The 1153433-nt window shown below is 38.7% G+C and overlaps 1 protein-coding gene and 2 long non-coding RNA genes across 11 annotated transcripts; 2 read left to right on the top strand and 1 right to left on the bottom strand.

Moving 5' to 3' along the window:
- The first annotated feature begins 337221 nt into the window (after window positions 1–337221).
- RBMS3 (RNA binding motif single stranded interacting protein 3) lies at window positions 337222–960492 on the top strand. Of its 9 annotated transcripts, XM_036031512.1 has the most exons (16): window positions 337334–337528; window positions 337695–337908; window positions 485428–485600; window positions 534762–534820; window positions 604727–604818; window positions 727486–727643; window positions 742592–742671; window positions 823820–823926; window positions 845995–846041; window positions 855985–856081; window positions 858333–858383; window positions 895426–895536; window positions 903096–903143; window positions 942256–942336; window positions 944852–944979; window positions 954386–960492. In XM_036031512.1, the coding sequence occupies exons 2-16, from the start codon at window positions 337834–337836 to the stop codon at window positions 954390–954392; spliced, it is 1314 nt and encodes a 437-aa protein (XP_035887405.1). In that variant the 5' UTR covers window positions 337334–337528; window positions 337695–337833; the 3' UTR covers window positions 954393–960492. The 9 variants fall into 9 exon arrangements, with proteins under 9 accessions (XP_035887408.1, XP_035887407.1, XP_035887409.1 ...); XM_036031513.1 differs by having other exon boundaries at window positions 337334–337908; window positions 485431–485600; XM_036031515.1 differs by lacking the exon at window positions 903096–903143 and having other exon boundaries at window positions 337222–337908; window positions 485431–485600.
- On the bottom strand, window positions 384472–387933 carry LOC118501816. The gene is made up of 2 exons (XR_004904472.1): window positions 385802–387933; window positions 384472–385746 (listed from the first exon to the last, which is right to left on the bottom strand). It is a non-coding gene; the product is annotated as an uncharacterized LOC118501816 (long non-coding RNA).
- On the top strand, window positions 557082–560014 carry LOC118501815. The gene is made up of 2 exons (XR_004904471.1): window positions 557082–559598; window positions 559818–560014. It is a non-coding gene; the product is annotated as an uncharacterized LOC118501815 (long non-coding RNA).
- Window positions 960493–1153433: the final 192941 nt, after the last annotated feature.

The following is a 1153433-nucleotide window of genomic DNA, read 5'->3' as shown; positions in this document are numbered from 1 at the left end:
TGGGTAAGAAAAGACTCGAGGGGACTGTTTAGGTAAACCTTATTTTACAATTAGGGAAATAGCATCAGGGAAGGTACTTGGTCGTGCGCTGGTGACGTCTGATGCACTTCAAGGTCATTCCTACCACTTCTCACTGAGGAAATATGATGAAGCTTTTCGTTCAGCTTCTGGCCACTCCCTTGACAGTTCTTTTTTCCAAGCTGAAAACCGAAGCGCTTCTCCCACACTTTGCGATAGGGCTCACTCTCATCAATCTCCACGGGCAGGTGAGACAGGCAGGGCCTGAGAGCTGGTCCCAGCACCGCCTCCTTGGGGAGGCTGATGCTACAGACAAGTTGAGCTCAGCAGGGAGAATATAGAACTTAGCCAATATACGAACCTCCCTGTGGCAGAGATTTCAGAAAACTGTGAGAACCAGCACAGGCCAGCACAGAATTGCACAGGGATACTGAGATGAAATGCAGTGATGGTGAATACAGGAGCTGGCAGTATGATACTGGTCTACTGATCATTTTCCGAACATACCGATCACTCTCACACCTTCATGTCTCCGTGATTATGTTCTCTCAGCCTGAAGCACCTGGAAGTTCTGGGGGGAACTGAAATCTTATAATTTATTTGACTCTTAATTTGAATGAGCCAGCAGATTATATCATTACATTCTGCAAGTAACAGAAAATATAATTATAGTCAATTACAGGAGAGTTTAGGCAAATGTAGCAACCAGAAGCTTATGTTTCAGCTGCTTAACAAGATCAGGGTTAACATCTCTGTTCTTCCCTTGGCATTTTCCTCATGGTTACAAAATGGTTGCTCTAGCTCCCTATAGTTAGAGAGAAAATATTTATATTTAGAGAGAAAAAAAGAGTGATGGAGAAGGTACAAGCCTTATCTTTTCCCTTTTATCAGAAAAACAAAGGGTTTCTCAGGACATCTCCACAGCCCCCCGAAATTACACTCATGTCTCATTGGCCAGAACTAGAGGGAAGGAATGCTGAGAAAGTGGGTATTTAGTTTTCCTAGCCTCTATGGTAGAAGCAGGCGAAGAAAATGGTTTTAAGTATGGTTTAGGATGAGCATGCTCTACCTAGTGAGCATGCGGCATTTTCCATGTCCAGGGAGCTGGTAGCAATGGTGTGGTCAGGTCTTTCCTAAGATAAAGGGTCTTTTTTACAACGAGAAGAACCAACTCTCAGATGAACGCATGTATTAACTTGGGTATTTGTGTGCCAGTTTTGGCTTCAAGCAGGAACTTGTAGCAGTGTGTCTCATTTTCTTCCTGTTGAGTTAACACCTTACACATTTAGAGCACTTTACTGAGCAGAGTGCTTCCCACCCCTTATCACATTTGATCCTCTCGGAAATGTCCTGGCGTCGACATGCGTAGCCCAGGCTCGCAGAGGACAGAGTTGAGACAGGCAGTGGCTGGGGGCCGTGCACCCATTCCAACACCCGCCCTGGACCCAGATGTTCCGACCTCGGGGTCCACACTCTTATGCTCGTTTTCCAAGAAATGAAACAGAGAGATTAAATTTAGACAGAGCCTCGGCTACGTTAATGTGAAGCTATAAACACTGAATAAACTTTGTTTAGAGAAATCAAAAACATATTCAGTTTGTATGGTAGCCTGAAATCCTTGTTTTCTCTCCTTTTTTTCAGAGAACCTCGGCCAGCAAGTCTTCAGGTGCTCCCTCCTACAGCAGATGGTCCGGTTCACAGCCACACCAGGTAACATGCTCCTTTTAAACCCTTGTCGTGCTTGTCTCCCTTGAATTGTGCTTAAACTTAGAATTAGTTTGTCACCAGGCAAATGTGCAGGGCACTGGGCTCTCGTCTCTTCTCACCTGGAAGGTGGCTTCCCCGACAAAGTTCGGTGCAGCTTGAGGTCAGGGCAATGACCCCCAAATGCTGCAGCTCCCCATTCAAAGCCTTCCTCGACAAATAGCTGATGAGTTCAATCTAGAAATTATTGGAAGTGATCAAAGGTGATCCCACCTGTCCCCTTTGTCCTAGGAAATCATGTATGCTCCCATGTGGGTGTGCACGCATGCATGTTTATTATGGCACACAGTGTCTCTAAAGGCACATATACAGCATTATATCAGAAAATGTATTAGAAATCCTTTTTTTTTTTTTTGGCCTAGTTACTCAAGGTAATCAACGCATTCTTTTCAGGTCCGATAATATGGAATATTACTTAACCTCTTTAGGGGAAGTTGAACCAGCAGGGTGCTGCTCTGTCTCTGCATAAACAAAATAGGATCATTTCTGTTGGTGAGCAGTTTTTACAGGTGACACACTGTGACCACATGGCTTCTTTCTGAAGCAGCACATGGTGACAACACTAAAATTGGACTCTAAATGCTGAGGAGGACTTGTATTCAAAGTTTTTTTTTCTTTCTGGCCTCCTAGTTTGAGGCCAGAAAGAAAAAAAGCCTCTCATTTGTCTTTTGCTTCATGGGTCAGAATTCTCTCTCTCAGACTTTTCAGGTCGCCTAGTCTGGCTGCAGTGGTTATAAGGGAAGCACATTATGAATTGGTTTATATCCACATTTCCTCCCTCATTTTACTGGCTTTCTGTAGAAATTTTGCATCGGTGATCATTTATCCCAACATCACCATAATGAGAAAACTTTTTGTGTACTCCTTTTAATCTCCTCTTTGCAATTAGGAATAGGCATTTATCAATGAAATGACATTAAAGAAAATTAATGAGAAAAATCAATTCTTGCACTATGCAATATTTTATCATAGTACCTATTTTTATACTGAATTGGTTGGTGGGTGGGGGAGTCGAGGTGATGTCTCTCTCTGTGCCACCACTGGCATCAGCTTTGTTGGGGGGGTGGCTCCATAGTCTCTGGGCACGTTGGGAGCAGGTTGCTTCGTGAATGTAAGCTAAGGGAAGGGGTGCAGAAAGAGGGGCAGTGGCACCAGTCCAGGGGGATTGCTTTGGATACCCAGGTTTTTTTTACTTTCTGCGTAAGTAGGCATGACCTGAAAAGACACCCTGGGTTATGAACCAGTACTTCTGATTTCTGTTCTCACATGGTCCAGAGGCCGAGCTGAGCAAGTCACTGCTCACATCTCTGCACTCACCCGGATGATGGAGGGATGTTCTCATCTAACACGTTAAGGAAAGTGAGGCTCAGAAATGGTATTGTCCAAGGCTATCCAAAGGTAGCTGGTCTGGGATTCTTTGTTTTGTTTTGTTTTCTCCCTCCAGAACTCATTCCGTTTTAAAGTGAGATAATCTAATGCAGTTATTCTGTGACTCTGCTGGTCCTGCAAACTTTTACCCACTGCAATGAAGGAGAAAGCTGAAGACCGGGTAGCATTCTGGGGCAGTCCTTAATTCCGAGAATCTATCCTTCTAGTTTTCTGGTAATACAATGGCCTCATTTTATGAAACCTGGGAATTATTAGATGGTATTTGTATAGTTTTTAATATTCCGGGCACATTAAAATGGTGACCCTCCCACCCCATACACATTTCCTGTTGTTTTCTCTGAATCTGTACAGGTATATGAAACCCAAGAGCAGAAGAATTACCAAAAAATGGGTTTCACTTTTATGCTCTCACATGTTAAAATAAATGTGGGTATTTTGGGAGAGTCCATCTTAGCAGTGCAGTTTTGATTGACGAGGGTATAACTTGATGGCATTTCCAAATAGTGCCCTGATTAAAACTAATATTGGTGACATCTCTTCTGATTGAGGATTCCCTTTAAATCTAAGTGAAAGGAGTGGTACATTTTTTTGTCATTAGGTGATTTTGTCATTGCGCAAACATCATAGAGTATACTTACATAGACCTAGGTGGTGCAGCCTACTACTATCATTGCACATGCTGTAGTTTATATGACTGGTAGCATATGGGTTGGTTTATACCAGCATCACCACAGAACACAAGGGTAATGCATTGCACCATGATGTTCAAGTTGCTATGGCATTACAGATGGCTAGCGTGTTGTGATGGTCACAACGTTACCACAACCATGACTTACAATGGCTACAATAGTCAGGATGGCTATGATGTTAGGATGGCTACAATGTTACGAGGGCTATGATGTCACTGGGGCTACGACCACCCTGGGTGATAGGAAGTTTTCAACTCTATTATAATCTGGGACCATCATCATAGGTGCTGTCTGTCATTGAACAAAACATCGTTTCGTGGGGCATGGCCGTATTCTGTAAGCTTTTGCCTATTGTGCAGGTCATTTGCTCTTTTGCTTTCAGAACCACTCTATGCCCCTTGACATCTGCTTTTCCAGGCTTCCTGGCTAACTGACTCCTAAAAATCTTCTCCCAATGGGACGCATTGCCGGCAAATTGGAAAGAGACAGAAGGGGAAACCCTGGCTTCTCCCTCTGTTGATTTGGGTGGTGCTTGTCCGTGGTACGAGCCTCTGTGTGGGTCCAGTTCTCATGATACTTCCAGCCCCTAGGTAGAATCCCCTCTGTCCCCTGTGCCCCCTGATGCCCCAGCTTTAGGGGAAGTAGCCGTGTCCCTCAGCTTTCCCTGTATTTTTAGTCCTCCCCAAATCCTAATACTTAGTTTCCTGTGTTAAATCCCTTCTGTTGTGCTGCGTCGTCGAATGGGTTCTGTTTTTCCCACACGTTTTCTGACTGATACACCTACCAGGGCATAAAGCACTTCACTCTTTTGTTTCGAAAACAGTGGCTTTTAATTTTAGAAATATTATGTGAATATTTACAGGATCAACAGCCTTGCAGCTGTTGAAAACTCTGAGATTTATTCTCTTGAGCTGGCCTGGTGGGTGGTAATCCTTTTATACCCCTATCCCACTCAGAATAATTATTCCTCTTCTTTGTTACTCATGCTCTAATCCTTCCCTTTTAAATTTGTGTTTATTACAGAAACCTTTGTCTTTTGTGTTTGCAATGTAATAGGCTTATTGGCTTCAGTCTTTGAAAAGTACCTACACAAATTCTCAGCCTGAGGTTGAAAATGCAATTGCAACTCAATTCTTGTTTGCAGCTTTGTGTCTTTTTCTAATTTTTGGCATCAGCAGAACACTTAGGAAAAATAATTGAGTCATGGATTTATAGGCACTAAGAAAAGTGGATCTTTTTCTATTTGTTTTTTGGAACAATATGTGTAAATCTCTCTCACACACAGAGCTCCAGTCATGGCTAAATCAGTACTGAAGCGGATACCTGCTCATTTGAGACAATGTCTTCTTCACCATTCCTTTATAATTGTTATTATCATACCTACCGTTTATTAAATGCTTACTATGCGGTTTCTGCTAATTTCTTTCCATGCACTGCCTCATTTAATTCTCTCAGTATCTCTATGATAACAAGGAGGCACTTTACAGATGAGGGAATTAACAACCTGAACAATAACTTGTCAGGTGACAGGGTTGGTTCTGTCGGGTTCCAGCACCCTACTCTTTGGACCAGTGGGCGACACCACCTCTGTGAAGTTTTTAGGCTAATTTAAGGCCACCAATGAAAACCATTTTCACAAACAGTTCTGTTTTGAGCTGAGCAGAAAGAACACAGCCTTTTGGCCTTTAGGTACTTTTCTAGTCTGAAATTCTTTTTTTTTTTTTTTTTAAAGATTTTATTTATTTATTTATTTTTAGAGAGGGAAGGGGGAGAGAGAGAGAGAGAGAGAAACATCAATGTGCGGTTGCTGGGGGTTATGGCCTGCAACCCAGGAATGTACTCTGGCTGGGAATCGAACCTGGGACACTTTAGTTCCCAGCCCGTGCTCAATCCACTGAGCTACGCCAGCCAGGGCTTAGTCTGAAATTCTTTTTGCTGAGTTGACTTTCTTTGTTGCAACAAATGCTGATATTCATGCAAGGTGATCAGTGCATTTACTAATGCACATATTTCAAAACATAGACCTTGATGTAATTTATTAATAAGTTTTGTTGAAGAATGCACCATTTACTTATAATACACGTGATGTTTTATTTGGGATAACTTGAATATATTTGTGAGAAATATGTCCTCCCATTGCTTTGCAGTTGGCAAGAAATACATGTGTTGTTTTGTATGCTTACAGGTATTTACTAAATGAAAGTCACTGTGAATTGAACTTGGAGGAAATAAAACAGATACCTGAGAATGGCGGCTCGCTGACTGTTGTCTTCAAATTCAAAACACATAGTGAAAAACTGAAGTTGTAATGTGTTTATGCATGTTCTGTACTTCTCTTTAGATAAGTTTTCACACTGCCATTATATTTTCTCTCTCATATTCAAAACATCTGTAGTAAATATTAAGTAGCTCCCTTCCTATACTTTAGAAATGGAAAGCTTTTCCCTTTGGGTAATTGGCACTAATCCATGCGCTGTGGTTTAATAACCCGCAATGTAAAGTTTTGGTAAACTTTGTGATTAGAGTAGTCCTTGGCAGGTAAGAACCTTAAAATTCATCTCATTGAAGGGGAACACCAGTGAATTGAAAATAATATATTAAGGAGTGACAGTTCATTTGAGAGCGTGCAGCCAGGTGTCCCAGTGGCACTGCTGTCTGACAGCAGGTAGAGCTGAGGCATTCGGGACCCACAGCAGCAGTGTAGTGACCCAGAGGGACTGGTGTCAAACGAGGGAGCGAGACTGCATTTCATGGTTTCACTGAGTCTGTGAAGTAAGAGAAAGAGAGGGAGTGCAGCCCACTGGCAAAGTGCTGATGCGTGGGTCACCGGCCAGCAGTGATCACAGAACGCTGCGGATGGCTCGTCGAAACGCGAGAAAACCGTACACAGAGACAACCAGGTCCTGTGGGGGAATAGGAACAGCAGGGCCACTCCTCACATGGGGAGCGCCTTGGCCACCCTCTTTCCTAGAGGGCGCCACTGGGCCACCCTCCCTGGTGGGGAGAGCACACGTTCCCCCTTCGGTGAAGTTTTTTATTGGTTTCGTTTGCATAAGAATTCAGGTAAAAGCTCATTACTCATGGCTAGGAAGTAAGGATCAAACAATAGATAACAAGGAAGTCTGAGGGCCTATTTGAGTCAGAGTCAAAGAGCTGTAAGACTTTAAGGAACAAACTAACTTCCTCCTTGGACCCTTCTCATTCAACTGAGAGCATTCTAAACAAAGAAGGTTTCACAGGAATTTACATGTTCTTTCTTAGGCCTGATCACCTGGGGAACCCACCCTTTTCAGCACAGAGCTGCACCACCCTGTCATTGTTTCAGGCTTAGATGGAGCAAGGGAACTAAGGCAACCAAGAGATAAGATTTTCTCTCAGACATTGAGGACTCAGGCTATGTCAAAGCCGAGGAGCAAGGGTCCATCACCCCTCTTTGCTGTAGCCCCCAAAGTCCTTTTTTTGGGGGCCTCCCACGTGATCGTGCTTGTCTTAGATTGTTCCTCACCTGGGGAATCTTACCCATCTTTGGCTAACCGACCAAGCTTTGGGGTTTAGTTATGAATGAAGCAGCAGAAGCAGCACTCCTGCAGGGAGATAAGTTTTTGTCTCCTTGCTGGCTGACAGTTCCAAGGGCATTCTCTTAGCCTTAGCCTAGGCTGGGGTTACAGCTTCTGATACCAGGCAGGGTGGTTCTCAACAAAGTGCAGTGAGTAAAAGTACAGTGAATGTTTTCCCTGCATTGTCACATCACTTTTTTGTACCTGTATTTGAAAACCCATGTGCTCGGCATGTAGTAGGAACCCATGAAGTATTCAGTAAGTGAGTGAATAATTTGTATGAAATAGCAGCAGGAATAGAATGGGGAAGGGGGACCTCAAATCCATATTTTTTTTTCCTTCTGATCATTAGTTTCCATCAGCTCCTGAACTGAGGGTCGCATTAAAGCTGAGAATTATGAAGTGACTAAGGTAGAGTATATTTTGTAACGTCTCTGGTGCTATTTCTGATAGTAATCCTTGTGGTAGGAGAAGTAGGGGCTGCCAGAGACCAAGAGAGCCCACATTCTGGATCTTTGGTCAATCTGATGCTATACCTTTATGTTCTTCATGTTATACATTTGGGATTAACGTAGTCACCATGAGATTTCAGTGACAAGACAGCAATGTATATAGCTGCTTGGTGCTCTGGGGTCCCTGGAGACCAATGTGAACTCCCATTTCATTCTGGGTCAGGATTCTGAACAAAATTAACTCCCATTATTCATGTGTGCATTTGTTGGACTTTGCAATTTAATTAAGTGCATAGAAAAGGCTTATCAGCTGACATCACCAGTAACACACGTGTATTCCAGCAAACTGGGAGATGGGACTTGCTTTTGCTCGCTGCTGTAAAGAAGATGGCATACCCTGGAGACCGAGGGGCATCTGAGTGAAAACGTTGTTGTGGGGAGGGTTCATAATGAGATTTAGGTTTGGATTTGGGGAATTCGGCGAGAGTCAAGGAAGTGGGGTTTGTTCCAGACTGAGTGCTATTAGGAAGTGGGAGTGATTTCACTTCTGGGACTGAAGGTGGGAGGAATGGAGCAAGGCTAACGATGTAAGTGATAAAGAAGCCTCAGTCCCTCGTGTTCCCTGGGCATGGGGGGGAATGTCGGGTCACTTGTGATTTGCACAGCGCTCTCGCTTTTCTCTCTTCTTGGATATAATTATGGGGGACCCTTGTTTTTGTCTTATTTAAAGAGTTAATGAAGTAACCTTGTCTAATCTTATGTTGATGTTTGGTGAATTTTTTGTTCAGTGGGAACTGCTTAGCCTAGAAGTAATGCTAGACCATCTACTTTATGTATTAAACCCCCACACGCACTGTCCTCCCTGATCCTTGCATCCATCCTGATCCTTGCACTCATGTATTTGGGAATCTGACCAGAATAACAAAGTGGCAATGCTCTTAACTAGAGCTGGCATCCAGCTGACATCCTAGCATTATAAATCTAGAGTTCGGGGAAGATATACAAAACCATTTCTTATGCATTTGCAAACTGTCATGTTCTGTTTACTGTTTTTAAAAGAAAAAGGGGAAAAAACTGGGAAAGCAAACTTGAAATAAATAATATAAATCCTTACAAATATGGGCTTGCACTTTGCCATGAATTACTTTGAGTAGGAAATTAGGGTCTGATAAATGAAATGTCTGATTATTGATAGCTTGTCCCCAGGGATGGTGCCCCAAGGAACCACGCTTCCGATGCTCACACCTTTCCTCCCTTTGGGACTCAGTTGGCTCTCTGACTCACATTGGATCAGTGGCATACAGTAAAGTGACACTGAGGGACATCTAACCCTAGGGGCTAAGGAGCCTTGCAGTTTCAGCCTTGTGCTCCTGGGATGATTATTTTAGAGAAACTCTCTGTGATGTAGAAGCCCAGCCATCATAAGGACGCCATGCTGTGTGGAAGCCCAAGCTAGTCTTGTGCAGGGGCCATGTAAAAGGGGAAATGCCTGGCTGGTTCTTAGCTGTGTCACCGACCCCAGCAGAAATGTTGGGCGTGTGACAGAAGATGCCTTCACATGGTTGTAAGTCTAGCCACCATCTGACTGCAACTGCCTGAAAGACCTCTTGGGAAACCACCCAACTGAGCACAGCTGGTAGCTTATTATATTATACAGGAATAGGTAACTGAAACAATCACTCATCTTAAAATAAGCATTACTATTTTCCTTAGCAATGACTAGGAAAGGGTTGGTGATGAAAAGGTCAGCTATGCCTATTTGAATGACTATTAATATTCATTGCATTAACCTTGCTTATTTTATAAAACAACTACTATTTCGTGACTAAAAAAGTTAGTCAGAGCTCTGACTGGTATGGTTCAGTGGGTTGTGTGTCATTCCATAAACTGAAAGGTTGCGGGTTTGATTCCCAGTCAGGGCGCATGCCTGGCTTGTGGACCAGGTCCTCGGTTAGAGGCCTGAAAGAGGCAACCAATGGCTGTTTCTCCCTCACATCGATATTTTTCTCCATCTCTTTCTCCAGCCCTTCCCCTCTTTCTAAAAAATAAGTAAAATCTTTAATAGAAAAAGAAAAAGAAAAAGGTAGGTAAAAATTTCCTTGCAGTCTTTTCATATTAATTTGTTGAAAAAGTATTTGCAGACACATCAATGCCATTTTAATTCTCCTTCATGTTTAGCTCAGATTATATAGCATTTAAGACACCTGAAACCAAGAACTGCACTTTTTTTTTTTTTTTTTGCATTGTTGTCTGAAGAAGTGGTTGGGATGTAGTGGACATAGCAATGGTCACGAAATAGCCCATTTGCCCAGTTAGACTGCAGTTTCCTGCTGCAGTCAGATGGGACTGTTGGACAAATTTCAGCCAATGAAATGTTAGTGAAATTAGCATGTTCTGAGGCACTAGAAAGGCCATGTGTAATGCTCCAGTCTCTATTGCCTGACACAAGGATAGATAGAGGAAGACACGTGTTCCAGAATGTGCGATTACAAGATGATAATCTCCATCTACCTCTATCTCTGGGTGAGTGAGGGGAGCGGAGCCCCTTCCATGTTAATTCGTGATGGGCAGTAGAGCACGCCAGAAACAAGCCTTTGCTGTTTTGAAGGCATGGATATTTGAGGTTAATTTGTTTCTGTAGTAGAGTCCAACCTCTATGTGACTCATATAGGAGGCTTTAACATTCCATAGGCCCCACCACATCTACCCCAGGCCATTCCACATCAACCTGAAGTCTAAATAAGTATAATATGACCACTATGTAAACAGAGCTTCAAGACAGAATTTCTGATTTAGTTCCAAATTAGATGTCTATCCCTAAGTCCCTCAGTAGAGAAATTCTTGCAACAGCAGTGTTTATTTACTTGGGTACTTTGAGAAGAGTTGACATTTAGATCCTTCTTAAATCACATTGGTTTTCATAGTAATTTTATAATAGGTATTTCATAAGATAATTTCTAGAGGATTGAAAAATATTTATTCAATTAATGAAATAACAATGAAAACATGAGTTAATATTTTTTGCTTTTAAAACTGATTATTATTAAATTTCCAAATATGTGTAAAAGAGGAGATAATAGTGTAATACCATGTAACCATTTATTCCACTGTTTATCAACATGCAGGCAGTTTTTCAAACAGAAGTTTTGGCAACATAACATTTTATTCTGTTTGGATCATCTTTTTAAAGATTACCTAATAATTATACTTTTTCCCCACCTCCAAAGAAGATCCGAATTTTCTACAAACATGTGCTTTGTGGTCATGATGGCATCTTCTGTATTTATTTCCAATTTGCTCTATAGGAATAACTTCAGAATACTTCAGAATACTTTGTTAGAATGGCTAGTTTATAGAGTGCCATTTCTCCCTGTTTGACCAGGAGATCACAGTTTATACACTTATTCTCTTGGGGCAATTATTAATAGCACCCCCTTTCATTCTCAAAAGTACCTTGATTTAGATAACAAATTACATGGCTACCATGATTATTAAACAGACATGCTTTTCCCCTTGTGTAGTTTGTCCTGCGTTTGCTGCCTTGCATTGTTCAGATCTGGATTCTGTGTCTTGCATTGGAATGCCCAGGCAAGTCTACATGGATCCTAATCAGTGATGTCTTATGCCAACGTCTGTGGGTGCTTGCAATATCTTCAGTGTCAGAAATGTCTTTGGCATCTATAATGGCCTACGCAGGACCAACTCCATAATTTCTGGGGTCAAGTGCAAAATGGAAAAAAAAATGAGAATTTCAAGATGGTGATGGCAAAGCATTAAACCAAATATGGGCTTACCCTTCCCTGGCTCCTATCCTGCCTAGCTCCTGCTCTCCACCCCGTTCCCTTTGTTGACCAGTTTCAACATCCATGGTTAACTTACTCTTCAGTCCCACTCTATGGGGCTGAACACTGGCCTATCTGGCTTTTGTTATTGTTTAATGCAGTGGTCCCCAAACATTTTGACACCAAGGACTGGTTTCACAGAAGACAGTTTTTCCAAGGAGGGGGCTGGCAGGGGGTCAGGGGGGAGCAGGGGACAGGAGGCAGAGCTCAGGCAAGAAGCTTCCTAACAGGCCACAGATCAGTTAATGAATACTTACTATTGATGATGAGTGGTAGAGCCAGAATTCTAACACAAATTTGCTTGATTTCACAATGAATGATCATAACTCTTCTGTTGCTTTGACTCTTAGTCTTTGTGGCCTAGTTAAGTCTTGGCAGAGTTCTCACCCTGGCCCAGGAGTGTAAAGATTGAAATTAGTTATTTATGGACAGATGATCAGGAACGAAGATGCACTTCGTTTTCTCTCCATGTTCTCATCTGTCACCTGGAACTTCTCTCTGACATGTGCACTGCCTCAAGTGTATCTTCTCCCTGCCCATATCCCTTCTCCTTAATTACTGCATGTACTGAAATGTGCCTGAACTTGAACTTTGTGGATCTCCTGGGCTAACCTCTCAATCCAGCTTAGTTTTATCATCCACTCTTTAACTAGCTTCTCTGTCTCACCGATTGCATTGTAGCTTAAACCTGAGCTGATTTTGCCCACGAACATTTGAAGTTAATTGGAAAATATGCAGACTTTTTAGGGGAAAAAATCATGCACAATCATACCTGTTGTGTTTTCTCCTGTGCCAATTATTTTTATTTTAATTAGTTAATTTCCATCTTTTTGAGGACCTCTAGTATTACTGAATATTTTATGCAACCAACTTTTTTCTGCTTTCAGACAAAGGGGAAGCCTTTGTGAGCCATTGGTAGGAGATGTAAATTGGTAAGGCATTATGGAAAACAGTATGGACTTTCCTTAAAAAAATTAAAAATAGAACTATCATAGGCAGCAATTCTACTTCTGGGTATTTATCCAAAGGAAGCAAAATCACTATCTTAAAAAATATATCTACACCCCACGTTCATTGCAGTAGCCAAGACACAAAAACAACTTGTGTCTGTCAACAGATAAAGAAAGAAAATATGGTGCATATATACATACATGTGTGTAAACACATGATGGAATAATATGCAGCCATAAAAAAGAAGGAAGTCCTGCCATTTGCAACATAGATGGACCTTCATGGTATCATGCTGTATTATTTTTTAAAAAATATGGAGCTGAGATTATTGCATGATAAGCACCATTTTCTTAAAGTAATTTTGATATTTGCTTCAACTCAAAAATAAAAAAATCTTAAATAAATGCTATCAAAAAAAAGCTGGGAGAACTAGAGAGGCAGGAAGAAGAAAATAATTTACGTAGAGCTAGTGATTCCACTTGACTGTCTCTTTAATAAACATAAACTACAGTGAGATGAGTTGATATATCTCCTATTACTCAAAATATTTCTGTTACTACTCTAAGCCCCTCATGAAGTGACTTCATGCTGTTCTGTGTGTGATTTTACTCTTCAAAGGTGTATATTTTTTAAATAATATGACTCATAGATGTCAACCTTCCATTATTGGATGCCAACAGGAACAAAGAGCTGTTTTGTCTTTGGAGGAAAAGAGCTGTTGAATACGTGGAAAAACATGTATTGGTATATAATGTGATGCCTTCCTGAGGGATTTTCAAGGTCAGTTGTGTTGGCATTCACTTTTGTTTTACCCACTGTATGTAGAACTTAACCTCTGTTAAAATAGACCTCCTCTTACTTCAATATAAACATATTTATCCCGTTCAAAGCATCCACTTAGACTAAAACTTCTTTGAGTTCTTTGGAGATAGCCACTGATGGAAGAACAACATCACTGATGGAGCTGTATTATCTAAGCAGCCAAACATTCGGTTACTTTGTTTAAGGAATAAGCTCCCATTTCTTCTTGATTATTTTATGTTAGGATAAATAGTGGGATTTCTATAAATTTATTAAGGTGCACCATTAATATTGAACTAAAAAATAAGGGTTGGGAATATTGATGCTTTCATATTCTTTCTATAGCATTTTTGTTTATTTCACCACAAATGGACATTCTAAAGTGTCTGTTCCTGGATGAGCAATGAATGGGACTATTTATCGGAGCATCAGTGGGTATTAGAGGCCGCTTGATAGTAAATAATGTATGAATAACATTATTATTGCTGTGTGCGAATGACTGTTTTGCTGTGGGCGGAAGTCATGGGTTGAACAAGAAGAGGTTGTTGTATTTTTCTAATACTGACACTTCGACATTAGCCAGAGTGTGAAGAGACCCTCTCACCTTCATCTTAAGGGAAGCATGGCTACATCAGTGTCAGCGATGCTCCTGAAGAGGATCTTCAGTGAAATAAGTGGAGAGATGTCTTGATGTTTTGGGGACTGTGGGAAATGGAATCAGTTGGGGGAAACCAGGAGTCTTACTTCACTGTGAATCCACTCAAGAACACACATGCCCATTAGCAAATTAGGTATGAACACCTGAGGTACAGAAGCCTCCCCTGCTAATATCAGGCGGGAGGAATGCTAGAGGATAAAGGCAATAAAAGCCAGGCAGTTGTTCCTAGCAATTTGTGGTTCAGTGGCAAGGGATTTGGCATCTTTCTTCTCCAGTTGCTGATTGCTGCCTGGAGAAGCAACAGTGGGTTCATTGGCTTTGTTGCTGTACTGTGTTGCACTCTCTCCTCCATCACTATTGCTGCGTTCTCAGTGGTGCCCAATAGAACCGTTTATTTTCTTACGGCTGCAGAAGCTCCAAGTGTGTCTCTTTGGAATTTGGGAAATAAGATAAAGGAGTTGGGCTCAGAATGATATGATTAGTCAAAAAAGTCTTTAGTTCTGCAGTGAGATAAGGTTTTATAAGATAAATATATTCTTGTGTTTATAAGATGTGTGTGTGTGTGTGTGTGTGTGTGTGCATGTAAAATCTTTTACACTTGGTTGTGGGGGTTGATGAGAGTAATGGGCTTGTTATTTTGAATGAGAAAGGTTGGGAATTCTCCCCACTCTAATGGGTAAGAACTTTGACAATGGATTCACATCCCAGGTACGTCACTATCTTGGGTCTTGAGAATCCACTGAATCTCCCAATACTTTTTTTTTAATCTATAAAATGTGGGAAATGATTGTAGCTAACTCATAAGTTATTGTGAATATTAAATGATACAACAGTACTAAATTTTAAAACAGTCCACAAAAACCCTAGACTTCTAGTGTTCTGTATAAAGCCTGCCCTGGTGATGGCTAAGTCATTTCCACAGCTTAGCAGTGAACTCATGCTTCTGTGCTTCAGAGTGTGGTCTGAGCCATTGCTCAGGCCCACAGAACTAATGATTCGATGCAGACAGTCTGAGGCGCAGGCTAGCGTTTATTTGCCACCATTCCAGGTTGCATTGGGATCAATTTATTGATCCAAATGAAGATGAATTCTTTTGATCCACAGGTCAGCATGACTGGGCACTTAGTATGAAGGTTCTGTTAGGTCTGACCATTTTCCAGAGCATATCTCTAGACCAGTGAATGCTTGTTAGCGATGTTTGTCTCTGTAACTGAGAAGGAGTTGGGAAACTCTAAGCTGTTAAATAAAACTCAGTTGATGCACAGGATACCTAGAGAAAAACTCGCCACCCCCAAAATTTATTCTTCTCAGGGCTTATATTAACAGGAGTGGCACTTCTCTTCATGGTCAAGGTGAACATGATGACCCTTATACAATCTAACTTAAATAAAACATATTAAATCACGTTTACATCTCACACTAGACATTATTTTTCTCAAAACACTTGGAAGAATTTTTATTACTTTGTGTCTGAAATCCTTTGACTTCAAGAACAAATACCATTTCTGAGGGGCTATCATTTCTCCACAATTATTGTGCATACAGGAATGTTCTTTCAAAGTGAGAAAAATTGGATCTGTAAATTGTTTTCAAATGCAATGACATTTTATGAACACTAAATTTGGCTACTGACAAAGTAGCTGATTTTAAGTTTTATAGATTTCTTTGTGGTCTACACTTTGTAGATCTTGTTTTATAGGTTTGTTTTCATATTTTGACGCTAATAGCTTTGCTTTTTTTTCAGTTTTTATATTTTTATAGAATCTTGGAAAGGTCACAAGCCCTGGATACTGTCTACTGTTCTTCATGGAAAAAGTGCCCCTGCTGGTGACCTTTTTAAGAAGAAGACATGGGTTTATGCTTATGCAGAGAAAATTTAAGTTGAAGGTTAAGCAGTTTGGACCATGACAAAAAAAATCTAGGCATTTGATTACATTTTATCTTTTATGAAGTTTGTTTTAATGCAGGCTGGTAGTTCCACTGACCTTTAAAATTCAGGATTTTTTTTTATTTTTAGAAAGTAAAAGTGGCATATATTCCATATACTTTATAACAGTCCTGTAAGGAACTCAAGTAGCACCCTTAATACATCCATTAGCCTTTCTACAGCCGAAATTCTGAATACACAACAAATAGGACTAAATAAGTAAAAAAACTGCCAATGATTGTAGTTCAGGACAGGTTTGCCACCAAATCTGTTCATGTCACATCAAGTTTTGCTGCCAAAAGACTTGTGAAAACCATTGTTTTCTCTGCTTTCTATATTTTGTAATGTTGTGGAGGGATGATAGACCTGTGTCCTAAGGTAATTATTAGCATTAGCTAATTTTACTTGACTTGTGAGGTTAAAAAGGGAAGATGTTGCCATCTTCATTTAGTGGCTGGCAGAGCTGGGATGCAGAGCACATTAGTGACTTTTTCTAGGTGATAGAGCAAGTAAGTGGTTGAAACGGAGAGGAAACCAGGGTGTCCTGTGTCCCAGCCCTGGGATGCTTGCAACTTCTTCATGGTCTCCGTAGTTATCCAAACGGCTGTTCACTTGCAGCTTGCTTGGCCTGGGACAGCAGCCTTTACTCCAGACAGGCCAGGCCTCCACCACTTCCCCACCCAACGGTGCTGTGTGGAGTTTCCTGAGCTGTGATGCACGTGGGTACTGGTTGTGTGATTGTTCTGAAGAAAAGCTCCAGTCCTTACACATCAAAATACGCATGTGTGACATTTGTGGAGATGAACTAAATTAGGTGTAACTCTTCTTTGCCAGGTTGATTTTGCTAATGTTTTCCTTTCCTCTCTCTGCTGAAGTCAAGAGAACTGAAGTTAGCTTCCTGCTGTATCTCCACCCAGCTCTTAAAAATTTCCTGCTCTGTTTCGCTGGCACCACACCTGCCAGGACCCATGGTGCATTTTATTGCTGCAGCTGTTTGATTCGTCTATTTTTGTCAGCACAAAGGTTAGTCTCAGAAGTGACAGCTTAAAGTAATTCACCTGATGTAGTCTTCCTGGACATCCGAAGCCTGAATTATTTTCACAACACCTGGGGACACTCAGAAGCCTATCTCATCATTTGTGGTGTCTGGAGCAGGAAGCCAACATTAAAATTCAGGTTTTCCCTTTGCATGCAGGTATTCATTTATTCCTTTGTGTGTGTGTTCATCCAGGAAGCATTTATCAAAAACCCAGTAGTGGGCTAGTTGCTGAGAAGGCCCTGTGAAGATCACTGGGCAGCTGTCTCTCTGGAAATAGAGTTGGGGAAATAATGCTTTTCTGCACAGACCCATCCAAGTCCTTGATTAGCCTAAGCATTCACAACTTTCCAACAGAGTGAGCCAAGGCACCATTTTTTCCTCTTTTTTTACAGTCATACATAAGAAAGCCAGGCAGGGTAGTTAAATGTCATGGTGAGCAGCACTGGGCTTTGATGACATGTGGCTTGGGTTCAAAATCTAGCAAACAGTTTACTAGGCTAGTTGATTTGGAGAAGTTACTTATACATGGTGTATATTTGTGGGTATATTTAAGAGTCCTTCAAATGTTCGTTCTGTTATCTGTGAAATGAGGGTGCCTAGTTTTGCGAAGGGGCATAATGAACACATGTGCACATATTAAGTGAACCTGGTGGTGATACAAGCATGTCCCCTCTCCCTCTCCCCTCCTGTCCCCACTGCTGTCTTCTGAGCCATTTTGTTATAGCTCCCTCTTCTGTCTCTTAATGAGAATTTCTTTTCTTTCTTTAACAAGAAAGACAGTATTATTTTCAGGTATTAAAAAGTTCCAGTCTAGTTTAAATTAAAAATTTACATTAAGAGTGGGAGAAGATAAATTTCAAATATATAATATAATGTACATACATGACAAATGGCTTATATCCAGAGTATGTAAAGAACTACAAATCAGTGAGAAAAGGACAGATATTGAAAAATAAAAATGAGCAACAGACTTGAACAGACTCTCACAAAAGAGGATATGTCAGTGGCTAATAAACTTAGGAAAAGGTACTACTTATTTCATTAGTTGCTGGAAAAAAGCAAATTAAACCATGGTGAGATACTACTAGATTGCTACCAGAATAGCAAAAATAAAAAGATAGAAACTAACATGTATTGAAGATTATATGGAGCAACAGGAAATTTCCATAAATTGCAGCTAAGAATACAAATTGATTTTTTTAGCATGGGAAAACTTTGGCAATATCTGTTAAAAGTAGATATAAGCACATGCCCAACCCAGCAAATCCACCCATAGGTATGTGCCCAAGAAAAATGTGTGAATATTCTCACAAAAGGCATCATCTGGAATGTTCGTAGCAATACTATCCATAGTAGCCCCCAACTGGAATCCATATGAATTTCTGTACATTCAAATGTTTTATCACAATGCAAATCTATGATCTACAATGCTAGGCAGAAACATGGGTAAATCTCACAGTACAATATTGAATGAAAGAAACCAGTCCCCAAGACTATGTATTCTACTATTTAATTTATTCGAGGTACTGAAACAGGGAAAACTAATCTCTAGTATTAGAAGTCATGTTTTGGGTGGGTATTAATTGCAAGGGGCAAGGAGGAGACCCTTGGGTCTTGATTAGGATGCTGGCTGCACAATGCTGGCTATTCCTGTTTATGGGAAAATTATCAAACTAGTACATTCATGGTATCTATACTTTTCTCTATGTTATTTGTTAATAAAATTCTCTTCTTTTTCTGACAGCTCTGTTTATTTTAACCTATCCTTCACTTTGCATTTCTCTTCTTCCCCATATCTTCTAGCCATTCTTTTTACATTACTACTGTTATTAACACTCCTTTGACATTTGGGATTTTCCAGTCCATGAAGCCCAAGGAGCCTTGTGCTGGAGTAAGCACTTCTTAGTCCACCTCTCAGCCCAGCCAATGCGTCGCATATCCAGGCAGAGATCTCTCTACAGCTCTAGCCCCAGGTCCCTAAAAAGCCGCCTTGGGCTACAGGTTTCTTGAGTTGACTGACACTAGCAAACATTAAAGATTGAGAGGTAGATGCAACAGGCAAGTTCACCCTATCAGCAAAGGCCAGAAGTTACTCCCAAATAGCTCTATACTTTTGGTCCCCTGTAATTTTGTGCATAGCCTTATCTTCAATTTTCCAAATCTCTTTCCTTTCTCTACCATTCTCCCTCCCCCCCCCTCCTCCTCCTCCCTCCCTCCCTCCCTTCCTTCCTTCCTTCCTTCCTTCCTTCCTTCTCATCAAGGATTTGAATGTCAATTATGAATGAACTAGACAATGGACTAAGTGTTGAATATACGAAGATGAATAAACCACAAACTTGAGTTTCACAGCTGCTAATTTCCTTTATTATTACTAAATAGTCTTCTTTTGGGACCACGTACTAAACATAAAATTACTGCTGTTAGCATCTTTTGAGCAAATGGTCACCTATGGGACATACTCAAAGGACAATGTCTTTGTGTGCAGAAGACATAAAATTGCTGTCAGCAGGGAGGACACACAGGATATCAAAAGTCAAGGTACATGAAGATTGTAGCTTTAACTCAGTGCTAGCTAAAGTCTCTTGGTTCCTTAAAATTTAGATAAGGAATCAGTGTTTCCTGACTTTGTCAGAATTAATTTCAACACCTAGGTTATGGTCCTTAGAAGTCCAAAGCTCTTCGTAGCTGTTCTACTATCTCTGCCCCTAAGAGGTGGGAATGGGAATCTTTGTTCTCCCTCCTGGGGTTTACATGAAGGTGGGGCTTCTCCTTCATCCTCCTTCTAAAAGAACTATAAGCCAAGAAGTTTATTCTGTGTAAGGATCATGGGGAAGGGTTGCATTAGGTACCATAGAACAAATAGCTAGAGTATGCTAATAAAATTCTATTAGATGATTATTTTTATACCACCACCATCATCATGTAGCATTTTCACCAGGTTTCACAGCAGCTTCCTGGCTTCTCTGTGGCCAAGCTAAAATCTTCTTCTTATCTCATAGTGAGAATTTTACTATTTTTATTTTTATTGTTGTTCAATTACAGTTGTCCCCATGTTTCCCCCATTACTCTCCCCTGCCCTAACTAACCCCCTACCTCCCACATTCAGTCCTCTCCTTGTTGTCTTTGTCCACGGGTCCTTTATACATGTTCCTTGACTTGACCCTTCCTCTTCTTTCCACCCTTATTCCCCTCCCCCCTTCCTTCTGGTCACTGTCAGTTTGTTCTTTATTTCCATGTCTCTGGTTTTGTTCTGCTCACTTGTTTGTTATGTTGAATATGTTCCACTTATAGGTGAGATCATATAGTATTTGTCTTTTACTGCCTGGCTCACTTCACTTAGCATAATGCTCTCCAGTTCCATCCATGCTGTCACGAAGGCTAGGCATTCTTTCTGCTGCATAAATTCCATTGTATAAATGTACCATAGTTTTTTGATCCACTCATTTACTGATGGGCACTTAGGCTGCTTCCAGCACTTGGCTATTGTAAATTGTGCTGCTATGAACATAGGGGTGCTTAGGTTCTTTTGAATTGGTGTTTCAGGATTCTTAGGGTATAATCCCAGCCATGGAATTGAATTTAATTGCTCACCTTTTGTGGTATTGGTTTCTGCCAACTCACATGCCCACGGGTTTGCACACTTTTACACCAAAGCTGTTATTTTCTCAAACAAAAATATTTTTCTCCTTAAGTGGGATTCTGGTACCCACTCCTGGCTATAAATGGTTCACATTCATACCTAGGATAGGAGCCAAATCCAGCTTTGGAGACAGTTTTCTTGATCCAGGCTTATCTTCATTCTCTACAAGCAGCCACTTCATAAAACATCCTCAAAAGGAATTGGAGAAGCTGACTTTGATTAAATAAGGCCTGGCCCAAATTTTCCCAAGGGTTATTAGAGCCATAAGAGTCAGGGATAAAATATCAAAAAACTGCTGAGAAATGAGAGGCAGAATGGCTTTCTTCTTCATGGACTCTGGAGAGTGGTTTTGGATCTTTGTGTTTCTAGTTGCCTCTTCTTAAGATGCACTCCAAACACCTCTCTGCCTAGAAACTTTTTTTTTAATCCTTTGGGTGTTTCTTCAGGTATAAACAACCCTTATGAACCTTTTAAACTTAGCCACAGAAATTTAATCACTGTCTACCATGATTTCTTCTGGCACTTCTTTATCTCTAATGAAACAGTTATTTCAGGGTAGTACAATTTGACTTTGTGTGACTACGTTTCCTACTAAATTGTGAATTATTTGAGACTTCAGACAGTGCCTGGTCATAGGATTTGTTCAGAAGTAACATGTATTTCTTAATGTGACTGGTAAAAAAGGGATGATGAAGAACAGGCATTCGTGTTGATTGAAATGTGAGTCTGCCCAGCATGTTTTGACATGAGATATAAGTTTTCTAACAATTAAAGAAGTAAACTTAGCAATATATAAGTAACATGATAAAATCTAAACATTTTGCCAATGTACCTGTCTTTATGCAAGACATGGGCGAGTTAGTGGCTTCAAGCACTGCTAACCTTCTGCTGTGATATTAGGAAAGACGGCAAGTACAGATGAAGATGTTACAAAGATATTTCTCCTGTGTTTAAGACCAAACAGCATGGGTATAGATGGGTGCTCCTGGGTCTGTAGAGGAGGAAAGACTTTTCCTCTATTACCTTAGGTTCTCTGGCTGGGCCTGAGAATTGAATTGACAAAATACAGATCAATGGGAGAGAAAGCACACCAGTTTTATGTGATGTTAATGTTTTCATGTGGATAAAAGCCTTTCTAAAAATGATGACCTTAAGGAGTGGGTAGATCTGAGAGCTTATATGCCATTTTAACAAAAAAAAAGGATAAATTGTCATGATATGACAGGACAGAGAGAAAGGGGGTTGGGGGTAGAGGCAGCAAATGTGGGAAAGTTATTAGGAAATACACGGGGAGACTGATGGAAGATAAAGGGTTATTTAGTAGGTTTGCTTGCACAAATTCTTCTTGACATCATTGTCTCTGGAAATAAAATGTTTTCTTCCTGGTGTGGAGAGGGCACCTTCATTACAGGAGATTCTATGGCCTGCTTTTAGGTAGAAAGGGGGAAGTCAGAGAGCCCTTCATGCATCTGCTATTTCTCAAGCGCCTTCAGCTCAAAATAATCAATATTCCAAAGTGGCATATTTTGGGGCAGAATAATCTGATCTCCTTCAGATTGTGGTTGCAGTTTTGCTAAAGTTGGCCTCTATTAAATGTCTTTAAGGACCTACAGTCTCCTAGAAGGAGATACAAAAGGAAATGAAAACTCCGAAGCATAGGGTTTGCCAAAGATGTAGGCTCAAATGATTGTAGAGATTTGTGTTAATTTTTTAATTAAGATTATTAATGTGTGTTAAAGTTCTAGTTGAAAGTTTCATAAGTTTTGATTGATCTGCCTGAATTCTGTTTCCCATAAGTCTGTTACTTTTCACAGACAGGATGCAAAGTGTTTCAGTAAAGCAAATTTAACATTAGAGGGGAAAAATGCATGTATTTGCTATTCCTAGCCATCAAAACTTCTCCAAATGGGAAGGAATTATAACTTTCTAAGTGGGAAGGAATTATAACTCTGGGACTATGATGTTCCCAGAACTTTTTACCTGAGTGTCTATTAGTCATAGCTGAGCTAACCTTCTTTCAGATTCCTAAGGAATTATCTATCTTGACTGTCCCAACTCTTTTGTGAAATAAACCACTTTTCTTTCTCATTATGCCTTACTTATACTCCTCCCAGCACAAACTCGTAATTACCTGTGTGTCTGCTTTTCCCATCAGACTGTGACTTCTGCCAGACCTACTGCCTGCTGGATACTCCACCAAAGCAAATTGTTGAATGAATGAATGTTGAATGAACGTTTGTTTCATTTTCTAACCTAGGATCTTAATTTCTCTTGGGAGACATAGAAAATGACAAGGTTTATCATCAATAACCTTCTCCAGTCCCATGAGGAAGCTGTTTCTAAAAATATCTTGCACTATCTTGCACTTAACACTAAATATGTGTTAATTACGGTGATCACCATGACTATCGTAATCAAGGAGTACTTTTACTATCCCTATTTCATAGATGAGGAAACTACAATGAGAGAGATTGCGCAATCTGCCAACACCAAACAGCCAATGAGAGGCAGATGTGGGGTTCATACCCAGGTAGTTTGATTTCAGATGGTAGTTCCTAACCGGCATGCATACTGCCTCCACATTTCAACAAAATTTTTCCCCTCAAGGTGTGTGTGTGTGAATGGTGCGTTTCATCACAACTGAAAAGCTTAAAAGACCTATAACATTGAGTGACTCTGCTATGCTACCGTTATTCGATATAATTATATATACTTTCTTTAGGAGGAATAAAGGATTTATTTTAGCCCAACTATATTTAGACTTATGGATTCATTCCCTCTTATCCAGCATTGTGACTTGCCATCCTTAATTAGCCTAGCCACTTGAACCACATCACTTTTCTAGTGCTTAACAACCACGGATTCCTCTGCCTCCCTCCTTCTCAACCATTCCATGAATGTCTTCTTTGCTGGGTTTTCTCTTGCCTGGCAAGGTAATAAACTCAATAACTCCCTCCTCATCTCCTTCTTCCTCTCCCCTCCCCCTTTCTGCTCCTCCTTAAGCTCTCGTCTTAAATTTATTCTTTGATAATTACATTGCTGTGGCAGAATATTCCAGAAGGCTATTCACCACCATTAGATTCCAAACTCCAGATTTAGAAAGTTTACTCTTTTTCAATCTCACTTAAATAATTAGACAAAGGTACTTTTCTTTTGAACTACCATAAACCCTTATAGATGAAGACATAAAGGTAATTATGTAAATTAGTGAAAAGATGACATAAGATAATGCTTTAAAAAACACAGCATCCAAGTTCTGCATAGGAGTTTACAATAATAAGAAGCAGGTCAGCAAGATTTTGCCTAATGGAGGCCCCTTGGGAGCCTGTTCTCAAGGATACAGAGGAAGGACTCGGAATTAGTTCAGCAATGGTTTATAAATCATTTCTGCTTCAGGGCGTAGTGGTGCGGAGGCTCTCTGAAAATGGGTTATTATCTTCAGTAAGTTAAAGCATCCCCCTGACCCCAGGTTATTCCTCAAATCATAACCCCCAAATTATGTGCTTATTCCAGTTATTCTCAGAGCTAGCTTCTTATGCATCCATTTAATTCCTTCCCCAATAATTGCAAATTCCAAGTTTGGTAGGTCTGTGTTCTTAAGGGTCACTCTACCTGTTATGTAGACAGGAGAGCTCATGTGTCTGTGGCAAGCAGGCAGGCATGTAGGATTACACGTGGATGTATGCTTGTAGGTACGTAGTGCAGATCTCTGCATTTTGTACAAAAGTATCCACATTAAAGAGAAGAAAAATAGGGAAGTACAGTTATGTAATTCCCCTCTGCATATTTTAAAGAGGTTTTGTTTGTGTATTTGTTTTTCTCTGTACATCTGAATTAATTGTCTTGTGATCGGTATTCAGAGTTATTGTGAATTGTTTGGCTGAATAAATGAGGAGAGAAGAGTGGGAATAGAGATGGGTGGGTAAAATCTGTGATTTTGTGCGAAACCAAAAGGAAACTTTAAAGATTTTTCTCTAATTGGGGGAGTAGAAAGGAATGGTGCCTTTTACAATTTACTATTCTTTGAAGCTAGTATTTCAGAGATTTTTTTCTCCTTTAAATTGGGTAATTTATAAATGAATGCTCTCAGAGGAACTTTTAAAATCAAACAAAAAACACGCTACTTGGAAATTGATTTGTCCCCAGGACTTTTTAGCCTAAATATTTTTTCATGTAATTCATTTTCAAATAATTTTCTGATAATTACTTGATTTTAAGATTCCATATGCTAAAAGTCAGAAATATGCAAATAAGGCATACAAGAGAAATGAACACAGTAAAGCTTCTCTTGGGGAAATTATCAGCTGCATCTTTTGTATCTCATGGAAATGGATCCTGACTTCCAGTTACACTTACATACCTTAAGTCTAGTTAGCTTGAGGTTGAATTGGGAATGGCAAAAAACCATGTTCACACTGGGGCCTCTGATGGTTAGGTGTTATGTATGCCTGGTGCTTTCTGGATGTCTGTGTAGATCAGGTTCAGTTCCCAGGGAAGCCCAGAGAGGAAGGAAGGTGGCATCCTGATTTTACAGGTGGAGGCAAGGAGGGAAAGAGATATTGGGGAATTTGCCACATTCACAGTGAATTTCAACATAGCTTTTATGGCTCTTTCAATCTCCTTCCACTACAGAGGTAGTTCTCAAACTTGAATGGACATGGGAGTCACATGGAGGCCTTATTAACTACAGGTTGTTGGGCCCACTCTCAGACTTTTCCATTCAGAGAGATCACTGGTCAGGCTGAAAGTTTGCATTTCTAACAAGAGCCCAGGTGGTGATAATGCAGCTGGTCTTGGGGCCACACTTTGAGAACCAGTGCCGTATAACATAGAGTGGGTTCTCTAAACCCATGCCAGTCATGTTCTGTTCATAAGTCAGGTGCTTGTGTGAAATCTTGCAAACCTGTGCCCCGTTTTGTTTTATGCTCCTCCAGTGCAGTCCCTGTGCCCTGGAGTGTGAGGGGCTTTGTCTGTGGGGCCTCAAAGCTACAAGGTACTATATTTTGCTGTGTAGAATGTGCACCCATGTTTTGTGTGCATTATACACAGAATTATTATACCCATTATTATACCACAGTATATAATCATTAGACCCAGGTGTAATGTGCATCCTTATTTTTCCCTCGAAAATTTGGGTAAAAAAAGTGCTCATTATACATCAGTGAAATATGGTAAACATGATGTCTCTTCAAGGAGTGCCAGTTCTCCTTGATGGTAAATAGTTGAACGTGCTATTTTTATGTTAAAACACACAGCTGTGTGGTGGAGGAGAAACAAATGCACATGGCTCTCTAAGATAAAACTCCAGATTTCAAAAGAAGTTTGCCCATATGGTAGATTGCTTAGGCTATGCTTCAAGTCTCGGAGGGCACACGCTGACTGACTCTCCTCTCGTGATAAGTAGACTGAGCTAAGAAAACAAAAAAAGATTACTTTGCATTGATCTTAATTACTTTCTTGAGATGGGAGTTTCCATCTCTGGATTGAAGTTCTAGTCTCTTCCCTGACCTTATAATAAGTATTCCTCAGGGTTTAGCCTTCAGGACCAGCTCCATCAACCTTTTTCTTAGGACATCCAGAAATTCCAGCATTAGGGATGACATTTCTGTTAACACTGAATGCCATAAACTTCAAATTAAAAAAAATGTTAAAGAAAATTGAATGTATTTTAAACCTGCTGTCCTCATGGAATCTAAAGTCAGTTTTGGGGGATTTCTTCCTTCACTATGGCTGCTAGAAAAAAATCGCGATTCATCACATGGGTATACACACACACATATCAGCAAAGACACACTATTCCTAACTCAGATGCCCATTTTCCTAGGCTTTAGTGGCCATTGAAGTGAGTGGTTCTATTCCTTTTATGCCAAACATGAACATGGGACCCTAGTCTCTCAGTCCCCAACTTTGTGGTTCTATTGGGTCGGCCTCTATTATGAGCTCCTTCCAGAAAACCAAACAATTAATTCCAACAGGTACTGCTCCCAATTAAGCCAACTGAAAGCAGCACTTGATAAAAAGCATCCAGAATTAGTCAACAGAAAGTGCATACTCTTCCATCAGGGTAATGCAAGACTGCATGTTTCTTTGATGACCAGGCAAAAGCTGTTACATCTTGACTGGGAAGTTCTTATTCATCTGCTGTGTTCACCAGCCATTGCACCTTCTGATTTCTATTTATTTCGGTCTTTACAAAATTCTCTTAATGGAAAAAAATTTCAATTCCCTGGAAGACTGCAAAGACTGAACGTACCTGGAACAGTTCTTTGCTCAAAAAGATAAAACGTTTTGGGAAGATGGATTTATAAAGTTGGCTGAAAGATGGCAGAAGGTAGTGGAACAAAATGGTGAATACATTGCTCAGTAAGGTTATTGGTAAAATGAACGATCTCTTTTATTTTTATTAGAAAAAAAACTGAATGAACTCTTTGGCCAACCCAATACTAAGGGCAGTAGTGCTCATCTCCTAAGTTTCATCTCACTACGGTTTTTGTATGGCCCACAAGCAAGAATGACTTTGCAGTTTTAAAAGATGGGAAAAAATCAAAGCAGGAAAATGTTTCATGATGCATGGAAATTATAAGAAATTAAGATTTCTATTATAAGAAGTGCAGTTTTCATAAATAAAGTTTTACTGGAATGCAGCCACACTTGGCTTCTTATTTTCTGTAGAAGCTTTCGGCTGCTTTCATCACCGCAAGGGCAGAGATGAGTCATTGTGACAGAGACCTTGGGGCTCACAAAGCCAACAAGTTGTACTATTTGGCAGATAAAACTTACAGATTCCTGCTCTTGGTTGCACAGGAGGCAGGTTCTCTTCTGCTTTTAGAAAAACTGGGCGACTTAGATCCAGACTCAGACCAGTTCTACCCACAACATAGGTCCACTCATCTGTCTATTCCTCCCTCCTAAAAGCTTTGGTAGCTTGCAGTTATCTGAATGTCTGACAACTCTTTGTAACAAAACAATAATGTGTGCTTAAAATAAGGGTCCAGGTTCAGGCTTCAAGGCTGCCAGAAATAGAGGAGGGAAAAGTACATCTTATTCATTCCTGAACCTGTGTCTGTGTGGGTATAAGTGCATGCGTGTGCCCTAAATTGTCAATACGTCAGTACATAATCTTGCCCTAATTCTTAAAGTCTTTGCAAGGAAAACCTCTGAGAAAATAGGAGGTATGTGGGGTTTGCCATTTATCTCAGTCAATGCAAGAAACTAAAGCTGGTAAAGAACTTTGTGCATCTCCCTGGGTGACAATGCTCACACTGGCATCACCTTTTGACATGTTCTCCTATGAGAAATATACTCACTCAATCACTCACTCACTCACAAATACACACCTTCATCCTCTATTCTCCCCAGAAAAGCAGAGCATGATTAAGTGCTTGCATATAGCTAACTATGGAAAAAGGTCTAGGCGATGAGGATTTGGAAGAAGAAGCAGAAATAGAGGAAAAGACAAGGAAAGGGTACATTCTTTTTGAGTTGTCTTTTTTTTTTTAAAGCTGGGTTGAGGTATAATTTATATAATAAAAAATTCTCCCATTTAAAATGTACAGTTTAAAAGGATTTAGTATATACAGAATTGTGCAACCAGCACCACAGTCAATTTTTGGAACATTTCATTATCTCCAGAAAAATATTGTTCCCATTAGCACTCCCTATTTTTTCCTAACCTGTTCCTGAATCCTGGTACCACCTGTGTACCGGGGTGTGCTTTCTTTCCCCGTGGGTTTGCCTATTCTGGACATTTCTTGGGAACGGAATCACATGCAACTGTCTTCTTTCACTTAGCATATTTTCAAAGTTCATCATGTTGTAGTGTGTATCAGTGCTTTGTATATTTTTAGTGACAAAAACATCTCCTTGTATCAACAAACCACATTTCATTTATTCATTCACTAGTTGGTAGACATTCGAGTTGTCTCTACTCTTTGGCTTTAAGTAATTTCGGTGCTAGGAACATTAGTATACTGTACAAGTTTTTGTGCAGAAATATGTTTTCAATTTCCTTGGGTATCTTCCCAGGCCAAATCATATGATAACTTTATGTTTAATCTTTTGAGGAACCGCCTCTCTGTTTTACATAGTGATTGCACCATTCTGCATTCGAACTAGCAGTTTCTCTACATCCTTGATATAATACTTGCTATTATCTGTTTTTGTTTTGTTTTGGCTTAGCCATTGTAGGGGGTATGAAGTGGTATTACACTGTGGTTTTGATTTGCCTTTCCCTGATAGCTAAGATGTTAAACATCTTTCATGTGATTATTGGCCATTTTTATATCTTTGGTGAAGTGCCTATTCAGATTCTTTGTCCATTGTTTGAGTTTTAAAAATTTGCCTTTTAAAAATTGAATTGTAGAAGTGCTCTATGTGTTCTGGATATGAGTACTTTATCAGATATTTGTTTTGTAAATATGTTCTCCCATTCTGTGCAGTGCATTTTTATTTTCTTGACGGTATACTTTGAAACACATTTTAAATTTTGATGTAGGACAACTTATCTATTTTTAATTCTGTCACTTGTGCTTTTAGATGTTAAATATAAAAGGGCTTTGTGTATCCCAAAGTCATGGAGATGTACTCCTATATTTTCTTCTAAGAGTTTCACAGTCTTCGATATTACATTTAGGTAGGTCCATGATCCATTTGGGATTTTTGTGTATTGTGTGAGAACTGGGTGTTACTTGATTCTTTTGCATGCACGTAATCTGTAGTCTCAGAATCATTTGTTGACAGACTACTCTTTCTCCCATTAAATTGTCCTGGCACCCTCGTCAAGAATGAACTATATGTATGAAGGTATATTTCTGGACTCTCAATTCTATTCCCTTGGTCTATATCTCTATCCTTATGCCAGCACCACACTGTCTTGATTACTATATCTTGGTAATAAATTTAGAAATTGAGAAGTATGTGCTATAGACTGAATATTTGTGTCTCCCAAAACTTGCATACTAACTTCTAATGTCCACATAATGGTATTTGGAGGACTGGCCTTTGGGAGTTGCTTAGGCCATGAAGGTGGAGCCCTCATAAATCCAGTTAATGTCCTTATAAAAGAGATTTCAGGGAGCTCCCTCACCCTCAATTCATCATGTGAAGACACAGTGAAAAGGCAGCCAACTATGGACCAGAAAGTGAGTTTTTGTTAGACATCAAATCTGCAAGCACCTTGATTCTGGACATCCTAGCCTCTAGAATTGTGAGAAATTCCTGTTTTCTATAAGCATTCAGTTTTTAGTATTATGTTATAGCACCCTGAATGGATTAAGGAAGACACTGTGACTCTTCCAGTATTGTTTTCTTCAAGATTGTTTTAATTATTCTGAGACCTTTAAATTTCCATATGAACTTTAGAATCAGCCTGTCAATTCTGCAAGGAAACCAACTGGGATTTGATAAGGACCATGTAGATCCTGTAAATTGACTATTGCCATCTTGATACTATTAAGCCTTCTGATCCACGAACATGGATGCCTTTCAACTCATTTACTTTTTTAATTTCTTTGAACAATTTTATAACCTTTCCAAAGTATAAAATTTATACTTATTTGTTAAATTACATTATTCCTAAGTATTTTATTCTTTTTGACACTATTTTAAATGGAATATTTTACAATTTTATTTTCATACTGTTCATTGCCAATATTTAAAAATTGTATTTTATATGTCTCTTTTGTACCATGAACACTTGTTCAACTTGTTTACTAATTCTAATAGTTTTTTAGTGAATGTATCATAATATTTTATATACAAGGTCTTGTCATCTGAAAAAATAAATAATTTTACTTTTCTCTTACCAATCTAGATGTCATTTATTTTATTTTATTACTGGACTGCCAGGTCTAGCACCTCAATTTGGAATAGAAGTAGGGTCTTAGATATTATCACATTTTTTCTTCATCTTTTGGGATGACTATGTGGCTTATACCTACTTTTTTCTTTTTTTTTTAAATCCTCACCTAAGGATATATTTATTGATGAGAGAGAGAGAGAGAGAGAGAGAGAGAGAGAGAGAGGGATTGATATTAGAGAGAATCATTGTTTGGTTGCCTCCTGTATGTACCCCAACTGGGGATCAAACTCACACCCAAGGTGTGTGCCCTGACTGGGAATTGAATTCACAACCTAGGTGTGTGCCCTTACTGGGAATCAAACCACAGCCTTTTGGTGTACAGGATGATGCTCCAAGCAACTAAGCCAGCCAGGGCTTTTCTTCTGTTTTTATGGTGTATAACATTGATCGATTTTTAGATGTTAAACCAACCTTACATTCCAGACATAAATCCCACTTGATCATGGTTTGCAATTCTGTTCATGTGTTGCTAGATTTATTTTTATAGTATTTTGTTGAGGGTTTTTGTGTCTATATCCACAACAGATATTGATCTGAAGTTATTTTGTGTGTGTGTACTGTCTTTATCCAACTTTGGTGTCAGGATAATAACATACCTCATAGAATGAATTAGAAAATGTTTTTCATTCTCTCTTTTCTTTTCTTTTCTTTCTTTTCTTTCTTTTCTTTTCTTTCTTTTCTTTTCTTTCTTTTCCCTTTCCTTTCCTTTCCTTTCCTTTCCTTTCCTTTCCTTTCCTTTCCTTTCCTTTCCTTTCCTTTCCTTTCCTTTCCTTTCCTTTCCCTTCCTTTCCTTTCCTTTCCTTTCCTTTCCTTTTCTTCTTTTTCCTCCCTCCCTCCCTCCCTTCTTCCCTCCCTCCCTCTCTCCCTCCCTCTCTCCCTCCCTTCCCTCCTTCTTCCCTCCCTCCCTCCCTCCCTCCCTTCCCACCTTCCTTCCTTCCTTCCTTCCTTCCTTTCGAGTTTGTGATGAACTGGTATTACTGCTTCTTTAAAGATTTGGTAAAAATTACCAGGCAAACAGTCTCAAAGGGCACATTCTTGAGTTAATCAGCAATGTAGGCCCCTATGGCTGGATTCTGTTACATCTCTCCGAAAGATCAAATAGGCTATATTTCAGATTTTGTACTAACAACCAGAAGAGAGGAACGTTTATCTAGCACCAGCTCCTGACTACCATTATTCAGTGGTTTCTTTGTAAAGTGTTAGCTCCCTTTCACTTTCAGGATGTCCTTGTATGAGGTCCAAGTGAGTATGAGGTGCCCCACGCTGTTGAGTCAGAGAAGCAGCAGTGCCACTGAGGAGAGGGGCTCTTTGCTGAACTGCAGGTAGACACTTCCGGGGGGAAGTTTGTTTTTGCATCAGTGGCTGGAGTAAATGTTTTGAGTGAAGATGTGGATTAGGGTACAAAAGTGAGCCAGTATAGTGCATCCATTGAAGCATCTCAGTCTGCTTGTGCTCTTCATTATCTTCATTCATTCACAGAGACTTCAAAGTTGTGGTCACCCCAAGATTTACAAAAGATTTAAACATGAGGGTTAGTGGAACAGGCTTCAGCTCCTACTTCTACAACTCATCCTGGGACCTTAATTAATATTCATCTCCTTTATCCGTTCTTCATTATAGGTTTTCCTCACTCTTCCTTCAACACTTCAGTGCAGATAAGTTGTTGACCTGATGGGGTAACTTCAAACTTTATTTTGAGTGACATAGCTTCTTAGTTGTCTTACCTTTGTTGAACTGTGGTTTCTGTAATTCCTCATTTACAGTTATTACTCAGCATGGAAGGACACAATGATGCCCCAGAGAATCCTCTAGGTTCCACATGTATTCTTTTCTGTCCCTCACTTGTACAGAAGCAACGATCCCTCCTCACAGTAACAAGATCAATTACAACTGCCAATGTAGTAACTTTTTTCATTGGTTGATGTTCTACAGTCATGAGGAGCCCCATATTGCAAGGTGGTAGTTGTAGGCTCAGACATAGTGAAACCCAATCCAGCTGAGCCTGAAGTTTTAGGGACAAAAAGAACAAATTAAAGAAACTGGAACCTAGACAAAATGAACATTGTCCATCTTACTTTTACCTCTTGGTTCTTTTGCCAATTGATTCTGGATTTTAGGGACATAACAACACATGCATCAGTCATGGCTTCAATATCAAATCCCAGGGCGCAATGTCCCAAACTCATAGGATGTGGTCTTTAAACCTCATTTGAGATTTCAGTGAGCCATTCCATCATGCCATTAGGCTGATTGCTCCTGAGTGATGTGATATATGGTTGGACCAGTGGAATCAGAGATCAAGTGGCCATTATTGCACCTCAATCACCATAAAGAAGGTCCTTCAGTTGTTGATGATTGGTAGGATATGATGCTGGAAATTAGGTGTTCTGTAAGTCTTTGCTTGGTGGCACTGACAGAGAGACTGTAGGTCAGAAAGGCAATCCCATATCTGGAGTAGATATCAATTCCAGTAAGTAAAATTCCAGATAGAAGGTGTCTGATATATCAATCTGTCAGTAAGTGGCTGGCTGGTCTCCTCAGGAGACAGTGTAGCACTGAGACTTCAGCATCAGACTCTGTTCTTGGCAGGCTCAGCTAAAAGGCATCTTATTCTATGACTGGGGCTGTTTGACCATGCTTAGCTTTTATTCCTGCAACCACATCAAGTCTGTTCAAGGGCCCTTGTGAAAGCTCTGGGAGCAGTGGTTACTACATAGCATATTACTAATATGAAACAAATATGAGCATATTTTAATCTTCTGAAATATGTTCACTCATATGCTTCTTCTCCAGTCTTCTGATCTTACTTCTTCCAGGCAGCTGAGCAATAAGATAGGCCATTCAGCAATGCCCGGAATTGGACACTATTCTGTACTTCAGGTCAGGTCATTGCTTCCTCCATATAAAGCAAATGACCACATGTCCTGTTCCCATTTTTTTCTACTGGGAAGAATTTCCTTCACCACTTTCCCTCTAGGCCAACCTATGACTGGGGTTTCAGTGTGGCAGCATTTTCAGCTAACCCCAATATATAGAGCCAACCCATCAGGGAGCCAGGCCTGAGTATTTTCCTCCTTGCAGTTGAGCATAGGATGTATGTCCCCCTGAGGCTACACGATATGAGTTGAGAGATGTGTCAGTACAACTCAGGTAGGAGCTCCAGGTGTCTGGGATGCTCTTTATGTAAGTTATGTATGCCTTCAGATCTGCTTGTGCCTGACTGTGAACATACCATTTCCATCTCATGATGGATTGCTGCTGCAGCTGTCCAATGCTATGATTTGATGGATCTGATAATATCAGTCATAAAGGGCAATTCCCGACATGTAATTTATTTGGTGTCATGTGGTCAGGATCTTAAAATGCCACTAGGGTGCTTTAGCACTCAAATGGTGAGTAGTTTTTTCCTGCAAAAGGCATGACCTTATTCTAGAACCCAAGGGGTATGCACTTGACTCTTCTTTGAGGCTTGTCAGGGACAATAAGCTGCCTTCTTATTCAACATGAGTATCTCCAACACTATTAAATATGTTGGGTGATACAGGCTGAAAGACAGGACAGCCTGACTGCATCCTGAAACTTCTGAAGAATCTTCTCCCACTCTTAGCACCACTGAAAACTGACACCTTTCTGAGTCACCAGAAAAATGGCTCAGAGCAATATTCCCAAGTGTACTACAAGTTGCCTCTAAAATCCAGAGAGACCCACCAAATGCTGTACATCATGTTTTTAGAGCTATGGGGTACAAGGTGTGACAACTTGTTCTTTACTTAAGAGAGGATATCCTGACATGCCATAAACTATTAGAGATCTATTCTGCTCCTAGGAATGTAGTATGGTCTATTAGCTGTAGTCACAGATCTTTGCAGGTCAAGACACCCTGATTGCCTCTTTGGCTTTGCTTTCCCTCACAGTAGTTTCATCCATCTCGCCTCTGTCTGTTAAGTAATACCATATGGCCCCAGATATTGTGCAATCCCATTGTCTTTATTGAAGCCATAAATCCCGGTTCCGTGTCAGCATCTCCTACCGTTAACTCTATCTTGCGTATAGCATTAGGGAGCTTCTTCAAGATGCTGCTGTTTCCTTTCCCTATGTAACTTTCAGGCCACCCAATGACTCTGTCCCTGGAGCTTATCTTTATGTTCAGTCCTGGGATATTATAGTTTTTTTGAATCTTCTACTTAAATCTTTACCAAAAACCCGATGAGCCACTGGGAACCAAGTACTAGAGATGGTAGCTGCATCCCACCTCCCCAGTAGGCCAAACTGTGGTTTCCCTGTCTAGTAAAAATAAATGGTAATTTGGGGAACCTCCCACTCTCAGAAATTTCCAGAACAGGAGTTAGTCAAGCCATTTATTGTCAGAATTACCTACAATTTCAAAGAGGACTCATTTTATATACCTCCTGTCCCTTGGATCTAAGTACAAGAGGGATAGAAACTAATAATTCCACACTGGTTCTTGCTTATTTTTTAGAAATCCTGTCTTTTTCCCTAGCTCAGCTTATGTAGTTCTCATGTGGTATGTTTGTATGTGTAATATGTATGGATGTATGGAGGTATGATAGCCATTACTAGTGCTCACTAATAATACCTAGTTCTCTTTTCCTTCTGGGGAACATGAGAAACAGAACTTTCTAGCCTCCATGCAGTTAGTCAGAGCTGTTTGACTAGTTTTCACCAATGGTCTGTGGTCAGACATGATGTATGTTCCTCGCAAAGACAGTGGTATTACTTGTCTGCTCAGGCTGCCATAACAGAACACCACTGACTGGGTGGCTTAAACAATAGGCTTATTTTCTCACGGTTGTGGTAAAAAGTGCTGGCATTTTTGGTTCCCGGTGAGAACTCTCTTCCTGGCTTGCAGACTGCTACGTGCTCGCTGTGTCCTCACATGGCCTTTCCTGTGTGTATGCACGAAAAGGGGAGGCAGAGTACAACCTCTCCTGTCTCTTCTTCTTATATTGGCACCATCTGTGTCAGAGTAGGGCCTTCTCCTTGTGACCTTCTTTAATACTAATTGCCTTCATAAAGGCCCTGTTTCCAAATATATTTCCACTGAACATTAGGATGTCAACACACAAATCTGTGGGAGACATAGTTCAGTCCACTGTAGCAGTGAAAATCCCTTCTCCGATGCCATTCTCCATCTTTCTTTCCCCTGCCTTGGCAACCTGGAAGCCATGTGTTCCAGATGACAGCCAAGATGGGGGCTGAACCCCCATCTCAGGTAAACTGAACCTGAATCAGCACTTAGAAAGGTGCTCCCTTGGAGAGCCAGTGAGACGGAGAACTATGATTAAGAGGCAATATGCATTAAGTCATGGAGACATGAAATCTAGGTCATTCCCGTAGTATAGCCTCTGCAGACTAATTCAGGGGTAATATTAGCTCTTGGCATGTATACGCTTGTCTATTTCTTTTTGTCTCATAACTAGCACGGGTCCTTTAGATTTAGGACATTTTACTCACATATTTCTGTATAGAAGTGTTCATAGGGGAACAAAACACACTTTTGGAATGAGTTTGAAAATTAATAGGTAATGTTTTGCATATTGCTTTCCCCATGTCATCATACGGTTTCCATGATGATTGTTTTATTGACTCTATAATATTTCAGTTGAAACCCTGAGCTCTAATTTTGAAGACTTTCATTTCCTACAAGTTATTATTTGACCTATAATTTTGTTTGCTAATAAAATCTTTCTACCATTTACATTGAAGAAAACTATGCCTCTCCTGGAGTGAATTATCAGAGTTTAAAAACACACCTTTATTTTCAATTTAAAATTAGTGTGATGTTCAGATTCAGTTAACAATTGTCTTTAACATCTCAAAACATGACATCTTTATACTCTTGCTTTGGATCTCAGGTAGCTTTATTTATGTGCTACTCTCAAAGTACACAGAGCTTTCTCACAGAATGAATTGTGTTGAATAAATAACAAAAAGTTTGCTGTAAGGAGCCTGGAATCTGTAGGCAAGACACCTAATCCAGGATGCAGAAGAAAGACCAAGCACTGGGTGTGGGTTAGGGTTGTTTCTGGAACGATCCACCGCAAAGGTGTGTTTTAGTCTAGTGACACAATAGATGTGATGGTACAATGATTTATCAGGGAAAATGAGACATTTACCAATAAAACAGACCATTAGGAAGCCACCAGTGAGTCATTAGAGTAGATATTTCTGTTTTAAGGATGGCCTCAGCCTTGTAGTAGGGAGTGACAGAGAAGTGGCTTACCCTTCAGGAGATGTTGGTGTGGCTTAGCTATTCTTTTTACTGCTTTTACATGGTACCTGCCTGGCTCACAGGAGGACAGAGAAGGAAATGCAGCCCACTCTCCATCACCACCAGTGACCATGCTATCTCCAATTATAGCCCTCCTAGAGATCTCTGAAATAGTATTTCTGAAATAGTCCTTTATTAAAAGCTTAAGGCTGTTCTGATAAATAAACTGGGAGGTTCTGTCATCGTCTTCACAGTGCCAAAGGAGACTGCATTCTTGCTCAGTGTGAGATCAAGGTGGTGTGGGCTGTTAGGGGAGACGAGGTGCAGTTCAGGGCTGTGATTCAGCTTCATGAGTAATGAAGTGACAGGCTGGAAGGCAACTTCATTATCTGTAGAGCAGTGGGTCCATCCATCTGCACAAAGTGAAAATACAGGGAGAAGGCAGGAGGTGTAGAGTGGGAAAGAAAGGGGAATGTGCTGGTTGAGTGGGTGGCCTGGGGGTCAGAGAAATTTAAATTTGAATCCTGACCTAAGTGAGAGATTTGGAATGGGTTACTTAACTTCTTTGAGCCCAGTTTCCCCATCAGTAAAACGGGGATAAGAATACTGCTTTATTATTGTTGCACATATTCAATACAATGATTGGGAAAAAGTTATTATACTGAGCATGATATCTGACAACAACCACAATAATAATAATAGCCATTCACTTTTGGCACCACCTGCTAAATGCTTGATATATTATCCTATAAAATCTTCCACTTGCAGCTTAACAAATTCCTGAAAGGTTGTGCACCCACCTTTGTGGGAGAGAGGCTGAAGTTCAGTGACATGAGTAGGGACACATAGGTGGTAACTGGGGTATCCTGTTTTTTTAACTACAAAACTGGCTCTCCATGCACTATGCCATACTTTAGGCAGGTTGAATAAACATTCAAGACATCAAGGCAGAGAGCATTATCTCATGAGGGATATAGAAGTAAAAATGATCTTCTTATTACCTCTGTGGCACGACTTCAGTGTCCTGGCTGCTTAAAAGGATGACAGCCCAGGAGGATGGTTTAGGAGGAGTATTTCATAGTGGGTGTTTCAGTATGTAAGTTGGAGTGGTAAAAATATACACATCTTTCTCGAGTATGCTGAGAGGGTCAGTTGAGACAATACATGTACACGTTGTAAAATACTAGAAAGTATTATATGGCTAATGATCATTATTTTGACATAGATTCTATGGTTTTAACCAGTTTTTATACAATCAGATATTCTAAACTTCCTTCGTCACCTGAGGCCTCTTTGGTTACCTCAGGGAACTGCAATTAAGTCTTTTATATAAGAGTGCTTCTTAGTACCAATAGACCGAGGTGGTGAATGGCCATAACTTGGAAAACAGTAGACTCTTGTGATAGTTGTGATGCTGTTTCAGAGTGTGGAAGGGGGCAAGGGAAGAGTTAGTGGTCGTAACTTGTAGTCATGGCTCAACTGTTTATTAGCTGTGTTCACATTTGTCAATAATTGAACAGATACAAAATCCAAATTTAATTAAGTCTTGTTTTTTTCACCAAAGCTAGTAGCCTGGTGAAGAAGACAGGCTCATAAGTAAATAACAAAATCTCTCTCAGAATAGACATGAAAGAGTTTGTGATCATTTCAGTTGGAAAGGATGTGGTGGACTACCTACCTGGGAAATAAGCAAAGGGTGTTAATGATACTGTTCCCTTCTCCACACATTTTGAAGTGCACCATGTATATCAGGAACTGAAGTAATGGACTAGGAACTGAAGTAATGGGTGAGGAATAAAGGAAAGCAAAGTTATGTCTGCCCTCAAGGACTTCAGAGAAGAGAATCAGGATGTACAAAGAATTGCCATAGAGTGGGTTGGATGCAATAATAGAACTCGGGACATTTGTATTGGGGAGAAGACTCATGGGTAAGACCATGGTGTTACTGGGAGTTCTTGGTGGCATGCAGCAAAAATGATATGTGGATAATTTCAGCAGAAATATATTAGGACTAATCAGATAGCTCACTGAATTCCCTGGAAGGATGGCAAACCAGGTTGGCCAAATGGGCAGAAGTAAACGGAAGCTGGACACCCCCAGCTAGATCTTGCCACCGAGCCAGTCTGCTAAGGGTACCTCGGTGGTCTCTGTTGAGTGTCAGCGCACCATCCTGAACCATTATCACCACCATTGGCCCTGGGTGCTGCCTGAGATCCACTCTGGACTCAATGCCTTTGACCTGTGCATTCGTTTGATAAAAGCAGGCCTCCTGCTTTCTCCCTAGTTGCAAAGAAAGCTGGGAAAGTGAATCTTTGCCAGTTTTTATATGTTGGAGCAGGTTCTTCTCCCCACTAAGATTTATAAATGAGGAATTCTCCAAAGGTAGGAAGGAAATTCAGAAACTGGCCAGCCAAAAATGCATGTCACAGATAATGCCAGGTCATGTTTTCCTCTTTGCTGGCTTTCTTGAGCCTATTGGTAAAAAAGCAAGTTAATTTCTTATCATTTCCCCTTCATGGAAGAATATTTGCAAAGCTGCCATTGCATTCTATAGTAATTAATCAAAAGAAAGTCCCATGTTCCTGTACTTCCATAAGCTGTTTGTTCTTTATTTCTTTCCAAGTCAGGCTTGAGATGTGCGCTCACACAGCCTCCTCAATGCAGACATGGCTCTGTACCAAAAAAGCTAATAAGCAATCCCAGGGTTCTTTTGTCCCTTTCTTTTTTGAATAATTGCTTTCCCTATTTCTTTCTTACCAATTCAGCCAACATACTTTATCTCAAGGAAATTACATTTGCTCACATAGGTGTGTGAGTAAGCAGAATGACAAGTTTGTTTCAGCTAGAATTAGATGGATATTGCAATTACTTGGGGAAAGAACATTTCCCTGAATCCTGAATTCACCTATGAATCCTCTACAGATCACAAGGATCACTGGGAAGGTGGTTCTCTTGATTTAATACGGAGTGTATTTTGTGAGCACATAACCATGTCTTATTATGTGCTAAAATGCTCTATTTTGGCACCGAGGGTAAACAGATATATTTTGATCTTCACTGTAATAGGGAGAACACATAAACTGAGTTTTTTGTGGTCAAATCAAAGGGGATTTGGGGCTTTTTAAGTGTATGTGATAAGGACTGAAAATGAAGGGTCATGGATGTTTTTGCAGCTCAAAAGATTATTAAACCTGGATCCTCCATTTAGAATTGTAACTAGAGTTTCCTTTCCTGGCCATGTTCTGCCACATTCTCTTAGGTGTCCTTTCTTTGGCTTTCTGCTAACATCCCTTGATATGGTCTGCCCCAGCATTTATCTGATTTTAGTTTACTTGCCTAAGTGCTGATAATCTGCTTGACATCAAAGGCTATTTGTTTCAAAGGCTGTTTGTTTCCCCTCAAGAACTCTTAGCTATGCCCTGGCTGGTGTAGCTCAATGGACTGAGTACTGGCCTATGAAGCAAAGAGTCCCTGGTTCGATTCCCAGCCAGGGCACATGCCTGGGTTGTAGGCCAGGTTCCCTCGTGCCCACACTAGAGGCAACCACACATTGATGTTTCTCGCCCTCTCTATTTCCCTCCCTTCTTCTCTGTCTAAAAATAAATAAATAAAATCTTTAAAAACCTTTATTAAAAATAAAAAAAAAGAACTTTTAGGTCTACTACCTTCTACTTAAATTGGAAACCAGAACATTTGAAGGGACAAATAACTTGAACATAGAGAGTCAATGGTATCAAGGAGTTAAAGTAGTTATTTTTTGTTCAGAGTAAATAAGTAAATATGTCAGGCCAACTGTAGGTTTTAGGTGAACATGACAAGCCTGGTGGTGTGTTGGGTGCTGGTGCTAAATAGGGCATGTTAACAGACATGACACTTCTCTCTTGGGTCTTGGAATCCAGAAGAATGTGTTTTCAGGGACAGATAAAGTAAATTTATATATGATTCAAAGGGCAGAGAAGGAGTTTCAAAATGCATTTCTGGCCAGAGGATTGTAAATATTCAAATTCAGCCCAGATATTAGTGTATTTTAATAGAAATACTGCTGATAAAGATGGGTGCTAAAATATTCCTAGAGCTTTTATTTAAAATCTTGTCTGGTGAGAGGACAGTGATGGTGACTTCTCACCACTTTTCTCAATAACATATATCCATACATGAACAATGACGTGTATGGCATTCATGAGATGGAGCAAAACATGTCATGCAATATGTTAGAATGAAGAGGGATGAAACAAAAAGGTAAGAATGTCACAGATAGAGGACATACATATTATGGCTTTTCCTGAGGAGTAATAAAGGACCACTGGAATAGGAGTAACAACCAAAGATATGATTAAAGGAAATATCCAGGATTTGGAAAACCATTCTGAATAGACTGGTGAAGGGGCTATGGAGGTGGAAGTGGAATGTAAAGGTGCCATTTCTTGGCAATGTTTTTAAAAAGAAGAAAAAATCTCTAATACATATGAAAAAAATCCCAGTGATTCAAGGAAAACAAGTTGAGTATCAGCAGACTTTGATAGAATGCGCTCCAAATCAGTGCAACAGGGCTCGCCAATGTTGAACTGAAAGAGTTATGCTCTAAGAATTTTATGTCCAGCCAGCTTATTTTTTATGCTAAAGTTAGTAGAAACTCTGTATTATCAAATTAGTTGAAATTCAGAAATTTATTACCCACATTCATAGCCTTTATGGGAAAAACGTTTAAAACAATGTTCTCCTTAACTGAAGGACAAATGAAAATTATACCCTTACAATAAAATATTTAAAAGTGGTATTCTTGCTAGAAAACATCTGTTTTAACATGGACATAATTTGAAATAAGGAAAGTAATTAATATAAAAGTATTGCTACTTCAGCATTATTTATAATTATTATAAATTATTTACTTATCATTACAAATTGGCAAAAATTTAAATGTCCAACATTAGGAAATTATTTATATGGTAGAATATAATGTCATTTAAATTAGCAAATAATGTCTCGATATAGGAAAATCATGTGATTCATTTTTAATTAAAAAATGACAGAAATTATGTATGTGTGCTATGCATATATGTGTGTGTGTGTGTACATATGTGTGTAGGCAGTTACGTAAAGGAAAAATTAGATCAAAATGTCGGTGATATTGGCTTTCTTATGTAATTTTCTTAAGGAAGTTCTACAGCGAATAACATTTTTTAGTCATTATAAATAAGTGCAAAAATATAAAATATAACTTTTTAAAGCAAAAATACTTAAGGATTTTTTAAAATGACGCAGGAATTATCTCACAAATTTAAAATCCTATAGGGATTTCAGTCTTTAAAAAGATTCTCCCTGGCCTCCTCTCTTTCTCCTTCAAAATCATAATATAACAATATTCACATCAAATGAAGAAAGAATTAGCATTCTGGAAAATACTGCATAATGCTAACAAATAACATAAATAAGACAGAACTCTTTATTTTGCATTGGATTTTTTTGCCAAACTGGGAAGTAAAATAATTGTTAATAAGAATGTATTACCATTAGATTTTGTATAACATATAATAAAATTTAAATCATATTCATAAATATATAAAGCTAGTACATACTCATATTCAATATTATTTTTTCAGGAAAGGAAAGACTCTATTAAGAAGATACCCAAATGGTTCCAATACTTTTAAATAACACACCCTGATAAATTACACTCCAGAAGGGAGCAACTTGAAGAGCAGATAAGAGAAAGTAAACAGAAGCCTTGAGAAAAACATTATTTGCAATTGGCAAAAAAAAAAGAGAGAGAGAGAAATGCATTATAGATGTGATAAATTGGTAAATCTGACACCAATCTTTGGGTAAAACTCAAGCAAATTAATAAACAGTTGGTGAGTTTATAGAAAAGGAACAACCACTAGATTTCAGAATGTGTTCAAAAGAACAGGAATATGTTACTTCTTGATTTATTTTTATAGATTACTAGACTTCAAATTTTTAAAAAGAATTCAAAGTCTTTGTTAGTTTGAGCAACACATTTGACAGTTTTTACTGATATTCTTGTGATGAATTGGAAAGCTGTTAGGAAAGAATACAGGTGATGAAATTTTTACTCTGGGGGTGGGGGAGAAATGCCCGGCCTCACAGCTCCGTGTTGGCCCGTGTTTCACAAAGCTCAGGGATTATTTGGATATGGACTTAAATGGTGTGCCAATGACTGAAATCTGAAGATCACATAATAAATATGGAATTCAGGATGATTAGGCCAGTTGAGACAAACAGGTGAAACCTAGACAACTTCATCATGATTAAATTCAATTTCAATTGCTTTGATTAGAAAACAAAGAAGAACAGAGGTGGGTAGAACTCTCTGGAATGCTGTTAACATAAACATGAGCAGATTTTTAGACAGTCTAAATCTCCTAGAAAGGAGCAGAACAATGCGGCTATTAAACAGTTTTATTGCTGATTGGATAGCACGAAGAACAGGGTATTGTCAAGTCCAAGGGAGCTGATGGTTCCTATCCTAAACCATGCTTCTCAGTTCACATAATCGTGGTATCTAGTAGGTGCTTCACCGATTAGCCAAGGGAAGAGTGATCAGAGAATTTCCATGAAATTAAAACAGAACCAAAACCTCCCTGATGGTTCTGTGTATATTTTGTTTATGGGAAAAAGCTTTAAGGGCCACCCTGAGAAGAATCTTCTTGTTTTCAAAAATTTAAAGAGCTATTCTGCGGAAGAGAGAATAGGTTAATTTTGGCTTATCCTAGTAGGTGGTAGAAATTGTCATAAGAACTTTCAACTATTAGAACTGTGTGAGGTCAGAGTGGCAAATCTTAGGAGGCAATGAGCTCCTGTGATTTTTAGTGTTCAGATGTGTGACTGGCAGCTCTCCTGGCAGGGATTTTTACAGGGTGGGAAAGGTGGGTTGAATGGTAGTCTAAAGACTTCTAACTCTAAGGCGGTCTGAGCTTGTAGATTCTGTTTGTGTTTACTTTTTAACTTCAGTGGGTAATGTTTAATATCTTAAAATCATCCTTTTATTATAAGATGCATCAGTGAAGAGGGTAAATGAAATTTATTGAGAGGAGATGAAATGCATTTAGTTTGTTGTTCTTTGATAGATCTTAGCTGAGACTGACATTGACCGTGGCATCTTAGGAGTCTACATGTCAGGTTCTATCTCTACATGTGACTGTTACTTTGTGCTCTATACGGTGCTGTCATTCTTCAAATATTTTATTCTTTTTTAAAGTTCCCCTCAGAGTTAACTTTAACAATGAATAAAAACATTAAATCATTTTTTTAGTGTGCTTCTAAGTAACCATAATAAGGGTTTTGTATTTGAACTGAATGCTAATTCTAGGTGGCATACAGATTGTTTTTTCCTTTCTATTGAGTTTATTGGGGTGATAGTGGTTAAAGTTTAAAATTCACATGTAAACTTCCAGAGTCTAGGCACATAGGCAAGTTTATGCTGTACATTGATAATATAATTATGGCCCTGTTTATCAAAAATGTATCCTCGGTGGGATATACTTATGGTCACTTTATGGGTTTTATCTCACTTAATCCTCATGAAAATCCTGATAGATAACATCCCCATTTTATGGGTTGGAAGACAAAGTTCTAGAAAGTTTAAGTCACTCATCGTGTGATGCGGAGGCAAGATTTTTACCACTGTGCTTCCTCTCACATTAGAGTAGTGAGATTTATTTTGAATACCCAAGAATTCAGTTTCATTTCACTCTCAGACTCCAACCACCCAGGAGCAGATACTTCAGGAATTTCCTTCTCATGCTTTCCAGCTGCCCCCCCCTTTTAAAAAATCAACTATACATGACAAAAAATCAGACTTTGGTTTTTGCTTAATCATTCTTTCTGCCCAGCCTATTCACCAATCTGAGTTCTAAACATTTAGGACTGCTTTCCAATGTTAACTTTTTAGGAGTTTGTACTCAGGTGAGTCTAAACTATGTCCTGTTCCTCCCAGGACCCCTAAATGTCCCCAAGCCTCACATAAGACAGTCAATCGATTAGGACCATTCACGAGAGTCCACAATGGGTAGAGCCTTGACCTAGTTCCCATGGAGAATGACCGGAGAAAGCAAAGACTGTCAGCCCAGTGAAACACAAAGTGATGTAAGAACACATTCAGAGAGAAATACATGGAGCATGGATGAATTTGTCAAACGGTAGGGGGTCAACCAGCTAATCTGTTGTATTTCTATGGGACATTGACTACCATGGTTGGGCATTATTAAAAGTTCCTCATAGCAAATATAATAAAAGGCATTGTGCAGTCAGAGCAGATACCCTACGTTTTTATTCCTTCCAGACCTGCAGGATTAGTCATTGATTTCCGCAACAAGGAGCCCATGCAATAATATTCGTCACCTGCCAGTGATTGCCCCTCTCTTGTTCACTGCACAGCCTAGAGGAGGCAGCAAGGTCTCTTAGTGGGATATGTTAATTCAACCAAGGATCTAAACACACAGCCACACTTATTGAAATAAGGCTGTGACATAGCTGGAACAATTTTCTTCCCTCTTCTAGTTTATATTGAGTGGATTTTCTTTGTGGATAAATCCTTTGAGACCCACTCTCATTGGATTCCCTATTGCAAAGGGGCCCGGGATGGTATCTAAATCATTGGTTCTTTATTAGTTTGGGACCACAGGAAAAATACTTGAGACAATGGAAACCTTTTTTATTTTTTTCTTACCCCCCTCTTTCTTCCTACTCCTCCTCGTTCACTGCCTCCCTTAAGTATATGTTCACTTTTATGCCATTTCACAGTTAAAATAGAATATGGTATAAATAATTAGCTCCTAAAAATCACAGAATGGGAAAAGTCCTCTCTATATTATAATTTTTTTTAGGGAGACCAATAGTAAAGAACTTATTTTGGTATGTGGGTGCTCCAAATTTCAACTGAAACATCTCTAGCTAAAAGTCTCATGCTTGTTCTGGGACATGATTACCTGATTGGATGCAGGGCTTGGCAGAAATCACTTTTCAGCTCAGACATGGATGGCGACAGAGTCTCATTACGTTAATTTTATTTACAGGGCAGCCCGGTTTCCTGTGCTGTGAGCTGGGTGCTTATTCAGCTGCCTTGGCTTCGTGGGTTTGCCGCACAGCATATTTTTATTTCCTAACCATTTTGGCCCTGGAAGGATGTCTGGCCTCATTTCACTTTCATAACTCTGATGAAAGCCACAGAAGTTTCCAGGGATCCAGAACAGGCTACTTGTGGGGCCCTTCCTCATAGCATGTGAATGGCTACTGGAGAGTGGGTTCTAATCTGGACAGAGCCCACTGTCTCCAGGGGCTTTGCAGAGGAAGGCAGTGTTATCACTGGATGTGGCATTGACCTCCCTGTGCTACATCTTTGAGGCATGCTTGTAGCCACTAAAGTCCTAGATCCTCTACCTTATTCTTGGTGTAAGTCTCATTATACCCCCTCACTATTGTCCAGGAGGCTCAGTGTTAGTGCTTATTATGAAGGATTTGAGGAAAACTGAAACAGAGGTTAGATCTGGCTTTGAGGTTGCTACTGTTTTTTATTCCATCTTTCACTCAAAGCCTAATGTTCTTACATGTTATGAGGTACCTGCACACATATTCTCTCACATAAGTGTCACGTGATTACCTGGCCATGGAGACAGTGGCAACATGCACATTTCGTAAAAGAGGTTCAGAGGGACCAAGTGACATACACAGGTCACACAGCTCCCAAGTGTGGAGCTGGAATTTGAACTTAAGTCTCTTAACAAGTAATCAATGATATTTTTTCTCCCTCAGGAATGGTCCTAATCAAAATTAATATCTTAATTATTATATAAATCTTCAGAAATTATTCAATTTGTCATGAGCATCGCATCACATTTGGAAAACTGTTATGGAGGGGACTTCACTCTGATCACAAGAAGATACTGATGATTGTTGAGAAATCAAGTCAAGACTACATTTAATTTTACATTCAGTCATGAAAATTAAGTATCCTTTCAACATATTTTCAGCAGACAAGATTGTATTTTATGTTGGGTGTGTCTGCACTGAACATGCTGCAAAAAATAAGGACCGAGGTTTCCTGACATGCCCCAATGCTGGGTCTGATCAAGGTCTTCAGACAGCCTGGCTTTTATGTTATGTGGTTAACTGGTCTCGAAAGCTGATGTACTTGCACTTTGGGACTATAAAAATGACTTATTTATGCACATATAGGGCATGAAAGATTGCTAAAATTCATCCCATGCTAACTCAGACCAACAGCTCCTGTTTACCAAGCTCAGGCTATCTCTGGATACCGTGCTAAGTGCTTTATGTATGCTATTTTGTAATGTACTCACCATGACCAGGCAGCAAATTAGGGACCGCTAGCCTGGTGAAGATAGGGAGGCTCAGAGAGTAAGGTATTTGCGTAATAACTAAGTGATGGGGGTTGGAATACAGGACTAACTCAAAAGCTCAAACTTGCACCTAAATCTCCTACAGCCACTATGCCAGGCATTTAGCAAGATCTGCTGCTAAAAGCTGCCTCCCTTTGTCTTCTTAGCCCAGGGCTTTCTTTTTCAATTGATTTTTTTGTTGTTGTTTTTAGAGAGAGGGAAAAAGAGAGAGAAAGGGAGAGAAAGGGAGAAAGAGATCAGTTTGTTGTTCCATTTATTTATGCATTCACTGGTTGATTTTTTCCCCCATGATTTAAGGTTTAATTCACAACTTTACTTTTATATACAAATAAAAACTAGTGAGAAGTTGAATGCTGATATTCTATTTTTAAAAAAATGCATTGTTGACACTGTTACAGATTGGTTGGTTCTTGTATGTGCCCTGACTGGGATCGCACCTGCAGCTTTGGCATATTGGGACAACACTTGAACCAACTGAGCTACCCAGGCTTTGGCTTTCTTAATACTATCATAACCTGGAAGTACTTTAGACCAGAAGCTGCTACTGTCATTCTTCCCCTCTCTCCCTACAAGTGTGGCAAAATTGAGGTTCCAATTTGATTTGAAATGTTAGACTTTTCTATTTGTTTTAGCTCAGATTTTGTGAAATAGGAGCGTTAAACAATTATCCCTATCTTTCATACTAGAAAAAAAAAGAAAGAAAATTGGAGGAAAAAAAAAAGAAAAGCAAGCATTTGCTTCAGTGGGTATACATTTAAAGGGTAAGATATACCTCTTATCCTGAAAGATCTGAGTAATTGCCTCAATTTTCCACTTCTCCTTTCATGTGCAGAACCGGCCTCATTTTCTGAGAGCTTTTTCTTACCAATAAGGCTGCAATATATTTGAAGTTTTCAATTGTCTCAAGGAGAATGTAATGAGATCGTTTCCTTTGCAGCCTTTTATGAATGTATTTTAAAAGGATCATTAAAACATGAATATTTGACTTGGTTTTCACAAATAGTCACATCCCTTCGATGGCAGCAGCATCGTGGGATGATGTCAACTGTGCAGCCAGTGAGGGCCACAGTAAATTGTTAACACTAAACATGTATAAATGTCATCCCGCCACCTGCCTCCCACCTCTTAAGAAATGAAGCTGCATTTTGAATTGAACACTTCTCAATTGTTGTTTTAAAAATATAATTACCTTGTTTTTTCTTATTCAAAATTGTTTCCATTTTTCTAGATTTTTAAGGCTGACAAATTAAAACAGGGTATTTTAGAATTGATTCCTTCAGCTGCTGAGATTTCTTTCTGTAACATTTGGTTCAAAAACAATTTCCATAGTGGAATCATCAACCAGAAAATCAGGACTGATAGGGAGAAAGCTATAGCCAGATGGGGACCACAGTTGGGTGGCAAAGTGTTTGGAATATAAAGAAGAAATAGTCTGTAAATTTCATAATGGTGAAATTGGATGAGTGGTTCAAATTTATGATCTCAACCTGGTGATTGAGCCAAAGGCAACTCTTGGCGCTTGAATCCTCGTACGAATTTCTTGTTCTACTAGATTTCCTGACTTCAGGGAACCCAGCTGGTGGATGGGAAAAGTGATTGTAATGTTACGGTTCAAATCTGCAACTGAGTTCACCTAAAATTCTCATTCCATCTTAATGTACCTCAGCAGGTTGAATTTTAGAACTTTGCTTTTACATGGAGATTATCTTAACATCTCAAAAATAATGTAAGACTGTATGACTATATATTTTTATGTTCATAGTATATTGAAAGATTTCATCTCTATTCAATGCCCAGAGATTTTAGCTGATGGAACTCCAGCTTACAGTCAAGAGAATAAGTCTATTTTCAGGGCCCAGGAGTAGTTGATAAACCTTTGGAGAATTAGCAGAAAGTACTCCTGTGTCTTTTTCTCCTAATTGTTCAAAATGTCATAAGCAGCTTGGGGCATGAAAGGCAAAGACAGCAGAAGAATTTGGGTCCTGCCTTGAGAGGCAGTAACTGGTTTTCGGTGAGGCCTGAAACTCAGTGAGAGCGTGGTAATAAAATGACCATTTCTCATATTTCAAATGCAAGTATGCGGCCTGATCCAGGAGAACAGGTGAAGAAATGGTGGGTTTGCCTTGCTCTTTCATTTCTGTGGCATGTGTTGCTCATTTTTTCATTCATGCATGCATTCGTTCGTTCATTCATTCAATAATTTGACAATTGAGTGCCTGTTTTTAGGCATAACGCTAATTGCTGGGAATAAAACAGTGAACAAGACAGCAATATTTCCATTCTTCATGGAATTAAATGAAGGATATAGATAAATACATAGATAGTTACCATAGAGTGTGCCACACCAGTGATAAAATTCATATAGTGATGAGAAACATGCAGCAAAAGCACCTAATCTAGGCTGTGGGATGGGGGATGGGGGTCATGATGACTTCCTGAGTAAGTGATAGTTGTTCTGAAACCTGAAAAGTTAGTTAGGCAAAGGAAGACCTTTGTTAAGGTGGACTATCATCTCGCCTTAGGTATTTATCTGAAATGTGAGGTGCCAGCCCCGACTGGTGTGGTTCGATAGGTTGGGTGTCGTCCCACAAAGCAAAAGGCCACTGATTTGATTCCTGGTCAGGGCACATGCCTGGGTTGCAGATTACATCCTGAATGGAGCATGTATGAGAGACAATGGATTGATGTCTCTCTCTCTCACATGGATTTTTTCATCTTTATTTGCTTCCCTTCCCCTCTCTCTAAAAATAAAGAAATAAGTCTTTAAAAAGTAAAATAAAATGTGAGGTGCCAGGATTAGAAGGGTTCTCCAGAAAAATTGTATTGTGTAAAGGTCACCTTATCTCTCCTAGAAGATAAACTGCCACCAGTGGTCATTTGCTTTTTATGTAGATATGAACATTGAAATGTATCGGTTTGATCCACACAGCCCCACCGCTAAGTTTAGAGTTGTCTTTGATTGTAGAGATTTCTACTTGGCGATAGATATTCAACTAATCCATCTTTGTCTGCATTGACTCATTGAGAATTGAACTTACAGCTGTGTTGCCAATGGCTGGGGTCACCTCGGCCTGGCCTTGTGTTCAGGACAGTAAGAATTTATTTATTCCAATCTGCATGATCATAAGATCAATAAAAAATCAGGGAATCTAAAAGTTTAATGGAACCTCTAGAGGAGAAGTTAAAAGTTTCTTATACTTGTCATTGGTCAACACATTTAAAGTATATTTTAAAGTGTTTAGGCTCACTTCAGTTTGCAGGTTTAGATGAAAACAAGTTCTGAAAATGTCTACTGTTTTCTGTCTTTTCCCCTGCATTAAAAAAAATAGATGACAGTGTTCAGAGGCGAGGGGGAAGGAATTTCAGGGGAAAAGGGAAGGGTTTACAGGAATAAGTATAAAGGACATGTGGACAAAAACTAGGGGTGGGTGGAAATGAGAGGGAGGTGGGGAAGGCTGGGTGAGTGGGCTGGGATGGGAATAAAAGATAGAAAATTGTACTTGAAAAATAATTAAAATAAAATTATAAAAAATAAATAAAAAATTAAAAAAATAGACAAATTTACACAGGAGTAAAGAAATCATCATGAAAAGCAGATCACCTAAGTTTTTGAATTTATATTTTCAATCACCTCAAAAACTGTGTGAATTCTTAGTTTACATTATATTCACTTGTTCAGGTTTCCATGACTCGAGGTCAGGGGCCACCTTCTGCAGGTATCAATGTCCTGCCCAAACAAGCGGAATCACTCACAGTGCTTATTTTGTATTAAATATCACATTAGATTTCAAGCCACCCAAAGTGATAAATAAGTACTTATTGGAATTATTTAATGTGAAAAAAAATTGGTTAGTAGCCCCATAGCAAAATCCTAATAATAATGATGAATATGTTGTAAATAGTGACATGTCTTAAAAGTAGGGCTATCCTTTAACCTGCTATTTTATTTTATCTTTTAAAGATATTTTATTTATTTAATTTTAGAGAGAGGGGGAGAGAGGGAGAGAAAAATCAGTTGGTTGCCTCTGACACACCCGCAACTGGGGACCTGCCCTGCAACCCAGGCATGTGCCCTGGCTGGGAATCGAACCTGTGACCTTCCAGTTTGCAGGATGGCACTCAATCCACTGAGCCACACTAGCCAGGGCTACCCTGCTCTTTTAAAGAGTTCATTAATAGGCTGCTGAATGATTTTATAGAAAATCTATTTGTTTTTAATGAACTTGTGTTAAGCTCCCACTATGCACACAGCTCATAGTGTAAATGTTTTGCTCTTCCGGGTCAGTTTAGAGATTTTAATATCAAGGGATAAGCACCTCTTTATTCAGTTGTGGTATTGGCATTCCCTTATCAGATTTTTTTTCTTGTAGCATTTTCCCCAGTTTTTAAATACATTTTATCAAAAGGTACAAAATCATCACAGAAAATTAGAAAAATAAATTATGTATATTCCCATTGTCTAGTTAAAACCATTGTTACAATTGGCTCTTTTTAATCCATATATTTTCTGTCTCTCAATTGGGATTGTAACATTTATTATACCTATTGTTCACTAATCTTCTTATGTCAGATTAGTAAATAATGTCTACATCATGAGCTTTCCCCCCTTTCTTACATTTTTTTTTTCAGGGATATGGTTTTCTGTAGCGGAGTGGTGTTCCCCATATGAATGAAGTTCTTTAGGCAATCCTATATTGTTGGGCATTGTATTGATTAGGGTAGAGACTAAGCAACTGTGACACGGAGATCTGAGCATTAGTCATTCAGATATGAAAGAAGTTTATTTTCCCCTCTTGGGCCAGCACAGAGACAGGCAGGTGGCCCAGCTGGGGTGGGTGGCTTTGCTCCGTGAGGACCCATAGAAATCCACATTTCTTCCGTATTGTTCTTCTTCCATCTCCAAGGGTGTTGCCTTTTTCTCCATGGTTAGAATTATTTAATGAGCACCATGTCTTTGCTCTTTATATGAAAAGCAAGTTACTATTTTTTAAATAAAAATGTCATCTGATTAAACCTGGGAAGGAGAGTGGTGGTGTTATTACAAAATGAAAAAGAGGAAGATAAAGAGTAGAGCAATTAATTACATCTGCAAGAGGCATCTATAATTTTTCTAATTTTTATACTATAGTTATTACATATAGCTTTCTTACATATGTGTTAATGTGTACATTTGACAACTGGTTAGAGATAAATATGGAGTATTAGGTAAAATATAATATGTTTTTACTGTTTTTGACCTATACTTTCAATCACCTTTTAGAAAGACTCCATCTTGGTTATTATCTTCTATTTTAGTTTTTGGCAATTCTATATTTTAAAATGGAATTTCACAGTGTTTTTTATTTGTATTTATTTCACTGCTAGTAAGCTTGAGTATTTTTCAGGACTATTGATGATTTATATGTATTTTGTGATCTACCTGTTGATATCCTTGACCAATTTTTCTCAGAACTTTTTTTCTTGATTTGTCATACATCTGGTCACAAATATAGCATGTATTTTCCCATTTTTAATATTTATAATTATATTTTAGGTGCAGAATTTTACATTTTTATGTTTTTGGAGCTAATATATTTTTGTGATATCTTGTTGTTTTTCTTTGTTTAATGTTTTGCTTAGTAAGGCTTACACAAAACTAAACTGAGAAAAATAATTGCCACTTTTTCTTTCCATTGTTATTTTGCTTTTTTCTTACAGTTGCATCTTAAATTTCTATGTGGTTATAAACCAACAAATACCTTTCCTGATCATTTTTTTCCTGCAAAATTACTCAATAGTTTTTATATTGGTTGTCAAGTATATGCCACATGATCAGCTAAGTAGATACCATGGACCTATAGATAGAGCATAATACTAATGACTTGTCTTTCTCAAAGAACATAAAAATCATTTTTCTGTATATAAGTTCTTATATATTTTTGGTGTGATTTTGGCATTATCTTCCACTAGATTCTGGGACATTTTAATACAGTATCAGTCTCAGGGTTGGAGGCAATATATTCTATTTAATACAAAAAATCAAACAAAACTCAAGACTCAGTGAGACAAATCTCACCTAAATTCTTGGTATGATGTTATTTGCTACATAGTTCTGAGGCAGCTATTAAAATGAAAATGAAGTAATGAAATATGCATTACGCTTGTGTAGTAAATGCATTTTAATACTCAATTATTAATACAACCATTTGTATATCGACAGAATTAGGTTTGGCACTGCCGTCCTGGACCATTGTGAGAATGTGGCAGGGCCCCAGACAACAGTGTCAGTATAAAGTATGGTAATAGTTCGTGAGCAGAAAGTCCACTAATTGGGACAACTGCCATTGCCCACATATGTTCTTGGCTGCTTTTATTTTTAATCACTTTTGTACTGTGTAAATTTGCTACCTTAAGTTCTGATGAATTATGCATATGAGTCAATAAATATTTGCCTATATTAACTGGTGACTATGTTTTATTACAGTGCCTTATGTGGTTACTTTTTTCATTGATCTTGGATATATATGTATATATGTATTATACATATATGTTATATAGACTTCCTATTTACAAATACATACTTGCCCTTTAAAATTAGTTTGATACATAATATCATCATAATTATACCTGTTATCAAGGCAGTTGAGTATTTCTCTGTTATTTGTCCAGGTAGTTCAATTTTTGTCAGATTTCATACTATTTTCAATCAAAAACTATTTTTTAAAATTCTAAATTCTCATAAAAATGAACTATTATTATAGTTTGAGCTACATAATCTTGACTAAATAGGTACTGTGTGACTCTTTTTCAGCCACATTTGAATTTATATTATAATTAACAATAGATTTTATGATGGTTATTGTCTAAATTTCAAAATATTGGCACTTTAAAGCCAAGCATTTTTTTCATGACCTAACATACTGTTTATTATCTAAACTACAAACTTATCCATAGAACTCATTTCTTATTTGGTGGTATGTAAATAATGCAACTGAATCATGTTTATCTCTCACTCTGAGCCACCAATGTGTCATTTATTGGCATTTTAGAGGATATACTGGGCAATGTTTTCTATTCCTTCATTCATTTTAAAACTTTAAAAAATTTTTAATTCAATTGTTTTACTATGATCTGCCGTTAGTAATTACAGGTAACTCTGCCAAAACCCGATTCCAGATGACTAAATTAATGCGGTTCTCATTGCACAATATAATTTGGAAGAAAGTTCCAAAATTGTCTGTTTATCACGGTGATCCTGTGAAAAAGTGAGATGCATAACAGTGTTTCCTCCTTTGTGGACAGAGATGTTAAATGACAGCCAAAGTAACACAGCTGGAACAATGTCAGACATATCCTTGAATTCCTACCTCTGCCTGTAAGTCCAGGACTTTTTTCAGTACATACTTGAAAAAAGTTAAAAATAACAGTTACAGTAGACATGGACTGATTTCACCTTGAGGAATATTGTTGTTTACCAAGACTACCGACAAATTGAGAATGTTTCATAATCATGTATGAAAAGCTTTACTTAGTAAATTGAATTGGTTTCAATAAGCAGTGAAAATGTGTTTGTTTTATATTGGACACTGGCTTGCCTTTTTAAGTTCTGTTTTACTCTGCTTTTAAATTTATAATTCTAATCTAAACAAACAATTGTGTTCATTTTGGTTGATTATTTTAAGCTTTTTATATAAAATTATTACTTTATTTTATGATGTGTTGATTATAGGAAGTTTTGAACACATTAAAATAAATGATAGTAATTTCAGCATCTAGAGATGGCAAATAGCGCAAATATCTTTCATTAACCTGTGTGTATATATGAATACGCATGTGCACACATACTTAAATGGAGATGTATGTGAATATTTTCTCTTTTTTAAATAAAATTTAGAGTCTACTCTTTATTTAGGGTATATTAGGAGTATTAAAAGAGTTTCCCATAAACTCTGATGACATGATTTTAAAATTTGCATTCTATGAATTTTTTATTGTATAAATTATTTCACAAAAACTCTTTTGCATAATAATTCTTGACTATTTCCCCATACCAATAGACATACAACTCAAATACTTCAATTTAAACAAACCAAGTTTACTTCTTCCTTTACTTCTGTTTTTATTGAATAGCTCAAACCATATTTTTTATTATTGATAAACTGTATTATAATATAATAAAATCAAATCAGTAATTTTATTACTAAATTACTACTATGTTAAGAAAGAGAAAGTAACAACTTTTAATGAAAAAAAACTGCAACGAATATCATGCACTATGTCTCATGAAGCAAGAGAAAGCAGTGATGCCAATAATAACAGGCCCTTTAAGCCCACATAAATCAGGAAGAAATAAGATGTGTAAGAACTTTAGAAGACTTAGAGGCCGAACAAGGGGCCCCTGAAGGTGAATAAAGACTTGAGGGTCCTATGCAAGGCTTGAGCACTGGGCATTCAGTGGGTTGACTGTGATGCTCCAAGGGTGTTTTGAGAACTGACTTAACCTGTGGTTCTTCCAGGAACAGGCATCTCTGCATAGCCAAACACTGTTGTCCAAAGGTTCACTAATTCTACATCCATCAACTCTTCCTCGTGATGAATGCAGGTCTGTGAGCATAGGCCCCGGAACTAGAGGGAGCAGAGTAGGCGGTGCCACGTCCCCCGTCTGCCTTGGTCATACGTAGTTTGTAAGGCTTAGTCTATTTTCAAGGACTTCATCTTGAATGTTCCATTTACTTGCCGTTCAGAAGGAAGATGTAAGAACATTTTTCTTTGACTCTTAATTCCTCTAACTACTTTAAGTCTGGCCATCTAAAAAACCCTAATGACCATCTTTAAATTTTCAAAAATGGAGTTTAAATCAAGAAAGAAAAAAAAGATATTAATGTCTCTCTTGTAAGTTGGTAAATTGAAAAGCTTTTCTGTCTAGTCTTCCTGGAGGGAAATGGAGGGGAGGAAAAGCTCCAGGTCATGTTTGAAATTATTAGTAACTTTCAATGTAGGTTTTACCATTTATTTATATAATTTCATAAATTATTTTGATATTTGCATAAAGTTTCCTTTTTAGAGTTTAAATAATTATTTTCACTTGGGATTCACTTTCATTAATTTCTCAGGTGTAATTTATTTTTCTATTTTTTCCTCCATCTGGTCTTGTTTGCACTAGATTTTTAATTAGTTAAATGATCTCTTATATATAACATCCTTCCCTGGTTTCCAGGGCTAGCATAACATTTTCCTCATTTTTAATTTTGGCTCTTCATTTCAGTAGGAACTGGAGGTGGAGGAGACTTAAAAATATGGATTTAATTTAGTATATTGAAGTAGGCTTTGGAAACATGACTTTGCAGTACGTTTTGATGTGGGGATAAATCTTATTTAAATATTTATTCATATTTCAGCATTCAGTTCTTTTAAATTTTGTTCTAATTAGTAATGCTATAACAAACTTTTTGTATCTATAATTTTATCCATCTATCTCAGAAGCTTTCTCTGTCTTGCATTTGTTTTTCTTATATTTATTGTATTCTTGTATTTATTGTAGCCCTAAGAAATTCAATAATACAGTATTTCAAAATAACTTTTAAAGTGACACAGGACACAGAACATAAAGAGAGGTAATGGTAATCAGTTGTAGGCTAGAAAACTAGTTTGTTAAAAGTTCATTTCTCTCCTTCTCTTTCCCGCCTCTTCATTATTCAAACTGAGAACTCTGGGACAGACTCGCTAGATGTCAAATTTTAAGAGATTTATATTCCTGTATGTCTGTAGTCTTTGCCCTTTCAAACACTGACAACAATCAAATCATTAGCTTATCAAGAAAACTTAGAATGAATTAAATTCAACTAGTATTTATCAAATATTTATTTTGTGCTAAACAATGTACCTGATGGCGGGAAGGCAGAAAATATGTAATACGAAGGAAGATTCTTGCCTTCGGGTACTTACTAGTTTCACTGGGAAGCAGAGTCCTGCAGTTTTCAAACTTAAGCTGTGTCTAACATGTTAACTAGGTAATAAAATCTGTAAGTACAAGAGTGAGAAGTATTGGTGGTTGATTTAAATGGACACTGATCAATTGTTCAGATGATAGCTTATAGTCATTGCAATAGCAAGAAAATTGATTCCGGAATAGGTTTATGAAGTCTCCCTCTCTTTTAATATATTTTCTCTTAATTGCTTTAAAAATAAGTGTGTATAGCTCTGGCTGGTATGGCTCCATGGACTGAGCACCAGCCTGCGAACCAAAGGGTCACTGATTTGATTCCCAGTCAGGGCACATGCCTGGGCTGCAGGCCAGTCCCCAGTGCGGGGCATGGGAGAGGCAACCACACATTGATGTCTCTCTCTCATTCTCCCTCCCATCCCCTCTCTCTAAAACTGGATAAATAAAATCTTTAAAAAAATAAGTGCATATATTTTCACAAATCAAATAACACACAAGTATTCAGAGTAAAATTGATAGATCTATCTTCACTCACTTCCTCCTTTTCAAAACCATTTTTATATATGGTTCTATTTTGTGTTTATTTTGTTTTTGAGGTTTATAATCCTGGAAATTGGACTGTCTGGTCTGTATTATTTTGCAACTAGATTTATTTTTATCTGTTTATATTTACTTCATGAATCTAGGGAGTCTTCCTTGTCGGTAAGTCTAAGTCAATGTAAGTCAAATTTTAGCTGAACATTTAAATTTTGTTAGGAAAATAACAAATTTTGTTAGGAGAAGTTTGTTACTCAGATTATATATATATGTATTATATATAATACATACATGTATGTATACACACACATATATAATCTGAGTAACAAACTATATATGTATTCAGAGCAGTCAATGAGAATTGGAAATCTGCATGGCTCTTAGCCTCAATTTGTCATCTTCAGATTTGATGTCTTATACACATGCACACACAGACACATGTATACACACATACATGTAATCTAAATGTTTTTCATTGCTTAATAGCATCGTTTTGAGAGCTAGGCATTAAAGTGAGTCAGCGGGGGATGGGTCTAGAAGGATGCATAAACTGCCTTGTTCTATGTGACCCATTTTCCCAGACGCCCTGAGCAAGAGTCTGATAAAATGAGGGGGGGAATCCCAAAACTGTGATCTGGATCTTATTCCGTGGTATAATATTATCCCGGCCACAAATAGTGTATTTCTAAGAGTCGGTTCATCCCTGAGAGAGGCAGGAGAGTGGTTGTGCAGTACACACAGCCGTGTGGTTGCAGAGTATAGAAGATTTGGTACTTGCTGGTAGCAATCCTGGTCTCCTACCCTCTATGTACTGTCTCAAAATTAGTGTTATTTTTTAAAACTTTAGTGTTCTTCTCACAAGCCTTTTCATTTAAGGCCTGAAAACACTTGATTCACCAAATCCCTGTCCACCTCCACCCACCCCTGATGGAACAGATGAATCTGGCTCTCAAAGGAGTTTTACTCATGTCTGCAGCGTTAGCTGGTAACCCTTAGAGTATGTTTGCAACTGAATTTCAGTCATGTTTATGAACTGGAACCTAACTTCCCTGAAAAGAGACCTATAAAGGAGCCAGACATGCTTGGTTACCCCGCAGGTACTCAAGGGAGGGCTAATGATGGACGGTGGAGCACCGATTCAGAAAAGGCGGGGGTTTCTTGCTAAACTTGCAGTGCCTGAGGTTTCTATTAAAGTTGGAGGTATGCTCCGTGGAGAAGCATTAAAGGCATCCTTCAAGGACAGGTATTTTCCCACTGCCACACTCCATTCCTTAGGGTGTAGGGTGTAACAATCTAAAGGAAAGACCCTGCCTCCCTGGGAGGAGCACCAGCCAGAGTCCTCTGTTCACAGCAACCACTTACTAATGAGTTCATGAGCACACAGTCCTTGAGCCCTGACTTGAAGAATTTAACTGGATGAATTTTTTAAATTAATGAATACTCAACTGATTTACTCAAGGTTTCCAAGAAGAATGAAATAAAAAGTCTGAGAATGTTCATATTACTATAGGGACTTCCAGGCACTGGATGGAAGGCTAGGGAAAAGAATCAGTGACAGCCAGAGATCTGGGGAAGGAATTTGGAGGCTTTATAATTTTTATAACAGCACTTAGGCTGGTGGCACCATCTGCTGCAGTGGCAGACCTCCTCCCGCCACTCACTTCCTCCTCCTCTTCACCTCCATCATACATGTTTCTCAGGGTTTTTTTTTTGTTGTTGTTGTTTTTGCTTTTTAGTAGGATGTGGCATGCCTAAGCACTGGGAGTTAAACTTATGCCACTCTTGGCAGATGAAAATGACCCTGGAATGGGCAACACGGAGATGGGAGGGCTGACCTCCTTTCCTAATAACCTCTCACTGGGACCTATCAACTACTGATGCTGCTTTGTGCAATTGTTCAGCACTGTCCGACACCTCCAGGCTTGATCCTGTGGTCGCTGAACTTTGCTACATGGACCCTTTATGAATCAAGAATAGGAATGGCTGCCAGGTGTGGTGGAGGAGTGTGCTAGACAAGAACAATCTGTATCCTCCTGTGCTAAAGAGGTGAAAGTAGGTGGTACTTACTCTCCACTAATAACCACCAGAAGCAGGGAGTGGACCATGCATTGGAAATTGACTAATGGGAAGTGAAAGTATTCAGAAACTCACTAGCAGGAAGTTGATCCTTCCCTATATCTAAATAGAGGGGGACTAAGAAATAGGAAATGGGTGAAAGGAGAAAGGCAGGGGAAAAAAGATTTCAGAGAAAAGTAATTTTTTTTTATCCACCGCTTTGGGAAAATTCATAAAAACAGCAATTTTCCCTTTGGGGTAGAAACTCTCTGCTAATTGTTCCAAAAGCTCTGCAGTCATGATTTGAAATATGTCTAAGATTCTGTGATAATATTTTATTTTAAAGGAAGCAGGAGACAGACTCTTTAATGCCTTAATTCTGAGGAAAACCAGACGAAGAGTAATTGAAACAAATTTGGATTCTTGTAATTGGAGAATTAAGTGAAGTGAAATCTCTTTATGAGCCCCAGTCTCTTTCCCCACATTTTCATGGAATTTATTAGCATTTTTACTCGTAGGCTTAGTTCCTATCTCCAGTTTCTGAGCCAGTCCTCCTTAAGGAATGGGAATCTGCTCTCTGCCTCTCCACCCTGGTAGAGGACTCCGTCTGGTAGGAGAGGAGCCTTTAGCCCTGTTTCTAAGTATGTTACCCTGTGAACAAGGGTCCTGAAACTCACCGAGGCAGACTGCATCCTGTGTCACTGTCTTGTCATGGCCCAGTTCTGATCATAGGGTTCTGCAGCTCAAAGGTGCTTTGTTAGCCTCCACAGAACTGACCTTCTTTCCTCTCTTGATCTCGAGTTCCTCTGTAAAAACTTTAGTCTGCAGAGTCTACTTATAACATCAATCTGCCTGGTATACCACTTAAAAGAGCCCCTCTCTGGTCAACGGAGTCTACATCTAGAGACCGCCAGAACTTAGCCACCTGCCTGGCCTTCTGAAGTTGAGCCATTCCCTGTTTCCAGGTGTTGAGCCTGCTCTGTCCCCTAGGACCTCTTTGCAACATTATCTTAGATGAGAAGTTGCACACTCACGTGACCTCTGGATGGAGAGTGCTGGGCAGGGGCTGAGATGGACTGGAAAGTGCATGCCTCGTTTAAAGGGAGAGGCCGCCAGTCGCATCCTGCTGATGACTACAATTTCAAGAGAAGTAAGAACCTGAATTTTGGTGTGAAATTTCCTGATGGGAAATTGTTGGCGCTGATTCATGTATTTAAAAAAAAATGACACGTGAGCCAAAGAAACTCCATCTGCATCCTGACCTGGGATGGTGTATGGTAAGCCACTACTGCCTGTGGTTATATGAAGTTATATGCATTTAAATGAATTAAACTTAATATTAAAACATAAAATTTCAGTTGCACCAGCCACATTTTAAGTGCTATTTAGCTGCAGTCACTAGTGACCAGCATATTGCATGGTGCAGATACAGGTCATTTCCGTTTCCTATTGGACAACACTACACTAGAAGGTACTCTGGTCTGTGCACTCTGGTAACCCCCACTCCTCTCTTTGCCTTTCTAGTCTATGGGTGTGAGTGGCTTTTCGACACTTCTAATCTCAGGATTGTCTCACTGTCCTTTGAGTTCTTTGCATTTCTCTCACCTCTATGACCAATTCCCTGCTCTGTGTCCCTCTGTTCTAAACAACCAAGTGATTTCTGTCCTGCTAAGACTTTGATTGAGGCATCAAAAGAGGGCAGGATAGGATAGTCAACATTCCTATATTAGCTACCCATTATTATATAACAAACTGCCCTCAAACAGCAACTTAAAACAACAAACATATATTATTTCACGGTTTCTGTGAGTCAACAATCTGGGTAGCTGGGGGGTTATGGCTTAGGCTTTCTTAAAATAGCAGTCCAGATGCTGGCAGGAGCTGAAGTTGCACTGAAGTCTCACTGCGGAAGGATATCCTTTTGGGCTCACTTCTGTGGTTGTTGATGGCCCTCAGTTCCTCACTGGCTGTGGGCTGGGACTCCTGGCCACCAGGTTTCTCCTTAGGCTGCCTGAGCATCCATGGCAAGGCTTTACCTTCTCCCAGAACAAGAGATCAGTTTGGGGGGAGAGAGAGAGAGAGAGAGAGAGCGAGATGCTGAGAGGCAGATAGTATCTAACATCGAAGATGTCATCTTTTGTAACTTAAATTCAGAAGTGACATCCCGTCATTTCTACTGTACTCACCACACAGACCCACCCCAGCTCAATGTCATGTCGAAGGTGGTGCACGGGATGGAATGCCAGTAGACTGGGATTGTTGGAAGTCATCTCGGAAGCTGCTTACCACCAGTGCCCTGGAGATGTCAAGTGGATTTGGTCTGTGGGAGATCGTCCCACCTTTCTGTGACTTAAATTAGAAGGGATGCAATTCACACAGCAAATGGGGAAAAGAGTGCCCTGGAACAGAGGACTTTGATGGGAAAGCCAACACCTCAGTGATGCTACATCAGCTTTGAACTGTGTGTGGCGTTCAGATGTCATAGGACAACCATCGCTGTTTTAATTCAAATCCAAGAGATTATGGAAAATGATAAAGATGTTATAATACTTGCTGTGGAAAAGGATTTGAAATCATTGACCTACTTAAAAATCAAGATGTGGGGCAAATGTCCTAGCATTCGGATGTAATAGTTTGTCCAGGTGGACGAAAAAAATGTCTGGTTGGAACAAAATTTATTATAAGCTTTCATGGAGAGAGCTCCTCCACTGCAACTCTGGACTGTGGTAAGGACACGTGGCGGCCTGCTGAATGCCAGCTTCTTCTTTCCCGATGGAAGGGAACACGAGACACAAGTGTCACTGAGGTTGTACCGTGTGCAGCCATTGTCACTTCCAATGAAAGGCATCTCATCTTAATCCCGGTCAGTGGTCAGTTATGTTTACATTTAGCTGAACACAATCTGCCTGGGAAAGGGCCCAGTTGGAGAAAATGCCATTTCACAGAGGAACTTACTATCTACTGTTCAGAACAGAGGAGGGAATTTCTAAGCAGCATTTCTTGTTTTTCCTGAAGAGAGTAAGAGACAAAGAGTGAGAATGAGAAAGAAAGAGAATTGAGCCTGAACGAAGCCCAGGTTGTAAAGTAAAATTTCCCAATAAACTTCAGTGAATAGGTTTTTTTTTTTCTTTAAATTTAAATTGAAAGGCATTTTCATGTTTGAAAGTTCTAAGCTGTAAAAATAAACCCTGGAAGTAGATTGCCTGGGGTAAGATTTAATTAAACATTGTACAGTAAATTAGCATAATTTGATGAGGATCAGCGTTAGTTCCTAGAAACTGCAACACACAGAAATTTTAATTTTGTAATATCTTTTAAAATTCCACTGTCTCACTCCCAAAGTGTAGTTTTATAAAAATAAAAACTAAACAAGGTATTACCAAGCAGGAGGCAATGCATTAGAGAGATGCTGCGGGAGATGAGGAGGATCTTAATGCACATACCACAAGTCTGTAAGTTGTGTCGTCCTTCGTGAAACAAATTGTATGGAAAAGGACTTGAAGTCCTCAGCCTGAAGCAGACAGGTCATCCAGTATTATCATACTAACGACTTTCCCGGGCTGTGACTCAACTATAGACTTCACCCTCCCTCCCCCACAGCGGTCCCCCTCCCTCCCTCCTCTCTGTCTCTCTCTCTCCCCCTCGTTTCTTTTTTCCTTGATCTGTTTCTCAACAGAAAGGTCACTGCAGATAGGATTATGGATGCATTCTCAGCACCTGGGGGACACAGGGAACTTAGAGGCCTCATTAGGTCTGTGTTGAATGAAATTCTGGACGGTGTCTCGCCTCATGTGTGAGTGGCTTACCTGAGTGAAGGTTAATGAGTTCTCAGGTGTCTTTACTTACCTATAGCAAATTTGAGAAGTGGAGACTGTCTTCCAACTCCATGGTGGCAGTCCTGAAAATCCCGTAGGGGGAAGAATAATGGTTGAGGAACTTTAAATTAAAAGGAAATCAGAATTTCCTTTAAGATCATTTTTAAATTTATTCTGTGTGAGTTCTAATAGCCACTACACTCATTTCCATTTTGCAGCTCTTATTTGCTTAGAAAATTTCATAATCTCGCTACTTTACAGTTTCAATGTCATGTTTATAGATGGTGTTGACCTTAAAAATAAAACAGTCTGTTCTTTTACCATCAAAAATGGGTTTATCTGGAAACAGCAAAGAATTGCCCTTTGGGACAAGCAAGCTATAGCAAAAGCTATAGGCAAGTCCCACAAAAAGGAGGAATCCTGCTTTGCAAAGGAAAAAAAAATGTTCAGGATGCTGATGGTTTCTCATGGCTGAGTTTCTGGGGTAGTTGATTTCTTATAGAAGATACAATGTATGTCTTTACCTGTCATCCGTGAGTCTTTCCTGTATAGATGATCCTTCTGTTGGGGTCTGTACATTACCACTTCTTCCTGTAATTGACCTGGAGTGGTACTGTGTGAGAGCTCCCCCTTCTGGCCCACTGACTTCACTTTAGTGAGAATTTCCTTTATTAATTTTCACAATAGCGCCACAGCGTGAGGCACTGACCATTTAGAATGGACTCTGGCCTGAGCTGGTCCAGGTGTTAATCTTAGTTTCTGGGTCCTGGGAATGCCTGTGGTTCCTGAGGCCCCTGGGGAGGGGTTGGGAGGTGGAGGTTGCTGACTTCATCGACTATTTTGCAGTAAGTACAGGCATATTGTAATGTTTTAATAATGAGTATGATGCAACTACAGTGTTCCAGATGAATACTGGTAAGCTTACAGAGTTACTTTACTTTATCTTTTAACCACTACTGAGCATACTGTAAGATGTTTTCTTTCCTCTGTATCTAGGATGTCTCCTAAATACTCAATGTCTTTGGGAGTTTAGTGGAAGTTTATAGCACAAAAGCTGTTGACTTCATCTTCCTATATCCCACCTCTGCCACCGTTGGTGGCCAAGATGCAGAAAAATGTAGGCGCTCAGCTTTGTCTAACATAACTTTATCCCCCATGTAGACATCACCAGCTATGGCACACAGCTCTGTTTTTCTCCTCCCCTTGGGTGTGAGGATATCGTTTTAAGGCCCAGGTTTTACCTTACCCCATGCTTCTAGGTGCAGCAGTCAGCAATCATTTTGGGGTACCAAGCAAAGGGTCCAAAGATAGGAGGTGCCCAGCTGCTATGGACTTCTCCAGAATTTTGTAATTAAAAAAAACTAAGAAGAAAGTAGTTTGATTTTGACATATATTATCCACAGTAGTGTATAAAGTTTTGTTTTGAATCACACGTACAGTGGGAAGCTTACAACGGTCTTTTTCACTAAGTATCCATCCCTAAAAGTTTTAACCTGGCCCTGCTTGAACCTCATCTTTCTCCTCTTCACTCTTTCCAGGTTTCATTGCCAAAAAAAATCGACACTGAGTCTGCTTTCTGAGTTACCTCCTTCTTTCTCTGTAAACCCTGGTTTCTGTTTTTTCTAATTATCGCCAAGTAGAGTAGTTGGCAAATCACTTAAACTGGAACCCAAATTCTTGTGGGTTTGCTGCAAAAGGTTATACAGAAGTAAAACCACATATACTTGAGTTTTGCATAAGGGGAACTCAAGGCCAGGGAAAGGTTGTGGTTTTGTAGGAAGATCACTCTCACTCTCAAAAAGCCAAGGGCATCTTTTTAAAAAAAATTTTTTTTAGAAGTCCCCACTTTGTTTATGTAGGATGTTGTCCAGGGCACAGAGAGTCTCTGGCAAGCCTTTGCTGGCCTTTTGCTTCCTAACTGCCTGTTGTAGGCAAAAACAGCCCTCCAGTCTCTGCGTTGAGGTGACATGCATGCAGCTACAGGGAAGAGGGAAAGGGAGGATGTCTAACTTCTTTCCAGGTCAATGGTTGCAAGTTTTGAGTGTGGGTCCTTATAGGCACGGGGCATCAACCCAAATGAAGCAGAGGGTAGCTGGCTGATGCGTGGGTCACCGGCCAGCAGTGATCATGGAACACTGTGAATGGCTTGTTGAAAAACGGGAGAAAAACATACACAGAGACAACCAGGTCCTGTAGGGGAATAGGAACAGCAGGGCCACTCCTCACATGGGGAGCGCCTTGGCCACCCTCTCTCCTGGAGGGCACCCCTAGGCCACCCTCCCTGGTGGGGAGAGTGCACCATTCCCCGACTGGAGAGGCTTTTTATTGGTTTCATTTGCATAAGAATTCAAGTAAAGTACCTTACTCATTACGAGGAAGTAAGGAACAATAGAAAACAAGGAACTCTGTGGGTCTATTTTGAGTCAGGGTCAAAGAGCTGTAAGACTTTTAAGGAACAAACTAACTTCCTCCTTGGACCCTTCTCATTCAACTGAGAGCATTCTAAACAAAGAAGGTTTCACAGTAATTTACATGTTCTTTCTTAGGCCTGATCACCCAGGGAGCCCGCCCTTTTCAGCACAGAGCTGCACCACCCTGTCATTGTTTCAGGCTTAGGTGGAGCAAGGGAACTAAGGCAACCAAGAGATAAGGAGATTTTCTCCCAGAGGATGAGGACTCAGGCGACGTCAAAGCTGAGGAGCAAGGGTCCATCACCCCCTTTTGCTGTAGCCCCCAAAGTTCTTCTTTTGGGGGCCTCCCACGTGATCGTGCCTGTCTTAGGTCGTTCCCTCCTTGGGGAATCTTACCTGTCTTTGGCTAACCGACCAAGCTTTGGGGTTCAGTTATGAATGAAGCAGCAGAAGCAGCACTCCTGCCTGGGAGATAAGCTTTTGTCTCCTTGCTGGCTTATGGTCCAAGGTCACTCCCTCAGCCTTAGCCTTGGCAGGGGTTACAGCTTCTTTTTTTTTTTTTTAATATTTTATTTATTTATTTTTAGGGAGAGGAGGGAGGGAGGGAGAGAGAGAGAGAGAGGGAGAGAAACATCAATGTGCGGTTGCTGGGGGTTATGGCCTGCAACCCAGGCATGTACCCTGGCTGGGAATCGAACCTACGACACTTTGGTTCGCAGCCCACGCTCAATCCACTGAGCTACGCCAGCCAGGGCTGGGTTACAGCTTCTGATACCAGGCAGGGTGGTTCCCAACAGCTGGCAGCTTTGAAACAGCCATCTAATTTTCCTGAAGTCAGTCTGTAAACCAGACATCTTCTGAAGTCCGTCCGTGGATTTTGACTTCCTGAAGGAGAGGTGTGGAGAGGGGATTCCTCCGGATGGTGCCCCCAACATCCTATAAATCAGCAGCTGGCCCACTGCATATTTTCAGGCCGTCATTCTTCACACTTTCCTCAGATTCCAACATCAAATCTAGACTAGCTACTTAAGGATACATGTTTGGGTCCTTTACCTAAGAAACTTTATAAGCAGATTAATTTTGAGAAACTTGTGGCTGTAAAATATGTAAGGACTTGAGTTAGAGTAAAATATCAATGGAAAAGCTGTGATTCTGTAACCTGACCCCCTGGGATTCTTGGTTCCCCTCATACTAGACGTGCGACCTTGGACAAGTGTTTTTTTTTTTAACCTTTCTGAACGTCTGTTTCCTCTTCTACCAAATGGAGAGAATAATAGCACCCACCTCTTGCATTTTTGTGAGGTATAAAAGAGAGGATGATTTAAAATCCTTAGAACAGTGTCGGGCAATAAGCAGCACTCAGTATATGTCAGCCGCTGTGCTATCTATCGTGCTTGTGGTTGTGCATGTGGGGGCTTAAAAAGTTCCTTTCCTCCCACCTTCTGAGTTCTCCTAGCTAGACTAATAATCAAATTAACAAAGACAGATTCACAGGGAAAATATACTAAGGTTTCTACAGACGTACATGCCAGGGGGTGGCATAAGGTAGGAGACCCAAAACACATCGGACAGTTGAGGTTTGTATGTCATTATGAAAAGGGGGGTAGGGTTTTGAGATTTCAAAGGAAATGGGCAATTTATACCTAGTTGGGAAGGGGTGGAACACAAGCGGCAGGCAGATTCCTGCCAGGCAGCCCAACACCAAGGGGACAGGAATCGGGGCTGGGCAGTCAATCAGCAGGTGCCTGCTTGGAGCCTTTCTGTCTACATCATTACGAAGGTGAGTACATTAAGCTGCCCTTCCTGGAGCCGGTCTTTCCATCTAGATCTCTTAGGCAGGAAAGGGGAAGGGTCCAAAGTTCTTTTTGCATCTTCTGTTTTTAGTAACCAGTATAAAATAAATATCCCAAATGACACATTTTCGGGGGTGGTAAAATTTTGGTCCCTTTCAGTGACGATGTCACTATCATTACTATAAGAATTATTTATTTACTTATTTACTTATTTATTTATTAGAGAGAGGGGAAGGGAAGGAGAAAGAGAGGGAGAGATACATCAATTTGTGGTTGCCTCTCACGTGCCCCCAACTGGGGACCTGGCCACAACTCAGGCATGTGCCCTGACTGGGAATCGAACCAGTGACCCTTTGGTTTACAGGCCCATGCTCAATCCACTGAGCTACACCAGCCAGGGAAAATTTTTTATTGGGGGTATCAAATCAGGTTTCTAGAAGCAAAGCCTGAGAAAAGGATTCTGATTCACGTAGTTATTGAAGAGTTACTCTAAGATGAATCTAGTAAGGAAGTGAGAAAGTCAGGATGGGATGAAGAATCACCCTGGCAAAAATACAGTTTAAGTTGAGGTCTAACCTCAGCCTAATCCCACGGGGAGCTCTGGAATATGTATCACAACGAAAGCTGTCCTGCTCTGAGATGAGAGGACCAATTTGTACCCCCGAAACAGGTCGTCATTGGCTTCAGGCTGCCCCCAGGGAGAGAGCGTAACTCCCAGGAACTGCCAGGGGAGGGAACCCTGAGAAGTGGTTTTAGGTGAATTAGCCAGGAATTGTAATTGATTTGGAACCAGCAGTGAAATTCTATGAGTGCATTTCATTTAGACAAAGATTCCCATTGAAATGGTTGAGTGTCCCTGGGACCCGAGCAGCACTCGGGAAAAGCTGAAGGGAAAACCTTTCACAGACTTGCTCAGGGCTTCTTGGTTGGAGATCAAGAGCACTCAGTTTGGATTTTTATTACCATTTAGAGTTTGCAGCTTGTTAGGCCCCCTGAACAGCCTCCCTGAGCCGGGATTGGTGAATAGCTAACTGGCGACCGGAGGGATTCATTTGCCAGTGTTCCCTTGCTCCCTGTTGCAGATGCTCCGAAATCATGCGCAGTGGGTTGCCATAAGGTGTTGTATGCATTATGGTACCCGGTGTTTGAAACCTGCTATTCTGAGGCCCGAGGCTCTTTTTCTTTTGCTTTGTTTGCTCTCTTTAGGAACGAGAAAAATTGGATAGCGAGGAGGTCAGAACCTGCCACGATTGTTAAAGCGATTGGACTGTAAAGTGTAATTTTCCAGTCCCCTCCCTGCCTACTGCTGTGGCACTTCATTCCTCCTCCTCCTCCAACTTAGCATGCCATTCATTGAAAGGGAATCTTTCATTTTGCACCATGCTGGGTTAAGTTTTTCTATTATATTCATTCACTTTCCTTAGAATTGAAGTAGGAAAAAATGTCCCCGTGCCCAATGAATTTTTAACCAAGTTGAAGAAAGCATTTTAATTAGTGCTTGAACTTGCAATTAATGTACTCTACTTAAAAGACCAGTTTAACCTCCGATTCTGGAGTCTAGAATTAATGAAAGCGTTTGAACATATGGCTACCTCCTCCTTATCCATATGTGGCTTATCCAGTTTTCGGGCCTAGTCTCTGTAAATATTTAAATCCCAGAGTCCCCTGCCCACTGTGTCTTAACCGATGCTTCCCACTGCCGACTGGTGACTACGGAGCATGCTGTGCTGAGAAATTTTAATATAAGCCCCAGCAAAATGTAATAAAGAAGGGAAATCAGATAAGGTAGGAGAGAGTATCTTTCTACACTATATAAAGGTAATTTTGAATATCTTATGATTTAGAATGTCCATGCCATTGCTTCTTCTGTCAGTGGTACATGTTTTTTAGAGTTAGCTGTAAATGCTCTCCTGGCCTTTGGTGAATTAATGGCTCACAAAATACCATCAGAGAAACCAAGATTAAAAATATTATCCTATGTAGGAGCTCTGTGTGTGTTTTTGGTTTTTAAAATAAATTTTTATTTTATAATGGTTTTATACTTACGTGAACATTACAAAGATAGTACAGAGGGTTCTCATATGCCCCACACTTAGCCTATTATAATCACCTGACATTATTAAAGGATGTATCATTGTTAATGAACCAACATTTTTATTTTTTATTAACTAAAGCCCATACTCTATTTAGTGTTCTTCTGTTTTTACATAATGTCATTTTCGTTTTGTCCCAGGATACCATTCAGGATGCCACATCACATTTTGTTATCATGTCTCCTTCACCGTGCTACTTTTTCAGACTTTCCTTGCTTCCGATGGTCTTGACAGTTATGAGTTGTGGTAGATATTATGTACAATGTCCTGCAGTGGGGATTCGTCTGATTTTTTTTCCTGATTACATTGTGGTAATGGGTTCTTAGGAGAAAGGCCACAGAGGATACTTATCACATCCTATCAAGAGTCTTTGCTGCTTCAGCGTGTTTGCTTTTACTAATGAGGTTAAGCTTGATCACCTGGCTGATGAAGGTTTCTTGAGCATAAAGGTACCCCTCCCTTCCCTCACCATACTGTGATCTTTGGAAGGAAATCGCTCTGTGTAGCCCACACTCAGGGGGGCAGGGAGTAGGGTGTTGTGCTCCATGACCTTGAGAGGAAGTATCTACATAAACTATTTGACATTCTTTTGCACAGGAGGTTTACCTATTTTTCCTTACTTATTTAATCATTTATTTATATTAGTATGGGCTTATGGATATTTACTTTATATGTTGAGCTATAACCCAATACTCTGTTATTTATTTTGTTGCTCAGATTGTCCCAGCCATTGAGAGGATTTTCAGTTGGCTCTTGTGTCTCTTTGATATAACTCCCATCATTTTTTTAGCACTTCCTTACTTTTTGATACCACAGGGTATACCAGGTTAGTCTTATACATTTCCTGCCCGAATCCTAGAATGAGTTGTTTTTCCAAAGACTCCTGATTCCTTGTATTGTTAGAAACTAAGATCTGGACACTGGGTGGGCTCATTGATACTGTGATGTCATTTCTTTAGGTCCACTCAACAATTAGAACTTGGAAAATATATACTCTTACTAACTGGTGGACATACACAAATCAATAACTATTTTATATTTATCCATCTGTATCAATGTTAAGCTAAACCTGAGTTCATACTGATGTATCCAATACTAATCCTGTATCACATGATTTATTCTTACTTGATTCTCCTCTCCTTGCTTACCTGCAACCTCTCACTCTTTTTTTTTTAATTTTTATTTATTTATTTTTTTAGAGAGGGAAGGGATGGAGATAGAGAGAGAGAGAGAAACATCAATGTGTGGTTGCTGGGGGCCGTGGCCTGCAACCCAGGCATGTACCCTGGCTGGGAATCGAACCTGTGACACTTTGGTTCGCAGCCTGTGCTCAATCCACTGAGCTACGCCAGCTAGGGCTCAACCTCTCACTCTTAACAGCGAGAAACCTGTTTTCTACTGTATAACATCATATACTTACATGTAAAGTCCAGGTATACATGTACAGCGAGTTCAGAATTGGTAACCCCTACTCCTGTAAGAAACAACTTTATCAGCTCTTGTGATACGCCTACGTGCAGTTCTTCAACCTGATAGTCTCCACTCATTTCCAGAGTTACTCTGGGCCTGTTTTCCTCCACACACTTCAGTGCAGTTGTCACACATTTGTTACACAGTTAAATTCCCTCTCCTTGGTGTGAATTCCATCTTGGAGACTCAGACTCCTTTCACCTTCCTGTGAGGATCTCAAATAGCTCTGGGAGTTACCTCATACTAGCACCATAAATTGAATACAGGAATGGTACATGGAAATGAGACACACATAAATTGAGATACATTGTAAAAGAAAAGTGGACTGGTATGAAAAAAAAAATAGGTTCAAGTCCCAGCCTTGCATGCCTCTATGTAGCTGGGTCATTTGGCAAGTCACTGAAGTTCTCTTGGTCTTGATTTTCCTATCTGTGCAACAGAGTCAAGTTTCTCTGAATCGTCATGAGAATTGAATTTAAAAAGAACACAGATGTGTCAATGCTATCAAATATTCTCCAGTACAATTATTAAATGGAAAAAGTTACATTTAAAACTCTGACAAGGAGGGGTCAGGTCAAGAACGTGCAGTTATGACTTTTATAGAACTGGCTTGTTTATTATAGTTCTCCAAAGTTAAAATGAAGGGATGGTTTAAATGGTTTATTTTTCCAGGGAACCGAAGGGATCTCTTGAGAGTCTTGGTTTTGTTAGATTCCTTGTTGATCTTTCTAACAAACATTTAGGAAGATACTGTGAATTTCTGTTTTAAGAATTTAAGTATAGAGTAGGGCAAAAGTTGCTTTACAGTTGTGAGTATGCAAAACGGAGTTTATTCTTGTGTTATTATTTATTGTATTATTTTTCCATATGGACAACTGTAAGTCTACTTTTGCCCCATGGTAAATGGTATTGGTCTTGCACAATACCATTTGGACTTTTTTGGTGACTTGGTTTCTGCTCCTGCATACCTGTAACTAACTCCTCCCCACCCCACTCAGTGACAACTTAGATCTGTTTACCATGTCCTTAAGGTATTAATCATCTTGGCTGCATGTAACTAAAAACCATAGTGGGACTCAAAATTAGAGAGAATTTGTACACACACACACTCTGGGTGTGGCACTATTAGATTAAACGAACATGTGAACTTGAAGAATTCCTTTACTATATAGGCATAGCCAAGTATCGCAACCCTGGCAGTAGGATCAGTGAAGAGGAGGGAGGTGGGCAGGGACTCTTCTTAAGGCCACACATGTGCACTTGGCTTTCTAGGAATGCCATTCCTATGTATATTTCAGTGTGAATGGACCCCCCCCCCCCCCAGAACAGAGTAATGTGGTTTGTCTAGGGACGGGACCTGTTTTGTTGCTGGTAGAGTAGAGAAAACATTTAAAAAATAGAGACACGCTCACCCCAAATCCATTGACTACTGTGCTTCCTATAATTTGATTATCGATGGTTCTTTAGTGTATTTCCTTCTACTTCATCTAACATTTTTGTCTGTTTTAAACAGTATCTTAACAAGGGGCATGTGAACATTTTTGAGAAGGTGCTACTCCCAGAGAACATGCTACTGCAACCCACAAGGGTGCTTTTGACTTTTTATCCAAGGCCTGAGTCTCCTCTTCTGCAAAATGAACTACCGGATGAAACATGATACACATTTCGTGGAGAGTGACTCGTTCTGCATTGAAGGCTAGCACTGACCCTACTTTCCATTCGGTGATATCCTTAAGCTTCACAAATAAACTAGTGAGACCACGAATGTGTCTTATCTACATCTCACCTGGCTTCTTTCCCATGTTGGCCTTCTCCGTGCAGTATTTCAGTGTAAATACCTGTTTTACTTTGATAACTGCATTAAAATGAAGGCAATGTTTGCAGCTATTTATTTATACAACTTTTTACTTTCTTTCATCCCCGTGGAATCCATAAATAAAAATGTCTTTCCCTTCAAGCAGTTGACTCTAAAAACACTCATATTTAAGAAACCTGCAAAAGAATATGCTGTCTTTATGATTTATTAAAAGAAGATAAATGAGGAGTTAAAAAATACCTTTCAGCTTACTAAAAGAGAAAATATGTCAGCTGGTATATATGTCAAGGAATGCTAGAGAATTATAGTTTTATTACTCAATATCTATTTCAGACAAATGGGTAGAGACAAATATTCCTTGTACTTTAACTGTGATTTATTTTACAAGTGAAGTTCTATCTTTGCGGCACAGCTTAAAGTTAGGATTTGAATTGGATTGTTAGCTGTAGCCAAGCCAAGCAAGGCAAACTGGGAAGAAAGTTGGAGTTGAATTCTACAGCTTATGTTAAGATAGAAGGCGTCTCTACTGAGTCCTCTCTGTGAAAAATAAAGGGGATGCTTTGCTTCAGCTCTTTTGCTTCCCAGGTTTCCTGAAACAGGCCAGGACAATTTCAAATGTTCCTGCCTATTCCTCCTCTGTATATTGTTATGGTCTCCTTCATTAACTCTATATCCCTATTCATTGTTCAGCAATACAGTAAGTACCATATGCAGTGTGTGATCTAAATATGTTTACATTTTAGTTCTCCTTTGCAGCCCATTCTTTTAGGAGAATTTGTCATTTCATTCGTTTTGAAACAACAGCTTCTTTAAATAACTATCTTTCATGGGAAGTACCATGAAGTAGTGTAGGGCTTCCTACACTGATCTCCCCAGGACACTGCTTCCCAAAATGTGAATGAGAGTTTTATAGAGAATGGGTAATGTGACCATACACGTTTCAGAAATACTGGGTTGAACAAAATTTTAAGTTTTTTAGAATAAATTCCTAGAATGGTTGATACGCATTTATACATTATGAATTGTGATGATGGAAACACAATCTTAGTGTTTCCTAAACTTTTATGTGGCACTCCTTTTTTTAACCCCACAAAATTCTGTTCTCCCAGTTATCTATTGCTGTCTAGCACACAAACCCCTGATCTGAAACAATTCATGACCACATCTTGCAGATTGAGCTCATTTGCATTCAGTTGGGTGGTTCTCGCTTGGGGTTCCTTGGGCAGTTGCATGTATCCAGAGGCTGGGGCTGGAGTCATCTGAAGACTCAGCTGGTCCGGACAGATGATAGTGGCTGCTGGCTGAGAACTCAGCTGTGACTGTCAACAAGGGCACGTCCCGTGTCTACCCTGCATGCCTTCAGTTTCTCACAGGGATTCTGTGAGGTTTTACTTTCAGAGGGAGCATCTGGAGAGCGAACACTTTGAGACACTCAGGGGAAAGCTCCTAGGCCTCTTGTATTTCAGACTGAAAAGTCTCAGAATACCATGGCCCAAGACCAACCCAGATTCAGGGGAAGAGGGAAAGGAAAATTAACACTTACCTCTTGATGGAGACATGAATATAGAGGGAAGGGAAGGAGTGAGTGGTGGCCATTTTTGCAGATTATCCATTACTTTTTAAAAAAGATTTTATTTATTTACTTTTAGAGCGAGGGGGAGGGAGGGAGAAAAAGAGGGAGAGAAACATTGGTGTTTGGGAGAAACATTGATTGGTTGCCTCTTGCCCACTTCCAGCTGGAAACCTGGCCTGCAACCCAGGCATGTGCTCCGACCAGGAATCAAACCAGCGACCTTTTGGTCTGTGGGACAATGCCCAACCCACCGAGCTACACCAGTCAGGGCTCCATTAGACTTTTTAACATCTTGTGGGGCAGTGACATTTTGTAGAACAGTTTGGGTAGCGGTGAATCAATGTATTTGGAGAGAGCGAGTGGGGAAGTCCACCCATCAGACAGAAGTATTTTGTCACTGACATTGTTTAGAATTGCTGGTATATGGTGATAATAGAAAACACAACAAGTTTTAGATAATTTTATTATTATAGGGTTGCCAGGTAAAATACAGGATGCTCAGTGAAATTTTAATTTCAGATAAATAAAAAATAATTTTTAGTAAATATATGTCTCAAACATTGCATGGGATACTTTTTTATATGAAAAATGTTTATTTACCTCAAACTCAAATTTAACTGGGTATCCTGTAATTTTATTTGCTAAATATGGCAACACGACGCTATATACTCCTTTACTGCCAATGTTATCGTTGGACTCCTCTTTCTCTCTCTCACCCCAGTGTTTCTCCACCATTGAGTTTGGGAAAAATTGATGTAATGGAAAGTCTTAGGTTTTTGAAGCAGAGAAATCTGATTTCAGATTCTGGTTGTGCCACACACCAGCCTTGAAAGTTATTTCACCTCAGCGAGCCTCAGTTTCATCCTCTGTTGGGGGCAGTCAAAGTTACCTGGCGGGATTGCCAGGTGCTGCGGTGAGGTGACTTGTATAAAGCACATACCTCCGTGCCTGGGGCTGATCAGCCCCAGAGCTGAAGGTAATCCAGACTCCTGTTCCCCCAGATAAAGCAAAAGCAAGAGGGACACCCCATGTAGCTTTGAAGATGGTATTTATTTGCTGAAGAATTTCAACAGGCAGGAATGAATCTAAGTGAGGTGTTTGTTTTAATTCTTGCAAAAGAATGGCGGAGTCAGTGAGGTGTCACCTTGGGAGTTGTGAGTTTGGTTGGAACAACCCTTGAAGGAAGGAAAAGAAAGTTAAATGATGGTGACTGTGCTGTCAACGCCATGACTGGCTCATGAGCTCTGTTATGTAATTCCTCTGACTTACTTACTGAATGATATTTTGATTTCATTTGCTTGCGTAACCACACTGTGATGTAGATTATTACGTAGATGCTATTTCAGTATAATTGACTATAGGAGTACATTTCATGATGGTTATTCTGATTAATCCCACGAAGAAAAATTTGAGGGCAGGTTACATCTGAGTTAATGCCATAAAGGAACATTTTTTCCTGGATGAACCTTGAATGTGCAGGGAGATATTTACTGAACAGATGCTCTGCCGAACACGGTGGAAATCTCTCTGAAGTAAATGTGTTTAGCTCCATTTTTCTAGCTACAGACACAGGCTCAAATTGGCCTCGAGACTTGTTCACAGTCACAAAACTAATAAAGACAAATACGTCCCTGTCCATGTGCCTGTTGTTGCTGCTCTCGTCCTCGTCATGGAGTTCAAAGGGTGCCTCTCAGGGCTGCTGTCTAGTGACCTTTCGGCGGCCGTCGACAGTGCTTGCCCCGACTCACGTGTTTGGAAGACCCTGTTCTAGTCTCCGTAACATTAATATTCTGGATCCAGAGCCTTCCTTCTCTTCAGGCCTTTCCTTGAATTTCCCTGGAAGCTTATTCTCCTTGATTAGATAATTATGGTTTGCAGTTTCTCAAGACTGGCCCCGGCACCTTCCCTTCATTTTCTCCCGTCTTCACTTCAGTCACAAGCACAACATAAATTAGCACCTAGCACAGCTCTCCTGGTGGTACACATCGGTCCACCGCCCACTTCAGAATTCCATCTGTATGCTACCAGTGCACTGATTTTGTTATAGCTTAATATCTGCTTTTACTGACCTTGAGATCCTTAGTGCCTTGTATCTAGTAAGCACAGCATAGAGATTGGAGGACTGAAAGAATGAATGAATGAACCTGGATAGTATGGCCTAAAATCTCTTTTTTCCATTCCCTATTCTTCTCCCAAATTGACTTCAGAAATAAAAAAAAAAAAAAACAAGAAGAAATTCCCCAAACTTTACTTTGCCTGTGAAGGGACTGAGATTCAGAGAGGTTAAGGAATTTCTCCAAAGTCACACAGCACTCGAAAGGTCTGGGATTCTGCCCTCTCAAAGGCTGTGTCTCCCTGTCCCTCCATAGATTTGATCCTAGCTGCTGGCTGGCTACACTCACAGGGTTGCTGGTTTTCCTTTGCTGGTATTGGAGAAGTCTTGGGAATTGTATCAGCGTACATGGGGTCTACAATTCACCTTTGCCCTTTAGATCCAGCCAGACTGTGAAGCACACCTCAGTATAAGTTCCTCTGCTCTTTCCTTCTATTCTGTAATGACTCAGCAATTTCATCACCTTTTTTCCTTTTTAGTATATAAAAAATAGCCCTAAATCAGTAACATATTTTAGTTTACTAAATTTAATAGAATTTTTAGAGATTCCATATGCCTACGATTTGAAATTCCATGTTGAAATTTCACAAATATTAATGAAGTACTATGTAGCAAATAGCTCTTTGTACAGTTCCACAAAAGGAGTCCTCTGTTTCCATGGGAGGGTACTCACACATATACTGTGGTTGGTGGTGTGGTGAGCGGTACCTTTTTTATTGACTGACAGAATACATAGAGTATAAAGCCAAAATAACCCACAGCAGATGACTAAATGCACATTAAACTTAGCTAAGAGTAAAAGGCACTTGTCATTTTCAAACATTCCTCTTGCTTCCTCTTTTTTTTAGTGGTAGTGAGGGGGTATGGTAGGACAGTGTAGCTGGCCAAAGCAAGCAAGAGTGAAAGGAAAAACACAGCATACATGGAAGATGGTAGAGGAAAAAAATCAAATAAAATTTCCATTCTCTTACAGATTTATAGAATCTTGACTGATGGCATGGAGAGAACTCTGAGAACTCATCTCCACCCCTCATTTTATAAATTAGGTCACAAAGTTCAGAGGGGTTATATGAGGTATCTGGCATCATGGTTATTTCATGGAAGAGTTGAGAATGAAGTCTTTGTTGTCAGTTCATTCTTTAAGGTCCAGCTCACTCATTACCTTCTCTGTGATGCCTTTTCCGGGCCCCCCAGACATGGCTGTGTGCCCCTCCCCAGTATTGCCATAGCACTCTGTATACCCTACGTATCCCATAATGTCGTATGCACCTCTCTACTTGGTGGCCCTCCCAAGGGACGGTGGCCCTCCGTCTTTCAGCTCTATGAGCTCCAGCATAATGCTTCTCATGTGTCAGAGAATATGAAGGGAAGAGGGTGATTGACACGCTCTCTACTATGGTGGGAATTCACTTTCCTGTTCCGTAATACAGTTCTCTTTGCCGATCACCATGTGTGAATTTCCCAGGTGACTCTTTGTTATTTCTCGGTAGTTTTCTCTTTATTGCATTTCTAAACCCAGTCTGCTGCAGTGACAAGTGCTTTGCTATGGGACCTGGCATCGTTTTCTACACCTGTCACTTACGAGCTGGTTGATCCAAGGCAGGCTATTTGTTCTTTTTGAGAATCAGTTTTCTCTCTTCTGTGAAATGGGCGTATAAGCAGCTGCATTTCAAGATCTTCATTCAGACTCTGTGAGATCAGGGAGAAGAAAGAAGTCCCCTCATGGTTGCCGGGCCTACTTTTTGTGTTTTTATTCTATTAACCTTCAACGGGACTAGGCTGAACTGGTGAGGCGGTAGAGTGGACCCACTGCTTCTTTACGGACTAGGTCAGTGCTTTCCATTGTCGCATTGTTATCATTGTTGCTGTTGTGCTTCTGATCTTAACACTTAAAAAATACTTTGCTAATTTTAAATTGACTACAATTTCCTTTGGATAAGATAAATTGTATTGATTGATGTTTGAATATTGAACCAATAAATAAACCCCACTTGGTTGTGGTAGAAAATTCTATTCATGTATTTTTAATTTATTTTCTAATTTCTGTACATCTGACATCTGTGTACATGATATTAACCATTTAGATATTGGTCATTAATTTTCTTTTTTTATATCTTTATTTTATTTTGGTAATAGCGTAATGCTAGCCTCATAGAATGAATTAGGACATATTCCTTTGTTTCTATTTTTTGGAAGAGATTGCAGAGAATTAGTATAATTTCTTTCTGAAGTCTTTGTTAAAATTTACCAGTAAACCCATTTAGACTTGATTTATTCTTTTTTCTTGGGAGGTCATTAATTATTGCTTCAATTAAAAATTATATATAGTGCCATTCAGCATATTTATTTCTCCTTATGTGTGTTTCGTAATTTGTATCTCAAGAATTAATCTGTTTCATCTAAATTATCAAATTTGTAGACATAGCATTGTTCACAGTATTCTTTTATTGTTTTAGTGTCCGTGGGATCAGTAGTAATGATATCTCTTTCATCTCTGAGATTGGTCATTTGTGTTCTCTCTCTTCTATTCTTGGTTAGCCTTGTCAGGGGTGGCGTTTTCATGTTGGCTGTTGGTGCCGTCTTAACCAGAAGATTAGTTAGGCAGTTTGTACATGTTGTTTATTCCGTCCTTATGAAAGCATTAGGGCTCAGATATTCATATTAATATTTTACAGATGGGGAAACAGAGGATTGTGTCCTATTTTGTAAGAAGGAAAAACAATATGAAAAGTTTTCTGAGAACTCCTCTGTTTCTTACATATTTCGTGATTACTTTTCTACCGCAATCTCCCATTCTTTAGGCTGCATTAACTGTATAGTTTTCCAGGAGGAGATCATTGGATGGGAACCAAACAAAACGGTTTAATTTTGGCAGAGTGTTGCCTTTCAATTCCACTGAAATTAAAACGGCAGTGGTAACCTTAGTTGTATTACTCTTAAGTAACTTTTAATTAAGGGTTGATTCCGTGCGCAGCTGCTCGGATCACACGGACGTGCTCTGGGTCGGTCCCGGTACTCCTTCTCAGGGAGGGCAAGTGGCGAGCTCCGTGCTCAGAAAGACATCTGTGTCCTCGGATTTCCTTCCTCGGCGAAATCACGTGTACAGCACCCACTGAGAGGGCATTTTGCTGTCACTTACTAAAGGGAGGAGTACAGGTGAATATGTGAACCTTGTTTGACATTAATAAACAACCCAGGCAATTCCAAGAAGTTCACTATAGTAAAGACACTTCCATAAAAGGTGGCTGACTGATAGCTTAGTCGAAACGCAATACCTGGTAGTTTATGGCAATTTTCTCTAATGGGAGTAGATACTGAATTTATTTCAGAAGTGCCTCCAGAGTTCTCCTTATGCTACCAAGACGTTACCACTTTTTTTTTGCAAAGCACACGGTGGAAGAGCAAATACTTCAGGCCATAAAACAGCGATGCGTGTGTACCCGCGCATGTGTATGTACGCGCTGAGGGAGGAGGGTTTTGTTTGGCGTGCTATTGACTTCATACAGACAGATTGATAGACTACATTTCATTACTTTGTGGAGATTGCAAGATCATTCCCAATGTAGAATTTGTTAATGAAAAGCAAAAGAGAGTGAGTTAAAGAAATTTATTTGATTTCCATAAGCAACTCATGGGTAATTCCCTCTACAATATTTTAAACAAATATGCTATTAAAGGCTTGCATCCCATTCTCTGCACAACTTCTTTCATTCCTCTTTTTAAATTAAGTTATAGAATAGCAAAACCCAATCACCTACTTTAAAATTCTCCCCGGCATTTTAACTACAAAGTCAGAACAATTTCGCTTGCTACTTCAGTAGGCTCCTGGCATGATGCGAAGGGTGAGAGGCTGCTCTTTTCAATACACGTGTGAGAGATTCAGGATGTGTTTTCATACTGTTACTGCCACGAATGAACTGTGCAACCCCTGCAGATAATGTGCCCTTTGGAGGTTTGCGTCCTTATTTTTAAGTGGAATTAAAATACCTGTCAAATTTATTTCACAGAGTTGACATGGTGTTAAGGTGAGATAGTATAGGTGAAAATAGAGTTCTTCCTGATCCCACTAGGCTTTCTGGCCCTCTGTGCCTTCATGTGGCCTATTTTGCAGATAGGAATTTTGTTTCTAAAACTTTTGGAAATCCTATCTGGACAGATGTGAGCAAATTGTTGACATGACATTTAATTTTATGAATAACATGCTTTGTCTTCATTTGTTGAGTTCCCTGCATTTCAGCACATAGAGCTGAGAATAAAATATGCTAATATGTATATGTATATCCATATAGTCTTGGCAGAGGTGAGGTATGATTCGGTGACCCTTTCAAAAGACTCAAAGCTGCAAACAATAGCTCTCTAACAAAGAGAGTTTGCCTAGGAGGGAGAATGAAGAACAAATAATGAATATAGCAAATATCATTTATGCTGGACGGTACTGCTCTTGGCCCACTCACAGCTAGTTGAAGATGTTTCAAGTTCTTTTTAAATTTCCAAAATGAGTGGGTTACAGTTAAGGGGCAAAGTGATCGCTGATGCTAAAACACAGTGATTCCACTTGTCACGTTAAGGACACTCTTCATTGTATGGACAAATGATTCAGCACAATGAGTGTTTTAGACCTTTGAACAATACCCTGTTTTCTAAATGCATTTTCTTCCTTCCAAACTGTCAAGGACAAGGTGACCTAAAATTTTATTTTTTTAAAAGTTGATATGTTATTCACAACTATATAATTTACCCTTTTAAAGTGTACAATTCAATGGCTTTCAGTATATTTACAGAGTCGCACAACCATCAACACTATCCAATTTATTTTCATCATTTCCAAAGAAACTCCATACCCATTAACTGTTACTCTCATCTCCCCACACTCTAGTTATTGGCAACCCTCTATGGATTTGCTATTCAGAAAATGTCATGTAAATGGAATCATACAATATGCACACTTTTATGTCTGGCTTTTTTCATTTAGCATAATATTTTCCATTCATGGTATAGCATATATCACTACATCATTACCTCTTGTGGCTCAATAATATTCCACTGTATGCATATACCACTTATATTTATACAGTCATGAGTTGATGGACATTTGGATTGTTTCTACTTTTTGGCTGTTGTAAATAATGCCCTATGAAAACTTATGTACACATTTTTGAATGAAGATTTTCAAAAACTAATAGACTTAATTTTTTTAGAGCAGTTTGTGGTTTACAGAAAAATTGAGCTGGAAGTCCAGAGCGTATTTGTGTATTCCCTCTTCCCCACCACTCACCCGATCAGTTCTCCTATTGTTAAAATCTTGCTTTGGTGTTGTACATTGGTTACAATTGATGAACCTATATTGATACATCATTATTAACTATGGCCCATCTTTTACATTAGGGTTCATTCTTTTTGTTGTACACTCTATGAGTTTTGCTAAATGCATAATACCATGTATCTACCTTTACAATATTATATAGAATAATAGTTTCATTGCCTTAAAAGTGCCCTGCGCTCTATCTCCCTTCCTTCTTATCTTCCCCTTCCTTCTTTCCTTTCCTTCCCTTGAACCCCTGACAACCACTAATCTTTTTGCTGTCTCCATGGTTTTGCGTACAACAAAGTATCATATGGTTTGGAATCATACAACCTGTAGCATTTTCAGACTGGCTTCTTTCACTTAACAATATGGGTTTAAGGTCCTTCTATGTCTTTCCATGGTTTGATAGCTCATTTCCTTTAATCTCTGAATATATTATTGTATAGATATACCACAGTTTGTTTATCCACTTACCTATTGAAGAACATCTTGTTTACCTTTATTTTTTGGCAGTTATCAATAAAGCTTCTTTAAAGATTGTATTTATGAGTCCTGGCTGGCATAGCTCAGTGGATTGAGCGTGGACTGTGAACCAAAGCATCGCAGACTCCATTCCCAGTCAGGGCACATGCCTGGGTTGCAGGCCACGTCCCCAGTGGGGCCAAGTGAGAGGCAACCCACATTGATGTTTCTCTCTCTCCTTCTCCCTCCCTTCCCCTCTCTAAAAAAAATAAATACAATCTTAAAAAAAGATTGTATTTATTTATTTTTAGAGAGAGGGGGAGGGAGAGAAATATCAGTGTGTGATTTCTACTCACATGGCCCCCACTGGGGACCTGGCCCACAACGCAAGCATGTGCCCTGGCTGGGAATCAAATCCCCAACACTTTGGTTCTCAGTCCATGCTCAATCCACTGAGCTACATCAGCCAGGGCTCCATAAAGCTTCTCTAAACATCCATTTGCAGGTTTTTGCCTGAACATAGGTTTCCAGCTCATCTGAGTAAATGACTAGAAATGTGATTGCTGGCTGATACAGTAAGATTAGGTTCAGCCCTGTAAGGAACTGCCTAATGTCATGTAGTTGGAATCATACTGAAGCCTTTTCAGTTCCAGCCTCAGCCTCATCCTGCAGAGGGTCTGTGGAGTGTAAGTCCTGTGCCAGTACTTGTACCTCTGTGAGCCAAGGGAAGTTCTTGTTATGGGCTGAATGATGTCACCCTAAATATTCATATATTGAAGTCTTAGCCTCTCAGTACCTCAGAATGTGACTACATTTGGAGATAGTGCCTTTGAAGAGATATTTAACTTAAATGAGGTCGTATGGGTAGGCCCTAATCCAACATGACTGGTGTACTTATAGAAAGAGATTAGGACCCAGGCACACACAGAGGAAAGAACAAGTCAAAACACAGGGAAGAGACAAGTGAAGGAGGTGCGCTCATAAATCACCCATCATGAAACAGGCAAATGTGTTGAGTCTTTAAAAAAAAATTCACTGAAGCCAAACACAGCCTCTCACAACAATGCCAGCTGGTCCACTGATACAGATGGGTTTCTAGAATACTCACGTAGTGGAAGAAGCCTATACTACAAGGGGCCCACCCTCCAGAAGATAATTCCAGGTTTTTGTTTTTGTTTTTGTGGTGTTTTTGGTCTCTTCCTTGTAAATGTTTGTCTGTTTCCAAGTATTAGGAGGTTTTACTGTGAGGGCTGCCAGTGTCAGGGTAGCATTCTATTCTTAAGTAATCATTCTAAAATCTCCTAGACAAGCCCTTCTTTTTTCCCACGACAGTTAACAACTACGTCTCATACCTTGCAGCAGAGTGCTTGTCAGAAGAAAAGGAGAAATGAGTTCCTGATCCAATACTCAAGTCTAATTTAAGGGAATTTTCTTCTTAAAAGGCTCACGAGATCTTGATACTTCCTATACACAGGGAAAGGATCTAGGTGGATCTGTTGCTCTTGACATTTGGCATAGATAAGCTGACTGTCACATTGATTTAAAATCTGCCTACCAAGGGAAAATGTAAAGGTGAAAAATATCTAATGTGTTTTCTGGTGGTTCTGTAGCATCCAGCACACGCGAGAACCAATATTGGAGACTTTCAGGGGTTCAAAGATGTTATTTTATTGGCCAAGTTTAACCTGCGCAGGGGCGAACTCTCAAAGTGTCCAGCGACACAGTGCCCACAAGGAGCTGCAAACGAGAGCCGCCGCGAGCGCGTACAACTACTTTCTTATATAGGGGCGGGCAAGCAAGCGTTATACAGAAGCAGACGTGGCAGTTAGCAATTCGCTTACAGAGACCGCGTGCGGGAATTTCAAACCAAGCATTTTTGCATAAGGCGGGAAGGCAGGCTGTTTGTTCATTAACCTAGTAATCTCCTGGCTCTAGCTAGCTAGTTTTCTATTTTCTCATTAAAAACTACAAAGCACTGCTTATCTAGCCTACTCAGGGGAGAGCGTCTGCTAGACACGGGATGTTTGCTTAACTGCCCTGTGTCTCCCTTATCATTTCCTTTTAGCTACAATGTGGTTCTTGTCTATTAGAGGAAATTTAGTTCTTAATTTCCTTATTCCCAACAGTTCTATTTAACCAAAAATGTGAAGGACATTTGTTGGTCATAATTGTAACATGGTACAGCCAAGAAGGGGGGCCACAAATAGGGATTTGGAATGGGGTCCAGAACTTAAGGTGTCCAGGAAATATTAGACAAATATATAGGATGTACTCACTTCCCTCCCACCTGCCACAGGTGTGAGTTGGGGGAAGGGATACATGGACCAGGGCCATTGAGAGCTGTTTTGCATAGCAACAGCTTTGCAGCTAATCTCTGGCATGGTCATTTAACATATCTATAACCTTTAACTGGTTGCATAGATATGTTAAAGAGCTGTGGCCAGTGCTATGAGCCAGGGGGATGGAAGTGACTTCCACCCAAGATGTAACTGGGAGGTAACTCCCCCTGGTTATAGGGCCTGTGTGGGAGCTTGGAGATAATTGACTCCATGCCATGGGGCCACACCTGCCCAGACTCATTATGGCAGCCTGGTAAACCTGGAAGCATTTGGGAACACTGGGACGTGTAACCAATTAATTGTAGGAGGAATTGGAAATGGGGCTGCAGAGGAAGATTGTCGTGGGAATTTAAACCCAGATGTGGCAGCCATTGAGGAGAGAACCATGCGGTTTTGGCACATTGGAGACCCCTGCAGCTTTGCCAGGGGAGAACCACACGGCTTTGGCATGCTCCCTTTTGCAACATGGCTTAGGAAGCAGGAGAGACTTTGCCTGGAAGAAAAGGGGTGAAAGGACTCTTGCTGGTGGGCCATGAGAAGGTGCCACATGGCTTTGGATTAGCTGGAGATCCTAGCAGCGACACAGCTGATGGTGCCAGGAGCCCAAATCATGGACTTCTGCTTCTATTCCTGAGATATGGTACCCCAGATTGGGGCAGAGGGAGAAGGAAGGACTGTGGGTATCCTAAAATACTTTAATATTTTAATGAAGACATTGGGTCACTACTTTAAGTCTATATCTGTAAATAAATATTTCATTTCCTTTTCACAAATCTCTGGCATTGAGAGACATCTTTCCTCTGGTAGCAGGCATAGCGAACCTTGGGGGTCCTTTCAGTAATAGTTTATTACACCCCCCACCCCTGCCCTTGGACTTGTTCTCTAACATAATGGTGCCTGCACCTGGAGAAGAGATGGGAAATTTACCAGCTAGAGGGCATTGGATTCCATTCCGTCATCGTGTATGCAGAGATTCTAGTTAAAACCTGTGTTTATAATATACCCTGATAGGTTAGGGTTAGTAACCCAAGTAGATGTCAAAATGGATTGAGTCAGTGATGCAAAAATGTGCTCAGTTAATGCAAGGAGTCAGACATCAAAGACATGGAAGCTATAATTGTTGAAATGGAGGAGAAGGTTGACCAAGGACAGTAGTAGCTGGCAACCATGGTGCTGACATCTCCCAGAGATACTAATTGATTCTCAGGTAGGTGGGCAATAAGAAACATAGAAATGAGAGACACAGGGAAGGAGCAAATAAAGCCAGTGATTAAACTTTCTCTGTAGATTTTGATTTGATGTAAAAACTCTCATGGAATGTCACATGTGGGTGGCAGGATTCTCAGAGTTCTAAACAAGCACAGCCTGCAGAATGGTTATATGCAGGAAATTGTCCTCTGTTAGTCAGGATAGGTTAGGCTATGCTGCAGTAACAAACGAACCCTTAAGTATCTTCAGTTTACCATAGTAAAATTTGTCACCCACATTATAATAGAGTGTGGGCCAGGGGCTACTCAGTAGCCCTCATTTAAGTGATGACTTGGGGTGCTAGAATGTTTCTGTACGGGGGCTAGGTCATATGCAACAAGTGGCTCCTGTGTAACCAATAAAAGAGAAGAGAGGCTCGGGAGGGTTGAGGCATGTTTTATAACAATTTCCCTCTCTTCTAGCTACATATCTTTGACCAGGACTCAGTAAGGTGGCCTTAGCCTAACTGTAACAGTGGCTGGTAGTCTGCCCGTGGGCTCTTGAAGAAGACATGGAGTCATTATCTCTGCCTCAGTTTTTAAGAGTATAAGGAGAAAAGACTACATGGGCGTGTGGCACATGCATGGAAGTCTCTGGAAAGGGTTCACTGCTAACATGAAGAAATACGTTATTGATAATGGGAGGCAGAATACACTGATGGTTCAGCTTTCAAAAATGTATTAGCACTAGATGTGTTGACACTGTGTTAATCTTAACACAGTTATGAACCACTTGATAAACATCTCAGCCATCAAATAGAGAAGAAGACTTAGATAAAGAAGAATAATTTGGGCCTACATTATTATGATTTCCATATTAACAACTATTGCATTTTGTCCATAGGATTTCCATCAACGATTGTTACCAACTTTAAACTGTCTGGGCTGAGATTTAGCCTCTGTATGGGGATTAAACACAGTCTCTAAGGTCATGTCCACTTCTGTCATTCTACAATAACATAATTTTCTCTCTCTCTCTTTTTTTTTGCACTTTATGGTAGATTTGATATAAACTCTATAGCCCACAAAATAATTTTTATTTGCAAAGAAAATTGTTGAGGGTAGAAACAAAAGACTATTTTCCAATCTCATGTGTCTTATTCACCAGTATTGGAATTTTAAAGATTCTATTTGCCATCTGTTATTTTCTTTATTCCAATAATCATACATACATATTTTTTTCTCTTAATGCAATAGTAATTTGTTTTCTGCAGTGACTTATTCAAAATGTGTACTTCACATTCTTAAGGGTCTACAAACCCTGCACTCTGTGGGTCCCCCCCCCCCTTGGAATACAGTTACTTTCTCGGACTTAGAGGTTGTAAAAAAACAAAAAGAGGGGAGTGCAGGATTTTTCATAAGTATGAATCAAAGGATATTTTTCCATGAAATGTAACAGTGAATTTATACCCAAAGTTTAGCCTATTTAGTGGATATGCTGTTTAGAATGTGAGCATTCTCTGTTTTTGCTTTTAGTTCAGTGACCAGACATATGTGGTGGTTTTGGAATCTGAACCCATATTGTATTCTTTGACCTCTTAAATGAGTATTTGCCTCTCCATAAAGTAGTTTCCTCATCTATAAGATAGGGTCATTGTAGTACCAGTCCAGTAGGATAGCTGTAAAAAGACGGCAAAGGAGGAAGTGCTCAACAAGTTTTTATTCTAGTGATAGTGGTAGGCAAAGGTTGGATATTATGATGATGATTAATACTCTCACTTTATTCAACTATCAATTAATTGCAGAATGATAGCTCACTTAACCTTATTATTTTGTTAAGCCCAACACAAACATCTCCATTCTGATGGAGAATATGCCAAAGTCTTCCACTACTGCATCAAACAAGTAGCCTAAACTTTCAAGGGTAGGGGTGGGGACTCTTCATTGTTCTGGCTCTCCCCAGAGTGAGTATTAAGGAGTCAATTATCATTCTTTTGGCAGCTCTAGTTAGAATCATATCTCAATTTGATTGTGTGTTTTGTGGATAATCCTCTATTTCATACCATACCGGGCACATAAGTACTTAATAACTATATGCTAAATAAATGTATATATTTTTGCAATGAAATTACCAGCCTTCACTTAGAATGAAGAAACTTCCTTCTGCAATTATTTTCCCAGGGCACACACTCATGTTACTTGAACATTCATTATGTAAATCTAGAAATTTAGCATTTTTGTAACCATAGCTTGTCCATCCAGGAAACCGAACAATCAACTTTCATTGTAAACACTACAAGAGAAGCCTCATTAAAAAAAAAAAAGTTAAAGTGATCGACTTCAGGTAAGCAGAAGACACCTAGCTCCTGGGAGCCTCAGGTATCCTTGGCTTATAGATCAGCGTTTTTGGTTCTCTCTTCGTAACACCTTCCCTCTGTGCCTGTCTGTGTCTAGATTTCCCCTTTTCGGTAAGGATACTGTCATATTGGATTAGGGCCTACTTTAATAACTTCATTTTAACTTGATCACCTCTGTAAAGATCTTATTTCTGAAGCATGCGGCGGTAGCCATGTAAGGAGGACCACACACTTCTGGCACAGGGGGACCCGCACCCCCCACAGCCATGAGAAGAATCACCATGCAGCTTTAGCAAAGAATCACCACGTGGCTTTAGCTGGAGATCCCGGCAACACAGCTGATGGTGCTGAGAACCGAGGAAGGCCTACCAGCTGAGCACACATTACTGGGAAGAACCTCGAGCTGCCTGAGCCATGGACTTCTGTTTCTTTCCCTGAGATACGGAAATTGAGACTCCTCAGAGTTGTAAGGAGGAGTCAGCGATGAATGCCTGGGTGCTCTTGAGAGTCCTCCAGATGATGGAGAACCACATCCCATCGCCCTCACTTGGGAGGGTATTGCAGCTTTGCAGCATAACAACAGGATGCACCTGTGTGGGGCATGGTGTTGCTGGAATCCCCTGCTGTCTTGACATCTTCCTGCTCCATAGGGCTTTGGAGATGCAGACCAGGCTCTGCAAGGTTCACCTGCAAAATAGTGCTCTAAGGAGCACTTGACAAGGCAATGCTATCACAAATGCTCCATTTCATGATTTGAAGATCCAAGCAGATACTCGTGTCCTCAAAACTCAAATTTTATATCTGGCTTCATGTGATGCTCTTTTTATGATGTATGTATGATATGAAACAACTGCTAAGATGGGGTTGCCCACAATAAAAGTGACTCTTCCCTCTTAAAAAAAAGATCCTATTTCCAAATAAGGCCACATTCTGATGTAAGTATTTCAACATATCTTTTGGAGGGGGGGAACATTCACCATTAAATCAACATGTAAATTTTATGGATGTTTAATAGGTTAGGAGTGGTTCAATTCATATGAAGAGAATTTGTAAAGGATACAAGATTTTGAACACCTGCGGGGTGTTATCATCCTCATTATTAGAAGGGGTACTCATTTATTTACAAGTGACCTTAAACACTGAATAGGTGGTATACTACTTTAATTTAAATACAATGCACTCAGTAAATGAATCCTTAGTCTTTAGGCTACCATTAAATCTTTGTCTTAGTTTTTCTGTGGAAGAAAACTTTTAAAATTCTGTTTTCAATGAGGAAAAATCAATCCTAAAAACAGGATTCACTTAGCGTTAATGAAAGCTAAATGGAATGAGCTCATGTTGCTGCTGTTCAGTTAGGGGCACACCTGCCTGTGGCCCTCCAGCCCCCACTGTAAATTATTGTACTAGTGTGCCTGTCTTCATAAAGAGATGACCCTTCCCACACAGACCTCAGAAATCAGAAAAACCGCAGAAATGAATACCCGAATCTTATTTTGCTATGAGAGTTTCAAACAGAACCTTGAAAAGCTTCCAAGAGCAGAGTTCTTGATTCTCAGGGTGAACACAAGTATTGGAGCTGCAAACATGTTTTTCTCTAATCAAATCACAGTGATGGAGGGGGAGAAGTCTCTGAATGGGCATAAAATTCCCGGTAGTGGTTACAACTGTTATTCCAGCAGAGGGTGACTTGAAACTTTTAGAACATTAAAGCTTTTAGAAAAAAAAGGAAAAAAATAGGAGGCACTAGAGCTTTCTTTTGACAATCCCAGTGCTGGCTATACCACAACAACTTGGTGGACACCTGGGATGAGACACTGATAGTTGGTGATAAGACCTAAGATCTCAGGAAACCCCATGAGAAAGCCCTCATTTGGGCTAACCCACAGGACTGGGCCTTTAGTTCAGACAACTGCTGAATTGCTGCCTTGCAGTTAATGTTTCACAACCCTCCTACATTTCATTAGTTGAGCAGTACTTGAAGTGTATGGGGCAGGGCCAATGGTCTTTAAGCAGGTCTGTGTTGACCCTCATTTCCAGTGTCCTTGATGCTAGGACTATTAACAAAATGGTGGCTGTGTAGGATCAGGTAACGGTAATGCTGGTGTAGCATTAATGTTAATACTATTCAAGAGTATATTGAAGCAATCTTTTAACTTAGTAACTCTGCAGTTTAGTAGCACTCTTGTTTTTCCTGTCCTCAGAAATGAGTGTAACTTGGCTTACAGATAGGTAAAAAAGCAACAATCCATTTTCTTCTCCCAACACTCCAGTCGGAGTCAGAAGGGTGATGTTACAATATTAATTTGGTGGTGTTACTCTTTAAAGTAAACTCTTTAGAATTGTATTTTGGACAGGATGGGAAAAGTTATATGTGGGTGGTGCTCAAGTCTCTGCATGACTTTCTTTTCCTGGTATCCCTTCTGCAGCAGCTGAGAGATTTTAATAGATAATAGGGAATTAAATAGAAATATCATCTAATAAGCATGATGTGCGCTGTCGTGGTTAATTCAAACATAATGAACAATGACTGAATCATAATGGTTGCATCCAGAGGTCTGCCATATGCTCATTCTGGATGATTGTTGTGGATGCTTCCTTAAATATGGGTGCCAGGAGCTAGCCAACAGCACTCCACGTAATCAGATTTTCTGCTGCTCTCAGTCTCTCAATGGGATTTTAGCTTTTTCAGTTAGTTGAATCATAAAAATGAAATCAGATTCTAAAGGGTTTTATAGATGTGTGTGCCGTGGCAGAAGGAGGGGGCGGGATAAGGAGAGAAGGCAAGGAAGACAAAGAGGGAAGAGACTGAAACCTTAATGCTATTTTTCCCTAGACCACAAGAAGCATCTTCCGAATTAGAAACAGTCTGTTTACCAATCTTCCTTCCCGCATCTGAAGATTAATTAACTTCTGCTCTGGATAAAGTTGGCATGCTAATGGAACACAGTATTCTTAAGTGGACATTTTTCTCCATATAACATTCTAATGTCTAATTAAAGTCCAAATTACAATGTATTCTGATATGTAAGTAAAGCCAAAGTGATCCTTCTATTGGGTAAAATTAGTCGCTGTATTTAGCTCATTCATTGGCCAGCTAATGTTTAGTCTGAATGAACTGAGGGATTGCAGACTTTGTTCTGATTTGCTCCAAAGAACCGCGTGTCTCACTTGGGTGAGGTACAGGGGAAAGCCCTCTTTGAAGGAGCAGAAAGGAAATCCGATTTCTGTTAGATTGTATAGATTGGAGTGTTAACTTTTTTACTTATGGTCTTGAGCAAGGCCCTGAAGCTCTGAGACTTTCATACTCATTGCAATGGTGAGGATAGGGTGAGAACCATATTGAGAATGTGAAGTTAAATCACTTTGTGAACTATTAACTAGGCCAATACTCAAAGAGTGATGTGTGGTCCAGCGGTGGCGGCTTCACATGGGAGCTTGTGAAAAATGCAGAATCTCAGGCCCACCCCCAGATCAATTGAATTGGAACCTGCATTTCAACAAGATCCCCAGGGGATTTATGTCCACATTAGAATTTGAGAATCACTTTGTTATGTCTATATTCATTCTGAGTGTATTATAAAAACATTATTCAAAAATAAAACTTTGAAAAACCTAAACTATATGTTGGACACAATCTTCTCATCTTTTGAGAGATTACTGATAAATGAACAAGCCCCCTGCAAAAGAAAAATTCTGAACAAGCCAATATATTTTTTAAAAATCTAGAAACAACATCCACATACCTCTCCAAGGCATGTCCTAGGGTACACAAACAGGAAGTTCAAACAATCCACCTTTTGTTTTAACCTTTCTACAGCATGAACATCATTGATTAGTGTGATGCCTGTGGAAGTGCACAATGATCTAAAGGTTTATTATGTTAGCATTTTAATGCTGACGAAAGAAAGGCATTTATGGCTTCAAAAAAGATTTTCATCCACAAGTGTTGAAATATACTCTTTCATTATACTCAATAACCTGAAGATTTAAACCTTAAGCCTTGCAAAGTCTGGTAATTCGTGCCTCTGATTGCACTTTCTTCTTGTTGCAGCAGCAGCAGCGCGGTTTGATAAGAGTAGGGTATGCTTGCAGTGTCATGGAAAATTTCAAATCCAAACAGAAATAGATGCTGAAATTTCCATTCTTTTTCCCAATGAGACTTTTGATTCAGAGGAAAGAGAAGAAAATGGGAGGAAATACACTTTGATTAATTTGTTCAATCATGAGGAATTTGGGAAAAATATAACCTATTTACTTCACTTCTTATACCACTTTGATAACTCCTCCTTATGGACTTATACTGTATATTTTAGCACATTGCAGGATATACAGTGAATGTGTAGTATGATATACAATCCGGAATAAACAAGGTTTGAGAGTAGCCTGGTTCACCAAAAAATGTAGTGGAGGTGGTCATTTTCCATTACTGACTCAGCTAAAAAGTTTTTAAATACAAGACTAAAACTCATGTGAATAAAAATATAAAAAAAATACTCGTGTGATTTGCATTCTGTATCTATACAAGGAAAAGTAACTTGAGACTTAGCAACCATCAAGTTTATTTCTCAATGGGAGAAAAGACACATACCCAAAGCCTTTTGAGACCAAAAATAACTGGTTTAATCACATGTGCAATGACTAACAATTCCTAAATGCTTCCAGAGTTTTGAATACGGTATGTATGAACTTTCTATACACGGAGTAGACAGTTCCCTCCCTCTGTCTTTCCCAAACACTCTCTGCTGTCCCCCAAGGCCATTAGGGATGTGTTCAGATGCCAGTGTGGAACACAGAATGAGACAGAAGGGTGTTCAGTTATCCCACGAAGCACTAGAAGTTCAAAGGTGGGCTGTTTGGTTAGTGCAGTGGCTCAGTGATGCCATCAAGGACCCAGGCTCTTTTTAACTCCCTTTTCGTATTCTTAGTATGTTGGCGATGTCTTCTTTTAATAGGCGTGAAATGGCTATCCAAGTTTTAGGCATCATATCTTTACAATAGGATCCTTAGCACAAAAGAAGAGTTAGCAGGTGGCAAAAAGATCTTACCTCACCATCTCTACTTTTATCAGAAAAGAAAAATCTTTTTTTTAAAGAATCTTTCTTATTTATTTATTTGTTTGTTTGTTTATTTATTGGGGTGATATTGGTTAATATAATTATGTAGGTTTCAAATGTACAGTTCTGTAATATAAATGGCGATGGAAAATCTTTACCAGTCGCTCCCAATAAACAACTCGTGGAGTCTCATTGTCCCCCTGGTGGTCATTGGTACCCTGTGCTTTAAGGAGGGCAGTAAAGTAACTGGCTGTTTGGGTTTCATTAGTGAAAGGCAGGCTGGAGAGAAGAAGGGGTTTGGAAGGGTGGAGGGGTGGTTAGCTGACATTGATGCTGGACTGTTGACCACACTTTGAGTAACAAAGTTCTGTATCGGGTCTGGTCTATTATATATTGGGAGGAGGGTGGGGTAATTATATCTTTATGTAATTATATCTATGCCTAATCTTATCCTATTGCTTTCTTCTGTCATTCTCTGTGTGCAGTTCAGTTAGGTCTTTGTCTCTTTTATTTTCTCACTTGTTGTCCTCCTCCCACCAAGCACTATTAATGGGATAATATATGTAAAGTGTTTGGCATAAACATACTGGCTGCAAACCCCTTTAACCTTCCCTTTTCTTTTTCTAACCTTGCTTATTTAACTGGTAAAAGACTGTCCTCTTCCCTCCACTCTTTTCTCTTTTAAAATTCCATTTATGAATGTAAAATATAAATACTACCTAAACTGATCAATGTAAGCTTAGTGGCAGTAATATTCACATATCAAAGAAATACAAAACCCTATGTTGTGATTTAAAAACAAATTGTAAGACAGAATGATTTTTAGCCACCTCTAATGTTGATGGAAAGGCTTAGAATATATTCAACAAGTTGTCACAGAATTCCGTATTCAAATGAACACCTCCTTCTCTAATTGAACTTGTTATTTCTTAACAACAGCACTCCCAGGACATAAAGCACAATTTCCCAGGCAATGTTATTGTTTTCTTGTTTTGTTTAATTACAATACAAATGTACAGTAGAATTATTTACAACTATGTCACATTGTCAATTTGAAGGATTTCAGTTACACTGAAGGCTAAGCTGACTTTTATAAACTCAACCAGAAATCATTTGTACTCATGATTTTATTGGAAAATACAGTTTGGCCTCTAGTGAATGAACTTACATACACACCTTTAGGTATGCTAACACTGTATTGGTCAAAGACAACTTATATTCTACAAATAGTACTGACAGATGGGGCTTTTTGGGTGACAGGAATGTCATATATCTCCACTGTCTAATGTGGTAGCACCAGCCATATATGGCTATTGAGCACTTGAAACATGGCTAGTTGAACTAAGCAACTGATTTTTAAATTGTATTTAATTTTAATTAATCTAACTTGAATGAGCTATTTGCGACTAGCAGCTACCATAGTAGACAGATACCTCTAGAGACACCGCAAAGTTTTTGGCCCTGTGGGTTTCCTTCACCATTGTTAGTGATTGAAGGATTGGCCAGAGGTTACTGCCTCCTTATGTGCAAGTAGTGTCTGAGAGTCTACTTAACGTTTTAGAAATGGAATTGTATAATATAATAGCTACTAGCTACTTTTAGTTGTACATATGTATTTATAGTAAAAAATGCATAATGGATATTTTGGGTACAAGAGGACACAATATTGATTAACATTTTCTGACAGGGAAAAGCAAAGGCATAGAAGATCGCAACAATTATTTGATGAGTAATTCGCCTTTTTGTGTTGAAGACATAATTGGACTTTAGAGTTTTGTGTCCATCTGAGTGAAAATTATTCTCATTGCGTTAATACAGTCATCATTTAATTATTCATGTCCATGACATGGGTTAGTGACATTGCTTTTCATTACTGTCATTAATTTGCTCATTTATTATGCCTACTACACCAACTTTCAAAAGCAATTGGAGATGATTCATTCATATCATCACTTTGCTTATCAAGTATTTGAATATTTATAAAGCTTGAATACAGCTGCTTACACAGTAAAGACGCTCAGCTGTAAAGGACCTTGTGGTATTTACATTTTATATCACACCTGTCCTCATCTTATTTTCCTTATCCTTAGATTCCATTTGATCATATTTTTTAATTACTTACATTTTTAAAACTTTTGTATATAGCTTTAAAAGCTACCTGAAACTCTTGTTTAATCAGGCAAGATAAAAATCCAAAATTAAAAGGAAATAAATGTATTAAAAATACTTATGAAGTTTCCCTCAAATGGCTAGAAATCTATATATTTATAATCTTCTGAAAGGAGTTTTAGAAATATGTCTTCAAAATAATTTAAAATATACATTCTTTTTACCTACCTATTCTATTTCTAGATATTTTTCTTAAGAAAACAATGAAATAATTTAGAAAGATGAAAGCATGTGGATTATATTTTTATTTCTAATAATTATGTATAAAAATTTGAAAATAACCTAAATGTTCACTGGGCACATGTTGGATAGGTCAATTTATACAAGCAAATTTGAACATTACCTATCATTAAAACAATGACATAAATCTATACTTATTGATACTGAAAGATACTGATATTATAGTAATAAAAAAGTAGGTTACAAAAGAGTATTTGAAGAAAAATTTTGTTTGGTTCAAAACAGTGTGTATATTTATATTGTATATTGAATAGATGACATCATTTTAATGGTGCCTATGCCTTGTGGTGGGATTAAGCATGATATCAAATTTATTTTTTCCCTTAAGTGTTTACCATGTGTATACGAGGCTGATCTTCAGCTGCTATGTTTTCTTAAAGCCATAACAGTGGTTAAAATATGAAAAAACCTCCCCATTATTTGCAAGAGAGTTAATATTCAGAGCCCTTTTAATGAGTGTGACCTTGTTTCTGGTCATCTGGACTCCTCCTCCCAAACCTCCTGTATCTCCCATGGTATAGGGACTGAAGTAACTACATCGCTTGGGACCTCCCAGGTTTTAGCCAATGTCTGCTGACAACTTGGTGCCCATGGAACATTGGTTGATAAATGTTTAAAAATTATTCTTGTCTATGTATAACCTTCATATTACTAAAAAAACCCTACTTTTATTTTGAAACAAAAACAAATATAGTTCATCAGTTGTAGCAGAAGGATGTGTTACAACCTAAAGAAATTACTTTCCTACCTCTATAAACCTACCTAGTATACATTTGCCCCTAAGCAACTGAGAAAAGAGAAGTTTAAAATGAAATGTTAGGTTCCTATTGGTGCCTTTAGAGCAAAAGTTGAGGCAATGGACATTTATCAAAGACTGGAGAGCAATCAGCATAAGACTGGCCCGAGTGTTCCTACCATCTCCATAGTTGGCCTTTACAGAGCTGAGATTGAATGTTGTTTTTAGAGCTGGGTAAAAATACCAAAATATTATCAACATCTCTATTTAAATATAGGTACAACAACAACTCCCTTCTCTAGGTCACACACCTGTTAATGTACTTTCTCGGGAAGAAGCAAAAACTGAGAAGCAGCAAAAATTGTGAAGAAGCACAAGAGGCTTGTGGACAATCTAAAGTGGGTTTCAAAGTCAGGAGGTAACTCTAAGGAGACCACTCACCTGCTCCTCGTGGGCCTCTCTTTGTAGAAGCTCAGTTACTTGTTTTTGTGACTAGCAGCAGGTCTGAGGCAGGCAGGGTTTCTGGGCAGCTGGGAAGAACATGCTTGGCCATGCCGATTAGCTCGAGCTGATGCCCGTTTACATAGGCAGGGGCTGTGTCCCACCAGCTATTTATTTGGAATATGACAGTCTCACACTTGGGAGTTTTCAGATAGAACTTTGGAAATGTAAACACACAATCCATTGACTTGAATATGATCTGTTTTTGTTGGTTTTTTTTTTTTTTTTGCTTTAGATTATGGGTATGTGTATGTATGTGTGTACATTGTATTAGAGCACCAAGAAATGACCTCTAATGATAAAACAGTAATTAATTAGATTTAAAAAACAATTTCTGATGCAGTTTGTCTAGGGACCACACATTGGAAGCCACTGGATTGCCGATCTCTCTCTGTAGAGTCTACTAGCTTTAACATTTCATGCCGTGGTTTCCTGAGAATGAATCAGAAGCTACATGGTGGGCCCAGCAACCTGTGTTTTAACAAGTTCTCCCTTAAGTCATGACTGTACTATTATTATTTTTCTTCAAAATTGAGATATAATTGACATGTAACATTATATTAGTTCCGAGTGTAAAACATAATGATGTGTTATTTGTATATATTTCAAAATGGTCACCACAATAAGTCTAGCTGACATCTGTCACTATACACACAGTTTTTCTTGTGATGAGAATGTTTAAAATTTACTCTCTTAGAAACTCTCAAATATGCAATATAGTAATTTTAGTGTAGTTAGCATGTACATCATATCACCAGGACTCATTTATTTTATAAATGGAAGTTCGTACCTTTCGGTTACCTTTACCCAACCCCCACTACTGATCATCACCAGTCTGTTCTCTGTATCTATGAACTTTTTTTTTAAGATTCCATATGTAAGTGAGATCATACAGTATTTGTATTTGTCTGCTTTATTTCACTTAGCACAGTACCCTGAAGGTCCATCCATGTTGTTGCAAATGGCCAGACTTCCTTCTTTTTTATGGTTGAATAATATTCATTATATACATGTGACATCTTTTCACACTAGTGTTTTAGTTTTCTTCAGATAAACACCCAGAAGTGGAATCTCTGGATCACATGGTATTTCTATTTTTAATTTTTGGAGGAACCGCCATGGTGTTTTCCATAGTGGCTTCACTAATTTATACTCTTACCAATGGTGCTCAGTCTTCTCATTTCTCCACATCCTTGACAACACTTGTTGTTGCTCGTCTTTTGATGACAGCCATTCTCACAGGTGTGAGGTGATAGCTCATTGTGGTTTTGATTTGCATTTCCCTGATGCTTAGTGATGTTGAGCAGCTTTCCATGAACTTGTTGGTCATCTCTAGGTCCTCTGTGGAAGCATGTGGGTTCAGATCCTCTGCCCATTTTTATGTCTGTACTATTATATATTACTTTGAGTTCTAGATAAAGATCCTATGTAATTAAAATGGGTTAACTCTGGAGAAAATTCCTTCCAAATTAACAAAGTAGTTTTAAAAGGTGCTGTGTTATTTACATCGAAAGTAACAGGATTTGTCTCAAATAGGACATTTTTTAGCTCATATAACTGGAATTCCACTGGGATGATAGACTCAAGTATAGTCTGTAGTTCAATGATACCACCAAAGACAGAACTTCCCATTTTAATGTCTGTTTCCATCATTGTTCCAAGAGGGCCACCAGTGGCTCTCTAGTGTTCTAGCATGGAAAGGAGAAAGAAAAGCACTCTTTCCTGAACATGGTACATAATACTTTTCCCTGGTGTGACTTAGCCTCTTGGGCCACGTCCCTATGCCGAGAATGCTACCAGCAGAATGCCTGGGCTGACTGGCCAGGGCTGGTCAAGATCAACTCTGTGTCTGAGGATCAGTGTCCACTGTCTGAATGACATGGGGGGAGTGGAGGACACCTGGAAGAACTGCACTTCACATTGTGAACCAAGCCTGGGGGTGATGTTGGGTAGGCAAACAGAGTGTGCACTTCCGGTGCTTACAGATTTGCTTGTTTAGAGATTTCCCTCTGGTGGAAGCAATTATTCCTCTATAATGTATATACATAGTTTAAAACAAAAATACCATTATATAAAAGTGAATGGATGGTATACTGTAAGATTAACATTTCTACTTTCTTTACAATGGGTATTGTGAGCTGAAATGTATTTATTAGACTTACATTGCACCTTCATTACAGCGATCCCAGGACCCTGATGGCAGTAGGAATACACACACACACACACACACACACACACAGTCAATCTCAAGACAAGCACCTCTATGCAAGTAGCATGCTTATGAAATGCAGGGAACACTGATTACAGAAAGAAAAGGTAGACAATGTGTGTTGTTAAGCAAGTCACTATTCTAGGCCTTTGGAGCAGGTAAATTCTGGGAAATCATATGAAGCAGCACCTCAGAATTATCCCACCTGAATGAGGGATCTAGGAAATTTACATACCAGCTCCCATCATTTATTTGATGAGGGCTTGTCCCAGCGGGTGTTAATTCTCTTGGCGCTTTGGGTTTACTGTGTACACAGGCAGAAAGCCATCTGAGGTTCTGGGAAAACTAACTTGGGGCAGAAAACAGATGCTGGTGGTTGGAAGTTGTAAGAGCACATGACATGATAGGATCTGAGGGATACGGGTGGGGCATTGACAGGGTCTGTTACACACTCTATATATTCATACTATATATACACACACACTATACATATATTATATGTGTATATGTATACTATATATGTATATATGTATATATGTGTATATATGTATAGTATATATGTAACATGAAATGCATGTGTGTGTATGATGGTTACTATTATAATCGCCAATTTACAGATGAAGAAACTGAGGTACAAAGAAGTGAAGGAACTTGCCCAAGGTCGCGCAGCGAATAATTGGCACAAAAGCAATATAACCTTAAGTCCATGAGGCTTGGGCCTCACCCGTTAACTGTATTATTGGGATCAGACCCCCCCCCGGCCCCAGGGACACTGATTTGTGGCATTAGATTGTTGTAAAGGCCTTGTTACCACTGTTTTCACTTTTCTGTATGTCATCCTAGGCTTTGGGCCAAATGTCACATTGCCCTTCGGAACAGGCCACCTTGTACAGAATGCAGGCCTTTTGCGGCCCCATGTTGATATTGAATCAGAATTTTCATTAATTGATAACCTTTAAAGGACAGCATCTTTTTGAGCTAATGCAACCAGGAAATTAATTTCAAATGGTTGCAGCTCTGTGTCGTGAGGCCAGAGGGTTAGGGAATGGAAACAGTGACTCTCAGCAGGACTTTTCTTACACAGCAAACATGTAAAGATTTAGGGGCCCAGTCAAGCACATACCATTTATTTCTGCTTTAATATATATCCTTCTATGAACAAGCTGGCCGCCTGGGAGCATCTGCCTTATTGTGCTGTTGTACATTTTTTATTTGTCACTTCCATATTGCTTTTGGTATTGTTGTCTAATACACTTCATTATCTTAAAGTGTATTATTTCTTGAGTTTGACAGTGCATTTGGCATTGTACAATATGTGAGAAGAGAAATCTGGATCCTGAGTGCTGGCGGTTGTCATCTGTCAGCTCTGTGCTGGTGTGCTGAGAGTAAACACGGCTTAGCGGGAGGGTGCACAGGTGGGGTCCAGGGATGGGAGGTGAGGGAGCCTACCTGTGCCTCGGTAGCATCTTTACTAATGTTCTGTGGACACCACAGAGGTCTTGTGTGTGAAGGCATCCTTCTCTTCCTCCACCTCCTCATCACGACTATTTTTACAGTGTAGAGGAAGTCATCAAAAGAGCTCTGTGTTCAGACTGCTTGTGTTCAAATTCCAACTTCTCCACGTATTTATTTATTTTGCTTTTATATTAAGGTACATGTGCTGGAGCTGACTTGTACCAGCTTGTAAGAGCTGAGTTTTTATATCTCTTCCAAGTTCACAGTCAGTGATCTTGTGTTGGTAGCTCAAAAGTGGGCAAGTCTGGAATATGCACACATTGCAAACTCGGCAGATTCTACAAACCAGGAATTCTTTCTTCTCTCTTCTCCTCTCCTTCTCCCTGTCATCTCTTCCTCTCCTTCTCTTCTCTCTTCCCCTTTCCTTCCCATCCCTTTCTTTATATTTTTGAAAGCCAGCTTACCAGCACACTATAGGATATAATATATATTACACTAAAATGCAGATGGCATATTCCTCTTAAAATAAATATTACAACTTGATGATTTTTACTTATGTATACACCACTGTGCAGGTCAAGATATAGAGCATTACTCCAAAAAAATTGTTCCCCATGCCCCTTTCTGTCAAAACATTTCCCCATGAGATAGTCACTATTTTGACTTCTGTGATTATCAGTTAGTTTTGCCATTTCTGAAAATTTATATAAGGATGCATCAGCATGTCCTCTTTTGAATCTGCCTTATTTTGTTCAAGAATATGTCTATGAGAGTCATGCATGTTTCTATATGTACCTGTGTATTACTTTTAAAAAATATAGGTTTGTATTGTTCGGTGTGGTTTGGTAGTCTATAGCCACATATGGTTATTACGGCTAGTACAACTACAGAACTGAATTTAAAGTTGACTTGAGAAGGCTTGTAAGAAAGAAGGTCTCCTAGCTTCGGGAGGTTGTTGGCCATCCTTGGCATTCCTTGATTTGTAGATGCATCACTATTTTATTTTCTGTGTTTAGAGTTTCTGTGTGTGTTTCTTTTTCACAGATTGCAGTTCTTTAGTAAAATTTTTGACCTTAATGTTGACTTTCTTGACACATTGATAGATATGGCATCATATCTATCTCTATCTTCTAGTGTTTATATTTGAGTCTGTTGCCTTTTTTCCCCTGGTCTTATTATTTTAATACTTGGTAATGGTTTATTAAATGTTTAGCACATGTGAAAAATGCTGTGAAGCTTCATGAAGGCTCATGGAGATAGTATCCTTTTCCTGAGATGATACTTTGATATGGGTAGAGAGACATCACCTCCACTGGAGGCTCACTCAGAGCTGTAGGTTTGTTTTTAAAGATTGCATTTATTTATTTTTAGAGAGGGGGAAAAGGAAGGAGAAAGAGAGGGAGAGAAACATCAATGTGTGGTTGCCTCTCACACACCCCCTACTGGGGACCTGGCCTGCAATGCAGGCATGTGCCCTGACTGGGAATCAAACCAGCGACCCTTGGGTTTGCAAGGCTGCCCTCAATCCACTGAGTCACACCATCCAGGTCTCAAAGCTGGAATTTTTATATGACGCAGTCTACTGTTCAAATGCTCTTATCTTCTGTTCCTTCAGGTAATCCACTTGAGACCCTGAGACTATTTGTAGGGTCTATTTTGGGACAAATTTTAAAGCCTATTTTATCTTCCTAGCACCATATCACTATTAATAAAACTCTGTCTGTGCCTTCAGCTCTTTTCTTTCTTTCTACTTGGCTCCTTAGTATTGTGTCCAGCACAATTTAAGAATTGGTAAATATCTCAAGGGCAAAACTTGTGCTGAGTGTTGAGATCAGCTTTCTTTAGATACTTGGCCTCTCAACTTTTTCTAATTTGGTAGCTCCAAATGCCATTTAGTCTCATCAGCACCATAAGATTGTCAAAAGCTCTTCTGGCTCATCTGCCACTTAGTGGCTGACATCTGCCAGCCTTATTAGCTTCTCATTTTGTACCAAGAACTGGCAAATGACCCAAAGGGAAAAGCAGTGTACAGAAGTTGGGCTCAGCTCAAGGATCTTTTTTTCCCCATTATCTTGGCCTCTGGGGTCCCAGCTTTGCTTGGCAGGTCCTACTACCTTCACACAGATGTTTTCTTTTGTTATCTGCCTTTTTCTGGTTCTCACTGGGAGCTTTGTTCTTTACTGTTCTTAATCATCTAGCATTTTAAGCAGAACTCAGAGAGACATGGAGTTTTATTAAAATTGAATTTCAATCACGAACGTCATATCCTATTTTTTCCCTCACTGAAATCTGTACATTATATGCTTTGAAATAAAAATAAGAACTCCTCTCTCTCTCTGGTCCATCAGCCCAATAGTAAATACTAAAAGAGTGCAGTGTGATGTATAATGAAAACACATTTTTAATGCAAACCTTCACTGGAAATGAAAGGGGTGTTCTAGGGTAAATCATGTCACTTTGCTTGGCCCTCTGATGACTTCTTTTATATACAGGCTTCACTTTCTACCTGGGCTGCTGAACTAGGTTGGGTTTTATAGGCCTTAGCCTGCCTCACCATAACTATTACCTCTAGTCCCTGAATTGGCCTCATTCCTTGTCACTCATCTCAGCTTTATCCTCTGATCTTATCCTATTCCCCTCAGTTCCTCACTGTTGCCGCTTTTGCTGTGCTAACTGGCCAGGTTATGATATGCATCTTAAACTTATCATGGTATCCCCCCCCCATGTTGTCGTAACTGGCCATTCTAACTTTGACCGCAACTATCTTATTCTGCCACAGCCCGGCATGTGCCAGGAGAGTAAGCTTTTGAGAGCTGCATTTTGTAGTCTGGTGTAGGTGGCACACGAGTTTCAACCTGTGTGCCAATTCAGATCCACTGGAGATGGCTGCTTTGGTTGCTGAAAGAGTGCTGTAACTAATGGGTCACGTGTGTCTCAGATGTGAAGGACACTATAAATATTACACTTGTGAAATCTGAATGAGGAATAGATCCCTTTAGATCCCATCTAAGGAAAGGAGGAAGGAAAGAGTTATATTCAATGTTTGTTATATGCTGTGTGTTTCTGTGTATTTTACCCCCATGCTTCAAGTAATGTAATATCCAAGGATTTTCCATATCTTAGCCACTGAAGAATCTAATTAACAAATATTCTCCTTGGCTTGAACTTGAAAATATGAATATTTATATTACTATAGTCAATTTACATAAATGCCTACCAACATTCAGAGTCCTGTATAAATGATTTTTAAGGCCAAATAACAAGTTTATTAAGGTATAATTTACATGTAGTATGTGCACAGATATTAAGTATGAGGTTGATCAGCTTTGACAAATGAGTACACCGCGTTACCCATCTCTGTCGAGAGAGAGAATTTACATCACCCCAGAATGTTTCCTTGTGGCCCTTCAGTCAAGTCCTCCCGCCCACCCCAAAATAAACACTGATCTTATTTCTGTTATAAGATAATTAGTTTTGCTTATTTAGAACTTTATAAATGTAACTTTACAGTATATACGATTTGGTTTCTGAAGTCTTTCAGGATAATGTTGTTGAGGTTCATTCATATTGTTTATATATCAGTAGTTTATTCCTTATAATTGCTAAGTACTATTCCACATATAAATGCACTGTTTATTGCCTCTTTCTTTGTCAATGGGCACTTGAGCTTTTCCAGATCTGGGTTATGATGAATAAGTCTTTAACAAAGATTTATTTGCGAGACTTTTTATGGACATATTCTCATTTATCTCAAATAGATACCTCAAAATGGGATCCCAGGTTGTGTTGTATACATCTATAGAAAATACGTGTATTTAACTTTTTAAGAAATGCCTGTATTGGTAATGCTCTACATCTTGAAGCCTATTTTATCTGCTATGGGAATCCCACCTTATTCACAGCTTCTCTCTCTGTGATTTCAGTTACCCATGATCTGAAACTATTAAATGGAAAAATCCCAGAAGTAAACAATTCCTAAGTTTAAAATTGTGTGCCATTCTGATCACAGTAATGAAATCTCACGCCATCCCCCCTCTGTCCCACCCAAGGCATGCAACATCGCTTTGCCTAGTGTATCCGCACTGCATGTGCTCCCCACCTGTTAGTCGCTCAGTGACCATCTTGGTTATCACATTGACTGTCATGGTATCACAGTGCTTGTGTTTGAATAATGCCTTGTGTAGCAGTAGTCTCAAAACACAAGAATAATGATACTGACAATTTGATATGCCAAAGAGAAGCTGTAAAGAGTTTTCTTTAATTGAAAAGGCATACATATATAGGAAAAATCATAGTATATATTGGGTTTAGTACTATCTGAGTTTTCAGGCATCCACTACGGATCTTGGAATCCCCACAGTAAGGACAACTACATATAGATTAATGTTCATATGGTTATTGTGTAGTATATGTTTGTCTTCCTTTTAATTTGTAATTTGTATCTTTATATATTTTAAAAACATTTAATTAATTAATTAACTTTTTAATTTACTTATTTATTTTTAGAGAGAGAGGAAAGGAGGGAGAAAGAGAGAGAAACATCTATTGGTTGCCTCTTGTGTGTCCTCAGCTGGGGACCTGGCCCGAAACCCAGGCATGTTCCCTGACTGGGAATTGAAGTGGCAAATTTTCAGTCCACAGGCTGGTGCTCAATCCACTGAACCCCACCAGCCAGGGCTGTATCTTTATATTTAAAGAGTACTTCTTATCAGCAAGATACAGTTGAATCTTGCTTTGTAATCTGGTCTGATAGTCTTTGCTTTAATGGGGATGTTTATACCTCAACTCAATATACTCATTAATGTATTTGGGTTTAAGTTTTCCATCTTGGTATCTGAACTATACTTGTCTCACAGGCTTTTCACTACTTTTCTGCTTTTCTGCAATGAATCACCTATTTTTTGTACTGTTTTCTCTTTTTTGTTGGTCTTCCCGTTGTGTATCTATTACTCCCGAAGATTTCCGCGTGCCCCTTGGCAATCCCTCCCCCTCTTTCTCCTTATCTCCAGACAAGCACCGATTTGTTTTCTGCCGCACAGATTATTTTTATATTCCAGAATTTTATGTAAATGGAATCATGTAGTGTGTGCTTTTCAAAAATTGATAGGCTTTTTGAGCAGTTCTAGGTTTATAGAAAAGATAAGCAAGAGGTACCGAGAGTTTCCATACCTACTCACCCCTACTCTGCCCCACTCAATTTTCCCTAATTTGCCATCTTGCTTCAGTGCAGTGCATTTGTTACAGTTGATGAGCCAATATTGAGACATTGTTACCTAAAGTCCATAGTTTATACTTAGGGTTCATTCTTTGTCTTGTAGAGTGTCATGAGGTTTTGACAGATATTGATTTTGACAAATGTATAATGACATGCATTCACCATTACATTATTATACAAAATGATAGTTTTATTGGTCTAAAAATCCCCTGTGCTCCACCTCTCTCCCTTCCACCTGGCTACCACTGATGTTTTTATGGGTTTTGACAAATGCACAGTGACATGTATCCACCATTACAATATTACACAGAATAACAGTTTTACTGCCCTAAAATCCCCGGTGCTCCCCCTCCTTTCCTTCCCCCTGGCAACCACTGATCTCTTTATTGTCTCCCCGTATTTGCCTTTTCCAGAATGCTATGTAATTGGAACTGTGCGGTCTGCAGCCTTTTCAGATTAACTTCTTTCACCTAGAAGTATGTATTTGCCTGTCCTTCATGTCTTTCAGAGGCTTAGTAGCTCTTGTCTTTTTATCACTATGTATGGATGTACCACAGCTGGATTATTCACTCACCTACTGAAGAACGTCTCGATTGTTTCCAAGTTTTATCCACTATGAATGAAGCTGCTGTAAACATTCACAGGCAGGTGTTTGTGTGAACATAGTGTTTAACTCGTGTGGGCAACTACTGGGGCGAATGATTGCTGAATGATATGGTAAGAGTACGTTCGGTCCCCACCAGCAGTGACTGAGAGTTCCTGTTGCTTCACGTTCTCACTAGTGTTTGGTATTTTCAGTGTTTTGGAGCTTGGCCATCCAATTAAGTATATAGTGATATTTTGTTATTGTTTTAATTTATGATTCCCTGGCAAAATATGATGTGGAAGCCCTGGCTGGCGTAGCTCAGTGGATTGAGTGTGGGCTGCAAACCAAAGTGTCGCAGGTTCGAACCCCAGTCTGGGTACATGCCTGGGTTGCAGGCCACGGCCCCCAGCAACCACACATTGATGTTTCTCTCTCTCTTTTTCTCTCTCTTTCTCCCTCCCTTCCCTCTCTAAAAATAAATAAATAAAATATTTAAAAAATATGATGTGGAGTATCGTTTTATATGCTTATTTTCCATCTGTTTTATCTTCACTGATGTCTGTATATATATTTTAGCCATCTTAAAAAGTTAAGCTGTACTTTTTATTGTTGTTGAATATTAAGAATTCTTTATCTTTTGGGGAGAATCTTTTATCTGAAAAGTTTTGCAAAAACTTTTCTCTCAGTTCATGATTTTACTTTTCGTTCTGTTAATGTGCTATTTTGACTGTTTTTTTTTTTTACTAAGTAAAGTTATTTACAGACTCATTCATGTTGCATATATTATTCGCTCATTAAATTTTATCATAAAGTTGTATTCCATTGTGTGGCTATGCCACAAATTACTCATTAATTGCCTGTTAATAGAAAGTTGGTGGTTTCCAGTTTCTGACCATTGCAAATCAAGGTTCCGTAATGTTCATAGAGTGGTTTCTATAAGGACATATCATAGACTCATTTTTCCTGTGTAAAGGCCCAGTTGCAGAATAGACATAGCATATGGTAAGTATATGTTTAATTTTAAAAAGAAACTTCCATTTGTGTTCCTGTGGTGGTTGCACCATTTGACATGCTTGCCAGCAGTGTATGAGTATTCCAGTGTTTCCATACCTTCGCTCACAGTTGGTATGATTGGTTGTCTTCATTTTCACCCCCTGACACTATGTGGTCTTGAGTACTGTAACATCATAATCCGTCAAGTCAAGTCAAGAACTTTGTTCTTCATTTTCAACATTCAGGGGCAGAGTTGGAATTGATATTGAAAAGGGTAAAAACAACTCTAGTTTTTGCCTTTATCTGTCTCAAGCAGCAGCTTTGAATTTGCTATCCAGGGACCCCAGGACGTTTCCTGTCGGGGGTTCACCAGGTCAACACTTTTCTCATGATAAGGCCCAGGTGATTTTTGTTCCCTCACTTTCATCCTCCCGCAGGTGCGAGGTGGAGCCTTCCCGGGCTGTGCGGTGTGCGAGGCCGTTGCTCTGGTGGCTATGAGAATGCTCGCTTGTGCATACTCATACTTTTAAAAATTCTCAGTTTTAATTTGGAGTGTGGTAAATGCTGACCCATATAACTCGCATGGGCAGTAAGCTCTTGGATATCCTCAGTGACTTTGTAAAATGTTAAGTCAGTCTGAGACCTAAGACGTAGACGAGAGTTAAATATAGAAAAGTGGTGTAATAAAATGTGGGAAAAGTAGTAGGAATTGCAACAAAGGAAGCCAATATTTAAAGTGTGAGAAATGGAAAACTTTCAAAGCTCAGGGTTTACTATATATTCTTCTTCAAACTGGGAAGGGGGAGCATAATCTCTACATGCTGTTTTCCGCCCTCGAGACCTGGCCTTCATTCGGATGTTGACAAAACTCTGGTTTCTTCAGCACTGGACTTGCTGGCTCGCTGCTTTGCCCCAGGGTCACTGCAGCCTCTTTCTACTGTGCATGGTCAAATGGAGCATCTTTCAGTTTATAAGGAGCTGCCACTGGTTAACTTGCTCGCACTATGAAGATACGCAGCAGGGACTGAGAGATGCTAGCGTCGTCCGGCACTGAAGCCTGCTTCTGTTTCTCGGAGTTTCAGTGGCTCCTGGGATCCTGCCCCTCTAGGAAAGCTTAGGGGCTGATGGAAGACAAAGATGTGATGGTTTTCATAGAGAATGCCATGGTTTCTGTTTCTCCAGGTTTATTGGTAATATTATTTGTTAATATGTAGACGTTTGCACACGAGTGAAGAGAGGGTCTCTAGAATAATCCAACCTTCTCACCTCTAGTTTAGTATCTTGTCTAGTCATGCGGTCAGTGGCTGATGCCTGTATTTACTACATCAGAGCCCTTGGTGTCTCACACAGCTCCTTGCTAAATTGTCATACGAGACTGAGATTAACAGTGCTCTAGGGGGCGAAGGGCAAACGGTTTTAAAATGCTACCAATACAAATCATAGTAATGAATTCTTTGTTAATAATGCAGCTTTAATGCTTATTATGAGTAACCACCTCAGTTTCTTCTGCTATTGATAAAATTACCCTTTTAATGTTAAAGTCTCCCCAGAGCACAAGTCTGAAATATAAAACATGGAGTTAAATGAAATTGTCACGTTCTTTGAAACTGTAATTGATGGTTTCTTCTATTTTCTGCAGACCTCTAACTTGCTTTTACTCCAACAGTTACAAATTCATTCTTTTTCATACACATAAATACAATGTATTCTTTTCTGCTAGGATGAAGTTTGGGCATTCAAAATGAAACAACTGAATGAGCTTTTTAGAAAGTTTCTTTAAAATAAATTAGCCATACATAAAAATGTAATTTGCTCTTGTATATATTTTTGTAGATTTTTGTTTGGGTTTTTGTCCAATAATTATGATATTAAACCTCAATATTTTAGAATGAAATTATATCCCTTAGTTCTAAGGGTAATTTTAGGCATTGAAATTTAAGTGCCTATTTGTATCTTGCCCAAATTTCTGTCAAGATACATTAACCAAATTCTTAGAAATCTATAAATTATTTTTATTGTATCATAATGTAGTTACAGATTCAGTGGTAAATAAGTTGGAAGAGATACTGACAGCATGAGGGAATATTTAAGACTCTGAGAGGTAAGAGGAAATGCTGGTACTTTTCATCCCCTATTTCTATGGAGATATATTAAAATTACTAATAGAAAATTGCCCTGGCTGGTATGGCTCAGTGGATTGAGTGCTAGCCTGTGAACCAAAGCATTGGTGGTTTGATTCCCAGTCAGGGCATGTGCCTGGGTTGCAGGTCAGGTCCCTGATGGGGGGCACATGAAAAGCAACTATACACTGATGTTTCTTTCTCTCTATCTTTCTCCCTCCCTTCCATTTCTGCCTATAAATAAATAAGTAGATTAATTAATTAATTAATTTCAAAATGGAAAAAAACAGCACACTGGGCTATGCACTAACCTGTGCTGATTGTACCTGTGCTGATTGTTTATTACTCACCACCAGGAAAACCACGGTATTTTCACGATCGATGCAATGGTCACTTGGTTTATTCAGCAATATATATATATTTTAATACTGACAACACTTTTTCATTGCCTTTTTTAGAGAGAGGAAGGGAGAGAGAGAAAAATTGATTGGAGAGAGAAGCACGGGTTGATTGCCTCCTATACATGCCTGAACTGGTCCTATGCAGTCCTGGGACCCAACCTGCAACCTAGGTATGTGCCCTGACTGGGAATTGAACCTGCAACCTTTTGGTTAAGGGACAGTGCTCCAACCAATTGAGCCATACTGGCCAGGGCTACTCAGCATCCATTTTTGAGCTACCTCTACATGCAGGATTATGTTATCAAGATAGTTATTTTTTCATGTTCTGTATACATATCACACAATTGGACAATTATAGTTTTATAGGAATTTTCAATCTGTGGGAATCTTTTAAAATTTATACCCACAAATTACTTTTTGAATATTAATATGTATTTAGGAAACTTTTTCATATCTGAGATTAAATGCCATATAAGAGTTGAAAGTAGATTTTATTCAGATAAAATAGAAATCCTGCTAGTTGCATATTCTTTTTTTAAAGTATATTTTATTGATTATGCTATTACAGTTTTCCCAATTTTCCCCCTTTATCCCCCCTCCACCCTGCCTCTCAACCCTCCAGGATCCCCCCCCTTAGTTCATGTCCATGGGTTGTACATATAAGTTCTTTGAGTTCTCTGTTTCCTATACCTTTCTTTATCTCTCCCCATCTATTTTATGCTTACCAATTATGTTTCTTCTTCCCTGTACCTTCCCCCCCTATTCCTCCCTTCCCCCTCCCCACTGAAATCCCTCCATGTAATGTCCATTTCTCTGATTCTATCCCTATTCTAGTTATTTGCTTAGTTTTTGTTTTCATTGTTTTTCTTTTCTTTTAGGTTCATTGGTTGATAGTTGTGAGTTTGTTGTCATTTTACTGTTCATATTATCTTCTTTTTCTTAGATAAGTCCCTTTAACATTTCATATTCTTATTTTTACAGAATAAACAAAATTGCTGAATTTTAAGGAATCTCACATCAACTTTAAAGCATTTTTATACGTGGACAAAACTATAAGCAGAAGGCAGTATCCACATGCAATAGAGCATGAAAATGTGCTGTGATTGCTGTTATTATTATTGTTGCTATTGCTCTGTAGGATAGATTTACTCTTGGAAAAGAAATTGAGGTGTTACAAAAGCGAAGTAAAAACTGAACTAAGAGACTAACATGAAAGAGCAATGGAACTTTAAAGGTGAGGGTGGCGTAATCAGCCAGGCTCAGCTTTCCTGTGTGTCTCCAATTCTGACTTTTTTCCCATAGCTAATAGCTGTTCACTTCTTATATCTTCAGTGCATAGTAATGAATCACAATGGGCTACTTGAGGTGAGAATGTATCACTTCCAGAGCCCGCGTGTGGGAGACGGAGTGTTGATAAAGGTCAGGCTCCTGCTGGGAGCACCACTGTAAGAAGTCGCTCCTTAGGACTCATCCTCCTGCCACCAGCCCCCCCTTAAGACACCATTGCAAAGTCCAGGACTAGTTTTTCTTTGATGAACTCCATCATTGTTAAGGAGGGATTCCTAAAGCAACTCAGAGTTACAGTCTGCTTCAGGCACTTCGGATGAGAGATGGGAACACAGTACCAGGACTGTGGGGGGAAGCTGAAGGGGGGAGGGTGCTTCTTGTCTCCATGGAAGAGAATGAAAAGCAGGACACCTGGGCTGCGGAGCAGGCAGCCCTCCCTTCCTCCCTGCACCTCACTTGAAGAGGCAAACTCACCAGGAAAACACACCTGAGCCTTCAGCGTCCCAGCTGTTATTCAATCTCCTTTTTCCTTTTCTGGAAATGATGTCAGTGCTAGCAACAGAAAAGTTTCACTAACTACTTGGAGGACAGGTTTTGAATAAAACTTTGAATTATTTTCACATATTAGGGGAAGGCAGATCATTGGTGAACTTGCACACTTTTTCATTTGTTTTAAGTTATGAGCCATAACACAGCGGCACAGTTCAGAGACACTAGCAGAGAATGGGGGCACCAGAAGGAAAACCAGTGTTAGGGTGGGGAGGAAGACAGGATCCAGGGACAAGCCAGGAGGGGAGGGCAGAATGGACGTGGGAACCCAGGAAAGAAATAGCAAGAATGGAACAAAAACTGTTTTATGTATGGTTGCCTTGATTTTCCTCCCGCTGTACTGAAGGAATTTTCCAACTGGGGTATGAGGCCTTGGGGTTCTAGGGAGAGCTAAGGGCCGAGTCCGTGTATGTAGCAGAAAGTCAGGGCTGCCTCATAGGGGCTAGCGAGAGCGGCTGTGCACATTTCTTCCCAAGCCTGGGTCCTGTGATCTCATGTTAGTGGCTTTAAGTTGGCCATAGCTCGACTGTCCACACCAGAGATGACCAAATGCTTCAAAGCAGAGCTATCAGCCGGTTGTTAACTGCATACCAGCAGAGTGCTGGCTGAAGTTTCAGCCATCCTATCAATAAAAGATTACATTTAACCACAAAAAAGGGGGCAAAGGGACCTTAGTATATGAATTACCTATTTTCTTCTTTATTATTCCAGTTTTGCAAATCTGTAGTCAGTGTGTTCACATTTAATTAGTAACCCTAAGGGATAAGAAAGCAAGAGAGCTTCTAGGGGCTTGTAAACTCGGGATGAAATGTTGAAGAATTAAAAGGACTCATGCTACCTACTCAAAAGGAAAGGAGTTTTGTTATGTATCTATCAATGGCCAATTTCAAGTGCTTTCTTGTTTAGCTCAATCCTTCTCAGACTTGAATGTCCATGCAGATCCCCAAGGGACCTTGTTAAATGCAGATTCTGACTCCGTAGGTGGAGGATGGGCCTGAGATTCTGCTTTTCCAGCAAGCTCACCGGTGATGCTGATGGTCCTGGCCTATGGACAGTATTTTGACTTAGCAAAGATTTCACAGTTGTGGCAATTAGAGAAAAGTAAATAAACAAAAAGGCAAACACAGGCGTGTTTAAAATATCTAGTTTCTCAGAAAGTAACTCTGTGTAGGAGGAAAATTTGTTTTATGTTTACACTGAGAATCTTTGAATCCAGACTGTTGCACCTTTTTTTTTTTTTTTTTTTGCAGATGTTTGTTGAGTTCACACAATACAGTAAAAGACTAAATGAGCTGGAAACATTAGAGATCCCAATTATACAACTCACTGACTGCCCGTAAGCCTGAACAATGAAGAGCATTCTGTGTGCTCTATTCATTTAACTTCATTTAAATCCTTCTTGGCATTCAAGTTACATTAAGGTGATAAGTCTTGTGTAGCAATTAACAAACTGTGGCGATAGTGAACATTTCTGGAGTTTTTTCCTTTTGAATGGGAGCAGGCTTTGGGCATCTAAGTCTTAACTCATTTTCTTGGGTTGATCTGGTTTTATAGATGATCCATAAATTTTTTTTTGCCATTTTCCTTTGCCAAGGAATCCAACGTGAGTTATGGCTGTATCTTTCCACTAGACAAGTAGTTTTGGAAGTCATTTGTAATGGATGACTTCTGAGCAGTGTCTTCTTTTGCTCTCTTCCTTAGAAAACCCATTGAATCTTCAAGAAGATAATCACATTGTACCCACACAAATGCACACCCAACACTTCCACAAAGGTCACAAAAGCCATGTCCTCCATTGCCCTGAGCCTTGTAAGTGCAAGCGTACTGAAAGGCAAATGGCGAGCTGCATAATACCATATCCAGTGCTAACAATATTGGGTATTGTGTCTGTTCCAGTGGCTCGAATTCACTGTGTGGCTGGAAGAGAAAAAAGCTTCTTTTCCAAACTTGGAGGGTAAAAGAGTATGTTACCCAGAGGAGGAGCAGATGGTTTTTCAGCCCTGAAATGCAGCATTGTTTTCCTAACAACCCCATGGGTATGTGGAAGTGTGATTTAAAGGAACTAACTTATTACCTTCAGGCCATTGGAAAGTGCTCATAGATTTATTTTTTCCTATTTTTAGAAAAGCAAGGAATGGACTTCTTTCCTTCGTACAAGTATATATTATATTGTTCTGCACAGATTAAGGCTGTCCTGTCGCAGAGAACCAAGTGTAGGAACGTTCTATTTTTCTGGCTTAATGTGTGAGTCGATGCAAGAAAAATTTACTTGTAAAGTAACTTGACTTTACATTGTAAATGGGTTGGCGCCGGTGGATTCTCAAATCTTATTATAGCAAAATAAGTGTCTCTATCCCGAGCTCTGTGATCTATTTAATCACTCATGGCTGGATTTTTTTCTGTTTACCATCTTACCATTTTTCATCATAATACGTTAAAGCCATTTATCATGTTATTTTTTAACACTACTCTTGGTAGGTTAAGTGATTGGCCTGTGTGTATAATCAGAGGAGTTCTGAGCAAAATGCATTTTTTTAAAACATGCATAAGGAAGCTACAGAAATACTCTTTATGAAAGCATAGAAAGAAAAAAAGAAGGGAAGTATGTAAGGAAGGGAAAGAAAGAAGAAAAATGGAAGTGAGAGAAAAACCTAAAGAAAGAAAACATATATTGTGTTACATTTGATGTGAAATGAATTTTTAAAGCTTTCAAGTGAAGTCTGGATTCTCAGATCCTATTATATCAAACATCGTTACTTCATTTGTATTTCCCAAAGATAAGTTTCAGCTTTAGGATTTAGTAAGTGACCAGCCCCATCTGTCAGGTACCTCTGTGGGTTGTGTATTAAGTATGCCCAAATATCACATGCTTGAACTTCAAGTTTAGACTTTAAAAAAATGGTGTGTAAAATGTGGGGAAACACAGGAGAAATCAACTGATTCCAGAGAAATCTCTAAAGATTATTGAGCTCCAAACCAAACTGTTGCTCACTCAGCTAGGATATCATTCACCCATGAATTACTCTAATCATTCTCATTGGTGAATTTTAGCTCAGCAACTTATTTTGTAATACCATTATATACCAAGACTCACAAGTGTTGCATAATGGGGAAAAATAAAAATCATTGCTCTTGTGTAAACACAGATGAAAAGAAACATACTTTGTTTTGGCATTTAAGAATGTCCCATAGGGTACTAAGTGGGTGGTAGATAAATCAGAAGGGTTGATAGGATTGGATGGCTGAGTGGTGTTGAACACTGGCTGTTAGGAAGCTATCTAGGTTGCGGCTTGTGTCTTAAGTGCTAGGGGCCTCGTCCTCTGTCCTGGGCTACCGAGTCATCTAGTAAGAAGAATTTGTTCATTGGTGTAGACGACTGGTTTGGCACAGCTTATGAACTCAACACGAAGGGGCCTGATTTGGTACCTTGGATGAGGGCAGACATTGATCCTGGCAGTCCGTTTTCAATGCTTGTTTTGACCTTACACGTGTCACCTGGTTACTAAGAGAAGTTCTTCTTGACTTTCTTGGTGATTTTTGCTTTAATTTTTTTTCTATGAATAAGGCAATGATGAAGGAATGCCTTTATCTTTAAACTTTCTTACTAGGTCTCCCTGGTAAAACAGAAAGCTTAGTTTCCTGTTTCCTGGTGACATATTTTGGGCTGGTGTTACCTTTATTATAAGAATCTGTTCAAGTCCAAATTAACTCTTTAAACTTCAGGATTCCTCACATGAATTCTTTCTGCCTTTGTGGTAAAAAAAATCTCTCTCTCATTACCCTCATTTTAAAAATAACACAAACTAGGGTAAACAGCCTCCATTTCCTTAACAAAATGTGTCAACCTTTAGTTCCCAATTCTAATTCAAAAAGAGTTCTACATTAGCTTGAGTCCTTCTGTTGGCTCTGACCAAAGGAACAGGCAGCTGCTAGTCCCCAAAATCATTTAGGCCCGTCCTTACAGCCAAAGGCATTTTAAAAATAAACTTAAATGTTAGAGTAATTGTTAGATTTACAGAAAAGTTGTAAAGCTGTTCTAAAGCCTGACATTGAATATTCAGGCTTTCGCAAACTAGGCACCATGATGGCAATATATTATGTAAAGTGAGTGGAGGTTTTCCTTCCCATGATTTGTTGTGATAAATGACTGTGCACACAGTGGAAATCATTAGTGCATCCGGATGTCATGGGCCTGGGTGGCTCCTGTCCTCATAAAAAGCGTTGTGAATGGACAAATGTTAGTGAACCATCAGCATACATAGAGGTGGCATTTCTGTGGATATTTCAGCAGTGATTCTACCCTCTAGAGCAGGGGTGTCCCACCTTTGGGTGTCTCTGGGCCACAGTGGAAGGAGAAGAGCCATCTTGGGCCACGCATTAAATACACAGATGCTAATGAAAACAGATGAGCAAAAATGGTCCATGCTTAGTTTTCATGATATCTGCCACCACAGATAAGCAAAACCGCCCCCCCCCACACAATAACCCTAATTATACTGTGGCCCTTTTGACAATCTTTTAAAATCATTGAGCAGGTCTCAAGTTTGTAATTACTAATATAGAAAATATACATATCAAAGTAATAGAACTTAGTATGAAACCTAGTAATAAAACTTAGTAGTGTTTTGAGTAAATTAATGATTTTGTGTTGGGTCGCATTCATAGCCATCTTGGGCCACTTGTGGCCCACGGGCCATAGGTTGGGCACTCCATTCTAGTTATTGAAAAGTTTTTCATAGGGCAGGTGGGCTGGGATGGGAGTGAAGGACAGAAAACTGTACTTGAACAACGATTAAAATAAAATTTTAAAAAATGAAAAGTTTTTCATAGATTTCATCTAGAAAATTATGGGAATACCCATTTTGAAATAATGTTTAAGTAGTAAGAAATGTTTATGAATTTCAGCCCCATCATACCTTTATGAAAGAGTTGCCATTTTAAAAATAAAATTCTTAAGACTCTTCCCTTGATATAATATGATTTATGCATTAACTCTTTTTAGTATGAAAAGCAAACCTGACTTCTCTTCTGGGCACTATAGCTCCTGGTCCCCTTGCTTAATATAACTATATTCTGAAAATAATATAAGAGAAAACCAAGGGAGAGGTCTGGAAAGTGACAATAAGACAAACTAAGTAAAGATCCTAGTGTCAAAAAACAAGGTAGTGGGAGGGCATCTTATCACCATCCACCCAACAGCAGAAGGCAACCCAGACCTTGTGTCTCCCCATCCCCAACCTGGCAACAGAAGCTGGTTGAGTTGTCTCCTTCTTCCTTGGATTGCAAGGGAGGTTCACTGACAACACCAGGCAAGTTCAAGTTCTGTCAGGAGTTCCACTGAAAATTAGCAGCCAGGGAGAAGTAAGTACTCTTTCCCCAGTGAGCGTGAAACTTCCTTCCCCACCTAGAGACAGCGGTAGGTAGGTGGGTCCCACAGGGCAGATGCTTTCAGGACAAGGGCGAGCCCAGGGTTCACCATGTTCCTCACACACTGGAAAAAACCTTCCTTCCTCAGTCTAGAGACACTTGGCACCCAGGTGGCATTGGTGTGGGAAGCTGCCACAGCAAACTCTTGGTCTGAAGATCATTCTCAGTTCTCTCTGGGCTGGGAAATCCCTCACTATATGTAGAGTTGTTGGACAGCTAGCTGACACAGAGAGGGGTCTTGCCACCAATGCTGAACCTGAGATATATTCTGTCCTCCCACTCACCACCTGTAGGCACCAGGTTTCCTGGGCTGGGAAAGCTCTTTCTAGCTCCTTGGGATGCATCATCAGGGATCACTGGGAGCTCCAGAGGGACTGAATCAGACCAGGACAGCATCGCACAGGCTCAGAGAGTGAAGTTGTCATTGGATTCAAAATGCACAAAAATGGGCCAGGACCCGAGCACTCAGCCTAAACAGAATCACTGTCTGCTAAAACAGACAATTTAAGTAGGATTCAGAACCTCACTATATAATATCCAAATATTCAGGGCGTAACAGAAAACAACCCAATGTACACTACTATCAATATGAATGAGAGAAAAAATAAGTTGATACCAATCCCAAGATGAATTAAATGCTGGAATTTTCTAACAAGGGTCGTAAAGTAGCCATCACAAAAAATGCTTCAATGAGGAATTACAAATGATCAAAAATAGAATAAATAAAACATAGTAAAATTATGGCAAGGAATAGGATTTATAAGAAATAGCCAAATGGAAATTTAAAAATGGAAGGACATAATAAAATATTAAAACCTCAAAGAGTATGCTCACCAGTAGAGATGACAGAAGAGTTACTGAACTTCAGTACAAATCAATAAAAATTACTCAATCTAAGAAACAGAGATACATGGGCTGGAAATTTTAAAAAAATGAGCAGAGCCGTAGGGACCAGTAGGATGACAAAAACAACACATCCACCATTCATATTAATCTCAGGGGTGAGGAGAAGGTGAGCAGGGCTGAAGGAGACTATACAGAAATAATGGCGGAAAACTTGCCGGCCTTGACAAAAGGGCATATAGCTCTAGACTCAAAAAGTTTAGCAAACCCCAAATAGATAAACCCTGAGAAATCCTTGCTGAGATACATGATTATTAAATGTCTGAAAATAAAAACATAGTCTTTAAGGGAATGTGAGAGAAACAGCCTATTACCTGTAGGGAAACACCAATTCAAAGTACAGTAGGTTTCTCACTTGGAGCGTTGGAGACCAGAAGGATAGGGCACATTCTTCAGGCGCTAGAAGTAAATAACTGTCAACTGCAAATTCTGTAGCCAGGGAAACTATCCTACAGGAAGGAGGGGGAGATGGAAACATTCTTAAAGGAAGGAACATTAAGAGATTGTTTTATTTGCAGATCTACCCTTCAAGTATGATTAAAGGAAGTCTTCTTCTTCTTCTTTTTTTTTTAAATAATGGGAATGATAAAAGAAGGAAGCTTGAAGCATTAGTAAGGAAGACAGAAAAATGAAAAGAGGGTAAATACAATAAATCATTCTATTCCTCATGATTTTCCTAAATCATATTTGATTATTGAAACAGAAACTATGCCTGCTACTCAAAACTGTGATATTTAAAACTGGGGAGGGTCCCGGTCCTCCTGGAAGTAGTTTCCAGTAGTAAAATGTGGACATCGGTGGGTTGTGATTATATAGATATCCCAGAGAAACCACCAAGAAACCAGACAAAGTGATACATCCAACGACCCTATAAATAAATATGGAATGAAATAAGTGTTTCAAACCTCCTAAGGAGGCAAGGTGAGTGAAAAAATAATCCAATCCCACAGTTTACATGCCGTGTGATTCTATGTAACATTCTTGAAATGATAAAACTATAGTGATGGAGAACAGAGGTGTCATTCCAGGTTAGAGACCAGGGCGTCAGTGGTGCAGAGAGAGGCAGGTGTGGTCACAGGAGCAACACGAGGGCTCCTTATGGTGATAGAGCAGGGATCTCTCTGTTATTTGTCACACATGTAAATGAATTTATAATTATCTCTAAATCAGAAGTGGAATTTTTAGACAGCATAAAAAACTGTTGGAAACTGTTTGACACAGAATTCAATTCTTAAAATTATGCATTCAGGGTTTTTGAGATTTTTTTTAATTATTAGGAAAAGCAACTTTTAATGCACTACATACATTAAGGTACCATTTATGTCTGAATCAAACAACTTCAGCCCTGGCCTGGCTCCTGTGGCACAGTGGATGCAGTGCCAGCCTGTGAACCAAAGGGTTGCCAGTTCAATTCCCAGTCAGGGCACATGCCTGAATTGCAGGCCAGATCCACAGTGGGGGGTACATGAGAGGCAACCACACATTGATGTTTCTCTCCCTCTCTGAAAATAAATAAAATAAAATAAACAATTTTATACATTGTTGTGGATAGAGGTGTAAATAATGAAAGTCTAGAGATGTGTATATTACTGTTATATATACCCGTTTTGATATAATGTCTGCCTTTAAGGAAAAATGGAATGAAGAGAAACAGATAGGTCTGATGAAGCCTTAGTTATATTATAATTTTTTGTCAACAATTAAACGGAAACAAAAAATAGTAAAATATCATTTAATTCTTATCATGGTCTATGTTATATATTTTTTCTCCGAAATATTTTAAAATTAAAAGTGCTTTCAAGGCACAAAAAATGAATAAATTTGATAAATTTTATGTGATTATAACCTTGGTTAGACAGGCTACATAATTGTACCATTTTGTTTGTTAAAAAGCGACTTTCATCAAAAACAAATCTTACTTCATTCCTGCTGCATGACATAATTGCAATGAAAAAGTACTTCAGCTGGAGCTACGTGAAGCACCTCGGGGTATAACGTTTTTTCTATATTATAATGGGATTAGATTAGTTACAAGAAAATTAATTCTAAAGAAATGTGAAACGAAGGAACTTCAATCAATCCCTCATTTAGCGTGCACATTCAGCTTTCTAGCAGGATTCGAGTCAAATTATAAATTGAACAAAACAACTCACAAAATAGTGCAATTTAGGATAAAAAGCCACCAATGTGTAAGGGAAACAAAGAGATGAAGTATACAAATCACCACAAAGCTGGAAAAAAGTAATTACTTTTATTGAGTACTGTATTTGGATCTAAGTTTCTAGATGGCTAAGCTAAAAATCTGTTAGATTGCAAAGTTATTTGCTGCCAAATTAGATTAGATTACTGCATTGTTGATACAATTTATCCTCGAAATTTAACTGATTATGAGTTCAAAGTGTACAAAGTAGTAGCCCAGAATTCATCCCCATTTTTTCTTTCTTTCTTTCTGCTAAATCATACTTACTCTGCTCCAATATACCCCTTGCCAGGAAATTCAGTGTCAGCCATTTGGGGAGGTAAATTACATATTAGGATATGTAAGATTTTAAAAGTCTTCTGGCCTCTTAGGTGCTAGAAAACTTGCGAAAGGCCTAGGTCTTTTGTTGGTGTGTTCAGCAGATTGATCACAGGGGTCTCATCCTTTGGAGCTTGGTAGTTCCTGTCACTGGTCTCACGAGTCCCGCCGCTGCAGAGATCTCTCTCACCATTGTCTGCTCCACAGCTGCAGCTCAGGGTCCCCATCCATTCCCTCCATCTCTGTCCTGAATGTAAGGGGACACTTCTCAAACCTCCGTCCTGACTCATGTGCCAGCTGCTACCACGGGAGCAGCTTCTCCCTCCACCTTTGGCTCTGTCCCTCCCTGTCCCCCTCCTTTGCTAGCGTAGCCTCGCACCATGGGCCTCAGAGATCCTCTCTTTTCTGAAGTGAGAGAGGAAAAAGGCAATTCTAGCAACTTTTGTTTTTCTCTTTTTATTGTTTAATTTTTTAAAGTAACAGTTGTCATTCAATATTACTTTGTATTCATTTCAGATATGCAACATAATACTCAAACAATCATGCACTTTACAAAGTGTTCCTCCGGATATTTCCAGTACCTGGCACCATGCATAGTTGTTGCAATATTACTCACTCTATTTCCTATGTTCTCATGGACATCCCCATGGCTCTTCCGTAACTACCAGTCTGCACTGCTCAATCCCTTCACTGTTTTTTTAACCCAGCCTCCCCCACCCCCACTCCCTCCTGGAAATCATCCAGTCTCTTCTCTGTATCTATGAGTCTGTTTCTGTTTTGTTTGTTCATTTATATTGTTCTTTAGATTCCACATATAAGTGAAATCATACGGTGCTTGACCCTCTCTGACTGCCTTATTTCACTTAGCCTAGTACCCTCTAGCTCCACCCATGCTCCTTTTTCTTGATATAATTACAAAGGTGATTTTTCAAACCAAAGTTTAAGAGAGTGGAAAAACTACCCTGCTATGGAAGCTGCCTGAGGTCCTCCACAATATGGTGCAACTGGTTACAGTTCAATCCAAAGGCAGGCACCCGTTTTGAAGTGATCTGTGGACTCACGCATCACAGGCTTCTGCGTGCAGCTTGAAAGGCAGGGTTACTTCAGGGCAGTTGATTGGATTGCTTTTAACTATAGTTTTAAAAAATACGAAAACAAAACGTATTTCCTCTCAATGTGTAGGAGGCAAGCCTGGCAAGGAAAAAGCATATTCATTAATAAAGGGACCAGAGACTCAATGAATTTTAATTCTGAAGTGGACATAGGAAGTAGTACTTTGTAAGAAAAACAAGGATGTTCAGTATTGACAGTTGGCAAGTGATAAAGAGCAAGCTGACAAAATAGAGGGAAGAGGCATATACACGTGATGTAGGGATGAGATTATAATGACCATTTCCAACTCGAGGTGGGGTGAAAGAAATTCTTACAAGAAGGCTTTCTTGAATATTGATACTTCTGTTTGCAATGAGATAGACAGGACTATTTAAAGTGGGTATGTTTCTAAAAAGAATTCTTTGCGATGGAATGGAAGGGCTCTAATAAAGTTGTATTTTTGCCTTGGGGAAAACTTAACTCCATTTCCCAGGAGCCAGTCAAGAAAATGGCATTCAGTGGGCAGGTAACTTTGCACACACCAAATAATTTCATCATAACTGTTTCCTTTTTTAATGTCCACCTATGGATTAGCAAAAACAAACATTAAACAAAATCATTTGGTGTTTGGACTTATCCATCAAGGGACAAAAAAATCAGCAGTTCATTGCATGTGCGGTTGTCTGTAGCGGAGGTTGGTGAACCTTTTTGGTAGGTGTCCGGATAGTATATGTTTCAGGCTGTAAAGGCCACAGGGTCCCTGTCACAACCCCCAACTCTGCTGCTGGAGCACAGCGGCGGCCGCAGACAATCCATAAACAGATAGGTGTGGCTGCTTTCCAGTCAGGCTTTATCGACAAAAATGAGCAGCTGCAGGATTTGGCTCATGGACCACAGTTTTCCGACATCTGGCCTAAAATATCTTGGAACCTGGGATGTGGCCCACTGTTGTTGTTCTAGAAACTGTTTCCTGGGGATGCTGTGGAAACGACATAGGTCCAGGAGCTTGGGAAGGATAAGTTGTTGGTTGAATTAATGTTTATAAAGAAGGATATTAGCTGATCTGTTTACCAGTATGTTTCTACATAAGCAGAGTTCTTTAAGACTGCGAATACTTCATCCGACCCTGTGCTTTTAAAAGTGAAAGTACTTCATGGAATGCACTTTTCCCGCTGTGTAACAGAGCATGTGCTTTTGAGTAATTGCACACAAAAACAACTCCCCTTTCACTTATTTCTTGTCCTTTCCTGGTCTCAAATTCTAAAATGTGTTGTATTAATTTTTCACTTTCATGAAAAATCTTTGAAATTCATTAAAAGACACAATAAAGATCAAATTGGGAAAAGAGATGATGACATTAATTAAATCGTCTCAAAAGTAGAACTAATTAAGAAATTTAATGCAGGAGAGTTAGAATGTGGAACTAAGGGTCAAATTTTTAAATGATGAAAAACTTATTCATGTGCATATACACTTATTTAAATGATTTAGGAACACCCTGCTCTGTGCTGGGTTTAGTGGTAAACACTGTACAGGGCATAGAAAGTATAAAAATAAGTCAGCACTTGCTCCCTTGACAGAGAACACAGACGAGATTGCGTTGCTTATAGATGAAACTCATAGATGTAGAGCAATATTCACGAGAGTTAACTTTTCTTTATCTAAAGTCTGGGTAGTTTAGCTGTTGGTCTAGGGAAATGTAACCTAAAATAATTTAATCAGGTTTGATTTTTAAGGTAGTAGTTGAGAGGTGAACATCTTTTCTGATTCCAGTGAAACCAGTTGGTGAATATCCTATAAAGCCCCCCAAATCTCTCTCTCCCCAACTTTCCCCCAGTGTCTTTAATAGCCAACACCATTTTGCTACCGTCAGCCACTCAATTGGTCTTTTAATTCCATGTTTTTCCTTTTTTTCCCTCACTGAAAAACACATCAATGGGAATCAAGACCAAAGGAAATTTGTCTCTTACAGCTTTTTAAATGTTTTGATGTGGAGTAGTCAATTGATTCTATTTTTGAAATGGAGTAGTTAATTGAATCTGTTCAACGCAAATAGGATATTTGGCAATTCTCACAGTCCACAGACTCCAAACCCACCTATTTTCCACTTTTAAGTAGTTATCAGGAGGCAGGAAAATGGTATAATGGAAGGATTATGGTCATTTATCTTTGGTCCATTGTGCATGACTTAAAAAATAAAAACTTCAAACATAAAATTCAGTTTTTTTACTTCACAAAGAACATGTCAAATTGATGTGCTCATCCCACTTCTGAGGTGGGGACCAGAGATGAGGTGGTAGTTAGGGTTGGGATAAAAGTGAGGGATAGTATATATTATGGGTTGAATTGTGTCCCTGCTGAAAACCTATGTTGAAGTCAAAACCTCCCCAGGACTTCAGAATGTGACCTTATTTGGAAACTGTCCTTGCAGAGGTAATCAACTTAAAATGAGGTCATCAGGGTAGACGCTAATCTACTGTGACTGGTGCCCTTACGAACACAGAGACAGACATGCACAGAGGGAAAGCCTATGTAAAGAGACAGAGAGTGAACATCATGTGTAGAAGGCTGAGTTCAGACTGGGACGATGAATATACGAGCCAAAGAATGCCAAATATAGCCAGCAAACCAGCAGAAGATGGGTGAGAGGCATGGAACAGTTGGTCCTCTCCCAACCCTCAGGAGGAACACCAACACCTGCCAACGCCTTGATCTCAAACTTTTAGCCTGCCAACCTGGGAGACAATAGATTTCTTTTCTTTAAACCATTGAGTGTGTGGTCCTTTGTTACAGGAGCTCTTGGAAGCATAGAGCATGGGAGTGTAGGATGAGAGAGAGGTCAAAAATAGTGTATGAACCAAGGATATATGTTGATAGGTATAATTATTTGTAATTTTAAAAGATCATGTTTTACATTTTGACAAGACCACCGAGTTTGTTTCCAAATTTCAAGGGATCATTTAATGTATTGGAGACATGGAGGAAGGAGTGAATTTCAATTTAGGTGAACATTGATCTCTTTTGGACCTGGCTGAGATGAGATGACCATTATCCCTGCTGGTCCTTGGGCATTAATCCCTGCAGATCTCTGCCACTGTTTCTTATTCTCTGCAAGTCCAGACCTTTGCCAGCAACATCCTTTACTCTCTGGGCTGCAGGAGATTATTTATATTTCCTCAGTCCACTTTGGGGATATGGGAAACTGATTAGGGCTCTTCACCTCTTTTTTGAAACATGAAGATTCATGGACCTCCTCTCACTGCTAAGGGCCTAAAGCTTGGTCACATGGGAAAGCTAGGAGACTGTTTCAGGCTATTGCCTGGTCCCATCACCTGGACATTTCTACTTTACCACTTTGTCACTGCATTTTATCTTTGTGTTAAGGGTTGGGACTCTTTAGCCTTACTGCTTTCCAGTCTTACTGCTTTCCTGTATCTACTTAGTTGTGAACCTATATGAGATTCCTGGGTTCTTTGTAACACCTTCTTACTGGGGACTAAGCCAGTAGGGATGTTTTGCAGGTTTCTGGGACCAGGTTTTTTTGATAGTACATTGACAGTATTTCACATTTTTAGCTTTTTTTTTTTAAAGACTCATGTTTATTTTTATTTTTATTTATTTTTAGAGAGGAAATGGGAAGAGAGAGAGAGAGAGAGAGAGAGAGGGAGAGAGAGAGACAGACAGACAGACAGACAGACATCAATGTGCAGTTGCTGGGGGCCATGGCCTGCAACCCAGGCATGTGCCCTGACTGGGAATCGAACCTGCAATGCCTGTTTCACAGCCCGAGCTCAATCCACTGAGCTACGCCAGCCAGGGCCATTTTTAGCTTTTCCATTGACTCACCTTTTCCATCCATTTGAGGAACCTTTGCCCCAACTTTGAGTACGTGATTTTTGTCTCAAATGGGTAATCTGGAAAGCTAATGCATATTTGTCCTAAACAAGGCTATTAAAATACAAATAAACAATTCAACTTTTTAATTCTTTGTACTATGTTGCCCATTCGTTCCCTGAGACATGGTCACAGAACACTACAGCAACTATCTGAACAGAGGGAAGGTTATTGGATAACAGGAAGTGCCCCACCCAGCAATGAAACACGGCACTTTAAAAACATCAGAGAAAGGTGGTTGGGGTAACTTGGATTTATCATCCTGCTGAGAACAACCAAAATGTTATAGGAGATATATTTTAAAATTCTTAAAAGCATCAAGAAACTAAGACTAAAATGAGGAAATACTGAAACGAAATCTTTAAGAAGATAAGAACCCATGTGGACTGGCCCAATATATAAAGCTGCTTTGACCTGTAGGTGTTTTTTTTTTTTTTTAATTAAAAAAGACAAAACAGCCTTGTCACACTGAGCAGTGCTTTGGCAAACTCAAGAAGGTTTGTTCGTTTTTCTTCTGTAGGATGGCTCTAGTAGAGCTTAGTTGTCTTTGACTTCATTCGAAACAATTTTGTTAGATTGTATTGTGACAGCTGTCATATCAGTGTGCATTTAAAAAACTTATCAAAATTGGTGAATTTTTGTGTAGCTATTTTAATATTGAAGATAGAAGAAAATATACCTCATTTTTGGCATATTATGCTTTATGATTTCAAGGAAGGTAAAAATGTAACTGAAACACAAAAATAGTTTTGTGCAGTGTGTGGAGAAGGAGCTATGACTGATCAAATGTGTCAAAAGTACTTTGTGAAGTGTCATGCTGGAGATTTCCTGCTGGATGATGCTCCACAGTCGGGTAGACCTGTTGAAGTTGGTAGCGATGAAATCAAGACATTAATTGAGAGCCATGTTATACCATGTGGGAGATAGCTGACATACACAAAATATCCAAATCAATGAAGTTATTGCTGAAAATGAAAAATATGTCTTCTTTTTTACAGAAAAAGCTAACCAAACTTTTTGGCCAACCCAATAGCTGGAAGGAATCAAAAGTCAGTTCATCTGCCTCATGAAAGGCAAAGGCACCTGTAAGCCACTTCTACTTCAAGAAGGGGCTCCAAAGGCTATATGCTTAGGGTATAGGTAAACTTTGGGAATGGACTTTCAGCCTGGCTTTACATTGTCTAGAGGATCCAGGAAATTGGTATTGATTAAATTGGTCCCAGACTAGTGGGACACTTACCACCTTGCTGAAGCAAAACAAAATCCAACCGGAGGAATTTACCATCATCTCATGACTCAAATTATTCCTGTGGACAATTATGAAAATAAAATGTCCAGGTCACAGTCAAATGTAATGAAAACACTCAGTGGAATCGGATACCATGAATAACAATGCAGAAAGCAGAGAATGGAAAGATTCACCAAGACTTCAGATGTTGAGACTCTCAGGCTCAGGCTGCTTACTATGTTCAAAGAACAAAAGCCAAAGTTATAAATAAAATAAGGAACTGAAACTGCAGAACACATAATAGAAGATTTGAATAGGTAACGAGTGAAAATGTAAGATCTGAGCCCTGGCTGGCGTAGCTCAGTGGATAGAGCGTGGGCTGCGAACCAAAGTGTCGCAGGTTCGATTCCCAGCCAGGGTACATGCCTGGGTTGCAGGCCATAACCCCCAGCAACCGCACACTGATGTTTCTCTCTCTATCTATCTATCTCCCTCCCTTCTCTCTCTAAAAATAAATAAATAAAATCTTTAAAAAAATTAAAAAAAGGAAAATCTGAGATCTGAACAACATAACTGCAGTAACTCAGTGGGTTTGTATGACATTAGATGGGACAGAGTAGAAGAGAGAAGCAGTGAAGGGAAGATGGATTGGGGCAAACTAAAGAGATTGTAGCAGAGAAAGACAGACTGGTAGAAAGTACAGACAAGTGTATTAAAGGATTGAGAAGGTCTTTCATAATTCTATTTGCAGTTCCAGGGACATGAGTGAAGCTCATGCTATACACTTCATAGCTATATAATATGCTCTCAAGATATGTGAAGCATATTTGAAAAAAGTAGAAATAGACAAATTAATCATCATAGTGGGAGATTTTAACTAGTTTCAGTAATTGACAGAGAGGATTTTAATAGTATAATTATCAACTTTGACCTAATAGACTTAAAAATAATATCATACTGTACACTTAGAGAGTATACATTCCTTTAAGCACACATGGAACTTTTATAAAAACTGACCATAAATGGTTCATAAGGCAAGTCTCATCAAATATCAAAAGGCAATGACATTTTGATAGAAATTGTCAGCATAAAAATTATAAGAAAATCCATATGTTTGAACAAATTTTAAAAGCTTCATATTTGTGTCATGGATTTGCATCCTTTTCTTTTTATTTCTTTCAGAATTGTCTTTGGTTTTTGTTGATGCTGCTAAAACAGATACTGACAAGTTAATCTGAAATCTCAACTGTGTTTTATGTTAATGAGTTCCCCGTCTTTCCCCAGAGATATCACTTCAAAAGCACTTGCCCCTCCTGCTGCAGTCAGGCCTGGGTGTTCTCTAAGCTTGGGTGTAACTGTCATCCTGAGAATTTCCTTGACTGTCTTCACGGGTTACACCCGTCTTTCCTGAAACTTCATTCTTTCCCTTTTGTGTATTTTTACTTGTTTTGTTAGAGATATCTTCATGTAATTTCCACAAATACATGCAGTGCATTTCCTGAGATTTTTAGGTTTAAAAGCCATTTTGTTCTGGGTCACATTTGATTGATAATTTGGCCAGTTACAGAATTCTAGGATTGAGACAAGATTTTTTGGTAACTTTAAAAGCATTTCTCCATTTTATTCTGGCATCAAGAAAGGCAGGTGTTATGTGTCTGATTCTTTATAGGCAACTTGCGTTTTTACTTGGAATGCTTTTTTCTTTATAGACATTTTTAGGATTTTTTTGTTATCCTTGAAGTTTCAAGTTCATGAGAATTTTTTACAGGTCTAAAACATTTTAAAAATCATTTTCTGAGCACTTCTTATGCTCTTTAAAACTGAAAAGACATTTCCTTCTCTACTTCAAGGAAAATATTTTTTTTATATCTGTGATAATTTCCTCTCTTTCATATTCTGTTATTCTATTCTTACTTGAGTAGCCTCAAGTTTAATATTAAAAGCTTAATATTAGGTCTCCTGATTACTTCTCCATGTCACATACCTTTTCCTGCATGTGTTTCACCTGTTGTGCATTGGAGTTAAGAGCATGGGCTCTGGAGCCAGACTCACTCAATTTGAATCTGAGAGGTGCCTTTCACTACACATTAAACCCAGAGGTGACTGTTTTCTTACCCATGAATTAGAAATAATCATAGGATCCACCTTATGGAAGTACAGAGGATGAAGTGAGTAAACACACACGTGTTTACAATAGTGGCTAGCACAGATAAGCATTTGCTGAGGTCAGCTCTTCCTATTTCTCCTTTTCAAATTATTTTCTGATTTAGCTATTTCACTTTTTTATCCTGCCACTCTACTGAATTTTTTAAATTGTTTTTATAACCTTGGAGAACGCTTTTGTGTTCCCGGATTCTTATTTTTTAATTTTGTTTCCTTAGATGTATATCTTCTCACATTTCAAGGAGTATGCTGAATTCCTCTCCCTTTTATTCAGTTCTCTTAAATTCTTATATTACCTGTTTACTTAGGAGTCAATTTGGGTTTTCTCCTTCATTCTCTTAGATTTCTCAGGTGGCTATTGCTCTCGCTTGCTTTTTCATGATGAATAACGAAGGACAGGGTAGGTGTTGTGGTTTCATTCATTATGGAATAATTTCATCCTTTTCACGATGAACCTCTCCCCTGTGTGGGGAACCTGACCGTATTGGTGGACAGGGTACTGAAGAGATTAAGAGATCAGATTTGAATTATGGACAAGCATAGTACAAAGAGAATAAGAAGGCTTTATTTAAGGTATCAACAATTGTAAAAATCACAGTTTCTTTAGAGAAAAACCTCTGCAGTTTTCTCCTTAGGGATTAGAGTTGCCTTTTTTAAGTGGACAGATAATGAAAGAAGGGGTACCTGAATTGTTATTCCACAATGAGGTCTTTGTTTAAGTCTCCTATCTTTATTTCAGAATTTTACTTTGTTTCTTTCTATTAACTTTAAGCTCAGAAGCCGTGGGGGTTTGATGAGCCGAGTGGCTAGTACTGTGTGTAGAACTGTTCCTGATGGTAGGAATCCACACATTTTGGTGAAGCTTTATTGGAACACAACCGCATCTATTCTTTTAAGGATCGTTGGTGGATGTTCTGTGCTACAACAGCAGTGTTTGTAGTTATGACAGAGGCTCTGGTCTGCAAGCCAAGAGTATTAGTGCCTGGCCCTTGGCAGAAAGGGCTACAGGCTGGTCCCTGCTTCACTAGTTCACCTATTTTATACTCTTTTGAAATTTGTTAACATCCCTTATTTGAAAATGATTTTCCTTTCTATTCCCTTTATAAGTGTGTTTTTTTAAATACATTTATACTTCTATCTCAATGTCTTTCATGGGGGACATGTGTTACGTGTAGGTTTTCAGTCTGCCATCATAAGCTACAAGACTGTGTTCTTTCATCTTAAATTCACTGAGTTCTCCCTGGCTGGTGTAGCTGAGTGGATTGAGGGTGGGCTGCAAACCAAAGGGTTGCTGGTTCTATTCCCAGTCAGGGCACATGCCTGGGTTGCAGGCCAGGTCCCCAGCGCAGGCCATGGGATAGGCAACCACAGACTGATGTTTCTCTCCCTCTCTTTCTCCCTCCGCCTCGCTCTAAAAATAAATAAAGAAAAGAAAATATTAAAAAATTCACTTCGAGTATATATTTTTTTACTATTTCTATCTTCTAACTCTATAGCCTTGATTTGAACCATACCTTTTCCTCTTGTTATTTCTGTTTTTCCAGATTTAATGGCTTTACTTCTCTCTCCTTTTCTGCTTTCACTAATACTCCACATTTTGTTCTTTTTCTCCTTTAGAGCCATGCCCTTCCTTAATTAAAGATTAATTAGTTTCTAGATTGCTTACATCTATTCTTTTCACATACTGGCCATTCAGAGCATTCTAGCACAGGCACTATAAAATTAGGACAGAAGAAATTCCGCCTGCTTACATTTTCATGTCTGCTTATTATACTTTCTGGAGGACAAAAAGGTTTTGTCAAGTAACTTACTATTTTTAAGATAACACATTTAATCCCACTAAGCAGTCCTGTTTGGGAAATAACAAGTTACTGGGACAAAGCTAAATTTGTAGTTTTCTCTTTTTTTTCATCAAGTAGATTTTCACGAATGAGATTCATAGATCAGCTAAGGTTGTCGTTTATCTGCTCTGAGAACATTTCTGGTGGGGCAGTCATTGGATGCTTTGGCTACATCAGGTTTGTGCATCAATGGGGGATTTTAGCGCTACCTCAAGGTCTCTCATTATGATCCCTGGATAATTAGGTGACTTGTACTCACCACCTTCACATCATAGGAGTGAGTAAAGAGGAGTGAAACAGGTGTTTGTAAAGGATGCCCTTCAGACATGTCAAAGAGACATTTTATCTTTGTTCCCTACTTATTCCATGTGATTATATAAATGGGAATAAGGATCTTGTTTTCATTACCATTCTTTAAGTCCACTTTTGACCTACAAGCCCACATTTGGCAGAAATTGGCAGAAAACTCCTCAATTCACCAATACACAGCTTTGAGAGTAGAGTGGTTACCATTCGGGTAACTGGCTGTGAAGAACCCATGGTTGACTTGGAATGCATAAAACTAGAAATAAGCTTAACACTATGACAGCCACAGCTAAAATTTAACCTAAAATCATATAAATTAGTTATTTCTTATAATTAAAAACACATCAGGGGTGATCAATTTGTAAGTGAATGAAATCGAAATGAATGAGAAATGGGAAACCTGGCTGATGAGATTTGTCCCTGTTTTAATGTGGGCATGAAGTTTTCTCAATGGCTAAAGTCCTGGGGCATCCCTGTACATCTTGTAAGATGTCCTCAACAGTGTCTCTTTCCATCTTAGTTTGAATAACTGCAACTTTCTTTTCGTTTGGAAAGATTTTTGTGTGTGTTTGTTCACACACTGTACATGTGGGCAGATACAATTAACTCAAGTGCTGAGAAAAACTAGAGGCCTGAAAAAGTTTTAATCATTTGGTCACCAGGTAGATATTTACATAATTTAATCACACAAACCAATGGAATGTCAGGCCATTTGTAATAGAGAAATCAAGCGGTGACCGTGGGTCATCAGATGTATTCATTAGATGTGCATATATAATCATGTTAGAATCATATTTTTAAAAAGCAGCATCAAGACAGGTCATTTCTTTATTTCTAATTACTTTTTTATAGTTTTGAGTTGATTTACTGGCACCATTAAGAGCTGCACAAATGTGTGTGTATGTATCTGTGTGTTTTAATTGGGTTTATTATATGTTGAGTCACAGTTTTCAAATGGAACTTTTTGATGTTTGTGGGAAAGTCAGTTAAGAAATTAATGAGAAAGATAAACAGCATATTTTAACCCCGTGTTGAGCATACTGCTTTTTGATTCTGATATAGCCCAAGAGAGTCAGGGAATTTAATTTCCAATGCATTGCCCAGGTTTTAATGAAAAATAAGAAGGAGCTCAGAGAGTCCCAAAGAAGTTGGACCCAAGAAGGAACACACCAAGGCACATCATAATTACATTAAACAAGGTAAAAATGAAGGAGAGAATCCTAGAAGCAGCAAGAGATAAGGAGACAGTAACCTACAAAGGAGTTCCCATCAGACTGTCAGCTGATTTCTCAAAAGAGACCTTACAGGCAAGAAGGGGCTGGAAAGAAGTATTCCAAGTCATGAAAGGCAAGGACCTATATCCCAGATTGCTCTATCCAGCAAAGCTTTCATTGAGAATGGAAGGACAAATAAAGTGCTTCTCATATAAGGTCCAGTTAAAGGAGTTCATCATCACTGAACCCTTATTTTATGAAATGTTAAAGGGACTTATCTAAGAAAAAGAAGATGAAAAACATGTATAGCAAAATAACAGCAAACTCACAATTATTAACAACCACACCTAAAACAAAAACAAAAACAAACTAAGCAAACAGCTAGAACAGGAGCAGAACCACATAAATGGAGATCACATGGAGGGTTAGCAACAGGGTAGTGGGAGGAGGAGAGGGGGAAAAAGGTACGGAGAATAAGTAGCATAGATGGTAGGTAGAAAATAGAGGGAGGGCAAGAATAGTATGGGAAATGCAGAAGCTAAAGAACTTATGACACATGGACATGAACTAAAGGGGGGGAAGGTGGGTGGGAGAGGGTGTGCAGGGTGGAGGGGAATGAAGGGGGGTAATGGGACAACTGTAATAGCATAATCAATAAAATATATTAAAAAAGAGAAAGCTTCTTAATAAATAACAATGTAAAACTTTTCCTTTGTTTTATGAATTTTGCTTTTTTAAAGTAAACTTAGTTGAAAATAATTTGCAGCAAATCCTTTTTGTGTCAAAAATAGATGTGACCACATGAATATGAATAGTATGCTAAGATATTTGTTTTGTAATATCAGATAAAAATCATCACAGTTCTTTAATAATAATAATAATAATAATAATTTGTTCTTAGCAAATATAAGAGATAACTAGTGGCAAGTCAGTCCGTATAAAATGCAGAGAGAAGCAATCCTTTTTATTTTTAAAACTTTTTTTATTTTTGAGATTTACTTCAGGATTGGCTCACAGAGATTCTTGTATTTGCTTGTTGTTTAATAATGTGTGTGAAGGAGAACAGGCAAAGGTAATGGAATCTCAAAGAGACAGCTGACTTCAGTAAGCTGGCTGAGTTCTGCAACAGGAGGAGACCACTACGAAACTGGTTTTCAAGGGCATGGATGATGCCTTCGTTTTCAGCTTTCCCCGTTAGTGAGAGAGAACCTCTCTTTATCTTGGAGATGGATTGGACTGGCAGGTATGTTATAACCAAACCTATAGCATAACAACGCATATTATAAATATTTTCTAAGCAATTTAGATAGATGATTTTTTGTTAAAGCCTGGAAGAAAAGTCAGAGGTAGGTAATTGGTTTTGAAAGCAAGTATCTGCTTTCAAATGATTGATTATAGTATCTGCTTTGAATTATTGATTAAAAAACAGAACTATGTAACTGTGGTAAATTTAGTTCTATAGAAACAAAGCAAGCATAAAACATCAGGACTTTAAATAAAATAGAAGCATACAAGAACAGCCAAGAAAATGCAAGAGAATTAGAAAAAGTAAAGAGTAGTAAGCTTAACAAATGTTAAGACATTTTAAAACTATAATATTTAAAATAATTTATAACTATGCATGCTTAGATGGTGTTATATAATAGAAGGAGTAAAGTATTGCTTCTAGGAACTGCTCCAAATATTTATGGAAATTTAGTATATATTAAGGTTGCCTCTTAGATCATTGGGAAACCAATTTAAAAAAATGTTTTGGTAAATTTCAGTAGACATATACAGAAAGGCTAAGCTGGACACTTACTTCAAAACTTGTGCTAAAATAATTTTGAAGTCAGTTTCTTATGTATGAATTAAACTCTAAAATTCTAGAATAAAAATTAACTTAGTGTAGTGTAAGTGAAGTCTTTCTGAGAAAAATAGAAAGTCAAGAAGTCATAAAACAAAAGAATAAATTTACTAGGATTATTTTAAATGTATACACATATATTTATTTGCATTCATATATGAAATTTGCATTAACAACTATTATGATTGTCTAGGTTCCTTGTCCACATATCTTTTTTTACTTTAATTAATTTTTTAATCATTGATTTTAGGGAGAGAGAGGAAAGGAAACAGGGATAGAAACATTGATTTGTTGTTCCACTCATTGATGCATTTATTGGTTGATTCTTGTATGTAGTCTGGCCGGCGATCAAACCCACAACCTTGGGGTATCAGCATGATTCTCTAACCAACTGAGCATGTTGGCCAGGGCCCCTTGTACCTATTTTTTAAATCACCAAATGCCACATCTCTAGTTCAGTCCTGCTATCTACTTTGAGACTACTCCTGACTCATTTGAGCCGTATAAAATAATTGTAGGGCCCTGGCCAGTGCGGCTCACTTGGATGGAGCATCGTTCCCTAACCAAAAGGTTCAGGATTTAATTCTGGTCAGGGCACACACCCGGGTTGTGGTCTGATCCTTGGTTCAGGTGCATAAAGTCCCCATCCAGGTGGGTACAGGAGACAACCGATAGGTATTTGTCTCTTGCATCCATGTTTCTCTCTCTTCCTTCCTCTCTCTAAAAAGTAGTGAAAAAAAGTGTCTTTGGGTGAGGATTTAAAAAGAAAAGTATCGGAGAGGTACAACTCTCCATCTTATCTCCAGGCAAGACTTGCTGTTGGTTTTGTGTTAAATCGGTTGGCTGGTTCCAGGAAGAATTAGACTCTGGATTTTGTGACAAACCTCTGTTCTTTTCTAAGTACTTTATATTTATTTATTTTTGAAAAAGTTGTTCCTTCATGTTCAGAAATGAAAGATAGCCTCATGGTTTCAACTGCAAAATAATGACAGCAATGTGTGTGTGTGTGTGTGTGTGTGTGTGTGTGTGTGTGTAAGTCAAAGTAGTTCTTTAAAGATTGTAGCCTAACAAATGGGTAGAGAGAGAGCAAAGATGAGCGCTAGCCAGGGCCAACACAGAACACAGATTTGCAAAGAAGGCATCATTGCTGGGGAAGATCTTGGGAAAACTGTTGCTTTGCCCTTCTGACTCCCTGTGCAGAGGCAAACCCAGATTTTGTGGGGACAGAAGCACATGCTATTTGTGGGGTCCTTTCTCAGAAAAATATTTTTAAATTACATATACAAAATTGCTTAAAGGAGTAAATATTTATACAGAGGGTTCTGTCCAAGTGAGGGGCCCTGAAGTTTAAACTTCATTATCTTTATGCTAAATTAACCTCTGCTCCTACGGTAATTATTATCTAATTTGCTATACTAGAGGTGTCCAACCCTTTGGCATCTCTGGGCCACACTGGAAGAAGAAGAGTTGTGCACACATTAAATACACAAACACTGACGATCACAAAAAATCTCATAATGTTTTACATACATTTGTGATTTTGTGCTGGGCTGCATTTGTAGCCATCCTGGGCTGCATGCAGCTTGCAGGCCACAGCTCGGACACCCCTGAGGGTGTACAGCATTCATCTGACACTTAATAATACACTGCCTAACCTTGCAACTTAACTCCCTGTGCTTAGAATTGAAATTCCAGAAAATTATTTTTTTTCAAAATTTGCTCTCTTCGATTATACCTTTTTTTGGTCCCCTGCTCTGCCTTGCTCACCTGAATTTCTGTGCTCAGAGTGGGTGCTCCACAGATATTTATGGAATAACTTTGTAAATAAACAGTGAATGAATAATTACTTCCTCTGAAATGCACCATTTCCTTTAAAATGGGTATATAAGAAATAGCCACGCTGAATGTTTCTAAGGATGTTTTAAGCCTAGTTAACCAATTGGGTATGATTGAATCATTGCGACTGAATGACCTTAATCCAATAATTTATTAATGTAAGGAGTATTACTACTTTTCAAAATAGGTTACTTGTCAATATAGTTAACTAATACTGAAGCTCTCCTAGAGGGTAATTGAATTAATTCCACAGAGTAACCCTATACAGAAACTCTGTCTTCTTCCCCAGCCCAAGTAAATGCCAAATTCATATCATCTTTGCCATCAGTGTGATAATCACAGCAGTCGTGTTATTACTGACAAAATTTCACACCATTGGTCTTTGTCTCAGATGTAATGTAGATGTGGGTTCACTTCTCTAGCCTTTTTAATCTGTCCTTGCCTTTTCCTTATTAAAGAATTGCCCATGTAGAAAATTAAAAAGAAAGTAAAACTGATATAGAATCACAATTCACAAGCATCACCATGATTTGTAATTTTCATAACTATTAACAGCATACTCCCTATGCACTGTAGCACAGAAGGGATAGAATGTTGGTAATGCAGGAGCTCCAACTAAATCCTGCCCTCCCACCCAGAAAGACGTGATAAAAGCAAGTAAGGAAAAATGACATTGGGACAGCCTTGGGTCAATCTTACTTTATTATTTTTTCAAGAAAATGATGAACAAATGTTGGCCTTTTTTTTTTCTAATAGTAGAAAAAAATCACTTCCAATCATGATACATTCTTTGACAAAAACAGAAAAATACAAACTTGGAATTGTTACTTCTTTGCCATAAGCTTGTTGGCAATTATTGTCTTTTTATTATCATTGCCCAACTAAGTTTCATTAGCATTTAAAACAATACAAAGGAAGGGAACAATAATGAGCATGAAAATACTACAGATGGGGACAGTGACCTTATGTTGACAGGCATTCAATTGTATAATTGGAACACAAAAAAACATTACCAGCAAGTTTCCAGGGATACTATCATGGGCCCTGACTTCTGCTATCAAGGTAGGGACAGTGGCTAGATTGATGGTCTGCAGCTGTTACATCTAAACCAATCCAGTTCCGACACCTTCCTTGCCATATTTCTGAATACAGACAGAGTGACTAAATGCTGTTTATTGACCAAATGAGGAACAAAGTTGGCTGATATATTTTATATCTCTTTCTGTTTTGTGACTATAATGGTTACACATGGCCTAAGATCAAACAGAAATCAAAGTAAAATGTGAGTGAAGAAAAATTAGTCATTAGAGGCAGCTCTACAAAGGTGCCAAAATGAAGTTAATACGCTTATGAGACAACAGAGAATTTGGGTCGGCATTCAGGGCATGGACTGTGGAGCCAGGCTGCCAGGGTGTGGATTCTGGCTCCACAATCACTGTCCCTGTGACATTGGGCAAGTTTCTCCATCTTCATCTTCCTAAGCCTCCCTTTCTCAGAGACTTACTATGAAGAGTAAAGGAGTTAATGGCTATAAAGTGATTAGAATAATGCCTGGCATATAGTTAATTGCTGTATAAGATCCAATAACACGATTTTCATATAAAATAGAGGAAAGGGGAATTGTGGAATGTTTCTAGGCACCATTGTGTTTCCATTTTGAACTCCACCTTGGACTTGTGAAAAAAGTGTCAACACAGGCTATAGAAAAGAGGAAGAAATTTAACATATCATCAGAATAAGGGGTATGAGTAAGCTTCAGGTCCAGTGGGGTCTAGATGCCACCACCCCTGTGACGTTTTCATTGTGGTAGCCATCACAATGCATAAACACATGCGGTTTGCTAATACGTCAGTGTTAAAAGGCTTCTAGTTTACATCTGTGACAGCAACACATCTCTACTGTGGGAGAATTTAATATTCAGAAATGCTGTGCCCTTGATAATGACTCTATTAATTTACTTTTGCTAATATATAGAATGGACCATAGATGTCCTACTGCTCTCTTTTCAACTCCATTGAGATCAAATGCCTTTAAAACTTGGCTAGATGATGATAGACAAATGCTTCAATAATTTTGTTTGTGTCCAAAGGAGGCAAATCTTTAAAAGCCATGTCATAATACCACCACCACCCCCAACAACAACAACAATAATAAACAAACAAAAGTTCTATGGCATCAGGGATTTATTTTATCTATCTTGCCCATGACCATATCTCTATGCGGATATATATATATATATATATATATATATATATATATACACATTAATAACCATAATAGGCATTCCATATGCTTTGTTTTGTTTTGAATTTGATTGAATGTATAGATAGGATAGATAAATATTTCAATCTAAAGAAGGATATGTTGCATATTTCTAGACATGTACGGACATAAAGACAAAAAACCTGGTTTAAGGTTCTCCTTGCAATTTTACAGCCAGAAAAATCTAACTACAAAAATTCTATGTTTTTGTATATCCATTTGAGGAGAATTGCTATATTTACTACATTGAATCTTCCCATCCATTAACATGGTATGATTCTCCATTGATTATATTTGAATCTTTTCTTAATTTCTTTTATTACCATTGTTCAGTTTTTAGCATACAAGCCTTGTATATGTTTTGTTAGATTCATAAGTATTTTTAGGTGTCTGTACTAATGTAATTTTAAGTCCAGTGTGTGTGTATATATGCAAATGCAATTGATTTGTGTATTTTCAACTTATATCCTGAGACTTTGCTGGATGCACTCATTAGTTCTGGGAGCTTTTGTAGATTTCTTGAGGTTTTCTATGTAAACAATAATGTTATATGGAAATAAGGATAGCCTTATTTCTTCTTTTCTGATCTGTATGCTCTCATTTCCTTCTATTGTTATATTGCACTGCCTGAAACTTGCAGGACAGTGTTGAATAAGAGTGATGAGGGTGGGGATCCTTGCCTTGTTCCTGATCTTGGGGGGAACTATGTCTGCCACCATGAAGCATAGTGTTAGCTGTAGGTTTCTATGGGGCTCTTTATCATGTTAAGGGAGTTATCTTCTTTTCCTCTTTTTTTTGAGAATTTTAATCATAATGTGTATTGAAATTTTTCAAAAGCTTTTTCTGCATTAATTGATTTGATTGTGTGAGTTTTATTTTTTTAGCCTGTTAATATGGTAGACCACATCGATTTATTTTCAAATATTGAACCCCAGCTCTCTATCCCTGGAATAAACCCTGCTTAGTGATGTTGGGTATATATTTTTTACATATTGCTGAATTCCCTTGCTAACATTCTATTACGGATTTTTGCCTCTGTATTAATGTGGGGTATTGTTACACTATTCTTTTTTTGTTTTGGTTTTGTGCTGTTTTTGTCTAGTCTGGGTATCAGGGCAATTCTACCTCAAAAAATGAAGCAGGAAGTGTCCCATCCTCTTCTACTTTATGGAAGAGAGTGTGAGAAGTTAAGTCTTTGAAAATTTGGAAGAATTTTCTTAGTGAAACCACCTGGGCCTGGAGGTTTTGAGGGGAGAAGTTTTTAAGTTATTAATTCACTTTTATGAATAGATATAGTATCATTCAAATTGTCTATTTCCTGTTGCATACATTATGATAGTTTGTATTTTTTGAGAAATTACTCCATCTCATCTGAGGTCTTCTTAAATGTGTATGTGTAGAGTTGTTTTTGGCATTTCCTTTTTTTCCCCAATTTCATTTTAATCATTGTTCAAGTACAGTTTTCTGTCCTTTACTCCCATCCTAGCCCACCCACCCTTCCCTCCTCACCTCTCTCCCATTTTCACCCCCCCTAGTTTTTGTCCATGTGTCCTTTATATTTGTTCCTGTAAACCCTTCCCATTCTCCCCTGAAACTCCCCTGAAATTCCCTCCCCCTCCCCTCTGGTCTCTGTTAACCTGTTCTTTATTTCAGTGTCTTTGGTTATATTTTGTTTGCTTGTTTGTTTTGTTGTTTAGGTTCCTGTTAAAGGTGAGATCATATGGTATTTGTCTTTCACTGCCTGGCTTATTTCACTTAGCATAATGCTTTCCAGCTCCATCCATGCTGTTGCAAAGGGCAGGAGCTCCTCCTTTCTTTCTGCTGCATAGAATTCCATTGTGTAAATGTACCATAGTTTTTTGATCCACTCATTTACTGATGGGCACCTAGGCATTTTCTTACCATCCTTTCAATGTCTGTAGGTTCTGTAGGGGCATTCCCTGTCTCACTTCTGCTATTATTAATTTGTGTCTTTTCTCTTTTTAAAAATTTTTGTCAGTCCTGCTAGAGGTTTATTAATTTTGTTATAATTTCAAAGAATCCAGTATTTCAGCTATTTCTACAACTCTCGTTGTTGTATTTTCATTCAGTTTAATGTTTTGTTCTTTTTTAAAAAAATTTCCTTTGAGGCTAAATAATCTATATATTATTTAGAAGTGTGCTGTTTAGCTCCCAAATGTTTGGAGCTTCTTCTCTTATCTTTCTGTTATTTATATTTAGTGTGATTCTATTAGGGTCAGAGAATATACTCTGTATTGCTTCAATTATTTTAAATTGGTTGAAGTTTATTTTATGTCCCTGGATGTAGTCTGTCTTTGTATATTTTCCGTAGAAACTTGAAAAGCTTCTGTATAAATGCGATTGGATCCTGTTTGTTGGTGCTGCTGTTTTTTGTTTTCTTTTTCTATATCCTTGCTGGTTTTCCATCTAGTATCAATTACTGAGAGAGTGGTGTTGAAGTCTCCATAAGTCTTTGGATTTGCCTTTTTAGATATATCACAATTTGCTTCACATTTTTGTACTTTCTGCAGCTGTGTTGTTTGGAGAATACACATTTAGGGTTGCTATATCTTATTGATAGAGTGACCTTTATATAATTTTAAAATGTCACTCGATGTCTCCAGTAATTGTCTTTGCGGTCTAAGTCATCTGATATTAAAATAGCCACTTCTGCTTCCTTTTGATTAATATTTGTACAGTATATCTTTCGTCATCCTCTTTTTAATCTTTCCATGTTGTTATATTTGAAGTTAATTTCTTACAGACAACCTAGAATGGGTCGTGTTTTTAATTCACTTTGCCAATCTCTGTATTTTAATTGGTGTACGTAGACTGTTCACAGTAAATGTAATTAGAGACACGTTAGGACTCAAGTCGGAGGAGTTTTTTTGTTATTACTGTCTTTTGCTTGTTCTCTCTGTTTTCTTCTTTCCCAGTTTTCTTGTCTTCTTACAGATTATTTGAATATCTTTTAGAATGAATTCTTTTTTAATCTACAGTGATTTGAGTGCGAGTGTTTGTATAGCATTTTTAGTTACTCTATGTGTTACATTATATATACATACTCAGTCTGCTGGTGCCAACATTTCCCTAGCCTGAGTGAAGTATAGGGAACCTTACATCCCTTTATCATATAATTTATCACACAATTTTTAAAAGATTTTATTTATTTATTTTACAGAGGGGAAGGGAAGGAGAAAGAGAGGGAGAGAAACATCAATGTGTGGTTGCCTCTCGCACACCCCCTATTGGGGACCTGGCCTGCAACCCAGGCATGTGCCCTAGACTGGGAATCGAACCAGTGACCCTTTGATTTGCAGGTCGGCACTCAGTCCACTGAGCCACACCAGCCAGGGCTATCATATAATTTTCTTAACAGCACAATGGGGATGGGGAGCACATTCTTGTTGTCCCTGGGTGGTAGAAGTTCTGGCCCCACTTGGTCCCTCTCACAGTGCCCCAACAAACAGCTGGGGCAAGTTACTACTGCTATAGGGGTAAAAGTCCACAATTCCCACAGGTACTGCAGAGGTAGCCTCAGTACCACCTGGCTCAAAGGAGAGTCTCAGCTTCTTACTCAGCCTTCTCTGATACCACCCTGTGGAAGCAACTCATTAAAGCCTGGAGAGGGTGGCAGTGTAAGGTCCCTGCTTAGTTTTTGCTGGTGAGGGTAGTGGTGAACCCACAGTTCTCACCATGATGTTTGTCGCTGTCACATGACTATTGTTCAAAAGTTTTTGTCTTTCCAGACTGCCTCTTCCCTGGTTCTTTTGATAGAGAGAGCAGACCTTGGAGTGGTGATGGGGGGAGTTGTGTGTACCCGTTGATGTTTCTGGGTTTCTGGCTCTTTAAATCCTAGGTCTGAGGTATGTGAAGCACAAGGTAAACCTGGAGAGCTTACTGTTGTGTTATTTCTTAGGTCCTGAGGTTTCTGGCTGCTTTAGCTTGTTCCCTCTGTTTTTACAAATCTTATATTTGTTTTATCTATAATATTAAGGGTTTTGGTTATACCTAATGGGGAGGATAGGGAAACATAATGTCTACTGCATCTTCCTGAAAAGAGAAGTTGATATAATTCATTTTTTCATCAACATTTAGAATTTCTCTCATGAGGGAACTGAACAGATTTTTTTTCTCCAATCAGGTTCACTGTCATTACTCTCTCTCTCTGTCTCTCTACTGGCACTCAATATGGTTCTGGTTTGTGTAAAATTTTTTTTATCATGTTAGATTCTGAATGTTGTAATAAAGTATAAGACTGTTCAATATGTTTCCAAGAGAATTGTCTCCTGTAATTTAAATTAAAAAATGCTTTACAATGTTGATAAGTTTCAATTGGTATGCTAAGCTTATAAGCTGTTATTCAATACAGCAAAGATATGTAGAAGGAATACCGGGATAATTTAGAGGAAAAAAAATACAAACACAGCTTGAGGCCTAAATACTGGTATAGATTCAATTGGTTTTATCATCATGCTCAATGAACAAGTTTATACTTTTGGAGTAAATCTATAATATTCATATCAATGCTTTGGAATATTGCTTTAAAGTGAAGTTTAATTTAAATCACTTGAAAATGAGAGATCACATTTTTCATGATAATATCTCACTCTCTTTTATGTAACAATTGAGATAGTATGGGATTGGGTGATGCAATGGAGAGGCTGGTCCATAAACCACAGCATCAGCACCCCAGGGGCAGTTATTAGAAATGCAAATTCCTGGGCTCTACTTCATCTTAGTGAATCAAAATTTCTGTAGGCAGGGTTCAGGAGTTTGTATTTTTTAAAATATTCCCCGGATCTGCACAGGATTATTCTGTACTCCCTTGACAAGGTTGGTAGGAGTTCTTTGGGCTCCAAAGCCTCATTGCCCATTGCAGCTCAACCACATCTTAGCTGTGTGCTCATTATTCACTCGTTGCCTAGATGTTCTTCCCTATGAAATAGAATAGTATTAAAATATACATTAGAAGATTGTTTTGAAAATTAATAAATGAATAGATAAAAATACTTGCAGTAGTGTCCAACACCTACTTAACACTTTATAAAGGTTAGCTGTTCTTATTGAAATGTATAATGTGATCATAACAGTGAAAAATAGAACTTTCACTGATTTTTTTCTCTTTGATATTTTCACTTTTGATAGAATTCATATGGCATGGAAATATCTGAAATTTTACTTTAAGTCAGTTGCCAAGAGAGTACCTCTTTCTAGCCATGCAAATATGAGGCCATTACATGTTAATTTTATATTCTATTGTGGGAGAGATTTTGATGCACACAATAGCACACATGGGGACATGAATGTGCATGCACACACACATACACACATGCACACATTATTTGGCCTAACTCATATTGGCAGGGGAAAATCCATGGATCACCATCAAATTGGAGCACTGGGATTGTGTCATAACTGCTCCTTTGCTCCTGTGGCCGCTGGGACCTATTTTCCACATTTCCCTGCCCAGGTAATAGTTCTAGCAAACCACACTGAATCCATCCTTCTGCCTTACCTCCTTGTTGCCTTCTAGAGCTTCTGACCTTAAAATCTGCTTCCTCCTAACTTCCTGAAACACACGCTCTACTATTCCACTGTAGCAATGTCCCTGTTGACCCCATCCAGTCTACAAGCCTCAGGACTTGCCGTGTGTATCCCCACCTTATCCTCATCTTACTACCTGCAACATGGCTTTGGTGGAAGGACGGATTTGGTGCACAGTCCGTACCTTGGTTTTCATACTTACTTCTATATGAAAATATCCTGTCTCATCATCAATTTAACCATTATTTTTAAGGCAGGGGAAAGTGTATGTCCTTTATCTGTTTATATGTTCAGGTCTCCCATAAAATAATTTTAAATTTCTAAAATTTTGATAATGTTATTTTAAATTTATTTTTATTTTTTTTATTGTTCAAATACTGTTGTCTCCATTTCCCCACCACTACTCCACCCCACCCCAGCCATCCCCACCTCCCACCCCTCCTTGGTTTTATCCATGTGTCCTCTATAGATGTTCCTGAAAACCCTTCCCCTTCTTTCCTCTGTTATCCCTCCCCCCTCTTCCTTCTGGTCATTGTCAATTTGTTCCTTATTTCCACATCTCTGGTTCTCTTTTTCTTGCTTGTTTGTTGATTAGGTTCCACTTATAGGTGAGATCATATGGTATTTGTCTTTCACTGCCTGACTTATTTCACTTAACATAATCCTCTCTAGTTCCATCCATGCTGTCACAAAGGGTAGGAGCTTCTTCTTTCTTTCTGCTGAGTAGTATTCTATCATGTAAATGTATCACAGTTTTTTGATCCACTCATTTACTGATGGGCACTTGGGTTGCTTCCAGAACTTGGCTATTGTAAATTGTGCTGCTATGAACATTGAGCTGCATAAGTTCTTTTGGATTGGTGTTTCAGGGTTCTTAGGATATAATTCCAGCAGTGGAATGTTTTTTATTTTGTGAATTATTTTTATGGGCACTGTTCTACTAATAATATCATTGCTTGAGCCCTTTTTTTTTTTAACATGGGCACAGTGCTTTATATAATCTGACTCATGTAATTTCCATAATCCCATAAGATAGGTACCATTATCATCTCTTTTTTCCAGAGGATAAAACTGATGCTAGTAACTTTTCAAGGTCACATTGATAGTACATGTTGGTGAGTGGTTTATAACTCATGCTGACTTCAAGAGCCCTCTTTCTTAGAAGTCTACCTTGTTTTGTGACCTTTTACTTAATATTACCAAAGAGAGTACAACAATTCACAGAGGCTAGGTAAACTTGACCTATAGAAATTACGTAGGTTCTCTAGTTTCAATTTTATTATATATATTTTAATTATACCACTGTGCAAGTAAATATTTGTTATGGAAATAAAGACTTGGGAGGACTTCTTCAACTGATTAAATATTTTTTCACCTCTGACTTCTGAGATCTTACCACAGCAATGTAAATATCTTGTTGGGTGAATTAAAGAAAGAGACAGAGAGAAAAACAGAGAAGGAAAGGAGACAGCGATGGGTAAATGGAGGTGGAGTGGAAGAAGGCACATTTTGTTATAAGATTGGTATTTGTGGTGTGTACCAATGTTCTGTGTTATTTTAATTAAATTAAGTTAAATTTCTAAATTAAATCTATTGGGGTGATATTGGCCAATAAGATTATATAGGTTTCAAGTGTACATATCTATGGTACATGATCTGTATATTGCATTGTGTGCTCACCACTCAAAGTCAAATCTTCTTCTGTCACCATATGTATTTCTGTATTGCTAACTGAAATATAAATGGCCTCATGCTTGTTGTCAGCATTCAATTGTAAATGAAGATCTACCTGAAAGAACTTTACAACAGGTTTTATTTATCCCTCGTTTTTTAATGTAGAGGAATAAGAAGAAAACAAACTAAAACCAAAAGCCATACCTGTGGTCATGGCAATTACCAACCACTGAATCTAGCTTCAAATTCTATTAAAGTAATGGGGCCAAAATAGATAGGAAAAAAATCTTTATATATCTAGGGAATAACAGGACATTAGCAATAAACAACTTGCTTTATAAAGTACAAATTGTGCTAGATGGGTTTGGTCACACTTTTCCAATCGAATTAATGAGTTAGTGAATGAAGAGAAAAAAAGTAAGTATAATGTATTTGACACATGAGCTAGAAACACAGAACTCCATCTCTCTGTACTTAAAGTTCAACCCAAGGAGGAAGAAGTTAAGGCAAACCTGGCCAAATGAGGTATGAATATTATTGATTTGTTACTTAAATAATGAGGTGAGAAGCCAGAAAGCTAGAAATCAGAACCCTGACTAACTGGTTACTCCAGAGCTGAATCTTGACAAACCATTTGCTAGAACTCTAGCTCTATGCTAGTTTGTGCTGAAACTCAAAGGCTGGAGTCATAATTTACTACCATCTCCTACATATCAAGCCGTCTTATGGTCTATTTGTTCTTATTGAGTCTAGGTACCTGGTTTGTTGTTACCTGGCAGCTACCCACATCATGGCGGTCACTTTAATTTGTGCTCTTCTGCACTCTGGGACCACTCTCTTACATGCAGAGAGCTTGTTTGCCAGGTACTAGAATTTTGAGTCAAGAGGTTATCTCATCTTTCTTCTAAATTTGCAAGGGTTAAGAGTCTTTATCATTGTCCTTTCTTCTTCCAGAGAAGTATCGTCTCTCAAGAGTGTTGAACTCGGGGGCTCTTTGCAAGCAGGTTGGTAGTTCTGTCATTTTGTATTTTTCTCTTACAGTCCTTCTGGGCAGAGGAGGGACTTCTTGGCAGCCCCTCAACTCATCCGATATGCAAGGAGTCATCTCACTCTGTTTCAAAGGAACTGACCTCCCCCTTCGTTTCCAGTCATAGCCGCTTCGCGGCAAAGCAGAGCACTGTACTTCAGCATTTACTTTCTCTTGAAAACTCTTTCTGTATGTTGAAAAAATCTGCGAAAAGAGCCAAGGATACCATGCCGCGTTCTAGAGCCAGCTATTTCAAAATAAGATTCATTTGGAAGCCATAAATTCAATTGTTTGACTAGTTATGCTTTTCCCAAATGACTTTAGCATTATAAACTTTCCTTTATAATTTTTTTCTTTTTGAAATGAAGTCTTGATCTTTTACCCTTATGTGCAAACAGATCTCCCTGATGATTGTTAAGAAGATTGTGATAAGGGGAATTTTTTTTTTTGCCGTATTTTGCTATGTATAATGCTCAGCCACGTTTTTGGCCCAAACTTTCAATAAAAAAAAAAAAAACTTTCATTTAAATTTTAAAATTCAATTATTTATTTATTTGTATTTAGAAACAAAACCGACTGTCATATTCCAGGGTATTATTTTGCGCATATATATATATATATATATATATATCATTGTTGCTTTCTAGAGTTACACTTTTAACGCATTAGCCTAAATAAAAGAATTAAAAACGTATAGATACAGAATTAGTACTACCCATGCATAATGTGCATCCTTATTTTTCCCTCAAAAATTTGGGCAAAAAGTGTGCCTTATAAATTGCAAAATATGGTGACTTCTTACCTGTTTCTCATATAACCCATCTTTCTCTGAATCTTTCCCACCCCAAGATACAATTCTTTGTTTTCACATTTGTCTTTGGGCATTGTGCTTGGAATTCTGGCCATTCTTCTCCACATGCAGGTTGAAGAAACTGAGGACAAGCACGTGCCATGGTTCCTTCCCTGTCGTAGTAACTGACAACCCTTGTTCACGGACACGGGTGTGAAAAAGACTTTCCTGTGATGTTGATAAATGAAGGAAATGAGATTTTTATTTTTTTAATTCTCAAATGGCTTTTTATGTGAGCTAACTGAATAATGAAAGACAGTTACAAAGAAATTTATATTTGTTGGTTATTAGCTATGCACTGAGAATTGTTCTAGGTGCTTTACCAGGCATTTCCCCTCCTTTCTCTAATCTCTTTAGTAAAGCTACAGGATATTTCCATGTTACAGATGAGAAAATCAGGTTACTTGTCCTTTTTAATTAGAGAGTTTAAGTTACTGGTCCAAGATCACAGAGATCTTGGGAAATAGAACAAAGTTGAAAACATGGAGCTGTCCATTTTCCAGTGTGAAATGTGCTCTTGGCCGACATTTCCGGAACTGGTGCTGGCAGCACCTGTTCTTGTCTGCTCAGGCCCCTTCTTTTCCAGACCTACCCCTGCCACCGGCTTCCACTTTTGCTGTCCACTCTCCTCCATGTACTTACAATATTTATTGTAATATTTAGTGAAGGATCCCTTAATTTCAGGAAAAGATGCAAAGCATGTGTATAGCCAATACATTTTTATAAAGTGAAGATACCCACATCAGATTACACCCCAGATCAAAAATTAGAACATTATTTCCACCAGACGGTCTCCTAACCTTCCTCATGTTCCTTTCCAGTAAGTGACCCCAAAGACAATCACTGTCTTGACTTCCAATGACATAGATTAGTTTTGCCTGGTTTTGATCTCAAGATAAATAGAACTATAAAGAATGTACTTCTTTGTATCTGGCTTTTGTTCTGTGTTATTTTCATGAAATTCATACAGGTTCTTCCATTAAACATCAGTCCATTCATTTTCATTCTGTATAATATTCCATTATATACTATATGCATTTTGTACTTTTGATGGACATTTCCTTCTTTTCTAGTGTTTGGCTATTGCAAGTAATGCCACTTTTAACATTTTTTAACACATGTCTCTTTATACACATGCATATACATTTCTGTTGGTTGTACACCTAGGAGTGGAGTTGCTGGGTTATATGGATATGCATGTTCAGCAATGGTAAATATTGTCAAACAATATTTCAAATTGGTTTTACAGCAGCAGTGTATGAGAGTCCCACTCCTTCAACATTCTTGACAGCACTTGGTATTGTCAGTTTTTTAAAATGCGGCAACTTAGCTGATGTGTTTAGATACATCATGGTTTTAATTTGCCTTTTCCTGATGACTCATGAGATTAATTGCCATTTTGAGTGTTTATTAAACTGATAATCTTTTGGTCTCATATGTTTCACATCTCTAGGAGCTCTGGACTGTCCTATAGAATATAAGCTTGGCTGGTAGCCTTGTAGCCCAAAGCACTTCAGATGTGTGAATGAGTGCCTCCCATTCACCCTTCCTCTGGGCTTTTGGTCACGTGCAAGTTCACACCCAAGCTGAGTCAGTGGCTTGAGGCCCTTTGGTGATTACTTTCTGACCACCAGCTCATTCCAAGTTCCACTCTCCCAGAATGGTTGCTCCTCTGCTCTGTTTACTCTCTACTTGGTCAATAAAGGTGTTGAATGTATAGTTTTTCTTGGGCTGCAATAAGCAAGCTTACCTGCTCTGTGCTGAGATCCAGCCCCATGCAAAGGCCTCTGGTGCCCATTCTTCTCTCCTAGTCTTTGCTTTGATTTGTGGCTCTTATGACTGTGAGTTTCTTATTTGCCCAAGATTGTTCTGCCTGCAGGCTGCCTCTGAGCATTTTGCATCCATCCACTGCTGAAGTGAAGGAGAATTGGCGCCAAGTGTCTACTCCTGTAGTGAATGTGTTCTGAGAGGGGGATAGTAATTTTAAAAATGATACGCATTCGGTAGAAACCGAGATACCATCTCCACTTATTTGAAGCCATTAACTTTTAACTTATCTCATCTTGGCCAAAGAAAAAAAGCCAAAGGACAGTTCTCTTGCCCAAAGGTACCAATTCAGAAAAAATAATTAGGCTTTGTTTATGCTCAGTAATTTAATGTCAAGCAAAATCATTACTTGTATAATTTATAGCCATGCTATCATGGGAAACTGATTTAAAATAAAGAAATGTCTGCCCTCCTGCATAAAAGTATTTCTACAGCATGATAATGGATCAGATGTGGAAGCCATTGTGTTTTACTTGGATGAGTAAAAAAAAAACATAGAGTATGCTGTTAAAGATGTCAAACATAAAATCACAATTTGCCTTCAGGATTTTCTATAGTTGTCTTTATCAGTCTAATTCTTTGAGTCTTTGCTATTAGCCAGTAAGACATGCTACCCCCCCCCCCCCATATTACTCACTGAACTGTCTTGCATTAAAATATTTTTTGTTTTCACTATAAAAACGGAAACAACCAACCAATCAACTAAATGAGCATACAAAAGAGGACCCTCAGAAATGGATATTTAGTAACTGAGAGGCTATAGTTTTGTCCAGTCTGGCCTAGTAATAGGATTTCTCTGTGCTCTCTCCATGTCTGATGTGGTACAATATGTGTTCCATTGACTTCAGATGTCTTGGAAACAAACTGACAAGAAGCTTACTTTAGGTTATGTTAACAGAATATAAGACTTGGCTTTTTAAAAACTATTATTTTAAATTTAAAATTATAGTTCACATGCAATATTGTATTAACTTCAGGTGTGCAACACAGTGTGTAGATATTTATATACCTCCAAAGTGATCACCTTGATAAACTTGGTGTTCACTTGTCACTATACATAGTAATTATATTATTGACTATATCCCCTGTGCTGTACTTTATATTCTCATGACAGCTTTTGCAATCCAAAGTTTGTACTTCTTAATCCCCTTCACCTTTTGTTTTTTAAAGATTTTATTTATTTATCTTTAGACAATGGGGAATGGAGGGAGAAAGAGAGGGAGAGAAACATCAATGTGTGGTTGCCTCTCATGCACCCTCTAGCAGGGACCTGGCTCACAGCCCAGGTGTGTGCCCTGACTGGGAATTGAACCAGCGGCCCTTTGGTTTGCAGGCTGGTGCTCAATCCACTGAGCCACACCAGCCAGGGTCCCTTCACCATTTTTTCCCACCCCCCTACTCCCTCTTATATGAACAACCATAAATTTGTTCTCTGTATCTATGAGCTTATTTTTGTTTTGCTAATATTCCTTGTATAAGTAAAATCATATAGTATTTGTCTTATTCTACCTGACTTATTTTAACATAATACCCTCTACATCAAGCCATGCTGTTTTAAATGGCAAGATTCCATTTTTATGGCTGAGTAATATTCCACTGTATATAAGTACCTCATCCTCTTTATTCATTTGTCTATTGATGGACACATAGGTTGCTTCTGTATCTTGGCTATTGTAAATTATGCTGCAATGAAAATAGTAGTGTATGTATCTTTTCATGTTAGTGTTCTTGATTTCTTTGGATAAATACCCAGAAGTAGAATTGCTGAGTCGTATGATAGTTCTACTTATAATTTTTGAGGAATCTCCATACTATTTTCCATAGTGGCTGCATCAGTTTATAATCCCGCCAACAGTGTACAGGGATTCCTTTTTCTCTACACTCTTGACAACACTTAACTTTTGTTGCTTTTTTGGTGAAAGCCATCTTAACAGGTATGAGGTGACATCTCATTGTGGTTTTTATATGCATTTCTCTGATGATTAGTGATACTGAGCATCTTTTCATGAATCTGTTAACCATCTGCATGTCCTTTTTAGAAAAATGTCTATTCGGGTCCTTTGCCTATTTTTTCTTAGATTTTATTTATTTTTTTTTTTAGAGAGAGAGGAAGGGAGGGAGAAAGAGAGGGAGAGAAACATCAACGTGTGGTTGCCTCTCATGTGGCCTCCACTGGGGACCTGGCCCGCAACCCAGGATTGTGCCCCAGCCTACACTCAATCCACTGAGTTACAACAGCCAGGGCTCCTCTGCCCATTTTGGATTAGATTGTTTTTGTTTGTTTGTTTGTTTGTTTGTTTTTTATGTTGAGTTGCATGAATGCTTTACATATTTTGGACATCAACCCCTAATTGGATAGATCATTTGCAAATATTTTCTCCCATTCAGTAACTTGCCTTTTTGTTTTGTTGACAATTTTCTACACAGTGCAAAAGCTTTTTAGTTTGATGTAGTATTATTTGCTTATTTTTGCTTGTTGTCTTTGACCTAGGAGACATATTAAAAATAATATTACTAAGACCAATATCAAAGTGTTTATTGCTTATTTGTTCTCCTAGGAGTTTTATAGTTTCAAGTTTTTAAGTCTTTAATCCATTTTGAGTTTAGTTTTGCATGTGTTGTAAGAAAGTAGACTAGTGTTTTATTATTTTGCTTGTGTCTGTCCAGTTTTCATATTGAAGAGACTGCCTTTACCTGACTGTATATTCTTTTCTCTTTTTTTCATAGATTAATTTACCATGTCAGTTGGAGTATATGCCTGTGTTTTGTATTCTGTTCCATCAATCTATGTGTCTCTTTTTGTGCCAGGACCACATTGCTTTGTCGTATAGTTTGAAATCAGGTTGCATGATACCTCCAACTTTGTTCTTTGTCTTCAAGATTTCTTTGGCTATTTGAGGTCTTTTGTGGTTCCATGTAAATTTCAGGATTATTTGTTCTTGTTTTGTGAAAAATGCCATTGGTATTTTAATGGAAATTAAATTGAAACCCATTCATAGGACTGACGTATTTTTATTGCTACTCTCTAAATACAAAGCAAAATTAAGTTATTAGTGGATGTGCTTTTGGTCCTAGATGATGACATTTGTTTGGGCGCTGGTTAACCAACTCATTACTAAAGGTTTGTATTCTTATCAAATATAGACCTATATTCAGGATCTCAGGGAAGAAACATTTCTAGAAAAGATGTATACCAAAATAATGACTTTGGGAATGTGACATGCTCTATTTTTTCACTTTAACTTTGTATTCATGTAAACCTAGGTTTTCCAATAGCTTTCAAATCTGAAGTATAACTCGTTTCTAAGATCCCATACCCTGATGACAGGTCAATCACTGTTGGCTGAAATAAGCACTGACAACACCTACATGGCCCTAGGAAGCTACATTGCAAAGAGAAAACCTATACCCTTGTCTGAAACTTCATGACACTCAATGCTCTGTTGGCTGTTTTCAATTACATATTTCAGTGTGAGCCCAGAAAATTAATGAGATATGCATTTTTCAGAATGTCCAACTTTTTAATGTGATTCCCTGAATGCATGCACCATTTCCACTGTAACACATATTCTGTGTAGCGAACTGATGGAAAGATCCACTTTAAAATCCCAGTTCCACTGTTTACTTCCTTTGTGAATTTGACCTTCTCTTCCAAGGAGAGAAGCAGAGAAAATAACAAAGAAAAATGCAGGAGGCATCAGGTCCTTGATTCCAGGGGTGCTCTGAGCCATTTGCATGTCTTCCCTCCTGGAGTTATTAAGTTTTTCCTTGGAATCCATGAGTCAGTAATTCTCCTTCTCTTTTATATAATACAAGTCGTGTTTCTGGTGTTGGGTGCTTACAATGAATGACTCATATGAGTGATGTTTATTGATCAAAGTATATCTTTCTATTTGCCTGTGTCCCTGATTTCCTTTCTGTCTTTCTATTATTTTGCTTTGGATTTTTAACACTGTATATCATTTGTCACATAAGAGAAAAGATTGATGAGCTGAATTTCCAAGTTTCTTTCTCATTCTTATATAATAACATGGTTTCCAAAAATCTTCAGACATGAGATCTTATTTATGCAACCTCATTACTATCTAAAAATAATCACAGAAAATATAATCCTAGTATTTATAAGGGTAAGTATACAAAATTGGCCATAATGGTGAAGGGGGCTGTGCTACTACTATTTGGGGAGATATTTAGAAAGGATATTTTTTCTTTTTAAAAAAATTATTCTCTGCCCTGGCTAGTGTAGCTCAGTGGATTGAGCGTGGGCTGGGAACCAAAGTGTCCCAGGTTCGATTCCCAGCCAGAGTACATTCCTGGGTTGCAGGCCATAGCCCCAGCAACCGCACATTGATGTTTCTCTCTTTCTCTCTCTCTCTCTCCCTCCCTTCCCTCTCTAAAAAAGTAAAATAAATAAAATCTTTAAAAAAAAGATAATCACTAATATCACTTAAAAAAATTATTCTCTCTCATGACCCCTACTGGGGACCTAGCCCCTAACCCAGGCATGTGCCCTAGACTGGGAATTGAACCAGCAACCCTTTGGTTTGTAGGCTGGCACTCCATCTACTGAGCCATACCAGCTGGGGCATGGATATATTTTCTCATTGTAGATGACATAAAGATTATAGAAATACCTAGTATTGCAAATGTGTCTTATCAACATCATCACTGTCATCATAAATAAGAGGTATATCTTAGACTGACAATTTCCCTCAGATTCTGTAAGGATTAGACTTTTTAGTTTGATAATTCTCAGAGCACTACTACAAAGCATCTTTTAAGATCTTTCCTTCATGTCCTCTTTCTAAAAGTAGTTCCCATCACATAGATTTCTTCAAAAAGAATTAGAGGATGCAGAAAATAGAGGAACTGATCAACGAGGACTGCTGATCAATCCAGAGCATCAATCACTGGACAGCAACAATTCTACCTTGTGACTTCCATGGGCCCTTCCCTCCATAAAAATTACATTAAAATTTTATTTTAGAACACTGTTGGTGAAAACACAAATAGATGAATATATTATAACTTTTCTGTGACCTAAAAGTATATATATATATATATATATGTGTGTGTGTGTATATTCTAATAACAAATATAAAAGCATTTTATCAGTCTCTAAAAGTATCATAGGCCCTTAACATTGTGCCTACTCTACTCTGCCTGGTAGATAAATGGTCCCTGAACAACACATCACCCCATTCACCCTCAGCCATTAGTATATGTTTAGGTTAGATTATTGCACAATTAGAGACTCTCTTAGGTAATGTGGGGCAAAGCTCTGGAGGAATGAAATGTAGGATAGGTAAGTTGAATAGAAAGATAAAGACAAGTAGAACAAATGTACACAAAATCTAAATCCTGATCCCAGTGATCTCCAAGGTTATCAACAGAATCATATATGTAGGGAATTATTCCAGCCTTAAAAGCCCTTATGGAAGAAATTGCTTTTGTTTATATAAGCGAGATACTTTGTGATAAAACATCTCTATTTGCTTCTTGCCTTATCTCAGTGAAAGAAAATTACTCTCTATGCAATTGTACTTCTGAAAGAAAATTACTATTTTTGCTTTTTTCTGTTTGGCCCAGCATACCTTCTAAGTTAACTAACTTTCTAAACTTTTGTCTTGCAAATCTTTTAACTGAAGGAAGGTCAAAGCCTAATGGGTCAGTGGAAACTCAGAAGCATGGTGCTTATTTCATTTGTAAAAAATTTAAAAGTCATAGCCCTTATTAAAAATTCTTACCTTTGTGTCTGCTGAAAACAATGCCACATGTTAAAGGACTTCTTTGTTAATATTGGACTAAGATTGATATACATGTGAATATAGTATAGCTGAATATAATCAGAATTGTCACAGAATGAAGACTTTTTATTCTGTACTCTGATAAAAAAAAAAAACAAAACACCCAAGCTCCTATAATGTAAAGCATGTCCTTTGCCTTAAAATGAAAATGATATCAACTCTGCATGTTTTGGGTTGTCATTAACAGGAAGGTAAAACTTCATGGCATTACGATCATTTTCCATGTTCATATAAATGGGGTTTCGAAAACATGTGGCATCTCTTTCTGTGGGTTATAGAAAGAGATGGTTTGGGTGAATTACTTCTGTCTAGACAGGTTCCTACCATTTGTTGTCTCATTTTTCAGGCAAGGAGAATAGGAAATCAAATGGAGATGAGGACTCAGATGTTGCTAACATATATTAACCACAAACTGATTTGAACAGTATTAACGTGGTACTTATTAACTCTAATAACCAGGTAGTTTTTTTGCAACCTCAGCAGGTTGTATTTCTATAGTGACAAAATGACCATGTGCATTTTAGGGATGACTGGTCCTCATGAGGACTCTGAAACACTAGGGTTTGATAATGCTTGTAGTGATTATCGAGTGAGGCTGCAGTGTTCCCCAAACCCAGAAAACTAAGCTTAAACTTAAACTTTAAGCAAAGTACTTTGAACCAGTTTATCAAGGGCACACAGAAGCCCATGTGGCAATATCTCTAAGGGAATGCATCCTTAGGAAAGAGAGGGTCAGAGAGCACACAGTCCACAGTGGTCAGTGTTGTCGGAGCGAGTTAGTCGGTTGTGCACAGCAGCTGCCAGTCTTTTTGTACAATCAACCTGACTTTCGTAAGAAGCAGTGAGTTTCATCTCATAAACTTTTTCTCTCATTTTTCTTCCTGACTGATGGATTGTTTGCATGATCCCCATCCCGACAATCTGAATGATAGAGATGGTTTCCTGCATATTGTCTATGCTGGGATGAAAGCATACAGAACCTTTGATTTTCTTAAATGAAATCTGCATGCAGAGATTTACTCTCCAAACAAACACTAAGTGATTTATGCACTAATAGCACACAAGCTTCTGATGCTGTTTTAGGGAATTTGGAAGGATTTATGACTTTCCTGTATCTTCTTCTTGCCAAATTAGACGTACTTCAGGATTTTATCATCACTTTTGACAAAATACCTTGAGATGAAGGTTGTAGTAGAAAGTACTCTAAACACCAAATATTGGGTAATATCTGAGGCTGTTCAGTATGCTACAGGAAATCACAATTCAGCTGTCCTTCCCAAATTAAAAACCAGATCCTCAAAGCTTTTTGTTATTTTTAAATCTTGTATGTGCAAATAAGAGAAAATGTTGGACCGTTTTCCATAATTTCACTAAATCACGTTTTTTTCACCAGATGAAGAATAGATTCCTCATTTACTGTATCATTTTACTTTTCATTCCTTGACTCTTTTTTTCCAAGCAACCAGATTTTGCGATGAGATGCCTACTAGCTGGGTGTTCACGAGCTGTGATGGATTACTTTTAATAGGTGCTATTTTCCTACTTCATTAACTGCTCCTTATCTGGTGATGTTTCTTTGGACAAGTTAGGAAAGAAACAATGGCTGAACCATTTACCCTAGTAGGCAGTGACACAAAGTGTGTTTTTAAAGATTTGATTATGTACACACAAGGATGTGTTTATTTGGGGAGTATATGTGAGTAAGAACTTGAGTGTGTGTGAGTGCGTGTGCTTCTTTCAACTTAAAACCCCTTTTCCCTCCGGCCTGGCTGACTGCCATCTCCATGCCAGTCTCCATGGCAACTTTCTTAAGGATAAAATAGCAGAAATGTGAGGAGGTCGCCTGCCCACAAACAAAGCTGCCACAGCCCTGCCAGAGGCCTGACTAGACAGAATCCCAGAACATTCCACATTCCATGAGAGTTATGCAGGTTACTGCAGTTGGCTCCATTTAAAGGTACAGTGCCTCCGGTCCTAGGAGGCAAGTTCAAGGATGTCTTCTGACTGGTATTCTCACATATTGGAATGTAAGTGCACAACCCTCAGGTCTCAGCATCATTTTTCCCTTGCCGTCCGCTTTGAATAATTGAAGTATTTTATATTTAGCACCTATTTTTTGAGTGATATTTGGAACTTTGCTTCACAGAGATCATTACCTGATACAGTGCATTGAAAACTCAATCACTTACATTAAATATTGATTAAGTGATGCTTTTAATAGTTAGTCCCAACCTGCTTTCATGAAAAGAATATACTTGTTTGCTTTTTCATGAATCATAGTGGATTTAGGAAAATGTTTCCAAAAAAGTATAAAATTGTTTGTTAAAAGATATTGCTATGGATTAAATGTTTGTGTTCCCAAATTCATATACTGAAATCCTAACCCCCAGAGAAGATGATATTAATAGGTGGGGTGTTGGGGAGGTGCTTAGACATGAGTGTGGAATCCTCAGGAATGGGATTACTGCCTTATAAAAGAGTCTCCAGAAAGATCCCCGGGGTCTTCAACTATGTGAAGACACAGCAAGAAAGTGCTGGCTAGGAACCGGGAAAAGAGCAGCACCAAAGAAGTTACCGTATTTTGCCATGTATAATGTGCACCCATGGTTTGTGCTCATTATACATGGGATTGCCATACCCATTATCACACTCATGCTATGTAATCATTATACCCGGGTATAATATACATCCTTATTTTTCCCTCAAAAAACTGTGGCGGGGGGGAGTGCGTGTTATACACAGCAATGTACGGTACTGTGCTGACACCTGATCTTGGACTTCTGGCCTCCAGAACTGAGAGAAATATATTTTGGTTGTTTATAAGCTGTCTGTGGTATTTAGTCCATGGACTAGGACAGATATATCCATAGTGTATATCATTAGTTCTCAACCAGTGACAAGTTTTTCTCCCATGAGAGACTTGCAGTATCTGGAAACATTTTTGGTTGTCACAACTGAGATCGTGCCACTGACATCTAGTGAGAAGGGTCCAGAAATGATCCTAAACATCCTGCAATGCACGGACCAGCTACCATAACAAAGATTACCGGTCCCTTATGGCAGTAGGGCTAAGTCTGAGAATGTCTGGTATATATGCACAGTTCAATGTGTGTGTGCTGTGTGTATGTATATGTGCATACATGCACACCATCTTTAAAATAAAAATCCTAATGTGCAGCATGCTCAGATAGCAAGAAAATATGCTAAGACATCTTCTATCTAAGTTATTTCTGCTCTGTCTGCTCAGAATAGAAACTAGAATTCTCACATAACAATTGTCAATCTTGGGTCCACTGTTTAGATTTATCTTTACAATTTGTTTAGCACTCCTCTAACTGCAGTTGTTCTTTCAAGACCACAAAAGATTACCTGAGAATGCCAGCCCTACCCTAGGGATTGGAAACTGGCCGGCTTTCTCTGTCTCTAAGAATGATTTCTATGCAATGAACTAAATAACATACATGATGTTTTGACATTAACTACTGAGTCTTTTCCACTAGGAATTAGTAAAATGCTTATTAAGTGTGGCTAAGAGAAACATTTCTGACTTGCAGTGAGATTGCTCATTTCATCACCAAAGTTCTGCCAATGCTCCCTAGAGTGTTCATCTTGTTTCCATCCAATACTATTCAACACGGTTTCCTAATGACATTTAAAAAAATACAATTATGGGAAATTCTGAATTCCTGGGGATGCCAAATGCAAAGCTCACTTTTAAAGATAATCCAAAGAATCTTTGTTGGGTTAAGTGGTGCTATTCAAGGTGTAGCTTACCTGAACTGGTAAAGCACCACAGACCTTTGGTTACTGGTCTGCAAGGATTCAGTGACAAAAGTGGAAAATAACCTTTTAGAAACATCTATAGCAATTTGAGACTGCACATCACAGCGCACAGTTTGGATGTTGTCAAATTTACATGTGGAGTTGCAGGGAGTCCCTCATTATGAACCAGTCAGTGGGATCACATGAACTCATGTGGCGAGATCACATACTGGTCTGTAATAAATTGGAAGTTAAAAAATAACTGACTTTATCATTGATAATATGAGAAACAGCATCACGTCTACTATCTTTTATTGCTTGGAAATGCCTTCTTATTTTGTTCATGCATGGGTCACTTCTGCCTATATCTGCACATGTCTGCTTAAGTTACCCCTCTGTGTTATTGCAATGTTTAGATTAGTTGGTTACTCTTCATGGGTTGCATATGGGTTCGGTGCAACCTACAAAAATCTATTTGCCCAACAGTAAATGAGTGGATCAAAAAGCTATGGTACATTTACATAATGCAATACTGTGCAGCAGAGAAAGAAGGAGCTCCTACCCTTTGCAACAGCGTGGATGGAACTAGAGAGGACTATGCTAAGTGAAATACGCCAGGTGGTGAAAGACAAATACCATATGATCTCACCTATAAGTGGAACTTAATCAACAAAACAAACAAGCAAGCAAAATATAACCAGAGACATTGAAATAAAGAACAAACTGACAGTAACCAGAGGGGAGTGGGGAGGGGATACTGGGGGTTAAGGGGGAAGGGTTTTCAGGAACATGTATAAAGGACACATGGACAACACCAAAGGCAGGTAGGGCCCAGGGTGGGAAGTGGGGATGGCTGGGGTGGGGGGAGTGGTGGTAGGGAAATGGAGACAACTGTATTTGAACAACAATAAAAAAAGTTTTAAAAAAACCCCTATTTTCCTGCTATTGCATTCTGTGATGCCACTCAGGTCTTATGGAGAGAAGTAAATATCATAGGTGTCAGTAAGGATATACTAGATTATGCTGCTGTAACCAACACCATGCCAATCTAAGAGGCTCACATTGGCAAAGGTTGATTTCTGGCTCACAGTGCCTGCCCCTCATAGGTAGCAAGGTCTTTATCACTACTTTCATTGTAGACCTCAGCAGCCCAGGGTGACGGTGTATCTACCATGTTTAACATTGCTGACAATGGTCTGGGGACAGAGGAAGACTTCAGTTGCTCTTTCATCATGTAGTTAAATGCTGTCTTGGTGTTATTACTAAGCACACACCTTTGCCTTTCGTGTCACTGGGTTTTTACTCTTTAGAATGTCACTTCCATTTTTATGCAGACGTTGGAGGAAGGATAGGGAAGCAAAGACAACGACCTTTGATTTCAGCTAGAATCTCAACTCCACAACTTGGTTGTGGCATAACCACACTAAATTATTTAATCATTTTAGATTGGACGATAATACCCATTTCATGGGTTGTAATGAAGATTAAACAGAATAACTTTTATTAAAAAGCCTTGCATATTGCTTTTTAAATGCAGGCAAATGAAAGTGTTTATTATTAGGCTATAGTAGTTTCAGTTCAATTTCCAAAAAAGTCTTGTTTTTATCTAGAAAAGTCTAAATAATATTGAAATCAATTTAGGTAGCTATTAAACCATGATAGATCCTTAAGCATCTTTGCAATGTTGTCTATTTTCTTTTTTTAAAAAGTTCTCTTTTAAAAAAGGGAGAAACATTGAGTTGTTATTCCACTTATTTATGCATTCACTGATTAGTTCTTATGTGTACCCTGACTAACAATCTAACTTGCAGCCTTGGCCTTTTGGGATGACACTCTAACCAACTGAACGTCCTGGCCTGGGCTTGAATTATTCTTTACGAAATCACGCTGGGTAATAATGTTTCTAGTCTTTCACACATTTCCCTGCTATAGCATTCTGTGGTGCCACTCTGTCATTATTATTCTATATTACTGTGAAATATTGTTTCTAGAAAATGAAAAATGTGATATGATGGGTATTATTTCAGATCCCTGTTCAAGTTCAGCTGACTTTCAAGCTAATTACTTGTATATTTTTTTTCTATTTAAAAGTTGACTATGTAGGTTAATTCTTTTGAAAAGAAAGACAACTTAATAGATTCAAACTAAAACTAATACTTAAAATCAATATATCAGAAGAGTATTTCTGCAAATAGATACTTTGATTATTAGAGAAATTTTACATCTTGATGTGGGAAAAGTTATCCCAAATGTAGTAAAACATTTGTCAGTAACTCTTTCCCACGATAGGGATAACAGTCAGATTTTGTAGTCTTTTTTTTTTTCTGGCTTTGCCATCAACGAATAGTTTGAATACCACTGATCAGTCTCTTGCTCTTTCTCTTTCTTCCTCCTTCTTTCCTCCCCTCTCTAGACTCTGGACCATACTATTAGTTGAATGATTTCAAAAACTGATGCCTTACAGGTATATCGGGGTTCCTGGGCCTAACTTCCAATTGAAGATTTATTATCATTGATTTTATCATGAACACTGTGGTATGTTGATGCAAAAATACTGCCACATTTTTTCACCCATCTTTGTAACTTACCTTTATGGGGCTTTGCAGCTCCTCCCTTTAAGAGGCGGAGTCTATTTCCCCACCCCTTTGATCTGGGTGGGCTGTGAGACTTGCTTTTCTCAGCAGGTGATGGTATGTGAATTCAGAGCCTTGGCCTCATGAGGCCTTGCATGCTCTGTTTCCTCTTCTGGAACCCAGCCACGGCCATGGGAACAAGCCAGGCTAGCCTGCTGGAGGATGAGATACTGTGTGGAACAAAGCCAAGTCATCCCAGCTGAGGTCATTCCAGACCAGCCAGAATCCCACAGATTTTAGCTGACTGCAGACCCAGGAGAGAGCCCATCAGAACTTCCCAGGTGACCCCTGGAGTCAGGAGAAATGATCCATTGCAGTGTTTAAGTTGCCCAGTTTTGGGGTTGTGTGCTGATGCTGTGGTTGTTATGTGCTCCTTAGATATTTACACTTTCCAGGCCCGAGTGGCGGGATGGAGCACTAATGGGTGGTGGTCATGTATGGGCCCCATGTCTCAGAGGCTCCCTCTCAAATAAACATATTCTTTACTCACCAGGGGCTTCTCGTTTTACCATGGCATTACTTTCTTTTTTCTGATGTAACAAATTACTGCATGCCTAGTGGCTGAAAACAGCACTGATTTATCATCCTTAAGTTCTAGAACTCAGAAGTCCTAAAATCACACCTTTTTTGACATCTGGATTGACTGAAAACTTTCCAAGTCATTAGTCCTAATTTTTGTTTTGTATTTTTTCACTTAAGAGGTTTTTTTTCCCACTCATTTTTTTCTTTACTCTTACATTTTACTATAAACAACAACAAAAACTACACCATACCTTCAACACTTTGCTTGGAAACCTCCACAGCTAACTACTCTGTTAGCTCTTAGAAGTTCTGTTTTCGTCTGTTTGTAGGACACATTTCACCTAAGCTTTCTGCCACTACATAATAAAAATCCCCCTTTCTTCAGTTTCTAATAATGATTTTGTTCTCATTGCCTTCTGAGCCCTGCTAACAATGCCTTTAAAGCCCACATTTCTACCAACAATCAGTTTATGACAATTTGAATTTTCTGTAAGAAAATGCAGGTTTTCTCCACTATGCTCCTCACTTCCATCTAAGTCCTCACTAGCAGAGCTGTTAATATCCATATTTTTACATACTGTCTGTTTAAGGCCATCTAGGTGCTCCCCACAACAGTCCACATTTTTCCAGCCTCTGCCCCTTGCCCAATTCCAAAGCCACTTCCACATTTTTAGTTGCTGTTGGTGGCAGCAGCCCACTTCCAGTGTCAAAGTCTGTGTTTGCTTTCTATTCCTGTTGTAACAAATTCAGTGGTTTTAAACAACATAAATGGCTAATCTTACATTACTGGAGGATAGATCTAGCATCGACACGTTGGCAGGGCTGTATGCCTTCTGGTGCCTCTAGAGGAGAATCGATTATTTTGTCTTTTCCAGTTTCTAGAGTCCGTGTGCTTTCTTGGACACGGGACCCTTTCCTCTGTCTTCAGAGCCAGCAGCATAGTCTTGTCCAATCCCATTCTCTCTCCTTCCCTCTCTCTCACCTCTGCTTCTGTCGTCTTATGTTCTTCTCTGACTCTGCTACCACTACCTCCCTCTTATAAGGATCCTATGGTTACGTAACTCTAACCCAGATAATCTAGACTGTTCTTCCCATCTCAAGACCCTTAATCAGATCTGCAATGTCCTCTTTGCCATTGGCATTAGAACATGGACAAATCAGGGTGGGGATATATTCTACCCATCACCACCACCACCTCTTTAGATTTTCTTTTAATATAAAAATCCAAATGCATGACAAATAATACTCTTTCATGGGTATTAAAAATGGGATGCATATATCGAAATTATGTTTTAAAAGAGGAAAGATAAACTTCATCTTATCAGAAATTTATATATAGTGAAGAGGAAAACAAGCCCCACATATTTCCTTAAAGAATTCCCTTTGAATTCTAAGCCATTCCTAAACAATTCATGGTTTAAATAGCTTGAACTAGTATTAAGATTTTACAGGTAAGAAAGACCATCTTTCATCAAAGCCTGTCAACAATAAACAAAGAATATCTTCAGATCTGTAGGAAGATGGAACTGTTCCATGCTCTGTCATTTCTCTGATGCTGATGATATAATCTGCCCACGAAATGAGATGAGGCTGTGCTTGGCTTCGAAGGCCCATGGCCCAGTCAAGTTTCCGGTTTAGGAATGATGTGTAGATGCTAACCCAAACTTCTCAAGACCTCTGGGGTTATTTGTCCATCATTTTGGCTTAGCATTTGATTACCCCTTGCTCAGCTACCCCATTGTCACTGTTACTGCTCCTCTTAAAATATTCAGCTTCATTTCAACTTCAGCCATAGTACTTGACACTCTGACCTTTGGCGACATTGACTGCCAGAAGCTGATTACATCCTGTGGAGAAGAAAATCTTTCTTTTGTATATTTTATTTACTCGTCATTGCTTCCCTGTGACCCTAGCTGTTGCGGTGTAAACCTGCATAAGAAGACTACAGAAAATAGATTTTCTCTCCTTCTCCCTGCTATTCATAACAGTATTAAGATAGTACTTCTCAGTGTCCTCTATTAGCAAAAGTAAAATCTTAATTATTTTTGTCACCTCATAAAACCTTAATGTATGACCACATGTCCCACTTTACTTCTTTGAAGGCCCTTGGGTTTGGGTCCAAATATTGCTCCTTATATAGAAAAAGAGTATTTACTCTCGGCCTAGGGTGTTTCACTTCTGGTTCTAAGGCACAGGCAGTGAAATCAAATGTAATTCTTCAGCACGGTGTTAGGTTCTTTCCCTTTTCACATTGTGACAAGCATCCTGTTTGCTCTCTGAAAATTGGTTTTTCACGGTGAGGAACATCATCAAAGTAACTCCAAAATAACTCCAAACTATTTTCTCCATAGAACATTTGGTCCGTTTAGAGCCCAGCTGTTGACAGCTGCAAGTTACAAGTGAAAAGTTATCATTCTGGGATATTTACTCTCTTGCATTCACATGTTAGTCTTCCGTGACAGGGAAATACCATGAGCTGACTTTTTATACTAAGGTTAAGAAAAAATCCGGAGTGCTGCACCTGAGACAAGGTTTGATGCTTTGTCGACACATTATTTCTCCCTTTCCAGAGTTAATTTTCACGTGCCATCCGTCTGCCTCCTCACCCAAAGCATTGGAGTCCATCTGGAGTTCCTTTAGGTTGCCTGCCTGTGGGTTTTCCCCTCCCCTCAAATCAGGGCAAGGTAGCATCACCAGAAACCTTCCTAGTTCCCATCTGCCACCTTCCTTCAGATTTCAAGATGCATGCATTGTTCACTAATCCTGAAACTAGTCATGGTTGCCCCACAGGCTTTTTATGCTAAAATCTGTAGTATTATTATGTATTGATTTATTTTCTAGCATTTTATTTGAATGTGAATGTGTGTGTGTGTGCATATGGTATATATTTTAATGTGCATTGCTGTTGACCTTAAATAGGATTGGAGTTGCACACTGGGAAATTTTATTGAGCACAATATGACTTATTGATTCAATGTTGGACTTTGGGGTCTTGACATATAGATGTAAATTATGACTCTTCCGTTCACTAATTTTGCATCCTTAGGTAAGTTATGTTTCCTCTTCAAGGCTATTTCTCCTTTAAAATAGTGATCATGATAGAACCCTATCGAGTTTTAGAGAGGATTTAATGAAATCTAACAAATAAATGTCCCACTATTTTTTAATTTTCTATTCTTTATCTTGATAAAGAGGGTAAGTGACTGTTCAAGAAACTTCCAATTTAAATAAAAATATTTATTTAAATAATTTAAAACAGAATTGACATTTATTTAGTCAATATACATTTATTAAACACTCATTACTTGTCTGCTACTGTGAATATAAATTCAAGGTCACTGTTTTTAAGGGATCCAGAAGAAGAAAAGAGTAAAACAGAATGATAACACAACACAACTGTGATGGGTGTTATGATAAAGGTGTGGCCAAGATGATATGGGAAAGAAGTGGTACCTACTGTGGGTGGTTAGAACAAAGGTAGCAAGAAAAAGTTTCTTCAAAGAAGTGAAGTCTAGGTTGAATCCCGAATTGTGGACAAATAGAAGTTTCTCAAATGAAAAAGACGTTATTCTAGACACAGAGGTAAGTAGAAGATACGGTGTTTAAAAAAATAATCTAAAAAATTGGATTGTGGTGAAGGAACTGAACTTAATTTCTGGCATGAACTGGTATGATCTCAAAACCCAGTTAAGTAAGTAAATAATTTATTGGACAGGTCTCTTTTAGGCAGCTCAATAGATGAGCAGCTTAACTTCTGTTTTCATGCAAAAATGAATAATAGTGGCTACCAATTATATAACATCTATTATATACCAAATGCTGAAGGCAAAGTTGATTTGCTTTATAAGCATTATCCTCTCAAAACAGATCATATTTTATTGATTTAAAAGCTAAGTGCAGCCTTGGCCTGTGTGGCTCAGTTGGTTGGAGCATTGTCCTCTAACTGACAGGTTGTGGGTTTGATTCCCAGTCAGGGCCCGGACAAGAAGGCAACGAACTGATGTTTCTCTCATATTTCTCTCTCTCTCTCTCTCCCCTCACTCCCTCTCCATCTCTCTCTCTTTTTCTCATTCTCTTCTCCCTCCCCCCCACCCCCCTCTAAAGCAATGAAAAAATGTCCTTGGCTAAGGATTAAAAAAAAAAAGGCTAAGTACAGTGAGGCATGCCATCATTGCTGGAGACTTTCAGTAGAAAATGCAAGGAATGATAAACAGAGTTTGAATGCCAAGATCTCTTTACTCTGTCTCAGTTTTGTTTATTATGAGAATTAGAGTGGCATACCTAAAAGAATTCCCTTCCACCTGCTACCAGTTTTTTTTTAAATGTAATAGTCAATCGCTTTATCATTCAAAATAAACTTATTAAGAGTTTATAACTTTCCTGGATGTCAGCAACCAAACCTGTAACTTATGAACGGCTAATGACTTTCAATTATGGTATTAGCACGTTAGTAAATTTGATATTTTACATAAATTCCCTCTGCCACATCCAAATGACTGTGTCCTGTAAAAAGGAGGGAAAGGCACTCCGCTGCCTGGTCCCAAGCTGTCATTCATTTCTCCCAGAGAATAACCTTCCTTAGAAGTTTCTGGACACGGGTGAGGAAGCTCCAGAGGAAGCCATGAGGTGTTGTTGCCTATCTGCATGAAGGACTCTCTGAAGCATTAGAAAAAAGGGACCAGGGAGTGGAGGGCCTTTCCCTCCTTCTTAGGGCACACAGTCATTTGGACTGTGAAAAGGCTGCAGCCTTGAAGCGGTGCTCTTTAATGAAAGCGTAGGCTCTGCAGGGAATGTGAAGAGTCCTGCTGACTATGCCTGACTCCTTGTTAGAGTTGCTTCGTTGGGATGTTGAAATGCCTATCAGGCTTGGACATGGTGGCTGGATTCATTATCTAGAAAAGGGAAGTGTAGCTTCTTCATGAGTATTGACCCCGTAAGGTGTACTTGCTTCCATTGATCACAGCGAGCTGACCAGAGCTAGGTACCTGTGCCCTGTCGAAAGGATTTTATTGTGATAAATTGAGCTAATAAATATTTAACTGAATGAGTAGTCACAGATTGGATTGTCTTAATGGGGTGTGCCTGGTTTTCCACATCTCTCTACTTCTTCCCATTATGTATCCAGTGTATCCACAGACCCGACACCTGTCACTTTTTGTTTGTTGCTGGTTTCTCTTTTGAGGTCTGTGTGGCCATGTCCCTTAAAACAGCCATGTCTAGAGAGAGATTAATTAAGATGGAGAACAAATATCTAGCTGCACACCCCTTATCTGAGAGGGCATAAGCAGTTGATTATGAGAGTTGGCCTCACAGTCCTCCTTAATTCTTTACTACAGCCAGACACTAACAACGGAAGACTGTTGGCAGGTGAGATGAGCCCTGTTGCATCAGTGCCATATTTTGCATGCTTAAAATAGGGGAGCAAGTGAAATTGGGAAAGAAGGCTTACGTACTCCAAGGTTATGAGAAGAAGCATGTCTATTTTATATGCATATATGTGTATATCTTTGTTCCTATGTGTATCTATCTGTTACTATGCATTTGAAGGAGATATTAGTTAATTATACATATACAGGGAGACAAAAAACTTTATACAATTTTCATAATCTATAATATATTCGTTCCACTAATAAATTGTGGAAAGTAATAGGTCTTTAGTATTTTCTCCATTCATCACATTTATCATTTGTAGCTGAGAAATGCTCTTTAAGATTGTCTTTCTTGTAAGGCAAAGGAGAAGTTTCTGTCTCCACAAAACAAATTAGCCTGCCAATACCTGCAGAGGTTTATGTTCAGGAGCTATAACATTTTTTATGGGATTTAAACACAGGGAATGGTTCACATAGATTTGGCTGTCACACAACACCTAGGCAACGCGTTGCACCTTTCATCACTCTGTAAGAAAAAAAGATGGGTTAAGAAGCTAGTCATTTTATCCTTGTACTTTGTAACCGATAGAAGTGGATGGTTCTCCCTTCTTTGCCTCTGTGCTCTATCTGCAGGTAGAGTAAAAAGCTTTCCCAGCTCTTTAGGTCATTTCAACTTGCTCAGCATCTAAAGAATGTGTCTCCACATAGTTCTAGGTGAGTGAAACGTCTTGTTTCTGGCAAAAATTTTCTGTAGTTTCCATTAGAATTATTTACCAAGCAAACTCAGTTTTCAAGCAGGAGCACCTAAACTCTCAATTTGAAAATTGAGTTAATTCAATCAACCTCTACCAGATGAGAAATGAAAACGACTATTTTGTTTCTTATTCCTCATGGGGAGATAATTTTCTTGCTTTGAGAATAGGCTTAATATATTACTTTTATGTTTCTTCTTTAAAAGTTTGAATCATTTCCAGCAACTTCTACTTCCCTCTTGAAACCCTTTGAAAATAGAATTATTGAGAGGAGGTAGAGGGGTCATCCCCAGGAGAGAGATTTTTTATCTTTTGCCTTTTCTTTCATTGTTCAAACTGAGTCATATTTACATATGACATTAGACAAAATATGACTTTTCCATACTGTTCACTAGGGAGATGACCGACTTTCAGTAGCTTTGTGGGAAACTACTTTGGAAGAACAGATCATCCTGGAAAAATGACATTTGCAAGTATCTTGTATTGGGAAGTGATTTTCCATCTGACCAGTTGTCGTATTCTATTGGCCAAAATTACAGCCATTTTGAAAAACATTTTGGTTTGGTTAGCTTCCTAGCCTTTTTGATGGAGTTGATTGTGATTCTATATAAATTTCTAAACATCAAAAATATTAGCTTGAAGTTTTTAATATGATGAAGGATGTACATGCAATCTTCTCTGTCTTTTCATTGTTTTTAATCTATGAGAAGAGGGTTAGGGGCAAGATATTCCACATTCATCATTACTTTACCTTTTTGACTCCTGCCCGAAAGTGAAATTAGTGGTAGCCATGGCACTAACAATATCCATCCACACTGCTAAAATATCCCCGTAGAGGGCATCATATGGAATACTTGTGGGTAAAAGTTTTTATTCTAAGTACAGTACAGTCAACCGGTATTTTAGAATACTTTGTGGGTAATACATTTCAGAGCTTGCTTTCACATTGGAGTCAGGTCTTACATAAGCACCTTAAAGTCAGTGAATAAGCAAAAAAACTTTTTTTCTTTTTTTTATGATTTTTTTTTTATTTCAATCATTGTTCAAGTACAGTTTTCTCCCCCCTACTCCCATTCCAGCCCACCCACCCAACCCTCCCCCCTTCCCCCCATTACCCCCCCACCCCTAGTTTTTGTCCATGTGTCCTCCAAATTTGTTCCTGTAATCCCTACCCATTCCCCCCTGAAATTCCCTCTTCTCTCCCCTCTGGCCACTGTCAGACTATCCCCTATTTCAGTGTCTTTGGTTATATTTTGCTAGTTTTTTGTTTTGTTTTGTTTTGTTGTTTAGATTCCTGTTAAAGGTGATATCATGTGGTATTTGTCTTTCACTGCCTGGCTTGTTTCACTTAGCATAATGCTTTCCAGCTCCATCCATGCTGTTGCAAAGGGTATGAGCTCCTTCTTTCTTTCTGCTGCATAGAATTCCATTGTGTAAATGTACCATAGTTTTTTGATCCATTCAGCAAAAAAACTTTTTCACACCAGCAAATTTCTTCTTTGAAAAAATCCTGAAAGTTGCAAGACTCTCATGCTCTGGATGGTACTTATACCCGATCATGAACTGAACCATGGAAAATTCATGTCTTTCATTTCCCATGATTTTTAGTCCTACATTCATTGACTGAATAATTGAGAAAATCAGCTGCTTCTAGTTTTTATGTTTTTTATCCCAGTATATAGAATTTCTATCAGTTAAATGTGCATATGATGTCCCATCCATCTCTTTTTAATTGCAGGATTAATGGCACTAAAATAGTGTGCTCATATTTAGGGAGCAGGAATAATTTCTGCTGATTACTAATGTGATAGAGACCATGCTGTTCATCAATTATTCACATTTCTTGACCCATTTACTCAAGTTTACATATGACCTTCCAGTCCTTGGGAAGTTTTATCTGCCATTGTCACATTGGTCTCCAATCTCAGCTATCTTTAATGAGCTGTTAGCTGTCTGTAAGCATGAAACCCTAGGAAAGGAACCAGATAAACCTGGGTTTGTATCTATTCACCAGTTAGGTAATACCATTTTGTGCCTCAGTTTCCTCACCTGTGAAATGTAAAATAAGGCTGCATACTTGAAAAATGTATTTTGAATTGAGTTTGAGTATGAATAGTCACATAGAAATGTGATATTCATTATAAGAAGGTATGAGATTTAGGTACATTTTGTTTGCAAGTACAGGTACATACTGGCTTCATTTCAGCTTGTCTTCCTAGTTAATTAGTGTCAAAATGTGTCTGATAAATAAATTTGACTGTAGATCCTGAACTTGTTCTAAGTTTCTGTAAAAATAGTTTGGAGATGGAAAAAGTAAAAAAAAAATGGTTATTTTATCCCATTTGTGGGCATATTTAGAAATCTGACATACAGCATGATGAGACTAGAGTTATGGTTTTGTTCAATTTGGAATAATCAGTTATGGGATAAGGTTGTAGGACATGATAGAATCCCATAGCTCTATCTCCTGATAAACTTTCTTTCAACATTGCCTAGATTTTGGCCAGTTGACATTACTAGACTTCTTTGACATTAGGGAAACCAGATCACCAGTGGAACCCATGAGTATTCATGAGCCAAACAGCCTCTATCCTAATTTATATTGCCAGAACCTTACTAATTTTGTTTATGAAGGGCGAAGTTGTATTAGTCAGGCTTTGCTCCAGGAGCAAATAAACACACATATGTCAGCGACTTAAAACAATATATGTTTTTTCTTTCTCATGCAAGTCACTAGGCAAATCCACTGGTTTTCCCAAGAAAACTCTTATTTTCAGTTAGTGACTTAGGCTCCAGGCAACTTCCACCTTATGGCAGAACCACCTGAACATGTGACCGCCATAGATACAAGTAAACAGGTGATGAGAGTCAGAGGAAGCACGTCCATTTTTAATGATCTTGGTCTGGAAGTGACAAATGTTATTTCTTATCAACACTTGTTAATCTTAAATTGTCACAAAGCCCCTCATATTTATAAGAAGGGCTAGGAAGTATAGGAAAACTTGGATAGTTGGTGAGCACCAAATTCTGCCAGAGAGGAAACTGGTTTCTAAATAGTCACACCTTTGAGGTAAAAATTAAGTGAGGTGATATTTGTAAAATACCTAGTAAAATAGCTGTCTCCATGAGGGTTGAGACCTTTTCTGTTTTATTCCCTTCTAAATGCCAGGCAGTGGGCAGAGTTTGGCAAGTAAGAGGGACTATAGAATGAATAAATGAAAGACAGGATGACTGCACAATCCACTGAATGAGTAATAAACAGAGAAGTGCTAACTCTGTTTATTTCAACCACCTTCAACCATCTTTGAGGATAGATAGGTAAACTGATCTTCACAGATTAGCACAATGTTCAGCTCATGGTATATACTAAATAAATATTTATTTATGTTGAGGTTGATGATAAACAAGACCAACAATTAATAGTTTAACAGCAATTGCACTGCAGGTTTTTCTTTTCCTTCCACAACAAGGGTTAAAATTCTAAATAGGATGAATTGTATCTCCTTGTGGCAGCTTGATTTATGTATATTTTAGAAGTGGAATCTGAAAAAAAAACTTTGTTCAACTTTGAAATACCAGGACAAATGTTCACCATGTGCCGTACAAAGTTTAAGGCATTTAGTATAACTGTACTATCTATAGAGCATTGCTTTTCTTTCTTAAAAAACATAAATTTGCTGAGCTGGGCCTTAGAGAACTATGATTTGTTGACATGAATTCAGCACGATCCCAACTTGCATAGTAAGAATGTTTTGATTCCTTTGCCAACTTGTATTTCTTTGCCAAGTTTTGTGGAACATGCTTTTGGTCTTGGCAGTCTTCTGCATATTAGCTATTCTGTTCCTTCTAATTTCCAGGCAGAGACATTAATTATATTTCTCTATGCTCCTGGGAGTCATACACATGATGTTACTAGACAACAGTAGTAGGTTGTCTCCCTGGGACATTTTAAGTTGGGTGGTATATTTCTGCAAGCTGGAGACAGCCTAAGGGGTTTAGTCTTAGCTAGTATTTGTCAAAAATTCATTGTTTCGCCCAATTTCAGCAAACAAGTAGACTGGAGTGCTTTCTTTGTCCATGAAGACATGAACTCTGCCAGTTTGATTCAGAAAAAGTGCTTTCTTGATGGAAACTCTAGGTGGATGTGAAAACTTGCATTGTTGGCTGTAGGTAGAAAAAGTCTTGAAACTCAGAAACATGAACTAGAAAAAAATCTTAGAATATAAGCATTTGGTACTGATGCCACTGGCTGTCCATCTGGCAAGTGAAGAAGTTATGTCAGTTGTATATAAACAGAGAACTCTCAGTTTTGCCACAAAATTTGGTTGTGAAGTTTGAGACTTGATAGTTGATTTTTAAAAGTATATTCATTTACTTATGCAGTGGGTATTTGCTAAGTTCCTACTATAGGCCAGGCATTTCTCTAGGTGCTGTGGATACAGCAGTGACCAAAACATTAAAACATAACAAAATAAAACAAACAAAAACAATGCTACCCTTAAGAAGAGTTTAAGGAACTTGCCCAAAGTCACACAGCTTCTACATAATAGAGCTACAATTCAAACTCTGCAGTCTGACTTATTTATAACTCATGGTCTTCACTACTAAGTTATAATGCCTTTATATTTTTTTAAAAAAAAATCAATGGACAACATTTTTGGAGCAGTTTTAGGTTTACAGAAAGCCTGAGCAGAAGATGCAGAGGGTTTTAATATACTCCCCCGACCAACACATTTGTTGATCTTTGATGCAGAAAGCAACAGAAAATGAAACAAACATTAATATGCCTAATGCATGACCCCTCCTTTTTCTGTAGTTGCATTACAATAGAGGGAACTGAAAAATTTCCTAGTTGTAAATTATTCATTCATTCATTCATTTTTTCTACAAATAATTCTAGAGGCTCGTCCATATATTAGGGTGCTCAAGTAGCAGTGACAAACATGGTCCTTGCTCTTACAAAATGAGTATAAAATTGCAAAATAGAAAGATTTCTAAGGATGCGGTGGCCCTCAAGTTAAGATTGGGGATTAATACAAGTCCTGTCTGAGAGAGTAAAACTTAAATTACACTTGAAGAATGTATGAAGGGTTTCTTTGCAAAGAGAAGAGTAGAGGGCATTTAGGGGGAGAGGTTGGCATATACAAAGTTACTGAGAAGGCAAAGAATTTGGAGCTTTTGAAAATAAAAATCTGAATCAGTAAAGGAAATGGAAAATGACTGGCCTGAGAGATAGGAGAAAAGCCAGGAGAATTTTTTGTTACAATAGTCAAGAAAAAAAATAGTCACATAAGGTCAAGTAAGTTTAAGATGAAAAAATAAAAGTCCATTGATTGGAGGTTGTTTGTGACCTTTCATTTTTTGATGCCAGCATTAACACAAGGATTGTATTAAATGGTTTTTATACAGATTTCAAGAGCACATTTTCTTATCGAGAGTAATGTCCTCAGGTTGATGGTAAAGAAGTGTCTTTGAAGTGGGTTGAATAATTAATGGAAGGTGAGAAAATAGGCATAGTGAGCAAAGATAATGTTTATGAGCAGCTGTGTGTGCAGAGGAAGGGAGGTGGCATGGAGGAGTTTTCCTTAAGTTGACAACAATTGGAGCAAGTTAAAACGCTTTTAGAAAACTAAAAGCACCTGCTGGGGTTGGAGGGACTGAAAATGCAGGTGGGAGCAGATAACAAAGGTGGCAGAAGGAGGAGAATCAGACCTATAGAGTGATTGAGTTTTGCTGGGAGGAGCCTCACTTCCTTCCTAAAAGGAAAAGTAAGTAAATATTTAGTTTAGTTAATAGATTTGATAGCAATAATTGATTATATGCTTAAAAAATATGAAGCACGAAATTAGTGTGGAGCTAAGAGAGAAAGGGTGGGAGGTGGGGAAGAAGAACTTGCAGGTGTTTCAAGGCAGTAAATGGTAGTTGTGGAAAGTAAACTTACTAGAGAAATGATGGAAGAATGGCAAGCAGTGTTGAGTGGCCATTTGAACAGTTGACCAAGAATTTATAGTGATATCAGAGAACTAGAACTGAATTCCACTGGACTTAGACACAAAATGGTGGTAGTTTACATAAAGTTTCTCTCTCAAAGTAATTGATGTTAAGTCCAGACTGGTACAATGCTTCTACTTTTATGAGGGTTCCAGAGCCTTTGTGTTTGATACCCTGTTTTCTCCATTGTTTGACTTCCATGTCATGGCCCACAATGGTGTTCCAATTCCACCCAGTAGGAAGGGAGAAGGGAACAAAAGAGTGTATCTAGTCCCTGTTTAAGGTATCAAAGAGTGGGATGATTGAACTAATGATTGTAGAGAGTGAACAGTTTCAAGTGTTGAAAGGCCAGGATCTTACTGTGGGAACGAGGTGGTTGAGGTGACATGAGGAAAGTATTATTGGAGAGAAGGAAGTCAAGGATCAGAGCAACCATATTAGATAAGACATTCATATGGACTGGGATATCTAGATGAGTGGCAGAATTTGAGGAGTAAGGAAAGAGAGCTCCAGATCCAAGTCTTTGATGAGTGACAAGGAGTAACCATGAAGACAGTCGAAAAGCACAAGGGAATTGGGAGTGCTTATAGTAACTCAACAATCATCTAAGCGAAGTAAGAAGGCAAATAAAGGTAGGGGTGACCTGATGGTTGAGAAGAAGGCACAGTATCAGTGAATTGAGGATATTGATGAGGTGAGGGTACTGAAGCAAATAATGTAGAGATTTGGAAGCTTTCATCTTTTATAAAATAAGCTTAGTTTTTATTGTGAAGAAATAGCATATGATTGTTATGCAGTAAAATAGTCTAGTATTACTTTCTTCTTATGTTAGTACAGCTTAAGCTTGTCAACTTTCACAATGTTTTTCTAAGAAATAAATGGATAACAAAACATTATTTTGAGTCTGTTATCACATATGTTAATAAGTATTTGTTGGCTGCCCAAACAAAAAAGTAAAAACTTTTTGATTTGTGATATATATTCTAATCACATTATTTTTGATGCTTTTGAAAATTTGTATCTCAATGTTTTTCTGGTTATCCTAAAAAATATAGTCTTTATCTTGTTTCAATGCTTTATTTAAATTATAAAGTGTGCACACAACATAAAAATATTCCAATGACACAAAGTTATAAAATTAACAGCCAAAAACTATTTCCGTCTGACTTTCCATTTCTAGTGCCACTCCTTGGAAACAATTAAAATCTTTCCAGAACGTCCTTGGAGGTTAATTCTATAATTTAAAATAATGCACTAATTAGTATGTTTTTATTAATTTATTATCTTCCTATAATGTTATATACTGAATGTATATTTTCTTCCAAAATTCATGTTGAAGCTCTAACCTCCAATGTGATGCTATTCAGAGGTGGATATATAGGAAGTTATCAGGTTAAGATGAGGTCATGAGGGTGGAGTTTCCATGACAGGATTCGTGTCCTTAGAAGAAGAATAACAGACACCAGAGCTTCCCCTCTCTCTGTCTTCTGAGGATTACAGTGAGAAGGGGACTATCTATAAGCAAGGGAAAGGGCCTTCATCAGGGTCTTGAACTTCTCAGCCTCTAGAACTGTGAAGAAGAAATACAGGGATACCCAGGAGATATTGTGAGTGCAGCTCCAGACCACCATGAGAACGTGGCTGTCACAATAGAACTAGTCACACAATTTGTTTTGCTTTCCCAGTGCATATAAAATTAGTGTTTGTGCCATACTGTAGTCTGTTAAGTGTGCAATAACATTATGTCTACAAAACCAATGTGCATACCTTAATTGAAAAATGTTAACAATCATCTGAGCATTTAGTGAGGCATAATCTTTTTGTTAGTGGAGGGTCTTGCCTCATTGGTGATGAAAATGCAATATCTGTGAAACACAATAAAGTGAAGAGCGATAAACTGAGGTAGGACTATATCTGTTGTTTAAGTCACCTAGTGTGCATATTTGTTATAGTAACTTGAATTAAGACATACAGTTTCTGTTGACTTTCTGATTTAAAAATTAGGAATTTAGCAGTTATAATTATGATGTACACTTTCTACCTTCTGATTTGTTCATATTATTATTTTAACATTTTAATTAACATAATTAACCCTCTATTTTGTGATTCTAAACTTTGGACCATCCTAGTAGACCTTACTTGTCTCCTCGTCTTCCTACTCTTACCACTAGTCTTAACATGTCAAGCTGTGTCTTTTATATCTTATTCTATACTTAATTCTTCAAATCTTTACCCATAAACTGGATGCTGTGCTTTGAAAAAAATTAAATATAATCTATAATATTTTGATTATGTTTATTTCAGAATCAAAATGAAAAATAGAATGATTTCAAGAGAATGTGTTCAACATGTATTCTTTATTCTTATGTTCCATCAGCTACTCAAAATAACACCCATTTTTGTTTTATATTTAAAACTTGACTTGTATTTAAAGTTTTGGCATGGTTTCTAATGGTCTTGAAATTGCAGTTGATGGGTAACACATGCCTTCATTCTATTATCACGTGCTTGGGATGAAGTCTATGTTCTTCTTCAAGACAATCTTTACATAGCCCTCCAACATCCTGATTACCACTTTTTTATTATTTATTTCATTCCTAAAATCATTCCATTGCTTTGAAGAAACCCTACATTTTTTCTCTTGGATTATTCTCTTTTTGCTACAATAGATTTCCAAGTTAGCTTTTCTGATTGTTTTGTTTTCTTTGAAAGAATAGGTGGAAAGTAAATTTTCAGAATTTTTCCATGTCACCATTAACTGATACCTGTTGTTGCTCCTTTTGAAATTTTGATGATGAGAAAAAAATATGATGCTATTCTTATTCTTATTCTTTTGAAGATGACATGGACTATATTCTAGAAGTTTTCCTTGAATTTATGTTTCCTGTTATTAATATCTCTTGTATCTGTGTCCATTCTGTTACTTAGTTTCTAGTGTTGACATTTATTTTGCGATTATTTTATTAATTTCCAAGATCTCATTTGTGCTGTGTAATCAATCCTTTCTCACAGTTGCTTGTTTGTTATGGATGACTATTTCCTCAAATTTCTCAGAGAAAAATAAATAGCATTTGAAGAAAACTATGCATATTTAGCAGTGAGGAAGTACATTAATTAGTGTAGCAAGGTGGCCAGCATTTCTTTCATAGTTGTGGAGCCATTGTCTCAGAAAGCTTATGCTCTGCAAGGGAAGGTTACTTCTGTATAAGAACAAGGGTTCTGTGTCTGTACAGATTTCCCCTCAGGGAATGTGGACAGACAGCATATAGGTATATCCAGGGTCAGCACTGTTACCAAGCACAGAACATTTTATTTTTGTGTTTTATTGGTTAGAATTCTTAGGTGCAGAGCAAAGAATTTACAACTTATTGCAGTTAGTCTAATCAAGAAGGGATTACTTAAAAAATATTTAATTATTCACCCAATTGTTGAGAGAGTTGAAGGATCAGTTTCTAGAAGAAACTGCCAGGAACGAGGAGTTGCCAGAAACTCACTGAAGAACTGCCTAATTAGGGAGCTGCTTCCACTTGGACCCAGGAGTCACCACATCTGCTGCCGCCCACCGCGGCAGAGCAGATGCCCTGGGCCCCACCTGCTTCTTCAGGTGGGTCAGGTAGAAACAGAAGTCTGGTGTAGATACAACCAATTGGGGAAAATAGTCCTTTATCTGCACTGTAGTTGCAGTGGAAGTTAGAAAATAAGGGCTTTAACAATTGTACCTCAGGAAGCAGCATTCACAACGTGGGGGACCATCAAACATAGAATGCTCAGAAGATTCACAGTGGTATTAAATGTCTGATATCTTCTCCATGGGAAACATACTTGAGTTTATTTCCATCTCTTTGTCCAGCTGCTTTTTTTTTTTTTTTACCCCACTGATCCAGTGACATTATACTTGTTTTATACCTCTCTTTGGTCCTAAAATACACACTAATGGACTCTTTGCAAATAAATTTTTCTCATTAGAAAGCCCTACCAGAGGCTTAAGATGGGATTCATTGCTGCAGCCAGCTGAACAGAGTATGACATTGAAGGGGCTGACCAGCCCCAGCTGTGCACAGTAAGTCCTTTAACTAATAACCCTCCTTCCCACCCCCGCCCCCGTTTACTTGTGCTCTTCGTACCTGCTGGGCCTTTTGGGGGGCTTCACCAAAAAGTACTGCGCCCACCTCCACAGAAGCCTCTTCTATTTTCTCTGATCTGATTTACCCGTTGATAAAACCCATCTGACTCCTATCTTGCAGAAATTTGTCAACATGTTTTTGTTTGCTGTGTACATACTTCCTTTTTCTGTGCCATTATGGATGGATTATTTTTACGTGGCTTTATTATCATTTTATTGATACTTTGGAGAGAACTACAGATAAGTGTGCCTGTTCAGATACCTATTTTGTTACAATGTATAGTTCGTATTTTGGAAAATGGAAAAACAAAGAAAATCTCATAGCTAGTTATCCCTCTCTGCCCTATTCTGTGTTCCCTTTCTATTGCCTATACAGGGAATGGCAAACAGTTTCTTAAGGAGTCAAAAGTAAATCATTCAAGCTTTATTAGGTTTTATAGTCCCTTTTGCAACTCCTCAAATTGGTCATTGGCATGCGAAAACAATCATACATACTATATTAAAAAATTTCCCTGGCTGATGTAGCTCAGTGGATTGAGCACAGGCCTGCAAATCAAAAGGTCGCCAGTTTGATTCCCAGTCAGGGTGCATGCCTGGGTTGTGGGCCAGGTCCCTGGTGGGGGGAGTGTAAGAGATGACCACACATTGATATTTCTTTCCCTCTCTTCATCCTTCCCCTCCCTTCTCTCTAAAAATAAATAAATGAAATCTTTAAAAATAGAAAAGAAACAGGTATGCCTGTGTCCCAATGAAATTGTTTATAAGAACAGGTGGTAGGTCAGGTGTGGCTAACAGACAACGGGTTGTCCACCCCGCTTTGTCTCATTGGTCCTGAAGGAGAAAATCCTGACAGTATCAGCAGTGGATAGGAATGAGGATCTGAGGATGCGCCTGTCTTTCACATTGAGTCAATATGATTAACCCAATTTATTGCTTGACTTCTCAATTTCTCATTGTCTATAGATAATAAAGATATGCTAATTGGGAAAATGTAGGTTTAACAACACACCATCCTACCCACAAAATATGTGTTTCACTATTTCCTGGTGTCAGTGAATGAAATCATTTCTAGTGGGGTTCTTTGTGACTTTGTGTTTCATAATATGAAAGCAGCATTTGGAAAGCATTTTCCAGTATAACACCTTGATAACAGAAATAATTTTCTTAGAAATTATCATATTTACATCTAGAAGTGAAAAGAGTAAAAGCTCCAAAAATTAGAGAACCAGAGTTGTAATATTGTATACATATCTGATAAATTAGCACACGAGGAGAGTCCAACAAAAGAGATTGCCCAAATCATTTTCGCCTGAGTTTTCCTTTAAATGGGAAAACACTAAAATTTGTAGGCAGGGTAGGGCAGAAATGTGGAGATTAGCTATAATGTAAAGTATTTGGACATTTAAATGGATCCAGAAGTTACTCTGGAAATAACTTCTAGAAATAAAACATATTCCCCCACATATGTATGAGGATGGATTTGTGACAGAGCAGGTCACGGTCCCCTCTTTCATTTAATTCATGCAATACTTCAACACCAAGAAAAATCCCTTTGACTAATATGTTGAACTTGACATTTGTGTATGCAAACTGGAGAAAAAGAACTCAGCTCTGATGTCAACATGCAAGGAGCAGAGAACCTTACTGGGGAGAGTGTTAACATTCCAACCGAGAGCACCTGTTTACATTCACAGGGGCTGGTCGAACAGTCACACTTTGTCAGTTGTGTCTTCTGCTATCAAGACGGATGGCTCTATTCTAGAAACTGAAGATTCAGCTCTCTTTCCCCATTCTATCACACAGGGATTCACTTCTAATTTTCCCAGTATAGATACCCTCATGATTTGGATGAGATCTATGTTTATATTGTTTTGACAGCCAAGCCAATAATATGATTTCCTTGTTATGTACAGCCATATATTTTTCCTGGAGTTAATAATTTTGTTTTTTTCTATTTGCTTAATAATTTAGGGGCTACCCATTGGGATCTCTGTTAATTTCTTAAGACATCTGTTTCAGAGTTTTTGTACTTCATCATTCTGCATTGCTTGCTGTTTACTGAGAGGTGTTATCCATTTAGGATGACCCATCACCATCATTTTGAGGATTTCCCTTATGTCCCTCTAAAGATGGATTCCTATTTCTTGGGCCTTTCCAGTTTTTGGTATACTCCCTTATTTTTGTATAATACACCAAACTTCCAGTATCTTTGTGGTAAAGAGTTGATGTGAGGTAAACTTTTTGCAATGATGCATATCTGAAAATATCTTCTTCTTCAGCATACTTGATTGATAGTTGGATTGAATATAAAATTCTAGGTTGCAAATAATTCATGTTTAGATTTTTGAAGGCATTGCTCCATTGTCTGCTGACTTTTGTACTTCTACTATGAAATTTGATTCTATTTTGATTCTCTACCATTTACAAGCTTTGTTTTTCTTGTGGAAGATTTTAGGATTTTGATTTTTTTTTTACTTCTGCATTATTATTGTATGTATCATTTGGAAAATTGGTGGCCCTTTAAATCTGGAAATTCTAACTGCTTCATTTCTGAAAATATTTTTTATATTTTTTGTATTGATATTTTTCTCCCATTCCTCTTTAACTCAGTTTTTCTTTCTGAAACTGCTTTTATTCATATGTTCAATTTTCTAGATTAGTTTCTAAACATCTTGTACTTACTTTTATATATTCATTTTTCCCATCCTTGTTCTATTTTTTTGAGAGATACCCTTATCTTTGAGGTTTGAATTTCTATTAATATATCTTTTAATATTTTGTATATGAATTTTTATTTTAATCTTTACATATATTTAATTTACTTTTAAAATGAAAATATACTTAAGTTGTATAAACTCTGAATATATTATAGATTATTTTTTAATTTAGACCATTGAGAATGAATACAAGTCAAGATCATCAATATATAGAAAATACAAAAGTGGAGCTCAAAAACAAAAAATGCTCAAAGGGAAAGAAATAAAAAGTCTTCCAAAGAGGTACTGTGCTTACATTTTTAAAAATTGGAAACAATGAAAGCAAGCAGATTTTGTTGCAAATGACTGATGTAAGATTTCTCTTGAATGAGAAATTATAAATTGTTTATTTAATGAAGATTTTATAACTGATTGATAGCATGAGACCAGAAACAGAATTATTCTCATCAAATCTCTGGCTTGAACAGGTCAAATGAAATCTCTGCAATTTCACATTTTTGCTAATGAAGATTTAATAACTGACCAAAACAGTTAAAATTAACAGGAAATCAGCAGGATGAATGAGCAAGAAAACCAGGATGAATGAGCAAGAAAACCCTAAGGCTAATCAGTGTTTATTGAGTAATGATCCTGGACAGTGACCATCAATTTTTCTGCTTCAAATGAATGATTACAATTTTTCATTTCTTTTTTTACTTAGCTGAAAATTTGGTACTATATTTTGCCATGTAAAATTCACATCCACATTTCTGTGTGCATTATATCTGGGATTATTATTATGACCATTATTATACCCAGGTGTAATGGGCATCCTTAGTTTTCCCTCAAAAATTTGGGCAAAATGGGGTGCATTATACATAGCAAAATATGGTAATTCATTTAATACCAAAATGCTTTTGAATGGAATAAAAAACTATAGAAATTGTATTTTATATTTTAAGTTGAAAGACTATGTCCTTGTTAAACTGTTATACAGCTTACAACCAGTTTTCTAGGTCAGCGCTGGCCAATGAAGATATTTGTGATATATTTTTTAATTTTTAAAGCTTGTGTTTGCTCTTTGAACATTCTTTCACATCTTGATTTCTTGATTCCTGAATAAAATACTTCCTATTCTCTCTCTGAGGATATTAACACTATTTTTGAATTTTTCCATGCACCATTTCTATTTCACCCAGATTTCTTTTTTTTTTTTCCTGTGTGTTTTGGTTTCTGTTTTGCACATTACTGAGTTTTTTTTCCCCTCAAATATCTGTCTATCCTTTATCTGTTCAAACTTAAGAGTGTGGTACCAGAGATGGTTATAAGGTTTTATATGTAGATAAATTTTTAAGTGTGCTTTGCCATGCCTATTTTATTAGGAAATCTTCAAGATCATCTCTATTCTTAGTACTGCCTCACTGCTCATAGACTTTATTCTGTCCTCTTTTGGGACACAAAACTTCCAGTCTTTTGCGGGGGGGAGGGGTAGAGGGGTAGACGGCATTAGCAGTTGCCTGGTATTAGAGAAAGAATCTGGCATCAAAATTCCTGAGCAAAATTACAATATATTTTTCAGTTTTTCTTCACTGTCACTCCGCCTTCTAGAATTTCTCATACTCCCAACATCTAACCTGTGGGAGTCCTGTAGTGAAAAGTGGGTTATTTCTTAGCTTCCTAAGAACTGTGTCCAGGTCTGCCTTCCCCAGGATTGAGTAAGCAAGCTTCCCCTAGACCTTCTGATCTCAAACTATCCAAGTTACGTAGCTGTTGTCCCCTCTGCACTTCTGTTGTCCTCGTAGGTTTGCTTCTTTTAAAACATCTATTTACCATCATTTTATTGGAGTTTTGGGAAGGAGTACCTCGAAATGAACTTGTCCAATTCTCCTCCTGAGTTGTCTTTTTAAAACCTGAAATAGATACTTTTACTTTTCATAAGCACTGTTTACAAAATAATGGTTTTCCTGTATTGTTATGTTTTTCTTATGCAGAGAAAATATACACACCTGTTTTTAAATTGTCCACATAATACCCAAGGTTATATTATGAACTTTGAATGTTAAGCATAACATAGTTTGAGATGTGCTGTGCAGTATTGCCCAACATGAAACTGATAATCCATAGACATTTACTGACTTGGAGATTGAATGGTCCTCGGGCATTCTTTAGAATAGTTGTTTTTAACCATGAATTTCATGCATATGTGCTTGTGTAAGTTGTGTGCGCGTGTTGTGTATGTAGCAGCTGATTGTTCGGCCACTTAATGGGAACAACACTGCAGATTGTCTGTGTACCCCCAGGAATAACTCCCCACTGCTGAGTTACCATATCATTCAGCTAGGTTGAGACCCTGGCTGTGGCATAAGTGTTATCATTATTTTCCGGAATATTACCATCTGCTCATTTGATCCATTAACCTCCTATTGTACCTCATAAACAAAATGTCCAGCTATAGAAGTAGAACTAATCAGAGAAAAATACATTTGACACACACTTTGCTTTGGGAACAGAGGTCAGTGCTTTTCTTATTTTCTTTCTCTCTCCTGCACAGTTCTTTCATTCTCCTGGTGGAAGAATGTAGGTTATCCACATAAATTAAATGATTCTGGCTGAGTTTGTTTATTTATTCTGGGTAACAGGTTAAAAAAATTCTATTAACATTCAAATTAGTCATTTCTTTGAGACCACCAGGGGCAGATAAAATAGATGAGCTCATAGCTGGTGAAATTTATATAGTTTCACCCCCTCCCACAGACACGCATATTGGTTTTTTTAGCCAGTCATTGTAACATCTTGAAATGATGTAATTTTTATACTGGTTGTATTGACACCTACATGGGGTTTTAGAGTCTGAAAAATATATGATTTGGTGGTATACCTGGATCACTTATGTGAGTACTTTTGTATTTCACATCACTTAATAATAATAATAATAGTAGTACTCACAATATATGCTATGTTGCAGACATTGTTTTGAGAACCATATGTATTAACTCATTTATAATCACCATGACCTTTTAAAATAGGTATTAGTCCTCTTAACTAATAACGAGATGAGGCACTCAGAGAATTAAATAGCTTTCCTGGAGTCACATAGCTATTAAGTTGTGAATCAATGATCTGCAACTTTGCCCACTGGCTCCAGAATCAGCTGTTTAGCATCACACTCCAACACTACCTTAACTTCTAAGATAATGCAGGTCTAGTTTGACTGTAGTAAACATATTTGATTGCAGAGTGAACAAAAATCTTTTTTCCCTGACCAGAGGTTATGTTAATGATACAGTTTTTACAGGAGTCCAAGGTCTACAAAAGATATACATTATAAGCTTGTTGATTTTTCTATGTTAAATAATGGTTTCTCTTAGTTTAATTTAAATATTATTTAAGGATTCTCTAAAATTAAAAAATAATGAATTCAATGTACCTCTAAACAAAAGAAACTATATTAAATTAACAAATGGAAATGAAACCACAAAACACTTGCTTGAATAGCCAAAGGAATCCTGAGAAAAAAATAATGAAGCCGGAGGTATCACATTACCTGATTTTGAATTATACCCTAGAGAAACAATAATCAAAACAGCATGGTATTGGCAGAAAACCAGACACATAGTCCAATGCAACAGAATTGAGAACCCAGGGAAAAAATGTATGTGGGCAAAAACATTTTGACAAAAGAGTCAAAACACACAATGGAGATAGAAACCCTCTTCTATAAATGGTGCTAGGAAAGTTGAAAAGTCATATACAAATAGATGAAACTAGACTATAGTTTGTCGCCATGTACAAAAGTTAATTCAAAATGAACCAAAGACATAAATATAAGACCTGAAACAATAAACTTCATAGAAGAAAACATAGGTACTAAACTCATAGACCTTGGTCTTAGACAAGATTTTATGGATTTGACCCCAAAGGCAAGAAAAGTAAAGGCAAAAATAAATGAATGGTACTATATCAAACTAAAAAAATCTGCACAGCAAACAAAATCACCAACAAAATAAAACAAAAAGGCAAACAACCAAATGGGAGATGATATTTGCAAACAGCCACTCCAACCAGGGGTTAATACCCAAAATATATAAAGAACTCATACAATTCAACACCAAACAAACAAACAATCCAACTAAAAAGTGGGCAGAGGACTGGATAGATACTTGTCCCCAAAAGATATACAAATGGCCAAGAGATATATGAAAATATGCTGACTTCACTAGCTGTTAGGGAAATACAAATCAAAACTACATGAAATACCACCTCACATCTGTTAGAATGGCTGTTATCCATAAGACAAGTAATAATGATTGTTGGGGAGGTTGTGGAGAAAAAGGAACTCTCAGTCACTGCTGGTGGGAATGTAAACTGGTTCAGTCACGATGGAAAACAACATGGCAGTTCCTCAAAAAATTAAGAATAGCATTACCATATGCCCCAGCAATCCATCTTCTGGATATCTGCCCAAAAATGTGAAAATATTTATTTGCAAAGATATATATACCCCTATGTTCACTGCAGCATTATTCACAGTGGCCAAGACACAGAAACAACCAAAGTGTCCTTTGATAGATGATTGGATAAAAAAGATGTGATACAGATATACTACTTAACCTTAAGAAAAGATGAAATACTGTCCTGGCTGGCGTAGCTCAGTGGATTGAGCTCGGGCTGCGAACCAAAGCATCGCAGGTTCGATTCCCAGTCAGGGCACATACCTGGGTTGCAGACCACGGCCCCCAGCAACCGTACATTCATGTTTCTCTCTCTCTCTATCTCCCTCCCTTCCCTCTCTAAAAAAAAATAAATAAGTAAAATAAAAAAGAAAAGATGAAATACTGCCATTTGCAACAACATGGATAGACCCTGAGAATATTATGCTAAATGAAATGTCAGACAGAAAAAGCTAAGAACCATATGATTTCATTCATATGTGGGATGTAAAACTGAAACTCATAGACACAGACGACAGTATGGTGATTACCAGAGGAAAGGGAGGTGAGGGGATAGTAAAGGGTAAAGGGAGCCAAGTATATGGTGACAGAAGATGATTTGACTTTGGGTGGTGGGCACACAATGTAATATACAGATGATGTGTCATGGAAATCTGCACATAAAATCTATATATTCTTTTTAACCAATGTCACCCCAATAAATTTTAATAAATTAAAAAAAATCTTCATTTGATTAAAAAATAAAAAATGCAGACAATTACAAAAATAAATGAGCAAATAAAGATTCAAATAATATTAATTTCAGGCTCTTGAATTTTTAAAAAATCTTTTCAAAGCCAAATGAAAAATTTTAAAAACCTGTAGACCCTTATTTTAGTTTTAAGGAGATTAAAAATGAAGCTTTGGTAGAATATTTATCTTAAAAATCTCAGCTAATATACATTGTGGTGAGAAAGTTAAAGCTTTCCCACTGAGAACAGATACAAAGCAAGGATGTCCCCTTCTCACCACTGCTTTTCAACCTTGTGCCAGACATTCTAGCCAATGCACTAAGACAAAGGAAATAAAATGTGTAGAGATGGGGAAGGAAGAAATAAAACTGTCTTTGTTTTATGATCTATGTAGAAAATCTGAAATAATCAACTAAAAAGCCCAGGAAATAATAAGTGACCATCAGCAAGGTTGCAGGTACAAGGTTCATATACAAAAGTCAATTGCTTTCCTATACACTAAAACCGAACAAGTAGAATATGAAATTTAAAACATAATACCATTTATGTTAGCACTGAAAAAAATTAAATACTTAGGTAGAGTTCCAATAAAATATGTATAAGATATGTAAGAAAAATTACAAAACTCTGATGAACAGAATCAAAGCTTTACATAAATGAAGAGTTATTCCATATTCATCAAGAGCAAGAATCAATATTGTAAAGAAACCATTTCTTCCCAACTTGATCAAAATCCTGGAAGATCATTTTGTGCGCATTGACAAACTTATTATAAAGTTTACATGGAGAAGAAAAAGACCCAGAAGAGGCAACACAATAATGAAGGAGAAGAACGAAGTTGGAGGACTGACACTACCTGATTTCAAGACGTACTGTAAAGCTACATTAATCATGACAGTGTGTATCAGTGAAAGAGCAAAGAGATCAATGGAATAGAAGAGAGAGCTCAGAAATAGACCCACATAAATAGAGTCAACTGATCTTCAACAAAGGAGCAAAGTCAATACAATTGTAACAAAGATAGTCTTTTCAACTGATGGTCCTGGAATAACTGGATATCACACGCAAAAGGAAATTAAATTAGACATAGACATTATATTCTTCACAAATATTAACTCAAAGTAGATCACAGACCTACACATAAAATGCAAAACTACTAAACTCCTAGAAGATAACATAGGAGAAAACTTGGATGACCTTGGTTATGGCAATGACTCTGACGATGGAACTACCTATAAAAGAAAGACTTGATAGACTGAACTTCATTAAAATTAAAAACTTCTGTGGTGTGAGGGTCAATGTCAGAAGAAACCAGAAGAAAACCTCAGGTTGGGGGAAGAATTGCAAAAGAAGCATCTGATAAAGGACTATCATATAAAATATACAAAAAAACCCTCTTAAAGTCAAGAATAAGAGAACAAACCCAATTAGACCAAAGATCTTAACAGACACCTCACCAAAGAAGACAAACGGATGACCAGCATATGTAAAAATGTTTGACATCATACATCATCAGGAAGTGAAAATTAAAATAACTGAGACAATACTACAAACCCAGTTGAATAGGCAAAATCTAGAGCACTGACAACACCAGATGTTAGCGAGGATGTAGCACTCATCCTGTGTTAGTAGAGGGAAGGGAGGGAGAAAGAGAGAGAGAGAGAAACATCAATGTGCAGTTGCTGGGGGCCATGGCCTGCAACCCAGGCATGTGCCCTGACTGGGAATCGAACCTGCGGCACTTTGGTTCGCAGCCCATGCTCAATCCACTGAGCTACTCCAGCCAGGGCTCAGCAGTGTCTTACAAAACAAGTAATGCTCTTACCGTACAATCAAACGACCCCACTCCTTGGTATTTGCCTAAAGGAGCTGAAAACTTGTGTCTACATGAATACTTGCGTATGGATATTTATAGCATTTACTAATAATTGTCAAAACTTGGAAGCCATCAGTTGAAATGGATGAATCAACTGTGATACATAGAAACAATAGAGTATGATTCAGCACTAAAAAGAAGTAAGCTATGAATTCATGAAAAGACATTCAGTAATCTTAAATGCATACTACTAAGTGAAAGAAGACAGTCTGCAAAGGCTACCTAGTGTATGATTCCCACTATACGACATCCTGGAAAAGGCCAAACTATGGAGACAGTAAAGAGATGGGTGGTTGTCATGGGTTGGTGGGGGCACTGTGGAGGGGTGTTGGCTACAGGAATGAATAGAAATTTTAGGGCAGTGAAAATACTCCTTATGACACCAAAATGATGGATAAAATGTCATTATACATTTGTTCAAACCCATAGAATGTACAACACCGAGACTTAATCCTAATTAAACTACGGGCTTTGGGTTGGTCATTATGGTGTGTTGCTGTGACTTCATCAATTGTAACAAATACACCGCTATGGGGGGAGGGGTTGATAAAGCCAAAGACTATGCACGTGTTGCAGAAGCAGGGGGTATATGGAAAATCTCTGTACCTTCCCCTCAGTTTTACTGTGAACTTAATGTGGATCTAAAACAACTGTCATAAAAATGGAGCTTTATAGTCAATGTTCATAGTTTAATTTCATAGTATTAAATTTATTGTGTAAGTGCTTTAAACCCATGTTGGTTTTCAAAAGTTATCAACCTAGTTAAAAATGTTACTGCTTAAGTAAAAATTGAAAGGGTCACTGACCTTCTCATATTCCCCTTAAAAGGCAAAGACTTAGGCAGAAAATAAAAAGCAATTAAAAAATAAAATCGATGCCTTTTTTTCTATCTACCTCCACTTCTTTGACAATTATGTAAAATATTTTATTTTCTATGGTTTTGTAAGTTTATTACTAACTTGCTCCAAAAACTTCTCCCATTGTCTGAGTTAAATTAGTTCGGTTATTTTTATAGTTAGTTGATGAAGTAATCTTCCTTCTATTCTGACAAAGGCAATTTTCACATCTTCATTTGGCCTCAGAGATGAAACTGTTCTCATAGAGAATTAAAAATTGGGGGTTGAATAGGAAGCTAAAATGGCTTGACATATATATTTGATGACTCAACATAGAAGTGTTGAAATAATCTTGTCTTCTAATTTTCTTTTAAATGCATGGATTTAGATTCACTGTAAAAAGGAGAAAAGGAAGTTAATATAGGCTTTTCCCTCATAGTTAAATAATATATTTTTAAGAACAGCTCATAAGAAAATTTACATGAATATAACTTAAATATTAAAAGGACAAGTGCACACATACTTAAAATATATACATGCACGTGAACATATGTATACATACATTTAAATGTCTACAGATATTATTTTGATCCACATTTTAATAGACTTGACTAAATCTAGAATATATTTGGTGAGTCTGTGTTTCTCCAAGAGAGTAAATCACTATTCTTTAAGTTGTTTCTCTTCCTCTAAAGCTAGCTGTTTGATACAGGAAGATCAGATTGATGTTGAACATGAAACAAATATGCTTAACACGACAACAACGTAGTCTCACATATTTCAGACCAAAGGTGACGATGAAAGAGGCTCACTGAAGCACACTGGAAGGACAAGGAGCTTACTGAGTTAGTAAACATCTCGGTTTCCAGAGGCAGAAGGCAGCTCTATCAGTCGGTGTCCACAGAAACCACTGTACTCAGACATTTTCCAGAACAGAAGATTAATACAGGGAATGATTATAAAAGCGGGAGAAAGAGGGCAAAGGGTAAAGATGGGAAGGCAAGTATCTTAGACTTTAATTACCATAACAACTGCTAAACATGCTTCTATGTAGAAGAGGAAAAGGAAAATTGTGTCCCTAAGAAGCCATGATGGCCTGTGGCCAGTGATAGGCAAGCCATTGCTCCTTCTGTTTCGCAAGAAGTCTGTACTACCACTGCCTGGCCAGTTTGTATATCAATGTATGTTTGCTGGAGTTTTGTTCCTAGTTTTTTATTGCTAATATAGAGAAATGTAAGAAGAGTTGTTGATTTTTCAGTCTGTCCAGCTTTTCATTTCTTAGGGCAAACTGGTAACTCCCAAGTTTCTTGCACGTGTAAGTTGCTCTTTAAAAAAAAATTATTCTGGATTAAAAAAAAATACAGAATGAATTTTTTTTCTAGAAAGGATTTTTGCTTATTCCTTCATTTACTTGGGAGCACTGACAGTTTCCAGCTAGTTACCTTTATGAGTAAGGGTGTGTATGTTCTTTAGGTCTCTAACTTTATATATTATCTACAATTAGACCACTCACTTAGTTAAGGACCTAGATTTTGCCTTCTATAGGTGCTCAAATTTATAGTTTGGAAAATCTCACAAGGTACAACAACCTAGATGTCTTATCTTGGACTGCTATTATGAAAAAATACCATAAACTGGGTGGCTTAAACAATAGAAATGTATTTCTCACAGTTCTGGGGACTGGAAAGTTCCAAGATCAAGGTCCTGACCAAATCCATTTGTGGTGTATTCTCGCATGGTACAGGGAGGAAGGGAGGGAGGGAGGGAAAGCTTTCTGGTTTTCCTTCCTAGAAGGGCACTACTCCCATTGTGAGAGCTGCACCACAGTCACCTAATTACCTTCCAAAGGCCTCATGTCCAAATACTATCACATTGGGGATTAGGGCTTCAGGATGTGAGTTCTGGGAAGACACAAACACAAAGTCCATGGCACCAGGCTGATCTTCATTTCTGGCCTCAGTGGTCCTATCACCTACTTTATTGGCAGATCATTAATGCATTCAAAGACACGTTACTAATGTTATCAAGTACTTTTAATTGTTTTTATGGGGATATACTTTGTACACCATGGTAAGAGATGGAATGCGTAATAAAAATAAGATGAAATGAAAAATAATAAATAGAATATTTCTTAACAGTTAGAGAAATAAACTATATTTCAATTAGTAGATGACTGTTAATAAATAGATAAATACCAGGACAATACTGTGGGGCCCAGTATACTAAACAGCTTTTCAAAAAGAATATGTTAGTATATATGTATAAATCTAAAAAGATAATTTTTGAGACAAAAGTAGGTCACAGAATAATGTGAAAGAGATATAAAGACATAGATATATATGTGAAGTGATTCTGCAAGGATGCATTCTAGTTGTTGCTAGCAATTATTTGAAGAGAAGATGGTGCGGTCAGTAGTGGAAATATGAGTTGAAAAGAAATTTTACATTTAAATTTACAGCCTTCCAAAATGTTTACACGTTAGGGAGTATATGTCCATGTACTAGATTTTTAATAAAGTTTTCAGGAGTTTTAATAGAAGCTTGTCTAACTACTAACGAGCATATTGTTTATATGAACCAACATGGCCCTCTATAAGAGTTTATTTGTGATACTTATTGATACCTTTGTTTATGAAGTTAATAAACAATTTTATGGGAGCAAAGGCTTCTATAAAAATAAATTTTATAACTTATAATCTGAAAGCAAAAGGAAACTATTAAACCAAAATAATACTATTTCGATATAATTCTTTAAAAAATCGAGTTCTTCACCTTGATTTGGCATTGTTTGAATCAGTACATTTTCCATTTTCCATCTTTTCAGCTGCTGGAATGTGTTTTCTATTAGAGTTAACTCTATTAAATCTTACATCCTAGATTTTTAAAAATAAGTTTAAATTGGTTTTCATTCAGAGCAGAAACTTTCTTCTGTGGACACATGTATAAGATTGGTAAAAATAAATTACCAAATAACACATTCCAGAAAAAAAATTATCCCTGCCATAGTAGTTTGTGATAACTACTTTAGCAGTCTTAAAGATAATTTATTTTTTAATTAAATATTTGAGCGATTTTATTTAAGGCAGTAATTGCATCCACCATGTTGAGGAGACTACAATTTTGCTTTAACACCCTCTTTATTTTTCACAATGTATTTTTCACCATGTGAATTACTGGCCTGGAAGATAATTACGAGAAGCTGTTTATGAATTTTTGCTTAATCTGTTGCCATAAGGATTCCATGCTAAAATAATATATAGAGAGATCTATATCGGAATGATACATCTATAGTCTTTCTATAGAAAATACATTCAAGAGCTGTTTTTATTCATGATTTGTTTTGTTTTCAAAAGCCTTCCTCTCTTTAATGTCTGCAATGAATACAATCAATAACTTGTGTTTACATCGCAGAACACATGGCCCTCACATCACAGTGGCCCAATGCAAAGCTCTGACTGCATTGGCTTCCTTTTACCTCTCAGTGAGGAGTTTGGCAGAGACAGAGGAGCAAACATGAAGGCTTCAAGTTCTGCAAGAGCAAGTGCATTTGTGAAAAGCAAATTATTTTGAAAGCTACAAGTTAGGTTGCTTTATGTCTGCAGCCTGGCATACAAGAAGCGGTAGAGAGTCACACACTTGAAAAGGTAGGCAGGAGGAGCCAGGCTGCATCAGGCAGATGCTCCATGATTTATGAGAATGGTTGATAGAGACAGAGAAGTGAATAGATACATACAGAAATAGAGATTCAAAGACATGATTATGTGTTTTATAAAACACAAAATTATATGCCATGCTTCATATGTTAGGCAAATTTGACATATTTTAATATATCTGTATTCTGACATTTTATCACATTTATCTGTTTCCTTTGCTTGTGAGGTGTCTTACCTCAACCCATGTGAAAATCTTTTAGAATAGCATAATGTTGTTTACTAGAACAAAATTAAAGTTCCACAAAATCCCTATCAATTTAGAAAACACTTGGGTGAATTTCTAATGAGGATTTAGGTTATTAATGAGGCACGTTCACTAACATTTACCGAGGAGAACTGATGACAGGACTCCCGGTTGAAATTTATCTTCCAGACCTCATCCTTCATTTATTCTTGCACATACCCAATGTGGTCTGGCAAAATTAGTGTGACAGACTGTATCATTAAGTGTTAATTATGTGGCATGTATTATTATCAGTGATGTAGGAATTTAAGGGTGGTAGAAGTGCTCTTGTGATAGTTTAGATGTTTTAAATGTGTGAAAAAGGATGCCCTCTGTATTCTATCAACTACTTAATATGTATGTCAGAAAATTATTGGTAATGGGCAAATAAACTTATCAGAACACTCTTTGTTGAGACTCGAGTATATGCCTTGGAATCTAAACAGAAAAAATCTCGAATGTAATTTCGTTATTGACAACTTCCCTAACTGTGTACCATTTACATTGCCCTGTTGTTCCAAATGGATGTTCTTCCGTCTATAAATCCTGCATGATATTGTTCAGGAACTGGTGCTTCTTTGTAGAAAATTAAAAATGAGGTAAACATCTTTCATAGGAATTTTGTAAAAAAATGCAGCAAATCTCTCCACCCTAAAGCCTGTGATTAATTTCATTTTCATTGACTCTTTCCAGGTCCAGGTTTTACATTTTTATAGGTCAAAGATGGGTGGAGAAAGTCTTTCCTCTCTTTCCAGCTTCTATTTTATGTGCCTTCAATGATATATAATTATACTATGTTCAAGTCAAATATTTTTACATTATTAGTAATTACCCTTTGATTCCTTAGAGAGGACACCATTGTTGCTTTATTGGTCCATAATAACAATGCCTGGAAATCAAGGTTTTGCTAACAGTATATAAGGTATTCATTGGTAGCTTATATATAATGGATATATAATTTAATATGTAAAAATATATTAACATAGAGCATGTTATATATTAATATATAAACAATACTGTCAGAGAAATACACTATTCTGAATAGTTTAATAGTTAAACCTTAGTTTGCTTTGGGAATTGCTATATTTCGCTGATTCTAAAGTACATATTTTCCCATCCCAACATCTCTAAAATTGCAATGTGCCCTTCGAAGCATGACATCTTACATGTTTTTTCTTTTGCTCAGAAAGCAGTCTTAGCATAATGGCCATCGCCTGCTCATGAGCAGACTTGGTTGCAATTGATCCATGGTGGCGCATCTAGACTTCAACTATCAGCGTTTCACTTTACACACTTGTCAAGGGCTATTGGAGGGGGACTCTTTGAGGACCTGAATTCCACTTGTTGCCTTAAAACCCTCCAATACACCTTCTGTGGAGATTTAGAAAGAGTCAGCCTCAAGGCTGGCAGAAATAGTGTCAGGAGTTTAGAAGAAAAGCTCTCAGACCCGCCACTGAAACATCCTCTTAAGAAAGGCTGCATCACTAACCCTCTTGTTGGTTTGGAGAATGCTATTTGTACAGTAAACTTGGGTACTGACATCTCTAAGTACAACATGATACCGAAAATTTAGACTCAAAGTCTGATAGAATACTACGAGCACTTTTACTTCACATATATTTTCCTTTTTATGATTGCACAGAAGTGATAGAGCTAAAATTAGATGGCTAAGTAAATCAAACAGAGCTCTTTCACTAAGTATCAAGTAAAGATTCTAACTGATAGTAAAACCTTATGTTATTTTTATTTGGCAGCTTTTAAATTTTTTCAAATTATATGTATGTATATATAAAATAATGGTGTATTATGAAATTAATGGCACCTTAAAACTAATGGAAAACTGTAATGGGCTTTTTTTTCATGGTAAATACAGTACATATTATTACAACAATTTTTTTTTATTGGGGGTTTTATGTGATCATCCCTATAAAGGTTAATTCTGGTTGTGCATACTGCCTCTTAGGATATAAAAATTAGAGAACATAGGGCTGAATATACAGTAACATAAGCCAAAAATTATTTCTTTTTACATTCCTGATATAAGCATTGATTTTTTTGGCCTGACATTTAATTATAGGAGAAAATTCAACCTAACCAGTACACAAAACTTCATTTGTATTACTTCTATTTTTAATAAGAGATTTATTTTGTTTTTCTAAATACTAATGTTTCATAAACTAAGTTAGAGACTTACCATAGAACATATTTGACCTAATGTTATTGTGATCTGCGGTAATGATTTACAGACACGGGTCCTTGGAAAAACAAGTTATTATAGATCAATAGGTGATGTCCAATACCTAAGTCTCATCATCTTAACATTCCATTCCCATAAACCATATTCATTATTTCAACAAGCATAAACACTCATAATGGGACACAGCGCTTTTTGATGATGGCCTTGGTATGATCATTTACTAAATACATCTGCAAAGTGTAGTTCATCAAAATAGAGGAGAGAAAATGTAGCTATTATGCCCTAATACAATGCTGTCTAATTCTTTCTCTGTATAAAATTATTGATTTTAGTTTACCAGAGTATCACTTTGCCTAGCTCATAAATTCAACAGCTGACTGAGACCTAACAAATACAATTTTTCGTTAGGCTATTAGAAATGTGGGAGGGAAAATGGCACTGTTTCCATCACCTAAATAATTAGGACACACTTTGTGCAAACAACTGTTACATTTATCTCACTACAGAGTTGTTATGCATATACAAGTCTGTTGGCTGAAGCGAGGCATGCCCTGTTTGGCAGCAGGGATCTTTTGTTCCATCTTTACATCCATAAGACTGCTGGTGCCTTACAAGCTCATGGCTGATTGTTAGTGCTCCAGACAGAAGGAGGACTGTAAGCTACCTGAGGTTCAGGACCTATCTCCCCTGTGCTTTTTGCTCAATAGGTACCTAGTAAATACCTTTTTAAAAGGACTTTCTTTATTTATTTTTAGAGAGAGGAGAAGAGAAAGAGAAAGAGATGGAGAGAAACATCAATGTGTGGTTGCCTCTCACATGCCCCCAACTGGGGACCCAGCCCACAATGCAGGCACGTGCCCTGAGTGGGAATCAAACCAGCAACCCTTTGGTTTGCAGGCATGCACAGAATCCCCTGACCTACGCCAGCCAGGGTACCTAGCAAATATCGTAAATTAGGAAGCTCTTGAGGAAAAATAAGACTATTGAATTTTCTCCAAATTGTGAGCATTTATGAAGCAAGGTACAGTGTAAAAGGAGAAAAGTTTTAGCTGCGTTTGTGCACCCGACCTTTGAGGAGCTGCCAAGTCACCCTTCCCTTCCAAGCCCCCCTGCCCTGCTCAGCTGCTTTAGACAAAGCTGGCAAACAGGAAGGAAAGACTGCCTCCCTGACCCCGCTCACACAGACTCCAGGCCAGCTGCAGGCCTCGGACGGTCAGGATTTCAACAGATCTGCCAGGCAGGTTCATTCCACTTAAATGAATATTTATATACATATCATTAAAAGGCTCTAATTCAATCTTTAATAATATTTTCTCTCTGACTCTACTCTGAAGTTAGGATTCCAGAATATGATTATCTATAAATGAAAAGCCCTTTTTTTTTTGGTTGAGTATTCATATCCTTAGGGCTGACTGCACATTTTCGTGTCCTACAATTACGATTTAGAACCATGTCTCTGGTTACAGATTAATATGGCTGGAATTCTACCTAGAATTATGAGTTCAATGTGCTGAATATAAATTGTGTCTCCATGATATCAGAGACTCGGAGTTGAATAAAGGGACATGACTCTCTTCACACGGATTGGGATATTATAGAGGGTAAAATTTATTTTTAAAACTTCAGCCTCTGATCTACACTCTTGTACTTCTATAATTTCGCCTCTTTCGGATCAGGTTCCATGACCTACCCCCCACCTTTTGCACATGTTTTCCTCCCTCTTCAAGCTCTAAGATCTTTCTTTCATCCTCTATGGCCCAACAGTGTGAATTTTTAAATGATTTATACTCCAAAGGTTTCAGGAGCTGATTATTTTAAGAAAGGAGAAACTTGGAAAATACAGCCATTTCGATGGGGTACAGCTATGTAAAATAACAAAGTTTAGGCTTCTGAAGAGAGTCTTTTTTTTTTCTTTTTGTAATCTCTGGGTAGGAATCTACCTGTCCATAACATGCCTTGAGTCAGTCATGCTAATCGATGTTTCTATAAACAGTGGCCAGTGAAAAAGTATTCCATATTCTCAATGGATACCTTAGATAGCAACATAAGAGCAGAATAAACGGCATGTATCTTAAGTAACAATGGAAGAGACAAAGTTAAAACAAAAGGAAAAAAATGAGAAAACCCATTGCCAGCTAATTTGCATATTTTTTCTCTCTCCCTTCCTTTTCCTCTTTAAAGATCCAAAGAACTATAGAAAAAGAAACACTAGACATTATTATATCTATTTTCTTAAGATGAGGAAACAGGCTCAGATTGTTAAGTAGCTCATCCAAGCTCTTACAGCTTGTACGTCGCATTAATGAGCTAGGGACTCAAGATTGTTACTCCAAACAGAAGATACTAAAGAGGGAGAGTACAGGAAGCATTTGACAGCTTGGACTATCAAACAAGAAACATTAAGATAATAATGATGGCAAAGATACTCACTTACATCAAAGAGTTTGGCATAGAGAAGAAGGGGTGAGTGGACTGTGAGCTAGGATTCTGATTCCAACAATGACAAGTGAGATATATGTGGCCCTTGATATGTTTCTCATTTCAAATGTTTCCCACTATTGTACTATAATGGGAAAACTAGGCGTTAAATTGGAAATGCATCTATTTTTCCAACATTCTGTGTATGTCTCATCAAAGTGACATATTGATTGGGAAGGAAGAAATCTAGCACCTGAGAGATGGAGTGCTGAGGTGGAAAGCTTCATTCATGGATATTGGTATATCTGGATTCACAGCTTAAATCTGTCACCCCTTGAGCTTTCAGGACCTCTGATTCCTTATTTACAATACAGGCAGTGGGACAAAACGGCTTTATTAATACAAAGCCAACATATTGATATCCTTAACTGCTTCATTTTTGCTAACAACCATAGATTTGTACTTTTTTAAAGATTTTATTTATTTATATTTATAGAGGGGAGGGAGAGAAAGAGAGAAACATCAATGTGCAGTTGCTGGGGGTCATGGCCTGCAACCCAGGCATGTGCCCTGACTGGGAATCGAACCTGCGACACTTTTGTTCGCAGCCCGCGCTCAATCCACTGAGCTACGCCAGCCAGGGCTAGATTTGTACTTTTGATGTTTTGGAAACTATTAAGTGCTTGTATGTTTCACATATAAATTATGTCTCTAAATACACAATAAGTACTATTTACAAAAATAATGCTCATAAGAGCCACCGAGGAGCTTGGTAACAATTTTGATTTCTTGGCCCTGTGTACACCACCCCACACTCCCATAAGGCCCATAAGTTCTGATTCATCAGTGTACGTATAATATGGTTCAACAGTCTCATTGTTAACCAGCACCCCAGGTACACCAAGTCATACATTGGTTACTATAATGAGCAATTTGGAACCTTACTTTTTTTCACACATAGCAGCTACTCAATAAATTCTCATAATCATAAATGAAGAAATGAATCAACTAAATAGTCATTGAACAAGTGAATGTCTACATAATCTTATCTGGGTGTTAAAGTCTATCATAGGATGATAGCTTATAAATATTCTTTTTTACTACTTGCAGTTCCCGAAGTAGAGATTTGTTTGTTTTCAAGGGACCATGATTGGATTAATGGGGCCTATGGATCACATTATGCTATTCCTGCTTGTTGTAGACCAGGGTTCCTGATATTTAGCATCTTCCCTTTTAGGTGTAAATTAAATCCATAGCCCTTGACTATCACTTCTCTATATAGGAAAGCAGATATAAAATAATTCCAATTATCATATAATAACAATTCCCCTTTTCCCCATTAGTCCCTCTTTCTAGCATTGTACTAGCAATGTTTGAAAATTCTAGCCATGTCCTCATCACCATTCCATGCAATTTAATCATCACATTAAGTTTTACTAGAGGAAATTTGTAAAAACAAAGAATAAGCATAACCTACATTTATTTGTGTTATTTATTTCAAGCTCATAGGATTGGCTTGAAATGGTTTAATTGTATTGTATTAGTTTTTCTATCAATAGTTAATAATGGAGTTATTAGCTAATAATGAGTGGATAAGTCTAATGTGAGTCAATGGAGGCCAGAAATGAATTATTAGACTATACATTAAAATGTAAGGTAAACTGTTCGAAGGACTCAACATCAAATTGTAAAAGGTAGACATTGGTTGAAAATAAAAGAAGACCTGATTTGTCTTCTTAGATATAAACAAAAATCTGAGTTCTATTTTTAAAACTAATTAATTTTCTTCTGATTCTAAGTGATAGTCCTTTGTTAGAAAATTGGGGAAAATTAATAAGCATAACATAGGGATAGCACATTATCCAAAATCTCATTGCTTAGTTATAACAATGAATTTTTTGGTGTAATATCTCTAATTCTCAGCAACTTAAGTGTATTAAAAGCACATGTTTTTTAATATGCTTTTCTCACTTACTAGTCTATTTTTTAGCAATTTTTTATTTCATTAAGCATTATTAGAAAACAGTCAAATTACTGTATATTACTCTGTTATACAAAGGTATTATTTAGTTGCCCCATACTATTATATACTTAGGTTATTTTTTCCCTAATACAAAGACAGATATACTCATACATGAATCATTGGGTGCACTTCTGATTATTTAATTAAAGCAAGTTCTAGGAAGGGGAATTCCTGGGTCATTTTGGCTAATTGCTCTTTAGAAAACTCTTTTATCAATTTATATGCTTTCCAGTATTGTTTGAAAGTATTCATCTTCCCAAAACATCATCCACTTAGGACAAGTATAAAATAGTATCTCATTGATTCATTTTCTTTCTTTCTCTTTGATTAGTAAGAAGGCTTGAATACATGAAGCCTTTAATTTCCCATTCGATATATCTTTTTCTGGAGTTGGAAGGGCTGGAGGGGCAGTGTGGGGATGCTTTAATGGAAAAATTTACCCCAAGTAAGCTTTTCATAGAATATAAGTGACCAGATTAACAGTGGGGTTTCTGAAAAACCTGAGATATTTAAGTGCAATTAATCACTTGACCATTATAGTACTGACCAGAGAATACTGAGGAAAACAAACAAGAAATTCTAAAGAAAAGGAGTTCATCTTAAAAGTTCAATCTATTTGAGATCACCAGAAAGGAGGCCATAATGGTTAAGACCAAAGATTTTATAATCCTGAAGTTTGGAGTTAAAACCCCAGCTCTGCCATTTACTGAGCTTTGTGGTTTTGACCAAATTATGTTTCTTCACCATAAAGTGAGAATAAAAAGGCAATTTCACAGAGTTGTTGTGAACATGAAATAAGAATTTTAAAATTCATATCACAACTCTGAAGAGAAAAGACGCTTAGTAAGTGGTAGCATGAGTAATAGCAATACAAGTTGTTACTGATGTGCATGGCTGCTGTTACTCTCACGGAAGGCAGACTGACACAGAGATGAGGCTGGCAGGGATGTGTGTGAAGCCGTGTATGTGGGCTGGGAAAATTCCATGAGCGTATGCACTCCTTTAAAAACATAACCAGCTGCCTACCTGCCACCCCCCAAATGAACCACTTAACGTTATTGCCTAAAATTCTTCCTGAAGACATGTGTCCACTTGCCTTAAATATTTTCTATTTTAGGAGAGAAAAGTCTAGAAAGATGGGACCCATTCTTGAAAATTAAGCATACATACTTTGATGTGAATTACTTGATCAGATTCTGAGTGCAAATTTTAATAAAGAGAAACTAGAGAGCTCTGGGTGGCTTGAGGGGTCAGTGAAGAGTTATACATTTTACAGTATCCTTGATTTGGGAAAGTGACAAACCGTTGGTAGCCAAGTAGTATAAAAATGGTTAGGAAGGAAACTTTATGGGAATAGAGAATCTGTTGGTTAAGAGTGGAGTAGAGTGAATGGATTCAGTAAAATGATTTATAGAGGAAAATATATGCATGGTGGGCTCTTGACTGAATTCAGTAGAATGGATATTGTGTGGAAACAGACAGTGTAACTGGTGAGGCAGGAATACATCTAGAGTTCAAGATAATGAAGCAGAGGTACTAGCTGCATCTAGACATCCTCAATTCTTGTCATTGAGCCTAGGGCTTCATCTTCTTGATAGTTATTTTGATAATAAAACCATATGGAAGCATATATGATGTGACCAAGGGATATGTGGCCTGGGAAACACTGAAAGACAATTGATTTATAGACAAAGGGTAAGATCAGTAGTGTGTGAATTCAGATGGCAATAAAATACATTTTTATAAGATAGCAAGATGCAGACTCTCTTGGGGATGTTGCAGATAAGTCATCACTTCCTCTTTCAACATGGAGTCAATGAAAATAAATTAGGCAGACCTATGGTGTCTCTCCTTTCCTTGATCTGCTGTACTGGAGGTACCACTCAGAATCCCTGAAATAGGAGACGTGGAGCTCCTCCTCTTGGTGGCTTGTGTGGATTGGCTTATGACCCCAGGTTTGTGATTTTGGTCATGTGGCATCTCATGTCAATACCTGTTTCCCATTTACTTGCAACCCCCGTGGAAGTAGTGACATGTCCAATAGGTGTGTGAATATTCAGAAGTGGGGCCCAGCAAGATTATCTCCAGAAGGATGGTGGAAACTTTCTTTCACTTTAGTGAGCCACTCCTGGGCTCCAAGCTTATCATTTTATTGTCCCAGGGTACATTTTCCAATCATTGTTGAAGTTGAACTTAGAAGATCGCATTTGGTGACTATTCAAATATCTCATTAGATTCACTGCCTCTATTTATTGTAGGAGAGTGGGGACAGTAGAAATAGCAAGTGATAAATGGTGCTTTGAGGAATCGGGTCACAATTAGGTTTTCTATAGGGCTGATCTTAGTCTAGCCACTTTCTGTTATACAATGAATAATGATAACCCAATTCAGCTAGATACTATTATTCAGATCACTTCCTCCAATAATACATTTTAAAAGTCTGATACTGAAGTCTCAAGATTTGTTATTAGTGAGAAAGCTCAGTCTCAAAAGGCAGCCACCTCTTGATTATCCAAGAATTCATTGCTTTCATAGTGGCTTTTCCAACCCTCTGTTTTTCCTCCTTGTCCTTCATACCTCTTGCCTCAAGCTATTTCATTCCTGATTTGCACTTTCACTAGCAGATGGATTGGTAGAGAAATTGAATTCAAATAATTCATTTTTATTGCTTATAGAGGAGAGTTGATAGGAAGAAAGTGGAAATGACAGAAATGAGATTTTAAATCTGTTCTCAAAATTTCATTTATTTCAACCATGTTTATTGATTGTTTACTGTGTAATAGGTATGGCAGGGGATAAAGAGAACATAAAACATGGCCCCTGCCCTCCAAGATATTTTAATCTCAAAAAAGAAAAAAGTGCTATGTGCAAACTGTGCTGTATTAATGGCCCACTGAGTTAGGCTGGTATAATATAGACACAGACTTCACTAACAGGAAGTCATAAGTGTCATATAGGTGGCATAGAAAATAAACAGTGGAAAGATTCACTTTAGAGAGTGGCAAGTTTAGAGGATATGTAATCACGAAAAATTACTGAAGAGCTAACATTTGTCATAAGTTAGATTTGTAAGAATATAATACCTATGGTTACTTCAAACTCTGAGATGATTATATGTTGATTATATAAGATTGGAAAGTAAGACAAGAATAAAGAGGAAAAAATCAAAATTGCTCATATTTTCAACACCTGCGAAGATACCCACTACTGATTTTTTGCAAAATAGAGCTGTAAGCAATTTGTCCCTGTTATGAGTGAGTCCACTGGTATTTGTATTGTTAGTCAAGGTCCTGAGAGGAAACAAGATGTCATAGTCAAGTGATATGAGTGGTAAAAGATGGGGGGAGCACAGGGGTGGCACAGTACCCAGGGCTAGTAGTAGTAAAGGAGCTGAGGGGTAACAGGAGAGTGTGATCACAAAAGCCTGGGAAGAGAGTGAGTGGAGAAAAAGTGAAGTTCAGAGAAGTTGTGCCCTTCATTCAAGAGACTCAGGTAGCTCATGCAACTTGGCAGGGTGCGGGGGGGGAATCAAGAGAACAAATTCATGATCTTTTTCTCTCCCCTACAACTCAGATCTTATATTGGGGCTTCCCATTGGCTGCACCCAACTGGAAAACAGAGACTAGGTGGACTCATTGACTAAAGCATGCACATCGGTTTTGGGGGGCATAAGGCAAGGTGGAGAAGTATCATGGGTAAACCTGGAAGGGCCGATAAGCATATCTTCCAAAACTGGATGAATCTGTACATACACAGCTTTGTAACCTGTACATTGTGACTGGTATACATGTTATTAACTATTCACCTATGATGATGCGTGTTACTCCATAAATTAGATGACTATAAATTATTCAATGAATGCCCTACAATATAATAAGAAAGCATCAAATTGTTTCACTATAAAAATGAATGATACAATATGTATATGTATGTTTATTTAGCTCCATGCATGTATTTTATATTCTTAAGATTAATTCCAGGAAGTGGGATTGTTGAGTGAAAGGGTATGCTATTGTTTATGACTTTTAATGTGTGTTGCAAAATTATCTTCCAGAAGACTATACCAATGTATTAGACTTTATTTTTAATAGATTTTAGCTATTTACTTTTAGAAAGAAGGGAAGGGAGGGAGAAAGAAAGGGTAAGATATCTATGTGTGTGAGAAACATGGATCAGTTGCCTCTCCCATGCCTCTAACTGGGAACCCGGCCCACAACCCAAGCATGTGTCCTGTCTGGGAATCAAAGAAGCAACATTTCGGTTCAAGGCTGGTGCTCAACCCACTGAGCCACACCAGCCAGGGCTTAAGTAAAGTTTTAATGAGTAAGATTTTGATCTTTAGAAATGGGTGGACTATTAACAGGTAGAAATTTGGAGGGACTTCCCAGTGAGCACCATGAAACTGAAAAAGGCACATGTTATATTCAACAATGATTAACTCATCTAGTTTGACCTTAATAGTAGCAGGGTGTAATAGTTCATTCATACGCACAGTGTTGGAATGCCCTATTAGCAAGACTGACCAGACCTGTTGCAAAAGGCAGCCTGGCACAGCAGAGCTTCAGGAAAAAATGCAATGGATTCTTGCAAGTAGGTTCGAGATTGAAACTGGTGAAATGGACAAGTATAAGCTCCAAGTAAAAAAGAATATACACCTGGTAGAATTATGCTCGGTAAGTACAAGGCAGCTTACCACAAGACAAAAGAGCCTAGGAGGCCATTTGACAAATTTTGGTTTAAGTTGCGGGTCCACCCTTAATAACTATGTGACTTTGGGCACGTGACATAAAGTCTCATGGTTTGGGGTTTAGAGACTTTGTGTTGTAAGTGCACTTGACCCCTGAACAACATGGTTGTGAGCAGCACCAAACACCTGCACATTCAGAAATCAGCAAAAACTTTTGACTCCCCTCAAAACTTAATTATTAATAGCCTCCTGTTGACTCAAAACCTTACTGATAATATAAACAGTCAATTAACACATACTTTGTATGTCATATGTATTACATACTGTCTTCTTACAATAAAGTAAGCTAGAGAACACAACGTGTTAAGAAAATCCTAAGGAAAAGAAAATGTACCTATAGTATCTATTGAAAAAATACATGTACAATATAAGTAGACAAGCACATTACAAACTTGTGTTGTTCAAGAGTCAGATGCATTCAGCACAGGGTCTGGTACCTAGTAGGGACTCGACAGCTGGTCACTACTAAGGATGAGTCAGGGAGAGTAATTAGTCACTGTCTCTTGTCCTCTGTTGTACTGGACACGGACCCATTTGGTGGGTGAAAGGCAGCATGTTGACAAACTAGTACTGCAGGTGTTAAGTACATTTTTCTTAATGGCTAACAAACCAAAATAAAAGGTGTTCAGATAGGAAAATAAAATAAAAGCAGATTACCTTCATAAAAGTCTATGGGAAAAAATGTCAGCTTTTAAAAACACTTTGGAGCCTGTCAGCTTTTGCCTGTAGGCACTGGTAGAAGAATGACAGTCATAAGTTAGCAGGAAACCTCTGAAATATTGTACTACGCATTAGTATATGTCTTCTGGGTTGCCTGCCCACATTTCATTTACCCTTCTTTGGGCAAAATGACTACAGTTTCCCTCTAAAAAAACCTCTAGTTTTTGGTTCATGAGATTTGTGTGGCCCTCAAAGGTGGAAGCTTGTAATTCAGGCCTGCCTGTTCCGAGCTCGGGACCTCCCTAACCTCAGTAATGGGTTCAAGGATGATGTGACGGAAGCCAATCCAATCAGAGTGAAACCTGGGATTTTATGGAGCTTTTGCTAAGAACTCACTTTTTTCCCCATTGGATTTAGGCTTATAAGGGTAAATACCCAAAGCTGCTGGTAGCTGTCTTGCCGTCATGAGGTAGCTAAATAGAGAAGCCAGTATGGAGACGGGCTGCAGTGGACAGACAGAAAGCGTGCAACCAAGCTCTTGGCACTCCCTTGGTTTGCAGGATCCAGCTGGAGCTGAAATGAATCTCTTGGACTTGACAGTTCCAGGAGACAATAATTTCTCTTTTTTAGTTTTAGTTGGTTTGATTTAGGGTTTTCTGTCATTTGTAACTAAAATAGAGCAGGCTAATACATACACTTAGTTCAGTAGCTTATTTTTCTGTACAATGGGAGGTCTTGAGTAGGATTTAGTCCTTCCTAGTTCTCGTGATTGGACTAACATTTTAATTTCATGCTATTCAACAGGGTTTGAGAACTAACAGGCTCAAACATGCTGGAGGTCAGCGCATTGCATCTTTAGACTTGAAAAATTTTATATATTTTATGCAATAGAAGCTTCAGCTGAAAATCCTTTCATCACTTAACATTGAACTTTTAAAATAAATAAATATTGCCCTGGCTGGTGTGGCTCAGTGGTTGAATGCCGGGTTGAGAATCAAAAGGTTACCAGTTCGATTACCAGTCAGGGCACATGTCTGGGTTGTGGGCCAGGTCCCTGGTTGGGGGCATGTAAGAGGCAACCACACACTGATGTTTCTTTCCCTTTCTTTCTCCCTCCCTTCCTCTCTCTATAAAAATAAATAAATAAAATCTTTAAAAAAATAGAATAATAAAATAAGTGAATATCAAAATAAAGTCAACATGTGAGAAATGTGGTGGAATCTCTCCATTTTATTAGAATAGAATCTTCTAAAAGTAGGAAACGCGTACTTATTGGCCTTTCTTTTATTTCCCCAAAGTTAGGGCTGTCTGTCTTGGCGTACAATAAGTCATTTGTATCTTTCTCTGTAGTCTTCTCATTCAGGATAAAAGCGGCACATGTAACTGCCAGCCCCAGTCCACTCACTGATTTCCTCCCTGCTTTCATCTCAGCAGTTGCTAATGTCACAAATAGGCAGTCTTTGAAGTCAGAGGGAGGGGACAAGAGCAGCACAACTCCTTAACTGCACAGACACCAGAAAATGTCTTCAGAAACCACAATTTCAGCATCAAATTCGGTTCAGGAGCCCTTGCTTGAGGCAGTAGAGGTAATCCCTGACAAGTGATAGGTAAGACTCTTTCTTTCCTGTTTCTCTTAGTCCCAGGTGTGAATAGAAACCTTGTCCCTGTGTGTTCTTGGAGTGAAGTTGAAGAAAAAGAGGGACAGAGAATCTGGCCCCCTTGGGGACATCCTGTCCCCTGTGGCTGGTCTTATCCCTGCAGTCCTTTGGTGTAGCTTGAGGGAACAGGAAGGATGGAAACCAAATGGGACTTGAAATTGAGAAGAAAGGAGGAAGGGTTGAGTTTTGCTTTTTTCTCTTATGGACCCACCTTTCCATTTATGTCCTGCTTTAGAGATTGGGACACGAGCAGACGTTTGAGTGGTTTATGGATTGCTGGGAACTCTGGGTAAAGTGCATACACAAGTCTTCTGCCTTTTTGTTTATTTCCTCTGCATTATGTAGCTGGGAATAAACCCTAAACCACATGCAGTGTGGATGGGGAGAAGGAAGCAGAGGTCTTAACAAATAAATGATCTCAGGCCTTTCTCCCTCCTCCTATTCCTCCCCTTCTCCTTCCATGCATTAAAAGACTTGGGGCAGGAGGCGGTGTGGAGAATTTCTTCTGAAAAGTGCCATTGTCCACACACTCTAAGGACTCCAGTGCATGAAATCTAATTCCATACTTCATCATTTTCCTCCTTTGCTTTTCTCCTTCTTGGCCGTGTGTTTAAATTTTCCCTTTTCTTCTTTTCATTCTGTTTCTTCCATTCTCTGTCCTTATTTTTCAGTAGCTTGTTCAAGCTTACCTCTAAACAGCTTTATACAATTACTTTCTTTCTCTTCCCTCTCTCTCACCATACCTTTACTTCTAGCTGCCCTCTTTAGAAACCTCCCTTTTTTGAAATTCTCCTGAGTCCTCAGGATCTGGGCAAGGCTGCCCAGGGTGCCTGGAAAGCTGCTCGAGGGAAATGCCTTGGAAACTTTAATGGGACAGTAACATTCCAAGCTCTGCATGAATGGCCGACAATCTGCAGTGCTCCTTGGCAAGGGATTTTTCCAGAGGCCCGTCCATAATACTTGCATACCAGAACTTGGGGTTTCCAGATGTGATGCTAGGGCTTCGGGCAGTCAGTTTGCCTCCAAGAGCAAATCGAAACTTCAGTTTCTCATAATTATTGAAAAAAAAAGCCATTTCCATGACTTTTTCCTTCTTTTGTTTCCTTTCTTTTTTTTTTTTTAACTTCCAATGTGTGGCTCACATTTAGACAAAAATCAAGGCACTAACTGTACAATTATTTCCCAATTAAAGGTGTTGGGTTCCATGAACTTAATCTAGCATCCATTCATCCTCTGGCAGAGGCTCACACGTCCTCTTCATTTCTGTTTTAAATATGTAGATGCCACTTAACATGTATCTGCATATTCACGAGGAAAGCTGTTTTCTCTGCCTTTCTTCTAATTCCCAAAGTGGGTAGGGGTGATTTAACACTTACTCACAGTCCTGGCGAAGGGTCTGGTCAGTTTCTAAGGTAAAAAGTGTTCAGGAAAAGAAGCTATTAGGAGCATACACTCCGATGTGGAGGCTGTAGCCAGGCGGGCTTCTGGAGTGGGCCACAGACAGCAGAGCCTGGAGCTGGTGCAAGTGTGACATAACACAGGAACGTGAGATTTCTGTTCCAGCCCTGCAAACGCTCAGCTCTGCAAGCCTTAGAAAGTTACTGATAGAATCTGAACCTCAACTTCTCATGTGTAAAATGTCATCTGGGAATAATGCTATCCTGCAGATCTGTTGATAGGATTAGATAAACATAATGTTTATAAAGTACCCAGCACATTTGTATTTTAAACTTCCATGAAACTCACTATTAATCCGTGCCAGACTGTGTTCTGAGTACTTTGCAAATACTTACTGCTCCATTCCTCATAACAGTCCTGTGAGGTGGCCCTATTTTTATGATCCTTCCCATTTTCCAGAGGAGAAAAATGAGCTTCAGAGAGGTGACCTAATTTGGTTAAGGTCACAAAGCTGGTGACAGAATCGGACTCCCAACTCCAGCATTTAGTCACCCAATCCCTGCATGTAGCCACAGTATGGTGCATTCTGGGTAGCATGGTACTCCATGAATGCTGACACTCGTTCCTGTTTGCTGCCCATCATGTGTTTCATGATTCCCTGTTACCTCTTCTAGTTTCATCACACAGACATTGCTATTTGACCATAATGTGACTGCCTTGACATTGGGCTACTGTTAACGTTCCTGTGTTCTTAACTATTTCCCTCCCCAGTCACCCCTTAGTCCATCAACACTTACATCTCTCAGTCCTCCAACAACCTTCCTCTCTCCTGGACCAACACATATTTTACAATACTGTGTAGTACATCTTTACATTTCTTCTTCCTGAATTATATCTCAATAATTTGTTAGCACATAAATTGCAGCCCACAGTAAATACGGGCAAATTTGTATTTGGGTTTAAGGGACTTGTTTTCTATAGCTACACTCTTGGCTGGCACATACATAACCTGATTTACTGTAAAATCTTCCTTGTCTTGAACTTCAAGCTGATAACCCCACCCCACCAAATACCTGGCTAAATCCTAGTCTTCCTACCTTATTCCCTTAACCCAGTGCCCATTTTGGAACACAAAATGGTAGGTTCATTCGGCTGCCAGGATGTAATGTTGGACCTGTTTTTGAAAATAGAGTGAAAATCTCTTTCTTTAGAGTTGGTCACAGGCCCCACCAGTTCCTGTTTTCCCCCTCTCCACCACCACATCCCCAACTGCAGGTTACCAGCCTGGCTGTGTGTAATGAGTGCTTCAACATTTGATTTCCAGATATCCAGAGGTTACTGAGTTTCAATCAGGTTAATGTCCCTTCCCTTGGTTGCAACTTTGCTTTTTCCTAGTCTTTCACTTGTTTTGACTCTACCATTAGTCCCAGTCCCAGGTCTAAATGGACTCTGTTTTCCCCCTGCACTGCTTGTGTGATTCCTGTCTGTCTTTGTTGTTCTGTTTCCACTGGGTCCTAGTTCCTCAATGGCTGTCGGACCCTCACTTGGACCTTGTGCCTACTGCATCCCTCTGCCATTTCTGGGCTAGACCAACATGCACTGAATGTCTGCTTCTTCTTCGGGCCCCTTGCCAATTCATGGCCTTTGTACGCACTCAACGTCTATACTCCTCGTGCCCAAAGGACTGTTCCTTCTTTTCAATGTCGTCAACTTTTTGTGACACTTGAACTAATCTTTAGGAATTACACAAGCAAAACCAATGAGAGTCCCTGCTAAATACCTCTCTCTCTTTGTGCTTTGGAATAAGTAATGTGTACACTTCCCCTTACCAAGCATTCATTGAATTCCTGTTTTTCTAGAGTGCTGTTTAGAGTGTTGTGGTAGAAACACCATTATTTCCTTCTTATGTCAGTTTACTACATATATGCAGAAGGTGGCCAAAAACACCCTACCTGGGCTTTTGGCTGAGCCCTAACACATGCAACTTGTACAAGAAAAACTATTAGTCCAGTGCCAGATGTACATCCCAAAATCTCCCAGGGAATATATGTAAATTCCAAAAAGAAACTGGAGCATGTACACTAATGCTGAAATCTTGACTATTAATCCTGACAATAGTGGCCTGCAAGTCTCGCTAATTCTAGTATCTAACTTGACATATGCTACCCAATTTCAAAAAACTAATCCCCAATAAATAACAGGATGTTCTCTGTTGACTGTATATTGCGGTTAGCAAAGATGTTTTACACCAGTGCCCAAAAGACAGGTCCTTAATGGGTGTCACTTCTGTTTTAAGCTGCAGACAGTGGGAGTAGGTAGACATCTGAAAGGCAGCTGAAGGTTTTCCTCCAGTGCCAGAGGCTTCGCTGCTGCAATGGAGTCAGATTGGAGGTGTCTAGACTCTTGGTGAGCCTGCTCCAGACTCACGTATTTATTAACAAGGAGGAAGACCTGTATGATGTTAGGTCAGTGATGTTTACCTTGCAGGGTTTTCCTGCCAAAAATTACATGGGAATGAATTAAGTTCGCTAAGAAAACTACAGAGAAATCCACCTTTCTTCAAGGGCAAAGTCTTGATAATATCTTCGCAGATTGGGAAAACTGGCTCTTTGCTTATGACTCTGGTTTCAGGAAATGAATGATGCATCCGAAAAGATAAATACTGATGGGAGCGTTCTTTCTGTTTTGATTTTTTTAATTTTATGAGGATCAGGCTTTATTTGTAAAGGATTATTTGGCCCGATTCTGTTGGTACAACACACAAGTCTTTTGAGGTGGTTTTGAGAAAAACCCCAGACTTTTCAAGTCTGAGAACAGATGGAGCTCTAAACTCACTGCATTTCACAACAGGGACACGTGTTACTATCTGCCAGTCTGTTTTCACTTCGTGTGAGATTCTCTATTCTCCAGGCAGCACAGTTTTTAAACTTCTATGGGCATACAAGCTTTGAAGTGAATGCGCTCTGCAGTTCCAGAATTTAGGGAAATGCAGACCTAGCTCTGTTCTTTAATAGTTCTTGGCAATTCTTAATTACCTTTGGGAAGCATAACCGTTTAAATATGTCATATGAGACAGGCTCTGTAGCATTTTGGTCACAAGGTATTAACATGCATAAGTCTACAAGAATTTGAAGTCAGATGCTTTGAAAAAACCAAATGAAATAATTGATTTAAACACTAAAATTTTCCATTCCCATAGCTGGCTAAAATCCACCAAATGGGAACTAGCTGGTTGTATATGAGGGCACTGTAGATACTGTGTTTTTTTCACAGCCTTAGTTGGTGTTCATGAACTTTTCAGCATTTTGGTTGTGCAGTTATTTATGCTGAATATTCACAGAGCAATCTCAGAGTATGGAGTTTAAAATCACCTCCCTCCCTCTCTGTCTCTCCTCCCCCCTCTCCCTCTTCTTCTCCTTCTTTTTTCCCTCTCTTCTTGTTTTTTCTTGTTCTTTTCCCCCCTCAAGTGATATAAACAATAAGGGGCCAAATTTAATAAAAGTTAAGTGTTGCCTTTACCAAAGAGCATGAAATTGTTTGTCTGTTTTTCACAGGCCAGGTTAACTGCATGGAACCTAAAACTTCCCGATGTTAAATTGTTAAATCACTTAACTTAAACTTATTTAACTTAATTAAATGACTCGTTGTATGTTTACTCTGACTAGCCAAAATCCTTACTGTATGTAAAACAGTTCAACTTATGTAGATACAATTGACTCAAAATGTTTTTAGAACATATCTTTTCTAGAAGAGAATGCTTCTTAGCTAGTCCTCCGATATTGACTGCTACAGTCTTAGAGATGGTACTTTGTACGGGTTCAACTACAATACTGTAAATTATTATTAACAGAGGATACACTAAAGGCTATCTGTCATTGGGTGTATCTGAACCCCAGGCAAAATAGCATTTGAAATAGTTACATATTGACATAAAGATTTTGGAATGTTCAAGGTGTTAATGAGCTTCTTTCATTTCACAATCCCAAGACTATAGTTTCCAGATCAAGTCTCCTGATTGTATCATTCTATCTCTGCTCCCCTTTGTGTTGCCCATGGAAGGCTCTAGATGCCACCTGTGACCTGAAAAGCTTTATTTGCATATTTTTCATGGAATTTGTGGCACTACTGGTGCGAGGAGGAGACTTGGGTAGAATTTTAGCTTTTAGTTCTCAGCCAAATAAATAAATCTTCCTATACTTTTGTTTCTCAGGACTTGGACAAACTGGCATTGCGTGTGTGTGTATATGTGTGTGTTTAAATGGAATGAACCATGACTGAAGTTGATTGCACTCATTAGCTATGTCTCAGAGAAAGCGCCAATTAAGCATTATGTAAAAATGTTCATGTTCTGGGGTGGAAGACTAGAAGTTATGGTCTTTGGTGCCAACTAGAGGTGGGTCTTTGGTGCCTCCCTCTATGTGGTGTGAAAGGGAAAACTTCAGACCAGTGGTTCTCACAGTGTGGTGCTTGTATCAGAAGCAGGAGCATCATCTGGGAACTTGGTAGAAATGCAAATATCAGGGCCTTTCCCCCATTGATTCTAAAGGGAGAGGAGCAAGAGCTTGAAGGAGGTATCTTCCTGCAGGTGGGCCTCTGAGTATCCCTTAAGTGATAAGCACAGGTGGCCATCTGTTCTGCCTACTCAACAGGTTGTCTGGGATTGGAAGAAATATTGTCAAGTTGTATCTCTGCCTCTTACCTGGTTTGGAAGGACTCTATTCCCATACAGCCATCCTAATTGAAAATAATTACTCAAAAGTGAACAGCCCTCTCTGTCTGTAAATTTATCCCATGGCTCAGTTAATGCAAAAACAATCTCATCCTATTTTTAGAACTTAAAAAATGGAACATAGCTTAATATCCAGTCCCTGTCCTTTGGGCATTTGAAGTGCATTTTTTTAAGAGACCATTTGCCTTTTACATTTCATGCATCTTCATGCAATTTTTTCCCCCACTAGAGTTCATTTTTAAAGGACATTTCCCAACACATGTAGCTCTATAGGAATTAATCAAGTTCTCCAATTGGAAGCATGTTGAAGCAAAGTCCCCCTTTTGCAGGAGGATAGAAAATGATAGTCCTTCGGGTACAAAATTAGTTCCTCTTAATCTGCCCCCAAGGTATACCATTTTGCACTCCAACTTGTATGGCCTGTAAACCTTAAGGAATTGTATTGTCTTTGAACATTATCTGACAAATCTCCTCTAATTAATTTAATCCCTATAGACATATACTTGTTGATCAGTATAAATCAAGGCCAAAAATACGAGCACCGCTTGGAAAGCTCTGCTTTGGGCGAGAAGACTGTTGATCTGAGTTGTTTAAAAGTCATGCAACAAAGACACTTAAAGAGGCTTTGTCCCCGTCCCACCCCCATTTTATAGGGACAGCCAGCAGACACAATACTCTTTATGAATGTGCTCATCCCTTCTAACTTCCTTCTCCCAACTGCTTATAAAAATGATTCACCTATTTAGATTTGCAGAAATAGTATTAGAATATTCAGAAGGCCAAGCGTCCTGACAGGTCACTTAATAGAGCCTAAATATTTACTGACATTAATTTTCTCTAAAGGATAGCATGGGCAAATGTCTTCTTTGTTTTATCCAGGACTTCCAGACTTGAAGAAACAATTGTCATTCTAGATCCCAGAGTTCCACGATTAACAGCACATTTTGTCAGGAAAGCCTCCCTGACACAGAAGCTCAGTGCCTTCGGCTATAGCTCAAGATCGCTGTCTCTGCTTTGCCTTTCTCATGTCTGAAAGTCTGGCAGTAAATCATCCCTTGGCTTCCCTCTCTCTTCACTAAATTATCCTGATTTCTTTCAAGTCTGTCCATCTATCTCACTTTCTAGCTTTCTCTAGTTCCCTTAGTTCTTTTTAAATTCTTTCTAAACTCTTCATATACACCAGTCAGTATTTCAGTAGGACCAAGGCATTGCTGACCTTGGTGGGTAGGTGGATTGCCTAATGATTCTTGGGTGTATATTTGTTTTTACACTCAAAGTCACAAAATCATAAACCACTCTGATTCCTTTATTCTTTCTCCACATACTTACAGGACAACTTAAACACAACACCTCTTTCCAGCCTATTCCATAGGTTAGTAAACAGCTAGAAAACCTTACTGATTGTTTTGAACAGGACAGAATTTGAAGTTACGGTGTCAACACATAATGCTTTTCTTAGGCCAATTATATCTAAAGTTGGTAAACCCTTTCCTTGCAGGGCCAGTAAATATTTTAGGTTTTGTGGGCCGTTAGTTCTCTGTTGCCAGCTACTCTGCTCTGCGCTTATAGCACAAAAACAGCCATAGACAGTATGTAAATAGATGGGTACGGCTGTGTTCTAATCCAGCTTTATTTAGGAACACTGTGAAATTTGAATTCATATCACTTTTACATCACAAAATATTATTACTCTTTCAACCCCCCCCCCCAATCATTTAAAAACTGTTTAAAAAATCTTAGCTCATGGGCAGTATAAAAACAGAAAGCTGGCCAGATCTGGCTTTCAAGCTATGGTTTGCTGACCCCTGATTATATGAAAAGGACAGTTTTATTTAAGTACTGAAAACACTTATCAAGATGCAGCATCTCTCTTTCTCCAGAAGTTGTTTTTTTGGTCTTTCTCCCCTGAATTTACTACTGCAGTCTTCTGTGAATCAGACCCATTTTCCCACTGTTTTCTGATGCCTTTTCTGGCACAAATTTAATGCTGCTAACTATATTCCTCACAGTAAAATGCCTGGCAGGTGTTCAAACAATGCCAAGTGAGTGAATGAATGAATGAATGAATGAGTCAGAAGGGAGATGGGGAGAAAGGAAAAGAGAGACTACTTAAAATGGAGACAGCTGTGAAATTGGTAAAGAGGAAAAATAAAAACAGGTAAGCCTTTTGAAAGAAGAGAGCATCTACAATATTTTCTCTCATCTCAGGACTTTTATATTTTGAACAAAGAAAAAACGTTGAATATAATTCTGTTGTTTCTCTACTTTTCTTTTAGTATTGTCTCAGATTTGTGGGCAAGTTTTAATATGAAAATTTGTATCCATATTAGGGTGTAAACACCTATGCTATTTTTAATAGATGCTATCCAGTTAGTGAAGTTATGTTCCTCTATGTGGCTGATTTCTTCATATATGAATCTCATGTTAAATCAAATGAGGTTATTGGTGGAAATTTACCTGGCACCAACTGCTTTGGCAGCAATAGACCTAACACCAACACATGAATGGCAGCCCAGCAAATGCTTACTCTTTCTAAAAATTAAAAATAATTTTTTTGATTACAGTGGGCATATAATATTATATTAGTTTTAGGGGTACAAAATAGTAATTATACTTTTATATAACTTATGAAGTGATCACCCCAACAATTCTAGTACCTATCTGGCACCATACACAATATTACAATATCATCACCTATATTCCCTATGTTGTACTTTAGTGAATGGGATGTGGTACACATATATATAATGGAATATTACTCAGCCATAGAAAAGAATAAAATCTTGCCATTTACGGCAACATGGATAGACCCAGAGCTTTTATGCTAAATAAAATAAGACAGAAAAATACAAATACCATATGTTTTCACTTATATGTGAAACTCAAAAATCAAAACAAACAAACAGATATAACAGAAACAAACTCATAGATACAGAGAACACTTTGATGGTTTCCAGATTGGGAGGGGGAGTAGGGGCAGTTGCTGGGGGAATGAGTGAAAACTGGGAGGAGATTTAGATGTACAAATTGCAAATGCTTGCTCTTGATAAGAAGACCTAGGGAAGAGAATGTGGGCAAATCTAAATAAATGCTTCTCTGTAACTGAAAATGTGCCTTCCAGCATATATTCTTTGTATCATAAACACTATCATCATATAAATAAACATATTTAGAAAAATATGCGTGATTTAATCCATCTAATATGGGATATGAAAATCCATCCTAGTCCATGAAAATCCCTTTTTTTTAATGAATTAAACCATTTAGGGCATTGCAAATGTATATTAATATTATTGTACCTAGTATTTCTGTAGGTATTTATATAAATTTCCCTGGTCATTTTGACATTGGAGAAACAATGCTGTTTTGAAAGACATAATAACATGTACTGTGGCTTCACTGCTTTAAGCCTATATTAAGCAATATGTTGGAAAAGTTTCTTTAAGTAAAATAGAAAATCTGCCAGGGTGTTTTGTATTCTATAGAATGCGACCAGCTGTCTCTGGAAGGGTTTAGACTCTTTTAAAGAGTGAGAGAACAACCCAATTCATATCCATTAGAACAACTATTGTACCGCATTTGCACAGGCTTGACTTGGTCCGGTTAAATGAGGAGCAAGCGAGCTAACAGATCCATTAGATAAGCTGGCTAAGGCCACTACTTCTATTCCACATTGAGGGAGATTTCACTGGGAAGAGGCCAGGTTCACCATTCCGGTGCTTTCCAGGTTAGCTCTGCGGAAGTCAGATTCCATAAAATTCAACTGAATACAGGGTTCTGTAGTGAAAGGCAATTAGGAGACCTTATGAGATATATACTTCGCCATGGAGATTCCTAGGACACACTGACACGGGAAGCGCTCTGAGCTGTCCTGCAGGAGATAGCTAACATGGGAAATACTTTTGCTAGGGTTCTGTTATCCACTGTGCACATGAGACTAAAACGAAGCGGCACTTTGTTACCTAATTTCTTACTTCAACCCCAGACGTTCGGTTGTGGAAATGCCTCAAGAAGATCAAATCAAAAGTTAAAGAATATTTTACCTTTAAAGAAATGTATCTTCTTTGTTTAGAGGTGAAAGCTATAATTTTTTCCTGATTTTAAGTGCTTATGAGCTTGTGTATTCTAAACTTCGAAGTTTTTTCTTTTTTTAAAGGCTTTTGAGGAATTGGCAGTAGAATGAGAAATAAAAAACTACCTCTCCAAATTCTTTGAGAAATGCCAAAATGTCTCCATTTAACTGGGTCAGCTCTAAGTGAGGATTGTTAACCCACAGTTATAGTTATGCAACACCCCACAGCCCCTCTGGGTATATTAAGGGATGTTGCAGAAATAATGGAAAGAATTCACTTTTGTTCACTTCCATTTATAGGATGAATACACAACACATGGCAAGAAGTGTGTTTTGAAAAGATAGGGTGTGGTAACGTCCAAAACATTCTGGATTGTGAGCTAGCGCAGCGTTTTTCAGCCCTAACACTATTGACTGACATTTTAGGATAGACAGTTCTTCGTTGTGGGGGCCTTCCTGTGCATAGTAGGAAGTTTAGCAGCATCCCTGGCTCCTGTGTACCAGATGCTAGTAGGTTCCCCTACTCCAGCAGTGACAATGGCAAATGTTTCCAGACAACATCAAATGTGCCCTAGGAGGCAGAATCATCCCGGTTGGGAACCACTAGGCTGGCAGCTCTGCTGTGGGGCCCCTTGGTTAGCTTGTCACCTGGTCACCTGGCAGCTTTTCCATTCCCACAGGCTTTATGACCTGAGCTTTAACCACTCCCCGAGCACCCGATCATTCATCTGGAAATGAACTCCAAAATATGACTTTGTAGTTATGAGCTTCCTGCTCATATTATTACTACATTCTTTTAAAATAAATTCCTATTCGGGAGAGACCTATTTCAGTATTATGACATCCAAATTGTATATAAGGCCTCAGTTTCTAGTGTTCCTGGGGCAGAGCCTGAAACAAAAATAATTTAGGTGTCATAACCTCTAATATAGTAATTCAATTATAGGATAATGTCTTTTAGAATTTTAAATACATAAGACCAAGGGATGAAATACGGAAAACACTCTGAGTGGTGTCTGAATAATTTCTTTAAATATGTGATTTTTATAAGTGAATATTTATTTGCATGAGAAAGGGCATGAATATAGTTCACTTTTTTCCATAAAGCTAATTCTTTGTCAGATTAAAGAAAATCAGTTCCTGAGCACACTAACAACAGTGACAAATAAAGTCTTTTCAACAATGAACTTTTCACCCCGGATTCTTGGATCCACATCTTTATTTCTACTGAAAGGGATTTGGATGATTAAAAAAATTAAAAATGTGGACTAGCAGGAACAAGTTATAAAATTAATGCTGTGGATCTGTGAACTTGGAGAGGTCACGTATGTGTACCTGAGTTGCTTACAAGGCACTCCTTTGGAGTAATTTTTTAAAAGTGAATCAAATTCCTGTTATGTTAACAACAACCTATGTAATGTTTAAATTATCTTTGTTGATATTTTTTCGTTCGACTCTTTTCCTCTCCTGGTTATTTCCACCTTTCAATTTTACTTCTTATTATTCAAATCAGAACATGAGGAGAAAGAAACCATTCCAAAAGAAATCCACTGAGCAAACACTGATTTTGTTTTGCACACCAATGTGAGTGTGCACACAAGATAAAGAAAACAAAGAGAAAGGGAAAGGAAGTGAGAGAAAACACTAAAGTGCACTAAAAATATTTATAACTGAAAATGTGTGCCTCACAGTATAGCCCTTGGTACTCTATTAAAACAAATTTTTTAAATGAAAAGAGAACATTAGCCTTTATTTTAAAAAATATTATCTTCACCACATGCTTATTGATTTTAGAGGGAGGCAAAGGGAGGGACAGAAAGAGGGGGAGACATGTGGATTGGTCCCTTCCTGCATGTGCCCCAAAAAGGGACTGAAGCCACAACCTCAGTGTGTGCCCTGACTGGGAACTGAACTCTTGCCCTTTTGGGTCACAGGACAATGCCCCAACCAACTGAGCCACACTGGCCAAGGCAAGAACACTAAGCTTTAAATGAGAGTAGGTGTGAGAACATAAGGCCCACTGCACTGGCTGGGCTAGACCCTGGCATGACCTGCGGCAGGAGTTCTTGGTTCTCTGCAGGCTGAGTTGGCAGTAGCATGAGGCCCCTTTCTGCTCAGTTGCTGGGACAACTGAGCAAAACCAAGCTGAGCTGCTCTATGGGTGTGAGCTGTCAGGTCTGTGGGCACATGGCACCCATCATTTGGGATTTGATTCCTCTTCTGAATCAGCAGGACTGGCCCTGAAGATGATACAGTGAAAAATTTACTATTCTTGACAAACAGACCCATTCTTTGCCATTTGTTTCCTTTGGGACCTTGGGCATCATCTCATTTTGTTCACTAGACTTTGTGCAAGATGCTATGGGAAATACAGAGGTAATACACAGTCTCTGTGTCTTAGGAGCTTATAATACATAAAGCCCTCTTTGGGTAAAAAGATGATTAAAAAAAGGATTAAAAAATCAGGGCACCATCTTTTCTTGAAAAAAGAAAAAGTTGGAGAGCTGTGTTCAGGAGGCGACGCTATTTATTCTGCTTTGCATTTAGAGTCTTTGATCTTGCTAATGGTGTTCAGGCTGAGAACAAGGAATGACTGAAGCATTATTTTAATGCCTATCTTTAATTTTCATTTACTTTGCATGCCTGCTTCCTAGTTTGGGAGCAAAATTAGTAAAAAACCAGATTAGAATTTATAAACCTTTTCTGAAGTCTTAATAAATTATTGTGAAATGATCTGAAAAATATATTGAAATGGTCTATTGAACATATATTCAACGTATTAGAATATCTCTTCTGCTAAACGATTTGCTTAGCAAGAGCAGGTATATGTCTTATTCATCATTGGAATCGGAGTGGCCTAGCTCAGTAGACATTCAGTCAATGCTGGCCTGAACCAGGCTTAGAAAAGTAACATGTGAGTCTAAGATCAGTGGAATGCACATCTATTTGAGTAAACAAAAATGGGGTCAGGTTAAATAAAAAAGTCACATTCCCACTGCCCAAGAGATGACTGAGGTGACTCATCATGTCAGGTTATCTCAGAGGTTAGCACTCCAAAGGTACAAAGAAACACATTTATTTTCCCTTTGAACGCTTCTTTTTTTTGCCTGGAGAGAATGTGATTGGCTTGCCCTTTCATTCTTTTCATTCCGTCAGGCGAGAGAAGATCCATATATACAGCACACCTCTGTTGCTATTTATTTATTTCCACCTGATCTTGTTTCCAGAAGGACTGGACTTGAAAAACTCCAGTAAGGATTATGTACCTAGTCACTGTGCTGGCCTGAGCCTTCTGGTCCGCTTGCCTGGTCTTACCTTAAGAAACTGTGTGCTGAGCTGGTTTCCAACTCTAGTTGCTAACAACATGTCAGGTAAATAATAAATGAGGTAACATATGTATTTCTTACATTCATGGAAGAGTTATTTTGAATAAATAATAAAGCGTTCAGACGACAGTGAGAGGTTAGAAAGGATTGTTTCCGTCAAGCTTTCCAGTACCTCTGGTACATAACAAACAGATTTAACTCAAGCAATTTCTTCTGTCACCAGGAACCGTTCTTTCCTACCCACTTTGGGTGGAAGGAATGAAGAGTAAAAATATGGTTTCTACCCGTAAGTTCAGAAAATGTTGACAAATCACCAGAAATTCAAGGAAATGATACTGAAAACACTGTTACTCAAAAATGGTTGCATTGTAATACTCAAAAACTTCCTTTTGTTGATGCCTTTCCAGATGAAGCAGACTAAAAAATTTCACTTCCCTGCATTCTAAATTCCTTTAAATCTTGAATCATCAGCTCCACCTTCCTAATACTACATTATGTGTGTGGATGCATGCGTGTTTAATTAATACATTTAAGTACAGGGAAGGCACATGTGGCTTAGTTCAAGTAAAAATTTAAAGTTTCTCTATAACATTGGTATTGTCCTAAAGCAGGGACCAGCAAATTTTCTCTGCCAAGAGTCAAATAGTAAATATTTTGGGCTGTATGGGCCAGACCATTTTTGTTGCAACTACTCTGTCATGTAGTCAATAGTAGAAAACCAACAGACGTATTCCTATAACCTTTCATTCACAAAAGCAGGCAGCAGGCCGAGCGTGCCTTACAGGCCTGCAGTTCACCCTCAGCTAATGAAACACAAAGTGGATGACATGGGAAGGAACTCACCTGTCTATACAGCAGCCAGTCATCTGGGCATAAACACATTTATAAGCAAGTGCAACTTGAAGATATGTTTACATTCCTCGAGTGCTAGATATAATCCCCACAGGGGTGTCCAACATTTTGGTGTCTCTGGGCCACACTAGAAGAAGAGTTGTCTTGGGCCACATATTAAATACATTGTGACACATAGTCACACACACAAAAATCTCATAATGTTTTAAGTAAATTTATGATTTTGTGTGGGGCTGCATTCACAGCCAGCCTGGGCTGCATGTGGCCCGCGGGCCATAGGGTGGACACCCCTGCGCCTCGACCATGTATGAGTCAGTTGTTGTGACCAAATAAGAAAATAGTGCCTTCATCACCATGAAATATTGTCCTTCCCCCTTCACATCATTCCCTTAGGTGTTCCTTCTCTTTTACTTAACTGCTTGGGGATAAACCTTGCTGTTAAGAAGGACTAGAGGTTTGTTGCCACAATGACTTAGCATCCTCAAGCCCCTTCCTGCAGCTCTTGAAAAAGCTCCCAAGCTCAGCTGGCGACCTGGGCTGGCTCTCTCTGTTCCTGTGGGTTAGAGCGGATATCACATTTCTAATGGATTAGCTGACTACTGGGAATGCAAAAGGGTTTTAAACTCTCTTCACTTCTAAATGCAGCACATAAATGGAGTTCTATGAATATTTCATTTGAGTACAAGACCCTAAGTTCTTTGCAATTAGTTCAACTGTTGCTTTCAGGAGAGAGAGAGTATTTCCTTTGAGTGTTCTAGGACTCATGGTGCCCTCTGTTTTTCTCACTGTGGAACTTTCCATGAGCTGGGTCATGACCACTTTTATAAAATGTTCAGAACACATTCCTCTTTGAGTACACCAACCACATGTCTTCTCTCAGTCTTTCAGAAGGAGATGGAGCCTTCAGGTACATTATCTCTTATGTCTTCCATTAGCAGCCTTGCTGGTGGATCCCCACCGAACCCAGGACTCAGGTTTGCTGAATGCACTAGCAGTCTCTGCTGCAAAATTCACCTGCTTTCTTTTCTAGTCAAATAAGCAGGTTATTAGAGCTGCAGTCTGGCTTGAAATTCTAGATGCTCTCCTTTGGTCTTCTAATTCAAAATACTAAAATAATGACCTGGTACTAGTACGTTCTCAGAAATGCTCGACTAAATAAATTCAAGGTTCTAATCCTTGTTCTTTCTCTAAAGGTGTAATCTTGAGTTAAACTATCCATCTTTCTGTATGAGTCTCCTCATTTATGACACAAGAGATTTTTATAAGGTAATGTTAGGTCCCTCGTGGCTCTCAAATTTGATGTTTCTCTGGGCTCAATGCTTTGCTAGGTCCTGAAATGCCTATAAATTATTAGAACTCCATGACTTCTAGGAAGTAAAACATTAATTAGGAAGGTAATGGGAACATGTAAAATAGGCACGGAAAATAAAATGCATCATATAATCAAGAATGCCTAGTCTTGTTTCAGAAGAGACAGGTCATTGTGAATGTGAAAAGAATTGATAGAAAAGAAGAATTTTAAGTAAGTCACTAATATAGAAATCAGGCTGCTAAAAAGAAGAAAGAAGAAATTTCCAGGAGCCATTAAGGGAGGAAAAAAACTATTGGAAATACATAAGAATACTAGGAAACAGTGTGGTTTGTCCTAAAAAAAATGGGAATTTGGTAATCATGAATTTAAATTCTTTATGGGCATTGCAACTGTTATGCTGCAGACTGGTTCTCTTCCCTGTTTTTGGCCAATTCCCTCTTTCCTTCCCTCTCTTCTTCTCTCCTTTTATTTTTATTTTTAATTTTAAAATAAAATAGCTTTCAGATTATTTTATTCACCACATGTTTTTGAGCACCTAATACACACATGAACTCAGGCCCTATTTGTCACTTGCTCTGGCTGTTGCAGCCACTGTCTTAACTTTCTGTCTCCAGTTTGCCCCCAGGCACCTCTAAAATTTCCACAAGGCAAGTCTGGTCATGTCATTGTAGCTTCTTCCCAACACTGAGGACATAAGAAAAGCCCTTTGCATTAGCATATCTGGCCCTTCGAGCTGGTCTCCAGCCACTTACAGCTTCAGGCCCCATCACATCTCCTCCTCTCTTGTGCATCAATAAAACCTGATTTCTCTCAGTTCCCTAAACATGTCGATTGCTCCCCATATTCCCCAACCAAGTCCTGTATCCTCTTTTCCCTCATTTCCTCCTTTCCCTAACCCAGTTAACTTTTCCCAATCTGGGTCACTTTCTCTTCCTGGCTTATTTAGTAATCTTCTACTCTTCGTACACTGACATTATTTGATTCCAACAACTGGATGGTTGTCACGAGCGTATGTTCATGATGTAGTCTTTCTTTTTTTTTTTAAACTTGCTGTGTTTTTTTTTTAAAGATTTTATTTATTTATTTTTAGGGAGGGAAGGGGGGTGGAGAGAGAGAGAGAGAGAGAGAAAGAGAGAGAAAGAGAGAGAGAGAGAGAGAGAGAAACATCAATGTGCGGTTGCTGGGGGTTATGGCCTGCAACCCAGGAATGTACCCTGGCTGGGAATTGAACCTGGGACACTTTGGTTCCCAGCCTGCGCTCAATCCACTGAGCTACGCCAGCCAGGGCTCATGATGTAGTCTTTCCTGTAAGGCAGCTGGACAACTGCTCAGCTAGCTGCCTGCTGAGCAGCCTGGCACCAAGGAAGAGACAAGAGTCACACGCAGTAACTATGCTGTTCACTCAGCTTTTATCCAATACAAGTTCACTCAAAGTAGAATATCACATACATTAATGTCCTACTCACACTCTAGCACTCTAAGAAAAATAACACACACACACACACACACACACACACACACACACACACAACAACAACAATCAATGGGGAATGAGGAATCCGAGTCCCAGAATCTCAGTCTGCAGGTCCCAGAGGCAGCATGGTGAGCAAGGGAGCTGTCAGAGTCTTGCAAGGAAGGATCTCTCGAGCCAGGTGGCCAACAGGGTAGACGAAGTCCTTAGTCCAGCAGGGCAGAGCCTCCAGTGGCTGATGCCAAGGGAGATCATGTGGTATGGAGCAGCACTCTGGTGTGTAGAACTCACCTGTCTCAGTAGCAGTCTGGAGCATGCCTCAGTTATACCTTGAAAGTGGTGGACTCCAGCCTTCTGGGTTTCTTGATAGATGACTTGGCACCCTTGATAGCAAGTGGGGAATTTCCCCAGAAGCTTTTCAGTGGGTTGTCCCAGTCTGCTGACATGGCTATTCTGACCATGTATGCAGGTATCTTGGTGTGTCTTCTTGCATGACATGTCTAGCATGACATACATAGTTTCTCTCTTGAACCAAAGTGTCATGGCTGACTGGCAGGCATCTTGGTTGACATGAGTGCCTCCACTTTATTTTATATACTTTATGCTATCGTGACTGGACCAATGCCATTTTATTGGTCCTGCTCTCCACACTGGTGATTCCACAAGAGGAAAAATTGGGCCTTTTCAGTTTTGAATTCCAGCACCATCTGTGGTACATAGCCATGCACAATAAATATTGAATAAATATCCAGTCCTCTGCACCGAGGTACAAAGTTTGAAAAAGAGTGCACATTCTTTCCTTTACAAATTTAAGTTTCTTATGTTTTCACAGAGTTATAGCCCTGGCTTTGCTGATGTAGCACACTAGTTGGTTTTCTTTCTCATTTGAATCTCATTTTGAGCATATATTTTCCTCTGGTCTATCTGCTAATGTCTGCTTAGCTCCATTATTAATCTTGTAATGATTGTTCTAATGTATTCAACATAGGATGTCTTAACAATTTTCTGTAATTTGTACCATCACCATCTGCTGTCTCGTGGTGGTGGATTCTGGAAATTATTGTGGGTTTCCATTAGTGGGAGAGTCTTTTTGGATTAAAGCAATGCGGTACTTCTCTTTCATAACGTGCTCGCCACAACAACAGGACAACATAAGACCTTCCATGGCAACATCTGCAGAGAAATAAACCCTTTTGTGTGTGGAAGCATCTGTTTCCCATATATCTCTAAATTGTTAGGACACGCATTTCCTAGTATCTTTGTTTAGCACAAATAAATATATTTTCCACAGGATAGTTAAAGAGATAGGAATAAACCATCTATATACACATACCCTCTGTATGCTTTAAATATGAATAGATACTAAAAACACCTTGAATAAGTGATTTATTCCAAGTTTATAATCATTTACTGCATTTTGGTAAGACCTGGATAGCAATCAAATACATATTTGGCCTCTTTATTATTTTTATTTTAAGTTATTTTCTCTCTATTAACTTTTTTTATTTATTTACTTTTAGTTGTAAAAGACATCATTACAGTGACTAGATCTCCACTTGGACTTTGATCTTCAACTTAGTCCCCTTCTCCAGGTACATAGTTAGAGCTTTGATATGTGTGTTTGCAGACCCTTTCCTGTGCATTTATAAAGATACAGATATATAGGTATATACACGTTCATAAGTATTTTCATAATACACACACGTATAATTTTACAGCTTGCTTTGAATAATAATCAGTATATCAGTAAATACAGAATTATGTGGCTCCCTTTAAAACCATCACATCATATTTTCAGGATGTATGGTGGAGACATCTGGCTGAGAGTACCAAAACTCTTCCAACTGTAGCTTCAACAATATAGACATCTGTTATTTCACTTACAAGAAAACTGAAATTAGGTATTTCCAGGGCTAACTCGGCAGCTCAACAATATTGTCCAGGGACCCAAGTCCTTTTTATCTTTCTTAAACATCCTCACACATCAGCTTTTGTCCCTCATGGTTTGGTGCTGTTTTGTTTTTTGACTACTTCAGGCTAGGCCTCAGTTCATACTGCATTTAAAAGCAAGAGCAAGAATGCCAGGATAAAATACCTTTCCTTTTACTAGGAAGCCCAACATCCTTCAGTACCTTTCCCAATACATCTCACTCATGAGAACTGGGTCACTTCTACACCTGCTACACAGGAAGGTGGGAATGTGAATATTCAATGAGGGGGAACCGAGTAGTCATCACTGGCTTTGACTTACAATGATCTATCATTGAGACCTCATATATTGCTGCAAACAAGACTTCCCTGGTTATAGAGAGGAAGAAAAGGATGCCTAGTGGCTGGGCAGCAAACACAGTCTGCCATAGAATGTAGTTATTGAATTTTCCATGTTCACTAACATTTGGATGATATCTAATCTTTGTTATTAACAACAGTTTTACACTGAAAATTATTGCACATGCTCCCTTGTTCGTTTGTGGTTTTATGTCTCTTATGGGAATATAATAACAGGAATGGATGCTATAGGATATGCAATATTTTCATTTTACTTTAAACTGCCAATTTTTTAAATGGTTGTACCATTCTATGCTCCTTCCAGTAGTCTATGGAAATATCTGTCTCACATATGAAGCTGGACTTATAAGCAACTGTCTGCGCCTCCTTCTTTGTTCTTAGCGCTCCAGCTGCCGCGGGTGTGCTGAGCCCCACTTCAGTTTGCTGAATTCCCAGGCATTTCTCAGACACTTACCTGGATGTCTCACGGCTGCTCTAGGATCTGAGAATTCCTCTCGCTCATGGAGTTTCTTTTCTGCCAAATCCCCCCCCATGCCGACAGATTCACCATCTGTTACACGTGCAGTGACTGAGGCCTCCCTAAAACTACTCTGTTAGTTTTATTTCAACATCCAAACAATTGCCAGTTTATTTTCAGAGCAGTTTTCCACTCGGAAGATCCTCGTTTAAGCTCCAGTCGTTCCCTCACGTTAATATCTGCACCCTGAATGCAGATGTCCTGGAAGCAGCCTATCCTTATTTGCCTTCCATCGGCCATCAGTGTGTGAATGTCCTCCGGGCCAGGTACTTCCTCATTATGTCAGTGGAAACTACAGATATTAGGATGGATAGCGGATCAGTGAGGGGGTGAGAGAATTAGAAAACAATGGCTCCTCCACCGACTAGCACAGAACATCACCAAGGAAGCCGTAGCAACAGGCTTCTCACTGTCCAATCACAGAGAGCAGCTTGTTCCTTCATTCAGTAAATCCCCAAGTAGAGACATGACTCTACAGGGCCCTTTCCCACAATGTTTTCTTTGATCTCTCTCTCACTCTCTCCCATTTGTGACAAGTTTTAGTTTGTTTGTTTGTTTATTTATTTATTTATTTTTGGACTTTTTTGGTTACTTCTCCTATTTCTGCTAACATTTTTCCCCCCACTGAGTAGAAGGCAATGTAGCCAACAGGATGGATAGCATGTGTTCTGGGGTTGGGGATATTTATTTTTGAAACTTGGTTTCACCATGTGCCAGCTCCAGCCCAGAGTCCCCAGTTATGACCTCACAGATGGTTGTGAAGATAAATTAAATAATGTACACAAAGTGCTGGGCAATGATGAGCTACTGTTCTCGGTCTCTCTTATTCACTCTGTACATATATGTGTTTATATGTTTTATATGTGTTTTATATGTTTTATATGTGTTTTATATATATTGAGAGAGAGAGAGAGAGAAACTGTGAGAAAGAGAAAACTGTACTTTTTTTGCCAGTTATTTGGTTCTTGTTCTTACACTTTTCTAAGAGCCTGCTCACTTCTCTCTCATTCCCTGGAAGCTATAAAGACTCCTGAGCAAACTCCCACTAGATTACAGCTACAGGAAGAGCAGAGGTGAAGAAAACCATCATGGATGGCTCTAGGTGGATCATGCCTGTTTTCTAATCACAGAAGTACACATATCTATGTCCAGTCATGTGTCACTTCACAATGGAGGTACATTCTGAGAAACACATCACTGGGCAATTTTGTCTTTATGTGAACATCATGTCACAGGGCACACTCACACAAACCTAGATGTATAGCCTATCACATACTTCTCCTAGGCTTCAAGCCTGTACAGAATGTCCCTATACTGAATACTGTAGTCAATTATAATCCACTGATAAGTATTTGTATATCTAAGCATATGTAAACAGTAAAAATACTGTGTAAAGGATTAAAAAGGGTATCCCTGCATAGGGCATTTGTCATGAATGGAGCTTGTGGGACTGAAAGTCGCTTTCAGTGAGTCAGAGAGTGAGTGGTGAGTGCGTGTGTGGCCCTAGGACATTGCTATGCAGTGCTATGGACTTCATAAGCGCTATACACTTAGTTACACTAAATTTATTGAAACCATTCTTATTTTTTCAATAGTGAATTAACTGAGCTTACTGTACCATTTTTACATTATAAACATTTTATTTTTTAACTTTTTAACTCATGCAATACTACTTAGCTTAAGACACAAACACATGATACAGCTGCACAAAAATCTTTCTTCATATCCTTATAGTATGTTTTTCTCTATTGAAAACTTTTGTATTTGTATTTGTTTACTTTTACACTTTTTGTTAAACACTAATACATAAACACATACGCGTGCACATGTGCACGCACACACACACATTAGCCTAGGCCTACACAGAGAGGGTCAGAATCATCAATTGCTGAATCTTCCAGCTCCACCTCTCGTCCCACTGGGAGCTCCTCAGGTGTGAAAACACGGGTGCCGCCATCCCCCATGATAACAGTGCCTTCTGCTGGGACACCTCCTGAAGGGCCTGCCTGAGGCTGTCCTTGAGGAGGTGTCACTCTTTCCAGAAACACGTCTATGGTGGTTTGCTTAGTTTCTTTCTTTTTTCCATTATACATTTGCTTATAAGCACATAATGCACGAAGAACATTCCTCTCTATTAATGAAAACCTTTTGGTGTTGCGGTCCATTTTCAGACGTTTGAAAGAGCTTTTTGAGGTCTGCCAAAGCTTTTACTAAACGTTTACTGTGAATTTTTTTGAGGGTTCTTTTTCTTTTCCTAAAGTTTCCTTTTCTCCCTTCCTCAGCTACGCATTCCCATTCCAGTTCCATCATTACTGATTAGTCAATTAATTCCTCAGGATCCACCTCTAAGAGCTCCTCAATATCATCCTCATACACACCCAGGTTAAAGTTGTTTGCTGTGTCAACCACAGCCTTATTGATTTGTGCAAACTTCACGCTAAAACATTACAAAGGTTATATCACTAGACGATAAGCATTTTTCAGCTCCATTATAATCTTATGGGACCACTGTCAAAAATGTGATCCATCGTTGACTGAAATATCATTATGAGGTGCATAACTATACACATAGACGGTATATTATGTATTCACACATGTATTTGAATTTACACATACTCAGTTAAACCCTTTAAACCACTTTTCCATATTTGAAATGTTATCTTGTATGGATTAACGTACAAGATAACAAGTGAACTGGATTAGTGACAAACACTGGAGAAAAAAGAAACCAAGAAATGTGGGAAGCTAGTTTTTTGTTTAAGACTGTAGGATGAGATATAGTTGCATAGCACTTGTAAAAATGATAATTACACTTAATTAGCAAGGTTACCTTAAAGGTGAATGTACTAGTTAGTATTGATTAACCAACTTTCGCCTTTGTATTAGTATACTACCATAACAAAATACCATCGATTGAATGGCTTAAACAACAGGACTTAATTTCTCGCAGTCTTGGAGTCTGGGAAGTCCAAGATCAACATATAGGCCAATTTAGCTCCTGATGAGGGCTCTCTTCCTGGCTTGCAGATGGCTGCCTTCTTGCTGCCTCCTTATGTAGGAGGTGGCGCAGAGGGACTGGAGAAAGAGGAAGCTCTCTGGTACCTTGTCTTTTGTGGACACTAACCCCATCATGGAAGTTCACCCTCATGATCTTATCTAAACCCAATTACTGGGCAGAGGCCCCATCTCCAAATAGTATCACATTTGGGGGTTAGGGATTCAAAGTATAAATTGGGAGAGAACGATTCAACCTGTAGTCCCATACTTGAAAATTAACTTTTCCCTTTAGATAACCCCAGGTCTTTATTCTTAGCCTTCTGGTTGTTTGTTTGTTTGTTTGTTTGTTTGTTTTGACTTGGTTCCTTAGGAATATCATCTTGAAAATTAATTTCAGCTATTTGTTTTTTGTGTGTATGCATGATAAAAAATATGCTTCTCTAACCTACAATTTTCTAACTTTATTTTTAGATGTATCCATCTGTTGTCTGTAGGGCATTTTCAATGGGATGTTCTGTAGGTAGATGGAGCAAAATACTGATAGATATGTTACTTTTTGTACCAAAACACTATTTACTTCTTCTCTATCGATCTCATCAATATCACTGTTTTATAGACCTGCCATTTTAGTGATCTTTTCCTCCCTTTGACTTTCAAAATCAATTTGTTTTTGCTTTTGTTTTGTAATCACATGAAGAAATATAGTAATTGATCCAAAGCCTTTTCTTTCAGTGCATTTCTATTTTCACAGTCTTATGTAAGTTGTTGGAAAAAGTACAGAGATAAATAAAAAATTGACAGTCTAAAACAAGTTTTGTAACTATTACAAACCAAATCCTGGCCACTGCCTATTTTTGAAAATAAAATTTCATTGGCACTCAGCCATGCCCATTCGCTTACTGGTTGTTAATGCTACTTTTACCCTATAATGGCAGAACGTAATAATTGCTACCAAGACTATATGGGCCACAAAGACTAAAATATTTACTACCTGGCCCTTTATAGAAAAAACTTTGCCCAGCCACTAATCTAAAATATGGTAGAATGTTTGTATGATTGTGTGTGTGTAAGATAGTGTAAGATATAAATGCTTTGCACAAACACACATTCTAACACTTTCTAACTTTGATGTACCTGCCACACATACAAAAAGATACGTGACCAAAGATATGTTACAAAATTATGTGATAGTAAAGATGAAGGAGCAATTAATATCTGCTGAGGACTACAAACTGGATAGGACTTCACAGAATAGCTCACATTTTGGTAAAACATTGGACAAATTAGAATGATTTTGGTACCAAAGGGTTAGTAGAAACATTCTTTAAATAAACATTGACTGAGTATCCACTGAAATAGTCATGCAGATGGAACTTTTACTTAGGATGAGAATCTGTCAGTCCCCTGCCCCTCCAGCAGGACCTCATGCATAGTAACGCAACAATAATACCTGTTATTTAGTTAGCTGTTCTACAGCATGCACTGTAACAATCTGGAGAAGACGTAATTTCTGGCAGAATTTCCTGGAGAGAATGATATTGAAACTACATAGTGGGTAGAACAAATCTTGGGTGTTGATTACCATTTTTTTTTTCACTGAGATTCAATTGTTCCACTAGCCTTAATTCTCTGAGACCCAGTTCACTTTTTCAATCTGTAATGATTTTTCATGGCTGGTAGAGACTACATTGTTTGCTTTAGAATGAAAACTCCCTATGGTCTGTGTCCTTTGAAGTAGGAACTCAGTAAGTGGCACTAATATTAGAATAAGCTTGATGCCAAGGGCAAACCACTCCTGGTACTTGGCCACACTTTTGCAGCATGGAACAGTAACTTTATAGAATTTTCCACTAATAAGCTACTCTTATGTCTTTGGCCGATGGGAATTTAATTTTTTGAATACTGGACCTAATTGAATTAGCTCATCACCTTAAGCTTATACTAATATCCTTGGTGATAGCCTTAAGCTTTCCACCTTCTTAACTCAGTCCATTTGCATGGCTTTAGTTGATGAATTCTTAAGTTTCTCGCTCACAGTTTTCTGCTGAATGCCAAATCCGCAGTCCTGCACAGAGTAGACACAAGACATCTCAGCTTCAATATGTTCACAACTGACTTTATCATCTTTTACACCGTCGTACATCATAATGATAATCGTGTGTGTGTGTGTGTGTGTGCGCGTGCGCACTCCCTAGATTAATGAATGGTGATGTCATCTATCTCCTGGGAATCATCTGTGATCCTTCACACCTTTCCTGCCACCTCTGATCCCCAAGGGTTCTAAAAGCAGCCCCTCCTAAATATATCTCAAGCCTATCTTCTTGCACTTACATTAATTCAGACCACCATCACCTCTTGTCTGTGCCCCTGAATGCCTTTCCTAAAGTTAAATCCCCACCCTTTAGTCTGACCTTGCTCCATCCATTTTCCAGGGATTCCCAGAGTATCTACTATTAAATGCAAATCCAATCGCCCACGTGAGTGAAATATTTCACTGGTTACCGTTTCTTTGTTCCCTGGGTAAAAATTTAACTCCTAAAGTCCTCTGGACATGTGCCATCTCTACCTCCCCAGGTTTATTGCCACACTGCCCTCCCGCTGCCACACACACACATTTCCTTGAGCCTTTTCCCCCAAAGAACAGCCCTTGGGGCTCTGCTCGTTCCCTTAACTCTTGGCACACACAGTGAATTTCCCATAAGGACCTGCTCCCTAAACCTTCACATAATTGAGGCCATTCTTTCAGTATGCCCATTGTCTCTTCACCTGGAGCACTTCTATCCTTCGACTTTTATTTTAACTATTATTTTTTCCAGTTTACATCCAGCTGTATCCGCACCTTCCTTTGCCTCTTTCTTCCCTGAAGCCACATTATGGTCTGGACCCCTGCTGTATATTCTCATTTACTATGCATTTCCATATTAAAACAATTATGCCACTATTTATGTGCATATTCAAATGCCTGTCTCCCTTGCTAATTATTAATCTGTATTAATTTTTTCCCATGGTTGTAGTCCCAGCCCCTACACAATACCTGGCCCATTGTAGGCTCTCATTAAGTAAGTGTTTAATGAATGAATGGATGGATGATTCATTTGGAACATCTACTGTGTGTTAGGGATGTTTTCAGCTTCAGAGATAAGAAGATTATTAACTCCTGCCCTGGCATCACTCATGGTCTAGCATTGAAATCCCTCTTAAAAGAGATAAACTAGCTTACCTCTTGATGTTAAGCTATTAAACAACATGTAGGTATCATTTTCCATTTATCTTATTGTCACTTTTATAGGCTAATTTCATTTTAGGGAATCAGCTCATTCCAGCCTCAGTCACTCTGGGACTGTGGGAGTGTCCTCCAGGGATGTTCTATGGGACTTTAACTTCCAGCACACTCATGCAGGCGCGATAGTGTGCTTGGGCTCATTGAATGTGCACCGAGCCAGCAATTGGCTGTAAAGTGACTTTTAGTGTGGAAAAGAAAAATAAGTGTTAGAGCCAATTACTCAAATATAAAGAAATTAGCCTCTGCTAGGCTGATAATTTTCTTTTTTCATTTCAAAGGAGAGGAAGGATGAAAGGAAAGGAGGAAGAGAAAGGGAAGGAAAAGGGGAAAGGAAAGAGGGAAGACTTTCATAAATTCTGGTCCCAACATTATATGTTCATATTGTTTTTTAAATAATAGCAATTTATTTCAATAATTACTAGTACCACCTAATGAGTATGACACACTCCATTAAATGTTTTATTAATTTACTTATTCCTTATGACAGTCTTATGAGGTAAATTCTGTCATTAGTCCAACTTTGTAGAAAAGGAAACTAAGACACAGGAAGCTTGAGTCAGAAAACACACTTGTCCTGTGTGTCTCTCCTTCGTACTCACACAAGACATTTCACTTCTTGTCATCAAATGTACAGAGGTTTTTCCCACACCAGGTAATTTGGAGACACCAGCTGGGTGCCCTACAATTTGACTCAATCCTGACACTGTCTCCCTGGAGATAGCACAGGTTGCCCCTTATCCTCTACCCCTGCTTGCTACACCGCTCCCCGACACACACACTTCAGATGCCAATCTCAAGTCCAGGGTATCACCTGGGCTTCTGACAGGATAACTATAAGCTAGAGATTCCCTCAGCCTCCTGCTTGCATTCAGTTAATTTGCTAGAGCAGCTCACAGAACTCAGGGAAACAGGTTACTTACTAGACTGCTGGTTTATTCTAAATGTAATGATATAATAAAGAACAGAGATGAACGTCCAGCTGGAAGAGACGTGCAGGACGAGGTATATGGGAAAGAGTGCGGAGGTTCTGTGCTCTCTCTCTGGGCACTTCTACATGCTCACAACCAGGAGGATCCCCTACTCAGTCCTCCTACTTCTGGGATGTTCATGGAGACTTCATCAGATAGACATGATCAATTTAATTCTATTTCTAGCCCCTCTTCCCTCTGCAGAGAATGGAGAGTGGTGCTGAAATTTCCAAACTTCTAACCGTGGCTTGGTCTTTCTGGTGACCAGCTCTATCTAGGAGACCACCAAGGGTCACCTCATTAGAACAAAAGGCACTCCCAACACCCAGGAGATTCCAGGGGATTTAGGAGCTCTGTGCCAGGAACTAGGGACAGAAATACACACATATATAGAGAGGCAGTATGGGAAATATACATATTCTATTATTTCACAGCCCACCTTCTGGTCTCTGGCCATAGTTCCTTTACAGCAAAATGATCTACAACTCCAAAGATACTGGCACATGATTTGAATCCCATCCAGTCATTAATTATTAGTCCAGTCCATCATCATATCATGTAAGAATGTCCCCTGGGCAAGTCTACTCAGGTTTGCAGGCATTCATTTGATCTCGTCAGGTTCCAAAAAGCAAGAGTCTTGGCAAACACATGTCTTCACCTTCTCAGGCATGAGCTGCTTTTGGGTTATGTAATACTGGATTTCCCTCTTTACATCACCATTCATTTATTCTTTACCCTCAGCTATGATTTCATTGGCTCTCTATTTATTTCCAAACTCTTCCACCTTTGGAAAGGATACTAGGTTCAGCCACTGTGCTGTTCCAGATTGTAGGCAACATTTCTAATCTGGCAACTAGTCTAGCAACAGCACGCTGTCCTTAGTGTGGGGTAAGGTTCCACAGGTGCAGAACTAGTGGGCAATTTTTACCACTAGACAATATAGCTACATTCCTGTTAGCCCCAGTTATACCAGATGGCACTAAGGCACATCCTGCTTTATTGGACCCTTAGGAATTCTGACATAAGGGTTCAAAAACATAGTTATGGTTTCCTGCTTGAGAATCATCCCTGTTTCCAGCAGGTGTGGTTGTAGCCCTGGACCTGTGAATACTGTTAAACAAGTAAAAGTTGAGGTCATGTAGGAAGGAAATAGAAAAAGTATTTATAGTCATTATATTAGCACTCTCTCCTCTTGGAAAGACTTGCGTAGTAACACCAGCATCCTAAGGGTATGAGACTTTACTAAAGTTATAGAGTGGGAGAGAGCAGTACCCTGGACTTAGAATTACCTGATCCTTTACCAGATACATATACAAAAGCGACTAAGGAAAGGTGGTTTTCTCTCCAATCACATTCATGCCCGAAACCCTCTTTCCAATCTCCAGAATACTGTGAGTCATTATAATAATTAGTACGTAACTGGGGACAGAGCTTCTTTTTGTGCTTCCCTAATAGAAGTTTACTACTCACTAAGTGGCAGTTACCAGTGTCTAGGAGGGAGCATCTGATCAGCCAGGGTGGGTCTGGGGACTACCCAGTCCAATCAAATACTAGTGCATGGGGGAGTGAGCTGGGAGAAGCTGGCTGGTCTAGGGTCGGTCTTGGGTTGCAACTGAGAAGGCACCAGAGTGGGTGGCTAGCTCCCTAAGCCCTATCTGCAGAGCATACAGAATGTTTCACTTCATTCCATTTTTGAAGGTATGAAGCTAGACAGTAACAATAGACTTAAATGCCGGAAAGCACCATGTTTTATGATGATTTTATTAGAAGGACCACTGATACACATGTAAAGCACACTTGGATGCATTACATTTACAAGTCAAGAGGAAAGCAATGCTGAATAAATGAGACAGTCCCCACGTTGGGAGAGCAACAGTAACCATACCAAAAAAACACCTCCTTTACCTCAGAGAAGCAAATCTGCAGGGACCAAAGGAGACACCCATCTCTGAGGACTGTCACAAAGGTAAAAGGTCAGTGAGGAGAGAGAAAACTTGTTCCTGTTCTCTGGGGGTGACGGGTATATTAAGAACTTAGAGGTTCTTCCCCATTTTCTTACTCAGCCTCCTTCATTGTGAGTGTCATGATTTAGATCCGTGTGAAAGGATTTACTTGACAGAAGCTCCTTATTCCATAGGGTCAGTTTCTCTCCCTCCCTCTCCTCTCTCAGGCCTTTGTAAGTGAACAAAGTGGCCACTTGTCCCACACAGGGTGCGAAGGGAGGTTTGGTGTGGGTTTGACGGTCCATTCAGGCTCTGTTTTCAGCTGGTTCTGAGAGAAATCTTTAGAAACCACACAGTGGGAATCCTTTGCTTGGGGCACAGGGTGGGCAGCGAACTTTGAAAAAGCTATTGAAACCCTGCGAGCTATCGGGTAGAAGCTGTTCTTTTCAGACTTCCTCATGGGCAGTACGGGAAATAAACACACAGAGGAAGTCATTTAGCCTCTCTGCGAACTTCATGTTGACATTCACTTACCAAAAAGTTCATTGTGGGCACCTAAGAAATACATATGTGTACATATGTATGTGTGTGTGTATGTATGTCTGGCTATACACATGTATATGTGCATATAAACATTTTCGAATTCTCCCATATCACAATGCTTATAATGTGATGCTAAAAGTAAATTTAACAACGGGGAAAAAAAGACAACAAAAATATAGACACAGGTACCTTTTACAACACTTTTTAAGACTGGAAACTGGATTTGTTATATTTCTAACAGAATCTTTAACAATCCGCAGCTCTTTCTCATGTGTATGCTGCAGTGTTTTACACAAACTGCTTGACCCAGGCTGTCGTAATGTATGAGTAATGTTAGGTTTACACTTTTCGTCTTTACTTACATGATTCTTGCCTTAGAACTGAAACAACTTTAAAACCTTCAATGACGGGTCAGTGAATCTCTGATGTCAAGTGGAAATGCTGATTTAAAAAGCCTAAGGAGAAGAATAGTAAATACATTTTACAGGTGAAAAATGAAGGCACATGGACCAAGAGAAGCCATTTGGTTGTTAGGAAGAAAAATCCACTCAGACGAGTGAAGGCAAAGAAGAAATCACTGGGATGGTTCACGGGATTCCTGTGACATGTGACAAGTCTTTTGGGAGCCGAAAAGCACTTGGTTTGCCTTTTCATCTGTACCACAGGGTCTCTCAGCTCTGCTGCTTCCTGCGTGTCTGCTCCTTTCACTTTGCATAGTCAGTGATCATTTCATTCCGATTTATACTCAGGATCACCTAAGCAGGAAAAAAGGATTTAGTATCTGGATGCAGGCTGTCTTACAGAACTCAGGATCAGGAGTACAGCCAGCTGTTGCAAGAGACTGGAGCCAGACACTATGAAAGTCACCCAGAACTGAATTGCTCCTTCTATTTCCTCCAAGCGACAGTGTCTCCTGTCTCTGTTATTGTCTGTACTTTCTTTTTCTCTCCTTCTCTCTCACTCCCGTTTTTACCACCCTCACCTCTTCCTAGACATGCTTTGTTTCTACATTCATGCCACCAAACAGCAGTTCTTCCTTTATATCCCTTCTTAGTTTAAATGCCCCATGGACATTTATGAGTCATTGTATTGCAATTCCGTATTTCCAGGGGAAGTCATCTGATTGGCCCAGACTGGGTCAGGTGACTATCTGATTAAATCTGATTTAGCTTGTAGGTGTCTATAGGCACATGCTGTGTTCAGCAGGAGCTGTGGGAAGGCTAGCTGGGCTGCTTAAACATGTTTACCACAGTAGTTACTGTAGGAGCCTCTGTTAGTACATCAGTATATTCCATATATTTTAATAGTATTTCTTATAAAGAATATACATTCTCTTTAAGACTAACTTTAGAAGTATTTTTAGGTTACCATTGGAATATAGTTAAACTAATTTTGGTATAAATTTATTGACTGTATTTCTAAAATCATCTTGCAATGTCTTGCTGTGGAGGAGGAGTCATTGATGGAGACTGGGCAGCTTTTAAAGGAGACAAGTGTGTGCAGTTTGGGTCGGCTATGGTGTCGTCACTTATAACTGAACTTGAGTTAACCTGAGTGCATTATCATGTGATAATGATATTACCCACAGGGAAAGAGGGCATCACTCCTTAACACTGGGTGGTGCTCATGCCTGCATCTCACAACAGTTTTGTGCTGTTTTGGATTGTGGTAATGTACCCCTATAATGCTTTCTCTCTGAATCTCTCTTTCAGAGTGGAGTATGTGGTTCATTCCTAAGACCTGTTTTTGGGAGATGATACATTGTTAATCATATAATCAACCCGAGTTCCGGTGTGTTGAATGTTTAATTCTTAGCTCTGTATCTTTACGAGCTGTGTATCCTTAGGAAAGTTGCCTAAACTCTATGCACCCCTATTTCTTCATTAAAATGTGGATAACAACATTGGCTTGTTCTGGGGATTCAGAGAGACAGTGCGTGAAAGACACATACCAGCTGGAGGTAGAGAGGTAGTTGTAGAAGCTGCTTCTAGTTAACGCATCACATTCACCCAACTCTGTCTCTGGCTCAGCTAATCTCAGCTGCGGCTCTCATGGACAGTTCATATTCACCAAGCACTTACAGCACCCTACCTGAGTTTCCCTGCATCTCTTTCTGCTTTCCTCCCCAGCGCCTCCTCTGATGCCACAAGGGCTCATTGTCCCATGTCCACACACAGCTTGTATAAGTGCTGCCTGTGATCATTTCCTAGAGGGCGACCCTTACCCACTGTGAGACAGAAGCTGGCCCACAAACCCTCCAGCCTCCCATCTTCCAGTGGACAGTTCTGGGTGACATTTTGAACACTTCCCAGAAGCCTCAGCAGAATCCGCTTCTCTTTACCTTATACCATAGATCTCAATGATACACATTAATATTGATTTTTCCAGTCTTCCTGTTCCTATCCTTAATTTTGTAATTATTCCTACCCATTTCTCCCCTTAGTATTCAAACCAGCCTTTTTCTTAGAATCCGTTTTACAGAGATTCCCAAGTAAGACAATGTAGTTGAAAGCATGGTTTACAAAGCTCCTTGCTTGGATTTAAACCAACTCACCTCCTTAGTAGTTCTATGTCCTTACATGTTCTTACCTCATTTTATTCTTCCTCAGTTTCCTCACCTATGAAATTCAGATAACAATGGTAACTTTCTTATAAAGTTGTTAGGAGCAATACATGAGTCACCGCAGTGTAAATATAACATATTTAGGACACCCAGTGTCTGATAGCTAGTAAGCTGTATGTAAGTGTTATGTCTCAATATCCCCTTGCAGACTTATTCAGTTGTGTCTAGAAATCATAATGTGAGTTATTCCTTGCTTTGTCATTGCATTTTTTCTTACTGTAGCTTTCTTCTCCCCCTCTCTTTATCTTCCTTTTGTCTTCTAGTGCTGACTAAGTGGAGAGGACCACAAGTGCTCCCGGGAGCTTTGTAATTTCTGGATGCATGTAGCAGGGCCCTTGTTATGTGCTGTGCTCCATTTTTTTCTTGCTCCAGCAGCCCTGGCCCCCTGATCTGTTGGCAGACATCAGACAATGCTGCCAGCTCTTGCTTATTCAGAGGCTCTTTATCCAGACTCTGCTCTTCTCTCTGGCTGCCTGCCTTTGGCCGTTAGACGCTTCCTTACATTGCTCTCTGAAGGTGTGCCAAGGAGGGAAAACATAGTGGACCTCAGATTAGTCAATTCTGGGGTCTAAAAAATTAGGACTTTTGGGTCACTGGGATTCAGTTTTCTGAGCTTCTCTTACCGTGAAAAATTTGGAGTCAGCCTTGAGTAATGGCAATATATTTTTCTTTGACGGAGATACAATTAAGACATAAAGACATAATAAAACACACATATCAAGCATTCAGTTTGGCAAATGTATGCATTCATGTAATGACCACTGAAAATAAGATGATTTGCATCACCCTAGAAAATTACCTTATTTTCCTTTCTCATCAATTCCCCTCAACTCCCTCGGCAAACACATTTTGATTTCTATTACTATATATATTTTCCTCATCTTGAACTTCATATAAATGAAATCACCCATATCTATTTTTGTGTTCCTGATATTCTTCTATGTAGGGCAATCTTGAGATACATCCATGCAATTGTATATATTAGAAGTATGTTCTATTTTTATTGCTGAGTAGTATTCCATTAACTAAGTGTGCTCTAATATTTTTTAATCTATTATTTTGTTGATAGACATTTGAGTAAGTTCTGGTTTGGGATTATTATGAATAAGGCTGCTGAGCACGTTCTAAAAATGTATTTTTGTAGAAATATACTTTCTGTTAGGTAAGTGGCTGCAGGTAGAATTGCTGTGTCATAGGAAGAAGTATGTGCAGTTTTAAAGAAACTGCCAAGCAGGGCCCAAACCATTTTACCCTGCCGCTGATAATATACGCGTATTCCATGTCTTCAGTAACCTCATCTGCATTTAGTATTATTGGTTCTTTTAGTGTTAGCCATTCTAATGGGTACGAACTGGTGCCTTATTGTAGCTTTGTTTTATGTTTTCCTGGTGACTAGTGATTTTTAGCACTTTTTCACTGTACTTACCAACTATCTCAGTATCTTCTGTCTTTTCAAGTCCTCAATGGTAGTGAAGTGAAGTCCATTCGACCAATATTTTTGAGTTCCTTCTCTCAATTATGCAAGAGGAAAATGCAAATATCTAGGGTTCCGTGGTAGGTACAAAGAAGTTCTGGGAGTCATCCACTTAGTAGCATATGCTATTAATGCTCTACCCATACCTCTTGGCATTTACTTGCCCAGAGCATGCCATAGATCTCCCGGGACTCTCTAAGTGAGAACTTTCTTTTTGCTTGTGGTGAGTGAGGCAGAAATGCCCAGGAATGAATGCTCCCAGAAGCAGCTCTCTGCCAATGGTGAATGGGAATCAGAGGTTAAACACCCCCACTTCCTTGCATTTTGCACAGAATAACTCTGAAGCATGGTTTACCCTGACTCTGAGTCCTTCAAAGGAATTGAACCTTAGTTCCCCACAGTAATCATTTATTCCATCAAGCAAGCTTATCAGCTCCCCTTTTCTGTCAAGTTTTCCATTCTTCTACTGATTTCCTCTAAGATCACTTCCAAAATGAGCTACCTGTACTCAAGTTCTTGTGTTGTGATCTCCTTCTGGAAAATACAACTGAGGTGCCTGTTCCCAAAGATGTATGTTGGGATATAATAATTGTTGTGCAAGAAACGAATTAAGACACTGATGAGGTATGCTGATGAAGTTATGGCATCGATTTCCTGGGTAACCACACAAATGATGAAAGGCCAGATGAATGTGGAGTAAAATCAGTGGCTAGTAAAGGCAGAAGTACTTATGGGCTGGTGGCTGGGGGTTGGGCAGGGATTTCTAGAAAAGTTAGAGATATTAAAGTATGAAGTGAGAGGAGGGGAAGACATTCTAGGAAATAGATGGGTTGTGACAATAGCACGGACATGCACGTCATGTTTGAAGTAGCAATCTTCCTGAAGCTTGAGATTATGTGGAAAGGACCAAAAATAAGCCTTTCAAGGTTAGTTAGCATCATATTAAAAAGATTCAAATGAAAGACTAGGAAGTTTGGACGTTTTCTCTCAGGTAGAGGAGAATGCTTAAACATTCTTCAGCAGGGAGCAACCCAACAGAAGCAGGTTTCTAGAAAAACCAATGTAGTGTCATTTTGGAGGATTAATCATGGCTTAAGGTTGAAAGTAGTTTTAGTGACTGATTAGAAACTGATAAAGTCCTAAAAATGGGTAGTGGTAATGGGAATGGGAAGGACAGCATCCATTTAAAAACCACAGGAATAGAATTCAGTAGATTCAATAGAATTTGGTGACACGGGTAATGGAAAACTGGACAGATACATGAGGCCAAGTAGTTCGAAAGCTTCAAGGCAGTTGGTTTCAAACTATTGCCTTCACATTATCAGACATAAAGAAATTAAGGGGAAATAAAATTTCAGAGTAAAGCAATTAATTTATTTAATATTATGCATAGTAATTTAGCTAATATCCATATCAAGCAGATATTTTAAGATTTGGGAATGGAATTTAGGAGAGAAGTAATACATGCTCTTCATTAGGCTCTCAGCCTGGTTGGAGGGCTGAAATTTACGTACATAGGGAAGAACACAACCACATAATCACGTGCTCAAGTGTTTGAGCTGCACTGCGAGAGCAGGAAGGCAAGGGTCAGCATAAGCTAGAGACATCAGGAATGAGACCAAGTAAGAGGTGCAACTTGTGTAGAAGCTTTGCAAGAAAGGGAGAAAGAAGAATTTGTATGAAGAGCACCATGAATAAAATTATTGGAGAGAGACTGAAGCTATTCAAGAAAATAATTAAACTAAGAGAGGAGGGTATTTACAAACTTACTTATGCTCACACTGCCTCCTTCTCCAAGAATTTTAAGGTCCCCGGGCTAATCGAAATATACAGGGCCTCGCTGTGCTAGTCTTAAAGGAGCTGCCTATAGAATCAACTGAGCTTGTGAGACTGATAAGTGACCACAGATGCAGAGCAGAAACCAAGACACTTCCAGAGCCAAAAGTAGTTCTGTGGATAGATTTAGTAATATGTAGTCTTTAAAGTGACTGTGTATATGGTACAAATAATAGGTTTAAAAAAATACAAATGCTGAACTTCCATACTTAGAACCAAGCACAGATATCCTAGTGTTATAAAAGTCCGCTACTGCTTCTCCAGCACCGGTTTGAACTGGGCAGGTATGCAGTGGCATACAATTTTGTATCTCCCTGCCTGACCGCTTCATTGAACTATTGAGCACTTGGAAAGCACGCCCAGTTGGGTGATGATGGAGATGAGAGAAGAGACAGATATCAAGAAAATTTATTGATCTTAACAAAGCTGTGTTCCCCAGTCGTGGGTATAAATATTTTAAATTGTTTGTCAGTCAATTACTGATTTATGTTTTCTTTTCCTTTTCCAAATATTTTGAGGATATCATGAGAAAAATGGCCTTGCTTAGTACCGCTGAATTGCTGAGGCCCTTACTTCTTTTAGTTACCCCAAGATACCCAAATCTGTCTTCATAAAAGTTGTTCTTCTAAGTATCTAATGGTATCAGAATCTAGCCCAATAAGAAACACAATCTCGGATAAAAGTTTCTTCCCCACTAGGTTTCCTGAATATAATGGCAATGAGATTAGCACATTTTCCCAGTGATTGAGTTGGCCAGTGTCCATAGATTTATAAATAGAATTTATTGTGAAAGTTACTGTGCTACTTGGGTAAGTAGCTATTGCAATTTGAGGATAGAAAATGTTCTCTGAAAAGAAACTATTATATGCCTTATATGCCATGGCCATCTGAGGACAAAAAAAGACAGAAGGCACAAGTGAGTTTTGTTTTCAGTTCATTCTACTCTATATACAATTATGAACATGCAGATAGAGTTAACATTTGGCAAATGGAGTGATATTCCTACTCCTCTATTTTTAATTACATTAGTAGGGTCAGTGGAGGGTAAATGACAATTTCAAACCCTTCATCATTTTGCTGTCTTTAGGTAGTGGAAGGGTGACATGTGGGAGTATGTCCAGATTTCTGCTGGCCTCTCCCCAGGGGAGTGATAGGCTCACGGAACCTGAAGACCATTTAGTGTAAGGAACCAATCTGTGCCTCCATCCAACCATCATAAGCTGATCTTTGTTTACTGCATTCAGATGAGGCCGATGGTGAATTTCTAAGGTGAACGCTGTGATGAAAGGAAATTTATGTAACTGAAAACACCACTGTTGCTGTCACCACTACAACGTATCTCCTTTCTGAAGGATGGAGTTGCATGTCACAACTAGAAAAAAGAAAAACTGTTTTCAATGAGATCCATTTCAATGAGCCTTTGTGCTTTGCCATCCAGTCAAAATTCTAATAGTGAGAAAACACTTTCATCCTAGCCAGAACAGCATTTAACATCTCCTCTTAAGAAATCAGCCATTTCTTTTAACCAGCTGAGTTCTGTGCTGTGGTCATACATGAGTGACCAAGAATGCATGCTGATGCAGCTGCCGTGTGTATGTCTGTGTGTATCTGGCTTGGGTTTTATGCAGAGCTGCTTTTACATTGCATTTCTTTCTTCTTGATAGTCTAGCTCCACAGTGAGAGCCTATCAAACTAGTAAGTCAAGGGTGACCATGAGCCCTGGCTTCAGCGCCCAGTGGAACAGCAGCCAACCAGCCTGGAATACGTACTCGTTTCCAAGAGCGAGCTTGCACTACCAGTCCCACGCCAGCTACACCTACTGTACTGGACACCCTGCTGTAAGTACCCTGTTTTTCTGTGTTTAGAAAATTGGATGCTTCCTCTGGGTATATTTTGAATCCAGAATCAGAGTCTCTCTATTAATCAGGCAACTTTTCCAATGTTATAATTCTTCTCAGGCAAGAATATACTGCTCTTGAGTAACACAGGTGAGCAATGGAGAGCGTCTTACGTGTTTAAGCAACATACGTTTGGATGGTCTGCGATGTAAATGTAACTTGATGTTACATTTAAAGTTATCTCTAGGTGAAAGAGGTTGGCAGAATTTTCAGAATGATGGCATGAAGGCTGAAAAAGTATGTATGGTCTGGTTTTACTTTCTGGTGTCCTTTTGGCTGTTGCTCATGAATCTAGTTGTGGCTTTTGCACTGAGAGTGGGTGTCTTTCAAAATGGAACAGAGGAATCTATGGAGCTTGTATGTCCCCAAATTCATCAATGGCTTTGTTGCTATAGTTATACAGATGTTAACGTACACAGATAAATTCATCAGTAAGGTATTTTCCAGTTCCTGCTACACAGAACCCTGGGTTTGTTGGTGTAGATGACTCAAAGGGCAAGGCAAATCAACTTTTAGTGAGGAGAAATAAACTCATGGAATTTGAGAACCTTTCAGAATAGAATACTTGTGCCTGCCATTAGGTTTTTTGTTTTGTTTTTTTGGCATCCCAGTAAGATTACTAAGATTTTTGTTATTGTAAATCACACTGGCATACTCAAAAAGGGTCATAATGAATGTTGGTTAGGAAGACCTCTGTTTAGTGTAAAAAATCCAAACGCAAGACTTCTGGGTAATGAGAGCCCTTTGAAAGGCAGTCGCACATGCTTGTCGTAGTACCTCCTCCTTCTGTCAGCAATTGTAGACATGGGCTCATCAGCCATTTACCAGGCCGCGTGGACTTCTGCACTTTGGTTATCCTGTTTGCATTTCAAGGTTATGAGTTTACAAAGAGTCCGAGACTTCTAAATTGAGAAAATGTGTTTCCAGTATCATGTCATAAAAACACTTAAAAGAAGACTCAAGGAATCTACTCAAAATGTAAATTGGTATCACTCTGTTAAAAGGTGATTTGGAAATAACTGTCAAAATTTAAATTGCACATACCTTTGACTCGATAATTAAACTTTTGGCATTTAATTGGACATGCACAAGGATGTATGCACAAGGACGATGTGAACAATATTTTGAAATTACTTGGAAAAAGGACCTAAATAACCCTTATTTATTTTTATTCATCCATCCTTTCAACAATAATTTATTAAGCATTATTAGGCATTTTTATATTCCCCATTTTTCTTGGCAGAAGAGGCATAGGGGTGAGCAAGACCAGGTCTTGATCTCATGGAGCTCCTATTCTAGAAAACAGAAAGCTGACAACTACATAAATAAACATATGAATAAATTAAGACGTGCAAACAAATCAGAAAAGTATGCAGTCGTACTAAATGCTACGGAAAGACTCAAAATAGGTTGAAATGGTAGAGAATGACTGGGTAAGCATTTAAGGTACATGGTCAGTCAAGTCCTCCCTCAGGAGGCCAGGTTTTATCTGGGACCTAAATAAAAAGGAGAAACACAGCAGAGTTCAGGAGGAAGGACATTCCAAGCAGAGGAAACTACATGAAGGACCTGGGGCGGGAGTGAGCCTGAAAGGTCATCCCACAGAGAGAAAGCCAGTTTGCCTGGAGCTTCTCTGGGAGAGAACAGAGGGAGGTAAGGTCAGAAAGAAAGGCCGAGCCAGACTGTGTAGCACTTTGTAATCTGGAATAGGAAGTTTGTATTTTATTTCAGTGTGGTGGGAAACCATTGGAATGTTTTAAGCAAGGACACTATAGAACATAATTTAATTCTTTTAGGACTCACTTGAGCTGCTTGAAGGATTTCTGGTAGAGGAACAAGAGGACATCAAGGAGTCAATTAGGAGAGCATCACACATACACTCATACACATGCATGCCTATGCACACGTGTGTGTGGGGGGGTTCTTTCTCTGTATATCCCTTAGTCCATTTGATGTTCAAAATATATGCAACTTTTTTCAAAATAATCAAATACCAAGTTGCATATATTTTGAATAAAATGTCCTGTAGTAACTAGTTCCATATCTAAAAGGTCTCATCGGCCTTTTCCTTCAGTCATTGCTTGTCAAGCTAGTTATGACACAAACAATTAAGTGAAATATTTCAATTCCTATCCTTACTGGCTACAAGGTCATCTAGAAATAGCTGACATTTATTCAGCACATTTTCCAATCTCTGTATGAAACACGTTTATGGGTATTATATATGTTATTTTCTCTCTCAGGCTGGGAATCCATGTATGCGGAGGGCAACTGAAATTGTATGCAGACTTTCTGCTGTGTGGGTGGTGGGTGCCCCTAACCAATGAATGTTTCAGGGGTCAGCTATTGATATATTCAGCATAGCTCTGGGATGTAGATACTATTATTATCATCATTTTAAAGATCAGTGAGATGAACCTCAGACAAATTACATATCTTGCCCAAAGTTATAGCTAGTGGTGGGGCCTGAGATTCAAATATTGGTGCTCTGGCCTCCAACCGGTATTCTTATCCATTGTATTATATGGCTCCTTGGCACTGAGTCCCTCTGTTGTTATATACACGCTGAGGACAATGATTGTACCCAAGATGGAACTATTTGTAATCATTTAACTCAAATGTACATGTTACTCTAGAGAAGTACTTGTATTTATGATACTCAATTTAGATCTGGGGCTGGGAATGAAGAACAGATTCTGTCCTATCCTGGAAGCCACTGGAATAATTACAGGATATGTAGCCACTTTTTGTGCTTTAAAATCTAGAAATTGTCACTTCCTTTTGTCACACCACTGGGAATGAATTGAGTCAAGTATGAAAGAAGCAAAAGAATACAAAATCTATAAGAAATAGTCATGGGTGTTGCACTTTTGATTTCAAGGATACTCTAGCTCTGGATAGCTCAAGGGTACTCAAAGGGTGGCCAACCTTTTGGTGTCTCTGGGCCACACTGGAAGAAGAGTTGTCTTGGGCCACACATTAAATACATTGCAGCACATAATCAAAAATCTCATAGTGTTTTAAGTAAATTCACAATTTTATGTTGGAGCCCATTCACAGCCATCTTGGGCAGCATGTGGCCCATGGGCCACAGGTTGGACACCCTTGCTCTAATGATTAACTTTAAGCCTACTCATCACTCTTCCGTTATTTCAACATTGAAACAGTTCTTTCAAATTTTCTTCCTGTGTCTGCTCAGATGGCTCCAAGATCTTGACTCCAAGATCTGTGCTCATTTAAGTTTCCTACCACCTTGTAAGAGAAATGATACTGTCTGGCAAGGTTCAATGTAAGGGGACTTGGAAAGCTGGATTATGGTGACTACATCTCAATAGGGTGACTACCTTATAATTTTGACTTGGACCCACACTGCAAGCCAATTATTAGAGAAATATTTGGGGCTCCAAAATGTGAAAGTAGATTCCACAGTTGTCATGCAGTGTGAGATCCACAGAGGTTTTGTGGCTGAAACCACAGAAACGGAATTCCTGTCTGAACAGATTGCCAGTGATTTTCTTGAGTCATATAATTTAGTAGCCTTTAATGAAACTATAAATGCTCTGCCAGCCTTTTGAGATTCTGGGCCTTTTCTCAAAGTTACTCGTTTGATTGAAGATTTCCAGCTCTTTAACTATAATTTCCTGGGGTTACAAGGGTGTCAGCCAATGCGATGTTTCTGTAGTCAGCATGTGTGATGCAAAGGGCTTCCTTTTGCTTCTGTTCCCCTTCTACTGAGGAATCCAGATACCCCGCGAGAGTCTGGTGAGTTAACTTGAAATTGGTAGCTTATAGAAATCTCAGAATACAGGTATGCCTCTCGCTGACCAAGTAAGGATTTCTGAGAACCCTCTTGAACAACACTGTGTTAGTTTCCTATGGCTGCTGTAACAAATTACCACAAGCCCGGGAGCTTAAAACAACACACATTCATTCTCTCACTGTTTTTGACGTTAGAGTCTGAAATCGAGGTGTTGGCAGGGCTGCACTCCATCACGAGCCTCAAGGGAAGCATCTCTTTCTTGACTTTTCCAGCCTCTAGAGCTACATTCCTTGCAACCCGTGGCCCCTGGGCCATTCTTTTGTCTTGAAGGCCAGCTGCATAGCATCTTCAAATCCATTTCTCCCCCACCTGTATGCTGTCTTCTAAGTCTGTAGTCAAATCACTATCTGACTCTTTCTTATGGAGACACTTACATGTCTTTTCATGTAATCAAAGTTTACATATATTATTTAGGCCCACCATCTAAACAAGCCAGGTTAACCTTCCCATCTAACAATCCTTAACTTGATGATATCAGCGAAGTTCCTTTTGACATATGAAGGAACTTGTGCAGGTTCCAGAGATTAGGCCATGGACATCTGGGAGGACTGCTGATCAGACTACTGCAATCATAATGTCAGGTGACTCAGTGGCTAACTTCTGAGCCATTAGATAATTGTTTAGGGCTTCTTGAAATTGATAAGACTTCTCCCTGAGGGAGGTAATGTGAGAGGGGTTTTTTGGGTGATAGAAGACTGAAATGGATACCCAATGGCAGCGGTTTTCAACATTTTATGGGTTGTTTCAATCTCAATGGCACACATACACCAATTACTAAAATTCTGTGGCACACCGAAAAATATTTTTTGCCAATCTGACAAAAAATTAGGTATAATTTTGATTCATTCACACTGGCCGGCTATTGTTGTGTTGGATGTTGTCATTGTTTTTTTTAAACTTGGCAGTCTAAAGGAAAAGAGGTCAGTGCCCCTGAATAATTAGTTAGGTATTGTATGTTTTAAACATTCTGCGGCACACCAGTTGAAATGGCTGCCCAATGGCAATGCAAAATTATTGACATTTATTAACATAAGTTTGATTTTTTTGAAACACATCATTTTTACTTCTCAAATGAAATGATAACTATCACTTTAATAAGTACTCCAATACATATCTTAAAAGAAAATACAAGGACAAAGTTTTAAAAACTCTCCTAATGTTTGACTCAATAAACTAGTAAATGAAAGAACCATACAAATTAAGAATCCATGTCTGAGCATCTAAGAGAGCCTCTTTAACTTGGTATACAAAATGGCAAAAAGTAATATTCAAAATATTCAAGTAGTGCAGTAATATAACTGATAATGTAAGTCAAATATTAAATATACCATACTCTTTTATTGTCTATGAAAGTTAATATAATGTAAATTTCTTACCTAGTCATTTTTATAACATATTTCACTCACAAAACCATTGTAATAATTTTCAAATATTGTATTGACTAGTGTGCTTGTTTTGATCTTTCATTTGTTACTTTTGTCAGCAGCTGAATGATAAACCTTCTGGCTTCATGACTTGACATGGGGAGCTACGTCACATTTCCAGCTACTTCCTGTGAATTGATAGTTATTTAGTGACTGGGGATCATGTTAATTGTCAAAGAAGAGGAATCGTTGAGTGGCCCTGCCTACTAGCTCTGCTCTCCCTGAACCAGTTCCTCACTGGTGCTTTTTTTCTTCTCACACCTGAAAGGACATTATTATTCGGGTGCTCCTAGAGAGATGGATGGAGGGAGAGGGGAACTGGGGAAGCATGAAAAGTACTTGGGGATTACCCAATGCTTGTTGTTGAGGCCAGGGCCCTGTGTGTTATTTTCTCGTTCTCCAGTGAGGAATCATGATATTCCTCCGTGCCCAGTTGGTGCCTACTAGGAGACAGCCAGTGCCAACCACAGGCAGTGACCAAAGAGACCCCGGGTTATAATAGACAAAATAGAAATGGCTAAAGAATGGAAGAGATAAAGAAAATTAAAAAAGTACTGGGAGTGTGCTCAGAGGCTGGTGCTGCCTGGAGGTAGTGGATATTATTGCTAAGGCCCTGTCTCTCCTTCAAGAGAAGAGCTGGCAGGTAGGGGAGGAAGAGTGAGCAGCCTGGTGCTAGCTTCTCTTTCTAAAAAATAAACCTTCAATGGGAAGAGCAGAGGCAATGCAAGCACTCTCTGCCTAGAGGAATGTCTCTTTTAGTCATTGAACAGGTATCCAGGAGTTTCCCTCTCTAGAAACTTGTTTACAAGGCACAGGGACAACTCCCTTCCATCAGGAGTTAAGTTGTCGAATGAAACAAATGTTCCACAGGCCTATTGGAGGGGATGTTGTTTCACAATGAAGGCATTTGCTGTCTTTTTCTATGGCAACTGGCTATATCCATGGCACCCAGTACCTTACTAGCTGCTTCCTAAACCCAAACCCTACTTCTCCCCATGCATGGGACAAGCATTTCTTCTGGAGGTATATAGAAGAATATTGGGGCCCCAGCTGGGTAGCCCAGTTGTTGAGAGCATCCCAATACATGACAGTTGTGGGTCCCATCCTCAGTCAGATCACAGACAAGAATCAGCCAATGAGTGCATAAATATATAGAACAACAAATCTCTGTCTCTCTCTCCCCCACCAATGCAATTTTTTTAAAAAAGAGAGAGAGATTGGGAGAGATTGCAACTCTCCTTTCTCATAAATAAGGACTTCCATGCTTCAGGACTACTACCCACTAACTTTAGAAATAAATAGCAAGTCCTCTGTAACAGATTCCCTAGCACTGTGCTCCAATACTCATATCACAAAGATGTCTTTGAATAACAGCTTTCTTGTTGGTGATTTCTGAAATGAAACACAAATGCTGACATTTAGATTATTGATTATTTTTAATATTTAGCCCAGTCACTGTTATTCTGTTTACTAACACAGTGATAGTGGTTTTTTATGCATTTTTAGAGGGAAGGGAAGGGAGGGAGAAAGAGAGAGAAACATCAATGTGTGGTTGCCTCTCATGCGTCCTCCACTGGAGACCTGGCCCAAACCCAGGCATGTGCACTTGAGGGGAATTGAACCAATGACCATTTGATTCACAGTCCCGCGCTCAATCCACTAAGCTACAACAGCCAGGGTGCAGAATGATAGTGTTTTAATACTTTAACAACTGCCATGACTGAACACTTGCTTAGTAACAGATCTGCACAAACTCTTGGGGCTATTGAAAACTTTTCAAGGAATACTGAGAATGCATAGCTTTCAGTGAAATAATGATCAGATCTTCAGCATCCATGAACTCTCTTTTATAAACTGATTTGTCTTCTAACTTACTAGTATTCCAGTAGCTAAAGTCATCGTATATCTCAGTTTCCCTGGCTTATGCTTATTTCCTAGAGCAGTTATTAATAGTGTCTCCTTTTACTCTAAAAAATGTTCACATTTGGAAGATATATTATATGGTCTCTCTACCATAGCCCTTTACAAAAAAAGCATATCCCTTGCATATAAATCTTATTTTGGCCTATTGCCTTGGAGTATAAAAACCTCCCAGGGGGACACCAACAAAGGAGCTGCTTCATGTAATGATTAATCAGGTACCGTAAACCAATGGGGCTCCAGTCTTACCCAGCTGTGTGTGTATGTTAAGGAACAAGAGTAGTGTATCGTAGTCTGAAACTTATATCCTTTGCAATTATTTAAATGCATAATGAAAATTTTAAGCAGTTTAATATGGGAAAGAAAGTATATAATTTTTCAAAATTATTTTTTTTATTGTTGTTCAGTTGTCTCCATTTTCCACTGACCCCTTCCCCCTCCCCAGCAAGCTGCACCTCCCACCCTCAATCCTACCCCTCTTTGGCTTTGTCCAAGGGTCTTTTATACATGTTCCTTGACAACTCTTCCCCATTTTTCTCCCCATTATCCCCTCCCCCCTTCCCTCTGGTTACTGTCATTTGTTCTTAATCTCATTGTCTCTGGTTATATTTTGCTTGTTTTGTTTTGTTGATAATGTTCCACTTATAGGTGAGATCATGTGGGATTTGTCTTTTACTATCTGGCTTATTTAACTTAGCATAATGTTCCCCAGATCCATGTAAGCTGTTGCAAAGGGTAGAAGCTCCTCCTTTCTTTCTGCTGCATAGTATTCCATCATGTAAATGCACCATAGTTTTTTGGTCCATTCATTTACTAATGGGCACTTAGGTTGCTTCCAGTACTTGACTATTGTAAATTGTGCTGCTATGAACATTGGGATACATAGGTTCTTTTGATTTGTTGTTTCAGGATTCTTAGGGTATAGTCCCAACAATGGAATTACTGGGTCAAAAGACAGTTCCATTTTTAATTTTCTGAGGAAATTCCTTACTGGTTTTCACAGTGGCTTCACCAGTCTGCACTCCCACCAACAGTGTACTAGGGTTCCTTTTTCTCTACAACCTTGCCAGCACTTGTTGTTTGCTGATTTGGTTATGATGACCAGAAGCAAAATACACATTCTTTTCAAATTCACATGGAACATTTTCAAAGGTAGACCACATGATAGGACACAAAACAAGACTCAAAAAATTCACGAAAATTGAAATCATATCAAGCATCTTCTCAGACTACAAGGGCCTGAAACTAGAAACCAACCTCAAAGAAAAAATTCAAAACCACTCAGAATCATGGAGATTCAATAGCATGCTATTAAACAATGAATGGGTTAAGAATGACATCAAGGGAAAAAAAAAGTTTCTGGAAATGAATGAAAATGAACTCATAATAGTCCAAAACTTGTGGGACACAGAGAAGGCAGTCCTGAGAGGGAAGTTCATAGTGATACAGGCCTACCTAAAAAAGACAGAAACATTTCCAATAACCTAACCCTACATCTACAAGAACTGGATGAACACCAAGAAACAAAGCCCAGAACAAGTAGAAGGAAGGAAGGAAGGAAGGAAGGAAGGAAGGAAGGAAGGAAGGAAGGAAGGAAGGAAGGAAATGACCAAGATCAGAGCAGAATTAAACGACAGACACTAAAAGAACAATTCTGTGGTTCAATAAATCTAGGAGCTGGTTCTTTGAAAAGATAAACAAAATTGACAAGCCTTTAAGCAGACTCATGAAGGAAAAAAGAGAGGACCCAAATAAACAAAATCAGTCATGAAAGGGGAAGGATTACAATTGATACCACAGAAATACAAATGATTGTTAGAAATTATGAAGAACTATATACCAAGAAATCTGAAAGCCTAGGTGAAATGGATAAATTTCTAGAAAAATATAATTTTCCAAAACTGAATGAAGAAGAAGCAGTAGGCCTGAACAGACTGAAAACAGCTGATGAAATCAAAGCAGGAATAAAAAACTCCTGACACACAAAAGCCCTGGACTGGATGGTTTCACAGGAGAACTTTACAAAACATTTTAGGAAGAGCTAACACCAATCCTTCACAGATTATTACAAAAAGCCCAAGAAGAAGGAAGACTCCCAAACTTTTTTTAAGAAGCCAGATCACCCAATCCCAAAGGGATTTACCTAATCCTTAGATAAAGACACAACAGAGAAAGAAAACTATAGGCCAATATCACTGATGAACATAGATGCTAAAATCCTCAACAGAATATTGGCAAACCACATCTAGCAATACAGTAAAAAGATTATATAACATGATCAAGTGGGATCCATCCCAGGGATGCAAGGATGGTACAATATTTGCAAAACAATAAACATAATACATCACATAAACAAAATGAAACACAAAAATCACATGATCATATCAATAGATGTGGAAAAAGCATTTGATAAGGTACAGCACCCATTTATAATAAAAACTCTCAGCAGAGCGGGAGTAGAGGGAGCATACCTCAACATAATAAAGGCCATATAAAAGAAACCTACAGCCAACATCATACTCAGTGGGCAAAAACTAAAAGCTTTCCCACTAAGATCAGGAACAAGACAAAGATATCCGTTTCTATCTCTTCTGTTCAACATAGTATTAGAAGTTCTAGCCACAGCAATCAGACAAGAAAAAGAAATAAAAGGCATTCAAATTAGAAAGGAGGAAGCAAAACTGTCATTGTTTTCAGATGACATAGTGTACATAGAAAATCCAAATTTTTCAAAATTCTTCAAGGAACATGTGAATGAAATTTAAAGACCACTAGTAAATGGTAATTTTTCCGAAATTTTTTTTTTCCTCTCATGGAGGTGGGTCACTGCTCAGGACTCTGGCTGCCCCAGACCTTTCTCAGCTGCTCTAAAGGCCAAGACATTACACATCTCTATCTCTTTCATGTTACATCATGCCTAAGACTATCACTCCCCCCTCATACCCACAAAGTCTCCTACAAAAAAAGACTAAATATACAAAGCAGGTAGTAACATAATTACTTTCATTTAAGTTGGAGGATAAGGAACTTCATCCATTAGTATTCTTTTGCTGCTCCTAGAATATCCAGCTAACAGTGGCTTCAAAAACATAAATGTGTATTAACTGTCTTTAAAAAATCTAGATGTAGAAGTAGACATTTATCTTTGCCAATACGGTACAGTAATACCACCCAATCCCACAGGCTTTTCGGCAATGTGACATTGCCATTCTCCCATGAAGCGATATCTAAATACCCTCTTCTTAAATCTGGCTAGACTCTGTGACTATGGAATATGGCTGACGTGGTGCTGTGTAATTTCCAGGTCAGTGTTGGAAAAGGCCATGCTGCTCCTATTTAACGCCCTTGAAAAGCTTATTTTCTGAATGTTGTCTCTCAGGACACTTTCTTTCTGAACCAGTCACCATTCTGTGAGGAAACCTAAACCACATGGAGAGGCCATGTGTAGGTACTTTCAGGTCAAAAGTTTCAGCTAAGCCCAGCTTTTGTTTCTCAAGGCTACATGTCTGACATGTGGCTGAAGGTACCGTCAAGATGAGTCCATTCTCTAGCTGTTTGAGCCACTTCTGGGTATTTGAGTTTCCCTATCTGAAGCCCCAGAGAGAAGAGAGCAGAGGCATATAATTCCCACTGTGTCCTGTCTTAATTCCTGACCCTCAGAACTATGAGTGTAATAAAATGGTTGTGGTTTTAAGTCACTAAACTTGGGGTAGCTTCTTTCTCAGCAATAGTAGAAGGAACAGTAGCTATTTCCAAGGTCGGTGCAGCAGTTAATCAGCATCATCCAAGAAAGGCTCCTTTTGTCTTTCCTCTTGCCATCCTCAGTGTGCTGTGATGCCACCTTTCTTTGGCACAAGTTGAAGCCCACAACTCCAAGCATTTCCTTTACATAGGACAGTCCCCCAAAGGAAGGAAGAGAGCAGGGACTTTTATTTGCGTCATTGTTTGGTCAAGGAGGAGAATGTTCCTCAGAATTCCTTTGGTAGACTTCCCCTTTATATTTCATTGACCAGAACTGGTTTTTCTATTCGGTGGTAGACTAGTAAAAGGCAAAAGAATATACACATTCTAATATGTCTCTAAGACATGCACATTTAAATAACCTGGGATTTTTATTTATTTTTATTTATTTATTATTATTATTATTTACTAATCCCTAGCTTAACTCCAACCAATGAAAGTAGAACCTACCCATGTGATTCTACCATGCAATTATATCTGAATCATTGATTTAAAACCTTAGACTTAAAGTGTTACCTATGGACTAATAATATCAATATCACCTGGGACCTTGTTCAAAATACTTCAGTCTAGCCATGCTAAATATGAACCTGTACTTTATCAAGATCCCATTTATTTGTATGTACCTGAATGTTTGCAAAGCACTGGTTTAAACAATAATAATTTATTACCCGCAGCCACTCATATTATTACCTAAACAAATTCAGGGTCCTATTAGGACAGAAAAAGGAAGTGAGGATTGGGAAACAACAAACAGTGTCTGCTATTTTGCCTCCCCCAGCATGCCCTGAGGCATCTCCCTAGAGGATTAAGTCTCCTTGGAACAGAGTTTTACAAATCACACACACTAAATGCCAATTCCTATTTTTATTACAGTATTATAACACTAAGGTTGAATCAGCTGTGATAGATGCTTCTACTTCACTGTGTGGCTGATTTGTCACTTATTTGTACATGGCCCAAGGAGAAAAAGTATTCTTGGTCCTACTGTCCTAAAGTCCCTTCCTTTATTTGCATAATTTTTCAATGGTTAAGGCTTGTGTCATGAAAGTATGCTTGCCTCTTGACTATACTTTTTTGGTTGTCTAGTACTCATATAGGCTAGAGTAGCTGAGTCCTGGCCATGATCCCTCAACTCATTTAAAGTTTGAGTGAGGTCATGTCTTTATTCAACAAACATTCAATATATGCCGTAAACTGGATGTTGTAGGAATAAGCTAATTGATAGGAAAGTAGGGTAGAAAAGGAAGGGAAATGATGAATAATATAAAGTGTCCATTTTTTCAAGTTGCTTAAAAGCTGGTGGAGAAGAGCTGAGGAAACACTAATAGCAGGTGTTGGTAGCAAGGTTTTAAATCAATGGTTCTTAAATACTAAATGCAGACCCTTGAAACCTGGTGGTTGAGAAAGCTGCCGACATGTAAGAGCTGAGCATTCGGACTCTGGACTCAGACTGACTTGGGTTCATATCCTAGCTGTATCACTTAGTAGCTGGGTGACCCAGGGCCAGGATATTGAACCTGTCAGAGATGACTTTCTTCTCTATGAAAATAGGAATTATAAGTTACTTCTCCAGGTCACTATGAGAATTTAATGAGATAATATATGCAAAGCTGTTTAACACAGGCTTACCCTTATGAATCACTTAATGGATAGAAGTTAAACTAAAATAATGAAGAAATCAATTTCAATTTGGATGATCAGAGAAGGCTTACAGATTCCCAGGTTGTATTATTTTGATAGCATCCTCTTTAAGACCCTGGGACTCAGCATTTGAATGATAGAGAGCCCCTCAGGCACATGACACCTACTCTGTGTCTACATGAAAACTTCAACCTTTCCCCTTAATTTGCTGTTGAACATCATGCTTTAGGAGACTCAGACCAGGAAAGCATTATAACTTTGCCCAGAGTTGGTCATTTCTAGTGAGACCTGAAGTCTAAATGCTGTTAGTTTTATGTGTTTTTTTTTCCCCCAAAGGCAATGTTTTCCAGACAACATTGAGAATCCTATTCTGCTTCTCCCTCCTGACCTATATTTTTCCCACAGGGTTTGAAAACCTGAGGTTTTTATCTGGTGCATTTTATGCCCTGTGCTCAGTTCCCCAACATGAGAGTTATGTTCCTTGCTTTTAATAGTCCTGTACCCCATCTCCATAATGCATGGCTTGGTGCTACTTAATTCTGAGTATCCAAAACAGATGTTCTGGGGAATGGATTCAGCCATCCATCTGGGCTTAGTCCATACCTCCTATGACAGAAGCTTGGATTTCATTAGACACTGTTGGAATTCTAGGCAGGATCTCATGCTGCTCAAACCTAACTCCAGCAGCTTTCATTTTTGTATGTTTGTTTTTAAAAATCCCCTGCCTTGATATTTATTAAAAATTAACCTTAAAATTGGTTACATGCAACCTAGGATCACAGAAAATAGTAAATTTAAAAATCATCAATAATGACTTTGAGTACTGAGCACACAACACAGTATAAGATCATGTGTCATAGAAATGTACACTTGAAATCTATATGATCTTATTGGCCAATGTCACCCCAATAAATTTAATTAAAACATTATTAATGCACAATTTGGTTATGACCACTGGGGTGAGATTAAACTCTTCTCATAACAAGGACTCTGATACATGGGAAGAATTGAAAAACTATAAGGAAAAAAAGAGTGCATCATTGTTACAAAAAGGCACAAGAGATGGAAAGGTTTTGGTGTGTGATTAGCATGTTCTAAGTGCTAGGGCTGACATAAGTTACTGGATATGTCTGCTATCTGTTATCTTTGTCAATGAAACCTCCTAAACATGAACTTGTTAAGCTGAGACTTTACACTTCCATGGTAGTGAATCCATTTGAAAAATTAAAAAAAATAATAGTAAGCTTAGAAACAAAAAATGCCTCTGATTAGCTCCTGAAAATGCTTCTGCTTATTAGCTCAGAAGCATTAAAGTGTTTCTGAAGGTAAATTTTAGCCATCACTTTTTATGAAGGGACTTGCAATACAGTCTCTTGTGGTGCAGCTTTGCAGTCAGCAAAGGCAGTGAACTTGAATGACCAGCGTATCCGCTCAGCTCATTGGAGCAGCTCCCTAATTGTTTGTGTATGAAGGCCCATTAAGGCTGGGTCTTTTCAATTACAAAATTAGCACAGATTCTTTGGGGACAAACATTCAAGCTTTTTGATTATACCTTTAAGTGAGAATGAAAATTCCAACGTCCTCCTTTCCTCGCCACGAAGGATAGCTGTTTATCATGCAGATGCTTTTTGATTGTGGATGCTTTTTCTTCTTGAATAGCTCCTCGAACGTAGGTGTGTATTTAAATACTAATAGAGAAATAGTAACAGAAATATGACAGAATGTGCACCCCTAAACCCATCAGAACTTCTAAATACAACAGAACCTCAAAACCCTTCAGAAGCAGAACCATACAATACTTTTGCTGCTTCCACATTCCCCTTTAATGCGACTCCTCCCTAGAGCCCAGAAGGTACGCTTTACCACACTCTAGCCTATGTTGAATATTATCAGTCAATTAAACTTTTGTTAATCAGGGTGAAAATGGTAAGCTATTATTTTAATTTGCATTTCTGCTATCATTGGAGAGGCCAACCATCTTTTCATTGTGTCAACCCTTTATGATTTTGTAAGAATTTAGCTCCTTCATGGAATAAAAATAGAGTGATAATGTAAAGCGGTGTAACTGAAGAGATGTTTGCCCTTTTATTGCATTGTAATTTATTATAAAAGCAATAGAATTATATTCATATCACCTGCAAATTGGTATTTTTGTGATATTTGAACTGAAACCTAAAAAAAAATCACAAACCTGACCATGCCAAAAACGAGTTGATTTGCCTGCATATTTGCTGCCTGGGATCTTTTAGTTTGGATGTTTTAAAATAAGAGGAGATTTTCGAAATACATTGAGCACTGTTATCTTGTCTGATCCATTACATGTTGAATATTTTTAAATCAACAGATATAAATTAAGCCCAACAAGAAGCTTATTAATTTATTACTGCAAAAGTTCTTTTAGCAGGTGTTATATATTTGGCATTCTAATCCCTGTTATAAGCTTTTAGTGAAAATATTTTAATGATGAAATATAATGAAAGTACACATAAAACCCAGGGAAATTATAACATTCAGACTAAGAAGGAATATTTGCAAGATACATGGGTACCTCAACTCGCTGGTCAATGTTCTATTTTTAAAGCTGGGTGGTACAGATACAGGTATTTACATATATGATTTATACTTTCATATATTTGTAAGTTAGTTCTTCAAAATTAAAGCCTCGGTATTCTCCTTTCTCCAAATCTACAGTGGCACATGAAAAAGGATTACCACTCTAAAGCTTAATGATCACATCTGAGGGGTTTCAATGCCAGTACACTTGGCAGCCACTCAGTATGGGGATTGTGGAGCCAATTCACCAGTTCTGAATGGCCTGGATGCCTGTACTTAATCTGGCAGAGACAAACACTCCGATGATAGCAATTACTAGGATTCTTTTAGTTCATCTGTACCACAAGTAATAAAAGTTCTTAAAAGCATCTGCAGAAAAGGAAAAAAATAAGGATGGCACGTGACTCAACAACTCTACTTGAAACCACTCTTATAAAACATTTTTAAAAGTATTTATCGAACTGTTCTCCTTGATCTATATAGTGTGCATATCTTATAACAAAATCCTGATGTTCGTGACTTTCTACTTCTTAAATTGTGACAATAAGTTTGTTAAATCTCCTAAATGAATTTGTTATCAAGGCCTAAGGGTAAGAGCAATGGACTTTGCATGGCCCCATATTTCGATGTCTGGTTCATTTTGAAAGATCAAAGATTGAAGGCTAGTAATTGTCCGCTTTGGATTTAATGATTAAAATGCATAGTAATATTTGTGAGGCAGTCTTTTCAGGATGGGAGCTCTATCCTATTTAAACACACAGAACTTTTGTTGGCAAAGATTTTTACTGGCAGACATGAATAAAAATGTAACCTCAGGTAGGGGGGCATGCATTTGTAACGGTATACACTTGTACTTGACATTGGCTTTGCTTTCACTCTCAGATCTCATAGCAGAGATTTACCATGCAGCAGCAGCATTGCCTTGGAGTGGTGTTCAACACTGCTATCAGTGGCAGTTAACATTTATGGCACAATTCATTTAGGTTTTTATGAGTCCTTCGTATTCTCTTTATGATCCCAAACAGGAAATGTCAGTGCAGGGAATGAGTAACACTGTACACCAAAATCTCTTTAATTTTCTTTTTTATGTTAATATCCACTACAGTCTAAACCCAAAAAGAGTACTTTCCTCACCTCCTAACATTGTGTACACCTGGCACATCTTCGAGCATCATCTGGATGAAATTTCTTACCACAGAGTTATTTCTTCTCTGACCTACTTTGGAACAACATAGTTTAGGGATAGGGATGCAATGTCATATGGCACATATGACCATCAGTTTAATTATTTTCCTTATTCAACCAATACTTGTTATATGTATATTAAATACCTGCTGTCTTAGCTAGCTTGGGCTAATGCAGACACTGGCCTGCAGTGTCCGTGGCATCATGGATGAAATGAGACATTCACATGGACTACTGAGTCCTGTGCACAAAAAGGGATGGCACGGCTACCCTCTCAAGGGGAGGGTGCCTCAGAGCAGCCTGGCCACTCTCTCTAGGGGAGAGCTCCCCGAGCCTTCCCTTCACAGGTTTTTCTTGGCTTTTAAATTGCACAGGAATACAGGTAAAGTTCATTAATCATTGTCAGGCAGTAAGGATCAAACAATAGATAGCATACAAAGAACTAAAAGGGCTTATTCTGAGTCAGGGTCTGTTAGCTAAAGGGCTACAAAACTTTGGGAAACAAACTCATTTCCTGCTCAGACCTTTATCATTTAATTGAGAGCATTCTTAGCGAAGCAGGTTTCACAGGAGTTTATGTATTCTTTCTCAGGCCTGATCACCGGGGGAACCCGCCCTTTCCAGCACAGGGCTGCACCACTCTCTGTCATTGTTTCAGGATTAAGTCAGGCAGAGGAGGCAAGATAGCCAAGAAATCAGGAGACTTCTCGCAGGCAGAATGAGGACTCAGGCTTTGTCAAAGCCAAGGGGCAAGGTCCATCACCCCCTTTCTCCATAGCCCCCCAAGTCCTTCTCTGGGGCCTCCACATGATCATGCCTGTCTTAGGTTGTTCCCCCTTGGGGAATCTTACCCATCATTGGCTGACTGATCAAGCATTGGGGGCCAGTTATGGAAAAAGGAGCAGAAGTGGTACTCCTGCCAGGGAGGTAAGCTTTGTCTCATTAGTGGCTTATGGTCCGAAGGTGCTCATTCAGCCTTAGCCATGTTGGGTGCGGGGGGGGAGGTGGCGGGGGGCGGTTACCGCTCCTGAAACCAGGCAGGGCAGCTCCCAACATCAGGCTGCTATAACAAAATACCATAGACAGGGCAGTTTAACAACAGACATGTATTTCTCACAGTTCTGGATACTGGAAGGCTGAGATCAGGCTGCCAGCATGGTTGGGTTGATTTGAGAGCTCTCTTTCTCTTGCAGATGGCCAGCTTTTGCTGTGTGCTCACATAGGCTTTCCTTCTTGCCTACTTGGAAAGGCAGAGAGAGAGAGAGAGAGAGAGAGAGAGGGAGGAAGAGAGAGATTATCTTCCTCTTATAAGGCCATGAATCCCACCATGAAGGTCCCAGCCTCAGGACCTAATGTCCTAATTATTTCCATAATTCTCATCTTCAATTACATCACAGTGGGTGGGGAATAGGGATTCAACATATGAATTTTGAGGGGACACAGTCATTTAGCCCATACACTTCCTATGTGCCTGAGAGTTTTCTGGGCCCTTCAGTATGTTTGTTCAGGTATTCATATGGCTGGTTGCTTTACCAAAAAAATTCCCAGGGAAGAATTGTTATACCTCCCAATTTTGCAATCCCCTAGAGCAGGGGTGTCAAACTCATTCTCACCAGGGTCAGCCTCGAGGTTGCCTTCAAACAGCCGAATGTAATTTCAACTCCTTAACAGTTAAGGAGTAGTTACATTTATACAGTTCTAAAATTATTTTGGCCCTTTGAAGGCAACTGCAAAGCTCAAGTGGCCCCCGGTGAAAATGAGTTTGACATCCCCACCCTGGAGCCTTGGAGTCATCCCCAGGACCCTCTTCATCCAACCTGGAAAGAAGGGAGGAGAGAATAGAAAAGTGTAACTGGGAAGACTTTGTGGATCTGGCCCTCAAGGCACATATATATCATGGTTACCACATGGCATTTGCTGGGACTCATCCACATGGTCATGCTGGTTGTGAGGAAACCTGGAAAGTGTTGTGCCATTGTTCCTGGAAAGGAGAAAATGTGTTTGGTGGGCATGAAGCCAGTCTCTACCAAATGTATGGCAGCATTAGTCAAGACAGATGGGGTTCTTACCTGCATGAAGCATCCATTCTGGTATAGCATGCTGGACAAAAGACATGTAAACAGATACATAAATAATGGTCCAGCCAGTGATGAGTGCAACAGAGAAAACAACAAAGACAAAAGGGATTTGGATGAACAACAGAGGAAGGAAGCTCCTCTAAGTAGCAGGACGAGAAAGAACATCTCCCGAGATGAAATTCCATCTGAGACCTGAATGAAAGGAAAGTGTCAGCTCTGCAAAGACCTAGAGGAAAACTTTCTAGACACATGGCAAAGGGTCAGAGTCGGGGCTCAGTGTGTTCATAATTCAGAGAGAGGCTGAGTCTGGCCCAAGCTTATTGACAGATTGGGAGTGGCATGGGTAAGCAGCAGGGAGGCACTGGAGCACCGTGTGCAGGTCCTGGAGGTCTTTGCTCGTTCTACCTGGAGAGATTTTCCTAAGTATTGGGGGTACATGATCTCATTTAATCTTTTCAGCCAATCTGGGGAGTTGATATTATCCCTCCTTTTAGAAACAATGAAATGGAGTCTCATGGAGTTCACATAACTTCTGCAGGAGAGCACAGCCAATGAAGACGCAGTCAGATTTACACCTGAGTCTGACTCTAAAGTCATGACCCTAACTACAACGCAGCCATGGTCACAACCAATGCTAAGAACTTGTTCTGTTTGTCGTGCATGAGATGCTGTGAAAGAATGTGCTCTGCCGTCTTAAAATTTCTGACAACTCCAAACCCCTGAGGCTCTTCCCAAACTAATGTATATTTAATGAGACATTTAAAACATTTTCATTAATATTTTCTACTGTAAATATGCTTTGTCCTTATATTATTTTAGTCATGTTTATTTGTTCCAATTATGACATTATTGTGATGCAAGGAAAATTGTGAAATTTGATGCAGAGCGTTTCATTTGGAAATACTGCTCTCAAATACTCCCCTCTCCTAAAATGTACAATAACCTATTCCGTATTTAACTAATACGATTATCCAATGTACCCTATGATAACCTAAGTCTTCTTTTTATTACCAGCTACCCTACTGTTCTTAGAGTTTATATTATAGTTCTCCAAAATGCTCCTACCTTCATTCCCATCTCTATTTTCTTGACATCTAAATTTCCTTAAGTTTAGGTATTTAATTTGGAACTTGTTCTGAGGCATAGATTAATAGGTTAAATCACTGTCAGTCTATTTTCCCTCAAACCTAGGATTTCTAGGCAGGCCACTAGAAATCCTCAACCAATTAAGGATAAAAGATAGCAGGGAGTCCTATTCCAACCCTATCATTCAATTTTTCCTTCACAGTCTTCCCTGTCCTTTCATTTTATTTTTTGCTCATGGCATCTTTTGTGTGCGTAAGGAGGACAGATACAAGCTCACTCTTGAACCCTGGGAGACAAAGGTACTCCCACATGAAACATGGATGTGGCAGAGCCTTCCACTGATTTATTTTCCATAAATGATGTGGGATTACCAGAGAAGAAGGAGCCCTGCCGTGTGTGCCTACATGTGAAACATTTCTACTTTGCAAACCTAGTTAGTACAACTTTGAAATTGCCAAAAATACAGACAGCTCAGGATAAAAAGCCTCCTTTTTTTTCTTCCTCATTCTACCGGTGCATGAAAAATTCAAAACTATTTTTAAAACAATGACTTATTTTAAGGATAGGGAGAAGTCTCTAGTTGTTTTCAGAGGAAATTCAACTGATATAAATACTTCTTACGACTGAAAGGAGTTGAGAAGAAATCTAAAGACATTCAGACCAAGTAATCTCTACTGATTCATAACGGCCTCTTCTTTACCTGCTCCTCCCCCATTATCTTTTGTAAGGCTGACACTGCACAATAAGTGGGTATTACACTGTCAGAAGACCCACATTTTTGTCCAGACTCTGCCCTTTCTTCATTTCCTGGCTTTGGGCAAAATCATTTGTAAATTTTGACGTGGTGTTCTTCTTTGCAAAGTATGATAACAGAAGTGAAAACACTTAGTAATATTTAATATTGTATTAAAGGGAAAATATTAACATTATTAGAATCATGCTTTTCTGATTCAATTCAGCATCCTGGCTACTAAGTTCATCTCTTCCTTTTTGTAAAATTCCTGTTTATTCTGAGCTCTCCATCATTCCTGGAACATCTTAAATTCTAAGCTTTCTCTTATTTTGCTTCATCCATAGCTTTCCCTGTTATTCTCCTAGGATCAAGGAGGCATCTTTTAAAGTGTGGACAGAATCATAGATTCATTCATTGGTGCAATCCTGCATCGTGTTTCCTGTCCTCCCCTCCTCCTTCCCTGTCCTTGCTCCTTCATGCTGCCTGCCTCCATTTGTTGCCACTGTTCTTTTCTTCCAAGCAAATATGTTCTTATTATTTCCTTGGACTCAATGCACTTTAAGAGTCTGTGAATCAAATGATGCATTTCTTCTATGAACAAAGGGGTCATTTAAAAGTTCTCTTAATATTGAACTCAGTGGAAGTAGTATCACTTTCTCCAGTCAGAATTTCCTGACTTTATCCTCTTCTGTAACAAAAATTGCTACAGCCCTGGCTGGTGTGTTTCAGTTGGTTGGGTGTCGTTCCCTGAAGGGAAAGGTTGCTGGTTTGATTCCTGGTCAGGGCACATGCCTGGGTTGCAGGCTCGGTCCCCAATCAGGGAATGGGCACGTATGAGAGGCAACCAACTGATGTTACTCTATCACATAGATGTTTCCCTCTTTTTCTCCCTCTCTTCCCCTCTCTGTAAAAATAAATAACATAGTTCAAGAAAAACATTGTGACAGGCTTGCGCTTATATAGTATACTACTATAATGTTATTTAAATTTGTTTTTGAGGGGAAATAAGTTTTGAATTACAAAGTACAATACCATTTTTTTAAAACACAAGTTTCTAATTGAAAATGGCTTATGTATTTATTCATTCTCTTTACAAATATTTATTTAGGGTCTACTAGGTGTGCTACGTGCCACATATTGGTCCAGATGTTTGGGGTGCAGAGATGAATAAGAAGTAATCACTAAAGGAGTTTATAGTTGAACGGAACAGGCAATAGGTACAGATCATTAAAATTATAAGGTATGAGTAAAACAACGTCTGTGGAAATTGCCGTGAAATCACCGAATACGATTTGTTGTTTTTGCTTGGTAATTAGGGAAGACTTTACAGAAGAAAGTCTATGTTAGTAGAATCTTGGGAAGGTAAGGGTTAGCCGTGTGCACGAGAGGCCACGTGAACAGACGGAGCAGCAGGGCGGCAGACCCCTGTTTCTTCACGTGCCCTCAGTCTCTCTGAGTCCTCTGCAACATGGAAGAGTTGGAGTGAACGGACTATCATGTCTCTCTGTAAGTTCCATGCTCCTAGGATTTCCACTGTGTTTTGAATATCTGCTACATGCAAAACAATGTGCTGGCCTCTACGGAGAAAATGCTAGCTGTGTTCTCAAGGAGCTCACTCTCCAGTAAGCCTGGGTAAAGGGTTGCATTTCCTCAGCCAGCCAACTGATAGCAGTGCTTGGAGGGTTGTGAGAGCGGACTGTGAGATCACATCCAGATTCATTATCACAAGCGCTGCGGTCAGTTATGGGTGTCTGTTCTGATGAGGAGAAAGGAGGAGAAGTATGTGCATCATTTTGTTTTAGTCTTACAGGTTCAGTTTAACAAGTTACTCAAAACCTTATTTTAAAAAAAAGTTAAAGAAATGACACAACAGAGAAAACACCATGAAATCTAGAGTATCATTTTACAGGTATTCACGTCATGAAAGATGAAATCTTCAATGGTCATGGTTTGTGCTTTTAACCAGTAGTCTGATATCTCATGGAATAATGAAAGTGGTTTTACCTTTGGGGATGCAAAGGGGACATTCAGTTTAAGCTGCCTTGGACAAGTTAGATTGCATTTGCTCTCCTAATGGCCTATCTTCCGTCACAGCACCCCTCAGAGGTCTGTCCCCCATCACTGTGTATATTCTCAAAGGCCGGGAGCCACTGGGTTGGCATATTGAGCACCGTATCCTCAGCAGCTAGCAGTATAGGAGGTATTTAATAGGTAACTGCTCCACAGAAAGTATTCAATACGTAACTGTTGCTTGAGTGTTGAGTGAAAAATGAAAATTCCCCTGGGATAGTTTGTGTCACTTTTTCAGCTGTCAAGGTGGGTACAGAAGGTTCACATCTGCAGATCGTGGACAAAGTGTGAGAGGATGTCAGACATTCAGCTGAAGCCAACAGTGTGTGAGGAAGAGAAGTTTAGAAGTGCTGTTATTTTAGAAATAAAACTTTATGAATCTTGCAAATAACCAAATGACAAGCTGCCTTTTCATTTACACAGTGGAAATGAATATTAAAGTATTCATAAAACTAGTAGAGAAATATAAAGTTATTCTGATGGAATGAATTTTTAAATGCAGAGAATGAATGTATTTTGGAGACTTATCTCAGCATGTAACAGATTTTGATGAATGCATTGTAGACCACGGATATAGAATTCATTCATGCAGATTCTTATAGCGCAGGCCATTAGAGTTCTTGAAATACATTTGGCCCGTGTTTAATAAAAACTGCAAAAATTTGTAATTTTCTTTTGTGCCTCTTTCTTTCCATTTTTTTCTTAACCTATTTATACAAGACAGACTATTTCTATTGTTGGGTGTAACTTCAAGAGAAATTTTGTTATTCATTACATTATTTGAGAAATGTTTCAATTCTAGGAAGTGCTTCCTGCCAGCTCAACCTCATAATCTTTTAAAGTTAGAGACCTATGTTCACCCTCACTAAGACAGCATAACTTTTATTTAAGCTAACACTGTCGATTAAAATATTACTTATAAAAATTTCTGTGACTGTGGAAACTTCGATTTGTGTGCTTATTAATTATAAAGTCATTCTCTTCTTTAAGCTATAGCAAAGTGTTTGAATCCTATTGCAATTGCTTTTCAGGAAGTCTCCTGTTATTTTCCCTTTCAATCACAAGTTTCGTATTTCATAATCTGTGACTTTGTAAGGAAGCTGTCCTTGGGCCTCCTGCTAAAGGAGAGAGTTACAATAAGGGCCCTTTGTCATTTTCCTGCAAAGATACCTTTGGATGGGTTCAAGACCAACATCATCTTAACTCAAATATAGAATTTTTCTGTTGTTTGAGTATTGCTCAGATACCCAGACCTATCTATTAGAACAAAATTATATTAGTAAACTGATTTAAAAAACAACAATTACACCTTCTAAATACCTTCTTACTTCTGTGTTTTGTGTATTTTCCCGTGGCTAGTCTAGTGTCAGACCTTTGAGAATACGCAGGCAGAATCAATTAACATACAAAAAGACTAATGTGAAAGATATCTAGAAAAAAAAGACTTAACATAAAAAGATGCAAATACCCGAATAATTCATTTTCTCATACTTCCTTTCAGAATATAAATCCTGAACATTATTGGCTAAAGATAAGAAGGTTCTTGAGCTTGGCTCTATTTGAGAAGGTTAGTTGAAAATTTCAAGCACTTTTTTTTAAATATAAAAATGGTCTCGGAGTCTACTTACCCATGAAATTCGCATGATTAAATGTAACGAGGATTTTTCCTACACAAAGTAAATAACCTCCTTCCCATGTGCATATTGATGTAAACTCTCAGTGCATTTGTTTTATGACTTAGCACAGATGGTTTCTCCCTTGTTTGAGGCTAAAAAATAGATTTCCTTTTGTCTCCTCTAGAGTTCTTTTTCTCTGATGGCTGGAGAGTACTGTTTCTAAGCCCTTAAAATGTTTTTTATTTGTATATATTTCAAAAAAATGCACAATAGTAGTATTTGTTGTTAGCACACATTAGAATTTATGTTCTCATGATAAGAACAATTTCCAAAGAGCCATAGAGAGCCAGATGATATTTTTGAAATCCCATGAAAATCCATTGTATTTAATCAGGTGCTTGGCATTTATTGTACTGTTTATGTCATATATTACGTTAGTATCAGTATAAGATTCAAGAGTATATTATTTTATCTGTTTATCACATTTAGGTAGAGACAATAAAATTAATCAAAATAAGTAGGCTACAAACTGAAGATCTTTAGCAATATGGTGAAGATTTAAATAATTCTCTACTTTATCTAAGCTATGTATAATTGCTAACCATGTTTCTAGGTCAGTATCCTTTGAGTCTGGCATAAGTACTTTGTATTTCCTAGACCATTTAGAATCATTAGTTCATAATTATCCAAAAAATTAAAAAATACTGTGAAGTACACAGTGTTAGGTTCTCCAATGTGATCGATACAAAGAAACAAGAAGGTTAAGTAGTTTACTTTCCACGAGTCAGGATTTGGAGGAAAGGAATCAAATAAATATCAGGTTCATTTTTTTTTTTTTTTGAGAGGGAAACAATTCTGTCTGCAGAATTGAGCATTTGAACAGGTATCCTCATTCTTATGCTGTGTATTTTCAAATGGAAACATTTTTCTGCTTGGACATACCATGTCCTATATAAACCTTATGACCATAGCAGGAGTAGCAACTAACATTTTTCAAGGGCCAATTATGTTTGAACCTGAAAAACATTCTTTCAATACTTCATTTAATTCTACTAATTACCCATGAGATAGAGGCTGTCATTATCAGCATTTTATAGATAAGGAAACCTGGATTAAAAAGCTAGAAGCTGCTGCACTATCAGGAAATGGACAGATATTAAAGGGTAACACCAAGTGTTACGCTTTTCACCCATATATGGTGCCATGTGAAAAATTCACCTGGACAGGCAACACAGAACAAACCCCTCATTAATCAGGATACTATAAAAGCCTCATTCTAATTCTTTAAATTACTGTTGGACAAATATAATTAAGCTTTACAGTTAACTCTCATCAGATTAAGATCCTACATTATAATTAATCCTCTTGGGTTTTGGTACTTCTATATGCACAGAGCTGTGAAAAAAAAGACTTCACAAAATGAATCAGTAGTGGTATATCTACCAACATAAGCTAAGCAAACAAAGAATGCAACTTTTGTAAATGAATCTCAGCCAAACTCATTTCTTTCTGATGCTTTGCGTTTGCAGAGGTCCCTTTACCATGCCAGGGGCTGTTCTTTTCCACACCTCCACACCTGTCCTTCCAGCCTGGCTCTGTCATCCCTCATGCTCTAGTTGCTATCATTTCTACTCCTGTTGGCAAACCTTTAATGATTCCAGACTGATGTGTGACTGGGGCCAGGTCTGTGGAGTCAATAATAATTCTAAAACCCAATTTAGAGGTGCTGTTCCAAAGAATATATGCGCCCTATGTTCATTTCACTATTTACAATAGCCAAGAAATGGAAATAACCCCATCAATAGATGAATGGATAAAAAAGCTGTGGTACATACACACAATGGACTATTACTTGGCCATAAAAAAAGAATGCAATCTTACCATTTGTGACAGCATGGATGGACCTAAAGGGTGTTACAGTATGAAATAAGTCAGCCAGGGAAAGACAAATACCATATGATTTTAATTATATGTGGAATCTAAAGAGCAAAATAAAAAAACCAACAAAATGTAAACAGACTTAGAGACACAGAGATCAGAATGGTGGTTTCCAAAAGGGAGGGAGAGTGGGAGGCAGGGTAAAAAGGGAGAAGGAATTAAGAAATATAGATTGATAGCCATGAAATAGTCGTGGGGATGTAAAGTACAGCCTAAAGAACATAGTCAGTAGTGTTGTAATAACTACACACAGTATCAGGTGGGTACTAAAATAACAGGGGGAACCCTTTGTAAAGCATGTGATTGTTTGACCACTGTACTGTATGCCTGCAATTAATATAAACGAATATCGAATGTAAACTGTAATTGAAAAGCTTTAAGAAGTGCTGTATTCCAGTGCTCAGTGAGGTGTTACACAACAAATGGAGAGCTGTGCTACAGGCTAGAATTAAATCAACATGGACTAAACGATTGGATGTCTGTATTCTTCATGCAGCCTTGCCAACCTTCGTTGTCCTTTGTGCCTGCCTAAATCATCCGTACATGGGTTGTGCGTACGTCTAAGTCTCCTCCTCCATCACCTTAACATTGGGATTTGCAGTACCTCTGTTCATTTTATTAAACAGCAAATCAGCTTGGCAAAGGAATGCCATCCATCAATAGAAAGTAATGAGATTTTTCTGCTTCTAATACACTGGGACTTTCTTTTCCACCATAAGTTGCTCATAAGGAAGGGGCACGTGCTGTCCCTTCCACGGTGCATTGAATTTTGTTTGCAGTTACTTTGCCATAAATGAAGTAAAATCAAAAGCCCCAAATGGACTCCCTGTGTAAAGTATATTAAAACTCAAAAAAATAAAATACAATACTTCAAAAGGAGAATAAAGGGGAAAAATCATATGTCATGCATTTGATAATTATTGAATTAGCAGTCTCCATTGGCTCCGTTTGCAGCTGGCAAGGACAGGGGCCCAGCAAGTCAAAAGAAATCCGGCTGCATTCACAGAAGCTCTTGCAGGCCTGAAATTTTGCTTAATGCTTTCTGTTGTTTTTTTTTTCTTGCAAACCTTCCCACCAACCACATGTAGACTAACATATTAATATGCAGCATATTGTTATATATCACAGTTGTAAAGTCAGAAACACAAAATGTTCACTAAACGCCAGTCTCTTAAAATATTCCAATTCCTTGAAATGAGGGTGCAGTGTAATTATTGCTGAGGGACTGTTGTTCTCATTATCTACGCATCCTTTAATTGTTGCCCACAAATGTCTCCCACCACCTTCCCCACTCCCAGGTGACTGACTTGTTCCTGTAGTTATTTTTTTTTAAAGCAAGATTTATACTGATCTTAAAAACTGAATAAACAAAAAGAACCCAGAAAGCTTATGGAAGTAGAAAGATCATGAACTTAACAGGGGGTGCTATAGTATAAAAACTAAAGATTTCCCCCATTTGGGGTTCTAAGATATTAACCTGTCTCTGTTGGTAAGTACAATAAAAGATGCTACCATAACCATATAAATATTACATGTTTTGCATAAATTCTGTGCCCTTCTCACTGTGGTATGCTTGCCTCTTAAAAAGAGATTTGTCATTGGCTATTTTGATGGACAGAATATAATATGGAGCTGGTCATCAGAAGAGGCACATAATGGAATAGTTTCAGATGCTGTTTTCATTATCATACTTATCCTAGATGCCTGTAGGCACCATCCTTTTTACGTTATTCATGAATACGAGTAGAAAAGTGGACATCAAGGCCCTGGCTGGCATGGCTCAGTGGATTGAGCATGGGCTGCGAACCGGGGTGTCGCAGGTTTGATTCCCAGTCAGGGTACATGCCTGGGTTGCAGGCCATGACCCCCAGAAACCACACATTGATGTTTCTCTCTCTCTCTCTCTCTCTCTCTCCCTCCCTTCCCTCTCTAAGAATGAATAAATAGAATCTTAAAAAAAAAGAAAAGAAAAGTGGGCATCAAAATCAAAGCATTATTTTGTCTTGTTCATTCAATAAGCACTGACAATAATAACAAGCAAGATATTAGGGTACAGACGTAAATAAAGCATAATCTGTACCACTAGGAATTCACATTTTAGTTGGGAAAAAGTGTATTAAGAAACAAATGACAACACTCAGTACAGCAGAATAGCTGGTAGAAAAGAGGTCTGTTCCTGGTACAGCGGAAACTGCAGGGAGAATGTGGTCAACCTCCCTGGGGTGGGAATGAGGGGCCGGGAGAGACATCTGTCAAGCACAGATTCACCTCAACTTGTGATTTCCCTGGTCCAAGCAATGAGAGGACCTAAAGACTTATCCTAGAATGTTTTAAAAAACAAGTTTTTAAGATTGTACATTCTACGCTCCTGCTTAAACAGGTTCTATTCAGTTCCATATCAACTAGAAAAGGAAACTCAGCTTCATCATCAATTTCCTAAAAAATGTTCAATATCATTGTTTGTCTGACCTTGAGTAAGTCTGCTGAGTATATTGTGACCCAACAGAAGGGATGACAGATATTGCATAGTCTTCTACTGTCTTCCTAGACTGTGTCTCCCCTCCCCCCCCCTCCCTCCCTCCCTCCCTCCCTCTCTTCCCTCCCCTCTGGCATCAAAGAAATGTCTCTCCTAGCTGTCTTTAGAGACACCAAATCTCCTTTTAAAAACGTTGGCATCAGCCTCCACTCATTCCAGCCAAATAGACTCACCTCACCCAACTGGGCTTATCAGAAATTTTTCTAAGCAAAGGTAATTTTCCCTCAAGCAGGAATTGTTATACCAGCTGCTAAGAGCATGAAACTTGTATGACACAAAGAAAGCTTCACTGAGATGATGAAAACTTGACTGAATGAATAGCTAGCCTTGGGCCATTTCTAAATAGATCGGTAATGCTTACTGAGTGCCATGTTCTGTTCTAAGCATACTAAATTCTCGCTGCATTTAGTAGCACATATGAGCAGTGTCACTAGAACTGTTCTGATCTTGCTGAAAGCATGAAGAGATAAAGCACAGAGAAGTAAGGTCACTGGATCAAAGTTCCACAGCTAATATATGGTTCAAATCTAGAGATTGACTCATGCCTGAGGACTTAAAGATTCTACTGTATTATGCAAGAAGTACTAATCACTGTGTCATACTTACTGTCAAAACATGCTAGGTGTGTTGGATGAGTTCGAAAATTGTAAGAGACACCCCAAATTCCAGCAATTTAGGAATATATTTTATCATATATGAGAGTGTAAAAATAACTCAGAAGTTGACACATCACATCTCACACCCATTGGCTATAACTTCATCACATGGCAACACTTCCTTACAAAGAGAGATTGAGAAGTCAAGTTTTCATCTTGATGACCATATACCAACAAAATTCCATTACTGTGGAAACAGAATAGATATCAGGGACAACAAGCAACCAGGGCTGAACTGCATTAATTCTGCGTTTTTATCCCCCAATTCTCTCAAGGTCCATTCCTTCTCTGAATAGTTTCACATTACTTGAGTTACAAAAGAACTTTGACAGTCTTCAGATATAACAGATGCATCCCTGTTTTGTCTCTGCAGAACGTGGACACGTGGAACTATTAGAGTGGAATCTTTAATGATGTATGAGCATCTTTTGTGTTGCAAACAACATCACAAGAAAACAGATGTACCCACAATGCCTACAGGTGCAACCTCATTCTGTGACAAAGACGAGCCTGTGATGTTGTTCATGCCAGCAATAGAAGTGCAGGATGGAATATGTTTTCTGAGGGTTAGGTAAAAATATAGACCAGACACTTGACAACCTGATAAAGCTGAGGGGGAGTCTATGGCCTTTCAATATTCAGGGGACACTAATCATTCATTCATTTCCATTGGGTTCTGATCCAAGAGTTAGTAAGTAAATAATGACTCTGAAAAGGGCAAACAAATCATCAAGGGTTAAATTTGGCCCTGTAGGAGAAGCAATGCCTTTATAAAGTTGTAAGTTTATCACTAATTAAATGATAAATTCAGAGCTATACTTGATATTATATTCATTCAACAAGGTCAAATATAGCAAGGGGCTGAACATATGACATCAGTGAATCCTTTGTGAGCCTTAAAAGGGAGCTCAGGTTCGGTGGGTGGTGATAGATAAAAAGATGCCTTGATTGTGGTGGTGTACACCAGACATCATATTAGGCAGTGGGGATACAGCCATAATCAAAAATAACATCTCTGCCTCTGTCAATCTTTCATTCCGGATTAGGGAGAAGGACAATTAATAAATAACTATAACCATTATTATTGTCCAAATAATTATAACCAAATAAATATTATTATTATTATGGCAATATATTTAATACCTATATTTTAAAATAAAATATTTTAAAATAATCATAATACCTACATAGATAATATAGATTGGTCTGTCATGTGGTAGTAGTCTATGCTAAGAAGAAAAATATAGTAGAGTAAGGGCTACAGGGAAATGACCTGGGCTGTTTAGAGTGAGTAGTTAGGAAAAGCCCTCCTGTGAGAGGACATGTAAATAGACACCACGCTGAAATGGAAGAGTGAGCCAACAAGAGGTCACAGCACTGTGCTGGCCCTGAGCTGGGATAGCCCTCGGACAGGGGATAGCCTGGGATAGCCAGGACCGTTGAGACCAGTCTCATGGCAGCTGAGCATGGGGAGAGTGGCAAGGAGTGAGCTCTGCGCTGTTTCCCGGGAGCAGATCTTGTGGAGACTGGGAAGTCACGGTAAGGGAGGTGTAGGGGTGTGTACTTTGAGTAAGGCTGTTGTCGATATATAACTTTCTCCTTCTGTTACCCATTCATATTTTTTATTCCATCAGCTGGCCGTTTATCTCAACAGAGTTTGTAACCTGGAGGATTCAATTAGGCCTTCATCCTTGAAAGGCAGGAAGGGCTTGAATTCTCAATTCCTGTGCCTTTATATATTTTGTAGCTTTCCAATTAGTAATACTATTGGACATAAAATTATTAAGAGGTGTATCAGAAAATCTCCGGGGTTCCTGGTGTATTTCTCTCCGCCCCCCACTGTATAACATCGACTCAATTTCCTCTTGGTAAGTGACATTGATTACCCAGCCAATATTTTAATCACATTTACCTATTAACTTCAGTGACACCAAGGGCCCTGATGACCAGATGATCATGTCAATTTCTAATTCAGTGAAGCTCTTGTTGCGTGACCTTGTCAAACCATTCTTCCCTTGAGAATTAAGGCAGCTAAATTAGCCGAGTCCAAATTTGGAGCAATATAAAGCAAATATTTAATGAAGGGGTATTAGTTGCAATAGAGAAAAGAACCGTTCTTACTTTCGCCGTGAGTATTCTGGCTGTGAAGGAAACAACACTGTACGTTGGTCCCTGGTTCTAAAGCTATACGTGGAGGGTAAATACTCCACACTTTTGGAGGGTTGCATCCCAAAACATGCCATGTCTGAGTCTTCAATAGGCCATTCTACTCACCTGTCAAGTTAGCTGCTTCTGGATACTGGTATATGTGTTAATACCAGTGAATTCCATGGGCAGGGGCCCATTGCTAGGCTTGTTAAAGTGAAATGAGTTTCTTACTCACAAGCAATGGTTTGGGAGTTGGTTAGGGTGTCAGAAGCCTTGTGGAGGGGAAAGGCAAATCAGCATCTGCAAGTGTTTACACCTGTGAAGATACACCACCGCTCCCATTGTGATAGAAGGATCCAGTATAATCAACTTGCAGCTGGTGGCTGTTTGGTCTCCCTGAAATTGGTGTTATGTAGAAAGCCCCGTGTTGGTCTCTGATGCTTGCAGGCTAGTTGCTCACAAATGGTAAGAGCGTAATCAGCCTTGGTGAGGGACACCCGTGCTTTTAAACACATGGGTACCTTGCTAACTTGGTTAATTTTTAAATGAATACATTAGCAAGAGCTGGAACAGCTAGGGAAAGAGACGGATTGACATCCATTGAATATATCTTCATTACCTTATTGCCATCTAATTACTGAGTGCCTCCTTTGTAGTACATGACATTTGATTATAATTTACATAGCACAAAATATCTGTATATGTGCCTTTCTCAGAGCGCTTTTTCTCCAAATTTCCTTGTCATTAATTTTCCAATTCTGTTCAAGTCCCTGACCATTTAGTCAAACTATTAGCAACTGTCTACTAATCGGCATAGACACTTTTTGTAGTGATCTCAAAATCTAGAGAAAGGGACAACAGAACATACTGCTTAAATTCTCTCTAACAAGATGTTTCCCTTTCACTTCTGTCTTTAAGAGCTACCCTACATTGTGCAATGGTATGGAAGCAATGTATGTCCAGTTATTTTTAGTATAGCATGCTGATAACCAAGCCCACATTTTTATCCTCCAACTGTTCATAAGAACTTCCCGTGTCGCTTTAAGTATAGATTGAGGGAGAGGAGGCAATATAGCAAGAGTAGATGTTATAGGAATCACTTGATCACATAACTTGTTTCTTCCTTCAGGACCTGCTCCAGATCCATCTCTTACATCCCGTTTCCACTTGGTGGATCGCTGGTGCATACACCCAACTTTCTGGTTTAATAGTCAGATAGCATGGTGGGCAGCTCAGGATGCTTGGCCACTTGATGTTTCTCAGTCAACTGCACCCTATCCATGAGAGCCCAGTGGCTATCTAGGAGCTGTTTCTCACGAAGAGAATAATTATCTGTAGAATAAGATAAGCCTTTGCTCTGAAACCTTAAAAGTCTGCTTTGTGAATGTTCCCTCAAATATTCCTAGCAGGTCCATGAAACACACATATTTGCCACAAGCACTTTAAATGACAGTGGACCTGCTGGCTCATAAAGCTTCAATGGCAGAGCGTTCAAATCTGCAGCAGAATCTTCTCTGGTTCTCCCTCAAAAGCAGAGGCCTTGGAGGTACCCTTTCAATGGTTTAGGGAAGCACACTGTAATGCGATGTATTTAGCCCGGAAAATCCAGACGTACCAGACTAGCTTTATGCCTCTTTCTTAATTCCAGGTAGGACAAGTTGCCACAATTTGTCTTTCATGTTGGAGGAAGTATCCGATACCTGAACTTGCTCCAGACCACTGGAGTCCCAGAAGCTTCACAAAGGTAGTGGGCCTCTGCATTCATGTGTTTTTTGCCTCCCCTCTGGCGCTCATTTGTCTTATGAAGGCATCAAGCTTCGTGCTGCATTCTGTTACCTAGGCTCAGTCAGCCTGATACCACACGTGGTGGACCAGTGTGGTGGTCTATAGACTTTCCAGACAAATTAGGTCCCTGTGCACTGCATTATGGGAGAGGGAGGGGGAGCTAGCATAGCCCTGAGTCAACACAGTGAAGGCAGGCTGCTGTCCAGGCCAGGTGCAAACTGATAACCGGTGTCAGAGGTGGTCAGTTAATACGGATAACAATAGCATCTCAAATCACGAGCCTGGACTGGTTCACCTAGAAAGTGAGTGCAGAAAGAGAGAAGGGGGTTAAAAAGAGATGAGGTCTGCTGAATAAGCAGAGTCATTCTGATGTTAAGAGGTCAGAGAAATGAGGCTGGGCCAGTCCAAGGAACAAAGAAGAAATATCTGAGGAGCTAGGGAGAAAACTATAACAGAGCGGTAACCCACAAGCCAAGTGAAGAAAGTGGGGTAAAGAGAAGGTACCTGTAAATGTTGATACATTTTGCTGAAAGGCTGAATAAAATCAGCAGTGGAAACAATATAGAATTTAGGAGTGTGAGGCACTTTAGTGACTTAAAAAGAGCAGTTTCAGTGGTGTGGGGAGCAGGGGGACCAAAAGCCTGATTGGAAGGGATTCAAGAGAGAATGGAAGGGAGTAATTGAAGAGGGCAAATACAGAAAGGCCTTTCAATGAGTGTTATTGTAAGTATAATGAAAGAAATTAGTGTACACTGGAAGGAGTTAATACAGTATACTTGTGTACGGATGGAAATGAGCTAAGAGAAATGGAAAAAATATATTTCAGGAAAGAGGGGAGGCAATTATGTGAATGAAGACTGTGTGTGCAAGAATCAGAAGAGTGTGCTCTAGTTAGGGTCCAAGGAGCATTGTAGTCAGTGTTCATAAAAGGGAGAAAGGAGGATAACAGTTTGAACTTAACGTATTTGCTTCTTCTGCAAGAGGTGGGCTCAGAATGATTCTCCCTTTCTTCAACCTTTCCAATGCACGCACATACACGCACACATACCCCTCCGTGCAGATGCAAATACATTAGCATTGAAACGTGGAAATCTTGAAGGCCAGGTGGAAGTGCTCATAAACATTCATCAGATCATCATGGTGGTGTTTCCTGGCATCTGTCCTCAGATATCACTGTTATGTTTCGGAGCCAAGTATTTTTACTAGTAGATTACAAATTATCTCAGCACCTGGAGAGGCCTCTGTGCGGTTTCAAAATAACAGTGTACATTTCATGATAACACACGCACACACAAAAATCATTTACAAACACCGACATTTTGGATGGCTTATAAGAACAGCTGCTGGACCATTTTCGAGTCAGGAAAAAGACCGTCTTGCTTCTCTGTATTAAAAGGCCAAATACTTTGACTTGGAGTCATAGATATAGTTTGCTTATGTTGTCAACATAAGCGATGGGCACTTTTTTTTGTAGGTCATACAGTAAATATTTTAGATGCGCAAGCAATATGGTATCTGCTACAACCACTCTATTCTGTTACTGAAGTGCAAAAACAGCCATGGACAATGAATAAATGAATGGCTTTGTGTTCCTAATAAAACTTTATTTACAGAGACAGGTGGCAGGCCAGATTTGGCCTACAGGCTCTAGTTTGCCAAACACAGTTTTATATAAATTTAAATCAAAATATATTTTTATCAGTGGTTCTTAAATTTTAGCTTTTCCAATATTCAAGAAGAAAGGGCTGCACAATCTAGTTTTCTGAAATGTGTTGGCATGTAATGTTTAGCCACCCAAAGAAACCTATGCAGGCTTGTGAATTTTGACCTTTTGCACATTCTAAAGCTGCTTGGCTCATTAAAATATGGTTAGGAGGAAGGCAGTTCTTTAAAAAAAATCTCATTATAAAGCAAGAGAGGTGCTACTCCCAAATGACTGAAGGGTATGGTGTTTAGCTGGGGTAAAGTATCCAGTATTATACATAGGCATTTTTTCCATGCATTTTTATTTTTCGAGAAGCATGACAATAAACGTTTAGTCCTAAAATGCTTAGTTTGCTTAAATCTGTTCAAAATGAAGTGCAGCATTTTCATATTATAAAATTCCACTTCTGTGAATCACACCATTGCTAATATGGAACCACCTCGTCTTCTGAGAAGTACCCCTCAGCATTGTCTTGGCCGAATTCTAAGGTCTAGCAAATTGACATCCTTCCAACTTCACAGGAAGAACTTGACTAATTCCAGAATGCCTCCCTTGTTTATATGTGTTATGCATTATAATGAATGATACATGTCTATTTACGCCTTTAAGTCTTCAAAGCTCTTAACTTCTCTCCTCTCCTCTCTCCCAAAAGGGCAGGTGGCAGGGCAGGTGTGACAAAGACCCTTCTTTTCCTCTGTCGTGTTCAGCCTCTGCCACTTACTGTTTTTGCCTCTAAAAAGTCCATCTGTTCCCTGACAAGAGAACCTGCCAGAAACATAAGAAAATCAAAGCTGGATGCAAATATAAATAATGGAATTGAGTAACCTACAATTATTGTATATTAATATCTATATCCATTTTAGAGTTGGCCACATGAATGTGCCATTTTCTCAAATGAAGAGGTAAATTCCTCCAGTTACTGATAAGGCAGCATACCCTGGTGGATATAAGTCCATTTCCTGGAGGCAGGTTTCTTATGCTTAAATCCCAGCTCTGTTGTTTACTAGCTTTGTGACCTTGGTGAAGTTATAGGACACCCTGTGTATCGGTTTTCTCATCTCTGAAATAGGGACAATATTATTACCTGCCTCATAAATCTTAATGCAAATTCAAATCTTAACATGTGCAAAATGCTTAGAACTGGATCTGGCAGAAAATACTCTCTCAGATAGTACTGGCCATTATTATTATAATTATTGATAACTTTAGCAGAGTTGGCCACATTCTCTCAGAGCTTTCTGATTTGGGTTTATTTTTGTGTTCCGACAACCAGCGTAGTCTTTACCTAACCTTTCACATGACTTGTCATCTGTGGTCCTGTTAGGTTAGCATCAAGATCTTATCCAGATTGGTCACTTACCTTCCTTCCTCCCTCCTTCTCACTCTCTCTCTTTCCTCCCCGCTTCTTTATCCCTCTCCTTCCCTCTTTCCTTGCTCTCTTGGAGGGCATTGGTTGATGGGACTAGTATTTGGGGGAGTATTTATTGGGCTAGACTGGATTGTGCTATAGTAACAAAATACCTCTGAAATCTCAGTGCCTCGGTCCAAAAATAAAAGATTTACTAATCACTCATCCTACTCTCCTCTGCATTGTCAGTGAGGGTGCTACAATCTCAACAAGTGGCATCAGTGTGAGGGCAGTAGGAGAGGACACTGGCCATGCTTTTCTTTTGTCTTTAATATGTATATATATATCCGTAGTTGCCAAAATTAAACATTTTAGGAAATGACCCTGGCTGGCGTAGCTCAGTGGATTGAGCTTGGGCTGCGAACCAAAGTGTCGCAGGTTCGATTCCCAGCCAGGGTACATGCCTGGGTTGCAAGCCATAACCCCCAGCAACCTCACATTGATGTTTCTCTCTCTCTCTCTATTTCCCTCCCTTCCCTCTCGAAGAATAAATAAATAAAATCTTTAAAAAAAATTTAGAAAATGTTTATCAGTGAAATAAAATAATCTTCTCTTAATAAAAAAAATAAGTTTCAATTATAGTAAACTATGATGTCAACCTAAATAAAGAAATAACCCCCCAAACCCAAACCCCTCATACCATTTAAAGGAGAAAGGGAACTTTTAATGACATGTGTTAATTTAGAAGAAACAAACTATTTTTTTCTTTATAACTGTAGTTGTTTTGATTCATCATTGAGTACAAAGCCAAGAAATTTAGTCGTAATTTTAAAAAATCAGATAGTACTATAATAGTGCAGTTAAAATCATGGTTCATTGATGCTTTAAATAAGTCTGTTCATGATAAAATGTTCTGATCACTAATGAGATACAAAGAGATGAAATCATGGTGGTATAGATTTGCAGTAAAATTAAAGTCTGGTAACAGATAAAGTGCTTGTGAACTGATGAAATTTTTGAAAATATCATTTTACTCTGGAAAAACCTGATGTAAAATAATGAGATTTTTATTTTATTTTTGGTGATGTTATTTGGTCATGAAGAATTATTTTTAATTCAGCAATAATCCCTTTCCACATTTCCACTAAGTACTTCCTGGCTTGTGGAAGAATAAATTATCCTTTACTTACACTCAGATAACTACCATTAATTTTAGTAAGAATTTCTGTCTAGGAATGGAAAATGAATTGGAAAACAGCTATGGAGAATGAATAAACTCTTGATCTTTTCCCCTTAAGAATATTAATTGCACATCTTAGCAGATAGTTTATTACTTTTGTATCATTCTCAGAATGCCAAAGAAGTAAGTCTTTGAAGTGCTCCCTTTTCTCTAACTGTGATAGATAACTAATATTTTTAACATCAAGTTTAGATGTAAAGGGGTTTTTTCTTTTTTCTCTTCTTTAACTTTCCATTTTTATCACAGTTATTCATATTCTTCAGTCATCCAGTATTTCTTAAAGGAAAAAAGAAGAAATTAGCAGTTTCTTGCTCTGTGCTTACTGTCTGCTTCCAGAGGCAACTACTTGGAAATCTGCCTATGGTTTCCTTTATTATTTGCCTCTATAGTTTTCCGTAATATACCTATACTTCTGTTTGTTGGTATTTCAATTTGGATATTATCTACTATTTTCTCATTATAGGCATTAAAGCTTTCACTATTTCTTACATGTCTTCATGCACATTTTCATTGTATAGCCAGTACAGCTATATCTTCATGTTTAGTTACATGATTATTCAGTGTTCATATTACTGAACACCTGAGCTATGTTTTATATTAAAATCATATCTTTTTGCATCATTTTTATGTACCCTAGGGTTTACAATCTCCCTTTTGTCGCTGTTCTGGTGATTTTCCTGTCCTAATTGGACTGTGGTTCTCTAGAGCAGCTACAGAGCTGGCCTGATGGGATCTCCTTCCACAGCTCATCAGGAGGGTTCCCTTCTTCCTTATATCTACTGCCTTAGGGCTCCAATGTCTTCCTTTCTCTCTGCTTACTCCCTCATGGCCGGTGGTATAAAGCTTCCAACAGTTTCCCATAATGAGGTATGTGGGAGGTTAATTTTGCTTTGTGCTTGATTCACATTTGACGGGCAGTTTAGTTGGATTTAGAATTCTAAGTTGGAAATCAGTTTTCTTAGACTGTTGAATGCATTTCTCCATTGCCTCCTCGATTTGAATTCTGATGTTCAGAAATCAGATGACATCTAATTCCTAATGCTGTATACATGACCTGAAATTCCACAGATATGTGGTTTGTTATGGGTATTTTTCATCCATTTATCTCAGGAAATCAGTAAGCTCTTATAATTGAGAAATACCTGCCCCATTCTAAGAAAACTTTTATATATATTTTGATAAATTTCTCTCCATATAGAGCCTTGTAGGCCTTGATAGAGAGTTTGATTTTATTTTTGTTACAGGAGGAAGCTGTTGGAAAAATCACAAGGAGTGACATGATAGAGCAAATACATAAATCCAACCATGATACAAGTAATTTTTTACATCATGTCTAAATATTTACACTGATATATTCATTATAGTAAATCCATATAGAACAATTAAAATTTAATTTTTGAATAGCTATCACAATATCATGGTTCAAAAATCAAAAAGTATGTGAAAGTGTACTGTGATGAGTCACACTCCTGCTTCTTCTATTGCCCACCAACATGAGGCAATCGTTGCTGTTGTTTGTGCATGCTTATTTATGAAAAAAAGCCAGTAAGAATAGTTTTAATTTCCCTAATTTTATGTAAGTATGCATAATAATTTACCTACTTTTTAAAATGTATTATATCTCTAAACTCTTTATTATCTGTAGTTAGAGAGCTTCTTTATTCTTTCATACATGCATGTAGTATTCCACTTTACCCACATAGCATAATCTATTTGTCTAGTCCAGTCTGTTTATGTATATCATATTTATTTCCAAGTATTTGCTATGAATAAGGAATAGCCTCATACATATGCCATTTTGAAGTATTTAAGTATACCTATAAGGCAAATAACCAAGATTGACATTGTCTGGTCAGAAGTGTAATGCTTTTGCAATTTGGATAGATGTAGATTAATGTTTTCTATGTTGTATAATTTATTAGTTAAGATCTTGGGTTTTAGAATCAAACTGCCATAGATTCAAATCCCAGTGTCACTACCGCTACCTCTCTGTAGAATGAGTCATTCTGTCTACACCATAATGCTTCCAGCTAAAGCTGTGTTCCTTCGGATGGGCTTAAAATTCAGTATCAAGTGAATTGAGACTGTGGATATCGAATGTGGAGTCAACTGCTTTGAGAAGTTTGTCTATGAAAGGAAAGAGAAAATGTCAAAAGCATGGGATGATGGGTGAAGGAGCTTTTTCTAAGTGGGAGAAATATGAGCATGTTTAACTGTTAGTTGGCATGATGTGGTTGAGAAGAACTGCTTCGACATACAGGAGACAAGAAACGTAAAAGTCACTGAGAAGGAAGAAGTTGATAGGAATGAAAGAGAAATAAAGAAGCTTATTGGGCTTAAATGATAGGAAAGGCACCCTTCTGTTCTCCTAATACCATGAGGGATCATAAAGGTTAAAGAGAAAGGGAACTGTAGCATTTATAGTTTCAGTAGGTGGTAGCTGAGAGCTTTTCCACCTAGTCACTTCAACTTTTTTTTTCACTAAAGTAAAAGAGAGAATAATCTTCTGAGATTAAGAGGGAAAAGCAGAGTGGAAGGCTTAGAATTCAGATCTTTTAGAAGAGTAGAAAAGATTGAAGTCATTGCAGACAATGAGAAGTTGAGTTAATCAAAGAAATGGACTGTGATTGCCAGCCAGTGCAATGCTCCTGTTTGAGACTGATGATCATACATTCACAGTGATGCCCAACTGTCTTTCTGTGGGACTTCAAGCTCAGTCTCTCAGGTATAGGTTATGTATTATTCGCTTGATTTTCAGAGTAAGCAGCAAGGGGTGCTGTGGCTCACCAAGTGGCCTTTTAAAATAATGAACCACAAGATCTAAGACAAATAAAGAATGAAGCGCAGAAAGCAATGGATAGGGTAAAAGGAGAGGGTTCAGAAAGGTGCAAGAAATTCAATAAGCAAATAGGAAGGGGCAGTAGTAATAATGGTTGTTTTCAGTATTAAACAAGATAATGAACACAAATCATTTAGCACCACCCCTAGTACAGAGTGCTCAGTAAATGTTAGCTGCTCTCATTATCATGAACAGAACTGTGTTCTATATTTATCCAACCTAATACTTCTCTTTAAGTTCACAGAGTAAAGGCATCCTTAAACAGAGAACGTAGAAGAAAGAGCCTTCCAGCCAGCTACTTATTTCAAAGGTATAAAATCAATCCACTTTTTTAATCTGACAAGCCGGTGGACCAGTTCATTTTTGTTTTTTTTTTTCTTGTTGCTATTGCAAACACGTTGCACTAGCTTTGAGGGTGATAAAAGTAAGAAAAATGAAATTTGACCAGGTCAAATAGAGCATTTCTAAGATAGCTTTCCGAAGCTGCCACAAATTGGGTATCTGATTTAAAGAAGACATAATTCCCTTCCTTTTACCCTCCCATCTTTGACAAGGTTTGGTTATGGAAGTGGACATAGAAAAGGTGGAAGGGGGTGAACACATACAGACCATTTGATGTTGCCAGAATCAGAATATAGATTGATTGGCTTTGGTAACTTAATTCTCTTGTAATTCTGTTATACCAATAAAATGAAACTTGAGTCTCTAAGAGAAAATTGTTTTGCTAGAGGTTCTCTTGTTTATGAAAGAGCAGGTAACAGAGAGTGAGAGAACAAATATACACAGCTGAATTCAAACAATGAAAATAACACAATGGAAATCCTCTAATTTGTTATCTCTATGAATGTGAAAGCATACAATAGAGTGGAATTTTTAGTAGTCCTGGATGAAAGATGAAAATAATTCAGAGTGATTTGTTGCAAACTAGCGACAGGTCAGCACATTTGAATCTCATTTGAATTCAACAACGGTCATAAGAAGAGGTGTAAACAGAGTATCTTTGGTTAGCTGTGCAGGTCTTTTCCTAGCAGTGGGAGAAAAACACAAGGACACTCGTTGGCTGTGCATAAGTAGGGAACTGAAACTGGACGCCCGTGAAGTACTCCAACCTTTCTGGTGAATAAATGTATTTTCCCTCCTTATCCCTTTTTAACTTTGTTTGTTTCATGTTCTTTATTGCCTCCCCTTTTAGAAGGCACGGCCTGTGTTTGTTTCGCTCCAGCTCCTAGAACAGTGTGTGGAATATATTGTTAGGTGCTCAATAAATATTAGTTGAATGAATTCATTAATGAATGGTGAACAAATGTCTACATGGTGCTTTCATACTACAAATAAATTTTATTTTTGTGAGAAAACATTTGATTGAAACTCTGTATGAAAATTGAATATGTTTGAATCACCTTATCAGAGTATCAGTGTAAGAGTGGGTGGGTCAACCCAACGTGTGTCAGGCAGTGGACTTTGCACTGCTGTTGGTGGCGTAAAACGTCTGCCACCCGTGCTGACTGCCAGTACAGTGACATGTCATGGAGGGGGTTATGTATCGCTTGATCCTGGTGTAGGTGACCCTTTGTTGGAGATGTCTTCAAGGAACATAATTTGGAAGAAAAATATTCCAACAGCTATACGGAGGATTTTTCTATTAATTGAACATGAGCTAGGGAGCCACCAGGATTTCTTCTTTTAAACATGAACTGATGGCAAGTTGTGCTTCCAGCCATCATAGTCACACCTTACACAGGCCTTTGTAAGCACACTATAAACAAAGTGGCTCAGAAAGAAGAGCCCCTTGATGTTTTTCCTCATGGTTCCTTTCTTCTTTCCAGCGAGTTCTTGACTATGTAAAATATTATACCTTGATTTCCTAATATAAAAAGCAAGTATATTCTTGTATCTAGGGGTTTTTTTTTGCTTATTTATGAGTAGTATTTATATTATACATAGAGTATAGTCCTTCCTGTAAGTATTCTTTTGAAAACTCTGAATAATTCATACTTAAAAATGACTTGAAAAATCCAATAAAAATTGGAGAGGATTACCCAAGAATGGTTATCTTTAAAGCAAAGATAAAGATTTTTGATTATGCAGAGTTGCCTTTCTCTGTTTAAGAATACTTTGTTCATAAGGTTAAAGATAAAGAGAAACTCTTAAAAGCAAGAGAAAAGAAGTTAGTTACCAGAAGGTTGCTCAGTGGGAGTGGGTAGGGGAAGAATGGGTGAAGAGGTGAGGAGATTAAGAAGAAGTACAAGTAGGTAGTTTCAGAATAGCCATGGGGATGTAAAGTGCACTATAAGAAGTGGAGTAGCCAAAGAACTTATATGCATGACCCAAGGACATGAACAATGGTGGGGGGATTGCCTGAGGGAGTAGGGGGTGGTGGGTGGAGGGGGCAAAGGGGGAAAAATCAGGACAACTGTAATAGCATAATCAGTAATATATATATATATATATATATATATATATATATATATATATATATATATTTTTTTTTTAAAGAATAGTTTGTTCTTTATCCTTGCACTTCACCTGGATATAATGAGGTGTGGCATGCATGGTGTTAGAGAAGGGGCTAGATAAGGGAAGGAATATTATCGGATAGTTATTGTCTAACACACAGTATTTCTCTTTGTTAGCCTTATCTTCTATACTGTACTTCTATTATTATACTTTCTCCAGTTTTCAAAACCAGTATGTAACTGGGTAGCTGTTATATAAAAATAATATATTTTAGTGGCAAGGTTCAGAGACATTGATTCATTATCTATTCACATACAGTTCATGAATTAAAGAGCAGGACCATTTTTATTAAATTATCTCAATAAATATTAAATATTTAGAATAAATTTATTTGTAGGGAAATTTGTCATCTTTATCTTATTTTAGGTGACTTTCAAAGTCTATGCCTTATTACATTTTACAGTTATATCCTTTTACTATCTTCCCAAACTTTCTAGCATTTGTGTTTTAAATTTTAGTCCTAGAATTACTTAAAGAGTTGTTTTTAATAACAGCACTTCTGTTTTTAGAAAATTATATTCCTAGTACATTTGTTGTATTCCTATGTTTGAATAAACTCATGGCAAGCCTATGACTTGAAAAATGAATTACTTTTTATTTTTTAATCAAGGTATAATTTATAGACAGTAAAAATCACCCTTTTTAATAAACAGTTCTGTCAGTTTTGACAAATATACACAATCATATAACCAACACCACCTTCAAGATTTTCATGCCCCTCTATACACAGCCCTCCTTCACACCTCCACTTCTTGGCAACAATTGGTTGTTTTCTGTCTCTATCATTTTGTCTTATAGACAGTATTATGTAAATGAAATCATACAATATGAAGCACTTTAAATCTTTCACTTGCCGTAATGTATTTGAAATGTATCCATGTTATTGCATGTATCAGTAGTTCACTCCCTTTCATTGCTGAGTAATATTCCAGTGTGCATGGATATACCACTGGGTTTCATTTTTTGTTTTGTTTTGTTTTGTTTTGTTTTGTTTCAATTCATTTACCAGTAGAAGGATATTTCAGTTGTTCTAGTTTTTTGTTTATGTATTTGTTTTGCAATTTTGGATAAAGCTGCCATAAACATGTTTGTACATGTTGTTATATAAACATAAACATACGTTTTTATTTCCCTTGTGTAAATGCTCAAGAAGATGATTTTTAAGTTACATGATTAAGAGTATATTTAACTTTATAGAAATTACAAAACAGATTTTCAGAGTAGCTGTACTGTTCTTCATTTTTTTTTTTTAAAGATTTTATTTATTTATTTTTAGAGAGAGATGAAGGGAGGGAGAAAGAGAGGGAGGGAAACATCAATGTGTGGTTGCCTCTCACGTGGTCCACACTGGGGACCAGACCCACAACCCAGGCATGTGCCCTGACTGGGAATCGAACCAGCGACCCTTTGGTTCACAGCCCACACTCAGTCCACTGAGCTACACCAGCCAGGGGCTATTCTTTATTATCACCAACAGCATCTATAAAAGTTTCAGATGCACAGCTTCCTCACCAATAGTTGATATTGTTACTTGTCTTTTTTAACATTTTTTTTGTTCCTCTAGCAGATGTGTAATTGTTTTTATATTGTGGACATTTTTAAAGTAATGTTACTCTAATGACTAATGATGTTGAGCATCTCTTTATGTGCTTATTTGCCATCCATATATCCTCTTTGGTTAATTTTATTTTCAAATAATTTATTTCTTATTTACTTAATTATCAAGTTCTAGTATTTTTAATACATTCTGAATACAAGTCCTTTAGGAAATGCATGACTTGTCAATATTTTTTCTCAACCTGTGACTTGCTTTTTACATCCTTTTAACAATGTCTTTCAGAAAGTAGTTTTTATTTTTTATAAAAAATAAATATTTTTTTCTTTTATGTGTCATGCTTTTGGTATTGCAGCTAAGAAATTGTCACAAGAAGTTTCTTTGTTTTTTCTTTTGCTTTTTGTGTTTTGTTGAGATATATTTGATGATTAAGAATTGTGAATAGTTACAGTATACAGTTTATTTGATATACATATACTAACTTTGTACATTTGGGTTTTATATATGAAGTTAATTTTTGTGCAGAGTCCAAGATAAAGGTGCAGGTTTATTTTCTGCAGTGTATACCCAACTGTTTCAGCATCATTTGTTAAAAAGATACCTTAGTCAAAAATCAGTAGACCATGTATGTGTGGGATTATTTTTGGACTTTGTTATATTCCATTCATCAACATGTCTTTTCTTTACCCAGTATCATGTCATCTCAACTATTGCAAATTTATACTAACTTTGGAGTACCAGTCATTCAACTTTGCTCTCCCTAGCTTCTTTGCATTTCTATTTACATTTTATAATCAACTTTTCAATTTCTATATTGAAATCCTCCTTGGATTTTAATTAACCTTATATTAAACTATAGATAAGTTTGGGACAAAATGTCGCCTTAATAATATTCAGTTTGGTAATTACAGACAGTATACCTTTCCACTTATCTCAGTCTTTTTTTTTCCAATGTTTTATGACTAATTACTTTTAACTGTGTTATTGTGGCTTTATTTTTCTTGTCTCTACATTAAACATTTGGAATATCAATGTCACAGAAGTAAATATGGTTTTCTAGAATTAAATAACAGTAGATATGGATCACTTTGTTTTAGAATTTAGCAGACAGTGAGTTTTGGGAGACTATTAATTGTGATTTTTACCCTCTCACCATATGCTAGTATTTAATACATAAAACAACACAGTTAAGCCTCTGGAAATTTACTAATCAATAGTATGCCCTGATACAGGAAGTGCTGTGGAAGAATCTCATATCACTTTCCAAGTATATAGGAGCCAAGGCCTATCAAAAGTTGTGGTATAAAATCCTATGGATTCTTCTCACAAATTTTATTTCAGAGAATGACAATGATTCTTTTTTTATAAAGAAATGGAAGATTCTATTTTATTTCATGCAGCCTAAGAAGTAAATATGCATATTTTCTTTAATAGCTATCCACATTTCAGAATAATGATTTACTCATTGACATGTGTCTTTTTCAAAAGAATGATTTTGAGATCAAAGAGGTAGACTTTCTTACCTTCAAAAAATTGCTTTTGATATCTATTATTGTGTATATTTTTAGCTCATTTAATTTAGCAGCGTCTTCAAAACCACAGAATTTAGATTTCTAGTATACACTCCTACTTGTCATTAAATTCATTTCAAATACCTATTCAAATCTGTGTTTTGCTCATAGAAGAATTACCTGAAAATGATATAATTTATTAAAAACTTATTATATAATATATATAATATAATAAAATATTATATATTTTAAAAGTTCTAAAGCATGCACAGTGAGTCATTATACAGGTTACTTCTTTCCTCCACCTGAATGGCGAGAACTAGTCAGCTGGTATCTCAGCCTACCTAGAGCATCCTATAGCACCAAACCCCAAATTTCTATGGCTTAATTAACACAGGAGATTTAACATGCCTTATAGTAGCTCCTATGCAGAGATTCAAACTCATGCTTTCTTATATTATTACATTATAATGATTTATATCATGACGAGTACTTACCAAAGGAACATGTGAAAAGACATTTAAAACTAATCTGGGACTTATTACTGCCCCCTTATTTCACAAATGAAGAAATTAAAGCCTGGATTAAATAATTTACTCAAATCCCCACAGCTTGTTAGCAAAAACATAACTAATACTCATGTGTCTTGGTCTGAAGTTATTTACCTTAAATATTCCTTGCTTGTTAACATGGTGTGTTTGAAAACTAAGTTTAATTTTCTGTTTAGAATGAACTATAGACACAGTATGGTAATTACCAGAGGTGAAGAGGGGTAGGGACAGTTTGAAGAAGGTAAAGAGGGTTGGGTACATGGTAACGGAAGGAAACTAGATTTGGGGTAGTGAGGACATAGTGCAGTATGCAGACGATGTATTTTAGCATTGCATGCTTGAAACTTTGAATCAATATCACCCCAATATATTTAATTAAAAAATGGACTAAATGCATCATGTAACAGATAGACATCAGCAGTCTTTTGGCTTTTTCTTGCCTGCTACTTGTTGTCAATGATCTTCTAGTTTCACTGAGTCCTTTGGGGATCATAAAATTTTGATATAAAATGTAGATCACATAGGATATGCTATTGGAATCACTCAGAAAGGCCTACCAAGGTAAATTTGTGTGCAAAATCTTATTTGTTATATTCCCATTATGTGGCCTCCTGCAAACAATATAACATCAGAGATAGTTATTTGGTAGTTATATATGCAACAATTTATATTCTATCAAATTATATTCTAAGTGTTTTTGGCTGTTTCTTGAAAGCCGCCTACAAATCTTATGAATGCTTTTCCCATATTCTCTACAACAGCCATCAGCAAATTTCTTTCCTTGAAGCACTAATGTCATGAGATTTTAATAGGTGTTTTATGGGGAAAAAATGGGCCCATGAACAATAATTGAAAAATTTTAGATTAAGCAAAAAATACATAGCAACTTTATAGAGGACTTCTCGGAGCCTTTAATTATCTAAGCATTTAACAGGTTAAATGCATTCTAGGGACTTTGGATATGGCAGTAACAAAACTTAGGATATAGCACTAACAAAACTATGATAGACTTCATGGTGGCCATACTCTAGTTGGGGATGACAGGCATTTTAAAAAACCAGGAAGTAAGTATACGTTGAATTAGAATGTGATAAGTACTTAGGGAAAGAATGTAGAGTAGGGAAGGGAGATCGGGCAGGGATGGAGGAGGGTAGGATGTAAAGTTGCACACCTCTAGTGAGGACAGGGCTCATTGAGAATGTAAGAGTTAATCAGGACATGGGGGAGGTCAGGACATTAGCCATGAGAATAGACGGAATGAATGTTTTTGGCAAAAATAAAATAATAACAAACAGTGCCAAGGCTCTGATGCAGGAGTGTGCCTGGAGTAGCTGAAGAGCAACAGGAAGGCCTCCTGGCTGAAAGACGTGAGGGCGGTGTAAAGAGGTGAGTGAGGCCGTAGTAACTGAGTTGAGCTTTATAGGCCATTGGGAGGACTTTGGCTTTACTCTGAATGAAATAGAAAAACAGTAAAGGTTTTAAACAAAAGAAGCTCTATACAATCTGATTATTTTAGAAAGAACACTGTGGCTGCTCTATGGAGAATAAATTTTAGGGGGGCAGTGTCTTAACATTTTAGATTTTGTCCATGGGCCCTTTATACTAGTACCTTGACTTGACCCTTCTCCTTCTTTCACCCATTATCCTCCCACCCCCCACCCTCCTCTCTGGTCACTGTCAGTTTGTTCTTTATTTCCATGCCTCTGGTTCTATTTTGCTTGCTTGTTTGTTTTGTTGGTTAGGTTCCACTTATAGGTGAGATCATATGGTATTTGTCTTTCACTGCCTGGCTTATTTCATTAGTGTAATGCTTTCCAGTTCCATCCATGCTGTAATGAAGGATAAGAACTCCTTTCTTTCTGCTGCATAGTATTCAATTGTGTAAATGTATCACAGTTTTTTGATCCACTCATTCATCGATGGGCACTTAGGTTGCTTCCAGCACTTGGCTATTATAAATAATGCTGCTATGAACATTGGGGTGCATAGGTTCTTTTGAACTGGTGTTTCAGAATTCTTAGGGTATAATCTCAGCAGTGGAATTGCTGGGTCAAAAGGCAGTTCCATTTTTTAGTTTTTTGAGGAAATTCTGTTCTGTTTTTCACACTGGCTACACCAGTCGCATTCCCACTAACAGTGTACTAGCATTCTCTTTTTCTCTATAAACTCACCAGTACTTGTTGTTTGTTGATTTTTTATGAATAATCTTTTAAACTTTTCTTTTTATAATCTCTTATTGGAAGCATATCAGTAGTCTGAGAAAACTGTGTCCTTTTAGCAGGTAAAAGAATATTAACCTTCAGTTTCATATCATTAACTATTAATATTAAAGCTTGATTTAAAAAACTTTTATAGCAGATTATTTTAACATTATAGAGCTCGGTCACACATCAAATTATTTTCTCAAGATTCCTTTTTTTGTAAATTTCTACAACTGTTTTTTAAACCAAACACATTCTACTTTTCTTGTATAAAGTTGTTTACTTTATTAGACATATCAGAATTCTTAACCCTTAGAAATTTGATTTCTTTTGAAAACTAAGAAGTAACCAATTATAAACTATGTCATACAAGAATCCTTTAGATTGATAAACTTGTAAAAACATATAATTTTTAGAAATGTGCTTCTTCACAGTATAATTTTGCAATGTTGTTTATTAATAGATACATATTTATCTTTTGGTTTATCTGTAATAAGAAGCCAAAAAGTACATAAACCTATGTTCACATTACTTTATCTTATTTGGATGTGATCTGAATATTCAATAATTTAACTTGATTCGTCATTTAATATAACTTAGCAAAATTCTAAGTGAAACCAAAAAGGTTTTGGAAAACCATTTTTAAGTATGTATACTATAACATAATAGTTGCTAAGAATTTCACCTAATATCTTTTATTCTACTTACATCTACTGAGTATATTTGTTCTTTCCAATTATGTTTAGATTACCCTGAAAACTTCATTATGCATTATACCGTGTCAGTCATCTTAAGCTACTATTTCTAGCTGACAGATTTTGCAAGGGGTAACAAGAACTTATTGACTAATATATCCAGGTAGAATGAAAGGATTATATTTAATTTGAATAACTCAAGACACATGTATTTCAATTAGAACAACAACCTTAATTTAGCTTTAATTCTGAATGTTTTCCCCAGTTCGTGTGAACCTGAAAGTCATTTAAATTGGTTTCTATTATATTTTGGGGAATTTTTATATTAGTTTGTGTTTGTTTAAACTAATGAAACAGGGCTATTCTACAAATTAGCAATGCCAGTCAGAAGTGGAGAATGCCACACATATATGTAAGATATTCATAAATATACACAGACAAATGCAAACAGAGATCTTCAATAGTTTTGTTTTAAAATTTTAACCATGAAGTGGGTATGATAATGTGAAATTCAGAAAAAGAACAGTTGGAATAAGTTAAGTTTATCTGTTTAGATGGCTAAAACTTTTTCTTATTAATATTTTCAGAGAAAAGGAGATTTGTGTTTGTTCTTGACAAGTAATGAACTTGTCATTGTAGAGCACCTTGAGTATTTAAAAAAAAAACACTTTTATTCCTCTTCAGTCTTAATGATTGAGGATGGCAAAGATAGGTGGGCTTCGTGCTGCTTCTAGAGCTCCATTTCTTGTTTGCTAATCTTTGTAAGATAAAGACAGTCATTCTCAATTTCTCAAAGAATTGAATTGAAGCCTAAATGACATCATAGTTTGGTTTACTGGTCCTACAACATTATTACATTATTCCTAATTTGCTTCTTTCCCTCTAGGCTCTCTAAAAAATGTTTATAAGAATCATTTGTGTTTCAAGGAATGGCTCCTAGGTCCTTGAAAAGGTGGGGGTAGAAACTCTACATCATAAGGACATAGAGAAAGTATCCAAAGTACAAGCCTTTAAAAAAAATCTGTCCCTATCAGCCTCTGAACATTAGCCTCCAGCTTCTAATTCATACTGTGTGGGCTCAGGCAACTTCATAATTTCTTTCTTTCTTTTCTTTTTCTTTTTTTCAGCATGCCTAATTAATATTGCTTGAAGGGTAGGTTTATATGTCTTCGGCTTTACATTTTTAGGCAGGGGATATGTTCTCTGGTGAAACACAATATCCATCACCATAATACAATCAGGTAAAAGAGATATAATCCCTTCACATAAAGCCTGTTTAAATATACTAATTTCCCTATAAAATTTTACCTTACCTCTATCAACTTTTACATTTTTAAAAAAACTATAGCCTTCATTAGGGCTTTTTCAATAGGTTTTGGTTTTATAATACTGGGTGGAGGAAGTGTTCTTGGCCAGACATAATATCCATTCCCATAAAGGTGTCCAACCCTTGGCCTGAAGGCTGCATGCGGCCCAACACAAAATCGTAAATTTCCTTAAAACACTATGAGATTTTTTGTGATTACGTGCTGCAATATATTTAATGTGTGGCCCAAGACAATGCTTCTTCTTCCAGTGTGGCTCAAAGATGCCAAAAGTTTGGACACCCCTAAAGCATTCAGGTAAAGTTGATATAACTTCTTTACATAAAGCCTGTTTAAACATTCTATTTTTTTATAATCTTATCAATCCTGACATTTTTATATCCTTTTAACCTACTTGTAACCACAGTCAGAGCTTCCCCAGTGGGTTTTGGTACAACAGTTCACAGGCTTCTCATTATAATTCCTCCCTCCAGGATTTTGAAGTTTCCCCAAACTAGGGTACAGAGACCAGACTTATTTGGGGCCCTTTAATGTTAAAGCATCACAAGAAGGTTGCCTTGGAACACCCAGTCTTAGGGAGAGCTGTATTAAAAATCTTTGTTTTAACCTCATCAATGTCTGTCTCATTGATCCCAAACATTTTTAAAGGACATTCTTAAGGCCATTATACCTCTTTGTATCCACTTTTTAAAATTTAATCTTTTCCTAGTTACTGATAAAACAGCTGCTTTGATGAGAGCTCTCTAAAATTTTTCTAATTTAGAAATGTTTCCAATTCAAAGGATTCATTTTCTGGCCGTTGATGATAGGATCTATTGATCTCAGGAGCAACTCAAACCGATATACCTTTTCTATGGCTTAACTATGGATAAAGGAAAGGTCCCCAAAGGAGACAGCAAGAAGATGCAGCCCCCAAAAGATCCAGAAAGTTTACTCCCAGGGCTGGATGCAACCATTCCAAAGCACAGCGAATCATGTTTCTCCTTTTTTGAACAGAATAGGGTGACCCTCCAAGTTTATCTTTTATTTATTTATTTATTTATTTATTTATTTCCTAAGTTTGTTTGCGTCCTCCAGCTGATAGAAAGCAAGAGCTATGTGGGGCCCTGCTTTTTTTTTTTTAACCATGTCTACAAGGAAAAGAATGAATAAGAACCATGAGCACTCTTAACAAACATTTATGAGTGATTAAGCTCAAGGAACTAGTTACCCAAATATTTTCTCCTGCTAACCTAAATTTACTAAAAGAACCCACACCGTTCTCCTTCCTCCAAACTCTGTAGGTGGCGATCTGGCAGCCTAACTTGGCAAGAATCCCTATCCTTTTGCCAGCTGTAATTAAAGGTCCCAGGACCTTTCTGCTACATTAGCTTCGGTTGAGCAGCACCGGGCCAGTGAAGTATGCTGCTGACTGCACCAACTTAGGTGGAGTAAGCAGATTTTCTCTACCCTTGTAGGTTCCTTCAGCAGTTCTAATCAATCAATGTGGGGCCGATTAACAAGAGAAAATAACCAAATTTAATTACATACATGCATATGGGAAACCAACATACCTGAAAGCATCAAAGACCCCACAAACAGAAGTGTTTCAGAGACAGAAAGGAAAAATTTGGTATATATGACTTTCCCAGATAAGGAATGAGGTAAGAACCCTAAGGCTTCAGAAAGGAAGAGGGTGATTTGCAGAACGATAAGGAGAGCACTTGTTCAGTAGTTTTATTATCTTCCACATAAATAGGTTATAAAAAGTTGTTTTTGCTAGTAATTTTTTTATGAGCAAAGCCCCCAATGTAAAGTCTTCTAGGTCATTAAAGGAGGGGGTAGAAGTTTTTCCTGAACCCACAAGGTCTCAATTGCCTTCTGCTCAAAATAATCCACATGCCAAAGGGGCGCATCTTGGGGAGGACTGTTCGGAATCACTAAATACTTTTAGCTGTTATTGTCATTGCCATTTGAGTCTGGAATTGGAGGGACAGGTCTTGGCTGTAGATTAAAAATTTAGAAATTATCAGTTTATACATGTTCTTTAAAACCATAGGGCTGAATCATATCACTAAGGTCACATGTGTATATAGATATTATAAATAATATGTGCTTCATTTTCCAAAGTTTCTTGGTCCAAGATTTTTCTCTTGAAGCCTCTTTTCCATCTAGTATTCTATAAGAGAATATCATGAAAATCTGAGTGGATCTATGGCGAAAACCTTTAGAGTAAAAAATAATACTTCACTCATTTACTGAAGGGCACTTAGGCTGTTTCTAGCACTTGGCTGTTATAAATTGCGCTCCTATGAACATAGGTTCTTTTGATTTGGTGTTTCAGGGTTCTTAAGGTATAATCCCAGCAGTGGAATCACTGGATCAAAACTAAACCCTTTTTAGTTTTTTTGAGGAAATCCCATACTGTTTTCCACAGTGGTTGCATCAGTCTTCATGCCCACCAACAGTGCACTAGGGTTCCCTTTTCTCCACATCCTCACCAGCACTTTTTGTTTGTTTATTTGTTAATATTCTGATTGGTGCGAAGTGCTATCTTATTGTGGTTTTAATTTGCATCTCTCTGATGGCTAGTGATGCTGAGCATCCTTTCATGTGTCTATGGGCCCTCCGTATGTCCTCCTTGGAGAAGTATCTGTTCAGGTCCTTTGCCCATTTTTTAATTGGATTGTTTGCCTTCCTGGAGTGGAGTCATGTGAGTTCTTTATATAATTTGGAGATGAAACCCTTGTCTGAGGTATCGTTGGGAAATATGTTTTCTTATACAGTTGGATCCCTTTTCATGTTGCAAATATCTCTTTAGCCATGTAGAAGCTTTTTAATTTGATATAGTTCCATTTATTTGTTTTTTCCTTTATTTCCCTTACCCTAGGAGATATATCAGCCAATATATTTCTGCATGGGATATATGAAATTTTACTGCTTATGTTTTCCTCTAGGACTTTTATGGTGCCATAGCTTATATTTAAGTCTTTTATCCATCTTGAGTTTATTCTTGTGTATGATATGAGGAACTCCTACCTTTCAAGATAGCATGGATGGAACTGGATAAACCAGGTAGCAAAAGACAAATACCATAGGATCTCACCTATAAGAGGAACCTAATGAACAAACAAACAAATGAGCAAAATGAAACCAGAGGCATGGAAACAAGGAACAGAGTGACAGTGACCAGAGGGGAGGGAAGAAGAGCATAGGGTGGAAAGAAGAGGAAGGGACATGTATGAATGAGCCGTGGACTTGGACAACAGGGTGGGGGTTGACTGTGGAAGCTGGGGGCTGGCAGGGCAGTGGAGAGCAAAGAGGGAAATGGGGACAGCTATAATAGAAAAACAGTAAAGTATTCAAAAATAAAACTTCAAATGTGTTGAGAAAAATATTATGATTTTCCTTAGAAAAGTCCATTAAATTTACCTTAGAATAAAAACCAGAGTTCTATATTTCAGGGAGCAAAGACAATGGATAGAAATAATGGGCTCACACTAGGGTATATATGCAGGAGCTCAGTAGATACACCAATTTTCTCATTATTCCTGTCTGTCATAGGTGCATGTAGGATAAAAAGCCATAGTAATAGTGTCTCCAACAGATGGGAAACTCTCCAAACAAGTTTTATATTACCAGCAATTACAAACAGCTCTCTTATTGGTCACTGGCCAAGATGCTTCAATTTTTTTTTTTTTTCTAAGAGGTGGGAGAGAATGAAAAGCAGGAGCTCAGTTGTACAATCCAGATACTGTCCTGAACTTTTTTATATTTTTGGTTAAACCTTTTTAACCAGCCATTTCTAGAATCTCTTGAGTTTTCTCTGGACATAAGGAATTCTACTTTTTAGGCATGATGATATAAATTAGCCATAGAGAGCAGGTTATAGCCTGAATCATTTCTCTGGTCTTGGTGGACAGATTTGCAGTGGTCCTTGCATAAGCTCACATCTGTTCTTACTTGAGGCCGGATAATAGAGTTGACAGAGAGTTGGCTTACTCAAAGGGTTTGGCCACTGACCATGACCCAAACTGAAATCCACTGACTCCTGTGAGGCTCCATCAAGCCCCCATATTCTTGTCAGAATGATGTTCTAACCACGATGATGCAATGCCTGGGTTAACACTGATTCTTTGCGGAATCCTGGATTTTTCACAAGAGTGCTTATTAAATTGGTAAGAGATAATTAACCCTACAGTCCTTTCATAGAATCTGTACAGATGAAAGTTTCAGGGCATTACTACCTTTTCTTTTCTCTCCTGACATTTTAGTAAGCCCTTCCAAATATTATGTCATAGAATTCTTAGAGAATGTGGTGATATTTTCCTGATTATTCCATTTTTCTAATGAGGGAAGCAAACACCGCAGAGGTTAACATCTCATAGGATAGCATGGGTAGGCAGAGATATGGGACTGACACACGACCTCTCACTCTTCTTTTCCAAGCTCATAAAAACTCCTCTAGCGTGACATGTTAAGTCAGGGACCCAGAGATATCACACTCAGTCAAGTTGGCACATTTGATTACTGGGTTTGACGACCTTTAAGTCACTTGCAAACATGAGATGAACCATCTGTGGACAGCATCCTCTCATCACATGGACTTTCCCACCAGGTAGTGTCTCACTGGTGTTTTCAGGTATCTGCTATAAAACAGTCCTTGTTTCACAAGAGTCCTGGAGGCTTTTTCTTCCTATATCCACACTGTTTGGTAGCCAGTCTATTCTGTCACACCAAGAGCAACTAGGGAGTTAAGAGGCTGAGGATTTAAGTTTGTGGATCTTTCATCATTGAGTGCTTTCTTTGTGAAGCAATGTTTGGCTTTGACTCTTATACACGCACATTCATTCACACATATATCTGTACATATATAAATAGATGTTTCTATTTCATTATTATGAGTGTGTATACACACATATACACATGCGCACAACTGATGACTGTTTACAAGTGAACCCATGTTACCACCACCCACATCAAGATATTGAACATTTTTACAGCCCCCAGGAAGTTCCTTGATCCTTTTCTAGACCAAAGCAAACACCCCTTCAACCCTCAGTCCCCACACATAAACACATACATTCTTAGAAGTAACCAAAACGTAGACTAGTTTTCTCTGTTCTTAAACTTCACATAAGTGGAATCATAAGGAATGCATTCTTTGTAGTCTAACTTCTTTCACTTGACAAGTTTTGAGGTTCATCCATGTTCTTTCTCATTTAGTATTTGTTTGTTTTTCATGTTTATATCTTTGTAGTAAGTAGTTCATTGTCTGAATGTCTTTCAAATGGTTTATCCACTTTTCTGTTGATGGATACTTGGATTAAAGCAGCTAAGAGCATTTTGGCCCAATCTTTGAATGTACATAGGCACTTATTTTTCTTGAGTATGTACCCGTGAATGGAATTGTTGAGTCACAGGGTCTGGCTTAGATTTTCAAAAAGTGATTTGGAATGTTGTTTTGAGTGAAGGATGGCGAATCAAATGATTTCAATGAAGTTAAATAGTACTTATTGGATCAAGAGGTATCGGGGTTACTCAGTCTGCAAGATAGGACTAAGAGGTGATTTCCTAATTCTCTTGAAGTATATAAAGAGTAATTTTAAGTAAGAAAGGAAGGCGCTATCAATTTATACAAAGTGCAAAATGAAAGAAAATGGGATTACATTTTGACAAAAGAGTGCTTAGGCAGAGTATTATCATAATTAACATAGAAATAGGTTACTGTCCCCAGGGTGTCTTCAAACATAATAATGCTCTTTCCTTGGGTAAAGGTAGATAGTTATGGAAGCAAACTTTTCTTGCTATCTCATGAGTCCTTGACTTGCCTTCTCCTGGCAGGTCCAATTTTCTTTCTAATCTATCTTATGTGTAGAGTGACTATGTATTTTTTTTTTACCGTTGTAGCTAGACTACTTTCATCCAGCACAAATAGTGCTACACTGGATGGCGCACCATGACAAAGGCTTAAATCTGGACCCTCCAAGCAAACCTGCAGGATATGACTGTGGATTTGTGATTAACATTTCTGGGGCAAACCAGTGACACCCGGACACGTTAGACAGAAGTAGAGCTGGTGGGGAGTTCTGCTCCCAGTATGAGAGAGTAGTTCATGTTAGACCAAACTTTCTACACATAATAAATATAAATTCTGGGCAAAATATAAAGAACAGCTAACTGAACACAGTAAAAAGTCCCCAGACAGGGAAATTGTGGAGGGGAATCCATTCTTTGAGGAAGAAAATGGCTCTGGGGTGAATGGTTCATTTTTATGCCTTCTTACCTGAGAAAAGGCTGTAGTAGGCACCATGCTGGGTGCCTAAAACTCCCCAAATTATCTTCTGCGTCTCTTCGGGACAGACTTAATAGCCTTTGTCAGGTTAGTGAGAGACGCTTGCAAACCCAGGTCCGCATTTTTTTTTTAATTTTTTATTGTATCAGGCTAAAAAACCAATAAAAAGCCAACTCATATTCCCATATCAGACTGAATCAGAGCCACTTAGTTAGCATATGTGGCACCTTTGAGGGGAAGCCCCAAAGGTCTAAATTCAGGATGGATTCTGAAGAACTGATACATAGCCTTATTCAAATTCGTAAGAGCTTTCATAAGAGAAACTTACATACACAGACAAAGCAGCTGCTCCCAGTGGTGGTTGGCTGGGAAGAAACCGTACTACGCCCTGGATAGGGTCTCTTTTCCATAGGGGGTTAATAGTAAAACTATATCTTAGGTGGGCACCAAGAACACAATCAAGAACAATGCATTCCTAAATTAACGGATCACATCAAGCAGTAATCACACTCTCTATATTCATTAACCTCCTTCCTTGGGGCATGATGTTTATCTATGGGTCGCATTCTGGTTTTCTGGGTAGTTAGCCAAGCCTGAGGCTACTCAGAGTGAAATAGAGAGTCCAACATTTCCCGGATGGCTTTGCCACTGGAGCCATGTTGCATCTGAAGTGAATTCCCCTACAGACACCTTTGCAAGAATTGGAAAACACCACAGTTTGGGGGGAAAACAGCCTGCCTGGAGAATTCTTGGCAAACTAACTAAAAAAGATGTCTAGGGCCGTGCACAGCACAACCTGAGAGAATGCTGTTCCCACAGGATGCTTTGTGAGGGAAACCTGCTGGAGTTGTACTTGGCGTACCCTGTTCAGCCTAAGGTGTTATCATCAAGGACCTCCTCCTCTGAGAGGTCACTGCCCCATGCACAAAGCACACAGCTTTGTGAGCAGAGTATGGCCTGTGTTTCAGCCCTGACTTGCCCACTGCACAGTGAGTGATCTGCCTGGAGGTAAATGGCAGCGTTGTATCTACTTGTTCTTTCATAACTAGGAAAACATTTTATTTAGTTTATGCCCTGTGCCTCCTTACCTTCACAATGCCATTTTTGGGCCATCGTTTGTGGTCCTTTTCTCATGTTCCCTGGACTAAGAGGAAGGCTGTGACTTAAAAATGTCCCACGTGTCAAAGTTAGTCTTCAAGGGCATACTGATTTGAAAACACATTCCAAAGGCTACATATGTGTAACTGTTTTTTAAATAGTACAAGCTTTAATAGCTTGAAGTCCTAAGATACTTATTTTGATGTTCCAATCAGCAATCACCATTATAGAAAATGGTTTTACCTAAATTTCACTTCTGGATAACACTTTTGTTTTATCTGGAAATATAGCTAATTTTTAATCTATGTGTTTTATTGCAAGAAAATGTTGAGCCTGTACTCAGACACGTACAGGTGAACGTTTTCCTTTTGGTCATGGGAACCTATCCCAGAGGTTCACTTTGGCAAATTTTTCAAGGATATGGTAGGTATTGTGTTATTTTTCTACTGTTGCCATTGCAAACTGCCACGAACCTAATGGCTTAAAACAACACAAATTTATTATCTTCAGGTCTGTGGTTCAGACGTCCAATAAGCGTCTCACCAGGCAATCAAGAGACTGGCAGGGCTTCCTTCCTTCCTTAAGGCTCCGTTTCTTGCTCATGTGAGTTGCTGGCAGAATTCATTTCCTTGCAGTTGTAGGACCAAAGTCTACATTTTCTTGTTGACTGTCAGCTGAGAGCTATGCACAGCTTCTAGAGACCTCCACATTCCTAGGCTCGTGTCCACCTTCCTCCACTTCAAAGACAGCATTGGCAAATTGAGCCTTAAGTTCTGTCTCTCTGACTTTTAAAGGCTCGTGTTGTTAGATTAGACCCACCTGGATAATCTACTATACGCGCCTCAACTCCAGATGGGATTCCTTAACCTAAGTCACATCTAAAAATTGGCCACTTTTGTCATGTAATGCCAGATATTCACAAGTTCCTGGAATTAGGATCTGAACATCTTTGGAGCAACCATTATTTGCCTGCCATGGCCTTGAGGCATTCTTCTGTAATGGAATTCGTAGCTGAATTTATTTAGTAAACAGGTAATGAACCCTTAGTTTGCAACAGAGAATATAGAGATGAATGAACCACGACACTGCTTCTTAGATGCCAATCACGGCAGCAACCAGACTCATATTTACAGATGCAAGCTGAGTTCATTATAAATATCAATTTGCCTGGGTGGCTCCTTAAAACTAGAGATAATGGCTTTCATCACCAGATTCCCAATGTTAGACTCTCCATGTGGCACATAATAAGCACTCAGATAGTATTGCTGAATTCATTAATTTTAAGAATATCTTTTTTTCCTGGCTGGCATAGCTCAGTGGATTGAGCTCGGGCTGCGAACCAAAGCATCACAGGTTCGAATCCCAGTCAGGGCACATGCCTAGGTTGCAGGCCAGGTCCCCAGTAGGGGTCACATGAAAAGCAACCATACACTGATGTTACTCTTTCTCTTTCTCCCTCCCTTCCCCTGTCTAAAAATAAATGAATAACAAAAAAGAATATATTTTTTTATTCTCACATGACAACATGCTTACTCATTTTAGAGAGAGGGAAGGGAGGGAAAAAAAGAGAGGAAACATCGATGTGAGAGCAGAACACCAATTGGTTGTCTCTCGCATGTGCCCTGACTGGGGCCTGAACCCGCAACCTAGGCATGTGTGGGACTTTAACCTGCAATTTGGCTTACAGAATGATGCTCCAACCAAATGGGCCACACCTAGTGGGGCAATTTTAAGAATATTTGTTGAGCATCTGCCTAATGTCAAATACTGTTCTAGATGTTTATTAAACATTCGTGAATAATATAAACAGACTTTATACAGTTGTGGAACTTACTAGTGGAGCACTTAATTTTTTAGTGTGGGCACTTTAATTCAGAGATTTTGAGTGCCATTTGAGGGTGTCTGAATCTTTTTTCATGGCTAGGGAGGAAAGAGGTGAATTGACAAGATCTAGTTTCTTCATAGCTAAACAGAGGTGAGGATCTAGTTTTTAGAAATCCCTGATGGTGGAGTAGAGGATGGATTGGGGGACTGGAATTTAAGAGTGACTTGCCAAAGCTTGAGCCAAAACGATAGCACTTGGAATGGGCTCAAGGGATATTTATGAGACAAAACTCTGGAGAAGGGGAAATTTAGGGAAACTGGCCTGTAGATGGGAAGCTGGTACAACAAGGGACATACATTTATAATCTATTTGAATATACGTGATAGTTACCCTCTTTAAATTAGATATTTATTTAGTGAGAAACACCCTGTTAATATGTTGAAATGTACATTCACAGAAAGAGCTTGAAATAAAATATTCTAGCATTTTGTATCATGCAACTAACATAACCTATAATGCATTGGGCATTTGTCAAACCTATAGTATCTGTCAACATTCAAACAGGGAATTTAAACAGTTATTCTTTTTGAAAGCAATAGAATTTATGTGCAGAGCCATCAGAACTGAAAGCTTGACATGGGAAATTTAGCAGTTGAAATGCAACTGAGAGCACATCAGAGGTGACCTACATAAAGAAACTTAGTACGAATGATTCCTCCTTTGGGGGAGTCTACTTTTGTTCTTTCTTGTTCAACTGGGGAGAGGAAGAGAATCTTGTCTGTAAAAATGCTGAGAAAGAAACTAGGATGGAGAATTGTTTCAGAGGGCCCATTTGCATTGTGTCTGTGAGAATTTCCAGTGGTTAGGTATTAGAATTTATTCATTACATCTGAATATGCTTCTTTCTTTAATGGCTTTTCAATGATGACTCCTTTGGGACTGGCTAGCCAGGGTCCTGCAGGTGTGAAGCCATTGATCAGGGAATATTTCTGCAGCAGAAAGAACCTGGAGTCATCCAGAAAGGCCAATGGAGTCTTTGAAATAGCAGTCTGCCTCCTGACCCCTCCACAGACAGTTCAAAATCTTTTTACACATAACACAGAATGCACTGAAAGCCACAAGACAGGGAGCAACCGACTTTGACTTTGTATGTGCTGAGATAAATACACACACACACACACACACACAGACTCAGACATGCTGGTAAAATTTCAACACAGCCCAGGAATTAGAGACCACAAATTGAAATGCATACAATATTTGTTCATATTACCAAGAGCCTAATGAGATGCTTGGGGTGAAATAATTCAGTCAGCTGACTGGGCGCTTTAGGTTCCAAGAGTTAATTGTCAATAGTCTTATATCCAAATTAACTTTATTGGAGGATATAAGAAGAGTTTACTATGATCTATATAAAGGTATACACACAGAGACACACAGACACATTAAGAAGCTAGTATAAAGAAGAAAACTAACTTTGTTTTAAAAATTATTTGTGTCAGATAATCTTAAATTCTCCCTAGGTCATAGAGATAACTTATACTAGTAGCTTGTACAATGGATTACTAGAGAGATTATTCAATTAATTTCCAGTCATAGAGTTGTGAAATCTTAGAGCTAGAAAGGAGTTATTAGCCCAGTACTCTCATTTACAAAATCATGTAGAATACCTGAGAATTTTCCCAATTCATAGGCCTGGATAATTTAAGAGCAAAATTAGATACCAAATATTGTCTTTTCTTAAAGAATGTCCATTCAGTATTCTTGCATTTAATGATTTTTCAATGGGTATTAAGGTTTATAAGGGGATAGGAGGAGTGAAATTTCAATAACTTAAGGTCCAGAATGAAGGGAAATTCAGAAATTCATTTGTTTTTCTACCTTTGTCTCTTTCTTTCTCACTGTCATTCTACTATGTCACCATGGGAAGTTTTATTCAAATATTCTGCATATCTAAGATTTATCCCCCCTGGACATCCAAACCCCTGGCCTTTTGCTTATCAAATAAAGATATTATGATTCCTGGAAAGTCAATATTTTAAAGAATTAGAGATCCTTGAGGGAAAATGTCTGTACTTTACAATTAAATACTTAATATTTTATAAACATTTTATCTTTTCACTGATCTTAATGCCTTAAGGAAGATAAAGTGTCAAAATAAGCAAAACCAAAGAACTGGCAAGCAAACCGTTTCCTCAAATTGAAAGGTGAGGAAATTTAAGTATGACAGCCAATTTTTTTCTTTGCCTAAAGCTGGTTATTGTTGTTGCATTAATCATGAGTTTGTGATATTTCTGACTTGTTAGAAAGTAATATAAAAAATGGACGAACTAACTAGTGGCCCTGAGAAAATATTCATCTTCTTTTTTGTGATTTAAGGCTTCCACTTGCAACACTTGCTTTAAAAACATTTTTTAAGAGGCATAATGTCTGAGAAAGTTGAAGATGATTGAAGAGATTGCATGACATAACAAGTAGAGGGAATTTTAAGTCCTAGCATAATGTGACTATATGAAACTTTGTTGAAATATTTTTTTTGCTATTATTCTGAGATCAAAAAGCTAAGGTCTAAATAGGTTATAAGCCACATAAGGATAGGAACCATGTCTTATTCAGTTTTGCTTCCTCCCGGGAATTTTATCATAGAGCACTTAGCACTTGTTGTTACCCCCAACTGTAACTGACCTGTAGGAAATAATGTGTTTCTGCTATTTCTTTCATTATTTCATTGTCCTCATGGTGTGGACAAATAGTCTATCACCATAAATCAGTCCATGGGTTTGGGTTTAAGTATCCAGCACTAAACCTTTAAGTGGGCTTAATAATACCAACTAGCCATCAAGGAAAACTTCCATAAATTAAAAATTAGAGGGCAGGGCATTACAGAGAAGACTATGAAAAGTTTTTCTAAAAGTATAGTTGCATTCATACATTACTCATTTTAAATTATATTGAAATTTAATCATAGTATTATATTTTTAATTCTCAGTAATTATTTATTACTTTCCAGAAAGTATTCTAGCTGAAAGGGAAAAGAAAGAAATATCTACTTCTTTTCCTACCTTTCCATAGGATGAGCTGAAGACAAAGTGTGTATTCTAATGCCCATTCCCCCTCAGAATTGTAATCAAGACAAAGTGTGGTCACTCTAAAACTTGTCACTGAAGAGTATGTTCTTTGATGCTTCCAAGCATGGCTGGAAAGTATATGTATTTTTGAGTAACTTAGATGCACATTCGAATGATAATTGACACATATTGACTTTGACAATTAATTTTGAGAATTAAATTTGAGATTCAAGCTATCGAAACCAAGAGAAACTTTCTGAGTCTCCTTCACTTCATATGCGAAGTGAGGGTTTTTTTTTCCCCTGAGAATTAATCGACAAAACAAGGGCAAGAATATCTGACATATAGTCTGGCGTTAATATTTACATACGAGTTTCCTCTCCCAGAATTATCTGGTGGCACTCTTTCCAAAAAAAAATGATTGACATCATGCATGAAAGAATCTACATTTTATGGTCATTTAAATGTAAATCTGAACATCCTTTTCTTTCTTAAATTTTTAATTGAATTTATTGAGGTGACATTAATTAATCAAACTGCACAAGTTTGAAGTACACGACTCAATAACACATCGTCCGCATACTGCATCATGCGTGCTCACCATCCGAAGGCAAGTCCCTTTCACCGCCACTTATCGCCCCTTGGTCCTCTTCCGCCACCCTCCGCCCCCTCCACCGCTCTTACCTTTTGGCAATCACCATACTGTTGTACCTGTCTGTGTGCTTTTTTCCTTCTTCATCCTGTCACCTTTTTCACCCAGCCCCCCAGCCTCCTTTCCGACAGTTCCCCATCTATTCTTTGTGTCTATGGTTCCGTTTCTGTTTTGTTTGTTAGTTTATTTTGTACATTAGATTCCACATATGAATGAAATCATGTGGTGTTTGCCTTTCTCTGACTGGCTTATTTTGCTTAGCATAATAATCTCCAGGTCTATCCATGCAGTCACAAAAGGTAAGATTCCCCTCTTTTTTTATGACCGAGTATTATTCCATTGTGCAAATGTACCAGAGCTTTTTTTTTTAAGCCACTCATCTACTGATAGGCACTTGGGCTGCTTCCAAATCTTGGCTATTATAAATAATGCTGCAGTGAACATAGGGGTGCCTATATTTTTTCAAATTAGCATTTCAGGTTTCTTTGATATATTCCCAGAAGAGGAGTTGCTGGATCATAGGCAGTTCCATTTTTAATTTTTTAAAGTAGCTCCATACTGCTTTCTACAATGGCTGCACCAATCTGCTCAGCTATTTCTCATAGCAATATTTTTTCTAGTATATTACCTTAGGCAAGGGAAACAAAAGGAGGCTACATCAAACTAAAAAGTTTTTGCGCAGCAAAGAAAGCCGCCAACAGAATTAGGACAACTCACTGAATGGGAGGAACATGTTCACCAATGGTACCTCTGATAAGGAGTTCATGTTCAAAGTTTATAAAGAGCCTGTAAAACAACACCCAAACCAGAAACAATCCAATTTAAAAAATGGGCACAAGACTTCTCCAAAGAGGACATACAGGTGGCCGATAGACATATGAAAAGATGCTCAACATTACTAATCATCAAAAGCAAATTAAAACCACAGTGAGATATCACCTCATACTCGTCAGAATGGCCATCATCAAAAAACCCACAAGTGACACGTGTCAGCAGGGCTGTGGAGAACAGGGAGCCCTGGTTTGCTTTTGGTGGGCGTGCAGATTGGTGTAACTCTGCTGTTTTAAAATTTGAACTAATTCACCTGAAAAGATGTTTGGAGGTTAGTGAAAATCATAGTTATCATATCATTAAAACATGTAACTGATAGCCCTGCCTGGTGTGGCTCGGTGGATTGAGCACTGGGCTGTGAACTAAAGGGTTGCTGGTTCTATTCCCAGTCAGGGCACATGTCTGGGTTGCTGGCCATGTCCCCAGTAGGGGACACTGGAGAGAATACCACACATCAGTGTTTCTCTCCCTCTCTTTCTCTCTCCCTTCCCCTCTCTAAAAATAAATAAATAAAATCTTTTAGAAAATGTGGCTAATATATTTTAAATCATCTCTTCCCTGACTTGGAGGATACCCTGTATTGTTCTGGCCTGCACCTTCCCTAATTCTAAGTATGGTCACCATTAAAATGAAAATTATCTAATGGGGAACATGTTTAATTATGTATTATTCAAATTCAATTGAAATCTGGAATTTGTTTTCTTACAACTTTCAAAGACCAAAGTGAGCGATTCAAGGAGGCCATGTTGAGGCTGTTCATTTCCTGTCCTTGAAGCCACGGGCCAACTGTGGGACTGTGAAGGGTTTAGTGACACAGACTGGGGACCCCCAGGTCCTTCCACTAGTTTCACACCTGCTCCCCTCTTCCCACCTTCCCTCTGCCGGCCCAGCCACCCAATTCCTCCCACCGCTCCCTGCAGATGTGAGAAAGAGAAGTGCAGGGTCCCATTACGTCCCCATGCCATTTTTTCCAGAAGCCATACTGTCCCTCACAGATATCATACTTGAAAGGAAACACAAAACAGAAAACGTGCCGGAGAGCAGCTGTCCTGAGGGGAAAGTATACTTCCGCAAAATGAAAATAAATGAGTTTATATTTTGATATGCTTTGATGTTTTACAGAACAGACATAGATTCTACTTAGGGGTTCCAGTGCCCCTAGGCTCATTAAATAAGGGGGGCAGGCAGTTAGAGGAGACGCCATTAAAAGGGGACATTAATGCACTTTTTAAAGTAATGGGTCAGACATATAAATTGTTGGAGGAATGTAGTACAAAATAGCGGATAAAATATTTATGCATTCCATTGAAGCTCAGCGTCCGTTCCAGAGGGAGATGTCCTAGAGAGATGGATCTTCCCCTTTGTTCTGATCCTATTTTTCCAATTGCTCTGACACAGCTGTTGGCTTCACATTCATTCTGAAGTTGATTAGATCAGAAGGCAGAGGCTTGCCTGCCCGGCATGACCAACGACAGCCATCAAAGTTGTGGGTATTCCGGGCTTGTGGTTTGTCTATTGAAATTGTTTGGGGTGTGCTGAGTGCTTCCAAGAGGGTCTCTAAATTTTAGTGCTGCCGTGTTTATACGTCATTTGTGTCCCAAACAGGGCAGCACATCGCGCAATGCGTACCGCTTGCATAAAATGTGCCGATCGAGTTTGGAAATGGCTGTCAGATTTATGGAGCATAGCTGTAATTACATTCACATGAATGCTCTGCTAAAAGCAGAAACAGAGGCTTATTACCTTTGTTTTGCTTGTTTTAATAAAAAAACAAAACCCCACTGACTTTAAGGACATAAATTGTTACCTATTGAGGGATTCTTTTGACTCGTTGTCAGAAAGATTTAAAGTTTCTAAAACATATGCTGTGAGTGAGCCTCAGTGCAGATCTGTTTCTGTCTGAAGGTCAGACAGGTTTATAAAAACAGCTAAAAATAAAAAGATATTATGCTATGTGCTTTTAACCACTGTTTCGTTTAGTTATCACAAACACTCAAGGAAGGATGATTTTCAGTGTCCATTTTATGGACGTGGAGACTGAGGCTTAAGAAAGTCTTCCCCTGACCTGGGGCGGCCCTCAGCACGTGTTCTGATCCCAGGTGAGTCTGAGCACATGCTACATATAAGGGTAGCTTTTGGTGGGCATTGTCTTCCTTCAAAGGGAACTCCCCTGCGCAGGTATTGGTCTCCAGGTGACTGTGACTATGGGGATGGTCTGTAGTGGTTCTGTTTCTCTTTCCTGGAGACACAGAAGTGGCTTTTTACCAGCAACAGCGATGCTTTCGCGTGCCTTTGTCAAGTCACACGGCCAGTCTGGCTCCTTGAAAGCTTTCTCTGGCCAGAAGTACTTGCTCTCCAAATATAGGGTCCAAAGCCAATGCCATTTAAACTATGTCATCAGAAGTAGTCAGCTGAATTATTGAGTCATATCTTTTAGAGTTGGAAATGACCTTTTTTAGAGTTGGAGGGAAAAAAAGTTCATCTGATCCAAAGCCATCACTCTGTAGGTAAGGAGGCTGGCATCCAGGGACTTGGAGGATTTGACTAAGCCAAACAGGTGGGGAGGGGTAGTTTGGATGAGAAGCCGCATATATGCATGTCCAGTTCTGGACTCTTTGAACTGTACCGAATTGTCAGGACACGCCATGCCATTTCCCTCAGCAATGGATAGAGTGTCCTCTTTATACTTTATTGTACTATACTGATATTATATTATAGAAATACAGATTGAACATCTGGGATATAATATATATGTTTGGGTAAAAGTAGGTTTACAGTTGTGAGTACATGAAATACAGGGTTTATTCTTGTATTATTATTATTTATTAATTAGTATATTACTTTTCATACAAACAACTATAAACCTATTTTTGCCTTGTCCTGTATAAGATTTTATTTCCTAATCTTTACAGAAAAAAGCTATTCTTTATTTATGGCTTTAGAATTTCTGCTGGACAGTTGTTCATCATCTTTTATCACGCAGAGAAACAGAATGGAGCTGCCTTAGAAAACGGAATGATAAAATTATGCTCAGAGACCAAGACCTTACTTGCTTTTTTTACTCTTTCTCATGCTACCTCTCCATAGGAACTGTGGTGAAGAATCCAGAAGCCAAATCTAGATGCGCAGTTTCTTTAAACTGATATAATTGCAACCCCCACCCCCAAAAATGGGGAGGAGGCACTGAGGAAAATATCACATCTGAGATATTGACATTTCAAATAATGTTATTTTATTTATAAGCGTAGACCCTACCCTTAATACATTCTGCGACTCTGACATTGGATTTCTTTTATAGCTCTGAAAACAACTTGATTTATAACAAAAAAAAAAACACTTTAGAAAACATACCGTCTTTTATTCCTGAGGAGGCTCAGAGAGACCGCACCTTACACATGTTTTGTAGTTTCCGGAGGCATTCTGACCGAACATGATGATACATAGGAGTCCTTTTCATGTGCCGGGGAAATAATCAGATTATGTAAATGCCTGGATGTATGTGGCTCTTGTATTATGTTTGCTTTTGAAAAACTGGGTATTCAAATAGCTTTCTGCATAGAAAAAGGTTGTTTTAGCTAAGTGATATATGTAAAGTACATTTCAAAAATGATGCCGTTTCTGTGTTTGGAAACTGTTAAAGTGGGGTTTGGAAAAAGCACTTGAGTATTTCAAGGGACTGCATTATAAAGAAGAAGCCAGAATACAAGCTACCATGCAAACTAAATTCAACCTTCCAATACCAGTCTCAGGAGATTTAGGCTTGGAGCAGCGAATGGAGAGAGAGTATGTGGAACATTTCCACCGCTTTGTAATATTGGATCGGGCCCAGTTTAAACTGTGTTAATTTATTCTTCATTAAACCACAGAGATTAATTAATCCTTTGTTTTGGGGGATTAATGAGGAATCAATACCCCAAAGGGGGAAAGAAAGGAATGATTTCTTTTCAAGGAACAAAGCATTCAGGTATCCAAGTTATTTTATCCTTTATGTTTACAAAGCACACCACAACCAAGATAAAAATGTGTGGCATGGAAGGAGATTTGAGCTTTTTTTTTCTTTTTGGTTAACTAAGATATCCTGAGTTTGTGTGTTTCAGAAGGATATACATCAGCGGGGACATGCACTAAAATAATCAATGCACTGTGTGTGTATTTTGGTGGCCTTTGCTCTTTCCTCAAAATTTAAGTCAATGTTTACAGTTCTTTTGATTCCCCTCCCCTGAGAGGCCCTCCCTAGCCACCCATCTAAATGTAACCATCCTCTTGCCACCAAACCAGTCCCTCTCAACCAACTTGTCTTACTTATTTTCCTCCCAGTGCTCACGGGAATCTGAAATTGTGTAGTCTATTTACGCACTTTTTGCCTGTTCCACTTACCCACCACCAAATATGAGTCGAGATTTTGCCAGTTTTGTCCACTATTGTGTTCACGGAATCTATCTGGCAGCCTTGCACAGAGCCACCAAACATTAAATATCTGTTCAGTGAATGAATGAGTTTGCAATGGAGCGGACTTGATCTGAAACACCTAGGAGAGAGACAGAGTTATGTGAGGGGATGGGTGGACGGACTCAGAGCTATTGGTCATTCAAGCACAAAGTGAGATACATGAGAACGTCACAGCACCTTGGGAACATGCATTTGGTCTCCAGAATACCTTGGGTTCTCTACATTTCCATGGATCCGCAGCTGTCCTGCTAAGAGTTACACAGAGGCGTCGGTCTCTTCTTTGCCTATCTAGTCCAAGCACAGTTGCTTGTAGGGTGGGTTAGCACGTCGGTGTTGTGGGGTGGATGGATGGAGGGCATGTCTGGAAGTGGTGCTCCCTTTAACAATGAGAATCACCCTGGTACTCCTCGGGGTTTGCCGTGACCATATTAATTCCCATTTGGCAGATCAACAATAGATATCAGGACATACGCTGTGGAATAGCGTCTTTATTAGCTTTGTAGGAATTAATCTGTAATCAGCAGCTCGGGGATATTCTTCTATTCTATCATAATACAGTTATAATTCAGCAATCCAATTAACATTTATATTTCCAACCTGAAAGGCAGGATGCTAAAACGGCATAAAGGGGGATCTGAAGTCTTTTGGAATGTATAATATATTTCTAGTGTAAAAAGTGTTTAATTAAGATAGGTAATCCATTTGCATCAAAACTGATAAGTGATCCTATACAACAAACGTGTATTTATGAATAATCATGATATTGGTCCCTTCAAATAAAATTGGAAATGCTCTCTTTATTTGCCTTTTCCTTAAACCATTCTACTTTAGACTGTGAAGTCCTAATTCCATCTTTTAAGTTTTTTTGGCAACTATTAGATTTTCAAATTTAAGAGTCACAGTAGGTAGGGTCCTATGGTGGCAGACAGCAAGGACTGTCTCTGGCTAACTGCAAAAAAAGCAATTTATTGAAATGGTGTGTAAACTGAAAAATCAAAGCCCTCTCCAAGATGTCAATTTGAGATATCAAGGAGTAAGAACTAAGGAGGACTCTCTTCAGGGCATTACTATAGTGAGGAAGAAACACCAAACGTTTTCCACTCTGCGGTCGCTCAAGACAAACGTTTTTGAGGAACAAATCTGATTGGTGCGATTGAGTCAGATCCCCAATCCTCATAGGGGCAGATACCATCTTTAAAAAAAAATTCAGAAGTAACGCGAGAGTGCTCCTCAGGGGTAAAGTAACATTCTATTGCCAAATAAATAAAAAAAAAAAAAGGATGCTGGGCAGGCAAAAACACCAATATCCATGGCAGTGAGTGAATCCCATCAGTTGTTGTCATTTTGGTTTTGCAAGCACGAGAACTAGTCACTCACAGTAATCACATCACCTTGAGCAATGCTAAAAGAATAGACTAAGATTAAATCTTAGTGTTCATTAAGGCCCAATACAGTCAGTGCATTAAAAAGCAATATTAATTGATGGTGACAAGGTAGGAGAGGGTAAGGAAATGGATATTTGGAGGGAGCCAAGCACGATGCTAATGGCTTCGTGGGAGTCTCTCATTTAATATTCATGACGATTACAGGAGGACAGCATTCGTGACTTTCCTGATGGGAAAACTGAGGACCAGAGAGCTGCAGCAACTTTTTCTCAAGGTCAAATACTTAATGGCCTACAAATATGGCGGTATAAATGTTGTATTACTGCCAATACAATTCCAAAGGAAAACAGCGTGCAGTGGTTAGTCTGTTTAGCTGATGTGGTGTTGCCGTTGTCATGGATAATTACTGTGTAACTCCTCTCTGTTGGATCATCATGTTATCGTGAGACCTAATAAAATATAAGCATCTCTTTTTTCTGCCAGTGTTGTTAGGATTATAAATATCATCACTGAGTAGTGTTCTCTTTTCTTGGTAAAAAAAAAAAATCTCAGCTCTCAGTTTGTATTTGGAACCAGCCATATTGTTTTTAACTCATTTGTCTTAGGTCAGGTTCCCTGGAAGCAGATCTCAAGGCGGGGATTTGGGTTTAAGTGATTCATTGCCAGAGTGTTTTCCAGGAAACAAACAAAAATACTTTAAAGGAAGCAAGGGAAGCAGAACAGAGAAGGGGAAAGAGTCAAGGCAGGACGTGTTTGCAGGTGAAAACTGACCTCTGTCCTTGTCGTCCAGGGACCATGAAACCCTAGTAAAACTATAAAATACAGGGCAAAAGTAGGTTTACAGTTATTCATATGGAAAATAACACAATAGTTAATAAATAAGAATATAAGAATAAACCTTGTGTTTGGCATACTCAGCCCTGGAAGCCTACTTTTGCCCCACCCTGTATTTTTCCCTGGAAAGTGGGGCTGTGGATAATTATCCAGAGGCCAGCAATTGTGAGCCTTTAGCGGATTATATATGCACAGGAGCTGGGGGATGGGCTTGCCGGCTCCATACAGGGGAACGGGGCCAATCATGAACAGACTACTCTCATTTGACATCCAGGAGTTGGATTATTGCCAGGCACATCCCTGTGGTCAAAGGGAGAATAGGTCTCTGCTTTTTTGGTTTTTTTTCTCCTTGCAAGAAGTTTCTACTCTTTGGCAAACCTCCTTTCTAACAGCAAGACACGACTCACAGCCGAACTATCTCATTTTTGGCCAGAGGGCATATGTCATTGGACAACTAAGACAATGCTGAGCTACTGGCTGGGTTTGGGCATGCTTTCGTTACCACAATGGTGCAGTGCCCTTGCCTACAGGAGCGGTAGAGTGGCATCCATGCCAGGCAGCTGTGAGCCATGGCTGTCCTTAGCACACCAGTAGTTTAATGATAAAATCTGGTAAAGGAAAAACAGTGCCTTTTTTGTTTGTTTTCTTAGTTTGCAGATCTAGGCTAAATGTTCATATCTTGCTTTTACAGGTCAGGTAGATAGCTTTTGTTTATGTCACTATATCCCTTTTCCTTATCTGCCCTTCTTGAATTGAGTTTTGTGAATTGATACACCTGTGTGGTTTAACAAAGGTCAGGCTCTTTAATAGTATTTTAGTGTGCGATAACGCGGAGGCATTTCGAAGCAGGAGGATTTTTAAGGTGGCATCAATAGGTATTTTCCACTTTCTTCTGTCTTACTTCCAAAGGATAGCCAATTTGCAGTTATTTTTTTTACCAAATTGTTCAATGTTCTCCCCATCCTCCTGCCCCTTTTCTTCCCCTAGATTATTGTCTTCATTTAGACCCTTTTTCTTCTCCCCTGGTGTATTCCTTGTAATAGATTGCTCTGTGTTTGTCAAAAGCATAATGGTGATTTACAGACAAATCAAAGAGTACATGTCCCTTTAATATAATGAGAAGCTATAAGGGATCGACTCCACGGGAATGGCTTTAAGAGCTGGAGACTCTTCACAGAGAGCCCTACCACAGAAAACACAGCCTGATGGATGAATGAGCTCATTGCCGCCTCGGGAATTTGCCCTTGCCTTGCTCTCAGAGATGTTGAAATGTAGATTTTGAAAGGGTGTGTGAAGTTTGGACATTTATCCATATCGATGGCCAAATGACAAGTAGGAAGAAGCTTGTGTTTAGGATTTTATAATATTAGATTATGAATGAGCTTCATCTCTTTGAAATTAGTTCTACAGTGGGTTATTTGAAATAATTATTACTAACTGTAAAATTCATATAGTACCTACAAGGGTGCATAAGAATTACATGTACTGCTAGTCAATCACAATGATGGGCTTTTCACAGAATCTTCATATGCTTTAAAACTTACATTTGGTCAAAGACAACTCTATGATGATCTCCTACATGATCATTATGTATTGCATCTGAGAATTATATTTATCAGTAGTTACTCAATAACTACTTTGATTTTTGGAATGATATATATAGTATTGGAAATGGTGTTCTCTTGTGCATATATTTTTAAATCTTCAGCATAAAATATAAAACTAGTGAGTCTATTGATCATTCCAAAAGATTTTTAAATAGACGGGGCTGGTCATGCATGGTTTTGTATTTCACACTGTCCTCAACCTCCACCCCTTGTTTCCCTGGTACCTTTCAAGAGGAAAAAAAAAAAACAAAACACCAAAACAAAAACACCACCATTAATTTGATAAAAACAAGATTTTTGGTGGTGTAATGAGCCATTTAATTATAGATTGATGTTTTTCTAATTCACCAATATCAGTGTGAACATTATAAATATTAACAATACAACTTTTTAAAATGAATTCTTTGAACAACAGCCAAATGAGATACAACAGTCAGACTCGTTATGATTTGGTTCAGCCAGTTAATTGAAATATGAGAGGTTTCTCTAAGTAATCCGTGTTAAAAGGGCTTATTGCCTTAGCCAGCTTTTTGCTATTACCAAAATTAAGAACTATATAAATTATACAAAACTATACACAGAGGCTAGCATCAAAATTACTGTCCCTGCAGAGGCTGGTTGAATTTTCAGATACAAGATAACATCAAGAGATAACTTTTTTTCTGGGCTATTATTAAGAGATTAAAGAAGGGTCCCAAATCTCTACTGATCGGATTCATTTTCTCTTCTCTGGTGGGTATGTTTTTGCTTGGTTTTTAGTTGTTTCTTCCAGAGAATATTGTTGTAATATTAAATAAAGCTAAGAGTGATTAAGAAAACAAATCTAATTTATTGTTTTTGTATGTTTGTCTTGGTTTTATCTACTATTGTTAGAGATTCAGTTGTGAAATATTTTAGAAATTATCAAAATTTTCCACTTGCTAATGCCTCAACTGATTTTTAAAAGTACTCAAAAGCAGATTTAATGATAGGTTCAAATACTTGAAATCATTAACATTTTTAGAACTGAAAATCTAAATCTTCAGAATTGTTTCCCCTACCATGTGAGGGTAGGAAGGATTGGTAAGAGAAAGAAGGCTTTTATCACATAGTTCTGTCCTTAGATATAAACTTCAATTTTTCCACCATCTAAGAAACAATATCTCAAAAGAAAGCCAAACAGATAACCTTTTAAGAGAATATGAAAGCATTTCTCTGTTGGACTGTCTGCCTTGGTTCATGATGGAATTGTATCATAGAGAAATTGAATAGCTTCAGATATTGTAAAATTGGGTCATCTTCCACCATCAGGATTGATCAGTAACTACACCAGAATCGGTGAGAGTGGGAAAGCCCATGGAAATAACGGAAGAGATTGGATATGTTTTATTGGGAGTTTGATTCCACAAGAATGTAAACAGATATTCTTCTTGACCTTTAGCTTGAGGTCAACAGAGATGTATTTTTCAGGCTAAGAATAAGAGGAATACAGTGAGTAATGTTATGCATTTTCACTTTTTATAAATGTATCTGGTTTTAATAAATAGTAGGGAAACAATAGATCATTGGTAGAATAAAACAAAAACCACTTTTATTTCTAGCACCCTGTGGTTCATTCATTCATTAGCATGTACTATGTGCCAGGCATTGCTCTAGGAACTGAAGTCAGAGCAGTGACTGAAACAGACATTTCTCGTGTGTATGTCTGTGTATGTGTCTCGAATGGAAGCTCCAAGTCATACAGTAACTTCTTAAGTAACTGTTGAATGATCAGAGTTGATAGTCTCATGGGTGAGACAGACAATAAAAAATGTAAATAATACAGCATGTTATATGGTCTTAAGAGCTATGAAAAAAAGTGAGGTCTTCACATTGCACACAGTTTTAGAGGGTATCATTTACATTCTATTCTATAAGACTCTCATTGCCTGCAACTGTGCCACATGTCCCTCAGAAGGAGGGTTTGAAAATCTTGGTGAGGGGGAGGAAAGAGGGGTGTATTTTGGTGCAATACTTGGGTTGCTCAAGGAGGTGATGTTGCAAGACTTGAGGGTGCTGCTATTTAAAGGAAGAGTGTTCTAAGCAGTGGGAACAGCCTGTGCAAAGCAAAGAGAAGGCTTGGTAAGTGAGGGCTAAAAAGAAGACCGGTGTGACTGGACCAGAGACAGTACAAGGACAGTATTAGGAGATGAAGTCTGAAAAGTCATAGAGAGGCTTGTGAAATGGGTGTGATATGCAGCCAGTGGAGAGTTTTGAGCAGAAAAATGTGACTTACAATTTTGAAAAGTTTACTCCAGCTGCTATGTAGAAAATACACTATGGGCCACAGAGTGGGCAAAAGTGGAAGGCAGGAGGCCCATTAGGAGGGTAACGCAGTAAGCTAGGTAAAAACTGACTGTGGTTCAGACCACGGTGGTAGCAGTGGCAGGTAATGTTTAGATTCTGTATATATTTGGAATAAAAGGCCAATTAACTTTATTTTCCTATAAAATATAAAATACAAAAAAGAAGAATAGAAATAACAAGGTTGTTTGGTTCTGTTGTGTTATGTGCATCAAATAATTTGAGATCGTGGTCCTATAGTACCTACTAATGTGTGCATCGGCACTTAATATACGTATGGCATGACATAAGAATCGTCCACATCCTTAAATGTTAGGTGGGGATATGCTACTTAAAGCAAATGTTACATAGCATTTTACATATAGTCTATGTTACCCAATACATGGAACAGGGAATCAGGTGGGTTCTATCCATAATGGGGTGATGGCTGCCTTCAGGAGAGAAGGGACCTGCTTGGGTTTGCTGCACTTTCATCTTGCCATTTCAGAGCTCCTTTGCCTGAAAGATTTGCTGAAGAGTTTATGCACTGAATTTGGTGAGGAAGACAAGAGTGAGCTGGTCAGAGCTGTGTTCTTGGCTAGGCAAAGGTACCCTTGTTCTAACCTAGAAGTGACCCTGACCCCTGTCCCATACTCACTGGGCTCTGCTCATCTAAAATACGCTAAGACGGGCTGCTTATTATGGTGTCCAGTATCTTAACAGTCTTCCCAGAGATCACCAGGGGATCCAGATATTCACCCACCTCTGCAGTCCCCACACAGTGGGTATTACTAGGTTCGAATGGAATCTCTCTCATATTGATCTCAGGTAGTCTCTTCCCTTACCTGCCTGTCACGGTGCTCTGGTTGCCTTCCTTTCCATCTGTTGTATTTCTACCACAACTAATAGAATCGTTCCTGTTTTCTGGTATACATGTGTCATTCCTAGGGTCCTTTTCTGAGCGCTAATGTAGTCTTTTTCATAGTTTCATGTTGGCAATTGTGTTCAAGTGCTCATTTCTCCATTTTTGCCTGAGAATCTCTAAAACAATTTGTGTGTGTGTGTGTGTGTGTGTGTGTGTGTATCTGGGTGTTTCAACTACAGCATCCAATGGAAACTCCAAGTCATATAATAAGTTACTGTTGAATTATTATATTACTTTATTTCCTCCAGGCTTTAAGACAGGTTTTCCTGACCATTTTTTGGCATGCAAAATAAATTTTAATCAGATTTGAAACATACTTTACTAGTTAGATAGTATTACAAGTTATATGATATGTCTCACTACCCCAAGTTGGGACCTGTCTTTTATTTGGTATTAGATAAATACCGTTTAGGTTTCAACATATACATCTCATCCTAGACAAGGCTTGCTTAGAGGAAAGTAGGTACGAGAAGGAAAATAGTAACTTCATTGGACCCGCTGAGGGTAACACTTGGTATCATAAGGGCATTTGCACAACATTAGGTCCCACTTAAATTCTGCTGTGATCCAGGTTAAGCAAGAGGAAAAGGACCACTTATGTTTCCCATTGCCAAGATATCCATCTGACCATCAATCCCTTGTAAACACATTTCTGGGCTGCCCATGATGTATTAGGCACTTGTTCTAGGCCCAAGGGAAACAACAGTGAACAAAACATAAATGCTAGTTTCATAGAATTTACTATCTGCTTAGGAGAAAAACAATAAAAACATTTGTATCACATCAGGTGGCTGTAAGTGCCGGAAACATGCATGATGTGAGGTAATAGAATGAAGAATGAAATGAAGATGCTATGTTTTATAAAATTATCGGGGAAAAACTCTTTAATAAGATAGCTTATGTGGCCCTGGCTGGTGTAGCTCAGTGGATTGAGTGGGGGCTGCGAACCAGGGATCACAGGTTCGATTCCCAGTCAGGGCACATGCCTAGGTTGTAGGCCACGGCCCCCAGCAACCACACATTGATGTCTCTCTCTCTCTCTCTCTCTCTCTCTCTCTCTCTCTCTCTCTCTCCTTCCCTTCCCTCTCTAAAAATAAATAAATAAAATCTTAAAAAAAAGATAGCTTATGTGTAGAGTCCTATAGAACGTGAGAAATTAATTCACGTGGTTGTCTGAAGTTAGCTTGTCTCAGGCGGTGGGAAGGAAAGTACAGAGGCTCCCAGGCGAACAGGCGCTGGCCTGCTGGAGGCAGGACCGGAGGCCCGTGTGGCTGGAGCGGAGCGAACGGGGCAGCGTGCTAGGGGACGAGGTCAGGACACCGTAGAACCCTGGTCCGTCTTGAATCCACAATCGCTTTTCTTCTGCAGATCTTAAAGGTGACTCTATCTTCTAGAACTCCATTTTAGAACAAACATATCCCCCGTGAGAGACAGGACCTTATACTCACTATCATGGTAATGTTAAGTTTAGTTGTCTTCTTAGAGATTCGTGGAAAACCAGCGAAAATACGGTGAAAAAATGTCTAGGTGGTGAATTAAGGAGGAAAGGATATTTTTATTAGGGAAAAGAACATGATAACGTAGGACAGAGGGTAACGAAACAGGTGTATTTGACACTGGAGGTAGCTGTGTTTTGTCTACCCCAATTCTTTTCCCTTTAATGCCCCCTTTCTTTTCTGAAGGGCTCCAGTGTGGTCACTAAAGCGTGCTTCACTCTTCAGCCTGTCTGCCATTTGCTCTGAGAAAATGATCTTTCCGCAGACTCAGAAGGGTGGTGTGTCTTCAGGAGTCTACGTCAGTCATGAAAGTTACATTTCTTTCATGAGTGAGTGACTTAGAAAATTTCATGTGACCAATTCTGTCTGGTAAAACTTGAGAGGGAGACTGATGGGGGCAGTACCTTCCAGTGGGGGTTTCTCACACTTTTCGAAGATGCAGTAGGAAAGGTATCTATTTCCAGATGTTCATGGGCGAGGGTAACATGGCTAAAATTGCTGCAGCCACCCGTGACTGTGAGGGTGCACACTGATAATCTGAGAGTGGCCAGCCACGATGATGTGAGTGGCCTCACCTGCTGATGGGCATTCGCCTCATGCCACAGAAAGGAGTTTCAGAATCCACACCAAAAGGGGAGATATCTCAAGAGTCATAAAAATTATATATATATGTAAGTTATAGTTGTATTTATAATAATGACCATAAGAAACAAGGTAAACATATCACATCAATAGAGAGTCATAAAATATTATTATATATTATGTTCTCATGCAATGGCATTTTCAAAGAAAAGGATCACAATATGTTGTCAGAAGAAAATACACAAAAATATAAGTTAAAAATTTATTCAGATCTCAAATATATAGACAGAGAGACAGAGGCCAAAAAATATTCATATACTATAGGAAAAAACAATCAGATACACTAAATATTAAGAGCAATTAACTCTGGGTGGTAGGATCAGATGGGATCAGATGTATGAATTTTTGTTTTTTATACAATTTTGCATGTCAACATTTCACAGTGAAAAAAAGGGGCTTTTGATATAGTTAAATAAAGATTATTCATTTTACCAATATCAGAGAAGGATGATTCAGGTACCTCATGGGTCTTGGCTAGTACAACATCTAAGGTGTTGGTGTCATTTCCACGAACTGGAAACCTGTGCTCCTCAGTCCACCTTTGCCCCCACCCCGCTGCTGCATGAGGCTCAGGCTTCTCTTTGAATGCCTTATGAAAGTCAGAGGTTGAAACGCCAGTGCCTTGAAGGACCAGGGAGAATCCCCTCACCATCCCCTTGTTCCCTGCATTTCTCTACCTCACGTGGCCAATAGGGGAGCCCCACTGTGAGGAGAAGACTGTCAGCTCCTGGGTGGCCTGACTTTCCTCTGGGGCATCCTGCCCTCGATTTCATGAACTTGATTTTATGAACGGATATTCCTCAAGCGCTCCTCTTCGGCCGGGCACTGCCCATCGATGATCGACACAAAGCAAGGGTGGCGGTGACAGGCCCTCCTCCATAAACATGTGTTTACACCGCAAGGGCCAGGGCAGCTGGAGACTTAAGCATGCAGATGGCATCGCCAAGATTGCCGCAGAGGACAAATTAGGATTCAAGTCAGCATGAGTTGTACAGAGGCTTGGGAACTTTAAGTTAATTTATGGTGACCTGCAGAGGCTAAAATAAGGCAGAATCTGGACTTTTCCATTAGTTATGAGACTTTGGGAATGACTTCGGACTCACTGGCAAGATAGAATAGGGCTAAAATGATATGTCAGAATACACATCAAGGCACGGCCTTAGCTTCCCCATGCCCTCCCCTACCTGCTGACATGACATATAATCACTCGCTTATATGAAGATCTGTCCAGAAAGTATCCATCCATGCTACCTGAAAAATAGAGACATTTTATTGAAGAAGATACAAGATACAGGAAATTATTGTACACAGGACAATGATACCTCAGTTCTCTTCAAAGTAGGCAGTTTGGGACCTCACACAGTTCTCCCAGTTGCTGTCAGCTGCCCCATCATATTTTCCTGAATCTCACTGATGGTCTGAGATCTCATCCCTTTCAAAGGTGATTTTAGTTTTGGGGAAAGCCAGAAGTCACAGGGCACCAAATCTGGGCTGCAGGGGGGCGGAGTCACTTGGGTGATTTGATGTTCTGCTAAAAAACTCTGCACAAGATTTGATGCATGAGGTGGGTAGCGGGGAAGTTGTCATGGTAAAGCTGCCAATCACCAGCTGCCCACATCTGTGGCTTTCTGAAACATCTGAATAGTTTCCACAGAGGAACATTCAAGCATAATGCAAACTTTGATGCAGATTCATTGTTCTATTCGCTCGGTCATTTTGAATGTGACAGCCACACGGTACACATGCTCACTCAGTGGGGTCTACCGCCCCCCACTGACTAGTACAGTGAAGTCATTATTCACGAATGTACATTCCAGTCCACCCCCCTTGGCTTCCAGGTTACATCGATGTCTCACAAACCGTTCTCATTATATTAGTTGTGGCTGGATTCTTTGTGGACAGACCTTGGTCAGTGCATGTGTGTGTAAATATACATATACACACCAGACGCATTGCTTATCTGTCCTGTGATAGGAAAGGGAAATGAATGATGGATGAACCGCTGCATGCTTATATGTGGATAGGCTGCTGGCGTGGCTGTCGGTGTGGTGGTTCCCCACGCTGTCAGATTTCGGGCTCCCCCAAATTCAGATCGAGGCAAAGGCTTGGTTGCAGAGAGTGTGTTTGTGCTGTGATTCCCTGAAGCAAGAGAGAGGGGATGGGGAGAGCTGAAGTTAGGAAGTTACATGTAACGGTGTGTTACCAAGGGCACTGCTAAAGAGGTGGCAGAAAAATGAAAGCACTTCATAGCTGGTCCATGGTCAGCGGGCTTCAGTGGCACAGAGACATCCTGAGAAGGTGCCGAAGGCCTTTCAGAGTTGTCTGCCGGGATTCTGGGGGACGGGAACACTTACCTACAGGCTCCTGTCCTCCATTGCTTTAGCGTTGCTTTGGTGCAGTCACCATGCACCTCCAGGCTCCCCTTACACAGAGGGCCAGCAGCTCTTGGAGGCCCCTCTGGTGGATGGTATTGGGGCCTTTGCTTGAGGAGAGGCACCCTATGCAAGGTAAGTGGTGCTGCATGAAACCGTCCCCTGGAGTTGTGGTGGCCAAGTCACATGCATCCAAGAAAAGTGTATCTTCAATGGCAGCCCTCTGAAGTCACGTCTTTGGAGTCAGAGCTTAAAACTAACTGGGTTTGTTTGTCCTGTGTGTTTTAATTCATTTGTTGAGGACCCACTCTGTTCTAGGTGTGCTGAAGAAACAGAAATGGATAGGGTACTTTTAAGATTGCAGTTTGGTGCAGGAAATAATCCCATCACAATTAAAAGTGTTACTCAAATGAGGTATCGGTAAGATGCCTACTATGGTTTCGGGGGGAAAGTTGCTTTTATTCTCCACTGAGGAAGACTCACTACAGGGAGGTAACAATTGGGACACACACATGTACACACACGTGCAATGCACACATATATGTGTGTGTGTAAAAAGCTCTTTCTTTCAGAAGGGGAATGGTTGTCTGATTTATGTGAATTATTTGTCCTTATTGTCAGAATTCAAATCTAGAAGCTCGGTAAGATTCACAGAGTGCAACGTGATCACACAAGAGACTGGTTTTAGTGACAGTGTATTTATTTCCCTCCCAGTTCACATTTATGCTTTGGGTACATTTATGTTTTTGGTTTCCTGGTAGTTACTTACATTCTTTGAAAAAATAAAAAGCCTCCACGAAGCTTATTCCCAGCTTAGAATTTGTATTCGGCCAAAGAAAACCTTTGCACCTGCCACTGAAATGCATCCACTTCTGGGCTGGAATGCACCAGCTGTTCCCCAGCCTCCAATGGCACACCAGGCCATTCAGGACCGAGAATGAGGCATCAGATCCCGGGCAGATGAAACTGGTGGGGAAATTTCAAGTCGACAGAATGCAATTACCCGAATTGAAATTAGGCCAGGGGCATATCGGGAGGCCCTTCCCATCTGTTGGGGAAAAGGATCACCAGATACTTAACAAGGGCAAGTGGTCAGGATCTTCATGCTAGGAGTCGTTTCAAAGGCAGGCACTTAAAAAAAATACTAAGGAAAAATTATACCTGGAATAAAAATCATATCCCTTCAGTGGAAAATAAATAACATTAAAGGCTTGAGAAGCTCAGTCCTTTCCTGTTCTTGGAGGAAAGAAATGTTTATGGATGGGAGCTTAAATATTTCGACATCAGTCTCTCTTACAAGGACATAGTATAATGGACAATCGGTTATCTGGGAACTGGCAAGAAGAGATTTCCCAAACCAAACATACTGAATCTGATACATTTATCCTCGGTTATAGCAGATAGACCCTTTCGTCACAAACTTGTGGAACAATGTTGTCCGGCTTTTCTAGGGGTCTTGACACACGTGTTGTTTCTTTACAAAGAAACTAAACTAATCTTTAGAGTTTGCAGCAAGAATAAATAAGATGGGGCTGGGCAGTGGCCTTTAAGAGCTACTGCCTGTGGGACCCACAGGTCCCTGCAGGCACAGCGATCCCCTGCCTGTGGTCCCTGTCCCTGGTAACGTGCACCTCTCTCCAAGGAGGGAATAGAAGAATCTCAGTCTCCAAGTCAATATGCCAGGCCAGCCAGGCTGGTGTGAACCCAAACATGGGCACAAGCTCTCTGTAGCCCTAGTCGGAGAGGGACGAAGAGTGAGGTGCCCCCGTACCAGATCACAATTTGATGGGAGCCCATCGCACTGACCAACAGACTCACTTCCCTCTGTTGCCCTCAATAATTTCCCCCTTTCATGGACTGAAAACTCAGCATTTCCAGCTTAAGGGAGGAGGAATAATGAGAGGCATCTCCAGGCCAGATGTCTCCTTTTCCCGCTGCTGGTGTCCCTGGGTTCCTTGGTGCCACTCCCCAAGGCAGGGTACCAGGGACAGGGAGTCTCCTCTGTGCCCTCCCTGCAGGGGGCTGTTTCCTGTCACGGTGCCAATCCTGAACACCACCCACTTCCCTTCCCCACGGGATGCAGAAAGAAAGGAAAAGGGATGAGTTTGGTTAGGAGTCTTCTGCAGCATTAAAAAAAATGTTCCTTTGCTGGGACAGTTCGTTTGAAATGTCTTTGCCTGCCAAGGCAGCATTCTGGGCACCCCGAGAGAAAGGCCTTGGCTGGAGGGGGTGAGACAAGGTCACATTTAATGCAGCTGCCCGCTGTGGGAGGAAAGAAGCCACAGGCAGGCCACCTACAGGCTGAATTATAGCATCTCTGTCCCTCTCCCTGCCCCACACAGATAATGTCACCATTTACCTGTCACTGTGGCAATATAAGAGATCAGAAGTCCCAAAGTCCCAAAGGCTTCCCACTAGTTTCTCCACCTTGCAAGGCCAGACTGTCCCAGGGAGTCCCCATAAGATGAGTTTAGCCTGACCGGTGGCCCACCCTAGCAAAAACGGGCACTGCTCTTAACTCGCGAGAAGTGTATTTGGTTGCCCTTGCTGAATTCTGACCTGAGCTTTACCATTTTTTGTTTTTACTAAGTGGCTAGTCCAGATTTCTCCTTCTTTTTTTCCCTTTCTTGATCATTCATAAGTAGCAAAGTTTCTCTCTCACAGAGGAAAACAGAAAACATATTAGTTATGCTGATCCCATGCTCGGCTAATGTTAAAAACTTGACATTATTATTTAGAGGTTTGGCTTGTCCTAATTACCTTTTACTTTTACTAGCCCTATATAACAAGCTGCCTTCTGCCCGTTTATGTGAAAGCTGGTTTTCCGAAAGGATGAAAATTGGCAGAGCAGGGAATGAAATAAGCACCAAGGTTTATTTCCTCCTAAATAATTCTGCTCCAGGTGGGTAAACTTTTAGTAGTTAAATTGCTAAAAACGAGGATTCTCCACTGCAAGAACAAATCTCCAAGTGACAATTATTTGTCTGTGTTCTTAGCATTTATGAGTCTCAGTAAACAGTCAGGGCATTTATGTTTCCCCCATTACCTTCGGCCATAAACTTCCTTAAAGGAAAAGGAATAATTATGTTTTCTGGCTGCATAATGAACATAAACAAATGAACATAAGCATACTGGGAGCCTGTGGGTGGGATGGATGGTGCATCTAGACTTCCAGGAATGTTTTGTTTTGAGAGGGAGAGAGAGAGAGAGAGAGAGATTAATTTGTTGTTCCATTTATTTAAACATTCCTTTGGAGATCAAACCCACAATCTTGGTGCATAGGGACCACACTCTAACCAACTGAGCTACCCAGCCAGGGCTGAATGGTTTTTGAGGTACCAGCAAAAGTGTCAGGCTACCTGTATGGCTGTGATTTAGCGCTGTTCATGGAGATGCCATCTCTGGAAGACAAATTATAATTTGTGTGGCTGTTTTTGGAGTAGGGCCCCCCAGTACACAAATGCTGGGAAGGGCTGGAAGTCACATGAAGACACTGGCTGAAGAATGTCAGCCTTGTGCTGCTGGAGTGAACCTTGCCATGCACACAGGGGCCCACCGCCGTATCTCTGTAGCTTAAAAGATGCAGTCTCAGATTACATCAGCAAGTGCATCCTGGCGTTGTAAAGTATCAGAGTCAGAAATGGACCTTAAGTGACCTAATGGCAACCTGCATTTTGCACATGAGACAACTGAGGCCCCCATTGGGGAATGGATCTTGCCAGGGCCGGCCACTCACAGCCAAGAAGCCCCCACCTCCTCCAGGCTTTGAGTCTGGTGCTCTTACATATCTTCCCTGGGATCAGGGAGGTGGCACAGACAGATGAGAGGATAAGGAATGCACAGAGAAAACAGGGTGAGTTAGGAAAACAAGAAAGGTACATTTGAGGGAATTAAGTTTTTCCTTTGTAGTGCATGTGGGTTTCATTTTCTTTGCCTTGCAATCAGAAAACACATCATTGCAACGTATTTACCACTAGTAATGTGCAAATGGAAATGAAAGGAAATGGGACTATTGTATATTTTCCGGATCAAGACTTTTCAAACTGTCTGTCACGAAAGGCTGGTTTTTGTTCTCTTCTAACCGACCCTACCTTTTTTTTTTTTTTTTTTGGCAGAATACATTAGAAATTCCTAGAAAAGTGAAATGCAAAAACAAACAAAAAATCCAAAAAGCAAAAACAAAAAAAAAAACCCTCACAGACTTTCAAAATAGAAGTCCAAACTTTTATTATTTCGAGACGAGAGACATACAATTCTTCTGAAAAGTTCCTATAAAGTGGCTAGACATTTCATTTAGATCCCTGCACTTACTGGTCACAGCCAGGCGAGACTCTGCTAGTCTGACCTTGTCTGTGGACCACACTTTGGGGAGCACACCCTTGATCTCCTTTCCTCCTGTCTTTTGCATAACTGCCTAGTTCTCTGAATTGGACCTTTGTGATATGAAGGGTGGGGATCAGGGCATCTGTCCTGCTTGACAGGCACTTTACTGTGGTGAATAACAGCTTCAGAAAAATGTTTCAGTTTTCCTTTGTGCTAAAAAAAATACAAAAACAAGCTTATGATGACAACAGAAACAGAGCTCCTGGAAAACTATGGATTCATATTGAGACCAGGACTATGGTTGAACCCTCTGAAGGGAGGGAGACTTACTTTGGGGACTTCTTGGTTTACCTGGTTTGTGTGTAAAGAGGATTAAAAATATGAAGCATGGCTAGTTGCCATTTGATTGGAATTCTCCCAATTCTTGTGTCCCCGGAAAAGGCCTCTAAACTCTTTCAGTGCAGCCCTGAGGAGTAGGCTTGCCAGACTTAGGAAATAAACACACAGAACACCCAGCTAAATTTGAATCTCATACGAGCAAAAAAAATGCTTTGAGTAAGTATGGCCCCAATGTTTCATGAACCATGCCACATGCAACATTTGGGACATACCTACATTAAAATTTGTCTGAACTTCACATTGAACTAAACTGGGTATCTTGCGTTATCGCTGCTAATTCTAATTAGTAGCTTTCAGCTTGGACTTATCCAAGTCTGGCTTTTTGTAGTGAAAAAAAAATCAGTTCCGCCGATCAAATCTGGTCATATCGACCCAACTTGTGTGGCTATTGGCAGCTGGAAGCTGGACGGTCAATACGAAGGGATAATATTCCTTATAGAAAAACGTGTTTTCCATGTGAGAAAGCACCTATTCGTCTTCTCCTACTTGGAGACCTTTATTTAGTTTTTCCAAAGCTCTGGTTCCCTGATGGTACAAGGCATGGCAAGGGGTGAGCTTGTGAGAAGGGCCATTAGAATTGTCCAGTTACATCGGGACAGAGTTGGCTCAGTGGGCTGCAGGTAGTGGAATTCTTTGCATGGAGATGTACAGAGAGACATAGATAAAAAAATAATCCCCACTCCTACAGCGTACTGTAAGAAATGTTGACAGGGTTGCATCAATATCTTTTACAGATAAATGTATGAGAAACATAGAAATACAAAGGCAGAATTAGTTTACGTTAAGAAAGAAAGCCTTGAATTACTCATGCAGGTTTACTTTAATTCTTTCAAAGATATGTCATGGAAATTGTTATTCTTTCATTCAATGAGAATGTTTGCTTTTCGGTCTTAAATGAGAGTTTTCACAGTTTTGATGTAGAATTAATGCTCCTAGAGTTTAAAGAAAGAGTTAAACTTTTCTTAAATTGATGTATGATCCAGGTAAGAAGGAAATGGATACTTAAAATACACATGTAATTTATTTTGATACTGTCACCTCTGGGTGTTTCAGAATTTCCTATCAGCTAATAATAGAAACCATACCTAGAAAAATACCTATTTAAAAGTTTATTTTAAAATTGTTTATTTTCTTTTTTTAATATCAATTTTTAAAAAATATTTATTTATTTTTTAGAGAGGGAAGGGAGGGAGAGAGAGAGAGAGAGAGAGAGAGAGAGAGAGAAACATCAATGTGCGGTTGCTGGGGGTCATGGCCTACAACCCAGGAATGTACCCTGGCTGGGAATCGAACCTGGGACACTTTGGTTCCCAGCCCACGCTCAATCCACTGAGCTATGCCAGCCAGGGCTAAAATTGTTTATTTTCAATAATAAAATATATGCTCTTTATAAGGCAAACTGGAAGATATCAGTATTTATCAAAAAGAAATAAAATCACTGATAACTTCATTGTACAGAAAAAGTTCTACTGTTGTTATTTTGATGTGGTTCTTATATTCCCTTGTCTATGTGTTTATATTTCATTATTGGAAGCACATACAATGTTGTGTTCTTACTTTTCCATTAGCTATTCAACTTAAGCATTTCCTAAATTGTTAAAATGTTTCTAAGTATCATTTTAATGGTTGAATCATATTCTCTAGTGAGTTTATTTAATGAACTAGAGTTGGACATTCAAGTTCTTCCGATTTCTTATTCTTAAACTTCTAATGAGGATCTGTTTTAGACTCCTAGAATTAAAATTACTGGATTATAAGAATGATTTTTAAGGCTACACATTTTGTTAAGCTGTAATAAAAAGGATTATAGCTATTTATTAAGAATGTATAAGAGTGCCCATTTCACCGACCTCCATTGCTACCATATTCCTTTTATTTTATTGTTCTGTTGTATTAGGGTTCTCCAGAGAAACACAGCTAGTAAGATGAGTGTGTATACATACACACAGAGAGAGATTTATTTTAAGTAATTGGCTCATGTGCTTGTGGGACCAGAAAATCTCCCCCCACCCCACCAAAAAAAAAATGCAGGTTTGGTTGGCAGGCTGGAGGCTCGGGGGGAGTTGATACTGAGTCTCAAGTCCAAACACAGTCTGGAGACAGTTCTTCTTTCTTCTTGAAGGACCTCACTCTTCTTTCTTTTAATTTTATTTATTTATTTTTAGAGAGGGAAGGGAGGGAGAAAGAGAGAGAGAGAGAGAAACATCAATGTGTGGTTGCTGGAGGCCGTGGCCTGTAACCCAGGCATGTGCCCTGACTGGGAATCGAACCTGCGATGCTCTGGCTTGCAGCCGGCGCTCAATCCACTGAGCTATGCCAGCCAGGGCAGGACCTCACTCTTTGTTCTTAAATACTGATTGAATGGGGCCCACCCACATTATGGAGATTAATCTGCTTTACGCAAAGGCTGCTGAGTTAAATGTTAATCATGTCTACAAAAATACCTTACAGCAGCATCTGGACTAGTGTTCCATCAAACGACTGGGCACCGCAGCCCAGCCAGGCTGCTACACAGAACTCACCGTGACGCCGGCCGTACAAACAGAGTTGGTGTGATTTGACAGAAGGCCATGCTTCCTCTTCCTCTCCAAGTTGTCTGTCGTTCAACACCATTGGTTTCTATGAAGACACACTGACTTATTCAAGACTCTCATGTAGACTGGAAGTTTTCTGTTTTAAATGCAAAGATTATCTCATCCAATTTTGGTGTAAGAATTTATAATCTCTATCCAATGATGGTTAGAAAAAAGCCTGGGTTTGGGTTTTGTGCAGATAGGAGTGACAAGTCGCCCTCTACTGTGTTAGAACTGGGTGTGAACTTGGATGGGGTAGTTAAAGCCCCTCCCTGTCAATTTTATCAGCAGTGAAGTCTGAAAAATCCTCCTACATTCTAGGTGGTTGTGAATTTTAACTGAGGAAGCCTTTACAAACTTCTTGTATTGTGTCAAATATGTAGTAGGCCTTCTGTGATTTTAGGTGAACATTTTATTCACTTGCTTAGCACACATTTTTAAATTGTGTGTCATATCCCATGGACTGTTCTATGTGCTGAGGGTACAACAGGGACATGATAGATAAATTCCCTGTCCTTGTGGATCTTAGGTATTAGTGGGAGAGACACTCAAACATAGAAACCAACAAGTATAGACTCAAAGTGCAAGCGTTGTCTTATTACACAGGGTAGGTTAAGTGGTGCTGTGGCTAAGTGACCAAATCTCAACAGCATAATACAATAAAGGTTTATTTCTTGCTTGTGATGCATCAGTGGCTGGTCCAGGTGACTATTCGAGGCAGTTGTGCTCAGCCTTCCAAGATGCTTCCCCTACATCAGTAGGTCCTTCCATCAGAGAGGAGTGGGTTAGAGAATGAAATAACAACAGTTTAAAGCTTTTAAACATGTTGCTTCCACTTCATATTTCATTGGCTATGGTAAGTCATGTGGTCATGCCTTCTTTCAGTGAAGCGGAGAAGTGTGTCTTGGTAATACTGGTGGTAAAGGAGAACCAGATGTGCCTACTTAGTATTAAGTACTATGAAAAGAAAATGTACATAGAAAGGGAGAGGATAATATATGTTTTTTGCAAAGACAATAGAAACAAACATGAGTAGGTATATTATTGCTTAGAATTATAATAATCAAGTATGAAGTTCAGAATAAAACTGAGTTAACTTGAACACAATTATTTACTAACTCTTGCTACAAATTGGTACTCAGGTATGAGAAAACACATTAGGTCATTTGTGAATGGTTGATATTTGATGGATACTGAGTTGCTAAGTCTACTTGAGGACTAAGGTGAGAATATGTATATCAGTATTCTCATTTAGGCATATAATAGATGCTCAATAAAACTTTTTTGAAGTTAATAATGTCATGGCTTTGAACTATTTTGCTTTTATACTTGATTAATCCTCTTGAATTATATGATTGTATTCTGAAACTTGATATTTTTTTCCAAGGCCAATTTTTATTGTTTTTATCTACAGTGATATTTTTGCATTCCATTATAATTTAAATTTGGACCATACATGTTGAATCACTAGTCTCTTTTTCCTAATTTGTCTCAGGTATTTTCTTAAACCACTAGTAAGTACTAAGTAGGAGAAAAGAAAAGTTATACCATTAATGTTGGAATTGGCAATCTACCATCTTGTCTTCTTTTTAAGAGTGAACTTTTATGTTTAATACTTCTTTGAAAATTGCTCTATTGAAAAGAAATTCACAAATTTGAATAAAGAAGGAAGAAAATGCCAAATTAAAAAAGTTATTCAGGGACATGTATGTCTTCTTGAAGAAAGAACAGTATAAGTGCTTTCAAAGATAGTGCAATTATTTTTTTCTTGTATCTCTTCTCTTCTTTTGCTTTTGACTAAGTCTTAGTAATTTAAAAAACAAATCTGCCCCCAAAAGGACTCATGTTTTCTTGGAGTGGATAGGTCAAGGGCATATGAGAAGACAAAGAGAATCTCCATTTCCACCCAGCGGACCCTCATTTCAGAGCCATCCCTTCAAGCACTTCATTCCTGCCAGCCAAGAACTGGTCGAGATGACTACCTCTCCAGCTGGCACTGAGAGACACAGGAATCTGCAAGAGTCTGTGCCCTTTGCTACAGATTGCTACTCTTTAATTTCTACACAATTTGGTGGACTGTTGGCAAATGGGACCCAGCTGGCTTCAGATTTAGAACGCGCCTTAAAGTAGTTACCTCCTACCTTAACTCGATCATATACATTTTTTGATCGCTGCTTTGATCACTGTTGAAGCGCTGCTTCAACAGAGCAGACGTGATAAAGAAACTGTTTCTAACATGTGTATCTTCCCTCCCAAATTACCATGGCTGCTGGTATCTGGGGAAAAATGTAAAAAAATATGAATAAAACATGGGTTTTATAACTCCTACAAGTGGTAACCCGTCTTTGCATTATTTAAGAAAAGCTTTAAATGTTCAATGAATGGTTTTCGGCTAATGACATTTGATGCACAGAACATAACAATAACCCAACGAAATGGCCTTTCGAAAAGTGGCCATTTGTGTAGACATGGCTGACAGCATCCACATGCTGGGAACTCGGCAAGTAAGTGGGCTACAGCTTGGGTTGAGGAGTCATTTGGCCTTTTATTTGTAAATAAGACAGTATTCTTTTCCCCTTCCAGGAGTATCTAGATCAGTTATTAATAGAAGAATCCTGATGACTTTTGTCTCCGGTGGCAAACTTGGCATTGGCAATCTAGGATCCTGGTGGTACAGATCTCAGAATGTGGAGGAACCACAATAGGCCATTTAGGAGGACTGCGTTCTATAGCTAGAGCTGTCTAGATGTAGAGTCAGAATAGTTGGATACAGTCCTGGCTGCAGGCTGTCAGCTGTCCCTAATTTAAGCTTTCCATACCAAGTGTTCACCCAGGCTTTTCCAGCCTGGCTGCAAGGTACCTCTCTAGCATCATGTTTATAGTCTTTGCTCCCCTCTTGCTTCATTCCAGCCCCTGCACCATTTCTCACACATTCCCCAGATACACTCTTGTTGTCAGGCTTTCTGTACTTGCTGTTCCCTCTGCCTGGGATACTCTTCCCCCCCAATGCAGGCTGACATCTTCTGAGCATATCCAATATATACTATGGCATTATAACTACTTTACATGTTTATTAGGTGACTTCTCATGGTGGCCGTATGAAGTGGGTTGTGGCTTTGATGGATGGGAATAAAACAGGGCACAGTGATCCATCAGAGGCAGGACTGGAACCGAGGGAGTTTGGGTGGGGGCCAGGGCTTTCACAATCTGTGTTCTCCCAGGACACAACACCCAGGGCAGGGTGACACCCTTCCTTTAACCCCAGAGCTCTTCCTCAGAGAGCAGTTCCCATTATCCTACTGAAGGTAGAACCCCTGTGATTCTGACTTTCTTTATTCAGCTTTATATTTTGTAGCAGCACTAATGCCACGTGATCTTATATTGCCCATTTATACCTTGCTCATTCCTTTGTTTATCTCCCCGACTAGAATATACAGTGTCCAAGGGAAGGGCCTTGCTCCGATCCACGTATCACCACATCTCCTGTGCCCAGAAATGTACTGTAATAGACTGAAAGAAGGTCATGAATGATGTTAGAATTACTATGTTTAAGATGTCTCACTCACCAAACATTTACAGAGCATCCCTGTATGCTGGTCACCGCACCAGTTTTGGAAATAGGAAGATAAACCAGCACAATGGGAACTCCTACATCCCTGTTTTTCCTGGTGCTTTTCAAGTATCATGGAAGCAACTTGTAATTAACAGGAAGTTACATAGGATAAGCACAATATTAGGGCAAATGCAAGGTGCAGCGGGGTGGCAGGGGTTCAGGGAGAGCTACTGGAAGGGGCTGATATCCATGCTGAGGCCTAAAGGCTGGGGTGAAGGGTAAGGCACAAGGAGGTGGCTTTGGGAGAGCACTCTGGTTAGAGGGAATGACAGAAGGCTCTGAGCGAGCACTTTGCAGTTCTAAAAGCAGCTCAGCGTGACTCAGGTGGAGAAAGTGAGGTGCAGAGTTTACCACTGGAGTCAGAACGAGGAAGTGGGCTTTTCAAGTGTCTTGAAAACTATTCCAGGAGTCAGGCTCTACAGCCCAAGCAAGGAGATGCCAGTGAAGGATTTTTAAACCAATGGGATGTTTATTTAGTATCTGATTTAGTCCATCACCTTCATTCAGGTGAGTTGGCAGGATTTTCATTTTCCAGATGGGACGACTGAGGCCCAGAATAACACATTTAAACAGCAGAGGAGTGGATTTCATTTCCTCCATTACAGGGCTCTCGGGGCTCTGAACTCCCACCCTCCCATCCCCTCTTCTTCCTTCCTTCTGATTGTTGTTCTTGTCAGCAGTCAAACATAAAGCTGTTTACTCACCACCCTTATCTTTCTCCAAGGAACAAGCACACAGTCACCCGGCTTTCAGAAACCAGACCCCCAAGCGGAAGCCCATGGCCTCCAGGCTTGCACGTGGATGAACACCAGATTGTGCATTGCGCCCGAATGCTGCTCTTGACTAGCAAACTGGATTTGTACCAAGAACTTTCTCTCTGAAAGGGCGACTCTGGGCTGGGGAGAACAGAGCCGGCTTGACAAAGTAGAGAGCAGCTCAGGATTGGCCTGCCCACGCTTTGGGCATGCGTGAGCACTCACAGCAAAACACAGCTGGCGCGGCTAATTTTAGCCTTGCCAGCCTTGAAAAGAGACCCTTTAAGGAAATATATTTTCTTGGAAACAATTCATATTATAATGCAGCTGCTGATTGACATGTCAGAGTATCACTTGCTATTGGTGGGGGAAAACTTTGCCAAGTAATTATGATTTTTGTTCTGTGTGTGTGTGTGGGGGCGGTGATATCAGTAAAGTGATTAGAGCATCCATGATCAAAATAGTCATAAAGAGATAGACAATGAGAGAACCAGTGCTTTTATTTAAAAAGAAGCTCACAAGCCTGAGGGAACGTCTCTTCTGATATTTACAAACAGGACGGAATGGCTATTGAAGAATGACTATTTCTGTTATGATAAGTTGGTCACTGTGATCGGTGAAGCATGGTTTGTTAACAGTAGTCCTGGTGTAGACTCAGACTTTCCTCAATACTTAGCATCCTCCACGTCCTCCAAGAAGTAAAACATTAGTTTCTAAACCAGGTCTTGGATTCATCTGGCTTTAGTGTGTTAACAGGTTTTGAAAGCATCCAGGACATACATACTTTTTGCATTTTAACCAGCAAGGTTAGTCCCTCTTCCTTGATTTTTTTCCCCCTTTCCCTTCCTCCCTCCCTTCCTCCTCTCCTCCCTCCCACAGTCTTCAGTGTTTTGTTTAGCAGTTTGGCTTACCTTGAAACTTGGCATGAAAAGGAAAGACGGCAGCTCTTCTGTGGAGTAGATGGAGGGAAGGATAAGAAATAATCCACCGCCCGCATCTGAGTTTCCCGGTTCAGTTCCAGCGGCAGCAGCTTCCCTGCAAAAATCGCTTTGCTATTCGAGATAGCCAGCAGAGGGAATCGGAACTTTGCTTGCAGCAGGGGTTGAAGCAGCCTTTTTTTTTTTTTTTTCTTGGAGGAAATACTGCAGCCTTCTGGACTGCGTACGCTGCTCCCTGGAGAGGCTCTCTCGGTTCCACCCACCGGCTGGAAGGAGGGGAAGTGAATGAAAGGACAGGACGAGCCCCGATCACCATGTCACTCTGGGAGGGAGACAGCAGCAACTAAGCTGTGCAAGGTTTTTTTTTTTCCCCTTTTTCTTTTCCCCTTTCTTTTTCTTTCTTTTTTTCCCCTGTTTTCTTTTCCTTCTTTCTTTCTCTTTCTCTCTTTCTTTTTTTCCCCTTTTATTTGCTTTTTCTTTAAGGTGAGGAAAGAGACAAACAGGAGACAGGAAGCTGATCTGCAAGGATTCGGAGTTATGCTGAAAGGACTTTGATTTTTTTTTTTTTTTTTCCCTTTACAAACGCTGGCAATTGACATCACTACAGACAGCCTGGTAGGGAACAAACTGCCTCATCCGAAGTGGACCCTGGCAGCTGGGGGAAGGCAGACAAGATCTGGGGAAGCTGTGTGGATTTTTTTCCCCCTACCGATCCCCATCTCCTTTTTTTTTTTTTTTTTTGGTGTGTTTCTTTTTTATATTCTGGCTGTGTTGGAACTAGCGAGTGGTGGAAGACAGGAATCTCAGAAGCCTCATCAGTCATCGGGACTGTCAGGAATAGTGGTTTAAGAGGAAGCTCGGCCTGGGGCACTATACCCTGTCATCCAGTTCCCTGCCTCGGAGATAAAGATTCCAGCTACATGGGCAAACGCCTGGATCAGCCACAAATGTACCCCCAGTACACTTACTACTATCCTCATTATCTCCAAACCAAGGTATGGCTCGACCCACAGTCTGGCTTCAGTGTGGTATCCTCCTGCACTTGGGATGGGAAACAGGCATGTGAATTATTATTGAAGCCCCCGCCCCGTCACTTCTTCCTGCTTCTTTGAAATTAGTAACATACCAATGGAGGTAATGAGGCAGTGGAGACTAGAAGAAAGGAATTGTGGCTTTCTCTTTAAGGAGAGATAATAGTTTCACTGGAGTTCCTTTGTTGTTATTTGGCAGCGTGAATGTTCCTGGTATCTGTAAAGTCCTTTGCAGATGGGCAGGGCTGTTAGAAAGGAGATCCTAACAGTGATAAGCAGGCAAAAGAGTACAATTTTCGGGGCTTTTCCAGAGAGCTGTTCTTTGTTTGTGACTCTAAGAGGGTTTTTCCCACTGGATAGGATACACCAGGGTAGGGGTAACTCAAACTTTTAATCGCTGAGTATAGAATAAAAGAAGGTTATGGAAGGTCTAAGACAGTTAAGTAAAGTCTCTTGGAGTTTGTTCGGGTGTATTTTTTTACATTTGCCTTATGTTTTTTATTTCATATAGTGGATGACCAAGATGCTAGAAACTGAATTGTGGAGGTTTACAGTAGATGCTCTTGACTTTCAGGAGCTCTGTCTGTGTTGGCTGCCAGCAGAAGGCCGGGGTCGCGAAACGGGATGAAATGTAACTGATGGTAATTGGACGTGAATTGGTTAAATACTTCAGGCTTTAGTGTGTGCTCAGGTGATCGTTAGGGGGCCAGTGGCAAGCCCGTGGAACTGAGCAGTGGGCAGTGCCAGCTGTGAACTTTATCCTGCAGTTCACACATGAAGGGCTCTCAGGTGTGATATCACTGCTCCAATTTGTCAGTTAAATTGGACTTGATTTTTTTTTTGGGGGGGGGGGATGTCTGTAGAGTTCCCACCTTGAATGCATGGATTATATTTCTTTACAGATCATATTATTTTGTATTGCATTAACCAGACCCCACGGTCTTCTTAGTAGATAAATATGCGGAGAGTGCACAAGGCGTGCCTGAGTGATCTGGGCTGTCACCGGGACTGGATGATGTGATTAGGCTTTAGTAATTCATGCTGTAGTTATCTCTCATTTATTCTGTCTCATCAAACAATGCCTATTTGTGAACCAGACCAGGCTGCAGACTTTCAATATTATATTAAAGATGGTTGCTTTTTTTTTTTCCTTTCTTTTTCCATCGCTCTGTGATTTGCCCTGCCCCTCCAAGGTCGACTCACATTGCTTTTTTGCCTTTGTGAGCATTTAGTTTGTGCTGCTGCTGCTTAAATAGACCAGCCCTTCTGCTCCAGTGCCTTGAGTTTTAACTCTTTGGGGATTGGGAGGGGAACACCGCCTGCCTTCCTCGAGGAAATGGCAAAGCAAGGACAAGTTGAAAGGGGGAAATTTACGGTCATTTCTCATCCCCCAAAGAAACAAAAACAACAAAATCAAGGGTTGCATGAAAAATATCGGACATTCCATCCCTTTTACTCATTTGGCTAAATTTTTCCAAATGGTTCAAAATTCACACTCTCGCTTTGGTCCTTGTTTTCTACTAGGCAGTATATTTAGAAAAGACACTTTAGATCGAAATGAATGGAATAATTGCTTTCCTGCTTGGGATTTCTTTTAACCTATTCCTACCAGGATGTAATGTCATGCCCATTGTATTAAAGACACAGGACGCTGGATGAGCCCCACTGGTGGAAAGTGTGTGCGCGTGTGTGTGTGTGATTGTCATAAAGGGGAAAGTGGAGTGGTGAGGAGGAGAGGAGAGACTGAAAAATACAGAGGGAGTTTTTTTTTTAAAGCTGTTTTGGGATCCTATGTAGTTTAGTGTTGTGTAGACAGGCGGCATCTGGATCTTGTTACTTTCAAGCTAGTCAAAGCCATCAACTTCTGGAACATTTTTAAAGAAGTTAGACCCATTAGGAGACCTAAGCTGATATTGGGGTAATCAGATCAGGGTGGTAGGGAATAAAAGATCAGCTACTTCGGCTATCAGGGTAATTCCTATTGATTATTATGTTGTAAAATTTCGACAGTGCTGTGAAGTTGTCGAATATTGTTACAGCGGCTCTGAAATGACAGACATTAATAACATTCCTGGAAGCTGAGGCTGTGAACACGTGCCCTATTTTGAAACTCGGTCATACAAGAAATGGGAGGAAGGGTCAATGCGCAATTGTATTTTAAAAGGCGGAGAGTTTCTGACAGCATGAATACTATGTAAAAAAAGTACTGTCATGCCCCAGTATGTCGTGAAAACCAGTGGGTTATTTCAATACCACTTTTTGGCCTTTTTACACTTATATCTCAAAATATACCCTGTAATAATTTTGAAAGATCTACATTCTGCTTATATTTATTTGTAAGTCGAGGTGAATTCATAAAATCCACTGTGTTCTAGATTTAATCTTGTAGTTATAATTTTATTTTAAAATCTTATTTTAAATGATGCTGACATATAAAGAATACTTATGGTTGATATAATTAGAAATCTATGGTTGATAGTTATAGTCTGGTGATATTATATTCAACTCTAAATTCAGGTGATTTCTTTTCTACTAAGCCACAAAAGCTATTTGTTGACATTAGTTTTGGGTGGAAAATCTTCATGGGATTTTAAAGAACTGTAATGTCTGTTGTATTCATTCAGAAAATGCAAAACTCCTGAACCTTCTCATTCTGCTTAAATATGTGTGTCAGGTACAGTTGCTATTTTCTTACGATAAAACGAAGTGAAAATAAGATTTTGAAATAAATGCAAATGTTCTTCAGGTGTAATTAAAGTTTTAAAAAAGCTTGGGGCACTTCCCCGCCTTCTCTGCTCCTCTCATTTTCCGTTACGTTAAAGGCAATCTCTTAACTTTGTTGCTTAAACATTTTAAACATAGAAATAAGATATTTATGTTTTTGTCCCTTTGAATATTTTTTCCAGAGGCTTAAAATGTTTTATTAGAAAAATTCACTTGTAAGTTCTATAAAATGGAAACTCAGTGACTGACTTGTAGCTATACCTTGTAGCAATATTGTCAAATATGCTTACTCTGCCAGACCTCACATTAAAAGTTGCCATTTGTTAATTTTCCTTTTGATCAATTTTTTTCCTACCGAGAGAAGCAATTTCAAAAAGTGAGTGTTGCTTTTGATTAAGAAGTAATGAAGATATCTTGGTGACATTTCATGATATTTAAATAAGAGACATAACTGGATTAAACAGCATGAGTTTCATTTAAAGAAATTTGCTGTTGGGAATCCACCCAGAATAATCAGCAGGTTTTAGAGACAGGGGATCAAAAAAATTGTTCATTAGCTTAGTGATAATTTACATAATGATGTTTGATTGAGTTGTAACCTAATATTTCTCAAGAATTTTGTCACTGCCCATTCAAAGCAACCAACCTGTTGCTTTTTTAATTTTGAGATCCAGGATGAATTTCAGGCTGATTTGAGGTTTTTTGGGGGTAGGGTGAGGGTCGGGGGTATTCTTGGAAAAGCAAACTAGTTAAACTACAAAAGCTAAAAGAGTCAAACATGGTCACAGCCTGGTGAATTGCTATTTTGCAGATGAGAAGTGATATTTCTCTCCTATGTATGTGATAGTTGGAAAACTTTAATTGTCTTCATAAAAACTTCAAAATCTGTCAGAGCACACTCAGCAAACTTGTCTGTCTTCCTACTAGTTGACTATGTTTCTACCAATCCCAGGGCACAGATTCTAATCATATTGCCCTTACCGGAAGATCTTGAAGCAAAGGCTTCAGACTCTGGGACCCTGACAGAGTTTCTCTGGCTGGTGATACTAAGATTGTGTTCAGAGCCTGGTGTGAAGTTGGGGTCAGGTGTAAGGAGTGATTCATCAACAGCACACTGATTTCAGGCTGAATTTCCAACCATCTGCAGCCTGGACTGCCGCCCGTCTCCAAAAGTCTAGCTGGAGCCCAGTGGATTGTGCCATAGAAAGAGCAAACACTTGAGAACAACAGTAGGGCTGAGGAGAAGCAAACGAAGACAGAGACTCCTGGGGGGCAAAGGCTGTTCTTAAAGATGTGCATGTACAGATCCTTCAAAAACAAAACAACCCTTTAACACACTTCTTGCACATGAAAATGTAGAAAATCTTGCCGAGGGAGGGAAGGAGTTTAGAATTTCCTTAGTACTTCCTGCCCAGATTTGCATTGATAGCCAGAGTTGGTAACTTGCCAGTTTTAGAACAGCCTTGAAAACTCCCAAGTTCTGTTTGCCTTTGAAAGGCTGAAACATACAAAACTGGTTTTCTAAAAATCTTTCAGCAGTTGAAGTTTTAGGTGCAATTCCAAATATTTCTTTCGCTTCAGGATGTAATACGATAGCATGAAACTATGATAAATCTTGCTTTTCTCATTTTAGAATGTACACAATTTTAATTGTGTCTGATTAGAAAAACAGAAACAAGAGGCCACCCTTCCTTTTTAGTTGTTTTTCTTCCTCCTTCCATCCCCCCCAAATCTTTATCATCATTGAGATTGCCTTATCATTTCTGTAATGTACTCATTGTTTTCACAGCACTGAGTTTAGTGCCTACGGAAACGTAGAAATGTAAAAGGTTCAGAATTTTTCCTCCAGGATAATTCCAAACTTCAGCAAAACACCACGTATATTTCTTTTAACAGCATCTTTCTAACACATTTTTCTTTCACTTTCTCTCAATTTGGAAAAAGAGTAACAATGATAACTTGAGATTATTTGCATGAAGTAATAAAATCTATCTGAGCGTTGGAGGTCGGGGCGATGGGAGGAAAGGAGGCAAAAGAAGAGAAGGAAGGATGTTAAGTTCATCCCAGGTCTTTCTGGCTCCAAGAATTCTGGAATGCTTCATTTTTGCACTAATATGATTTTTACACAATTCTTTTTGACATTATCAGTCTTTTTGGCAGAGAGAGGGCTCTGTCACCATTATGCGTACGCCAAATTCTAAGAAAACCACTCTTTCCCTTTAAAAAAAAATCTTTTTTAGTGTTGGACTTCTTATTCAGAGTAAATGGTTGATGTTTATCCAAAACTGGCCTCGAGTACTACATTAAAATTGTGTTTTGTAACAGTCTCATAAGCCACAGCTGTATGTGATTAAATAGTGTAATATCAAAAGCATGTGAGAATAGACATTTTTATGCTATAGCTGTTGCACAGCGAGGCTGCAGATGGACCTGAAGGGAGACCAAGGGCAAAAATATATTCATGCGTGGCTGAGGAGATACTTGGCTACTTTTTTCAATAGTTGGAAACATGCTGAACTATTTCGGATAGAATTAAACAAATATACATTCTTACAGTGAAAACTGAAGTGTAATACCAATTTTTCTTTCATTTTGTTGTTTTTTTAAAAACTATTTATTTATTTATTTTATTGTCATTCAAGTACAGCTGTCTCTATTCCCCCCTCACCCATCCCTGCCTCCCACCCATGATCCTACCCCTTTTGCCTTTGTCTGTGTGTCCTTTCTACGTGCTCCTTGATGACTGAAGTGCCATGTAATTAGAAAACACGTAGTTACTGAATGGGTCTGAAACCAGTGCAAGGAGAAAGATTAGAATTATTCCCATGGAGCACACATTCAAAGAGCAAACGCAAATTTGTCATTGCTCTTTTGAAATTATAGAAGTTTTTCTTCCCTGGTTTTTACTTTCTGCGGAACTATTGTAAGAAAACATTCAGACCAGGCGTCCCTAATGAAAAAAGTGATAATCTAAATCAGGAACTTAGAGCAAAGTGGGCAGCAGTACGATTCTTTATGAAGATATTTGAAAATATGATTATCATTTTTTTATGAATAGTGTTCTTTTTTGGTTTTTGGCCAGTGTTAAAAATTGCGTAGTTATACAAGGAGACACAACCTTTGCTTCTATTTATTTGGCAAGGACGTCACAGTAAAGAGGTTTCTATTTCTTATGGGAAGTTTTAACTACAATTTCTTAAAAAATAATATTTGTTCATGTAATCTGTAATCTTTAGCTTTTTAGATATTGTAAACCTATAGGACTAATAAATATGAATGATAAATACTAATACATTTTCATGAATAAGTCATTGTTTTAGTGTCTTGAAAAAGCCTATGGAATTGACTATTGATTTTCAGATTTTAGGCACTCAAAAAGCAGTTTTTTGAAAAAAAAAAAGAGGGGTGGGCACAAGCAAGTTGAAGCTTGTTTGTGTTTTTAATTTTTCTTTTGCATGTTGATATTGACAGAAAATTCACTCATATTTCAAATGCTTGTTTTTCCACGCAGATTTATTAGTCAGGAAATGTTTACCACGTGGAATATCTGGATAAAGTTTTGTAATTCAGAACATCCATCTCTAGCAGACATCAAATTTCCAGAGTATGGATAATAAATGATAAGACGTGGACTCTGTTCTCCTTTGGGGAAACTCTCTGATTTGTGTGTCGATGAAGTGGTTTCTAGCCGGGTTCTCTAAGCTCTCTTCTAGGCTTCCCATTTGTGAGTCTCCCTTGGAGACCCAGGAGCCGGCTTTGATAGATTAGTGGTGTAGGGAGATGACCTTCATTTTGTGCCACTGATGAGTTTTTGCTCGGGTCCCCAATGCTTTTTGCAGAGCAGATCAAATACTGCTCTGTGGACTCTGGTGATCTGACAAATTTTACAGTCTGTATCCTTCCCCCCATCTGAATCTGGTGCACCCAGAGAAACACATCTGTCACCTGAGAGCGGGTGCAGAGCAGTTCCCAGGGGCGGGACACAGAGACAGGCATCATTTAGTCATTATCCTCGCTGACTGTGTTGTGGTGCTAAGTTTGCTCTTTGAGCTGGTAATGTTAGGGCCTCCCCCCAAATTTATCATGGCAGTGCGGTGCTTACTTTTCCTCATTTAACTTTCTTTGTACAGATGGTATAATTGCTGAATATGCATATGTTTGGCTAAGTCAGTTGAGATAATAAAGGAAACAGGTTTGTCTCATTAAGATCTTGACAACCCTAGTTTTATGAATGAATCTAGGACTTGTGTAAATATGGAAATACAGTTGATAGATGAGATACTGTTTTAACTGGAGTTTGCAAAAGCTTCAGATTCCTGAATTTCTTTATAGTAGCCTCTGGAGCATGGGAAAGAAATGCTATAGTAATCGTGGTATATGCTTTTGTAGGAAGAAAAATAGTAACTTCTACAGGACATACCGCACAAGATTCCTCTTTTTCTTGCTAGGTCCCATTCTGGTTCTCCCCAATACCCGTGTTAGCTGAATTAATGAAAGTAAACAGAACCTGGAATTTGGCTGTTAGAAATCACAAACAAATAGAAAAAATAGGCTATATACACAGTCAAAGCAACTATGATAATGCCCTTTCCTGTTGTGTGAAAAGTAAAGCATAATGGAAGAAAAAGAAATCTTAGGGTATTCTAATTATTAGTAGTAATCACTTTAGTAACTGATTTTTAATTTGTTTTAGAATTAATTTTTGTATTATTATTTTGTAGGGTTAAGAAGTTTGTAGATACGGCACTCAGTATGGTAAAAGCAAATGATCTTTTGGTTATCTCTTTCTTAGGATAGTTTTCAAGATGAATATGGATCATGCCTAGCACTTAATGATGATTTTTGAGTAGTCTTCCTATTTTTATCTAGTGTACTGCTGTCTATTTATCTTAGTTAATTTGCTGATTGATGACAATTTAATGAAAAGGAAAATGGAAAACAGGATGCTAACTATCTGATTTTCTGGAACTGGTTAAGATAGCTTAAAAGCTTTTCGTATTTATGCGAGTTATATTTGAAGCTTTTACCGATGTCTGTTAACTCTCATGTTGCCCCTTTTAGAACGTATCATTCACTCAAATTGAATGGTGGCACCCTGAAGATAATGCTAAGGTAGCCTAAAATTCAAGCAAATATACTTGTGAACTCCCCAATACTTTTGAGTGAAGGAACTATTTGAAGAAGTATGTACAAAGCTTGGAATAAAATTTTAGAGATTGTTTTCCAGGATACCACACACACACACACACACACACACACATTCCAATGGTATGTTTAATTTTTTTGTAAGAGATGAGAATAACGCTTAGTTTCTGACTTGGCACTAATCCCCTGGAGGATTGTGGCAGATCCTGGATCCAACTTTCGCTCTTGGCTTTCACCCCTTAGGTCTCTTGTCCTTTGTTGGGCACATCACATCATACTGTACTTTTAGACACAAGGATGTTGTGTTTTAATCTAAGGTAGGCAGGGAATTTTGAAAACAATAAAATTTGGATAATTTTTCTCAGTTTATTCCAAAAAGTTAACCAATGCCCTTGAACTTTATTATTTGACTGTTAAGCCAACTTGACTTCATGTTAGCGATGGGAAGTTTTCCCTTTCTGGCTTGTTCTTGTATTTAACTTTGTTGATAAGCTACAAAATGATAAGAAAGGAGTCAGAACTAGTAGATCAATGAACATGGAAGGGTTTTCCCGCAATTTTAGTGGCTTCCTTTAATAATGGGAGAAGTGAATGGTCATTGTTGAAGCCTCTTTATTTTCTGGATATACTTGGAGGCCCCCATCCTGTTCAAGTGCACTCAGATTTCACGTATCAAATTAGGGTTCTTTTTTTGCACTGAAATATTGAAAGAGTTTTTATAATTTTGCTGCAAAACTGTCTGAGTGCAAGTAAATTTATTTGTGTGTGCCTGTGAATTTGGGGCCGTCATCTTGCATATAGGTTCTTGCAAAGTGAAAAAATATGCAATCTACAGGTCTTCTTGAGGTACGAAGAAAGGTTATCAGGGAACTAAGTGTAACAATGAATAGAGTCGCCAGTGCATTATGTTTTGTAGGTATGCAAACAAATGTTTATTAATTTATGTTCCACGGTTTTCATTTTAGTTTGGAGGCAATGTATTTTTCTCATCGCGTCCCCGTTTCTGTGAAACCCCGAAGCAGTCAGAGGCCCTAAAAAGCTGGCCATCTCTCTACCTATTGAGGCCTTTTGGCCTTTGACATATCTCTGTATTTTAGTAATCCCAAATTTCCGGGGCGGAGCATGTGGTAGAACAGCAGAGCATATCGGAAAATGTCATTAACATTCTTTGGCTAAACTCTGTCAAAAGCAGACACATTGGATTGACCTTTGGCAGCCAAAGCAACTGAGAGTTCCCGATCTGAGTGCCAGGTTCACAGAATTTTTTCATTGTGCAACTGTTGGAATTGTTTACCAATTGGAAAGAAAAAGAGGTTGAATGTAACAGGTGTTTCCCTGGGCTCCCAGCTTGGGGGTGCAAGCAGCAGGCAAGTCAATGGCACAATGTTTATTTCATGGCCTGATCTTTCTAAATCCTCCTGTCTCTAAATCTAAGTTGGGTCATGGGCTTATTACATGTGTTAAAACTGCTACCTCCACCTGATCCTCAGTGTCCGTGGTTATTCACCAGGGATAACTTCTCTTGGTATCCAGAGGTCCTCCTCAGCCCCACAGAATCTGTGTGTCTCTTCACGAGCACATGTCTGCATATGTATGTACACTTGAACCAGACTCACCATTACTCTCAGAGTATTTGGGCATCTGGAGCATACCACGTTCCAGCCCTAAGCCAAGCATGATGGCTTTCTTCACTTTCATTGTTATCCCAGTTATTCAAGAAATTCAGGACCCTGGGTCCAAAGCATGGTCATCTCCTTGGATCTTAACCAAGGAGTTTTCTCTGACTCTCTAGCTCCATGCCCAGCTCATATCTAAAAATTCACTCCTTCCCCCTCATCTTAGAGGGATAATTCTCATAGTAGCCCTATATTTTGATTCCCCATCTAATTGCCCATTTTTTTCCTCCCAGCCCTCTAGCCAGATTTCACTGATTTTCATCCGCAGGTTCAATGCATCATCTTTGACTTCTCTCTCTCATACATAAAACATACACACACTCACACACACACACACACTTCTGGAAATTTCAGTGGTTCTGATTTTCTCAAAGGCTAACAGACCACAGAGATGTATGGAGGAGCAAAGTGGCCTTAAGGAGACATATATCTGTTCTTTTCAGTTTTAATACAATTATTTTTCCTGGTAATTGATATCAAAAGAGAAGAGTCTTGCCAAAATAAGGATGACTAATAATTTTTACTTATTTTCAAAAGTGTAGTAGCTTTCTGTGATTGAAAATATATTGATACTATATTATGCAAGTTAGATATTTAGTCTTTTTCCTGTTACTCTTCATAACATCCTTTAGAAATATTGATAGATTGATTCTAATTCCCCCCCCTCAAAATTTCACAATAATTATTTATACTGTTGATATTCTCATGATCCTCAAACTTTTAGTAATGAGCTTGTCAATAGCATGGTGGGTAAAATAATACAGTTTTCCAGTTTTAATTAGCAAGTGATTTGTGAGAAACACCCCAAAAGATAAAGCAAAGAGAAAAAGTAAAAAGGTTATCAAGTCTTACTCTACTTTTGAAGGATGCTAAGGGTATCAGGCAGGTCTTAATCTACTTTTGAAAATTTCTGGAATTTGACTTTTTGTTTTTCTTTCCAATGCAAAGGTTAAGAGCTGTTTGGCAAGGAGTAGATAGTTTACAGATTGAAGACCTGTCATTGGGAAAAAGTATAACGTGAATATAAAACTTGATATGGACGGAGGCATCATATAGTTGAAGCTTTTGGTGTCTTGTAAAAAGAAATCAATGCTTCTGAGGACAGGGTAGTGCTTTGTTTGGTTTAGTCCCGTGCCAGAGCACTCAGTCACTCCAGCACTTGCTTTCGTCGTTCTGGTTTACCCATCACTAGTTCCTGGGGACCACCTGGACAAGAGCATCATGATGCTTTTCACTGGAAGTGGCAGTTTTTCAGAATGTCTTTGGAATCTAATTTTGATACGTACTTTGGAATTTCCGCCTATGAAAGGTTCACATAAAATTCACATAAGCTCAAAAATATAATCCTAAGTGAAGCTATATTGTTCTGTGTAAAAAGGATCTAGCTTTGAAAAGGAGAACCAATGGCATAAGTTATAAAACCAGCAAAGCTGTATTGGCAGGAGAAGCACATGGTGCAAGGCACTGCCTAGACTGCAGTGATGCCTGAGGGCCACTAATGTGCCTAGGGACCCGTGGAGCCATGGAATTGAGAATGTGTGTGCAGTTGTCATTAACACTCTGGACTCTCAGCACATGCATATATTAGAGTGTGGGACATCGTGAAAGAGAGTCTAGATTTCAACGTGGTTATTGAGAAGTTTAAGTCAATAGAGGTCCAAGAAAGTGAGCTATTAATGTTGTTATTTATGGCCCATCTGTTTTACCAGGTTCATGTTACACTCCATCCTTATTTCATTTAGAATGGCTGTTCGAAGTGACCTTGATTTTCCATTGCATCTTCTCTATCTCCCTGCCTTTCCTGGACTGTCCTTCCTGGGGAACTAATTCTTTTCTTTCTGTGTCACATCTTCTATTCCCCTTCTTCTTTCTTGTTCATCCCTCTTTCTCCTGTCCTCAAGTTTTCTTCTATGGATTTTACTTCTTTTTCTCCTCCCCTTTAGCTCCTAAACATCTGCTTCCTCTTTTTTGTTCTCGTAGCTTGCACCCCCCTCTTAACGTTTTAGTTATTGCTTTTTACTTTTTCATTTCTTTTCAAGGTGGAGAGAGATTGGGTTTCAACTTTCTTCTTTTTTTTTCCTTTGTTGTCATGTTTATTTTTTTGGCTCTTTGAACATACTTTACTCATCAGGATCAGATTTGTGTCAGGGTTATTCTGCAAATCCCCTGAAGGTCTGTACCTCAGGGTCTTCATTTTTAATGCCCTGCACTGTCCAGTAGAATGCCTGATGCAGACTGAGTGTGTAATGCAAGGTTTTCTGAATGCATAATCTCTTTTGTTCTGCGTACCTCATGCATTACTACATCGCGAAAGTCAATGGTTTTGAAACTAGAGTTGTTTAAGGTCACCTTCACCTCTGTGATGCTTTATGTCAAAAGTCATTTGGTGTATCTTTCTTTACAGGTACAATTGATGCACTATCTCTCTGTCTTACCTCCCCCCCTCCGCCCCTGCCCCCCAAATTAGTGGACTACTGGGCTAGGTACCTTAGGACTATTGGCTGGAGTTGGGTTACATCTCTAGCTAATGGGATACACTATGATAGCAGAAGGTGAGACAAATCAGAAACTGCAATAGAATGAGGAGAGGAAAGGAAAGAACAGAAAAGAAAAACTGCCACAGTGTTGCATTCCAAGATACTGGCAAGAGCTCAGGAAAGCATGCCAACTCAGGGAGGGACAGAAGTGGATTTCAAAGACAGTCTAAGTAGCTAGTATTTGGAACTTGGGGATGAGAGTAAGCAAGTAGGTCAGGGCTGAATGGCAGTGGTGGTGGTTTGGAGGCCATTCCTGAGCAATTGCCAAGAATATCAGCTTGTATATGTGGCTTCCTTTCTTGGGTTGGCAGAGAGCTGGGCATATAAGGAAGTGAATTTAGTTTAAGGAGCTAGGAGATGGGTTGAGTGTTAGACCCACCTTTTTGTCTATTTTGCTTATTCAAGATCTAAGATCTTGAGTGGCATAGTAATATGTGATCTACCTATGCCATGTAACGGTACACAGCAATACTGACATGGATTTTATTCACTCAAAATCTTGAAAGGCAACTTCAAGTTCATGTGAGCATGGCAAAACTTCTATTTCAGAAAGATGATTCTATACAGTTTCCCTGTACAATTAACTAAGCAGGTATAAAGATATGTCTAAAGTAATTATAGATGATAAAAGATGGGATTCTGATGTTAACTTCAAAGTCTTTCTCACTAAGGAATGTATGAAAACAATAACCCAGTTGTGGCTAAGGAAACACATTGTGGTTTTGGTTTGGTGCCTCTTGATTTTTCCAAGTTGTACTGATTCTTTTATGTTTGTTCCCTTATGTTTGCATTGTTTTCTCTATTATGTTCTTTTTCTTTTGCATCAAAGTTCTTCTTATTACCATTTGTAGAAAATATAATTTATATATGTAATTCCACAACATTTAGTAAGTTTTTCTAATGCAAAGCCATCCATACTTATTGCATGTAGTAAAACAATTCAAGATATGCAATGGATATATTGAAGATATATATTGAATACATATTGCATATGAAAATATTAATAATCTTCTTGAGCACACCACATCATTCTGTCAAGATCTTTCATAAATACCAATATTAATAACAAAATTGTGTGTCCTGTTACATTTTGTTATGGTCATGCAAACATACAATCAGATCTATGGCATATGAGATCATACTAAATAAGTTATTTTGCTCCCTTTTTTAATGAAAAGGATACTTTGTGAATTCTCACCAGGGCTGTAGGCATACATGCTTTTTTATTTTTATTGTCAGAGGAATTGTTTCTAGTGTGTTTGCACCATGTTTTATGCAAGCATTGCCTGTGGATGGGCATGGATTGTTTTTGACATTGTTTTCCATTGTAAATAATGCTATAATGTATGCACACAGTACTCATTTCAATGTTGAAAATTGAATCAAGATATTCTAAGCAGATTTGCTTCTTTTTAAATGCTGGGAAAAATGCCTCGCTGAGCTTCCTATTACACAAGCATTGACATCTCCCCTTGGATTCCTAACTGGGAGATACAGTGTCTGGCTGGATTCACTTGCCCCTTCATGTTTTGGTTCGAAGGGCAATAGTCTTCTACTTTTGAGGTCTGAGCTGAAAGGGAGCACCTCACATTTGGCAGAAGCAGCAAAGACTCACAAAGTCACTTTGTGACTCCATCTTTGGGATCCCAGCAGATGCTTGGGGTCTGTGGTGCTCCCATGTCATTGCTTCTCACCCATTTCATGGGGGTGCACTGACGTTCCAGTGGGTTTCCTTTGTCACTTCATGTTCCAAGTTGAAAGAGCAGCAACTGGCAAGGACAGCTTTAGGACACCCAAATCTTTCTGATTGTTTGGAATCCCACTGAGGTATTTTTGTCCTGGATTAAAAGTTTTGTCCCAAGGGTTTGGACATTCAAATTTTTCTTTTTCCACTATTATCTTGAGAATACTGAAAACCTGCATTTTGTGAAAACTCTCATCTGTTGAACTTGTTTGGTACCACCTGACCATAGGGGCAGACATTAATTGAGCTGAAAAAAGTGACTCTCTGAAAACCAATGGACCTAGATAAAATCTGATTGTATTTCTTTTCATCCTCCCTGCTTATCCTGTTTCTCACTATCCATATCAGTTTTAATTCAAGTCAAAACATGGAAATGAAAAGAATAAAACAAAAGTTTACCTACAGAAGGTGTTAGGCTGCACAGATACAGAAACATTTACTAGCTAAGGTCTGTCTAGAAGACAGTAGATCATCAAGGCTCAACAGTTTGCTCTTTCTATAAGAAAAATGAGACCAAGGACACGTAATTCTAACAACACTTAATTATCTTTCACATAATCACATTTTGTAGAACTTACATTTTTCAAAGTTTGATGGCTGTGTTCCATGTCCTTCTTTGGTGATGCAGGGAGTTTCCCTAAACATGAACTTGCGAGGGTATTTTTTTTTTTACTTTGATGTGTGTGAAATGGGATAGGGGCCTTAGCTCAACTCACCAGCGCCAACTTAGCATTTTCTCTTTTCACAACCACACTACTCACCATTTCCCCCATGCTTAAACATCAATAGTGTATTACACATCACATATATTTACTCTAAGTAGAATCACTGAATTGAGTAATTAGTTTAAAAAATATTTTACTGTGTATGCTATCACAGTGGTCCCACTTTTCCTCCTTGTGCCCCCCTCCATCCAGCACCCCCCCACAGGCAATCCCCACACTGTTGTCCATGTCTGTGGGTCATGCCTATGTGCTCTTTGAGTGAAAGAAGGTAAGTAGAATTATTTTAACAAAGTCAGGAAAAGGAGTTTACTAATCAGACATGAAAACAGCACTTTGGCTAGGTAAAGGGACTCTGACTGTGCTAGGATTGGTGGTCGGAAGCACGTTTTTTTTTTTTTTATTGTAGAAATTGCTTTGATACCATTTCCCCAGGGTTTCCTTACCTTTTCATATTTCAGTTTCCTGCCATTTCTTCCCAGCCCAAGAATATTTAGTTATTTGATCAGCATACCTTGACAATCAATATTAGTTGAGTACTAACGTTCTACAAAGAATGCCAATATATTAACATATTATGATGATAAAATATAAATAAGAACCATCAACTCCAGGAGATTATTATTAGTGATAATGGTCAGAGATGGTGACTGAGGGGCCTGTAATTGACTTAGTACGTGAATATGATAGAGCACCAATCGGTGTGATAATGTAGATCAATGCTCTTCATTGAAACGTTTTTCTGAGCTTCCATTATGTTTCCCTGGCATCCATCTCTGCAATCAGCTGGACTGAAGTCACGTACAGCACTTTGCTCTCAATATTTCTTATACTCCTACATGAGTTTTTTTATTGTTTTGTTTTGGAAAGCAATGCAAGTCTGTCTCAGCATTCCGTAGAACTCTCACCTTGCAGGCCAACAGGAGTCTGTTGGGAAATTGTCTGGGTTACATTGTTATATTTCACTGTACTTGCACTTTCCCCACTTAAGTTCCCGGGATGCCTTTTGCCCCCTAAAGTAACTAAATTAGAGGAGGTCAGAAGTGTCACCCTTGCAGCCAGTTTATCCAGTATCAGCTCTAGCTTTCCTAGAGCTAATTCTCACAGTTAACACTGTTTTGCGTGAGGCCAGCACTGGCTCCGGGTATGGTGTTGGGTTTTAACTAAATAATTTCCCAGGCTGTTCAATTGGGGAAATGAAGGAATTAAGTTTTGTGTTGTTTTCTCCAGCTTACATTGAGTTTTCAGATATCTTTCAAACTTGCTCACATGTGGCATTGTTGAACTTTAATGTTACCCTTTAGTTAAACTTCTTCCAACTGCAGCAGCTACCCTCACCAAACTCTTCATCCTCAAAACACAAGCGTCATCTCAAAGGTCTTCGAGCTGTGTGAACCTCAGTACTTACCCAGCATAGAGGAGGTACTTCGTAAATATCAACTGGCTATAGGAAGCTGCTGTTTTGTATCCGCAGCTTTAATAACACTTTCTGATAAATACCCTTTAGATAATGAACCAGCATTTCTTCCCTTTGTTGCCTGCCATTAGGTCTAAGGAAAAGAATCCTCACCTCCTTCTTTGTTGGGTTCTCAGTCCTTACAGCAATGGCTTGAACATAGTGAGTGCTAGTCAGTGTCTACTGACTGAAGGATTGATAGTTGCTCTCTAAACATCCTTTAGTTGACTTTATACACTTCAGAAACATTTAATAAAACCTATTTCGTACTTCCCCTTTGTTCATTTTACCATTTCATTTATACCCTTTTGATTTCAGGATAGTATTTCACTTTCAATTTCAAAGATACAAATAACTAGGAGAAATACAAAGGCACTCAAAGTGTTTGACATTTTTCCCCTGTAATGCAATTGCTTGCTTCTTGCTTATGCACATGTTTACTGTGAAGCCAACATTGACTTAGCAAGAAAACAAGTAACAGAGAGCATTGCCTTTTCCCATAGAGTTGTATGTGTTTGGAGACATTTGGGGAAATAAAAAATAAGGTTTTTCAGTGTTTGTGCACTATTGAATTATTATATCTTTTAGGCCAGTACATGCTCATTTATATCAGATTCTGTAGTGATTAAGAAGGGATTTGGAACTTGGAATTTTAAAATGTATCAATCAGTGCATGTTTGGGAGGTCTCCTTGAGGTCAGCGCTGAGTGGTGTGGACAAGACTGAAGGAGGTTATCATGTGATTCTTGGACTCCAGAAGTTGGTAATTTATTTGAGGAAGCAGAAATGACACATGGAACAAAGTGGGACAATTAAACGCTACGTTGTGTGACGGTGACTGGAAGGGAGGAGAAGGGATAAGGCTGTTTGGGTGAGAAGAAAAGAGCCTTTGGTCATCGTTGAGGCAGGCAAAAGGATTGGACGCGCTGGTTAAGTTGGGGAAAATGCGAGGGTATTCCTGCTGCAATAGGAGCAGAAACATACCACAGGCCTGAAGAGGGAATTATGCCGAGACAGGATCGTGAGAAGACAGACTTAGCTGAACCAGAGAACCAGTGTGTAGCCACTACTGAAAGGCCTTAAGAGGTCAGGAAAGAAAAAAAGTGACTAATTATTTAATCTTTGTGCAGGGAGTGGTTTTCTATGCTTCATTCCAAAGGCATAAACTATAAACGAGGAAAATGATTGAAAATGTTTTATTGTTCTTATGAAATTCCCACGTTTTGACTAAAGGATTATTTATAAATCTTCATCTAGCAAAACTCAACCACGATGTAAGCTAAACACCAAATACATTCTTATTAAAAGAAGGATTTTCAGCATAACATTACAAAGGTTTGAAACTCTAGATATAAAAATATGCTCCTAGTACAAGTAGGGAAAGAAAAAAAAGGAAGCCACTCTAATAATAATAGGGACAAAAATTTAAAATGTAGAAGTAGCACTAGCTAACAAGCACTCAAATGCAGATCACTAATAATCAAAGAAAGAACAGTGAGATAGTATTTTCATCTGCTTGATGTTTAAAATAAACATTTCTTAATGACTAGGTGAGATTGAAGTAGATATGGAAACAGCCGCTCCCACACGATGTTCATGTGCAGAAAGCTAGCAGATAGGGAGAGTTTGCATTCAGTTTGAAAGAAGGTTAGGAAACTTTAAAAATATTTGTGCCTTTTATACATCAAGTTTGGTGCTAGAGATATCTGCTAAGGGGTTAAAGATTGTATGCACAAGGGTGCTGGTTATAGCACTGCTTTTTAATAGAGAAGATTGTAAGTAACCTGAAGTTTCATCAGTAGGGAGTAGATCCAGTAAAGGATTTCATATTTTTTAAAAGATTTTATTTATTTATTTTTAGAGAGGAAAGGGAGAGAGAAAGAGAGAAAGAGAGAGAGAGAGAGAGAGAGAGAGACATCAATGTGTGGTTGCTGGGAGCCATGGCCTGCAACCTAGGCATGTACCCTGACTGGGAATCGAACCTGCAATGCCTGGTTCACAGCCCGCGTTCAATCCACTGAGCTATGCCAGCCAGGGCAGGATTTCATATTTTTTTTTTTAAGATTTCATTTATTTATTTTTAGAGAGGGAGATAGAGAGAGAGAAACATCAATGTGTGGTTGCTGGAGGTCATGGCTTGCAACCCAGGCATGTACCCTGACTGGGAATCGAAACTGCAACACTTTGGTTTGCAGCCCACGCTCAATCCACTGAGCTATGCCAGCCAGGGTGGATTTCATATCTTTACAAAGAACTATTATGCAGCCATGAAATCAATGAAGGCAAATATACTGACTACGGAAACTGACATATTGTAAGGTTAGGAAAAGCTATAAAACAATGCTATAATATGTGTCTGAATTTGTCTTTAAAAATCTGCGCGTGTGTGTGTTTATGCTTATGTTCATGTTTGTTTCTAGAAAAACATAGAAAAGTTTTTGTCTGGGTTTTTGGAATCATAGATATTTTTAGATGCCTTTGAGTATGAACTGATGATCGTTGCAAATAATTAACACTGGAAGTGAAGTTCTTTCCAAAAAATAATAATAATAGGTTAAGAGGAAGCAGGCAAACACATAAGGATCTTGATGCAGTTAGTAGAAGAATCCCATTACGAGTTGTTTAAATGAGAGAGAGGAATATACACAAGAAAGGAGCACCTTGCATTGATTACTGGTATTCTACAAGATGCAGCAGAGCAGAAAGGTGATATTTAGGAGGTCAAGCTAAACCTGGGTGAGCAATAGGGAAACACGAAACATCTGGGCCGGGGAAGGGCCAGTGTGCCGTAGCACGCCAAGACTGGCGATAGGCGCCTGGGAATGATCTGAACATGAAGATGACGATGCATTTTCAAGCATGACGACTTTGAGGTGACAATGGGACACCAGATGATGTGGTTTAAGGCAAAATGGAAGAAAGAGCTGAAACAAGCTGTGAATCCAACGGCAGAAACAGGAACTTAGATATCATCTCCATCGGGGTGACAGTTGAGTGCTCAGTGTGAACGAGACTGTCTACATTGAGGACAAAGGAACGACTGTAGAGGAGGATGGTTAAGACAGCTTTATTATTCTCCCATCCCGTCTGTGCCATGTATTTCTTTACCTATGGTTTGAGATCATGCTTAACACGACGAGGCTCTTTTACATGTTAAGAATTTGTTACTAGCAGGAGTATTTGAGTGACACATCTCACTCAACACTTGGCTAGCAGAAACTTAACCCATCTTAACGCCTGACATTTTGTTTTCCAGGTTGAAATTGTACCCTCATGTGCAGTTGTCCTCTGTCGTCCCCTTCCTATTTGATTGCAATGAATCTTGTATTGCAGTGGTTCTTTTGTGTGGAACGAGTTTTGAAGTTTTATTTAGAAAGAATGAGACAGATGGCTATGTTTCGTTTGTTGGTGAGCTTGTTTAAATGATTGGTTTTCTTTATGTATTATTCGTTTGACTGACCAGTTATTGTATGTGGGGTTTTTTTTTCCCTCAAGTTGTATTTTAGGGCACTGGTTTTCCAACTTGAGCACAGTGAAGAATTCTCTAGAGAATTCTCTGTGCTAAGACATTGATATACTTGTTTGTTTTTTGAGATTCTGACTCAATAGGTTTGGGGTGGGGCCCGAGGCATATTTCTCATGTTCTCTGAAGTGATGCTGATGCTGCTGGTCTGCACACTGGGGCATGAATAATCCTGTGCCAGGAAACATTACATGGAAGCCATTTGCATTTTCATGGAGCCTCTATAAACAAAGACATGTCCGGCTGCCTCACCAAAGACTCTTGGAAAGTTATTGATGATGGCTCTTTCTGATTATCGTCATGTACTATTTAGCCATTTATCCAGATTTTAATTTGGCTATAATTTAAATCATTGAAATTGTTTTTGTGGCTTTATGCTTCTTGATGTCAGTGTCTTCAGACTTTCACGATACGGTTAGAAAGAGACTTCAAGGGGTGCACAGTGAGTTGTCCCCAGGATCTTGGCAAAAAAGAAAAATTAGTTTGCCTTCTGAAACTTAGAATTCACTGACTTAATCAGTACATGCCAGCAAACAGTATTTTCCAGACGCATATAAATACCGAGTTGAATCAGTGATTTGTCAAGCTATCTAAGGAAAGAGTATATCAGATGGGGTACCAAGGGAAAGGAACTTTGAATGCTGAATGAAAGTCAAACATTCTTGCCAATAGAAAAGCAGTAACTGCTATGCGATGAGGGTGCTTCGTCATGACTCAGAGTGTTCTGGGGATAACAATTCCTCTTGTCTGTCTATTACCCTGTTTTATTTTTTTAATTGCATGTTATTAGCAAACTCCCTATGTTTTCGTTTCTGCAAAACGTGAACAATTGACCATAAAGCTATCTGTTGTCTTTTGATAAATTGGCCATCTTATTTGCATATCAGTGTCATGAGAATTGACTTAGGTTGAGTCTGCCTCCAGGATTCTGACCATCTCAGTGTGCGCTGAGTAAGTCCAGCTCATGAATCTGCAGAGTTAGGGAAACAGCATGGACTGCCGAGACAGCCAACAGCCATGCCTAAATGGAGACTCATCTGTTTTTCTGGGAACTTTACCTGCTGTTCGCTTGTTCACTCACTAGGAAAGAGAACTAGAAAATTTTATAAAACTGAAAGGAATTTTGAAATCACTGGGGCCAGACCTTTCCCTGTGAAGGTGAGCCATACCCTTCCTTTGGAATCGGACTATCTCTTGAACCTGGCAATGGACATGACTCAAAAGGCTAAGCTCACTGTTCAGAAACATTCCACAGCCTGGTGGGGGTGTTTCTACTTTGTGATATCTTCCTCTGAAGTGTGGTGCTTGACCCTGGCTTCAGAGGCTAATGCCAGAGTGAGAATCCATCAACCGTAACCCCTGCGCCCCTTCTTTGGTTTAATTTAAGAAGCCCATATCTGCATTATAAAACTTGTCTGTTTTGCTTAACTTTAAAAATGAACTTCTCTTTCATTGAATTTCTCTTTTAACCTTTTAGCACAGGGTGACACTTCTTGATAAAAACCTCAAAGAATAAATCCTGTTGACCTGAACATATTCTTAACAACGTAACAGAGGGAAAATAGGCATCAGAGCACCAAATAAGGTTGAAAGGATTTTGGACTTATTGTACTAGGACCATCCATTTGAAAAAATGCATTCAAATACTCATTAATTTATAAAGGGGAATAAAAATGTAAATAAGGAACTCTTAATATTTATTTGTTTTTATGTATTATCTGTTATAATGGGAAAAAGTGATCATAACATTTTGATTCTAATCATTTCCTGTTATTTTGGGTTTCACTTTTTCTATTCTAAAAGAGGTGGCTGCCAGGATGAGGGAAAATACGTGCAGCTTACCTGATATAGGGTCCTTGGAACCTACCTGAGTATTGGTAGTTATTCTTCAGAAGAATATTTAGAGTGAGTGGCAAGACTAAACAAAGATGGATTTAAACACATTCTGAGAATATATCTGGATTCCCTACTTTTTAGCCCTTCCTCTGCCTTCTCCAGCTTGTTCACTTTTGGATCCACTGAGATCACTGTCCTACAGACAAAGACCTGCCCCAATCTTGACTCATGTAAACAGGCCATTACAGCTCGAACCTTACTGCCTGGAAGATCCCAGAAATAAATCACCCACCCAACTATGATGTGTGGTAATGTCATCACAGGTGCTGGCGGTGCCCTTCACTGCCCACAAGGCTGCCTCTAGGTATCCATGTTGCTCTTTGGTTTTGTAGAATATACTTCTCCCTGAACCCCTGCCCATTCTCTAGTCAGTTCCTCCACTTGACATACCATCTTCCTGGTGTTCTATGTTATTTTATGGTGAGGTCCTGGATCCTAGTAATGGTCACATCATCTTCTTCCTCCTAACTCAAATCTAATCTACTGCTTCAACCCAGTGACCTGAGCCCTACCTTGCCCCACTCCCCAAATCCCCACATATAGCTCTTCACCAACTGGTCTTTTAGGCCTTGCCACCAAATTAATAATGTATAGGCTTAGTGACTGCTTCCTGAACCATTATCTAAGTCTGCCCTTTAGGAACCGCCCTTACTGCCAATCACATGTATGGCCCCTGCCCAACTCTATGAGCTCATCTCCTACCATGCTCTTCCTCACCCTCTCACATTCCAGCTGCAATGGGCTTCTTTTTGTTGTTCTGACATGTCAGGACCTTGGCAAGAGCTGTTTCCTTTGCCTGGATTCCCCTCTGCACCCTGCTCAATCTTAGCATCAATAGTTTCTTCTTGTCTTGCAGATCCCAGTGTAAATGCTTTTGCTGAGCACCCAGTTTAAAAGCAGTCCCCAATCAAGCTCCATTGCTGACCATATTTTAACACCCTGTAATGCACGCAGCTCTTATTATTACTGGATTTTTTTCTTGCTTATTTTCTTACTAAATGCCTTCCTCTTTAATATAACCCTACAAGAACAGAGATCTGGTCTGTCTTATTCACTGCTGTAACCCAAGAGCCTAGAACAATGGTTGGCACATAGTAGGCACTCAATAAAGATGTGTTAAGTACCCAGATACCCCTCAGGTTTGTTTTTGTATCTGGAAATTCTCCCAATTTCTATTCCAGATTATATGCCAAGATCATGCTTCCTTTGTCTTTGGCTACAGTAGTGAACCTACTTACCTCAGATACACTGGCTGGATTCACCCACCTCTGCAGCTAAGAAGACATCGATAATGGCTAGCCATGCCTGCCAGAGCCTTGGAATCCTCCTAGTGTTTTAGAGACACCGCCAGTTTACCTGGACATAAAATCAAAATGGAATGTTCATTTTTATCTGTGAAGGCATTTCTGAATTTTCATCGTACTGGGATTGGATGGATGGGAGCTGCCACAAATTATCCACATCTTCTTTTCAAATAAAGTAGTTTTTCAGAAGATTGTTTAGGGAAATTTTGTTCCTCATTTTAAAAACACTCAAAGGAAGTTACCGAAATAGTAGTAGTATAGATCCAGAGCTTGGAGCCCGCTAAAGCTCAGCAGTCAGAGCAGTCAGAATGGATATGAACCTCTGTGGACCAGGGAGCGTTGCTCAGTTGTTCTAAAAGCACGTGAGAGAGCAATGGTGCACACCCGTGTGGACACACTTTCATGCCCATGTGTTATTTGTCACTTCTTTTCTTTCTTTTCTCTTAGACTTTTACAAAACTTCTATTTTAAAATTTGCATGGTATGGACATCTAATTTCACCAGGCCATCATCCATTCTCCCTGGTTGTCACAAATGCAGTTCAGTTTCCTCATTGGGAGACTAAGCTTTGATTGGATATGATTTCAGTTCAACTTGTTATCCAAGGGCAAGGAGCACGGACAAAAGAAAGACACTTAACCCAAGCTAAGAAAAGCAAGTGTTCTTTCTTAAGAAGATGTGTCTTGATTTATTTATGTTAACTTTAGCATTGAAAAGATACTATCTATTAACTCCCTCAGCTTAGATTCCCGCAGCTTCTCTGATTCCCATCAAACACCTGCTTCTTCAGATTTGCCTTTGTTGTAGTTGGTTAGGCTTTTTTGCTTTGGTTAATAAGAGTCAATTACTGTCATTTGTAGCCCTGAAACCCTAACACATATGAGGTATTTAATAAATGTTGAGCAATAATAAGATGAAATTTATTTTAGTATTATGAAGAAATACAGTACAACCTTAAATTTTCCCCTTCATTCTCTATTTCAGCAGTAACCAGACCTGTGTGATATGTGTGTTTACATAAGGAAGAAGCAGTGGTTACTTCCAAACAATGTAGACTTCCTTACCAGAGGGTCCCCCTTCAGTTGATCAAGTTGAAGGTCTATATCCTTGACTTTGCTTATGATGTATTCTTTGGGACCTTCCTCAGGTCTTCCTGCCCCATCTCCATCTTCCGTGTCCTGCTACTATCTTATTTGCTATAATCTTATCTTTGGAGATTAAAAATGAATCTTTTCTTCTTGTTCTGTCATTATGTCCACTGTCCCATTAAGTTTTACTCATTTTGTAGCTTCTACAGTGCATAGCGATGTCGTTGTGTCTTTTTGCTGGACAGAAAGCCACATTTTAATTTAATCTATTAGTGTAAGAAAACACCCACATTTAAGAAGAAACTCAGTATTCTAAAAAATATATTTCCTGCTGCATTTGTCAATCTTGTTCAAAATAGCTATGACTTCTGCCACTATTTCCATTTCATTCACCGAACTCAGGTAGCCCTAAAACATCCTCTCCTCTCCATCTTTCCCCCACTCCTCTTACCAAATGTCCCCACCTGCATTAGTGTTCATTCCACAGCCTATCAGAGAGCTAACCAATGCATTGTGGTTTATCTAAAGAAATCATATTGGAAAATTAGGAGATGGTTGAACTCGCTGCTTCGCAAATGTTTTGCATTGCTTATAGCAGTTATGTGTGTATGTTAGTCCTATTTTGAGGAATTCATTTATAGTTGGTGCTGCAGTGAATAGGCATATGATTCTCTATTTATAAAGTGGCTCCTACTCTCTTCCCTGCTTATCTGGCTAGAAGTGGTGGTCTATATTGGGAGAGGGGATTTTCTGTAGGGCACGATTTTGCTGGGAACCAGCAGGGAGACCCAGGAGGATTTAGGTGACTCATCTCAGTGCACTGCTCGTGTTTCCTTGGGATGTTTGTTGTTCAGTGCAAAGTTGAAGCCTGAGCAGAACAGATGGGAAAGTCCTTGTACAGTGCTAAACAGGTAGACAGTGGCTGCTCTTGGTGGTGGGACTTCAAGAGAAAAGAAGGGGAACATGCCCTCTGTGGGGCAGAAGTTCATTGTAGTAATCCCGAAGCAGTTTCATTCTGCCAGTGGAGAGAATAAAAGCTTTTGTAAATTAATTGCTTGTCTATGATTTGAGGGGGTGCAGAATAAGAGTATAAATCAATTATTGGTTGATGGACAATTTTGTTATTCATAGAAGATGTCCAATATTACATATGATACATGTTAAATGAACAAATATTAGGAAGTGAATAAATCATTAGGTGAATAAATATATAAATATTATGAATAAAAAATTACAACTTGCTCTCTGCCTTAGAGTTAAATTTACTGAAAATATGCCAGATTCCTTGCTGCTTAAAAAATATAGGGCTATATATAGTAATTTGTGTAATAGCATTTTTGTAAACCTGTAAAGCAGTATAAACCTTTCTAAAATAGCCGTGGGATGGTATGTTCTGGCAACTGAGATGAATATTTAAAACTGATAAAGGTTGAGTTTAACTCATCCTCGAGTTCTAGCTTGTCATAGTTATTTGGAAAAGTGTTTAAATTCATGGTGCTTTCATTTCATCTGTGAGTTAAGGGAAAATTTTATTCTGCAAATATTTATTTAGCACTTGCCTTGTATGAGGCACTCTGCTAAGTTGGAAGCATTGGGTTATTGGAAGAGACAGAGTTATTTTCATATAGCATTTTCAGAGTCTATCATAGTGTCTAGGATGTAGAAAGTACTCAGTCAACACTGGGTGAATAAGGTGGATAAATTACTAAATAAGAATCAGTATATAATTTAAGAAGGGATTTAAGACAGTAGCATGCATGCCTAGCATGTTATATAAAATATGTTTAGTCCTGTAGCAGGTAGAGAAACCTGCCAGGGCCAGAGTTTAGTGATAATATCAGTGTAGAATCACTGGTGAAAACTTCGTGGAAGATATGTTGTTTGAGATATGATTTGAAGGTTGTGTAGAATTTTGTAGCAGTGTCTGAAGGGATGGTCTGACCAAAAATCAGGAGTTGGAAAGTACACACTTAAGAGATATAGAGCATAGGGATTGACACAGGGAGACAAACCTGGGAAAGAAAGTTTGCTTAGAAATCAGGACAATCTTGAATGTCATGGTGGGGATGCTACATCTTTTCATTAAGATCATGAACTCTAATTTTGTTCAGTGTGGGATGTTATTATCAGACAACAGTTTTGAACACTTATGCTAGTATTGATTAAGATGGGGATGCTAAAGACAGAACTTGGAAGCAAGAGAGAGGTCAGGTTAGAAATTATGGGAATAACCCAGGGAAGAGATCATGAACTTCTGGCTGTGGAAAGTCCCTTTGAAAGTGAAGAAGAATGGTAGAGGGAGCATTTGTAGATGTGGGGCAGCAGTCTGATTACTCTTGGTGAGGGATAGGGAGGTTTCAAACGTGAGTCAAATGCTTCATCCTGGAATGACACTAAAGATGGAACATTGTCACCTGTGAGATGAAGTATGGGATGAAAGAACCAGATGTGAGGACAAACAATGAGTTAAGTTTTGGATATGCAAATTTGGAAGTGTTTGTTTTCTTGTCAGCCTAGAAAATGGTAGAAATTTGTACTGAGGGTTATAATAAAGATCTGGAATAAAAAATCAGATTTAATCATATTAAGAATAACAGTAATAGCAACAACTAACACTTTTGGAAGGTTTGTATTGTACTGACTCATTAAATTGCTGCAATAACCTACGAGGTAGGTGCTATAGTTGTCATCATTTTACTGATATTTAGAAGTAATTAGCATAGCTGTTAGAACAAATGAGATTAAAATGGAAATTGTAGAAATAGAGAAAAAACGCAGGACACGGTCCTGTAGCATGTTAAGGAGCCAGTCAATGAAGGCACAAGAATTAGAGAAATAGAAGAAACAGAAATGAGAATTATGATAGCAAAGAGAATATGAAATATCATAGCAAGAGAGGTATTTGGTGATTTCATGTAGTGGAAAGAGTTTAAGATATTTGAGCACATTTGTGGTCTCAGTCGAAGGACAAGGTGTCAGTGAAGGGCTGGAGGTACGAGGCGATGGGTCAGATGCCACTGAACATGTATCCTGCGCTGGGGGCCAGAGTAGCAGGCAGTGATAGATTAAGGGCACAGATGGGAAAATTGGCCTTAGAAAACTTAAACCATAATCACTTTTTTTTTCTCCAAAAAGGGAGGGAAGAAGGGTTGGCTGAGGACAAAGATAAATTTTATGTCGGGATGAAGTAGAAATAGATCATGTCTGAAAACTTTTAAGCTCAATAAAGTAGGTCATCTTCTGAGAGAGAGCTGGGGGCCTGGGAGAGGTCATATTTAGGGAGGCAAAGGCAGAATTTTCTTCCTAGTAGAGCTTCATGCTTTATAGTTCCAATAATCAAGGAATTTGAAATAGAGGAAACTATTACTAAATGCACAGGAAACGCGTGCAGTAGAATTGGGTCCTTTCCATGGAAATTCTGAAATACTTTGAATCCAAGATTTTAGGCCTTTTTAAAAATAAAGTCTTGATTTTTAGTGAACTTGCACAACCGTGGTTAAGAATGAGAGGCTTGTATACTGTATTTGTGTGTGAGCATTGTCAATACGAGGCTGTATTTGTGGGAAGGTTTTTTTTCTTCTTCTGGAGGAACCTGAAACAAAGGAAAGTCGCAGAAGTTTTCTCCTCCGTCCTCTCCTTTCCTCCTTGTTATTTGGCTGAAGCTGGAGGGGAAAATCATTCAAAATGAACCTTTGGGGTAAACTGTTGTGATAAAAATTTACTGTCAGGTGGCACTTTGGGGAGCAGCAGTTGGCATATTTGTTTATTTTTATGGCTGTGATGGTCATTTGTTAGTCTATTTTTATTACACAGATTAGCAAGTGTTTTATCTCCACTGAGCTTTTCTGTTATTAAACAAGAGTGAAGGAAAGCAAGACAAAGCAAAACAAAACCCAAAACCTTTTAGTTTGCGCAATGCAACTCCCAGTGAGTCCCAATCTATGTCTGATGTTATATATCCACATTGCCCCTGGGTTATCACTCCTGAGTGCTGCCTTTTCTGTGGTCTAAGCCATAGGCATTTCTTTTCCATTCATATCCCTGATTCCGTAGGTTAATGGGTGTTGCTAAGCATGGTACTGGTTGATAAACAGAGCTAATAAGCAAAGCTCAAACATTATCTTTTATGTGCAAACAGACTTGAGGTCCATTTGGTAGGGTCTCTTTGTATCTCCAGAGAGCCCTGGCAGGACAATATCACTCTCCAGTTCTCTAATAGGGCTCTTCTGTTAATTGAAATTGAGATGTCTGATCAGTCTAGGTTTGAAAGACTCTAATAAGTTTCTGTAGACTTCTTTATACTTCATAGCCAGGTCTCAAGGAAGGAAGGCCACAGGTAGGACAGGTGAGGTGCCTGTGATGGGCACTGCCTACCAGACTGATGGAGGAATAAATACTTAAGATTCTAAATGTGTGTCTCCTGTTATGATGTATAACCCCCCAAAGGAAGATGGTATTGTCACAGGAGATATATGAAGCCACAGAATAAATATGGCATGTGTTCCTAGGGTACCCATTTTATTGAAGTATTTGGGGAAAGTTGGAGGTTTTCTGTTGTAGGCAACTGGAAGCCACTATAGAGTCATAAGCGTGGGAAAAATACAATGAAATTTACATGTAGGAAGATTTGCTTGATTGTGGCATGTATACTTGGCTAGCAGAAGGTTAGCATAGGGAAACGAGAGAGCTTGAATTGGATCAGAAATTCCTAAAGTATACTTCCCAATAATACACTTGTGCCGTGAGGAGCACATTAACACATTGTTTGTGGGTAGTTTTTATCACACGCTCTACTACCAGTCAACGTAAAACATATAAATACGTCTCCGCATACAATGTGTTAAAAGAAAGGCCTCTCTAAACAAGTCAGTTTGGGAAAGGCTGCACAGTTCATCTACTTCATGGAGAGCCCAGTGCCCATTGGGTGTATATGAGAGGCTTTGAGAAGATCTGAACGTAAAAAACCTGTTGAAATTGGGTGAACCCAACATTTCCCAAGTTTTGCGACCACATAGCCTGTGCAGAATAGCACCTCCAATGTTATACTCAAAATTATAGGCCAATTATCAGGTAGTTACCATCTAAAACAACCAGTTATTTTTTCTCCAGCATTTTATTTCTTAGGTTGAAAATTAAATAAAGTAATTAACTTGTATTGAGAGGCCATGTGTTTTGAGGACTGTATGCTCTATTTTTAAAACTTGAACTGCTCTCAACTTGGCAGGACATTCACTTATGCAGAAACAGAAGAGCATCAAGAAGGACCAAGGAGAAGGCAAAGTACTATTTCAGGACGAGAGTTCTCCCTCTGTTATAAAATTCATTAGTGAAATGGTGGTGGCCATAGTAAGTGACCACAAATTTAAATCACCAATTTGTTTTTATCGTTCTGGTTTTTTTCTGTCTCTTCATCTGCATTTATGTTTGTGTGTCTTTTCTCTTCCCCTATATATCTGCAAGTCTCTGTCTATTCCTCTTCCTCAATCTCTGTCACTCTACCCCTTTCTCTCCTTTCTTTTCCCGTCCCTCTCCTTTAATTTTCTCCCAGCCAGTAACTCTATGAACACAGAGTTCAATTCCCGTAAATTAAATGTACATGTGCTGTGACTCCCTTTATTGACCTTTTGCCGAACTGCTTTTCCCGGGAAACTGTAGACACTTTATATAATCCCAAGATCCCTTCCTTGCCTTTGATCTGCACACTCCCCTCTCCTGGATCCTGTGGGTTCAGTTCTGCTTTTCCCTCTGACATCACTACCCCCACACTGTTTTTCTCATCTACCCCATCGGTTCAGGACAGAGGCATGAGAAGGATGAGGGCCTGCTCTTACACAAACTCCTTAGCAAGTCATTTCTTAGTGCCGACCTGGAAGGCATTTTCTTATCATCTGTGGATCACATAATTAATTACTTTTTTAAAGGAATGTTCACATTTCTTATCTTTCTTGTTATGCACGTCATTTTTCAAACTTTGGAATGATGAACTGGCATTTCAAGTAAGGGTGGTCCCACAAATCAAACTCAGCGTGACTTTGGTTTCATTTCTTTGTTGAAACATCTGGTCTTGTTTAGTGCACGGCAAGGAAGAGGTGGGAAACATGCAAAAACCCTCATTGCCCTGTCTTTATCTGCCATTATGTTGTGACACTTACTGCCTCCAGTAGAGAAATGAAGTTAGTTCTGCAATAGCTACATTTTCCAAGGCTCATTTTCATGTCCATGGGCATGAAAGCTATGTATATGACCAGCTTTTCTAAATTCCAGACTGGGATTCCTGTCTTGAACGAGGAAGGTTGAGATGCAGGTCACTGGTGTCTGTGGTGACAGCATTTCCTTGCACACTGTCACGTTAAATGTCATGGCATTAGTAAGGGTGCTGTCGTCCACCACTACCTCTCAGACTTGCCAGCCACAAAGGAGGACTTCTTCCTCACAGGAATCCTAAAACTTTCTCCTAGGGATAACATTCTACAGCTTAGGGGTGGCAAAATTTTGTTAAAACAGCACGATGACCACAGAAAAGACAGCTTTCACCTCCAGGGCGCCAGTGTGTACCAAGGTGACAGTGCATAGATGAACAGAACGTTTATAAGTCCGATATCTTTTATAGAGATTCTCTTTTGAATGACGGCCTCAAGTCTTCGCTCTCTTCCCACCCAGGGTCTATTTGTTGACAGCTCTTGGCAAAAAGAATCCTAGGTGAGTAGAGAGTAGTCAGTATAACCTAAAGGGATCAGCCTTGAACAAATATGTGACAGTCTCCTTGCTTCCACTTTTTATCATAGCCTTCCTGCCTGGTCATGGGTAGATGAGCTTCCTTTGGTTGTGTATGTGGCGATGATGCAGGGGTGGGTGTGTTGAGGTCATGGTAGTGACAGAAGCAGTCATAGTGACAAGAGCTAGCATTATATATGCCACCTACTTCATGCCAGGCCCCAGTCTAGGTATTTTATATATTAACTTGGTCCTCTTAGCAATCTTACGGTAAAGCTGCATGATGCTGTCTCCCACAGAGTGGGGTCTAGTGTAATTGGCAGTTGTCTTCAGGGCCCTCGGAACTCTCAGCCGGCTAGCTAATTCTGGCCATTTCATTAATCACACAGTAATCCCTTCTCATTATTTTATGGAATGGAATATTTAGGTTCTGTTTCAAAAATATGACAGGGGCTCACTCTCCTACTAGTGTCCTCATTTTACAGTGGAAAAGATTGAGGTACAGAGTGTTTAAATAGATTTTCCAAGATCGCAAAGCTAGGAGGCGGGAGACTTATTAAGTTAGCACAGCCCCGGAGTCCATGACTTCTACTACTACCGCACAGGCTGAGGTTTATAAGATAAAGTTGCTGCTTTAGGCTCCGAAGACCATGGTCCTGATTTGGGTTTAGTTACAGATGCCGTTACCTCCCGGAGGCCTAGGAGTGGAGGGAACCAGGCATGGGATGCATAAAGCCTCCCTGCTGGGGAGCGGGCTTGTCAAGGGGCCTCGACTTTGAGTTCAAGTCTCAAGTTTTATCTCAAAGTGAGTTATGAACTGGGGGAATTATTTTAAAAGCTAGCCTCTTGTATCAAACATGAGTGATGTCCTGTGTTGTATTTTTTTTTTTACATAGAGTTGTTTTTTCCTAAAGTGCCACACAAAGCCATGTGCTTCTGTATGGTAAAATGATTCTAGTAGCTCGCGTGTGAGACCATTAAGAAATATGCCAAAGAAACATTGGATCTTCTATCTGGATTTGACTTTGGGGAATCTGGGGTTGGGAAAGATTCTAAATGCCTGCAGTCAGAAATATGGAGCTTGAATGTTTGTAATCTGAAGCTTTTAGGCTTAGGAGCATGGCCATCTCTGGTCTAATCACAGCCCTGGCTAAAATCTAACTTGAAATTTAACCTGAAAAATAGAACATATAAATTATATTTTATTGACACCATTGAAAAGCAATATGATGATATTTATCAATAACCTTGAAAGACTCATCAACTTTCATCTGATTGTCTTAGAGAAGTAGGAGAGGTTAATATTTATAGATTTCTTCATTGTTTTATCTATCTATCTATCGAACAATATTCTAGTTGAAAAGAAAACAAACAGATATATATATGTGTCAAAATGCTCCTTATTCCAGTTCCACTACCCAAAGTTCCATCATTTTTTTCTGGCATTATTAAGATATAATTGACAAAAGTATTTATAGTGTACAACATGATGTTTTGATATACACATACATTGTAAAATGATTATCACAAAGAAGAAATTTAACATATCCACTGCTTCACATCGTTATAATTTTTTGTGTGTTTGGTAAGAACATTTAAGATCTATTCTCATAGTATATTTCAAGTATACAGTGCAATATTATTATAGTCACCATGCTATACATGAGATCTACAGAACTTACTCACCTGGCGTAATTAAAAGTTTATAGATTTTGACCAACAGTTTCTTATTTCCTTTATCCTCAAGCTCCTAAAACCACCATTCTATTCTCTGCTTCCAGGTTCAACATTTTTTGTATTCCACGTATAAGTGAATTCATGCAGTGTTTGTCTTTCTATGCCTGGCTTTTTTCACTTAGCATAGTGTCCTCTAGGTTCACCCACGTCATTACAAATGACAGGATTTCCTTCTTTTTAAAGTCTGAATAATATTTCACTGTGTGTGTGTACATGCGTATATCTCACAATTTCTTTCTTCATCTGTCTATGGGCACTTAAGGTTGTTTCTATGTCTTGGCTATTGTGAATAGTGCTGCAGTGAACATTGAATTATCATCGAGATACTGAATTAATTTTTATATGCAGTCCCAGAAATGGGATTGCTGAATCATATTGTACTTCTATTTTTTTTTGAGAAATCTCCATAGTGTTTTCCATAGTGGCTGTACCAATTTGCATTGCCACCAATAGTGCACAAGGGTTCCTTTTTCAGCATCCTTGCCAACACTTTTTTCTCTTTTCTTTTTGATAATAGCCATCATCAAATGTAAGGTGATATCTCACTGATTGGCATTTACCTGATGGTTATTAATTGATTTCATATACTTATTGTTTGCTCACTTACATGTCTTCTTTTTAGAAATGTCTATTCAGATCCATTGCCTAATTTTAAATCAGCTTATTAGTTTTCTTGCTATTGTGTGGTTTGAGTTCCTTATATATTTTGAATATTAACCCTTTATTTTACATATTGTTTGCAGAGTTTTCTTCCATTCTGTAGGTTGTCTCTTCACTCTTTTGATTTCTTTTCTTTGCTGAGGCTTTTTTAGTGGGATGCAATCCTATATCTTTATTTTTCTTCTGTTGCCTGTGCTTTTGGGGTCATATCCAAAAATCACTGTTCACACCCAGGTCAAACAACTTTCCCTTTGTATTTTCTTTTCGTAGCTTTACCGTTTTCAGGTCTTAAGTTTTCAATCCACTTTGAGAAGATTTGAATATATGTTGTGTGGTAAGGGTCCAATTTCATTCTTGTGCATATGGAAATCCACTTTTCCCAGCATCAGTTTATTTAAAGAGACAGTCCTTTTTCCATTATGTGTTCTTGGCAACTTCACTGAAGAAAAACTCACTGTGAATGAGTAGATTTATTTCTGGCCTCTTGATTCTGTTCCATTGGTCAATATGTCTGTTTTTATATCAAAAGCATACTGTTTGGATTATTATAGCCTTGTAATATATTTTAAATTTAAGTGTTATAATGCTTTCAGCTTTGTTCTTTTAGCTGAAAACTGCTTTGTTCGTGGTCAGTCACTCTTAACAGGATGGCATGTCCTTCTAAACTTCATTCTCATTATATTTATTTCTCCCTTTCTCATACACACAAGTGCATACATGCATTCATGAACACACACACACACACACACACACACACACTTAGTTATATACATATACAGAAATACAATTTTTTTAAAAAATGTGGTAAGACTATAGATACTACTCAATAACTTACCTCTTTGGTTTACAGGCTGGCACTCAATCCACTGAGCTACACCAGCCAGGGGTTCGATAACTTACTTCTTTAATGACATTATCAGTATATTTTTTTGTGAGACCATGTAGATCTACATAATTCTTTTCTCAACTTTTTAGTGGATTAGAATCATGGTGTTCTATTAGGCATTAAATTTAGTGAACACCAAGAATGTTTCCAGTTTTGATGATAAAAGCATGCTGAAGTAACACACAGGTTACACTGTTTTGCCACATGTGTAGAAGCATGCCCATGAAATCAAATCTTAAAGGTAGAATTGCTGAGTCCAAAGGTCATTTAAATTTTTATAGGCTCTTCTGCTCTGCCACCATCATTGATAAATCACCAATTTACTTTCCCACAATGTGTGACTGTACTTTAGGGTTAGTTTTATGTTCTTTTTTTTTTTCTAGATTTCTGACATAAATGCTGTATCTTTCATTTTATTATAAATTTATTTTAGGCTATAATGTTTTTTTTGAGTACTCTGTTGGCTGCATCTCAGGTTTTGATATGTACTACCAGCAATGATATTCAGAAGGATTAAGAACTGGGAACAACCTATCAAGAAAGGTGCCATGGCCACTGAACAACTGATATGGCCATGCTGGTGTGGATCAGCAGGACACCGGGTAGATGGGACTTTCACTAGGATGTACTTCCTGCAGCCTGTCTTCTAACCCAACTGTACAACTTGATGTTTCCTGAATATGTCAAATGGATTGTATCCATATGCCTCACATCGGTGACTCTGTTGGTCAAAGTTCTCACCTGTTAATCGAGGCTCATCTCAAAATGATATCTCCCTAGTAAAGAAGAAGTTCATCTTCTATGAACTACCTTTTCATTTTGTCTGAACTTGTGCCGGGAATTATTATCTTCACCAGGGGTCATCAAACTTTCCTGTAAAGGACTAAATAATAGGCATTTTAGGTTTGATGGGCAAAGACTCTCCGTTGTACTCACCTCTGCTCTTGTGCCATAAAATCATCCATAGAAAATACTTAAAACAAATGGGTATGGCTGTGTTCTTATAAACTGCATTTCCAAAAATAGTTGGCTAGCCTCTGGGCCATATTTTCCTGACCCTTATATTTTGAGCTACACTATTTAATAGTTATTGTTAACTTTTTAAATCTTCTCTTCTGAACTAATTAATTCTTGGAAATGAGGCTAAGTTATGATGTGGCTTAAAATTTAATTCCTGTGCACTCAAGAAGCATTTGTTGGATGAGTAAAAAATACTAAAACCATTGTTGCTCACCTGTAGGAATTTTAGCAGTTCTAATATGAACCATAAATATTGGATATATTTAAATACCAAAGTAAAATTTGTGTAACACTTTAACTTGGTATACAATTTATACTTCTGTTGCTCCCTGTTCACATGCCTGATTTAGTTTATTCTTTGAGATTTTCTCTCTTTTTTTTCCCAAATGTTTTTAGAGATGAAAGGAGTTTAGAAAACAGTTAGTCCAACATGAAAAGTGTCCTAAATCAAAATGTGATTCTATGAGTCACATGTGACTCAAATGTGATTCTATGATTCAAGAGTCTATGCTCTTGAGCACTGTGACGTTTGTTCTTGTCTAAAAAGGTTTATGTGAGTTGCTCATTTGTTTTTGGCTTAGGTAAACTAAGCTATGATATATCTGAGCAATGATATATTCAGAAAGCAAACACAATATGGTAAATGAAGTGTGTTATTTTTCCACCCTTATATTTCATTCCATGTCCGGATTGGGATATTCTTTAGGAGATCTGTAGTAGCATACTGAGTTTTGTTCAGCTTCCCTCTCTCTGGGTTTAGGCTTTAGCTGAACCTAAAAGCCTTAAATAACCTGTAGTGGAAAATCTCACTTATTCTGTTTGTAGCGTGACGGGCTCATGAATGTAAAATGAAGTTGAAACCATTCCGAGGCCACAGAGGGAAAGCACACATAAGCTATTATTAATTGGCTTGAAAAGACAAGAATGAAGCAATACCTATAATATATATAACACACAAATGAATAAAAGTAAAGAAAGTAGGCATTTCTTATTTTTAAATAAGAACTTTAAGAAATTATAAAATATGAAAGAGATTATATATTTACATGTTAAAGATTTGAGAAGGAATGCTTCTCCTTACTGACTATAAAAGGTCAAAGAATCCAGTGATGTCGTATCACTTGAACTACACAGTTCACCTTTTAGAGGTAGCGGGATGTTTTACTCACCTTCGGTTTTCTTCTTACAAGACTACACTTGTTTTTCTTCTCACAAGATCCACTCATGGAAAGAACAGCTTGTCTTATTACCCTCCAGTGGAAATGAGTTATGAGCCTTTTATCTGGAGTTTACAGGGCAGCTTTAACCTCTTTATAGTTGAATTTCAGTGATGAATGCAATATCTTATTTCATCTCAGTTAATTTTTTTCAAGAATTCCTTTCCTGTTCTGATTTGTAGGTACATAGAAGATAATAATGGGAAGGCTCAAATTACCCCACTTGGGATCCTGTTAAACACTTTTCTATTGTCCTGCAAGTCTTCAGTATTAATTTCCTGTTTTTGCTTCTGCTTATGTGAATCCAACTAGAAAAACCAGGCATTTGTGACATTCATAACAATTACTCTATTTCAAAGGAAAGCTTGCCTTTTATGTAATGCTCATCATAAAATAATCCCTCATGTCTTAATTTGGCTAAGTTTTTTCTTGGATGTATAAAATGGGCAGTTGGGAATCTTGTTAACTAATATAGCGACTGAGGTCACGTGGGCATCAGTTTCATGTTGAGATGATGATTTATAAAGATGCAAAAGGGTCTGACTTAGGTACCATAAGCAAGAGTCAAAGGGGGAGGGACACACACTGCATAAGAACACTGGATGGCCCTATGGGTCACCTGGCCAATATCTTGTGTTTTTTAAAAAAAATCCTTGAAAATACAGTATAAAGTCCTTGTTGTTTGAACTCATCCACTACAAGAGCCCCTCCCCATGAAATATGTCATCCCTTAGCACTGATGAACAGTTGGTTCTGAGTGATTACCTTTGGATGATCCCACAGAATTTGTGTTTTGCCCCAAGTCACAACCAATGTAGGTACTCATAAAATAGCTCCTTTCTTGGATATTTCATTAATTCATTCACATACCCATTATTGATTGAGTGGCAACTATAGGCCAGGTATGTACTGCATGCCGGAAATACGAAGTTGAGTAAGATAATATCTCAAACATCCAGAGGTTTATGGTAGGTAATAAGTATGCAAATCAATGATGATGTTTTCATCAGTGCTATAGTAGAGACATGAACAGAATGCTAGGCAAGTGTAAGGGCATCCAAACTGGTTTCAGATATAATAACACACTGTGGAGGAGCCTATATTTAAACTGAATGTGAAGGACAATAGGGAATGCCAGTGAAAGAAGCAATGAAGCAGCATGGTGTCCTGTAAAAAGTCAAGGAGACGTGAAACAGCACCAGGTATTTGAGTAATGTCAAATACTTCGGCATGTTTGATCTATGGGGGCTGAGGGGTAGGTGGTTAGGTATGAAAGATGGGGATCAAGCCAGAAGCCTCATGCTAAAAGGCTGTGATGCTAAGCTGGGCAATGTGACAATGCCACTTGGAACAGGTCACTGTAGGTTAAGGGAGGAATTCACCCTGCCCATTCCACAGCATTCCAGCATCGTGCCAACTCCAGGACACATTGTTGCCCCATTCAGTCCATTTCCTTAAGGTTTAGGCTATGCCCTTCAAAGTAAAGACAGGCCTCCTATCCCTAAATGAAATCCACGTATTGACTGATGAGATTGTATCTTCTTCTATATATCATTGTATTTGTATTTCCCATGTTAAGTTCTGGGGGCCTGCTCAGCCTGCCTAGTTCTTGTGAACAATTTTTCCTTGATTTATATGAGTTTGACTGTACATAAAAAGTAGTAGAGATGTCGTCAGGGGAGGTTTAGGAGGTAGTGGTGCAGTCTGTTAGCATCCTCTCCCCATTAAACCCTGCCCTCTTAAACCTCTTGCACTACTAGTCTGCCAGGGGCATACATGGTAGGGAAAATCAGTTTTGAGATTTGGGAGACTCGGGTTTTAAACCTCGTGCCAACTCCAACACTGAGACTGCATTCAAGTCAGTTAGTTAACCTCTCCGGACTTCAGTCCCTGCTACGTAAAAAGAGGCAACTGATTTTATTGGTCGAGTTCTTTTGCTCTAAGTCCATGGAGTTTGCCTTCTCAAGTGAGGCATCCAGTTGTTTCTCTAGATTACTGATAGACGAACAGGACTGACTTTCAGTCTGCAGCTAGAGCACAGGTGACTGCGGATGGGAAGGGACAGCGGTTCTAAAAAATGAAAGGACTTTGTCCATTCAGTGTTTCAGAATGCCTGGTTTTATTTTTAACTCTCCAATATCAAACTTCTTGAAAACTTTCTCAAGGGGTTTTATGAAAAATGCTCTCTCCAAAGGTGAAAGGGGCCATTCATTTTTAAATACACTGAATTATCTTTCCTCTTGGAAGCATTCTGTGGAATAAAAAAAGGAGACAGTTACACAATCGCAGAGAAAATTTTATAAACATGCCATACATAAGGTGGAAATGCTTAATTCCTGGAAATAATAATCAAAGAGAGATTTGTTCACTTACAGAGGAATATTTTTAAGAGAAGCATTTGCCAACAGGTTGCTTTTCTATTTTCTGTTAGCTCCTTATTAGCAATAGCATGGCTTTGTTACTCAGGCAACTGGAAGTCATCAGAAATGCCATGGGGTCAGGATAGTGTATTTAGCTATGAATTAAGAGTTTGGATAAATAACTCTAGCTACAGTTCTTTAAGTAGGCTCTTGACAGATACTGAAAGGGTAGGTAAAATACCCTTTTTGTTAACAAGGGTGGGGTAAGTAGAATATTACATATAGAAAAAAGTAGACATTACAGTTGGAGGGTATAGAATATGAACCATGGCTCCGATGCTCTGTATTTATTTCTAAGACCTTGAGAAAGCCTTTGGCCTTTGTCCTGCCCCCAGATACCAGTATGTTTTGAGGAATGGATTGAGGTAAGACAGAAAATACTTGGCCAGTGCAGGTGTTGTATGGTTTGTAGATTGCCTCCTCACATCATAGGGCAGGAATCTGAAGACAGAATTCCTTAGAGTGTCTCCTTCATTTACAGCTTGAATAGCCTCCAAAGTCACTTTGCGTTGTGTTTTACTATACCAGACACATGTTTCCCAAACTGTATTATATACTAGCCATTTTCATTGAAAGGTATGACCCTAAGAACTTCTTTAGGTACTAATATAATCAGTTTGACATTATCTAGTGTGTAATAAAGTCAAAGGACAAGACAAATAATTTTTGTTTCCCATTGAAAAACTGATGTACCCTGTTCAATGACCTCAGAGTTAAGTTGTTAAGAAAAAATATGAAAATATAATTTGGTGAAAAGATCTCAAATCACCATGTTTTGTATGGCTAAATTTTATAATTTTTATGGTGTTTCAGTGTGATGAGATGAAAAGCAGTTTGTGAGTTTTCTTACTGGTTACACTTGCTGGCATGTACAGTTCTTTATTCCTTACAAATGATCCCGCATGGGAAATATGTCAACATGTATTTTGTTCCTCTTACACTTGACCATGAAACACTAGGGTCTTCTTGACATACTTTGTAAGATGAACTCCAACTGAATCTCAACATCGGTGTTCTGTATGTTTTGTGCCTTTTAACTAGAGCTCCCTTGTAGAAACAAATAATCAGTTACATGGCTGTAAACAAAAGCAATTTATACATCTGTGAAGGTAACAGCCAGCAAGCTGGCGAGAGGTGTTTAACTTAGGGCCACAACGACTTGAGCCCAAGTCATGGGCACATTTGTCCCCGTCTTCTAACTGCTGTGCCCCTTTACCCAGCGCCAAGTGACTCTAAATGGTTTCCTTTTAAGAAGAAATACTGTGTAATAATTACTTATTGATTTTTTAAAAAAAACTAGATATTATAATGGATTCCAATAATGGCTTTAATGACGGGAATACCCAGGAACACATGAAAAATAATTAACAGTGATTTTGCCAGGCACTATGGCCATTGTTTTATAGATTGTTCTCCATGATACACCCGCTGTGAGGAGCTCCTTCTTTTCTTGTTTCTTTCTTCCTTTCCATCTTGCCTGCCTCTGTTTTTGCTTTAGTCACCCGTGTTTTAGTGCATTCCCTCCAAAAGCCAAATGAGGAACGAGGGCATGAGAAGAGTCTCCAATTGAGCAAAAAATGCTTTCTGCTTCTTTGCTTTTAATTTTCCCAGAAGTTGTATTTATTTACATAGAAATACATGAATTTTAATTAAGCTGTAATCACTTTGGATGCTTTAACATACAGTGATATTCTGGAACTTTTATCACCTAATATAAGCCTCCACATGCCATAGACACAATGAAAATGTTTATTCTTTCATGTTTAAATAGATCTGTTGGCTGTAAAGAGTGCATTTTATAAATAGAAAATCTTAGCCTTTGCTACTCCTGACTACAGTTCTCTTAGCCTAGTCCAGATTACGTCTGTTGGCAAGCTAGCAATTTTTCATATGTGGAGAAAAAAATGGACACACTCCCACTGGTCTTTCCATTTCAGGAAGTATGTCATATAAGAAAACCCCACCATAAGCAAAGGATTTGTAGATGGTCTTGGAGTTAATTTTCATGTGCATTAGAAGGTACTTAAACCCCAAACCACAGAGAGGGTTTATAAATGATTGTCATAAGCTCTTTAGCTATTTAAGATAGAGTAGCACCCCTTTGCCATTGAATGGATAATGTGGAGAATTTCTAGGACTGCCTAGAACTGTGGAGCAGCCCATTATTGGAAAATTATGGGTTTTTAAAAATATTTTTTATTTACTTTTAGAGAAGGAAGGGAGGGAGAAAGAGAGAGAGAGAGAGAGAAACATCAATGTGCGGTTGCTGGGGGTCCTGGCCTGCAACCCAGGCATGTGCCCTGACTGGGAATCAAACCTGCGACACTTTGGTTCACAGCCCGCGCTCAATCCACTGAGCTATACCAGCCAGGGCTGGAAAATTATGTTTTTGATGTTTCTTGCTAGAAGTCATTCATTTACCTAGTGATATTTAAGTGCCTACGGTGTGCTAGCGACTTGTTTTGGCATCTTCATGGAGACTATCAAAGTTTAGCCTTAGCCTTCAGAACCAAGAAAAAACTGGTGCTATTAATGTCAAGAGCCAGTCAAGAAAGACTGAGGCTCAGATAGCCTGTTGCTTGTGAAATCTCCATTTTGAAGTTGCTGCTCTGATATTATCTAATGTATATCAGTGATGATCATGATATCATAGAGTTTATATACAAATTATTTGCTAAATGAAAATAAACCTACTTCAGTTTATTTTTCCACACAAAGTAGATATTTTTTGTAATAGACACAAACAACACAATAGAATTTATGGTAATTGCAGAATTATCTGCTATCACCATATGTAAAAAAAAAGGTGTACAGCTTATATTATTTTTTAAAAATATTTTATTTATTTTTTTTAGAGAGAGTGTAAGGGAGAGAGAAAGAGAGGGAGAGAAAGATCAGTGTGTGGTTGCCCCTCATGTGCCCCCTACTGGGAACCTGGCCTGCAACCCAGGCATGTGCCCTGACTGGGAATCAAACAGGTGACCCTTTGCTTTGTAGTCCACCTCTCAATGCACTGAGCCACACCAGCAAGGGCCTTATATTATTTTTTTGATCTTTTGAATTTTGGAAAGAGCAAAACTTGTGACTGGGTAACTGAACATTGGAAAATGCTGATTCCAATCTTCTATATCATTTACATTATTTTGATCTTTACATGACTGAAAATACATGTTAAACTCCAGCATGTAGAGTAAAATTAACCACAGAAATAAGCAAAAGACAGAGGTTATATGTCACATATCTGTTTCCTTTACTGCCTCCCTTCTCTTCCAAAATGTAAGCTCCTACCCAGGTGGGTGGGTTCTAGGTTAAATTTAAAAAATCAACTATTTAGTATCTCTTAATATCATTCACGCTCCCATTTGCTCTCATCATTTCCCCCATGACTTCCATTTAAGCATAGCATCAACTTCAGGCATGAAATAAACTTTATAAGGCATTATGCTGTTGTAGGCATTTTTGGAAAACACGAATGAAACCAATAAAATAGCACACCCAGTCAGATAGCACCCCCATTCAAACAGGGTTCAGACATGGGGCCTGTTTTCTTGGATGTGCCCACTCTGCATGGAAATAAACTCACTGCAAGACAAATCACTATCTTTAACAATACCTAGAGATTCTTTAAAATTTTGTTTTTATTTTTAACTCTGGACTTTATTAAGAGGACAAAGAAACTCACTGGAGTGAGCATAACGCAGATTTTTCTGTAGGATGAACTCAAATGCACTTCTGCAAAGCGAGTCATGAACACTGACTTCAACCTTTCATTTTCCTCAGGAGGAACCCAGCCGGAAGCGTCAGTCACTGGGACTGAGCAAAGAGGCACCAGGTTTTGGTGTGGTCTGGGATCTTTCCTTCTTCGATCCCTCCTCTGTTCCTTTCAGTTTGCACTGCTCTTGTGAACTTCTTGGAGTTAAGGCCTCATAACTATTTATAGATTATGCACAGTTTTGACTAATATAATGAACATTTGTTCCAAAAGCCAGGTCTTTTTATGTAGTTAGTTCTTTTTCTTCTTTTTAAAAATTTATTTAATATAAAGTACATATATATATTTACTTTCAATATTATCAATATTTTAGTTGTAGGTGTCATATATTAGTTGTAGGTATAGAGCATAATGGGTGGGCACTCATATACTTTACAAAGTATGCCTCCTGATATTTCCAGTACCCACCTGGCACCATACATAGTCACTATAATATTATTGACTATATTCCCTATGCTGTACATTACATCCCTCTGACTATTTTGTAACTTACCAATCAGTGCTTCTCGATCCCTTCTTCTTTTTCATCCAGTCCGGAAACCTCCTTCCCCTCTGGCAACCATCCCATTGGTCTTTTTCAAAACATATGGCTTCTGTCTGGCCAGCTCACATGCTAGACAATCTGGGATGTCCTTGTCCTGGGCTCTGATCAGAGATGTGTGCCTCTCCATTATGTATTTTTAGTCTCGGAACTCTTTTCTCCTACGTTGCTGTAGTGGGTAGGATTGTTTGAACAGGAAGAAGCACTTCCTTGTTATGTTCTCCCAGCATTGTAGAGCTCTCAATGTTTCCCACGAGACCTTCCATCAGGACCCCCACCCCCCTGCACTACATTTTAATCACTTCCTTCATAAGATCTTGCAGAAGTCAAATGCTTTCCCCACTCTTCATTCTTGTCTTCTCTTCTATTTCCCCTTTCTCATTGCTTTCTTCTTTTTGTTTTTCTTAGCCTTCCCTCCTTCCTTCCTCTCATTAGTTCCTTTCTTTTCTATTATCTCTGTTATTATCTTTCTTCTTCTTTTTATTGTCACAAAAACTAGATCCTAACTTAATGGTTACTTAATCCTTTAACACTAACACTTAATCTTTTACCATAGTTCTATTTGCACACAGGGGAAACAATACATGCTGATGATTACTAGTTGCAGCAGAGTTTGTAATAAGAAAATATAGTAGACAGCTCAAATAAATACTCACCAATAGAGGACATACTGTATAAAGAAGGGCATTGCCATATAGTGGAGTACTATGTAACTCTAGGAAAGCATCAGAAAGCACTTTGTGTGTTGATTTGGAAAGATCGCCAAGGCATTTTGTTAAATGAAAAAAGCAACATGTAGAAATATTTGTATTTTTATTTCCTTTATTGAAAAATGTGATGGTGAAGAATAAGATTCTATTTTTGCTTCTTTATTGGAACTAGTAAACACAAAAAGATGTATATAGAAAACATAGGAAGCTAATCATGGGTGTCAAGGGAGGGGTGGGGTGATGAAGGGTGGGAGGTCTTTCCTTGTTATACCTTATAGTATTTATTAATTTAAAAACATTTTAATATATTATTTATTCAAAAATTAGATATAATTAAATATAAGCTTTGAAAGCCAAAGTAAGATTCAGTTGAAAGAAAACTATGGTCATTAAATGCTAAAAAATTATAAAGAATTGGAATGATGGATACGTTTACCCAAACTCATGGGTGCCCTTGTAGCATATTAGCTGTTTGTGGTTGGAACCATGTAAAATTGTCTTTTTTCAGAGGCAAAATAAAAACATTCAAATATTGGGAATGTCATTATTCCCAATAATATTATTGGGAATGGTATTATTCCCTTTAAGTTTTGGTCTTGATATTATTCCCTTTAAGTTTTATTTCATTTCTCTTCTGTGCCATAAAAAACCTTGGATTCATATTCCATACATCTTCCAGGGCCACCTGGGTAGTACTGTGAGGTACGGCAATTCTCCTGAATTATCTTTCCACCCAAGCTTTATTAATTTTGCACATAGCCGTAGATTAAACCCTTGTATTCTACCCCTGGGACTATTATGTCCTGAGAATTCACTATGAATTCCAGGCATTCCTTGTAGGTATAAGAGCCTCATGGTCACCAAATTTATCTTTTATAAGACAGTTTGGATCATGGTACTCCTGAATACATTTGTCCTGTATTAGTCAGACCTCTCCAGAGAAACAGAACTAATCATATATGTATTTATGATAAGGTTTAGTGTTAGTACAGGAATTCACTCAAGCAATTATGAAGGCCTAGTGGAAACCATGATCTGCCTTTTGTAAGCTGGAGAACCAAGCAAGCTGATGGTATAATGCAGTCGTAAACGGAAGGTCTGAGAGCCGGGGTCCTGATGGTGTAACTTCCACTCTGAGGGCTGAAGGCCTGTGAACTGGCATGGAGGTGGGATGCAGTGTGAGGTCAGGTCAAACAGAAATAGAGAATTTACCCTTTTTGGCCTTTTTGTTCATTGAATTTCTCATGGGATGAAATGATGTCCACCCATATTGGTGAGGACAGTTTTTTTTTTACTCAGTCTGCTGTAGCAAATGCTAACTGATCTCTTTCAGGAACACATTCACAGACAGACACACCCAGAAATAATGTTTCACTGGCTAGGTCGGCATCCCTTAGTCTATTCAGGTTGACATAAAACTAGCCATCGCACACCCCATCTCTCTTCACCACTTTCAGAATAAATATACACTGAATTCCTTGGCAAGATATGCAATTGAGTCCCTTTCTAACCTCCAGCCACTGATTCTTTTTGCAAACACTCCATAACCATTCGTTGAACGGTTGAACTCCTCAGTAGGTGTTTATGGCTTTTCTAACAACTTTCTATGTACCAAGAAGGACCTTCTCTCCTTTCTGTGTCTTTCAAACAAGTGTTCCTCTGTAGCTCCCTCCCCAACCTCCCAAAATTAATTTTCTCGTTAGTGTGTTTCTGGGGTCCCGAGTGCCTGCCCTTACTAGAAGTGTTACTAGCTACTGAGTGGCCGCAGAAACAAAGGTCCTCATTACCTCGTATCTCCTATGCTTAGCCCAGTGTTTGCTATGTAGTTTTGTGCTTAGTAAATATTGGTATATTGGGTAATGCTTCAATTTTATGTTGGGACTCCTTTTCTGAAAGACAGATGTTTTAAAAAAATCTCTTTTGATAATAATAGATGGGACACTAATGTTAAAGATGATCTTGGAGGGGGGTTGGAGATGGAATAAGTACCTGTACATTATAATGTGAAAGTTGAAAGTCTAATGCAAGCTTTCTAGTTTCTTCACTATTTGCAATAAGGATACAATTTGGTTTTTAATGTATTCCACCAGGTTTTAAACAATTGTCTCCTTTGTTTCATATTTGTGTTTATTCTGATTATGATGAAGGCAGTGTGCTAGTATGAATGGTATTAAGTCTTTTGTTAATTATGCCTTAAAAAGTTTTGATCCTTCCTGTGGCTATAGAGTCCCATGTTCATATTTAATTGTAAAACTTCAGGCTATCCTTATACCATAGACAGAGTTTGAAAATAAAATAAATCTGGCGATTCTGATTGTATAATAAATGAGAGGTTTACTCTTCCTACTTCACCCCTCTTCTTTTCCCTTTTCCTCCTATTACTTCATATTATTACTATTACTATTTTCCCTCGTCTGGAAAAACTAATAGCTTGTTCACCTAGAGTATCTAAGTTGTTGAAAAATATTAAATTATCACCTTGGAGTAAACCTTATCCTAGAATGGGAATTCTTCATTATTATGTGGGTACTGTTGATTGCACAGACACATTATTAAGTGGAACTTGGTGCTGGAGATTTATACTACACGGGGGTATTTTAGTCATTATATCTTTATCTCATCTAAAAACTAGGCTTCCCATTTTGTAGCTCATAATAAAATTTAGCATTTATGTGTAACTCACTATTGCCCTTCAGTTTATCAAAATTTTTACCCAAGCATTATTATTCATCACGTTGGTATACGTTTTAGAGGATGAGAGAAACTTATACTAGTCCCAGCATCTTAGTTTTGGGGTACTTTCTTTCTTCTTTGATCAATACATTCATAACCAAAGAAAGACAATAAAATGGCCTCATTTAGCACTGTGCTCCCTCAGCGAGATGTGCTCTGGTCTAGTCTATTATAACATGAGCTTGTCCTGTTAATGGTGCATCCACGCCTCAAGTATTTTCAGAGCATCCCACTATTTAAACAATGTTGGACATTCAGTGGCTTAGTAGTACTAGCAAGTCTTTGGCATACATTAGATTGTTAAAGTGACCAAATTTTATATTGAAACCAGGAGTATTCGATAGTAGACATGACTTTAGTGTTGAAATAAACAGTCTAAGAGTGCTGAGATGGTGATTATTTGTTAGAAACAAATGACAGATAGGCTTTCTGTAAACATGAGCAATCTGCAGTGAAATTTTAAAGTCTGTGAAGGTAAACAAAAAATGGCTAATCAGTATTATACAATTCCTTTTCAATTCTACCATCCCCACCACCCACTTCTTCATCCCAGAATTGGGGCTGATCTGTTTCTTTCCACAGGTTCCGTGGGAAGGTTATATGACTTAAGAAATCTACAGGGTGCCCTCCTCCTTTTCCCCACCATCTAGCTGCATTTACTGGCAGTTGATGCCACTAGTATTTTTATGGACTAGAAAGCCTTCTCTTCCTTCTTCACTTACTTAGCTTCTGTTTATTCTTCTAATCTCTGTTCAGCTCTCCCTTCCTCATGGCAGCCTTCCTTGACCTCTTTGCCTGGATCGGAACCTCCTGGGTAGGTGCTCAGGGAACTATTTACTTCCTAAAGCTTGTCCCAATTTCAAGTTCACCTTTGTTTACACGATGATTTGATTAGTCTTTGTTCCTCAGTTCTCAGTATGGTGTTTTGCACACAATAGGCACTAAATAAATATTTCAAAAAATAAAAGACTGTTCAGATGGGGAAATTCTTATTTTTGGCTATAGTTTATCATTTGGGGTACTGTTAGTAAATGGAGACTGAGTTAAGATTTTATGATTTTTATGTATTTGCTGAAATGTAAATCAACATCATTTTTTACTCTGAAAAGTAAGTTAATGGTCTTTTCAATTCTAGTATATAGGTACATAGGTGTTTTTGGCTTTTAATTTCCCTATAATTTAATTAAATCTTCTCCAGTTTTTCGGAGGTAACCCTTCCAGTTTCAGGGCACAGCTGTACCAACATTTTCATGAACTAATGACAAGTATGAGCATGCGAGCTTTAGAATGTCTATACAGTTCTCCAGAGTGCATGGTGTGATTAAAATTTGGAAGGGTGGGGGGTGGTTGAGAGGTTCCCGTAATTTATTGTGTTGCTCTAGGATAAGAATCTAAAATTTAAAAATCACAGTAGTTTCCAATTCACTTATGTCCAATGCACATACACTGAAAAACCACAGACTTAGTTTCCCAGCAAGGGGGTTTATTAAAAGATTTAGAATGAAACCAAAAGAAATAGTCTATTAAGAGTTCAGTCCTAGAATTGCAGCATAGCAAAGTGGTACCATTTAGAGAAATCTCGATCCTCTGGTTTCTCTCCAGATCGTATAAATCTTTCACCTTTTAGAGAAACCTCTCATCCTCTGTTCCTCCTTTGGTCAGAGGCTACTGCAGAGTGTTAAGTAGGTAGATTCATCATTGTCTCAGTTTACTCATTCAAAGAAAATTGGGTGTGTCAGTCTGCCAAGCACTGAGGCAGGCATAGTGCCTAATTAACCACAGTCCCAACATCTGAGTGATAAGCCAATACTCTAGTCACCAATGAACTTTTAAAAATTTGTCCCTGACCTCAACAGACCATGATCAGATCTCGAAAATCTGAACCCCTTGCCCCACTCACAGGATACTTTTAAAAATTATTCATTCCAATTTGTCCTACACAGCTATTCAAATCTTTGTGAACTTCACATCGTTCCCTATGAGGTTACTAGGGGCTGTTGCCAGAATAGACTAAGTATTCAGAGCTCTATGTCTCTTCACCTCAGACATCAGGCAGTGTTTGAACAGACTCAACACTTGGAACTGTCGCTCATCCAGGCCCCCAGATACCTGAAGTTCAAATATACCACCATGTGGTATTTTGGTCTCTATTTCTCCACACTGTAAAAATCTCGCCTTCCTGGATTCCCGTCATCCTGTTTTCAGAGTGGGTGTTTGTTTATTGGTGCTAGCCGTGGTTTATAATTCCAGTTATGTTTGTCACTCAATAGCTTCTGCATTCAGCCACCCCTGTATCCGATACACTTTGGAAGAAGTAATACTTAATGAGTAATATTTTAAACTAATCTGCTTTATCTAATTTATGAAATTATCTGGGCTGGAAGAGACCGACAGTGAAGCGCATAGCTCATCCCCTTTCTAGAAGAGTGGGATAGATTTTTATTGTCTATAAAATCCATTCTGGGTGGGCATCTATTCTCAGCCTTCATTATCTCCAGTGATAACAATTCCACAGCCTCCTTTGGCAGCCTTCCCTATTGCTGAACTAGCCTTGCTTATTAATCCTATAATAATACCTTATGTTCTCTCAATATTGAAGCAGTGCTTAAGTTTCCCTGCTAACTCATTCCTCCCTGCCCACCCTGTGAAGTCTTTCTGGAGGGGGCATCATTATGTAAGCACGCAGCACCAAATGGCATGTTGTGCAGCTTGTCCTGAGGCGTTCCACAAGGGGCTTGTTAGGATGGACATTGTCAGTCCATAGAAAATTAAGCTATTACATCTGCAGCACCAGGGTGGTGATTGAATTGCTTCTGCCACTGGGAAGAAATTGCTTTGCAGACATATGCATTTCAAATCCAGTAGTATTCTCCCTCTTCTGCATGCTCTAATGGTAGCCTTCAATTAACGTAATGTTTTAGGGGTTATCCTGGCATGTTTGTGCTACTGTTGGGACAAGGACATTGGCCGCACCTGTCCAAGGAAAGTATGGTCCAAAAGTTGTCCCAGAAAAGAATTGGTTATGTTGATTGGATGAAGAGCATCCTTGCCCATTTTTCATCATTCTGTGTATTACCCAGTGTTGGCATTCCACCCCTCTCCTTGAATTCCTTTTATCATTTCTGTGCCCCTACACCAGCCTCTGGATGTTTTGCTTGTGCTGGTGAGCAGTCGAGACTTTCTTCAGAGGAGTGCCCTTGGACTTCTGGATTCATGTCCTCCCTGGCACATGTGAAAACTCAGCACCCTTCCTTTAAGTTGGGACAAACTCCCACTTACAACTCGCCATCTGTAGTTTCCCTGGTGGGACCAAACCGAAGCTCCCCTTCGAGGCTCTTCACTTGGAAAAGGACTCTTGCTTGGCTTCTTTCCCTCTCCTGTCATGTTTCCTCCCACTCCCTTCCCCGTTTTCCTAGGGAGCCCTTCTTTAATAAACCCCATCCATAAATCCTCAGCTTAGACTTTGCTTCTAGGGGCGCGGACTCAAGACACCAGTCCTTGTTCGGTCACTACTGAGAGTGTGGCAGTTGGGATCCCCGGGCTTGTGTGGTTAACTGACTTGATTTCCGTGGATGCCTTTCTCATGATGAACCCATCTCCTCCTGCCTGTGGAAATCACAAGTTTTGTTCTGATTTTGAAAGGGGCTCATCCGTACTCTTATTTGGAGGTTTCTGAAATCACAAAGTTTACTTGGTATTCAAACTCAAAATAGCTATTTTTTAAATTATTTTTTATCCTCACCAAAGGACATTTTTAAAAATTGCTTTTAGAGAGTAAGGAAGGGGGAGGAGAGAGTGGAGAAGAGAAACATTGATCAGGGTACGCACCCTGACCAGCACCTGAACTGGCAACCTAGGCATGTGCCCTAATGGGGCATCAAACCTGCGACCTCTCAGTTCACTGGACAATGCTCTGTCCATCTGAGCCACACCAGCCCGGGAAGACAATGGCTGTCTTTACTTTTTTTCTGGAGTTTTCCTTATTGTAGCATCTGTCCTATGCTGCACCTTAAATCAGCTATCTATTACAGCCAAGCCTGCATATTGGCTTCATTTACTGGATTTGTCTTCCTCTCAGACAGGACTGTGAATTCCTGGTTATCAGAATGCCCAGTAAGCAAATGAGGTGGTGTGTTCTACTCCAGGGCCGCTCCACGACTTGCTTGTTGCCTTCTGCTGATGGAGGACTTCAGTAAACCTATGTTCACGTGAAGTGCTTGTGATTGGCTCACTTAGGCCATTTTGTTTCCGTTTACTTAGCTCGGTTCCGGAAACACTGCCTGATTTATCATTTTTAAGTCCAATAAAAGTCTCTGTCCCAAACCAGGAAACATCAGAATAATTAAGGACCAGTGACAAGATAGGAAGGAAGCAATGCATTCAGGCAGAAAGCAATGAGAACCAGGCATGATCCTTCTCTTGCTTCCTTTTGTTCTTTCCTATGGCTCCGTGTCCACAAAGAGAATGTTTGCCCCCACAGTCTACTCTTTCTGCCTCTGCCTGTTTTACTCAAATATTTTAGGAATATTAACTGAGAAACATGCTTTCCAAGAATGAAAGCTGCTCTGAATACAATGTCGAATTAGCCTCGGGGCACCAGGGACAGCAAGTCTGGTCATGAATGTTCCAGAAGCTATTTACTGAAACTTAGAACAGCACATTCATTATGTTGCCAATATCCCCTTCAGTTCTAAACTCTTTCAGTGAACATCTGAAATATCCAGTTTTATATCCTGTTTCTAACCATGCCTTACACATAGTTGGTGGTCCATAAATGGTTTTAAAAGTTATATTTAATAAGTAAAACAAGGATCAAAGGGAGTTAGTACCATATTTCTTGTGAACACAACAAGCTATTTTCAAGTACGTAATTGATCCCACTGAAAAATAAGTAAGGAAGTTGTATTTACATTGCATGTTCCTGAAATCATTAGCAGGTTGACTTTGAAATGAGAATTCAAAGTATAATTAAATAATGCATTGTTCTAGGATAACCTCACACCCTTATTGTAGAGTAGCATGTGATTTTGCTTGTTACTATTGTCCCAGCTGCAATCTTAACTATTAAAAAATTCCACAATGGGAAATAAATATTGAAAATTTTTAGTAACAGGAAAACCTAACCTTTTATTCAATGATCATATATTTTGGGGGGTTGATCCATTTCATTTGGTTGATAACCTCTTACATTTGTATATGTGTATGGGTGAGTACATTGCCTATGTGTATAGTCACATCTGAATATGCTACCTTTATATCAGAGAGAAATTAAGCAAAATGGTCTCAAACCCTAAAACTGTAATGTAGTTTATCTCCAAATCAGTTGTGCTACCTTTGTGGCCTGATACTACCTGCTAGATTATTTCCCTTATTACAGGGGTGGTCAAAAGTAGGCTTACAAGTGGTGAGTATGTGAAACAGTTTATTCTTATAATGCACAGTTTTTGCATTATAGCCATAAACCTGCTTTTGCCCACCATTGTATTACAACCAAAGACGAGCTAGCCAGTGTCTATAAGCATCCAGGACTCTCTCAAGGTTTTCTGTCTAATTAGAAAGCAGTGACAATGGTATACCATGTCAGCACATGTAACATTCAGTGGTGGGAAAGTGACTTCAAGAACTCCTGAGGCTACTATATATATATATATTTTTTTTTTCCAGTACATGAACCCATTCTTCAACTCTAGACCATATTGGAGGGAGGGGAACAAACAAACAAGCACCAAAAACCAAAACTACTTTCAATGTATCAGAAACTTAATGCTTAAATTTATAATGAAGCTATGCTTAAGACAATTTAACAATAGCCTCTGTTCTCATTTGGCAAGTTCCCCTATATATAACTGGGGCAGGAGACTCTTAAAATACTCAACAAAGAATGATGCCTGTGACTACATTGTGTCTCCATTGCTTAGTTGTTGAATAAGAACAAATGCAATGCTGTCTTTGTTATTTTAGTGTGAGCAGGCTATGATCTTTGCTACGGCTGACGTTCTTTCATGGGATAGTCCGAAAATCCTGTGTAGTTTTCAGTCGTGTGAGGAAAACAGCCCCCACCCCTGCTCCCGATCTAATGAAACAGGGAAATAAAAGAATAGGTTAGAGCTCAGTGCTTCTATCATCAGAAAGACTCATGTTTGTGTCTAACCCCATGACCTTAGGCAGGTCATACAGTCCATGTCTTATTTTCCCCATGTGTTCAATGGGACTATGTTAGAGAATTGATGTGAGAATGAAAAATAAACCACATCTACATTGCTTAGCAAAGTATCCAACACGTTGTAAGTGCTTTTTAAGAGTTATATTAGTTAATCATATCACAAATAGAGTGATTCCTAGTTGATTTATTATCCTTTTGTTTGTAGTATATTCTTATTGTTTACGTTATTTACAATTTCTGTTTGTAATACATAGATAACCTAGTCTTTTTAGTTCATATCAAGATAAAGAGCAAAGGTATCTTCAGGAACATGAAGGACTTAGTAGGCTAGTCTGTTTGAATTACTTTCTATTCCCAATTTTGATAAAATATTCTCTTAAAGCAATCTTTTGCATTATTGAATAATTTTGTATTTCCCCGTCATGCAAGTACATTTTAAAGAATCTCATGTCTCTATATTTTTAGGAAACACAAAAGCAGTCTGTTTTTATATCCAGTTTAATAATTTTAGCTTTTTTTCCTGCAGCTGTGAGGCAGCAGATGATAAATCAAAAACTAATACTTCCAACTTCCTCAAAAAATAAAAGTCTGTGACAGACTAAACATGGGCTAAATGAGGCTTATAGATGGTTTGTTCCAATTAGATATAAGGTAAGAGTTCCTGCACTTGTGACTTTTATTAAAGTCAGAATATGTGGTTGTTTAGGCTTTCCTGCATTGCCCTTTCAAAAAATCATTTGAAAATATTTTGGGTCGGCTGTCGCTGAGACAATATGGCTTGGCAGTGTATTGGTAACTTAATAAGCTCACTGTATTTGTCATGCAGAAACTGTTCTTTATATGCAAAGCTGTCAGGCAGATTGAGTATATAATTTTTTCGCATGAAATAATATGATAAAACTCCAGTACCAAATTGAATGCTGTACTGGCGTTTGAAATCTTTCATGGCTAGGTTGGAATTGTTTTACAATGGGAGCATTGTTTGATGACAAATACTCTTTTTGTAGCAGACGAATCAGTTATGTTTAAATAGCAGGCATTATCCTCCTGACTATAGGTCCCCCTTTTATGCTGTTAACATATTGGAAAATGAAGCCTGCTTATCAGTTATGTTTGACGTATTTTGAAACGATTAACTGTGACAATTAGACTACCCTATCAGTGTAGTAGATTTTTTCATCTTTCTACAAAAGACTAACATATCTGATTTTGCAGTTTTGTGATAGAGCTGACAGTATTTACCTTTCCTGGTTTTGATTTAATCTCCAGCGATAATGCTTACTAATATAATATAAAGTCTCAGCTCAGCACAGAGGAGAATCTCGCATGTGATAGGTGCACATATAATGCATGTTGGCGTGAGCAGTAAAAGGATCAGCAGAAATCATGGACCGAGTCCATGTGACAAATTTTCCAGAAGGTCTAGCCCTTGCATTTTGTTCAATGGTGGATGTCCTCAGAGAACTGGCCCACCCATGTCAGTTTCTAGAGGCTAAAAGGAGGGGAAAATGCTACAAATATGTACAGAGCAAATGTGCTTAAAGCAGCTCTTTGCCAAGCAAGTTCCTGTTACAGAGTGGCCTGGTGCCAGAGCTCTTCCAAGCACTCCACTGCTACTTAATGTATTTGGTATGTGGGAGAAACTCGTAACTCTGGAACCGCCCATCGTACAACGTCTGTCATGTCTGAGGTCTGAGCGTTTCAAAGCCAAAGGAGTTTAGCCACCCAAGTCAGAACGATACGGGGAGGCACATTTTCACCTGGGGCAGGTTTTAAATGGGATGACAAGAGGCCAGAAAGGACTGAAGTTCTCCCGCTGGCCCTCTCTCCTCCTTTTCCCTGCTCTCCCTCCCTTCCTTCCTCCCTTCCTCTCAACTCCTCCCCCCTCCCTCCTGCTCTCCTCCTTCCCTCTCTTTGATTTTGTTTTTTTCTTCTTCTGTTTTATTTTTGAAGGAAGCTCTGTTCTAAATGTATTAAAATAGTTATGAAATATCCATGGAGATTCAGGGTCTGGGCTTGTCTAACCTTAGTTTTTCAGCTGATCCGCCTTTCTTGGTTTTTGTAACAAAGGAAAACCAGATCTTTTGCATCCCCTAACTTCATAGCGAAGCCCCCATCTGGAATGAATTCAGCGTCTCTAGCAAATATGTGTTCTCTATTCAAAATCCATCTAAAAATAGTGCTCAACCAAGTAAGAAAAAATATTTTGACATTCTCTTCATGTTTTGTGGGGTAAGCACAGTTTGAAACAGGCTTTCTGTGAATTTTCACAGGCAGAAGAGTCGATGTACTTTTTTGTGTGCGTGTACAACCTGTTTTGTCAAGGATGCTTTCTCATCCAAAATACATCACAATCGTGTTTGTGAGCGAGACGCCACACTTACCACAAGCCAACCTTCACACAGAACTCTGATACTAGTATCCAAAGAGAAATGATCAACCGAGGTCTGCCAACATATGTCAATACTGATTTTTCTTATGTAACGAATAGTTTTATGGAAAGAACAGTACAGCCAGCCTGTGAGGTTGTGTTCGCAGCCTAAACTACTAGATGGCAGTGGATTAAGTACCGAACCAAAGGACTGTCTTCTAGGAAAGCTGAGCCCTTCTAAGAACAATAACCGCTCCCACAATTTATTAATCAACTACCACGTGTTAGGCATCACGAAAGGGACTTTATATACATTTTCTCCTTTAATCCTATAGTTATCAGTCATTCTGTGATGAGAAAACTGAAGCTCACGAAGTGCAGCAAGTTGCCAAACATAAACTGGCTGGTAGGCACTTGCAAAGATGTCCAATCCCAGGCCTGGCACCATCTGCTATATTTTTGTGTTCATGCTTAGGGAAGTAAAAAGTGGCGAAACCTTGACCTTTTTGGTCAAAGCAATACTTAAATAATTAGTAAAAACTCTTTTTCCTAGTCTTCTAACACTAGTTGATGTTTGAAAGTGTAGAATTTTAGAAAACCTAAAACTGTTTTTTTTAAAAATACTATCATTGTAATTTCATTGTAACATGACTAACATCCTAAAATTAATCCTGGAACAATACGATCTGTAATATTTTTGATTACTTAACCCCCAATACCAATCCCTTTTGATATTTTGTGGAGATGATTAAGGAAAATACTTCAACATAAAGTTGATGGACTCTTGTAGATATATTTACAAATTAATGAAAACATTGCTATCACAGGATTGATGTCTAGCAATCCAGCATATTGTCTGAGGACTATCTGATTTAAAAATGTTAAAAAAATTTTCTAGTTGATCAAAACTATTTCTTCTATTAGAGAAATCGTCACTCTGTGTCCCCAATGATCCTCAGTCTCTGGGAACCTGTTAAGAAAAATTGTTTCAGATTTCCACTGTGTGTTCTGCAGTCAGATGTAGCTGCACACAGCCAAGGACTGAGGCCCTGCTAAACCCACCTTTGTAAGCTAAGGCACAAATACAGAATAGCCTCAGAGTCCTGCTTGTCTCTGCTACTGTATAGCGCTTCCAGGGGCATAGTTAAGGAACACGCAGCAAGGCTGATCTTTCTAAATCACGTTTATGGTGGACAATGGTATCTGGTGATCGTGATTTAGGAAAGAGCAAGCGATTTGAAAACCAAACAATGGCACTGACTCCCTGATAGCCTAGGTTAGAATGGTACATGTGGAAGAAACTTAGGTCTTCTGTTTTGGCCTCTCCATGTTTGAGATGAGAAAATTGAGGCCAACAGTATCAAGTGACGGATCCAAAACCTAAGGCCAGTTAAGGATGGAGGGGGCTGAGAACAAAAATCCACATTCCTGGTCTGCACGCTCTCCTCTGCATTGTGCCTGGCACTCTCTAAAGCTTTTTGAACAAGCTTCACATCCCTTTTATCTTTGACTTACATGCATTGTTATGTTCCAGCTATGAAATACCAGTGCCAGCATCTTAAATATTATAAGTGAGGCTTAGAATGTATTTTATATTTCATCTGTGAGTTATACAATAGCACACACAATGTTTTGTGCTATACAGATTGACATCAATTGTGGCACAAAAAATGAGTAAAGAAAAAAAAAAGGCTTGCCTTCAGCCCAACACTCTGTCCTTCGTTAACTGTAGAATAGAATCTCTCCTATCAAGGTTTAGGGTAGTGGGTCTCAGAGTGAAGACCCCGAACCAGCAGCTCCAGTATCTCCTAGGAACTTGTTCGAACAAATTCTCAGACTCCTCAGAACCACTGAATCCGAAACTCTAAATGGGGCCCCACAACCTGTATTTTAAAAGCTCTCTAGGTGGTGCTGATGTGTGTTAATGTTCAAAACTACTAATCTACCTGTTTAGATTTTATTGGTCTAATATATAGGCTTCCTTACATCTTCCTTCTTTTTACTTCCTTCTTATTTAAGTACATTAGGGATTTCTTTGTATACATAATTAATTTTAAATACATAGCTATTAAACAAGCACCCCGTCAGCCATTATTCTGGACTCGCAGTGTATTTTAGAACCAGTTTTGCCAAGCCCTTCTGGATGCGTGGACCAGCATCATCTGTGTTGGTATGATTCTTGGCTGGTGTTTTCCTAGCTAATTTCAATTGGTTGACTCTCCCGTTTGTCTCTGCCACTCTTGCTACTAATTGGCATGTTTGTTGGGAGGCCCCACTAAAAGGTCAACTACTGCCAGCCAGATGACCATCTCACCCTTGTTACTCTCCCACCCTGCCTGTGTCCTCTCCTGGGCAGGGGTGTGGGACACGATGGGTTGGATGGGGAAGCCCGCTTTCTCTAGGGCCCATGCCATAGTTCTTCTGTAGATATGTTGGAAGCCTCATTCCTCTAGATCTAGACCTAAATTCCCTTTCCCCCAACACTAAATTCACTTCATTTTCCTTCTCTGGCTGAAGAAAGATCAAGACAAATGGCATTTGCAAATGAGAAAATCTTGGGGCAAGGGCTTGGGGGTGTGCCTAGTAAGAGATCAGTTGTTCTTTCTGTCAGTGTTTCCTGTACTGATGGGCCCGCCTGGAAGTGGCTGCAGGTCCTCACAGACGCAGAATTTCTGATCGGAATTTCTGATCTCTTGTTTCCATAATGGCTGGAGACTGCTATGTCGAAGAGCCATTAATCATGATTGTTAAGCAGGAGAGCATGGCTGTTATTTAACTCGTAGTGGCGCTGTCCAATAGATAGGCCATGAGGAAACCTTATCGCTTTTTTAAAAAAAGAACAGAATGATGTCATCAGGCAAGTCGCAGCTTTCTAGTGAGGGGCCAGTGGTAATAAATAGGCAGTTGCCTCACAAGTACATTTTAGGAGTTCTAACAAGAACCCCCATATAAAATATGTTCCTGACATATCACAGATGCCAAAAAATTCCTTTTACAGAGAGAAACATTTTGAATAAATTAGCAGAAAACCTGAAGTACAAATGCCTCGAGAAGAGACGAGCTATGGACTTAAAAGCATAAAATGGTACAGAATTCGGATTTCAGATTGTGCTCTGGAGTAGGGGGAGGAGACATTTGGTGGCCTGCAGGTAGGAGGAAAACGAAAGCACCTGAGCAAATGACCACCAAGGGAAGGGCGGTGGGGAAAGATGAGCTGGAGCTGCACGTAAACATTATCTTTCCTTTCTGCTGAGGACTGTTCTTTGCTGACAGATTTCTCATGCCAGAATAGTGTTGTGCAAGTCATGGGACCCATCCTAGATCTGAGAAAAGTCCACCACAGGTAAGGAGAGGTTTCAGCAGTGTGCCTGTCTTCCCTCAGGAATAGTTACAAAATTTGCAGGGCACGGGACAAAATGAAAATTGGGGCCCCTTGGTCCAAAATCATTGCAAGTTTCTGGGTGGCAACAGCAGAGAATTCCGCTAAAGGCGACGTCCTTCTAGGCGAGGAGCCCTGTGCGTGTGACGTGTGCCCACGATGCCTGCCTTCCTCTTCCTAATGTTCTGACAATAAATTTTTCCTCGTTTTGCATCCCTGTGTGTCACCATTATAATGGTATATTTTGGCACAGTGTGATTTTGTAAAGTCACTTTTTATTAACATTACGTATTAAAGGGTATCTCTGGGCTCTGTGGAGAATTTTGAGAATTGAGGAATAGCTTCTCTAGCCCAAATACATGGAAAGTTAAATGTGTCTCAAAATCTACTCCTTCTTCATATTCTTTTTCTTTAATGTTACATTAATTTTGCTTTTAAATTTTTATTTCATTATTATTTATTTTTAATTCATTTTTAATGTTTTAAAAATATTTTTATTGTTGTTTGACTGCAGTTGTCCCCCTTTTCCCCCACTGCCCTGCCCACCCCCCTCCCTTCAATCCTCCCCCCTCTCATTGCCCTTGCCCATGGTTCCTGTATACATGTTCCTGGAGTTGTTATTTTTATTTGTATTGAATTGGGGTGACATTGATTAATAAGATTATGTAGTACTAATTCCAAGTTTGTACTAGTGAAATTCAGCAAATTGTGATTTCCTTTTTTTCTCCAAAAGTTGTGTCCTTAGGAGAGAGAAATACCTTCTGCCTGAATCAATCATATCAAAAACAAAGCTGGTTTATCACAGAATCCCCTAAAACCAATTTTACTTTTTTAAGGAGATATCAAATAGCTTAGTATCCTTTATGTGTTTTTTTGACTGTTTGTGTTTTGGGTTTAACAAGATAAGATCTTAGTGTTTTAGTGGCATTGCAGAAATGGTGACAGAGTACATTTTGTGTTCCTGATTATCCCTTTTTATTATATCATTAAAAAAAGAAATTAGAATAAAGTAAATCCTTTTTAAGTAGATAAAAGACTATCTTTATTTTATGCTTTGAAACCCTATTCTTCTATATTTTATTAGTTTACAGCCTGTGAGATATTATTGTCATAAGTGACAAGCTAGTCTTGGAGTTAATAAAAAGAGCTAACCATTAGCAATAATCCTTTTAGCTTGTTAGAAAAAAATAGATAGATAATAGAGCTTTTATATATAAGCATGTATGAAGTGATATAAATAAATAAGCAGTGAAATATTTTACCTATAATGTATAATTAGATTAAAAAATAGTATGTTCTCTCACTTAGTCTTAACAACTCTATGAAGAAGATATTGTCACCCTTTCTTCAAGAAAGAAATAGATTTAGGACAATCGTTATGTTGTCCATTTCACATGCTGAAGAGTTCTAGCACAGGTCTGTACGGATGCTAAAATCCGTGTTCTTTGCATATGGCCCTGCAGTCTCAAACAGATTTAACTTTTGCAGATTTGTTTTAACTTCTCTGTAATCCATTCTATTACCTCTTTTGATCAGTATTGATTAAATTGTGTGACAAATACTCAATTTGACCAAGAAGGTTATTAAAGCTCAAGAGGCTTAGGTGTCTTGCCTCAGCTCACTCCGCTCTGCAGGAGCCCATCAGAGAACAGAATGCTGTGCCCATGACCCCGTGCCCATGACCCCATGCCCGCAGCTCTGTGTTCTTGTCCCTGGACTAGGCCGTTTCTGCTCAGCTTCTCCTCCTACTACCATCCATCCCTAACTAACTCACAGCATATACTTTTAAGTTGTTTATAATTCTTTGTAAATCTCTACCTATTTAATGTGGAGAATCATTACTGTCCATCTCCCAGACTCTGAAATAATAATTATTCTCAGACAAGAAAGTAAACTCCAGTCATTTTCAGTCTGACAATGTAGAACTCAGCTCTTCATTTTAGGGACCTTGCCAAATACTGCTAATTGGATTTCATTTAATTGGATTAAAACTAAGGAGGCATTTTTTTCTCTTGTCTGATAAATTCACCCCTCTTGTTTAATTTTTATAAAAAATCATGTGTTTTGTAAGAGGGATATATCTGGGGTATCTGGGAACTCTAGAGAGGTCTGAAAGTAATAATGACTCCTGGTGTGATAGGCAGATGCATTGTCATAGTAATAATGTTTAATAAATTGGAAGAGACTGTGCCAAATTCTCTGTTATTTTCAAGAATGGGGGCTTCAAATGTAAACAGAAAGTAGACAATTGGCTTCTTTACCAATGGAGTCAGTAGATCATTCATGGGGATTAGAGGCCTAGTTCACTCCATCACTCACGGGTATACTGAAAAACTGACCAACTGTAATATCAGCTTTGAAGGCAATTTCCAATGGATCAAAAATGGTGAATCTGTTATTGGCTTTAGTATATTTTTAGCTGATTGTTTTTCTGCATTTGGAATATGCAAACAATTAATTTATGTGTACCTTATCCATTATTCTCTATTAATCTGTACTGTTGTCTTATCTCTACATACATAAGATTTTGAAATATAAGAATCGGGAAAAAGCATCATTTAAAATATATGTTTAAGAATCATAGTACAGTGAATAGCTACCTTAAAATTTAGATCACCGAGGCACAATGGACCCATTAGCTGTTTGCCTGGGATATTACCAGGTGTGTGAGGAATTCATTTTAATTGTCAAAATAGGACAACTTGAACCTTATGTGCTACCTCTATTTGGACCAGTTAGGTCAGTGTACATGAAAAACCTATAAATTGGGATTTAATGAGGAAGTTTTCCATACATTGCAGATACAGTTCATACATTTAAGGAAGATTTGGAGAAGACAGCCTGAAGCCCCTTCTCACTGTTGAATTTTAATGTAATGTTCTAAGTTTGTAAGATAAAGAAGGTCTTGAGAAGCCAGAAAAAAAAATGTTGGACTAATTTACTGGTGGAAAAATGGATTTACTGGCTTATGTGAAAGTGGAGACCGAAATTCTAACCAGATGAATGCTATACATTATATGTTTGAGCTATTTTAAAAGTTGAGCTATTAGGAAAGAATTTTAGTTCAACTGGTTTTTTATATAGTCACTATTCAGTAGAATAATTTCTAAAATGGTGAGAAGTTTGTATTTCTAAATGTAACTAGATTTAGTAATATGTTTGTCTCCATGATTTCCATCTAGTAAAGCAATAAAACAATTTAAGAAAGAGCGTGCATAAATCCAATACAAGTTGTGATTGGCATGAGTGAACTATCTTATGGGAATGCACATGAATGATGCTGTATCGAGATTTCTTTTTCTCTTAAAATGTAGCCAATTACCTGAGGAAACCAGGTGTTTTCGACTTAAATCTAATCGTACCAACAGTGATTAATGTTGCTAAGTCTAAGTAAACCACTTTGATTGACAAAAAAAAAACAATTTAAAATCTTGTGTTTTAGTCTGAGTGAATAATTTTAGGAACTTACAAAATGAACTTTACTCCTTGAAAAATTATTTTATGTATCTAATTAATACTTCTAACTTCCCTTAAGTAGATAGCTAATATTTGTTTCTTATTTATTGAAAGTTTTTCTTTGTACATGATATCAAATCACAGAAAAACTAGACTAACTTTGAAGATAAAAGATGATGCTTTTCCCACTGGAAGATCACTTAGTTTTGGTAGGAATGTTGGTGAATTAAAAGCAGCAGGGAAAACTGCTTCTAACTCATTGCTCCTCAAATACACTCTGTTTTTAACAATTCCTTCAGAAACAAAGAATCAGTTCTGGTGGCATAAATTTAACTTCTCTGTAATTTGGTCCTGAGGTCATACTGGTAAGTAGCAGAGCCTGGATTTGAACTGAGAGCATCCTCTCCACTCCCCATGTGGTTACAGGAAGTGGTAGAATGCACACAGGTCTTTTTGTCTCCATTGTTCTTGTTCTTTACTACAAGGACACACACTGTTTCAGTCCAGCACTGCAAGCATAAATAGTAGTGTTCCTGTTTCATAGATAAGGGAATGTATTGTACTGGCCTAAGGCCATACAACACTGAGTGGCAAAGCTGGGGTTTGAACCTAGATCTCTTTCCTAATTCAGCTATTGCCTATACTGATCCCAGATAGAGGAAATCACTCCTTCCTTCCTTCCTTCCTTCCTTCCTTTCTTCCTTCTCTTGCTCCCTTCCTCACTTTTCTCCTCCTTTCCTTCTATTACAGCAAATGAACTAAACCCCCTCATATTTGTAAAGTAATGCCTTTTCCTATAATTTTTCTTTATGCATTATCTTTGAAGGCACACTGCAGACCAGGAGCCGTTCTGGGCCCCATAGAGTGCTAAACTGTTTTGTATACAATCACTATACATTGTGTTCTATAGAGTTTGTTCACACATTAGCCATCACTTGATTCTTGGAAAGTATAACAGACACTGTCTCCTAAAAACTCATATTTCCCTTACCTAAACAAGGGCAAATTGAAATTGTCCTTGGTTCTACTTCAGTTCACCAGGTCTGAATATTCTTTTGGGAACTGCTGATAGAGAATAAGTTCCCATTTATAGCTATTTTTAGTTTCATAAAAATTATTGTGTCTATACATGGTATTCCTTGTGTTGAAGCTAATGTCTTAAATGCAGTCCAAAATTAACTTGCTATTATGTACAGCTAGGCTGCCCATTAGAAAGGTAACATTTTTCTTTTGTGTATGCTACCAATATTTGGCACCTAAGCCACAGTGTAAGGAATTAGGGTGTTACTGTTGCTTTTCTATAAGTAGCTTAAACCAACAATTTTCATGTACCATATTTTGCCATGTATAATGTACACCCATATTTTTGTCCCAAATTGTTGGGAAAATATTGTGTTTTAATTTTTAATTCAATTGTTTATTTACTTATATTTAGTTACTTGTTTTTTTGTATTATAAAGGAATTTTAGCATTTATTTTTTTAACATATTGTGGTATAAGAAATTTTATGTAATAAGTAATTATAAAACACAAAAACAGATACAAGTTATTTCAGGTACTACCCATGTATAATGTGCCTCCTTATTTTTCTCTCAAAAATTTCGGCGAATAAAAGTGTGCACTATACATGGAAAAATTCAGCATGTTTTTCCCTTCTTACTTCCCCAAAACGATCATTTAAACTTTTCAACATTTAGTCATGGAAGAAATTAGGAAGATAGATTATTTTGCAACCTCTTCATGAGGGAATTTGCCAGAAAAAGAGGATATAGACACCCCCAGTGGCTGTTGTCTCTAAATCCCAGCACCTGCAGGTTTTTCTTCAGGAACTTCAGCCCCAACAAGAAGTCTTTTGACAATGGGCTGCAGGATTGTTAACTATCAAATGTCACCTGTCAACCGTCCTGCAAACACCCTTTAGCCAACTGTGATGGCAGCAGTATTTGTCTTGTTAAAGACCCTGAAGTTAAATGACTGCTGCAGGATTTTCCTTCAAGGCCAACTTGTTAGTCCGGGTGGTAATGAGCTATTGACTGGGGTCTTCTCGTTCATCCAGGCTTCCTTTATTACTTTCAATGATCTCATGAACTGAGGGCCAGTAATTTGCATTCTTTGTTCACTGAATTCTACCTGACAGTCCTGTCTATAATTTTCCTTGTAAGAGGAACAGAAAGACTGAGAATGAATAAATTGTCTCTTGAACAACTCATGGTTTTATCTACTTTTGCTACAGAAATGCATTTTCTTGACTGAAGGATGTTGAGGAACAAGAGGTCCTACATTGTAGAATTTTTGAAAGAAGAGGAATACTTTTTTTCTCTCACCCTTTCTCGACTTTTTTGCTCTCCGCTGTTTTTCACCTAAAACCTTGAATCCTCTTACTACTTTTATGGGGATTCCTCTGAAAGACACAAAAATGCCTCTCCACGGGAAGCCCATCCACAGGAGAGAGCTCTTTCCATCTGTACATTTTTATGTGACTTGCATGTGGTTTTCTCCACCAATGTAAAGCTCATCATGCTCGAATGCAGCTTACTAACTGTCTCCCTGAAAATGCCTGGGCGTCGTCAGGCCCATGTGTGGAACTGGCGTTGTGAGGGACAGGCTGACAATCCACGGCCAGAAGAGACCAATAAGAAAACAGGTTTGATTGAAGTCTTGACACAGATGTTGACAGTATAATTAAAATGATTAATATGAAGTAAGAAGAGTGTTCCAAACTAATTAGAAAAATGGTGTGGTCATACCCCCCGGAATACATGTGGCTAGGGGAGCCAACTTTTTGATACAGAGAAGGGAAAGTGAAGATGTACATTAAAATTGTGTCTTCAAGGGGGTACTTTAATGTTAATCAAGGGTGCTTTAATCAAGGGGGTACTACAGTCTTAAAAACTATAGCTCTTTTTGGTTGGTGGTTCTTCTGTGAGTCTTTGGGTCTCTCTTCCAAGTCCATTTTGCAAATTTGCTGACTAAGCTTATATGTATCCATGTTCAATTAACAGAGAAAATACTTGTATATCTCAAGTTGGTCCATACTAATATAAATTAATTCTCAATCAAAAAGACCACATACTCACTAGCTTCCTGCTTGTTAAGGAAAACACAAATACACAAAAACACCAGCAGAAGACACAGCATATAGTAGGGCTCAATATCTGTGTGTGTGCTGACGCAGCCAAAACAACACTTTTGAAAACAGCGAAGTAATTAAGACAGTGAAGTTTTGCTTCCAGTTCATGCTTTGGTTTTGTTGGCCATTTCTGTTGTCCTGTGAATTTCAGGGAAGGCAATTACATCTTGTAGGTGGGAACTCCTGAATTATCACGGACTGGTGGATTTGTGGACTGCTAATGAGCATTAGCAGGGACACATTTTCAGATCTCTTTGTGTTTAAAAAACCAAACTTCTAGGCTTCTTGGGGCACAGAAAATATGACATAGAAGAACTGCTTTGGCCTGCAAACATAACATCTCAATAGCTGTTGACTGTAACGTTCTAACTGAAAGTATATGAGAAGGAAGTTCTTGCCAGATTTTAAGTTTTTCTTCTCTTTGTGTTCTGCAAAGCCAAGCAGTGGATTTTTCGTTAATGCCTTTGGCTACATGCAAAAGGAGTTTCACCAAGAATGCTGGGAATTCCTTTGGTGCTCAGAAGGAAATATGAGGACTCTGGAGGCTGATGAGAGAGAGGAAGAGTGGGGAAGCTATAATATGCCAATTTGTGCGATTTATTTCTTTTTTTTCAAAGGAGAAGTTTTTGTGAATTTTTATAAAGCCTTAGTAAACTTTCTAGCATATTCAAATTTAATGAAAGTTAGTGTTTTGTTTTTCAAGTGACAAACAGGTGTAGGTAAGTGTGCTCATTCTAGGTCTGTAAATTTTAAATATAAGTCAGTTCCATGTGTTATGCAGAGAATGCAGACTAAAATTGGTAGGAGGAAGGGTGGTCTAGGGGTCTGTTTAATTTAATTTTAATGGCACACATGTAATCCTGCTGAATTATAGATTATTTTGTATATTCTTAATAATTAAATTTATTATCTATGGTGGGGTGTGTGTGTGTGTGCATGTGTGTGTTCGGGAATGACCTCAGGAAGAAGAATGGCATTTTGACAAATCACAGGAAATAGTAAATTATGTGGATTCCACCCAGTCCCCAAGGCAAGGACAAAGATTTTACCTCTGAAATTCATAAACCAAGGTCAAAGGGGAGCTTGGATGGAATTACAATTAAATGGTTTTAAGTGGGAGGGGTACAGGGTGGGGACAGAATGGAAGTTTTAGTTGAGCTCTCTAAACAGAACCCATTGTTTCAGTCACCCTTAAGAGGGAGAAAATGCAAATTTCTCTGCTAAAAATTTTTGGGCAGTATGAAGCACGGAAGCATTGAAGATGATACTAGCCTTTAAAAAGTTTAAGTTGGGTATTATAATTATAACCTATTCCAAAAAATTCAGAAAAGAACGGAGCTGTGCTGGGTAGGTCAACAATATACACGAAATAGTAATGAAGTCAACAATAACAAGTGAGTGTTCCAGATTTGTGTATACTGGCCACACAGTGAATTTCAGGGTCTCTTATTAATAAAGTGAAAGCCTCACTTTTTTCCCCTTAGTATTCTTGTTTTTTCTTTTTCCTCATTTCAAGTTTCTTGGTTGCATTGTCAATTAAGCTAATTAAGGCTGAAAATAATTCCCCAAAGGGGGTACTGAACTAAAACATGCCAGGCAAAAATCATTTCTAAGACTTAATCTAGTCAGGAAATATTAATAATATGCAAGTGGGGTTATGCATAAAAGGCATGGCATAAAACGCTACATTGTTCATGGTATACATATGGTCAGACAAAACACAGCATTGACTGTCTCCAGAAAATAAAAGTTAATTTATGCAGTTCATCAACAGGCTTTATTATAGTATTGCATATTTGCGGTAGACCTAAGGCCGTGGGAACTCTTCACTCTTGACTCCACATCTTTCAAAAAGAAAGTCAAATCAAACCACTCTTTATTTTTTTAAAGGGGTACAATACAATAATGGAAACGTAGTTTATCGTCTCAGCTTTTCATCAAGAAGCTGAGTAGCAACTGGCAAAATACAACCATCTTAAACTCTCTGAACTCGACTCTTCTCCTGATTAAGTGAAGTCACAGGGATTTGGGATTGACTTTAAGTAGCAGATTGAGACTGCATTCAGAAACTGGGATGTGCAGTTCTTCCAGCTCCAGTCCGAGGCAGAATGGACTCTTCAGTGTAAGTAGGAAGGCATGGCGGTCTTTCTGTCTTTCCGTCCAGCAGTTCCCCGCCTCCCTTCGCCCGCTGACTCTCATTTCTGACTGCTAGCGTCCAGGTGAGAGACAGAGAGACGGGGAGAGGTGAGAAAGGCAGGGAAGTTCCTGCTCGATCTCTGTCTTGAGAGAGCTTTGCATTCTCTTCCCGAGTTGGGTTCTTTCTGGGGAGCTTTCTTAGGATCTTCAGAGGCTTCTACTGGGCATGTCTGGAAGAGTGACTCCGATAGTGAGCACACAGTTTTCTTCAACTCTCTGCTCCCTCCTTAGCCCACTGGAGGTCCAATCTGTAAACACTTTGTGAAAGTCTCATTAGTCCCCCAGTGGTTGGTTCTCTAGGACAGGAGACACAAAATCTTGAGCTTGGCTCTCTCTCCCTCTCCTTGGTAACCCTCCTCCTTGCCCAGGGAAGACACTCATCCTTGGCTCCAGCACAATCTGAACATACAGGCCAATGTCACCAACACACCCACACTCTTTCACTTTGTGCCCAAAGCAGCTCACCATCTGCCTGCCCACTTTGTCCTCTAAATTTCTACAGTCGCAGCACATTTGGCCCTATTTACTAAGAGGGAACACACGAAGCTCCTGAGGGGTGCTTCTGAAGATCCTCTCTTGACTTGAGTTGAGAAGTAAGCACAGGACAATTTTCTCTAAACAGATCTTCACAAGTTTTGTTTTTCCATCTGTTTCCTTGATCTGCGCCACCTTTTTTAACCTTCAGAGACATTTTGCGAATGCTATTGTATTGTGCACCTTACAGCTTACTCAGCTATTTGCTATCTATTTTATCATGGTACCACGTAGTTAAAGAATCTATTGATGATTTAACGTATTGTTACAAGTGATTTACATCCTAATAATCTTCAGAATTTATTATCCCATTTTCTCTTTGTGAATCCATCCAGTAAATCCCTATTTATTCATATGATTCTAGCTGTTTATTTTAAAGATTTTTGAAAGTAAGAGGATTTTTAAAAATTGTTATGAAATTGTGGCAAAGAACTAAGGAATGGGTGTTTCTATTAGTTAACGCTAAATAACATTGATTATTTGTTTTATTTTTGCAAAGCATACAATCAATTGAATTAGGATTGGTTCATTTTAAAGATTAGCAATTTCTTTACAAATATTTCTGGGTCTGGACTTATAAGTGCATGGAACAGAAAATTCTACAAAGAATTCCAGTTTATTTACCACATATGAAATAAGTGAAAACAATTCAGTATTAAAAAGTCTTCACTTGATGACATTGCACTGAGCACTTACACATGCAAACTATGGACTAGATGATTCAGGGGCCATAGAGATGGATAGAGCTAATGGCCTCCCCTCCTGGAACAGAGCAGACGGTCTGCTCTAAGACAAGGTGGTTGTCCAGGTCAAAACTTAATATCACACTTGTGGAGTAGCTTCATTTCTTTCTGATGGTAACTGGATATTTGGAAAAGTAACTTAAAATATAGTAGCATTTTGTTGAATATTAAAGAATACAAAGAAGGAAAATTTTGTCTGTAATCTACTGTGTAGATAATGCCTTTTGACAAAAAATAAGCAAAGAAAAACTAAAATATGCCTGCATTTTAAGAAAACGTAATAGAATAGAAGGCTATGAAGGAGAAAGGAACATCTATCCCATGTCCTGTTTGCTCTTTACAAATCTCACTGTTTTTAAACTTCTTTTCTGTTCTCCTAGAGAATATTTTATATACATATTTATATGTGTATATGTACATAAAGTTATCATTTTATGATATGCAGAAACCAGCCTTACTTAACTTGGTTTCTTTTTTCTTTCCCTCAGTTCTTCACCTTTCTATTTCTCTTGCAGCTCTAAATGATTTTTTAAATAGCAGTAGTGCATTCTTATCATTGATTTATGATAATGCCGTTAAACTGTGCATTCTTGATGGGTGCTTTCATTGCTAATACAAACAATGATGTGATGAACATTATTATGCATAGATATTTATGAACCTTGGGCTATATTCCTGGGTTGCAATACTAGATCAAAGGACCCCTGAATTTTTTGTTATTTTAGTAGATATTTCCAACTTGCCCATAAGAAATGATCCATACATTTATACTTTAACCAATGCAGTTGGATCTGTGTATTCTCATAATTCTGTGGCATTTTAATTGCTAAATCTCCAATTTTTTCCAAGTTGAGTTAGTGAAATATACAGTCTCATTGTTTTTGTTATGCATTCCTTTCCTTGTGAAGAAGGGTTAAATCACAGTTATCCATCATTTGTATATTTTTCTAGAAACTTACTATGATATATATATATATTTAAATTGTATGTCCTTTTATTGAATTTTTTAGTTCTTTGAAAGCCAAAAGAGGGTGGGATTGAGGGTGGGAGGTGGGGATGGCTGGGGTGGAGGGAGTGTGGTGGGGGGAAATGGAGAAAACTGTATTTGAACAACAATAAAAAATTTTTAAAAAGAAAATAACATCAGTATCTAACATGGCATTGTATATCTTCTCCATTTATTTTCAACATTGTGATTTTATGATAATTTTTGACATGAAGGAGTTTGAAATGTTTGTGTAGTAATAGCTAACATTTTCTTTGAGCCATTGCAGTTTTTAAACCTATTTACAGAAGATCCCCCACTAAAAGATTATTAATAAATATAACAATAATTTCCTATAGACATTTAGCTTTATTTTATATTTTAGTGTAAGAGGAGAAATTCATACACACATATACATATACACACATGCCTCTATATTATCTATATACATACATATGTACATTTGTACATATATAATTTTATATACATATATATAATTTAAAAAATTCAATCAGCTGGGCCCAACACTATTGAATAATTCTTTCCACAGTGATTTGAAGTTTAGTTGTAGCATTGATTCAATTTTCATAAATTTTGGCTATATTACTGAATTCTTTTAATTTTATGCCATATACTATGAATTTATTTCTTTCCCCAGAAAAATAATTTTAATAATTATAATTAGTTATGTACCTTTTAGGGCATTTTTCCCTTCTTTAATATTTATTTTCAAAAATTATATTCAAGTCTTTCTCTTTTTTAAAGATAAACATTTTGCTCATTTTCACAAACACACACTATTTTATGGGTATTTTAATTGGGGCTCCATTGTATTTATTTATAGATTCTGAATAATTTGAGCTTTTTCTTCTATCATATCTTTCTGTTATACTGCATGGCATATCTATTCAGTAAAATATGCTAGGGTATGTAGTAGAATTTTAAAATTTCTTCACATAAGTCATATGAATTTCTTTTAGATTTGTATGTAGTATTATATATTTGGCTTGTTATTGGTGATTGGTGTATCTCTTAATTAAATTTTTGTTATTAAAATCATAATTTTTATATCACTGCTTTATAGAATTATCTTCGTGTTTCTAACATATTTTTAAATTTAATGTCTTGGTTTCTGAGGCATAACACTCCACCTAGGATTAATGATAAATATGCCTTCTGATATTCTATTTTTATAACTTTTTTTCTCTTGTCTGATTGCATTGTCTAATGCCTATAGGCGAGCAATGTAAAATTATAGTGCATTCTTGTTCTATTCTTGATTAAAAAACAAATGATGCTGTTTCTCTATTCACAATGATATGGCAGTTGACTGTGTGTGTATTTGTGTAAAGAAAATAGGTCTTTCTATTAGGTTATTTTAGGATCAATATTTGACTTCCACTTTGTGCCTTTTTTTAAATGGATTAGGAATATAGGTTCATAGAAATATTTATTTCTTTAATGACCACCGGCCACCTGCTTCTTTTTTTGCTTGACTGCAACTGGGCCTCTTTGCTCTTCTTTTATTTATTCTAATTAGGTTTGCGGGAAGAAAGATTTTAAAATCATGCTTCATTCTGCCACCAGAAACTAGAAGTCCTGGTGGGAATGTTTTAATAATTCATTACGGAATGTCTGTGTAGTAAATCAAATAGAGTTATATATTTTTTACTTAATGATTTTGCTGATGGTATTCTAATATCTGCAACTTAAAAAAAAAACAAAAACAGCCAGTCATGTTTTAAAACAAAATAATTATTGCTTGATAGTTCCCACCGAAGAGCATGTAAATCGGTAGATGAGATGTCTATGAGATAAAGTTAAAACCAGGAACAGGAGAGACTGACACCTGTATTTTAATGTATATGCAGTTTCTTATTAGAAAAATCTCATTGATAAACTATGCAGAATTATTTTAAGTGTGAACCAAAAGCCCTTTCTACATGAGTAAATTCTTTATCTGGACTCTACCACGTTTGAAATCACATTACCTGACACCAATTAGTATTAGATCCAGTTGCTTTGCCAGCACTTCTAGTCTCCAGTAAGAGTAGGTTTACAGTTCTTCATACAGAAAATAATATAATAATTAATAAATAATACAAAAATAAACTCTGCTTTGCTGACTTACAACTATAAGCCTCCCTTTGCCCCACACTGGATTTGTTTGCTTTATTTTTGTCTCTGACAAGTTTTGACAAGTCAATGACAAGTTTTTTATTTTTATGAAATACTCATTAAAATTGCTCTTGTTCCACAACGTGTTCCTTAGTCTTTGACACTTTCTGTTTTTCTTATTGTTATTATCCAAACTATAGAGTTAGGAAATATCCACATGTTTGCACACTTTTTTGCTCTCTTTCTTTAATTCTACATAGGTATGTGATATATACATATATGTATATGTACACACACACGAGGTCTGTCTGGGAAAAGTCCAGCCATTGTTAATATAATGAGAACAATTAACACGACATCAGTGTAACCTGTCAGCCAAGAAGGGTGGACTGGAATGCATGTGCATGAACAATGATGACTTCACTGTACTAGTTGGTGGGGGTGGTAGACACTGTTGAATGACCGCGTGTAGTGTGTGGTCATCACATTCAAAACAACTGAGCAAGTAGAGCAGCGGATCTTCATCAGATTTTGTGTTAAGCCTGAATATTCCTCCATGAAAGGTACTCAGATGATGAAGGCTTTCGGGGACAATGAATGAGTGCAGCACAAATACAAGTGCGACACAGATGCTTCAAAGATAGTTGGAGAATCTGTTGAAAGTTATCCACGTTCTGGAAGGCCCGCAACAAGCAGAACACCTGAGAATGTCGAACGTGTACAGGCTGCATCCAACAAAGATCAGCGACTGACAGTGTGAGAACTAGAAGCTGATCTGGGGATTCCAAAACGTACTGTGTCCAAGATTTTGATGCAGGATCTTGGCATGAAATATGTTGTGGCAAAATTTGTTCCATGACTTCTGCTACTAGAGCAGAAGGAACACCGTGCTGCAGTTGCTAATGACTTGATTCAAACTGCTACCAGTGAACCAGATTTCCTCAAGAAGGTCATAACTCTGAAGGGGACTGAGGCATCATTGTCCTACGTACAATGTTTCTGATATCTTATATCTTTTTCAATAAATGTCTCTATTTTTCATATTACATGGCTGGATGTTTCTGGACAACTTTGTATGTTTACATACTTGTGTATGTTAATTTCCACAGGTATTTTATGCCCACAAATAGCCTGCTGTAATAAAATTTTGTTTCTTTATGGTATGAAATATAACTTTCCACTAGACCCTATCTTTGTTTCTTATAGCCATAGCATCTTTTTTGTCTCTTTCACACTCTGTGACTGCATCTCTGTGTCTATGTCTCTGTCTCCATCCCTATGGACCCATATCAGCTACATAGGCAAGGTTTCAAGGACTTTCATGGCATTAACACAAGAGGAAATGGACAATGCTACTGTTCATAAGCATGCAGCTCTACAATCATGATAAACTCATTACCAACATCAGGACACCTGGCAGAGTGGGTGCTTGACCAAGAGGAATTCTCTTGCCTGGATGTTGCTTATTTAGACAATGCCAGTGTTGGCCAATTACACTTTCCCTCAGTGGTCACATGTCTCCCAGTTACTTATATAGCATTCACTGTCTCTCAGGCTGTGTTCTAAAAACTTTAAATTCTTTATCTTTCCATTCTATTTTTAGGTGGAAAATGGAGGCACAAGGCATTTGGGCAACTTGTCAAAGATTATACAAGTGGTAAATGCCAACTAGGATTTGAACCACACAGCCTGGTTTCAGAGCCCTTACTCTCATCCACAACACCATCTCATTCTTTTCCTGTGTTGTAATTTTTCCTTTAATGGCGTGGGCCTCTGCCAGATGGCATGTCCCCCAAGTAAGGAGGCATGCTGAGCTGGCCTTCTTGCCATTCCCAGTGTCATCATAATACTGGGCATGCAAGAGTGGATACATAACTGTTTATCTTTTTAAAGTGAATTGAAGTTTTGCCTTTATAGGACTCTTGTTTTACGCCTCTCTAATAAACAGCCTTCATAAAATCTTTGAAAAGATGAAGGTTAGTTAAGGAAAAGCAGTAGAGAAACGATTCTATATTTTTCTAACATAGGTCTCATCTGGTCTACTGCTTATTTCATATTTGTCATCGGTGCATTTCAGTATTTTAATGACAAATGGCCATTCTTAATAACTTGGAGCTTCCTTACATTCTTTCTGCTCACTCTTAGCTAAATAGGCACAGTTAAAAACAAACAAACAAAAAATCAACATGGAGGCTCTAGTCATCTTCTGATGACACTTATAATTGTTTAATTAGGAAACATGACTGCATATTTGTCACATCCCAGAAAAAAGGTACTCCTCATTAGGGCAACTCCACAGTGTGCTCCTTTGTTTCCAGAATCATAGAGAAAGCTTTGGCTAAATGGCACTTTCTTTTTTTTTTTTTTTTCCAATGAAGAAATCTTGTGGGCAACGCATTGAAAAATCATATAAAAAATTGCAAATCTTAAGTGCATGATTTATTCAATGCTTTAAGTGTTCAGTGGCTTTTGATAGCTACCACTCCAATCAGGATATGCAACAACAATTCTGTCCTTCTAGAAACTTCCTGTATTCCCCCTTCCGGGCACTTCTCCCCACTCCCACACTTCAGCAAGCCCTGCTACAATTTCTATCATGATAACTTAATTTTTCCTATTTTAGGACTTATAAAAAACAGACGTTAATAAAAAGAACTGTGATCATGATCAGTTTCATTTCCATAAGGTCCACTAGTTGGTTACATGGTAGATAACATTCTACAGAGAAAAATGCCCATGCAATACAACCAGTGTTAAGCTGAATTCACACATAATGTTGAGCAGTTACTTATGGGTGTTTTCAGGTTATTCTTAGGAATCGGGTATCACACTAACAGCTTCCCTCACCTCTGGTGCATTGTCTCTTTCTTCTGAATGACTACAGTGTGCTATGGTTTCACAACCTTTGCAATAAAGGACTGATGGGAAAATACTCTCACTCTATGGGTTGTTGTACCAGTGGCAACCAGCCCTCAAGTAATTAGGCCATAGTAATCCCTCAATAGAATATTTTCTTAAGTCAATTTATTGGGCCAAAAAGTCCTCTGAAGAAATAATGGCATCTTGTACTTTCAGAGAGCTGGTTAACCTCCTTCCACTTGTCAAGACTAGCTAGAATATGATCGAAGTAGCTTTTATTCTAGTAAATTAGTATCCATGGTTGTCCTGAGTGTGCACCTGACAAGAGCATGGCCTCTGGAATAGTTGAGTTCATTTTTTATCAAGGTCTGTGTCTCTTTAAAAGTTGGTAATCTGTATGTATTCATGGGATCAGTCTAAGTTTACAGAGGGAATAATATTTGCTGGGAAAGATATATATATATGTTTTAGCAAGTATATGTGTTCAGATACCTAATACCTCCAGTGTGATAAGAGACTCCATTTTCTCCCTGTAAATAGAGAGTTAATGGCAACATTTATTGCTTCAAGCTTTTAGGAGGACCAAATGAGATAATATACTCAAGGCGTGTTGGATATTATTTGGTTTGGAAATTTATAAAAGGATCTGTCTTACATTGGGTGCAGCTTTTATATACATGAGTAATGGCATAAAAAGATCTAGTTTCAAAGGGAGAAAACTAGTAGCTACAGTCACAGTATTAACCTATGTGGTTACTCCCAAAAGGCTACAGCCTCTGTTCTACGTTGGACCAACTACAGTGTGCTGCACAAACGGCTTCAGGTATTTTTAAGTGTAATTTTGACTATGCTTGAGCTTTAATGCTGACTTTAGAATCGACGCCCAGAAATATTACTATTCCATTGCATTGCAATTCTCTAGTCCTTGGGTAGAGTCCCATATAAGATGTCATTCATCATCAGTAATTTTGACATCCTACTGTGTACAGAGGAATAAACGAGTGATTCCCTTGCTTTTACATTTTGGGCCAAATAGAACAAACACCAGTTCTTTCTCTCTCTCATCTGCCCTTAAAGTTGAACTGGCCCAGATTCAAGTTGTCCAAACATCTGAGCATAGTTTCAGCATCCAAATCTGACGTATGTCCTCGCCCCTAGGCCTTTTTAGTTGCACTTGGTGTGTCCTCATGCTCTGGCCTAAATCTGGGGAGGGTCTCATTATAATCTCCAAGGCAGCTCACTACTTAATTGTAAAGGAGTGACATATAATACATTAACTTTGTAATACCTTTGGGCAGAAATAAGCCTAGAAATAATCAGGAATTGTTCCTGCTTGGGTTTGCCTACTTTGTGGACCCGTGTCTTCACCATGGATCACCACAAAGGCATTAGCAAGACTGTAATACTACACAGTTGACCCTTGAACAATGTGGAAGTTGGGGGGACTGACCTCCAGGCAGTCAAAAATCCATGCATAAATTTTGATTTTCCCCCACGCTTAAGTTGTCCCAGGTGTGCATGGGGGATGCTCAAATCCCCTAAATCAGCACATATAGGCAGCTCTGTGCATTCACAGACTCCCAACTGCAAGTTGAAAACAATGCAGATATTTCTTTAAAAAATCTGCATACAAGTGGACCTATACAGTTGAAACTGGTGTAATTCAAGGGTCAACTGTGTATTGTTATATATTGCGAGGCTCTCTAACCCAGGGTTTTATAAAATATGAAAATGTAAAAAGGAATTATTGAGGCTACGCTATGTAGAGGCACTATTTACACAATACTACAAAGTTAAGTTTCAATTACAAACAGCAGTGTGAAATCTGGTTTTGGCTATCAAATGTATAAGAATATGTATAAAATATATATCACTTGAAAGGGGAGGGATGGGCAGAAATTGTTACTCTTATGTACTATTAAGTCTAAATCAGAAAAGATTTTTGGATCATCATTTGGAAATATCTCAACAATTTAAATTTATGTGTTTCAGGTCTGGTATTTCTACTGCAAGGAATTTTGCGTACCTGTACAAAATCATATGTGTACAGGGATGGCCATTATAGACTTAGTGGACACCACTAAACACCCAACGTGAAAGCAGACTGGTCAAATGTGATACAGCTGCATATATGACATTTAACCGATGCATATATTGAAAAAAATCTCAGCTATATCATTGGGAAAAAAAAAAACCCTGCAACACAATGCATATAGAATAATCACATTATAATATGAAAATGGATTTATGTGTACATGCCATAAATGTTTACCACTGCATAGAAACATTGGCAGTAACCTGGAGGGGAAGGTAGGGCTCAGGGAAGGGTAAGGAAGTGGGTAGGGAGAAACTCAGGAACCTTTTTGTGACAGGCCTCAGTTATACAGTGTAACCAAGCAGTGCATTCCAATGCGTTTTATCTAGGATTTCTCATTCTTCCAGAGCAAAATATAAGTAAGTATTTCACGAAAACAACCTAACGCTGGCCGGAATGGGCTTCATGTCTGAAGTCTATGTGTGAAGGTAGCTGGCAGCAAAACAGCCGAGATCGTTATCAGTCTCGAGCCTTTTCCACATACTTTATATTTTCGATCTATTAAAAGGATGCTTTGGAAACAGCCATGAGAGTCCTTCAGGAATAGCCCACTCTCTGCAGCCTTATTAGATGCACAGACGTGTGTTGTCCCCTGGTGAGAGCCTCATGCTGTGAAAGTCATTAGAATAATAAATTAAACTTCTCTGTGTGCTGGCTCTCTAAGCTTCAGGTGCAGTTTCCTTTTATGCTTTTTCCATTTTCCTGTAGCTTTGAAGTATTGGGATTGTCGACCTATTCCTTCCTCCAAAGTTTTGCCAGAATAATGAGTTCATGGAGCCACTAGTGCCTAAAATAATTTGTGGAGTCGGGATTGCAATAGCTCCACGCAGCCCTCCTTATTCTCAGTTTCTAAGTGCTCAGCAAAAAGATAAGACCTAATTAATGGAAATAGACTTCACAAAGGCTAAAACAGAAGATCACATAAAATACTTTTTTGATATTTTGTATTAGAGTCTAACCTCAGCTTCCATCATACCAATATCATGATCGTCCAAAAGCAACTATTTTTATGTATGGAAATTATTACGTTAAGTTACAATTTTCAAACAGAGATTTTGGAAAACGCGTTGGCCACAGCAAATGGCTATTTCTGAGTAGAAAGGTGTTTTGAGGAAGGTTTTGGGAAGCAATAACATGTAAATTTAACATTGAGGTGTGCCTTTTAAAGGTGAGGATATGGATATGAGTAAGATTTAGGGAAGGTATATATTGTATATACTCCTTTTAACATTGTAAGAAATTGGCAATCAGTTAAAAAATTTAGCCTCATAGAGCATTTCCCCATCATTCAAATATTGTTGGAATGGGTCTTGCCCCCTCTCTGTATCAAAGGAGAGAAATATATTTATAAATGGTGATGAACATCTGCATCTTTTAAAATAATTCTAAAACTGGAGAAATATATACACCAAAATGCAATAAGCATGAAACAAAAAGCATAGTATTTCTTTGTGTTAAACCTCTTTATATGTTCTTCCCTTTCAGCTCATGTTTCTCCTTAGGAAACCATGTCTATAGCTTTGAGGTTCCTTTCAAAACTTTCTTTTCTACTTCTGCCTTTAAGTACACAGGCTGCCTACTATATTTTCTCTGCTCCTGAGTACAAAAACAAAACAAAACAAAAACAAAACTCCCCCCAAGTTAGCTGCTAACTTTCCCACTTACAAGTTCCCTATATTTTCTTTCTAAACTTCTTGACCTTTCATTTCCATAGACTTTTCATCAGTTCTTGAACATTGTCTTAACATCTGTGAAGAATGGAAACTTCTCACCAGATTATAACTTAGGGAAAAGGTATGAAATAAGAGTTGAACCAACTTTCAGCTTTAAGAATATTCCACACAGTGTAGTACATATCTAAATTTGGGGCAGGTAAAAGAAATCACTCTGTAAAAATGTAAATGAAACATGTTTATTTATTTTAATATAAAATCACTTAAAAATAGAATTATTAAGTTACAATTATATTATTGGGGCCATTCACACAATACCCAACCACAGAAATCTGTGTTAATCTGTTTGGAAATAAAATAGAGTTCTAATGAATGTTGACTCCAAATTTGTGTTGATGAACCAAAACAGAAAAAAAAAAGTTATTTTGGGGAAAACAATTATTCTAAATACCCCAAGAGCAAAGCAAATACTTTAACACAAATAAAATTATACTCATCCCTTCCATTCTTTTGCCACATACTGATGCCTTCATTGTCATTTTTATTGCAGCATAATTGATATACAATATTACATTAATTTTAGGTGCAAACATAACAATTTCATATTTGTATATACTGCAAAATGATCACCACAGTTAGTCTAGTTCACATCCTTCACCATAAATAGTGACAGATTTTTTCTTGTAATAAGAAATTTTAAGTTATTCTCTTAGCAATTTTCAAATATACAATACAGTATTATTAGCTATCATTGCCATGCTGTGTATTACATCCCCATGCTATATTTATTTTATAACTGGAAGTTGGTGCCTTGGACCCCTTCACTTACCATCTACCCCCTGCGGCTGGCAACCACCAATCTGTTCTCCTATATCTATTAGCTATGTTTCAGGACCTTCGGGTTTTTTTTTGTTGTTGTTGTTGTTGTTTAGATTCCACATATTATTTTATACAGTATTTGTCTACCTTTGTCTGACTTATTTCCCTTAGCATAATGCCCTCATGTTTCATCCATGTTGTTCCGAATGGCAGGATTTCGTTCTTTCTTATGGCTGAATAATATTCCATTGTGTGTGTGTGTCTGTATATATATAAAATTTATATCTACATATATAGATATATTATGTATATGTACTTGTTGCGTTTTCTTTATTCATTCATATGTTGATAGACAGTTAGGTATATCTTAACTACTATAAATAATGATGCGGTAAACATGGGGTATGCATATCTTTTCAAGTTAGTGTTTTAATTTTCTTCAGATATATATCCAGAAGTGGAATTATTGGATCATATGGTAGTTCTATTTTTATTTTTTTGAGGTACCTTCATACTGTTTTTTGTAGTGGCTCCACCAATTTACATCCCCACAAACAGGGCACAAGGGTTCTCCTTTCTCCACATTTTATTCAACACTAACACTTTTTTGCTTTGTTGCTAACAGCCATTCTAACATGTGTGAGATGATATTTCATTGTGCTTTTGACTTGCATTTTCCTAATGATTCATGATGTTAAACATCTTTTCATTGTATCTTTGGACCATCTGGAAAATTGTCTATTTATATTCTCTGCCCGTTTTTAATCAGATTGTTTTATTGCTATTGAATTGTATGAGTTCTTTATGTATTTTAGATTTTAAATCATAGATGTAAGATTTGCAAATATTTTCTCTCATTTAATATATTGCCTTTTTATTTTGTTGGTGGCTTATATTACTGTGCAGAAGCTTTTTTTTTACCTTGATGTAGTCCTGTGTTTTGTTGTTTGTTTAGTTTAGTTTTTTTTCATTTGTTCTGCTTTTGTTGCCTTTACTATTGGTGCCAAATTCAAAAAATGATTGCCAAGACTAATGTCAAGGATCTTACTGCCTGTGTTTTCACCTAGGAGTTTCATGGTTTCAGGTCTTACACTCAAGTTTTAACCCATTTCGAGTTACTTTTTATGTATTAACTGTTCAGTTTATTTTTTCACTGTTTCTTTATCTACAACTTTAAAATGAAAATGGAAGTCAGTGCTTACTAGAACAGCATTTTAATCCTTGATCAAATAATCAAAGCTATTATGAAGGTTAATTTGCAACCCAGGTGTCTAATGGTGGGTAAAGTATTACATAGAAAAGAAAATGATATTTGGAAATTGTAATACATGAAAAAATTAAAAGAGCAAAATACTACAATTTGTATGTATTCTCTGGTAAAAAGTATGTAAAATTATTTCTGAGTTGAATATATGATATTTATGGGGAGTCTTTAGGTTTAAAAATGTTGACATGGTATCCTATTTTATGAGTAAACTTATGATATCAATTTAAATAAAAATTACTGTTCATCTTATCAATAGTTATAATAGAAAATAACTTTACCTATTTCTAATACATAAACATTCCATTATTGTATAGGATGAAATATTATACCTTCACTAAAACTTATGTTCAAGAAAAGAATTTAATTACCGGAAAAACAATTATGATATCTTAAGAAAACAATATACAATGTGTGTGTGTGTAAGAGAGAGTGGGACTGAGAGAGAGCTGGACAGAGACAGACGTAGAAAGAGACAAAGAGGAGGAGACAGGAGAGGAAACACTTAAGTTGATGCAGAAAGGCAATGCACCAAAATATTAGCACCGCTGGAACCAGACAACCTACTTACTTGCTATAAAATTCTGTATATTCCATATTTTTGGTTATTAACATGTATTACCTATATAATCAGAAAAACACAATAACTGATTTAATTTACCAAAAAACAAAGTATATAAAACACAAAGGATGTATAAATGATAAAATTTATAGTTGTGTTTGCTTTATAGGAATATAATTATTGTTTGCTGCTTTATGATTTCCTATATAATTTTAGGAAGTCATATTCCATTTTTCCCTATAAAGAATATATATTATTCTTAAAAGAAAAGATAAGGTTAATTTTTTTAAGAGAAAGACAATATTCCCTCATTTTTAATCAAATATTTTGGTGCAACTCAAAAAATAAGACAGCAATGCACTTTGCCTACAACTAGATTATTACTAATGAAGAAGAACAATGGTGCTCTTTATTTTATTATGCTTTACCCCTCTGTTCCAAGTCAACAAATGAAAGGGAATATTGAGAATAATACGTCAAACACCCACAGAACACCAATCAGGCTGTCAGCTTTGATGGAAATAGGAGAATCACCGCTGTATCTTTCTTTTAGACATAGAGATCACTGTATAAAGTACACAGAATTCAGTGAAACCATAACTAGTTCTTCTGTTTCTGTAACAGAGAATCACAAATGTCTCTGTGTATAGATTTGGAATAATTCAGTGGCCATCCATTTAGTGAACTTTTTATTAAAGCACAGAAATTTCAGCTGGGACTCACTTGCCACTGGAAGTTAGAATGGAATCTGACATTTTATCACTCGATGAAAAAAACCACCAAAGTCCGTGAACTGATATGTAGAATAGCATTGATTCAGCTCTGGGGACTGGCAAACCCTGATAGTCGTGGTTGGCCAGCAGGATGGAACTGTCATTACTGAAATGTGGAAGGCTCAAAGCAGAGCGGGTTGATCTATGTTCATTGGAGCTACAGCTGGAGAACAAATTTGCCATCACTGTTTTCTCAGTGCCTTAGTATATTACCTGGCATTCAGGGTGCTCAGTAAATATCTGTTGAATGAATGAAGGAATTCTATAAGCTTCAGTCGGAGCCACCTTTCACATCACAACTGAAAAATGGAAGTTCAGGAGAGGCTGTTGAAAAATAAACACATCAATTTAAGTTTAAATGGAGTACAGAAAAATAAAAGAACTGTTCTAAACTTCTTGAATCTGTGACAATCTCAATTTGTAACAACTTTTTTTTTAATCTCACAAATGTTTGCAGTTGTTTAGATGGAACTTCTTAATCCACTGCCTCCAATCCATATCATCCCTTCTTTTTAAACACACACATGCATGTACACACACACACACAGGTTGGAGGTGGGGAGGGGAGGGAGCAATGGGAAAAATGAAGTTGCATTGATTCAGGAAACTGTTGAAGTATTCTTTCAGCTTGTCCTGGGGGTGGTTGGGGTAAAAGGGAGAAGGGAATATAGGAATGGTCAGTAGAAAAGTACCCCAAGGTCCAGGGCTAAGTGACAAGTAGGAGAGCCAAATAGGAAGAACTTGTATGAAAGTGTTGAATCTGGAAATAAATAGAGCTAAAATTCTTCTTTCTGTTTAGGGCAAAGGTCTCCAAAAGGTGACAGTCAGGATTGTAAAGACGGTCATTCCTATCACACTTTGCAGCTTCAGCTCTGATTTATGGAGATAACTTGTCTAGAAAAGCCACTCTTGTCTGAAACTTCAATTCCTAACTTCCAGTTCTCTCTGGCTTAATTATTCTGAAGATAAAGTGTAGGCACCATCTTTTCTTTCTGATGTCATTTTCTTGAAGCCTAAAATTACGTCCCTTTAACAAAGAGCCCAGAGAAATTGCTTTGTGATTTTCCTTTCATACAGTTGGGAATGATGGACAGACAGGCCTATGGTGTGAGGTTCCGGGAAGTCTTTTTAATGGACTTAACTACAGAAGCAGAGTGCAGTAGTTACGTCTCTGCTGTTTCCTCTATTGCCTCCCTGACAGACTTTCCTGGAGAAGGGTGAGCAGATTATGACATCATTTGTGGATTTCAAGTGGGTTTTGTTGTGCCGGTGAACCTGATTGCAGTATAGTCATAACTGACCCTTCATCTCATGTCTGAAATTAAAATTTACAGGAGTGTTTTATCCCAAGTACTCTTCAGGTTGGACATCCATTTTCATGTTAACTAACCTGTAGGAGGATTCCTATCTCCTGGTCGATATGTGCTTTTGAGAATCTCTGGGATTTTTACTTTACATATTTTAGTTTTCTTTGGACTCAACTATGCACGCTCTTTGAATTTTAGTCCTTGGCTTTTAAGGCACATTCAGACCAGACTCTTTCTATTGGTTAATGGTGATGTAAACCTGGTTCTTTCACTCACGTAACTCCTAGGTTCAGACCATCTAATAAATCACCAGAGAAGGAAGAATTAAAAGCTCCTTTCAGTTCTATTATTAAATCACCAAGGATGCCTGGACCCCGCTTCTATATGTGCTGTAATTTATACTATTAGTGTGGATTGTTTTGGTTTTCTAAAAATAATAAATGACCCGGTGAATTGCATTTGGCCAGAGGCATACAAGAAACAATCCATAGTATATAGATTTGTTCAATGGCATTTAAAAGACCTTGATTAGAATTCAGTCTGGGCTGGAGTGATGAGAATGCTGTTTACTGATGGTTTGTTTGAAGTCGTCCTCCGTGGCAGAGGCTGGAGGGATTCACAAATAGGAACATTTCTTACTTCTAGTGGCTGATCCAGCTGTTAGGAGGAACTGACATTTTCAAAGAGGTATAAAAATGTCACGATTGCTGCTCCACTTTCATGTTTTTGTTTTTATGCTATCTTTGCTTGCTAAGAGCTCCAGCAATGAGCTAGGTCGGCATTCCTGAGATGTCGTGCCCTTGCAGTTCTTTGCGAAAAATGCGTATGTGGAGTGGGAAGTATATACTCCCACGTAATGGTTCACCAACCCTGTGTTCCTGTCCACCAACTTAAGAATAGTTTCAACATACTGAGTGGTTTAAGATTGGGAGGGTTTACTTGGGTGGCGCAAGGCTGTGGGGTGGGGTGGGAGAAGGGAAGGCAAGATGATGAATTTAAATAGTTCTTGTTTGAAATGGAAACCAAGACATTTGATTGGTTTGACTGATGGGTTGTGGCACTCTCTGGTATTGAGAAAGCAGAAGTGGGTACTTGATGGGCAGGTCAAGTTTATTCTCCAGGGTCAGATTTAAATATCTGTATGGAAGATTATGTTAGAAGCACATACATGATATACTGAGTAAGCAGACTTGTGGCCACTGCTCTCAGAGAACAAAGTGATAGCATGCACAAATAATCACATCCAAACATAAGTATCCTATTTTCCCCTTTGATGAACAAACCATATCTAGTGAATAATGAAACAGGAATATTTCAGAAATTTCAGTTGGAAACTGCTATGAGGAAAAAAACACTTAAATGGCTTTGTTGGGAACCAAATTTTTCAGTGTCTCCATGAACTGATTAAACAACAAATTAATTCTACTTGCTTTTTAAAATTCCCATGTTTTTCAAGTATTGGAGTCCTGTTTTTTACTATCAATTTTACTGTTGTTCCTCTAATAACAAACCAACCTTCCTTTCTTCCTTCCTTTCTTCTTTCCTTCTCTCTCTCTCTCTCTCTTCTGGGATGGGAAAAGAGAACCATTGATTGAGATGTCCACTTACCCTTGATAGAATTACCACTGCAGAAAATACAAAAGCAGAAAAGATTTGCCTTCAAGCCCACCCATGTATAAAATGGAAATGATAATAGAATCTATTCCACAGACTTACTGTGATGTTTCCGTGAGAAAAGATGCACCCGAAGTCATCAGAATAGTGCCTGGAATATGGTAGGCACTCCAGTATGGTACCTCTTTCTATTCCATGCTAACACATTAGCAAACCTAAATATAATTTTTAAGAATGAGTAGGAAAAACTTTAAGGTACAGGCACATCTAACTTTCTCTGAATTTACAATTCCGTGAAGCAGAATGCTTCTTAGTATTAGTGTATGGGGTTTCTCATATTAGAGTTCTACTTGGGGGCCACACAAATGAGATGGCAATGTCGTGTTCCTCTTGTGTGTTAATCTTGAATTCCTTCTGTCAGTTTGCTTCCACATACTACTGATCCTATGAAATCAAATACATTCTCACCTGTCACTCTGGATAGAAGCAGCTTCTGAGACGGGGCAAAAAGAAAAAAAAAAGAGCAGGGGTAACATTGGGTCATGCCAAGGATAATCCTCCCCCTAAAAGAAAATTCTGGCTTTCCAATAATACCAGATGGGTGTTCTCCCTAACCTCCTGGCTGCACATATGTGATGAATAATTGTGCTTTAGCAAAAGAAAGTGAATGGAAATGGAACAAATTGAAGCAATTAGCTAAAAGATGGGAAAGGGAAACACGAGTTAGACTTGGCCCCCAGACCTTGTGGGAAGGAAACCCTTGGTGTTGGTTAAAGAAATAGTAATGATCACTTTCCCTGTTTGCAGACTGTTATCAGTGGTTAAGGTCCTTATGATTTGCTCTAGAGACTGGGAAGGAATGCTAACATATGAAGCCAAGCAAAGAAGTGGCAAATAATTGAGCCTTGAGGGATCCTTTCAGAAAGAGGCTAGTCATTTAGGGGAATGTACTTTTGATACTCATCTAGCTGGTTTCTGAGTGCCTGTTTGCAGGAAGTGAAATTCTAGGCTTTGCTGTTTGAAAGGGTATGAAAGGGGAGGGTAGTGTTCTCAGAAGTATTCAAAGCCTTTTTAGCATTCAAAATGACTGAGGAATGTTTGAAGCTGGAGGCACAATGATGTAAATCCAATGGTGTATGGGGATCCTGCCTAATGAATATGGAAGCCTTAAAAGTTCTGCTTGTAGGTGGGTGGTCAGCATTAGACACCATGTAGAGGGAAGGAACCTGGAATGCTATGCACACTTGCTGGGAAGAGGGTTTTTCACTTGAGTGGGTGGAGCACCGTGGGCTTGCAGAGCCGGGAGAATGTGTAAGCCCCAGGACAGCACCCTTCTCACTTCTCCCCATCTGAGTGTAACAACCAATCCAAAATGGCAGAGGTAAGTAAGAACAGGACACCAGGAGGTGTGAACGTGGGACATGCACAACCTGGATAAACAGGTCTTTTGTAAGTCTGAGTACTTTGTACTCACAATACACCTGTTAAGTGGTGGACAGAATCAATGGTGACCTACCATTGATAGTAGGTAGTTCCTACTGGCTTGTGAGAACCAAGTTTTAAATTTCCCAGTAACTGCACAAGCTGTTTTTAAACACAGTCATTATCAAAAATTGCATTATAGAAACTTGTAAATAAAAGGTTGTATGAAAAAGGTAGTGCTTAAAACTCACCACTTCATGATGATTTTCTACTATGTTCTTGCTATTCTGTTATCTGTCTTCTGGAAGGAATTTTACATGCTTTATATCTGTGTGGTGAAAAGGCCAACGTGCTACTGCATATTTCTCCCCAACTCTACATTCTGTGATGTGATGTTGGTAGCTGGAATTGGCTTTCCATTTCCAAGTTCAAGTTGCTCTTACTCCCACCCACATGTAAAGCAGAAGCAGGATGGTAATTCTGAAGGTTTCACAGGAGCAGTTTTTAAAAGACAATGTGTTGAATGCAATGTTACTTGTTCAAAGCAGCCTCTTTATGAGTCCTCCACTGGCTTTTTCCTTAGTGCCTATATTTCATAGCTGTTAATTAGCACTTCTGCTATAGTAATAAAACCTTTGCCAAAGCCAGGAGACCTCAGACACCACGAGTGAGTGATCAGATGTGTTGAACATGGACCTGAACATGAACATGAAGATGAACAAAAGCCAAAGATTCTGATTCAGTTGCTCTGGGGTGAGGCTTGGACATTGGTAGTTCTTAAGGCTTTCTAGTGATACTAAACTGGAGGCAGGATCAAACTACTAGTCTAGTCAAAATTAAGATTTAATTTTGCTTACAACCTCATCAGTATCCTTTTCCCCTTGTTACCCTGCTGCCTACATGACTCACCTGTGTTCACTTTCTCAGCTATTCTCCTCTGACCTCCATGCTGACCAAGTAGCATCAGGATTGCTTAGTTTTCCGAGATTCCTTACTGAACCAGAGAGGAACTCTTTCCCAATAGTTCCATGAAAAGCCCCAGGGGGAAATGCAATTGGCCTGGCTTAGAGTAGGTGTGTCCACCTGACAACCAATCACTGCAATGAGGTCAGTTATCCTCCACCTCCTCATGGTATTGTGCTAGAGTCAACTTCGTTGACAGATGCTGAGAAAACTGCTCCACTGGCTTAGGAGTTCATTGGTGGAATCATGCGTGTTAAAGTCTTCCATTTTTATTTTTTTTTCAATGTAAGCTGAATGGCAATCACTAATATTATTTTTTATTAGTTGCAGGTGTACAGCATAGTGGTTAGGCAATTATATAATTTACAAAATGATCTCCCCAATAATTCAAATACTCACCTGGCACCATACATACTTATTACAGTATTATTGACTATATTTCCTATGCTGTGCTTTACATCCCCTTGACTGTTTTGTAACTACCAATTTGTTCATCTTAATCCCCTCACATTTTTTATCCAGCCCCCAATACCCCCTCCCACCTAGAAACATTAAAGGCTTTATTTTAATCATCAGGAAAAAGCAGCAGCAGTCCTACAATGGTATCAAATTATTTAAAAGTCTGGTCTTTCAGCAAGTATTTTACTAGAGTTCAAGTGACTTGTTCCATGTATTTTTGATTGGCCTATCTAGATTTATCCCACTTCAAATATTATAACCTCAATGTACTAAAGTCCTGATTCTTGTTTTGGGGCATTAGTTGTTAGGAAAGCCAAAGTTATAGTAGAAAAATTAATGAAGTCTCACCTTGAATCTGCCTCTGTCTTTGCACCTTTACACAAGTCCCTTAACATTTCTGTGTCACCTGACATGTCTTTGAAGCACAGATTAAAATACCAGTCTGTTTACCTCACAAGGTATTATGAGGATCAAATGAGATAATGTTGATGAAATAATTTTGAAAAGTGTATCAATCTACAGCTGTAAAGTATTATTCATACTTTACTGGCTAACTAAGTGATGTTAACTGTTACAAGTAAAGATAATAAATATGCAAATGTAAATATTCAGAAGATTATTTTTAACATAGCTTTTCTTGTGATACACATTCTTTCAGTTGCAGATCTGATGTGGTTGCAGATTCTGTCGTTGCAACAAAATGTTATTGAAACTCTTAAAGTGATTCTTCTAATTTTATCATCCTTAACCATTAAGTATAATGTCAAAATTAAAACAAAAGAAAAATAAGTAACATCAAAATGCATTCATACATGAACACACATAATTTATTTTCCATATAAGCTCAATTGAGATTTGGAATAAGATCTCTCATCTGATTTTATAATTTTTTCAGAACAGGTTTGCTAGTTCATCTGTTTTGCTTCCAGAGTGTCATCTTTATCTTGTTAGTCTAGAGACTTTCTTTCAAGATCAATCTCAAATTTATAGCCTTCTTTGAATTCACTGTGATGAAATTCCTCCTACTATTCTCTGTGTTTTCCTCTGAGTTTCCTGAGCATTGCACACACACAGACATAGGCCCTCACATATTTTATAAGGATCATTTGTGCATAATATTTCTTCAATTCTTTTTTTTAAGATTTATATTTATTTATTTTTAGAGAGGAGGGAAAGCAGAGAGAAAGAGAGGGAGAGAAACATCAATGTGTGGTTGCCCCTCACACACCCTCCACTGGGCCCCTGGCCTGCAACCTAGGCATGTGCCCTGACTGGGAATCCAACTGGTGACCCTTGGTTTAGCAGTCTGGTGCTCAATCCATTGAGCCACACCAGCCAGGACTCTTTCTTCAATTCTTAAAAGCAGTGATGCAATCTATCATTCTATTCCCTTGCAACTGAGAGTATTGCTATGTACCTGTAACCTGGTGAATGTTGAGTGAATGAGTGAATCATAGAAGTAATGTTTGGAAGAAGGAGAGATGTTAGAGTAACAAGAAAAACAGGTCAAAAGAAGATTACGTTTGTTTTGGATTAATGGAGACATACACTTTATTGATACAATAGCATTTTTTGAATATTTACTACATGCCAGCTGTCGAGTTGGACATGGGATTTAGTAGTGAAGACTGTTGGTGTTGTTTGATCTCTATTGAGGTAGACAACAACACGTAGACAAACAATTTCAAAATGGGAGAGACTTCACTTAATATGGCCAAGGAAGGTCACTCCAAAGATGGCCTTTCATCTGAGACCTGAAGAGATAGAAGGAATTAGTTTTGGAGAGACCCAGAGGATGGTTCTTTTTGACAGAGAGGAAGAGCAAAAGAGTCTGAGCACCTGAGAAGAGCAAAGGGGCAGGAACATGATGAGTAGGAGGTCTCAGATGAGCAGTGGGTACCACCACGCGGTGCCTTTCTGCCGCATTACAGAGCAAGGCATAACAGGAAACAACAGGGGCCTGAGTTAGAAAGAGGCACATGTGTGTGTGTGTGTGTAAATAATAAATAGATTTTAATAATATCTTAAACTTTTTTAAACATGTTAACTCATCATAAGTAGGGTTTATTCTGGTAGGTGGCAAGGGCTGCCATTATAGATGGCCCTTCACATTTTGAGGTGTATGGATTGCAGAGCCAGCTGGATTATGATTTAAAGTGGAGTGATAACAATAAAGTATAACACACATGGCTACCATGTGCTTGATATTTTTCTAATTGTTATGTAGTTGCTTTGTAAACGTTAACTCATTCTAATGATGACAACAACCTTAGGAGATATGTGTTGTCTTTGTCACCATTTCACAGAGGAGGAAACTGAGACGCGGAGAGTTTAAGTGAATTGCTTGCTTGCACGTTAGTAAGTAAGCAGAGGAGCCGAGATCAGGGCAGGAGAGCGAGCGTCCAAATCCCGTACTGTAATCAGTGTGACGCCAGTCTGTGAACTTCCTGTCATTGGTCTGCCTAAGCACAGAAATTGAAAGCAAGTGTGTGATCATTGGTCTTGTCTCATCAAACAAGGTGGAGACATGCTTGGGTGTTGTGACAGTGGTGTGAAATTGCGTGTGGCACGAACAGAGCATGAGCCGTGGTCTGTAGGGCCACACACCAGTCCGTGATGAATTGGCAGCACAATGGTCCTTCACCTCAGATAATTCAAAAGGCTCAGGTCTGAACCATAAGCTATGTCACCATAGATGAATTAAGGTGATAAATCTCCTTTCCTGTGTCTCTTGATATTCCAAACGATACATCACATGCAAAAATGTCATCTATGACTTGCCTGTGGAAGCTTATTTTCTTTCTTTCTTGCCTTTTGGGCTTGGGAGTGTAAGAGTAAAGGAGTTAGTATACCCGGCTGGTGTAGCTCAGTGGATTGAGCGCGGGCTGCGAACCAAAGTGTCGCAGGTTTGATTCCCAGCCAGGGTACATGCCTGGGTTGCAGGCCATGACCCCCAGCAACCGCACATTGATGTTTCTCCCTCTCTCTCTCTCTCTATCTCCCTCCCTTCCCTCTCTAAAAATAAATAAATAAAATCTTTAAAAAAAGGAGTTAGTTTAAGACTAAAGGAGTTAGTATAAGAGAAAAGTCCAGAAAGGGATGAGGTCATAAGAACTTCTGCTTACCATTGACACTGCCAAGTAACAGTTTGGGTCCCATTGTGCCACTGGTATCTACCTGCGACCATCCTGCAACACCTCCGGAAACTGTGAGCCTACGGCAGGAGCAAGGTGGTATAGTGCTAAGTATCTGTCATGATTATCTGTCATCAAGTGGGCCAGCAGATTTGAACATGGTGTTAACTGAACCATTGGTATGTGCTGCCTTTTTTCTCTATAAAGGCAAGAGCCAAGTCTTCTACCCACAACCTACCAGCCTGGGGAAATGAAGTGGGTTATGAGGTTTGGATGGATTCCTGCGATGTTACCTCTGCAGGGTAGGGAAAAGGGAGATACACTCTTTTGAAAAGAGTATAAAAGGAAGTGAGGTAATACTGTTCTTAACATCATGGAGCAAATCAGTGCCAGCAACACATTGTCCAGAAATCTTTAACTTTCTATCCAGTGTGATAACCCTGAGATCATATTCCCCCTGCCTTCTCGCTCTAACTGGAGAGCTTCATCCTGTTCTTAGCCAATGACTCTCTGGTTCAGATCTCAGACATGCAGTACTTGGGTGGAAGTGATGTGCTCATTTTTGTCGGAGTTGTTATCATCGTCACCTCATGTGTTTGGTATTCTGTGCTGGCTGTGCAACAAGATTCCTATCGCCTCCCTGAAGGACACACAGCGATTTCCACAGCCTAATGGAGGGACAGTTGCCCTTCCTTCCTTCCTCCTTCCCTTCCTCCTCCCCCCTGTCGTCCTCATCCTCCCTCCCTCCTTTCTCTCTCTTTTTCTCCCTCCCCCTTTTCTTCCTCCTTCCCTCTCTCTCTTTCCTTTTCTTTCTCTCCCACTCTCTCTTTTCCTCTTTTTCAATCTGATAAAAATACTAAAAGTGAATATTGCCACTAGATGGGCATTTCCTCGTAGTTTTGAATAAAACCAGAGCCCTGATAAAGATAGTGTGAAGGCTTATGATACAAAGTCCAGATGCTTCCACAGACAAGTCACACAGAGAGGCAAAAATGTGGACTTTACAAAAGACATTTAGTTCTCATGTTGTCTTAGTAAAAAAAGAATAAAATTTTATTTCAAGTAAACCAGCAACGTATTCCAATAGTAAACAGACATTTGCCTTCAGTAGTTTGTTTCATGGATAGTAAGAGGCAATAGAGAAGCAATTTCTCTCTTGCACACAATGCCATGAATGGTCTCATACACATAATAATGACTATGTAACAGCATGGATTTTACTTCATTGATTTATTCTTTAGTACTACTTCCTGCGTCTCTGAGATTGCCAGTTGTCTGTTGCTTTGGTATCGAAATTGCCTACTCCGTATGAGGGAGGGGAAGGGGTGCATGAAAAATGAGCCCTCTGAAGTGTTAAAAGGCTTTCTATCAACCCTTGGGAATGCCAACCACTTGTATTGGATGGCTACTGCAGTCCTTGAGGTCCCGGAAACAACACGCTGTTTTGAATGGAGGCGGAAATGCCTAAGTGCCATGTGATCTATAGAAATACCTTTACAAGTTATTTAATATAGGCTCTAGACATGGGGTCGTTCGGGAATTTGTTTTTTATTTATACCCCCTTTCTATATTGCCACCATTTAAGCAAACTAACATGAAATATTCTTTACGATTTTAATATGGAGTGGAGGTAGAGAGCATTCTAAGCAGTGTTGTTCTATTTCTCTTATTTCTTTTACTAACTCTGTTTAAGCAATGTAACAAGATCTGGGATTGAGAAATGAAAAAAAACTGTACAAGCATAGTACACATTCATCCACACACATTACTAGTGAGTGTTCTGATGAGAAGACAAAACGAAAAGAGGAAATCTGCCCTGTGACTCGAGGTACCCGATGGAGCTGTCAGAGAGGATGGTATTCTGAGGCCTCCCCTCACCGGCGCTTCCAGGGCCCACGGGCACCCTCCAGGACGACAATGTCAGAGTTGATGCATTCTGTCCAAATAACAAAGCCTTTTATTTTTAGGATGCCCCTTATAATGAGAAGCATATCTTTGCCAAAACAACTATTACTATTTGTATTTCATAAATAAGGAAAAGTTGTGCTTTCGTTTCAGCTTAGGGCATTTCTATAAGAATGGAAGCTTAAATGGAAAGCTCCTCATTCGGGAATAGCTCAGGCTCCTCTCGGAACTTGTGGTCCGTTGCGGGAAGAGCTACTGCGCACACCCCCTCCTGCTCCTCTCTGCCTCTGACGCCGGGTGCTCACTCTGTGGTGTCCGTGTGTGCTGACGTGGCTAACCCCTTTAATGTGGATGGGGCAAGACGGCAGAAGGTTCTTTCTGCAATGTTAATCTTCTAGGATTCTTGTAAATCAATTTGCCAAGAAGGGTTCCTCTTAGCCTCCAAGCAGGCTTTTAAAATCGATGCAGATGGCTAGTTAAATTTATTGTGATTCAGACTCAAGCTGTTGTATGTTTGAATACACTTAAAAATCAAGGGATACTGTAGCATAAACTGTCTGATTCCGTGCTGGACTGTGAGCCCCTTTTGGTCAGTTATCTTAACCAAGTTTACAATCCAATACCTCTCCCAGTATCTCAAAGTGTGTTGTATTGCAGTAGTCAAGGTTATTTGTGATCAGGAAGCAGACTACCCAAGTTCAAATCTTGGCTCTGCTACTTACCACCCATATGATCCCAGGGTCCTAAGTTTTCCACGTTTCATTGTCTTCAAGTCAAAAACATGGGTAATAGTATTACAGACATCCTTAGATTGTTATAAAGGTGAAATAAGACAATGCATGTGAAGTACTTTGCCCATAGCGAACAACTAATGTCAACATATTAATTCTACAATCAGTATCTTTATACCCACCACACTCTGGAGTGAACTGTTTCCCTGAGGTGGTTGGCAATGATGAAATTATCATGGAAAGGAATTTAAATGCTAAGATGGAATTCTAACTTTGCTTAAAAAGTAAAAACACATATGCCAAAACAGATAAGCCAAGAAAACTCCAGACATATTAAATAATATCTGATAGGATCTGCAGGAGGAAAGGGAAGTGAAAGAGAGGCCTGCAGCTGCTACTTTCTGGTCTGAAACTTTTTATTGAACTACCTGTGTCATAAAGCAGGAAGAGCCGTTGTGCTACCACGGACAATAATGTGATGCCTTAACCAGAGTGCATAGCCAGCGCGGTTCTGCGTCGGTGTCTGGAGTCTGAGTGGGCAAGTTGGAGAGGAGCCTCGGCATTTCCGAGGTTCAGAGCTGGGACATGGAGAGGCGGCTTCTTCTCTCCCCAGGCCACTCTGTGTCCTTGCTCCCCAGGGCCTCTGACATTCCTTAGTGTTGTGAGCAGGGAGGGGAGACATGCTTTCTCGTTGGCTCGCGTTACCTTGTTCTGGTTAAATGAAAAAGGATCAGCGTAAGTTCCTCGTCACCACAATTCCAGCTGGCCAAGTCAGTGCTCTTGAGGCAGAGATATATGATCTTATAAGGCCCAAGGCTAATAAAAAAAGAGAGACGTGTTGCGGAACAAACCTCCCCATCTCTGCCACACGGCTTCCTGCCTGCCTCCAGTGGGTGGCAGGAAGGTAACGAGGCTGGTCTCGATGATAGAAGCTCTTTGGTGAGTGGTTAGACCAGCATTCTGTGATGGTGTGTAGCGTTTGACATTCGGAGACAATGATCAGAAGAAATACTCCTTAAGGAGAAAAGTAAGTCAGGGTTTTGGTTTTTTTCTGGCATGCTGTCCCTGAGCACATGTTAAAATGACCACAGTTGTTTTCAATGCTCAGTAGACCTTTAGGGTTAATCCCATTACCACAATGGCTCTAAACCATCTGGTTAACACTCAGACCCTAATTCCTCATAGCTCTGGCCACTCCTTTTTTGGGCTCCATATCCAAATCCCTCCCCTGGGTCCTCTGGATCTCATGGAGTCATGTGCAAAATTTCTTTTAGCCTTAAACTTTCCTTGAGCTCCTTGTCACGCAAACTCAAACTTGGAGATCCCAGAAGACACTCTTTGCTTAAAGCCAGGGTGGGGGAGGACATTCCATTGGTATAAGAAGGTCATCCTTGCTGTCACTTTTGGGTCATTCTCACTCTTTTGTCTGTAAAAATCTCCATCTTTAAATCTCCTGGGTCTTCAAACCATACCACCCACAAGCTCTCCACACTTGAGCCACTCCCCGGTACAAAGTCGGCCTCGTTCTCACTGATTTTACTACCCTAGCCTCTTCTCCCTGACCTCTTCTCCCCCAATGATGTTCGTCTCTATTCTACCCCAGCCCCCATGCAATGGCCATATTCTGGATCTTTTCAATACCAGTTACTAGAAACCCTCTGTAATTCCAATGTCTGGGGTTCCTACTCTTGAGTCACTTCTTGTTTTTCTAGCTCATTACTTTGCATATTCTAATTCCAATATTTAAAAAAGAATCTCTTTAGGAACCACGAATCATTGTTCATATCATTTTTATTTGTAATTCATTATTTTTTCATATTTCCCTCCATACACTGCTTAGATCTCATGGAAAACCATTATTTCTCTCTTATATACACTGCATACATTTGTCCCACTCTTTCTCCTTTGAATTACTCTGGCAAAATCCCAACCCCCCCCCCCCTCCTTGCATGCATTAGCCTGCACCTGGGTGTAGAAAATCACACTGCCATGGTGACTAGTCTCACTTGATATTTATGACCACTAACCTCAAGTGCATCTTAAGTGGGATCACCTAACCATTAGATCTTCTGGTCTATTCATTTTCCCACTCAGTTGACAGGTTTGTTCATGTATCTCCTCCTCCTTTCTCAGTGTTTGCTCTAGCTGATAACTTTGCTTAGGATTTCACTGAAAGCCTAGAAACAAACAAAAGAGAACTTAAAAATACTCCCTCCACAATATCTTGCAGCAGCAGAGTTATTCCTATCAGCCTGCAAACATGATGTAATGTTTCTCATCTTGAGAGAAAAAGAAAAGAAGGCAAGCTCTCGATTCCATTTCCTTTTCAGTGACTGTCTAATCTCTCTGCCCCATTTCCAAGCACAGAGCTTCCTAGAAGATAAGTCTCTTCTCACTGTTTCCACTTGCTCGCTTCCTGCTCTTTCCATTATGTCTCCATCCCACCGTTCCAGCAAGACGCTGGATGTCAGTGTTGCCAAAGACCTATCTCATGTTGCCAATTCAGTGGGTCATTTCTATTTATCAGTTTACTCTTAATTCTTGGCAACATTAGATACACTTGATCAACTCTTCTTAAAACTAGGATGGTGAGACAGTGTTCTCTCTGTGCCCCTCCTCACTAGTGACTTCTTCCAATCTCCATGGCCGGCGTTCCCTTATCTCAATAATGGAGGACTCCCAAGCTCAGTCCTTAAATCTCTGGATGTCTTTGTCTTCACTCATTTCCCGAGTGAGCTCATAAAAATTTGTCTCTTTAAATATTATCTAGATCTTGATGATTCCTAAATTTATATTGCAGAGCTTAAACACCAGTCTTTCTAGAAAGTGGAAGCCAGTATTTCCAGTTTAGATATTGGGCAGGGATTTTGAAGTTGACATTTTGAAAGCGAGTCATTATTTCTTCCTCAGACTTGCTTTATCTTCAGTCCTTATAATGTCAATAAAGAGTAACTCAGTCCCTCCAGTTGCCTCAGGGAAAATCTCGATTCTTCTCTCTCCCCCCACACTAATCAGATGGAATATATCAGTAAATACAAATGGCTCTACCAAACCACTGTTAACCATGTCTATATTTGTAATCCCAGCCCAAGCCAGCGTAGTTCCTTTTCTACATTATTACAACACCTTTTAAACTAATGACCCTGTTAATGTCCCTGCCTCCCTATGGTCTGTTCTCCACCTTGCAGCCAGAGTAAACCTTTTTAAGTATATATCAGTGACTGTCAATTTTTCTACCCCAAACATTAAAAGTATAAACAGAAGATTTTATAGACATCAATGAGAACCTGCTAATTTTCAGCCTTGCCTTTTCTTCTTTCCATATAATGCATTTGAGACCTGATAGCGCATTCTGTATTCCTTGCACTATGAGGACCTGAATCCCATCCTTTGCTGTTCCCAATCCAGTGGTCTGTTTATTCTTTCAGGCATTTAATGAAATGTCACCCCATCAAAGAGAGAACTTCCCTAACAAAACTATCAAAATATATGTGTGTGCACATATATGAGGTCTTTCCAGAAGGTGTCCAGCCATGTAATGTGAAAAATAGAGACATTTATTCAAGAAGATACAAGAAACACTGTATATAGGACAATGATGTCTCAGTCCCCTTCAAAGTAGGCACCTTGGGACCTCACACAGTTCTCCCAGTCTCCATCAGCTGCCCTGTCATATATTCCTGAATCTCACTGATGGTCTAAAATCTCTTCCCTTTCAAAGGTGATTTTAGTTTGGGGAAAAGCCAGAAGTCAGAGGGCACCAACTGTGAGCTTTAGATGGGCTGAGTCACCTGGGTGATTTGCTGTTTTGCCAAAAAACCAGAATGAGATATGATGCATGAGCAGGCACATTGTCATGATGAAGCTGCCAGTCACCAGTTACCCATAGCTGTGGCTTTCTGAATCACCCAAATAGTTTCTGTGGAAGAATGTTCAAGCTTAATGCAAAATTTGATGCAGATTTGTTGCTATATTTGCTCATTTTGAATGCTGTGGCCACACGGTACACATGCTCACTCACGGCATCTGCTGCCCCCATTGACTAGTACGGTGAAGTCATCACTATTCACCCAAGTGCATTCCAGTCCACTCTCCTTGGCTGCCAGGTTACATCAATGTTGTGCAAACCATTCTTGTTATATTAACAATGGCTGGGCTTTTTCTTGAAAGACTTCATACATAGGTGTGTGCATGTGCACACAAAACACGTATATACACACATATATGCATGTATAAGTACACACATATATACATATACAGGTACATATACATATGTACCTATGTCTGTATACATGTGTGTATATCAGGTTGACCAAAAAGCCCATTTAGTTTTTTTTCCATAAAATAAAAGACATATTTTTCATTTTCATCAATAATTTTATTGATTTGGATATTTTGAGTATCTCAGCTATCTCCTGCTATTGGCTTCTAGTGGATAGAGGCCAGGAGTGCTGCTAACCATCTTCCAACACATAAGACAGCCCCACAGCAAGGAATTATTTGGCCAAAAATGCCACTAGTGCCAAGGAACTTTGCAAAAAACTTTTGACACATTCGCTCAGTCACAGCACCATCTCTATATCCTGCACAAATGTTTTTTGCCTTTCAGTTGCATTTTTATCCTTGGTGAAATAATAGAGCAGAAAGTGCCAAAAATGTTACATATTTTCTTCCATCTTCAATATTAAAATGGCTGCACAAAAATTCACCAATATTGATAAGTTGCTTTTAAATGCACGCTGGCATGACTGCTGTCACAATACAGTCTAACAAAATTGTTTTGAATGAAGTTAAAGACAATGAAGTTCTACTAGAGTCAATGTATGGAAAAAATAAACAAACTTCTTTAGCCAACCCAGTACACACACACACACACACACACACACACATAAATGAAATATAATCTTTCTCTCCTAGCTTTCCATATACCTTCTTCTATTAGGTGGATACATAGATATATTTTTTAATCCTCACCCAAGGATTTGTATATTGATTTATAGAGAGAGGAAGGAAGGGAGGGAGAGAAACATCGATGCGAAAAACATCAATCATTTGCCTCCCATATGCACCTTGACTGGGCATGAACCTGCAACCTAGGTATGTGCCCTGAGTGGGGATCCAACCCACAACTTTTTGGTCTTCAGGATGATGCTCTGGCCAGTGCTAGGTTTTTTACTATTATTATCCGACTCCAGCAATAGCATGTAAGCTTCAGGAAGACACAAACGTGTTTTGTTTATTGCCAGATTTCTGGATTGCATGTCACATAGCAGGTGCACGATAAATGTTTGTTGATTGAATAATAAATATTTGAGCTTAGATTTGACTGTCTTTTCATCATTTCCATATTTAACCCCAGTTTGCTCTCCAGGAAGGCCAATTAAAGGAACACTGTAATTTTGCATTGAGTAAACATCATTTTGTGTCCCCGGCCCTCTTCCCAATCAGTGGGGTGACAGTATCTTTCTGCTGCAACATTTTTTCCTTCCAGGAAAAGCTTGCAGACTGATGCGCCCTTCCCTTTAATGCAGACACATCATTAAGCAGCTTCCCGCAGCGCTGGACTGAGCTTTTGAGAGGTGTTGGGTAGAGGGAGATAGCACTTAACTAAAAATTAAATCCTCGCTTGATTTTATTTTAAATTTAAAAGTGTCATTTAATTGAATTCTTTCAGAGAATTATCCTACCTTGGGAAAAATAGCGAAGTAATAACAGCAGAATCAGTGTGACTCTCCCACTAGACTAGAAAAAAATAAAAATGTGCCAAAAGATCTAACTACTCTTATCATCTCTCCTTCCCCTCTGATTGCCCAGGTTTATTTCCTAGCCGTGGGTTCTCATTTCCCTTTTTTGCTGTTAGCTTGATTTTCTTTTTGTATTTTCTGTGTTAAAGCAGCCTACCCTTGAGATTTCTGTGATAGTGGTTTCAATCTCTGATAAGACAAGTTTACAAATTTAATGAGGAAAAATAGGGGAAAAGGCCGCTTTTTAGCTATTGAATTGCGCGTGGCTCTGCATTTGCTGCCTGGGCACTGGTGTCTCAGTGCCCACACGAGAGTTTTGTTAGAGAGACAGAACTGTTGAGGGATGCACCTAAAGCCCTCCAAACACCTTCAGCTGTGATTTATTTGTGGCCTGGGCATCACTGAGTACACTCTGACTCCATGGTCAGATTACTAAGCATTGCACTTAGTTTGGTCAACACGTATAAATTTTTTTTCTTTTTTCTTTAAGATTTTATTTATTTATTTTTAGAGAGGGAAGGGAGGGAGATAGAGAGAGAGAAAGAGAGAGAAACATCAATGTGCAGTTGCTGGGGGTTATGGCCTGCAACCCAGGCATGTACCCTGGCTGGGAATCGAACCTGGGACACTTTGGTTCCCAGCCCACACTGAATCCACTGAGCTACGCCAGCCAGGTCAACACATATAAATTTTACATCAAGTTGAATGGTCATAGATATGATTAGCACAAGTGTCTTTCTTGGTTCTGAAGTCTTCTTGGTGACAGACACTGGGGAGGTCTAAAAAAGTGGGTTCCAAATAAAACACCGGCAATAATCCTCAATTGTGGAGGGGTGGTCATGGTCTCCATTCTTGTCCACTAAAAGAAGGTTTTGGTTTAGTTTTGTTTTCTGCTTTTTGGGTGGTTCGTATCACGAGGAGTTTGAGTCCTTATAGATGATGGCACCAGATTTCCCCCATGGGCATGGCCGTGGCAGGGAGAGGCTGCTGGTTGGTGGAAGAAGGACTGGAGGATTATTGCCTCTGAAAAGTGGCTGGCACTGGCTGTGCATTTAGATTGTACTATGATTGGGATGACGTTGGGGGTTCTTGATGGGCAGAAGGAGGGCTGACAGAGAATCAGAGGTTTATGAAGGACTCCTCCAAAAAGGCCCTTTGGTACCACCGCCGCTAAAAACTAAAGTTTTGATTTATGTTTGTGTGGCTTTGCATCAGATTCCATTCTGAATGAGTAATAAAGCTATGGGGATTAAAAAAAATTCTTTTGAAAATTGAAGATTACAAAAATCCCTCCATCACCATTTTCCCTGTCTTGTTAGATAACTTGGGGATTTCCAAATTAAGGCTGAAATGTCACTGTTCTAAAACAAATAGACTTGGGAAATACAATTTTTACACAATATTTCCCCCAAATATGTTTTATGGCTATGTATCAAGAGATATTTTGTGATTTAAGAAATTCATAGTCAAATAACCTTGCAGACATGGCCTATTAATGTATTTTATTAAATCTAAGATGCTGTTGACTCTAATATACTATTATAATAGACAATTTTTTATTATTCTGCCTGAAAACATCATGCCAATTAAACTATGAGTCAATTATAGAAGCATCTGTACATCAAAACTGTTTTGTAGGAAAAAACGGCATGGTTTTGAATATATAAAATACAACATATAAAATCATTTTGGAGAACCAGAGTACTACAGTAAACCTCTCTGATGAAATTCCTTTAAACCAAAATTTCTAAACCACCCAATTAGCCATCTGAGTTTCTATCACACCCCCAACATCATAGTATTTGTTAAAATTTCTTTTGGGATAACAGACTATCATCCAATATAATCTATGTCACAGATAGGTGGTATATTGAAAAATATGAAGAATAATGAGAAAGGAAGAGAAGGAATGAAATACAACCTGAAAAAAATAGATGTAACAGTTCAGGCAGGGCAACTATTAAGATTATAGAAATAATTCAAAGAAAATACTCTGAAAAAGCTGTTGAATTTGGGTAAAAAGCCATGATTTTTACTAAGAGGAGTTCAACTGGATAAAAGGTAGAAAGATTGTCCGAGATTGTTATCGGTGAGAATTTACAGGAAGAAACGCAAGGACAAAAGCTATTATTGCCATTGATGTAATCTTGGCTATGACCGTAGAGTTTTTCTTGGAATGCTATTTAAATCTGATGTCAGTTGGAGAACCAAATTCTATTTGAGGAAGTTATATGGGACGGGAAGGGGGCTGGGAGGTATGGTTCAGATCCTTGGCAAAAAGATGTTTAGTGCACTCCAACTTTGCAGTCACTTCTTCCTCAACTGTCAAGTGGGATGGACAAAATCAAGTACCTGAAAAATTTAGGGTACAATTGTTAAGTGATTTAAGAATTTCATACTGTTGTGTTCTGTTGGAAAACTATCTACACAAATATAAAGTAATTCCACATTGCAACCCACTGACAACTAAATGAGAACAATAACTATGGAACCTACTTGTGGTGTAACAAACGAGTTACAACTATAATAAGTAGCGTTAAATTAAGAAAATAGAGGAAATTAGGTGGACTCTTAAACATAACCAAATGGAAATATGAAATTATCTTATTTTTGGCTACATGTTTTTTCTGTTTTACTCATTTAGAGACTATCACTTAGGAGAGCAGACTTTGTTTTTTTCATCACTGTGTCCCACCCATCTCTTCTGTTCATGCCTAGATTATGCTCACTCCAAAATTTATGAATTATTTGCAAAGTAAATGAATGAATGAAGTTCAGTCTATCACACTTATTACTCATAATTTGATCATGTATCCTCCTTAAAGCCTTTAAATCTTTGCCTGGTAGATGAGATTCTTCTGAGTAATTTATTAAAATTGCAAATAGCCAAGTATTTTATACAACAAACAATGACACCACAGTGGGGAAAATGTTACAGACGCATATCATTTGTTTTAATGTGCTCAGTCATTACTCCGTGTCTTTGATTATTACAAGGCTAACAGGACAGAATCTGCTATGACCTTTCCTTGGGTGGAGAGAGGTCACTCCGGGCATCAGTCTACTGCAGTTGCCTGTCGCAGCATTGCAGAAGGGCCTGCGACAAAGAAGCCTTCCCTCTTCCCCGTTATAGTTCTGTGTTTTCAAAAGAGCCACCATTTCCACAGATTCCTTTATCAGTGAGTGAACTTTTGCTGGTTTGTGTGTGAAAACTACACCACAGAGGTGAAGCTACATCTCTGAAAGCCAGTCCTCAGATGGGGATGAAACGGTGTCTCAGCAGCCCAGGGATAGAGCAACCTTTTTTTTTTCCTATCATGAGACTTTGAATTGCAAACTTCCAATATGCATTGATATGAATATGGACAAATGGATCTATTGAACTGTCTGTCTCTTTGCATTCTAATGCTGCTGCGGAAGAAGTGAATGTTTTAAAATAGTTTATCTGAGAGTTTTCCTTGCTTTTCACAAAACCCGAAGGTTGATTTAAAATGTAGTATTTTCCAGTGGCAAACCTCAATCTAATTTGGGTGCTTCATTTTGTAACACTCTTGTATTTTTATGGAACGCTTAGCAGAACAGAATCTTTCCCATGGCTTTCAATGTAAGTACCGTATAAACGGTGTTGTACAGATAATAATACCGTATCCGATATGTGCAGATACCTGTACAGATGTATTATATCCCTGTGCAGTCATTCACTCAGTGCTGTAAAGCCCCCTTCTGTGACACAGACACTCTTGGATCCTTAGCAAAGATGCATGAGACTGCCCTCAAGGAACTCTTTTATCCAGGATATGACTCTAGTATCTGAGTAAATACAATATAATATAGTAAGGAAGAGGAATGGGCCTTATGAAATTAGTGAGCAGAGAAGAAAGCTGAAGAATTATAGAATTCAGGTAGAGATATTTTATATGTATTTCAAATTATATATATAATTATCTATATATATAATAATTATATATAGATAATTATATATGTATAATTATATAATTATAATTATAATTATATATATGTAGTATATACATATATTACATGTTGCAGCATTGCAGAAGGACAATATAATTATCTATATATATAATTATATTTAGATAATTATATATATATAATCTCCCCCAAATGGAATTATCTTCTGGAGGGTATGCCCCTTGTAGTACATGTTTCCCCTGTTAGGTAAGTGTTCTAGGAACACATCTGTATCAGTGTACCAGCTGGTGGTGTTGTGAGAGGCTGTGTTTGGCTTCAGTGAGATTTTTTTAGACTCTTTCAACACATTTGCCTTTTTCATGATGGGTGGTTTAGGAGAGCACCTGGCCATCCCATGCTGAATGTTCAGCACTTTTTGACCCAAACACCATGACTCCCATGCCCCACATTCCCTATTCATCCTGATCTCCCCCAAAGCAACATTTCTTTGTTTCCCCGGATGAAAAAGTTCTCAAAGGGAAACATTTTGCTGATGTGGAAGAGGTGAAACAAAAAAAATGGCAGAAGCACTAAAAGGCATCAAAATTGATGAGTTTTAAACAGTTCTGAGCAGTGGGGAAAAAAGTCTCAACAGGTGTATTACCTCAAATGGAGAGTACTTTAAAGGTGACTGAAGTTTAAACATGTAAGAATAAATACACAATTTTTTATATAAATTCAGATTTGTATGTATGTATATATGTATACATATGTACATATAGTTATATGTATATGCACATATATATATTACATTAGGATAAGGAGACAATAAAAACTATTGGATGATGAGCTACACAGATACCCAATAAATATTTTCATATTTAGCAAAACCAGGCTTACCATATAGAACAAATACATCAGCCCCACTGATCTCATTAAAATGTAAGTCAGATCATGTAACTTCTGTGCACAAACCCTTGAATGATTCCCTGAAGCCCTCACCTTCTGACCCCCGCATCCCTCACCTCTTCGACAGCACCTCCTGGTACTTTCTGGTTGGTCCACCCTGCTCCAGCCACGGTGACCTCCTTGCTGATCTTCCAGCATGGCCTTACTTCAGTGCTTTTGCCCTGCCCATTCCTTCTCTCCGAAATGCTCTTCTTCCCCTAGGTAACCATGCCTCCTTCAAGATTGTGTTCAAATGCCACCTTTCTAATTGAGGCTATCCAGGCCACCCTATTTTAATGTACAAATGGCCCTACCTTTCTCTTCCCCCAATCCCACCTCCCAGTCTCTCAATGTTATTCTGGTCCATCAGATGTTGGGTTAGGGGTCAGTCTGTAGAGAAGAATGCATGATATTTTCAAATCCTCATTATCATTTTCTAATTCAAATGTGAAAGGAATCACGAAGGAACCAGTCATCATACGGCCCCATTTTTTCCATTGTTAGTCAGGTTCTACCATTAACTCTTAACTAGCCACCATTGGAACTATTCCATGGATAACTTCTGGAATTAGGTATTAACCTGCATATTGACAATAATACATGGATGTGCAATGGAAAATAATGAATCAGTATACAGAAAAATACTCAGGGCCAAATCCCCAACTTTAAATGGGGTAATACCTGTTCTATCTAATTTACAGCATCCTCATTAGGTAAAAATAACTTACTTTATGTCAAAGTAGTCTTAAACCAGGAAAGTACTATGACATTTCCCATTATTACCTTAATAGCTGTGAACACTTAAGTGCATGTTTACTTTTAACGACACCCTATGTTTTTATAAAACATTCTAATTTCAAGGGCATGTTCATGTGCAGTTATTTTTGTTTTCTCGAAAATATTATTGACATTAACTTAATGATAAAACTTAGATGCAGAGAAGAGCAGTAACTAGTCCGTGGTCAAATTCCAACTATGTAATAAAGTGTTCGCTCTCTATATTGAGTTTCTTTTCTGCTCCACCATTTTTATCCTGCATCAATAATGAGACAAGTAATAGAGTAGATATGGAGGGGAGCCAGAATGGGAAAAATCATGAAATTTACATGAAAACAAAGAATCAGTAATAGATGTTAAATCTAGGGAAGAAGTTCTAATGAGTAGTAACAGAGCCCTAAAGTACCTTTACAGAGATTGTTGATTAGTTCTAAGCTAAAATATTAGTTAACTAGATAAAGGAAAAAATGGCCAACACATTGGACGATCAACATTACCAACTGAAAGCAGTAGACATGGCAGACGTATGGATGTGCTACACTGAGAGGACGTAGCATCACTTATGTACATGCCACCCATGAATAATGGGTCACCTAAATTCAATCATAAAGAAACATCAAATAAATCCAAAATAAAGAGCCCTCTTAAAACAAAGCAACTAGTCTTCAAAGTTGTCATTGTAAGAAAAGACAAAAAAAATGACCAAAGAAATATTTCCAGTGAAAGGAAACTAAAGAGACGTGACATCTAAATTCAGTGTTGCTGGCTCCTTTACTGCAGGGGGAATATGCTCGTGTGGTTAAATGGCAAAATTGGCGTACTGTATCAATGTTATTTACTGTGCTGTATATATAGGATAATATTCTTATTTTTAAGAAATTCACACTGTGGTAGAGAGCTATGATTTAGCAATTTACTCTTAGATGGCTCAGAAAAAATGTTTTGAGATACACGGAGTGATGGATAAAGAGAGAACAACAAATTTAGAGCAAATGGGGCAGAATGTGATAGGTGAATCTGAGGAAAGGGTGTGGGTATTCTTGCATATTCTCTGTGCTCTTCTTGCAACTTTGCTGTATTTGAAATTATTTCCAAATAAAACATTAAAAACTAATGAGGCACTAGGTTACAATTTAGTACAGCAGTTGAGACTTCTTGATTTATCTGAAAGAGTTTATTTTCTTTAGTAAATGCCTAACTTACAATCAGGCAGGGACTTAGTCTCTTGGGAAGGTAAGCTGTTTTGTGCATAAAAAATAGTAATGAGGAGGTGTTTGATATGTTAATATTTTTCTGCATTTTCATTTTTTATTATTTATTATTAATGAAATGCAGTTGTCTTTGAAGCCTGCTGAGTGTTTAATAATGAAATTGTGCAAAGTACATTTTCAAATGTCTGTGCTCCATATGTGTTAGGAGCACAAATTCAATATGCTCTTCAAATCACATTATAAGGGAGTGAGCCTACTGATGCTCTTTAAATGCATGTCTACATACACAGTTGCCAGATTGACCCGACATGGTAAGAGTTAGTGTGTTGTGAGCCAAGTGCCGATACCCTGAGCTTTTGGTCACGTGGTCTTAGACATGAACTTGAGTGCTCCCAGAATATAGCACAGTTCAGGAACATATTTTCCATGGTTCACAGATGAATTTACTCACTGTCAAAGACTGATTAATTTCTCCCTTAACATCCCAGGGTTCTTTTTGTAAATTAGTCTTCAATTTCTTTTGGTACTGCCACAAAAATGGACCTTGGACTTAAGTTGTTACTCCGTTGAATCGTTCTCCCCAAGCTTTGCCCGTCATACTTGGCAGCCTAGTGCCATGTTTGCCCTTGGCTAGTGTGGAATGAGGCAGTCAGATGGACTCGAGCCATTAAGAGAAGCTAAAGATCACCTAAGACAGCCATGCCCCCAGGCTCTCTCCTGTTCTTGATTCACTTCTCCCCTTTTTCCTCTCGTTCCTTCACACCCTCCCACTCTTCCCTCCTACACCCCACCCCCAGTAATTTACAGCTCTTCTCCTCCAAGTATTTCTCCATTTTGGCCACAAGAGAGCTTCAAGTTGGCAATCCCCAAACCACAGGGTCTTGCTCTGGGGTTAGTGACAGAGTAATAAAAGCTTCCATGATGACCAAGTGCTCAAATTCTGGTGAGGAAGGATGTGGGAGAGTCTGCTCTCCTCACGGCCTTTGGGGAATTATAAACATAGCTACTCTCAGTGCCATTAATGAGAGTGGAAAACCTTTAGACCCAAATGGACCTGAGTTTAAATCTCTTCCTCGCCACTTATTAGCTGGGTGAGCATCATAAGACAGCCTCTCGAAACCAAAGACTCCTCATCCATCAAATGAAGATAATGAGAATACCAATGCAGAGGGTTCTTGTGGGGATAGAATGAGATTACCCAGATAAAGCCACCCTTACAACGGCCAGCTGCTGTCTAACATGCTATTTATATTGTTATTTTAGTCAGTAATGCCATTTCTTTCATTTCACTTTCTGGAGAGTCCACTCTACCATTCGGAAACAGTCTTTGTAGAGCTTTTTGGGATTGATGAGAAGGATGAATGCAATTTGTGTGAATTAGCTCATGACAGAGTGAAAAAATCTCTCTCCCTTCATCTCTCCAGTACTTAAGAAGTAGCCCAGTGTGTTCTCAGGATCCAGCATCTTACCAAGCGCATTTCCTGGGATCGTGTGCTTATTATTGGAATAAATACACTGGCTATTAGATCTTAGGTTGGCAAACGTCAGAATTATTTTTGTGATTCTTCTGAATTCAAAAAGAAAAGACATTTCTTCAGCCTTCCCTGTCGGCAGACTTTTTGCCGGAAAACATGGCCGTGGCCCATCATGCAAGTATGTGGCTAGGACTTCTGGAAATGCTGTCAAGATGGGTATGCAGTAAAAGCGTTTTTAGTTCCTTAAAGACCCTTCTCTTTCCAATAACGTCATGTGCTGCAAGGGTCAAGTGACCCGACAAGTGTTTACCTAGCATGAATAAAGTCAAGAACTGTGAATCTCCACCAGGCTATATTTTATGGCTTGTTGACACCCTGGAAGACACTTATAAAAGAGAGAATGTGATTTAAGCTCTTGGAACTCAGCTTTGAAGAGGAGAGTTGGATGTTTTTCTTACAGTTCTCTGCTGTACATCTGGGAAATGTGTGGAGAGAGCGTGAATCACTCTGTAGATCTCCTGGGAAGGGCATTTCCATTTCCTGTGTTCCAGGCTGCCACTGCTAGGCTGTGTCTCTGACAGAAGGCCAGCTTCAGAAAGTCACTTCTTCCTACTGTACTAAGCACCTTCTTTCTTCCTCGCCTGCCCCATCCCCTTCTTTTTGTCCCAGAAAAAAATTAACTTTCTTTCATAAATTACAGGGCATAATGACTTGGTACACATAAACAGGCAAAACACAAAATTAAAACAACTGAGGTCCTTTATTTGCATATTTTTATATCGTTGGACCTATACATTAGGTATACATGTGTAATATATGTTAATATCCACACACATGTATTTATATATGTTTTCATCTCCCAGGTGGCTCAAATAAGTAATAGTCTGGTGGTGAAGCAGTTGAATTTGAAGGTGATTTTAACAAAACTCAGTTTCTTTGTGGGCATTTACAGTTTAACTGATCATCCTGAATAAGAAATGAATGCCCTTGGCTACAAGTAAGAGACAATCTACCTATCAGGAACTTAAAAAATTGAAACTTGTATGTCTTTTTTAAGAGAAAGGTAAGAGAAGCCCCACAGGAATGAGCTGCTGTGGAAACGTCTCAAACACCCATCGCATGTTGGCTTTAGCCTCATGATCTCAAAATAGCTGCAGAACCTCCAGGATCATGTGCTGATTACATCAGTGTACTGCATTCTGTCCATGTTCAAGGCCTCCCTAAGGCCAAGGGGAAATGAACAAAAGCCAAACATGTGTGCCAGCTGCGTCTATTACCTTGATTAGACAAGTAAGATTTCCCCTAAAAACTCATTCGGCGGATTTCTACTCATGCCTGGTCTGCCAGACTGCCCCAAAGCCACTCCTAGCTAGAAGGCTGCTAGGCAGAGAGGAAAGTAGAGTGAAGGATGGTGACTGAAGTGGCTAACCAGCTGTGTTTGCCACATGTCCCAAAAGAATATATTCTTGAATATGCATGTGTAAGAATAGTTGTGTGGGTATGTTATAAAAGTAAAAGAGCCTATGGGGGGGCGGTGTCAAACTTTATACATGTATCAGGTGCTCTTCAGGTTTCAAACAAATGGAGCTAAAGTTTTGCATGTTCAGAAGCAAGAAGCTTATTGCACCAAGCAGAATATTTAGCTACAGCAGTAGTTAAATTATCTTAATGTCTATTCTCCATCCCTTCCAGGGAGAAGAACTTGATTAACCTACTAGGGCAAGGAAATGCGGTCTTTATTTAATTCTGAGACTATAAGAGTTGAATTTATTTGAAGGAATATTCTTGGACTTTCTGCAAAGTTTAAAGCACTGTGCTTGACGCCACAGAAATTCTGACACTTGCTACAATGTCGATAAACTTGAACACATTATGCTAAATGAAATAAGCCAGACACAAAAAGACAAATATTGTATGATTTCATTTATATGAGGCACCTACAGTAATAACATTCATGGAAGCAAAATGTAGGATAGTGGCAGCCGGGGGCTGGGAGGGAGAAGGGGCAGTTACACTATAATGGGTAGGGCATTCCAGTCTGGGATGTTGAGAAAGTTCCGGAGTTTAATGGTGCCGATGGTTCCACAATAAATATGCTTAAAAATGGTTAAAATGGTCAACTTTATGTTATGTATATTTTACCACAATGAAAAATTAAGAAAAGCAAGGAAAGCAAGCCAATAACGTACCAAGGAGTTTATAATTAAATGGCCAGTAGGAGAATGGCAAGCACACTGCTTAATTTTAGACCAAGTGGAGCACAATAATCAGCCCAAAGTGAAACGAATGTCTGTAGGAATCAACGGGCTGGGAGATCATATTTGGTCAGAAAAATAAGGGAGTTCTTCATTCATATGACATTCACTCATTTAAGATGGATCTTAATGGATGTATTCAAGTTTTACCGGGGAAAGTGGTGGGGCCGGTGAGCAACATGAAGTTCATGCCATTTCCAGGGAGAATAAGTAGATTTCTTTGTCTGGAGCATGCAGTTATGGACTATAAATACAAGACTGATGAACTGGAACATTCATTTTGGAGAATAAGTGAATACGAAACTAAAAAGATCTGTGCAATTCATGGTGTAATTGGAAACCACTGAAAGCTTTGGATAGGATACTTATGCAATCAGTATTGCTCCGAACTCAATTAGAGAAGAGCCTTGCAAATAAAGTGAGGGAACGAGAGCAGATACAGTTACAGCTCTTGATCTTAGCTGCTGATATCGCATGGGGATGACAGAGCAAATTCGAATGGGGAGTCTGGTTTGAGTCTGGTTGGCTGGGGCTGGTGTCGTTCCTTCCCCACAACCAATAGGCATACCTGAAAACGATATTGAGTCAAATTCTGTTTATTTCAGTTAGCACGACTGGCAAGTAATAGAAAAGGTAAATCTGTGTTGGATCTGGTATTAGAAACCCTTCTCCCAAGCATGGTGGCTAAAGCTTGACAAGATGGAAAGGGAAAGAGAGAGGGACTGTTCAAGATAACTGAGAAGAGAGCCTTTGAGCTCTGCCTTCCTGGTTGCATGCACGCAGGATTGAGAGGACAAGCAAGAGGCATCTCCAAAGGGAAGGACTGGACAATCAAACATGCTGTGGAAGGAGAGCAGAAGAAAGGAATGTGTGCAGCCAGAAATGTAGTTTCAAAAATGTTAGATGCTAGAGAGTGAAAATGCTCCCAAAATGTGAGGGAGATGCCAGCGAGAAAATTCCATTAGATTGGGTGGTGAGAGATCTCACGGGACCTGTGAGACTGCCGTGTGCCTACCATGCTCGTAGCCCAACTCAGAGAAGAGTTTGAGGTGAGAGGGGAAGCTGAGGAGATGCAAAAGAAATACATGTGGATGACTCTAAGGGAGCTCCATAGGTAGAGAATGGGGCCTTGGGAGGAAAGCAAGATCTAAAGAATGACATTCAAGATGACAGAGACCCAAATGTGTTGTCAGGAGCCAGTGAAGGGAAAGGGTGATTACAAATACGAGAGAGGAAGAGGGCTGTCAGAAGGGGGAGGAGTAAGTGTAGAGGATGGAAGAAGGAGTTTCTGAAGCCCTGCACTGACCCCGGCTAGATGCAACCAGGGAAAATCAGAGGGAGAGTTAGAAGGGAGTTATTTCCACGTAGGAGGGTAGATGGCATCATGGCTGAAAAGGGATTTTTGTGAAGTCTGAGTGTACACATTGCAATAAAATCAAACAAGAAGCCGTGGCTGGCGTAGCTCAGTGGATTGAGCATGGGCTGAGAACCAAAGCATTGCAGGTTCGATTCCCAGTCAGGGTACATGCCTGGGTTGCAGGCCATGACCCCCAGCAACTGCACACTGATATTTCTCTCTCTCTATCACCCTCCCTTCTCTATCGAAAAATGAATAAAATCTTAAAAAAATAACTGTAAGATTTTGCGATTAAACAAGAAAGAACAAAAAAATCAAACAAGAAAGAACAGCTATTAGAAGATTATACAAGGAAGAGTAATAATTTTCATTTCTCAGCCTTCCAATACTTTGATTATGGGGTTTCTGCCATCTCTTCTCTTTCTAGCTTTATTGGGATATAATTAACATACAGCATTGTGTAAATTTAAGGTGTACAACAGGATGATTTGATATATGTATATGTTGTGAAGTCATCACCGCAATAAAGTTAGTGAATAGATCCATCACTCAGATAATTTCTAATGATTTTATGTGTACATTGTGAGAGCATTTAAGTTCTAATCTCCTAGCAAGTTTCAGGTGTGTAGTATAGTATTATTAACTCTAGTTATGAAGATGAATATTAGATCCCAGGACTTAATTATGCCTGGAAATTTGTACCCTTCAACCAGCATCTTCCCATTTCTCTCAGGCCCAGCCCATGGAAACCACCATTCCACTCTGTTTCAATGAGTTTGGATTTAAGTTTCTACATATAAGTAAGATCATACAGTATTTGTCTTTGTCCTACTCATTTCACTTAGTGTAGTTCCCTGAAGATCCATTCATATTGCACAAATGACAGGCTTACCTTCTTCTTTATAGCTAAACTATTCCATTATATATATTTACTTATATACATATACCTCAAATGTATATGTATATATACACACACGGATATATATATATACACACACACACATTTTCTTTATCCATTCATTCTTTGATGGATACTTAGGTTGTTTGCATGTCTTGGCTATTCTGAGTAATGCTGCAGTGAATGCCAGTGAATGCAGAGTGCAGATATTTCTTTGATACAGTGATTTCATTTCTTTCAGCTATATACCCAGAAGTGGAATTGCTGAATCACATATTGGTTCTATTTTTATTTTGTTGAGTGGCTGTATCAGTTTACATTTACATTGATAATGCATAAAGGTTCCCTTTTCTTCACATCCTTGCCAATGCTTATATCTTATCTTTTGATGGTAGCCACTCCAACAGGTGTGAACCGATAGCTCATTGTGGTGTTGAGTTGCATTTGCTTGATTATTAGTGGTGTTGAGCACCTTTATATGCACCTGAGGGCATTTGCATGTCCCTTTTGGAAAACTGTGCATTCAGGTCTTTTGTCTATTTTAATGGAAACACTCGGGAGGTTTTTCTGTTATTGAGTTGGACGAGTTCCTTATATATTTTGAATATTACCCCCTATCTGGTATGCGGTCTGCAAATATTTCCTTCCGTTCCTGAGGTGGGCTCTATAATTTGTTGACTGTGTTGGACAGAAGTCTTTCAGTTCAGTGCCATCCCACTTGTTCATTTTTACTTTTGTTACCTGTGCTTTTGGTGTTACATTCAAAGAATTATTCCCAAGACTGGTATCAAGGAGATTTCCCCCTATGTTTTCTTCTAGGATTTTTGTAGTTTCTGGTCTTACATTTAAGTTTTTAATCTATTTTGAGTTAATTTTTGTGAATTGCAGAATACATGGGTCTCATTTTACTTTTTTGCACATGAATATCTAGTTGTCCCAACACTATCGAAAATACTGTCTTCTCCCTGTTGAGTATTATTGTCTCTCTTGTCATATATTGATTGATCTGATATGTATGGGTTTATTTCTGGGGCCTTAGTTCTATTCTATTCTTTTGGCCTATGTGTCTGTTTTAATGACAGTATTATACTGTTTTGATCACTATAAGTTTATAGTACAGTTTAAAATCAGAAATTGTGAGGCTCCAGATTATTTTTTAAGATTTTATTTATTTATTTTTAGAGAGGGAAGGGAGGGAGAAAGAGAGAGAGAAACATCAATGTGCGGTTGCTGGGGGCCTTAGCCTGCAACCCAGGTATGTGGCCTGACTGGGAGTTGAACCTGCGACACTTTGGTTCACAGCCCACACTCAATCCACTGAGCTACGGCCAGCCAGGTCTGTTTTTTTCTTTCTCAAGACTGTTTTGGCTATTCAGTGTTTTTCATGATTACAGGAAAGTTCTAGGATTGTTTTTTCTATTTCTGTGGAAAATGCCTTTGGAATTTTGATACAGGTTGGGATGAATATGTAGATTTCTTTGGGTAGCATGGATATTTAAAGAATATTAATTCTTTCACTACATGAACACATGATATCTTTCCATTTATTTGTCTTCAATTTTGTTTTGGTTAATATCTTATAGTTTTCACTGTAGCTATCTTTTACCTCCTTGGTTAAGTTTATTCCTAAGTATTTTATTGTTTTTGGTGCTATTGTAAATGGGATTGTTTTCTTTGTTTCTCTTTCAGATATTGCCTTGTTAGTGTATAAAAATGTAAGTGATTTTTGTATGTTGATCTTGTATCTTGCATCTGTACTGAACTTGTTTATTAGTTCTAATGGTTTGCTATTTCTTTAAATGCAGTGGAAGGTAAATATCCTCAGTGTTTTAAGCACTTTATGAATTTACAGTTAAAGAAACCCTGAAATCTCAAGAAGACACTGCCAAGAAAAATGACAGAACCCACAATGGAAAGCTAATTGAAAAATTTAAAGCGAAACAAACAAATAAGTGAATAATTAAAATATACCAAGGTATCAAGCAACTTTATTCATAATTTCCAAAACTTGGAAGCACATCAAGTTGTTTTTTTGGCAGGTGAATAGATAAAGAAACTGTAATAATTCCAGTGAATGGGATATTATTCATTGCTTAATAGAAATAAGCCATCAGCAATGAAAAGACATGAAAGAAACTTAAATGTGTGTCAGTAAGTGAAAGAACCTAGTCTGAAAAGACAGTCACACTGTAGGAGTACAACTCTATGGCATTTGGGAAAAGGAAAGCAATGGTGATGGTCAAAAGATCAGTGGTCACCAGAGGGAAGGGAGGGATGAATAGGGGGAGCATCGTCAGTAATTAGGGCAGTGAAACCATTCTGTGTGATACTATGATGTGGAATGTATGTCATCATACATTTTCAAAATGCATATAATGTAGAACGCCAAGAACAAACCCAAATCTAAACTACAGCTTTAGGTAGTAATAATCCATCTGTGTAACTTCATCTATTGCAATACAAGTGCCGCTGCAGTGCAGGACATTGATAGTGGGGGAGTTTGTTCATGCTGTAGGGGCAGGAAGTATGTGGGACCTCTCTGTACTTTCCACTCACTTTTGGTGAACGTAAAATGCTCTAAAAAATAAAGTCTACTATACATAGTAAACTGTATTAGATACAAATAAATAAAAAAGAGTTTCCAATGTGTCTATCACTCATTGTCAAAAACAACCTGTGTTCATGACAAATTATTAAAAATATTATGTTCTATCATTTAACATTGGTATAAAATATATTTTAGTAAGATTATATCCAATCATTAATAAGGTAAAGTGATAAACTATTTTATGTACCTCTATGAAAGAAACATGAGATCAAACTAGGGCTTCCTGCCTTTACAATCTTTACATTTTTAGTCTAACATTTGACAGATGGGTGGGGGGCTTCAGAACAACCCACTTTTTCATCACGAGAAGCTATTTTGTACCCTCATTGGTGCAGAGCTACAGCAAGGAATATTGCTTCTGTTAACTACTGCATATTTCAGCCCAGGGTGTGTTTTAAGAAAAGATATAGTGAGACTAGGTTGGCTTTTTATTTAAACAGTGATAATCCCTTTAGTATCATGTTTAAACAACATTAGTTGGAAGTTCTCGAATGAAGAGTAGGGATAGAAATCTGTCTTCCTTTCAAATACTGCTTAGGAGGAAAACTGAACTTGAATTTGATTTTCTTTAAACTTTGTTAAACAGAGAAGCTCCCTGTACAGAAAAACTTCAGTGCGGAGGTTTTTATCCCTCACAGTGTTTAGACTGCTGCTATGATTTTTCTCTATCTCATGGTTATGGTATGATGGTTAATTTTTTTTTTTAAACTGGGAAAAGGGAAATTGCCTCAAATTAAAGAAAGACAGTTTTGAACAAGCTGCCTTAGCATAAAACATTTTAAACCTCAAGAAGGTTCTCGAAGCTGCCTGTGCTGTAATTCAGATAACAGCAGTGACACTGAGCTGGAGTGTGTTGGTTGTTTAGACGTGTGGATGATTGTGGCTGCCAGTGCCCTTTATTTGAAGCTATAGTATTGACTTCTTACACTGATGGTGATGCAGAAAAGCCCTTACTTATATACTGGAAATTAGGCTTTTGCGTCTGTGCTTGAAAAAATAGTGAATCCCATGGTCCTTGGATCATAAGCAGCAGTCATATAGGAAAAAGTATCCTAATGAAGGAAAAGCTTAACTGGAATGTCTTTAACTAAGAATTCAAGGTAGTACTCCAGGCTTCAGCAGGTCATGCAGGGGTGGGCAAAAGTAGGTTTACAGTTGTGAGTACCCGGAACACAGAGTTCACTTTGAAACTGTAAACCTACTTTTGCCAACCCCTGTATATTAAACCAAAGGCATACACAGCTCAATTGTTTACTCTCAAAGTCAGTGAAAATGTTTCAAGGGATTGTGTTTTTATTTCTTTTTGTATTCCCTGCAAAGACTTTGTGTTCAATAAATGCTCCTTGAATGAACAGTAAGCAGTCAGGTAGGTTTTTACAACACAGAAATCGAAGATGTGAGTAATACTGTACAGTAGCGGTGAGATGTGTTTTGACTAACTTTTTGGTTTTCTAATAGTGATGGCAGTGAGTTAGCTGTACCAGTCGTCTCAGAGAGAGCTTGGAAGAGTTTTCCCATTTGATTGCAGAATATTCTTGAACACAAGTGTAGCTGGTCAAAGATCAGAAGCGTTTGGAAATGCCTCTTGTATACCCTGCACTGACCCCCAAATGTAGCATTTTTATGCACTTAGAATTGGGATTAGATTTTATCTATTTCAAGTGGAAGGACAGCGCACTGCAAAAGTTTGCAGCTTGTGGCACGGAACTTTACACCAGGGAGTACTCAAGCTGTGTTGATGAAGAATTCAGACGGAGGACTACGGTGATGAAGTTGAGTTTATTGGCACAAAATAACTCAGCAGTTCCAAACAAAGGGAAACAAAAGACACTATGATCTCATACAACAGCTATCTGCTGTTTATACTTTATTTACAGAGCATTTAATTTGTACAAGGCCCTGGAGAAGTGAAGAAAAGTAGAAGAGGATCTTGATGCTTTAAGATAGTAGAAAAGAATGAAAGAAAGTGTTGAGCTGTTGGTCCAAATGAATCAGATATGACCTGTCCTCAAGCCAAGGAAAACATTACAAATTTAGTAATTAAAATAAACAAGCAAACATATCTCCTACTTCCCTGTAGTTCTTCAAAGATTGTGGCTGTATTTGAGTATATTTCCTTATCCGGGCAGGAAAGTACCCAGCCATGCCTAATCTGAGGTCAAAAGGTAATAAATGCCCATGACATAGATGGATGGGTTCCTTTTCCCAAGAGCTACTGGTCTCATCTATTAAAGATTCTTGTTTAGAGCAAGGCAGATGGAGCATCTGCTGTCACTTTAAGTTGAGGTGTGTCTGAAGGAAGTGATGTTATGCAGAATCCAAACCAGACCCCAGCTCTAGGTAGACGAATTGGAAACACTTGAGTAGCTAATGTTACTCTTCTCATCACCCTGTTACCTGAGCTGAAAGAAAGCTGTATGTAGGATCTGTTAGTCTGTACCTCCATCTTTGGGCCCAGTCCATTGTGGGGCTCACGGAGAAGGTCAAAATTGAAGGAACAATGGGATTTTTAGGATATCCCAAAGGTGCTGAAAACTCCATTTCCAGGGCACTGTGATGGGTACTGAAATTCTCTGAAAAGACAACGTGAAGTGAAGGGAACAATGAATTGCCGGTTAAGTTGAGAAGAAGCAAGCATTTTTAGTTATCTCCTTTTCTATCACTGTCAAATGGGATTAGAGACATGTGATTAAAAACCTTTATTAGTAAATAAAAAGTTGGCTCTTAGAAAAATAGGTGAACACATTTTTAAAGTATGCAAATCCGTCTGAAAGACAGTGCAATATAGTTCCCAAACTGCTCAGTGAGTTCTCCCTTCTGCTGTATGAAACTTCTTAGTAATAGAGATGTGACTGAGTTTTAAGTTACTTTTTCTCTGACTTTAATCTATGTCTGATATCGACATATCTCCCGTCTAGATTATGCAATATCATCAAAGGCTGGATGAGAAAATATGTGACAAATATGGAAATGTCGTCGAGAGACCAACTTCTGGGAGTTAAGACTGCTTCGGTCCAGAAGTGCCCCTCAGACTACCCTAGAGGGAGAGGGAGTTTTTGTTTATTTCCAATCCATTACAGACCCATACTTTTGTAAAGTACAAAACCAGACACTTGGATGTTGTGACAATGTCAAATTGGCATAAAAATGTGAAGTTCTTGCTCTCAGTCCCTGTAATCAATCTCGTTGCAGACTGGTCACAAGCTGCAGATTGACGCCAGCCCGCACTCTGAGAAATGCAGATTTCCAGTGCTCTGTTGTTTGCATTTGGGACAGCGGCTTTACCTCTCAGAAATTCTTTACCCCGTTTTTAAAGTGAAGTGGGAACATACTAGAAGATTGCTGAAATCCTATGATTCTATCTTTGGTATAATACTCTCTTTTTAGTAGTTAGGAGATATCTGTCCTATATACATACAGCCTTTTATCTAAATAGACTCTGGTCCTACTCATGGCAATGAGTGAAGAGCATATTTTAGCTAAGGGTTTCCTGGGTTTTTGCAGAGTTGTCACTTAATTGCAGCATTAGTTTCAGGGCAGCTCCTTGGAGGAAGAACAGCACTGCCTAGGTGGCTCTGGGCTTTCTGGTGATACCCTTCCTGATCATGTCCCCTTCTTTTCCCTGAGTGCTCCAGGGAGTATGATGATGGTAGGCTGGCAGGTCAACCCTGAGTGATAAAACCTCAGTTTGGTTCACTAACAGAAGTGAGAGTATTGAGTTACCCATAGGACAGTCCGGAAAATGGCAAAGTACCTGCAACCCAGACATATTAGCTTGACTAGCCTCCTCTTCTCTCCCAATACCTGTAGTGACAAAAATATATGTACTCCAAACATGCCAACAAAAATGTGACTTAAAAAATTGTTAAATCTCGTAGTCTTAAGTATTTGACTGTGAGCTTTCAATGATCGATCATAGAAGTAGGAATGCAATAAGACACTTGTCTAGAGGTAAATGTTACAATAACCATGGGTGAATGATTGCATGCGGTCATTTTGTGCCTAGAGTTGAGGTTTTTAGAATGTGTTTTAAATTCTAGGACCAAAATGCAATTTTTCATGGATTTAAAAAATTATTTTCCTTTGAGAATATCAAAAGAAATTTAGATCTTAATGGGAAAGTCAGGTTTTCTTCATGAACCTGCCTCTGGAATTTCCAGAGTGCCCAAACTTTGTGTTAGAAAACAGACCCTGCAGATAGTCAAACTGTGGATCGTGCTTTTGGATGCTAACTTCCAGACATTGAGGATGATCCTGTGCCCATGTTAAAAAAAACACAGAAAATTTATTTTCCAAGCCATACTTTTAAGAATTGTTCCCTCTTAAGTGCCTTTAAGAAAATAAAATATTGTATTCCAACCAGTACTTCTGAATCCATAGCCTTGTTCACTTTTTAAGTTGGCTTTGTGGCAAGTCAGGTACATTATTTTCATAGCAAGCGTCATTTTCCTTCGATGTATCGTTAAGTGCCATTCACCACGCACGTGGTCATGATATATCTTGGTTAAGGTCAGCCAGGGCAAGTGGGTAACAATTGGGTGTATGAGTCACACACCTACTTAAATACATCTTGCTTAAGTCAGTCTGCAAATCGTATAACTGTTGTTCAGCTGTCTCCTTCATTTGTCATCTGTGGAGTGGGAAAAACTCAGCCACTTTAGATATATTTGCAATCACTCAAGGTGGACCCCGTGCCCTAATGATTGATTTGGACAATAAACTTTGTTGTTGGAGCTCTCCCACTTGCCGCTATTGGAAAAAAGGTGAAGGTAATTGTACAACTTTTGAACTTATCCTCTTGAAGGAGGTATATTAGATTACATAGATAAAAAGAGTACAGGAATATTGAATATCCCCACAAAAATTTTAACTGAACACAGACATGAATTGAAGTTTTCTCTGTTGCCAAGCTGCCTATCCTAGTTGTTCAGTTAAAAAAAAAAAAAATATATATATATATGTAGTTCCTAGACTGCCTTCAGGAGAGATGCAAAGAAACACCCAGACTATGTTTAACAAACCTTCGTTTACCGTTGGTCACTGTAATGTTTGTCTAGAGGCAAATTAAAGTAGGTATCTTTGGTGCATTTCTGAAGGCAGATTCTTCAGCGCTGTGATCTGGCTCTTGATGTGTTAAAGCAGCTGCGGCTCACAGTTACGCCATCTCCAAATTCATTCTGCCGGGCCTGACCGTAAGATAATGTAAAAAAGCAATTAGTTTTAAACAGTGGGAGTGCCGTCAGTGTGAAAGAAACAAATTACATGGTGGGGTGATAATTTTAGTGATTGTTAAGGAAATTATTAAAGATGAAATCTGTAGTAAAAGCTGTGATTGTAATCTGTAAAACTGACACAGAGCAATGCTTCCCTTTAAACAGCTACACTCCCTAAATGACAACTCAAACGACAACCCGAGCCCCTTTCTGTGTCCTAATGAGAGGTGGCCTGGCTCATTAAAGCACATCAAAACTCCCCTTGAATAATCAAGCTAAACATTCCTTACACTTGATTTGTTAAATTCTACCCTGTTGCCTTGTCATTCAATATTTCGGCAAATATTTACAGGCTATGTGTCATGGGCCAAAACTGGGCCTGTCATTATAAATCGTTTTTTATAGCCCTTAATCAGACACTGAACTGTGTGTACTTACGTATACACACATACTTTTATATTTTAATAATTTTGCTTTATTAAACTAAATTTTTACTTGTCTGTGGACTATATACTTTCAGTTAAAAAATAACAAAACGTCATTCTATTTCTTTGAAATTCTACATCTTTTCATTTTAGTAGTGGCTATAGCTAAAATTGTCAGAATTTTTATTTTATTTTTTAAAGATTTTATTTATTTATTTATTTATTTATTTATAGAGAGGGAAGGGAGGGAGAAAGAGAGAGAGAGAGAAACATCAATGTGCGGTTGCTGGGGGTCATGACCTACAACCCAGGCATGTGCCCTGACTGGGAATCGAAACCTGCGACACTTTGGTTCACAGCCCATGCTCAATCCACTGAGCTACACCAGCCAGGGTAAATTGTCAGAATTTTTAACTTTAAAATCAAATTTTCTGTCTGTACTACAATCACTTATACCTATCCAGATTTTTATTGCCACAAAAGGATTGACCTTATGGTTGTTAGTTTGATTATCATTACAAAATCACCTTTATGAAACTCAGACACATGCTGATCATTTCAACAGCATCTTGAAGTTGAAGCTTTTATAAGTAGAAGCTGCTTGATACATTCTGTAGGACCAATGTTAATTCAAATTCAGTTCAATAATAAATGTATGAACAAGTACAATACAAATTATAACAATGACAATGACTATATAGTTGCTATCAGAAACTGTTTTAAGCAGTTTGTATCTCCTCAGTTCAATCAATTACCACAATAGCCCGAGGGGTTGCTTCTATTGTTCCATTTTCAGATGTGGAGACTGAGGCTCAGAGAAGTTAAATAACTCTCAGAATTTCTCACCTGAAGAAGCACGTATCCAGACCTCGGCAGTTTCCAATGTCCTCATTCTTTATCACTGTGCTCTGAGGCTGAACATTAAGGGCAGATATCCTCATCATAATTCGATCGCAACATGCATCGTCAAAGAACCTTAGTATAGACGAGTACAATGTGCTTATCATAATTGTATTTAAATACACAGAGTTAATGAATCTTAATATAGGCAGATTCAATATACTTAGGAATGTGATGAAGTTATAGAGAGTCCAAGAATCTTAGTCTGCGAAGATGCTTTCAAAGTCCAATCATTTAGCTAGGCACTTAAACACTCCTACAACCTCCTGTCTCTTCGCCCTGAGAAATAATTGAGTTACACTTGAGCATCCCACTTGCTTTCGTGACTGAAATGATTCCTTCCCATCCTAACTCTTAGCTCAGTCACCCTTAAAGTCGGTGCAAATCAGTGTCTGCAAAACTAATCTGGACAAATCAATATCATCAAATTAGGTTGTTGGAATTTTTTTGCATAAGTATCCTAATTTGGGTAATGGTAGGATAATTCACATTACTAATGCAAATAAAATCAGCAACTAAATATTAATGCTTTTAAGAGACACTGTGGAACTTAGAGGAAAGCAGTCCTCATAGGTGACTTTTTGAAAACTCAGTACATAAAATGTTTCTGGTCAGTGTGCATTGGAATTAGAGATGACTTTTGAGTTTGGTTTTAATTTTTCTCTTAGGCACATGCTTACATTCTAAACAGTTTCTGACATAATGCTTTAACTCTTTTTATATACCTAACACTTTAATTAGCTTACTTGGTCAGAAACTGGTTTAAATAATGAAACAGTCTTGGGTTTATTTCCCATCTGGGTCGAAACACTGCATATAGGGGAAAGCATGCAGAATCTGGGGTCAGCCTGCCCTGGCAACGAGACCAGCTCGACCCCATCCCAGCTGCATGCTTGCCCTCTCTATGCTTTGATCCTCTCACCTGTAAAATGCTGGGAATAGTCTATGATACATCATAAGCACTATAAAAGTGACGGCTTAGAAGGAAAACATCTCAGGCTTAGGAATCAATCATAACCTTCTTCTTTGTCCTTAATTGGTGTAGAATAAATATTTGATAATGGTATTGAAGTTACTAGAAGGCTTAATATGTGTAAATAGGTACAGATCTTGGACTCTCTAAGGTCATCATAATACAATAGAATTTTATTTATTTTCTGTGTAAGTCACAGAATCTTATATCAGTAGATCCTACCTTTTTTTTTAAAGCATCCATGCCATTATATTATGTAATCATGATACCAAACAATTGTGGCGGTGGTGGTTTTCTTCAGAATATACCCACAGTTGAAGATTCTATATCAGAATGCTCAGCTATGCTGAGGGTGAGCTAGAAGCATTTTTTCACACACTACACACACACACACACACACACACACACACACTCGCGCTTTGTTATCTGGTAGATTTACATTAGACCATGACTGCCAACTAAAATCTCCTTCCTCTGAGGTCGCAAGGCTCCGTAATTTGTTTGCTGATGTAGTCAGGTCACTAACAACCTTTCTTCCAATCCTAGTGCAGAATGAAATAGACTCTCAGGGCTGGAAGGGACCTCGAGGTCATCTGGTTTAACTTGCTCAAGTTAGAGGTGAGAAAACAGCCTCTGGCAGATTAAATATCACACAGCAAGTTAGTTATCTGTCCGTCAGTAGCTCAGAAAATACAAGTTGCATTTTTTTAAGTGACCGTTTCGGTCTTCTGTTTCTACGTAACACGTAACAACAGGGTGGCTAAAACAATCATGGCTTGCTGAATAGTTATTAAATTGCTGACGTACTGAATACTGTCATGATTCTCTGCATTGACTTAGCTGTGCTCCTGTCCCAGGTGATGCCATTGGAGTGGCTGGCCCAGCTCCATGTGTCTGAGACCTCTGCAGAGGCTCCTCAGCGGGCACCCCCGCTGTCCTCTACATGGCCTGTGTCTCCACATCTTGTCTCATCCTCTCTGCTCTCTCCATGTGCCCCGCCCCTCCACCGGCTGTTCTGTGACTGAATGGTACACATTTCAGTCCTAACTCTTAGCAAAGCCTTCCTTACATTGAGTGCAAATTGTCCCTAAAGCTTATCTGGATAAACCAACTTCAAGAAATTATGCTGTTGGGATTATTTCCTTACAGCATGGTGGCTGGGTTCCAAGATGGTGCATCCCAAGAGAATTAGCTCCAAAGTGCCAAGTGTTCAGCAAACCTCTGCTTGTGTCATAGTTTGTGGATATCTGTTAGTCAAAGTAAGTCTTGTGGTCAAACTCAGAGCTGACGGAGGAGGGCACTGTGATAGAGTATACATACGGGAAGACATGGTTCACTTGGAGCCACCAACGTACCTGCCTATCAGAGTGGGAGCGAATTTATGTGGTTGGGGTCAAAAGAGCAAGATGCAAGAGCATGATATATTTAGCACATAATGGGATGCTGTTTCACTTAATTTTTTTTGCATTGCTTCAATATTAAAAGCACCGCCGTGCATGGATTGTAGAATTAAGTAATAGGTGAGCCTTTCCAGAACAGGGTGAACCGTGGAAATGTCCACGTTGGCTTTGGCAAGCACTGTTTCTTCTTTCACATGGTGAGACTGTGATAAAGCCAGGCAGCTCTTAACATTTTAACATTTAAATCTTTAAGTATAAGACCAGAAAAAAAGCCAATCAACAGTGAAGGCCTGTGAATGCTATTTTGGATGTGACTCACCAATAGCAAGAGCAAGACTTCAGTATTAGTTTTTTATTAGGATAGAATTATCGTGGCTTGAACCTATACTGAACTGCTACAGACTGTCATTCAGAAAGGAAAAAAAGGTGCCAGCCTCCTAAAGAATATCACCTACTAGCACTCACCAATAAATGCATGCCCGAGTCAGTCACAAAGCCACGTCCTCTGTAAGGCTTCTGCTGGCCCCTCTGAAGTCCTTGACACACACCTGTGTCACCGACAGCTAGTATGCAAATTGCCTAAAAGCTCCATTAGGCTGGTCTGGGCAAGGGAAGCCCATCTGTCAGCTCTGTGACACTTCCCCTCTTGGATCCTCACCTGAGAATATGTCCTTGAGACACCCAGATGGATGAATTCACGCCAGTGTCTGGTACCACCAACCTTGGAGGATGTCGTCACTTCTGTTTCTTTTACTGATTTTGCTGTTGATCTTCTCTTCCCTCCTCTCCCAAAGAATTACATTTGAAGGCTAAAATTTAAATGCATGACAAAGCTCTTTCTTCTCAACAAAATGGTCTTGTTATTTTTAAGCCTCCAAGTTGGAATGTGGTGAGCCCTATGTTGGAGAAATCGTGGTATTCACTGGTTGTTTTCCAATGCCGCGTGTGTGGTCTGGTCCTCACAGAAACACAGGCTTTCAGATTAGTGGGAGCTTGTCAGCTGTTGCTGATAGCTGTCAAAGGTTTTGAGAAAGACAGTGGTATGGTGTTATTTTAGCAGGGTTTCCTATTAAGGGCATTTATTGGAAACTGTTTCATGATTCCTATTCCCTCTTTCTCCTCCTTTTCAAACAAAAAGATGACACAACAATTGCATATAAGCATTTGACGAAGGAAGTTCAACCTTCATTTCTTTGATGGTGTTATGATTAGATTCAAGTCTCTTACCCTTCTCAGGTTGGAATCCCCAGGGGGAAGTGAGGAGTGACAACAACAGAATCAGAAGGGCGGCCAACTCTTTTGATAATTGATATCTGTTCATCATAAACAGACTTCTTTTGCCCATCTGGCCTAGCAGAAAGAGTAACTCATATTGCTTTCTGAACGTCAGGAAGGTGACACCTGGGGAAAGAAAACATTAAGGATATGAACTAGTCCGTGGAAATATAAAATAAATGGAAATCTAGAATCAGGGGGAGTGTGTCTTCTTTTGAAAAATTCTCAAGTCTATGGCAAATACTGCATGCAGGTCTATGAAAGTTTTACGACAGGACAGAGTTGATGCTTTTGATCATTTTGGCACCTAAATGGTTTGTAATTTCTTCAGATTACACCCTGTTTTCCATTTTTTTCAGGAAATGATCCAAAAGATGTGCTGTTGGTATTGACAGGACTTCTAAACAAGTTATTATTTGCTAATAATGTTTTGTTAAAAGTCTGAGCAGAGCATCTTGCCAGGCAGAGAGTAAAACTTTTATGCCCAACGGTGTTTGGATGAGCAAGATAATTATACCCTTGTCCACAGCAGATGCTCTGTTCTTCGCTTTGGCAGTTTCCCTGTTCAGTGTGCAAATAATTTTCTCTACTGAAGTTGGTAGCTATTTGCAACAAATATATTTCTTTTCCAGCAAAGAATGGATCCCTTCCATCACCACTTGCAAATAAATAGCAACGAAATTGGAGTTTTTATTGTTTCGAACCCACACACAAATCTGATGTGAAGCAAACAGAAATGCATACATACCCCATGAAATAATAAGAAATTATTTACCAAACAGTTGAAAAACTACCTTGTAACAATTATTTCAATACCCTTATGAAAATCAAGATTTAAAAAAAATATGTCAGGGCTAGTAGGCAAGTAAAGTTTTAAGCCAGACATACGTAAGTTTAGTTAATCATAGAAAAGACCTTTATTTGCATGTACTTCTAAAAATCTTATGATCTCTCTCTACCTCTGTATTTCTGTATCAGGCAAAATTCACTTTATACATATATTTTGAGATCCAAAATACGGAGTTCACTTCCTCCGTGCACTTCCTGCACAGTTTTGACAGACCTGTATGACTGCCCTGTGTGTGAAAAAAACAAAGGTGCTCTCCTTGGTCCCTGATCAACAAGTACATTTCCATAAGCCAGTACACTCACTTGTCCAGGGTAGCACAGCTGCTGCAGCGTGTCCGTAAGCAGCGGCTAGTGCGTGTTGGGCAGAGTGCCGCAGAAGGAGAAGAGGAAGAAAGGAGATCTATTTTCCAGAGTTCCCTTTCTGTGTTTTTACCACAAGTCCTCATGTCGCCATGTTTTCAGAACCGCATAACGCAACATGCATTTATTTAATAAAACTAAGAATATAATTGGGGGTTGGGTTTCTGGATTATCCCTGGGTCTCCCAAGAATAATCATTGTTGACAAGATTTTTATGGTGAAATTCAACATCCAGCAAATGATGAAGTACCAACTGAAAGGTTTTCCTAGGTCTACATGCAAGTGCTGAAGAACAGAGGTGTGTCTTGTCACACACCCTGTCCTCAGCTCTTTGGCGTGGCAGGGGTGGCAACGGCTATCGAAGGACAAAATTTGGTACACAACATTTATCACCGGCAGAGGCATTAGGGAAATGTCCCTTGGAGCCTTAAGCAGGGAGGAGATAAATCCGCCAGTGTTAAAGGTTTCTCGGAGGAGGTGAAATTGGAGTCAAGATAAATAGGTTTTGCGGCTGGGAAACCTAGAGGAGGGTACCCCATAGGGTGCAACAGCATGGATCGGGAGGCAGCAGATTTCTCTGCTGCCAAATGCCCTCATCAGAGCGTTCTCAAAGACCCCGGTTTAGCTGCATGACGCAGTAAGGATCACTGGCTGGTGTGCATGGGGACACTGTCTTCTCTTGTTGAAAACGAGTTGAAGCTGAAAAGTCAGAAGAAATCCAGTATAATCTCGATAGGAGTACCATACTATTATGTGTATTCATATCCTAATACAGATTTAATAGCTCCAATATTTATAAATATGTTTCTAGTTGTATGCAATGGCCACATGAGTGTCCCTTGAGGTAGTATCAACAATAGTAGTAGGAATGCTGGTATAATAGGATTCTAGGTTCATGCAATGTTAAATTAGATAAGTGGCAACTTTTATTTAGATGGTACTAGCAGGGCCCCAGGTCATTTTTACTTTGGATGTTCCGTATTGGATTTTTGTCTCTGTTTCCAGATGGAGAGAATTGCGTATTCACCAGCCATTCAAAGAACTTAACTACTGCTCAAAACGTGCACCCTGAGTTCTGAGTAACTGAGTAGGTCCTGTGTAAAGCCGGGAACTTCCTCCCCAGTAGAATGATCAATGCCTCACTGGGGACATGATCCCTCCCTCTCTTTCCCTTTCCCTTGATCTTTCTGCTCATAGGCAGCTATTCTATCCTTTCTGCTCCAATCACACACCACTCAACACGTATATGCTTCCGTACCCTTCCGCCTTTGGGGATGTATCTATGTACACTCAGTAAAAACAACCACCCTTGGGATATTATTCACTCTTTGTAGAGAGTTCTTTTAAGGTTTTAGGATGAGCTTCATTTTACAACTAACTTGTATCCATTTCTAATCATTGTTGAACCGTCCCTGTAGTTGCTGGGCTTATCCTGTGACTCGTCACATGCAATAATGAGGTTTTTGCAAAAATAAAAGAAAACAAAGATTTCACTGTAATTGAGTGCTTATTCAAGTTTTATAAAATATTAGAGAATGTATTAGAATATAAAATATTAGAATATATCCTACCCAGAGTCAGAGGACCACCTAATTTTTCTTTGATGTACATCGCTGATTTGCTTCTCACTGTGCTTTTCATTCTCTAAGGATTACCACCAAGGTCTTCCGTGGAAAAAAAAATAAGTTAGAACCAAAAACAGAGAGTGTCATTATTCTTCAAATAATTTAATTACTCAGAAATGCTTTCTGGCGAAGCATATTTTCTAGCATCTTCCATCTTCCTGCTATTTATCCGTACTGCAGATTACCTCATTCGTTAGTTCTGACGTGGGATTGTATTTGTATCATTGCCTGACAGACGTGGTACATGTTTCAGTCTTAAAATATTCGACTCTGAGCTCAGCGCTGCATACTTGGGAGATGATGTTAAATCAGCCTCGGAGACACACCGCTGTCATCATGCCAAATAACTCAGGGGAAAAATGATAAGGGTATAAGGAGATCAATAAGGCAAGAGAATGCGTGCTTTCAAAAGCAAGGCAAAATATGAGAAAGCCTATCAGTCAAGCATTGGGGCGTAAATAAGGCAAGAATATGCCATGTTTGGGACACCCTTACGCTAGAGTGAACCATTATACTGTGAGTAGTAAATTTCGCTTACATTTGCCTAACTCCTTTACTACAGGTCATTCTAAAATACAGCCGTAAGACTCACTGGCACATTGATCAGTCTGGCATTGCTCTCCCTTCTGTCCTAACAGAATAAAATGAGGAGGTGCCTGATGAATGCTGAAGACATTGCCTGGGCCATTTAGATGTGAGTGGTCACAGCGGAGCATTCTCTCTGCCTGATGATGATTTGTATCACACACATCTTTGTAAATATGAATTATGCAGGTGCATTTCTGCCCTTTGAAACGATATGACTCAACAGGGCCCTCATAAGTGTCCAGTTGCATTGGGTTTTGGGGTGGAAAACAAGCAAACTGTAGAAACTGACAATTTGGAAATGAAGCCCTTTATTGAGTAGTAGGTACTCCGATGTGCCTCAGAAAGTAACAGATTCTCTTTTATAGCAAAAAACAGCATTCTAAATTTGCAAAATACATGTGAATGACTCGCAGACATGGGGGCAGTAAAATGTATGAACATTTGGCAATCATAATTTAGTTTTGTGGGCTGATGATGGTCAAGGGAACTTTGTGAAAATGTCCCAGAGCCCTTGAATGTCAGGCTAGGAAGTGTGATCTTTAGACTATGAAGGATGTTTTAGCGTTTTCTGTTTTCTACTATGGGGACAAAGTATGAAAAATAATTTTAGTTTTAGGAATATAAAGTGTAAGGCTGTGTGGGGGGCAGATTAGCATATTTGGAGCTTGGGAAGCAGGAGCACGAGTTGGAGACAGTTGCGTTAGTCCACATGTGCAGTGCTCCCAGACACGAGTCTAGAAGCAGCGGGATGAGTGGAAAAGACAGATGTGAGGGACACTGAGAAGGAAGCGTAAGCAGGACGTGGTGCCTGAGTGAAACACAGCCGTGACATAAAAAACAGATGTATCCAGATGTTAAGTGACCAACGCACAGTTCATTTGTAAAAAACGGCCTCTAAGTTCAAGTTGAACATTCAAGGCATCATGTGCTGTAAATGTCCATGCTATGATGTGGGGGGACACTTGCAGGTGCCCTTCAGAACAGTGAGCCATTAAGAGAAGTGTCCAGAAAAGGTAATCAAGAAACATGGGCTAAAAGCACGTTGGAGGCAGAAACAACAGCAAGGGAGAAACATAGGTGCAAATGATCACACAAAGCACCTACATCTAAATATGGGGGACCGCCTGTTGGTATGCCCATACCAACAAATACATTTCCAACATGTGAAGTACTCCCAGACATGAGTATAGAAGCAGCAGAATGAATGGAGAAGACAGACAGGTCTTTTTTCCATCTGTCTGGAAAAGGCGGGAAGGAAAGGTGGGTCACACAGTTAGTGGCAGCAGGTTTGCCTGAAAGCTGATGAAATGTAAGCTTTACAGTCCCTCTTTTTCTCCACCCTTTTCAATATCCTCTCTCTAATCTCATCTTCATTTTATATTCTTCTCTCTAAAAAAGGCCAATGGCCATCCCAATGTATAAACTTTAGCCCCATGAAAGCCACCTCTTTTTCATTGCCTGGCCACATCTTCACATGGTCGTGTGGGTTTGGGAAATTTGTAAAAGAAACTTTTTAACCACAACTCGTTAAGACCCTGTCCTTTCCAATTCAGCTTCCGCATTTGCACTTTTTCTCAGACAGTGGTGGGTATTTTGGAATATAGCTAAGGGGAAGTAAAGTGGCCAGTGCGTTTCGATTGGATGTAATGAGATGTACGTTTGTGTTATCAGTAGCTGCTCCGTGGTGAGAATAGTTTCTAGGAATACTCAGACTTCCCACTATCCTGGGTGCTGTGGCCGAAGCATGCTGCCACAGGTCCTGCTGAGGCAGGCGTGTGGCCTCTGACACCTGGCCCGAAAATATATGGAAAGTATGAGAAGAAACAGATTTGCAAGATACGGAGCCAAAAGATGATGTTATGCAAAATTCTTCCCATTTTTCTATCCTCAAATTTACTATGCCATCAATTTATAAGCTATTACCATTAATGAACTGTGAAACTGAAGAAAAAAAAAACTATTCTAAGCTATCAATAAAAAATACATTTCCATTAACAACTAGAAGAAAAAATTATCTGTTTATTCTCTGTACAGAAAATATAAAATTACTGCTATATGATGAGGCAATCAAAGAGTATGCAGACCAAAAACAGAAAAAAGAAAAACAGAGGGAAAATTATGTTGAAGTGTGTCAGGGAGTTAATATTCTTATTTTCAGCATTTTTGATATTTGTGTTACATGACAACTTTTTAAAGTCAATAATTTGTCCTCTTTTTCACTCAAAATAATATTCATTTTTATACCTAATTTTAGAAATGTTATTTATTTCCTCTTACAGAGTCCCTGAAATGGTATAAGTTTTGGGTACTACCAAGTTTGGATCTGTCCCTACGTTGGGGGTGGGCCTGAACGTTCACAACACAGTATATAAACAATGCTGACCCATCCATGAAGACTGTTATAAGGTTGAGCATTTGCTATGGTCTGAATGTTTGTGTGTCTCCAGAAATTCACAGGTTAAAATCCTGATGCCCAATGTGATGGTACAAGGAGGTGGAGCCTGTGGGAGGTGCTTAGATCATGAGAATAGAGCCCACGTACATGAGAGTAGTGGTCCCATAAAAAGAGACCCGACAGAGACCTCCCTTTCTCCTTGCATTATGTGGAGTCCAGGACCTAGAAGAGGGCCCTCCCTGACCATGCTGGCACACTGGTTTTGAAATTCCAGCTTTCAAAATGGTGAGGAATAAAGTTGTGTTATTTATGAACTGCTCAGTCTGTGGCGTTTCATTATAGCAGCCTGAATGGGCTAAGTCTTCGTTGCTCTCAGTTTCCATGGGGGTCAGCCTTTCACTTTCACCCGTCTAACTCTACTCTGAATATCCCAGTTCTCTGATTGTTATAATTGGGGACTGTCTGAGTGGTTTATACGTTAGTGGAATATATTAGTATTCCCTAAAGAACTATACCCAGATTCAGGCTAAAAAAAAAAAGTTCTAGTTTCTGCATAGCATAGTATTTGAGAAATATATTTAAGTAGGACTTTACAACTGGTTCAAGTCAGAAATATGTGCTCCAAGTCAAAATTGTAATAAACTATATACTAAAGTCAGGAAGATCTCAGTAAGTAACTAAGTACCACTTAGAAGTTTTAGGAATTATAACTAGTTTAATTCAGGGAAGTATTTTCAGAAGTACACAAAAGATTTTGAAGTATGGCCAATGGAGAGGACTTGTTCATCATTTATTAATACTCCACTGCCAGCAAGACAAATGTAAAATAATGATTTTTATTATATTTTATAATGGAACAAGTAAGATACATTCTAATGCACAGGGGATCTCCCACTGAAATTTGAGTTTAAATGATGAACAAATTTGGAAGTCAGTTATCCTTTTCCTAACTTCCCCCAATTTCTCTGTGTCTTCAGTAAAGAAAAGAATCTTTGAGACTAGGTAGGGATAAGACATGTGGATATTGTTCGGTCACTGGAACTAGTATGTCAGCTGCAGCCATAATTTTATTTTTTATTCTGTTCATAAACAAGTCTTATCTTTATTTGACCTGCTGGGGTATAAAGGTAGCTCAAAGTAAATTGAACACATTGGGTCATGCCATTCTCGGTATTCTGATCAAGAGTACGCATGCACAAAAGCATATGTCTTTTTTTGTCTTCATCTGTGTCCATGCACAAGGTTGTAGATTGCATCTATAATGAAAATCGATGGCCAGATTAGAGGCATGTCTGTCTGTCTGTCTGTCTTTACAAAGTGCTAGCATGACAGAACCTGGCCTTGCCAGCAGCCTTAGTACTGACTAAAATGGATCACTAGTGGAATCCAAGAAAATGAAAGGAAACATGCCTTTCTACATAGCACAGCCAGCCTCAGGGGGAGTGGCTGGTCAACACTGTAGAACATGGTAAAACTCCAAACAAGGCTTCTCCACCAGCGGTGCGAGTGCTGGGATCTCATGCTTCTGCGTGCTACCCTGGTGTGGTCCATACTTCAGCGACCTTCACTTGCCTCTGCTGAGATCAGAACATAACATCCATAGGTGCCTGTTTTTACTAGATAAAGAATACTCCTGTGCCAAGAAAAAAAATTGTGTAAAATATGAGCCTACTGATAGACTGTAACTCATCTGAGTAAAAGCCATCACTCTGTTAGAAAGTTTTATGTGGCTATTCCATTTTTTTCATTTTACTTTTATCTTTATTATTACCTATTTCTGCAAACCAACAAGGAAAAACAAGCAAATTAATTTCATTTATTGTCTTTGAGAACTCTGGTTATAGAATTTGACCAGTCCACATTTCCATTTCTCCTGATACTTAAAGTGATGACTGGGAGTTGTAAAATGTTGTTGTTTGTTTATTATGAAAAGCGTAGCTTATGGTAAAATAAGCAGACATTCTGATAAGAATTAGCCTTGGACACAGGCACTCTTTTCTCTTACACTAAAAGTAAATATAGACCACATTTTGACGCATATCAAATTTCTCCTTCATTTGCCTTCTATCCTGTAGTTATATATGCTGCTAACTTGTGCTAACTTGATGCTAACTTCACCTGCATGGACTGTTTCTCTATTTTCGTTTCTTTAATATTTAAAGGCGTAATGGCCATTGCTTATGTTTTATTTTTTAAAATATTTTCTCTTAACAGTATTTAGCTTTCTATATTATTGTGGAATTTAACATGACTTCTACTTAGAGCCATACATCACTGAACTATGATGATACATTCTAAGAAATGCATCTTTGGGTAATTCTGTCCTTTTGTGAACATCACAGGGTACCCTTACGCAAACCTAGGTGTATTCCTAATACGCACCTAGGCCAGAAAACCTGTAGAGCTTGTTACTGTACTGAATCCTGTACATAACTGTAACACAATGGTAAGTATTGGTTTATCTAAACACATGTAAACATTCAAAAGGTGCAGTAGAAATGTGGTGTGAAAGATAAATAGTACACCTGTCGAGGGCACTTCCAATGAATTTCCAGACTGGCAGTTGCTCTGGGTGAGGCAGTGAGTGAACAGTTTCTGAATGTGAAGGCCTGGGACATTCCTGTGTAATACTGTATACATTATAAACCACGTATACGTAGGCTTCATAAATTTATATAAAGTATTTTCCTTTCTTCCATGATAATTTAACCTTAGCACACTATAACATTTTTGCTTTATACACTTTTATTTTTTTTTAATTTTACAACTCTTTTGTAATAAAACTTGGCTTAAAACATGAACACTGTGTAGCTGTACAAAAATATTTTTTCTATCTTATTCTTTCGACTTTTTTGTATTTTCCTCTACTTTCTAAACTTTTTGTTAGAAACTGAGATATAAACAAACACACATTAGATACAGGGTCAGAATCATCAGTATCGCTGTCTTCCAGCTCCACATGGTGTCCCACTGGCGTCCCTTCAGGGACAATACCACTCAGGGAGCTGTCATCTTTGATGATGACAATGCCTTCTTCTGGAACACCCGCCGAAGGACCCTTTTCGCGAAGGTGTCATTCTTTTCAGAAAAATGTGCAGGGTGGCTTACTTGATTATTTTTACCATAGAGTCACTTGTAAGCAAACACTGTGCCATGAGCATTCTTCTTTATTAGTGAAGATTTTTGCTGTTAGGGTCCAGGTTTTCACACTTTTTAAGGTCACTGAGGTCTGCAAAAGCTTCTGCTAAACCCTTCACTGTGGATTTTCTTGAGGGTTGTTTTTCTTCTCCTATAGTTTCCTTTCCTCTTGCCTCTTCTTCAGCTGTGCCTTCCTGTCCTACTTCCAACAATGGCTCCGGGTCCACTTCTAGGAGCTACTCAAAGCCATCCCTGGGTTCACCTTAGGAGCCACTCAAAGCCATCCCCGTCCACACCCAGGTTAACGTTGTTTGCCATCTCAGCTGTAGCTTTGTTGATTTTTGCACCTCTTGCACTGTGGTGTTATAACAGTTAAGTCACCACTAGATGATAAGACTTTTTCAGCTCCATTATAGTTTAATGGGGCCAAGGTTATACATGTGGTTCATTGTTGACCAAAACATTGTTATACAGGGACTGATGGTCTATGTTCTGTTATATGAATGTTGCATCATGGGTTAAATTAGCAGTCTTTGGTAGAATATCACTTTTCTCTAATTAGATCCCTTTTTCAAGTCAAAATTCTGGGCAGAAATTCTTAAAGTCAGCAGCTTCAAGAGATCTATATATAAGGAGTTTCGATTTCAGGCTGCTTTGCTACACGGTCCATGTTTTGTAAACCTGAAAAATTTGCTTACTGAGTTTTGCATTCTGTATGATGTTGGTTATAAGGAGTGAAGAGATATTTATGTATTGTATATTCTACATGTAAGTTAATATGCAAAGCGAGCTTATTAAAATGTTTAACTCCACACACTGGCATTTCCTGAATGAAGGAAGACTTATAAATCTACCAATACTATGATCTCAAGGAGGCCGCTTTCACCGTTATTCCAATAGTTAATGCTATATTTTAGCTTTCGTGCTGGATGCTCTCATAGTTTAGTTTCTTAGGTTTGGTCGTCTCTGTTTTGATTTCGCTTAAGATGTGATCAAATTTGTGGTGTTAATGGTCTTCCCTCAAAGAGTTTCAAGTGGGCCCTGAGTGTTTGTACTGGAAGGAATGATGACGTAATGACATTCTCTTTTCAAGGAGCTCTCTGTTGGCTAATGAATAGAGAGGTTCTCTGAGTCCCATCTTTAAGAAATTCTTATATTTCCTGTGCTGTTTCTCCATTAGATCATGGGGATTTACTAAATCAGTCTGCACCGTTCTGCCCACACACTTGCTCACGGTGCCCTCTGGTCCTAGCAGCAGAGACAGCCACCGAGAAATATTTATTCTGTCTTCCCAGGGTATTTCTAGCTGCTTCTTTCCTACTCTTCCATTCAAAACCCTTTCCTTTGTTTATGTCTTCTAGGATGTTAGGCCACTGAATAGCAAGCATTTCACCTATAGTCACATCCATTTGGCAATGCAGCAGGGGGCTGGAGCTGGCTCTTCCCACTTGGGAGAGCCTATTGCTAACTTCTCAGAAATTTCCTGAAGCAGTGGTTGAAGCGTTAGTTCGTTAAAAGCAGCCAAATAGAAGTATTTACATGACAAAAACAGCAAAGCTATACTTCAGGGTTTTGTTTGCTTTGCTTTGCTTTGCTGTGCTTTGTTATCTCAGGGACCTGGATTATCAGCACTGTGCTTATTCTGAGTTGGTTTTCTGATTGGATCCCCCATTCCAGCCAATTGGCCTTCTACAGACTGGAGCAGACACTGAGGCTTTTTTCGGGAAAGGAAAGGGATGGTGACTGTTGGAAAACTCTTGGTGATTATACTTTAGAAAGGGCTTTCCTTTCTGTTTGTTACGTCACACAGGATACTCTACGCTGAAGCAATTTTGGAAATGGATAGCAAGCTCTTCAGATGGCGTCCGTGTATGATAACTCCATTTCATATAATAAACTATGTGCGAGTCACCCCAGGACACATATCGTACAACTTGTTGGAAATGAGGGAGATAATTAAACTGAAATAAAGAGTTTAAGCAGTTGTTTACCCACAAAATCTCCTTTCAGGGCAGCGATTTTTAAAAGCCTCATTATTTTTAGTGTTAGAAGCTATAAAGTTGGTATAGTTTATTTTCTGTATATAAAAGTCGTTTTAGTTAAGGGCATGGACATTTAGTTATTTAACTGATGAGCTGTTCCCACTTATCAGAAGAATAAAATATATTTGGCAGTGCTATATCTGATTTGAATGAGTACTTTCACAATTTATAGATAATTTCCCTGAGTCTGTATTTTCTAAGAATGACTTCCCTTGTGAAAGTCTATGTTTATCTTAAAAAAAATCCTTCTGTCTTGCCATAAGTTTATCTGGTGACAATTAGTGTCAGTAGCTAAGATAGTACTAAGTAAGCCTAATGTCTCATTGAAGAATGACATTTATTTGTAATCTAGAGAATTTCAGTTTGACAAACATCAATGGGCATTTTACTTTGTGTTGTGAGATTTTAAACCAGACGAACCAGAGTTTTCTGCATCATTCAATGGACCACCCCATATACTTCTTACTCAAAGGAAAATTATTGCCATGATTAATAATGAGTATTGTAAAAATGCTTTAGGATTTATATGATAACAATAACTAGCAACTGTAGAGTACTTACTGTGTTCCAGAATTTATTCTCAGTGCTTAACACACAATCACATATTCAAAATGTTTAACAGTTTTCTAAGGTAGTTATTATCCTCAGATGAGGAAACTGACTCAAAAAAGATGAGGCAATTTGCCTAAGGTTGTGCAGACAATAAATGTTGAAGCAGGTTTTGAACCTGGATGGTGTGGCTTCAAGGTCAATGCTCTTAGACCAATAACAGTAACACTTCCTTCTTCTTCAGCCTTTGGAGAGTATACCAATCAAGGGCAAATACTTTTTATTTGCAGGTCTCTGAAGCTTTAATCACTTATTTTTAAGGAAAAGAGTAATTTGGAGAAGGAAAAGAATTGACTTATCATTGGGGATAATTCATTTTCTTAATTATAGAAAATATCACTGGGCAGAAAGAATCTTCAATAAATACATAACAGAGAAGATACATGAAAAACTGGATATATTCTTGCCTTGGACGATATGACTCAGTTGGTTGGGCATCATCCCACACACCAAAAAGTGGCAGGTTTGATTGCCAGTTAGGGCGCATGCATGGGTTGTGGGTTTGGTCCCTGGTCAGGGCACGTGGAAGAGGCAACCAATAGATGTTTCCCTGTCACTTCAGTGATTCTTTTTCTCTCTCCTGGCCCCCCTCTCTAGAATCAATAAAAGAAAAAAAATAACTGGATATATTCATACTATTGTGGAAATTCTCTAAGGAACAAGGTGAATTAACTTAAAATATACTGAAAGGGGAGTTCATTATAGAGGTTTATAATTATAAGAAGTCAAATTTTGAATGTGTAAATATTTCATAAGCTTCTGATTTAAAGATTGAAATAAATTGATAATGACACAGTCGTTTTATTGCTTGATCCTTTTTTGAACTTGGGCATTAATTTATCTTCATAGTTACTATTTCATGGCACAAAACAGAATAAATGTTGAAAATATATTCACAGAAAACTATCTGTGTAAGTGCTCCTTCCAATTTTTATAGAGAAGAAATTATTTTGCATATATTAATTGCTATTGCATTTTGATCTGTGCTCTAACCTTGTCTTTTTGAGAAAATTGTTGTGTTTTGCAGTCTAAAGTTCTCAGATATAGGACTTTCAAAGCATAGGTTCTATTCACGTTTAATTTTGTTACCTCCATAAAATACAAATACATTGGCTTATAAAAGAACACAACTATTTTATGTCACGGAATATAGGTTATTGTTTATGAATGTTCTGAACTGACCCAGTAGTTTTCTGTAAGAACGCAGTCTTCTTCTTTTGCCTCTGTTTGGTGGAGAGGGAAATAGGATTGATAGAATAACAAACTACATGAGGGTAGGGGTCCTCTTCTTTTGGGTAGTGCAGGTAAAATAGATGACGTCATACTGAAAATCCAGAGCTTCCTACCTAGGCAGGAAGCTCATCTGCCCAAAACAGGGACATTTACTCTTTACCAGCAGTTTCTCTCAATTGCTCTTTTTTCTTGGTATTCAGCAATTTCACAATACTGATAAAAAGCTTTGTTATCGGCTAAAAACAAATAAAACCCATTTCGTTTCTCCCACAGATTATACTTTACTTCCTGGAAATTTCTTAATACTGTCCATTTGGGGTCAAGGGAGGTATCCATTGAGGGAGAGATTTTCTATGCCAAAATATAGACCGATCAACGAGGGGGGAGAAAACACTGAATATGACCTCTACTGAAAGAAGATGCGTTGCATTCAGAGAAATCTATGAATAGCAGCATGGAGATCGTGACAGTTATTTTGCTCAGCACATTCAGATACTGTAGATGTGTGTAGTACAGTGTGGGAGATGATGCATTTTACTTGGAAGAGTGACCTGCATCAGCACCGTGCAATAGAACTCTCTGTGATGAAAAAAAAATGTTCTGTGTCTGCCTGTCCGATATAGCAACCGCTAGCCATGTGTTTTTAAACATGTGGCTAGTGCAACTAAGGAACTGAATTTTTAATTAATTTGAATTTATTATATTTAAATTTCAGTAGGCTATTGTATAAAACTTCACATATCTGGAGTTAACTGTGGAATGAACTGGAGTGAAGGCTGCTTAGCTTTGGGTCCTGAATATGGTGCAGAGTAGTTAAACAAACTCGGAAAGTCATTTAACCTCCCCGGGTCTCAGTATTCTTGTATTCTCATGTTCAGTGTGGGAATAATAATGGCACCAAGTTCTGAGATAATTAAACAAATCAATTAGTATAAAGCTCTTTGAACTGTGTCTGACATATAATATATTCTCAACAAACATGAGCCATTGCTCTTCTTATTAATTATTTTGTGACCTTTGTAGATTTTAATGGTGTAGAAACTGAAAAAGAGATGGAAATGAAATAGGTCTAACATAACAAACAGAAAATGCTATGAAATAGGTTAGAATTTTAAGTGGTCCCAGAGGAATAACTGAGATGTAGACGAACAGAAAGTACTTATAGGGTGACCATATCTCCTAATTTGCCTCGGGCAGTCTCAATTTATACTTTGTGTCCTGGTTTAATTATTAATATTTCCCTGTTTTGCTCTCAAAAGTGTTTCACAAGTGTTTGTAAGATACATTTTGGAGTCACCCTGGAATAAGGTACAGAAATATAGCCCAGACATTCCAGGTAGAGGGAAGAAGACAGAATAAGGTATAGATGCAGATGTGACCACGGAGTGTCACGGAAGCCGGATGCACGCTTGGAAATAGAAGAAAACAGAATTAGATGTGGCCTAGAGAGACATAATGGAGGCGAGATGAAAGCTTGGATAAGGAAATTACATTTGGTTTTAATGCTGTTTATGATATCATTCCATATCTCCTGAGTCAACACAGATTCACTTTCAGAAAAAAAATTCTGATTTAATTGGACAAAATTGTTGGGTGGATCGAAAGGGCTTTATAACATTTGGTGTTTTGATTAGCCTTCCATTATTCTTAGTGATTTTTGCTATACATGATCAAAAATAAAATTCTTTATTTAGATTGCCCATTAGCTATAAGTAACCAAATCAGTAATATGTTTGGTTAATATGAAAAGTCGATGGAGTATAATTATGGCTTATTTTATCTGTTTTCAAGAAGAAGGGGAAAACTTCGAATGTGTTCATTCAGTTGCAATAAAATACCATGTCAGCATACCTTCTGGCGTTATTCTTTAAGCTACATATGTTCGTCTCCATTCTTGTTAGGTCAGCATACCAGATAAAGCTAGGGGAATTAATGGTTGGCAATATTACTGATTATAATTTTAGGGAAATAAAGGCTGTATTGGACTATGAAATATAGAAGATTATAAAACTATTGGAACAGAATCCATAGAGATTATGGAAAACAAAAGTAAACAGTTATTTTTGATTTTTAATATTTTTTCACATTTTTAATTGTTGTTCAAGTATAGTTGTCTCCATTTCCCCCACACACACCCCTATGCCAGCCATCCCGACTGCCCAGCCTCAATCCTACCCCCCTTTGTTTTTGTCCATGTGTCCTTTATACATGTTCCTGAAAACCCTTCTCCTTTTATGTCTTACAACGAACAAGAACGCAACTCAAGTGTAATTGTTTTGCTCTTCACGAGATCGCCTCTTTATTTCTGATTGCATTCTGAATTGAGAAGCTGACCCAGTGGCCCAGAGATCTCCACAAACAGTTGATGGTGACCTGTTCTGGATTGTCATTCTTTTCCCAGTGGTTCTTGCCCGTCGTAAAGCAGACCTTTGAGTGGACCTTGCATGGGTGTCCAGCCTGCGGCACATGGGCCGCATGAGGCACAGGATGGCTATGGATGTGGCCCGACACAAAATTGTAAATTTACTTAAAACCTTGTGAGATTTTTTTGCGACTAGGTGTCACAATGTATTTAATGTGTGGCCCAAGGCAACTCTTCTTCCAGTGTGGCCCAGTGACACCAAAAGTTTGGATCACCCTGCAGGTGTTCCTGGGACAAACAAAGTAGTAATCTGTTACAGGGACTGCAGTCACTTTTGGTACTTCTGGAGAATTCTAACAATTACTGTTACAGTGTAGCAGATATGGTGATCCATACCTGGGGAGCCAATCGTGGCTTTTTTTTTTTTGGCAGGAACCAATAATTATCACTATTGGACACATGAGCTCTTTGGGTTGTTTTCAAAGTGTAGACCTGACTGTTTAAGCTAATGCCGCAAGCGCCTCACGTTTTGAAGTGTGTTTTTTGTTTTTCTTCAAAGAGATCAAGAGTTGGTCAAATGCAGAAGGGTTAGGCAGAGACCATATGGCACTGGCACTTGGAAAAGTGAGCAGTCTTTATAAAAGGCTATCCGTACCATTTATAGCAGCCCCTCTTCTCTCGTTTGTAAATTTATTAGTGAAATTGGTTTACCGGTGCTTACAACGAACAATAACTAATTCGCATTTTTAAGTAGATGCATTTTAAATGTCATTTAATATCTAAACCTCTGAATGGAATTCAATGACTTTAGATTAAGCCTCGTTGTAAATAATACAGAGCCATGTGTAATTATGCAATCTGCTGAGGTTTTCAAAACTAGGATTTAGAGCAAAAGTGAATCGCATCCTAACAGAATTTTAATAAAACCCCAGTAGTGACTTGTAAATACCTTGAAACTAATTAGCCATTCCATCCACAATAATTGTTTCATCACTGCTTAGTTATTGCTTTTTTCGGTTCTTGATGAAAATGGCAAACCACCGTTCTAATGACATAGTTTCATCTCAAGAATAGTGACCCTTACATGCTGAAAAACAAGAAACGATTAACTCTTCTAGCTCCCCCTGAAAGGTAAGTTCTTCCAACTAGGGCTGAGGCAGCAAATGTTTATTTCAAGCATCTGCCTCATGATGATGTTGTTGCAGTTGATTGGAACAAAAAATATTTATTGGATATTGACTCTGTGCCAGGCACTGCGCTAAATATTTTATATGTCACTTAGACAGTAAAGCCTCACGACAGTCCTATGAGGTGAGATCGTCATAATCTCTCCTTTTATTATGGCAGAACGTTTAAGTGCCCAGTTAGTGGCAAAGCAGGCCTCTCGGTGGGCGATCTGGAGCTCTCAAACACCATATTACCACTGTTGACAGGAGCCATTACCTAGACCAGTTGGCAGAGAATGTGCAAATGATTGCCTTTTGTGCAGAATTCTGTCCTTTATTGCTCATTTCCATATCCGAGCTGTGGGTAGCAAGAGAGAAGTAGGGCAGGTTTTTACCAAACTCTATTATAAAAGGCGTAATTGAAACAATTGTTTTCTATAGTCACATTCTACATAATGGAGAGGCAATTGCCTAGTATAAAATCGCAAAGTGATAATGTATGTGGTTGATGAAACTCTGGCTAAAATTGCATGGCTTGCCTTAGATATTAATTTAGCTGCCTTTGTTATTGCTTGCATGGACAATATTCATAGTCACACTCATTTGAGGCCATTATAGTCACTCCAGTGATCACCGCAGTTTTTTCCATGTCCACCCTCTCATGTTGTGTTGACACTAGAGGAGAGGTCTGCAGAAGCAAGGTCATGTGGAAATTACACTGTCTGGGAGAGGAATCCAACAGCCCACTGCAGCGTTATCCACCAAGCAATGGATTACATGTGTACGTGCAGGCTAAATAATGTATGATTTAAGACAGGAATGTGGTTTGTATTCATTTTTGGATAGTGAAAGAGTTGGCATGTCAATCCCATGAGAGCCTTTATCCAGGGCTTTACCCTTGAATGGATGAAAGAGTACAAATTCTGTTGCACTGAAGATGAATAAAAACAAATTGGGGAGCCCATCAGCAAAACAGACTGCTACGTGATGCAGTCCAAGGCTACTCCAAAACCACCAGACCAACTGCTTCAGGATCCTGCCAGCAACCAGATGCCGGCAATAGAATTGTCTGAAGTTTGGCATCCAGGCTCTGTGATTCCCAGCCAAGGGGAATTGCATGCAAAAAATATTTTAAATTCTCTTTGTAAAAGAGTTATGTTTTCAATCAGAGGAAGAAGTACGTTTCAGACCTATTCTCCTTGCTAATGAAATGTGGCATCTCGACATTTTAGTTGCACGGGGTGGAGGCATGGGGTGGTGATGCCATATATACTTACGGGTAAGAACTTGAACTTGGGTTAGGCAGTGGGGCTTTTCAATGAAGTCGTTTCTAGGCGATTGGGTTAGTATCATTATTCAATGAGGGGTACTGTATTGTTCTTCAAAGAGAGTGGCTGGATCTGTTTAAAGCTCTGATTGTCAACCAGAGGCAGTTTCACCCCCTTGGGGAGCATTTGGCAATATCTGGAGACATTTTTAGTTTCCACATCATGATGAGGGAGTAGTACAACTGGCATCTAGTGATAGAAGACAGGGGTGCTGTTAAAGATTCTACAACATGCAGGACAGCCACCCGCAGCAAAGGATTATTCTGTCCAAAATGTCAGAATAGTGCTGAAGATGAGAACCCTGGTTTAAAATTATCTGGCTAGTATCTAAATATTGCAGCCTTATCTTTAGACAGTGGCTCATCTAATGTAGTTTGACATTGTATAAAACATGATTTTTAATGGTTTACTCTACCCTACTGATGTGTGAACACCATTTATCGGATGTACTGAGTGTTTTCTGTTAAAACAAACAAAAACACAATCTGCATCCTTCTGCAGTTTACCTCCAAAACACACAGGGAGTAAAAAGTTGCACAGTGAACCTCCCTCCAAATCCGCACACACACAAACCCCACATTTTACAAGAATGTAGGAGGACCCGGTTGGCTCACTTTTCAAAGTTGAAAAATGAGGCATATTAACAAAGCACACTAAATGAATCAGCTGTTTAGGATGATCTACAAGCCAGTTCATTTTCCTGTTATTAAATAACAAACCATGAATCTTGACAAATGAACCCCACTAGTTTGTCATTATTTGAAAAACTCATAACATGCTTGCTTCTGACGGTCACTTCCCTTTCGAAATTAAATTTTAAGATTGACCTTATTTAAATTCTGATAGAGGGAGAGAGCTTGTTAACCTTCATTTTGACTGTGCATTGTTTATCATCATCATTCTTTCCTTCCCCCTTTATAGGGGGCTCACCAGGCTCCCACTGAGTCACCCTGCAGGGATCACTGCACGGCAGCTTGTTGGGTTTTTACTGGCGCCCCCATTATTAAGGGGTGAAGTTCTGTGGCGTGGTGGGGTCTGCATGGCTTCCGGAGTCAGACTCCCTCAGCTCAAATTGGGGCTCCGGCCTTGTGACCTTGAGAAGGTCATTTGCCCTTTCTGTGCCTCAGTTTTCTTGTTTGTAAACTGAGATGGGTATCATGTGCCTCACTAGACTGTTGGGAAGACAACATGTAAGGTGCTGAGGAAGCACACGTTAAATGTTACCTATGATTATTTAGAAACTTTGTCTTAAGAATAACATCTGCAAAAATGGATGCCAAGTCATTTTACTTAATCTCCTAAAGAGGACACTGGTACTAGTTCACTGATTTAGCCACCCCAACATGTGGCTAAGAAGGCTTTAGCCCCCATCCCATAATCCCTCACGGACCCTCCCAGCAGCGCCACCATGAATAAACATCTACGTAAAATCTGCACGCTTGCCAAGCATATACAGTTTCGAGAGACGTCCTCTATCTCCCCCTTCAATCCAGTGCCATCCCAAGCCCTTCTTTTGAAAATCTGCCTTTTCTACTGGTGTTAACCCCTGACGCTGCGAATTCATAGCAACCCCTTGCCCTGTTGCAGCCCAGTGTTACAGTGTTGACCAACCACAGACCGTAAGTCCTCATGGCTCCTAAACAGGATTTATAAAGCGTGACTCTGAGCAATATAGCAGGGTCAGTTTCGTCTGAAGGAAAATCTTTTTACTAACATTTCTAAAGTTCTTCCTTCGTGCCTCAAACTGATTTACAAGCTAATCAATGATACAAAATTCCGGGTGCATTTAAAGACAAGGAATTGAGAAAGGAATCCGTCACATTCAACCACTTTTAATCAGGGAAGTGGCTGCTGTGAACTGTTAACCCCTAAAGATTATTGATGCTTTTTTTAAGATGCTGTAGTTTTAGTTATTTGTCTTTGGCAGCCAGAGCATAGAAAATTTTCTTTTGCTTTTCACAAATTAATTCATTTCGGCCTGTGCATTTGTCAGACATTCCCAGAACATTCAGCCAATGTTTTGTTGATTAAAAGATGTGTATTTTGCAAATGGATGGAGAGGAAGGAATTTATAAGTCTCAAAATCAGAGAATGATTTACAAAGCAGACTACTACCTGGATCACTCTGTGCATCGTTGACACATAAATGAGGTATTAAGAGTTAGAAAGAGTGTCAGCACTGTGTCTTCAAACCTATGGATTAATTGGTTCAGTAACACTGGGAAAGTCTACCTCTTTCAGCAGAATTTCTAGAACTCACAAACAAGAATATGACAGAGGAAAAAAAAAACTAACTTTGTGTAGTTTTTCAAAGGGCTTTTGAAATACATCCTTTCTCCACAACAGTCTGGTGCTCCCACTCCTCTTTGTAAATTACATACCTTGTTTCCACGCACTCTCGAGTTCCTGCTACTCATTCCAGCTTTGATTTGCTCTTGACTGTTTTGTTTAATTTTTTTCCCAGTGAATACATTGGGCCCTTTGCAGGGCGCATTCATTGTTTTAGGCACCGTGCAATTTACTAAATGGTGTTCCAGTTATGTAAAGTGCTCACAAAGACCCCCGAGGGAAAACAAAAGAATTAAGTAAACACCTATTGATCATCCTGTAGTTGGTGCTTTCTTATTTGATCAGTCAAGGGTTCAGTCTGAACTGGCCCATCTGATCTGTGATCTATAAAGCTACAGACATTTTTCTGGCTCTCTGGTGGTTTAAAAGGCTAGACAGTAGGAACAACTGCTTTAAACAAAGCCTCATTTTAAAAGAAGCCTGAGTACGGAATGGAATTCAAAGAATTTAGAGGGAGGGGAGGTGAAAGTGGTAAAAGAAGGGGAAAAAAAAGCACTGAGAAATTTAAGAGAAGGAAGCACATGGGAAGTAAAAGATACAGACCACCTGTCCTGTTGTGAGACACAAGACACCAGGATGCTACTTCAGCCAGGAGGTACTGAACACCTACTAAGTACAGGGTTTGTAAAGAGGTAGGACTTAAGGACTGTGGGGTGTCTCAGGAATGAAGCACAATTCTTAGGTCAAGAAGGAATGGTTTTTCCTGCCAGCCAAGAATCTTGATGCAGATATTAAATTCCAAAAGGCAATGAATAGATGGCATTTTATTCAAATATTGGGAACAGAAAATCTTGTCCTGAGTAATTCATTTTGAAGTCCCACATTAAAAATGTTGGTAACAAATTCGTACTCAAGATATGGTTGGGAAAACGTTTGTTTCAGAGAAGGTAACAGAGGAGTCAGAAGCTCTGGGTTTCGCTCCCGCCGTTCCTCCCCCGTCACCTCCCCATTTCTTAAACAAAATGCCGAATGCACCTCAGCCACTTTGTGTTTGCTGTTGACTATTCTGCCTTTTTCCTCCCACTCCCCACCACCCCCAGTTCATAAGAGGAAAGCCTGAGGGGAGGGAAGGCAATAGGAAGTCTGAAGTCCTTTACGTAGGAGGTGGTTCAGATGCTGGCCTAAAGAAAAAGTGGGAATTTAGAGGAAAGGATGATTGTAGAAACCTCTCGGAGATTTTGGTAGCTGACTGTATTCTGAGATCCAGGATTAGGGAACAGATGAAGCTGACAGCAAGGTTTCTAGCACGGAGGCTGGAAGAAGGATGGCAACACAGGAGAAAATGGGGTAGTTGTGATGGGTGGCTGGTGGGGAAAGTCAGGGGCTGAGAGCAGACAGAACGAGTTGCCCTTTGCAAAGTGCACGTAAGAGGCGTGGTCTTAGAGTTCTAAGAGGCATGGTCTTAGAGTCCGTTGAAACTGTGGACTGGGGAACATCCAGAATCCTGGAAATACATGTTAGACAGACTGTTACAGCAGGAAACAAGGCTGGGTGCTGCTAAAATGTGGCCTCTTGCGTGGGTTAAAGGCAGTGTTTATTCATTTTTTATTGTACATCATACAGCCTAACTATTTATTAAGCACCTACTTGCTGTTTGAAGGGTATGTACCTCCCACCCCTGATAAAACAGCTAATGTGTCTTCAGGTTAAAATTCGGCCAAAAATGTCCCCCATGGAAATCTGATGAATGTGTTTATTGTGTCTTTAGGTAGCATTCTGGGTTACGGTTGAGAATATCTGGGATAGTTACATAGACCAACGTCACTGGTAATACAAATGTGAATGAAAAATGTTATCATTATCATTATTTACTATTAATATTACATTCTTGTTATTGTTAACATTTATTGTGCATTTACTAATTTCCAGGAGCCATTTTGCTTGCATTGGCTCACTGAGTTTCGGTAAAAGCCCTATGACGCAGGAGAGTACTATTTTTATCTTCCTCACATTAATGAGAATGTTGAGTCTCGGGGAGGTTAAGGCACCACCCAAAGGTCACACAGCCAACGAGAGACTCCAGGGACTCCAACCCAGTCTGTGTAATTTTAGAACTTCTGAAGATATGCCTGTATGAAAAAGAAATAAAGTATAATAGGTCATATATCTACTATTTTTGCCATGTATAACCAGGGAGACTCTCAGATTGCACATATTCCAGGTTCCTGGAGGTCATTTTATCATTTCTATTTGGTCATAAAGTAGTGTGACAGGTTAGGGAAGTAATGCTCTACTGGGGGAGATTTTACTCCCCAGGGACTTGAGCAGTGTGTGCAGACATTTGTGGTTGTCCTGACTGGGAGATGGGTGCTACTAGACTCTGGTGGTAAAAGCCAATGATGCTGCTGCCACCCTAGAACGAATAGGACAGCCCCCGCAACAAAGAATTGTCCTAGCCACTTTGTCGATAGTGCCTAGGTTGAGGCCCTGGATTAGGGTAAAATGAAGCGAATCTTGACTGTGCAGTGAGAGAGTGGTGGCTGAGTCTTGCTAACGAAGTATTTTTCACCATGAAGCAGCAAGTTTGGGAAAGAGCGCAGAGATAAGATAATTCATTCATTTGTTTATGAATAGAATCACTATTTACAGAGCGATTTTTTTTTCAACTTGATTTTAGAGAGAAAAAGAGAGAGAAACAGAGAGGTTGATTTGTTGTTCTATGTATGCACTCACTGGTTGATTCTTATAGGAGTGTTTGCCCTGGCCAGGTTATATCAGGGATTGTGCTGGAGAGTAATGCTGAGGAAACAATATAAAGAAGTTGCTTTGGAGAACAGGAGGAAACAAGAAGTAGAAGCGAACCAAAGACGATTGGCTATTAAGCGGGTGCTAGGCAGAGCTTTGGTGTCAAGAGGGAACTTTCTTTTTTGATAGAGAGGAAGATGATATGCTACTTTATGGGTCTAAACAGAATCACAGTGGACACACTCAGAGGCCATACGCTACTGTCAGGAGCACCTGGGAACTTGTCTTTGTCCCATTTATGGCAAATTTTGCTGATCCAAATACAGGGCCAGAGAGGGGAGAAAGCATCAGATATGTTCTCAGAAGCGCACAGAATAGTGATGTATAGAAGTGTGTGCATGCGTGGATTGGAGAGGCCGAGCCATTTGCGTTGCTTTCGAGGTGCTCTGCTGGCCTGGGACTAGGTGCTGGCTTTGTTTTTCCAGTAACAGCCTTTTCTGTTTCCAGCAGTCCTATGCACCAGCTCCCCACCCCATGGCTCCTCCCAGCCCCAGCACAAACAGCAGCAGCAACAACAGCAGCAACAACAGCAGCGGGGAACAGTTGAGTAAAACCAACCTGTACATTCGAGGCCTTCCACCAGGCACCACTGACCAGGACCTAATCAAGCTGTGCCAACCGTAAGTGCCCTTCTGCTCTCTGCGCCGTTTCTCACCCCCATGCTCGCCCACCTGGGCTCAGACCACACAGCGCTTGCAAGGTTCTTGCTCCCAATACACTCATTCATTGGGGTCTCAGTGAGGAAGACTCTGTTGTGTGAATGGGATTCAAATTTGAGTTCTAAGTCTAGCTTACTTTAGGTAATAAAATGTGTTTACTTCATGGTGGGGAAGTGGAGGTTCTTGAGCAGGTATACATGGGCATACTGGCTGAGATGCAGGCATTAACCAGAAAGATGATGGGCAAACATCGAGTTGAGGCCTCACACCTTATGGCTGATGGAATCACTGATGAATCTCAGGAGAAAAGCTACTTTTCTCCCCTGAAATATTAGTGTGAGAAATCACGAAAACTCAGAGAATGTGGCAGATTCCAGGATGGTTATCTCCTGTGTTGCAAAGATTTCCCAGCAAGTTCTTGGTAAATATAAGTTTGTTGGGAACCAGGTAATTGGAGAATTCTAAGGCAAATTCTCTAGTTGCCTTGAAAATATCTTCTTCCAAGTTCAGTAAAGCTATTTTCCACTGAGGCCAAGAACTGCTAAGTAGCTTTGTATTTTCTAGGGAATATGGGAGTGATTAAATGCCCTTCCAAAGTAGTTTCATTTTTCTCTTATCTACCAACACATATTATTAACTCTCTCATTTCCGTGAACATAAATTAAACGTATTTAAAAAGGCGAAAGATTTATATGATCTGAAAAAAAACCAGGGTATAAATTAAACACATTTAAGTTTACCCTCCAAATATAATTAATAATGTATAATAAATTAAGGATCATAGATTTGTATTTTTGGATTGTTGCCTGATGATTTTCAAATATCAGCCCAGCTATTTGTTATTCGATTGTGCCTTAGCTGGGTATTTTTAAATTAGGGGAAAATATTACTCAAGTTTTCTTTTTCTCTTTTGCAATGCTTTTACAAGAAGGTTGAGAGGATATTTATTTTGTAAATTTTCCAACCTCTAAAATATTGGAAGAGGAAAACAAAGCAGACAGTATTTATTTGCCTTTGTTCTGGTTTTTAAGATTGGGAACAAACATCAAAACAACAGGAAGTGGCAGATAAACCAAAACACAAATACGTAACTATATAACCAGTTGACTAGGCAGTAAGTGGATTAGGGTGGGGACCCTTTGGAAAAAAATTATTTAGAAGCAGTTTTGAAAACATAATCAAGGACAAAAAGGTGCCATGGCTAAGATGTGAATATGTTAGGTTTTGGTCTATAAAATGTTGAGGTTGAGAATTACAAGGTAAATCACTCACTTTTTTTTTTGTTGTGGTTCTTGCTGTTAGGAAAATCGAAACCATTTTTAAAAATAAGGTCTTGGAAAATGTGAAAAATTGCAGACTTTTATGTTAGAAGCTTCAAACGAAATATCTCCTGTAATGAAATCTGACGTGAAAAAGAAGGGTAGCTATTAACTTTGTTTTGTATGTGAATCTCATTCATAAAAAACAAACAAACAACTAGATGGTACAGAAAGATTGTTTCCCATTGCTCTGTACTAGTCAGAGCACTCGTTGCAACACAGATTTCTGGGGCCCAAGACATTATGATTCACTCAGCCTGGGGAGGAGCCCAGGCATACCCATTTCTCATAGGCTCCCTGGGGTTGTTTATATTGGTAGATTTGGTGCATGCGTCTCTACAATAATATGAAAATCACTGACTATTTCTTATGCATAAAATTTCACTTAATATGTGAAGGTATTTGAGTTTGACTTCTGTGTATTACAACCTATACAGCCACCATATGATCTGAAGGCAGATTACTGAACCTCAGTACCCTCTTATAAGAGGTTACCTGTAGCCCTGCCTGGTGTAGCTCAGTGGATTGAGCATGGGCCTGTGAGCCAAAGGGTTGCTGGTTCGATTCCCAGTCAGGGCACATGCCTAGGTTGTGGGCCAGATCCCCAATGGGGGGTGTGCGAGAGGCAGCCACACATTGATGTTTCTCTCCTTCTCTTTCTCCTTCTCTTCCCCTGTCTCTGAAAAATAAACAAATAAAATCTTTAAAAAAATAAGAGGTTACCTGTAGCATCGGTGGTGCCTCTGATTAGTGCACTAGAGCCAATTGTTAAATATTCTGGAATTCTATGAATGATTTGTTACAAACTCAATATCTTGAAGTTGGCCATGGTGGGAGTATTTATGTCACAGGAATAAGGGAGCCCTACAAATCAGAGCTTTAAAATTTTTTTTTCTCTTTCTCTCTTTTTTTTTTTAGAGAGAGCAAGTTGATAAACATAACACTGATAGAGCATTATACTATAAAATTCTGTATCAATGTCTATTTCTGCACAAAAAATGTTGCCAGAAATATATAAATGAAAATTATTACCTAAAAGCCTGTATTGGCATTTTAATTTAGGAAAGAGATTTAATGATGTAGAAATACTATTTTGGAGAAACGAAGTTTTGTTAATGTTTCTTATGTGTGTTGGAGAAATTGAAAGAACGCTAAGTGCACAGAGGGTAATGGTTACCTGTTCATATTAATTTTTGCTAGCTAATAAAATGTGGCCCATGCTATTGTTATTATAAAAATATTTGTGGGCTCTCCAGCTACTGACGTGGTCTAGACCTGGGGTTTATTGCTTAGATTTGTTTCCCTATAGAATCTTACAGAACTAACATGATCAGGCAATGGGAATGTAGTAGAAATAGTTGTGCACCAAGATCTTGGTTTCATTCCTGGCTGTGCCATCAGCTAGGTAGTGGTCATAGACAATCTGTCCCTTCTTAACTTTGGTTTCCACCATGTGTAAAATAGTCTATGGGGACTTGATCATCTTTTAAACTTCTTCTATCCTAAAATTCTGATAGTTTACTGAGGACCTCATTAGTCAGTAATAACACCTGGTCTGGGCCACCTTTTATATCTTTCAGCAGGTCCCTAGTGAAGAGTTGTCGGGGCTACAACCTACACAGATACAGCTGCATGAATATGACTTGATGGCCAGGGATGCCTATGGCATGAGACCAGTGCAGGTCACGTGTAAACTCCCGTTTTGTCTCAGGTGGTGTTGGTCTCTCACGTTGCTCATCACTACTTTCCATTAGCAGTCTTCCGAAGATGCAGATCATTCTGCATTTCCATCACTGATCCAACACTTTAATTTCATCTACAAAACAGGTATTTGTTGGTTTAAATGAACTTGCTCTCAGGATCAATTTTCCATGTTTATTTCTATGAAATTATAAGTATTTTCGAGTTAATATTATCTTATAATATAGAAAATGCAATACTTGCTTATAACCGCAGTAATAAAATGATAGAAAATAGAGATACACAAAAAGGGCATATAGATATATCAAATTATCTGGAATTTAAATGCAATATCCATATTAATACCAATGAATGGCAAGAAAATGATATTAAAGGAAAGCAATCGCATTATTTCACAATGAATAACCTGCGAGCAAATTGTTAGGTGTTCTATTCACATTCATCACCAAAGCCCCTACGTTTGAATTGCAAATAAAGTAAAAGAAATGAAGACAAGACTGAAAAAATAATAGACAGGACGAATGACTGCACTCCATGGAAAATCTCTAGATATATCTATGTTTTGAATGAATACATTACATTGTATGTCTTGTAGGAAATATCTTGTAATGTCTTCATCTTGAGAATTCTCAAGGACCTTTATTGTGTTTTCAACTAAGAAATCTTTGCAGAGCACCTCTGTTGCATGCCAGATACTGGCCTCATTTTAGCAGAGCTTATACTCCCCTAGACAAAATAGACCATCAATGAAATAATCGTATGATTTGATATAAAATTGAAACTATACATGCAATAAGTGAGCATGGAACTAAGAGTCCTTGTAACATGAGATTATCCCTGGATAGGGTCATGAGCAAAGGTATCTTTGAGGAAGTGACAGTTGAGCTAAGATCAGAAGGAGGAATTGGTTTGACTAAGTAAAGAAGGAAGGGAAGGACCTTCCAGGTAGAAGGAACTTCATGTGTGTAGATCCAGTGGCTGGCGGGAGCGTAGCAAAGATTAAAGGGTTGTAAATAAAGCCAATGTGGTTATATCAGAGAGACACTGTTGGAGTATGGGGTGATATAAGCTGGAAACATGGAGAGGAATAAGGTGACGATCTCTCCGTGTATCATGTGAGGAGCTTTTTTAAATTCTAAGAGCAGTGGAGGAAATCACTGAATTGTTACAAACAGGAAGGTAGCATCAAATCTGTTTCAAAAAGATAGCTCCAGTGGCAGATTGAAAAGCAAGGATCCCGTGAGTGAAATCAAGGAACAGTTGGAGTAGGAGAGCTGAAAAGCGATCTGGAAGAAGAAGAATTTACGGTCAGAGAATCAAGCATGAGCATTAATAATTATGGTGGTGGAAAAATGATGTGTGGTGACAGATGTCTTCTTTCATAGGCATTTATTTTTGTATTAAGGAGCAATGACTTGAGAGGAGGCAATTAACCAAATGAACTCCCAAAGAAACAGTGAAGTAGCACAAAACAGGGCCCAAATCACTGATTTTTAGCCTCTTTTTCTTACCCGGTCACAAGTGTGTCATCAATACACTATTAAACATTCAACGTCTGCCATATTAAAAGCACTAAAGGCAAATGCAGTGGACCCCTGAGCAACATGGGGATTCAGGACACTATCCCCTATGTAGTCCAATATCCGCATATAACTTGCACTCCCCGCAAACATAACTACTGATAGCCAACTGTTGACCAGAAGCCTTACCAATCACGTAAACAGTTGATTAACACATATTTTGTGTGTTATATGCATTATACACTTTATTCTTACCATTAAGTAAGCTACAGAGTAGAAAATGTTACTAAGAAAATCATAAAGACAGAGAAATACTTTTATAATGCTCTACTGTATCTATCAATATTATAAGCTTGTCATCTATTTACAAGACAAATTATGTCTATCTATGTCAATATTGTCATATATGATAACAAGACACTGTAGATATCACATGTGTAACTAACACTAGACATCAAAAATGAAAAGATAATGTGGAAAAGAAATTCATATTTATTTACAGTGTAACAATTCATGCATTGATAACCAAGGGACAACAGTATGGTTATTTTGTGGTAGTCTAGTGTAGTCAATATGATTGCTTCAGTGGTAGTAAGAAAATCTCAAAAAAATTTCCAATCTATTCCTTGAAAAATATTCCATGTATACGTGGTCCTGTGTGGTTTAAACTTAAGATGTTCTAGGGTCAACTGTGTAATGAAAACTAAAACTGCAGTTGTTTATACAATTATGTTCCCGTGATGGGTTATCAGTTGGAAATTATGGATGCCATAGTTGGAATATATTTATAGACATTTATATATATACCTTTTATGCTTATTTCAAGAAGAGGAGATGTAAGTGGGGGAAGATTGATTTTCCTTAATAAAGAGAGAACATTGGAACTTTTCTGGACCCAATAAAATTTTCATGGTATAATTATTTTTCACATATTAAGCCATATTTCCTCCCTCAGAGAAAGTGGAAACCTATTATATGATTGTAAACATGCCCTTGAAAGACATTGAAATTGCTCTTAAACACTAAAACCACACATTTAACATAATGGATTGAATTTTAAGTGGAAAGAAAAGTCATTAATGTGTTTACATTTTCCAGGTGAACAATACCTTTTATCTAATCATTCTCATGACTTACACGTTTTAACAAACGCGATGCTTTCAGAAAGCCCTAGCTGGACATTGCCCCCACTTACACATAATTAACTCATCCGGGGCTAACAGCAACCTGATGCAGGCACAGAGTGAAGTGTTCTCCTGTAACAAAGTGAACGCGATGCCGCTCAGGCCACTGGAAGCAGAATGAAAGCGAAGGAGCGACACTCTCGGATAGGTGCACACACATTTCTAATCATCACCAGGAAGCCAGGAGGTCTGCTGCCAGCCTTTCATCTTTCCCTGCAAATGTTCTCCTTGCTCAAGCCCTGACACCCTAGCACTGCTCCTTTCTCAGCGAAGCTCTAAACATCACTTTAACATTTAACAAGAGAGGAGAAGTGCCCACAGTGAAACGGGAGGACAAAGTGCGGGTGTTTGTGCTCAAGAGCTGAGGGTCTGCCCAAGCTAATCTCCCAGACTTTTACCCACCCCTTTTGGACGCCTCGTTAAGGTGCACGCTGAAGGCCGAATAGCTGAAGAGCTGATTCAAGTGCCATCCGGCCCCTGAGTGCAGAATCCATTATACGTGGTGTCAGACAGTTTTGACAAATGCACCAACACAATCAAACCTTTTATCAATTTAAAAGTAACCTTGTCACAGTAATCTGTCAAACTGTTCAGATACAACTAAAGAAAACAAGTCATCATGCACTCCCAAGTAACTGAGTAAATAAGAAAAATATGACTGGAAATTTTTTGAGCTCTTTCTTACTGTGTCATTGAAGATTTAAAAGTTCCCTCTAATAAGACCCGGGGAAATTTATTGGGAGCTTTCTTTTGCAAGTCGGACTCACATTACGCAGCTGCTTTTGAGGTGCCATAAATCTGTGTGGTGGCAGGTGTGAGTAGAAAGTGAATTTGAGGATCTTTGAACCCTGCCTTTGTGTAATTTAAATGAGAGAGTGCCTTTAAATCCCAAGCTAGATATCTGAATTTATAGAGTCAGCATAGAGCTGACACTTGGATACATATATGAGTTCAGACTTAGGAACAATTATATTTGCCCAGTATGTATTATAAATCAGGCATAGTTTGTAATTAATAAATACCTAATAATAAATTTTAATTTATATGTATTATTAACAACACTTATTTGTAAGTATTAATACCATGCACTCTGTTAAAATTTTGCATTACCTTATTTAATGCTCAAAACAACCCTATGAGGTGGGCACAATAATTCCTGAGTAATAGTTGAATAAATTGAGGCTCAAAAGGTTAAGGGTCTTGTCCAAGTTTACATAGCCACCACGACTCCAAACCCAGCTCTTACTTCAAAGCCCTTATTCATTTCCATTAAAACATTCATTTAATGAGAACGAGGGTAGCGTAAGTCACGAGTTCTCAAATCTGTGGCTGCCCCTGAGAATCCCTTGAGGAGCTTTAAAAAATACCGATGCCTGAATTTCACCCCCAAGGAGTCCGATTTAACCAGTGGCAGGTCAGCTTAGACACTGAAAATATTGCGGTCTCGCTTAGGTTATTCTAGTATGGTACAAAGTTTGAAAACCCCTTGAGTAAATGCTGCCCACATTAATTGGAAAACATAATTTTATCCTTTGTCTTAACTTCCTAACTCTGGCTTTCTTAGAATCTAGAAATTTCAAAGGAGTCACTAACTTGATTGTAATTAACCATAAGACTCAAAAATAACATTTGTTAAGATAATTTTAGAATGAATTGGACTTTCTGATGACAAAAGTGGATATTTAGATTTATACGTGAAAAATCAAGGACTGATGTTTAGAGCAGGACCTAGAATAGGTCTCCAACATTGCTTTAAGAATGTGCTTAGAAGAATGTCATTTTCCTTCCTCATGTGATTTTTCATAAGCCAAACATTTCTTCAGCATTTCATTTTTAGTAGTTTGCATTTAATTGATGATTAAACTAGAAACCCTTCCTATTTTGACTCATGTTAGCCAACTTCTCTCTCTCTCTCTCTCTCTCTCTCTCTCTCTCTCTCTATATATATATATATATATATTTCTTTTTTCTTACAAACTGTAGTCTATTGAATATAAATCTAGTGACTCTTATAAAAATTAGCAGCATTTGGGGGCATCTTAGAAATTATTGTCCCAAAGATTCATTGACTGTTCATTCATGATTGTTTTCACTACTTTGGGTGAAGAAGATTCTGCTGAATGTCCATGGTTTTTGAAAATCTATTTAATTGCTGATAGCTGATAAAACTCTTTCATATTTATCCTAGAAATAGGTGTGAGAAATAAAAATGAAATCCCTGAGAGCGCCAGGTACCTTAGGTAACTATGTTGGCGGTAGCACACACAAAGAAAGGGGCTTGGGGAAGGGTATGATCAGCAGTCTCTGGATGTGCCAAATAAAGCCCTGGAGATCTAGGAGACATTGAATGTCAGGCAGATTTGCTGTGTACCTGCAATTCTGAGGAATCTGGGGTTCAAAGGCAGGTTTCTGGCAAGTTCAGATGGTGTCTTGGTTCTCAGGGTGCTTAGTGATCTTCTAATGACCAAATCTAGCTCCTTTGTTAGTCCTTATTTTATTCAATCTCTCTGTTACTTGACCCTGTGGACCTCTCCTTTATTCTGTAAACTTTCTTCTCCCTTGGCTGTCCTGTCCCTCTTTTTTGGGTCTCCCCTTAGCTTTTGTAGATTCTTTTTTCCAACTTTGATTTTCCTCTACTTGCCTCTGGAATATTTTGGTGTTTTCCAGAGTGCTGACCTCCTCTCTTCTCACACCACACACTCTCTGTTCTTCTCTACTTAAATAATTCCAGCTATTCTGATGATTATTAAATCCGTATCTCTACCCCATGCAGACATGTTCCTTCTACTCTTAGATGCATCTCTCATTATTCCCTGGGCAATTCCAAACTTGAATTTTAAGAATTATCAAACTCAGCCCTGGCTGGCATAGCTCAGTGGATTGAGCGCGGGCTGCAAACCCAAGTGTCGCAGGTTCGATTCTCAGCCAGGGCACATGCCTGGGTTGCAGGCCATAACCTCCAGCAACCGCACGTTGATGTTTCTCTCTCTCTCTCTCTCCCCCTCCCTTCCCTCTCTAAAAATAAATAAAATCTTTAAAAAAAAGAATTATCAAACTCAATGTCCTGAAAAGATTATTCTTGGAATTGTTCCTTTTTCAATGTCATTTTTTTTTTTGTATGTGAATGACACCATTATCCATCCGTTCATCTCTCACACACACACACACACACACACACACCCCCCAACCTGGAGTCATGCTTTTCCCCAACTTAGAAACAGTTTCCAAGGTACACAGATTTCAATTACTTGGTGTTTATAATATCCAACATCACTTCTGTTTCACAGCTGTCATATTTTATTTGCTTATTTATTTAAAAATATTTATTGAATGTCATCTATTTGCCAAGCACTGCAGATAGCTTAAGGACTGGTAAGTCGCTGCATAGAATTTGCATTTTAATGATGAGACACAATAGATGAAGGAATGAAAAATTTAAAACGGTAAATAAGAATATGCCGTTAAAAGGTTTAAATGCCATAAAAAGGAGGTCGTTTGTAATGATTGGAAAGTGACCTTGAGATGACAAAAAAAAGTTATGCCAAGGCTAAATTGGCGAAGTTTTGTTAGCAGAGTATGAAAAATGTTTTTTTCTAATGAATTTCTTTTTTAAAAAAGTTATTCTTGCTATTATATCAAGAGTGGATTTTAGTGGCATATGAGAGGCCAGCAAATGAGCAAAGAGGCTGTTGAGGAATCCAGGGAGGAGGCGGGGGTGGCTTGCAGTGGGGTCAGATGGTAGAGGAGGTTAGTTGTGATGGATTCAGGATATGTTCTGGAGGTTGTTTTGACGGACATTACTGATGAATTGAACATGGCAGTAAGGTTAAGTGAAAGAGAAATTAGGGATAATGCTAAGATTTTGGATTTAGTATGCAGAGAATATAGAGTCATTGAATAAAGTAAGGAGGATTGTGGAACAATCAATTTTGGGTAAAGATAAATCAGGAGTTCTTCTCAGCCTTGTTATATTTTAGATTCTCTTCAACATCTAAAATGAGATGCAAGTTGGCAGTTTGATATGTGGCTGGTTTCCAAAGCAGAGTTTACATGAAAATATTGATATATAGAATGGGCATCATTAAGCATTAGAAATGGCATTTAATCATGTTGTACTAATACAGTAATATAGTGCTTCCTGTGTGCTAAACATTATTCTAAGTATTTTATATGTAAGTACTTGATAAAACATGTGTTAACTCATTTATACCTCATGAGAACCCCCCATTTTAAAGATGAAAAATTATTGACACTAAGAAGTGAAGTACTTTCCCAAGATTACACAACTAGTATTTATCAAGTCCATTGTTGAAATTAAGACCTTTGGTTTAGTAGTTTCCTCTCTTAATTATGATGCATACATAGAGTATATATGTAGCAAGAAATGAAAAATGCTCATACTACTCAATATTCTGAGGTTCTGAGATGGGGAGAAGCCAAGAAAAAATGTTTCTAAAGGAATAACTAATAAGATAGAGGAAATCCAAAAAACGCAGAAAAGTGTGATATTACAGAAGCTGGAAGAAGGAAGTATTTCAAGAAGTCAGAATAATCAAGTGTGTCGAATACTATTGAGAAGTTAGGAAATGTACCAACAGAGAAGGTACACTTGGATGAGACAACATCAAGGTCACGGGCAAGCTTGACCAGGGCAGTCTTTGCAAACGGGTAAAAGCTGAACAACTCGGGTGGGCCTCAATTCAGGCTCATTACCTGACAGTCCTTCCACATGAAAACATCTGTCTCTCCTTTGTGCCCAAACTGTATCTAAATAGTTGTCTTTTCTAAAAATTTTCCTACTGATTTTCTGGTTTATTCATCCTCTCTCTCTTTCTGTCTCTCTCTCTCTCTTCTCTCTTTCCCCTCCTATCTTTCTGTCTCTATCATCTATCTCTTGTTTGATCTCTATCATTTCTGTCTATCTCTATTTCTCTCTCTATCACTGTCTCTTCAATCCTCCTTCTCTCTTCTCCCTCTCACCTTTCTTAACTATAAGCTTTTGAGGACAGTAGATTTTTCTTATTCCTTTTTGTACATCAATGCCTAGCACAGTTCCAGGTGCTTAAGTGGTAACCAATACATATTTATTGACTGAATAAAGCCTGCATTCATCAGTACCATAAAAATGATTTTATTGGACTTCTATCATACACCTTGTTCCAGGGTAGACCCTTGAGTTCACAGTGGGAGATCACAGGAAGCAGGATTTTGTCTCAGGCACTGCATTCCAGTTGTACCACTGGAGTGAAAGAAGAACCGTTTTGAATATGAAGCTCTTTCACTGTGTAGGTTGTAAGGCGAGTTTTGGAGGGAAGCCTCAGGATAGCTTGAGTCACATGTATTTAAGGAACTAAAAAGGGATCAATAATTTGCTTGCTCACTCAGTATTGCTACCGAGACAGGAAATAACCATTTATTCTTGCCTGAGCCATAAAGTTTCGGCTGTCAGGCAGGTCACAGCGCACCACTGGCTGCTAATTCCAAACCCGATGCAAAGTAGTCTGTGTTCATGGAGTGGTGTTCACTGGAAGTTTTTTTGGCTTTGGAATTTTCCTGCACATTTCTATTTGCAACCAAATGACTTCTGGGGCCACACTGTAAGAGACTATTGAAAATCACACAGGAAAGTGTGCCCTGGAAATATGCCATATCTGTCATATTAAAAATGATAGCATTTCCTCTGAAAATTGGCAGTAGTATGATTTGTATACATTATTTAATCACATGATTGATATTGTTATAGTTACACTTTATTTTTAAAAGAAGGTTTAAAGAACATTTGCTTTACTTTTTATCTGTTATATTCATTGTATCTTTGACACGGTAGTGTCTCTTGATAAATGAGTACTTTGTTTTGTGCAGTAAACATGCCCCTGGCATTTTTGTAAATAGATTTGTTGTTTAGTTTTTAAGTCAACATTATTGAGAAGTAAAATTAAATACACTCATTTTAAGTGTAGGACTTGATGAGTTTTGACAAACATATACCCGTATGTAGTCAGCATGACAATCAAGATATAAAACATTTCCATCATTTTAAAAGCTGTTTAAAAATACAATCACAGGCTAGGAAGTTCACAATTTAAAGTCCCCTGCTTACAAAAGCAAGGCGGTAGCATCATACCATGAGAACAGCAAAGAATTTTGAGTCAGTGGTGGGCTCTAATTAACCACTTACAAGTTGTGGAAAGTTGGCTGAGTCATTTACCATCAGAGCCATTAGCAACTGATACATATTAAATCTTTAATAAATGCTAGTTATTTTATTCACTTATACAATGTAAAAAAATCTTTATTGCCATTCATATTTATATAACAGGACTAAAGTAAGTGGAGTTCACTTGTATTTTTAAGGGTTCTGCATTCAAGCAAAACATCTATTTCAGTGTTTACATTATTCCTGTCTTTTTTAATCTCTATGCAACCATGAAACCTTATATTATCCTGTACTGTTTTGCAATCTTATTGCTATCTATTGTGTAGTGGTATATTTTACTATAAATTTTCACAGTATCAAGACAAACACATATGACCTGGATTCTATCTAAAGGATAAAAATGAAAACATAGTACAAAACAAATTGAAAAACATTTATAGCTGTAGTGTGTAAATATGGCATAATAATGTGCATTTTAAAATAAAATGGGAGTTTTGGAACCAAACTAATGACAAGCCTTTTAGCTCTTGAATGTAGATAATAAAGCTGTTTAAAACAGTGATCTTGTCAATGTGCATAAATTAATGGTATACTAATATCACTTAGGTTTTATTGCCAAATGAACAGGTTGAGTTTAGTTTTAGCTTGAGTTAGTTCTTAGGAACTAAGTTTTCTTACGAAGTCTACATTTTAAAAGTGTTTCCTTGGTATATTAAACACTTTAAAAATTTTTTTGCCAGCTAGAGATTTTTATTCATTTAAATAATTACACTAAAGTTAGGATTAGGGATACATATGCTCCAAATATTAGTTATTAAACTAGTGTTTCATCGATATATAAATTCAGATGCACGTCACAGTTGCTTGGGTAGCTTCTTTCTTGGAAAATACAGAGACCCTGTTATTCCGGTTCTCGGCGCCGATAGCCTCGTCCTCTTCAAATTCATTTGTATGAGGACCGCTCTGGGTTTCCTCTCAGCTCTACCATTCATTTGCTCTGTCCCCTTGGGTAACATACTTCTCTTGTCCTCAGCTTCTCTTTCTATCAAACAGGTACAGTAATGGTCCCTTCCATTTAGGGTTGTTAAGAGAATTGAATGAGTTAATACACAAAAGAACACTCAAATAGGGCCTGACATGGAGTGAGTATTATGCTTCTAAGAACTTTCCTGTTATAAACGGAAGTGAGTTTTCCCCTCATCTGAACATTCTGTGTGAAGCTAGTGGTCATTTGATCCAAGGATATCACAATACACTGTCCCAAGTCCTTCCCAGCTCTGGCGTTCTATGATTCTTTACTTCTAGACTTCATCTACATAAACACAATTGCCTTCATTATTCAAGACACAGACCTTGGTTATTGATAACTGCTGCCCGGCACATGAGTTTTCCAAAGTAACTGTGCCAATTTGTAGCATTAAAAAATGAACCTTGCAGGTTCTTGCACAGGAACCTTAGGAAAGCAACCAAGTTAGAGGCAGAGAGCTGACCTGTTTCACTGATTCCTGCTTCAGCATCGCAGGGCAAGCTAGAGACGTGATCTGCAGAGGACCTGCGTGTCTCGACACGGAACCGTGGCATAGTCACACGGTGAACTCGGTGATCACAGCCATTACCTGCGTGCTTTATTCGATGTGTCCTTAGGATACTTTCATGACCACAAACCAGAAAAAATCTGTAACAGTGCAAGTGAGAACTAGAAATGAGGTTATCAGAGAACTGTTAAAGGCTCCCCCAGTTTCAAAATGTCATAAAGGAGTCCTCTTGTGCTCATAATGGGTGGCACCCCTGAGATGGGGACAGGAGGCAGATTTCCAGGGAACACAGGCCTGCCAGGATCATGTTGTCTGAGCAGGAAGTGACTCGCTATGGACCTTTACATAAGCAATGAGTTCTTGCTGCTCTGACTCCGTGTGTGCGAAAGGGCAGTATTTACTAGGTCACAACTTCACATTAATTCTGTGGAAGATGAATGCATTTGCATTCATTGCATATTTGAATTCCAGGGGAAAGGATACCACTTACAGTGAGGGCTGCCGTTGTAGCGAGTGCTCTGTGCGGGATACTGTTACAAGCACTTTACAGGTAGAGTGATCAGCTCTTTCTGGCTTGTCCTGGACTTTCCTGGTTTCAGCATGAAAGTCCCACATCCTGGGGACTGACCCCTCAGTTCCAGGCAAACCAGGACTCTGCTTACTGGAACTGTACTCAAGGTCATTGATCATTTTTTGGAAACTGCTACGCTAAGCAAAACAATATATAAAATGAAACCAACATAACCATAAGCCAGCGATTTTCAGTGGATGTGCCATGGCACACTGATGTGCCCCAAGAATTTTTGAAACACTCAGTACCTGACTATTTAGTCAGGGACACTGACCTCTTTTCCTTTAGATTGTCAAATGAAAAAATGACAACAGCCAACGCAGCAGTAAGTGCCTGGTGTGAAGGAGTGAAAATTATACCTATTGTTTTTGTCAGCTTGGCAAAAATAATACATTTTTTGGTACGCTGCAGAATTTTAGTAATTAGTTTATGTGTGCCATGAGATTAAAAAGGCTGAAGATTGCAGCCGTAAGTTAATGGGTAGAAACAAGAGTTAAGGCCCTGTATCACGTCTCTGGTCACAAAAAGCATCACCAAACTTCTAAGTCAAGACCCAAAACTGTTCTAATATTAAGCATTGAAATAAATGTAAGCTGTAGGTGCATTTAAGAAAGATTTATAAAAACAAGCCAGATAATGATTTTCCGTCTCACTTATTACACTTCAAGGTTGTAGGTGGCTGGGGCCTCTTCTGGCAGCTCAGGGCGTGAGGCGGGAGCCAGCCATGGACAGGACGGCCTTCCATCACAGGGCGCGGTGCACACCCCGGCTCATGCAGGCTGGGACACTGCGGATATGCCAGCTCCCCTCACGTGCACATCGCTGGGGTGTGGGAGGAAATCAGAGTCTCCAGAAAAAAACCGACACAGATGGGGGGAGAATTTGCAAACTCCATACAGTGTCTCCAGCTGGGAATAATTTTTTTCCCCATCAATGTTATAGCAAAACACCATTGAACAAAACAACACTATTTGAGGATCTGCTGCATTATTTCATTTAATTCTCAACCTCTTCCCTTCTGAATGAGTTAACCGTTAATTCCCTTTTGCATCTAGGAGAACTGAGGCGCAGAGAGGTTAAATGATTGCTGGAGATTAGAAACTACTGACATATTCTAAAAGTGGCTGAATGGGAACTCAAAATCAGGCAGTAGAGTCTGCTTTCTCAGTCTTACCAGGTTTTTACTATTGGAATAAACACATAAGCTGTTGAATCAGTCCTTCTTCAACAAAATGTGGCCTAGAGCGTGGGTATTTCAATCCCTACAGATGTCGGGAAAGGGAAAATTATTTCCATAGCATTTCTTGGTGACACCAAACCGTATCACAAACTCTAGTCTCATAAATGTCTATCAGTGGATGCAAAAGAATGACTTTTTGAACCACTGCAAGAAAATTAATTATTTGCAGAACTCTGTCAAAACAACATATCTTTAATGTGCAGTGGATATAACATCTTGCATTGTAACTATTTAAGAAATAGTGTTGAGTGCCTAGTTTGACATAAAACACTTCAGCAAAAGTGTTTTGTTTGTGTTAATGCCTTTTCTCCCTTTATAAAAAGAAGCATGAACAACTCTCAAATTACGATGACATATCCAAAAATATGAAATTGTATTTCAAATGAAAGCTACTATTTCCTGGTTATCAGTGTGATAGAAATGCCCTTTGATAGAGTTTTATTCCTTCCATCACTCACTGGCTGCTTAAATTGCCAAGTGTTCTGGGTAGAATAGAATAAAAATTCCTAGACTTTCAGATTTAGAGAGAAACAGTCAAATAACAAAAAAAGGGGATGGTCAACATATATTGCCAGCTTTCGATTTCATTAAACAATAATACTAGCAAAACACCTGCCATCTATGATTTACTAGTATATAGATCTAGTAGCATAAATTATTATCACTAGAATTTTTCCAAAGTTCTTTTTAATATCAAAAGTGCCATCATCATCTTAGTGTAAGATGAGAAAGTTAGACTTCGTCTTAACATATGTCAAAAATAGTTGTTAGGTTACAAAAAAGTTTTTTACTATATTATTGCATCACATGCGCTTGTGTTTGGGTCCCAGAGTGTCACTTTGTGATGCTGTGTTCTGTGCGATGCTACACAGGGCTGTGTTTCCAACTTGCTCCAGAGTTAAATTTTGTATGTTTGTTTTTTTAAAAGATTTTTATTTATTTATTCTTAGAGAGAGGGAAAGGGAGGGAGAAAGAGTGGGAGAGAAACATGAATGTGAAAAAAATTGATCCACTGACTTTCCCATGTACCCCAACCCAGAACCAAATCCACAACCCAGGCATGTGCCCTCACTGGGAATTGAACCGACGACCTTTCGCTTTGTGGGGCAACACCAACCAACCGAGCCACACAGGTCAGGGCCAGAGTTTTGTTTTTCACCACAGTCACGGAAGAGTTCCCATTTCACATCCCTGGGTTGACAGAAATGGGAGCAGCATATTTCATGCTATTTCACTCAGTTGAGTGTTTTCTGGGAAAACTTAGAGAAGCTGAGAAACCACAGCCCCTGAGCTAGGGCCAAGAAGGCAACAAGCCACAGCAAGTCTAGCATCTCCTAGTGTGGTCAAGGCAGGGAATTCTTAGATCAGGGGTGGGTACCCACCACCCAGAGTTCCTAACCGGCCAGTAAGGAGCAGTCAGGAATGTATCTGAGAGGCATACACTGGGTCTGGAAAAACATGGCCAAGGATCACCCACTAGTGCAGTGGCTGGAAATTGGGGGACCTGAAGCCTTTTCCTAGCTCTGCCACCTACCATGCCCATGGTCCTGGCAAGCCCCTTTATCTACCTGGGCCTCAAATGCCCCTATGATTTATGACCTCCTAGACTCCTGTTACAGAACACATAATTGTTTGATTTCCAGTTCTCTGAGATCCCTGCTTTCTGCTGCTGAATAATATAACATGTACTAAAACACTAATCAGTCTTACTGAGTTAGTACATTTGTCATCTCGAGTAAGACATTCAATTTTACCTGGATTTTAGTGACAGTGGTTTCACCTACACTCAAAATCCTACGATTCCTTTGTGCCCAGAACTGCTAGGTATTAATGCTAATTGCTAAAACGTTAACATGACTGTGGGCATATTACTCATCTTTTGTTTGAATGCCTCATTCATAGAGGTAACTTTGAAACCTGGAGAAAGGTTGATGCTGTAAGCCTAAATCACAGTGATTGATAGAAGACAAAGCAAAATAAAAAAATAAAACTATGGAGGAATAAGGAAAGCATGTATTTAATGAACAAAACATAGTGGGGCAAACTGGAAACTTGTGACTAGTTTTCCTAAGCAAGTGCTGTGGCCAGTACCCATCAACATGTAACACACACACACACACACACACACACCAGTGTGTTACATGCTTGTTAACACTTCTGTATTTGCAGGGATGATATCTTCTTCATCATTGTGTCCCCAACCATTCAGCTCAATGCCTGCCACGTGTTAAGTGCCCAATGAAAATCAGCGGCATGCAATGTTGTTAACTGTTGTAACTAATTTCAAGATCCTTCTTACATCTTCAACTCCTATCATTTTCACCCCTTAGGACAGAGTGGAAAGAAATTGCATTCTGTAGAGCCATACTTCATAGAATAACTAATATGTGTTGATCTCCCTTTGTGTATTAAAACTTTGAGACCAACTTTTTTATAACTGCAAAACCCCGAGGCACATAGTTGGAAGGGCATGGGTAATGATTAAGAAGGGGAAGCAAGAAAGACATTCTTGTAGGATACTGTCTTACATACTTTCCAAATTCAGTGTCAGCTCCCCATTATTTTTTAAAGATAGTAAAGACTAAATTTCAGAACATCAGAAGAGAGTGAACAGGCAAAAGACCCCTCCATCAGCATTTTAGTCTCTCCCAGTACAAATTAAACAACATTCAGTATTAGCCACAATGACCTCAACCCTCTGCTTCTGAGGTGTTTTGTTTTATTTTCTCCAGACATTCAAGTAGATCAGGATTCCTCACTCTTTGAGAGGGCAAGCATGGAAGCTTTGTTTTCCACAAAGCTTCCATAAGAGGCCAAGTGCCAGCATTTCCTATTTCCGCCCCTGCCCCCGCCCATAGATAGGAAGCGATGGGCAGTGTGCCAGCTCACTCATGCCCACGTTGCCTCATTTGAGAAGGGCTAATAGACAGGTACCTGGCTTTTCCTTACCAGCCAGCTTAGACAGCATATAAGCAATGGTTTTCAGAGACAGTTTATCCCTAACAGTCTTCCAGCATACCACAGTCATGTACTCGGAGTATATCCTGTGTGAATGGTTTGAACAAATAATGGCGTTAAGTCCAGTGCAATGGCAAAATTAGCTGATCACCTCTGTTTACCCTGAAAAAAAAAATCATTAATTGCATAGTGAGAAGTATGAGGGACATTTTGGGTAAACAAAGACAAGTTGGGCCATGAGTCTTTCCGAGGAGTTTTCTGGATCCAGACAGGATGTCAAATTATACATTTAGGCATGACATCAGACAGACACAGCGATTTTCCTCTGTGTGGGGCTAGCAGCTTTTGACTGTGATTTGTATAATAATTAGCAACCTAATAGGAAGGGTCCCTCCTAGTTGAACCTCAACTTCTTTACCTGGCTGTTGTGTATTTCATGTGCAAGGGCACTCAGGAGTGTGTGCTTTAGTCCTAATAGACAAAGCACAGATATGCTCCCTTACAATCTGGACCAATGGAAACAAGATGAGAATGGTCAGTGCCTTATTCGTTGCCTCCTGTTTTTAGAGTGTATGATGTGATTTTGATTACGGGCATTCTCATGTAGTTGACTCTATGATCTAGAATCTACAACTTCTGTAAAATCTGTATGAAAGATCAGATTTCTTAAAATGGCCGGGAAAAGGGAGCTCTATGATTCCAAATGTCAACATGATGACCAATTACTGTGTTTTTGCTGTGCATAATATGCACTGACATTTTAGTGTGCATTATACATGGCATTATCATACCCATTATTATATCCAGGGTATGTAATCATTGTACCCATGTATAATGTACATCCTTATTTTTTCCTCAAAAATTTGGGTAGAAAGGGTACATTATACCTGGCAATATATGGGTAAGTTTTCCTGACACCCAGCATGCCATAAGCCAGTACTAGCAACACAACAGTTAAATAAATGACTGGTGTTGTTTGGTGTATTTCGTGCAAAGAATTGAAACCAGTCTGGAAGAGCTGGAGAGAAGAAACAGTTTCAGCCGTCGAGCCAAAGGAATTAGTCATCATTAATGTCCCATCAAATTATTTGGCCTTTGTTTGCTTGATCTTCTGTAGGGGATCTAGGTTATGGTTTACAAAAACATATAGTAAACATGCAATAAAATGGAGAGCAATCTTCATTGGCACTATCCTTCTGTAGTAGCTCAAACCAAGTATGTAATATGAAACAGAAGAAATTTAGGAAAAGCTGGGGTTCCATGGAAATGAACGTAAACTTTTGAAAGTGTGCTTGACTGTACATGTTTTCTGGGTGAAGTTCGCAGAGCCTGAAAATGGTTTAAAAACTGGTACACAATTTAATGGATTCTTGGATCTACAGCAACCCAATACATGTAATCTTGCTATTAATATGTTTATAAATGGGAGGAAATCTGCATATTCATGGGGTTTACGCTGAAAACTATTTGATTCCCTGCTTCTCTTGCTTGCTAAGACCGGAGCCTCAGGGACAATAGCCGCTGTTTCAGGGGCACCAACTTGAGCTAATCCCCAACGTCTTACTTTTAACCCATTCAGAAGAGAAGCTCTGGCACGTGGTGTTTCCTCTCCAGCCATTTTCCCTGCAACGCTTTAACTCCACTTCGCTTTAACTCCACCTCGGGGAGAACATCTGAGAGCCAAGGCTTCCACAGGAAGTAGATGCCATTGGAAGGGATTTTAGACAGGGAAGCGCTCTCTCTCTCTCTCTCTCTCTCTGGGCTGGCACAGCCTGGCGAAATTGTTGAACTGCAGCACTTCAGTCACGGTGCCCGCCCGACGGCTGGATGCCAAGATCGCTATTTGGCACCAAGCATCCAGACAAGCAGCTGGATATTGCAGCGAATCCCAGCAGCATGCCTGGGGCCCTGTCTCTGGTGCCAGATCCTTCAACCCAGTTAGCAACTGAACCCTTGAGGCCTTTTTTTTTTTTTTTTGGCTCTGACCCCCTCTCGCCTCACGGTGGGCTGCTTTGCCCTGGAACGTGTGTGCTCCAGCAGGCTGTCTTGCCTGGGCCTTGAACTATGGCATCTGTCTGGAGTAGGATGCTTATAGACCACCTGAAGCTGAGGGACCACTTAGCAGCTGTGACTGACTGTGTGGGGGCACTGGCCAGAGCATGCTTCCACTGGAGGCTGGCTGGAGGAGGGCGGAATCCATCCGTATGAGCTGCTGGCGTCCCACTGTAGGCAGGGGCGAAGAAGTGACAGCGCCCTGGCGTCTGCCTTCGGCCCTGCTGGCATCTATTTTGTGCTGTTCTTTGTAAGAAGTGCTAAGGCTGAGGGGCCTGGTGAGCAAACTTGTCGAGAGGAAATGGGCAGGACGAGGTGAGGGAAGAGAAACTGGGTCAGGAGATACAGCCAGCGATAGAGCTGCTAGCAATGGGTGAGCTGCTAGCAATGGGTGAGCTAATGGGTATCTAAACTTTCTCTGTTTTCAGAGTGGGGAACGTGTTTTTCTTAGGCTTTTTAAACTCCCTTTTCTGCCAGGACTTCTGGACCTTGAGGGCAGTTTGATGTTAGGCCTTTGGAAGGGAGAGAGCAGGGGATTTTCAGGAGGCCCTTTGCCCCTGTAGGTGTTCCCCTCCTGGCATCTGGCGCAGCCTGCAAGTTGCTGCAGCTGCTGATGGATTTAAACTTGGTTAGCAGGAGTTGGGCACAGTGTATTGGGAAGGCAGTTATCCCTCTTATTTTGTCAGGGTAGGAGTGGGGAGAAGCGACTTGGACAGGATGATTTCCCCGCTGTTTCCTAACAGACACCATAATGCCGCTTCCAGCACTGCGGCCTCCATGTTGACTCCCTGGAACTTAGAGGGCTGTTCAGAATGGTTCAAAATGAAGCCTGACAATTTGAACATAGCCATGGGGTAATTCTCAGCATCTTTCAAAGGAGGCCTGTAATTTCTCCCAGGGAAAGTTGAAGTCTACTACAATGGTGGATCTATTAAAAATATTGGCACAGGGGAACAAGGACTCTATTGTGTTTAATTGCTGGGATTCCCACCTCACCACAAAGGACATGTACCAACAGGATACTTTCTATGAAACTTGCCTTTTATTCTTGATATTGGATTACTTTCTGGAATGAAGCGCATGCCTAGCGTGTCTATGGCACCTAATGTAGATGAAGTAAATTGAATGGGAATATAGTTCCAATGTTGTATGCCAACGGTAAAAATTATTTCTTTCTTTTAATTTAAATCAGGTCCACTGACATTTTTTACTTATTTGGTCATTTAGCCAAGAAACATCACTGTTGTAACTCACTGTGTACAATAAGCCTTAGGACTTTGTAGGTCAGGGGCAAAGCAAGCTTGCATGCATAGTGTAAGGGGGAAATCTATTATTAGTTTAATTAATGAATATTTCTCTCAAAAATAATTTCACAATATTAGATATGAGTATTCTTCTTATGTAGAGATCTATTTCCATTGTCGAAATAGTCCACTGGTATTTGGCATTTTTATTCATGAATTCAAAGTTGGATAATTTGTGTTCTGGCCTTGATTCACTCTGTTCCCCTGTTTATCTCCTGAACTCCCACTCACACCTAAGAAAACAACTCAAGTACATGGCATCATGCATTCCATATTCTTTCTCTAATTTCCAATAAATCGTTTGCTGCGATGTGCCTCTATGTTCTAATTCCATCTTATTTATATATTGGTTATCACTTTTACCACCCCGTGTTCTAGTTTATTCTTTACCTGTTTGTCTCTTCTACTAGACTGTGAACACTCTGAAGAGAAAACTGTTTCCTATCCATATTCATGTGCATTTTAATTTCAGCAACATTAAATTACATAGTGATGTGTCATTGTCACCATTCATAGTGATCATTTCTAAGTTTTAGGTATGGAAATACAGTCAGTTCATGTTACTTGCAGAAGGTATTCCTGTAGTCACTGTGGAGACCGAATTAGCAAAAATATTGAATTATTGCTCCTGATACATAGTCAGGTTTCTGGAAAACTCTGATCAAAACATTTTCATCAGTGGATCAACCCATAACCTTGTTTTATGTGTGTTTCTGTTTAAAGGCACCTATTTAATATATAGTGTTAATTAGTTAACATGGAACTCACAGCCAACAGAACTATAAGTCATGTCTGAACCAAGATTATCTAACGTTTATTTTCTAAGCTCCTGCAAAAAACACAGAAATAGAAAAATTGAAAACACCAAATCAGTAAAAGAACGTACTTAGTGAGTGTATATTGTGCATATAAGAACATTTTGCAAACTGGGAGCTTTCAGAAGTGAAAATGAGGAAGTTGTTTAACATTTACAATGATTGGTTATTACAATGGGGGTTTCCACAGCAGGGGATTGGTGGAAAGTGATTATTTTATACCATTTTGGGAAAATGACTCAAGTTTCTTTTATGATTAGCAGAGGCATTTACAAGAAATGACCTGTTTTACTCATGTTCATGAAATAAGCTAGATTTAGTTTTGCCTGCGTGGCTAGAAAGGTTTTGTCTGGAGATTTTCAGGGTTGGCCTTCACCATAGTTTATTTTAACAGCACACTGTAGCCTTAGGAACACTAGAGAGCACTTCAGCACTAGGCTTGAGGGCCATTTTAAACCAAAAAAAGGCACAGAAAATGTGAAAAATGTGGCACTAAATAGACCGCAAAGAGGACACTTGTTTACAGCACCAGCGCTGAAACAAGAAGGCGGAGCTCTGTCGTCTTCAGCCCCAGCTGGGAGCATCCGCGGCACACAGCTCAGATGTTCCGCCTTATTGCACGTGTCCACAGATGACCACGCAGCCGCCACTGCAAGTGTTGATTTGGGGCTGACAAATAACTTTTAGTAAGTAGGTAAATTCACAAATTACAGAATCTCTGAATAAAGAGTATTTCCATATCACTACTATGCAGTATGACACTCACCATTTTGTTTAATTTAGATTGGGTGCGCGGTGCGGTATAGAATTAGAAAACTTAATTTCTGTGGGGCGTTTTGTAAAAAGGTATTAGAACACCTTCATTTGAAGTGCATTTTATTTTAATGTTATATGACATCCAAAGCTCCCTATGTATCTGCAGTGTTTAATTCAGAAAAGAAAAATGAGACCATTTAAAAACATGTGTTTTCCAGAAGACAATCCGCACCCCCCATACGTTGCTCTAATCTAGGAGACAATGCAATGTGAACTGAAAGGGAAGTACTGAATGCATAAAGGCTCAACCTGAGCGCACATATCTGCACAATGGATTTTCGGTAGCAGCAATGAGCTTGACTCAGAATAGATTATAGATATGTGTGTATTATTAATGATAATTCACTCTGGGGAACTTCCCTCTGCAATTTATCCAATCTACTATGTGCCACTGGATACAGCACAGGCATCTTTTTATTCATCCTATGTGAGATTATGAGCAGTACCAGAAGGACTCACAGGAAAGTAATGGCCATTTCACACTAATAGATTTTTTCTAATAGAAAAATATGGGTATTGTACTTCCAAGACATTATTCAAATATTGTGCATGTATAAGTATTTGAGGAGAGTCAAAAAATTCAAGCTTTTACATCTTTAAGTAAATTTGTTCTATTAAAGAACCAAGTTTGTGTGTGAAAGGTAATATAAGAAATACACAGTAAGGCATATGTCCTGCCATAGCCCTGGTAATACGGGGGGTGAAGGGAGGCATAGCAAAGGCATTAAACAAGTATATATAGGCAAAATGGATGAAGGGCATCAAAAAGTACAATTTTCCAGTTATAAAATAAGTCATGGGGATGTAATGTACAGCATGCATACTGGAGTTAATAATGTATTGCATATTTGAAAGTTGCTAAGGGAGTACACCTTAAAAGTTTTCCTCACGCACACACAAGTACATCAATAACTTTCATGCAATAGCTTTCATTAAACAGCGTGATAAAGATGTAATCAGTATGAGAAAACCCAGAGAGTGTTTTTTGAGATGCACCTTGATTATGATGAGGCAGAGATAAAAGTATTAACAACGTTATGAATGGGACACACAGGGCACACTTTGAGTCACATTCCAGTCCGGGCTGATTAATGTGTGTGGGTCATCTGGAATGAGGTGGCATCAAGGTGGATGTGATTCACTCAAATCTGTACTCAGGGAGACACCCTTGACTGTCTTTCTCCATCTTCACATCCAAGCAGTTGTCAGGTCCTTTTATGGCTCTCTTTTGGGTTTCTCCAGAGTTTGTTCATTCCTTGCTCTTCATCCTCCCTACCATTTTTAAAATCCGGTTTATTGCTGTCTCTTACTGAAAAGGTCTCTTGACTCTCCTCCTTGCCTCTAAAATGGCCCTTCAAACTGTAGTCTGCATCGCAACTAGAATTGGCTTCACATTAGGTGACTCAGATCATTTTACCTCTAAACCCAGAGTCCTTCGAAGGTTCCCATCGTACTTGCTTGTCATAAAGGCCATTTATGACTAAGTAGGTCCCCCATTTCCTTCTGCAACCTCATCTCCTACCACTTCTCACATTGCATTCTCTGTTTCAACATTAATAAACTCACCTCAAGTGACTACAATTGCCACATTGTCTTTTTCCTTCAGCCTTTTATACCTGCTGTTACCTCTGCCTGAAATAGTCTCCCTTCCTTGTCTCCCTCTTATCCAGTTAACTCCTATTGCCCCTGTTCAGGTGTCAATTCACGTGACCAATTCTCTTGGAAACACTTCCTGTTTCCTCTCAGATTAGGCCAGATGGCCTTCTGAATTTCTCACATAGCACCCTGTGCTGAGTTCGTCCATATAGAATCAAGTCAGAGTGTATTATACTTGCATTTTAAATGGTTTGCCTCTCCTTCAACTGGACTGTAAGCTCCTTGCAGTCTAGTTATTTACTGCTCTACACGTTTCAGTATAAAGTAAATGAGTTCAATAAGAGTTACACAGGCTAGTAAGGATTTTTGAGAAAGAATAGTGCTAGAATAGATCCACAGCCAGAGGTAAACATTATTTATCTGTGTATTATATAGCTATACACTCATGGTTACTCATGGGTAAGCCTTTAAATTACATAAAAATGAGTATATAGAAATAATGAAAGACCCACTACAAATCTTGATAGGACAGATAGAAGAAAAGCTGTTGTTTAAGTATTTTTGCAAAACATATAGATTGAGTATTGCCAATAGCCTAAATCTTTTTTGAGTACTTTGATGGAAGTGGTTAAGCAGGGCGAGTATTAGCACCATACTCTTGGCTAAGCATAGTGTATTATATAACTCCTTACAAACAAGGCTCTATCTTCTTTTATTCAGTTTCTCTAAAATGTTCCTTGTAATTGATTAATTTTCCTATTACATCATGATGGGAGAGACCATGGGTGGTGAAGTAAACAATGCGACAGCAATCAAGAGATCTTATTCTGGGTGTGTTGCCTTAAGTAAATTATTTTGCCTCTCTGCCGAAGGAGCTGCTGGGGTGACTCAGTCAGAACTTGTAAGTCATTGGCTCCCGTGGACAAGTGAGTTATTAAGATGATATTATGTGCAGGGCACTTTCCAAGGTCCATTGATAAACACATCTCATCTTTTCTTAGTTAACATTTGGAAGTACATTGACAAGGTTTGTTTGCTTGGCTTCACCGTCATCCTGTCCGCCATGCTTTCACAGCCCAGAAGCACACCTTGTTATGGGGTACAGTGGGCAGACAGTACTTCTCGTGAGGAGAGGCATCAAGCAGTTCTGGTTTGTCATCTGAAGGCTTGATTTTTCTATCTCTTTTTCTCCTACCACCAGCTGAACAGTGGCGTCAATGTACAACATTCATCTGAGAAATAAAGGATGGCATTATTTTTTGTCAACCTGTTTAGTATGTCATCAAGATAAATTATAGTCTTTTTAGAAATTGTCCTCTGCTTTCTAGGCATAGGTGCTTATCAGCGTGAGAGATACTCATTCATTAAGTCTTAAACTCATTTAACTTACTCCTACTATTGCCAGCTATGTGAAAGCCTCTGTGATAGGTGCTGGGAATAAATTAAAGCAGAGACCCAGCCCATGAGGACCAGAGAGGTGAGTGGAGGGACACAGAGAAGGAAGTAATTACAGCAAAGCACTAACGTACAAGGGCATGGTTTCTAACTTAAAGCATTTCTGCCTCTGGTGCACGTCTCTCATACAGGCCCTTTGAGTAAGTGCAATAGGAGACTTAATCCAGATGTGTGCTAAAGTGAAGGAAGAATCCAGAACTGAGAGAACCATAAAATCACAGGGTTAGAGCCAGCCTTAAGACACATCAAGTCCAAGCTATTTTCTAAAGCTTAAGTTCCATTTTAAACCCAACTGTCAAGGCGTCCACTAGCTTAGCGTGAACGTTTCTAATGAGATATTTTCCCTACCTCGATATATTTCATGTCACCGTTGATCAGCTCTCATTGTTTATGAGGTATTTTCTTGTAACAAATCAAAATAGATCTTGCCATACAGAGCAAAGCTAATTCTTCTTTAGGATAACAGGCTTACAAATATAACAAGGTAATTGTCAGTGCCCTTGGGTCTTCTCTCCAGGCTAAATAAAATCAATACACTATTGGTAGAAGTCTGCTCATCCTTCTGAAGTCTTTTTCTGAATATACATAATAGAATATTTTTTTTCAGTGTGCCAGTTACGATCAGTGGGTGGTGAGATCAGTCTGGTGGGTAAGAATTAAGAGTAGAATAGAAGCAAATACAAAATGTCAGAATGTTTTACACATAGTAAGCATAAGTATTGTTTTGATAAAGGTTTCTTTCAGGTGCTATTTGTGTTTCTGTGTATTTATGTTTCAGACATATATATATATATATACTGAACCCTGGATTCAAATTATTTCCTAATGTGAGTTAGAATAAATAAAATACAATAAAGTAATAAAATACCACTGATATAGTCCCACAGGAGACTTCATATACTTTAAGTAAGTGCTTCTCAAATATTATAAGTGTGCTAAGAAATTGCCTGGAAAAATGTGTTTATAAAACACACACATATTATTGTTTTCTTCCTCCCCTCTCTTTAGCCTCTGAGTCAGAATGTCTAGGCTGGGATGAATTGCATTGACATTTCCATGTGAATTGCATTTTTAATAAACCCCTGCTGGGCCGATCCGTGGAGCCCACTCTGAGCACCCCCACCCTGAGAGACATGTGACTAACTTACAAAAGAACTGAGTGAGGACTCAGGTGTCAATCTCTATAGTAAATGTTTAGTAGAGCTTAATTTAGTGAGCAATGCTGAAATTTTTTTTTTACATTTTTCATTCCAACTAAACTCAGAAATTTTTAATGATTTTGCTTACACCCACTTTTTAGACAGTTGGGGAATTGGGAATAATCCTTGAAGGGGAGACCAGGGTTAGACATATAAACTCTAGAAAGACTTACAGAGAGCTGTGACTCTCAGAGGTTAATCGCTTACATGAGAGGGGGCGCCTGAGAGGGTCTGACCCCCCTTGGTTCACTGACACTGTCCCTTATTCATTTGGTGGAGAACTTGTACTCCGTGACCTCAGTATAAGTTCTTTTCTTCTACAGCCTCACCATCAGTTCTCCCTGACTTCTCCTGTCCTAATGAATTTCCCTTCACAGACACCCCCCGATGGGAAATAGCCCAGAAAATGCTGCTTCTGACTTGTCATTTTCAAATGGGCACAAAGTTTCACGTAGATGGCCCACGTTGGTGTCTCCTAACATTCAGTTTTCTGTTGTTTTTCCTTTCTTGAGTCCATCACTTGGTTTTACCAACCCAGGTCTCCAGGACTCTTCCGTCACATACCCAACCACAGCAACAGCAACAGCGAAAGAGCATCTCTAGTTTCCCACAATTCCCAAGGCGGTAACAAACTGTAAAATTGGAAAAACAAGATTTGGTATACACAGACTGGAAAAGGGTACATGTTGGCAAAACTGCAACATTATGCAGGAGGAGCTCTATGAAATATTTGTAAATCTTTCATATCTGGGGCTGTAACATTGGGAAGTCTAATATAAGAAGAGAGTCTAAGCTTTTGAGTTCAAACCTGCCACTTACTAGCCTTGTACATTTTGGACAAGTCGCTTCATTTCCTGAGTCACTATTTCTTTCTCTTTAAAATGGGGGTAATCATGCTTCATGAGGCTAAGTGATTTAAGTGTGTGGGAAAATATAAAGAATTACGCTCATGGCATAGTCTGTCCTAATTGCCACTGTTAATCTGAATCCTGATTTACAGGACCATTTTGGGGGTTAAATTCCATTCCTCTGCACACCCCTTCTCACTGGTATTAATATCAGCTCCGGGTTCTATCCCTCCTTTCAGATAGGCTGTCTTCAAACTATGCCATTTACTCATTTAATCTTGTTGTCAATTCCACATATTTAACGATAAATCACTGGCTGCTTTATTGCTCTGTGCTGTCATATATTACCTTCTATTTGGAGGGCACAGTATATTTTAATTTACTTCTGTTGTCCATTTATTAAGCTTTTGGGGAAGTCTTGGCCAAATTGCCTGGCTCCGGACATAGAGTTGCTACACTGCACTTTTCTCGTTGGCTTCCTAAATGCCAGTTCTGGGATCATGCCACCTGCTCTGCCTTTCGCAACGTTACCCAGCCCTTGAGTGCGTATAACACGTACTTTACCCCTGCTTCTCCTATTTTAGCAGTATCAATAAAGCTGTTTTTGATGCCGTGCCAAATATATTTGGCACGGCATATATATATATATATATATATATATATATGAATATATATATATTCATGGACTGCTACCACAGCTAAGTTGTTGAGAATGATAAATCCATAAGGTAGGAGGATGGAGCTTGTCAATAAGAGCTCTGTATTTATTGCTGTTGCTTAGAAACACGAAATGACTTTAGAAAACTAAGACCAGAATTGCAAAATTAAACCTGTTTTTTTTTCAGCTTGCTACAGCTTTTTAGATACGACGTTTAGTCACTCCTTCAATAAATTTTTATTAAGTGTTTATTATGGGACTGGTGCTGTGTGGGTTGCTGGGATGGCCAAGAACAACACTGCAGACATGATGATGTCCTCGTGAATCTCCGAGTCCAGTGAAGGCCTCGGACTGCTAAAAACTCTGGCAGAAAATTACAGGCTATTATGAGAGGATACATGGAAGGGATCTTATTTAATCAGGAGAGGTGGGGGGCACCTCAGGGAAAGGCATGTTTAAGGTCTTTGAGTCTTTCAAGTTTGTTTTTGTTTGCGATTGTCAAAGATTCATTTGCTCGTTCAGGCTGAAGGTCGCTCTCCTCTCCTTCCAAGCAACCTCAGCCCCTGCTTTAAATGATCCCATCTGAGTTTGAAAGGGGGAAGGATTATAGGGCTGACTAGGCTTTCAAATGCATCGTTCTGGCCATGGTTATGCTCAGCAGAACTAGAAGCAGTTTCAAGCCAGGCCAAATACTTGTCCTGAAACTTTCTTTTTTAAATGATCTTCTATGGCATTTGCAGCACTTCACAGACATGAAAGAAATATTTGGAATATTTGGCTGATGGATTGCACTCTCTATGATTGGCAGGTCCACTAGGCTATCGATGACTGTTACAGGTTGAACAGTTGACCATTGTTCGTGAGGATAAAAATGCACATTTCTGAGATTCAGGGCAAGTGCTCCTTCCTCTGGGAAGCCTATGATGATACTGTCTGTCTGTATCACCACCTGTCCCTAGCACCCCGAGTAGGTATAGCCCTGCTTGCCCCACTCCCTTATGATGTATCATTCTGTGCACTTCCATCAGCCTCTTGTCACCACAGACACTGTGTTGGAGTGATTTATGCCCACGTCTCTGATCCTGCTTTAGTTAGTCAGCACGTTGGAGTCAAAACTCACGTCTAATTCATCTCCATATTCTCAAGACTATTATTGGAACATAGGAGAAGCCAGATACATATTTATATAATAATGAAATGAATAGTGAATAATAAACATGACAATGATAAATGCCTTAATTTACCTATCTAGTACAATCTCATTTCTCTAAAAGAACAATTAAGATAATGCAAAGGGTTTTAATGCTAGTGAGTGGAAAATAGAAATCTGGCAGCTTCTTTTTCCTAATATCCGAAAAGCCACGGCAGAAGTCACGTGAATAAAAGACATAAATGTCAACAAATGGATTTATTGGTGTTAACTGTGCCAGCTTCTTGGTGTAATGCTTGAGCATTAATAGTTAGGCAATATATTTTAATGGCTGTTTATAACATACAAGTGTATATTTGGAGATGAGAACACTGTAGTACTTAAATAATTAATAATAAATAATTAATATGTTCCTCCAGAGAAATGGCTTCTATTATCTCTGGCCTATTGGGTGGTCTCCATTCATCTTTTTAAAAGGCTTTATGATTTGAGAACAAAATAGAGGGAAATGTACATTTCCTTTGAAACGTTTCCCCCCCTTGCATATCTAGTGAGCCCCGTAGCCGGAGGCCTTTCAGAAACACACACTTTCTATTTATAGGTTCAGATAAAGTGAAAAAAACCTCTTTAATTGGAATACTTTATGTAAAGTCCTGAAAAGGGTGTTTTCAAAGACACAGTCATTGTTCTTCGGAAGATTTATTTTTCCAAAGCAACTAGGTCATATTATTGACATTTTAAAGTTAAGTTTCCCGAAGTATTCTTTCAGTGAAGCAGATTCTGAAATCACTTGAAGGTACATTACCTCTATGCTTTGCTGTTTCATTTCTTAAATTCCACTCTAATTTGGGTCTGGGCATATGAGGGTGGAATTGCCGAGAGGAAAGAGATTTGGTCATTCTCGTTTGCCCTCAGCCATCTAAACAGCTGTGTAAGCAGCAGGCCCTGGAAACATTGGGCTCACGACTTTTGGATACAATTCAAGAATCAGCATGACTCCACCGCAGGACCTCACTCACTGCCTGTAACTGTTCCTTTGTGGTCATCCTGGAAGTCAGAATTCAATATGAACGCCTCTTGAGAAATGCTTTTAATGAACTATAAAGTCAGTAGTCTGAAAAGAAGGCCATTTCTGATACAGTGATTATACTCATTTGTGCACACCAATGCTAATTGCGGACTATGGACGTGGAACGTGGAGGAGATACACCAACCGGCACGGCAGGCACAGGGCTGAACTGAGGCAATGACGGAACGTGCGCCTGGAAGGGGTGCTTTCTCGCTGAGAAGCAGAGTTCAGTCTCCTGTGCTTCCCACTCTCCTTTCAAGTGCCCTCTCCATGAACTCTCCAGAAGGCTTTCATTTTAAATAATTGTTTTGAATTCACAGACTTGGCAATTGTTTAATTATCTTTTTTTTGGGGGGGGTCCTTTGGGAAGATGAAATATTGAAACATTTTTTTATCATACATTTGCACATGCACAGCGTTTGAGTTCTTTTGAAATAAAATTGCTCTTAATGAAACATCTGAAAACATGCACAAACAGTGAACAAGCAGAATTCTCCAGAATAATGATGGTATTGTTAAGTGATTGAATACTTTGGAGATTAATATCATGGTGCACTGGCATGTTGGTTCATTCTAGACATAATTTAACGGTAAAACCTACTTAAGAAAGCAGGAGGCTGAACGGCTTGTCAGGCACCAGGCGTATACACACGGAGCTCAACACAATAACAAATTAAGCACTGTTTATATACAGACATGGCCGGCCTTGTTTTTCTCTTAATCTTTGATTTAGGTAATAATTACACTGTAATTTTAACTCTCTGTGCAGTTCGAATGTTTGCCTAATTGTCTTATTACCATTGTATTTACTGATACTGATACAGGGTGCCAGCAAAATCTGGCTGTATCTCGAAGTCTTTATTTACATAAGGCTGGCAATGATTTAGACATGATAACATGAATCCCATTTCTACTAGATGACTCTAAAATTGTTTGACCAAGAGCTATGGGGACATTGGAGGCCAAGTGAAAAATGTATAATTAAATGTCTGCAGAGTTCTCACATTCTCTAAGCCAGGCTTTTCTTTTCCTTGCATATTTTATAGAATTCCCCGGATGAGACCCAAGTGCCGTTTGCTCAAATTTTGTCATGCATGCAATGTCTGCATGTATTAGCTATACCCCCTGAGAACATGTCAGCTGAAAACTGTAAAAAATCTTGCAAAAGGAGAAGAAAACAAGAGCTTCACATGAAGTTCAAATCTGTCCTTCTGCTGGTCCGCTTTGGTGAACGCAGAGTTTTACTAACTTGAATGTTATCTTAACTTGAAACACAAAGTTAATTTGTTGTAGCTCCTCCGTTCAACAAAAACGTGTGGAATTTGATGAGTTTTGTCTGTGTGTGTGTGTTATAAACAATATGTTTACTGCAGTGATGTGCTTATGAAATCCTTGGGGAGCTTATTAAAATGCAGATTCTGGTTCAGTGGATCTGGGATGGGGCCTCAAATTGTGCGTTTTTGAGAAGTTCGAGGTGATGTCAGTGTTGTTGCTCCAGAGGCTGCACTTTGAATACCAAGGTCGTGAACATGAGATTGAAACATGTAACATCTTTTGTAGGTGAAAGGATAAGGCTTTGACAACTATATGCAGGTATAATATTACAAACTTAAGGTACTGAGGACCTATGTATAGAATTTGACTAGAGAAGGGGAATAAATAATATTTAATCCCTTTGCCTGTTAGCTAAAGTTTAATCTCTCAAGGAATGCTATTAGTACCTTCTGCTATTATGTTTCTCTACATCAATATGGTCTCATATACGTATAATACAGAAATGTATACCACAGGGGCAGTGACTTGGTGTCATAAAAGATCCCATAAATGAGGTTGTTCTGTTGATTTTGTGGTTTTAATATGACCTTCTGGCAGCTGTCAACAGGCAACATTGTTGATGTTCTTGAAATTTTCCATCCTTCAGAGAGGAAGGGGGAACAGGAAGATCAGCATGTCCTCTGACTTTCCTGGTGGCAGATCCCCCACAAGGCTTGTGGCTTGGCGGAACTGAACATTGTTTAGATAATTGTGCACAAATAACCATTTGTTACCTCAGAGAGGCTTAGCTTGTTATATGGCCGTTACACTTGGGAAAATGTCACGTGACCTTAATTTGGAATAAGTCAAGTGGCTGATCCTGAGTACTTGATAGAACACAGTGGTTTTGTAGGACTTGGGTTTTAAAGCTTTCCAAGGTAGAAAGTACTTTACTACCCTTTGTAATATCTGAGAAACGATCTGAATGAAAAGGAATATTTACTTCAGCTCTTAATTTTGTTTGTGTGGTAATGCCAGACACTATAGTTTTATTTTAATTCTTAAATACTTATTCTTCGAATACTCTCTTTATTAGTTTATTTTGTATGGAGTCAGTTTTCTAAGCTAGAAGAGTCTTCCCCAGACCTAATGTAAATTACCTCCAATTGACCAAAATAAACAAGAGATGGAACCTCGTAAGGACCAAGTATTTGGAAATAGGGGCGTTCTCCAGTCATTTTCAGTTGTTGTTGTGGCCTCTATTATATTAAAATACACACGCACACACACACTCAAGATTCTGCTTCAAAGCATGGTGTATTATAAAGACATAGTGGGATATGACATTACAAACACCTATTCTAAAAAATGAAATCATACATTGGAACTAGTTCATGACTTAACAAAGTCACAGTACATTGATTCTCTTAAATAGCAAAAAGACATGCCTAATTTAAAGTTGCCCATTTCACTTCATTAATGCATTGTTTACTGATCTGAAAAACTTAGAAATCTACAACAAATGATAATATTTTAAACTTGGTAGTTTGCAAAAATATTGAAGAAGCCTGCAAAATGAACCATCGGTAAGGCTGTGGAGAAACTGCCACTTGGCTGACGACAACAGCACTTTGGGAAGCAACGAAGTGATCTGTGTGCCTCAGCAATCCTTGTGATCATAGAGCCTAGTAAAACCCTTGCACGTTCGTACAAGCAAAGAGATATGATAATATTCATGATGGCAATGTTTATAATTGCAAAAATGAAGGAGTGACTATGGATAAACCTAAGTGAAAATCGACAGAAGCGCTGATAAACAAATTGTGAATTATTTGTTCAAAGGAACAGTGGAACTCAGTGAAAATAAAAGAATCACAACCTCTTGCATCAACATGGTTGAATTCGTGATTTAAAATGAAAAGTGAAAATAAAAAGCTTCTGCACAGCTAAAGAAAACATTAGCAAAATGAAAAGGGAACCAACCATATGGGAAAATGTATTTGTCAGTGATATCTCGGACAAGGGTTTGATATCCAAAATATATAAAAAACTCACACAACTCCACTCCATGAAGACAAACAATCCAATTAAAAAATGGGCAAAGGACCTGAACATACAGTACTCCAAGGATGACATACAGAGGGCCCAGAGACACATGAAAGGACGCTCAGCATCACCAGCCATCAGAGAGATGCAAATTAAAACCACAATGAGATATCGCTTCACACTGGTCATCATAACCAAATCAACAAACAAGTGCTGGTAAGGTTGTGGAGAAAAGGAAACCCTAGTACACTGTTGGTAGGAATGCAGACTGGTGCAGCCACTGTGGAAAACAGTATGGAATTCCCTCAGAAAAGTAAAAAGGGAACTGCCTTTTGACCTAACAATTCCACTGCTGGGATTATATCCTAAGAATCTTGAAACACCAATTCAAAAAAACCTATGCATCCCAATGTTCGTAGCAGCACAATTTATAATAGTCAGGTGCTAGAAGCAGCCTTGGTGCCCATCAGTAAATGAATGGATCAAAAAACTGTGGTACATTTACACATGGAAGACTACACAGCAGAAAGAAAGAAGGAGCTCCTACCCTTCACAGCAGCATGGATGGAACTGGAGAGCATTATACTAAGTGAAGTAAGCCAGGCGGTGAAAGACAAATACCACACGATCTCACCTATAATTGAAACCTAATCAACGCAACAAATAAGCAAGCAAAATAGAACAAGAGATTTTGAAATGAAGAACAAACTGACAGTGACCAGAAGGGACGGGAAGGGAAATAATGGGGGAAAGAAGGGAAAGGGTCATCAAAGAACAAGCATAAAGGACCCATGGACACAGCCAAAGGGGGTAGGATTGAGGGTGGGAGGTGGGGGTCAGTGAGGCAGGGGAAAGTGGTGGTGGGAATATGGAGACAACTGTTTTTGAACATTAATAAAAAATGATTGAAAAAAGGAAAGAAAAAGAAAATAAGCAAGTTGTAGTAAAATATGCAAACTATGATTTGCATATGATAACACAATAAAGAAAAGCAGGGATACGTTATTGCAGAGCACGGGGTGGCAGCTGTCTGTGGAGGGACATGCAGGGAAGGGGCTTAGAAAGAGGTGAGCCCAGTATTTCACAACCAATAATCCAGTTCTTATGCTCTGTGATGTTGTTCATTTAAAAAAGTTTATAGCTTTCAAATGTTATAAATATTTTACATGCTCAATATTCATTTATATAGAAATTTTTATTAATATGCATATATAAATTAAGATATGATTTACTATAATAATACAGGGGTGGGCAAAAGTAAGTTTACAGTGGTGAGTATGCAAAACAGTTTATTTTTGCATTATTATTTATTACTTATTATATTATTTATGTGTATTATTTCTCTTACTAGTATTGTTATTATTTTGTGTCCTTACTTTTGATGTATCTTTTAAGTAATAATGACTGGTAATTTAACCTTCTTCTTAAAAAATTTAATTTATTTATTTTTAGAGAGAGAGGAAGGGAGGGAGAAAGAGAGGGAGAGAAACATCAGTGTGAGAGAGAAACATCAGTTGGTTGCCTCTTGAATGTGCCCTGACTGAGGATCAAACCTGCAACCCAGGCATGTGTCCTGACCAGGAATCGAACCGGTTACCTTTTGGTTTGTGGGGCAGCACTGGCTGAGCAACACCAGTCAAAGCTTAACCTGCTTTTTCCTCCCACTCCTGTATATTATAGAAAATCATTATATGATTCAATAACTAAAGTATTAATAGAAACCTATTTATCATTTTTATTTGAAATATAATAAGTGCAATATTCTGAGTTATAATAAATTGTAACACAAATGCGACAAGGCAGAATTTGGATATAAACAAAGTAAAATTTGAAAATATCCATGGCTTAACTTTTACCTTTTCAGTACAATATAGAAAATGATGTTGAAGAGTTGTGTATATTTTAAGTTTTCAAAGTGTTGATTTGTTTTAAAAATGCAATTTGACTCTAAAATATTCAGCTGTCATATGTAGGAAATTGAAGTCAGTGTATTTCAACAACTTTAAGCAGAAAAATTCATTGTTTCTCAAACAAGATGAAATGTTTCTCGTGGTGACCCCACCATCGGTGCTGTAGGAAGAGGCCTGGCTAAACCACATGCACCAGGACACACACAGACACTCAGACCTCCATGGTTTCTAATGTTATTTGAGAAACATGGAATCTTCAGAAGGAAGCAATAAATGTTAATTCAAAACATAACTGCAGCAATACTAACCCTGAAGTATCCAGTGGACACATGCATTGGTAGGTGTCCGCAGAGCAGACCTTTATGCTTTTGAAGTTTTTTTGATATGCTAACATACTCTGGGTTGATGATATACTTGACACCAGAAAAGGTGGTAGAAATGCAGTCAACGAGCTGTCACCTTTACAGCTAAAGCATCCAGTGATGAGACTACTTGTTTTAAGCCAGTGTATTTGTGTGTGTGGCTTACACTGTGAATATTTCCTGATAGTATAGGAAGAACTTTTATGTTATGCACATTACTTATGCTTAGAAGTCATGTAGAAAGTCCTTAAAAATGCAACATTATACAACTGATAGGATTATATGGAAAATATAAAGAAGAAAAACAATATTTTTAAAAAGAAAATAACCAACATAGCAGCTAGTTTGTGTGATGAGACTATAAATTTTTTTCCTATGTTTTTCAAATCTTACTTTATGAGATATATTTCCTCTATAATGGAACAAATAATCAACTTATTAAAGTGTCAGTACTCAACTGAGGAGTGGACTGAAGACTGGTAATAGCATTTCAATTTTATGGACATGAAATGTGGCTTTTTATTACATTTTAATGTAAAGGAAAGTGGAACCAATTATATTGCCATGGCACAAGAAAAGTACATACCATGTAAACACATCAACTCTGACTTTGGTTTACCGGCAGTTAACGTGAAAGCAGGGAAACGAGAGTCCCCCTCCGGAGCAGAACACACTGTATTGCCTTCTGTCTGGACCTGAAGCCGCATCATGTGATACATATCTGTAACCACGCACAAGGAAACGATGGCTGGTCCAACTGGGGGAAATCAGGTAGCTTCAGGAGGAATCCACGTGGTGATGGAATCAGGCTTACCTGCAAGAAATAAATACAGGCACGGGGTACACAGCCTATGTTAGCCACTTCTCAAAACTATTTTTATTGCCGGAATTAAGTTTATGTAGGAGCTTGAGTTTTTGTTGTTTTCTCTCCCCCACCCCCAAATCACTGTCCTTTGATATGGGTAAAAAAGTTTCTTTACACAATAAGAAAGCAATAGGCTGCTGACAATTTGTTAGGACTTCTCATCTGTAATTTTGTGTATTTCTTTTTTAGTCAGCTTGTAGCAAATGGGTGCCCATTAAGGAGTCTAGAGCCTTTCAACAGGACAGTAAAAAGCCTGAGGGGATGGATGGATGGGAAGGAAATATTTCTTGCTGCTCCATGCCTGTGTTTCCTCTTCATTAAAAAGTATTCCGCTGCAATGATTTTCTGAATGTTTTATTGAAAAATGCCATGTGATAGAAAATCGAGCTAATTAATCATCAGCGTCCAGCTTCTTGGTGTAACCTCACAAACTGAACGCACTTTTATGACCAGCAGTCACCCCATGGAACGGAACATGACCAGCACTGCAAAACCCCCTTCATGTCCCTTTCAGTGACCACTTCCAGGGATAACCACTACATCCATTTACAGACATAGAATAATTTCATATGTACTTTTGTCCATCTTGCTCAATACCGGAGATTCATTCATACTGTTGCTTGTAGCTACAGCCTGCCATTCCCATCATGGTAGTATTCCATCATTTGAATAAACCCAGTGTATCTATTACCCTGATTTTTGTCCATTTCAGTAGTGTCCACCTTTAGGCTGCTGATGAACATTCTTATAAATTTTTTTTAAAGATTTCATTTATTTATTTTTAGAGAGATGGGGAGGGTGGGAGAGAAACACAGATGTAAGAGAGAAACGTCATCGGTTGCCTCTCATACATGCCCCACCAGGGACCGAAACTGCAACACAGGCACGTGCCCTGACAGGTTCGAACAGGAGACATTTCATTTTGTGGGATGATGCCCAACCAACTGAGCCATGCCGGTCAGGCCATGAACTATGTTTAATACAAGGAAAAAGAAACACAGCTTATTTCATAATTTCATATGTTACGAATGTAAAAGAAAAAAATCAAGTTTGTTGTTTTTTTTAAAGCTGATGATGTACATAGGAATTAGCACCCTCATCATTGTCTGTTCAACAACTTTTATCAGACAGCTTTTCTCTACTGTCTTCTGTGTAAAGGCTCAGTGGTACCAAGAAAGGAGGCAGTTCTGTTCTCAAGGAGATTTCAGAAATAAACCTGTGCTCATCCTACAGTGGGGACAGTGCTGTCATGGAGATGGCACTGGGAGAGGAGATGCTCCTCCTAATGCATCGAAAAGATGAGAGAAATCCTCTGGAGGAGAGGATCAAAACGGTGGCAGGCAGAGGAACTTGTGATTAGAGAGGCAGAAGGAAAGAAGGAAGATTCTTGGCTGGTGGAGTTGCATTCAGTGTGGCAGGGAACATCCTAGAAACTTGCAGTAATCAGCTCTGGATGCATTTGGAAGCTCCATTTGGGGAGTGATGAGAACAGAGGCTAGAAAAGAAAAACCGAGCTTACTGTCTTCCCTGACTGACATAATATAAGTAAGCTATATAAAGCATTGTGGAGGGCTAAGGGACTATTAAAACAAAAGTATTCGTGGCTTTTTTTTACCAAGATGAGAACGCAACCCACTTGAGTAGCATTATACATATAATAATAATGAGTTAATTTTGGTGTAAATAGAGTCCACAGTGGACTCTTAAGGCACAAACACATAAAATAAGAAGAATGATTACTCAAGCAAGAATGCATTTGTCAGTAAGTGATTAACTTTTATAAGTTTCTCTTTGTCTTATTTAAACTACAGTTAAGAACACTTGGTTTTAGCTTTGCTGGAGGAATACTACCACAACGTGAAATGTTTACTGTGTTTCTGCTAGGTGTGTGTACTCTTTGCTCCATAAATCTGTGTAAACCATGGAGTGTCCCCATAAGTATTATAGGACACGACCTGTGCGTAAACACGACATTTAGACTTTCCCAAGAAAGTCTAAAAACAAGGCTGTGAGTTGTAATAATGTCAATATTACATTACACTGAGAGTTTCATATGGGCCCTTGTAGTGGAGGTTAGAGACAATATATTCAAGTTTTATTAAATAAGAGCTGATCAGATACAAAGAGTCTGTAAGAAGACATGACAATCTTCCTGGTGTGCGAGCAGCTGAATTTTTCATGTGTTTTTCCTTTAGCCCATGACCTTCCCAAATGGCACAGACTAAAAAGTGTGCTAGGTGTGTTCTTTGTCCTGAAAACCGCTTTCCCCACTGGAAGGAAAGACGTGCTCTGTGGGAGGGGCATCTGTGCGTACCTGCAGGAAGAGTGGGAAGGGTTAAGGCGGATGAACCAGAAATCACTGAGAAGTGAGTTGAGGCAGCATTGCATGAATTCTGCAATCTACTCACTTCCTTAGTTGTGTTTTCCAGAACCTGTTTACAGCAGCAGCCTAAATTTTCTGACCATTCAGTAATTGAAAGATCAAGCATCACCCCAGCAATTACAGTTTTGATGATCTACCTTAGTTTATCATTAATAGAATGCTCAAAATGCATTGTTTTCTTGTGTTCCTACTTACCTAGTGTGGCAAATATATGTATATGTGTGTGTGTGTAATATATTATATATAATATGTATATTTTACATATAATTATATGTATAATATAATATATATTTTATATATAACTTAAAAAGCACTACGGATAAAACAGAATATCTAAAAGTCAAGTAGTTTTCACATAACTAATTGGTCTACACCATTGATTTATGGTAGCATCACTTAATTGAATATCCACTGGGCAGTGGGTTTCTTCCAGTAGTTCCACAAGGACCGAATCTTCTTGGGGGACATACAGCAGTTTTATTCAATATACTTCTCAAAATTTAATGCAAGGAGATTGATGTGATGACAAAAATGACTCTGTTCTCACTTCTTTGGGCACATCATTGCGTACATTTTTGGAAGTAAGGAGAAGGTTACTTTAAATTAAAATGGGGCTTGATTTATAAATTTTTTTCTTCTTTTGTACATGTGAGCTTTTAAAAAATGAAAATTTTCTTATTTAGATCACTTCTTTCTATTTTATATGGCCTTGTCTTGTTTTCTCTTTGTGAGTTCTAATTCTTTTCAATGAAGCACTGACATTCTTACATTATTTAATTACAGAAATGCATTTTTAAATGTTATGGAGCTCAGAAAGATTCTACAGACAGCTCAAAACTATCATTCTTTTAAAGACAAATCTCCCTGAGAAATAACTCCTTGAGTTTGTAGCATTAGACACTTCCTCATACCAATAGTAGAAACTGTGCATTCGTTAAAAAGCTTAGAGCAGCTGCTATACATAAATTTTTCTTTTGGTATTTTATGTCAATATTTTTCTTGAGTGTCTTTACAGAATTAAAATATGAATGTGATCCATTCAAGATTTTACAAAGACTTCAAAACTATTTCTCACTTTGGCTCTTGGGTAATGTTATAGCTCATTATTTTTTTTTTAATGAAATGAAGTGCATGTGCTCTTCATGTGCTCAAGATAAAGTATAGAAGGTGCTGCATCACTATCAGGAAGACATGAACTTGGCCGTGTTGCCAAGGGGACCTGTATCTGTGCCTAGATATATTCAACTCTGTTGCCATGCTGATTGTCTTGTATGATGAGGGGTAAAATACATGGCATTTACTCACTTATTCATTCATTCATTCAATAAACATTTATTGCATGAGCCCTATGTTTAAGGCCAATGATATAAAATAAGTAAGACCTAGATCCTACCCTTGAAGAACTCATCCTTAATATTAGGATAGGAAGAGGTACAATATAGTAAGATACAATACAGTGCTGGTAAAATGCTTGTCCCTTAAAAGGACCAAATGCTGCGCATCTGATGCAGTGTTTTGATAATAATATTGAGGCAACAGATGATATCAAGATTTTCAGAAACTGAGGTTTGATGTCTTCCCTGAACAGCAAGTGTAAATTCTGCCACAAAGCTGTGTTTTCCATTCTGCATTCGGTTCGATGTGAGGTTCATAGGTGGACTAGAATGTGCAATATGCTGTGAAGTCGTAAAATTCTTTTTTAAATAATTTTTAAAGATATTTTATTTATTTATTTTTAGAGAAGAGGGGAGAGAGAAAAAGAGGGAGAGAATCATCAATGTGTGGTTTCCTCTCAGACACCCCTTATTGGGGACCAGGCCCACAACCAGGGCATGTGCCTTGACTGGGAATTGAACTTGCAATCCTTTGGTTCGCAGGCTGGCACTCAACCCACTGAGCCACACCAGCCAGCGCAAATAAGCTTCTGTAAGGAATACATGTCTTTGGAAGTGACTTCTAACAATCAATGATGAATGCCTGACTGCACTATTTCCAATGAGTAGTGGTCATTTTTCAACCTTATGGGGAATAATCATGTCCACACATGCAAACGACTTTCATATGTTTTTGCATCCCCGTGACTGGCCAGAGGACTGAATTCGATCTGGGTTTGTTCGCTATGCATTAAGGACAGTGTGATACCAAGGAAAGAGTAAGGATTTTGCAACAAAATGTTCCTTGGTTTAAATATAAGCAGTATAACTCAATATCTGTGTCAATGTGAGCCAGTAACTTAATGTACCTAACTTTCATTTTTTAATTTTAAAAATGAGAATGATAATATAAATTTAACAGGTAGTTGTGAGAATCTGGAATAAAATATCTAATGTGCTCTGTGTAGTGGCTGGCACATAGCTACTGCGTAATGAATGGTGTGTGTGTGTGTGTGTGTGTGTGTTTGTGTATAAATGTAGTCCAATCATTAGTAGGTGTTTCTGAACTGGAAGAGCTGTCAGGTTCATAAAAACTTATTTAAAAATCAACAGATTTTTATAGAGGTTTACTCTGCATCAAGCTCTATACTGGATATTTTGACAATCATCAGAAAAGCATGCAATGTTATCCTGACTCCTGAAAAATTAAGTTCTGGTTGAAAAGACAGTCTCCTGGGAAACAAACAGACAATGTCATAAAACAGTAAAATAATACATAATTATAATAATAGTAGTAATATTAAATGCTGGGTGATTTTCATGTAGGCTGTGAGCACAATAGTGGTTCAGATTTGGGAGAAGTAGCTGGTGGACCTGGAAGTCAGAACATGCCGTTTCCCCTCGAAGGACCTTTATTATTTAGAAAGAGAAGGGGCAGCTGGAAGACATCAGTGCCACCATCGCAAACTGGCAGTCCTCGGGCTCAAGGACCCAGAAGAGCTGTTTTATTTGGCCTTCACATTAACATCTCCCAATGCCAAAGAATGAATTAGCCATCTATATAGAAGGAGGCAAGCAAGCACATTTTTTTAAAAAGGATAATATTTCATTCATTAAATAAATGTAATACCTCTTTCTAGTGTGGTATCAATATAGAAGGCATGTGAGTAATGGGTTAGCCGGGAGTTAATTGACTGCAGAGACTCTATTTTCAGTCTCTGACTGTATTTTTTGAATGAATATACACAGTGGGTGAGTCAGCAAAAGGTTTTAAGAATAAATTCTTTATAGAGAGATCCCATCAATTTGATGTCTTCGTAATTCATAAAGCGTAGACCCATAATAACTCTCTTTTGTCTTTAGCTTTGGAAAATAAAAGATGCCATTGGTTTAAATTAGGCTTAAATGTGGAATCATCATGTATGAGGTCTGTCCACAAAAAGTCCAGCCAAGGGTACTATAATGAGCACAGTTTGCATGGCATCAGTGTAACCTGGCAGCCAAGGAGAGTGAACTGGAATGCATACGCATGGACAATGATGACTTCACTGTACCAGTCAGTGGGGGCAGCAGATGCCCTTAACTGAGTGTGTGTATTGTATGGCTGTCGCATTCCAAATGACTGAGTCTGCATCAGATTTTGTGTTAAGCTTGAACATTCCTCCATGGAACCTAGTTGATGATTCAGAAGGTCACAGCTATGGGTAACTGGTGACTGGCAGCTTCGTGATGACAAGGTGCCCACTCATGCATCACATCTCCTGCAGAGATTTTTGGTGAAACATCAAATCAGCCAGGTGACTCAGCCCTGCTACAGCCCAGATTTCTGACTTCTGGCTTTTCCCAAAACTAAAATCACCTTTGAAAGGGAAGAAATTTCAGACTGTCAGTGAGATTCAGGTAAATACAGTGGGACAGATGATGGCGATTGGGAGAACTGTGTGAGGTCCCAAGGTGCCTACTTTGAAGGGGACTGAGGAATCATTATCATATGTACAATGTTTCTTGTATCTTGTATCTTCTGCAATAAATGTCTCTATTTTGCATCGTACATGGCTGGATACCTTCTGGACACACCTTGTGTGCCAACAGATATAGTTTGATTCAGACGCTATTTAGGAGAATAAAAGGCAGAAAAAAATTGATTCTTTAAAAACTGTAATATAAAACTTGTATCAACAAGCTAAAATGAAAGTATCTTAAAGAGTTGATAGATGACACATGAACTTATAAATTCAGTTATGAAAAATCAATAGGTAATAAGTGAATAGTTATTAGAGGCTGGCTCCTTTTTTCCAGGGAGCTGTTAGAATTAAATAAAATATTATTTGGGACCTGGTCACGTTTGGAAGCTGTATGGGCACTGAGGACAGTTGGTGAATATGTAGATAAGATGCTTTAAAGTTGAAAAGTGTCCTAGCAAGTCCGTGCTAGGTGCTTCTGACATTGGCTGCAGAAGGTACTAAACACCCAGATGGAAAGACTTATGGTATAAAATGTGTTTACTTCTTTTATTTGTTTCCCCCGAGAAGCTGAACTCCCCAGGAAGTTGACTGTGGGTAATACTGTATCTCTTCTAGCTGTAGGAAATAAAAGCACGGAAACATAATTGGGTTTGTCTGGGAGCTCCTGAAGCCAGCAGGCACTGGGACCAAAGCTCAGGTGTTTTGTCCAGGCATCTTTCATTAATTTGGTCACATATTTTTCCTATATCAGATTTGCTTTCTACTCACAGGCGGCATCAAAGCAAACCCCTTTATGAATTCTTATGATTTTAACCTAAACCCTATGAAAGAGAAAACTAAATAAGTGAAATAATTACATCTAGTAACACATTTTACTTCAGCAATACATATATTTTTTCCTTTGGAGTTTGTGAAAATGTATCTTTACATGGAAGTTTTTACTCTAGCCTATTAGTAGACTTTGACAAAACGTCAGGAAGAGAGAATGGCTGCCATTCTTCCCAGGGATGTTATATCGGTGGTTTTGTGTTTATCGCGTTTTGGGCTATAAAAAGTCTGAACTTTATTGACCTCCATCAGCTGTTGACTTTGCAGAGCACGGAGAACACGGCACCAGTCATGCAGAAAGGACCTGTTTGTCCAGAGAGAGTTCAGATATGAATTGGAACCAGTGGCCCATTAAACACCTCCTTTTGTTGTTTAAAGCATATTCTAGCTGTGCGACATCATTGGTAGTGCAGGTTGTTGTAACAGAGCCCAGGAGTAGAATCCCTGTGCCTCCAGAGACTCAGGCAAGGACGGCCACTTGTGCCCCACTGTTTTCTCATTCTGTCCTACTGGAAAGTCTTGCCTAGAGTGTAATTAGGAATCGGGAAATCAAGAAGTAGCCTAATTTGCTTTTTGGCACGCACATGTGTATATGTTTGTGTGATTTTCCGATTTTTAGTAGTACTGTAATACTTTCTGGGAAATAATTGTCTTTTAAGAAAAAAAGTTACTTGCTTAAATATTTGCAGATGCCTTCCATAAGAAAGCATTTCATTTTTTTTGGCTCTAAAGAAATTATAGCCACGCTGGTTGGTGTAGTTCAGTAGACTAAGCACAGGCCTGTGAACCAAAGAGTCGCTGGTTCAATTCCCAGTCAGAGCACATGCCTGGGTTGTGGGCTAGGTCCCCAGTAGGGGGCATGTGAGAGGCAACCACACATTGATGTTTCTCTCCATCTCTTTCTCCTCCCCTTCCCCTCTCTCTAAAAGTAAATAAATAAATGAACTCTTTTTAAAAAAAGAAATTGTAAGTCCTGGCTGCCGTAGCTCAGTGGATTGAGTGCAGGCCTGCAAACCAAAGTGTTGCAGGTTCAATTCCCAGTCAGGGCACATGCCTGGGTTGTAGGCCACAGCCCCCAGCAACCACACATTGATGTATCTCTCTCTCTTTCTGTCTCCTTTCCCTCTCTAAAAATAAATAAATAAAAACTTAAAAAAAGAAATTATAACCATTTTTTACTTATACTACAGTGAATGAGGGAGAAGATATCTCTGTAATAATGCCACAGTAGGACAATGTGCCCACCATAAGTTTAAAGTTTCATTGTGAGATGCAATTCATTATGAGATATAGTAATTTTTAATTTCTTCTTTAAAAGGCAGGGCTAAATTTTAATTTAGAAGGTACTTCTATAAAAAATTCTAGAATATCTTTAGTAACCAATTAAGGAAGATTTTTGTCTTAAGAATGTGTGTGTTTGATGTGAGATGGTTATAAATATTCTAAATTATTTTTCTTATTCTAGTTGTAGTTCCCCCATACTATATTAATGGTACTTTGTAGGGGGTAAAAAGTTTCAGTAAATGTTGCCTTTGTCCTCCCTTTTTGTCATCTCCTGTAATATAATTTTGCAAACGTTTACCTGTCTGAGTAGCCAAAATCTAGCAATCATTACGTTAGTTAATGGGTATGATTATAGGTATCTTGAATCATTGTCAACTAAAGAAACTGTTCAAACAAGATATTATTTTACTGGTTATTTTTCTAAAAGAGAAACACTTGGGATGAAATAGAGATTGAAAAAGAGGCTATGTGTGTTTTGAGGGTGTGTAAGTGGTGGGGAGGTGAGGAAATTTGGAGAAAGTGGGTTTGTATGTAGCTGAGGGAGTAGACATTTCAGTCATCCTAAACCTCAACAAAGCATTGAACCTATGGATATTTCTGTGATGAAGAACAGTGAAATCTCTAACATTGAAAATAGCAATATAAACTGTAAATGCAAATTATTCTATCAACAAATGTCTTTACCCACCATATTTTTTAGCGGAAGATTTTGACAGTCTAAGTAGTGATGTTTTAAGCTACCACTTGGGACAGAAATTTTACCCTTATTCACCTTTTGTCCACCTTAGAGAGCAACAAAGACTGAAGACGTTTTTATAAAGCAGAGACTCGTGGCAAGAAGAACCGATATGTGATGCGTACTGATTCTATGCCAGCCACTGTTAGCATTTCTAATAAAACCCATTTAATCTTTACAACAACCCAATGAGGTAGAGATTAGTATACTCATGTTATTTATTTAAATAGGTGTGTATAAATTTTAATAAATAATATAAGTCAATACCTAAGAAATAGATTTACATTATTATAGATGATGGAATAATATAAAGAACACATAGGATTTAGCCAATCAAATGTATCGGGGCTGAACTGAGATATGAGTGACGGCAGATTGTCGAGACAGTATATCCTTTCAACTGCTGCACTGTATTGCCCCGGAGTCTAATGCCTGGGTTCCCGGAGACATGGAGGCTGATTGAACTGGAAGATTTGATACAGGCACCTTCTCTATTTTAGAGGCAGCATAATGTTGTAGGTAGGCACTGTACCAAATTTAAGAATTTCACATCCAAGTTTCTGATGTAACTTTCATAAATTGTGTGATTTTGATCAAGTTACCGATCTTTTTGACCATACTTTCTACATTTGAAAAATCCATAAATACTTCCATCCCTGGAAATCTTTGATTTAGTTAGCTGTAGGAGTAGAGTCAGAAAGGTTGAGGGAAGGCAGTGGTACCAGGCATGCAAGTATGTATGTAGCTGAAACATTAGGGTGATTCTGGCAAAATACCCTCAATTCATTACTGGGAAACTCCATCCAAGTTCTGGCTGATTTTAACAAGGCAGGAGCTTGTAGGTGACTGGTGGGAATTATCGCAGGCCCTTGTATCAGATTTCATAAAAATATTCCTCTTTTTATTGTAACCTATCAATAGCTCAGCTCCTGTTGGCCCAAGGCTATAGGTATATCACTTTTGTGATGACATGCAATCCATCCATTTCTAGAGGACCCTCAGTTTATCTTTAGTCAAAAGTTATCTAAAAATTAAGAGGCAAAGGAGCCCTGGCTGGCATAGCTCAGTGGATTGAGCGAGGGCTGCGAACCAAAGCATTGCAGGTTTGATTCTCAGTCAGGGCACATGCCTGGGTTGCAGGCCACGGACTGCACATTGATGTTTCTCCCTTTCTCTTTCCCCCTTCCCTCTCTAAAAATAAATAAATAAAATCTTAAAAAATAAAAAATAAATAAAAATTAAGAGGCAAAGGGATTTCTAGCACTATTGCATTATCAACACTAGAATTTTAGAAAATGACCACCAAAATGCTTTAAAGAATTAATGAAATCGTAAAAGGTGATTACAAATGCAAAGAAAAAACAACCATTGGTGATAGGAAACTCAGTTCATTAATATGTGGAAAGTTTAATATTTTCCACATATTTTTACATTTAGGAACACAGGTTTAAAAGAAAACTTGCCAAATATTTTGTGACAGTGGCTGAAATCTTGAACAGATGTGAATTATTATTAACTTGGTACTTAAATTTGCATTATAACTTCTCCACATTATTATGTTGATTTAGACGCACCCTTTGTGGAACCTAAAGAAGACCAGGGTGTTAGGAAATCAACTTCTTCAGTCCCATCAGTTATGTCTCAGGAAACGGGCTCAAAGACATTGAGTTTTAGTCTCCATATTAGTCATATTTTAAAAGCAAAGCCCAGAATAGGTCATCTGCAAGAAATGACACAATAATGACTATATTAATGATGTATAGAGATGTTTATGGTAGGCACTTTGTTTTAGATGAAGTACCATTGGATAATTTATTTACTTATAGCAAGCATTTATTAAACTTCTATTACCTTTGATGGCAGACATTGAGAATACAAAAATTCAGTCCTTCTCCTCAATTAATTTATAGCATAATATGTATTTAATAATAAAACAACTGACTAAATACATCCATTTATTTCTACTTACCTGAGGAGCGCTGATAGAAAACCCTGACATTTCAATGGAACACTCTCCTAAATCCAGAAAGGTGATTATTATGATTCTCATAATACAGACAAAAATCCTTCCTTGGAGAGGTTTCGTGGAACTGCGTGGGGCTGCCACACTAGGTCAGCGCCAGAGCTGGGTGCCAGCCCTGTCCAGCCTGGCACCGAGGCCCTTGCTGTTTTCCACGCATCCACAGAGCGTGATTTACTTTGATCACAGCCACGCACGATCCTCTTTCAGCCACCTGTGACAGCCCGACAGGTTCATTTTTGAAGGTTCCCTACATGATTCCGTAGGGAAGCACATTCTCAACTTACGGCGAGGAACTGGTGAAAAGAGATCACCCCAGTGTGAAATGGGGGTACAGAGCTTGTTTTCTTGGTTTCTTCCTGCTCAACTGTGTGTTTGGCCATGTTTGTTATGGTGTTTTGAGTGTCTTCATGGGCTATGATAACTTTTTTTTTCTCTCTCTCTTTCAGGTATGGAAAAATTGTATCTACAAAGGCAATTCTTGACAAAAACACAAATCAGTGCAAAGGTATGTGTGAGGGCATCTGTACCTTTAGCTCTGGCCTGTGCTGTTCAGTTGCTAGCCCCTCCCAGGTGGCGGTCCAGGCACCCGAGGCACAATGGTTACAAAGTACAGTACATGGCAAACCTTTATAATAATGCCAAGGCTTTCATGACTTGTATTTCTAGTAACATTGCTCATTAATTTTTTTCATTAACAAACAAAATGAAAATCACAAATTAGAACAAGTACCAAATGGCTTCAACGTAAAACTAAATTACCTCTTAACAACTTTGGGTTGTCTGGTTTGAATGAAATCATCAGTGATGCAAATTGATTTCCTATATAAAAAGGAGGAACTCTGGGAAAAAACTTACCCATGCAAAACACATGGTAATTTATCTGTTCTTCAAAGCTTTAGCAACATAAGGTTGACTCGGAATGAATTTACTGATGGGCCCACTGTGTCTAAACTTTAGTTGTAAATGCCTCATGGGATCTCAAAGTTGGTATCTTGTTAAGGCTTTGTTTTTAGAGGAGCAGAAATATTTCTGAAGTATTTCACTATGTCTGTGGCTCATGTTTCTTCATGTCTTGCAATCCAATACTCTTTTAAGGGTTGCATTATATTATTTGCGAAATCTATATGGTCTCTCTTACATGACTCAGTTCTTACTGGAAAATTGGAATGCTTCTTGTAGCATGTTATTTGTTGTTCTTGTAATCCACTCTTTTTTTATAATACTGACAATAAGAAGTAGGGTGAGCCAGGATTGTTCTAAACACTGGCTCGATTTCATATATAAATAGAATGAGCACAAGTTTTAGGAATAAACACTCATACACTGCCAATGTATCCAAGCCTACTTGGGTAGTAGTAGTCAGATTTAATTCAGCCATTTAAAAATACACTTCATGTTTCTTATAAACTTATAAATGCATTAAGTGTTCAGGTACTATAAGAAAAAAATGAGGCATGGTTCCTGTCATCTAATAGTTCAATTTCTTGTTGAAAATAATCAAGAAAACCAAGAAACTAATACTAATAAAATTATTAGGGTCAGTATATGAGCCTAATATATGTGAGAGTGTAACAGAGGCATCTATGAAAGAGGTATCTGCAAACTACTGTAGGTACAGAATGTGGAGATTCCTTTTGGGGGAATTACGTTTATAAAGCCAAAGCACAATAATAGGCTTGATGTTCAGGAGAAAGAATTTCAGAATGTGATTGATCAGACCCACTTATCTAGAAAAGAAAAATGCACGGGTAAGGATATTGGTAGAGAAGAATGGAAGGGGTCAAGATTTTGGAGGCTTTATAAAAAGTTCTCCTAAATATTTGGAACTTAACTCGGTATGAACCCCTTCGTAGTTTCTTTTTAGCAGACATGCTAGGATCCTATGGTGTTTCAGAACAGGCATGTTGGCAAAGGTAAGTGAAATAAGATTACAAAGGAGAGAAACTGGAGGCAGAAAAAGAGCAATGTGGATTTGAAATCTCCATATCAAGAGGAAAATGAGGAAGGTCACCCAAGCAGTGTAGGGAAATAGAGAGGGGGGTTACCGTGAGTGTTTGCAAAGGCAGAAGGAAATATTCTCTAACAAGGTGACATACAAAGGTGCCAGAAAGGGATCCATAAAGTGAAGCCTACATGTTGAGCTTTCATGATTGGGAAAGATGGCTGTGTCACTACTGAGGTTACCAAGAGGGTCTGACAGCAATGGGGAGTTCAAGGGACTGATAAGACAAGGCATTGAAACGACCATCCAAATACATATTGAAATAGTCAGAACTGAAACAGGAGTAATATTGGAAAAAGCAGCTCGCCCAGAAGGTGTTTGTGCAGAAGTCGGAGGAATGATACCAGAGGTCTATAGACAATGAAGAAAATGAAGATTCATTGGTTGTAAAATTTTATGACATGAAATTCTAGGTTGGAGATTTTAGGCAGGAGGGAAACCATATGGAGTAAAGAGCAAGGGGGGATTCCCACTCACAGCTGCAGTGGGAGAAAGGATGTTAGAGAAAAAAACAAACAAAAAACACTTGAGAGAGCTACAAGGAAATTGTGTCCTCCAGGTGTTAGGCAAGAGATCAAAAACATGCAAATTAAAGCACTTTGCAGTGATAGTTCATGTCCTCTCCTGGAGCAAACGTTATGACATGCAGGCCATGCAGGGCTAGTTTCTCTGAGACGGGTTCACCTGTTCTTTTGTATACCACGCTAAATTGGCAGCTCCTTTTAAAATGTCAGTGTGAAGAGAACAATAAAGGACACACTATTTATCCTATTGATACTACTAATTCCATGGAGGATGTTGTCCCAAGTACTTTGTTCAAACATATTGTTTTAAATGTGTATATACGCATGCTCTTAGCCCTCTTTTATTCTCTGTATTGGAGCAAATATAAGATATGTCCCAAGTCTAGCTGATGGTATGCATACAACTCTCATATAGCCATTGCAATGACAGTCAAGGGGATTAAACCGTGTCCACTATGAAAATGGTTATTGCAGGTTAAATAAATATAGAAGAATATAAACTAACCTGTGTAATAAATATGTAAGTATTTGAGAATCATATTTGCTTATGATTATGTCTGTGGTGGAGCCAGACTCTTTGGTTAGAACACTGCCTTGCCATCTAGTAGCTGTGTGACCTATGCTAAATCATCCACCTTCATTGGGCGCCTCAGTTTCTCCATCTGTAAAATGATAACTACATATGAGTAATAGTGATATAGATGAATAATAATATAGATGAATACATTGATGAGTAAATGAGTTAATACATGAGTGCTCAACAATACCTCGTGTTGTCTGTTGTATAAAATACCGGCAATAGTTAGCAAAACAGGAATGTTTGTGTTGAGGTGATGGGAATATGGATGATAGATTATTATGAACTTTGTATTTCTCCAAACCTGTTATCATTGTCTTTTCAAGGAAAAAAATAGCAAAGCAGTTCTTGGGACAACTGTACTGGTTTCAACTGTATTTATGTTTTGGTTGTTCTTTCTATGAAACTTGAGTTTCTATGTCACATGTTATTTACTTATTTACTTGTCAGTGTAGAATTAATCACCAGTGTAAAGTAGTATCAGATGAAAATAACAATGACTTAGGAGAGAATGTTACCTTTGCTTCTTTAATTAATAGGCAGTAGTTGAGTTCGTCTTGACCTTTGCTTTCTGTGGGAAAGAATAAAAGGGCGTGTGAGGTGGCTTTTTCAAACAAAATCGCTGAGAGCGTCGAGCCTGTAATTAGAGAATGCAAATTGGATTTGGTCTTTTCCGAGACACTTGCTTCTGAATCGTTTGCAACTTTGCCTCCAGACTGAGACTACGCAATCAAAACTAAATATTACGAAGACAGGCTTTATTAATTTCGTTTCTAAAGAAATGGCATGGATTCAGTTTTTCATGAACTGCTGAACATGTGGCACATTATACGCAAGTTAGTGTTCAGTGAGGTGTGAGAAGGTACATGCGCTAGTCCCCTTGAAGATGAAAAGAGAAAGCACAAAATTAACCTTGCTGTACTAACCCTACTCTAGACTTCACTCTATCTCAGCATCTAAAATAAAGGCTTTGTTCTGTCCTGTATCCTACCCACGCCTATTTCTAATTCAGCATATTAAATATTTTATAGGGTTCTATTACTATCATTATTGTCTGGTAATTTTGAGAAATCTTTGTAATAGAAAAAAGTATATGCTTTGGGAGCTAGACAGCTGCAAATTTTTCCTCCAAAGTGTTTTATAGTTATAGAGAGGGTCTAGCCAAAAGAGGTTTATAGTTATGAATACATGAAACAGAGTTTTTTCTTATATTATTATCATGTATTAATTATTGTATTATTTTCCATATGAGAAACTGTTAACCTACTTTTGCCGCACCCTGTATTTACTCAGTATTGGCTGCTGATCGCTGTTAATATACATAACAGGCAAAGGTAAAACTAACCGGAAACATTAGATATAATAGGTAGCCTTGCTTTTCTCAACACGTATTTATATTTGACTGCATTTAATACCATAACCTACCTCTCTAACTCTTTTGCAGAAATTATTTTATTGGGAAAACATTTTAAACAATTTTTATAAAGTTTGATATAGTTGAAATAAAATGCTAGAGCTATGTTGCTTTCGCCCATTATCTGAATATTACTTTTAATGAATCCATGTCTTATAACTCAACAGAAATCCCTTTTGCCTTTAAAGTCCTTAGTTTAAAAATCAGACTTATATGAATATACCGAATGTGCTCCCTTCTTACCGCACTAGGTTAAGTCAGGCATTTCTTCCAAGATGCCCCTTCTCCAGGAGTCCTCAGTAGATAGACTCTTCCTATCCCCCCTAAACTCCTCACAGCACCACCGCCTTTGAGGGCCGTCCCGGCGCAAAGATCCCGTGCTACCTTTCTCCTTCCTCAAGCTGTTGTGATTAGTTTGTGTCCTTTATTTAGATTATAAATGACTCGGGATTCTGGTGGGAGGACATTGGCAAGGTATGGAGGAAACAGAATGATTCAGAGTGGTTATTCCACTCCTGAATTCCGAAGGCTCGTTTTTTCTTCCCTGGGGTCATTTGATGCCACATCAATGAGAAGAACAAACAGGGCCGGTATATGTCTCCCCGGCCTGTGGAATCACCGAGGGTACGAAAGACAGAAACATACTCATGTTTCCCAGAGTCCTTTAAAGCGAATATTTGTAACTGAGAATATTTATTTATCAATGTGGAAGTATTCTTTGTATTGGTTTAACATTATCCATGTTTACTTATCCACGATTTTTTAAAAGATTTTATTTATTTACTTTTGGAGAAAGGGGAAGGGAAGGAGAAAGAGAGGGAGAGAAACATCGATGTGTGGTTGCGGTTGCCTCTCCTGTGCCTACAACTGGGGACCCGACTCGCATCTCAGGCATGTGCCCTGACTGGGAATAGAACCTGCGACTCTTTTGTTCGCAGGCTGGCACTCAGTCCACTGAGCCACACCAGCCAGGGCACTTACCTATGATTTTATAAATATATTAGAAATTATATACAGTAATATACAGGGTCTGGCACAAAGAACACCCCTTTTTTTACAAAACCTTTTATTACAAAATCATAAGCATGTAATTCTGTAACATAACAATATACTCAAGCACATGATATGACATTTTAGGTGAAACGTTCAAATTAAAAGTATAAATTATTACACCCATATTATTACCCTTAACTATACTCAAGCAGGCACTACTTCTGCCGAACCCTGTGTATTTAAATGATATGTGAAATATTATAATGTGACAGATATAATATGAATATGTTTGTTTTTTTCAAATTTATATAAAATTGCAATAGCATAATAAATATCCTTTCAAATATGTATAGGGTTTCAAAAAGAAAGATTTTTTTTAAAAAACCCACTTCAAGGACTTTCTTCAAGTATTTTCCAATTAAAATCGATACCAAGAAAGTTTCCAAATAATAATCTTCCTTGGACAAATTAGAAAACATCTCTAAACATGTTTTCTTAGCTGACAAATAAAGTTATTTACACCTATGACTCAAAATTTTTTTTCAAAATTACATGAGACCATGTTTGTACCCAATAGTATGCCTGGCATGCATATATCAGGTACATTTTTCTGTGGCCGTGAACTTGGATTTCTCCTCATAGGAACCACATTTTCTAGAGTTGCCACATATCTTATATCATTTAATGCAGTTCTGAGCACATATAAATGTTCAAGGAATGTGTATTTCATAAATTGGCATGTGTTTATTAAGACTGGCTTTGATAATATCAAAAAGTATAAGTACTTAAAGAATGTTTCTTTCACACATTTTGGTGTTGACTATGTGATAGCCCTAAAGATTTTCTGAAGGCCCACAAACCTGATGTCGTTGAGGAAAAACACGTTCTGGCCCAGTAGCAGGTGGTGGAATTCACTGAAATTGAATTGTATAGGTTCTGAAAACCAAATGCTTCTTTGTTCACCCTTTGTTATATACTGTTTACTCTGTTGCCTCATAAGTTCAAAGGTAAAAAGAAAACAAAAAACCTAAAAGGTTTTGCTTCCTTAGTGGTTGAAACCATAGTAAAGGCATTTTTTTGTTTAAGGTGTGGTGAACCGTCATTTGATTTAAAGGCTGCCATTGTTCTTACTGACTTATTGGTTATTTACTTTGCTATTAAAATAGCCACTTTTTCTTTAATTTAGTAAATAAATTAGAACTTCAGAGTATGACAAAGAAAAACTCATGCACATAGCTAAAACAATAAAAAAACAAAAAATCTCAAATCCCAAAACTATAAAGAACAACACTGAATTTGAATGATGAATATATTGTTTGTTATGGTTCTGCAAGTGGCTGTAAGTGGGGTCAAATGTCTCTTTTGCTAAAAAAAATATTGGTGATGTAAAATCCCTATATCATACGATATTTTTAAAAACTGGTGTGCTTTCCTCCCTGCTATGGAATAAGAGAAAACGGCAAGGATTGCCTTTAATTTGTACAACATCAGTTAAGAAAAGGGCAGTGCATTTAAATTGTTTGGCATCCAGATAGACCTACTGGCCATTCTGCTCACATCAGCCGTGAGCTGGAGAAATCTGTACTCACAAGGCATATTTGGAACACCTCTAAGCCACTTTTAAAGCTACAATTTTTCTTTTTTATTTCTTTTTATTTTTATTTAAGTATACTTGGTATACATACTATATTAGTTTCAGGTATATAGTATAATGATTCTACACTTATACACTTTACAATGTGATTGCCTCACTATCGCTTATAACTATGAAACCATTACAATATCATTTTAATAATCTAGTCACAAAAGGACAAGTATTGTGTGATTCTACTTACATGAGGTACCTAGAGTAGTCAAATTCATACAGACAAATGCCAGAATGGTGTTTGTCGGGGCTGGGAGTTTGGGGGTTTGGGGGATGGGAAGCTAGTGTTTAATGGATACAAAGTTTCCGTTTGGGAAGATGAAGACATTCCAGAGATGGGTGGTGATGATGTCACACAGATGTTTGCACAACTGTGTGACTATATTAAATGCCACTGAGCTATATACACTCAGTTGTTACAATGATACATTTATGTTGTTTTATCACAATAAAATCGAACCAAGGAATTCATCAAAAAATAAGTGTAATAATAAAAATAAATGAAGATGCAATTGTTCTCCAGAAGAAATAAGAAAAAAACTTAAGCTGTAGAGGTCCCAGCTGTTGAGGTTCTCAGGGCTTGTCCACTCCAGAAAAGCAGGAGCCGAAGCAGCAGATTTTAGGGAAGCGACTGTTAATGAATGCACTAGGCTCTGGGTTTGACTGTGATGTGAAAAATAAACATAGTTGATAGCATACTAAATGAAATCAAAGTGGCAAAATCCCGTGAGAAATATAAGTCACCTTGGAATTTATGTCTTTAGGGCACTTTTGTTACAACAGATGATTAAAGTGAAAATTGTAGTTTTTTTATTGAAGGGATGACTGAAAGAAGTAGACTCCTTTTTTTCTGAAAAAGAGAATTATGTGAGGCATAATTTAAAACTTCATTTAAAACAAACTATTAAACCACTGTGCTTACAAAGTTTCCAAGGGTTCTCGAGCTATTTTTGAGTTCAAGGGGTTAAAGTTCAGAAAATCGCTCATTTCATATGATACAAAGACAGTGTAGCCCTGGCTGGTGTGGCTCAGTGGTTGAGTGCCAGCCTGTGAATCAAAGGGTCACTGGTTTGATTCTCAGTCTAGGACACATGCCTGGGTTTCAGGCCAGGTCCCCAGTTGCGGGTGCACAAGAGGCAACCACATGTTGATGTTTCTCTCCCTCTCTTTCTCCCTCCCTTCCCCTCTCTAAAAAATAAATAAATAAAATCTTTAAAAAAAGAAATTATGGCTCATACTTTTCATAGAGAAACAGGTGATAAAATTGAGAATGATTTGATTAGAGGAAAACTTTAAATTTTTATTTTTTAAATATCATAGTATAGTGTATACAACATGATGATTTGGCATACATACACGTAGTAAATGCTTACTACAGTCAGGCTAATTAACTTGTCATCTCTTTACACAGGTACCATTTTTGTATGTGTAATGAGAGAACCTAAAATACACTCTCTTAGAAAGTTTCCCGTATTCAGTGCTGTATTATGAAATGATTATCGTGCTACATATTAGATTTCTAAACATATTCATCCTACATAGGTAACAACAACATTGTACCCTTAAATCAACAACTCATTTATCCTGCTTTTTTGCTTGTGGTAATCACCTTTGTACTCTCTGCTCCTATATATTTAAATTTTTATGGTGCATATGTATGTGATATCATGCAATCTTTCTTTTTCTTTCTGTGTCTAACTTATTTGACTGAGCACAGTGCCCTCTAGATTCATCCATGTTCTTACGGATGGCAGGATCTCCTTTTTACAGGCTGAATAGTATTCTAGTGTGTGTGAGTGTGTATCACAGTTTCTTTATCCATTTATCCCTCAAGGGACACTCGTGTCTGGACCATTGTGAATAATGCTTCACCAAACATGGGAGCACAGGTATATCTCTTTGATTTCATTTCCTTTGGAGATATACCTGGAAGATGTATTCCTGATTATACAGTGGTTTTATTTTCAGTTTTTGTGTAATGGTTGTATCAAATTACATCCCTACCAGCAGTGTAAAGGGTGGGGGGGTTTCCTTATCGCTACACTCCTGCCAGCAACTCTCTCTGTCTGTCCTCTCTCTCCCTCTCTCTCCTCTCTCTCTCTCTCTCTCTCTCTCTCTCTCTCTCTCTCTCTCTCTCTCCAATAGCCATCCTAACAGGTGTGAGGGATGAGGTGATATCTCATTATGGTCATGATTTGGATTTCTCTGATGATTAGTGATACTGAGTATCATTTGATATATCTGTTGGGTATTTGCATGTCTTCTTTGAAAGATGTCTACTTAGGTCCTCTGCACATTTCTTAATGGGGTTGTTTGGGGATTTTTGCTGTTGAGTTGTATGAGTTTCTTATATATTTGAAATATTAATGCTTTATCAGATATACTGTCAGCTGATATTTTCTCCTGACTAGAGAAAAACTGAGCAAGCCAAAGATTTCTATTCAAAAAGTGGAATTTTTGGCAATCTGTCACAAGTTTTAACCACTGTTTAGAATCAAATGTGCATATATGATTTCATTACATATGTTAATGTATTTATTGATATACATGCATGATTACATGAGACAGGGGAAAATATTTTGGGGTTAATTATATCATATGTGTGTTTTCAAAACCATTTTATGAAGATTTACCTTAAAGGTATGTTTCTGTTTTATAAAATGTAAGTTTTGTGGTTTTGTTGTTTTTTTTAAGATTTTATTTATTTGTTTTTAGAGAGGGAAGGAAGGGAGAAAGAGAGAGAGAGAGAGAAACATCAATGTGCAGTTGCTGGGGGCTGTGGCCTGCAACCCAGGCATGTGCCCTGGCTGGGAATCGAACCTGCAATGCCTTGGTTTGCAGCCTGCACTCAATCCACTGAGCTATGCCAGCCAGGGCTCATAAGTTTTGTTTTTTTTTAAAAGGTTGAAATTAAATTCCCATAGGTCTTTGTAACTAAGCATCCGCTGTGTCACATAAACCAAGTAAGTCCTGGAATAATTATTCTGCCTTAGAAAGTGGTCAGGGTCTTTGCAGTTTTCTTCTTTTGTAGGAATCTAAGACAATAGTGAGTTAAAATTGCACATAGAGCTATCAAATAAAATCACAAGTGCGTATGTTTGAACTTCGTGGGAAAGTTAATATTGCTACTTTGCATCATTGTATTCCCACCTATGATGTCCTATTAATATGAATTATCATTAAAACTACATACATCCTATTATGTTGTCCAGTTTAGCCTATGTTTCCTCGCTCTTGGTCCTGCAAACTTTACTGGTGAAGAGCCATTCTGTAACTCTGCTTCTTGTTAGAGAGACTTTAAAAAATATGTATGTCATGTTAATTTCCAGGTAAGACAGTTCCATTTTGTTAGTGAACTTCTGTAGACAATAAAAAGTCAGCATGATACGTGAGCTGATGAAAACACCAGACGTGATGGCAAGCCAGATGGCAGTTTCCCCGTTTTGGGAGAAAGAATTATGGTATCTCTAATAACCAGGCTTTCGTAGCACCAGGGGCTGTCAGGCTTCCACCAAAATTTTTATCTTGTGTTTTCTATCTGAATTCCCGTAAGCAAAAGTAAACTCTTCAACTATGTCCCGCTAGCCTACCAACCAGGCAACCAAAGAACCAAAAATTAAATTAAGAAAATAATAAAAAGGAAGTGAATCCCAGCACAGGAGTCAGAAATGGGGTCTTTGGTTTGTTGGCCTAGAAGACAACTGTACCAGAATGAGCTTGGGAATGAGTAGGTGATGAGCTACAGTGTCCTCGGAGATGTGGTAGGCAGTGGTCATAGAGACAGGAGACATATATACACTAACATGCTGTGTAGCTCAGCCTTGGTCAAATAGTTGTTCAGCACAGTAAGATCTAGAAGTCCCTTAGAACATTCCTGTAATTCATCAAAAGGGCCAATTTGTGTAATAAAGGAATGTTGTTTGGCTGCAGCGCTGCTCAAATGTATTTCAAGGTGAATGCTTTTTAGAATAGCCTAAAGTGCTCTTATTTTCTTAAAGCCAGCCCACTATTTAGGTACCCGTGTGGCCCTTGAAAGAACATATATCTTCAACTTTCAGTAGCCTACACCATTGTTCAGTGGGCATCAAGTAACTTCAATTATTATTATTATCCCTATGTTACTAATGAGAAAGCAGGCCTGGAGATGCTGAGTAACTTCTTGAACGCTCATGTAGCCAGCATCCAAAGATCTGCCAAAACCTCTCTCCTCACTCTTTGCTCTTCCTCACTCAGGATAATCCCCAGACGTAAAACCAGCAGCAAATGGCCCTGAATGTTATTCATGACAAGCAGACACATGCACAATGTTCTGAGTTTATGTAAAGGCAGACAGTTTGAAAGAAACAGGCAGTAGTTTTTACCCACCCATTTCCACGCCACTACAAAACAGTATCGATCAGGCATTCTAATCTGGTTTTGTCATTTAATAGAAGCATGAAAGAGCATGCGGATTTTGCCTTGAAAGCCTAGATACCTTTTGAAAACTGTGTTGTTCATTTTGTTTTATGTAGAGTAATTTCTAAATGTATTTTAAGAATGGTGTTCTGTTCACTTCAATTTCACACTTAAATCGTCTGGACAAATGTCTACCCTTCTACGTGTTTTAGCTTGTAAGTGCACACCAGTTGAGTCGGTGTGGGAAAGTATCGCAGAATTATGAGGGTAGCAGGCAGACCAAGGGCAGTCGACAGTTGCTCTTACTCTCGGGATGCGGAATGAGGCATGCTTCCTTACAGGGCCTGTGTGGTCAAGTTCCACAGCAAGTGCTCTCTTTTATCTTATTTAAGCTCTGTTTAGCTTGCCTCTCGTGCTTGCTCATGGGAATAAGGTTAAGACCTCTGAAGAGGCCGCTCTATCCCAATTACTTACCCAGGCTCCGTGCTTCTCTTTAAATAGCTTGCACTTGGTTGTGCAAAGTGTTTGGGGGTCATTATCTCCTCGATGGATGAACCCGGGCATAAACAACTGTTTTCTATTTGGAGTCTAAAAGTATGATAAAGTTTAATCAAAAAGGACTTTTAAATGCTTTGAATTTATCTGTGAACCAGTACTTGTGCAAAACACCCCAATGCCTGCTGAGGTCATGTGTTTTTTTTTCCCTTTAAAATTTTTCTTCTCTCACACAGCCCTTCCCCTGTCCTCATAATTTCTTACTGCCTCAAGTTGCCTTCAAATCTCTAACTACAATCCGAAGGCTCTCACTTTCTTGTGTTTTTTTCCTCTCTCTGTTTAAAATTGTTGTTCAAATACAGTTTTCTGCCTTTTACTCCCAACCCAGCCCACCCCCTCCAGCCCCTCCCACCTCCCTCCCTTTTCCACACCCCCCCCCACCCCCTTATGTGTTTTAAAGAAACCTTGAGTATTTGTGCCTAGTTTTTTTCAACAGGTCTATTTAACAGGCATATGTTTTACTACCTCAACCTCCCTCTAGAGTCCCCTGCCAGAGTTCGAGTCTGAATTTTTTATAATGTTTGGGTTGGACTGTAACTCCATTTCTTTCTTTTTTTTTTTTCTGGTTTGTGAGAGATACAGGTCTCAGGCCTGATGTTCTACCTCCAGATTCCAATCTTCACACTAGATCCTACTCATTGGGACTATTGAGAAAATTATTTTACTTCTCCGGAGTCATCACTTGCACTTAGCCTGTCTTTGTTGATGGGATTTTTATAGGAAATACCATAATGCCTTGCTAGGCATCTATTTCATATTTGTAACTCAGATGATCTCATTCTGGAGTAGGGCATGGGGGTGTTTTGTCAGGTTTCTTGTTCATAGGCAACTGTGAAGTCCCTGTGCGCTGGGAACTATAACATCCTGTCTCATGGCATCTATATTCCTCCAGAGTTAACAGCGAGCCTTGACATTGCCAGAATTCCTTGAATGTTTTGGACAAATAACGGGGGGGGGCGGGCGGTAAAGGCTTTTCATTTGGTTTTAATTGGACAGTTAAGCACTACCTGAAGCTCTGTGCTGCAACTGGCTTCATTCAGGCTCCAAACAGTTTGTAGGTGGCTGTTCAGAATTCCCAGTCATCATTAGCCAACTGCACACATGTGGAAACACACAGAGGCTGTGACCTTCAGGTCCACTCCAGAAATACAAACTTGGTCTCTAAGTTTAGAGAGGAAATTCTTTTCTCTCTTCCTGGCCAGGAACTGGGAGTGATGTTTTGCCCAGGTCACACGGACGTCCAAGCCGTCCTGGACAGCAGGGGAAAAACTGACCTCCTGGGTAATATGTGCGTCATTAAAACTTGACTGTGTCCTTGGTCCAGGGAGCCACAGCTCACTTAAAGTGTGCAGGCCCTTGGGATGTTTTTTTTTTTTAATTTTTTAATTTTAATTGTTGTTTGAGTACAGTTTTCTGCCTTGGAATGTTTTTAAAGATACAAAACATGAGCCCAAACAATTTAGAAATTATTGATAATTGATTAAATTATTGATGCTTAATGTATGGGAAGTCAACCAAAAATTGAATTTGGAGGGATAGTGGCGATGTTTCTTATCTGTCAGCTCTGTTTAAAAGCAAAGGTGGTTTTTTATAACTACATATCAAGAGTCACTAAACTTCCTAACCCTGTGAGCAAGTAAACTGAATAATATCATTTTTTCTATATGAACAATATTTTAGGTGTATAAAATCTAAACCGATGAATGTAATTTTTTCATCAAATCACTGAAGTCTCCAACATAACATAAATGTGCATATAATAGAAGTGACTACTCTGGTTAAAGCACTAGAGTATTTTACAACCATTTAAAAAGATAATTGTTAAGACTGAGATAGCATGAAAAACTAGCTACACTAGGGAAGAGAAAAATAGAAAAATTTATACTCTGTTAATTATTAGGTCAAAACCTAATGTATGATAATTACTGAAGATAATTTTGTTTGATAGGGGGGTATCATTACTTGTTGACATTTATGTCTTCTCCTCTGGACTACAAATTCTTTGAATGAGCAACCATATTTTCCTCTATCTGCAAAACCAAGATCTAGCACATAATAAAGGCTAGTATTTCTCAGGTAATCTGCATAATCCATTAAAAGATAACAAATACCTAGTAAAACAGCAAAAATGAATGATGTGAAAATAATTTAAGAGTACTGAAATTTAACAAGGAGAAATACAGTTCATTTATTCAATAATAATGTTTAAGGATGAATCTACATTAAAATTCAGTTATAGGTATAAATTTTTAGGTCTCTGTCATTTTCAGTGAGATGTCAAATATGGTAGACTTCTAATTACTTATTATGGAATATAAGGCAAAGCTTTCATGATCTGGCCTGTCCTCTCTCTAACACGAGGCTGACTACACTGTTCTATAAGGCGAGCCCTGCACAACTCTGAAACGGAGGGAAAATTCACATTGAAGTCCAGGTGAGTAGCATCACATGGAGTTGTACAAGGAGCAGCCTGTGTGGCCATACTGATGGCCCTGGTCAGTTCTCATCTCTTTCCATCATACCCAGCTATTTCCACATCATGTGCAAATGTACTTGGGTGCACGTTCCCTTTGCCTGAAACATCATGTTTTCCCCATTTAGTAATAAACTCTGGTATGTAGTGTTTACTATGTACAGAAATTATGCTAAGAGATTTACATAGGTTATGGCAGTACTTTCCCAATTGTGATACTTACTATCCTCATTTTTATAGGTAAAAGAGACAAGGAACTTGTCCGTATCTTCACAACTATGAAATAGCAGACATGGGATATAAATTCAGGTTGGCTTTGTTCTAAAGCCTGGGTATGCAATCTCATCCATCGCCTGTGCTGTTCTGTACTCTTCCTTGTCTTTCAAAACTCAGTGGATTATTAGCACCAGCCTTCAAAGCTTTATCTTTCCCTCTGTCCCTGCTCAAGCTGACTTAGATATCCCTCTTCTATATCTGGTAATAAAACTCTGTTCTCTCCAAAGTTTAGCCAGCTCTTAACAATCTGGATATAATCAGTGATTTTTCCCTTTCATGGTCCTCTTAAACCATGACCTTATCGAGAGCAAGAATTACACACTTCTTCAGATTGAAAAAAAATGACTGTATCTTGTTCGTTTCTTGTTCACTTGTGCTTGCACATGCTTGACACATGAAGTATTTATCCAGTGGATGTCTGGACAAATAATGTAATGAATGACTTAACCACATCTTAGGTTCTCAGTACCTGGATGTAGCACCAAGAAATCATCATGTGTGTGATTTGGGTTGTGATTAGAAACCAGAATAAAATTGTAGCCATTTATCACCCAGCTGGAGTAAACACAGGTTCTTGTTAAATCATGTGAAGTTAGGGATCTTTTGCAGATTCTTTGCCTTTTTAAAAAACAGTGTTTTAATCGTGTCCCTTAACTGCTTAAAACCTGTTTGTGACTTGGTATTCTATTTCGTATCAAGTCTGATCCTTCAGTGTGGCATTAAGAAACCACTGTCAACCCACAGTATTTTTTTTATTCTGTTTCAACATGTACCTTTACCACTAAACAGACAGTTACTTCACTCTCCTAACGTACCATGCATATACCACCCTTGGGTCTTTACTCAACCCATCCCTACCTCCCAGAAGACCATTCTCTATAGACTTCTTCCATTATAAACCAGACTTAAACTACTGGGTAACTTCAAATTCTACTTAGCCAGTGCAAGCTTCCCTATCTACATGAGCTCTTGATATAAAGTCTCTTCTCTATGAATTCTTATTGCCTCTGTCAGATAATTTACCACCTAGTGATATTGTTGACTATTTCTAGCAGTGGTTTAGTTGTACTAGCATGGTTTTCCCTGCAAAACTCTTAATAGACACCATGCATTTCTCTTGTTTAAAACCACGAAGTACTGAGGCCCCACTATGTGCTAGGGAACTATGCTGCCTATATTACAAAACATCTTATCAGGAATACATTTGAGTTTTCCTTAGGTTAATGACAAAGGAGAAAATCTTTCTTTTTTTAATTTTTTAACTTTTTTAAAGATTTTATCTATTTTTATTTATTTATTTATTTATTTATTTATTTATTTATTTAGAGAGGGAAGGGAGGGAGAAAGAGAGAGAGAAACATCAATGTGCGGTTGCTGTGGGCTGTGGCCTGCAACCCAGGCACGTGCCCTGGCTGGGAATCGAACCTGCGACACTTTGGTTCGCAGCTCGCGCTCAATCCACTGAGCTACGCCAGCCAGGGCATAGGAGAAAATCTTTCAATAGAGAATTGATTAAAATTCAACAGTTGGTTTCTAAAAATAAGTTTGACTCTCAAACTTAACAGTGATTCTAATAATTCATTGTTGTATTTGAACAGATGACAGCATACAACTACGTCTGTGCTTGGGTGTTTTGTGTGACTTTAATATTTAGCACATAGCATATGTGGGGAACAGTTTTTACTGTCATCTGATAGTTGGCGCCTCTGTGAGTCTCTGTGTTTGGCCTACGAACTGCTCCACGTTAAAAGTCCTCAACCCTATATCTAGCCCAATGCTTTGCCAATGTCTGCGGTTAGTTATAAACAGAAACCTGGAAAAAGAGTTTGAATTGTAGGCTTAAAAAAATGGAAGCTATGGGCCCTACTCATAGGACCATCATATATAAAGAATAACACTCTTTTTGCCTTTATTAGGAGGATATTGCACAATCATTTCCATTTATAAGAATAATAACAAAGTGGGATTTTCATGTCATGACTTGAAAGTTGAGGGTTCCACTGTGTCTTAGGAAAGAATGAAAACACATGCATCACAAGACGAACTGAAAACAGAAATTTCATATCTGTTCATGTTCTGAGTCACTTTGGTGGCATTTTGCTCCTGAATTTGCAATTCCTTGAAGAGCAAAACTTGGAGGGTGGAAGGTGAGCTTTTCCAATAACATTTGCTTTAAATTTATGTACAGTGAAAGGTCTACTGTTGTGGTACAAGTATATATTTATCAGAAACATTAGCAAAAGCATCCCCTTTTCTTATAATTCCTAACTATTCATTCAAGGAAAGAAAGAAATGGGAAAGTCTACTCCATGGAACGGTTATCTTCCCCATCTTCAACAGATGTTCGTTGGAATCATTTAGCAAGTAGAGACTTGTTCTGTCATTTTTATGTTATGCTGGTTAGTAAATAAGTACATCACATATTTCTAAATTTAGGATATGAGCATTTGCAAAGGATAAAAAAGGTAATTTATTCTTTAGCTGCAGCATGTGATGAGTGCAATAAGCAAATTTTGCTTCTCTTGGCATTATCTTTTAAATTAAATTATCTAGAAACAATAAATACTGCGCGAATCCTTCTTAAATTTGATGATTTCAATCTGTGAGAATGTCCACAAGGATCCTGTAATAAGTAACTTAAATAGTCTTTAAACTTTAAGATTGGTTATCAAGATATTAATGTAATTGCACTTATTTATATTTTCTACTTGATATGTGGCGCAGCCTGTTTTATTGTTTCATTTTTCACCAAGAAACTGGCCCGAAGACTTGAGAATTAGCACTGAGGGCCTTACAGGGAAATAAAAACTAGAACCAACAAAGCAAAACACAAAGCAGTGGAGGGGAGAGCTCCAGACCCGCCTGTTCCTTGTAGATCAATCTTGGACAAAGGCTGTCTAATATTTCAAATCCGGTGGCATGTGAATAATACTGCGTGCAGTGGGCTTCCACCTTTGGCATTTGGAATGCATATGTATGAGCTGAAGAGTGTTCTGACAATCCATCTTTTCTTTACAATCTTTGCAGCCATTCCAAAAGTCCTTAGCTGGAGGATATATTTGGAAAGTGCTGCTTTTCTGCTCTCCACACATTCAGGTAACCATTCCCCAGCTGCTAAGGTTCCACTTGAGAGGGAACTCGCTATTACCGTTTGTGCTGTGTGTCATAAATGGGCCCTATTATTTTCAGCCAGACCCCTCAGCAGCATTTCCAAAGGAGCAGCTCGAGATTTGATTATACGCGGCTCTCTCTCTCCTTTCTCGAACACATCCTTTCACATTTGACATTTACACCGGTTGCGGATTTTTATGTAACTCGTTAGAGAGCAGTCTGAACCTTAAAAAGGTGTTAGTCTTCCTAGAACCCCCGGGCAAAGGCAAGTCTTTTATTGGACTTAAATGTTTTGAGTTGAAAGCTGTACTTGTCTGATTGGAAAGAGTTTCAGGGAACAGATTTTGTTATTTTTCTAAGCTAGGCTGCAGGAATTGAGCTGGAGATATCACTGACCAAGAGGAATTTTTTTTTTCCCTCAAAGAGCTGAGAACCAAAGGAAATGACTCCAGTGTTTAAAATCCTTTTATTTCCTCTGCGGATGATATCTGTGCAGCTGAGACGAATCATTCCAGTTGGCCCCCACCCAGACTTTATGGGAACTGAGATTAGGAAGTTGTACGGTCAAAATAGTCGTCGTACAAATTGCTTCCAGCCTAAAAACCTCAAAGTTCTTGACAAAGCCATGATTTCTTACACTTGACTTTTTTTTTTTTAACATGGGTGACTGATCTATCACTCATTAATTACCCTGCCAAGATTTCTTCAGTTCTTTTAGTAACTCTTAGATATATATACTTTTTCCATTTCTCTTCATGAGGGGAGGAGGCAGAGTGTTTCAGAGAAGCATGCAACGGGGTGCCTATAAAACTCGCCTTTGTGAGGCTCCACATTTCACCCACTTCCGTCACCTTCCATTTGAAATAAAATATTGCTGGGCCCCAGTGAAGCTTATAAAAATGTGCTTTCTTCCTTTCCTCCTTTCATTCTACACTTTTCTTCTGGCCTTGTTTTTTTCAAATCTGAGCAGAATGAAATGCTGGATGTGGCTTCAGACTCAACACCCATAACTTCCTTGGACACGATCATGCTTGGGGAGAGAGAATGGTGCGCATCGCTCTCTGAAGTGCTCTCTGCCCCAGGCTTCCCTCCTCAGTCCTCAGGATCTTCCTCACTCTTTGTATTTCAGGATCTTCCTCACTTTATGTATTTCTTGTGCCTCGCCTAGCGACTGACATGTTTAGAGGCCTTCATACATACTTCAACAATGCAATAGGCCAAAATGCGTAGCATATGATGGAATCAGATGCTTTGAATTGGTAAGGGAGGAATTTATAATACACTTTAAAGTGCCAGAATTATTCTCTGAATTAAAGCTGTGCTGAGGAGGTAGCAACAGACACAACTCCCAGTTCTGAAACATATTTAATTTTGTCCTATATCTTATTTACTTCATGGGAAGTTATGCAGCAGAAGGCTCTCTTGCCATGATTGACTTTTTTTTTTCTGTACCAACCATGCTACTCAGACTCCCATGGAGGTAATTGCTCCTCTATCTCAATATTGTTTTTGCTCAGAAGGCTTCATATTTGATGGGGATTATTAGTAGTTGTCTTATTTAACACATACAACACATTAAAGTGGACATTCAGGCTGACATTTAATACTGAGTGGGATTTACACATACTCCTTGCTAAGTCTAATTCGTTGGGTCCGACATTTGTCAAATGTGTCTTTTTGGCCGATCCTGTGCTTGACACCGAGAATAAGAAACCGGGAGGATATATTGCCTATACCCAAGCACTCAGAGAGCAGGAGGAGCACATACTATATGTGTACAACTAGAAATAATAGGAGCATAGTAGCTAATAACAACATCTGATGTCCAGTGAGCAATTAATACGTGTCAGACCTCCTAATGACTCCCCATGACTTAACTCATTTAAATCTCCCAGTGGCTCTGTGAGGTAGATGTTAAGGTTATTAGCATTTCACAGACGAGGACACCTAGACGCTGTTTTCAAGATCATTCGGCCTCCAAACCTCAGAGCCTGAGTCCCGGCAGTTCCCAATGATAAGCTCTTAACAGCTATGCGGTAGTGCCACAAATAAAGGGCTCTTCATCAACAATGAAGAACTGACTAAATTTTCTCTGCGTTTGGATAAAGCACAGAGGAAACTTTTAGGGAGGAGGTGGTATTTGAACTTGATTCTAAAGCATGAAGGGAAGTTTATCTAGCAGAGGTGGCGGAGAAAGAGTGACCTGGAGAGCAAGGAACGTGGCTGTGGCACACAGCTGCAGAGAAGCGCATGGCATTTTTCTGATGGCTTAAAAGTCGAGTGCTTGTGTGTATGGGAACAGCAAGTGATACAACCTGATGTGCAAGCTCAATTCCTATTGTGAAGTTTGTTGTGTAAAAGAGCAAAGAGCATATCACAAAGGCAGTGGGAACCAAGGAGAGATGGATAGGAAGAGGAAAATAATGTGGTTAGAGCTATGTTTTGGAAAGTCAGCTCTAGCAAAAGAGTTGGAAATGACAGAGGAGAAGGTAAGCTACATGCAGGAGACAGGCTAGGACAATGGATCCTTTCCCTTGCATCCTTTCTTCTGTTAGTGTGACAGGGAAACAAGGAGGCCAAAGGAAGGTAGGTAATCCTGAGCCAATAAGGTGACGCCTCCAGTAGAAATTTAGCCCTTACCTATCCTCAAATAGTGTTTATCAAATTCAGAGCAGATGTATGTACCAGGCACAAGTTAATAAAAAATGATTGCTCTTTAAAAAATTTTTTGTTTGCTGTTTCTCAGTACTGAAAGTGCCGATCTCTTTTTGATTTCCAAGATACATGCTGTATTTCCTCATGGCATTCCATTATGACTCACTTGTGTTTCGCTCTATGAGTGAGGTTAACAAATCTTATATTGTAGACGTCTGAATTTGGAAGGAATCATAGCGTATTCCCTATGAAGGTCAAGGTTCTTGTCAAAATGAATATTAACTCTTCCAACTGCTTGTAACATGCTTTCCACAGAAAGACCCGGGGTCACTGCTGACTTGGGGCGGGTCTCTGCTCAAATGTCATCTCTTCAAGAGTCCCCTCCATGGCAGTATTATCTAAGACAGCACCCTGTCACTTCCTCACTCTTCCCCCACTTTATTACTTTTTTCATAACGCAGACATTCTATTTCATTCCATTCCGTTCCATCCTTTATTGCATTAAACCCTTTGAACTGTATTAAGTAGTATATATTATTTTCTGCCTTCCCAAGTAGCATAAAGTTCCTGATGGTACAAATGTTTGCTGCAGTTTCCTCAGAACCTGGAATAATGTCTAGATCACAGGTAGGTGTTGTGATCCTGTGATTTTTCTGATACTTCCTAGTTATGTCTTATTGTTTCTGTGACTTGATACTTTGTTATTAACTGAAAAAAAGAACAGTTAAGTTTTTATCGGTCTTCCCTATTTTGGGAGTCAGCAAAACCTAGCTTCTGGATCTCTGCTCATTCCGTCCTGCACAGCGGTCTTCTGCAAGGACTTAGGCAGGTGGTAAGTGCTGGGAATATAGCGGTGACCCAGAAAGCCAGAGCTCCAGCCCTCAACAGGCTTGCATTTCTAAAAGCAATCTCACTCTTAATGGCTTTAAGCTTTTTTTTTGAATTGAAATGCCAGAAAATGCTCATTATGTATAAGTCTGTGCTGAAAAATTTGTTTGCTACTTTTGAACGGAACCAACAAAATATAAAGCACTGCATGGCTGCTGTTCTCAGTTCTTTATGGGAATTAGCTCATCTATCCTCACTTTAACACCAGTGCTTTTATTATCTCTGCTTTTCAGGGGAGGAAACTGAGGCAAGGAGAGGCATACGATCAAGTGTCAGAACCAGAATTTGAATCCTGATAGGCTAGGTCTGGAACTTTGTAACAACTCAGATATATGAGGTTGATGCAACCCATCTTGTATATTTAAACAAATTTAACTATTGTCAACCTCATTGAAAGTTTAAGATCATGGTTTATTTAATCTGGTTTGGGCACGTACTCAATTTGAAATGTTCTTTATTTCCATTTTAGCATGACCCAGCCTAATCCATTGTACAAGACTCAGCTTGCTTTATAGCATTTTATAGTGAGAGTCCAGTCAGGGAAACGGAAATGCCTCTAGGTGGTTCATAAACAGGGGTTGTTTCCATGGAGATGAAAGAGCTCAGAAGCTAAACCCAGCCCACAGGGGCAGCCCAGAGGTTAGGACAGCAGGGTCTGCTAGCACATCTGGGTCTGGAGGGGCAGCAGGAGGAGGTGGAGTTATAGGAAACTTCTAGCACCATAGGTCTAGACAAGGGTGGAAGATGGGGTTTCCATAACCCAGAAGTTGGGGCCATTCAGTGAAAGCAAGAACTACAGAAAGGGTGTGTAGTAGGAGCTTGAACCAGGAGGAGACAGTGTACGGGAAAGAAATACATTGTTTTTTCTTCTTCTTCAAGCTTTTATATTCTTCTGCCGAGACCTTCCATTGGCTAAGCCCACTGAAATCCTTTGGCAAAGAATCTGAGAAAGGCGGTCCCCAACGATGCACAGCAGAAGAATGGTTCTACAGGCCAACAGATTATTGACCAGCGCACATGAGGGTTCCTCTGTTTTCAGAACTGCCACAGCCCTTCCTTAGTACCTCTCCTCTTTTGTGACACCACAGACGTTACAACAGTGCTGGGCACACAGTCGCTGCTCACTGACCTCATTGTGTTCCCGCACTGTTGTATGTCGTCCATACAGTCAGTCCCTTGATATTCAGGAAGGCCCTGTGAAGTAAGGGAGATTATTATCCCACTTTCTGGATGGGGAAATGATGGCACGGTGATTCCTCTAACACCCTGAGTGAGTGGAGGAACCTGGATTCAAATCCAGGCTGTCCAGCCCCAGGGTCCGTTCTCCTAACCACCACACTCCTCTGCTTCTCCAGATCGCTGCCTTTCTGATTCTTTGAGCATCTAGAACAGGGCACTGCATGTAGCAGCTGCTCTTAAACACGCCTTTGGAAAAAAATTTTTTCTGATTTTAATATTCTGTGATCACTTAGAATTTTTAAACTAATATAACCACTTGGGTTTGTTTGTCTTTCAAAATTTTTTCCTTTTTTATGTTTTAATTGTCTTATCACCCATAGTCTGACTTCTATTTGAATGCATGCTCAACTCCATAGCTGAATATGACATTTTTTGGAAGGCAACATTCTTAGGATTAAATATGTACGTGTGTCTTCTCAGATGTCTCCAATATTACCAAGGGAACTATAGTTGACTCTCCATTCTCAGAGACAAAATCAGTTTGATTCCTGGAAAGTTAACTTCAGTGAGGCAAATTATCTTATAGTTGCTACTTTCTACTATCAGTCTACCATTGATGGCTTATCACACTGAAGAAGTTTTGCATATGCGATCTCCTGGAGTGCCCACAACTAGCCTGTAAGCATTCTGATAAAATTGTCCAATGTATTTCTTTTGTAGCATTTTGTGTTACCTATTCTTTTTCAACTATTATCATGTCCAATTTCAATAAGAGGAAACTCAGGCTCATGCGCCACACTCAGTGGCAGACAGGGGATTCGAACTTGTATCTGTCTGGCTACAAAACTTATAAAAGTTTCGGTGAAACTCAGTACCGTACAGCACAAAGGAGATGCTCCTTTAAAATACACAGGCTGTACACGGACTTTATGAAACATTTTAGCCTGGAAATATGAGAGACTCTCTTTAAATTCTTAAGAATGACCTCTTGTGACCACAAAGAGCAGAGGAAAGAATCTGAAGAATAAGTTTATTTTAGTGAGCAAAACATTAATAAACATATTTTAAATGTACTTGCAAAGTACATTTAATGAGGGAATTCCTATCCCCCTCTTGCATTTTGGCTTTCCCTCCATTTTGGGTTTCCGTATAGCACTGTATTGAGGGGACTGCAACTTTAAAAAGTACTTTTTAAAAAGCCCACAGTTAGCTTGTGAACTCATTTTTATTCTGGCCCTGGCCTCAGGAGCCAAGTTTGACTAGGATCTGTATCAAAATAAAATCCAGAGAGGCATTCCTAAACTTGGACCTTTTGTCCAGGCTCACTTCCTGTTGACCGAGTGACAGCCCTTTCAGCTGGCCTCTGGTCAAGCCGTTTGCACAGAATAAGGAGCGGCTGATTAAAAGTAGCATGAGATGCAACCAAAATGCCAATTCTCTTTCCGTTTGGGGTTTGCTCGAGTCCAAAGGTCAAAAGGAAGACAGAGCAGCTCAGTGTATTGGTTTGTAATTCCACTCCCACTATGGCTCAGTGATACAACATATTCCGATCCTTGTCTCATCGTGGAGTTCTTCAATCTTCAATCTTTGTCCCCTAAACACTGGCTTGTGTGAACATGCTATTAGCTGGCAGGGTCCAATTTCAGTATCAGCGGTTACATTTGGTTTCCAGCTCCTCACAGTTGTCTGTGCTGGGTATGAATCTGGAACTGCTGCCAATTTTCTTGGAGGGCATTTTAGTATCATTATCCCAGTGCTTATGCTATTATCTCTGAAGTGTTGTTTTCCACCTATTTTCTGCCTCTAAAAAGACAGGGTGAAACGTTTAGCTATTTTATCAATGAAATCTGAGTGAGCTGTGTAGCTAACTCTTGACTTACGATTCTCTTTCTTTTGCTCCCTGGCTGAGGAAATGCTCAGTATTGACGGCGAGGAGGCACCTTAAGGATCACCTGGTCCCTTGCTACTGCAGTTGTGTTGCACAAAGCAGCAGCAAGGGCATCACCAGGGAGCTTATTAGAAATACTCCATCTGAGGCCCTCCCAGACCTGTTGGTCAGAATCTGCACTTCAGCAGAACCCCAGCAGTTCATGGGCAAGTTCAAGTGTGAAAAGCAGTGAGCTGCCCAGGTGTGCAACTACAATTGCAGTTCTGAGAGGAGTTTTCCAGATTTTTTTTGAATACTTAATAATAATAGGAATGTCACTTTGCAAAACGTGGATAGCTGAACTCTGCCTCCTTATAATTCCCACACTTAGGACTGTATTCTCTTTAGCAAACAACACAGGTCTAATGTGGCCTTTCTAATATTTGAAGATAGCTAACATGTTCCCACACCCATTCCATCCATCCCTCCCTTCCTCTCTCCCTCTCCCTGTCTCTCTCTTGCGCTTTCTGTCTGCCATCCCCTCTCTTTCGTACTCTCCCATCTCTCCTCCCTTTATCTCTTTTCATGCTAAGTATTTTTTTCTGCCATCCTTACCTTGCCTGGTTTCCAATTTTTTTAACAATAATGATTACTATTTTATTAATGAACTCTAGTTGTCAGGTTGCTCTCAGCATGGGATGTCTAAAATGTTATATAATATCTCATTAGGTGTTTTTTAAAAGATTTTATTTATTTATTTTAGAGAGATGGGGAAGGGAGGGAGGAAGAGGGAGTGAAACATCAATGTGTGGTTGCCGCTAGCACACCCCATACTGGGGATACGGCCTGCAACCCAGGCATGTGCTCTGACTGGGAATCAAACCGGCGATGCTTTGGTTCATAGGCCTGCGCTCAATCCACTGAGCTACACCAGCCAGGGCTCATTAGGTGTTTTAATAGGCATATTTTGTCATATGTGTTTGTAGAGAAGTACAGGGGATTTTTTAGAATGATAGAACAAAAACAGAGCTGCATCTGCTGACTGAAGAATTTAAAGGCATCTTCCTGGAAGCCACCTGGTCACCATGCACAGGAGGACCCAGTGAGTGACATCATTATTTCACATGCTCAGCGATAGGTTGAGTGGAAAAACAGATGGGAAGTATCTACTTAAATGAGAACTCTGCTAGGGAATACTAAAGTAGCAGTTTGAAAATGTATTATCATACAGTTCTTTTCACTTCATTAGCCACTCTGCTAACTTGGGTGAAAACTAAATTTGGGGGTAAGCAAATACTTACGAAAATTAAAAGCTTTAAAAAGTCATGAAGATGCAATTGATAACATTCCTTGAGGTTCAGGGGTAGTCTAAATGATCAACATCTTACATAGCTTAGGCACCTAAATAATGCGTTATTGCAGTTGGTAAAAACCTGTCTAATATCATTTGAACAATTAAAGTCCTAATGCAGGATTTAGAACTCTCTTTTCAAACCGAGTGTGGCGCCCTGACATGGGTAAATAAGTAGCAGATTAGGGAAGAGCTGTCCTGAACTCAGATATTTGCAGTGAATCTGGGTCTGCAATTGGATCTAGCTCAGTCAACACCTCCCAGGTTACTACAGAATAAGCACGTGTGAGGAGTATCATAATTTCTAGCTAGAATCTGCTCCTAATTTTCATGTTTTGCATAAATCAGCTGTCCAGAAGTCCTAAGATTACACCACCTTTACTCTTGGTTCTTATTTGACATAATGTCACTCAAAGAAGTAGCCATTGATGACATTGCTGTGATTTAATATAGAGACACTGCCTGATTTACAATTAGAGCTTCCACATAGAAATACCAAGTATCATCTTTCTGTTACCTTTTAGTGTCTCCCTTTTTTTTCCCTTAAATGCTTCAGCACTGATAATTGTCTTTGCAATCATCATTGCAAAGATGGACAAATGGATCAGAAGTACTTTAAAAAATACTAAACATTTCTGAAACTTTCAAAAATGTAAATAATTTTAACAAATAACTTTATCTTAAGTGGTGTATATTGTATACTATATATTCTTAAAAATTTTGCAAACCACGGTAACACACAGTAATCAAGTATCTATGATACATAAGAGGTTAATCCCTTACACTACTCCCAGACCTCAAGGATGTTATCAATTGCATTTTCATGATCTTGTTATATTTCTAATTTTTATAAGCATTTTATGCTTACTTGATAATTTGTTTCCCAATTCTAGTGTCTTTTGGTTTAGAGATACAAACCACACTTATAATAGGATACTATATTGAAAATGTCTGAAAACTTGGAAAAATTCCTCTTTAAAAAGAGTTCTGGTGGTAGAATAGTCATTTACTCTTATATTGTCTGAAAAAAAATTTTAAAAATAGATTTTGGCATTGATTTGCTACTCATAATTTTAAGATGGATAGTGAGAGTAAAAAAGACTGAGGTTATGGGACTGTATTGATTGATCTAAAGCAATTCCGTAGGCCAGCATATGTGTGCTTTGAGATAGACGATACTGAAGCCACAGCAGAACTACAGCCTTTCTCCTACATAGAATCTAATCTTTCAAATAATGACTGTAATTGCCAGAAGTAACACAAGTGGGAGTTATGACTCTATGGGCAAGATGCCAAATTTGTAGGGAGACAAAAGGAAGCAGATGACCATTACTTTGCATACATCTGGTTTTTTATTAATTTACAACATTGGGGGGTTTTTTGAAAATGTAAGAAGTCATGAATAGCATCTCATAATTTTTAGCTGCCTTATTTAGTATAAATCCAATAAAGAACTTTCTACTGTAAGGAGAATTAACCAGAATCCAGAATATACAGAGAATGCATACATCCCATAGACATTTTGAATTTGAGATATAGCATATAAGGATTCATTTTCAAATTGTTCATATAGGCTGTTCCACTAGGGAACATTAGTAAAACATCATAATTACTACATGTGTGGGTGCTTCAGTGAGGTCCAAAGATTAATTCCCTAATTGCATTTTTATCAAAGAATAGAAATTGAAGGTTCTTTTTTCTATTTTGTGGTCTAGAAGTGCAACTCACAAATAACGTCATTGTGAAATTATGAGATTTTTTGAGTAAATGGGATCTATGGCAGTGTTTATAAAATTCCATTAGCCTTTTGTAAATGCAGATGGGTAATCACTGGAGAAGAAGAAAACATGAAATAACTGACATGCTACAGGATGCATAGAGAATTGATTCTACTTACCAACACTGAAGGTAGGGTGGATGATATTTTTATTAAATAACAAATAAATATCTTTTCATCTCAACATGTTTCATTGCTTCAGACACTTCCTTATCCCTTGCTAGCTTTCTCCTGCCCTCCACTCTTGTAACATGGTGTTTCATCTCAAAAATCATCTTTTTCTTAAAAGTCCAGGATGACCCTGTTTTGTACTAAGATCCAGGGCCTTTACCCTCTTACTCCGAGTTTAAGTTTTTGTGTCCTTGCAAAAGTTTTTCAGAACTCCCAAGTTTAAGTTTGTTCTGAGAAACAAATAAAAACTCTGTCTTTTATGAAACGTATAATAAATATTCTTATAGAAATGAATCAACACAAAAATCATTCTGACAACAGCTAACACAGCACATCGTAAACTTCCCAGAAGAATCAAATACATAGACCAAATTCAGAATTGAAAAATTTCCACCCCCAATATTTGTATCCCTTAAACTACTAGCCCAAAAAGAATATTCACAATGATAAAATTGGATATGAACTACAAAAAAAGACAATGTGTAAAATTTGCATAGAAAGTAACACACAGAAAATAACTTCAGTCTAGTTAAAGTTAAAATATTTTGATGCTATGTATAGAAAATTAATATGGGAAATAACTTGGCTAAATGCAGTTACTATTGGAAAATACTCTGTGACAAATTTTTAATGGTCTGATCTAAATGATTTTATCCATAACCTTGAAATAAAAACATCTTATTGGTCAAAATTTGGAGTCTAAATGGTGAGATCAGAATACTCTTTATGCTCAAGATCTTAATAGGTTATTCTTCCTAAGGATGCTTGTTTGTTTTTTCAGAACTACAAGTTTCAATTGGAGAATTTAGCAAAATGAAAATGTAGCCATGCCATCTTCCTGAGGGATGGAGGCTGTGTATTTTGTGTCTAGTACCCAGGGGGTAGTGGTCCATTCTCTTACTACTCAAAGTATGGTCTGCAAAACTACACATCAGTATCACCTGGGGCTAGCCAGAAAGGTATAATCTTAGTCTAAAACCCAGTCTATGGAATCAGAATCTGCATTTGAACGAGATCCCTAGATGATGCGCATTCACGTTACAATCTGACCAGCACTGCTCTGTTCTAATGCTGCATAGGACAGGCTTCAACCCTGCCCTTTTACTTGGGTTGTGTTCGTTTCAGTTTATTTAAACTACAGACTGCATGGTGATACCCCCACCTTTCTGCTGTACAAAGGAATACATCTTTTGTTCCTCATTTGTCCTCTTTTCCACTTCATTTGTAAGGTGACATGAATAATGTAATTTGAAAAGAAAACCTTGTGATCTGCTTCAGAGCAGAATTTTGCAGCTAGGATATTTATACAATAAGAGATGCCGATATTCTACATGGTGGCTTCTGATGTTTTTTGTCGCTAATAAGCACCCTTGCCTTGGCGTTTGAGCTTCTCAAGTGTTGTTGTTGAGGCAGCGAGGAAATCCAACCTCTGTGCTCATGGGGGATGTTGGCCTGGTAGTGAATATGATGCTAACTCTCTATCCCTCCCAGCACTGATCATATTTGGACACAAACTTTAAGAACAAAAATAGATCTTGGACTATTCAAGTCTAAACTCCACTTGGCTGGCTCCTTTGGGGATCATTGTAAGCTGTCTGCAGTCACGTAGCAATTCCCTGGTATTTTCCCTCTTTTCCACGACTTGTACATTCTTCTGGAAGCCTGCTCAACCAACTCTTTCGGTCTCCAGTCTGTTTACGTTGTTCCTTGGAATAACAGGAAGAGTACCATTCTACGTCTTAGGAGGCCTGAATTAGTGCAATACCTGCTAATAGATGTACTTTTAACTCTTTTAGTTTTCATTTTCCTCATCTACAACAGAGGATTAGACTAAAAGACAATGTACACCAGCTATATAGTTCCGCGGATCTGTTATTATTCATGGTGCTTTTCAGGTTGGTACGGCTTCAAACGAGGGTCCCCTGGAACACCAGGATGTGATCCAGATGCCGGAAGTGCCATTCTGGGGTGGGGGAAGCTGAGCGAATGGGGGTCTAGACTCCCTGCTTCCAGCACTGGGGCCCCTATTGTATGTACTGTGGTTCTTCATAAAATTTTCGTTGAGAAAAATTATAAGCTCTTATGAAATAAGTGTGAGACCTGATTCTCTAAGAAACTAAAAAATATAATTGATGGTGCGAAACACATCAAAATCACTCTGACCGGAAACAATAAAGCACGTGTATGTGTATGGCCTTCTAGTCTTCACTTTGTGTAGCTGCAAAAATCAGTGAAGCCTGACTCCGAAATATGTTTTGCATGAATTCAGTCACTGGATAACCTAAACAAATTTACTTTCTGATTTTTGAGGTTTCCAGTTAGAGTTTTATTTTTAAAATTACTGCCTCAGAGTCTTCTGATGATTAATCTTCTCTCAGGTGTTTTCTTTTCTTACTTTGCATTTTTACATGGCTGTGTTTTGTGACAATTCATTATGAAGTCATCACAGGCCAGAAACATTTAGACCCATATGGTTGGATTCGATATCCTCATGCCAATTTCACTTTAATGCTGTTATCTTTAACTACGATTCTCTATTAAATACTCTCTTTGGAGTTTATACTTCTGCTCAGGTCTTGCTATGGAGCTTAAGAAAATCTGTTTCTAATCTATTTGTTCTGCCAAGCATTAAATACCCTATGACAAAAAGCCAAGCAAGTATTTACCAAGTTTCTTGATCAACATTATGCTTTATTCCTTAAGTTACTCCTAAATGTATTGTATTTTCACGTTCACTTTATTTTTTTGAATAAAAGTGCCACATAATCTTTAAATATTTTAATGGAATAACGTGAGATACTGTTTTGTTTTGTTTTGTTTTGTTTGTTTCTCCCCCGGCCCCAGCCATCCCCACATCCCACCCTGGATCCTACCCCTTTCATTTTATTGACGGAAATGGAAATGCAAGAGCAATCGAACATCACAGCTCAAATTCAGAGACCAAACTGATGTCCTTGGGAGTTCATGAGTTTCGTTCCCTATTTATCCTCCTGCGTTATGTTCCATCTTCACATAGTATCACCTGCCACCTGTAGAGACATCAAATATTTCTGAATGATGGAGTTTTCTCTCTTCTCAGTGGTCTGGGGACAAAGGTCACATTCCAGCCACATACTGAGCAAGGCTTTACCACCAAAGCACATTCTATTTGGAAACTCCATCAGTTATCCTTGAACGAGAAATCTGGAGTTTCTCCCATCAGGAAGGGCAGGCTGGCTGGATACCTGTGCTTCCGAAACTAAGCATCTGAGAAGTGGCCCTCTTCTTACATTTGTCTTGATGAGTGAAGCAAGGACACAGGTTCCCTCACTCTTCTAACAGATCTTTCATTCTGTAATTAAATACAAATTTATACTCTGTAATAAGGAAAACAATTAAAATGCTTTCTTTCTTATAGACGTGTCATAGGTGAGAGATAATCCCTGTCTGTTCAATGTGAGAAAGTTATTTCTAAATCCTGTGCACCTTCAGTCACCTGTAAGAGATTTAAGATGGCCAATTTCGGATGTCTGGATTTGGTTGGAGTTAGTTTAACCTCTTGGATCATGAAGATGTTTAGCAGTGGGCATTTAGAAGAGTTTATTTCAAATCTTTGAGACGGTGACAAATTAATTATACTTCGAACAAACCTTGATTATCCATCAACCTTCAACTACAGTTCCACAGCTTTCAGCAGCACGGCTGACATATTCTTCACTCGTACCGTGTGTCATCGCGCGAACTTGGTAAAGAACTTTAACTGTAACGCACTAATTAGTTAAAAGGTGTTTTTGATGAGAGGGATTATTGATTAAGTGGAAGTATCTGAAGAAATGAAAGCCCAGCACAAATTGAGAAAATAAAAATCCAGTCACCATTATGATATGTGTTGGCAGCTGCTGGTATGCAACTGCCAAACTAAATATCAAAGGTGTATTTTGTTCCCATGAATAAAACTGACTGCAAATAATGAAGCAATTTAGCACATAACGTACAAGATCATTTACCTAGTGTTGCTCTATTAAGGACATTCCATTGTCAGACAGAGGGGTTCATATAATTTAGCTAAATTTCCTTAGGGGTTTTCAGAGCAATTCTGAATTAAAGCAATAAAAAACATCCTCTTTACTTAGTACAGATTGGTGTGTTAGAGATGGTGATAACTATATCATGATAACATACAAAGATTTTACCAATGTCACTTAGTGATTTGTTTTCATCGTGACCATTTGCATGAGATGGTAAAGGCATCATTTGGTAACCTCTTTTGCTAAATGATAGAGTTCACTTCCATTAAGTTTTTCCTTATATGCCACTGCTCAGATTCTTTGGCTATATAGTTAAACAAGAGCTAATTGCCATCTCTAGTAAGTTTATTTTTCCCTTTGCATGTGCAATTCTCCTGATTAACTTTTTCCACCCTCTTGAGATCTCTAAAGATTCAGGATATTGGAATTTTCTCAAACCTGGAGTCCTCAGAGTTGGAGTTTGGCAAAACCTAGTCTACACCACAGTCTCTTCCACAAACTTTCCCTTGACGCTTGAGTCATAAAGAATTTGTGAGATGCATAATACAAGATGTTTATCTAATAAGGCATTTAAGTATGAGATCAATGGTTGATGTCATTGCTCTCTTTTTATTGGTGTACATAGCAGTGGAATTGGAACCGAGTGAAGAGGTACTCAGTTTGGTGGGTCTGGACTGTATGACTCATCTCATTGACTGATTTAACATTTGAGCAATAATTTTATTACAGTTCTTTTTCTCTTTCTAGTAAAGTGGTTTACTTCGGGCCTATATGGAATCTGTTGGTTGGATGTGTTGGCAGCGTTTGATTATGTATGTGTGAGAATAAGCAGCAGATAGTTGTCCAAATAGTCATTAAAGTATACTAAACTTATTCATCTTTAATTCTCATCTGAAGCTCCAAATCTTTACGAAATTAGCTAGACATATGTAGTGCTGTCAAGGAATGGCCTCTGAACCTCTTGAAAGCAGCATTGTAGGTAATCTCAAATTTCTCTCTGATTTGTATTACTTTCCCAAATAGAGAATACCTGAGAAGGACAATGCCAAGAGTCTCTTGGTAAGCACGCATGCGCTACACATTCATAGTGGGAGGCACTCCTTAATGGTAATCTCATTCATTCACTGGAAGCTTAGGTGTTTAAGGGAAAGATCTTTTGTGGTGTGTGTGTGTGTGTGTGTGTGTGTGTGTGTGTGTTTTAATAACCAAGTGATGCCGGCAATCATTACGTGCTAGATCAGCATACTTATTTTAAAACTGGCAAAAAAAATGAAAGAATTGATTCCAGGGTTACTGAATGATTGTTAAGATTCCTCCTCTTTACCTCCCTCATGGTTTGACCACGTGTCGAGTCTGTTCTGTTGCAGCCGTGTGCTCTGCTCCGATAGTTACTGATTTGGAACATATGCTATTGTAACTGTGCCACGATTTCTGTCGTATTTCACCAGCATAACCTTGCAAGGGCTTAGGAAGACTCAGAGATGTGTCAGAAGAGCTTACCGACCTCATACGTTAGCCGTGCTCCACAGCAGAGCTGCAGAAATGAGCTGCAAATTCCAAGCAGTATGTTGAGTGTGTGATTTATTTGTTTGCTGGGCAGGTCAATTAATTATTTCACTGTGATGCCACCCTAAGTTGCAAATAGAGAGAGAAAATGAATTGTCACATTCTGTGCCTGTCTCTCTTACCACTTAGGATGACAAAAGCAGTTTCTCCCCGGAATGCAGGTGATAACCAGGAATATGAGGACTGGGCTGCTTCAAAGGTGTTTGGTCAGTGTGTCTCGGAGGTGCAATTTGAAATAACTTTAAAGATCCTTTCACAGCCTTTAGGTTCTCAAGAGGGTATCTTTCTTTGTCATTTCAGACTTCTCTAACAACAGCAACAACAAAACAAACTGGTTGGCTTAAATAACAGATATTTATTTCTAATACGTACGGAGGCTGGGATGCCCAGCATCAGTGTGCCTGCAGGCTGGGTGTCTGGTGAGAACCGTCTTCCTGGCTGATAGGTAATAACAGGTAGCTGTCTTCTGGTTGTAGTCTTACCCGAGGAAGGGAGCTCTAGTCTCCTTCTCTTCTTAGAAGGACACTGATCCCCATCATGGGGGTTCCAACCTTATGACCTCATCTGCACCTAATTACCAACCAAAGGCCCTCTGTTCTTCACCATGCTGTTGGGGGTTGGTGATTCGACATATGAATTTGGGGTGGACTCAAACATCAGTCCATGGCACTATCCTAAGGCAAGAAAAGAAAAATAATAATTCTTATTTCATACTCACTAGATGGCACGCTTCATTTTTGAGAAACATGAAGAATGATAGTGTTACCAAATTTTCAAATTTATTTCCCGCAAAATATTTGGATTGGTTGTTGTATTAATAATTGAAACATGCATCTCTAGATCTTTTGCTGAGGGAGAATGGAAAAGAGAGGAAAGAAAGATAGAAATGACATATGGGGGAGAATGGCTAAAGGATGGCTTTTCTAGTACAAAGATGAAGCTTCTAGATTTTTCATCATTTGAATTGCTACTCCTATAACCTTTGGAAATAATTTTTCTTTTTCCCAATTTGAAAATATATTTATATTGGCACAATGGAACACTGGCACGTTTTCATTGGTTTAAATGGAATTTGAAATGGTTTGTTAGGGCCCTAACTTTGGCCCCAAAGTTCCTTTACTGGGTGAAATACTAATTTATTTTACTTGGAAAGAAGAAGCATGTTAATAGAAGAACGTTCTGGCTTCCAAATCGGCCCCCTTGGCAACATCAATTTGAAGTCAGTATGTGCTAGTGAGTATCCCGAAATCCTAGGAAGTTACCGAAGTACCTTAAACTAAATTCCTTGGATGAAAGTTGCTGGAAGAAGTTCTTGTGCCATCTTCCCAAGGCCTACTCAGGAGCTCTCCTGAAAGCAAGCTCTGCCTCCGAGATGATGAGTCTGAATCTTTTCCATTTTATCATGGATTGCGGTGGAGTGCTAATCCACGGGACTGGCAAGCGCTTCGAGTCTTCGTTTGGTTTGTGTATACGTGTGTTTGCATCCAAGTGTTACAAGATTTGGCAATCACAGGGTGGATAAGCTATGGCACTTTGGAAAATAGACTTATATGCATTACGTTAACTCAATGTATAAGCCTGGCCCCAAATGCAGTGCATGATTCTTATTCTTGGGCAGTTTATTACATATCATAGAAAAGCACTATAGACTTACACTGGGTTTTACTTGATGAACATGAATAAAAATAAATGTGGATGCACAGAGAATCAATCAAATACTGTAACATTTATGTTGCCATCACGTACATAAACACATTTATAAATGGTTTGGCTTCCGTACAATTTATGTACCCTGGATTCCCACAAAGACGTGAGGTGACTCATAAGAACATATGCTTTACGGTGGAGGTAATAAACCCGAATTAGAAATAGAAAACCATAGCATCGACAGGAAGTGGAAGGAAATATATACTGTTATTGAACGCTAAGCTTCCTGGTAACCCAAACAAAAAGAGACACAAATAAGGAACATTGTTATCCTTAGTATAACTGAGGAAGTTCTTCAGGAGAAGCCAAAGTTTTTCCTGGCAGAAAATTCTAAAAGAAATGTTCCTGATTTATTTAGGTAAGAGTTGCTTGGAAGCCGGGGAGTTTGAATTTGCCTGGTGCTTAAAAACAGTGCTAAGGGTAGGTTTACGTTTCAAAAAGTTCCAGGCTTTGGACCTTTCAGTATTACTTTTATAAATATCATCCTGTTATAAAGAGAAGATAATCAGCAGCAAGTGGTTCGCTTCGGTCACTTAGTCCCCGCGGTCAGCAGAGGCGCATGCATCTGGGAAAGAGCACGGAGCCCGGTAGCCGGGGTTTGTATACAGCTGTGTGTCCTTGGTCAAGTTCTGTGACCTCTGTAACCTCCCATGTATTTTTCATGAGGAGATATATCTAAAATATATAAGATCATCAAAGACTGTAGCATGCAATATTGATGCTAAAGATGAAAGAAAATGTTTTCCTCACTTTTTATGCTTACGTTCCCACTGGTCCCTAATTTTAACTCGCATAATGGAGAGATGAGATGGACCGATGAGTGAATATAATCACAGCAATTGTCGTTGGAGTCTGGCCTTCTGACTCAGGCAGTGCTGTTTGGCAGCCAATGCCACACTTGCTTAGGGTCTGCAGGAAACGAGTTATGCTGGACATGTGGGTTTCCACCCCTGAGGAGCTAAGCTACGCTTTTGGAAATAAAAACATCCTATTGTTTCATTTACAATGAAAAACTTTTCCAAATTGGGTCGCACCATTTCTTGCTTTTGAAAGGTGAATCTACCAAATAAACACAAACTCTTTCAGTAGTTAGAGTTATTAGAGTTGATTCTGCTCTAACCTGGTGCTAACTCCAGAGTACTTTGCAGTCATTGTAAAGTTTGTCCCACACAAGGAGCCCCCGCCTCTGTGCACTTGGGATTTTTGAGTCATACTGTTCCTTCTACCAGCCCTGTGGCCACCTTAGCCCCTTCTAATCTAGTATATCTAACGTGCTCAAGATTTGAAAATTGGGTAACCAAGCTCATTTTAATTGTGAATAAAAGAAGAATAAGTAGAATCTGGTCTTCTAGGTATCATGCACCTGGCTTTTTATACATTAATTCTGTGCCTTGCCTTCAGTTTCTTGGAGGTCCTCTTACCTTACTCAGTGGTTTTCACTATGTTTTGAAAAGGCAAAGCATTGTTCTGTGTTCTCTGGGAGTCACGAAAGACCGCTAAGACATTAGGAGTGCCCAACACGCACAAACTTCCAAGTCATTACAATAGCAGAGAATCACAGCTCTTTTCTCTGTTTATTTTGGAATTATTCACAAGAGGTAGCTGTTAATTCCTTAATGAGTTTGAGGGAAGGAAACATTCATCTTCTTCTCCGTAGTAGGTTTGGTTCAAGATTGAGCAGCGCTCATCATTCAGGCATTCTTCTGTGTGTCTCACCTAGATGCTCCTGGTAATAGTCTGTCCCTTTCTGTGTGTTTCATTGACAGTGCAGAGGAAGCACATTCTACAACAACCCCTAAAGCATTTTAAACAAATTACTAAGTGTCTTTAAGTTTTAGTTCTCATTTTAACTAAATTATACTTAAGTCTTTCGTTCTCCATAGGTTATGCTTCCTAGTACATTGTAAATGGAAGATTTTTTTGCTTCCAATCTGTTCTTTTTTTTTTAAAGATTTTATTTATTTATTTTTAGAGAGGGAAGGGAGGGAGAAAGAGAGAGAGAGAAACATCAATGTGCGGTTGCTGGGGGCCATGATCTGCAACCCAGGCATGTACCCTGACTGGGAATCGAACCTGCGATGCTTTGGTTTGCAGCCCACGTCCAATCTGTTCTTTAAGGTGAGAGGGACTTGAGACAGGAGTACATGTTGCCCACATGACAAATTGGAAGGAGAACATACCTCCTATACTTCCCCAGAAATATATGACTACGCAATTTCCTTTTATCTAATTTTCTTCTGTCACATTTATTGAAGCTTCCATTAGGTAGTTAATTTACTTCTTTTCATTTGACTCTACTCTGTAATACTCTGTACCCTGCACAACATTTGTTTGTTAATAATCAATAGTCCTGCCTAATCTTTCTGTTGTGTTTGTAACACATCCAAGTAGTATCTAGGATGCCTCTACCAGTTCTCCTCCTGACACTGATTATGCCCATAATCTGTGCTGTGCTCTGGGATGAAGGCTTTACACACATAGTTCAGTATAGGATCATAGTAACTTTCCAACGTAGGTAAAGTTATAAACTCCACGCAATAGATGAGAAAACTCTGGCCAGAAAGATTATTTGCCTTAGTTATCTAGCAGATCTGCAGCCTGGAATTGTACCCAGGCAGAATGGTACCTCTTCCTTCCAGCCCTCTGAGTGACATCACTAGACACTACCATGGGTCTGGGTCGATGCCCGAGGACTTGTCTCCACTCCCATAATGTTTCATTCAGAAAGAGCAGAGGTACGTCTTTGGGCTCCTCTCCATTTGACACTGGGATCAATCTCTTCACAATATGTGAAGTTTCTCAGAAGTATTCTACTCTGCCAAATTCCATTATTAATCTCACGCAAATGCTGGCAACTAATCTTCACTCAATGCCCTGTACTTGCACATGATTTCAGGAACACAAGCTGAGAAATAGACAGAAAACCAGAGCCCCATAGCCATGTGTGACTCTGAGGAACATGGGCATGCATAACCAAGTTTACCCTCCCCGTCACCTGCCGTAGGTGGGCGGGCCCACATTTCACAGTGTTAAACATCAGATGAATATAAAATAGGGCTTGAAGTACTTTCTCTATATGAAAAAAAAACCCAAATATGTATTCTCCAGGCTGAGCTGTCTTCCCAGAAGTACAGCCTCACATACTCAACTACCTGTCACTTATTCTGACAAATAGGTGGTATTCTTTGCCCCAAATCGAGAATTAACATTCCCCATTTTTAAGTGGCAAGAGAGGTGACAGTTTTCTCTCTGTTAACTGCTCTGTTCCCTCTAATAAGTGGAGAGCCGATTCTAGGCTGGCTGACAGTTGTAAAGTGGGAATAATTCTTCCTTCCCTTTATTTCACCATCCCCCAGGGGCACTTATGTCAAAGATGAGCTCCTATCTTGCCTTTTGCAAAAAGATCAGAGAATCTCTTAAGTAATCTGTAAAATACCATTCACTATCCATGGCAAAGGTAAAATGTAATAGTCCATAAGAATTTTCAGAAGCAGTAAAAATATTTTTAAATGGTTCAAGTTGAAGAGACATGATAAAGCCTTGGTGTGTTCACCGTGGGAAGAATCCCCTGGCCGGTGTCCCCTCTTTGAATTTCCTTAACGTGGGCAGAGGAAAGGCCGGCCACATGTTCGGTGGGAGGGGATGGGGACAAACAGCGTGAAAACCATGTTTCTCCTTGATCTCTGAGAGACATGCCTGTTAAATTATGGATTAGAGGTTAATGTTTCTATCAAAAAATAAACCCGCGACCTTCTTCACACACGCATGGGGCCAAAGGTCTATATTTTCTGAACTCAATTTGAAGTAAAACCAGAAAAGAAAAACATAAAGCAAGAAAAAAAATGATGAAAAAAACACAATGCTTGAATAGTTCAGATGTTTTTTTTTTTGAGAAAATGTTTTGAGAAAAATCACATATAATATGACAATTTATATTTACCAAGTAAATAAAAGGACCCAAATCGCTTAGGCAGTTTTCTGACTCGTTATGGAAAATGTTGCAATGCATTGCTTAAGTTATTTCTTAAACATACAGTGTTCAGTATTTTATAGATTCTTTTCTATTATTAGCATAGCAGCAGAACTCTTTTAAAATAGCAAATATACATAATCATTGGGATAACTGGGATGTAATTATTGGGATGAAGGGGTTGGAAAGATATCAAGTAACTATTTTATTATATGATGTCAAATAGCTATCATCTTATTGATATTTAACAGTTTATTCTGATGATCATTATGGAAATACTGGATGCTTTTAAAAGCAATATTACTTTTTATTTTGCTAAGAAAATTATCAGCCAAGTGGCCATTGCTGCCCTAGCACAATGTGCCAAGAAGGAGGAGAAAGTCAATGAAATACTGTTTTGTATTATAACCTTAATATTCCAACTAGGTTCTAAAAGGCAGGAGGTTAAAGGTCATTAACTCAGTATTACTTTTGCCAAGCTTAGTATTAGATAAATAATGACTGAAGTAGTGAAAAGAAAGAAAAAGGAAGAAAAGTAAGGGAGAAATAAAATCTAGATCATTTATTAATTCATTTTGAATTTTTGGAATTTTCTTTCAGTAATGACAAAATCTAGTTGGTCCATGCTGTCTTGAGAAATGTTATAAATGTGGTATTTTTAGCAGATAAGCTATCAGGCAACAAACTCCTTCAGATAGCTTTTGTTTCAGAAGGTCTTTTCTTTGGAAACAGTTTGATGTAGCAGAAAGATCACTAAAGCTGATAGCCCCAACACCTAAGTTGGCTGTGATAGTAATTACAAGACATCACTTACCTTAGTCATACTCTCTGAATGCCAATTGTCTGTAAAAAAAAAAAGAGGCTAGGCTAAGTTTTTATGACTATGTACAAATTCACTGTGCTTTCCGAGTTCTAGACATCCTCCTGAGAAGAACATTGTTAAGATTAGAAGAAATGTGGGAGGAATACTGTGTGTGTGTATGTGTGTGTATTTGGTGACAGCCCGTAGTGACAAGACAATGGTCCATCATCAGTGGATGACATACATCTTCTATAAAGAGCCATATAGTATACGCTTTAGTTTTGTGGTTGGTTCCTCTGGGTGTAACTGTATTCCAATAGAGTTTTATTTATAGAAACATGCAGCGAGTGCGATGTGGCCCATGGCGGTAGTTTTCGGAGCCCTGATCACACAAGCTGGTGAAGGTGTGTTAACAGGGACAGTGCTCTGGGTGGGCAGCTCTGAGGCCATTATGAAAGTGCCCGGCCTTTGACACTGGCATCTCACTTCCAGTAAGTTATCCTAAAGGGGTATTTGGACGAATCTATAAAGATTATATCAACAAGGACATTTATTGTGACATTTTTTACTATAGCAACAAAGGGATCACAAAGGAAAAGCCCTTCAGTAAGAAATAAATTATATGTGCATTGTATTTGTACAGTGAGATACTATATCTTTGATAAAATGACACTAAGGGTCTGAAAGTACTGACATGATATAATATCCATAATAATTATTAATAGATAAGAAAAGAGCTATAAATCATTAAGTATAACATGATTCTGGATTTGATAATTATATGTAGATTATGAGATGAGAAGTAACTTCATTATCTTAATATTCTATGATGTTTTTTGCATAGTGTCTTACTTTCATATAAAACAGCAAAGGCATTGCAATTTAACAAAAAAAATGTGTGATACTAAAAAGATTATTTGATTTTGATGGAGTAGATAGTTTCAATAAAATCTTAAAATGTGGTCTGTTTCTCTACATATGCTACTGATGTCTTACAAAGGGGATTCAAACTCTTGTTGCCTCAAAGAGAAAAGAAATGGGGCTCTGATTTAAAGAGGCCCATCGCCATACAAACTCACCTGTAAAGGGTAGACTGCTGCGTTTAACATTATAATTTAGACTCCTTTCAGCTTGTCTGAAACAACAACAAAACACCTTCCCATCTCTGTATTGGGCCGTCTTTCCCTGTCTGTACCGTAGTAGCCAATGCCAGTCAAGATCTTCTTTGGTCTTCCTCAAGGAAGGATGTATTTCACAAGGTTGTGATCCAATATTGTACAATAGGTTATAGACGGAGTTCTTCAGGAATTTAGAGAGAGCTTGGTTGGCTCTCCAGGTCCCCAGATCTGAGCCCTCCCTTATTTTTCTATTCACACTGTAAAACTCTATGAGTTCTCTTTTAAGTCTGCCCTGGAATGTCAGCTTTCCTAAGGAAAACTTTGTCCAAAGGTTAGCAACATATTCTACCAGAATAAACCACACTGACATAAAACAATAGCAACATCTTGAAAAGGCTCTATTTAGTGCTTAGTATGTTGTTGGCACTCTTTGGTGAACTAGATATATATCTATGTATAGGTATCCCTTCTGGTACGTGCACATGTATCAGTCTGTTCTCTGTATCTATGAGTCTGTTTCTGTGCTGTCTGTCCGTTTATATTGCTTTTTAGATTCCATATATAAGTGAAATCATACAGTATTTGTCTTTCTCTTACTGACTTATTGCATCTAGCATAATAACCTCTAAGTCTATCCATGTTGTTGCAAATAGTAAGATTTTATTTTTTATATGACCAGCTAATATTCCATTGTATTACGTACCACAGCTTTTTTTAATCCACTCCACCATTGATGGCACTCCGGTTGGTTACATAACATGGGTATTGCAAATAACACTGCAGTGAACATAGGGTGCATATATTCTTTTGAATTAGTGTTGTGGGTTTCCTTGGATATATACCCAGAAGCAGAATTGCTTCGTCATAAGGCAGTTCCATTTTTAATTTCTGAGGAAACACCTTACTGTTTTCTTTAGCGGCTAGACCAATCTGCATTCATATCAACAGTGCATGAAGATTCCCTTTTCCCCATATTCTCACCAACATAGTTGTTACTCGATTTATTGATGAAATCTCATTTTGGTTATAATTTGCATTTGTCTGATAATTAGTGACACTGAGCATTTTTAATGTCTATTGGCCATCTGTATGTCCTGTTTAGAAAAGTGTTTATCAGGTCCTCTGCCCGTTTTTTAATTAGATTTCTTGGGGGTATTGAGTTGTATGAGTTCGTCATAAAGTTTGGATATTAACCCCTTATTAGATGTATCTTTGATGAATATCTTCTATTCAATAGGTTGTCTTTTTGTTTTTGTTGATTGTTTCCTTTTCTGTGAAAACCCTTTTTAGTTTGATGTACTCCTATTTGTTTAATTTTTCTTTTGTTTCTCTTGCCCAAGGATCTTTTTCTGATATATTTGATAGAAAAAAAATATTTTTCTAGGAGAAATCTCTAACATTGTACTGCCTATTTTCTTATTGGTATTTTTTGTTCTTGAGTCTTACATGTAAGTCTTTAATTTGAGTTTATTCTTTTTTGTTTAAAGATTTCATTTATTTATTTTTAGAGAGGAGGGAGATAGAGACAGAGAGAGAAACATCAATGTGTGGTTGCTGGGGTCCATGGCCTGCAACCCAGGCATGTACCCTGGCTGGGAATCGAACCTGTGACACTTTGGTTTGCAGCCCACGCTCAATCCACTGAGCTACACCAGCCAGGGCATTTGAGTTTATTCTTGTCTATGGCACAAGAAGGTGATGTAGCTGCTTCTTTTTGCATGTATCTGTCTGTCCATTTACTGAAACTGCCTTTACTCCATTATATATTCTTGCCTCCTTTGTCATATATTAGTTGGCCATATAGACATGAACTTATTTCTAGGATCTTTATTCTGTTCCATTGATCCATGTGTGTGTTTTAGTGCCAGCACCACGCTGTTTGATTACTGTGGCTTCATAATATAGTTTGATATCAGGTAGTGTGATACCTCCAACTTTGTTTTTTTTTCTCAGAAAGTGAGTTTTCCCTAATGAGGTATACTTACAATATCCCCAAATAAAAAATATGCCAGATTATAAATGCTTAAAAAAATGAAATACTGCATGAAAAATTTGCTTCTGGCCTTGGATGCCAGATTTTAGTTGTCAGTACATTCCGGGGGCTAATGGATGGGATTTTGAACATCAGAATTGAAAATGAAAATCTTTACGCAGCATACTGCGGCTGTGTGGAGTGGAAGGGGAGTGTCTGGGGAGTGCAAAGAATGTTTACTTTTGTCAGGGTTGGTGGACAAGTCTGGTCAGAGCACTATGAAGAAAATGTATTTCTGTACACGAGACTGTGTTATCTCCATGTTTCACATTCCGGCCCATTTTGGAAGCTGTTTATTATTCCCAAACCTCAAGAGGTTTGCTGTAGATCTAAATTGCTGCCTTCATTCTTACTGCCTAGGTATCCATAGCCAGGACATGCAGTGAACAAAAAAAGAAGAAAAGGTGCATGTCTTTCACGAATCTTCCCTGCGGCACGAGTCCGAAAATGGCTTGATCTTCCTTTTACCTGATTTTTGCCATCCCCTGGAGTGTGCAGAGGAATCATTTTATTTCTCTTGAAAGTACACTGAGAATAGTTAGTTGGTATTAAATGTAACAGTTATCACCTCTAAGCAAAACGTGAATAGCAGTTCGATGATTCTAATGGTTTATCTTTGAATCTTTCCTTTGTCACCATTTTTGTTACATATTGTCTAAAAAAAGAAAGGAAAGAAAAGGAAAGGAAAGGAAAGGAAAGGAAATTTTACAATTCTCAACACCTCAAAACTGAAGAGTTTTGCTAGTTCCCAGGTGGTCAGTGCCCAGAGAGTGACCTGTGTGGCAGCCAGCAGTCACCAATACCATGACAAGCTGGCGACATGAGTCCTGCAGCCCTGAAGGGGGCGTCTAGGGACCCACCACTAGAATCATCAAGTGCATAAATACAGAACATTAATAATTTTCATTTGTCGCCAGTATCTGACTTGCTTTAACATAGATCTTGCAGGTTCAGATAGAGAGCAATATAAAGCAATGTTCTTATAATACACCAATTAACTGGCTAATTTCATGAAAAAAATAACATGTCTCTCAGACATTTGCTTCCTTATAGCCTGGAAGTTCCACTATGGGAATTTTGGTGTTTCAGCTTGTTATCCTGTTATAATCTACATACAGGGTCTGAGTTTGTGAATTAGTAATGTTAGAACATTTCATAATTAGTGTAACCTTTTTCCAAGCCTAGCTCACTAGGAGCTTTTTGTTTTCATGTCTGAGGCATAAATAGCATTTTAAGAAAAATAAAGGGGAGTTTAAATGCACCCATCATTATTCCATGCTATCATAGCAATCATATTTATTTGTTTCTAATTGCCTCATTATCCTTCCTAATATGCAAATGTCTTCTGCATAGGTATATTTACAGTTCATATGTATTTTTCATTGTCTTTTTTCTTTAACATACATCATAAATATTCTCATGGAGCTACTAATTTTCACACTGGTAATTTTAATAGACACCTAAGATTTCAGTGTGTCTCTGTACTATAAATCACTCAACCATTCTCTTATTGTTTGGCTTTTAGCTTGTTTCCAGGTTCTCCTGATCAAATCATACCATGAATTATAAAATTCTGAACTAGGGAAATCATTTCAGTTCCGTAAAGAGTAGCAGTTGATGCTGGCCCCCATGAGAATAAAGGACAGAAATATCATCATCATCATCATCATCATCATCACCATCATCACTCAGTGCCTCAACAGTACTTATGAATAAAAGTGAGGCACAGTCACATAAATAAGTAGCCACCTAATAAATCATGGCCAGTGACAATGTAGATCAAGACAGGGGTGATTATTTCTAACTGTAGGAATTTCTAAAAGTGTCACAGAGGATAAGGATTTTTACATTCTGCTCTGCAGGATGAGTAAAATTTAGACAAGGAAAAAAGATGATTAGGGCACTTTAAGCCAAAAGAAAAGCAACAGCAAAGAAAAGGGGATGTAAAAGTGATTCATACATATAAGTAACTATGAGTCATCTGGTACTGGTTTACAGGGGACGAGGAGGTGATGGAAAATAACTCAGTGTCACATATCCTAGAAACTGGGCCTGTGTGTTCAAGAGTTTGGGTTCATCTGTAAGTAAGAAGACAGTTTTGAGCATAAGAATGGCACGATTAGATTAGTGCTTCAGGAGAAAGTCACCGGCATGAACACGAAGCGCAGGTTCATTAGAGAGATCGACAGGAGACTCGCATCCCAGCCTGAAAGATAATGCACTAGTTTGAGAAAAATTTATTAACGTATTCTTTCATTTCTTGGTTCTTTTATTCATATATAATCGTCATAAATGAATAATCACCTTGCAGGTTTTCAGACCTGCAGCTATTGGAATAGAGATCAAGATTTATTTAAAATCATCCATTAGTTCAACAAATAGGAATTGAGAGCCTACTTTTGGCAAGAGGGGCAAATCAGAGTGGAATTAATCTCAATCCTTGATCTGGAGTTCTCATTCTGGTTGTGAATAGGGCATAGTCTTTGCTGAGTAGAGGCCACAGTGTTTGCTACATGAACAGAACACTGAAGTTCCTCACCGAGTGGTATTTCAACAAAGGAGATTAGATGGACTCCCTAAATGACTCTTCACCCCAACTCTTGAAGAAGCAGTGGGTCAGCTTTATTCTCTTATGTTTTCTTTCCTCTCTATAGAGGAACAAAATCTAAACCTGCAAATCCAAAGCAAATGAGACAATACATAAGCAATGTCCTCTGGCTACTTGGGGATCGGGAGGAATGAGAGTATCTTGAAATAGTTCATGTTTATTTATTGAGTTTTTTGGACAGTCCTACTTTGACAAATCAAGGGCTTCGAGATACCTGCATTTTAGCACTGTTATGCCTAGTCTAGGGAGGGCTTTGATCCTTCTCTCCGCCCCTCCTTTCCATGAGGTGCCCTCCACCTTATTGGCAATCGGGCATACCCCAGGACACTAGGTTGTGGATACTGCTCCACTTAGATTTCATATTTATGGATGCACCACCACTGTAAAGAAAATGGCTTTGTTTCAAAAAGCCATTTTCAAAACCAATGTAATAGTAGCAGTTAATTCTTATACACTACTACAGCTGAATTAAGTGTTTGATAAAATGTAAGAAAGATAAAACTAAACTACACTTGAAATATATAATCTGTGAAAACATGTTTTAATGTGATGATATGTTGAAAGTGATTAGCTACATTAGAGATTTCAAAATGTGCCTTTTATTATTTTGCCACACTCAGAAGTAGCTGGTCAGCTACCATAAACTTCAATGAAGAAAAAGCTTATGACCAGGTAAACTGCCGTCTGCTTTTAGAGGATAAAGTTGTGTCTCAGAACCATTCTTTAACCAGTGAACTGTTATTTGATGGTTTGAGGCAGGAGATAACAATATTTTAGTGGGTATGGTTAGCTTCCCATGTCCCAGGGGGTGCAGGGCGGGTGTAAGTAAAATGGTGGCTGCAATAGAAAAGGTATTTAAAGAGGACACTGTCCATTGCTCACCCAGATTTCCTTGGTTCCTTTCTACCTGTCCTCACCTGCACCCCGCCCCCCCCCCCCCACCACCGCTGCCGCATATTCGGCATACTTCTTTCCAAGTGCTAGAATCCGTGATTCCCCTTCCTGGAGTGGCCCTTGGGCTACTAGTACTCCTTTGCCTATAGGTGCAAGAGCTAAAAGAACCTGGGATTTTCAGAGCCTCCTCATTCCCCACCAGTGGTTCCTACCCAATGACTCTGCCGCCTGAAAGTGAAGGCCCAGCTCCCTGGCTAGGGCTGGGACAGCTCTGAGGTATGACCTACACACTTGAACTCCCCTGAGGGGTTAAAGTAGCACTACCCTTTATGAAACTTTCTCTGAAAGGACACCCCCTTGCTTGGTTTCCTCTCCTCTGTCTGTTTCTGTCACTCCCAAAACGTGTATTTCCTTAAAATAAGCATTTCCTTAATAAGTGGCTTTCTTATAAATACTTGGTTATTTATTTAATTTATTTATTTTTAGAGAGAGAAGGGAGGGAGATAGAGAGAGAGAGAGAGAAACATCAATGTGTGGTTGCTGGGGGTTATGGCTTGCAACCCAGGAATGTACCCTGGCTGGGAATCGAACCTGCGACACTTCGGTTCACAGCCCACACTCAATCCACTGAGCTACACCAGCCAGGGCTAAATACTTATTTTAAAATACAGTTCTAGGGAAGCTGAGGACAGATGCACAGCATCTCTGCCTGTAGCTCACCTTTTAGAGATATATCCTGGGTTAATAAATCTTCTAAGCTGTTCAAATAACCTGAGAAGAATAAGTATAATGAAAAATAACATTCCCAACAACCAGCAATTACAGACGGATCTGGTAGCTAAGATTCCCAGGAATAGCAAAACCAGGCTGCCTGGGTGGAAGATGCTTTTTAAGATACCCAAGGCACTGTGCTCATTTCTACCAGCCTTGCTCCCTCTATTCCCAAACAGTCCCTGTAAGTAAGATGCTGTAGGTAGGAAGACAGAAAGGGGGATGTAGCAGGAGGCAATGCCTGGAACAGATGATTTCTCTGCGTTTGTTTGGTTCGGGGACTCCGATGAACAGCAAAGGCTGAAAGAGCCAGCCTCTACTCACAATACTCACTGACTGTTAAGACACTGGGATTGTCCAGCTACTATCCCATAACAGACCTGAGTGGGATTCTCACTAAGTATTTAAAGAATCATCATGAGCTAAGAGAAATCCTCTGACTCTGTAAGTGCAAAATCTGGGAATTGTTCTCCTTATTTTGGGTAAGTAGGAAAAAAAATGTAACCCGCAAAAACCATTCTCTGGCAAAAATTAAAAAGAATAATATCCTGAAGACAAGAGGAAGAGCAGACCTCTGAACACTATTTATAACAGGAACCAGAAAAAAAATTAGAAGGCTGTTTTTCATAGTTAATCTGATTTAAGAAGACACTGCCTTTGGTAAACAGGAAAAGAGAGCCACGAAATGGAATAAGCCGAGATGAAGGGGCAAGAGGATGAAATGAAAAGGGGACAGGATGTGGGGCCAAGGCAACACGCTGGGATGGAATGGGAGCTGTGCGAGATCAAGGAGGCAGGAATAACAATTTCAAAATGAAAATCACATTAGAGTCGCCCATCCACGTCCGCATTTCCCATAACAGCGTGTAGAAGAACAACACAAAGTGATATTAGATGAATGAAAGGAACACAGGACAAAGGAAGGTGATACAAACTGAGAATTACAAGTGTCTGGAAGGAAATTAGATTACTTAGAACAGAAATAAATATTCAAGGCCCAGTTGAAGAACTCCTCCCAAATCTGAGGGGCTGAGAGAAAAGAGAGGGCGGCGAGAAATTCATTTTATAGAAGCTTGCCATGATCAAAGCAAAACCATTTGAAGGAGAATTAGACACATATTTTGATAATATTTTTGAGTGGCTAAAGCAACTTTTTTAAATTTTATTTTTGGATTACAGTCTGAATTCAACACTTTCCTATTAGTGTCAGGTGTGCAGTAAAGTAGACAGACATTCATATATATTACAAACTGTTCCCTCTGATAATTCAGCACCTACCTGGCATCATAGATAGTTATTATAAAGTTGTAAACTGTATTCCATATGCTTTACCTTATACCCAATACCTATTTTGTAATTACTGATTAGTAATTCTTAAACCAATCACCCTTTCTTATCCCATTACTCCAGCACCCCTCACTTGTGGCCTTCATCAGTTTGTTCTCTGTGTTTATAAATCTATTTCTACTTTGTTTGTTTATTTTATTTATTAGGTTGCACGTGTAAGTGATATCATATGGTATTTATCTTTCCCAATTTGGCTTATTTCACTTAGCATAATACCTTCTAGGTCCATGTATGCTTTCACAAATGGCACTATATCATTTTTCATGGCTGAATAATATTCCATTGTATATATTGTCACAGGTGGGCACAGGTAACCAGGTTTTTGGTGATCGGGACAAAGAATTGAACTGAACACGCAGAGTTTATAGCAGAGAACACGGGAGCAGGCCAGCTCCGAGCAGAGATTGACCTCATGGGCTGGAGGGACTCTATTCTTATAGGGCAGATCCTTCCTGGCTAGTTTTGGTGGGCTTCTACTGCACATGTACAAATAGTTGTATTACTTTAAAGCTACTGCACATGTGGTCTCCCATGGCTTTCCCTAATTGACCGCCAGGGAAGAGAGTCCCACAATGCTACCGAATTGACCCCTCTTTCTCCTGGGGTCCCCCTATACTAGGTTCACCTTTCCCTTCACCAGAGAATTATAGCTTTCCATGTTAGAGATTGGTGAAAAGAAAAGGAATTATTTATTCAAGTTATACAGACTTAAGAGTAATGACTTAAAGTCTTCATCGAAATCCCAAAGTCCCTTAAAACACCCACAAACACACACAGTCCTTCCTTCCCCACTTTGCCCAGTCTGGGGTACCGTATCTCAGGAAAAGAAATAGAGGTCCGTTGCTCAGGCAGCCCTCGGTTCTTCCCAGTAATCCGTGCTCAGCTGGGAGGCCTCCCTCGGTTCCCAGCACCATCAGCTGTGTCACCTGGATCTCCAGCTAAAGCCACGTGGTGGTTCTCAGCTGAAGCCGCCTGGAGGTTCTCTGCTGAAGCTGTGTGGTGATTCTTTGCTAAAGCCGCAAGGTGATTCTTCTCATGACTGCGGAGATAGGGGGTCCCCACTCTGCCAAAAGCGCTTGACTCTCCTCACTGCCACAGCCACATTGTCCTCTCTCCAATGGCTGCCGAGTCTGGGTTAAATATCCTTCCAGCTTTACTGGGATCCCATCGTGAGCCTGCGCAGGGGTGGCCCCAGGTCGTGGAGCCAATCATCTTCAAGCTCTGACGCAGGCACTGTAACTATGAGGAGTGGCTTCCCAGTTACATCTTGGGGGGAAGTTCCTTCCATCCCCTTGGCTCAGAGCAAGGCCACAGCTATTTAACATATCTATGCAACCAGTTAAAGGTTATAGATATGTTAAATGACCAGCACAGAGGTTAGCTGCAAAGCTGTTGCTATGCAGAACAGCTCTCAATGGCCCTGCTCCAAGTGTCCCTTCCCCCAACTCACACCTGTGGTGGAGGGTGAGGACATCCTATATATCTTTCTAATATTTCCTGGACATCTTGAGTTCTGGACCCCATTACAAATCCTTCTTTTGGGGGGCCCCTGGCTGCACCCTCCTACATATAGGCATCACAACTTTTTTATCCACTCATCTCTTGATGGACACCTGGGTTGTTTCCATAGCTTGGCTGTTGTAAACAGTGCTGCACTGAGCATGGAGGTGCATATATTCTTTTGAATAGTGTTTTGACTTTCTTCAGAATATCCTGATAATATTTTTAAATTGTAAAGTAAAAGACCGACAACCATCCAGGAAGAAAAATACAGGGTTTCCCTAATGGAATCAATATTACACTTGCCCCGTAGAATTATTTGCATCACTAAATTTCAGAGAATGAGGAAGCAAATTTATAGTAGTTGTCATATAGTAGCTCTTACTTCATCCCTGAGTTAGATACAGAATGAAACATTATAAATTTTATAACATGAACTTATCTGCATATGAAATAAAAATAATTGATCATTGCAATTACATGCAAAGACTTCAATTTTTTTTTTTATATGCTGGGCTTTCCCTCTAGAGTTTCTGATTCAGTAGGTCTGGGATAGTTCCCAAGAATTTGCATTTTTTAAGAAGTTTCTATGTGATGCTGATGTAGCCGGCCTAGGAACCACACATCAAGAACCACTGACTCATATTAACTGGAATTTGGGAAGAAAAATAACAGAAATACTCAACTACATTGGAATGATTACATAGTTGTAGGCACTAAAATATTTCTGAAGATTTTTAATGCTGTCGAAAAGTACCCATGTTGTAATAACACACACATAAGTAAGCACATAGTTATTTAACAATATAAAGAGGTACAGTTAAAAAGGGAGAGATAGATGTCATATAAACAGAATGTCAGAAATTTCAGAATTAGTTAATAATGATTATCTCTAGGCCATGTCCTAATAGTTCATTTTTATTATTATCCTTACAGCTTTCTGTGTTTTCTAAGTGAGCATGCATTAATTTTATATTGGGGAAAGTAATTTTCCCCAAGGAACGAGTTTAAATGTTGTCCGCCCCATGAAGGTGCTACCACTCGTCTGTACCATTAAGTCAAATGCCATCTGTGAATTCTTCTGCCATCGCATCACATTTGATGTCACTCGTTAAAAATTGACTACGTGCATTTAGATTTTAAAGGCCCTGAAAAGTCTCCATGTTAAAAAAGCTCACTTAATATTAATGATTCCAGTATTTTCCAAACTTAGCTGTCCACCAAACATTTCAGAACCTCTATTAGTCTTCTAAAGAATAAGTGATCTTCACAGAGATGGGAGGTATTTTTTGGCATTTATTGAATGAAAGAATGAAATCAATGACTTAATGAACCACTGCCTAATTTATGTTGAATGCACTTGCTAATTAATATTTTTCTAAGTGGTGAACCTAACCCAAGAGCTTACTTTCAAAGACCATTATGATCTGTATTTATATGAACTTGAATTTCTCCTTCCCTAAGTTCTCAACTCAACAAACCTTAAAAAATGCCTAGTGGGTGCCAGACACTCTGGGACATGCAAAGATATTGTATTTTGCATGGCCAGAACTCAGCTCAGTATTAATCACAATTTCCTCACTTATTCCAGCCTCCAACAATATTTTAGTTGCTTTTCATAGATGGCTGTGTATCTGTATGATCATTATTTATATTTATCCAAGGGTGAGAATTTCATTCAGTATGGGTGAAAAATGACAGAGAATCCAAGCATCCTCTCACAGAAAGGTACACATACTACATAGATTTTTCCTTCTTTTTGAAAGCTGATATCACTGTATTTCAAAATATAACAAAGAAAATGCTGTATGCCAAAAATCAGAGCCAACCTAGAATTTTATAATTAATTATATTCTCTGGCTAAGAATCTTTTTTATACCAGTATGGCTACATTCCATCCCCTTGCTCCCTAAGATAATGGGGTTTCTCATGACCACATATGTGAGCTACGTAAAAATACGCAAAGATGTTTGGAAATACTTAGTTCACTTAGTTGGAAATAGTATAGACAGTACATGTATATAAAAAGTAAGCTTCCCAGCACATATGCACAAATCAACAAAGATGGAACGTTAAAGGGATTAGCTAAAGAACATATCATATATGTATAACCCAAAACACAGACAGTGGTGGTGATGGCTGGATGGAAGGTGGGGCAGGGGCTGGGTGGTGGAGGGAAAGGGTGGGGAAAGACAGACATGTGTAATACTGTCAACAATAAAAATAAAGGACAAAAAAATCTTATCTTAAAAAAATCTCTGAAATGGGGAAAATCATTAGTAAAATTTAAGTTCGATATTTCCATGGGGAGGTTATAAAATGCTTTCCTTCAACACTGCATGTATACATAAAACTACATTTGGAATACATAGTAAGTGCCCCCAGATAGTTTAGGAATGCATAATAGAATTCAAAGATGTTGGGATTTTAAAATATAGGGCTGACTGGAATTAAAGATGGCATTTTATTACATGAACTATGTTTTCTAAAATGCCTTAATAAGTCCAAACACTTTCCTCATAATGCGATGATAAAAACCAAATATTTCAATGTGGAATGCCATGTTTTAAAATATCAGAACACTTCAAAAGCATGACGATCTTCCTTTGATAAACATAGAAAATGAAACATAGGCCTATTAGGTTTAAAGTGCAGTTCAAGATCATTCAGTAAATTAGGAGAGAGTAGAATGCAATTAATCATGGCTGTCTCCTCTCTGTGCACAGATCCTGGTTGTACGAACTTGAAATCAACATGAGCAGCACTGTGACTTATTTTTACTTTTGTAAACAATAAAGTAATTAAAAATACGGTTTTTAGTCAAAAACATTTGAGTTCTTTACTGACAAAAATAAATAACATTGGCAGGTACTGACTCCAGTGATTTACATATGGGTTAATTCATTTAATGTTTCCAACAGCTTGATGAATGATAAATACGATATGATTATCTTAATTTTCCAGTGAGGAAAGGGAGATGCGGAGATTAATAACCAGTGTTTGACACCAAACCTTGTGGCATGAGTTCAAGTGCCTAACTGGGCTGTTTGGTGGGTTGTTTCTCAAAACAGGGATGTCTATTTGGGTAGGAAGTTGAAATCCACATACAGATATTGCTATAAAATAGACTGACTCAGAACATGGGAATGGCAGTGTGTAGTTAACTAATAACAATGAAAATGTTGTATAAAGTTCCTTTAATTCTTGAACATGATTCAGTTATCATGTAAATCTGAATTTTTAGACCTGAAGGTGTTAGAATTTCAGAAACCCAACTTTTTGACTCATTTCGCTTATTTGCATCAGCTGGGAGTATTCCAGGCAAGAATGGGAAGTGTGGTCAGGTGAGCTCTAAGGCAAACTGATACAATCACGCCCAAACTAAGGAAGATAGCAGCCCCTAATCAGTGACAGTCGACTATTTTCACAAAGGCATGTTGCTTCCAAATCTCCTGATTATTAAAGAGGGACTGATAACCTGAGTCTTGAAATGTCACAGATTTGAAAATACGTTGCAATGAATTATATGAATTTTTAAGAATTTAAAAGCTGTGCACCGTCGAGATCACACCTCTGGGCTGGCTGTCCTGCGTGGCCACAGGTCAGTAAGGAAGAAGCTGCGATGTTGATTATGGAGTTTTGGGTGTAAAGTGATGACTTGCTACCTCTGGGGAGGTTCCCAAATCCACCCTCTCCGCACAACGGAAGTATTTCTTTTCCCTTTTACCACCTGTCCTACTGGGTGTAAGATTGCTTTCAGTACACAAATCCAAATCTCTGGTTCGGCCTCTTGAGGCTCTACCCTTCGTTGTTAATTGCAGGCAAGGAAGTTCTACTTCTACTCTCTTTCTCCATAGATTGTTTCTCTATACATATCCCAACTCAGCCCTATCCTCCTCTAACCCGTGCTCATCCCCCATGAGCACTGACCACTTTGGAGCATAACACCAAGTCAATTTCTAGGGAAAATCAGCACATCACAAACACAGTTTCTTTAGGGGGAGTCACTTTTGAGATACTAACAACTTGTCTAAAGAGCTTCATTTCTGTTTGGGGCTTAACGATGAGAATTAAAGAACTTAAGGGTAGATATATGTCTAGGAGAAAACACTTAGAACCGGAGGGAAAAAGGAGAAACAAAGAAATCAGTGGAAGGGGGTTATAATGTTGTAAATTTCACAGTTGGATGAGAGGGGTGGGGGGAGCAGGACGAGGTCTCCTGTGATCCCGGCCTCCAAGGGGCAGTCAGACACAGCAGGTCAGGGTAGAGGACTGCCTTTTTCCATTTATAATCCGTCCTCTCTCTCAGTGCTAAGAGCCTTCCTGCAAAGAAACCTAAAGTTCTACAAGAAGAAATGTGCCATGTAATACATCTGGGCCAGGGCTGTCTCTATTACTTTGAAACACAGAGAAGAGGAAATATACATATCCATTGATAAAATATCCTCCTAAATCTCTCAGAGATTTCTTGCTTTACCCTTACTATCAATTACCCAAAATGACTGGTGACCATCGTGGGTCTGTCCTTTACCCTTTCAGAGGCCATTCATTAACTGATTTATTCAATCCATATTTCTTGAGCGTTTGTCACATTCCAGGCACCCCCGCAGGTGGTAAGAGCACAGTATTGAACTCACACCTATCTGAACCCTCAGCCAGGATACATCAATATGGAAGCTCTTACATTTTTTATTTTTATTACTAAAGGAAGAGCCTCTAGCACAATTATACAGGAACAGATGTTTTAATATCATATTTTCACTCATTCATTCAGCTGATATTTATTGAAGGCTTACATTGCACTAGTTTTCTAGACACTGAGGCCCAACAGATGAGTTTTTTAAACCCTTTTATATGACATGTATAAGTATGATAATTGAAGCTCATTTGCTAGAAAATGTTACTGAATTTATAATTGCTATTGTAAAAAATATGTATCACACAGAAGCCCTGCTGCACAATTACCATTTATGCAACTCATTTATATTGCACTGAGATCATTTTGACTCCCGGAGACTGGGTTATCTCATGTGCAAAATGGGAGTAATGATAGTTAGAGAGTTGTTGTGAGATTTCAATGAGATAAACTGTGAATAAAAGCTTAATAAAGTGCGCGGCATAAAGTATATAGCTTTCCTTTTTATTATTTTTGCATTGTGATAGGTATAGCTCTCAAACCCCGAGGTTTAAAGTGCCCTGCAGAAACTTGTCAGGGAAAGGGTTGGGTACTCTGCATCAGCCCCGGCTTCTTTTTTTAGGATAGAAGTCATCCTGCCATAGCGTCGGGTCAGCTTAGGCAAGTCAGCTTCTGGAAAGACAACGCCATCACTTTGGGTTTAGATACAAGTCAAAGCTATTGTTTCCAAGAGAGGCATAGGTTTTAAAGAGCAGTCTGAAAATATCTGATGTGACTGACACTCTCATCCTCGAAGAGGAAGCTCGGAGCCACAGAACTTTTCTGTAGCGGTGTTTTGTTTTCATCCTTCCCCACTTCAGACGGAGAGGAAGCGGGCTCTCTCACACAAGCCTGTTTTCTTCTTCCACGTGTTTTTGAAGCCCAGAGGGAATTCCAAGAAGCTTCCTGTCCAAAGGCAGAAGGAACCGACATAAATGAAGAAGAAAGTAATGTGTTCTTCCCTCATGAGCAGTTGGTGGAGGGAAACTGAAATTGTATTCCAAACACTTATTTACCCTGCGTGTGGTCATTGTTAAGTGGCGAAGGGACCTTAGGGAACACCGAAAGGAGAGCTTCCAGGAGCTTATAGAAAATGAGTTATTAATGTGTTATTTCTGTGTCAGAAAGGGGGAAAATGTGGCTTGTGCCACTGTTTGTGAGTCTTTGTGTGTTTAAAAACATTTCCAAGGTCAAGTTCGAAGAGCAGGACTTGAAAACAGTAAATTTGCTACCTTTGCAATTGTCCTGTTTTACTACAGAGTTCTGGCATTCCCTAAACTGCCCTTCTTTGTAAACATCGTTGATCATCGTGTTTTGTTTTGTGTGTGTGTGTTTTTTTTGTCATCGGCTCACATATTTTTTTCTTTTACTGAGCAAATATTGTTCCTGGGTACTTTTGTGAAGTCACAATAAACTAAGCAAGCAACCAGCTAGCCCTTGACACAAAGTTATTTACTGGTCTAAACACAGCACTGTGCTAACCTCACCTTAAATCCTATGGCATGAAACTCTAGTTTCCCAAAAACAGCCAAACCATTAACACCAAAAACACCTGACTTGTTTGTAGTACATAATTGACATATTTAGAAAAGAGAATTCTGCATTATTATGCTAATAATTACTTATCACTTTATTACTTACTTAATTACTATTATTATGCTAATAACTACTATCAAAAGTTAGGGGGACTTTTACATCAGCATCTATCAGGTCTTGCCAGAGTTAGTTTGCCTTGTTTTGTCCAAAAGTGTATAAACAAACAGATCAGACCAATGTTGTAATTTTAGGGTCAATGTGGCAAGTTTGCAAAACTCCATGTTGTGCCTTAAGTTTGTCAAAGAGAGTTGTGTGGCTTATAATGCCTGGGGTTATACATGTGACTGGGTAAAAGCAAAGGTTTTTAATCCACTATGAATTTACTCATTTATTCATTCATTCACTCACATACTTATTCTTTCAGTGGCTGATATGAACCAGAAAGGACAGCGAAACCTGGTGATTTGTCCAGTAATGAGCAAAACCATCCTTTTCTCTGTATTCGTGGCCCTTACGGTGTGTTAGGGTAGCATATGATAATCTTATAAGTGAAGTAATCCCAGACTGTGCCCAGCGACACGGAGGGCATTCACTGCATGTGGGGATAGAAGCTGGTGGAGGAGAGGGAGAACCCAGCTTCCGTACAGTCTGGGAGTTGAGTGCTCAGAGGGAATAACAGGCACAACAGCCCTGAGGCGACTTGGCCAGACTACAATGAGGGAGCAGGAGATGTGTCGTAAAAATTGTTCAGAAGTTCCCCACGACGTGTGGTCAGCTCGTGTTATCTGTCCTGCATTACTTCTCCAGCTCTTCTTCTTTCATCTGGATTATGTTTTGTCTATGTTAAGTTCTTGAACTCACCCCTTCCTCACCCCTTTCTTACCTGTCCCTAAGTCTTTGCTCGAACTATTAATAGAATGCCATTTTCTTCTCCGCTTTTCATGTTATCAGTATGTGGAGCAAGGAGCAAAAAGAGAATACAAGGGTACATACTGTCTGATTCCAGAGCAGGCAAAATTCCGCTGTTATGGCAGAAAGCCACTCAGTGGCTGCCAGGGCCTAGAGGTTGTGGGTGGGGTGGCTCTAAAGGGACATGTAAGAGCTTTATGGGTGAGGCAACTCTTTCATATCTTGGTTGTCATGGTGGTTTTACAGATGAGTATTCTTGTCAAAATTCCTTAAACAAAACACTGAAGTGGGCATTTATCTTATGTAAACTGGACTTCAACGAAGTTCATTAAAACATCAGAAGCAGAGAAAAAGAACTCAGGGACACAGACAGCAGTGTGGTGATTGCGGGAGGGAGGCAGGTAGGTGGAGGTGGAAGAGGGTGTAAGGGGGATAAATGAGGATGAAAAAATACAATAAAAATAAACTCTTTTTCAAAAGAAAAAAGAGCATGCTAAAAAGCTCAAATTCATCATGTTTATTATCGCTATCCTACTCAGGGAAAAAAGCTTTCTTTCCGTCATCATGCTGTGTGCTCTGGGTGTTTGTACTTGAGAAACACAGGCCACGAACAGCCTTCAATGAACGTCGTGGCGTTAAACCGGCTATTCCTCCATTGGGCTTGCGTCTTCATTCCCTTATGAGAGAACCTATGTCCTCTTTGGCTTTTTCTCCCCACCGTAGCACCTACCTCAAAAGTTATAGAAAGACCTCCTTGAGCATTTGTGAAATCAATAGCACTCTTTTCTTTTTTACATTCTACCTGGTTCCCAAAGAGGATGGTCAAGAAATGAGTTGATTTCTAAGAGTGGATGAATAAATGTCGTGTTCTTGGCCCTGGAGCCCACATCTTGGCTCCATGAACAAAAATTGGGAGCAGAATGGGTTTTCGACCTACCTGACTCACACCTGTATTAGCTTATTGACTTAATGAAGTGCTGGTGACAGTTTCTCTGTTCTCCAAAATGTAGATGCTGTATGGACCTTCTACATTATCCTTTTGTATTGAACGTTATTGAGGTGGCATTGGTTAATAAAATTACATAGGCTTCAGATGTACAATTCTATAATACATCATCTATATATTGCATTTTGTGTTCAGTTACCAGAGGACCCAACAACCCCTCTTCTGGGTAGCCACATGAAAAATTTGAAAATAGTCATTCATAAAAATATATGCATCACTGTGATCATTGCAATATTACTTATGGTAGCCAAATTTGGAAACAACCAGTGTGTCCTTTGATAGATGATTGGCCAAAGGAGATATGGTATGTGTATACAATGGAACACTACTTAGCCATAAGAAAAAATGAAATGCAACGTGGATGGATCTTGGGAATATCATGCTAAATGAAATAAGTCAGATGGAAAAAGTCAAGAACTATATGGTTTCACTTATACATGGGATATAAAATTAAAAACAGGTAATGAACAAACCAACAAACCAAAATCCATAGGCATATACAATGCTATGGTGGTTACCAGGGTGGAATGGGAGGAGGGAGGTAATAAACATATGATGACAGAAGAAGATTGGGCTTTGGTGCATTATCTTTCTTGATGGACTCTTATTTCTCTGTAGAGTCCAGTGGTACAACCAGTGTTGGCAAGTCACAATGAGGTAGACACGACAGCATAATAAGAAGCTGGCTATTATGTCTCATTAGCACATGGAGTGAAGAAAATCTGAATGGACATAATGATCTAGTGCATAACTTCCACTCTGGATTGTCGGGGGGTGGAGAAGCTCTGTAGATCACCCCTCCTGTGCTTATTCTGTGGCAGCCTTCCTCCCCACCTTCCCTTCTCCCCTGTCCCTACGCAGTTGTTGGTGTTTTCAACTGGCTGATTACCTGGAATATTAGCTTTTCAAAATATGTCACGGAAGTTCACCAATGCCTTCCAACTCGTAACACTTTAAAATTGCAACTCCAAATTATTCCTGTAAAAATAGCTGATCTCTATGACCCCTGGGGGATTTCTTATTTTAATCTGAAACCTTCAGAAATGGTTCGGTTTTGTGGAAATGATGGGGGAATGTCTGCTCTTAGCAGTTTTTGTGTTCAAGGGCAAATCAACCTCTGTGCTTGCTAACTCTAATTTTCCAAGGGTTATGAGACTTTAATTTGATTCTTTATTCAATGTGCATAAAATGCCCACTGGAATTTGCATAATATATTCATTGTATAATCACTCTTCGCATTGGTTACCTGCCTCCTCAAATGGGCATCACTTTTTTAAAGGAGCATGTTAATGTAGGGCCCATTTGAACTGTGTAACTAAACAGAATTAGGCGTATCTCTGAAGGACACACATAAAAAAGAGAAAGGAAGGCATGCACTTGTTCTGAAATTGGCTGTCATGTAAAAAATAGCTCCAATCCTCTATTTTCAAATGTTCATTTTGCAAATAGAGGCAGGGAGAGGATTGCTGTCTTTTAAAATATACAGATTGGTTACGCAGAGAAGAGATTACACTTGTCTGCCTTGTTGTTAGAATGTACTTAAGGCACTCGGGTTAAATCAAGGTGCCAGAATTCAGCATGTTCTAAGAAGGTGAGGGAGTTTGAGAGAGAGGATGTCTTGGGCACTAAGCCAGGTGCTTTAAAGGCATTTAAATTTATTCAGTGCTCAGAGCCAACATGTAATTAGGGTAATAATATTATTACCCTTAATTTTGGTTGAGTGTTCTGTGCCATTGGACTCATTGCTATAAAATGGAGGAACTAGGTATTGAACCCAGGCTGTATGATGCCAACATCGTTGTCCTTCAACTACACCAAACAGTTTTCTATCAAATGCACTTCTCTGGTGTGAGCTGCCTTGGCAGATTGTGCATTCCCTAACATTAGCACCGTCCTGATGGAACCTGCAGGAGTGTTTGGCAAAGAGACGGCAGGGAGATTTGAAGATCAGGATGAGGTTGGATGAGATGGCATTTAAGATCCCCATTTTCTCTACAATTTTATGAGACTAGTAGACACAGTCCTGACTTGATGAATGGCTTATTGCAGACCAGGGTGTTTTGGTTTCTAATGTGCTTTCAATCATCTGGATAGCTTCTCAAAGCATAGAGCTTGATTCTATACATCTGGGGTGGGCCAGAGCTTCTGCCTTTCTAACAGTCTCCCAAGTAATGATAGTAAGTAAGTAATGCCACCACTGCTGGCCCACAGACCGCACATATAGAAGCAAAGCAGAAAACCTCCGGGCTCTGCTTGCAAAGCCACTTTCCCAGTGATCCAGGATCTGATCCTAGTTAGGGCAATGGTACTTCAACATTCTGGTCATGGCTCCTTAAACTCAACCAGCATGTCCTAGGATCATGAAATGCTATTCTCTTTAGACAATTAGGATTCTTCAAGCAAACTTTGCCTATAATAGAGAAGACCTAAGCTGTAAGTCATGGGTCACCAGCTATTCATGGGGGCGGGGGGGTGGGGGAGAGTTGGTACTATAAGCTAGCCTACCAATTTACAAATTATAGTAAAATTTCCTTGGGGAAAACATGTCTTTGTTGAAAAACATTCACTTTTAACTTATAAATAAGTTTGTAATCATAAATATAATGGCATGACTATTCAAACTCTTGGTATCCTTTCTGAATCACAGGTCTGACATTTTGTCTCATGAAGTCCTGCTGTATTCTCACAATTCCTTTGAGATGGATCCAACTTGAAAAGGGAAATGGGTTTCCATTCCCCCCTGTGTTTCAGGATGCTATTGCTTTGATTTAACCAGTTTCTGATATTTGGATTGCAGTATATAAGGGTCTATCTTTAAAATATCTTCAAAAGAAACAAAAAAAAACTTAGGAAAATCACTCTTTACTGTCTAGCAGGCTTTAAAACTATTATTTGTTTCTTTCATAGAATTGGAATAAAAGCAATTTTGCAAGTTAGGAAACTTTAAGGAAGGCTTGGGTACTTGAGAGGCTGAAAATAATAAACTGACAGGATTGTAGAGATCCATATGTATTGACCTGGAAAGGTAGCCACATATGTCATGAAGAGAAAGAACCAGTTATGAAACTGCATGATCTGATACCATCTGGTTAAAAATAAAGAAAATTTAAACTAATAGTTTCTTTTTGGGTGGTGGCATCATGGCTCATTTCCCTTCATGTTGACTAAAACTTCTTCAATAAATATGTATACTTTTTAAAGTTAGAAGAAAAAAACACTTCTATTTATTCTGAGGGGGAAATGGACAATTGTGGAACGATGCATAAAATCTTAACTACAAATATTTTTCACTTTAAGTTTTTTGATAGCAAGAATTTTTATTACTCTCTATATCCCTGAGTTCTTCTAATAAACACAATCATAAGAGCTAAGGAAATAGCTGTAGTTCCTTTTTCCATATCAGAACATCAGAAAGAATCATAGGACAGTTTGTAGGAAGGCAGGCCAGAGTGCTAAGGTCTAGGTAGAAGGGGACTTATATTTCACGGAATACTATTTAGTTTGGCTCGATTTTTAGTTCTTTACCCATGTTGCCCATGTGTGCACTTAAGTCTTGCGCATTAAGATCGTGTTTGGTATACCAGCTGGGATGAAGAAAAGTAATTTGGGGCCCAAGAACATGGGAAAGCCACCATTTCTCATAGTGATAAGGACAGTACTTGTGTACATTTATTTAAAATGTTTGGAATAAGGCCAACAAACACATGGCCGAAAACTGTATGCACTAAAATATGGGTATCCATTAGGAAGTGCATGACTACACTTAAACAGAAGCTTCCCAAGGGTTTAAAAGTGAGTTTTGTCAAAGATTTGGAAAGAGGGTTATGGATGGAGCATTCTCCTGGGAAAATAATGGTGTTCAAAGGGACACAGATGTTTAGACGGGCTTCATACAGACATTTAGATGAAGTGGTAAGTCCACAGTGTAACAGAGGCTCACAGGTAGTGCCTGCTTCTGAAATGTATTGGCCTGTATGTAAGATGCACTTTCTGTTCTCGTTGGCACTGAGCTACACTAGTCATGCATCTGTCTTGAGTGGCTGCCTATTTGTGCTATAATGTCCACCCTTATAAAGATGAATGGGTGATGAGTTAGGGACGTCTCTGCTGCAGAAGGATGCGTAAGACTACAAACATGTTTCCCAGGCCATTGATTAAAGAGTCTTTGACTGTGAATGTGAATTACAGTGTCTGGGAAGTGGAAATGGGGGACTTGTACTTCCCATGATTCTCACACATGGAGGCCATCCTCTCCTGCTCTTCCGGTGGAGGAACAGTCTATGGTTGAACCTGTCCCTAATACCAGAGCAAGGAGAGGGAGGGAAGGATGAGCCCTCAATAACACAATCATAGTTCCTTTTGCTTACCCTATTGTGCACCCGGATTGTAGATATATGCAGTTACAGCTTGCTTCCATCGCAATTACAGACTCAGAGGAATTGCTTCATCAGTACCCTGGCTTGCTTCTGCAACCACATTGTGTTGCATACTTGTACCTCCTGCTCTTTTTGATGGCAGAGACATGGAGGTCCAGTGATTCACACAAGACATATGTTTGAACACTGCCTGTTCGCAAAGGAAACCTTTGCAAGATGACTCACAGAGGTTGGTCTGCCCATTTGCAGCCAAGCAGCCTGTTCTCCCACTCTCTGCAATATCATAGTAAAATTGCGGTTGGTCTAATCAAAGACCTTGGCAAATCGGTGAGTTTCTTTAATCTTAATAAAGCATAGTAATCTCTCTAAGCCAATAAATAATGATCCTGATCCTAATTTTGACTTTATTCAGTATAAAAAAGCAATTTCTCTCATTTAAAAATCAATCGAAGGGGGTGAGCAGGGAAGTGAGTTTTGGGATTTGAATTTGTGTTTGGTTTAATAAGACTTTTTGTGCAACATAAATGGAATGAGAAACTGTCCCATTTTCAAGTGGCATACTACTAAGCACTTTGCTCCCTAAATTTGTCTGTCTTTGTAATTATTTTATTCTGCTGGGAAATGCCATTTAGGACCTAATTTATTTTTCCTGGTCTTTACTTTTGTCATTTGCACACAAAATGTACTGAGTTTGCCCCCATCTGTAAGAAATATTTGCCATTTTAGAATAGTAGCAGTTTCTTTTTTCCTTTTATGCGGTACTGATCCCTCTGTATACCTTGTACTTAACTTCATTCATTTCTACTGGGCACAGAAGCTGATGAACAGAAAGACAGAATAAGGCATGTGTACACAAATTTAGAATGTGGATAATATGACCATCATGTCAGTCATTGAAAGGGGACCTGATTCAGGTATTCAGCCCTGATGAGCAAAACTGTACACACAAAACCGTGCATGCTAAACAGAACAAAAATATGTCATTTTGCATATACTCACCTAACTTAACCCCATACATGTGAGAGGACCCTCCGCTGTATTACATTTCTTTATCTATCCCAGTAGACCATAAGCTTGCTAACAGGAAGATCTACATTAGAGTGTCTGTTCTTCTTTTTCTTTCTTTAAAAAAATGCTTTATTTATTTATTTTTAGAGAGGAGGGAACAGAGGGAGAAAGAGAGGGAGAGAAACATCAATGTGTGTTGCCTCTTGAGTGCCTCCTACTGGGGCACCTGGCCTGCAACCCAGGCATGTGCCCTGTCTGGGAATCAAATTGGCAACTTTTTGGTTCACAGGCTGGCATTCAATCCACTGAGCCACACCAGGCAGGGTGAATGTCTGTTTTTCTTGCAATGTCTAACATGCTATTTTCCTTGCACATAATACATATTTAGTAAATAACATAATAGTAATACTTATAATGGGAAAACCTCATCGTGGTTCAAAAGTGTTCCTCCTAACAGGCAGATCTTATTCCCAAAACAATATCTCATTTTAGTGTTTCTGGCTCTAGAATATCAGAATCTCTAAGTAATTAAGCTCAAACATTTGGGTAATATACTGGACAATTACCCATCTTATTTGCCTGTATTTGTTCAGTGTCTCAGGGCTGTAGCCCTTTGTGGAGGAAGTGCGTATGCTCTCCTTTTCTGTAGAAGCATCTTATTTTGTAAAGATGTTTCAAGGCACAGGTGATTTCAGATTTTAATGGTTTAGATTTTTCTTCCTCAGAATAAGCACCCTTGTCTCTCTGGCTCTTGCATTCTAGCAGGAGTTGTCTTTTGCCTTTATTTTTCACACGTCTAAGTTAGGCCATGTTGCTACTGTAAAGGTTTCTCCATTGTACTCTTGCTTTGTTATGATTACTCGCATAAAATGGATTAAAGAAAGATACTAAAGAAGTGACTGGGTTTCTTCTTAGTCTGGTATTATAAACATAAAAGTAGTGAAGCGTTTTTCAGTGCTGTCTTTCAGCTACCTCCTTTGATCACGTAATGCAGAGAACTAGGACATCCAGTAATAAGAGAATACATTCGGCGATAACTCAACAGTTTAGGGATGGATGCAAGAGAAACCCAGCTTGCGTAGACTGACGTGGAAGCAACCTAGACTTCATCACTTCCAGGAAGCATGCGAACCACGCCTCCCTTCCTGCAGACCACCTTAATCTCCTTGCATCTCGGTTTCCCTGTTCTGAGCCCGGACGACAGCCACAGAATGTTGTACAGCCTAAGTAGAAAGAGGGGGAATTTATGGAAGGGCAATTCTGAAACATCTCCAACTGTTAAACTTGAGTAGAACTTCAGTTGAACGTATAATTCCTAGACAAAGTGTTCCTGTATTCTGTTTAAAAATCGCATTCGACTCACAGCTGGATCGTCTTTGTAAGAAGTTGGGTGCTGCATCGAGCCATCTGTGTTTCAAGTCGGCTTTTATGACAGTCATTCTAAAGAGGAAGAGCAATGCAAATGTTGTGAAATTTAATGTGCAGTTAGTTACACTTGGAGAGCAAGCCTCCTTCAGCTGCCGCTGTGCCACTAGCAGTCTGAAGCTGGGTTCTGTTTTTTTCATTGTCCCCTACATAGAGTACAATCCAAATATTGGTTAATAAGTAAGCAGCATAAATAGAGAATGAAAGGAGCCAGTAGCAACACTGAGGTATCCGATAAGCTGGTAAAGATGGAGAAGAAACATTTAATAAAACTCAAGTAGATTGCCGTGCAGCCGTCCATTTGAATGGCAAAGGTCACAGAGAAGACGCTGCCTACAAATGCACTGAAGAAAACAGAAACAGAACTCTCAGGCAATAGCATTGTTTGTAAAACTCTATTTACCATTTATAAATATATCTATATTTTTTCTATAAAGTCATCAGGCTTGCAGTGCAAAAAAAAAGCAAAAATTTAAATTAACACCCAAAGTTTGAAGCATTTCGGGAAAGCATTGATTCTACCTGCCAATGGATTGAGTGCTTTTGGCAAATGAACTAATTAGCGTGGAGTGGTTCTTTCTCACTGCTCTGCTTCACGCTAATTGCAGGACTGTTGGCCTCCCCCTCCACACCCCACACCCTGCCCCAAGAAAGGAAAACAAGGACAGGGTGTGTGGCGAAAACAATGACATTCAGTTCTAATTCACTTGAACCCGCTGCCAAGCTTAATTATGTAATTGAGAAGTGAGACTGGTGGGCTTCCAGCCACTTGGGCTGGGGTTTCCGATGGTTACCAGTCATGGGTGTTTTATCGAGGGTTTGAGCAGTCACCATACAGCATTATTAGCTGGAGCTGAACTAATCTCCCCACCCTGCCCCTCACCAGATGTAGCTACAGAGGTTCCTGTTCCCAGACTTGATTATTTGTCATTAAGGAAAGCAAATTGAAACCAAATTGAAGTTGCTTTTTTTCCTTAGTGAATGTATCATTATTCTTCAGGGGCAACTTTGTATTTCATTTTGTTTTCTTCTCATTGTGATGTGGTGGATGCTGTCACATAAAACTCAGGAATGCCGTGTTTATTTCTAAAATCCGTAGTGTTTTTTTTTCGGGTTGCTTGGGACATTTTTACCTCTGAACTTTGATTTTGATTCGTGAAATGTGTATGGAAAACACAGAAGTTGCTGAAATATTTCAGTTCTGGTAGCTTATTCTTTCTTGTGTGATGAGATTTATTTTTAATGGTAAATAACAAGAATAAGAAACTTTTGTTGGTGCGAAATCCTTCTAATAATGTTCATTCTTCCAGTTCCCAAATTTACTTTGCCAGTTTTATATATTTCTATTTTATTTTCTTATTTATTTATTTTAATTGACTTTAGTGAGGTGTCATGGGGTAGTGAGATTATAGAGGTCTGAGGTATACATTCTGTATCATCTGTATGTTGTATTGTGTGCTCACCATCCAAAGTCAAGTGTCCGTCACCATGTATCGCCCCTTCATCCTCTTCTACCTCCCCCCGCCCTCCTTTCCCTCTGGTAATCACCACGCTGATATTTGTGTCTATGAGGGTTTTTGTTTTGTTTTTTGCTTAGTCCCTTTACCTTTCACGTTTTTCACCCAGCCCCTCCCCCTCCCCCTGGTGGCTGATTCTCTATAATTTTGTTTCACCTGGTCTCAGCTCCCCTGTTGCTATGGAGTCTTCAGGAGAAAAGATATTGTGTAGGAAGGGGACATTGTCTATCTTTGCTGGCACGGTGGCCCCTTAGAGATGCGCTCTTCTCCAAGTCCTTCCATCCCCTCCCTGATTCAGAGAAAGCTGAGGCTGTCTCCTTCCTCAGAGATTCCTTTGGTTTGGATTGGAGTTCAGCCCTGGACCTCAGCATCATGATTTTGTAATACCCTGTGTAACATTCGGGGTGTGGAAGGATGGGGCGGAATCCAGAGAAAAGAAGCTGCACTGGCCTAGAGGCCAAGAGTCCTGAAGGCGGGGCTTGCTTTTCTGGGCGGCAGCAGGGCTGCGCCAGAACCCTGACTCCTCAGCATTGATAGTGTTCTTTATAGCCAAAGTGTATCAACGGGCCTTTTTACCTGTTCATTTCCATGGTAGTCCCGTGCAGCACGTAAGCATCTTTTAAATATGCTTTCAGTTAATCTCAACAGATACTTAGCAAGCACAGGCTGTGTGTTAAGTACAGTCCCAGTGACTGGGGGTATACAAGGAAATAGCACTGGTCACCAAGAGTCTCTTGTTTCTCTTCCACGTACAGTGAGCAGAGGAGGGAGGGGGTCCCGCTTTCAGCAAAGCCCTGTGCTTCATAGAAGTTCTAGATCCCCTCACGGCCTCACCTTCTCAGGAATATTATCGTGTTATTATTATATAAAGTATTCCCTTGCCCTCCTGTGGCTTTATTTTCTTATTTTCTGCTTCATCCTTTTATAGATATTCAAAATTACCAAGAACAATCCCTTAATAGGTGCCACAAATACATAGTTATTAAATAACTTAAATAAAGTATCAGTAGTTCTGTACCTAGACTTCACATTGAAATCAGCTGGGAATAGACACACACATGTGCGCACGCACGCACACGCACACACACACACACATGTGTGTGTGTGGGTATGTGTAAACATTCAGACCATAGTCCCAAAAATATCGATTTCATTTTCTGGGGGTGAGTCCTGAACATTGGTCATTTTTTAGCTCCCAATATGATTCTAGTGTGCAGCTAAGGTTGAAACGCATGGTCTCTTCTGTCTTTGAACAAACACAAACAGCTCATTAGGCCTCATGTTCCCCACTAGCTAAAGCTGTTTATTAATTCTCCACCCAGCCAAGGTCACGGCGTGAAGGCTGGTGAGCACTCTCTCTGCCTCCTCACCTTTCACTCTTCAGCTACTCCAGCAGCTTCGTTCCCCGCCGCTTGCCCAAAGCAAACCACAAGGGCAGCCACGCTCCCAAATACACTGGGCATTCTCGGCTCTCCTTGGCCTCAGACTCGAGTTACCTTCCTGATTCCATTCTTGCTGCCCCCTTTCTCCACAACCATCCAATCTTTAGCAGAAGCCAATTGAAGCGACACTTTAAAAAATGCTGATCATTTCATACCACTGCTCCTTGGGACTTTCAATAATAAACAATCAATAGTTAGATTCTGCATTATATACACTCTCATTTTCTTCCAAGGGAGACAGGCTATTTTGTCTTTATAGATTCATTTATATCGTTATTTGTTTTATGTCCATGAACTGTAGAAAGATGGGAATTAGAGTTGCTTTATTCACTATTATATACCCTGAGGCTGGCGAAGTGCCTGACGTGGAATTTCATTATTGAATGAAAGAATAATCGTGGGAATGGGTGAGCAAGACCGGCCAAAGCGTGCGGTGGAGGGTGGTGCCTGACTTAGCCAGTTCTGTTGGGAACTCGACCACTCCATTCACAAATGTGCTGAGTGAACAAGCTGGGCTGAATTCTTTCATGGGATGGTTTTATCCCATGCCCGAACTTCAAAATCCAAGGGAGTTACGATTGTGTGTTCTCTCCATGGTGGCCTTCAGGGGCCACTAGGAACAGATTGCCAAGTGAGGTTATAAAGCAATTCATTGTATAATGTATTTCAGAAGGGCATATGCAGACCTGGCTTCCAATTCTGGACCTGCCAGTTGACAGCTAATGATTGGTGTCACATCTGCTGAGCCTCAGTTTCTTTATATAGGGACATGAAGGGACATGAGGACAATAGTACATGAAGCCATTAGAATTTCACCAGGTGTGCACATGGCAACCACCCCATGCATGTCTGACATGGGAGAAAATGTCTGCATTGTTTATTATCCACTCCACGCAACTCTAATGCTTGACTTACCTTGTTCTTTCTCTCCTTTCTTTCTGCTTTTTTTTTTTTTTATCTTACTCAGCCTAGTGGGTGGTAACACTCATATTACTCACATAGTTTGAATTTTGTGGGAAGAGAAGAATTAGTAGTGTTACAGAGCTGGCTTTCTTTTGGATTAGAAATACAAACTTCACAGCTACTCTGCCCAGCTTTTCAAGAGCATTTTACGGTATACTGCTGGGTAACAAGTTCATTTTAGGATAACATGCTGGGAGGAAGAAAGAAGAAGGGATTCGAGGGGAGAAAATTAAAAAGTTAATTAAAAGAAACAACTTGGTAATTGAATTCTCTTGCGCATTTCTTTGGTGATTTTTTGGAGAGGGGAGTCACAGTGCATGGTTAGTAGGTTTGCCTTTGTAGTTCACCTCGAAACTTCTAAATGAGACAAGCACATGAATACAGAGCCCATCCCTGCCTACTCGATGAGAAGAGGCATAGGTTACATATGGAGGGCTTTTTAGATGTGCCAAACAAAGCTGCCCTCATATTCATTTTTGAGCATTTTTATGTTTAAACATTCTTGGCAGCTTACATTACTGTTAGGCTAAGTCCTGGACTCATATCAGTTATTTTATGGGCAGGCGAAATCCCTTTTTCATTTATTCTCTTTTACTGGCTATTTCTTTGACCTCACTCTACACACACACACACACACACACACAGGGGCAGGCACACAATCAGTGAACACTATAGGCAACTCTTGTGCCCTTTTCAGATTGCACTTTATTAACAAGTAACATGGGTGTTTTAAAAGTCTTTACGTAGTTTAAAATCTGTTCCTTATTTTGAAAAGATTGAATATTTATGCCATTTTTTTTATCACAGATCACTTCAGAGTCAAAATAATTTATTTAAGATGTGATTGAGAAAGATAAGCTCCTGTAATGAATTAGGCTTTGGAATCAACTGGAGTTAGGCTCAAACCCTAACTCTCATTAATGACCTTTAATAACTCACGTAGTTAACATGTATTGGTTGAGTGCCTACTGTGTGCTAGGCACTGTTGAGGTTGCTGGTGATGATATCTTTAGGCAGGTTCTATCATGGCTTCTATCAACATCATTGTTTTTGAGGCTTTGAAACTAACTTTAGAGAGAAACTTTAAAAAAATATTTTTGAAGATTCTGTGTTCCTCATTCTTCTAGCAAATCCATTGAGGAAAGTAGAACATGTTGCTGATTGCACACCCAGTTTCCAAAGCCATGTCTAGAGCATAGGACTTACTATTTTATTCTTAACGATACTGTAATTTTTCAGACGTGGTAAGGACCATAGATTGAGAGCCTTTATGCTCAAGCAGGGTCATGAATGCAAGTGTGATCTCAAATGCACATCCCATAGCTACGGCAGCGATGAGGCTATTTGTGAGTGCTAACAAGGGGTTTGTGTTTTCACAGGCTATGGTTTTGTGGATTTTGACAGTCCTGCAGCTGCACAGAAAGCAGTAGCATCTCTCAAGGCAAATGGCGTGCAGGCACAGATGGCCAAGGTAAGATTGGTATTTTAGATTGTTTGGTGATCATGTATTTCCCCATTGCTGTGAGCTGTATCAGAATTGCACTGGGCAACAATTTGGATTCTATTCACTTGTCAGGGAAAATAAGAAACTCCACAATAAGTTTGGCTTAGAAGCATCTGGCTGGTTTATGTGTTTTCCTATCTATATGAGTATATATTAATGTGCTCTTTTGTTATGGTAACCTCACTAGGAATGTAAGGGCACTTTCAAAGGGCTGTTATGCCTGAAAAAGAGGGGTGTGCGTGTGTGTGTGTGTGTGTGTGTGTGTCTAGGAGTTCTAGCAGGGAATAGAATTGTTTTGGAATGGTCCAGTTCTCAGCAAGTTGTCTTTGATAAGCAGTGCTAAAGAATTTCCCATTCTCATATTGGGAAAAGGTGATTACTGAATGATGAAGACTTCTTATCTGCACAGGAAAATGAGGTTAACCAAAGTGTTTGTTGTCTGTTTGCTAGAATTTCACTTTGGCCTTTATAAATAGAGTTTACCTAGCTAATACTTTTCTAGATAGTAATAATTTTCAACACACATTTATTGGTATGTATAACAAGTAGTCTGGAATTTCCTACTGAAGTTATAAGGCATTTTTATACTCAAGAAAATAAATACAATTGTTTATAATAGTTTTGTATCCGACTGCAGTGGCAGGAACGAGAATCTATAGGAATGATAAAATGACATAAAACTAGACACAATGTACCAATATTAATTTCTTGGTTTTGATATTGTGCTGTAATTGCACAATATGTAATCTTGGGGAAAACCAGACAAAAGGTAGAGGGGATCTCTCTATGTGTTCTTTGCAAATTTCTGTGAATCTATAACTATTTCCAAATAGTTTTTTAAAAAATTACAACATAAGGATATTTGGTACATATTTGCTCTAAAATAATAATCATTTTGTTTTGCATGCAACTTAATTTTTTAAATGTTTTTCTGATGGCTATTTCTATTTGAGTTTATTTATCTCTAATTTTCAAAAGTCAGGCAGAAGAGCCAGCCGACCTTGAGGTGCCCTTGTGTCATGTTCATTTCCACACTTCCCCTTCATTATTGCCATGACAGCTGGGTGATGTAATGGCAAAGTCATCAAAATGGCAGTCGTTGGAATTTTTTATGATTGCTAACGTTCATTGATAACATTTTCCATTTTCAGACTTAGATAACTAGAGGTGGGATGTTTGGTTTTCTTCCTCTTCAGTTGTCTTTTAGCAAACTGATACCACCAGTATCTGTTAACCTTTTATTGTGGGTCACTTCTCATATAGATTACTTTGATAGACTCATTGCCCTCTATGACTCATTAATTGCTTTTCAAGGCAGCATAAATTAGAGTTTGAATTATTTCAGCTATGTAATTTATTCCTCATCAGGATTATTCTTGGAAGCTTTGAATTTGGTCATGACCTAAGATTGATTAAGTTATTATTAGTAATTAATAAGGAAATTATGTACATGTTTGGTTTAAAGCTTACTTGGCAAAGAATTAAGTTTTCGTGGCAACTTAAGTAGTAACTTATACCTTGGAAACAAGTGCTATAGTTTCTAGGAATATGCAAAATATAAAAGTTGGATTTGGATCGAAAGGCAGCAGCTATTGATGAGAAAACAGACAAATGCTTATACAATTTTTATTGGAATATCTCTGGTCTATTTCATTGATAAACTACCAGATTTTAGAAATTGTTAATTAGTGCCAGTTTAGAAGCAATGAATACAGTGTGCATAGTCTCCACTTTTTCAAATGTTCTGAGAATATATAAAAATGACTTACTGGATAAAAACCACTACGTTCTTGCACAACAGGAGAAGAAACTTGCCATTAGTTTTATAACTATCAAGGAGTCATATGAATATTTTCCCTCTGTTCTCAGCATTCTCCTACACAAGGACTCTCTCTGTCTCTCTCACTCTCTTGTACTTCCCCCCAGTCACTCACAATTCACCTAAACAAGATGTTATCAATGGGAAAATGTTTTTTAAAGATTTTATTTATTTATTTTTAGAGAGGGAAGGGAGGCGGGTGGGGGGGGGGAGAGAGAGAGAGAGAGAGAGAGAGAAGGAGAGAGAGAAAGAGAGAGAGAGAAAGAGAGAGAGAGAAAGAGAAACATCAATGTGTGGTTGCCAGGGGCCATGGCCTGCAACCCAGGCATGTGCCCTGACTGGGAATCGAACCTGTGATACTTTGGTTCCCAACCTGCGCTCAATCCACTGAGCTATACCAGCCAGGGCTGGAAAATGTTTTAAGGAGCTTCTAAGAAAATTATTTATTGTAGCTAGTGATCTAATTTTTAGCTTTTACTCAATGTGCACAGTAGGAGATTCCCACTGGACTGTTTAAAGACACTTAACTTTATTTAATTTTATTATTTTATTTTACTTCTAGAGTTGCTGAAAGACTTCTACCTTAGCAGTTATGCTGTCTGTAGTATAAATTCCCATTCCCCTTTTACTCACAAACTTTGTATTTAAAGCCCAGAGCTTTAGGTCCACATCTACCTACTAGAAAACTTTCAGCAGTAAATGACTTTGTAATTTAACTGCCCAGAAGCAAATAAATAGCCTCTCTTTGACAATGAAATGGAACAAGCTTGAACACCTGTATTAGCAGATTTTTCACTGAACTTTTGGATTTCATGGAATTTTCCCCTTTGTCCTGGTGACAGCTATTATTTCTTATCATATAAATCTGCATTCTGCAGGGTATGTGAAACTTGAACAAAAATATATATATATATATATATAAATATTTTTTGCCACTTAAGTGTCTAGTGAATTGCCTCTTGCATCCTTGTTCTTATTAATATCCCACCATGCAGGTTGTGATGCCACCTTTTAACACCTCCAGGACTTTAAAGCAAAAAGTGCTGCAAATACTCTAGGTTCCCAGTAGCACCCTGGCGTGAACATGAGACCTTCCAACTGAATCACTTCATTTAGTTAACACTCCAATATGTGTATAGGAAAAATGCAACCAATTTGTCAACAAAGTGTAATTAAACGAGAAATCATTCAGCAAGTGGTAACTGGTTAATATTGTATAATCGTTGCCCTGGCTGGGTTGCTCGGTTGGTGAGAGGGCCATCCCAACATGCCAAAGTTGCAGTTTCAATCCCCATCAGGGAACATACAAGGATCAACCAATGAATGCACAAAAAAGCATAACAGCACACTGATGTCTCTTTCTCTCCCCTCCCCCCATTCTATTTCCCTCAAAATCAACAAATTAAAAAATTTTAAAAATAATGCATAACTATTAACACAGGCTAATATTTTCTGTATGCTTGCTGTTCTGGGAAAAAATGATTTTAAGGATCAACGATTATATTTGTTTTAGGAAAGCAGATCTAGAATAATTTAGTAATACATGGTAGTTAACAGCATAGGTTTGGAGGGAGAGAAATCTAGCCTTGAATCCTGGCTCACATATCACTGGGCTATAGGCCTTGGCTAAGTTATTTAAATATCTTTGAAAGTCTCTGATAATAATACCCACATTAGACAATTGCTGTGAGAATTAATTTTGATAAACTACACAAAAATTTAGCATAATCCTTATATCATACCAAAATTCAATAAATGTTCATTATTCAATATATGTTTTCCATAAAATTCACATTTGTTACTGAACATTCTATAACATATGCTTTAAGTGCGATGTTATCACCAAGCAGTTTCTTGAGAAATATAATCAGTAGTATCCATCAATAAACATTTTTACTGCCTGCTAAGTGCCAGGAACTTCGTTAGTTTTGGGGGGGGGATCAAAACGGAACAAAACTTCTTTCTTATTCCAGACTTTTAATATTTAATCTATGTCCTTGTTCTGCTACGGCTCTGGATTAAGAATAATGGGTGCTGCTATTCCTGCCAACCTCAGAATGTTTAGAAGAAAATCATTGGCTACAGAACATGTCTCTGTGTGCTTAAAAGGAAGAGAGCTAAGAAATCCACCTAACAGTAGCCTAACCTTGTAGATGTTTATTTTATTCATTAATAAGACAGCCATAGATAAGCAGTGCCTGATAAATGCTTTGGAGTCACATCAGAATCCAGGCTGCTCTGCCATTTGTTAGGAGTGGCTGTCACCCGTCCATATTTATCTATTGGTGTCTGAAGCCCTAGCTCTTGCATCCCTATTTTAGGCAGGACCTAACACCTATATAATTTTATTAACCAATGTCACCCCAATAGATTCAATAAAATGTCTTTAAAAAGAAGAAAGAAAAGGACAAAAGGCTGAAGGACCATCTAGCTGATTCTGTCCTTTCAAAAGCTTTCCCAGAATGTAAACTTAAGAGCTTGGGTTCATATAGCAATAGGCAAAGCTGAGTCATGGTTCTCCCCTCAGCTGCAAGAGTCTAGGATGATGAATAATTTAACTTCTTTGCCTCTAGTAGAGAAAATTAAGAATAGTCATCTTTTGGTCTAGTTAATATTAATAACACTGTTCGTCTCATGTATACATTCTGGGTGGCATGCATTCATTCCTTCCATAATTTAACCTACCTTCAAGTTCCACCCTCTAATCACATCTAGTGACGCTGTTATTTCCAGCAGGTGTAGACACAGCTGAAACTCATGGTTTGCCAACAAATAACTTTAAAAGACAAGTTGTATGTCTGAACGCCTGTCATTTAGAATGATAGAGAAACAACAGGATACATGAAACGAAATAAAAGACTACCATTTAGGAACAGAGAGAATGGAAAACCAGTGGAAATCCCTGATTGCTTATACATATCCAGTACTGTTGGGCAGGAATAGAATCCTAGCTTTGTCAGCACAGTAGGTTCTTTGGTTAACTGACTATTTAACCTCTGCTGGCCATCCATAAGGATTTCTCTTGCTCATTCTTTCCCATTGCCTCATCGAGGCCTTACTGGAGGGCTGTACTGCTTTAGGAGCTGAGTTTTCTTGGATGGAAATTTCTAGGTTCTAGAACAGCTCTCTATATTGAACACTCATAAGTTGTTACCTGCAAAGCCCTGAGCTATCTCAGGCTTAGCAAGCTTCTTTATTATTTGCTTTCTGTCAATTCCAAACAGAAGTAAACAGAACACCTGTTTACTTCTAGATGAAAGGTTCACAGAGAAGGAGCCACCCCTTCTCAGGACCTTTATAGAAGGTTTTATCAGGTCTGCTACCAGGACTGTCATTCTAATGACCAGTGGTGATTCATCACACCGTGGGATATGGAGAATAAATCCCACTTAAATGATTGCGAAAAAGACCATGTGTTCAAGAAAATGTCAGGCACATCAGGGATAATATAAAATATTGTGTCAGTCATGAGGATAATATAAAGGGACATTGTGTCAATCATTTCAACTGGGGCAGAGAATCAGACTAGGACCAGAGAAAAGGAATTCCCTCCTATGAATCAGTCCCCTTAATAATAGTTGTCTTTGAGAAAAATATTTATATGAGTGGATTTTTCTGCTTGATGTTATAATCAAATAAAAACTGGAAAGTCAATAAATATAGGAAAATAAATTATGTAAATTCAAATAAATGCACACAATTATAAAATATATCACCTCAGTGTTTAATAAATAACTCTAATAGTTATATTCTTATAGTAGAATTTTCTAGGGAAGAGCCTATTACACAGATTATTCTAGAAAACTTTTCTTTAAAATTCAACCACTAGCCTCATGATATGGCTTGTTGTCTACTAAATCAACACTTCTGAATGCAGAGCCGCATGCCAGGTTTTGCCATCCAGACTTTTATGATCTAAGGCAGTATCAACGGTCTCTGCTTTCACTATTCCCAGGTATATGCAAGTAAACAGGGTCACGACCATGGGGTAAGGCCTGCAAGTGAACTGGCCAAACAAGGAAGCTTCCCAAAGGCTCCCTTGTAGGAAAGAGAGAAGCGTTGTTCCAGGGTAAATTCAGTGGGCGATAGAAAAGATACTGCTTCCTGATGTCAGGTGGGAAACTCAATCAATACCTTATGCAATGGTGGAAAAGGGTTGTCTGGGGATTCTGATATCCCAAGAATAATGTCCAGGTGTTTTTTTTTTTCTCAATAAGATCAAAGGATCAGAGAAGCCCATATACTATTATGTTTCTTTATCCCAAAATATTTCCCAGGTAGATAAGAGCTATAGCCTGGAATTTTGGTGTAAGTCTTTTTCATTCTCCTAGTTTCTCAACACATGTTGAAAGCCTACTGGGTACCAAGATTGTTCTATGTGCTAAAGACGTATCATCGAACCAAAGTTTTATGATCACATTCTACCAATAGAAGGCAGAAAATAAGCAACTTTGTAAGTTAGGTGGTAAGAAGTGATTCAAAGACAATTAAAGCAGGATGGGGAAACTAAATACATAGACTATGAGCATGGTGGTTGAAGGTTGGGCCAGCATATATTTTAGATAGTGTGGTCAGGGAGTCTTGCTGATGAGGTGACATTTAAACATAAGTCCAAAAAATATTATGAGAGCAATCTATAATATATTTAAGATTGTTATGAAAAATGTCTGTAGTAATTCAAAATAGAGCAGTCTTTTTGGTGAGCTAACCTGTTTAGACTTTGTAATCATTATATATTCTTCTTAATAATAGGAGGTACACTACCATCACTTCTCCCTCTATTTTTGTGGGAATTTGCTGGATTCAAATCATTTTAACGATGCATTTCTCTGAATATATTTTTCATAGGAAACAAATCCTAATTCAGCCAGTGAATTTTTTTTCAATACTTAACTGTGAGTCATGCTGTTCTGTTGTACCACTGAATATAAAGACATGACAAGATATGACCACTTTAGAATGCACATTACCGTATTTCTGGACTATAAGATGCACCCCCCCCCAATTTAGGAGGAATAATGGTTGTTAATGATGCTGTTGAGTTCTGTTTACACTTGCATTGTTGAAATATTATGTTATTTATGTTATTAAATATTTTACCACTTTTTTGCTTCAAAAATTTTTTCCTAGTTTCCTCTAAAACCTGGGTGCATCTTATGGTCCAAAATAAGTAACTGTAATCCCACAGAATAGCAGTTCCGTGTTGGCCTTGACACAGTTCATTACTCTTCGATGACTGATGCCACGTAATGAAAACCTTGCTATCTCATTTACTAAAATGAACGTTTGTGTCCTGTGCTCCTGTGGAACGTATTTTGAACAGAAGAACATCTCTAACAAACACCAACTATTATTTTCCTTATGATTGAGATTTTTGAAGTCAGTAAAAGACAAACGAGCGACTGGTCTTTTATATCTCTATAAAATATTTGTGAAAGTCTGCTTTGTGGGCTGTGTCAGCTCGGCTCATTTTTCCTTTTCATAATGCAGAATGCAAGGATTCAAAACCAAGTATTGAAATGGTCAGGGCTGATCTTACTTATTTGTTAATTATTTGAAATGATTGAAGCAGAATCTTCTGAAGTTTAATACTTGTTATTAGCTTCTACCAAAGGAGATACATAATTTGTTTGTGAGGACAGCTCTGTGCTTCTTCAAGGACCTCCCCATATTTTCTTTAATGAAACAGTGGGTATGATGAGCTCTAATTCGGTTTGCTGTTTTCTTAACATTTGACAAAAACAAAAGTCAACAAAACATTTACCTTGATTTGCCTCATAAGGTGGAGCCTATCTCAGGTAACAAGACACTTTCTTAGTCTAGAATACGTGTAGAATACAAGTTTCCTTCAACTTACAAGAAATTCCAACTCTTTCGTCTCGCCTCTCTGAAAGGAATGTCTTCACAGACTGATCTTGATATCTCATTTCTTGACATGCTAGGGAGCAATCTAGTCATGAACAGTCTTCATTCATGGCTTTAGCAATTTGTTCTTGAAGTTGACAGAAACAGATTCTTTCTCTGGTCACCATTGTTGTGGAGTGAGGAAGCCAAATTTGAAGCATCACTTTGTCCCATGTGGATTATTAAAAAAATTGTTTTAAAACCTTTTTTTTAAATTTATTTTTAGAGAGAGGGGAAGGGAAGGAGAAAGAGAGAAAGAGAAACATCGTGTGTGGTTGCCTCTCACATTGCCCCCACTAGGGACCTGGCCTGTAACCCAGGCATGTGCCCTGACTGGGAATTGAACCGGTGACCCTTTGGTTTGCAACCTGCGCTCAATCCACTGAGCTACACCAGCCAGGGCCCATGTGGATTCTAATCCCACTGAAAAACAAAAAGTACATTAAAATCAGAAAACTATAGGTTAAATCATTATAGTAGGAACACGTGACTTTTGTTTATATGGACAATGAGTCTTTTAATGCTGAATGCCAAAAGTGGATCCATCCAGTCACAGCAGGTGCTAGAGAAGTAGGGGCCTCCCTATAAAGGGAGAGGAGGGTTTTGTTTTCATGAGACATAGAAGAAAATAGTGAATATGCTATCTGCAGGCAGATAGATCCCAACGAAAAGGGAGGGAGCAGAGGAGCTGAGCTTGTTGAGTTCTTGCTCTCAGACTCACAAGTCAGGCAAGTTGTTACTCCTCCCCTTTGGGAGTCTTGACTAAGTGGACAAATAAGATAAGGGCCAGAAGTGTTACACAGATACCCTTCCATATGAAAATACAATGCGAGGGGGTGAAGGCTTCCTTGACTCCCACTCCTAGCCTACTCGAATTGTTTTCTGCAGCTTATTTTGCTCTCTACCTTAAAGAAAGTTATTGGATGAATTAAGCTATATATTCTTAATGGGTTAACATTCTAGCATGGAGAAACCTGCTGATTACTGAGGTGTGTTGTCCACCTGTTTCTGCTTTTACCATGGGTGTGCTATGCAACTCTCTTCAAGTTCCTTAATTATATCTGTTCCAAAAGAGGCAAGGAACCACAGAAGATGTAGAGGGTAGCCGAAATTATATTCGACTGCCTGGTCTGTGCAGTGAATAAGTTATGAGTTTTTGTAGTTATTATCCCACTTAACTCTTGCTAGGAACTTGGGAAGAAGGTATGATTCCCATTTTATAGATGAAGAAATAGGGGATGACCCAAGTTTACAAAGGTAGTCAGTGATGAAGCTTGGACTTGAACCCAAACTTATGTGGTCACAAATCCTTGTTCTTTTCAGGAAAATCATAAAGGCTGCTGATACTGTTCTCCAGTCTCTTTAGCAATGCCTGGCTATTTGTTCTCCCCCCACAGCTTTCTTGAGATACAATTGACATATAGCATTGTGTATGTTTAGGGCAAACAAGATGAAAATTTGATACACATATATTCAAACTGATTATGATGGTAGGGTTAGCTAACACTTCCATCACCTCACATAATTACCATTTCTTTTTTGTGGTGAGAACACTTAAGGTCTACCCTGCCAGGTTGTCCAGCCTGCACCCTGTGGGCCGCATGCATCCCAGAATGGCTATGAATGCGTCCCAACACAAAATCGTAAATTTACTTAAGCATTGTGAGATTCTTTTTGTGATTATGTCATAATGGATTTAATGTGTGGCCCAAGACAACTTTTTTCCATTGTGGCCCAGAGATGCCAAAAGGCTGGACTCCCCTGAAAACAACATTTTAGCATATAATATATTATTACCTAGAGTCACGATGTTATACATTAGATTTCCAGAATAGATTCATCTTACTACTGGAAGTTTGTGACCTCTGAGAAACCCTTATTACCCCCATCTGCAGCCCCTGGCAACCACCATTTTACTCTCTGTGAGTTCATCTTTTTAAGATTCCACATGTAAGTAATATTACAGAGTATTTGTCTTTCTTTTTCTGACTTATTTTGCTTAGCATAATACCCTCAAGGTCCATCCATGTTGTCAAAATGGCAGGTTTTGCTTCCTTCTCCTCAGTGAATAATATCACACTGGGTATACACTCCATATCTTCTTTATCCATTTATCCATAGGCGGACACTTAGGTTATTTCCATATATTGGCTATTGTGAATAATGCTGCAATGAACAAAGAGTGCAGATATCTCTTTGTGATTCTGTTTTCACTTCCTTTGGATATATACTCAGACGTGAGTTTGCATCATCATATGGTAGTTCCATTTCTAAGTGTTGAGGAACCTCCATATATTTCCCATAGTGACTGTACCAAACCACATTTTACCAACCGTGTGAAAGGGTTCCCTTTTCTCCACATCCCAGCCAGCACTTACCTCTTGCCCTTTTGGGGATAGTCATTCTGATAGGGATGAGATGAAAGCTTATGGTGGTTTTGATTTTCATTTCCCTGAAAATTAATGATGTTAAATCAAACACCTTTTCATGAATCCATTGGCTATTTCTATGTCTTCTCTGGAAAAACGTCTATTCAGTTCCTCTGACCATTTTAAAATCAAATTGTTTGCTTGCTATTGAGTTGTATGAATTACTTGTATCTATTAGATATTAACCCTAATTGGATAAATGATTTGCAAATACTATCTATCCCATTACTAGGTTGGTTTCTTATTTTGTTGATTGTTTCTTTTGTGGTGGAAAGGTTTTGTTTTGTTTTGTTTGTTTTAGTTTGATGTATCCCCACTTACTTCCCTTTGTTTTGTTTCTTGGGCTTTTGGTGTCATGTCAAATAAAAGAAATGTTGCCAAGATCAATGTTAAGGAGCTATTTCTTTATTTTTACTCCTAGGAGTTTTATGGTTTCAGGACTTATGTTTAATTCTTTAATTTATTTCAAGTTCATTTTTTTTGAGTAGTGTATGATACAACTCCAATTTTATTCTTCTGTGTGTAATTGTTCAGTTTTCCCAACACCATTTATTGAAGAAACTATGCCTCCCCAATGAGTATTCTCAACTCCCTTTTCAAATATTATTTGACTGTAAGTGCTAGAACTTATTTGTAGGCTCTAGATTTTATTCTATAGGTCTAGCTTCACATTTTAATGCCAGTAATATACTGTTTGATTACTGTAACTTTGTAAAATAGTTTTAAATCAGGACATGTGATGCCTCCAGCTTTGTACTTCCTTTTCTTGATTTTTTGGCTATCCAGGGTCTTTTGTAATTCCATACAGATTTTAGGATTGTTTTTTCTATTTCTGTGGAACACGTCATTGGAATTTTGATAGGATTTAATTGCATTGACTCCATTAATCACTTTGGGTACTATGGATATTTTAATAATATTAATTCTTCCAAGCTGTGAGCAAGGTATACCTTTTCACTTATTTGTGTCTCCTTCAGTATCTTTCATCAAAGTCTTACAGTTTTTAGTGTCCACAGAGCTTTCATCTTCTTGGATAAATTTATTAATTTTTTTCTTTTTGAAAAATTAATGTGAATGGTATTGTCTGTGTTACTTATTTTTCAGATACTTTGTGAATTTGTTATCTTATTTCTTTTTCAGATAGTTTGTTGTCAGTGTACATAAATGCAACTGATGTCTGTATTTTGATTTTATATCTTTCAACTTTACTGAAATTGTATATTAGTTCAAACAGTTTTATTTTTAATGGAGTCTTTAGAATTTTCTCTACAGAAGCTTATATCAACTGTACACAGAGAGAATTTTACTTTATTCAATTTGGATGCCTTTCATTTTATTTTATTTGTTCTTGCCTAATCACTTTAGCTGGAGTTCCAGTACTATGTTGAATATGAGTGGTGAGAGTGCCCATACTTGTCTCGTTCCTCATACTAGAGAAAAACACTTTTAACTTTCTACCATTAAGTCTGATGTTATCTGTGGGCTTATACATGGCTTACACGTTGAGGTATGTTTCTTCTGTATTCAATTTATTGAGAGTTTATATCTTAACAAGACGTATTTTATAAAATGCTTTTTTCTGAATCTATTCAGATCAGTATATGATTTTATATTTCATTCCATTAATATGATGTATGTTTATTGACTTGTGTATATTGAACCATTCTTGCACTAAAGGGATAAATCCCACTTGATTATGGTATATGATCCTTTAAATGGGCTATTGAATTTTATTGCTAGTATTTTACTGAGAATTTTTGCATCAACATTCATTAGGGTTATTTGGCCTGTAGTTTTCTTTTATTGAATGTCTTTATTGGTCTTGTTATCAGGGTAATCCTGGCTTAGCAAAATGAGTTGGGGAGTGTTTCCTCCTCTTCAAATATTTGAAATAGTTAAGGAGGACTGGTGTTAATTTTTCTTTAATTTTTTGATAGAACTCACCAGGGAATCATTTGGCCCTGGGCTTCTCTGTATTGGGAAGGTTTTGATTCCTGATTCAATATTCTTAATGATAATTGGTCTGTTCAGATTTTCTGTTTGTTTCAGATTCAGTCTTGGTAGGTTGTATGTTTTTCAAAATTCATCCATTTCTTCCAGATGATCCAATGTATTGGGATATAATTGTTTATAGTATTAGTTTTGGGATCTTTTATATTTCTGTAGTGGTAGTTATAAATACCCTCTTTCATTTATGATTTTAATAATTCAAAACATTTTCTCTTTTTCTTAGTCTAGCTACATGTTTGTCCATTTGTTTGGCTGTACAAAAATCTACTCTTGGTTTCTTGATATTTTTATTGTGTTTTGGTTCATTTCATTTATATCTGCTCTGATCTTTGTTATTTCTTTCTTTGTACTGACTCTAAGATTACTTTATGCATCTTTTTCTATTTCCCTGAAGTATGTTGTTTTTTTAAGATATTTTTCTTAATGTAGGTGTTTATTGCCATAACCTTTTCTCTTAGATCTGTTTTTTGCTATTTCCAATAAATTTCACTATGTAGTGTTTCCATTTTTGTTTGTTCAAAATATTTTTCATTTCCCTTTTAATTCTCTTTGATCCATTGGTTGTTCAGAAGTGTGTTGTTTAATTTCCACATACTTGTGAATTTCCAGTTTTCCTTCTGTTATTGATTTCTAGTTTCATAACACTGTGGTTGGGAAAGATACTTGGTGTAATTTTAATCTTCTTAAGCTTACTTAAAACTTATTTTGTGACTCTGTCATATGGTCAATCCTGGAGAATGTTTTGTGTGCACTTGAGAAGTATGTGTGTTCTGCTGCAGTTGGATGGAATGTTCTGTATATGTTTGTTTGGTCCATTTGATTTAAGATATAGTTCAATTCCAGTGTTTCCGTATTAATTTTATGTCTGGCTGATCCATACATTTTTGCAAGTGTGACAATAAAGTTCCATATTATTATTATATTGTCTCTATTTCTCCTTTTATATCTGTTAGAATTTGCTTAATATATTTAGGTAATCTGATGTTTGGTTCATATATATTTATGATTGTTATATCTTCTTTATATAATTTGACCACTTAATCATTTGATCATGACCTTCTTTGTCTCTTGTTATTGTTTTTAGCTTAAAGTTTATTTTGTCTGATATAAGTATAGGTATCTCTCTTTTAGTTTCTATTTGCATGGAATATCTTTTACCATCTTTTCATGTTGAATATATGTGTGTCTTTAAAGCTGAAGCGAGTCTCTTGGGTCTTTTTTTTTTTAATTCATCCAGCCATTTTAAGCCTTTTGATTGGATAATTTGATTCATTTACCTTTAAAATAATTATTGATAGGCAATGAGTTACTAATGTAATCTTACTGTTTTCTGATTGTTTTGTAGTCCCCTTCTTCTTTCTTACTTTCTTATTGCCTGCTTTGTGAATTGTGCTCTTGAACCTTTATACCACAGTTAAATGGTTGACACAACACATTACAATAGTAGAGTATTCTGCATTTTACTATATACTTCCCTTTACCAGTTCATCTTCATATTTTTCCATGTTATTAGTAGACATCATTTCATTTCAACTCAAAGAACTTCTTCTTTTAACATTTCTTTTAAGGGTGGTCTAGTTGTGATGAACTCCCTCAGCTTCATTTTGTGTAGAAAAGTCTTTATCTTTTCTTCAGTTTTGAAGAATAACTTTGCTAAATGGCATACTCTTGGTTGAACTGTTTTTCTTTTGTCACTTTGAATATATCATCCTAATCTTTCCTAGCCTATAAGATTTATGCTGAGAAATCCACTGAGCACCTTATGGAGCTTCCCTGATAAGTTACAAGATTCTTTTCTCTGCCTTTTTAAAAAGATTATCTTTGTCTTTGATTTTTAAAATTTATATTATAATGTATCTTAGAGAAGATGACCTTAAGTTGTTTGTATGGTAAATTATGAGCTTCTCTTTTTAGATTTGGAAAGTCCTCAGCCATTCTTTCTTTCTTTTTTTTCCCAAAAAGTGATATTTATTCTTTTCTTTTTTCTTCACATTTTTATTGTTAAAGTACAGTTGTCTCCATTCCCCCACCACTACTCCACCCCTCCCCAGCCATCCCTGCTTCCCACCCTTGATCCTACCCCGCTTTGGCATTTTCTGTGTGTCCTTTCTTTATACATGTCCCTAACAACCCTTCCCTATTTTCCCACCATTATCCCCTCCCACCTCCCCTGTAGTTACCGTCAGTTTGTTCTTAATTTCAATGTCTCTGATTGTATTTTGCTTGCTTGTTTGTTTTGTTGATTAGATTCCACTTATAAGTGAGATCATATGGTATTTGTCTTTCATAACCTGGCTTATTTCACTTAGCATAATGCTCTCCAGATCCATCCATGGTGTCTTAAAGGGTAGGAGCTCCTTCTTTCTTTCTGTTGCATAGTATTCCATCGTGTAAATGTATCATAGGTTTTTCAATCCATTCATTTACTGATGGGCACTTAGGTTGTTTCCAGCACTTGGCTATTGTAAATAATGCTACTGTGAACATTGAGGTGCATAGCTTCTTTTGAATTTGAGTTTCAGGATTCTTAGTGTATGATCCCAACAGTGGAATTTATAGGTCAAAAGGCAGCCATTATTCTTTAAACAAGCTTTGTTCCCCCTTCTCCTCCCCTCTCTCTTTTTTTTATATTGTAGGACTCCAATAATTTAAAGATTGTTTCTTATGATGGTATGCCAGTATTAACATATTCTTTCTTCACTTTGTTATATCATTTTTTGTTGTTCTCCTTTGGATAATTTCAAAGGTCCTGTCTTTTACTTCACAGATTCCTTCTTCTGCTTGCTTGATGTACTCTTCTCTTGATGCTATCATATATTTATTCCATTCATTTCATTATCTCCAAAATTTCTGTTTGATTTCTTTTTTAAATACCACACTCTCTATTAAATTCTCATATTGTTTGTGTATTATTTTCCTTATCCCACTGCCTTTTCTTTCTGTATTTCCTCAAAGCTGATAGAGCTTCTTTAAAATGGCAATTTTGAATTCTTTACTGAGTAAATCACGGATCTCTATATCTTTGAGGTTGATTACTGGAAAATTATTGTGATCCTTTGGTGATATGTTTTGCCCTAATAGTATAGTTAACATATTATCTATTCTTATATACCTACCACATAAATACATATGTATAAATATGTAGCTACATCTAAATACCTAGAGATTATTTTGCAAAATGCTGCATTTTAGAAATATATATCACAGAGGAAATGTAATTTTGATGTTCACTAATAACCATGGCAAAATTTAACTGTGATATGGAAATAATTTAATATGTTGATTCCACATAATGAAAGTATAGATGACATTGAGAAATAAAGAAATCGAGAGCCCTCTTACTATAATGTTTAGTAAACTATTAGGTTCTAAAGAGATGTCTGAGATTAAATGAATAACAGTATTTATCAAGGTTTGAAACTTAATGAATAGTCTCCACGTAGAGACATACTTTTAAGTCAGAAGGGAGCATAAAGAGATTCAGTGTAATCAGAGTGATGAAGTGATATGCCAAGGTCAAATGATTAACTATCCTTATGTATGCTAAAGATTAAATGACAAGTGTTTATAGCATAATATGTCAGGAATACTCACAATACTACAAACCAGACTATTTTCCTGTTATACTACTCAAATGTATCACTGTGCAAATTCTAATTGTAAACAAGTCAGTAGCTCTCTCCTGCACTAAGTGGAATACTGAAAAAATAGTTCTCTGTAATTAGTCAGTTAATAGTCACTTAATTATTTAATTCAAATGACCAGTATTTTTTGTTTGATGGTGCACCTTTCATTTTGTCATCTCATGAGATCACCTTATAGGTGAAGTAGGCAGGAAAGTTTTGAGCAGAGTTAAGAGGGATCGGGTGCATTCCTTCCCTAACTTGGGAATTCTGGTTAGCCAAAGAGCAACATTTGTAGACTAAGAAAGAATGTAATGACAATGGTTATCCATTTCAACACACTCAGAGTTCTAAGAAAATCATTAAATGCTATGTAGGAGCTCCCTAGTGATTTATTCTACTTCCTACTGCTTTCCTTCTAGTCAACCACATTCCCAAGATTTTTAATAAAGTTTCACCAGTATAATTATACTAGTACACTATTAGCTTTTCTTCTGTGTACATTTCTCCTCTCTCAAACTTTCTGGTCCTTTCTTGTATGTATTTGACAAAAGAACTACAGATAGAGAGTGTTATTATATCTTAGCTGGAGGAAATGGTCCATGGATTAATGTCTGACATGTGCAGCCTTGGCAATCAAGGTTCACTTCAGCATTTGCTGGGACACAGGAAACCAGCTCATGGCTGATAATGTCCAGGAAATTAGTAACTCATACATATGGTAAATGCTCCATTCCCAGCCAGATGATTTATTTCACTCATGGCTGAAGCTCTTACAGGGACTGTTAGCCCAGTGGACTAGCAAGGCTTTAATGACCTTTATTAGACTATGGGCTAATCCATGTTCTTAACTGAAGAATTTAACCATAATATACAATACACTGAAAAATTGTATACTGAGAACGTTAAGATGTTAAAGGCACCAAAGCTCTATATTCTTTTTTATTTTAACACTATTATGATTGTTTTCTCGAAACACTGTTATCTTAATTAGTTTAGAATTCTTTAAAATGAATTGTGACTATATTCTAGTTATGGTAAAGATATTAGACCAGATCTCACTTTGTTTAATGTCCTATTCCTATCTGTTGATTTTGTCAGTGATGATGTGGTTATTTATAATTCATTGCTTGCATTGATTGATTTTCTATAGAGCATCAAGGTAAGCTTATGCTGTTTTCACATTCTGTCTCCTTTAATCTTCCCACCCTTCCCCTCCTGCTTCCCTTTCATAGTCAGCTCTCACATGTCCTTCAGGAACAGTATAAAATGTCAGTTCCTTGGGAAAATCTTAATGATACCCGGTCTAGGTCATTGCCTCCCTTTTTAATGTTCTCATAGAATCTTGCTCAGTTTAACAGAATTTCCCTTCACAATGTGTAACTTAAATTTTATGTGAGAGACAGTTAGGTACTGTCCCTCTTCCACTCTAAGAGTATAAATGTCCTAAGTGCAAAGACCCTAATGCTTCCTGACACCATCGTGTACCTTCTGAACTGAGCACAGTGTCTGCCTGGCAGGTATCAGGAAAAAATAAAATTTGTTGAGTGAAAGAACTTTGTTGGTGGTTATTATTGTTGTAGTGTTACAAATGAAGAAATTAAAGCTCTAAAAGTTTAACTTAACCAAGATCATACAGCCAACTGGATGCCAAGATCCCATCTTATGTCTGACTCCAAAACCATTACTCTATTAGAGTTCTTCCTATTGAGTAAGACAATGAAAGTATTACTGCAAAATATTTTTATAACAAAACTGAACTTCACAAATACTTGCCATTTCTCTACACAATCTTTCAGAACAGTGGGTCTCAACCAGAGGCAATATTTCCCCCCACAGGGACTATTTGCAATGTCTGAAGACATTTTTGATTGTCACAATGAGGGGAAAGGTGCCACTGGCATTTTATGATGCATGAGAGAGCCCTCCCCTGCTATGTTGGTCAGTCAGCTCAGCCACCTACCATCCTTCTTTCATTGGTTTACTCAACATATATGCACAGGGTGCTTAGTATGAGGAGAACTAATGGTGAATATGGCACAACTGCAGATTTAAGTAAATTTATGGTGCATAGAAATGAACATATAAGTACATTTGTAATTATTATACATGGTTAACTGTTTTCCAGCTACATGCGGGGACATATAGTGGGGACAATATATTTTACCTGAGATATTCAGGAGTCCTTTCCTGGAGGTTGTGGCACCTAAGCTAACATCTGAAAGATTCTTTAGAGCAGTGGTTCTCAAATGCAATGTCTAGAAACATATCTGGTTGTCACAACTGCAGGGGGAGGGTACTACTGGCATCTGGTGGGTAGGTAGAGGCAGAGATGCCACTAATCAAACTATAATGCATAGAACAGCAGCACCCCCACTGTCCACCACCCAGAAAAGCACATACCCCACAAGGAATTATTTGGTCTAAAATGTCAGTAACATTCAGGTTGAGAAACCCTATTTTAGCATGGTGATGCCAGGTCATTGTGATGTCATTAGTGCATTTTTAATATTTAACTTAATTTTGTTGTTCTCAATTATTATTTTTATAAATTGTATATGGCAATGCAATACTATCTACCTACCTATCTACTTACTGTTTGTCATGTTGTGTCTTATAAGAGATGAGAAACTATAAGATGACTTATTGGAAACAAATTAACATTTTAATACCTTTAATGACATGTTGTACTTAACAATAATTTATTATTCCTTCTTCTTCTTGAATTCTGATTGCAGTCTAATATTAAGACTGTATACCACTCCCATTTTTCAGTACAGTCTTACAGCCATACTCACCTTCGGACTAGAGTTCATGGTTGGTTCATTTTCATATTTGCTGTAGGGTTCTTTTGCTAATCATGGACTCTCAGATTTTTATTTAACAACACCAAGAGATTAACCCTCTTGCAGAGGCTAAACAGTTAAGTCTGCTAAAAAGTAGAAACCAACTGATTAAAATATTTATTATACTGCAGTACCTGCAAAAGGGCCCAGATAATAAATTTTTGATTAGTAAAATTTCTTTCCATTAGAGTTCTGAAATCCTATATGATTCAGCTTCATCTCAGTAATTTGCTGTGAATGTTAGAATTTTTTTAGGAAATGCCTCTGTTCTTTTTTTCTTTTAAGATCCATCTTAGTAGTTAGTGATCATTAGTTTTCTTTCAGGGGTAGACCAGTAGGGGAGATAAAATTTGACTGGCATTTGTCTACCAGTATGTCTTTTGAAAACAGGATAGAAAATGATTATAAATTGAAACTTGGGTACTTTTAGAAGTCTTTTGATATTTTTGGTTATGCTGACATACTCCTTCCCTAAAAATAAAGCAAAAGTAAACCTTATAATGACTTTCCTTTCTTTTTCCTTCTACATGGATGACTCGATTCTAGTTCCTTTCCCTCTGTGTATGGTACAGATGTAATGTGCTTATGTTACATCTGTACCATACCTGGGTTTTGTACCTTGTATTGAAGATTATGGTGCTATCCCTTTACTAAATATTTTAAGTATAACATTTATATTGTGCTTATATTTTTGTAAATTGTCTATCCTCATTTACTTTTCCTTATTTAAGTCTAATGCTAAAAACAAGTTATGGATTATGTGGAGCACCTATGGAGAATATAAATTCTTAAGGCAAAAAAAATATTAAAATTACTACAAAAATTTAAATGTTGTTAACATTGAGCTGATAGTAAAAAGGTCAATGTACCAGTGTAAGGGTATACAGTGGTTGAATATAGGCAAGTCCCCATCTATATTTCAATCTATGGAATAATATGTATAATGTTATGGGAATTCCTTTGGATTTTCCAGAATTCTAAATGAAGTGAATTCATGAAAGCTCCATGTAACTCTAAACAGTAGTGATTCCAGAATACTGTATGGACAGGGGAACCATCTCTCCTTCATGAACTTCATGGCAGACATATGTAGAAGAGGAAATGGGGTTGAGGTTGGATGCAGATAACAAAGGTTACTCAAGAAGAATAGAGAGAAAATAGAAATGGGAGATGATATGACATTGCTTCATAAGTTCATGAACCAGTGAACATAAAACATGGGTATCTATTATACTTGGTCTTGCAATTCAGATTTTATGATATTTAATATTCTCCCTAATTCCAATTTTAATGCATGATGTCCGGTGTGCAGGCTTCAGTGATTTACGTCTTTTATGGTAATGCAGCTAGCATGCTCACTCCCCTTCCAAAGATGTTGAAATAACTAGTTAGGAGCTGGTCTGCTGTAGCAGTTTACAATATTGTAAACCCACAGTTTACAATAACTGCCCTTTCTTAGTAAATAGGAATTGTGTTGAATCATGCATCAATACTATTAGGTTGTGAATTATCTGTGTCTGCGATCTTTGGGTTGCACAATGATAAATTAGATCAAGGATGACTGACTTTTCTCACTCCTAGTTTTCGCTCAACACAAACTCAGTGGTGTTGTAGCACTCCTTTTGGCTGGGCATGCAATTGATGTTTAAAGACTACATTGTTGGAACCTGATTCACATCAAAGTGTAAGCAAATGCGTATGGATCAGGACTTGGCTTACAAGCTGATAGACGTTCTGGCCGTGTCATTTGCACACCAAAGGACTTTGTTCTCCAGGGTTTTTAAGTGTGTTTAACTTCTTTTGAACCTCAACATAAGTCTTACTAGGTCCCAGAGGATTTCAGTAACACATAGAATTTTGCATCAGAACTGGAGTTGGAGGTGGTTTGCTCATATTATAGGAATCTTTCCTCGGACTCTTGAAATAAAAAGCATCCATGCAAAGCTGCTGTATGTAATTTCTGATAATAACGGGTTGATTTTATGAGCAGAACATATGCTGTCTTTTTTTGCATGCGGTCTAAAATCAGGCACGAGTGGACATGAGGAAAACCAGCGGCCAGAGTAAACACCTACATCTGTTTCTGAGTTTTTCTGTACTATTCCTTTTTTATTTGTTTATTGACTCTTTCATCTTCCAGAGCTCACATGCAGACAAATGTTGCTGATGCCAGTATTTAAGAAAAAATACATGAAAGAAAACATTGTATCCATCATATATTATTTTTCTTTAAATTGGGGGGAAAACTCAACTGTGTTAATGTAGGGCAGAATTATTTCACGTGAAACATAACTGTTCTATAATACTCAATCCAAGCAATAGGCAAATCGTACAAGGTAAGTTAATAAAACAATCTGAAAGAGAAAAAATAACATTCTTTTTACAGCTTGACTCAATGTAATATTCTGTTGATGTTTCTGTGCTAAGAAGTCTTGGAAAATGGCAATTTTCCTATTGGGGATTCCAGAACTACTATATTGGATGAAGTTCTAAGACACTATAAATCTATCTTTTCTATTTATTATATACATTTTAAATGTTTATGTGCAGAATGGTATAAATAGTAAACTACTACATTTTTCAATTAGTTTTAATTTAATTGTGAAAGTCCTTTTCTGTTTGCTATACAACTGGCAAAAAGGATTGCCTAAGTTTAGCCTTCCGGATTTTGAATTTTTTCAGATATCTTAACTAGAAAGAAAATGTAAGCATTTCACAGTTTTACTCTACTTTCAGAAAATGTATGTTTTACTCTTGCATTTTACACATTGTCTTTGCCTGAAGTTATCAGTCATATCCTATTAAAAACTGAAATGTATAAAAATTAATTAATAGTTTTGAATATGAGTGGCTGAGAGATAGGGTAGAAAATAGCGCTTAATGGCATATTTTGTGCGGGCGTCTGCCTCTGGTCCTGGCAGGGTAAGGGAGAATGTGAGAGGGAAGCCAGGAGCCTTCTTTTATGCTAATATAATGCTGGGCTTACGTATTTTTTCTGTGTTTTATGCATGTTCTTTACAAGCATTCACTGCAGAGTGTTGGTACTAGCAGAGTACTTACTTGCTTCTCAACCCGAGTGTTGCGGGGCTGATCGCTCTCATTTTCCATCTATTGTGAACCAAGGCTTTTACTTAAAAAATATAATAAAAATGAATTATCAGAAAAATGAAATCAAAGAAAGCAGGACCATATAAAATACACGCTCCATTTCTATTATTATTAGTTCTAATACACATAGACCCAGTCTGGCACATTGCTGTAAGTTTCTAAATGCTTACTCTGCATTTTTGTTTGTACCTCTGCTCAGGGAACAAACATTGAGTTGTGCGGCCCTTCTCTGCAGTCTGAACTGGAGTGTTGGCCTGTATTGCAAAAACAACAGTGATGGTATTTAATTGCCAATGTGACATCATCACTGATCATTAATCCCAGACCCCGACCAAAGAACTGGAGGGGGGTCCTGGATGCCCCTTATTTGTGCCCAACTTTGAGTGGATTGCGAGATGGTTCTAGGGGTCCTAGAAGAGGAGTCAGGGTAACCAGAGAGTCTGGTGACAGTGAGGGGACAGAGTGCGGTGACTGGGTCAGAAACTATTTTCCCAGAGGCACAGCTGTATTTCAATATGCTAACAGCCAGTGTAATTGGACACAAGCCATACCAGTACCCATCAGTGGGAAATCCTCAGTACTTCTTATCGCGCCTCTGTAGACTGTGGGGGTAAGGGGGCCTATTGCTGCCCCATTGTAGATGGTGAATCAGCGTTTGGTGACCGATTGGATGAGGCTTGTAGAAGGGACACTCCTCATTGAAAGTTTTTATTAAGCATGGTAATTCATAGTAATTCAGACTCCGATATAGGATATGTATATGTCAGCATAAAGGTGTACAGAGCTTCCTTTCTCATCAGATAGAAGACGGCATCTAATCAGATGTATGAAGCACAAAAAAAATGAATTGTTCTTGAACCCATGTCCGTGTCAAAGAGTCGTTAGAGCACATTTGCCTCACACTACACATGGAGCTTTTCTCTTTACTTGATGTAATCCTGTTTACACATTGGCAGCTATACAAGTGTGGCTTTCTTCTCATAAGCAGAAATGTAAATTTTTAAAAATTAAGGCTTTTTCTCAAATAAGTTGTTTTTAAAACTTTATTTTAACATTTTCAAGATGATGTTTTTCTTTTCTCTAAAGACAACCATCAAGGTAGATATGGAATATTAACTGATGAAAAAGGATCCATGCTACACATGAACCCGAAAATTAATGCATGTACAGTGTAGAGTGACTGTAACAAGTTCATGCATAAACCTTACCTCGAGAACAGGGCAAACTAATATAAGGCTAAATGTCCACGAGAAATAAACTTTATATAGCAATCATCACAATTTGTCATGTTCTTTCTCAAGTTGAGGCGTATGCATACAATCTTCTCTCACCACCTATTTGTACCCTCCTTGGTGAAGGCACACAAAAGCATTTTTCAGGTCTCTGCTGATTTAGCACTTCTTTCAGGGTCACTGTGAGGCACAGTACCTCTGCTCGTGTTCAATTGCATGTCTCTTTTGTGAGCCTCCCCAACCTTCTACAATTATCCTGTCAAAAGACTTAAAACATTTTGACATTGACTCTTTTCTTCTGGTCTCTTCCTTAGTATTATCTCTATGTCTGGCATATGGGGGCTCAAGAAATATATACTGACCCATAAAATAAATGATAGATTATGGATCTATTATTAATGAATCCTCAGAAACCATAGGGCCTTATTTTAACTTTCTAGAAAATACTCTCTGTCCCTACTCTTCCTGAGCACAGCTGTGAATAGAGCATGACATCATATTTTGGAAGGAAAAATGATTCTGTAGAGGATTCATGCATTCTGGTAGAATTCCACACACAATTTTTTTTAAGTATACAAGAACTTATCTTTCTACACACATATTTTCTACCCCACATTCCTGACCTTTCTGCTTTTATTAGGGCAAAAAAAAAATCCATCCTTCTTTTGATGTATTTAATGGGATTTGTCAAGTCTTTGGTGCAGACATGTTTTATTTCTTGAGTAATGAAATACTTCCGCTTGTGGTAGGGCATCTTGTCCTGCCCTAAATGAGATATGCCAAGCCAAACACAAATTGGAATCCAAACACTATGTCTGTGCGTTTGTCAGTTGGGTGATCTATTTCCTAAACCCAAATGCAGCGCAATGGCATATTTTACTATTTGTGAACTTTACCTTCTGTTAATATGATTGAAGCCACTGGAAATGGAAATTGTCAGGGCAATTTAACAACGGAGCCCTGTAAAACTTATTATAGTCAGGTAGTAAAAATCAGTTTAGAAGGCATATTCTTCAAACCTGAGTTTTATTTGGTAAAGCATGTTGGTGCCTGACCTTTTTTTGAAACATACCAAAAAGGAGTCAGTTAGAGGTCCCTCTCTTAAATTATAAACAGCAGCCTGATTAAATTTGGCTGTGTTTTGTTCACGGTGTATGATAGAATGCATAAGTACCCCAAACAGACAGCTAAATGACTAGCCATTTGGATGAGTTTGATGTGTATTTTCTGAAATAGCATACTCTACGAAGTAGTGAAAAGTCAGTCTCATATACCGGAAGAACCTAAGCATTGATAAATTAAAGAATCTTGATAAATTTGTAATTGAAGTTGATCTCTCAGTGCGTAGAACTAGAGGCAGGAGCTCTACCCTCATAGACAATTTTTAAATTTCTACAGTTCGGGTTTCAGGGTAGTAAACCGGAAGCGTTATACATCATGTGCATTAAAACACATACTTGGGGAATGTATTTTTCAGTGTAAAAGCATTAAAAGTTCTGAAGAGTATGAAGTAGAAGATAAGCCCTCACTCCTCCCCCATCTCCAGAGGTGATCACTGGTGCCTCATTATACATTCAGACACTTCCTCTGCACGCTCCCCAGTGTTCACACCTGACAGATAGTACAGCTCAGGGCTTGTGAGTACAAGGTCTGGGGTCTAATTCCTGGGTCTCACCTACCAGCTGTGTGAGGTTATACATGTCCTTGGCCCTCTTTACATCTCAATTTCCTCATTGTCATAGGACTGCTGCAAGGATTAACTGATACTTTAAGCTTAGAAGAGCACCCATCTTATTGAAAAATCATTCAAAATAAACTATTGATTATCCATGTGAATCAACAGGATGAACATGTATGTAGGCATATAGCTAGGTGCATATATATTTTTTCATATTTATTCCATATAGACCTATAGAAACTGGTCTGCAACTTATTATTTGACACACACGCATATCTTGGATGCATTGTTATATTAATACAGTCGATAAAGGTTTGTTTATAATCACTTTGTAGCATTCTGATTTAAGCACATACTACACCTTAATTTATGACTCCCCTATTCATGAATATTCAGTATTTTTCCAATCATGTGCTATAAAAATATTGTAATAGCATCTTTGGTTGTATAATTTTGTGGTCTTTTCAAACTGTACCTAGAGGATAAGTGCATAAAATTGGTCCAAAGGTTTATGCATTTAAAATATTGCATAAATATCGGTAGTTACTGACAAGTATGCTACGAAATTTTTGCCAAGTTTTGCTTCTACCAGCAAAACAAAGCTGTCTTGTAAGAGAGTTATTTCAAAGACTCTTTTAGAGCCTTTCTTTAGGGGGGGAAAAGCCATTAAAAGAGACACCAAGATAGAAGAAATTACATGGAATTTACAAACTTGATCTAATGGGTAGCATGTGATTGCTTTTGCTTTTTTAACCACTTGTCACTTTTGAAACCAAAGGTAAAGTGAAGAATTACATTTCAAACATACAATTTCATTGACATCTAAAAGAGATATTGCAAACAACCACTCCTGTGACCTTGATATATTATTTTAAAATTGTACAGTAAAGTGGTGGATTAGTTTCATAGCACAATTATTGTAGCTAATTTTTTTAAGGCCATAAAAAAGAAATTTGACTCAAGTCAGTTCTGTGTTCTCTTCCCTGTGGCTTGTGTGAATAGGACCATGGCCAGCTTCATGGGTCTACAGCCTGTGTAACCCCGCAGGGCCCAGGCTCAGGAGGGTCCCATCCATGATCAGTAGTCTTTCATCTCCATCTTGAACTTCTTAACACATTTTGAAAAAGGGCCCCTTATAGTTATATTTTACTGGGCCCCACAAATTATGTAGCCTGTCCTGCTTAGCAATAATCACATTTTTGATCATTTTCCTAGCTTGCCTGAAACCTTCAGTGTTTGATTGATTGATTGATTGGTTGGTTGACTATTGGGAAATGCCTCATAGCTGTGCTCATGCCTTCCGTCTGAGAAGATGGCATGATTCAGACGTTTATACAGAATATCAGCCAATTGTTTGATGCAGACCTCTGAAAAAAATAGTTATGTGAGACTTTGATATAAATATGTTTCAGAGGGATCTTATTTTACGAACAATAAAAATGCCTGGCATTCATATAGAGGAATATTCTGCAAAGCTGTGTGGAATATCATGGCACACAGACAAAATTATTTCCCCACCTAAAATGTTAGGCCAAATGGGACATTGCTCATTTTGTGTTTATGATGCATACTGTAGAGATCTAGTTGTCCAATAATCCCAATGGAAGAACAAAACTGAAGTTCATGAAAGTTTAATGATTGTGCCCAATGACATTGCACATTAATAACTGACCTTGAACTGTGTCAGCTTTGCCACCTTCTCCTTCCCTAGTCCGGATTTGCCTTCCACATTTTGGTGAATGGTTCTAATTGGAGGCAATGTCCATCATAATATTTCATGACTGGATTCTCTTACCTGAAATGGAAATAAAAAGCAATTAAAGGTAGAATTTTCTGAACAGTTGCAGAAGTTGAGAGCTGCTCAAATCCTGGAAGTACAGTACTTGCCTTCAAAGCCTGAAGCCTGTGACCTTGAACTCTGTGAACTTGGCTTCTTGCTTGTAAAATTAGGGGAATAATAATATTAAATCTATATCATAAAACTTAAATATTAAATATTAAAGGAGATGATTTATAAGGCATCTGGACCATAGATAGCGCGCACACACACACACACACACACACACAACTAAAATAAATAACCAAAAATATTTAACATATATGACTTTTCATACATGTAATTAATACAGGACAAGATGTATTTTAAATCAAATTTTACGTTTTTAATTACATGTGATAAGTCTATGGTAAGCAGAAATGAAAATACTAACTAAATTATAAATTTCTGGTTTTATCACGATGTGTACCGAGTGTGCTTGTATTTGGATTAACAATATTCAAATATTATTAAAATATATAATTGAATTACCTTTAAATGAATATATTTGACTGATATTTTTAGTATATTTGTAATATATAAATTCCCTCCACCAAATATTATGTTGGATGAACAGAATGTCTTTCAGCTGCTATAACTTTGAATTGCTGGACAAAGAAAGTATGTTTTGGAGTCACAGCATTTTCTTTAGAGTTTTTTTTTTTACTATAGCAAAATACATTATAGATCATTCATTCAAGAATATTTATAAGTGAGAAAACTGAATGCCAGACTGATTGTACATGTGTGATATTGGATCACACGTGAAGGTCATGACGATATTTTTATTTAAAGACCAAGGCATTATCATAAATTAGGCATATGGGCTACGTGTGACTCATTGTCATCATTACCAGTAAATATAGAGTTGTGTCATTCTGAATTCTATTTCCAAAGTGACCCAGGAATAGTCAACAAGAAATAGTAAACTCATGAGAATTAAAATCAGATTTTATTATCTTTTACCACTTCCTCAAATAAATGACAGTCTGCCATATGTCTTTACTCTGGGCTTGTTTTAATTGGAAAAGCCATACAATGATGGGAGGAAACAATTTTTTAAATGGACAGCAGAAATCATTGCTTGGGAGATTTTTTAACTGAGGAGTTTAGGGAACTGAAGCCACTTCAGTGAAAGGAAAGAAAGGCAGGGCCATGGTAGAAGCTGTGGCTCCTTGCCCACAAATCACATGACGTGGAGACAGTACAAGGAGAACCTGGCAGGTGGCTAAGGGCGGGAAGTGTAGGAAAAGCGAGCCAATTCTCCACCAGTTTTCTTTTAGGTCTATATCATTGAGGTTGAATTTATGTACAACAAACTGCATCTATTGAAAGGTGTAAATCTATGTGTTTGACAGGTGTACACCACTGTGAGATGGCCACCACAGTCCAGGCCCAAGCCACTTCGCTCATTCTAGGGCGCGTCCTGTGCTCGTCTACAGCAGTCCCCTGCTCCCTGACATGCTGCAGCTGCAAATTAGGTTGAGCCTTGCAGCCTAATGATATCTTTTCCCATATCCCAAAATAAGGGTATCTGCTATGCTTCCCTAGAGAGTTTTTTAAATTGTTACAGTTGTTCTCTAGCTTCCCAGGGAAATAAATAGAATACATTTATAGTTCATTGGCCAACTTTATTTAATAAGCAGAAATAATTATGTAGAAGAAACAATATTTAAAATTTAGAATGTGCAATAGTAATGCAAAAAAACAAATGCAAAACTCGCCCAAACCTAGGTCTAGTCAAAATCCAAGCTCATATCAGTGTATGGGGAAAATGTACAGGTGAAGAAGTCCCTAGAAGATTAATTTTTAAAAATACAACTCCTGGATTCCTTCCTACATGTCTGCAGGAAAAGTCATTTTCACCCTTACTAAAGAGCATGGCAGGTGGGGGGTGGGTGGAATGGAGGCGGGGGTCACTGCGTAAATGAAAAGATGGATGGATGGCTGCAAGACAGAAGGTAAGAAGGAGAGACCACATCAAGGTCCCTCACTGTTAATCCTTCTGAAAATTGAGGTGCGAGAAGAGAAAAAATGTTCCTGCAAAACTACATTGCTGCTAATGACATAGGTTTAATGTTGGAGAGACCCAGGTTTTTATGCCAGATCCAACACTAGTGTTACGATATGGTCTGTCTCTCAACCTTGTTGCACTCCATTTTGGTGACTTATAAAATGAGGATGATATTGTCAATATTGCAGAGTTGGTTTAATAACTGAAAAAGATCATGCATGATAAGAAGCTAGTGCAAGAAGTTAAACACACACACACAAACACATGTGCTATGATTTCATTTATATAAAACTCAAAACCTGCTAAAACAGGTAAGGAGGCCTCTGGGTTACTGGCAATGTTCTATTGTAGTATCTAGAGGTGGTTGTGTGTGTGTGTGTGTGTGTGTGAACACATATACATATTATTTAAATAATACAAGCCATTTTCATGTTAGAAAAGGGAAGACATATTCATGTTTTCTTGAATGACACTGTACAACCACCTGATAAGTATTCTTTTTTTTTTTTGTAAATATACCAGTTACCTGTTTTGGGTTAAGGGACGGGAGACAGGGGTGAAAGGCTTTTTAAGGAATACCTCCTTATCTTTTTAATCTGTAAAGTATATTAATGTATTAACTATTTAGTAAATTAAATAAATTTTTGAAAATAGCACGGAGCCGAGCCCAAGTTCTCCTACCCTGTCATTTCTTGACAGGCCCGTCCTTTGTGATTAGGGACTGGGTGATCGCGTAATGATGAGGCATTCAAGACCTCTTAGTTCTAAAAAGCCAACTTTCAGACAGAAAATAAAGACTTCTTCTTTTCCTGCGATTCATAATATTACCAGAAATATTTTGATTTCCAATGATTTTTGTCAGGAATGTCAGATAACAAGCATTTTTAAATACCACAGTAATTTTAGCAACTAGCTACCATTACAAGCAGCTGGATACTGCTTTAATTTGCTTTCTTTCCCTTCTATCCCCATAAGAACATGACAACAACATACACACACACACACACACACACACACACACACACAAATAACATGGAATAGTGTCTGCTGGAAGTGGAGATTACTTCCAAGCCCAAACAAAATTAAGGAAGGAAAGAAAATGAAGAGAACACATTTTTAAAGATTTTCTTGTAAAAAGGGTGGGAAATATGTGAGAAAGAAAATACACGTGTACATAAAATTATACTGAGAAAATAATAGGGAAGTAAGCATCTGAAAACACAGTTTTCAGGAAAAAAATTTGTCCCCAAAATTGTGATTTACTTATTAGAATAAGGGATAGTTGTAAATGGTATAAAATCAGAACCATAGACATGATGTTGTAGCTTTTTGGTGAGGACCACGTTGTCTCTCTCATTTGTGCCTCTGGTAATAGGATGGATAGAGGCGTGTAGCTGGGAAATCTTTAAGCAGGCGTGTGGGCAGTGTGGAAGCAGAGGAAGCAGAGATGGAGAAGGAATCTGCCTGTGTTGACCTTGGTCCAGGCTTTCATCTCCCCAGGCCTCCACGTGTCCGTATATATGATGAGAGTACTACTCTAATTAACTTCTGCCAGTTACAAAATACAGCTCACTAGATTCAGTTGAACACTCCAAAATTTCTGTGCTGAAGGATTTAGTTGTGGGAATTTTGTTCCTGAACTGTATTTTGAATTAAGCAACGTTTAACTTTTGATATAACCTACAACAAAGTGCTGTGGATAGAATCCAATTTATACCCAACTTACATTAACTTGCTAAATGCAGTATGTTCTGAATACAGTGAAGTGTTCTTGAACATGAAGCTATTTATTCTTGCCTTCTTAAGTATTATCTGTTGAGTGTTTTAATATCCCAAGAAACTGGGGTACATTGAATTGTATTTACTAAAAGTCCATGAATCTTTGATCTTAAAAAATGAAGATTGGGGATAGAAAAATAAACTTCCAAATGCTTTGAACCCTGAGAAAAAAATTGCTGTAACTTAAAATAAGGGCGGGTAAGGATAAGGAGAGATTTAACAGCTTCCAAAAACAAATGGAAAATTTCGATTATACCACATTGGCAAGAGTGAATTTAATAACTTTTGTTGACCGTCACGAAATTCTGTCTCTTAAATGGGGCCTTTTACTAGCTAGATTTGCATGCCATCCTTTGTATTTTTATTGACATCCATGCATGCCCATGACTAAGAATCGAGGGTGTTAAAGCAAGTTTTTAATGTGTTCCAAGTTACGGAGTTCAGTTGATTGTATATTTTCCAGTGACTTTTTATGATGTTTAAATAAGCCTTTACTTCCACTACTGATGATTTCTCTTTAATGTTCAAGTTCACAGCTTCCATCTCGCTTCCACTGAGGCAGGTCATGGGTACCAGTCCCCTGAAGTCATAGCTAATTCAGTCACTATAATTCGGATAAAGCTCATGTGACAAAGGTCATTGTTCTTTAACTTTGGTGGATGGAAATGCTATACAAATCCATTAACAGAAAAAAATATATAAGTATATTACATTTGTATACTTATTTTCCATACCTGCATTAATAACACAGTGTGGCTTAATTAAAATTTTATTTTTGACAAGTTTCTAAGTTGGCTTTGGCATTCTTTACAGGGCTTTTATTCAGGGAGTAGAAGAGTGCCTATTTAATTTTTTTTCTTAGAGATAGTTGTTAACAAGTTAATCTAGGAGTCAGTCCCTGGCTATTTTAAATTGCATTCTTTTTAGTAATCTAAAATAACTAATTTATCCTTTTTATGAAGGTCATCATTTTAGGGAATTATATTGGGTGGCTTTATGCATAATTGAAATACTCTGATGACCCAATTATTACATTATTTTTAATTGTGATAAAAAGCATATATCAATTATTTTAACATCTGACAGTTTAAGAAATATAGTATTGATTATTTTCATGGTACTGTATGCCCCTCAAACGTACCCAAGGGACCCAGGGCTATTTGGGGTTGCTAGAAAAAGCTGGACCCTCTGTAAAAAGTAAGCCAACATAATGTCCTTGAAATTCTGGTCCTTGTCTTGGTAAGTCTTCTGGGGTTATTTATTTCTGTCTCCTTGCTCCAAATGCCTGCCCCTCTGGGCTTCTATTGGGTGAAAGAGAACATGCTAATCCACTTATTAAATGCAACTGTTATAGTAAATAGTGGAGTAGAACTTTAAACTCTTACCCACTTTAAAAACACTGCAAAAGCCGGAATGGAAACTTAAATCTTTAGGTACTCCTGTAGTCATAAATGTTGAACTTTAAAAAATTAAAGTGGTCTTCATTTCAGAAGGATTGTCTGTGATTAGTGGGCAGCTAAGCTGGGCACATGGAGCTCCTTATTGTCAGGACCTCTGTACATTAATGTCGATGGTCTTCATGTCATTAATAAAACGATGAATACAAAAGGTAGGGGTTGTATCAAGAGAGGGCCCATAGTATTTTGTATTGCAAAGAACCAGAGTTTTGCCTTCTTTAATCGGGAAGGACAAATTATAACCTATCAGGAAAGTCTCTTGACAACATAACATCAAGCTCTGGAATAAAAATAATATTTTGTTCGGTCAAGATATTTTAAGGTTGCCTGGTTCAGGCATTCTACTTTCTTGTGGCAGTAAAAAAGTAAGCACTGGGCCATTTTTTTAAATAAAGGAAGAAAAATCTCTCAGATAACAGAGAAAATCCTGACTGAAAAGGTATCACATACCTGTGAAAAATAGAAAACACACTGTATGGAATTAGCTCCAGTTGTGAAGTTGAGATACCCAATGGAGCCCCAGCTTAGACGTCGTAAAACCAACATACCTTTTGAGAGCATCCATTTTGTACCAGGCACTGTGCAAGGTCCTAGCTCTCTTAATTCTAGATGTCAGTATTTGCCATTCTAGCCCATTAGAGATACCATTTGAGGATGAGGGTTGCAGTCTGGATATTGTCTCATATCCCATTGCATATGAAGGGCTAACTAGGTTTCTAAGGAGGAAATATGCAGCAGCCACCACTTACTCCCAAGGAGAGACCCCACTTCAGCATGAAACTGGGACCACTGTTGTTTCTATGAGCATCGGTTCTGTGCTTGGCAGACATCTCGTATACCTGGGTAGAAACCCAAGAGATTCAGCCAGAAACGGAACAAAACCTGGAGCTAGTCCTCGTTTGGAAGGGATGGCGGGGGAATATTTTATGAGAGGAAACTCCAGTATTGCTCACTGTAGTTGGTTAATGAATGCTCACCAGCAAAATGAAATGGAGGGACTGCCTCAGCTGTTTTATGTCTGTGTTTTCGTCAAAGCAACAATAAAAAAAATGGGCTGAAGTCCGCAGTTAATGCCAAAGCAATTGGAACATTTCCCCCTAGAGAAAGGGAGGGGCGGGGGTTTTCCTCACAGGGAACTGTGTACGTCAGTGATTTCCTTCTCAGACACATTTCTCCACCCACCTCAGGGGGAGTGAACTTGACTGAGGCTGGGCGCTTTCCCCAGGGAGCTGGGTTTTACTATATCCCAACCACTACAGAGTAGCAAGAGCTTAAACAAGTGCACTAGCATCTTCCCCTAAATGAGCTGTATTCAAAGGGTATAATGGGCCTAATCAATGTATTTCATCTAGGTTAATACAAATCACTATTTCATTTCCCATAAGGAAAGAGAAAGCATCACCTTTTAAGGTGACAACACTATCTTATAACAAAAAGTATTTTCATATTATTCTTTTAGACTTCTGTAAGCATGAATTTTTTCAAAACCATTCCTGTGCCTTCATGAAAAGGAAAATATAAGTAAATGATGCTGCTTCAGGAATCCTGAGCAGATTTTCACAGTCAGAATCTGATTCTGAATAACTGTATGAATGAGAATTGTCATGGTCCATTTTTTACCCCCACACATTATGCTCTCGTGTACCATCAAGAACATTCCTGACAGAGCGTTGCTTGGAAGGATGCTCTGCTAATGTCTCAGGTTTCCTTCTAAGCCAGCCACCCCGGTTGTTTTGAGGTTCATGTGCAGGCAAGGGCGATTGCATCCTAATTGTGCCCGGTTGACAGCTACTTTAAGAAGCATCCTGATTTCAGAGCTTTGAAAATGTGGAGAAAGATGTTCATTTTAGAATTGATGAAATAAGTAATTCACACCTTAATGATGAGAACGATCTTCTATTTTAAAGGCTTGAAAAATTCACGGTAGAAAGTACATAGATTTCAGAGCCTGCCAGAGCCGAGTTTGTATTTCTTGATCTACTAGCTGTTTTAATGAAGGAAATTATTTAACTCCTCCGATTCTCTGTCTCATCTGTAAACCTTGTCTTAAAGCATTATTGGGGATAATAAATATAAATAAACCTTTCCCTACACAGTTGTATAAAAATGTATTCTCTTCTTTTTGTGATACAAGAGCTCAGTTGAAAATAGTGTCTTCTCTGCCTTTGAAATTCTGTATGTGATGTTTCCAGATGGAGACTCCTAAAATCAGTCAAGTCATTAAGTCTCAGTAATGCATTGATTACCTCTGAAGATGATGGGCTCGTTCATGTAGCTGGGTTTTTGATATATGTAATTTTATCTAACAGAACCCGTCCATGCCTGTGTTGTCAACTTTTTTTATTCCTTCTATCAAGGATTTGAATTTGGGCTAAGGTCAAACAGTAACTAAGCAGTAGGTCAAAGGATTGATTTTATTCTTTCTCCTACATCGCTTTTCAGGCCAACTTTTAAATAAACGTTGACTCCAAGACTATATCATGGCTTTTGAATACGGTTGACTGGTTAAGGCTATCTCCTGCATTTTAGACTAATGTGTATCTTCTAGCGCAAGTGCTAATAAGGCTTGGACTGGAGGTACAAGTCCCGAAAATTCAAATCAAAGTATTAACATTATCATTCCTGGGGTTAATTATGTGTTACATTCACAGCAGGTCACAGGAAACCATCAGTTTCTCATTTTACAAAACAGGAAAAGATGGGAAGGCAGACCATGAAAGCCGTCTATGAACTCCCCCCGAATGTGCCTGAAACTTGGAAGCCACTGACGGGCTTCAGCTTTTTTCCAATTTTCTTTTTGATTTCTGTTGCGTCTTCATGTTGCCAACTCCTGGAGGATTTGGAGAAAGCATCTCATTTTCCGTAGAGCAAAAAGCAGTACAAGTCCCTCTTACAGAAGGTGAAGTTGGACTTTTTTTTAAGTGCTGTTTTGTTTTTGTTTTCCCTTTCTTTCGGAAAATGTCACTCTGAAAGTCACTAATAGCTATTGTTTAAGTTGAGGGGCTTTTGGAAAAATACACGTTGTACACATGCATTTTATTGAGTTATAAATTTGTATTATTCCAATAACAGGCAACGAGCAGTCTGGGAGCAAGACTTAGGTACAAGTTCACTGTCAGGTTCCCCCAGTGCCTAATACAGTGCCTGCCATGCATAGGGTATTCAGTAAATCCTATTGGCTATCATGAAAATTAGTGAAAAGAAAGGAAGAGAGAGGAAATTAGGTATTTAGAGAATATTCTCAAATTCTTTCTAGGCCACTTTAATCGGTCAGTAAACTGGCTTATGCATAAATACTATCACCTGCATTTATGGTTAGAAAAATGATTGTGTGAACCCCAGCACAGACACACTGAATCCAAATTTTAAGATTAAGAATGGGAAATCTATACTTATAATTATTACTGTGGACAATTCTTGTGCTCAGGCAAAACTTTTAAAAATACCATATGATCTCACCTATAAGTGGAACCTAGTTAACAAAACAAACAAGCGAGCAAAATAGAACCAGAGACGTTGAAATAAAGGACAAACCAACAGTAACCAGAGGGGAGGGGGGAGGAAAATAACGTGGGAAAGGAGGTGAAGGGTCATAAATGAACGTGTATAAAGGACCCATGCACAAAGCCCAAGGGGGTAGGATTGAGGGTGGGAGGAGGTAGAGTGAGGGAAATGGGTGGTAGAAAACTGGAGGCATTCACACATTAACTTAAAAATTATTAAAAGAAAAAAAAGAAATGAAAGCCAAATACTCATTCTGAAGTCAGCTTTGCTTGGGCTTGTACATGGCAACCAAATTGTGCATCATTAAAAACATAACTAAGAATGACCTTTTACTATAACTAATGACCTAGCATTCAACTATCTTGTATGACAAAGCAGAGAAGTATTTTTGTTATTTTTATGCTTATTGAATTATAATGGAAACATTTTACTAACAAAGAAAATGTAATGATTTATTTCAGACTACTTAGCAAATTGGAGTATTAAAATGTCATACTGAATAATGAAATGATTGGAGAGGAAATGTTCTTGTTCTAGGCTTGATACCCAAGCCACCATGTTACTCTTCTGCCAGAGCCTCTGTCCCCTCCCATGGGGCAGCAGAACAACCTTCAGTTTTATTCTTATCAGGACCTGATATTATTCTCCAGTGCTCAGGACACTGAGTACTTTTTAAAGGTGTTCAACTGGTATTGATTCAGAGTAGAAGTGACTCAGAAAGCAAACCTTTTGTGCCTGTACTAATTGCATTATACCTATTACTCTCAAGAGAATAAATAATAATGCATCATTTTAACTAATATAAATATATACAATGACATAAAAGTGAGGACATTTCTTAAGGCTCTACTTTGAACAGCTTTCCATTGCAGTAGGATAAACAGATGCATGATAACTTTGCCCAGCTCTGTTTATATGAATTCTCTGTCTCCAGACATATGAAATGTTGATGCCATCATTTCATTTCTAGTTGGTTCTTTTTGTTATTATTAGGGTCTGCATCAGATAAAGTGTTATAAATAATAAACATTATCGAGTGACCTGATAGCTCAATCACAGAGGAAATAAGAGGTTCAATTTCTCATGTAAGATTTTGATTAACATTTGTTTAAATGTAAGTAGAGATGTTTTCCAATAGTTTTAGAATATTATTACTTTCCTACACTAAGGCATGTGGATATACCATAGATCAAATACCAGAATCCCACCAGAACAAAGGCTCACCGTAACCAAAATAATCACACACGTCCTGTGTCACTAGTGGCTTATTGATTCATTTATAATGAGATTTGTGCTCAATGAATAGCTCAGTCTAAGCATGTTTTTTCCCCTAGTCCTTGTAAATCACTGTTTATCCCTCATAAAACCTATTTTGTTGTGTCGAGGAACACTTTTCACTTGCTAATGATCTGTGCAAATTAAACAGTGAAGGGGAGGAGGCGCAAGGTTGACTTTTCAAAACTTCTTCACTCTGATGAATGGTAGGCAAGAAGCAATTATTCTCTGACCCTCCTTCCTCCCCAGCACCACATTCCCACCGTCCACCCCAGGAGAACTTCCCAGCCACGGAGAGAACAACAGATACATATGCACGCATGCACATGTGACCCGGGAAAACAAATGGGTGGGAAGGAAGGTCTGTTTACCCTGTACAGGCTGGTCTCCGTTCTGTTTCTCTGTCAAGCCAATGGAGTTCAGAGCCTGGGCATGTATTTTGATGGCATTTCCGCCATTATAATCCCAGCACAGTAGAGTGAAATTTCACATCAGCCACATCTTGCATAGATGTAGGCACCGAGGATTCAAGCGATTAGTAGCATTCCCAGGACTACAGATCATTTCAATGCTCAATACGACAAATAAGAAATTGGATTTTTATGGAATTATCTTTGTTCTGCATTGAATTTCTTATTTCTTTGTTTGCCAAGTTCCTTAAATGTCTTGGTAGGAGGAGAGACTAAGAGAAACAGGAAAGGATTTAGTATCTGTGATTGGATATGCTCATCGTTACTTATGATTTATCAGTTGATAATGATGTTTTTTTATCATCGCCACACTAGGAAGTTTTCAAATTCTATCTTTCATTTCAGAACTGAGTGCTGCTGAACAGTTGGGTACTTGGGTATCTTGGGTTTGGGAGTTTTATCTTCCCCTTGTTCAGTGTGGCTAGTGTTTTTACGATAATTATGAAAGAATCTTTCATAATTGGTGGCTTTGAAAATTCTTGGTGTTATAAATAGCATTTTGCCATCCAAAAGCCAGGGGAAATAACTTAAGCGTGTCTTTGGGCATTTCGAAGATACTGAAGGGTAACTCCTCTGAAATGTGATTTATGAATATATAAAACTTAAAGAGCAAAGAATGGACTTTTCTGAGCCTCCTTCCCAGCATTGAACTTAAGAGTTTTTCTCTGGACAGGACAAGAGCAAGATCATGTACCTTCCCCTTCTGCCTCTTTCCCTACACCTTGTACCGTTTCTGATGACACTTTTTTCCTCTCCAATCACTGGCGTATCTGTTTGCATTTTTATTCCAATGAGATTTTTGCCAAAAGCAATTTTATAAAGATTCCCAAGCAAATCTTGAACTGTATTTCTATAAATCACAGCTAGGATGTTCCAGGGAAATACGCCATAGGTTTTCACAGTACTCATCCTATTGAGCCATGATCTCTGCCTCAGCTTCTTCTCTCAAACTCAAAATACCCATTTATCCACCACACTTGTCGTAGTCGTTTGGGCTGTGCTAACAAACTAACAGACTGGGTAGTTTATAAACAATGGAAATATGTTTCCCGCAGTTATGGAGCCAGCATGCTCACATTCTGGTGAGGGTTATCTTTGTGGTTCATAGTCTGTGCCTCCTCCCAGCATCTCCACACACAGGAAACAGCTAAGGGGCTCTGGGAGGGGGGGGTCTCTTTTGTAAGAGCACTAATCCCATTCATGAAGGCTTCACCTCATGACCCGAACACCCCCTGAAGCCCCCACCTCCTCACACTACCCCATTGGGATTATGGTTTCAGCATATGGATTTGGGGCGGGGGTACAAGCATTCAGACTGTATCAGCTACTTTCATCCCCATGTATCTGACAGTCAGATAAAAATTATAATTTCTGTGTGGCTCTCTGGAAATGTGGACACTCAAGATGCAAGAAATACAAGAGGCAGCTTTCTGCTTGAAACGTGCAGTCAAATATAGAAATGCACCTTGATTCCAACTCTCTCTTTAGCCTACAGATAAGCTCCCCAAGGGAGTTATTTGTCCTACCGGGGAAAAATGCTGTTGAACAACAGTGGAAAAGTAAATAGAGTAGGCATAAGGCATTATAATCTCATAGTTCCTCTAGGATAGATTAGATTACATTCTAGTGTTAGAGTTTGGATCGTCTTGTTCTTGTAGTTCATTCAATTTAAACTATATACTCTGCCATACACTTCTTTTCTCACCCCAGGGCATGCTTAGAGAGAGGGGAAGGGATGGAGAGAGAGGGAGAGAAACATTGAAGTGAGAAAGAACTCTCAGCAATAGCATCATGAGGTGGGAGAAGAATGTGGCGTACCGAATTATTTTTACATAATACAGTATTACTGTTTCCCCTTCAGCGTCTTATATTTTGGACTCCGGAATCACCATGTATACTAAATCCAAGTTTACTACTGTCTTGGACATCTAGACACCATCCTACTACTTCTGCTCAATTTTGTAAACCAGCAAGGGGCCCTTTCTTTGGTTTCTAAATTGCTTTTCCTCATACATTTATTAGTTTGACCAATGGCAGAAACCTGGTCTGACCTGAAAACTGCCTGGAGACACGTCCCCCAGCCTAGAGTGCAAATAGAGGGAGAATTCTTTATCTCCCCTGGTTCTCAGGAGCGGAGTGAGGTGAATCTACAGAGAAATACCCAGATCCCGGCCACACTGCTGTCGTCAGATAGAAAATTCTAACCTGTGCTTTGGCTAATTTCCTGGCTGGACTGTGATTGGACATGATGGTGTCTGATATCCATTCCATATTTTATCTGCTGAATATCAATATCTCTGCATATAGAAAGACTCATTTAAATGATCCCACTCAACCCTGGCTGGTGTGGCTCAGGGACTGAGTGCCAGCCTGTGAAGCAAATGGTTGCTGGTTTGATCCCCAGTCAGAGCAATGCCTGGGCTGCAGGCCAGGTCCCCAGTAGGGGGTGCACAAGAGGCAACCATACAATTATGTTTCTCCCCCCTCCCCACTTTTCCTCCCATCATTCTCAACTAAAAGTAAATAAATAAAATCTTTGAAATACATAAATAAATTATCCCACTCAATAATCTCACTTTGTTTTCCAAAGAGCATTGGGTGACATAGAGACAACTCACCTGCTAATGTCTCATGAAGAAATTTCATAGCAATGTTTTAATACCCGCAGTACTGATTGTTGCCTCTCACAACAGCTCCCCAGTTTCCCACGGTAGTGACAGACTCGATGATGTATTCTTTATCGACTTCCTTTCCTGCCTTGATTTACCCCTCCTATCTTCTCCGGTGCTTTCCCATAACACCTCAAAAAGAATCTACTTCACTTGGATTGAATGCCAGCCTGTGAACCAAAGAGTCACTGGTTAGATTACCAGTCAGGGCACATGTGTAAGTTGTGGGCCAGATCCCCAATTGGGGGTGCTCAAGAGGCAACCACATATTGGTATTTCCCTCCCTCTCTTTCTTCCTCCCTTCTTCCCTCTAAAAAATAAATAAATAAAATCTTTTTTAAAAAAGAAAAGGTGCAGTAGTTTTAAGGTGCAACCCTAATCAGTTATGTACTTCAGTCTTTCCCCCAAGTTTCTGTGTTTCAAGCCTTACACCTGTCTTCCATGCAGAAACCAAGACCAGAAAGAAAGCAAGGAAAAGATAGCATCTATAGCTAGAGAGAAATATTCTTAGAAAAATTCCATAACCTGTCAGCTTACTTCTCAGTGGTCAAACAATATCTTTTGACCACCCTAGCTGCAAGGGATGCTGGAGAATGAAAGTGTTTAGCAGGGTTTTTTGCTGCTATGAAGAAAATCATGGGCTTTTTTTGTTCATTTGTTTGCTTGTTTGTCATGTCAGTTAAGAAAAAAAGAGAACGTATACCATAAAGATAAATAATTTCTACCATGCTGGTATAAAATTACCTGTGGTTTATACTGAGTCTAGGTCCTGTCCATTTCTGAGCATTTTAAGCAGAAAAGCATTATTATATTTACTTGTTTTTATATTAGAATATGGGCTATTTATTACCATCAGCTCAGGAAAAGACCCAATGTGGCCTTATAAGACAGACTTAATTTGCTATGACTCAAACTAAAAGTTGGCTGCCTTTTAACTTAATAGCTTGAGAACTGTCCATATCCTTTGAAGTTAATGATAGTTACAAAGTGTAAGTAAAAATTTCCTAAAAAACGTAAACTCACTAAAACTAGTAGATGAATGCTGACTGCTTCGTACCGAGAACTATTAGTGTGTATAGGAGGGGTTGGGTGGAAGGGGGCAGAGCAATATTTAGAATTTCATTGTTATTTTGTCTTGCTTTGTTTTAGTTTTTGGATTATAGAATATCCAAAAGGTTGTCCGTGGACATTGAATGTAAAACATTCCATTGGTTTCTGGTTGTCTGATAGAAGCCAAGATACTCTGTGTGAGCATTTGTGTTGGAAACAGTTAAAATGTGAGCATCACCCCTGGTGTAAATATATTAGCACAGCAGGACCTCACAAGGTAAATGAATGCATTTACTTGCTTCAGTCTTCCTGCCATAGAAGGTGATTTTCCGAATAGGTGGAAGGAGCCCCATTTTAATTAGCTTTTATTTTCCTAATGAGTAAAGTAATTGGCTGAACCAAGCATAAAAGATTCATCAGCATAGGAATACCAGGCAACTGTTTGTCCGAGTTATACAAAGTAGCAAAGGGGTCACTTCAAGGAAGCATCAGGCAACATATTATGTATGTGTGAAATGTAACCATTTCTAATTTCGGTCCCAGGTTATTAGCTGTGTGGAAGCTCCTAATGAGGCTGGAGAAACTTCCTCACATGGGAGCATCCTCGCCTTTCATTTATAGCAATGCCACTCAAAGTTTGTTTCAGCAGGAAGCAGCACTTCTGTTTTTTTTTCCCCTGTTGCTCATTTGTGATTTTATTTTTCCTTAATTTGCTGATCGGAAGAAATGCCAGAGTGACATTCCTGGGGACTGCAGTTGGTGCCTGTGCAAATGAAGACAGCCACTGTTGTTGCTAGGTTTCCAGAGGCAGAAGTTTACAAACTCTGCTGAAGCCTCTGTTGATACCCTCTGCCCACCACCACACCCCAAAGACTCAGCAGTCAGCTTAATTCAGTTAAGGTTGTTGAAGACAAATTAAAAGATGCTTTCTCTTTTTGCTTTTCTTAAATGCAACCTTTTCAGAACCCCAGTGTTTTCTACAACTCAGTGTTTTAAAAAATTGCCTAATTATAAGAGATATGTGCTTAGTAGAAATATAGATTAAAAAGTTTCCCTTGGTGATTCTGTTTATTAGAACCTTGGTGATAAACTTCTAATATGCATCTCAGATTGTCCGTATCATCAGGCAAGTGGAAGAAGCAACCTTCTTGTAGGAATGGTCAGCATGATGGACCTTAGACTAAAAGCACTAGATTTAGTATTAGCTTTTAAAGTCCCTCGCGTCTTCATAGTGGAGTACTGATTACGGGGACACAGTTTTAAAGCATTTAGTATGCATCAGAAACAAGGACACTGGGGCAGATCATTCCTCTCTTTGTAAAGTGGAAGTAACGGCCTTAAGAACATGAAGAACACTTTCCTGACAACACCAAACTCTGCAAGTGTTTAAGTATCCTAAGAAGCCAACGATGGCAGTTAGAAGCCGTCTCTTTTGTGCTTTGTCAGAAGAAAAAACAACTATTCATCTTTTTTGAACATTTATACCATTCAGAGGATTTGTGGAGTGTGGAAGGATACCTTTTCTAAGACAACTAATAGGTTTATTTTAGGAGAACGTATAGATAGGGGTGCAAGTGGGTAGGCTAAGCAGTTTGGGGATGTCCTTGGGAAAGCACCAGATGAGGAAGTAACTGCCCCCACTCATGCCAAACAGAAGTATGTGAGAGCCTAAACACACTTTAAATATAACTGCACAAATATGCTGATGGGTTTCACAGTAGTAATTTTCTGCCTGTTGTAACTGTCTGGGAAGATTTGCCAGGACAGGGTCATAAGGCATTCGATTCTTCTGGAGTAAGACCAGGTATTAAAATTCAATCCAAGTCTCTAATGCATCATGTGTATATTCTGTCACATGCTTTCAGCCCAAAGTCAGATCTCTTTCCGCCACCATTGAAACCTGTAACCGTTTTATGAACCAATGTCACCCCAATAAATTCAATAAAAAAGAAAAATATGAATGGGCACGTAAAGATTAAATATGTTAACATCAGCAAAATAAAAATGAAAAAGTTAAAAATTCAACCCAAGTCAACAATAGATTATGAGCCTATCTATCTTAGAGTGGGTGATGGATACATTGAACATCATTAATCCACCAAGACTGTTAACTCCTAACTTTTGATACTCTGATATTATCCTGATTATTTTATTTAATCCCCCTGGATCACGTGGATTGCAAGATTTTGCCTCACAGCTGAAAAATTACTTGCTGGTTTATCGTCCTGATCTTCTGTTATGCAACACAGCTCAGAGGCCGCTGCTCGGTGTCTCATAGCACCATTGGAGTATAATTCACAATTCTTTCCTCGTCCTGGGACTACCAGAAGATAGCATCATTCCTTAAATATTCAAGTGCCTTTCAAGCGAATGATTTGTGAAACATCTGAAGCCTGCGAAGATATGCGGAAAGAGACCGGCCAACACATTCCACAGTCTCTCCTACTCTAAAATTTCTTCACAGACGTTTCTGGACTTGAAATGCAGTAGGAAAGGTTGGGAAGTGTGCTATTATTTAGACATTAACAAATTAGTCCTATTTGGAGCCAAACAGGGCTTAGACTGGTTGTTTGTATCTCATGTTGCAAATTATTCTAAAGTTTGTTGTTTACCAGATATTGCTTCAAACTTAGACATTTTCTTAATGTATGTTAGTATACAATAAGACATTTTTTTAAATTGGAAAAAATGTTCAGATTCCTATACCTGCTAAAAATTATGAATCAGAACAACCCTTACCTCAAGTTAAAAGTTCCTTTTTTTTTGGTCTTTTATTTTGAAGACTTGCATATTTTTATTCAAGTTATTAAACCAGTTGATTTATAAAGATGCAAACATGCCATTTCAAGGAATAATTCAGCTTGGGGGAAAAGACCTGGATGTGGGTGTGTTTAGAATGTCTACCTCAGCTGAACTTCCATCTAATTTAACTTAATCTTTGTGGGGAAAGCTACAGAATTCAATATCTTTATCTACTTTTGCAAGAAATTACGAGTGAACTTCACCTCCAGGAGAAAGGAAATGGCCATATACAGGAAAGATCATTTGGAGGCACTTATTTAAAACTACAGATTGCTACATCTTGTCCCAGAACTACCAAATAAAATTATCCAAGGGGTAATTTTTAAAAATTGTGTTTTTTAATAAATATTTCTGGTGATTGTTATCATCCTGCAAACTTTGGAAACATCACACTGTTATATCTGTCAGGTAGAATTTTACTTGGCCATTATGTTCTGCCTCTAAAGAATTTGGAATCAGATGGAATATTCACAAGAAAGTACTTAACGACAAAAAATACTGTATATATTGCATTATGAGAATGTAACACAGTGTAAGTAAATAGCGTCATTGTAAAAGCTGGCCTCAGATGCCCTCTTTTGATTCAGGAAAATGCTTGCGAGTGAATGGAGAAGCTCCATGTCTGTTTGAGAAAAGGACCAGCATGAGACAGAACATAACTGAAAAGAATGCAGGGAAGTGGCAAGAAATGTTTTTCCCTGGGTATTCTGTGGGTCAAGGACAGATATGTTTTCAAGGGAAAGGAAGGGAGACTGAACAAGGGGAAAGACCGAAGAGGCAAATGATTGATTATTCAGTGAGGTGTTGCAGGTGGTGGGGTAACCCAGATATACAGGACCAGGCATGCTCACTATTACAATGTAAATGTCTGTACAGTGTTGTCCCCGTCATATAAGTCCCTCCCATGCCTAACTTTCAGTAATGGTGGAGGACTGAAGAGAGAAGGCACAGCTACATTCCACACACATAGTGCCATAAGGCAGAGAGAACATTGGCGGATCAGCATGACACAGGAAGAGATGCAGACACGCGGCCATCTCAGTGATGTCCCCAAGTATATCGGGTGACCCCACACACCCACATACACACATGCGAGCAAGACCCAGAAAAACAAACTGCAGAAGGATGATCTCTGCATGTTGAGATGAACAGTGATTTATGTCTTCTTTTATTGTGTTCTTCCATTGAATGTACATTACCTGTATAACAAGGGGAAACATGATTAAACTTTGGGGAAAGAAAGATAATTGTCAGATGTTTTCAATAAAGTAGTTTAAAAGTTGATTTTTAAAAAAATAAGCCAAATCTAATACTCAATTTAAAAGGACACAGCACCGAGAGCTATGCTACACTAGTCTCCATTTGGAAAGACCTTTGTTGGTCCGTCCATCATAAATAAAGCCGAAGCCCTGGGTTCTGGAAGGCTGGTGTGACACACGAGATAACTTACACTGAGCAGCCGGATCATGTGTGGATCCCACGGGTTCAAAGTGGGAGAGCACATTTTAATGATTTTACATTCATCTGCACAATTCTTTTAGCTATCAATCATATAGTGACTTGTGGCTTCTTTGCCTCCTTTGAAAGGTCACTTTTCTTCTAGTTAAAGAATACTTATGGAACAGTATTGTATTTAGCCCCCAAACATGCAGTTTCTGCTGTCAGATAAACTGGATTTGAAGGCTACCTCTCTCCCTTGTTCCTGGGTGACCTTGGGTGAGTTGCTTCCTACCTTTGCGGCTGTGTTTCCCCATCTGTAAGTGGGGAAACTAGGCTTCGTACTTTCCAGGGCTTGTGTGACGATGACGTTAGTTGCTGCTTAGCATCGTCTGCAGTCAGTTGTACAAAACGAATGAACCCTGATTGACATTCGTCAGTGATAGGAACTTCCAGGCACAAAAAGCAGCAAGGAGGAAATGAAAATCATCTAAATTATTATACCCAAGGCAAGAGGTACTATTATTTTGGTACGATTTTGTCTTTTTTTCTCTCTTTAAACAAAAAATGCTGAAATGGATTACCTTATACATACTGCATTATAATCTGATTGTTAAGCTTTATGTAAACTAAATCATTTCCTAGTCCCAAAACATCATTTTCAGGGACCACTTTCCTATTTGTAATGAAGCATCAGACTTCATTTAAATAATATATTTTTTGACATACTAGCTGTTTCCCAATTATTGATGCCTTACCAAGGCTGCACAATCTTTATAACTAGATATCTGTCCACATCCATCATTATTACCCCTCAGTAATGGGAATTACTGAACTGAATTGTATCTTTAATATGTATTAAATACATATTCATTCTGCATTGATAAAGTGCCTTCCAGAAAGTTTGTGCCAATTGCCACATCTAATAGTTTGCGAAATACCCTTAAACAATAGATATGTTCTCTCTTTTTGCAAAAAATAGAAAAGGCAATGACATTTTTTTTCTTATACTCTATTGAGATGGAAAAATGTGGTCATTTGGCTTTTATCTTGTATATTATACAAATATTTGCATATTTTAAAGAATAATGTTTAAATGGTCACGTTCACTCAGGTGTCATTTGTTGAGCCCCTGCTGAAGGCAGGCACACTGGGGCGACAGGTGTACAGATGCTGATGCTACAGTGGGTGGTGGCCAGGAGGAGCAGGGCCCAGGGAAATGTGTGTGGCTCCCCTGTAGCCCCGGGTGGTGCCTCTTAATCTTTAGACCTGCCCCTCCCCTCGTACAGGGAAACCAGAAGGCAGGGAGGTTGCACAAGTCCCACCCACAGGGAACTGACATTTCTTGAGCATTTTTTAAAGTGATAAAAAACTCCAGTTTCCCATTTAAAACAATAACGGCTGTCATTTGTTGAACATGCATCTGTGACAGGCTCACTGCTGAGGTCCCGCTATTATCTGTCATTCAGAATGGGTATAACAAGCAGGTCTGCCGGTGAAGCGAATGAGCTCGCCCGACTGGAGATGCCGGGCTTCATCCGGTCTGTCTCAGGCTCTCCCTCCCCACTCATTTACACTTGGAGTTCTCAACTCTTCGTCTCATTACACGTGTGTGATATTTGTCTTACCTGCCTGTTATGTTTCTTTAAATTGATTTGCAGTGTTTATTTTTGAAGTTTCTTTTAGAAGGAAGCTGTATATCTCTATCATAAATATATAAAGTCAGTCATATGTACCACATATGAATACAATGATTTAAATGTATGCTCTCATATGTACCACAAAAAAATCATCTTATCCCTCCAGCCCCCATCATCCACCACCTCCTGCTGGTGGCCAGAGTGTCACATCTGGGGAAACACCATCTCAGACCCTGCTGCTTCCCTCACCAAAACAAATTGAGTCAGTGAGGACAACAGGATAAGACAATGGGAACTCTCTAAGAACCTGGGACCTTTGTGACTTTCTCCCATTGGTTTCTTAGCTCTCTTTCTCTTCTGTTCAGTTTGGGCAAATTTTGCACAGTGTGGAGGGTGTTTGTTCTTGTCTTATGGGGGTGAGGAGGAGCTGCAGAGGTTCAGCGGTGCTCAGAGAAGGTTCTCCACACATCTCGTGTAACTTCATTTCAACTGAAAAGGGCTAGACACACAGAGCATCAAAACCGAGCCACCAGCTTCATGTTCTGGGCAAGTCAAGGCTGCGTTTCCATCAGTAGACCCCAAACGCGGCTGGTCGGCCCTGGTGATTTCCAGTGACCAACACGGAGTAAGCCTATCTCGCCAGGCTTTGTCTGGTAACCTTTTCTCAATCAAATATAATGGCAATTTTATTAACCGGTTAGGCCTACTGAACACGTCTCATGTTTTCTAAGGGAGGAAAAACGAGGCACTTTGTTTCTCTGGACGTTAAGAGACGAGAGCCCTCCCTGTGACAGCCTCTGTTGGTTCTGGTGGGATGTGACGGTTGTCTGAAGAGAACCAGCCGGATTTGATCTGACAGTCACAGCCGGGGGAGAGTGCTACCAATCTAATTACCCAGTAATCTAGTCAGAACGGGAGTAATTCTAGGACTTTCTCAGGTAGCTAATCACATTTCCTGTGCATTAGCAGCCACACACAGGGAGCTTTTAGGAAGGAGGTTTGTGGTCTGCAAGGGCTTTGTGAGCTCAGAGCGGTGTGATTCTTTGCTGACTTCCCCCTAGGTGGGTTCCTCAGTATTTTTTTTCCCTCACTCTCTTTTTCTACCCTTCCCCTTCATTGCTCAAACGGTCTTAGTTCACTTCAAGTTCTACATTAGACTAAGTTTCTTGCAGTCCGTTCAGAATGCGTGGGAGGAGGAAGGATAAACTCTATGACCCTTCTGCTGATTTTCCCATCGAGGGATAAATTAAGGAGTACCTCGCAATCTTGAAGTCAGAGGGGAAAAAGATGAAAAAGTTATTTTTTTATAAGGAAAGCACTCTTGCTTATGAACTACATGTCATTTCTCTATGTATGCCGGTGATTTCTGAGACAGATTTTATAGGGAAAAAAGCAAGAGAAAAGAGACTGTTAACAGATATTTAGTCTTTCAGTGGCTCTGAATGTCAAGCTCTAGGCAGTATGGATCATGTATCATTCCCGTAATCATCATTTGAATAGGGAAAGTAAAGATTGAAAGAGAGAGAGAGAGAGAGGGAGAGAGAGAGAGAGAAGGAGGGGGGAAGGCACACGCAGTAAGCAGAACTGTTGCTACCGTGCTGATTAATACCCGCCATGTTCTTTCTCTGAGACCCTCTATTTGGGATAATTTTATAAACCAGAATGTTTTCCAAGTGCATTGGTTTCTGACACTCTAAAACTGAGGCACCTCTGAAAAATCATTATACGAGCACGAGACCTTCTTCCTTCCACCCCCGCGTTGGGAACATTTCTCCAACTTTTCACAATCACTGCTTGGTCAGGGCAAATCTGAATATTTGAATCTAATAGTGGGGAATTCCAGGCACTAACAGCTTTATAATGTAGTGATCCCCCCCAAGTTATCCATGATAAATGGGCTTCCCAAATAGCCTCCAGGAATCATAACGTGACTTATTAGGCGGAACACTGTAAAAAAAAAAAAAGAGGAAACGTGAGATGCTGTGCAAAATTGTTGTTGTAAATTTGAACAGGTTTCAACCACAATTTGCACCCTCTCCACTGCAGTGTTTTGTGGACTTTAACATGTTTTCATTCCTGTAATTGTGGGAGGTGTACACCCCTGGGGGCTTCATGGTTTGGGCGTGCCTCTGTGCACACTCATAGACTGTTAATAAGTCACAGGTATGTTTGAGCTTAAAGTCGAGCGCGTGAGCCTAGAGGCTGGTGGGTCTGGGATGCAGCACGTAGGCTGATGTTCCTGCTTCCAATGATGTTGTCTCCTCATTTGTTCTAGGTTCAGATTTTACAAAAGCCTTTGGTGTGAGTTTATTTAATAAGGAGTTCTATAAAACTGTGAATAAGCCTGACTCTGAGACTGTGACCGAATGTGAAATGCAAAGTTAGTCTCTTATTGCAAGCACTATTGTAAGAGATCAAGGGAGGGCCAACGGGGGCCGAGGGTGATATACTCTTACCCGAAAGGAACCCCCCAGGTTTATTATGTTTGCCGCCAGAGGAAAGACATCTCTCAATGCCAGAGATTCGTGAAAAGGAAAGGAAATGGTTATTTAATGCTGTACAAACTTAAAGTAGTGACCTAATGTCTTCATCAAAACCCCAAAGTCCCTCAAAACATCCACAAACATACACAGTTCTTCCTTCCCCCCTATGCCCAGTCTGGGGTACTATATCTCAGGAAAAGAAATAGGAGTCCATGGCTCAGGCAGCCTCTGGTTCTTCTCAGTAATCCATCTCAGCTGCTAGGCCTCCCTTGGTTCTCGGCACCATCAGCTGTGTTGCCAGGATCTCTGCCAAAGCTGGGTGGTGGTTCCCCCTTCTAAAGCTGCAGGGGTCCCCACTCAGCCAAAACCATGTGGTTCCCTCTCCATTGCCCCAGCCACGTGGTCCTCCCTGCACAATGGCTGCAGGAGTCTCCACTCTGGCAAAGCCGTGTGGTTCTCCCCCACTCGCTGTGGTCCTCCCTGCAATGGCTTCTGAGTCTGGGTTTAAATCCCTGCACCAGTCTTTCTCTGCAGCCCCATTTCTGACTCTTCCTACAATCAGTTACACCTGCCAGCACTCTCCTATCCTTCAGCTTTACTGGGCTGCCGTCATGAGTCACGGCAGGCATGGCCCCATGTCATGGAGCCAATCTTCTCCAAGCTCCCACGCAGGCACTGTAACTTGGAGGACCTGCCCCCCAGTTACATCTTGGTGGGGAAGTTCCTTCCATCCCCCTGGCTCAGAGCATGGCCACAACTATTTAACATAGCTATGCAACTAGTTAAAGGTTATAGATATATTAAATGACCACACCAGAGGTTAGCTGCAAAGCTGTTGCTATGTTAAACAGCTCTCAATGGCCCAGCTCCATTTGTCCCTTCCCCCAACCCACACCTATGGCGGGGGGTGGGGGGGAGGACATCCTAATATTTCCTGGACACCTTGAGTTCTGGACCCCATTCCAAATCCCTATTTGGGCCCCCCCTCTTGGCTGCACCCTGTTACACTATAATTGTTTGACTCCCAAGTACAGTGAACCTTGGATTATACCTGAAGAGTAGTTCTCACTGGGCATTTTTATCAATGCTGTTTTCACAAGTCAGAATGTGTACTTCAATCCAGATGAAATGTATTCTCTAGGTCACTAATTGACATGTTTACCAACAGAAATTATATTTAAACATGTCAATATCACATCAGTGTATACAACAGCCCTTATCTGAGAGTGTGAAAACATTCATGGGAAATTGATACCATGCTGGCTAATCCCTACAGAAATGTCGTTTAACCAAGGCTCAATTCTTAGAGAATCGAAATGAGAAAAATATTATGTTAGAGCGATGACTTGAATGATTCCAGCATCTCCTAGTATATAATTGGCACAAATAAAAAGAACATCATTTCTTACATTTCTTAAGGCTATTTCTCAATAGAAGAGAAAATGATTTAGGAAGGCAGGAGATGCACAAAGGAGACTGCATATTAAGAGCTTAGCTGAGCAGTGGAACCTCCAGGTATTTGCAAATGTGGCACTCATTTCTCTGCTCTAAACCCTAGATCTTGAATTACGCAAGTGATTCTGATCTGCAAATCAGTCTCCATTGATTTCTCTGTTCAAATTAATATCTGCTGAATGAGTTGGTCTGTGTGTCTTACTCTTTACCAGGGTGTCTGATCTGTCCAAGGAATGTCCCAGGACAAAAGTGTCTTTATGTAAAGAACAATGATAAGTTCCATTATTGTCATGTATGAATTATCAGCCCGCCCTCAATCAAGTTAGTTTCTGTACTGAGAATGCTATGGACTTTGAGCTTTTGTTAAGTCACGATGAAGCAATGATTCTAAGTTTTGATTCAATGTGTAGGGGATCTTCCATTTTACTGTATCATTTTTCATGCTGTCTTTTCCCCATCACCTTTGCTTTGGCTTCTCTTTTTAAAAAGTCGATTCCTGTAACACATTTCAGATTTGAGGCAGAGTCTACTTTGGGCTTGTGATTGCTTTTCTCTCTTACGCAATTAGAAATTTCCAAGGGAATATTTGTTTTTTGGCAATAAGGATGGCAAAACTCCCATATTGGCATTGTTCAGTGTCTTTCATAATATTTTTTAAAATTGGCAGTTTGGGTGAATTATTCCTGGCCTTTATCCAAACCCTCCTTCAACCCAAATATAGTCTTTTAAGATTTATATTTTCTGTTTATCCGATTCTTGGTCATGGCCTACTTTGGGGAATTATGCAAAGCCCTCCATTGCCTCTCATCTCTTTAGGCAGTCTTGCTGAACACACATTGACAGTTTACGTGGTAACACACAACACTCCCGCCCTTTGTGACATTCTCCTGAATCTGTGCTGTCCAACAGAGTAGCTGTGTGCCACATTGCGCCTGTTTAAATTGGAACTTAAATTAATTTCAATTTAATACAATTAAGAATTTGGTTTCTTCGTTGCACTGGACATATTTTAAGTGATCCATGGCAGCATGTGAGACATGGCTCCCAGGCTGGCTAGGGCAGGTGTCGGATATCTCCGCCACTGCGGGAAGTGCTGGTGCTGAACGCTGCCTTACGTGCCTGACAAACGCACAGAGCAGAGTATGTCCATGGACTTAAAGACAGACAGCAGCTGTGGCCGTCCAATCCCAGGTTCAATACCAGAAAACAGCAAAGTCAGCACAGGTGGCTGGGACTCTCGGAAGGTACACACTTCTAATGGCACCTCTTTATGAGTTCTTGTTGCAATTAAATGAAACTACTCAAATATTGGTTTCATTGCCTGTAGATCTTTTGTCCTAACATGGTGCCTGTCCTCATTCCGTACTTCAGAAGTAATTGTGATATATAACGAACATAACTTCTTGTGTCTAAGGCACACAAAATCTGTTACACATTCCCTCCATCCCTTCCTATATATATATTACATGTACCATGTCATTTTTTCACTTTGCAATCAAGTTTAACTTCTATTTTATTTACTTTTTGAAGAGATAATGTGTTCACATGATAATAACTGTAGAGAAGCATCTCCTTCTCTCACACCTGACCATCATTAAGACAATTTCCCTCTTGAAGTCCAGGCAATCACGCTTTGTAGCTCTGGGGACACAAGTCTCACTTGGACTTGCGCCAACGCCATATGAATTTATCGTTACATTTCAGACCAAGTCGTCAAATTGTAACACATTTTTAAACTCTTAGGCACACATTCTTACGTTACTTTAGCTAACGAAGCAAGCTGAGTGAAGTAAATATATGATTTGTGGCCTGTGAAGGTGTGTATTACTTGAATTCTTACAAGTTGTAACAGAAAAAAAATACTGTCACGGGTGATGGGTGTTTATTATAAGCATATGTGGGGACTGAAGGAGTAAAATGAACTTTCTAGGCAGCCGTGAAGCCACTTTGGGCCTCCGAGTTTCATAGTCTGAAATGTTTATTAGACAACTAAAGAGGTGGGAATGACACGTTGCCACTCATGATACAGGGGCAAGTCTACTCACCTCATTTTCTTACCTTCCACCAAGAAACATTTTGACTACCTTAGATGTGTCTTGATATGCTACTAAAAGAACAATTTTGATGTGGTTGTCAGTACCCAATGTGGAGATCCTCTGGGTCTCATGCTAAAACCCAATCATGTAGATGCCTTTCATATCCATGGATGCCAAAGATGGCAGTTTGAACTCCGACACAGACCATTGTGATCGAGTTGTAGAGTCACCTGGTGAAGACCCCGGGCTCTTATTCAGAAAGGCTGGTTTCCCATTGGCCACTCCCCTCACAATGGTGTGGGTGGGCAAGATGGGTAAGATACACACAGAAGCATTTCAAAGACTGTAAAGAGAAATGGTGGTGCTTATATCGAGCTTAATTGTGCATCCTTACATGCATGCTATCATTTTATTGTAAAGGCATTGTCTGAGAGACAAAAAGGAACAAATATTTTCTCATTTTACAAATAGGAAAACAAACACCCAGAAAAGTTAGTGTATTTGAATGCTCTATGTAGAAGTGTAACCAGTACTTGAAACCCAAGTAAGCTAATTAGACCCTTGCTCTTTCTACTTGAAAAGACAGTTTCATTATGGCAGACAAGGTGTCAGTTACATGTAGTGTTTGACAAAGCACTTGCCCAGCGGACAAATGAATAGAACTAGATAAGGAAATTTAATTAATGAGTAAAACTACTTAAGTTATTTAAAGACAGCACTAAAATTGCCTTTCAGATATATTAGCTACAAGTGTCTATTTTAACAAAGCTGTGCTCTTGTGAGATGTTCTAATCTTTCAATCATACATTACTTGGAAAATCTAGTGGTCTTAACCACATTAGGAATTTATTAAACATCACATTATATTTAGGAAAGCTGGATTATTTGCTAGGGTGTAAATACAATTTACTTCATGGAACCTGTCGGTCCTGGTATGGTTCTATATCCAGAATCAATCGCAACTGCATTAGTTATTGGCTTCTTTTGGTATTGCCTTGAAAAAAATTCAAAACCATATTTATTACCGATTGGCCATCAAGCTGTCACATGAAAGGCTATCTGACTCAATTACAACCCTTGCGTCTTAGCAACCGATGCGTACCTGCATCAGAGCCACTGATCCCAGGGCAAGCCAATCAGAATGGGGCTCGTGCTTAGGCCTCTACCCTCCCCGACAAGATTAATTCGTATGAAGCGTGATGGATGTGCTACTTTATTTAATTAGAAAGAATATCTAATTTTTGCATTTAAAAATCAAAGGGCACTCAAAATAGCTGTTCAGAATCCATTGTTTAAAAAAAAACAGTTTGCTTTTTTGTGTGGGTTGGGGACAAGGGATGTTGAGTGTGATTATTGGTTTGTTTGGTTTTTTTTTTTGACCAAAGTAAATGGTAGATTTTGGCACAACTGGTGAAAACGTTGGTTAGTCTTATATGAGGATAAATTTAAATTTAAAAATTTGCCTGAGGTTTGTGTGTGAGAATTCAGCAAAAATAAAAGTAATTTTGATGTGCACCGGCTTTTAAAATTAAGGAAACACATACACACAAATGCTCACGTGCAAACATAAGTAAAAGTGTGGATTGATTGGTTAATGTTAAAGCACTGTTAATTAGTCCTGAAACAGTAGTCTGCACAATCCTGAATAAGACCTCTTTTGTCATGTCTTCACCCAGTACTTGAGTGATAGAAATCCTACTGACTACTTAGTTTCTCTTTCAGAGACCTGAATGCTTATAGCAGCTACAGATAGGGTACTTGGTAGCTTAGCAAAATCTCACTCCATTAGGCCCTGAATACAAGAAATCATGTCTCATATTCTGAGTCCGAATGCATTCTAGAAATAAATAATTTCATTTCATTTAGAGTACTTACATATATTTAGCCTTTTAAAACGTAAATACCCATTTTTGCTCATTACTTTACTTTTACTCATTACTTGCTACTTTTGGTCAACTTAAAACTTCACTTTGGCACGCACCCCTGCTCACACATACAACAAATAAAGAATGGTATTTTCTTCCTTCAGTTTGGATAAATAACGGCCATAAAGTGCTAGAGACAGTAGAATGCCCCCCGACAGCCCTTCTTATTATGCAGTGATCAAAGGATGTTTTTCAAGAAATGTAGAAATTTCAATGCATTGACAGATTCTCAATGTCTTCTTAAATGTGTTAAGCCATAGAGATGAATGTGGTTGTAATTTCCTCAGCTACAAATTTATCTCTGTTTGGTTTTTATAAATATAAATTCTTACATAATAAACACTTGTACCAGAACTTTCAAGTTCGCCCGCCGTCTGCTATCCTCACTGGGAGTTGAGAGATGAAGTAAAGAGAAAGCCAAAAATTCATATATAAGTAGCAATTATTTAAGCTATCACCAGCTGCTTTTGAAAATATATGGAAATCAGGTAAACGAGGATTAGGTAAGAACATCAACACTATGTTTAATTTTTATGCCTAACTTAAGCCATTTAGTATTTGCTACAAATCAGTGGTTTCAGGCTCTCATGCTACTGATCTTGTGTTTGCATGCCTGATATGCATCTGAGTAGGAAGAGGGGTTCATTAAGAATCTGTGGCAGAATTTTATTGCTTAGAGACATAGAATAAGAGACAAAACTAAAATTTCTCAAAGCAGATTCTGCTTGGAGGTGCCTGGATCAACTCATGGGAAAAAAAAAGGTTAATGGTGTTTAAACAGGCAAAATATTTGGAATTCTGTTTCCCAAATATCTCTAAGGTTTGTTTAATGACTGAAGTCCTCAAATCTAAGAGGGCCCAAGGGGATCTCAGTATTTACCAAGCCACAAGCTCTCTTGTGAATTTCTGAACTCTGTGGCAATGCAGACTTCATAGTATTAATTTTCTGCCTTTAGAGGCTGACCTCTAAATTTTGAAGCTTGTTTATTCTCTTTGGACGGAACATTGGAGGAGCTTACAAGAGAACTTAGAGCAAGGTAGCAGATAGCAGCATATTTTATGTAGGTGGGAATGTGGAATAGAAACCAATTTCTGTAGCCAAATTCCACACAAAGAGGATTAAGACGATGACATATTTGGAGCTATTGCTTGGAAAACACCGATTATTTGAAAAAATGCAATGAAAACCCCCTGTAAAGAATGACTTGACTTGTTAAGATTTGCTTACAAATCTGTGACAGTGGCATCGAAGCACGACTTTAGATCCCTAGAGACCTGGCATTTCATTACAGGTCTGTTGCTTATCAGCCATAAGATCTCAGATAAGCTATTTAAACTCTCTGAGTGACATTTTCTCATCTATAAAATCGAGACAAGTATACCTACGTTGCATAATTGTTTTGAGGACTACAGATATTGAACAGCAAATATTGAATGCACAACTTAGCAAAGATTAAGTTACAACCGCTACTATTACTTTTTTTCATCATCACTGGAGATCCACAATTCTATTTCAATCCAAAGGATGATGTAGAGCTGAAGTTAAGCACCTCTGAAGCATGTTTAACACCCAAGGCCAGAGAGGCAGTCATTTCAGGATTAATGTTGTTTTGTTTCAGCAAAAGGATTCTGAACCATGGACCAGGATGAGGATGTGTGTTTATGAACTTCCAGGGGATAATAGTCTTTGTGCCTAAACCTTAATTGCTATAATCATCACTCTCACATTTATAACACTTTCATTGTGGTATTCGCCCGTATCAGTTGGGTGAATATATTTTTTTCACCAAGTAAGCCCTGCAGCTACTCCTCAAACCACCAATAGCAAACACCGCTATATATGTCTAGCAATCATCCTGTCATAATTCCACCTACTTTGACTTTGCCATGACCACAACACCATGCTTGGGAAGGTCTAATGATTTTCACAGAACAGACATTGTTCAATTCTCTACTCCAAGGTCTGCTTTGGCAAGCCACATTTTTCAGTGTCTTTGTAAACCTTGTTATGCATTCATTCAGCCCATATTTACTGTTCTCTGCTCAAGAATTCAGAAGGCTGTATTGTTTTGTAGCCCTTCTAAGAGGCCTTCATTCCCCATTCCATCTCTGCAAAAAGGGAGATTGTCAGTGAGTCAATTTGCAGGTACCACTTAGCTGGTACCTCTACTCCACCCCCTTTTTAAACAGCTGCCACTGTAGACACAATATTGAAATCCGAGGGCAGGGAAGATTGACAGGAATGACACTGTATATAATCCCCATTCTTATTGTTTGAAATCCACTTTGTAAATGGTAAACCTGAGATATAGGAGGGAGGGATTTGGTAATAGGCGAATCTATATATATATATTTTTTTTACTCCTTAATGATGTATAGTAATGATACAGCCACGAACTCATATGCCTCCAGGGACACCAGTGATTTGGGACCATGCAGTTGTCATGTGGACACTGTAGCAAATTGGAGAGTGGATTCCTGGAGGACAGGGAAACACCTCTACTTATCTACAACTTAAAGGTGCCCTGAAATGTTGGAATATGGGCGTGACCATACCTTGTGACTTTCTAGGAGAAGCCCAAATACATGGATTGGGATGTGTATGTGTACATGTGATTTCAAACACTAGCAACTATTTCTTAAGGCGGTACTAGCCAAACCAAACCTGGCCTTGTTGACCTCGTGACCTCCTAATGTTACCGAACAAAAAACAAACAGAAGTTCGTCTGCCTGTCACCACAAAAGTAAAACTGATGAGGCAAATGCTGGTGCAGAAGGAAAGAGGTTCTTTATTCAAGTGCTGCGTGATCTGGCAGAATGGTGGACTTCTGTCTCAAAGCTCATCTTTCTGCTCTGGAAAAAGTCCAACCTTGGTGCTCAGCAAGACCAAGACCAAAGTCAGGTCTACAGTTCCTGCTCCCATTTAAAGAAGAGTCCCTTGGAGCCCACCACTAAGTGGTCCATCCGTATTCCCCACCAGGTAGTCTAGCTTGTTTCCGGCTTTTGTTCATTTCAGGCTCCCTCCTGGAGCCTGTGTGCTCCTGGGAGAGAGTGCGTGAATGTACTGGTGAATCCTTCACCAGTTTGGCATGAGAGAGAGAGAGAGAAAGAGAGAGAGAGAGAGAGAGAGAGAGAGAGAGAGAAAGAGAGAGAGAGAGGCTCCCTCTTGGAGGCCAAGACCACATGATTGCTAAGGCCACATGGCCCTCGGAGAGAACAGGCCAGTGCACCATGACAGAGCAGGTCGTAAGCCAGTAAACCATAAGCCAGAGAGAGTGGGAACCAGCCACAGGCAAGAGAGGGTTTCTTTGTTCCCCTGGGATTATATTAGCTGAAGTGTGGGGCAGTCCAAGGGATTTCTCAAAATGCTCAATCAACTTCCCAAACTTTCACATGCTTCAGGTGGGTCCACCTCCTAACCAATCCTTTCTTTCCCCGAGCTAGATGACAGGCCATTTTGACCTCAATGGTGCATGCACCTGCCTTCCTCTGGTCCAGCCCCCAATCTTGTAGTGAAAGGGGAGGGGGGCAACGTTTTTCTTCTTTGCTAGCCTTCCATCCAATTATCTTGTTAGCTCTTCACCCACTCAGTGTAAGACCCTCTCCTCTGCTGCCATCTTGAATGATGGGAGAAACTTCCTGGCACTTCGGACAGACCATTTACCAGTAACTGAGATTAACGTTTGGCTTCTAAATCTACTTTGCTTAAAGTAGCAATTAAACTACAGCCCTTTTATTCTGTTCTGTAGTCTCTCTCCCCACGCCCCTCTTTCTTCCTCAGTGGCGTCATCTGTGAAATAGGGATGAAAGCATTTGTTTTTCTGCCTCCAAAAGATCAAGGATTATGATGCATGTGAAGATTAATGAGGTTATTTGGTTAAGTGCATCTTGCTGGGTGGAAGAACTATGGCTTATGAATACTAATAGCATTTGAATCATGTGAGCTTTCATGGAAAGCGAGTTGGACCATTTAGCTTCCCCTCTGCAAGGGTTTATAAAGAAGAAACTAGAGAGAAAGAAGCTGAAAGTGTTTCTTTGTGACATCTCCTGTAGTGAATTATGAAGTGGCAATGGGCATTCTGGAGTTTGTCTGTGTGAAACTATGGATTCTGTAGGCACTGCAACCTGAAGAGAGCCAAACCCTGGCTATGTAAGCGTATGTGTTTATATCTATTGGAGAAGGGTAAGCAGGTGTGGATGGAGAATAGCATGTGAACTATCCATCTAAGGCTCTGCTCACAACATCTTTTATCCTCTAATCAAATTGTCTTTTTATCATTGGAACTTCACCTTTCCTTGTGCATTCATTAGGGGAGACTACTGAAGTATACCCAATATATTATTTATCAACCCAACACAAGTGAATTTTTCTCTGATTCTCCTAGGTGATACTTCACATAATATTTCAGAAAGCCGAGTTTCACATATTCTGTGGCTCCCTCATCCTGTGGGCCTCGCCATTAGTTGGCAAACGGAGTAAGAATGCAGTGAATTACATGTGGAAGATCATTATAAGCCAAGCCTGAGAGTAACACATGCCACTTTGGCTCACGTTCCCTTGGCTCACTCATGCACATTGCCACACAAGGGACTCTGGGAAATGTAGTCAAGTCTGCCCCAAGAAGAGAGCATCATTTTGATCAGCCCATAATCACTGCCAAGGCTGAAATACCTTTAGAATGTTTTATCGTCTGCTAGATATATATGTTTGATTCCTTGAGTATAAGACACCAGAATTCGAATTCACTATTCCTTTTATTTTGTTGCGTCTCTGCAGCTAGTATGCTGGCTTCCTGGTTTCCTGTTAAACATTTTCATATGCTGTTTTAAATGTTTTGTTTTGTTTTAATGTTTCTTTTCCTTCTATACTCCAAATATATTTTCTATCTTGTTGCCTAGAAGGAAGATTTTTTTGCTCCATTGCATGTTTAAGTATTAATACCTTTGTTAATAAGCATTCACGGTGACTAACATAGGCCATTACTATCTGTGATTTCCTTAGCTATGGCTTCTGATGGAAATCATTGACTCCTGAGTAGAAATCCAAACATGTGTTTGTTAGTGTTGGTTTTTAAATCTGAAACTATCACAGGGAGTGGGCGGGTGGTGTTCTCTTTGGAATGATGTGTAATGTAAAAATAAAATGATTGAATATTATGGAATTATACAGTGACTTTGATTAGTGTAGGCAGTCAATACTAATCAGGGTACACAAAAGAATACAAATGTTCTTGCTCTTTTAGCACAACATTGTATATGGTGTGATTATTAATGGTTGAAAAATGATATGGGAAAAGAGAAAGATATATGAGGTCTGTCGGGAAAAAAGTCCAACCATTGTTAATATAAAGAGAACAGTTCCCATGACCTCCAGGTAACCTGGCAGCCAAGGAGAGAGGAATGCGCATGCGTGAACAAGGATGACTTCACTGTACTAGTCGGTGGGGGCAGTACATGCCGTTGAGTGAGCATGTGTGCTGTGTAGTTGTCCCATTCAAAATGACTGAGCAAGTAGAGCAACAAATCTGCATCAGATTTTGCGTTAAGGTTGAACATTCCTCTGTGGAAACTATTTGGATGATTCAGAAGGCCACAGCTATAGGCAACTGGTGATTGCCAGCTTCACTACGATAATGTGCCCACCCATTCATCACGTCTCGTGTAAAGCTTCTCGGTGAAACATCAAATCACCCAGGTTACTCAAACTCCTACAGCCCAGATTTGATGCCCAGATTTGGCACCCTGCAACTTCTGGCTTTTCCCAAAACTAAAATTACCTTTCTAAGGGAAGAGATTTCAGACTAATGGTGAGATTCCGGAAAATACAATGGGGCAGCTGATGGAGACTGGGAGAACTGTTTAAGGTCCCAAGGTGCCTACTTTGAAGGAGACTGAGGCGTCATTGTCCTATGTACAATGTCTCTTATATCTTGTATCTTCTTCAATAAATGTCTCTATCCTTCATAGTGCATGGCTGTATACTTTCTGGACAGACCTGATATACTCACCCAAAACTGGTGCTTGTCATGTGGATTAGCAATTAGAGGATACGTACAAAATATAGGCTTATTCAACTTTTGACAAAACTTCTGTTCAAAAATTCATGAATGAAAACTTTCAAGATATTAAAATACAAATGAGTAACAAAGATATAATCATCAATCTGTTGGTGTTAGAGTGTGGTGATTAAGAACTATATGAATGGGATTACCCCAATTAAATCTTAGGCATACCAAATCCTATCTGTAATTCTCAGCAAGTTAATTCTGAAACTCCACTTTCTCTTCTGTAAAATGCAGATGATAACAGAAATAGAACTCATTGTGTCATGAGGATCAATAAGATGTTTGTGAAGAGCTTATGGTAACTCATGTCAAGTAGAAAGTACCCAATAAGCACATACAGAGAAAAAGCATCTTCTTACATACACAAAAATAGTCAAAACAGTGCTTAACATGCTGTGGGCCTTCCAGCCACCTGGATATTATTTTAGTATGGAAATTCTGGTTCTTTTTTAATATATTTTATTGATTATACTATTACAGTTGTCCCATTTCCCTCCTTCACTCCACTCTACCCTGTATACCCCCTTCCGCCCACATTCCCCCAGTTTAGTTCATGTCCATGTGTCATAAGTTCTTTAGCTTCTACATTTCCCATACTATTCTTGCCCTCCCTGTCTATTTTCTCCCTACCATCTATGCTACTTATTCTCTGTACCTTTTCCCCCTCTCTCCTCCTCCCACTCCTCTGTTGCTAACCCTCCATGTTATCTCCATTTCTGTGGTTCTGCTCCTGTTCTAGTTGTTTGCTTAGTTTCTTTTGGTTTTGTTTTAGGTGTGGTTGTTAATAATTGTGAGTTTACTGTCATTTTAGTATACATTTTTTATCTTCTTTTTTTTTAGATAAGTCCTTTTAACATTTCATAAAATAAGGGCTTGGTGATGATGAACTCCTTTAACTTGATCTTATCTGAGAAGCACTTTATCTGCCCTTTCATTCTAAATGAAAGCTTTGCTGGATAGAGCAATCTTAGATGTAGGTCCTTGCCTTTCATGACTTGGAATACTTCTTTCCAGTCCCTTATTGCCTGTAAGGTATCTTTTGAGAAATCAGCTAACAGTTTGATGGGAACTCCTTTGTAGGTTACTGTCTCCTTATCTCTTGCTGCTTCTAGGATTCTCTCCTTCATTTTTACCATGGCTAATGTAATTATGATGTGCCTTGATGTGTTCCTTCTTGGGTCCAACTTCTTTGGGATTCTCTGAGCTTCCTGGACTTCCTAGAAGTCCATTTCTTTTGCCAGAATGGGGAAGCTCTCCTTTATTATTTGTTCAAATAACTTTTCCACTTGTTGCTCTTCTCTTCTCCTTCTGGCACCCCTATAATTTGGATATTGGAATGCTTAAAGATGTCCTGGAGGTTCCTAAGCTTCTCATTTTTTTTGAATTCTTATTTCTCCATTCTTTTCTGTTTGGTTATTTCTTTCTTCCTTCTGGTCCACTCTGTTGTTTTGAGTCCCAGTTTCCTCCCCATCACTATTGGTTCCCTGTGCATTTTCCTTCATTTCTCTTATTGTAGCCTGCATTTGTTCATCTAATTTGAAACCAAAATCAACCAATTCTGTGAGCTTTCTGATCACCAGTGTTTTGAACTGTGCATGTGATAGGTTGGCTATCTCTTAGTCACTTAAAAGGATAGGTTCTAGGCCTTTTATTTTTTCTTCTGTTTGAGCCATCTCTCTCTTTTTTTTCTGGTCTGGTCATGCCTGTTACAATGAGGGGCGGAGCCTTAGGTGTTCACCAGGGTGGGGCACCCCAGTCACTGGGTCGTGACGTTGTATGTGGGGGCGGGGTGGAGAAGGAACAATGGCGCTTGCTCTGCTCTCTGTGAGACCTCAGTCCCTTTTGCTGCTTCCCCCAAGCAAACAGCCCCTCTGGTACCAATTCCCATGTGGGTGGGCTTGTGCACGCCGTGGGACCCTCCAAGGACCTCTCCTGTGAGGCTGGGTGTCTCTCCATGCACCTCAACTCCCACAGATGTCCTCAATCAGTGCCCCGAGGCTCTATTTCCCAGCGCTGGGATCCTGGGTTGCAAGCACTGCCTTGCTTTACAATCACTGCCTCACTTGATCTGCTGGTTGCCACCCCTCAGCCAGGGTCTGCCAGGTGCCGCTTGCACACTCAGGGTCCACCCACTGCATCCATGTGCACCCCAGATGCCTTATGCACCCCCAGATGCCTTACACACCTGGTCCCAACTCTCTCTGCTCTTCAAGCTGCCACCTGTGCCTGGCTGCCCAACTCTGCCCCTCCTACCAGTATGGATGAATGGGTCTATTTCAACTTCTTGGTTGTCCGACTTCCATTCAGATCAATCTTCTGTCAGTTCTGGATGTTATTCTGCTTCTAAATTGTTGATGTCCCCATCTTGGTTGTGCGTGGAGGCACGGTGCATCCACCTATGCCTCCATCTTGGCCAGAAGTCCCAAAATTCTGGTTCTTTAGGTCTGTCATGGAGCCTGAGATTTTCACTTCTTACATATCTGTAGATTATATTTTGCTGGTAAGTGAGCCACTTTTAACATAAGGGAACTAAATTTTATAGTTATATCCTTATCTAAATCTTGGATTATCTGTTTATCTGTGAATGTGATCATTTGATTCCTGGCAGATGATGACAAAGCGCTCTTCACAGGCAACATACCTGCAAAGCTTCCAGGAGTGAGCAAGCAGTGTTGAACCAGATGTCTGAGAAACAGAAGAAATAATCCAAAATTCTACTCATGTCATATGTATTTTGTGTCAAGAATTGTCATTGTCCAGGAATGTAGTTTGAAGGCCAGTGATTTAGGGTTGATATGCTTCAATGCTAGTGTGACTTTTTGAAATTCTGATTTATTGGCTGTTGTTTTATTTTATTTTTTCTATAGATGTTTTTGGAACTTTTGTCTCCCGTTGGTTGTGCTGGCACTATTATTTTTCAATATGCTAAAGAAAAGACTTAAAATTTAAATGGGAGAGAATAATTGACTTTTAAGTTTGTCTAGTCTTTGTTGGCCTCTGTTTCTGGTAAAGCTTGTTGCATCTCTTTTTTGGTATCCGTCCTAGAGTATTTAATTTACGTCACTACTGTTTTCATTAATATCGTCTATCTTTTTCCATTAATTGTCCACTTAGCAGTGTATAATCCTGCTTAAGTCATCAGCTATTCATTATTCAGATTTCAAAACTTTTCATGTCTGTTGGTCATCTTGCTAAATATCCTTTTATTTTTCTATTTGTTTAAAGTAACCTTATTTTTATTTTAATGGAATTCTATTACTGAGTCAAGATTTTGGCTAATGTGGGCAATAGCCTGTGGTGGGGTTTGAAGACCCCACAGAGGGTTGGATTCCCTCATTTCCCTTTGCTATCCCTGTGTCTGTCTTTCTGCCAAATCTCTATAATGAATGGCACAATGCCTGTAAATCAGAGAAATGGCTAAAGAAGCTCTCAGAAACTAGGAATTACCTGATCAAAATCCCAGCCCTGATATCACAATGTATTCTGTGGCCATTGTACATCCTCAAACACCCATTTGTCTTCACAACAAATAGCCCTGTTTATTACCGTATTTTGCTGTGTATAATGCACACATTTTGCCCAAATTTTTGAGGGAAAAATAAAGATGCACATTATGCATAGGCAAGTACTAATTCTCTCTCTATATAAATGTTTTTCATTATTTTTTAATTTATGATTATGTGTTAAAAGTGTAACTCTAGAAAGCAAGAACAATATCCATATGCAAAATTATAGCCTGAAATACAATAATCAGTTTTGTTTCTAAATATAAATAAATAATTGAATTAAATAATTAAAATGAAAGATTTTTTTCCTGAAAGCTTAGGCCAAAAACATGGGTTCACATTTTATGCTGGAGCACATTATAACATGGCAAAATACAGCATTTTGCATAATTATCAATTGAGTAGTCTACACATCTTGTAATAGTATTTACATTTCTTTTTTTAAGAAAATTTCTATATTTAAGGGTTTATTTATTTTTTTATTATTATTATTTTAATAATTGTTCAAGTACAGTTTTCTCCCCCCTACTCCCATTCCAGCCCACCCACCCAACCCTCCCCCCTTCCCCCCATTACCCCCCACCCCTAGTTTTTGTCCATGTGTCCTCCAAATTTGTTCCTGTAATCCCTACCCATTCCCCCCTGAAATTCCCTCTTCTCTCCCCTCTGGCCACTATTTAAGGGTTTATTATAAGAGATTGTGCTATTAAATATACAACATATGGAGGAAAAAAGGCAGACAACAACTGTGGTTATTTGCCACATGTGTTTAAATAAATATATGAAGATTTATGTTGTCATGACCTTTTTGGAATTAAACACATTGAAAGAGAGTCTAATTATACAATTTGACAATTCCTAGTGTTTTAAACAAAAGGTATCAATTCATATTGCCTATTTCTAAGCACTGGAAAGAAGGAGAGAACACTGAGATTCGTTAATGTATTAGGGCATTTTTGCCCTAATGTATAGGGCACAAATGACTAGTAACTCCTGAAATTCCTTAGTAGCCAAAGTTAACATATTACACCACTTGTAATTAATTTTTAAAACAATAAATAATGTTTTATTTTTCTCTGGAAAAACAGACAATGCCTTCTATATATGAACTCAGCCTATTTCACATGTACAAAGTAGGGGAAACCCAGATTCTTGTGGTAAAAAAAAAAAAAAGAAACAAAAAAGCTGACAATGAAAAACAAACAGACATTCTGAAAGTGACCAAAAGTTAATCTTGCAACCAAGCTGTCAACACAAACTGCAAAAACACTAACTTCCTACATTACAAAATTTGGGACTGAAAGTGAGCAATTCACATCCCATAGTTCTCTGACCGTACTAATTTGTTTGGTGGTTCTGACCATCTCCAAATAACTCTTTTCTTTGAATTCTACCCATGTGATTCTTCTCACTTCTTCAACCGCCCCTCTAGAGGTTTCCTCTCCATGGCAATTTGGGGGTAAAGACATGGAAATAAGAGCTGTTGCAAGAAAAGGGGTTGATCCCCCAGTGGATTGATCGCAGAATACTTGTGCTGCTAGAGCACCATCTTTATATTTCATTCATTAATATAAATGATAAAAATATATGATTCCTCCAAGAATATCTTGAGTCGTGACTATAAATCTGGCCTGGTATGAATAAATGTCTAGGATTTTTGTTGGTTGAAATGTGTTATCTACCAAAATGGAAGACAGTGGAGTCCTTGGAGGCAGAGGTTTTTGTCTGATGGATAGTTCTTTGGAGACAAATGTGGTGCCTTATTTTCTTTAATGCCCTTGGTCATACAATGGTCTCATAGAGTAGGAACTCAAAAAAATATGTGTTGAATTAATGATGTCTCTCCACACTTTCCCCCTGTGATTTATAATGTAATAAATTTAAAAAATGGCTTAAAGTTTTAAATCATCACTATGAACATTTCATGAGAGAAGGAAATTTAGTGCCGATCATCCCCTGTATAGGGCACAGATGACTAATAACTCCTGAAATTTCTTAGTAGCCAATGTTAACATATTACACCACTTGTAATTAATTTTTTACATATTGAAGCCTTGCTTTGGATTATCAATAATACCATTTTTGGAAGTAAATGAAGAAAGAGCAATTTTCTATAGTCTTGCTTAGCAAAGTGACCACAAAGATGTTTTTGTAGCCTTTAATGAAACATTTTTTTCACTGATTCTTCTGGTACTTAATGGCATTCTTCCAAAAGGAACTAAGAAAGTCTCTCTTGGGGCTGGATTAATACAACACCATTGAAGAGTCAGTTGATGAGCTAAAGATTGGGTAGACCCCAGAGGCAGTTTGGGGAGATATAAGTACCCCAATGGCCTTGGGGAGCATTAATCTAACCATACCATGGCATCAGTGGGAAGTTCCTTAAAATCTGTTATGATGAGTGATATTCAAAGGCTATTTATTTTTAAGAAGTTGATATTTTAGATAAGGCCATATCAAGGTTTTGCCTCATTCATGTGTTTCTTGGGAACAAATTCTTTCTTAGTTTATGGCTCTGCACCCCGTGCCTAGCACCGTATCTGGAGGAGCAGGAGCTTAATAAATATTTAGATGAATGAACCAATTACTCAATTGGTTAATTTATATGGATTCTATTTCTTACTTCCATAAATCTATAAAAAATAAAACTGTTAAAAATAGTTTTCTACTAAGTACTGCAATTGGATAGATCTATAAGTATGAACTCCCTCAGAAATGGTGAAATTATCTATCAATAGTAGTGCTGTCACTGACCATGAATTTCACTAATTTGAAGACGAAAAGAAGATATTGTCTCCAATGTGGAGAAATTTGATATGTAAGGGGATTGGATGCCAAGTACATTTGTTAATCTAGGTTATTCTTAACCTATACATTTAATGTGACTTATTGTTGCTCAAGTAGAGGCGGTGATTCTTTATAAATCTGTTAGATCAGTCCAATGAAGTCAGGATGATTAATCACTCTCCAGGGATATAGAAGGAGACAGGAAAGTCTCTCTTATTAAACACCAACTTGATTATTGGCTTATATAAGAAGAAAATGGTTTATGTTTTTTAGAGTACTAGACGTTAAGAAAAAAAGAATCTTTAGATGATATTTAAACACTTTGACATTAATTTTATTACTTGAAGCACAGTTGTGTATATATATGGATTGAACCATAGTCAGAACATTTTTAGGTTAATAGTGTTTATTTTGAACACCAAATACAAAAGTGTTCATAGAGGCCACATTTGCAATTATTCTGGATTTCTGCCCAATGCAAAAAATCCATTATGGGGAGGAAGAGAAAGGAAAACAAAAAGGAATTTCTTATTTGAGCTGGCTAGAGGAAAAAGAAAGGAATAATATTTAAAGCCCAAGTATGAGTTGGAATAGTAGAGGAAATTATGAAGAATAATGTGTAGGGAAATGAATATTCTGGGTAATACCAGCTAAAAAATGCATAAATAAGTAATGAAGACACTAATAACCAGAATTCAGCGTAGCTAGCCTTTTAGAAGAAACCAGTTCTTACCAGATTTCTGGAAGATAAATATTTAGCTAGTTATTCCGTGTGTGATAGGCTAAGTGGATTGAACCTCTTCCTTTCTATTTTTACTGGCATTTTATAAACATGAGGCCACAGAAGAATAAATAAATTCTACATTGCCCCCAAGGAAAACAGAACCCATTAAATAACAGTGACTCATGTAATAATTGAATTCTATCATTTTTCTTTGTAAAACATTACCATATTTTAAAAGTGAAATAGTTTACATATTTGAGTCTTAACTAGATTTAATGATTCTATTATTTTGCTCCAAAGAAATATTTCAGTATTTTAGGATCCTTTTTCTCTGCCTCTTCCCACCCTTGGTCCCTCCCAGCCTATGCTAGTCAGTTTGTCAAGGATGATATTGTGAATGTAAACATTCTGATAATCTTTGCAAACAGAACTGATGGCAATATAAACAGTTGCTCTAAATAAGTAAGCATTAAGTTCTCTGTTTCACTTTTAGGGCTTATAACTTCCTCAGGACCCATTTCATTGTGAGAACCACTTGTTAGTCACCAGTTAAAAACCGCCTGATCATTTTCATTTCAGATGTTTTATATGCTGAAAGAAGAAAAAAATTAATTAATTAATTATTGCTCATGTCTGGCACTGTGATAGGAATTCTATATGAAACTTTCCAACTGTGCAGGGCAGATAAAATTTCTAATCTTAAATACCAGCAGCATTATCTGAAAGTACCAGTTCATATATAATGTTTAATAAAATTTCCTTCAATGGCTCCCCATCCCTGCCAGAGTAAAAGCCAGACTTTAGAATAATCTACAAGGCTTTGGAATATTTCTGGTCTATAGTTAACCCTCTCCTCATCTCTCCTACCAGCTTTCCTTGCATGCACTCTGAGCTCCCTGCTGTACTGGGAATTCCACGGACATACTCTTGTGCCAGGGCTCATGCACACAGCGTTTCTTCTTCCTGGACCAGTATTCTCAGAAATAGCCATTTGTCTCCCCATCTCTTGCAGCTGTTTGTTCAAATGTCACCTTCTCAATAGGGAATTCCCTGGATACCCTACTGAAAGTTACATGACCCCTATTCCAGGACTTTCTATTTTCACCTTCATTTTATTTTTCTTTATGGTGCTTGTAATATATCAAGTCATTTACTTTTTCAACTGCCTATTTCCACCTATAGAAACGAAACCACCCTAAGAGCAGGGATCTTTGTGATTTTTGCTGCTGTGTGCCTGGGGCAGAGACTGGTCCCTGGCCCCTAGCGGCCATTAAGTGTTTGTTTAGATTTTTGTTTAACAAATGAATAGATGCGTATTCACTGCATTTTATATTTTCACATAGCTCTTGCACTTTTCCACTACATCAGTAAAAATGGATATTTTGGGGTTCCAGAACATTGCATGAGAATAGATGAAAAGGTAGCTCTTTTTTACACTTGAATGAAGAGCAATGGCATAAAATCAAGTATTTGATTATGTAAAACCAAAACTACCTTTTAATCATTCTCTCTATTAGTTGAATATTAATATAATTCAATGTAGTGTCATTTGCTTCACTAGAATTAATTTCATAACTTTTTATTAATAGCTGTATAAGTCTGCCAAAGGAACACATTTATTTCTTTCAAATAGATTACTTTGTATAGAAATAGGTTAATATTTAGCATTCTTGTAAATATAGAAATTAGTCTATCATAATTATTAATTATTAGCCCTCAAAACATTCTTTGGCTTTGAAACTCAATCATTTACCTCAGCCCCACTGACCTGTCCAATTTAATGATCGACTAAAATCGGGGATTATCCTGCTAGCATAGAACAGGACAAACAAGGATAAAAAAGGTTTCACTGCCCTATCTTGTACTCAGCAAGTCAATTGCTGAACTTATCTGAATGTGTAAAATAATATTAAATATTTAAGCAATTCTTTCCCTTGCTTAAAAAAAAATAGAAAAGAAACTTTGGAAACAATGTGTTTGTCCCTGCTCCCAGTGAAATTGGAGAGGTAGCAGGTGGAAAACATCAGTGATAAATGGGTAGGGTCTAGCGGCCTGTATGTGATGAAACAGAAAAAAATAAAGCTCCTACCTATTATTAGGTTGACACTGACATAGTTTGGGAAATACTCATTTTTCTTGGGTGAGAATCTGTCCCTTGATTATAGTTAACTCTCAGAGGGTTTTATGATCTAACCCAGTGTTTCTCAACCTGTGATTCCCTAAAGTAAAAACCTAGGTATTCCCTGTGAGCTTGTTGGAAATGTAAGTCCTCAGGCCCCATCCCAGACCTCTGAAGGAGAAGCTCTGAGAACGGGGCCCAATCACTTGACAGCGGTGCTTCAACAAGTCTTGGAAGTTAAAGCTAGTCTTTAACTTCATTCTGAGGCAGCTAGTCTGTGATAGCTGATGGATCCTGTTCAGTAAATACATCTAGAACCTTTGTTATGTACAATACACCGTGTGTTGTTAGCGGGGAGGAAAGATGCCAAATATGCATTCTATGTCATAGCAGAAACTATGCTGAAGACACCGACTGGCAAGACTCTGAAAGGCAAGTCTCCGGAAGGAACTCTGCTAGCGCGTATTTGTATCACGAATGGAGACCTGCAGGACCGAGAGGCAGGCCTTTCTCTGGCTCTTCTGTTCATTTTCATGGGCAGAAATCTGTAAGCCCATATTTGTACATTTAAATGTGTAACACAAAAGATAAAAGAGTATAAACGAAATAGAAAGACTTCAGTAATCCTCTAAGGACAGCAAATCCTATTCATGAAAAATTGTAACACAAAGCAAAAAGAGTGCCCTTTTTAACTCTTGTCTATATAAATTTTGACTCAGGAAACAGGGCGAGAAGTAACCTATTGGAATAAGAGTAGCAGATGCTTCCCAAGACACTTGTTTCATTGTTTCTGAGCTTTGCAATTAACCGCCTATTCAGCCTTTCTGATACCATTCTCACTGTATTCATGGACAGGGAATGTTCATGTTACATCCATCACTATTCATACAGAAAAAAGACAGAGACCACTCTAGGTATTTGAGACTTAGGGCTTTTCATATCAGAACTGTTTACAGAAAAAGTTAGACGAACTGGAGGAGGAAAGAGAGAAGGATGAAGTAACTCAGAAATTAATAATAAGGAGAAACCACTATTACCCTTCAGGTGGCCAAATGACGCTGAAGAGGTGGTGTTAGCAGGAAACAGGGGCGTGTTCATCTCTACAACTGCTGTGAGACTCTGCTACTGGTGAATCTCCCACTAGTCCCACTGCTAGAGCTGCCAGATGCTCCTGCTGGCCTGAGCTGGCACTGCCATTTGGGGCAATAGTGCTAGAGCTAGCAGCCGAATTGGAGTGGCTAGAAGGTTGGTTGGTGGAACTTGCAGCTGCCTACTGTTGACACTGATGACACTTCCAGAGCCAAGAGAAAAGAGCCCTTTTGCTTCTTCTTATCTTCCAGTCTCCCACTGCCCGTTCCCTGCCCCCCCTCCACCCCTCTGCATTGGCAGACCTAACCAGAAGTCAGATGGAAAATCCGGGAAATGGAGTTTCAGGGCCCCAGCACCTGGGATACAGGTTAATACACAAAAAGGTACAACGCAGCTTCAGAGCTTACGTGGTCCATGGCATTCTACCTGTGACTTTGTTTTCATATATTCTCCATTCATACAGAGCAGGGGTTTCAAAAGTATACTGGAGGAGTAAGTCCATTGTAAAATAAAGGCAAAGCAGTGGCATCAAGTGATATTGGAATATTAAATCCCTTCCTGTAGTGGGTATTGTGGTGCCCACCTATGCTCCCTTTGCTGCGTTAGTACTTCCCTCTCCTAGTTACTGGAGATTCGGTTGCTACTGGCTCACAACTGCCCTGTCCTCTGGGGAATTTCCTTTAAGTTCTGGGGGGACTTACTTGATTTTCAGTATCTATTTTCAATCATTTTCTGTAATAGCGATTAATTTTTTTAATTCTTTTATGTGTATCACAACTTTCTGAATTTTATAAACTAGTAACTTTTAGAGAAACCATTTTGCGTGATTTGGTCCTGTGTCTGTACATATTTTAGAATAACTTTTATGTTTATCCATGAATAACTACCAGGTATAAACTTTGTAAGCCATTTTCCCCTTCAAAACTCATAGGTTTGTTATATAGGTTTTTGTTTTGTTTTGCTTGCTTTGCTTTGCTTTGCTTTTTTCCTTTTTTTTTTTTTGGTATTTGTCTTGCTGAAGTAATTCTGATTTTCTACTTGATAGCTGAATCTCCTTTTTTGGTTGGCTTCATCAAGAATTCTTTCTAAATCCCTGAAACTCAATTGTTAGTGCTGTTTTGTATCAGTAGTGTCCTAAAATATCTTATTCCACTTTGACGCAGGTTTATGAAATTATTATTTCTTTAAATGTTCAATTAAATCTTTGAATATTTTTGTTCAATATGATTTTCATAAAGCATGCCTATAATTTGTTTTCTGGAACAGCTATTCTACTCATTCCAAATTTCTCTGCATTCAGCAGATACATGTTAACATCTGTTACCCAGAGTACATAGTATTTTTCCTGTCTTATTTAGAAAGCCTCAGCATCCCCATTTTTTTTTATTCTTTAAAAAAAATTCATTGGGTTTCCTGGAAAGTATGCTCTTTTCACTACAGGCAGTCTAGGGTAGTGCTGTTGAAAATTAGATGTAATGAGGAATAACCTAATAAGAGTGGTGAGCACTCTTGGGGTTAGTGTGGTATCATAGGAAAAGCCTCAGAATGGGAGTTCGGTCAAATTTCAAGTACATCTCTGTCGGTGGTGTACCAGCCCTGGTCTCTCTGTCTGTGGACCAGTTAGATGACAAAAATGCTCAGAGTCTAGAGGTCTCTTTACAAGGTTACTGTGCAGACGAGATAAATAACCTACCTGAAGCTATGAGTAAGTAAATTACATGTCAAGTATAAACAGCAGTGCTAGCTACTATTATCTTATTTATTTAAAAGCAACCATAGGGCCAAGACAAGTAAGATGAGTCTGTACCGGATCCAGGCGGCAGCCCTTCCATTATGCTCAGCTCTGGGTTAAGCCTATGAAAGCTTTCTTTCCAGTTCTTCAACTGCTGTCAACACATGATTCATTGCAACTTTAGTTGACATAAAATATTCTGTTGGATTGGGGGACAGTAGGAGAAAGTTAAAGACAAAGAATTTTGAAAATGTATCACATGAGAATTTGGCTTTCAAGTAGGTGCATGCACTCAATGTTGGGGGAATTCAAAGGAAATTTATAAATGTCATTAGGGGGTTAGGAAGCAGTCCTTATACCGAACACTGAAGGAGCTGATAGGATTTTGCTTGGCAGAGAAAAGTCAGAGGGGGGATTTAATAATCTACTACATGTGATAAATATGAGATTAATAACTGGCTGAGATTCTTTGTCTCCAGTGAATATAAGGCAGCTGGAAACTGGCTTTAGGTGCATCAATAGTCATCTCCAGATGGAGAAAGCTGGGCTGGGCATCCTTCAGGAGCGGCCGCCCACTTGGGGTCTCAGGGGACTGGGAATGGCTACCTGTTTTCCTACTCTGTAAGTGCTTGCCATTATCTCAGACTGATGCACTGTTTCCACAATTAAAATGTTATTGCTTTGACTAAGCAACAGAATATTCCGTCCCACACAATGTGATATAAAAATTGAAAGCTTGATACAGTGAATTAGCTGAGTTGCCTTAAAAAATGTTGATTGACACGGGGAGAGAGTAACAGGATCCTGGAAGGGGAAGGATTTTACATTACCTCAGAGGGGACAGAGTACAACACGTGGTGTCTGGGGTCCCATCAACCGCTTGCATTTTATTGAGATTCTACCCTCAGGGGGAGCTATTAATGACTGACTGGTTATTGCTTCAGCTGATGAAGTCACCTTTCTGGATATCTTTAAAAGCTGGGCAAATGATTTACAGTTATCTTACGTTATTTCCTGAACTTTCCAACAACCACTTTAGCTGTGCTCGCACACAGCAGAAAGGGCTGGGCAAGCTGTGCTCCAAGCGGCACTACGGTCCGGGCATCAGCATCACCTGAGAGCTTGTTAGAAATGCACATTCATGGGCACCACCCACACCCGCTAGTTCAGAGTTTTCTGGGGATGGAGTCCCAGGATTCTGCATTTTAACATGCATTTTAACAAGCCCTCCGGGTGACTTTTTTTATGCTAAAGTTTGAGAATCACTGGTTTTAACTGCTCTTTGCTGGTTAAGAACATAGCTGAGCTTCTGATGCTTGTGTTTTACCCATTGGCCACACATGCCCACATGCGAACAGTATCAAAGCAGGGTCAAGTATTCCTTTGCAGGATCCTTTCATTTTTATATTTGTCAGCTAGCCTCATATTAGTATTTATTAGTGTACATTTTGCTATACAATCCATTGCCAAGATCATGATTAAGAAGCTCATTCAAATGCATTTAGAATGTTTAAATGGGAACAATCTGGAGATGTAATTGCAAAATTGGATCTAGGAATTAATTTGTAGCTCAGACCAGCCAAATGGATTTTCCCATTTTTCAGTTCACTGTTTGTACAAGGAAATTAAAAAGTATGGAATCGTGGGCTGAGCAGTGAACCCTTGAAACATACTGCAGTGTGCTCACTCATTCTCATTAGGCATATAATACATCATCCTGCTCCTCGGCACTTGCAGTTCCAACCATCAGACTAGAGCAAGTGTGGGGGGGGGGGATATATGCATATATTTTCAACTGTTTTATATAGAAAAAAATATATATGAATATACATATTCAACCATTTTATATATATAAGAATACATATGTTCAATCATTAAAAATTATTGCCAGAGCATGTGAGTGCATACATTGCTGAGAATTAATAGAATGTGTTAAGTATCCTGTTTATTTAAAAGTTTCCTTGCTAAAAAATACCCTTGTTTCAGCATGCTGTGCCCAGCTACCGTTAAACCACTAAACTGGGGAGAAGTATGGATGAGAAATGAAATGTATTTTTTTGTGACTTTGATGATGGCCACTGCTGGTGAAATACCATTGTGCCGCCTCCTGCATTCTGCCGGCGATAATAGGTTTTCACTGAGCATTTTGCACTTATTTTACAAAACCCCATGAAGTAGTTTTGACTACTTCATGCCCCACAGTATTTGTCACTTAGACTCTGAAATCCCCAAAGTAGATTTGACAGAGCAGTCTATTAACCATGCTTTGCCAGGTCAGCATTAATGCCCGTGTGCTCTGGAAAAAAAAAAGAACAAATAAAGGTGGTAATGTTCTAATCAAGGTGGGGATATGTGTTTTTATATTTGCATGTGAGTGATGCTTTACCTAACAAAAGTGCTGGGTTAAGACACATCAGTGCGGGCCACTTTTATTGCTCTAGGTGTGAAGAGAATAGTGGAATATAAATAAAATAGTGTGTCTTTTTCTTCCCTGGCTAGAGTTTTTTTTTTTTTTTTTTGCAAAAAAAAAATCAAGACATTTCAGGAGCATTCCATTTAATTGCACTTTGTGCAAATGGTGACAGCTACTTTTTGCTCCCAATCAGAAAGCAGCAAGGGGAAGGACGACTTGATCTCAAGGTTTTACAGTAAGATAAGGTATACATTGTAACTTTCTCCATTTTATTATGAAATTCTTCAAACATACGGAAAAGTGGAAAAAATTTTACAATGAACTCACTTTCTAAAGTCTACAATTAATCTATTACTATACTTGTTTTATTACATTTCTATTGTTCTATCAATTCATCAATCCATTTAAATTTTTTTCAATAATACATCATTTGTGGACATCATCACACTTCACTTTTAAATACTCAGCATACATATTATTAGCTAGAGTTCCATTTTTGGGGGGTGTATAACTTCAGTACAATGAAATATACAAATCTTAAGTGTGCTATTATGAATTTTGCCAGAAGTATTTACCCGTGTAATCCAGAGCCCCATGCAAAGTATTGCCATCACCCTAGAGATTAATGTATATGTATATATACTACTAGACCTCTGATACTTCTTTTTAATTTAATAATAAGACTCCCCTAAGACTTCACATTATAATTGTGGGGATTGCCATATTTATCTTCTCTCTGGTGTCTTTCTCTTTTAAGCTTACTCAATGAGAATCACATGATATTCAGTCTAATTGCCACCTAACATATCCTGGACTTAGTTCATTGTTTCCTAAATTTTCTAATGCTTCATCAAAATTAGTGGAAGAATGCAAAAGGTACATGAAGCAAAAGTTCATCAGCTTCCTCCCCACAAAACCATGTCCGGTAAAAGTACATAGACTCGTGTTGATTGATCAACAACTATCTCCATGCTCATCGAGCTTAAGGCAGGATGGCCAGACGCAGGGAGGCAGTTAGAACAAACTCTGTGTTTCACGTCCGCACGACTGTGAGTCGAAAGAAGCTATACAGAGTTTATTCTTGAATTATTATTTATTAATTATTGTGTTATTTTTCCATACAAAAACTGTAAACCTACTTTTACTACACTCTGTTTTAAATCAGCACCGGTTCGTTCATAATGGCTGATGGTTGCTGGTGGTGCTGTGCTGAGAAGGATCCTAAGGCTATGTCTGTAGCCAGAGGGGCAGGACCACAATTGCTTAGTGATGCCTCACAGGTAGAAGCTGGGCCTGGGAAGCAACACCAACTACGCCATCCCCTTTGCATCCTGGGTTTCAGTGAGCTCCTGAATATTTCCATGTGGTCATACCAAAACACTTCTGGATCAAACCAGACAATTGAAAAGAGTCAATGGGCAATACCACTCCAAAAAATGTCTGTCTCAGTTCATATTTGTATCTTATTAGAATAATCAGCCCTGGCTGGTATGGCTCAGCAGATTGAGTGCTGGCCTGTGAACTAAAATGTCACCAGTTAGATCCCCCGTCAGGGCACATGCCTGGGTTGCAGGCCAGGTCCCCAGCTCAGGGTGTGCAAGAGGCAACTGATCGATGAGTCTCTCACACATCGATGTTTTCCTCTTTCTCCCTCCCTTCCCCTCTCTCTAAAAATAAATAAATAAAATCTTTAAAAAATAAAATATAAAATAAAATAATCGGTGTTGCTTTGTAATAGTTGTACTCAAAAAGGGGTGTCTAAATGGGATTTAAAAATACAAGATAGAAAAAAGTCAGAGAGGGGGTCGGGGGATACAGAGACAGAGACTGATGTGTTCTATCATTTAAGAATGAACATGCTTTAGTATTTACTCAGGAATTATGCTTGATATGCCAAGTGTAAAATCCCAAGTATAGATGCTATTCAACTTATATCCCGATCAACCCATTGCAAGCTGAAAGTATTTTAAGTTGAAAATGCATCTACTATGTACACCTAACCTATGGAACATGATAGGTTAGCCTAGCCTCCTATAAACGTGCTCAGAACACTTAAACAGCCAACGGTTGGGCAAAATCATCTTCGGAAAGCCTCTTTTATAATAAGGGTCAAATATCTCGTGGAATTTATTACCCGTATTGCTTTCACACCATCATAACGTCAAAAAATCCTGAGCTGAACCATCTTAAGTCAGGGACCATCTGCAGTGAAACAGTTTAATCACTGCCACGATGGGATAGTAACGCCCAATTCAACGTCACCGCTTTTCTCTAAAAAGCAAATAGAGGCTGGGTCAGTCCGGATTATTTGTGGCATGTGGGGGCAGGATGGTGGGGTGAGGAATGAGGCTCCACTTTCATCTTTTTACTAGACGGCTTTATTTATCACACTTCAGCAGACGTCAAGACGATTTGTTTTGTTCCTCCCAGCCTCTGTGTGATCTCTTTCTCTCCACCGCAGTGTTCCCCAAGTGTGAGTTGCTTGGCTCGGGATCATTTTCAAAGACTCAATTTTCAAAGCAAATACACACACAAGTCGGTAGTATTTTCAAAAACAAAGGTTATCACATTTTTCCAAGGGGGATATATGAGAGAAGGGAGGATGCTGAGAATGGAGTGTGAGTTTATTTCACATGGCAGGTCTCATAAAGATTGCATCCATAAATGCGCTGCCAAATTGAACAGCAGAGGGGAAGAGATGGGGGTCGGGGCGGGGAGGGAGGGCTCAGATGAGAGAAAGCTAATGGAACCCCTTCAGCAAAGCTTGAAGTTTAAGGAGACTTGCATGTAGGGTGAGTTTTCTGACCAAGTCTCACTTTAACTCTTGACCAGAAATCCAACCAGGAGAGACATACACACGCCCCACCTCTCTGAAGGGAGGATTTTTTTTTTTTAATTTCATCAGGATTGCTGAGGAATGTGGCTGCTGATAAGGCTACAGAAAATATTTCTGGGAGTGCAGTTTCAGAACTTGGGAACAGAGACAGTCTGTCTGAACCCGGCTCAACTTTTCTTTCTTATCACTTTTTAAAAGCATGTTATCTTGAAGAGCCAAATTAACATTTCATGATATGGTTTCTCAGCAGCCAATATTGGGCATCACAGGGCTAGACAGGAATGACTAAGCAGTTCTGTAAAATGACTATCCCCAGAGCTGCTGGCTTGACAGTTTGAGTGTCAATCACGCATCGAAGCTATTCGGCTCTCTCTGGATTTATGTGGCTCCTTAAGAAGGGAACTGCTTGTTCCAGGAAAGGTCTGAATAATATCAGAAACACAAAGAGTCATAAAGTATAGTATTACCAGAAGCCAATTAATGATTCACACTGACTTGTTACAAATATAGTTTATATTCTGTTTTGAATATTGCATTACATAGAATTTTCTCAATGCATTTGGAGATATACTTAGTAATTATCCCGGGCAGCATTCTTATTAATGTGGTACTGTTGTTGTACAGTCTACCAATTCAAACTCGGAAATAAAATAAAATAAAAGTAACGTAATCCTCATTTTCCAAAGATGAGTCCCAGGATTTAAATGTTGACTTTTGATGACATTAGTATTCTTGACTCTCTGAAGAGTTCCTAATGCTATATTATAATGCACGTTAATGTTTTAAATAGATGAGGTTTTCAGAACCACACAGCTTCGTAAGGTGTGGTATATAAATGCATTTCTGTGGGTAGCTATATAATAATAAGTTTTACCACATGGGTATAGCATTTATAGAAGCAAATAAAACAACTTGGATCTGGTAAAAGGTCACCTCCGGTGGATTTATTTAACTATGTATAGTATTATATTTAGAGAGCTATAGACTGGCCATTTTTCACAGAATACACTTTTTTGCTGTTAGTTTTCTTTTCTTTTTTTTCTAGACAAAGCAATTTGAGCAAGAGTTTTTCTCCTGTAATCTGGGATGTTATATTTTTTTCACACGTGTTTGCTAACTTCTATTTGTTTTATCATAGGGTAGTGATTTTTAACATTGCCTATTATTCAAAATTTTAATGTCATTGTCCTGCATAGCTTCTGATATCAAAAGGATATTAGAAAAATCTAGAGAAGTATGACTGTGGACCGATATTCAAACAACTGAAATTTAAGGTTTATTATCCACACACACAATGAGATAAATAGGCTGGTCTTTGCATAATTTAAGAAATAACACTTCATTTACTTACTGTGTATGTTTCTTGATGAACTCAAACAGAATTCTCTTTGGTGTATTTTGCATGTTTTATTTTCTTAGACCTTAATTCTGTGTGCATGTGCATATATATACAACTTTTATGTCTGCCAGTGGTAAGAACAATTTCCAGTAAGTATTTTTATAAAGGGATTTATAATACTTTTGCTATGAGTTTTTTTTTCTTTCACATGTTTGACAAGATAGTATGTTGCTTAACTTGCATTCCAAGTTCACATTTATTTTTGTCTCATAGGGTTCATATAAGCAAAAAACAGGTCATAATTCCATTCTTTAAGAAAGGAAAGATTAGTTACAACCTTCCTTTAGTCATTACTTGACACAAGGTAAGTGCTGGCTGGCACCCTCCCTTAGCCACTGAGAGGGACAGATATTCAAATAAATATATAAAGGGGTATATACAAAGATCTAGAAAGAAATCATTTGTAAAACAATAGGCATGAACTTTTCAGGACTTGGTCTTTAACAAGCAGGCTTAAAGGCCAGGAAAATTTTATATTTATTTAATGAGCTTTTCTTAAGAGCTGGTGCACATTATTTTAGGACACAGCCACATCTTGCCTGTATCTTCACTCCGATGAGAACTCCAGGGGCCTTTCCAGGTGGCCCTAGTTGGGCACTCCCTCTCATGGTTACTCCCACCTCACCCTACTGCATCTCACCATCTGCATCCTGACCAGCACCACCATCACCCAGTTCTGCAGCTGGGTGAATAACAAAGAGCTAGTGTGGCTTTTCCATCAGATATGCTTTACCAACAACCCTTCCAAACGTGCTCAGTGAGCCCAACTTCAAATTGTATGCAAAACTGTTCCCATTGGGAGCTTCATTACTGGAGTTGAAGGCAAGCACTTTTGACCTTGGACAGGCAGGCCTGACAGGTTAGTGCCCATTAGCACTTAGTGCACATTCAGGGGGACTCCCACCCCAAAGATTTTTCTGGCTACTAAAGCGAGCACAGTAGATTTTTACTTTGAGCTCTCACTTGCTTCATCTTCTCTTATTACTTTATAGAGCATATTGGAATCTAGTTGTTTGCAAGTGTCCCAATGAAAATATGGTCTCCTGAGTCCCTCCATATAAAAAACTGTTTCATACCATCTTTGAAAGTTCAGAGTGTCTTTGAAGTGGCATATATATACATATACATATATATATATATATATATATTCATTGTTGGATTGAATATCATGAATATCTAATATTTTAAGTAAAAACAACTTATGAGTTAGGATAGAAATGAATTAAGTGCAAGAACTAATGTTTGCTTGTGATTGTACATATACCTTCTTTTTATGTTACACAGCCATCTTGGTACATGCAAACTCTAAAATAACAAGGCGTAACTTTAAACAACTTAATTGTTAATATTTATTTTTTATTGTTTTCTTTAATTTCTGCATGCAAAAAAATTTGGGGGTGTGGGGAAAATGAATTTATTCTCTTATTTAAGGATTAAGGATTGGGTATCCTTAGGAAACATGGCTGTTCTCTTTGTTTGAGATAAAATGGCAGGCTCTAGTTAGATGTTCCACTCTACAAAATATATATCACTGGTTTTGTTTTGCCTTCAGAATACTGCCAGGAAAGAATGAGGCTGTGCATTTTAGAAGTGCAGCATATTTTGTGGATTTTGTCTATGTATGGCTTCGTTTGGAGTCAGATTTTTTTTTCCTTCCTTTTCAGGTCTTATACTGTCGTGCAGAACCTTGTAAACTGTGTCAACTGAGCAAATACTTACCTATAGTATAAGTGATTTTAAAAGCCAAAAACATAAAGGGATTTTTTCTAAGTCCCCAGAACAGCTAGCTTTCTGTTTAATCCAGTCCCTTCACAACATCTCTTATGCCCCTGATATTTGAAGCTATATGATCCTCTGCAAATAATCAAAAGGAGAGAATCTTCAAAGAATTTAGTCCTCAGACAACATGTAGTATGTTATTTAGTTTTGACAAAGTTGTCTAGGCATTTGAACATTATTATCTACAGGATTTCTTTTTTCTTCAACATAAAGACATTTAGTTCAGATTTGTAGAGCAAGGCATGTCTGTTTCATATTTGACATGAAGTGTCTCTATTTAATCTCCATTTTACTTCATTATGTAGGCACTGAGCTAGTTGTTTTTTGAGAAATCAATGATAAATAACTGATAATTAGACAAAAAGGCTTTAGAGGTATGTTTTGTTGGCATGCATTTCTTCTTTTAAATGTAAGACATTATATTATAAAAACATTGATTGGAGTAAAAAATTGAGGTCATCGAAGTTTATATTCACATTTTCTGGGTTACTAGGGGGATACCAGTACTTACACAATCATAACTTGCTAGAAATAAGTTATGAAAACTAATAAAATGATATACTGCCTCTTTAATTATGGTGACAACTAGTTTTGAAGGGATTATTAACCCCATGAATGGAGGTCAGTTATGTAGAGTGTAGAATTATAAGTATACATATTAGAAAATTTGCAGGTGTTTTAATAGTTTCTTGACAGAAAAGACAGTAGTCACATTACTATTTAATGGTACTTAAGAAAACTGCAAGAAGTAGAAAGAATAATTACTGTCAGTTTCATAAAACATTCAAATGAATGTTATTTTCACTCAGGTCTACCCTTCCTGTTTGATAGGGCCATCTTTCTGTTTGATGAGATGGATTCATCAGACTTGTTTCACTTGTTTTTTTTCTTTGTTTCTCCCACCTGTTATTATAGTTAGCAGGACCATATTCTCAAGCAATGGATTGTATTCCAATGGTTTCATGTGCATTAATTTCATTTCCCCATTTGCCTAAGGAGAGAGAGATCGTTTGCTTCTTTCATGGTTCCTTAAAATTCTTATTATTAGAAGTGGAAGGGTGCAATGCACTCGTGGTGATAAGAGTCTTTTCATCAGGTTAGAAGAAGACAAATGGAAGAGACACTTCCATTTTGCAATGCTTTTAAAGGCTGCATCTATCCCCACCCATACCTTTCTAGAAGAGTATAGTTTCCCGCATTTTAAACATAATCTTTAGCTTGGTATCTCAAAAACTGTTCATGTTCATGGAGATAGTCAAGTCAAACAGAGACTCACATGATATTCCTTGATGGAAATTTATGGAGAGATTTGTGTTTTAAAAGGGAAATCAGAGAACTGAGAATTTGTGAAGAGGGTATCTTCAGGGTTCGTGCAGGACAGCCTCACAGCTGAGTTATCTACTAACTTTACACCATTTTACAACATTTCTGCAGGTCAACGTTTAATTTTTCATTGTAATGGTTTCCTGCCTCCCTTAGAATTTGTGAATTTGGAGATACACACACACACACACACACACATCTATCTCCAAATTCACAAATATATATATATATATATATATATATATATATATATATATTCACAAATATATATATATCCAATTTACAGTATATAATTGGTTTTAATATATATATTAAATGATAGTTGTTTTAGGAACTTAAGCATTTATTAGAATGCCCTTGGATATTCTTTTTGCCTTCAAACATAGCAAAACGCATCATTGTAAAAAAGCATCTACATCTTGTTCTTGTCGCTGCTGCTTCTGTGCTCTCCATGCCTGTCGACAGGATTTAGATGGAAACTATTTAGGGTTCTTTTTCTTTAAAATGTTTTTTAATGCACAAATTAACTTATGAGAGAATGTAGCCTAAAGCTTAATTTTATGACCCATACATTTTGAATATTTAAAATTGGGCTAATAAAAACCAAAACAGTAGATATTCTCAGGGGGTTAATTTTACTCACACGGCAAGAGTTGATGGTTTGTGAGCTTTACAACATTTCATTGGTAAAATTTTACCAGGGAAGCCGAGTGGAATACATCCAAGGTTTATCGTAAACTGGCAAAATGGAACTCTTGATAGAGAGTGTTTATATGTACTGATTAACTTGAATTCTTACTTCCTGAGGAAGCACTATGCAAATGATTTTATTTTCTGGGTTAGTAGACCAAGAAAGAGACAGAAAATAACTTTTATTACAGAGCACTCTTGGCGTTTGCAGCCTCATTTTACATCTTTGTAAGAATCCCCCGTTGGGGAGGTGCGAGAGGATAACTGCTTCTTTGATAATCCAGCCACTGGCTACCCCAGCGGGTGGGGCTAAAACACAGTGCTGAAGATATGGATTCTCCAGGACGTTTCTGGAGTGTAAGTTTTATTCCTCATGTCTTCCACAGTGCGTAGAATGATATAAATGACTTTTGAGAAAAAGCAGAATGATCTATATTTTTAATTTTGTAGGTAAAATTTATGATTCAAATTGTCCTTCACTCCTATAAATCTTTAATCACTTGACTTTTTTTTTTACTGTATCTTTGAAACTGGTTAGAAAGTCTCATAGTTCAGTTTTAACAATTTTTAAGTGCCAAATAATCCCTATATTCAAATCACCAAAAAGAATTTGGAAAGTAATTGTCATTAGTAAGTGCTATAGCGATCAGAAATTTTAGAAGCTGAGAATTCCCTTTCAAGTTCTGTAGCTTCCTTACCAACATTCCAGTTTTGTTTTCTCTAAACACTTTGACCTTCGAGCCCTGTCATTAAATTCCTACATTTACTTTTCTGCCCTTTTCCTGATTTGGATATTTGGACTAATTTTAATACATCAACATTGATAAAAAGGAATGTTTTATTTACTTCTATGTCACTGTAACTTGTTAAGCTAAAATTTCTCTCATGTCTCAATCAAAAAGAATGGAAATATTTGTTTTATTTTATAATTGGCATCTATTTTAAAGATTTTTAGGTTTTTCTAATTGTAATATTTAGCAAGCTTTCTACGTGGTGGGCCACAAGTAAGTTTACAGTTGTACACAAAACAGTTTATTCTTGTATTATTATTCATTAACTATTGTATTGTTTTTATATGAATGACTATAAACCTGCTTTGCTCCACCCTGTATATATGTGGTGGTTTAGATAATCAGAAAATAAAATTTGCTCTATTATAGTGTGGTTTGAAAAACAAGTTTAACCCTACCAAATTGTAGGCGGGAAGAGATATCACACAAATATGGCAATCGTGTTAGACATCACAGTCTTGTATTGACACTCCCATCAAAACTTAGGAGAATAAAACATTAATCTGGAAGTATAAATTCTGGTAAGCATATTGCAGAGCAAAAGTTTTTCCTTGTCTTTTTTTTAAGGTTTTATTTATTTATTTTTAGAGAGGGAAGGGAGGGAGAAAGAGAGAGACAGAGAGAAACATCAATGTGTGGTTGCTGGGGGTCATGGCCTGAAACCCAGGCGTGTGCCCTGACTGGGAATCAAACCTGTGACACTTTGGTTCGCAGCCCGTGCTCAATCCACTGAGCTATGCCAGCCAGGGCTTTTCTTGTCTTTATATGGAGTATTTCAAAACACAAAAACACCAAGAAGGATAGGGACTAAATCATTCCCAATTTGGACCTCTCACCAAAATACTTGCCCTTGAGCTGAGGAAAAACTTTCTCCTTTGATAAAATTGACCCAAAATATGGCTTGAAAGTGAGTGCTCAGTTTGCTGTCTCATTAAGAAATAATAGCACGTGCTGTTGTTACTTCTCATGGCTCCTTGGTGGGTTTCTGGCAACAACAGTCAAGTAGTTCTTCATAATAGCCCGTCATTCGTTTAGTGGGTTCTTCATTTCCACTAATCTAAGGAAGGAACATCAAGAAGTCCCCAGAAATACTGCAAAGGAAAAACCAAACAAGATGTCTTAATTCTTGATACTCGTGATTTATTGAGTCTTCTTTCAGTTGTCGTGGAAGAAGTATGAGCAACAGGTTAAATTTTTGGTTTGGTCTGGTTTCTCTGTCAGAGAATCATACTTAGAGTTAAAAGTAATGGACAAGACACTTATTGGAAGTAAATAGCATGTTTTTATCTGTAGAAACTCTCTTTCTCTTCAACACAAAGCAGTATGGATTTTCCCCTAGGAGTTTCTTTGGATGGCTTTCAAACTCTGGTAGTGATCACATTTTTAAAAAAAACATCTTACATAGGAGTGGCCTTTTATTATATGATTTAAAATAGAATCATCTCAAATTGTTCTTAGAAACTCCACAGTAAGAGAATGTATTTGGTAGACCAATCAAGGAACTATTTGTATTCCCCTCCTATTCTTTCCTGTGCATATTATTCAGTGTGATCCAAAGCCTCATTTTCAGGCCTCATGTCAATGCAGGAACAGTAGAGAGAAGTCAGTGTGTCATAGTATCATTTCTCTGGTCCTCTATACAGATCACCTAATAATATTTCTACATGCAAACAGCTATATTGCTTCTGCATAATAGTAGCTAATATACTGGTAACTTTGAAGGGGTTGTATGTTAGATAGGTCCTTTACAAAGCAGAGAACATACTATAACATTGAGAGTAGTTACACCCTCTTTTCTTTAGAATAGTGATGACGATTCAGGTTCAGTTTTGTATTTGCTTTATAAGGAGTGCATTGGGCTCATTTATTTTTGTGGCATGGAATGATGCTGTATATGATTATTTCATTTGAAGAAATGGATACAGACAACGGTGTGGTGATTGCAAGGGGGAAGGTGGCAGATTGAGGTACAAGAGGGTATAGGGGCAGATAAATGGTAATGGAAAAAATACAATAAAATATTAAGAAGAAGAAGAAGAAGTTAAACATCACTTAGTAGACATCAAGATTTACATGTACATTTCCAGAAGTATGTACCATAACATATACCATAATGGCTAAAACGAATGTTAGCTGCCTGAGTTGAGATGTTGAAACTACTAGAGGTGGTCTATACAGAAAGTCTAATCACATTTTTTGTTTCAAAAGCATATCCTAGACTATTAGGTCAAAGGAGAATTTTTAGTCAATGTATTCACATGTTGCAAATAGTTAAATCCTTAGGATGTGCATAAAGATTGAGTTCAGTTATGTTTCATACTCATTGTCTCTGCAAGTCTCTGCCCTAGCTGCTGTGGCTACGCAGGAAGAAGCATTAAAACAAGTAAATAAAAAAGAAACTGTCCTGACCCCACACCATCCCCAACCCCCAATTTAAAAATCTAACAAAATAAGCCCTGGCTGGCATAGCTCAGTGGATTGAGTGCGGGCTGCGAACCAAAGTGTCACAGGTTCGATTCCCAGTCAGGGTACATGCCTGGGTTGCAGGCCATGGCCCCCAGCAACCGCACATTGATGATTCTTTCTCTCTCTCTCTCTTTCTCCCTCCCTTCCCTCTCTAGAAATAAATAAATAAAATCTTAAAAAAAAAGAAAGAAAAGAAAAGGTGGCATCTGCTGCCAGGAGTGAATTTCTGTTTTAAAAAAAAAATCTAACAAAATGGGAAAAGTACATACAAAACAAGAAAAAGAAAACAACCCAGATGACTTTATGTCCATGTTTCCAGTGGTTGGGCACAGAGAGTATACGGTGAAATCTTCCTGAAGTGGTTATTCATGATCTCAGATAACAGCTGCTCATCATCCTGGTCCCCAGCCAGAGGGAGACTCTGAGTGCCCGCTGTGACTCCCACGGCCTGGCCGTCACCCCTTCCTTCCGAGAGCAAGTTCAGCAATCATTTCTTTTGAAACAATACTTGTGTCTGAAGAACACCTAAACCCCCCACTTCCATTTTCAGTTTTGCTATTACTACTACCACCAAAGTAGGGTTTGTTCCTATTAGCATCTCAGGGATTGTAGAAGAGGAAGAAATTCTTAATTTAGTTATGCACAAGTTTAGTATGAGAAAGAATAAATAAAACAAGCTTAGTCAAAATGACGTAACTTCATGTCTTAGCGATGTAACCTTTTTCTTATGAAAAAATGGTTAGTCACACAGACTATTTAATTCCTATGCTGAGGATTACCTAATTCCTATGCTGAATTTCATTTAATCAAAATGAAATAATGTGGGCAATTGGCTGGACACATAGGCATTCCATAAATGTTAAATTCTCTTCTAACTTCTTAGCAGCCTGTGCCATATCTACCATTGTTAATATTTATTAGGAGGGGACATTTTACTCCTAATATAGAGCTTACTCTTGATTATTATTTTAACTCTTTGATTGTTAGTTCTTCTTTTCTAGAGCTTTTATTCTGCCAGATTTGCTTTCTGGCTTTCTTCTTTTTATCCCCAATACAACATTTCAGGTGGACTTTTAGGAAATCCTCAGGTAACAATTTCAAGTGAAAAATGAACAACAATGAACTATCTGGATAATTCCAGAGAGTTTTAAAATTCCACCAAATTTCACTGGCAGAAAATGAATTTTCCATTTATTCTTAGGATATTGCATGTAAGCAGCACTGGGGCACATACTTTGTACGTATTTCCCGCTCTGCTTCATTTAGTTCCACAAATAATCCCAAACATAATTTTACCCCCAAACATAAACCAGTTCCTACCACCAAAGTTTTACTAATTTCCAGTTTGACTTTTATTTGTTTTCCATTTCCGTGTTGATGGGCCGGTCATATTGAGCAGGAGATGGTGACAAGATAGATGTTCAGGTCCCGGGGTCACTGGCTGTGGTGTTTCCCTTAAACCAACACCAGTCCCTAGGATTTGATTTTTTTTTCCTCTTAGCTGCCTTAAATAAAGATTCCCACAGCACTGATTGTCCTTTGGCCAACAATTCCCTTAGGATCTTGATTTGCAGCAGTGGTGAACGGTGACACTAGACTGTGGAAGTTTATGGGCATCGCCCACAAGCAATCCTAGCTACTAAGCCTAGCTCTGCCCCCCTCACTAGCTCTGTGGCTTTGTGTGAGTCAGACTGTCAGTACTTTCAGCTTTAAAATGGGGGCTATAATGGTACCTGCCCGACAGGTAAAGTAGATGTTCCTAGTACACAGAATGGACCATAATAAGGACTGGATTCATGATAGCTGTGGTGATTGTTGTGAGCAAGTTAATTGTGGTCATTCAAACTACTCAGCAATTACCTTTTCATTGCTGAAAGTCCTTTATGAAGCGGTGCCACACACTGTACAAGAACTGGGAAGATGGGATCTTTTGTTATATTAGCCACACTGCATCAAGGTGACTGTTGGTTCCTCCTTTCTGAACTGAAGCCAGAAGACGATGGAAAGTTAGGTGTTTATAAAATCGCTTTATTTATAAGACTTGAAGGTTGATGATATTTAATGCATTAGCTTGGGCTCCCCAAGAAGCAGAGGTTGAAATGAGATTTGAGAGCAAGATGATTTGTGACATCAAGTGGGGGAGGGTGACAAGGAAGGACACCTTATCAAGCCAACAACCACTGTGAGTGATTGCAGCTCAGTCTCACTATGACAATTCTATGAGCCAAAGCAGTACGCACACCTCCGAGATAGTGCATCCAAGGGGTGTACCAACCCCTGATAGTCACTAGTTAAGGTTTGTTAGTTCTCAGCATCTCTAGGTTGCCACAGAGGAGGACAAAGCAGCTCTGGCCAGCCAGGGAAGTCCTTACATAGGGAAATGCAGGGCCTGTGTGCCCAGTGGTGGGAAGGAGAGGGAATATATATGGGCACCAAAAGCATATGTTTCAGTTACTTATATAGTAATGTTGGTTTGAGTTTGGAGGGTTCAAACATATGATCTTGAAGCTATAACGGGTTCATATTAAAATTTTATCTTGAAACATACATAGTTTTAGTAAAGAAAAGCTCTAACACGCCTATGGAACTTGAGACAGCTTCCTCCAAACCGTCAGTCCTTGCACACTTGCTGTGTAATGAGCCCACGGAATAATCATCTTGATCAGTTTCACCCCGCAGGCTTGTTGATCGCTCTGCAGCTTTGAGGGAACATGACCAGAGCTTCACCCAGGTTCCCTTTTAGTCCGTTCTTTTATCTACCCACCTGAACTGCTTTGCATATCAAGGTCAGCTGTGAACTGCCAGGGCACAGTTTATTTTAACCTACTGTTCTGATTCACAAAGGAGGAAACTTATTAAACAAAAAAACTTAGATAAATACCCTGCCCCCTGATCTGCCTAGTGTTGCATTCACTTGCAGATTCCACCCGCTTCTGTCCCTTTGTTATGTTGCTGATAATTGTTATTCCTTTGACATGTTCCGTGTGCACCTCAATCTTAATAACTAAGGGGGAAGAGCAACACAGAAATCTTCCTACCTGCTGCTTCATTTCATGTGGGCTTCCTGAAGGGACGGGCTTGTGGCTGTGCCTACGTCCTGTGAAATTAATGTTCCTTCTTCAGACTCCTGTTATTCTATTTATAGCCACAGGGCTTCAGTTTTATAAGTGTCCAGAAAGTTCTGAGTAATGCATAGAATTCTACATACACAGCAAATGCAACCTTGGCAAAATGTAATCCCTGGTGAGAAAAGAAAACAGAGTATCAACAATCCATTGCTTTTATTGGAATAATAAAACTGGATCGGTTTGTGTCTGAAAGTGCTGTAAACCAGATTTTTTTTTTCATGTAAATTTTATAGCCTGGATATAATGGGCCTGTCATGAATTTGGTAAATGGAGAATTATATTATTTGGAGAAAACTTGACTTTTTCTCAACACTCTTTCTTTTTTTGTATACTCATTTAAATATGCCTGTTTTTATGGATGGTTCGTCAAGATTGTGGGTCTAATTGTAATAGTATTTCATGTCGGCATGAAGAGAGATTTTGTATATTTAAGAACACACTGAGGAAAAATGAGTGGAGTCACTCACTGTTACCGTCTCGTCTTCCCATTCGCCTTTTTTAAAATATTAAAAATTATAGAGGAACTCAGTGTCAACTTTGCTAGTCCCAATATGTAGTAAGAAGGAAGCATTTTACTCAAACATAAAGCCTACTCTTAATTATTATTTTGACTGAATGTAATTACACATTTTCTGCAATAAATATATAGAATTAACATCATAGTGAAGAATATTATAAAATGTCTATCTTCAAATGCTGCTGTATTTGGTTCAAGGGTAATAAGGGTCATGGTGTTAGACTTTCAAGATACACGACATGATAGGCGGAGCCTGATATGATGTCATGAAATGACCTTGACATCGCAATAAACACATCAAACCGATGGGACAATTCCATTGTTCGCCAAACTGAATGTGATTTCTTAAAAAATCTTCAGTCCCTAGCCCTGCAGCTGGGCTATCTGTGCTCTGGTAACTTCAAGAAAAGAGTGAGGATTCAAAATTGTGTAGACATCTCTCTCTGCCTCCTAGTACATAGTGTGGCTAAGTTCACATTTCTCCTTGTTATATCATCCTAAAGGCCTTCAAAATTGTCATTTCTCATGAAGTGACAACAGAAAAATACTCCACTTTCAGCAAGTCTAATTTAAAACTGGAAAATGTATAAGGTAACGCAAAATAGACCCTGTAGAGGGACCTAGGTAGTTGCTTAAAGACTAACATTGGTGGTGGCATGGATGTTTATTTGCTCTACACTATTTCCAAGATACTTTTTTACTCCCATCCTTATTAGGCCTGTATGTCTTCATTCACAAGCATTCTGCTTAAACAAATGTATCATCAAAGAAACTGAAATTTGGTTTTGTTTTTGTATCTGAGGCTACTAGATTAAGTGATGCAGAGCCTAGCTTTTAAACCTTTCTCTATTTTGTTTATATTAATCTTATGGGTAAAAAATGAGTTTTGGTTTTAATTTATACTTTGTTGTATACTGATATTAATCTTTGAAAAATATGGGTACTATTCCAATTCTGGAGGTTATCTATTTATGTACCGTCTTCATTTTTCTGTTGTTTTTAAGTGTTTTCCCTTATTATTATGAAAAGATCAGGCATATACAAAGGTAAAGAGTATAGTTTAATGAAGACCCTTCTTCCCATCAACCAACAAGTATTTACTCCTGGCCAAGGTTGTTTCATCTATAATTCCACTCACTCCTTTGGCTTCCAGATTATTTTGAAGCAAATTGTAAATATATTATAATACCTGTAAAGATTTCTGCATGTATTTCTAAACTATGAGGATTTGTAGGAAAAAAAATGACCTCCATACCAAAGTTAACACCTAAATTTGTCATCCATTCATATTAACTGTGTAGTCAGTGTGCAGATTTTCTCTTAAACATTTCAAATATCTAAAGAATCAACATCTACATAATGTGTACACTTGCGATTAGACAAAATATTTTTCAAATCTTATTTCATTTAGAGATCATTTTGTAAAAATCAGCAACCACATTACCTGTTTTGTAGAGTTTGCTACAGTCTGGATTTTGCCATAGCGACCCCACGGTGTCAGTCTGCTTCCCCCCCGCCCCTCCCCGTGTTTGCTGTGAAAATGATGAGGAGACTCTGAGGTTGGGAAAGATTCCTTCATAAGAGGCAGCCTGCGCTTCCAGGGACCTAATGTCTGGTTGTCTCATTTCATGTGTGCGATGCAACAAACGGCCTTTGGTGACTATTGTCAAGATCCCATTTATCCATTAGGAATGGCGTAAGAGTGATATTCTAACTGTTATTTCTTTCTCATTTATTAGCCAGGGTAACTTGTATAAACAGAAACTACTTTTCAACTCTTTGGGGAAAGATGGGATAAATGCTTAATTCTTCTCCTTTGTAAACAAACTGTGAGTAATGGTAATTCAAAACCAATACCCAGGCACATTTCTGCTTTTGCTTTTGGTTTGGTCATTGTATTTTTAGGCATTTTCAATAGACAGAAACAGGATTTTTTTTTTCAAGATAAAATACATTATGATGTCATAAAGATATTTCCAATTCAGATTCAGAATCATTGGCTTTTTCTTTCACTTCATTGTTCTTATAACTGTATTCTTTTCCTTCATATCAGAAATCTTGGTTTTTAAAGAAACCATGAGCTTATTAATCATTTGTAAGATGAGTCCTAGAATAAGAATTAAATCTTACCACCAAAAATATGATACTAAAAATTTTACTTTTGCAGCTCTCTGCTGTTTTTCTTAAGGTAGATCTCAGTTGAGATTTACAGCAAAACTACCGTGTGATGAAATCACTTTGTGTAGTTCCTCTTTGCGCATGTCAGACACCGACTCTTTCCTCCTTTGTTTTGTTTATCTTACTTTCGATTGTTTGAGATTGCTTATTTAATTTTATTTCATTATAATTATGTAAAATATGAATATGCTTCCAAAGTAAAATTTATGAAACAAAGTATACTCAAGTAAGTCTTATTTTTATCCTTTTTTGTCCACTCTATTTCTTCTTCCACACGTCAATAATGTTTAAGTGATGGTTTATCCTTTTTTAAATATAAGCAAAAATGTGTGTGTGTGTATTCCCTCTCCAGTTTTTAGATAAATGATAACATAGTAATCTCAGTGTTCTCCATCCAGCTCCCTTCCTGTAACAGCATAGCCTGTCGTGTCCTATATAGTAGGTAGCACATGTGAACTCTGCCCTTCCATTTCTTCTGGGAACATAAAATTTTGTTTTGTGAATATGTCAACCTTTCATGAATCAATTTATAGTATACAGATAATTGGCTTATGTATTTTTTTCTTTTTAAAAATGATTTTAGACTTTTTAAAAGATTTTATTTATTTATTTTTAGAGAAAGAAGGGAGAGAGAAAGAAAGAGAGAGAGAGAGAGAGAAACATCAATGTGCGGTTGCTGGGGGCTGTGGCCTGCAACCCAGGCATGTGCCCTGACTGGGAATCGAACCTGCGATGCTTTGGTTCGCAGCCCGCACTCAATCCACTGAGCTACGCCAGCCAGGAATTGGCTTATTTCTAGTTGTTTAATATGAAAACACTGCTCCAATGAAGAGCCTTTAGTATATGCAAAGAATTTTTCTCTAAGTACCTTTTGAGTCCAAATACTGATCCCCCTTTCCAATGGCTAAAATTCAGAATGTACAAAGGTGAGAGTGAAAATCACCTATAATCTTACCACCCAGAAACAATTACCATTAACCTTGTCTTCCCACCATTTGTTCTGTTTGCACATACCCACAACCCGAAAAGCTTAGAAGATGAAAATATGTAAAGGTTCCTGTAGCCTTTTTTTTTTCATTTAACATTTTTGGCTTAAGTATTACCTAAGTCAAAAGCAATTGTCCATAAACATCAGAATGTCTGCATAATATTGACATACTATCATTAACTTCTCCATAATGTATAGACATAATACATCTTCTGATACATATTGCCATATTACAAGTAACGAAAAGTATTCTGATGCACTGTAAACAACAGTGCATGTATGCCTACACAACCTGTCTATGAGACCTCCTTCTGATTGACTCAGTAGATTGGGAGAAGGGCTACAGACTCAGCATTCCTAGCAAATGCCCAGGTGAACCGATGCTTCTGGTTCTTGGACAATACTTCAAACAGCAAGTGTAAAAAGGGTCATGATGGGTAAGTATTTTATCTCATTCCCTCTAAGACTGAACAAGGTAGCTGGACTTGGTGTGAGTAGTTAGACTAAATAAATAGACTTATACCTTAGTACTTATATATACTGGGCTTTCCGAAGACACTTTCTAATGTAAAAACCCAGTCCAGGTGATTTTAGACAAATGCTAAAGAAAGTCACACGACTGGGCTTTGTGACCTCTGGATCTCCTTTCTTCCCTCTGATTCCTTTGATCCCAGGAACACTTTTCTCTGACTTTTCAGTGTCTTCCCTTAGGCCCTATTATAGATCTATTACAGTTAAACATCAAAATATAGAGGCTCTTTTCTGTGATAAGCTAGGGAATAATTTCTTAGTAGAGACAAGAACAGTAAGGACTTCTTTCCCCTTCTGTTTCACGTGTTGCTGAATCAACACCTAACTGTGTTGTTTAAAGCTCTTCCAGTGAGGGCAGGTATGAAAAAAGATGAGGTGAGGCTCTAGAATTTTCCTGGAATACATACTCCCTACATTCTTGCAGGGTGCATATTCCCAGCATTTTCCTGACACAAATATTTGGTTGGGCAGCCCTAGCAATACAGCTGGTAATAGCCCAGGCTACCTGTTCTCTGGGATCTTAGAGTTTAGGAGGTTAGACAGGCATGATAATTGGTAATTATAGAATTTGTGTACGGTAAGTGCTATAGTAAGTTACAAGTAGCCACAGAGGAGGGAATTATAACTCAATATTTTAGAACTGTTTTCCAGGAGGAGTGAAGACAAACTATAATTAGCCAGGGGAATAGAGGGAGTCCTGTAAGGAGGAAATATCTTGTCAGAAGGTTTAGAGGTTCAAAAGAGAAAGAAGACAACAGGCCACTTGGGGGACTGCACATAATCTGTCTTGAGGATCCCAGGGAGATTGTGACCGTGCGTGCCTGTGCGTGCTGGGCATAGGAAGCGGTGTTCTTGAGAAAGGTAAAGCATGTGTAGAAGTAGGTCCGGGCCAGACCTTGACGGCCTTATTAACCTAGCTAAGCCTTTTGAAATTATTTCCTAAGACAATAAATAACTGGTAAAATGCTTTAAGGAGGGAATGTCAATCCCCGCCCCCCCCCCCAACAAAAAAAGGTCCATTCAGTGCAACTTAGAGAATGAATTTCTGAGTAGCCAACCTAAAGCTAAGGGGACTGAATAAGGGCCCTGGAGAGGTCAAGGACGACTCACGTGCATATTTATGTCAGTGCTGGATGCCACTGCTCGAACCAAGTGCGATTCTGAAACATTTTAAATATATTATTTAACCCTCGAAACAGCCCCTCGAGGTATGTAGATGTTTATGATAAACATCGCCACTTATACTGAAGAACACTAAGTCAAAAGTGCGTTTGAGGGACAGTTTCTGCAGCCAGACGAGGCACTTGTAGAAAGCACAGCCTGGGCTCAGGGAGTTTGCGCACTGTGCTCGCTGCCCTTCTGTACTCCCCTCGGAGACGATGGTGAAGCGAGCCGGTGTAGCTGTTTGGCTTGAATGGGTTAATACGTGTGTATATTATTTTAGATCAGTGGGGGCTGGGGGGTGACACAGAGGCCTGTGACATTGTGAAAAACTTTGTTTATGAGCAGACATTTTGAAAGAGATTGGTTGCCAGATACTTCTGAGTGGATGCTACCTAAGAGGGACATCTGAATATCCCCTGGGAAATATTATAGGTCGAAACTTTCTATCTTAGTGCATAGTAAGTGCCTGTGTGCTGACATGTCCACAATGACCAGAATACCAGTCCTAGGGGCTGACTAAACGTTCTGCCCTGGTCATGAGCGCCATGTTCCAGCAAAGTAGTCTTCTTTGTTATTCCGTTTCTAGCAAATGAAGATTTAACTTTCTCTGTCACGTCCAGAGTGAATGGCCATCCTGTTGCCATCCACCTGTCATTACAGTCACACTGAAGGACCTGAAGTTGAAAGGTGTCCTAGCAGCTGTGATCCACAAGAGTGTGTCATTTAAATCTGGTATTGTGTATAAAGCTTAAAAAGTAATTTCCATGCAGAAAAAGAAGTGCATGGGGTAAATCACCCCCGACCTCTGCTTTTTATTTGGATCAGGTTTTTAAAGTGGCATATTATGCAAATGAAGCTCACTTTCTTCTCCCTTTTTGCTCTTGTAGCATAAAGAATCACGTGTTGTAGGGACTCTTACCTTTTTTGTTTTTTGGAAGCCAAAGTCAGAGAAGTTTGTCTAGAGCATAAGAGAGTTGAAGTATAGTACTTAAGCACAAAGAGTGAAACCATGAAATTGGGTATGATGAGTGTTAAAGTGGACTTTCATTAATATAAAATTTTACCAGACTTTTTCTGATTTTCAGTAATTATAGTTCAATTGTTTTACCTGTGCGTTTTCTTTAATCGTTCCCCACATTGAATCAACTCCACATCCTTCAACTCATTTCTTTATTTATAACCCCACGTAAACCTTGATTCACAGAGAAGCATGATCACAGCCGAATCACATTAACAAGGCTGTGGTGAGGATGGACTGAAATCTGGAATTGTGTTGCTCTTCAGACTTGAAAACCAGGGTGATGCTAATAACTCCACTCCGTTGATGGTACTTAATATTATTCCTGTAACGGATTGTGGTGATCTCAGGTTTGTTTACTGCCTAAACAAAAGAGGAGTACTGGCTGGGTTTTCCCGTATTCTTCTACAAAGGAGCAGGTGTAGCAGCAAAGACTCTGCCTGAATTCACTCTCTTGGCTGTCATTCAAATCAAGCTGGCTCCAGCGATCGTGAGCCACTGAAGCTCCAAGGACATGATGTCACCGACTGAAGGCTTCCAGTCTGTTGTGACAGAGTAATTGGTCCCTGGTACAAAGGAAGCATATGCCTGGATTGTGAGAACTCTGTCACTTGATGTCAGGAAGAGAAATCATAAACAGTTCTAAATTTACCGTGTGCCTAAAATTGTCATCAAAATCCCTCTCACTGATGCATTCTCATCCAGAGTTGCATTTTCCTGCATGGATACTTCTGATTCCCCCACCTCTCATAAAAACCTCAGAAAGTATCGGAGGATCTATAACTCTGATTTGCTCTGTTCTGCAAAGGGCATTATGATGTTGCCATGACATCAGTCAAGAGTGACACGTAATGAAGACACCCAGGTCCCAGCAGGTGGAATTGCTCCGCTTCCCTGTTTGTGTCACAGGCAGCAGTGGGGCAGGGGAAGAGGGGAGTGAAGGAGTGGCTTGTCTATAAAAGACCTCTCCCAGGACTCCTTTCAGTGAAGCCTAGGCTCAGGATTCGGCAGAACTTATGCCGTATGAAACACATATCCCACCACACCACTGCCCCACAAGAAACTCTTCGGGCAGAGCAACTGGTGTCATCTTGAAACATTTACAGATCTTGAGGGACGGCATTGTGTACATTCATGAACTCAATCACCATCATTGAAACGCTCCCTATCTGACGGAGGGATGATTTTGCAAACCACAGGGGCTCATGAATTTTTCCCAGATAGGTCTGGGTGTGACATTTTCATTATTGCTTTTCCAAATTACCCTAAGCGTAGAAGATGGTATTAGGACAGCTGAAATCCCATTATCTTGTGTCCATCTTCTTGGATTGGAAAGAAAGGAGATGTGGGCTTTTCCAATGAGTTTGCTCTTTATTTTTGGACATAATCCTTAGGCCTCAGAGAGGTCACTGTTGCGTGCCTTTAAGATGCCAGACAAATGCTTACCTTTAAAACTCGAGTGAGGTATATTGTATGAATTGTCTGTCTCTCCCTTTGTATGGTTTGAAAAATCTAAGAGACATAAAAGAACTGCTTGAAATTAATATCTTCCATGAAGGTAACTTTTTCACATCTGGAAAATGTTTCTCCATGTTAATGTTCCTGTCCCCAAATAACCATAAAGTATAAAGTTCTACCATGGATATGTTAAACAAGTTATGACAGCACCTATTTAGTTTCTTTTTAAAAAATTATGATGGCAAGAAATGAAGTAAGTTGTATGAAATAAGCCAGAGTCTACTTTTATGCCTAGGTAGATTTTACTGATTGGGGTAAAAAATATATTCATCTCATTGCTAAAACATTTAGATATAATATCAGGATTAACTTTTTTTTTTAATAAAGAAAGCATTTCTTCTGGACCTGTTTAGTTTGGAAATACAGATTAGTGTTAAAATGATTCTTCATATGTGTTACAATGGGTTCATTATCACTGCATTTACTATAAAAACAAAAGAAAAACATTTCATGTAAAAAAAACCCCACTAAATCGGTCTATTGACGAAGAAAAAGCTGACTGTTTTCTCTATTTTTTCCATAAGAAAAAAAGCGTGTCTTGCTTTTTCTTGGTTTATTCCTTCAATCCCACATAAGGCCAAAGTAGACACAATTCATGTTTATAGAAATCAAAGACACTTTTATTTTTTGGTCCCCTGCCACTTCTCTCTGCCGTGAGACAATTTCTTGCTGTGTTTCTTGCCAAACGTGGGTAGGAATGGAAAGACTGTCAAGTGCCAGTAAGCCCATTTGAGAAAAGACAGGTCAAGGTTTTCCATTTTCGAGAGCCTACAAAATACAGAACAGCTTATAGTTACATGCTGTGATGCTTTCCGTCGACACTTTTATTGTGGTGTGTTTTATTGTTAACTTCCATTGGACATCAAGTGATTGGCCCAGCCTGTTGGATGGCCCTCATGTGTGACAGTGTCAGACGTTCCTGGTGACAGGCCTGACATAGGCTGATTGCCCCTTCCATTTAGAGAGCACCGTGCCTTTGCAATAAACAGCAGAACAAAGCCCCTACTGATTGACAGTGATGTAGGCTACTTTTGTTTTTAATTCTTTAACACTTGACACTCTTCAATGGTACTTTATACCAGAAAGAGGTCAACTTCCTTTAGGAGTCAGGAGGCCAGAGCATAGATTGAAGATGACCTTCAACACTGATTATCTCTCCTTTTCATTTGAATATCGGATGGAAAGTTTTGAAGCCTGCTGATTATGTTATTAAACAGTCACTGACCTAAGTACCGAGTAATAATGTAGCCACCGCTTCAGAGGCATGGCTATTTTTGGCTGTAAATGTAGGCAAGAATATTTTTTAAATTTCCTCAAATTGTTGAATACAGCGGGTGTCCTATCAGAGAAATATAAAATAATAAATAGCAGTAATCCTGCAAAGTTGGAATTAAATCTTGTGGGAAGTGAATACTTTTTCTTGTTAGCATATTAAAAGCTGTGCACATTTCTTCTTTATTATTATCACCTTGATTTGATGCTCCCACCAAGATGTCAAGAGGCATCTCGGGGCATTGGGGATGGTTCTAGCAGCGGCCACTGTTCCCCAATGGTGGGATAGATGGATGCAAGCCAGTCACCTCTGCTGGGAAACAAAGACTATGGGCTGGGTCCCCCCTACACCTGTGTCTCCAGAGCTATAAGGAATCATAATGAGAGGGCTAAGAAAGCTTGGAAGCATTGAAGGATGTGGTGACACTGGGACATGCCACCTACATGCCCCTTCAGTGAAGAACTTCACCCAACTGTGGGAGGGCGGTTGACACAGAGCCTGCAGAAGCCAGCTTCTAAAAGAGATTATCTCAGCTGCAGAGAGCCTGCATTAGGGTGTACCACATTCAGGGACTGATGGGTGTGGTAGTGTTAATGCCTGGCCATCTCGGCCCAACTCAGAACAACTAAGGACCACTCAGCTCTGGAGCTCCCACTGGGGCCAGCCAAGGTCAGGCCTGCATCCCAGCCCAACTTCTCCCTCTGTCTAGTCCTGCTTCCTTACATTCCATGTCATGGGTGACAATCCCAAAGTTTCTCCTTAGCACACACAACACACTCTGAAGTCCATCTCAAGGTCCGTTTCCCATGAACCCCAGCCTATAGTCAACAAGTAACCAGACACATTCAGAATCCTTGACTGGATTGTTTGTAATTACCATTGCAAGTGACACCGTAGGAGTGTGATCCTGATTTATGTTGGATAGATCTTGTTAGCAATGCAAACAACTTTGCAGCTAACATTAAAAGAATAGACATATTATGTGAATAAATTGAAAAAAGGCCCCAGGCCTTTATCTTTACATCTAGGATTAAGCGTCAGCTCCTGATGGGATCGGGAAGAAAAATCAAAAGACTGATTCTTTTTGTGAGAAATATATTGGCTTTAGTGTATGCAGGAGGTTTTACAGTTCTTGAGTTACGTTCATGGCCCTATGAATTTTTGTCTTTTTAAAAAAAACTTCTACCCTTTTGATTTAAGATTTTAAAGACTTATTGCCTTCATTATCAGTACTCACTGATGCTGCCAATTCAATTACCTACAATGGAGGGCAGCACTGGCCGAGATAAACTAAAACAATGAATTTTCCAGAATCATTTATGTTTTTGCCTAAGTACTTTTCTTTTACATTGAATACAAATGCCTTATATAATGCATATTTCAAATATAACTTTTACAGTAAAATGCCTGAGGATAATCGAAGAAAAGACTGTCTTTACATTGGACTTCTCTAAAAATCTGCAATCGCATATACTCATAATGATAAAGAATTGCCTTGCATAAAAGTCATATTTTTGATACTTTCTCCATCACAAAGAATAGTGAAGGGCTGTAGAGTAAATATGCGCTTAGTTGAGTGAAAGGATAATTGAAAGACACTTGGGGGTGAAACAAGTTGCCATTTTTGGACCACATTCATAATTTTCTTGGCAATTGCAAATAAAATGGAAGGAGGTGATTCTTGTGAGAAATCACCATTACCCATTCAAACTTGATTGTTACATGTGTGAAAATTTTCAGTGAAGCAACCCTTTAAGCCATTTTGATTTTTAACAGTTCACCCACCTGCTATGGGAAGTTTTTATTTATTTTGCCTTTTTAGACTTGTGAATTAAAAGGACTCAGACTTATAAATTTATATGGACTATTTTTAGTCATTGAAGTAAGATTAGTTAGGAAAGCTGAATGCTCTTTCTTCCTCATGTCAGGAGTAAATAATATCATCTCCATGATAATAAAAGCTAAATGTCATCACACATATTCTTTGTTCAGGCACTGTACTCTTGTCTCTCTCTATATATTCTCTTTGTTTCTCCAGAAGACTTGGGAGGGAGCTCACATTAAACCTATGAGAAGCTAAAGCTCAGAAAGTGTAAATAAGACATTAATGGTTACACAACTAGAAAGGAGAAGGTGTAGAATTCAGGACCAGACAGCCTGTCTCAAGCATCCATACTCTTTCCAAAATTCTGAACAGCAGTGGCTGACAGCTCTGTGTCATCAAAAGAATAGAATCGACTTCAATTGACAACATACTGTGTTAGCTCAGAGATGGAAACCATAATCTGTCTCATTTCAGGGAGTTCTTTTCATCTGGTTGAGCTTTCAGACGATGCCTGTCACCACACTTTTTTTTTTTGAACCTCTGATATTGAGTTTAAGAAGTGACTGTCCTCTTTGAGAGCTTCTAAGAAATATCAGCTACCCCTTGCATTGTTTTTATTACTTGGCACTGAGTGAATGCTATACCTTCTGAGAATGCTTTAATTTTTCCACTTTTTTTTTCAGTATGAGCAATTGTTTATGCAACCATTATAATTATGCCAAGGAACATTAGTTCGCTCATCAAAAAATATTTGAGCACCTACTATGCATTAGGCGCTGAACCTGGCAGTGAATGTAAAATAGTAAAGAACATACACATTGTGTTTGCTTTCGTCATGTTTATTTTCTTCTGGGAAAGAAGGTGATATGAATTTTAGGGGCTGGGTTATTTTAGTTTGCTCTAATGAATTCACCGATGAGTCGTTAACATTCTTAACCTTATGACATTCTGAAATAAAGGAGATTTACCTCTTTGAAAGAAAATATTTTACTCATCTCTTCCTTGAAAACAATGAAATGTTATTTTAAAAATTCAAGGGTCACTGTAAAGTGACGTCTAAAAAGCAGGATTTGAGGCACACGTTTACCTGTTAACATGACCTAAAACTTCATTTTTATAACAGCATGATTATTATATTTTATATAGTTTTTAAAGTCTTCTAAAACATATAAATGATCATTTCCTCTTACAGTTTCAATTATTTTATCCCAAAAGGCTGTACTTCAGTGTGTTTAACCCAATTGATCCAGCTAAAATACACAAGACCGGGAATCCTTAAGCCCTAAGGTTTTCCATAACTCTTCCCAAACATTGTGTCATCCTTCTCAGCACATTAACTCAGGTAGCAGCCAGTTCTGCACACTAAAAGCCCTGGCCAAAGCTTAGTGTCATCCTCCTTCCTATTTATTCGAGCTGGATGAGATTCACGACCCCACCTCTACCAATTGGATATGTCACGTTGGCCCATTGTTGAATGCATCCCTCAGACTATTCCTGGAAGGGATTCCATCTGCATTTGTTGGCTCTCTGAGCTGTCCTGAACATGTTTGGGAAGAGAACTTCACTGTGTGGGGTCTGTAAGTTTTGCCTTGGTGTGAATAGTTGGGTTGTGGTCCTGGCCTTAAAGGAACCTGGAGCGTGGCCTGAGAGGGTGCCTGAAGTCTGGAACAGAGGCTTTAGAGAGTGCCTAGTCCAACCATTTCAAGTATAGGCAGAAACTTGAGAGTGAATAGGGGTCAAACGACTAAACCAGGGTCTCAGAATGACCTTGCAGCAAAAGCCAGGCTGAAATCCAGTTCTCTCCTCCCAGGGTCACCTCTCTTCCCATGGCTCCATAAAAGGCCCCAATCTGTGCTCTGCTCTGACTTGAATGAATAAATAGCATAGGTGGTTGTAACTTTTGAACAGATTTATAATGAGGATTAGCTGATTTTGGGGGGATGGAACCAATATCTGGCTCTGGTTAATAAAGAAAAGGAAAAGAATAAAGCTGACACATTATTTAGCAATGTAAATGTGAATACTGTCATAATTATTAAAATCAATGTGTCTTTGGGTGACAAGTAAAGAACAGAGTTATTGTGTTTGGGAGTAATCACATCACTGTTTCATTTTCCTTTTTGTGTGCTTAAATATGATAGAAGAACATTTTCTCCTATAGTAAAGCCTATAGCTTAGAGAATTAGGAAACTCTCTCTTTATTTTTATGGTTCACTATCTAAGAGGAAGGGCTGTTTTCTGTTTTTGCGAAAAGAGAGTTAAAGTCACTCGTACCTTTCTCGGTGAGGATGTGATTTTGGCAATAGGCGTATTTATGGCCTTTCTAATGACAGACATCTATCAGATTACACTGAGTATTGAATTTTCCTCAAGTACCGTGATTTGAGCAAAGCCTTTTATACCACAAAGTACAAATTCCTTGTAAAATCAAGCTTCAGAAATGTTATCAATCACTTGGTATATTTTTCCTCTTTCTTGCTCTTTCGTTAATATTTATTTCCATGCCTTGGTGGAACTTTTCACCCTCTCCTGGTTTTCAGTGTTTGCCTTCTGACCTCTAGAAAAATAATGAAAACCCTTAAGAGATGTTAAAATAAGTTGCTTCACGCTAAAGAGAAATGTAAGGCACAATGTGCTATTCTCCTGAGCTCTCCAGCATACTGTTGCTAGAATCGAAGAGAAGATTCTGTGATGGAAGCCTACAGGCAGCCTGGTCCCTAGAGAAAAAAACATTTTTTTTCTGATTTTATGAATATGTCACACACATGGGCGGCCCCATCTTACACCAGCTTCTCTTTGCAAAAGAGACTGCTCCTTTCCATACCATAAGAAAACCAAGAATATTTCCATACTTGTCCCTTTTTAGCTTCCAGCCTAGGAGAATTTTCTAGTCTCTTCCTCTCCGTTTCATGTTCTCTTTAAACATGCTAGCGACAGACATGAGTAAGAAAATACTTCCTACCTTAAGGCATGTTCGTGTGCAGTACTCCCAATATGGACCCTGTCTGGAGAGCAGTGGAACCAGCCCATTCCCCAAAACTCTACTAAAAATCCATCATTTATTTCAACAAATATGTATCGAGTACCTACTGTGTGCCAGGATCTCTTCTAGGAGTTGAGGCCACATGAATAATCAAAACAAACAAATATCCTCCTTCATGAAGGCTGTGCTGTCATGGGGACAGAGATTACAAAATAAGAAAAAAAATATTGTACGTCGTTTTATGCCATTATTGTCTCATTATATCCTGCAGAAAGATGAGGCAAGTAGAGGAAGCGATGTAAATGTAGGTGTGTGCGATTTAAGTAAAATAAGGGGTGGTCTCTCTGACAAGGTGATATTTTTACAAAGATGTGAAGGAGTTGAGGGAGAGAGGCATGTGATTCTTTGGGAAAAGATGACGCTAGTCAGAGAGAACATCCAGTTCAGAAGGCCTGGGGTGTCTGAGGAATAGCAAGGAAGCTTGGGTGTATTGACCAGAGTGAGCACGAAGCAGAGGAAACACAGTAGGGTAGGACATGTAGGTCATTTTAGGGACATTTCCTTTTAGTCTGAGTGACAAGAAAGGAAGTTAGAGTCTTAGCAGGAGAGTGATATGACCAAATTTACAGTTCTGCAGGGATTACTCAACCTGCTCAAGAAGCAGGAAGACTGCTTCCACTGGGAGGCTATTGTAATAACCCAGGATAGAGATAACAATGACAGGGCACTGGACCAGTGGGCAAAAGGAGAGATGTAAAGAAGTCATTTTGCAGGTAGAATAAACAGGACTTGGTGAACGAATGCAAAAGATAACAGAGAAGAGTCAAGAATGACTTCAAAAGCCCTGTCTGGTGTAGCTCAGTGGATTGAGCTCGAGCTGCGAACCCAAGCATCACAGGTTCAATTCCCAGTCAGGGCACATTGCCTGGGTTGCAGGTCATGGCCACCAACAACCACATATTGATGTTTCTCTCTCTCTCTCCCTCCCTTCCCTCTCTAAAAATAAGTACATTTTTAAAAATCTTAAAAAAATTAAAATTCAGTATTCTATCAAAAAAACCCCTCTCTTCCAAAAAAAAGAGTGACTTCAAGTTTTGTGTCCCGAGACACTGAAAAGTTACCATTTATAAGATGGAAAGAAGGAAGTTGGGTCTCTGAACAGAGTCTAAGAGACATTCAAGTGCAAATGTTGAGCAGGCAGTTGGGTTTTTGAGTCTGGAGAAAGAAGGAAAGAACAGGATTAGAGATAAAACTTAGAGATGGAATTTAAGCTCATGAGATTTGCTAAAGTTACTGGGTAGAGGCTGCACATGGGGCAGGAAACACAAGATTTAGATAAGAGTGAACATTCAGCTCTCTTCCTAGAAGCACAAAGATCAGGTGTATGTAGCAAGTCACTTTAAGTTTTCCTTTTTTCTCTTTCAAGTGTAAGTAGGATTAGGTTGTAGAAAGTAGGTTTAGCTATTCAGGCATGCACACGCCTGCATGCATACACACAGGCACTCAACTAATAGCTCTGAAGAAATGAGGGCAACATCAAATGGGCTGTCCTTGAAACTTGACCTGTGGTGAATATAACAGCAGACACAGGCCTTGAGGCAAATCTTTCTTCCTGGGCCAAAGCCTTTCTATTTGGGAGCATGTTTTATATTTTCCATGTTAAGCACAAAGGGATCTTGTGCTGTTTCTTCACATAGATAGAAGAGAATTGTTTTAAAGTTGGGTAAAAAGAAATAAGAGTAACAACTTCTTGGAGATAAATCTATCCCTCTGTGTACACCACTCCCACCTCCACCCAATTAGTGGTTTCATTTGAAACTTTGGTTTTAAGACTGTTTTCCAGAAGATGATTTCCCTGCCTTTGTGAAGTAATGTCTTCCACTCAAGCAAGATTTATTTCTTTAATGAACCTATGTGAAATCTAGGGGCTGGCTGAGGGCTGCCCATATGGGCCTAACACTGTGTTTTGTAACTGTCCTCACCTAATTTGTCTAACAGCCCTGTGACATTGGAGTGTGAGCTTTGTTTATGGCTGAGAAAAGCAGGATTGAGAGAGACTAAGTAACTGTTCAGGCTAAATTAGTTTTTATAACTCAAATCCTACTCTGTTTACTCTGTATGCCGCACCGTGTTTTTTTACCACTCAACCTTCCTACACGTCTCCAAAATTTCTATCTACAATTTAAGCCAAGCAGATCTTCCTAAAGGTGCAAGACTTCCTGCTGTGACTTCCTAGGAATTAGTGCTTACACACTTCCAAGTATGTTGCTAAGCACACATTTTAATTCTGACTTGTGTTGACAGCATCTTCCCTTGGAGAATTCTCCTGCATGTTGAATGTGCAACTATGTAAATCCTCATTGCCCATTGGATGGCTGTTGGCTGTCTCTATCATTACTTTCATTTCACAGACTTAGTAAAACAGTCTCAAGATCAGAGTTGAAACTGTAGGCCAGTTCTATAGTAACAAGTCATTTCTTTTGGGGGTTTATCACCTGCTGGGACACTGCAATTGTTTGATGAGAGGATTGTTCAATTTAGTGCATCAAATGCCTTATCACATTTGTGCACATTTTTTCCATGTATGCTCACTTGGCCTGCTGAAATCCCCAGCCAGTCTGATTACCCTTTGATGCTTTTTCAACTTTGTTCTGCCTTATTATTTCTAGGAAGTAAAAAGGAAAAAAAAACATCTTGAAATAGAACACCATTTGAATTTCAATGCGTCTCAGAAGAGAAGGTGTAAGTGGCCCCTAAATTCAGCCAATAGGTTAGCAAAGATTACAAAGATGGTTCATACTAGTATAGTAGGTTTGTGAGGGAAATGGAACTTTTATTTATTGTTGGTAGAGATACATTGGTACAACTTGGGGAGAATTAAATTTCTATTCCCTTTGATTTAGTAATCCTTCTGCAAATGCATCCCCTAGATATTGGAGCTACAATATCTGGACAGAGATAACTGGGCCAAAATGTTTGATTGCTGCATTATTAAAAAGCAAAGGATTCTTCTATGGCTTTCTCAAAACAAATAAACAAAATGTAAATTAAGCTTTGAATTTATATTAAGCTTATTATTTTGGTAATGGTACACATCTTATCCTTTCTATATTAAAAATTTTGAGAACACAGATAAAAGAGAAGGAAAAGGAAAGGGTATTCTTGATGCCACTACCCATATATAACCATTATTAAAAAGTCAATGTGTTTCCTTCTAGTTCTTTTCTGTGCAAATGTTTATGTGCCAACATGATTTTTTTCATACTTTTCCCATGTAACTTCATAACATTGGTATTTTCTATTATCAAAATTTTTGTAAGAACTATTTTTAGTAACCACAAGATCCCCTATTCTATGGAAGACTAGTAATTAAACTTTCCTATTGTGTACGATATTTCTTTCTTTCTAGTTTTGCTATGAAGTCCTCTCCTTGATGGTGCCTACACATTGCTTTTTCATTAGTTCATTTTTGGTCCCACATATTCTAGGAGATTTTGGTTTGCTGAAACTTCAGCAAATAATAGAGTCTGGGTCAGTATTTCTAATTTGTTTTTCTCTTGGTAAATCACCTTTATGGCAATTATAAGTCAAGAAGTTATAACCTAAACAAGATATCATATATAATCACAAGATTATATATATATACATATACGCACATATACATGCATACACATACAGATATGCATATACATATATGTACGCACATGCATGTATATGTATATGTATAATCTTGTGATTATATGTGATATCTTGTATATGTGATATATCACATATATATCAAGAAGTTATAATCAAGTTTATATATACTACATATTTTTTCTTTTAATCTCAGCCATAAGCATTTAATTTTAGTGTACACGTTTTTGAATTTTGGGGTGGCAAAAGTTATGCTAGTGGTGGTCATGTGACACCACTTTTAAGCTTAGACTCTGGAGTCACTGGCCTGGGTTTGACTCTGGACTGGCAGCTGTGCGATTTTAGGTCAGTGTTTTATCCTCTCGGAGCTTCTATTTTCTTATCTGTAAAATTGTGATGACACTAGTGCCCACCATGAAGCCTAAATATTGTAAGTATTGGGGAAAATACAAGGCACAGTGCTCAACACATAATGGATGCTTAATAAGATGTAGTCATCATTACTATTGTTATTTGTTGCTGGTTATTCACATTGTTCTTTTAATATCCGTATAGTTTTTGTTTTGTTTTGTTTTGGCCACACACTTTCACCTCACTTCAAGGATCTTTTCCTCAGCTGTAAATTATGTTAAGCTTATTTAGTCATTCCTGTGATAATCATACTCTCCCCTCTCCTTTTCTTTCTCATCTGTCCCTTTTCTCACCCCAAGTATCACTAAAATATGAATTGCGAATTAGCAGCATTAAATGAAAATTAGGTTAGAATCCTGAGTTTCATTTTTTCATATCTATATGAGATGGCATCTTTTATTTATTTTTAAGGATTTTACTTATTTATTTTTAGAGAGAGAGGAAGGGAGCGAGAAAGAGAGGGAGAGAAACATCAATGTATGGTTGCCTCTCGAGTGCCCTCTACTGGGGACCTGGCCTGCAACCCAGGCATGTGCCCCGACTGAGAATCGAACTGGCCAGTCAGGTTTTTCAGGCTGGCAGTCAATCCACTGAGCCATGCCAGCCAGGGCAGAGTTGGCACCTTTTAAACCAGAACTACAAAATTTCTGATTCTTAAAACTCTTTTAGCATTTCTGTAGAAGCACAATTCTTCAAAGTGTAAACAATGAGGCCATTGACCCATTAAGTGTACACAGAAGTGTGGGGCTTGCACTCTTACAGTGCTCTCACACATGCCTCGTGAACCGCCAACTCCAGACCCAGACTCTAGTGCAGACCTCAAACTGAAGGAGGAGAAGCAAAAATGATTTAGCTGCCTGGCAGGTGGGTAACAACCTGTTTGGATGTCTTCATTATGCCCATGGCTTTTCTGGACCCTTGAGTTCAGCTTTTGTCATTGGCATTTTGCATTTCTTGAGGCGGGGGGGGGAATCATGAAGAGCCACCCTTTTTGAAGGGTTCCATTGTCACTACCAGCCAGATTCTCATGGGAAATGGAAACCACAGAGGAACAATCATGAATGACTGTTCTTATTATGTGATTTTGTGTGAACTGACATTTGCTGCCCTGTCTTTAGTACAGAGATGAAAAGAGCTCCATTCCTGATGCTTTTCATTTTTTCCTTTTTTGGCTTATGAAACAACATTAAAAGTAAAGCAACAACAACAATAATAACAATGCAGAAATGTTTGGAGTAAAGTTCTCTTGTAAATCTGCCCCAGAGACAAACATTGTCATTTTTGTGTATGAACCTTTCCATCTTTCTTCATGTGCAAACATGCATTCATATATCACATGTCTATATTATATACATTTTAAAATAGCATTAGTATTTTTTTCTCCCAAAGTGGACTCTGAGGCAAAGATTTGAGTATATTCACTTTATCGGGAAAGTGATCCTGGGAAATAAAAGTGGGGAAAATGAGATAGAGTTGGGAGAACGGTCCAAAAAAGGATGTTCTAATGAACAGATTTGGCTGTGAGCAACGAGCTCAACTCTGCTGGGGAACCTCTGAGGAACCATGTGGAATGCACCTCAGATAAGGATGCTGGGATGTTTACTCTCCTGTTCCCATACACTACGGGTTGAAGATTGCCCCTGTGGTGTTCATTCCTCTGCTCCTCCGCCTGTGCCTGTGGCCAGAGGGGCAACCTTTGGAAAAGGCAGAGCAGAGAGAGCCCCTGCACATGCTCGCATGGGACTAGCCATTGTGACTGTGACTTTGGTTGTGCTGTGATGACATGAGCCCAGGAGACAGTCTGTGTGCACTACCATCATCACACAGCATCTATAATCTCATCTGCTTGCTATTCTTCAGCCAGCTTCTTCAAAACTTCAGCCACGGATCTTGGACACACTGTCAAGTTAGTATGCGCACACATGCTTTTTGTTTTTAATGGCCCATTCCTCCCTGAATGTTATAATGGGCTACTTAACCATTTTAGTGAGAAGAGTGTCAGGTTGTTTTGTTTTTGTTTTTGTTTTGTTTTGTTTTGTTTTGTTTTCACTTTACTGTGTAAACCTAGAGGCATGGTAAATAATTCTCCCTAATATGAATGATTTATTGGGTTAGCCAAAAACTTCATTTGATATTTTTCTGTAAGATGGCTCTAGTAGGACTTAGTTGTCTTTCACTTCATTTGAAACAATTGGATTAGATTTGGACAGCTGTCATACCAGTGTGCATTTTAAAAATCAAAATTGGTGAGTTTTTGTGTGTAACCATTTTAATATTGAAGATGGAAGAAAATATGCAACATTTTTGGCATATTGTGTTTTATTATTCCAAAAAAGGTAAAAATACAACTGAAATGCAAAAAAAAAAAGGTTTGTACAGTATATGGAGAAGGCGCTGTGACTGATCAAATGTGTCAAAAGTGGTTTTCAAAGTTCTCTGCTAGAGATTTCTCGCTGGACGATGCTCCGCAGTTGGGTAGGCCTGTTGAAATTGATAGCGATCGAATCAAGACATTAATGAGAACAATCAATGTTCTACCATACAGGAGATAGCTGACATACTCAAAATATCCAAATAAATAAAGTTATTGGTGAAAATAAAAACTGGGTCTTTTATTTTACAGAAAAATCTAAATGGATTTTTGGCCAATCCAATAACTTGTAAAACGATGTGTCTCAAAATCTTAATGCACAGAGTAGTCACCAGTGAGACCTGATTTAGCAGTGCTGGGCTAGAACCAAGTCTTTCTTTGAGTTCAAGGTTCTACAACCAAATAACCTGAAGGGAACTTGTGCATTGTGAAAATACTCTTGATAAGAATCTGAAAATTTTTCATAAGGATAGACATACTGACCCCTAGTTCAGTATGCTGGGAGAATTTAATTTCCAACTAGAAAATTGCTGTGGGACCTTGGGCAAGTCTTCCGTGTCCTCTGAGAAAACCTTGAACATCGTTATCATTCAGGTGCCTTAGTTCTTCAATATTCGATGACCCAATGTGTGCATTCCTTTGCTGGCTGAGAGAATTTTCCTCTCATAGGCTTCGCTCTACAATATGTTTGGCCAAGCTGGCCTATAAAACTGGATATAGGCTATTCCAGGGTTCCTGAGTGTTTACATTCATACCTCACCGCTGCTCTTATTGGCTGAAGTGAGATGAGTCAGATCACAAACTTAGAGGTCTAGTGGCTATATCAATGTTAAGTATCTAAAGGAGAGTTCCAGAACTCTGAGTCCTCCGTGTATTTTGTCGCAGTGGAAAGTGAACATGTGAGTAAACGGGCACCTGTCAAAACCCGGAGGTCGTCCTTGAGCCCTCCTTTCTCACACTCCTCTCATCCCAGCCCTCAGAAAGGATGCCCTCTACCTGAAAATAGAATTTTTAACCCACTTTCTAACTGCCACTGTTGTTTCCATAATCACTCTTCTGGTCTGCTGCAGCGTCTGCCCAGCTGACAGGAACTCTGCCCCTTTTCTTAACTCTTCGTTCTCTTACACAGATTTCTTTTCTCAACACATCAGACCATGTCTCTCCCCGTTTAAAGTCTTCAGTGCCTCCCCACTGCACATAGGAACATAATCCTAGGTCCCGGCATGTAGGCCCAGCATGCATCACACCCTGTACTATCTGACCCCTGTGAACCTTTCCGATGTCATTTCATACCAGCACCTCCCAGTGCGCTGCACCCCAGCCCCACTGACCTTTGCCGTGTGCCCATTAGCCTCTTTCCTTCCAGAGGAACTCACTGCCTGCCTGGAAAATGTGTTGGCTTCTGTACATTTCATAGTGTTTTTCTTTTCAGTGAAACTGAATTCACCCACCTTTTCTCTATGTAAATGTGACCATATTTAGCCATTTATGGTTAATTGGTCTTAATTTGGCAGTTTCTATAGGTTCACAAGGGAATGGAAATAGAAAAAATAAAAGAAAGCTATAATTACTATTCATGCTGCCCTTCCTATCTGTCTTCTTTGATTTCTGAGTCCCTCCATGCTAAACAGGTAGTTTTAACAGAATAGATAATAAATTAAATACCATTAGCTGTCAATAGATACATTTTGATTTAGTGTTTTCTTTAATGTAAGCTTCTGAAATTGATGAAGTTACCTATTCTCTTAAGTTAACTCTGTTCTCTGTCTACGTGAGAAGAAAATATAGGCAGGCATAGCAGTTTAAGATTTAAACAGAGAAGACATAGATATTAACATCTATAAAGTATCTCTTTAATGCTCATAGTAACCCTATAGTAACAGTATCCTTCTTTTGCATGATGAGGAAACAAAGAATCAAGGAGTTGAACTCACTAATCCAGAAATATAGAGCGTGCATGTGTGTATGTATGTACACATATACATACATACATACAATCTCCATATGCATAGACTTATATAGAGCCAATATGTAAGTGCTTCTGGATTTAACACCACATCAGCCATGGAAGTCCCTGGCCATTTTTCATTGTATTGGCATGTTTTTCACTGGAATGCATGAAAATAATTTTTAAGGATTCATGAGTTTTCCATGACAATTATAAATTGGGGGCTTTCCATACTATGGCACTCTTAAAAAATTTATGAGAGGATATTTGAGGTCATCCGGGGGACTAGTTGATGTCACTGCCTGCGTCTGTATTTACGTCTACCATCACGTAGTGCCAGGGAGACCTGTTGTCACTGTCTGGGGCTAATGAGGGGAGAACAAGGTAGACCTAATCAGTAAATGGCACTTTTAAGCCAAATGAAAGCTGTTGGCCTGGCAAGCTCTGCTCGGACGAAGGTTTCCCAGTAATCCAAATAGATGAAAGTGCTGAAAGGATCAGAATGTCCCATGGCAAAAGGAATATGGCCCATGAACTTCAAAACTATTCAGTGCTGAGGCAGTCAGTCACATAGTGATGTTGCGAGTGGCAGTTCGGATTTGCCAAAACATGGTCCGTGATATTCAATTAATGTTTTCATTGAATTGTATTGGTTAGGCAACTTTGCTTTAATGCAATTTAAAGTATATTTGGTTTAATAGTTGCAATTCAAGCTATAAACAGAGGTATTTATATCTCATAATTAAATGTTTGCAGATACTTAAGTGCTCTTTAACAGAAACAACCAAATTAACACTGGGAGTCATATATATGTGTGTGTGTGTGTGTGGTGTATAACATAACATAACAATAGATATGTGGTGTGTATTTTTTTTCTTTATCTTTAAAGAGTGGATATAGGGTATCTCAAGAATCTCAACCTGGGCATGACAGATGCCTTCTTTCCCAGATAACTCTATCTTGTAGGCAGCTTCCTGTATGTTTTAGATTGCCTTTAGCAGCCCCCTCACTGCTGTTGTGACAAACAAAAATGTTTCCATACGCTCCCAAGTGTCTCCTGGGGGACAAAATTACCTTGTTTTAGAATCACTGATCTATGCATTACTCAGCTGTAGTAACCAGTGGTGACCGATGCTTATCCCATTACTACTCTACGGTAGCCAAGTGGTTGGTGATTTGTATTTCCAGTCTCCCTTTGACATTTATTAGTTTGTGTTTTACCTTAAGGAGCTCCTCATTTTTTAAGCTATTCACTTACATATAAGAAGAGACTCGTTGACTCTTATGTTACTTTCTGGGTTAAAATCATCACTAAGATTTTGTGTATTTATGCTCCAATGTTTTGAGTAGAGCAATAATGAGGTAAAGATAAACGATGGCTATAAACCAGCTGCTCTTTTCTCTCCTCCTTAGTGGAGCATCTTAGCGAATTTCACAGTTCTTTTCAGGTATTAGAGTAATCCCCCAGAAGCGCCATTGTCTCAAGGGGTGGGTGCCAGTTCTGCCTCACTGATTCATTGAAGTGGAGCTGAAGGAGCGCAAGTGACTTTCTCCTTGGAAGCCGGCAGTGTTTTATTGTTCTTAACAGTGGCGAGAATGCCAATGACTCTAAAGCTGAAGGAAAAAAAGACTCTTAATGAGTTTCAGCATTTTAATGTGCTTCAGGTTCCCAATTGTATGAATTTAAGAAGCTTAGCAATTCGGTATCTTCTGAATAATAGCATTTATTTTATACTCTAAATACTCCCAGGGAAGTCTGAATAACTTGGTAGCTGCCTTGGTGTAATAGCTTTCTTTGCTGGGCTAATTGACTTGAACAGTGGAATTGCTCCTTAAAAAAAAAGAAAAAAAGAAAAAAAAACATACAGTTTTGATTAATGAGCCCAGTAATCAATCATTAATCGTTTTATCTCATGAATGGTAGGAACAGTAGTAGTCTCTTCTCCCTACCTTCAGATTGTATTCCTACTCGCTGCTGGTACAGTGGCCACCTTTTAAGGGTCTTACCAGTTTCATATGCCCATGTCACCTAACATAATGTCCACTAAGTTTACACCTATGAAGAATTCAATGGGACAGATTCTAAACAGCAATAATTACTTTTATGAATATGATTTACATTAGTTAGAGACTGTCCTCTCGAAATACCTTAGATATATTTCTATGAATTTTAACAACAAATAATTTATGGGACTTGATAAGAATGTTACTTCTGTGTAGCAATAGCTATTTTAGTATAAATTTATCCCATGCAATATTTGAGACATAATTATACTGAAAAACTTATTTGTGGTTTGTAAGAAATTCAAATTTAACAAGCTATCCTGTATTTTGTCAGGCTGCCCAAATTTCAAGGGGCGTGACATTTGTCACGTGGGCGTTGTTGCACTATTCCGTGGGTCACCCTTTGTGCTGTGCTCTGGGGTGTCATTTACTTAGAATACAATGGAAATGGCTGCCCTCAAGTGGAACTTGATGTCCCTAATGTCTTTACCACCTTGATGACACGTTTGTGTGCGTGCCAAAGGTGGAAGTGAGCCTCTGCGAGGCTAAGCTGTCATATTCTAGGCAGCAAAGTCCACAGAGGTGTGTTATCTGTTCTGTTGGGTGGGTCAAAATGCCCATAGGGATTTTCCATAATATAAAAGGCACATTTATCATTTTCACCACTAACTTTGCTGATTTGGATATTTTGAGTATGTCAGCTCTCTCCCGAGTGATAGAACATCGATTGTTCTCAATTAATGTCTTGATTTGATCTCTATCAACCTCCACCTGTCGACCTGGCCATGGAGAATCGTCAAGTGAGAAATCTCCAGCACAGAACTTCACAAACCACTTTTAACACGTTCCATCAGTCACAGCACCTTCTCCATACACTGCACAAACCTTTATTTGTGCTTCAGTTGTGTTTCTACCTTTCTTGAAATAATAAAGCTTCATGTGCTGAAAATGTTGCCTGTTTTCTTCCATCTTCAATATTAAAATGGCTACACAAGAATTCACCAGCTCTGATAAGCATTTTTCAAAAACAATGCACACCAGTATGACAGCTGTTACAATACAATGTTAACAAAACTGTGTCAAATAAAGTTAAAGACAACTAAGCACTGCTGGAGCCATCTAATGGAAGAAAACAAATAAGTGTTTTAGCCAACCCAATATTTTCATATAATCAACATAAGGTAACACATATGAAGATGTATGAACACATGTGAAGTTGATTTTTCCAGAAGATTTTAGTAGGGCACCATAATAAAGTTATATTTATATGCATGTCATTTTCATAACTTCAGTCATTTGAAGGAGGATCATGGTCAGTATCAAAATCGTGTTGCCTGGCTGGTATGGCTCAGTGGATTGAGTGCTGGCCTGTGGACCAAAGGGTCACTGGTTTGATTCCCAGTCTAGGGCACACATCTGGGTTTCGGCACCCAGGACCCCCATGGGGGGGCATGTGTGAGAGTCAGTCACGTTTTGATGTTTCTCTCTCTCTCCTTCCCTTCCCCTCTCTGAAAATAAATAAGTAATATCTTTGAAAAAGGTCGTGTGAAACTTTCCATTCCAGAGTTCACAGCAGGCTGGTAAATGAAATATTCCTGGCGAGCCCCTTCCGAGAAGTGAATTAAATTCTGAGAAAATGTGGCGTGATTTGTTTACAATATTGAGTAGTTCTCTATAGTTTTGTATCCTGTTCTCATTTTTGACTGTCAGGACCCTGAGTACAAGGCCAGACATTTCTTTCTCTGATATAGTCCTATATTACAATAAAACTATAGAGAGACCTCAATATTGTAAAATGTTAATTTAGCATTTCCTCACAGGGGACACCATCACGTCAGGGCTGATAGCTGGTGACACTGAGCTCGAGTTCATGAGGTGCATGTGGAGGGAGAAGTCCGGGAAAGCCAGGGATCCAATCTGGCCACGTGTTCCGGGACCACAGGTAATGCACATTCAGTCGGTCACAAAGACCCCAGAGGATCATCTAATCACTCCCGGCTCACCTCAACTTGAGGCTACTCGACTGGTCTACAAGCAAAGCTGACACTGGCCTCGAAGAGCAGCACCAACGCCCAGTGGGGTCAGCGTCTCCTGAGCACTGGGCACGGTTTCCCAGTGGGGCCCCTGCTGAGTTTATTATCCAGGATTGAGCCCTCCCATTGAACTTGAGGACAGGAGCTCCCGTTTCCAGTGCTGTGCTTACATTACATCTGAAATAATTAAATGCTGCTTTAAAAATATGTGTTCCTCAGGGAAATTGTTCTTATTGGTGTTTATTTTAAGAAAATTGTTCTTATGAGCGCCTTGTGAGGAAAAACCGGTAGTCAGCCTTCTCGCTCTATCACCCTGCCAAACTAGGGGAAGAGAAATCGCCCTGGGAGAAGGCCATGGCAAACACAGGGCCGCCCCCTTCGCCGCTCTGCAAACAGGACAGAGGACACCTTCCTTGGGCACCATCTAAGTCTACTTCTTGGCAGTCCTTTACTTCTTCCTTTGCTCTTTAATGTGTGACCTTGGAGGTATGCTTCTGCAGCACCTGTTGTAGGAGGAGGCTGTGTACCTCTCTTTCCCTGGTCACAGGCCGTGGCAGTGTGTCAAGGGAATGCAGAAATCTCAGTGTGAAGGTCAAGGTGTCTTATTTTTTCATTGTAAGACAGATTTGACAAAATTAACTCACCCTATCAGTTAGGGTTCTCCAGAGAAATAGAACTGTGCAGGATATATTTATATTTATATTTATGTTTATGTTTATGTTTATATTTATATTTATATTATGTGTATTTGTTATATGGAATCTGCTCACATAATTAAGGAGGCTGACAGGTCCCAAGATCTGCAGTGAGCAAGCTGGAGACCTAGGAGAACTGATGACATCATTCCAGTGGGAAGGCCAACATGCTGGAGACTTGGGATAAGCCAAGGCTCCCGTTGAGTCTGAAGGCAGTAACAGACCAATGTCCCAGCCTGAAGGCCATCGGGCAGGAGAAATTCTCTTTCAATGCAGGGGACGGTCAGCCTTTTTCACGCTATTCAGGCCTTCAACTGATTGTGCAAGGCCCACCCACACTAGGGAGGGCAACTGGCTTTACTCAGCCTACTGATGTAGATGTTAAACTTACCCAGGAATACCCTTGTTACAGTACAAAAGGGGGGGCCAAGGGCAGCCGAGGCAATATACTGTTACCCGAAAGGAACTCCCCCCAGGTTCGTTGTGTCCGCACCAGAGGGAAGACTTCTCTCAATGCCAGAGATCAGTGAAAAGGAAGGGAATTTATTATTCATTTGAAATAACACAAACTAAAGTTCCCCACAAATGCATGCAGTCCTCCTAGCACCCTTCACGTGGCAAAAGGGAGCACTTCCAAAGCCTCGTGGTCCTGACTCTCACCCAAGCCTCATGGTCCCAACCAAAACACCAAAGCCGCATGGTCCTAACAGACACTTGGTCCCAAAAAGAGAGAGATGCCCAATGGCTGCCGTGCCTCTGTTTAAATCCCAGCGCTAATCTTCCTCTGCAGCCCCATTTCCGGCTCCTCTCACAATTGGCCACAGCTGCCAGCATTCTGGGCAGGTGTGGCCCTGTGGTGTGGAGCCAATTATCTCCAAGTTCTTCTGGACCCTGTTACAAATCCCTATTTGGGGCTCCTCTCTTGGCTGCACGCTGTTACACCCTCATAGATACATCCAGAAGTTGGAACATACAAATAACCATGATACACATATATGATACTGAAGCAAATATGGCCAGAATGGCATGCTTCTTCACAGTTTCGTTAAAGGTGCTGTAACTCCTAGAGCTATGCATCAAACATGCTGAAAATATTGCTAGAGGGTGAGAATATAATTTTACAAAGTTAGTGTTACATAAGTTTTAACACCTCCGATGCCTTTTAGCTTGTTAATGCAAGAGGCTCTGCCTCATTGCTTCTGTTCTCAGGGTGAGAGAAAACATTTACTTTTTATTATTGTTAAGTTTTTAGACTGCTACAACATTTAAAATAGACCATTCTGTTAAAAAAAAAAAAGCAATTGTTCCTTCATCTGCCCACTGATTTTTCTTCCTACAGGTGAAATCTAATGAATGACAATATTCATAGACAATCTTGAGTTGTTGTAGGTTAGTAGAAATAGTACTAGATCAAGCAAAAAATATTATTATAATGTCATTTATTTATTTACTAGCCACATGACCTTGGTAAACTCCTTAAGATATCAGAATCGGGTTTCTCATTTGTAGAATGTAAATAATAACTTTAGTCCTATCTACTGCATAGGGTTATTAAAAGAAGCCACATAAAATAAAATACTTCTGAAACCTGTTGGATACTGTACAATTCTCCCTATGTAAGATGATAATGTTACTGTCTTCAGTCTACATGAACATGATCTTGATGTGTTTTAAAGGATTATAGTCGCATGTTTGCTGTAGAGTTCCTTCAAACCTCCTCAGGTTATTTTCTGGATGCTTTGTCACCACTGCTGAGGATAATTCATCTAAAAATAACTTTGTCCACCCAGTAGTTCAAAAATGACTATAAATTGGTTACACACAGTTTTGTGATTTAAAAAGGACCTGAGAGTAAATAAAATAAGCAAAGACTAAAACTTAGAATTATAGTATGAGTATTATACTGTGATGAAAAAAATAGGAATACAGTTTCCTAAAACAGTGTTACTTAAAGTTTGGTTCATGAAATGGTACTTTCCCACAATGAAATAAGCACAAAAAGTGAGAGTAAGCCTTTAAAACCTTTTATACCAATTGCACATTTATGTGACATTTAATCCAAATGTAATATTGGTCTGTTGATTGTAATAATAGAAAATTGCAACTTGCATTTACATATCTTTTTATTTTACTTTATTTTTGATTCACTTATTTTTATTGTATTTTACAAATATTGGTCTGCGACAGATCGAAAATAAAATGAGACCTCACCCCAAGTAGCTTGAGAAACATTGCTCAAAAATCTCTAGTGCCAACAACCACTTCTAGAATATTTAATGTAACTTTATCAAGCATGTGCGTTACTAGATTATTTTGAAATCTTGCTGTATTAACTACCCTTCTTAGGACCATGTATATATAATAGCCATAATACATATCCATAAAATTCAGCCCAAGATATAACCTTTGATCTAGATATGGACAAAAGTTTTTTGCCCTCTATTTGTATCCATTTGCTTAGTTACCTTGAGATGTCTGAAGTTCCGAAGTTATTTCTAAGCGTTAGAAAGCAAATGAGTGCTAATAAATCTTATTTTGACAGTTTCCATACACAGATAAATCCAAGAAAAGTGAAGTCATTTCAGGAAAAAAAAAGTTACATATTCCTGAGTAAAATGACTTGTCTTTGTTCCTATGAACAATGGAGAGGGTGCTTTTCTGACGTTTCCAACATCTTTTGACAAAACTAAGTAATAAATCAAGAAAATGCAATACAGATGAAAACATGTTGAAACAGACCAAAATGGGGGAATTACGTATGGTGTCAATTAAATGTAATAGATGTATGAATTATAATCATCTACTTCTATAAACTAATGTATGCTGCAGAGTATTCGTCCAGTGACTATGTATGAAATTCTGGCTAAGACTAGGAGCTCTTTTTATTTTCCTTTTCTATAGCCTTAACTCTGTAACTAAAGCTAATTGATGAATAAGCAAAAGTGACTAAAACAAGGGCTTCAGAGATATTTATTTCTGCCTATATTACTATTTCTTTGAACTACAAACAGCTGTCTACTGTTCACTGGATTTTAAGAGCAAAGGCAGTGCCACGAATTGGTAAGGACATTGGACCAGGTATGAAAGGACACGGGCTCTATTTCTAGCCCGTCACTAATTAGCCGGGCAACCTTGAACAAGTCCTGCCCACCCCTCTAGCTTCTGTTTTGTTCTAGCTGTGAAATCATGAGATTGGATAAGATGTCCTGTTAGGTTTATTCTGGGGCCAAACGATCATAAGAAATTTAATTTAAAAAATATTTTTTAAAGTTCTTTAAGATCGCATGATCACGTAGGATTTTTTCTGAAAAGTTGAGAGGAAAGTGCTCTTTGGTTCACAGTGCCAAAGAATCTTTTCAGTCACCATCCATTTGCATAAACCCGATACATAAATAAATGGGAAGGAAAAATATGAATGCATGTATTATTTTAGAGTTCCTTCTGTGCAGAAATTAAAATCTATTGTCAAGTCAACAAATATATTCAAGACTAAGACTGCATTTCAAAGGACAGAACGTCTTAATAAAGAACTCGGTCCAACACCATATTCTTCCTGTGAATATAAATTAAGGGATGGCATTGTACAATGCTTTATTGTCTCTCTCAATACAAATTAATGAGTTGGCCTTACTGTTGGAATTTGGATTCAGACCGCAGCTCGCTGGGCAACCCCTTATGCACAGCTCTGCGTGTTCACTGCACACCATTTTGAGGAGCTGCCTACAGAAAACAGCAAGATCTGTGCAGTACTCTGTATAGTGTGGTTGATTGCTTATGATTAGTTAGCCTGCTCAAGGACAGAGGAGTGAAAAATGTTGGGGAAATTCCAGTCTACTCATGAGACTGCTGCGTTTTGCAGCCCACTGTGGGTTAACCCAGGAACTCCCAAGCTGTGGTATATGTATTTGACTCCCCTAGAACCTGAGTTGATGTAGGTGTGTAGTATCCAGAATTCACATCATAAAAAAAGCCGTTCTTTTTTTTTTTTTTTACTTCTATCTCAATTCTTATTCTTCCCAGGAAGAAGACTCTGTCTGGTGTTAGTGTGTATCTCACACCTTTTTAAATTACCAACCTCATTTGTAATTAAGAGAATGTCATCCACCAGGACCAAAGTCTTCTGCAAGCAAATGTCATTTACTATGATTTAATAACAGGGGTTTGCTCCCTATTTTTACAGTAACCTATTAGTTACAGTACCAACATAAAGTTATCTTGTGAAATAAATTTATTTATGCCCAAAGACACATTGAGTTAAAAAAAAATCTTTTATGTAAAAAAAATAGTGGTACATGGCTGGCAACATTTTCTAAAATGATTGAACTTGGGAAACACTGGGCTAGTGGAAAGTACATGAGTGGCAGACAGAGAACTTGGTCGCTAAATCTAATTCTAACTGTGCCACTAATTATTGGCTTGCCCTTGGACAAGATGATGAATCTTTCATGCTTCCATTTCCTCATTACCCAATGAATATAATGATATTTGCCCAGCTACCTTTGAAGTGATGATGCGAAGACTGAAATGAAATGATGGGGAGTGAGATTTGACAGTTGTGTGTGCATATGGTTCGTGATTATATATCTAAAACACCTTTCTTTCCTTTATCATTTTTCTCCCCACCCCAGCTAAAAAAAAAAAAGAAAAAAGAAAAAACATGATCACCATCATTTAGGAAGGGATAATGTTTTCTTTCTCCAATTATACCATTTATTAGTCGGGTGTGTGTGTGTGTAGAGAGAGTGCCTACAGCTGTACATTGTCTGCATTTACACTCTCACTAAAAACCAAAGCTGTGCTGTCTTTTTCTGGTTGTTTATATGTTTGTTTCTACTGTTTTCCATAGTGATCAAAAAAGTATGAAAACTAAACTATGTTTAAAAAATGAACCTAATAATAGATCTCATTCATCTTAAAGCTTGATAAAAATATTGTGACCTATCTGAATATTTAAAGTTGTTTTAAAAATAATGGAGTTTAGTTTTATAGCAAAAGTGATTCTTGACCCGAAATAACATTTGAAATCTTGCTTATTATGTTTTTTCATTGTGCTTAAAACATCAGATTTTCTACAAAATATGATATCATGTCTTCACAGAAGATATTTGGTTGTTACCTGATGTCATTTCCTATAGACTTCATTCAGGATTTCTTTTTCCCAATTTAATCTCACTTATTCTTGAAATTAAGGTTGTTATTTTGTTTAAAATATAATGGTACAGTGAAACACCTGACATATTTTGATATTAATAATTAATTATGTCAGATTAATGGCTGCTATTTTGATACATATGTACAACTAAGTTCCAATTTATTATGTGAAATAAGAACATTTGTGCACACAGAAATAATGCTAGCAACTGTTGTTTGGTTTCCTGTTCTATTAAGCAAAGCTTATTTAAGCACTAAATCTGATGGATTAGGAAATGATAGGCATTGTACTTCATTTGCATATAAATATTCATGGATGGTCTAGGACAGCAATTTTCAAACTTGAGTGCTCATGAGAATCACCTGGAAGGATTTTCGAACCACAGATTACTTGGCCCACCCTTAAGGATCTGATTCAGTAGTTCTGGGTGGAGCCTAGAAATGTGCACTTCTGGCAAATTCTGCAGTGATGCTGAGGCTGAAGATGCTGTCCTAGGTCCATACATTTTTTTTTCCCATTGGTCTGGTGCAAGGCAGTCCTATAGCAGGACAGTGAAGCTCACGAACTTTGGCAGCACCCCCAGGTTTGAGCCTTGGCTTTGACACTGAGGAGCTGTGTAACTTGGACAAAGTAGGGATCAATTTTGTCATGTGTAAAATAGTAGCAATGATATCTGTTGAGAATATTGAATGAAATAGCACGTATTAAGTGTTTAAAACAACGCCTAACCTGTTATGAGCACTCAGTTACTACAACATTAGTAACTAGAGGTGATGGCAGTTAGAGTAGATGCTAGTAGTAATAGAGTAATGGTAGTAATAGACTGGAAGCAGTAGTTAGTAGTAATAGAGAAGAGAGTTTGTTAGTCTTTTCTAAGGAAGGCTGGGCTAAGAGGTTGGTTTTCATTGAAACATTCTGGCAAGAAGGACATCAGTGAAAAGAAGCAGTGACCTTGGTCAAAGAACGTTCAAGACCATGCTGGAGTGGAGTCTAGACTACAGTTTATTCAAAGTGTATCCATTTGTGCAGTGAGTTTCTCAATATTTGGAACTTACTGCGTTTGTTTGTTTCCTTCCCTTAGCAACAAGAGCAAGACCCAACAAACCTATACATCTCAAATCTCCCCATTTCTATGGATGAGCAGGAACTTGAGAATATGCTGAAACCCTTTGGACATGTCATTTCCACAAGAATACTAAGAGATGCTAACGGAGTCAGCAGAGGCGTTGGTTTTGCCAGGTAAAACACTTGCTTTGTATGTTATTTATTTTTGTTCATGGCTTCCTTTTAATCCCATTCCTTTCCAGCACTACGGCCCAAAGCAGTAGAATTTTTTCAAAGTAGTAGTGTGTAAGCCCTGACAGGTGTAGCTCTGTTGTTTAAACCATTGTCCTGTGAAGCCAAAGATCACTGATTTGATTCCCAGTGAGGGCACATGCCTGAGTTGCAGGTTCGGCCCCCAGTCTGGGGGTGTGTATGGAATGCAGCCAATCGATGTTTCTTTCTCTCCCATCAATGTTTCTCTTCCTCCCTTCCCCTGCCTCTAAAATCAAAAATAAAAATAACGTTTAAACTAAACTTTGTTTATCAAGCTGATTCTATGTATCTTTGCTTCAAGCCAAACAATCCCAATGTAATTATAAAACACGCTTTCTAAAATATGTATATAGAATGTTTATATGTCTGGAGTCATAATGATTTGCATACAGAGTCCCCAGGCTTCTCTCTGCCTGTAGGTCAACAAAATCAGATGCTGCCACTTTCTGTCAGGGATAATAAATGCCCGGCACCCCAAAACCAAAGAGCCCATGGGGTGAGCAAAGCATCCACATGGTTTCACATTTGATTTCCAAAGAACAAGATGATAGAATTTCTCGGTCAGCAGAAGAGAGAAGAGATGAAAGATACAGAGAAACAGGAGTTGTTGGAAAGTCCCAAGGAACCCAAAAATATAAGAGGAGGTCAAGGGGCATTTGCATTTAAGAGGCCCTGGCTGTGTGCTTTTGATGTTTTACGCAACGGGGAAAAAAAAGCAGATTGAATTTTTTTTTCATTGTCGGAAAAGGAAGACTAGTTTTCACTTTAACTTCAAGGGAATGTTTATAAAAGAGGGTCTCAGCCAGGAATGGAGTTAAAATGCTTGTACCTGCTGTGCTTTCATGAAAAACAAAGCTAAAGGAACGGCAGAAAAAAAGAAACTGCTCAACCACAAACAAGAAATGTAATAGCTGTGGTCTCCGTGACATGCTAAGTGTGTGTGTCTCCAGCTGACTTCCCACGGATGAATGGAGGGAGGTGGCTGTCATCGAGAAGTCAGTGTGTTGCCCACAGGTGTGTGCACCTGTGATGAACCCTGCCATCACTTGGCAAACCATTCCAAACCAATTCTGTTAACCCACTTTGAAAGGTAACACATTGTAATGTGAATGTTAACTGATTTCTTTTTTAAAATATTAGCACTTAATTTTTTTAAAGGTTTTATTTATTTATTTTTTAGAGAAGGAGGGGAGGGAGAGAGAGAGAAATATCGATGTGCAGTTGCTGGGGGTCATGGTCTGCAACCCAGGCATGTACCCTGACTGGGAGTCGAACCTGCGACACTTTGGTTCGCAGCCCGCCCTCAATCCACTTAGCTACGCCATCCAGGGCTGTTAACTGATTTTTAACTTGACTTCCTAGAGGTCATGAACCACTGTCTCCAAATTCTTTATATTCCCCATAATGTTCAACACATAGACCAGTAGACCTAGGCTAGATGCACTTAATCATATTGAAGAGAAATGGGCAAAATGAAGAGAGTCTCCCTGATTTGAGTTGATGCATGAGACATTTAAGTTTGCAGAACACTGTTAACTGCTCATTTTCATGGTCAAGGCAGAGCTAATCACACTGCCTGGGTGTCTGAAATTTGCTGATGTGGTGATTCTTGAAGAACATGCAACCAGCGATCGGAAGTCTGGCCAGTGTGGAAGTGCTGAGTAACCACATCGATGCTTCACATGGCATGCACATTCCTATGTTTCCTCCCCCGCCTCTCACACCCCAAAACGCTCTCTTTAATCCATTAGTTTCTCCTTCATTTGTACTCCTCTGAGAAATGAACATCTTCCAAATCAACAGAACACATTTCTAATGAAATCTATGGTGATTTTTTCTTAAACAAAGAATTTTTTGCCTGGTTGGCATAGCTCAGTGGATTGAGCTTGAGCTTCGAACCAAAGTGTCACAGGTTCAATTCCCAGTCAGGGTACACGCCTGGGTTGCAGGCCATGACCCCCCCGCAATCACACATTGATGTTTCTCTCCCTTTCTCTCTCTCTCTCTTTCTCCCTCCCTTCCCTCTATAAAAATAAATAAATAAAATCTTAAAAAAAGAATTTTTTGTATCAATATATTAGTTTGTTAGGGCTGCCATAAGTGACTACAACAGACTGGCTGACTTAAACAACAGAAACGTACATTTTCCCAGAATTCTAGAGGCTAGAAGCCCGAGGTCACGATAGTAGTAGTTTTGGTTTCCTCTCCTTATCCTCTGGGTGGCCTAGGAGGACTTCTGCATCCTGTGTCTTCACTTGGTCTTCCCTTTTGTTTAAGTTTTCTTCTCTTTTCAAGTGGAGATTTGATCGGGACCCACCCGTCTGAACTCCTGTGAATTTAATGACCATTTTAAAGGGCCTGTCTTCAAACACAGTCACCTCCTGAGATACTGAGGGTTAGGACTTCATCCTGTGAATTTGAGCAGGGTCCACAATTTAGCTTATAACATAAAGATTGGACTGTTCATTTCTTTTATTTATATCTTCTCTGTACATGTTGTGTTTACTTAGGAGATTTTTCTTGAGTGCAGAGCCAAGTGATGTACACTGTAAGGGGTAAAACTATATAATCATGGTATGTGGTGCCATGAAACAGGAAAACCCATAACGTGGTTTTTTTTTTTTTTGGTAGCAGATCAGGATGGGAACTTTAAATTATTATTTTATATTTGTTCAGAATGCAGCCTCTCACTCCTTCAGTGCATTTTGTGTATTGAAGCCACAAGCGATTCTATAAATATGCAAGTCTGCTCATGGCAGGAGCCTGCTGACTTCCTTCCCATATGGCAGGAGTCACTGGATTTACAGACCTCTGCCGTCATTATCTCCGCCATGGCTCGTCTTCCTCACCTGTCTTCCTGCCTCCCATCCTAGACGTGGGCTGCCCTTCTCGACTGTGACGTGCAGCTCATCCTCCGGCTTCTGCCTACGCATCCCTCAGACACAAACCTAAATAGCTTTGCTTCAAAGACACCTTCACTGACTTCAAACTCTATCTTACAGACAAAGTTATGTTCTTTTATTATAGCTCCTGCCAAAGTTGTGTATTTTTTAAATAACATTTACCACAGTCGTGATGAATTCACTATTTAATTTCCGTCTTAGCCCACTGAATTGTACATTTACTTGAGTCATTTTTTTTTATTATCGTTGGATGGGTGGATGGGTGAATGGTATTGCAGATTGCATAATTACCTTTCTGTGAAGTGTTTGAATGACTGAACTCCAAGCAATGACTTAAAATGTTGCGCTTTGAATATGAATTATTAGTAGCATTCCGATACTGAAACTTAGGTCTCTGTACTCTAAATCATGCATTTTCCAGTTTCTGAAAGTGGCATGTGGATTGTAAACAAAATCCTTGGTTCAAATCAAGCCAATGATTTTTTTATGCCTAAGAAATCAAAGGGATATCTGAAGTTGCCTTTCTTGTAAGAAGCCAAGAAACTTGATACAGGATAAGTATTTCATTCTCCACTGTCTTGGACTTGAAATTCTAAGGAGCAGGGTCCCACTTTACCCATTTGATGGATTAAGAAAATAATCGTGGCTGTTGCATTTGTAAATAGATCTGCCCAAATTCCTCCTTCCTCACACAGATTTGCTCTGCATTTTCTCAAACAGTTGTGCCTACTACTTTAACTAACTCCATCACTCACAAATTAACTCTTGCACAGCTTTCCTGCTTTTTGTAAACTCATCTTTTTTTCTACTCAGCCTTTCTTAACAGGAGCTTACCTTCTGAGCCACCAGACAGAAATGTTTTGAGTCACTGCTTTCTAAATCCTTCCAAGGACAGTGCATAAGCCTTCCGATAGTGGTTCTCCAAGTATAGTTTCCAGGACACCAGCATCCCCTGGGAAATTGCAGAAATGCACATTTTGGGGGCCCTACCTCAGACCTACTGAATCAGCAATGATGGGGTTCAGGTGGGGGCAGCCACGTGTTCTAACAAGCACCTCCAGTGTCTCTGATGCTCTAATATTTGAGAAACGTTGTCTTAGAGTGCTAGGTTCTCGGAATCATCTGGAGGGTCTGTGACAACTCAGATCGCTGGGCCTCGTTCTTAGAGATTTTTCCAGGTGCATTTGATTCTTATCTGATGCCCCTTTCACACTGTCCCCCTCTTCCAAAGTGTGCTCCTCATAAATTCTATCCTCAGGAATAGGGACCAGGCCTTATACTTTCCCTAGAACCTACAATGGGATCTGACACATAATTGATCCCCACTAAATTTTGGATAACGAACAAATGGAATCACTTTAAGTTTTTTCTTTTTTGTTTGGTTTGGGGTATAGCACTATGCAGGGAGATAGTATTTCTCTCTTTCTCTCTCTCTCTGTCTCTCTCACACACACACACACACACACATACACCCCCACACACACACAAACAATTCTGAGACAGTACAGAAAACTACAGTAGCATCAGCCCGACTATCATTGCTTCACAAATTAGTTCTTCCTCTAAACGTTTACAGTGTCTAAGGCATTATGAAAAGAATATGCTTATTCAACTGGAAGAACAGCTAGCCTACAGTTGTGCTAGTAAATTGTACATATCTCTTGAATTTGTGATTACCTCAAGTCCTGAAACCTGAATAATTTTCCCATCAGCCTTCGTTTTGAATGTTACCATTGGTCACTCCTGACCACCAGATGTGGTCCTCGGTTCATGTGTAAGAGATCCTCAGATTGTTTTGACTAGAGGGAAAACCCACATTATTATCTTACCCAAAAGCTATACATTAATCTTCTTTGATAACCATCTCTTCAAAGTAAAGGTAGTGTCTTCATTCTATATTTAAAACACTGAACTTCAAAGCCTTGATTTGAATGCCAGTAGGGCACACAGACAGCACAATTACAGGCTGTTCAAAGTTCCAGGAGCACTAGATAGTGTCTGAAATTACAGACATTTTATTTTATTTTTTTATGTTTTTAACTCTCTTGTAACTTAAACCGATTTTGTAAGACCCACCCCCCTCCGGGCAGCGTTTTATGGCCAAGTCATAAACCTCTGAAAACAGAAGTTTACGGTGGGAACGCTGACAGTCAGGCGGCAGACCCGCGACTGCCGAGCCAGCGGGTGCCAGCGCACCGCCTCGCCTGGGAGGGTGAGGATCAGAGCATAAATCAGCCCGGGTCTGGAGGGACAGGACTGCGTGTTCATGTTATCCATTTCCCAGTCCCAGAAACATGAGACCATTTGTCTAACGAGAATCACATTGAAAGGGTGTTATGAGAGGCTGGTAAAGAATGACCCAAAGTGGAGAAGGAATGGGGGGTAAGCATTCACAACTAATCCAGCTTCAACATCTGGGAACGTAGGACCTCTTTAAGACACGCATTTACTGTCCCCTGGTGAGCTAAAGAGCGTGAGAGACTGCCGAGCACAGAGACCTTTGTATTCTGTAGTATTTCCCGCCCCTCTCCAGTGCTTTTAATTTGATTCTCATGGAGCTTTGTTTGAATGACTGAACACAGAGGAAGCCCTGTGTCCTGCTTCCCTTGACCTAATAAGCAAGTTTTTCAAATAATTTCAGTTCTTTTCATAAAGTAAAAAATATTAATCATGGTTACAGGCAGGCAAGTATCAGCCTGATTAGTAACAATCAATATAAATAGCAGATTAAGAATATTTTGTATTATATTTAATAATTTAGAATATTATTAAAATTGGATTGATCTGCCTTTTACTGCCCCAGCTTTTGCTCCCTATGATGAAAACTCTGATTTAGAATAAATATAATGAAAATATAAAAATTTACAAAATTGTAGAGCAAATGCCAAAACTTCTTTTTTTTAGGCAAATATGTGCTCCTTTAAAATGACCATCTAATCTATCAAACTTTGCTCTTATTTTTGGAAAGTGTTTTGATCATATCTATGAGTTCATATTTGTGTTAACAATCCCTCGTTATTTTGGGAATTCTTTTGGCCTTACTATCTCAAATACATGGAACCAGACAATCAAATGTGAGCAAAGAAAAAGTCTGAAATGTAAATTGAGTGATCAGTCATATGCAAACTACAGCTGTGTTTGCCTAGAAACGGGTTACAACTGTGTCTGCTGAGATCGAAGAGAGTGAGGACTGCTATTCCGTTCGGTGGCCCCAAGTCCCCTCCCAACTGCCTGCACATGTGAGCCACCGTTGAGTCCAGTCCTGGTCCACCCTCCAGCTGCTGCATCTTCGTTTCATGTGTCGCTTTGTCTACCTTCATCTGCTTCTTCTCATTGCCTCTTGGTGTATCTCTCCTTTACCATCACAAGGTCATGATCATGGGTACCGAAAACAGAGCCTTCTGCTTTCATTTTCATATTTTCAGAGCCTTGGTTTTCGAAACCCAAACCCAACAGCCAAGCAAAGGAATGAAACTGCACCCAACAATCCACTATTCTGAAACCTCCTAGGCTCAGTTCTTCCTCTAGATGTAACTTCATACAAATTTAAAGAAGGGAAAACATATGCTTCATTGTTTTATAATTACAAAATGGAAATGACCAGATCCCTAAAACTGCCTCTGTGGAGTGGGAGGAAAGTCCTGAATATGATTTACCCGTGGGAAACTGAAATGGGAGAACCCTGTTGCCTCTGGATTGGAAATGGTGGCCAGTCAGTGTGCTCAGGTCCTGGAAGGACCTGCTGTAAGCACAAACCATGACAGGGACTCTTGGGCCATCCAAAGGCTATAAGCATTGGAGTGTGGCTGTCTGCTTCCAGCCAATAAAGAGGACAGACTTGGACATATCACTTGGGCTACAAGTGTGAGTCTCTTTATTTAGTGTCTTTTCTACATCCTCAGTTTTCTGTGATTTCCATCAACGCATCTATTTTCTATATCTGTGTGGTCATGAACACGGGTTTCTGAGGCAGAAATAACTTAGCTTGCGTGGCTCCGATCTGTATGCTTGTACTAGTTACTTAATCTCTCTGAGCCTCCTTTCCTGATATGTAAAAATATAGTCATTCATTTATTTATTCAGCTCATCTAGTAAATATGTCTTTATCACTATTCACATATCAGTAATTATTCTAGATGCAGTAAATTTAGAGGTATGCACAAAATATATACTTTCAGCAATGGATATGGTAGTGCATTGAGGAGACAAATAAAGCATGCAATCAAATGCATAATAAAATAGCAACTAATTAAAGTGTCACAAAAACAGAATAAAATGTAGAGGTGCAATAGAGAATATGGCAGAGTGAGAGGCTGGAGGTCAAGGACAGGAAAGCCCCCTGAGGAGGGAGCATTTAAACTGAGATGTAAATAATAAAAAGGAACCATCCAGGAGAGTCTCTTGGTGTGGTTGAGGACAGAAGAGAGAGTGATTGGCAAAGGAAAAAGGGAAGGAGTAGATCTATGGTGAGGCCAGGTTCACATATTTGGGAAATGCAAGAAAGGCAAAGCTGTTATATCATAGAGGAAAGAAGAGAGGTAAAATAAAAAATAGCATCTAGGAATGGAATGTCATTGCAGCTCACAGGGCCTGATTAAAAGTGATAATGTATTCCAATGCCTTTAATGGCAGGATTTCTCTAAACCTAAGCATACTATACTCACTAATTTATTTCCTTATCTCAGCTATATTTTTTTAAATTTATTTTTTTCCATTTTTGCACCCAAATTTCTTTTGAAAGCATGACTGTATGGTGAAAAGATAAATTTAGTTTATGATATGTCTAGACAAGGGTATCAATCGGAGATTGGCAGTAATCTAAGTGAAAGAAGCTGTCTCTTGATGGAGTATAAGGAAACTCCCCCCGCCCCTTACATTCTTCTTGAAACACACGGCCTCTGGGACAATGTTGTTGCTTAGTTAATGATGGTTTTAATGTGTAGCCATCCAAGTGTTGTGGGCTGGAAACAGAATTGTACCACAAGTGATTCAACTGGAGAGACTAGACTAACGGAGCATTTAGAGAAGCATGGGCAGAGTTAAGGGAACTGACAAAGGAATACTAAGATACCCAGAGCTGAGCGACAGGAGGAAGCCTTTACCACCCTGAGAGCTAAAGGCAAAAGAAGGAGTATCCCAGAGCGCAGTGAGACCCAGAGCCTTGGAGGAGGGGCTGCCTGGATGAGCTGCAGACGGAGAACGGTACACCCCCTGCCAGAGAGACAAGTGCCAGAGCAGAGAGAGAATGAGGAAGAATGGTCATACTTTCTTCTACACCCACTACGTCCCCGGTAGCTGAACCCAATGAAATGCCACCAGATAAGGGAGCCAAGATGAAATGGTCCATAGAAGGGCCACTTCTTTAGAACAAAGGACAAAGCAGAGAAGACACAGAGGGTGGCAAACAGAAAACACAAGTACACATGGATAATAACTATTTTCTCTTGACTCCATCATAAAAAACCCACAAAAATAAAAAAATAGGGCAAAAATAACTAACATTTACTTCTTTGCCTAAAGATTGACCCTTGATACAGGTCAGTAGGAATGATGGCAGACTGACTCTTTTTAAAGAAAACAACTGGTCAACTCTAGGCCAAGGTTGCTGCGATGTTTTCATTCTGGTACCAAATACGTGTCATTTTTCACAGCAGCTCTCCAATTCTCCGACAATAACTGGGAGTCCAGCAATTCAATTCAATTCTGACACTGCCCAGAGTTATCATCCAACTCCAGATGTAAGGGCTCAGTCCCACAAGACTGTCCCTAGGCTACCCACACTTCTATTGGGCCAACTACAAATTCAGGGATTCCCATGACCTCCCTCGGGTCTGATAATTCACTAGAGCAACTGAGAGAACTCACAAAAACACTTTACCTATGTATGCCAGTATATTATAAAGGATACAACTCAGCCAAAAGAGGTTCATAGCACAGGGAAGGTATAAGGATGCCCAAGAGCTTCCCTGCCTTCTTTAGGGGTACCGCCCTCCCAGTACATCAATGTGCTGAACAACCCAGAAGCTCCTGAAACCTGTCACTGGGTGGTTTTTATGGAGATTTCATTGTACAAGCTTGATTGATGAAATTAGTGGCCGTTAGTGATGGAGATCCTTCTCTAGCCCCCCTGCAGACCCTCCAGAGGTTGGAGGGTGAGGTTGAAAGCTCCCACCCTCTGATCACTTGGTCTTTCTGGTGACTAGCCTCATTCTGAAGCGATCTAGGAGTCCCAACTTAAGTCATCTCATTAACATCAATTCAAATGCGGTCAAAAGGGGTTCATTATGAATAACAAAAAAACATTCCTATTACTCGGGAAATTCCAAAGGTTTTAGGAGTTCTGTGCCAGGGACCAGGGCAAAACCCAAATTTATTTTTGTTATACCATATTTGCCATACCAAAAACATGGCTCGACTCATCTAATTTTTAATAGGAATCAGAAATTCAAATTTTTATGTGAAGTCTCCCAACTTTAAATTTTGACAATTATTTCAGATTTTCCAAAAAACTCTTTGCCGTCCAAATAAAACATACCTAAAGGCTGGATTTGGCCCACAGTTTCCAGTTTGGGACACCTGACATAGAACTCTAGTATAGTGGGGTTCAGCCATGGCTGCACACTGGAATCACCTGGGTAGCTTTGAAAAATATGTGCCTAGACTTCATGCCAAAGCAATTAAGTCAGAATCTCCTGGGCTAAGGCCCAGACCCTGGTATTTTTAAAAATAGTTTCCTGATAATTTTAATGTACAGACAGTTTTAAATGAGCCTTATATTTTGGAAGAAGTTTGGTTTTACGGAAAAATTACAAAGCTAATACAGAGTTCTCATATACCTCACACCGAGTTCCACTTTTTGTTAACACTTTACATTACTGTGGAATATTTATCAGAAAAAGAAACTGACATTGGTATATTACTATTAACTAAATGCCAGACTTTTTTTGGGTTTCACCAATTTTTTCATTGATGTCCTCTTCCTGTTCCTGGATCCAATCCGAGATACCATTTTGCATTTCATCATCATTTCTCATTAATCTGCTCTGGTCTGTGGCAATTTCTCAGACTTTTAAAATCTTTCCTGAGTAGTACTAGCCAGGTATTCTGGAGAAGGACTCCAGATCTGGGTTTGTCTGATTTTTTCTCATGATAGGATCCACATTATGTACATGTTTTTGCAGTGAATATCAGACAGGTGAAGTGCCCTCTAGGTATGTCGTATCAGGATGTATCTCCCTTTTTGGCGACAACTGCTCTACTCAGTAGTGGCCGGGTAGACGGGAACCACCAGCATCCATCCAGCTTCAGGACAGATTAAAGAAGATGAACATTGGAAATCAGGAGGGATGACATGAGACCACAATGGAGCTCCATCTCTTCCAAAGAAGCCACCTGCATTGAAAGTCAGGAGGCAAATATTCTATTCCGGGCTCACCCACTAACTGGTCTTTGAGGAAGCCAAGCACAGTCTCCTGGCATTAGTTTCTTCATCTGTATAATGTAGCAGTTGATATTGGAGGCTATTTCTAATCCTGAATTTTTGTGATTCCAAAACCTGGGAGTGGATTTGCATTGGTCAAATATTGTCCGAAGTTCTGTTTCCTAAGGGGAATGTGTTGTAATGCTGAGCAAGACACTCCCCAAATGCCTGGCTTTCTGCAAAGGGAGATGGCAGGGAGACCACTCTGCTTCCCTCTTCAGGGTTTGTGACACTTGGATCCTAAAACATATTGCAAAAACTCAGAAGGAAATTCAACTCATCCTCTCATCTTTGTTCCGGGGACTCACTGCTATTCTTTCCATTGCAGTGGGTTCAGAAGTAAATGACATAATTTATTTTTGAAATGTCAGGGGTGCACATTTTAGTGTTCTAAAAAAATCTTTTAATGTTGACCCTTTGCGTAAATCTTACCGGAAAGGAGGGATGGCTGCCTTGCAGTGTGGGATGTTTCTAAGTTGCCAATCATTTGTCCAGAGCCTGTGATTGCAAAACCACAGAAATTTCACAATAGTGGAAACCTCTCATTAACCATAATAAATGACAGGGTGGATTTTTTTTAAATACGTGGTTAATAATGCTTATTGCTTTAAAACCATGCACTGAGAGATTCTCTTTTGGAGTGAGATAGGTGGCGGGCTGCAAGTGGTTTTGCAAAATACTTTTTCACCTCTGCGCTTAAGTCTGACTGAGGACATTCTACTAATATCGGATCAGGCTCTCTCATCTGATGTCATTTGCCTGTGGGAATTGTATTGGCTGTGAAACCAGCTCCTCTTCATAGTTGTTGGAAAAGAAGTTTTAAAAAATCACAGTTCTGTGGTGCGCGTTGAATAATGGAAGCCAGGTTCCTAGGCACCGAGACAAGAAAGAATGTCAAAAGGGACCTTTAATGTGTGTTTATATTTAAACATCAGACCTAACAGAAAACCCTTAAGCTTTACACAATGATTAGAGCCTTGTAAGAACCTAATTAATGTATCATCGGGTGAATGGTTGGCCTGGCATGCAAGCTGTTCCGAGGGACGTGAGGGGGTTCAGGTCCCGGGGAGGAAGAATAGACTCAGTTGTAGTGATTCAGTGGCCCATCTGAAAGGGACATGTAAAGGCAGCTTTGTCTGGCATGCTGCCTTTTCAGACCCACTTGATAATGCTAGTGTCAGTTTCAACTGAAGCGTGTGCCAGATTGCAGATAGCTGGAGCTAGCATTTCAAAGCAGTTAATTGTGAAACTTGAGAAGAAAATGGGCACATTCTTCCGAGGTAGCTATTCAAATACAGTCTCTTTCACTGCCCCACCCCCCAACCAGAGCTCCGTGGGTCTCACTTTTGTTCTGTTCCCACATAAAATGCATGAGGAACCCTGAGACTTTCCCCTTGGCAGCTCCTATATTGCCGTCCTTGCTGGGACCGTTTTTGCCTTGTTAAAATGTGCCCCGTGTATTAGAATGAAATTGTCACTGCTGGGTGGTGCAGCATAACACGGTTTGACACTAAGCGCCGGCAGCTATAGAAAACAGACTTTTATTGCATTTGTTCTTTCAAAGAGGAGAGTCTCTAAAGGCTCACTGTAGACATTCACTTAGTTAAATCTGAATGAAGCTAAAGTGAACAATCTACGCTGCTGCTATCATTGTATTCGCAGAAACAGCCCCCATCCGGCTTGCTCTGGCGGGGAAACAGTTTTAAGAAAAGATGATTGTATATAGAATCCAAAGGGAAGACTCGAGCCTTTCAAACCAGAACAAAAATATTTTAGGTGGGTCAAGTGTGTTGGCTACTTGATGTTCTTCTTTAGCTTTCTCTGGATTGCCTGAAACGTATTATGTGGAATCAACCAGCACATACACACACAGAGAGAGACACACACACTCCATCTAGTGTAGTCCATTTAGAATTCCATGTCGTTTTTAAAGCAGAGAGAAAGGATTTGATTTGCAGGACTCTTGCAAGCAAGTTTTAGATTCTGAACTGCCTTTTATCCAGAGGAGTACCCAGAGAGAGCTTGAACAGGGGGACTCTGGGGCATAAACTATTCATTCCGTAGCTCTCCTAGAATAAAAGTTCCATAAAGTAACATCTGTAGTAATTAAGGGCTTACATTTCCTCTCCCATTCATGTCTCTACTAGGAGGGAAGGTTATTTTCCCTAAGAGACAAAGGATAGTAGATCATGTGGAAAGAGAGAAAGAACAGAATTAGAATTCTATTTTTCCTCTAGAAATAAAAGTTTCCTACCTAAAAAAATAAAATAAAATGTGGAAGATTCACTGTAAAAGATTCCACTAGAAAGAAAATTTAGACAAGTTAGGAAAATTGTGCTTAGCTACTCCTAAAGATTCACCCTGTGTTTCTAATCCAAATGTCTTCTGATTTGGGGGAAATCGTGAATAAACTGTGAACAAAATGCTATCTTTGTTTTATATTTTTGTATTTTAAAATTGCATGTTATTAGCCTTAAAGAGTTTCTTTCCTTCAATCTGTACAAAAAACCCAATTCATTCTTCAGATATTTTTCAAAATAACACTAATACGGTTCCATTGGACCATCGGATGAATGAATTTATGTTAAATCAGGTTCCTGCACTTTCTTGTAGCAGGACGAGCTATGTAATTTTGGAGACACAGTAAAATACAAAAATGAGTGACCCCTTGTTGGGAAATTATGAAGAATTTTGAGACGTTGACAATGGAGTTGCAAACCACGTGCAGGCGTTTCTAAGGCTGCAGCTCTGCCGCTCTGCCCGGGTCCTGTGCCCGCGAAGCCCGTTCTGACTGATGCAGGAAGAGATTTGTCATGAGTATAAACACAGAAGATCTCTGTCCATCCCATGCCTCACAGGAATCCGTGCACACCAGAAAAGACACTGTAACAAGTTCTAGTGGAAATAATTCTAGCGCCATACGTGGAACGTGCTCCTGATGCCAACTTCAGATGTTTTCATCTGATCACTCAGATGGCCTTGTCTGCACTCTCAACTTCCCTTCAAGAGTTTTTCCCCAAGTGAACCTTGCCCTCCCGCCACAGTGATCTGCCCATTCTGCCCCCTCCGGAGGGACACAGGCCCTGTCTGCTGCTCGGCACGGGCCCCTCCTCTAATCACATCCTCGAGGGCCCTTCTGGCCTTCTGGTCCCTCTTCTCCGTGCTCCCCAGGCTTCTGGAATTCCTCTCACCTTTCAATTCCCAGAGCTGTAATCAATGTAAAATTTACTCGGCATTTGTTTACATATCTTTCCTTATCTTGTAACCCCTCCCCGTAACACAGTCCTGTAATAGGATCCTGAAAATGCCCCTTAGATTTAGAAGTAGGAAAGTTTCACAAATTGTGTCAAAGGGCTCCATTCCAGGCAAACTCACAGTAAGGGCACAGCAGAAAACGTAAGTTATACTCTGCCTTGTAGGCAGATTTCACACATTTCATAGATATTTTTTCATATGTATGTGTTCTGTTTCTTTAATTTTGTCTCTAGTGTGCTATTAATTATGGGCCTTAATTTACTTTAATCAGAACAAACCCTTTAATTTTTATCTTTCCCACCCCATTTTATAAAACAATAAAGCCCAGATATAGTTAATTATTTTTAAAATGTTGCTGCTACTACTCTACTTAGGATATGGTGATACTGCCAATATTGAAACTATAATTGTATAGCTCAAAATGTTCATTCATTAGCTTCTATGTGAGATGACAAAATTTGGCATGAGGAACCCATTTAGGAACACTGATATCTAGCATAAAATAAGAGAGGAAGTTGTCCAAAATCCAAAATTAAGAAAGTTCAGGACCCGAGCTTTGTGTACGTTCATTCTCCTCTCACATTTGATACTCCAGGTAATTCTCTTTTGTATCTTTCACCCAGTGGGTTTTTAATACAAGTGCCCTGGTGCTGACAACAGCACTGTATTAATCACCATTTAAGCTAAAATCGGTTAAAATAAAGCACTTCTCATCAACTTGTTCCGTGAAGTCCCTCAGTAGTCTAGTTTAGTAGTTACGATATGCTTTGGTGTTAGATGGTCTTCAGTTAAAGCCCAGACTCTGCCCCTCATTGTCAAGGTGGTTCATCTCTCTCAGCCTCAGCACCCTCACGGGATATGAAAAGCAGTAACAAAGACCCATACCTTTCAGGTTTGCTAATTCAGACACTTAACAGGTATTTGTGGAGCACTTTCAATTGCCACACATTGTCGTGTGGATTACATAAGATTATGCCTCAGTATTGCCTCTGGGCGAGGACTCAGCACAGAGCCATCCACATAAGCAACTTTCAGTACAGTGATACTCGGGGCAATGGTGTGCTTGTGATGTTCTGTGGGCTCGGCCTGGTGGTTGTAGTTGACAATTCCAGTGAAATTCTCTAATCAAGCTTTTCCACGGCTTTTCTACTTACCCCCTTATTTGAAAAATTTTCCCATCTGTGCACAAGTTTGTGAAAAGTATATGATCCTCTGTGTATTTCTTTTTCCAGAATGGAGTCTACTGAAAAATGTGAAGTGGTAATTCAACATTTTAATGGAAAGTATCTGAAAACACCACCTGGCATCCCAGGTAAGACCAACCATTAAGCGGTCACCCCAGAGCGTCCAGGCTTATTGCAATGACTACAGTGAGTGCATGGTGAGGCCCTGGGTGGGTTCCTGGGAGGGCAGCATTTGCATTTATAAGTGTATAGTTTTTAGTCCTATGCAGCAACTCATCTTTGTTAAAACTACCAAACATTTCTTGCTGATTCCTCTTTGGCCTTTCTGTTGAATCTCTGTGGTTCGTTCCCTAAAGTGAACTAGAGGAAATCACAGCAAAGAATACTCAGAGATGCACGTGAAGTGAGGAAGTTTCTGACTCCCGTCATTAACATTGGTTTCTTGATTTCTAATTTATAAAGCACCTGAACGGTGGTATGCACCCTAGTGTTCACGGATGGATGCCAGTGTGCAAACATCTCCCACCAGTCCATGACAAAAAGTGTACAGAAAGGGGGAAAAAGCATTTAGAAACTTGTATAGCAATTTGACATTGTCATACGATCTGGGTGCCTAAGTTCATATTTTACAAAAATATCAGTGACTGACCTATTGAAAAAAATTATTGAAATTGTCCATTCATCAGAGAGAATTTGAGGAGCACCCATCTAGACTTTTGCAGGGCATTTCACATTTCCCAAAGCAAAATTCTTTCTTTGTTAAATTTCAGTTCAGTTACAATTGTTCCCCCCACCACCTTGCTCTCCCTTCCCTTGTCACCCCGGCCCCCACTCCCACAGTTAATCCTCACCCCGTTGTCTGTGCCTATGAGTCCTTGATTCATGTCCCTGGACTTGCTCCTTCCCCTCCTGTCCCCATGATCCCCCTCCCTCTGGTCTCTGTCATTTTGTTCTTTATCTCCATGTCTCTGGTTCTATCCAAAGCAAAATTCTTAATTATACACATCATAAGATGATATAACTTTATGCTATGAAGAACTACACTAAAAAAAGAATTACACTCAAAATAAAAAATTAAATATAGCACACGTGTCAAAGCTTAAGCTAGAAATGCCTGACTTGATATTAATCTAGCAGTAGGATATATGGAAAGTATTTAATATGAGGTGAGTACATTGAAGAGTATATCTTACTCATACATAAAGACATTAAAGATTGACAGGTGCTAAAAAAGAATTAGAGTGAGTGGATAAAGAACTATCTAACTAACGTATGTTGGTGAATTTGTTTCTCTCTTGTTTTTTGTGATTCTCGGGGGAATAATGCGACTTTCTCAGCTGTATAATATTTTTCTTTTGGTCCTTTCAACTGGATTTCTATAGTCTTTGCTATATAATGTGTGTACTATTTAAAATTCATGGTTAAAGTGTTTGGGGGCTGAACATTTCAATTCCTTAAAACATACTGAGGTTTATACAAGAGGACTTTTGAACAGAAAGAAATATTTTTGTGAAGGGGTCAGGGTTCTTTTATGAATTGGTTGGTTTGGGGAAAATGTCAGGACAGAAGAAGAGTCCTTCAGACCGAAAGTTGGATGATGCGGAAAATCCACAGTAGCATCTCTGGTTGATCAGAGGGTCACCACACAGTAAAACCTGTGCCTCGATTTGGTTAGTGCCTCAATTTGGTTAGCTTCCATGCATAACGTTCCTTTGAGAATTGACTGCATTTCGATCCTGTTGGAGACATATGGTGTTGTTAAGAAAAGAGTTAGCAATTTACATCTCAGCATGAAAGCTGTCCTTGCATTTTAGGAGACATACTTTTCATTTTTATTTTATTTTAGCAGAAAAAGCACTTTAAGACACTCTGCTCAGACCCATCATTGAAGAAAGGAGTTGCATTGTTAGAGGATTTTCCCCACATTTATCCCATTTCACCCCGGAGATGCTTATCTATATAGAATTCAGATTAAGTGTGCATAAGATGGCTATATAAAAAAATTAATAGTGAACAAATTATATAGAAATTATTGTTTATTCAAGTTTTAATACAGGTCTCAGTTTTTTAGGTTTCTTCCTTTTCAGAAAAAAAGACATTGAAATACTTCTCAACTTGATTGATTTGAAACTGTTTTCCTTGCTTTCCTCATTAAATGTATAGCTGACAAATACAATTTAATGCTTAAGACAAACAGAGTCACTAAAAACCCCCAAATACCTGGGCGTTCTTCCTGAATATGCAGGCTCTGACATCAGCCTATCTAATAGCATAGCTACACCCAATGGAAACATTGTGAATAGCAAGAATTTAGTTATGAGTGTCTCACTTCCTTTTATCTCATGGGAACATGAGAGGCAAAATAATTGTTCCCAGTTATAAAACTCCTTTAAGAGCTGTAACTTTATGCTTCTGATTTTTACACGAAACACTAATAGAATTAAATACACAATCTTGATCACAGTTGGTACGTGAATATGTTTATTTATGCATTGAAAGTCAAATAGGGTTTAATAAAGGTTTATAGAAGATATTTAATTTTTTGATATTTAAATTTATGTGGAATAAAACAGGACATAATACAAGATGTTGGTATTTTGGAAGTCACAGTAGTAAAATGCCCTCATTGAGTATATTCAGTAAGTTGAGACAACAGGTATAATAAAATGTAGGTGTATGCTGTTTGCCTTTATTTGTTCGCATTTGTTATTTGTTGTAGATGGTTGGAATCTTATATGAACAGAAACTAAGCTAATCCAATTATCTATTCTATCTTGAAGACCCAGTGGATGTTGCTATGTGTTCTGAAATCAGAGTGGAAGTCATTGCTTTGATATTTTCAAAATAAAAAAGTGACCAATTTCCTAACGTTTTCAATACTAATACAGCTTTAGAGACACTGTCCTTGCTTCTGGGTGCACTCATTAAAGCCCATTATAATTGATCAGATCTACCTGCAACTACAATAGAATTCAAAAAACTATTTTCAAATCTCAGTCTTCCACATTCTTGAGATGTGGCATCTCTGAATTCAGAACTTTGTGATTTTATAAAACTCACATTTATAGTTTCAATATAATGATTTAAAGTTGTGTGATTGAGGGACCCACAAGGGCCCAGTAATGGCCCGAGCTTCTCAGGCTCCAAAAAGCCCTTGAAAAGACTGCATGTTAAGTCAATTGTCTTCTCACACTAGAGCCCTGCTTTACCCCTACTTTAAAACAGTGGAGAACAATTGGTATGGAATTTGCGTTCTTTACTTCTGTCTTCAGGGATGGCTTGGGGAAGTGTGCATAAGGCATTGGAAAAACATACTGCCATGTTGGCCCCTGTCACTTTTGACAATGGTTCCTCTTAAAGGAGATGCAAAGTTATTTTTTTTCCCCCGGGAAGAACATCTAGTTTCCCAGTCCCTGACTGTGTCATTTCTATGAAAAAATAAGAAAAAGAAATTCACTTCAACCTCCAAATTTTGACAGTGGTCTGAATTTCAAATTCTGAAAACAACATGGTTAAGGATATTTGCAAGGACAGGTAACGTGAACCACATTTGTGTTGCTTCCTCCATTATGATTTGCATTGTTCTAGGAATAATTTACTCACTCATTAAATAGATTTCACAATGGCATTTAGTTTTCATTCCTGAAAGAATAGGTGAGTTGAGAGAAAACTGTGTAGGTCCTTCTTTTGACTCATCCTTTCTTTCTCGGGGCTCCTCCTATTTGCTCATAAAAGATCTAATTTTAATGAATACATCATGAATTGTTAATGCCTATTAAAGCCTCTCAGAACTAGCTCTGTTCACTTTGATTTATAATGTTATCCCAGATTTTGGTTACCTCAATCGATGAAGCTAAATATGCCTGTCAAAAATCAAACTCTTTGAATTCTGCTATATATAGTACAGGGAATTAACAAAGATCAGGTGGCTGTGTGGCTACTAGCAGGTGGCAAGACGATGACACAATGTGTGTTAAACAGTGTCAATCATTCCAGCCATCCTCAGAGAAGAGATCATCCAGCATTTTCTCCCTTCCCTAGAGGGAAACGAAAACACAGTGTTCCATAAATGTTGCATGTCCTATATATCGATCTTGATGCTTTCTGGACAAAATGAAGGATCATTAGTTGCTTGCCTGCCTAACCCCGGACATTCCCTTGTCCCGTAATGAATTGCCCAGCCATGTTGTGCAACCTTAACGTCTTCCATTTTCAAACCCAAAGCAAAGGGTAAGTTCTCAGACACTTCAGGGATCTGTAGGGCATGAACTTGAAAGGCTCACTTTCAAAGAGCCCCCAGAGCAGAGTGATGCGCCATGAGGAAAAGGCTTCCACGTGTAAGGACGTGTATTGATGAGTAGAACGTGCAGGCTAGTTTGTAGAAAAATAAATCACATGTTGCTCTCACACTAGACTTTTGCCTGTAAGCTCATATTCCTATTTGTGGAGTAATCTTTCCAGAAGAAAATGGAATGACTCCCTTTTAGTAAGATTTGATTATTCTTCAGATAATTATTTCTAATCCCGAATGAACTCCAAGCAGTAGGGAAGGGGGAAAGAAAGCTCCGCACATTTGGGGGTCTTTTACATTTTATCAAATCCTGTGATAAACAGAAATTTAGACAAGTAATAAGTGCCATATGAATAATATTTTAAAATAAATAATATAAAACTGTGCCTTTTTGGTGCTTTGACATAATTTTATTATTGTGCGTTTATGTAAATATGAAATGTATATGATTGTGGATATGTATGTACATATCCTGGGGGCACATGAGGCAATATATTTAAAATCTGATATTTTTTAGAGAAAATGAGGAAAGAAAATGTCACCTAGAGTAAAATGCCAACAATGTACTTAAATAAAATTAATGTTAAGAGACATGGCTCAAAATTCTGAATATTTGAACAATAGATATATAAATTTTTATCAGTGGGAAATATTGCCGACCCTCACAACCACAGTTTCCTCCATGGTGTTGGGTTGGCCTAAAAGTTCGTTTGCTTTTTTCTGTAAGATGGCTCTAGTAACACTTAGTTGTCTTTAACTTCACTTGAAACAATGTTGTTAGATTGTATTGTGACAGCTGTCATATCAGCATGCACTTTTTAAAAATGTATCAACTTTGGTGAATTTTTGTATAGCCATTTTTATATTGAAGGTGGAAGAAAATGCACAACATTTTGGCATACTATGTTTTATTATTTCAGGAAAGGTAAAAATGCAACTGAAAAGCAAAATAAAAACCCTTTGTGCAGTGTATGGATGAGGTGCTATGATTGATCAAATGTGTCAAAAGTGGTTTGAGAAATTTTGTGCTGGAGATTTCTCACTGGACGATGCTCCATGGTCAGGTAGACCAGTTGATGTTGATAGCAATCAAATCAAGACATTAATTGAGAACAGCCAACATTATACCATGCGGGAGATTGCTGACATCCTCATAATATCCAAATCAATAATGTCATTGGTGAAAATGAAAAATGTGTTTTTTACTTTATGGAAAATACCATGCAGACTTATATTGGCCAACCCAATATCAGTCTATTAAGTCCCCAAATATAACTGTAACTGAGTATGAAATAGCAAATACAAAAATATTATGGTACAGTTTAGCAAAAATATTCCTTTATGGTTCTACGGAGGAGAAGCACTAATGCTGACATTTTCATCGTTGTGAAACTAAAACATCATTTACACAATAAACTTTGCAAACACTACAGTCCCTAAGGGGGTACCAGTTTAGATTTCTCACTAAGAGGACTTTTTTAATGTTTAGGAGCTACTTTCTCTGAAGCCTCTCCTCTGTAACATTAGGGATGCTGTTTAGATTATTTCTATGCACTAAACACAACACTGTTGGAATATTATTAGTGAACTTTACGAAGCAGCCTGACAACTTCACGGTCACCAGTCTTAGAGTCTGTGTAAATACTATGGACATGGGCTTGGTCAGTCATTTGTCAATTTTCTGATGGAGCCACACATGCCTGGTACTGTGATGGTAAACTCATTGTGACGTATGAGTTGGTAACTGATTAGATAAAGGAGAAAAGAGGAAGAGATGATTGCATTTCTAAATCTGGATCATGAGAAGCCAGATACAGAATATCCAAGGCATCATCTTTAGGGGATTCGGAATGACTGGAGTGGGTTTTGCGCCCAGTGCCACCTCCCTTCTTCTCACCTGTGATTACAGCTGCTGATGGGATGGGCCGTCTCCATACACCTCGGAGGGTCCAGTCTCCAGCATCCACTGATTCTCTCCAGTTTACTACCTCAGGGCAAAACCTAGAAAAGCTCACTCAACCTGACATACGTTTTCTACAAACTTCAGTGGAGCTATCACTCCCTGGGACCACCCTCCGTCAATGGGAGGTGGGAGTCAGTGCATAAGATTGGGCCCCTTGCCCTTCAGAGAGATAATTCTGAGTTACTTTCTACACGGCTCCTTAGGGGTTTGCCAGCAGTGATAACAAGTTCAATGAGACAACTATTTTTTTATTGGTTTTCCTTTCTTCCCCACCTTTCTTTTCTTTTTCCATCCTGCCTTCTTCCTGACATCAGCTCCCAATGAAACTACCTTATACCAGGCTCTGATTTTGGGGAACTCAAATTAAGGCAGACGCTCCAAGATTGGTGGTGGGAAACCACCCTTTGACTTATCACTTTTGTCTAAAAAGGGAGCTAGACCAGCTGAAATGGTGAAATGAATGTCATGGACCAAATATATTGTTTTCATGATTTTTTTTATAGTGGCATTTATGAACCACATATTAGAGGTGATAAAGGCAAATCTTAGTGGTTATAGGCAGATGGTAGACAGGGTTTAGATTTAGCAAGAGAAGTATGGAAGAGGATGAGGGGCAGTGACATGGCTGACAGTTGGGGAAGAAAATGGATGCGGAATTAGGAGCTAGGAAATTGTCATAATGCCAGCAAAGTGAGGGCGAGGTGCAGGCATAGAGAATGAAGTCACAGAGGAAGGGCAGTGTGAGGTTTGGGGTTTAGCTAAAGGGAGAGTGGTCGACATCGATCATGAGCTCTGGGGTGACGATGCCTGCAGTGGGCTGAAGTGAAGCAGAGTTGATCTTCCGTTGAAAAATTGGAGGCTTCTGATTAGAAGGTTTTCAACAATACAGTTGACTTCCTTGCTTAATCTCACACTTCCCTTGTTTTCATCTCAAGTTCTAATCTTCATAGGAGCAGGTTAGGGAGTGTGAACAGGCTGAAGTAAATCTTTGTTTATTTGAGTTTGAGTCAATGAAACCAGGTTTTTTTTTTTTTTTTCTTTTTTGTCGCTTCAAGGGCTATTGCTTAGCTCAGTGTAAATTTTCAATAAATATTCTTTGGACTTGATGCACAATTCCATGAACTGAATAAGGTTCATATTCCTATTTGCTTTTAATGAAATTCCTGAGGGTGTGTGGGAGATACACAGCTCCTGCTAAACAAGCATCAACACCCTTGGAGATAAACATTGAGAGAAGTCTTGAAATCCTTTCTTAATTTCTGAAAAAAACTTCATTTGTATATCTAAATATATGGAAAGAGAAGGAGCTGAATACTCACAAGAAAAAGAAATAATTTTATCAAGAAATATTCTAGTTACTTGTTAAATGCCTCATTTTTTTCAGGACTGTTTTCAGGGGCTGATCCTGGCAGTCTGATTTTTATTTCCTTAAATAACTCTTTCTTGGCACAACGATAAATTCTGCTTTCTGACATGTCAAATGATCTTGCCCAATTTATATTGAAATAATGTCTAGATACTAACTTTTTGCCACTAAATCTAGTTAACCATTTTTTCCTCCCCAGCCCCAATATGTGAGTATCTTGAGAATAAACAGAAAAGCAGTTTTCTTGGTCTGTGCCTTTGTCCTTTGGGGCATAATGTTGCTTCTCCCTGCCTAGAGGAAGTACTACAATGGCTTATTGTTCCCAGTTAATCATGTAATAAAATCTATAGTGTTTAATTAATATAATATGGCCAATCTGCTTGGTGAAGCATATATTTTCGATAATTATGTATAAGCATCAATGCGTAGTAGCACAATTTGCCTAGAGTCTCTACTTGGCTCCAAAACTTGATTTTTTTTTAATGCAGTCATCATTTGATGAACCAGAGAAGAGGGCAGGGAGGTCTTCTATACATCTCTAGAATCAAGAGCTCTGCTCATCTATTATTTCTAAAAAGTAACTACCTTCAGGTTTTCAAAAATGTATGCATGGAAGATTTCACAGTAAAACCTTACAAAACAAACTATAAAACCTCTATGTTATTTCTAAGAAATGTTGGGCCTTGCCTTCTGTCAGCATCACTAATGAGTAAATGAGTAAACCATTATTGTCTGTCCCGAATGAGTCCTATTAGCGAGCAAAGAGGGTTGAGTGGCTTAAGACCAATTAAGACACCAGCCATGGAAACCAAGCTCTGAATAATTAAGTGCTTAGTGAATTTCCAAATCCAGAATCTCATTTGTTAGGATTGATTTAAACCACATTCTAGCCAATTTTGGGATCAATGTGTAGTATCCTGAATGAAACACTTGCCACTCTCTTTAAGTAATTATCAAGCAGCCTGCCATGCACACAACTCATTATTTGTGATCTAATTTTTTTTCAGAATGAAAATCTGCAAATTTTAAGAAAATATTTTAAGAGGAATATTAATAAAAATGCTCATTAGGCGAGCTCTGAACCAGCCATCAATTGATTATCTTATAACTGTTTCCTCTGATTTCTTCTTTAAGCCTATGAATAATTAATCAATTAGTTTGCTATTATTTTAGTCATTTTTCAGTACAGAAAAAAAATAATGTATAGGAAATTGACATGCTTGGGATCGTTTTTTTAAACTTCAAATATTCCCAAGATGCTTATCCCATTAGATTGACATTTTTCTAAAGAGAACTTTGATGTTTATCTTTACTTTGAAACAGTTTTCCCACGAACACTTTGACTATAAGGATTGCACCTTCCTTTTTGTTTTATGTTTAAAACATCTAACCCAATACACGTCACAAAGGAGTACTGACAATTGCTTATTAAGTATGTAACTATCTGTTTGTGGTAGCCAGAATAATGCACCCACACCCCAAAGATTTTTCAGTCTAATTCCCACTGCCTATAAAGCCTATAAATTAGTTTACATGGTAAAGAGAGGTTAGTGTTGCAGTTGAAATGAAGGTTGCCAATAAACTGGCCTTAAAATAGGGAAATTATTCTGAATAATCCAAATGGCCCTGATGGAACCACAAGGGTCCTTAAAAGTGAAGAAGAGGAGCAGAAGAGGAGACTAGTGAAGCTTTTGGGAAGGACTTGCCTCACCATTGCTGGCCCTGGAGAGCTGAGGAAGGCAAGAAACTGGGTTCTTCCGAAAGCCCCCAGGGAGGACCTCAGCCCTGTGTATATCTCAGTGCCACCCGTTGTGATCTCTGTCGGACCTCTAATCTACAGAACATATGATAGTAGATCTGTGTAATTTTATGTCCCTAAATTTTTTTCGTTTCTTCTGATAGCAGCAACAGAAAACTAATACACTGGTATAGAACTTTTTTCAACTGAATATCATCTGAACCATTTCTAAATGACATGACTAAAGCAGGATATGGAGGACTTTCTGAGTTTCTCCAGTTTTTAATCTTTGGATCACTGGGTCGCTTGTTTGTTAAATAGGAAAAATAAAACCGTCTTGTTCATTATTTTGACTACAGTTTCTTTATACCTTCTCTTAAGGATATGTTAGACTGGATAACTATTGAACATCTAAAAAGAAAGTCTTTGGGGGTTGGCATCTTCGACCTCAGAGCACATCATTATTGACCCCAATACACCAAATATTAATTCAGACTCATAGCAATATTAGGAGGCTGTAAATATGAAAACAACCATTTTCCTTTGATCTGAGAGCAGGACTTCTTTTGGTTCAGAAATTTGTTTCAAATAGTTGTACTAGTTGAGTCAATGAAGAGCCCTAAGGTAAACTGACTCAGTATTTTAAGTTGATTCCTAGCTGTTTGGTATTAGAGAGGATGATAGAGTGCCCAGGGTGCTGGCCTGACTTCCATCAGCCAGCACCTGTGTCTCTCTTTCTAGGTGGACTGGCCCCAGGCTGCAGGAACCTGGTCTACCTATGAGCCGGGAGTGGCAGAAGGGCCTAGGAAGTTCCATTCCCTGCTTGGGGCAGTTCTCAAACAGTGATCGATAGATATTGGAGTTTCTATATTCCCATTCTTTTGCTGCTGCTGAGAACATGCTGAGTAAGACCGACATTCTCTCCATGGCTTCCCAAACTACCTGGAGATGAACACACTAGATGCATTCTAAGTAGGGCAGCAGTTGTCGATAGGTAACTGGCTTCTCTGTAAAGAGCTTAGACAGTTTGAATATTTGTAAGACATTTGTAGGGGTAGAGAAAATTGCGATCGTGTGTCCTACGAGTGAGTAGATCACTGGCTGGCAGTGTGATTTACATCATACTATGTCTTGATAAATGTCCATTTAGATTACTCAAAATTGCACTGATATATCAGATACTGGGGTTTCAATACAAAAATTCTTTCAGAAGTACAAAAGCATTGAAATCAAAGGTTGAAACTAATGTATTTTTATGGGCAACTACTGTAAAATGCCATGGTGTATTAGAGCCAAATGGTGGCCCAGAGACCAGCAGGGTCTTTGAGATCCTTTCTGGTGGTCTGCAAGGTCAAAATATTTTCATAATACTGAAAAAGCATTTGCCTTTTTCACTCTGATTCTCTCAGGAGTGTAGAGTGGAGTTAGCCAGAGGCTAAATGATATGTGATGTTATAAAAGATTAAATGCAAAAGCAGATATGAAAACCCAGCAATTTTCTAGGAGGCCAGAAATGAGAGATTTGTGTAACTATAAAACAAAGCCACTCTTGCCTTGAAAAATATTTTTTATAGAAATGCCTCACTTATGTTATCATGTAATAAATAGGTTTACTTTTGCTGTTTAAAAAATAAATTTATAAGGGAACATCTTGAGATTTCTCAGTTTAATTCTTTGAAGTGATAAATATTAAAAGATATAACCCATGTAAACAAAAGCTCTTTGGCATCTTCAATAAAACAAAAACACAACAAAACAACAATCATTTTGAATGCCGCTGATTCAGAGTAAAATTTAAGATTCAAACCATTTCATCTTTGCAGAACTAGAAAAGACTTAGAAAGATAACCAGGATAAAGATGGAATTTAAACTATTCTCTCATTTTTCTGATTTTATTTGGAAAACCTAGATGTGTTCTACAAAGCTATTTCAAGTGGAAGAATTAAGAAATACATTTCTATTAAATGAGTTACACTAGTATTCTTTTTTTTAATAAGCATACCTCAATCTATAGTGAATGTCTTGTTTTTCAAAAGCAGAGGTAACGGTTACTTTTCTGAGGATTTGCATTATGTTAGTAGATAACACGTTGTCTGCCGGGACACGGGAACGTTTGACGGAAGCGATGCATACACGCAGCCTGTGCGGTGTGCTAGCATTGTGGGAATGGAACTGTATGTAACTTGTGAATGGCATGTAAGTGTGAGTCTGCCAGAATTTAGGGATAATTTAATATTAATATCTGAGAACCAAAAGGCTAACTACACATACAACATGAGAGTTCTGTTATCATCATAACTCTTGTGCGTCATTTCTGTGGGCCGCTGCTAATTTCGTATTGGGCTTCTGTTACAGCTGGGCTGCCCCATGCAGTGCTATTCGCCATGTGGACACACCTTCCGTGTAGGCTTCCAGGCTTGCTGGTTGTAGTAAATAACAATGCTAATATAGTTCTAACAATATAAACACTAATGGGTAACTCACTGAATACTGTTTACTGTTAAGATTCCTATAAAATCATTTATTTTTAATTTTCCAAAATGGTAAAGTCTGTAGTTGTGGTGTCCCCAAATCATGGTTTGTTTAAGGTTATTATTGCCTCTTAATAAGGAAGATCGCCAAGGAAAGTCATTTTCTAGACATTCTTAGCAACTCGTTTTATTTTGAACATAATGAACCCATGTAATCGGTGAAAGAGTTTAAGGTGAAATTTCTCCTGGCATTTATTTTGAAAGGGCACGACTTAATATTTGTTTATGCTCTTTGACAGTCACCTTGTTTCTCTCATCCTGAGGACCAGGGTTCTGCATCTTTGCTGCTCATCCATGCAGTTCACGGTGAGCTCTCCAAGACAGTCTCATGGAGGGGACTTTTCCCCTACATGGATTCAGTTGGGGAGAGAGCACAAACTACATGCCTCCATGTCAGTTTGAGTTTTGGCTCTTTCTTTTCTTTACTGTTGAACTTGGGCAATTATTTAGGCTCTTGACAGGTTATTCGTGGAATTTAATGTTTCCATTGCATATGTATAATAGCTCCATTACAAAAGTGTTATTAGAACTAACTGAGAGATTGTGTAGAGCTCTACAAAATTTCTGGCAGGAAATGATAGCTCTTGCCATTATTAGTAGTATTTATTAGCATCATGAGAATCATTTCATTAATATCCACTCTCTAGGCTAGAAATGTAATTTAACAGTTGAAGTCTATGAGGTATAATCACTAATGGGCATCACCTAGGACATAGGCTATATTTGATGTACTTCCATTTTAACTAAGTAAGGACTCTTTATGCACACAGTTGCCCTGTTTCATTCTAGGATGGTGTCCAATTCATTCAAACTGTTGGGGATGGAGCTTGACAGTTTTCTGGGATGATTAGGAGGAGTGTAGCATCAGAAAAATATTTACCTGAAATGGGCTCTGGTGACTCCCAGATTCATAAACACAAGTCCCACTTCTTCTAGGACCAAGATGGCCATGTTAATGCAGAAGGTCATTGCTACAAAAATAGGTCTGATCTCAAATTTCTGGTACCGATTTCTTGGCAGATCTTTGCATCTCCAGTTCACAGGACCTAACATCCCTTTCTAATACCCCCTCTGGAAGAAAGCCCTCTCAAATATCAGTGCACCATTTTTGTGCAGACTTCCGTGATTTCTAACTCCTCTGCTCTTAATTCTCATTGCATCACATTGAATTGTTATCTCCCGTACAGAGTGTCTATTTGTGACACGTAGTTTTGTGTGGCAGTTACTGTATATGTACCTTATCCAAATGGATGGCAGAATTATGCTTTTTTTTAAATCCCATATCCACTCTACTGCTCAACAACTGAACACAGGAGATGCATAATATAGACAGACTGAAATAAATTAAAAATAGTTGAGCACATTATTCCAGTGTGATTTCATAATGCTGTCTTAATCTGTCCTCATAATGTATTCAATTAGTAAATGCTTATAAAGCAAATGCACCTACCATCAACTGTGATGATTCCATACAGAAATATTCTGTATAATCTGTTCCCCTTTGTGAATTTTAAAATATTTAAATTTCATAAGCTTTCTTTGGGATGGAAGACAATGATCAAAAGCACAAAAGTCCTTTTCTTTCACATAAAAGTTAAATTACCTTTCCATTTTACATTCTTTCTATTGCCCCTCTCTCTAGATTAAAAAAAAAAGTAATGGCCTATGGAAAGTAAAAGAAGAAATATAAAATATGTTGGAACAGCAAACATCCTGTTGGTTGTTACAATTAATGCTACAGTAGCAATTAGACATACTTTTTTTTCCCTAATAAAAATTCTTTGAGAACTCAGTTCTGGTGTTCACAAAGGTTTCTCTTTTCCTGAAGCTTCCTGCATGTGCTATCCTTGTAGTTGCTGGGGCTGTAGTGTCCCATGCCATCAGCAGAGTAGATTCATCAGTCTTTACAATGATTTGAACTGTTGTTCAAATAAATATTTATACCCTCTTTCCTTAAGGGCAATGAAGTCTTTTATCAATAGCACCAAGAGCTTCTCCTCTTGACCCTTGTCACCTGTTTGCTCAGAAAATTTTCATTAAACTGTTCAATTTACATTGTTAATGTATTGCTGCCTTAGTCCAGTTTTGCACAGAAACATATTTGTCCTGGATTCAGTAGAATTATTTCACATTCTTTTGGCCTCTGCAGAGAAGAAAATCTCTTCTTGTTTCCTAGTTTAATTTCAGGATTTAGACATTTCCAGTTTCTGCATGTTTTTCTTTTCTTTTTTTGTCTGACTATAGAGCATTTCTCTTGTTACTCTTTGTATATGATTACTTCGATCTTAGTTTTGACACCAATATCTCCTAAAAGGTATAGTTAGAGGGCGTGTTAGCTAATGCCATAGTGGTATTCATTTTGCAGTATACACACGTATAAATCAACACACTGGACAGCTTCAACTTACCCAGCGTAAGATGTCAATTATATCTCAGTAAAGCTGGGGGGAGGGATACAGTTAGAGTCAGAAAATATCTGTTCTGTCCCCACGTCCTGTCAATGAACACTTTTTTTTTTTTGGTGGGGAGAAAATGAGGGGTTTACTCTATGACTAACTTTGTGCTTAGTGCTTTATGGATTATTGTTTCATTCTCAAAGTACCCACAGGAAAAGGGCACCGTTCCATTTTGCAGATGAAGAGGCTGAGACTTATAGAATTTGTGTAGATTACTCAGACTCAGGCATAGTTTGTGGGCTCATTGATCCCAAAATCTAGTTATTCCCCTTAGTAGATATGTGACATTTGGCCAGTTACTTACCTCTCTGTGCCTCTATTTCCTCAGTGACAAAATAGAGCTAATCAGCCTTTTTCTGTGACAGTATTTTGCAGGTGGCTGTGGGTTTAAGTGAGTTATATAGTAATGTAAATACAATATGTTTATCTTACAATGTTCTTGGTAAATACTAAGTGCTATTTAGGTGTAAACAGCACTTAGTTATATTAAGTCACATTTTCCCCCTTGGGTGGAGAAGAGAAATACTATAGGAGAAGAAACAAGCAAGAAATCTAGTAACTTCACCTGTGCACATTTTTCATCCATTCCCAAACTTGGAGGGCTAACTTTCTTAGTTGCTAAATAGAACAAATATTAATATTCTGCATTGCATTAAAATGTTTTATTCCTTTAGTCCATCCAAAGCCTTCCTCCTTGGGATTCAGTTGCTTCCTTCAATACCCATTCTAATTTTCAGAAGAGTGGAAATATTTGACCATTACATGCAGCAAACCATGCACTTGGTTTTGCTACCAGAGTTTAATAAATGGTTCTTTTGTTATAGAGGAAAGGTAGCCTATCTATAGAAACTTCCTTTAAAGAAACAATTTTTCTTCAAAACTAAGCTGTAGAATGATTTTCTTTTCTATTCTGAATTGTATATTACAATTGAGAGCTGGCTATGGAAGAAAAGGCACATTGAAAAAGCCTCAATTAGAAGAGTTAAAGACTGGGTTCTGGGTTTTTTCCACCTCCATCTGTATGGTATCACTCCAGTGGATAGACCAAAAGGTCATAGAAACTAAGTGGCACGTGATAATGCTTTGTATTCCTTGCATTCCTGAGACACTGGAGAGAAAATGTCTTAGAATCCATGAGGTTTTTAGGCTGAGATGTACCACTTAGAAATATAACTACCACAGGTACCCAATTCAAAGAACAGAACAGAGTCTTCTCAGTGGTTACAAAGGGGCTGTAAATCTCAAAGCCATATAAGAAAGTAATGCCTAAATCAGTGAATACAATTCCAGCAATCCTAGAATAAGAACGCTTTAAAAAATCATCTCTTAATGAGGAGGGAGAAAAGCCATATAGTTTAGGGATTGAAGGCACAAAAACATTGTATACAAGAACTGAGTTTACCTTACGATAAGTCAATGGTCTTTACATTAGTAGACGCTTGAATGTATTCTGAATGTATTCATAGAATAAATGTTTTAAATTTGAGTGTGAAGTAAATCTAGGAATATATTTTCAAGGTGAGGGTTACACATATAGTGGAGGAACTGTGATGTACAGGCTGGATAATGGGGATAGAAGGGGAATGATCAACTTCACCTGCAGGAGAGGAATCAACTATTATTGTAGAGGAAGGCCCATTTTTACTGCCATTCTAGGATTTCATGAGATACATGATAATGATAAATAGTTATTATGTAATTACCATTTTCAACTATGCGATGAACTCATGTTAACTTTGCAAGTATATAAAGAACTCAAAATGCAGCTTTTGAAAGTAATATATTCTCAGAAGGAACTTTCAGAGTTGTAGCTCTTAGGTTTAAGGAATCTCCAAAACAGTTTGATAACAAATCTATTTCCCAGCACAATGTTGTTCCATGATGTCCTCATTTCTTTTTGTTTTTATCACTGATTGAGAAGTTGTAAAAGTCCAATGTGAAGTGACATTAGCTGAGCCTTTTAATAATTAATGTTACAAAATGTCCTGAAATAATTATTTAAAAAAAATTTAAGGATGGAAGGTACTTGCCATGTAGAGCCAGACTGATACTTTTGGAACCTCCTTGATACCAAAAAAATTCCAACTAACATGTTTGCATTTCAATTGATGACAGCTGGTTAGAACCAGGTTGAGATGGCCGGGTCAGACGCTGATGAGCCCCTGGAATCGAACGGAACAAGATGGAGTTGGCTTGGCCAGGCCGAGTTTGATTTAAACCACTTGTGTTAGGTTCTACCCAGGTAGATTTTTCAAAAATGAATTTGATCTAATCTTTCTGTTTTAATAAAATGTCTTCCAGATTAAGGATATTGAGTATTTTTCTATTACAATTCTCATCTATTTTTTTCTGGTTTTCTGCTGAGATTGACTTCCATACTTAAGTAATAATTTAATTGTCATATTAAATAATCTTTTCCATTGTACATTTTACAAAATCACTTTAAAAATAAGGGATTTCATTAGCATTCACTACTGCACCATATTTTTTTCTACTTTAGCTTCTTAATATATTTGGTATCATCATATACGTATCTAAATTAATTATTTAACAAGGCATCTTCGCAGCACGTAGAATTTAATCCATTCCTTTCACACTGTTTGATATCACCTTCCCCTGTGCTAATTTAATTACCTATGATACGTGCGCTTGCTTTTCACAAGAGTCACACCGGCACATTTACCAAATCATAATATACTTTATCTCACAGAAGTAGTTCCTCCTATAGAATTTACTTTCAATTTTTTGATTTTGAAATTTTTAGCTGTTCTTGCTTTTTCTGTTTTCCAGATCTGTTAGCCTTTCTCCAAAATGTTAATGATATCTTGTTAGGGTACTACACCAAGATACAGAACACTTCCTAAAAACTCCCTCATGTTGTCCCTTCGTGCTCACGCCTTCCCCCCTACTCTTAAACATCAAAAACCACAAATTTGTTGTCCATCCCTGAAGTTTTGCCTGTGGTCAAATATTATACAGATGGAATCATTCAGTGTGTAGCCTTCTGAATCTCCTTCCTTCACTTAACATAAGGCATTTAAAAGAATGCATGTAGTTGAATGTATCATTAGTCCATTCCTATTTATTGCTGAGTAGTATTTCATTGGATTGCTCTACCTCATTCTGTTTATTCTCCAACTGAAAGGCATTTGGATTCTTATCAGTTTGGGGAAAGTGGATATGATAAAGTACTTATTTTTTATGGCAAGCCAGTATAATTTTTGTTTTGTTTTGTTTTTTTGGTGCTGTTAATTGGGAGAAAATCCTGAATTTTATCTAATAACTGAGGTAATCATTATACAACCCTTGAGTTGTCTCTTATGAAAGTTAATTTTAAAATATGAAAGTCATTTATTTTCCTGGAAAATTGTAAACTCAATTGTGATGGATTCTTCTAATGCATATTTCATTTACTTTATGTTTTGAGTTGATAACATGTACAGTTTTGAAACAAAAGCTTCACAGTAAAAAGTACTTTCTCTCTCTTTCCTGTGGTACAGCCACCCTAGTTTTCTCCTTAGAAGAATTAGTATGAAGTTTCCTTGCATTTCCAGAGGCTATTCCTGACTCATAAGCTTATGTTTATATTTTTATTTCAATGGGGGCAAATATAGACTTTCCTTTTGACCTTGATTTTGTTTTATTTAATCCTGTACCCTGAAGTTTATTCTAAATAGTACAAGGAAAGTTGTCTCATTACTTTTGATAGTTGTATAGTATTCCATCATATACATGAGCAATACTTTTTATAAAAATTTAAAAACTATTTTCCTGTGGATCTTCAGGTTCTTCCCAATCCTCTTCTATTACAAACAGCACAAACATGATTAACAAGAGGAAATAACCAAATTTAATAGATATATATATGTGGGAACTCTGCATATATGAGCCAGGGACCCCACATGCAGGAAAACTTTAGAGGAAGAAAGGGAGCATGGGTATTTAAAACATTCTGAACTATGGATGACGTAAGGTGCCTTGGGGATTCCAAAAAGTCATTGCAAGATGATAAGAAAGGTCCCACCTTATAGATAGGTCAGAAGAAGTTATCTATGATAATGTCTTATGGACCAAGCCTCTAATTCAAATTATTCTAGGTAGTTAAGGTGGGGGGCAGGCATTTCTCTTGAGCCTGAGATTAAAGTTACCTTTAGCTTAAAATAATCTGCCTACCACAGAGGCACATTTTGGGGTGACTCACTCTGGACCCCCATACGTTATACCACTTAATTTTATGAAATGTCTTTTGTGAAGTGTGGTAGGTCATTATGAGGACGCCATGACACAATTTACCCTTAGCGTAGCTGGGAAGTATTAATGTATTGTGTGGATTTTGGCTCTATGACTTTACAAGGAGTGTGATTCATTCATGAGTAATCTGTACCCTACACTCCTGTACAGTCATTAGAAAATCCTGCCTTGATGATTTTCCATCGAATGTCAAAGCTCTCAGAAGTTTGCCGTTGTGTTAAGTTTGGATTCTCCAAAATAACCCAAGAGATACTCCCTCCTCCTTTCCTTTCTCTGGTATTGTGATTTATCAAGTGTCTTACAGGAAGTGATTAAGCATTCAGGAGAATTACTTAATTTTCAAAAGGACTGCTTTTTTTGTGTGTCTTGCTTTTTGAGTCAGAGGGATTTTCAAGTTTAAAATACCGAGGTATTTTGTAACCTCAGTGGTAAAATATTTACACTTTGATATTGAGTGAAACTTCCCAAATTGCATGATCTTTGAATACAAATTTAATTTACATTTCCTTTTCAAAGCTTTTAATTCTCTGCGGTTTCAGTCCCTTGACTCAGCACTCCCTGGAACCTTTCTGTTTGTTTAGCTTGGGCTCCTCCCCTTCCCTGAGTCTCAGCCTTGGGTGGAGACAGCCGGTAGTTCAGAGTGAACCCCCACACCCCAGTCCCTGGTAGAATGTGCACCTTATTCCTCTGTACTTATTCCAACGTGTTGGTGAAATCCTGTAAGAAGCCCTGCTTTTAGAAGTCCTTTTAACATTTTTTGTTTGTTTTTAAAAAGCCTCCGGTACATAAGTGAGGTGAATAGGTGAATAACAGAGATTTCCTTCAAAGAAGGGTGTTATGTAAATGATGACACCTCATAGAGTTGCAGTTCTATTTCCTGCATTGATCTCATTTTAAAGCCTTGAAGTCAATCGGCTTTTTTTACGTGTTGCTGTTTTAACAGAAATTCCATGTTACCAAATGAAAGTGGCTGACCAAAGATGTTGAAATGATGCTTAAAAGCCTCTTATGTATCATCTTTGGAGTTTCAGGATGCCATTTCAACAACAACAACAACAAAGGCAAAAAGAACAAACAGTTGTGTACTTTGACATCACTATTCAAATACATTCTCGGTGAAGTTCTTTTTCTTTTTCTCCTAGAAAATCCATTTTTGGAGGATGGCTTTGAACAAGGCCAGTGTATAAGAAATAAATTTTACTGTTCATCATTAAAAGTGGAGGATTTACTTACCTTAGAGATGGGTGCAGTTGAACCCATCATCATTAAGTGGCTAGGATAAATTGAGTCCAAATTTCAGCTGCTCGGCTAAGAGAACCAAGATAGAACTCCCTCCTTTCCTAATGGTGGGGCCTTACTGAAAGCTTGTTTGTGTATACCCCGGCAGAGACTTCCATTAGCAGTGCAGTGACAGGTATGTCTGTGCATTTTGCATTCATATCACAATATCTTGTGCACATAGCATATAGTAGTTATATAATAGTTATCCCTGCACTCAGTCATTACCAATTTATTCTTCCCTAAAATGCCCGGATTTTACTTTTTAAATGAAAGATAACAATATATCTTAATCTCCAAATTTATTTTAAATCTTATTGTAGTTTTTTAAATGTATTCAGTTGACAGAAACCTCAGCAATTTCTACCTTTACATTAGATTTATAAAAACAAAAAAAAATAATTAGGTGCATAGACTGGAATTCATGGTTATATCACCATTTCTCTTTTGTACTTCTGGAACACTTAGCCTAAAAGTGGAAGAGAAAATGGATTCAGATCCATATCCAAACCTTGGTTTTCTGCTTCCATTCATAGCTATTATTTCTTCACAGCCTCAATTCCAGTTATCAGAAAATAGGTACTCAAGCCAAATGACACTTCAGCTTCTAGCAAAGGAGTTCGTGTGTCTTATTTTTCTCTCGTATTCCATATGAAGTGCTTCCTTCAAAACGTAGGGTCCTTCACGCTTTGGCTCCATCCTCTAACCTGGAGTTTTCTGGCACTGTCTTCTACCACCACGTACACATATCCCTGCAGCTCTGGGGGGGGGGGGGGGGGGGAGAGACACGAACTGAACTCTGGAACAAGACTGCCTTGATCAGAATCCCAGTTCCACTGCCTGCCAGTTGCAGGATGTTGGGCAAGTGATTTAGCTCCTCCGTGACTCAGTTTCCTGATTTGTATAATTAGAACAATAAGAGCACCTCCCTCATAGAATTATTAAGTTAAATGAGGTTATGTATGTAAAGCCCTTAACTTAGAAGGCCTCCTAGTAAGCACTCTGTATTTGGTGTAGCAATAATATTTACCATCATCATCATAGTTATTTACCTCCATCTTGTTTTAACACATCTTCAATTCTGCCTTTAAGACTTTTTGAGTGGGACAAAGCTATTCCTGTTAGCAGCCCTAATTACTTTCTCAAGCAGACAAGGCAATTTAACAACAACAACAAAAACAGGAAGACAGCATTTAGGAAAATTGCTCTGGTAAAACTGGCTCTCTATACTGGAATTATTCCTTTTACTCAGCAAATATTTATTGAGTTTCTCCATTAATCAGGCACAGTGCAAGGCTCTGGAAATAGTGGCAAACAAAGTAGTTATGGTCCCTGAACTCATGAAGTTTAATGTCTAAGTGGGAGAGAGTAGATAACCAAACAACCTTCAAATGGGTAATTATACATTTTGATAATTCTCTGGTGGTAAATAACAGAATGCAGTGAAAGAGAGAGTAAATAACCTATTTAAGTTATGAAAAAAGGCTTTTTGGAGTTGACTGTTAAATTTGAGACCAGAAATGGACATGGACGGGTGAAGAGTGGGAGGGAAAAGGCATTACAGGCAGAAGGAAACCATTTGCAAATACCCCGACGCATGGAAGCGTGTCGGCGTCCAAGTAGCTGAAGGACCGTGGATGCAGCTGAAACACAGGGAGCAGGAGAGCAGAGCTACATGCCAGGGCTGCATATGACCATTCAGGGCCTCAGAGACCTTAACGGTGAGGGCTAGATTCTAAGCACATTGGGAAGTTTTTAAGCAGGGGAGTGACCAAGTCTAATATATGTCTTTAAATGATTGTACTAGTTCATGTGTAGAAACTGGATTACGAAAAAATGAGCAGAAACAGGGCAACCATTAAAGACTATTGCTGTGCACAGAAGAAAGCTAATGATGGCCTAAGGGGCAGTAGATATGGACATAGTCCAACATATATTTGCATATTGTTAATTAAATTTACAATGTTGAGGTAGCAGAGGCAGGACCTGGTGAGAGATTGCATGTTAGTTTGGGGGGAGATTAAGGTATCCCGAATGAAACTCAGGTGACTCTCTGATTAATGATGCAAGCCACATCGCAGATGTTACTTAACATTATAGATGTAAATAGATGGCATCATCATTTAGTAACGTAGAAAAGATGGAGAAGGCTCTCAAAGTAGCTGGAGAGTCTCATGTACATTTCTGATTGTGAGTCAGTATAGACATCTGCTACAGATTAAACAAAATAGTCCACGTAAAGAAGCAGTAACATACCAGCACATGGCAAGTGCTCAGTAAAAACAATCCTCTAGTAAGACTTAGGTCTGCAGTTTACATCTTTGCTATGACACAGAGAAGGGCCTGTTCGCGTCAGAGCCCCTCATTCACTGTTTTTGTCTGTTTTGCAGTTTGATAGGGCACTGCGAATCCCTGGCAGAGATGAAAGGACCTTGTTCTGGGAAGCACAGTTAATACAAAGTGACTTTCCTTCAGTGCTGGCCAAATTGTCCTGCTGATTTACAATGCACGTAGATCAGAAACACGTGAGGGCAACATTAGCCTGCAGGTTGATGCTTGAGGACTGACTCTTTTCCTTTCTCTTCTCTGGACACGCGCAAGCCAGTATTTATCTCACTGGTCCAACAGCCCCTCTTTGGAGCCCCTTGTCCACTGTGTCTTAAGCCCTGGATGCTGATGGCAGGTGCTTACGCTGACCATCTCTCTTCATGACGGTCTCCAGGGGCAGTCCGTGCTCTCTGCAAAGTGTTCTCCAGAAAAGCTTCTGCTGTCACATGGGAGGCAAATTGTTTCCTAAATCCCTTAAGGGTGCTTTAAAAAAACTGAGAAAGCATTCCCTGGGAAAATATATGTTCTCCTTTTAAATGATGATGGGATATATATGAGATGTTTAGAAATCAATTATTTTGGTTGAGTGAAGGGTGAGGTAAGGGAAAAAACACAAGACCTCTCCATATGTCATTGTCATCTCTACGGATGGTAATTAAGTGCTATGTGTGGAAGAAATCTCTGGAAATCAATAGACAGAGAGAGAGATAGACAGATAGACAGATAGATGCTTTCCTCAAGCATTCCTTAGGGCGACCGGACTGAAGTTGAGTGTTCTGTCCATGGGTGTGTATTAAATGTTTATCTCCACCAGGGTTCATTTTACTAAAATGTTTCTGGGGACCCTGATGGGCCTCACCTCGGGGCTGTATGTTCACCATTCTGGCACTGACTCCCACGCCAGGATCCTCTGACAGTGGTAAAGTGGACCTTCGTGAGCAGTGAGACTCCCTCCCCAATGCAGCGCTCGTTCTAGCCTTGAGGAAGGCCTGCGTGAATTTGAACGTGGTCGCAACGTCCCGCTGCAGCTGTGCTTGCAGTTCTTCTCTTGTGTCAGAAATGTATTTTCCTTTGAAGTGCGTAATAAACATAATTCTGGCTCATTACAAATGCAGTTAACATCAACTCTCTTTAGCTAGTTATGTCTTCAGCCCAACTGATAATCCAATGAGAAGCATAAGCACAGTGCATTCTTTGAAGCTTAGTTTGACGGATGGGACTTCCATGCTGGGTCAAAGACGTAAGGTCATTCTTTGGTGCTCCCTAGCAGCGTGCAATCCACCAAGCCCTTAGATGTTGTTGACAGACTGTTCTTTCTTAGGTAATTCCTCTTAACTGTCCCTGAGCCCTTTCCAAGAAGGAGCATCTTAAAACCAAATGATCTGGGCCTTGACTCATGGAGGGAAATGAATTTTCAGGCCCAGGACTTTGCAGCAGTCTGGGTCCACAAGTGAATCATGAGCCCGGAGAGCACTGCTTGTCCCTGAAGAGATTCTTTGACTACCCCACCGCCCTCTAGTTGAGAAGATTCATCATGTGAATGTGCACACGGCTGCGTGTCTGGTACGCGGCCACCCATGTGTGGTAATGAGCAGGGTGCTGAGCGAGAAAACATGCTAGAGATGGGGGAAAAAAAAGACTCGATTAAATTCATTTTCTTTCTCAGAGGGCTCCCATTAAACAGCACACATGGTATATGCGAGAGGTATAGCCTCATAACTCTGTGCTTCCCATTCTCCACTTATGAATGCTATTCATTCCAGGCTGCAGGTGTTTGCTGACATGAGCATTTTTAATGTTGTTATTACTGAACTTCATCGGATTCCCCAGGCTGCGTGTGAGTTATCATGGGGAATATTGTTCTACTTGCCTCTTCCATCATTGTACCTGTTGTTTGATGGGGATTAGGAAAGGATAGAAGAAGGGCAAGGAACAAAATGGTATTTGCTGGCACTTTCTCTGTCGTCGGCCATGATGGTAAATGCTTGTCGACCATCCAGGATTTCCTGGGAGAGGAAGAAAGACGATAGATGAACACGTGAACTCTCACGGTGGGTGAGAGCCTGTGTCCCTGGGAAATTCATAATCTGTCTTGGAAGTGCATCAGCGGCAGGCTCCAACATCTCTGTAAACCTAGGGCTGAGGACTTATTTAACATGTATCTTTGTGTTTTTCTGGTCAGTGGCATATGTGACAGGCATGATAAAATGGTGCATGTTTTCTTATCATGTAATGGTTATCTTGTATTGCGTATGTACTTGATTTATTTATTAACCAATTTCCATCTCCCTGTACTAAAGCATCCAATCTGTGAGATCAAGAATCTTTTCCATTTTATTCACTGTTATATGTCCAACCTAAGACTACGTAATTTGTAAAAGCTTAAAATTTGTGTACTGAATTAATAGATAAATAGTAGAATTAGATTCTAATCTGTGGTACATCTTTAGAATTAGGACATTATATAATCTTGAATGCCTTCCTTAAAGTTTCTTGCCCTCATCCTTCTTCTCTGTGAACTATGGGGGAGCGGGGTAAGGGGGACCACTCAATGACCTCTTAGCATTCTGTGCATTATTAGCGGGGAAGGATGCTGGGCTGATTCATGGCTTCACTGATTCATTTGTACAAGCCACACAGTTGGGCATCCTGTTATTATCTCATTCTATAACTTCTTTGAGTATTTGCCAAATATTTTTACAGGTAATTTTTATTAACACATACCATTGATATACCGATGGAATCAGCCAGTTCCCTTTAAAGAAATAATAGTGACTATCTGTTAACTATCCGGAACATAAATGATTTAATGTGAAGTTCTACTATGAGATAAGGAGACCTCCAGAGAAGTTGCTAACACAGAAGGTTAAAGCCATCTGAACACTGTATCATCCTGTCTATCTTCCCCCACCAGATCGCCAGATTCCCAAACTGTCAAGCCTTTTGCTTCTATCTGAGTGGCAGGACATGCTTGAGTTTCCCACATTTCAAATTTTGTCTTCAAATGCAGTTCCTCTATGCATGATGTGTACTCACACATTAATAAATATCCCAGAAACTTTCTTAGCACATCAAGATGAACTATGTTAATACTATCCTACTTAATGCCAATGGCATATCAAAAAAAAAAGATTCTTGGAAGGAAAGACTCTTTCTCGAAGTCAATTTAAAACTTTCTTATCCATTTTAAATATTTCATTGCATTAATTTTTCAAGGCAACAAAACAAACATTCATCAAGTGAAACTAAGCATGACCCCTCTCAGATGGGTACATCTGTTGCTTCCCTGCTGTGTCCTTGAATAATTCATGTTAATACATTTAAACTATACACTTCATTAAAATGAGCTACACTCGTTTACATACAAAATTTACATTGATGGAGACAAACATAAAAGCTGTTAGAAAGCTGACCCTGGAATTTTGTTACTCTTTGTGATTTCTAACCAGCCTGCCTCAGCCTGTTGGCCTCTACAAGGAGTCCGGTGCGGAGGCATCCACCTCCTCACTCACCCCCACGGACCTGGTGAGAGCTTTGTGATATCAGCAAATATGTGGAAGACATTAGAAAACGTGGATACCTTTTTCCAATGGCCTGTGTTCCTCATGAACACATTTAACAAAATCTGTAGTCATTGAGTGTCTTCTTCAGCTCCCTCTGCGCACATCCATCCCATCAAGGCTCCAGCAGGTCCTCAGAATGACATCTAGGAATCAAAGCCAACTCAGAGAATACCAATCAGTTTCAACTTCTTGAAAATTAATCAATGCAAGTTCATCCCATGCAGTGCAAGGAGAAAATTCTTCAGCTTCATTCGCTTCTTACCCTTTTGAACTCTCTTAACTGATGAGCTGAATGGTTTTGGAGGAAGGGATAATGTTTCTCACTGTTACAGCATTCTCTTCCTCCCCCATCCCTGTGGTTGTGTCTTAAGCTTAGAAATGTTAAGATAAGAAAAGGATGAAAAGGACAGAAACAGAGTTTAGCTGGTAAAGACATAGTGTTGACTCATCCCTTTCAAGGAACTTGCTTTTTCTCTTTTTTATTAAAATGAAAACCAAAATATTTTCCTATAGTTGTGTCAGATAAAGTTCCAGTGACATAGAATCCAAAGAATAAAGTAATTTACAAGATATTTTCTACCCAGATTTTATTTCAATATTTGGCAATCTTCACGACTCCTATTTGTTTGGAAAAAAATCTGTATATCGTGAAATTATCTTGAAAAACATAAATGGTAATATCCTAGACCTTAAACCCAATCTAGTCTGGGTTCAAATTCCACCTCTTCTCTTTACCAGCTTTATTACTTGTAAAATCAGGGCATTCATATCTACAATTTTAGGGTTGTTGTGAGGATTAAAATACATACTTGTGTTTAAAAAATGAGACTTGCTTTGACCTTCATTGACTATACATGTAAGCATCAGAAACTTCTAGAGTTTCCTCTTCTATCTCCAAAAATTGCAAACTCTCATTTGATTTCAAACAAGATAACGCACACTTTGAGGAATATAAAACACTATATGTAAGTCAAATAATTGGGATCATAGATATTCAGACCTGGGGGATTTGACTGTTTTTTTTCTGTGCCTTTTTCCATTTACCACATATCTGCTCACATTACTATGGCCTTAGAGGAAGCCTCGTTGTAAGCCAGGAGCCATTTGGAATGTCTAATTAGGTATTAGCACAGGATTCTACTTTGCGGGCTATTGTTCACTTATTACTATTTATCTGTCTGATTGGGCAGTGGAAAAGTCTGTGTCGCTAACCACAGATTTCCCTCAACAGATTCTTAGACTTTTTTTTTGATTGTTTGTTCATTTACTACTTTTCTCATATTACATTACCAGTGAAACTGTCCTTCAGTTAAAGGGCATTAGATAAATATTCAGTTGTATACAGTTTCATGGTAAGAAGAAATTATGTCCAATTCTTTTATCATTTTGATGATGGAATTTCAAAAGTACTGGAGTAATATTTACCTAAACAAAACCTATTTCCATTATAACATGCATTGCCCAAGATCGCTGTCTGATGAATATTAATTCCCACATGTCTACAAAATGAAGCAATAATGAAATATTTGTGTATAATATCCCCAGTCTATTTGTTCATGCTCTATTTATAGCATCCTATTTCTTTTACTTTTATCCATCAATTTCTGGGTTAGAAGTATGATTGGCCGTGGATTCTAAACTAACAGAGAAGTGAGCGGTCGACCTTCAGTCTAGTAAAGTTAGGGCAGTTTGACGTCACCAAAAATGATAACTAGCATCCAGTGAGGTTTCATCATTTACAAAGTGAGGCTGTGAATGTTCATACATTCTATTTTTATCATTAGCCACTTTGTATCTTAAGACCCAGCAATGTGAATGTTGCGTAATTAACACATAGACACTCGGAACTGAAGTAAGGGAGTTCAATATCGTAGGACAACAAGGTAGACAGACTTTCTGGGAATATGATCAAGGGTTTTATCTGAAAGCTATTATGGCTCTACTGTGTGATCCCATTAGATCCTCACAGCACCTTGAAGCAGAAAAGATCAATATTCCTGTTGTACTGATGAGGGAGAAAAGATCAATATTCCTGTTTTACAGATGAAGAAAGCAAGGCTTATAGAAAGGAAGTGACATGTGCAAGACCCTACTGAATCTCTTTCCTTTTTTCTAGCTGTGTAGAGTCAGAGAATCCAGGTTCCAGTTTGACTCTGCCATTTCCTGACTTTTGACTTAAGCAAACAATATTTTCATCTGTATAATACATGGCAATATCCACTGCCATGCCTATATTTCCTGTTTTTTAAGTTGTGTTTTAGATTGAAATTAGATGATGTGAAGATGCTTCACAAAAAAATTTAAAAAACTCAAAAGTGCTGAATGAAATAATACATTACTTTTGGCAACAGAAGTATCCTGTCCCCAATCACCTCTCACTATGTTTCTTTGTAAATGGTTTCTATTGGGAGGAAGTTTGTGGGCAAAAGAATGCTGAAGATGAAAGTGACAGCTGATAGGAACATACATCACTTGGATGTAGTATTTACAGTTTGCAAACTGATCAGCTGCGGTGTTTCTTAGATACAGCCAGAAAATACATTTGATCAACATGTTGACGCAGTTTCTGATATCTATATAAGGCAATCTCAAGCTACAGAAAAATGGCAAGAAAGAACATATTTTTAAAACATTTGATAGTAAGTTGCTGACGTGGCATAGTCTCAAAAATGATATTTATTATAATTACTGTCAAATGAGTAAATATTAAGATTAAAATAGCATTAATTTGACAATATTTGCATGCATTAAAGAGTAGACAGTAAGTTATTTTATTCTTGTATGTGTATTTTTCTTTTAAACTAAATCTGATTTTTAAAAAGATTTTATTTATTCATTTTTAGAAAGGGAAGGGAGGGAGAAAGAGAGAGAGAGAGAAACATCAATGTGTGGTTCCTGGGGGTCATGGCCTGCAACCCAGGCATGTGCCCTGACTGGGAATCAAACCTGCAACACTTTGGTTCGCAGGCCATGCTCAATCCACTGAGCTACGCCAGCCAGGGCTAAATCTGAGTTTTAATACCAATGTATAAGAATCGGTAGAGAACACCTAATTCAAAACTTTCATCACATATAAGGAGATTTATGCCCAGTTAACTCATTTGCCTTGGACCATGAGGTTGTATGTAAATTACTTCATGTGAGATTTTGAATAAAATTGGTCTTTTTACTACTGCTCTAAAAAAAAGAGACACATTCTATGTGTCCTCTCTGTTTCAAGAGGATTAGGTATATTTACGTTTGTTATAAAACTAATTGAGAAGACCATTCTTACAGAAAAGATACATACATACAATGGTCCCAGCCTGGAAACTATTGGTTCAGAATCTATTTTTGACTTGATTAAGGAAATTAACAGAGGAAAGCAGGGTCACAAACAGGCCTGAATAATTTATAATTAGCTACACGATAAATAGCCATATTCTATTTGGGTTGATGCTTTTTGAATACATGCCAAGTAATTCAAAGGCAACCCAGAGCTTGGTAAATGGAAAGAGAGAAGCCTGAATGTGTTGTCAAATTAATCACAGCAACTCTACAAATTAGATGAATCATATGCTAATAATTGAGATTGCAATCTATTGTTTTTTTACTCATATGAGATACTAAACCCTATAACAAAAAGTCTGTACTACCAACACTCACAGCTTTATATGTTTTTTTAATGATTTTTTCCTCTCTGTTTATGTCTAGAAAGTAGAGATAGCTTACTTCTTCATGGAAAGTCTCTATTTCCGATTCCTTTTCTATGAAAAATCTAGTTTGTTCGTTTTCAGAGTATGGAGTGAAACCTTAATTTGCATTATGCCTTAAAGAAATGACAAATGAATCTGTGATGTTTTTCTTCAAATATATGAATGAAGATGCCAGTTACTTTAACTAGTTTAACTAATAATACACCTTACTACCAGGTATCATGCTTTCTGAGCAAAGGCCTGCGTGTGTGTGTGTGTATATTTGGTGTGTTTGTGGCAAAATGCTATTGAAATTTCTTGGGATACCCACTGAATCCGTTTAATTCTCTATTCTGAAACTACTGGCAGTGTGAAGTCTTTTTTACCTGTTTATTACCTGTTCTAGGACTGAACTGTTGGATTTTTAAGTATGTAAAAAATGGACAAACACAGAAATTTTTGTTCCCTCGTGTGTATTCAAAGTTGGCTGAAAATTCTCTTCCTCTTACTTCAGCTGCCTTCTAAAATCTGTTTTCAGCGTTAATTTGTCTTCGAAATGTGTAAGGAGTAAGAATAACTTGGAGAAGGAGCCTGTTCTTTTTCATTGCAGAGCATGATAGATTCTTAAAAGCCAAAGCTTTGATCCACGAGCCACATTTCTCTGCTCAGGCAGGGAGCTGGCTACCCACAGACAGACTCAGAACCCTCCGCCCCCAAAGAAAAAGAACCAAGGGAAAGAAATATCACCATATTTAACCAGAGCGGAGTTCATTTTTTTAAGCACTCCTTTATTTCCTGTCATTTGGATGGCGCCTCGTCACTGCGCTAGCGTGTTAAGTAAACCAGGCAAAGGACAGGATGTTTCATCCACGTTTTCTTGTTAATGTAAGCCAACGAAAAGAACATAGACACAGGTAGTCTTTTGTGACAGAGAATACAAAGGTCACACACAAAAGTGTGCTTTAGGATGTATGATATTTTGTGGAAAAGTTATCCTGCAAATTTAGAATTGTTTTGCACTTCCTATTAATCATGTTGGCTGCTAAATTTTCAAGGGATAATGAAGGAAGCTGGCCCAGCTTTTAGCAATACTTGGGCAGTTTTCATACTCAAAGACTTAACACAGGGTTCACAGTTAAATGTGCAGTTTTGTAGAGCAAAGAAGACTGCAGAAATCACGGCTGCTTTAGTTCCTTCACCATGTCTGTTTGTAGAAGCGCGACTTACCTAGGGTCATGAAGGATTATTATAATGATGTCAGATTTCTGAACCATGGTGTATTCTCTCTTACTTTATTCAGGTCTAAAATGAATTCTGTTTCTTTTAGCACTTACTGATTATTCTGTATTGAGTCTTGAATATTGATCAAGAGCTATGCTTTCTAATCCTATTGCTTTTTGCAAATTAAATATTTACACCTGTTTTCCCAAAAAAGGATGTGGATTCTTATGCAAGGCAATGGAAGTGGGTTCGTTTTTCCAATTTTATAATTATCTGAGACCTGCACATCTGTATTCACTTTCAAATGTCAAAATTCATCAGGTTTTACTATATGCATTATTAAGCTCTAAATTGGGTGTCTGTGAAAATATATGCTTTAATTTGCAAACGGACAATTAAGCAGGAAAACCTTTAGAAGCAAGAAGGAAATGGTGTCTTCCTTGCGAGGACGGGACGGTCGAGGGTCCGAAGGGATGTGGAACTAAAAGCATCTGCGATAAAACAGTAAGAATATAAACCTGTCAGCGCTGAGACTGCTTTTTTCATACCGCAACATGACAAAAATGCCACTCACTAAGACACTTCCTTTTTCTACTCCTCATAAAATTCACTTTCAAGCTTTCTCAAAACACTTTCTGCATAAAGCGGGAATTCTAATATATTAATAAACACAATAAAATAAAATATTTTGTATGATCTCAACCGGATATGAAATTTTACTGGACAGATGTTTTGCACAGTCTATTATATTTTACAACATGCATTACCTATGGGCCCTACAATTCTCTACGTAGGGCTCTGCCCCATAGAAGTAATGCCATCAATGCATGCAGGTATTTGTACAAAGGCATTCATTGCAGCATTATTTGTGATATATAAACTTAAATGTCTCTGAATAAGAAAATTATTTTTTAAAAGTTTTTGAAACTTAAAGTGTACAATGGAGTACTATGCAGACATTAAAAAAGAAAAGAATAAGAGGGCAGTGTGACAGCCTGGAAAATATTCCATAGCATACTGTTATGTGAGACAAGCAGCTTGTGGCTTCTAGATGTCGCTCAGTGCTGCTGTAGAAATAAACTTTGTGGAAAGGTGTGTGTGTATGTTATCTAAATATATTGATGTTGGCAATGGGAAACATATTTTCGCATTTTTAAATTTGAATCATTTTTCTTTCTCTTCTCTGCACACTTAATTCCAAATTCCAATTTTGAATTATGCAAAACTGAATGCAACTTTTCCAAAAATTGTTGACCAAAATTTGTCCAAGCTATTGTAACCCACATTAATTTCATTTTTAAATATGGGTAAACTTGCTGTTTTAACACCAGGTTACTACTCCAAAGTGTAAGTCATCCAAGGTCAGTGTCCCTTAACTCTCATTTTTCTTTAAACACAGTTAATAGGTCATCGCTTGATTATCACCACATTATAAAATCTCACTAGATGCGTCTACTTCTGTTGTTCATCCCTTTTGTTAGCTATGCCAGCAGATAATATTCATATTTTAATACCCCTGTGGCTGAGCATCAAAGTCCTGTAACTTTGTCATTTTTCCTCCTTCCTCTTACTTGCTCACTGACCTTTTGCAAATTTAATTATTTAGATCCAATTTGGCTTCTTCTCTCTTTCTCCTTGCCTGCTAATGTGTCAAATGTAGAATTGATATTGTCAACCATGCAATGGAATGTGCTCCAGGAAATCTCTGGCCTTCTGAAGCCAAGTGACAAATGAAAAGGAAAATGCCAAAAGGATTTTGCAATTTGAAACACAGAGTGGTGAAATAAGAATGCATTGCTGAAGTTATGGTGGAACACATCCACTTTCCCCCTGCAAGGAAGAATTTTACACCATACCAGAACCAGATCTTCCTATAGCTATTCAATAAAGCATATTGTACCCGAGCGTAATACTGATGCCCTAATTCCACATTATAGAAGTATGGGTTAATAAGTTAACACGTGATTGACCCAGCTTCTTATAAGAAGACATCGCAGTGTGACAACCTGCTACCTGCTTGACTATCCCTTAGACCTATCCAATGCGGGGAGAAAAATATAAAGGGAGAACAGAATAAAAATCCTGAAAATATGGAAAAGATCAGTGCATTGAATAAATAACATGGTTTGAAAAGTATTATGATAACAATAGCCACGCTGATATTTAATGAAGTTAAAATTCTATTTTTAAAAGGTATTTTAAGAATTTCTGCTGAAATCTGTTCACTTAAGGACATAAATTAAAGGGCCAGTGAGGAAACATTGATCTTGAATGTGATTTGTTAAATGACGGAAAAGAACCTCAATGTGGATTCTCCTTATTTTTTCTTAACTGTGGACTGATCCAAAGATCTAGCTGGCACTGATAAACGTTTATTTCCTAACAGTTAGTAGAGAAGGCAAAAGAAAACTTAAAGGCCATAAAATAGAAATTTGTCACTATCTCAAACTTCAAAAGTTGAATAGAAGAAAGACAAAGAGAGAGAGGGAGGGAGGGAGGAAAAAGACCAAAACTTTGTTGGAGAACCATTGAAATAAGTGAGAAATTTACCTAAAAAAATTTTTTTAGAAACTCAGTTAATGTTCGGAAATTTACTAGCTTTACATTTTTCACAGTAATTTTGGGTAACAGGAGGTGTATGGTAAACTATCTTTTTTTCACGTGATATTTTTTTCTGGTTGTCTCCACAAAAGGTCTGAATATGATAATGGCACTGACACATCAAAAGTCTTTAAAATTTCATCTCTACACCTTAAATCTGAAAAGGCAGCAGGGATGCTGCTGATTTCAGAGCTCCCACTTTTGTTTTTCTTGTACTGTGCCTGTGTTCTCACACTTTCTCAGGAATTAGGAGAGAGTACATACTTTCTAGGCAGACCCCTTTAAAGTTTGATTACTGTGATGATTAATACAATGGACTGATGTTTCCTGTGAAGACAGCAATGTTAGGCTGAAGTGCTTTCTAGTAAATGAACGAAAGAACTTTCATCTCAGGAATTTTAGAGGGAGAAAAAGGTGCATTAGCAACATCTGTTTAAAATAAAGATTCCATTACCGCTACCACCCCCGTCTTGGTGCTTAAGATGTTTTCCTATTGATTAGACATTTTCAACTTTTGAAACATTTTGAAAATGTTTCAGAAACATTTTCATCTTTTAATTTACCATAGTATTACCATAGTGTACTGAGGGATTTGCTTATATTTTTTATCCAGGAAACATGAGTTTTAATTTTTAAAAATCAGAGTTAAATGGGCCATTATGGTTTAGAGTTGTAAAAAATGGAATAATTCCTCGATTATAGCATACACTTAGTTAATGGAAGTAATTCTTTACATCTTGGTAATGCCATGCTTTTTGTTGTTGTTGTTTGTTTGTTTGTTATAAAGACAGTGTCTTGATTTGGGTGGGTAAGTACAAGAGATACAATGAGTTATGGCTAATTACAGATAGGTCATATCTTTAGCTTTGCCATTCTTTGTATCTTCAGTTATGGTTCTTTTGTTTCTAACTGAAAATTAAACATATTCTGGCCTCCCTTTGTGTTGTCCAGGGAATAATCAATACTTACATGTCATATAGCAGGTTGTCTCTCTTTAAGTGAAGGGTAGAAATGTTCAAACCATCTTGGAGCTGTTTTGCATTTCACGAGTCTTTTTTCATGATATTTCAAATATACAACAAACACACACGTATATGTTCATGTATATGCATATGTGTGTATATGAGTTTATAACATGTTATTCTCAGATAAAACAATAATAAGGATTAAAGTAAGCAAATTAGCATTTCTAATACCATTCTGGAAAGCTTTTATGCTCCCAGATAAAAGTTTCACAATATTCTGAGCCTTATATAGGATAGATTGTTAGAGTATCTAGTATTTTCCTGGAGTTAGTGTTTCACAAAGTCCTTTACACATATGTAATCTCTTAGTGGTCTCATTTGCCATAATATTTAACTAATCCCCTCTCACTGGATATGAATGGTGTTTCCAGTTTTCAATATTATGAACAGTGCTGTGATGGACATATGTGTGACTCCGCCTTCACGTGGATCCTCAATTATTTGCTTAGGATACAGTTAGCAAAGCCATTCTTTGATTTGATGGGTTATCTTTTATAGGCAATCATAGATGTCTAGTTCAAAAATGCTAAATATTTCACAAACAGCTCTGGAAAACTCTATTCATGTTATTAAAAATAACATTTCCGTAAGATTCTTGTCATAACAGCCAGAAGGGGAATCAGTTAGGCTGTCTTTCTAAAAAAGTATCAGTCCCTCAGGAAACCATGTTGCGCTATACGGAGATTCAAAATTGATGTCTATTTTTCTTTTAAAGATTTTATTTATTTATTTTTAGAGAGGGAAGGGAAGGAGAGAGAGAGAGAGAAACATCAATGTGCGGTTGCTGGGCGTCATGGCCTGCAACCTAAGCATGTGCCCTGACTGGGAATCAAACCTGCGATGCCTGGTTCACAGCCCACGCTCAATCCAATGAGCTACGCCAGCCAGGGCTATTTTTCTATTTTTTGAAGAGGAGTTTCTAGTGAGCCATAAGATCTTAGAAATAACTCATGTTAATTTAGGAAGTCAGATATTTAATACATACTTGTCTGTTACGGGCTCCTCGTTGCAGAAGGTAAAGATTCCGAATGCGTGTTTCCTTAAAAAATCCATATGGCTCTGGGGAAGTAAGTGGACTTGCCTGGGTGCCGGTTTAAGATGAAAGCAAGATGACCACAGGGCATTGGAAGTAAGACCCTAGTATTATAGTTTTAAGAGTTTTTAACACTCTAATTTTAAAAATTCTCTTTCATTTACATAATTTTCACTGTAAAAAATGAAAATACTCAACTATATGGAGTAAAAAGTACATATACAAATGTTTTTCTATGCCAAACTAAGCACATACCAATCTGCACCAGAAGTAGAAACATGTTATAAATACTTTTGGCCACTCAACTTTGGATTGACAATATGCAATATAGATCCAACTCATTCTTTTAAATGGTTTCATAGCATTCAGTTGCATGGATATGCCATTTCACTTGATCATCTCCCTATTGTTACCATAATGAAAAAGTTAAAATGTATTTATTTTGTAAACAATTTTATTTATTGATTTATTTTTAGAGAGGGGGAAGGGAGGAAGAAAGAGAGGGAGAGAAACACAGGTGTGAGAGAGAAGCATTGATCAGTTGCCTCGCACGTACTCCAACTTGCAACCCAGGTGTGTGCCCTGACTGGAAATTAAACCGACAACTGTTCCCTGTGCAGGACAATGCCCAACCCACTGAGCCACCCAAGTCAGGGCAAAAAAGTTAAACTTTATATTTTAAAAGCCTTCATTTATTGATGGCTTATTGTCTTAATATGTATCATCTTATTGCATATATTTTAAAGAACATCTTTATATTGTATGTGAGTTTATTCTTGTACTATTATTTATTAACTATTGTGTCATTTTTCATATGAACAACTGTAAACCTACTTTTGCCCCACCCAGTATGTACAATGATATTTTTTATTATTTTGGTCACTAGGATTGCAAAGTCATAGAGTAAATGCATTTAATACACAGATAAATCATGCCAATTTGTCCCTCCAGCTTAGAGAAAATCTAAAACTGGAATATCCTGGTTTTTGGACAAGTTCATTATTTTACAGATAAACATATGGAGAAAATTTTCAGCATTTTTTAGCATTAGAAGTTCCTTCTGAAAGAACCTTTTAGCTTTGATGCTTCCCAAATGAACAGAAATAAAATGGTTTCCTGGGGTTGGTTGCACTTGAGAGTTTTAGTCAGGTAGTATTCATAACCCTAAAAGTTCTTTATCTTTTATTCATTGCTCTTACAATCCATGTGCTCCCAGAGAATAATTTTAAAAGATTTTTAAAGCACTGGTTGAAGCTCTCCGTGAGAACTGATGTTTGGAAAAAGATGTTGTGAGCAGTCGAGTAAAAACAACTTTTGTAATGGCGTGAGAATTCATCCAGGCACAACTGAACAAACACCCACCCATCTTCGTTTCCCATCATCCTCACGCTCTTCTGGAGGCCCGGAGTCTCATCCCCAGCTACAGCACCAGCTTAGAGCAGATCTGACTGTCCTATCACTTTACTGTAGATGCAGGAACAAGCCTCAGCCCTGGTCCTAGAAGTTAATTCCCAGGTTCATAAGCCTCCTATCTGCCCTCCAATTCCCATACGCACCCAAAGCCTGAGGTCACCCACTTCAGCCACCCTGCAAATAACTATTATTCACAGTCTTCTCTTCTATAACTTTAAACCCTTCAACCCTAGTTGTGCCTCCCTTTCTTCCCCCTAGCCTCCACATTTCTCTTTAGGAAACAACACACTGCAATGTTTACCACTATGGGCTTTACAGGGACATCTGGTTAGAAGTTGAAGGCAGTTTATTTAATCCCCCTAAGCCTCAGTTTGTTCTTTGTTACAATAGGATTAAAATTAAAATTAAAAACAGGGTGTTGTGAGGATTAAATTAGATAGTGCATTAGCTGTTGCTGTAGCTATTATTGGTTCCTGGCCTTAAGTTAGGAAAAGTTGAATTTTAGTCATCACAGTCCAGTGTAGTCAGGGCGCAGGGTACGCAGATTCTAACCTATGTCCATATTCAGGAATCCTGGCCCCTTCCATCGTATGGCTTGACTATGATATTTAGAGCCTCTGAGTGCTCCACTGGATCTTCTTCCTCCCAGTTAGCGGCAAAGGGAGAGAAAAAGCGTGAAACTTTGCCGGACTAGTACACCCGAAGCCACGTACATCCCTCCCTCACGGCCGGAACGCATCGTACGTGCAACCCCTCAACGCAGAAGAGCAGGGAAATGTAATCTGTTTGTATGCCCAGGAGAACGAGAACACAGATGTTGGTGAACATTCTGGCAAACCTCCGCTGTGATTATCATTGGGATATAAAATCAACACATTTTTGTTAATTGGCACAACTTCTAAGCATTCCTGAGACAGTTATTTGCTTTGTTGAAATTTAACACAGCCAAGCCCAGAAATCAAAGGTTTTTGTGGTGATTGGAAATAATTTAATACAAAGATATCATTGCAAATGCTCATAATTTACAGTTCTTTTTCTTTTTCCAAAAAATGAAATTTTAAAAAATAGTCATTTTCATACCCCCCCAAAAAACTTTTAAGAGCTGTAATAATTGGCACAAAGTATATGTCATGTTTGGTTCCAATTGACAGCTAAATAGATGCATATAAAATTAGGTTAGATGGAAAATGAAACAAATGTCAAATACTCCTTATTAGTTATCACTTTTATTACTTTTTTAAAAATTAAATGTGTTACATTTCTAAATTTTGAAAAGGCACATTTTGAAAGACACAATTTGAATTTAATAATTGTGTGGCATCTTAAATTTTCATTATTTCTGATATAATCTGAAAGTAGAAGTCAGCATGCATTTGAGAAAGAAAACACTAGGAGCAAGAAATAATTTTGGCCAGCATACTTAATATTAAAAAGTAGCCTTATTAATACAAACGTCATCTCCTTTTTGGAAGATGATATTCCTTGTGAGAACTATGTCTATGTGAACTGATAGGGAAAAACAATAAACCATTTGAAAACAAGTAGAATATTAAAAGAAATGGAGTATTTTAGATTCAGTAGTCTACTTTATACTGCTCCTAGAGTCAATGTCTACTGTTGAACCACACAGACAACCACCTATCTGTTCCTCTGTTCTCCCGCACAGCAAAGATTTATTGTCCACCTGCTACATGTCATGCTCTGTGTTGGGTTAGATCTTTTTCCAGCAAGTTTTCCTTAACACTAAGTTCAATGTTTCAGCAAACTTCTGATTGAGGTTTACATATATGGAGATATGTAAGTGAATATATATATATATAAGGAGTGAGAAAGACATAGAATTAGTGATGCATTAAGCATTATGTGTCTTAATATGAAAGCTCATGTAAGATTTAAGGTCTATATTTTTTGTCGAAAATACTAGGTTCAATCACAGCACTTAACTACTCCCCAGAGAAGGTATGTCAGTCTTCTCTTCCACCCTATACAGTAGTATTTTTCCATTTTCTATTAAGTTACCAGTTTAAAGTTTCTGCTCATGTAACAGGTAAAGTATAATCCTAATTTTAATTTTCCATAATGGTGAGTTTGTATATTTTTTTCATATCCTTTGTCCACATGTATTTTTCTCCTTAGCTTCCTCTTACTAATTTACTGATTTTCCTAGCTGACCTTTGATACAATGTAAATCCTGCTGATAGAATTTCTTGGTGACTTGGGCTTGCATTTGATAGCAGCCATGTACTTGTAAAAGTTTTGTTGTTAATGATGATAATCTGTAAGTATAGATGCTTTGAAAAGTGTGAATAATATTTTATTTACTTGATATTCCTCAGAGATTGGATTAAGTTAAACAAAACACTATTTATTTTTCCTCAACCAACCAAACATACTGTAAAATTGATTAATTTCTTCAGCTATCCAAATCTGATTAGTAAAATATTCTGTACCTTTTTTTTTGCATTCCCTGAAGACATATTACATGCTCCCTTATTGGCCTCATACTGAAGAAGCTTAAGTTGGCTATTTTTAATTTAGTAGTTCAAACAAAAGTGTTTTCTGCATAGTAGCTCTCTTTGCCTTTCTCAAAAGTGTGAGCGATGTATTTTACTAACAAAAACCTACATAACTGGAATGCAAAGTAGTGGATTTTAAATTAAAATTGCATTAAAATTTTCTGAAAGCAGTCATTTTAGTAAAAAAAAAACATGCATCCTGTTTTCACCCCACAAAATAAGAAAGATGTCAGAGATCAGTACTGTGTTCTTAGACTGAAGATGTTGAGTGAAGCATCAAATGTTTTAGTCTTGTCTCCTTCGCTGGGGTCAACCACCCACACTCCTGAAGGGGTATGTGTCCTGCCCTCTCAGGCCTGGGCCTCCATGTTATTTCAATCTGTATTTCACATTTGTTTCTATTCCTAGAAATGGTTTCCAAAGCTATTTACCATATCTCCATTATTATGCATGGTGGGAGTCAGCAAAATTTTACTTAAAGGACCAGGTAGTAAATATTTTACTTATGGCCCTTAAATTCTCTACTCAGTTCTTTCCATAAGCAAAATGTAAATGAATGGAGGCAGCTGTGTTCCAATAAAAATGAATTTATATAAACAGTGGCAGCCCAGATTTGGCCCATAGGCCAGAGTCGGTCAACTCCTGATAGGTAGGTTTAGCCAATATATTTTTAAAGTTTTTGAAAAACATCAAAATACATATTTAGCCACTTTTGTTTACATTGAATAGTTTCATTTTAAAATTTATATTTGTTGGTACATATGGACCTAGTTCATTTATTTAACATGCTATGTAAAATTGTTTCTCTAGTCCTTTAATGATGAGCATTTATCTTGTTTCCAGTTTTTCACTGTTGTCAGCAATGCTTCAGGGATCATCCCTCAAGTTCTCCCCCTGTGCATATGTGCAAATGGTTCTCAGTGGCAAACTGCTTGATATTCAGAAGACTTATGAGACTGTCTGTGTCCAAGTGAGCAAGCAGCTCAGGAGACATTCTAATAGATGAAAATCATGGACAGCAGAGCTCAGCAAACTTTTCTCGTGCATCTGCACAGAATCAAAGGCTTGAAGCTGTTCTCTTTATTTCCACCCCTTATAGGTAAAGAAAATAGTGACTGTAAACACAGTAGTTTATATATTTAATTGTCATATTTTCAAACACTAGGGTTTTATCTTTAAAGGTAGTTGAAAGGAATCTGAATCCTTTCTGGTTGAAAAAACTTTTCCTGTTTTCAGTTGTCCTAGAATGTTGTACTTATCTCTTTAATTCATAGCTACGAACTCTATTTTGCATAAGCTGCTGGGTCTCCCGGTATGTCATTCTGTATTTCATACTTGTTTCTACCTAGATATGGTCTACAAAGTTATTGGAGAGTAATCAGGGTTGTTCATATAATTCCAGCACATGATAGGATAACAGTTACTCAATGCCTGAATAGGCAAGACCCAGCAAGCATAGACTTTTAAAGAAGGCACATAAATTTAGGCACCATTTTTTCCTTTCAACTAGCTTATATTTTCACAATTACACGATAAGCAAACTACCTGTGGGAAACTACAATAGGTTTTATATTGTGGAGCCAGGATATCAGGATATCTTCCTATAGAAGTATTCTCTGAAAAGTACAGCAGAATAAATTTTTTAAAAGATTTTATTTATTTATTTTTAGAGAGGGAAGGGAGGGAGAAAGAGAGAGAGAGAGACATCAATGTGCAGTTGCTGGGGGTCATGGCCTACACAACCCAGGCATGTACCCTGACTGGGGATCGAACCTGCGACACTTTGGTTCTCAGCCCGCATTTAATCCAATGAGCTATGCCAGCCAGGAAATAATTTTAAGATACAGTCTAATGAAAAGAATATTTTCCAATTTAGAGAAGCTACAAAGAAGGCTAGCAACTAAGGCTCATTCTGAGATTTTGTTGTAGTGATCCTTAAATTCTTGCCTTATTTTTCTTTGTCGTTGCTTCTGGGCATATCACATTTTGGTAGAAATTGCATCCCTTTTTATTGTCATCAGGTTATAGAACTATGAAAATACATGGTCAGAAGTGGACTGTGTCTGGCTGTTTTTCTCAAAACTCAACTATTACTTGACTCATTGGCAACATCATCCCCCCTGTTACATATTATTGTCATTTTACAAATCACACAGGGCGATAATGCTTACGTCACTGGGTTTCAGGCTCTCTTCTGTGACTTTTGTCAGGCCTGTAGGTACACTTCCCTTTTTCACATTTGCTCAGGCAGACCATTCATCAGGGCACTCTGGAGCATTTGTCACTTCCTCAGTCCGAGTGTGTGACTGCAAGTATTTGAGAGTTTTATTCTTCCCTTTCTTCAGACTAGTAAATGCCTAATTTTAAATGGACTATTTCTGTCAGTTTCCCAGCTTAATCCCTGTTGCCATGATTAAGTAGCCCAAAACATTCTTCAATGACATCTAAGGCTTTGGAATTTAAAAGTAAATTGCTTCTGGGAAAAACAAATCAAACTTGCATTGCCGACCTACAGAAAGTGCATTAAAACATATTACACTGCACTTTCTTGGTGGAATAAATTGAGAGTCACAGTAATGATTCTTCTAGCTATGTCAGATTCTGAGACACTTCGATTAATTTTGGCTTTAGATTGAGTTTCTTTCCAACACTCTACTCTCTATTTGATGTGTCTACATTTTTCAATGTATCCAATGACAATTTATGCCATAAATTATTGGTTTTGAAGCCAAAAACTCAGAGTATAAAGGTAGAACAATATATTGGAAAGAGTGCATGAAGAAGATATGTATTCGATTTGATTTTCCATTACTGATTTGCTGCATGTCATTAGGCAAACTCCGCAACCTTAGCGAGCTTTTGTTTATATCATATTCCCATCTACCGGTGTGATGGTGCCTCGGCTGCCATATTGCATTTAAGATATCTTCTGGCGAGAGGCAGTGGGCTGATGGTAAGAAGCATTCTGAAATCCTCTAGTGTCTCATAAGCATCCTACCTGCCTGTTAAACCTATAAGTTAAAAAGGAAAGCTTAATAAAATATGGTACCTGGAGGAATCCATTGTGTTGCTATGATTAAGTCGAGAAATAAAATACCTCACTTTTTTTTTTTAGAAATGAAGAGAGAATGACTATTTACATTTGTAATTCACATTCGAAGCTTTGTTGTAGTTTATCTTTTGAAAATTTCTTTTTAAAGCATAACATATCTATAGAAAATATGCATATTATAAGTTGGTAGCCTGGTACATTTTCAAAAACTGAACTTGGCCATTGCAGCCAACATCCACATCAAGAAGCAAGTTGTGACCAGTTCTTTAGATGACCCGTCATGTTCTCTCTCGGTCACCACCCCTCCACTGTCACCGCTGTCATACCAACACAATAGATGAGTTTTACCTGTTTTTGTGAAATATAAGTGGGTCTTATAGCCCAAGCTCTCCTGACACTTCAATTAAAAATGTATGTGAGATTTACCCATAATGTTCCCTGTTGATGTAGAGTATTCATTTTCATTGTTACATGGTATCATTTTGTGTGAATGTATCACAGTTTACTTATTCATTCTAATCTTGACAGATATATAGGTAGCTTCCATCTTTTTACTGTTAACTAACAATGCCGCTATGAACAGACTAGGGCGTAAGGTACAAGAGAACGTGCAATGATGGAACTGTTCCAAGGGTGCACTGTCCAATATGGCAGCCACTAGCTGCATGTGGCTGTCGAACTCTTCAAATGTGGCTAGTGTGGCGGAGGAAACAAACCTTTAATGTTAGCTAATTCAATTAATTTAAATGTAAGTAGTCTGTCCCATTTGGCTAGCGGCTACAATGTTGGAAACATTAGAGTGGCATTTGAAATGAGGGAGAGTTCCTGTGATGCGATGGGTAGAGCACGTTTCATGAAGAGTCATATTTAATACTTAAGAAGGGGCTGGATGGCTCTGCCTTGTGTGGCAGTGGGTTGGGTGTCGTCCCACAAGCTGGAAGGTCAGCCATTTGATTCCTGGTCCAGGCACGTACTTGGGTGGTGGGCCAGGTCGGTGGTCAGGGAGAGACAACAGACCAATGTTTCCCTTGCACGTCGATGTTCCCCCCTTTGTCCCTCAATTCTTTCTCTAAAAATAAATAAATTAAAACATTTTTAAAAATTAAAAAGGATCTGGATTTAGCCTTGGGGTGGCAATACATAGAGGGAACCTTTCAAACCAAAGATACCGTGTGTGCAGATTGGACGGGAGGATTCAGGAGATGTTAAATAGCAGCTACAGGAGACTCAAGGCTGTGATGGTTAGAGTTGCAACCAGCATTGTAACTAGTGTTATTATTGCATATTCAAATATCTGTAATAATGGCTAAAACTGAAACTCATCATTTTTGCCATTTAATCTCTGAGAGTAACACCATTGATACTCAGCACTGACAAACTAGGTGGGGCCTTAGCAAACAAGTTAACTGGTACCAAAATGGAAGAAGAGCATTTATCTTTAAAATTTTTTTCAAGAGCATCATAATAACAAGTACAAGAGTAAGAACAGGCAGAAGAAATCAAAAAGAAACATTTGAGCTTTACCATATGTTCAGAAATAAAGTGCTTTCTGAGCATTCTGTTATTTAATCTTTGGAACTCATTGAAATCAATATTATTCTTAATCCCATCTGCAAACTAATAATAATTCTTAATTTTAGAGCAGTAAAGTGAATGGCCTAAAGTCTTACAGATGGTAGGTGGCAGAGCTGGGATTTGAACTATATGATGTTGAAGAGCAGCTTCTTAGGCAGTTAATGTCTGTCATGTTTAACAGATTAAACATGAATGATGATACAACTCATCTCAAGTCAAAAACAGTTTGAAGATTCTGGAGCAATGAAAAATGTCTTAGTTTACTATCTGCCAATTGACTGAAATTTAATAAAGCATGTTTAGTTCATATTTCTTTGGACTGTGTTTTAAGAAAACCTAGTAATATAAAAGGACAGCTCATTTCACTCAGAATTAAAGATAAAACAGAGAAAATGGATGTGCTTCCAATATTTTCACACCATCTTGCCAAAGGGGCCTTTCCCAGATCTGTTGCTCATACTTTTAAATTTTATATTAGATCTAGAATCTTGTAAATTGATTTCATGTTGTCAAACCTGATCATAATTTTCATCCTCAGAGGTCAATTTAAGATCTCAAGGCAACTTGCTTTAATGGATCAATGAGAGAGAGCTTCATAAGAATTTTACGTTTTACACATGAATAAAGGGTTTTGAGAGGAGTGAAATGATTTCCCAGGTTGCCTGCTTACATCTCACTGTGCTGCGTGGGGGAGTTACCAGAGCAAATTAGGCACAGGCTTACCCTCAAGATCCCTGCATTGCTCTTGACACTGAGAGGTCATCCTTCCCAGAATGAGCTGGAGAATTTTAGCCTCTGATATCAGTTGCAAACGATTTCCCCCTATAGGATGCATTACCCCTATAACGGACTGTAAAAGAACCTAAGGACATCCTTAACAGAGTCTGGTGGTGCCCGTACACAGATCCCCATTACCAGGCTGAAGCGCTGCTCTGCCAGCCTCCTAGGGTTCTGACAGTTCACATGCATGCTTGTCTCCTAAAATTGACCTTCAGCAATAGGGAACTACCTTGCCAAGAAATTCCTTGGGAATCATTCCCTTATCCTAGAAGCAGTCAACAACCAGTGACTGACAGACATAGAGTCAAAACCCTGTTGCTACAAAGAGGGATGACTTCATGGTGCCATTTGTGTTTCCTTGTTCTTCGTGGGGTCAGGCTGAGACTAGACCCCAACCTGAGATAACATCCTTGCTTACCTTCTTCTCCATGCTCTCGCTTATTTTGTTACTGGTTTCATTCGACAGCAGTCACTTGCCCTGGGTATCTTAGGTAACCCATCTAAGGCAGTGTTAGATTTCTATAATCTTCTTGCATGACCTCCTGATAAAACTTTGGGAAGGACCTAGTTTCTTTTACTTGTTCTAGGGAAGTCTCTAAATATCATCCTTCTCTAGGTGTAACATTCTCTAGAAGGAGATAGTTCTTTAAAGAAGATAGAAAGCCAAGTGAGGTCTAGCAGAATCCATGATGGAAGCCACTTTGGCATCTAGATATCTGAAGACTCTCAAGATGACTGATGAGAAACAAGGTCAGTGGTCTCCTGGCTCCTGGTGCAACCCTTTTTCCTCAGCTCACTCACTGCCTCTCTGTCCGTTGTTGTCAGGATTTAGGATTGAGTATGATTGTTTGCATGGCTCTGAGTAAAATTGTTTACATGGTAAGAAAGATGATTGCTGAACTGTTTCCAAGCTTTTGGAACAAGAATACAGGAACCAAAAAAAAAAAATGTGCCCAGTAAGCACTAGCCTTAATCAGAGACTGAAATTGTTCACAATTGAAATTATGCTGCAGCAACATGAATTTTTACTTCAAGGAGATGCATGAACAAGAGTAAAAATGAAAAGATATAGCCTCTTCTCTCGAAGGAATGGATAGATGAGTGACTGAATAGCTGGATGGATGGCTGAATGGAGGAATGAATAAATCAGTGGGAGAATGAGCATTTGAATAGACTTGCTGTGGTTTCTTTCAACACTAATTCTTTGCTTCAGCTAAAAAAGGTATTATGAAAGATAACTAAAAATAAAAAGGAGAAAGGCAAACTAGTATTTTTTTCTCTTTAGTCTCTTTTTTCTTTCTCATGAATATGATTAAAACAAAAATGTTGATTATTTGGAATGTTCACTAAGGAAAATATTATTGTGGACTCATTCTCTTTTTAAGACATCTAGTGATTTCTAATAATGTAATTCACATTAATTTCTTCAGAGAGAGTGTTTTTACCCCTTAGGAAACATGATGTTTTGAAAATTTAACAATTTTGAGAATGAAACTTTTCCACCTTCCCAGAACTATATCTGAGAGGTATGTTTTATTTAAAAAGTAGTATGAATAAAATGTGTTTAGTCCTTTATATATATGCTGAAAGCCCAGACAATGAGAAAATATAATAGTATGTAAGGTTTTAAAATATATATTTGCAGTAACTGATTAGCCCACCTTAGAAATCAGCAGTTAAATCAGCTACTCTACTTCTGGGTATTGAATATATTTCTGAAGAAACCCAAAACACTAATTCAAAAATATATATGCACACCTGTGTTCATTGCAGCATCACTTACAATAGCCAAGCTATGGAAACAACCCAAGTGCCTAGCAATAGATGAGTGGGTAAAAAAAGCTGTGGTACATCTATACAGTGGAATATTATTTAGCCATAAAAAAGAATGAAATCTTACTATTGCAACAGCATGGATGGACCTAGAGGGCATTATGCTAAGTGAAATAAGTCAGTCAGGGAAAAACAAATGTCATAGGATTTAAGTGGTGTGTAAAAAATAAAGAATGATATAAATGTACTAAATAGAAAGAGATTGAACAGAGAACAGACAGTTGTGAGGGGGGGTCTGGGGAACTAGGTGAAAGGTAAAAGGATTGAGAAGTACAGATTGGTAATTACAAAATAGTCATGAGAATAGTCAAAATACAGCATAGGAAATATAATCAATAATATTGAAATAATTATGTATGATGTCAGTTGGGCACTAGAAATATTAGGGAAGACACTTTGTAAAGTATATAATTGTCTAATCACTATGCTGTATACTTGAAACTAATACAAAGTAATATTAAATGTAAACTGTAACTGCAAAAAAATAAAGTATGCGTTAAAAATCAGCAGTCACAAATGTATTAGCTTGAATGGAATATTACAAAATGAATCAAAGATTAAACTAAAGTATATGGATAGAAGGAATTCATGTTGAAGCCAGTGTAGCCTTGCATTTTACATAATATTTAAAACCTTATTCTTTGTCTCAACCTCAGTGAAGTGAGGGCTCATGAAGATTGTCCTTTGAAAGCCTCAAGTGAAGGGAAATATTAACCATAGACCTTTTTTTTTTAACCCTCACAACTTGTCTCTATCATTACGATTAGAAGACGGGAGTGGGAGGGTGACTCTCTTATTGTTTTGTTTTTTAAATGTCCTGGTGCTTTATTGTGTTTCTTCTAGAATGCCACAGGCTTTTACACTACAATTGTTAAATTACTGCCTTCAAGAGCTAGGGGAATAAGTGTTAAGACCAACTGACTCCGAAATATCACTGAGATAAAATGACTTAAAAAGAAAGTAATTAAAATATTTAGATAAAATTATAGAACATAAAAGACAATTATTTCAATGAAAAGACACAGTGTATTATGGTACTTCTTTATGAACACATTTTCTCTGGTTACTTTGGGCAAGATAACTAAATGTGATTGAAATGTACATACATATGTATATATTAAGCCCCTCAGTTTAAATTAACATAGAGTGTTTTACAGAAAAAAAGATATACACATGGAGTTCTTTGGAAGTGGTAATGACAGGATAAGTCAGAATAAAAATGACACGGGTAACTGCATAGCTTTGTTACACACCGTGGCATAACTTCTAAGAGGTTTAAAGGTGTCAAGTTCTGAGAAAGCACAGTCGGACCCTCTAATGTGAGTCCTCGTGGGTCCTCAGTTTATTTATGCTGTCATTCTGTACCTTGTCATTGGCCTGAAACACTCAGATTGTCACGGCCTACTTCCTTGGCAAATAATAATATGAATAATTTCTCTCAACCTGACCTTTCCATTGATCTCTAATTTGAATCACTTCTTTAGGGTATTCTACCAATTATATCCCTGACAAATAATGAGAAGGGATCAGAATAGACAGCCATTCAAAAAAAAAGTTTAAAGATAATGTACTGTTACCTTATTCTCATAATGCATATTATAAGATTAGCAGGGGCTGTGGAATGCACTGATATGGGAATGATGAACAGAGTGGAGAAATGGAAAATATTGCAAGTCTGTTTGATGTATTACCGTAATTGAATTTCAGAAAAGCCTAAGTGATAATAAAAAATGTTTGGTGCAAAATTAATCACACCTTCTTTGATGTGAATTTTTAGTTCCTTGGTTCATCAGGAATATATCTATAAAAACAAACATAACATTCTTTTCTGTATAGGAAATTTTCATCCCATTTGGTTTCTGAGCTAGATTTCTTCAGAAAATGTTATATGTGGTTACATTTGCAAACTAATTTTCAAGTTTGCCCACACATAGGCTTCAGCATCAGGAGGTGCATTAACTTCAACCAGGGGTAGATTTTCTGGTATGAAATTGTTGTGAAGTTATTGTGATAAAGAAAGGAAGGAATTAGCATATTTCTCCTTGGAATGCTTCCATGTTGCTCATTTGGGTAGCTTACTTATACTTACATCAATACTCTTCTCAGTCTGCAATTACTTCATGTCTCTGAAATTTATTTTTCCCTACAGTGCAATAGAGACAGTCACAAGAATTAGAAGTTTGTGGGGGGGAAATTGGTGAGTGATAAAGTCTGACCAAACGTGTTGTTCTTTTACAATACCAAGCGGGCTTACTCGTCTTTATCACGTTGTTTGGTTGTAACAGAGCTTGAAAGAGAAGTGGGGGAGGAATCCAGAGATCTGAGAGTCACAGAGTTTGGAATCAGAATGGACCTCCAGTATAGCTGCCTACATTCCACCAAGTAAAGAATTGTGTTTATTCACCACAGTTTAAGGGCCTGAGCTAAGATGATAGCAGTCTCTCATACTTCCCCTTGAAGATTCTTATAGATACACTCTCATTTGAACTGCTATCAGGCAAGTTCAGTTTGCAGTAAAAACAAAATTAGAGCTAATGAAACCTGTGGATTCAGCGGTTCTTTCAAGGCCATAGACTGTCAGGAAGGTGCTGTCAGTGTCCATGGCTAGTGGCTTTCTTATGGTAACTACTGTCTTGTTTTTCTTGCAAATACCTTACTTTGAATAAACATCCTAGAACCACAGAAGTTTTGAATCTGCAGGGTTCTTATGTTTTACCTCGTCTTCCCCCTTCATTTTACAAACATGTGCTTACACCCAAGAGGGTAAAAGTTTCTGTAGATCACGTGGATTCTTTGTGATTGAGTCAGGGCTGAAACTCTCAATTCCGACTTATGACATTCTGAGGCAGGCTTTCTCTCAATGCCATACTCTACTGCCTCTGTTAGAGTCACCAGGTAAGTCTCCTGGAATGAGAACCACAGGTGATACACTACATGACTGGCACACTACATCTTGGACAAGTTGGAAGAAAAGAACCTAAGAAAAATAATGAATGAATTCTAACTCAGCCTTTTCACTAGGGAACCTACAAGTTACCGAGATGGCAGCCTGGGAGAAAAAGACCAAAAAGATGATGGGAAAGGCACATGGAGATGAAATAATCAGACTGTGTCCTTCTTACGTTTTTTGGATCATAGCAAATGCTTTGCCTGATGGTAACCTCTCAGCATCCAGAAACCATGAGTCATTTTTCTCCTTTCCCCTTGATTTTACCCTCGACTTTGCAGAAGTGGCTCAGTTCTGAGCGGTTCTGAGTAGAACTCTTTAGCCGCCAACCTCGATCTGTTAGCCATACTCTTTTAGAAATCACTTCCCAGCCACATGAAATTTCACTGTTTGCATTCTCCAGGAAGCCTTGATTTGTTGCCATCCTGTAGACCCTTCTGTCCCTCTCGAGGCTCTTACCCTGCCCCTTCCCAGTCGTATGCCTTTAACTCAAGCTGCTTGTCGTTGCTGTTGTTATTTGTATGTTTTAACATAACTAGACTATTCAACAATATCAGGGAGAATCTATATGCCGCTAGGTTGGTATGTACACTTAGTCTTCAGAAAGGCATTTAGCGCTAAGTAACTCAGAACACAGAAAACAATGCATTAAACACATTGTCTTCTATTATTCTTTCTTCCAAAACTGTAAGTGATATGAGAGGACAAGGCATACCTCCTTCCTCCAAGAAGATTACCAACATTGTCCCCAACGTGACCTAGCTCCTTAAATAAATGTGGAACATTCAAAGAGTTAAAGTTATGAATTTCACATTCCTCTAGACAGGACTGAAAAGAACAGCCTGTGGCAGATCAGACTAACAGAGGTAACAGATGTTGGAATGGAAACTGCACAGTCTAGAGGAGGACAATTAATTTGTGAAAAGTAGCTTTTCTCCCCGCCCTCCCCACCCCGCCACAGAGTGTGTTTTTAATGGTCTTAGCAAGGCATAGTGGAAATATATTGCCTTCTCTGCAATCAATTTACATGTTGAAGCATTTGTTTTTCTTCCTCTCCTAAACATAATTGCCTATTCAGTAATAACCCTCAGAGTGGAAAGAAGGGTCAAGAGATGCTGTGTGTCTGACATCAGCCTACTGTTAGCAGGCAAGTTTCTTAGAGTACAATGCTCATTTACAGTGTCTTTTCTGACTTCTGGATGCACGACTTGCTGAACATACTGCTAGGAGAAAACAGATACTTCCCCCTTCCTCTCTGGTGGAATTTCTTCTCCCTCTGCCTTCTGACTCAATTTTGCCATCTCATTTCTCCAAAGCTGCCAAACACAACAGTCTTCTTTTAATCTTCAGTATATTTCGGAGTCGTGTGAACTTAAGCCAAAGCAGAGTGATGTGGAGATAGCAGGGAATAACCAGAAATGGTCTTAAGCATGCATTGAACATGGGTTTTTTTTTATGATTATTTATTATCTGCGGCTGCTGATGAAATCTTGTAGTTTAGCAAGGCAGTTGTGTTTGAAGCCATTTACAACAGATTTTGTAAAATTGCCCATTGAATTCTCTGTTTGGATCTGAGCCATTAAGATGGAATGTGATAGGAGAACGGTTTCTGAAGAGCTGACAGCAGAGGACAAACTGGGAGGGAGCATCAAAAGGAGACTGCCTATTCAAACTGCACGTCAGCCCTGTTTCTTGGGCTCAGATCTCTCAGGGGTCTGGTTAGAATGTGCAGATTTATTTCTATTTTAAAAGATTTTTTATTGATTTATTTTTCAGAGAGAGGGCCAGGGAGGGAGAAAGGGGAGGAGAGAAACATCAACATGCAGGACAAACATTAATTGGTTGCCTCTGGCATGCCCCCCGGTACGGAACCTGGCCTGCAACCCAGGCACGTGCCCTGACCAGGAATCAAACTAGTGACCTTTCATTTTGCAGGACGATGCCCAACCCACTGAGCCACACTAGTCAGGGCAGAACTTGTGGATTTAATGTGACGCTTCCTGTCCCTTTGACCGTCTTCTTTACTTTAGTCAAGGAAATTGATTTGAAAAATGACTGCGTTTTTGAGCTGCTTGTGAAAGTATTCCTATTTCAATTAAACAGAAGTCTATTTTCTTAGCAAGGTGTGCTATTATTCCTTTGGGCTACCTCTACATGTGTGCACCAACTAATTATAGGGTGCAGATATTTTTAGTAGGTGACAATCTTTTTTCTCACTTGTTTTCTCCTGGAACATTTTACTTTTTTCTTTTTTTAAAGATTTTGTTTATTTTTCTTTTTTTAAAGATTTTATTTATTTATTTTTAGAGCGGGAAGGGAGGGAGAAAGAGAGAGAGAAACATCAATGTGCGGTTGCTGGGGGCATGGCCTGCAACCCAAGCATGTACCCTGACTGGGAATCAAACCTGCGACACTTTAGTTTGCAGCCTGCGCTCAATCCACTGAGCTACACCAGCCAGGGCATATTTTTCTTAAAGAGAAGGGTAGGAAGAGGGAAAAAGAGGGAGAGAAACACTGATGTGAGAGGGAAACATCAATTGGTTGCCTCTGGTACACACCCCAAACGGGGACCAACCGAACCCACAACACAGGCATGCGCCCCGACCAGGAATGAAACCAGAGAACTTTGGCTCTACAGGACAATGCCCAATCAACTGAGCCACACGGGTCAGGACTCTTAGAGCATTTTTCAAAAAAAATTTCCTGGGGGCAACTTAAAAATAATCGTTTCTATATTAAAATTTTAAACAATTTGATTAAAGTTGTTTAAAGCAGGGCTCACTACAGTTAAAGGTTTAATTCAAGAGTGGAGCATGTCAGTTTCTACATAGAAAAATTTTGTTACAGTGCAAACAGCAAGCAGAAAACCCACTTACTGTAATACCGTCTTCGCCTCTTTGGTCACATACTATGCTTTTAACACTTATCCAGCAAATAAACTCAATAGAGTGCAGGTGATGGTAGTTAAGATGCAGGGCAGGCTGTTACTAGCACTGGAAAACAAAGGAAAGACATTTCAAATCACAGTTCTGACTGTGGTCAATAGACCACTTTGTTCATAAAAGCTTTGACGAAATATAATACATAGAGTGCTCGTGGATGTAATATACACGCAGGTCCCAAAATCCCCCTGGAGAATTTTCCTTGATGAGAATATTAGTACTTAACTGAAAATTGTGGCTTTTGGACCCTTTCATTTTTATTCCTAGGAACACATTAAATACAAAAGCAACTTGTTTAGCTTACATTGCAGTTCAGACTCTTTGCCACTTGTGTATTCATTTCCAGCAGTGTGCAATAGCAACTGATCTTAACCACTCAACAGAAAATAGAGGCACAGGGACCTAACTATTACCTCAATAAGTGGAGACAAGCAAGAATTAAATTGACCTTCAACTTAAGATTTTCTCTGTCCTCCCTTGAAGTAGGGATATTTAGAGGTGCTAAGTTGATTTATGTTAAGTTAAAGCCATTTCAGTAAAGCAATGACCTTGTACCAATAAATGTTTAAATATCTAGTTCTTTGGGCATCAGCGAAAAAAATACCATTTTTAAAATAACACTTTCTGTGAAAGCTTTAGACTGTCAGAATTTACTCCATGTGCTTTTATTTTTTAAAAGATTTCATTTGTTTATTTGTAGAGAGAGGGGAAGGGAGGGAGAATAGAGGAAGAGAAACATCGATGTGATTCGTTGCCCCCTGAACACACCCCAGCTGGGGACCGAACCCACAACCCACAGGCAAGTTCCCTGACTGTGAATCAAACCAGCAGCCTTTCACTTTGTGGAATGAGTGCATTTAAACAACCTCTCAATAAGAACAAATTAAAACATGGCTATGACCTGGTTTTTTATTGACTTTTATTTACAGGTTGAATAGTGCCAAAAATGAATGAAAAAAGAAAACACTAGTTCGTTCATTGTATACTGATTACATTCTCATTATGAGGATTTCTCATTACAAGGATTAAGTAGAAGTTGTGGGTATGGGTTCCAATCCTACTTCTCTTCTTAAATGACCTTGGACAGCGGCCCTCACGGTGGAACTTCCTGGACACATAAAAAAAGTAGAGGGGAAAATGTCTAAGATCTTCTTAAGCTTTGAATATTCTGGGCTTATAGCTCAAACAAATTTTAAAATGATTCAAAATGCAAGATACACATACAATCGGATATTTATTACCAGCAACTTAAAACCATAGAAAAGGAATATAAATTAAATCATATGAGTAATCTTTGATTCATATAGTTAGTGTAATTAATTATTATTAATCATTGCAATTTACTCAAAACTCGCTGACATAGAAAGTAAAATAAATATTTCAACATCCCTTAAATACTTTTACTAAGAAAGAGCAGAAATGTTTAATAAACCTGTTAGAGGAGTTATTTCCCTGTAAAATTCCAAATAAGATCCTGATTTACCAAAGGCTGTTGGATTGATTTTTTTTTTTTTTTGCCTCTTGTTTTGCTAGGGTACAAACTAATACAGTTTTTACAGAGCATTAACACTTTTTTTCATTCACCCAGAGAGCAAACACTCACCTTAACTGACAAGGTGAGAGAATTGGTACAAAAGGATATAGTACTATATGTATGATAAAGGTTATCTATTCCGAATCAGTTCCGGTGGGAACGGGGAGCCACCAGCTCAATAGTTAAGACTCTCTTGTTCCAAAATCCTGGGACTGAACTTCCTGGTGCCATTTAAATGCCAGGAGATCAGAAATTTCTTATTTTCATCTAAGTGCTACCTTTTTCCTACAAAATTTCCCTGAGGCCGCATTCCTGAAGTGGTCAATACACGAAATACAACATTTTTCCCATCCTCCTTCCTATGTTGTCTGCCCCTTATTACCTGTCTTTTCATAGGATTATGTTCTTCCTTTTAGATCTATTCCTGGAGTCACTGCTTCACAATCATCAAAGATGTTATGTCTTCAGCGATTTCTGCTAGCACTTTGCCAGTATTAAATTCAGGCTCTCCTCCAAAGATTCTACTCCATGGCCAACCTTGCTGAGTTCTGTTTATTCTCACTGAGGTAGTGGCTTTCATGATCTTTTGTGCTGCCTGGATTGCTGCTTTTTTTCTGTAAACACTGCTTTTTTTTGAAGCTCACACAAACTGTCAATAGCACGCTCTATACTTTCTCCTCTGCCAACCTCCAATAATTTGTTCTCACGAAAGATTTTTGGTATCTGGATTACGTTTTCAGTTCTAAGCCCATTTCTGCCATCACCTTCAGTGTTTTCAACAACCAGCTATTATACTGAACTATTGTGTATTGAACTGGTGTGTTGACTGCCCCATAACATAACCTCGTAATTTATTGTGTTATCTGCAATAGCTTCCTCTTCAATTTTTCTTTGCCGTTCACTGTGAGTTAAACCCAAGACCATACAACCTCATGACACTGCGCTTTTTCCAAAATCATGAAATCAACATTCTACTGTCATCCCCAAACCTACTTTCCAGTTGAGTTTTTCCATTAACGATCATTCTCCAGCCTCCTGGGAATGTCCAATACATCGGCCCCTCTTTCTTTCTCCACTTATCAGCCTTTGTGCCCCATGTCTGATTAAATCCCAGCCTTGGATGTGCTCAGCTTTCTTTGTGTCTTTACATAAAGGTAAAGAAAGTCAAAGGAGAAAAAGAGACTCTTATACTGTGGTCACCAACATCAGCTACCTATCTGGAATTCCTCTAAAATTCTACTACTTTTCCTGGTTACCTCATTCTCTGATTCTCAATGGCTGCTGCAAGCCACCTTCACTCTTCTGAAATTGCTGCCTCCCAGCCTCTCCAGACACTCAGCAAATGACATCCCTTTTCACTTAATTTAGGAGATAGCAGTCATGAGATAGGACCTCTCTCTACCTGCTACCATTAAACTTAAAATCTATCATCAGAACACAGCTTGTCTCCTCTCCTGTTACAATAAAGCAGAGTGAAAGTGGAGACATAGAAAGTATGTCTTTTTACCAAGGAATATTTACCAAGAAAGATTTGTTAAAGGAAATGTGTTCTTTTTCTATCTAGTACCGTGTTAATACCGAAAATGGAAATACCATTTTTTTCTCGTAGATTCACACATGCACTATTTAATGTTGGCTTTATAGAGTAGAGCAAACACTATTAGAATTAAAATAAGTTTAGAATTCTGACTTCTGTATTTACCAACTTTAGGCACATTACTTAATCTCCTCCACCCTCCGTTTTCCCATTTGTAAAAGAAGAATGTAGTTAGAAGAATTAAGTGGTCACTCCCAATTGTCTTCCGCCCCCACCACCCATCTACTACATTGTTTTCCTTTGTTAACATCCATACTAATCATTTTACAAAACCTCACATTAAAGTAAAACACAAATATATTTCTTCGAAATGATGAATCAAGGACAAGTTAACAGTAGAGGAATAGAATGAAAAATGTGTGTCTTATCTTGAAATAATGTTAAAACTGAAACTGATGACGACAACCAAAATAATAGTTGCTAGGCTTCTATGTGAAATTGATTGATATACTTCACTGCAAAGAAATCTAGCAGATTAATGAAAAGCTAATGCTCTGGAAATAAGTTATTAGAATGACCCTGCTCCTAGCAGCCACAAGACCTTCTATAAGTAACCTCAATCTCTAAAAGTCTCAGTCTCCTTGGCTATCCCAGGGAGGCTAAAATATTCCTCATAAGGTGTTGGTAAGGATTAAATCAGATAAAGCATATAATGCATTTAACACTATGCTTGGCATACAGAAGTACTCTAAATGCTATTAGTATGGAGAAAGAGAGAGAGAGACAGAGAGATGGGGCTTATGATATCGTTTTATTTGTTTCTAGTTCTCTCTTTTACACCAATCTCATGGCCAGGTGGTAAATTTATTAAATTCTAATTGGTTAACTCATTAAAGAGAAAGAAGTAGCCTATACTTTCAGACCTGAACAAGTTGCCCAGTCTATGTCCTCTCACTACCTCCAGATGATGGTGACTTTGCCACTGAGTGGGCGCAGAAGCAAGAGAAGGGACATTTCAAGTCAAGTGTTTGCCTTAACGCCTGACCCTTGAACAGTGCTGCCCTCGAATGATGGTTATCATTACACTGGAAGGTTGGGCCAATGATCATTAATGCAAAAAACTTTAGGAAATTGTGTCTGCACTATAATGATAGTTCAAATATAGATGATTCTCCTCCAAACTTAGTGATTTTTCTACTGAGCATAGAGTAATGTTTTTGTTAACTCTTTTTCTACATTGCTGTTAATATTTCTTAAACCCTATACTTACTGTGGTTATATTGTGGATTTTTTTGCATTATGTCTTGGGTGTTTGAATTTCATTTCCTTGTTTTTCTTCTTCATACTTTAATTATAATAGGTATATATTTGTAACATTCAACTCTGGTTGCCATTTTATTCAATAACGCTTGTCAAACTTCCCAAGCTTTTTAGCTGTGGGTCCTTTTTGAATGTAAATATGAATCAATATCTAAGTCAAAGTTGGATGAACCATTGTATCCCCTCCCCTGACCTGGTATGAGTTGCTCATACATTTAATTAATGCCACTAATAAATGATATTTTTGTTCCAAGACACAAAATAAAATCACCATAAAGGAAATTTCTGCTTTTATATTTTATGAGGTCAAGATAGAATGTTATTTAATGTCTTCAGTGTCAAAATTGGCCTTGCAACTTTTGTCAACAAAGCATGCATATTTACTTTCACGAAAATGTGAAATGTGAAATCTAAAGCCATAATAATAGAGACTTTTGACACCGAGACAAAATTAGCATTCTTGTGAACCTTACTGAGAAATGTTGGTTTTGTGTCTCATTGGTCATATGTGCCTGCTGGCTATATCTGGTGAGTCATTTTCCTTTAAATAAAATCCTCCTGCATTCCTTCATATTGCCAGAGGTCATGCAAGTTATAAACACAGGAAAATGCCGGAGAGCTCTGGTGAAGGCTTTGCTTCCCAGAGGCTTCCCTGTGGTGTGTGAGAGGTGCCAAATTATCATTTTCTAAGCTTATGTCACAGAGTTGGCTGTTTTCAGCCGTTAGTCTAATCCTTCTTTCTGAATACTTGAATATAGAAGCAGGTCACTTTGTAAAAATAGAACTTGTATTTTCTGCTACAAATTTATCCATTATTCATTAACACCTTGATCTACGGTGAGACCCAACTCTTAAGTATTAATATGCTCTTCAGTGTTTTATTGATTTCAGCCCACCTGAGTAGGGTATCTCAAACATAAGTATTAAATTGAAAAACTGCAAAAGAAGTAAGAAATATATTACATTGTGGATTTCCCTTTTTCAAAGCGTGTTTTGATTTATTTTCTTCCATAAACCCGTATTTGTTTCTAGCTAAACCATTTTGCTGTACCTCGACATTTGATGGTTTTAAGTACTGGCTATTTGCTGAATTTGGAATAGTCAATTATTTTTTAGTTCAATTGACAATTTACTAATCTCGGTTTTATGAAGTAATTAAATCAATTAAGCAGAAGTGAATACAAATGCAGATATTCATTAGGGTCAAATTTATATGTGCTTTTCTTAACATTTTAAAATGTATAAATACAGTTATCAATTTATCACAGACAACGTTTTAATAAAAACATGAACTATTTAACATATAATAATGCATCATCAGATTGATTCAGATATTTTGCCATTTTATTCCATTCTTATATGAAATATTTTGGATTATGTGGCATTTTTTTCCAGTTTTATTGAACTATAATTGACATGTAAGTCAATTACTATATAAGTTTAAGGTGCACAGCATAATGGTTTGACTTACATATGTATTGTGAAATGATTACCACAGTGAGTTTAGTTAGCATCCAGCATCTCCTACAGATACAATAAAAAGAGAAAGCAAAAGAAGAAGAAAGTATGTTATTCCTTGTGATGAGAACTCCTAAGATTTACTCAAGTCTATATTTTTATTGTTAACCAGAACATTTTTGTTTGGTACAACAGTATAAAAAGTAGGTTCATAAATTTTGTGAGATTGGGTTCCCATTAGATAACTCTCAGAATATAGGTGTAATTAAAGACAACAGGAGTATTTAAAATCCACTAATTTATGTTCATGAACATTCTTACAATGGCTGCCAGGGGGATGACTTTTACTGGAATCATCTTTTGTGAGTTCTCCTCATTAAAGGGTAAGGTCTTACTAAAGTGACTAATTGCCCCTTTTTCCAGAACTGCGATGTCAGCTGTAAAGGAGAAGATCTGTTAACACCTCCTTTTAGGTATCCCAAGTCCTTCATCTGTACACTTTGTTTCGGTGATGGTCAATAACTATTTTAACTGGCCCCTGACGCTGCAATGCACAGATGGCTTTCTTCCTGGGTCGTGCAGGGGCCACTTCTAAATTTCTGAGAGGTTTCTGTCACTCCCCAAAGAATTTCCTAACAGCAATGACATTTGGCCTAATCATTTCTTCTCTGTTACACGATTCCTCTGCAGTGGTTCCCAGTCAGAAAACCTTGTTGTCTGAGGCCCACAGCTACCCACACCTGCTGCCGATAACTTGCTTGAAGTGTTCGGATTTCGCTTAAAAAAATAAGACCTCTTCATTTTATGCTTTTAGGTTATTTTTCTGGAAATAATGCCAGACTCTTATGAGGTTTCATGGTGTTACACTTTTCAAAATTACTAACGAACAAACAGTTTAAAGATATCATAGGAATAACATTGAAAATATTTATAAAGCAATACCTAAAAATGCAATAAAAATAAACTCACATTTTATTTATTTCATGAATGATTCAATTATTATGGAAAAGTATTATAACAAAATATACCAAAATAATAACAATTATTGGTCTCAGGCAAAAGGGAGGGGAAGGAGGTTACAGATTTCTTCTTTGTGTACTCTCTTTTGCAAGTATTATAAAAATTATTAATTCAAAGAATGTTTAAAATAATTGTTAGACAATAAACATAAAGAAAAATACTACAAAAAGAATATTTCTGAAAGATTTTTACCATATATTATCTTAATAATTTTTTCTGATATTTATACCTGTTATTATTTTATGTGTTAAAAATTATGATGATTAAGAATTTCTCAAACTTTATAGTACTTCCCGAATTTTATAGATGATGCCCCTCCCTCATGGTTTTTAGTATTTTGGAGCTTCTAGTAGTTATGTTAATTTAATACCCCTTTTCTCTACCTCAATTTACTGGAAATCCCCAATATAATGAAGTTAGATACAGAAAATTTTTTAAATTGAAGATGATATTAATCACTTTTACTTTATTTACTTATTTAACTATAGTTGGCATACAATATTACATGGGTTTTGAATGTAGATTTGGAAGTATTTTGAGACTAATCTGTAGTTTGGAAAAGTTCATCAGGAAATGATGGTTTCGATAATTGGAGTAATATGTCAAAATAGATGAATACCAAAATTATAATAATTCCTGAAATTGTCATGAGGCAAAATTTATTCTATTTTCATAAATGTTTCTGTTTTCTTGTTAGGAAAAAGAGACACAATCTGAAATCCAAATCTAATTTTCTCATAGGCATAAAAATAGAAGACCTTGGTAATTGCTTATCTTTTTATCTAACCACTTAGTGTCGTATTTTCTTAGTTTGGCCAATAAATGCAAATGAAGACTCCCATGAGGAGAAAATGTTCCTTTACAATGGCCGTTCTTAGCTCTTCAGTTGTACTTATACCTTGGACTCATTCTTTGCAGTATTTCACATCTTACCACAGTAAGCGAATGTTCCTTTCTTGGACGTATTAGTTTGAATTAGCCTTTTTCTGCACACTGTCCATTTTATGTGATTCCTAAATGCATCCTAGGACCGTATCTAATTTTAAAAGCTTTTTCTTGCATTTTGAATGGACTGAATTAACAAAACACTTCTTAAGACTTTTCATTAAAGCTTTGTTCAAAGGATAATTTGGTTCTCAATATTAACCCTGGGTATCCAGATATAAGCAGGCCCTCAGCGTTTGCCTACCTGACCCAGGTAGCTAATTTAGGCTCGCTGTTTTAAAGGGTGTCTACTGTGTACCAGACATTATGTGATATGATTTAATGGCTCCAATATACAGTATTTACTGAATTAATGAATAATAATTATTCTTATTGTTACTATTATTATCATTAGACCCATACTTTCAGGTCCTCCATCCTTTTTGCATTTTCTTTCATTTCTTGCCCTCTGTGGTAACCTGAGTAATAGCACCCAGCAGTATCCATGTCCCAAATCCCGGAACCTGCAAATATATTACCCTTCATGGTAAAAGGGATTTTGCAGATATGATGAAGTAAAATATCTTGCAATGGGGAAGATTATATCCTGGATTATTATGCAAGACCCCTTATACAAGGGAGGCAGGAGGGTCAGAGTTAGTACTACCAAAGGTGACAACAGAAGCAAGATACTGGAGAAATGTAAGGGAGGGACCAAAAGCCAAGTAATGCAGACAAGTTCTAGAAGTTGAAATTTCAAGGAAACAGAGGCTCTCCTGAAACCTCCAGAAAGGCCACAGCCCTGCTAATGCCTTGATTTTACCATTGCTGACCTTCAGATGTGTGAGAAAATAAACTTGTATTGTTTTAAGCCACTGAGTTTGTGGAAATTTGTTAAAGATGCCATTAGAATCTCACATACCACATTTACCTCGCTTTCTTGCTTTCTTTCTTTCTTGCTTTTTCTTTCTTTCTTTCTTTCTTCTCATGCCATTCGGTGTTGCCTGTACAACCAAGCATCCATGGTAGTGTTTAGCACTTAGACTGGGCGATATGCAGAATTCACACTTAAGTCCATCCTCTTTGCCACATTGGACAGACTCCTGCAGTTTACACCGTGAGTGCACTGTGACTTCTATCTGCTCAAAGTCCTTTGCTGTCATTGTCACATCAATGTAAATACACTCAAATGAAACTATGCTATGTTTCTTCAGAAAAACAAGTTGTTCTTGAACTCTTTTTCTTGCAGAATATAACTCTATGTCTTTATTGGAAAGTAATGTTAAATTTAGTTTAAAATTTAAAGACACAGGGTCATGTGGAGAAGCAATGCAGTATTCCAGTGATTTTTATGTTGTCAGTAAAAGTGTTATCTTAAAATATGGAAATTTTGAAATGATATTCATAGGTATACATTTAGCTTATATTTGCTTATTCCAAGAGCCACTGAGGTATATTTCATTGGTCACAATCTATAACCAAAATATATTTGCTATAACATATAACTAATTTACCAAATCCATGGACATTCACCAGGGTTTTGTTTTGTTCCACCATGAATGGAAAAGGAATTCCATCTGCTATTGTTTGCCTTATGAAGAACCAAATGTTAAAGATTAGTCTCAATGGTTTTGTTCACAGAAAGTACAAATTATACTTCTTTTTTTAAGATTTTATTTATTTATTTTAAGAGAGGGGAGGGAAAAAGAGAGAGAGAGAGAAACATCAATGTGCAGTTGCTGGGGGTCATGGCCTGCAACCCAGGCATGTACCCTGACTGGGAATCGAACCTGCGATGCTTTGGTTCGCAGCTTTCGCTCAATCCACTGAGCTACGCCAGCCAGGGCTAAATTATACTTCTGAGGTATGGGGCAAACAATAGATTATAACGTTTTGCTGTATTCTTTCTTTGGTTCATATTAAAAATAGGTAGTTTTACATTTTCTGCTCTTGGTGGTAATTCTGTTTATATCAGGAAATATGCAAATAGATGTGGTACAGATTCCATGGTTATGTAAATATTGTTTTAACTGTAAAATGACTGACCGCTTTTACTGAGATGGGCCGAGCAGGCTCTTTGCGTTGCTTTGCCTATAATTGGCTCCCATGGGACCGGCACAGTCCATAGTTCCTGATAAAGTGGACAGCAATGGGGGAGTTACGAATTAGAAAGCAATTATGACTGAGCTAGTAAATAAAATTTCACAATCATTTATTAGAATGTTGTGTTTGAGGTTAGGGAGCGCAGGACACAAAATGTTGCCATAAACGTAATTTCATCATATTTCTTGGTAAAACAAACTCTTAGCTATCTTTTAATTTAGACTTTCTCTGGGAGATTATGCAATATTAGACAATATGATTAATATCATTATTGAATAATCTAAAATTATTTCCTGTGAAGGAATGAATCTTACTAATGTGACTGAATATAGACTTCAGGTAAAGGTTCAGGCTTGGGATTCAGTTAGGCTGGTATATCCAGCCTCTTACTAATTATGTGATTTTTTAAAGATTTTATTTATTTATTTTTAGAGAGGAAAGGGAGGGAGATAGAGAGAGAGAGAGAGAGAGAGAGAGAGAGAGAGAGAGAGAGAGAGAGAGGGAGGGAGGGAGAGAAACATCAATGTGCGGTTGCTGGGGGCTGTGGCCCGCAACCCAGGCATATACCCTGGCTGGGAATCGAACCTGTGATAGTTTGGTTTGCAGCCCGAGCTCAATCCACTGAGCTACACCAGCCAGGTTAATTATTTGATTTTCTATTGGTTTTTCACTAAGATTTATTTATACAATTCATTAAATGGAGATAATAATGTACTCAGGAAAAAGTGAAAGATGCAAGAGGCTATATATTGTATGACACACAGGACAATAAATAGCATAAAGTAAATATAGAGGGAAATCCCCCCAAATGGAATTATCTTCTGGAGGGTGTGCCCCTGCTAGAACAGGCTTCCCCTGCTATGTGAGTATGCTAGGGACCCATCTGTATCAGTGTACCAGCTGCCATTGTTGTGAGAGGCCGTGTTTGGCTTCAGTGATTTGTTTTTTGAACAATCAATGCATTTGCCCATTTCATGATAGGTGCCCACACCATGCTGAGTGTTCAGCAGTTTTTGACCCAAAACAGCATGACCCCTGTGTCACACTTCCTGTTCACCCAATCACCCCCTGAGTGACCTTTTTTTGGTTTGTTTCCCTGGATGAAAAAAGCCCCCCAAGGAAAATGTTTTGCCAGTGTGGAAGAGGTGAAACAAAAAAAGGCAGAAATGCTAAAGGGCATCAGAATCAGCAAGTTCAGAAACTGTTTTGAGCAGTGGGAAGAAAGTCTCGATAGATGTATTGCATCAAAGACATTGAATGACTGAAATTTAAACATGTAAAAGTAAATACACAATTTTTAATAAATAAATTCTGAGATTGTCTTTGTCCCCCCTCATACATTTGTCATTTCAAGACGTTCCTACCTGACACTGTCTTGGAAAAGCCTGCTTTGGAGAAATAAATGGAGGAAGCCATTTAGAATTATGAATTAAACATGCTTTTTAAAATCTTTTCAATCATGTCCAATTAAATAGTTTATGTTAAGTAAGAGTTCCTACCTTCCCTGACCTAAGAGACAATGTCATACAAGATCCACATTGTGTGGATAAAGATTCTAATCCACACTTATTTATTTGTAACTCCTGAAAGTTATGGAATTTCTCTTTGTGCTTAGTAGTTATGACTTTGGATCTAGGGTCAGAGTTCCAATTTCGGCACACAAGGCTCTTGCCTTTGGCAGCTGAAGGCCTGTTATTATGGGCAGAGATTAAAATTACCCTGGGCTAAAATCTATAATTTTCTATATTAAGTCTTGGACGAGTAACATAATGCTAGTAAAGTAAGGTATCAGTACAGTGACTCATTTCAATGCCTTTTTCTCATGAAGCAATCAGACTAGTCATTTTAAATCCAGTAAAGGGGATAAATCTAAACCACTCTAGCTTTGTGCTTTAAATAAAACACTATGAATCTGCATAGTGTGATGTGGCTTTCCCATTTATAGTTTGTAGAGTCAGAACACCTGTTCTCAATACAGAACACAGATGACTCTTCGTTCACCTTTTTATCTGATGTTTCCCTATGTCTGTGATAATGAAGGACTTCAATGTATTGTGTCTCAGTTGCTGATGGCCAGTTAAGGAGGCAGAGAGGGACAGTTCAGAGAGGTCCTTCCCTCCAAGGCAGCTAGGTGAGGGCTTACACCTCAGACAGCCACAGTACATGGACAGGCTGTCAGGAATGCATTCACGCAATCTTTCTCTACTACGCCATTGTTGCTTTCATTCATATGCCTGTGCTTTGTGAACTATACCATTATTCTAATGAAGTCCTATTCTGTCATAAGCCATATTTAATAGCAGAGCACAGGTTTCTATTTTGAGTTTTTGTTGACTTAAAGATAATGCATGTATAGTAATTATAATATGCTTTAGATTTTGTTCAGTTTTGGCACAACTGTTGAACTTGGTAAGTTCAATAAGAAAGTCCAAGGAGTCCCAAAGAAGTTGGACCCAAAGAGGAACACACCAGGGTGCATCATTATTAAGTTACCCAAGATTAAAGGTAAAGAGAGAATCCTAAAAGAAGCAAGAGGAAAGGAGACAGTTACCTACAAAGGAGTGCCCGTAAGACTATCAGCTGATTTCTCAAAAGACACCTTGCAGGCCAAAAGGGGCTGGAAAGAAGTATTCAAAGTCATTAAAGGCAAGGACCTCCATTCAAGATTACTGTATCCAGCAAAGCTTTCATTTAGAATGGAAGGGCAGATAAAGTGCTTCCCAGATAAGATCAAGCTAAAGTTCATCATCACCAAGCCCTTATTATATGAAATGTTAGAGGGACTTATCTAAGAAAAAGAAGATCAAAACTATGAACAGTAAAATGACAACAAACTCACAACTACCAACAAATGAACTGTAAAAAAACAAACAAACCATAAACTGAGCAAACAACTAGAACTGGAACAGAATCAGAGAAATGGACATCACATGAAGGAATTTCAATGGGGAGGGAGAAGGGAGGAATAGGGGGGAAAGGTACAGGGAAGAAGAGGCATCATTAGTAGGTATAAAATAGGCAGGAAGAGATAAAAAATGACATAGGAAACAGAGGACTCAAAGAACTTTTATGTACAATCCATGGACATGAACTAAGGGGAGGGGAATGCTGGAGGGTTGGGGGGACAGGGTGGAGGGGAGATAAAGGGGGAAAATTGGGAAAACTGTAATAGCATAATCAATAAAAAATACCTAAAAAAAGAGTTCACTTGAAAAAATAAAATAATTTTAAAAAAAGAAAGTCCAAGGAAAGTCCAAGAATTTAACAAATATTCTAGGGCTTTTATGTAAAAACATTTGCATATTCTGTGAATTGCCTAAACATCCTTCAGCCTACAAAGGGACAGGAATGCTAGCTAAAACAATATCAGGATATGATGGATAATTATTGAAACAGGGTGAAAGACTATGGAGATTCATTATCCTATCCTCTTTACTTCTGTGTGTGTTTAAAATTTTCCTTATAGAGAAGTTATTTTAAAAAGACAAATTAAAGTAGACATATAGGGATGAAAGGGCAGCTTTGGGTTTGTTGATTTTAACAAATATTTGAGAGATCAAAAATATGAGGACAATCTAAAAACTGATTGGAAAGTAAAAGTAAACAACTCTTGGGACATTGTTCAATTGTACATTGTGAACGATGAGATTTACTCCTTGGAGTGGAATTGAAATCATTTTTATTTGGTCAGAAAATCACAAAAGATACTTTTGCATTTGTTAATATATGTGCAGCCTCATAGAAACCATTTAATATTCTTTTCTCTAATAATACAGATCTAAAATATACTCCAAACTATTCCTTCTCATTGTATACTCTCTTCCATACAGGCATTTGCACAAACACCAACACACACACACACACACACACACACACAGGCACACAAATACCTAGAATATCTTCCACCCCTCTCATGAAAGGAATGTGTGTGTATATTTCACATAAAAGTAGGCCAATTAACAAATTGTTTTATTGCAGCATTTGGGTTAATCAGATGATGCTGCAAATTGTCTTTTAAATTCAGATATTTCTATACAGTTGCTCCACTGTCAAAATGCTAGGAAAGTCCAATAATTTTAACAGAACAAAAGCCAGCAAATAGTCTGTATTTATATCTTTTAAAAAACTTAAAGCAGTAAGCAACGTATAATTCGTTTCCATTTTGATGACCATCGTGATTACAATACCAGGTTAGAGTGAATTTCACCTATTTAACAAAAACTCCTGACTCCATTAGAGGAATAACCAGCTAACAGATCAATTCTGCTAGAGAAAAAACTATATGAGTGCCTGAGTATTTGCAGCCTTTATTCCTCCTCTGCTTCTGAAAGAATATTGTACATACGTGTTTTCTTTTTTTTTTCCTGATAAAGATAATGGGTGGGTAGAGCTGTAGAGCCAGAGGTAGGCCAGACTGGCAATATTATCTTCCAGCCAAAAATAGGATTGGATCCTAGATAATAGGGGAGGAAGAACAAAGACTAAGGAAGCCCTGGGGCAGATGGGATATTCAGAGACAGTGGAAAGGAAGGAAGAGGGATACTTATTATTGGGATCTTCTTTACATGTATAAAGATAGTAGAGTAGATTTGAATTGCTTTTACATCTTTCTTATTGTTTTTCCTTGCACTTGATTCCATGCTGAGATTGGACAATGAAGCAGACCAGCATCATTAGAGTAACGATCATTTACCAAACATTTGATTTACTTTTTTGATTCATAATCACTGAAGGCACAAGAATAAATGTCCACAAGGGATGTTATCTTCTTTGTTCACTCTTAACCTCTATTCCATCCAAACTTGGGTTCCTTTGAGATTATATTATTTCTACTTTCCTCTACTCCTTTGAGCCTAACTGAAGGAAATTTCTATCCTGCTCTCCACTGTAACTAGAGAATCGGGAGCCAGATGAGATAAGATGAGGGACCTTAGATGGACTGTCCTCTAACACTCTTATTTAAATATGAAAACATTTATTCCACAGTGGGACTTGCTGTCTTTACAAAGAAATAGACCCCAAATCTTTAGGTTTGTCGATGGCTGTATCTTCACGTAATGAAGGACAGCTATCCCTCGAAACTTGGTTCTCATCTCGTAAGATGGGTCTTCCTCCTGAGGGTCCATTGTTATCACCCTGCTAACCTCTGGTGATACCGAATTCCCTTTTACTGTGGTGCAAAAGAGGGTCAAGATCAGAACCCTACTTCCTTCCTGATCTCCTCCTCCATCACCCTCCTTCTTCCTCAATTCAGACCCCACACTTCATTGTCTTTCTTCCAAAGAGCCAAGCATACACTCACCTCCGGATATTTATCCTTCTGTCCCTTTTTCTGGAATACTTGGCTTCCACATATCTCCATAACTTTCTCCTTTCCTTCACTTAGGTCTTTGTCTAGATCTTTCCAGATTTCCGTATCTAAAATATCACTACCTCCCCTGACACCCTCTGCCCTTTACACTGCCTTGGCTATTTTTCCTCAGCACATATCAAAAAGGAAGTATTATGTATGCATTTTCTTATTTATTGTCAATCTCTCTTTACTGTGATATAAGGTCTGTGACAGCAGGGACTTTTTTGTTTGTTTGCTTGTTGTTTTTTTTTTTTTTTACTAGTTTAGTTCTGTAGGACCTAGCAGTTTGCCTGGAAGATAGTGCCCAATAAATGATTTTTGAGTAAATAAACATCCTTATTGTTCTCCTACTATTGAGAAAGGGCTAATTATTCAAGGTAGTGATAATTGTGATAAGAAGTAAGGAGGGGACAATTATGCACAAGAAGATATATGGAATGAACTGTAGAATATTATAGAACTGAAGTTAAATTCTGGTCCTGACATTTATTATCTGGGTATACTTGGTCAACTCATCTAAACTCTGTGATCTATAGTTTTCTACCTCAAAATGAATTTTCAACTTAAAAACAGGCTGTTTGAAGAGTAAATGTGATAATGCTCTAAGAGCATCTAGAACAATGTCAATCATAGGAGGCTTTATTTCAAAATTGGTGACTATATAATTCATCTTAGAAAATGTTCATTTGTTGTCCTGGCTGGTATAGCTCGGTGGATTGAGCACGAGCTGTGAACCAAAGTATCGCAGGTTCGATTCCCAGCCAGGGCACATGCCTGGGTTGCAGGCCATGACCCCCAGCAACTGCACATTGATGTTTCTCTCTCTCTCTCTTTCTCCCCCCTTCCCTCTCTAAAAATAAATAAATAAATCTTTTAAAAAAAGAAAAAAAAAGAAAATGTTCATTTGTTGTTTAGAGCTTACAATTTATATCCAATCTTAAATTGAAATTTACTCACTTTCTGTTTTTATAGTTACCAACCAGGAGAATTTTCTGATATATTTTTTATAATTATTTTCTATCAAAAGGCAGGGGGTTCTTCCTCCTGACCATCTGAAACCAGTCTTCTCAGAACCAACCTCCCGTGTGAGAAAGCAAGTGACCGATTTTGGTTGGGGACATTCTGCTTAGAGCCAGCTTCCCGTGTGAACCACCACGTGATTCATTCTGGGTGCAGTCTCCCTTCAGAAGACGTCCTTCCTGTTCCTCTGAAGGCCTCGGGGGTAGCCAAAGCTTACAGTGTGATGTACATGCCCACTACCAAGACAGGGGTTCACAAAAGCTAGTCAGAGGACTGTTTTATCTCATTTTCAGAGAGAGGGGTAGGCAAAAGTTAGTCTGAGGTTAGCTAACTTTCTTTTTTTTAAAATTATTTTATTGTTGTTCAGTTATAATTGTCTGCATTTTCCCTCCACCACTCCCCGCAACTGCAGCCAAACCCACCTCCCTCCCTTGCTTCCACCCTCCCCTTGGCTTTGTTCATGTGTCCTTTATAGTAGTTCCTGAAAACCTTTCCCCCCATTGTCCCCTCTCCCCTCCCCTCTGGCTATTGTTAGATTGTTCTTAATTTCTTTAAGCGCCTTCAAAATGGAAAAAGTAGAGACTGGTACTACTTTGTCCTTTCTATTGTCTGGCAACTTCAACAGGGCCTCCCATAGGCTATGTCTACCAGGGTGAAACAAAGCAGAGTGTTTTATTGTGATATAGCGTATGCCGGTCTTTTACAAAGTCAGCCTGGTCAAACAGATCATAATCAATGTAAAAAGGACACTCTCTTCTTACCACTTTAAGTTTCACCGTTTGAAATAGAACCTTTGAACTCTCTTCACTTCTGAAAGGCATCACTGTGATGACTGCAGAGTTATAGGTCTACTTTCAGTTGACTGTCCAGTTCCTACGATGAGAAGAGAAGAGAGGCCCAGCCTCAGGGTTACTTTTTATATGTGCCTCACCAATATTAATAACCTAGCATTTGCTTTGTGCGTTTCATGGTTCATAAAAGCTATTCACTGGCCTGTATTACATAACAGTCATATCATTATTCCCAGTCATTTGTTCAACAAACATTTACTATAGGTTACCATATAGCAGATTTGGGGTTACTGCTGAATGTAAAGTCACAGAATACTGTGAGTTAGGAGGCAGCCACAATTTATAAGTAAGTTCCAGATATTTTATTGGCTGGTCTAATGTTTTACAATGAGTAAATAATAAAATTGGGATATAAAAATAAAATTCATTATTAGTAAAAGAATCCTATAAATCATTCCCTTTCTATCCACAGTTTGAGAGAACTGTGTGAAATATGAGGATAAGGGAGGGAGAGAAAGAGGGAGAGAAACATCAATGTGTGGTTGCCTCTTGTGCACCCCCGAATGGGGACATGGCCCACAATCCAGGCATGTGCCCTGACTGGGAATCAAACTGATGACCTTTTAGTTCACAGTCTGACACTCAGTCCACTGAGCCACACCAGCCAGGGCCTTATGCAGAAATATTTTAAAACTGGACGGTCGTGTATACTCCCCAACTGTCAGAGCACAGGCTTGGCCTGTTTAGCTGAGTGGGTGCAGAAGGAACAATCACAGTGTGTTTGCTCTGCTGTCTTCAAGTCATAGGATAGTTTTCAGAGTGTCTTCCGGTTTGAAAAATTAAAAGAGAGTTTGCTAAAATTGTGTGTATGTGTAAACTGTTAGGTTCCAGAAACTACATGATGCTTTGGGAATACAAAGATGAATTATGCAGAGATCCTACCCTCAAGAGGCCTTTGAGTTAGTAGAGAAAGTCACATAAACATGAATGAGCTGAGATGCTTTATACATATCCAGTTATATGTCTCTATGGTAGATGCATACAAAAAGAGATTGGAGTTGACTTGTGATTTTTTAATTACTTGTTTAATCTCTGCTTTGCTATCAGGAAGAAAATTCTGTAAGGACTAGGCCTGTATCCATTCTAATTCAGCGCTTGAAGCTTTCACGGACGGCACAATGCTTGATATACAGCACCATGGCTCAAATTAATTTTGAATGAATATTAGGCAAGGATGAATAAATAAATTAAGTACATTGTATTAAAAATTAATTAATGGAGGTTCACTCTTTGGGCATCGGGGGTGGGGTGGGGTGGGAGTGGTGGATGGAAAAAGAAACAGACAAGATTCTATGAAAGCGAGCAACTGGGAAAGGAGGGAAGCCAGCCCAGACAGATAGAACAGTGTAATCGAATCAGAAGGTGTGTGAAAGGTCTCTACTGTTTGTGAGTAACCCTGTAAGTGGAAGTGTGTATTTATGTTGAAGTTAGATGGTGTTTTGTGCTAAGGAGCTTGGATTTTATCCTGCAGGTGAACACGCAGGGGATTAACATGATAAAGTTTGCATTGTAGGAAGATCTAGAGGCAATTCGAATCCATCTAGCAGGCCTTTACTGTTCAGTCCCAATGGAAGAATTGGTACCTATGTAAGAAAAATGGATTTAGGATAGTGACTCAAACCTTCCCCTGAGGTTGTCTAGCCCTAAGCTCTTTTATCCCTGTGTTTCTATAACAAGAACAAATGGATATTTTATTTGAGACCCATTTGTAGCCATTGTTTTTACAGCAAACTCCTCCATAGGTGGGGACTGCCAAGCTATTTTGTTTTATTTTTGTATGGCTCAGATTAATGTATTCATAGATGTTACAGCACATGTGGCCTTTAACACCTTTTTGAAAAACTCAGTTTTTACTATCTGGGTAAAATGTACTTAGTATTGATGAGTAAGTGATTTAGGCTACACGAAGCACTCTTCAAACTGTCACAATTTCAGCGCTTTGGCTCTCGAACTAGAAAAAGATCAGTCCCACGCCACTGCCCAGTAAATCCTTCACCCACTAAAGGGGAGGTCCTCATCCCCACGGAAACGTCTAGCCTTGTTAACTGACACCTACGGTGTAATATACGGCTTTACTTTGAAACTGGAATTATATTTATTTCTACTAACTCAGTTCACTGCATTTTGGGAATTCTTTCAGCCTCTAGCACAGGAAATATATGCTTAGGAACAGCATGTGGGAAATGGAGATATGTTTTCTTGACCTGAGTTGAGATCAGTTCGGGTTGCCTATGTGCTTTCTGCGTTGGTGTTGGACTGTAAGTAGATAATGAGAAGAATCCCGATGTTCTTTATTAAAAGGTTCATCCCTACCTTTCCCTCACCATTTGTTTTTACCTAGGGCCGTTACTGTGAGTCCCACATGAAATTAACGCTACAGCTGGGATAAGACTTGGAATTCTCGTTTTGTTTATTTCTTTGTCAAGTACACAGGCTAGTTATATTGAAACACGGAAATCAGGGGACTCTATGCTCTCTTAAAAGAATGGTTGCGCCCTCACTATTCAATCCTTTAAAATTTAATTAATGTAATGAATCGCAAGCTGTTTTTTGTCTATCTGCCTGAATTTATTTAGTAATTTGATCAACAGATAATGAAATGTGCATTAACCCCCAGCCACTCTGCCAGGCCACTGGGGCAGAGGCTAGGCAAAGGTGAACAAGATCCAGCTCCTGACTTCAATCACATCAAATTCTCGTAATTATAGAGAGGAACATGGAAATGCATTATGGAAATTTAATAAGGTTTAGCTGGTTCCCCACTAATGACTAATGGACATTTACAAATAATGGTACATGATAATTATGCTACAATACTGAGCAGCATTTCAAAAGGGTGATATGTGACAATATAGAAAATTAATGTAAATATGGAATTAATGTAAACAAAGAACAGAATCCACCTATGAAGCAACAGTGCCCCTTTTGGAATTAATAAAAAAAAGAGAACTAGACAGATTAGTGGATATATATTTATGCATTTGAATTATAAGAAAAGGGAGGAGGGGAGTTGAAAAGAGGTCTTATACTTTTTATTTGAGTCTTTAGATAGTTTGAATTTACTGACTTTATACATGTCCTGCTTCCATTTATGCAATTGTTTACTCATTTATTTATTTTTAATATCAAAGAGGTATTATACTTTAAGATTATAGCTGCTGTTTTTCTTCCTTGCACTTCACTTTAGTAAAACGTGTCACGTTCCACAGAGTGTGTCACCCCCTATGAACATGGCATCCAGTGTGCAAAAAGCTTTGTCAGAGGCAGGCATGGGGCTGAAATACAGGAGACAGGGGAATGAGGGAAGACCAGGCAATGGTCCATTTTGGTCAATAAATAAGATTCTTTTGTTTTTAAGACTCTATCTTAGGAGCCTTTTCGTCAATGTTCTGCTTTCCAACTGTACAGGGTTCCCCAATCTGTAGCTGGGTACATAAATCAGTCAGTTGTAAACCAGTTGATGTTTCTTGAAATTACTGGTAATTTCTACTTTCTTGGTGTCAAAATATGCCTTCATTAGGCACAGATAATGTTTTGGTCATATTCCCCAGAAAAGGAACCAGATTTAACCTTCAGTGCATCCTTTGCATCCCATATACTTGAAAAGTTAATGTAATTTTCCTGATTCACTTTGGTTTTTCTTTAAAAATAATTGTTTCATAAATGAAACGAATGATCAGAGAAATGTTGACAAATTAAAAAAATAATGGTGTTTTTAATACTTAAAACAGAGAGGTGAGTTTGAGGTAATGTAATTACCTCAATAATGTGATTGATCAAAAAGTGGTTTTCTCTGTCGTGTGTCTGGGAAAACAGATGTTCTCTGCTTTTATTATCACTGTGGGGCATTTTCCTCTTCTGTGCGGCTGCTTCCCCTGGTAGAGAATTGTATTGAAAACTAAATAAGAGCATCAATCCATTACTGAGGGGTAAAATTGGTAATGCACATGCAAATTACATTTTCTTTGAAGTGCGTTAACTTTTTATTTATTTCCACTTTGGGGGTTTGTGTTGTGCTTGTTTTGGCCTAAATGATAGGGGTAACCACGTGTCTGACACTTGTAAATATAACGCATGTAATTTGTCTATTCTGTTAAAACAAACTATTATTAGAATGGCAATGGAAATCATGTTAGGAGATCACATTGGCTGTTTAGTTTTAATTCTAATTCTAACCTGTGGGCAGAGAACCACTGTAATCATAGCTTAATGAATATTCAGTCTTTTTCTTCCATCCCGAAGTTATGAAGTCAGTCACAAGAACTGCTGAAAAGTCATTTCCTTTTACCTTTGATGGTAAGGAAGGTAGGAAGTAAGCAGTTGGAGGGAGAAAACTGGAGAACACAGCTATGGGTATTTTGCCACCAGCTACCACAATATAGCTGGGAATTCATTTAACTTTTATTTTGCTTGTTGATAAAATGAAGGACTTGAATTAAACAAATTTTAGGATCATATGAAAGAGGTTACATATATCTTCCAGACTGGAAGTTTATTATAACTCAGAACTACACTTTCCTTATAAATGTAGTTATTTCCATATAACTCCATTTTGCTTATAACAAACAGTACATAATACATAATTAAGTGGTAAAGAGGGTGCTGAAAGTTGAAAGAGAATGTAGCCAAATAGATCACTTTACCAAAATATAATAACTTTCATGTAGTGTTTCCCATGTAAATTTTGGCTTAAATTAGGAAATTGCAAGCTATACATCTAGAAAAATATATAAGATAGATGATAGATATTGCACACACACCCATACATATATGCATAAGAAGTCTATCATGTATAGAACATATGTGGGAAAGAATAGAACAAATCATTTGCACACAAACCAGGGACTTTACAAAACTGGATATAATAGAAATAAGTATTTTGGAATAAGTCTGGAAAAATAAGGGAATGGTTCAAGCATGGAGTTAGCAAGAAATACACTTACATCTATCATGTTTACTCCAGATCAATACAGGCTACCTCTGCCTGCATCTGAAGGAAGTTGAGTATATACAGCACTCAGTTTAAGGACTGTGGAGAATTATAGCAAGACATGAAAGGAGGTCAAATTTATTGTTGTAAGGCCAGGTGTTCTAAAAGTATTTCAACTAAATCCTATCATTGTGTCCATGTGATTCGGTTACATTTTCATTCAGCAAACACATGGTGCATGCCTGTTTTTCAGCCACATTGGGTAATACCGGGTATCAGTCCTTCACATGTTCAGTGGCGATCTGGTGGTCGGTGAAGGGGAAGCTGTGCATGGAAACTCTGATGTTTCAAAAGCATTTGTGGTACTGGACGTGATATCTAAACTAGAGGATGTTGTGTGGCCACAGTGCCAGAAGTTGTCATCCATTCTGTGCTTCCAAAATACCTGTTCATACCTCCGTGACAGCATCCACTGTCATCTATTAGAGTGCCTTGTGCTTGTCTTTCTCCCTCTCGAGACCGTGACTGCTAGCTGGGTGCAAAGTCCAGAGTGGTACAGTATGTATCATAAACAGAAGAGATTTTTTTTGGGGGGGGGTTATTTGTTTTAGTGAATGAATGTGTTAAAATTTTTCTAAGTTTGAGTAACATTCTTCAATCTGTGTCATTTTTAATTATTCGTATAAATAGCTTTTTAATGTGCAAGTCACCCTGAATAGCATGGAAGTAATTAGGGCGGAGATTAAAGTTGCTTTATTATTTTGCTTGAAAACTGATTCACATGCACCTAAAAGGCAATCTGTAGATGGAAATATTATTGCATTTTAAATTACAGTTCTTAATATTCTTTTTAAAATATTTTTCATCTCATCCCTTATTTTCACTCTGAGACTTGACATTAGTTACCTAGTTCCTCCCATTCTGTCTTTATTCTTTTTTTCTGAAACAACATTTTAAATCTATCTAAGCTGAAAAAAAAACCTTAAATTTAATGTTTAAACCACTAGAGATAAGTAATAAAGAGATATATTTTTATTTTTTAAAGATTTTATTTATTTATTTTTAGAGAGGGAAGGGAGGGAGAAAGAGAGAGAGAGAAACATCAATGTGCAGTTGCTGGGGGCCGTGGCCTGCAACCCAGGAATGTACCCTGACTGGGAATTGAACCTGGGATGCTTTGGTTCGCAGCCCGCGCTCAATCCACTGAGCTACGCCAGCCAGGTCAATTTTTAAACCATCATCACAATCTATTATAAATTGTAGAAGAATATTTAAAAATTGAATGATAAAATTGAAAAAAGTTCAGTGTCTCTAAAGGACAGTAGAAATTCTGTTATTGCTATATATTAGTTAAAAATCTATGTCAATATCTACTTGTAGAATATGGTGTTAGAGAACATTCTTAGTGGTTCATAAAACTGAAGATGTGTTAAGTTTTAATAGAAAATCAAACTGAAAGATTTTACAGTAATTTTGCTGAGCAAAGTATTTGCTGTTGTTTTGTTTGTTTATTTGCTTAAAACAGCAAGTCCTATTCATCTTTAAACTATCATATCAGTGTATGCATTGGATGTTTCACATTTAGCACAAAGTTTAGAAGACTAGAAATACTCCCCTAAGTAAGCAAACAGTAATTACTTCTTCATAATTACCATGCAACTTTATTGCTTTGCATTGTTATAATTATATTTTAAATACTCCCCATTTCCATGATAGACCATAATGTCTTCTAGCACATTACAATCTGTGGCTTTTAACTGCATCTCACTTCCACAAAGGCATTGTTTCCACTCAGTCTCTATTTTAACTACTGTTAAAAGAGACTTCACAAAATTAATTGGCACCATAATTCTGCAATAAGGAAATTGCAGGCAATATGATATTTCTGTGCTGCTGAAATCATCTCATTACTCAGAGGAGTCATGTCTGATATCTAAAAAGTATTCCTTCTTCTCTTAGGGAGTCAATTATAATCAAATCCGTGTTTCTCAAACTTCAGTGTGCACACTAATCACCTGGGGATCTGGCTCAGTTGCAGATTTTGATCCAGTAGATCTGAGGAAGGGCACGAGATTCTGCATTTCTGGCAGGCTCCCAGGTGATGATACCAGTGCTGTTGGTCCTTGGACCGTGCTTGAGGTAGCATAGCAAGGACCATAAATACTTTAGAGTATTTAGAGTCTGATGTTTGAGCTACATAGTGTGTTGGGGGTGGGGAATAAAGCTGGGAAAGAAAATTCCAAGTCGGAAGAAAGGCATATACAGGGGAGGCACTGTGAATCCCACTCAGGAGTGTGAGAGGCATGATGAAGGATAAGATGAAGAGGACAAATTCTTATCTTTTGATCAAGGTGTTTGAATTTTATCTTGCAGTATTTAGAACTCACCTAATCACTAGAAAATTATATACCTAATTTACTAATTCACCTAATGTACTAGTGTTATCTCTTGTACACTCAATGAAACACACCCCCCTTGAGAAATGAAAAAATCAAAATTACATTACTGAAACTCAAGGATAATATTATGGATGTATCCGTCTTTTTTTGAGTGACACATTGAAAATCTGTTTCTAGGGTTTTATGTTTTATTCATGCAGTAATACATTGCAGGCCTATATTTTTCTCATCATAAGTATCTTCAAGCCAGTGAAGTAACAGCAGTTGTTTCAATTTAGCAACATCAGTAAATATAAATAAGGCATTATCAACATGTACAGTATATTGAAAATTCTCAAATATCAGGATGGCTAAGATTTGTGTTTTCTGAGACACTATAAAACACAAAGACATCTCAGTTGGAAGTAAAGAAAGTCTCACTCCATGACTTTTTGAATTTCTCTTAGGGTAAAAGTAAGTTTTTGCAAAGGGGATTGGGAGCTGGGTGAAAAAGGTGAAGGGATTTAGAAGTACAAATTGGTAGTTAAAACACTCACCGAGATGTAAAATATAGCACAGGGAATTTAGTCAATAACACTGTAATAACTTTGTACAGTGTCAGGTGGGTACTGGACTTATGGGTGGCTCACCCTGCAAGTTACATAAATGTCTAATCACTGCACCAAAACTCATGTGAGTAGCAACTGCAATTAGAAATTTTTAGTTGAAAACAAATAATGGAAAATTTCAAGACAGGTTTAAATTGCAGAATCTCCTAGTTTATCTGTATTTGATAGTTAGCAAACTAGAATATGATTTGGAAATTTCATTGCCAGGATGCCTCTGCAAAATTTTTTGATGCCAGTGTGTAGAAAAAATAAATCCTAAGGTTAACAATTTGTTCAGAGCCTCTCGTTTTCCTGTCAGTGCAGCCCCCCTAACTATTTAGCATCCAAAGTTTCACAAAAAAGGCTTTTGAATATGTATGTGCACACATGTGCGTATGTGCGTGTGTGTACACACCTGTGTGTGCATATATACATATATGTGTGTATGTATATTAATTATCTTTTTTAAAATATTTTATTTATTTATTTTTAGAGAGGGAAGGGAGGGAGAGAGAGAGAGAGAGAGAGAGAGAGAGAGAGAAACATCAATGTGCGGTTGCTGGGGGTCATGGCCTGCAACCCAGGCATGTACCCTGGCTGGGAATCAAACCTGCAACATTTTGGTTCGCAGCCCGCGCTCAATCCACTGAGCTATGCCAGCCAGGGCTCATATGTTAATTATCTTGATTGTACAAATGTGTGCTACATGTTTTACATATTTAATTATATATTTAATACATATATTTTAACTAAATACTAGGAAAATTCTGCCTTTTTAGATATGTAATTTTAGGTATATTATTGTTTTATGGAGAACAAACTAAAAGTAGAGATTATCTCTTTCAACAAAGAAAAATTTCCTAGAACTCCATTCTAGAACTGTTATGATCAAATAATTTAATATGGGGTTTGGGGAAAAGAACTCTCAGTAAAATTGTTGTGTGGATGGTACCATACTTTTTCTAGTAAGTGAAATGCAACTTTGATGGATTTAAACTGCCAATAGATCTTTTGCAATGGGATCACAAAAAATAATAGTAAAAATAATTTTTTAAAAACAGAGAAAGGGTAATTCATCATGGGCAAGTGCATTTCAACACACATGAGTAACAGGACCTACACCTGGCTGGTGTGTCTCAGTGGATTGAGCACCAGCCTGCAAACCAAAGTGTTGCCAGTTCGATTCCCAGCTACAGCATACGCCTGGGATGTGGGCCAGGCCAGGTCTCCAGTACGGGGTGCACCAGAGGCCCCAATGTGTGGTTGCACATTGATGCTTCTCTCCCTCTCTCCCTCCCTTCCCCTCTAAAATAAATAAATAATTTTTTTTAAAAAAAAGAGTAACATGACCTACATCATACAGCTGGTAATGGAAGCCCGGCTTTGCTGATGACTCAGGAGAGGGACCTGGGCTGCAGGGGCCAGATGGTCCAATGACAAGCCATCGTCAGCAAGAACCATTCTGGAAACACAGATCCTCTCCATGAGCAAATCTTTTTGTCGTTCTTGGAGAAGAGTCACACATTCTGTGGCCAAACCACCATGGAGTTCAAATGGAAGAGAAATGATATAAAATTAAGCCCAGTTGATTAAACACTCTGAACTCTGACTCTGACAAGTGATCACCTTTCCCAGCTGACAACTGGCAGTGTGGCTAACAGAGATGCTAAGAGATAATGGTAGTTAGAGCTAACATAGAGTTAGTATTTATTTACATACCATACATTGTTTTAAGCCCTTTCCATGCATTAATTCATGTAATTCTCACAACAGCTCTTTGAGGTAGGTAACATTATCATCCCCATTTTATACAGGAGGAAAATGAATCACAGAAATACATTTTTTAAAGTATGTATTTTCTTATAACTAGTAAGGCAGGAAACCAGACCTCAAAGCCAGGAAGCCGACTGCTAACCCTAATAATTGACTGCACCCAGAGTATGTATTAAAGCCTTTAGCAAGAGGAACGGCCTGAAGAGAAGCCATTGTGATAGTCCGTATTGCACTGTGTACTCTAAAAGAATGTGCTTTAGGAGGCAAAAGATATAATGAGTCTTGCTTCCAAGAGTAGCAAGTGCGTCTTGTGAAAGTCATTATCCAACAAAGCATAAAAGGTAGAATCTACAATTCTTTACAGCAGGAGATTTAAGGTATTTCTGGATTTGGTTGTCTTGGTGGGAAATCTGTGTTATTGCTGGTGATAAACTCATATGTTAGCATGACCACACCCTTTAAATGGATGGATGTACCTCAAATGTTTATAATGTCAAGAGAGAAAATATCCTATAGTGAGGAATTATATATATATATATATATATATATATATATATATATATATACTTTTAAAATCTCACAGGAAATTTTCTTACACAAAGAGTTTTGAGGTCCACTGCTTGCATTTACCCATTTGGTGTTCATCTGAAGAAATAATTTAGACTATTTCTAATGTGAAGAACTCCATAATCATTTTTGCTTCAGCCAGATTAGTAAATGGCCTTGGCTGCAATGGTAGGGATGACTCACCCACATTTGTGTTCCATCTTCCAGCAGGCCAGGCTGGGCATATTCACGTAGCCACGCAGAGAAGCAAGAGAAGCAAGAGAAGCAAGCCCTAATGCTTGAAAAATTTTAAATCTTCTGCTTTTGTCTCATTTGACAATATCTCATTGGCCAAAGCAATTTACCTGGGGTCAGATCAAGAGTCAGGTTGAGAGGACTCAAACAGTACTACATGGCAAAAGAGAAGGATACAGGGAGGGGTAAAGAATTAGGGCTATTAATACAATTCATTTTTAGCAAAACACAATTTTTTTCCACCAGAGTGTGGAGGGGTGGGGAAGGAAAGGGTTCATTTTGGTTTTCAGACTGTAAATTTACAAGTTAATATCTGGTCTGTTCAAGCAAATGCACTAACAACAACAACACAAAAAACCCTCCCAGCCATGTTAGTGTATTGATCAAGTTTATTGGGCCCATTTGGCTTTTTCCCCCAATTCATTCATTTTTAAATAATTTGTAGTAACAACAAGTAGCAATTTGGCTGGCAAGGAGAAATGTGGAGGTGGCATCAATTCTCAAAGAATAATTTTTGTCCTGTTATGTTTTTAAAAGATGATCATTTTTGCAATGTTATTGTTGGAAGAGGGATTCTGTCATGCTTTCGTTTGGGTCAATTTTTCTGAGGAATTAAGTTTACACAAGCCACCGAGGACCATACTTTCCCCCATCCATAATTCATTTGTTAGGGCCATATCCGTTGGCTGTATTTATGATGTGGGTTCACTTAATATTCAAATAATTAGTCTCCCTGGGATTCTGACTAGATTTACTGGGAAACTGGAGTGAAAGGGGTTGGGTGAACAATCAATTTTTAGGCTTTATGAAATTGTAGAGAATAATGAGAAAAAATGGCTAATTTGCTTGCAATTGCAAAATAGCTCCCTTAGTAGAAAGTCGCTCCCATCTCTTTCCAAGATAGAATTCGAAGGTCTCTATAGTGAAAACATCGCTGATTTAAAGGAGAAATGTTTATCCAAACCCAAATACTGGTTATGGATGTGTTTCTAACATAACTGGAAGGGGTCGACACTTGCCTCTTCACTTCTAAGGCAAGTTCACATTTTGCTTCGGCTGATTATTTTTTCAACGGTATTTGTTATCTTCTTTTATGATCTGCCAGCACTTTTTTGAAGCCCGGTTAGAACAGAGGCCAACAGAGTGGAGACTAAAAAAGGGCCAAATATCTCTCCAGAAGCGAGACTACTTCAAAAGCTATGCATTACAAAGCCCTACTGTGACTCAAATAATCACTTATTTTTAAAGGGGGATTTGCTAATAGAGGATTGGTTTCTTATCTCCCCAGCCCCTAGTGAGCCTTTACTGTGCAAATTCGCTGATGGAGGACAAAAGAAGAGACAGAATCAAAGCAAATACACCCAGAATGGAAGGCCGTGGCCCAGGGAAGGAGAGGTGAGTCCTGGCTGGCTTGTGCTCAGAAAGTGGGCAGCAGACAGCCTTCAGAAGAGCGGCAAGACCCATGCATGGGTCCCTGAGGACATCAGGTCCCATGGAAAACCAGATGGCTTCACAGGGGGCAAAGGAGCAGGCCTGTGTTAATGTACTCAGGATAAAATTACTTGAGAAACAGTATAGGACTTCAGAATTGACCTCCGTTCTACACTACACTAAGTCTTCTGTCATTAACCCAACTTGAACTTCATAGCCGCTCACAGAAAGACTTCTTCACAAAGAATTGATCTGTAATTGTATGGTATTTAGTGATACGTAATTGAGGGTATGATTACTTAAGAAAATATTTTCAGTGAAATCAATTGTAAGAGTTCAATGTTCGTGTTTTGAAGAAAACAAACAAAAAAAATAAGATTTATTTCATTCTATCATTGGGGTGTTTTACCTGCACAAGTATGTGTATTTATGTATATGCCCATATGTTCATAAATGTGTTGATATGTGTTATATGTGTATATATATCAATATAAAATATAAATTTTTATATTGGCCGAGAAGAAATAAAAGGTAATAATGCACAAGGTTTTGTTTTTCACAACAAGGAGAAAAGCATGTAACCATTAATTATCCATTTACCCTACTAACACCAAATGGTAGAGAAGCAAGCCTATGGATCCAATTGCACTTGGAATAATTTTTGGTTATTTTCTATTGTAAGAAGACAAAGAAAAGGTGTCTAGGCTTCTAAGAGGTTTTTTTATTCTTCGTGAAATGGAATGAAGTTGTCTGAATGACTTGAATAAATGCCATTTTGTACCAAGGCCATGATTTCAACAGAAGAGCTTTATTTAGCATTTCTATTCAAGGCACCCACTTCATCCATTTATTATTTAAGAGGCATCCTATTTGATGTAGCATTTTACACTCAGCACAGAGAGGAGAGTAGTAAGGAAAGAAGTGGGGCGCGATTTTTCTGAGCAAATCCTTTAGCCGTTTCTCAGTTCCTAAGGCTGCCATCTGTTTTGAGTATTTTCGTGCAGGTCCAAAAACCCCTCTTCAAGAGTATAGTTATGTCTAAGTATTGCATAACCTATAACTCGTTACTTTAACACATGAAAGAGAGAATCACCATGGAGTGCCTAAAGCTAATTTTAAAAAGGCAAGAGTTTCAATATTCTCAATTTTAGCAAGGCAGAATGACCCAGGTGTTTTTCGCATGCAGTGTAGTAGTCAGTGGGGCAGCTGATTTCTGCTAACATTCATTATCATGTGGGTCTCATACCAAACATTTATCTCTGGAAAGAATCATTTGATCTCTTAACATTTGGTCGGGTCAAATACCTGCTGATTAGAAAGATTTCTGGATCACAAACCATAACCCAAAACCCTCAAGACTGAATTAGGTAACTTAGCACTAATGACTGAAAGTTTAATTCTTGTCTCCTCAAGAACTTATAATATTGCATTTGCAGTGTAGTATTGCAATGCCAGTTGCAGTAACGCACCTCACCTGGGTCTACATTTCATAGAAACCAATCTAATAAACATAAGAGAAATGCAGAAGAGCTGCCACCTGGTACTGTGTACAGAATGCTGGTTTGGAATATGATAAGAAAGAGCACGTGTGGTGTTGGCTGGGAAACATAGTAGTGTCAAGTTTAGGACCCAGAGCACCTTAGAATTTAAACGCAAGTTTGAAAAGTATATTCTTAATCTTTGCTTTCACAAGTTGTTCTTTAAGGACTATAAGTTTTCCTGTTGAACTATGAAAATCAAGGGACCTTCATAAATTTATCTGTGACCAATACAAATATATTACAAGTGTGCAGACACATCTAGAGGCAAGAAATCAGAAAGAGAAATAACACGCATTAAAGATATACTTATCAAATATCTTGTTTCGGAGATGAGCATGTTAATTTTTACAGTTTTATTGTGGTCTTAGAAATAGGCACACCAAGAATTTTGGATAACTTTGTGTGTCCATCATTATCTGTTTTTTATGTCTATTTCCCCATGCATTTGGCTGGCTAGAGTAAATTAAAGTATATTAGCATGGTTGATAAAGTATGATGATATATATCAATCATATGTAAGCAATAGTTAATTCATCTTAAATACAGTAAATTCTAATTACTGTTTTTCATTTTTTCTAAGATAATCATTTTTTGTTACTGTTTTTCCACATTTTAAAACTTTTGAAATGGGTTTTCCTCATATTGTCAATGTCATTACAAGATAATTTGTGTTTGCTCCTGTTCATCACCTGGCATAGTACCTACATATTCTGCTTAAGGCCTATGGCCACACTGATTGTGTGAATTGAAACTTTAAAGTAAGAATGGTGGGTCAAATTCTTAGGGGAAATTATTTTTGTCTCCTTCCTTCATCCAGTGTTAAGATTGACACACACGCCTTCCCTTGACATTTGTTTCTAATGGGCGGTATTGTTTTCCTATCATCTTATAGCTCTTTGTCATCCCAGCTTTATAAGGAGATCATTTTGGGTGCTGGTTTTTGCTTGTTTGCTTTGTTATACACTTGACCTTGAAAAACACAGGTTTGAACTGCACAAGCCCACTTATGTGTCCTTTTGCAATAAACATATAGATGGCCCTTTGTATCCAGTGGTTTCCCATCCACAGTTTCAAGCAACTTCAGGTGGAAAGCAGTATCAGCTATATGTAGTTAGGAATCTGCAGATGGTGAAGGCCAACTCTATGCTATTTTATATCAGGGACTTGAGCATCTGTAGATTTTGATGTGTGTGTGTGGGCATGAGGGGTGAGGGCTTGGTCCTGGAACTAATCCCCCATAGATACTTAGTTAAGTTTGAGGAAGTCAAAAGTTATATTTTTTAAATACATGTTATTGATCATGGTATTATAGTTGTCTCATTTTTTCTCCCCTTTATTCCCCTCCACCCTGTTCCCCCTCTCCCACCATGATTCCTCCACTTTAGATCATGGCCATAGGTCATACTTGTAAGTTCTTTGGCTTCTCCATTTCCCGTACTATTCTTAACCTCCCCCTGTCTATTTTGTACCTACTGTTTATGCTCCTTATTCCCTGTACCTTTACCCACACTGTCCTCCCTCTCCCTCCCAGTTGATAACCCTCCATGTGATCTCCATTTCTGTGATTTCATTCCTGTTCTAGTTGTTTGCTTAATTTGTTTTGGTTTTTGTTTTAGGTTCGTTTGTTGATAGTTGTGAGTTTGTTGTCATTTTACTGTTCATAGTTTTGATCTTCTTTTTCTTAGGTAAGTCCCTTTAACATGTCACATAATAAGGGCTTGGTGATGATGAACTTCTTTAATTTGACCTTATTTGGAAAGCACTTTATTTGCCCTTCCATTCTAAATGAAAGCTTTGCTGGATAGAATATCTTGGATGTAGGTCCTTGCCTTTCATGACTTGGAATACTTCTTTCCAGCCCCTTGTTGCCTGCAAGGTCTCTTTTGAGAAATCAGCTGATGGTCTTATGGGAACTCCTTTGTAGGTAACTGTCTCCTCTTCTCTTGCTGCTCTTAAGATTCTCTCCTTATCTTTAATATTGGATAATGTAATTATGATGTGTCTTGGTGTGTAATTCCTTGGGTCCAACTTCTTTGGGACTCTCTGAGCTTTCTGGACTTCCTGGAAGTCTATTTCCTTTCCCATATTGGGGAAGTTCTCCTTCATTATTTGTTCGAATAAGTTTTCGACTTCTTGTTTTTCCTCTTCTCTTTCTGGCACCCCATGATTGGGATGTTGGAACATTTAAAGTTGTCCCAGAAGTTCCTAAGTCTGTCCTCAGTTTTTTGGATTCTTGTTTCTTCATTCTGTTCTGCTTGGATGTTCATTTCTTCCTTCTGATCCAAATTGTCTGTTTGAGTCCCAGTTTCCTTCCTTTCACTGTTGGTTCCCTGTACATTTTCCTTTTTGCACTTTGCATAGCCTTTACTTTTTCCTCTGTTTTGTGATCATACTCAGCCATTTCTTTGAGCATACTGATTACCAGTGTTTTGAAATGTGCATCTGATAGGTTGCCTATCTCTTCATCACTTAGTTATACTTTTTCTAGAGCTTTGATCTGTTCTTTCATTTGGGCCATATTTTTTTTTGTCTTGGCACTCCTATTATGTAGTAAGGGGTGGAGCTTTAGGTATTTGCCAGGGCGGGGCAGCCCCCATCGCTTTGTTGTGAAGCTGTGTTGGGGGGGAAGGTTCACAGGGGGAACAGTGCAGCTTGCTTGGCTCTTGGCCAGCTTTCAGTCACTCCCTCTGCTACCTATAAGCGAATTGGGCCCTTCTGGTGCTGATTCCCAGGTTGGTGGGTTTGTGTATGTTATTGGAGCTTGTGGGTCTCTCCAACGAACTCTCCTGTGAGGCTGGGAGTTTCTCTCACTGCCCCAACCCCCACAGGTTTTTTCAGTTAGAGTTTTTTTTGGCTTTATTTCCCAGTTCTGGAACCCTGGGTTTTGCCATCTGTTTTGCTCCCCAGTTGTTCCTCCCAGCTTATCCACGTGCAAATATGAGACCCCCCCCCCCCTTTCTGGCAGCTGCAGCCTTGTGCTAGTCCTCTCCATCCGTCCTCCTGGTCTGGATGAATGTTTCTTCTTTAACTCCTTTGTTGTTGGACTTTCATACAATTCAATTTTCTGGCAGTTCTGGTTGTTTTTTGTTTTCAAATTTGTTATTGTCCTTTTTTTGGTTGTGCAGGGAGGCCAAGTTTATCTACCTATGCCTCCATCTTGGCTGAAAGTATATGTGAATTTTCAACTGCGTGGGGGCTGGCGTTCAATCAGCGTGTTGAAGGGTCAACTGTGTACAATAATGTCAAACCTTTCAATCATCATTACATTAAAGTGAAGGATAATTTAGGTTCTACTGATTTGGAATTTGAGGTAATAGCACAAATTGAGCCTGCTTATTTTCCTGTTTTTGAAAATCAGGTAAAAGTGATAGTGCAAAAAGTATTTCTGATGAAATGCTTAAAATACAGAACCAGTGGTTTGCAAGCACTTAGACATACCTGAAACATGACAGTTGATAGGCTAATTAACATTTTAATTTATTATGTAAAGTTGTTCTCTTCTGGGTGGCATTTTGATAATAGTTCTTTTAGCATGGTTTGGTGAAATACATTTTTTTACATGTAAATCTAATACTAAAAACTTTATACACATAAATTAGTATAAATTAGTGAGGTTTTGAAATATAAATGTATGCTGCTACACATGTTTTTGCATAAGAGAAAAACAAAGGGGTATTCTAAAGTTATTAACTAAGCTCTCAAATGACAACTGAAACTCTGAGCAGAATAATCAGGTTTGGGGCCTATTATGCCTTTTTCCCCAGTGCTCTACAGTCCTTATTGTTTTATTTCTTAATGCAGCAGTTCTCAAACTCTTTAGTCTCATTATCGCCTTATAGTCTTAAAAATGATTATTTATTACTTCACTAAAAAGAAATAATAAACCCATCACTTATCAACAATAATGTTAAAAGTACTATATTTTTCAAAGCAAAGACAATTATTTTTGAGTAGAATGACACTGTTTTACATTTTTTCAAATCATTTATTGTCTGGCTTAGTAAAAGATGGTCAGTTTTGCATATTTACTTCAATATTCCACCTCTTGCGATATACTGTTTGGTGTAAGCATGTAAAGAAAGTCTAGCTTACCAGAGACATGCCATTGAAAAAGGCAGAAACTATGGATCTCCCAAAAGATCTCAAGAATGCTTAGATGTCATTAGACCACATTTTGAGAACCACTGTCCTAGAGTAGCTTGAGCCAAGGACAGGGCTGATATTCAACTTCCTATGCTAGAAGAGCCAAGCAGCCTATTAAAATATTAAAATATATCTGTGGCATTGGTGCGTAACTACTGGCACTGGTCCATCTCCTCAACCTCATGGCCCCCTCCACTCTGGGGCATCCCTCAAGACCTCTCATGACCCAGCAAAAATGGGGTGTTGGCTGGCACAGCAGGAGTTCCCCAGCATCGTACTTCAGCGCCTAGATGCTGATTGGCTAGTGCTTATCCTGTACTAACAGTAAAATGTCTTAAGGTCAAGCCTAACTCACAAATGGTCTCACTTTATCATGTCTGTGACTTTTAAAGTGTTACATTGGCCATGTATTTGATTTCATCTAACACCATATTCCAGTTCTTACCTCAGGCAATATGTTGCCCAAATTGATCTTGCAAGTGTTCCGAAAAATGACTGGTCTGGAATCAGGAATGCATAAAATTAGTTCAAAAATATACCAGAGCATGAGGAACTCCTCTTGCTTCTTCCTATATTTCCCAAGAATACATTTTCAATGACTACCAAAAAATTACCAAATATGTTTGGACTCTGCCCCATGTAATAATAGCTGATCAAAAAAACATTCAACTGTGCCGTAAAAATGATCGGACCAAATCAAAGAGTGGACGTATCTACTATGATCATGAAAGTCACTCAGATTTTGAAGTCATTTTATGTTGACTTTTGTTTTAAATAGTCTTTGGATTTCTTTTAGAATTCTGAAATATTAGTAAATGCTAAGTTTCAAATCACAGAAGGTGGTGGTATTTCTCCAAATTTCCAGACTGGGATCTTATCCTAAAATAGTACAAATATTATAAACAAAATATTTTTCACTGGCTTCAAAACTCTAAACTTTTATAAAGTTTTCCCAAGCCCTATACAAATTGAGTCATTAAATGTCATTGATAATGATTTCTTTGGGAATTGTATTTCCAAGAAATAATGTTTTGGATACAAACAAGAGATGTGACAATTGAACAATAAAAAAACCAACGAAGTACTCATAAGTCTAGTGAAAAAAACACCAGGCTTTTGTTATAAAAACTAAAATCAATAAAATGACATTTATTGCCTTTATCTTATTTACAATTCTCTGCTAGAGACAAATTAAAAACAATGAATAATGAATATTTTCTATTTGATGCTCTGAAGGTATGTTTTCTTACTATGGAAATACTTAATAAGATTATCTTCATAATCTATGGTCAATCAAACTAATAGAACTAATCATCAATACTCATGTTCTCAAGAATAGTTTATAGGTTATGTTGAAAAGAAAAACAAGTAAGTTTTCTTTTTGGGTTTTTTGTTTTGTTTTGTTTTGTTTTGTTTGATGCATTCTGGGAATACTGTGGTTTGGAATTTCTCACCTATTCCCAATTAAAGAGCAAGTTTTAGATGAGACATGATGATATATTATCTCTTGAAGACATTTTAGTTAAGTGCATTTGTAGTTGCCCAAGAGAACGGTATAGGCACTGCATAGTGCCAGATGATGCCATTCACTAAACAAGAAAAGGCTTTGCCTGGATATGTTAGTTGAAAAATCTTTAAGGGATGGAATGCACTGGCATTCTGTTCTTTAATTTGCTTCAATTAATAGATTCCATTCGTGCACTCGCAAAATCCACTCTTAGTGAGCTGAAAGCTAAGGTGATCAGTTTTATCACAGCCAACCTAAGCTAAGTGATCTGTTATAACATAGATAATAGTTGCCGATTGTCAGACCTGAAATCAACCGTTTTCCATGATGGAGGAAAAAAATTTCCCCTGTGCTGTAAAACTTTAAAACCTTTGTTCATTTAGAACAACTATTAATAAAAAGTCTCTTCAGTGCCAGTAAGCGAATGAAGACCTGCAAAATTCATATGGAAAAATGAGATTTCTCATGCTATTATGATGCCCCATAGCCAAGTGCAGACAAAGTTGATAAACCTGACTGTAAACACCCGCCTCTCTCCCTGGTGTACCTCAAAGCATTCCTTCTGACTACATCTACTCATGATGAAGACAAAGATGTCTTTTCAGATTTCTGAGATGACACATAGTCATACTCAACACAGTAGTTACATATTATGTTTCAATTCTAGATAAGCAAACATTTTCTTTGAGGAATATATTCTCATTTTTTGTTTGTTTTTGGTATTTTATTTTTTATTTTTTTGAACAAGGTGGATACACACAAATTTGACATTATAATTATAAATTTTAACTGTGTCTTCATCACCATCATTATTGGTACCCTTGTGAATCATAAAACCTTTGCTCCTTCCATGACTAATACTTTATGCTGTGTCCTAAAGGCAGTGAAACATAAGATACAATTCCTGCCCTGAACGCTTCTCACCTCCCCATGTTTCCAATCTGCTTTCTTACTTTTTACAGAAGTGTTCTTTTTGAGACAATGATTGTGTTTGGAAGAGATTTTTTAGCAGGCAATATTGAAGAAGAAGCAGCTTGAGCGAAAAACATTCAGTCGGTCAGCAAGCACTTGCTGAGTGTCCACTGTGTGGGAAGCATGAGGTTACATGCTGTGGACACGATGTCAACATAGAGTCCCCACATCCTTATAGCCTAAAATGCTCTCTATCTGTAAAGTGAGAGACTGAAAGTGGAATAGAATAATATTCAGTGTTGCAGAAATAAAACCAATGACTGTAACCAGCTTCACGCCTGTATAAGAGTGAGAGAAAACCAAGCCTGAATAATAATAAAAGTAACAAAAACAAAAAAAGCAGCAGCCACAGAAACATCAGCTCCCATTAGTCTTGTTGCTGAGCATTGATTGGTCATTTGTGTGTTTGTTTTTCAGGCTAAGTAACTGGGAAATTGATTTATATGTATTTACAAGCCAGAAATTCTCCCCAGAATTGGAGAGCTTCCCCTTGTCCCTGGCTGATAGAGGCCTGTGAGTGCTGGGGTGCTGGCTGAGTGGCAGAGAGAGAAGAATGTTGAGAGAAGCAACTGGAGCTTTGGGATATTATTTAATAAATCTTGAGTCCTTCTTTAATACACCCACTGGGAATGATAATTCCTTCTGAATTTTAAGGAACTGTGTATGTCAATATTTATTTGCTTTCCCCCATAATTTACAAGGCACTTTAGTGGTTAAGGGGGGAAACGCTACAATTTAAATTACAAATCAACAGCTTCTGTGCTGAGCAACAACACTGACAGATTTTTCCATCCCTAAGTGTCCTTTACCTCATCAGCAGAATGAGAATGGTCAAAAGCATATATTTTGTAACTGGAGGGATTAGATGAGATGAAGATAAAGCACTGAGCATGGTGCCTGGCAAACTATAATTGCTCACATATCAGCCATTATTATAAGTGTCATAATATCATCAACACAACTCAGGGCTTTTTAATCTGAAAACCAACTTTGCTATGTGTTCCTTATGACTTAAATGTTTAATATCTTGTTTTCCAGTATTGTGCTGTGTCTGTTTATTTTTCAACCAGGAATTATTTTAATGATTTATGTAAAAGAACATTTGCTGCCACTATATTTTCCAGCTGAATTTTTATTTACTTTTGTAAAACATCTCACAAAACAAGTAGAAATGATTAACATTGACACACAGTTCATTAATCTTTTCATAAGGTCCTATTCCAAATCATAAAGCATTATTTAGCACTGAAACATTAGGTGTTTTTCAAATTTCTAGCCAATTTTCCCTTGAAGGTCACATAATCATAAAAACCAAGAGCTGGCAAGAACAGGGGGACTTGGATAGAGAAGATGAAGGAAAAAAAAAGACAAGTAAAGAAAACATGAACTATTGCTAGATATGATGGAAAACGTTGAGTTAAGCCAATACTGAGAATTGATTAATTACATGGTTGGTGTTTTTAAAGGGAAAGAAGATGTATTATTAACCTACCTATTCTGGCACATAATACAAATTAATTTTGGATGCCAAAGGTTCTTATGCAACCTTGTGGCTATGAAAAGGACTCCTCATGCTCAAGTACTTTCCAGTATTCTTTCAAGCAAATGCCTTTGACAAAAGAACCATTCTAATGCTATAATTGATGACTTACTAGGTATAACAAAAGATTTGGAGAACAGGAATTTTCTTCTATGTACTAAGGCTCCGTAGTGCTGAATGTAAATAATTTTCAAGGTTCCACATTCTAATCTATTTCAAGGGTCGGGTTACCAAATAATGTGTAAGGAAGTTTTATCATCCTTACAAAAAACAATATTAATGCCATTTATAAAATTTGTTTGTGGAAAGACTCAGACTTGTGAAATGATCATTTTGGGAAAAGACACAGTTGATCCTCACTATTTGTTGGCTTCATGTTTGAAAACATACCTGCCGGCTAAAATTTATTCATAACCCCAGAACCAATATTCATAGGGCCTTCCCGGTCACTCACAGATGTGCAGAGCAGTGAGAAATTTGAGTCATCCGATGCACACACTTTCAGCTAAGGTTGGAATATATGATGCTCTCTCCACATTCTGTTTCAGCTCTCATATGTGACCAGTGTCCTTTACTCGGTTTATCTAGAGCCACATTTTTCATATTTTTATACTTTATGTTGGTGAATTCACAGTTTAAAATGGCCCCCAAGTGTATTGCTGAAGTGGTGTTTGAGGGTCCTAAGTGCAAGGAATGTATGGTGTGCCTTTTGGAGAAAATATGGGGGCAAAAGTGGAGATAAGTTTTGTTGAGGCATGACTTGTAGTACAGTTGGCTGTGAGTTCAATGTTAATGAATCAATATTACAGTCATCTTTCTGTATCCAAAGAAGATTGATTCTATGAACCCCTGCAGATAGTGGTACTCATAGATGCTCAAGTTCCTTATATAAAAGTGTCATATTTGCATATAAATTACACTTGCATATAGGCTACAGTAGGGTAAGCCTATATATAACTTCATTTGCATGGATTCAGCTTAGTGCTTGGCAAATTCAAATTTTGCTTTTTGGAAACTTGTGGGATTTTTTTTGTCATAATTTTCATGCATGGTTGGTTGAATCTGTGGATGTGAAACCCACAGCCACAAAGGGTTGACTGACTATTTAAAAAGTGTCTTTAGACGGAAACATACTAAAACAAGGTTATGTTTTGATGAGTTGGTCCAAAAGTGACAGCAATGAGTCAGCATTCACTGATTCAGCTTTTGTGGTGACTTTACAGAATATAATTACTATGAATAACAAGAAACAACTGTATCTTGTTTTATGATTATTGTTATCAAATGTGACCTGAGTCTATTGGTTAAGTTTATGCCCCTCCCCTTGATGTAAAAAGACAGTTTGCATGGGTACCTAAAGGGACTTTACCAAGCCTGAGCCAATTGCCCTTTGTAGGAGTTGTGTCAGAGCCAATTATTAATTGCAGTGGATTTACAGACAACAATAGTTCTTAATCTACTCAGCCAACAAGTATACAACTGTCTAAGGAATTTGGGGAAAGCCCTGATCCTATTTTTATTAATTTAAGGTACCTATGAGTGACCAGCTGGCTTGTAGTCATTTCACAAAGACCAGGAAACATTTGACCCAATGTCAAGATTCACATACTTCCTTAACAAGGAAAAGTTCTTTATCTAACACAATCAATTATTTCTACAGACATTTATAGCATTCTTATTTATATACCTATCTACATAAAAGAAGAAGGCTCTTGGCCCTTTATTAACCAAAATTGGTCACATCGACATGGAAATATTGATGTTAAAGGACATCCAGTTGGCTATGAAAATAATGGCAAACATGCTACATAAAATCTGGAGAGAAAGAATCTATCCATATGGTCACCATTTATAAGGAAGCCCCTCAACAGAAAATTTTATATTTCTTGCAAGCACTTGGCTATCACTGTGACCAGTGCTACTGTAAATAAAGCACATTCTTTGAGACATTCTTAGCAGTGAGGAAGACAAGTTGCAACTCAACCAAATGGTGCCCTTACCTTCAGTTGGATCTCCTCTGAATTGCAGTATCTCTTTCAGAAACTATTTGAGCAGTAACCAGCCAACATCTTTCTTATTAAGTACTAAGTATTAGGAACAACCTGACAATAAGGCTCAGAAATACATCATTTCTATTAACCTTGAAGCCATTCTAGCTGCAATTTAATTTTATAATACGGAACATTAAAAATTTTATGTCTCTCAGATATGGAATTTAAATACTGCCCCAATGAGCCACTAGAAGTAAAAGTAGTTTGAGGAGAAACTCCTATACCAAAAAATCAGTATGTCTAAAGAATTATTTTAAAAACTTAGTAATAACAAGTAAGTTCAGGATATCATTTTTATTGAATCTATTGGGGTGACATTGGTTGATATGACCATACAAGTTTCAAGTGTACCATTCAATAAAACATTAGCTGTGTACTGCATTGTGTGCTCACCCAAAGTCAAGCCTCCTTCCATCCTCATTTATGCCCCCTTTGCTCCCTTCCACTTCCCTATCCTGCTTTCCCTCTGGCTATCGAGATACTGTTGCCTGGCTCTGTGTGTCATACATATATATTTGCTCCATCCTTTCACCATTTTGCACCCAGCCCCCCAGCCCTCTTCCCCTCTGACAGCTGTCAGTCTGTTCTATGTATCTATGCTTTTGTTTTTATTTGCTTTGTAAAGTTTTTTGTTGATTAGATTCCACGTGTGTGTAAGATCATATGGTATTTGTCTCTCTCTGACGGGCTTATTTTACTTAGCCTAGTTGTAACATATCTTTGACCATATTCCAGGAAGACAGAAACATCATCTATGTAGTAGTACGCTACTATTTTCCTTGTGAATATCACAGTGATTGATCATTAGTTGCCCAAAGTTTTTTTTTAATAAGACCTTAGGGGAAAAAATTAAGATATATCTATTAACACTGCCATGCTCTGCAAATAGTCCCTTCAACATTTGCCTGAAAAAGAGTCTTTACATATGTGATCTTAAAAAGAGCAGTTGGCTGTCACGGTGCACACAAGCACTTGCAAGTTGGGTTTGTCAGCCAGCCCGCCAGATGCATTTTTTATTTATTTCATGTGCTTTACCTGTAATTTAGAGAGCAGGCTCAAAGTGAATGACCCTTTTAACCTGAACAGAAATGTTCCCACTGGCACAAGAGCTGAATTCTCAGTAATTCAGCATGAACACTTTCTAACTCAGTTAAGTGTCCTTTTTTTAAAGCTACTGGGCCCAATATTTATCGACCTATGATCACTAAAGATAAAAATAAGTCTTATACATTTCTATAATAGTATAATTTTGCATATAAAGTGATTAATGATGAGCTCCAGTCCCCTCCCTAGTCTCCATTCTCAAGGAAGAAGATAGGGTAATGTATGTATGTTCTTGGAGCAAGGGTAGGAATGGGAGCTTTAGGAGGGGCATAACCCTGGGAAGATGATAGCAAACAATTACAAGGAGAAGGGCTGGTGCTTGATCCCCATGTCCCCTGTATTCTCTAGACCCTGTCTCCAAGGATCAAGACAACTAAATAGGCCATCAACCAACTGGGAGATTTCTGGAGTTGTTGGCATTGCCTGGGAGTCCCTGCCTTCCACAAGACTCAGAATTGTCCCCTTCAATATTTAAGCCATAGCTTACAACCTCTAGGTGACATCAAACTGCAGCTGGGACCTGGATAAATATGGATCAATTACCCAGATACCTGGAACTTTCATCTATCTGGATGCACAGGCTTGCCCTGGTAGCAACATCAGCATTTTTATATTTTGTTACCACATCGTTGGTTCTAAGACACCATAAATTAAAGATGACATATTATTTTAAATATCACTAAGAAAAGAGGGAACACTTGCCAAAGTATCAAATGCCATCAATTATATGAGTCCCGATTTTACAGATATTAAAATGTGAACGAAAGCTGTCTTGGAATCGATGAGTTTCAGTCATTTGGATTGAGATAAAAACAGAAGTACATACATAAAATGTGGTAATGTTCTCTTATTTCTTTTATGGTTATCAGTCGAGGCTTAATTTAACTTCAGTTTTAATGGCAAACTAGACCTTTTTTCCCTTGAAGACTTTGAAAACCTCAGCCAGTTACATCATGCCATGCTGTTATAGTTTTTCTTCTGCTTCCCTTTTACTGTTGCTTTTTCTTTCTAGCCATAAGCTTTCTCAGTTTTCCAGTCTTCATTCTGTCTGCATATTTCTGTCTTGTTCTTGTCTGTTGCTATATACAAGAGAAACTCTCTGTCTGGCAAGAATGCTTTAGGAAAAGCCAAGAAGGAGAAATACCACGATGACACAGCATATAAACAACAGCATCACTCCCCTTGATGTTCTTTTCCCAAACATTGGGAGGTGAAATTTTCTGTTTACTGCCTATTTTTTTTCTATTTTTAAATGATAAGTCCCTTCCATCTCATTTGCTTGACATAATTCTGAAAATGCCAAGATGACTTATAATGAACAATCATCTTCTCACCGCTCTCGGTCAGTAACGTGGAGAAGAGGGACCTCCACATTTTCCAGCTGCATTTAGTTCTTCCTAGGCTCTTGCTCTTAATTTGTCTCAGGTACCCTGGCTTTCTGGCTGCACAGAAAACATCTCCGAGCAATGCCAATAATTATCTTGCTTCCCTCTCTCTCTCCTGACCAATCCGGCCCTGAAACATTTTGTCTTTAGAAGTTCAATTGAGTTCAGTGGAAGTTTTCAAGAGACACTTTTACTAATAAGTAAACACAAATTAAAAACATTAAAATTCCATGTTCAAGTACAAATTTAACTGAAATCTAAATTCAAACTGTCTCTAAGTCAATTATTTTCTTATTAACTCATTTAACAAGCATTTATTGTGTCCCTGTTATGTTCCAAACACGGAGCTAGGAGCAGGAGATGACAAGATGGACACGGCCAAGAATCTAGTTGAGACAAACACATGTCAGAATATGGTCATCGTCATTTTCATCCAGTGTCACGAAGACAGAACAAAGGCAGCAGTTAATGCTACAAGGAGAGAGAGATGGCTTTAAGAGGCTGTGATGTCTAGTTTGAGTCTGGAACAAAAGAATTTTCAGTTTTCTCACAGACAGTGACACATGGTTTCTAGCCAAAAACTATAGCAGCAAAGGCCCAGAGACCCAGGGCAGGGTGAGTGTATGTCTGAGTTTGGTGATGGACAGAGTTTAAAATTGCACAGGAAGATTGTGGATGTCAGTAAATGCAGAAGGACTTGATCACGAAGGGCTGTGTGAGCCGTGTTTTATTTCGAAGGTAACAGGTTGTCACTTAAAAGAAGGGATCTTGATGTGGTCAGATTTGCCTCTTAAAAGAGCAGTCTTCACGATGCAATGGTGTGGCTGATGAATTAGAAAGATATTTCAGCAAAGATAGAGGATATTGTAACCAAAGGATATTTAGTAAACATCTAAACGAGAAATAATAACTTCAAAAGAGACTGACCATACATTGAATTTACTCATCTAAATTGGCAATAAATGTCTGGCATTCAGGATAGATACCTGAATTTAAGAGCAAGATTCGAGAATCATCAAGACATAAATAATCTTTGGGACCAGAAAGCGAGTGTCATCACTGCACAGAAGGAGAGAGAAGGGTAAATCCCAGCCCTGGGTGCGGGCACCTCCAACGTAGATGGAACACGTGACACCAAAGCAGAAATTGCTCTCTGAATGGTCAGAAGAAAACTAGAGGGGAGGCTCACACAGGCAACGGAAAGGACTTTTGAAAGAAGAAAACAAGCACTGGTTAAATGATGCAGATTTATCAAGGGTAGTTTGGAATAACAGTATTCTTTGGATTCATAAATTATGAAAATTAGGGAGAGTAGTGCAAGCCATTTCACAGGCTAGTGGGCATCTTGTGTGGGACAATTAGCTAGGATGTTTCTGTCTTATCTCAGGACCATGCCGCATAGTGTTTCTTTTGTAGATGTTAACAATTTCTCTGTTTACTGTCTCATTTGTCCCTCATCTGGTCTTCAGAGAGGGGCTGACTATGCATAGCCCAGGGGGCCTTCCTTCAGCAGGTGAGAGTAGACACCTGCTTATGCAGTTGGCTGCCTCTGCCTGGAGAAACCAAGCATTCGATAGTCACATGACCATACCAGAGCCATTCCCGGGTAAAAGCCTACCATTTGCCTTTTATGGAAGCTGGGAATTCATTCTCTCACATCTCCTCCCAGGAAGTGCTCCCATAGCCTGTCCTCACTTTTGCCCTGAGAGTATTGTTTCCTGGAGTTAGTTCCCTTAATAGGAAGTAGATTCAAAGTCCATTTTCTTTGGCCAGAAGGTTGACTTGGTATCAGTCACCTTTCTGGTGATTTTTATTAGTTTGACTATCTTGGATGTCTACACTTCTGGAACCACATAGGAGACCTGCAGTTCCTCAGTCAGTATGGCTCTTTGGATTTATGAATTCTTACTAGCTTCCACAACTAGGAACCCTACACCATGAACCCTGCAGTTTCCATCTTTGTTCTTGAGCTGCCTACTCCCACCTTGACCTTTCCAGATGGAGGGATCTACTCCCCGCCCCCCGATTCCATCCTAGCTCTTCTGTGTTTCATTGGCCCAGCAGAGCTAAATGTCTCCTGACATTTCCAAGCACATTTCCAAATCAGGCTTCAGGTCGATACTACTTTTACAAATTGCATGGCTTTTTTCCCCCTTTCCTGAACTTGAAAATTTCAGTAAGTCATAAAAGTATATAATGTGCTTCTACTTAAAGGAAGGGTTTTTTCCCCATTATAAAAGCAATTCTCATTATGGACAACCTAAAAGAGTCAAAAATATATATTAAAGGAAAAACTGCCATTTATCGCTATATGCCCCAACGTTTTGACATCTAACACTGTTGAAATTAATTTTTTGTTTTATTTCTAGGCAGAGATTTAAATTTTTTTAATTTTGTTTGTTGACTCATATGTACACATAATATTGTATCATGGTTTCTTTGCTAAAGGACATGTTTTCTGAAAAAAAATGCCGGTAAATAAATGTAAACAAAGTTAAGTGAGGTTTTGCTTCAACAGCAGTCCCTAAACACATACAACACGTGTTCCAGACACTTTCACACGCATCATCTCTCAAGTCATTTTGTTTACCCATTTAACCGTCACCAACTAACAGTTGTAAATATTATTAAATTGGCTGCATGACATAAACTCCTCAAAGATGACATCAAGAACGCTGTATTATCCTTTTCTTCTTTGCCTTCCTGAACTGATCTTGTGACAATTCAGTGCACAGTATTTACTAAAATATACAATATTTATGACACATTGACTAAAGTGTTGCTTTAAAGCTGATCACAGAAGATTGGAAATCTTCGTGATTGCTCATTTGTAACTCATCCAATCATGATGGCTCATGTCGGGGAGGATTTAGAAAAAGGGGAAATGCTAGCTTAAAACATTCGTGTTTCTCTTTTCCAGGAATTTCAGTGTGTATTTATCCATATGAAGTTTACTGCCTCAAATTTTTTGATCTCCATTCACATTGCAGAGTAAAAATAGTTTGCAAGTGATCAAAGAAATTCTATCAGCCTACCTTTCCACTGTTTTTTTTATGGCCAATGATCCTCTGCTCCTCAGATAAGGCCAAGGCTGACAGTCCAGAAGAGCTTTCTGAAGTGGTAATGCCTGCTCCCTATTATGCACATTTAAGGAGTATTTACATAATTATTACCTCTTCATGTAACCTGTTAGTCATGTAAAGTGACGAATGTCAAATATTTAGTTCCAAAGTGAAACTGATGTGTCTCAATGAATCCCCTATAATACTGAAAATGTTTATGATATCCTAATTGCTCCAATAAACCATATTTTAAAATTTTTTCCAAAATACTTATCTCTTATAGTTTAGACTCTGTCTGGAAGGACTGGGCCTATGCTATTATGGCTGAAATAGTAAACCAAAATTCAGCTACTTCTGGAAAGTGACAAAAATGTTCCTTTTTGTTTTAAATAAATTATAATTGCCTCCAGCACACAAATAATGTGGACTTGAGAAATGGAAAATATGTGTGAATCTAAAAGTCTTTTTTGAAAGAGTGACAGGATTAAACATCACTTTTCTGCATAGGTGGTGTGACATTTTCATTTTGTTCCAAGTTATTTTACTTTTTGTGTGACTCTGGAGTTTATAAACATGCCATAAAATTTGGTAATTACATAATGATGATTTCATGGTTCTGTCTTTGAATAAAGGTAGCTAGACATAGCAGCAAAATTGATTTCCTTTTTTACCTTCATGGAAGGCAACAAAAGGAAACTGAATGCAAAATCTGCATTAAGACCATACTAGAATTATAACTCAGCAATCTGTTACACATGAAATGAAAACCAGGTGCAGCCAAGTGTTTCTTATTATGTTATGATATTCAGCCAACAGGTGAAGTTCAAACAACCTTCTGTTGAACCATGCCTTGTTTTGATACCCACAAAGCTCCAAGTCCACATGACTTGACACTATCGCTTGTCTCCTCTTGCCAAAGGTACTACTCGGAGGCAGGACTGTCCCTAGACAAAACCATGAAGGGGGTGAAAGTTGGGTTCATTCCCTACTTCTTTGCAATGGCAGTCGCATCTTAGATCCTTTCTACCTCCCTGTCCCCCAGTGCCCAAGTGGCTCATTGCTCTGGATTTACACTCTGTTTTCCAGGAGGCTCATAGTGTTTCTTGTTGTCCAATCCCTATTCGATCTATAGTTTTCTTGTTCAAAAGATGTTCAGTGGCTTCACAAAAGAAGCCAGATAATCAAGAGCCTCCTTCCTTTCCTTTGGACATCTACTGCCCATTGCTCTCCTCCAATGTTCTAGTGCAGGTAGCTTACCACCTTACCCTTTGTATGCACACACTTTCCACCCCATGCTATTCCTTCTGCCCTAGCAGGCCTTCATCACTCATCTCCTTTCATGAAAATCCTACAAGAATTTCAAGACTTTCAAGACTTCATTCAGCTCTACATCCTTCAAGTACCTTCCCTAGCCACCCTCAGCCTCCTTCCTCCACACCTCATCCGTACCACTCAATGGCCCTTAACACATACGCTTTGTATCATAATATTTATGTATGAGTTGTCTCCAGGCACTGTGCTGGGCATTTTACAAATGTAATTTCATTTAAATTTCACAACAATCTGTTGAGGTAGGGATTACCCTACCATTTAACAGTTAAGGAAACTGAGGCTCAAATAGGTTAAATAATTTGCCCAAAGCCACACTGCTAAAAAGTCACAGGGCTAAGACCTAAATCCAGGTCCAAAACATATTTTTTTTTCACTAAACCATGTTGCCATTTTTCAGTTCTTTTTTTATCTTCCAAAAGATGGAAGGAGCTTTAAAGTGAAAAAAAGTAGCCAGCTTAGCCTTTCTGATGATCAAATATGTATTCAACAAGTGGAAACAGTTTATTGGTAATTACTGTATTCCTAGACAGAGCTGACTGGTTAACTATAATGCATGAGGAATTCAAGGAAAGCATGAGAGAAAAATATTCTGTACCTAAAGTTGGCAGAATAAGCACAGGATAAGAAGAGCATGTTCAAGAAAAGCTGTAATTCAAGAAAGGCTAGATAGCATTGGATTTGAGCACAAATGGAAAAGAAGTAAATGTAGGGTTGAGTAGGAAATTCTTCCTACAAGTCCCCCAGGGTTTTTACAATTTGGAGTGGTTGGGAGACTGAAGATACAATTGTCACCTAGATCTCATATAATCCGACAGTGTATTTATTGAGTAAAAAGCCCATTTTGCCATTTTCTCTTGATGTGGCACCTTGGATAAGTTAGGGGAGAGAAGCGCTTAGTGTTTTTAAGAGGGAGGTCTCATCCCAAATAGCCTGATTTTACAACTGTCCTCAGTACCACCCAGGACCATGGAGTCGGAGCCCACCCAAGACGTCTCTGTTCTGGGAAAGTCCTCAGCCCAGGGCTTGCTTCCTGCCAGTCCCATGGCAGAGGCTCCATCCCTGGAAAATATCAGACTTTGGATCTTTATGTGTGTTGCACCATAGGCAAAAATCAAAAATCTGCCTCCATTGCTGCTCTTTTATTCTGATCTCATTTCCCATTCCCCCAGCTTGCATATTATTGGTAAGATGTAGTTATCACTGAATGTGTGGTCTCAGTGCCTCTGTTAACTTCTGATGGTCACTCAGCTTTGTCTGCAACTCCGTTTCAACTTGTGTGCGCTCTCTGTATGCCGATCCCGTTCGTATTTGGCTCTACCCTTTGTCCCTCATACCGATCTTTTTTTTTTAAGATTTTATTTATTTATTTTTAGAGAGGGAAGGGAGGGGGAGAGAGAGAGAGAGAGAGAGAGACAGAGACAGAGACAGAGAGAGACAGAGAGAGAGACAGAGACATCAATGTGCGGTTGCTGGGGGTTATGGCCTGCAACCCAGGAATGTACCCTGGCTGGGAATCGAACCTGGGACACTTTGGTTCCCAGCCCGCACTCAATCCACTGAGCTATGCCAGCCAGGGCTCCTCATACTGATCTTAATAATGACTTAAAAATTATCATTTAGGGAAAATAAGGCATATAATCTAAACTTGAATATAGCAGGCCATACTGAACTTCAGGTCCTATGCTAGGAAGTCTGAAGATGTTTGTTTCCGTTTACATGCTAAATCGGAGGAATTCAAGAAGCCTGAGAAGAAAACCACCTTCAACCACACTGGGACAAAGGCAAACACAAAAGCTCTATATTTCTTTTCTTTAATGTTTCAATGATTTTTCTTATTCTCTACAAAAGTCCTCACAGCTAATGTACTATTCTGTCTTACTTTTAATTTTGAAATAGTTATAGATTCTCAGAAATTACAAAAGAAATGAAAAGGGAGGTTTTGTATATACCTCAGCTCATTTCGCCCAGGGGTCACATCTTATGTAATCATAGGGCGCGTAGCTAAGCCAGAAAATTGACATCGGTTGGATTCACTTTTAAATTTCAAGAGAGAAAAAAAGTAAATCCACCCTAAAGACAACCTAGTCAGCTTTAAGTTCCATTCTACGATCTCTTTCTGCTCACAAGTGGTAAGCAGGTTGACAATTTGGGGGTGGGGGAGGTGGTCTGTCCATACAACCACAGAGAAAATTCCAGCATATTGTTAGTGACAATCCCCAGATCTCATTAAATTTCTAGGTCAAGGTTACAACAGAGCTGTGCAAAGCTGCCCACATCTGAAGACTTGGGTTGGAATCAGGTTCTGCCTCCAAACGTGTGACCTTGAGCAAACCACTTGACCTCTCCAAGCTTTCAGTGTCTTCATCTGTGAAATGGGGAGACTTTCTCCTGCCTCCTTCAGAGGGCTTTTGAGTGATGTCCGGGGGATCCAGTGTGATGATGCGTGTGAAGGGGTGTGGCAGCCTGTGAATCAGCCATCGTGAAAGCGCATATTCTTTTCTCAAACTACTGCCAGTAACAGAAGTGTAGCTTTTCAGAGACAGTTTTCTTCTTAGAAACAGAATAAATCTACCTCCTTCTTAACAACCAGGCCTAGAATGTCTATCATGTGTAAATGACCTTCCCTTTCTACCACTCCTAAGAGGATGGATACCAGCAGTACATTGGACCAGCACTCTGCGACTCATTACCTACATACCCCTAAGGCACAGGATCTATTTTAACATAAATATTTCTTCACATTTTCCTCTAAAAGGTCGACTGCATTTTAAGTAGCTTTTATTTTTATCCTGACTGCTGGGTTCATTCAGTCTTACTTTTTTAATGCCATGAGATGTACAATAGGTGGTCTTGACAATAGTGAGGAATTATAAGAACACCATATTAAACCGCAGATGGTTTATGAAGTAGAAACGGAAACCCTCCACACTGCATTGTTTCTTGGTTTGTCTGGGAATATACACCGTATTTTTTGGATTATAAGACGCACTTTTTTTTCCCTTTTCCTTTCTCCCCTCCCTGCAAATTTGAGAGAAATAATGATTGTTAATGCTGCTGTTGAGTTGTTTACATTTATATTGGTGAAATATTATGTTATTTAGGTTATTAGATATCACATCTTTTGCTTCAATTTTTTTTCCTATTTTCCTCCTCTAAAATCTAGGTGTGTCTTATGATCTGAAAAATATGGGTAATATAAACTCTGACTCACCAGTGGACCCTGGTGTGTGGGAATAAAATTGCTTGTCTTGGCAGTAACGGTGGAGAAACAACATAGGCGCAAATAAACTTAAATCACAGAAAGTAAAGACAAACGTCTTTGTGTATAGTGAACGTTCGGGGCAGCGCAATAAAATGTTAAGATCTGTTTTCTCCCCTCTCCTTCTTACATACAGGCTGGCATGGCTCTGACCTATGACCCCACAGCTGCCATACAGAATGGGTAAGTAGCCCACGTTTTCTCTAATTGAATTGCTAAGATGTCTTTGAACTCCAAAGTCAGTACTGAAGAAAAATGTTCAAATCTGTCTTTTGTGCGAAATCTGTAAACAAAACCCATGAGCCAAACATTCTCACCATTGCACTCTCTGTCTTCCCGTGAGGGACTCGGACTCCGGGGCCTCTCCCGCCTGACCCGTTCTCACAACATCTCTGCCCATATTAAATAAAACATACATCTCTCCAGAAATATCCTTACTCATGACAAACCTAATGGGGGTGAAAAGGGAAGTTTCAGCTCCCAATATGAGCAGCCAAAGGTGAACTTTGGGCAGTGCCATGTCTGGGGCAGTGAGGACCACCTGGCACACGGTGAACCTCTCTCCCTTCCCCTGCAGGTCACCATGTCTGCACCAGTTGACACTGACTGGCTTATGTCTCTTCGCCTTAGATCACCTGCTGTGTGATGCATCTTCATCTGTGTCTTCTACTAACAGTATGGCACTGCATTCTATCCTTTGAACTATTTTAACAGTTACCAAAAAAGGTTCACTCTCTTCTGCTCTTTGTTATATTTATAACAATGAATATATTCCTCATGAAACAAACTTTATTGAAGATGCTGAGGAGACCTGTTGATTTTATCTACTGTCTTCTGCTATAGAACATTCTTCCATCAATCAGCCCCTGGCTTGAATACCTCCCTGTGCACTGAACATTCATTTCAGCCTGCCGGTATACACAAGTCCCTCCCTTCTTTTCCACAGGTAGACACCTTCGGTCTTTATGCATGCCGTCTTCCTGTATTCTCCTGTAATTAATCCTATTAAGTCATCAATTCTGGTCTCAAACGTTACTGAATTTCCCTTGCCGATGCCCCCCAATAATCTCCAAATTTGGCCATGGGTAACTGTAACTTTCTGAGTCCTTCAATTTGAAATCCTACCTCTTTTGGCATTTTTAACCATTTATGCCTTCTTGAAAATGTCTTCTTATTTGGGTCCCACAAGTTCATTCTTTGCTGATTTCCCTTGCTCCCTATTCTTACTGCTCATTCGATATCTTCTTATTCCACCTCTTCTGCCCCCTTTGGGTCATCTTCCTCAGGGTTTAGTTTTTTTCACTCTTTTCCTTCTGGTTAATCTCATCCACTCCTCTTGCTTTTAGGGCCTAGAGAATCCCAAGTCTGTTCTTCAAGCTTATAACCTGATATGGAGCACTATAACTTGTATTTCTAATGGCTTATTAGGTATTGCCGTCAGATATTTTTATATGTCCCCAGTAGGTCATTTACCCTCCTCAGCTCTTCCTAATATAAAACAAACTAATGCAAATGAAAAGCAAATATCAAATTATTTGTCACTTTTTACAAAACTTCACTCTAAAACCATTTAATATGGAAACACCAGTTCTCTGGATTTTCTCTTCTGCAACATTTTTTATGATCAAATCAATCATTAAGACATTTTCAATATATCTTTGAGCTGTATCTTCAATGTTCTCCCCTTTCCCCTGCTACTTATTGAGTCCATTCATTCACCTTTCTCTACTGGTCTAAACTTTTACCTGTCTCTAATATAACTCTCCTGCAAACTATTTTCACATTGCTTTTTGAATAATTTTTTAAAAAGCAAAGTGTGGCCTTAGGAATCATCTGCCTACCAGATTTTAAGTATTAGGTGAACTTTACTAACTAAAGAACAAACCAGAACTTCCAAGAATAGCACAAAAAGAACTCCATGGTGCGGTTCCTGCAGCTGGACCTTCGGTGGTTCTCAGAACATCTCACACAGCTTTACGTCTCTGTGTCTTGCTGCTCATGGAATTTTCTCTGCTTGGAGTTCAGACATGGAAATACCTCTCTCCTCTCTCTCTCTCTCTCTCTCTCTCTCTCTCTCTCACTCTCTCCCTCTCCCTCCTTCCCCCTCGCTGTCCTTCCCTCCTCCCCCTTTTTCTTTCTTCCTCTCTCTCTTTTTACGCAGGTCTCATTTAAAGAACAACAACAACATATCATACCAGGCAGAGTGAGTGACATAATTAGGCATAAAAGAAATAGTATAAGCAGTGGTTGAAAGTGCAGACTTTAGAACCAGCCTGCCCAAATATGCATCCAAATTTTGTCCTTCACTAAAAGTGGACTTAGGTGCTTGTCTTCTTCCCCTGTGAAATGCAGACAATAGTAACAGTAGCTTTTCCCTAAGACTTGGTAAGAGTCAAAGGCACCCTATATGGTATGATGTAATTATCATTATAAATATTGATGCTACCGTTGCACTGTATTTGATGTTCACACGATACATTTGAGTCTTTTTATCATGCAGTTGTTGACCCTCGGGTGTATTTCCCTGCTGGACTACTAACTCAGTGAAGGCAGGTCCCGTGTCTTGCTCATCTTTACAGATTGTTTAACCTAGGGCTGTGCATGCCAAGTCAGAAATAGAAATGTGACTGATGACATCTGTTTGGCTCCAGCAAGTTGGCATTAGGGAAAGCCTTTTTCCTCCCGCCATCAACCCATTCTGTCCCCATGTAACACCTTAAATACAGCCTCCAGTTTCACCCCAAGCGTCCGAACCACCCACAACTCTCTCATATACTGGGTTAGGAATGAAGTTTTGGAAGCTTAAGATGCATTTGGAAGCTTATTGTGTTCTTGATAACAAGATAAAAATGTTATATAATGAAATTGAAAAACAGGAAACTTGTAGCTAATTAATCTTATTTATTTGATACTCCATATAGATAATTTTTTAATGTTTTCCTTACCTTTGGTTTTATTACCTTATATGGTAGCATTTGAATAAAAGGGAACTAGTAGAACAGTCATTTCTGTACATGTAAGATGTCAAAATAACCAGCAATATATTCTCAACATACTGTCCCTTGAGTTAACACTAGCACATGCCTTTCAGAGGTATAGAATCTGATTTAGATAACTTAGCCTATTAAGGGATCTTGCATGAATGTTCAGAATAAAGTATTTTGTTCTCTGTTCATATTGCAGTATTCAGTGTAGCAGTCAAGCATTCCACAGAGAGCAGTAACCTAACAGAGGTAGAAATATTTATTACTGTAGGGAAGAAACTGGTCCCATTTTACATAGAACAAATGGTATCTGAAAATATAGTTGCAGTTCTTACCTAGTTATATTATTAAACCCTGCTCACCCTGGCTGGTGTGGCTCAGTGGATTGAGAGCCACCTAAGAACCAAGGGGCTGTTGGTTCTATTCCCAGTCAGATCACATGCCTGGGTTGCTGACCAGCTCAAGTCCCCAGTAGGAGGTGGGGTGCAAGAGGTAACCACACATGGATGTTTCTCTCCCTCTGTTTCTCCCTCCCTTCCCCTCTGTCTAAAAATAAATAAATAAAATCGATTAAAAAATATTAAACACTGCTTCATTCTGACTCAGTTTCATTTCAACAATTTTTTTTGAGTATCTATTGCTCTACTGAACATCATCTTGGTGATGCAGATTTGAAAAAAGAAAATTTTCACATCCTGTCAGGGAAAATGGACACGTAGGCAATTCTGGCACAAGATACGGTGGAACTGGCACTGTGATGAAAGCAGGAGTAGTATGAGACCTATGTATAGGTTCACTCTCATATGCACAAACACTTCGGAAAGAGTACACAAGAAGAGTCCTGTGGAGAAAGCCAGTGGAAATAGGAGTGACAGTGACTTCATTTTTACTGTTTATGTTTTCATATTCTTTTAAAAGAAGTAGGCCATTGGACCACAAAGGAGAGGCACTCTAAAGAGGGATTAGAAAGCTTCTTGATGGGACACTGGCCCTGTCTTTTTCTCTTGTAGATGCCCCATACCATAGCTAACGCATATTTGATGATCCTGTGGTATCCCGTAGCTGCATACTAAGCCATAGTGTTTTCTGGCTATTGTAAGCAAATACGTGGCTGGGTTATAGCTATTAACTACCACAGACTGTGTGAAGAGTTCATTGTTTTGAATTCCTTACCCTCCCCACTTATAGGCAGAATGAAACTGAAATAAATGCTACCAAATTTAGCTTGATTTTTTTAGCTAATGAAGAACAAACATTCGTAAACATGGACCGTGGCAAATCTGTGCTGTTTGCATTTAGGCATAGAAAATGTCGGTTTTGTCATCTGCTTGAATCTATTCAAAATATCACTGTCAACAAGGTGGTTCAATGTCACTTCTGTGTAAGGGGTTGAAGGGTAAGTGAGGAAGTCTCTGGGTTACAATGGAAAAGTAAAAACCATGGTACATTTTACTATAGGTGACCTTATGAGAATAAAAATAGTGTATCTTCTTTCAGAACTACCTCGCATAATTCTACAGTTTGTTATTGCTATTGCCCTATTACTTTTTTAGCATTCCAATATCAAATTCTATCATTTTCAAATATGCGTGTGGGAAGTGGAAAGTAATCCATTCCTCTGTTTAAAATCTCATCTTTCCTGTGCCCTTTTACCAAGTTGGCTGTGTAGAAATCTCTTGGGTTGTTTTATTTGAATAAAAGGCATCATTGGCAGACATATGAAAAAGAATGTGTTCTATATAGCATTGGTTTGCCAGCTGTTTTATATGGGCATTTGATATTAAGTGATACTGAAATCTTATCATATTACACGAGCCAAGGAATCTAATGGTGAAGGCTACATTGGAATGACAATAAAAGTGACCGATAACTTATTAGTCTTATGCTATAGTACTACCCCATGGATAGTATTCATGATTCTGACTAACAATATTGCTTGTGGACAGGGAAGACAAGCCAGCACTGTTTGTTGCAGCGTGCAAATGCGATTTTGTGTGGTATTCTACTGTCCAAAAAAAAAAAAAGATTCTACCCTGGGGTTATTGATATATTCATGTTATTTTTATTGTCAGTGAAATAAGATTTTATCATATTACCTCTGACTGCCAAATCCCCTGAAGGTGACTTTTCTGCAGACAGCATAATGTCCTATTAGTGGCCTAGACTTGCATTGGCTGGACTTGTAGAGGTCGCTTGCTTTAAATGCCAGAGGACCAAGTCACTCTTTGCACTCCTTAAACATACTAAGTTTTTGAAAAGCCAGCTTAGAGTTCCGTGGACAGACCATACTTAATTAACTTCTTTTAGCCACCTCGACATTTGGTATTTTGTTCATGTGAAACCTCTCCAGAAGAAACTAGTTTCTATCCCTAAATCAAGGTTTCGCAACCTCAATGCCACTGGCATTTAAGAGTTAGAGCGGGATGTTGAGCAGCATTGCAGACCTCTACACACTGGGTGCCGGTAGCAGCACCCCCACCAGCCTAGCTGTGACAACCAAACACGACTCTATATTCTGCCTAATGTCCCCTGGGGGATACAGTCACTTCTAATTTAGAACCATTGGGCAAAGTAGAAAAGGAACACTTGCCATACACATAATGGTATGTGAATTTTGGCAAAGAAATATCTCTTAAGAGAGTCAACTATTCCCAGGAACGTAGTTTGTTCAAGAATTCATTCCCTGGTTTCTGTACTAGCATTTGCAAAGCACAATGTATAGATAACAAATACAAATGGCATATAAAGCCACATGTTTAGAATTACCTTAGTTTTGTTATTCTGGCTAACAAGTTCTGTGATTTTCCTCTTTCCTGTTCCTCGATAACACAGTGGCTGTTCTTGAAGTATTTATTTGGAATTTATTCAATGTTCTGGTTATGTGAAATTCATTTTACATCATGACAGATACATGGCAGGGATTGAGAAAAAGTAAAGAGGTTGAGAAACTCATTCTACAGTTTTCTTTTCGGAGCCTGGTCCTATATATTTTCTTTAGACTCTGTACCTCTACAGCTTAGATGCAATAGCAGCCTCTCTCGTCATGGTTAAACCAAGGGTTTCTTGTAAATTCATCTGGTTTATGTTTGGACTTGGGAAGAGCTTGTATCAGAATACTGGAATTAGGGGATCAAGACAGTGTGCTGAGTCCATTCTTCCCCGTATATTTTCCATTGTCTGACTTTAGCACCAGTACTGGAAATTGTTAGAAAGTATGAAATATTCTTATTTGACAGACAGGATTAAAGCAGATAAAACAAAAATGCATTCAATTTACCCCCAAGGGTTCCGTTGTTAGCATCAGTTTCCTTGGCTGGCGTCTGTATGTTTCTGCTCTCTGTTTTCGCCGTAGAATTTTCTGTAAACTCTGCCTGTCCATCCAGGCCTTGTGGCTTTCATTTTTAATACTCCACTTGGTACATTTTACAAAATAAATCAGCCATGCTAAAATGCGATGCACAGTGTGCTCCAGTGGTGGGAGAGGCTGAATTGGGGTCTTTAACTGAAGTTAATCATGGCGCGGAGAAGGAGAAGGGCTGTTTGTGGAGCCGCCATGGGTGCCTCTCACGTCATCGTGAGCCTCAAAGACGTCTTTCTGTTCACTCCCCCATAAGGAAGGCTGGTCAAAGATGAGACCCCAATGAGCTTCTTAGTTGCAAACCGTGATTTTTGTAGAACAGTACTGGTTTTCCCAGTTAGTAATACCTCTGCCTGCTTAGAAAGCATGTACGAATGCTTCCACTGAGCATTTATAAACATGTGATGCTGGCCTATCTCCTCTGGCTTCTGTCCCTTGTTTGCTACCAGTTCAGGGACCATATCTTCTGTTCTCCCACCATCTTGGCATTGGCCATCGTGCACTGTAATCGTTACTTATTCTCCCAAGCTGCTCTGTATTCACTCATTCATTCAACAGTCAGTTATTCTGTATCTACTGAGTCTCAGATTGTGTTCTAGACAACAAAGCAAATGTTCTCAACATTCTTGAAGCTGTTGATCTGGAGGGAGAAATAGTCAATACATACATTTGTATTCATCATCTTGACTTCCATAACAAAATACTATAGATTGAATGGCTCTGAACAACAGAAATGTATTTCCTCACTGTTCTGGAGGTGAGAAGTCCAAGATCAAGATCTGGCAGATTCAGCTTCTGATGAGGACCCTACTCCTGACTCGGAGACAGCTGCCTTCTCACTGTGCCTGCACATGAAACTTCCTGCACGTACACGTGTGCAGAGAGGGAGCAAGCTCTCTCTAGTGTCTTTTCTGATAAGGACACTGATCCTATTGGACCAGGGCCCCACTCTGGTCTGAGAGCTCATTTAACCTCAGTTGCTTCCTTAGAGGCTCCACCTCCAAATATAACCACCCTGGGAGTTAGGATGTCCATAGGAATTTTGGAGGGACACTAACATTAGTCTATAAAATGCTATTTCAGATAGTGATAAGAGTAATGAGAAAAAATCAGTTCGAGGAAAAGCACAGAGAACAACTGGGACAGAGATGGTGATTGCTACTTGAGCTACAGGCCTCTCTGAAAAAGTGGAAGTTGAATCGGACCGATCATAAATAAGAGGCAGTCTTGGGGAGATTTAGTTAAATGAGCATTCTAGGCAGAGAGAATTGTAAGTTCAGTGTCCAAGACGGAAGTGAGAATGGTATGATCATGTGACAAAAGAAGGCCCCCCAATTAGCTAGGGGGAGGAGGTAGGAGAAGATGTCAGAGAGGTAGGCAGTAGCCTGACTGTGCCCGCCAATCCTAGGGGTTCAAACTTTGTTCTCGTTGCAATGGAAAGCTATCAGTGGCTTTTAGACTGATTCATGTACAGATGAGATTTGATTTAAGTGACTAAATAGAGAAACTCGAAGGAATGTTTTAGAGTCTTCCCCATTTTTGGTACACATAGTAAATGCTGAGGACATTTTTTTAAAGTGTAAGGGTGGATGTTTTTTTACATCGTAATTGACTTTTTTACAAGTCAGTTTTATTAGGTGCAATTTACACAGAATATTATTCACTCTCTATAGTGTACAGTGCTATGAGTTCTGGCAAACATAGTCATGTAGGCACCAAACAATCGAGATAAAGAACAGTTGCATCACTTCCCCTGATTCCCTCCTTCATCACTGTAGTCAACTGCTCCTTCCAACCCCTGCCTTTGTCCTCCACTCGTCTATTTTCTGTCTTTACAGTTCTGCATTTTCTATGTCACAATATAAATTGAAATATAAAATATAGGGTCTTTTAAGTCTGACTTCTTTCATTTAGCATAATTCACTCAAGACTCATCCTGTTAAATGTATCAGTAGTTCTTTCCTCTTGACTGCCGAGTAGTGGTCCAGGTTGTCCAGGTGCACCAGTTTGTGTATTGACTCGGTGGTTAAAGGATGTTTGGCTTGTTTCCATTCTTTGGCAAGTATCAACAAACATGCTATGAACATTTGCATTAAGGTTTTTGTGCAAACATGTGTTTTCATTTATCTTTAGTTAATATCTATCAGTAGGATTATAGGGTTATATGTCATGTGCATGTTTAACATTATAAGAAACTTCCAACCTGTTTTTCACAATGGCTGTCCCATTGTGCACTTCCACCAGCTGTGAATGAGAGTTCTACTTTCCCTGAATTCTTGCCAGCACTAGTATTGTCATTTTAACAAATGGTCATTCTAATAGGTGTGTAGTCAATAGCTTTTTTCAAACTGCACAACTATAAATGTAGACGTCTGTTGGGTATGAATAGTAAGGATGTAATATGTAAGGCAGTCATTTTTAGCTGTATTTTTTTTAGCCAAAAGAGTATGATGTTATAATCCTTATTAAGAACTAGATAAAGTAAAATTCGAGAATATGGTTCCCTAATACTAGCTTGGAGACTTATAAAATATAAGCCTAAAGTATTTATTCCTTAAATGGCAATCTTGAAATCTAGCCCTCCTATATTCAATACGAGTCTTGTGGAATGCCCCTTTAGAAAGGTAACCCATGAGACTATACAAAATATTGGTGACTCCTGAGGTATGATGAAACTTTTGTCCCCAAAACTCCAACCTCAGTCATATAATTTTTTTTTTCAAAATTAAAAATAGTAGTTGACTTTTGCTAACAGTATGGCCAAGTAACATAATGATTCTATTATTATCTTTGATATACATTTTCCCAATTTATCCTCACATCAGTGAAATACTCCATCATAGGCTACCTTGCTTTGTCTGCTCTTTGACTGGCCACTCTAGCCTTCACTTACCAGTGAGACCTTAAGGAAGAAACATGATCTTGAATTCTGCTGAGGAATTTGAGCATTGTGTAACTTGTGGACTCCAGGCTATCATCTGAGCAAAGATGGGTATGTCACTGAGTTCAGTGTCTAGAAGATACCCTTCAACACATCTCTAGAAGGGTAATCCTCTTCTGATTTGTGAAGCCCTCATCTTGCTCAGTATCATTCTATAATTGTCCAATGATGGGCCCTGGAGGGCTAGAAAACTCAATGCTTTTTTACGGAGTCTATAGAAGTATATCATGTATGTCCAGAATTTCCACCAATGCCATTACTGAGCCCAGAAAATATTCCTACCTGTACCTAGACACAGACTGTCTGCTTGTCTTTTCTGGAGAAAGTATTTAGCTTACTTTTCACACGAGGGTATGGACTCCTGCCTAGCACATGTTATCTAAAACTCTCTTGTAGCAGATTCTGTTTCCTGAAGGAAAAGATGCAGTTTATGTACGAGCAACAACAGCCAGCTCTATAAAGCTTGGTGCTATCACTTTGCCTTTTTTCCCCAAAGAGCTTTAAAATGGCATCATCATCTTTTAAAAACAAAACAAAACAGTGCCTATGGCTTCTCTCCCTTCTTGGTTAAACATACCCTTACACTCACCAGGCATAAGAGATTTTGTGTGGCCAATTGTATGAGATGACTCCAAGTTGTCATTTTGGTTTAGAATAATTTATTTCTCTTAGTGGAATCAAAGACTCTGAATCACCTGGATGCTCCTGTTAATGAAAAGTCGGTGGGAGAACGTGAGGGTGGAACTCTGCCCTTCCCAGAAGTGCTAGGAAGCACTCGCCAAGCGGCCAGGCATGCAGCAGCTTTATGAATCTTCTTTCTTTGTTGTTGTTTTCTGTTCGCAGATTTTATTCTTCACCGTACAGTATTGCAACCAACCGCATGATTCCACAGACATCTATCACGCCATTCATTGCTGCTTCCCCTGTCTCCACATACCAGGTATGTCTGATTTACCTGCACCTCAGGACAGATCTTTCTTGCCAGTGATAGGCTACATGAAGGCCAAGCCATAGTCGAATTGTAAAAACTGGTCCTCAGACACTTCAGTCCACATCCTGATGTAATAATACTCAAGTTACCAATTAGCCTACACGTTCGAGGGCTCGTTTGCCTCTGCTTCACTGATTAAGAAAATCCACCGTGCTTTCATTCTTCCCGCTGAGTTTTCATGATTACACTACCTTCCAGCCAACTTTAGTGCAGCTCTCCGACCACTGAGAAATTATTTTGTTTGTTGTCTGTTATTTTTGGTTGTCACACTTCTTATTGTGTCTTTTCTAAAAGCACATTTGTAGCACTCCCTGCCCTTACTCCAGCATCCTCTGTCATTGTCATCTCATTTTGCCACAGCTGTCCTGTGTATCCGTGTAAAACTACATGGATACATGCTCAATCATTCTCCCCAAGAAATAGGAAAGATTATCAAAGTGGTGAAAAGTTATTCCTCCTTTCGGCTCTTACTTCATTCTCAGTTTCAAAGAAGCCAAAAAGAGACCTCAGGGGTTCCACATGTTGAAACACAAGAAAATCTGAGGCTCAGTGTGTGTCCTAAACCAGATGTTGTGGCCAGTTAACTCTATGTACACAGGTGGATTGGAATAGTCGTACTTCTCCCTTAGAAACTGCTTCTTATCTTATTTCTTTGAGTTATCAAACATTGTGATATCACTCACTGCTTCTCTTTACCTCATATTGTTCTTCAGACAAGTCTTCTTACTCTAATTAGAAATAGATCTCAAGGTTACATACAGAGAGGATCTAGTGTCATGTTTTTAAAACGTTGGAGAAAGAGAAAAAGCAAGAGAGTGCAAGAGCGTGCATGCCATGTGTTTCTCTATATTTTGCAGATGGTGGGGGTGGATGTTTTACAACGGGTAAAACTCTAATGTTTCTGACTGCTACTAATTCAGTTAAGTGTCGCCTTATTCAGCCACTATGTACTTCATTTCAGGATGTCCCAGTTGTCAGAGCATCAAGCCTAAGACTATGTACATTTTTCTTTAACTTATGGCCCCTGAAGCAGTTCATTTTCATTCATTTCCTGCACTTAGACTCTTGATACATGTCAGTGGGCGAACAGAGTAGACGCTTGTGGAATTGCATTTGAGGGTCTCAGAATGACTGACTTCCTAATTGCCTTTCCCTGGGACCCGTGAGGCTGTGTGCAGGTGCTGTTCACTTTTTGTTCTGCATGCAGGCCTGCCTGGTTGTAATGTGTTTCGTTTTGTTTTACCCATTTTTTTCCCCTGATCTTGGCCTCTGTTTCAGCCAAGACCACCCATTGAGCCCCAGTATGGAGCACTTTGGTGACATGAATAAAATATCCACAGAAAAGTGATTTTACTTGGGAGGGCTCATAAGTGGAATTTAACCCCAGCTCTCTTTTCTCATAAAAGGAATTAGAGCAATTTCCTATGTTGTTGATTCTCGCCTTTCAACACTTCTTTCTTCTTTTTTTATTTTAAATCTAAACTGCATTGGCAATTTTGCTCGTGTGAATATATTAAAAACAAAAAGTCTTTAAGATTCTCTATGTGACAATCAGCTCTTACGGCTGACTTTCTCCTTTGGCTGACAAGGCACATTGCAGAGCATTTGGCTGGCTCAAATACACATTTTTATTTACCATACCAATGACCATGAGAGAAAAAATTACAAACTTGCTTAAGTTTGTGTTTTCCAAAGCATTTCCTCAAATTTTTGGTTGCTTGATTTAATTTATACCTCAATTTTTACCACTTGGACTTATTTCCAAGATGGGAATCACTTGAGAATTTGAAGTTAAAACAAATGACAGAAAAAAAAGGAAGTCTTAGCAGTAAACTCGTGCCTCCTTATTAATTGCCCAGGTATCCCTGGGAGTTGACCTCTAAATAAGAAGGTCCCTGTGGCTACCTAATGCTTTAGTCTCCAACACCATCCTCAATATGCTCTACATCCCCGCCTGGCCCCTGTGGACACTGTAGCCAGCTCCAGTGAGGTAGGAATTTGCTTTACATTTGCTGATCATGTTTCAGGGACCAAATTCATCAGGTCCAGGAATGTACCTTCTATCCTTAGTTTTGAGCACTTGTTAGATGTAAAGTCAGATGGACTCCACTTTCTTATGACCTAGTGTGACTCCACTGAACACAAGAACCAAGTTCTCTCTGTGATTGCTTTGTGCTAATAAATGCTGTTTGATGCATAGGTCCAGAGTACTTCATGGATGCCTCATCCGCCATACGTTATGCAACCAACAGTAAGTGTTCTCAGTCACCTGAGGCTAAATATTTCTATTATCCAAGTGCAAGCTTTTGTAATGCATAGGAGCTTTGGGGTAAAGCTTTTGTTATAGTCCATACCTCTTTCAGGCAGCCATATTTTTTCAGATAAAAAGCTGTTCCTGAAATTCTACAAAAGCATGTACAATAGATAGAGATAGAGGCAGAGACAGATAGAAATAGAAATAGAGATAGGTGCATAGATAGATACAGATATAGATATAGATAGATATAGATAGATATAGATAACAGATAAACTCTCTTGGAGGAAATATCAGTCATAACAGTCAATCTCTCAAGTTGATGTCTACTATTTGTTATGAATAGGGAATTTCTACTTCATTCAGGAACTCCTGTTTTCCTTCTTCTATTATGCTTTGTTTTCTTCAAATGCAATTTGGTGAGGTTTGGGAATGAATTTCAGTATCAAGGCCAAGTGTTGGCTCAAAGCAATATACCTGAAAGAGGAAAGTAGTTGTTTATTAATAGATGGAGGTGTATAGATAGGTAGCAAGGTTGCTAGATATTTTTTATGTTAATAACTAGAGGCCTTCTCTTCCTCTTCTGTGGAAAATATCTTCCAAAAATATTCAAACTCTATTTTCTACTTGCTAGATTTCCCATTTTGTGGAACTATATTACATCAGTCCCAAGTGAAAAATATTACATATTCCATTAGAATCCAGACTGAAGGCTAATGATTCCATTTGTCTTTGTCTAGTTCTTTTAGGTTTTCTTGCTCTATAGAATTGGTACGAGGTAGATTTCAATAACCACACACTCATGATAGTGTGAGGTAGGGGAGGAGCCCTAGACTGAAAGCTGGGTGACACCGTCTCTGGAGGATGCTTCTGAGTATACTCACATCTGTGCCTTTGTTTCCTTACCTGTCACTATATTTAGAGTTTGGAGGAGAATCAAGTAAGAACACATGTGAAAATAATTCCTTACATATGATATGCTACTCATTATTATTACCATTATTCTTAGTATCGTTGGAGCTATATGTTATGCAAAGAAGCAGCAATCCTACTTTTTGAGTCTTTCTCAAAGCTAAATACCAATAAGCTAGCACATATGAAGGACCAGGGAGCTAAATGCACACGCATCCATTTCCTGGGCTCCATGGATCACAGCACCTGGTTTTCATAGTTGAGCTTCCTCTATTTTAATTAAAATAAGGAATATTCTACATGACTCCTAATGTTTTGATAGTTTGTTTTTTATTTAAAGAATAAAATAGATGTAGCTTACTGCGGCAGAACTTTAGACTATATTTTGCAAATCCCTCTCTTTACTCTTATTCCACACTTTGGGGGCTTCCTGAGTTCATCTGGACTATGTTCTATAAATCATACCAACATACAATGGATCCAAGATATACTTTTCTGTCCAAGTCATGAGGTAGAACTCAACGTATGCTGCCAAACCAACGTATAGCACAGGCTGAGCCAACACAGGAAAGGAGAAGATGTCCTGCCAAGTTCTAAAGAGTAGACTTTCTAGAAGGAAACAACTACCTTCTAAAAAAATAACGTGTTCATCTATAAAGCACTAGTGCTAGCTTAGTCCTCACACTGAGGTGAAGCATCATCTCACTGTGGCCAAAAGGAATGCGATGTGGCAAAACACTCAGATTTGCCAGATGTTGAAGTATGTTAGACTCTACAGTGTTTCTAGAGCTGTGAAGAAAACGGAAGATGTTTGTATGTGTCTTTATTTCATTCAGAACCTTAGCAAATTTTTCACTACCACCTCCTCACCTGAGCACAGTTTCAGCCCTATTTTTGAAGACATTATTTCTCATACATCTTACTCTAGCAATAGCTGTGTGTATGTCTGTGTGCGTTCATTTGTTCCCTTGGACCTTCCTTGCTATGGCTCAACGGTATCTTATCACGTCCATGACTAGACTGTGCATCATGTTTGAGCTCAGGGCACTCAGTTTACAATATAATATTTGTGGCTGGGGCAATTCCTGGGAAAGGGAGTATCTGAGCCACCCACCACACCACTTTGTTGTCTTCAACGAGGAAAAATTGGCTGAACGGTCTCATGGAAACACGAAGTTTATACCACAGTCGCTGCCCTGCAATAGTCTTGCTGGTTGTCTAGGTTGCATAAATGTCCCAACTGGTCCTAGTATCGTCATTAAGTGAGGGCTACACAATCACTCTATGACTATAGAGTGATAATCACTAAATCACTAAAATACACAAGTACTGAAGCACTCTAGGGCAAAGAAACAAAATACCTGAATCTGAAAAGAATGAATGATTTGATAATTAACAGCATGGAGACTTAGTTAGGCTTTTTAAAATTAAAAAAAAATGTTTCCTCACTATGGGACTGTGGGCAACTAGGCTTCTTGAGCCACATTTTTATCTGTTATGTATTTACATAATAATACCTAAAATAATTATGCATTTTGTTTATTAAAGAAAATAAGCTTTTAATATAGTGCCTGGCAAATGGCAAACACTCAATAAATTATTATTATTAATAAGTTAATTTATTTATCTTAGTAGACTATACCTTATGCCACAGATAACCCAATTCTGTAAAATGAGTGTTAGTATACAGAGCAAATTGGGAAAAAACAATAATCACCTATTTCTACCACATTTATACTGCTTATCTAACTTAGTTTACTAATGAGTTTGGTGGAGATATCCTCTGTGGGTATAAATAAGACACATTACTTAGGTTGGTAATTCAGTGACTTACTAAACCATTCACCTAAAATACTTAAAAAACAAAAGTCCCATTGGGAACCTTCTGGAATCTACTTTACAAATGAATTCAAGGTGTCTGTATCGACATATCCCAGATAAGTTGCCCTAATTCTGATCTGCTTTCAGCTTTCCTCCTCCCCATCATTCTGGGAACACCGCCCTTATAAGCTGTAAGTATTATCGGAGTGTCTTCCCGCCATCACTGGGAATGCACGTGACATCTGCCCTGGAGCCAGAAGCCTTGCATGTTCTCTTTCAGTCTTGACTTGAAGGACTGTAAGATCTGAACCAGGTTTCTGATGAGAAAGCAGCACTTTTGGAAAGTCTGGAGGCAGAGCACAGTGCCTCTGGTCTTCACCAGGATGGGAAACGTTTAAACCGGAGCAGCAACATCTGTAAGAAACAGAATGGTGGAGAGAAGGGAAGGGGGTGGTGTAGGGGCAAGAGAAGAACAGAAAGCAGAGCATAGCACTGAAGCTTGCCATGTAAGTTTGCTTCTTTGGAGACTGAATTTTCCAAGTTGTGTGTAATATACTTTTTTGTACATTTAGGAACCAGATTCTGAAGGACTTTTTACTTTTATGAAAGAGGGGATAAAAGTCTCCTTGCCTGCCTTGAATTATTACAATGGCATTTGTACAAAAACAAAACAAAACAAAAAACAGGTCTCTGTTGGTTGCCCAACTCTGGGACTTTATTAGGTCCCCTGGAAAGTTGTCAGACCCCACTTAGGGCCATAAGAGTCTTTCTATTTGCCCTGTGTTGTTTTTCACCTGAACAGACACTCACTGAGGAGGGAGCACGCTAGACTAAATTAGGAACTCACTTTTGGCTGCGAGGAAGTAAAAATGCTGACTTTGTCAATGCAATCAGTTATTTGTCCCCGCTTCTCTCAGTGCAGGGCTCTGTACTGTACTCTGAAACCTCACCCTGGCTCTGACGGAAGTTTAATAGATGATGGATTGCCCCAACTATCTGCTCTGCATAGCCGTGGGTCACATTGGGATCTCATATGAATTCACGATCGAAATCCTGTGTTGCAATGCGCCAGGTATTTGGTTAAATCTGTCCTGACAAGGAGAAAAGATGATCGTTCCCAAGAAGAAGCATAGTTCCCTTCCCTTCCGTTTCATTTAGGCTCATCTGAGTCATAAATCTTCTGTTCTTCATATGGTTAACATTATTTCATTTCAAGGGGAAAGGCCAGCTTTCGTTTTCACTTAATGACAAATTGGTCATCTAATTACAGTATTCTTAAGAAATACAAGATGCCCCTACTGAACGGCTGGGTGATTTGTTGCTATGCATGGCTCAGTAATGACTCTTAATAACCTATAGGTTTACAGATAAAGAGTAAATATGAACTTCTCCTTGACAACAAGGCTGTTCAAGAAAGCTCGAGAATATTCCATTTGGTCATTCTTTACCTGCAAACCGTTAAAGGCTGAGGCCTAATTTTAGAGGTGGTGTCCTTCAAAATTTCAGGTGTGTTTTCTATAAAAACACATCACCAAATTTGAAAGAGGTGGAAGAGGGTATGGGGAGATAAATAGTAATGAAAAACAAATACAATAAAAATGGACTATTTTAAAAATAAACAAATCATTACAATTCTGTTCAGAAAGCAAGGTTTTCAGATACTGTCTTTTTACACCAACACTTGAGCGGAGCAAAAACCCCTACTACCTTCATTATCTGAGGCAAAGTGCTTTTGCTAGCTAAGGAGTTAACTGGGTACATATGCATCTCCAGGGAAAATATTTTTTAAATGTATAGCAAAAACAAAACAACAACAACTCTAGCTTGTATTCTACCATTTCTACCAGAAAAGAACTCAAATGAGTGGGAATAAACTTAGGAGGAGGAGCTTCTTATGAGTATCACCTCCTAGTTAAGGTGGGTAAAGTGAACAAGGGAGTTTCCACCGAAAGTCGCTTACACAACCTACCTGCTGTAAAGTTAAAAACAAAATGGTATTGGCTCTGCCATTGTTAAGTGTAGCTTCCAAATTGTACAATAATTTTTTTAAAATAATTTAAAGTGACTTTAGAAAAAAAAAACTTTGAACAATAAAATTCAAGGTTCACAATTCAAAAATGCATAGAGCATGATCGACTTTCTTTTTTTAAATTTTTTAAAAGATTTTATTTATTTATTTTTAGAGAGGGAAGGGAGGGGAGAGAGAGAGAGAGAGAGAAACAACAATGTGCGGTTGCTGGGGGTTATGGCCTGCAACCCAGGCATGTACCCTGGCTGGGAATCGAACCTGGGACACTTTGGTTCCCAGCCCGCGCACAATCCACTGAGCTACGCCAGCCAGGGCTGCATGATTGACTTTCCATTCATCGATTCTACCCTCCAGAAGTAAACTTTGTAAACAAATGTGTATGTCACCAATTTTTGTATGCACATGAAAGTATATGTGTGCATGTGGAAATATGTATATATTTTAAAGATATATACAAGGTCAATATACAAATACTGTATGTTACTATAATAAAATGTTCTAGATGTCATTACATGAGTCACATGTAGATCTATGTTATTTTATTAACATTTCATAACATAGAATTAGATACATGCAACAAAAGGTATTCAACCAATTTCCTGTTCATAGTCACTTAAGGTGCTTCTAGTAATTGCTAATAAACTCAAGACTACTACTGAGACTTGTGAGAAAGTAGCTATGGGGTAAATTGATTGTACAAAAGGTATGTATCTTTTAAATTTGATGTACATTATTGTCAATTTGCACTTTACGTGAGAGTGTTTCCCTATGGCCTCCATTAAAATTCAGTGATCTCAAGCTTCAAATATCCGGCTAATGTGATAAATAGTGAATGGTATCTTATTGATGTATTACTTTTATTTCTCTGAGTCCTAGAGGAGCTGGGTTGCCTTTCATGAGTTTTTATTGACTGATTTCATTTTCTTTTTCCCTGAGGTCCATTTGTCTTCTGGGATATCGATCTCTTCTTATTTTTAAAAGATCTTATTACAATTAGCAAGTTAACATTTTCATGGACCATCTAGATATTTTCTTGGTTTACCTTGAATTTAATTTTATGGTGTTCCTCAAACAGAATTTCAATATTTAGTATTACATAGTTAGTATTTAGTATTTACCAGTTTTTCCCTTTAGAGCAGGGTCAATAACCTTTTTCTCCAAGGAACCAAAGAATAAATATTTTCAGTTTTGTGAGCCATATAGTCTCTGTCACACTGAGGCATTTTTATGGCTGTAGTATGAGAGCAGCTCGACAATGCAGAAATGAATAGGAATGTTTGAGTCCCAATAAAACTTTATTTACAGAAACAGATGAGGGTCACATTTGGCTCATAGGGTGTGTTTTGCCAGTCCCTGCTTTAGAGCATCTGGAATCCATGCAAATACATTATTAACTATAAGATTTAAAACACCATATAGTTTTGCTTATTTGGTGTTGTTTTGTTTTTGTTGTTGTTGTTGCTTTTGTGTCTTGAGTTCCATAATTGTTTAAAAATCGAGATGTAATTAACATAAAACGATGTGTCGGCATGTGTTTTATTATTGTGCTGGTAATATACAGGGTCCAGCACAAATAACACTCCTGTTTATTACAAAGTTTTTTATTACAAAATCATAAGCATATCATTCTGTAACATAAAAATATCACACTCAAGTACACCATATGCCATTTTAGGTGAAATGTTCAAATTAAAACTATAAATTATTATACCCATATTATTACCCTACTAACCACACTCAAACAGGCATTATTTCTCCTGGACTCTATTTAACTGTAAATTTTTGTCGCTTTTGGAGCATATTTGTAATGTGGGATGAGATTATGACCCAACTTTTTATCCCGAATGGGTAACAAATTGTCATAAAAACTTCCACCATATAAATCATATAATTTTTTCCACTGACATAAATTTTTATGCCAAATTCTTCATAGGATAAATCTTTTTATATCTTTGTTTGTATTTTTTCACTCTATTCTGTACTTTTGATCTATTTTTTGACCATTACTCTGCTATTGTAACAACTATCACTTTATAACACCATGTATGTTGTATAGGACTTGTTCACAATATTGTCTTTTTCTTGTATTTCAATAATTGTTCTATGTTTTGTTTCTCAATCATTCATTTAGCTATTTTTACATTTCCAGAATAACTTTAGTAGTAGTTTGGGATGTTTTAAAAATTCACTACAATTTTTATTGGTATCACTTTAAATATATATAATAATATGAGAAATTTAAGAATATGACATAATTACAGCATTTAATTTTTCTAAGAAAAAATGTCTTTCCACTTACTCAAGATTTTTCTACCTTTATTGATGTATAACTGACAAATAAAAGTGTCAGAGACTTAAAGTGTACATTATGGTGATTTGATAGATATATACATTGTGAAAGGATTCCTACCATGTAGGTAATTAATACATCCATCATCTCAAATACATTGTGTGTGTGTCTGAATAATGCTGCAGTGAACATGGGAGTGCAAATATCACTTTGGAATCCTGCATTTATTTCCTTGGATATATACCCAGAAGTGGGACCCTAGGATATGATAATTGTATTTTTAATTTATTGATGACCCAGTTTTCTTTTACCACAAACTCATCAGTACTTGCTATCTCTTGACTTTTTGATAATAGCCAATCTAACAGGTGTGAAGTGAGATTTCACACATGGCAGTTTTGATTTGCATCTCCCCAGTGATTAATGATGTTGAGCATCTGTTCATATACCTGTTGGCCATTTGCATGTATTTGGAAAAGTGTCCATTTCATACCTCTTACCACTTTTAAAATCCAATTGGGTTGTTGTTGTGTTGGTTTTTTTCTGTTGAGTAGTATGAGTTCTTCATATACTTTGGGTGTTAACCACTCATCAGATAAATGATTTGAATATATTTTCCCTCATTTAATAAGTTGTCTTTTCACTCTGTTGATGTCTTCCTCTGATCTGCAGAAGCTTATTAGTTTGGTGTAGTCTCATTTGTCTATTATAGTTTTGTTGCCTTTGTTTTCTTGTTGTCAAGTCCAAAAAATCATTGCCAAGACCAATGTCAAGGAACTTACTCCTTGTATTTTCTTTTAAGAATTTTACAGTTGCAGATCTAATGTTTAAGTCCTTAATCCATTTTTTAGTTGATTTTTATATACAGGAAAAGATAAAAATTCAGCTTTATTCATTTGCATGAAGTTATCCAGTTTTCCCAATTAATTAAGACCTTTACACATTGTATATTCTTGAATCCTTTATTTTAAATTAGTTGAATATATTATATAACTATATTATAATACATAATATATAATTTATATCATAATTTATATATCCCAAGTTCTTTATTCTGTTTCATTGATCTGTGTGTCTGCTTTTATGCCAATACTATATTATTTTGATTAATATAGCTTTGTAGTACAGTTAGACATCAGGAAGTGTATGCCTCCAGCTTTCTTCTTTTTCAAGATTGCTTTGGCTATTTAGGCTCCTTTGTGGTTCCATAGAAATTTTAGGATTGTTTGTCCTATTTCTGTGAAAAATGCCATTGAAATGTTGATAGGGATTACATTGAATATGTGGGTTCCTTTGAATAGTATGGACATTTTAACAATATTAATTCTTTCCATTCATGAGCACAGAACATTTTTCTTTTTATTTATATCTTCAATTTTTTCATCTTTGGTTATATATATATATATATATATATATATATCTTCCTAGGTATTTTATTTTTAATAAAACCATAAATGGTATTGCCGTCTTAATTTCTATTTCTGATAGTTAATTAGTAGTGTATACAAACATAATTAATTTTTGCATATTGAGTTTAGACCCTGCAACTTGACTGACTTTGTTTATTCTATCAGTTTTTTGTGGATTCTAGGGTTTTCTATATATACTATAATGTCATCTGCAAATAGTGACTGTTTCACATCTTTCTTTTCATTTTGGATATCTTTTATTTCTTTTTCTTGATGAATTTCTCTGGCTAGGATTTCCAGTACTATGTTGAATAAATGTGGCAAGAGTGAGCATTCTTGACTACTCATTTTAGGAAACTGAGAAGCTTGCATTCAACAAAAATATATTAAATAATTTAAAAATACTCTTAAGCATCAAATAGGTATAGAAGATTGTTTTAGGCATGGAAAATGGGGGAGGTAGAAAAAGAAAGAATGTCCTAAAAACATACATCTAATTGTGAAAATAATTTTTATGTGCTTAGGATGATATATTTAAACATTTGCAGCAGACAGGGTGTTAGATTTTTAGCAATTATATAACATTGGAAATGACAAGGTACCTATGAATAGTTAAGGGCAAGGAAAAACACATACATATATAGGACTTTAAAGAATAGGTGGTGTTTATGGGGTTAAAGAAAAAGAAAGAGCACTTGAGGTGAAAATAACCCACATAAAGTACAGAGTTGGATTTCGAGTTATTTCAGAGCCCAGAGAGGAAGATAACCTGCTTGAGGAAAATGTGTTAGGGAATAAGGGAAAGATTTGGTTGGAAAGGTCAGCTGTGGTCTATTAGAGCACAACTTTTATTCGTCAATTTGACACACTTTACTACATATTTTTTTATTAGCTTGAGAGTCCTAATGCTGTTATCCATAACTTAGGTTGACTTTGGACTATGTAAAACAGAAAGGCCAAATTGTATCACTGATACATTTTAAAAAGTCATACTTTCCAAGAGAGTAATGGATGAATCAGTCATAAGTGGAAAATTTTCAAATTTTGCTGCATTATAAAAATGTCATTACGCAAAGCCTCTATACATAGAGGCATTTTATATCCACAGAAATATTTTTGGAGGTAATATTCATCTTTTAAGTAGGACTTCTGAAGGTTCGTTGGAGAGAACATTGCCTATTGTGTAATATCCCTGCCTTCTAAGCACAGGAGTGGCTTAGAAGTGGTGAATTGGGAATCTTTTGAAAGCCAACTGCCTGCCTGTAACCTGACTTTTGGCATACAGTTTCTGTTATTTTACTATGGACCTTTAAAAAGAAAGAATACTCCTTTAGAACTTCAGGCACGACATGCTGAGCACAAGATTGGAACAGCTCCTAAGAGGAAAAGGCCCAGTTGTGCATGACTCCCCATGTGGTCTTAGATAGCACTTAGAATTTCTTCACCATCACACCATCAGGAAAGCAGAATTTGCCAGTTCCTTTGCAAAGACACTGACATTACATCATTACTAGCTGTTTAGCATATTAAATATAATTAAATAGAAACACAGTATTAAGTATCCAAACTATTAAAGCCTTATTTTCTGTGGATTATCTCTAGAGAAAGCAAATATTCAGCTAAGATAAAAATCCATGTCAAATTATCTAGAAAATAGCAAGTTACCAGGACAACACAATCATACAGTAATAGGGTAAATCATTTATTTTATGAATGTTGCTAGGGCAACAGAAACTACGAAGAAATCACTGAAGGCTTGAGAGTCGTGTTACAGGGAGCCTATGAAACTAGTTGTTCTTTCATAGCACATTGGGAGAGAATATCTATTCATTTCTAGAACTTTGACAGTTATGTGAAGTATGTGGGTATTTATTAAACAAATAGTCATGAATGTGTTCAAATATTGAGAGTATTTCTAAATATCAAGAAAATATTATTGTGTATTTGTTGCCTCTCAGAATGGCATTAGAACACTTGATTTGGCTTTAAAGATTAATCTCTAATACGCTAGCCCTGGAGAGTCTAGTTATTTCTACGTAGGTTCTATGTCTACAATTCAGGATCATGGTTAATGGAGTTGATTTCCTTATTTGTTTGTTTGTTTTAAAGATTGTATTTACTAATTTTTAGAGAGAGGGGAAAGGAAGAAGAAAGAGATGGAGAGAAACATGAATATGTAGTTGCCTCTCGCATGCCCCAACTGGGGACCTGGCAGGCAACCCAGACATGTGCCCTGAATGGGAATTGAACTGGCAATGCTTTGTTACACAGACCGGCACTCAGTCTACTGAGCTGTACTAGCCAAGATCCTTGGGTTTTATCAGAAAACCAGTTCGGGTGTACCAGAGTGGGGGAGGATTATGTATAATGACATCTGTATCCATATCTATATTCATATCTATCTATATAAAATCAGGTATGCTTAAGAAAATATTATTTTAATTTTCATAACAAATATAAGAAATTATATAATTTATTTTTTTAAAGATTTTATATATTTATTTATTTTTAGAGAGAGGATAAGGGAAGGAGAAAAAGAGGGAGAGAAACATCCATGTGTGGTTGCCTTTTGTATGCCCCCTACCCAGGACCTGGCTTGTAGCCCAGTCATGTGCCCTGACTGGGAATCAAACCAGCAAACCTTTGATTTGCAGGCCCACACTCAGTCCACTGAGCTACACCCACCAGGAAAAATTATATAATTTATATTAATATTTTCAAAATACTAACACAAATATCAGTCAAGTGTCTTCAAACGTTTCTACTGCTTAGCAAAGGTTGGACTTAAATTTACGCTTTTTCTCTGTTTTAATACAATTTGTTTCCCTCTTGATCAGACCCCCCCATCATAAAACAAATACTTATAACAATTTAGCTGTGGGTAACACTTGAAGTGTGTGCAAAGTATGGGAGCAGTGAAGAGGTTGGAGTTGTTCGCTGTGTCATAGAGTAGGGGAACAAAGACAGACTTCACAGAGGAGGTGACTCCTGAACTTGATTTTAAACAATAAAGGAGTTTTCCAGTCAGACAAGTGTTGGATGTCAGGCAGGCAGGGTATTCTTAGCAAATCAAACATTAGGATATAGCCAAGGCTTAGGTCTACACACCACATGTGGCATCTGATGAGCATCTGAGAGAGGGCAAGGTACTGCCACAGACTATCATGTGTCCCTAAAGCTGAGGCATAAGCATGACATCTGTGTGCCCTTGCTAGTTATGCCACAGAAGAAGAGGATGTCACCTAATTATGAATTAGGGCTGGTGCCTTCCTCCCACCCCACCAAACCCAATCAACGTGGCTGGTGTCTTGTCTTAGAGATCTGCCTATGTCTCTGGGCAAAGCTTTCTCACTGTTACCTAGCATGGCCCTGCACAAGCTCTGCACTCAGAGTTGTGTAATATGCCCACCTGTTTTGGATAGACTTTGATTGTCTCTGAATAATCATTACGGCCTCTGCATTGGGCCAACTTTGGTGCAGTTCTCCGAGCACCCCAGCTGGAAGTAGGGTCCCCAGCATCTTCAGAACCCCAAGAATGCTTAGTGTCTCACTACATGACTAATGTCATATGCTTCTTTGTCAAACTATTCCAACAATTAAGTAAGTGGATGACATCCTGGGGTATATAACTAGTTATCCTTTCCCAACTAGAGTATAATTTTATTATTTAGGGACTTATCACACATAAATCACCATATGTCTCCCTTTTATTTTATTCCTTGTGCAAAGTAAGGACTGAACAAATATTTATTGATAGACTACACTTTATAGGCTATTTCTGCATTGGCACATTTTGAGACCCTACAAGATTCCAGGCACTGACATACTTTTTTTTGCCTTTCTGCAAAAGTGTGCATCCTCTTTGAACCTCATTGCCAATCAGTAGGTTTGTTAAAGATAATTTTAAAAAATTCTCTTGTGCTGATGATGTAGAATTCTAATTGCTTTTCGGTTGCAGTGTTGCTACCATGAATTTAAGAAACTTTTTTCACTTAGTATGTTTGTTCCCTCATGTCTGCTGTCCTCCACTTTTTGGGAAGTCTGGGAAGATCTCATGTGCCCATTATTAAATTCCAGAATGCAGTGTCGGTAATATGCTCATGCATTTGTCGGTCATGGCTGATCATTACAGGTAAAGGCCTAATAGAGTGAAGATTATTCTTGCCAACCTCTTTTCCATTCTCTTTTCCTTCTGAAAATCTGATAACTTAGTAGATCTACTTATTAGGACAAGCAGCAACCCTCATTTTCATTACAATGAAGGTAAACACTCCTCTCAGGTTGAATAAAAAGAAGTGTTTGGAAAATTGTACAGTGTTATTTCTGAACAGGTCTAGTTTCTACTAGCAAACCTGTTTCTAAATATAGATAAATAGTTATATACTCAGGTAAATACTTATTTGAATAAAAAATAAATATCTACCCCCTTTGGATACAAAGAGAATGAATAATAAGAGTTTCTATGTCACCTCCTCTTAGAAAGAAGTTGAGAGTACTTATAATTAAAAAAAAAACTTCAAACTAATTAAAATTAAAATAAAAAACACTTCAAAGGACACTTATTTAAGGAAAACAAACAAAAATCTTATAGCAGAGGAAATAAGATTGTTAAAAATTTAAGTTCTGGGTAGTTGACTACAATAGAGCATTAAAATTTTGTGTTGAGTTTTAGAAAGCCAATGCCAAATGGTTAAAAAGAACTGGTTATATCGTTTCGTTCTCGGACAAAAGGGAGCATAACAGATGACCAGAAGAAGATTTTTTTTTTTGCTGCTGTTATATTCTAGAAAAAAATTATGATGCTATAATATCATTTCCTACCGTAATGCCTTAGATAGCAGTTATGTATGTAGAGGGAAACATTCTTCTTGTGGTCATTTCTTTTATTAACTCGCAATAAAAGCCAAGCAAATGTTAACTTTCAATTTTCTAATGAAATGTCTGTAGCAACTACATTAATCTTCTTCAGATACGAGCTTCCCATGACCTAGCTTGATTTAACAATGACACTTCATAAATCCAATTGGAAAGCATGTAGCTTGTTCTGTCTTTTAGATTTCCTTAGTCTCAGCTGGAATTTTATGAAAGTTATGCATCTGACTTAGGGTTATCAATCAGATAAAGGCTGTTGTACTTCCTCACGGAAGGGCGCTGCACGATAATCTGCAATTTGTGCCAGAATTCTCCTCAAAAAATGTCTTTCAGAAGAGCCTGAACATGTACTCAGTTGAGATCCTGCAGTTCTGCGCCTTTGATTATTGAGAGACAAATTGCACCTAAAACATTGATGGTAGGTGTGAGACCAATTAGTGATCGTCACTCAGTGGCTTGTGAAGTACTCATGGTCTTCAGCGGTACCAGAGCCTGCTACAGTGCCAAGCTGAGTCAGGTGCAAAATGGGCTCGTTGGTAGTAAACTGAACAAAATGAATGAACTTATTTGCTACAGACTTTGAGAACTTTAAAGTATCTGCATAAATTGACAGTTTGGCTTCAGACATAGTAAATACCTATTGTCTCTTACAGTAATTAATCAACAAGGTCCGCTGACTCTGAATGTTGCACTTGAGAAGTGACAGCAAAACCATAACATCCGCAGAGAAAACTGATTGTCCTGCTGCCTTTGGCAGAAAGACATGCAAATAGTTTAGTTGGCATCACACCATTTACAGGTTTTTTTTTTAATTAGTATAGTGCTTGTCCCTTTTTACATCTCTTAACCTAAGTGTAACTCTGAGGCACTTAGTGGAACGTAGAAACAAGCTGGGGAAACAAAGCAGATTTCAGGAAAGAGGATTAATCTTTATCCATGTTGAAACAAGTATTGTGTTCCTGGCTTTTTAAAGCCAGGAACCAGAGAACAACTTAGAACAGAAAAAATCAGCCTAATTATCAACTTGAGTTCTGAACAATAATCTTGAAACTTCTATTCAGAAGAAAGACCTTTTATCAAAGAGTTATCCTTAAAGGGTTTGTAATCAATACACATTAGGACAATTTCTGCATAACAATTGTGTGTGTTAAAAATTGATTTTACTTTCCTATAAAGCCTTTTATCTCTTTGGTCTTATATCTTAAGTATTTTCAATCAATACTGAAAAATCATTATGATGCTTAGTTTGTGTTACATGCCATATGTATAAATCCTGAGATTCTAATGTGCTCCAAAGTTACTTCTTTCTAACTTTCTAAGATGTATATGGAATTTTTATCACGGAATAATTTATGTTATACGTGGCATGGACAGATGGATAAATGGATGGATACAGAAATATGTATATTTCTGTCTACATATGCTGATCTCCACTGTAGATATCATTTAGCCAAAACACTGACCTGTACAGTTCATACAAATATGTTTATATGAGGTGTTTCCATAGTGTAGTGGTTATCACAAACATGTATTTATGTGAGGATGTTCAAATAACTCATAGGCACACACAACGGTGTGGTGATGGCCAGAGGGAAGGAAGGTGGGCACTGGGTGGAGGTGGGCAAAGGGGGGAAGCTGGTGACATCTGCATTAGTGTCAACAATGAAACTAAAGGGAAAAAGCCTTATTTATGTCATTACAATGACTGAACATGTTGAGATTCATGCTATAAATTAGAGTGAAAGGAGAAAGAACTGAGACAGATGAAGAGAGCGGATATAGATGAATGGGTCAAACTGGACTCTAGCAGATGTTAGCCTAGATAGCTAGGTAGAAGGGAATGTCCTTCAGCCGAATTAATATGTGGAAGAGAAGGCATAAATTCAAGGTCAGAGACATAGCGTTCCTTTGGGGCACATCAAATTTGTGGAATCAGGTGAAGATTTTGAATACACAGTTTGAAATAGAGTTCTGGCACACGAAATTGGCAGTGATACACCAAGGAGTCTTTTATTCCCATTGGAGAGAACTGATATGATTCCTAGCAACCCATCTACTTTTCACTAATAATTACCATGCTTGATAATATGCAATAGCCCTTACACCTAGGAATATGAAATAATACACATATGATGACATTATATTAAGCGTACTAGTTTTTTACTCCTTTTTTTTATTGTTGTTCAAGTACAGTTGTCTCCATTTTCCTGACACCACTTTCCCCTGCCCCACCCACCCCCACCCTCAATCCAACCCCCCTTTGGCTTTGTCCACGGGTCCTTTATACAAGTGCCCTAAATCAAGTGTTTGCTTATGCCCCTTGCAAATAAGATTATTTAGCAATCTAATTATACTTCTGCTTACACTTGTATAAATTTAAGGCTCATCTATTGTATAACATATGCCTTTTTGAATCAACCAAAGCATATGCACCTGATGTTTCCACTTAGGGAACTGATTATAGCGATAAGTTGAAAAATAGAGATAGACGCTTTAAATTATAAGCAATCTTAGAGGCCATCTAATGCAGCCCATTTTCAAGTTTAGGAGTTGATATAAATTTTGAGAAATTGCCATATATGTTTATGCAAAACTGTTTCATTCCAATCCTGCATAATGTCTCAGAAAGATATTTTATTCATTAACTCTCCTTTTCTCTATAGCCACTAATCTAGGGAGAGGAAGAGCAACAAATTATGAAAACACAGCAGCAACCCCTGGCCTGGTACGAACTAAGGAAGCAATCAGCTCTTTCATCAGGCCCTTAGGGGCATCCAGAGAGGCACTGTTGTATTTAGATTTAGCGATCTCGTTGTTAGTCCCTGTGAATTAGGAACTCTAAACCATGATCCTTCTAGAGTAGGATGATCTCTTTATTTTTCTGAAATTTTTTTAAAAATTCTTTTATTTTATTGGCAAGAATAGATTATGTCATACCTCTCTGGATTATCCTGTCCTTGGTACTTTCAACTGTATTTTTCTCTAATGGCATGGTTGATGCTAGTAAATAGGAACCACTTTTACTGATCATAAAACTATGAGCTCAGAATGACTCAATCATTCCAGTGTTTCCAGTGGCCAACTTGAAAAGGCTCCATAGGAGGAAAGTGAGAGCGAAATTATTGAAGAACATCACATTTTCCTATGGGATTTTCCCATGCCCTGAGGATTTTATGCACAATGTTTCTTAGGGTGTTCTCCCTTCTTATTTGAAATTTTAAAGATCAGAAAGTTTAAAGTAAGTTTCCCAAGAATCCTTAAATGGATATCCATATCTCTAGACAAGTGTTTACAAATTAGACGGTGGCTCAAAGGTTTACTTTCCTTTATGTTTGTATTCTAAAAGTAAGGATCAGTCTGAAATTGGTGAGAGTGATGACTCACTGGCTAACAATCAGCAGGAGGGTCCTTCAGTGGGATATTATCTGTAATACAGCAAAAGTAAATGTTTCAAATGTACACCTTATATCTGTATGGTATATTTATTAACATCTGAACAGTTTCTAAGATTTTTGTCAATTTTCTGCCTTTTGCAGTTCTCACAACAAAACCTAGTTGTTGAGAACTAAGAGACTCTCTTAGTTCTGTACCTGGAGCATGCAAGAGCATGTAGCTTTAGTCTGCTCTTGAGATTGACTGGAATGTGTTTCCAGTATTTATGATTCTGATTTCCATGGTTCAGCAAGGCTGCCCTGTTAGTAGCAATTACCCTTGTTTATGAAGTTATGTAGACAGTCCCACGTAAATCAGAATGATCCAATCATTTGCTCGTGCTCACTTTTATTACACATGGCCAGACACTTGGTGAAAAATGTTCTGGCTGACACAGTTTTTTCTTCCAACTGCCCTAGAAAAGGAAATAAATTGTTATAGTATGGATTTCCTAACAAAGTCAAAAGTATGCAAGAATGAAAGTCTATTTTTACCTATATCCTTGTAATCTCTGATAGATCTTTCTCTCTTTCCATTTACCTTAGGTCTCATACAGATTAAATTCATTAGATAATTATTAAATCTCACAACACTTGTGAAAGGTGTATTTCCTCTTCTTGATTATGTTTAGTTAACTTCAGTGAATATTTATTATGGAGCACATACTTTTAAAATTTTTAACTGTTCAACTTCCTCAAAAAAACATGATTTCGAACCTATCTGAAAGTAATTGAATGTTCCTTATATTGCTTTCATTAGAAACTTACTTATTAGTTGTTCAGGAGAAACACGTTTCTCCTGAAGGCTTTTAATTATCATATAAGTCTGACTTCAGTTGTGATAGAACACTAAAAATGTAAATGAATCAGAAACATGTGGGTTATATTTCCATAAAAATGTGCATTTGAAAATTAATGATACACCCTAGGGGAATAAAGTGTGTCTTAACTTTTATTGATCTCAAGGTATTTAAGAATCATCCAAAGGGAGACTCGAGAACTTCAAATTATGGTTATTGTGTAATTAATTAACTTCTGGAATATTTCTGGTAGAATCAGAAGATTTCTGTTGCCTGTATCTGAGAAGAATGATAGCAGTAAAATAAAACTAGATATTTTTTATCCAGTCTTTTTTTTTCCATAACAACAATGTTAGATTGGTTTTAAGGCATATTTGGAAAAATAAACCTGAAGTCCTTTATTTATTCATTCAGTAAACATTTGCCAAGTGTCAGGCACCATTCTAGGAACTTGGAACACAAAACTGATCACAACAGAGATTCCTCCCCTTATGGAACTTACATTCCAACAGGTGAAATATTAATAAAGTAACAAGGAATATGCTGACACACCATGTTTGAGGTCGATCTTGATGAAATTGTCAAGAAGGTAAAGTTTGTCTTGGGGAAACTCATCTATTATTTCCAACATCCTTCACCTCTCCTCCACAGTGCTCTTACTTCAAGACACTCAGACCCAAAAGCTCATTCTTCTCCTTTTGCTTTTTCATTTAAACAGTGTTTATAGAGAGGCCACTGTGCGCTGTCCCACGCTCAGGCATAGGATGCAGAGCCAACCAGCCCAGTCCCCTTCCTCATGAAACTGATGGTGTATTAGAGAAATCAAATGAGTATATTAAGGAATATGAACTTTATTTAAGAAAGATTCACGGTTATTCTGGGTGCACATATCAATGAGCCCTGAGTGAGGATGTGTGTGTCTGTGGGTGACTGTGTGTGTCTGTGTGTGTTTGTGTGTTTAGTGGGAGCCCGAAGGGGGACACAGGAAGTATAGCAAACAGCCTTTCTGTCAAACGAATGCATGTATGCTTCTCTGAAAACGTCTTTGGAAGAATTTGACCTGGTCGTTAATACTTTAATGTGGATGGGCTTACCAATAAATACACTTGAGCATGTGCATTTATTCCATTACTATGAAACAAAAAGTTTGTGAAACTTCTAGAGAATTTCAGGCATCAGCAAAAGATCATGCATTGATCTTTTAAATTCACTGTTTTCTGTCTCTGGAATAGGGTTCTGCCTATTTGGGTTACATAGAAGTCCTTTGCTCTCTGTCTTCTTGTGATAATATTATATATGTTAACACAAAATGTAAACCTGAGTATTGTAAGGTAGTGTTTTTTATGGATGAGGGAAGTGAAACTCGGAGAGGTTAATTGCCTTTTCTGATATCACACAAGTTGGTGTCAGAACCGAGACAGGTACGTTTCAATCCAGTTAACACCAGTTCTGTTTCATTATATCTAGCTTGATTCTTCATTAAAATTTTATATATCAGGTTATATAGTTTAACCCAGAGTAAATCAAGTTGACAGATTAATAAAATATTATAATTGGGTCCTTTTGTACATAGAACACAAAATATTAGTGAGTTATCTTTCGTCCATTGATGCTGATTAGATTACTAGAAGGTCTTTTATTAAAGCTTTTAGCACTCCCATCATTATATTTTAAGTGGAAAGGAATTCATACAATTTAGTTAAAAGCTTTGATTTTCACAGACACATTCTGCCAAATAGTATCAGAATTTAATTCTCCTTATTTCAAAATTATATAATGCTAGATGATGTCTGAGGTAAATATCCCTCACTTTCAATCTGCGTAAGTATTGGAAATGGCTTATAAATATTGTAGAGCTTTTTAAGTTATCTATTTAATGACACTTTTTGCATTTTAAAACAGAGAAAGCACATAGTAAATAACTACGAGAAAATTCCATGAAAGCACAATACAAAAAAAGGTTGTATTTTCTTTAGGCCAACTTGTATGTCAAATAGATCACTGTCTGAAAGCATATGCTAAAATCCTTTACCATTTTTCCACATGTAGGCTAGTTTGTTATTGATGGATGTAAGTAATTTGAGCATTGTATAATAATTTTGATTTAATCGTGTATTAAAAACCAGAATCTTACTTTTGTCAGCCCCACATATTAATTCAAAAAGATCAAGGTGTTTCAAATTAAACCCAAATCAAATAGTTTTTTTTTTCTAAAGGAATAATATTTTTTTAATTTTCCTTATATCAGATAGCATCTATTGTATAAAGCAAAAATAAAAATAATCACTAAAATAAAACCAAAAAAGTTAATTCTTTGTTTCCCCTTTTCATATTTTAAATGAAAAAATATTAATAAAAATAAAATATTTCCTCCTTGAGTTTTAAGGCTTTCTAAATTAATTTTTAACTACTTAGGAGGTTCTGCATAATATCCTATATTACTGTAATGGCACTGAGAATCATTTGCCAAACACGGAAACTTTAACACAACAGAAACAACCTCAGTGGGTTTCATTGACCTTCTTCTGACTCACTGAAGGTGAAAGATGAAGGTGGGCACCAGCCCACTCCTTCTGGAACATAAAATCAATATTGAATTTTCATGGGGTATTGCATCCTGTCTTCCAAGAAATCAGAGATAGGTAAACAAAATGATCAGAGACAGAATTTCTCAGAGAAGTAGAGAGAAGGAATAAAGCTTTCAAGGGAGGAAAATGCAACTGTCAGAACTCTAGAAACTCTAATTCAAATTGTGCAAACTCTGCATTAAGCAGGTGTTACGCTTGTAGATAGATGAGTGTAACACCTGCTTAATGCACAGCTTGTAGACTCATTAATTGCTACAGTTGCTAATCCTGGTTATAATTTTTCAATTGTTTCTCTACATTCTCATTGTAATTCCCTGTCTCTTTGTAGTAATAATCAAAATACGCAGGTTTGGATGTAATTTTATTTTTGATACTTTAAGTGCTTCCAAGGAGCAGGTTTGGGGGATCCCTACGTAGCTGCCAGGCAGTCGAGGTGGGTGCAAGCCATGTCTCCCTCTCACATAGGGCCCAGGCTGAATGATGCTAAGGTCATTGCCTGAGACATTTCTACCTGCTTCTTTAAGCTCTATAGCTCATCAACTTTCCTGCCACTATATTCGCAAAGTTTGTCTCCACATTTTTTTTTACTGGATGATCTCTCTGCTTCTCCCCACTTCCAAATGTCAGGAAAACAATTATGATCTAATTTGGTTGATTTGATATGATTTTAGAGTGTTAGCCCTAGAAATCCTCAGAAAGTCTGGTTGTTCCATTATTCACCTATCTAGTTTTTTTTGTTGTTGTTTTATTGTTGTTTTTTTTTTTTAACATACCTACATGAAAAATGTTGCACCACATCTGGAGATCAGATTTATAAATTAGGTCATGTATGGCAGTATTAAGAAGTAAGATCCTCACTGGCCTGTTAAAAGTTAGCCACATAGGTTAGTATCAAAATTGATCAGAAAAATTAGACTGTCACTTACAGTTGCTGATAAGTTTCCGTATTTGAAATGAAGCAGTATATCTCTTGGTACCCTGATTCTGAGGAAACTCATTCATATTTTGGCTTTTTAAAATTTTGTGGTGTGAGCAAATTGATAAATTTGTTACTGGTCTTAACGTAGGTGTTGAAAGAATGCTAAATTAAGCATTGCATTTAGTTCTCAAAAAGCATGGTAAATCAAAAATAGCTTTATCTTCATAGTTTTTTTTCTGAAATTATTGCACGCCACCTTCTTGCCTATTACCTTTACTCCAAAATATCTTAAAAAGTTCATTTTACTCATCTGAGTCCACAATACAGCTACCAAGTGGTATGGAACAAAATTATGTCTTTTTGATACATTATTAGCTCACAATTTTTATTTTTACTTTGATTATGTATTGCCTGATTCATCATGTCCCCCAGTGAATGCTATGTAAAAGAAATGATGGTTTTAAAACCCACAGAGACTGTTATGAACCAATGAAGTTTCACTATTTTTAATTAAGTTTGAGTTTCGTGCAATGCGTGAAAATAATTTTTTTTTTTTTTTTTTTTTTTTAGAGAGGGAAAGGAGGGAGAAAGAGAGAGAGAGAGAAACATGAATGTGCGGTTGCTGAGGGCCGTGGCCTGCAACCCTGGTATGTTCCCTGACTGGGAATCGAACCTGCGATACTTTGGTTCGCAGCCCGAGCTCAATCCACTGAGCTACGCCAGCCAGGGCGAAAATAATTTTTTTAAAAGTTAACCTTATTCCAAGACCACTGGATATTAATATTTATTCGGTCTATCCTATGAAGAAACCATGGAATTATAATTAGATTTTTTTTGTGTGTTTTTTTTTCATTTGACAAAATAACCCATAGTTAGAATAGGCTGCTACATGGAATGTGAGGGTTAGCGGTGTTTGCTACCCTGTTGCCATGCAAGTACTCAAAGCTATTAATTGAACAGTTGTTTCTGGGGTGCATAGAGAATTCTTAGGAGAAATGATATAATAAAATAATAACAATTAACAAGTGGGTTCGATATTGGCATTGTTGAAAGAGCTAAGGAGAGCTGAGGCTCTCTCCGTAAGTGAGCTATGATCGACAACAGAAGTGAACCCACCTGTAATTACTGCTAACTCTTCTCACCCATCCCAGGAGACCTCAAACCTCAGCCTATAAAGGCACTTTTGATTCTGGTAACTAAGATAACTATTAAGTAATTGTTAGGCCCAATCTAATGGGCGTGCAATCTACAATTCTCTCTCCCTTTTAGAGCTATTTCTTTCTCACCTACTTGGTGGTCTCAGGCTGTTTCCAGGGCCCACAGTTCCTGCTGCAGCAAGATATCCAGGCTTGCGAGAGAACGCCTTCGCCCGTAGGAGAGACGCAAGCCGTGGCCCTCACCTGGGACTCCAGGAGTAGAGTGTTAGCAATCATCCGGCCAAAATTTTAGAATAACTGAAGACAGAAATTGGCATGGAATGGCCAATCGTGTTTACTTCTATGGCAAATTTTAATGTTCTTGATCCCTTTGTCCACATTACATTTTTGAAACCTGTTTTTTAAACGTATCTCATTAAAGTCACGTAGCTACTGAACTCTGTTATTCCAGGGCAAACCATAACAGGCCCTCAGAAAGTACAATATTAGTAAATCGATAAGTGGACTAATGTTCTTGATCCTACACTCTAAATATCAACAAAATATCTTTTAAAAATTATTCAGGCTTTATCATTTCAGACATTTGGCATATATAATTTTAGCAGCCCCGTCAGTGTTGGAAAGTGATGTGATTCTTACTGCTAGAAGCCTTGCTATGTCAGTTTCCAGCAAGCCTGGAGAAGACTGCTTAAAAGGCAGATTAATATTTGTTCCTAAAATATAGTCTAACATCAGGGTATAATTCCACTACAGAACAATTTAAGTTCATTGTCTATTCATCTAAGAAAGATGTTATAGTCTCTTCACAGTATTTCAAAGAGTTGGATGAGTTGGTGGTGTAAACATTTCTTCGTGGGAACTTTATACAATGAAAAGAGGAAAAAAAAAAAGGTTGATGGATGCGTACTCCAGCTAATTGAAGTGGTTCTGAGTCAACCAGATGTTTTCAGCTGAATCATGCCCACAGATGCTATTGCTTCATTACTCCTTAATCTAGGGATTACCTCGATTGGCTAGCTTGGTGACATTTGAGTGTTTCAAATAAGCTCGCCTCCCTTTTGTTACATACTTTGTAAAGAGCTCTTGTCTAAAGCCGGCCTATCTTCTGCCCTGGAAATGTTTTCAAGGAAGTTATCAGGGCTGTTTGTTTTTCCTGCTCTTGGATGTGGTCTTTGGTGAGGTCAGACGAATGGAACGAGAGCTGCCACAGATGACACTGGAGCTATTTCCACAGCTGGCTGCGGAGAGTGGGTAGGCCCTTACAGATGAGTTCGCATGTGGAGGTAGATGATACGAAACATCTGCCACAACAGGAATAAGCACAAACAATGTCCCTTTGAAGATTGCCTTTTAATGAGGAGGTGGGGGTTCTGTCTCCCTAACAGGAATGAAGGATGTAGTTGTTGGCAGGCAGATGGCTTCAGACTTGCTCTTGCGTGAAATAAAGCAAAAGTATACATTGAAAAATCTCTGACGCTAGTCGAATTGCCTGATTTTGCTGAACATCCTTTTCCCTGCCTATTGCATGTATAATCTATAAGAAATGGAAGGAGTGCTAAAAGAAAAAGGTGGGGGGGGGAACTAAGAAAAAAACTCCTTCTGAATATTTTTCTCTTGAATGACTTTAATACAATAGCTTCATTTCAGCTGGTGGTTGAAAAGTCAAAAAGAGCGTACTTTTTTTGCAGTAAGTTTAATGTATTTGTAGTGCTATGTTATTTCTCATAGAAGTTTAAAATAGTAATATAAAAAGGGTGTATCATCACGGCCACATGATGATAAACTCTTCAAAATTTGAATACCAGCTAGCAGAACATAAAGTCATTTTTTTCCTTCTAAGAATAATAGGAAATGAAAATATCTTAGTGAACTATTATAAGAGAATGATAATAGTTTAGTTTCTCATTCCATCTACCTTAAAAAATTAAAAGCAATGAAATTCACATATATTTTTCTCTCATAATGTTGCTATAGAAAGAAAAGTCTTGACTATAGATCCACTGATAGCAACTTCATGGTGAATATTAGCCAACACTAAACTTCTAGGTCTCCTGTTGCAAGACCAAAAGGGGTGCTACTGTCCCTGCCACCCTCAGCCTGTTATTCTAAACCAGGGGTGTCAAACTCATTTTCCCCAGGGGCCACATCAGCCTCGCGGTTGCCTTCAAAGGGCCAAAATAATTTTAGGACTGTATAAATGTACCTACTCCTTAACTGTTAAGGAGTTGAAATTACATTTGGCCCTTTGAAGGCAACCAAGAGGGTGATGTGGCCCCCAGTTAAAATGAGTTCGACACCCCTTGAACTCTCTTCCAAATATAAGTCCTTTGCAAGTGCTTCTGGTTAGCAGAAGTCACACATCTCTACCAACAAGGGAGTCTAGGAAAGGTAGTGTGTTTTCTTTTAATTATACATTGAAAAGGCAGGATTCACTTTGTAGGGAAAGGTAGATAACACATGGAGAGAGTATGAGATACTCCCCCCCAGGAAGTAATTGGATTAATCTTAACGAGAGATAGTAAGTGTTCAACCTAGTCAGTAGCACTTGAAAGGAAGGCGGAGAGATTTTGGGGACATTTATGATGCAGCATTGATGAGACTTGACTATGGGTTTGTTAAAAGTAATGAGAGAGAAGGAGGAGGCAAGGATGACTTGGAATTTTCCATGTTATTCCAAGAATCAAAAAGAGGAGAAAGAATATGCTCTGAGGATAGAAAGGGAAAGAAAATATTCAGAATGGGGTGTGGTTGCTTAGAGTTGTCTGAGATGCTACATTCAGTGAACAATTGGAAATTTGGGTCAGGAGTTCAGACAAAAGGTCAAGACGACAAAGAACTTTTAAAAACTGTAACTTTGAAACTAACTTGAGTACTTTTGATTAATTCCATGAGGGCCTAACAAGCAGCAATAGTTTGGAATTTTGCTTCTAACATCGTATTAAGATCATATATTTATGGCATATATAAAGACGTGACTCACTACTCTATACCTCTTAAAACTTATAGCACCTCTTCTAACACTGGGTCATAAAAGACATTTCACACTCTTTGGTGATGTTAAATATTTGGAAGGATGGAAGTTTTAGTTTAAGGGTTGCCATGAAAACGTCTCATATGAAATAAAAGAAAATTTTTTGTAAAGAAGACTTTTTTGATAAAGGCAGAAATCCTACAGGGACTGTTGAGAAACTGAACTAAATATCTAGCTGTGTGTTGTTAAAACACATTTCTAGGAAGAATACTAAATGTTACCAAGATTATTTGAAGCTTCTTGGCCCTAAAATAGGAGCTGCAAAAGGAATTAACAAAATGATTAAGAAACAAACCAAGAATCTCTTTAGAAGCAATGCAATAAAAAAAATGTATTCAGAGACAGGGCAGACATAAAAAAAAAAAAAACCCAGATTTGACCTTGATTGGGACTCACCTGAGGACCCTATTGAGCTGCAGAACCTGACTCAGCTGGGCTGGGCTGGACCTGAGTCTCTGTATTAGGCTCCCAGGTGATGCTATCTGGTCCTGGACCACATTTGGAGGAATAAGGTGCCAGAGGGATTAAGACCAATCTACTGAACTTAGAAAAGTCACAATGACTATTATAGCATTACTGTTTAGGAGAAAGGGCAATAAAATCTATGTGAAATAAAAGATGTTTTGATTTATAAGCTTCTACAACAAACAGGACACTGAAGAAAAGAAACAAAATTGGTTTTCGTCTCATCTACTGGACAACTGTATGTATATGAATGGACATCTTGCAGGCCTCAGAATATATCTTGGCTGGATGCTAATATGTAAATTTTTAGCCTTAGGAGAAGGCCATTCCATCAGGACGTATTTTATTTCAGCGTTAGATCTCAGAACGTTTCATCAATAGTATATATACTGAGTTTGAGACGTGTTAGTGACAATAGTACTAACAGAAAATGTAGTTTAAAGGGAGTGAATTAGTTTTTTTTTAATTGAATCTTGACTTCACACTTGTACCCTTAGGTCTAGTTGAGTTGCCAGCTCTAACCAGGCAAATTTCTAAAAATGTCTTAAAAGAGAAAACAAATAGCCCAGAAATGTCCTCTGAGGGACCACAAAATAAAGTACATTTTGCAGTGAATTGCAGGACAAGGAATAGCTACTTCCCTAGTAATAGCCAGAATCAAGGTGCCTTGTGACATATTTGGGCAATTTGCACTGTAAACAATGGCCATAAGTAGGCTAATGGGCAGCTTCTCCTCTTGATCACTCCTGGGGTTTGCAAAGTAATTTCCCAGGCCCCTTCACCAGTAAGATCCTGCAAGACCTTGAAAACGACTCACAGCCAGGTGTTTGGGCCTCTCTGTCAGTGAGGAGAAGTTTTTAATGAGAAGCTCTATGACAGCTCACTGTCCTGAGTGCTGGTTAAAGTGAGATAAACCTTTTACCAGACAAAACCCCATAAATATTCAGACATCTGTGGGAAACCTATTTGCCTGATCATTTGGAAAAAGGCCGGCCTAGAATACGGCTTCTGACGTGCATTTTGAACTTTCTGTATGTTGAAAATCGGCTTGGAGTGATTACTGTGTAAGTGAGCGAAGCATTTTTTAATCTTATCACATGGCAAGGTTTGACAACAACCTTGGGCAGACACGTGGCTATTAAATGGTCTGTGGCATGAGAAAGCCCTAATAAAAAAGTTTACGTAGCATTTGTGTCAGTGCCTTGACCGTGATATACACATATATAAAAAAACTGCATCCTGTGACGAGGTATAGGTAAGTCCTCCGTAGAATGGAAACTCTGTAGTGATCTCCAACATTACAATTCCTTGGGGAGTGTGTGCCTCTTAGAAGCCCAGAAGTTCTCATACTAAATGACAAGAACATCAAGTCAGCAGTGGCCAGACGTGTGTACTTTTAAAGGAAAACAAAGTATTGAATGGATGGATTTTTAAGACCATCCTGTTATCCAGTCAAGGGACTGCTTATTTCCATTGAATCCTTTTGTCCAGTGTCCGCCTGGAGTTTCTGTTGCTTTTATGTCCCTTTAACGTCATGAATGCCCCGGCCGATAGGCAACTGCCATTCACTCATTTCGTCATTCAGCACCATTACAGCCTATTTTATGATAGACACTGTGCTAGGCTTTAGAACCCACTGGAAAATGAGTAACCATCATGGATGGCACGGCGAGCTTAAAATCCAAAGGAGAAATAAAGTACGATCATGATCCAGGTGTGTGCCAAATGTCATGACAGATGAGAGAAGCAAATGCCCAACAACCCAGATCAAACACGGGAAACGTTCCCTAGAATGTACCATTTGATCTTGGGGTACACCTGCCCACCTGCTGTAGATGCCCGGAACTCCTGGCAGAGACACTGAAAGCGTGAAAGAAAGACGGGTCAGAGAAGGATGAGGTGTTCAGCGTGGTGGGAGGAGCAGCTTGATGTGGATAGTCTTGGGGAACTAGACTGGAAGGGAAACTGGAAGTCAGGACGTCTTTCTGGAGCCTGCGTGTCATGCTAAGGAGGCGATCCTGGAGTCAGCTGTAGGAGGCTTCTTGTGGAGATGCCATGTGGGACTATAACAGGAAAGCTCAGTCTTGTGGGCAACCCTGCTGCTCATTCAATCTAAATAACTTCTTCTGGACAGGACGAGTAGGAATAGAAACTACTTTGATCCCATCACTGCATTGCCTTATATGGTCTAAACTCCTCAAACATATTGTCTTACAACAGTCATTGGCTCAAAAGTGCTGATGCCCTAAATATGTGACATTTCCAATATACAATAATATCTCGCAGGTACTACTGAGCTATAAAAATTTGATCTAGGCTGTGTTTTGGTAGACAAGGCAATTTAACATGGTCTCCTTTATATTCCCTCTTGGATTGAAAAATGACAATCAGTTTTGCTCATCTGTTTTTTTTTTTAATTTTATTTATTTATTTTTAGAGAGAGGGGAAGGGAAGGAGAAAGAGAGGGAGGGAAATATCAATGTGTGGTTGCTTCTTGCATGCTTCCCAGAGGGAAATATCAATGTGTGGTTGTCTCTTGCATGCTTCCCACTGGGGCCTGGCCCACAACCCTAGGCATGTGCCCTGACTGGGAATCGAACTGGCGACCCTTTGGTTAGCAGCCCACGCTCAATCCACTGAGCTACACCAGCCAGGGCCCAATTTTGCTCATCTTTAAAGGGATATACATATTTAAGGGGTTATCTTTAAGGTAGGAAAATGGTAAGGAGCTGTCCTCCATATCTCTGATACAATTTTTGTATTATATATTCTATGAGTAGATAACAGAAGTTTTCTTTGTATCTTAAAAAGTAGAGAAGAGAGTGAAATATATTATGACTAACCCATTCATTTGGTAAGTGTCATAGCTTAATGGCCTTTAATCTTTATTTTCTCAAATCTCTTTAAAATAATTTTGGAACTGTGTATGTGTATGAGGAAGGCATATACCTTAAGAATCCTGCACCCTGGCTGGTGTAGCTCAGTGTATTGAGCACGGGCTGCGAACCAAAGTGTCGCAGGTTTGATTCCCAGTCAGGGCACATGCCTGGGTTTCTCTCTATCTCCCTCACTTCCATCTCTAAAAATAAATAAATAAAATCTTAAAAAAAAAAAGAATCCTGCAAAGTAAAGACAAAGGACTTGGGTTGCACCATTAGTTTTTCTACATAAACAGTGTGATTCCTTCATATCTTCAGAACATACCACGTGGATTTTTGTAGCACACGCGTTTGTGTTGAGAGCCACACTTGATTAGGGGACCAGAATGGGAAGCCAATGAACATAAATTCACCCTTTGTTGCTGAAGCCATTAGAAGCTCACTGAAGACTTGGGATCCTTCAGTGCACACTTAATATGTCTATTGGCACGGCCACTATAATCCCATAGAGCAGAAAAATGAGAGGAAAAGAATATAGTAACCCACATGCATAATGAAATTCCTTTTATCATTTTAACAAGTTTAATGACGCAAGAGCTAATTGTTCTGTTGCACTTCAGTCCACAAAACCATCTGACCATCACGGCCCACATCTTCAAGTTTTCAACTCTCCATCAATAATGTACCATATTTACATTTGGATCTATTAGAATTCTAAAGAAGCTTGTTGAAAACATCAAAAGTCACTGTCAAACAGATTACTTTTAAACGTAAAACTCTCTAAAGGATTCAATGAAGCATTGTTGAGAATTCTAATAATCTATGTACTTGCTTTGGTAAGAAATACTTCAATGTGACATATTTACTTTATATTCTTATTCAAAATGACATGATTGTACAAATAGGTACTTAAGCAATAATTGAAACCATTATTCACAGTTGAATAGGCATGGTATTTAATTAGCATTCCTTTGAAGGGGACTCCATGGTTAAAACTAATTTGGTTTTAATGTTTTGTAATATTACATATTTTAAAAACAATTTCAATCAATGATAACTGAGTGAAAAAGCAACCACATGAAATTAAAAATGTTTAAGTAGAAAAAGAAAAAAACTTTTTACGGCTAATATTCTCTCTTTAGATAAACTATTACATGACTGTTCTAAAATGCCCCACATCTAAAAATCATACCCTTACCCCCCAGCTACACATCTCTGGGTAGCCATCCAACTATTATACCAATGGAGTCTAATTTGTCTAAACTGAGAGAACAGAAAACAACTCTAGGTAGACATATCTCTAAGATAAATGGCAATATAAATTTGAACTAAAAAGTTATCATATAGCCACTGAAAGTCACATAACAGTCTTACTTCCTTTCATTCATTATAGGATTTAGACAGTTGATTTTGATATCATTTTGATGTCAAGTGTTTAAGAAACTGGTTTATATCATGAATAGAATTTCAGTGTAGACGCTAAGATTTGACGTTAGTGGCAGGGAGCAGAGAGTAGATAGATATTTTGTGCCATGTTCTAATTGTTGCAGTTCCAAATCTCTCATTTGGTGTAAATTGAGCTTATAAATATGTGCCTGCCTATGCCAGGGTTTCTGACACTCAGCACTAATAGTTTTGTGGCTGGATAATTCTCTGTTGTGAGGACGTGTCCTGTGTGTTGAAGAGTGGCTTCTACCAACCACGACCCCACCCTCTCAGGGTCAGCCACGCCCCTTCCACAGTTTGACAACCAAAAATGTTTCCTGACATTGGCAAATGCCCCTTCTAGATAAAGCAAAATCAACCCTGGTTGAGAATATGCACATGATTTATACCTTTTATTTTAATAATTTCCACAGATATGCTATGGTGATATTAATAGAACTTTTTACATCAAGGGAATTTCTGATCTCACTTTTAAGACTATGGTGGTTGAAGATATTAATAAATGCACAAGTATGTGTGCTGAGCCATGGTTTTCAAACCGACCCTCGTGAAACCAAGTTTTCTCAAGAGCTTTGGAATGCTCCACTTTTGATGAGTATTCTCAAACGTGTACTTTTCAGTGCCTTTTGATTGGAATTTTGTTATGTCATCATTCTTCCAACCAATACTTATGAATTATATATGTGTTATATGCCTCATACTGTAGACAGGATGAAGACACTATAATTTGACAGTGGTGAACTAGCAGGCATGATTTAAGCCCTCTTAGTATGAACATTCTAAATAAAAAATGTTGCTAGGTATTAGCCATTGTTTTGAATTTAACTGAACAATTAGAGGCTGTGACATAGGAAAGTAATTCACAAAACCTGTTCTGAATATTTATTGCATGCAATTCCTATTCACAGGGGTTACAAAAGACGTGTGAACATAACCCTGGCCCTCTTGGAAGGTATAACACTGAAAGAAGCAATTAGAGAATAATAAGGGGAAGGAAGGGATTAAGGACTGAATTGGAGTCCTAGGGGCATCTTGATTCCCACTCACTATCATGATTCATCAATTTATCATGTTCCCATACTGCCCGTGTTTGTCTGAGCTCATTCCAAAGGGCTTCAAAAATTGAAGTCATATCTGCCAGCTCTGCCACAGCTTTTGGGATTTCAACTATAATTTGTTTTAAAGTCAGGTTGCCCCCTCTAAATTGGTTGGGAATTCAGTAAGGTTGTGGAGGATTCATGAGTGTTTCTAAGGATGGGGCGGGGGCAGGGGAAGGGGGAGGACTTTCCTGCTCCTTTTTTTCCTCTCATCCCAAGGCAGCAGCCCTTCATAAACCTCACCCAACACCCTCCTTTACTAAAAATAAGAAATGAAATGTTAAAAACCACCCACTCCAAGATCAGTGAAAAAGATTAAACATCTCTGCATATCCATCAAGGAATGTTGCACAGGAATATTGCGGGACACTGCATTTGGATACCTATTTCCCAGATTCAAAGGACTGCCTTTATGCCATTCATATCATTAAACCATCCTTGCTATTGGACAATCACTTCCACTCACTAGTGTACTTGTCAGCTCTCATCCTTCTCTGCACTCCACTCTCCCTGTGCTGAAGACAGTCTGGTGTACACAAACTCAACTAAACGATTGTCTGACCAACTTAGAAATATTACAAAATTGACAGAGAGGCAGAAAAACATAAAGGTCAGAAAGAAGACAAATAACCTTAAACCATATTTTTTGAAGTCATGTTAAATGAGTACTATAAAAAAACTCCTATAGTTTTGCATAAGTCATTGCAGGAAAAGAGGGTATGTGCTCACAGGGGCATCTACATACAACAAAAGGGAAAAAGGGGATAATATTTCTTTTCTTTTTTTTTGCTTATATTATCCAAATCATTTTCTTCCCTCTTACTTTTACATTCTGAGGATTTCAAATTCAGGCCTTGCCGAGATTTCAAGTGGGAAGAATTCCCACATGTCCAACAACCCATGAGAGACTGAGCAAATGGAAACATGTCAGGTCATCAGGCAGAGGCCTGAATTATTCAGATAATTGCCCATTTCAGCTCATCAAAAATGTAGGCTTGTTCTCTTTGCATATTTAAACAAAACATGATGCGATTAGTGCTTTAAAGCCTCATGCCTTATCACAAGGCTGCTTTTTGACACACAATTAAGAAACGGTATAAATAACATACAGCCAATTCTTCATATTGAAGAACTGTAACATGGGTTTGTACAATAGCAATTTATAAACAAAGCAGACTTCTCAAACTTGAGGGTGCATCAAAGTCATCTGGAGATGTTAAAACACAGATGACAAAACACAAAGCGCAGGGGTTCTGATGTTTTCTCTGGTCCTTAGTTTGCTGCTGCAGGTCCACAGATTGCAGCTGGAGTGTCACTGGCCAAGAATATTGATGGTCAACGGAAGATTCCTACAGGTGCTTCTTCGCACTGTAGACTGTAGTCCATGTCCTGGCTTTAATATAGGTTTTTTTATGTTTCTTGGTTTTTTTATTTATACAAATTACAATTTTTCTTCCTGCCAATACTCATTACTATATAATTCTATCACATTAAAATATGAACAATAAACTATGATTAAAATATACTAATGATAATGATGTTTTTCATGTGTAATGCCTTCTATGTTGTTTGCCAGATATTGTAATAAAGTCATGATTGCCTCATATAAAAGTCCAAGGATGGGGCTCACATTAGGCAAGACTTAATCTACATGCTCAGAGGATGTCACGAGAACCTACTTTTGAAGTTTTGACTTAAACTACAGGCGAGGTCATCACCTAGTGGCGCTTGTGATGCAGGAGAAAGGAAAATTGAGTGAGATACTGAAGAAGGCAAGAGGGGGTGATCAGAGACATTTGAACAGATTATCTGAAGGAAAGACATTCCAACCAGAGGGGAATCCCATTCAAAAGTAATGAAGGAAGGAGGCTATTTGGACTACTTGAGAAACAGCAAACAGCTTAGTGTGCTAAAGCAGAGTGAACCACTTGGAGAATGAAATCAGAAAAGAAACAATAGGCCAGTTAATGTAGGACCTGGTTAGGTCATTGCCCTGAGTAAGAGGGATAGCCATTGGAGGATTTAGAACAAAGGAATGGCACGGCCTGATTTACATTTTAAAGGATCGCAGGTTGCTGTGTTAAAGGAGATCAAGAGGAAATAAGAGAAAGCAGGGAAACTGATCAGCAAATTGCAACGGTGTAATATAGGTTTTAAGCCAGCTATGTGTGCTTCTGTTGGAAGAGAGCCTACGCATGTTTTCCCCTATTTGCCAATGATCTTATATTTCATTTGGGAAATTAAAATATTGATGAGCTCCCCAAGACTTAAAATGTCTCTCAATTATTGGCAGAAGGTTAACAACGCAGATGCTTTTCTGGCTTTAGGTCAGCTATGTTTACTCCACATCAGGGATCTTTGGAAACTTTATCCAAATTGCTGTTGAAATTGTTTATTTCAGAACTAGGGCGACCAGATCCGCCCTACATCTCTTGAGTGTGAGCAGCTTTGTTTTTGCAGAGGCAGTGGCTAAAATAGAGCAGACATTTCCATCAGCTGTTTGGTCATTGTGCTTTTTAGTGGAATTACAGCGTGTTATAGTATTTTTCTTTGCAGCTTAAACTTTGAGCAAACCCAGACATCCAGAGATGCTAAAATGAAAAATCTGTTTCCTTTTGCCTTGCCATTTGCCAAGCAAACTCTGTCAGACAGAACATTCTATACATTTTGAATCAGTGAAATTACCCTTAATGTGCTGGCAACATCTGTCACAAACACTCTGCAGTCTATGGCTTAAATGCGTTGGTAAGAAATGGATTTGACGGTATATTTAATGAGGCACGAGTATAGCTGAGGCCACTAGTTTGGCCTTAACAGTCACAGGTTTTTCTTTTCCTTTTATGTTCTTTCCATCCTTTTTCTCGTCCATGTTTTAATGTCCTATAGAATACAAAGGACATTCTGTGATGAGGGACTTGTCTAGCAAACACCATTCTTTGTTGTAGATAACGAACACTTCCAAGTCTTTAAGTTATCTTTCCCTGTGAAGTGTCATAAAAAAATTGTTTCTCCAAGAGATTGGTGCCTATACTTCCAACTTACTCACTGATTATAAAGTTGTTTCATCCCTTGAGACTGTTAAGGAATTTATGTTCTTAATAATGTAGGAGGGAATCCTTGTTTCACTGACCATCTTCACTGAATGGGAACAAGAGTGGATGTTCTTACCAGTCATCCCCCAAGAATTATTATTATTTTGTTCATCTACTTGCAATGACTAGTTTGGTTGGGAAAAGAATGTTTCCCTTAGATTCTTTTACACCCCGTGCCTCGTGCTGCTACTTACAATTCCACATTATGACACATCCCTCCCCACTCTTCCCTCTGATTGTCAGGCGTTCAGTTTGTACACAGAAGCAGCACTCATTCTGTGGCATCTGTAATCAAATGAGTCCCCAAACACCTTCTGAGAAAGGATTCTTTAAAGAAACCAGACAGTCCTTCCTAAATTAATTCCGAATGCAGGCATTCAATCCTTCTACTCTTATCATGCATGGGTTTGATTCATCTGTCACATACTCACATATCTCATTTGCATATTGCCTTCCAAACAAAGACTCAAGTCTACCTCTCCAAACACTGGGGAATGAGGTCACCCCCGAGGGCTTTGTGAAGAAAATATTCTTACCAAACACAATTTGGTCTTTATCTCTGATTTATGACAAACAGTCTTTATGTGGCTACAGCAGACTGATTAAATTGAGAAGTTTCCAGGACTGTGACAGTTTAGCTCTATGTTAGAATCTCTAGGGGCAAATATTCTAAAAAGATAGGCTAAGTCTCAAGTTCAAGAAAAGTATTGAAGTTTTGCACCTGCTAAGGATTAAAATGTTGTGAATGTACCACTTTGGGGTTGAAAAAATGCTTTAGGACTTGTCTTAACTCGGAGATTATTCTATATGGTTTTTCTCTAAGTGATTTAAGAACTAACTGCAGCTCTTCTTAAAGTGTTTACTTCTGGTCTGGCACAGCAAATACCTGAAATGAAGCCCAGTAAGTGCCTTTTTGAAAATATAAAATAAAGATGCTTTTGCTAAAGAAATGCAGACAGCAGGAAGAAAAAGTGATGTGTCTCTGAGTTATATGTAAAAGTTTTTATCATGTTTCTCATTCAAGAGGCATCCTGATGAACAACAATTCACCGAAGCACCATAAATTTCAAACAACACAAATCCGCAACTGGGTGTATTTACAAGCTAAAGACCTATAAAATAACACATATATTTTCCGATTGATTCTAGCTCAAAAGTCCTAATGCCTTTTGGAACAAAGCTGAATCTGTATATTAAGCATTTCCAAATATCTGGCTCAATTGCTGTTCTCCCCCCATATTCATGGGAGGAGCCCATAAAAAAGGGCTGAGTGATTGCCTTGGTCTTTTAACAGATACAGTTGGGAAGTTGAATTTGGAAAGTAACATGAGGAATTAATCACCCTGAGCAAAAGCATTTTAGGAAACATTTGCTCGTGGGTAATTAGTTTGGGGTCTGAGAGCCTGTCGTCTACTTGCATCTCTCCTCGTTTTATTTCTTCAGAATGTTTACTTACATGTATGGGGGGGGGGAGTCACATAGTGAAACAACAATGTTTACAGAAAAAAATAACATGTTATTACCACAGAGCATTTAAATGAGTTGTTATAGCATGAACTTCTGCCTTTATCATCATCTTGAAAACACTGGAATTATGTCAAAGATTCCCTCCAACCCTAGATTTTTAATTTTTTTAAAGGATTGTACTAATTTTGTCTCTCACCAGCAATCATTTTTTAAAAGATTTTATTTATTTATTTTTAGAGAGGGAAGGGAGGGAGAGAGAGAAAGAGAGAGAGAGAAACATCAGTATGCTGTTGCTGGGGACCGTGGCCTGCAACCCAGACATGTGCCCTGACTGGGAATCGAACCTGCGACACTCTGGTTCACAGCCTGAGCTCAATCCACTGAGCTACACCAGCCAGGGCAATTTTTAATTTTTAAAAAATATTGTTCTATTGCCTAGGTTAGTCAATTAAGGCAGACTAGTAGGTGGAGGAAAAAGGAGGGGAGGGTGCAAAGCCTGACTCTGCTTCAGTAGCCTTGTGACACTTTATATACAGACAGATGTTGTTTTGAGTGTCTGGGGTTGTTTTTTTGCATTCCAACAGTTAAAATAAGTCAAAAAGCATGTTCTAGAAGCAGGCTTTTCATAACACCTGATGAAATACTGGACATTTTTACATTTAAAAAAATTTTTAGCAATGTTGTGTTTGACCAGCTTTGAACGGTTTAGTCTCCTTCAGTCTTGTGTCAGAAGCAAAGAGAGAATGAAAGTAGGTCAAAATATTTAAATTTAAAATCATGGGAAGTAGTCACTTTAACTTTTATAGCACTTATATTAGATTTTAATATGTCCTTCAAAGAGATCCAGTCAAGGAACCCATCTGGTCCAGCCTTATCATCCCAGTGGTAGATTGTATTGAGGGTGTTCAAAATTACATTTATCCATGTAAATCCTGGATAAATGGCATAAACCAAAAGTTTTACTCAATATCCATAAAAACTGGAGAGAAAGGGAAATCTCTCTTTATGCAGAGAAATGTGTATTGAGAACAATGAGAAAGGGAATGCATACGGTATGTTGGAATACATCCTACCTTAAGGATTGGAATTGTAAATAGCAGGCATGCTTGACACATCACAGATCAGTCACATCAGAGGAAAGGGGGTCACTAATGCTATATATATAGATGAACAGAAGATGATATGGATGGATGTAAAAATTATACATGGTTGCATTTAGCCTTTTCCATAAAATATAAACAGATTGGATGTTAACACAGTTTACTGTTTAATTGTTTTAAAATTTTTCTCCCTTGTGGAGCATATTTTCAGATGGGCATTGTATGTGCTTCCAGGGTGCTGTGATCACGCCGACGATGGACCATCCCATGTCCATGCAGCCAGCAAACATGATGGGCCCCCTGACACAACAGATGAACCACCTTTCGTTGGGCACAACAGGAACGGTGAGCTGAAGAGTTTGTTCGGTCTCATTTTCTTAGACTTCTTCAGTAAGATGAAACACTCTCTCTTCACTAGCATTATCAGCAGAACTGGTTCTGTACCTTCGACTAACACACCTTTCAGGTTCCAGTAGGAACAAGCTGCTTTCTGCATGCACATTCGATCCCGGGACATGTTTTCTCCCATCGACAACCCTGAAGGTTGTGCTGTGTGGCATTTAAATGGGAGTTACTTCTTGTTCTCAAGTCACAATGCACCAGGTATAATGTCTGTTTTTGGAAAAGTGTTTTTATGCATGCACCTGCAAATCTAGACCTTGTAACTTAATACACTTGAGCCTAATATTCTTTTCCCAGATGCTTACCACTTCAGCTAATATATCATCCCCAGGTTACTCACAGGTGAGCGGCCGACCTGGGCTATGACTAATATGCAGGGCTTTTTATTTATTTTCAATGTTTAAGTCAGTAAAAAGGAATTGAGAGCCTGGCATAATCGAGATCTTTTCATCTTGCCTTTGAATGTATTGACATCAATGATGTCGAAAAATAGGACAGGAATCGAATGTACTTGATCCTTTTTAAAAAATAAGCTGGCGTATTTTTTGACTAGCCATTATTTTTCCTTAAAGAACAAAAGTATGCTGAAAAATGCCTACCCCAGCCTTGATTTTATATCAATGAGGCATTTGAAATCATTAGTAAAACTTTTTGTTTGTTTGTTTTTAAATCTGTTGAAAGACAATTCCCCAACTAATCAAGAAGGCACATGTTTACTACAACCTGCACCTTTGTTAGTACCATTATAGAGAACTGTTAACAGTTTTTATTTTTGTAACTGTGAAGGCAGGCGTTTTGTTATTTTTAAAGAGGTAGAAGGAAGAAGATACGTTCTTTTTATTGAGGCAGCTTAAGTGTTACACAAAGAACAGTGGACTTATAGTCAGGAACCTAGACTCAAATCTTGACTGAGCCCCGCTGTTTCCATCTGTCCTGGGGGAAATAATGTCTTCCAGCCTCAATTTCCCTCTCTGTCTAGTCGAAGTACTGAACGTGATGGGTGGGGCCCCTTTGACTACATGTTTATATGTCTTTAAGCCTATATGTCTCATAGTCATCCCTCCTGTGCTGATGTCATCTCCAAATATCTTCATATACTATGTACACTAGCTTCATATTGTAAATTTTAACCTTAAAGCAATGGCTGGCTTGCCACGTAGGCTTTTTTAGAATATAAGAAGTTTCTGACATGTCCACCGAGGCCTCAGTAATCTGCTCTAAATCAGAAGAAAGTCCATATACCTAACGGAAAGGGCCACTTTGTTTCAACAGAGAAATTTAGTTATATTGGCATAAACAAAGTACCAATCTCTAAGGCCTCCATTGCTAAATCTATAAAAAGCAGTTGATGATCCTGTACCTGTCTGAAGGCTTGAGCTGGGTCAAAGGAATCCTTAGGTCTCTGACATAGACATTTAAAAGTCATGTCTAAGAAGACATTTAACTCTCCACTGTGGCAGAGCTAACTGTCATCAGGGAGATAGAACTTGAAGATAATATTTCCAGAGCTTTTAGCAATGTATAAGGATTGTTTGTAGTCACTTGCTCATGTATGAGCAAAACAGACCCCGTGAACAGTGTAGGGAGACCTGAAGTTTCTCATGTGCCCGCTATTGATTTCCCTTTGTATTGGCCTTAATCTCCTTAAAGGATCATAAATTCTCAATAAGTGAAGTATTGCAAGCTTATTATATTGAATAACAATCTGGAATCTGATAAAAGAGGGAGTTATAATGCAAAGCCTAGCAAGAAACACTTTATAAATCCTACTCATTTGAATCAAAAGCAAAGCCAGCTGACTTGCTGAAGTTTGAATTTGCAAACTGGAAAAAATGTAAGAGCTAAGTTTAACTCAGATTATGGCTGCATCCTTTAGGGAATTGAAAAATAAACTAAAATATACAGAACAGATTTAGAATTATAATAGTTATTGGTTCAACAAGATATATTGCAATTAGCATTTGAGCGTTTTCAACAAGGACACATTTATACAAGACCACAATTTTTACCCAGCTGGCAATAGCCAAAGTGTTTAAAAATGATGTGCACTCTCTCCTGTTCTTAGCAAAAGTTTTAAGCATATGCCTTATTTTTAATACCAAATTTCCTGTAGCATATTTTTCCATCTTTCCTCCCTTCACATTTGCACTAAAAATGCTTATGTATATTATAAGCTTTGTATAAATCAATGTTTTGCAAAGGAATAAAATTTCATGAGGCTCTGGAAAGGAAGAGAGAAAGCAATATTACCTTGTTGATTTATTCAACAAAATAGCACTATGCTTAGTGTCCAGAATACTGTTATATATATTTCTTGATCTGTCACTCTTATACTTTAATGTGGCATCCTAGATCCATTTTATGTGAATTTTTGATCCATATTTGGAGTGGCTATCAAATGTTCCCTCCTATTGCATCATTTCAACACACTTTATCACTGCTGGGAAGGTGGTCTGTTGTCACGGAAAGAACAGAGGAAGCTGGAATCAAACTTGAGCGAGTTCAAGTCTGGCTCGGCTCCTTATTAGCTATGCATGTTTAGGCAGGTTATTTAACCTCTCTGAACTTGTATTTCCTTTCCACAAGGTAGGAAAAATAATATTTACATTCCAGGAAAGTTGCCAGTGTTAAATGGAATGATATATGTGACATACTTAATACAATGTGAAACCTCATAGATGCTTATCACACAAGCGGTCCTTACCCGCCTATCTTCAGTGGCCTCGAACCGGTGGGAATCTAATCCAAGTCACCAGAAGGAATGTAGGAAATTATCAAGTCCACAGCACACAACTCACTGGCCTGCTGTATTTCATTTGGCATACCTTATTTCTTTTACATTTCCACTTCCTTAGCGTCTAACACACTCTTCCAGGGCTGTAAATCCAGAAAGTTCCTGGAGGCCAGCCAAGTCACATTAATGAATAAAAGTTGGCTGAGTTTATGCAACAAACCCTAGAAATATATAATCAAATCTGGTCTGTCATGTACTATAAATATAAGTAATTTTGAAGATTATATTTAAATTACATATATTTTTAATGCAATGCTAACAACATCTCTGAGTGTTGAATGAACTAGGAGGTGGCGCCCTGGGCAGCCTGGAACACGATGCCACATCTAAGGAAGGCAGCCACTACTCAACTCCAGCCTGCTATTGCTACATAGGCATACGGACCTGGGGCGGCCTCATCTTCCAGTTGTTTACGATAAACCAAATATTTGGATCTTAATGGAAAATTTTCCTATATTCGAATATGGAGCCCAGTTGGTCCCCAAAGCTCTCAGATTGTGAGCCCTGACCAAGGATTTCCTAGGTCTCCTGAGACCCCTCTGGCCCTTGCTTCTTGTCTTTCACAGGCTGCTAAGACAGGCTTTCATGTCTTCACTTCTCATTAATACGTGATTTCCTTAACAATGTCATCCACTTTCATGATTTGGAACTCTGCTTGCTATGCCAAACACTCCTAAATCGGAGTCCTCAACACTAACTTCATCTTAAAATTGTAGACCCATTTGTCTAACTACTTGCTAACTATCTCATGTAACTCTCCTTCTGATATCTCTAGGTCAGCATGACCCAAACTACTCACGTTAGCTTCCCCAAGCTTCCTCCCCACTGCTTCCTCCCCTTCCTCTTATATATATGTTCCTGCTTTTTATTTCCTCTCGAGCCATATCCATCACCATTTGCCCTGTTAGTCAAACGCTACACCTAGCACTCAGTCTAGGTTCTTTCCTTCTTCCTCACCACCATATGCAATTACTTTTCAATTCCCACCAATTCTGTCTCATAGACATTTGTCAAATACATCCCTTCCTCCACATTTCTAGCCTCTGTGCCATGGACCTCATTTGATTAATTATAATAGTCTCCTAACTATTCTTCCTGCTTCCTGTCTCAATTGGTTCCAATCCATTCTCCACCTTGTTGTCACAGCCAGTCAATCTAAAGTTATCCCAGCATGTCTCTCTCTTACCAGTAACTTTTCAGAAGCTCTCAGACATCTAAGCTCACTGAAATTGTACAAAACAAGGTGTGAGCAGTGACAACTCAAGCTTAAGACAGTGGCCTCAACTCCAGAAATAGGGTCTAGGGGCAGAAGTAGAGAGAAATCCAGTGAACATTCTAAAGGCAGTAGTTGTCGGCGCTAATGGGGAGTTGGCACTAGACTGGAATTTTCCAGTGTCAGAAGGGAGGGCCTTAGGCCATGGGCCAGGTCCCACTTTCCTTTCTAAGATCCCTGGGGAAAGGAGTATATGCAGACAAGTCTCTTTTTCATCTTCATAAAATTAGATATATATGGTCCCTTTCAACCCCCAGTTTTGAAACGGATACCATGTGATTTAATTAACCTTTCTCTACCATTTGCCACCTCAAGTACTTGTTGTTTAACTCTCTACCTATTTTTAAGCTAGACAGAATCTTCAGCCCTTAAGAGAAATGAATTTTATGCAAGCAGTGTAACCGTTTTATTCCAAGGCTCTGCTGACCTTGAAGAATTTTCTAGCTTTTCCACTTTTTTGTTTATTTTTTGTCACAGGAGTCCCTGGATAGAACCAAAGCCCTGATAACCGTAATGTCTTACTACTTTCTTGTAAGCTTTAGCAGAAGCCACTGGGGATTCTACCATGTTAGGAGAACCTCCAGATTGCATGACAATCTTGCTTTACAAGTTTCTTATCTCCTTTTCTTTTGTTCGGTCGGTGGTCACCCAGTGGCTTACAATGTCACCGCAGTGTGTGGAAAGAAAGAAAAAGTTTTTGTTCTGCAGGCTCCTTATCGGCAGCTCTGTTTGTGTTCTCCAAACCACTGGTGATTTGTGACCTCACTGGGTTCGCATGGTGTAACCATAGCCACTCGCCAAGATAACCTTATAATTGTACTCCATTTGTTCCCCATAGTTCTCTGATTTTTTTTTTCAGCCACACACCATTCCTTCTTTATTACTCAAACATTCTGACAGTATCTGGTGAAAATTCTGAATTACTCATTTTCCTTAGAGATTGTCTTGTCACACTTATTAGGTATGAATACGAGTATTAGAAATAAAAATAATGAAGTGCATTGCACAATCCTAAATGGACTCATGACTAGGAAATAATATTGTAAATTCATAAATGGTAATGAGTATGTCTTCTTAAATGGTCTTCGAGGAAAAAGTGTCAGTTAATTAAAAAATGGTCAAGTACAAGACCAAAAATATAGATAAAAGGAAACAGTCTTCACATTTTGTTAACTCTTATTGTAAGATAAATAAACTTTGAAGGTAGTCTTTAAACAGTAAAAAATAGGCATTAAGTGAAAGTGTAGTATTATGAAAGTTTAAGTGCAAATATTACGGTTTTGCTGTTTAAAAATGGATTCTGATTTCAAAAAACTAGAACAAAAATGCAAAAGCTCAACAGATAAAAGAACATAAATAGATGGTTGAGAAAGGAGGAAATAGAATGCCAAGAAAAATGAAAAATACAATGCAGATAGTCATTTAGTCAAATACACACAGAGACATACACACATGACCCATTAAAGTTCTAAAAACAATACACATCACTGATGAAAGTATAAAAAATAAACATTCTCAATATGCGATGATAAGAATCTAAACTTGTAAAAGTCCCAATTGGACAACATGGTGGATAGTCAAGTTGCTTCAAAGCAGCTCTACTGAGTGACCAATAAGTTTTGGTGTTAGAAGCTATTCTATGAAAATATTCTAAAATAGCAGAAAAGCCTTTATACCTTAAAACTATTCAAGGTACTGTTTTTATAATGTCTAATAAAGAGGAATGATTAAGTAAACCATAAGCCATCCATGCATTAAAATGTAACACTCCATGAGGCTTTAAGAATTTAAAATGAATAGGAAAGGATTATGTATAATTTTTAGTCAAAAGAGCAGGGTGTAAATTTGCATGTGTGGAGTATAGTAACAAATAAGAAAAAATATATACGAAGTAAGGCTGTAAGAAATACAACAAATGCGGTTTATTTCTGGATTATGGGATTAGGAATGATTTATATTTTAATTATTATATTTTTCTACATTCTCCAAGTATACAACAATAAGTATGATTTACTTTATTATTTATTTTTAAATATTATGAAATATATTTGGAAAAATGACTAGTGGCATGGTCTTAAAATTAACTTTTTGTTGGTAGTAATAATGTATGATTGCAGTTATTTAAAAAGCACTAGGAATTGCTATCACTATTAATAAATATTTGTAGACCCTTTAAAAATGATTCTACTTATTGTAGCTTTGGGTATTATAATCAACTCACTAGTTCACATACCTGTTGTGAGAAACAAAATAACTCATGTCTAAGGTTTATTTGCTTTTGAATCTTTGATCAATGTTTGCTTTTGCTGGTCAAAGTACCTTGTAATGTTGATGTTTTTAACATTGTCCTCTTGTGGCAAGGAGATTAAATGGAGAAATTTCTGGTAGTCCAAATGAAGTTTTCAAGTCAATAGAAAAATGAAGTCTGAGGTCTTCGTTTTTTTTTTAAAGAAATAATGATTATATAAATGAAATAAGCGTCACTCAGAGCATACATTTAATCATGTTTTGGCAGCTTATTTGAATGTAAGCAATATTTGGTCCTTTTATACAATTTACACCTCCAAGGGTGTAATTTACACATCCAAGGGGTATTGGGGCTGGATTAGAACTTTACATTTCTAAAAGTGGGGGCTTTGGTCCATAGGCCAAACCCAAATTCCTTTTTTTAGACCTCTGGCTAAAGAAATTGTATTAAGCCAAAGTTCTCTTTCATTTTCAAAAAAAGGCAGATGTATTTGGTCCCATATAACCCCAAATTTTTTAATGGATGCCATGTACTTTAATTAGTTGTGCCCTACTATTTGCCACCTCCAGTACTATGACACTTTGCGAGAAGACAGCATTCATCTGTTGAATAGATTCTGTTCTGTCTCTGCTCTCACTGTTCCAGCACACAAAGCTCCGTGGCCTTGACCGACAGCCACTGGGATCAGAGTGGAGCTGAGTGATCAAAATGCATCAGCCCCCATACAGTATGGAAATGTGCAGTTTTTTTTTTATTATTTATCTCTTTTAAATTTTCCATTCTTTATTTTTATCTCCAGGACTTTGTTTCATATTCTCGGCTCTTTCCAGATGTGGCCTGCCTTGTAGAACTTTTGGGTCAGCCAGAGAGGGTTCAAATTTCACGTTGTTACCCTGTGAAAGTGACCAAAATAATGAGAGACTACAGAAGATGACAGTGTTCTGGTACAGGCTCTCCTGTCCTAGCGAGTCACACGGGGCCTAACCCTGTATTCAGTGTGGTGGTTGTGGGGACCATTGTATCAACTGTAAACTAGATGGGGGTCACAGTGCCTCACAAGCTTGAAGGTAGGGGGCTTAGGCCACCACGTGACATACAGTGGGCACTTCCAAGTTGTAGAGCTAAGATTCTATTTTATTTTCTTTTGTACTTCATTGCATTCTTTCTCATGCTCTTCTCATTCAAAGATTCAGTCCCAAGACAGGATTATGATACTCCACCAGCTGTTGTGTCAGGTAGGAAAATTCTAATTCCTTTCAGACTTGATTGGTGGGGAGAGATGGAGGTTGCCTGTTTTTTTTTTTTTTTTTCCCAAAACTCTTTAAAGCAGTGATTCTCAACAGGGCCGGGTGCAAGGAATTTAAATTTTAGTTCTGGGGCAGGGAGTAGGGGCGTGTGAGGAGGTAGGCAGAACATTGTTCAAAAAAGTGCATTTCATATTCCAGTCCAACTTTGTATATGGAAAATAATTATGTTGGTTTTGTAATAAAAAGTAAAAGCTCAAAGACATTTGGTCTGTTAAGGATACGCAGAACGTAGAGTCTATGTTGTGTGTATCGGTGGTTCTCAAGGTTAGAAGGGTTCATTGCAATTTCTGAGAAATGGAAGATTTGTTGATAAGAGATTTATGGAAGAAATGGATATTTACGTTTATAAAGGAGGGCACAGATTAATTTAAAAAACTAGTTTGAGAAGCACTGCTTTAGAGACTAGAATTCTTCTGAAATCAGAAATCATCCCATTTTGCTTGCTCAGCACACAGCCTAGTGTCTCACCCATAGTAGGTGCTCAACGCAATTGTTTGTTGAATGAATCAAAACTTCAGATTTGTTCCAAAAATGGTATTTGGGATATTGAAAGAGAAGCTTCCAATGTTCCACTTGTACAGCAAAGTAGCAGAGATTGATTTCGGCATATGTTAGTATCTTGAGGATTTTACTTAGCAATATTTAAGTTGTTTCATAAAATTTGGTGGTGCAGTTTATAATAGAGTATATGTATGTGAAAAGGTGGGTTTTTATTTTGGACTTCAGGGATCTTGCGCTTTCTTAACTTTGAATTTTGGTTTCCTGCGAAGAGAAAAATGGGCACCGTTTTTCATTTTTGTTGATTTTTTTAAACTAAATAAAATACTGGCAGCCTGAAGAGCTTTGAACTCTTTGATCCTTTCATGTGTTAGATGATGAGGACATTAAACCCCAAGCAAGAAAGGCAGTGGAGAGACAGAGCAACAGATGAAAGCCAGAAAGAGAATGAAAGAGCCCATCAGTCAGTAGAGTCGGGCCACTGTTTTGAAGCAGGGAACACCATGTTCTTGGCTACATGGTTTGCTTGACCCAGCATCCAAAGGGTAATTCTTTCCTCATGTCCTGCGAACTTACTTAATTGTGCTCACGGCTGAACATGCATCTTACAAGTTCAACTGTGAAATAGTGACTCAGCTTTCAGTTGTGAAGTCACTTTGCTCCTCTTGGAGAGCTCTATAAATTGTCGCTTAAAACGTCACTTATCTTTCCCCAAAGTGTATTACCTAGCACCTTTTAATGTGCCTATTTCATTTAGCATACTTTGCTTAATGTAATACAGCCTTCATGTGGTTTAATATATGGCATCTTCGTTTAACCAGAGGCATCTACTCCTGAAAGTGCATCAATATTAATAATAGAAAAATACGCACACTGCAACTTTACTAGGTTTCCTGATTTCACTTTTAAGAACACAATAAAAAAAAAGCAATGAAAATGTCAAAAGCACTTGCTAGTAGCATATCATTGAGGCAGAACATCTGGCTTGGAGTTCCCACCTATGCCACAGACAGCTGCCACTGGAAGTTCCTGAGCAGAGAAATGACTCAATCAAAGTCGTGCTGTAAGAAACGTAATCTGGCAGTTTCATGTGTGCTTAAGGAGTAAGAAGGAGCAATCATATAGAGCAGTTCGAAAGCCCAGATATGATGTCATTAAGAATTTTTAAAAAGTGCTAAGATACCATCAGAGGAATACAAATGAAGGAGCCAATATGGAAGTGACAGGAAAAAGAACAATTTGGGGGATTTTAAAGTTGTTTTCCCCAGAGAAGACTGAATGGGTGGTTTGACATCTTATAAATTTGCACAGAGTTCTTTGGCCAATTTAGCTACCTCTAAATGAAAGGAGACTTGCCTTTTAAAAATATTTGTAAATTGTCTGGTGTGAACAACATGAGTGATTTTTGAAAAATTGAAATATCCCTTGCCCAACCCTTGGGCAAATCAGGAAAGTAAAGTAGGCAAAGGTGTTTTAATATAAGTCCCTTCCTAGGTGCCCTAATATGCCAATAATGGACAACTCTAATACTAGTCAATAGTTTGTCAGTGTCAGAACAAACTGAAGCATCATACTGTATTGGAGTTGAAGTATCTGCTTCATAATCTACAGAGACATAACCCTAATTTCATTCAATCAATGTATCCAATGTTTGTTGAACAACTTCTGAGTGTTAGGCACTACACTCAAGTACCAGTTATACATGGATGAATACAAAATAGACCACTGATTTAAAAACATGGTCTAATTTAATGTTACGATTGTTGTTTGTTTGTTTTTTATGATGTTTAAATGTGTGAAGTAGGGTAGAATTAAAACCTAGAATCTAAAAAGGAGATCGGAAACCTGTGAAAATAAAGCGAATGCTGAGCTGGATTTGGAGGAACACGTAGGAGTTGACCAGCTGAACGAGAGTGGGAAAGGTACAGGGGGCAAACGGAGCAGGGTATGTTACACTCACAGAGACAGGAAACTGTGGGCAATTAGATGACAGCAAGTCATTTGTTATTCTTGGTGCAAAATGTCACAATGGCCGACACTAAGGCTGGGTCAGGGTAGATCTGATTGTAGAACTCTTTTCTACCCTGAATCATATGTCACCTTTTAAAAATTTATTCAAATAATATTTATTGGGAGCAGCCATTACTGTGTTGGCTGCTAGGGATGCAACTTTCCTCTAAGAACCTAGGATTCGCCCTGGCTGGCGTAGCTCAGTGGATTGAGCGCGGGCTGCGAACCAAAGCATTGCAGGTTCGATTCCCAGTCAGGGCACATGCCTGGGTTGCAGGCCACAGCCCCCAGCAACCACACATTGATGTTTCTCTCTCTCTCTCTCTCTCTTTCTCCCCCTCTTCCCTCTCTAAAAATAAATAAATAAAATCTTTAAAAAAACCCTAGGATTCAATTAGGAAGTTAGATACAAAAGGTGATTCCAACACAGTGTTTTAAGAGCTTCCACTTCTGATGTTTAGGTTTGTAAACTCTCCAATAACATGCCTGAGTTCAGAATCTACTTGTGTAACTTACTAGTTGTAGGAACTTTGGAAAGTCACTTAACATCTCTGTAGCTTAAATTACTTATTTGAGTAATTAATAATAATTACCCAATATGATTGTTGTGAGAATAAACAAGATATAGCTTGTTTAAAACAGATCCTTCCCTGGCTGGCATAGCTCAGAGGATTGAGCACGGGCCACAAACCACAGCATTGCAGGTTCCATTCCCAGTCAGGCCACATGGCTGGGTTGCAGGCCATGGACCCCAGCAACCACACATTGATGTTTCCCTCTCTCTCTCTTTCTCCCTTCCTTCCCTCTCTAAAAATAAATAAATAAAATCTTGAAAAAAAGAAAATAAGAGGTGGGTATTTTAAAAAAAAGATCCTAACATAAAATAAGTGCTCAAATGTTAGTAGTAACAACTACACTAATCACTCTTGTTACAAGATGCTATGGTGGCACAAAGAAAAAACAACTAGTACACAGTAAAGGTCAGAAAAAGTGGAAGAAACATCTCCATGGAGAAATAAGGACACATGGGAATTAATAAGTAAAAACTAAATTGAAAGAGAGAAGTTTCAGACCAAGGAGGCAGCACATACACAGACTCTTGGGTAGCAGCAGGGTATGACAAATTCAAGGAACTATAGATGGTTCAACAGGACAGGGATACATAAAGAGAGATGGGGAGAAGAGAATGTGAGTATGGAGAAGTTAGCTGAAGCAGTATCAACAGAAATGATAACTTGAACTCTATGTAAGTGGCAATAGAGGCACACTAAAAGTTTTTAAGTTGGAAGGTCATGTGATCACTCTACAGAGTGGGAAAATGCAATGGAGAGAGACAGAACTAGAAGAGGTAGACCAGAACTCAGGAATCCAAGCATGAAATCAAGTCGGCTTGTGCTCAAGTTGTGGAAATGAGAATGGAAAGTTGACAAATGTGTGCCATATTAAAGAAGTAGAATATATGACTTAGTAAATAAATGGATGCCAGGATAGAAGAGAGAGAAGAGTTAAGGGTAGCTTTGAAGTTCCTGTCAATTCAATGGCCTGAGATGTCATTTCCAAGGATGTAAACAAGAGGAAAGAGAATCAAGTTTGGCAGGAAAAAGGCCAAGTTCAGTGTTGTACTTATTGAATTTGAAGTGTTTATGGGACATCCAAATAGAGCAAATCAATAAATATTTTGATATATATATTGAAACTCAGAAGATAGCTCATCGCTACGAGTGGATTTTGGAGTTATTATCTTGGAATTGTCACATCATCTAGAGAATGTCCTTAGAATAAAGACAGGTAGGAAGATCTTTGAAAATAAAACTGGCCAAAGGAAAATAAAAAAATACAAGGAGCCTGAAATAAAGATTGTAAGAGACAACGATAGACATAGAAGGACAAGAGTTTTAAAATTTCACGATGTAATTCATAAAGGGGGCGATTCATAGAACAAGGTCCCCAGGGAAGCTAGACACTTCCAGGAATGTGGGAGGACAGGAGGAAGGGATGAACTATGTGCATGCACATTTGTAAATGTAGCAATAGGAAGCCAAAGGGTTTCCTGCATGATGAATACTCTTTGTTTTTATGTGACATATTAAGTGACATCTTCTGAGAGCGAATGGGAGATGACAGGTAGAAAACCAGCTTTGGAAAACTAGGGAGTAAGAAAGAGAACCAGGATGCACAGGAAGTGTGAAGGTCAGAACTGGGGGGTCCATTTGAAGCTACAGACTATGGGTTTTTGTGAGACCAATATGTACAGATGTTTGATTTTCCACAGTAGTGATCAGTAGCTGGAAAGTAACACAGGTGGATTAATCCAAGGCTAAGGTTTTACTGCAGGAAGTGAGGAAAGGGCCATGTTTGATGATAATATTGGCAAGGGGTGACTGAGTGATGAACTATAGTTTCCAGGATCAACAGAAAGAGACAAGAGGGGCAGTAGGAGGCGAGAAACGGGAAGAAAGAGGGAGGATGAGGATTAGAGATGCCAATGAAATGTATGAAGTGTTCTGAAGTAGAACGATGGGACGTAAGATTTTTTGGATAATAAACCACTTCTTGGCAAAGTCAAGATCATGGGATCAGGTGGCCAAAGCAGACTTGAGATGCAGGTGACACAAGTTAAGGAAATCAAGCAATGTGAATATAAGCTGACATTTAACTGAGGTATTTTTTATGTCTGGAATTGTTTTATTTTATTTGGTTTTTGACTTAATAAGATGAGGGCTGATCATCAGGAAGAATGTCCCTAATATATGGGCTCACTAATAGAATATACTTCTGAAACATGTTACAAAAACAATAAAGAATTTTTAAGAATAAAGTTATTTCCAGAACACTTGGAATATAGATTTAATTACAAGCACAAAAGTGTATCATATCAGTGTTTTTTAGGGTGTGATTTGTGCATCAGCTTGACACTTAAAATTAATTCATGAGTACAGAGACCCAAACATTTTATTTTTATTTCAGTAGCTGCATAGTTACTTTCATGTAAGTATGAATAACACAGAGTAAGTTCACTAAATACATGGCTTAAGGAATACTTTGCTTAGGAAAAATCTAAGGTAAATAATTAAACAGTTAATACATTTTTTAAAGAAATAGTAATTCTGGAAGAATAGAGCTAAGGCAAGAGTGGTGATGTCCAAAAGGAAGTGGCTGAAATTTGGGAAATGGGGGCCCTTGATTGGTTTCCCTGAAGTCACCTCTCCTTGTCAGAGTCTCAGCTACACCTTGTCTGGCTCATTTCAAGAACGGAAGACAGAGGTTGCAACTCCCCACATTTTCATGCAAAATCAATAGCCTGTTCTCTTGTAGTGTTTCTTTCCCAGAACAATTACAACTCTGTAAACGATCTTCCTATTCTAAGCAAATTTGAGGGGAAAAATTGCTCGAAGACATCCGTGTTTTTTTTCTTCGTAGTTGGATTTCATGAAAACTACAAATAATTTGTTGTCGAAATTTTATCTCAGTTGCTTCAAACATGATTTCCTTGAAGGGTGTCATCATGAAGTCAAGCAAAAACTATTGACAGAGAGCAAATTCAAAACAAAATTTGTTCTCCTTTTCTAAAAAAACCTTAGAATTCAAAATTAGAATCTGTGTTTGGAAAAGGACCCAAACACACGTGAGAGGAACCCACAGAACTTCCAGGAGTTCACGTATTCATTCTCTGCCCTGTCCTCTCTACACCAGCTAAAGCAGGTTGAAAACAGTCGGTGTTATCAGTACAACGTCACAATAAAATTTCACAGAAAACATAGACTCAAGCCACAATACAGTTTCACTCGGTGTGGTTGAATATGAAGTCCTTAAGCACCTGATCTAGCCAGAAAATTAGACTCTAAAAATGAAGTCCTTCACAGCAGTATTTTGCCCAAGCTAAGGTAAAATCCACTGTGAAAATAGTATGCAGTTTTTCCACATTGTGCTTGCCAGTTCATATTATCACTTTGCATTGGAAAGCCTCATTAATTTGGCATTAGTGGTGCTCTACCAAAGACTTGGTTGAAGCCCATCGTTCTACTTCCTCTTCTTGGGTAAGAATTACTCTATAAAATTATCCCAAGATTTGGATGCGGGGAGGGGCCTCGTTTAAATCACTTCAAAGAACAAAACTTTTTTTCCAGCTCTAAACAGCTTCTGTTTGCATGAAGACCATGAGCTAGTTACAAATGATTTCCATCTCTTAATTAAAAATTGGGACCATTCGTACCTCCTATTAACAACAATTAGCCATTAAATTGTATTTACTGTAGAAGACTTGACATAGTTATGTGTTCCCACAAGTGATGCATGAAAATCAGTTTCATTTCTTTGTTCAAATACCATGCTATGCATCTGCTTTGATTGCAAAACTGCATTTCTTTAAGTGCACTAATTCATTGATTTTCTCTTTTTAATGAGTTCGAATGAGGGGGACTTGGTTCTATTTATTATTCATTCAACTAATATCTTCTGAGCTCCTGTCATGGTGCAAGGAACCAAGGCTAGATGGTCTAAAACAGCTGCATTCCTTGCCTTCAAAGAGCATAGGATCTAACAGAAGACAGAGTTATAAAGAACTGTCATTAAACACAGAACGAGACTTTGTACGTGATATTTACACAAATCGTTGACACATAGGCATGTGTATGCTGGTACTGTGTTCCTGCTGATACATCTATATTGCTCCCCACCTTACAAAAATGAAGTCTTAAAGGCCTTTGCTGAGGGACCACTATTTTTCTGTCTCTGTTCAAGTAATCGATAACCAGAGGAGGTGTAAGCCAACAGACGGCTCCAACAAATAAACACCACTGCTATTCAGCCCATTTTTATTGGGGTGGGATGCAGAGACGGGCTAGGAGGATACAAATCCCATGCCTAACTTCTAATCTAGCACTTTTTTTTTCTGTAAAGGTCCAGATAGAAAACATTTTGGGCTCTGACCCCCATAAGGTCTATATCATGACCATTCGACTCAGTCTTCTAGGGGGAAAACCACCACAGACCGGGTGTAAATGAATGAGCATGGTTATGCTCCAATAAAGCTTTATTTATACAAACAGGCAGCAAGTTGAATTTGGCCTTTGGGCTGTACTTTGCCCGCCCCTGCTCTAATCAATGTATTTTTATAAATATTCCAAATCAGTGCTATTACTGACGTTCTTTATAATAATCATAAAGTGCTTTCCCTTTCAAGTTAGAATTTTTGAGTTTTTCTTTAATTTCTCAAAAGGCAGATGAAATATTAGAAAAATAGAGTTGGGAGAGATTGAGATGAAGATTGAGACATTTCTTAGTATTTCAGTTTGTACAGTGTGTATGATTGCAGTACTAAACTATTAAAGCACTAAGTATATATTTATACTTTTTTAATGTTCATCATATATTGGTTTTCTGGGATTTATTTGTATGTATCAGCAACAGAGGATTATCAACCAGGAAAATCAAATATATATCTTGTTTAATATTCTCTTGCCAGCCTTTAGAATTCTGTACTTTTAGAAATTTAGGGAAAATGTAAACGATTCATCATTTCAACAGATTTGTGGTAAAAATCTATTTCACACCTTTGTCACACTACCAGGCTGGTGTTTTTGTTGGGGTGATGGTTGATCAGTGTCCACTGAAGTTATTCTCTACGGATCAGTTATTCCCTGGGCCACTGCTTCTGAGTACTGCCTTCTGGCTTTGCACTTAGAAGGTGAAGGGAAACTTTCCTGGTTTTGTCTGGAGACCAAACACTGCACAGGGCAGGTGTGGGATGGTTGGAGATATGACTGCTCTTCTGTGGCATAGTCAGAGCAGAACTCCACTTGGTGATGCACTGCACACCTTAAAGGGAAAGGCAGGATCCCTCAGTGAGTGGCAGCCATGGCCTCAGAGCACACCACCGCAGCCACGGGTTCCACTTTGTACCTCAGTCATTTCAAGGACAGTGTCCACATAATAGCAACAGGAGAAAAGTGTTTTCAAGACAACGGCCGATTTTAAAGGAAGCTAATTGTACATGCAGGAATCAGCATGTTTGATACTGATGGCACATGGTTCCCTTTTTAACCGACAGCACAAAGTGGACACTTGAGGTTCTTGTCAGAGAATACAGTTGAGAATGGACTATGGTTCAGCACTTGCCAAAGGCGCGTTAGCGATGTCTGATACTGGAGAGATACTGCCTGGCAGACATGCTAACATTTCTCCACCCTGAGTGTCAAATTAGTTTATCAGAAAGCAAAATACCTGAACCGTAGGATTGCACGGCCCTCTAGCTGCTTTCTCAGAGCTATAATTTAATGTTTTAACCTCTGTTTCTTAGATGGATAGTATATGACACAAACACTTAATGTTATTAGCTTTTTTGCAATGCCAGAGTGGAAGTAATTGTCCATTATTTTACCCAATGTTCCTTATGTAAAGAAGCAAATGATGAATTTCTCCTTGAGTTCAGTGCCAAGGCCAGTATCTCTCCAAATGAATGGATATACTTCTTTTCAACTGACAATGTAAAATACATAACTTAATTCACTTCCCTTTCTGGCCTTGGTTATCAGGACAGCTGGAGTCAGATACAGTATATTACAAATGTTCCTGGTAGCGTGTTCTCTCCATTGCTCTCAGCTCTTCATTGCTTTGCTGATGTTTTTAACTGCACTTTTTAATACAGTGATCAATTGTGCTTTTAATATAGTGATCCAACCATGCATAAATTCAATTTGGAGAAAAAGAAGCACTAATTTCTATAATAAATTAATGAATAAATAATAAATACGGATGGGTTCAGGGGACTGTGTGTGCTCTAAGGTCTCAGTGAAAAGATCGAATACAAGATGATTGTCATTATGTGTTGATTTCATCTAAAAATTTGCAGGCAGGGACTACTTTTATTCATCCATACACATGCAACTTTGAATAGGAGTAAGTATGGTATAGTAATTGGAAATGGCCCTCATAGTCAAGAGGATACCTGTGATTCCTAGTCCCACTATTGCATAATTATTTAGCAATGGCAGCTACTTAGATTCTTTGAAGCTAGCCTTTCCTTAGGTATAGATAATATTGCATCAACACCTCCATGTGCATACTAATGTGCAGGCTGAGATGACATATCTAAGTACCTAGTAAGTGTCTAATTCATAACAGGCAGTAAATGATTGGGGCTTCCTTTTCTCTGTCTTCCCCCACGTTCAGGGAAGTATGTTGGGACTTTTGAAGCATGATCATTTTATGTTCACCAGGATAGGTTGACTGAACCAAAGCAGCTTTTTTAAAATAGAGTTTCCAAACCCAATATCTAAAAATGGAAGAACTATTAAGGGAGTTTATTGCATGTCTTCTCTATTGGCTAAACAACTATGCATTTATTAGGTGAAGTAGTGTAATAAATAAATAATAAAGCTTTTTTAACAACATGAAAAATAACATTTATAATGTAAGGTGACAAAAGCGACAAAAATGAACAACCATTGTGATTCTGAGTTCCAAAACATGCATGTGCAAAGAATCTAAAAGAATCTTAACGCATTAAGTGATGATCATGTGCCTTTCTTTCTTCTAAAATTTTTGACATGTTGCTTTGAAACTTGTATAATTTCCTAACATTTTAGTGGCACAGTCCTTGTGTATACATAATGGGAGGGAACATTTATATAGGAGTGTATTCGTATCAAGAAGATAATGATGACCGTGATCATTATATTGGTAGCAGCGGTAGCAGTGATGAACTCTAAACTGTTTCCCACTTTGATATCTCAACACTAAAGCACTGGAGGCAGAATTAACAGAAGTTTGTCTCTCTATAGAAATGGCATAGAATCTTTGAGTGATTCTGTAGTCTAACGTTACCATTAATTTTATGCAAGTTCATTGTCTACTTATCAGAATATGCATCTTCACAACCACTTGCTTGTTGCTTTTCACGTTTTTTCATGGTGAAATCACATTTCAAATAATATATTCTGTCTCTTGCATGCAGCACTTGGAACAATCTAAAAATCTTCCTACTCTATTGAATCTGAGACTTCTAGTCTCTTGTGGTTTGGGAATTGATCTAACACATTTGAAACTGGGATCATACGTAATGTGCTTTAATTACTTATTGACATTTCCTACCTTTTACAAATTGGATATATATTATATAATTATATGTGAGTTTCCCGAAGCAGTAGGTCACAAAATATTTCTTCCTACCAAAATCATGATACCGTTTCAAAGTTTATTGCCATCCAAGATATTGTCTGTTCTTTTGTAACACTTTTACTCATTTTGATAATGTGGAATATATCACAAGAAGTATATTATTTCTTACAGATCATTTTTTAAATGTTTTCACTTGTCTGAACTGTGCACTTTGGTATACTCACTGTAATTTAATGTTGGTAAAATATTGATCAAAAACTCCTTAGCTCCCTGACCAATACACTGCATATCAAAACACTTCACATCGGGTTTCCTTAAAAATGGAAACAAAATTTGGAAAAATGTGAAACCTGTGGTGCCCTTTAATTTACATGCAACGGACATGTATTTCATGTGGCAGCAAAACAACATTGGGTTCAGAGTAATGGATCTCGGGCCACTGTAACCCACAAATTTAATCACTTTATGTGCTTGCTCTGAGTCCAGCAGTCTGCCCAAGAGACTCAAACCTGGGAAAGCACAGGACTCCAGATTCAGGAAATGGGAATTCCATACCTAATGGAGCAGTTGTGTTAGCAAAACAAATATATAGAGTTAGTTTTTAAAAAATTGTTGTGATTTTTGAGGTACTTGTTCTAGAAGGTGATAGCCTGCTAGCCAGAGAAGATCAGGAACCACCTTTGTTCAAATAAAGTCGGGTTTAATAGCTTTCAGAAACAAAGAAGAAGGACATCAGGTGAACTATGGGCATCTAAGAAGTCTGGAAGGGCTTACATAGGGTTTGAGCTCATGCATGTGACTTTGGGAAGGGCTTCAAAGTGAGGGTTGGTTTTGCATTGGGTGCTGTGCAGAACTAAGGGGGGTTGAATGACTGGGAGTCTTCAGTCTAGGAGGTGAGAGCAACAAAGCAGAACTAGAATTGTCTAAAAACGAAGTAGTCACTCACCTTGGAAAAGGGAGATGTTTGCTCCCCGGTTTGCAGAATGTCCTTGCCTCTCTCTGTCTTTTATTCATCACAGTCTAATAATTGTTGATAACATCTTAAAAGAGCTTAATTGGGAATACTACACTATGACCTTCCTAATAGCTACCAGCTAATTAAAAGATAATCTGAAAGTTTTTTTCTGAATCCTTACCTTACCTAAAGGGTAGTTTTTAAAGTTGCTTGACAAAAATATAACCGCACCTTGAACCGCCTTGATAAAATGCAAATACAAGCATGAGATAGGCCGAAATGTCCTTTATTCACCACGTGCATTGAGTGTATATGGAAGGAACTACGAAAGTAAAGATGATTTTATGTACAAAAAAACACTCTGTATTCAAGGCACCATGCCAAGTGTTTTATGTGGATTAATTTGTTACATGTAATTGTCACAACCAACTAGCAAGGGAATTACTGTGTCCTCTACAGATTGATTCTTTATAAGCCTGACTGACCCCTCACTCATATGTGTGTGCCTTTGACCTTCTCAAGTTCCAAGCATGAGTCTTGCCATTTATGCTCAGAAAAAGGCTACATTGTCCTTTATGAGAAATGGATACCATAATTGATCTGATCTCCCACGTATGTTTCTGTTAACTTCAAATGTCTGTTTCTTCATTTCCCTCTCTTCCTAGTCTCCTGAATTTGTCAAGCATGCCCCTCTTTTTGGCAATGCTAACTCTTCCTTCTATGTCCTTGATTTCATCTGTCTACCTTTTTGATGGTCTTACAGCACTGACTACTCTCTATTTCACATGCACCTTCTTCAGTATATATTTATTCACTGATCACTTTTCCTCGTCTTTAAAAAAACACGACATAGATCCTTTCTGTCTTGTTTTGCAGAATGCTGGTCTTAGATCTTTATTTTCATTCTCTTTCCAGTGAAGTCATCCACTTGCTTGGTTTGAACTGTCATAGAGGTGACCTTCAAATTTGTATTGTTCATTCTATCCTCTGTTTTAATTCCATGCCTGTGTTTCTAGCAGCCTCTTAGATGCCTGCATCTACTCCCATTTTCCTTGGCTGGCCCCATGGAAGTTCAAATTTCATATTCATAATTTAAGTCTAATACTCTTTCCTCCCAATTCGGTTTCTTCTGCAGACTTCCCTAGGATTCGAGTAAAACTCTATAAATATTATTTCTCTAAGCCAAGATTTTACAAGTGATGTGTAGCTATGAGTGTAGGATTGTTATAGCCTGTGACAGTGGTTTGGAATGTAACTCTTCTTTCTTGGGTGAGAACCATATGATTTAATATTCAATCAAACTTGGAGTAGAATAGAAAATCTCTCATAAATTGATGAAGCATTTTTCTCCTGAGCAATTGTGTTTAAAACCTCAGAGACACTTTGGCCTTTCTCTGCCATATAAAATTTCCTTTTTCTTGTAAATTCTACTTCTGCAATATACTTTGAACCTGTTCTCCCCGTCCCATGCTTTTGCCCCAGTTCAAGTTAGGTCCTTTTTACTTTTCTTCTTCTTATTAAAATGTTTTCCACCCTGGCTGGCGTAGCTCAGTGGATTGAGCGTGGGCTGTGAACCAAAGTGTCGCAGGTTTGATTCCCAGTCAGGGTACATGCCTGGGTTGAAGGCCTTCACCCCCAGCAACCACATTTTGATGTTTCTCTCTCTCTCTTTCTCTCCCTTCCCTCTCTAAAATGAAATAAATAAAATCTTAAAAAATGTTTTCCTAGCGTCAACACCTGATCATTCCTGTTCTTATTCACCCTTCACGTAAATGCCCGAATAAATTTTGAGATGAACTTTTTTTTACTTTATCTGCAACAATATAGTCTTACTATAAGACTGTATTGGGAATTACCTTAGTAGGTAACTTTTCCATTTCATGAGTGTTGCCAGAAAGAGGGTCAGATTAGATCTATGAATCTAAAGCCCTTTTCCCTAACAGCAACCCTCAAGCTTGCATGCCTGCACATACCAGGAAAGCTACTCTACTCAAAATTCTGGGTGGTTTACAGATGTTATTCCATAGCTATGTCACCCTGTAGAACCTCAGCATGGTGACTGCTTGCTGGCCTCTGTATGAGAGCTGACCTAAATTTTTTCTGAGAAAAATCTTACATTTCCTGCAGCTAACCTCCAAATGCAGGGGGTTTCTTTTGGGTGGAGTGGGTGTGTTCTCTTGAATTCTTTTTAGCTTGTTCAGTTTAACTTGATCTGTCCAATGCCAAGTCCAGTTGATGGTTAAAACAGGGGCCTGTGTGGAACCAGCAGCAAAGAAAGCTGCATTTCAAGTCCTTGTCAAGAAATATAATCATTCCGAAGTCACAGTGACTCATGCTTTTCAGAAACTTGGCTGAAACAAAATAAAAACGCTTGAGAAATATTTGGATAATATTCAGTATATCCATTCTCTTTGGTTATTCTAAATTATATCCCTGGATTGATCTGAGAAAGCTGTCTTACCTGGCTGACTGTATCTCACTGACTCCCTGAAAAATAGCTTTTCCTGAAGTATGCATTGGCACCATGCCATTCATTTATGTTTGAAGGACCCTATGATGAATAGCCCTTGGAAACTTGCTTTGCTTACTTTAAAATAATTGTTCATTTGAGTATCTCCACTCCTTTCAGGACTATAGGAGAAATGTCTCTCTGGCCTCCATATAGGGAAATAATCTTCTATGCATCTGGTTTATTTTCTCACCTAATGGACACAGTGACTCATGTAATTCATTGCTAACTAACTCTGATCAATTTTATTATTTATTTTAGTAGCCTTGCTGACTTCATCTTACTTTCCCTTCAACTCATTTTTCATGACTTGATACTACATGTTAGACACTTCGGGAGCTGCCTTAAATCCTTTTGAGAGCATGACGAGCTATAATTAAATACATTCTATAAACGGAGACTCCTAACATATTATTTTCCCAGTCAAGGGTCACCACTCAAAGGCTGCAAGAATTAAGGACTCATCTGCCTTGGGTATGAGGCCTGCCACAGTATAATTCTCAAGCTACTCTTCCAACCATTTTTCTCACTCTCTCTCTCCACAACTCTATTTTTTTCCACTGGTCACAATTATTTGTTGGATGGTTTGGCTACGATCACTTTCTTTCTTGCCTTTGCTCACACCTGGAATTTCTTCTCTGCCATACTCACCATTTCTGCAAGTCCAGTCTTACCCAGTTCTCACATCTAGCCCTTCCATGAGCCTCTTTCTGATTTGCACTGCCAGATGTGAAGTCACTTTATTTTGAAAACTCTCAAAGTCCTTTGCTAACACCTGTTGTAGTCCACCTGGTAGTGCAGATGCTTGTACAAGCCTCACCACGCCATTTCTAGGTTCTATGTTCCTGAAAGTTTGGAGGTCAAGGACTGTGCAACTCCTGTCATCCCTGGCGGTACTACTGAAGCTCGAATTTTTGATGAAAATAAATCAGTCTTTAAATGAGGACTCACCCTCAATTAAAAACTTCACATTGACTTTTACTCCAAATGAGTAGAGAAGACAAAATGGGGAGGCAAGACTAAACTAGTCGGACACCTGAATCTTCTCTAACAGGCCTCAAATTCAGGACTTCTTTTTTCCCCAGAAAGTTACTCTAGGTAACTGTCATCTCTTAGCGGGATGAGCACAACATCCATCTGACTGGTCTTGCTGATTCAAGCCTTAACGCACCCCAATTCATTCTCTCTACAGCCACCAAAACTCTCTTTCTAAAACAAACACGGCCTGCATCAAATCTTTCCACAGCCTGCAAAACATCATCCTCAGACCTTAGCCAGTGCGATGTGGCTCTTCATGATCCCGAGATCTATTTCTCCAGCCTTATCTCTTACTCCTTCTGTGCTCTAGGCTTAATGAACTGCTTCAGTTCCCAGGATGGGCCTGTCTTCCAGGGTCTTCACATAAAAGGGAATGTGGTAACTCTAGGTGGTCCCTTTGTCTAGGATGCTTTCCCCTCTACTCTTCAACTTGCTAATGTTGGCTTATATTTCAGGGACTGTCTCAGATACTTCCTTCTCCTTGGAAGTCTCCCTCATCCTCTGACTTGTCTTATAGTTGTCACTTTTCCTTATTCTCGTAGGTCCCTGGGAGCGTCTTCATCAGCACCTTTCACACATGGAACCATCATTCTAGGTTTCATTGCCTTTCTTCCCCTCTAGAGTCAAGACTAGAACCTCCCTTAAAGCAGGGACTATTCATATTCCCTTACTACCAGCAGCACCTGAGTAGGTTGCTCAGTACTGTTTGTTGAGTGAATGAATGATATCCACATTTAAAGATGCTGATGTGGTAGACATCCCTTCTACAGAACCCTAACCTTAAATTCAAAATATTAAGATAGCCAGAAGAAAACAGACTCAGAATTCCCAAGATGTTAGGAAATTTGAATAAATGAGTGCAGAGAGCTTTCTAAATGAGAGAGAAAAACCTCACGGACAAGAAAGGGGAAGAAAACGTGGAAGGATTTGGGCAAAGCAGAATTATTAGGAAAGGATTCTTACATGAAATAATTTTAAAAATTGGTGGAAATCCACAACATGTCTCACTGCTATAAATATGACTGCTCTTTAGCGATGCCACATATCTGGAAGGCTTCATTTCGTTAATTGTTCTCCCTAGACAACAATTGTGGTCATTTGCCTTACTAGCATTATTATAATTGATTCCCCAGAGTCGCCTTCTGAAAGTACTTTCATGCCCGTTTTATTGCCCAGGTCCTCGTGTGCACACCACTGCAAACATACTGGCCCCAATGACACTGCATTTTTGCCTCATTTTTTTCTAATCAATTTTTCAATGGCCTGTGTCACGCCTTTTGCAGATCCTCTGCAAGACAGGCACCCAGGTGCCCCACTCTCATTGTGAATGGTAATGAGGACAAGTAATGGCCTTTAGCTCTTTTTCATTAATGAAATGGAAAAGCACCATACCCAATCCATTAGGGATGCACTATTATATTGAGAGCTTGTGGAAGCAAGGCAGCCAGCCAGTAGACAAAGGGCTGGTTTCCCTTAAACAGTATTTTCAACCATGATCAAGCAAGGCCCCCTGTCATCTAGCAGGAAATTTTGCACTCTTTCCCTCCCACTCTCGTTTTGTTTTGTCCTAATTTATCCTGACAGTCCATAAGGAGTTTACCTAATGTTTTCTAAAGGACATTAATTTTTTTGCAGATTAACGGTATTCCTAGGGATAAAGTACCAGTTAGTTTTTGAAAACCTTTCTCTTTGATTTTTCCTATCTGTGGATTTTAGTTTCTAAAATTCCTTACTCTCAAAGAGATGTTTTCCCCCCTTGATTTTTCTCATTACAAACTGAATATAAATGTAAAATAAGCAGCCATTCTGGCTTATTATTATTATTCTTCTTTTGGCATTCATGCAAATACAAATCCCCTGTCATTTTTATTCCTTTAGGAAATTACATGTAACCTATGGTCTTGAATTTGGCCAGTTCAGGGAAGACTTGAGGGTTTTTTAATCTCCTAAATGTAATTGAATTATTTTGCCCTTAACTTGTATTTTATAGGGTGTCTTTTGCTTTAAAACTCACCTCACTGGCATTAGTACTTATCAACCAAGCCACTGGAACTTCAAGTTCATTTGTGGAGCTAATTCCATGTGATCTTAAAGTGCATATTTGTATATAGGGCCCAGTTCCTGAAATACCTTTCCTGAAGAATACCACCACTCAGCAAAAGCAAAACACATTGGCTTCACCATCTTTTTTTCTATAATTTCTAACTTATATGTTAAGAGAGCGAATATTAAAGCAAGTAACACAACCTTTCCTGTTAGAGGATGGAGAAGTGCAGTTTTTGTTTCCATTTCTGCCTTTGTCACCTCTTCCTCGCCAAGACCACTCTCAGTGACCAAAGAAAGGAATAGCTGACAGCCCAACAGATGTACTTACTCCCCCTCCTCCCAATGCTGGGTGGGCAGCACATGGTAGAGAAATGAACCCAAACTTTGAGAAAGATGAGTATTTAAATCCCAACACTCCCATGCAGTCCTTGGAGCTGCCTCTTCATCTTGAATGAAGATAATGATGATACTAACAGAGATATACCGTGAGCATTAGATGAGATACTAGGATGGTCATAGTAGATACTCAGTTCTACTTACTTTGTAGAATTCCAAATTCCCAACCGAACATTTTCAATTCTCTAAGTCACTAGTTCTCAAAATGTGCATTGGGAGGAGCAGCATAAGCACCTTTTGAGGACCTGTCAGAAATACAGTTCTCAGGCCCCACACCAGACATACCGAGTCCAGAACTGGAGGTGGCCCAGCCATACCCTCCTCAACAAGCCCTCCAGATGATTCTGATGCACAGTTGGGTTTGAGGACCATGGCTCTAGGCAAATCAGTGAGTCATGGGCATGTGTCAGAAGGGGAGAAGGATAAACTAATTCAAACAATGGAAAAAATTAAACTGTTGGTGGAATAATAGTGAAATCTTTATTATCCTTTATTATTTAAACTCTTTCCTTCCTTCCACAATTCTATTATATGTTGTTGTCTTTTGCAATTTTCCTCCTCCTATATGATGTGTTTTTAAAGGCCAACAGGATTTTTCTTAGGTTGGAATATAAATATGGTGGGTCCCTTGGGGAAAAATAAGTAAGTCATTATTTGAACTTATGCAGTACACCTCAAAACCATTTAAATTAGGATTCATGGCCTATAATGATATATTTAGGAACACCCAGGAAAATGAAATCAAAAGAATCAACACATTGGCACAGTGTGTGTATGCACTGTGGCATGGTTAGTTACCAACAAGTATTTTAGAATGAGCTTAGTTCTCTCTGTGGGTCTGGAAAGGAGGGAACCTCGGTTGTTTACAAATGTAACTGCAGTAATTCGTAGGTGTGATATGCTTCTGGTCTTTTTACGTGGTTACTCCAAGGAGGTCTTACTATTGTCACGAAGTAAAGTCCTATTTATGAAAGAGCCAAAACTCATATATGTATATACCAGGTCTGTCCAGAAGGTATCCAGCCATGTAATATGAAAAAGAGACATTTATTGAAGAAGATACAAGATTCAAGAAACATTATACATAAGACAAGGATGCCTCTATCCCCTTCAGAGTAGGCACCTTGGGACCTCACATAGTTCTCCCAATTGCCATCAGCTGTCCTGTTGTATTTTCCTGAATCTCACTTATGGCCTGAAATCTCCACCCTTTCAAAGGTGATTTTAGTTTTGGGAAAAGCCAGATGTCACCAGGCACCAAATCTGGGCTGTAGGGGGCTGAGTCACCTAGGTGATTTGATGATTCACCGAAAAACTGTGCTCAAGAGATGAGGCATGAGCAGGCACACTGTCATCATGAAGCTGCCAGTCACCAGGTGCCCATTGCTGTGGCCTTCTGAATCATCAGAATAGTTTCCACGGGAGGAATGTTCAAGCTTAATGCAAAATTTGATGCAGATTTGTTGCTCTATTTGCTCAGTCATTTTGAATGCAATGGCCACACAGTGCACATGCTCATTCAGCGGCATCTATCGCTCCCACTGACTAGTAAAGTCATCACTGTTCACCGAAACACATTCCAGTCCACTCTCCTTGGCTGCCAGGTGATATCAATGTCTAACAAAACGTTCTCCTTATATTAACAATGGCTGGACTTTTTCCAGACGACCTCATATGGATATATATAAAGAACTGATCGCTCCATGTCAACAAAGCATCTGCCTCCATAGCACATTTCTTTGAGCCTCTACTATTCAGGACACTAACTAAAGTGACCCTTTTTATTTTCCACTGATGTGACACACAGCTAAGAGGATTATACTGTACTTGGATGTTAAAGCTCTTTTTGTAACTGGCAGCATCTAATCCTGATTATTCGCTGTTTGTATTTCTAAAATATATAAAACTAGAAACAAAGCTTTCAACTGAGTCCCCAGTTTCGCAGATGGGTTGACCTTCACGTCTGCAGACTGACTCACTGCTAATGACGACAGCTGTACTTCGCACTCTCCTCCTCCCCCTCTCTCCACCCCTCCCATCCCCACTTCCCTCTTTCCCAGTGTCTGTAGAAAGACTTCTGTGTAATAGAATTGGGAAGAAATTTTATTGTGCGTATATGTACTTATCACCTGGGCCCTTCATGATTGTTTTCAATTGGGAGAGGAGGGGGAAATATATTTTTATTTCCATTAAATCATCACTTAAATTTGATTAGTCTTTTGGTCACTCATATAAAATATAGATTCCCTGGGGGAATATATTTAAGCATCCTTTCCCAAATGACCCCTAGGGTAGCAGTTCGACAATTTTGTAGCATATTAGAGTCCCAGCGGAGGGTTAAATATCCCAATGTCCAGGCCACACACAAGACCAGCTAAGGCAGGTTGTCTATAGGCAGAACTCGGGCGTCAGTATTTTGTCCGAACGTCCCGGGAGATTGCAGTGAAAAAGCCAAGAGACTGAACACTCCTCAGTCTCTTGAGACATTAATGTTTTACCTTTAAAAAAAAAGTTCTAAGGTCCAACACAGTTGGGAAATAGAACAAATTGCATTGGTATTCTTACAGATTCTTCCAGATTCACAATAAATACTTGCACCTTAAAGACAGAAGTCCTGCAAGGGAAAAATAAGAGATATAAAGAAGGAAAGGAGAAAAAGGAATCCTCACCCTTAAGAAAAATAAACGTTAACCTCTTAGCTCAGTTTATTCCATCATTTTAAAAAATTGGTTTATGCAGAAGTGACTTTGTATGTGGCATACCTGTCAAAAAAAATGTTTGTAACACTCCTTCTGTGGAATGTCATTTGGAAGATGCCCAATAAAAGGATTCCACACCAAAAATTTTTTAAACGCTTATTAAAGACCTGGTAAATGTAGATTTTGTTTCACTATCATGTAGCATTTGATATTTGTAAGAAGTTGTTGAGTTTACCATGACAGTTGAGAAATTATGCCAAGTGTCCAATACAAATAAGAGACTTGGGTCACAAACACAATATGAGATTTAGGTTAGAAAATCAAGTCTCCGAAATCAACAGAACGAAAGAGATCAGCGGCTCCCGGAGAAATAAATCCACATTTGGTAACCCGGGAAGGTATGGGAAACCCAATCAGGGAAGACAGCGGAGTGAGCTGATGGCAGAGATAGTGCGGGGACGCGCTCGATCAAGTGGCCTGTGCAGGGTCCATAGAAATAAAGTGATCGTTTGGGATCATTCAATATTCCCTTTCTATTACACTCACACTTCGTTTTACATTCTCTCCTCCTAGGCTTTTCTAAATACGTTATCTCGGAACTTTATTATTTCTGGAATTTTTCTAAGCCACTCTTAACCTCTTTCCTTCATCACAACTAACTTGTGCCCTTCCCTCAAGAGTCTCGAACTCCTTCCCGAGAGTTCATTACATGGCAAAGCACTGATTTCTGAACGTGTCGGTCGTCTCACCGCCGCGATGGAGTCCCAGGCACTGCGGCAGATTGCCTCCGCGGTAGTTGCCAGGCAGATGCAGAACGACGGCCGGCCGTTGTGCTCTGTTCACGTTTCCTAAGAGAGCGCAAACCAAATTCTGCTAATTAGAGTCTCCTAATTAGGAAAAGTTCTTGAGATGCTGTAAAGAATAATGAAAAAATATGTAAAGTAACTAGACAAATTGAACTTAGATGCATATTTTAAAAGGACAGGCAACTGTTGATGCCAGAGAAGGTTCCATTAGCAGTTGGTTTATTGGCGGGATAAGACAGGATCAAATGCCCGATAGCAAGGTAACACGGGCCTGTGTGACTCCCGGCCTGCTGTGTTTGTGGCCAGTTCTATGGAAGCTGATGATGTTGTATATGTATTTTAAACTCATTTTTGGCCTAGTTTCCCTTTCAAATTCATATGACCTCCCCAACCACACGGAATAATTAAACACTCAGCTCAAAATGGTTTAATTTAAAAATAAATGTATTAATTCATAGACCGGAAAAGCCCTAAGTGCAGTATCTATATTGATTTTGCTTTCTGGTTGACTTTGGCTACCTTACTTCCTCTCTACCACTACCCACGCAAGTGCACTTCTGGTCCTTTTGTTTACGTTTTTTATCTATCAATTTTATTTCCTTTTGGAACTACTTCTTATGTGCTTCTCCCAATGATCAAACCCTGTATTTCTCATTTTTCCAGTGGATGGGAAATAATTACGATTTGGTATAAATTTTCAGCCCTTTTGAGTTTATTTTATCCAGTTTTACTTTACTTGTTTAAAAATGTACCCCAAATCACTGGGTCCCCCTCGTATTTTGAAATCAGATAAAATTGGCTGGAACCCCCAATACCGTACCCTCTGGAATTACAAAACTTTCTGTGGTATGTATTTAAGTTTTTGAAGGCATCACAATCACCTCTGCCTGCTCTCCCTAGTCCATAGTGCATTAAATTAGACATGAAATTTACCCCCTTGCCAGTTTCTCTACAAAAATTTTGCGCAGAGTAAAATTAATAAAAACTTGGGGCGTGTTCAACAATGCAAACATAATGAACATTTAAACAAAGCCAACTGAATACAAAGATGCGTCTCTGGGCTTAAAATGCCCATTGATGGCTTCCCCACAGAGGGATCTATCTCACCAACTCATCACTCCCGTATGTTCAGGTTCTTCTCGCTCATAACACTTCTCTCCTCCCCGCTTTCTTCTAGCTCCTTCAGGTTTCCTCTCTCTCATTCTTTCTCACAAACACAAGCTCCCACCTCTCCCATTTATAACTACTGCCTCATGTAGGTTAAGCGTCTGTCTCCCACGCCTGCAGCGTCCTGCTGTGCCCTTCAAGAGTCATCAACGTGCTTTCCAAGAGAGAGTAAATGAGCATCTCCTGCCTAAGCTGGCGTCTTATCCTGCAAAACTATTGAGATGAAGTTTTTGTCTTTCATAATAATAATATTAATAAGAATAAAAACTAATGATATTTCCATCTTTTAGATTCCTAACATGAACCTAGCCCTGTGTTAAGAGCTTAGTATGCATCATTTCACTAATATTCCTCAAAAAAAACCTTTAAAGTATGAATGTGTGATTCCGTTTGCAATAAGAAAAGTGAGGTTTATAAATAAAAGCTCAAAAATTTCTTAACCATCATGATAAACTAGTCAATCAGACATATTTTCCCATTTTTTTGCTGATGTTATTACTCTACAGACTTTAAATTTAAACATTACTTGTAAAACTCCATTATTAAGAAACAATTATTGGGGGTGGGAATTCACTGATACTTGTATAATCTCATACCAGTGCGAATTGAGAAATCCTTTTGCAATATGTATCAACAACCTTTTCAACAAAATGAGATTTATACTTATCTTCTTTTGCTCCAGAATACATGAATATTTATGAACATCATTATCTTCATCATTAATTTACTAAATTTGAAGCATAGCGTTAGACTAATTTATTTTTCAAATGTTCTTCAAATTAATGTGGCATTCCATGAATCATCCCCAAATCAGTTTATTGTCAAGCATCTAGATGCCAGAAAATAAAACAAACAATGCATTTATAAAATAAGGGTATTTATCCGTTAAATTAAAAATCACCAAAAATACTAAGTTAACATATTAATGCCTCAAGCATGTTATGTCTCAAAGCATGGTAATGTCTTAGAAATAATCAACATACCCAAAAACAGAAACAGCAATAAAAACAAAGAACAAAAAGCCAGAAGAAAACAAGTTCAATTATGGACTAGATTAATTTGATCGTTGGACAGTTTGAGTATCTTTTAGAGAAGCTTTTCTGATCAATACCAAAAATAAGGAAAGTTTTTATTAGGTGTATCTTCTTCCTGTCCATTAAGAAATTGTAAAAGCACTGGAGAGTCAAGAACAATAATACCAAAGCTGGTTTCTAGTGACTATTTTTTAAGGTTTATTCATTTGGTACATTTCCATAGAGGGAAGTGCTGCTTAGGTTTAGATAGAACTTGAAGGTAAATGTAAAGTCTTTCTTTTAACTCTCAAGAATAAATGGCCTCTAAAAATAAGCAATTGGGAGAAAAAGAAGAAAGAATATTTACAGACTCAACAAGGAATGGTTGTAGTATGACGTACAGGCATTTATATGTTGGCTTGTGAACCACCTGAAGTCTCAGCTGACCTGGAACTTGGAGGTGATGCCTGTGACCCTCATCTGCTGAATCACACTGTTCTGATTCAGTCTGTTGGGGCTTCCACCCTCATTGCCTTATTCCCAAGACACACCACACTGCTTGCCCCATGGATCATCAGTTCACTGCTAACCTCACATGGCATCTTTTCCTTTGTGTCCCCCAAAATAAACTTAAATTCTCAGGCTCTGCACAAAAAAAAAGTTTTCTCTTCCTCATGTTGTACCTAAGATCTGGTTTGTCTTAAGAATTTAGTCATACCTCAGGACTCATTGGCTTCAGAGCTCATCATACCCTTTACCCATCACATTTTGATGAGAATAAAAATGTTTCAGACTCAGTGCTTGCTCAGGAGTCGTCCCACTTGCTAGAACTCGTATGAGTCACAGTGCAGCCTGGTGAGAGAAAATGCTTCGTTGTTCAGTGTACGTTGGTTTCAGCACTCGTCACAAGTCCCCAGCTAATTAACAGTGTACCACTGCATGTCCTTCCTTAACCACCCTCTTGAATGGAAGCTTCGCTTATTCCTGTGACCGGTGGAGCTGGAAGAAGGTGTTATCAGTCTCCTGTACCACCATTGCCTCTTCTAGACCTGTGCACATTCCTTCCTCTCTTAATGATGACAGAGTTCCAGGATGCTATCTTCTCCCATTCTTTTTGCTACTCCCTGCTGGCCTCCTTGCCAACCTGCACATTTAGTATGGCATCTTGTCATTGACCTCGTCTCGCCTCTAACTCCTGCCTTATTAATACTATAGTGTCACACAAATGCGGAAATACTCTTGGGCAGTGAACTTGCCACCTTTTTCTCAGAGAAAATGAAGGATATCAGGTGTGAACTCCTTCGGTTTCCTGATCTCCAACCCACAAATTAATTGACTCTGGCATTCAGCCTCAGCTGCAGAACACTTCTCGACAAGCACCCCACAGCCTCCAACAATGACAGTACTGTTTCCTGTGCTGGGAGACCTTCCTTCTACATTTGCGGTCCTGCCTGCGTTTATTCCTGTTGCAGTTCATTTCTTTTTAATTTAAACTGTTCTGCAGTTGGATCCAATTTCTTCTCAAATATATGTGGGATGTAGGATTTTGTTGTTGTTGTTCACAGTTCATGTTCTCTTAATTTTAACCTTATTGCCTTTACCCCAGCCCTAATTATGCAGTTTTAAAAAAGAGAGAGAACTGCTTTCTTAACTAACCTGTTCTTCCTGAGTTTCTGATGTCTTCCTTGCAAAAATGTTTTTCATTCATTTACAAAATTCTTCCTTAATACAGGTAAGATGTTGTCACCTAGGCCTGAAGTGGTTCTTGCGGTTAGAATTCCTGAATGAACCTATGACCTTTCTGAATAACTAAAGTTTCCCAATATGTGAAGGAACCGACCAGTAGGTTTCACTAATGCCAGGCATTTTCTATCAAAGAATTTTGAGGAGACTAGGAAAGTCTCATCTCTTTCCTCAATAGTAAATGTTATTTGCTTTATTTTATACCATATGTGCTTCCAGATAAACATCAAATCACTGAAGATACACTGTAATCATATTTTGTTCAATAATTTACTTACGGCATAGACACTATATTACCCAAGGTTCTACACAGCAACAGAACCAGTTTATATACACACATACATACTTTATGTACATACATACATACTTACAAGAACAGATTTGTTGTAGACATTAGCTCATGCATTTATGGAAGCTGAGAGGTTCCACAGTCCGTTGTCTGCAAGGTGAAGAACCAGGAGAGCGTGGTGCTATAACTCAGCTCAAGTCTGAATGTCTGACCACCAGGGCAGCCAATGGCACAGCGCCCAGTTCAAGGCCTGAGAATCCAGGGACAACTGGTCTGAACACCTGAGAACTAGGAGTGTGGATGTCTGAGGAAAGGAGAAAATGCGCATCTCAGTTCAAGAAGAGAGAGAATTCACTCTTCCTCTAGTTTTTGTTCAATTCAAGCCCGCAGTGGATTGGATGATGCCCACACACATTTCAGGAGGGGCCTCTCTTTACTCAGTATATGAATTCAAATGCTAATTTCTTCAGGAGAAAGCCCTCAAAGGCACACTCAGAAATAATATTTTACCACTTTTCTGAGCATCCTTAGCCCAGTCAAGTTGACACTCAAAATCAACCTTCACAGGCAAAACAAAAGATCAGGATTTTTTGTATTTTCCCCTAATTGTATAGCTCCTATGAACTATGTATAGCTTGAGTTTTTCATCCAGAGTGCTTCATTATTCATTCATTCAGTCAGTCATTCATTCATTCATTTAACATATGCCCCTTAATGGCCAACCATGATGAATCAGGCATGGTTCCTGTGGGGATTTTCATGGTTTCCCTGCAACAGAGGTAGAGATTAACAGCTGTTGAAATGTTGTAGGAGAAAGTTATCACTTCCAAATTAAAGCCAAAAGCAAGGCTTTGTGAAGACATGTAGCATTTGGACTTAATATGAGAGTCAGCTTTTGGATGTGTATTTAGGAAGAAAGAGGTTAGAACACAGTAGAAACAAAATAGTCACTGGAAAAGGAATTGACGAAGGGGTGCTCTTTACTGGGTGCAGGCAGAGGCAGGTCACATGACTCTAGGAACTCAGTGTAAATGGGTTGAAATTTACCCCAAGATAACATCCTTTGTCTCTTCATTGTTTGACAAGGGTATCCTCACACAAACTGCTTCACAATTCTTGTGGCAAGGAGTGGAATCTGGACTCTGGCACTAGAAAGACTATTCCTCTCAGTCTTTTTTATTCTATCTTTTGGCCCTTACTTTTTGTTTGTTTGTTTGTTTTTACTTTGAACTCTTCATACATGTCCTTGGAGGCAAGAATGGCATCTGTCTCCTGAAAGAAACTGCTGTATTATGATTAGTGTTGCCACACTGACGTGGGCTGTTGTGGAGTAGTGCCATCTCCATTCCCCCATAAATGTGTACATTTCTTAGAGGTATTTTTCTCAAATAGCTTTCTGTCCCATTTTTGCAGTGTCTAACTTGCTTTCTATGTTTTCCTCCTTGTTTAGAATGTTACTTCATCCTTCTTTCTCCTCCCTTCTTCCTCCCTACTCACCCGCACACGTTCCCCACCCACCTTGGATTGATCTCTAACATGGACATTCTAACCTGCTGTGTGGGTCACATTTTATCCCCGAAAATCTCTTAACTAAAAAACAAACACATTAAGTAAGAATATGTTTGATGATTCCTGTAGAGCCTGAACTCTTTCAAACTGCGTTTTAAGGACACCCTCAACATTTTCTCTTCTATTGTTTATTCTAGTCTACTGGGATAATTAGCGTTCACAGTGTGTGGGCCTGAGATGGTTGAGAGGAAATCTTTTGTGTGGAAATGGAATTTACTTTGGGTGGCAGCCTGGATGATTTCCCTTTCCCTTTGGCTAAAGCATCTTTACCTAGCCTTATTTAATGCTTTAGTCACAGACTTAAATAGAAAACAACAAAGCTTCCAGGCATATTGGGGACTTCTTAGCTCACTCTTCTTTTTGACAAAATCCCGCAGTTATTTTTATTTCCAAAGTAACGAAGCAAGCCAGGTTTCCTAGAGAAAAGGTGAAACGAGCCTGAAGAGGCTGAGGACATTAGTTGTTGGGCTGAGATTTCATATAAATTTCTGAAAGAACTTTCCAGAGAATAAGTCAGTCATTTGTTGAAGAGATTTCTTCTTGATACTTTCGAATTTAGAGTCTGATTAAAATAAATGTTTATTTGACCCCAACACCCTCTCCAATTTTAAGAAGTCACCACTCGACAGAGACTTGTAATTTTTTTTACCACTAATAGCCATACTAATTTGCAAAACCATTAGAAAGATGATTAAGAAACAGCAAGGAAGGTATAAACAGGCAGGAGATTTAAACCCAAAAATGAGAAGACTACCAGAAAGTAGTAATAATACAAAAAGATCAACTTATAAGGATTTAATTATCTGCTTGGTTTTGAGGTACTGTGGTGACTGTAAGATTAGCAATAGTGAATAATACCTAAAAATTAAATAGCTCTGTATATGTAAGATCAGAAAGGAGAAATGAACCTTATAGGATGCCTAATGGGTTAGCAACAAAATTCATTTCTTCTGGGCTGTATCAGGTTGTATGGCCCAATCCCTGCTTTAACACTATAGTATGCATTTACGAATACCTGACATATAATAAGAGCTCAATAAAATTTTATTGACATTGTTAATAAGTGGATTAAGAACATATATCCATTATTGGAATTATACAAGAGTACCCTGGCCTCTTAGTTTCTGGTAATCTTTTCTCTATCCTAGAATGTGTCATCAGCAACAACTGTACCAACTCCAAATCTGAATTCCAAACACTAGTTCAAGTTCAGACATGCTACTCTCTGACTGCAACCTCCTTCCTTCTACACACTTCTTTAATAACCCTAATGGCAATAATTCTTTGGCACCATTAAGCCTGCCCATGTGTATATTACCTACTGCTTTGCCTGTATCAGTTCCCCTTCATTTGCGCATAGCCAGGCCTAGGTTAAATCTCATAGTAGAGAGTTATAATCACTTTTTTTTTTACCTCACCTCCCTTGGCTCACTCTCCCTCCATCATACTCTTCTGGCAAAACTTTGATCCTCTTGCATCCAGTTCTCAAAATGCTCATTCCTTTGAAGAGCTACGTATGGCCAAAGTAAAACATGTCATCAATGCGGATGACTCTCACATCACTTTTGTGACCACACAACTTAAATGGACTCGCAACACTGCCTAGAAATCATACTACATAACGCCGGTCCATTCACTCTCTCACTCTCCAAGACAACCATTTCATACCTTCTCCCAAACCTACATTGCCTCACTGTCCCCTCATATTTTGCCCCCAAAGTAGAAACACTGAGAAGAGAACTTGGGTGCCTTACAAATTTCCCAGCCTTCTTGCTACTGAATCCATTCCATTGATCCTGTTTTAATAGATAGACTATTCCTGTTCTCATCTAAGGTTTCAATGTTTTCTTTCCTCACTTGGTCTTTTTCTCATTTTTGTAAACTTTTATAGAAGTGTAACATATTTACAGAAGAGTGCACAGTTCGTGAGTTTATAGCTCAATAAACCTTATAAAGTGGAAACATGCATGTATCCACTGCCTAGATCACGACAGAGAAGTCTCACGGAGACCTCCCTGATGCCCCATCATGTTATGACCCACACACAAGTAGCCTCAACCCTGAGTTCTAAACCATGAATTGGTTTTGATTGTTTTTAGGCTTTAAATACATGGAATCATACATTATGAAGATTTTTATGTCAGCTATTTTTAAAAAGCCAATGTTATGTCTATAAGATTCATCTGTATTTGTAGAGCAAGTTTTTATTGTTTTATATTATTACACAACATAAATATATCAGAATTTACTAATTCTATTGTTGATGGACATTTAGGTTATTTTTTGGAACAATTATAAATAATGGTGTTCTAAATACCTTTTTTTTGCATACCTTGTGGTGTTTTTTAAAGATTTTGTTTATTTATTTTTAGAGAGAGGGAAGAGAGGAAGAAAGAGAGGGAGAGAAACTTCATGTGCAAAAAATATATTGATGGGTTTCCTGTCTCACACCCCCAACTGGGGACCTGGGCCTTGACCCACACATGTGTCCTGACTGGGAATCAAACCAGAAACCTTTCAGTTTGCAGGCTGGCACTCAACCCACTGAGCCAAACTAGCAAGGGCCCTCGTGGTGTATATTTGAAAGAGTTTCTGTCATTTACATACCTAGGAGTGTGATTGCTTGATGATAGGTTCTGTAAATGTGCTGCTTCTTTGGTACTGTCGTACAGTTTTACTGAGTGCATGTACAAACTTGTACTCCTTCTAGCAGTGTACGAGAGTACTTGCTGCCTGCATCTGCTCCAACACATGGTATTGTCCATCTTTTTGCCAGCCTGGTACGAGTGCAGTGTTATATCATCCTATTCAGAATTTGTATTCCTGGCTGGCGTAGCTCAGTGGATTGAGCGCGGGCTGGGAACCAAAGTGTCCCAGGTTCGATTCCCAGCCAGGGTACATTCCTGGGTTGCAGGCCATAAACCCCAGCAACCGCACATTGATGTTCTCTCTCTCTCTCTCCCCCTCTCCCTCCCTTCCCTCCCTAAAAATAAATAAATAAAACCTTTAAAAACAAACAAAACAAAAAGAATTTGTATTACCCTGATGACCAATGAGGGAGGGTTGCATTCATGTGTATATTGGCCATTTGTAGCTACTCTCTTTTGAAAAGTATCTGAGTGACTATATATACCTATATTTTGTTGTTTTTTCAATTGAATTTTTTGTTGAAACTATTGTAGATTCTCATGTAGTTGTAAGAAATAATATAGAGAGATCCCTTGTACAATTGCCTCAATTTCCCTCAATATTTTCCAAAATTGCAGCATAATAATTTTGGATGTTGACATTGATACAATCCACAACTCTCACTCAGATACCCCATTTTACTGGCACTGATTTGTGTGTGTGCTCAGTTCTATACAATGTTTTCTGCTGTATGGATTGTTTTTCATCCACCACCGCAGTCAAGAGACTGAGCAGTCTCAGCATCACAAGGGCCCCTTCTGTCGCCCGTTCGTAACCACACCCGTCTTCACGTTACTTGCTGCCCTCATTCCCAGTCCCGGACATCCACTGCTCTGTTTTCTACATTGTAAATTTTTGTCATCAAAAAATGAGTCCATGAAATCACATAGCATATAAATTTTTGGAATTTTTTTCTTAGTTTACCTTCCTAGAGATTCTTTCACATTATTGCATGAGTTATTAGATTATTCAAATTTATTTTTTAAAATTGGGGTTTTGCCCTGATTTTTGGATTTAAAAGTATACTTCATATATAACCTTTGTTTGTCAGATATATGTATTATCAATATCTTCCCTCAGTCTTTTGATAATTTGAGATGCTTAATTTTATTGTTTAGTAAATCTTTTCTATTCCCAATATTTTGAAGCTTTTCTCTTATTTTCTTCAAAAAGCCATATTATACCTTTATACTTATATCTATGATCTATCACAATATAGTTTAATGTTAGAATCAGGGATTATTTCTTTTCTATAAAGACATTCATCATTTATTGAAAAAGATCCCTCCTTCCCATGTTGAATTACAGTGACACTCGTAAATCATTTGGCTGTGAGTGTACTTGTTTTTAGTTTCTCTATTTTATTCCATTAGCCTATTTCTCTCTCCTTGCAACAATATCTCTATCTTAATTACCATGACTCTTTAGTACAACTTAATATCTAGTAGTGTATACATCCTCCAAGTTTGTTTTATTTTTCCCAAAAATTGTCTTGGATGTTCTAGGTCCTTTGCATTTCCATATACATTATAGAGTGAGTCCATTTGTTTCTACCAAGAAGTCTTCTTGGATTTCAATTTGAATTGAATTGAATGTACAGATTCTTTTTAAAAGAATTAACACTATTATAATATGGAGTCTAATAATCCACGAATGTAATATATCTCTCAATTTATTTAGGTTTTAGTTAATTTCTCTCATTAATGCCTTTTAATCTTCAGTAGAAAAGATTTTATGGATTTTCTCAAAGTTATTTCTAGGTATTTGATATTTTGATGCTATCCATACAGTATTTTAAGTTTTATTGATAATTGTTGCTAATAAATATAAATACATTTTATTAACTTGTATTTGCAACAATGCTAATTTTTTTTAACAATTATATTTTCACTATATTATTTAGAATATCTATATATTAGTTGAGTCATCTGTAAATAATGACAGTTTCTTCATCTTTTTGCCTTTCTTTTTTTTTCTTATCTTATTGTATTATATAGAACCTCCAAAACAAAACTAGAACAGGTAAAACTGGACATCTTTATCTCATTCCAAAATTCAAATATGGCATCATTAACTGGAATGCCAGCTGTATGTTTTGGGGATATAGCCTTCTATTCCTGGTTTCCATCTATTCCTAGTGTACCAAGACATTTTCTCATGTCCAAGTATTAGATTTTATCAAAGGTATTTCTGAATCTTTTGAAATGATCATATAATTCTCTTTTTTGTTCTGTCAGTGTGATGAACTATGTTGACTTATTTTCAAATATTGAAACTACTTTTTAATCCTGAAATAAATTTAGGAAGTTTGTATAAATGCTTATGAGACATACTGAGCTTCAGTTTTTCCTCTTGTAATGCCCTATCAATTTTTTGGTGTAAGGAGTATGCTAGCTTCCCTGAAATGAGTTGTGAAGTGTCCCTTTTGTATTATCTCCTGGAAGAATTTATGTAAGACTGGCATTATTTACTTCTTTAATGTTTGGAAAACTCACCAAAAAAAAAAAGAACAATTGAAACTAAACATTTTATTGTGGGAAGGTTTCAGATTATGAATGCAATTTCTTTAGTAGAAAGAATTATTCCATTTTATTCATTTTTATGTCAGTTTTGCTAAATTGTGCTATTCAACAAATTTGTCTATTTAATATAAGTTGTCAAGTTTATAGTCATAAAGCTATTCATAATATCCTATTATTATCTTTTCTACTTTATTACTTCCCATTCTATAATAAACTCAATGAATCTTTCATTTCCACTACTGCATTGTAAACATGCTTTCATAGTTGCCTTCATTCTGAAATCTGATGTGCAATTAGTGTTCAGTTTTTATGTGATTTATCTTCATTTTTAAGTTGTCTTTGTGGTTCACTGGCCCTCTCCTCTCTTCCACCTTTCCCTAGATTTAATTTTACATATTACTAAAAGAAAAATAAAATTGAGGAGAGGGAAGGAGAGAATTCATAGTGTGTGTATAGAGTTATTTCTAGTTCAAACTTTAAAACATAGTTCGTTAATCAGCTGTATTTCCATCATATTATCTTTTATTTTTATTGCTACCACAATGATCTGTGAACATGCTCAAACTTAATGGATTTTGTTTTTTTCATTTTTTTCTCCAATACATTCATGAAAATTGATTTCCCTACACAATTGAAGGCCTCCACAGCCTGTGGCTACTGCTAACGGGATGAGATTTCATGAATTTCCAAGTTTAGAACAACCTCCAAGAGTTGTTCTTGCTACTCTCTTGCAGTATGCCACCAACAATGGCCCCCCTCCAAAACACAGCAACGATCTGTGTTTTTTGTTTAATAATTTAACACACATCTCTCTATGAGTTTAGTTCAGTACTATTCTGAGGAACTGCATGGGATACTACAGGTATATACTCCTAAGAATTCTGGGTTCCCATTTCTATCCAGCCCACTACCTGGCCATCTTTTCTCTTCAAATATGTTTACTCCTAGTGTGTGAAGTATATGCTGCTATCTAGATTCACTACCACCTGCTCTTCAGGGATAGTTATTTCCATTACTCACAACTGTCCACTGTGTTATGTCCATATTAGCATCTTAAAGAGTGAATAGTCTACTTTAGGTTACAAAAGCATATACACTATTACTATCCTGGATGGAGATCCCAACTTCATTTTCCATCATTTCACTAGCAGAAGTAGAAAGGATACAGGAGGAACTGAGCTGTGCCCGTCTAGGTAGGAGTTCCACCTTATATGCCCCTAACAGGCATTCTCTCCTTTCCGGGAGGATCTCTCCAGTTCTCTTCCTCTATGGATAGTCTGGCATTCATTGAGTGACATAAAGACTCAGAAAGCATTCTAAGAATTATACTCCAGGCACCTATTACTACTTAATAAAGCAAGCATAGAAAATGATGCAATTTGCCATCCCAAATTCAGGTATTGCTCCCCAACTGAGATTATACAGTGTTACAAATTTAAAAAAAAAAATGCCCTCCGGACTGCAGAAAACCTCTCCCTTCCATAGTGCCTCTCTCCTTCACCCCCTTACTCGACTCTGATGAATAACTCAGGTTGTTCCCTGTATTCTGAAGCTTCCTATATGGGAAGAAACTTTGTACTCGGTGATCTTAAAAGTAATTCACACTGCACACTGTTAGCATTATCTACCACAATTTCTCTGCTCAACTTCCTTCCTGAGGTGCATTTCATAACTTTCCTGTATCCTTCCCTTTGACTTTCTGGCTTTCATAGAGCCTAGAAAACTTCCCTTGCTGAAATTTGCTAAGCAGATTTATGAATTTTATATACGGCAAGGACTACAAATCCCAGTTTACAATGTAAATAGTGTAAGGGTAACACCAAATGAGTAAGCTTAATAAATTATTTTAGGAAATTCCAAAAATCGAAATGTGGGAAATTTCTTGCCACTCCTTTGCTTTACAAATAATAAAAATATGTTTCCTCACAAGAAATATGACATTTTTTAAAATTTGTTTTGTTTTGGTGGAGGAGAAAAATGTAAATCCAAAACTAAAAATTTAAGTTTTCTTTCTTTGTTTCCTTGGAAATAGGTAATGATTCCCCAGTAACAGAAACAGTTTGTCCTAACTTAGGCAAAAAATACAATTTCTCTCCTGTCTCACTGTTTTCCCCTCTTTGTGTAACTATCTTGGTGATGTGGTGTCTAGACTTCTTGGAGCAAGTGATGAAGTCTGGAATTTATTCTGTGGGTTTGACAATGGCTAGCCAGGTCTCCTGCACACATGGGAAAATCTGGTGCTTTCAGAATACATAAAAATCAAACTATTTACCAAAAAGATAAAATGTATTCATTCAGGTCAAAGTTTGTGCTGCATACTACAGGGAAACATTATGTGGACTTGCTCATTTTTATCTGTATCATCTCATTGTGATGTTGTTCCCACCAGTCGTGTCAAAAAAACAAAAAAGCAAAATAATTTCTACTCATGAAAGAATTATGGCAGATTCTAGCTTTTCAGAAATACCTGTAAAATAAATTAGTTTCAAGGATGCACATCCATTCTTGTTACGGTCTTCATAAGTAATCCAAGGGAATTTATCAAGTCAAAGGAGCACCTTTTTTTTTTTTAATATTATTGGTTCTTAGTCCTATGTCATTTGCTGGCTGGAAAAAAAATGAAAGCAGCCTCTGAGGCATCCAGATCTAAGCAATTTTTTGTGCAGCCCGGATTATTAAACCTGACTGTAGTGTGTCTCTTAAGGAAATCAAGCTGTGTGCTTGCAAAGAAAATGCAGGGTTATTTGTCACCAATTACCTAAAGCTGAGAGTTGATCTTATGCATAGCTGTAACCACTTCCTGTAAGCACTTGCTCCTAATTTTACAAGGCTGTCACTTCCTGAGGCTTTTCCCTAGAAAATATATGTCTGCTAAGGGAGAGTTTTATTGCAAAAGTTTATCCAGAGATAATAGTCTTACAGGGTGTGAAACTCCATAGCATCAACCTGTTTGAAATAAGTGTCTATTGCTAATTTTCAAACATCCTTCTCGAGCACTGACTATGAGTATTTTTCATGACAAAAGGAAAATAAGCAACCCGAAAGTAGTTTCTTTTTCATTAGCAGACACACACACACAGCACACTGAACTGAGCTGCCTCATTTACACTATAAAATCTCTACTGATTTTCTTCAGAATAGCAGCATAAAAACAAGTCAAGTAATAAAGTAAGTTAAGCATATGGGGTAGCCCTCTGAGAAGAAAATGAGGTATTCTGAGTATAAAGTAGAATTTTAAAAAGTGTGGAAATTAAATTACAATAAAAATGTTAATGATAGGCATATTATCCCACATTTCTTCAGTTATTAAAGCCCATTAATTTAAAAAAACAGTATCTATATTACATGGGAATGATCAAAAGGAAGCTCTTAAGACTTTACTTACTCCGCTTCAAAGGTAATGAAGTGGACTGAAGCGTGTGCTGAATTATAGGTCAGAAGAGCTGGAGTTTATTCCCCTGATAGGTAGGTCTCAGTTTCTCAACGTATAAAGTGGGTGAACTATCCTACCTAGCACCCAACATTGTTCTAAACAGAAGATAAGTGAGCATTTACGCCATAGCAGTTCAGTTTAGGTTGTGTTTACACTTCGCTGAACGTCACAGGCGGCATGAAGATTTGCTGATTCGGTTTTACTGAACAAAAACATCCATGAGGCTTGGAATAACTCAGAGTCATCTGAAGGAGCTTACCTAAGAATTACAGAACATGCTTTCTCTATCAACTACACTGCCTAGGAACTCCAGTTTGGCATGAAAAGTCTAAAAACTGAGATAGCTTCTCCTGTGAGCTGTGCTGCTAAATCTAGGTCACAGAACCACCTCCTCAAAAATGCTGAGAGCGGATCAAAGCCCCCTCCCGCAGAGGGGTGCCAGTGACGTCATCGTCTTACACAAAGGACGCACATACTCACTTACTATGCCAGTTGCAAAGTGTGGAATTCCTAACTCTGTAACAGAAAATAACCAAATCCATGATGGTTTATTCTTTTACTAGTCAATTACAACTCTTGGAAAATATGACCGAAGAGTCTGAGCCCCAACAGTATGAACTCTGTGTTTAGATAATTTCTTTTTTTTAAGATTTTATTTATTTATTTTAGAGAGATGGGGAAAGGAGGGAGAAAGAGAGAGAGTGAAACATCAATGTGTGGTTGCCTTGAGCACACCCCATACTGGGAATATGGCCTGCAACCCAGGCATGTGCCCTGACTGGGAATCAAACCGGTGATGCTTTAGTTCACAGGCCTGTGCTCAATCCACTGAGCTACACCAGCCAGGGCTAGATAATTTCATTGTTGGTAAAAATATATTCCCACTTACTACAAATCTACTAGGATTTTTGAGATTCAATTAAAGAAACATTTTTCCAATATATGTTCTTTCTTTTTTTTTAAGATTTTATTTATTTATTTTTTTAGAGAGAGAAACATCAGTGTGTGGTTGCTGGGGGTCATGGCCTGCAACCCAGGAATGTACGTACCCTGGCTGGGAATCGAACCTGTGACACTTTGGTTCGCAGCCCGCGCTCAATCCACTGAGCTACACCAACCAGGCGATGTATGTTCTTTAAAGCATGGGTCCCCACCCTCCAAACCGTGGACTGGTGCTGGTCTGGGCCTGTTAGGAACCAGCCACATGGCAGGAGGTGAGCCTGAACAGAATGCGCTTGAATCATCCCAAACCATCCACCGGTTTCCCAACCTCCGCCTTATCCAGGGAACCGGTCCCTGCTTGCGCAAATGTCGGGGACCGCCGCATAGAGCGCTAGTTCTAAGCAGAATTATTAGGTGCTACAAAAAAAATGTTTTAGAAATGCTGACCTTTAACTAGGCTTCAGTAAAATATGATTTCTCAAGAGTTTTTTTTTTATTACGTGTCAATATCAAAGAAGAGAATATATTAGGCAGCATTGCTCAAATGCGTTGGAACACATGAAGCTTTTATCTCATGCGAGCTTGCTTTCTATAAAAAATACATGGTAGGAAAACCTAAATCAAAGGATATTTAAAGCCTGTATAACACAGTCAAACCACCTGAAGTAGTCAGGGGACTGTAATTACCCCCCAGCACACTCTCTAAAGCAGTTTTGTTGGTAATGCAAACACCTGCCACAGGGACCTAGATGTGAAGTAGTAATTGCTGAAATGTGACTCCAGAGTTCTGTGCTATTTCAAAAAAATGGATAGCAATCAGGTACCTGAATAATAATTATCTGCTTATGGACAATGAGTGGGATAAAGTATTTATTTAAACATTATATAAACATAGTATGGGGTTGGTGAAATTAATATCTATAATGAGCTCAGAATTATCAGTGGCTAAGAGGCATGCAAGGCTTATCATTGGAAGTGGAAGGCTTTCTACTGGTATCCTTTTATTCAGCCATTGAACAATAACTTATTGCAAATCAGGCATTTGGTATGTTAGAGGATGCAGAAGCAAGTAAAACTTAGCCCATGTCTTCAGGAGATAATAGTCAGGATGATTGTAATAGAAAAGAAATGAATGTTACGAGATCACAGAGGACAGGGCGCAGAAAGCTCTGGTAATTTTCAGCCATAAAGCTAAATGAGTAATACCACCAGCTCTTTCACACGGTCGCTCTTGGTCCAAGTTACAAGGCTGTTTAATATAGATATGAATTGCACTCAGTTGTTATGGGTAGCAACTAGAATGCAGAAAACTGTTTGTTTGATTTGGTTTGGAGTTGTTTCATTAAGGTTGTCTCTATTTTTAGGAAATAGGTACAGAAGGGCAGTGCATAGTTTGCAATGAAGATGCATTTATTCCAGAATTGCTTTACTGCTATAATTCTCCATAAACACCGAATAGCAATTGATAAGCTAGTCTCCATTCAAGAATTTCTCTTGATTCAGGTTCATCATGCCTCTTGGATACTGAAAGTACCAAGATACGTTAGACAATAATTTAGGTTTTGCATATTTATGCATGGCCTGAGTTTTTGAACTCAGCAAATTTAGAAGAACAGATATTCACAGACCTGTGATTTTACACAAACATAATTTTTCTAACCTTCATGAATTGAGAAACATTGTCTTCATTAGATGATTCTGATTCTGAAGTTTTGTTATGTTCATCGAGTTTAGAAACTCAGAAATGTAGTTGATTTTATAGAAAATTCCATTCTCAAAGAGCAGAACTTTGAATTTATGGGTGGGAGGTTATAGTAGAAAAAGGAGCATGGGTCATACATTCTATAAGGTGAGCATGTAATTTTTCTGCAAAAATACATTTTGTCCCCAGTACATGTGTTACTGAATGCTAAAACTTAGTGAAAAAATGATCTGAATGTTTCAGTGTTTATTTGTCTGAGGAAAACTTGGAGAGTTTAAGGAGTTGATAAGGAAATCCTGGCAGTGACAGGAGGATGGGCTGGAGAGAGGAACAAAGGAGGTTCCAACAGTTTCTGCAACACTCGTGGTTTAATACATAAAATAGTGATGTGGAAATGACAAAGTGATGACACTCGCCAGTTCTGAACGTTGCTACAGAAATATTTCTTGCATTACTCCTCTATTATTTTTATTTAGACAAGAAATTATTACTAACAATATGATTCATTCATTCAACAAATAATTTGTTGAGAGCCTACTATAGGACGGATGCCAGCAATAAAATTGAGAAAGAACAAGGACGTTATCCCCGCCCTCATGGAGTTTATGTTTTAGATGTGAAAGTGAAATATTTGAGACCCGATATAGACTGTTTACAAAGACAATGTGAGCAAAAGGGGGTGAATGAATTCGTGCTGTTGCTGGAAGTGGGCTGCTATTAGTACTGAATCAGTAAAAAGAAGTAATTCTTTGCCGAGAGGAACTGCACTATTTTTGGTCAAAATAAAGTTTAACTTGCATCATGCTCTGGCCATGGGCCAGATATCTCATGTGACATCTACTTTTCTCATTGGTTGCAATCCCAAGTTCACCTGCATTTTTCTTTGATTCCCTCTAGTATATGACTGCTGCCGCTCCTATGCAAGGGACCTACATTCCCCAGTACACGCCTGTGCCTCCGACAGCTGTTTCTATTGAAGTAAGTCTGGCTCTGGGTTATAGAAAGAGGGTCGGAGAGATACATCTCAGCCACATACACTGTGGTCCCCTTAACCCAAGGAATCCTTATGTGTGGTTTTGGTGCTGCCCTGAAATTGCTAGGTCAGTATATAAGAACGCATGCCTTTACTTGGACAGGCCTAGGTTTTCCTTTGCACATAAAATCAGTTAATTTGTTAGAAAGGTATGTGGGAAGTGTCATTGTCATATTTAGAGAAGAGATCAGAGACCAAATCTCTACCCCATCAAATGTTCACCACAAATACCCATAAACAGGGAGGGGAAAAAATGTTTGCAAATGTTTGAGTGAGCTGGTTCTCCAGGGCCTTGTTACCCAAAGCGTGGACCGGCCTCGCAGGCATCACTGGGGAGCTTGTTCAAAACTGCAGACTCTCACACGTAACCCAAACCTACTGAATCCAAATGTGAACTTTAAAAAAAGTTCAGGTAGCATTGCTTTATAATGTTATATAGGTTTCAGGTGTGCAACATTATATGTCATCATCTGTATATACCACATCGTGCTCACCACCAAAAGTCTAGTTTCCATTTGTCGCCACATATTGGACCCATTTTGCCCTCCTCCACCCCCCTTCTCCGCAGGTAACCACCGGTCTGTTGTCTGTGCCTATGAGTTTGTTTTTGTTTGGTTTGTTTATTTATTTATTTTTTGTTTTATATTCTACATATGAGTGAAATCATATGGGTTTGGTTTTTTTCCCGTCTTTTTGCCTGGCTTATTTCACTTAGCATAGTACCCTTCTGATCCATCCATGTTGTCACAAGTGACAATATTTTGGGGGTATTTTTATGGCTGACTAGTATTCCATTATATACAGGGTGGGGCAAAAGTAGGTTTACAGTTGTGAGTATGCAAAACACAGAATTTATTCTTGTGTTATTATTTCTTAATCATTGCTTTATTTTCCATGCAAATGACTATTAACGTACTTTTGCCCCGCCCTGGTGTATGTACACCACATCTTCTTTGATCCCCTCATCCATTAGTGTGCGATGCGTGTTAGCTGCTACTGAGGCTTGGGAGATACGGACATTTAAGAGGACACTACAATATAATACAGGAACCCACAGAGGTCCAATTTTTAAGTCTTTTATGTGTTCCAGACCCAGACCTGCAGGCCCCAAAGAATGTGTCAGCATTAAACAGATTTTAATAGGATTTTCAGAATTTTAAGCCTATGTAGTTAAAATACATTTTGTTTGCCATATTTAGCTATCAAAAGCATGTAGGACAAGAGGAAATTATGAACCTGAACATTTAAATATAAATCTCTACCACATAGTTGCATTTCTCTATCTCTGCACCAAAGGTATATACTTAGCTACAGAATTTGAGCATGTTGATGACTATAAAATAAAGAGACACATTTGGTAGTGTGGCTTATTGGAAACAGCCTAATTATAGTTAAATCTCGGATTTAAAAAGAAGTCATTTATGAATAAAAATAGAAGTACACTGACACATTGCTTTGAATTTATGCTCATAAGGATAAATACTGACTCATTTCCTACATAAAAACGCTCACTGAACATTCACCAGTATCCATACAAGTAAATACAGATGGAAAGTCCAGGAAAAAAAATGCACAATACCAAATAGTATTCGGGAAAAATATTGGGTTAATATGCTGAGACTTTTCAGTTTCTAAGGAACTCAGGGATCTTTAGTGATGAAGAGCTGCCCAAGAACATTTGAAATCCAATATCCCTGCAGGTGTCCAAGGCTATAAGTAAAACCAGGAGAATATATTCAGACAGATGCCTTTTTAAGCCTAGTAATTACCAAATAAAACCACCTATGGCTCTCTGGGAACCAAACATATGTTCTTAATGACGACCAACTTCAGAAATTCATTCTTGTTGACATATGTGAGGAACAAGGAAAGAAAGGGCGAGGGAAGGAGAAAATCCAAATTAAGGATGTTTGTTTGGCTCTTTCTCTGAAACCTCTAACTGAATTCCAGGTCATATTGTGAAAAACAAAGCAAAATAAATCAAATGGTTGAAGGGAGACCTCCTTAACAGTATTCTTTTAAAAGAATTTCAAACTTTAATGGAGATTTTTTATTAAGGTCAGAGTTCATTGTTTTGCCAGATCTTAGACTTGGTACACACTATCCCAAGAAAATTATTCAATATGCAATTTTTCCTGCATGAATTTGTTATTAATACATTACCACTTAGTGTGGCTATATACAACTACGATTTAAAAGTTCTAAGTATGGACAAAATCATTTGCTGACCATTTCACTGCTCCAAGGACTTCTGATAGCAAGGCTTCTTGGTTACACATCGAGTTGAATTTCTCAGGCCTTCTACAAATGCACTCTGTGGTTTTCCTCTGCATACTTATCGTGGTTTCATGTAGCTGAGTGCACTGTCACTCAAGCCGAGTGGAAGAGGGGTATTGTTCATCAGAAGGAGGGATCTTTGCTGAAGCCAACAAGGCTTTGTGTTCTTATTTGCCTCCTTAGGGTGTTGTTGCTGATACCTCTCCCCAGACAGTGGCACCTTCATCGCAGGACACCAGTGGTCAGCAGCAGCAGATAGCAGTGGACACATCCAATGAACACGCATCTGCATATTCTTACCAACAGTCTAAGTAAGTTGGGGCTTTACTGAGCATTTTCCCTCAAGAGCAGTCGTCTTGACCTCACTCTCTCATGTGGTACCTGTTAGCTTTTGCTGCAATGAAGACCCCTCAAACTTCGTGATAAATGTTTATTCAGTTCATGCTTATGTGGGTTGGCAATTGGAGCTGACCTCAGGTGGAGAGTTGACTGGACTTGCTCAAGCATGCAGGGACAGCTGCTGGTCATTTCTGCAGCTCGGCTTCGGGGTGTTGTTGGGCTGTTGGTGGAGGGATGGAGATGATTGAGCCACATGTTCTTGACCCTCCAGCAGACTTATTCACATGGAAGGTTGGAAGTTGGAGAATGAGGGAGGAAGCCAAAATGGCCAGCACTTTTCAATTCTGTTTGTGACTCATTTGCTGCTGCCCCTTTGGCCAAAACACAACACATGGCCAAGCCCAGGTTCACTACCAAAAGGCTTGGATGCAGAAAAGAACACTACAGCAATTTTTACCAAAAAAATTATGACATATATTTTGGAAAAACTCTAATATTCCCACATGAAACTAAATAGTGAACCTATGTTTTGGCCTCCCTTTTCTCATTCTTAAGTGAAAACAGTAACACTTTTTTTCGCAGGGTTGCTTGCAACACCCAGTGACATCATTCATGAAAAACCATACTGTAAAATACAAAATAACAGAGAGTAGGGTGTTATTCAGGAATATATGGCAAAGCAAAAATCACGTAGTCACAACTACTCTTGCAAATCCTTAAATCACTTAAGAAAAGTAGAGTTGGCTTTGTATGAAGTAATTATATAGATTGCTGCTAGGCGGAGGAGGGTATAAAGGGACTAAATAGTAATGGAAAAAATATAATAAAGATCATATATTTAAAAATAAAAAATAAAAATATGAGAGGTTTTGATAGAAACCAAAGAAATTGACAAAAGTTCAGTCCGTATAGAGATGTCATGCAAACTATTTTACGTCACAGATAACAAACAAAGGCCTGGTAAACAGAAAATTCCCAGTAATCCTTTCTGTCTGTACAGCGTTGTCCCCTTTCTCGATCATCATTCTTCTTTAATCTCAATTTATATTTAGAGATTTGTTGGTCGTTGAAAGATTAATCATGATAATGTAGTCTTCTATATGTGGTTTAGCTTCCAAAGTCACTTCCATGAATTAAATATACTCAGAACATGACTTAACCTGACAAATGTAAGACATCATCATCATCATAACTACTAACACACAGCTTTTAGAAAAGATTTATAGTAAATAAGGCATTTTAAAAAATTCACCGATAGCCTGTGTGAATCCCCTTTACATGTACCAAACAGTATGGTAGACTCCAGTGCTTGGCTCCAGGCATATTCCATTTTTTTTTCAGTCTTCTCAGCAGATTGTGTGGAGAAAGGAGCAGAGATTGGCAATGTGGAAACACGGTGGAAGATGCTAATGGGAGATGAGAGATACTATATTTGCCAAAATCATTTTTCAAGTCTTAGTGAATAGATGAGATTGGCCTGACCATTTTAAAGTGTAATGAGGAAAGTGATCGTAGACCCTTCTTGCCAACAATTTAATGATGTCTGGATGAACGATAACTATGCTTTCCTTTATCCAATCAACAATTATTGAGTGAGTGCCTACTATGTGGCAGGTACTATTCTAGATGCTAACAAAAGACCAGTGAAAGAGGCAGCTGCCTCCTCCACTGTTGGAGTTTATTTTCTGCTAGGAATGGACTCAGAATCAATGGACCAATCAGGAAATAATCAAAAGGAAACAGAATTTCAAAGCAGACTACCTAAAAAATCCTTATGAAAGAAAGTGACTAAGTAGATACCTAAGATTTGTATCTGGGAAGGTCTCTCCTATAGGCCTGGTCTGGAAGATAATTAGAGGGTATTCTTGGAGAGTTTGAGCACAAAAGCATTCCAGACCAATTCAAAGATGTGGAGTGGGCACCTGAGGCGAAAGTGTGGTGGACAGGCCCACAGGGGGAAGAGTTCTTGGAGGTGAAGTCAAACAGGTTAGCTTTTACAGAGCCTTTGGTCCTTCAATACTTCACTTTGCGTTCAATAATTATTCTTGGTTTTATGCTAAGTTAGCTAGAAAACTAGCTAGCTAGCTTTGAAGGGATTTAAGAGAAGAAATGACAAGATTTTATTTATATTTCAATGACTCTATTACCAATGGAGGCTGAGTATGGAGAGATGTATTTCAAGGGTGGCCTCCAGGTTGTAGGTTCCCCCCTCTTGTAATTTTCCAGAACCTCCTCCTCTCCCTGCTTGATTAAATCAGTTTTAGCTGCCCCTGCTTGTCAGCCGCAATGAGATGCTCTTTCTCAGGGTCATCTGGACCTCTCCACGATGAGATGGATAGGCAAGCGCTCTGCCTGACCCATCCACCTCCACACGTAGGCCCTGTTTTACTTGTAGTACCTTGTGCTGGGTACTAGGCTAAGAGACAGGATCTCTGCCTTCGAGGATTTATAGTCTAGTGTGGGATTTAGATCTATACATAGATAAGATAAGCAGACTTCAAGGAAGAAAATGAAATAGGGCTCTTTTAAAAAATACTGTAGTAAGTCATAGAAGAATGCATTTAATTTTTCTTGGTTGTATAAGCTTTGGTGGAGGTTGTGGCAACCGGAACTGTGTCTTATAGGAAGGAGCAATGTTCCAGGTGTCATTACATCTTGACCATACCCAAGGATGGGAAACCTCAAAAGAGTATTTCATTGAGAAGTAGATGTGGAGTAGTAGAATAGTGTAAAAAGGCAGATTGGACCCAGCTTCTCATGTCAGGTGCCACACTGAGGTGCTTGAATAGCGTTTTCTTTGTTCCGTGCATGTTTTTCCCACTGAAGTACACAATGGATTTGGAAGCAATGGAAATAGTCCTATTATTGCAATGCCTCAGACAGAAGGGGACAGAGTTCTGAAGTAGGATGGTGGCAAGTGGAATGGTGGGACTGGGTGGTAGGGAGTCATAGTGAAGTAAGAAAAAAATGAGAACAGGATTTTTAAAGGTTAAGTAATACTGTGGAGTTCATGATGCCACTGACAGAGGCAGATGAGACAAAATCAGGAGGGCGTGATTAGTGAAGGAAGACAAGGAACTAATTATTCTTATAATGAGTCCATTCAAAGAAGCTTCATTCCTTGAAATAGTTGAGGAAGTCTGAATCTGACCTCATAAAATTTTAAGTGTCCAAGGTTAAAACTGGTAGCACCTTGGTTATGTTCTTTGAGCCACAGGAACCTGTGAAGAACATAATGGTTGATAATGAAGAGCTCTCCACAGATAATAAATATCAAGAATAGAAGTCCTCCATCCCATGTCCTGATAGGGGTAAAAACTATGGTAAGGCACTTCCTCATTGGAAGGAATTTTCTTTTGCACTCATGCAGGACCGTATGTTACAGGATGTTCCACAGGGCGTGCTCGCTGCTGCAACATGACAGAGACAAAAGCACCCAGGAACATAGGACGTTTCAAAATGTGTGACATGTGAAAACTACTTGCATTGCTTTGTGGACATTTGTTTAAACCCGGAGAAAAAATTTAACAGGTTCTATTTGTATTCTCAACTTCTTCCCTTTCATAACACTACAAAGTGCAAGGAGCTTTTGACTTGAAAGAACAAAACGATAAAATATTGAATGAAAGCAAAGACAATATCCTAAGTCTGATAAATAGGTGGATGGCAATCACTTCTGAAATGTTATAAAAGGAAGACATTAATGTGACTCTATCCAAGTTTTTATCAGTTTCAGCCAAGGGAAGCTGACCTGCGACATGGTAAGACATGAGAGTCTTCAGAACCATTCAAGGAAGATGCCGGGAATTGAGCTCCGCATTTAGGCTATGTAAACACCTGAGTTCGTTTGATTATATCACCACCCCTGTGAAACGTTTAGGGATGAAGGAGCACCCACCGTGGCATTTACTAAAGAAACATCCATTAGAAGGGAGACACATGACAATTTATGCCATGTGCCCTGTACACACTTGATACAGCCCCGGTTCCAGTCTTTTAAATAATCTAAAATCATGGAAAATTCACTCGGGTTACATTCTACCATTTTCTAGATGTAGTACTATGTTATCCTTCAAAAGGCCACCAGAAATCTACTCAAAATCTTGTTTTGAGGTCAAGTCACAAGGCACTGTCCCTCAAGTTATAAGCTACACAGTTCTCTACACAGCTCCACCCTCCTGTTCATGTACAGTGGCGAGTAGTTCTAAAATACTTTTAACAACCCATGTTATCTTGAGCGCTCCAAAGTTCACCAACAGCAGCTTGTTTCCAGTATTATTGTGCTGTCATGCCCTTACTTTCTTCCATCAGGCAGCCCATTTCTAACAATCATTATGTTAATTGAGATATGGATAGCTTAAAGTGCTTGTACAGACCTCTGGCCTGTCCCGTTAAATGATGGCTGACCTCCTGTGGGCTGTGACATTCTGATTAGGGTGCCCATGAACAGTAGTTTAACCCATCATCACACATACATGCAACATCATCACATCTATACTGAAGGTGTTTTTAAGTAAATTAGCAACATCGCAGCAGAAGGTCGCAGGATAAAAGTTTAAGAAATATACATGATATGCACAGGAGTACAAAGGTTATATTTGGGAAATAGGTCAGCAAATATTTTCACATTCCAAATTTTACTTTAGCAGCTGAAAAACAGGTTTTTATGTTTTGTAATCATTCTGGGTTTTTTTCTATTGTTACAAGGGATATTACTGCAAAAGAGACTCTGGACTCTTAGCCCAAAAGGGGAAAAAATGATACCTGTGGTTTATTGTGGAATTTCCATGGAAATTCCAATTCCTGCCCAAGTTACCAGTTTTTTCTTTGTCACTGATGAGTTGTCCCTCAACCCTTCGGAGCCTCCTTTTCCTCTTCTTTCAAGTGAGAGATTGGCTCGTTCTCCAAAGACTGTAAATCAGATCGCTAGTCCTGAGGAAGGATTAGCCACGCTTCCTGGAGTTGGGTGGGGAGGGTGGTCAGAAGCGAGTTGGGAAACCGAAGTGAATGCTTTCTTAATTGCAGTTCTCTTCAAAGCTATTTAAATGCTAATGACTATGACCCCCTAGAGGGCCAGACAAAATATTTGAAATGTTTTACTTCCTGAAAGATTAGTGTGTCCTGCCCATCTCCTCTAGCATGCTAAGTTTTATTTTTTAACACGTCAAGTTATTAAAGAAATCTAACAAAATTCTTTCTTGACCACATGACGATGCTTTTGATGTTAATTTAAAAGGTTCCATTCTTTCAAATACTTTTTTTTTTCTACTGGATGTCCTTCTCTGTTGGGGCCCTAACCGCATACCCAGTTTGTTGTGCAGTCTTCCCTGAACTCTGGACCACAGAATCCTCCTTTTCACAGGGCATTATTCAATGAGGCTGATCCGTCAGGAACGGCGCAGGAGGATCCTGCCCTCTTAGATCAACTCTAAGACTTCTTCCAGCTCTGAAAGTCTAGAATTCCGAGATTATGCTTTGCTACTTCCTAATTGACTCACCGGTGCTTCTCTTTATTTGTGTGGGGCAGGGCAGGAGGGCGGAGGGGGAAAGTGGATGGAGGAAGACAGGGTTCAGAATGACTCCGTGATCTTAAATTCAAATTCCTCGTCTTCCAACATCCACACTGGCCCTTGAAGGCCCTTATCTCAGCCCCAGTACGGCAAGGTCTTTTTATTCTTCGTGTCTTCTCTGGCTGACTGAATTGTCATGACCACCAGCCCCCTGTACATTGTAAGTATGTTAATGATGTGTATGTCGTATTGTTACAGAACCCACAAGGGGGGGCCTGGGACGATATACTATTATTAAAAGAAGGCCCCGGTCCGTTATGTCCACCACCCTAGGAAAGACGTCTCTCAATGCCAGAGATTCCTGAAAAGGAAAGAAAATGTTTATTTAATGCTATACTAACTTCAAGTAGTGACCTAATGCCTTTATCAAAAAACAAAATCCTAAAGTCCCTAAAAACACCCACAAACACACAGTCCTTCCTTCCTTCCCCCTTTGCCCAGTCCAGAGTACCGTATCTCAGGAAAGGAGATAGAAGTCCATGGCTTAGGTAGTCTTCTGGTTCTTCCCAGTTAGAACTCCATCTCAACTGGGAGACCTCCCTGGATTCCCGGCACCCTCCGCTGAGTCACCAGGATCTCTGCTAAAACCAGGTGGTGGTTCCCCCTTCTAAAGCTGTGGGGGTCCCCACTCTGCCAGGCATGTGGTCCTCTCTCTCTCAGGGCTGCAGGAAGGGAGAGTCCCCACTCTGCCAAAACTGCATGGTTCTCTCCTCCAAGGCTGCCGCGTGGTTCTCCCTCTCTCAGGGCTGCAGGAGTCTCCACTCCGTCAAGGCCGTGTGGTTTCTCCCTCAATGGCTGCCGTGTCCGTGTTTAAATCCCCACGCCAATCTTCTTCTGCAGCCCCATTTCCGACTCCTCCTACACTTGGGCACACTTGCCCTCAATCTGCTGTCTTCTCCAGCTTTTCTGGTCGCCATCGTGGGTCTGGGCAGGTGTCACCCCATGTCATGGAGCCAATCTTCTCCCAGCTCCCACGCAGGCGCTGTAACTCAGGGGACCTGCCTCCCAGGTCCCATCTTGGGGGGAAGGTCCCTTTCCATTCCCCTGGCCTTGAGCATGGCCATAGCTATTTAGCATATCTAAGTGACCAGCCAAAGGCTATAGGTATGCTAAATGACCATGCCATGGATTAGCTGCAAAGCTGCCCTGCATGTTCTTGCTCTGTGTGCCCCTTCCCCCAACTCACACCTGTGGGGGAAGGGGTGAAGACACCTTAAAATCTCCTGGACACCTTGAGTTCTGGACCCCATTTCAAATGCCTATTTGGGGTCCCCCCTCTTGGCTGCACCCTGTAACAGTATCCTTGGCTGCCATGTTTATGTGTCCTTTAAGCTTGCAATAATACATTTTGTTTGCACAGAACGTTACAGTTGGCAAATAATTTTTACGCTCATTCACACAGACACATACCTCTTTTTAATTTGCAGCCAATTTTATTTCTAAAATAATCTCACTGTCCAATTTAAAGCATTCTTGTCTGTTATAATCACAGCCTTGAAAATTTAGAAAACTACTGTTTTTATGGACGTGCATAAAAATCTCTGTTTTTATGGATAATCAATAGCCAGTATTTAAATGTGGACTTTCACACTTTACCTGGGACAGACGGGAGTGAATTCGGTTCTAATAAATGGCAATACTTTTTTTTCCTTCAAACTTCAGCTAGCGACTGTGAAAATGTAAAGTACAACAATTTATTTCTCCTCTTTTGTTTACAAGCAGCAATGAGACTACTTGAAGGCTCGAGCAAGTGATGGGAGAGGGCTATTAGAAACATTTGTGTCAGGTTATAAAACTTGACAATAGCTCCAGCCTAGCTCATAAATATGGATGCGTGGAGACCAGTGCACATGCCGCACCTGAGCACTGCAGGTGTTCTCTGACAGTGTAGTCCATTGAGGAAGACACCGTTCATTGAGCAGCTCCTACAGAGATTCATGGCATTTCATGCATTTCCCACTCAATACACAAGAAAGCCAGGGTCGAAGATGGAAGTAGGAGCAAAGAATAGATTTGAAAAATAAAACAAGCAAAAGCACAAAACCATAAAAGATGGATTTTTAGAGATAAATGGAGTCAGTCTACACTTTGCAAAGGCATAGAGAGAGATCAAATATATATCGTGATTATTACTTCTAATAAAATGCCCCTTATTGTTGCTGCTCCTATGGAAATTTTAATTGCATTTCTTCTTAGTAGAAATCTCATTTTCCTGCATAACTCGGAAAAATGTATTTCTAGAGACTTAAACTATTAGTTAAAAATGGATATATTCAATTTACCAACTAGACATTTTCCTTACATGATTCTAGATACAAGATAATCTGGGTGCAAGAGCCATAGCAGACTCATAAGAGGGCTTTTTGCAAAGTAGAAAAAGCATTCCTGCCCTGGCTGGGGTGGCTCAGTGGATTGAGCGCTGGCCTGTGAACTGAAAGGTCACAATAGTTTGATTCCTTGTGAGGGCACATGCCTGGGATGTAGGCCAGGTCCCCAGTTGGGGGCATGCAAGAGGCAATCAATTCATGTTTCTCACCCTCTCTTTCTCCCTCCCTTCCCTTCTCTCTGAAAATAGATAAATACAATTTTTAAAAAAAAAAGAAAGAGAGAAAACACATCCCCTCTGAGTCATCACAGGCTAACTGTCATGGATTAAAACATTGTTGAGGACTTTTTGTCAATTTGGATAAGGCCCACCTGTTCTGGTTGAATGCAACCCTGCACCAGAGTAAAGAAGTTGGGCAACAGATCAATGGCTAGAACTTAACCCCACTGGGCTCCCTCAGCCATGCATCTCATACCGTGAGCAACCTGTACAACCATACCCAGCAACCTGGAGGTTCCTCTACTAAAATAAGCAACTGGGCATCAGAAGAACCTGCAGAGTCCTGAGGGAAGATGCTTCACCTGCATACATATGACCTCCGGATACTTTAAAGATTCTTCTTTTTATAGCACGCCCCTGATGTTATTTAGCAAAATTCTGATCTGTGAGTGGAAAATCTAAGAGTAAAGGTCAACCCACTAAAAGCTCAGTCCTGTATTGTATCAGTACCATACAGATGAAGCAGGGGCAGAAGACATTATTATTTGGGCTGGGCTAGGCAAAGTAGCATATAGTAAAAGAGACATTTGTCAAGTTCAACACCTATTGTGTGCATACCTCTCTGCCAGACTTCTGGACAATATAAAGTAAAATAAGATAGAGTCTTTGCTCTCAAGAATTTGAAATCTCGATAAGATGAATAAGCAAAGAAGAGAAGGAGAAGAGGGAAAGTGAAAAAAACTGCATTGCCCTCTTAGCTGCCTTACTTAATTACTTGGGTGATTACTTAGTGAGCGCACAGGTAACATACAACCCATTGCTATATCTTGGGTATGTCGTAGGGGCTCACGTATTTGCTAAGTGAATGATGAATCTCATGGGAGTTATGAATGGATTACTCAAAGAATTTCTGGGGGGAGCTACAACATAAGCCAGGCAACATAAAATAGATTCCATTCACAAAAGGAATATTAGCTATCTGTGTATATTTGTAATATTTATTACTTTAGAACTGAAACATATTCTTGACCTATAAGCCTTGATATTTGATGTGAACATAACTTACGGCTTGAGTTTATATTTGTGTGAAAGTGGCAGAATTTGACCCTTTAAGCAGCCCAGTATGTTTTTACAACTTCACTGATGACTATTATTTCTAAAGAGCTTGGTATCTTTTAAAGAGACCTCACTGGAAAAGAGCACAGAAGGGGATTTCAAAGTTGCTTTGATTTAATAACCACTCCTATTCAATTGCTTTCACAGACCATAAACAAGACTGAAGAATGTCTGTCCGAAACTTTGCCTTGAATGAAGAAACTTCACTGAACAAGAAGTTGGCTTCCAGTTTGCACAGGCGTCAGTGGAATGCTTTTTTTTTTTTAATTTTGTACTTTACCCAATGAAAACAATGCGTTTTGTGTGCTGTGCAAATGGGTCCTTCATGTGGCCTGACAGTTTATTTTTTGCCATCATTTTTTTAATTAAAGTAAAAAAAAAATCCCAGAAGAGGAAAAATGAAAACAAAACAAAACATGGAAGGTTGACATTTTATCGAGAAGAACATTTGAAATCAGAATTTCCCTGAAGGTGTAGATAGATTTTTTTTTACAAAAAAATCTGATGTCAAGAGGTGGACAAGCAGAAATGGAAACAAATTGTCTTCCTCGTGATTAAGCTACTCTTTCTTTTTTTTCCCTTCTTGTTTAAATGTGGGTTGTTTTTTAATTTTTTTTCTTAGAAATATTTAGGTAAGGTTTATCTTGAATCTTAATTGCCTTAATTTTAAGGACGTCAAAGGCTCTCGAGGCAAGCTGTCAACGTCTTGTTAAAAAAAATCAAGAAAGAATTGAAATATTGTGCCGGCTTTAACTGGTACAGAAGCTTAAGACTATGAGTTTTTAGGGTGAAAAAAAAAACTGTACAGTTTAAAAGAAAATGTTTTTCTTCATTTGAAGAAAATTTGTTGATAAAAGAAACCATGGCAACTGCAAGAATTGGAAAAATGCTGGGACTTTTCCTGAACTTTGTCTTAAGTGTTGAACCATTTGGAAGGCTAAAACATTTTATGGTAAAGTTATTAAGGTTGGTTTAAAAACAACTGCATTAGAAATAATGCGTGTTTGGGGGGCAGAATGCAGAATTTTTTAATTTACAAAGCGTGATTGCTAGCAAAAGCATTAGTGCTTTTTATCTGCAGTCTTTTTTATGAGCTTTACAAAGTTTTTAGTCAGCTTTGCTTGTCACATTGCAAAACCTAGCTTAAAAGCATTAAAAAAAAAACTTAAGTAGATAGGAGCTTATGGTCAAAAGTGCAAAACAAAACAAAACAAACAAAAACACAAAAAAAGCAATAGATAGAGAAATTGTTGACAATTTCTGTAGTCTTTCCTAGTTGTGATCAAATTCAGCCTACGGATGGCCTATTTTATACCAAAGATGAAGTGGCACCCTATTGCAGTCCAGAAGATAGAGGTTGTTTTTTCTTTACTTTTCTGTTCAAAATTTTATTTGACCTACATGGCCGGACCAGTTCTTATTTTGTTGTTTGTTTAAACTACCTTCCACTGGTATTTTACATACTGCAAAAAAAATTTTTTTTTGGATAATCGTGGACAGTAGAAGCTCACACCTGCTGTGCTCAGCAGTTGCAGCATGAAGAGTTCTGGGTACCAACTGATAGAGCCAAGTGGCTTTCGATTCCATGAGCTTTGCCAGTTCTTCGCTAGCTGTCTTGAATAGTGAAACCTGTATTGACGGCCACCAATAAGCTAAGACACTTTTTTAACAGGTTGAAACTTGTTTTCGTGAATTTTGAACTGAAGACACTTCCCGAACCTGGTCTGAAGGGTCACTTGTTAAAAAAAAAAAAAAGCTTAGTGATATTGTGTTAACCGGTGAGTGGTTTCCTGAAAAGGTCTCATTGTATTTGTAACAATAGTCTTCCTTCTAAATTCCAACACCTCTTGATTTTGTCTTTGCACCTTAGTCTTCGTTGTGACCCACCATGAATAGTCACCTTGATTCCGCAGTGGGGAAGGGAGATCTTCTTTTTGCCTTTTTTTTTCATTGTACTTTCATATCCTGGTGTTGTCAGAAGAAAGACAAAATAGACCTTTTTATTTCAGCTGAACTCTCTGAGGGAAGTAGGACCAATAAGATTGAGGATTCTGTTAGTGGAATTTAGGTAAGCTTTTGAAATGCTAGTTGACAATCAAGAAATTATATGATTGATATTAATAAGAACCGAAACAATTGGGTTTGATCAATCGTTAAAGCCAAAGGGATATGTTTGCATTGAGGAGGATGCAAAAGTGTGTCTAAAATGAATTAAATTGCTGTAACAAACATCTCTGCATATTTGGTTCATGAAATCCATACCCAACCTGTACAGTTTCACTTAAAACAAAAGACAATGAAACGCGGTTCACTGAACGAGGCCCTAGAATTGCTTTCTGAATGAATCATTAGAATCAAATAAGGGAAATTCTTTTCACAAACTGTCAGAGGAACCGTCTTAATCCAGAAAGAGGAGGGAAATGCACCAAGTACACTGTAAAAGAAAGCAGAGTAGGCTTTTAAAAACTTTTTAAAAATTTAGAAGATACATCATAGTCCCGTTAGATCAACAGGAGTAATGAGTTTGACTCATATGAAAGCGTCAATATTTCACCATTTATGACATACAAACAAAAGCCTAGTGCTGACATAGACCTGGTTCTCTTATTTGCAACATCATGTACTGGAAACTCAAATCTTGAGAAAGACTCCATATCTTTATGGTCAAATTAGAGGTGAAATACACATCCAAGAAATTGTAACATGCTACAGAGAAATACGAACTGGTCGCACCCCTCCTTATGGTTTTCCATGCTTTAGTGAGAATCCAAGGTTTCTCCTTTTTTCTGTTCCATCCTTCAGCCTCTCTTGTATTCTAAGGGTGGTGCTTAAGTTTTATCTTCAAGAAGTGGGCCCCCAAGTTTCAGGGGGTGAGGCAAACATGTATGGAAACTGTATTTTCTGTTTCTTTTTTTCACTCTCTGAACTCTTTGTATAAATAAGGATTATCCTGGGCATAATTCATTTGAATATGAAACCAACATGTTTTCTTTTGTTTCTGTAAAAAAAAAAACCTTAATGTGATACAAAGAAAGTCTCATTTATACAATCAACGATGAGGCTAAGAGGTAGCTACCATGTGGCTGATGAGTGTGCCTAGGTAACTTCCTGTTTCTATTCAAAACTACTGCTTTATTTATACATTCAGAAACATTTTTTTCAACTATGAAATTTCAATGATCTCAATTTTTTTAAGCCACTTCAGGCAAAAGGAAATTACCTGTCATTTTATGTATCCACGTGTGTTTTGTGTTTGGACTTTTTACATCATGCCATTCTATAGACTATCTTCTTTTTCATTGAAAAGAAAAAAAAAAAGAAGGAAAAAATGCCACTTGTTCAAATTCGCATCTGTCATCTTCCCTAATCATTATTTTTAAAATCCATGTCTTGAGGGGAAAAAGCATCAACAGGTAAGCAGCATTACACTGTATGAAAAATAAAACAAGCCAAAATATGTGTTCAATATATGCAGACATGAGAATCCTACTTTGGTTATTTTAAACCTCTTTAGGACTGTACTCATTTGGTTTAAGTATTCTGGTCCACCAGGTTTTCAAGCCTTTACTCAAGTGTTCAATTTTTCCTTTCAACTTCAACTGCCAGGATTTCGCCTAAAGCTTAGGAAACAAACTGAAGCCAGAATCCGAGTGGGGTAAACACTGTCTCATCCAAACTCTAGTGACAGGGTCGGTGGAGGAGCGCGGTGGTTTGAAACAATGATAAGATATTGTCAGGGGTGGCAAAGTGTGTCGGCAACTGGGGGTTCCTCATGTATGGCCCTGTCTCCGGGAGACGTTATGGCCCCTGGGTGAACTAAATGTAATACTAGCAAGTCCTTGAACACTGGCATGTCTTGAACATTGCAAGTGGCATAGTATTCTAAAAAAAAATATCCTCTAGCTGACTCCATGGTGGTCAGGACTGGTTTGGTTCCTTGGTAGATTTCAATTGTTCGGGTGTGGTCTCCATGCTTCACTTGAATCAATGCTTCCTGTGACCTTAATGGCTCTGCCCCATTTGACAGCATATAAGACTCACCTTTGCCCTTCTCTAATGAAAAACTGTGTGGTGTTAAAAGCACTCCTCTCGGAGCTGGAAGGCTGAGAGCAGCAGGTGGCTGGATGGAATAGGAAGTTCACTGTACCAACAGAATACAGAGACCCCTTGCAAAACTGCTTTCCAAGTATTTCCAATTTATATATGACCAGAAAAAGTACTTAGTTTGTTGTTTTTTTTAAAAAAAAAACAACAACCCTATTTGAATAATTGGTATGCCAATTACATGCCTATGTATCTTTTACAGCCGCCTAAAGTCTCCATTAAGGAAAAGTGAGGTTTCATTTAAATAGTGCCTGTGCCGCCTTCTTCATGATTGAGAAGCTTCAATGTACTGTCTAGACAGATTATATTATCAGTAGGAGACTCGAAGTACATTTGACAATTCAGCCTCATGTTTAATTTGAGCACACAAACCATTACAGATGAGCTGATAAGGAGAGAGACATTCTTAAGCAGGTTGCAGTGATCATTGTTTTCATATGATATAAAATCAAATGAAAGGATAATATTTATGTATGTGAATAGCAACATTCAGCACATTTGAGGATCATGTCAAAATCAAATTAACAGCTGTCATGGAGCCCTTGGTCGACAGTAGCTCATGCACAGTAGCAGGTAAAGGATGAGATTTGGTTTCCGTGTTGTTGTGGCTTAGCACGCTCCAACCTTCTGAGCTTGCTGGGACTGACAGCCTCTCACTCCGGTCTGCGGGACTGATGGAATTGGACCAGGCTCATTGATTTTGTACACTCTCCCCTTCCTGTGGCAAAATGATAATGGGATTTCATTAACGAATCAATTCGTTCTACAAATGACATTCGCCGTGGCATTGGAAGACAGTTGAGTCTATCTCAAATTGAACAGTTCTTACCAAATACTTTAAAATATGTAATTAGGCTTTTTATCCAAGTGCTCTTGGGCATGGCTGCCCTCTGTGGATTACATGATTCAGGAACGTACGAAAGCTAAATAAATATAAGATCCCCGAGTGGCTCCCCAAATCATTTATGATGTGGGGCACGGAGCTCTCCCCAGGTTGTTGGTATCTTTTATCTTTGTTTTTATACCCAAGTACATACGCTTCCTGCCAAATACACACACACACACACACACACACACACGGATGAATGGCTTCTCTATGTTCATTTCTTTGTATTTCTGGGAAGAAAAATCACATTTCAGGAAATGCTTCTTACACCCAGGAAGCGGTAAGGCTGAAGCAGAGGGGAGACCTCGCTGGGAGTCTGCAGGAAGGACCCTGGGTCGCTCAGTCACACTCTTCCGTTTCCTTTGCTCCCGTTCGAACCGCCCGCTACTCAACCTTGCAGGAATCCAATCACTCTCAATGTTTGAAGGGCTAATTATCTACGCTGTGGTTTTCTTTTGTCTTTTCTCTTCAACTCTTCAGACTTGGGTCTCTATTTCTGTTTATTAACGTCACCCGGAGGGTGGAAAAAGAAACAATTGGAAATAAAATTCAAATCAGTCTATTTTGCTTCTTGTTGAGTATTGGCTGTTTGAAGGAGTTGAAAATCATGTGTAAAAATTAATGTCAGAGCATTATATACCATTAATTTTTTTATTACCTGTGAGGTCCCTTTTCCCTGTCCCCATCCACTACAAATAATTGAGAGTTGGCTGTATTCTTGCAAAATATAAAGGAAACAAAAAAAAAAACGAGCAAAGAATTGGCTCCCCTCGCAAGAAAAGCTGTTTTGGTTGTGTTCACTTTTGAAATTTGAACCACTAGAAAAGGTCAACTCAAAATTCAGTTATGAGAATATAATAGCAGTTCTTGGTTAAATACACACTCCTATCCTTATCTTAAATCTTTCACACACCAAAAAATAATGCATTGTTTGGGGGTTTTTGACTTTGCGTCACTGTATTAAAGCTGAATGACCTTAACACTCCAGTGGATTTATTTTAAAAATCATTTTAAATTTAAATAGTATGCAAAGTGTAACATCAGTCTTACACTTTGTATTTTAATCCCTCTGGTCTTAGATTATTAAGAAAGATGCTCTCTCCTCCTCCCTAAATATGTTATTTCTTCATATGTAAAAAAGGAGTTATTTCATACTTTTCAGGAACTGTAAATATTATTTCGAAGAGACACTTGAAAAAGTTTCTCCACTCTGGAAATTGATGCTTTCATTTCTTTAAAAAAGAAGAAGAATTAATCTTATTTTTTAAGAATTGGACTCTTAAAAAATATATAGGTAAAAGTGTACTGGCTATGAAATTTGCAGTTTCTAAAAGAAAATGGGACACAGCTTTAAAAAAAAAAAAACCCTTGTTTCAGGCCATATTTGACTTCATGGAACTTCTGAAGCATCATTTAATTTTGAACTTAATTTAAGAGCTTTTTGTACTGCTGTCTCTGACTGTCATGGAAAGTTCTGTGATTCTCTGGTGTTTCTGGTTTTATTTTTAATATTTCCATCTGTACCACAGTCAAACTAGCTACCATTTCCCCCATTCCTTGGGCTTTCTGTAGATCAGTGGATGTTAGGTTTAAACTTCTGTTTTCTTTGATGAAGCTTTCAATAAAAAATGAAAATAAAATCAACCAAAAAGGGCCACTGTGTTCGTCTTTACCCTCCAGAGATGGGCTGGGGCAGGGGCTGGTGGTGGGTGGGGCGGGGGGGGTTGAAATGTCTGTGCATGTTAAATTACAAGTACTGCTGGCTTCCTACGGAATTCCTCAAAGAAAGAACTATCTGTGGACACAAAAAGTGAGAGAGGAGAAAGCATTCTGTTCGTGCAAGGAGGCATGAGAAAATCACTATTTGGAGGCTCTAGAGGAAATAGACTTTGGATCTTACTAGGACCTCATACACTCTTCCCACTTTTTAGGCTTCGGGATTTGGTGATACATATACCTAAGGTATACCAGCTACTTGATGTATCTTGTGTGAAGGCCAGGGCATATGGAGTTATATGTAACACTAAAAACATTTTTCTCAACACCTGTGGCTTTTATCCCTGCAAAGATGAAATTCCAGGTCAACCAAAATCAGAAGTATCCATTCCTCAAGCTATGAATGGTTATTGATGGTTAACAAATAATCAGAAACTTGATTTCTCTGGTCCAGGATAATCTAAACTAAGTCGGAGCTCCTATTCAAGGAACAAAATATTCTATGCTATAATATGCATTTGCTGTATTGTTAAAGAATATTTAATTCTGCTCTAGAAGACAGGAAAACAAATGTGATGAATAAAATTAATACGATGTGTTAAACACAACAAAGTGAGTAACCTTTAAGAAAGATGAAATAATTAGACCATGTGAATGTGAAGAAATAGAAAGAGCATGAAAACACTATATATTTATGGTGCACACACAAAAAGCACCATGTAGTCATCATACCCTACATACACATAAGAAATGTGAGGCACTGAACATTTTTGAGGTCTTAATTAGGTCACCTTTTGTAACCCATTGCTGCTCATCTGGGTACCTGGTGAATTTCAGCTACTTGCCTGCCTGTCCTTCAGAGGGAGCAAGCACGTCTCATTGGCTCCTTCCCTCTGTCCCCCGCCTTGCTCAAACCAGATCTTTGGTCCTTGCAACACACCATCCAGAGGAACAGATGATGAGGCCGATGGAGAAGCAGGAGATAGGAACACTGCAGAACATTAGATTAGTGTGGCCTTTCCAGTCCTTTTGCACCCTACCTTAAATGAGCTAACGCACTCCATGGATCTGCTCTTGCTTCATGTTGTGACCTTTAAATTGATTCAGTAAGCCCTGTGTTTTCAACACACAACACGGGGCAAAAGTAGGTTTCCTGCTCATATGGATAATAATACAATAATTAATGAATAATAATACAGAATAGTCTGTGTTTCGTGCAATCACAGCTGGAAACCTACTGTTACCCACGTTGCATTTTATTTGGCCTGTGAATCTTTCTGTTCCATGACCTTGAGCGCAACTTGACTGATAGTGTACTTGGAGGCTACTGCCGCATCAACGTATTTTCCATGTGACATTTTTATGCTTTAGATTATAAGTGCCCAAGAGGGTGTAGAGCTAACCAGCCAGTGTCCAGGTTGCAAGTGTGTTACTGTTATCCCTTTTCCCTATGTGAGTATCTGTTCACATTGTACTTCTGGGCAGAAGAAAAAGGTTGAAATGAAAGTTGGAAGAATGGAATTACTGGAGACTATAAGAAAGAAAGACTGGAATAAAGACCTTGATTTTAATCTTACCCACATTCCATCTGGGTTTTTTAATGTTTTTTTTTTTTATGTAGTTCGTTTATTTTTCAGGAATTATAGACTTTTAAGAAGATGATAATACCACCACCAATACCCATACGCATAAAAATTTTGCAGGGCATTTGGGAACTTTCAGAAATGCATCCCTAGGCTTTTGGTAAAACAAAAAAATCCTTTCTTTCAAGACATAAAGATAAGAGGAAGAAGACTAGAGAATGAAGAAACATAGCCTCTGTTATATAAAAACAAAGGAAACATGATTTCTTGACCTCATATCTATGTATTTTTTAATGTTTTAAAATTTTCTCCCAAAATAACTTAGTGTTGGATCAACTCTCAATAGTCTCAACAAGGTTCACATTCAATGATGCTTTGTTAAAGGGATGCTGACAAAGAGAACTCTTTTACCTTCTCTCCAGAGTTAGCAAAGTGAAAAGTAGCATAGCAGAAACTTAACCTCAGAGGATTTAATTATTTCTAAATTATCTGCACAGGAGTGTCATTTACAGTATGGATGAAAAAGTCTCTCTCGTATATCAAAAGGCTGTCTTTTCATTTAAATCCTCGGAGACACAGGGTGCATCATCTCTCCCAGGATCTTTGTCCTGCCCTGAGGAAGTTGCAGGTTACTACGGTGACAAAGTGGTCACCAGGTGGCGCTGCTGCATTAGTGTCCAGTGGATTCCAAACCCAAATCCAGATTCTGTATTCCCAAACAAAACGGGTATGGCGAGGTAGTGCTGTGAGAGCAAGAGCCACCATTCACTGAGCCCTTACTATGTGCCAGACACTGTGCCACGCGTCCCGCATACCTGAATTCACACAACCCTCACAAGAGTGCTCTGAGTAGGTACTGCCGATGTCCCCATTTTCCAGATGAGTTTTGGAAAGTTGGGCAACCTTCCCAGGAGCCTACATCTAGGGAGGGCTAGACTGTATTTTTAAAAACACTACCCAAACTCAACCCCTGGGTTCTAAGGTTTCACCTTCTGCAATGACTTTGGGAAATGCCAATGTGAAGACATTTTCTTTTTCAGTATCTTTTTCAAAAGTTCGCCTCCCTTGGCCTGAGATTATGCAACCTCTGTAGAAGAGGGCATTGGGCGTCATTCTAATCACCTTGGACACAGAAGCCCAACACAATTCACATTTTCCATCCCAGAAATAACTTGCTGTTTCAATCATCTCTGTGATTTGTTCTGGAAGGAAAGAACCTATCTACCAAATAGATAGGCATAACTTTTCATTGACTCATTCATTTAACAGTGCCCAGCACACGGACACTCCATAAATATTATAATGATACAGAGATAAGGTAGACATGGTTCTTGTTTACTGGAATGTCTATTCCAGTAGGCAGGGGCTATGACAACACTGTCGCGTGAAATAACACCAGGGGACTTTGTGAGCAATATGTTTAACCCTTCCGTGGCTGGACGCAAAGTGGATGGGACAGCTGCCTGGTCTGAATGCAGTCATCTGCTCTCACCCACACATATGGGAGACCTTCCTTGGAATGTCTTCCAAGCTCCTTGCCATTGCCACTTTCTTTCTTTTTTAAAAAATATATTTTATTGATAATGCTATTACAGTTGTCCCTTTTTTTCGCCCTTTTATCCCCCTCCACCCTGTACCCTCACTTCCACCAGCATTTCCCCATCTTAGTTCATGTCCATTGATCACACATGTAAGTTCTTTGGCTTTTCCATTTCCCCTACTGTTCTTAATCTCCCCCTATTTTGTACTTACAATTTATGCTTCTGTACCCTGTACCTTTCCCCGCTTTGTCCCCTTCCCCCTCCCTGCTGCTAACCCTCCATGTGATCTACATTTCTGTGATTCTATTCCTGTTCTAGTTGTTTGCTTATTTTTTTTTAGATTAAGTTGTGAGTTTGCTGTCATTTTACTGTTCATAGTTTTGATCACCTTATTTTTCTTAGATAAGTCCCTTTAACATTTCATATAATAAAGGCTTGGTAATGATGAACTCTTTTAACTTGACCTTATCTGAGAAGCACTTTATCTGCCCTTCCATTCTAAATGAAAGCTTTGCTGGATAGAATATCTTGGATGTAGGTCCTTGCTTTTCATGACTTGGGATACTTCTTTCCAGCCCCTTCTTGCTTGCAAGGTCTCTTTTGAGAAATCAGCTGACAGTCTGATGGGAACTCCTTTGTAGGTTACTGACTCCTTATCTCTTGCTGCTTCTAGGATTCTCTCCTTCATTTTACCTTGGCTAATGTAATTATGTGCCTTGGTGTGTTCCTTCGTGGGTCCAACTTCCTGGGGGCTCTCTGAGCTTCCTCAACTTTTTAGAAGTCTATTTCCTTTGCCAGTATGAGGAAGTTCTCCTTCATTATTTTTTCAAATAAGTTTTCAATTTCTTGCTCTTCTTCTTCTCCTTCCGGAACCCCTATGGTTCAGATATCAGAAGGTTTAAAGTTGTCCCAGAGGTTCCTAAGCCTCTCCTCATTTATTTGAATTCTTGTTTCTTCGTTCTATTCTGTTTGAATGTTTATTTTTTCTTTCTTGTCCAAATTGTCAATTTGAGTCCCAGTTTCCTTCCTGTCACTGTTGGTTCCCTGTATATTTTCCTTTATTTCATTTTTCATAACCTTTACTTCTTCCTCTATTTTTCAACCATCCTCAGCCATTTCTGTGAGCATCCTGATTACCAGTGTTTTGAACTCTGCATCTGATAAGTTGGCTCTCTCTTCATCACTTAGTTGTATTTTTTCTGGAGCTTTGATCTGTTCTTTCACTTGGGCCATATTTTTTTTTTGTCTCAGAGCACCTGTTACATAGTAAGGGATGGAGGCTTAGGTATTTACCAGGACAAAGCAACCCACATCACTGTATGTAAGGGAGAGGTCCCAGAGGGAACAGTGCCACTTGCTCGGCTCTTGGCCAGTTTTCAGTCACTTCTCCTGCTACCCACAAGCAAATTGGGCCCTTCTGGTGCTGGTTCCTGGTGGGTGAGTTTGTGTATCTTCTAGGACTCCGTGGGTCTATCCAATAAATTCTCCTGTGAAGCTGGGAGTTTCTCCCACTGCCACAACCCCCAGAGATTTTTATAGCCAGAGGTTCTGAGGCTTCATTTCCTCGTACTGGAACCCTGGGTTGCACGGTCTGTCCCACTCCCCAGTTGTTCCACCCAGCTTATCTGCACACAAATGTGGGACTGCCCAGACCTCCAGCTGACTCCTTGCCACATGTCCTCTCCACCCCAGCTGCCTGTCTCCACCCCTCCTACCGGTCTGGATGAATGTTTCTCCTTTAACTCCTTGGCTGTCAGATTTCCATATAGTTCTATTTTCTGGCAGTTCTGATTATTTTTTTGTGTTCAAACTTGTTGTTGTCCTTCTTTTGATTGTGGAGGGAGGCAAAGTGTATCTTCCTACACCTGCATTTTCCCCTTGCCATTTTTTTAGCAGATATTTCAAAGTTACCCTTTCCTCAAATCATCCGGAACACTCAACTCTTTGACAGTAAGGAGAAATCAGCTATTCTTGTCAACAGCTCTAGTAACAACCATTATTTATTACTTCTGGTCTTTTCACAACCATGCAAGGGAAATGCTGGCCACATTTTAAATATAAGGGAACTGGGGCTTCAAAAAGTTACATGAGTCGGCCATGTTTCCATGGTGTAAGCTTAGGACCAGCTAGATAGAAAGCCAAAAATTTTCCTCTTATGTAGTGCTGGACCCACTGATGTGACTTAAAGAGATACATTTCTTGCCCAAAATAACTTTTCTATTACCTGACATTCCACCATTATCATTTTATTCTTGATCACAAAATATTGGGAAAAGTACTGAACAGGCATTGAAAAGATCTAGAAGTCTCACTTTCGGTATACTATCTACAAAACATTTTTTTTCTTTCTCTCTTTAAGCTCCAGCTTCTTTATGTGTCAAAATGCAAACCTTTTGTTTCTGAGAGTGGTTATCAAGATAAAATGGGCAATGAGTACATTCTGTGTTAATCTTCTAATAATTGTAAAGATAACCAAAAGCAATACCTACTTCTAATTTTTCAGTTCTGAATTTCCCCTTTAGAGCACAAGGTTTTCTTATGAAAGTCACTCCAGATAACTAAGGGCGAGGTGAACATCTGAGAATATGGAAGGAGGCACAAAGGCAATAGTACAGCTGAGGTTTGCAACGTTGCCCAGATTCTGGAGGACACAAATGCCAGGCTTACAACCGGTTGCTCCCAGGCCGCAAGAGCAAGAGTACACAGAAACTGAGCTAAATCCTTCCACAATTTCAGATGATAATCCTTAAAATCACCCAGTCAACAAGTATACTTTGCCTTCTTGGACCCTCCAACATGCTGTCGTGTAATCTAAAGGCAGATACACAGAGAGGGGGCCAGGTCTTAACGATCGGGTATGACTATCACACAGGGGAGCTGCAAATGGGATAGAAGAACTGAGGATAGTATCCTCTGTAGACTCAATGCATAAGGCATGTTTGTCCCAAAAGGTAGAGGAGATCAAAATAGTCATGCTGGTACCAGAAACGAAACTGGCATTCCTGCTGCCTGTCACATACCGAACCCAATAAGCAGACACAGGGATTGAATCTTTATGGGTGCTTTATTCAGATGACCAACTATCTGAGAAGATGCCAGGTTTATATCCTAATGGACCCTCATAAATTACATTTTAAAATGGTCCTTTTTCTAAGGAGAACGAAGTGTAGGTAAGGGGTTTGGAATTCAGGGAAAAGTTCATTGAATTTAAAAAACTTCAGTATTCTCGCCCTGGGCGGTGGTCTTTAGCTGTGTCCTGGGTGGTGGTTAACTCACTCTGGATCACAACGGGCTCAGATACCATCTTGATTGCTGGAGATCTCCTGAGGCACAAAGATGGAACTGCTTGTTGTCTCCTGGGGTCAGGGTGGGTCATACCTTCAGTTCCTGGAACAATAGCTTTTACACGCATTGATTATTAAGCTTACTAGCTGTTACTTAAACTAAAATTTTCCAACTCAAGTCCCCTATCAATGCCAACACAAAAGTTGCATCAAACACAAATATTTCTAAGACAAGTGATTGCTATTAGAAAACATGAGTGAGATCCATCCTTTAAAGTATCTGAAAAAGTCTAAGGAGCATAAGACAGTGGTTGTAAAAAACATACCTAGCTTCACCTTTCCGCCTGCAGCCATGGCCCCCACCTCCCTCCCAGTCTATTGTTTCAGGTTCACTTGTTTCATGTTTGTTTTTTTCTTTTTGCTGGAATATAATATGAGAAAAAAATTACATATCTTATAAACGATCAACACAATGATTTTCACAAACAGAATACACAGGGGTAACCAAGAAACAGAATATCACCCCCTAAAGACACATGCCCTCCCATGCCCTCCCATGCTCCACAGTCATTTTGCAACTATTACCCCCCTGACTCCCCATTAATTACTTTGGACTCTAACAACCTAGAATGATTTTGCCTGATTCTTGCTTTATATAAATGCAGGTTGGTTTGGCTTTTAGGAGAATGTCATTGTTATACATGAAGAGAAGGCCAACAATTTTGCTTGTGTTTGAAACCTCAAGACGTGTACTGTTCTGAATATAAGGCTACACTATCCAAATTTTAAGAAGCTTTAGTTCCAGAGAGTGTGTGTACACATATTCGTGTTACAGCTCCATTTGATGATTAACATCCTTTATAGCTAAAAACAAGCAAACAAACAGTAAAAGTCCTCAATGAAATGTCTGGAGAGAGTCAAGACATGTTCTTAAAGTAGCTAAGCCTTCTGGGAAAGGCTGGTTCCAAGGCTTCCTTGAAGGTTTGGTAGCACATCCCTCACTGTCCGCTTATTGGGACACTAGGTGACATGGGGTAGCCGATGTCCCACTTCACTGGGAGACCAACCAGAGCCAGAAGTAACCAGTACACCATCGCTCACACAGAAGCGCAGCACCTGAGTATATTAAACCCATGCCCACCAATGGAAGCAGCAACTTCTTTGGCTTCTGACTGTAACGTTAAATTGCTTGGGGCTTTCTTTCCGGTGGAGATTTTGCTCTCACCTGTTTTCCTCCTTCCTGCCTCTGAATCTTTCATGCCAGGTGGACATCAACCGGGTCTCTTCATGGTATTTTCTGATGTGTGCTTGGGGGTTTATACAGCACCTTGGGTGCAGAGACTGCTACACACAGCATTCTTTTACCACTGTGGTCCTACAAGAAGGAATCACAGCCTTTGAAGGATCTAACATAAAACTACTGCTTTGGAGAACCCTTGGCCACTTCTATTAAAATGCACAATGTGCTTTAAATGTTTTGCAAGGGATGTTTCCAGAGGTTTTGATTAAGCCTGAGTCTGGTTCTCAGGCTTGTAGCTTTCTCAGGGCTCCCGACCCTCCTCCGTGCCATACTGATTGTCTTGGGTGGTTCTGGCCTCTCCGTCCGTCCCCTTTCCCTGATTGAAGAGCACCTCCATCATTGCTCGGGGGCACCAGCTGGTGCTTTGCTCTTCCCCCACAGATTAAGGACTGGGATTTTTTTCTTTTTACAACAAAAAATATATTTGTAACAACAACCCAGTTCCAATTACTACAAAATAGCATAGGAGTAGAAAAGAGTCAGGCTGAAAGCATTGTTTCACCAGGGCAGAGTTCCTTGCTTGGCAAGATAGTGAGCCCATCTCCCCCGGAATCCCCTGTCTTGGGCTGGATGGAAGCCACCAGCAGGTGAGCCAGAATGAAGGATCCCCAGGCCTCAGAACAGTTCACTTTCCCACAACCCCTCAAGCATCCTGTCTGCAGCCTTCTACCCCTTCCCTCCCCAGCAGGCTGACTCCTACCCTCTAAGCCACCAGGGAACTTTCTCTGTAGGGTAATGAACAGGGGGCTAAGTCTTATGTGAAACAAGAAAATACTCTGTGGAATCTATTGTTTTAAAGATAGTTTTAAAATGACACTCCCATACATAGCCCTAATCATGTTACAGAACAAACCCAGGCGTTATGGGGTCCCTCTATCACTATGGATTTTTTGCTCATTGCCAGGGAATTGGAATTATGGCTCTCAATGTCAGAGTTTGCTGAAAAATAAAGGAACTATTTATTCAAAAGTTATACAGGCTTAAAGTAATGGCAGAATGTCACCATGAAATACTCAAAGTCCCTTAAAACACCCACAAACACAGTTCTCCTTTTCTTCCTTTGCCCCTTCAGGCCAGTCAAGGGTACTGTATCTCAGGAAAAATTAAAAAAAAAATAGAAGTCTATAGCTCAGCTAGACTCTGGGTTCCTCCCAGCAATGCAAACTCAGCTGGGCGGATCTCCCTCAGTCCCCAGCACCATCAGCTGTGTTGCCAGGATCTCCACTTCTTAATTCAAAACCACGTGGCACCTCCTCATGGCCCACCAGTGAGAGTCCTTTCACCCCTTTCTTTCCCTCAAGGTCTCACATTGTCCCCATCCCTAGTCTTGCATTTTCTCTTCTGCATTCTTCCAAACCTCAAAGAGAGAGCTCTGCATGGCTGCTACATCTTGCTCTCCTGCTTCCTAAGCTTCATGGTTAAGGGATCCCCCAAACAACATAGTTAGCCCCCATAGGACTGCCACGCCTGGGTTTAATTCCCGGTACCAATCTTCCTCTGTAGCCCCATTTCCAACTTCTCCCATAATTGGCTACACCTGCCAGCATTCCTGTATTTCCAGCCTTTCTTGTCTGCCATAGTAAGTTTGGGCAGGCATGGCCCCAAGGAGTGGAGCAAACCATCTCCAAGCTCTCACTCAGGTGCTGTAACCACAGGGGGCTGTCACCCAGTTAGGTCAAAGGTCGAAGTCACTCCCATCTCCCTGGCTCAAAGCTTGTCCACAGCTACTTACTATTAAGCTAGGTAGCTGTTATAGATATGCAAATTAACCATTTCTGCATATCAGGTATGAAGCTGGCCAACTGCCGATATGCAAAATAACTCTCAATGGCCCTGCTCCACATTCCACATGTGCTAACACCCAGTCCAGACTTGTGGGGGTGAGGATATCCTATATTTTTATATTTCTTGGACACCCCAAGTTCTGGACCCTGTTACAAACCCCTCCTTGGGGGGCCCTGGCTGCACCCCATTACAAGCAGCCATGACGGATCTTCCTCTCTTCACCACAGATGCAGGCCCTTCAGAAGTGGTTGCCGTTTCAGACAACTCCAGACTCATTTCCCTATCGTCCTTCTTGACGGCTGATGTCCTCACCCAGCTAGGGAGGAATCCCAGGTACTGTTCCCAGGTTCAGAGGCTGAGAAGAAAAGCTCTGACAGCTTAGAAAAAGATTCTTCCTTCTGCCCCTCCCAAAAGGTTTTGATGAGAATGTTCCTTAACTATTTTATAGTTCCTAAGAAAAGTTAGTTTTAGATTATTAAAACCTAATTAGTTTTGTGGAGAGCAATCCACAAAATCCGGTGGTCCATTTGATCAGATACTAGTTTCGAGATACAGGAAACAAAGAGGAGGAATACGAAATCTCCAGTTGCCTTCTTCACACCAGATTTTCCAGAGAACCTCAGTAGGGGAACACTGAAAGGTTTCCATCTTCCCCAGGCCTTAGTGGGATCATTGCTAAAGTTCTACCATCATGGACTGATGACTTTTGACAAAGTCACAATAAAAGAGATAACACAGAGGACATCTCCAAAGGAACATCTTATCCCAGTATTGAGGGCTCTAACTGTTAGCACAGACTGATGTTTGGTACCAGAACTGGTTTAATTGAGCGAGGCGCTCATAAATGAGGCAGGAGGCTTAAGTAATAACATAAAGCAAGGAACAGAACCCATTAATTGGGTAGAGGATCACTGGAAGCTTTAACACTGATATTTGTTGCTTTATTTTAAACTCTTCTCCAATGCCTTTGGTCCACTGAGCTAGCTGACCCCTGTATGTTTAGGACTGGATAAGCATATCCTCACACTCTTTGTGCAAGATACTCACATCTACCTCACCCAGAAGGATGCTAATGGCAGCAAATTGGTATGGGGCACAGGAGGGCTGAGGGATGCTGCCTTATCGACAAGGTTCTGATTTGGGTGAAATGAAGACAACTGAGACCATGGTGTCATACTTGAGGGCAGACTCCCTTACAGCAGTTTGGGGTATAGAGATGGGGGTAGTGGTCCTGTGATCCCAAACCTGCTGGTAGAAGCTGACTAGGAAAGGATGGAGGGAATACTGGTTACTTTCAGGCCCCCCATGTTCCCGGTGTGGGGAAGGGGCAGGAACCTTAGACTGTTGACATTTTTAGCTATTTCCTTTTCCGATATTTAATCATATTATTACAAAAGTAAATTTATCTGGCCTGGATGGTGTGGCTTGGTTGGTTGGAGCATTGGCCCATAAACCACAATGTCACGTGTTCAATTCCAGGTCACGGCACATGCCTAGGTTGTATCTTCTGTTCCTGGTGGCAGAGTGTATGTATGGGAGGCAACCAATCGATGTTTCTAACATTGATATTTCTCTCCCACTCTCTCTCTTTCCCTTCCCCTAGCTGTAAAACAACAAAAACAAAAAGGACATACAAACAATAAGCATGTCCTCGGGTAAGGATAAAAAATAAAAATTTTAAAAAGTACATTTATCTTAAATCTAACAGGCTAATATAAACTTCAACTTAATAATCTTCACACACAGCGAACCATATTCATGGACAATGTCTACTCCACCTCTAAATAAGAAGTGCACCTACGAGGTTTAAGAGTAATAAAAATGTGGTGTCGAGTCTGTCAAGACGGCAGAGTAGGTGAATGTTGTGCTCCCCTTCTCCCCAACCACATTCAAGTTGCAAGTAGATTATAGAACAGTTGCCCTTGAGAATCACCCAAAACCTAGCTGAACAGAACTTCTATAACTAAGAATTGAAAGGAGCCATGTGGAGACTAGTAGGCGGGAAGGAGCTGTGAAGTGGCTGGTCCCACACTTACATGGGGCAGTTAAGTATTAAGAAGTTAAGAATGAGAAAGAATTTCTTGGCTACAGAGGTTTCCACTAAGAAGAGGCAGGTCCCAGTCCCACACCAGGCTCCCCAGCCCGAAGCACCAGAACCAGGTAGAGAAGTCCCCAGCACAGCTGGCTGTGAAAATTAGCAGGGACTCAGTCCAGCTGAGATGGAGGGGTGCTGTCGACCCAGGTGTCCTCTTAAAGGGCCCAAGCACAGACTTGCTTGCTTACAAATACTCGCCTTAAGTTCCAGAGATGGGGTAGCAGCTCAAAAAGCACCACAGGCTTATGGAGAAGAACTGAATCGTCTAGCTTCAGGGCCAGGGCTGGAGGGGCAGGATTGTCAGGTGCTATTTTTCCTTTGTTGAACCCCCACCCCACCCCCAGCCTCCAGGCATAATCTGTCTCCATCAACCTGGCTAACACTACTCTAGTCCCACCCTGGGGATTCTCAGAGACTCTGCCCCACCCAATTCACCTGCCTGCCCCAATCCACTTTTAGGGGCTAATCCACAAGTAGCCAGCCTGAGCCTGCAATTCAGACGTTCCCAAAATTTCTGCAAGGTCTACAAAGCCCCAACAAGCAGCAGCTGTCCTCAGTATGCCCTATACCTTTTGCTAAGCGACCCCAAGCCTGGCACTGATGGTAGCCAGCCTTGCTTCACAGCATAACCACTCCCAGGTACCTCCAAGCCCAGAACAAGCAACTCCCACTGCAGATCACTTTGTAGCTCTTGCCAGGTGGCTTTGGGCTTGACCTTGGCTTGCACCGGATCCCCTCCCAAAAGGCCCCAGACCAGCACACCTAGCGGACAACTTCTGACCATACCAGAGCACCACCCAATCAGCACCACAAATGACACATCCAAAGGGTGGACTTGGCAGGCATGAGAGCCTCATTAATGCAAATACTAGTCTGTGAGGTCCACCTCCCCCCCACAATAGCTTGTTCTCAGTAGTCATGGCCCGTTCTCACAGCCAGTCAGCCTGACGGTCCATCGATGTGCCAACAGCAACCAAGGCTCAACTACAACAGAAGAGCATGCACAACCCACGCAAGGGTTATGTTCATTAGATCATGACAGAGAACTTGAAAAAATTCAAACTGACTTAAAGAAGAAACTAAATGCCTACCCTCATTTCCTGGCAGAGAAATGTATTTTCTCTGACTTTTATTTACTATATACAATTAAAAAATGGAAAATTAGACTTATGCTATGCAATTTTGTATCATTTTTTACTTACATTATAAACTTGCTCACCATATTATTTTCAACTGCACTATTTTAAACTTTGAATTAAATCCTCTTAAACAGACATACTGTAATTCACTTTTGGTTTTAGTTAATAAAAATGGAAAAATGCTATAAACCATATTGCTGAACAATGATAGGCCATCCATTTTGAGAAGCTGAACTTTAAACTGCTGAAGTTAAAGAGTCTGCTTCCATTAGCAATACCCAGAAAACTGCTTCATGTTATTTACTTTAAGCTGCTTACAGTGATTGGCCATTGCCCTCAGATTCATGTTGAAGATTTCAGGCTCAAATAGAAAAAATAATGCCTGAGATGGTATATGGTGAGGTATACTTAGTTTTCAAATTTTTATTTTGATTACAATTTTATTTTCTTCAAATATGGGACAAAGAGGAGAGGTGGAATGTCAAAGATTTATTATTATCACTAACAGTAATTTTGAACTAATAAGAGATGGTCATTTACTAAAATAAAGGAAGGTGCAGAACAACGCGGTGTGCCACAAACAGAGCTGCAAAAAGGAAAATCTGTCTGTGGCTGTGTTTTTGGTATATGTTTATTGTTTTTTCTCTTTCATTTACACACCCCCACCTCACACACACACACACACACACACACACATGATCTACTGGTACAGGAAAAAAATGTGTCACAAGAAACTCATTACTGGTTTATCTCATAGGAAAACGTAGTTTTTAAAAGAGATTTTTTCTATTATATACTTCTCACATATTTTGCATTTTTATTCTGTGAATATGGTACCTCTAAAAACACCAAAGGAGAATAAACACCAACAAAAACTTATAAAGAGTAAGAAAGAGGTGAATATATTTGAAAAAGATGTATGTCTAGGCTTTGGACTCTCTAGTGCTCCTCGAATGAAATGGCCAAACTGGCAGGAGAGAAGCATCACTCAGGGTCATAATAAGTGAGTGTTGGGGCCTCTTTAGCATTTGGTGATTCCCTCTCAGAAAATGTTTGTAAAGGCAAATAAAATACATAGGAAAAAAAATATATCAGTTATATAACAAAAAGGTATCAACTATGTAAATTTGAAAAATTTGATACCAGAAGGTATGTGCTTCTTTATTAATGCCATAAATAAAATTTAATGACATATTGAATGACTTCTGGAATTCCAAATTGTCTGCAACAATTGTAGTGTGGGGGTATGAAATTATTTATAATTTATATTAGTGGCACTGTATTCTAAATAGTATGTATTGTACTATAGCTTGTTGCTTATAATTGTAATCGAAGAAGATGTTAAATTTCTGTTGGACGCTAGCATTATAAGCATAAAGGCATATGTATTTTTGTCACTCATATTCAGGAACTCTAAAAACAGTATTCCAAGACTTTCTTGGGAGGGCACGATGGGAATCCTTGTTGGTGGGAAAAAATAAAATAAAAACCAGTTAGGATGAACCCACTGCATACAACAAGAAAGGGCTATGCCAGAGCACTAAGCCAGTCTGAGGTCATCTGAACACTCACCACAGAGGTGATGTCTGAGCTAGACCTTAAGCATAAGCAAGAATTTTCCAGGTGAATATGGAGAGAAAAGAGCTCTGCAGGAGATGGAATGATGTGAACAATAGCAGAAGAATGGAAACTTGGGGACCTGTAGCACAAGGGGAACTAGTCCTCAAATGCAAAGTCATGGGAGGGCGGTAGGAGATGAGGTTGGAGAGGAGGGTAGGGCTGTGCTTAGGAGAACCTTCCGAGCACTGCGGAGGAGTTCAGATTTTGTTTGGTAGCAATGGGGAACCACTGGAGAACTCTAATGAGGGGAGTGCTGTGGTCTGATTTGTGTTTTCTATTTCCTATCGCATTGTAGAGGATGGGGTTGAGTTGGCAGGAGAGCAAAGAGGTGGGTACTTCAGAATCAGAGCAGGCATGACTGTAAGTGAAATAAGGATGCTCCTTTGGAAGGAAGACAAACGATAGAGGTGAGAAACACATGAGATATGTGGTAGACTGGATCATTGTCCCCCAATTCTTTGTACTTTCTTTGGAATTACACACCCACAGAATTTGCCATTGACACTGTGCCTTGCACTAGAGGCCAAGGGTATGTCCCACCACCTTGATTTTGGTCTTGGCCATGCCACTTCCTTTAGCCAATGGCCTTTGAAATGCGATTGTGCAGTTCAGCATCTTGAGCGTCTCTCATCACCATGAAACATTCTGTAGGTAGCCTTTCGTTCCAGTAGAATGAGAGGCTTGTGGAGTGTGTCTGAATCTCACCCTCAGTGTGAAGCCAAGTCCAGCCTCAACCACTCTGCACACCCCTAGAAATGAGAATATATGCTTCTTGTTGGAGACCACCGAGGTTTTCAGGTTGCCTATTGTGTACTACGGTGATGGCTAGAGATATAAAGCTAGAAGGATGCAGTGACTGAATGGATACAAATTGGGCAAGACTGTCTGGGATCTGATAGTGCAACTGGGGGTATAATAATTCCAAAACCTAGGACCAGGATTGGTGGATGAGCAACAGTTATTATAGCAAAAGTTAATGAGGTCACTATAAAACACTGCGAGTTAAAACTCTTGATAAGACATCTAGATGAAAACATTCAGCAGGCAGTTGCATACAGAGCTCAAAGCTCAAAAAGATATGAAAAGGATAAGTCTTTGGGTTATAGTTGATAGCTAATAGCATGAGTGTTAACAAACATAAAACTGAGCCAAAGAAAAACCAGTGATCACTCACACATCTAGATGTGGATACAGTAAACGGAGTCAATAATGGAGACTAAGAAAACACTCTTTGTAGCTAGATGGAGAAATACAGTATTACAGAATAAGAGAAATGAGTTTCTTTTTTTTGAAAAAGATTTTATTTATGTATTTTTAGAGAGAGGGAAAGGGAAGGAGAAAGAGGGAGAGAAACATCCGTGTGTGGTTGCCTCTTGCACACCCCTACTGGGGACCTGGCCCGCAGCCCAGGCATGTACTCTGACTGCGAATCAAACCAGCAACCCTTTGGTTCTCAGGCCCACACTCAGTCCACTGAGCTGCATCAGCCAGGGTGAGAAATGAGTTTCAAAAAGAGACTGAACACTGCTGGGGTGGGTTTTTGTAGAAGCCAGATTGCAAATGGGCTGACAAGTGACTGACAGGAAAATCTCACTTTTGTTAGCAATGTATCCTTAAACTAGTAATGACATCCATGTAGCTCAACCACAAGCTGGTCTTAATACAGTGGAATAGTATATTTAATAGAGATTAGTTTCTTAATTAATGGAGTAGCATATTTAGTAGAGATTAGTTTCCTAATTAATGGAGTAGCATATATAAAGAAGATTAGTTTCCCTTGGTAAAGTCCATTATAATTATAACAAAATCTTATGGATTACTTTAAAACCCTATATATGAAATAAAGTCTGTCTTCAGGCTCTTACACACCCAATACCTGATTCTTAAAACCATTGTGATGGTAATAGCAGCAGGTGAATCAGCATTCACACTGGGACTTCAAATTTCAAATCCACTCCCATCATTCCTCTAGCTACATTACATCATACTGGTAATGGCTACAAAGTGGAGTATCAATTATGTGTGAGTGTGTCTCCATGTCTGACTTATCTCATGAGCCCATTTGATCTATGAGAATCACTTTGGTTATTAGTGAAGGCAAGCAAGGGCTTCTTGGCAGTGACTGCCTTTTATTGTATCTGCTAAGCTGAAATCCTAGCTCTGTTTTAAGCATTGCCTTACAGTTTAAATATATTATGGCCCAACAACATTGGGTTTAATTGAAAGCACCCTAATAAAATAAATTTTGTCAGAAGCAATTTGTAGAAGCTGTCGAGATACTGTAATATTTGTGTTTATAAGTGCCAGCATTCTGACAGAGTCCTCAGTAGAGAGCAAAGAGTAAGGAGTAAGAAAGAAGTATTTCCACTTTCTTCTGTAATAACTTTCTGGTTACTGTAAGCATTTTTTGGTCATGACCCACCACTTCATGATAACTAATGTTGGAAATTAATCTATGTTTGTGTCTACATTTCTTTCCAGTTTTTTCTTATATAATTTAAAATCTCTTATTACAATATTCTGAGTTCTACTTAAGGAAATTTTTCACCCTGGCCAGGTGGCTCAGTTGCTTGGAGCATTGTCTTGTACAATAAAAGGTTGTGGGTTTGATTCCCAATCAGGTCACATGCCTAAGGTGTGGGTTCAATCCCCAGCTGGGGCACACAGGGGACAACTGATAAATGTTTCTTTCTCTCTCTCCCCCACACCCCCCTCTATCTCTGTCTCTATCCATGTCTCTCCTCTCTCTTCTTCCTTTCCTCTCTCTAGAAAACCAATAAACATATCTTTAGGTAAGGATTTTTTTTAAAAGAACATGTTCTATTTAGTTTATTTATATAATGTTTCTAAAAGTATGTCTGGTAAAGAACCAGTTTTTTTTATTTTCTAAAAATTTTAATCTGTTGAAAACCAGTATTTTTATAAAACACAAGACTTGTAACTAGAAAAAATAAAAAGACACAAAATATAAATCTTCAATTTTAATTATTAACACATTCAACTGATATTAAATTACTCTGTCAAATTACTATAAAAGCTTTTAATTGTTGTTTTTCAATTTTTGTACTTATGATGGGCCAGTCATCAAGAAGAACTCATCAACTTGTACATGCCTTCAAATGAGACTTCAAGGAGCCTGTACTACAACATCCTTTTGACATTTTATATAGCTTAACTGTTCACATATACAGAAATTTGTTCCACTTGTCACTTCTGCCTTCTTTACCTCTTACTGGGTTGGAGCAGGGACAAGTTTTATAAAAACCAGTGTGCAGGGAGCAGTTGTCATCGGAGGTAAATTCTATTAAATTGGAGGTGAGCAAAGTATGAAATGTAGTCAGTAGAAATACAATGAGTAAAACAGAAATTTGGACCAAGTGTAAAAGCCCACAAGTGCTTTTGGAGACAGATGGAGAAAACAAGGATGAGAAACTGGCAAAAGAGTGGAATGGTCTCCATTCGTCAAGCTCAGAAGTAAGACGAGCCAAGAACACGACTAGTCCATGGCCTGAGGGAGTTGTCTGTCCCCTAAAAGGTTTCTATCACATTGTTATTTTCCTGACTGGGACACCAGAAATACTGGTGGTAAGCAACACATTATTTGGTGATACACAGGCAAGAATATTTTTATTTTTATTTTTAGGAACATTCATGACATTAGAAAAATCAAACTAAGCATCAAAATTCTGATGCCATGGCTCATATCCTTTAAGCTGGGTCTAAGTCTTAGATGGTCTCAGACTCATTTTCACCAGGGGCCACATCAGCCTGGCAGTTGCCTTCAAAGGGCCGACTGTAATTTTAGGACGATATAAATCTAACTTCTTAACAGTTAAATGAGAGCTCGGCGCTGCCGCTGGGTAGAAACAGGGTGCCCGGCCGAATAAAACAAGGTGGAGGGCCGGATTCCGCCCTTGGGCCTTGTGTTTGCCACCTGTGCTCTAAGAGGTACGGAGAGTTGGAAAAATATAATTAATAATAGTATAGATGTTATGCAAGTATAGCTGTATGGAAACCACTCAATTTAGGGGACTTTGGATTTAACATAATTTAAGCTCTTATTCAGAGTCAAAATTCTATATGTTTTCAGTGACTGTTTTGGAATATAATAAAAATACTAGAATTGTGGACCCTGAGGAAATAGGTCAAAACACAGAAGAGAAAGGTAGATGTGGCTGCTGTTGCTATGGATAAAAAAAAAAACACCTTAAAATGAGTGACTTAAAGCAATCATTTCCCTCTGCCCACGGCCCACAACCACGTGACCCAGGAATTCAGCCCACACAGCAGGAGCGGCTTTCTCTCTGCTTTCCCATACGGGAAACACCGGGGTGGGGAGAACTTCAAGACCAGGCATCCCCAGGAGAGCTTGATAAAATGCAAAATATGCACATCATGATTCAGGAGGTCCAGATTGGTGAGGGGATGGGGCTGGCCGAGACCGTTGTCAACGATGCTGATTTCGGGACTGCACCCTGAGGCAACAGGGCAGGAAGACACATTATATTTCGCATTCTCATCCATGAGAAGAGTTTCAAAACTCACCCTGACTATAATCAGCTTTATATACTGTTTCCCTGCACACAAACTGGTTTAGTAATTACTATCAGTCAACAAATGTAAAGTAAGTTTATGATCAAGTAGAAAACAGCTCCAACGTTTTATTAGAAATGTGAAGATTGGCAATACCTGAGAGAGGTTACAAGGAGATGTGAGATCACTGAAATTAGTGAGAAATGGTAATATTACTATAGTGTTTACCAAAGATTTGAGGAGCTCATTTGAATGTATAGTTTTGAGTTTGCAAGTCTAAGGTCTTTGAGCTGCATGTTTTCCTTACACACTGGTTGGCATGTTCTTAACCTTGGAATTGGAGACTACTGTTCAGAGCAGCCAACCACACACACACATACACACACATGCACACACGCACACACACGCACTGACATTAAATTTACTCTGTCCCAGTGGCATCCCTAAATGTGCATGAAGAAACCATTCTAGACATTTCCATCAGAGTCCCAGCCCTTTGCTAATTTTTGAGCTCTGCGAGGAAAGAAAAAGGCAACAGTATGTAATTAGGGAAATCTATGATTTACACATTAACGAGCAAGGAAATGCAATCCACAGAGGGGAGAAGGAAATTGTGGCTAGCTAATAAGTGTCTGTACTTATTAAGGCTGAAGAAACAACCTAGGAAACAAATCTAAGCCTTTGCCAAACAGTGCAGGGCAATTATATTTGGCATCGGCTCCACAGGGAAGGTGCAGCTTTGGAATACAGAATTGAGGAATGGGAGGAAGACAACCAGCTGAAGGTACAAACCAAACATTTTTCAGATATATCACAGGCAAGGGAAAGGATAAGGTGAGAAAAAGGAGACACTGAAGGCCATGGGGAAAGGAGAAAAAAATGAAATATGCTTTTTGAAGCTCAGCCCTCATTCTGGAAAGTGATGGGAAAATTTAAATTTCAAAGTCACCCATGAGAACTTGGAGAATAACCTTGATGGAAAATTTTTAGCAGGACTACATAGACTTTTAATCCCCCAAATCAAAAGAAACAGATGAACAGTCCCTTGAAGAATTTATTCCCCTCGTGAAGGTAACTTTGTTAAACACTGACTTTTACTAGAAATGATGAAACAACTATTATTTCTGCCTTTGAAAAGCTTCCACCAAATGGAAAGTCTACACACATGTACCCACACACACTCCAGCAATCCTGCATGCAGATTCCGGGAAACTCTGGGTCTTTTTCTCCTTGAGAGCTTGGGGTTCAGAGTCCAGATACTCTATTTTGTAGAGGTGTGACCTTGGGCAGAATACTTCACCTCTTTGAGTCACTGGTTATTTGTCTTTAAAATGGAAATGATGAAATGTATAAGTCAATACTGTCGGAAAATTAAATATGAGAGAACCCCCCTCATAAATATATAACAGTTTTTTCCCTTTTATCTAAATTAGGGCATGCTGCAGAGGGCCAAGGTTAAGGACGATGCCTGGGACATTCGGGTTGGTCTACCTGCTTTCCTCTCCAGCTCTTTCCTTCCTTCTCTCTCTCCCTCTCTTGCTTGCAACATTATTGAGCAAACTGCAATAATACATTCAATTCCTGGGCTTGATTAGCTCATGGTGGGGTAGAAGACGTAGTATTGTAAAGGATTTCAGTGCAGTCTGGTAAGTTCTGTTTCAATGTGTGTCTAAGTTATTGGAGGATAATCGAGCATGACTGTGCAACATTCAAGTTAATGGCACTTGGAGTAGCCAGGAGGAGCTTCTTGTGGGCAGGGCCATGAAAGACCTAGTTCGATTCATTGTCTTATCCCCAGTTTCTAGCACATTGCCTGGTATGTAGTTCAAGGTTAATGAGTTTATAAATGGAACAGATAAATTAAGGCAGAGGACACGGACAGGAGAGTGGACTGAGCTCTCTAGACCGGCGGTCATTCAATGATGGGTTAGCATCAGAGCAGCAAAAGGAGAATCTAATACCATTTTTGGGGGTTGAGATTCAGGATGATGGATTTTTATGAATCTCCCCAAACAATTGTTATGTATGCTTATGCACGAGTTACTGCTCAAAAGGGAGAACAGGCCGTGTTGAGGCTCAAGGACAATATTGCTTTGTACACAGCTTATTAAGCAAAATAAGTCACCTAAGGGGTTTCAAGTAGAGCTATTGCTGAAGCAGAGCAAAGACCATTATTTTCTACCACCTACAAGGAGGGTTAGGACGATCCTAGTTAGGAAGTATCCCAATAAATAAGTTTAAATGTGTGAGTGAACAAATAAATATGCCCCAAATCAGAAGGCCAATTTACTAAATGAAATTACACAGATCGTTCATCATGGAGACTGAGTTTTCCTAACCACGTGACCAGACTACTTTGTGTTTGGAGAAAGTGGCGGCTGGTATTATAACCACAGTATCTCCTGAGTGAGAATAGAATGTGTAAAAGTGATATTGCAGGATCGCTTTGTAAGTTATATAAATGCTTGACCTCTGTGATGTCCACCTGAAACGAATAAAATATTGAATGTTTACGCAAGGAAAACCTTACCTTTTGCAACAGCATGGCTGGACATGGAGACTATTATGCTAAGTGAAATAAGCCAGTCAGAGAAAGACAAATACAACGTGGCCTCACTAATATGTGGAATCCAGTGAAAAAAAATTTAACAAACAGAAACAGAAGCATAAACACAGAGAACAGACTTGACAGCTGTCAGAGGGGAAGGGGATAAAGGGATCAAGCATATATATGTGTGTGACAGTGTGTGTGTATATATACACACATCATATGTATCAAGCATATATATATATATACACACACACACACACACAGCATGGTGATAAGTCAAAGGGAAATGGGGGAGGGGGAGACAAAAGAGGGCAAAGGGGATAGATGAATGGGGATGGAAAGAGACTTGACTTTGGGCAATGGGCACACGATGCCATGTGCAATGATGTTTTATTGAGTTGCACAGTTGAAACCTGTATGGTTTTGTTAATGAATGTCACCCCAATAAACTCAGTAAAAATACATTAAACTTAATTTTAAAATTAAAAGGATTTAAACGTTTGGCCAAAACCAACGTTCAAATGGAAGGGACTTTCTGACCGTTAAACAAACAAACAAACAAACAAACAACAACAAAACTGCTGGCTTCCACTTCCTGACAATCTTTCAAACCCAAGGAAAAGGCTGCATGAACTGGACCTAGACTTTGAAAACTGACACTTGGCTTTGAGAATTAGGGGACATGATATTGATTTCTTTCCACCAGAGGGCACCATAGACTACACTCCAGCACCTTGCTTGAGGGGCTGGGTGCAGAGGAAGATCTAAAGCAGCTACGTTTAGGTTGTACGTTATTATAGCAAGGGCAGGTTTCTAAGGTCAACAAGTAAACAGCATTGATTTTTCAGTAAGGTAGGATTTATAGTCAAGACATTAATTTGACTCTATACGCCTCTGTCATTTTTACCTTCTAGATGGGCAAAAAATAAAAAAAAATTAAGAATGCTTAATCTTTTATTTATATATGTACTTCCACTGGATTATCTATAGAAACTGGGTAACGGAACACTGTTCTTGCAACAGGCACCCCACGGGGAAGTCCACTTACAATTCTGCCTGTTGAGATTCATCTGGGACAAGTGTTTGGAATTTGTGGGCTCTGTGGAATTGCAGGCTCTCATGTCCAAGGAAGCTACAAGGAAGCAAGGCCCTGTCCCCCGAGGTGTCTCTCTAGCGCTGGCAGTTACGTGTGTCCTTTCATTTCCAACCCAGCCGCGCACTGAGCAATTTCTGCCTTGTTCAGCACAGACCATACCCCCTTTATCATCCATTGAAAACCAGGCTTTGCCCTGAATCTCTGACAATCAAATGCTTGCAAACGCCCTCGGTTTGCTTCAAATACTGGTTCTGTAAAGACAGATATACTTGCACTCCTTTTGTACTCCGAGGGGCAAATTTTATGAGCTGAAAGCTCGCTTGCAGTCTCCTATGAGTGTTCAATAAGCCAAAGTGCTTGTGAAGTATGACCCCCATGGCTGCTTTCTACCGGCTGATTACGACGGAAAAAGTGCATTTGAAAATGGAGTGCCATTTGAAATTCATGGGCTGGCAGGGCTCACAGCTGATCATAATTTCTCATGTGAAGATGTGATTTCCTTCCCCTGTTTCCTCTTGTTATGCTACTGAGGAGTACTGAGGGAGTTTCCCAGCCTGTGACGGGGACTTCAGCAACGGCGACGCTGGGAGGCTCGATTAAAATAAATAAATAAATAACAGAGGCACCAAGTTTCCAGGCTCCGACTTCTTAGACTTATTATAAGGGATGGCTTCAGGCTTGTGGGATGATGACTCCAATATGGAGAGGAAGCACATTCTTCCCAACAGCATGAGCCACTCCCCAACTTGAATAGAACCTCCACTGGAAATAACGTGAGTTTGTATCGGACAAGAGTCTCATGAAGATAACACAGCTTTGCAGCTGAATGAGCCTCTAAAGCTTAAACGACCCTCTTACTTTACCCACAACTCTGGATACTAATCCTAATTGTTTCTATTTCCTTATGGCCATTAAGAAATTACTAAGTCATTTAAATAGAGGGTGGGGCAAAAGTAGGTTTACAGTTGTTCGTATGGACACTAATACAATAATTCATAAATAACAGTACAAGAATAAACTCTGTGTTTCACATACTTACAACTGCAAACCTCCTTTTGCCCTACCCTGTGTAATTAAATAGTCCACATAGTATGAATTCTCTTCTTAGCAAATGTAACTTTTCTTGTGGCTCCCCTGCCCTCCCCCACAATATTGTGTTTTCCTTACTCTAATCCAATTTAAATCCTAAACTATTTTGTGCCTTCTGCAAAGCCTAAGCCCTCTCCCTAAAGAATTTAATTATGAAAATTCATGACTCGACACATGTCTGAGCAATTTAATGGGAAACATAGGCTCTCAAAAACTGGGAGCTGCAGTTCAAATAAATAGTAAGGAGGACTGACAACTTGTAATTAATAATTCAAAACTCTTGATGGAGACATTCAGCCTGAGTAAAGCAGTGAATTCTTTTTCGTGGGAATTATATCAACCCAGTGTGTTTGCATTGATCGGAATCTATTTCAGCTGTTAGTTACAGCAGTTAGACTATCATGATTGTTTTTGACATAAAAATAGGTAATAACATAGTTGGTGAATAAATACACGGAGTTCTTCATCACCCATGCATCTCCTCTCTTCTTGCTGCTTTCTCTCTCTCCTTCCCTTCAAAGCATTTAAGGATTTGAAACAGGCATTTGTTACCCTCCCTTTTCATTTCCCATTTTCTCCACAACCCCCAACCACTGTTTTCTGCCTTCAAACTTCTGCTGAAACTACTTGAGTTCAAGTTACCAATGCATTTCTGATTGCCAAGGTCAATAGATGCCTTAATGTTCTTATTTGATTTGCCTTTTTGTAACGTCTGGCCTCATAGATTTCCTTTCTTCACTCACATGGTTCATCTAGTCTAACTCCATCTCTCTAGCCATTTCCTCTCTGCCTCTTCTCTGTGCTTAAGCTTACAAGTTCTCTGGAGTTTCATTCTTATACCTACTTTCTCAGTCAACAATTCCCTTAAGCCTCCTCATCCTGACTTCAAGCACCATTAACATAATGATAATTTTTTAGTTTTTTTCTCAGGCTCAAAATTCTGAGATTTAGCCTCACATTTCTGTCTCCTGAATTTTCCCAACTGGATGCCTGAAGTAAAGACAATGCTTTGTATCCACCAATACAGTTGTTTGTTTTTATCTGATGGGCACATATGCCCCAGACTTCTCCGTAGTTATGTGGGGCCACGTGAGAGACGTATGGCCAATGGAATATGAGTAGAATCACACATGTCACTTCCATTTTTGGTCCCTACATGATCTTCTAAGCTCTTTCTCTTCTCTGACAACATTGGAGTGTGGTAGTAGCACAAGGTCTACTGGCCAGGAGCATCCCTATCATGTTTTGCTGGAATGAAGAATAAAGCTGTGTCAGATCACTGAACATCTGGGCTGTTAGTTATAGCAGTTAGGCTGTCATGATAATAACGGGCCTGATCTATCTAAAGGATGTGGTAGACCTAAAACAAAACTCGCCCTGCTCCACAAAACAAAGTCTCCATCTCAGTGACAGGGGCACCCACTTGTCCAAACCAGAAATTTTAAGGATCCTCAAACCTTATCCCTTAACTTTATGCCCACATCCAGTCTCAGCAAACCATGTGAACTTGACCTCTTCAGCACTTCCATGGACGTTCCTTTCACGCCTGCCTGGCTTCCAGCTTGCACAGTCAGAGTGGCCTCCTCATTGTTCCGTGCTTCATCCTTCACAGTTCGTTGCTCAAACCCTTTGAAAGATGATCTTGTTCTCCCTAATTATTTTTTAATCTTAAAAATTAAGAGTGTTCATGTGCCCACTGCTTTGAAATGCCAATACACCAGCATTTGGACTAAGGAAAGGTTTATCGATCTAGAAAGTACCGACTGAGAAGATGGGAAACGTAATGGTCCCTCAAATCCATCTCACTTGGCAGACTAAGTAAAGGACTTTTAAGGGGTCAGGAGAAACAGGTATGTGAAAGTGCCGATGGGACAAGTTTTAATTGGAGGACCTTGAAACTTGCCCATCTATGGTAAAGGGTCGTCAACACTGGACAATGCACCCTTGGCTTCTGAAATGGTTTCAGTGTTCAAGTTCTGGTTCTGTCCTGGTCCTTTGGTTCTGGGTGCAGCTGGAGGCCAAAGTTCTCTCCTCTGTGCTTGCTTCAGCTGCATGACTTGTGGTTTTGGTCTGCTGTCTCTGAAAAGCAACTCAGTATCTCATTAAACAGGACAGGACCATTTTCAGCTTGTTCTGCAGTTATAATAGTTCCAGCTTCCTGCTAAATAGATATATATTTATTATATATATTTATATTATATATTATATTATATATATAAAATACACACACACATATATATATTTTAGAAATTTTGGAAAACTCAGAAAACTAGTAAATGGAAAGTAAATACCAATTACAGTCTCATTAACCCAATACAAACTAATTAAACATTTGGTTTGTGGGTTTCCTATGTTGTTTGTGTGTGTGTGTTTATAAACATTATTTATAGTATTTTAAATTGAATTTAATTTTTATCAAAGTAATGCATATATAAATTTAAAAGGTTTTTGCTAATACTATGCACAGTAGGAGCTACAGTTTCCTGTCTCACCCTTCCCCATTTCCAATTCCACTCCTCAGAAACAAATGCTTTTAAGTAGTTTAGTGATTTATTCCGTTGTTTTTTCCCATATTTCTAAATGACACACTTGTACTGCTATTCCTTGATTTTTCTTTAATTATGTATGTTATCTACTGACTTTGCGCTATGGAAAACGAAGATTAAATTTGGTTATATTCCACACCCTCACACAAACCTTCTGTATGACAAAAAAGTATGCTATTTTTTAATGATATTTATATCATTATTACTCTTCAGATATTATTCAAAATCGATCTTCATAAGGTATACTGATTATATTTTTTCTTGTTCAAGTTTTTCTTTTTCCTGAAGTTTAGTAATTGCCTCTATTTATTGTCTTCTTAGTTTCTACATATCTGTCACAAATTTATATCTACATCCTCAAAAGAGCCAAATATTCATTTCACTACCTAAAAACACATTAGACATTTGATTAAATACATTTTGGGGAGCACTTTCCCTATTAAAGCCCTCCATATTCATGTTCCAATCTGGACTATATTTCTCAGCATCCAGAATATATAATAACACATAAAATCAATAAAAAGAACAAGAAACAAGAGATAACAGGAGCATATTTTAAGAGATAAAAGAAGCATAAAGGCTATTAACAAAAGAGGAAGACAATGACCATTAGACATGTGAAAAGCTGGTCCGTTTTATGAGTATTGGCAAAATGTAAAAGCTTTATGAGTCTATGTGTTTAATAATTTAAATGGTATAATCTTTGGGGAGAGTGTTTCATAATCTAATGAAGTTGCAGACATGCATACCCTGCAACACAACAATTCACTAGAAGCTAGTTATATACCCCAAAGTAGCATGGGTGCACACCCAGTCTGTCTAGAAAGTAACCAACCAGGTACCAGGAAAAATAGAGACTGTTGCTGAAGAAGATATGAAATATAAGAAACTTTGTACATAGGACAATTATGACCTAGTCCCTTTCCAAGTAGGCGCATTGGGACCTCATGCTGTTCTCCCAAGTCGCCATCAGCTGCCTCATTGTATTTTCCTGAATCTCATTGATGGTCTGAAATCTCTTCCCTTTCAAAGATGATTATAGTTTTGGGAACATCCAGAAGTCACAAGGCGCCAAATCTAGGCTATAGTGGGGCTGAGTTACCTGGGTGACTTCATGTTTTGCCAGAAACCTGTGCACGATGTGATGCATAAGCAGGTGAATTGTCAGTGATGAGGCTTCCAATCACTAGTTGCCCACATCTGCAGCCTTCTGAATAATCCCAATAGTTTCCATAGAGGAATGTTCAAGCTTAATGCAAAATTTGATGCAGATTTGTTGCTCTACTCACTCAGTCATTTTGAATGCGACAGCCACTCAGTACACGTGCTCACTCAATGGCATCTACCACCCCCACTGACTATTACAGTCAAGTTGTCATTGCTCACACCTGTGCATGCCAGTCTACTCCTCTTGGCTTCCAGGTTGCATTGATGTCATTCAAACTATTCTTGCTATATTACAATGGCTGGACTTTTTCTTGATAGACTTCATGTATGTGTGTATGTACATGTATACATATATATGAATCATATCACTAAAGCAGAGAAATAATAAACTGTCAAAATGCCAATTTCAATATAATAATTATTCCTGGAAGAAAAGTGTTGGGAAGGTGAAGAGATAAGAATACACAGGGAACTTCCATTGTATTAGCATTTTCTTTTGAATGAACATCCTAATTACATTAAATTATTTATATCTCTTTAAAATATAGCCTCTTATACTACATGAAAAACTGGAGCCAAATATATTGTAGGAGAGCATATTTGGTATGATTCTAAGTATTAGAAATTGGATGACTTCATTGGCTTTAGGGCCCCCATTGAATGATTCCCTAGAACCAGATAAAAGATCATAGAATGTTGCTTCACAGGAACACAAAGGAAAGGGCTAAATATAATACCTGTTTTTTTTTCCTTCCCTTCAAATTCCTCATAGAGACTAGAGGTACTGTGTTTAGACGGTATTTGGGGACTATGTGTACTGGCTTGGTCAGGGGATACTGTGAAGCTTCATTTTAAACCAAAGGAGCTTCATACCTGCACGTGTATGAGATGACAATTAAGTAAATACTTGATAAAATAAAGGAGTTTTAAACATGTCTCTCTGTCATTATAACTGGGAAACACCTTCGGAAAAACTCAGCCTCTATAACCCCAAATCTTGCAGACTTGTGTGGAAACGTTGAAAGCTTTTCCAGATTTGCACCCGCTTCCTGTAGGAGTTTTACTTGCTAATTAAGCGAAGGTAGTCTGCCAGTGATACTTATGAACAGAATTTCTGATTCAGTCCTCATGTTCCTGCATATGTTTATTTCTGGACTGGACAAATCTCTGCAGTGAACTGTCGATGTGCATAATGATAAAAGAGCTGGGACAGACGTACAAGGTAAAAGGTATTTCAAGCTCCAGATTCCATCAACATTCTAGGGGGTGTCTTGTGTTACTCTGTTTCCCGTGGAAAGGAATTCTGTGGAGTTCTGCAGTGCAAACTGTGGATTACAAAGTAGAGTACTTGAATTCACTCCCAGCTTGACTGACTTATTGTACAGTGGTGTGGTTAAGTAACTCCAAATCTCTCCACTTTACATACTAAAATGTTAAAGGGTTTACAGCATTCACAAGAGTGTAGTAAGACTTACTAAATGTTTAGAAATTCCTGCTAATAAGCTGTCTTTCTTCCAAAGCATTCTAAGATACTGAAACTAATTAGGTGCTATCTACTTATTAAGTGCTAGGTGATGAATGTTTTTACTGAGTTTTGAAATTCTGGGGAAGGAATTGTGAGGCATAATTATCGTTGGCAGTGAATAGTATACATGATGAATAGCATGAAAAAATTCAACTCATTACTGTAGCATATTTTAGCTATTCCACTGGCAGAACTGGAAAAAGGTACTGTCAAAACTGAAAGGTATAACCCACATAAAGAAACACTGATATATCTGAACTTTCAGAATGGATTCTCAGACTGGTTACTCAGAATATCACATGAGTTGAAACCAAGAAAAATGATGTTTTTTTATTAGCTCATTTGTATGCAGAAAAGCCAATTTTCAGAACCATAGTCATTCTGCCTTAGGAATATTCCAATGACTGGAAGATATATAAAATCTGCCCTTTGGTAGAAAAAAAAGAATGGTGAAGGACTTGGAAGAGAATGAAATACCGCATTCATGATGACAAAGCTTCCCACCCCAAAATGTCTAGAACTATTACCTAAAGTCTGAAGACAGGCCTGGGCACTGACGCAACGGTCCTGGCTGCTTTGTCTCCAGGCAACTTTAGTGGCATTATGTGTCAGTTCTCCGCCTGACCATGTCAGCACCTGACCTCCTCTCAGAAACCATGAACTTGGTTTCAGAGAGAAACTCTTCCCTTCCTTTTGTCCAGCTGGGTTTTACCACAGCCAACCTCACCAATTATAAAAAATAATTGCCTTTCAGTGATTGACTATAACTTCTAGTGAAACCAAAGAATGATTATTCTTTACACATGCACAATGCTTTAGAGTTTGGCAAGTGTTTTCACACTGTACTGATACCAAAGTCGGAGACCTAAGGCCCATTTTCATAGCAGTTTTTCCAGATGTAGGTATACTTGTTCCTTTCAAAATGTCTTCTGTATGATGAGAGCCATTTGGAGCTTCCCCTGTCTTAGGTTTGTTTCTTAAAACTTTCAGGGGTTGAGAATCTAGAAAACTTGAAGGAGTCTTGTTTAAGACCTGTATTATTTTGATTCCACATGGATGAAAGGCACCTCTTTAAGGCTTAAGTGCAAAAGGAGAGATGTGTTTGGTTTAAAAATCAAGCTGCAGGCAGGGAGAGGATGTAACTGAGCTCAGAAACATCTGGAACTAGGAACTTGAATACCAATGGACTGCACCCCCCCCTCCACCTCCTCTCAGTTTTGCTTTGCTTTGAGTTTTAATTTCATTCTTTCTTCTTTGGGGCCACTTCTAGATCTGTGCTGACTTAGGTTGTCTCTCCCTTCTAATTTCAAAAAACAGAAGAAATCAGGAGAAGGCTTTGCTGTGTCTGGGGTAGGAGTGGGGTGAGAAAAGTAAAAGTCCGTGACCCTCCTGCGAAAATAAGGAGGTCACAGCACAGAGAAGTGCAGCTTCACCAAATAAGATGGGTGCCATCTCAGAAGAAATAGGGTTTGGGGCAGACAAAGCAAGAGGTAGCCAGGGTGAAATCTCATTGTGTCCTTCGACATTTATAATTTGTAGATGAGAAAACAGATTTAGAGTGAGGCAGTGATAATTCCAGGTCATGCAGCTATTCCTAAGGGAAAAAATTGTGACTTGAGCCTGGACTTCTTATGGCCCAGGTAGTCTTTCTCTAACATATTACTCTGTGATTTAACATTTTGGTTGGCAGCATAAAGCTTGGCATATATTGCATGGCACTGTGATGTCTGTACCATTTCTCTGGAGGACCCATTGTTAGAGTGTGAGAAGGATATTAATGTGTGTGGATGCTCTACTTTGAGTGAAACTGCATTCAATAAAAGCTGAGTGAAGAGCATAGTTCCTGTGTGTGACTTTGTCTATTCCTTGGTGCCATGTTGCTCAGTAGGCAGCTAGCTGAGCACTTGCCTGGCTGACTTATAAGAAAGACTATATTGAGAAACATACACTTGTGACAGAGAGCCAAAAATATTTGAGGAAAATCACTGGCTTCCATAAATATGTGCCCAGGCATTGAATTTCTAGCATATAGCCTAGATATGCATTTTTTAAATTTGCCATCTGACGCCCTACTGCCCTCCATAACGGTGACATCAGGCTACATTCTCTCCAGCAACGTGGGAGAGTCCCGTGTCCTCACCAACGCTCAGCATCACCAGCTTTCTAATTTTTCAGACTAATGGGTATAAAGATATGTCACTTTTTAAAAACTTTCATATGCCCGATTAAAAGTTGTTTTAAACATGACTTAATATTCTTAACTTTGGATGCCCATTTTGCTAACCTGTTCCTTGCCTCTTTTTTTTGCTTGTTTTTTTTCTGTCTTTTTACAAATTTGTACCATTCCTTTTATATTCTAATTACTATTAGTCTCTTGGTGGTTTTAAAAATTGCAAATTATTTTTTCCATTCTGTCACTTTTAACTTTACCCATGATGCCAATTTCATACAGAAATTCTTAATTTTGATATGTTTTACACTTGTCTTCTTCTTTCTTTTTGTTTATGGGTTGTATACCTGACATTATGTTTAAGAATTACTTCCTCGTAACTTACAATTTTTTCCCAAAATTTTCTTTTATGAAGATCATAGATGGGTTTTTCAGTTAGGTCTTTAATCTACCCAGTATAGTGGTATATGTAAGACAAAGTTTTGTTTTATTTTAATTTTGAGAAAATTTCCCCCAAGTAATTTATTTCTTTCCTCACTGATTTGCTGGTGTCACCATTATCATATATTAACTTTTCACGTTTACATGTGCTTGCCTTTCTATTCTTTTCATTGGTTAATTTTCTTACACTGACATCACAGTATTTTTAAGTCACTCCTCATTTTCTCTTTTTTTATTTAAGGTGAATTTAGTGATTCATTGATTCTTGTTCTTTTATGTAAATTTACTAAGTTCCTTAAAAATTAGAAATAAATGTTTGAATGATATTGCAGTTAAATATAATTGACCTTCTTATAGTATTAAGTCATTTTAACCAAGGACAACATGGCCCTCCCAGTGACTCCAGCTGTATTTTATGTGCTTTATTCAGTATTTAAAATTTTCTCCACATCAGTGTTACCTGCCTACTTTAAAAAAAATGTTGTGCATTGCAACTTGATGAACGTTCTTATTAGATTTAGTAATTGAATAATTCCTTTCTGTTTTAAGGCAGATAATATTTCTATAAATAATGGTGAATTTATTTCTTCTGGGTCAAATCTTACCACTCCTCTTTCTCTTTCTCCTTGCTTATACTACTGGCCAATCTTCCAGCGCCATGCTAAGCATAATGACAGTGGCCATACTGATCTTATTGCCAGCCGTAGAAGGAATGTATTTAAGGTCTGATCAAAGTGGTATGTGTTATACATTTTTAGTACGTGATCTTTGTGAAGTAAAAGATGTTCCCTTCTAATCTTAAACTGTGCTATAAATTTTTTAAAGACTTAAATAAATACCAAAATGTATCATGAGCTTTTCTGAATCAAATAACACAATCTTATTTTTTCTCCCTTTGGTCTATTTATGTGGTAAATGAAGGAATATATTTTCAAATTTTAACTCATTTTGTATTCTTGGGATAAGCCATGCCTGGCATTTATTTATTATGTGTAAGTACATTGTTGGGTCCAGTTAGTTAAAATCAAGTTCCTTCAAATGGCTTAACAAGGCACTATCGTACTTACCCAGCCATCTCGCCCCAGTCTATCTCTTGACTTCATTTCCTTCTACTGTCTGTAAGCACTGGTATTGTTCCAGTCCTTCCAACCTCTTTGTTATTCCTCAACCCACAGGGCACTTTCCCACCTCAATGCCTTTCATTTTCAGTTCCTTCTGCCTGGAAACAACTTGATTCAGATGCACACACACTTCACTCCCTCCTTCTCAGTGAGGCTTATCCCAACATTCCTATTTAAAATTGCAGTCCACCCACTCTGAACATTCTTTGCCCCCTCCCATTGCAATACGTTACTGTTTTAACTCTATTTCCTAATTTTCTGAAACCCTGATGCTCTGACATTTATGACTTCCCTGACTGGGGACAGACTGCCCCTCCTGGGTCTAGCCAGTTCTTAGCAAAAACAAAGCACTCACCGAGAGCAAATCTTTCAAGTATAAACTAACCAACCCAGGACCCACACCATCAACCATCCCCTGTACAAATTCTCACACATCAAGTTAATATTTCCCCTGCCCTGAATCAACCCGGGGCCAGCTCCCAGGCAACTAGGGACAAGCCCCCATGCTCACAGTCCACCAGAATGATTCAGACTTAGCCAGTCTCAAATGGTTCATCCTGCCCTGCCTTGACTTTCCTATAGAAATTCCAATGCAGGCTACAGTGGCCTGTGCCTTGTCTTGTCCCTTCCACCTCTGTCTGACCTTGGTGCTTCCCCATGTCACCCTGCAGGACATGCTGGGCTCCTCCCCGCTTTTTAGGGAACTGTGAGTATAAACTTATTTCTTCATGACAATCATTTCCATGTCTATATGTCTTACCATACTTGATTAAAGCAAATACAAATTTTATGAGATTTAATTCTTATTTCTTTCACTTAGCATATAACACACTTTCTAGTTAACTTATTTATATTGCTTATGAAAAGCCTTTCCCAACTAGAATGTAAATTCCATAAACCAGGGGGTTTTTTTGGCTTCTCTTATCTCCATTATCTAAAACTGTTCTTAGCAAATACCGGGCCCTCAATAACTATTTATGAAATGGATAAATGAAGCATTAATGGGTAAATGAAATCCTGTATAGTACCAAAATGATGGTTACATGTCATTATAAATTTGTTCTAACGCATAGTATGTGTAATATCATGAACTTTGTGTGATTGAAATGCATCGATATAGGTTTATCGCTGGTAACAAATGTGTTAATACAACTTTGAGGGGGATGATGATAATGAAGGAGGCGATGCATGTGTGAGGCCAGGGGGTAGATGGGAAATCTCTGCACCTTTCCAACAATTTTGCTGTGAACTTGAAATGACCTCCAAATAAAGTCTTAATAATAATAATAATAATAATAACTTTATGGTATAATCTAGTAATGAAATCCTGCTTGACCCAAATCCTTATGATATCAATTTTTAAACATAGCCATTTCAATTTGGTTTTCATTTTTCTAGAAGAAATTTATCATTATAATTACAATAGAAAATACTGACTAAATTTATACGTAAATATTGACTAAAGAGTTGAGTTTTAAACAATATATTTAAAGGACTAAGAAAAAAGAGAGAAGACTGAAATAAATAAAATCAGATATGGAAGCTCAGTCTATAAAACACATGCCATAGAAACTTTAAAAAATATATAAGGGACTATTATTAATAATTATATGCCAAGAAATTAGATAACTTAGAAGAAATGGATAAATTTTTAGAAACATGAACCTACCAATACTGAATCGAGAAGAAATAGAAAGTCTGAATAGACCAACAACAAAAAAAAGAGATTAAATCAGTAATAAACTGTCAACATGTAAATTTAGGGTATACAACCTAATCTGTTTACTTGATACATTAGCTAATACCTTCAGCACATCCCATATTACCATTTGATTTTGTTGTGAGAACATTTAAAACCTATGTTCTTCATTTTATTTTCACTTCTGAATTGACTTAATCAATTCTCTCCACATTAAATAATATAATTACTAATAACATTGTCTTCTTTTCTTCCCAATTCTTAATTCTTATGTTTATTACATCTCATCATTTAGATTACAATTGCCAAAAAATAAACTATTACTAATATTATAGATCTTTACCTTGATTACAGTTTTAATGGAAGTATCTGGTTTTTTACCCTCAGGTATAATATTACCCATTCATTTGCCAATTTGTTCAAGTAAATAAACATCCTTCTCTTCCTACTTTATTATTTTTATTTCATTTTCGATTATAAATGATCGATTATGCTATTACAGTTGCCCCAATTCCCCCCCACACTTTACTTCCTTCTAGCCAGTACCCCACATTCTCGCAGGCAGTCCCCCCCACCATTGTTCATGTCCATGGTCATGTGTATAGGTTCTTTGGCTACTCCATTTCCTACACTGTACTTCACATCCCCATGGCTGTTCTGTAACTACCTATTTTTATATGGACGTGGAGTTAAATTCAAACCATTTCTTTTCTAGCATCTACTGCGATGATTGTACTCTTAAAATGTTACTAAATGGTGTTAAATATTATATTATTTGTGTATAAAATAACATGTTTGTATTTTTGTAGTTTAGAATAAATTATCTTTGTTATGCTATTGAGTTTTGCTTACTAGTACTTTTAAAGATATTTATATTACTTTCATAAATAAAAGTACATAACAGTTTTTGTTTTTGCCTCCTACTTGTCAGTTTTAGGGTCAGATTACAGATGGATTTGCAGTCTCTTTCTTCTTCGCAGTCACAGTCAGCTTCACTGAGAAGCTAAGAGCTAAGCAAAGATCTGCAGGAAGTGAGAGAGTGAGCCATAGAGCTATTTGGAGAAAGTGTTGAAGGCATTGGGAATGCCCCATGCAGTGCTCTACATTAACAAATTCCTTCAAGGTGTAGGGCATGGCATTGGATCCAGGGGCTTAAGGAGGGATAAGACATCAACCCTGCTCTTGAGTTGAGCAATGACAATACACTGCTTGCTCTATTATCGATAGCAAGAAAACTACTGTGAAAGATAAGCACATTGTGCTTTGAAGTTTCTAGCCCAGTCTAGAGGCAACCTCTGAAAAGAACTGCTGGAGACATCACTTTCTATGAGCAGGGCTGAGGCAGAACTGAACAAAGTCCAAAAGGGAAGAAGGGTGAGATGGGTGTGGGCCTGAGAACTGTTAAGTAGCTAAAATGAGCAGGCACTGGGGACTAACTGGATAGAGGAGCCTAGAATAAACCCTAAATTTCTGAATTATATGATTGGGTAAAAGGTGGTTGCATTCCAGGACGGATTCCATCATAGAATCAAGGAATACTGGAAAAGGAGCAGGTTGGGGGAGACCTTACAGAAAACAGGCACATACATCAAGGAATTAGTGTCAAATGAAAGCCATTAGATTCGGGCTCCCAAAGTGCTGTGTGTTGTATAGGCATGTTTTAAGTCCTTTTCACAAAGAGGAGCATATATATTTATAATATATTAGATCTGAGACCTGTTTCACTTTGCACTTAACATTTAATATACTATGTGTCTTGCCAATAAATTCTAAATCTATCTGGAGGGCTTCTTTATTGATTGAATTTCCTGAGGCATAACTCATTCCCATGAGGTGCTAATAATCTGATAATTTCAGATCTTTAATGCTAGAAATATTGGTGAAAGAAATTAAATAACTTCCTAAAGACTCTATTAGTCATATTTGTCTTTTAACTTTACTAGAATATGGATATCTTTCATTAACCTTCTCTCTCACACACACAAACCTTCTTGATGTGGGAAGTCTTCAACAAGGACCTTTTGATGTGGTATCAATCACAAGAGAAATTTACCATATCCAAAGGTATTCCCTCAATCACACTGCTTGCAGTAGGAAGTAAGTTGCCCCTGATTTTAGAGAGAAGGTTAAATGAAGCCAGAGGCACGTGTTCTGTCTCATTGACCTCCCCCCTAGGCTGTTCTCGGAGTTCTCCCACTGGGCTGGGTCAGTGCTTCTCATCCTAGAAGGTGGCGGATGTAAAAGAAGCAGCTGCCTCTCTCAAGCAAGCGGCGAAAGCCCGGGGAAGCTGCCATTCAGTACCTTAGTAGACACCCTGCCTAGGGAGTGGACAGTGAGGCTGAGACTGATGGACCACATGTCCCCCAAGACAGAGCTCAGCTCCCCAGAGGAGGAGAAATCCAGAGGAAAATGGCAGATACGGTCAACATGACAGCGAGTGGCAGGAATTTAAAGGAGGAACGATGAGATGTAACTGTGGAGGAAGCTATTCTGTGTGCGGTTTGGAGAACTAATAGCTCCAACAAAAATTCACCCTGAGTGACTCTTCGATATCTACAAATATCTGGGAAACTATAAGCATGGTTTGGTTTATTTGATTTGGAAATGTGTTCAATTCGATGAGGGATTTCCTGATGGGAAACTTCCAGCATTGGTATTCATCATGCAACTGTCACCGATTTGTTTCGATGGATTTTTGTGTTGTTGCCACGGCTGTTATATAGCATCATTTCTTTCTGGGTGACTTTTGGTGCACCAGATAATATGAAAACAAACTCTGAACTCATACTACTGCAGGGAAATTTTGATGAGGATAATTTACACTTATATAGAGTGACTATGTGTCACACACTGATTAATCTCATAAGGGCACTGGAAGGTGGGTATGGTTACAACAATTTTGCAAATTAGAAAGTTGAGCCAATAGAGGATGAGGGAGTTGTCCAAGTGTTACAGATACTATTCTACTGTAAAATACTGGAGCTGAGATTTATTGTCTGGCTATACTTATTCTCTGCTTCCTCTTCTCACTTCTTGCATTTCTAAAAGACAAGGTTGAGTGATTTTAAACCTTTGTGCTAGAACATAAAAAGCCTAGGAACTTCAAAGTCAAGACAAGCTTAGAACTTTTAAGATGTTGAAATTGTGACCAACATTATTGGTGGCCAACCCAGTATCTGTTGTTCCCTCCTTCCTCATTAGGAAAATTTGGTTTTATTTATTTGTTGACTTGGGGTGGGGGAGTTTCTGGGAAATAATGTATACATCTAGTTTCATTTCTCATCCTCCTTTTCAGGCAAGAGTTGCCATGTGACACAGTTCGGAGCAATAGGAAGTTGGTGGGTCCCTGGGGGAGGAGCCTCAAGGAGAATGGAGCAAATTCTGCAGGTGCAACCCTTTTTGCTTTTTGTTCTTTCTCTCCTTCTTACCTGGAGCACATCTATGATGCTGAAGATGGTGCAGCCATTTGGAACGATAAAAAAAAATAAGCAAGAGCCCTGGCTGGTGTGGTTCGGTGGATTGACCGCCAGCCTACAAACTGTAAAGTCACTGGTTTAATTCCCAGGCAGGGCACATGTCTGGGGTGCAGGCCAGGTCCTGGGTTGGGGGCGTGCAAGAGGCAGCTGATCCATGTTTCTCTTGCACATCGATGTTTTCCTCCCTCTCTCTCTCTCCTTCTCTCTAAAAAGATATAACTAAAAATATTTTTTAAAAAATAAACAAGAGACTAAAAGCCATGAACTAAGGATAGATAAATGGAAAGACAGAAAGAAGCCTGGGTGTGGACTTCTTTTTTATGTGGAAAAAATAAAAGCTCTTTTTTACTAGAGCTATTTTGTGATGAATAGTATGTTATATAAAACCAAATATAATTTTTAACAGATAAACAGATCAAATAGAAAGAAATTTAAAAAATAGAAATTAATATGAGCAACACATATTGATAGTCTCACTTGCCTTCATGAAAGCAAAAAATACCTTATATTGATGGTGGCAGGAGTGAGTTCTGGGGAATTACATCTATGTTTACTGGTGGGAATATAATCCAATTCAAAGTTGGTAGAGATTGTTTTGGAGAATACGCAGGGAGCTTTTTACAATATGTATAAGTTTATCACAAGCATTTCCAATTCTAGAAGTTTATCCTATGGAAATGTTCAGGATAGGTGTGAAGAAAATAGTATAAAGACCTTTATAATGATAATAAAAATCTTTCAAAATTGACCAAAAATGGAGTTTATTAACTCAATCAGAACAATTTGATCAATTGAAATGTATTCTAGAATACATATGTAAATATAGAAATCAGATAAAATTGCTACTACTGTGACTTAACATACAAAAAGTCCAAGATATAGGTGGTTTATATCACCAATAATGCACATGCATGCACAACTGTATCATATATGTAATTTGTAAAGAACACAATTATACTACATACAACTTCCTTTTTAAAACTAAATACAATACCCTACCATTTTAGTACTTTCACATTTACTTTCACATTTACCACATTCTTTCTTTAACACCCTTTCCTGCAAAGAAGTTTTTACAGTGCTTTTTGTAATCTAATCTAATGTCTTTTTTTTGCGTTTGTTCCACTAATTTTAATTTTACTTCCTCCTCCCCATCCTGAGGTTAGATCTATATTTTAATCTTTTTTAAAGTTTATTTTTTGAACTTCTAACCCTTCATATCTCTAGAATGTAGAATATGATGCAAAATAAAAATTAAACTTTAATAAATTCACATATTAACCAATTTTCCTTGCATAATTCACTGAATAAAATATACTTTTGTACAAGTCTTGGTATGGGCATATGTTAAATTGGTCATTCATCTGAAAATCAGAAATCAGAGTTGGTTAACATAACCTCCTCGTGTTCCTCCTAGGGGACTTCAGCCAGCTTTATCTCTGGTCAGCATCCTCCATCCGCATTTGTAAGATAAAAGCATCCCTGATCTTTTTATCTGTCGCTGTTACACATGATGGAATACCAAATAGCTGTGTTTGACTAGAACTGCCAAATCAAGATAATGGATGGCATATTTGGACAGGTGAGATTGTGCAAAGACTTTCTGTCTCCCCAGGAACTACTTTTATTAACTTCATTCTGAAGCTGAAGGGATGTATCAGAAGGGTGAATGGAAAAGTATCGGAGCAGAAAGAACAAGAGAAGGTAGGCTGGGGGAAAAAATAAAGACATATTCCCAAGGATGCCTTTGATCTTTGAGAAGCTTAAGTGTCCTCTGGATCACAGAACTGCAGGACAAAGATTGACAACCTCGCCACCACTGATGCGAGACCGACTGGACTACTTCAGGTATATTCAGAGCTGCCTCGACTTCCTATTCAGGAAAACTTCCCCATTAAAAAGTGGTATTTTCATTTTCATTTTTCTGTTCATTTCCAACCCCAAGGCTCTTTAACTTTTGACTCCTGTGTAGTCACAATCTTCCCTCTGGCCACAGAGGTCACCCACACAAGCATGAGGTGACATGATGAGACACCATTTAGAAGTCATCTTTCTAATTGAGAGTCCTGTCATAGTCCCAGGAAGCCCGGCATCACACGGTGTGAGGGGGGAGATGCTTTTGAAGTGGCTGAAAGGTCATTTCTTCCCAGACGAGGATTTTTGAAACTGCAGTCTGGGAGGAAAATGGCTTCGTGCCAATTCTAATAATACACAGTCAAGCTCAGGGTGCAGCCTCAGACGTCCGTAAGATAGAAAGGGAAAAATGTACTTTTGATGACTGTTCTTTTCTCCTTTTACTTTATTATCTTATTCTACTTGGGAACTGTAAAACTTCTTTATAACAACCGCAGAGAAAATGGTAAATATAGAGCATTGTCATTTTTTCACTGGGGTTTATGGATTTTGCTAACTTCAAATTTAAATTATCAAATTTTAGATAACAAAAACATAACTAAAATAATTACGTCTGCAGTGTGCAGGCAGTGCTTTTAAAAGTAGTAAATTTCAGGCCAAATGGTATTTTCTCCGAGCACTGCCGTAGAACTAGATACCGTACCTGGAAGAACACAGAATAAATAAGCTATGGTTCTTTCCCTCTCAAATATTTCAGTCTGATCGTTGGAAGGAAGAAAGCTAAATCAAGTATTTTGTATTTCAGTTCAATATAAATGTTCTCGTCGTTTCAGAGTATCAGCCAGGGACCCCAGCATAAGAGTAAAGGGAGCTGAGAACCCCACACTATAAATGAGGTATAAGACAATCCCTGCAGGACTTGTACATGGGGAAAGTCAGAAGCCAGTTATACCAGTGTTTGGAAAATTGGTCACTTCTATAAAAGTTAAACAAAGACTTACCCTCAGACCCAACAATTCCTCCCCTAAGTATTTTGCCCAAAGAAATGAACACATATGCCCATACAAAGACTTGTACACAATGCTCATAGCAGCTTTACTTATAGTAGCCACAAAGTGAAAATAAATAGCCACCAACACGTGAATGGATAAATAAATGGTGGTATATCAGTAAATAGAACACTCCTCAGTAATGAAAAGTGAGCAAATTGCTGAAAAAATGCAACAAGACATAAAGGTTCTGTGGATTTTAAACAAAGCCAGCCATGTATTCCTGAGCAGGCCTGTTTAGAAACCACAAGAATTGTGGTCAGGACCACACAGCCACAGCATGCCACAGCAGGCCTCCTAAGGCAAAGGCGAGGAAAGTCTCCTACAGAGAGGAGGAGGCAGCCGAGAGGGCGCCTTCCAATCAATGGAGGGCACGAGAGTCCCCCTTTGGCTTCCCTGCTTCATTTTAAATATGGCTCCCGTTTACCAATTTTTTACAAATCACATGAACATTATATGTGAAAGGAAGGAAGGCAGACTCAACAGGAAAGAAGGTAGACTCAAAAGAATATAAGCCCTATGATTTCATGCGTATGAAATTCTAGAATGGGTACAATTAATCAATAATGCCAAAACTAGATAAGCAGTTGCCTGGAACCAATTGATGGGGGTAGTTGGGTTGAAGATTAATTACAAAGAAGCATGAGGGAACTTTTTAAAGTGTGAAAACTTTCTACACCTCGCCTGTAGTAGTGGTGGCAAGGTTGGTTACTGAACCCTTTAAATGCGTACCTTTTATCGTATGTAAAATACATCTCAATACAGTTGCATTGTAAAAGAGCCATTTGCGCCAATATTAGTTCTCCCAATCATATGGTGAAAAGATTAAGAATCCATTAGGAATACATTTTGTTTTAAGTAGAAGATTTCATCATAGAGACACAGTGCTGAGGGAGGGGAGGCGAGGTGTTCCTTCCTATCAAAAGTCATCAGGGACTTTAAAAGAACCACTCAGATAACCTGACAAATGTTTCCTAGAAATTGTGGAATAAGGGGGCTGGTGCCTTATGACTAAAATATCTCAGTTTGGAAGAACGGATAGAGTGCCTCCCTGAGCTTCAGCATGAGGTAGGAATGGCCAGGAAGGCCTGCATGTGCTTCCAAAGTTTGATGGGTCCAGGACGTGCTTTTGTTTCCTAAAGATGGGTTGTGGACTGCACAGAAGGGAGCTAGACTTGGGTTGTTGTAAAAATGATCCTGTCCATCAGGACCCACTGAGTATTGAGCCACAGGGAGTCAGTGGTGGCTGGGGTGAGGAATGGTACTAGGCAGTTGTCTAGTTAAGCCCCCTACAAGTGGAAGATCCTGAGAGCTGTGAGATCATCTAAGAACCCACTCAAGTGCCCAAGAGAAGATGTAGAGCTCGTGTTTGGGACGTGGACTTTTCTCAGAAGGCATTAAATTGTAAACCTCACAAGCGATTCAATTGCCTCCTGTCTCTTCTTCCACCAACCTTGCCATCGCTGAAGAGCCAAGACTGGTACCATCTGGGAAGGAAAGGAGAAGAGAAGAGTGAGCTTGGAAGTTGAGACTCACTCCCCAGTCTTGGAATTAGATAAGAGGGTGGAGAAGTTGAAGAAGAAGTTGCAACTTTGATATGAGAAGGCATTAGGGCTTTTTTAATGCCTTAAAAATGAAATTAATATAAGAGATCACTGGAACAGCTAATGGAATCTAACCAGCTCCCTATCAGACTGTTGGGGGAAAATGAGCTCACAGGGGTACTTGACTGGGGCAGGGGTGAAAAACCATAAACAATGGCTTTCCAGTTGCGTCCTCAGTGCCCTGTTCATGGACTAAAATGGTTAAAATATAATTTCAAAGTAATATTGAAGGTGATTACTTCTAGGACAAAATGTTGTCTGACTAGCTTTCCACCTTTCCCAGGTATTATAAAAAATATTCACGTGGCCAGTGTAAGTCTTCAGGCCACAAAAAATAAACTATTTTTCTGCATCCAAACTCCCTTTGGGATGATTATGGAGGCTCAATCTTGCCAGTGTAATGTATTAAGGGAGGGATTTAAGGGTAACTAAAAGTATCTGAGGAGGCTATCCAAGAGGGAGTGGATCTTAGGCATTGTCAGGATTGGTGTGGGCACACCAGAATTGACCCTGATGGCCTCTACTAAAATCAGATGGCACCCACGGCTGGTCAGTCTTGTAGCACCTCATGGTTTTGGGTGGTGTGGTCCACATGGGCTAAGCTCACTCTCAGCTTGCATTTGATACAGACAGTTGAGCCCAACAGATAAATGAATACCATAGGAACTTCCTTGTCAACTTCCCTTCTTAAGATGTTAGGAAGTCCCACCAAGTCAGATGATGATGCCCATGAAAATGATTTTGAACTAAAAAGCACTCTGAAAGATAATTATTAACTTGAAAAGCATTTTACTCTCAAGAATTAAAAATTAAACCCTGGATCCTTCTTATGTTTTTACTTGGAGATTTATTTATTTTAGTTCTACAAAGATGACCTCAGTGAGGCCTGAAAAAATATGAGAAGGGATTTTTTTCCCAAAATTGGAAAATGAGCCTCCCTCTGTCCTTTTAGAACACTCACTGTTGGCTAAATGTCATCCCCATTTTTCTCCCACTCCTGCCCCAACCAGACCAGGACACACTGGTACCAAACAGTGGTTTCTGTTGCCCCTAAATGGTTTGGCCAACACAGGCTTCCAGCCAAAGTGAATAGTGGAACTGTCAGCCTGCACACACGGTGACATTTCCTGCTGCCAGCTGTGAACAGCTTGTCAAGGCTGAGCAGGGCAGGCTGGCTTTAGGAGCTAGACGGTGACATCAATGTGCCAATAGTTCCCTGCTTCCCTCCACCTGCCGTCTGAAGCTGCGTTCGCAGCACTGCATTGTGCAGGGGGAGCCTTAGGGTTCACCCTGAATTCTCCTCTCTTTTCTCCCACCTTCCTTCAGGGATCCATGTTCCTGGAAGCTGAAATTCACAGCAGCTTAAATCACCATCTGCTCAAACACATTGACTTTAGCTGCCCTTAATCTTCCCCCTCCCCACTCCAGCCCTCCACCCCTACCTTGCTCCCTCTCTCTGTCTTTATTTCCTAGTTTGGGTGTGAATGAAAAATAGATGGCACTAGGTAGCAATGTCAGACAGGGATGATATCTTTGGAAGAGAAAAAGGAAACTAAGCCAGGCCTGCCTCTTTCTCACATAAATATGAGATATATGTATTCATAATGTACATAATGTATATATTTTATATGATAATACATAGTTCATATCCATAATTATATTTTATTATTTACATAGTCATATGAGCCCATATTAGCCCACTAATACTATTAAATTATAAGGATATGTAAATTTATATAGAATTCATAATTTATATTCTGATAGATAACATATGAGATGACTATATATTACATAGTAAAGATATAGTTATTAAAATATACTAGATAGTAAGAGCATGGACAGTTACAACTGCGACAGCTCTAGCAATAGTAGTGATCGTAATCACAATAATAAGAGCTACTTACTTTGACTTCAGGTAATCTTCCCACTAAGAGATTTACATGAATTATGCCACGTAATCCTTACAACAATCCTATGAGGAAGTAGTATTTTTCTTACTTTTATAATTGAGGAAACCAAAGTTTAGAAATATAAAATAACTCTGTCAAGTTTCCTCAACTTGTAAGTGGTGTGAGGTTCAAGTACAAACCCTTTTGGCTAACTCTAAAGTCTTCTGCTCCACATCACTAAATTAGGTCAACGTCAGTGGGGTCATCCCTTGTTGCCTGTCTGCTGTTTTCCTCTCATGTCGGAAAGGACAGGTTTATTTTTGGTCATTTGTTTCCAAGATCTTCCGAAGTCACAGGAAAGAAAATACCCCTTGCTAAGACACACATAAATTTTATTCTTTTCCATAGAATGAAGTCCACTTAGAGAAATGTAGTCAAATATTTTTGCCCAATATAACCTTTTTGGAGTATAATAACAAAAGAAATCATTTTGAAAGGCAGAAAAAATGGCAGGCCATTCATAAAAATTCTTTTTTTTTTTTACTTTTTAAAAATTGTTGTTCAAGTACAGGTGTCTCTATTAAAGTTCTTGGGCTGTTGTTGCATTGCAATATTTACCTTTCCAAATAATTCTAATGTACACAGAGCATCTCATGCAAATGACCGTTCAAAGCTGACAGCACCCAGGAACAGCGAGTACCCATGCTTCAAATGACCACTTAAAGAGGAAGAGGGACAAATGACTGTTTTATTTAGATGCCAGTTGTCTCCTTTTGCTTATTTTAAGAAATATAATGACATCGCAAGGTGACATATTAATAATGGTTGCCATAATTTTGTCAATTTTTTTTATTGGATCATCTGATTCTCATCCATTCTAAAGAGTCATTTACACATTTCCTTATATAGTATGCTTGCAAGGAGTCTATTATTTCTTTACTAACTTTTAAAAATAATTTGTAATAGTATGCCTAAATACCTCTATTATATGCTTTAAAATAGTTTCTGGGTTTCTTGTCATGTTTCAAATGGTCTACATGATGAGTTTGTTGCTATCTTGATTTTCTTCTAAAAATTGATTATTTGACATTTTCTATATTCAATTAATTAACTCATCTGGAATTCATTTTAATGTATGGTATACAAAAAAGACTAATATTCTTCTAGGTGTATTTCCAGGTATGTCAGCACTAATTATTAAATACTCTCTTCCTGATGATTTGAAATATTACTTTTGATGTATATTAAATGTTTAGAATACCTTTATCATTTTTCTATTATTTTGTATTTTTGCATTTACTCAATTTTATATTAATACTAGCTTAATTTGATAATAGTAGATTCTGATCATTGATATAGCAAATTTCCTATCACAATTACTTTGAATTATTTCTTTAGCTATTTCTGGGCCTTCATTCTACATAAGTTTAAAAATCACTTTTCTAATTAACATAACCTATTGGGATTCTAATTGCAATTGTATTATATTTACATATTAATTATGAAAGACTGACATTTTTATAGGATTAAGTTTTGCCATTCAAAAGTCTTAAATATATTCCAATTTGTTCAGGACTTTTGTGTTCTTTAATATTTTATATTTTTCATTATGTGTCCTGCTCCATTTTATTAAATTTATTCCTAAATGTTTTGCTTTTGTTGCTATACTGATGAAATATTTTCTCATTTCAATTCACTGTTTTCTAATATTTCTCTTATATCAGGCCAAAACACTAAAATATCTTATTAATTCTAATTCATTTATTTTACCAGTCTTTGAAGTCTTTATATGTATGTGCAGATCTTCAGAAAAAGGTATAATTTTACTTTTCAGTGTTAACACTAGCTGCGTAAATTCTTATTTTATCAGACCTTCTAAAGCAATGATGAATATTGTTGGCAACAAGATCATATATATCTAATTCTTGATCTTAATTTAAATGTCACCATTTTTGTAATTTTGCTTTTATTTAAGTAGTCTTTATAGAATATAATTTTTGTCCTAGTTATCATTTTTTAAGATTGGCTGTTAATTTTTATTAAATTAATTTTTTAAAAGATTTATTTATTTATTTTTAGAGAGGGAAGGGAGAGAGAGAGAGAGAGAGAGACACACACACATCAATGTGCGGTTGCTGGGGGTCATGGCCTGCAACCCAGGCATGTACCCTGGCTGGGAATTGAACCTGCGACACTTTGGTTCACAGCCAAATCCACTGAGCCGCGCTCAATCCACTGAGCTATGCCAGCCAGGAATTTTTATTAAATTTATTTTAACATATTTTTATTTGATATATGAATTTAGGGATTTCTGGGTTTTGAATTATTTTGGCATTCCTGTTAAAAATCTATGTGGTTAGAGTATATTATATATTATATATATTGATTCTATTTGCTAAAATTGTAATATGACTTTTTGTATCCACTTGGTAGAATCTATTAATTTGATATTTTCGTAGTTTAAAAACAGTCAATTCTGAGGAATTTCATATAGCTAAATCGAATATATTCATACATGAGATTGGTCTATAATTTTCATCTTCTGTGCATATAGGGACTAAAGTCACCCAGGATCCACAAAACAAGTAAGGAGCTACCTTTCTCTCTAGTCAGTGATATTTTTAGGACTACTGTAATATTTTACTTTATGTTATGTTTTATTATATTTTTGAATAGGTAATGAATAGTATAGAATACTCAAAACATACCAAGAATGAAATATAAAAAGTAAATTTCCCCTGAACAACCACTATGATAGATTTGTTGTGCCCCCCACCACAAGGAATAATTAGTAAACATGAAAGTAGGGGTTTCTGGCATATCCACCATTTGGCACTTTAATTTTTCCCACTTAAAATTTTTTTGTGTATACAGAATGACTTCATTCATTTCATTGCCTGCATAATATTTCAACATATGGGTGTATCAAAATTGATTTATCTAGTCCCATACTGCTGAAAATGTGTGTGGCTTCCAAACTCTCGCTGTTTTTACCATGTAGCATTCCATATCTTTGTCCAAATGGCATTTTTTACACATGAGAGAGCAGGTGAAGAGTAAATTCTTAGAACTGGAATTATCATATCAAAGTACACAGGCACTTTAAATCTGGAATGGCTAGTTATGAGTAGACCTTGGGTCATAAATCCGATCTTCAAATTCTGTCTAAAGTGCTATTTCAGACTTGAAAAGTAGAGTTTTCCCTGAGGAAATTATACTCTTTCCCGGGACAAGAAATCCAGGCTGGTATTTTTCCGAGGTTGGGAAAGGATCCCTCTTAAGGCAAATTTTTTTTCCCTTCGGCTCCCTACTACATGAGTAAGATGAGAAAAAAAGGCAGAAGCCACCCTCAGGGGATGCCGCTGGGGTTGTGTGGGTGGACTGGAGAAGGGCTCATTCTCTTCAGGTACCAAAGGTTACAAACTGGTGAAAGGGGTTGGTGTTTCTGTGCAAATAAGTGGTTTGTGTCTAACAGAGGGGACTACTTTCAGAGTATTCAAATCTGAAGGAAGGACCACAGGAACCAAAGGTGATTGTTGATGGTTTTTCTGAAATTAGCTCCAATAACAGAATGGAGTTGGTTATCAGTTTGTTTTATTTTATTTTTTTTTTTATCTTTCTCTCATGTCTTCCTTCCCTCTAAAAACCTCTCGGTATTTCTGTTCTAAGTGTGAATATTTAGTGAAAATTTTCTGATGGGAGCACAGCCATCTGTTTCTTGATGAGTTTGCTTCAGAAAACCACTTTTTTTCTTCCCTGGTATTTCTTAACAGAAGTAGAGATACTTCACTTGGGCTCTGCCATGGCTTCTGTGAGTGGGTTGACATACTTTGTGCCAACTGCCAGAAGTTGTTTTTCTTTTTCCCTTTTCCTTCTTCTTTGTTTTCCCCTAGCAGTGCAGCAATAATCTTAATGTGTCTGCTACTGTGTTGTAATAGTCAATTTAGGCTGACTATTAAAATAAAATAGTACACCATAAAACTACTGCATAGATAAGCGCTCTCCAAATGGTAGATCCCAAGGAGATGGTGTTTGTTTCAAGGGGCAACAAGGGCACAGAGTTTTGCAGAGGAGGGAGAATAGTCTGACCGTCCCGTGTCATTGACCTCAGGTTCAGTCTGTTACTTACTTTTCATGCTGGTTTCTGTTTGCTGAGCTACCTCACTCATGTGTGAAACAAAAATCACCGACAACTGGTTAAAAGAGGAAGAAAGCCTTTATTCGAAGCTGATGACAGGGGTGTTGCAATAGAGCAGAGAAGTTGTGTTAAACTCTGAATAGAACAATGGCATCTGGGTATTTACAGTCAAAAAACAGGGTAAAGGGGATCAGCAGATGGAAAATTACCAAGAGGAGACATCAAGGATTTAGGGGGATCCCTGCTCACTGACCAAATGGGATTCTTGCTAAAGACAGACCAAGGACTCAGACATCAAAGGTGGGGGGAATAAAAACAAACAAACATTGATCAGATATCAAGAATGCGGGAAGACTTAGCACATTTTTTTTTTTTTGCTAAAACTGTGCTAGACAGGCTGAAAGTTGGACAGGGGCCAAGGTCAAGACCTATTTGAAAAGAGAACTCAGAAGAACATGACTCAAATTTGCTCAAGAAAAGTCTTTCTCACAGGGTGGACACTAAATGAGATGTTATAAGCCTATTATCTTGTACATAGTCTCCTATATCCCAGATCAGTCCTGTGCAGAAAGGACTGGAGAGAAAGTCCCACAGGCCACCTCCAAGTTTTGTATGCCCCTGGGCCCAAGGACTGCCTTGATGTTATATGAGCCTGGGAGAAATAGCAATCTCCTCCCCTCACTGGTTCTAATTAACAGGCCAAGTATAAATGGAGCTTAAGCCAAATTGGTAATAGGTTGTGTTTTCAACCCCTTCAAGACCTTTTTAAAAAGAATATATTTATTTATTTTTAGAGAGAAGGAAAGGGAGGGAAAGAGAGAGGGAGACAAATATCATTGTGTGAGAGAAACATCTATTGGTTGCCTCTCATACTTGCCCCAACGAGGGACCAGGCCTGCAACCCAGGCCTGTGCCCTGACTAGGAATCAAACTGGTGACCTTTTGCCTTGCAGGATGATGCACAACTGAGTGAGCCACACTGGTCAGGGCTCCAAGTCATATTTGGATTCCACTGTTACAAAGTCTCTCTTTGACCTCAAGTTGCTTTCTGATTTCTCCCCAAATTTTACATTTTTTCTGCTTCTGCCATTAATTAAATAAATATATATATGTATATATATATTTCTTTTTTCCACAATCTCTTTTTCCTCCAAAATGACAATTTTTGCACATGAGAACTCCCTGGATATAATGCTTGACCACATGATATGTCCAATAGAGTATTATGGTAATGTTGTCAGGAAAACAGCTTAGGTCCCAGGAAAAGGGAGGGCTTTTGGTCTCCTATAAATCATATCATATAGGTTGTTGCCTACTTTGTGAATTTACAAAATGAACCTTGACCCTCGATTATTGCAGGTTTTATCTCAAAGAAAATTAGGCCCATGGGAACCTTCAGGAAAGATCATTTTACACCCCAGTCCTTGCACTTTCTCCAAAGTCCTGGCTCAGATAATTCCTTATCAAGTGTGAATGGAAATAGACAGAAATCTGGAAAGAACTAGACAAGCTCACACTTACCAAGTCTGAAATTAACTGGCTAGAGTCTTTTTTTATCAGAAAGAGTATTTTTCTAAATTTAAATCTGCAGTCTCTCAATTCGAAATTTTATCAGTATGCAAGACTTTGCATTGAGTAAATCTATAAGCCAGACTTGGGAAGATCGGATAGAGCTTATGTATGTGAACTTATGTTGATTTACACGGAGCTATATTTGTGCTCAATGAGTCAATGTTAACTATAAATCTTAAAATAGGTCCTAGCACTGAGGAGTAGCTTTGGATGTGTTCACTACTTGCATCCTAAGAATATACCCTTCTTTGAGAGATTGATAATGCTCTGAGCTGAGGTGCTTGAACATCTACACACAAGTCTGTTTTTTCAACTCGTTCTATGAATAGATCTGTTTGCTTTGGTCCTTTGGAGAGTAGAGAACTTGAAAGTTCAACATAAAGTGAGAAAAAGCTTAAAATGTCAGTACTACAGTTGGAATGAGGATGAGAACCTAAAAGCAACCCAGAAGATTTCCACTAGCTAACGGTGAGACCTCCAATGCCCCTATGGGCTGTGGATAATTCCTATTGTCTACATAAGGCATGTTGTCTAATCCACGCTCTCCTGAGAGACTAGCAATTAGCCGTTGCCAAATAGATGCTTTCAGACTGCTTTGTTTCCTTTAATCACAATAAAATGAAACGGTGGGGAAATCAAAGAGCAGAGGACAGTCCAAGGCTTTCCCTTGGCTTTTATTTCCAATTAAATGCAATGAGAATCAATATCCATATATTAGTTGTTCTCCCTCCAGCACTAGACTTTGAGGTGGGGGGCGGGGAGGCCTTCAATTCTCTAGTTGGTCCTAAAGCCCAGGGCCAGCACCTCCCACTCAGTGATCAGGAACAGACACTGGGGCTGTTCCAAGGGCCGCCTACGGAATCCCTGCAGCCATCCATTCCAGCAAAAGGGAGGGCCTGTTTCTAGTAGAAATTATAGGGATTTTAATAAAGTAGAATTGTAACTTCCTTTCCTGTATTCAAATATCATTCCCTAATTTATCAAAAAGCTCAAACAAATAGAGGAGTACTGTGCAAACAGACTTTAATCAAGGTATTTGCTGATGTTACGCAACTCCTTCAAGAATGATACGCAGGCTATATCTCAAAAAAAATGGCACAATGACAACGGCATAATTCATACTGAGAATAAGGAAGCAAAACATTAATCCCAGCTGTTCCCAAGAGGGAACAACATTGCCTGGAGATCCAAATGCCTGTAGCACCTCCTAAGGGATTCCCCCCCATCCCCCATCCCCTCACCACAGATGTTCCAGGAAAAAAAAAATGTTACCAAGTGTATATTTGGTCTGGATTCACATAGACTGTTAGAAGATAAAAGAGAAAGTAATCACCAAATATATCAATGAAATAAAAATCTAGGACCTATGAAGAATGGTAAAACTTACATTATGATTTCCTAATTACAAAAACAGCCCACTTTTTCTTCTAATACCTAGTATCTTCTTAGGAAGAGATATACAGAGAATGGTGATTTTGAAAGTAAGGGAAATCAGTTGAAAAAAGAGAAGACCTCGCAGAGGCTGAGAAGTGGTATGATACACTTCGCCCCGCCTACTACTGGCCCTGGTACATTTAGGCCGTGAGGAAAACCAAGGCTATTTCAATTTGATGGGCTCAGGACTCAGCTTCTTTTTTTTTAACATTTTATTTATTTATTTTATTTATTTTTAGAGAGGGAAGGGAGGGAGATAGATAGAGAGAAACATCAATGTGTGGTTGCTGGGGGCCATGGCCTGCAACCCAGGCATGTACCCTGGCTGGGAATCGAACCTGCGACACTTTAATTCGCAGCCTGCACTCAATCCACTGAGCTACACCAGCCAGGTGGACTCAGCTTCTTTATTTTGTTATAGACCTCCACTCTGTCCCTGTCTGCTGTCCTCCCTCAGCCCATCCTCCATTCTATTCAGGGTCCAGACTCTCCTCCTTTTATGTTCTTAACCACCCCCAATTCTGCTACCCACCTCTTTCTCAAACAATTGAATTAGACAGCCAATGAGGCCTCCCTTTTTGACATATGACAGTCATTGTTGGTAGCTTATCTTGAGACGGAGGGTAGGCATCCTTATTACTATAATTTTCCTTTTACTGACCCTTAAGCACAAAAGGCTTTTCTAAGGAAAGTCCTGCATATTCATTTTTATGGGACTTCAGAATTTCACAGAGGATTAGGTATCTTCTTGTAGGGGAAAAATGTCCATGCTTTAATGTGGGTGATTTGTCTGGCACCTTCCTCAGCAACAGAAAGTAAAGATGTCTTTTTCTCCAAAAGAATTCACTAATTAACATATCAATCATTGTTCAAACGTGAAACAGAATTTACCCCAGACAGTTTGACGAGAAACATTAATGAGAAGACTATTTACAAAAGTGTGGACAGAAATAAGAACGAAAGCCATGATGAGGCTGTTGTACCAGAAAGCTACTACTACCAGCAGGCTGGAAGTAAAAAGGGCAGAAGACAGTCTCACTAGAACCCAATGAGAGTGACCCAATGAGAGTGCCAGGGAGGAAGCACCCAGGGGGCTGCCATCATGAAGGAACAAAGCTGCTGCCTGAGACACCGTGTGAAAGCAGGGAAGGGATGGAGAACAAATACCCAAGCTCTTCCTACTCCTGCCATTCAGTCTCCTGCTACCATCTCTCACTGATGGAATCAACTACGGGCCAGCGATGGAGGGGTCCATTTGTTGCTTTAATCCGGTGTACCAAGCAAGGCAAAAAGGATGGGGTCCTGGATTAGAAAGCAGGGGGACCATTACGAAGTAACCAGCACAACTAGCTAACTCAACGACAAACAAAAAATCTCACTGTAGTGTGATAATTTGCTACAGCTCTTTTTCTCTCTTGTCTAAAAGCAGCTTTTTGGTTTTGTTGTTAAATTACAGTGAATTTAAGTCAGCAAAGTCCATCAATTGTCTCTTTGGTGAGTACTTCTTCACAGGCAAGGCTAGAAGTAAAGCATTGTAGATAGTACCCCTGCTGGTAGAGAGCCTGAGGCCAGTAGATATAAGTGAAAAAGAAAGATTTTAACAAAATCTTGATTATTTTATGTTTCTTAAAAAAAGAGCAAATTCTATGGAAGCTTAAAAAGATAGAAACAATTGCATTAGTTTGATGGGGATGTAGATCATTTTAATGGGCAAGTGAGAGTTTTTAAAGACTTTGATGTGTGTACATGTTTCTGACTGGCAGATTGTGGAATAATAAAAAGAACTTTCCTAGAAGAGATCAAAGAAATGCAGAAATACGTGGTGGGGCAAAAGTAGATTTACCGTCGTGAGTATCCGAAACACAGATTTTATTCTTGTATTGTTATTTATACATTATAGGATTATTCTTCATGCAAACAACTAGAAAGATGAGCCTGGGAGGTCCACTTTGATAGGTCATGGAAAGTAGAGAAACCAAGGTAGTAATTTCAAAAAGAAAGATAATTGTAGTCAAATTAATGAAATCCATTTTATTTGAGTCTTGAGCTTTCCTTACCATTTCTATTCCATGCTACAAAAGAAATCGGGCAGGTCTAAATCTACACTAATTCTAGTAAGTCTACCCTAATCTATACTAATAGAAAGCGAGAACCATGAGAAAAATCAGAGAGGGCAAATTCAGGCTAATAGAAAGAAACATTGCTCCTTACCAGCCTTACAAATGCAACAGATGCCTTGAAAACAGTAATTGGAATCTTCAAAGCAGAAGGGCGAACCACAGATAAGAATGAGGCTGAGATCCTTTCTTACCTTGAGCAATTGAAGACATAGTGTTTTGGATTCCTTCCAGTTTGAGTCTCCATGTCACAGAATAAGGTATAAATTATGGTAGCAAAATTTTAATATCTGAACATTTTTATCATCCCCAAAAGGGAATAATAAATCAGAGAAAATAGGCATGGACAAGTTTTATTTATTTATTTACTGACTTTTTACTGAAGAAACCTTAGGGCTGAATGCAAAATAGAAGGGCGTAAAATTCTGAGGAAGGATGACATCTAAAACAAGAAAACCTGAATAAGCATCATTTTCTCTCTCCACTTATAAGTTTGATGAGGTTGGAGACGATAGATATATATTAGCCTCCTCTACCCCTTGTGTAAGGCAAGATTATAACCACATTCTCTTAGGATTTGGGGAGGAATTCAAAGAAATGATGTATGTAAATTTTCTGCTATGTGATAGTTTTAAAATAAAAGTTAGTTTCCACCACGGTTCATTTTTAAAGACCTTTGGACGGCAATTTTCTCTTTTAAGTAATAAAGCAAAACTATAAATTTAATAAGAAAGCCTGTAGTATTATTTCTTTTATACATGAGTTCATAGGACTATTTTCAGTTAAAAGTAGCAATGATATGCAATAGGAATTTGAGACTATGTCTAGTCAATCTGTGACTATTTTCAACAGCTCGCAAAATACAGCTGGCTCCGTCTATCACACCTTCTTAGTGTCTCAGTGATGAAAAACCCACTTAGCCTCTTCACCTGGGTTAGCATTGAAATCTGCCAGTTGACTCAGGTAATTAAGACTTCCAATGTTTGCTAAGAAAAAAAAGACGTTCTGCACATCTGCTCTTGACATTCCAACCAGTAATGATTTGGCTTTCTTAAGTTTCAAGAAAAACAATTTTTATTTTAATGAGTCGATTTTGAAAACTCAGAGAAATATGCCGGAGCTAATGCATAAGTACAGGAAAATGTGATTTTGATTTTCCAGTTTTCCCAAAAATACAAACCAAAACAAACCTAATTAACCAAGCAATCAATCAAACAAACAAACACAATTTTTTTTAAAAAAAATAATACAGCTGGAGAAAGCAAAATTCAAGTTTCTCATAGTTCTAAGATTTTATTGCTGATATTGTTCCTGGAATTATAACACAATTTTTGTTTTGAGCAATGCTGAATTAACCAAAGAAAAGGAGCAATTCCATTTGCTACTGCTATATAAAAAAAATACCACCTCCAAAATTAGTAGCTTAGAACAAATAAAATCACTTATTTTGATTATGAATCCATGATATGGAGAGGCATTTGTGGGGATCACGTGTCTTGGCTATATTCAGCCTTGGCTGGGAAGTCTTGAGTGGAGGTTGAGAGAGTAGGGCTATGTGAATGTCAAGAGGCTGGTGGGTGTGGATTGCAGGTAGTCGAGTATTTAATTTTACATGAAAGGAAAAGCCAACAGTATCCACAGGGTAAAGGAGGATGAAGCAGTGATTGGGAGCACAGACTTTACAGCCAAATTCCAGCCCTAATAGCAATATGATGTTGAATGAAACTCTCTGAGCTTCAATCCTCTCATCTATAAAATGGAGTACAACATTTCTTATATTGAGCAGAGTAGGTATGGACACACATACCATTAATACCATGCCCTTCATTGCAGCAATGGAATGTCAGAACACGAAGCCCTCAGTGCACAGGCCCTGGGTTGAATGCCGCATGATGAGTGCTCCATAGAAAGGACTCATCCCTCACAGCTCTCTACATATCAACAGATCAGGCGCATGTGTAACATGGAGCCTCAGGAAGATGACCTTGTTGGGAAGGAGGAATCAGGAGAGCTCACCATCTGTTCATTATGATGAACCAGTCCCTTGTTATTCATTATGCTAAATAACAGGTAGAAACAGGAATCCAAGGTTCTCCATATTTGTCTCTATTTAATCTTCTTCATAAGATTACTGTAGCCCTGGCTGGTGTGGCTCAGTGGATTGAGTGCCAGCCTGTGAACCAGAGGGTCACCGGTTCAATTCCCAGTCAGAGCATTTGCCTGGGTTGAGGCCAGGTCCCCAGTAAGGGGCAGCAAGAAGCAACCACACATTGATCTTTCTTTTCCTCTCTTTCTCCTTCCCTTCCCCTCTCTCTAAAAATAAATAAATAAAATCTTTATAAAAAAAGAATGCAAAATGGTTAGCAAAGCACCTGACCTGATAAACTCTCAATATATGTTAACTATTATTGCAACATTATTGAGTCCCTCCTACTTTTTAGGTACCCTTCTTCAAATATAAATTGATGGCATTCATAGAAGAAATGTGCTGTATAAGCATGTGTTATTGTTGTAAATATTATGTGAGTGTATTTTTGTTCTGAGGATTGTATCACCTAGCAACAATTTTTATGGCTGCTAAAAATCAACAGCCATTTATCTTCACAGATCTGTGGATTACTTGGGGGTCAGCAGAGAGTGGACAGGCACATCTAGACCGAGCTTGGCTGGGCTCTTCTTAGCTCTGTACCATATGTTTCCAACCACTTTCCAGAAGCAACAGTAAGCCTTGGCATGCTCTTCATATAGTGATGAAGAAGCAATGGGAAACAAGCACAAAAGTACAAGAAATTTTGAGTTTTAGGCTCAAAACTAACACACTGTCACTTCTACAATATTCTACTGGTCTAAAAAATATGCTAGTTTGCCATATTCAAAGTCATGGGAAAGAAAAATAAGCTTGACCTCCTTAGTGGGAAGAAATACAAAGTCACAGGGGGACTAATAAGTCAAATAATGCAATCTACCACAATGATAGACTTGGAAGATTTAGTTTCTAAATAACAAAAGGGTATTTGGGTTATAAGAGATTTCTATGCAGCTTCTAAAAAGATAAGACAGCATGGAGCCCAAGCCCCTTTTGCCGGCCTGTGCTGGGTTGAATGGCCCCCCTCCTAAATTCATGTCCACCTGGAACCTATGATTACTACCTCATTTGGAAATAGGGTTTTTGCAGATGAATTGTTGAAGTGAAGTCATGCTGGATTGGGTCCTAGTTCAATGACGCGTGTCCTTATAAAAAGAAAATGTGGACAAAAAAGTGTGAACACGCACAGAGAGAAAAGACAATGCCATGTGAAGCCACGTAAGACCAAGGGGACAAAGCTGTGAGAAGACAGAGGCAGAGGTCAGAATGATGTATCTATAAGTTAAGGGACAACAAGGATTGCTGGCAACCCCTGGGTGCTAGCAGAGAGACCTGGAGCAGATTCTCTCTCAGAATCTGCAGAAGAAATGAGCTCTCCCAACATTCACTCTTCTACTTTCATAGTTGTAAAAGATGAATTTCTGTTATTTAAACCCAGTGTATGGTACTGTGTTATAGCAGCTGTATGACACTAATACACTGTCTATAGCTACAAAAGTGACAAAAAAAATCAGCATCCTTAAAATATCCCAACCTCTATGTCACTCCAGGCTACAAATTTCTACAAGTACTTTAAAACTTCTGTTATAGTCTCAGAAATAGCAGTATTTTTTTTTACAAATAAATTAAATTCCAGCCTGCTTTTGTTTGAGTCAGTCTATTTAAGTAGATAGAACATGGGGGAAAATTTGGAAATCTTAATCATTTTCTTTTTTATTCTCCATATCAAATCGTTCACCAAAGTTGGTAATTTCTTTCCCATAAACTACATACACTGAATCAGCCACTGTGACTGCCTTACTACAGGCTCTCATTTCTAAACATTGATACTTGTGACTCTGTGCTGCCACAGGGGGCTTCTTAAAAATTTAGATCTGACCATAGCTCTGTAAAATTCCTTGGAAAGATAGGGTTGTTGATTCCAACTAACTTCTCAAACTTCTCAAACATGGCAAATGAGATCCTTCATGGCTGAGCCCATGTGAATGTGATCAGCTACACCAGTTGCCACACCCTTGCACGTGTTGGGATTCCCGAGAGATTGTACAAGTTGATGCTGGCTGCCACCTGGAAACTAAGCAGAGCTGAGGGGCGGAATTCTAGTTCTTCTCTAAATTGACCTGTGCATGTGGCCTGGGCTGCCTTATAGTATGGTGGCTGAGTTCTAAATCCTATCCCCCCAAAATAAATAGTCACAGAATCATGGCTATATCATGCTATTTATGTATGTGTCTCTCTGACTTTGCACATGCTGTTGTCTGAGTACCTTCCCCCTCTCCATCCTGGTTAATTACTGTCATCCTAAGGTTGTTTATGCTGTTACAATTGTCCCAGATTCTTCCCCTTTGCTCCCTCTGCCCAGCCCATCCCCCACTTCCATAGTCAAAGCCCACACCGTTGTCCAAGTCTGTGGGTCCTTCCTATACGCTCTTTAACTAATCCCTTCACCTTTTTTCAAACAGTCCTCCCCCTCCTCCTCCCCCCAAGGTTCAATTTAGACACCACTTCCTGTGGGAAACTTTCCTTGATTCCTCTGGACCTGATTTAGCCATTTTTTCACCTCATTCTTTGTTTAGCATTTCCCCCCACACTTTATTGTTGTTGTTTTTTCTACATTTCTGTTTTACTCATAAACTATACACATTGAAGGATCATTGTGTGTTCTATGTTTCTATCCCTTGAACTTATTACAAAGCAGTTATACAAGAAATGTTGTTCAATGAATTATTTATTTATCCATAAAATAATATCCCTTGTCCACAGGTGAAAATATTTAAAGATACTCAAACTTCCAATACTGTGTGTGTCTTATACTGATGGCTTTTGTTGTTGTTATAGTTGTATGTGACAGATTTTATTTTCTACAAATTAGCGGAATATTTCTTTTCAGTACTTCAACTTCTTTTTCAAGGATAAGATTAATAGACAGTCCCTATTTCTGGGGAAAGAGCAGAAATAAAATATTCAGTATAACACAATATAATTCTTACTTTAAAAGTTCTGCTGAAAAATGTGTTTATAGTTAGGATACCATAAGTATTACATTTTTGTTTTATAGTTTTGCATTTTTAAATCCATGGCTTTTAATTTTAGGACCTCTTGTTTCCACGTTAAATCATGACATATTTAATATTTTCCCACCTTATTATGTTTCCTTTACACATTTTTGACTGCTCTCACTTGTATTTATATTATACCACCATACTATTTTGTTAAAAAGTTTTCTTTGAGCAACATTTGTTCAAATTCTCACGAAATGAACATTTTTATTTATAAAATATTTCTGCCATATTTCCGATCCAATCTACACTTCCATAATAATGATACCATTTCACCAACAAGAAAAATGAGAGCCTCCATCCCTTTGCCTGGAAATTAGGTGCATGTGACTGTCTCAGTGAGTGGAATAAGGCAGGGGTGGTGAGAGTGGGGATGTGTAATTCCGCGGCCAGCTTATGAAATGTGATACAGCTTCCATTGGATTTATTCTCCTGGAACAGGACTTCGACCTCAGCCACCATACTATAAGGCAGCCCAGGCCACATGGGCAGGCCAATGTAGAGAAGAACTAGAACTCCGTCCCTCAGCTCTGCTTAGTTTCCAGGTGGCAGCCAGCACCAACGTGTCCACTCTCCTGGGAATCATTCCCTCAGCTTCCAGTCATGACACCTCCCAGCTAATGCCACACAGACCAGAGATGAGCCTTTTTTCACACAAACTCACCCAAATCATAGACTCATGAGCAAAATTAGTGATTGTCATTTTATGAAGCCATTACATTTTAGAGTGGTTTGTTATATAGCAGTAGATAGCCAGAAATTATTATAAATTAAACTAATAAGCAGTCATTAAAAGCAATCTGGTCAGTATGGGATAAAGAATAAATAAAAATAGTACAGGGGTTGGCAAAAGTAAGTTTACAGTTGTAATACAAATGAAAAATACAATTAATAAATAATCATACAAGAATAAACTCTGTTTTGTGTACTCACAACTATAAATCTACTTTGCCCACTCCTGATTATGAAAGTCTTAGCAAGGTCAATGTGTAGGCAATATCTTCAAAAGCCCACAAGGGGAAACATTTTTTAATAAAAACATCGGGGTCTTTCATAATTAAAGTATATATAAAAATGCACTTTTTATATAAACTTGAAGAAGAACCCACATATTCTGAAAGCAAAAGCTAAGAAGATATATAAACTGACCTATCTGGGGCTATGCTCATATCTGCCCATGGCCCCGGGGATAAATTTAGAAATTTTAAACTCTCACTTGCCTCAGAGTTAGCTGGGTTTATTACAGTGGGAATTCTTGGATCACCTGATATTTGGCACTGCCCTTTGGACCTCAGCGAACTACAGCTTTCAGGCCACACCTGGTCCACTGCCTGTTTTAATGAATAAGGTTGCATTGGAACACAGCTGCACCCATTCCTTTTCTTATTGTCTGTGGCTGCTTTCACACTAAAACAATGTTGAATGATCCTGACAGAGATCATACACCCTACAGAGCTGAAAATATGTACTATCTGGCCCCTTGCAGAAGAAGCGTGTTGCCTCGTGACTTAGAGGAGTGATTTGGGGCCCTCTGGGAGGCAGGCAGTACATTGATCCAAGTAGAGTGTATTTACATAAATTCCAAAAATCACACTTCTGGGGAGGAGTCCTGCTCTTGAGTAGTTCCCTGTCTCTGGATTTGGGAGATGGAGATGAAGGTCAAAAAAAGGCCTGGGTGTCAGGAGGAAGCAGGTAATGCTGTACGTAAAAGTCTGGGTGTCAGGGGATCGATTCTGTTTAATGGGCAAATTAGGAAGGCATTGACAAATCTCAGGGTGAGAATCAGAAACCTTGTGGTTGTACGTGACAAAAGCCCAATTTAAACACCAAGGGTTGTACCTAGGTTCAAATAAGAGTCAAATAATTTTACAAACCCACAGTTTCCCTCCGACATCTGCTTTTCTCTGAGCTGGCTTTATTCTCAGAATCCCCTCAACTAGTTCTAAACTCACATTGTCCTGGCATTTAGCAATCCAGTGAGAAAGGGCTACTTCCTTCTCAAGTTTCACCAAATGTCCCAGGGGTCTCTCTGCTTGCTACAGCTTGAGTCACATGCTTATCACTGAGTAGTTAATAAGGTGGGATAATGAAGTCTTCTGATTGGCTAGGCCTTTGAAATTAATCACACTAGTTAAGAATAAAGAAGGGGCATTTTAATAAAGAGATACTGGGCAAATATATTTTCTTTTTATATATTCATTACATCGATTCATTGGTAGTAGCTTAAGGCTGCCAGATACATACAGAATGCCCAGGTAAAATTTAATTTCAGATAAGCAATGAATAGAAATACATTTTTATTGTAGCTATGTCCCAGATATTACATGGAACATACTTATACAAAAATATTATTTATGATTACCATAAATTCATATTTAACTGGGTATTCTGTATTTTCATGTCTTGTGTTTTATTGGCAATGCTATAACCACCTTGAAGTTTCCTACATTGACTGTGACCTATTCGGTGTAGTTCTAGATCAAGCTCACAAGATTGTCTTGAGGATCAATCAAGGCAGAGTGGCAAACATTTAGTGAATTATAAAGTGCTATAGAAACATAAGAAGTTATTCATTTTTTCTGGGCTGGACTCCTGAAGTCTAACTTTAAGCTCAGTGCTATTGTGAGACAATTGTGTACCATGGTCACACAATTCTAAACCGAAGTCAGTCCCTCTCCATGACAGTTAAGGAGATGAATAAGATTGAGCTTACATACAGGATTTAAAATAATCATAGCTAACATGATTTTTCCTTAGAGCCAATAAAATAAAACAATCAACAGTTCTCAAAGATACACATACATCTTTTGTCAGTAATTCCAGGGAGAATCAAGTGCAATGATGATGTCTTCAACTTATAGTGAATCTGAAACTTTGTCTCAAATTACTTCCAAGAGATCTGGCCCATAATTCTGGATTGGAAGTCTGTTTCCAATGTCCACACCATCAAGTTTTAATTACTTCCTGTGGGGATCCTTCTCCTCTTAGTCTCTGAGATTATTCAGAAGAGAGACATCTGCTTGTTGCTAGACTGAAATGCTACGTATAGCCACAAAGATGTTTTTCCTTTCTTTTAATAATTTCCCACCAACTAGTGAAGAATAGGTCTGTTTTCTTCAGAAGAAGAAAAAAAAGGCCACTGCTTTACCAATGGAACTATAAAAGCCCCTTAACTATCTCTACTATTGCTCAAGAGGACTCTTAGGAAAGTGGGGAGTTTAATCTACGTGTAATGGATAAGGTTAATTAAGTAAACCTCATTGCCAGATTTCCCTGAAAAGCTGAGAAAATGGTATCTTTCACAACCTGGATCAGCCATCAAAGTAAAATGATGGACTAATGCAACAGAAGAGCTAATTAAACTGGAAATAACACTACTTGTACCTTAACATTTTATGTAGACACGACAAAGTTCTAAATAGCTATGCACAGGCAATAAGGAAACAGGACACTATATAATGTGTTTAATTATTTCAGAATATAATTACTGCAAGAAAATTAGAGAAGGGGAGGTGGACATGGGACAGAGTCACAGAGCTAGAATTCACAGAGCATGGGGGGAGGGGACTGTCCGTGTTGGAAATGGCTTGTATACTTCCTGGCTGGCAACTATGGGCAAGTCATTTAAAGCCCAATGCCTTAGTTTCCTTATTCTTATTACTAGACAGGAATGGTTTGATGGCTACTCACAAACTGAATGCTAAAATAGGAGATATACTTCCTTTGATGTACTTTGAAAACTGCCTAGCACACGGCAGATCTAAGCTCGGGATTGTTTATAGTTCTCCATTTCTGTTTACTTTGGATTCTTTCTCGTCTATCAAAGGGTTTCTTCAAATGGTTGATTGTCATTCTAACTTAAGGGCCAAGCACGCAAAAAGCTGTCTGTCTGTTCAGAAGCACTGTGTGCAGGGATGGGCTGCAAAACAAGTGATTGCTTGTGGAACAGCTTTGGCTGAGAGGCACTCAAAGATCAGTCTCTGAAGGTCTTCTTCACTCAGGAGTCTTTCTGGTTTTCCAGAAAAAAGATTCTCAGTTCCTGCCTGAGTAGGGCAAAAGATGACACATGCCTGGCAGCTAGTAATGTGAGCTCAGGACATTCAGTTGTCACGACTGTAGTCTGTATTCCATGTCCTTTTGCTACTCTTTTTTGTGTCCCACTTGCAGGGCACCTCCAGTTCAGCTGCTCCAGAGAGTAAAGTGTGGGTCTCCTTTGGAAGAGAAGGAGGTTATTATCTTGGCTCTTTTGGGTCAGAAAGGGCCCCAAGAGTAAAAATCATTTACTTAATGTCTGAAGAATGGATTTGGGTCCACTTTAAATCCATACATATAAATAGTTTACTTTCACAGCATGGGAATTGCTAATGCCAAGGCTATCTCTGTTGGGTGGTTGAGATTTTAGGGAAGGAAAGTTATATCTGTCCATACGATAAATTTCATATCCTAATATTTTATTGTACTGACATGTTCCTAGATGTGTTTATACGTAAAATCACAAAGCACAATGATTATATCTGTCTCACCCTAAGGAAAATATCCATAATATCTAGGAGTGAAAAGACAGTTATATTCTTAATGGGAGCTCAGATTTGTGGCTAAAGATTAAATGTATTTTCATGGAATGTCGGCATTTATGTCATCACGATATGCATTCCTAATAATTAGGTCATTTACCATGAGATTCATACATTATTTTCTTAAATATTAATAAATTAATTAATTAATTAATTTATTTATTTATTTATTGTGTTTGATTGCAATAGCCAGAAGGGCTTTGCAATGATTTAATTATAATTTGTGGGCCTCAGCAGACCTCATGATCAGTAATTAGGAGTGGCAATATAGTGCGGTAGGTACAATTTCAGTCCACTAAATTAGATGAGCAAAGAGCAGTATTTTATTCTCCTCCAACTCCATTTAATCTTTATTTTGAACATTTATTTCAACCTGCCCATGACTGTGGAAGGTTAACCACAGACAATCTGCGCTTTCCCTATTCAGGACTGCATCTGATTCCTGGAGAAGTTATGTAATCTGAAACCATTGAGAGAGTAATGTGTTCCTTTGTGTCATCTGGGTGATAGACCTTGTCCCTTGCTTTTGGAAGGTTATGCCTAAAGGTTACCAGGCATACGAATCACCTGCAAGGCTTGTTAAAGACACAGATTGCTGGGTCCCTCCTCCAGAGTTTCTGATTTGATAGATCTGGGGCAGGGCCTGAAAATTTGCCTTTCTAACAAGGCTCTAGAGGGTGCTGAAACAGAAAACCCTGGACCACACTTTGAGGACCACTGGCAGATCTGCCTACATACCTTAGAAGAAGGCTTCCCTAACAAGAAAACCCATTGCTCTGTATCAGACAGCAGCCAAATGAGAAAGGTGATTCCAGGAGGATTTCAGGGACAGGGGCAAGTGCATTTCAGGATTTCACGTTTAATGTACTTTAGGTATTCATTCATTCATTCACTCATTCACTTATTCATTCATTTGCTAGTTTGTTAGTTTCAGAAGCTATTAAACAAATCAATAAAATGTGATGTGGATAGAGAGATACACTTTATTTTCCCTTTCTCTGTCTGCCTATCTACTTACAGAATGGATCATAACATCCCACAAGTCATTAAGGAACATAGCTTTCACCAATTATTTGAACAAATGAAATCCATTTCATCATGTTTTCTTGGATCTCAATCTGAAGCAACCACCACTCAATGCACCTTCTCATTTTGCTTTGTTTCTGTAAGTGCTGGAGAAATCTTGAGTGATATAGATGCATTTTTTTTAATTATATGTACTTTTGGAAATGGGGTTCTTTCAATGAGGGGTTACTGGTTACCTTATCTGACAGGGAGCTCTCTCTCTCTCTCTCTCTCTCTTTCTCTGCAATCCACAGGCTGCATGTTTTAGGCATATTTAGTAACTTATTTCTGCACACCCAACTCTCTTATTTGGTGAGGTTTCTGTGGAATTTTTTTGTCTGTGCTAGGTGGTTTCCTGGCTTGAAATGCATGCTTTTAAGATATTCTGTTTGGGAGACAAATCAAAGAAAGAGAAATCAGTACTATAACTATTTAATAATAAAAATTGAAAAAGTGTCCATTTGAAATTAACTACCCTTCCCCTTAGACACACACACACACACACACACACACTTAAGTGTTCCCCAGTCAGTCCTGCCTGGTTCATCCTCTTCTCCCTTTATCTGGTTTCATTGCTAAGCTTGATGACTGATAGGTGTCATCCGACTTCATTTCAAAAAAGATCACAGAATGTTTAGCATTCAGGTAGTCTAGAAGCAAATTTATTAATAAAGCAGGGAACTGCATATCTATGAGCCTGTTCCTGTTCTGGTTGCTTGCTAAGTTTGTTGTTTTAGATTCAGTTGTCGATAATTCAGTTGTCGAGGGGGGAAGGGGAGAATAGGGGAAAAGAGAGAGGGAATAAGAAACATAAATGGTAGATACAAAATAGATGGGGGAGGTTAAGAATAGTATAGGAAATGGAGAAACCAAAGAACTTACATGCATGACCAATGGACATGAACTAAGGGGGGTATTGCTGGATAGAAGGGGGTGCCAGGCAGAGGGGGGCAAAGTGGGAAAGGTGGGGCAACTGTAATAGCATAATCAATAACATATATTTAGAAAAATAAAATGGAAAACTGGCTTTGGAGTCACAAACTTGAATTAAAATTTTGGCTATGTGTGTTAGAACTATGTGAACAGGGCCAAGTGACGTTAGCTGAGCAACCTAACTTCTCTTTGCTTCAGTAAGTTGGCAATGAGAGGAATGGTGAGCCCTGTTTCCCAGATGTGGGGATTGGTCCTCTATATAAAGCACTTAGCACAGTATCTGCACAAATACTCCAAAAACCATAGTTGCTGTCACTCCATGTGTTCTGTTGCATTTTCTTTTCTGCATTTTTCATCTCCATGGAGATGGAAATCTCCTTTTGCTGGCCACTAGGTGGAGAAAGCAAGCCTTTTACAGTAATTGAATTAAACACAAAGCCAAATCATCCTGCCTAAATACTACAGACATTTAAGAGGCAGACTTTTTTTTTACTTCCTCTTCCTCAGAACTTCAGATGGCATCAACAAGGAATCTGGAGAGATGTTGGGAAATTTTTGTGCCCTTCATGTGGAAGTGAGTTCTGAGCATGGCCCTGCCCTGAGGCATGAGAATTCACTCAGGGATGGTCCCAGGCAAATTATGAAGTTCAAAAAGTCACTTTCCTGTGCTTCCTCATCCTCCATACCCTAGTCTCGTCTCGCATGCATTTCAAGCAGACTTGAAGTCTGGCATTTTTTTTTCACTCTGAAATACTATAGAGCTACTGATTTCCAGGGATATTTGCATTTTAAAATGAACTCCCTCAATAAGTTACCTTCTTTAATCTGTAATAAAGTAGGAATGAGAACCCGTTAGATCTACTTCATCGAGGTCTTGTGAGGGTCATTTGGTTAATACTTGTGCAATCATTGTGAACTCTAATTCTATGCAAATAAAAACTCTGTTTATGTTGACAATAAAAATCTCATTCTTTAAGGAAAAAAAGACGAGAAGGACCAAAAATGCCTGAGAAAGAATCCAGGTTGCAAGGGGATGAGGAGATATAAAAGATGTTGTGAAGTTTTGATGTTAAACAGCTCTAGGTCTGGGTGGGAGGAGGAGATGGGTCTGTATTTATGGGGTTGTGCATGCATTTCAAACAAAATGTTCCTGGAGAGCATCCACATCAGCATGATATTTCCACCCAATACTAGAATGCCCAGAGACATTCTAAGTAAAGCTATTGCAACCCTTTGCAGCATAAGCTCAGGTAGCTTTATGTTTCTTTTCTTTATGTTCTTCCTCTCTCCCTTTCACCTTCTTTGCAAAGTCTTTTCATTTGCTTCCTTACCTGTTTTTACAATCCCAGCATTGACTCTTTAGATTAACAATGATTTCCAGTGTTAATCCATTCTATTGATTGGCATCTTCCTGAGAATTATACCGTTGACTCCAAAAATTGCAGCTATCACCTACATCCCTGACCCAACCTTCAGTAATCCATAATATCCTAGCATGTACCTATGATCTCCTTGTATACAAGTAATCTCAAGCAGGAAGCCCCTCCCAAATTTCTTTACTTTTAACAATACTTCTACTTACAGACAAATTTCTCCTTTCCATTATAGAAAACAACCAAGTTGTATACCAAATTTTCAGCCTGCAATTCATATACTTGTATTGCAAAAAAATATTATCTCATACTTTTAAAATAGTAGTCTCATTTGCCTTTCCACTGGGCCTCTTTATGGCACTTTGGTTATTGTGTTATTTTTCCAATGTCATTTAAAGAAGGAAGAGGAAGAAATTTTAGTTTAGATTCAGTAAATTTCCATTCTAGGACCTGAACAAAAGTTTCCACAGGCAGCCAAAAGCATGGCTGGAGCCCTGGAATGCTATTCTGTTTAAATGTGGTTTGAAATGGCATACTTATTTCCACTAAATTTACTCTTAATGCATTTCATAGAATGAACACTTTTGCATAACACACACTCGTTAAGAACTTGGATTTGAAAAGCCTCAACAAAATATTAGCAAACTGAAGCCAATAATTACTAAGAAGAATTATACACCATTGCTAAGGGAGATTTGTTCTAGCTAAGTAAGAATGGCTCAACATTTGAAAATCAATTAATGCATTTGAATAAACCATTATATCTATAGGCTAAGAAGAAAAATTATAGAATTATGTCAGTTGATGCAGAAAAGACATTGGACAAAATCTAACATCCATTCATGATACAAACTTTCAGCAAGCTAGGAATGGAGGTAATTACTTCAACTTGATAGAGAGCATCTACAAAACCTCTATAGCTAATTTTATTTAATAGGGAAAGACTAAATGTTTTCCCCTAACATTAGGAACGGGGCAATGATGTCTGCTCTCACCATTTATTTAATAAAGTAGTAGAAATTGTAGCCACTGTGATGAGAAAAAAAAAAAACCCTAAAAGCATAAAGATGGGAAAGGAAGAAGTAAATCTTCCCCTGTTTACAGGTGATATGATGAACTACATAGAAAACATTAAGAGGTCTACAAACCAAAAAACCCTAGAATTAGTGAGTTCATGAAGGTTGCAAAATAAAAGATTAAAAAAACAAAATTAATTATTACATATACTAACAAAAAGTGCAGAATTTAAAATTAAAACAGAATACTACTACAATCATTCCAGCACTTAAGTGTACACTTAAAAAAAATGTCCAAGTTCTGTATGTTGGAAATCACAAAATGCTGTTAAATCAAAGAAGAGAATGTACTGTGTTCATGGGTTGGAAGACTCAACATATTATATTATAGATATCAATTCTCCAAATTGATCTATAGGCTGAGTGCAATTCCTCTCAAAATCCCAAAGAATTTCTTTCTAGAGATAGTCAAGATTATTGTAAAATGTGTACAGAAAAGCACAGGGCCTAGAATAGCTTTGACAAAGAAGGGCAAAGTGGCAGCAATCACTCTACCTAATGTTAAGGCTTACAGAATGCCTACAGAAATCAACGGTATGTAATATTCCTGGAGGGACAGAGACATAGACAATAGAACAGAATACAGGACCTATGAATAGAAACTTTTTGCCTGTTGCTCACCACTGTTTTGGAATGAACATGTGTGAAAACATCATACTTCATTCTCAGCCCTCTCTCAGCAGACTGCCTACCTGATTCTTTGTCTCTTAAGAGCTGCCACACACAGTGACTTTAATCCAATGAGTCACATACGTTGCACTATGTGACTAGACGTGCCTATAGTTGCACTGGGCAGGACTTAAGCTAGAGTGGTGACTTCACTAAGTGAACATAGATTGTTAATTATTTTGACTTTAGTGTTTAGAAAATTCAGGGGCAAGATTGAAAAGAAACCTGAAACCTGACTCTTGGGACAGAGAGAGCAACAGGGTATCGGGGCTACTTAGAGAAAGGAGCAGGGGAAAGGCAGAGGGGACCCAAGATCATCCATCTGTTAGTATTATTTATGAAAACCAATGCCAACTACTACAGAACTTCTTTTCTAAAGAAAGAGAATAATAAAATCTAGTAGAAGTAAGGTGCTATAGAAAATATTCTTTTTGAAATGTTCACATTCCCTCTTTCTTAAACCTTCTCCAGCATTTCATTTCTACCTCAAACTTGATGGAATCTTTACTCATTATCACCCTCCTCACTTGCCCCTCTATCTGAATGTGTTTTCTGTTTCTTCTAAAGTTATACCAATGCTCTTGATCTCATTGTATCAGGTACCCACTTTTTCTTTCTTTTCTCCATAATGTCTTGCTTTTATCTATAATATATCCCATTCCCTTCCAGAATAGAAAGACTCTTCCCTTAGCCCCCCTTAGTGTCATCCCCAATTAAGAGACAATTTCTGTTACTAGTTGGGCACATTCATTTAACAATTATTTATTGATCACCTACTACGTTCCAGACACTGTCATAGGCACTAGAAATGCTGAGACAAAGATACAGCAGTAGTGCCTTCTTATCTGCAGTTTTGCTTTTCATGATTTCAGTTGTTCATGGTCAACCAAGGTCTGAAAGTGTTAAATGGAAAATCCCTGAAATAAACAACTCGAAATTTCTAAAGTGAGTGACGTCTGAGTAGCATGAGGAAATATTGCCCTGTCTTCTCTGTCCCACCCCGGACACAAATCATCTCTTCATCCAGGGACTCCACACTGCACACACTGCTTGCCCTTTTTTCACTCAGCAGCCAGCCAGCTTGGTTATGAGGTTCACTTTGGTGGTATCACAGTGCTTGTTTCCAAGTCACCCTTATTTTACTTAATAACAGCCCCAAAGCACAAGAGTAGTGATACTGACAATTCAGATATGCCAAAGAGAAGTCATAAAGTGCTTCTTTTAAATGAAAGATATGCATGTATAGAAAAAAATCAGTAAGTATTGGGTTCAGTGCTAACCGTGGTTTCAGTCATCCACTGGGTGACTTGGAACTATGTCTTATGGATACAGGGGGATGACTCTACAAATTTTAAAAAATGAATAAGATAATTTCAGAAAGTGATAAACACTTTGAAGAACATGATCAGGGTAATGTCATGATGAATGAGAGACAGGGTGGTAGAGCTACCTTAGATGAGATTGTTGGGAAAAGCCCCACTGAGGAGATGACATTTAGGCCAATACCTGAGTGATAAGAAGGAGTCAGTCCTGAGGTCCAAGCAAAACATGTCCATATACATTTAAAGATACATATACCCACATGTACATATATACATACACATATAGAGAGATACAACTTTTCATTTTGACCTTTAGTTCCCAACAGTACCATAAGGACTCCCTTTTCAGCACCCGTTGCCTGAGTACTGTTTCTATGTTAATGTAATAAAAGACAGAGACAAATCTGGCTAACAACTTCTAATATGTCTGAATTTACGTTGCCCAAGGGGAGCCCATGGTAGCTGGGGTGATGTACATTCCTGGCCAGCCTCCAAATGGGCATTCCAGCCAAGGTTATAGAGGAACTATAATATCCTCTCTGACCCCCAAATTTATAATGTCTTGTTAACTCCATTCTTCCCTACCCCTCACTAACATGAAAGATTTTATTATTGGGCAGGAAAATAAAACCCTTTAAGATAAAAATCAACCAGAGTTTAAACTTGCTCTTAACCTTGTTATCACTGGAAGATACTCTCCTGTTCTCCCTTTCCGAGCTCTTGCGTGTTGTTACGTGTGCCCTAGAAGCACTGAAAGATCTAAGCTTTTTCATCATCTTGTCAGGAATGGTATTCCTTGTGTCTTCCACCTCCTGTCCAGCTGCAATAGATCAGATGTTATTTTAAAGAGCATTGGTTTTACCTTTCAACCAAGAGAAAGGTAAAGTCAATTATTTTAAGACCAAAAAAAAGTGTTGCAAGAAAAATGCAGGAGTCCAGGGCATCCGTTGCCAAGAAATATGAACTAAAATAGCTTCAACTTTTGATCTCTGCTGCTGATTAAGCTGAAAGCTCAAAATAGACTCTCTTAATACCATTTGTGACCTCCTCAAGTTTTTTTCTTTTACTCAGGCCATGCTACTCAAATTTTCTCTTTGAAGGTCACTAATGACAAATGTCTTTTCAGTTAACAATGTCCAATGGCCATTTAACCATCTCATCTTCAAACTTCTGGCAATATTTGATGCTGTCAACCACCCTTAGCTACTTACAGTTCTGCCTCTTGACCCACCATAAAAGGGACTGTCCTGGATGTCTCTTTATCTCCAGAATCCTTCACTGAGTGTTCTGCCTACCACCCCATCAGGGTGAGGGTGTGCATTTTTCTCTCTGTTTTGTCATCAGTCATGTCAACTATCACCTCAATGAGAATGGCTCCAAAGTCTAAATCTGTAACTTTAACCACTGTAAAGACCAAGCTCTTCATTGTCAATTATTTGCAGGTATTCTCTCTAAGCTATTTCTGCTGGCACCTTGTCCCTTTCTGCTCTTTAAGGCTGTTAACCTGGGCAAAAGCACCAGGGTTCTTGTGGAGGAAATGCCCTGGCTTGAGTCTAGTATTCCCATGCTTGGTTTTTCAATGGCATGACCCCGCCCGCCTCCCCCATCCTCTTTCACTTGCTTGTATTCACTTTTGTTGTTTGATCTTGCCCATATGTTAGCACATGCTCTTATTTGATGGGCTAACTTTTTTGACTTCTTTCTTACTTTTTCTTTCCTAGAGTCTTGATTATTGACCTCATCTCTTTATTTTTAGGTTAATATTCCCAGTTGGTTCAACTCTTTTCATTCCTAAGGAAAACATCTTTCCCCTTTAACAGAACATGGGATTTAATTAACATGTTAAATTGGGGCTTATGATCTTTATCTCAAACCCAAATGCATCTCTTCATCCATATTCTCCCCATCTCTCAAGTGCACTTTCCAAGTTATCTTTAACCGCTCCCTTTGCTCTACCTCCCACAGACATCCAGTTAGCCAAATTCCATTTACTTTTCAACTTCTGATCTCCTATCCATACTTTCAACCATGAAAATCCTAAATATTGATTTTATATACTACTTATACCAGTGCAACCTTCTTTATAACTGTGGTCAGAATTTGGTTTATTCAAATGGCAAACATACATCATTCCTTGCATTTTAGCTACTTGGAAGACAGCCAGATTATTAGCTCTGGAAGGCAAAAAAGAAATAGGGGTTTATATGTATGTGTTTTTTCTTTTCAGTATAATTTACTTATGAAATAGCAACCCAAGAAGAAGGAATAAACTGATCATTTTAAATTGTATACTACAGCTTCGAGTACATTGAGCTTCAATTGGGCAAAACATAAGACTTTCTAACTATGTTAAGAAGAAACTGATTTAATATAAGGAATTAGGTTGAATCAAAACTTAGTAGAAGGGCTTGAGTCTTGGGCTCTACCCTGAATATCCCCCAAAACACCATTGTGGAAGTAGTTCCCTAGGAGAGCTCTAACCTCCATCAGGAAGGTATTAATGAGAGTGTGAGCACAGAAAGTAAACCAATTCGACCAGTTTCTAGGGATCAAGAAGCTCCGCCATGTCTCTAGAGCTATGTCATGCCTATAAGACATCTACTGTGGGGGGGAAAGAATGTCCCCTACCTTGCCTCTTGACACACATAAAGAGAGTGAACCTTAATGCTGTTACAGAAAAAAGCAACATCAATGTGAAAAATCTGATCTATAATTAAAATGAGTTGAGAAAATGAAACAGTCACTAGTTGGCAGTACCACAGAGGTTGAGGGGTAGGATGGGGGAGGTGGGCTGAGAAAGCAGAGCCCATGAGCCTAGCCTTCTCAAACAATCTACCCGTTCTTTTTTTATAAGTTGTATTGCCAGCCAACAGCATCCCCAAACACTGCCTGATTGTCCAGAGTAAGGAAGTGTTATATGTTATGGATTGATGTGCCCCTCACCCTTCCCACCCTCCAAATTCATATGTTGGAACTTTAGTGCTCAGGACCAAAGAGAATGAATATTCAGACACAGGACCTTTAACGAGGTAATTAAGTTAAGGTGAGGTGGTTAGGATGGACCTTAATTCGGTCTGACTGGTGTCTTTATAAGAAGAGATTAGGACACAGAGAGACACCAGAAACGGATGTGCACAGAGAGAGGTCAAGTGAGGACACAGCAAAATGCTGCCATCTGCAAAAACCAAGAAGGGAACCTTCAGAAAAATACCAAAACTGCCAACACCTTGATCTCAGACTTCTAGACTCCAGAATTATGAGAAATAAATATTTGTTGCTTAAACCACCTATTCTGTGGTATTTTTTAATGGCAACCCTAGCAAACTAATGGAGTTAAAGAGTGAAGTGTGTAATATAAACAAATAATTTCAATGCTCCTCTTCTTGTAGAAAAGTTATTCACAAATGAAGGCAGTTTTGCTCCCCTTTGGGGACATTGAGCAATGTCTGGAAACATGTTGGTTGTCATATTCTCTGTTTGTGACGGGGTTGGGGGAGTATCCTAATGACATATCGTGGATGGAGGGTACAGATGCTGCTGAACATCCTACAGTGCACAAACCATTGTCCTTCCTCCATAACAGAATTGTCCAATCCAAAATGTCAGTAGTGCTGAGATCGAGAAATCCTGATCTAATGGTGTGAATTTGCCTGACAGGTTTGTGATTTGGGAATGAGGAGCTGTGACATTTTTCTTAGTGGTTGAGCCTGCAAAGTCATTGCTGCAGTAGCTTTATCATCTGGTGCCAGACACTTTGCACAGTTAGCTAGAAGATGCTCTCACTAATGATCTCCATCAGGCCAGTTGGCTCTATCTGTGATGAACATTCTGGACTGGGGAACTTTCTACTTTCCAATTAGCAGCATGGAAATATTTCTGATGTTTGGTTTCTCACAAAACACAGAAGGCAGAAACTAATCCCATGTGTCAAATATATTTCCCTCTACAGATGAAGGACAAATAGACCCATTCTTTTTGCCCACAATATATTGGACATGAATCTATTAAACCAATTAATTATTGAAACAAATTTAAATATGCTTTATTTAGTGACATGCAATTTTAAAACTAAGTCTGACCAAGTTTTTTAAGACAATGACCATGCAGTCACTTAAAGCTTAATTTTGATCATTGATATCATCTGATGTTATTTTCCTTTACTCTTTCTCCTATACCCTCATCTGTATCTAGTCACCAAAGAATAGCAAGAAACGTAAGGGTGCTCAACCCAGAGAAGTTGAATTAATGCACGGATGCTCTGTTCCCCTCTAAGGGAAGTTGGATCTCTGTGCGTGAGACAGACAAGGAACCAGCAGACAAGGAAACAAACTTTTTCCCCTAATAAAAGAAGACAGCCAGGCACTAGCCAACACTGAAACTGCCATGCCTCATCTGTTTCCAGTTTACGAAATTGGGTTGTAACTGGAGACATGGAAATTGTTTTTGCCATCCCTTATCTGGAATTCAGCAGAACAGAGTGTAAACCCTGAAACATTTGAGGTTGGGATGACCACTGACTTGATTTAGTAGGGGAAATGAGGGCTATGGAAGATGCGTGCTCCAGGATCCATTTTTATTCCTACAGTTATGACACTGGTTTTAATGAGGTGAGGGGTAAATGTTATAGTTAAGAAAGAAAAATTGTTCTAAACTTGAAGTGGGTTAGAAGTATGTGAACTAGTATGATTTGCTATCCTCTTCTGAGAAATAATTAGCATTCCAGGTAAAATATTGACAATAAAGTTGATAAATCTTCAGTTACACTGCCACAAAAAAGAAGAGACTCAACTGTTAAAATTAAGAATGAAATCCATCATTTACATCATCCTGGATATTATTATTTGTTTTTACAGAAGTAAAACCAAGTATAAAGAAATATTGTGAACAACTGCATATTCCTGATGATTGTTTTGAGACACTTTTTCAAAGACCTGGTGAATTCTTGCAGCTAAATGCTACAGATCGTCCTGATTTTGGTAGAATAGTGGTTATTCTACCACACTATTCTACCAAAGTAGAGTGTTAGATAGAGACAGTTCTTTCAGCTTCCTTTTGCTCTACAAGGAATATTTTATTGAGATTATTTATAGCTCAAGAAACTGAAAGAAAGCTTTCTGAGCTCTGAGTTACTTTAAAAGCTTTTTGCAGCACTCCCAACTCTAAAACAAAGACAATTATATTGGAAATAAGAATGTTCGTCTGATATCTGAAAAAGCCATTCTTGTTACACTCCAGTGACTTTAGCACTTGCCAGAATTACCTGGAGGGCTTGACTAAATACACCAATTAGTCAGCCCTTGGTTTAGGACCCACCCTCACAGAACACTGCCTGCTCCAATCTTTTCTCCACAACTCACCTAATTATTTCATTCCCCACACTTCAACCCTCCCTGCTTTAGACACTATAATAGGTTTCCATTATCCTTTGGCTAAGGAAACCGAATATGGCCTATAAGCCTGAAAACAGTCTGACATAAAAATAAATATCTGTTGAATGAATGAATGAATGAATGAATGATGCATCTATAGCTTCAGTAATATGTTTTGCGGTTGCAAGTTTGGGTTATTTTTGCAAGAATCAACACCAGTTTTGAGACTATTGGAGTCAAGGTGCATTTATGGGCTATTGTGATACTTTTGGGCTGAAATGAGCATGCATTTTCCTTTTTCTTTTTTTTTTTAAGATTTTATTTATTTATTTTTTAGAGAGGAAAGTGAGGGAGAAAGAGAGAGAGAGAGAGAAACATCAATGTGCGGTTGCTGGGGGCTGTGGCCTGCAACCCAGGCATGTGCCCTGACTGGGAATCAAACCTGCGACACTTTGGTTCGCAGCCCGCACTCAATCCACTGAGCTATGCCAGCCAGGGCAGCATGCATTTTTCTTATGCTTGGGAGCAAACAAGATAGATGGAGAAGAATTTGCAGAATTTATCCCTCAGAATTCTGTGGTATAGTATTAAAAAAAATCCTTTGTGTTGCAGGATCCCATAGCAATGGAAGACTCAGTGAATGCTGTAGACACAGTAATTAATTACAGTTGGCTTCACACTTCTGGCTTTGACTCGATTAGATATACTTGATTTCAGTGACGAGGGATCTTGCAGATCACTAACTCTGCTTGTCTTGTGCTTCTTCCTCTCACCAACGTGCTTACGTAAATCAAAACTTTAAGATTCACAGTTCATCGAGATGATTCTGTGAGTGCATCATAAGCTGGGCCGATTAGATTGTGTGTATCTTTAGCTCCACAAATCATCATTGATGAGTCTCGCTGTTGGATGCCAGAGTGATAAGACAAATATGAGGAAATATAGGGACCAGGGTGAGATAACCTCATTTGAATTAGACAAATGAGGCCCTGCTGGAAAGGAATACCCAGTGTCTCTGGACAAATTTATGGAGTCAAAACAAAAAATAATTACAGTGCAGAAATAGCTGGTGTTAGATGAACCTGTTTCATTCCTAATGTTGGTTGGCAGCTCTTCATCCTGATTATTCCATCTGGAGATAATTGTGTGATATCATCCATAAAATTAAATCATAAATCAACCCAACTAGTGAATAGGCCAGCAAGCTGCTGAGAAAGTCACACATAGGAGAAGTGAGAATTCTCATCTTAATGAGAGATACGGGAATGAAAACAAGAGAAGAAGACATGGAGAGGGTGACCCTCCATGGGTCTACAGGCTCACTTACTGACAGCTACAGCCACAGTCCATGCCTCCATAGTATCAAGACAGCCAACGTATTGCCTTCATTATCCATTTGCTGATGAGGAAAAAATGTTCTGTTCACGAAAGGAACCATGCACTGCTCTTTAAGGATTTCTAGTTTGCGTTGTAGATGTCCAAAATGAAAGCACTGGATTTTCTTCCCTGATGAAATTTTAACAGTAATAGAAAGTCCATAGATGCAATAAAAGTCTTATATGAGAGGATTTGGTCAAACACCATCTCTAGACTTACTTTTTGGACAGGTGAAGAGAACATTAGGATCTTTAACTTTGCTAGTAAGTGAGCTGTGGTCAATTTGTAGGTTATATTTGGAAAAGGTTTTTCAGAGGACAAGGTATGGTTTTAAAGTAGTTGATTACGATGAATAAAAGAGTAAAGTAATTAAAATAAAGACAGATGCATTGCTTAAATGGCTACCATTGACTTTCACAAGTACATTTGCTATGGCCAGCAAGTTAGAGAAGGTCAAAAACCAAAGGTCATCCTAGACTCCTTAATAGTTTAGGCTGGAGCAAATGGTCAAAGGCATATGCTTCTTTCAGTTGAATCATTTCAGGTGAATCCCATTGGCTTGGGGGATTCCATTTGTGACTATAATAAATGCAAAGTCCTACTGCACACACAGTCTGAATTTTCAAGCTGGCCACATTAGCAGGTGTTGAGAGACTGGCAGCTTATGAGCATCTGTGGTAAGAAAGTCACTATACCACTCAGCAAAGATCCAAGTAGAAAAACAGTAATAAAGGCAAATTCTATTTTGTTTGTTTTCCCCTTTTTGCATAATATTAATATCAGTAGAGCAAGAAAAGTTTGAGAAAGGCATTTTTTCCTTTCATTTTCAATTGCGTTGAGTACATATAATGCATATAGATCGAACCCCATATATTTGTAAGTATTGGTATCTAGTTGGTTTTAGACAGTTGTAAAGTGCAGGCAAATCAAAAAAGAAAAAGAAAAAACTGCATAGGGAATAAATATATTTACTATCTTTAATTATTTCCTTCTCCCAATCTTTCATACCCCAAGAAATTTGTTTTTGGCTTCACACTTTGACCAAACTCAACAACAACAACACAACACAAAACAAACAAACAAAAAACAGAAAACCACATATGCCAGTTGTATAATCATGAACAATGCTAGAATTTTATTTTTCAGGCTTATTATATCGGTGAGGAGTGTTTTAATTGCAAACCTCTGAAATCCAATTCAAATTAGTCTGGGTAAACAAAAGGAATTCATTATTTTACATAAAGATAACTTGTCGTGTATCTCGAGGCGGACTGGTTCAGGTGTGGCTGCATTCAAATCCCATCAACCCTCTTCTTTCTTTCTCCCCTTTATTCCTTTATTTCCAACTTCATCTTAATCACTTGGTTCTATTTTTTATTGGTTTTATATTTAGTTAAGCTCTCTGTCCATAAAAACAAAAAGCCTCGAATAGTTTCAAGTTTATATATTCCTTGAAATCCATGATTTCCCATAAAGAGAGTCTACCTTTGCCAATGATTCCAGAAAATGTGCAAAGTAGCCACGGTGCACATGGGGACACAAAACAATCTTTTTATCCCACCGTCTCAGTTCTTCCAGGCTAATAAATAAATTAATGTGAGCCAGATTAACAGGAGAAAATGTCCAAGTTCAATACATATAGACATGCAGGGATTCCATAAGAACATGAGACCTAAGGACATACTGGGCAGTTGAGGTTTATATGCCCTTCTGGAGCTAAGGAGGGTGGGGTGGGGTGGGGTGAGGATTGCAGTTTGGGACTTCAAAGGGCAGGAAAGCAATTCATATGAAGACAGAAAAACAAATGTTTGGTAAAGAAATGTTTGCTGGGCCGTCTTTAACAATAAGACACAGACCCTTGATCAAATGGACCTTGCTAGGTTTCTTCCTATCACACATAGCTCCTATTACATTATAGTTGTCTGTGATGATATCTCCCTTTCTGGAACAGGTCCTCTATCTAAATCCCTTCTAGGCAGTTAAAGGTAAGGTCAAAGGTTTTTTCCCCCATCCTTGTGTTTTTTAAAAATAACCAGCTTAAAATAATCAATATCCCAAAAGGCTTATTTGGGAGGTAACAAACTGCTTCCCCTCAGGTGTAAAGAAAGGGAGACTTGTGGAAGATAAAGCTAGGCAGCCTGAGTAGGGACAGGAACCCTTCTTAACATTCTAAAGCTATAAAATGAAGTGACTAGCTCTTTGTTTTAGAAGGATTAGTCTGGCAGCAACAGGGAAAATGAACTGAACTTGGAGGAATCTAAATTCTGGAAGAAACCTTGCAGGCAGCAAGCAGAAGGTTAGGGTGTAGGGGCAGAAAAATTAGAAAGCATAAAAAGCAGATTCAAAGGGCCTTTGAAAAATAGAATTGCAATAACTTAGCAACCAATTGAATGTGGACAAATAGAAACAGAAAAAAATTAAAAATGCATTTAAATTTTTGGTTGGGCAATTGAATTGATTTTAAGGTCATTCTCTGACATGGTGTTATATTTCATAGCACTGAGTTTGAATGCAGCTTTTTCTTTGTACATATTTTAAAGTAATCTTTCTATTACCTAGGTAGAAATACTAATAAATCTGATACCTCTCACATTCTACTTACAGCAGAAAAATTATGGGACAGATTTTAGGCAATATTTAAAATTAAAACTAGGGTAATGCATTCATCAATGGAGCCATTTACTCGATCCTTAAGTCTAATTTCATTTAAAAAATCAAAAGTTTAAATCTTCCTTCTCAGCTTTTAATAATTCAGAGTATTGATGTTATAAAGATTTAATTTTTCCCAACTACTGTGTTTTATTGACGGGGGACTCAACAGTTGGAAAGTTTTAGATTTAGGAAGAGCTAATAAGCTTACTAATCAATGCATGTAAAAAGCTATTGTTCCAGTAATTGAAGGTATGATTCCCCATGACTTCAGGAGACAACAAGCAGTTCCACCTTTGTACCTCAAGAGGACTGCAAGCAATCAAGATGGTATCTGAGCCATTGTACTCCAGAGCGAGACTCCACAGCCCTGGACACAGCTAAAGACCACCCCTAGGATACAGATGAAAGAATGCTGCAGCTTTATTGCAACTTTTATCTGATTAATTTTTCCCCTGAATTCCAAACCCTTTACCTACACTTTTCTTCTCCTTATGAAAAGAGTCTGTGTAAAACGGAATTTAAAGTGGCCTGTTAGGGTACAAAACCCACCTTCTTCTCAGATCGCCAGCCATCTGAGTCAAGTGCCCATAAAGATGCAATCCCTGTCTCTGCTTATTGGTTCTGGTAGTGACTGGCAGCACAAACTCAGGCATTTCCGGTTCCATTATGATCTAAAGGTTTTTTTAAAAAAATAGTTTATGGAAAGTTGCTTTTAATAATTATCTGCCAGAGGGCATCCAGGAAGTGTCTGATGTAGCCCACAGGTGCTACAGTGTGCAGAGACCAACAAAGTAGAATAGGAAGAATATCAGGACCAGTGAAACTTTATTTATAAAAACAGGCAGCCAATCCTCATTTGCCAACTTCATCTTTAATTATTGGATTATGTTAATATCTATCTTGATTACTGAGTTTTTCCGTACCTGCTTAAATATTTTTACACAGGGATAGTGCCTCACCTTAGTCCCAATTTAGTTAGTACTAAGCCAAACAGAGAGGGCTCCCAAACACAAGCTCAGGAGGAAAGCTATGGGAATGAAGATCCAGAGCCAAGAAAGCTTATCCATCAGGTCATTGGTCTAGATGCCCAGATTTTGATGTGGAGCCCAACTCGCCGTCGGGGGGTTAGAGGAAGCACAGATCGGTTTTGAAACATCTTCTTTCAAACAAAGCCAGCCTGACCACAGTGGTATGACAACGAGTAGTTTGGTAGGTTTGCCTGGGCCAAGAATGTGCTCCTAAATTTTCTGAAATATGCTAAATGAGAGGAAATAATTTATAAAATGTGATATTTGATTCTGAGCCTTGCTACTAAAAAATGTGGTCCATGGATATGCAATGTCAGTATCATCTACTGGATCGAAATCTGAGGGATTTTTTTTTAGATTTTATTTATTTATTTTTAGAGAGGGAAGGGAGGGAGATAGAGAGAGAGAGAGAAATATCAATATGCGGTTGCTGGGGGTCATGGGTTGCAACCCAGGCATGTGCCCTGACTGGGAATTGAACCCGCAACACTTTGGTTCGCAGCCCACGCTCAACCCACTGAGCTATGCCAGCCAGGGCTGAAATCTGAGTTTTAACAACTGAGTTATGTACACATTCAAGTATAAGAAAAGACTTCTAAAGCAGAGGACAAAATTAAAATAATAGAACTTTTATTTATTCTCTTTTATCTGTACTGTCACCATTTTCATAGTATGTATATTATGCTAAGTATATATATTACATAAGCTACTACTTATCTACAGTAGTTCACATCTCTTAATATTAGGGATATATTCACAAAAGTGGGTGTTTTTTTTTAATCAACAGAAATGCATGAGCAAACATTTTTGAGACCACTTCTTGGAAGATTTCAACTCTAACATGCAAGTCCTTAGAGAGAGGAATAAAAGAGGAAAAGAACAAGGCTTAGGATATTCTCATCTTCTGGAGTGACCTTCAGGGTTAGTCTGTTATTCCAAGGTCATGATTACTGATTGCTGAATTTAGGAATTAATTAAAATATTCATAGAGCCATCCAGGAAATTTCTTTACCTCAGTCATCCCCAAATGATTTATATTTTCTCTTAATACCTAATTCTGGAACACAAAAGCAAGTTGGATCCACAAATCAATGCCCAGAAAAGTATCAAGTGATAAAGACCAAAGCAAATTTAGAATTTTGAACAATCCTTTCCTGGACTGATAAAGGGAGTCATAGCTATCCATTTTAAATTCCTTTATTGCACTATTTTTTTTTCTGAGTAAGACAATGAAATGCAAGTACTAATGACCTGATAAATGTCCCATCTTCTTCAACAGGGAAACAGACGCTAAAGTACATCCCATTTCTGTGATATATTTTCCTATGTAATTAGTAATGCTTTGACTCAGCCACTTAGTTCCAAGTTCTATTTCTTGTTCCCTTTCTTAGCTCCTGCATCTCTATTCTCCCTTTCTTTCTTCTCTGTTTTATTGGATACACACTTCAGGTTACAGATAACTCACATTAATAAAACAAATAAAGTAAAATCAATCGATGAGTTCTGGAAAACTATTAATAATCGCATTTAACTGGAGAACTACCTAAGGATTAGATAAGTAGATATTTCCAAGTAATATTTAAATTTATTACTTTAATATATCTGAATGTGACTTTGGGGAAAATTCCAATACCAAGGCCAAGGCCAAACAATTTTCTTTTCAGTCTTTGGACTTTTAAGCTGTTCCACAATGCATTTTTATCGTGAGAAGAGACAGCATTTAGAAGATTGCCTCTGTTTTCCCTTCCAATTTACCATATTGTGCTGTGCTCTTAGACGAGTCCATCTGGGTCTACACATAAATCTTGTTTATGAATGCTTCCCTTCGGCTTCTCAATCACTGTTCGTAAGTCCCTTTGGCAGGTCTCCAGAATTACCCCAATTCATATTAAATTCCAGTTTTGAGTGAATTATGTTACAGGGATTGCTGTTAGCACATGAATGCCACAATTATGGCTAATTTCTCCAAGAAAATATGAAAATGAGAAGGAAAAGTAATTGGTCTTGGAAGTTAAAGTACGAGAGGCTGAGTGACACACAGGAAAAACATTGGATTTGGAGTAAAGACGGATTATTCAAAACCTTGGACAAGTTGATCTCGTTCAGCTTCATCTATAACATGGGAACACATTTATTTACTTTATAGGGCTGTAGTGATTCTTCAATGAGATAAATATAAAAAGTACTCCTTTTGGAGCTAGGAACAAAGAAGCTACCCACATGGTAACTGTTGATACCATTATTAAAATCAACATATTCATTCTGAGCCAGATATGTGAAGTCTTTCTGAATAAGCCTGGACCACTTCTAAACTAATTTAATGGATCAGCAATGCCTAAGAAAAAGGCTATGTCTGGTAGAAGGGTGTTCATCAGACATGGAAATGTTTCCGGGGGAGAGACCCAAGTCAGCCCTGCCCTACCCCGCCCCCCTGGGCTTGTTCCTTGGTTCTTGCCTCACTTCCAAGCAAGAGACAAAGCATATAGTGGAAATGAGATAGCAAGTGTATTTATGGAACACAAGAGCACAAAACCACAGGCAGGGACACAGCTAGTCCGAATGCCCCACGTATAGAGGAAATAAAATTGTTAGTAAGTTTGTTCTATACATTTGAGCCAAGGCTACAAGTGGGCACTCTGCTAATCTGAGTATCCCCACTACTGGGGTTCAGAGGTTATATACCCTCGTCAGTTTCTCAGTACCCCTCTTTCTCCTCCTTTTACCTTGGGAATAATGTACAACTACAAAAGCTTTCTTTTTCAGCTAGTAAAGGCTCTTTGTCTTAGTGAAATGTGCTCCCTTCCCCAGCAGAGTCTGAAGGACTCCTCTCCTCCTGTGCTATCCTTCCTTGTGAGGTTTGGAACACCCAGCAATCTCATCTGATCAAGCTTAGGACTGCTGAATCAATTGGTGAGATGTGTCTCCCTCCTTCTCCCTGCCTTAGCTTACAGCCTATCTTACCTAACAAAAGCATAGGAGAATAGAAGAAAAACACTTTGTTAATGAATGTCCTTACATGGTGGAAGAGAAAAGGAGGCCTTAACCAAACTTAGCTACTTTAGATTCTCAAATCTATTTGCATATATTAAGGTGTCATAAACTGACGCTAATCAGCATTCCAACATTTAGACAGTTAACTCAATAGTCCTCAGCCATGGCTACTCATTATGATCATCTGGGAAGTTTTTTAAAAAATATATTCCTGGTCCACACCTTGCAGGGGAGGATTTTCAGAGTTGAGTGGCCTGGGATGAGCCTATGCATCAGTATTTTGTAAAATATTCCCAGGGTAGCCGGGTTTGAGATCCACTGATCTAATCACTCTTGTTCTACCCTGATGCTCACCAATCATCTCTTTGATTTCTCTGTAGGTCTTGTCCACATTGACAGAGTGAGGTGACCACAAGAATTTGCATTATTCCCAAGTCCATGGCTCATATTTCCCAGGATGAATCACTAATACGATGGTCCATTATGACCCGGTTTCCCATGGAGTCTGAGGGCAAAGTGAGTGTGTGCCAATCATGACAGAATAAGTGTTCCTGGTCTCTTAGATTATATAACTAGTATTATAAATGAACAAATCAACATTGTATGGCTCTTGGTTTCCTATCTTCTATTTCTCATGAGTCAATTCTTGAGGTCTGAATACTTCTAATAGTAAAAATTTTCCTCTTTGTCCTTTCCAGTTCACTTCCTCCCCCTTTCTTTTTCGTTCCTTCCTGAATAATTTAGTTCAAAAGCCATTAGGAGCAAAGAAACAAAGTTGGCATCTTTGTGTGTGTGGGAGTCGCAGGTGCCCCAAGCAGGATGTTGGAGGCCAAGCATAGTACAGAGAATATTTGCATATGACGAGGTATGGGAGATGGCCCAGCAGATGTACAGGAGCCCGTGTAGGGTAAGGAGGAAGTCCATGTGGACAGGGGGTGGGAAGGCTTGTGTTGGAATAAGATGGTAATAGAGCAGGAGTCAAATTACATGGATCAGTTATGATTTCCAGATATTCCGAGGGATGCTTCAACAATGCTTGAAGACCTCAATAACTCTGGGCTTGTGGATAGAAGAAAATTCTAAAATGCTGTCAATATGATATCTATTTGGGCTCTAAAAATAGCTGCTCTGCCAATGCTTTCCTTACATCTCTATCCCAGGCAATGAAGTGAGAGTATCTATTCATATAGTCTGCTTTTATTAAGCACTAATTATGTCATAGGAGCTCTGTGAGATGCTGGATACACAGAGTAAAATGACTCGATTCCTTATATTTGAGATTTCCCAGAGGCAGTTTACAAGGCAGGGAATTGGATGGACCCCAGGAAGCATGAGTAAGTAGAGGAGTGAGCAAAGAGAGACAAGCACATTAGCAAAACTAGCCATGTGTATATTTATGAGTGGGCTATTGTTATGGGTAGCTTCGACTTAGTCTTACTGGGGTCACTTGAAAGAATCATCTAGAACATATTGAAGAATTGTCCCAGTGAGGGACAAGGATCAGGGTGTGGCATATTTCCTTCCAAATATGACCACAACTTCTCCCATCCTGTATGCTCTTCTTGCAATGTGACCTTGAGGCTCTCAGATCCAAGAGCTTGAGGCTATGTTCCATCCCCTTGAATATGGTGGACCTGAGGTTTTGATGGAAGTGATTCCATAGGATTTTAGGGACTGGGACATAAAAGGACATACAACTTCTTGTTTCTCTTAGAATGTTCATGCTCAGAACTCAGCATCCACGTTGTGAGAAATCCCATACTATCCCACACAGAGACACTACAGAGGGGTGACACATGCAGGTGTTTCAGCCATCCAACCCAGCTGGGGACCCAGCTACAGCCAGCACTAACTGCCAGAAACGTGAGCCAGCCCCATGCTGATTCCTACTCAGGCACCAAGTCACTCCAAGACTTTGCATCCAAACATCGTGGAGCAGAGACAAGCTGCCTTCGCTGCATCTTTCCAAATCCCTGACTTCCAGAATTGGCAAGCTCCCAGGTACAATCACTGTTGTCATGTGGTTCTAAGTTTGGGGTGGTTTGTTGTACAGAAGTAGATAACCAGACGCTGGGGCATTTGCCCATGCACATCCAGCCCCCATTGGTTGTGTGTTATTAAGTCTTCAGCATGTGCAGTCTGACCTGCAGGGCTGAGCAAGTTCCCGTAGTCTTAAAGAAAGCCTGCAGGCAGAGAATGACAGAGATTCAGACACTCAGAGTGGGCAGCTGTCAGGGTGTACAGTCCCTGTCTCCAGGGTGTACAGGTCAGTGTTAAGGTGGATTGAGGGCACAGGGGCAGAGCAGCACACAGCTACCTCATCTCTAATTAAACTGCACCAGTAACAAGGTAAACGGTAAACGTGTAACCTGACAAGCTGGGATGTGCTGAACCAGTGCTGGAGTTAGCATAGCTGCTCTGGCAGCTCAAAGGAGAGCCTCCCACCCCGGACCTCAAGGCACGAAGAATGTTTCCCAGAAGAGGGATTAAATGAGTGCTTTAGGTTTGTCAAAGGGGAAACCACAGGTCCTAAAATGGCATCACTTGTGCCAAAGCCCATGATACCACACCTAATTTAATACCTGACCTAATCGCTCTCTCAACCTCTTTCAGAAACATAACCTTAATCAACCAGCCTGAAATGCCCGGGTCAACACCAAGAGGGTGATCTATCTGTCATGTGGGCCATCTCCATCCGCCATCCTGCCATAGAGAAAAGAGACAATCCGCATGATAAAAATCTTTGTCCTCCCCTCACCCCAGAAAAAGAAGATGTCCTGGCCTAAAAATAATTCTTTTTTTTCTTTTGTCAATAACTCCCCTGCCCCACCTTTTCTTTTTCCTTCTGTAAACTTTTTCCATTCAGTACAACCCCTGGAGCGCCCTTCTAGTTGCTTCTTGGGATGCTGGTTTGTGCATGAATTGCTAAATAAAGCCAATTAGATCTTCAAATGTACTGAGTTGAAGTTGGCTTTTTTATCAGGCTCCGGGGCCCCAGGATGTGGGAGAAACTGGTAACCTCCTCAAAATGCCAAACTCCTTTGGAGAAAAACATTTACAAATAGACAACCGTTTTTAGGACAGCATTATGTTGGTCTGAAATTGAAGCCCTGGCAGGTTACAATTAAATATACGGTCACTACTGGCTCCCTTTTCTAAGAGAACAATGTTTCAGCCTGCACAAAACTGATTTAATGACTATCCTTCAGATAGGGAGAAATACTTTCGCTCTTTTGGTGAGTAGGTAAATAGTATATGCTCTTTCCTATTGGTATTCTGTAAGTACCTGCTCAATTCAAGAAGGAATCATGCTCCAAAAATTGAAGATAGAGAAGGGGAAATAGAAAAATAGCATTATCCTCTGGCGCTCCATCTGAATACAATGGCTTTGTTCAAAACTGCTTTGTTAACCAAGATTCTTAGCCCGGATATAGCTAATCTTCCCAGCAGTTCCACTGAACAAACTTGTAATATTTCGGATTTCTTGACTCTAGGTGAACTGTTCCTAAAAGGATAACACACGGACAAGTGCACAAATAATTTACCTTCATTATTTTCCACCAATCACACGCACACATGTATAACCAACATCCAGATCAATACACAGAACACGGCCACCATCCCACACACTTCTGTGCTCATTTTCCAGGTACGACCTTCCACAACGCCACGGCTAACCGGATTTCTAAGCATAGATTAGCATCCCCTGCTTTAAGCACTGCATACATGAAATGGCACCGCTGTGCTCATGTGGGTCTCACTTCATGTGCTCAGCCTTAATTTATTGAGGTTCATCTATTTTGTGTGTAGTTGTTGGATTGTTTGAATTTAACTGCTATTTATTGCATTTTTTAGTTCACTGGAAAAACACCAGGGGTTCATGGTTATCACCTGACATCCTGACATTCTGCTTCCAACTGAGGACAGCTTTTATTACAAAGAGAGAGGAAAAAAAAAAAAAGAACTTCTGAAATGCTCTGTATTGCAGTTAGTGTTTCCTCCGGAAGTTTGGCAAGGGCGTAGGAAGGGAAGTGAATTAGTCATTCAGAGGACTTTGTCCTCAGATGTCCTCATTCTGTAGTTGAACAATTCCCATTGTAAGTTAGGATTAATGCTGTGATGTGGTCTCTGTGTAGGCCTCTCTATGAGAAAGATAAAAGCTAGAGTTTAAATTCAAAGCACCCCTCGTGATGTTTATTTGCTGGCATTATCACAGTCTGGATTTGTCATCTCTGTTAGGGCTGGAAATATGAGGCCAAGGATGACAGAGAAAGTTACTTCCTAATATGAAACACATCAGTGCCTCTTTAAAAGAATTGATGCAGAAAGATAAGCTTAACTTGCTGATTTTATTAGTAAGTTTCACCGCACTGGTAAAATTGCAGAACCTTTATCTCCCTTGCAAAGGAAGTAGCAACATGCTGGGTTGAGCCTGACTCTACAGGGAAAATAAACTATTTTTAAATGTGCAGGTAATTAATATTGCGAAGGTGACCAGGTAGTGGACTTTCTCTGGAGAGGTGGGCAACCATCTGCCGAAGAGGCACAAGCAAGACGTTAGTTGAATCTTTAGTTTAATCACCAGCTGGGTAACAGCACAGACCTAGTAGCTCTGGCCACGTTTCTTTGTCTCCCTACATTTGTAAATTCTTTTGTACAAGGAAACCCCAGCTAACTGTAGCTTCTCTGTATATCTAAAGTATGATACAAGGTTCTGAAAAGCTACGGTGCTTGGGCTGGTTTCCTAAAAGGAGCTAGAATGCAAGGAGTGGATTGAATTTCCCCTTTTTATACTAGTCAAACTTCCCCTAGTATATTGTATTTAATTTATGGTGTTCTGTTGTAAGACAGCACCTTAAAAAAAGTAAGTATTTTTATGAGTAATCGCTAGTGAGAAGTCTGAAGATGCCCAATAATGGCCATTAACATTTATTAAGTACTTATGACACATCAGACCTTCTCCATGATTCATGGCATTTAAACCTCTCAGCTGTCCCTTCAAGTGGTTATTATCATGACTGTATTTGCACATGCAAGAAACTGAGACTTAAAGAGACTGGGTAACTCACCGAAGGTCACAGAACTGGAAGAGCTGGCTTGGAATCTTGAATGACCTGACTCCAGGTCATGAGCAAGAGCTCTTGAACGCCAAGCCAGCCGCCCTGTAGTTGAAGGACTCTGCAACTGTAAGAAGAGGTACAATCGTGCCAGCCTCCTGGGGTTCTTGAGCTATTTAAATGAGATGGCCCATGTAAAGTGCTGACCAGAGGTCTTGACCATAATAAGATTTCAGTAAATGTTGGCTGCTCCTATTATTGATGGAATGATGGTGAGAGAATGAGTAATCTGGAGAACTTCATGGAGACATGGCAGTGGCCTTGAAGATGACATTTCTGTAGGCTACTCTGTGTTCAATGGCAGGTGGCATGGTGTGGTGGGAAGGGCATTGCTTTAGAACCACAGCGCTGCCGTTTCTTTTTATAACTGACTTGAGCAAATCACTTAATCACCTTGAATCTCTTTCTGCATGTCTATGATGGAGACAGTAATTGCTACCTTTCAGGATTTGTATGAAGCCTATGTTAAAAGTGCCCTAAAAATATCTGGCACGAAATGGGAAGCTTACAGAGGTTAATTTCCTCCTCAGCAAACTCTGTGACTCTAGACTAGGGGACATTGTGATCAACTGGAGGAAGTTTAGATTTGGTCCAAAACCCATTATCTAAATGAGCTTCCTCAAGGGAAAGTGCTGGTTCATGATGGAAGATGACTAAGCATTTCAAATGAGAGATGCGTTGGGCGAACTATTTCACCCTTAATCTCTTACCTGCCATGGAACTAAGAGAATATTCGCCCAGTCTTTCAGAAAGTCCCCTCAAAAACACTCAAGCCACAGCAGTTTTTAGCAAACCTCAGGACCCATGAGCCTTGCCGACAGTACACAACAGTGACAGAGAAGAAATATCAAAGACTCACAGGAGCTGGTCTCTGGTTGGCGTCTGGCCATCTTTTCGGCCCACCTTGCTTCCTCTGTCATTTGAAGTGGTGGTGATTTTCGTAGTGATGGGGTCTAAGATGATGCTTTATTAAAATAAATTTTAAAACATTTTCTTCATTCTATAATTTTCTTTTCTCCTTTTCAAACCAGGAGTCCGGGCCTTTGCATCACCTTTCCTTAGACATTTGCTGAGCAAGAGGTAATGTGAAGAAGGACGGAAAGGAGTAGAGTGGCTTGGAAGGCAGTCAAGGAAAGAAGAAAGTTTCCTCCCAACACAGGAAGAGGTTAGAAGACATCTATCCCATGAGTGGGAAGGCATGCTACCTGGGAGACAATGAAACCTGCGTGGAGCTGCCTGGTGGCCATAGAGAACCTGAGGAATGGAGGTGCTTTTACCCTGAGCAGAAGCAGCAAACAGCAACCCTGGAGACACTGAACAACCCCTACCAGTGGTCATCTCCCTGGGGATGGCTGAGAACTCGGGACAGTGACTAGCAGGCTCCTTTGGCACTGCATGGAACTCTGGAAATTCCTGAACCCTGATGGGGTGGTGGGAGGGGGGTGAAAGGATCAAGTCAGTGCCATTTACTATTGTGACACCGTTTGCCAAGCAAGCCCATGACCTTGTCTAGCATGACCGCCATCTTACTCTTCTGAGTTTATGTCCCCAGGACTGAAAATTACTGGAAAGCGATTTTCAGAACTAACCCCTCCCTATAGCCACAGGCAGAAGATACCATTGGAACAAACTTCAGCCTCACATCACAGCACCCCAATAGCCCAGTGGCCACACAACAGCAACCCCCCACCCTTTTTAAATCCAATTTTAATCCAATAAAAGCTCAAAGTCCCTACCCTTCAATGTTGGTGTATCTCTCCACACCATTCCCCTCTTCTTTCTTGGGGAGTGAGTAAAATCTTTATTATATTACACTTTCTTCCCTTTGTGAATTCTTCACAGCCTGCATCACCGACCACCCTAACAGGGGGGCAGCATCCCTATGGGCCGAGAGCACATCTTCCATCAGCCTCCTGAGAGAAAGGCTGGAATCTGATTTAGGTTGATCATTATAAAATAAGGAATTGTGATTATTTCTACCACGCTTGATTTTGTAGTACAAATGTATACCTTTCACGGATATAAACCTGTTGGGGAGTTTTTAGTCTAAAGTCATAGCATCTGGGTCTCTTGTAATGATTAGAAAGTGTTGCCACATTAACCCAGGCAAAGGTGAAGACAGAAAGACCCTCAGAGATATTAAGCGATTGATCCAGCCATGACACCTCTGTCAGTGGGGTCCAGGTGAGTGAAATCTGTAATGCTAGATTTCCTACCTCATATCCGATCCCTCTCCAGGTTTGAAAAATGCTGTCTCAATATGCTATCCATTATTTCCAGCAATATTTTATTTCTGCTCATGATAGTTATGAAAACCTGGGGGACGATGGAAATGCAACGGAGCTCTCCCCGGTGCCTTTGAGAGCCCTGCTCCTGCCCTTTCTTGCACAGCCGCCACATGGCTTCTGCCCAGTTCTGAGAGCAGGGTGCTTGGAGAGAGTGATTAATGATTGAAAAGGACTTGAGAATCCTGAGATGAATATGCTCGGTGAGCTTGCAGTGCCACTCCTGAAGGATTACCTCTCTGTATGCTTTGGCTGCCGCTAGGTTGTGTTTAAGGGACAGGCAGAATTGAGAAGGGATTTGAGGCGGCTGCTGGCAGCTTTGCAGGGGAGGCCTGGTATCACCCCAGCATGGGGACAGTCTCCCAGGCGTGACTGCCCTCAGCAGTGAATGAAGGTTCCTGGAGAGTCACCTAACCTCTGTCCTGCTGAAGCTAGAACACTTCAATGTGGGTGAGAGAAATAAGCTCCCAAGAAGGGAGGAAAGGGGCCGTGACCTAGCTGCTGCACACTGTCAGTGCCCATGGCCCTGCCTTTGGCGGACCAAGTTCAAGTCTGACTTTCAGGCAGTGGGTGCTCTCGCCGTGTGGTTCTGATGGGTCGGTAACTGGCCTGGGTTGAGTGGAGGTACAGAGAGGCAATGGGAGGGGGAAAGGGGCTCCAGGAAGCGGCTCACTGTCTCAGGTCACTGCGGGTGAGAGGCCTGGCTGGTGTGTGGCTCCCAGAAAGCTGCACTGAACTGATTTTCTTTGACTTGATTGCCATCCTCCATCTTGCACTGACTCCCATGTCTCTGATAGCCTTTCTTCTCTTATAATTTGTGTTTCTTCTTCCTGATGTCTCAGTGGAAGGAGAGGTTGTTCGCACTTGGAAGGATTCCAGCAGTCATCTGTCAGACTTCTCACTTTATAGAAGGGGAAAAACACAAATTTGATGTTCTGACTCCTCTCTAGGACTCTTCATAGGACATCCCGCTGCCTCCTCCCCTCTTCTGTCCTCTCCCGTGCTGTCCTGTGCTCTCCTTGCCTCACCTCCCCTCCCCTCCCCGCTCTCTGCTCCACACAGTAACCATGTCAGAAGGTAGAAAATTGGATGTCTTGTCCTGACTGTCACCAAGCTGTCATGTGACTTGTGGAAAATCACTCAGTCTTGGGCCTTCAGTTTGCCCATCTGCAAAAGAAAAGATGGATTCAAAGGTCTCAAGAACAGTGACAAACAATTCCATGTGTTCACGAAATCCAGTTCATTTTCCTCCTGGGCATATGGGAGGATGCAATTTTCCAGCCTTTGCTCTATTCGTTTGAGCCAGATGAGTGATGGCTAGCAGGGGCACTGATGGTGAAGCCTCTCACTCCAAGACTGTCAGGATCCATCTCCTCACTCCTCTCCCCCTTCAGTGGTGACCCTGGAGGCCAGATTGGGAGGCGGATAGCATTACAAGATGGAGAGTGAGTGTGTGGAGCATCAGGCTCTCCCCACCACAACCCACCTCTTCCTCACATCTGCTTGGTTGGACCATGGCATGAAAGCACTAAACCTCGATTATGTGACTGAGAATTGGGGATTGTTAGTTATAGCAGTCAGTGTACCCTAAGAAAACCTTTCTGATCCTTTTTAGCCATAATATGCTAAGATTTTGCTAATCATTGTTAGTTTATATTATTTTCCTTCATTCAACATTTATTAAGCACCTACAGTGTACCAGAAATTGTGTTAACCTGTAGTGCCTCCTTTCTGACAGGAGACTTAGACCCCCAAATCGAATTCAAACGTGATTGGAGGAAATCCAGTTATATGAGGCATAATCTGCCTTTGATTGCTCAGGCTTTCTTCCCACCACTGTGGTTAAGAGGCCACAAGGAGAAATAGCTTTCAATTGCCATTATCCAGCACCATTTTAAGGAAGTCTCAAAGCAATTATTAAGTGCCAACAGGCCAAGTTACAAAGGAATGAGAGATAAAAGTGTTTCAAATTATAGGGCTGGTGGGGCCCAGTTGAAATGATTCAACACTGTCCACTCCAGAGGACTAGACTATGTCAGCCCATTTGGAAATCCCTCTGTTGGCTCTTGGGGGTTCTTTGGAAAACATGTTTAAATCAGGCCCATAGACCAGCACTATCCATCCTCATTAGAGCTGTTGTTTTCTGACTGGCTGTGGTGTCCACTCCCACTCCCAGATTCCTGAGGTACATCTTTCTTCTCAGCACTGCAGCTGAACACATCCATCTGGCCAGCGAAAGAATGTAACAGAGCATATTTTCAGCATGACCAATTAGATGTGCAGCTCCCATTAACAATAGCAGGACTTACGCTCCAGATTCTTCCTCCATAAATCCGGCCTTTCCCCTTATGAGCAACAGATGGGTTTTTCACAATGGCTCATTACCTTCTGGCTCCGCTCTGATGCCAGAAGTGAAATATAAAGTTATTTATGGATGGAGAAAGATGCATAAGTCACTGTGGATTATTTTCTGTCATCCTTTTTTTTGTTTGTTTATTTAGAGGTTTTTTTCTTCTTTTTCTTCTTCTTCTTTTTTTTTTTCTTCATTGCTCAAGATGAACAAGTTAAAGAAGACGGTGGTGTCCCCACTGGTAATGGAGATGGATGAGCCTTCATCTCGTTTACTTTTCTTGATGACCACAGGCCTCTGGGGCGATGCTGCATTTCCCACAAGAAATGGTAATTGGTGTATTTCCATAGAGAAGATACCCATTCCTCAAAGATCCGATAGCCTCTTGACAGGCCATCTCTGCGAAATTTGGTCACTGGGGTCACAAATCAGGCCACTTAACTGCACGTGATATGTTTGAGAAAACAAATTGCTTCTTCGAGGAATGCCAATATTTCTCAGCACTTGACACCTCAGGCACATAGAGATTATTCCTCTGTCAATTGGAGGACAAGGACGGGGAGACAGGCAAAGAGATTGACATGCTAGATGTGTTATGGGAAAGTACACAGTAAAATGATAAATATCCATGAAGAAAAAAGAGAGGAGAGGAGAGGAGAGAGGAAAGGACTGAGAAAACAGCACTGAGTGTAATGTTCTTAGACTGTTGATGTTCACAGGCAGGCTGTGCTATGTGAATATAGACCTATTCTGTCCAATTCTTTTCTATGCAGTTCCTTAAACACTGTGTGCCTCAGCCTCCCCATTTCCAAACTGAGAACAATAATAGCATATCATATGATTATATGAGAATTATGAATTCACACTTGCAAAGCACTTACAATGGTACCCACCATATAAAAAGTGCTATAGCCTTTATATATATATAAAAAAAAAACTCAGATGCCATTAATTGCTTCATCTTCCCATGAGTTTCAACGGGTTGCCAATTGTAGGAACTGTCTTCTCCCGCTCAGTCCACAGGAGTGGTTACATTACCCAATCCAGGTTCTTTTTTAGGGTTGTTTAAATGAGTACAAAGGAAAGATGGCCAGTCCTTCTGCTAAGGGAAAGGCTATGAGTTGTAAATCCAGGTGCTCCCAGAAGCCATGGGACCTGCTCTGTGGACAAGGCTGGTCAGGGGAATCCAGCACGGAGGGAAGCAGAGACAAGAGCTGGAGAGTCCCAGTAAGGTTTCAGTTCCTTGTTTTGATGGGACACTGGAAAGTTGGAACATTTTAGTTTAAGGAATAGCTAATAAGCTTAGTAATCAATACACGTAAAAACTAGTGTTCCAGGAACTAAAGGTATGACCCACTCTTACTCCAGGAGATATAAGCAGTTCTACCTCTGTGCCTCAGGAGGACTGAAAGCAATTCAAGAGCCATGGTATCTGAGCTACTGTACTCCAGGGTGAGATGACCAGCACCCAGGACACAGCTAAAGGCCACTGCTCAGGGCAAGAATGCTGCAGGTTTTTTAATCCAATTAACTTTCCCCTGAATTCCAAACCCATTGCCTACATTTTGTTCTCCTTATAAAAAGGGCCATTTTAAAATGGAACTTAAGATGGTCTGTTAGAGTGCAAACCCACCATCTTCTCAGATTGCTGGCCATCTGTGTGTAAAGTGGCCACAAAGATTCAATCCCCGTCTCTGCGTTTTGGGTGTGGGAGGTGACAGGCAGCATGAACTCCGGCTTTTCTGGTTGTAGTTTCACTGGTTTCTAAGCAAGCCATGACTGTGCCCTTTCTGAAGTTTGTTTATATGAATCAAGAGGTTCCCTTTTCTGGGACAGCAAGAAGGGCAAACTGGGTCTCTGTCACTCACAGCAACAACAACCAATTTACTGGAAAAACACCAACATTTACTGGAAAAAAACAGCTCCCTGTGCTCCTGCCCTCCCTTTTTCCAACTTGTGCCAGAGGAGACAGAGATAGGGATAGCGAGATAGACAGAGACAGACAGAGACAGAGACAGAAAGCTAGATAGAGATCACAGGGTATGGGGAAGGCAGAGATCAGTTTTAAAAAGCCACCTGAGGAGACATAACCCTAAGATTCCTTCTACAGCTTTAACATGCAAATCACAGAACCACAGAACCCAGAGCTGAGAAGCACCTTCCAGTTTTCATTCAGAGGATGTGATTCCAGACTTCTCCTAGACATTACCGCACACAGGGAAGTCATTCCTTTCGAGGTTGTTGATAGCTGTCTTAATGAGGACAGTTGTTTCTCTTGTGCAAGTGAATCTGACTCGGCAAAGCCTCCCCCCGTCATTCTCAGGGCTTCGCTCTTGAAAACAATTCTTTTTGCTCCTCTTCTTCATAGGACAGGATCCCAACAGTTAAACACAATTTGCCTGTGAGTCTTTTCTTCCTTGGGACAAAATATCCTGCCAGAATCACCCCGTTAAGTATTACTGAGGGAGAAACTTTAGGTTACTTGAGAGTCACCAGGGTTGGTCAAAAGAATGTTTGCTTAATGTCAGACCAATGCCATATTAAAATGTGGCAGGCTGATTGGAGTCTATTACGTAAAAAAATAAATAAAAAATAAAAAAGACCCTAATCTTGGGACAGACTTTCAGCAGAAAGAATAGGTTCACTGAACAGTCTTAGTTCCGGGTGCTGGTGACCTGAATTTTGAAACTACTGAACCAGAAACTAATTGATATCATGTAAATCCCATTTCATTTTTTTTCCAGGCTGATTTTCTTTAAAATTGGCAATAATTATAAAAAGATATTATGCCAAATGATGTCTCGTGCTTTGTAACTAGAGCTTTCATTGAAAACACACGTGCTGTGGGGGGTCTGTGGGAACGCTACTGCCCTCACCTCTACAGCGGTTTTAAATAAAAAGAACACATTTTGACACCTCATTTCCCTGAAATTGTGAAAAAGAAATTAAGCACTGAAACATAGAAGTCTTTTCCCCATTTCAGGTTTCATGCCTCTGGTCCTGGAGGTTTGATTCTAGCTGAGATTTTATTTCTGTTTAGAAAGCAGAAGTAATAAAACAATTCAAGCTGGTCTTTAAAAAAAAATACAGTCAGTGAAACAGGCCGTAAAAACAAAACAGGGGGAAAAAGAGAAAGAACAGAAACCTACAGTAGTTAGTGACTGCATTTCCAAGAACTGACACCTTGTCTCTATGATGCTGAAGGTTCTGGAAGCGCCATTGGACATTGTGAAAGGCCAATCAGGGCATAGTTTCGTTTTTGCCATCTATATTTCAGTAGTGGTAGCAACTGTGAAGTTCAGAGCACCAGGAAACATTGTGCCTGCATCCTATTGGCTTAATTATTTGTATCACTTAAACATGGCCACAAAAATGTTGCTCAAATTGCAACTAGATATACATCTATTTAAGTGGCTAAAATTCATAAAATCTAACAATATCACATCCTGGTGAGGATGTGGGGCAACTGGAATTCTTACACAATCCTGGAGGTGATGCAAAACGGTATAGCCGCTTTGTGGAACTGTTTGGCAATGTCTTATAAACATCTATTTCCACATGGCCCAGTGATCTCACTGCTCGGTATTAATTCCAAGTTAAGTGAGAACATGTCTGTATCAAAACTTGTATATAAATGTTTGTAGCACTTTTATTCATAATCACCCAAACAGGAAACGACTCAAGGTTCATCATCTGTGGAATGGATAAACTACGGTGCAGCCACATACTGGAATACTACTCGGTAATAGAAGGACAAATCACTGATCCATGCAATAACATGATTGATCTCAAATGCTTTATGCTAAGTAGAGACAGACATAAAATATGACAGGGTCCTTACTCCTACTTATACGGCCGTCTGGAAAAGGCAAACCTATAGAGAGAGACAGATCAGTGGTTGGCAGGGGCTGAGTGTGGTGGAGGGGAATGCCTGCCAAAAGGAATAAAGGAACTTTGGGGGTGATGAAAATGTTTTGTGTCTTGATTGTGGCAGTGACTTTACACCTGCATGAATTTTTTAGAGTTTATACAATGGCATATATAAACAGGGGGCATTGTATAGCCTAGAACTTGTATATTAATACATCTCCATTTAAAAAGTGCTATACTACAAACCATTCCAAAACTTGGTGGCTTACTGTCGTACCACTTATTGTCACAGCCCTGCAGATTGGCAGTGTGATGGTAGACAGTTGACTTGGCTGGCCACAATGTAGCAGCTCTTCTTTTTGAAGATCTACAGATCTGGGTCTCCCCTGAGAGTCTCTCATCCCCCTTGAACCTGCAGGATGGCTGGGGGAGTGTTCTTAGGCTGAGAGCAGAGGCACAACAGAACAAGCCCAACTGTAGAAGAATGTTTCAAGTATCTGCTTGCATTCAGTCTGCTAAAATCCCTTTGGTAAGAAGTCCTGTGACTTAGCTTACATTTTAGGGGTTGGGGAGGAAAAATACCTCTAGTGGGAAGAACTGCATGGCAGATGTGGAAACGAACGAACTGTTAGAACCATAACTTAATCTTATAGAAGGCTGTCTACAGACTTAGAGTTGAATAGTATGCCCTATGTTTATTTAAAGATGGTAAGAAGAAAAGCTATATAAAGATTATTCTTGCTTTTGTTTGCATTATCGCTGTTGAAGAATTCTTTATTTGACTTAATGTTCCAATTATGAGTAACTTCCTACAAATTCTTCTTAAAGTTTAGACCAGAGATCCACACTCTATTTTCAGAAAAATGGTATAGTTGATTTTCTTAGACAATTAGACACTGGTGGTTCACCTCGATTCCTTTTTCTGTTGGTAATCTTGAAGGTCAAAGGCAACCGTATCACTCAGTTGAGATTCCAAGTTCCATGGTATTTCCAGGTTCCTTGCATGTTTCTCCTCACGCTGCAGAATTATAAGCTCTTTTAAAATATTTATATGCATTTGCCTTATTTGCTTTGTGTTTTTATTCCAAAATTTACAAATAGCCTATTTTGAACATAGGCAGAGAGACAGAAGGAGAAAGACCATAAATAATTCAGGGAGTAGTGGAGGGGAGGAAGACTACACTCCAGTCATTTCTTTGAATATACCGCCTGACCTTTGCAAATCTCTTAATCTCTTTATGAAATCTCTATCTCTCTCAATTTGTTAATCATCTTATAAAGCTAATCATGTCTCTCCTTACTTTTCAACATAATGGAGAATACAGGGGAAATTACAATGCGCTCCGGGGGCACAATTGACTCTGGCTACAAGCCATTGCATTAAATGAATACACAGGTGTGACTTTGGTCCTAGAGGAAGCCCATATTGTTCTATAAATGGAACAATAGCCTCTCCTTGATTTCTTGCAGTGGTGCTGCCTGCCAAGTGGCTGAGGAGACTTGTAATAAGCAAAAGGCACAACTTCAGCTCACTTGCGGTTTCAAACTTGTACAGAAAGATGGCAGTTCTTCAGCTGCTGACAGTCGTGAAATGAGCCAGTGTCTCAGGATGATTTCAAGTAGAAGGCTTTCCACAATCTCAGTAGGATCCTCTGGGATTTACTGTGTTGAAGCCAAGGTTGAATGAAGTGCAGAAATCAAGGAGCTTGACTGGCCACAGAGGGGTAGCGTCTAGGTCCACAAATCATTAAAATGGTCTAGACGGCAATCATTGGGTGAGAAGGCAGTGAGGGAACTCCTGGGTGAGTCGAGTTAGTTCCCTGACCTATGTGTACGCTCCCACGACCCACAGTGCAACACTGGGCAAATGGCCCAACTTCTGAGAATTTGTTTTAATCACAAAAAGTAAGAAGAAACTGACTTACATGGACAGTTACTTAGAATTTGTAGAGAAGCGTGAGGCATAAGATTTGTAATCAATAAGAGCCCACAATACAAATTTGAGTTCATCAAAGTTTTAAGTCCTATGTAGTCCAAGAGGGCTTGAATCCGTGTGAAACTGCATCTCGGAGCTGTTTCTCAAAGAGTAATGCAGGTAGGAAAGTGTCATTTGTTTTTGTCTGGTAATTTGAGCGTTAATCAACTACAAGTCTCCCCCCTCTGCAGAGGGGCATATGGGTGTCAAAATATAAACCTGCATCAGAATCACTTAAGTGTCGTAGTAAAGGTATTCATTGGGAGGCCCCTGTAGACATCCTGAAATAGAATTTGAAAGGTAGGGCCCTTCTGAACTCTGAAACAGGCTCCTCAGCTGATATTAAAAGATGAATGATATCACGAGCAGCACAATATTTAAACAGGGACTCCCCGAAACTGTGCCCCACAAACTGAGTTCCCTGTCTCCCCATGTAAACAACCACAGAAGAAATACAAAGCACCACCTGTGTTTCCTCACTTTTAACGTAGTTTAACTCAGCACCACTAAGGAATTTTATTTTGAAATATCACACAGCATGAAAAGATGGCATGGCTTTTTCAGGTAAAACAAGAAGGTGCAAAAAACATCTTTGCTGGTGGAAGACTATTTTCAGGTATGCCTCCTAGTTTCTTTCTCACTATTTGCTGCCTTCAGGGGGATTCAGTTAAAAAGTTTGAAAGACACAGGGAAAGATGCTGAAGGAGGAGAAGCTGTCAGGGTTACAGTAATTCCTGATACACCTATTCACACAAACATTGATGGAGCGCATTCTATGTGGGAGGTACCTGGGAAATATAGCATAAGGTCCTTATCCGGAAAGAGGCAGAACAACAACTCTAGTGTGAAATGAACTGTGCACTGCAGGGCCCCCAGGAGAAGGGAGGTCCGTTCTGGCTGTGGGGGGTGGGGTGGGCAGGGAGGTAGGGGATTCAGGCGGTAGTGTGATGGATGAGTGCAGGAGCACCAATGAAAGGCATGCGTGTGTGTTGGATTCTCAGAGATAGATGGGATTTGGAATGGCAGGGATGGAAAGGATGTCTTGGACTGAAGAAATGGACACGAGCAAAGAGGAAATGATGGGAAAGCAACATCTATTAAGCACACCCTACAAAGTTCCAGGCACCGCAATAGGCATTTCAATGATCTTCTGGCCTTTAAAACTTAGTCGAAGTGATGGTTCCTCTTAACATATGCCCACTCCACACCTTTTTTGTCCATATTTTATTGTAAAAACTTTACTGTAACTAATTCAATATTTGCTGGTTAGTTTAGTCTAACTAGGTATGGTGACTTACCAACTGAAATGTTCTCAGGAAAGCAGAGTCCAGGGCTAGGCGGTGAGCATTGAAAGCCTCTAGTTCAATCTCAGACCTCTGTCTCTAGTTGGAAATCCACTTTCCAAGGACTGCTATTCTCAACTATTTCTCTCGGGTCAATGTCATAGAGTTTGGAGATTGTTCGTTTGCTAATGGATGTTAGAAATTTTTTATCAGTAAAATAAAATGGGGTTCTAGATATTTGGGGTTAGAGATATTATACAGGAACCTCTGAACTGGCATGCATTTAGCAAAGTACATTCTGCTAGGCCTGCAGGCATGATCATGTATGTCGCATTTTGGGGGGACTCGGTCACCTGGACAGATCAAGTTTACTTGAATCTCACTATTAGAATGTTATTAGGTGATTCCTTCACACAAACGTGCTTGTCCGAGGGCCTGAGAGGATGGAGAACTGGGACTTCATAGAGCTTGTAAAACACCTACATAACTATTTTTCTTTTGGTGTTGCCATTTAAGTAAATGCTTAAATGTTCAGCAGAATTACACTTGCTGTCTTCAAACATACCACTTGGTGATGAGATTATAGGCAGAACTTGTATAGCCTTCACCTACCCTGGCTATTGGAGGCTGCAAATATTTACCAAAAAGGAGTAAATAATTGTGAATAACCTACCAGGGTTGGAGTGGTTCGTAGTGAGATCCTTCCTTTTTTGACTCAAATATTTCTTTTCTATGCTCTCTTGTCTCCCGGTGTGCACACCTGTAATACCTCACTGCAGTTACTAGCTTCCTCACCTGTCTCCTCCTCTTGACCATGAGTATCCCAATGATACACAATGATCCAGCCAATTTCATAGGTGCAGGTGTTTAGGTACTATTTGGTAAGTGGAAGTAAACATCTGAAGTCTGAAATAGGTGAGATTTAGCTACATCCTATTTCTCATCTTCAGTCACAAGATTGTAGTGGGCAGATATTAACTAGAGCCAGTTTATAAATAAGTTATCACAAGAACAATCCACATAAATCCTTCCAAAGCTTCAGTCTAGTCTTTTTAGGTGTTCTAACCGTTGCCTTGCATGGGGGAAAATTCAGTTGAGGAAGCCCTGCCACTATACCAGACTCAGGACACTGTTATCCTTTCAGCAGGCATCTGACAACTAGAATCCTCCAATTTCACAGAACGATTTAGAGGTTAACTCTTGGCATCATCTCCCAGGGTCAAGGCTACACACCTCACTGTATTCCTGAAGTCTGTTCTTGCAAGGCTGCGAAATTGCTCTAAACAGTGAAGCCATAGATCCCGAATACCTTTTATTTCACCAATGCAAACCTATTCCCCACATTTAACCTAGTATCAAGATACTGCCCTGGCTGGTGTAGCTCAGTGGATTGAGCACAGGCTGTAAACCAAAGTGTCACAGGTTCAATTCCCAGTCAGGGTGCATGCCTGGGTTGTAGGCCATGACCCCCAGCAACCGCACATTGATATCTCTCTCTCTCTCTCTCCCTCTCTAAAAATAAATAAATAAAATCTTAAAAAAAAGAAATAAGATAACATTTTTAAAAAGATACTAATTGCACAAACAGAAATAATTTCTGATGGTTAACATGCTAGTTTAAAAATGTTTGGTGTTGGTTGAGGTAAAGATAGCAGATACACTTGCAATAGTGGCTTGTGATAATAGGCTATCAGATTAGACTCTTAGCTAAGCAACCCTGCACTGAGCATTCTTCAGTAGAATGCAATCAGTGCTTTGGCTGTAGTTTTATCCAACCAATGTTCAGAGATTATCATATTTTTCTATACCAAACTACTTTAAAGAAAATTAGGTATCTCTTGAACCTGGCTACAGGGGTGTTGACTAATTGAACTCTGTAACCCTAAGGCTTTGCACCATCCACCCAGTGGGTGTCCATTCCCTACTTGTTGAATTAACTAGTACAAAAGTTCATGAGTAAATACATGAATCAATCAGTGACACCATTTCACCCTTAACTGCGACCTTGTGAAATATCATCACCAGTTTACAGATTAGGAAACTAAAATCTAGAGAGGTTAAGCAAATTTCTCAAAGTCTGACCACTTACAAATGGAGAAACAAGTGTTCTTGCTAAAGTCTGTCTGCTGCCAAGGTCCATATGCTCTCCCCACAGCACAGGTTCACCAACCAAGGGCGCAGAGTTGCGGGGGTCCATGGTATGTCTGAGAGACGTGGAAACTTCAATTTGGGACAATATTAGACCATGAGAATGATGCAGAAGATAATAGATGTGATTTATCTGAGAACCATATGTTTTATTTTAAAGGTAGAAGGTGAGTCATTATATATATATTAATATATATATAAATTAATAATAGTGACCTAATTCTAGCTATGCTTTAGGACGAAGAATCTGGGAGTAGTTCTTAAAATAACATGTAGCTCAAAAGAGGTAAGGAGAAGGAAGGCTAAGCAGAAAGAAAAGGGCAAGGAGACTGGTAAAGGAATAGATGGGAGAAAAATAATTAAACTGGAAAGGACAGAGTGCCGTGGCTTGTTGACTGTGGGATACCAGGGAGGGGCAGGAGGTGAACATAACCCAAGGCTAGTTTCTGGGTTACTGCAAACATTTAAAATATAAATAGTGGTTCATAAGGGTGAAAGCTGTTTCTGAAAACAAACAAACAAACAAACAAAAAACAGTTTCCAATCGCATGCCAAGATGCCTTCTTCATTACTTTACATGATTCTGCTCCAACACAGTTGTTTGGTCTTGTGTTGAGTGCTCAGGACGCCGACCTTCACAGCTCTGGGTTGAACGGCCACCACGAGAGGTACACACCTGTTGTGGGCTCTCAAAAGTACAATTTTCACAGTGTTTTTTAAAGATTTTATTTATTTATTTTAGAGAGATGGGGAAGAGAGGGAGAAAGAGAGGGAGTGAAACATCAATGTGTGGTTGCCTCTAGCACACCCCATACTGGGGATATGGCCTTCAACCAAGGCATGTGCCCTAGACTGGGAATGAAACTGGTGATGCTTTGGTTCACAGGCTTGCACTCATATAATATTTTTTTGAAAACCCACACAATTATACAAATAGTGAGCATATGTCAAAGTTTTAATGAGGGGACCAGCAGGATGACAACGACAGTTCAAATGAAGATAAGAGGAAATGAATGTGTTTTCATGTGTTATTTCAAAAGAGAAAATAAATGTATAGTGATTAAGTGAAACTCCTGCTCAAGCAATATTTATCTATTAAACACAAAGCTGATTAACATAATACAACACAAGCATCTATGGTTATCTTCTCTAACAGATAAAAGTCATTAGCATTGCTCTTATTGAAAAACATTCTTTTTTAAAAAAGATTTTACTTATTTTTAGAGAGGGGAAGGGAGAGAGAAAGAGAGGGAGAGAAACATCAGTGTGTGGTTGCTTCTCATGTGGCCCACACTGGGGACCTGGCCTGCAACCCAGGCATGTGCCCTTGACTGAGAATCAAACCAGCAACCCTTTAGTTTGTAGCCTGCACTCAATCCACTGAGCTACACCAGCCAGGGAGAAAAAAAAATTCTTTTGCATACCCATGAGATAGAAATAATTTGCTTTCTTTTCTAAAATTAACATCTTTACAGAATTATAACTTTATAGATTTATAATATGTGCGTGTCCTAATTCATAGCAGTAGTAAGCTACATTCCTTTGGCAAATCAGATGATCCTGAGTCAAGTTTGATGCCCTAGCATAACATCACATATCACGATGTTTCCAAACACTGGATAATTTTTCTTCATGGGACACATGTTGCTTTGCCTGCCTACCATTCACGTTTTCCTGGGAACTCCCTCTTCCCCTGACTCCATCCACGTGGTTTCCACGTGATTTTCACCTTGTTAGTGAGGACACAGCTCAGGAAAGGGCTAGAGGCCTGGGAATTACTGTTTTTCAGCTTCTCAAGCTTAGCCCAGAATTTGCCAAATTGAATGAAATCGTGTTAGGTGTGTTGTTTTCAATTTGTCAATTTACAATTTGCAAAGCTGGATTTTGGGTAGTGACAGTAATGGAGATAGATTACATAAATAAATTGGACAGTCAAACTCTACTTTATTTCATACTGTCAAATGTGAACATGCAAATCAACAACTTTCTTTAAAAAAAATCCATATAACACATGTCATATCAAATATTTATGTTGAAATTGTTTTGTCTTCAGTTTTATTAACATATCTTTGTTTCTGTGTTTTATATGAAGGTGCAGGATAAACATTAATCTTTTGAGAAGACTCACCTTTATTCCAAGATTATTCCTACTTTTTTTCATGTTAAACTGCATTTTTGCATATGTACAATGATGGAAATAGAAGACATAGATATTTTTGTGTTATTTTGTCCTAATATTTTTATCAACAAAAATAAAACTGGGCAACTCTACGTCTGTTCCTATTTGCTTCGTTTTTAGTTCACTTTCTTAAGAATTAGTTTTCTTAGGAAAGTCAAGTATGCAAATCGTTCCAGAACTCTTGAGAGAGCAAGAAGCTATTCATGTTCCTATTGTTCTGAGTCTAGCTCCAACTCTTGCAATTTTAGAAACCAGAACTGTTTTTTCCTTCATACCAAGTGTAGGTTATTCACTTGGGGTAGTCTCGCATTCACCAAGATGAACACAGAAAACCTAACTTAGTATATAGAACAAAAACATCAATTGATTAAATTAAAATTTGGATTCTAACCACAGAGGGAATGAGATAATTAAGTTCAAAACCTCTCCCTGAACTTAGACTGCTCCAGGTGCCAAATTACAATCAGAGAAAGGCTGGTAAGCAAGTAATTAGAACAGGGAAAGCTCCTTCTAGGACTCGAGAACTTGGGTGGTTGACAGCTTCAGGCTTGCCACTGCGTATAAGGCTGCTGTGGCAGGGAATCGCCTTTCTGGTGCAAGGTGTGGGTGGATTTGCAAACATTTGTCTCTGTGGATCTTTTGCTGGTCACCGGGCTAAGGAAACCTCTTTTTTTAACCACACATCTTTCTTTTCTGTTGCATGTATTACCTACTGTCAGAGTTCCCAGGACTGTCAACTATTCAACCTCTTCAAGAAATCTTTACACACTTCTACTCTGATCCATAAGGACTGAAGTTAGTGTTTGAGTCCAAGATGAGGATCTTCGTTCTTTGTTTGATATGTCTACATATTTTTAGGGAGCATCACTGCTTCTGTCTACCCCCACTGCATACAAGAGTCACCATTCTCTTTAAAAGTCCAAAGATTGATTGAGGCCTTATTGGATGTATAAAGATAGTATTCCTCTATGGGCATTCAGTTCCTGTATGTATCAACCCAAATATATTCACTGAATGTTTGTGTCCCCCAACCCCCAAATATTAAAACCCTAATCTCCAATATGATATTATTTGAAGGTTTAAAGGAGGTCATGAGAGTGGAGCCCCATAACAGAATTAATGCCCTAACAAAGGCATGAAGAGACCAGAAGTCACTCTCTCTGGACCAGGGGAGGACTCAGCAAAGAGCAGGCCTCTGTGAAGCAAAAGGTGGGCCCTCACCAGAACCTGACCATCCTGGCACCCTCACGGTGTCCAGAGCTGTGAGAAGTATATTTCTGTTGTTTAAGCCACCTGCTGTGCATAGGTTTAATATGATTTCAAGTCCACTTGTTTATGACTTAAGTAGTTCAGAGTCTTCATGGCAGCTACATGATCACCAGGGACCAAGATTCCTTCTTCTAGACTCTATTGCAATACCCAAAATATCACTACCACCTTCTGGACTAAGATGGCTGCTTAAGTTCCAGATACCATGGCTACATTACAATTAATAGGAAGGAAGAAAAGATGAAAAGGGGAGCATCCTAATTATTTAATGACTCTTCCTCAAAGTTGCACATATCACTTCTTCTAACATTGGCCATACCTGCCTAGAAGAGAGGCTGGGAAACATAGTTTTTATTCCTAGATGTCAGGTGTTCACCTAAATATAAAGGACTTCATTATTAATGAAGAAATAAGAAATGGCTCTTGGGGGAAAACTAGCACTCTCTGAAATATTTTGATAATTATAATTATTAAAAATTCATAGCTAATATTGTTGGGTTGTCTTTATTTATTCGGCACTATACCAAAATTTTCATGTAAATTTTCTCACATACTCTCCCAAAATTCTGTCAGTTAAACATTACCATTATTTGGTATTTGATAGATGGTAAATGTAGGCAAAAATTGATAGCTAGTAGTACTAGATTACATAGTTATGAGGTAGAGCTAGGATTTGAACTCAGATTAGTTTTCTTCATTAGAACCATATGCTTGATCACCTCATATATGTTCCTCAGACACTTCTGTGAGGATTGATTTTTAGCAAGATCTCCCTAGTCCATAGGCCAAAATCCTGTGCATAATAGTCATATGAAGTCAGTCATTGTGTTGCTATAAATTTCTGGAATGGGTAGACCTTGTGTGACTATTATGGTTTGTCAAAAAGGGAGAACACATGCATATATATATACACACACACACACACACACATACATATGCACACATATGTACACACATATATAAAACTTACTAATGTAAGCTTACTGATGAAAAAGAAGAGTAGCATATAATTTTTGAATAATAAATTCACAATACTCTGTTATTGTGAGTTCTATACAGCCAATTGATTCCCATTGATGGTTTTCTTAGATTTTTTACAAACTCTTTTTTTTTAAAGATTTTATTTATTTATTTTTAGGGAGGGAGAGAGAGAGGGAGAGAGAGAGAGAGAGAAACATCAATGTGCGGTTGCTGGGGGTTATGGCCTGCAACCCAAGAATGTACCCTGGCTGGGAATCGAACCTGGGACACTTTTGGTTCCCAGCCTGCGCTCAATCCACTGAGCTATGCCAGCCAGGGCTGATTGTTTACAAACTCTTGTATTTATAGCTAGGCTGGGATAATTGACAAACAATTGTGGCTCCGATCTGAATACTGGTTGATATTTTTATTTCTGATAATCACTGAGATAGAAGTAAAACAACAAAGATGATGGGAACTTCACTTATTCATCAGCAATGTGAGAGACTTTTTTGCCATGTTGGATAATAGCTTCCAAACACTCAGAGAACATGGACACACTCAACTTCTGTGGTATTGACAGTGTAATGGCTACAGACATAGCACACTTTTAAGTTTAGTCTGCATTATTAATATTTCACTCATTAATTTATTAAGTTTAGAACAGACTGAAAACAATGGGTCTTTGCCAAGTCTCCGTAAACCTGTTTAGTAGATAGATGTGTTGGAACTCAGCCAAACCCATTCATTTCCATATAATTTCTGCCTGCTTTTAGGCTGCAACAACAGAGTTAAGTAGCTGTGACGGAAACCACGTGGCCCACAGAGTTGAAAATATTTACTATTTGGCTGTTTACAGAGGAAGTTTGCAAACCCCTGGCCCAAAAGGACAAAGAGCAAAGTAAGCGGAAGACTGCGGGCTGTATTTTCAGTGAAAGAAAACAGGACATTCACAAAAACGAGAAGCCGTTCTGAGAAAAATCATAGAACATCCTAGGAAAAACAACAAAGGTGAATAATATGCCTCTGGTTCATCAATGTATGGATCCAGAAATTCCAAGAAATATGGCCAACAGTGTATCCTAGCAGAAGATATTTGTTATTTTTTCCCTAGATGCTGACTAACAAGAAATTATTGATGGAGAGAGATATGGAAGAGGAACCAAGCCAACCCTGGGGGGTACAAGTGATCTCCCTGCTTACAATTCCATTATATTAACTTAAATTTCATAGCATGGGAAGAACTGAGAAACTGCTGGAAGCAGGAGAACAAAACAACTGCCAGATAGTGTTTTTCCCTGAAAATGGACCTTTTTGCTTCTGAAGCACAAAGGACTTCAGTTTCAAAGATGGCTGCAGGTCTATTAGATTTTCTCAGGGTTTTTTTTTTCAGTGTTTATAATACCCAGAAAAGACACAATTAAAAGGAGAGCACAAGAGCAAATTAGGGCATGTGTGGACTGCCCAAGTAGCATGTACATTAAAATAAATAATAAATAGTACTATAGAGGGGAATTGACAAGGTAGTTCTTAAAATGCAAATCCTTAATTCTTTATTTGCTTTCTGGGTATCCAATCTGGAATCAGAAACAGAAAATTAATTCTTTACAATATATTTAATGCTATTACTACATGCATATTTAATATCAGTGAAGCCATATTTATACAGCTAACAAACTATTCAAAGGTGAGAAAGATCACACCAAATCTCCTCTCAGGGGGAGTGCACTTTGTTATAAGGCAGGCTAGTATGAGGTTAGCATCATCTACTACCATGTGTCTTATAATACCTCAATTCTCTGACCATTTTTCTGATTTAGAAATTCTGCTAAAATTTAATTTGTTTTAATCTCAAAGTAGCATGCAATCATGATATAAGCCTGAGTTAATAAACACATGAAGACAGACACTGTAATTTGTGACAAAATTTCACTGTAAGGCAGTCATATACATAATCTAGAAAATGTAATTTTTTAATGATAATTTTTTTAAAAACTATGAAATGAAACAATTCTTATAGAGAACTCCCAGAGCTCTAAGATTATGCCCAAGGGTCCTGGGGAATCCATTTAGAAAGAGTTTATAGTCAATATTTTTCTAATGCATTTGACTTTAACACCATGTATTTATAGAGCATCAGGGGAAGCCTATTCTGGAAAATACTGCATTCATGAAAGAGTTAAATTTTTATCATTGTGTCTTTTCTCTGTGATAGAATAGCCACCTGGAGAAATAGCCTAGCCCAAAGTTCATTTTCTCAAGGTCCTGGGGAAAGCCAGTTCAATATGAAGTTAAATCATCACCATCACACAGCCAAAAACATTTTTAAGCTTGAAAAATAAGGAACAGATCACTGTGCTCTCTGGGTCCTGAGAGGACCGAAAGCTCACGTGCTAACCCATTGTAAAAGGAGTAGCTGCTTTGGGGATCTCTGCCATGACTGGAAACGGACGGTTTCGAGTGCTCTCAGGAGAGAGTCTGTTCTGGAGAAGCTCTGAGACCAATTTTGCAGTCGCGGTAATTGTGGTTAGAGACAAGTCCCTTTCAGACTCCTTAGGGCTTTATCATGATTATATCTTTACATTTACAGGCCATTTTTTCTCAAAAGGCTTTCAGGCATTTTTATCAACTGTGATTGAGAGAGAGATAGGGAGAGGGAGAGACAAAAAGAGAAAGAAGGGACGGAATGAGCTTTTGTATCATGAGCTTTTTGTATTAGCTTGCTAGGGCTGCCATAACCAAACACCACAAACTGAGTGCCTTACACAACAGAGATGTATTTTCTCATAATTCTGGAGTCTGGAGGTCCACGATCAAGGTGCCAGTGGGACTGGTTTCTCCTGGGACCTCTTTTAGATGGCTGCCTTCTTGCCATGTCCTCACATGGTCTTTCCCCTGTCTGCATCCTCTCGTGGTATCTCTGCCTGTGCTTACAGGGTGTCAGTCTTATGAGTTAGGCTCGTTCTTACAGCTTCATTTAACCTTAACTACCTTTTTAAAGGCTCTGTCACACTGGGGTTTAGGGTTTCAACAGAAGAATTTTGGGAGAATGCAGTTCAGCCCAAAACAATGCATGATCATTACAGAGCATTCTGACAAAATATCAAAGATTGAAAAAGCGAGTAAAATTTTAAAAACCAACTAACTTTCTACCACTTAGAAATAACAACGTCAGCCTTCGGTGAAGGTCATTCTACACATCTCTCCAACCACTTGGATGAATCCCTAGATTGATGGACTGCACATGAAGTGAATAGATTCTAATATATGTAAATAGATTCATAGTATATAAATTACATTTTAACTAAATAATTTGCATTTTTAGTGATGTGATATTTAACCATGCAGTTAATTCTAAAACCAGGACATAAAGTTACTATTTTTCCTAAAGATTTTTAAATCACCCTTACTGTAGGGTATACTCATTTTCATATATAAATGCTACTCATTAACTCTTATGAACATTATACTTAAGACCCTCTAAGCTAGACTAAAGCAAAGAAGAAAAAAGGAAAATCTAACTTTATGTCATTGAAGCCATTCAGTAGATGTAAAGAAAGGGCAGGGAATTGTGAAGTGCCCCTGGTTGTTTACAAGGGTTTTCTCTGTCTGTTTAAGTATAGTTTATAAGTTGGTTCACTGTTTTGATTAACCAAACAACATATAAGACAGAATCTAGCATAGAAACATAACAGCTGTTCATAGTGGATGCTTACTAAGTATTTGTTGAATTAGAATGTACATCTTATTAATGCCACAAGTATTCTGGTTGTTTTGTTTGTTTGTTTGTTTGTTTGTTTTTAAGAACTGTGAAAAACAATGGCCACTTGTCTTTCCAATTTGGCATTTTGTATGAAGTCCTATGGAATGACTGCCACTCTTATGCACCTGGGCATTGGTCTAGTGGAGTGGGACTTCACAAAGATAGTCATCCATAATTTAAATGATGCAATTATACTATACTTAATGTACTAGAAAAGACTTAAATACAATAAAACTCACTTAAAAGTTGGGATATTTCTTAAATGCAACACATATTATTTCCTAAAAAATTTCTTAAACCTTAGGAAAAAAGATTATGAAAACAATTAAGATTTTGGTATCTTCATGTATTTTTAAATTATGTGTTTCTATTTTAGATTTCTTGCTATAAATGATGATGGGATTAGGTTATTATAATTCCTCCTAAATTTTCTTCTCAGCACTTAATTTTTGTGAGGGACCTATGTGTGCTTAGATTCATGTATTCTCACAGTAATAATTACATATATATTCTACTTTGTGATCATAATTCCCACTGTTTCTTCATTCCACTTCTTTATGAATTTAATGTTAAACCATTTTTTTTCTTCTTCATCTGCATTTCCAAGTTCATTAAAACATCTATAAGTTATTAAGAACTCACATAGTATTTTTATTCCATAAAGAATTTGTGAGTATGGCTGTAAGTTCTTGCATGTTTAAGCATGTATATGACCTTTATCCTGTAGTGACAACTGGGTTGGGCATTGTACTCATACATTCCTCTTTTTTTCTTCTCTAGGAGTTGCATAGACTCTGCTTCTGTACTCTAGCTTTGAACTTGGTGTGGAAAAGTTTAAAGCCAGATTAACATTTCCCTCTTTTGCTATCTAATTGCCTATTGAATTTCTTTATTTTCAATAAATTTTAAAAGCTTACCTAGTTTTGTCCAAGTGTCAATCGTGGTGAATCTATTTTTTCTTCTAAAACAAATTAATTTTTATTCAATTTGCAGATCAAATTCTTCTCACTTTTAAAGGCATTTCATTGAATGCCTTTCTATTACATTTATTATGTTTCTTATCAGGGACATTTATGGGGTAGCAACTTTCCTTGTCTTTAATTAGCTTCTCCATCTTCCATAATATTTACTTTCTAGAATTGATTTAATCCTTCTGCCATTTTACTTTGTAACTATCTCAATGTTTTCCTTAAGTCAATAATTCTATTGTCAATCATGTTTAGCCTGTTTTGTTATGTTTTACACAATTAATGTATTATACAATTAATTTGTTGTGTCTATGATGGAATCACTTTTCTTCTCAATTTGTTGTCTCAATCCTTCAATCTCCATGTTTATTTCATTACATTATTTTTTAATCTAGGTATTTGTTGAATTCATGTTCTTATTAGTCTAAACCATAATACATTCATGGAATATTACTTCTGTTTTTTGGGTTGTTTTTTTCCTTTTAGAATGGTTTTTTCATCCATTTATTCCTCTGCTTTTCTTCCTATTATCCATTTTTCTGCTAAATACTTATAAAGTTGCTCTCAGGCTACTTTTACTTTTGCTTTTATTTATTGCAGGTTCTACTTTCCAGCAGATTTATTTGATTTTATGTAGTGTAGTTGGACTTTCTTGGTCTTCCTTTACTCCCACCTTATTTAAGACATGTTTGTCTTCCCCTCTAAACCCAGCCTGAGGGTTGGGTTTAGGTTTGATTCATTTTTTATGTTCTGAAGACATGGAGATAAGAAAGGAAGGTCAACTAGAACTAGTTCCCTTTAATGAAAAGTTATCAATTTTCTACCTAGTAGTGGCAGTGGTGGAAGTATTTTCCATGATTGATAGTTAGCTTAAGATTTAGATTATCCTACCAATTGAACACGGAATTTCTGAGTCCACTTTGATTATGTGTCTTTGTCCCGTAGACATTGCTACTTCTTTCTGCCACTTCTAATCTATAATAGGAAAAATACATGAATATTGCCTAATAGCTTTTTTGTATCAAATATTGGGGCAATAATTATTTTAAGATTTGTCTGGCTCACTAGTCAATCCTGTTTCAAGTAAAGTTTGGGAACAATGCTGAATCTCTTCAGAATTTTCTCCTTCTTTCCTTGCCAAAACCTTTTAATATTTACACTATTGGACTGTGAGCACAGTTGAATTTCTGCTTCTTTTTTCTTTCTTAAAAATGTACTTTTACTTTCATTTATTTTATTAGGTAATTTGGCATCAGGGGGAAGTCTCTCATCTGAACTCTATTTGCCATAATTATCTACAAGCCCTCATCAATTAGGTTTTAATTTCTCAAGTAATAAATCTGTGTCATCACACTTCCAGAGATACAGGATTTCACCAATTAATAATGTAACTTATTTGTAACAAATAAGTTACCTTTGTTACTTACAAAACTATGTTACAAAACTATTTGTTACAAACAAAACTATGCACCTATATATGCAGGTGGAAAAAAACTATAAAAATGAATTCCATGACTATTGATTGTTATAACGCCCAACGAAGGACTTTGAAACTCTAAGATGACTCTATTTATTGTTATAACAACAAAAATGCTGGTTATGTAAGAGTAAGAGCATCAGAGGGCTCCAGAGGTACTGTCAGTGGGCATTGCCTTTTCTGCAAATAAGAAAGCAGATACACCATAGCAATGTCTTGCTCAAGGTCAAATAGCTATAGAAGCCTCGTTTGAGCGTCTGTTAGCATTAGGACTGTGTCTTTTAAATGTTTCTTAGGCAAGAAATACTAAGCTACAGCCACTACCCTCGCCTCCTGACTGTGCAGGCCCTGAGGCGGGACCGTGTGGCGAGGCATTGCAAAGGCCCACCGCTGACCCAGGCTGTGACTTTCCAGCATTGAGTGATCAGTCTCCCGTGGATGATCAAACGCTGGTGTGCGCAGAGGTGTGGGCATTATTTCCCACTCCTGTTGGCTAATACATTCCCTTCTTTCACTGTGGAATTACACTGGCTTAGAAACTGCCAAGTTTGTGTCTCTTAAAAAATTTAGCACATACTTTCAGTCATAAAAGCAGAAACCCAGCTGATTTCTGCCCTAGTGAATTGTAAGAGCTGATTGAAAATACCCGAAGAAAAAGCTCTAAATGTTCAGCTTAATGCACGGAGGTGCAGAAAGGCAAGAAAGGGGGGATGTCAGGTGCCCTTCAAGGTGGGAGGGAGACAAAGGAGTCCTGTTCCCTGTTCATTCTGAGCTAGGAGGTGTAGCAAAATAGAACCGATGCCTCAAGACACCCCTTTCCCACTCCATCCTCTTCTGGGAGCCATGACTCCAAACCAACTGCTTATGAGAATGCTGCACCCTCCAAGGATTCCAATGAATATTCTTTAGTCACATGAATTGCTTTTACTAATAAGAATTTACATACTCTTCCCCCAGTATCACTTCACTGGGGTCAGTAGAATAAGCACTTAAAATAAATAAATAGTGTAGTAGACATATCAATGCCCCTCCCTAGCAAGATGTTCATATCCTAATCCTCAGAACCTGTGACTATTTTACCAATATGGCCAAGGGGACTTTGCAGATATTGCTAAAAACCTTGACATGGGGTGATTATCCTGGATTATACAGCTGCATCCAATGCAGTTACAAGGGTCCCTATAAGGGAAAGAGGGAAGCAGAAGGATCTGTCACAGATGTGATGACAGAAGCAGAGTTCTCAAAACCAGAGAGGTTTTGAGGTGCTACAAAGCTGGCTGTAAAACAGAGGAAGGGGCCATGAGCCAAGGACTGTAGATCGCCTGTAGAAACTGGACAAGGGGAGAAAACATGCTCCTCTAGAGCCCCCAGAAGGAAGGAAATTCCTTTTGTACTAATTTGTTACAATGGCAATAGGAAATTAATTTGAATGCACAAACTCATGAAAAATTATTGATGTGCTGATTTAGAGTAATAAAGCCTGGGTGGCTACTGTAAGCATTCAAAGGTAAATAGCAGATCAGGTGCCTTACAATAAACTCTTGAGTCTGTTAGAAGCTATAGAAATGAGACTCCCCCTCACCTATAATCATGAAAGAAATATTTCTGGAGAAATAAAGACCTTTTTCCTTCAGGTGCTTCCACTATTTTTAGGATCTGGTAGGAACAATTTTAAGGGTTGCAGGAATTATTCATGACCGTTCCTGCTGAACCGTATTGAACTGAACCGACAGGCTTCTACTTAAACCACCACTGTTGCCATTTTCTGCATGAGCAAGCGCCCACCGAGCTTGTAAGCCTTTGACTGAAGCATGACCCCAAAGGAAAGTTTCTGTTTATGCTTGTATCTCCCCTGATTTGAAAGGAAGACTGTTTTCAAGTGTAGAGTTATTATCCATGAGCTAGAGACAACATGATTTCATCATGTCACCGAGAAACAAAGGGTCTTTGCTTCTCAAACAGACTTCTAATGACCTTTGAGAAGAATCTGTACATTTAGCTTCTTTTTTCCAAGAAGAAAGAAGAAGAAAGAAAGAAAGAAAGAAAGAAGAAAGAAAGAAAGAAAGAGAAGAGGAAAAGGAAGTAAAGGAAGGTAAGAAGGAAGGAAGGAAGGAAGGCAGGAAGGAAGGAAGGAAGGAAGGAAGGAAGGAAGGAAGGAAGGAAGAGAGTAAGGAGATCGCAAGAAAAAAGAAAGAGAGAGAGAGAGAAAGAAAGAAAAAAGAAAGAGTGAGAGAAAGAAAGAAAGAAAAAAGACAGAAAGAAAGAAAGAGAAGAAAGAAAAAAGATTAAAGGCTAGTTCTTCCATGCAGCCTCTTCATCCAATTGCCTTCATGACTTGACCTGTCTGAGTGGCCCTTAGTACAGATCTCATTTTGTCACTCCTATCACTGGACACTTTCCAGCAGCCCCTCCCTCTTGCGTCAAACTCCGGTGCCTGGCCTAGAGGCTGCTGCATAAGCAACCCCATTTGGGCAATGTAGTCACCGACTAGAGAGAGCCACTTACTTATACAGTTGTTTAGCCAATAGGCAACTCAGATTTCATTTTCTCACAGAAACACTATTTTACAAAGGTGCTGAGATGCCAAAAACAGCCTTCGAGAAGCCAATTAACCTCCCATGTATTAATACCATTTTTACCACATCCACAACATTGTCCCCTGCCTCTGCAAGAGTTCTCACCTTGGGTTGCTTAGTGCATTTCTTCCTCACTAGGATTACTTCTTGGGGGCCGGAGGTAAGATTAAAAGCAGTGTTATGAATTAATTCCAAAAAGAAAATTGCAAACAATAATCCCCTGGCTCTCATCAACACCATCTAGGTGGCCACTATGCTACGAATAGCTGGGAGATTAAAACCTGGATTTGACTTGAGTTTAGGTGAGGTAAGGCAGGGGCCCTTCTTAGGGACTGAAACTCAATATTGCACCAAAATACACAAATAAGAACATTTTTCTCTAACTTCACAGCTAGAAAAGGAAAGGTGTCATTTAAATGCAATCACTTACTGTGTGACTAAGACATCAAGAACTGTTGATTTGCATTTTCCCTCAGCCCCTACCTCTGTCAGGGAGCCCGTGTGGCTGTTTTCATGCGGAGGAATTATTAAGTAGTAACAACCGGCATTCTCTGTAGGGAACCTTTGCTCCTGTCAAGGCTCTCCCCTAGGTTCCACCCTTCCTCTCCCTTTGGCTATGATGTCTAATTATTCTAAGTCACAGCACATGTGATTGTAAATCGGCCAGAGGGTCTCTTTTTGTACAATTCTAAATTCTCAGCATCCTTTAAAGCCTATCTCAGCCCTCTCTAAGTTTTCCCTCTCTTCTCTAGCCGTGTTCAACAATTATTCTATAAACCCACTTCTCTTCTCTTTCAGTGGGAAGGGCACCCTCCTCCTTCTGGGGAACCCCCTGTTTTCCCACCCCTTGTGTCCCACCACTCTGTTTCAATGGGAACTGATAAGACCCCATCTCATGACCACAGTGAATGGCACTTGACTCCGCTGGAAACCTGCAGAGTTTCCACATACTCCTCATCACCGTGGTTAGTCTACACACCAGTCTCTCCCTACAAATTCTGAACTGAAGCTGCTTGGATGAGCCTTTCCCTTCCTGGTCACAAGCTGTGTTGATGAGCCCCTTCTGAGCCAGAGACGAGCTGGATTGTGTCAATCTGCTTTGTGGGGGAAATCAATCTGCTGCAGAGGAGAACAGAACTGAGAAGGAGAAAGAAGAGATAAAGCTAGATAAGACAGAGTCATTCTTAAGGCCGACTTTATTCTGGTCTCTCTAGTCGTTTAACTAAAGAAAATATTTTCCTTATGCAAATTAGGGTTGAATGTTTGTAACATCCCAGAAGAGTCTTGGCATCCATGGCACCCGTTTCCACAAACCTCCTCAATTTTATATGGCCTGCACAAGTAGTTAGCATTTATTGCTACACTAACTCTTTGCAAATGAACGGCTTCTTTTGCATAGGCCTTGCTCCCTAACTGCATTGTGTGTGTGTGTGTGTGTGTGTGTGTGTGTGTGTGTGTGGCTTGAGAGCAGGTAGCCTAACTTACATTTAGCAGAAATCCTTATCATCCTGGGAGGAAGCTCAGGAAATATTTAGTGGTTGATTAATGGAAGAACTTCCTGAACAGATGTATTGCATGTTTATCAGACGTTATCAGATATTATTAGCTCAGCTGGGTGCACGCAAAAAGAACACAAGAGTCAGTAGACCGAAGTCTTGTCTCTTCTTTTGTCTTGTTGGCATTGTTTAAAATCGCTTCATCTTTCCGACCTTCAGTTTCCTCTTTGTATTTTAGATCAGGATAATAATGTGTTGCTCATGATATTTTTGGCTGAAGGACACAGAAATACAATTTAGTTTGGATTAAGCAGAAAAGGACTTTTTTCCTTACATAATTTAAAGAGTAGCAAAGTAAGTAGACATTCAAGAATAGGTGGATCAGGGCAAACAAATAATATAAAATTCTCCATCTCTTGGCTCTAATTTTCTTTTCCTTGTGATGACTTACTAGTAGGTAGGGGTCCACAACTGGTAAAAGCCACATGGCATTTACCATAAAAACTGGTCCCTGCCCTCTCACATGTGATTTCAAGGATGAGGTATCTCCAAAAGTACTTTCTGTACACAAATGATCATCTGAATATTGGTAATTATTAAAATGCTCAATCAGAAATGACACTGGTTGCTGTCTAAATCATCTTTTAACATTATAATCATTAAAATAATGGAATTAGGCCCTGGCTGGAGTAGCTCAGTGGATTGAGCTCGGGCTGCGAACCAAAGTATCGCAGGTTCGATTCCCAGTCAGGGCACATGCCTGGGTTGCAGGCCACGGCCCCCGGCAACTGCACACTGATGTTTTTCTCTCTCTCTCTTTCTCCCTCCCTTCCCTCTCTAAAAATAAATAAATTTAAAAAAAACTTTAAGAATAATGGAATTATACATATCATAGTAAAAATTCCTTAAAACATATTTACTGCTAGAAGGATTTTGAACTCTCCTTATAACTTGGATGCATAGCCCTTTGAATTTAAACATACTCCTTTTGGTCCCAGAAACTTAGTAATCTTAGTAACAACACATCTGTGAGGGTCTCGCTAATCCTGGTTTAGTAACCGAGGGACATCACCACGTCACTAATTCAGTAATGGCACACGGACAACCAGCGCCAATGTAGCACAAGGATTAAGGATTTTCTGCTTTCCAGACACCGTTGAAGGAGCACGTCTTTTCTCTATCTCAGGGTTGGGAGAAGGGCAATGGAGCAAAAGCAAGGTGACACAGGGCAGAGAGTTTCCTCCTAGGAGACAAGAGCCTCAGGTGTATGAGATGGCTCTCACCCATAGAAAAAGTAGCCCTTGGGCTTAGTATCAAAATTCTGACTCCCGTAATTTCTGGAGGACACACTTGAATTCAATACCACTTCTGTCTTCATTCTCTCATGCCACTAAATCTTTAATAACTACCCAATAATAATTAAAGTATACTATTTACCATAATTGTTGTGATTTTTAGAATCCTCACTTCAGGGAACATCTATGGATCTACTTGGTCTTTGCCTCCAAAGCACACATGTAGAAAGGTATTTGTTCTTCACAGGGACGATGATGGTGCTGAGTCATGTTTTGCTGTTTGGGAAGTGTGGAGAGGATGAGGTGTTTCTGCTTCCCTGTGACACAGGTTGCTGTTTCTTTGAGAAATTTGTGAATTTGGGGCCTTTCTGAAAAGCAGATCTGGCGTTGCTGTGATCGTGCAGGGACTGAGGCAGTGAGACGATGGAGAGGGTCTGGGGGACAATGTGGAATTGCCTGCTCAAAACAGGCACTTTCTGTAAACATCAGACAGCCCGGGCACCGTATGAAACAAATTATTTATTATTCTCAAGAAAGCCCTTGCCCCTTGCTTCCTCTGGAATGCTGCTCTTCTTGCCACTGCGATCCATTTACCTTCATAAACTTCATTCGGCGTTCTACTTCTTGACCAAAAGATTTCTAGAATTCTAAATGTCAACAACGTTGCTCTTCTTAATAGCCTCTAGGAGCCAGAAGCCAGTCACTATTAAGAGATTTCTACCTGGTTGGAGAACTGGCACAATTTAATTTTTATCAAGCATATCTTTTTGCTGATAGGCACTTGAAAAAATCCTTGTAAGTATCTATGATAAATAAAATGCTTGTTTTGAAACTTTAAACAAGGAAAGCTCTGAGGTTTTCCCAGGCCACTTCTTATCAAATCCATCTTAGTCTTACATGATTATAATGGGCATAGAAATGCCACATGCTGTTACTGGCACTATTGAAAGTAATCCCTGTTACTAAGCATGCGTCACATCTGCCTTCCTAACTTTGCCCATAACAATAGATATCAATCTCACTGTCAGTAACAGGGTCTTCTCACACAAAGGACAACCCTGGTAAGTATTTATCTTTGTCATTAATTTGTTATGCATTTCAATTCTTCCATTAGTTCTCTTTGTCAGATTAATTATACAGATCTCTTCCCATTTCTTCTCCAGATTTAGAATTGATCTCTGAATCCATAGATAATTGTGTCTTTCTAATTGTATCCTTTCCTGTTGGGGACATTGGCCAGATGACTCCTGAGACAGGCCGGAGTGACTATTGCTGGTGTGAAAAGACTGGAAGGCTGTCAACCTTGTCCTTGCTCCGTATTTTGGTGGCAAGTGCCCACAAACATAAGGCTCAGAAGGAGATGCTTGCCTTTCTCTAAAGCGCTGTTTCTTATACCTCACAGGATATTGGAATCATTTTTGGAGCTAAAAACAAGCCAACAAGCAACAATAACAATAAAAACAACAAAACCTTGCCTAGGTGACATCCTGGCTCAGTGAAGTCAGAATCTTGGGCACTAAATCCACGACTGCTGAAAATCACTGTTCCACAATTTCAAACAGCCATGATGCCCAGGACTCACTGCATTTTCAAAATCTGGGTTATTTACTGAGATGAATGAACAGAGCAAGATGCCAGCATGCCATACTAAAGCCGTGGTTTCCTAACAGAGATTCTGTTGCTGCAGTCGCTTTGTGATGTGTGAAGACAGTTTCGGTTGTCACAAGAAGGAGAAGGGATGCTACTGTCATCTGATGGGGGGAGGGCAGAGGTGCTAAGCCGCCAGCAATTCACAGGACAGCTTCACATAACAAAGAATTATCTATAGCTCCCAAAAGGTCGAAGGGGACTTAGTATGTTCCTCTCCAGAGTGATTAGTAAAGGACCCTGCTGCTTTCTTTAAATTGTCTTTGTAATTTCTCTTTACTCTAAGAGAAGATATTATTAATAAAAGTAGAAGTATTCTAGATTTCTTTAAACATACAGGGTGGGGCAAAAGTAGGGTTACAGTTGTGAGTACCAGAAACACAGAGTTTATTCTTGTATTATTTATCATTATTGTGTTATTTTCCGTACAAACCATTGTGAACCTGCTCTTGCCCCACCCTGTGTTCTTTTTTTTTAAAGACTAGCTTTTTATTTTTTTTAAAGATTTTACTTATTTATTTATTTTTTAGAGAGCAAAGGGAGGGGAGATAGAAAGAGGGAGAGAGAGAGAGAGAGAAACATCAATGTGCAGTTGCTGGGGGTTATGGCCTGCAAGTCAGGCATGTACCCTGGCTGGGAATCGAACCTGGGACACTTTGGTTCCCAGCCCGCGCTCAATCCACTGAGCTACGCCAGCCAGGGCTCCCACCCTGTGTTCTTTATTGGCTGAAGGGAAATTGGTTTCTTCTCTCAACACCAGAACAAAAACTTGGCAACATCATCTGAAGGTTTTCAGACTTGCAGTGGGTTGTAGATTTTAAAATTTACCTCTCCTAGAAGTTTTGACACCATCCTTCTTGACAACCTTCCCCTAAATAAATATTTCCTTAAAAGAAAGAATAAATGAAAATATCTTCAAGGAACAGATACTCAATCATTAAATTGTATGTGCAAGTCACATGATTTTAGAGTAAAAGACACCTCTTTGTCAAACAGGTTCAGCGAGGCTGACACTGTCTAAACTCTCATGGATAATAACAGAGTTGGGACTGATACCTACAGCTTTTGATTATTTACCCACTGTCTTTTCCACTAGTCTATATTTTTCAAATGAGTCATAGCCAAAGATCCAATTCAGTAAGGTCCAATTTACCCATTTAAAAGTTAATGACTTGTTTTTTCTTCCAGGTGGGGCAAGAATGTCATTTGTTTACCCAAGTAGCTGCTGTAGCTCAGTGTGGAGAAATGGATACGTTAGATTCTGACAGCTCACACAGTGGGTTGTGTTTTCCAAGGATGGCTACCATTGATGCCTCATCATAGACACACACACACACATAGAGAGAGATAAACTATATATATGTACATGTATATATAGTTACATGTGTATAATATGTGTGTGTATATCTATCTATCTATCTATTTATCTAAATTTACAGTGTTAGTGTGACACTGCTCCCAAAGAGTGTCAAGGTCTACATTCCTCCCCTTGAACTTAGGAAGACCTTCACAACTGCTTTGCCCTGCCCAGTAGACCATAGTGTTAAGTTACAGCACAAAAATGGCCTGTATTTCTGCTTTTAACCAAGGGTGTCCTCTCCCGGAACAGAGCCATCATATTCTTAGAAAGCCAAGCAGCCCTGTGAAGGGACCACCTCCAGGTGCCTCAGCCAACAGCTCCAGTGGCTAGTACGATGCACACCCAGCATCAGCTCTCAGATATAGGAATGGGCAAACGTGCGGATGCATTCGGGCTCCCGGGCCTCAACTGCCCTCCAGCATTCAGGCTGTTCCGGCGGCTACAGCGCAGAGCACGGACAGGCAGTCCCCACTGAGTCCTTCCCTGATTACAGATTTGGGAGGCGAATAAATGATTGTTGACATTTTAAACCGCTAGCTTGGGGTGCTGTTACTTAGTAGTAGGTGACCGACACACCTGACATCATTCAACTTCTGAGTTCCACAATCAACTTAACTTTCTGAGACCACACCTGGCTCATAATAATTTTTAATAATTACTTATTTAATAATTGATTAAGTCCATTCCATGCTCACAAAAAAGTTCCAGATCTGATGTGGCAAATACTACAAAGCTTTTGCCAACTGTTCATTAATAAATTGCCATTCTGTATTTTATATCAGTGTTTATAAAAATGTTAAATATCAATTAGTTTCTCAAAGATAAATCTACTATCTATTTTGAACGAACTGAACTTCTAAGCCTGCAAGGACCTGAAACCAATGTATGGCAAGTTCATCACTGAGGAGGATCCTACCCTTTCAGTGCTTGGTAGTGAAATAGTCTTTCTTCTGATACGTGGACTTTGCTCAGCTTCTTAAATCTCAACTTCAACTATGTCCTTTTCCTCACATAATCTTATATCTAATAAGTCACTCTGCATGAATGAAGAAGTAAAAAACTAACTAGCTTTGACATGGCCTTAAGGACCATCCTGCGCTGCAGAGCCACAAACACCATTTTCCAGACCGTAGTGATTTTTTGCGAACCGGCCAAATCTCTTCATAACAAGGCATATGTTTCTGTGAGAAGAAGCGCCGTTCTTTATGTTGGCTGTCCTCCACCAAAGCAGAATATTTGTCATATAAATTCACCACGGAACTCCGGGCCAAGTGTTTTCGATTTATGAAGTCTTAGATGTGGTCTACAATGAGTTAATTACTCTTGGGAGCAAAACGCTTGCTTATAGATGAAAGCAATGCTTAAGATTTATTGGCATGAGTGAAATAACTCAGGATAATGTAAGATAATTTCTTCTAAGGCTGTGGTCTCTCGGAGTTGAGAAATAATCCCTTTCTTGGGGAAAGGGTATAAATTGGTGACAACTTTCTTGAGAAATAACATTTCTTAAAGCAAGAATTATTTTGATATAGAAATAGGCTGAGTGAAGAACAGAAAGGCAAGGAAAAAGTGTGGGATGACTAGTCCAACCAGAAATAAAAACTGAAGCTTCATTTAAGTGAAGACAACTTGACATTGGCTCAAGGATGGACAAACAGACTAACCAAACAGAGTCCCCAGACAGACTAGTACACACAAGTAAACTGAATATATGACAGAACTTAGTCTGTGGATGACTGGGGAAAGGATAAAATATTAAATAATTGTATTAAGACAACGGGTTATCCAAAACAAACAAACAAAAAAGAATTGGGTGTATATCTCATATAATTAATTAATTAATGTTCAAAAATTAATTCTGAAAAGGTTAACAACTTAAAAATAAAAGGCAACTTGAAACTTATAGACAAAATATACATGAGAAAAGGTATAGCTTCAAGGTAGGGAAGGATTTCATAAAAGAAAGCAAAAAGCACAATGTTTAAGAGAAAGGATTGAAAAATTTCACTACATTAAAATTGACACCTTAAAACAACACACACACACACACACAAGCCACAAGATGAGGGAAGACATTTGCAACAAATGTAATTGACAAAGCTTTGTAATTCAAAATATGTTAAGAACCCCTAAAATTAATATAAAAGACATCTTACTATAAATGAGCAAAAGAAAGAAATACATATTCAAAGGAAAGGTAGCACAAATGACCAATTGCAATAAGAAGGTGCTAAATTTCATTACTAATGAAAAATTGCAAAAATAAAATCAAAATACAGCAAATTAAACCACTGATTGAAAAAGAGTAAAGTCTCATTATACTAAGTATTGACAAGAAGGTGAGTCAATGGGAAGTATTGCCCATTGACTATAGAAATGTAAATGAAGCAACCACTTTGGAAAATGATTTAATAATCTAGTAAATTTATATATATATATATATATATATATATATATATATATATATATAAACACACACATACATACATCCTATAACCACCAATTCTATCGCTAGAGATAAACTTATTACACTGTACACAGAGACATGTAAAATATGCATAATACCATTGTTTATAACAAAAAAAAATGGAACCAACCCAAATCTCTATAGACTTTAGTACAAACAGATACACTGTAGCTTATGGACTATTATAGAGCAGTTGAAATAAAACACCGGTCCCTGTACATATCAATACAAATGAATCTCAAGTACCTAATACTACGTAAAAAGGCAAGGAAGAATATAGTCATTATGACTGAAAACTCTTTAAAATGTTAAATACAGGTAAAATGAAATGATATCTTGTTTACAGGCACCTACATAAATTGAAAGCTATGAAGAAAAGCACAAGAATGACTAATGACATTCAAGATATTAATTGTCTCTAGAAGGAGAAAGTAGGAGGGACCAGTCAGGGACATACACCCAAGGAGCTTTAAGGTTATATTGTCTTAAACTGGGTGATTAGTTCAGTGCTCATTTTATCTTTATCCTTTAAATGATACATACATGGCATGTGTACCCTTATCAAAATGATATATTTAAAAATACAAAAATAAGCACAAAGAATATAGATATGCTATCTCATGGCAGGTTTCACGTCCAAACTCTCTGATATCATTGTAAACTAGGAATCTGGACTGGATTGATTAAATTTCATTTCCGAGTGACATTCAGAATGAATTGCCCTGTGTTAACACATGAGGAGCTTGGTTCCTGTTACCCAAGCTATAAATAGATAAGTAAAGTTTATTTTGAGAGGACAACAATGTCCAAGATTAGAAATATTTATTTTAAAAGGTTTCCTTTGGGGTTTGCCCTTTTAGCCTAACCTTGTCCTACACATTCTCCTGAGGATAAGGTCTCCCTAAAGTCTTTCTCAACATTCTACAAGCTTGTCTAGGTCACCTGGTCACCTTACAGGGCATCAGGACCACCCTGGTTGCCCGTGGCTGGCCTTCAACTTACTGTTTAGTTGTTACCGTCACTATCCTCAAGTCCTTTTCCTTCATTAGACAGAGCCAAAATAGAATGTTCAATTGTTAGACAAAGACTTTCTAAAGCAACACCCATAATTCTCTAAACACATTAAAGAATCAAGTATTATACCAGATCTTCTTCTCAGGGACCAGATTTGGTCAAATTGTATAAACAATCAAAAAGAGTAAGAAAGTACTAAATTGTGGGGACAATTCAAAGGCAAAAAGTGGTAATTTTTTCAATAACTTTATTGGTGATCATTGATGCATAATAAATTGCACACGTTTCATCTGTAAAATCTGAAGTACTTTGACATACGGGTACGTCCCTGGGAGTAATCCCGCAATCAGGATGAGCATGTTACCACCGTCAGGGTATCCTCCTGCCTCTTTGTGCTTTACCCCTCCCCCGCCCCTCCCTAGGGAGTCAAGAATTTACTTAATTTGCATGTTTGGATCTATGTAGATTAGTTTGCATTTAAAGGATTTTATATGGATGGAATCATACAGTATGTGATTTTGGTGGGTGGGGGAATCTGGCTTATTTCACTCAGCATAATGATTTTGAAACCCAGTTGCATTGTTTCGTGTGTCCATAACTTTTTCTTTCTCTATTCCTGAGTAGTATTCCACTATGTGGATAAATCAAAATTTATCTTTTCAGAAGGGATACCATATTAACCCAGATTTCGCAGATTTCAAAGTTTTAGCACAGAGGGTGTCCTTTAAACATAATTACACAGGTGTACCTGGCTTTTGTTTTCAGTCCCTTATACAGTGATTCCAAACTCTTTACCTTTCTCCTCTCTATCCATTTCTGGGTGTCTTCAGAGGGTGCCTTCCATGAGCTCATGAACACTTGCATTGTTGTTAAGTGTCTTCCACACTCTACCAGACATTCGTGGTATAGAGTGTTCCACGGGGCAGCTTCCCAGGAGAGGGGAGGGGCTGGAGATTGACAGGCACCCAAGCTGGGTGAAATGCCACTGTGAACGGGAGAGTACTACAGCCTGCCTGAGGGGTTCTGAAACTACGCTGCTTACAGCGCTTTAACAAACAGCTTGTTCAGGTGTTCTTCACCCCACTTAGATGGTAGGTTTTACATTTGAGGCCATAAATATAAGTTTACAAAAGATATACAGTTATTTTTCTGTAGCTTTAATATTCTGCAGTGAAATCAATGTCTAACTGAGCTCACATTTCACCCAGTACAAGGAACTTAAATTTAGTGCATTCGGTGCATTCACAGTTAGGTGTTCTGTTCCACTCATCCCCAGCCCCCTTGTTTTTTGTTTTTTGTTTTTGTTTTTACCTAGGTGTGTATCTAATTGCATAAGGTTATGTGTTTCCAGTTCCTCCTCTGCTCTCAAATACCCACATTATCTGGGAGCATTCTTTCTCCTGGGATAGAGTCAGAGAAGGAGTTTATCAGAAGCTCAGGGTTCTTCTCAGGGACTTGGAATTTTTCTTCTTCTCTGCTGGAGAGGGCTTCGCCACGGTGTCACACCTGTCACTCAGAGCTCCTTCCCTCACGGTAAATTCTAAGAAATAGCTCCTTGGTTTTCACTCACATGGGCTTCTGGTATACAGCCCCTCCCAGTTTGTCATATACCCTCAGATGTATACAATTCCAGTGCTGAGTTCCTCAAAATGCTGTCAGAAACATGTTGATACAGTCAAAACAAGCTCCATGGAATTTGCCGCAGTTGGAGGGAACATCCCCTTGGATGATGAAGCAGCTCCGAGAGGAATCCAGAAGTGAGACACCACTGGCACTTCGGGGTCTGGGCTCACGTGGTCTACGGGGGTCTTTCAGGGTAAGTAACTGACGAGGACTGGTCAACAGTCATCCTATTAGAGTGTGGAACTGGTTGTTAATCAGACAAGACTGTTAACAAATGCACTGCTAGACACATTTTTGTTTGTTAAGCAAGCTGTTTGCCGAGAAGACTGCTCTCTCTGATAAACCAGCCTGCAGGGAAAGTTAAATCCTCTGGACACAAAGAGCAATAGTAGAACGCAAGTATCACAATTTTATTAATGGCCGCATATGCCTTGATGAACCAGTACAGGGTTCTATGTGTAAAGATACACACGAAAAGAAAAAAATGGCGAGGAGGAACAGTGAAAAAAATAAATGTACTGCCCCACTTAGGTACGTAGTATCAGAGGAGAGAATTAAAGTTTGAAAAACCTCCGACAGGAATTCTCACTGACATTTTAATTTTTCTACCAGAGAAAAAATATAACAAAAGCAGCATGGAACCTGAGTTCCAGGGTTGTTTGTCTGTCTGCTAGGCAACGTGACTACCCACGGGCAGTTGTGATCCGGTCAATGTCTTGAAACTGACCCATCAGAGGAACTACTCCCGGACTCGGGAAGAGCTAAGAAAGTGGTAGGTGTGAGGCATGGAAAGGAGACAGCATACTGCTAAGTTTTCTCACCTCTATATTTTCCTATTTTTGTCCTCTGTACAAATTTACTTTGGTTGGCAATGTGGGTTTGGGGCTATATTATTGATATTTTTCCAAGAGACCTAGGACTCTCTAATCCTGCCCTGTATATTAATTTTCTTTCCATGGGATTCCCAAAGGAGCGATAGCCACAATGACTAATACAAGAAAGGGGATCAAGCTTACTTTATTAATCACTGTGTGATACTCTCATCCCTATAGTAGAAAACTCAACATTAAGAGCTAGACTGTCACATGCAGTTTAGAATGAATGTTTCCTATCTCCTGCTAAGTCTACATCCTGAGATTCTGTACTATGTGGATAGTTACACAGAGGAAAGGAATTAAATATATGGCAAGAAAAATATGGCCACATCTACGTGAAATATCTGGCTGAAAATTCCCCACGTAGCCATATGCGCTAGGTGGAGTGAGCAGCAAAGAGGAACCTGATTTTCATTTGCAAGACCAATTTAAAAAATATATATATTTTCCCACTGGAAATCATGAGCCCTTAACATTCCATGCTCTGAACAATTATACTAGTAATTGTTCTCCCATTTCAAATAACTATGAAAGAAGTGAGCAGTGGAGCCAGAAAAGTGGTTGAAATGTATTTCTCCCCCTCAGAGTTTCAGGCATCTGCTTAGAAGAGCAGAAGGAGAGCTATGAGAGAGAAGGGATTTGAGTGTGCATCTGGCCTCATCACACACACACCACTTTCCCTGTACTTTACCTAACCAGCCCTAGGCTACCGGTCTCATTATACCAGCTGGCCAACCAATTAAGGCCTGGGTAGAGGCACATTCTAGTGGTAGAGTTTAACCTTTTTATCAGAGACTGTATCTGTAGTTTTCAGTGCATAGCAGAATGCTTAATGAGTACTGTGTTTGTTGAATTAAATGCATGAATTTCATCCTGCATGTATTGCCCATTCTTTAGGAAGTACTGAATTGGGATCATCATACCTGCTCTTATGTGTAGGTGCCTATCAGCTGAGCCATCTCTCACAGGGTGAAAAGTGTGGCAGACTTTCTAACAACACCTTTTCCCTCGCCACCTTTCACTGAGATGGCATGACAGCTAAAATCGTACTTCCCCAACCTACCCTGTGCCTAGGGGTGGCCACGTGACTCAGTGATGGTCAGTGAGATGTAGGCAGAAGTCTGAAAAGATTTGACTCTACTAATAAAGAGGACGGACTTACGTCATGCTTCCCTTCCCTCTTCTTCCTGCTTTGATTGCAGACGTGTGTCCGATACTTGGGCAGCCATCTCCTGCCCAAATCGGAAGAAAAGGCTGAGACAGTGACAAATGTCAGCCTTGACACCATCCAGACACTGAGCCCATCCCAGCAACTGCCTACATCTAACCGTATTGCTGCTTGAGAAAAGTAAGCCCCTAGCAGCTAACGCTCATAGTAGGTTTCAATTGCATGTGGCCATTAACATTCTTGACTGTTACAGAATTTACCTGGTAAGGAAACAGAGAAAAGTCCTGAAACTAAATCACCCAGATGGAAATTCACAGCTGAGTTGAAAAATAATCACCATTTTTCTCTTCGCAATACAAACATTTACAAGCTGCATCTTCCCGACACGCTCCCCAGGTGCACGACACAGGGAAGATGGAAAATAAGGCCGCTCTGGTTTCATGCTTGTGCATTCAGGAACAAATATCGAAAAATGATTCCCCATGGAGGAGAAAAAGCCAAGATTCATATTTCAAATGTCTGACTTGCCTCGGTGCCCACTACCCCAAGCCTTGAAGCTGGACCCTCCACTCAGGTTTCATAGGCCCACGTGTCTGATTTTGAAAAGCTGCTTTGTATTGTGGTGATGAGGCTGTGCATGTGTTTCTTTTATATATTTCAGTTGTTACATATGTCTCCATTAAGAACACAATAGATTTACCCGAGAGGTAATAGATGAATAAAATAAGGCATCCGAAGAAATTATGGTTTAGCCTAGCATTAAAAATTTTATATTCTTCTAGCTCATTATGTTTCCAAGCTATCGTTACATATTTGAGTCCACTTACAAGCAAAGAACACTAACGGTGCAAACAAACTCGAAACTCAATCCTAGTTCTACTGTATGTAATGTATGAACTACCTGCAGCTCGCCCACTGGTTATTTATTACGGTGATAACTCTGGACAAGTAATTTAGTCGATCTGAATTTCACTGTGCTCAGCTGGCAAAGAAATGACTAATATCTGTCATCAAGGTTGTGGTAAGAAGTGGAGAGATAGACCTGATATACAGCGTCAGCTATTATCATCATTAATTAGCATTTGGCAGATAAATATCTCCTCATTCTGCATTACATTTGGCAGGAATTCCCCACAGGGTCGCCTTTTCTCGGACAGCACAGGAGAGGGACGACAAACTGAACCACTGCCTCAGACCTCCAGTCCTTGCTCCTCAGCACTCCTGGGCAGCTGCTTAAGCCATTTGACCAAGAGCAGTTTCGAAAGCAGGTTCATCTCAGTGACAATGACCTCTGTTACCCTCTCTCTAGGGTCCAAGAGGTTGGCTCAAAGTCACAGGTAGAGGGGAGGTCAGAACCTGTTCCTTTTGCAAATCAGACTACAGATCCTTCAGAGCAAGTAAGAGCCCAAGAGATCCCGAAAGAAGCCCTTAATGACAGAGAAGAAAACCAGATGTTTACTCACCCTCCCCCTGCACCACTAGCTCCCCTGCTCCTTTGTAGAGATCAAACAGCTGCTTTCTTTGTTAGTTTATTGATCTGAAGAAAAGGAATTTCAGATAAGATTGGTACAACTTGTCCAAGCTGTACAGTGCATGTCATAAAAGAATACCTGCCATAATGTTCCACCGAATTATAAACTCAGCTGATTTCTCATCCTGAACTGAGAGAATAAGAAATGCAAGAGTCAGGTAAATTACAAAGGAAGAGAGAGAGAGAGAGAGGGAGAGAGAGAGAGAGAGAGAGAGAGAGAGAGAGAGAGAGAGAGAGAGAGAGAGAGGGAGAGGAAGGGAGAGGAAGGGAGAGGGAAAGAGAGACAGGAAGGGAGAGAGAGAAAGTGAGAGAGAGGGAGAGAGAGAGAGAAAGAAGAAAGGGAAGTAAGAGGGAGAGAATGGGAGGGGAGGGGAGGGGAGGGGAGGGGAGGGGAGAATATTTTAATGAATGGGGAAATCGAGGCTTGGGATTTGCCTTAATCTAGAACTTAGTTGAATGAGCTAATGGCCTGCAGAGACCACGTGGACTTAGGCCAGACCTCAATTATGATTGAGGATCAGCTATTAAGCAGTCATAGTTTCCTGAAGGTCATACAGCATTGCTAGGGCTTTGCTACCCCATCTGTAACACAAGTTCACCTGAATTCAGTATCACCAAGGATACCACCAGATATAAATGTTGTTTTTTTTTTTTAATTAAAAATGTTTAGCATTGCAAATTTGGCTGAATACCTACATAGTTCTAGCAACTTTCCTGGTCTCCATCACAATATATGAAATCATATTGAATGTTCCCGGGCTGGAATACTGCCTTTTCATGGACATAGATTTCCTCTTTCAGTATATTCGAGCAACTATAAGAGGCAAACTTTTCTGGCAGTACATTTTTATGGGGGCGGGAGATTGGGGAATGTCTTCCCTATAGCAGTCGGATTCATTAGCAAGCAGCTAACACATATTATTGATCCTTGGGGTTTATACTGATTGGAGGCTTATTAGGTTATTTCACTGGGCCCTTTGTATTTTGAATTGAAAAAAAAAAACGCAAAGGTGCTGGTATTCTACCATAAAAAAAGCAGAAGTCAGTGACTGTGAAGTTGACACAGACCTGCAGCGCCACCTGTTGGCTGCTGGATTAACAATCACCACAGAGTTGTAAATAGAGAAGCAGAGCTGATCTCCAAAATAAAAAGGAAGGAAGCAGAATACCTTGAGGCCAACTTTAAGTTAAACTCACTTATAGTTGAAAAGGAAAAGAAAGTCCCTAGAAAATGAGCGATGCAACTTAGTTCTAGATGGTCACGGGGTAACTGCCGGTCTTCACTCGCTTTATTTTTATTGACGCACTAGAGAAAAATGGAAAGGTAGAATGACAGAATTTCAGAACTGGGTAAGTCTTTAAATAATAGCATAGCTTCTTCAGCAATAGCAAGACACCAGGGCACCATGTTCCAGAGCCACAAAACTTGGGATTGTGGGTGTCAAGGCTAGAATGTAACTTATTCAGATGTTCAGCTCAAAGTTCTTTCTGGGTAAAAAAAAAATGCATGTTAAGAGATCTTTATATTCCTCATTTTTAATAGAGTGCTATTGAGAATCAGAAGCAGTTCTCACAATATTACTTGTTTAAATTTGCAGCATTCAGAAAACAGTTTCAGTAAGAATCCCTATTTGTAGCTGCCTATCAAAACCACTCGCTGTTATTGTGCTTACAGAATCTAAGAATAATTTCTTTTCTTCTCCTTCCTCATCCTTCTTAGCAAGTGTTTCATTTTTTCCCCCAACCATTTCATTATGCCCAATGTGTGTCTGTGGTTCCCTTCAGACATAAGACCCCTGAAATGCTGACTGCTCACTGAGGTAACTAAAAGCTGATGAAGAGAAATAACTCCCAGCCTCCTCTGCTATCCCAGTCTAGTCTAAAGGGGATGGAAGCTTGGTGGAGACATGGGTCATGAGAACACAGGCAAGGTGTGCTGGGAAAAACATTAGTGAATGCCACCCTTGGTAAAAGACAATAAAAAAGATCACAGGAGTCCAGTAGGGCTTATAAGCACCATCATGGACAGAAAGCAGAAAATATGTACCAGAAACAATAAGTTTTGGAATGTTGTAGTTTTCTAAAATTAAAAATAAACTTGCCTCTATTTTTTTTACTTAAACATAGTGATTAGAAGCACACTCCTTAAAGAGAAATACTGCTTCTCCACCCCGCTGTGAGCAGCAAGGGAAAGAGAACTTGGAAGGCTAGGTCTTGCTTTCTCACTTTATTGGAAGGTCCAAGGTGATGAGTAGTGGAGACATTAGGAAGGGAAGGAAAACAGGGTCACACTGAACCAGCTGAGTGATTCTTTAGTGCCTACAAAGTGGTGTTAAGGACTTGACATTGGAAACTTGTGTGGAGCCCCAACCTAGTGCCCCATTTAGTCACTAGATGTGAGAGACGACATCATCACCTAGTCACACATGTATGCACGGTCCAGTGCACTTACCACCTGTGTGTTGTACCCCAGGACCTAGCAACCACTGAATTCTTGTTACATGTTCATGAGCTAAGTAAGCATTGAGTGGGTGGATGCCTGGGTGGATGGGTTCATAGATGAACTACTGGAATGATGGACGTACTGGAAAATTTGAATTCTTGATCTTCCTCCCATGAGGATCCATTGTACTTGGCATTTAAAACTGTGAATTTGAGGTTGTTGATACTTAAGCTCATCATTGTTTGGGGGGCTGTCCTCTGTTGCATTTAGGCATAAAAACTAGAAACTATGTTTCTCAAATGCCCTTGCCCACATGAGTCTGGTTAGAGTCTACCAGTGAGAGGCACTTGTACGGCATGGAAGAGCAGACAGGAACGAGAGGGCATTATTCTCTGGTGACAGCTGTAGGTGGGGACGCGTGTGGCCAGCATGGAGTTTGGCCTGTGGCTCTCAGACATCTTGCCAGGAATTATATACATACACTCACTGGTGCCTTAGACCACTGAAATTTCTGAACTCCTGGAGGTCCTGAAAGTTCATGTATTAACCTTTATTCGTCCAGCTTTCTAACAATTGTGTGAGTTTTCCCTATAAGTAAATTCTACCCCAAATAGCCAGAATAAATTTTGAGTGCTGTACAACTCACGATTGGAAAACCAAATAAAATGGTTCCTTAGACCTACTGAGCATTCAGTTCAAGAACCTTTATAGTGATTTGTAGAACCTTTTACCTTTAATATACCCAGAGATAACACAGATACTGTTTTTCTTTTAAAAAGTTGACAAAATTAAAAAAAAGTTAATAGATTATCATATGTCTTAGAGGGTGTCTAAAATTAACATATTATGATCTTCTTACTGCTATTAAAATTTTAAATAGGACTATAAGTTCTGGCCAATATGGAGTAAATAAAGATTGCATTTATCCCACCTGAAATGACTATAAAAAAGAACAAAATACATGAAACAATGGTTTTCAAAGAGGACTGACATCAGGCAATAGTACTTGTAAGTTGGGGAGAATGAGAGAGGTAAAGTTACTGCAATGATTATAAAGGATAATGAAAATATTATGAGCAACTTTATGCCCATACATTCAATAACTTAGATGAAATGGACAAATTCCTTGAAAGACAGAAACTACTAAGCTTACTTAAGAAGAAGTAGATAGCCTAAATCACCCTGTATCTCTTAAGGAATAGAATTTGTTTTTAAAAAAACCTTCCCACAATGAAAACTCCAGCCCCTGATAGCTTTACTGGAGAACTCTTTCAAGCATATAGACTAAATAAATAAATTGTATGCAAATTTCTCCAGCATATTTAGAAGCTGAGAATTCTAACTCATTTTATGAGGTCTGAATAGAAGCAATGGACTTGTATTCAGAACACATAAATATTTCTCAAAAATTACCAGTAAATAACCAAACAGCTTAATAGAAACTGGACAACCAATTTGAACAAATAGTTAAACAATATACAAACATGCATATGTAAAAATATTCTCAACATTATTTCTCTTTAAGGAAATGTAAATAAGACCATGTGAGATACCACACATCTATTAAAATGTCCAAAATTAAAAAGACAGATCCTACCAAGTGTTAGTGAGGATGCGGAACCACCGGAACTCCCCTACGCTACTGGTAGAAATGTAAAGTAGAACAACCCCTTGGAAAGTGGTCTGGAAATTTCTACAACTACCACATAGTGAGTGAAAATAGCCAGACAAAAAGAATACATACTTTCAGATCTCATTTATATAAAATTATAGGAAATGTCAATGAATCTCTAGTTGCAAAAGGTGAACCTGTAGTGGCCCGGGGATGGGGAAAGGTCAAGGAGAGCCAGAAGTGGCAGATGACCAACGAGAGTGAGGAAACTCGTCCTTTGTCTTGATTGTATCAATGGTTTTGTAGGTGCATAGCATACCCATGTCAAACTTGTCAAGGTGTGTACTTTAAATTTGTTTGTTATTATGTCAGGTATATCTCCACAAAGCTGCTAAATTCCCTTTTTCAAGTGAGTCCAAAATGCTAATATTTTGTGAGACCCATAAGGCAAGTACTTTTCCACTGACACATCCCAATAGTAAAGCGTCTGCCTTGTACTGAAAATAAGGCTTTGGCTATCAATGGGAACTTACAGTATAAGCACACAAAACTAGCCACCTTGAGCAATGCAACAACTTTCTCCTACAGGGATGGCAAACACACAAGGGACTGGATTTCATGTTGCTCCATGTCTCACTTTGTTAAATCGTAGGGTGGAAAGCTCAGTGTGCTAGGCCATGCCCCACGCATGGTGGAATCAACAGCTGCAGTGCATTTCCTGCCCTGCTGCCCTTCATGCCTTCGTGATTCCATGCATTACATGCGCTTGTCTTTTGCTACTTTTCTGGGAAATGCCTGTGTCTCCTTCATTCAAGATTTCAAACACTAGCTCTGAACCTCATGACCTCTGTCTCCATTTTGTTCCATTTTCATTCTCTCCCACTCCCGTCACTGGGGGAGTAGTTTCAGACCCTCCCCACTTCTCCCGCTGTGTTCCCTTTGAACTTCCTCCTCAGATTTGTCAGGGGTTCTTTCATCTCATACCTTTACTCTCACCTATGTCTGCGACACTCATACGCCCAACGGGTTTCAACCTCTCCAATTCTTTCATCAAAACTTCCTCCCTGTCATGGTTATGTACTTCTTGTTATTTTCCTTTCTTTCTTCATGCTCATTTCAACAACAGCAATAAAAGTACTCCATACATATAATTTAAATGTCATAGTGTTATATATGAAACAAAACCAAAGTGCTTTAGAAGGTGATATGCACAAATTATTTTGTAAGTTTAATGCAATCCGATCAAAATCCCTGGTGATTGATGAGTAGTCATGCTACATGTTATATAACAGGTATGTATCTTTATACATTGCTGGTGGGAGTAAAAATTGGTCAAACAACTTCAGAAAAAGAGTTTCCAGAAATTAGCAAATTTGATGATCATGCACACATGCAAAGGAATCTATGCACAAAAATGTTTAGGACAAAATGGTTTGCAACAGCCCAGTGCGCTTCAACAGTGGAACGGGTACACAGTTGTGGCCCTTTTACACTAGTTTGTAGTATTGTATTTCAGCTGTAAATGTAAACAAGCGTGGATAAATCTTACAAACCCAATGTTGAGCCAAAGAAGAAAGGTACAAAAAACTCTTTATAGTATATGATTCATATAAAGTTAAAATTTTTTTACAAATGAAATTATATTGTTCGGGGATACATCTTAGGTGATACGTTATCGTGAAAGGCAAGGAAGTAATTCTTTGCAAAGTTAAATGGGGGTGCCCCTCCAACCAAAGGTACGTCCAACCCTAACTTTTGAAATCTGTGAATGTGACCTTATTTGGAAAACAAAAGGATCTGTGCAGATATAATTAAGGATTTTGAGCTAAGATCATCCTGAATCACCCAGTGGGTCTTATGTCCAATAAGAGGTGTTCTAATAATAGCCAGAAGTAAAGAAGAGGGAGAGGGAGAGGGAGAGGGAGAGAGGAAGAGAGAAAGAGAGAGAGAGAGAGAGAGAGAGAGAATGTGTATGCAAAGCCAGAAGCAGAATTTGGAGCTACAGAGCGCAAGCCAAGGAAGGCCTGGAGCCACCAAAGGGGCAAAGAACAGATTGTTCCCCAGGGTCCCCGAGGGAGTACAATCTTGCTGACACTTTGATTCGGGGCTGGCGGCCTCCAGAATTGTGAGAGAATAAATCTCTTGTTGGAAGCCACTAAGTTTCTGGTAATTTGCTGTGACAGCCCTAGGAATCAATATGTCTAGCATAGAAATTTTAGCTGGTAGCTGGTTAATAATGATCTGAGAGTAAAGGGTGAAAGGCAAGGTGCTACACTGGAACAACACCATCTCCAAAGACTGGGAAAGTGAAAGGGGAGAACACAGTCTTGTTGGGTCATAGAGGATGCTCAGAGAACACAGGAGGACCGTGGCTCAGCAGGAGAGAGGCAGACCAACGGGGGAGGCTTATCACTTAGCTTCGGGGTGAATGTTCAGAGACACTCTTGCATCCCCAGAGCAAGCCTGGCTCGCGGCACATCATCTCTGTGTTCTATGCGGCTCTCTTCCCTCCTAACCTGCCTGCGTTCTGGGACCCAGACAATATGTTTGTACTGTTATTGGTAATCCCCCCAGGAATAATTTTCGTTTTCTAAGATAAAACACATTTCTAGATAGGGCCAACCCCATGGCGAGGACCATCTATATGACTTATCCCTAGAGCATACAAATCGCTGGTGAGTGACTGTGTAAATGTCACGCCAGTCAAAGAGGATAGACAGTTACTGCTCATTTTCTGCCATAGTCTGATAAGAATTCATTTCTGTCAATAGTTATTAAAATGACTAGTCCACATGACACTTCTATAGTGTTGTCAGCGTGATTGTGTTTCACACGAACTGTCTTGCTTGACCTCCACAACGCCCTGTGTGGTGGATAGGGTAGACATTATGATCCCTATATTATTTTTCTTTTTTAATCCTTACTTAAAAAAAAAACACCTTAGAATGTATTGACTCCTACCAGGTTATTAAGATAGTCATGCATGTGGCTATGACTCAAAAGCAGAATTGCTGATTCCTTTTCTGGATGGTAACGCTGTGCTGATCACTCATTGACTTTATTTATAAACCAACACTGATTGGCTATCTGTTACAGGGAATGCTGTATGTAATGCACTGGGGCAGAAGAGACATACAAGATGCAAGAGAGCAAAGTTCCTGACCTCAGAAACCTTGTAGTCTTCACAGAAACACAAGTACACAAAGGCCTACCTTTTAAAGAAAAAATAAAATATACACAGCAAAGTCCTACAATACTATCCCCCCAATAACAAGAATCTGTGTATAATGTGACTGGTGACTGGCTCTTTTCTGTAAGTAGCGCCTCTTCTCAGACACGGGGAGGCTGGCAAAGGGAGGCAGGGAAACAGCTGGGCAACTGTGGAGATGCCAGCAACCCTGCACCCCGAGTATGCTTCTGGCTGAGGCCTGGAACTACCAGATGCAGAATCTGTGGCATTGCTGCCACTGTCCAAGATGCACCTGTCTGCTGCAAACCCCAGAATTGTCCCTGTTGCTTTTTAAGCCAGAATAGACAATGACACTCGCTGACACCCATGGCCAGGATGGGTCTTGGTCTTATATTCAAACTCCTTTCTGACTCTGACAACAGACTAGGCAAATTAGGTCCTTTTTCATGGCTGAAAATAAAAATCACTGTGCAGTCCAAATATGCAATATGACAGGTGGGGAAAAAAGAAATTAGAATGCAAAATTTTAATCAAGATGCTAAAAAATTAAAATTAAAATGTCGAATGGTTGAAATACTCTTTATTAAAATGGTTTAAAAAATTGTTTTCCAGTTAATAAATTTCCTAGTAAAATAATCTAAAATATACTGCACTTGAATTATTCATCTTGAAATGCTGATTTCAAGTTTTCTCATGTCTGCACACTAAAGGTGGGTGTCTCTTTCAGAGGTGGTAGAACGTGTTTGCTTTCTTGTCTGATTTGCATCTAGATGTCAGGAAGCCAAAGTCAATCCCATCAATAAGATACGTGTGGGACCATTTCCACTATTCTCTTTACTCTAGAGTTAGCAATACTATCTTCATATTCTTTTTTTGACTCCTCACCCGAGGATATGTTTTTGCTGATTTTAGAGAGAGACGGGGGAAGGGGGAGAGAGAGGGAGATAGAAAAATGTGAGAGAAAGGGAGAGAAACATCGATGTGAGAGTGAAACATCGATGAGTTGTTTCCAGTACATGCCCCAACCGGGGGCCAAACCTCTAACGTTTTGATGTATGGGATGACTCTCAGGTCAACTGAGCCACCTGGCTAGGGCTAACCTGGTATTTTTTAGCAAGTTGAACCTATGTCCATTAATATTCTTTCTGCAATATTGCAATTATTGTTTACATACAGGTCACACACAAACTTTAGGATCCAGAAAAGTAAAAGAAATGCGAGATGAACCAGGATATAAATCATACCGGGAGAGGAAATGTAGGTTTACAGTTGTTCATATGAAAAACAACACAGTAACTAATTAATAATAATACAACAATCAACAGTGTTTTGCATATTCACAACTACAAACCTGCTTTTGTCCACCCCTGTAGAAAATAGTGGGCTTTTGGCTAATTAGAGATCCACTGTCCTTCCTAAAGGCACCCAAATCTAAATGTTAAAAAAAAAGGTATGTATGCATAAAAGAAAGAAAGCCCTGTTATTCTGGTTGCTACTTTGGAATATCTGGTTTACTCATCCAGTTCCTAGACTAGACTTAGTGCCCTTTGATACATCGACTACGTGTTATTCATAGTGGTTAATCCAGAGGTAAACCACTTTGAACTTCAGCTTTCAAATAGGCAACAACAGGTGTTTAATAAGCAGCTAATGAATGAGTGATTGAAAAATAATGAGTGAGTAAATAAATGGCTAAATTCTTAGAACAGGAAGAGCGCCCCGGGGAAGTATAAAGGGGAAAGTGAAATAAGTGTTGTTACGTTCTTCCTGTGTAAAAACCAATACTGTCTTATTTATATTAATTCTTACAAAAACCTTGTGAGTGCACATAAGCACTTTCATTTATCCACTGAGCAAACTGATCCTCAGGGTTCATAAGTCCAAGGTCATACAGTTAACAACAAGCGAAACTAATTTCTTCTGGACTCCCGAAGTCCTCACCTGCTCATTTTACTATATCTGAGCACCTTTTCTTGACTCAGCTAAAATGCCAAATGCAGCCTGACAGTTAAAAAATAGAAAAATTTGATTCTTCTGACTGATTGTCAATACTTTATTTCACGGCCAGAATGTTTATGGCACCGCAGACTAAACGGGAAGCCTTATTTGCCTGGATATTGGACTGTGCCAGTGTACTCAGCCCCAAGATGACAAGAAAGTTGGAAAGGTTGAGGTGGAAGGGCATGGCTGCTAATTAATGTAGGCTGAACTTGGGAGTGTGCGTTAGCCCTCTGTGCTACACACCATGTCCCCGATACCATATTTTCCATCTCCTTTTCCTCTCATTCTTAGATACACCTTGGCAAATGATCAGCGCTCTAAAGGATCATTTGAAAATTGAAGGGACACTTCAAGTGCAATGAGGGGTTTTAAGGAATCTGAAAGAGCAACCACAAAGAAAGTTCTTCTGATCGTTTTTGAAGCTCTTTTAGTTCTTTAGCAAAATGTCCTTCTTTGTAGGCTTTGACAAACTTAAAGAAGCATTCAAATCAAAGACGCTTCCTTGATGTTTCCCAGGGATTTATCCTATAATGTGTGTTGTTAGAATAGCATTGGTGGACTTTTCCAGTTACTCAAAAAAAAAAAAAAAAAAAAAAGAGAGAGAAAGAGAGAGAGAGAAAGATACGCCAATGTCAAGTGGGAAGCTGGGAAAAGAACATGGGCAGGCAGCAAACTCACCCTCTGCCTTCTCCATAAATCAGCCAGAGGGGCAAAAAGTAATGGTAGAAACACCAGCGGGGCATAATTGAGCATCAGCCCATACTTTGGCCATTTTATAGCCCCCAGGTATTCCAAGACATGGTTGGGCCTCACAGTGACTGTGCAGTGAGTATGTCACAGTTTGGTTATAAAGAGCGTGGGTTTCAGACCCTGCGTAGCTCCTCTGAGATCTGTGGTCTGGGGAAAGTTGTTGTCCTCTGTGTTCCACTCACATATAAAATGGTTGCTGCTTACTTCACTGTCACTCCAAGTCCCCATCTTTGTGGGCAGAGCCTTGCTTCCACAGTGCAGATGAAAAATGTCATTATTCATTTTTCCAGTTTTCTTTGAACCCAGCACCCAAGCATATGATTCATTCCAGCGAAATCCAGTGGGACCTCAGGGCGCTCCTGCTTGGAGACCTCTGAGCTGCAAGGGAGGAAACTCTTCCTTTTCTTTGCCAGTACTTGTATCTGTATGGTGATGCCAGGCCTTCAGCCACCTGTGACAGACAACGCTGAGAAAGAAGCAAACTTCCAAAGGATGGCAAATGGAGAGATGGAGAGACCCTAGATCCTTAATGATATTCATAAATCAGTGCACTGGTTTTGGCACTTCCTCCAGTAATCTTTGGCTTCTCAGACTTTTGTCGTAAGAGACAATAACTATCTTTAACATTACGTAAATTTTAGCTCAGTCTAGTGATAGCTGAAGTGATCGTAACATACAATAATAATTATCCAATACAGTTATTGTGAGAGTGAAGAAAATGCCTTTAAAAGAGAAAGCATTAAAATATAATGCTTGACATATACAGATACAGATATGAATGATATTTATAATAAAAAATCCTATTGCAGCCCTGGCTGGCGTAGCTCAGTGGATTGAGCGCGGGCTTGGAACCAAAGTGTCCCAGGTTCGATTCCCAGCCAGGGTACATGCCTGGGTTGCAGGCCATAACCCCCAGCAACCACACATTGAAGTTTCTCTGTCTCTCTCTCTCTCTATCTCCCTCCCTTCCCTCTCTAAAAATAAATAAATAAAATCTTTAAAAAAATCCTATTGCTCAAATCCAATCATTGTTTCTCCCCCATGAATACCAGCTATGTATTCACAGTGTGCTGGGTTACACAGGGTGCTAAAAGCATGAACTTCTGTGCAGAAATAGGCATCACGTGTTTCTCCCTATTTTGCATGATATTTGGCATGTGGATTTCAAGGTAGTTTATTAATGGCCCAACATCTTAAAAGAATTTTATTTATTTGTTTGTTTGCTTGTTTAATTTTCTTCTTTTTTTTTTTAGATTTTATTTATTTATTTTTAGAGAGGGAAGGGAGGAAGAGAGAGAGAGAGAAACATCAATGTGCCATTGCTGGGGTCCATGGCCTGCAACCCAGGCATGTGCCCTGACTGGGAATCGAATGTGCGATGCCTGGTTCGCAGCCTCCACTCAATCCACTGAGCTATGCCAACCAGGGCCAATTTTCTTCTTTTATAAAAAAAAAAACATTTTATTTATTTAGTTTTAGAGTGGGGAAGGGAGGTATAAAGAGAGGGAGAGAGACATCAATGTGTGGTTGCCTCTCTCGTGCTCCCAACCAGGGAGCTGGCCCACAGCCCAGGCATGTGCCCTGACTGGGAATTGAACAGGCAACCCTTTGGTTCACAGGCCAGCACTCAGCTGCTTGGTCTTAAAGGAATTTTAATAAAGATAAATTTTTAGGACTTTATTTTTGTCCTCTCCCTGCCTGCTAAACCTGTACATATTATCTCATTTTTCTAGAGTTAATTCCTTTACATCCTAGGCTTAGGAACAGGTACAACAGGTAATTATGCCTTGTATGGAAACTTCATTTCTTTTAAGTGAGTTTTGGCCAATGGGTGAAATTTATCTGCTTCTCAGTCTCTCTTTCCTCATTTCCCAAAAGCAAATATCATTTCAGCAGTCCTCCAACCAACATTCTAGATATTTCCAGAATCTTGGAACCCCTTTCCCCCTCACCTGCTTTCACCAACTGCCTAGAACTGTCAGCCACGAAGAACACCTGTCACATATTTTCTTCCCACTTCTTAGTATTCAGCAGGACACATGTTTATCATTTTAGACCAAAGACAACATGACCTTCCCCCAAAACTTCAGAGAATGCTTTTCTCTTTTTTCCTATACAGTTCTCTGGATATGACAATAAATTCTACAGATACACTTGTTCATCTTCTTAACCCAATGTTTAAAAACCCCAGTGTCCCAAAATGATCCCAAGTATTGGCCTCGATCCCTGACAATGCCGTGCAAAAGGCAGTACTCCCCAGCCGATGCTCTGTGAAGACACAGCTGGGCTGATCTATGTCATTCCTCTCGAACTTAGCACCACCCTTTAAGCAAATACAAAATTATGCCAAGTCTCTGTGTTTCTTCAGCATCACTAATTATGGATACTCATTATAGATAAAAATAATGAAAATATTATTTTTCCTCTGTTTTTCTAATTTTCCAAGAAGTCTATTTAGCTATTTCTTTGAAAGAGCTTCATGTTCTCCCATGCCTCCAGATCCGATAAAGAAACTCCAGTTGCTTTGATAAGTCCCACTTCCTAGTACTCGCATAGTCATCATTGGCTTCCTCCTACACCTTCTCTTGTATTTCTGCTCTGAAAATAACTGATCGCTAAAATTTGATGTTGGTGTCTCTCATGGAGGGTCAGTCAATGCTAATAGAAGCAAACATTGCCTTCCTGAGGACATGCTTAAGCAACTACTTAAAAGTCACTCCTGTCCTCTAACCAGATAACATGTCAACCCTGAGAAGAAAAGATGTTGGGGATGTATATGCAGGTACCATTCTTTAAAAATGTGTTGGGTCCAAAAACTAGCATAAAGGGCCCTAGCTGGTGTAGCTCAGTGGATTGAGCACGGGCCTGCAAACCAAAGAGTCACCAGTTTGATTCCCAGCCTGGGGCACATGCCTGGGTTGTGGGCCAGGTCCTCAGTTGGGGGTGTGTGAGAGGCAACAAACAGATGTTTCTCTCCCTCTCTTTCTCCTTCCCTTTCCCTCTCTCTAAAAAAACAAACAAACAATCAAAACTAGCATAAAAGATTCATAGACGTTTCACACCTTTAGGGCATTTGCAAAATCACCCCCAGAGAAAACTCCTTAAAATGATTGAGTTTGTAAGAGTTTGTAAGATATATCTCTTGTTGTGTGGGAGGCATTTTACTACTGGTACACAGTCATTTGACTGTGACAGTTAAGTGACACCCCACAGAACCGGTTTGTGGAAATACGTGAATAGGAACAGAGAATAAAAGGACAGCAAGACCGGAGGAGCCCAGAAGGTCACGGATGTAGGAATGGGTTTTGTGTGGATCGAGGAACCACATGAAATTCAGATGTCTGCAGATTAGTCAATAGGATAAATCTGTTGTATCAAAACATTCGGAAAATGTCTGAGTTTTCCTGCTGAAGGAAACAGGAAGCTGGAAAAGCAACAGGAAAGGACACTCCTTACTCAATTTTCTTTTCTTCTTTCTTTGAACTCCAATTTCAGAAAAGCAGAGCTTTTAAGTATACAGAAGAACATTGTAAAAGTATAAAAATGTCAAATCACTTGTATGCATGAAACTAATATAGGCAATATAATATTTTATAACAACTATGCTTAAAAAAGCACGAAGGCACTAAAGACAAAAGAAACAATGCCCTTTCAGAGCAGCACGGGGCCTCAAACACGGAAGTTCCACGAGCTGTCTCCGCAGGAAAGCACGTTTGCGGCGTACATGGCATGCTGTAAATCCAGAGTGGGCAGTTCAGTTTCTCTGTCTCAAGTAAGTTGATCCATCAACTATGGGACCTTTATCTATGACCACAGAGAGAAATCCAGCCAAGTAATAATAATAAGCTGACCATATTCTCCTCTCCCAAATTCCACTTGCCTGTCTACGCATTGAGCCCAGCCCCCTTTGGGGAAAATAAATACTGTCTGAGGTTCCAGCAAAATTACTCTATCTAGTTACATCAGGCAGAGAATGAAAAATCACTGCTCGGATGTCCTTTTACAGACAAACAGTTCTACACTGTGTTCATTATGTTAGCGATGACTCAAACCTTTATTGCACATATTTGTGGTTATGTCGACATTGTTGCCTTCTCTTCTGACCCTTTTTTCCCCAGTTACTTGAGAGAGAGAGAGAGAGAGACAGAGAGACAGAGAGAGACAGAGGGATAAGCTAGACAATCAATCAACCATTTAACGGACATTGAGGAAGTGCCTCCTCTGTGATGGGCACTGTGGTCAAGTCTGGGTATTAGAGGAATCCACCCAGCCCAGGGGCTCTCGAGGCTCTGAGTTTAGTGGAGTGGTCCTATAGACACAAAATGAACCATAGAGCACTGTGATAAGAGTTACAGGGATGCTCTGAACAAGATGTGGGCAGGAGGAAAAAGCAATTTTCCTTTGAGAAAGCAACAAAGGTTTTTTACCAAGAGTCTCAATTCAGAGGTGCAGGTATTTTTTAGGCAGATAAGGGGGTAGGTAACATTTGAGGAAAAAGGAAGAGGCTGGGCCAGGGTATACATGATCATAAGAACATGGGGCATTTGGGAACCTATGAGCAGTTTGAGTTGACTGGAGTTGGAGAGTGCAAGAAACTGTGAGAAAGGGCAGGTTACCCAGGGCCTTAGATGTTCCACTAAGGGAGGGCTTTTTACTGCAGGACATGGAGAATCATAAATTATTTCAGCAGGGTTCTGACATAATCAGAGACTATGGCACAGAGGACTTTGGGCCACGTGGAGAGTAGCTTGGACTGAGGTGGTGGTCACAGAGATTCGAGTTACTGAGGCTCTGGTATCTGGATGAGAAGGGGAGGTATGCACAACTCACCCTTGCCCGGGCTGTCCTTTCATTTCTGGGGTTTAATTCCATGTTGTTTTCAATTCTGAATCTACCTCATATTTTGTGGTTGAGGCAAATTGCTTTCTCCTATGAGACTGGGCTGTTCAGTGAGTTGGAAAAGAATTAATGACGATCAGAGAAACGAGACATCCAAAGACTGGTCTGGAAGAGAAGCCCCACAGCTCTTTCTTTAAAGATTGCAGCATGAACAAATTAGTGATTAGCTGGGGCCAAAAGTGATTGTGACTGCAAATGCAGTATGAGGAGGTTGGGCTGGAGAGACCAGATGTTTCCCAATTTTCTTTGGGAAACCAATGCCCTAGAGAAAGGCTTGGAAAAAGCCTCGAGGGACCACTAACCTGTGACAATGGTTGATTGCCTTGATAATGATCTTTCCTTTCCAGAAGTTTCCAATGATCGGAAATGTGGCAACACAAAGGCCATTTGCCTAATCAAGTCCATTCTTTTAGCTAAGGAGAACAATGCACAAAGCATTTTTAAAGCCTCTATTACTATTCTCTGACCTTCTAAAAAGGGAGGGGAGAAGATGTGATTATCCAGTTTGATTTAAAAACCCTTTCAGCTAAATAACACTCGCCTTATGTTGTTATTGAAATTCCCCACCAGGAAAACCCATTAGAGCCCCTGATAAGAAGAGGGTACTCACAATCCTCAGGCTCATTACTTGGGCCAATGGCACAGGTTTTTACTTTGAAACTTCTCAGAGATATTTGCTCTTCTGATGATGAAAAATGCTTGTAGTCTGGCCAGCCAGTCGGAAAACACCCTCTCTTAAATTTGATGACATAAATTTGTATCAGCTTTTACAAATACCACCTGTGGCTTAGTACTAGGTGAGTGAAAGAAAATAGATAAACACTCTAAAAGAGAAGAAGCTAAAACGTGGTAAGACTCACAACCTTACTGCTCAGAATGATTCATGGGCCAGCAGATCAGTTTCACCTGGGAACTGAGAAATGCAAACTCCAGGGCACCACGCCAGTCAGGTCTGATGATTCAGATCAGCATTTTGATGAGATTCTCCAGGTGATTCTTGAGTACGTGGAAAGTGTTATATGGCAGACATTTGGGAGAAAAGTAGCCAAGTGTCCCATTCCTTTTAGACTTCTAACCATATGTTTTTGGTTTTTGTCTCACTCTAATGTAGATGCTTTTAACTTTTTTTTTGGTATATATGGATCTCTTTAGCAGTCTGTTAAAGCCTATGAATAGATCTACAAAATAGTTTCTAAATAATAAATGAAAATACATACAACAAAGAAAAGCAACTATACTGAGATATAGTTATCAAAATCATCGAAATATAAGGAAATGTGAATTCTACCAAACATTTTAAAAAGAAGTAACACCAATCCTTCTCAAATTTTTCCAAAAAAGAGAAGAAGAGGAAAAACCACTCCCAAACTCATTTTACAAGGCCAGCATTACTCCAGTACCAAAACCAGTCAGGGAAAGTGCAAGAAAAGAAAAATATAGGTTACATATCCCTGATGGAAATAGATGAAAAAATCCTCAACAAATTTCTAGCAAACCAAATTCAACAGCTCATTAAAAGGATCATATACTGTGAGTAGCAGAATTTATTCTAGAGATGCAAAGATGGTTTAACACATGCAAATCAATAAATGTGATATATCACATTAACAAAATGAGTCAAAACTATATGACTATCTCGATAGATGCAGGGGGAAATAGCATTTGACAAAATGCAACATCTCTTCATAATAAAACCCTCAACAAACTGGGTATAGAGGAAACATGCCTGAACATATTGAAGAGCATATATGACAAGTCTGTAGTTCACACCATATTTAATGGTGAGACACTGAAAGATTTTCCTCTAAAATAAGAACAAATCAAAGATGCCCACTCTCTCCACTTTCATTCAACATAGCCCTGGAATCCCCAGCCAAAGTAAGTAGGCACGAAAAAGAAATAAAATGCATCAAAATCAAAGATCATCCCAAGGAAATCAAAGGCATGCAAAAGAAAGAAATAAAACTACTTCTATTTGCAGGTGACATATTATATATACAAAACCCTAAAAACTCCACCCCCTAAAAATGGTTAGAACTAACAAATTCTTTAAGTAAATTTATAGAATATAAAATCAATATATAAAAATCAATTGTATTTCTATGCATCAACAATGAATTATCAGAAATTATCACAGATTGAAAAAATTAATACTGTTAAAATGTCCACACTACAAATTCAAGGCAATCCCCGTCAAAATGGCTTTTTTTTCACAAAAATAAAACAAAAAAATCTTCAAATTGTTTAGAATCATAAAAGACCCCCCAACTAAGCAATTTTGAGAAAAATGAACAAAGCTGGATGCATTACACTTCTGGATTTCAAACAATATTTAAAAATAGTATGTATTAGTGAAAAAAAAAAGACATGTAGATCAATGGAACAGAATAAAGAACCCAGAAATAAACCCATGCATTTATGGTCAGTTGACAAGGGAGCCAAAGTGCTCAGCGGGGAAAGGGTAGTCTCTTCAGCAAATGGTGTTGGGAAAACTAGGCAGCCACATGCAAGAAAATAAACTTCACTAGTTTATTTTCCTCCTAGCTTCAACTATATGAAATATCAATTTATATTGGATTAAGGATTTGCATGTAGAATGTGAAGTCTTCAAACTCCTACAAGAAAACTTAGTGGATAAGCTCTTTAACGTGGGTCTTGATGATGGTTTTGGAATTTGACACTAAAAACCAAGGGAAAAAACACAAATAAACAAGTGGGATTACATCAAATATCAAACTGAAAAGGTTCTGCACAGCAAAAGCAAAAGCACATTTTATATATATATTCAGTCTTAAAGAGGAAATCCTCTCCTTTTAGACAACTTGGACAAATCTGGAGAGCATTATGCTAAGTACAACAAGTCAGACAGAGGAGCAAAGGGCTGGGGTTCTGAGACATAGGGAGAGGTTAGTAAATGGGTGCACATTTTCAGTTATAAGATGAGTAAGTTCTGAGGGTCTAATGTGTAACATGGTGACTATAGTTAATAATACTGTATTGTTTGATTGAAAAATTTTTAATTAAATTTATTGAGATAGCACTGGGGATTCCCCCTCAGTAGGGGAATCCTTTCACAATGTATAATATATCAAATCATCATGTTGTACATTTTAAACATCTTACAATTTTGCTTGCCAATTATATCTTCAAGTTGGGGGGGAAGGGATACGTGAGATATCGTGTAGAGGTAGGGCTAACACTCCCGTAATTTTGCAGTAGTGGTAAGTGTTAACCATACTTGAGAACTTCTGCAATAACAATAATGCAATGTAGAAATGTCTATGACAAAAATCATAGGACTGCTAATAGTACGGTGGCTTCTTACTAACATTTGTAACTAAAGACAATAAAAAATATCAGTTCGAGGTGAGTAAAAATAAAGATGTCATTTTCCTCCAAGCCAACTAAACAAACACCCCTGAATGCTATCCTCAGACCCCCAGATGAAAACGGCTGTTCTAAGTGGTTAAAGTAGTATATTATGGGATATGTTTTAACTTGGTCTTCTTCAGAGGTGGGTGAGGACACCTTGAGCCACGTCCATGCCATCCCCTTCAAGTGCAGGGCAGAGGGAGATGTGAGGGGGGCTCAGGTCTTTCCACACCTACCACTCTTTTAAACATCCAAGTTCACCTACTCCCATTTGTGGGCTCAGTGTTCTGAGCCATTAAACCACTGAGGCTGAGTTAGATGGAAAATTTGTAAACCTTTCCTCATCAGATCCATTATCTCAAACATGTGCATATGTCCCAGATATACAGAGAAAGTTGTGTTTGTAGTTATTTTCCACATTTATTCTTTTAGAATTTTAAAACTCTCATTTCATCTGGATTTGGCATTTTAACTTTATTAATGATGTTGCTGTTACCAAAAAGAAGATAAAAACCCCACCGGACTATAATTGTGTGTTTACATTTTAAAGTCATCGTGAACAAGCAGCATAATAATAGCTTCATGAAAAGGACGAAGATAAAGCAACTTGACGGTGGGGTAAATATTTCACCTCCTTAATTTTTAATAGAAAGGCAAAACAAATAAACAAAATAGATCCTGGCACATAGTAAGCACTCAACAAATATTAGATGAATCAAAAAAGGTACCAGAAAGAAAAATATTCAAAAGGACTTTCCTAATAACTACCACTCATTTTAGTGATAGCTGCACCTAACAGACTTGCAATACTTCTGTTTTAGGATGGTATTTATTAGAATAAGTGGATTGATAACATGCTCTCAGGTTCCTTCAAGTTGTAAAATTTGATAACTTTGGAATAACAGGTGGAGGCGGGGGTCAGGAATGATCTGATATCATGTTCAGGAAGTGGCTGTGGCACTGTGGTAATTTAAAGCCTCCAAAGTGTTCTCGTCAGTATTTAAGGAGTTCTGGGAAATGTGTCCATTCATTTCACAATTTAAAATAAGTCTTAAGAGCAATCTTTGAGTACCACTGAACACAATTATCACCAAGCATAATTAAAAGTAGCTTCATATAATCTATGAATTCCTGTTTATGAATCTAAAATTTTCCCTCAGTATCAGCCCTTCAATCATTAGATCCTTCAAAAAATCACTTTTGACTGAAAATTGATTATATTTATGAAAAGTGTTAAAAATGAACTAAAAAAGAGAGACTTAATCTTTGGCTACCTTGTCTTCATAATTTGTTTTCAGGTGAAAGTTAAGAAGTTTGAAGATATGTTAATTCTTATTTGAGATAAACTATTATAATAGTCAGATAATCTGGAGTAATTTTTGTTCTTCTCATCCTAATTGACCTGAACCATGTAAATAGAATTTAATAAATTCTTTTCTGCAATAAAACAGATCCCCTGTTTGGTAAGAAGTTCAATTCTAAAAGGTTCTTTCCTAGATCCATCTGTTTGTAAGTCCAACCTTAGCTTCTGCACACAAATCCCAAGCCTTCATTTTGGTAGTAGGCAGAGCAGATACATCTTTGCTCTGGTCCAGGGTGTTGTCATGCATAAATTTTAGAAGAGATTCTTTATCCAAACCAGTATTTCTCAAAACATAGAATCCCAGGCTACAGGACCCACACACCTGAAGTAGTTTCTTTCTTGGCCATGACTTTTTGCCCTTACTATATTTTATGTGGTTCTGATACTAGGTTCTACCCTTGTTTTAGTTCATAGAAAGCCACCTCATTCTTTCCAGAACCAAAGAAGATATGTGAATTGTATATTTGAAAGAAGCATAAAGGACAAGGAAGAGATTGGTCTTGGGCATCCAAAAGACCCAGTTTAGATCGCGGCCTCTTCACCTTTATCTGAGTAACCTTGGGCGAGGGGCACACTCTCTCTGCCTACGGTCAGTCGTCATAACATACTTCGGTCAGTTTGTAAAAGCTGGTTTAGAACAAACATTTGAAGTATTTTTAACCCCAAATTTTCTGAATATAATGAAAGAATGCATGAAGAACAAACTTACACTTTGAAATAAGAATGGTATATTTTAATAAGTTGTGTTAAGATACAACTCACATACTGTAAAATTCACCCTTTTAAAGTACACAATTCAGTGGTTTTTAGTAGACTTACAGATTTGTATATCTATCCCTGCTCTAAAATTCCAGAACATTTTATCACCCCTCGAAATAGCCCCAAACTTGTTAGCCCTCCTTTCTAGCCTCTCCCTCATCTTCTGCCCCTGGGCCCTGGCAGCCACTGATCTACCTTCTGTCCCTTTGTATTTGCGCATTAGGGAATGTCATGCAGGGGACCATGCAATATGCGCCCTTTGGTGGCTGCCTTCATCCACTTACCATAGTGCTTCCAAGGTTCATCAGTGTTGTAGCATGTCTCAGCATCCTGTTCCTTTTTACAGCCAAATAATATTCTGTGGTATGAACATGCACTTTGTTTCATCTGATAGAGATTTTCTGCTTTGTGACTTTTTTGGTTTCCACTTTTTGACCACTATAATTAATGTCGCTATGAACATTTGTGGTCAAGTGTCTCTGTGGATATATGATGCCAATTTCTTCCCACCCTTGCCAACACTTGTTATTTTCCATTTTTACTGTCATTATTATTATTATCATTGTGTCATCCTAATGGGTATGACTAGTGGGGGTGAAGTAGTATCTCATTATGATTTTTATTTACATTTCCCTAATGACTACTGATGTCGACCACCTTGCCCTATATTTATTATCCATTCATATATTTTTTAGAGAAATGTCTATTCCAATCTTTTGTCAGCTTTTAAATTTGGTTATTTGTTCTTTTAATTGTTGATTTGTAAGAGCTCTTTATATATTACAGTGCAATGTAGCTTCTTCCTTCTTTATATATAGCCTGCATTGTTTTCATCTTATGTTCTCTGGTGTAGAATTCATTAGGTCTTGGTTTAAGGGTCATTCTTGAATGTATGGAGCAACTTTAGTTACTTACATCTGTATCTGCTCAAAGTTTACTTTAAAATACATGATTTTTTACTCACTAACACCCTTTGCCAAAGACTGGTGATGTGTGTTAAATGCTCAGCCTTATTTCAAATGTTGTCTGCTTATTGTCTGTGCAACTCACTTGCTCACTGGAGCTCTCTGCCCAGTGTCTCTGTTATCTGCAGGAAAGAGCACTTTCTGCCAAACAGCAGAGGTGGGCAGGGTTATATATATGCTCTGTGGCAGAAAGTCACTTCCTGATCAGCCTCTGATCTGAAAATAGCTTTGCCCTGCATAGCATTTCCTATGCAATGTGATGAGCTACTCCTTCTTCAGGTGGAGACTCTGGAAGGAGCATTGCTGTTTCATTGCTTTGTGCCCTATGGTCTATGGTTTTCAGTCTCCTCTGGCTCTCTAATCTCTCCCGAGTTAAATCCAAATCCTTTAGCCACGGATTTGTCCTTTACTGTTTTCCAGTGACTAGAAACAAAGTGCCTAGAACATTGTAGGTACTCAGGAAAAATATTGTTGAATGTATTAATTCGAGGACTTCTAGAAATGTTCTAAACTCATTCTTTCTTATAATCAGGCCATACTCTGAGTTAAATAGGGCTTTCTCCATTTCATGAACTCTCCATGTGCTTTTCTCATTATTTTCCCTATGAAGTTTCTTCTGTCAAAATTGCCCTTTCTACAGCACTGAATGCTCCTGTGCCATATTATGTGTACTCCCTCCATTATGACCATCACCATAGGCTACTTTGCATTCCACTCGATTGTAAATACTGTTTATTCCACACATGCTATGAATCACCCAGCTCTTGGGAGGCATTTTAGACCCTCTGAGCCTCACATCTCCCTTGGTCTCGTCACCGCTGTGTAGACCAGACTACACCATAATACATGCTGCCTCTCAGTGTTAAGAATTTTTTTTTAAATGAAGAAAAATGTAGTTCTCACCCTGAAGGATCTGATTGGGGAAAAGAAGCATAAATTATTAACCATAATTAAAGGTACCCTCTGCAATAATTGAACAATGAGCAAATTACTAAGGGAACAGAGATGGAATGACATTAAATTCTGCTAGTAGACATGGATTTGAAAGATTCACTAGAGGATATAACATGGAATTAAGTTTCAGAGAATTAAAAGCATTATGCCAAGTGGATTAGGTAGGTGAGAAAGCCAATTAAAAACCAACAGAGTATCTTAAATGAATAGAAAAGAGGTGAAAAAAAGTACACTATAGACATTAAATGTTTAATAATCTATTTTTCACAGTTGAGTGAGTTCTTTTAAAAAGGAACAAACATTTTGCAACTTGGTATAATTTACTCTTTTGTGTATGAATTCAATAAACACTGGCAAAGTGCCTGGCACTTAATACTTGCTCAGTAAATTGGTGTCATTTGGGTCTGAGTTCTTAGGCATCTTTTACAAGTGGGAAAGTAATATGAATATCCAAGTGTTGTTTGTTATTTGAGAGCAGATAGAAACCCATTGCTTTGTCACTTTGACAGTGCTTTGGATTTAATAGTAAAAAAAAAAATTGTGCGTGATGGCAGCTATGCAAAGCAACCTCGTCATGGGTGCGGAGGGCATTTATGTGAGTGTTCACATCAGTCCTCCTTCAGTGCGGCTGGTGAGTCCAGTTCGTAGTCTTAGGGGAAATGATCGGAAGAATACGAAACACTTCAGGAGCAAAGGAAGTGTCAAGATACAGAAATGTTTTATGTTTATTTCTTATCACATTACATCTCTGGTAAATGTGCAGCTACATTTTACTCACCATTCTATGAAAATGAGGTCTTATTTTTCTTTTAATCACTTGATCTAACATTTGCCCTGCACTGTGTTAAATAATAGGACAGGAAGGGCAAATCAATTTATTCCCCTTTGTCAACACAATAGCATGGTGATGGCGGGCCAGGGCACTGGGATGAGGGTCCCAAAGCTCATTCTGGGCTCGGACTGTAGGAGATTTGTGGTTGATAAGCAATGTCTGCCCAAAATGAGGGCAGGGAATGCTGGGCTCACTTGCCTTATTTGTCGTATCCTGCCCTAGGTATACAGGATGAATGAATGAAAGTACTCATAGTAGTGACGACACTTGTGAATAACTAATAAATGCAGTGTACCAATGTGTGGTTCAGGAGCCTGGACAGGGGAGCACCTTGACCCTTCAAATGTCAAGAGGGATAAGGGCAAAGATATTTCAAGGGTACAACTTTTATCTATTTTCTATCCAGAGCTGTTCTGCAAGGTCACATTTGAAAAACATTGTTGTAGAATTAAAGGTGAAGGAATTAGCTAAAGAACATGTATGCATAACTCATAGACACATATACAACAGTGTGGTTGATGGCCAGAGGGAAGAGGGTGGGGGTGGGTGTGGAGGTGAGCAAAGGGGTGGTAGCGATTTCTGTTATAGTGTCAACAGTATAAGCAGTAAGCAAATAAATAAATAAAACAAAAGCAAAAATCCACTTATTGGCACCTTCTATCAAAAGAAAAAAAAGTATATGAAAAACACTGACATCATTCAATTCTTCCCAAAGTGATTTCCCACAGTGTTCCTTTGTTCTCACCATGAACAGCTTCCGGAATATTGGTTCTTTTTCTGCGTGTGTGCTTTTTTTACCCTCCCTTAAGAAAATCTAAGCTCCCCAGGGGCAAGAGCTAGGGCTTTGGCTTTATTTCATCCCCTACCATACCCACAAGAGTGTTGTTGCAGGAATCAGTAAGGAACTAGGTGAATCTAATCTTATTTGTCCCTAGTATGTAATCAGCCAACCTCGGTGCTACAAAGATCCTGATTAACAGGGCTGGTGAAAAAAAAAAAGTTAACTCTGTTTCATCCTCCAGGAAATGGCACACTAGCTAACATCCAGCAATGTCCTTACTCGATGCTCACTTGAATAGTTTTCTCCAAAGGGCCCTTCAAGAACACGGAGAGTTAAATGGATGACATTCCAGCTTCAGGGCCAATAAAGTCATGGGATATGGTGGTTATACAAGGACCGTGAAAGGCTTGCTGAACTTGAACTACATGGGTAATTTAAAATGACAACAAAAGGCTCATTTTCCTTGACAGCAGCCAGAGGAATCATCTGGCTTGGCTTCTTAGAGTTCAGGTTCACTTTGCCAGGGTCACTCACCCAAGCAGCTTCTTGCCCTTTGTTCTGTGAGGAGACAGTGGGCCATGTCATGCCTCCTGGCTGAACAGATAGAATGCTTCCAATTTAGACCACAGAGCTCTCGGCTGAAAAAAAAAAGGCAAAAACTTGGAGAAACTTAACAGACAGATGATCGCCTTTGGTTTGAATCCAACCGAGAAGGGGAACTGCGAAAGGTAGATATAAATTGATTAAGATAACCACAGAATGCTGCACTCATTTGGCACTTGGCCAGGCCAGTGGGAGCCTCACAATAAATCATAATTTTAAGACTGTCACTGCCGGAGCGGAATGTAAAAATTAGCATGTTCGCTGGAGCTGAATGAAAGTCTTCGAATCCTTTTCTCTCCTCCCCTCTCCTCCTCTCCCTACCCTTCCCCTTCCCTTCCCACCTCCACATGCAGTGTGGTATTTTCACACAGAGGGAGAACAGCTTATGTGAACAGACCCCAGTGCCAAATCCAAGGCATTTCCACAGTCACCTTCACTAGGACATCAACTCCGGAAATGTAGTGATGAAGGAATGTATGAGAAAGAAATGTATGATATCCTTTTTTGAATTCCCACAGCTTTGGCAAAGGTAGAATAAATTAAACCCTTTCTAAGGCTTTTAGGTTCAGATTTAAAAATAATAAACCCAAGAAAATGTTAAATCTAACTTTCTTTTTTTTTTTTTGGCAAGTTTGCCGACACTGAGTTGATAAATCCTTACTTTACAATCCAGGAGTCGCTACCTCCCTCCTGTTAGGAGGGTTAAGTGAAAATATTCATTTTCCAATGCATAGGTGGAGTATTTTTTACAAACTTTGTCCTCGGTCGGGGGAACGGAGAGGTGGCTGGGCAAGAGCGAACATATCCGGCTACAAGGGGTTTACTGAGGAGAGAGCTGAGAGAGAGAGATTTCTGTAGAACACATTAGCCAACTGGCTGTGTTAGAATGGTAGACGGAGTTAATGGCCTCATTTCCTCTCCCTGCCCAGTGTCCATGCCTTTTGCAATGTGATTTTACACTTCCTCCATTACTTCCCTAGCCTTTGATTTTAGGCTCCACCGTGAAACTTGCTTTGGTTCTTGGAATGTCAGCAGACTCAAGGCAAGTGGTGAACGGTGCACTGCCTGGAAGAGCCAGGTCCCCTACGGTCTGGGTTTGGGGTTCTGTCTCCTCGTTTGCCACTCTCGTCTGTTTTCAGCCTCCCCCCGTGAGCCCCCCATCTCTGACTTCCAAGAATTAATCATCAGTTTTTCAGAATCCAAGTGAGAAATACCCCTTCTCCATTTAGCTCAGGATTTCGGAACAGGACTTAATCCTATCATCCAGGTTTGGCAAATTTTCAGTTGGTTCAGAACAACTTTAGGGGCGTCCCAGCCCCTTGTCTAACATATACTTAGTGATTAAATGAAAATGCTTTAACGAACAGGGTGTCCTGCAACAGATCTTGTGGTGTGTAAAGCAAGTGCTGGCAATTTCTTTTTCTGTATAAGACCAGATAGTAAATATTTTAGGCTTTGCAGACCCTATGGTCCATCGCAACTACTGGGTTCTGCTACTCTAGAGCAAAAGCAGCTAGAGAGGGTGAGGAAGTGAACAAGTGTGGGTGTGTTCCAAATTGCTTTATGTTTACAAACAGGTAAGATACAAGAATTGGACTGTAGATGGCCAATCCCTGGTCTAAAGCACAATCCTGAACTTGTAAAGTCCTTCAAAATCCGAAGTAGAACACTTACATTCTAAATGCATATGTGAAAAGTACTGCAATAAGTAATGCATTTTTTAGAACTATTTGGCCCCTTCCAACTTCCACTCCTCTGACTGAAAGTTAATTTATACCTCATAATTGTACACTGTTTTACTTTTCATGAATTAAAGTTGTCATTATGGAGTGCAGGTTACTATAAGAGAAAATTTAGGATTCTTGGGCTTCATAAAGTGATCCATTAGCTCTTCTCATAATGTCCTCATAAAAATGGCAAATATTTGGAAAGCCATTCAATTGCAGATTTATACATGCATATTTTTCCATTTTGTGAGTATTTGTTTCCTTTTTTTTTTTTATTGGTTTGAAAGCAAGTTCTATTTAAATACTGGATCTTTTCCTGGGAATTTCACAGTCCTCATTCCACAGTGAAGGTGGTAACTAGTTGCCATGGAGATGATTACCCAAGCTCCATTGAGGTTTGTGATTTCTGGTGGGAAATGAGCATCGAGAACAAATGAATTTTTTATAGCACTTTTAAATTACAGAACTAACCTTTAAACTGACCCTATCATCTCATCAGTGGGATTATCTAGTTATAATTACTTCTGCTGGTAATGAAAAGTTGTTGGATATTAATACTGAAGCTGAGCTGTGTGGAGCTCAGAATTAGAAATAGCCATAGGCCATACCCCGTAGTCAAACCACGATTCTCTCCTGGGAAAAGAGCTAGAAGAATGGATTCTCAAGGTTTCTGAATGTTGTTGGGTATTTTGTAAGCAGGGGACAGATGATATAAATTTAAGAGTTTTTGCTCCCTGACATTTATGAACTAGTGATTTTTGGGGGTAGGCTAATTGCATGGAAGTCGAATTGGTAATTAATTTAGATTTGAGACTCTGTTATAAAGTCCCCTTAGACTAATACTGACACATTTAGCAAATGAAAATACAGGGAGCCCAGTTCAACTTTCATTTCAGACACACAACTAATGCTCTTTTATTATATGTTCCATGCAGTGTTTTATGAAGGATTATTCATTGTTTATCTGAAATAAAAATTTAACTGAGCATCCAGTAATTTATCTGGCAACCTTTCCTTAGGGAAATCACACATAATCTTGGTAAGCTTCAGTATTTTCAGTTACATTACTTTTTATCTAACTACTTTCTAGCTCTAATAAGATTTTTCAAAGTTGGGAGAAGCTAACTGCTATAACAAGCATTCCCCACCTTCTGGGGGCTTAATACAACATGAGGTGTTTTCCTCACTTATAGACATCCAGTGCAGTTCAGTAGACTGCTTTCCACATGGTGGTTCGAGGACTTAACTTCCTTTGTTTTCTGGCTTTGACGTCTTCAAACTGTGGTCTCAATAAAATGGAACAGTAAAGTGCACGCCTCCCATGTTTGAAAACCAGGCATGGTTACCACGGTTACCACCTGGACTTAAGCTGCTGGTGAATGTTAAACTAATCATATATCCAGAAATAAGAAATAGGTTCTATGGGTCTCTAGCCAGTTTCTGCCACATGCCTTCGTTTTACTCATCCGTTCACTCGTTCAGACGCCTGGCACTGTTTTAGGCATTAAAGACAGAGCAGGGAACAGACTGGATAAAGTCTGTTACCTTTGGAAAGTTTGTTCTAATGGAGAGAGTTAGAAAACAAACAAAAAAACAAACAAACAAACATGAGCATACAACACCTAAGCTATTATACAGAAAACTAAAGCAGTGTGCAGAGATAGAGTTGATGGGGGATATATTAGACAGAGTTTCTAGGGCCTCTCTGAGAAGGCACTATTTGAGCAGAAACCTAAGGGAAGTGAAAGAGTCTGAGGAAAGAGAATTCCAAACCAAAGAGGCAGCAAGCCTAAGCTGTAAGGCAAGAATGACCAGCGTGAAGAACAGCAAGAGGCTGGGGGAGCAAGGCAAAGGGGATGGGGTAGGAAAATAGATCAGAGAAGCAGCCCATTGCAAAGACCAGGGCTTTTACCCTGAGATGTGAGGCCACTGGAGTGGCTGAGTGAAGGAGTAATATAATCAGACTCAGTTTTTAAGAACGCTACCTAAAGAATCTGTGCTGCTTAACTGTGTACTGTTGATGGGCAAGGCTACAGACATCAGCCTTGCCCATCAATCTCAAGGCTGTTGCAATACTCCAGGTGAGAGGTGATAACCCAGAGTAGACAGGGTACAGTTAGTAAGAATTGGAAGAATCTATTTCAAAGGTAGAGAAGAGCTTTGCTGAGGTGCCATGTAGCAAAAAGCAAGAAGGCTAAGATGACTCTCAACTTTCAGGCATGAACAACTGGATGAATAGGCAACTGGTAGAATTTACTGATATAAAAAGTTCATCGGAGGAACATGCATAGGGCTGTTGGGGATCAGAAGGGTTTAATTTAAGTACCAGTAAATTAAACTTGAAATGTCTATTAGTCATTGAGGTGGAGAAATATGACTGCAATTCAGTGGAGTAGTTGAGCCTGGAGGTACACTGGGGGGTCAAGCAATTAAACAGAATGCAACTACCAACATAACGAATGCAGGCAGAGTAAAGAAGGAGACTAAAGACTGAGTCTTGGAACAGTCAAACACTGAAGAGGTCAAAGAGATGAGAAAGAATCAGCAAAAAAAAAAAAATGACTAAGAATACATAGCCAGATAGGAAAGAAGTGACTCAAGAAGAGATTCAAATGGATCCAAGTTACAAATGCTATTGGTTGGTTAAGTTGAGAATTCATTAAGGACCATTGGATTAAGCAATGTGGACATCACTGGCAACCTCTCCAGGGCAAATCTGATGGACAGAAGTGGATGAAAGCCCAACTGAAGTCCGTGTAGTAGAGAACAGGTGGACAGTCCTCAGTCAGTTAAGGAAGCCACTTAAGGGGGTAAGTGCTTCACACTCAGAAGACAACCCCCATCAAAGTGAAGCATCATACTCAGCGGGGCTCACGGAGAGTGGGTGAGGGAGAAGGGTCAACCCTTTTGAAAAGCCTGCCTCTCCCTCTTAGCATCCATCTCTTCACTCCCTATCTCCCTCACCCCCAGAGCACCCCAGAACGTATCTGGAAAGTAACTAGCAACAGCAATAACTACTGTTATTGCATTTGCTATATTCCAAATACTGAGTTAAGTGCTTTAGAAATGCTGTTTCATCCGATCTTTGCCATGGTCCATGAAACAAATATTACTACACCGATTTTAAAGAGGTGTGGGGAACGTGAAAATAACCTGCTCGTGCTGACCCAGACTGCCTGTCTACTGAACTCAAAAGACATGATTTTTTTTTTAGTTTCACAAAGGCTGCCTGTACGGTATGTCATTTTGCTGCTTTTCTGTATTTGACATAATCTGTGATATCAGAATGGGTTTGCACTGCCTGGAAGAGACTTAAACATTGATTAGTAGGCAGCAGTGATCGGATCTGGGGGGCCATGGGAGCCTTGAAGACCACACGGTGGCTACTTGCTCTGATGCATGGAGGGAAGACTCACAGATAAATGTTTGAGGATGGCAGAGATGTCTTCCCTACCAACATGAAGCCTATTGGAACTTTCTTCTTACAAGTCAAAGCATATTTGAGGGACTATTAGAAACTTCCCTTTCAGAAAGACAGACTTGTTTGCCTATTCACAGATATTGGAAAACCCCAAAATTCTATTGCTTTCTAGAAGAAAAATATGCCTCCCCAGAAAGTCCCCAAACACTCCAGCAGTGTGCAGCTGTTGGGTATAAGTCTAAGCAGATGTGAGCCGTGTGGCCTTGAGAATTTGTGCTAATTTGCATGTCAGATCATGGGCACAAAGACTAGGCATCTGGAAGTTCAATCCTCATTCTATAACCACCAGGTGCGTCTCTAAACCCTGGTCTCCTCATTTGTATATGAAGGCAATACATCTTAGGGTTCCCCTGAGAATTCACATATGTAAAACAGCTAGCTCTGACTTGTCCTTATTGGTGGCTGCTATGATTATGAATATCAATATTGACTGAACCCAGGCATCTGCAAGACCTTAGAAATTGCTTCTGATGCGCCTGGACCCAGAGAACATGTGCTACTGGGCTCTGGGGAATACTGGGATGTCAGAGGGTTCATGTGGGGAAAATAATAGTAAGAACTATTAGCATCTTTTTAACTATGTACCATGTCTTGTCCTAAGACATGCAGTGTCTTATTTGTGCCTCACAATGATGCCATGCATGCTGCAGTCACCCCTATTTTACAGATGAAGAGACTGAAGTATAATAAGTTAAGTAAATTGCCCAATTTCTACTTAAGTAGAAAGAAGTAGAGCTGGGATTTGAACAGTTCTAACTATGGCTGTCCTTTTCCCCGATGGGTATAAGAACAAATACCTGTACTTTTTAAAGCACTTTCTAGAGATAATCTCTGTTTATCAATTCAAGAGAAATTATCAATCTTGCTTTTCTTCTTTATGTAGCTTTATAAAATAAACATTGAGCATTAGCGCTCATCGCTGATGTATTGCCTTGTGAGGGGAGCATTGTTACCTGGACACTCAGAATAAAGTATGGTCCCATTTCCATTAGCTGTATGGCCCATTGAAAGATGTTATTATGATGCTCTTTCCACTCCATTGAAATAGGACAGACTGTAAATTGGAGTGATCTTATTGTCTCTATTTCAATAGTATTCCAGCGTTCAATCAGGGGTGGGAGGTGGGGTGGGGAAGGAGAGGAGAGAGAAAGGGGTCCACAGCATAACAGCTGAAAATGCTGCAGGAGAACCATCTGTGGTGTACATAGGGAAGAAGTGAACAGACAGCCTTTTTACAAACCTACTATTTACCTAGTAGAGGCACCCTGTGGGTTATCCCACAGGAATTCACTTTCCCACTTGGTTTGCCAGGGGAGGAAAGGAAGACCTGACCCACAGATCCCCCAGGTTTGCTTAGCTGTGAGATTTCCATTCCCCACACAGAAGTGCACTCGGACACACTGCGTGTTTGCCCGGCCCATAGTGGCATCTTTTCAAGGTTTTCCATTGTCTGGAAAGACTTCCCAAGTCCTGAGTCTGTGATCAAGTAAACAGAGTGCCCTACAGTCTCTGTCAGGCTGTGACTATCACCTTGCCGTCTATGACCATCACCAGCTGAATTCAATCTCAATAAGACCAAGCACAATGCGTAATGGTTAAACGTGTTCTTGTGCTCGTTGGCACATTAGCCACTTCCTGCAGGGTACTCTCTGTCCACCAAACTAACGGAAACTTGAAGATAGAGTGGAGATAGAGAAAAATTCACTCTCTGAGTTTTATGGAGGAAATTTTCCCTAACTAGTAACCATAAAGTATTCCCCCTTAAGAGTTCATATGAGATAAGTAGCAGTATGACATCCATAGCCTGCAATTATTTATACAGCCTGGTTTTTTCAAAACCACTTGCCTATGTATTTTCTTATTTGCTTGGAGTGAGTATCGGTATTATTATTTCATTTTACTCGTTAGAAAGCTACTGCTCAAAATGGTTCAAGGATTTTCCTGAAATTATTTATCTAGCAAGTAGCAAACACAAGGCATAGGTACCTGTCCTTTCATCTCCAGGGCCTATAAATCTTTCCACTTCTCATGTTCACATGCAAACCTACTAGATTTTTGCTACTCAAAGTCTGGTCCATGGAGGAGCAGCACCCCCATCACCTGCCTACTTGTTACAAAGGCAATCTCAGGCCCCACCCAGACCTACTGAATCTGAACTTGGATTTTTAACAAGCTTGCCGGTTGACATTAATCTAACCAGCACTCTACTTGTGACCCCCATGTACAGCATCTCTTCTCTCTGACTGAATAATGTATCAACAGGCAATGGTATTTCAAATCCTGTATTAAATGCCAACAAGGCAGCTGAGATCGTGCCATTTCTTAAGATCTTAGATGGCCTTGAAGGTCTATCATCTTTACTTCTTGAAAATCCCATTTTGGTATAAATACACCAACATCCAAAATTGCACATGCACCCATCTAAGCAAGGAGATGATGCTGTGGCCGAGTGTCTCTACCTGTTTGGGTAACAATGTCCCTTTTCATCAGGTTGGCGGATTGTGAGGGTAAGCCATCTGAAGCTTGAGCCAGATATTCCATTAGGAGCTTTCTAGGTGATGCAAATTTTTAATTAAATGTTCAATGCCAAGTAACTGCTTGTGAAATTGCAGGCCCCCTACCATATGGTGCACTGCGTAACAATGGATTACATTTGACGTTCCTAAGACAAATGATCTATTGGAAATCAATGCTGTGTCCAACAGCTTTGCTGATAACCAGTTAAATGAGCTGAGATAAGTCATTTAAATTCCTTGGTTCTTATTGTTCTTGCCTGCAATGTTAGATCAGACCATCGCTATGCATCTCATCCAAGTTTCAGCACAGAATTGGAATTTTAAAAGTTACTACAGATTTATAGAGTCTGAAAGAAACTGGGGAATTCACAAATAATCTCTTTCCCTTTCCATTCTTCTGTGAACAGAATTTTCTGCACCCTTCATTAATTGTGCTTAAGGTAACTATTTCCTTTCTTATCCCTAGCATGAAAGAGCTTCTAAAATCTCAGCAATGTAGTCCAGCTCAGCCCCAAAATGCGTGATTGAATGCCAAGGAGCTGCTGAAGCTCTCAGAGGAATTCGGGGTTATCACACGGCCAGAGGCTGGTAAGTTGGAGTAGTTGGCCGGGAGAAGGAGCTTATTGGTGAAAAATTAAACCACAGCAGAAACCTGCATTTTGATCCCTTTAAAATAAGCTCCAGGAGAATGGCTCACTCAGCTTTTAGGATGTGCCTAGGCCCTTTAATTTTAACCAGGTCTGAGACTCTCCTCTCACTTTCCTGCCCAAATGTAGCCAGTCTTCGAGCAGTAATTTTAGATGACACCCTGAGGTGGGGAGTGTGCAGCCGGCTGGTGCTAGTACCCGAGGGTCACCAGCACTTTAAACGCAGACACCTGCCACCTGCAATTGTACTAACAAGTGTGTGTGTGTGTGTGTGTGTGTGTGTGTGGTTAATAGGAGTAGAGTTTTAGAAAGAGGAAACTAATCCCAAAAGTCCAAGAAACACTGGATTGAGTAAAGTCCAATAATATTTAATATAGGCCCTAAGACATTTCAAATGACATGTTTCTAAATGGAAGAGCCAGCATAATTCTGGTGGTAGATTAGGGGGTAGATCCTGACCCTGCACTCACTGGGGGGACGAGCATGTGGTGGTTTAAATGCAGAGGGGGAGTGGGCGGAGAATAGAAAGCCAGTGGCTCCCACAAGGACTGGCGTGCAGGGTCCAGGGGCCAAGGCCCGGCTGGGGCCCTCAGGCCTTGCAGGCCCTGGAAGTTCCTACTGAGAGTTCTCTCAGTGAATGAGGAGGCCTTCAGACTGAATGACTATCAGCCATTTGCCCAGGTCAATCTTCTTGGAATTAAAAAAAAAAAGAAGCACAGAAGACTCATGATTTTACATGAATCCTATTTGTCAGCCTTCCTTCTCCTAGTCTCTCTTTTCATATTTCAGACCCACAGTAGAAAGGCGTTTTCTGTCACACACCAGCATACATGTGCCTGCGTATACGTAAAACTGAACTGACGTTTCACAAGACAGCATCTTTTCTTACTGTATGCAATTTACTCTGACATTTTCTTCTCCACCTGATTTGGTTCTATTTTGTAGTGAAGAAAGTAGAAGCTTATCTACAGTTCCCCATTGATTTGGGATAAAGGGGGCGTCTCCCACGGGCGCTGCCAGTTTGTCCTCTCAGCAGGTGGTTTCCAGCATCACACGCTCTCGCCTGCCACTCTCGGCCTCTTAAAGAAGTCCGTCACCCGCTCTGCTGCTGGTCTTGCTGGAGACACTCTGGGGTCACCAAATGCCTCGAGGCAGAACTGCTGTCACTATGCTGGTCTCATCAGAGAGATATTGTGGATAAACCCATTTCCTTGTTCCTGTCCAGGTCCAGCCAGCAAAACAGAAAATACATTGGTAATTTTAACAAAGTGAATGGGATATGAGGAGGGGTTAAACATGTATCAAAGGACTAAGAAGACAAAAGGAGAACCCAAGGTGACTCAGATATAGCAACTGGAGAAAGCAGCTGCTATCCCTGGGGTTGGGACCTGGGTTGTTAGAAGCCTGGGGCTGGCAGAGCTACGACTCAGAGCTCTGACGAATGGTCATTCCCAGCCACCATTGATGCCATAGGAGCTTAGAGATGGAATCAAAACATGTATCTCCAAGGCAGCAGCACCATCTGGCTAGTTACTGGCATCTCTAGTAACAGTGGGGAGTTTTCCCCATAAAGATGGTGCGGGGTAGGAGGAAAAAACTTGCAGATTGGAATGTGCTGCAGTCACTTAAACCAACTGTTGCTAATGGTGAACCATTGCCCAGGGGACACAGAGCACAGGGAGCAAACTGGACAAAGCAAGCCCCCCCCCTTTCCCCCAGCCTTGTAGGCTCCCTGACTCCCTCTAGGACCCCCTACTGTCAGAGCCCAATAAGGAACCAGCTGGCAAAGCAGAAACAAAGTGCCCCAGCCCCGGTGTCACAGAAGAAGGAGGGCACGGCACTGAGAGAGGACGGCTTCACTAGCCAGCTCTCCTTTTCGGTCTGTTCCATTCCTTAGTGCCCCACAGCGCCAGTGCACAGGCCAGGAACGGTAATAGAGCCAAGAGAATGGGGTACCCCACAGACTTAAAATATAGAGAACACTTGCTATTTACATTGAATTTGACGGTCTCCATAATTCAAGGAGAAATCATTCAGCAATAAGTAAAATTAGCTTCACTAGGGCCCCATAACTGTACCTCATCCTGGAATGGACGCCTAACCTTCAACTTTGTCCTTCTGGAATATACCCTTTTAAAAACATAATGTGAATGTCAGTCCTCACTTTAGAAAAGACCAGTCACTGCCACCAGAAAGTTTGGCTACCTGTTTCCTCCCCTTCTCAACTCCTACCAGTTTAAACTACAGACCACAAATCTGCCCCCTCCCTTTCTGCTCCAGAAGTGTGGCTCTGAATGTCTGAGTTAACTTGAAAATAACCCGTGCAGAGGGGGCTTGCCACAAAGTAGGTGCCACAGAAGACAAAGGAAAGTGGTCTTTGACACTCCATTCCCACAACTAGCTTTATGAGATCTCTCAGTTATGTGAGATCAAGATCTGCCTTCTCATTTTTCTGGCCAGTCAGCAAGTAGCTATTGTAACACACACACACACACACACACACACTCTCTCTCTCTACATACGTGTGCACAACAATTTTCAAAGACAATAGATTCTAACCAAGAGTTAACTACCAGGGACCTTGACAATGTCCAGAAACATTTGAGTGTCACAACTGGGGCCGAAGAGGTGTTACTATCATCTAGTGAGTAGAGACCAGGGGTGCTGCAAGACATTGTACAGTGCACACCTAGGCCCCCGCAACAATTATCCAGCCAAAAGTGTCATTAGAGCTGAGGTTCAGAAACCCTGGTATATACATATATAATATAATTGACTCTGCAAAGAATCCCTACCTACAATGACATGAATATCCTGTGCCATTTAACACAAGGCGGTGGCGCTCATAACAGCCACACTGATCCTCTCCAAAGAAGTGCTCCCCATCATTCTAACCTCATTCTTGCCCTCTCCAATCCTTTTTATGACGTGAGATGGGTAATCTGCTAAGAGGCTCAAGACTGGTTCTCAGGGAATTCCTTTGCTGTCCTGCTTTGGTTGTCAGACCACGCTTAGAATGTGGGAGTGGCCCACACGTGCACGCTCTGATGCTTTACATTCTTGAAAATAATGCATGGCCCATTTCTGGCCCATCTAGCAAGGAAGAAAGTGAAGGGAGTTCTCATGGCATAGAGTTCCCTCTAAACACCAGGAGTAGCTGATGGCATTCACAAGAAGTCTATGCAACAAAATGTACATAGGTTGGTGAGTTGGAAAACCCGTGGTCAGAGCCACTGTGTGTTTGACTGAGACCACAGTGTTGGTTGACACTTACCTGGAGGGTAGGGGCTCTCTCTTCCCCAGTCCTGCCTCCACAGCACAGGATGCTGCCCTAGGGTAGGAAGACTTCCGAGCTCCTGGATCTAAAGCCTCAGCACCGTGTACCAACATGTTTAAGGTTTGGCAGGACTCAAAGATTTTCTGCTGACCCTGCCTGCCTGCCTGCAGAGGCCCTGGCATTCCTGAACATGCCACTCTCACTCCTTGCCAACATCTCATGGGCATCAAATCAAGAATGTTTTGAGAAATAACTTTGAAACCAGCCTCAAAGAAATCCAAAGTAACGTTAATGTCTCTCTGAGTGACAGCCACAGGCATAAACACTATCTGAAGGCACCTGCGTGCCTCCAGAATGGGGCTCTAATGCAATGAATGAAAGCCTCCCGCCTGATAGAAATCAGGAGAGTCAGGAGATGGGCGGAGCCTGTGGCTTCGTATTAGCTCTCCGCACTTTCCCTACTTTATTTCTCTGGAAAATTGATGAGGTTAGGAGTGTGTTTTGTAAAGTTTGTGTGAATGTCAGCAAAGAAGAAAAAAGCAGCACTTCAATATGTTTCTTACATGAAGGAATAAATTCTACTTTTTCTGTTTGGGGGGCAGGCAGTCTGTTAACACTGCTGGCTGCATTACCTTTGGCTTAAAACATCTGAAGGCGAAACGTTCAAGTTTCATCCGGTGACTCATAGGAAAGGCACGTTCCCCTTCACTTCCACTAATCCTGAAGTGGGCATCCTAATCACCTGGAGGGCTTCTTAAACACACAGGCTGGGTGGGGCCCACGAATGTGCATTTTAGACAAGTTCCCAAGAAAAGCTGATGTGGCTGGTCTGGGATCACTCGTCAGGAAACAATGGCTTCAACAATATGATCAAAGCTATTCTAAACCAAGGATTTGCCACATGACTCCCTCCTTAGAAACCTTTCATGGACACTAGCTACCTGTTAAATAAACTTTATAACCTTAGCCCAATTTCTGAGACTCTTCAAAATGGGCCCATGTCCCACTGCTCCTTTCTAAGCTCTACTCAAATGCACAAGGCCCCGCCACTCCCCAGAATGCTGTGACCTTTCAGTGCTGTGCTCTTTTCACAGTGTCTTCCTCCGCCATCCTCACCTGAGTCCTACAAAGGGCTTTAGGGAATAGATCAAGCACCACCTCTCTCCCTACCAAACGGAAACCCTGGATTTGTCATGCCCACCCCTCTTAGCGGTGTCCCCCTGACAATAACACAGTTCTTCTGGTTTCCTTTAAAAAGAACACCCCGCAGCCTGCATTCATACCTACTTTATGTGGTTGGCATGGTTCTCAGTTAAGTAATCCTCACGTGCAAGAAATATCACATTTTTGTAGTTTCATAGTGTCACATTTTTCATTGCAATCTAACACGAAGCTGGAGTGGGTTGGCTGGAAAAGTAATGCAGTCATTTCAGAGTCTCCCCCTCCTCTCGGGCTCCCCCCAGAATCTAGGTCTGTGTGGGGACTGGAATCGGGAGTAGGACTTCTAAAGCCGGGTCCCCAAAGCAATGACATCCTCATCATCAAAGCCCACAGGGGTGGGCCTCTGTTTTCATGACAAGCTTGAAATACGGGAATTATCGCTAAAACCAGAGACGTCGTGCCTAACGCCCTGCCTCGCTGAAATCTGCCTTCCTCCGTGTCTAACTGCTACAGGGCGGTTCATGAGTCACCGTTGCTCTTGGAGTCCCTAGACGTCTTTCTGCTGGAAAACTTTCAGAAATAAGCACAGACAGGAAGGATCTGAATCTATGGGCTCAACTTTCTTGTGTGTTTACCTTACTGTTTGCTTTATTCTCCATAGATTCTCCCCAGGGAATGGCAGAGAAAGCCAGTCAGCTGCTGCAGACCTACCTTCTACCAGATTGCACCCGAGGTGGTGAGAGAGATACTTTCCCAAGTAGGGTTCTCACTGGCTGACTTGAGTCACATGTCAACCTGGAACCAATCATTGTGATCAAAGGGATTTGGTATTGTGATGGGCCTGGCCTGGCTGACGTGCCCAGCCATGGAGCCAGAGGCAGGGTAAGCCCCACACAAACTGCATAGCGAACAGTGTGGAAGGTGGGATTCCCCCAAAGAGAGGGATGGGCTATGTGAACAGGAGTAAGAAAGTTGGACTGAGAGGTACCACACATGTTCACTACAGTGTGCCAGAACTCAAAGGCTGGCTGATCTATAAAATGATGGCAAACAAAATGATCATAGAGAAGACACAGCCTCCTCGGGGTGAGGTGGATCAAACTAGTGCACAGAGAACATAGAAACTTGCCCAGCCTGATGTACATAATAAGTTAGGGGAAGAATGGTCCCACCTTTGTTTTTACCGTGCTCCCTAACTGTCTGCATCCTCCACTCCTGGGGACCTACCTGAAATAAGCCCCAATGTTCAGAATAAATTTGTTTTAGCTCTATTCAATCCCGCTCTGTTCATCAGAGTAGATGCATTAGAGAGTTAGGTAGATATAACTTTTCAGATACTATTTGCATAAATACATACTTGGATAGTCTCTGAAAAGTAACAACTGAAAATGATAATACAATGGTGGACATTTCAAATGCTGTTGGCAGGAGACGCTACTTCCAAGATGGACATTCTTTCAGTCAAGATTACATACTGATCTAAAGCTAATGTCAACTGTAATTGAAAAACAAAAAATTAATTTTAAAAAGTGACAATAAAATGTAAAAAACATAAATTTTTTAAAGTAAAAAATTAAAAATGATTATACCCTGATCATCTGCTAACCTCTGCATAGATCTTCTCTGGTCAGGGAAGACTGTGAATAAGAGGAGGTACTGTGGAAAAACAGTCATGAAGCATTGTTGCATAAAGGTAATTGTTTATGAAACAATATGTATTCTATGATCTTATTTATGCCAATACATGTGAGTATAAATACAGATAAAGTGATGTTTAGAAATATATTTTAAAATATTAATAGTATTTTTATTTGAATGTTGGAATTGTGCCTAATTGTTTTCTTTATACTTCTTGGATTTTTTTCAGGAAGTTTTTATGAACACACCTTTCTAGCATAATGCATGCATGTGTTTTCTCAGTTTTAAGATACCATTGATGATAAGAGCACCGTAACGTTAACAGCTTCTCAGTTTTAAAAATTCATTCTTTATTGCTATATATTATTTTTTATCTCAACCAAATGTCTAACTTGCTCACAGAGGGGAAATAATAAAAACGTATGTAGTTTTTTCAATAAAAGGGAGAAATAATATGAGATCATACATCGGTTACAAGTTAATGAGCAGAGTCTACACAATATGGATATTTCAACATTTTAAAATTTTAACATTAAGATGGACATCTGCCATTAAAAGTAAACACAAATTCCTTGCCAAAGTTGTAAATTCACAGACACTGAAATAAATACGCAAGAATTAGTATGTTTTAAACCCTGAAGTCTCTCAACAATGTTCATGGACCAACGCAAATGCCAAATACAAATAATGAGACCAAAAAGAATGACATCACCAGCTAATTTCCAGTTCACTTCTTCCTGATATGATTGTCTGGTATTGCACATGAGCATTGCAAAAACTAATGACAAATCACTTTTAGCAGCCAAGATCATCAACAAAGAATCTTAATGATGACCACATTCATCTATTTAAAAAGAAAGTAGGTATGGTGACTGCACCATGGTGGGTGCCATAGTTTGGTTCCCTAGAAGCAGACCCGAGGCAAGGATTCAGTGCAAGTAGTTACCGGGGAGTTTCAGGGAAAAGCAGCTGAGCAGGAAAGAGACCGAAGGGGTAGTTATGGAGCCGCCTATCATGTGGGCTGGAGCCTAATTCCATGGGGGAAACATCAGGGAATATAAGAGAATGCATGCCCTGGAATTACCCCACAGACAGAGAGAGAGCGTGGGTATTTATTTGTGTATCTACTCCAGAGTTATGGGTTGAGCACTGCTCCCAGGGAGTGTTAATTTCCTCGCATTTCTATCTTGTTATTCATGATTCTGTTCAGAGCAGTCTTCCGTGGTTTTGTTAAAATGAGCCCTCCTGCACAAAGATGCAGACACTGGCTGATGAGCTTCAGCAAAAGCAGGGTCTGAGGATGTGGCTGAAACACCGAGAGCGTGTGCCACAATGGGCCCATGAAGTCAGCTCGTTAACCTTCAGCTCATAGAATATGGCAAATCTCCTTCTCACCATTTATAAAATCTTCCTTACAGTGATCACCTTGTGGCTTTCCATCTCCTTATTCCAAATGGTCATATCATTGTTAGCTTTTCTGTGTTACAGTTAATATTATTAGTTACCTGGAAGCTACTTTTGGCCATACAGATTCAAAATCTCTCAGCAGCAGCTCTGGCTATGTTTGGATTTGGATTTGTCGGTTCACAAACTGGCCCATACCTGGAGGACAAAAGAAAGAGTTCAGCCACTTCACACTGGTGTGTGGTAGGTTTAATAAGCAATCAAACTTACTTATGAGGCTGGGTTTGGGTGCAGCAAAATGAGTAGATTGCCACGCCACCCACTAGAATCTTAAAAGTTTATTTAGAGGCCTTAACTGGGTTCAGTCACATATTCAGTCCAGATGGCCTAAACAGCACATAACTCTCTCAAGGCTGCACCCTTGAAACGAGCTTCCAGTGTGGGCACACTGGGCAGATCGTACATTCCAAGGACAATGAAGGGGATGCAGAGTTTCCACCTACCTGGGTCCAGCCTGTGGGTCAACCAGCTGCTACATCCTCTAACCGATTTCCTCTAACAGGATTGCACATTCTACTTTAGCGTTTTCAAAATGAGTTTCTGCTCCATTAATTTCTGGTTGTTTTACAGATACTTCACTGCCCTGAAGTTCACTCGTATATTGACTTTTCTTCTCTGACACTGCCACAGGGAGGTGAGTGCAAACCCCATGTTATTAGGAGGTTGGAATGCTGAACCTGTAGTCCTCATGACCTCTGATTTTCATCGAGCCGTAGTATTTGAACATGTATGTGCAGAGACAGTAGCCACGCAAGACTCGTTGGAACTGAAGACCCAGCAGATGACAAATTGTCATTAATAATCCAATAATATAAAAAGTAAATTATCTCCTGGGACAAAGGAAATCAGCCTGGGTCTGTTATAAAGCATGTTGGCCATTTAAAGCAGAGAGAACAAAAGCAAATTCATTTCCTTTTTTAAAAAATGTTATTAGAATCATGATTACCACCTTTTAGCTCCAGACTCATATTCCTTGGATTGTCAAAATAGTTCACTATTACTTTAAATGCACAATTGTCTAGATTTCAGGAATGCTACAATATGGGGAGAGCTGTGCATCTAAGAATAAAAAGGGGAAAAGAAATCTATGCAGAGAGATAAATATATTTATTTAATAGCACACAGCTGATGTCTTTGGGGAGAGAATTATCTTCAACTGGGAAATGCATTGATATCCCTGTAGTGAAATAGGAGGCTGGGTGTGAGTGTGGGTATGGGTGTGAGCAGATTACAAGTCTGCAGAGGTGGAACGAGGATGAAATTGCTCTGTGTAATAGCAGATGAAACTTGAACTCTGAGCAGTGTGGAAAGGAGAGAGAGAGCGGATCAGAAGGAAAGAAAGGAGCCAAACAAACCAAAAGAGATCAGGACTGGGTGTAGCCGATAAAATTTCACTATGGAAGAGTGGTACCCATTAGCTCCATGAAAAGTTGTTTCTGTTGCTGAAAAGTGTATCTCTACCTTTGTGTTCTAAACTATGCTCTCCTTCCCCAGTTGAGGAAAGTCCATTATTTTTGTGAATAATTAGATATGGATAATTATTTTTGAGAGGGAAAAAAGTAAACTGGGATTGAAGTTGAGATGGATGTAGAGGTGGATAGAGAATGCATATGAGGTCCAGGGACCTGGGAGGCTGTGGTGGCCCTGAGAATATTAGTTCAACCCTAGGAACCCACAACAGTGATGCCCTGAGGACCACATACCTCCCCATCTGAAGGAATTGAGAGGGATTATGGCTAGTTACCTACATATTAAAGGACCACATCTCGCTAGGTTCTTTTTTGCTTGCCCCTTGTAACCCTATTGTCTAGCACAGAGCCAGACTTATTTAATAAATCCTTGGTGCTTAATACATAATAATATAATATCATTTATATATAATTACTAATAATCAATAAAATGATAAAAGTAAATATCATATTGGGGGTTAATAAATATTTGCTAGCTGATTCAAGGAATGAAGCATGAATGAGGTTTTTAAATTATTCATCAAGATATCAAGCTAAGGGATCACTATTATTCAGCCAAATTGAATGACTCCAATAGCTGGACTGCCCAGAAAATCTCTAACTTGTCATATCCTATTGACAAGAAAAGGTGAATCATGTTTCCTGTTAGAGGTACAAGTCTTAATGTAGAAAACTCTGAAGTCTTGAAGGCAGAGCAAGTCACTGCTTTTATCATTTGTTTATTGTGTAAATATTACTGTACACATAATGTTTATTATATAAAAATTTTAAAGTATAGGCATATGAAAACAAATTAAAATCACCCACAATCCCACCACCCAAAGATGCCAACTGCAGAACCGAGAAAGAAGGGAAATTTATTTGTGTGACTTCATATATCATGGTTTTTACTATGACGATGGGATCATGTCAGTTACACCTCTGTTGACTTCAATTTTCTTAATTGAATATGTCATAAGCATCTTCTCAGGTAGACACATTTATTTCTACTACATCATTCTCAAGATTCATCCTATATAGATGTCTCTCATCATATTGCAGTTAACCAATTCTCTTTAATATATGGTTATCTTTTGTTTCTTGCTGCCATAAGCAGTCTGAGTTGAAAACCCCTGTGCATTCCCTGTGCCTTTGATTAACTCTCAGACTCTCAGATGCCTTCTTTGCACAGATTTCTGTCCTTAGGCAGAGGCTGCTGCCTGAAACTACTGGCAGTCGGGGAATTCAACAGACCCCATGGCAGATGGTCTTCTCTGTGTCCATACGTGGGGTCAAATTATATTTGACTACACTGAATGGCCAATTACATGCTGAATAAGATTGGCTCTTTCCTCTCATCTCTTTGATTTACTATCAATCACATGCATTAAACAATTGACACTCATTTTGAAGCAGACTTTGCTTTCTTTATTTCTTTCCTCTATCCTTTTTCTATATAAAAATCTTACAAAGAAAATACACATGTAAAATAAATATACTAAATATAAATGGTAAATATACGGAATTATGAATATATTGAATATCTAATTACATATACAATATATTCACCATATAAAATATTCAATATAAATTGTGAACAGATTAAATTATAAAATAGGTTCTAATTTTGAAAGCTCTTAAAATTTTTCTACCATTTATAGTGCCAGTCATTCTGCATATATAGTCTCCAGTAATTTTCCCAAGGTTGCATGGCTAACAGTGGCAGCACAGAAAATAAAACTCAGGTTTCTAGTTTATGTTTGTGGTTCTTAAAGCTAACACTTAATATAAAACACAAAGCAACAAATGAACAAGCAAAACAAACAAACTCATAGACACAGACAACAGCATGGTGGTTACCGGGGGAAGGGTCATGGGGGGAGTGTGAAGAGGGCAAAGGAAGACTAGGCTTTGGGTGGTGAGCACACAATGCAAGATACAGATTATAGAACTGTGCACCTAAAACTTATATAATGTTATTAACCAGTGTTATCCCAATAAATTTAATTTCAAAAATAAAGATTTAAACACTATCAGTATCTCAGACAGCAATAAACTGGCTTACACAGAATAGAATAACACAATAAAAATATAGCAGATCATCTCATTTCCATTTTTATCTTTACAGAACAAATAAAAACAAGCTTATATTCTAGTAAAGAAAAATGGCAAAAAACATATAAAAAGAAAAATGTATAGCAAGCAATGAAGTGATGAGGTCTTCAAAGAAAAGCGTGTCTGGGAAGGGAAAAATACATGTATGGAGAGCTAAGATGATGATGAAATTTTTAATAAGGTTGCCAGAAAAGGCACTGTCTCTGATATTTGCAGGACTTGGAGCAAGAATACCAGTAGGGCCCACATACCACCCATCTAAGTCTTCTAAAAGTATAATCAAAATAGCAAACTGTTCCTTAAAGTACCTCCCATCCTCTTAATTTGAAGCACCATATTTTTTGGACCATAAGACACACCTAGGTTTTAGAGGAGGAAAATAGGAAGAAAATTTTGAAGCAAAAAAAGTGGTAAAATATTTAATGACATAAATAACATAATATTTCGCCAATGTAAATGTAAACAGAACTCAACAGCAGCATTAACTTAACAACCATTATTCCTCCCAAATTGGGGAGTGGGGGAGGTGGAAATATGCATCTTATAGTCCGAAAAATACAGTATATGTGTGTAATGGCAAACTTGAAAATTATATATAAAATTGTGGCTTTTATATGAAAAAATCAAACATTACTGAATATAATTATTAATGTGTGTTTCTGGGCCAGCCATGTTTAAGTGAACACCATCATCAAATGGAGAAATGAATAATTCATAACATTTTATATATTTACTGCATGAAATTTATTGTATTTTTCTTCATTTCAGCAAAATCTCTATGTGAATAACCAAGTTTTGGACATAATTTTTTCCTAGTCATCTTCAGAAGCAAAACTAAAATGTAATTGTATTCCAAATAAACAAATTTAAATATTATTTTATCCTAAATGTAAACTAAAATGAATGTAAATAATTTTAAGGTAAAATTATTATGTATGTGTTTTATAAAGATATTTTACTCTGAAATATTTAAAATTATATACCAATTCAAAAAGCAAAATACAATTATAATTCATGAATATCAACTTTAAGCTAAAATTTATTTAAAGCTGAATTTAAAATTTTTATGAAAAAGGCAACTAAATCTATTAAAATCATTTAAAAATAAAACTTCATAATTCTAACAATGTTCAATTTTTAATGGAACTAAGCTTATCACATTTCATATATGTTTCATCTAAACTGAAGGACATACAAACTTAAGAACAATGCAAATTCTTTAGTATTATGAATTATTTGTCAATCACTAAGGGCAATCATTGTGAATATTATCTTAATTCATGAATACTGCCAGAATGCTATGGAACATAAATAAAAAGAAGGAAATTGATGTTGAATATTATTAGGAAATGATATTTTAAGATAATTTTCCTTTTATACTCTCTGAGAGGAACTGTTTAACCAGTTGATTAAATTATCTTTGTCCTTCTCCAATATATGAGTCATCTAGTGGCCCATAAGAGATTGCTCTAAGACTTAGCCTTTTCAAACAACAAATATTTATTATTTCTGTTTCTGTGGCTTAGGAATCTGGGTGAGACTTAACTGGCTGCCTGTGGGTCAACGCCTTTCACAGCTTTTGTGGTGAAGTGTTAGGCAGAATCTCAAAGGGTGGGGGAAATAGGGCAGAAGGATGGGATTCTAAGCCCACTCACAGGGCTGTTGGCCAGACATCAGCTCTTGGGCATGTGCGCCTCTCCAGAGGGTGGATCACAATAAGGCAGCTGCGTCCTTCGGCGTGTGAGAGAAGGAGTCCCAAGAGCAAAGTTAGTCCTCCTTGCAGCTGAATTTCCAGACTGACACCTGTCACTTTCATCCTATCCTATTTGTTAGAATGAGTCACCAAGTCCAGCCCACGCTCAAGAGAAGAACAGGAATATGGATCAGCCTATCCCTTGAGTTCTTTCCAGTCACCATGGTTTTTGATTCTCATTTGAAAATATCTTTAGTGCATAAATGTATCAGAAAGGCCGATGGAGACTCAAAGTTATCCACTTGAACCTGAACTGGAGAATGGTTCCCCCTGTCAACAGAGCATTGCTGGTGAAGGAGAAGTTGCCTATAGTGCTGATATCTAGGTGATGCCAGTGGTGGCGGCTCCAGAAGGGGATGCCAGTGATGAGGAGCCTGGAGCAGCCACCAGACCGGGGCCTGTGACACAGAGAAACCTCCACACCACACATTCATTGGACTTAGTTTTACCTCTGAGTCATAGCTAGGCCCAGTTCCTTCTATTTAATTTATTTTTATTTGTGTCTATTTAACATGACCTTAATGGATCATTTGCACTTCGATTGTGCCATGCTCTGAAAATGAAGTCTTAACTATAAGGGACAAAGAAGTCAGCAATGACATCTGTCATTCTTTAATTAATTAGAGTGCCCTTAATAAGACCCAGAAGAATGAATATTACATCTGAGTGCAATTATCTCTGGCAAATAGTCTGCAGTTTGCAGTCCCGGGCTTCCTGTTTCTCCATATGCTACAGAAATAGACATCTCAGGGCTTGTCACAAGTGCCACCCGTGTTAGATTATAGGGACCCAACCTAAACACAGGATTTGGAATTGAATTTTGCAAACATTCAGTGGAGGGGTTTTTGCTATTTCTGGAGGTTAAAATGTCCCTGGAAATTGAAGTCATTAGGTGTAGGTCAGGGAAGGATTTCAATATTTTGGAACATTATTGTTTTTACTAAGTCCAAGATTAGCCTAAAATATGGTGTCTTTATGTCCAGAATTTTTTGGAACATTCCTAGTTTCAAATTTACTATATTATCCAACCCCCCGACACACACACTCCCTGAGGGGCTCATGCTTGTCACCGCACGGTGACCAAATCTTTGGTTTAGGAAATATGAACTCACCACAATCAGGCAAAAGAGAATGAGTGTTCTACTTCCTGAAATCATTTTCTTCGTTGCTGAAACTGCAAAGGTGGAAGACAGAAAAGTTGACATAAGTACTGCACGGCAATAGACAACCTGATTATATCTCTCTGTGGTTTAAGGGTAAGGCTTTCTTGTTCATAGTGAAATTCAGGAAGAAATCTTTAAATTGGCTTTTAAGGAACACACCCCAAGTTCAGCCAAATGTGTGAGTAACGTTCAGCACAGGCCCGTTGCTGCTGCTACACTTACTGGCAAACAATGGCCAACTGCCAAGGCATGTTTGAGCCACACAGCTGTTTTCAATGATTCATTTCCCCTGATTTCCCAGCTGACCCATTCAGAAGAACAGCAGGTTTCAAGTCCCAGTTGCTAGCCCCATAGCTGCAAGGAGTCCTCCCCTTCAATTGTGGGAGAATTTTAAAAGCTAAAGTGAGGGACAGTTGCCCTTGTAAACAACGTTGTTTCCATGAGCAGAGTGTAAGCAGGCAAGAAAGGCTGAGAGGAAGCGGGAATGTTGATTTTATGGTGAGGTACTCACCATGGCTCTGAATCATAACATACCTCTCCAGCTTTCTCTCACACCATGCAGACTTTAGGCCCACATTCCAACCACTCTGGGAGTTTCCAAAACACAGAAGGTTCTTTCACCCATTGGTTACCACTGTTACTCCTTTGTCTGAGAACCTCTTGCTACCCCCACCCCCAAGATTAAATCCAAGTACCATGAACCCTCTGAGGTAGGTTAGATCCTTCATTCTTAATGGGGAGATATTGTCCACAGTGGGATGAAAATGACTCTTGGAAGGCAAAAAAAAATCATATTATTTTTATGGATAAAGCACACATATACATTAAGTGCACATACAATTTACCTGTGGTATTGAAATTTCATTGGAGGGCTATAGGAAGAAAATAGAGGCAAACAGGAAAGAAGGCGTGGAGGAACCATCACAGTATGGTGTCAGGTGTGTGGCTGACCGCTGCTGCTTGTACTTGGAATTAAGGAAAGCCACGCAGTCACCACTAAAACAGAAACTTTTAGAGTTATTCTCCTCATTCTAGCCAAATGCCAGCTGGAAAGAAAGCTGTGAGGGACACACACACACAGAAAGGATACCAAGGGCTATAAAGGAGAAAAATAAGATAATTTATTTTATTACCACTTTTGATTGGCCAGCACTTTATCAAAAGTAGCATGTGCATTACTTTGTGCGGAATTGGTAGAGAGAACTAGTCCTAGAAACAACTGCTTCCTACGGCTCCATGGACACTGTTGCATTGCCTGAACCCCTCCCCCACCTCATGCTTCCACCCCTCAGTCACTCTTCTCCTTGCACCTCCGTTTAATGTCTACTTCTCAGTGAGTGTTAGCTTCATTCTCTCCACCATCTCTTTCCACCATCTGAACCTGTGGTCACAGCTACCTGACCACTGCAAACGGAAAGAGAAGGCTCTCCTGCTTTCTCCTAAGATAAACTCTTTAGGAAAGGGCTATTATTGTTCTGGTTTAACTTCATACACATTTCTGAAAGAGCACATTACATGGAGATGGTTACGATGACAGGTTCGGGCTGGGCCATGTGCCTGCCCTTGCGACCAAGGGTCTGTAACACTGGACTTGGAAACCCCTTGCAGAATCACAGCATGGGAAGAGAAGCAGCTACCCATAAAGAAGGGAAGTGTTACTTGGGGCCAGATAAAACAACAAAGGACCACTCTCCAGGTAAGGGAAAACATGGACTTTGGAGGTGCATGGAAAATAAGTTTTAACTCCATTCTGCTGCTTCCTGGATTTATGACACTGAACTTGAGTCACTATGGTAAGTAAAAGAGGAAGTAATAAATCCAAGAGCAGTCAATGCTAAGTAACTAATTGCTAAGTGAAAGGAAGATAAAATGCTAAGTAAATGTGAGGTTCTGATATCAATATAACTTTGATCTTGAATTTGAAAATATCCTTAAATCAGGTTGTATAATTTCAGAACTACTCCCCCCAACACACACACACACACACACACACACACACACACACACACAGTGTACACTTTTCTCAGACACACTGTGCTCCAAAAGATCGTAAACTCCTGGGAAGGAAGGACAGTCTTTTCCTACCGTTTGTGTTCCCTGAACACCGAGTGAACAGCTGGGTGTATGTTAACAGCATTGGTTTAAAAAGTACTTGTTAATGTTTATCATTGAAAAGACTCACAGACTAGTTACCCTGGGAGCCCACACTTAAATTCCGCTCTGCCATGCTATGTTCTAGGTCCTGGGTAAACGCATATTTCTGAGAATAGGTATTCATATCATTAATATGTGCCTTTATCTAAAATGTGCAAATGAGTGACATTTTATCAATTTTTTGGCCTCAAGTTATGAAGTTATGTTAAATCATTTTCATATTTGATAATATCATTCCCTTGAAAATGAGGAATATTATGAATGTTAAGCCCTTGCAACCTTCCTTGCATTATGAGTTCCTGTTATTTAATTCTATTCTCATGATAATTTTAATACATTTCCATGTATTAATTATGTTCCTATTGATGTTCTGAAATAACCCCGGCCAAGCTCATTATATGTTTTGATGGAAAAATACTTAAATCTAAATGGCAACTTACATTTACCTTTACAAAATAGAATTTTAATGACCATTAAAGTCTTTTCCCTAAATAGACTCTGATTTTGAAATTCTTAGGGAATTTTATACTTTGTCCCACAAAAAATAAACATATTATTATTTCAGCTGAAGTTACTGGGTATGTCACCCAATTATTCATGGTTTTGAAACATGAGTTAACTGTTTCTTATCTTTTTGTTAATGGGATGAAAACTCTCTTCCTTTAATGTCAGGCATTGTGGGCGAGTACTGAAAAGACACAGGTGGTTTAAGGATACCTATCGGTACTGCATGTGTAGGAAGCTGAAGTGCTAGAGGTGCTGGAACATTCATTCGAATGCCAACATTTCTTCTGTATGGTGATGGGAGGTACGAATTCCCTACTACGCATTGCTGAGTATGCTCCAATGGGCTTGGGTCCCTTTTCTTCTGATAACTTTTCAGTAAAGCTTTATTTTTCATTGAGTTCATTGGGGTTACACTGGCTAATAAAATTATACTCCTATAGATTTCAGGCATGCAATTCTGCAACACATCATCTGTGTACTGCATGGTGAGTTCACCACCCCAAGTCAAGCCTCCTTCCATCACCATTTACTCCCCCTGTACCTTCTTCTACTCCCCCGCAACGCCTCTCTCTCTGGTGAGCACCATACTGTTGTCTGTGTCCATGAGTTTTCAGTTAAGCTTTTGAAGAGCTTCCTACTACTGTAGAATATAGCCTAAACTGTCTAAGGTGGCCCTCCAGGACCTGCAGATTCTAGCCTCTGCCTAACTCTGTGGCCTCATCTCATCACTCTCCCACCATTTCTGCCGTGCTCTAGCTACAGTCTCCTTCATTTCCTTTCATGAGTGCTCTGTGCTTTCCACTAAACATAGAATATGTTCATGTATCTATTCTTCCTACCTGGCATTTTCTCCCCATCCCCCCACCACCTGGCTAACTCTCCTATATTTGTGCTTAAGTCGCATTTCATCTTGAACTCCCAGACCATGTGAGTATTTTCAAAGGGCCATGTGTTTTAGATTTAAATTTCTAAAAGTCTATTAAGGTTTATAATTGTTTCTTAGTAATAGACAGTTTTGTCCTAAGGCTAGTGGGAACCAAGAACAAAGAGCGGAAGAGCAGGAATACTTGGGTTCCTTAAATTCTTGCGTCTTTCCCCAATTCTAGTTCCCAAAGAACAATTTCAAAGAAATGGGAACCGGAAAGGCAAGGGTGGCAAGGATGGAGTCGGCCACAGAGGAGCCAACAGCTTTCCTGAGCTAGTCAGTGAATAAGATGAGTAAGGTGTTTCTTATAAAACCACAGCAGGGAAGTGGCCCACGAAACTACTCCATCTGGTCAGTTGTCACTCCCTGCTGTCAGACAGGTCTCACCACACAGCTCTGAGCACTGGGCTCCTTCTCGTTGGCACTGATTCCTCCGGGCATAGGCCCAGTCCACCTCATGCTCGGCATTTTAGCCAGTGCCCTGTCTTTATTGCAAATTTATAGAAGTGTGTGTGACCTCTGATGACTACAAACATATTTTAACTGTATAATTTTCATGCACAATACTCCATATTCACTGAATGACATGTTTGCACTATTTCTGTAATATAACTGGAGATATTCCAAGGTCCTGTGGGTAGATAAGGGGAAGAAGCCTCTGCTGAGATGAAGACTGACTTTAGGCCACAGGTTCTGATCTACCACCACACTTTCTTTACTTAGCAGGCATTCCAACCATTATTTGTTCTTTCTAAAAATTGTATTTAATGTTGTTTCACAGTTGTCTGTACACTTCATGAGATTAGAACTGCTTAGAACATAATGGATGCTTAATACATACTTACCAAATAAATGAATGATAGAATAAAATGGAGAGGGGGAAGGGGAATGACAGAGACAACAAAGCAAATTCCAAGTTTGTATTTTCTAGCTCTACACCTCAAAATTATGTGCTCCTGAAACTCCTCCTTCTCTGTTCTCTTGGTCCTCACCCAAGTGAAATTTTAATCCTTCATCATATACTTCTTTAAATGCTTTATGATGGCAGGAAGTAGGTCACTCTTTTGGAGACAAATATCACTTTATTTTTTAATATCAGGGTCAACTATAATAAGTCACTAATTTCTGCAACTATGGAGGAACAACTTTTAATGCTAAAGCTTACATTTGGTTAAATCTCACTGAAACATAGAGAGAGACAAGATAGTTTAAAATAAGTTCTATGTTTTTTTCCATAACATTAAGACTATAAAAATCAATTGTGAGTAGTCATTATTTGCAGAAAATGTGTCATTCAATATAGATTTCAAACAACACAGTGGCCAGCAGATAGATTCTGGGCACTTCTTTGAAATGCAATAAGAGATACTGTCTTAGGCTAGACAAGTCATCGGTGGTGGTGCACATGGCCATGGAGAGGCACCCATGGGACTGCGGACTACATGTTTGCACTCCCCTTTGAGGTAAGGATCCAAAGTAAAAGCATAAATTGAGCAAACAGCAAATCACAGCAGTACTGCTTCTGATTAACTGAAAACAGAGAATAATGCCATCATGGCAGCTCATTTTTAAGAGTTTCTGAAAACAAGCTAGCCTAAAACTTAGTAAACATAGTTTGTTTATTTGAAACTTCAAAATAAGTTGCTGAGAGACATTCTGATGAAGGTCTAAAAAATAAGGAGAAGAATTGGGTGAACTGTGTGAGTGTCAGTATTCACTCTCTTGCAGCTTGATGTGAGTTAAAGGCACTCCTTGTGCAGGGACAAGGTTAAGGTTCAGACAGGACTCCCAGGTAAGATCCCAACATGGGTGCAGCAAGAACCCTAGGTCAGTTCTCACTCTCCCCCTTGGGCAGGTCCTTTGCACCATGCACAAACTATACAACCACAGCTGTGACTCTGCTTTCAGTTTTTAGCAAGATAGGCAATAAATTGATAAAATTTAATGGGAAAGGTCCCTATTGTGTCATGATACTTTCTTTAAACATTCATTCTCTTTTAATTAGCTTGAGAGGCAATTTAACAAAATGATTAAAGACATAAGCTTTGCCATGAGAGAAACCCTGAATCAATCACCCATTGGTCCAGTGATCATTCACTCTTCTCTCTGAGTGCTGGACCATTTTAGCTAAATAATATTGAAATGACAGTGCCTTCATTAATAATCTGTTGTAAAAATTAAATAAAATGATATATATATATAGTACATAGCATACTCTTTGGTACATAGTAGGTGCTCAACAAATGACAGTTGCTTCTAATTTTTTTAAGGTAGTTTTAATACGGAGGCATTTTAAAAGGAAAGATACTTATTATCTTCATCTAAGTAAAACCACACAGACCAAGCCATGTCCCACACAACTCTAACAACTGGTGGCAATTTGTCCACGTATTAAATTAATTAAATTAAAACATTTTAATAATTGTGAACAAACAATAACAACAATTCAATGAATGAAAACTCTTTGACTGATCTTTGAGAATATCAAAAAGATATTGTCAATATCAAAAAGATATAACAAATTGTCCCTTTTCATGAAGTGACTGGATCTCAATCGGTCATAAGAAAAAGAAAAGGCAAAATGTACTCAGTCTACAAGGGAATATAAACTACACACATAGAAATGCCTACTTTTCCCATTTCAGCAAATATTATACCTGCTCTTATGTAAAAATATATTTCACCACATCCTCATTTATGTCCATGAAGTTTATTTCACAGACACACAAATGCACAAACCTGCAAACATGCACACACACAGGTTGTATGAAGATATCAGGGTCACACAAAAAACAAAGGTGGTAAGAGTGTGCAGCTGGTACTTTATATTTGCAGCCCTAGCCTCACAGGCAGTTTTTTGCAAAAGGATTTCAAAAATAATTACATTAATCAAAACTCTATTTATTCGAGTACATTAGTATTGATTTCACTACACTTACCAAATTTATATTCTGCCTTGTTAATTGCCTACCTCCTACTGCCTCTCACTACTTGGGTTAAGAGTACATATATACCTGCATCCCACGGATCTGCTCAGGGTTCTCCTTTGACATAAGATGTCTATAAAGCCCCACTCGTGTAAAGAAGCAGGAATCAGGTTCATCTGTTCCCTCCCTTGTTACTTATTAGACCTGCTCCTGAAATCCTTTGGTGTACCATAGTTTTTAATTTGCATTTCCCGAACGAGCAAGTGATGACTGCATTATATTTAGTTGTCTGAAAATTGATAAATCACCTCATTGTTAGCCTGGCATTTTAGACCTTGAAAAGTAAATAGCAACAAAAGATTTTAGAAGCAGCTCAAAAAGCTAATGTTAAAGTGGTGTGATGTATCAACATAGAATGTCTGTAATGAAGAGAGATTAAGAGAGAGAAAGGGAGAATAAATAATAACGGAACAAAGGGGGACTCTGTTTTCCTTGTGTTTCCTTGCAAGTAATAACATTTGGGGGACTCTGATTAGAATGCCAACAGAAATTATTTTTTTAAAGATTTTATTTATCTATTTTTAGAGAGGGAAGGAAGGGAGAGAGAGAGAGAGAGAGAAACATCAATGTGCAGTTGCTGGGGGTCATGGCCTGCAACCCAGGCATGTACCCTGACTGGGAATCAAACCTACGACACTTTGGTTCACAGCCCATGCTCAATCCACTGAGCTACGCCAGCCAGGGCCCAAAAATTCTTTGTACTATGACTTAAATGTTGTTCATCTGAAATTATTTCAAAATTAAAAAAAAAAAAAACTAGAAAAAAAAACAATTCCAGGTAAGATTTTAAATGATAATGACCCATAATCATTTAAGATGGAGACTGTGTGGTGTGATTTTGATGAATAAGAGGTGAGTGATGAGACTCACAGGTGAAGCACTCAATACAATCCATTAGGTAACACCCAACACCAAACCTCAGTTACTTTAAAACACATGCACCTTATTCAATCTTTGTTAAGCCCTTAACAATTTCAAAATCCAACACTAGCCTTCCAAGTCACCACCAGCAAACTAAAAGGGAAAATATAAAATACAAAATAACAAAATATGAAGACTTTCAAATACATTTTGCTTTGCGTACAATTCCAGAGAATATACAACCTCCTTGCTTACCAAAGATTACATCAAAGAAAAGCAACCCAATTTGCAAGCCACATACTAGCAGTCTCATCCATGTCATGCATATGATCAATTTTATTCCCTAGTAACTGAGGATTTAAGTCATTTCAGTTAGCTCTAGGAAACCCACTAGGTGTCCACAACCCACTGCCCTCCATTTGCAGCTCTCCCATGGGAACAGAGCCACTTGCAACCATAAACATGGCATTGTACAGTTCCATGCAGGGGAAATGAGTGCGTCCTCTACAAAGTCTGTTAATCCTTATGTATTTCTATGTGGTGGCATTTAATGGCTTCCCTCAAGAGACACCACCAGTTATTCTCACACTTTATCTACGTTTCTGAAAAAAACCTGTTTGACAGTTGCCTTCCTACCCCATTTCCCCTGGCAGTAACTTTACTGAGGATTACATTTTATTTTACATTTTTATTTCTGAGCAAGACCTGCTCAATAGACATTGTTTTCCTTGTGTCTCCTTGCAAGAGACACATACAAACAGGAAGCCCATAAAGTAGAAGAGGATAAATTGGGACACTGAGATAAACACGTACTTGTACTTCAGTCCTGATATCCTGGCCTATTTTTAAAAGCTAAGGGAAGAACAGGACCTGCTCCTCCTCCTAAGTAATTCCGTGGGAATTCTCTCAGTGCAGTGGAAATATAGGGCATAAAGTAGCTCTCGGTATTCCTGGAAGGGAAGTTTGTTTTTAATGTCCAAAAGAAATGGCTGTAATTATTCTTTACCTCTCAAAAACTATCCTCATTTTGGTAGCTCAGTGATGAAAGCAGCTGTCGTACCGTGGACTTGAGTGCTTTTGGTATGGTCACTTTACTTCCATGATTTCCAGACTTTCTAGAAGTTTCCAATTCGAAATGTTCTGAACATCAAAAAGACAGGCTATTAACCTTTCAAACTCCCTCTACTGCCTGGTTATATGGAATGGTCTCCTTTTGAGGAGAAAAATTGGGAATCATTCGGAATATGATTTTAATATCATGAAAAGAATATAATGCAATTTATTCCAAAGAATACATTCCCTGGAAAACCTGTCAGTTGCAGTCAATTCCAAATTATTCATGAACACTGGGAACAAATTGGGCAGAGCCAATGAAGTTCCAGGATAATCTGAATCCTTTTCCTCCTTTCTGGCCATGCTCTTTCCTGCCACGGGGTATTTCACACGCTGTTCTCTGTCATACACCATAATACCTTCTTTGAGTTCATCTTTTCCTGGTACCTATATTTGAGCCTTACAGATCATTCAAATGGTTGAATCAACAGAAAGGGCACTTACTAACTCAGCAAGTATTTATGCAATCGACAATGCACAGTACCTTCTCAGCATTTGGAATACAGCAGTGAACAAGATAAAGGCTTTGCAGTCTTCAATCAGCAGAGGAGACACCACAGACCCAGCCTGTTTTCTAGCAGGGTCTGCACTCTGGCAGATGCAGCACAATGGGGTTTAAGAGCAGGTTCTAGAGCCACACAGCCTGGGTTTAGTCCTAGTCTGTCACTTACAACTGTGTAACCTGGGGCAGGTTGCTTAGTCTCTCTGGTCCTCAGTTCCCTCATCTGCAAAATGAGGATGATGATAATCCCATACCCACCTCCAAGGGTTGCTTTGATGATTGAATGAGGTAGTCCACGGAAGGCGCTCAGAAGAGCACCTGCGTCTGGCAGGATTCGCTCTCATTACCAAGGCTACAGAGGCATCCATAGGGCTACAAGGCTAACTCTACCTCGAGCCTTTTCAGGAGACCCCATTAGAATTGCATTTTAAAGAGCATACCAATGCAGAAAGCATAGACTTCTCTTTTAAATACCTTGACAATACCAGAGGCATTTCCAGATTTTAAATCACCAACTTGTGGCAACTATACAGGTCCTAAGTTTCAACCCAAAACTCTTTGCCTCAGGTCATTTTCCTCATTCTTCAGGGAGATAATCACTCCTTACTTCAAACAAATACCATGAAGTCATCTCAGAACTTCCCGCATGAATAACCCTAGTTTTGGAGAAAGTGTTTTCAACCAACATCTTAGTCATTCCAGTGTAAAACCATCCACACAATACATGTGCCCTGAATTTCCCTGGATTGAACTTGGGCTTCAAAATGCATGAAGGTGGTAATCTAATGTGCTTGAGACATCCTGAAGCAGGCCATATTTTCAAACTAGTTTAAGACACTTGCTTGAGAGTGAAATGTGCCTGGTCGGATCTATTCACCATTACTCCCTCTGTACACTCAAGGGTTGCAGACTATCAACAAATCCCTGTAAGCAATTTCTGCTTGCATCCCACCAACAAAAAGCGGTCCCTTATGCACCAAAATAAAGCAAACTTCAAATTAGTGAGTTTTCTTTTTCTGGACAGATCTGTGCTATGTGACCCCTGAAAGATCAAAGTGAGAACACATTGAAGGTTGAAGCTGCCTTATATTTCTGTAAATCCTAAGCATGACCAAATAAATGGAAAATTCCAAATATTTAAAACCTTAAGTTTATGTTGGAATTTAAAGAACCTAAAAACCCTCTGCTCTGCTGGGCATAACAGGCAGCCTTAGTGGGAGGGGGAATGGTGTACAGCGATCAGGGCCGGAATGAAGGGATAACTGGGAAGGTAATGTGTTTCCCCGAAGAAATGTTCAAAATCGAAGCAATACCATGAATTTTCTTATTTTCCTATAAACTGATACCCTTTGAAGTTATTTCTGTACAGTTCTGAATTCTCTCCAACATCACTTAAGATGTTTCAAAAAATAAAGTGTGTCTTTTGGAGAGGGCCACATAGATGTGTGTTAATTGTTTGGTGAGGAAGAAAGAAAGTTTGAGTTAGTGTCATGTGAATGAAGACCCTGGAGAATGAAGTGGTATCAGCAAGTGGAGGATGCCGGGAAGGGTCTCCAGGCATGAGGAAAAACAGAAGCCAAGTCCCAGAGCAGTGAATTCAAGATGCCTTCAGGAAAGAAAAGAGATTTCTGCTGGGCATGCAGTATGAGGATGTAGTCTGCAATGCAGGGCACGGCCCATGGGTAGGATTGGAGCTCTAGCCTGGGGCCAGGTCTTTAAAAAAAAACGTTAAGGACTGTAAACTTTATCCTTGCAAAACGTGGAAGAAATGGAGGTGGATGACAGGATATAATACGAAAGGTCCCTCTGACCACAGTGAGGAAAAGAGCTGGAGAACAGCACAGAGAGGCTGAAAACAGGAATACACCCCTGGAAGCTGCTGTAATAACCCAGATTGTTATTTTTAAGATAATTACAGAAGCACAAGAAGGAGCAACAAAGATACAAAGAAATTTCATGCATTTTTAACTCTTCTTCTTCTAATGGTGCGGCTTGTACAACTATAATACATCATCAAAACAAGGAAGCTGGCATTAGCACAATAGTATCAACTAGATGAAAGACCTCACTCAATTTATGTCAGCTCGTGCATAGCTATAGTTTCATGAACTTTTATTACACGCGTTCACTCAGGTAATGACCACCAAAATCAAGATAATATCTAAGTGAGTTTAAATAAGGACTTAACCAAAGAGAAACGGAGGAAAAGAAGAAAGATTCAATAAATATTTAGAATTTATGTTTAGACCTGGAGTTTAGAACTCTGATAGTTCGGTGGGTGGATTCTGGAGCCGGACAGCCTGGGGCTGCATCGCAGCTCCACCGCTCACCGGCTTTGTGACTTGGGTTGATTCATCTCAGCTCTCTTGCCTGCAACATAGAGATAATGATAGTGCTAATGATGCAGTGAGAAATAAATAAATGAATGTTTGTAGCCAGCATAGACTCACACGCAGCCTGCGGTAGATGCAATGAATGTGTTAGCCTTTTAGTCCAGGAAAGCTCACTGTTGGTCACCATTTCCAAGCTTATGACACTCCTACCACTGGGGATACTTCAAATGACTTTAGATTTTTCACAGATTAACACTCTTATTCTTATGATTATGCATTTATTTTTGTAGTTGCTGTATGCTAGTGGCCCAGGATACTGGGTTTTCATTTACGCTGGCAACATATAGTTTTTTTCCTAGTTAAATACTTTGAAGAAGAGTTGATTCAAAAACATAATCAATCCAGAAGTTATACAAATGCTACTCAGATGTGACAATAATTATGAAATCGGGAATGTCATTTGTGTTGTATATGTTGCTTGTTTGCAGAGTAACTTATGTTCATTGGTGTAAAAAGTTTCAAGAATCTAAGTCTTCTGTCTGTAACCTTAACTTTGAGTTACTGTCTTAAGCAATTAAACATGCAAACCACACCTGAAAACTTAAGAAAAAAAGGATGAAACAACAACTCCCTCACCTTTTGCTGACTGAACAGAAGGGTCATGTCTGCAACAGATTTTATCATGTAATTAAGGCGGGTTCTCCTGATTAATTAAATGGAGAGCCAAACTCATTTAAACGGGTGATGAGATTGCAATATTTTGCTTTAGCCAAAATAAAGTGAGGGCCCTTGAGTTTTTACTATCTGCAATGTAGTCCACTTGCTGACAAACGTTCAGTACTTGCAGATTTATTCAAGCTTATTGAAGGTCTCAAAGCGATCAAGAAGTGAAATAAATATCGAAACAGAGTGCTCGGTGTTTCAAATGCTAAATAGGTCTCAGGGTCAGAACGAGTATCCCAGCTGGGTTCATGCGGCGGAGCCCACCCCTGGCCTGTGCTCACACTGATGACACCTGCCCTTTACTCTCCAGTCATGGTATGTTCTTTACTAGTGAAGGGAAGCTCTGTTTCATTTCAGAGGGTGGTTTCTCATTCAGAAAAGAAATAACTAGCAGAAATTTGTATAGGCTAGTAAAGCAAATTGTTTTCCCAATAGTCAAGTGTTAGGTCAACTATCTTCACTATTTCTGCTGGGGATGTCCAAACTTTTGGTGTCTCTGGGCCACACTGGAAGAAGAGGCATTGTCTTGGGCCACACATTAAATACATTGCTATATGTAATCTCACAAAGAAATCTCATTATGTTTTAAGTACATTTACAGTTTTGTGTTGGGCCACATTTGTAGGCATGCTGGGCTGCATGCGGCCTGCAGGCCATGGGTTGGACACTCCTGGATCAGTCAGCCCGTCATTGCAAATGGAGTGTTTTAGTCAGTTGTAGGGTAATAAACCCTGGTTCCAATAGCCCTTTTTGTAAGGATCTCAAGGTATAAGGACACACCTCTAAGTCACTAAATCCTGTGCCTTTTCACAGCCAGCTCCTTTTTTCAGCTCTCACATGCTGAAAGCTTTGGCTTCACTCACTCCTGCTCCGTCAGGACACTGGAGATGCCTCCTCCTGTTGCCATCCATCTGCAACCAGGCTCACCCCGGCTCTTTCTAGTTGTTGCTAAAATTTTTTCTAACCTAACCTTTTGAATTATAAATGGCCATTGAGATTTCTTTACCATTTGCATTACTTATCCTATGGGTATCTATTTCCCAACCCTCTGACCTTCCCCTAAAAATGATCTATTATTTTTCGTAGGGCTTTACATAGCAAATTGCCACACACCGGATGGCTCAGAACAACAGAAATGTGTTCTCTCACAGTTCTGGAGACTAGGAGTCCAAAACCCAGATGATGGCAGGGCCAGGCTCCCTCCGAAGGCTCTAAAGGAGAATCCTTCCCAGTGTCTGGTGGTTGCCAACAGCCCCTGGTGTTCCTGGGCTTACAAATGCGTCACTGCAACCTCTACTTCCACATCACGAGACATGCTTCCTTGTAATGAGGCCTCGGCTGAGAGACAGAAAGCAGGTTCAAAGCAACAGAACCTGAGGCATTAGAGCAGAGCTGTCAGATCAGGGCCTGAGGGTAAGAGACAGAGCTTGGAGCAAGTCCCCAAAACTGGCATCATTCAGTGCTATTTACTTTGGATCCATCATTGTGTCTCAGTGCTTTATACTCATTCTATTACTCAAACTTAAACAACCTTGCGAGGTAGACATTACAATCTTCAACTTTCCAATGATAAACCTAGGCTAAGAGAGGTAAAGTAAACTTTTCGAAGTTATTTGGGGACAGAGTCTAACCCGTGAGTAAAGAGGGAGATATTAGGGAGTGCCAAATTGGCTCAGATAATTAGAATATCATTAGCTCCTTTCCTGGGGCCTCCCTAACTTTATGTTCAAATTCCAGTCAGGCAAAACGGGTGATAATTGGCCATCACGTGGCTAGGAGAAAAGCAAAGAAGTGACAAATTAGCTCATTTTGTGTCTGAGAATAGAAACAGGCTCTAATTCTGAGCAGTCTGGGTTTGTGCTGGCTCTTTGTCTTTATAGGCACAAACTATACTTTCCAGCTCAACCCAAAGGGATCCTGTGCATTCTCTGCTCGTGCTCTCCCTGCCCAATAAAGGTGTGGCTACTTCCAGGGTGCGTGGCCCTCTGGGTGTTTCTGTTTGATCGTGCCATGGCTCTGCCCTCTTTCATTTCTCTCAAGTTTCTGACTGAAATGGCTCAGCCATGTCAGCATCACACCCCACAGAAAGCAGCCCACCCTCTTCTCCGGGACCTCAAAACCCCACCCTCACTCCGGTGCTACCGTAACCACCCCAAGCCAGCACGCCCTGTCCTTCCAGGGAAGGGAAGGCTACTCAGAACTTTCACAACAGCAAATAGACCCCCGCCTTTTTTCCAGAGCAAGGGGGAATCTCTGTCCTTGCTGGACTGTGTTTCCTCCCGTACCACAGTCTGGTCAGGCAAGCAGAAAGAGCCACGTCTCATCTGTTGGGTGGTGTAGACAGGGGAAACTGATTTCCGCAACCCCCACTGATGCATCCATCAGTGCTTCCCCACTGATGGCCACTGATGGACGGCCAAAGCAAGGGAGATTCCAAACAGTCAGGTATAAACATATGGACAGAGAACAAGAATTATTCTGAAACCGAGACCAACAGCACAAGACAAATAAAAAATGACAAGCAGGGTCTGGAGGCAGCACTTGGGACACAGGGACAGAAACTTTTCTCGTGGTGTTTGAGGACAGCCTGTGGGTAGGATCAGTGTGGTTAAGGACACTGCACTAATTTGGATAAAGAGAACCGAAGGCCAAGACTAACTCAAACTTCTTTAGTGACCTCATTCTGAGGTCTCAGGTCTGAGTCACCAAGCGGCCTTTCTGTGTGCCCCCCTGCCGTTCATCCCTTCTTGGAGGTGACTCAGTGAGGTTACAGGAATTCTTCAGTCGCAAACAGAATCACTGCTACAGGCAAGTATATAATGAAGTACCACTTCCAGGAGGCTTTTTGCTAATCTCTGCAGTGTTTAGCTACAGAACATGTATTAAGGCCAAAAGAACTTGTCTGGCAAAGGTCCATTAAAATAATAAAAATCTTAGAACACCTGATCCTCTGAAGAATTCATTTCACAGATGATGCAATCTATTGGAAGGAGAGTGGATCCACTCAAAGCCATCTTTGGAAAACCACTTTGCCGGGTCCTTGGTTCCAATCTCACCAAATGGACACCATCATGTCTTTCTTACATTTCTTGGCTTATGAAAAGCGCACTGGCCCACTGACTATGTGTCTAGTGGGTATAACTTTGAGGTACCTGTCCTTTTGCTTCCTTTACATGAACACGAAGTTTCACTTTTTTTTTTTTGCCTTTTAAGTCCGGGCATTTGTCCTGATCCTGGAGGAAGTCCAGAAGAAACAGTCCGCCAGGGTGGTGTGGATGTCTCCTACCCAGGGAGGCAAAGCTGTGTCCTTAGGACACTTGTCAGCCTGGAGCCACTGGGCACCTCTCTGTCGTCTGGACACGAGGGCAGAAGCCAGTTGAAACTGAGTCCCGCACACCAGTTTCATCTCCGAGTGGAAGAAGAAAGTGGCTTCCTAACAGGGATTTGGCTGAGCAGTGTCCATCCAAGTCAGGTCGAAGGCCTCTCCCTCTTCATTCTCTAAATGCCTTCCTTCTCAATCCCCTTTCCTTTGAAAAAAACAAAGAACTGTCTTGTGTTTCTGCTTGTGATTTCGAACACAAAAGAACACCTGGCCCTTCCGCGGAGGTGGGTTCACACACCTGGTGCGGACATCAGGCAGCAGTGCCAGGGGCTGGCCCGGTTCCAGGTGTTGGGGCCCCTCCAGCTCACTCCACAGTTTTCTACAAGTTATCAGAGCCTCCCTATGAATGAAGAAGCGTGTGCAGTGTCTTCGCCCTTAGGAAGTGCTTGCTGTTGTGTCT

Source organism: Phyllostomus discolor, chromosome 7, assembly GCF_004126475.2.
Source record: "Phyllostomus discolor isolate MPI-MPIP mPhyDis1 chromosome 7, mPhyDis1.pri.v3, whole genome shotgun sequence".
NCBI classification, from domain to species: Eukaryota; Metazoa; Chordata; class Mammalia; order Chiroptera; family Phyllostomidae; genus Phyllostomus; species Phyllostomus discolor.
This window is presented reverse-complemented; position numbering and strand designations above follow the sequence as displayed.

What these genes read in the sequence shown, in the direction of transcription:
- RBMS3 (XM_036031512.1), top strand. Translation starts at nt 337,834, where the DNA reads ATGGGCAAACGCCTGGATCAGCCACAAATGTACCCCCAGTACACTTAC. An exon ending in CTCATTATCTCCAAACCAAG is followed by an intron (nt 337,909 to 485,427) that starts GTATGGCTCGAC and finishes TTCTGTTTCCAG; the next exon opens with CAGTCCTATGCACCAGCTCC. An exon ending in TGCAGGCACAGATGGCCAAG is followed by an intron (nt 604,819 to 727,485) that starts GTAAGATTGGTA and finishes TCCTTCCCTTAG; the next exon opens with CAACAAGAGCAAGACCCAAC.